A 1,153,433-nucleotide genomic window follows, 5' to 3' on the forward strand; every position below is an offset into this window, starting at 1 on the left:
TGCAGAGCTGTTAAGTTATCCATGGTGCCATGGTTCTTTCTAAAGCCCGTCTGCTCTAAGGGAAGTATATTGGTCTGGTCCACCCAATCATTGATTAATTTCAAAAGACATTTTGCAAAAACTTTGCCAATTGCGTCCAGTAGAGTAGTTTTGGGGAGACAACCGGTCACCCTTTTTAAAAAGGGGAACCAAAATACTCCCCTTCCAAGATGGAAGAACCTTTCCGCTCAAAAAGCAAATGTTAAACACCGGGCAAAGCAATTTGCTCCATTTTATACTATTTAGCTTTAAAACTGAAATTGGGAGTTCGTCCGGTCCCATTGCCCCGGAAGAGCGCATTTCCTTAATAGCCAATTCAATAGCCTTTTCCGAGAGTGGGACCAAAGGCTGACTTTCCTCACTAAAATTTATGCAGGGGACCACTGTTCCATTACTTGCATAAAGGGCTGTAACATAGTCCACCCATGTTTGCTCTTCAATGGGAATTGGAAGCGACTTTGTTCTGGCCCCACAACCCTCGCCTATGAGGGACCAAAATTGTTTAATTTGTCCATTAAAGGCGGCCTCTCTTAGTTTTATCCAGATAGTATCCTCCCCCTCTTTTCGTAATTTGGCCTGTAACCTTCTCCTCCTTCTTTTTAATAGGGCTATTCTGCACGCTCCTTCAGACGATTTACATAGATATTGATCCCTTACTAACTTATTTATTTCTATGTTAAGCAGTCGAAGGGGACTGAAGGGTATTGTGGTATATATTTTCTTATTTGGATTTTTTGCGACAGAAATCACCACCTTCATAAAGTCAGAAAAACACACAATTTCTGAACCATGCCAATTAGCAAGGTCATTTATTGCTACATCAAGGATGCTCTCTAAGCCTCTTAGAGCCTTTGTATTCCAATAGCATCTCCCGGATTTAGCACCAAAACTTACCAAATCACTGTTAAGTGACCACTGGTCTGATTTGGGGGGATTTATTTTCACAGAAATAGATAGTAATTTGTGGTCGCTAAAAAGGATTTCAATAACCCTAAGATCCTTCAGTAGGGCAAAGGTAGAAATCTCCACTATTACATAATCTAATATAGAGTCACCCTGATTAGATTTATGGGTGAAATTTGCAGGAGTATCAGAGGGGAGCCTTCCATTCGCAATGATCCCATCCATCTCAGAGAGATCTTCCAGAAGTATCTTCCCTCGCTTATTTGTTTTAATGTTCTCAGGGAAGAAAGCTTGGGGAATCTGCTGTGATTCTTCTTTGTATTTATCTCGAAACAGGCTCATGCTCAGATTAGAAATTTTACAATTCAAGTCCCCCACCAGAACTATATAAGGCGAGGGAGTTTTCTCCCTAATACTCTGTAAATAGGCAAAGACCTTTTTTAGAATTGGGTTAGAACTAGCATCAGGGGGAATATATGCGTTGATCAGAACTAAGGGTTTTAAGACTTCAACATTGTCAAAACTGAACAACGTTACAGCCTGAAAGAGATTACAGGGATCCAGATAATGAGAGAAATTCAATTTTATCCGGTTGGACAATAAACAGGCAATACCCCCGCTGGCGTGGCCTCTACTGGAGGGGGAAGCACAACCTTCCAGTACAAAATAATCCCTTCCTACCAACATTTTCTCCGAGCACCACGTCTCTTGGAGACAGATCACACTGGCTTCTAAGGACATGAGGAATTGAATTTACTCGGGGCTATTCTTCAACCCGGCGGCGTTCCATGATAATATCGATATGTTGCCGCTAAAGATGAGAATGGGGCAATTTCCTCGAGAGAACACCGGGTAGCCAGTTCCATCGGAGTCTCAAGTCCACAGCATTATCCTGGGGAGGGGGCATAGGAGGGTTAGTGTATGACACAAGGCGGAGATCTTTAGATATACAGATTTTCAGATCATCAAAACCTCCAGACCGCTCTGTATTGCCAGAGGCTGCCTGCAGAAGTGAGAAGGGAGAACCTAGAGATTTAAAGGTTTTAAAAGGTCGACCACAGAGGATATTTCCCCAAAAGGGCATAACATCGATCCCTCTGCTCTGAAAATCTTCTGACCGTTGCAGGATTAGGTTTACTACTAATTTAGAGTAAAACTTTACCCTTGTTTGAGTTCCAACCTCTGTTTTCAGAATCAGTACTTTATCTATGTCTGCAGATTGTATTAATTTCAAACTTACGGATTCCTGAAAACATTTAAGGAGTAATGATCTATTTAAGGTGCAGTCAGCGTCAAATAGAGGGAAGAAATCGAGGATAAGGGTATCAATACTTTCCTCTTTAGGCATTTCAGGGGGTTTCTTAAAGACCACTACTCCCTCCCCCTTATCAGAATAAGGTCTGGCTAGAGGATTGAGAACTGTTAAAGCAGGGCCAGTAAATTTAATCTCATTCCCCTGAGGTACTGGGCTAGATGGACCCCCTTTTTCAGTATTGTGCTCACCAGAAGAGCAAAAAGGGTTGAGAAGGGAAATGGCGGGAATAGGTAGTGAGGGGACCGGCCTTTGTACTAAGGGGATTGAAGTGTCTACAACTCTTTGTACATCCCCACTTTCATCTTTTAGTACCAATAGGGAAACCTGGTGTGACTCTTTTTTAATGGACAAATCCAGATGATCTCCAAAAAGGATTTTTCTCCGCCTATTTCTTTCTATTCTTCTAATTAATTTCCTCTTTTTCCTCCCGTTCTTTTTAACTTTCCCTAATTTACCCTTTTTTCTATTGTTTTCTAGTTCTGATGCTTCTTTATCTTCCTCACCCCTCTGCATAATAAAAATCGTGAAAAGTTCTTTGTCTTCCTTTGTAGCGGTTTCATACAGGACCTCTACTACTGGGTCAAGATCAACTATACAGTTGGAGGTCAGAGCTCTCAGTGGGGGGACTAGATTTTCCCTGTCACAAGGTAGTTGAGATGTATTAAGAGCCCCATTCTCTATCTTAGGATCTTTCTGCACTACAGGGTCATTCTGCACTACAGGATCTTGCCGACTTGCTTCCTTCTCCTGTCGGTTGCTCAATAAAACCTTTAATATTTGAGTTACTGTTTCCAGTACACAATCAGAGCCCCCGACAATTTTTTCTAATAATAATAAAATGGAAGAAAGTAATTGTTCAAGAGAGGAAAGGGAGTCAGAAACAGGTTTATCTAACCTAATCGGATGAATAGCGTCAATACCTGTTATATTGAGATTGGGGCTCATCGAAGTGTTTGACTGGGAGATATTCGAGGGGGTACTGCTATAAAGATGGAGGCCAGGGGGAGCAGATACTACTGGGGTCTTTATAAGGCAAAGAGCCTTACCAGTATCATCCTCAATATATCTCCGGCAAAGCTCCATATCTAGATCAGAAGAGACTAAATCATTATTTCGCACTCCTCTTGGAAGGGAAGAGCTAAATGAATGTTTTAGGGGAGACTCGCTGGGGTTAGGAAAAGGAACATGTACTATAGCCCCCACTGCTTTAGAGATAGCTTCTGGCTGGGTTTGAAGAGGAGGAAGGGATTGTATATTTTTATCCCCTAAAGTTAACAGAGAGGGAGACACACAATTGTCTGAAGAGGGGAGACTTTCTGCTACTTGAACTAATGTGGTAGCTCCCTTTGTTTTGTTGTTCTGTTCTACCAAACCCTTAGTACTTAACCCCAACAAGGTAGTGTGGTCTTTTACCAAAAGGTCTTTTTCAACCATGTCGTCGGGCGTGGCCCCCACAGATGTGGCTCTATTCTTACCCCTTTCCCAAAGGTTAAATAACTGGCAAGTACCCTTTAGTTGTGTAACATGGCTATCCTTATTTCGGAGTGGATTCGATTTAGTTTTGGAACACGATCTTCCCACTAGTATTTTCCCAGACCTTAACTTTTTGGCCGTCATTTCAAAGGCCAAAGGGGAACACAGGGGAGCACTGAAAACTATAACGGAATACTATAATACACACAATTACAACCACAAACAAACTAAGAATAAAACACAAACATAAAAAGATAAATCTTTGAAAGGGGATGGGCACAGCACAGCCTACTTCAGCCTCTGAGGGCCTCAGAGGGCCCGCCCTTTGCCCGGGCTTCGCCCCGTGCTCCGTCCTACGCGCGTCCCACGTGCGCGTGGCTTGGAACAACTAAGAAGGGGAAGTGGGAGGGGCGGGAAGAGGACCAGCTGCGGCAGGTTGAGCAACGCACTGCCCGCTGGTCCTCGCAGTCCCGCAGGTGTCCAGTAACAGGTCTCAATCGCCTCCTTATCTGTCCGGTCCAAAGGCACCCACACACGAGCGGAACCCGCAAAGCGGGTGCCGCGAGATGCAGGCGAATACCCGGCAGCAGGAACAACAACAGAATAAGCTCGCTAGGCAATGGCACAAACACCCCTCAGCATGACGGCAAATCCAGGGAGGTAGAGTCCCACAGCAGTTTTGAAGAGTCAGGGGTGGGGCGGGAAGAGGACCAGCTGCGGCAGGTTGAGCAACGCACTGCCCGCTGGTCCTCGCAGTCGCGCAGGTGTCCAGTAACAGGTCTCAATCGCCTCCTTATCTGTCCGGTCCAAAGGCACCCACACACGAGCGGCTCCCACGAAGCGGGGGCCGCGAGATGCAGGCGAATACCCGGCAGCAGGAACAACAACAGAATAAGCTCGCTAGGCAATGGCACAAACACCCCTCAGCAAGACGGCAAATCAGGAATGAATATTGTTCTACCTATGATAGAATATGTTTGTGTGCGTATGTGTTTTAGGAACGTGTGACTACTTGTGTGTGTTAACAATGTGTTCTTGTCTGTGACCATGTTAGATATGAGTGCCTAACATAGTCACAGTTATTCACATTTTCTTAATGCATACAACCTGGCACACATTCCTAATGCACATCCACCCACACAAATATATTATAACATAGGTACAACCAACACATTAATCAAGCATTTCAGCAAAGCACATGTTAAAAAACACATAGTTACACGCTCACAGTTTAACAGCTATACCAGCTGCCAAGATTTCAGTATGAATATGTGTGACATTTCTGCTTGCAGTATACCTCTGTGTGACATTTGCATACTATGTGTGTGACACCTTGAGTGACACTATATCACAGGCTATTGAACACAAAACTATGCAGGTTCATAATTTTTAATGGTGGTATATGTAGTTCGGTTTTCACAATGAAATTAGCAAAACTTAAAGTACCAGAATACAATACAAAAAATGCGACCAGGTGAACTAGTCACGCCTGTTGTTGTCCAAGTTGACTGGCTTGCTGGGGTAGCCTAAGTTGTTCTTTGTGAAGAAAAATAACAGACATTTTTTAGCCATTCCTGTCTTGAACTCAGAATGGATGTCTTTCATGATGCCTGGTGTCTGAAGAAAGGGTCAGTCAAGGTCAAACCTATTGTATTTGTAAGTGCTAGTTGTGGAGATGCTGTCACACTTTAACTTTTTGTGGTGGCGACCATGCAGGGAGAGCTTTCCAGTTTTTTACGTCTCGCCTACGGAGCGCACATGCGCTGCATAGGAGGGCCTTTTGCTGTCACTCTGCTCATTTTCAAGCACCCACTCGTGTTTGTGGCAGCATCCACCTTACGGGAGTTGCAGGGGCGCGAACCCAAGCACGAGGGCAGTGCTTGAAAATGAGCAGACTGAGCGCGCATGCACGCACCACTCCCGAGCTTGTTTAGGTTGAGCCTCGTTTACCCCCCTGCTCCCTGTATACCCGCTCCGCCCTCATTCCCCCCACCCTCCCTCCTCCCAGTGCTCGTTAAGTATGCAGAATCTGCACTGCAACTTTTTAATTTACTTTCCTTCCTGCCAGCAGCATGTAATATGACTTCACATGTATCATGACTAGCAATACCAGATTTCCCTTTCGCAACAAGGTAGTCCTAGAATCGGCTGGAATTTTATTTTAGAGGAAGGAGTTCTTCGTCTACCTTCGCTGACGGGTGCCACCCCATGCTGGAATGTTTCCCTGCTTTTCCTGCAGATATATCCTTGTTTAGTGTGGTAATGCTTCATGGTCCCTAATGCAAGCAAAGCTTCATTTGTATCTTGAGCACGCATAGGAAAAACAGACAGGGATGCAGTAATGTTTTCACTTTCCTTATCTTTTGAAACCAAATTGTGTGGTATAACAATGTGAAAAAGTCACTAATCTTCACATTTCAAAAATACATCATTGCACTAACATTAGTTACAAGATTCCTCTTCTCATTGGGGAGAGGTTAGTACGTATCTAGAATCTCTGATCATCAGTGTGTTTTAAATATTTATATGTATATACAGTCACAAAACATGCCTTGTTTCTCCACTATCTTCATGACCTAGTTGCACACTCTGACCTTCAGCATGCACACCCCTGCAGACATGCTCCTAGCTTCTCCATATTTTGAGCATGTTGTATAATAAAATACACAACAGCAGCGCCATAAACCGGGGTCAAACAATAAGGAAGTTTTAATTGGCACCCGAGCATGGGCCATTGATTGGGAAGCTACGGCCTGCTGCTCATCCCATGTGAAACCTGGAAGACACAAGCAGACCTGACTGGGGCTCCCTCGACCTGACTTTAAAAATGAAAATTGATTTATTTGGGGACTGGGACGCGGACGCCCTAACCCATTAAGCTACACCCCTGCATTCAGGCACTGACTTCAGTGTCCCCCCTGCAAAACCTTGGGCTCTGGCTGGCAGAAAGATATAGTAGTTCCCCAGGGAAGATTAATATAGACCTCCTTGTATAGAATCCCAGACTATCTTGTAACTGGGGTTCTCTTCTCCCTGACGTAAATGGGCGAGGCGCTGAGCTTGGCCATGAGCGGAAAAGACCATTCTAATTTTGGAGCCCATTAGCCATTGCACGCTATGAATGGCTTCCTTCCTATCCATGGGGCTCTGCCTTCCTTAGAAGCACATCGGTGTGCTGCAGAACCAGCACTACTTCCAGCACCACTACGATGTCCTTCTCTGTCCAGTGACCACAATACTTCCACTGTGCCTTCCAAGCTAAGACCCACACACAGGTCGGTTCAAACCCAGTTTGACTAGAGAAAAATAAGGATGTGGCATACCGGCTAGAGTTGCCGATTTTGGATTTGGGGAACAAGTTCGAGTTTCAGCGTCGGTTCAACAGCCTCTGATTCTGGGCAAATCACTTAAGCTCCCCAATCCTACCGAAAATGAATGTGTCCTTGTGTAACGTAACTGGTGGTCATGTAAAGTGCTTCAATATCTTCGGTCGAGCTTGCGCTATATAAAACTGCAAAAAAAAGCAGAGGCAATTCACTGCGCGACCTGGAGATAACAACCTTGTCAGCCTGAAGACCCAGGATATGCATTCTGAAATGGCGGTCATTCAGGAGTATGGTACAGAGACTCGCTCTAAGGAGACAGGGCTAAGCTTTCAAACCTCCACTTTTTTGCTAAAGGATTTGAGAGAGGCCCTGTTGTATGCGTGTGGTATGATGGGATATGACCGGGCACTTCTTGTTGAATCTAAAGAAACACTGTCTGACCTTTGGTGACCAATCATCTATTGTACATCTGTCTTTCTGTGCATCTGTTCCTGAAGGACCATATATAACTTGCCACAACTCACTGCTCTGGAGCCCACATCTTTGGTATTGTAGGATGACTTCTACAACTCTCTATGAAGCAGCCCACACCATATGAATTCACACATGACATGCTTCAGTATGCTCCATCACTTTGCTCTGTTTATGTACTCTGCATAAGGCTTGTTGGCCTTGATTGGCATAGAGTTTATGCACTGTGCAACATATCTTCTCCTGAGTGGGGACCCCTTGGATAGTTTTTGTGGCAAGACTGACTCCTGGCTGTATGTACTGCCTTTTGGGAGCTGCTGTCGATCCATCGACTGAATCAGTCTTGGCAACCACCTTCCACCCTTTTACTTTGGGAAAAAGTCTGGACCCACACACCAGTTCGGCCCGGTGAAAGGCCAGCATCATAACTTAGTTCACATTTTCTGTTTTTCCAGTGCTGCGAAATCATACGAATGACAATAGCGCTATGCTATGCTACGCCAAGCATTGGCATAGCCAATAGGTCTTGCCTTTGGGATCTTATAAGTATTTAGTTATGCAGCACAATATCGTTGGTGCAACAACATTAACTGTTGCATGGGTAAACACTTATAAGGTCCCAAAGACAAGACCTATTGGCTATGCCAATGCTTGTTTTTTTACGTGGGTAGCCTAACAAAGGTTTTAGTATTATAGAAATAAAAAACTAGCCAATTTTTCATGGTTAAAAAGTTACTGTATTATTATTATTATCTTAATGTTGAAACTTTATAATTGACAAGACTTTAAAACAGCATCATTTGCATCAGTTGCAAATAATTTGATGTGGCATCATTTAGTCTGAAAATAGAAGAAAAACCCCTACGCAACTAAAGGTCTATGGCGTTTAACAGACCATATTAACACACTGATACAGTACACTTGGTGTAGACATAGCTAGTAGTTAAAAATTCATATCTTTAATTCAATATAGTTCTGTTAAAAATCATAGACCTTTAGTTGCCTAGGGGTTTTTCTTCTAGTTGCATATTTGCCCTGCCCTAGGAATTTCAAGCTTTTGCAGGGGGTCCTTGTTAATTACAGTGATCGTTTAGTCTGAAACCATAAAAATTGAAGTTTGTTGAAGCAAAGACCTACATTTCCACTGCAGTAGAGCTTTTAGGACTGAGATTTAGCAAATACACTGAAAATTCTAGCACCTCGGATTCTCAAAACTCAACTTTTCGGAGTGTCACAAAGAAAAGGAGCTTCCAAACCTCCGAACGAACAAACTGTTATGAGCAACTTGTCAAACTGTTTTATAATTTCATAACATAAACCATATGCTTGAGTCAATTAGATCCAACTAGGAAATCATGCTGCATTATTTCCTTTCACGTTTCCTTGCAAGATGTTGACATGAGTGTTTCCCTTGCAGCAGCAGTTGCTAACTATCTGCTTGCCCTCTAATAAGCACATAAAGTGGCCCATAATATTTGACAGATTGTTATCACTGCACGACAGAGTTAATCTGTGCGTCGCGGGGGCTCACGTGCCATGTCAATGCTGAGCAGCGCTGGTGCCATGTCGGGTACAGCTGCTGGCTGCTCTGGGTACCCAGGTCTGCTGTTCAAGTATGCTGTGTGTCACTTTAAATTAATTATTTTAATTCAGTACTGAATACACCATCGGGGAAGGTAGGGGTGTTTCCTCTTACTTCTTGAGAACATGGGGGCATATTATCAAGTGGCAGCGATAATTATCGCTTGCCGCGCTTAGCTTGAGATTTTTCATCGCCGGCTATCGCTGGAAATTATCACCATGCTAGCGCAGTATTAACAATGCATAGCGCAATGGCAATAATTATTCCAGCGATAGCGATGTTTTCCATGGAACATCGCTGGTTTTCCAGCGATGTTCCATGGTAAACGGCGATAACCTTGCTGATAAGACCCTGTGGTCGTATCAGCATAATCCACCCCCCAATGTAAAGTATAGGTAAGTCAGCATTTTAGTAGATGTTAGTTTTTGCCAAAAACTAACATCTGCTAAAATGCGTTGGCCTCCTTGTAAATATTGCGATGTGCACATCAGCGATAATTTACAAGCAGTACTGTCCAGAGACGCCCACTTTGCATCTCATTAGAGATGCAAAGCGAGGCGTCGGGAAAACGGGTACTAACATGCACTAATTTTTTTTTTTTTTTTTTTAAATATATTTTTATTGCAGGAATTAGAAGATCAATACAATTACGACCAGCATTGTATCATAAGCAATATTAACAGAATAAAGCCCTCCGGCCCCCCCCCCGTACAGTCCATACACAGCCATCCGGCCCACAACCCTGGGGTCGGGCGGCGAAATGTGATGGGGGGTCAGTAGGATGCTGGAGCTGGTCCGGATAATGCACTGTCCGTCATCTGCTTTTCCAAACAAACCTAAAACCTCCAAAGGAACCCCCCCCTCCCCTTACACGTCTACTAACTAAGAGAAACCCCCCCCCCTCCCCACCACCAGCGCCAGGGAGCTATCAGCATAGGATCTGCTATTGGACCCACGGGGAAAGCAATAGGACTATCAGTACTAACGTTCACCGGGACTCGGGGCGAGTCGCTGTTTCATTTTCAGAGTCGCTGGGGGCACAATAATCCCTGAGGGCCTGCACCAACATCTCCCACTCCAACGCGGCCTCCTGCGCCTTCTCATTACCCTGCCTCCAAGCCAGTTGATAACGCAGCGCGCTCTCTCCCGCCGCCCACTTCAATAGCTCACTGTGCCATCTGCTACCCGCCGGACCAGCTCGTGCCTTCCAGTTCCTGGTCACCTCTCGTTTAGCAAGTAGGAGCCCTAGGTCGATAAATTTACTAGAAATTTTATTCCTGGGGGTATGGGGGAACCAGTGAAGGAGCCCCACCGCCGCATCTAATGATAGGAGTCTCCCTGTCACCTCCTCCAAGGTCGTCGCTACCTCCTGCCAGTAGGACGTCAGCCCTGGACAGGCCCACAACATGTGTAGGAGGTCCGCCTCCTGAGCCGGACATCTAGGGCATTCCGCCGAAGCCGTGGCAAAATATCGCCTAATTTTCACCGGGGTCAGGTACGCTCGATGAAGAACATAATAGTGGACCAGCTGGAAACGGGCGTTACGTGTGCCCTTCCAGGCTCGTCTCACCAACTGGGACCAGGTCGTCTCCGGGATCTCCCTACCAATGTCCTCCTCCCAGCGTATCCTCAAAGTGGTGAGAGGAGCCAATCCCTCGCTGACCAACCTGCCGTAGAGGCAAGTGACCGCCTTCACCGTACCCGCCGACATCATTACGTACTGGCACACCTGAGATAAGTGGGGTTCCTCCTGCCCGCTCTTCCAGTGTGCCTGGGTCGCCCGCACAATGGCCGAGTGCAGCAGAAAGTCACCCCGGGGGATCCCGAAGCGGTCAATGAGATCCTGAAAGGACAAGAGCGCCCCGTCTTCGTACAGATCACCAACGAGCTGTAAACCGGAATCCTCCCAGGCCGCCAAACGTGACCAATCCCCTCCGTGGGGGAGGGCCGTCAACATCCCCAACGGTATTTCAGGTGCATATGGTGTTCTCAGTTGGCCTCGGGCGTGAGCCCGATTCCAACACAGGCGGACAGTTCGCTCCTCCATCGACAGGTCCCGCAGGACTAAACGTTGTCGCAGCGCTATAAAGGAGAGAACATGCCTAGCCATACCCGTCCCCCTTCTTTCTTCCGGGCCCCGGAATTCCCTGGCGATCTCCTGGGTGAAGGTCTGGAGCTGCGCCGCCAGATAATACTTTTCAAAGTCCGGCACAGCGAGCCCCCCCTCGTCTTTCGGCCTCATCAAGGTGTTGAGGGCTACCCGCCGTCGGCCCGATCCCCAGAGGAATCCGACCACCATAGAGCGCAACTGACGAAACGTGGCCGGCGGGACCCAGATCGGTAGAGTCCGGAAGTAGTATAATAACCGGGGAAGCGCCACCATTTTGAGCAGGGCGATACGTCCCGCCACCGAAAGCGGCAGCGTGGCCCAAAAGTCCATGCAACCTCGAAGTGCTCGAATGCAGCGGGCAATGTTCCCATCTAGGAGGTCGGGTTGGTCGTGGTAAACAAATACCCCAAGGTACTTAAAGCAGTCGGGCTCCCATCTAATCTCCCTACTTAATGTAGGGGCGGGGGTACCCCTGCGTACCGGAAAAAGACAGGTCTTGGACCAATTCACTCGGAGGCCCGAAACCTCTCCGAACTCCGTGAGCGCCAACTCCGCTCCGCGTAAAGCGTCGATCGGGTCCTCTAGGAAGAGCAACAGGTCGTCCGCATATAGCGAGACGTAATGCGGGCCCGTGGACGACCACAAGCCCGTATAGTGGGCTCCCGATCGAAGGTGCAGTGCCAGCGGCTCGACCGCCAGCGCAAAAAGAAGGGGGGACAATGAGCACCCTTGCCGCGTGCCTCGTTCTACCTGATACCGCGATGAAATCAATGGGCCCGCTCGGACCCTGGCCGAAGCAGAGGCATAAAGAACCGCGGTCCATCTAACAAATCCCTCCCCGAGGCCGAATCTCCGTAACACCGTGCAGAGGTAGTCCCACTCCAGGCTATCAAATGCCTTCTCTAGGTCCACCGACAAGACAACCGGGGACGGGGCATCCACAAATGGTTCCCCTAGCAATCGGAACAACCTACGAATATTCATAGTCGTGTTCCGCCGTGGGATGAAACCGGCCTGATCCTCATGCACCAGGGAACTCATGTGTCCCAACAACCTCGATGCCAAGATGCTGCTCAGAATTTTGTAGTCCACTGTCAACATCAACAGGGGACGGTAGGATCCCGGGTCTGATGAGTCCCGGCCCGGCTTGAGGAGAGGAACCACCAACGCCTCACACATCGAGCTCGGGAGTCGCCCCAGCCTCTTCGCCTCCTTGTAGACCACCAATAATCGAGGGGCCAGGAGGTCAGCGTAAGCTGCATAGAACTCCACTGGTAAGCCATCCAGGCCCGGGGTCTTGTTTCTCGCCATCCGTTTAATGGCCCCGCGGATCTCCCCTAATTCAATGTTGGATCCCAGGGTTTTCGCCACGTCCTGCTCTACTGTGCGGAGCTCTAGTGGGCGAAGATAATCATCAAGTCGGACAGGGTCGCGCGCGGAGCGGCTGCGGTATAAACATTCATAGTAATGCCGGAAGCAACTAAGAATCTCCGGTTGGGTGCATACCTCGGTTCCGTCCGTCCCACGCATACTTGTCGTCGTTTGGGACTGGCGCGTAGGGTTGGCCAGCCACGCCAACAACGCACTCGACCTGTCACCCTCCGCGATGGACCGAACCGTATAGGCCTTGTAATCAAAACAGCGGAGCCGTTCGACCTCTGCCGCTACTTTTTCCCTCGCCTCCGCCGTTTGTGCTTGCAATTCCGGGTGTCCGGGGCGGCGAATTTCAAGCTCGCGGAGTTCCCGGTCCGCTGTGTCTAATTCAGCCAGGATGACACGCCTCATGCCCACCTTCTTAGAGATACAGTACCCCCTCACCACTACCTTAAAAGCATCCCATTCTAATGCCCTAGTACTCGCGGAGCCGCCGTTGGATGCAAAATAATCCGATATTCTCTCCCCCAGATCCGCTTTGAAGACACTGTCTTCGAGGATCTCGGGTCGCAATTTCCAGGTGGGCACCGCCGGTGTCCCGGGAAACCAGCGAAGGTCCAGCAGGAGGGGGTTATGGTCCGAGATGGTCCTAGCTAAGTACTCCGATCGGACCGCTGCCGAAACCAGTTCGGGCGATCCAAGAAAGCCATCCAGTCTGACATGTAACTCATGGAGTCTCGAGAAATATGAATAATCCCTGGACGCTGGGTGATGCGCCCTCCAAATGTCCGTCAAACCCCAACGGGTTTGCCAATCCTGACGACCCTTAGCCGTGCGACGGACCGGGGAATCGGGAAGCGGGGGATGCGAGCGGTCTATGTCCACATCCACTACGGAGTTAAAGTCCCCCCCAAGCAGGAGGGGCCCTGAGAAGAAGTGGGCCAACGAGCCCGATAACCTGGAAAGGAAGGCAGTCTGGTCCATATTAGGAGCGTATACACAGCAAACGTTCAGGTCCCTCCCCCCTAGAGTGCCCGAGATGGCCACGAAACGCCCCTCTGGATCTAACACTGTCCTCGTGACTTGGAAGGGGACCCCTGCCCTGATCCATATTAGCGCCCCCCTGGCGTAAGCGGAGTACGACGTGGAAAAGACCTGCCCCCGCCATCTACGCTGAAGCGCCGCCCCTTCCGCCTTGTTCAGATGAGTTTCCTGCAGCAGCGCCATTTGCACCCCCCTACGCACTAAATAAGCGTGGACCTTGTGGCGCCTGGACATAGTGTGGAGCCCCCTTACGTTCCAAGTAACACATTTCAAGTTTGCAACATCAGCCATTGTCCCAAATTGTTCTTGCACAGTCCCCCCATCCAGGTCCCCACAAAGAAAAGACATCAACCCTCCCAGCGCTGATGGCGGCCATTTTCCCCAACCAAAACCAACCGACCCAAAAACAAGCCAAACCCCCACCCACCCACCCCAGGACAGGACCCAAACTGCACCACCTAGTTCCCATCCAAACCTCGTCTTCCATCAACCCCAAGAACCCCCACTAATCCCACGGTCGCCACCGTAGGAAGGCCTTATGGGCCAGGTGCGGGCTGGGCGGAGGCAGTGGGCCCTCGTCGCTCAGGCCACCAGGACTATAACAAGCCCCAAACAGTGCCAAAAACTTCTCGGGGCATGAGCAGAGGCCCCCCAACCCCATTTCCTTTTTTTTTGTCAGCCTTAAAGGACGGCAACCGCCTCCCCCTTGCCGGGCCCCCACCCAAAACAAGTCAGCATACCCCGTTACCCTTGTCCATCCAAAAGGTCCTCCACCGATTTCGGAGTGATCACCGGTGTATGGGTGCTATCGGCCACTGAGTCCTCCGAGTCCGATGGTGCTCCCTCTGCACCTGGGTTTTCATCCTCCTCGATGGCTTCATCCCGTGCCCCCGACAACTCCGACAGTACTTCCAGCACTCCCCTCCGCTCCGATGACGTCTCCGCCGTCGAGAGCCCTCCTGTGCGGCCGCGGCGATTTCTGACCCTCTTGGATCGCCGCCTTTGTTCCGGCTCGTCTGCTTGTTGGTACGAGGAGCCAAAGCCATCTTTCCCCGTCCTGTAGAGCTCGAGCCAGACACAGACATCCTCCGGGGTGTCGAAGAACTGGGTTTTGTCATCTACAATGATGCGGAGCCTTGCAGGGTAGAGGAGTGAATACTGAATGCCCTCGCTCCTGAGCTCGCGCTTAACCGCTAGGAAGGAGAACCGCTTGCGTTGAGTCTCGTAGGTGTAATCTGGGAAGATGTTCACCTGACTGTTCGCTACCTTGAACGGGCCATTGTGTCTGGCTGCATTGAGGATTAAGTCCCTGTCTCGAAAATGCAGCAGCCGCGCTACCACCGGTCTCGGGGTGCGTCCCTGTTGTAGGGGCCGTGCTGGGACTCTGTGGGCACGCTCCAAAGTGTAGAAGGAGGACAGTCCTTCCGGGACCACCGTGTCCCGGAGCCAGGTCTCCAAGTATGTGACCATGTCGCCATCCTCGATCTTTTCCGGCAGACCCACCACTCGGATGTTATTCCTTCTGTTGCGGCCTTCTGCATCCTCCGCCCTTTGTTCCAGGGTCGCAATTCGGGATAGGGCGTCCTTCATCGTCGCAGCCAAGGTTCGCTGCGCCGGCTCCAAAGTTTTCACCGTGCTCTCCACCTCCTTGACCCGGTCTGAAAGTTTTCCATGGTCAGCTCTGAGGAGGCCCAGGCTCGTCGCCACCTGAGCAATGTCCTGCTGGAGGGCCGATCTCGTGGTCTCTATCGCCTCTAGGACACGGTCGAACTGGTGTTGCATCGGCGCGCCACCAGAACTTTTGGGGTCTCCATGCTCCTCTTTGTCCTGGGCTTCAGAGTCCGAGGCGGTCTGGGTGGATCCCTTGGCTCCTCTAGGTTTCCCCATGCCTCCAGGGGCACTCTGCGAGGGTCCCGGAGTAGGCGTCTCCACGTGCAGGTGACGACCACGACCTTCCCGGGTACTTGTCCTCAATTCGGGTGCGGGCGACCTCCTTCTCCAGGGCCTGAGGAGACTCCGCCGCTTCGGCTCACGCCAACGCCATGGGGCGTCCGGGGGAACCGATGAGGGGGCGGAGACAACCGTCGTCGGGTCGGGCAGGCCCGCTCACCCACTATGGCCCCGGGGTGAGGGCCACCAACTCCCTCGGATGATCTGTGGCGCCAGAGTGTCGTGCCTCCCATGGAAGTGCACTGGCCAGGAAGGCGAAGCTAGTTGCGGAGTCGCGAGGCGGGCCACCGCTTGAATCACAGGGCGTCCGCTCCCGGTGCCCTCTATAGCGTGGGCATCCGCCCGGCCATCCAACCGAGTGCAAATCCGTTGCAAAAAGTCCAATCCAGTAATTGTCCAGTGCTCGGGACAGCCGGGGATGGCGAAGACGGGCGCTAGTCACTGCCCGCGCCACCTCTCCAAGTCAATGGGTTCGACCCGGGGGACAAAGGGGTCCGGGCGCCATGTTGGGTCTCACTCCGCAACTCCGCAAACTTCGGTTTTACTCCGGGGCAATCCTCGTCCAAGCTCCACTAGGGGTCCCGGCAGGTCATCGTCAGCACGCTCAGCAGAATGCGGGGTCTGGGGCGCCCCGCAGCCTCCGATTTTCAGGATAATCCCGGGCTTAGTCCCGGAGCCGAGCTCTCAGGCGACCATCGCCATCGGCGCCCAAGCCACGCCCCCGTACTAACATGCACTAATGCATGTTAGCGGATCTATGATGTTACAACGCGTTATTTTACAACGCATGCTGTAACATCGCAACTTTTACAACGCAGATTCCATTACAACGGATGTCATTACAACGCAGGATATTACATAGCAGATGGTATTACAACGCATACCATTACATCGTAAGTATAGGTAAGTATAATTTATTTTAAAAAATTAAATTAAGTTAATTTTATTAATTTTATTTTACTAATATAATTAAAATAATTTAAAAAATGTAATTAATATAATTTATTTAAATAAGTTTAATTTAATTTTAAATAGGAATTAATGTAATTTAATTAAATTAATATAATTTTATTAATTTAATTTAATAAATGTAATAATAGTAATTAATTAAATATAATTAATTAAATTAAATTAATATAATTGTATTAATCTTATCTTTATTTAAATAAGTTTAATTTAATTTTAAATAGGAATTAATGTAATTTAATTAAAATAATATAATTTTATTAATTTAATTTAATAAATTTAATAATAGTAATTATTTAAATTTAATTAATTTAATTTAATAAATATAATTGTATTAATCTTAAAATTGTAATTAATTTCATTTAATAAATTTAATTAATTTTAATTTAATTAATTATTTTAATTTAATTAAAGTCGTACTTTAAAAAAAATAAACCCTAAAAATACCCCTGAACCCCAAAACCCAAACCCAGCCCTAAAACCTAAAAATACCCCTGTACCCCAAAACCCAAACCCAGCCCTAAAACCTTAAAACACCCCTGTACCCCAAAACCCAAACCCTGCCCTAAAACCTAAAAACACCCCTGTACCCCAAAACCCAAACCCTGCCCTGAAACCTAAAAAAAACCCCTGTACCCCAAAACCCAAACCCTGCCCTGAAACCTAAAAACATCCCTGTACCCCAAAACCCAAACCCTGCCCTGAAACCTAAAAACACCCCTGTACCCCAAAACCCAAACCCTGCCCTGAAACCTAAAAACACCCCTGTACCCCAAAACCCAAACCCTGCCCTGAAACCTAAAAACACCCCTGTACCCCAAAACCCAAACCCTGCCCTAAAACCTAAAAATACCCCTGTACCCCAAAACCCAAACCCTGCCCTAAAACCTAAAAACACCCCTGTACCCCCAAACCCTGCCCTAAAACCTAAAAACACCCCTGTACCCCAAAACCCAAACCCTGCCCTGAAACCTAAAAATACCCCTGTACCCCAAAACCCAAACCCTGCCCTGAAACCTAAAAATACCCCTGTACCCCAAAACCCAAACCCTGCCCTGAAACCTAAAAACACCCCTGTACCCCAAAACCCAACCCCTGCCCTGAAACCTAAAAACACCCCTGTACCCCAAAACCCAAACCCTGCCCTAAAACCTAAAAATACCCAAACACCCCAAAACATATACCTCAGTACCCCAAAACATATACTCCTATACTCATACTTATTTTAAAAATTACTTAAATTAATATAATTAATTTATATTAAAAAACATAAATAAATATATTTATTAATAATTAATATTAATTAAATTAATTAAATAAAATTAAATAAAATAAAAAAAGAAAATTAAATACTTACCAATACTTACGATGTAATGGTATGCGTTGTAATACCATCTGCTATGTAATATCCTGCGTTGTAATGTTATCCGTTGTAATGGAACCTGCGTTGTAAAAGCTGCGTTGTAACAGCATTACGACGTAAAAGTTGCGTTGTAACAGTAACGCACCATGTTAGCACCCACTTGTAAATAGAGCGATAGTTTTATCTCCGCTTTTTTGGCTTTTAAAGCCAAAAAAGCGGAGATAAGGCCCTTGTTGAGATGCCCCATAGTGAATACCCTGTGGGTTCACCTGGTTCATGTGAGTGCCAGTTTCATAAAGCAAACTCAGGACACAGGGATTTAATTGGTGATTTCATTGCTGCAGTCTGACAGGGACATTCGGATTCAGCTCTACTCCTGTTCAGTCTGGGCAGCATTTCCCCTCACTAGAGCAGTGTCAGAGTCTAAGGATTAATTTGGGCGAGCTGTGTAGTTTACATCTACATTAAACCAATCAGAGGGAGGCCCGGAGGTCCAGACCAACCGGCCTCTAGGTGCAGACAAAAACACAAGTTTTGCAATGACGGTGTCTCGCCAGTAATCAGGACACAACCTGTAATGTCGATGAAAGCTCCGGGAGCGCTCCTGTGTGTCACTGCATGGTGAGATAATGGCACAGCCTGCACTGAAGCGCACTGAACGTGCACTTCCATGCAATCAGTTTAATTACATGATAATATGGGAAGCTTGCGGTAATGCGCAGAAACCGTGCCAATGCATTACGTTAACTCTTAATGCTTGGCAGGGCTGCATCCTGAGTGAGACATCCAAACAAGGTCTCTCTCTTGCTAGGAGTTGCAAGCAGCCTGCCAGGGCCGCAAGCTGCAGTTGCGACCCCTGGTGGCCCCTAAATGACGTCCATTCATGCTGCACAGCAGAGCAGATGCTTTGCAGTGCAAATACAAATTTAAAAAATCACTATGATGCAGCCAGGACTAATGCACTTATTCTTAAAGTGCATTAGAGTTGGATGTATCATAGTCCTTTTTAGGTCGAGCCTGTGCAGTGCATGCACTGCTCTGCGAGGCAGGCCGTATTTGAGTAAAGATGTGAAGCTCCACCCACTCTCTGTCCATATTTTTCATTTGTTTGTGTCATTGTCCTTTTTAAATACTGTCTTCTGATTAGTTGATAGGCTTGTTAGTCCCTCCTTAGTACCGCCTTGTCTTCATTTGTAACCTCCCATGAGGACTGTCCCTTTTACTTTGATTGTTACAGAGTATGCCTTACTTAGACTGTAAGCACTATTTCCTTTATTGAGTTTCTTCTACTGCAGGCACAGCATGCTTTCCAGCAACATTCGCTTTCCAAGCAGCCCGGGAAAATGGCTGCTGCTTCTTTGAAATTAAATAGGTCTCGCATTTATAAGAGTTTGAGCTATCGGCATTGTAAATGACAATGCCTTTTATCTATGTGTTAATTATCAAAACAGATAAATAAAAGGCATTGTCATTTTCAATTCCAATAGCTTAAATTCTCGCAAATGCGAGACCTATTGCATTGAAAATGCTTGTTTAGGTCGAGCATGGGCAGCGCATGCGCGGTTTTGCGAGGCATGCTGCATTGAGGTAGGAACTTGAAGCTCTGCCCACTCTCCGCCCACATTTATTTTTCATTGGCTAGTGTAATTGTCCACTGTAAACTGTGGTTGTTCATTGCTCAAAAGGCTTAGTGGTCCCTCCTTAGAACCGCATTGTCTCAGTTTGTAACCTTCCATGGCGACACACGCTGTTACATGTGTTGTTACGCAGTAGATTTTAATTACAGCCTCCAAGCACTATTTTCTCAAATAGCTTTGTCCTGCCTGCTATTGCAGGCAGGGCACGCTCACTCCTAACGCTTTAAAAAAAATTATTGTAGAAAGCATTAGCAATGCAATAGGTCTTGCATTTGCGAGTGTTTAAGCTATTGGCATTGTAAATGACAATGCCCTTTATTTATCTTTTTTTTAAATGACACATAAATAAAAGGCATTGTCATTTAAAATGCCAATAGCTCAAACTCTCATAAATGCGCAACCTATTTCATTGCAAATAGTTAGCAGTATTGACTCCCTGCTAGAGCCCCTGAGCAAGTACGTTGATTGTTTCCTAAGCCCACTAGTCAGTGGGTTGAAATCCTATGTCAGGATTTGAACTTGGGGAGATATTGTTTTGTCCTGATGAAGGTGGCGGTCGAATTATAGTACCCACCAAAACGCGTCAATGCTTTGATGATAAAGGCCACTCTAGATCCTTAAGAACAATATCTACACTGAACAAAGGATAAAAGGAACAGTTATTTTTATCTGTAATAAGTTATCTATGTCTGATTGGTGTGGTGCTTTCAAGACTAGAAATAATGATCTTGCTTGTTCTCCCACAATATATTATTAGGTCTTTCCTCAATATATGTTTTTAAGAATTGTTTTTATATGAATTGTAGCTGCTCATCTAGGGTTTGCTTGATTTTTTTGCCCTGTCTTTTAGAAATTGTCGAATTATTTCTGATGTATAACATTTATATGTTTTTTAATGTATGGATAATAAATTTGTAATGTTCAACTGTCCCATTGTTGATTTGTTTTGAGAATTGCGGGCTACATACTGTCTATGTTTTGGTGATAAAATATTCCTCTTTGTTTATTAATGTAGTGTTGTTTTTATGACCTTGGTCTATTTAGTGCCCTACTCCTTTGGTGTAATAGGGCCCCTCTCTCTTTCTTGAACTACTTCAAAAGAGAACATGTTCTTTCATTCTTACATAACAGTTCTTCTACAAGGTTGGATGTCCCTATGAATTCACAGGTTATGAAACTGTTTTCAGTTTAAAGTAATTCCTTAAGAAATCGCAGTGCTCAAAAGGACATCCATCCAAAGGTTGTGTTTCTTGCAAACATGTTAAATATGTGAAATTGAGAAAAAGCTATTTTTGTGGTTTTGATGTTGCTCATTCAAGCTGTTTTCCGTGTAGAGGTTTAGACGTGGTGAGACTGGTTAGTTAAGATATTCCATTAAAGATAGATATAGGCAAAAGAGCAAAGTTTAAAGAAGGCAAGCAATTTCCACTTTATGTAACTCAATGATATTATAGAAAATATAAAGTCTGTTTACAAATATTTACTAATGACTGCACATTCCATTCACATAGTCTCCCCTCCACCTTCTCTCTGAAGAACCAGGCTTCTAAGGTAATTGAACTTGCAATTGTGTTAAGAAAAGAAGGGCATGTATAAAAGAGATGGGTTTAAAAGTAAGCTCTGAGGAATCTTAACCTTTCCATGAGGCAGGAGTCATCATCATAATCTCTGGTCAGAAGGTCATTGTCTCCATTCTGCAGAATGATAAGAAGCCAGACTGGTAGTTGTGCAGGAGATGGTTAGCACTGATGTGGTCTTTGAGTTCAACATAGACTGTTTTTTCAATGATCTTGCCAATGAAGAGTAACTGAGTGATGTGCTAGGTTTCTATTTAATTAGAAAAATCAATTGGGGAAGTGTAGAGGAGATGATAGAATCACCCTCCTGAGCTAGACTTGTAAACTATGGGATTCTATCATTGTGAGTGGTGACTAATTTTATAAGTTTTTATATATTTCTCTAAACTCGTGAATACACTGCAATGTGAAAGTTAGGCCTCTCTGCGGGTGGCAGAATGAGGGCACTGTGAGTTTTTAAAATACCCCTCACACACTATGAATCCCATAGTGTCATTCTCCCATCATTAGGGTCTTCCCGTCCCTCTACGGGGCGGGGCGTGCTTCGACCTATGAGTGACGCAGGAGTGCTCCCGCGTCACTCGTAAGACAAAGCAAGGCCTCTCTGACTTGCTCTAATTCCAGGTTGGTTTGGTTAGTATTTATCCAACCTAAAGTTGTAATACTGTGCCTGGAATGGTAAAAGGCATTTGTAATTCTTCATTTCAGCTTGGATGGCGCTCGCTAGTCCTGGGCTCCAAAACTTTGCTGCAAACATGGCTAAAGGCTTTGTTACTTTCAAGTTCTGTGTGGATGGAACTGTGGTAATACTATGCGTAAAACCTCTGCTAGAAAAATGGATGTTTGAGGTAAGCAGACATAGAGTGGAAATGAAATCCAAAACTGTAACTTGCATGTCTCCACCAATTTGAATGGATTGGGAGGTATACACTTTTGAGTAATTTACATTTTGAGGATATTTACTACTTTTTAGCTATTCACAAAACTGGAGTGTAAATATATATCCAAAAGGGTAACTTACACTGGGATATTGTGACTTGCCAAAAGCAGTAAACTTACCCAAAAATGTAACTTATTCAAAAGTGTTAAATTACCTTATTGAACCAGGCCGACAACGTGACAGCCCGGAGGAGAATACACTATCGTTCCAGGGTGAAGCACACATTTTTAGGTCGAGGCTAGGCAGCTCGCATGAGCTTAGGGTGACCAACCGTCCGTAAATTTCACGGACCATCCGTAAATTGGACCTCACGTCCATTGTCTATGAGGATCCTTTTTGCGGACGCCTTTTGTCCGTAAAAAGCGCTGTTCCCTGTGAGAGGCCTCTGCTCCCTGATGGGGCGCCTCGCACTCCACCTCGGAGCACAAGAGCAGCCCCACCCCCCCATTGTCATTCTGTATGAGTCTGTTGCCACATACAGAATGACAATAGGCCCGTCTGAAGTGTTACTGCATGGTGGGCCTCCTCCTGCCTTAGTCTAGGGCAGCGTATTTTGTTAGATGATAGGAATGTGCAAACACGCAAATGTGGTCACAGAATCCAGTTCATTCAAAGCAGCTGGTGAAACAAGTTGAAAAGAAGAAGCTCGGGATAGAGGGCTTTCAGTCTCATCATTTTAGAAAAGTACAGTTTAAATATTATTTTCAACAAAGCCATGGTTGCAGCATTTTTATTTTATGCATCTAACAGCCATTGACAAAGCCAATAGTTCTGGCTTGTTGTAGGTGTAACATTACTTGTTTTTTATCTGGATACAATGACAGAAGAGACAAAATACCAGTCTGGCGGCACACTATGCTAAACACAGATTTTTAGCTTAGATGTTTTAAGCCCCGCTCTTAATTACATCGAATACCCCCTTTTGAGAGACCCTCCCCCTTTTTTCATCCCGCTTAAAGCCTTGGAAACAACACCATGTCACAGTCACCTCACGTCCTAGCACTGTGCATCATGCATGACTCATGCATTCCACTTTTCAGATTGCCTGTGTGCAGGGGCATAGTGAACACTCCCCCACCCTACCCCTTGCTTTAGGAACTACAGGGAGGGTGACATTCTTGATGAGCCTCTTCTGTCTGGAACTCTGCAGACAAAGGCTCAGCTCATAATTAATATGAAAACGTGGGCGAGTAAGTAAGTGAAAGGATGGCTGGATGGATTGCTGAATGGATGATTGAAAGAGTGAATAGATGGATAATTAGCGAAAGGATGGATAGATGAGTGAAAGGGTGGATGATCGGTGAGTGAATGGGTGGATGGATGAGTAAAAGGATGGATGAGTGATAGGGTCAATGGATGGATTCATAAGTGGATGAATATAAGGATGGGTGGATGGATGGAAGGATGGATGACTAAGTGAAAGGGTCAATGGAGAGAGAAAGGGAGGATGGGTGGATAGCTGAAAAGGTGAATGGGTGGAAGGATGAGTGCCTGGATGAGTAAATGAAAGGATAGCTGGATGGGTGAAAGGATAAATGGCTGGATGGAAGAGTGGATGGATTAGTGTACGGATGGATAGGGTGAAAAGGTGGGTGAATGGATGAGTGAAATGATGTCTGGAAGGATACACAATGGATCGGTTTGCAAATGTATGAATATGTTAGGATATAAATGGGATTACTTATATACTATGCGCAACCTCCTTTGATGTGTCTGTAAAACCTACCTTTTGTCCCGAAATTTTGTCCTGAATTTTGACCCCCTGTCCTGAATTTTTGTCCTGAATTTTGACCCTTTGTCCTGAATTTTTACACTCACTGTCCTGAATTTGCACCCATGACAGTTGGTCATCCTACATGAGCTGTCTGAAAGCCCTGTAGTAATTAGTAGACCAAGTGTATTCCCGCCTGCTACCTGGCATTGGGTCACTCGGGTATCACTCTGCTGTCCTGGCTTGTTACTGGGTGGCGCTCGGAAACATCACTTCAGTTTTAAGGCAAGGAGCACCGACCAACTACAGCTTAGTTGCTCTGTAGGTCTGTGTCTGCTTAGTGTAGGGACTACTTTGTTTTATTTAATTGCTGGGGCGCACACTTCTCAGGTCGCCATGCCCATAAGTTTACTATGCACGGGCACCGTGTTTTATATTGTAGCTCGCTTTCATTAGCACTTTCTTATTACCATGTTGCCCTCTTCCTGGGCCACCATGCGTCTAACTTAGGTGCAGGGGCGCCATGCTGTCTTTCAGCAAGGCCCGCTTTCAGTTTTTTCCAAGAAGCCAACCGTTCAAGGACAAAGGGCTGTTTAACATGGAATGTAAGAGCGCCGTGGCTAGCTTATAGAAGGAATACCTCCAATCTTGAAAACCTACCTCTGGCAACGCCAGTAAATCACACAGAAAGGGCAAACACGTAGAAGAACTTAGTGAGCAGCATCAACTGAACCTGAATTTCTAACAGCTGTCTATGCTGTCTTGTTTTTTTGTCACTGCATCTTCAAGAATCCTCATGCCTTAAAGACATGCACCTTTAATTTCCTTTTGCAGTAGTCAGAAATTACCATCTGTTGTAATCCGGTCGCAGCTGCTGCAAAGGGGTGCTCTGCTGCTTTTTAAGTACAGGTGCACTCTGTAGTCAATTGCACATGCCGTCATGGTAGGTTAATGTTGCTAAATACTATCCTTTTCATGCTAATTTGTGCGTCCCCCTTTGCTTTCCCACAACTCCACCCTTGTTAGTCATTCCAAACAAAAAAGGTTATTTTTAACTGCACTAATTTTTGTTTTTTTGGGCACTTAATTGTTAGATTTATGCTCAACTTCTTTTCTGCATAGAGCGACACGTACTTGCAATTACACAGTAAATAAGTCAAGCTGAGTCCGTTTTCTGAAGTCAAGGATTTTTCTGACCCTGCGAGGCTGCTCTCCTGGTCTGTTTTGTTTCGTCAGCTACCTGCTACACCATCGGACTTGCAGTTCTGTTGTACTTTGTGGCTGGTGTAGTTCATATCTACCAATATTAGGTGTTGACACAGCACTTTTCCACTCTTTCCTTGGGAGATAAAAAATATCGATACCTTGCTTAATTGGTCACAAGAAAGTTCCTCAATTATTTGCTTTAAAGGCAATTTTATGGTAGTGCATTCAAGAACAGATCCAAGTAGCCAGTGATTTAAGTTTTTTCACGTCAACATTATATCTATCAGCCCTTAAAGGATAGGGGGGCATATTACCAAGGGCCTTATCACCGCTTTAGCTGGAATTCTTCCAGCTAAAGCGGCGATAATTTTATCGCCCTGTTACCTAGCTGTCGCTAACACCAGTTAGCGACAGCTAGTAGGAGATAGCGATCATCTTGGGGCCCGCTTTGCATGTTAGCGATATTTATCGCTAATGACATGCAAAGTGGGCGTGCCAAGATGTTAGCGACTGTAAACAGTCGCTAACATCGCTATCTCCTATTACCTACAATGCCGTACTTTTGGAAATATTCGCACTAAGCGCGAATATCTCCAAAAGCTAACGCCTGCCCAGAGCAGTTCTTAGCCATGTTATCCAATGGTAGGTGGATGACATGGCTAAGAGCATTAGCTCGGTAATGCATGAATATCCCTGACTTTTCAGCGATATTCATGCATTTTGGCCGATTTTTATTGCTTTTGAGATAAACCTTGAAATAGCAAGGTTTATCTGCGATAAAAATCGGCGGAGCTCAGCGATAATAATATTGCCGCTAACCGTGTTAAGCGATAATTATCGCTTAATCTTGGTAATATGCCCAACAGTTCTTCTGAGTCTCTGTGCCTCATAATTCCAGTCTTAGTATGAAATGTCGGTTTTCTTTGTTTATCACCCCATAAATATCTAAAATATAGTAAAATCTATTAACTAACTGCATTATTATAATCGTAACATAGCAGTCTCAATGAGTAATTAAAACCACGTGGCAATTTTGTTCCTTTCCTGCTGTCTTTAATCAGCATGTAATAAAGTTCAGACGTGGTGTTTATTTACATTCTTGGTGACTTAAATGGCTCTGCAACATAGTACTTTTAATACTAATGTCAACTGTTTATCAATTGTAGATATTGTAGATAGGATGTAGCCTTACGGCTAGAGGGTCGACTTCGAAGCTGGGGAACCGTGTTTGAGTCTCAGCAACGACGCTCAACATCCTGTGATTCTGGGCAAATCACTTAATCTCCCCGTGCCTACCAAAATGAATGTGTCCTTATGTAACAAAACTAGTGCTCATGTAAAGCGCTCTGATACCCGATGTCTCCGGTCTAGTTCGCGCTATACAAAACTCTAAAAATATAATTAAAAAAAAAGGTATTTTTACATCAAAAACATTGTCATTATTTCAGCTTAGGAGTTAGATTGCAGCCTGATTTTGTGTTGTTACTTATATATTTCCTATTTTTTATACAGTCATTGAGGCAACACACCGATTTTTTTTATTTTGCTAATGCTTTGTTTATTTTATAGATGCAGCATAAGTGTATTTTTTGTATTTCCCTATAATGCACTAATTATGACCTTTAATAGCAAAGTGATCTGCGTGTCATTCGGTCCCATAAGTGTGTCAACCATTTGTGCTGCATTATATGCAGAATCCTTATGGTGACTAACTTTTAGATAACCACTTGTGTTAAGCTTGGAAGTTTTTCTTTGTGTTGGCCTCGGTTAAGCTGAACTACAGCAAACCTTCGCCAGGACAAACCTCCTTCCTAAGGGTCACTCAAGTTTCATGTCTATGAGTGCAGAAGCTCACATCGCTGAAAGGCCGCTTCCGCTGTGTCTCACATGGTCATGTGTTGGCCTGGTGTTTTGAGTGCAAGAGCTCTCAGTTGGCTGACTATTGCATATCAAGCCTCTTTTGCTGCACCCTGTCTAGCTAGCTGCTTGTAACATAATGCTCTCAATTTTAGCGTGCATATAATATTCAGGTAGTTCTTTTATATGTGCTCTTCCGATTGTCTCCTGCAGTGCTGTAATTGCATATCTCAAATTATCCCTCCACTGCAAACAATAAATATAATTAAAAAACAGTGTCATTTACAATACCAAAAGTTCCAAATTTTAATAATGTGAGACCTATTTATTTATGTATTTATTATCTATGTGATGTGATTTTATAAAGCGTGAACATTACCCAAAGGTGTCAGAGCGATTTACAAAAGAACCAGTTCCGTTACATAAGGACTTTGGATTACATGAGTTGCAAAAGAGATACAAACAGAAAAAAAAATGGAAATGTACAAGTTGTAAAGTCACTCAAGGAAGAGATACAAACAGACAATTTTTTTCAAATGTACAAGTTGTAAAGTCACTCAACGAAGAGATACAAACGGATAAACTCACATAGGAACGGTCTACTACGTGTACAAGTGGTTAGAGTATTATATATATACAAATAGTAAATTCACTCAGGATTACATTTTAACAGTGATTAGGCTTGGACAATTATATATTACATATTTACATGACAGGAAATTCTTGCTATGTTCAGCCAGGTGTTCAGGTGGTGTTGCACACAAGGGTGGTGGTCTTGGGTCTGGGGGGATCCCCGAGTTGGAGATGTCCATAGGGGTAGAAGGCCGGAAGGTGGTGTGGGAAGCAGCATTGCATTGCAAATGCTTGTTTTTTAATGTTGCGCTCGAAGCAGGTGATAAAACTTGACAACTAAAAAGGGAAATGAAAACAAACGCATCAAACAAGGCCCACGCGGGCCCAAACAAACCTGTCTGAACAAGAACCGGCATGGCTGGCTGTGCAGGGAAGGGAAGTCACTGAGCAAGCGGTGTTCATTGTGAACGGAACAAATGTTTGCAGGGCAGTGGCCCGGGCAGTTCATATCCCCTTGGCACTTGCGCCATGCAGGGGCAGCATTCATCTGCAAGAACAGCTGGCCATTCCTGTAAGCCACGAAACAGACGAGCTTCGAGTGTTAGGAGAGGGATAGGGAAAGAGAGCTCCGGCTGAGCTTTACAGCAACCTTCATTAACGGAGATTGAAAAGAACTGTTTACGTCGAATACGAGAGTCTCCCGTCGGGATTGGAGCAAAGGGGCGATGTGCGAGCGCGAGCACAGCCAGGCACCAAAGCGAGGCCTGGCGAGGAGCTGGGCAGCTCGAAATGGAACGAGGCCACATTCAAATGTGAACTTGATTGTAGAGAATAATTGTCAATATGGATGCATATTATTGAACTGTAAAGAAATATTTTGATGGAAAGACAGTAAATCGTTGAAACGCAAATGACTCCTTAAACAATACCCACAAATAAATATTGCTTGGTACATTTGTCCATAATAATACAAGGAGTTTTGGATACGTTGTCAGAGAAAAAAACACATGTAGAAATGCTATGGTTGAATAAAATACTTAACCCAAATTCCACCATTTATGTTCCTCAGCACCGATATTCCTTTTTGAATCGGCCACAAACATCTAAAAGTGGAAAAATAGGAAGGAGCGAGCCGGAGTGAACAGAAGGGCCATAGATGTAAAGTATTCCTCAAGCAGTTCAATGCAAGCAGCGGAAGGATTCACCCAACCAACCAATAGCCTTAGTTAAGAGATTAGTAGTCCACTGGGCTGAGCGAAGACATGATTGACACAGTTTCAAGCTAATAAATCAACGAGGTGATCCAAAGTATGCTCTATAAATGTATTGTTGTATATAGGTCGGCTTGAAAACTGTGCCGTCAAAACATAGAGCCAATGACCTATCCTGAAGCATTCTTGATTTTAAGAACCCAACATCATGGGGCTTTCATGGTTCACAAATGAAAGACGAAAACACATATAAATATTTGTTATTATGGTACTATAGCATTTAGTGTGTGATGTACAAGTTGTATGAGTGCATTAATGAGTGAATGTAGTCGAGTCAGCAGCATGTACATGTGTGAAGATTTGTTTAATAGTTGCCACGTGGATTAGTAACAGTTGGGCGCCTGTGTGTGGATGATAAGGAGGTTGGAAATGTGATTTTGCTGGTTATTTTGTAGTAACGTAGCCTTCAAATGAAACTATTCTCAGATTTTACTTGTCTGGAATCCACATCTTCACATGTGACGAGGATACAGGAACTAGTGTCCCACTGTCACCAGCCTCAATTGTGAGTTCAGTTATGGGCCATGTTTAGACGGCGGGATCAATAGCTACATTAACTGCTTTAGTTTGGTATTCAGTGGTGGAATTGTGTCTGCTCTGGGGCTTTCTCCTGCTTAAAGGCCATATAGTGTAAACCTCATTTTGCTTTGGTGCACACCATTTATTTCACTGTGTCTTCTGCTATGCATTGTGTCAACAGACTAACCACGAAGGACTTTCCATGTGTGCAAACCTGTTAGCCTTTTGTGGGTGACTTCCCACTGTGCCTTTATGGGCATGCCGCCGCCTTTGCTTACTTCAATATGTCAATGTTTTTGTTGTTGTCCAGAATCGAGATGATGCACCTTCAGGTAACAAAGAGTGTGTCTCTGCATTACCATTCTTCACATGCAGTTTGCATATGTGTGTGTTAGAATATGTGCTATTTTGTCAACTTTCATTTAGACTTTTGGAGGCCTTATTATGAATTGCATGGAATGCCACAGCCATTATAAGTTGGTTTAGCTAGGATTAGCTAAATTAGGTATCTAGGATTTATCCAGCGATCAGGAAAGGTTTCTGTTGAAGAACCTCCATGGAAGGGAAAAAAACACATTTGGTCCCTAGGTGGGTATCACACATTCAATGTAATATCCACTGAATCCAATAATCTTCTGACAATCTATGTCATCAGAATCATTTAATGAAGGTGAATATTGAAATGGGCCTGCACAGAAATTGTATATGACACTGGGTAGCAAGGTGTTTTTATTCAGTGATGGTTTCTCAAATTGTTTTATTTTGCTTGGGCCCTTGGCCGTGGCATTCAGTTTTTGCTACGTCTAATCAGCCTGTCAAAGAACCTTTACTGTGACGTTCAGTAACACCTGCTACATTTAATTCTTGAAAGAACTGAAATGAGCAGCATTCCCCCTTCTTGAAGGAAAGTCTATGAACAATATTTCCGAGTGTTACTGGTCTTTTGGTCTCTTTATTTTAATTCACAATATGTGATCTGTGTCTCTTTCGCCACGTTTTCCACCTTCCCCTCAGACCTGGCTTTTTCAGCGGGTTTATCCCCAGACCTTTTGCTTTTGGACCTCCTGTTTTTTAGGCCATTTTTGTTGGTTTTATGGCTCTGGGCACTTTACCACTGCTGATCAGTGCTACAGTGCATATGCTCTCTGTGTAAATTGTTATTATGGTTTGGTGTTTTCATGGTTGGATTATTTGACTTACTACTAAGTCCCTAGTATAGTGCCCTGTATGTGCCCAGAGCCTGTGAGTCAAATGCTGGTAGTGGGCCTGCAGCACTGATTTTGCCACCCACACAAGCGTGATTGCAATTGGTTCTCAGACCTGTCCCTGCAGTGTCTGTGCGCAGTTTTGTACTGCCATGTCGACCTGGCAAGTGCACCCGCTTGCCAGGCCCTAACCTGCCCCTTTTATTACATATGAGCCACCCCTAAGGTAGGCCTAAGGTACCCCTGTGGGCGGGGTGCAGTGTAAGTGTATTGTTGGGTTTATAAGGGAGTAGGGCTGGAAGTATTTTATTATATATTTTATAATTGTTTATAAATATTTTATTTGATAAATTACAATTGGTTAATTAGATTAGTATTTATGTAAAATATTCGGTTGTTTATATTACTTGTTATATAATTTAAAAATAGTAAATATTTTAATATGTTTATTGAAATACAATTTTGGAGGGATAAGGAATAGTAAATCTGAACCCTCAAAGTGAGGGTAGAGTCGGACTAGTAAACCTGACCTCTTTAAAAATCCCTACTGTTGCTTATAATGGAGGGAAAGTAGTAAATCTTACCCCTCCAACAGCCAGCACTTTCCCTACTGTTGCTTATATTGGAGTGGTCCGATATACTATTCCCACTCCAATATCCCATACTTTCTTCACTGTTGCCTAGATTGGGGTGGAATAATAAATATGCCCACTGCAAAGTCCAACACTTTCCATACTGTTGCTTAGGTAAAATATCCTCCTTGTAAAGGCATAGGAAGACCTTATGAAGGGTTGTTTGACTTTTTTCACAATCACCATGCAGTCAGGAAGAAAAATCAGATGCCATAGTTGATGCATTTAGGAGCCAAGTGGTTAAGGTTGGTGGTGTGAGGTCATGAAAAAAGATCATGGCTTTGGACCTGACCAACAGGAACTGTCAGCACTGCAGCTTCAAGTGTGGTTCCAGTGTCAGGTGATAAAGATTTATGAATTACCGCTGCCTTGCCCACAAATGGGCTATTAGAATCATGCTAGCTCCTTCTTCTTCCTCAATGAGGGGTATCATAGAAAAAGCATAAAGTGTCTGCTGTGGCAAAGATGCCTATGCTTGGCCAACTACAACATCTAAATATGCATACAAGCATATCATCATTGAGAACTCTTTTTCTATCTTTGGACATGCACCCACCTAGTGCATCCCCGAGGGGGACAAGGAGAAGCAGGTATGAGTTGTCTGCCAAACATGGCAGTAGCGGTGTGATAAGTGAGGTTCTGACGGAAGAGCGGCTAGGGGCCACAAAGAGACCATCGCAATTGCACTGGCGGTGGGCCCAGTGCAAATCCAGCCTAGAGGACGTAACCTCCTTGAGAACAGTGTAGACTGGGCACCTCCGCTGCTGACAAGGGGGAATCCCCGCCCCAGAGCCCTGAGTGGGGCCCACCACTAGTATAGGCACTCTTTGCTGCACTGTTGCACCCCAGCTTAAGTAAAGCCCTTGGGGATAGGAAGGGACACACCGCACTGCTGAGGGTGATTAAAAAAGTATATCCTCCAGCAAGACAACCATCAGGGTGCGCCGAACGGGATGCTCGGATGGGCTTCTATCTAAAGAATCACGGTCATACATTTTGGAGGCAGCGTGGACAAGTGCAATGGTGCACTCAGGGCCTTCAATTCTACTATAGACTTAAATTCCCAGGGGCAGATTTACAATTCCTGGCGCATTCTTGAAAATCAGCAGGGATGTGCCAGGAAACTTGCGACACGCATCACAATCCTTGCACCACCACGGTTGCGCCGCATTTACAATGCGGCGCATCATGGTGCAAGGAAATGCAGATGTGTGTCACATCTGGCGGCATAAGGTTGGCGCAGTACTGGAGTCGTGTCGCGGGTGCAACACAACTCCAGCACTGTTCCAACCCAGCCAATCTGCAACATGGTGCGTCAAGCTTTACGCCTGCTTCAAGCAGGCGTAAGGTTTTGACGTATCTTGTAGATTTCACTCAGGCACTTTTCTGAGGCGTTCCTGCGCCGGAACGGCCACATGAAACCTGATGCAGGTTTCATGTGGCGCAGGGCTTTACAACGTGACGCATCTCCCTAGATGCGTCACGTTGTAAATCCGTCACAGCATGGCCCTAGCTTTACGCCGCTGCATCATCACAGAAGTGACGCTCGGGGCTTGTAAATCTGCCCCTCAGTATTCCTAGTGCAGCATCTATCTTGGGCGGCACTAAAGCTAAATATATGCCATGCCTGGCTGCACGCACTTTTTGTTTCAGAGCAGTTCAGCGGAGGGGACCTATGCCTTGGGGTCACCCTGATTCATCAGTGAGGCCTGGTCGCAGGCTGTAGTTTTCTCTGAGGACGTCAGCACCCAAGCACCCAGGAAAGCTGGCGGGTCCTTGATTTCCCCTCAGATCAAACAGAGTAGGAGCGTGGACTGAGCATTTAGTTAACTTTCCAGATTCTCTTTGAAAAAAATGTGGAGTGAATAGAACTTGATGCGCTTAGTAAATTCAGAAAAGCAAGGTCTGAGTTGAAAGAACTCTACACTCCAGGGCTATAAAAGGCGTGACGAAAATCACTGCTGCAGAAGAAACCAATCTTTTGAAGAAGAGGGCGTTAAAAAGGTAGCAGATGAGGCAGAGAATTACTTTCATATAGCGTTAAGCAATGCTTGTGGTTTCTGCTGGGTGCTGTTAAGAGCAGGGCCAAAACCCATCCTGCTCTTCATCCAGCAGTGACAAGAAGTTAGGAAAGTAGAACAATACGATAATTGCTAAATAATGTATTTGTTACAGTCAAAGTGTGAAATCCCGGTATTGTATAGAATGCCTAGGTAATGTATAGAATGCCTGATGGTTTAGAGGCAAACTAGGAAATATAAGTTTTTTGTGAAAATGTTACATACTTTTCCTAGGCATTCTATACAATTCCTAGGCATTATACAGAATGACCAGTACCATTTACGCAAAGTGTTAAAAGGGCACAAGATGAGAAGCCATTATATATTAATACGCATTTGAAACTGAAAGAACAAAACTACGAAATAAAGCACAGGGTATTCTTACCGGAAAACAATGAAAGCAGAACTGAGACTGAAGTACTTGTTACACTAAGAAAGGCCGGAGTAACACGAGGAATTGTACTCACTTTTATTCTTCACACAAAAACACCTTATATTGTGGCACTTTGATCTTGTACATACATTTCATGACTTAAAGAAGAATGCGAACAGAATATTGTTACCGGTGAAACACAAAGCAGAACTGGCATGACCTACTTGTTGCAGCAGGGAAGGCTAGAGTGACATTTTGAATTGCACTTAATTTTCTTTTTCACACAAAGGCACCTCATATTCTGGCATTTCGTCTTGCACATACACCTGACAAATCCTTGGCCGCTTCCTGTGGACTGAGAAGTAGCTGCAGATTGGAGAGGTATTTCGTGGTCAGGAACGTCTTCAATTCTCATTAAGTTCTTTGGACATACGGTGAATTGTAATCTGGCGTAAAGTTGCTTCAAGATTCCTTATGCAGTTCCAAGTCGGTAAAAGCCATCTTCCGTCACGTTCATAACAACTGCCAAGAGATTGCGTGAGTCACCCCGCCCTTTGTCGACGTTGGGAATCGGAAGTCGCACAGTGGCACCCAAAGGCACAGGAGGATTTTTTTTTGTCAGAATCCCTTTTCATTTTTTTAGCCTGAATCTCAAGGTTCGATTTCGATTCCATTTTACTGTGGATAGCTTTCTCAATATTGAAGCAAACATTGCACAAAATGCTAACACCATAACCTTCTACTTTGTCGCCGTCATCGTCTTTAGGAGAATGTCCACAGATGGCATGAACGTTTCGGCCACACTTTCGACATGTATGAGCACCGCTGGTTTCTTTTAAGCAGACCCAACAGATAGCGGAAGAAGAAGGATTTTCGGTAACCACGGAAATGGAAGACTCTTCGATAACCATGGCTTCATCACTGTTTTGGTTTCCTCCATCATGGATTGCATTCTCAGCTATGTCTTCTGCAGGGAGCTGTGCCCCTTTGCATTGATTCATCTCGTCTTTCTTCCTGATGTTGTGTTGTTTGTACGCTCTCTATTATTTTTTTGTGCTCTTCCTCAGTCTCTACATCTTGTAAAACGTCATCAGGCAGGGACGACCTCGAGAAACCTACTCTAGCTTTGCAGTCAAACAGAGCTTCGTATGGTGACCTCTTAATCCCAGAATGAAAAGCTCTGTTCTTCATAAGTTGGACGAATCGAAATCCCTCACTCCAGCAGCTAGTTTTTTCATCTTGTATCCAAGCACACAGCATATTTTCAATGTCCTGATTAGCTCTTTCGACGCTCCCCTGACTTTGTGAGTGGCGCGGCTTACCATGGACGATCTTCATGGTGGGTCAATACTCCTTTAGGCTGCTTACCACATTGTTTGCAAATTCCCTGCCGTTATCGGACTGTAGAAACGTTGGAGCACCAAGCAACGTAAATATGTTGACGAGCTTGTAGGCTACTTCTTCCGCTCTCTTTGATTTCAGAGCCCTGAGAACTACAAACTTAGTGAGATGGTCTTGGTACACCATTATAAACTTGTACTCTCTGTCAGGATGGGACTGAAAATCGGTGAGATCGACCTGACAACGGGAGTTGAATTGAGAAAAAAACATTGGCTTGACCACAACACCTTTTTTAACACCTTTTTGCTTCTTCTGGCAAGGCTCACAAAGGTGAATTTACAGCTCAATATCATGACGGGTAATGTTCTTATACTTGGGTGAAAGTTCTTTCAACATCCTGTCCCATCGTCCATGACCGATAGCCAAATGGGCCTTACGGAGTACGTCAAATAACTCGGAGTCCGCGACGTAAAACTGAATAGCACTCGTACCTTCTTTAACAGGATAGATCAACTTAGTCGTATTCTCGACCATCATCACTTCATAGTGTTTCAATAGCCAATAGTCCTGTGGTTCCTTCTTAATGGTCGTCTTAGCCTTTTTCACATCGTCCAATAACTTTTGGTAACTGGTTTCGGTTAGGAAAATACAGTTTTTAGCAGCATTGGCTCTTACTTGAGATAATTCATCGCAGAACCGTCGTTGCATGTCAGCATGGCGTGATTCCTGTCTTGGCACTACACTCCCTTCCGACATGGTGATACAAGAACCACAGGAAAGGATGATGGCAGAGCGTCTGTGGAACCTCAGCCGGATGCTATACACGACCTCTGACCCTGCTTGCGGGCAGGTCACTCCCCACACCACCGCACGGCTGCCACCTGCTCTTTGCCTGGTTACTTGTGCTGTCTCTGCCCCTCGCTTGCTGGCAACTTGTGCTGTCTCTGCCCCTCGCTTGCTGATAACCTGTGCTGTCTCTTCCCCGCTCTTGCTGATAACTTGTGCTGTCTCTGGGATTAGGTCTATTATATACTTTGCCGGCAGACAATCCGGCAAAGTATACAATGCCTAGGCAATGTATAAAATATCAATCATTTCATACTTGGACGTTCGATTTTCAGGCATTCTATACATTACCTAGCCATTCTATAGAATGCTGGATTTCACACATTGCCGGGCGGGAATAAAATGGCAGGATTAGGCGTATTATATACTTTGTCGGCAGACAATCCGGCAAAGTATACAATGCCTAGGCAATGTATAAAATATCAATCATTTCATACTTTGACATTCGATTTTCAGGCATTTTCAGTCATTCTAAACATTACCTAGGCATTCTATAGAATGCGGGATTTCACACTTTGACTGTAACATATTAAATAAATAACAATTGTGAGACATTGGTTAGTAATCACTCACGCTTTTTGTGTCCTTGTGCAGATTTCGTTCCCTGCCCCTTCTTTTCCTAAAAAGTTTCCCTTTGTTCCAGCCACATCGAAACTGTTTCTTCTGGGAAATGTCAGTGACAGGCCCCAACAGCACTGTGTGACCTCAGATAAGGGAAGCGGATGTGATGGTGCAGTTGGGTATCTGGTAATGGGAATGTACTGGTATCTTTTATTTGCATGCCTGTAGCAGGTAAGATAAAAATTCCATTTCTTTTCTAATTTTATTGTGGTCGATGTGGCATCCAAAGAGAGGTGGGCCAGAACAAGGAAGAATGATTATTTTCTAATGAGTATCTGGTTTCAGAACAGATAGCCTAGTCCAAGATGCATGCTTCATCACGTCCATGGAAGCAACCATGAGCGGTGAGATCAGTCAGCACTGGTAACTTGGCTTAACAGCAGTGCTCCTTCATTCACTAGTTACAGGAACTCATGTCTGTCTTTCATCGGAAGGCCATCTGTCCACTGTATCCCACTGTCAAGATTCCACTGAAGACATAGACCCACTGAGAGTCCCAGCTGTCACTGAGCTTCCCTGGGGGGAGGGGGGGGGGAGGATTGGGTGACTCAAATAATTTCAAGAGAAAGAAGAGGAAAACAGAGAATGGAGAGAGAGGCTATCATAAGGCAGTATCGAAAAACCCAGGATGGAATGGCGTCTGCTTGTAGTCTGGTACGTTAACTCATTCCCAGGTGGAATCTGGTGTGAAAGAATGAGAAGCAGGTCAGTGGATAGGAACACCATAATATATCAGGTACAGTGAGGCGTTGCACACAATGGGTTCATAATGCGTAGGGGGCGAGGGTGGCGGATACGAGGATACCAGCACTGGTCCCCAGAGCACACAGAAGAAGGAGACTCATGAACAGCAGCAAACATATAGTAACAACAGGGAACAAGGACAAACCAGAGGTGGACTAGGTATGAGCTAACCCAAAGGATACAGGGAATGGGAAAGCAAGTACATGAACTATCCACCAGCAGAGAACCAATACAACTGAGAATCATTGCCTGACAAAGAGACTTGAGTGTAATGGTTTTAAATGTGCTCTACCACTAATGTGGAAGAGGGTTCCTGATCTAGGACGTTCCCACAGATGCCGTAGTGAGCAGTTAAGGTATCCCCACTTGCACAGCCTACCAGAGTTTCCAACCCCTTCCTTCCCTGTCTGAACTAGGTAATTCTAAGGTTGATGCAGTGGTTTCAACAGTGATGAGGGGATTGTTTATGAGAGGGTCTCGACTGGTCCCAACTTGAGTATATGCCCCATGACCCTTTCCCACTTCATTCTACACATCTCTAGACAGGAGTGGTGACAAACTTGCTGCATTACATTTCTTAGCTGATATCCCATAAAAAATATTTTCCCACTACATCCATTTCCCTCTCTCTTTGTCTGGATGAACAGGGGCAGCAGACATGTAAATAAATCTTTCCTTAACTATCCTCACTATAACTGAATCTGAAGGTTTGTGCAACTTCAGAATATTGGGAGCCTGATGTGGGGCCTTGCACCAAGTGGCTTTTTATAGTAGTTTTTGACATCTTCTGAAAGATTTCCATGACAGATTCTAAAAGAACATGACAAGTAATTCGTGGCTTTGATTGAAGAGTATTGAAAATCAGCATGAAGCTAATGTGTGGAACTTCCTACAGGATATTGAGCCAAAACCTCATGGAACATCATCGACTGGAGTGACTCTCCGGAGAACCAGGAGAAAAAGATGGATTGCAATACTGCTTCGAATGTAAAGAAGATGAGTCCGTGTCGGACCAAAGTGGATGAGATCTTCCTCAAATTCTAGATGCATGGTTCCTTTGTCTGTACAGAGTATGAGAGCTGTGCAGCTTTGGGACGGAGAATGGACTCAATGGGGAGGAAGAAATAGTTTTATGCTTGATTGGAGAAGGAGTTTTTCTAGGAAACCACTATCATTTATTTCAAAATAACTGGGCGATGTCACTGCAAAAGCAACGGTAAACTAGGAAAAAACTGTAGGATGAATAAATGGACCTAGCAAAAAGAAAGCAGATTTTAATTTTCATTGCGTAAATACCAGTTGCATGCTTAGAAGGACGTTGTTAAAAGTTGTTCGATTTCTGAAATAAGGAAGGGAATGTCTAACAGTACCACGTTAGTGAAAATGATGATCATTATAATAAAAATAACAACAACAACCATAATATTAATATTATTTATGTAATTCATGGCACAATTGAAATGGTTTATAGGTGCTTACATAATAGATATTAATATTACCCACCTCAACAGTAATTCGTTTATAAATCTTGTAAAGGTAGATGGATGTTTCGGCCTTGCCATTATTCAAAGCTGTGTAACCCAGCAGAACACAGAGTAATCTTAAAGTTAATTACCAGAGATCTATTTGGGGCACACCAGTAGGTGAGGGGGGGGAAGCACTGACACAGACAACCGAAAGTGTGTGAAAAAGGCCGCTTTATTGGAATCAGGTGCACCTACAACAAATTCCCACCTGGCCTGTGCCGAACAAAACTACTGCTCACTTAATAACAACTGCCTGAGAGCCCCCCCACCCCCACCCCTAAATTTAACCCCAAACATTGCAACTGTAATACAACCACATCCGCTCAGCAACCTGCCCCTCTACTGAATGCCCCAATGACCTCCATGACCTCACCCCCGCTACCATACAGTCCCAGGCCTCCAGCAAAACCACCCTATCTCCTTAGGACAGCACCACTCGAAAGTCGCTTACGACTTTCGACCCCCCCCTAGGACTCCTGCCTCCTGGGATACCTGAGGACCCCCAACGCCCCATCCAAAGCCTCCTTCAGCTGGACTATATACAGCTCCATGCCATACCTGGACAGGTGAACCCCATCCTCCCGGAAAAAATAGATCGCACCATAGCGCAATTCCGGGTGCTCCATCCTCCCCACCCCCTCCCTGGCACAAAATTCACGCATCTCCCGATTGATCTTCCTCCGTGCCCTGTCTATGGCTCCTGGGCGCTCAGCCCCCCTCCACACCTGCCTGGGAATAAACTCCGACCAGATAATATGGCAACCCGCCCATTGCTTCTTGATTTCCCTCAGGTCCCGCTTCATTTGTTTGAGTAGCGCCAACCCCTTGCACTGCACCAAATCGTTCTCGCCCAGGTGGATCACTACCACATCCGGGCACACCCCCCTCTCACCACTGTGTTCAACAAGGGCAATAACTCATGCCAACGCCTACCCCCTTTACCCCTCCAATGACACCTGTACAACCCTGCATCCAATCCCAAGTTGAGTGTCCGATGCCTGTCCCACTCCGCCTGTTCTGCCCTCTTGATGAATGAATGTCCCACAATATATACATTCAGAACAGCCACCTCCGGCCCCGCCACAGCACCTGCAAAGACACACATATCAAAATCGGGAATCACTGTGACGACAACCCTTCCGCCTCCCTCAACCGCACATACGACCTGTAACAATCGACCCAGCCTCTGTATCTCTTCCTTACCCCAACCCCTCCGTGCCGCCTCCGTTGCCGCCCCGATCCGAAAGGAATGCGTCCCGAAAGCCAGGGGATCCTCACCCATGTACCGCAGGGCGTGCCGCAGAACCCCCAAAGCCTGAGACGCCGTCACTCCGTCCCCCCCACCCCGACCAAAAACCTCCCCCTCCTTCTCGCCACCGTCTGCCATCAACTTCCTGCCCCACGCCGCCGGGCACACCCCCTCCCGGCCGCCCGGTCCCAGTACCACCCAAGTTCCAACCCCCCGCTGGTCCGTTTTCGAGCGTCGCAAACGCACCGCCACCTCCTGATCTCGCACCTCCACATCCCCCCACAACACCCCCCGCCTCCCCTTCGCACCCAGCAACTCCGACACTCGGAACGCCCCAAAGAAAAGCCATGACATCAAGGTGGAGAAACGCACCGCCTCGCCGCCATCCCTGCACACCTCCGGGAGCGCGCCAATCACTCCTTCCAGCAAGTCCACCGTGATGGGACGGCACAGCCGCACCTTCGCGCCCCTCTCCCTTGCCCACCCCTCCATCAGCCGGGTCCCCAGCTCCCCCGCCGACGGAGGGTAACCCCACCACAACTTCCCCATGAACGCCACCGCCGACAACTTGCCCGCAATCGACACCCGCGACAAACCTCTATCCATGAGCGCCAGCATGAATCTTACCACCTGTTCCTCGCGCCGCCACCGGTCCCCGTCCCGCACCGCACCTGACTGCAGGAATTCCTCCCATGCTAGCTCGTACGCCTTCCACGTGGACGCTGCCACCAACGTCTTCACCAACTGAAAGACCCGGCCTCGCCCACGGACCACAGATCCTCTGGCACTGGTGTCCTGACTTCCTCCGCCGCCGTGGCTAGCCCATGGAACCTCTCCCACTGTGAACGAGGCAAGGCATCAGCAATGTCATTGTCCACTCCCGGAACGTGGCGCACCTGAAACAGTATGTCATTCTCCAAGCAGCGCAAGACAAATACCCTCATCAATTTCAGCACCTGCGGATCCCGAGCCGACTGCCTGTTCACCACTTGCACGACGGCCATGTTGTCCACACGAAACAGCACCCGCTTGTGCGCCAACGCCCCTGCCCACACCGTGACCGCCACCACCAAAGGGAACAACTCCAAGAACGCAATGCTCCTCCCGCCCGCCTGCCAATGTTCGGGCCACTGTTCCGCACGCCATTTCCCCTCGCAGTACAGCCCGAATCCTCCGCCGCCCGCCGCATCCGAGTACATGGTGAGGTCCCACTCCCAGTCCTCCGCCGGCGCCATGGGTACACCATTGAACCGCTCTAAGAACGCCCGCCACATGCGCAGATCCTCCTTCATACCCGCCGACAGGCGCACATGGTGATGAGGCAACGGCAAACCCGACAACACCAAACCCAAACGCCGGCAAAACGTTCGGCCCGCCCGCACCACGCAGCACGCAAAATTCAAATGCCCCAACAACACCTGCACCTCCCGCACTGTCACCTTCCTCCTTGCCAACATGCCATCCACCAAAGCCAACATTGCCAACCTCTTGTCTTCCGGTAGGCGTGCTTCCATGGCGACCGAGTCGAGCTCGATACCGAGAAAGGACAACACCGTGCTGGGACCGCACGTCTTCTCTGGCGCCAGGGGAACCCCAAAGTCCCCCATCAACCCAGCCAAACCATCCAGCAGCCGCTGACAGTCCTCCGCACCGGGCCGCCCCACCAGGAAAAAGTCATCCAGATAGTGCGTCACTGACTCCGAGCCTGTGCGCCTGGAAAAAACCCACCGTATGAATGAGCTGAAACGCTTAAACAGTGCGCATGAAATGGAACACCCCATAGGCAGCGCCTTATCCACAAAGATGAGACCTTGGAACTGGATCCTCAGCAACTGGTGATCCGCCGGGTGCACCGGAAGGAGTCGGAAGGCCGACTTGACGTCGCATTTCGCCATCTGCGCGACCCGTCCCGCCGTCGCAACAAGCCGCCGCGCCACGTCCACGATGAGTAAGTCACCGACGCCAACTCCGCCGAAATGTAGGCATTGACCGACTCCCCCTCCGGCCAGGACAAGTGCTGTATCAGTCGGAACTGCCCCTCCTCCTTCTTGGGCACCACCCCGATGTGAGAAATGATCAAGCCCGGCATCGGCACACCGTGAAGGGGCCCGCCATCCGACCCTCTCTGACCTCTTTGAACAGTTTCTCCCTCACCATGCCCTTGTGTGCGTTTACCGATTTCAGATTGTCCGCCCAGCGAGCAATCCGAGGGCCCTCGTACCCCAGCCGAAAACCCTCCCGGAAACCTCGACTCAGCACTGCAGCATCCTCCGCCCTCGGATACGCCGCCAACCAGGGCTCCATCCGCTCTATCCTAACCGGCGTACAAGCCTTTGCCCAGAGCCCCGGCTCCCCCCCCTTCTACCCCCTCCCCCCACCCTGGCCCCATCTGGCAGGAGCACCTCCCTGCGTGGGCAGCTGCCCCGGTGAGCCCCCGGGCCCCCAACAACGCAGCACTGGATGGTTGTGTCCGCACGACGAGCAATCGTGCCGGAACCGGCAAGCCGCCCGCCCGCAGGCCCCCCTATTAAAGTCCCAGCAGGCCCCGACTGCGGCTTGGCTGCCGGAGGCTCCCTGCCCCACCCCCCCGCGGGTGGGGCGGGCCACAAAGGGGGGGAGACGCCAGCGGCAAACCGCTTGCCGTGTAGATGGTGCGGCCAAACTTGGCCCCTCCCATCGTCTGCTGGTACAGGTCCGAATCCAGCTCCCCCCATTGCGCTTCCGGGTCCCCCGCCATGCGCGCCTGGAATTCCTCGTCGTAGGGAGACCACGCATACCCGCCGAAGGTTACCTGCACCCTCTGCACAACATCCATGTATTTAAACAGCGCGACGCACCGGTCCGGGAACTTCTCGCAATACACGCTCGCGTATATGAGGAACGCTGCTGACCAGTTGTCCAGCGTCAGGGGCACCTTTGGGCGCCTCGCTAACTCCTGCTCTTCCTCCTTTGACCCTTCCTTAGACGTCAACTCCCTGTGCAGCAGCTTCAAGATATCAATGTATTCCCCCTTCCAAATCTTTTCCTTCGTCTCCGCCGAAAGGTGGGCACCCAGCGGCTTGGTCAGCCCCATGTACGGCAACTTCCGCACCGGAACCACACAACTCTCTTTTCCACCCCCCGCCGCCTCCTTTTCTCCCGCCGCCGCTGCCCCGCTGCCCGCGCCGGATGCCTCCCCGCCCGGCGCCGCGCCGTCCGTGCCAACCCCCGCGTCCTGCACATACCGTCCCCGCACCAGCCGCCACCATCGCCCCCCGACCCCACTGAAACCTGCACACAACGCCTCTTGGCACTCCCGGCACCATCACCTGTCTTACCTGGCGTCAAGGTCGGCGTCCTTGCTGGATCCCGCCGCCTAACCAGTTGAGCTGAGGGGGCCGTCACTCTGGGCGCTTCCTGCCTTGCTGGCACCTGCAATACACTTCCAACAACGTTACCAGCCCCCCCGACCTCCCGAATCTCTCCTTCCTCCTCCGACTCACCATCAGCCGGCTCCACACCACCCCGGCCCCCCACTTGGGGTTTCAGTCGGCTCAGACCCGCTCTCTCACGACACACCCGCATCAGATCCATCGAATCCACACTCGCCCTCCCATCCACCGCACTCGCATGCAACTCAGAGATATTTGTATCCATCCTCACTCCCCTACCCCCGGCGGCCGTAAAGACCCTTCGGGGAGGGGCCTGTGGAGACGCATCCCGCCTCCACTCGCCGATTTCCTGATTCAGGTCCCTTTCTGAAGCTTGGCCGCCCGCACCAAACAGAGCCGGCCCATCCACTCGGTGGGTGGGAGCCGCATGCTGCTCCCCCGAGCGCCTTGCCCACAGCTCCTGCCAAGGAAAAAAGGTGGAGTCCAGCATGCCAGGGTAAAAACAGCCCCCTTCGCCCCCCCACGCGCTGCCCCCTCCCCCACTCCCCCACCCCAGAGCCACTCCCCTCCCCCAACCCGCCGAATGACCTCCGCGACGGGATCCCCCCGCCTCCCAGGTCCCAACCCCCTCCCTCCGCCCATCCCCCAGGACCGCCCCACCCCCCGAAACCCCAACTCGGCCCCACCCACCCCCCTCGCCCCACACCTCCGGCCCCCCCCAGGCCGCGCCTCCGCTCCCTTCCCACTCCCCGAAACTCACCCCATACCCGCCAGACCCCCTCCTACTCCCTGACTCGCCCCCACTACCTCCACCGACCCACCCGACCATCCCCGACACACCCCTCCCTCCCGCCGCACCGCCACCTCCGCGCTCGCCCCCCAGCGCCTCCGGACCGTCGCGCTCCCCCACCCGGCCCCTCCCTTCACCCCTCCCCCGCTGCCCCAGCGACGCCAACCCCCACCACCCCCCTTCCTCCGCCGATGACGAACTCCAGTCCAGCTCCGTGTCCTCCCCCCCGTGCACCCCCCGCCTCCTCCTCCCCCTCCAAATCGGTCTCCTCAATGAGCAGTGGCGAAGCCGCCCCCCCCGGCCCCCCGGCCACTCCCCCCACCAGCCCCCTCTGCTCCTCGCCTCCACTACCTCCTTCCACCACCACTGGCCCCTCCCCGCCAACTGCCCCCGGCTCCCCTCCTCCCCTGCCCCCACCCTCCCCAGGCAACACCACCAGGGCCCCCCCTCCTCCACCACACCCCCCTGTACCCCCATCTCCACCCCTCCTCCTCAACGACAGCCTCGCGGGCCCCCCCCCGTCCCCCCTCAACTACAGCCTCGCGGGCCTACCCCTCCTCCACAAACACCAAGGGCCGCTTCCTCCCTCTCTGCCCGGCCTTCTTAGCGCCTCCTCTTTCTTCTGGCCTCCACCCCTCCCTTCCCCGCCGCCCCCTCCCACCCCGCTGAATCGATCGTGACTACGGCGGGTCGCACGCCGCCACAGCTGCTGCGGCGCCGTTGGCAGCGCGCCGCGGCGGCCTTACCTTGAGGTCGGGCCGCACGATGTCCATGCGGCCCGCCTCGCCCAAGAGCCTCAACGCCTCCATCACCCGCGGTCCGTGTGCGCCGTCATCCCGTCGTGCGAAGTCACCGCCTCTCACCGCGCACTATCAAGCTCGTAGCCCGCCCACTCCACACACCAAGCAACGATATGCGACAGCGCACCACCCGAAACCGCTGCAACAAGCACCGTTAGAACCGGTATAACCCAATAAAGGCACACAAAATTCCTGTGACCTGGCTGCTGTGTCACCGCACCACAAACAGTGTGCAGTGACACAAAATGGCCGGTTAAGTAGCCACCCGGTCCAAAAGGAGCCCAAACCGCCCAACCAGCCCAAAAACGCCCGCTACGGCGAGCCCCTGGTGACAGACTTCCCCCCCCCCCCCCCCCTCCCCTGGTGCCCCAAACTTCCCCGGGGGGGCGAGCCTCCCGCTGGTCGGCCGCCCCCCCAAATCCCCATTCAGAAAACCAGAAAGAATAAAGTAAAGTGCATGTTATAGTGCCTGAGGCCCCACTGAAAACAGTAAGGGGGTACTTTGTAAGAGAAACTATTTCAAAACCCACTAAACAGCAATAGAAGAGTTTGAGTTGAAATTAACAAAACAAAAGATTTAGAACATGATTGAAACTTGGATTCTCTGACAATTGGTTGAAATCTAAAACGTCCTTTGAATACCTTTTTCTGTCATTCCATAAAGCCCTGAACAAGTCTCTTCGTGAGGCGAAAAGCGTCGGCTATGGTCTTCTGATTTTTAAATGATGAACTCAATAAAGAAAAATCCTTTTAAGAAATCAACATCTGGGATCTGGACATCTTCTTGTGTGCACACTGCTTCTTTAATACTGATATTGGTTGTTACAATTGTTGAATAGTGCCGAACCCTTTTGTGTGTACTGATTGAAAATTAACTGAGTTGGAAACTACAGGGAAGAGAGTTCAGAATGTAATGGCTAAAAAACTTAAATAAGACCCATACAATTTCTATGAGATTCGAACAACATTAAGGTTGTGACAACCAGACCAGCTAAACTGTAGATGTATTATTGTTTTATTTGAAAGAAATCCAGTTTGGGAACGGATCAGTTTGTTCAAACAATGGTGGCTCCAAAGATGAACTTTGCTCCCTGTGAGTTGGTGCCAACCCCCAAGGTCAGCATTCAGATGGGCATAACACAATAAGTGTGTGCATTGGGGATGTGGGGTAAACTTCAATCCAGTCTAAAAGAAATTCCTTTTAACCCCTTGTATGCTGATGACGAACCCCAGCCGTCATGCACTACGGTACTCGTGTGCTGATGACGGCTGGGGTTCGTCATGGCCCGCCCCTGTTCATTTGTTTACCGCACAGCGGCGGAAACGGGCCAGCAGCGAAGGGGTTAAACTGGCCAAATAGCAGGGGAGAATAAACTGTCAATATTTTGCTATTTCTCATCTACCATCCTAACGACAAAGGAAAAGAGTGCAGTACGCAGCAACCAGAGGGTCATGGGAACATTGGCGAGATATGGGGGGGATTATGAGAAATGTACACAATCAGGCTCTCATCGTGGATTACCACCGCTCCACGGGTTGAATTCTTCCGCAACCTGTATACACAAAAAAGTTTATGAACAAAGAAAACCCAGGGGATACCAATCACTGGGAGCAAATAGTAGAAAATGCAAAAACATAACCAGTGCTCATCGCCTATTGCACTGTATGTCTAGATCTGTGAGCCGAGCTCGCCGTTCTTTCCTAATAGTCCTATTTACTGAAAAAGTCTTAACACGCTCACTGATGCTGTGAACCACTCCAGTATCTACATTAACATTGGGGATGCTTAACAAAACTGGTACACCCTCCCTGGAGAACTGTGGCCAACTCTCTCGCTCTCTAATAGCCGGGTCCCCCTGCACCCAGTAGACTCTCAGCGCAGTTGACAATCCTCCCATGCACCCGGACCCCAAGCTTTCCACTTGACCTTCTGGCCTCTGACAGCACCACATTGTAAATGTGTGGATAATGAATGTTGGCATCTTTGTCTCATTTGCCCCCTCATGCTTCAGCATCACTTCGAAGCGTACCCACACAAACGCCATGTACCAGATTTTCTGCCGTGCGCGGTGTTTCTCAAATAATGTCAAAGACATGTAAAAATAATAAACATAACCTCTAAAAAATAATGCCCCTGGTATTTATTGAACTGATAACGTTATGCACTGAATGTCAACTATGTTTTCAACTGCATCATTTTGGATTAAAAAAAACACAGATATATGCATTCAGGTTTATATCTGCGGTGCTTACTATGTTCTCCAGGGGCATGTGTGTCTAGCAGGAGAAACAGCAAGGGGACTATTGTCTAGGGATTATATTGTAATGCCCAAAAGCCTTTTAATTCCACCGGGATGTTGAAATGACAAGTCAAGTTAGTTCTGCATGACCTACTTTGGACCACGTGACAGCCTTACATTGTGAAACATTTTTCCTTGGCATGGAGTATCTCGCTGAGAGTTCACTTGTTCAGCTTATGTTGAGTGAATAAGAAGCAAGCTGTTGAAAACATGACCAATGAGAGGCTGCAGCCTGGTGCACAAGTTCAGCTTGGAAACTATCAACTGAGAAGGCAACCAGCCACACAGCTAAAGACACTCAAACAAGCAAGTAAAAGAAGCGATGTGTCCTGCAGGGTCAACATCTGCATGGAGGACAGCAAGCACAAGCACAAGCTGCAACAATGGAGCCAGCCATGCAGGAGACAGGATCACACGACCTCTGGCTCGCTGGATTTCAGTCACATCATAACAGCACCCGCCGTCGAGCCACAGGGACAGCGGCGCAGATAAAGGAGAGATGTTGTCATACCACTGCCAGGAGACAAAATAGACTTTATCTCATGATGGAAATATTCGCAAAAAACATAATTCTCTGTCGGCCAGTTATCGGCGGCCAGCCTCCCACAACCGACCTCTGCCCTGTTTGGAAGATACAAGCTGTTTGAGCGGTCCTTGGGCTCACTGGTCTCAACACGTTTCAACTCCCTCCATTTGCATCTCAGCCTTTCCGATGGGTGAACTTCGGAAAAGGCCTGGAAAGCCTGAAGACTTAACTCTTCCGCGAAGAATATGGCCAAGATTTGGCAGGATCGAGCCATTTTGTAATTATACAGTTTTAGTCCACATGCTTTCATTGTTGTCCACAACTCCTGCTCTTCCCAACAAAGCAAACGCTATTCAAAAAGACTAACCATAATGAAAAAAACTAAAGTAGTTTGCATTTTCCGTGCCAGTTAAGTGCAACCCCGTGCATCGTTTATCCAAACACCTTTGCTATTTACAAAAAACTGACTGAAGTAAAGAAATCAAAAATACTGTCTAAAAAATGCATCATGGTTCGTGTGGTTGATGGGTAACATTTTGAGGTTACGCCTCAAATGTGCAAACATTCTTTGCTCGTGCTGGATGGATTTCATTTTTACTCTATTTAATTTAGTCATTGGCGTTCAGACACAGCGATGTCCTTATATTTGTGCACTTGTAATTTACAACATGGAACCATTGTGACTTCAGTGGATACTGTTTAATCTTTAACAACTTGCTCCAGAGTCCTGGTTACCCAGGGCTTTAATGCTTGTAAGACGCTGCTCCATTGCACTTCACTCTTGCTGCAGCTAGCGAATTTCCCTTTTTGCCTTTCAGTCACAGTTCTGCTAGGGCCCTCAGGTACACCTATGAAATGCTCCCATGGCTCGAAGGTCGGCTTGTGGCTAGTCCCCGGTCCATGTGACCAATATACAGCCAAGGGCGCGTAGGAGACACTATATTTCTGGGTGGTGGACTCGTGCAGCCTTGGGGAGGGGAGAGCTGAGCCAGGATTCTGACATGGCTCTAAGAGCTAAAGAACGACCAGAGCCAATAAACAACTTAAATCTACCAAAACAGTTCATGAAAAAAATGATACAGTCTTTAAAATGTAAAAAACATATTTGTAAACATTTCCCAGTGTCTAAAAAGATTAATCTAAATAATGGAGTGGCATTTATTGAAAGTAATATTGCTTTTTACATGAAATATTCAAGAATTGCCCATGTCCTAACAACTTTGCTATGAGTTACCCACGTGCGTCAAGTTGATGTGTTCTCTATTTATATAGCCTACATTATTATGAAATGTTGCACAAAAGTGGTTTATCGTGTCGTTTAGTTGATAGATGCCGCCATGTAATAAAGTCACAATCTCTATCAGCTTCATTTAGTTTGGAAGTACCAAAACAGTAAGTAGGTAAGAGATACAACAAACTAAAAATCAGAAGCTGATTTATAAAATAGAGTGTATTCTTATCTTAATTAATACACTAAATCGACAAAATTCTTTTGAGAGGAAGCAGAGATTTGATTTTTCAAAGGCATGTAAAATACTTGAACTTTATCTACTGGATGCACTCAATTGTTGCAAGTAGTAAGTAGCCAATGGGCTAAAATGCCTGTCAGAATCTTCTTGGACTAGCATGACAGGGTTGGGGCCAGTTACAAGGATCGCTCAGGTACAAGTGGACAGGTTACCTTTATTACCAATTTCAGCAGTCCTAGGGTCCTCAGTGCGCATTTCTCCCTTAAAGTGATACAGACAAGAAGTGGTCCTGATGCTGGGGATGAAGGATGCTGAGGATGCTGTAATGTTGAAGATGCTGAAGGGGAAAAGTGAGTTCTCCTGTGGCCACCCTGGGGTTCACAAACTTCAGGGGATGTCTCCAACCTCAGGCTCGATGTCCATGTTGCAGCAGAGGAGTCCAGTGCATGTCTGTTGCCACTGGTCAACTTATATCCCAGTTATAACAGGTTCAAGGGTTGCTTACAAGTAAGCAAATCATTTACTTTGGAGAACCAGAATCAACTTCAACTTCAGCTATGGGTTCCACAGGCTTGAGGTTACCTTGGGAAGATCTGGAATCCGTCACCCAGCAAGCACTATGTCATCCGGCGGCAGGTAGGTTTTCCTGGCAGTTTTGCATTCTGCAGTTGCAGGTTTCTTTATTTTTTGTTGGCCGTGAAGTGTGACAGAAGGCTAGCTTCCTCGCCCTTGGAGTAACTTCTTCCATCCTTTTCCATGAGTGTGCACAGGAGGGGCAGTTCTCTTTGTGGGCCCCTTGGGTGCAGCCTCTCTTTGCCTGCCTCCACAAATGTTCGGGCAGGCGAGGGTGTGATCGCCATTCGCTTCACTCAAGCAGTAGCCTCTTTGAAGCTGGGCCATCTGTGGTCTCTGTGACCGTTGTCACCCGGTAGTCATCTTACTGGAGAAGGTCAGACTACCTCCCTTCAGAAATTAGCTCTTTTCCCTGTTCCTGGGAGTGTTTCACACTTACTATCATGTGAGAAGCATGTTGTCTTGTGTGACTAGTCCTGCAGGTAGTCAGGAAAGTCTACCGAAGCACTGGGCAGCAGAGAGTTGACTTTTCTAAAGTCACCTTTCTATTAAAAGTTATCTTAAATCTGATCTCAGCAATGAACCAGGGTTAATGTAACATTTAATTTGATACCTTGGAGTAATATCTTGGGTGGTCCGATATGGATGTTAGCACTTAGCACGGTGGTTAGTGAAACTCCATGTTAGCTGATGGGAACACCAGTCTTGCTACAAAGGAAACAGCGGGGCCCAGTGCATTACAGGGTCGAAAAGCAGCAGCATCAGTCCAAAATCATGTGGGAGTGATCATAGAAAAAAATTGTCCTTTCCTACAGATGTAAAGCAAAACTATTTGATATTGCCCATTTATCTGATGTTATTGTAGAGCACAATTCTGTACTGAATTACTTTGATGTGCTCTCAAACTAGATAGTTAAGGAAACTGATACATAGTGAAGTAAAGCAATGGACCATGAGATGAAACAATTTAGGGCATCATTACGATGTCAAGCGGACTTACGTTCCCCTGACACCGTAGCAAACTGGAACTACTAGACCATAGGTGGGCAGTTTCAACCGCACAATTTGGAAGCGACCGCAGCTTGTGCGGCGGGCGAAAAGGGTCAGCACAAGCTGCCTTTGTAAAATGAATAGGCCGGCATGGAAAGGCTGCTGCAAAGTGCCATCATAATCCAGACTGCAGAGCCAAGGCTGGCCCATTATGGGAATATGATGGCTTCCGAAGCTCCAACAGGCTCCATGAGTCCGTCAAAGGCACAGCGGAATCCCCCCACTGGTTTCCCTCTGACTGCGGCATTGTAATTCGACGGTCGAAGGGAAACCATCGATGTCGTGCGGAGAGCCTCCAACAAGCTGTCGGATGGCCAGGGCCGGACTGGCATTTGCGGGCACCGGGCATTTCCCCGGTGGGCTGGAGGGGTGGGGGCCGGTTTTGTGGCCGCAGGGGGCCGCTTTTCTTACAGAGTGCCGATTTTGTAAAATCGGCCCTCTGTAAGAAAAGCGGTAGAAGTGCTTTGCGGTTAACAACCCTCTCCCCTCCCGTTACCAGGGCCGGTGCAGATGCAACCTGCCAGGGCTGGTTGCTGGTCTCAGTCCGGGCCTTCGGATGGCTTTCCGCTTGATATCGAATTCAGGCCCCATGTTGTGTGGGGAAGGGGGATTTGAATTCATGAATGCCTATTGTGCAGTTCATAGACTGCAGGGCAACAACCTTCTCCCTTCCGTTTAACACCAAAGGTTGGTGCTTTGTGTTCAGTTACTGTATATGTAGTTCAATAAATAAACTTATCACACCTTAAATCAAAGAGGCACGGTAAACAAAAATATTCATGTGCCTAGCCGTGCGATTTAAAGGCGTGCTTTTCTGTTTGGAATGTTTCCACAAATACTGAAGATCAAACATCATGACAGAACATGGCTGTCTGAAAACAATCTGCACTTCACAAGCATCTCCTTTTAAGAGCTGTAACCTAAGGAGCAAACTCCTCGGGGGCCGTGAGACCTCTTTGTTTTGCTAATTATTTAATTGCAGTCATTGAAGTGTTGATTCTCTACCAGAATCGTTTTTTTTCAAGCCAGGTGAGTCAGCAGTAACATTAGCATTAACTAGTATCTCCTGCCTTCCTTTACTCTGCTCCTGGCTTGCAAAAAAGAATGATTTTTTGGAGCGGTTTAACACCTCAGTGACCACAATAATGAACAAATCAGAGGTAAAACAACCCCCACAGAGTTTGTTCCTCAGGTTACAGCACGTCAAGGAGACAGGCGATGTGCAGCATGGTCCTATTTATTTATGTATTTATTTATTTGCAGAGTTTTATATAGCGCTGGCTAGACCCGGAGGTATCAGAGCGCTTTACATGACGATCAGTGAATTACAAATTACAAAACAATGACATCAGTTACAGGAGCCATGTATAACATAGGAGAAAAACTGTGGAAAACAATACCATGAGTTAGGGATACTGCTTCTGTCTTCAACTGTTTATTCTTCAGTTGCTACTTCAAAATATGTGGGGATATTTTCCCCTACGTCCCCGGCTCCAAAATCTGCGGAGGATAAATGCAGCTTGTCCCCCATGGTTCCTATGCCCATGTTAAGACAGTTCATACAAGGTGTATCAGGCTGGATGTGGACAGCATGGCAACAGAACGATTCTGGGGATGACTTTAGCAAACAAGTACAGGGAAATGATTTATTTTCGAGCATCACCAAGGGAAAGAGTGCCATACTTTAGTCTCAAAATCCTATCCCACTCTGGTTTCCACACAGAACTCCGCAATCTCTGATCCTTGCATAGTGTTGACTAACTGAGCCCACAGCATCTGGGGATCACGGTTCGATCCCCAGGGCCGGCGGCAGATTAGCCCAGCACCATGTGACTCTGGGCAATAGCTTGCTTAATCTTCCCGACGGCCCCCAGCGCCTAGAGACCCTTACAGGTGATTGTGCGCTTTACAAATGTGGATTATTATTATTATTATTATTTTCTCCTCATCGGCATCACCCTTGTCCCCAGGCCAACCACTATCACGCATCAAGCTCTCACCATTTCTGGAAGGTCCTTTCTGTATGCAGGGGTAAGCAACTGTGGCGCTAGCAAAATACATATCTCGTCATCCACCACAGTACATTACAATTGTAGTCAAACTCCTACCCCCAACACCCCTCCTAAACATCTGAGAGAGAGACCCACAGTGCTGCACGAAGACCTGAACCGAGGGCCTTGATTGCTGACTCTGTACATGCATGTGTTGTACGTGTGTGGCTGCAATCTTGCTTCAAGTGGTGCCTCTGATTAGATCTTGTATGTGTGCCATTCATGCTGCCTGCCTAAGCCATGCAGCTTCACACCCATTTGTTTACACTCATCATTGACAAGAGGCAAGCACTGATGGCAGAGTTAAATGGTTAGAACACTGGTGATATTTAATTGTTGGCAGCCTGATGTGAGCTGGCTCAGGGTGGTGTACACTGGCGTCCTGACAACCATGTCATGTGAACCTCTCACATTTTTTCACTATCTGTAATAGCTGCCATGCTTCCTTGATCCTTCATAACATTTCTTTTTGACCACCTCCGGTCAAGTCTTCTCGAGCTTGCCCAGAAATGGTTTGCCAAGATTGTAGCGTGTACATGAAAGTAGTTAGACATGTTTCACTGTCTACATTCAAAAGGCATTCCAATGTTATAAGGTGATCTTATGGAAAGTGATGTGTGGAGCTAATATCCGTTTTATCAGCGTGTTTCTGCCTCTGGCCCTTTAGTGGTAGGCATAGAGAAAGGCCTCATGTGCAGAAACCACATTTGGAATAATTTGGCTATGGTGCCTCTACGGATGGATTGGTAGTCCGTGACTGTCCACAGCTACAGCCACCCATCGGTAGCATCCTTACCAATGGCAGGTTTCGTCGGGGTGGTAACTCACAGAGTTCACCACTTCATGAGGGTTGAAAGACATGTGGACTGGCTTCAATGCCTAGGACGGGAAACATCAGTTTCCTGGGCTTTGCCTTGCACCAATGTTGGATACCTGTGCCAGCCTTGTAAGACAGATCAGTTGTGCTTCAAACTCCATGAAGATGTTGTATAGGATGCACGGCGTGGTAGATCACTACATGGTCCAATGACTACAATGTCTCATAAATAATGTATATGATCTACCATAAATAATGTATGGTATACAGTTCAGACCTAAAAAAGAAGAGTGCACGCTGCTCCACAAGAAAATTGATTGTCTCCACGTGTGAAAGAATGCATTGGTTATGGACTGGAGTAGTTAAGTGCTATCACCAAAAGTGAGCAGACAAATCTAGAGTTTGAGCAAACGGTGTCGACCTGAAGAATGAGATATTTGTCTAGATCCATGCTCCCAATTGTTGCATATTGTTTTGAGAGAAAATGTTGAAGAACTACTGGCACTCAAGATTCGGTGTAATGTGGGAAATGAACCAAATGAACCATAGGAAGAAGCCGCTGGGAAGAAATGAAGTTGATTAACACGAACAATCAATGCTGACAACCTACAATGGCTGGATTGGAGCAAACTACCACATTTGCTCCAATCCGAAAGGGCCCAGGCTCATTTGCATGTGCATCTGGAACATCAATGGCCTGGCCAGCAAAGCAACAGACCCACAGCTCCTAAATTAATTTCAGTCTTTTGATTTTATACTTCTCCAAGAATCCTGGGAGGAACAAGCTATAGAGTTACAGGGGTTCATGTCCCAACAGGTCCCCGTGCAGAATGGGGCAGATACGGCGACTGATTGGGTGTGTTGATAATATACGGGAATCATCAAAACACTAAAGATAGACATAACGGCACCTAGCGAAATACAAGCAATGAGTACAACAATCAGGTTTAACGAAGAAGAATGGCCAATCATAATCATAAAGGTTTATCGACACCTGAGGCACAAAATCAAGGGCGTCAAGCAACTGATCAGAGAACTATTGAGTATCTCAGAAGAAGGTCATACAGACAACATTATATTAGCAGGGGATCTTAATCTTCACCTTTTGTGCACCACAAGCGATGATGACCTGCTATGCGACCTAACTGAGGATTGGAAAGCTCCAACCAAGGGCCCAAGTCAACTAAACAAACAAACCAGGCTATCCACACACCTTCAATGGGAACTTGAACATCTCAACTTGCGGGAACTGAACGGACGCTTCCAAGAGGACAACCCCCCCAGCACCTACATTTTACTCATCAACAACTACATCACACCTTGATTATACATTCGTACATTTGTCCCACTCCCCTTGTTCCACAAATCTCTTCCTAACACCTGGGTGAAATCGAACAGAGTGATCATCTACCACAAGAAGTCATATTCAAAGCCAAGGCCATAGCCGTGATCCCAGCTATAAAAACAGCCGGTACAGAATACATCACCAAGTACAAACAGATTAAGTGCACCCTTTCGTGGAGCATTTCTCCATACGGTATACACCGCTTTAGATGTTGTGGATGACCCCTATTAGAGTGGAGTATACTATTACATGCAGTGGGCTTCCAATGTATCTTAGTGCACATTCTCTGGTATTTAATGAACACTTCCACATCTAGGAATATGGCATGATATATATCTATATATATGTGTGTATATATATCTATATATATGTGTGTATATATCTATATATATATATATATATATATATATATATATATATATATATATATATATATATATATATATATATATATATATTGAAACGCAATATATATAGGCTCTCCGGTTTAGGGTTTAAACCTATGATAACTGATAAAACCCCACTGAAAGGGAAATAGCCCCCACCAGTGTAAACATATAAACACTGAAAAATCACCTTTACAACCACAAACTGAATGCCATTCAAAGAAAGGAAAAGACAAGTGAAAGAGTAATTTTGTTTACTTCCTGAAGGGGCCAATACAATGTTTTTGAAGCTATCTGCAAGAAAGACTGGGCTAACATTATTCTGCTTGAGTTTTGTTGTTTAGGGATGCCACTAAAATATTGTTTCTTCCTTTTGTTTTTTTTCTTCAGTTTTGTGGTCTTTGGTCTAAAGATGCAGGGTTTAGAAGCATGCTTTAGGTCTTGTTTAATTATTTTATAAACTGCAGAGAATCAGGAAATATTAAAATCACATTTGATATTTTGGCTGCATTTGATTCTTTCACTGATAGGTGAAATGGCTGGCTTCATAAGAATCTTTCCCAATATTTGCCATCATATTTACACACAGACAATATGTAAAAACCCTTGATACATCAGTCCCCAGTTTCTAGTGAGTCAGTATTGATAGCAGGTGAATTGCCAACACCTCAGGCTGTAAAAAGAAGAGGGAATGTGTCAAAAGGCACAATTTTTCAGAATTCTTCTGGTGCCCCCCCAAACAATGAGGATTCGACAGCTGAATTATGCTGCATGTGTATCAGCTCTATTTCGGCATATGCCTTTTTCATTCCAATAAGTTCAACAACTTCAAGATTTCGTGCACTCACCATCCAGGGCTCTGAATTGAGAAAATCACCTTTTTACGTCCCAATAACTTTCCTGGTCATGCCCCAAGGTTTAGCATTGACAGCATTTATTGTGCATTTGGAAATCTTTTGATCACAGCCAACAGTGTTGGGAAGTGGGTGAAGTCAGCATTATCCATTTGATCTTTGAATGGCACAAGCTTACTTTCAAATAAGTAAATAACATTCATCATGGAGCACAGAAGCTATTGTTTGCCTTGCAGCATCAAATTGAGAGCACTGAAGTATGTGAATAGATCTGAGAGAAAATGGAGCATTATAAGCCATTTCACATCCTTTATTCTGGGAATGATAGACCTCTACTGTTTACAAAGTGATAACTTTCAGGAAGCAAAGCAATAAACCACTCCAGAACTCTCCCTTTGTTTAGCCATCACACGTCAGTGTGCATCAAGGGGTCTGTATATTCAGCTTCGAATCCTGCAGCATTGCATTAAAAAGTCGATTGTTAAGGGATTTGGCATGAATTACAATTTTTACTGTAAGTTGTAGGACATTATTCAGTTCTCACTGCTTTAATTTTACTCACAAAACTTCTTGGTGAATAATACAGTGGTAGTCTATCACAGTCTGTCCGGGCAGCTTCTTTTTAAGCAGAGATACATACCCTCTATCATGGTCTACCATGGCAGGAGCCCCATCTGTTGTGATACTGACAAAAGTGTTTAATGTACGATATGTGTTTCAAAGTAGTTGTAGCTGCTGTCCAGTATATATTTTCCTCTTGTGTCCCCTTGCAGTGGTAGAATACACAGTAGCTCTTCTTTGGGATGAAGCGATTGGTTCAAATACTTCACCCAACTAATAACTGGGCCTATATTTGTGGAATCATCCAGGGCAATGATGAAGAATGACGACACTCTGACTGCTCTGATCACCTTCTTTCGGACATTTTTACCCACTGCCTCTATTCTGAGTGCACAAGTGGAGTCCGATAGCTGTAATGTGCCAATTTCCCCATAACATGCTGGCATTATTACTATAGTTTTCAAATAACATTTCTGCTTCTTATAGTAAACATTTCTTTACCAGCTCTGTCTGAGTTCATTGTTTCTTATGATGGGCAAGCAAGTCGCATATTTCGAACAATGCTTCTGTAACAGCCTCAAATTCCTTCATCTGGCAAAGGAAGAGCTTCTGCTGGGAAAGAAGTATTACTTCAATGATACCACTGTTGCAGAACTCAGTTTTGAGTGAAAAGGGTAGTTCTCTGTATATCCTGAGAGTCGAAATCTGTAGTACCATTTTAGGTTATGTTTCTTAAGAACATTTACAAAGAGGTGGCTTTCTTTTTTGGACATTCAACCAACAAGTAGACTTCTTACCATGCTGCTTGGAATGCCCTGTGTTCGCTCTGTATGGATTTGGTTGCTTGCAAGGCTTGCTAACTTGACTGTAGGCCTTTGCAGAGCTCTGCCGCTATTTTGTTACTGTGCAATAAGTAACAAGGACCAGGAATGAGATTTTCTGTCTCATGACCTATGGACCGATACCGCCTCAAAACTGATGGACCAACACCGTCTCACGAGCGATGGACCAACACAGCCTCACGACCGAAGGTCCGATAATGTCTCATAACAAAAGAACTGGCACCTCAGCTCACAACAAAAGGACCGACAACACATTTTGCTACAGACTTCTGTGAGCAACGCCAAACCAATGTTATTTGTTTACACATACAAAGTGATGTGTAAAAAGTGAGGTATGCCCATTGCAGTTAAACATTTAATTGCTAACACATTCCCAGAGAAGCATGGTATAGAAACAAATTTTCGCAATTATGATTGCAACTTGCCAGGTATCATAGTTTGATTGCTAAAAGGTACCCCGCTTGGCCACATCTAGTTTTGACTGCCCATTACAGAAGTGAAAGCAGCAAACACAGCATAGAATTGTAATGCAGCAAAAAATAGTGATAAAGATGCCAACCGATGGTAATTAATTGGTGGGTTGAAGGTCCCTTTTTGAATATTTTCTTTTTCTTTAGTGCACTAGGTCACCAAGCAACAGTAATCAACTGTGCAAGAAAATAATACCAGAAAACCAAACAAATGCAGCAGCATTTTCTAGTGGTGATAAATAAGGATACAAGACAAGCATTTCTGCTTTTTTTGTTTTTTTAAATGCAACGGTTAAACATTTACATACATACATACACATATATACATATATCTCTTATCGTAGCAATATTTCAGCAGATGTATTTCTGATCCACACACTTTCACAGAGAAGCACACTTATTTGACATACCTGATCATTGCTCTCTATGTGCGCTGCAGAGACAGTCTAAGGATTGGATGAACCTGTTTTCTGTACCCATTTATGACACACTGATAAATAGCATAAAAAGTTTGCTTTGTCTTAGGCCTGAAAGGCACAGTTCTCAACTGCGCCTTGGTATAAACACCTGTGCATGACCTGTACAAACACAGATACGGAGGCATCTCTTCTTGCAGTACAGCACACTAGAGTAATATATTGCATGAAAATAACTACAAAAACACAATATCTTATATAAACAGATATACCACTCTTTCCTTGGCCCTTTCCCTTGTTATGTTATGTTATGTTAAATTGCTTTTATAAGGCGCACAGCTATCCAAAAAGGGTTTCCCAGCGCCAGCCACAGAATGAGACAGAGCCTGGAATTATTGGTTAAATAGCCATGTTTTTAAATTCTTGCGCAAAAAACGTACGTAATTTGTTTCCAAGCTGTTGGAACTGGGGTCACCAGCTCCCCGAGGGTAGCATGGCACAAGCGGGTAGGCATCCGAAAGCTTATGTGTAAAGCGACCATACAGGACACGCATCCCCTGAGACAGTAAAATGGGCACGCAATGAGTGACACCACTCCAGTTAGTTTGTATAAAAATTAGATAACTTTTATATAGAGCAGAGTCAGGGTAATCAAAAATTACAGTATCAATTACTTATTAGTTTTCCTTCAGAATACATATGTTTCAACACTTTGTAATAAATACTCAGAGGAATAAATATTAAATATCAGATAAATATTGAATATTACATAATATTAAGTATAGATAACCACAGGCCTGACCTTAGCCTTGCTTCTTGTCAGCACCTGTAAGGAATACATCACAAAGGCAACCAAATGACATTGCATCTTATTAGTTCTGTAGGCAAATTACCCATTTCTCACCAAACAAGGGTGAGCGTTCCACAGCAATAAACATGTAAATAAATAACTGTAGGCTTCCAGTAAATACGGCACTAAATGGGAGAAAATATTTCATTAAGAATAAACATCCCCTTGTGCAAGATTAGCCATTTTAAGAATCACTCCCAGCAAGAATGAGCATTAAGCAGTTCCATAGTAGAAGTAGAACTTTTCATTAGTTATTCACCAACATTTCATCCAGGAGGTAACCACTTCTCTGAGCAGAAGTAAACATTTAATAACAGGTAAACCCGGCATAAGGTCTAGGCTGAGCGGGACCCTAGGTGAAATATGGAAAATCCCCGAGTTTGGGCCTAGCCATCGCTAATACTCTCCATCCTGGTACTGTAGGCATTCTATTACATCCTCTAATCAGGGGTTAACCTTTTATGAATTGAGGCCTATAAACTGTGGGCCTTGGGACCTCTAAAACAGTCCAATACCAGGGTAAACACCCCCTTAATCTAGTAGGGACCTTTCATTAGGAATTATCCTGTTCGCAGGTGAGAACAACATTTCATGTAGAGCCATTCATATTCTTAATAGCAATACCTTATTTCAATAAAGGTTAAAACATTCAATTAGCAGAAGTAACCATTTCCTTAATCAGGAATAAACAGGTCATTAGAACCCAGGCCCCATTAGCAATTTTGCGCAGCAAGTTCCTCGAATCGGCAGGGCCTGTAATAAGGTTTTCCTAGCTCCTGCAGCTTAAAAATAACAGCCCCTTATGCAGGACTAAACATTTCATTTATCCAGAATAACATTCTCCTCAAGCAGGGATCAACCTTCCATTAAATATATGTAAACCCTGTGCCTAAGAATCAGTAAGACAATGGCACATGAGCAGGAATTCTCAGGTTGGAACAAAACCTTTCATTAGACAGGCACAATTAACCAATTCCTTGCTCAGCAGTTCTTGACGCAGGAGTAAAACATTTCAGTATCCAAGAGTATCCCTGTTGGTAGGTAGAAGTTAGAACACTGGGGCAGGAGTAGAAAACATACCATTAGAGATTAGGTATCATCTCATCAGGCGAAGCCAACATTTCATTAGGCCAGACTAACCATTTCCTGAGGCAAAAATGAACTTTTCACTGTGTAGGGGTAAACATTTCATTGAGAGTCAGGAGGAAACAGATACAAGCCCTCCCTTCTCCTCACTTAGCACTTGCCTACAGCAGTGTCATCCTTGGGACCTGCTTAGGGGCAGGTTTGAACTCAGACCCCACAACACGGGGTTAACTCCAATAAGTTCAGGCCCCGAATGCAGCTCTGGCCCAGTTCAGGATGGCTTAACTAGATGAATAGGGCCAACGGGGCCCTAGCAACAGTCACCCCAGGGTGGGGCGGCCTCAGCCCCTCCGTCCGCCCACCCGGGGTATTACCTCTTACTTCGGCCCACCCGGGCCCTTGTGTAGGCTTCTGGAGGGGTAGAGGGCCGGTCAAGGGAGGCCCGCACTCTTCTTGGGGGCCTCTCGGTAGCCCCTCGGAGTCTCCCATGGGCCGGGTGCCAATAGCAGCGCTGCAAGGGCGGGGGCGCGGTCGATGACGCTGCGCCCCGGTCACGTGATGTGGGAGGCAAGCCTCAGGCCCAGCGCGGCCTAGCCGATGATCCCTGCGGCCTCCCCAAGGCTCCGGGGGCCGCTGGGGGAACTGAACACAGTCGGGCCGGTCTGAGGAGGCTTCTCGGGCCTAGCACGGCCCACTGCACACAGTGGCGGTGATATCGGCGGCGGCCCTCTCCTGGTGCCGGGGGCCGCCGGGCAGGTGATGACGGGGCAGGAAGGCTCTGCGGTCTCCCACCCAGTTGCGGTGAGTCGGGCAGCCGCTTCCAAGGCAGAGCGGCGTGGGACAAGGGTTATCGCCTCGGGGCCCACACGTGGGGAGAAGCGGCGCTTCGCACTTATAGCACCTCGGGGGTCACAGCGCTCACCGGAGCAAAAAGGCTTCAGGCAGCCCAGTGCTAGCAGGGCTTCGTGGAGCTTCAAGGGCGGTTACAGCAGTCCTGGCAACATCGCTGGTAGCACAGCGCTTCCCCAGGCAGTAACCTCCTCCAAAACCTCAGCGCTCCTCACGGGGACAGCAGGAGAGCGCTGGGTAGGCAGGATGGCACTTGATACGTATAGCGCTTCGGGGGCAATCAACAGGTTAACAGGCTACAGCGCTTGGGCAGCTTCTTTCATAGCACCTCAGGTCCTCCACGCCAGGGCACAAAGCAGAGCAGCACTCGGTCATTCCGGCGCTGGGGTAGTTACAGCAGTAGGGCTTCACAGGTAGTTTATTTCAGTGGGAGGCAGTTCACAGTTCAACCAGGACAGGCCACATGACAGTGGGAGATCAGCAAAGGGGTCCCAGGTGACGTCAGAGAGCGCGGGGGGGGTGTCTCAGCGCAGATACCTGGTTGATCCCTTGATAGTCCTGTGAGAAGAAAAGTTTCTTCTTGGCGCTTCAGGTTTCTTGCGCCCTTGTAAATACCAGTTTCTTGGTTCCTTAAAGGGGGGGTTGAATGGATGGCTGGTATCAAATCTCCTCAGCCGGTCACCTCAGATGGACTCTGGGTTCCCCTCCCGTCGGGCTAGATCAGGGGGTAAGTTCAGGATTCCTCAACACTTGGAAGGCAACACCTAAGCCCTGTCACTCCCAGTATCATAGGTCCCTGACTAGGCCCCACTGCCTAAAACTCCTGCGTAGGTTCTCCCCCAGGTCTGTGCTCCCTCAATATGACAGGAAAGTTTCCTTCCCTTTCCTTATATAGTGCCAGTTGACAGTTGGGAGTGGCAGTTGGTGTCACCTCACCTGTTCCAGAAGGTTCCAGGATGTTCTAGGAGGTTCCACCATTCTGGCTAAGGGCAGGCTGGCAGGCTAGTATTGATACATTGTTTGAGGGTTCCAGCCAGCTCCTAGCTACTAGAATGCGCCCACAAAGACCGCGCTGCAGTAGCAGGGGTCAGTGGCAGCCATGTGAGGGGAAGAAAGCACCTGCACCTTAACATTAGTTTGACATTACACAGGGCTTTCTCCACTACACAAGGCCTATACACTTTTGTTACTATAGGGGGCACCCTAAATTAAAGGACTAAAAAGCAAAACATTTCTGGGAAAAGGGCCAAGTCCTACACAAGCGAAGAGATACCGGCAAATTATTCCACAAGGTGGGACCGAGAAAGGCAAAGGAGCGACCTCCCATCCGCGAGAGCCTAATCCTGGGAACAAAAAATTTTCCCTGACCGGCGGAACTCAGTTGCCGTGAAGGATAATAAAGTTGGGCCAGGGTCTGCAGGTACAAGGGAGCTGTGCCGGCTTTGATCTTAAATAAAAGGCTCAATATTTTAAACGTAACACGATTTTCCACTTTCAGCCAGTGGAGCTTGTGTAAGTAGCTGGTGGTGGAGGTGAATTTGAGAATTCATCATAATAATGTTGCTGCCGCGTTTTGTACTGCCTGTAGCTTCCGTACTATATATTTGTTGGCCCCTAGATAGAGAACGTTGCCATAGTCCTTTCTCGAGGTCACAAGTGCCTGGACCACCGTTTTCTGGGTGGAGCAAGGAAGCATCCAGACAACTTTTCTCAGCCACTTCAACATAGTGAAGTGAGTTTACAATGGGGTATACCCTAAGAACTCCCTGACCTGGGTCAGTAAAGGTAAGTATGTATAAAGTGGTCAGGGTCTATTAATTACAACCAAGAATTCATCTTAGGAACCTATACATAAATGAATTGTTTCAGGATTCCTTCAGAGTAGTACATAAAAAGTATTTATTTACTCAAACATTATAGTAGTCAAGGTGTTTGAAAAGAAACCAAAATAAGTACCACAAGTAATACAGAACGCAAGACACCAATTACTTCATTGGAACAAGCAAAACCAATACGGGCATAAATCTCCATAAACTTGGTCTCAACATTTCCTTGTGGGTTCAATTGACATATATTATCAGTACGATAAACATTTTATATGCGCTCAAAAAGTGATAGGAAAGGGAGACAGTTTAGGTAGGATGGGTGTGGTTGGGTAGTGGTGAGGACTGGGTAAAGGATGTTGTGACTATACTCAATCACAGTGATATACAGTGCAACCTTTACAGACTAATTTTGTTCGTTAGTTCCATATAACTCTTTAGCATAGGATCTGTATGTATCCACGGGTTGCTTCTTGTGCTAAGAGGGTAAGTATAATCCGGTCTACGTTTCGACCCCTGGATTAAGGGTTGATTGCAGCCTCATTCTGGGGTCTTCTTCAGGACTTTAAAAATACAGGAGCGCTTGATGTTGGGCCGTCAAGTGGCCTATTAAAGTTGGACCATCATCGGTTCCTCTGGAGTTAAAAATGACTGGGACATCCGGGGCTTTCCAGTCTGTCCATGTCCAATTTCATATCCATTTGTATTGCTCCTTCAGATGTGTTATTTCTTCCGTGCTTTGTAAAAGCAAGTCTATTCAGCAACGCTGCCCGGCCGCGAGTGAGCCAGGCCGGGCAGCGTTGCTGAATAGACTTGCTTTTACAAAGCACGCAAGAAATAACACATCTGAAGGAGCAATACAAATGGATATGAAATTGGACATGGACAGACTGGAAAGCCCCGGATGTCCCAGTCATTTTTAACTCCAGAGGAACCGATGATGGTCCAACTTTAATAGGCCACTTGACGGCCCAACATCAAGCGCTCCTGTATTTTTAAAGTCCTGAAGAAGACCCCAGAATGAGGCTGCAATCAACCCTTAATCCAGGGGTCGAAACGTAGACCGGATTATACTTACCCTCTTAGCACAGGAAGCAACCCGTGGATACATACAGATCGTATGCTAAAGAGTTATATGGAACTAATGAACAAAATTAGTCTGTAAAGGTTGCACTGTATATCACTGTGATTGAGTATAGTCACAACATCCTTTACCCAGTCCTCACCACTACCCAACCACACCCATCCTACCTAAACTGTCTCCCTTTCTGTTGGAATTAGGTAGCCTGGCCTAGGGCAAGACTAGCATATCAGAGGCACAGTGTAAAGGTTGCAGACCACCCAAAAGTAATTCCACGCAATAGCACTCAAAAAGAAAAACACTACACCAAAATTGTGTGAAAATACGTACTGCTTTATATAAAAATAATATACTCTCTGTTCTCAAATATAAATAGCTCAGAACATTTCCAGACACTTTAGTATCAGCAATTATATTACTAAGCTGCTAAGCAATTAATCACTCAAATTGTCAGTACTCTTTTTAAACTGCAAAGCAATTTACCACCTATTTGTCACATCACAGTACATCTGCTATTAAATCAGTAATAACCACCAGCATTTATAGAATAGATAGATCATTTAACCAAAAAATTGGCAGGTAGCTCTTATTCTTCCTTTTACTCAGTTAAGCATTTACTGTGCTCCGCTTACTTTATATCAATTCTAAACACAGCATTACATTAACATTTGGCCAGACAGCACCTGAATCACCTAAATCAGTAATAGCACTTTCAGAGGTATTAAATTAATCATCAACATTGACAGTGCAGTGAATCAGACTCCAGAAGTCACTGGATATGGTTAATATGCAGTACCAGTAACTTCCTCTTTCTAGCCCACAGTCAAAGAGGGTTTCCTCAGGTTCCCCACCACTTTATGAATTACAGTAGAGGAGAAAAACAACAACCATTAATGGATCATCAATTGATTACAGGCTCTAGCGCCACCTTCCCCCTTCAGATGACCTCCTTACTGTAGCGTGGAGACGATGTTGTCCCAGTCTCCACGCGTCGCTGTCACTTTAAGGCTCCTTCGAGGTCCCACCGGCCTCACTCCACTCCCTCACGCCGAGCCAGCTGCTTGTTTGATGCTGGGGCGGGGGAATGGTGAAGCGCACACGTCAGAAGCTCCTTTCCACCACTCGATTCCTTGATGCTGGGGCAGAGGAATAATAAAGAGCGCACTTTCAAGGCCCCCTTTCCGCTCGCGCCAGCTCCTTCCTGAGGCGCTTGAGCGAAGGGGGAAAACGAAGCCTCACACTCCCTGGCCGGGGACGCGCTACTCACGGGGACATGCGCAATGCGCTCCTCGCTCCTCAGCGGCTGCTCCCGCCTTCACTGATCTGGCTCCGCCTCACGGAGCCCGGCGGCGCCACGAAGCATGCGCGAGGGATCAGTGTCTCACCGCTTGAGACCGCGCTGTGTTTCCGACGCTGCTCTCTCCTCCCAGCACACTTTAAAAGCTGCCAAAGACTTCCCCGGCTCCGCTCCTCACCTCAGGGCACACGATTTCAGCACCAAAACGGCGCCGCTCGCCCTGCACCAGATTGGGGGGTTGGAAGGCAGGACAGCCCGTTTCCTCCTGGCTTCTGCTACTCTCCTCAGTGGCGCTCCACCACAGCAGGTGAGAGATAACGCTCCAGGGGTTTACGAATTAGGGGACAGTCTAGGACAATTTACCAGTCTCTGGACTCTTTATGCTGGGCAGAGGACTGCACACCGCAGCGCTGCAGTCTCCTTCTCCTGAAGCTGTCCCTGTATAATTTTAGACAAGGGGCCAGCTAGGCGCCCAGGGTCTCCAGTAACTTCCCACAGCGGGGCCAGGACAAGTAACCAACAGGGGAGTAGTGGGTTGGACCAATAAGGCAGTTTCCCAGTCCAGGAAGTCAACCCTAAGTCTAACCTCTTCCCACCCTCAGCTACCACCTGTCCTCCAGCTGACTTCCACAGGTAGACAAAATGGCTGCCCCGCATTCCGCCTTATATAGGCTGCCCTTCAGTGGTCCAGAATGGACCAGAAGGTTCTGGAATGCCCTATGTTAGGCTATGGCCAAGTTCTGTTGGTGACAGTTGGGGCAGTTGGTGGCCACCATTTTAGGTGGTGCCAACTTTCCTGTCAGAACAGGCCTCTGGGCCTGAGGTAAAAGATTATGAGGGGGAGAGAGAACACCTATCCCCCTGGCCAACACCTACAAAAAGTCAGTAGACACAAAAATTAATAAGGGTATGAGGGGCAAAAAGGGGACAAAATAAATAACAATTAGGGACTTCGCCAAAAAGCCAGACAGGTCTAACACGCGTCCCCCCCAGCTGAAAGTGGGGAGAACTACCCAACCCCTTGGGATTCCTCATCACTAAGGCGGAAATACCTGGAGAGACCGTCTGCATTGGCGTGGTCCACTCCAGGCCGATGTTCCACCCGGAAGTCCATTCCCTGTAGGGAGATGGACCACCTCAACAACTTGGGATTTTCCCCCTTCATTTGCATCAGCCAACGAAGGGGTCGGTGGTCCGTCTGAACCAGGAAGTGCGAGCCAAAGAGGTATGGCCGCAGCTTCTTCAGAGCCCACACCACCGCAAAAGCTTCCCTCTCAATGGCACTCCACTTCTGTTCCCGGGGAAGCAATCTCCTGGATAAGAAGACTACGGGTTGATCCAGGCCCTCTTCATTCAGTTGCGATAACACTGCCCCAATGCCATGTTCTGATGCATCTGTTTGGACAATGAACTCCTTGGAGAAGTCTGGGGCCCTCAGGACCGGTGCCGCACACATTGCCTGTTTCAACTTTTCAAAGGCTTGCTGACAAGCCTTTGTCCAAACTACCCGTCGAGGTTGTTTCTTGGAGGTGAGCTCTGTGAGGGGCGCTACAATAGTGCCATACCCCTTCACAAAGCGACGGTAGTATCCTGTGAGGCCCAGGAAAGCTCGGACCTCAGTCTGTGTCTTGGGGGGTTCCCAGGCCATGATTGCCTCAATCTTCGCCTGCAGGGGCTGCACAGTCCCCCTACCCACCAAGTGTCCAAGATACACAACCGACCCCTGCCCAATCTGGCATTTGCTGGCTTTGATGGTCAATCCAGCTTGTCTCAGGGCCTGGAGAACGGCCTGCAAATGCTGCAGATGGTCCTCCCAACTGCTACTGAAGACAGCAATGTCATCCAAGTAAGCAGCAGAGAAACTCTCCATTCCAGAGAGGACCTGGTTCACCAGCCGCTGAAATGTGGCAGGGGCGTTCTTGAGCCCAAAGGGCATCACACAGAACTGGTAGTGTCCCTCAGGCGTGGAGAAGGCTGACCTTTCCCTTGCTCCATCTGTCAAGGAGATCTGCCAGTACCCTGAAGTAAGGTCAAAGGTACTTAGATATTGGGCAGCTCCTAGCCGGTCAATCAATTCATCCGCCCTAGGGATCGGATGAGCATCAGTCCTTGTCACTGAATTCAGTCCTCGGTAATCCACACAGAACCTCAGTTCAGGTGCGGTGCCTGGGGGTGCGGCTTTTGGCACGAGCACCACCGGACTGGACCAAGGGCTGTTGGAAGGTTCAATTACTCCCAGCTCTAGCATCTTGGCAACTTCTCCATGGATGCTAGCCTTCACCTTGTCAGACAGCCGGTAGGTCTTGGACTTCACTGGTGGGCTGTCTCCTGTGTCCACATCATGGGTACACAGGTGGGTCCTTCCCGGGACAAGGGAGAACAACGAAGAGTACTGCTCCAGGATCTGGCGGCAGTCCTCCCGTTGCTCAGGAGTTAGAGTAGGAGAGAGAATCACTCCCTCCACTGACCCATCCTTCTCTTGGGACGAAAAGAGATCTGGGAGAGGTTCGCTTTCCGCTTCCTCTTCCCCGTCAGTCACCATCATCAGCATGACCTCGGGCCTCTCATGGTGGGGCTTGAGTCGGTTGGCATGCAGCACCCGTAGGGGCTGTCGAGGGGTCTTAAGGTCCACCAGGTATGTGGCCTTACCCTTCTTCTCCAACACCTCAAAGGGGCCTGTCCAGCGATCCTGGAGGGCGCTAAGCTCTCCAGGCTCCATCACCCACACTTTCTGTCCAGGCTCCAATTCCACCTGGTGAGCATTGTGGTCATACCACTCCTTCATGACTGCCTGGCTGGCCTCCAAGTTGTCAGAAGCTTGCTTCCACAACTTCGCCATTTGGCTCCTGAAGGCCAGCATGTAGCTCACCACATCCTGGGGGGGTTTCCTGGGAGATTTCTCCCAACCATCCTTCACCAGGCTGAGAGGACCGCGTACAGGGTGCCCATACAGAAGCTCAAAGGGGCTGAAGCCCACTCCCTTCTGGGGCACTTCCCTGTAGGAAAAGAGTAAACAGGGTAGGAGGACATCCCATTTCCTCCGCAGGCTCTCGGGCAGACTTCTGATCATGCCCTTCAAGGTCTTATTAAACCTCTCAACCAGTCCATTCGACTGGGGGTGATAAGGAGTGGTGAACCGGTAGGTCACTCCACACTCCTTCCACATTGCCCGCATGTAAGCTGACAGGAAGTTGGTCCCCCTGTCGGACACAACTTCCTTGGGAAATCCCACTCGGGTAAAGATTCCCATTAGGGCTCTTGCCACTACAGGTGCAGTGACTGTCCTCAGAGGTATTGCCTCTGGGTACCGTGTGGCATGATCCACCAGTACCAGGATAAACCTGTGACCAGCTGCTGTTGGTGGATCCAAAGGCCCTACAATGTCGATGCCCACCCTCTCAAAGGGGGTGCTAACGACTGGAAGTGGTTCCAGGGGAGCTTTTAGCTTCACCCCTGTTTTCCCACTGGCCTGGCAGGTTACACATGTTCTACAGTATGTGTTGGACGCCACTTTCATCTGAGGCCAGTAAAAGTGGAGGACAAGCCGTGCAAAGGTCTTATCCTGGCCTAAGTGTCCTGCCAGGGGTATGGCATGAGCCAATTCCAAAAGAAAGGCTCGGTACTGTTGCGGGACTACCAAGGCCCTCGATGAACCCGGCGAGGGTACCTTGGGTTCACTGTAGAGGAGTCCATCCTCCCAGTAAATATGGTAATGTCCCGTAACATCACCTGCTGCTTGGGCTTCAGCCTGTCGCCTCAGTCCCTCAAGGGTGGGGCACTCCCTCTGCCCCTTACAGAATTCCTCTCTGGTAGGACCTCCCTCCACATGCCACTCCGCAGGGATGGGTAAATCCTCCAGAGAGTCTACTTCCCCCTCCACGGACTCCTGGTCCACCACCGCAGGTGGCCGATCTGTCTCATGGGGTGTGGAAGCCGGAGCAAGCTTTCTCTGTCTCCGGGTCTGTCCCTTCTTAGCAGCGGGTTGGGCCATTGTTCCAGGCTCCAACCCAGGCGAACTCCCTCTCCGGGCAGTCGCAGACCGTGTGCTGACACAGGCCCAGTCAGGTGTACCCAGCATCGCAGAATGCGTCCGGTATTCCACCTCTCTCCAAGTGTTGTGTTCCATGTCATTCCCCAACAGACAATCGACTGGCACGGCAGGGCTTACGGCAACTCGAAGTGAACCTGCAACCCCCTCCCACTCAAAGGGAACCTCAGCCACTGGATAGTGGCCCATTCTGCCGTCAGCCATCGCGGCGGGGTGGAGTACATTAGGAACAACCTGCTCTGGGGACACCAGCTGACTTCTCACCATAGTCATACTGGCTCCTGTATCCCTCAGAGCCTCCCCTCTCTGGCCATTGATGGTAACCCATTGCCCATACTTTGTAGTATTTGGGGGCACCTGGATCTTTGGCACCATCTCCCGCTCTCCCGGGGACACTAAGGTGACACCCGCCCACTCACCCCCCTTATCTAAGGGCAACTCCTCCCCGAGCGCTACACTAGCTACTCCCGGTGACTTTCCTCCGGTGGGAGGGGGTGGTCTCTTTGGGCATCTGACATCTCCCTTATAATGTCCAACGCCACCGCATTCAAAACAGTGGAGAACCCTGGGCTGCTGGCTTTGGCCAGGATGAGGGTTCCGGGGCGGGTTTGCCCTAGGGGTGAAACCTGCTCCCTTCCCTTGGAAGTTATTTTGGGGACCTTTAGAGAACTCTTTCTTTTTCTCCCCCCCCTCCTTCTTCTGGGGGGCGCCCTGTCCGGCTTTTTGAGATTCCCCTCCAGTCCCCTTGGAGGACACCCGGGTACTTGTCCAGATGTCCGCCTCCTCTGCAAGCTTCCAGGGATTGGTCAGCTTGCTGTCTACCAGGTGTTGGCGCAGCTCGGGAAAACATTTCTCGAGGAGGTGTTCTCTCAAAAACAGATCGTACAGCCCCTCATAATCTTTTACCTCACTGCCCTTGACCCAACCCTCTAAGGCCTTTCTGGCGTAATCAAGGAAGTCCACCCAGTTCTGAGTGCTCATCTTGTGGCTCCCCCTGAACTTCTGTCGGTACCTTTCTGGGGTGAGCCCGAACTTCCTCAACAACGCCAGCTTCATGGTGGGGTAGTTTGTCTGTTCCTCTGGATGCAGGGCCAGCAAGGTGTCCCGACCAGCAGGAGGCATGTACTTGTACAAACTACCCCCCCAGTGCTTCTCCTGCACTCCATGAACCTTCAGAGAAACCTCATAAGCGGCCAGCCACTTAGCTACATCGTCCCCCTGACTGAAGCTCGCTATCAGGTCCTTTGGTATATAGGGTTTGGTCTCCCTGGCTGACTCCTTTGGTTCGCTGCCACCATTCCTATCAGGAGAGGACCCCCGTCGCAGACTTTGGAGCTCCAGTTCCTTCAGTCTAAACTCGTGGACCATCCTCCTCTCCTCTTTCTCCTGCTCCAACTTAGCCAACTCCCACCTTAACTGTCTTTTCTCCCTCCTATCGGTGAGCTCGGCTTCCGTTAGGCTCCTCCCAGAGATGCTACTGCCCTTTCTGGAGTAGGACACTGGTCCGGTGAGTAAGTTTTCCCCCTCATGGCGGAATAACTCTTCTACCTCCCCCACCGTGTCCTGGTCGACCTCTTCATCCTCCTCCTTCGTCCCTTGGTGTGCCTCCACCCAGGCCCTAAGGCTAGTCTGGAGCTCCCCCTTCCTGGCACCATGTTTGAAAAAGACCCCCATTTGTTGGCAGAACATTTTCAATTGGGACACGGAATAGACTTCCAGGTTTTCCACAGCGAACTCCATTGTGAGTCAGGCAAACCTGGATACACACCAGAAATTTCAGAGGGGCAAGGGCAACCTAAAGCCAACTCCACCCACCACCAGGAATAAATTTAGAAAAAACAAAAAGACTAATTGGGAGGGCCGCAAGGAGAAAACTCCTGGTGTAGGTTGGGTGTATTACGTCAAATTACTAGTAAGTAGCTGCAACCAAGTCCGCAATCCCACCGCTAGGCACCAATATGTTGGAATTAGGTAGCCTGGCCTAGGGCAAGACTAGCATATCAGAGGCACAGTGTAAAGGTTGCAGACCACCCAAAAGTAATTCCACGCAATAGCACTCAAAAAGAAAAACACTACACCAAAATTGTGTGAAAATACGTACTGCTTTATATAAAAATAATATACTCTCTGTTCTCAAATATAAATAGCTCAGAACATTTCCAGACACTTTAGTATCAGCAATTATATTACTAAGCTGCTAAGCAATTAATCACTCAAATTGTCAGTACTCTTTTTAAACTGCAAAGCAATTTACCACCTATTTGTCACATCACAGTACATCTGCTATTAAATCAGTAATAACCACCAGCATTTATAGAATAGATAGATCATTTAACCAAAAAATTGGCAGGTAGCTCTTATTCTTCCTTTTACTCAGTTAAGCATTTACTGTGCTCCGCTTACTTTATATCAATTCTAAACACAGCATTACATTAACATTTGGCCAGACAGCACCTGAATCACCTAAATCAGTAATAGCACTTTCAGAGGTATTAAATTAATCATCAACATTGACAGTGCAGTGAATCAGACTCCAGAAGTCACTGGATATGGTTAATATGCAGTACCAGTAACTTCCTCTTTCTAGCCCACAGTCAAAGAGGGTTTCCTCAGGTTCCCCACCACTTTATCAATTACAGTAGAGGAGAAAAACAACAACCATTAATGGATCATCAATTGATTACAGGCTCTAGCGCCACCTTCCCCCTTCAGATGACCTCTTTACTGTAGCGTGGAGACGATGTTGTCCCAGTCTCCACGCGTCGCTGTCACTTTAAGGCTCCTTCGAGGTCCCACCGGCCTCACTCCACTCCCTCCCGCCGAGCCAGCTGCTTGTTTGATGCTGGGGCGGGGGAATGGTGAAGCGCACACGTCAGAAGCTCCTTTCCACCACTCGATTCCTTGATGCTGGGGCAGAGGAATAATAAAGAGCGCACTTTCAAGGCCCCCTTTCCGCTCGCGCCAGCTCCTTCCTGAGGCGCTTGAGCGAAGGGGGAAAACGAAGCCTCACACTCCCTGGCCGGGGACGCGCTACTCACGGGGACATGCGCAATGCGCTCCTCGCTCCTCAGCGGCTGCTCCCGCCTTCACTGATCTGGCTCCGCCTCACGGAGCCCGGCGGCGCCACGAAGCATGCGCGAGGGATCAGTGTCTCACCGCTTGAGACCGCGCTGTGTTTCCAACGCTGCTCTCTCCTCCCAGCACACTTTAAAAGCTGCCAAAGACTTCCCCGGCTCCGCTCCTCACCTCAGGGCACACGATTTCAGCACCAAAACGGCGCCGCTCGCCCTGCACCAGATTGGGGGGTTGGAAGGCAGGACAGCCCGTTTCCTCCTGGCTTCTGCTACTCTCCTCAGTGGCGCTCCACCACAGCAGGTGAGAGATAACGCTCCAGGGGTTTACGAATTAGGGGACAGTCTAGGACAATTTACCAGTCTCTGGACTCTTTATGCTGGGCAGAGGACTGCACACCGCAGCGCTGCAGTCTCCTTCTCCTGAAGCTGTCCCTGTATAATTTTAGACAAGGGGCCAGCTAGGCGCCCAGGGTCTCCAGTAACTTCCCACAGCGGGGCCAGGACAAGTAACCAACAGGGGAGTAGTGGGTTGGACCAATAAGGCAGTTTCCCAGTCCAGGAAGTCAACCCTAAGTCTAACCTCTTCCCACCCTCAGCTACCACCTGTCCTCCAGCTGACTTCCACAGGTAGACAAAATGGCTGCCCCGCATTCCGCCTTATATAGGCTGCCCTTCAGTGGTCCAGAATGGACCAGAAGGTTCTGGAATGCCCTATGTTAGGCTATGGCCAAGTTCTGTTGGTGACAGTTGGGGCAGTTGGTGGCCACCATTTTAGGTGGTGCCAACTTTCCTGTCAGAACAGGCCTCTGGGCCTGAGGTAAAAGATTATGAGGGGGAGAGAGAACACCTATCCCCCTGGCCAACACCTACAAAAAGTCAGTAGACACAAAAATTAATAAGGGTATGAGGGGCAAAAAGGGGACAAAATAAATAACAATTAGGAGGGACTTCGCCAAAAAGCCAGACAGGTCTAACACTTTCCTATCACTTTTTGAGCGCATATAAAATGTTTATCGTACTGATAATATATGTCAATTGAACCCACAAGGAAATGTTGAGACCAAGTTTATGGAGATTTATGCCCGTATTGGTTTTGCTTGTTCCAATGAAGTAATTGGTGTCTTGCGTTCTGTATTACTTGTGGTACTTATTTTGGTTTCTTTTCAAACACCTTGACTACTATAATGTTTGAGTAAATAAATACTTTTTATGTACTACTCTGAAGGAATCCTGAAACAATTCATTTATGTATAGGTTCCTAAGATGAATTCTTGGTTGTAATTAATAGACCCTGACCACTTTATACATACTTAACTTCAACATAGTGAAGCAGGTAGCTGCCACTTTTACTACTTGCTGTTTCATGGACAGCCGATCATCAACAATGAAGCCCAAGTTACAGACTTGTTGAGAGGGCTGAGGTACAATACCCAATTCAGTGGACCAGTGACGGGGGCCCAATAGTTCTTTGTTATTTCCAAAGACAAGGACCTCGGTCTTGTCGCCATTAAGTTTAAGCATGTTTGTTTGCATCCATGTTGCCACTTTCCTTAAGCCGTCTTGATGAGCTGATGAACCGGCCATCCTCTGAGAAGAAAGAAATGAAATGAATTTGTACTTGTAAAGCACACTTATACCCCAACCGGGGTTTCCTGGCGCTGTACGCATACCACTGTGGAACCCTTCCTGGCTTTTCCCTGTGAAATGTCAAATTCTGGAGATTAAGCAAGCTATTGCCTAGAGTTGCAGAGTGGGACCCATGATTAGAATAGGCACAGAGGCGAGAATTATCAGGTATGAGGAAATTGAGCCCAAGACCCGCCGAGGCGGGAATTGAACCCTGGTCCTAGGCCAGACCTCTGCATCAGGTTCTGCCGCTCTAACCATTGAGCCACACTTCTCCACTTCTCCAAAGAGAAGAGATAATATGGGTATCATCTGCGTAAGAGAAGAGAGTTAGCCCAGCCTCTTCTACAATAGTAATCAATGGTTTAACATAAATATTAAAAAGTAGTGGGCTAAGAATAGATCCCTGAGGGACTCCACAGTCAGATGAGTAAAGTTCTGATGTGGCATCAGCAGAACATTTTTTAAACGTGCGGTTGGTCAAAAAAGATATCAGCCATTTCAGCGCTCCCTTCTTGAAGAGACGCCCATTGGCTCAACATGAGAACATTATAAGGGAGAAATAATCTCAGATTGGGCCAAAACTGCAGTGTTGACTGGGCTCTTGCATGCCAGAACCTCGTACCCACTTGCTCTTGGCTCCGGGATGGAGCCTCTGTGTTCTGAAGTTTAATGCCACATTGTGGCCTGCAGAACCAGAGAAAAGTCAGCTGCTCCGGTAAACAGAAGGTAAGAATGGTGGATGACTAAAACTTAATTAGTGGGGGGGAGGGGTGACTAGGGTAATGTTGTATTAAACTTCAAGCATGTTTCACTTAATATGACCCCAGTATCAAGATCACTCATGTTTTGCTGAAATCTAGATCACACAGCTATGTACAAAGAATCTAGATGCTTTGGTACGTGGAATCACTTGCATGTTGAGGAGCACAGTTTATTTACCAATGTCCTTGCAAGAGATGACTCATTTACTACTGGCCTGTGCATGAATTAATACTAAAAAAGAATTTGATAGATAAGATATTGAAGTTACATTATTTATTCTTATTTCTCTCAAACTTTCACAGAATAGCTAGATCGTGTGCATATGGCTGAGGACTTCCCTACCCTTTCCCGCAGTATGGATAGGTAATTATATACAGTGGGACAGGACAGTGACAATTACAGAAAACTCTTTCTGTGCATTATTTAAAGGTAGACCTCCTGCATCAAGTAAATCGTCTGAAACAGCTGGAAAAAAATTATTGTATAACTATCAAATTAAAGTATCACACTCACCAGTTTTAGTACTACGGTGTATTTGGAGCTAAGCAAAAATGATGCAAGCACTGAGTTTCCCCGGGCAAAGACCACTTACTTTGAGCTTGTGGTAACTTCCCAATCAAAACGGAAAGGGGCAAGACATACAATAGAGATATCTCACTTGTGTTTTATCTATTTTATCTATTTCAATTCTCCTTGTACCTTGTACCTATGTATGTTAAAGCATTTTGCTACTGCCTGTACTATATGCCCGGAAGGCTTGCGTTTCAGAGGCATGTTCTAAATCTGTGGAATTATGTTCTGCTCTTGCATATGCTATACATGTAAGGGGAGTCTGCTCTGCTACAGAGGCAGTATTGGCTCTTTTTGAACAACAATGAATGCTGACACCTGTGCTGCATTTGAGTTTGAGTTTAAAATATTTATAGAGCGCACGTTCACCTGGCGGTTTCATGGCGCATGTTGGGTACACAGTCAAAATATCAAGTTGTTAAAGTCGACTAGCACTAATATCGAGTATAAAAAATCGAAGGTAAGAAATGTCGATGTTTGTAATATCGTAGTACTAAATATCGTTTTTTGTGTTTATAAATAATATCGAGTTCAGTAATGTCGAGAGAACAAATATCAAAAAGTTAAAATATCGACATGTCAAAAAGTGTTTTTAAAATGTTTGTAAAATACTAAGTGTTAATTTTTGCAAATGTCTCCATAGACATTGGTTAAAATGGAAGTAACATCCTTGTATGGATGTGTGTGGATATGTTTTAAGAATGGAATTGATCATTGCTTGTTCGAAGTCTATTATAATTTTTAGTGGAAAGAAGTCTGATGTTTCTTCTTTTATTTTGTTCAATATTTCTGTGTAAGTAGATATTTGTTTGTTTGGTAACAAACAATAGATGAATGGGATACAGGTATTATGGTATTGCCCATGTATGGTGTATAATTGATAGAATGGTTTAGGGCATATGGTAAAAGTGCCATCCATCATCCATGTTTGACTTTAATTTTTTAAGGTTGTTGTCTGTAGCAAACATTATTATCCTTTTATCTTTGCTGTTATTATCGTAGAAGATAAAAGGTTTTAGCTTGATGCTTTTATAGTTTTTACTGGTCTGTTGAAAGAAAGTAAACAATATTTTAGGCAATGTATATATGTGTATTTTGGTTACACATTTGGTAGGGTATTACCTTTCATAATGAAAAAGTTAAGCTTATTTATTTTAAAATAAATAACAGTTTCAGAAACCAAATTTATACATTTTAATAAAGTCAAGTACTAACATTGTCGATTTTTGAAAGCTAAATATTAGTATATGTGTTTGCATTGTATACTTACCAAGTGGTAATTCTTAGTTGTTGAATGTAGATTGTTGGATGATAAATTGCAGATTTTCGTTTTTCAGTTATCTGTTGGAAAATAAAAATGTATGAGTAATAATTAGTTCAGTATTTATAATAGAAGTTACATTTTAAAAAAAAAGAATTTCACTTGTTTTGTCTTTTAAACCTGTGTTTACTAATTTATAAATATTAGACAGTGAAGTCTGATTTATTACATGTTTTTATCATTTTACCTATTTATTAAGGTTTTTTCAGTGTAAAAAAACGATTTTTCATATACTTACGTTATAATCAGGTTGTAGTACTTTTGATGAAAATGTTCATCTGTTTTTTATAGTAGAATCTGTTGTGGGAAACAGTAGAGATAGAAGGAAATAATTAGTTATAAACTTTTGACTATGAGTAGTAGGTTACATTAGATAAAACATTTCATTCTGAGCTATAAGATTACTTACTTTTTGTAGTTTGTAGTCTTTTCCTTCACAGAAGAATCTTTAAGGTAGTCGAAAATTTGGCAGTATATCTTGAAGCTGAATATTTTCTGCTGGTTTTAGGGTATTATTTTAACGTCTTTATATAGGGTATGTTTAATTAGTGTTTGTTTGTGATTGGTCACATACCTTGAGATGTGTTTGTATTGGTTAGTTTGAATTTTTTTAAGGTAATGAATTAAGTTAGTTGTTTGTTAAATGTTTATACAGAGGAGTAGTGTATTAGTAAGTATATTACTAATACTTTATATAATTTGTATAGGTTGTAAAATAAGATTAATATTTGTTAAAAAAAAGTCTATATATTAAATGTGTGTGTATACATTTTATTTATTGATGTTGTAATTATTAATAATTGTTTTTGAGAGATATATTTATATAAATGTATTTTGTATGTTAAAATATATTTCAATGGGTGTATTTTTAATAGTGTTTAATGTGTAGTGTTTAGAAAAAATGTATTTATTCATTTAGTGCTGTCGATATTTAGAGATAGTCGAAATATGTGCTGTCGATATTAGTGTAATCGATATAATTGTTATGTCCTATATTTAATTATAAATGTCGATATTTTGTATTTCGATAAATGTGCTATTGAAATTTGTGTAGTCAATGTTTTTGTATATAGAATTTGTGTGATCGATGTTTTAGTGGTTTTTTAAATAAGTATAGGGTGTCGATGTAATTGTAATCGATGTTTGAGACTCGATATTTGTGTAGGTCGATTTTAGTGAAATCGATAATTTGTCAGTGATTCGTTCTTTGATTACAAGGAAGGCATATAATGCCTTGTACCACTGCTGCTAGAATGTGTCTTTTCTGTAGGAGACTGAGACTTGCACTGTGGTTGCACATCTCTGAGTACAGTACCCTTTGCTACAGCAGTATTATGCCTGGTCCATGCTTGTGTGTGAAGACCTGGGGAAGACCTCTCTCAACTACCTTGTAAAGTGCTCTTTATATCTATTTCTAGCCAACATTACTGGTCTATTGTATCTCACAGGGAAGTAGTGTTCCTAAAAATGCTTCATGGGTATTCAAACACCAAAATCCTCATGATCTGCTGTGAGAGTTGTCAACGCTGCACAAACATCATCTCATTTGTGTCTTAAAAAGTTAACAGGTATCCCTGTCTGTTCCTCTGATGGGAGCTAGATTTGTGAGAGGAGAGCTTCCAATTACTGTGTTGAACATGACCTGTGTATAAGGAATGATGGAATGATAGCACCAATACTGAGTGTGCTGTACCTCTTCTATGTATAAGAAAGTTAACATTGCTGTTTTCTGTGCTGTGTTGTACTAGTTTTGTGTGTAAGATTTCTTGAAGGCAATCCGCCAATCTTAAGGCAAATTAGATTTCATCCCACATCTACTATGTTTAAAGTTGCTGGCTGCACGTGTTTCGAATTTAGTGATTTGCCAGAAAGAGCTTCACATGCTGCCCTTCTAAAGCCATCTTTAAGTCATGTCACTTCTAGCTAATGTATTGGTCAGTGACGCTGTACAAACCAACCAACGTATTTCTTTTTACCGTGAGCAAGGGAGCAGGGGCTTGAAGTGACAGGCCTTTGATCCCATCACCACCACGCCAACAGTGGATATGCAAGGCTTATAGTACTGCACTGCATGAGCAGACCCTCCCCCAAAAACAAGTATAAAAGGCTTCTGAGGCCATCACCAATTTCCTAGGGAGGTTGGGGGTATAAAACCCTGATGGGTGTGGGCACTTTTCTGCACACTGTATATCGGCTGTGCTCCTAGATACCTTATGAAGAGAGTGTATATTATGTGACACACAGTAGCACAATGAAAGTTGGCATGTCTGGCTTTAGATTACTACACTGTTATGGGATTTGTAACGCACATGGCTACTCAGAAGAGTGTCCCAGCGCAAACCTGGTGGGAGGAAGGCAGAGAGAAAATGCTAGATAAAGAGTAGTTACAGAAATGTGGGGAAGACCTCTCTCAACTACCTTGTAAAGTGCTCTTTATATCTATTTCTGGCCAACATTACTGGTCTATTATATCTCACAGGGAAGTAGTGTTCCTAAAAATGCTTCATGGGTATTCAAACACCAAAATCCTCATGATCTGCTTTGAGAGTTGTCAACGCTGCACAAACATCATCTCATTTGTGTCTTGAAAAGTTAACAGGTATCCCTGTCTGTTAACTTAGATGCCCATCTCACTGATGGGAACTAGATTTCTCCGACAATTATGAAATTATCCAACAACCAAAGGTGCGTTCCTCTTATGGGAACTAGCCATGATAACGTAGCACATAGCCCTGCCAAATGCCACGCATCTGGAGTTAGGATAATGCATTTTATTGCTGGTAACCACATCACTGCACTCAAATGCACAGTCTCACATTTGCAGCTCTTCTCTGCACCCGATGGAAATGCTGAAAATGCTCTCTGCATAGGAGTGCAATTCTCATTGAGCGCTATCATACTGCTATTATGTGCTCTGGCAGAGAGGCCCCTGGGCCAAGGAGAGGTTACACTGCCATGGATATGCATACAATTTGGACTTGTCTTCTAATCACTCAAATCTTACTCTTGAATTCTTCCTCTACCCGCATACAAAATCTCTTTCCTGTTCCTTGCAAATGGGTAAAGAGACATAGCTTGCTCTCACTTCACTACTAACCTGCATTTATTCCTTTCAGCTGAAGCTTCAGAGGAAACGCTTATTCAGGTGAACACATTTGCCTATATGTGCAGCAGACTAAAGCAGCCTGCGGTGTGCAGTTAGTCCTGAGCAGCGACATGACAGCAGGGGTTATTTTCTCCTATATTGGGCATGTGAGCACAGCAGCAGTCATGTAAAAAAGAGCCAGGAGGTCAAAACAGACAAGCAGCACAGAGCTCAGAGCGACTCTTGATGAGTGCATTTCCATTTTTAGCTAGCAAAATATGTATTTGTGTGCAATTACAGATGTTCAATATTGTATTCTACAACTTACTGTGTGTCTGTTGTATCATTTTTCAAAGAGCAACATGCTTGGTGCTTTTTGTCATTAAACCACTTCCATGTTTTCAGGTTTGAAAGTGTGACACCAACTAGTATTGCTGACTTTTAATCCAAAAACAATTTGCATGCTGGGACAGCGTACAACATACCATTACTAAGATAAGCAAAACTATCTGTTCCATAAGGGTAAGCGTTGTTGGTAAAAAAGTTAGGACTGGTAAGTATTACACTTGACGTGGGGGCTCAAATCACGTAAAACAGATTATTTTTCATTACTTTAAAAACAGGGAGCAGTGATGGTGCTCGAGTGAGGTCACCTGGCCACCAGTGCATGCTGGGAGAAACCCTTGGCGATGCTCGGCGCTCGGCAGACCCTGTGCAACGAGGAGAGAGCAAGCTGCAGGCAGCGGAACGAGCTGTGTGATCTGCCCAATATCAGCGCTTCAAGCCGCGAGATAGCAATACAGCGGCGGATTAAGAGATTATTGTAAGGATCAATACACAGGTAGTTGGTTAAAACGGGTTTATTAGCCCAACAGGGAGGCAAGTCGTCCACGTCCAAGAACAGCAAAACCAACTGAACTACATCATGAATTCCAGAGTAACATGGCTGCATTCTCTCTTGAGAATGCACATATTTAAAGACATAGATACAACACATCTCCCTTATAATAATAATGACAATGAAAAGGAAAAGAACAAAGAGCAAAAAGAAAACTTGAAAAGAAAGAAATTATACGGTACAGTAATCTTGGAGATACAAAGGTGGTCTCCTGATTCTAGGGTTCATCCCACGAGATGAAACACACGCATCTTGAGAAGATGATGGGCAACCAACTCCATCACGAGGAGTAGAATAATCTTGAGAAAATGATGGGCAACCAACACCATCACGAGGAGTAGAATGTTCCCTAACAGCATTATCCCCCTCCACACACCTCGACAAACGTGACATGCTCCACACATCACCCCCCTCAAGCATGACTACATTCTTCATGACTTTTGCAATGCGCCTTGGCCCAAAGAACTTGGACACACCCTTAGGGGACCAAAGGCCTTTTTTGACAAAAACCAAATCGCCCACTTTCCAAAAAGGATCTTTCACACCCTTCAAAGCATCATATCTGCGCTTGTAACCATCCTGATAATCACTTAATCTGGGATTGTTGAGTACTACACCTCTGTCTTTAATAGACAACCACAAAGGATTGAGCTTTGAACCAGCCACACGTCCCCTAAGTTTCTCAAAAGGTGAAATACCTGTCACACTGTTTGGGGTGTTCCTGTGCGCCCACAGTTTCTCCCTGAGAATGGGTTTCAGGGGAAGTCCTCTCTCTAAAGCAGTCTGAGCACATGCTCTAATCAGTCTATTCATACTTTCCACTAAACCATTCGCCTGTGGAGCATAGAGGGCAGTCCTATGATGGGAGATGGAGAGGTCTTTAAGGAAAACAGACATCTCTTGGGAGGTGAATTGGACACCATTATCGGAAACCAAAGTCTCCGGAATCCCTTCACAGGTAAAGGCATCCTTAAGAAATTCAATGATATTCCTACTCAAAACAGTTCCCATATAGGCAGCAGACAACCACTTAGAAGTGTAATCTACAAGGACAACGACCAATCTTTCAGCGAGTCCCAGATTCACGAAAGGTCCAACTATATCAATGGCAACCTTGGACCAAGGTCGTTCAGGAATGGCAATGGGAGAAAGCGGAGCGGTGCACACCTTCCTTGATTTATCGTTACTGGCACAAATGTGGCAGTCTTTAATGACAGCTTCAACCTCACGGTCCAACTCAGGCCACCAGTAGGATTCTCTCACCCTTGCTTTGGTGAGACTGCGACCTAAATGTCCCTCATGGGCTAGGTTGATTATCTTTTCTCTCATACCAGAAGGAGGAATTAATCTGTCACCTCTAAATAATTCACCCTGAACAATGTTCAACTCGTCCCTAATGTTCCAAAAACCTTTGGCAGAATCAGGAACTTCCCTCAAGACAGGCCAACCATTGACCGTAGCTTCCAAGATAAAATCTCTAGCAGGACCATCAGAAAAACACCCTTTCCATTCTACTTCATTTAAAGCAGACTCTCTCACCCAGGAAACAATGGGAACATCCAGGTCATACGTGACCAACTTATCGACAGGCAACCTAGAAAGAAAATCAGCGGGAACGTTCTTGGGACCAGGTAAGTATTCAACACAAAAATTGTATTCCATGAGACCCTCAACCCATCTCTTAATTCTGGGGGTAGTACATTCGACATTCCTACACGAGAACAACTGCACTAGGGGTTTGTGATCAGATCTCACTACAAACGGTAGGCCCCACAGATAGAATCTGAAGTGTTTGATGGCCCAAAAGCAAGCCAAAGCCTCGCGCTCAATGACAGAATAGCGCTCCTCCGCACCCTTCAAGGAACGTGACGCGAAACCGATAACTTTCTCTGAACCATCTACGAGCTGGGCCAAAACAGCCCCCAAACCACGTAAGCTGGCATCGGTGGATAAAATGGTCTTTTTGCGCACATCAAAATGCCCCAAGGTAGGCATCTTAGCAATCACTGACTTGACTGTGTCAAAAGCAATTGAACAATCTTGGTTCCAATCAAAAACGGCACCCTTCTTAAGGAGAAGTCTAATGGGTTGCATAACGCTGGCAAAGTTGGGAATAAACTTGGAGTAATACTCCGATAATCCATTAAAAGACTTGACTTGATCCTTATTAGAAGGAGGTTGAGCTTTGAGAATGGCCTCAGCAAGATCAAACTTAGGACTGATGCCTTCCCCAGATATGTTGTGCCCCAAATAAGATACAGACCTAACCCTGAATTTGCATTTCTCTTGTTTAAGAGTCAGACCGGCATCCTTGAGCCTGGACAAAACAGCAAAAAGGGTAACATCATGTCTGTTTGCATCAACACCGTGGACTAAAATGTCATCCTGGAAAAAGAGGACACAATCAATACCAGAAAGAACATTTTTCATGATTCTCTGAAAACAAGCGGCAGCGCTGCCTAACCCAAAAGGCATCCTAATGAATCTATATGCACCGATGGGAGTGACAAAAGAAGTGAGATGCCTCGACTCTTCATGTAAAAGAACCTGGTGGTAGGCAGCCGACAAATCCATAACGCTAAACAAAGTGGCACCACCTAACTTGGTCAAAATCTCATTAGGTAAAGGCTGCCTGTCTACCCAGATAGAACTGTTTAAACTCCTGAGGTCCACACACATCCTAATTTTGGTACCCTTGTCCTTAGGTGCCAAAACAATCGGCGCAAGCCATTCCGAGGATTCTATCTCCTCAACAACACCAAGCTTCAATAACCTGTCTATCTCAACTTGCAAAGGTTGCAACATAAGGTTAGGCACCTTCCTAACTTTGTGCACCACAGGCTTGGCACTACTTTTCTAAATTATCCTGTGTTTGAAACCTTTGAGTAACCCCAGATCTTCAGTAAAAACTTCAGGGAATTTCACAAGAACATCTGAAAAATCACCCCCTTCAGAAACCAACATAACTTGTTCGGGTGCATTGGGATTCAAAGTGATCCCCAGATTTCTTTGGTGACGCCAACCAAGGAGGTTATCTCCCCTCTTAGCAATATAAACCTTACCAACAGTTTCCCTGCCTTTGAAAGTAATGGTTTGGATGGAATATCCCAATACTTCAATCTTTTGTTTAGCATACGCTGGGTTCATTATCACCTGCTGGGCTCATCGTCGCCAGTATTGTAAGGATCAATACACAGGTAGTTGGTTAAAACGGGTTTATTAGCCCAACAGGGAGGCAAGTCATCCACGTCCAAGAACAGCAAAACCAACTGAACTACATCATGAATTCCAGAGTGACATGGCTGCATTCTCTCTTGAGATTGCACATATTTAAAGACATAGATACAACAGAGATCGCGCGGAACTGAGCTGGAGCCAAGCTGCAGGGGGAAGAACTGAGTTACCAACTCCCCGGCACGGACGCTTTACCCCTACCGATCGAGGTGCCTCGCAGAGAAGCTCTTTTGCAACCTGTTAAACCACTATCCATTCTGCCAGCATAAGCTGATCAGCGCCGCTTTTTCAGCGCTAGCGACCGTCGGAGGCAATTCTCCCGAGCTGAGGCAGAGGTCTGGCCGGATAACCCGCCGATATTGGGACCTTCTAACTGCTGGCAAAATGACCACGAGGGGGCAAAAATCCAAGACCAAAGCAACAGCGCCACAAACGGAGGGGGAGAAGGAGAGCGAAAAGTCTACCCAGCAGCAGAGAGAGACTTGGGGGCTATCGGAAAGACTGCCAAGACTAATTCTGCTATGGGTGCAGGCAGCTCCCCCTCCATTAGCCTTCATTTTCCTGTGGTCAAGCCGGCTAATTCAATCAACTTGGAGGGGGGGGTTGTTGGAACCGATAAGATCACACCCACTTCTAACCCCCATGTACCCTCTCCTGATCCTGAAATATTCACCCCAAGTGGGGCGCAGGCAACACCCTTAGTTATTAGGGAGAGTGATAACTGGCCTATGGAAACCGGCCCTAACGAAACCTCAAGCTTGAACCCTGGTCAGGTGTCCGGCGAGGGAGAAGATATCAGCGCGGTGCTTATACAGCCTCCAGGCTCTGAACCCAACACCGAAAATATTTACTCGGTCACTGACGGATCACTCTCGGAATCAGGCTCTTGCAGAGAGGAGACATCATCTGCAGAAGGGCAGTCAGAAGATAACGAGTCTGAGAAAGAAAGCCTTCCTAATAAAGCTCCCGAACCCTATACCGTATTAAGGATAAGACACTCCAGGCGAAAACTAAACCAGCTGAAGGGAGCTCATCACATTTCACCGAGTTTACTTGTTCCTAGTGATGACCACCGAACCTCCAGCGCATCTAATGCATCCAATACCACACCACTCCAGAAGGATGACGCTGAAAGTGCTGGGGATGGCAAAAATCCTACCTTGGTATCCATACTAAATTCAATCAAGGCATTCCAGGAAGAGGTACGGGCTGACAATCTGACAGCTAAGACTGCTTCCAAAAAACTCCAAAGCGGGGTGAGAAAACTCAATAAGGCTTGCACAGACATTGGCGATAGGCTAACTATGGTTGAAACCAGGACTGAGATTCTAGAAGGGGAGGTCACGGAGGCAAAGGAACAAAGGATCTCACACGAGGCATGCCCGGTAGACCTAATGACTAAGCTGGAGGACCAAGAAAATCGGCAGCGCCGCAAAACCTGCGACTTCTAGGAATTCCAGAGGGAGTTGAGGGGGAGGACCCTAGAGGCTACATAGTAAAGCTCTTGCAAGCTGCGTTTCCCTCAGAAACTGCCTGGAACTGGGACCTAGAAATCCAGCGAGCGCACAGGTTCCCCTTCAACTTGAAGCATAAAAGGGGCGATGGCAACCTCAACGATAAACCTAGGGTCTTCCTCGTATTCTTCGGAAACTTTCTTTTGAGACAATTGGTCTATGATAAAGTGAGACCCAATGCACAGAAAGACGCTAATGGGGTCAAATTTTTCGCTAAACCGGATTTCTGCCATGCAACGGTGGAGCGCAGATGGAGACTAAGGCAACTGATAACCCCGTTCCAACAATTAAGCGCCCAGGTCTATTTAATGAACCCTGCCAGATTAAAAGTAATTATTGAAGGAAAAACGAGGGTCTTTCTATCTGAAATCAAAGCCGAAGGGCCAGGGGTCCTAGATTGGGTATCAGGGGAGCTAGCCTACTGGCAAACGCCCATAATATTGTGCAGTGATCTGAATTTAAATCTACCTGTGGGCTGGAGCTTGAAAAGGACTGGAGATATCTGGGGAGGAAGCCAAGGGTGTTTCAATCTCTACTGAATTTAATAGAGACTCATGGCTTGCGGGATGTCTGGTCTGAGCTAAGATCTAAACAGGAGGGGTTCACTTTTTTCTCAGCTCCTCATGTAAAACTCACAAGAATAGATTACTTCTTTATCTCTTCGATCACTGGTTAGCTCTTCTAGTATAGACATAATACCCAGATTTATGTCAGACCACAATCCACTAATATTGCATCTGGATGGCCTAAAATTTGAAAACAAGAGTACAACCTGGTCCTTTGAGAAAGCACTGTGGATAGAGGAGTTCTTGGAGATAAACTTAGACTCCGCTCCCTTGATCGTGGTTCGGGACGCTTTCAAGTCCGGGGTCAGGGGGGAGACTCTATGCTTTTCTGTCAGGAGAAACAAAGCTGAGAGGATACAGATTCAGGAATTACAGGAGAAACTAGGGGTAGAAGAAACAAGGCTAGTGCAGGCAATAAAAGCAGGAGGGATTGTGGATGAAATCCAACATGCAGTCACTGTTATAAAAGCCGAAATTGCCTCAATTTTTGCTGAAAGAACTGCGTCCAAATGGGCAGCAACCAAAGGGAAACTGTATGAATGTGGGGAACATATTGGACATCAATTGGCACTAACGATTAGACAACAAACGACTTTAAATACAATAGCGGAAATTAAGACAATCACGGGGGGGCTGACTAAGGATCCCACTGAAATACTTAAGGCTTTCAAAGAGTACTATAGTAAACTGTACACAGAGGAGGATGTCAGGCCCGTAGGTGATCAGAGCTTGAATGCTGCAGGCTATTTAGACTCTATAGATACACCTAAATTAAATTCAATTGAACAAGAGCAGCTAGAATTCCCTCCCACCTGGGAGGAGATACATAACGCAATCAAAAGTCTTCCAGACGGAAAGGCGGCCGGCCTTGACTCTATCCGTGCTGAGTTCTATAAAATCTTTGAAAGTCAGATTAAGGAGATATTCTCTTTAGTAGTAGGGTCAATATTCGGAGGCACGTCACCACCTGCTTCTTGGTCACTTGCGAAAATTATCATCATTGCTAAAAAGGAAAAATCACCTCTAGAAATGGCATCCTATAGCCCAATCACTCTAATTAATACTGACTCAAAAATATTCTCCAAAATATTAGCCAACAGGATCTCACAAAACATCCAAAAATTGGTCTCTAACTGGCAGCATGGGTACCACAGAACATGTCAGGAGGGCAATTATGTTAATGGATGCAGCAAAGGTAACAGGGGACCCGATTGCTTTAATACTATTAGATGCTGAGAAAGCATTCGATCTGGTCTCCTGGTTATTTTTGTGGGAGATAATAAAAAGGTCAGGCTTTGGCCCGATTATGATACAGGCAATTCAGGTATTATACCAAACACCCAGGGCCTAAATCATGATCAATGGAAATTTGACCAATTCAATTACCATCACTCGGGGTACCCAGCAGGGCTGCCCATGTTCCCCTCTGCTGTTTGCACTCTACATAAACCCAGTTATTACAAAAATTTTAGCAAACCCAGAGATTAGGCCGGATGTCAGGCAAGGGATAGAAACTAAAATCATGGCATACGCTGACGACCTGGCAATAATTACACCCGATCCCGAGAAGTCCATCAGGGCCCTGGAATATGAGACACAGAAATTTGGAGAGATATCAGGCTACTCACTAAACAGAACAAAAACCCAGATAATTATAAATGAAAACATAAGCTGGTCCAGGCCCCTAGTAGTTGCAAAAGCCAAGTATTTGGGGGTAAGCATCACTGCAAATCTAGACGCAATAGTGGGTAACAACCTGAACCCACTTGTCAAGGATACTAAAAAAGTATTAAAAAGAATTGATAATTTACACCTAACAATAGTCGGCCGGAGGAACGTAATAAAGATGACTTACTCTCCAAAATTACTATACTATACTTTCTTAGAACTATCCCTCTGGAATTCAGTGATGCTGTCCTTCACCTATTTGAGCAAATTTTCAGCCAGTTCATATGGTCTTACTCTAATATAAGAAGGTCTTACAAATGGCTATCTTTACCAAAAGAAAGAGGGGTTTGGGCGCTACCGAATCTTAAACTCTACTATTGGGCTGTCGCTTTGTAGTATAGCCCTTCGTTACTGCTCGATTACGACATACAGTCCACCTCAGATCTTCCGTCTCCTTAAATAGCTTTAATTGGAGTGAATGCTCGAGGAATACTATGGAGACAACTCAAATTCGGCTACTTTAACCGGGTGCGGTTCAAGTCTTTAATAAATATTTACCGAGTTTTTTACAAACTGGTAGGACTAGGTAGACTAAATTACTACACTCCAATTAAAGATAATGCAATACTTTCTGTAATTTTTAAAGGATCATATCTTTATAAATGGTACAACGCTGGGGTTATCAAATTGGGCGATCTGATTAATCAGGAAGGGGTTCGGACCTTTCAGGACATTAAAATACGGTTTCAGATAGAAGAGAGCCTATTATTTCAATACTATGCGATTAAAAGTTTCTTGGAACACAAGACCGGTGGACCAGCTGGATTCAAGAAAAATGACATCATGGATAGACTGCGCTCAAATAATCCGCCTAGGATAGGAACTATCTACTCCAGTTTTAATGATAAAATGCCCGATGATTTAGAAAGGATTGGGCTGAAGTGGCAAACAAAACTGAATATCGAGTCAAATATTTTCACCAGGGGGAGGAGCCAAGCTCGCGACCGTGATGGCCGCAATGTAGCTCGGCTCCGTTAGCCTTCCTGCCCAACACATATATCCTGACATGCATCCTGCTCCGAGACGACATACTCGGAAAGACGAAGGAAAGCTTGTACTCACCAGCTGTCCCGGGGGCTCCTGCGAGCGGCGGATCCGAAGTTACGCCCCTGCTTGATCTGAGGCCTTCGCGGTGCAGAGACCGGGGACTTGCCTGTGGAGGTCAGCCGGCGAGATGGTGTCGACGGCGGCCCCTGGTGGAGAGGAGAGGTTGGCCGGGAGAGGCTGTGGTGCGGTTATGCCGATGGCAACGGATCGGGCCCGGTCCAGCGGCCGGAGGGACCCGTGGTGAGGTGCGGCACGCCGTGGATGGGGGAAGACCGTGTAGTAGGCTCCCACCTTTGTTGCCTTGTCCGGCCATCTTGAAGCTTTGCGCCCGGAGTCGGCGTGCGGCGCCCGCGGGGCGGTGGCGCTGGCGGTCCCCCTTTCTGTGGCTCTCCTTTCTGCACCCAGATTGCCACTCCTGGGGCTCGAGGGGGCTCCCGCGGTGGCCTTGCTTGAGAGCCCACTCCAGAAGTTGAGGCACACGAGGACGCGACTGGATCTGCAAGATACAGTATCAGGGAAGAGGGTTAACCCAAATAAGTCACTGGGACCTGGGTGTACAGCATTAAGAGGAAAGGGGTCCCAGTTACGGAGGGGTTCGAGTAATCACAATCAATTTATTAAATCAAATGAAACAAAATGCATCTATAATGTTTTATTCACATTATAGGAAAAACAACAAATATAATGTCAAGCAATGCGGTTGCATTAGTGCCCCTGGGGGTAAGGAGGACGTGAAGTCGTGAAGGAGGTGTAGGTAGGGAATAGTGACAATAAAAACACGTATATATCAGACGTTGGTACAGATTCAATGAAAGATATATAACAAAACGGTCACAGTTCAAACCAATATTTCATAGTACACATGCCCCATTGTCCATAATATACAGGAATAGTGGGTAAGGAGAGGCTGTGTCATAAACCGGGGAGTGTGTCGACGTTTCGACCCCAAGTAAGGCAGGAATCAATGAAGTCCTTGCATGAGGGTCTTCATCAGGACGAAGGAAGGGAGGGGCTAACAACCTATTTAAAGGAGTAATTAAATCATATTATTATAATGGTCATTAGAAAAATGTCTTAATCAAAAGAAGAATTAAGGGGTGGACACACCGAGTGTTGAAGCATACCTGAATAAATCAGTGCTTCCTGGTCATTGGTCAGGATAGGTCCGATGAGAAGAACTCAATCCTAAGGAAGATGCCAACAATGTGTAAAAACTATATTGTGACACATCATCGTAACGGAAATGATTAAATCAAACTTACTTATTATATTAAATCCGGTATCCCGACTTGATAGGGAAGATGGATCCGGACACTGGGCAAAGGAGACCACTCTACGTATCTACATAAAAGGGAAAGCATATTCAGCCTTGGCCAGGATGTACTCACTACGGGAAAGAGGTCAGTCAGTGGGGCAGCTTACCATTTAGCGTAGAGAAATTTCAGAGTGTCCCCGTTTCAATGGATTACGTCCGCATAAATCAGGAGTCGTAATCTAAGTAAAGGATAAAGAGGGAAGTTGAGAATACTGTGGTGCTCAGAGTCATCAGTATTGAAACTACTTGTTAAAGACCGATGATCGGCGGGCTTACCGATGGATGATTAATCCAGCGTCTCTAGCGGGAGCCTCGAGGTGAATGCCGAGCTTCCTGAAACGCTCGTGGTCATGGTAACAAGATTGTCAAGTGAGCAATGAATAGGGAAGAAAGACTATATTGGTCTAGAATTTCCAGAGTGTAGGCCATCTGGATTACTGATCAATGATTAAAAATTTGAACTGTTGGTATAGTATAGGTAAAGGGTCGGTCATAATTATACTGTTCCGTACTTGGGAAAAGCCAGTTTGAGTATCGAGTATACCACGCACTATTTGTGGTTAGTCGGAATCATAAGGTAAACAGACTCGAGGTCTGTGGTCATTAGGATATACCTATAGTAGTTCCGAAGCAATTATGAGAGGGCCAATTCAGATTCACAGGGCGTACCTATCACATGATGGTAAAGGCCATGTTGTTGCAAGAGGAATTGTTAAACCATTGAAAAGCATAGTAACAACCAGTTATTATCCATTCCCGAAATTACAATATCCAACACACATGTACTGCGTACCTATCACAAGATGGTAAAGGCAGTGTCAGTCGGTCAGAGATATAATGAATGATAGAGGTTGACATATTACATTACCCACTGCAGGTAGATTCACAGGTGTACCTGTCGCAAGACGGTAAAGACCTGAAATTGGTGAATATCAGTGTATGAATCAACAAAGTAGAGTAGATTATTATGGCAGAGTTGTCAATTGAGAGAAGGAACTGTCATGTTAATTTAAGCCTGATTGTATGGAGTCAAAGACAAACATCCATTTTAGTTCACGGATATTAAGGATAGTGGTGATATTCCCACCCCGGGGTCCTAGAGTGGCTTTCTCAATTATAACCCATTTCAGACTCTCTGGTGGGTGTGACGCTGATCTAAAGTGGTCTACAAGGGGTGCCCCTGCCACTTCACATCTGATTCTGCTCATGTGTTGCAAAATGCGTTGTTTAATCTTTTGCTGGGTCTGGCCAATATACACGAGATTGCATGGGCAGACGATGGCATAGATCACGGCTGAGGTATTGCAGTTGGTTAATGTTTTCAGCTGGATTCTGCGTTGGTTATGCTGAAATTCTTTAGTCTGTACAGTGGTGTCGCAAGCTTTGCAATGGCCGCATTTGAAGTGGCCTATGACTGGTTGAAGATTCCAGAGTGATCTGATGGTGGGTTCCTCCTTGGCGGGGAGAAGAGAGCGCACAACATAGTCCTTGACACTTTTTGATTTTTTGAAGGCATGGAGAGGGTTGTCGGGATGTTTTATGTCATCCGAGATCAGTTGCCAGTGACGGTTGACGATTTTCTTGATTTGGTTGCTCTTAGTAGAGAATGTAGTCAAGCACACAATGCGTTCCGCTTGATTTGTGGTGGAGTCTTTTTCTTTCAAGAGTTCCTCCCGAGGGTAGAACCAGGCTCTTTTTCGGGCTTTGGTGACCAATCTTCTAGGATATCCACGTGCTTTCAAACGATCAGATAGATCTTCCGATTGTTGTAGATAATGTTCTTTATTGGAACAGTTCCTACGTATGCATAGGAACTGACCAAACGGGAGATTGTCCCTTAGTGCCCGGGGATGGTGACTGTTATACTGAAGTAGGGAGTTCCTTTCCGTTGATTTTCTGTAGAGTGTTGTTAAGAGTTGACCTTGATGGTGGTATATGGTGATGTCTAAAAAGTCTATACTTTGATTGTCAGATTTAGTGGTGAACTGTAGATGGGGTAATTGTTGGTTCAGCCAAGTGTGAAAGTTTGTTAACGTTGTTGAATCACCATCCCAGATTAGAAGGGTGTCGTCGATATAACGAACCCATAGGTGTAAATGGTCTCAGAAAGGATTCTGATTGTTCAGTATTGTACTGTCTTCAAAAGCCGCCATATATAGAATGGCTACATCTGGGGCAAAGGGAGCCCCCATCGCCACTCCTTGGGTCTGCAAGAAAAATTTATTTTTGAATGTAAAGAAGTTTTTTGTCATGGCAATCCGTAGTAGAGCTATAATGTCAAGGACTATGTTGTGCGCTCTCTTCTCCCCGCCAAGGAGGAACCCACCATCAGATCACTCTGGAATCTTCAACCAGTCATAGGCCACTTCAAATGCAGCCATTGCAAAGCTTGCGACACCACTGTACAGACTAAAGAATTTCAGCATAACCAACGCAGAATCCAGCTGAAAACATTAACCAACTGCAATACCTCAGCCGTGATCTATGCCATCGTCTGCCCATGCAATCCCGTGTATATTGGCCAGACCCAGCAAAAGATTAAACAACGCATTTTGCAACACATGAGCAGAATCAGATGTGAAGTGGCAGGGGCACCCCTTGTAGACCACTTTAGATCAGCGTCACACCCACCAGAGAGTCTGAAATGGGTTATAATTGAGAAAGCCACTCTAGAACCCCGGGGTGGGAATATCACCGCTATCCTTAATATCCGTGAACTAAAATAGATGTTTTTCTTTGACTCCATACAATCAGGCTTAAATGAACATGACAGTTCCTTCTCTCAATTGACAACTCTGCCATAATAATCTACTCTACTTTGTTGATTCATACACTGATATTCACCAATTTCAGGTCTTTACCGTCTTGCGACAGGTACACCTGTGAATCTACCTGCAGTGGGTAATGCAATATGTCAACCTCTATCATTAATTGCATCTCTGACCGACTGACACTGCCTTTACCATCTTGTGATAGGTACGCAGTACATGTGTGTTGGATATTGTAATTTCGGGAATGGATAATAACTGGTTGTTACTATGCTTTTCAATGGTTTAACAATTCCTCTTGCAACAACATGGCTTTACCATCATGTGATAGGTACGCCCTGTGAATCTGAATTGGCCCTCTCATAATTGCTTCGGAACTACTATAGGTATATCCTAATGACCACAGACCTCGAATCTGTTTACCTTATGATTCCGACTAACCACAAATAGTGCGTGGTATACTCGATACTCAAACTGGCTTTTCCCAAGTACGGAACAGTATAATTATGACCGACCCTTTACCTATACTATACCAACAGTTCAAACTTTTAATCATTGATCAGTAATCCAGATGGCCTACACTCTGGTAATTCTAGACCAATATAGTCTTTCTTCCCTATTCATTGCTCACGTGACAATCTTGTTACCATGACCACGAGCGTTTCAGGAAGCTCGGCATTCACCTCGAGGCTCCCGCTAGAGACGCTGGATTAATCATCCATCGGTAAGCCCGCCGATCATCGGTCTTTAACAAGTAGTTTCAATACTGATGACTCTGAGCACCACAGTATTCTCAACTTCCCTCTTTATCCTTTACTTAGATTACGACTCCTGATTTATGCGGACGTAATCCATTGAAACGGGGACACTCTGAAATTTCTCTACGCTAAATAATAAGCTGCCCCACTGACTGACCTCTTTCCCGTAGTGAGTACATCCTGGCCAAGGCTTAATATGCTTTCCCTTTTATGTAGATACGTAGAGTGGTCTCCTTTGCCCAGTGTCCGGATCCATCTTCCCTATCAAGTCGGGATACCGGATTTAATATAATAAGTAAGTTTGGTTTAATCATTTCCGTTACGATGATGTGTCACAATATAGTTTTTACACATTGTTGGCATCTTCCTTAGGATTGAGTTCTTCTCATCGGACCTATCCTGACCAATGACCAGGAAGCACTGATTTATTCAGGTATGCTTCAACACTCGGTGTGTCCACCTCTTAATTCTTCTTTTGATTAAGACATTTTTCTAATGACCATTATAATAATATGATTTAATTACTCCTTTAAATAGGTTGTTAGCCCCTCCCTTCCTTCGTCCTGATGAAGACCCTCATGCAAGGACTTCATTGATTCCTGCCTTACTTGGGGTCGAAACGTCGACACACTCCCCGGTTTATGACACAGCCTCTCCTTACCCACTATTCCTGTATATTATGGACAATGGGGCATGTGTACTATGAAATATTGGTTTGAACTGTGACCGTTTTGTTATATATCTTTCATTGAATCTGTACCAACGTCTGATATATACGTGTTTTTATTGTCACTATTCCCTACCTACACCTCCTTCACGACTTCGCGTCCTCCTTACCCCCAGGGGCACTAATGCAACCGCATTGCTTGACATTATATTTGTTGTTTTTTCCTATAATGTGAATAAAACATTATAGATGCATTTTGTTTCATTTGATTTAATAAATTGATTGTTGTGAGAAGGTGGCCTGATATGCAGTGCTCACTATTCTAGTGAACACTATGTATCAGTCCAGCAACCCTTATTGATGATTGGTTGTAAGTCAACCTTATAGACCAGCTATCCTAGTAGCGTGGATACGAGCAGTCTAAGGCTAAAGACTCGAGAGGGCGTGTTAAGCCAGCTGTTTACCACACATATACCCCTTGAACACCAAGTGAAAGGACACCACACAAGTGTTATGAAAATAAACAGTTATTTATTAAGAATCACAACAGCGCTGTACTCTTTATGAGGACAGGGTACTAAGCACAAACCAAAACTCTTACAAAAATACTTAAGTTAGCACAGTATATACAAATGCCCGAGGGGCACGGAAAACCATATACTCTGAAAGTGGAATGTGAAATTACTAGCAGGTAAGTACAGTACTAATAGCTTTTGGAATCGCTAGGACTTGACTAGGGAATCGTTAGATTACTTCTAGGAGACCCAGGGGACTCGGGTGCAGTGTGTACACTCTCACGCGAGATGCGGACAAAAGTCTATGGTAGCTAGAAATTGCAAAGTTAGTGTTCTCGGGCGAACCCGACCTGGTAGGGAGAAAACGACAGTGGATCCTGACCCTTGGATAGTGAGGCTATGCTGGGGCACCGAAATGCCGAAGTTACCTAGCCCAGGGGCTGCAGCTGCATAGGTCTGAAAAGACGTCGGGAATCCTCGTAGACGGACCAGGAGCCGGAAGAAAAGATGCTGGCCGGTGACCAGTGAAGAGAGTTCAGTTGGATCCAAGCCTGGATCTTGAAGATAGATGACACCTGAAAGCAGAGGGGACCAAGTTCGAGACTACTAGCCAGTAGTCAGTGGGCACCAGGAGGGCACCGGATGGTAGCCACCTCGACAAGGTGGGTGGGTGACGCTGTGCTCGGAGATCTCACGGACCAGGAGGCGTTGTCGGCGACCAGGATGGAGGATCGAGCTGTCCTACGAAGATAGAAGCTGTCGGCGTCGCTGGACCCAGGATTGGGCAACAAAGCCTTGGCAAAATCAAGCCCACGCGGTGGACCTAAAATGGCGTCTGGAGTGGACCAGGAGGGTCCGGGGTGCCTCTCTTGAAGAAGGAAGCAAGGGCCAGTCTGGAGCAACCAGACCAGCAGCAGTGATGTCGTCGGGCGTCGTTCAGAAGGCCACAAGCCAGCCGGCTAGTAGCCAAACAACGCGGTGCACAGCAAACAGCAGAAGGGCCCCACGCAGATCGTGGAGATGCAGGGAGGCTGATCTTGGATGCTGGAGCTGCGCAGGGTTGGGGCTTCTCGGACCCCAAAGCACTCACCAGTGGAGGACACGGTGGGATTGCAGTAAAGATGTTGTGCAGTCTTGGCGATCGTCGGTCCCTCGAGGTCTCGTCGCACTCACGGTTCTCAGCTTTGCTGTAGAGGTGAGTAGAGGTCAGAGGTGCCAGGGAAGCCGGGTCTCGTCGAGCTGGGTCGTCGGATTCGTGATGAAGGACTTGCAGCAGACCGCAGTGTTTCTTTAGGATGGTGCCTGCGGATGCAGGGTGACTACTCCTTAGCCACAAGGGAGAATCTTGATGAAGAAATCTTGATGTCCTTTCGAAGAAAGTCGTGTCTTGATTCCAAAGATGATCTAATTTGAACAGGGGGCCCGCTCCCATCTTTATACTAAAAAAGGGGGCTGACCCGGTGACTAGGTCCTGCCTATGGGTGGGACCAGGAGGGGGGTGGTTACACCCCTCTGCCATGCCGGACTTTCCCCAGGCCAGGGGCTGGTGTGCCCCTGGAACTGGTTCTGACCGGCCTATGCGTAGTGAGCACCGGGGTGCCACTCAGCAGTCACCTTCCTGAAAAGCCCTGCCTACCCAGGATACACAAAACCATGTCTGGGACGGTGCTAGCACCGCCCCTGACAGGAAACCCTTTGTCCAGGCTCCCCTCGCTGGAAGGACTCCCAGCTGCAGGGGGTCAGACTCGTGTCTGTGGTGGCAGCATCCATTTTGTGGAGCTGAGGCTTGAGTTAACTTTAACCGGGGTTCACAGTTACATACATGTCGTGTCCCTCTAGAAGGGTGGAATGCTAACCCCGTCGCCAGAATTGGCGAGGGGTTAGTATTCCAATTCGTATGACACCTTACTCGACATGTTTTGATAAAGCAATACCAAAGTTAGCATTTAACCGCGAGGATTATAATGCACTTAAGAGTATATGGTATGCGATATCATGGAACAGCTATTAGGACTTGGTTCCGCAAGCTGCAGACAGGCTCGGCTCATGCCAGAGCACCATCTCACACGATTCCAAGCACTCTGCCTTCAGGATTGTCAAGGCCTGCCATAGGAGTGACTGATAGGAATCTGTGTGTCCATTTTAGGGTTAGGTATAGGTATACTACACCTACAGCAAAGGGTGATTACACGACTTTGCCCCAGCTGTCATGCAGCCAGTTGTGTCAAATTTAGGAGGCCAGCCAGGGGTGGCATAATACATGCTGCAGCCCCTGGCAGCCCTGGGTACACCTATGCCCTGAGTTACAGGGTCTGATAAGGTGGCCCAGTACCAATTGGTAAATGCACCTACGGTACATGTTGTAATTTAGAAAGAGAACAGCCAGGCTGTGGGTCTGATTGGCAGGCCCACAGCCAGAGAAAGTCGTAAACCAGTGAAACAAAAGCAAAAAATCTGGGTGATCATAGGATTGCAGACCCTACTCTCCTACATGACCCCCCCCCCCCCAAACTTTGGGACAATAAGCTAACCTTGACCAGGTGAGTCTTCTTGTTCTAAGTGGAAATATCTGGAGAGCCCATCGGCATTGCCATGATCAGTACCAGGTCTATGTTCCACTGTAAAGTCCATCCCCTGTAGGGAAATGGACCACCTAAGCAGTTTGGGGTTTTCACCCTTCATCTGATTTAGCCACAAGAGGGGCTTATGGTCGGTCTGAATTTTGAAGTGAGTGCCAAACAAGTATGGCCTCAGCTTCTTCAGGGCCCAAACCACAGCAAAGGCCTCCCTCTCAATAGCTGACCAATTCTTCTCTCTGGGGGTCAGCCTTCTGCTTATAAAAGCAATGGGCTGGTCTTGACCATCAAAATTCAGTTGAGAAAGAACAGCTCCCACACCCAACTCAGAAGCATCTGTTTGGACAATGAATGGTTTGGAGTAGTCTGGACTCTTAAGGATAGGTGCTGTGCACATGGCCTGCTTTAGGTCATCGAATGCTTTTTGACAGCCTGCTGTCCACTGAACCTTTTTGGCATTTTCTTACTTGTCAGTTCATTTAATGGTGTCACAATGGAACCATAGTTCCTGACAAACTTTCTGTAGTATCCAGTCAGGCCCAAGAAAGCTCGAACCTGAGTCTGGGTGGTTGGAGGAGCCCAGTCCCTGATTGACTGTATTTTGCTCTCCAGTGGCTGAACCTGGCCTCCACCTACAAGGTGGCCCAGGTATACAACCTGTGTCTGCCCTATCTGGCACTTGGTGGCCTTGATAGTGAGGCCTGCTGCTTGCAGAGCCTCTAACACTTTCCTCAGGTGGACCAGGTGATCCTCCCAGGTGGAGCTAAAGACAGCAATATCATCTAGATATGCTGCACAGAAGTCATCCATCCCAGTAAGGACTTGATTCACCAACCTTTGGAAGGTGGCAGGTGCATTTTTCAGACCAAAGGGCATTACCACAAATTGATAATGCCCACCAGGGGTTGAAAATGCTGTCTTGGGCTTGGCATCCTCAGCTAACCTGATTTGCCAATACCCAGCTGTTAAGTCAAATGTACTTAAGTAGTTGGCAGAAGCCAATCTATCTATAAGTTCATCTGCCCTGGGTATTGGGTGGGCATCAGTCTTAGTGACTGCATTGAGACCCCTGTAGTCTACGCAAAACCTCATCTCTCTCTTACCATCTTGGGTGTGAGGCTTTGGCACTAGAACTACTGGACTAGCCCAAGGGCTATCTGAGGGTTCAATGACTCCCAACTCCAACATTTTCTGCACTTCAGTTTTTATGCAGTCTCTAACATGATCAGGCTGCCTGTAGATTTTACTCTTGACTGGCAGGCTGTCACCAGTGTCAACCTCATGGGTGCACCAATTGGTCTGACTGGGAACATATGTCTGAAAGACTGAAGAACCTGTTTGCAGTCTTTCTGCTGATGTTCAGAGAGGCTGCCACAAAAGACAACACCATCTACTGACCCATCATCAGGATTCTGAGTGAGCAGGTCTGGGAGAGGGTCACTCTCTTCCTCCTGTCCCTCATCTATGGCCATGAGCAAGCTCATGTCCTTCCTGTCGACATATGCTTTGAGCCTGTTGACATGGAGTACCCTGTGGGGACTCCTGGGAGTTCCAAGGTCCACCAGGTAGGTGACCTCTCCCTTTTGCTCAAGAATTGTGTGGGGCCCAGACCATTTGTCTTTGAGTGCTGCTGGGGCCACTGGCTCCAGCACCCACACCTTCTGTCCAGGCTGGTAAACAGTCAGGACAGCCTTTTGGTCATGCCAAGCTTTTTGAAGTTCTTGACTGGCCTTAAGGTTTTCAGATGCCTTCTCCATATACTCAGCCATCCTGGAGCGGAGACCAAGTACATAGTCCACTATGTTGGTTGCAGGCTTTTTGAGAGGTCTCTCCCATCCTTCCTTCACCAAACACAGGGGGCCTCTCACAGGATGCCCATACAAAAGTTCAAAAGGGCTGTAGCCAACCCCCTTTTGTGGGACCTCTCTGTAAGCAAACAGAAGGCAGGGAATCAGGACATCCCATCTACGCCTGAGCTTTTCAGGTAGTCCATGAATCATCCCTTTTAGGGTCCTGTTGAACCTTTCAACAAGCCCATTGCATTGTGGATGATAGGGTGTAGTGAATTTGTAATTGACACCACATTCCTTCCACATAGCAGTTAAGTAGCTTGACATGAAGTTTGCACCTCTGTCAGAGACAACCTCCTTAGGGAAGCCCACTCTGGAGAACACTCCAACTAGGGCCCTTGCCACCACAGGTGCTGTGGTGGTCCTAAGTGGAATAGCTTCAGGATACCTGGTGGCATGATCCACTACCACCAGTATAAACTTGTGCCCTGATGCTGTCTGGGGTTCCATTGGACCAACAATGTCAATCCCCACTCTTTCAAAGGGCACCCCCACCACAGGCATTGGTATAAGGGGGGCCTTTGTTGTGCCACCTGACTTACCACTGGCTTGGCAAGTGACACAGGAGCGACAAAACTCCTTGGTCTCCTCATTCATGTGAGGCCAGTGAAAGTGTGAGACAAGCCTGTCCCAAGTCTTTGTCTGGCCTAAGTGACCTGCTAAGGGAATCTCATGGGCCAAGGTAAGTAGGAAACCTCTCTGAGACAAGGGTACAACCAGCCTCCTGGTCATGCCAGGCTTGGGGTCTCTTGACTCAGTGTACAGGAGTCCATCTTCCCAGTATACCTTGTGGGTACCTGTGGCGTTCCCAGCAGCCTCAGCAGCAGCCTGCTGTCTGAGGGGTTCAGGAGAAGGGCAGTCTAACTGGTCCTTCCCCAGGTCTTCCCTTGAGGGTCCCCCTGAACCCAAGAATTCAACTTGATCAAGTTCAAACTCTCTAGGCTCAGTTTCCCTCAATTCCTGTAGGTCAGCCTCCTCTGAGACTTGATCCACAACCTGGGGCAAGGGGGAAGGCACAGCCTTAACCCTACTGCTCTTTTTCTTGGAAGGTGTCTGGTCCATTGTTCCAGGATCCAGCACCTGTTCAGTGGGGCATTTCCTGACCTGTGACCTGGTCACAGCAAACACATGTGCTGGCAAGCCTAACATTTCCATGTGAGTCCTCTGCTCCACCTCTGTCCATTGTGATGACTCCAAATCATTGCCCAACAAACAATCCACTGGGAGGTCTGAACTAACTACAACCTTCTTCTGGCCAGTTACCCCTACCCAGGAGAAAGCTACAATTGCCATACTGTGAGTGGTAGTGACATTGCTTGCATTGGTCACCAGGAATTCTGTACCTGGCATGATCTGTCCAGGGTCCACAAAGTTAGGTGTCACCATTGTGACACTGGCACAAGTGTCCCTATAGGCCTGAGCCATTTTTCCATTAATGAAAGGTGTCTGTCTGTATTTGCCTAAAGTATTGGGACTTATGTCAGGGGACATATCCATATCCCCTGTACTGACAAGGACAGCCTGAGTGAGTGTACCAACTAAGTTGTCACACCCCTCAGATCCCAGGGTTAACCCTACTAAACCCTTGGGAGGTGCACTACCACTGCTGACTGTACTAGGGGGCACAGGTGCCTTAGGGGCTGCAGTGGCAGGAGTCTGCCCTCCTCCTTTCTTGGTGCACTCACTAAACCAGTGAGTTTTACTTTTGCAGTATTGGCACCACCTTTTAGATTGGCCTTCTTTCTTCTTTTGGGGAGCCTGACCCCCACCCTCTTTGGGTTATTGGGGACCTGTCGAAGACTTCTGGTCATTTTGTTCCCCCTTAGAATCTTTACCCTTCTGGTCTGCTTTCTTCTGACCACCTTGATTCTGGCCCTGGTTCTGTTTAACTCTTGTTCTAACCCATCTGTCTGCCTTCTTTCCCAATTCTTGGGGAGAGGTCAGATCTGAGTCAACAAGATGCTGATGCAACAACTGGTTCTGACAATTGTTTAAAATTTGTTCTCTCATCATCAAATTGTACAATCATTTATAATCAGTAACCTTACTGCCCAGCAACCAGCCCTCAAAAGCCTTAGTGGCACAATCTACAAAGTCAGCCCAATCTTGAGACTGAGTTTTCTGGGTATCCCTGAACAGCACTCTGTACTGCTCAGTGGTTAGGCCAAACCCATCAACCAGTGTATTTTTCAAGACTTGGTAATCATTAGCATCCTCTACCCTTGTGGTGAGGAGCTTGTCTCTACCTTTACCTTCAAAGGAGAGCCACAAGATAGCTGCCCACTGACTCTGGGGAACACCTTGCACAGTGCAGGCCCTCTCCAAAGCAGTAATCCATTTGTGGATGTCATCCCCTTGTTTAAAGGGGGGCACTATCTTACCTAGGTGTTTTGTATCAAAACTCCTTTCCCTATTGCTAGGTACAATGCTGCCACCAGTGGGGACTGCCCCACTTAACTGTTGCTCTCTAGCAAAGGCAAGCCTCTCTTTGGCCAGGGCAAGTTCTTCCCTTTCAATCCTCAGATTGGCTGCCTTTTCTTTAGCTGCATACACTCTCCTCTGGGGAGATGTCATCCCCCTCTGAGAGGAGTGTTGAGAGCCATTGGTGTGAAGGGATCTGCCAGAGCCTCTGGATAGAGACCTAGCTCGTCCATTCCCAATGTTAAGCTGACCTGAGAGTGTCCCCAGGGCTCCCCTAGTACCAAGCTCATGTCTGCTTAAGTTGGACCTGGTTAGTCTGCTGACTTCTACCTGTCCCTTATCTGCCTCATCCCCTGACACCAAATCCTCATCCTCATCATCAGCATCATCTGCCTCCTGAAGGGGAGGGTCATGGCTATCATAGGGACCCTGTAAGGAGGGCATATTGCCATCTGGATTAGAAGGGTCTGGGTTACCAGCCCTCCTTGCATCATAAGTCTCTAAGAGACCAATCAGAAAGGCAGTTGTGGGGTTAGCCCCCTGCTTAATCTTCCTAGAGGTACATACTTGTCGTAACTCATGGAAGCTAAGCACAGTATATCTTGAAGGGATGACCTGTGGAGGGTCAACTGACACAAGGGGAGACTCAGTGTTTCCTCCTTTGTCCGACATACTGTTTCTAGTGTGGTGTAAGTGATGCACCTACCTACACTATGTGTTACCTACTGATCCCTTGCTAAGAGTTGCAGCCAAGGTGTGCTAGGCCTTGAGGAGCTACAACAGCTGGTTCAGTAGAACTCAGAGTATTCTAAGCTTTAGTTATATGTACCTAACAGTACTTATGTGATCTTTCAACAAGATATTCTTAGGATACGTGTGGTAAAACAACAGCAAGCTCAAATCCCAACCGCTGCTCACCAATGTGAGAAGGTGGCCTGATATGCAGTGCTCACTATTCTAGTGAACACTATGTATCAGTCCAGCAACCCTTATTGATGATTGGTTGTAAGTCAACCTTATAGACCAGCTATCCTAGTAGCGTGGATACGAGCAGTCTAAGGCTAAAGACTCGAGAGGGCGTGTTAAGCCAGCTGTTTACCACACATATACCCCTTGAACACCAAGTGAAAGGACACCACACAAGTGTTATGAAAATAAACAGTTATTTATTAAGAATCACAACAGCCCTGTACTCTTTATGAGGACAGGGTACTAAGCACAAACCAAAACTCTTACAAAAATACTTAAGTTAGCACAGTATATACAAATGCCCGAGGGGCACGGAAAACCATATACTCTGAAAGTGGAATGTGAAATTACTAGCAGGTAAGTACAGTACTAATAGCTTTTGGAATCGCTAGGACTTGACTAGGGAATCGTTAGATTACTTCTAGGAGACCCAGGGGACTCGGGTGCAGTGTGTGCACTCTCACGCGAGATGCGGACAAAAGTCTATGGTAGCTAGAAATTGCAAAGTTAGTGTTCTCGGGCGAACCCGACCTGGTAGGGAGAAAACGACAGTGGATCCTGACCCTTGGATAGTGAGGCTATGCTGGGGCACCGAAATGCCGAAGTTACCTAGCCCAGGGGCTGCAGCTGCATAGGTCTGAAAAGACGTCGGGAATCCTCGTAGACGGACCAGGAGCCGGAAGAAAAGATGCTGGCCGGTGACCAGTGAAGAGAGTTCAGTTGGATCCAAGCCTGGATCTTGAAGATAGATGACACCTGAAAGCAGAGGGGACCAAGTTCGAGACTACTAGCCAGTAGTCAGTGGGCACCAGGAGGGCACCGGATGGTAGCCACCTCGACAAGGTGGGTGGGTGACGCTGTGCTCGGAGATCTCACGGACCAGGAGGCGTTGTCGGCGACCAGGATGGAGGATCGAGCTGTCCCACGAAGATAGAAGCTGTCGGCGTCGCTGGACCCAGGATTGGGCAACAAAGCCTTGGCAAAATCAAGCCCACGCGGTGGACCTAAAATGGCGTCTGGAGTGGACCAGGAGGGTCCGGGGTGCCTCTCTTGAAGAAGGAAGCAAGGGCCAGTCTGGAGCAACCAGACCAGCAGCAGTGATGTCGTCGGGCGTCGTTCAGAAGGCCACAAGCCAGCCGGCTAGTAGCCAAACAACGCGGTGCACAGCAAACAGCAGAAGGGCCCCACGCAGATCGTGGAGATGCAGGGAGGCTGATCTTGGATGCTGGAGCTGCGCAGGGTTGGGGCTTCTCGGACCCCAAAGCACTCACCAGTGGAGGACACGGTGGGCTTGCAGTAAAGATGTCGTGCAGTCTTGGCGATCGTCGGTCCCTCGAGGTCTCGTCGCACTCACGGTTCTCAGCTTTGCTGTAGAGGTGAGTAGAGGTCAGAGGTGCCAGGGAAGCCGGGTCTCGTCGAGCTGGGTCGTCGGATTCGTGATGAAGGACTTGCAGCAGACCGCAGTGTTTCTTTAGGATGGTGCCTGCGGATGCAGGGTGACTACTCCTTAGCCACAAGGGAGAATCTTGATGAAGAAATCTTGATGTCCTTTCGAAGAAAGTCGTGTCTTGATTCCAAAGATGATCTAATTTGAACAGGGGGCCCGCTCCCATCTTTATACTAAAAAAGGGGGCTGACCCGGTGACTAGGTCCTGCCTATGGGTGGGACCAGGAGGGGGGTGGTTACACCCCTCTGCCATGCCGGACTTTCCCCAGGCCAGGGGCTGGTGTGCCCCTGGAACTGGTTCTGACCGGCCTATGCGTAGTGAGCACCGGGGTGCCACTCAGCAGTCACCTTCCTGAAAAGCCCTGCCTACCCAGGATACACAAAACCATGTCTGGGACGGTGCTAGCACCGCCCCTGACAGGAAACCCTTTGTCCAGGCTCCCCTCGCTGGAAGGACTCCCAGCTGCAGGGGGTCAGACTCGTGTCTGTGGTGGCAGCATCCATTTTGTGGAGCTGAGGCTTGAGTTAACTTTAACCGGGGTTCACAGTTACATACATGTCGTGTCCCTCTAGAAGGGTGGAATGCTAACCCCGTCGCCAGAATTGGCGAGGGGTTAGTATTCCAATTCGTATGACACCTTACTCGACATGTTTTGATAAAGCAATACCAAAGTTAGCATTTAACCGCGAGGATTATAATGCACTTAAGAGTATATGGTATGCGATATCATGGAGCAGCTATTAGGACTTGGTTCCGCAAGCTGCAGACAGGCTCAGCTCATGCCAGAGCACCATCTCACACGATTCCAAGCACTCTGCCTTCAGGATTGTCAAGGCCTGCCATAGGAGTGACTGATAGGAATCTGTGTGTCCATTTTAGGGTTAGGTATAGGTATACTACACCTACAGCAAAGGGTGATTACACGACTTTGCCCCAGCTGTCATGCAGCCAGTTGTGTCAAATTTAGGAGGCCAGCCAGGGGTGGCATAATACATGCTGCAGCCCCTGGCAGCCCTGGGTACACCTATGCCCTGAGTTACAGGGTCTGATAAGGTGGCCCAGTACCAATTGGTAAATGCACCTAGGGTACATGTTGTAATTTAGAAAGAGAACAGCCAGGCTGTGGGTCTGATTGGCAGGCCCACAGCCAGAGAAAGTCGTAAACCAGTGAAACAAAAGCAAAAAATCTGGGTGATCATAGGATTGCAGACCCTACTCTCCTACAATTGTGATTACTCGAACCCCTCCGTAACTGGGACCTGAAGTAATCTGACACAATAGTTGCAGAGGAAGTAGTTTATTCAGATCCACAGGACACAGCTTGTACAACCACTTGTAGGTAAGGTTCAACAGCAAATGATCAACCACCACACAGAGAATGTAGAATGCACATGACAAGTATAACTATTCTAAGAAGGCAGTGACATACTGTTAAAGGGATACTACACACCTCCCCCCCTTTAAAAAAACAAAAAGAAACATAACCAAAACAAGAGAAATAAAAGGAATCCACAAGGAGAAATTAGTGTACAAAATCACGTAATTTAACAGGAGTAGACCTGATGCGAGTACTTCTTCTTAGGGGAACATCAGGAGATTGAACAGCATGGGGAGAAGCAGAACTGCCAGGAGAAAACTGTTCAGAGTGAACAGCAACATTGGGAGAAAGAGGAACAATGTTGGGAAATAGGACATCATTGTTACTCGAGGAAGGTTGAACATCACTGCAAAAGGTATCTAACAAGGCAGGATGGCAGTCATCGGAAGAGTGATCAGGAATGAGAAGCTTTGAAGAGGGTAGAGAGTTCATTAGCACATTAGGTTTTCTACACAGAGAAACCCTGCGAAAGTTCCACACCTTGCCACCATCCACTCTGACAGCCTTACTAAAGACTTCGGTGACTTTACACGGGTCGGACCATTTGTTCCACCTAGAACCACAAGATCTACCAAACTTAACACGCACCAAATCACCAATTTTGATACCAGGTTTAGAAAGGCGAGTGGAGTTACATCTCATCTTCTCTTGATGTTTCAACACCTTGTCTCTAACCAAAGAAGGATCAGCACTAGGCGAGGAAGGAATCTTTACTTTCATCCACCAAGGTAGAAGTTTGGAACCAGGTTTGCGACCTTTCAACAGCTCAAAGGGAGAAAACCCCGTGACTGAATTGGGGGAAGTGCGATAAGAAAGAAGAGAAGCACGAAGAGACTTCCTCCAATCCAATTTACTTTTAATAGCAAGTTGTAATGACTCTTTAATGACCCTGTTAAAGCGCTCAGTAAGACCATTGGCTTGAGGGTTATAGTTAGACACCCTTTTGTGAACAACTCCGCACCTGTCCAAGAAGGACGAAAATTCACTACTAATGAATTGCGGGCCGTTGTCAGAGACCAACTCAGCTGGGATTCCTTCCCTGCAGAAGATTTCATCAAGAAATTCAACCACCTGAGAGGAACCGGTCTTGTCCACAACCTTGATCTCTGGCCACTTGGAGAAGTAATCAATCAAGACTAAAATAAAGACAACCTTATTATCAGACAAATCCAAAGGGCCAACAATGTCAATTCCAAGTTTTTTCCAAGGACACATGGAATACTCAATAGGTGAAACATCAGATTTGGCAGCAAGAGGTTTAGCGGATTTATCGCTACTGGAGCAAGGGGAACAGGAACTGACCCATTTATCTACCATCCTGTCAATGCCAGGCCACCAATAGAATTCACGTATGCGTCTTTTGGTGTTAGACATGCCCATGTGGCCTTCATGAGCCATAGAAATTATTTTTTCACGTAAACTAGAAGGAGGAACTATTTTATCACACCTAGTTACAAAACCCTGGTCAAACATGAGTTCTTCCTTTATTTTGCTGAAAGAAAGAATATCGCCAGAAAGTTTCCTCTCTTCAGGCCACCCGTGCTTCAGGAAATCCACCACATTGGATAAAGGAACATCCTTAGACATGGCGTCACGCCAATTCGACTCAGAGATAATGCTAGACGTAGAATTGCATCTGGAATCATTCACATCATCAACAGTTAAGGCAACATCCACATCACAAGTGGAGTTCGTGGCAACTAAGGAAATACACGGCAGCCTGGACATACAGTCAGCATGGACGTTTAAACGACCAGGGACATATTCTACCACACATTGAAACTCTTGTAACTTAGCAGCCAGGCGTGCCAAACGTGCAGTTAAAGTGCGACCACCGCCGGCAGTCAACATGCTTATCAGTGGTTTGTGGTCTGTACGCAAACGAAATCTTGTTCCCCAAATAAATTGCCTGAAGTGTTCAACAGCCCATGTGCACGCCAACAGTTCCTTCTCTATAGTGGAATAGTTGAATTCCGCTCCACGAAGGGTGCGGGAAGCATAGGAAACAACATATTCTTCACCTTGGCACTTTTGCATTAACACCGAACCAAGCCCCACATTGCTTGCGTCCACACACACAATGCACTCTCTACCCAAATCAAAAGGTCTCAAGAAAGGGGCGTTAATAATCTCCTTTTTAAGTAACTCAAAGGCAGTTTGGTGTACATCTTTCCAAACGAATTTTGCATCTTTTTTTAATAGCAATCTCAAAACATGAACTTTGGAGGAATAATCTGAAACAAATTTGCTATAAAACTCGGTAAGACCGAGAAAGGACACCAATTGTTCTTTGTTGTTGGGCGAAGGCGCCTTGGTTATACTCAAAACGTGATTGAGTTTAGGTTTGATACCCTGAGCGGAGATTTCGTGACCCAAATACTCCACAGTGCTCTGTCTAAATTTGCACTTAGAGAGCTTCAAAGTGAGGCCCTTAGCTTTAACAGACAGTAGTACTTTATCTAAATTCTTATCATGGTCCTCATGGTCTTTTCCATATATCAAGATATCGTCTTGGAAGGCAATGGCATTGTTACACCCTTCCAAAACTTCTTTCATGAGGCGTTGAAAAACCGACGCTGCGCTGGCTAAGCCAAATGGCATGCGACGGAACTGGAACATGCCCTCAGGGGTTATGAAAGTAGTGAGGAATTTAGAATCTTCATGAAGGAGAACCTGGTGATAAGCACTGGCTAAATCTAGGGTTGAGAAAACGCAAGCACCAGAGAGAGTGGAAATTAGCTCATGAATGTTGGGTAAGGGATGTCTATCTACCCAAATTTCAGTGTTCAGGCTACGGAGGTCTACACAGAGACGAAGCTCCCCATTGCTTTTAATTGACAAAACTACTGGGGAAACCCAGGGGGAAGACTCGGTGGGTTCAATGATACCCCGAGTCACCAGGTCGGAAAGAATGGTTTTTAGTTTATCACGATATGCCAATGGGACATTCCTGACCCTGTGTCGAACTGGTGTTGCGTTTTCTTTCAAGATGATTTTGTGTTTGAAATTTACAAATTCACCTAAGACGTCAGAAAAAATCTCAGGAAATTTGTTCTTGACTGACACAATGAATTCATCCTCAGCAGGGGATACAATATATACAGGTGGGGAAGCATTGGGATCTAATTTGATTTTCAACTCATGTTGGTGTGGCCAACTTAGAAGAGAGGCACCCTTGGAAGAAACATACACTTTCCCTTTGATACTATTGCCTTTAAATCCTATATCAGCCCACATGTATCCTAACAGATCAATTTTTCGACCAGTGTATCCGCCTGGAGAAATATCAGACGGTAGTAAGCATGAGGAATTCCAATGCCTATTGAAAATGTCGCTACCAATTATGCTGTACCAAGCACATGAATCTATGAGCATAGTGATTTCTATACCATTAATAAAAACTTTATCCTTGGGAAAACCTGGACAAGCAGAATCACCAACACATAGTAGAGTGTTGATTTCTTGAACTTCCTCAGAGACTTCGTAGTCAAGATCAGTTAACAAATTCACTTTCTGTGGAGATCTACACATTTTACTAAAGTGTCCCGTTTTTTTGCATTTAACACAGACTTTATTCCACGCTGGACAACCTTTATAATTGCCAACGTGGTCATTGGCACCGCACCTATAACAGATAATAGGATTTTTCTTACCAGGGGCTCTGTTGTCTCTAGGAAAATACCTAGTCTGAGGAAAGGGAAATTTTTTCTGGTTATGGAACTCCTTCACTAAAGCTACTTCTGGGATTATTACTTTACTCTTAACATCGTGACTTCTGATCTCAGTTACAAAGAGTTCTGATTGTTCAATCCCTTTGGCTATATTAATAACAGCATTTAAAGAAGACTCGGTGCCCATCCACAACCGTTCTTGTATTTTTTTGCTCTTGGTTTTCATCATCAACTGGTCTCTCAATACTTGCTCGAAATTAATAGTTTCAAATGCACATGAAGCAGCTAAAGTTCTTAACACAGCTACATAATTTTCGATTGACTCATCGTCTTTCTGAGCACGGGAATAAAATTTGAATCTTTCCATAACTACGTTAATTCTCCTACCAAATCTGGTGGCTAGCTGTTTTACAACGATCTCAAAAATGTTAAAATCACCTGCCCCATCGATGGGAGGCAAGTTCTCTAACTCCTTAAGGCCTGCGCCACCTAAACAATTCTTTAATAAGGCTAGTTTTCTCTTAGGTGAGCAACCATCCTCCTCTACTACATCCACGTATGCCAGGAATGTGGGATACCACAGGTCCCATTCTACCTTAGGATCCCCAGCAGTGGGTAAAAAATGAGAGGGGGCAGCAATGTTATTAGACATTTCTAGAGAAAATGAGGGAAACCTGCAGAGAAGAAAACAATTAACACTGGAAATACAAGTACACACTGAAAATAATAAATTAATAAAATAAACGTAGTCACCGTGGTCAACTTCGTTTCTTGAGAATAGCGACAGAGGTAGTAACCATAGTCAATAGTGTTCCTTCAGGCGTTAAAATAAGAAAAGGATAATAAAAAAAAATAATCCAGCAGTTCATAAAATGTAATCCAGCAGTTCACACAATGTAGATGTAGGCTGAATGGTTTCAAAAGGAGAAAAAAAAACTGTCGATTTTCTCATGTGCGAAGGCTGAAAGCACACGATGAAATGTTAGTGCGAAGTAATTGACAAAAATGGTCGCTGTGCGACCTCTGACCTTTGCGTGGTTGAAGCGTGAGGCTGCTGCGTTCAGCGCGTCGTGTCGAATGTTGACACACAGCAGACGCGGAAGAGAAGTCAGCGCGAAGATGGAGCTCCACGCGAAGCTGGCAGAAGAGCACACGCAGCAGAATGTTGACACGCGTTTGAAGGAAAACAGGTCAGCGCTTTAACTCCTTCGTTTCTCGACAACCCCCAAACGCCAAAAAAAAAAATAAGTAAAAGTTAATGTAGGTTAACGCGGCTTGAATAAATTGTCAAGACTGGAAGTAGCAATAAATAATACACAATGACTGATGACAGGAAACACGTAGTTGCACACTGCCGCGGGTGCGATCAAAGCACTTGATAAATTACTGCCGCTGGTGCCATCATATTGCACATAAACAGGAAATAACAGAGGTAAAAGAGAAATACCTTTAAAACGTGTGAACGCTGGTCCTTGGATTTTTCTTCTTTTTTTTCAATGTAAGGGTAAAAAAAAAAAATGGTACTTCTTGCATTAGTCAGAGGGTGAGTCCTTCTTCATCCCAGTCGTCGCCAGTTTGTGAAGTAATCTGACACAATAGTTGCAGAGGAAGTAGTTTATTCAGATCCACAGGACACAGCTTGTACAACCACTTGTAGGTAAGGTTCAACAGCAAATGATCAACCACCACACAGAGAATGTAGAATGCACATGACAAGTATAACTATTCTAAGAAGGCAGTGACATACTGTTAAAGGGATACTACAGGACCCCTTTCCTCTTAATGGATCTGCAAGATGGCGGCCTGCGCCCTGAGTCACGGGCTGAACCAGGGTGGCGAATTTGTACCGCTGAAGTGTACGGGGGTCTGGTCGTGTGAGCGAGAGCCCACGCTTGGTGATGTTCTTGACGCCTTAAAGACTTTACATGCGACCTTGGCCCCCGACGCCCGGGTGCTGGAGAGAGGGACGGCCGCCATTGCTGTCCGGCCATCCCTCATGGATGCGGCTCGACTCCGAGTGTGTGCTGTTTTGTCCCCATCTGTTGCCGTGAGGAGTGCTGTCACTGTGCATCGGCAAGAGTATACGCCAGTGGCCCCGGATCCCGGGGTCACCCTGACTGTGGCGGGTGCGGGCGTGGGCACCACGTCGGGCCCGTTCCTGCTCGACTAATCGGGGAACAACGTAGATTGCCGATTCGAACTGCCTCAGCGAGACCTCCGTGTTATCCTGCGGGGACGACTCCACTTTCCTGGGAGGTGAGACTGTACCTACACTGTTTGTTGTTCCCGTTGTCGTTGCTGAAACGTCTAGACTGCCGCAAAAAGTTCTTGCTTGGCCGCTGGTTGCTGGAGTCCTCTGGTTTGCTCCCATGGTCTGCACTGCTTCGACCATACGGCCTCTCCACTTTGCTTTGTTTGCTGCCCACTACTCTACCATGCGCTGTAGCGATGGCTAGGAAAGGACAGGGGTGAGCCGGTTCTGGACCCGGAGGACTAATGGTTGGTGGATGGAGATGAGGAGTGCCCTCAACCATGATACTATGGACGATTCCTTCGAAGATTTATGATAACCCGAGACTACGTTGATTTCGTTCTGGTGCTGCATTAATGTGTGTGATGGCGGGGGGTAGGGGCCGAATTGTTCGATCAATGGCTTTCCTCTCCCCTGGTTCTTTCTCCTTTTTGTCTCTTTTATTTCCTTTTCTCTCTCTCTAACTTTTCCTATATTTCGGGTCTCTTATTTAGGGCGATAGGCACGCTGCTGGGGGGGTAGGCCGTAGCCTTCTGCAGGGGTGCAGGGTGGGGTGGGTGGGTTGGGTTCTTTTTCTGACCGTTCTTTTGTTTCTACGGCTCTTTTGTGTCCGTTTCTTAGGACGCCGTGGCTGTGCTTGTTTCCCACGGTGCGATTGCTTGTGGGGAGAGGGTGAGGTATTCTTACTTTATATGGTATTGATTGTACAGTTATCCTGACTTGAACGCCCCACCCCCAATAACGTGGTCCCCAGTTACTTTGCTCGCCCTTATCGCTGTGGGGAGGCGTACAGCAGCACGGCGTTCCTTCTTCTCTCCCTTTTTTTAGCGTTCCCCCTTTTTCTTATCTTCTGGGTCAGTATAGAGAATGACTTTAACTCCTTTTGCCGTTCTGATTATTCAGTCATGTATAAGAACAATAATTTGGTGGTCTATGTGCACGTGGTGGGCTATGATGGTATTGATTGGAAATATGGGCATCTATATCCTGATTGCTGTAGACTATTACTGATAACCGTTTTTACTGAAGCCTTAATGTTTTGCTGCTTGATTGGTGGCCCGCTATGAGCACTCGGATGATTAAACTGCAACTGATCCTGCTATAATTTCTACTATAAAATTAACCTTCTTTGATCCTACATTTGACGGTCACACTCAGCTCCTTTACGATTGAACTACTTGTTTGCAATATACTGGGTGACTGCCGTGAAACCTCTTTAATGATCTACGTGCTTTTCAGTTTGTTTCGTGGCCGGCCTAATTGGTTGTAGGCCCGTATTTGTATGCTACTATTTGCACAATAAAGGTTTTCAAAAATTAAAAAAAATATATATATATATTTTCACCAATGCTCATGATCTGTCCCAAAACTTTTTACTTTCCACTAAACTGCAGGCACAGTTTTATAAAACGGCTTTTTTCTTATACATTACACCGGGCAGGATTGCTAAATGGGGGAATAGGGCGGGGACTGTATGCCCTCGATGTCAAGAATATGCAGCAGATCAGACGCATATGTTTGCCACCTGTACAAAACTTAATCCACTCATTCAGCAAATTCAATTCTTTTGTAGGGGCGGTTTTATAGCAAAGGATACAATTCACCCCTGCTGAATTACTGCTAGGGTATGACGGCAACACTAGACCAGGGAGACCATTTATCTTTGTAGCTATGACTATTTACAGAATCTGTATCGCAACACACTCAAAAGACCCTAACCCGCCCTCATTCACACAGTGGCAGGCCAGACTACTGGCGACTTATAAAGGTAATTTATGCAAAAAGAGGGAAAAAGGCTAGGAAGAAGGGCCTCGTGCTCTGGGAACAGCTAGAGAAATGGGCAGATGGTACACAAAGCTGAATTAAGCCGTATGCTGGCAAAAATTTTCTTTTCTTCTACCTGCTTTGGAGCATTATGTAGTAGCTTGGCATTAGGAAATGTTTGCTTTTCTCCTTGTCTGTTCTTTCTTTTCTTACTCACTACCTTTAAACTTACTCCCGCTCATTGTTTGTAAACATAAGAGGGAACAATTGTAAGCAAATGTTGCGAGTTGGTGCCGGGGGGGGGGGTGTCTTGTCAGAAGTGGAGCAAAAGTATAATCTGTATTTTGTATATCAAAAAAAAAATCCATACAGGATTGGTATGGGATTTACATTGCAGTTCATTCCTGCATTTGTTCATTCTTCCCAATAAATGAAAGTATGTTTAAAAAATATTTGTAATGCTCTCCATTTGAGTGATGTTTGCTGGTCGTATACTTGTTGACTGGCAGGTTGAATGGTGTGCCATCATAGTACCTATTTATGATGCAGTAGCACGGTTGTTTGATCCCTTCCTGTAGAGAGTAGCTTATAAACTGGAGGTGTCAGTTTCAAAATCTAGTAGGACCTACTCTGCCTATTATCAATAGTAAGAGCTTGTGCATGTTGTGTTTCAAATAAAAATGTGCACTAGTAATAGTGTGCAGAGCAATTAAACTACACTTGAATTCACATGTTCCTACTGACATTCTGTCACCATTCTGTCTGTCCGCCCATCCGTCTGCCAATCCATATCCAAACCTGTTCATCCATCTTCAAACCTATCCATTAAACCTATCCATCCAGCCACCATTTTATTGTCATCCATACTTATCCATCCCCACTTTCATCCATCCATTCATCCTTTCAATCATCATCCATCCCCCTTTCACTCTTTTAAAGAGTGCAGACACACAAACACAAATTTGTGTGAAGGTTTATTAAGTATACAGGAACAACCCCTGAACGCCTCCTCATCTAGCAGCAATCGACCCAGCATCTGTCGCCAAACTTCCAGAAAATTAGAAAGCTCGCAACCATCACAGAACACATTAGCCTGCATGGTTGCTAAGATACAACACATCTCCCTGTTCTAATAACAAAAGAATATGGAAACAGTAAAAAAGTGCACAAGATAAAAATAAATACAAAACAAAAAAAACAATAAACAGTATTCAATAAGAAGATAATAGAACAGACATGTTATAAAAAGAAATGAGGCTTCATAAGAAACCAACTAAACAAAAGTTAATAACACACATAGTCATTATGCCACATGGGCCTCCTCCTGACCCGAGATTCCAACTCTTTCACAGCGCACTTTTCATTACCACCAACCTCTTTCACAATAGACTTTTCATTACCACCAACCACCCCTTCCCTTAAACTAGCCCTCGATTCCTTTATCCACAAGTCACGTTCAAGTGCCTTATATAAAGTAACCCTGCATATATTCCACCTTTTTCCATCAGACAGCCACACATTGTTGCCTAGCTACCTTAGTTACACACTTAGGCACCGACCATTTTGACACCTTCTGAGTACGCAAACTATTGATCCTTACCCAATCACCCCCACAAATACTCTCCTTCCCTTTTTAGGTTTCGACCTGGCCGGAGCACTGTGAAGCAGTGCTCCGCCCAGGCGAAAGCTTTTGTTTACAGTATGGGGGACTTGAATCCGCCCCTTCTTCCATTGGCTAGCTCCATAAATGGAGGCTAGCCATTGGAAGAGAGTGGCTGTCAATCATTCTTTCCCCCTCGGAACGCGATTCGGGGGCGTTTCCGTGTCTTTTTTTAAGTCCCGCCCTCTCCTCTTCCCATTGGCTGGAATTTTACCTTCCAGCCAATGGGAAGGGGAGACCACGAAAAACACGCCCCCGAATCCCTACACGCACTCCCATCCCGCCCCCATCCATTCATTCCCCTGTCCTCGCCCTCCCTCTCTCCCTTGGCCTTGTTTCTTTTATTTCATTCAGCGATCCATTTGTTTATCCCCCGCCCTCCTTCCCGTTGTCCGTGCCTCCTCCCTCCCACTCCACTCGCAGAGGAAGCACTTTTTAGGCCTACAGGAAGCACGAGGGATCGCAGTTCTCAGGTAATTTAAAACGGTAACTGGTGGCGTTTGTAAAACACCATACCGGCGTGATTTATGGCCAAGGAAACAAAAGATAACCCTTAAGGGCGTCCCCGTGTTGCTGGGGAATCCAACATGCTGTGCTGAGAATTAAGGGAGGCCAGCTCCGTTGCGCCTGCCCCAGAGCCGAGGAAGACAGGCAGAATTAACAAGATAGCCATTCTTAGAGCCAGGCAGAAGCATACCCGACCAAGAAAGTACCGCCTATCGGGGCGCAGCCATTACCGTGTGCCCACACGGAACCAGAGATGCGCCTCGTCCCCTCCGCTGCAATTGCGGTGAGACTGCGAGTCCAGTGAGGGCTCGAGACAAGGGAACGCTCCACGGCCCCACGTGCCAGGTGCCCCGAGATTGTTGGCATCAGTGGCGAAGGCTCGCTGTAGGGGTCAGTTCACAGTGGAGACCAGACCAGTGAAGGTCGCGGGGCGAACAGAGGGAGGGGCGGGCGAGGCGAACAGGGGGCAGGGGGTAAGGGACCTTGATGGAGGAAACGGCTCAGGAGAGAGAAGAATACAGGGGCTTGGGGAGTAAGAAGAGGTGAAGAGAAGAGAGCAGAGGGATAAGGGTCGTCAGTTGGGAGAAAGAGAAGAAGGGGTCGAAGATGAGTGAGGGGCAGGAACGCACGAGGCACGGAGGGGCGGGGCTAAAGAGGCACGGAGATGGGAGAGGGAAAGGCGGGTGGCACTGAGACCTGTGTAGCTCCCAATAGTGCAGCAGGTGCAGTGACACCAGGCCCCATGTATGCCAGTTACGGCAGCACTGGGGCCCGCTGTCTCCCCGCTCAAGTCAATGGACAGGAAGTCGAAGGACACCACAGGGCCACCAGAATGGGGAATAACTATATTTGGAATTTGTGGCTTTTCAGTGACGTGCACAGAGTCTCGGCTCCTAAACTCCTGGCTCTGAAGGCAGACACCATGTGATCTTGTGCCTGGGGCAGAAGAGCCTTGCGAAAGAGTCCCTGCGGTTTCACAAGAAATAACACCGCTTGCACCCCACCCCTCGAGTGCCTGCTTCTGTAGCAGGGAGTCCAGTACCCCGGGCCCCTGCACGGATCAGACCCCTGGAAGGGCCCCCCAGCAGCATTGCTTCTGTAGCAGGGAGTTCAGCACCCCGGGCCCCTGCACGGACCAGACCCCTGGAAGAGCCCCCCAGCAGCCTTGCTTCTGTAGCAGGGAGTCCAGCACCCCGGGTCCCTGCACTGACCAGACCCCTGGGAGGGCCCCCCAGCAGCCGGCCTCTCCCCAGCCGCAGACACCGCTCTGAAGGGACCCCGGCTGCCTCAGCAGGGAGACTTCCTACTCTGCAAGACTTGTGGTCACAGAAAGAACAGAAAACAACAGAAAAACAGAAGAGGGCGTGAGCTGTGAGAGGAGGCGGATCCCCGCATCCACAGCTCATGGGGGTCAGGGGCGACCCCCCAGCATCCGCAGCTCATCTGGGGCGCTGTCCCCTGGGGGGGGGAGGGCAGGCGTAGCCTGCAGAAGGGGTAGGCACTTGTTTCTGTAGAATTAAATCCCGGCTGCGTGCATGCAGGCTGTGACCCTCGGCACTTCCGACTCTCACTCTTGCCCACTTCTTCAAGTGTTCTCTCATCTCTTGCAGTGTTGGAAATGAGCAGCAGTTCTCCCAGCTGCCCAGGAGGCTTCCGGGCTGTGCGACGACAACTACCGGCCTCTGCCCATGACAGCACAGTAAGTTATTGTGTGTGCCGAATATAGCCATGTATTTGTGTGTTGTGCATGGTAGGTCTTCGTGTGGAGAGCCTGAACGCCCCCCGCCCCCGCCTTTGTTGTTCTGTGTAGGGGACACTGCGAGGTAGAGCCTCGAAGGAGGCCCACGCCTTGAAACTTGCAGCACTTCAGGATAACTACCATAATGGGCGTAGGGGCCCATGAGCCCTACGATAGGTTTGCAATACAGTGATATCTGGTGATTAGTGGACACCTGGCGGGCGCGGACACCTGCCTCTCTTATCGTGCAGTGCGCTATGTGTGTGCGTGCGTGCTTGCCAGCCTTGTAGGTAAAGACGCCAGCATTGTCCTGACAGTCCCTGCTGTATGTTTGTCTCTCTTCTGCCCTATTCACCCGGCCTCGGCCCTTCACCTTCTTCTTTGTGCTCTCTTGTCAGGTAAATAGTGCCCTCGTGGTTTGGAAACTATTGCTTTCTTTTCCGAAGACAAAGGGAACTCGCAGCGGCTAGAGTGGTGTTATGTTGTGGGCTTGTTTTTAATTATTATTATTTCTTTACAAAACGCTGAACATTTATTAATTTAGTAGGTCTGGGTTGGTAGAACCGCTATCTGTTTGGCCTGTAGTAACCACGTTTTCAGTGCAGCAACCTTTGTAAATCGCGTTTCTCTCTGTCGCACTTTTGATCTCCCCTCACCGTAATTCCGTATCTTCTGCCTCCCGTCCTCATGTTTCTCCACCCTCCCGCTCCCCGATGTGCCCCGTTTAGCTTGTGTCTCCCATCCGTGCCCCAGTGTTGTTTGTGCCCCATGTTCTTTTCCCCAACCGCTTTAAAATCCCCGCCATGGTCCCCCGTTTTGCTTCCGGCCCTCTTTCTCCCTGTTACTTCAGTGCCCTAAGTTGCTTCGGTCCCTTCCAGCTCCCCCCTGTTGCTTCCGCCCCTCATCTTGTGCCCCAGTATGGCTCCCCTTCAGTTTTTTCCCTTCCACCCGTTTTAAAAAATATAAAGTATTTTCCGTTTCAGTTACTGATCCAGCTCGGAACGGAAACTAAAAATAATAGAAAATAAGCCACTGACCAAAAACTTAAAAAAAAATTATATAGCCACAAGGCGCAGCATCTGTGATGCTATGCCTCACGGCGCACACACATTTGCGCAAAGTTGATAGGCCTCAAAGGTGCGACCTATTGGCTTTGCCAATGCGTGTTTATTGTTTTAGACAAAGCCTGGAACTGATTGTTGGTGTTCATGACTTATTTGGAGCCGCGGGGCTATGGCCTTCGGCTGCTGACTTCTCACACCTGTAGCTGAAAGTGTTCAGTTTCGGGTTTGTACTTTAGTTGTCCGTCACCTCTGCAAGAAAGGTAAAGGTGGCCCAATTTTCCCCACCTGTTTAACAAGACCACTCAATTTCCGATTTTGTACTTACTGAGGAACTGCTGATTGCTCACGTTATTAAGGCCTTTTGGTCTGATCGGATAATATTATTCACAGTCCGTTAGGAGACCACTTTATTCCATCATGTAGAAAGCTTATTCTTATCCTGGGCTTTTCACTGTGGTTTGGAAATTTGCCAATAGTATCACTGAAAACAATTTGCTCATCCTCGGGTCAATTGTCTTTGTTTTATTTATTAGGTCTTCACTTGATTTTCCTCTCTGGGGGTTGGCGTTTATTGTTCCTTAGAAGACTTCCTTTTCAACAGGCATATTACTGTGTACATTTTGATAGCTCTGATTCGGTTACAGTGTCTGCATTTTTTTAATGTCCCAATGTTCCTGATCCCGTTTTTTTCACCAATCTCTTCTTGTTTGGGATAGCGCAGTCGCTCTGTGGCTCTGTGTGTGTGTGGCTCTGCGTGTGGCTCTGCAGGTATGTATGTGTGTGGGACTCTGTGGGTCTGTGTGTTTGTATGTGGCATTTGCGAGAGATTAAGCTATTGGCATTGTAAATGACATTGCCATTTATTTATCTGTTTTGAAAACCAACACATAAATAAAAATGTTGTCATTTACAATGCCAATAGCTCTAACTTTTTCAAAGGCGAAACCGTTGCATTGTAAATGCTTGTTTAATTTGTCATTGTGCCTCCTTACATATTTGATTCAGAAAAGGGGGTGGTGATGAACAGAGTGTCTGAATTAAGCAGACCACTCTTACCGAGTCCAAAGATCAGGGCTTGATCCATCACCGTTTTTTTAGCTCACTGCACCATCCCAGCTCAGAACTTGGCTATATGCAAATTAGTCTGACCCTGGCCCAGTGCATCATGGGAACACATTCAGACCAAACTACCAAGCCAATTCTTATACTGGGAAGAAAACAAGCTACCGGGGACCGGTTTCTGGCATTTCAGCCGTCTTCGACCCGGCTTGCTTGAATCCTGATGGTGCAATGAGCAAGGGACTCACATCTGAGTATACCCTTCCACGCTTATGGTGGACAAAAATGATTCAGAAAAGGGGGTGGTGATGAACAGAGTGTCTGAATTAAGCAGACCACTCTTACCCAGTCCAAAGATCAGGGCTTGATCCATCACCGTTTTTTAGCTCACTGCACCATCCCAGCTCAGAACTTGGCTATATGCAAATTAGTCTGACCCTGGCCCAGTGCATCATGGGAACAGGGCAGACCAAACTACAAGCCAATTCTTAAACTGGGAAGGAAACAAGCTACCGGGGACCGGTTTCTGGCATTTCAGCCGTCTTCGGCCCGGCTTGCTTGAATCCTGATGGTGCAATGAGCAAGGGACTCACATCTGAGTATACCCTTCCAGGCTTATGGTGGACAAAAATGATTCAGAAAAGGGGGTGGTGATGAACAGAGTGTCTGAATTAAGCAGACCACTCTTACCCAGTCCAAAGATCAGGGCTTGATCCATCACCAATTTTTAGCTCACTGCACCATCCCAGCTCAGAACTTGGCTATATGCAAATTAGTCTGACCCTGGCCCAGTGCATCATGGGAACAGGGCAGACCAAACTACCAAGCCAATTCTTATACTGGGAAGGAAACAAGCTACTGGGGACCGGTCTCTGGCTTTTCAGCCGTCTTCGGCCCGGCTTGCTTGAATCCTGATGGTGCAATGAGCAAGGGACTCACATCTGAGTATAACCTTCCACGCTTATGTTGGACAAAAATGATTCAGAAAAGGGGGTGGTGATGAACAGAGTGTCTGAATTAAGCAGACCACTCTTACCCAGTCCAAAGATCAGGGCTTGATCCATCACCGTTTTTTAGCTCACTGCACCATCCCAGCTCAGAACTTGGCTATATGCAAATTAGTCTGACCCTGGCCCAGTGCATCATGGGAACAGGGCAGACCAAACTACCAAGCCAATTCTTATACTGGGAAGGAAACAAGCTACCGGGGACCGGTTTCTGGCATTTTAGCCGTCTTCGGCCCGGCTTGCTTGAATCCTGATGGTGCAATGAGCAAGGGACTCACATCTGAGTATACCCTTCCACGCTTATGGTGGACAAAAATGATTCAGAAAAGGGGGTGGTGATGAACAGAGTGTCTGAATTAAGCAGACCACTCTTACCCAGTCCAAAGATCAGGGCTTGATCCATCACCGTTTTTTTAGCTCACTGCACCATCCCAGCTCAGAACTTGGCTATATGCAAATTAGTCTGACCCTGGCCCAGTGCATCATGGGAACAGGGCAGACCAAACTACCAAGCCAATTCTTATACTGGGAAGGAAACAAGCTACCGGGGACCGGTTTATGGCATTTCAGCCGTCTTCGGCCCGGCTTGCTTGAATCCTGATGGTGCAATGGGCAAGGGACTCACATCTGAGTATACCCTTCCACGCTTATGGTGGACAAAAATGATTCAGAAAAGGGGGTGGTGATGAACAGAGTGTCTGAATTAAGCAGACCACTCTTACCCAGTCCAAAGATCAGGGCTTGATCCATCACCGTTTTTTAGCTCACTGCACCATCCCAGCTCAGAACTTGGCTATATGCAAATTAGTCTGACCCTGGCCCAGTGCATCATGGGAACAGGGCAGACCAAACTACCAAGCCAATTCTTATACTGGGAAGGAAACAAGTTACCGGGGACCGGTTTCTGGCATTTCAGCCGTCTTCGGCCCGGCTTGCTTGAATCCTGATGGTGCAATGAGCAAGGGACTCACATCTGAGTATACCCTTCCACGCTTATGGTGGACAAAAATGATTCAGAAAAGGGGGTGGTGATGAACAGAGTGTCTGAATTAAGCAGACCACTCTTACCCAGTCCAAAGATCAGGGCTTGATCCATCACCGTTTTTTAGCTCACTGCACCATCCCAGCTCAGAACTTGGCTATATGCAAATTAGTCTGACCCTGGCCCAGTGCATCATGGGAACAGGGCAGACCAAACTACCAAGCCAATTCTTATACTGGGAAGGAAACAAGCTACCGGGGACCGGTTTCTGGCATTTCAGCCGTCATCGGCCCGGCTTGCTTGAATCCTGATGGTGCAATGAGCAAGGGACTCACATCTGAGTATACCCTTCCACGCTTATGGTGGACAAAAATGATTCAGAAAAGGGGGTGGTGATGAACAGAGTGTCTGAATTAAGCAGACCACTCTTACCCAGTCCAAAGATCAGGGCTTGATCCATCACCGTTTTTTAGCTCACTGCACCATCCCAGCTCAGAACTTGGCTATATGCAAATTAGTCTGACCCTGGCCCAGTGCATCATGGGAACAGGGCAGACCAAACTACCAAGCCAATTCTTATACTGGGAAGGAAACAAGTTACCGGGGACCGGTTTCTGGCATTTCAGCCGTCTTCGGCCCGGCTTGCTTGAATCCTGATGGTGCAATGAGCAAGGGACTCACATCTGAGTATACCCTTCCACGCTTATGGTGGACAAAAATGATTCAGAAAAGGGGGTGGTGATGAACAGAGTGTCTGAATTAAGCAGACCACTCTTACCCAGTCCAAAGATCAGGGCTTGATCCATCACCGTTTTTTAGCTCACTGCACCATCCCAGCTCAGAACTTGGCTATATGCAAATTAGTCTGACCCTGGCCCAGTGCATCATGGGAACAGGGCAGACCAAACTACCAAGCCAATTCTTATACTGGGAAGGAAACAAGCTACCGGGGACCGGTTTCTGGCATTTTAGCCGTCTTCGGCCCGGCTTGCTTGAATCCTGATGGTGCAATGAGCAAGGGACTCACATCTGAGTATACCCTTCCACGCTTATGGTGGACAAAAATGATTCAGAAAAGGGGGTGGTGATGAACAGAGTGTCTGAATTAAGCAGACCACTCTTACCCAGTCCAAAGATCAGGGCTTGATCCATCACCGTTTTTTTAGCTCACTGCACCATCCCAGCTCAGAACTTGGCTATATGCAAATTAGTCTGACCCTGGCCCAGTGCATCATGGGAACAGGGCAGACCAAACTACCAAGCCAATTCTTATACTGGGAAGGAAACAAGCTACCGGGGACCGGTTTATGGCATTTCAGCCGTCTTCGGCCCGGCTTGCTTGAATCCTGATGGTGCAATGGGCAAGGGACTCACATCTGAGTATACCCTTCCACGCTTATGGTGGACAAAAATGATTCAGAAAAGGGGGTGGTGATGAACAGAGTGTCTGAATTAAGCAGACCACTCTTACCCAGTCCAAAGATCAGGGCTTGATCCATCACCGTTTTTTAGCTCACTGCACCATCCCAGCTCAGAACTTGGCTATATGCAAATTAGTCTGACCCTGGCCCAGTGCATCATGGGAACAGGGCAGACCAAACTACCAAGCCAATTCTTATACTGGGAAGGAAACAAGTTACCGGGGACCGGTTTCTGGCATTTCAGCCGTCTTCGGCCCGGCTTGCTTGAATCCTGATGGTGCAATGAGCAAGGGACTCACATCTGAGTATACCCTTCCACGCTTATGGTGGACAAAAATGATTCAGAAAAGGGGGTGGTGATGAACAGAGTGTCTGAATTAAGCAGACCACTCTTACCCAGTCCAAAGATCAGGGCTTGATCCATCACCGTTTTTTAGCTCACTGCACCATCCCAGCTCAGAACTTGGCTATATGCAAATTAGTCTGACCCTGGCCCAGTGCATCATGGGAACAGGGCAGACCAAACTACCAAGCCAATTCTTATACTGGGAAGGAAACAAGCTACCGGGGACCGGTTTCTGGCATTTCAGCCGTCATCGGCCCGGCTTGCTTGAATCCTGATGGTGCAATGAGCAAGGGACTCACATCTGAGTATACCCTTCCACGCTTATGGTGGACAAAAATGATTCAGAAAAGGGGGTGGTGATGAACAGAGTGTCTGAATTAAGCAGACCACTCTTACCCAGTCCAAAGATCAGGGCTTGATCCATCACCGTTTTTTAGCTCACTGCACCATCCCAGCTCAGAACTTGGCTATATGCAAATTAGTCTGACCCTGGCCCAGTGCATCATGGGAACAGGGCAGACCAAACTACCAAGCCAATTCTTATACTGGGAAGGAAACAAGTTACCGGGGACCGGTTTCTGGCATTTCAGCCGTCTTCGGCCCGGCTTGCTTGAATCCTGATGGTGCAATGAGCAAGGGACTCACATCTGAGTATACCCTTCCACGCTTATGGTGGACAAAAATGATTCAGAAAAGGGGGTGGTGATGAACAGAGTGTCTGAATTAAGCAGACCACTCTTACCCAGTCCAAAGATCAGGGCTTGATCCATCACCGTTTTTTAGCTCACTGCACCATCCCAGCTCAGAACTTGGCTATATGCAAATTAGTCTGACCCTGGCCCAGTGCATCATGGGAACAGGGCAGACCAAACTACCAAGCCAATTCTTATACTGGGAAGGAAACAAGCTACCGGGGACCGGTTTCTGGCATTTCAGCCGTCATCGGCCCGGCTTGCTTGAATCCTGATGGTGCAATGAGCAAGGGACTCACATCTGAGTATACCCTTCCACGCTTATGGTGGACAAAAATGATTCAGAAAAGGGGGTGGTGATGAACAGAGTGTCTGAATTAAGCAGACCACTCTTACCCAGTCCAAAGATCAGGGCTTGATCCATCACCGTTTTTTAGCCCACTGCACCATCCCAGCTCAGAACTTGGCTATATGCAAATTAGTCTGACCCTGGCCCAGTGCATCATGGGAACAGGGCAGACCAAACTACCAAGCCAATTCTTATACTGGGAAGGAAACAAGCTACCGGGGACCGGTTTCTGGCATTTCAGCCGTCTTCGGCCCGGCTTGCTTGAATCCTGATGGTGCAATGAGCAAGGGACTCACATCTAAGTATACCCTTCCACGCTTATGGTGGACAAAAATGATTCAGAAAAGGGGGTGGTGATGAACAGTCTGAATTAAGCAGACCACTCTTACCCAGTCCAAAGATCAGGGCTTGATCCATCACCGTTTTTTAGCTCACTGCACCATCCCAGCTCAGAACTTGGCTATATGCAAATTAGTCTGACCCTGGCCCAGTGCATCATGGGAACAGGACAGACCAAACTACCACGCCAATTCTTATACTGGGAAGGAAACAAGCTACCGGGGACCGGTTTCTGGCATTTCAGCCGTCTTCGGCCCGGCTTGCTTGAATCCTGATGGTGCAATGAGCAAGGGACTCACATCTGAGTATACCCTTCCACGCTTATGGTGGACAAAAATGATTCAGAAAAGGGGGTGGTCATGAACCGAGTGTCTGAATTAAGCAGACCACTCTTACCCAGTCCAAAGATCAGGGCTTGATCCATCACCGTTTTTTAGCTCACTGCACCATCCCAGCTCAGAACTTGGCTATATGCAAATTAGTCTGACCCTGGCCCAGTGCATCATGGGAACAGGGCAGACCAAACTATCAAGCCAATTCTTATACTGGGAAGGAAACAAGCTACCGGGGACCGGTTTCTGGCATTTCAGCCGTCTTCGGCCCGGCTTGCTTGAATCCTGATGGTGCAATGAGCAAGGGACTCACATCTGAGTATACCCTTCCACGCTTATGGTGGACAAAAATGATTCAGAAAAGGGGGTGGCGATGAACAGAGTGTCTGAATTAAGCAGACCACTCTTACCCAGTCCAAAGATCAGGGCTTGATCCATCACCGTTTTTTAGCTCACTGCACCATCCCAGCTCAGAACTTGGCTATATGCAAATTAGCCTGACCCTGGCCGAGTGCATCATGGGAACAGGGCAGACCAAACTACCAAGCCAATTCTTATACTGGGAAGGAAACAAGCTACCGGGGACCGGTTTCTGGCATTTCAGCCGTCTTCGGCCCGGCTTGCTTGAATCCTGACATATTTGGCTTGATGTTTTAGAACCCTGTCCACCAAATTATCCTTGACCACTTGATGTATGTGTCCCTTGAGCATCCATACTGGAGAAACTCTTGTTCCTGGCTGCCTATCCTTCAAAAGTATGAACGGAGTTTCCATGGTGACAGAGTGCGGTGTCATGAGGTAACTCCACAACATTTCTTTTACAGCCTCCTTGCAATCACCGCCACTACTCTCACTCAATTGAACGCACTCCTTCAACACCTGGTTGAACCTCTCAACCAGGCCATTCTCCATGGGGTTATAACCTGCTGTTTTATGGTGCATCATGCCCATCTTGGATGAATAGGTTTTAAAATCCTCCGCCATAAATTGGGACCCATTGTCAGTTACTAATGTATCAGGACACCCTTCCCTACGAAAAAATTTGATCACAAAACTCAATGACATTGGTTGCCTTTACTTCACCAGAAAACGCCACTTCAGGCCACTTAGAATAACAATCAATCACCACAATGGAAAACTTATTGGATATTCCTTTAGCAGAAAAAGGTCCGCAAATATCCATGGCTACTCTTTCCCATTCTTTTACTGGGAAACTCAGTAGGAGCAATGGTAGATTTAACTCGATGGGACTTTTCGCTACACATAAAATCTATGCAACCACGTACACACTCCTCTACTTCTTTGTCCATACTAGCCTACCAAAGTTCACCTTCGCTCTTCTCTTCATCCCTGACATCCCATTATGCCCTTCATGTAATAACTTGAGCAACCTGGACCGTGAGTTTTCAGGGACCTCTAATCTGTCACCCCTCCGCACCACCCCATCCTCAACAGAAAGCTCCGTCCACACAGTCAAGAATTCGCCAAATTTCCTTTTTTAAATTATATTGGGTTGAGATGGATAGTATAATTTGTTTAATAACTCCTTCATGGTGGTATCTCCCCTTACCGCTGACTTCCGCTCATCCACTGAGATGGCTCCCTCCCACGACCCAGATACACTGGCCACTACACACTCATTGTTGGTTTCGTCCTCATCATCTACACACTGTAATGGCAACCACAACAAGCAGTCAGCATTAATATTGCGGATACCTGGCACATAATTCAAAGTAAAGTCATATCCTTGTACCCTGTACAACCACTTGGGAATCCTGGGTGTAGCTTTCCCGACGCTGTTGGTGGTGAATAAATCTATATGGGGTCTATAATCTGATCTGACCTCAAAATTAGTACCCCAGACATACGTGGTAAAATGGTCAATGCCCCACCAGCACGCTAGGGCCTCCTTCTCAATAGCAAAATATATAGATTCAGCACCTTTCAATGTGCGAGATGCAAACGCTACCACACGTTCTTGACCCTAATTTTTTTGCATTAAAACAGCCCCTAACCCGTATGCACTTGCATCCACTGCCACTATAGATTGGTCAAATGGGTTGAAGGGTCTCAGTGCAACTGCTTTCACAATTTGCTCTTTGATAGCCTCAAAAGCTATCTGGCACTCATCTGACCAAACAAATTTACTTCCTTTCTTCATTAAAACTCTTAAACTGTGCACCTTGTCAGCAAAATGTTGAACAAATTTAGAATAAAATTCTGCTAGCCCCGGAAACAATCACAATTGATCCTTGTCTTAAGGTGATGGTGCATCAGCAATAGCGTCCAACAATGTATTTTTAGGTTTAACACCTGCCTTTGACAATGTGTGTCCTAGATAGTCTATTTGTTCCACACCAAATTTACATTTGTGCACCCCCACTGTTAGACCTGCATGTTGCAATTTACTTAATGTTTCATCTGATAACATGTCATGTTCATCCTGGTTTGAACCCCACAACAGCACATAGTCCTGAAACACAAAAACTTTAGACAGGTTCTTCAATATCTTACACATCACCCTCTTGAAAACATTCGGAAGACATTTGTACAAATCGGAATGCACCTTCTGGTGTTATGAAAGGGGTAAGGTGTAAGTGGATTTGGTGGTATGCACTTGAAAGATCAATCAATGAAAAATATGCTGCGTTGGTGACGGATGACACCATTTCATTGATAAGTGGCAGGGGGTAAGGATCAACTAAAATATCACAATTAAGATCTTTTAAATCAATGTACATGCGCAAATTTCCATCAGATTTGCGCACCAAAACGATGGGGCTACTCCATTCCAATGACTCAATTGGATCAATAACTTGCGCTTCTCATAACCTCTGCGCCTCCTTCCTTAATTGCTCTCTAAGTGCAAATGGAACATTCCTTGCTTTGTGTACACATGGAACATTATTGGCTTTCAAGACAATGAGATTTTCAAATTTGGTCAACCAGCCAAGTTCCTTTCTGAACAATTAAGGATATTTGACACTCCATTTGGCTTTCTCAGCATCCTCAGTTACTAGCACTTGTTGGGGATGATTAGGGTCTAACACAATGCCTAACATTTTCTGTTCACTCCACCCTAACAAAGATGTGCCCTTCTCCACTACATACACCTTGCACATTCTTTGTCCTTAAACGATAATTTGCAATTAAAGAATCCTAACAAGGGCAATTTGACTCCACAATAAACCACAGGTTGAATGTCGGGTTGATCTAATTTGCATTTGCCAACTTTCACCCACACATCTTTATCAATGATGGTATAAGGAGAGCATGAATAAGCCCAGACCAAGATCTTAATACCATTAATACCTAGTGTACACCTTGGTGGGTTGTAACCTTCCTTAACTTCATTAATGGTATCCACACCCAGACTAATATTTCAACTTCATCAGATGAGCCCTCTTCACTGTGGTCCGTTATTGCATGTACTGATGATTTTTCATTGTTTGACAACCCTGCTTTGCACATGTGTGCAAAATGACCCACCTTTTTGCATTTATAACATTTCTCCTTGGACGCTACACATTTGTCAAAATCAGCAGTATGTCTTGTGCTACCACAACTAAAACAAAACTATTGTGCTTGAATAATTCTTAACGCTCTTGTCACTTTTCTTAATAGAGTTTTTTTCCACCACACTAACCTTGGCAGACTCACCCTTACCACCTTTTTCCATAACATGGTCTGATTTTAATTCTTTAACATATCTAGATGTGTTTTCTATGCGCCAAACTATTTCTATTGTTTTTTGAAAAGATGGATCTTTCAATTCAAACAACCTTTCTTGAATTTTAATGCTGCTTGTTCTATTGATAAACTGTTCCCTAAATAATTCTTCCCATAAGTCTTTGAACCTACATGTTGATGCAAATGTTCTAAGAACCAAAATATATTGTTGAACAAATTTGCAAGGCTGTTGTGCTCTAGAGAAAAATGTGTGTCTCTCAACCACTATACTAACCTTCTTACCAAAGTTTTCCTCCAAAGCTTTTACCACCTCTACATATTCATCTGAACTGTCCTCATATGTGTCCTCAACTGTATCACCTTTTCCACCCTCATGATTGATAGGAACTCTGAAATATATTGGTAATGTTTTCAGCACTTTTCTGCCCTCAATGCCTAGATTGTGTTTCAGCAAAGCTACCTTACGGGAATCTAATAAATCTTCTCCACCAATTGCCTAAAGATTGCAAATGATTCCAACCAATCTTCCCAAGGCATTATAGGTTCACTTGGATTTTGTAGGAATTTAGGTGGAGCTCCAATGGTTGCTAAATCCATCGCTAGATAAGAAAATACAAACACACACTCACAAGTACTACTACTGCCTTTGAGTGATGCTCCTGACTAGTGCCCAACACCCTCAACACTTATTGTTGTTTTTCAGGCACATAATTACATTACACAATGTATAATTATGTCCAAATGACAAGTTAAAATTAATTAAATTGTCACCGTAATCATAAGTTGCAGACACTGTCCAGGCTTGAGTACTCTTGTTAAGTCAGAGGTGCACGCGATCACCGATACCGTGCATATATGCGCCTCCGTTCCCCTTTCCGTCTTGAGCGGTGTGACTCACACTGTACTGCGCGTTACTAGCAATATGTTGCTTGCGATGCCTTCCTCTGCCGTTGCCGTGCCTCAACTCTTCCACATTTCTGTGCTCAGCGTACACACGTCATCAAGTGTGCGACATTGCCATGACGCTGATTCCTGATGCCTCACAAAGACGTCGCAATACTGATACTGCGCTCCCCTACAACAATGGGTGGTCGCGGTCCAGGGTCCCAGCACACACAGTTGCCACGCGAAACACCGGACAAAAAGACGGCAACAGATACGTTTAAAAGATAACAATGCCGCAGTTACTCACAGCCACCGCTGCTTCCCACTACACTGAATCTAGCGGACCCTTTCAGCTTCAATATGCTTACTGTACCCCAGCCGCGGCCGGCAGTAGGAGTACCTGCAGGGCGGTGACGTGGGGAGGGGGAGGGGCATGGTGGGGGGTAGTAATGTATGGATTACGGAGTTTTACAGGTAAGTAAACATTTAAATAAAATAGACGAATTTCGTTGAGTGCACTGCATCACCAAATGCGATGCAGTGCGCGCAATGAAATTCATTTCATTTATTTAAATGTTTACTTACCTGTAAAACTCTGTATTCCATACATTACTACCCCCCACCCTGAACCTCCCCCTCCCCACGTCACCGCCATGCAGGTACTCCCACTGCTGGCCACGACTGCTGTCCCCCCTCTTCAAGGATACATAATTTGTGCCAGCACGATCGTAGCACTTCTGCTCCGTTGCTGGTACACGCGTGACACTTTGTTAGTCTTCTGAAGGAAACACTCCAGCACTTCTTGCTCTCTGGCACTTCTTGCACCTCAGCCCTTGGCGAATTCCACGAAGTATATCACACGTTCTGACAGGACATCCTCCAGCTAGACTGATACGGCTTCCACACAGGATTTCGCAATTCCATTCACAATTAGAAATTCAGGGGTTGTTAGTTCCAGCGTTGGTTCCAGCAATCAATCAATCAGGAAATTTGTAAAGCGCACTACTTTCCCGTGAGGGTCTCAAGGTGCTGGGGGCAGGGGGGAAGTGCTGCTACTGCTCGAAGAGCCAGGTCTTGAGGAGTCTTCTGAATGTAAGCAGGTCCTGGGTCTGCCTTAGGGGGCTGGGTAGGGTGTTCCAGGTCTTGGCGGCGAGGTGGGAGAACGATCTGCCGCCGGATGTTGCTCTTCGGATGCGGGGGATTCTGGCGAGGGTGAGGTCGACGGAGCAGAGCTGGCGGTTGGGGGTGTAGAAGCTGAGTCATCTGTTAAGGTATGCTGGTCCGTGTTGTGGAGCGCCTTGTGTGCGTGGATGAGGAGCTGGAAGGTGATCCTCTTGTTGACGGGGAGCCAGTGCAGGTCTCTCAGGTGGGGTGTGATGTGGCTGTGGCAAGGGATGTTGAGGATCAGGCGTGCAGAGGCATTCTGAATGAGTTGGAGATGTTTCAGGAGTTTGGCCGGGGCTCCTGCTTAAAGGGAGTTTCCGTAGTCCAATCTGCTGCTGACGAGGGCCTGGGTGACTGTTCTTCTTGTCTCTGTGGGGATCCACCTGAAGATCTTACGGAACATGCGGAGGGTGTTGAAGCAGGAGGAAGAGACGGCCTTGACCTGCTTTGTCATGGAGAGGGTCGAATCGAGGAAGAACCCTAGGTTGCATGCGTGGTCGGTGGGTGTTAGAGCTGTTCCCAGTGCGGTCAGTCACCAGGAGTCATCCCAGACCCAGGGGGTGGATCCGAGAATGAGGACTTCCGTCTTGTCCTAGTTCAGCTTCAGTCAGCTGGTCTTCATCCACTCGGCGACAGCTTTCATTCCTTCGTGGAGGTTGGTTTTGGCGGTGTGGGGTCCTTGGTGAGGGAGAAGATCAGCTGGGTGTCGTCAGCGTAGGAGATGATGTTTAGGTCGTGTAGTCGGGCGACGTGGGCGAACGGTGCCATGTAGATGTTGAACAGTGTTGGGCTGAGGGATGAGCCCTGGGGTATGCCGCAGATGATCTCTGTGGCTTCGGAGTGGAAAGGGTGGAGGCGGACGCTGCCGGAGAGGAAGGAGGTGGTCCAGTCCCCTTCTCTTGGATCCCAGCATCGTGAAGGCGTGTGCGTAGGGTGCAGTGGCAGACCATATTGAAGGCGGCTGACAGGTCGAGGAGAATGAGGGCTGCGGTTTCTCAGTTGTCTAGCAGGATTCTGATGTCATCAGTGGCGGTGATGAGTTTGGTTTCGGTGCTGTGGTTACTGCGGAACCCGGACTGGGATGGGTTCAGGATACTGTTTTTCTTGAGGTAGCAGGTTAGATGTCTGTTGACGGTCTTCTTGATAACCTTGGCCGGGAACGGAAGCAGGGAGATGGGCCGGTAGTTCTTGAGGTCCTTGGGGTCAGCCTTGGGTTTCTTGAGTAAGGTGTTGATCTCGGCGTGCTTCAGCTCTCCGGGAAGGTTGCTGTCTCGAGGGAGATGTTGATGGCTTTCTGGAGATGGGATGCGACGCTGGTGCTGGCTTTGTTAAAGATGGGGTGTGGGCAAGGTCTGACGGAGATCCGGAGTGGATGGTGATCATGATTTTGATGGTGTCGTCGTCGTTTATGTTGTACCAGGAGAGCAGGGGGTCATTGCGGCTGGTGGCCGTGGGGGTGGAGGTCTTGGTGGTTTTCCGGGCAGTCGTGGCGTTGAAGCTGTCGTGGATCTCTGCGATCTTGCGATGGAAGAAGATGGCAAGGGAGTCGCAGAGGTCTTACGAGGGTGTAATGTCGTTGGTGTTGGAGCTGGGGTTTGAGAGTTCCTTCACGATGTTGAAAAGCTCTTTGCTGTTGTGTGCATTGTTATCTAGGTGGTCTTTGAAGGAGGCTCTTTTGACGGATCTGATGAGGTGATGGTGTCTACGGGAAGGGTTCTTGTGGGCTGCATAGCTGTCCGGTGTCCGTTCACGGTCCAGGGCTTGGGGATCACTAACTTAGTACAAATCCCCCCCGTCCTGTCTTATATACCTCAGCCTCTAACCCAACTCACCTTAGACTCTCCGGGACAGATCTGAAGTGAGCAGAAGCACTCCGTGTTCCTCCCTCACCAGATATTCCCGGGAATTCTTAAAGTTCCTGGGAAGTCTTGAGGCCCTCCTTCGATGCTTATTGTAACGGAGCCCCGAGCCGAACCATGGCTAGCCCGCCACTCTTCACAGGAGCCGTGCCGGAGGTCCGTACCAGAGCAGCAGTGAAGGGAAAACACCCCACAAATCACGCCGCATTCAATCAGCTCAGTCGGGCGTCCCATGTATACGCCGATGCGACTGACTGACCCTAAGATGGCCACCCCCAAGGGACTACAGCCTATCCTGTAATCGTTATTCAGCCCCTGTTGCGCACCAGAGCACGGGACGGTAAGTGCGATTTTCCTCCACTAGGCAATAGAGCAAAGGAGGTTCAACGATATGATGAAAGAAGCGTCTAGTCAACCGGCTGGGAGAGCAAACCCGAACCGATAATGCCTGTCCCCATGATGGCCGCCTGGAAGTGACTGCAGCCTTCGTTCCACTGCCTACAGCCCCTGATGTTCTTCGAATCACGCCTTTGGGGAGTGTGAGCTGCCTCCGCTTATTAATTGGGCAGAGGAGGCTTATTTTTGGTAAATAAGGTGCGACCTTTAAATTGGGTGGAGGAGCAGTTCTCTATCGTTTTTGCCTGCCCCTAAGATGGCCGCCCTTGAGTGACTGCAACCCCTCCCCCACTGCCTGCAGCCCCTGATGCCCACTGAAGTACTCCCTCTGCCTCAGGATAAATCTGCTAAGGAGGCTCTCAGCTATTTCTGGAAAATTAGGAACGACCTTTGAATCGACTTAAAGAACAGTTCTCTATGGATACTGCCTTCCCCAAAGATGGCCGCTATAGAGTGATTCCAACCCCAGATTGCACTGCCTACAACCCCGATGCTCACTCAATCACTTCCTCTGCCTCAAGGTTAATGTGCAAAGGAAGCTCAGATCTTCAAAATAGTCGCTCAATCATAAAAAAGGCGCACTCGAGTGAACTCAACCTCCCCTCTCACTGCCTGCAGCCCCCGATGCTCACTGGAACACTTGCTCTTCCTCTTCCCATCTCCCTCTTAACACCTGCCACGTCGCGTCCATGGGGTGAGCACCCCCGCAGCCCAGTCTTACACACTAACGTCCCCTCTCCGCAGAACAAGACATCACAAATCCACTGTCACCTACCCACTCCGTCACGCGCCGCGGCCTCTACCTTAATCCAGCCCCTCTGACCCTATCCCAGCAAGACTCCCCGTGTGCTACTCCACCTCCCAGAGCACCCACCCTCCTACAGAGTGTACAGCCCCCCCGGGTGACTCTTCCTGATCAAGGGAAATCCCACTCCATAGCAGAAGTACGGCCCTTTACTCTAGGAAAAGCAATAATGTCTCCGAGCACTCAAATTTACACCAACCCCTCTATTTCATCCCTCATGAAACCGCAAGGCACAAACTCCTTCGCTATTATCTTCCCCCGAACCTCTCCCCAAATGCGAAAAGAAACTTTAAACATAGACTAATCAAACAACACCCAGATACTTTATTCACAGACACTTACCACTGCCCCTCCATAGGGCTGATAAAGATGGGTCTCATCTTTCACTCAGATAACCCGGATAACTGGATCAACACACTTAGAACGCAACTCCGCATCACCAAAATGACAACCACCTCAAACAGCTGCAAACTGTCAACCTCTCTCATGAATCACTCATCTAGGAAGGGGAACACTTCAGTGCCCATTTACTCAAATGGCACAATCCTGATACAGGCTAACAATGAGAACATAGAGGCCTTTGACTCCCTCTTCCCTACACTCCGAACCGCCCATTTCCACAAACCTCGTCCTGTCTCGGTCCAACTCCCTTCCCCGGACAACCTGTCCCTCCAGATAGAGCAAACATTTATTCCCAATCCCCTGGTACTCCCCTCCCGAACCTCTACGTGCGCCAGCGCCCCTGCAAAGCACATTCCTCTACCCAGAGACGACCATCCAACCCAACCACCCACCCAGTCGCACCAGCAGGAACACGCAAACCTTACACCATGGGCTCTGGCCTCAGACCGTCATAGTACCCCTGTAGAACTCACGTCCCCCGCTCACTATGCCTCCCCTGCAGAAACCACGAGGCCGATCTCCCAACACGACCCTTGGCACCCCCCAACAAGGGCCGAAAAGAGAGGCACCATTACAATACAAACAGCAAATGACACGAACAGCAAAAACAACTTTACTCAGGCCAGCCCCCTACACCTCACAAAGGTCCTAACCCAGCCCCCATCTCCCCAGCTCCGGAAAACATGGCACACCGTCTGACCTTCTTAGAAAGTCAGCTAGGAATAATTTTTCTGGGCCTAAACGAAATTCTAGCCAACCTCAATTAATCCCGAAAACCCCAGCAACATCAACCTTGGTCTCCTTCTCTGTCCAACTCTAACCTTCCAAAACACCAGATAGGACCTTCAACCACCCGCGAGACACAGTTACAGCGTCCCACTAAGTCTGACGTAAAGACCTTGTTACCAAGTCACACAAAATCCATAGCGCCGGCTCCACAGAAACAAAATCTCCCAAGTAAGGAGGTTGAGACCCAGACACGCAGACTGTCTAGCATCATAGCTGCAACATCTGTAGAGACCCAGACACGTAGACTCACCAGACCGATAGCAGCAATGTCTGAAGAAGAAGCAGCAGCTCTAGCCGCCACTTGCAACCCACCTCCCACAACCTCCCAAAACTCTAAAATTCAAGTAATCACAGGTGTCAGAAGAAACTTCCCCCCAACAAAACCCCCCAGACCCCCACCCCTCCTCACCTCCATTCCTAGGGACCCTCTGGGTAACAGTCTCAGCAAATCAGGGTTCTCCATCAACTGTATGCTCGTCAATTGCAGATCAGCCACTAAAAACGCAACAGAATTAGCCGAAGCCATCCTCTCTCAAGACATTGACATTGCATTTATCACGGAGACTTGGCTAAATGAGATCTCCCCCCCATGCCTAGATAGGCTTGTGCCTCCTGGTTTCACTCTCATAAACAAAGATAGGAAAGATCAACGTGGTGGAGGTATAGCTATCATTCACAAGGATCACATCGACATCATGGAAATGGACGTATGTAACAACAACTTCTTTGAATGCCTTACTGTTAACATCAAAACTAAGGCCAACAATCCAATAATCTGTCAACTTCTCTACCACCCTCCAGGTAAGAATTCCACATTTGGGGAGCACTTCTCCGACCTGATTTCACATTGCGCACTCGGAGACGCCAACAACCTACTCCTGGGTGATCTGAACCTACATTGGAACGAATCGAACAACACGCTAATTCAATCCCTAAGCAATCTTCTATGTGACAACAATCTATTCCAACACTGTACAGAAGAAATTCACAACAAAGGAGCCACCTTGGATGCCATCATCGCTCACCGAGATGCCATCACAATCGACTACACTCTTCCTGTGGACTGGTCGGACCACCACATGATCCTATTCCATATCACCCAAAAAGTGCTATTCCGGCCTCCCACACAAGGCCCACCCAAATGGTCTAGAAATCTTATCAAGTTTCCTCTGGACGTCATGGAAGAAAGGCTAAGTACGCTACTCCCCAGCGGCACCGAGCTTCTCTCTACAACAGATCTCACCTCGCTCTACAACTCGAACATGGGGGACCTGCTAGATCAACTAGGTTCCTTGAAGAAAAAAAAAGCAGTTTCATCCCTTCCAGATCATGGTTTGACTCAGACATAAACAAAGAAGGGAGACTATTAAGAGCCTCTGAAAGATGCTGGAGGAATAATCCTTCCAATTTCCATCGCGATCAACTCAGATCAGTCCGGAAGAAGTACAACATCCACATCAAGGAGAGAAAATCCGCGTTCTTCCGCTCCGCACTGTACAATACAAAGAACAGACCCAAGAAGCTCTTTAATATCATCAGAAAACAAACATCCAAACCAGCCAAGTCCACTGTTCATGTATCCAAAGATTTTTGCGAAAACTTCGCCAACTTCTTCAATGATAAGATCTCCAAGATAGAGCTCTCTCTGGTCCATAACAGCTCCCTTCTCAATAGCTGCACGACTGGATCCCTTGACACCACTCTCTCATCCCACACCATACCCTGGCTACTCTTCCACCCCATTCCTGAAGCCGAGATAATCAACTTGAGCTCCAACTTAAAGCCCTCCGCGCACGTCTTGGACCCTTTACCTACGCAACTGACCAAAAAACTAAAATGCGCCCTAGCGCCACTTTGGTGCAAGATCATAAACAGTTCCCTCAATAGCGGAAGCGTCCCCGACTGCCTCAAAGTGAGTCAAGTCACCCCTCTGCTGAAAAAACCTGGCCTAGACACGTCAGATCTGAACAACTTCAGGCCTATCTCCAACCTCCCTCTTCTTTCCAAAATGTTTAAAAAATGTGTACTACAACAACTAACGCAACACTTGGAGAGTATCAACTTTCTTGACTCCCATCAATCTGACTTCAGGAAAGGCTGCAGCACAGAAACCGCGATCCTCAACATCATCGACGACATGCACAAATCTCTGGACTCAGATCAATGCTGCCTCCTCATTCTCTTCAACCTATCGGCTGCATTTGATACGGTTGACCACAAACTTCTCATCAAAGCTCTGCAAGAAAGGGCAGGGCTTGAAGAGATAGTCCTCAAATGGTTCTCCTCTTTCCTACACAACCCCTCCCAGAGAATGAAAATCAACAACTTTTAATCGGACCTGCACCCAATCAACAGGGGAGTTCCTCAAGGGTCAGTGCTCTCCTCTCAACTATTCAACATCTACATGCAACCCCTCACCACCCTACTAAACAAGCATTTACAATGCAATGGTCTCGGCATTATTAAAGGTAGAGCTATTGGCATTGCTCATGACATTTTTTTTTAAACATAAATAAATGGTATTGTCATTTACAATGGCAATAGGTGAGCATTAGAGAGTAGTTGAGAGTATTCGCGGACACAGAGCCACACACAGAAAGCCACACACACACACAAACAGCGAGCCACACACACACACACACAGAGCCCCACACACACACACACAAACAAACGCACAGAGCCCCCCCACACACACAGAGCCCCCCACACACACAGAGTCCCACACACAGAGCCCCACACACAGAGCCCCACACATACACAAACAGAGCCCCACACACACAGAGCCCCCCCACACACACACACAGAGCCCCCCATCCCACACACAGAGCCCCCACACACACACATAGAGCCCCACACACACACACATAGAGCCCCACACACATACAGAGCCTCACACATACACACAGAGCCCCACACACACAGAGCCCCACACACAGAGCCCCACACACACAGAGCGAGCCCCCCACACACACACAGAGCCCCACCCACACACACAGAGCCCCCCCACACACACACACACACACACACAGCCCCCCACACACAGAGAGCCACACACACACAGAGAGCCACACACACACACAGAGGGCCACACACACACAGAGAGCCACACACACACAGAGCCACACACACACAGAGCTACACACACACACACAGAGCCCCACAAAGAGAGCACCACACACACACACACACACACACAGAGCCCCACACACTTTTCTTCAGCCATAAATGCTTTCTAGGAGCTGCTTGTCGAGAAAAAAAAGTATATTTTGGTGAGATCAAAAGCCTGTATTGCCACCATCCCTTTACATGACTTTCTGTAATGTTTTAGTCCGAGGTGTATCTTTAGAATCCAAGCCATTCTCACATTAATCAATGATAAACATCGATCAGACAGTGGTCATGCCGGAGTGCTCTTGCGTGAGAGGGAAGCAAGTGTAGAGAAATCATGTCATCCAAGAGTTTTGTGTGGTGCTTTCTTTAGCCACAGTTCCAGAACTCATCTTAAAAAAAAAAAACAAGTCTGATCAAACCCCCATTTTGTTTGGGATATCATTCCAACAAGAAACATTACGTAGTAGTTGTCAAAAGTGAACACGTGTAGATGTATACATAAATAGAAGAGGTAGGATGGGGATGGCGAGGGGGAGCAACATACGTTTGCCCTGGGTAACATTGTAGTGGGGTGAAGACGTGCATCATTAGAATAGTTATGGGCATGCCTCGTTAATAATGATGACAGTCTACTATAACAACCTACTATAGACTCCTGCAGAAACTGTACACTTCACTCTCTCTACGTCATGCTACATAAGTCACTTCTGCCATTAATATTGATTTACACGGTAACCTCATACCTTCGGTATGAGGTGCACCGTTGCACTACAACCACTAGGTGGCAGCATTGGCTCATCTGGGCCTGCTTTCCCTATCCTCGGTAGTTCTGCTACACTGCAGGCTTTGGGTACTTTCGCTTTCGGCGGCCTGTGTACCGGGCTCGCCCAGGCCCGTCCCCGGACTCCCGACCGCCTCACATGCAGTTTTCCCGAGCGGGCACATCCCCAAACGGCCGCGCTGCCATGGAGCTGCCTCTCTCCCAGCGGTGAGTCCTTTCGTTATCTCAGGACGTGCAGGGGGTCTAACGCCGCTCCTATCAGCTGCGGACGGGTGATTTCTGCCCTCGTGGTGTGCGTCTCTAGTCCTGGCCTCACTTCCCTCCACCCGGCTCACTGTTCACTTACCGTGTGGGTGGGGGGGGTAAATCGCGGCTCTCTGAGGCTGCTTCCTTTCATTTGGGGGCACTGTTGTCGATCGGGGGTGGGCTCCGCTGTAGTTCTCAGCGCCCGGCAGCTCTCCACACGCTGCCGATCGCTCACCGCTTCCCTATTCCAGGCTGGGCAGCGTCTCTTTCTGCAGCGGGTGGGCTCCGCGTATTGCTCAGTCATCAGGGGACGCTTCAGGCAGGCCGCGGGTGGGCTCCGCTGGCCCTGCTTCATGTCAAGTTCATTTTCGGTCGCATCACGCCCATAGGGACAGGGTGCGGGAATGGAGACACGGACAGCGGGAGGGGTACGGGAACGGAGACACGGACAGCGGAAGGGGGGATGGTAACAAAGACACGGACAGCGGGAGGGGGGCAGGATACAACCACGCGGGACTGGGACGCGGGGGTCTTCAGAGAGGACCGGGAGCGGCAACACTACGTCCATCCCGGCAACAGAGACGTCAGCAATGACGAAAAACATCCCTGTAAAAAAAAAAAAGTAAACGCCCACCTCCTAATGACGAACAAAAAGGGGTGGGGCTTAAAAAAAGCAAGAAACGCCCACGAATCTGCTCCAGCCCTGAGTGACACACATCTCTTCCAATGGCTAGCCTTCATTTATGAAGCTAGCCAATGGAAGAGAAGGCGGGTTCAAGCCCCAGTACTGGGGAAACATAAGATCTCTGCGCTGCGCGACACTGCTGCGCAGTGTACGCTAGGCCGAGCCCTAAAAAAGCCAACATTCCCTTCCATCTGTATTCAGACGATACGCAGATCTACTTGGAAATCTCATCTGCGAAGGACATTCAAAGACTCAACGGCATACTAAAGGAAGTTCAATTCTGGTTGACAAGCAATCGCCTAAAACTGAACCCTAACAAAACTGAACTACTCCTCATTCTAACAAAGCAGAGAACCCCCAAATGGTAGATTGGATAAAAACCATTGATACGCTCAATGGAAACCTCACCCTGACAGACTTGGTTAAATCACTAGGCATCACGCTAGACCCAAAACTGGACATGACCAAACATATAAAAAACTCAGCCAAGAGCGCCTTCCACAGCCTAAGGTTATTGAACAGAATTAAACCTTTCATCCCTCCCTAAGGTCTCAAACAAGCCACCCAATCATTGGTGCTGTGAAGACTAGACTATGGTAATGCAGCCCTCAAAGGATTTCCAAAAGCATATCTTGCCCCCCTCAAAACGACCCTCAATGCGGCTACCAGAATGGTCACTGGACTCAAGAAATTTGAGCACATCTCACCGGCACTAAGGGAACTCAATTGGCTCCCAGTCGAAATGCGGGCTAATTTCAGAACAGCTTGTCTTACCCACAAAGCCCTACACACCGGCAAACCCGAATACCTGGTGGCCAAACTCAAAAAAGCAGGACAAAACAGGAACCCCAGAAGCTCAAACACCCTTCTAATCATTCCACTGAAAGCTCGTAAGCAAAAAACAGTGCCAGATCATTTGCAGGAAACGCACCCAAAATATGGAACTCTATTCCTCCCCACATCAGAACTAACCCCTCCTTTACGAACTTCAAAAGCCAGCTCAAACTCTTGTTCCTCGACCGATCCTTAGTGAACCGATAGGTCTTGTTGGAGCGCTAACTATTGACTCAACACTCTGCCTTGCTTATACGTCAGCTAGCCCATATCCTTTTCTCTGGCATTGTATCTTCTCAGTTTCTGTATTTCGGGATTGTACGCATCATTGTATTTGTGCTTAACATGTCCGGTAATTGTTGTAAAGCACTCCGATACCCACCAGTCAGACCAGCCCTATATAAAACTCTGAAAATAAAAAAAAATTTAAAAATCCTTATTGACCGCAAGTAGTCACCTTCACTTCACATCACATGCTCCATCCATTTACCCTTTCACTCATCCATCCATCCTTTCACTCTCATCCATCCCACCCTTTCTCTCAACATCCACCCACCCTTTTACTCATCCATCCTTTCATTCATTCTTCCATGGATCTATCCATCCATTCACTGCCTCACTTCCCCACCCTTTATCATTATGTGTAATTGGCAGCCGAACTGCGGACAGAAGAGGCCCATCAAGAACACTATCCCTGCTGTAGCTGCTAAAACAGGGTCTAGCATCCTGCTACAAAGAACCACAGACACAGGTTCTTACATCTCAGAGCTTTATTTCTATGCAACTTGTCTCAACCCTGTCCCTACTCTAACTGCCCTCATCCTGTCCTGTCCTGACTCCTCCTCTTCCCCTCAGCCCACCTAGCTCCGCCCACCCCAGCTACTGGACTGTCAACTATATTACACAGGGGGTTGACTATTCCCCTGGCTAAGGGCATAGGACTGAGCAATGGTTTAACTCATAAAAGTTGTGATTTGTTGGAGCAATGATCATACCATGCTGACTTTAAAGAGTTTGCACTTTATGGTGCGAGAAAACTGTATATAAACCCTCGCCAGAGGCGTTTTCCAGAGTCCTAGGGATGCTGTCAGATTTTACACTGATTTTGCTGGGTATTTGATACTTAGTCTGGTTCCGATTTTGCCTTTTATTCTATATTGTTCTCCTTCCTGAGATCCTTTATAGCAGTGACTTTAAGCATTTAATTAGGATTATTGCTGAATTTGCATTTTACTATTTCTGTATTCTACTTTTCAATTTGTAATAAATGTTCATGGTTTTCTAAATGTCGCTCTACAGCGTACTGTGGGAGTCGGTCCTTTCCTTATTGACTGCATTTTGAGATGCTGTTTTGAAACTTGTCTCTGGGACACATTGCCTCATGATTTGAGGTTAACACAGTCGCCAATCCACCCAAAATCTGGAGGTGCTATTGAAATTTTTAGGGTTCAGCGCACCCACACCATTATAGGTCATGAGGTCAATAAAACAAGCATCATTTATAACATTGTAATTCCTTCTATGAGACAGAAAGAGGTGTGCGTGTTGGGGGATAAAAGGGGAGGCAAGATAGGTGATAAGTCCCGAAGCATTCTTGTGTTCTTTGTACATCTCTTTCAGTTCATCTTGGCTTTTCAGTATTGTGTACTTCACATAGTGAGTCTTTTAAAAGCTGTTTGTAAACCAACACTACACAAAAGGGGATAATAGCAATTTCTAGACCATTATATTGCATATATGGGTAATTTCTGTAAACTTTGTTATCACAGGTAAATAAATGTTTTGTTCTACTTCTGAATAAGTGTCACTCACAAGGCATTGCAATTTCTCACATAAGCACCCTGAAAATACGAAACTGTCACACAAATGGAAACTAAGAACCTGGCAGCTATGAGCACATAAAGCTCACATACTACGCACAAAGCTAAGCGTACGTCAACAAAATGCTAAGGCGGCGCAGGCGCACGCAATGAACTATGCGCATGCTTGAAACAAACTGAAGAAATGCCACCGCCGTGTCACATACGTGCGCACGTCACTGTCGCAGCGGCGGCCGCGCTCACGCAGTCGCCTCAGAGGGAGGGCCCTGGGAGTCGAGCCGCACACCGACCCTAGGCCCCTCCTCACCACCCTCGCTGCCCCCTTCCCGATTGGACTACTCTCACCCGCCCACACATCCTCTCACCCAATCCCCGGGTGGCTCGGCAGCGTTACAGGGTGGAAGCTGGACAAAATAAATACGGCCTTCAAAACAAAAACAAACCAAGCGGAAGGGAGGAGAGACGCAGGCTGAGAGTGGAGCCTGGGCGAGAGCGGTACGTGCTGAGGGTTGGGGGTGCTGTGAGAGGAGTGGACGGGAGGCGGATTCTAAGCGAATATTCTAGAATCCTGCGGTTGGGGTGGGAACTGGGGGTAAGTCGTGAGGGAGCAGCAGTTGCGCACTCAGGAAATGGCTGCAGCGCCTCAGCGTGGACGAGAGCGTGCAGCCTGCGCAGTGTTTTGCTATGCCTAATGAGAATTTGAACTGTCAAAGCATCTGCGAGCTCCTTGTCTCCCTCCATGTCTGTGGCACGTGGACATATCCTGTGCACCCGATTACTGAATCTCTGAATGAGTGCTTGGAGGCAGGAGATTTTGGTATTAACTGTGACCACGTAGCCTGTAGTTTGGATGTATCTGATCTGGACTCTCTGAGCCTTAGTTCAAGGAGTTTGTCGTTATTGAGAGGACTCGCGGTCTTCAGATCTCTCTGAAAACAGACACTAAGCACGGGTAGATGTCAGTGGTCTGGTTTGGTGTTAGAAGTGCATTAAAACAAAGTATGGGAACTGTAATCCTGAGTGCAGTTGGAACAAGGTCAGTGAGCGTGGGTCCGGATCACAGTAGCAACTAAAAAAACAAACAAAATAATCTATTTTGTTGGTCGTTCACCTTCAGGTAACTGCATATAAAATATTGCATACTTTAAAAGAAGTGCAAGTTAAACTACTCGGGGTGAGATGTACTCATTTACCTAACAAACCCTCTATTGGGTAATGTGATCAGCTCACATGTGTAACAGAGAGTCACAGAATTAAATTCTGGTTGGTGCAGTCGCAAATATTGGCTGGAGTCAATTTAGTGTTATGAGGTCCCAGCCTGTGACAGAAAGCTCTGTGAACTTGCAAGTTATTACGCACAGTATAAGATGAGCTGCACAAAAGGGGCAACGTTATCTAAGTTTAAGATTTTTAAAAAGTGCTCCCTAAATCTAGTTCTTGGAAATATCCAGACTGTACCTAGTGTAAACTATTTTTTTATAACTGTCCATTAAAAGCATGCACTCCACATCTCAGCTGGTCAAATTACTATTCGCTTTCAAAAAGAATACATCTTTGCCATCACAAAGCTTCATTTGCAGATTAACCAATTGTGCACATCTACTTTTCTTTCGGGCACCAGGCACCCTGGCAAGTAGACTTGTTTCCTGTTTAGGTGCCTTTCCCTCCCTCTGCTTCATAGCACAGGAGATTTCCTCCCTTCCACTCCAGCTGGGGCATCTCAACGGTCGATATGGTCTTGAAAAAGATCAGAAAGTACCAGGCCCCAGTGGCCTCCCAGGGTCATTATTTAGAGAAGACACAGTTCTGGGCCACACTGCTTGCCTGTTGTATGGCAAATACAGACTACACGGAGATGTCCTGGACTCTTGGAAGGTTTCCCTCTTGCAGCTCGTCTTAAAGTAGGACAACAACACCGACCCCAAAAACAACATGCTTATAGCGCTCCTGGACATAGAGAAGAAAGCCTACGCTAATATACTCCTGCAGGAGCAAACTGGGCCTCTGCTGAGGGCATGTAGCCTTTTTAGGTCTTGCCTGAGCCAATGCGCTTGCGCATTGCTCCGGCGAGATTATAGTAAGCGGAAAAGGAAAGTCTACCAAAACTACTGCGGATCGTTTTACAGTTCATGTGATCTATGCACGTGTACACTATCGCCAGCCACATAACACACCACCATTGTCTGTGCCTACACCACCATTGTCTGTGCCTCGGCATCAGACTTCAAAGGCTGCAGCTCCCCCGCCCCCACCACCCACAGCAATGCCGAGAGCTTGTTTCTGGACGAAAGTGAAAGCCTACCGTGCTTGTTTACAGTAGCCTTGCTCTTCAAATGCTGTTGCTGTGTTGCCATCTCTCTAGGGACACTCAGCTTGAAAACTCTTGACGTGCTAGCTGCAATGCTACATCCGCTATGCTTTTCCTCTAGACACATTGATCCCTCGCAGACTGTGCTGACTCTGCCCCTCCTGATTCTGAAACTGACCAATGCAGTCACCACCAGTCTCTTCTCTCTGTCTTATGATGTCTGCCCTGTCGCCATTTACTTCGGACCCTCACACCCCATCCGCCCCATCACCCCCATCACCCTCTCACCCTCACTCACCCTCACCCCTCATACCCCCACACACCCTCACACACCACATCACTCAGGGACACCACCACATCACTCAGGGACACCACCACATCACTCGGAGACACCACCACATCACTCGGAGACACCACCACATCACTCGGAGACACCACCACATCACTCGGGGACACCACCACATCACTCGGGGACACCACCACATCACTCGGGGACACCACCACATCACTCGGTGACACCACCACATCACCCAGGGGCACCATCACATCACTCAAGGGCACCTCTCGGGGGCACCACCACATCACTCAGGGACACTACCACATCACTCAGGGACACTACCACATCACTCAGGGGCACCTCCACATCACTCAGGGGCACCTCCACATCACTCAGGGGCACCTCCGCATCACTCAGGGGCACCACTGCATCACTCAGGGGCACCACTGCATCACACAGGGGCACCACTGCATCACACGGGGGCACCACTGCATCACACGGGGGCACCACTGCATCACTCGGGGACACCACTGCATCACTCGGGGACACCACTGCATCACTCGGGGACACCACTGCATCACTCGGGGACACCACTGCATCACTCGGGGACACCACCACATCTCTCTAATACACCACCACATCACTCAGCCCAACCACATCATCACTCAGCACCACAACAGCACTGTCCTTGCTTGCTACCAACACGAATGCTATTCATTTATATATTCATTTATATATTTTCATTTCAAAGCCAACACATATTAAAAAAATGTGTCATTTACAATACCAATAGCTCACACTTTCCTAATGCGAGACCTTTTACATTGCAAATGCTTGTTACCAAAAGATTCAGTTAAGGATGATCAGCAGCAGACACCATTGTCACCTTTTCTTATCTAGCCCATTTGGCTGTCACTCATAATCTGTGATTTATGGGCACTACCCGAAAGAAAGGGTTAAGAAATGGAGGCCGGGTTCACAGAGGCTCGACTGTGTACTAAACTACAACTATCCTGGGATATTATTGAGTGAAGCTGGCAAACCGACCATGCATCTACAAAATATGAAGAACAAAGGAAAGATGGTCACACATGCCCTCTGTGAACTAAATAACACCCTTGACTGTCTAATGATCATGGTCATCAGTAGCGTGCTCACGGCTAAACTTCGGCCATCTGTAAACTACGTACAACAAGCCTTATTCGGTATGCTGGCTGCTGAACATGATGAGCTACAATGCACGGGGTACAAGAAAGTGTTTCAACTCCCTCCTACACAAGAAACATTTTGATTAGACTCTAATTTGAATGGCCGCCTTGGCTAAACACTTTTAACAGACAACTGCTTCACTCGAGAATACGATGAAGGCAGTAATAAGTCAAACTTTGAAAGCAAGAACAATCCCTGGTCCATTGATCTTAAAGCCGCAGTGGAAACCCTGCACCTCTCAGAGGAGAACTGGGCCCCAGATACAACCTCCTTCACAGCTATCATATCGGCGATAAAAAAGCAGCTGCAACTCTGTGCACATGAAATGGGCCTTAAAACGCTATAAGTTAGGAACCTACACACTTCCCTAATGGCTCCCCAAATAAATCAGCCATGCAAACCATACCTTTACCTGGCATTAGGAAAATGTGGTTAAAAACACATACTATGGGCCAGACTGGTGACATTTCCAATCAAGGAACTGAACCCGGCCTAGAAATCTCTCTAACATATTACACGTTGCAGACTGTGTGATTACAGAAGGGAATTGCTGGGTAATATAATATTTTGTTGCCCGGCACTGCACTTTGCCCGCCGCACATTTGCGAGGTTTCTTCAGATTGGCACCTGCGTTGTTAACGAGGCTCAACACTTCTTATCCTCCCTGAAAGAAGGGCGGAGAGGGGCAAACTCGGGAAATTTATATACCAAGCCCGTCTATTGTTAAAGGGCAAGCAGTCGGAGGCCCCGCCCAACGACTGGCTATTACACTGCCCGGTAGCAAGGAGCAGTCAGTCAAGTGTGCAATTGACTGTGCTCCAGCCATTTAAGTATTGGGTCTCTGGCTGCACATTGGAACACTTTGATCCTCGCACTTGGAAATGTTTGTGCTTTGAAATACCCTGTGTTGCTGCATGGAAAGTTTTTATTCCTTTTACCACTTTATGAACTAACTGATTTAAAAAAAGAAAATATTAAGAAAACTGTATGCAGCACTTAACTGTTATCTTCTTAATAGTTTTTGGTAGGAATTAACTTATTTCGAGCATGTTTTTATAACAACCATCTACTTATCCTATGCTGTTTGCACACTTTTAATGGTTTTAAGAAATCCTACAGCAAAGTACTTATTTACATTGCATCTCAACTTTTGAAACTAACTTTCCCGCATAGGCTGTCTTTGAACATAAATTTGGGAACAGTTTTGGTCAAAAAAAAATGCATGTACCTGTTGAGCTCCTCAGAACCAACCCACTTCCACCTCTGGGCTTAGTTGGCTAATGCATGCATCCACTCACAACTTGTTTGACTAAGAGAGGTCACACACTCAAATTCTTGCAAGATCACAGAACGTTTCGTCCTTCCGAGATAGATCAGACTCAAATTCCTGCATGATCAAAGAGCCTTTCGTCCTTCCGAGAGTGATAAAATTAGTACTGGAGTTGGGTAACAAGAAACATCTGTTATTCAGTGGCAAGTTACCCGAAGGGGTAAATGTGGACTATACAAATACATGTGCTATGCAGTGGTTGAAATAAAAAAAAGAAAGTGCAGGTACTCGGCATCAAAAAGTTGCACCTGATTGCTACTAAAAGTGCTACGCTCTCATTTAAAGCATTGCACCCGTTCTGAGAGGTACTGGTACTCTCCCTTTCTAATCAAAGAAGTGCAGATACATGGTACCTGCAAATTTTTTACATTGGTCCTCTGTACTCTGATGTCACTGAACATAGTGGTGGAGCCACACGCGTCCCAAAAATGGAATCTTCCTGATTAAAAATTTGGTGTAGGAAACGCTGGATTTCAGAGGCACGATTAGCCTGTGCAATGTCCAGGTTATTGTTTCTTACATGGGGCCATATGTATCAAGCCTTTTTCGAATCGCAAAGGCCGAAATTCGCAGAATTTCGGCCTTTGCGAATCGCAAACGGCCTTTTTGCATGTTTTGGGATGTATGAAACATTCGCAAAATGAGGAATAGCAAAGATTTGCGATTTCCTTATTTTGCCATAGCATTTAAGGAATCGCAATTTTGCGATTCCATAAATACTATGTATGTAGCATTTTTAGGCTGCCAATTATGGTTAAGAATTCGCAAATTACCACCAACTTGTAGTTGATGGTAATTTGCGAATTCTTCAAAAAATGCACAATTTGGCATTTTTTAAGGTGGCATGTGATGCACACACATGCCCATAGGGCATGTATGTGCGCCATATGCACACTCATGTGCATTTCAGGGGTGCAGCAGGGTGTCTTTGAGACACCCCTGCACCCTTGAAATAATTCTCAAATTGCGATTAGCAAATTGCGATTTCGCAATTTGAGAATTATTTCGCAATCATTCCTATGGGCCTCCTGGCCCATAGGAATGCATTGAAATTTTTTCCTTAATTGCGAATTCGCAAAATAAGAATTCGCAAATAAGGAAGATTAAGGAATCGCTAAAAAAAAAGCACATTTCTTCATACATACCATTTTGCGATTCCTAAATAGCGATTCCTTAAAAATCGCTATTTAGGAATCGCAAAAGGGTTTGTTGAAACATATGGCCCTAGGCCTCTTGTAAGTTCGTATGAGGGAAGGTGATGCACGTGATGCATCCGAGGTAATTAAATGGATTCATATAGCTAGGAGGCTTTTGTTATGTGAATTTTAAATTTGTCCGTATGTGTTACCCTATGTTTATGCCCAGACTGGACTCCCTTTTGGCATCATCTGAGTATTCGGTCTGTCGATGTGCAGTCCGATCCTGTAAGCCCGTGGCAAGTTTCTTAAACACATTTAGGTGCCAGAAATGAATAACAAATCCTTTTTTTTAACCGCTAATAACACTGTTTATAACTAGGGCCGTATTTTAGTGTCTGAGATTTATTGGGGCTGGGAGATCCCCCGGTGAGGCAGCGTGCTGGGCAGTGGTGTTGTGGGAGTGGGTTTGGTGGGTAGGGGGGGACGAATCCGCCCGAGCAGCACAAGTTTTGGAGGTGGCGGTCTGGCACCAGGTTGGGTAGTGGGCGATAGAAGTTGACTCGCGATTTCCCAACACGCATGCAGTGTATCCCTCTAAGGATGGTATGTGTGTGCAGGGCTCTAAGTGGGCCGGGTCTCACCCATGCTGAGCACCAGCAGTTTTCTAAAGGGGGGCCTCGAAACAGGTCTCTATCGAGCTCTATTTTGTGCCTGGCACATGCGGCCCGTTTTTTACATGGAAAGCAGTGACATAAGGCACATCGATGTGTGCGTGCTCACTTCTCACTAGTGGAGAAGTTACGTCACGCCAGGTGAGTGTTGTAGGGGAAGGGAAATCCCTAAAGAGTCATTTTCTCTAGATTTCCCTTCTCTTTTTGAAACTCAGGTGCAGCAACATTATCCTGGTGTCACCAGGGCTTTAAATCGAAGCGTCTTCAATATTAAATACAAGACATAGTTGCTGCTTATTTATCTTATGCAACTAACAACCACTGACAAAGGCAATAGTTCTGACTTGTGGTAGGTATGAAGTTACTTGTTGTATCCTACATCTGGATGAAATGAGAGAAACAGCAAAACACCAGTCGGGCAGCAGACTGTGCTAAACACAGATTTTTAGCTTATGTGTTTTTAAGCCATGCCCTTAAGTATATTGGCCACGCCCCTTTGAGAGACCCCCCCCCCCTTGTTTATCCCACTTAACGCCCTGTGTGTGTGTGTGTTTGGGGGGGGTGGAGTTGGAGTGAGCGGGGGCTCGGAGTTTTAGGGGAGTGGGTAGACTGGCGGATGGTATTCTGCAAAATAATGACTATTATAAGGGCTTTAAGTGGGATGAAAAAACTGGTTGGTCTCTCAAAGGGTGTGGCAAATGTTATTAAGGGAATGGCTTAAAAACACGTAAGCTAAAAATCTGTGCTTATCATAGTGTTACCGGTCTGGTATTTTACTGTTTGTCATTGCATCCAGATATATAATACAACAAGTAACATACCTACAAGTCTTGTATATAATATTGAAAAAGCTTCCACTTAAAGCCCTGGTGACACCACGACAATGTTGCTGCTCCTGAGTTTCAAAAAGAGAAGGGCGATCTGGAGAGAAAATTACTCTCTTTAAAGGATTTACCTTCCCCTACAATGTTCATCTGGCATGACGTCATGCCATAACTTCTCCACTAGTGAGAAGTGAGCAGTGTGAGCATGCACACATGATGTGCCTGCTGTCGCTGCAGGTCAGGGCACAAAACAGACTATCCTTTTTACTTTACAAACGAAAAAATTATACATTACATTTGTGAGAGATGCTGTTTATTCACATCCTCATCAAAGCACATATATGCAAAATTTCTTCAATCGATATAAACATTGTGCCCGGAGATAAAAGGGAGGGGGAAATAGTGGGGAAGGTGAAGAAGGGGGGAAGGTAAGTGATTTTGTGTGGATTAAAGTTGTGTAGACAGTTTAAAGGGTTCAATGTGGTCAAAAAATAAATAGTTGACGTCACAGAAGCATATCATTTTGCCACATAAAAACAGTTGTTTGACCAATGCCCATATAATAAAACACAGTATCAATAATCTTTTGTTCTTGGGTAGGCAAAAGTACAAAAGTCGAAGGTTTGCAAAATAGCAAAAGATGATCAGGATTTGCACAAAACTTTGGGGGCATTCATTTCTACCTGGCCGAGAAGAACTCCGCATTGCTGGTCCCCTCGCCGCCGCATTCAACAATCTTTAGCGGCCGCCGAGGAGGGGACAGCAGGACTTCATCTACCAGGCTCCTTTGCGGTCCCTGATCGGCGGAACGCCGCCACGTCAGCCTTGCGCCCGGAGGCGCTTTAAATCACGGACCTTCCCGGCAGAGCGGGTGTTTGCACAAAACTTTGGGGGCATTCATTTCTACCTGGCCGAGAAGAACTCCGCATTTCCCGCATTGCTGGTCTTGCCGCCGCATTCCACAATCTTTAGCAGCCGCCGAGGAGGGGACAGCAGGACTTCATCTACCAGGCTCCTTTGCGGTCCCTGATCGGCGGAACGCCGCCACATCAGCCTTGCGCCTGGAGGCGCTTTAAATCGCGGACCTTCCCGGCAGAGCGGGAGCCGCGCCGGGCTAAGCCCGGGCAAAGGGCGGGCCCTCTGAGGCCCTCAGAGGCCGAAGTAGGCTGGGCCCACTTATTTTTATATTCGTTTGTTCTATTATATTGTTTGTTTCCTCTTTTTGGCATAGACCTTGACTCTTTTTTTGGACAATTTCAGCTCCATATAGTTTTTTATGCTTAAACTTTTATAGTGTTATTTTATTTATTTACTAGCCAGTATTTTGTATTGTACTTGGCTTCTCCCTGTTTTAAAATAAACATGACCGCTAAAAAGCTTCGTTCAGGGAGACTCTTGGTAGGAAGGTCTTGTGCAAAGACTAAATCTAACCCACTTCTAAACAAGGATGTCCAAAACCTGCAACTAAAGGGCCAGTGTCAGTTATTCCATTTATGGGAACAGTCTAAAGATAAGAATACGACAACGGGGGCTGGCTCGGAGCAACTTACTGCAAATAAGGATATTGGTGTTGTCTCTTCCCCTGAGGGGACGCCTAGGCTGACACTGGAGGGTCCGAATAAGGAAAATAATGTATCTGAGAACTCACAGGTTTGTGAGGGAATTAATCCAACACAATTTACTGCTTCCCATAACGCTAAGTCGCCCGCTCTCAGAGCTGAGCGTGTGCAGCAGCATAATAGTTCTTCAAAGTCTGGGATCAACTTGATACATGAACTAGCAGGTGGTTCCCACCCAAGGGAAGTAGGTAACTGCTAGATATTGATTTAGAGCTTTGTGGGCGGTACTTAGTAGATGGATCTTTGAAACTATTTGAGGCCACTAAGACCCCGTTTGTCTCTACTCCGTCAGGCCTTCAACTCTATGTTAGTAGTACCCCTTCTGTTAAATCCCAAGACATTTCCTTGCAGTCCAACATCTCAAAGAGTCCCGAGCTGATTATATCACATATTCATCCAACTTCCTCCCCCTGTCCAGATAGACCTGACAATCCCATTTCCGAGTCCCTGATCACTTTAGAACATCTGCTGTCCTTTATATTATTGTTGTTGGGTACATTTGTGGGTAGTTCTGACTATGTCCTGGAAACAGTTACCCAGATACTGAAGGTCCTATTAAATAAATCTTTGGAAAAGGTACCCTGTTTAGATCCTCATGTCGGTTTGCTAGGACCCAAATCCAGTACTGATATCTTTCCAGGAACTAAGCCCTTGGACTCCTTTCATAATTCAGCCCAGAATTCCCCGGCTGTTTCCGTTAGAAATGAGCTACTATCAGCCCCTAAATCTTCTGCTTATAATTGTATTGTGGACTCTGATCTTGAAGTTGTAGAGGAAACTGGTGAAGCAGCTGATTTAAAACCTGATAAAGAGCTCTTCCCTATTTTTGTCCAAGAGACTAAGGAGAAGGGGGAAAAAGTAAAAATGGAAAAGTCTAAAAGGATTAGAGGAAAAAAAAGGAAACCTATCCGCAGATATAGAAAAAAGAGGCATAGACAAATAATTTTTGGGGATTTGCAAGACTCTCATATTAAGAGTGATGAAAATAACTCTCTGCCCATTACTGCTGTGATTGAAGATGGAAATCTGAGGCAGGGTTCAAATACGCAAATAGACGACGTTCCAGTTCCCCCCTTAGAGTACAATGACATCATCTCCAGTTGCACGAATCCCAATTTAGGAAGTCCTAATATAGGTTTGGGGAGGTCAATGAATCTTATTCCGATAGTGAAGATGATAAAACCTGCTCCTAGCGTAGCATCTGCCCTTAATCCAACGGCTTCCTCTTTTTATGCCTCGGTAGAAGGTGCAGTATGCTCTAAAAAATCCTCGGTAAATCTCACAGAGGAAAGTGTAGACACGCTGACGTTAGACTTCCTCCCTCTCTTTGATCCTGACTTAATACTGAATAGAAATTTGCTTCTTAAATGCTTCAAAGAGATGGAGAGTTTGAAGTTAATCCAATCTAATGACATTGATTTGGTCTCTATTTTGAGAGTTGAGGCTGGGTCGTGCATCAGGGTAAGGTTCTATTCCAAACTTATTGTGAACCTTATTCTGAAGCAGGCTGAGAGCTTTCAGAGTAGTGGGATTGACGTATTGCCTCTTTTCTCCAACTATAGAGACGGCTCCTCAGATAGATCTCTGGGCTCGAGACAAGCCGGTCCTCCTATCATTTTTGAGGACTTAAAGATCTGCATTTCTAAATCTAAACGGCTAGTGGCACATGTAACTCCTCCTTCTTTATCCACAAACAGTAATAAAGCAGAGGACAGTCAGCAATGGAATTGGTTGCCTGGTGCTCTATCAAGTAAATCAACTGACAGCCCGAAACTATTTTCTAATCTTTAGCAGCAGCTTAAAAATTCTCTCTTGGAACGCTGCTGGAATCAATAACAGTCCCGAAAAGTTGCAGTATCTCTATTCCCTGAAGGCTAGTGTGATCTGCGTTCAAGAGACGTGGTGTGTGGACAAAATGATTGTGGGGAGGGATTATTTTGTCCTGGAAGGAGGGGCTTCCCCCTCTAAGAGAGGGCACGCTAAAGGGGGAATTGCGTGCCTTCTCTCTAATCGGATAACGTGGAATTATTCCCACCACTTAGATCCTAGCAACCTTTTCCAGGCAGTGACACTGTTTAGTCTTGACAATGTGGAAAAGAAGAACCCCCTGGTAATAATAAATGCTTATATCCCCCCCGATGATTGTTTTAATATAGTATTAAAACAAGTCTTTGCTTTTATTAAACAAATCAAGGATACAGTTCCCACCCCCCATGTAATTTTATTGGGAGATCTTAACTGCAAAGTCTCAAACTCAAGCTTGGATCTATTTAGAAACAAGTTCAAAGAGGAATCCTTCCAGATTCCACAAGCTCTTTTCCCAGTTAAAATCAGAACAAATAAGAGAGGGAAACTGCTTATGGAAGAACTGTCCGAAACAGAGGGTATTATAGCAAATGGAAGGCTTCCTTCCGATACACCGGCAAACTTTACTCACAAATCCAATCAAAGTGAGTCGATCTTGGATTACGTAATCATTGAACATTGCTTCTTTTACCTCCTGAAAGATCTGACGGTCTCTCAGACTTTATTCAGTGACCATAAGGTGATCACTATAACCCTCTCCATACACCCTCCCAATGCTGACCCTTGGTCCCTTAATGGTGACTCGGTCAACTTTAGTAATAAAACAGGAAGATGTTTTTGGAATTCAAAAGCCATGAAGGGCCTGGAGCACATCCTGGAAAAAACAGTAAAAGATCTTTATAACTGGCAAGGGGCTGCATTACTTCATTTTGAGGACTTTATGAAGGAGGTTACTTTAGCCGCTAGAAAATCCAATCTAACTACAAAAAAGACCATACTCCCCAGATCAAACATCCTCCTAAATAAGGAAATAAATAAGCTGTTGAGGGAACAATATTTGTCCAGATCCCCCGAAAGATAGCGCAAAATAGTCCTCTTAAAAAGGAGGCGTAGGGCCAAGATTAAAATAAAAAAAAGAAAAAGAGGATTCTTTATGGATCAATTTGCGAGAGGCCGTAGTCCACGGTCACGCAAGGTTATTCTGGTCTCTAATTGGGGAGGGTTGTGGGATCCTGTAATGATAGTTTTTTCAGAAGGGAAATCTATTGGAAAATTACTATCGAACTGGCCATAAAGGAACTGCGCCCTTCTGGTGCAATGGGGCCTGATGAGCTCCCGGTATCCGTCTTGAAACAGGACTCAGTCGCCTGGAGCAAAATTATTTTTCTCATATTTAGGTTTTGCTTCATGAGTAAAACTATTCCCTTGTCCTGGAAAGGGAGCATATTGGTGCCTTTGTTTAAGAAGGGCGACAGGAATGTACCCAAGAATTATCGCCAAATCGCCCTGCTCGACGCAATTGGTAAAGTCTTCTCTAAATGTCTCCTATACTCGATAGGAGTCACATATTACCCTTTGAACAGACAGGCTTTCGTAAGGGACATGGCACCCTGGACAACCTTTCCACACTTCAGAGAATCTCTGATAAATATGTAAGGGTTCGTGGGGGAAGAGTCTTTGCGGCGTTTATAGATTTCTCCACAGCGTTTGATAAAGTGGATCGGCCCTTGCTGTGGAGAAAGTTATCTGCCCTAGGCATGCCCCCTCTCCTGTTAGATTTGGTTCAGGCTCTCCACTCAGACACATGGTGCCAAGTCCTTCAAGGAGGGGAAAGGGGGTTGTCTCAAGTCATTCCTACTATCAACGGACTAAAGCAGGGCTGTCTTTTGGCTCCTCTGCTTTTTTCCCTGTACATTTCAGATCTCCCTATGTCTTTATCTGCTTGTGATGGTATTGCCCCAATATTGGGGGGAACTCCAATCTCCTGTTTGCTATATGCGGACGATATCCTTATATTGGACTTAACGCCCAAAGGGTTAAATAATCGCCTGCACGCTCTGCACCTTTTTGCAGACTCCCACTACTTGAAGATAAACGCAGCTAAAAGTAAAATTATGTGTATCTCAGGGAGGAAAAATTCAAAATATGAGAACTTTGGTTGGTCAGTAGGAGGTCATAAGCTAGAGGTGGTAAAGTCTTATGTCTTTCTGGGGAAAATAATATCTGATAACCTAAGTGACAAGGCCCACATTGATAATAATACCCGGAAGGCCCTGTCTCAGGGTAAAAGCTTGAGCGCATTATACTCTGCCACTGGGAGAAGACATTTCTCTTACTCGCTAGAGGTTTTTCGGGCGAAAATCCCGTCATCCCTCTTGTACGGAATTGAAATAATTGATCTAGGGCAATGGGGTTTTTTACACATCGCAGAAGGAAAAATTCTGCGGTTTTTAGCCTCTACTAACACCGCCTGCACAGTGGCAGCCCTGAGACTTGAATTTGGCATCCGTAGTAGTTGGGTGCAGGGCTTGGCAGGGTTAATGCGTTGGGTAGCCAGTCTGGCTAGAGGGGAAGTGGGGACTCTGAGACACCTGATGAAGAATGAATTGCTGGGCACCCAGAGGGAGTTTTCCTTAATTGTAAAGAATTTTAGAAGGGCTGTTGCCTTCCTACAATTGGAGGAGAGTACGCTTTTTACTCTGTCTGCCGGCCAGTTAAAATCACTTTTGAAACAAGCCTCGTGGGATCTCAGTTTTAGGTTCGACAGGGAGTCCATTCTTGCAAAGAAGGGAGTCTCTCCTCTTACTGATACTTACGTATTAAAACATATGCAACCCAATGTCGCCTGGAACCTATCCCACGGCATACAGCGGTTTTGGCTTCTCCTGAGGCAGGATCTGCTACCCTTAAATAATCTTATGGCTAAGTGGTATGGTTGTTCGGCAATTTGTAATTTTTGTAATTTGTTTACCCAGGACTGTATACACGTTCTCTTTATATGTCCTGTACTTCGATCATTTCCGCGTAAGTGGCTGAGACAAATATGCTTGAAATTAAACATTCTTACTGCCAACGCCTTCTTACACGCTTTATATAATCCCCCCCAATGAAATGTTCTGTTTTAGTATTTTTAACTTTTTAAAAAGTTTTTTAGATATTTATTAGATGGTCTTATTAACTATATTGTGCTGATTATCTTGTATTTTGGTAAAATTTGTAAATGTCTTTTGCATTTGAACGAGTACTTTGTATTGTGTATCTTTTTATGTGGACCTCTTTGGAGTTCCAAAACATAATAAAATAAACTTGAAACTTGATCAGTATTTGAAGCAAATGCAACAGTGTTTCTGTAGTCTTGTGTCTTTGTCTTGCCATTTAAGTGATAGTGTAGTGGCTTAAGGTTTACATACTCCTTCATAATTACTAGTTGAGACCAATCGTGTGACCCACTGTGGGCCACATGATGTTCCTCTTTGCAGGAAGCTAGAAGTGAGCTTTGTGCGGAAGTTGATTACTTGTATATGAGATGCTTGTTTGCTACACCTGAGTTAAGCAGCCTTTAAACTAACCTTAAAACGTTTAACTTTATTATAATTTTTTTATATACTTTTTGTGCTGCCACTTGACGGTGGCCATGTTGTAGCATGATATGACTTTTTTATTTAGAAAATTGTATTTGCAATTTCAGTTCTCACCATGATGTAACAGAAACTCTCTATGGTATTGGCACACTTATAGTATGTGGGAGAGGTCCATACTGACCGCATGAATGCAGCCTTGGTCTAATGTCGTTTTCCACTCGCATTATTGTATGTTTTTGAGCCATGCTCTAGTGTGTACATTTGTGGTTTGTTGGCTAGACACTATAGGCATACCATCTGTGCACTCCAGGAAGTGGGGTTTCGTCTCCTGCATCAAAGAGGCTGTGACTAGAGCATGGTTGTGTTCATTGGGCCCTGTGATGGAGTCTCTCTTGGGTAACATAGAACATGCTACTTAGGACTTGTTCTCAAGCATGTATTGGAACTACCAAGCGTGGTGAGCTTCATTTTTGAGTCTCGCCAACTAGACAGCTTTTAACTATCTAATAAGCAAAAGCTGTTTGTGGCCCGTACCAAAAACCTATAGTGGGCTAAGACCCCACCCACTGCTTACCGTTGGTTGTCTTTATTGTCACTTATTTGCTTGCTTTGAGTTGCTTTGCCTTCCTTGTTTTTTATTTGCCCTTCCCCTAGACAATAGTCTCTTTACCATCCTTTTAATTGGCCACTTGTATCCTTCCACTGCTCACATTTTGGGTATTATATTTGTTCTATATGCATGCCATGAGAGTGCATGTTATTTCAGCATCTCTCCCTCATGCAGCTTCCTCGCCACCAAATACCCACACCCCATCTCTGAGTTGCTCCCTCCACTTGCTTGCTCCTTCATTTTTTTTATTTTATTTAATTGGTTCACGGCATAAATACATCGTCCTAAATCAAAATACATATGGAGAATGGCTTACTTCATCCAAAACAAAAACTATAAGATCATTTATATACAAAACATCCATAATGATAATTATAACCTCATTAAGATTAGATGGCATTCTCAGTCTTCATAGTAATCTGAAAAAGCCCCCCAGATTTTCAGTCCGATTTGTTTTTGTTTTTTTTTTCCTTTTCCTAGACCCAGAAACAGAAAAAAGACCCCACTCTAATTTATATAAATTATACATTCGTGCTCGCCATTGCTGAAATAGCGGTGGATTTTCCTGAAGCCACTCTGTAGCAATACATATTTGTGCAACAGTCATTGTAAAAAAAATAAAATGACGAAAACAATATAGTCTATCAGCAGGGTTATCATTAGGAATTTTCCCCAGCACCAGCATAGAGGGAGTGATCGTCAGGCGAACATTAAGCACTAAAGACATGAATTTTTCAATATCTTCTATAAACCCCGCCAATCTGGGACGAGAAAAAAAAATGTGTAAACTATCTGCATGATCGGCTTTACACCGAAAGCATTTTCCATCAAAACCCTCTCCCCATTTTGACATTCGTTGTGGTGTATAATATAAATCAAATAGAGTTTTGAAAAACTGTGCCTTTAGATTAGCCGACATTAAAACTTCTTTGGAGAGCAAGATGAGATCTTCCACATCCAGCTCAGTAACCCCTAAGGCAGAGTTCTTCAAACTGTGGGGCGCGCCCCCTTGGGGGGGCGCAACACCATCCCAGGGGGGGCGCGCCACTCCTCTCTAATCCCTTTCTTCCCTGCGTCCATTGCAACTCTTCGTGGAGTACTCCGGTATGGTTAGAGGAAAGAGGGAGGGGAAATCGACGGGGCACTACCTGCCCGTTCTTTTGTCTGGGTAATTCTCCCAGGAGGGGGTTAATTCACGGAGTTAACAGCTTCAGCTGCAGTGGGAGGCAAGGAGTCATCTCTGCTAAAACCGAAAGCAAACAAACAGACACGCTTTCGGTTTTAGCAGAGGAGACCCTGCAGCTGAAGCATTTCAGCTCTAAATTAACCCCCTCTAGGGAGAGTTAGATAACAGAGGCACAGCAAGTGCTCCATGGACCCATGTGACTCTTAGAGTATATCCATTTGAATCTCTTCCTTGAGTGACTTTACTACTTGTACATTTGCAATTTTTCTTTCTGTTTGTTTCTCTTCCTTGTGTGACTTTACATCTTGTACATTGGCAATTTTTTCTGTTTGTATCTTTTACGTAACGCATGTAATCCTAAATCCTTATGTTTTGCAACTGGTTCTTATGTAAAGTGCTCTGACACCTTTGGGTAACGTTTGCGCTATATAGAATCTCATTAAATAAATAAAAAATAAATAAATTAGCTGGGTAGCTAACAAAAGGTAGAATTGAGGTGCAGTAACTCTTCCTTGTGTGACTTTACATCTTGTACATTGGCAATTTTTTCTGTTTGTATCTTTTACGTAACGCATGTAATCCTAAATCCTTATGTTTTGCAACTGGTTCTTATGTAAAGCGCTCTGACACCTTTGGGTAAAGTTCGCGCTATATAGAATCACACTAAATAAATAAAAAATAGATTAGCTGGGTAGCTAACAAAAGGTAGAATTGAGGTGCAGTAACCAGCAGATTTAACACAGGTTCAGAGACCAATGCTACCAATGCAGCTGCTACACCACTGGGAGCTACACTCATGTAAGATAAATTTAAAAAAAGCCGTACATATCCCCGAAAGTCAAGATGTACATTCGAAAAGGAATGTGAACACCTGTATTAGATGGAAGAGAAAGTCAAATATTTGCAAATTGGTAGTTTCGGTTAACAGTGCATTCCTGGATATCAAAATCCAAAAATAACTGCCAGAACTAGGAAATAAGAGGCAGAACAATCATTTCTTAAATTGTGACAACAAACAAACAAATAAATACATACATCCATGCTGTTGCCCACATTTGTTTAGGTGGCTACTGCTGTATGTTGTAAATGGCGTGTTTCTATCATTCACTTTTAATGTGCAAGATTCTATTACAGACATTTTGCAGACAAAATGTGTATGTATCATGCAACATCCATGTAAAAAGTTTATTTTAGATCAATACATGACCTCACATATGAGAAATGGAAGAGTGTGACAGATTATTTGTAGTAATATTATTGAACTGCTTTTGTGTTACTGTAACGCCCTGAACGTCTCAGGATCGTTTAACAGACACGATAATGAGGACGCAACCAATTGTGAAGGGTTAGTTATTTTAATGAAGGCAAAAATAATACAAAGAGTAAACAAAAGTTATAGTCACTGGAATCCTCCAGGCTAAGTACGTTACCAGCCCACAGCACGGATGGTCCTAACCGTCCTCTGCATATACGCCGATCCCGGCGTATGCCAACAGAGGGCAGAAATGAAATGGCCGACAATGCCAATCGGTAGGCTGTGAGGGGCACGAAGAGTGTTGGGGAGAATCGAGGAGTCAGGGAAACACCCAGCCGGGGTCTCTACCTGAAGGGAGCAGCCGCTCAACCTCTTCCTCAGACTGCACCGGGACGCGGAGTCACCTCCTGGTGATGCGTCACCGATACCCCAATCAAAAGCAAGAAGACTGAACCGAGAGCAGCCGCTCGATCGATCCTGTGGACGTCCGAGTCTGTAACGCGGCAAACACCTCCTGGTGTGCGTTACAGCTGGCAGTCCCTGTATCTCTGGTCGGGCTGGGAGTTACGACTCCAACCAGCAAAAGCGCCACTGCGCTTTGACTCAGCCGAGTCAAAAAGCGAAGCTCAATGGTTGACCGGTAGAGCTTCCGGGTCCTTCACAGGTGACGATGGGGCAAGACACGGCCCAGGGAGTAACGACTCGACCTACCTCCGTTCTTGCCTTACTGGAGCACCACTCTGGAACACTGCTCTTCACGAAGCAGGTACGTCGGTGTAAACACAATATCCGACAGCGTTGTACCTCCCGGTTCCTCCCTTTATAGGGCGTGTTTTCCTTGAGTTATGTAACAGCTCTCCTGTTTACATAAGGGCGTGTTTTCCTTGAGTTATGTAACAGCTCTCCTGTTTACATAAGGGCGGGTTTTCCTTGAGTTATGTAACAGCTCTCCTGTTTACATTACCTCTCAACCGCTAAGCATCCTGGGAGATGTAGTCCGTTTTCGCTGGTTACCGTTTTCCTCCCCTCACATGACCGGAATTCTTGACAGTACATCCTCCCTCTCAGCGGCTCCCCACGGGGCCAGCGCTGGCAGGAAAACGCCGATGGAACAAGGAGACCAAGCGCGGAGCATGAACCCCTTCAGCCGGTTCCCATGATTGCTCCTCCGGGCCATAGCCTTTCCACGCAACCAGGTACCACAGCTTCCCCCTGCGCCATTTGGACGCCCGTATGCCCGACACTTCATACTCCACCTCCGACTCCACGCATACCGGCCTAGGTGTCCCAGACGGCTTGGAGGGTGCTGGTTTGAGCAATGATACATGAAAGACAGGGTGTATCCGCAATGACTGGGGCAAGCACACCTTCACGTTCACGGGACCCATACACTTGGTAATTCGATAGGGGCCCATGTACTTGGGATGGAACACACTGTTCTTTCGAAACCTCATGTTTCTTGTGGATATCCAGACGTAGTCTCCAGTGCGGTACAGTGGCCCGGGCCTTCTCTTCCTGTCTGCTGCAGCCTTGTATCTTCTCTTGGCCTCTATTAGGACAGCCCTTGAGCGCATCAACATGTCTTTTATGTGTGCCACCCTGTCCGCTGTGGCGGGAATCCTGTCCTCTCTGAACGGATGTAGAAATGGCAAGAACCTGGGATGTTGGCCATAGTTGCTATAGAACGGAGATGACTGTGTGGAGCTGTGAGTGGCGTTGTTGTAGGCTATCTCTGCAACCCATAGCAAGTCGACCCATTCTTCCCTGCCCTGGTCCACAAAACATCGCAGATACTGTTTGAGCGTTTGGTTCAGGCGCTCGGTTTGGCCGTCCGTTTGAGGGTGGTAGCTGGTGGACAGGGCGGTCTTAACATGCAGCGCAGTGCACCAAGTCTTCCAGAATTGCGCAGTAAACTGCGACCCCCGGTCCGACACAATCACCCCAGGTAATCCATGCAGTCGTACCACATTCTTTAGGAGTAGTGACGCCAATTCCCCGGCCGTAGGGACTCTCTTGCAGGGGATGAAGTGCCCCATTTTCGTCAAGTAATCCACCACCACCAGTATTGCCGTCATCCCCTGGTCTACCGGTAGGCCCACCACGAAGTCCAGTGATATGCTATCCCATGGTCTATCCGGGGTTGGAAGTGGATGTAAGAGCCCTTGGGTTCGGCCATGGTCGGCCTTCATGGTAGCACACGTAGGACACTCCTGTCCCCACCTCCTGACATCCACTCTCATGGTTGGCCACCAGAAATGCCGTCCCATGCTAGCCACCGTTTTTTCAAAGCCCAAATGACCTGCGCATGGAGAGTCATGGCACCAGATGAATGCTTGTTTCCTTAGCCTAGGCGTGGGTATCAATAGGCACCTGCCCTTCAGGGGTATCCCGTCCTTCAGCTGCCATTCTCTGTGACTGAGGAGCCACCTCCGCCATGCGAATGACCTGATCCCTCTCTTTATTCCCCTCAGGAAAGTATCCGGTTGGATAACCCCCAATACCATCCTCGGGGAAATGATGGAATGCTCGGTCGCAGGCAATGGTTCCTTAACTGCAGATTGACGGGACAGGGCGTCCGCCTTCCGGTTTTCCGTCCCCGGCGATATGTGATGCGGAAGTTGAACCCCGCAAAGAAGATCATCCACCGCAGCTGCCTGGGAGAAAGGTGTCTTGTGGCCGTCATGAACTGTAGGTTCCGATGGTCCGTGTACACCAATACCACATGTCTTGCCCCCATCAACCAATGCCTGCATTCGGTGAAGGCATCCTTGATTGCGAGAAGCTCCTTCTCCGCAATATGGTAGTTGCGTTCGGCGTCGTTGAGTTTGCGGGACATGTACGCAACGGGATGAAGCACCCCTGTGTCATGGTTGCGTTGGGACAAGATAGCCCCCAGCGCCACATCCGATGCGTCCGCTTCCACCACGTAGGGGAGATCCGGATCGGGGTGAGCCAACACCGGCGCCTTACCAAAGGCGCTTTTCAGGGCCTCAAAGGCTGTGTTCGCTTCAGGGGACCAGACAAACTCCTGGGACTTCCTCAGTAGCTGTGTGATTGGGGCCACCAATCCTGAAAATCCATCTATAAACCGCCTGTAAAAGTTGGCGAAGCCAATGAAACTTTGGACGTCCTTCACGCTTTGGGGCACCGGCCATTCTTTCACCGCCTTGATCTTTCGTTCTGCCATCTCCTATCCCTCTGGACTCAGCATCACTCCGAGGAATTCCACGGATGTGACGTGGAAGTCACACTTGCTGAGTTTACAAAACAGCATGTTTTCCCTCAGCTTTTGGAGCACAGCTTTGACGTGGTGTACGTGCTCCTCCACACTGGATGAATAGATGAGGATGTCGTCGATATATACGACCACGTAGATATCCAACTCCTCTCTGAATACCTCATTCAGAAAGTACTGAAAGGCTGCCGGGGCGTTGCACAGACCGAACGGCATGACGAGGTACTCAAAAAGGCCGAACCTGGTCTTAAAGGCGGTCTTCCACTCGTCTCCGTCCCTCGTGCGTACCAGATGGTATGCCCCTTTCAAATCCAACTTGGTGTAGATACGAGCTTTCTTGACCTGTTCCAGAAGTACACTGATGAGAGGCAAGGGGTACCGTTTTTTTTTTTTTTTTATGGTTATCGCATTCAATGCCCTAAAGTCCACACAGGCTCTCAGCTCCCCGTTAGCCTTCGGGATGAAGAAGAGTGGCGAGGCGGCCGGAGACTTGGACGGGCGGATGAATCCTAGCTTGAGGAGTTTATCCAGGTACCCCCGGAGATGCACGTTTTCAGGCTCCGTCAGGGCATACAGCCTGCCGCTGGGAACGCTGGCCCCTGGCACCAGTCCGATCTGGCAGTCAAACTGTCTATGTGGTGGTAGCACTTCCGCCTTCACCTCATCAAATACATCCTCAAAACTGTGATAAGCCTGGGGGAGAGCCACATCTTTTTCTGCCGCTGTAGCCACCGCCTGACTCCCGCTCTCATCTGCGTCAAGGGATTCCGTTTGTATTCCACAATGCAGGGTGCAATACGGTGATGTCATTTCGATGCGATGTGTTGGCCAATCCACAGAGGGGTTGTGTTTCTGTAGCCACGGCAATCCCAATATGACGCCATATTGGGGCGCTCGGATGATGTTAAAATCGATTTGTTCCAAATGGTTCCTCCCATATCTCATCGGAAGGACCCCCGTGTGCTGCCCGATGGGCCCCGTCACCAATCGCCTTCCGTCTACAGCATAGACGTCTTCGGGTACAGCTTTGGGAAGAAGCACTAGCCCTAGCCTGCATGCCTCGTTGTGGTCCATAAACATGCCAGTGGCCCCTGAATCCACCATGGCCACAACGGGTATCCACTGGTCATGCACTCCCACGTGCACCGTGAGAAACAGGTGTCGTTGTCCCTTAGTGACCGAGTTGGAAAGTGAAGGGATGGATGAGTGACTCCGAGATGCCCCTTCTTTGCTCTGGGAGTCCTCTAGTTTTCCGCCGGTATGTCCACCACGGCTGTTACCGACCGGTTGGCCCGATAACGTGACGTCTTCGGTTTGGCAGGGCATTCACGTACGTAGTGGCCTTTTTTGCCACAATATAGGCACAATCCTTGTTTACGGCGTGACTCTTTCTCCGTGGCTGTGAGGCTCGCTCGTATTGCGCCGATGTCCATGGGTTCTCCCTTGGATGCGGTGGAAGTTTCAGGACTTCCCACCGTCACATAGGATGGAAGGGATTTTCCTTTTCTCCCATGATCCCCCTTTCTTTCACTTAGCCTATGTTCCAGCCGTAATACCAGGTTGATAAGGCCCTCACATGTCTTGGGTTGAGGGTCAATATGAGCCACAGCGTCCTTGAGCTCATCGCACAGCCCTTGATGGAAGAGCGCCGTCTGTTTAGCAACAGGCCACTTGGTTTCCGCAACCAGCCTTCGGAACGCGTTGAGATACTGCACCAGGTCGTTGGATCCCTGTCTCAACTCAAGCATTTCACGGTCCGCCGTGTACGAGTCAGCCCTTCTGTCGAATACCTTCAGGAATTCCTCGCGAAAAGCACCCCAATCACATAAGATGGGGTCGTCCCTGCTCACCAGAGGTACGGCCCATTGTGCCGCGTTTCCAGCCAAATAGGAAATAAGGACAGCCACACGAGCCTGACTCGTGGGGAACGCCTTTGGTTTGCACGATAAATGTAGCGCCACTTGTGTGAGGAATACCTGCACTGTGTTAGGATCCCCACTGCACCTCTCTGGTGTTGCCAAGGGGATGGCTACCGGCATTTCCACTACTACCGCAGGGGTCTGGTTCGTGAGGGAGGTGCTGGGCGTGAGCGGGTCCAATTGGATAGCATCCAGTCTGGCTTTTACATCGGCTGTTTCTTGCCTAGAGGCAGCCAATTCAACTTGCACGGTCGCTAAAGCAGCCAGCACATCATCAAGTGTTGCCATGTCTGTTATCGACCGGGAGACAGTTAGTGTTATTAAGGTCGGATATTTTGTAACGCCCTGAACGTCTCAGGATCGTTTAACAGACACGATAATGAGGACGCAACCAATTGTGAAGGGTTAGTTATTTTAATGAAGGCAAAAATAATACAAAGAGTAAACAAAAGTTATAGTCACTGGAATCCTCCAGGCTAAGTACGTTACCAGCCCACAGCACGGATGGTCCTAACCGTCCTCTGCATATACGCCGATCCCGGCGTATGCCAACAGAGGGCAGAAATGAAATGGCCGACAATGCCAATCGGTAGGCTGTGAGGGGCACGAAGAGTGTTGGGGAGAATCGAGGAGTCAGGGAAACACCCAGCCGGGGTCTCTACCTGAAGGGAGCAGCCGCTCAACCTCTTCCTCAGACTGCACCGGGACGCGGAGTCACCTCCTGGTGATGCGTCACCGATACCCCAATCAAAAGCAAGAAGACTGAACCGAGAGCAGCCGCTCGATCGATCCTGTGGACGTCCGAGTCTGTAACGCGGCAAACACCTCCTGGTGTGCGTTACAGCTGGCAGTCCCTGTATCTCTGGTCGGGCTGGGAGTTACGACTCCAACCAGCAAAAGCGCCACTGCACTTTGACTCCGCCGAGTCAAAAAGCGAAGCTCAATGGTTGACCGGTAGAGCTTCCGGGTCCTTCACAGGTGACGATGGGGCAAGACACGGCCCAGGGAGTAACGACTTGACCTACCTCCATTCTTGCCTTACTGGACCACCACTCCGGAACACTGCTCTTCACGAAGCAGGTACGTCGGTGTAAACACAATATCCGACAGCGTTGTACCTCCCGGTTCCTCCCTTTATAGGGCGTGTTTTCCTTGAGTTATGTAACAGCTCTCCTGTTTACATAAGGGCGTGTTTTCCTTGAGTTATGTAACAGCTCTCCTGTTTACATAAGGGCGTGTTTTCCTTGAGTTATGTAACAGCTCTCCTGTTTACATAACCTCTCAACCGCTAAGCATCCTGGGAGATGTAGTCCGTTTTCGCTGGTTACCGTTTTCCTCCCCTCGCATGACAGGAATTCTTGACAGTTACATACTGAAAACACACATCACTAACCCTGAATATCCAATGTACACACATTTAGTATGTGACCAAAGAAGGCATGAAAGAGATGAGTCTGGATCATAAAATCAAAGCTGGTCTGAACAGGGACCCCGAAAATACATTTGACCCACAGGCCCCAAAATCCTTAAAACGTCCCTGAAAGTTTATTTTAAAATTGCACAGGCTGGCGTGCAAAATGCAAGCCAGCCGTGTGTTGTTTAAACAGCCTGCAAATTGCTAAATATGGTTATGAATAACAAGTATGTATTCATTTGTAATGTGACTTTTCTGTCTTTGTTCCCTTTTATTATCAGTCATGGATCATTCATGCAGCTCTAGAAAACAATGAAAAATTATTTCTATTTATATTTGCTGTTCAAAGTCTGCACAGACAAGTCCTGAAAATTCAGCTTTAGGTGACTGCTTGTTTTTCTACCATCTGTGACAATAAAATAATGAGTTGGCAACCCTAATTATAACACTGGAAGTTTGTTGAGGGATCAGCACGTTATTTATTTCCTCCACCCTGATCCCTGGTTACTGCCATATTAGCAATGGTTTAACACATTTGAAACCTATGCTGCCGTCAATAACATGCTGAGTTACTTCAAGTGTCTGGGAATGCACCCTGCATTCAGACCACTCACTCCTCCTTCTCACCCTTCACTTTCACCCTCACCCAGCACTCACACTGATCCCGATGCACTCACACCATTCACCCACTTACCCTCCACTCACAGTGATCACTCTGCACTCACAGCGATCACAGTGCGCTCACACTGATCACCATGCACTCACACCATTCACCCGCTCACCCCACCCTCACACTGATCACCATGCACTCACATCATTCACCCACTTACCCTCCACTCACAGTGATCACTCTGCACTCACAATGCACTTGCGCTATTCACCCTGTACCTCACCCGGCAGTCACAAGAGCACACTACTCAACCTGCACTTCTGACACTTCACTCACCTGTCCACCTCACTGCTCCATCTGCAATCTCACTCCAATAAGCCCACCACTAACCATACATTCATTTGACCCACTCTGTACTAACATGTACACCCAAATTCATATGGTCACCTCACTCACCCCTGTACGGAATGTGCGCATGGCGGTCAATTCCAGAAGTTTCTGTCAGGTGGTGGGGGGGCCCAACATCTGAAAAAATTAAGCTGGGGGCTCAACCTACAAAAGTTTGAAGACCTCTGCCCTAAGGTATTGGCCCATTTTACCCTTATTTTCTCAAGATCATCTGGTTTTTCCTCCACAAGCATTCTATACAGAGTACCAATTTTCACCTGGCGACCTATTCCCTCAACAACTTGGTGCTTTTGTAAACTTAGTGTTTGTCTAATGAGAAAATCCCTAATTTGTAAAAATTTAAAAAAATAGCTTCTGGGTACCCCAAACTGATCACTTAATTCCACAAATGATTTACACTTGCCATCCGCCAGATAAAATTCCCCAACCATATCACCCCCTTTTTTTGCCATTTTAGGGCCATTCCATCCAAAAATATAGTAGGCAATAACCTTGATGCGGTAAAGGGAGTGTAATACGCCAACTTCTCAATTCCAATTGTACGAGTCGGCCATCTCCAAGTCTTATAAGCTCCTATTAATACCTTGAATCGGGTTCGCTTGTAATAACTACCATCAATTTCAATAAAAAAACTTTGTCTTGCATGTGGCCCCAACAAAATCTCAAATATTGATGGGTGATTGTACGTGAGTTCCGTTGATTCCCCTATAGTTAACACTCTCATTCTTAATAAGAAACTATATAGTAAAGAAAAAAATCTGGTACCCCTAACCCTCCCCTTTCAAATGGTAGCATCAAAAATTTCATGGCCCGTCTTGGTTTCCCGGGGCTCCAAATAAATTTTCCACATAGAGATTGTAAAGCCTGTAACTTGGATTTTGGATATTCCAAGGGTATTGACCTAAACAAATATAACACTTTGGGTAAAACCTTCATTTTTATAACGTTAGTCCGTCCAATGATAGTCAAATATAGACGTTCCCATCTCTCAAGAGAAATCTTAATTTTATCATATACATTATTCCAATTCACGTCAATCAATTCGGTCATATTGGTCTTGATCAATATCCCAAGGTAAGTAACCTCCCCCACCACTCTCTCATCCTCCCAAGTTAAGGCTTCCGAACATAAAATCTGAGTATTCGATGCATTAAGTTTATAGCCAGTTATGGTTCCAAATTCTTTCGCAAGCCTCTCAATCTCTAATATAGCAGTGTCTGGCCTATCTGTAACCACCGCGATATCGTCCGCATAAGCGAACACAGAAAAACAAAAATCAGATACTATGAAGGGAGGGATTAAGGGATTTTGACTTAATTGTTCTACAAACGGGTTAATGTACAAAGCAAATAATAACGGAGAGCATGGACAGCCTTGGCGAGTCCCTCTAGTGATGTTTAAAGAGTCAGAGAGCGCTCCTAAGGCCGACATTTTAGCAGTTGGCTTAACATATAAAGATTTAATTCCCTTAATATATTTCTGGCCAAAACTCATTTTAGCCATTAATTTCCACAAATAGTCCCAACACACCCGGTCAAACGCTTTTTCTGCGTCTAACAGAAAAAGCGCTAACTTCTGTTTATTTACTGCCGCAATATCGAACAACGTAATTACTTGGTTGTTGTGGTCCACAGTTCCTCCTTTAGGGATAAAACCATGTTGGTGTCGAGAAACTAAAGATGATACGACTTTGGATAATCGGTTGGCCAGAATCTTTGAATAGATCTTATTATCCACATTCAATAAAGATATTGAACGGTAAGATTCAACATTATCCGCAGGTTTACCTTTTTTACAGAAGACGCAATAGTTGCATCAGACCATGTACTTGGGGGATTTCCCTGCTGTGCTTCCAGTATTACATGAAGCATTTCATCCTTTAGAATATTGAAGAAAATTTTATATACTTCAGCAGGTATTCTATCTGGACCAGCGGCCTTACCAACTGCCAGACTCTTCACTCCTATTTCTAGCTCTACCATAGTTATCGGTAGATCCAATTCATCTGCCATTAGGGGATCTAAAACTTTCAACCCTGCCTCCAATCTGGCGCACCACTGCGTATTTGTATCTAAACTTTCATCCTTTGAATAAAGTTCAGCGTAAAAACTTTGGAATATTTTAAGAATAAATTCCGGCTCTGAGTGCTATTTACCCTGAGCGTCTTTCATTGAATTGATATACCGAGCTGTCTGCTTCATTCGTAGTCTTACCGCCAGTCTTTTACCTATTTTTTTCCCCAAATTCATAACTTTGCATTTTGGATGTTAAAAATCTCCTTGCGATTTCTGTGTCCCAAAAGCCAAGAATATTAGCTCTAGCCTTTGCCACCTCATTTTCAACCTCCCAAAGCTCTTTTCTACCCTGGACGACTTCCCTAGTTAACCGAATCTCTGCATTAGCCAACAACTCATATAGTTTATCAAGTTCTTTTTTAAATCAATTACGTTGCCAAGATGAGAAACTAATGCACTCTCCCCGGAACCCCGCTTTAAAAGTATCCCGCACTATACCAGTATTGGCCGTACCATGATTATTAATAAAAAAAGATTGGATCCATCTTTTCATATGTATATTAAATTCTTCATTCAACCCCAATTTCCGATCATAAAAAAAAGTAGGTGGTTCTAACCTCTTCATTTGCCTCTGTATTTCAATCATTATGGGAGAATGATCGGAGGTAATTCTGGGATAAATTCTAATTTTAGTCCCTTCCAACAAGTTTTCTGGGGCAAAAAAATAATCTAGTCTAACTAATTTTTTATGGGGATGTGAATAAAAAGTAAATCCATTATCCCCCTCGCGAAGCTTTCCCCATACATCAATTAAGCCTTGATCTTGTAGTAAATTAACAAGAGCTTTATACACTCGGTTTCCGGCCTTTATAATTTCCATACCTATCCTGTAATGCATTATTCAACAAATTTATATTCATATCCCCACAAATCACTATAGGCTGTGGAAAATTAACTAACTCCAAATTAATTTCAATCAACGGGGCAGGGTCATACAAGTTAGCCCCATAAACAGTAGCCAAAGTTACCTGCCTGCCCCCAATTTTACACTCTACAATAGCCCAACGCCCATTTTTATCCACAGCCTTCCGACCAACAATTGTAGTATTATCTTTAATTAGTATAGCTACCCCCCTTATCATACTAGTCTGTCTAGAAGCAGCAACTAATGTAAAGCCCAAATCTTTTAGCACCTCCCTTTTTGACCACGGAATGTGAGTTTCCTGTACACATACAACATCCGGTTGTATATATTTCAATTCTGCAGCTATTTTCTGTCTTTTCATCGGATTATTCAGTCCAGATACATTCGTTGAACAAATTCTTAACCCTTTTCCCGCCATTTTAGTTTTAAATGTCCAACCATAACTATCCCATTCTGTCTACCACCCTTTCTCCCAAAAAAAACAGAAATAAGTAATGCAGAACCCTTCTTTTCAAGTAACCTTTTAACCACATTTTTTCCATGTATTTTGCCGTGAACTCTTCCCCCCCCCCCCTTTTTTACACCCCCCCTGTGAAGCCTTTCCCCACCCAACCTCCCTCTTCCGACTCACCCACCCTTCCCCACCCTGCCCTTCTCCCTTAATAGAGGCTTTAGGACTTATGGTCCTGTGATGCGAGTTTGCCCCAGTAACCCCCTACCGTCCCCCCTACAGAGTTTTACCATTGTTCTTAACAAACATAATCCCCCTATTCTGATAAACTCCTGAGCAAACTTATATATCAAAATTAAGCATACAACAATTCTGTTCAATATCTCTCTGCAATTACAATTACAATATCATCAAAAATTCTTTGGCAGCGATTTCAGTCATAAAGAATCTAGTGCGATCCTTATGGATGACTTTAAGCTTAGCAGGAAACATTAAATATGCCTGCGCACCTTTTCCTTGAAATTGAGATATGAGCTGTCTTAACTGCCATCGTGTCTCAACAGATTGTTTGCAGAGATCAGGTCTTACAAAAAATTCACAACCAAGAGCCTTGCATTTTTTGTCAGGACGCGCTTTCATAAATAATTCCTCCCGAGCCTGAAAGCTATTGAAAGCCACTATTATAGCTTTCGGTTTCTGATCCCGTGAATTAACTCTGAAAGGGAATCTGTGGGCCCTTTCCACCTCCCGATACCAATCCCATTTCTCAACCTCTAGCAATGCTTCTTTCAAAAGTGACACTATAAAACCTCGAGTGTCAGACCCTTCTTTCCCCTCCACAATCTGCAAAAATCTAAAGTTATTTCTGCGGGATCTATTCTCAATGTCTACAAGCTTCCAGTTTACAGAAAATTCACAGAAACCTGTGGTATGGGGAGCACTGTTCACACATTCACAATTACGTGTTAAAAATTTTTTCTGTTTCCTATCTATATATCTTTCATCAATTTAAAGCATTGTACTCAAAAGCAATTAATATACATGTAGTATTCACAAGCTGTATTGACAGTCATACAGATCGGACTGAGAACATGAAAAAACAACAACAAAACGAATCCTTTTCAAACAATGCTTTGTGTTACATTTCTTCAAAATGGTTTTATTCTTCTTTTTCATCAATGAAAATTAGGATTTCTCAAATATCTTATGAAGCCATGTCCCAATGCATTTCGGTATGCACCTTCTTCAGGGGAATGTGCTACAAATAACATAAAGATCTATCACATATATATCTAAAGAAAACTGTTTACAATATAATATGACACTTAGTTTACATGAACAGAAACCATAGGATCTTAATAAAATGTGCCTACGTTCCTTGTGCAAAATGACCATGCTCAACAAAGTTCACATGCCACCTGTTAATCAAAAACACGGTGTGCAACCAATACTGTCATCACCTCCTATTCACTACATGCAAATGTGAACCAACGTGCGTGATAAATAAAACCAGGTGTGCTCCCTTGTACTCCACAAATTCAAGAAGTGCCTCATGCACTCTTACCTTCACTAACAGCTGCACGAAATGAAATACCAAACTCTCCTTGTTCTAAAAAGTAACAACACCACAGAGAACCTCATTATACTGTCCCCAATCCAAAGCGTGAAATTAGCCTAATTCAAAACGACCAATACTCACACGGTCCTATTTAGACCCCACGTTCTAATGCTTGCCAATATATTCCAATAAACTCGCGTTTTTCCTCTGAAAGGTAAAAACAGGAAAACTCCTTAGTGTTACATTCTATTTTGCAAGGGTGTTGCTGCAGTAAACCTGCCAGATATATCTCACCTCTTGCATGAAGTTTTCTTCGTGGTTCTGGGGCTCTTCCGTGTCACTCTCCCTGCTCGGTCAAGCTGTGTTGAAAACGCCGATCCATGGCGTCTAGCGTCATAACGTGTTAAACATAAAAAACGGACTGCGCACTATCTCATCCCCATCCAAAATGGCGGTTGCGTTTTTATTCCTCGGCATAACTAAAACAGGAGCCTCTCTACCTTAATATACCAACTGGTGCATAATCTGCCTAAAAAACGTAACAAACATAAAAGGTGCCTCTTGTGCCCTTAATCCAGTATTATTGGTGAGATTTATTGAGCATAGGTAACTCCATGATTTTTATGAACAGGTACGTAAAAAAATACATAAAAGATTGCAAAATTACAAATAACAGCACTCACATCGCAATACTCAATTTACAAAAAGTGAACCATTTCAATCTTATCATTTAGCCCAAAGGGGGTCAGCGTCCTAAGGGACTTGATCCAATATGTCTCTCTTTGCGCCAGCAACTTCAAAGTGTCAACATGTGTGTGTGTACCACCAACCTCTCTAGTACAGTGTATTTCAATTGCGGTATCGTATGTCCCCTCTCATGCCAATGCGCTGCCAGACATGATTTCATGTTTTTTGTGCGTATCATACTCTTGTGCTCGGTCATCCGAACCTTCACCTTCCTTGCAGTGCGTCCAACATAAACAAGTCCACATGGACACTTAATTGCATATATTAGACCACTTGAATTGCAATCTGATGTGTGTCTCAAGGTTATCTTTTTACCTGTATGCGGGTGCGCAAAAGTGTTTCCTACCAATACATTGCCACAATGACCACAGTTTTGGCACTTCATCATGCCTTTTTGACCTAGACCCGTTTGTTTCACCTTGCCTTTTTTCAAAATTTCTTTGATATTCCTTGATCTGAAATGAGCGAACAGGGGTTTATCTGGAAATATCTGTCTGAAATCAGGTTCTTGCTCAATAATTTCCCATCTCCTCATGATGCATTTCTTTATCGCCTCTGAGGCTGTGGAGAATTTTAACACATAAACTTCTCTCCTGTTTTTGCTTCTTGCTCTCTTCTCTAGCATAGTGGATCTTGGCATGGATTTAACTTTGTTTTCAGCTTGGTCAAGGACTATGTCCGGGTACCCCCTTGCTGCATACTCTGTGCGCATTCTCTTAATTGTTTCTATCCCTTGATCCTCATCTGAGCAAATTCTTCTTGCCCAAATGAATTGCGACAATGGAAGGTGTCTCTTTAGAGATTGTGAGTGAAAACTCTCAAAATGTAGAGCATTATTCCTGTCTGTCGTCTTCTTGAATACACTTGTTCGCTCATTCCAGATGTTTGAGAAATCCTAATTTTCATTGATGAAAAAGAAGAATAAAACCATTTTGAAGAAATGTAACACAAAGCATTGTTTGAAAAGGATTCGTTTTGTTGTTGTTTTTTCATGTTCTCAGTCCGATCTGTATGACTGTCAATACAGCTTGTGAATACTACATGTATATTAATTGCTTTTGAGTACAATGCTTTAAATTGATGAAAGATATATAGATAGGAAACAGAAACATTTTTTAACACGTAATTGTGAATGTGTGAACAGTGCTCCCCATACCACAGGTTTCTGTGAATTTTCTGTAATTTGGATCAACTTGGCTAGGGGCTAGTCAAGATATGGGTTAGCACCATATATTACATTTTGATAAAATTCTGATTAAGGTGATTAGATTGGAGTGCTTGTCGCATAACATTGTTTGAATACAAGCTTCCAGTTGACATCTTCCTTAGTGGCCATATGCGTTTCTATAGTCTTTCGTTGTTGAGCCACCTCATCTTCTAATGAAGAAATGCGTGATTCGGCCTCTGTAGCCCCGGTCAAAAATTCTGAATGTGATTTTACCAGCCTCCTCACGGAATTCTGCAACTTTTTACAAGAATTCTGCACCCTCAAACTGTCCTCACGCGTTTCCTCTCTATGCTGCATCATGGTTTGATAAATCAATCCCAGGGAAATGTCCTCCAATTCTAAATCCAAATCAGTGGGCACAGCCTCAGCATTTAAAGTCTCTTCAGGTTTCTCTTGGCCTCTTGTATCCAAGCGCAGCCTGCGAACAGTACCAAGCTCTGTCCCATCTTTCTCCATTACTTCATTCAAACTACTGTGCGCACTTCCTTCCTCTAAGCATCCATCCTCCATGCTCATATGTGTAGCATATAGTTCCGCTAAATCCTCAGAGGAGGACATAGAGTGTTCCGAGAGGGAAAAAAAATCAGCCGAATCAGTCTCTCCCCCAGTAGGTATTACTGAATCAACGTTGCTTAATGAATCCAACCTAGTCTCTATTGGGGTTTCCACTTCATCCCCCCCTTTCTGCATAGAAGAAGTAGTGAGAGCACTATCATCAGACTGAGGGCAGCTATTAGGCACAATTAAAGATGAAGGTAAAGCCAATGATGTTTCCTCTGAGATGGTAACGCTGTTTAAGCTCTCAGCTGTACTCGTCTCTTTTCTGTTCACAATTTGTCCTAAGCCAGGGGCGGAGACAGGGGTTAAAGCTGGAATTACTGGAGCTGACACCGTCTTTTGTACACCCTCTGCTCCTGACCCCTCGACCACTTTTTGTATCTTTAACTTCCCTGCATCCTTAGCTTTGGTTACTGAAAACATCTCCGGTATTTTCTTGTGCGTACCGACAGCCTCCCCCTCCCTGTCCGATAGCACTTCAAACTCTGCATTATTACTCACAGTGGGAGGCGGTATAGCGGTTGTGGCTGAAACCGATGCTGTTCTTGATGTTGAAGTAATTAATAATGTAGTTAATGGCAGCACCGTCTCTGCTCCATTTAAATTCTCAGTGGCAGCCCCCCTGGCCCCGGGCTCTCCTACCCTTTGGCCCCATCTCTGCAACCGACACTGCAAACAACGCCGACCGGTGACTGCCCGGCTCGCCACCGCTCTCTGAACTGCCTTGCTTCACTCGCAGGCGGCGCGCGTAACAGGTGTGCTGAATCCAAAGCCGGGTCAGGTGCTGCCAGAAAGACGCCCAGCGGCCGGCGTGCGTCGAGTCCGGGTCAGTAACTCCGCCACAGCTTGTATCAGTCATGGAAAGGTGAAAGATACATTTTAATCACTTCCGACTGCTAGAGAACTTAACGGCTCTGTATGGCTGTTCGCTTTTGCTTCGCTCAGGTCCGTTTTCACCGTAAATCCATCGACCCTGGGAGGTCCGGCAGGAGCAGCAAACTCAAGCGTCCAACGCGGACACCATCTTGCCTCCCCGCTTGCTTGCTCCTTCATGTGTTGCTTTTTACCACCTGCCCCCATCACATAATACTTCATGTTGCTCCCTACTCTCCCCAGCCCTTCTTTGCTTCGTCCTACTTGGCTTTCTTCATATGTTTTCTAAACCTCCTCCTCCCCCCCCCACCCCCGTCTATTGTGCCAGTGGTCCCCTGTGCCTGCTCTTTGTTGTGCCCCTCCCACCCTCTCCTTTGCTTTTCAGAAGCGAATAAAAACAAAAAGGCATCAGTGTCTAAACCACATCTAGAGAAAGGGAAGGCCACTGCATTGGGTCTCAATACTTCTGAAATTGTCATAAGTTAACTCTGCAAAATTCCTCTCACTTTCAGAATGTAGGGCGTAAGGCAGATGCCCATGCTGGTGCACTGCAGAGACTATACTCTTCCACTGGGAATAGACATTTCCAACCCTTATTAGAGGTTTTTCACACGAAAAGTCCTCCTATTTTATCCTACGCCCTCGAATATATATGCATTAAAACTTGGCATTCAGTAGAAGTAAGAGAACGGAATCTTTTGTGTAAATTGCTAAAAAGTAATCCAGCAGTCCCAGTTCAAGCACTTCGGCTCGAGTTATCTTTAATAAACATAGATACTTTGATGGCGGACTACTGTTTGTGCACCTAACGCTACTTTCAATTACAGCAGGGGTCCTTAAGTAATGCCTCTGTAGATCAGATCCTAAGGAGGGGAGAGGTTGGGCGTGCGCCAAGTATTGAAGTTCATAAAGTCAACATTACTTTTTAAAGTAAGCTTGCTTTAAAACTTACTATTGACTTTCAGGACTTCATTACTTGGTGCACGCCCAACCCCTCCCCTCGAGTTATCTTTAGTTAGTTCTTACGCTAGAGCTATATCTAATATAAGATGGCCATATAATCTTGTTCATGACAACTCTAGATCTTTAAGGAACATTTTAAAATTGGAGGTTTTTAGAGGTCGGTCGTCGCAGTACACTTTTAACAAGAATCTTAGTATAGCTCTTAAATTGTCTCACCTCACAGTACCACTCTTAGAATCTTGAACTCCAGCACATTTGAAGCTTTTCTTAAAGAATTTGACTCCAAGAATAAGCTTCAATCTGGCTGTGGAACACTGCTCCAAACTAATATATTACGTACAATTTGTCCAAAGGATAGAATACAAAACTCCAGAGGGATACATACATCTTTCATTAGAACATAGGGTCCGGCACTGTATTCTTTTATTGCAGTTAGGAATCCTCCCATTAAAAGTACATACATCCAAATGGAATAACCCAGAAAATTCAACCGGAATCTGTGATTTGTGCAAAGAAGTGCAGGATCTACTTCACATATTGTAAGTTTGTCCAAATCCGATCCTCGTAGAGGCCCGGCGCCGGTACATAAAGCCAATTTGCTTTAGATATAATGTCTCCTCTGCACAATGTTTAAGTATTATATGCAAATCGCCACCTGATGAATTTGTTTGTTACAACTGGTCAGAATCTTAAAGAGTTTTCTAAAGTGTATTATAGTTGTTTTAAATTAATGTGTTCTGTATTTGTTGACCTCAGTTGAGGTCTAAATCAAATTAAAATCTTGAATCACCCCCCGCCTCCCCAGTCCATTGTGCCATTGGCCCCCTGTGCCTGCTCTTTGTTGTGCTCCTCTCACCCGCTCCTTTGCTTCTCAGAAGAGCATCAAAACAAAAAGGCGCCCGTGTCTAAACCACATCATGAGAAAAGGAAGGCCACTGCATTGGGTCTCAAAACTTCTGAAATTGTCATAAGTTAACAAGATTGATTTAGAAACACATAAATACAAAGTCCAACAAAAAAAACATTGCAATGGTTTGTCCTAGGAAACCTAAATGAAACCAATGTACTTAGCAGAAGTTTTTACTATTTGTATCTCAGACCATCTTGTGAGTTTACTTCCATATTGATTTATATAAGTTTGAGTTTCGAAAAAATGCTAAAACCTATTTGTTTAGCATGAAAGATACTTTCTTGAAATAGTTGGAGCAGGCTGCCTTGAGTTTTACTCTCTTATAAACAAGAAAGTAATGACCCCATCAGAGGTTACTTCTCTTTTGTCTAATTTGGAGATAATTGGGTATTTGAGTGAAACCGTGGCGTAAAACGGAAGTCTAGATTAATTTCCCTCTTGCATTGGGTAACAATAAAGATTATTATTGATGAAAATGACGAAGGATGTTACTTGTTTAGAAATAAGCTTTCTGCGAAATGCTTAAATTAACAGAAGTGCAAGAAACCCATAGTCTCAAAAATAACAAATTATATAGTGATAAGCAGAATGATTGAGAAAATGAAATTGTTTGGCAACTATCATATACATTGTGCTTTGATAAATTTAATCGCATCCCAAACAGTTGTTACCAAGACCAACAATAGCCTACCTTTCTTGCGAAAGCCGGTAAGTGCTTCATCTCTGACGTAGGAGTCAGATACTTACAGAACGTTCTTCCTAGATACTTTCGTACTTATATTCTCTTATGGTCCACATAGAGAACCCTGTTCCATTAGAGAGGTCAGTACTTTGAGGGATTTATTTATTTATGAAGTTTACAAGGGAACATTTATATGAATATTTAGGTGGATTGCTTCAACTGCTGGTACGTGATTTACCCTCTTTCGTAAGACACAAGGAAGATCAAGTCAAGTGATTTTATATTTGAACCAGAATCAACATTTGTTACATTATACATTTGCAGCATATATATATATATATATATATATATATATATATATATATATATATATATATATATATATATATATATAATCAAAACAGGATCAAGATTAGAACATATAGCAAACAATTCACTTTTACGTGCTACTAATCCTCTGTTTTTAATTCCTTCCCATATCAAGAAATGACTTTGAACAAGGCTTGCAGTAGAATTAGTGATGTAAAAAGTTATTAGATGATCAAAACACTTTTGTCTGTAACTACAACATATCTGCAGAAATGTTATTTATTAAAATATTTAGTCACCTTTGCACTTAAAGAAGAAACTAGGCTTAACATGTATGTTACTTTGAAAACCATGTTTCTCTTAACCCCACGGGTGCGGGTTTCAGCCAGTGGCCGACACCTGCACTATCTCCACATCTGAGGTGCCATTATTATTGGGAGACCTGATGAAATACTGGGGGGAAGAAAGATTGAGGCTCCCAGCAGATTCCAGAACTTTCCATCACAGAAATGTGAGGTAAATGAGTGTGTGTGTGTGTGTGTTTTCTTGTGTTTTTATTTGGGTCAAAGTATGAGGTTTGCAAGGATTTGGGGTAATCAAAAATCTTGTGAGATCCTCTCAAGTTTCCCCACCCTGGATTCCCCCATGTGTCTAGTTTTACAAAAATGTGCAAGTTTGATGGGTTTCAAAATCCATAGCTACCCATTTTACAGAAAAGGGGTCCGTTTTGAGTGGTAAAATGCAGGAGCACTATGCCTACCCACACAAGTGAGGTACCGTTTTTATCGGAAGACATGTGGGAGCATAACATAGTGGAACATTTGTTATTACCATTTGGCTTTCGCTCCATTTGTGCCTCCTAAATTCAAGCCAGTAAGAAAAAAGACATTTTGGAAAATATCCTCTAAATCATATGATAATAATTTTACTAATAAGTTTTCCTTGATACCCATTTTTAACTTGACATATTTCACTATATGAATTTGTATATGCTCAGTACACCGTGAAAAAACATTATTAGTTCTGGGCACCTTGGGCTCTTGGAGAATCTACAAATACTATACAACCCTAAAACCAGAAGAGTCTAGCAGACGTAATGGTATATTGCTTTTGTGAATGAGCTATCTGGACAAAAATTTACAGATGAAAACATTGTAACAAATGGCCGTTTTTCCTACTCATTTTTGTAACTCACATTTTTTGTCTCTCTATTTGCAGGCTTTATTTGCTTTAGGCTCTCCAGGTTCAGTTCATCCCTCCTGTTGCCTAAAGCATGTTTACTGTATTCTTCCGTAAACGCCCTTTCAGCAAACAGGCATTTAAATCTTGTTCTTAACTTGTACATTTGCTATGCATTCAAAGACCGAGGTCAAATATCAAGCACATTCTTCAGAGGGCACCTATTTACTTTTATTTCTCTGACTTCATAGTGAAAAGATTTATGTGACAATCTTGGTGGATGCTGGGTATTGGAAAGAGGTTTTTTCTAGCACACAATAACTGTTAAATAAACTAAGTATTTCTGAATATATTCGAATTAGGAGCACAAATGAAGCACATTTTGTATTACTTCTGAAATGTATTTGAAATAAATACTTTAATATGATCAAAACAAATCATTACACCAGGTGACGCAATTTCCACAGATTTACGTTTGAGCACTGTATAGTTTTACTAGTAAAACTGTATGCCTGCGCAAATGTAGTAATCATTTCAATCTAAAATGTGTTGTCTATAATGGCAGTGCGCTACCATACCATGCACACTCTGCTCTACGCCACTCCACCCTACTCTGCACCAATCCACACCACTGCACTTTACTCTGCATCAGTCCACTTTAGACCACTCCACGCCACTGCACAACTCGCGCCATTCCACTCTACGCCACTGCACTCTATGCCGCTTCACACTATGCCTCTCTACTCTGTACCACTTTACTCTATGCCTGTGCACTTTTTGACACTCTATTCTACACCAGTGGACTCTTCGACACTGCACTCTACACCACTCCACTGTAGTCCACACCAATCTACTCTGCACTGCTCCACTCTACGCCACTGTACTCTATGCCACTCCGCAAGACTGCACTCTACGCCAATGCACTCTACGCCAATGCACTTTACTCTGTAACACTCAACACTGTGCTCCTGCACTCAACTCCAATCCACTGTACGCTACTCTAATCTACTTTGCACCACTGCACTCTATGCCACTGCACTTTACACCACTTTTCTGTATGCCCTTACACTCTATGCCACTCTACGGTTTTGCAATCAATCCTGCACCACTCCTCTCTATGCCACTTCACTCTAAAACAACCTATATACTGTATGCTACTGCACTCTGCCACTCTACTCTTAACCACTGCACTCTACGCCAATGCGCTCTACACAACTGCACTGTATGCCCCTGCACTCTACTCTGAATCACTGTACTCTACGCCACTGCTCTCTCCGCTGCACTACTCTTCCCCACTGCACTCTTTGGCACTATACTCTACTCAATGCCACTGCACTCTAAGCCACTCGACTCTACTCTGTGCCACTGCCCTCTGCATCACTCTTCGCTTGTCCACTGTGTGCCACTGAACTCTACTTTTTCTTTATTTTTTTGGAAACGCCTTGAGGGATATACACTTATGAGCCCTGGCTGAATTCGTAATTTTGTCTACTTTCCAGAAATCTATAGCTTTCCTGGATCACCCTGAATTTCACACTAGGTTCCACCTCAAACTTGAGGGAGGTTGAGGCCACAAAAAAAGAGGCAAAATGCGAAAATTGTGGTCAAAAAGCCGTTTTTTTAAAACTGTTCATTGGTGCCATTTGTTTAGGTAAAAAAAACAGACACTTTTATCCGCAACGCATTTTTGCTATTTTTCCCCCAAAGCTCATAATTTAGCTGTATTTTGCCTATTTCCTCAGTCCCTTCCTGAGGATGTTGGAAAAAAGGACCCAAATTTGGCGTGGGTACCTTGTGTAGAAAAAAAAGTGAAGGAGTCCTAAGCACCAGTTACCCCAAATAAACAACCAGCATTTGTAATGCAATAGGTCTTGCATTTACGCAAGTTTAAGCTATTGCCATTGTAAAGGACAATGCCTTTTATGTATGTTTTTAAAAACCAAAACTTAAAAAAGGCATTGTCATTTACAATGCCAATAGCTCAAACTCGCGTAAATGCGAGACCTATTGCATTGCAAATGCTTGTTTTGGTACGCACGGGGAGATTAAGTGATTTTCATAGAATAACAGGATGTGTAGTTGACCCGAGGCTCCAACCTTGGTTTCCCAGCTCCAAAGTCTGCATTCTAGCTGTGAGACCACATTTAGGATGCCAAGAGAACTCGAAGTCTTAACAAATGCTCAATTATAAAAACAAATCATCTATTAGGGGGCGGTGGGAATCTTGTCATCAATCAACTCAAGTATGCATCTTGTCAATTCACTCACCACCTCCTTGGCTCGAACATTGAAGGGCGGCTCTTCCTGAAGAGTTCATCTTTACTGCTGTTGTCCAGGGCCTTGTTTCTTGTCTTCACTGTTTTGACACTAGCTTTGAAGAGCAGGGTGATATCCACGGCCATATCTGCCTCTTTAAGAACCATAGAGCATAAAGTTTCCACGAATACGAGAGTCTCGTATCCCCTGCTACTCACTAGTTCCACTTTCAGTAGTCAATGGTCACGTTGGATTGAGTCTTGAACGTCACCATTCCACGACGGCGCCGAGGCGTTTGCAAACTGTCAAACATTACACTGAGTGACGGTGGTTCTACCTGGCGTCCCAAGCAAGTGGCCATCTTAAAAATATAACCGCGACGTAGCTGTGAGCAGAAATTCAGTTTAAATATGTAAATGTTACTAAAACAGTCTTAGGATCTTTAAGGGTATCCGGTTTTCATAAAATGTTATTTGAAATGAGTAAGAAAAATGATTGGCCAACTGCAGACCTAATGTATTTATCACGCCGTCACTTATTATCAATCTTGGTGCTGTACCTTTTTCGCCTACCCCAATAACAAATGAGTTGATAAACTGTAGCGCTCAGCATTACTCCGCTTGTAGTGTGTTGTACATGTGAACTGTGATCTTATGCATAGTTTAGCCAGATTTGCTTATAGCATTTAAGAAAGGTGTGCATTGCTCTCACTTTATTCAATCTGTTACTGTGCCCGTGTCCCAGCGCCAGCTCGCACTTCCCGGTCCTGTTGTTTATCTCCCCTTCCATTTTGTTGTGCCTGCAGCCCGTCCCTCCCCCTTCGCTCCCGCCTCCCACCTCCCCCTCCCACCCACGAGATACCAGGGACGTCTCAGCTGTTGAACCTTTGTGACTTGCCTGACTCCGTGTGAGGCGGCCGCTCCACCCTCCCTCCTGGATTCATAGCGCTGCTTGTGGTATCGTAGCGCTGCTCCCAAACCTCTGGCATCATTGTTATTTAACTAATTGGATCTGCACTAGCTCTATATCGTAGCGCTCAGCATTACTCCGCTTGTAGTGTGTTGTACATGTGAACTGTGATCTTACGCATAGTTTAGCCAGATTTGCTTATAGCATTTAAGAAAGGTGTGCATTGCTCTCACTTTATTCAATCTGTTACTGTGCCCGTGTCCCAGCGCCAGCTCGCACTTCCCGGTCCTGTTGTTTATCTCCCCTTCCATTTTGTTGTGCCTGCAGCCCGTCCCTCCCCCTTCGCTCCCGCCTCCCACCTCCCCCTCCCACGCTCCGCCCCCTCCACCATCCATATATGACTAATGCATCAGCGCGCAGCGTTCACGCGCAGCGACCGCGCCCAATCCGCGCCGAAGGTGCGCCAAAGGTAAGCCCGTCTACGCCCGTCCGCGCCTGGTCCGCGCCCAGCGCCAGACCCCCTGCCCCTCGCGCTGCCCAGCCCTCCCGCATTACCTACGATGCCGCCACCCTCCTAGCCCTTAACCCCGGTCGCGCCCCCACCTGCGTCCAAGCCGCTCCTGGACACACCCATGGACCATTCTCTTGCTACTCCTGCATATTCAGCGGCACCGACAACATCTCCGCTACGACCACACCACAGATTCCCGACCCCAACCACCTACAATGCATCCTTCTCAACACCCGCTCGGTGCACAGGCACACCATTGACCTATGGAACCTACTAGACACCATCTCTCCAGACGTCGCCTTCCTAACGGAAACATGGATGAACGCTTCCTCCGCCCCAGACATCACCATCGCCATCCCGGAAGACTATAAGATCACACGCAAAGACCGTACCAGCCACACAGGAGGAGGCATCGCTATCGTCCATAAGAAATCAATCCGCATCTCAACCAGCTCTGACACCAACCTCGCCAACTCCGAACACCTCCACTTCCAAATACACATCGACCCCAAGACCACACTCAGAGGCACCCTCCTTTACAGACCACCAGGACCCCGCGCTAAATTCAGTGAAGACATCACGGACTTCATCACTCCACACGCGCTCCCCTCCAAAGAATACATCCTTCTGGGAGACCTCAACTTTCACCTCGAAAAGATCAACGACCGCAACACCACCACCCTCTTGGACAACCTCGCCAACCTCGGACTTAAACAACTAGTCACTTCCCCCACCCACATCGCAGGTCACACACTCGACCCCATCTTCACCTCCAGCAATCATGTCTCCTTCAGCCACACTACGGATCTCCTCTGGACTGACCACAGCTGCGTTCACTTCACCTACAACAAGCCAAAACCCACTAACCACCTCCAACCAACTCTGCAAAGAAACTGGAACAAGATCACCACCGACCAGATCTCCGCATCGCTCCTTCGAAACACCCCAGCCCACTCTTCTAACCCAGACCAAGCCGCCGCCAACTTCACCCTATGGTTATCCAACACCGCCGACACCTTAGCACCACTGAAAAAACGTCAAAGCAAACCTGACAACAAGAAGGCCTCATGGTTCAACGATCTTAAGAAGTCCAAGAAACTCTGCCGCTCCCTTGAAAAGGCCTGGAAAAAAGACCCAACCACTAGCACCAAGGACGCCTTCAAAAACGCCACCCGCACTCACCACCAACTAATCCGAAAGGCCAAGAAAACAGCATTCAAGGATCGACTTGACAACAACGCCCACAACAGCAAGGAACTCTTCAACATCGTCAAGGAATTCTCCAACCCCTCAGCCAACTCCAACGACATCACCCCCTCTCAAGCCCTCTGCGACTCCCTAGCCTCATTCTTCCACAACAAAATTGCAAACATCCACAACAGCTTCGACAACCAACCCGGAGACCAACCCACCCAACCATTTGCTGAACACTCTCCCCCCATGAACACCCTCAACGACTGGAACCCAATCTCTACTGAGGACACAATCCGCCTGATGAATTCCATCCACTCAGGCTCCCCCACAGACCCATGTCCTCATCACATCTTCAACAAAGCAGACTCCGTCATAGCACCGCACCTACGAGACGTCATCAACTGCTCCTTCAACTCCGCCACCTTCCCGGAAAGCTGGAAACACGCTGAACTCACCGCCCTTCTGAAAAAACCCACAGCGGACCCCACCGAACTCAAAAATTACCGCCCCATTTCGCTCCTTCCATTCCCGGCCAAAGTCAACGAGAAAGCCGTCAACAACCAGCTCGCCGCTTTCCTCGAAGCCAACAAATCCCTCGACCCCTCACAATCTGGCTTCCGAGCAAAACACAGCACTGAGACCGCCCTCATCGCAGCAACAGACGACATTCGTAGGCTATTGGACAATGGAGACACAGTCGCCCTCATCCTCCTCGACCTCTCGGCAGCATTCGACACAGTTTGTCACAGCACCCTGTTACAACGCCTCAATAACATCGGAATACAAGGAAAAGCACTTGAATGGATCACCTCGTTCCTCACCGGAAGAACCCAGAGAGTCCGCCTCCCACCATTCAAGTCCGAGGCCACTGAAGTCATCTGTGGCGTACCTCAAGGATCCTCACTCAGCCCCACCCTCTTCAACGTCTACATGAGCCCCCTCGCGGCCATCGCCCGCCAACACAACCTCAACATCATCTCTTACGCGGATGACACTCAACTAATCCTTTCTCTCACCAATGACCCCAGCACTGCCAAAACTAACCTACACGAAGGAATGAAAGAAGTTGCCGAATGGATGAAACAAAGCCGTCTGAAACTGAACTCAGACAAAACAGAAGTCCTCATCTTAGGTACATCCCCCTCTGCATGGGACGACTCTAGGTGGCCGGAAGCCCTTGGAAAAGCACCCATCCCGACAGACCACGCACGGAACCTAGGCGTCATCCTGGATTCTTCACTCTCAATGAACAAACAAGTCAGCGCCGTTACCTCATCCTGCTTCAACATTCTTCGCATGCTCAGAAAAACATTTCGCTGGATCCCCACCGAAACAAGGAAAACAGTCACCCATGCTCTAGTCACGAGCCGTCTGGACTACGGAAACACCCTCTACGCAGGTACGTCCGCTAAACTCCAGAAGAAACTCCAACGAATCCAAAACGCCTCAGCCAGGATCATATTAGACATCCCGCGCAACGAACACATCTCTGGTCACCTGAAAGACCTCCACTGGCTACCCGTCAATAAGAGAATCACCTTCCGACTGCTAACCCACGCACACAAATCACTCTACGACATCGGACCAGAATGCCTCAACTCACGACTATCCTTCTACACCCCCTCCCGCCAACTTCGCTCTTCCAGCCAAGCCCTCGCCACTGTACCTCGCATCAACAAGACCACCATGGGAGGCAGATCATTCTCTTACCTGGCTGCTAAAACATGGAACTCACTCCCCGCTTACCTTCGCCTCACCCAGAACCACCTAGCATTCAGAAAGCAACTTAAAACGTGGATATTTGACAAGTAATCCTCCTCCCATTTCTAAGCGCCTTGAGACCCTCTGGGTAGGTAGTGCGCTATATAAATTCTCTGACTTGACTTGACTTGAAAAAAATAAATTCTGATAAGTGTAAGTTTATGTTGTTGTATGAGGAAGAAGCTTTCTAGTGTCCTCTTTCAAGTAAGGTTTTTGCGTGTAGAGACCACGCCCCTACGCTAACGCCAGATAATGACCCCCCCCTCCCCCCCTGCGATGCAGCCACATTGAAGAGTTTTGCCCACAACTGACATGGCTATTACCTTCAGAAACGCCCCCAGGCCCGATAGGCTAAAGTTGCTCTCCTGCAGGGCTCCAGTGTTTTCTGTTGACAGTGGTAGCAACACCGTGTACTGCAGCGAGCTCTTCGGGGCGATGGGCACGGAGAGTAGTGCTCTTCGAGGCTGCACCTTGCAGGAGCCCTCCTGGACCTTGCCCTCCGGCCTCTTCATCCACCCGGCACTGCTGCGGGACGGGCAGTTATGCACAGTTTTACATCTACCAGCCCAACAATCTGAACAAGGTTCACAAGGCAGCACAGGTACCGAGGGGGGTCAGACTGATCTTTAAACACGAGATTTGAAATCACAGCCTATCCCAGAGAGATTTAAGATTATGGTTACCCTGGATTCCTACATAGGGTGACTTGGAGTGAATGATAATACAGAAGAATATTTTCTCGTAGCTAATAGATGGGAGAACACCCTAGAAGGGCCTGTTAGAGTAGACCAGAGAAATCAAATCCCGAGCGTAAGTAAATTACAGGAGTCAGATGGGATATGGTGTAGTAGATCCAGTTGTGCCAAATAGAATTTGTACATTAGATCATATACAGGTAGCTGAAAATAAGGTGAATTCTGCTGCTTAAATGAATGTACCATCCAATTTCCAGGGTGGAGCTTGAATGAACTGAAATGGTCTCAATAGCACTTGATTACCTGTCCCGAATTCCATATGCAGGGAACTATGTCAGTTGGAAACCATTTGTGATTGGTGAACACGAAATATTCACAAAATTTTCCCAGACTATCAACTAGGGTACATGTTTTCATGTGGAGGTAATATGGTGTCGTTTGTATGTGTGTAGACGATGCAAAAATCTGAAATGTGAAAAGAATACGCTTGGGGGAAAAAAAGATCTTGATATGCTTAAGCTCTGAAATGTATCCCATGCTCCACTAGTGTTCAAGTTCGTTTTAGCATTGAATTTAGGAATGCAGAGCATAGGAAAAAAGCGTACAACACGGGCTAGTTTTATACTGGTCTGCCTTTTTGTAGAATTAATAGGAACACTTGTGCCTGTTACTCACATCGAGGAGAGAAGGCTCCAGTTAAATATGGCAGCTGATCAACACAAAAATAAGGGAGCTCTTGTGTCCCAGAAGCGGGCGCAACGCTTATCGACATGAGCTCCAATTAAACTTACGGCGTTGGTAACTTTGCCCTCTGCAAGTCGCAGAGACGCCTTGCGTGTGCACATCTCCTGTCCGGCATGTGTCTGCCTTGTGTGAAGCCATAGAGACGCCCTGCGTGTGCACATCTCCTTGGCATGTGTCTGCCTTACGCCGTGCGTGTGCACATCTTTTGTCCGGCATGTGTCTGCCTTGTGTGCAGTCAACAGTAGGTCTTGCCAAGGTGGGCACCGCATGCGTTGCGTCGCTAGGCGAGACCTAAAAAGGGTCTCCACATTGAGGGGGGTGGAGGCTGTAGTTAGGGGGTTACAATTAAAAAAGCTATATTGGGGATATTGTCGATCCCTGCATTCTGCCTTCTGGAATGCTCAAAATTTGCTGGCTCGTACTTGCCTCTATCATGTTCCAAAAATGGTAGTTGGAACCCGTCAGTTTATGTGGATAAATGCAAGGAATTTGGTTGTAGTGCTGACAAAGATGTGAAATTATGCATTTAATTATAACCATATGTTTGTACATTTATTTATACACTGCTGTCAAGAATCTATGTGTGCAGTACCACTAAGGACCGTACGTTCTGGATGCAAGAACACTTTGGAGCAATAAAAACATGGGGATATCAAATATTCCATGTCTCCCCTCTGCAACGGATTACATTTCACAGAATAAAATATGTGAGAGGTGGAGGTAGATCATGCTACCCATGCATTAAAAATGCTGAATGGATATTTGTTTAAGATCAGTAAACCTGAGACATAACCAGGACCACCAGTTTCATTGCTTTTTTTCCCTTTCTTTGGTCTGACTGGACACCAAAGCTGTTGTCTAACAATATGGTATCAGCAGAGAATCAAGAATGACTATTGGGAGAATGGTTAGGCCCTGCCTACATATTGATTCCACCAAGTACAGCATTTCATTGGGCATAGTTGTGCTCTTTTGCTAAAATAGTGCTTGCGTTGCACTCCTATTAGCTCCTCAAGGGTTTCTTCTCCTATAACATGTCCACCACATTAACATTGAAGGTGTCCCTCAGTAATGCAGCAGTTCATTAGCTTTGAGGAGTTTCCCTTTAGCTAAGATTACTGCTTCTTTGTAACTGGTTCATTAATTTATTGTATCCTTTTTCAGTAGCTTGCCTCTGTATACTAGAGGGCCTGGATATCATGGCTGGTGTGGGCTGTGACAGAATCCGCTCAGTTGCTCTCATGGTCTATGTGGGCTAATGCACACAGCCTATAGCTGCCTAGCTGGTAAGTGCCTGGGCAGCCTATGCCACTCCAGCTGCTGCACATAGAGAGCCAGGGCCTTTTCAGTACAAGCTGGGTGTCCTTTGCTTCCCCTCCCTCACACAGAGAAAATTAGGTGGCTGATTAAGATCAGTAAACTTGAGACATAACCAGGACCACCAGTTTCATTGCTTTTTTTCCCTTTCTTTGGTCTGACTGGACATCAAAGCTGTTGTCTAACAATATGGTATCAGCAGAGAATCAAGAATGACTATTGGGAGAATGGTTAGGCACTGCCTACATATTGATTCCCACAGGAGGTGGCTGCGGAGCTTAAAGAAAGCCCCTTGGCTGCACAAAGCCACGCACACCCTTACCCCTGATAGTGAGGTGCTTTTTACTTGGGTGTCCAGTGACCCTCCTATTGTTTTTGGAGTGTGTTTATTGGTGGAAACGCCTCTTCTCTTCTACTCCTGGTAGGCGCTCTTGTCAGTAGCAGAAAGACCGCTGCGTCATATGAATGCATGATTTCATTTCCCACAAATGTATGATTTCAGTTCCCACAAATGTAAACAATGTAAAAAAATTAGAAGGATTGTTTGGTAGAGAGGCTGATTGGGTGGAGCAGCAGCACCAGGAGCCAAAGAATGCACCACAACTTGAGCTGCAGCTCTGTTGCCTAAGTAGACATCTCTCCTTTCAGACATTTACTGCTTGCAAACCTGGGACCTACTGAGTTGGGCTGGCCGGCTATGGGCCACAGCTGTACCTGTAGAGGATGTCTCCTGATTCATTCAAGCTGCCAGATCCCTCAAGTCCCTCTCCATTTCATTTTCATTTCAGTTTATATTTTTGAAAAGCAAGCAATTGCCAGAGGCGTCAACGCGCTAAGCATTCCTGCTGGATAAAATGAAGGGATCAGCTAATAATGAACTGAAAAAAGCCAAGTCTTTAACATTTTTCTGAAGTAGATATAGTGAATTGAGACCTTAATGCAATTGTTTGAGTTCACAAAGTGGAGGCTAAAAACGAAAAGCGTCTACTGCCCTGGGAAACAAGTGGTGGAATGTCAACCTACGGTCCATCGCGTCAGTACTGTACCTCTAGAATACAAACCCCTTTTCTCCAGTGTGCCATGGAAAATCCTCTTACCTCCTACCACCGTCAACTACTGCTATCTCCAGTACTAGTCTCGCCCATCCCAAAGTACCAGTCACTACCACTGAAACATGTCTTCTGCAGTAGCTGTGTAGTGGTGGCGAGATGTGCCTGTATGAGTGCAGGTTAGGGCACATTAAAGGTTTTTACTGGTAAGAACTGGTAGGAATGTAAGAAATCTTGTGAAGTGTTTTTTTAAATACATTGAAGAATTGAAGAATTTGGATTCTCTATCATTTTGGTATATTCTTTGTAAGCCAGTCATCCAAAAATAAGGGTCATGTTTTATTAAAAGAAGATTGCTACCCGTTTCTCCTGAAATAAAATGTGTGGTATAATGTAAAATGCAGCATAGGATGTTAAAAAGATGCTTTGCACGCTTCCAGTAAAGCTCGTAAAAACATTCACTTGTGACAGGATTTGAGTGAAGCCTGTTGTAATCTTGGGAGGTATATTTGTAATTCAGGGTGTGAATAACAGGGGAAAAAATGGCGGAAACTCTTTGTGGCTTGTAAAAGTTTGAGGTGCCTACCATTCTGGTCTAGAATTTCAAAAACAGATGGATGATCTGGACTCCCCACAGACCTAAGCATAAATGAACAGTCGTAGATGGACTACATTGTTTAATTTTATGGGCTAAGTATGTAATTTATCCATCAAAACACAATGAGGCAAAATGCTCTATGGAGAGGAAATGAAAAAGCGAAGGCACGTAACTAACGCGCCTAAACTTATGCACTGCTTTAAGTTGGGAACCTTTCCGTTTTCCAATGTATCATTTTCATCCATATTTAATCGAAACTTTAACAGTGTAATCACAAATTTCATCCGACTTCTCTAAGTAGAAACCACAGAGACAACGAAATTCCATTTTGATGTTTATTAAACATTTTCAAATGCTGCTGCTTTCCAATCCAGGCTTTTAAACCGCAGCACGTGTAATTAAATAAACTTCAATGTAGACCCAGTTCATACAACCCAATGCATTTCGAGCCGTTGGCACTTCATCAGGGGTTTCTGTAAAATACAATGAGATCAGATGTACAATTTGCGCAAAAACCAAAGTGCCAATTAAACAACATCAAAGTGCTCTAAACAATGCCTTTCTCCCACCCCAAAGTGATATGCAAACTTTTTGCCCACATATTTTCACACACTATCATATTGCCACCCACTACTGAAGCCTCCCAACGTATACACCCCAAAAATATCCTAAACTTCACCCTAAAAAAACTCTCTTATTTGTGCCCACTGTTTGTCTGAAAAAAAACCTGTTTGTCTGTAATTTATCCATCAAAACACAATGAGGCCAAAATGCTCTATGGAGAGGAAAGCCATTAATTCGGGAACATGGAACAGATACGGACAAGATAGCAGTGGAGCTGTGAGAAACGGGCAGACCCAATGCCCATCAAAGTCTGTATTGGGTCAAGAGACGGTATTCCTACTTTGTTGCGTTGAGCAGTGGCCTGAGTTAGCACTTTCCACAATGGAAAAGTTTTGACCAGGCCCTGGGTTAGTGCTGTAGCTGGCACTGGGGTGGAAGCACCTGACCTTGGGCTCCGTTCTCTGGTTCACCATGTCACTGAGAGCCCAAGACCCAATCTTGCAGGCCTGAGAGTGTGTCTAATTTGCTAAGCTCTGACCAGGCTCTTGAGAACTCCAGCCCCACTGGGGTGGTAGCCCCCGGCATTGGGGTCTTTTCTCTGACCTTCCATCTCTTAAAGTGTTCAGAAAAAGGACCATCAGATTTGGGGAGGTCTACCCTGCCTGACTGGGTTACGAAGCTCTGCCGGGGACAAAGATGAGAGCTCCAGCTGGTGTGGGGATCTGCTCTCCGGTTCAATACTTCTCAGAGTGCTCAGGACGGGTTCCTGCGGGCCCGGGAATGTCACCACTGTCTGTAGGCAGGACCTGAAAAATGGGGAAGGAAATTCCTGTGCAATCTCATGATGGAAGGCAAGTTGTAACTGCAAACCGATTACAATATTGAATGTAACCTGTTAATTGACCACAGGCTAGTTTCTTTGGTGATTTCTCACCGGAAGATCCTTTCGTGTTTCCACTCCCCCCGTTTCTATCCCAGGAACGACCTATTGAGCAGGGGGTACCTCGGGGTTCGGCGCTCAACCCCACTTTGTTCAATCTTTATGTTCAGCCACTGGCTGCGGTCGCCAAGCAATGGGAACTCTCAATGGTCTCATATGCGGACGACACGCAGCTTGTCGTTGCCTTGGCGGATGGTTCTACTCTGAGCGCCTCCAGGTTTAAGAATGGTCTGACGGCCGTGGCGAACTGGATGACTGCTAATTACTTGCAGTTAAATGCGAGTAAGACAGAAGTAATACAGAAGTTCTGCTAGGGGGCAAGAACGCCAATCTTTGGGGTGAACAGCGGTGGTTGAACGCATTAGGCAAAATCCCGGACCCCAAGACGGAATTAAAAAATCTAGGGGTGTTGATAGATTCCTCTATTAGCTTTTGCACCCATACTAAAAAAACGACAGGGACGTGTTTTGGGCTCTTAGACCCATTTTAAAATTCTTTGACCCTCCTACCCGCCAGCTGATAGTACAATCGACTATCCTCTCCCGCCTGGATTATGCTAGCTCCTTGCTTCTGGGGGCTAATTAAGCAGAGATTAGGAGGATGCAGCATATACAAAATGCGGCAGCTAGAACTCTGGTAGGACTTCCACGTTTCCATCCTATTGCCAATACCATTCGCAAACTTCACTGGCTCCCTGTGGCAGAGCGGATCCCATTTAAAGTTCTTTGTCTCTCTTTTGAGATCCTAAAGCTCGCCACTCCACAGATGCTCTGTACGCTATTGACCCCGTATGCACCTCTGCGAGCACTGCGCTCCTTAGGTCAGCACTTGGTAGCGGTCCCGCGGGTGAAACGTTCCCGGATGGGTGGCCGCTAGTTCTGCTATCTTGCAGCTAAACTGTGGAACTCTTTGCAGATCCAAATACGTGGCTTAGAGGATCTGCTGACTTTTAGAAAGGCCATTAAGACCTATCTTTTCCCTTCAAAGTAAGCTCAGGCGACTTTTATGTTTAGTTTTGTTGTGCTTCCTGTTGGGGCAGCCTGCCCTTCTTGCAAGTGACAGCGCTGGGACGCCCCTTGGCTGGGGCAGCTGAGCGCTATATAAAACCATATAACATAACATAACATAACATTTGGATAGAGTAAATTGTAATGTAAAGGCAACAACATTACTGGCATCAAAAAACACTAACTATGAAAGGTTTGTGTTTATGTAATTATATAGACTGCGGTAGGATTCCCTACCAATAATTTAATTAGATAGCATCTAAACTGTAAAAATGTTCCTTACTAACAATGGACACTTCCTAGGCTAACTATTAATTTTGTACATGTCTTTACTATGAAATAAGAGAAAGTGCAGTGTTTTGCTTTCATTGGGGTAAAAGGGAGTAACCTGGTCAGTATGTTGGTGTATGCTGACAATCTTGTCTTATTTAATGCAACCTAGTTAGCCTACAGAGGTTGTTGAATGAAGTAGCCATTTTTTAAAATACATTTTTAAGAATTTGTATTTATATAAAAAGACCAACCTTCCATAACAATCTTACCATGAAGCTACAGGTTTTCCAATAGTCCGCCTGTTCAATTGAAACCTGCCCCTTTCCCTAACAGACATCTCCTCCTGCATACTTGACACCTTGTCCTGTGTTTTCATAGTAAACCCTACTTGCAGCTAACATTCGAATCCTGTTTCTCTCGTACCGCATTCACAAGACCCTTCTTCCATCGTACATTCATTTCCCCAGATGGATGACAATTTTAGCAAAACAAATTCGAGGCCTGCAATCTTGACGGGCTATGCTAGGAAGACCTATTGAGTAGAGGTCTAATAAAGGTCTCCAAATCCCATTAGTAGTTGGGTATTTTCCCTTCATGGCAGTGATCGGATTTTGCATAGCCATTATTTTCACAGTCTCGATATCAGAAGGTTCAACCTTCCTCCAGTTAAAGGTGATATCCATCTTTTCTGCTCTCACGCAATGTTTGAAAATGACTTGTGCTGTCTGGGTCCACTCACAGAGTGATGGTTCTAGGATAATTCAGTATGGAGTAATCCACAACTTTCTTTATGGTGTTGAAAACCTTTTTTTTTCAGAAAAAGCGGACATGGGAATCTCCATCAAACATGGAACATATCTCCATCCCTTCCTTTTTAGCCATATCCTCTCCTGCAATTTGGATTATTTAGCCCATGTTGTGTAATCACGAGTGGGTTTAGTGCTAGTCCCAAATCTCATAATGTACTTATCCGTTATGAATACACTTTAACATTTCTTTTTTAACAATACTTCATACCCATTTTCAGTCTTTGTTTCCCAGTATCTTAACCATCGCTCTTTCCCACTTTTTCATATATTCAACAGGTACGCAGCTACTGTAACTTTAAGAAGTTTATATACATCCTGGAAATAATCTCCTTTGTACCATCCGTGACAAATGGACATTTTTCAAAATAGTTTTGATCCTTTGATGCCAACTTTTTCAGTGTTGGTTGTAAAACCCTGTGAAAGTTGTACATAGCTTAGCCACTTTCTCCCTTGGTGTCCCACTTAAATTTTATCTTGTATCTAACAGAGTTCTTTTTCTCTGTTACCTGGTACATGTTGAAAATCATCCAGGACATCTCCCCTCCTGCATTTGTCATTTGGTCCTGTGGCATGAATTAGTCTGCATTTAAGTGAATCTGATGTTATTAACACTTTTGTTTATTGGCATTTCAAAGATTACAGCAATACAGCACAATAGTAACACTGCATCAGTATCTTAGTTCACATGTATCAGACCACAGTATGGGGCTCACAGTTCAAACTGGAGCAAATGATCTCCCACAATGGACGGGGTTATGGTTGTGCACTTTGGGGCAGTCCAGATACCACAAGATAATAATAATAAACATTTTTGATAGAAACTATAACCTTGACCTTGCATGCCTAAGTCTTGATATAAAGTATAGGAGCAATATCAGTTGCAGGAAAGCGAAGAGGGTCAAATCCAATGGGGTGGGTGGGACTGGAGAAGCCATGCAGGAAGTAAGAAAAAATGTAGGCACTTTGGGTCCAGGCCAGCCTGCCTAGAACATCCCCCCCGTCCAATGGCACATTCGACCTTCGTCGCCAGGGTCTGTGCACCCTCAAGCTCCGGCTCACATTCATGGCCAGGACTTGACCCCACAGCCTTGTCCTCATTTCGATCCTCCGCCAAGTCAACTGCTGCCCTAGGGGATTCCCATTCATCAACCACTTCCCTCCAGAGCCGTGCAATAGGTTTGCGAGAGGCACCCTTTGCTTCCTACCTCCATAGCACCCTTTCGTTAGCCCGTGCCCAGGATGTGAATCCGTCATCCAAGTTTCCTACTTTGGGAGTTCCGAGCTGTGGTCTGTTTGTCAGCACTGTATTTGTTTATTTGTTTATATAACTGCTGTAATAATCACAAACCTACTATCATACAAGCCTTTTTTCACACAACACTTAATATAGCTTGGTTTAGCCCCTTAAAAAAGCTTAATTGGAAGTGCCTGCAAACACAATATGCAGAGAAGTGTATCCGTTTTAGGTCTCTCCTGAGAAATGCGCTGTTGCTCACAAGACATTTTTAACTTCAAAGTGCTTGGAGCCAGCCCTTAGCTTACCATTCATTCGCTTAATTATCACTTTTTTATTTGCTGACTCCAGATTGGCCAGCACCTGCTGGATTCACTGTCTCATCCTTCTATTCTCCCTTCCATGAATCATTGACCAGATACTGATTGCTTCTTTCAGATTAGTATCCTTGTGCTGTTACTCCTAGAATGTAGTTTTTAGTTGTTGTTGCTGTCCCCACTCTTTCATTAGTATGTGTACCACGACCAACACCACCATCCTGCCCTAACCAACACCTACCATAACGCCCACCGTTCTCTACCACCACCCTTTCATCACCTCCTTACAACTACTATAACCCCCACCCTAACCACCAACACCGCTCTAAGGAGCCTACATCACGCTTCCAAAACCCTTCCCTACCCTAAACACCGCCTTCACCACCAGCCTTACCCATCATCCCATCATCCCATCATCACCACTATTCACCACCCTCACCAGCACTACCGTCACTTCCCTACCCTAACCACTGCCATCCTTTCGCTCAGAATGACTGTCAATTCCTGTAGCAGCTCTTCATTTTTTTAAAAAACTTTTTTTATTAAGCAGTTTGTTAAGAGCCAAAGATCAATCCTAAGCAATGACATATATGCTGAAGGGCCACTCGCAGGAAGCCTACACAACAACAGAACACACTGTGTGACCCGGCCCTATTCCCTGGAGCGATCACTGACATATTGGGGTGGGTTACGGTCCCGCCGTCCGAGCCTTTTGTGTAGTAATACCCCCCTACCGTGCTTGATCGTTGGTGCCCCTGCGTTGTTTCCATGGACCCCACCCAGATTTTTAAAAATTTGAGTGAGTAGCCCTGGGAGCAGTATGTTGCATGTTCTGCTAGTTGGCACCAATCCACGTCCTCCCTCCAGTCTCTAGCCATTGGGGGCAAGTTTTCACCCCAAAGTCTGGCTAAATTGTGCTTTGCCACCCCTGCAGCCATGTTGAGCCAGGTATGCACGTGTCATGGCCACTTCTCCTTCCCTGATACACCCCGTAGCAGCCATCTGCCTCGAGCGGGACAGGTGAGGCTGTCACTTCCCAAATTTTATATTTTTATTTTTATTTTTATTTTACAGAGTTTTATATAGCGGGAACTTGACCCAAATCGGGCATCAGAGCGCTTTACATACCACCAGTTGCATTACATAAGGACACATTAATTTTTTTGTCAGGCACGGGAAGATGAAGTGATTTGCTCAGAATCACAGGATATTCAGCGTCATTGCCGAGACTTGAACCCAGTTCCTCAGATTCGAGGTCGACCACCCTAGCCGTTAGGCCAATTCCTCTCCTCTTACCTCTGTTATTTATGCCCAGAAGCTTTGGATCAGTGGACAGGTCCAGAGTGTGTGGTAGAACGTGCCCATGCTGCCACAACCCCTAGGGCACTCAGCTGAGTCACTGCGGCCCATCTTATATACTCTGGACCTAGAAAGGTAGGACCTATGTGGTATCCGAAGCTGAACCAAGCAGAACCGTGCTCATATGGCAATCTCTCTGGGGCTCTGCAGTGCCTCATTCCTCTCCTTATCGTCTCGGAGACCCACATCAGCCTTCCAAGCCTCTCTAAGTGAGGCAAGACAGTCCGGCATGTTGGTTATTATCTTTCTGTATTTTAGGGAGACTGTGTTGGTGGGCATAGGGTCTAGAATCAGCCAGCCTTTCATGGGGGAGTAATCTGGGATGAGCTCCCCCATTTGTAAATGGCATTTCAGGACATGCTGTAGCTGTCAGCATCGGAAAATCTCTCCCTGCGCCAGCTCGTATTCTGATTGCAGCACATCGAATGCTACCAGTGTGCCTTCTCTACAGACATCCCCAGTTTGCCTCGTGTGTGGGTGCACAACTTTTTAACCTCCCCAGGCTATCGCTCTCCTAGATTGGGATCTCCGCTTTCATTTTATTACTCCATTCCACACACTTATTGGATGCTTTCCACGCCCGCAGTCCCGCCTGGGTGTGGGGTGGGAGCGAACCCCTCCCGGCTCTGCCATATAGGAGAGCCGGGTTATCCCTGATTCCCGTGGCTAACCACCGTAAATGCCGGTTCAGTCCATTCCCCGAATACCCAGTTGTTCACCACCACCACCAGCTGGGAGGCCTATTAGTAGGCTTGAAGATCTGGGACTGCCAGACCGCAGTCCTAGATGTCACGCTGCAGTTTCACCAAAGAGATTCAGGCCGCCTTGGTCTTCTGGAAGGGTCCCAGCAGGGGTGTGGAATGTATTAAAATATCTACTAGTCCATGCTGTAGGTTGCTTCAGAAATCTACTTGTCCTGTAACAAAATCCACTTGTCCCTTTGGTGTCATGTAGTGCGGCAACATATTATGGCAGCAATCTCATTATATAAGAGCTCTTATATAGTCTCTCTGACTATGCCAGAGCTCATACCATAGTAGTGTTTGAATACTAGCAGATCTACATACTGGGACTGAAGGTAGTGGTAAGCAATAGTTCCAGGTTGGAATGCCCTTTTGAGTCTGTGCAAATCTACTAACTTGCATGTTTTAAGGGTTTTGCTGGAAGAACCTCTCAGTGCCTTATAGCAGTTGTTCCGCAAAATGTCTGTCTGTTAAATGCCATTCTGCCAGCCGGTGTGGCAGGACATTTCCTACTATCTGCCCCTTGAACCAAGTGGCCACCGGAGAGTGGTCGGATATACCCTTGCCAGGTGGTGAGTGTCTTGGAAGCGCCCCACATCTCTTCTGAAAGTAAGTAGATAGTCGAGTCTGAACAGGCTGACATGGCGTGCCGATAGGTGTGTGTCTGGGCTCTCCATAGGTCAACCCACCTTTGCGCCTCCACAAAGTTACTTAGGGGAGTTCCTCTCTTCATATCTACCTTCCACAGTCATCTATTCTCGAGAAGTGGAGATGACATAATTCATATCACCTCCAAGTATCAGTAATCCCATTGGCAGCTCGAGGAGCAACGCCTCATTGTAATCCTGGTGGGTGTATACTGAACTCAGTCAGTGTTTTCCCATCCCATTTCCCCGCCTGGAATATGAATCTTCCTAGCAGGTCCCTCCATGTTTTACTTGGAGTATATGCCGCAGCTAATCTGAGGAGGATCCCTACTACCCGAGACCCTGAGGAGTATCCTGTGTGTGCCACTAAGGTAAAACCCCATCTGTCTAGGGCCTTATGGTAGTGTCCCTGCATGTGGGTTTCCTGCAGAAGGACTAGGTCAGGCTTGTGTCTTTTAATAAACAACATGCGCTTTATCTTGGACCCCAAGCCATTGACATTCCAGGTTATGATTTTAAGCGCGTGTTGTTTATATGCTCCCATCTACCAATTTCGCATGTGTTGCATCTGATTCGGCTCAGATTGGCTGATGGCTGTACAGGAATTTTCCACCCTCCCCCCTTGAAGCACTGAGTCTCGTACAACTGCTGCTAACAAATCAAAATTTTCCCTCAACTTCCTTGTATGTAGGTATGTATGTAACTGAGCTTGTAAAGCGCCAGGTTACACTAGCCAGTGTGTCCCCGCGCTGTACCGCTGAGGAACCCATCCTGGTCTGTTCCTGTGAGGCGCCCACTCCTGGGCACCCCAAGGTGAAGCCAGGCATCCTTAGCGATTAGGGCCGGTGTGGAGATTAAGCAAGCTATTGCCCAGAGTTGCAGAGTGGGACCCATGATTAGAGTAGGCACCGTGGTGACAATTATCCGGTCCGCGGACATTGAGCCCAAGACCCTGCTGCGATTGGAATTAAACCCTGGTCCTGGGTCAGATATCTGCATCAGGGGCTGCTGCTCTAACCAGTGAGCCACACTTCTCCAACCCTTCTTCACCCTACAACCCTGCACTGAGGGACTAGAACTTCCCAACACCCCAATTTGCTGAGGGACTGCCACCCTTAACTGTAAACTAACCATATTAGGGGGTTGGCTGCCCTAACATTTCGTCTCAGCAGAGGATGTGATTCTTCTGACCTTTTGGGTGTCTGGGTTCCTGCATGCGCCACCCGTCCAGCCAGTCCCAGGCCTTTGCTGGGTAGTGGAAGAACCAGGATTTCCCTTCCGCCAGGACTTTTAGTTTGGCAGGGAATAGCATTATGTATTTTAGGTCCTTTCCTCTGAGTGATCTCTTGACTTCCTCAAAGCTCCTCCTCTGTTTCTGATTCTAGTAGGTAAGGTTAGGGAAGTAATAAATTGTGAAATTTCATATTCAAGGTCTTCTTGCGCCCGGGTTGCCTTCAGGATGACGTTGCGGAAGTTGAAAATCTTGGCTTTGATGGTGCGCGTGGGCCCCTGGTCTCGGCTGCGGGATCAACACCCTCTGTGCCCTTTCGACTGAGAAGAACTTCGATAGGCGTTTCGGTCTTCCACGCATAGGTCAACGCTTTGGGCTTCCACTCTTTCAGGCACCCCTTTTATGGGTACGTTATTATGCCTGGACCTCCCTTCCTGGTCCTCGACTCCTGCTTCCAGTGCCTCTTACTGCTTAGTTAGTTTGCACACTTGTTCCTCTAGGGACCCTAAGAGGTTTGAAGCTCTCAGATGTTGGTTTCCGCCGTTTGTACCTTGTCGGACATCTTCTGGATACCTGCTCTAAGGAGCCCCACTCCGAAGGTGACCGAGTCTATTTTGGATTACAGGGACGATTAAAGGCTTTGTATCGCTGTCATGATTGCCCTTGGGAGGATTTCCCCGAGGCTGCTGGATCTGCGGGCAGGGTCTCTGCCTCTTGGTAAGGTCTGGGGACCGTGTACTTATCCATCTTGTTTGCTTGCTGTGGTAAGTGTCCCTTAGGTTTCACCATGTCCTTCAGTCTTCTGCTTCTGTTTGGATTGTGATCGAGTCCCACCATCATCAGACGTCAGACGTCGCTACTCCCTATGTCCTCTCAGACTCTCAGACTGGTAAATCGGTGCAGCAATGAGTGCCCCTGGGTAGTTGAGGGCCACAAGGGAGGTCACCACAGCGGCAATAGCAGGCTGGTGACCCTGTGGCAGGGGGTCCACGCCTGTAGCTGAGGAAGCAGCAGTACTCATTTCACTGGAAGAGACATTGATTTCAAGATTTTTAACCAGCGCTCCGCCGTACAAAGCGCAGAGGCGCGCTTTTAACGCCCAAACATTTCCTGTTCTAATTTCATCTCCGGATTCCAGGACGCTTACCTGCTCACTCCTCCTGAGTGCACCGGCGGCCGGCTGAGCGCTGATCGCTTCGGCGGGCTCTCAGCGGCCGGGGGCGCCATCTTGGGCTGGGTTGCTCGAGTGAGGCGAGGCCAGTGACATCATCGCCACACTCCCCGAGTTCCGCCCCTACTTAGGAGTGCCGATTCCATCCAACTCTCTGCAATAGCAGGCTGGTGACCCTGTGGCAGGGGGCCCACGCCTGTAGCTGAGGAAGCAGCAGTACTCATTTCACTGGAAGAGACATTGATTTCAAGATTTTTAACCAGCGCTCCGCCGTACAAAGCGCAGAGGCGCGCTTTTAACCCCTGAACATTTCCTGTTCTAATTTCATCTCCGGATTCCAGGACGCTTACCTGCTCACTCCTCCTGAGTGCACCGGCGGCCGGCTGAGCGCTGATCGCTTCGGCGGGCTCTCCGTGGCCGGGGGCGCCATCTTGGGCTGGGTTGCTCGGGTGAGGCGAGGCCAGTGACATCATCGCCACACCCCCGAGTTCCGCCCCTACTTAAACGGTCCATCATGCGTCAGCGCAGCGGACGAGCGCAGCGGGCGCGACGAAGTCGCGCCGGAGTTGCGCCTGAGTTAAGCCCGTCTGCGCCCGTCCGCGGGTGACCGGGACCCGGGCCCACCCCCCTGGCCAATTTCTCAGGTACTCGTCTTTTGAACTTCAAGGCCTGCGCTCTCACATACCCCATGGATCTTGCCTGTACTCACTACCCTTACATACATTGAAACGCATTCAACAGCTAGGACTCTCCTCCTTCCCCTTTCCAGTGGACGACGCTCAGCCTCTTTTACCATCTATTCCTGAGCTTCGACCTGCATCTACTGTAACTCACAATCTGTGTTGTTACTATCTCAACACCCAGTCCTTGATTAAAAACCAAGTCGACATCTTTCTATTCCTGAAGGAGGCAAAACCTGACATCCTTTTACTTACCGAAACTTGGTTAACCCCTCACTCCCTTCCCGATATTCTTGTAGCACTTCCCTCAGAATATTATATTCTGACAGCCAATCGCACATCCGGGAAGGCGGGAGGCGGTGTAGCAGCTATTATCCTTAAATCCCTCCACTTCAGGGAATTACCCTCTGTGACCCTTCCGGACACAGAGAATCTGGTGATCAAGCTCGATACTGAAAGTGGGGCCCTTATCCTGGTCTTGATATACCACCCTCCCCAATACATGGCCAACTATCCATCTCTTTTGGCAGAGCAGTTGGCTTCACACGTAGTCAGCTACTCTAAAACCATCTTAATTGGGGACCTAAACTACTGGTTCGACAGCATAGACACAGATACCCAAGCTGCTGAACTAAAAGACCTGCTCACAGACCTTAATCTAACCCAGCACATTCACTCACCTACCCACCATAAAGGTCATAGTCTCGACCAAATCTGGACGCACAACCTACCACTACCTAACCCTGTTATCAGTCCATGTATTTGGTCGGATCACTTCGTCATTCAGTTCACGTTGGAAATACGAGGGAATGTCAAGACCAGATCATGCATGGGCAAAGAATTCCGTAAATGGAAATCTATGGATCTTCCTGGATTCATTGACGTTTTAAGTAAATGTCTACCTCTGCCGCATGATGACCTGGACTCTGGCGAGAGATCTCTGTCAAACTGGCTACGCCACGCAGCTGACCTTTCAGCCCCCCTTGTACTGGTCTCCAGTATTAGAGGGAACGACGCCCATAAATGGTTTACCCAAGAATTGAAAAATCTTAAATTAGGGGTACGACAAAAGGAACGGAAGTGGAGAGCAAACTACTCTCCACAAGATACAGAAGTGTATTGCGCTGCTAGGAAGGAGTTCCAAAAAATTCTGCACCAACACAAAACCAATTACTTCTCCCAAAAATTTTTACCCTCTTCCAACAAAACTAAAGATATATTTAACATAGTTAATGAGCTCTGCGACGATGATAGGACAGCCCCCTCAATAGTTCCTACTCAGAAGTTGTGTGACTCTCTGAATGAATACTTCAGAGAGAAAATTGTAATAATAAAACGCAACATTGCAAGCTCTCCTACATCATCTCCCTTAGATGATATTTTTAATAATCCCGCCACGTTAGATGCCTTCCCTGCCATAGACTCTAAAACCTTTTCCGCTCTCCTAGCACGTGTCAAGTCTGGTTCACCCGACGACATCTGCCCACCCCACATTTTTACAGAAATAGGGCAATCTATCCCTCAGGGGATCCTTCCTCTGCTAAATGATTCACTTGATCCATCAAACTATCGTCCGATATCCTTGCTACCATTCCTCTCAAAACTTCTGGAGGCACATGCTGCTAGCTGTCTCTCTAGCTTTGTTGAATCCACTGGATATCTGGAACCTAATCAAGCTGGGTTTCGACCGGGGCACTCCACCGAGATGGTGACACTGGCGGTCCAGAATGTACTCAGATGCAATGCGGACAAGGATATTCATCAAGCACTAGTACTTCTTGACCTGTCGGCCGCGTTTGACACGGTCGACCACACCATCTTGGTCGACCGTGTCGAGCAGGCGGGCCCCAGAGGCTCGGCCTTGAGATGGCTGAAGTCATTTATCTCGGGTCGTACCCAGGCAGTGAGACTAGGAACCTTTACAGCCCCTAAAATTAAAAATGAATGCGAAGTCCCTCAGGGATCGTCCTTGTCCCCACTTTTATTTAATTTGTATTTACGACCCCTGTTGTTTTCACTAAGAAAGTTTAAAGCTTTAATTTTTAACTATGCTGACGACTTGCAATTGATCTTCCGTCTGGACTCCCCTGGCGCTGCCACCCAATTTCGGGAGGCCATGGTCCACATCCAGAGATGGGTGAGTCTAAATCACCTGAAACTCAACCCAGGCAAAACTGAATTGATTTTGCCTGGGAAGAGTGAACTGTACTGGGGGCCACATTTATGGCCTCCAGAAATGGGAAATCCTCCAGCCAAGTCCCAAACAGTAAAAAGCCTAGGGATTACTTTTAATGAAGACCTCTCTCTTAAAAGTCAGGTGGGGACGGTGGTATCCAAGTTTTTTTCAACTCCGTAAGATCAGGAAGATTGCCCACCTGTTAACCTACTCTGCTCTGATCCAAGTCATCATCGCTCTCGTGCTGTCCCGCCTGCACTACTCCAACAGTTTGTATTTGGGTCTTCCAGCCGGGCAGCTCAAGAGACTACAACTGGTTCAAAACCAAGCGGCCAGGTTGATTTGCAAGATACCCAAGTGGCAGTCCATCAGGCCGGGTCTGGCCGGTCTCCACTGGTTGCCAGTAGCACAGAGAGCAACCTTAGGGCTCTACAAGGCAAGGGCCCTGGATTTATTAGCAGCCTGCTTGTCAGGTACACCCCCTCACGCGCTCTTCGCTCGGGTCACAAGAACTTGTTAGTTGTGCCTCAAATTAGGAAACAACGCCAGGGAGGCGGTTCTTTTCACTTTCTAGCCTCCTCCCTATGGAATTCTCTGCCACTGACACTGAGACTCCATGAAGACCTTTTGGTTTTCAGACAAGCTTTCAAAACTTGGCTTTTTAGGCAAGCCTACCCATAGTTAACTTCTGCCTCTTTTTGTTGTTGTGTTATGTCTCTGCAAATCTTCCAATAGCGCCATGAAGCCTACGGGTGTACGTGTGCTCAATAAATTCTATTTAACATAACATAACATAACCCAGTAGCTCCTGGTTGTCCGGCGCAGGCCTCAGCCCCAGGTACCTGCCGAGTAAGCCCCGTCACCTCAGTCCTCTGTTGCAATTCCTGGTGTCTTCGTGCCCTCTTACAGCCTGGGGGACGAATGTTGCGGCTATACTGTAGTCGCTTGTTCTGGCTCAGGCGCCCCCCCCCTCTCCTCAGGCACCGGAGCGGTCAAGCCGCGCGGTGGAGGGCTTAACCTCCATGCTTTGCCACTAGGAGACAGGTCGTTAGGGATTTGGCCCTCTAGCGTGCTCACACCATAGGGTGTCTACGCCGCAGTTTCACTTCCGCCTCCTTATGTATGATCCTGCTCCCGTATGACGATCAGGATGCCCAGGGACTATTCCTTGCTGCTGCTGAGATTTGCCCCATGTGGGAGTGGGTGTCCGGGCCTCAAGCCCAGTGGCTGCTTGCCCTACTGCAGCCAAGGGGGATGAGTGTTGATGTGCCACCGGGGTCGTCCGTGCCAACTCAGGATCCCCCTAATCAACCGGTACCAGAGAATGTAAGCGATGCAGCGGGCACACTCACCCACCCGGCGCTGCCGACTTTTCAAGACCCAATGGGTGCTCATCCACAAGCAGGCCTGTCTCGAAGATGGCCGATACTGCAGGCCTGCTCCTGCCCTGCAGAGTCTGATCGGGCACTCGCATGGCTGCGGAGAGGCCCGAAATCGGATAGGTTTTGGCAGTGGTCGTTCCCCTGTGTGTTGTCTCCCCCTCGTCCACCAGCACCGGAGATTGCAATTGGTGCAGCGGGCGCACTTACCTTCTCTGCGCCGTCAACTTTTCAGGGCCCTCCGGGATCTCCTTCATGAGCGGGCCTGCCTCAGAGCAGGCCGCAGCCGCAGGCTTGCTCTCGCCTCGCCAAGTCCGTTCGGGCCCCTGTGCGACATCCGAAAGACCCTGGCCGGATCAATCTTGGCCGTGGTGGGTCCTCTGTATGTGGGGTCACCTCTGAGTTCTTATGGAGCAGAATGTGGAAACGGATGGTGTGTGCCGCTGGCTCACCGGAGCTCCGCTGCTGTGCAGCCATTGTTGGCGTCCGGCCGAAGTACTCCCAGCTCTTCTTTTTTAACCACTATTTCAACTCATTACCTGATTGTTGTGGCGTATGTTTACTTTTTGTTTACTCTCAAATAACTTGCTTGAAACTATGCATCTAGTTATCAAGTAAAGCTAAGTCATAGCAAAGATTAAGAAACTTTTACATGCTGTCTATAGAGGTCTATTGACCTTATCTATAGGAATCAATTTGTGAGATTTGATAAGGAACTGTATGGTAGGATGTTGCTGTGAACCCTAGGGCAAGTGCTCACTTGGTGAATTCAAATTTGCATAAACTTATTTTATAGTATTGTGCATGTAATTGCTGTGCAGTGGGAATAAGGAAGCGTAGTGTTAGGTGCATTATGTGGAATGCTTGTCCCTCCCATGGAGCAGGGCCATTACCTGTGTCCCTCTGCCTACTTTTCAGACAAGCATTCACTTTGGCTGCTGCCGCCAGGAGGATCATGAGGAGGGTCGCCGGCGGAGCCTTCCAAGGCAGAGTTAGTGGCGCCGGCGAGGGTGCCGCATGGCTCTAGGCAGCAAGCCTGTGGAATTCTGATCTCGGAATGTCTCAGCACCTCGTTCCCCCGCAGCAAGCCACATGGTAAGGTCTACCGCATTCGGCATGCAGTTAACTGGGGCGCCAGTGTACAGCGGAAGTGGCTAAACTAGAGCTTGGTTCGGCTTGCGGCCCTGGTGTTCTACCTTTACCCGCTGCTGGCTGTCCTTTGCCCCTCATTCTCCCTCCGTAGAGAGTTTAACCAATGTTCAGAGGCGACACCGACGCTGAGACAACAGAGAAGGAGCAGCCGCGGCTGCATCCCAAGGCCGTGCTTTCAGGGGGGCCTGAGGTAATTCTGCAAGGTTGCTGCTACCGAGCACAACCGTTGCCGTCTGCACACTGGGTTCCGGACTAGTGGGCTGTGGCCCATGGCAGGGGTCGGGCTAGTCCGTGGACAGCTAAAGTTCACAGGCAGCCCATAGACAGTTGAACCTGAAGCACTGCCCCGCACCCAGTCAATTTAACTTGCCTCGTTTGCCTGCTTGTCTGCCCTGCAGGAGCTAGAAGTGTGGCTCTGGAGCAGGGCTGGGAGTTCGGTAGCCTGGAGCAGTGAGTGCACCACAAACAAACCCATGTAGTGCAGCAGGAGCAGCAGAAGGGGCTACAATGAATAATAGGACAAGTAACGCAGGAATTCTGGGGCTGCAGAGTCTGTGTGGGAGAGCTGTAGGGGTGTGTCCCCTCCGCTTTCATCTCTCTGCCTTCTCCATTTGAGGCTCAGCACCAAGTACTTAGCATCAAATATTTAATTTCTTACAGCAGCAGTAGACACAGTGCGGATCTGTGGGGCTGTGAAAGGTAACTTTGCGAAAAGGAACACAGTGGAGACTCAAGATTTGCACATAGTCAGTCCTGGAATATAGGGCACACAGACTAGTGATAAACCTAGCTGTAATAAGCTCATCCAGGGTTATGTTTGTTTATCACGGCCTGATGAGGTTACATTACACCCTAAAGATGAGATAAGGAAGGTTAAGGAGCTGTGCACCAGCTGACCCTAAAAACAAAACCGTGAGGCTGTGCATGGGTAGGTGGTATATTTGAGAAGAAACGTAAATCGTAAAATGGTAAACAAATACTGTCGACCATCAAAAGCCTCCAACACCCAAAGGTAGCAAAGGGGCCTTGTGTTGCTGGACAGGAACAATTTTGGCCCCAAGGGTTAGACAGCTCCTTTAAATCCTCAACAATATCAGAATTCTTTACAACATTATCTGGGGACAATGTAAAACACCCTGATTATAATATTGGCAAGGATAAAGGCAGTCCCACGGGGCAACCCAAAGCAGAGAGGACCATGAGGAGACTGCAACAAAACCCATGCTAGGATTTCAGCCAATCCCGTTGTCTCTAGCAGTACTGTTTTTAAAAAGACCGATAATCCCATCTCCCATCCAGGATCAAGTGGACCCGGAAGGGCAGGTCAAGGATGTACATGCGTGGGATTTTGTTTATCAGCAAACAAACCTTTTGTTAATTCCTCTGTAACAGCAGTCCCAGAAGCTTTCAATTAGGGATGCACCCGCCAGCTGTTTAACACCCCCTGCACAAGCTTGCAGTAACGGATGGGCAAATTCAACAACAAGGAAATCCCAAGACTCGTTCCAGAATCCTGGGAGGGCAGTGCATTCCAGATCCCAGACTCTGAATCCAGGATGTGGATTCAATTTAAGGACGAAACAAATTTCACGATGTGCTCGTGTAAAGAAGGGATTGACAAACGGATGCCGTTCCCACCTGTCCTAGAAGAAATTCTGGCAGAAATAAAAGTATCTTCAGTCAAACAACCTTAATGACTTGGACAATATATCTGCGCCGGGAAGTCCAGAGGAGTCCAATCTAACAAGTGTTGAGGGCCTGAGCTCTCCCCACGAGTAGATGAGTGGAACTGTTTGTTGTGTCAGCATCAGGAGATTAACGCCGTAAGTTGACCATTGACCCGAATCCTGGCCTGTGGCCCTACATATGGGGCCATGATCCTCGTGATCATCTTCGGACCCAGCCCAAACTTTTGCAGGACCGCCCGAAGGAAGGTTCAGTCCACCCGGTCAAAGGCCTTCTCCACATCCAGCGACAGAAGGCAGGCCGGGATTTTCCAGTGATGTACTTTCCCTGCAAGGTTCGCAAGCTTACGCACGTTGTCTGCTCCCTGCCGGTTGCGGATGAAGCCGGCCTTGTCCGGGTCCACGAGCCCCGGCATATAAGGATCTAGGCGTTTTGCGAGAAGCTTAGTATAGATTTTGAGATCAGTGTTCAGTAAAGCTATGGGGCGGTAGAATGCATACAGCGTGAGGTCCTTCCCAGGCGTCGGTATCAACGCAATCTCCGCCATACCCATGTCGGAAGACGGCCTTTTGATATCCGTGAAAGAGTTGAACAACCTCAGAAGGTAAGGTCGAAGCTGTGACTGGAATGTGCGATAAAAGGACCGGGGTAGGCCATCCGGCCCCGGAGTTTTCCCCAAAGGAAGGTTCCTCACGGCTGCCGTTATCTCCTCCTCGATGATGGTGTCCTCCAGAGTCTTCGCACACAATGGATGCATTGGCATCCCCTCATAGCTAGTTAGGACGGCCGCAACCGCGTCTGTAGAGGGAGATTCCCTCTGATACAGGCCGGCATAATAGCACCGAAATGCCTCGCGCTTGTATCTCTCTGAAATAGCCCTATTCCCATCCGGGAGCTGGACATTGGCTATGTGGTCCCTGGCCGCACGCGCTCCTAGTCACCCCGCCAGCAGGCGGCCCACCTTATCTCCTCCCTCAAAATATCGCTGATTCAGCGCCAGCCTTGTTGGTGCGTAAAAACCTGAGCTGCCCTCTCAGGTTGGCGAGCCGCCTCCTGGACTCTAGTGAAGAATGCTCCCGATCTTTTAGCTCAGCACGCTTTTTCATTCGCCAAGCTGTCCTCCAGTTTACAAGCCTCGTGCCTCCGCGCGATTGATAGAGAGGGGATGTGCGAGAGTACGAGCGGTGTGCGTGAGAGTAAAATGAGTAGTCCCTCAACCCCCGGCCAGTGGTAGCGCAACGCGTCTATCAGCCGCAGCTCTGTTATCTGTGGTCCTTCATCAACTGGAGAGTTTTGTTGAAACTTCCAATGCTCTTCGTCCAGCCCAATCTGGTTTCAGGGCGACCTATAGCACTGAGACTGCGCTGGTGGAGATGACGGAGTCTATCCGGGAATGTTTGGACGGAGGCGGCAGAGCGGTCCTGATTCTATTGGACCTCTCTGCCGCGTTCGATACCGTTCCCTACGAGCTCCTCCTCGCCAGGCTGTCTGCTATTGGTTTTGGTGGGGGTGTTCTGGCCTGGTTGTCCTCATTTCTATTGGATAGGACACAGCAGGTCTGGATGCCGCCCCACGCCTCGGTGCCTAAACCACTCCTCACGGGGGTCCCTCAGGGATCTACTCTTAGTCCCCTACTGTTCAACATTTACATCACCCCCTTGGTTTATCTAGCGGAACAGTATGGGGCTAAGATTATAGGATACTCAGCTGCTGTTTACCTGACCAGACGACAATCTGGATACTACAGCAGTTCATCTGTGTTTGTCCTCAGTTTTTCGCTGGTTAACCATGGCTCAGCTGAAATGCAATGAGGACAAATCCGAGGTGCTCTTTTATGGTTCCCCCCCCCACCACCACCCCCCCCCCTCCTGTTCAGGAATACGTAGTGGCCCCCGAACATTCCCAGCCCCAAAGAGATGGGGGGCCCGCGAAAAATCTTTGCATCTGGTTTGGGGGTGACCTAAGATTCGAGGACCATATAAAGAAGCTCTCGGGAACCTGCTTTGCCACGTTGAGAATGCTTCGCAAATTCTTCCCATTGCTCCCTAGGGATGCCAAGGAGACTGTTGCTCGGGCTCTCATACTGGCAAGGCTGGACTATGCGAATGCCCTGTTTAGTGGCATTCCGGCATACCTGGTTAAACGCCTGCAAATCATCCAGAATGCTGCTGTTCGTCTCCTATTTAACGTCCCAAGATGGAAGAGTGTGCGCTCTGATTTGCGTACTCTTCATTGGCTGCCTGTATCACAGCGCATCCTGTTTAAATCCTTGGTGCTCGCGTTTCGAGCAATCCACGATCAAGGCCCGGTATATTTGAGAAAGAGATTTGCCTTCTATGCCCCCGCCCGAACCCTCAGATCATCTACTCTGTTTAAAATGTCTTTTCCCCGCTTTAAGCGAGCCAGACTAGGCGGTCAGTCGATTGCTGTGGTCGCGGCTCGGGCCTCGGCCCTCTTCATCTGCGCTCCATGCAATCTGTTGCTCAATTCAAGAAAAACCTGAAAACCCATTTGTTCAGGATTGTAACTTAAGATGTTTTCTTGTTTTTCCTTTCTCTGCCTTCTCCCATTCGCGCCAGGATACTCCCAAGTAATGGAGCGCGTTACAAAATGGTTTATACATACATACATACATACATACATACAATATAGCAGGCTAGCTCACAAAAGTAGCGCCTATGAGAGAGAAAAGGATCTGCCGTTTGATGTGAGCTCCAATCTAACTGGAAAGGTCATAGTAAGGGATTAACAGGAACCATGGCTAATGTCATTACGCTTGGATGGCTGGTCGCAGCATGTGTTGAGTCTATTATCTGAAAGAAACCCGTTAGTTTTAGATTCCTTACCTTAGAATGACTCTCAGGCGTCAGACTGGATCCGTAAAGTATTTTCGTCAGCAGTAACTCTGCGTGTCGGAAGGCGGTGTCGATCGGCTCCGCATCCGTCGTCGTGGTCGCAGCAGCTACTTAGACGCCACCCTCGCACGCTGACGTCAGTTTTTCCTTTTTCCGCGCCAGCCAGCGCAGATCCAGGAAGAGTTGTACCTCAGTAATTGTTTGACTACGTTTTTCTCGACTTTTGTTGAATTCTTCTTTCGATCCTTCGACTCCGAGCAGGTGCATGAGGGATTCTCGGGTTTAGGGCATGCAGTTCCTATAACCGGCTGATGTTGGTTATGGATCTGCACCGCGTGTGCCTCTTTTGCCTGGAGCGCAACCACGACCCCAAGTCGTGCTACGACTGTCAGATGTTGACGCCGAAGGCTTTGCGGGAGCGGTCCCGAAAGCTGCTTGAACGCCGACAGTCTGCTCCGTGCCGTTCGAGGTCCCGATCAGGTGGGAGGTCGCAGAGCCATCGCCATTCCGACAAGTCATCGAATTCTTCGCACTCAGGGTCGGGTAAGTCAAATCATAAGAGGAAGTCGGAGAAGCATGTTAACTCTTCGACTTCTCCTTGTCGGTTGGCCGATACGACGAGGCCTGCGGGTGGTGCGGCTCCGCTCGCAGAGCCCGACGGGTCGACTTCGAGTTTCACTCCCTTTCTGGGACCCGGAGAGACCCCCGCCCAGCTTCGTATGTTCTACGAGGCGATGCATGCCATCTTTAGGCGGACCGACCCCGCCGGCGTGCCTCGGGCCCCACGAACTCTGTTGGAGGGACTAGGTCTTTGCCACCGGCAGCTCCGGCCTCGGCGCCTCAGGCCTGGATCCGGATCGGTGGCGCAGGTTGACCCCATTACACATCCACCGGCGGCGCTTCCACTGGCACCACTACCACGTTCGGCGCCGGTCTGCTCCCCGGCTGACGTCGGCGCCGGCCTCCATCCCGACATGGACACTGAGCCGGACCGGTGTTGGCTGACGCCGGATCCGGCGCTGATGGGTACCTTTGTCCCTGTGTTCCACCCTGGCCCTTTTCAGCCTGATTGGCAGCCAGAGGAGGGTGAGGAGGACTGGAAGGGATCAGGTGACCCTTTAACATACCAGCTAGATACTGAGCAGGACTGGAGAGAGGACCTCGTGTATGCCAGTGGTCTTGACACTTCCCCGACCTTGGCATGTTGTCTCCTCCTACCGGGGCTACGGAGGAGGGAGCGTCATACACTGTGGTGTTGCATAGGGCGGGCGAGGCTCTCAACCTCGAGCTTCCTACGGTGGCGGTCAGGACTAACCTCCTGACTGAGGTGCTTTCCTCTCCCAACACCCCACCCCTGAGAGCTTGGTGGTCCAAGCCTTCACCTCCAAAAGCGCCTTCCGTACCGCTCCACCGGAAAGGGAATCGAAGAAGCTGGACCATCTTGGCAAGAAATGTTTCTCTTCCGCCAGCTTAGGACTGCGGTCCATAAACACCACCTGTCTCTTGGGCCAATATCCGGCCTCCGTGACCGGAGGAGGCTCGAATAGTGCTCTCCCAGGCTGTTGCTGTTGGGAGAGATGCAGCAAAGTTTACAATACGTTGTGGGCTGGACACCGTGACTCTCTGGGCAGGACCATTTCAACGTCAGTAGCGCTTTGCCGCTACGCCTGGATGAGGTTCACTGGCTTTTCGTGGGAAGTCCAGAACACCTTGATGGACATGCTCTTTGATGGCCGTCGCCTTTTTGGCGACAAAGCAGACAACGCCCTAGAGCGCTTCAGGGACTCACAGGCAACGGCCAAGTCCTTGGGCCTCTACACCCGCCCGGCGCAGTCTGCTTTTCGCCCCTTTTGTGGCAACGGAAGGGGTGCCCCGCCACGTCCCACCCATGGCCACAGACCGCAGCAAGTTACCCAGCCTTTGCGCTGCCGGGGATGTGGAAACAGCCGGTGAGGTTCTGGGGGCCACCGGGCGGGCCAGTCCACCAGACCCCCATCCCCCCCCGGTTTTGCAGCAGCCTCCAAACCTAGTCTGACCTTTCAGGCCCATCAAACGCCAGTTGACGGCAGGATTCACCATCACCTCTCCCACTGGCGCACCATCATTCGGACAGGTGGGTTTTGCAAATAGTCCGGAGGGGCTACTCCCTCCCCTTCGAGATTACCCCTCCACCCATGCCACCGCGATACCACCGCATGTCTGAGGATCATCTGGCCCCTCTCCAGCAGGAAGTTACGGCTCTCTTGGCCAAGGGAGCCATCAAGCGCGTTCCTGTCCCAGAAGTAGGTTGTGGTTGTTATTCCCACTACTTTCTCGTTCCGAAGAAGGACAAGGGCCTGCTTCCTATCTTGGATCTCAGGGATGTCAATCGCTTCCTCCAGAAGGAGACGTTCAAAATGTTAACGCTTGCTCAGTTCTTGTCCGCCCTTGACTCGCAAGACTGGATGGTAGCGTTGGACTTCAGGACGCTTATTTTCACATCTCCGTCATGCCGGCCCACTGGCGTTACCTGCGGTTCACGGTGGGCCCGAGCATTTTCAGTTTACCGTGCTCCCCTTTGGCCTTACCAGCGCCCCTTGGGTGTTCTCGAAAGTGAAGGCGGTGGTAGCAGCTCATCTGCGCAGATCAGGGGTGTCAGTCTTCCCCTATCTCGAGGAGTAGCTGTTGAAGGTGGGTTCGCCCCAAGCAGTCCTCTCCCACCTCCAGACTACAGCCGACCTCCTGCATATGCTGGGGTTCTCCATCAATGTGCCGAAGTCTCACCTGATTCCCTCTCAGAAGGTCCTCTTCATCGGAGCGGTTCTAGACATGGCGCGGTTTCGGGTCTATCCTCCCGAACAGTGAGTCCAAGATATTCGGGCTATGATTCCGATCTTTCAGCCTCTATTCCGGGTTTCGGTCATAATGGCTCTGAGGCTGCTGGGCCTCATGGCCTCCTGTATTCTACTGATAGATCATGCCAGATGGCATATGCGGGCTCTGTACTAGGACCTGAAGTTCCAGTGGGTGCAGCATCAGGGGAATCTGTCCGACTGTGTCCTGATCTCAGAGGGCACTGCTCGACAACTGCAGTGGTGGCTTACGAACCAGGATTGGGTCAATGGCAGATCTCTCTCCCTTCCCCAACCAGACCACACTGTGGTGTCGGATGCCTCCCTTCTGGGATGGGGCGGCCACATGGAAGAGGCGGAGATCAGAGGCCTCTGGTCTCTGACAGAGTCTGGGCTTCACATCAACCTTCTGGAGCTCTGGGCGATTCGCCTTGCACTGAAGGCATTCCTTCCGTCTGTCAGGGGAAGAGTAGTACAGGTGTTCATGGACAACACCACTGCCATGTGGTATTGCAACAAACAGGGCGGGTTAGGGTCGGGGACCCTATGCCAGGAAGCCCTCCGCCTCTGGACATGGCTGGAACATCAAGGCATTTCCTTGGTGGTTCAACACTTGGGAGGTTCTCTGAACGCCAGGGTGGACAAATTCAGCCTCAGGTGCATGATGGATCACTAATGGCGTCTTCACTCGGTGCACAGTCTCTTTCAACAGTGAGGAGAGCATTTCTTTCAACAGTGAGGAGAGCCTTGGTTAAATCTATTCACCACCGAAGAAAACGCGCAATGTCAGCAATTCTGCGCGTTGGAATTTCCAAGGCAGCACTCACATGGTGACGCTTTTTGACGAGAGTGGGGTTGCGGTCTGTTGTACGCCTTTCTGTCTACAACACTTCTGCCCAGAGTGCTGAAGAAGATCAAGGGCGACTGAGCCCAAGTCATTCTTGTGGGCCCGGATTGGGCACGAAGAGTCTGCTATCCTGAGCTGCTCAACATGGCCATCGATCCTCCGATCAGACTGCCTCTTCAGGAGGATCTTCTGTCACAGCAGCAGGGGACGATCCTCTACCCGAACCTGTCCAGTCTACACCTCCTTGCGACCTGCCTACTGAAGTCTGTGACGTAATCTTGGCAGACATACGTCCCTCCACAAAGACGGTATAGGCCTGCAGGTGGAATACATTTGTGGCATGGTGCACAGCAAAGGCTGTGGATCCCTTTTCTGCCCCTCTCTCTGAAGTATTTTTGTTCCTTCTCTCTTTAGCCCAGCAGGGTGCTGCCCTGGGCACTACCAAAGGCTACAACCAAATCTGCCTTACTTCAGCTGCCAGATCAGCTTTCTCGTTTCAAGTCCCTGGTAGTCCCGGGTAGTCCCTGGTGGTCCCTGGTAGTCAACCGTTTCTTAAAAGGCTAAACACATCTTTTTCCTCTAATCCCTTTCGTTATGCCTCAGTGGGACTTGAATCTTGTGCTCACTTATTTGATGTGTGCTCCCTTTGAGCCGCTTCACAGCTGTCCTTTACGTCTCTTAACTCTTAAGACTGCTTTTCTGGTAGCCATCACCTTTGCTAGAAGGGTGAGTGAGCTCCAGGACCTTTCTTCGAATCCTCCTTTCTTGTTGGTTCTCAGGACCTGTCCATTCCTTTCTTCCTCAGGTAGTCCCTGCCTTTCACATCGGGCAGATCCTTACTTACTTTCCGCCTCCGCATCCTTCAAAGGAAGAAGAGAGGCTCCACCGTCTGGACCCAAAACGTGCACTCTCCTATCTGGACCGCACAAAGCAGTTCCGGGTGGATGAACTACTTTTTGTTGGTTACTTGGGTGCAAAAAAGGGTCGGGCCGTACACAAACGCACCATTTCTAGGTGGGTTGTCATGTGTATTAAGGCTTGTTACTCTCTAGCTGAACAAGCATTTGCACTGCAATAGGTCGCGCATTAGGAAAGTTTGAGGTATTGGTGTTGTAAATGACAATGTTTTTATTTATGTTCTGGTTTTGAAAATGGCGAAATTAATAGCTTTGTCATTTACAATGCCAATAGTTTTAACTTTCACAAACGTGACACCTATAACATTTGTAATGCAATATGTGTTGTATTTACATGACCTAGATGTATTAATATTACAAATAACAATGGCTTTTATTTTTTTTAATAATTAATACTTGCATAAAAGTTATTGTAATTTATAATGGCAATAGCTTCAACTTTTGTAAATAACTTTTGGGAAGATTATGTTCAGTGTATTTTATTGTGATGACAATCCAAGAACAGAAGTGAAATATTAACATCTTTTTGAGACATTTGTAATAAAGCTTGAAACATTGAGAGAACATATTTGAACCAGTTTTTGTTAAATGGTTGCACAGATTGATGCTGTGGTGGCGTTCAGCGATGCTGTGGTGGCGCATAGTGATGTTGTGGTGCCCCTGAGTGATGCTCTGGTAGTGCTGAGTGATGCTGTGGTGATGCAATAGATAGAGTGAGTGCGATAGATAGATAAAGGGAGGGCGATAGATAAAGGGAGGGTGATAGATAAAGGGAGGGCGATAGATAGAGGGAGGGCGATAGATAGATAGAGGGAGGGCGATAGATAGAGGGAGGGCGATAGATAGAGGGAGGGCGATAGATAGAGGGAGGGCGATAGATAGAGGGAGGGCGATAGATAGAGGGAGGGTGATAGATAGATAAAGTGAGGGCGATAGATAGATAGAGGGCGATAGATAGACATAGAGTGAGGGCGATAGATAGACATAGAGTGAGGGAGATAGATAAGAGTTTGATAGATAGGCAGATAGAGTAAGGGAGATAGAGTGAGGGCGATAGATAGACAGAGGTGTAGAGAGAGGGGTGTAGAGTGAGAGGTGTAGAGCGAGAGAGGGGTGTAGAGCGAGAGAGGGGTGTAGAGCGAGAGAGGGGTGTAGAGAGAGAGGGGTGTAGAGAGAGAGGGGTGTAGAGAGAGAGGGGTGTAGAGAGAGAGGGGTGTAGAGCGAGAGAGGGGTGTAGAGCGAGAGAGAGAGAGGGGTGTAGAGAGAGAGGGGTGTAGAGAGAGAGGGGTGTAGAGAGAGAGGGGTGTAGAGAGAGAGGGGTGTAGAGAGAGAGAGAGAGAGGGGTGTAGAGAGAGAGGGGTGTAGAGAGAGAGGGGTGTAGAGAGAGGGGGGTGTAGAGAGAGGGGGGTGTAGAGAGGGGGTGTAGAGAGAGGGGTGTATAGAGATGGGGGTGTAGAGAGAGAGGGTTGTAGCGAGAGAGGGTTGTAGCGAGAGAGGGTTGTAGCGAGAGAGGGTTGTAGCGAGAGAGGGTTGTAGCGAGAGAGAGGTGTAGAGAGAGAGGGGTGTAGAGAGAGAGAGAGGGGTGTAGAGAGAGAGAGAGGGGTGTAGAGAGAGAGAGAGGGGTGTAGAGAGAGAGAGAGGGGTGTAGAGAGAGAGAGAGGGGTGGAGAGAGAGGGGTGTAGAGAGAGAGAGAGGGGTGTAGAGAGAGAGAGGGGTGTAGAGAGAGAGAGGGGTGTAGTGAGAGAGAGGGGTGTAGTGAGAGAGAGGGGTGTAGAGAGAGAGAGAGGGGTGTGTAGAGAGAGGGGTGTAGAGAGAGAGAGAGGGGTGTAGAGAGAGAGAGAGGGGTGTAGAGAGAGAGAGCGAGAGGGGTGTAGAGAGAGAGAGGGGTGTTGAGAGAGAGAGGGGTGTAGAGAGAGAGAGAGAGGGGTGGAGAGAGAGGGGTGGAGAGAGAGGGGTGTAGAGAGAGAGAGAGGGGTGTAGAGAGAGAGAGAGGGGTGTAGAGAGAGAGAGAGGGGTGTAGAGAGAGAGAGCGAGAGGGGTGTAGAGAGAGAGAGGGGTGTAGAGAGAGAGAGGGGTGTAGAGAGAGAGAGGGGTGTAGTGAGAGAGAGGGGTGTAGAGAGAGAGAGGGGTGTAGAGAGAGAGAGGGGTGTGTAGAGAGAGAGGGGTTTGGAGAGAGAGGGGTTTGTAGAGAGAGGGGTTTGTAGAGAGAGGGGTTTGTAGAGAGAGCGGTTTGTAGAGAGCGGTTTGTAGAGAGAGCAGTTTGTAGAGAGAGCGGTTTGTAGACCGAGCGGGGGTGTAGAGCGAGAGAGGTGTGGAGAGAGGGGGTGTAGATAGGTGGGTGTAGAGAGGTGGGTGTAGAGAGGTGGGTGTAGAGAGAGAGGTGGGTGTAGAGAGGTGGGTGTAGAGAGGTGGGGGTGTAGAGAGGTGGGGGTGTAGAGAGGTGGGGGTGTAGAGAGGGGGGGTGTAGAGAGGGGGGTGTAGAGAGGGGGGGTGTAGAGAGGGGGGGTGTAGAGAGGGGGGGTGTAGAGAGAGAGGGGTGTAGAGAGAGAGGGGTGTAGAGAGAGAGGGGTGTAGAGAGAGGGGGGTGTAGAGAGAGAGGGGTGTAGAGAGAGAGAGGGGTGTAGAGAGAGAGGGGTGTAGAGAGTGGTATAGAGAGAGAGTGGTGTGGAGAGAGGTGGGTGTAGAGAGGTGGGTGTAGAGAGGTGGGTGTAGAGAGGTGGGTGTAGAGAGAGGGGCGTGTAGAGAGAGAGAGGGGTGTAGAGAGAGGGGTGTAATGAGAGAGAGGGGTGTGTAGAGCAAGAGAGGTGTGGAGAGAGGGGGTGTATAGAGGAGGGTGTAGAGAGAGGGGTGTAGAGAGAGAGGGGTGTAGAGAGAGAGGGGTGTAGAGAGAGAGGGGTGTGGAGAGAGAGGGGTGTGGAGAGAGAGGGGTGTGGAGAGAGAGGGGTGTGGCGAGAAAGGGGTGTAGAGAGGGGTGTAAAGAGCGAGGGGTGTGTAGAGAGAGAGAGGTGTAGAGAGAGAGGGGTGTAGAGAGTGGTGTAGAGAGAGAGAGGGGTGTGTAGAGAGAGAGAGGTGTGGAGAGAGAGGGGTGGAGAGAGAGAGGGTATAGAAAGAGAGGTGTGTGGAGAGAGGGGACATAGAGAGGAGAGTGTAGAGAGAGGGGTGTAGAGAGAGGTGTAGAGAGAGGTGTAGAGTGAGAGGTGTAGAGTGAGAGGTGTAGAGAGAGGTGTAGAAGGGGGTGTAGAGAGAGGGGGTGTAGAGAGAGGGGTGTAGAGAGAGGGGGGTGTAGAGAGAGGGGGGTGTAGAGAGAGAGGGGTATAGAGAGGGGGGTGTAGAGAGGGTGGTGTAGAGAGGGGGGGTGTAGAGCAGGAGGGCTGTAGAGCGAGAGGGGTGTAGAGCGAGAGGGGTGTAGAGCGAGAGGGGTGTAGAGCGAGAGGGGGGTGTAGAGCAAGAGGGGGGTGTAGAGAGGGGGGTGTAGAGAGAGGGGGGTGTAGAGCGAGAGGGGTGTAGAGCGAGAGGGGTGTAGAGCGAGAGGGGTGTAGAGCGAGAGGGGTGTAGAGAGAGAGAGGGGTGTGTAGAGAGAGGGGGGTGTAGAGAGTGGGGGGTGTAGCGAGAAGGGTATAGAGAGGGGGGTGTAGAGAGAGAGAGGGGTGTAGAGAGAGATGGGTGTAGAGAGAGGGGTGTAGAGTGGTGTAGCGAGAGAGAGGGGTGTGTGTAGAGAGAGAGAGAGGTCTGGAGAGAGAGGGGTGGAGAGAGAGAGAGGGGTATAGAAAGAGAGGGGTGTGGAGAGAGGGGACATAGAGAGGAGGGTGTAGAGAGGAGGGTGTAGAGAGGGGTGTAGAGAGAGAGGTGTAGAGAGAGAGGTGTAGAGAGAGAGGTGTAGAGAGGGGTGTGTAGAGAGAGGGGGGTGTAGAGAGTGGGGGGTGTAGCGAGAAGGGTATAGAGAGGGGGGTGTAGAGAGAGAGAGGGGTGTAGAGAGAGATGGGTGTAGAGAGAGGGGTGTAGAGAGAGAGGGGTGTAGAGTGGTGTAGCGAGAGAGAGGGGTGTGTGTAGAGAGAGAGAGAGGTCTGGAGAGAGAGGGGTGGAGAGAGAGAGAGGGGTATAGAAAGAGAGGGGTGTGGAGAGAGGGGACATAGAGAGGAGGGTGTAGAGAGGAGGGTGTAGAGAGGGGTGTAGAGAGAGAGAGGTGTAGAGAGAGAGGTGTAGAGAGAGAGGTGTAGAGAGGGGGTGTAGAGAGAGAGGGGTGTAGAGAGAGGGGCGTAGAGAGAGAGAGAGGGGCGTAGAGAGAGAGAGGGGCATAGAGAGAGAGAGGGGCATAGAGAGAGAGAGGGGCATAGAGAGAGAGAGGTGTAGAGAGAGAGAGAGGGGTGTAGAGAGAGAGAGGGGTGTAGAGAGAGAGAGGGGTGTAGAGAGAGAGAGGGGTGTAGAGAGAGAGGGGGGTGTAGAGAGAGAGGGGGGTGTAGAGAGAGAGGGGGTGTAGAGAGGGGGTGTAGAGAGAGAGAGAGGGGTGTAGAGAGAGAGAGAGAGGGGTGTAGAGAGAGAGAGGGGTGTAGAGAGAGAGAGGGGTGTAGATAGGAGGGGTGTAGAGAGAGAGAGGGGTGTAGAGCGAGTTTGTTCATCCTACTCTCAAGTCCTGTTCCTTCTGTTATTGAAATACAACAATCCATTACTCAGTGAAATGATTTATTTATCAGACTGACCGTTTGCATGAAGTGTTTTAATGACTCTAAATGTCCGGTGTATGATATACGATTTCACACAATTGTTCTGCGTTACGCAATTCTACATTGTGCTAATAAGTACTCAATTCGTAAAACAATATAGTCACATCTCGAATCTGCTACCATTAGATTAATAAAAGCAAAAAAAATTATATTTTTGTTGAACGATTACAATATTGTTTTGCTTAGACAACTCAGCGTTGTCTAGTCTAAGAAATGCGGTCACGGCGAAGTTGGGAGCAGGGAGTATGAACAAAACAAAAGGTCCTGGGGCACTTAAAGACAGTGCATCATGGCCTAGATTTGCTCCGGAGGCGGAAATAGAAACCCAAGGTCTACTCAGCACAAAGTGGAGCCGGTGAGACAGAACTCACGGGCAGGAAAAATCAAAGGGCATTCAACACGGAGGAACAGTACAGAGGGGTTGGGGCCTGAGAGTCGTGTTTGCCTCCATGTGCATCACAGGGGCAAGAAGGAGTATTGTATTTTATACAGAAATCACTACTGCAGTTTCGTCTTGCAGCATGCTTATTATTAATGAACTTCGGAAAGATGAAAGGCTGAGTTGGCCCCACAGAGGAGCAAACTTGTAGCACGACGAGGTGTTTCCATGAATCTCTCTAATTTACACGTCAGCTGACGACTAGGTAGAGAACTTGAAAGGCTGGCGAACATTCAGAGCAAACATGCATGAGTGTCTCTGGCCCAGCCCTTCCAACCACAACAAGATAGGAAGACATCCAGCAGAAAGGTGGGTGCCTTGAAGATACATGCGTATGTAAATCCCACATCGTGACTGTATAAGTGTATCCGGTATATCTGACCTTGAAGGTGATCAAAAGTGATGGGTGCAGAGAGCCAAGAAAAAAATAAAGAAAAACGTGCTTAAAGAAAAAAATGACGTAGTGGTGCCATAAAGGGGAATCCTGCAAATGGAAATCAAGAGCCTTAACAGAGATGACAGGAATTGAAAACAAACGTGGATAGAATGAAACGAGGGATTCCATCAGTCATGTAAAATATGCCCTCAGAGAGAAAGTGGCTTCATGCCGTAAAAAATAAATTAGCTGACTTGCGTGCATATCAAGATAGTGAATATCAAGTGAGCGTGATCTAGTCATTGAGCATACGTTGGAGGGTGAAAATAGTGTCCACAATTGCAGTATACTCACTTGCAGAAAACACGTAGCTTATTTCCGAGTTCACCAGATGCCTTCATTTAGATGAAGTGTCATTGTCAATGAAAGAGGGCAGGGTCAGAGACCGCGAGCGGTATTTTGAGCTGATGTGTGTAAACGGGGCAATCATGTGAGAACAGTGTGATATATATCCAGGCATACCTCAGCAGAATCAGGCTTGTTGTAAAGATCCTAATCTTTCCGTTTGCAGCATCTGTGAGATGCAGAGCTTTAAGTTGAGGAAAACAAGACGTCAGCGCTTCACGTGAAATGGATCCAAAAAAAACAAGAAGTGGGCAAAAAATAAAGACTAGGCAGGGCCTGCAGCCGTGAATAAGTGACGGCGGGGCAGCTGAAGCCTTTGATGTGGCAAATGCTGCTGGCCGGGGGAAGCCTGTGGGGAAATGCGAGGCGCGGCCGTGAATAAGTGACGACGGGGGGCGGGACAGCTGAAGCCTTTGATGTGGCAAATGCTGCTGGCAGGGGAAAGCCTGTGGGGAAATGCAAGCTCGTGCACGAAGGAGCTTGTGGTCACGTGATTTCACGTGAACTGTTGAGAATCCTCCTCAAAAAAAGTCAGCTTTGTGGATGGACAGCTATAGGTCTCTCTGCGAGACCTAAAAAGGAGCCTCCAGTCGGGCTACATGCTCATTCCACCAGGGCGACAGCAGCCATTACTGCCTTGGGAAGGGGAGTGCCTCTAAATGACATCTGCCAGGCAGCCACGTGGGCATCGCTGCACACGTTCACCAAGTACTACTGCATGGTAAGCCAAGTCTGGAGAGACGGCTTCTTTGGACGTTCTGTTCTCAAGGATTTTCTGGTGTGATCTTGGTTCGCAGACCCACCACTGGGGTTGGTATTGCTGGAGTACCTGTTCTAAGGTAAGGAATCTATAATTAACGTGTTTCTTTCAGATGCACAAGTTACTTACCTTCGGTAACGATATATCTGTAGGAAACATTAGTTAGTTATAGATTCCTTACCGCCCCACCCATCCTCCCCATCTGCGAACTGATTTCTAGGGTTATGGACATACCCATCAGGGCCCTAGTTTTGTGCACCATTGGTCAGTGTTTGCCTGGCTCTGTTTCTGGCGCGGAAAATTGTTTGCAAAACTGTCGTCAGCACGCGAGGGTGGCATCTAAGTAGCTGCCGGACGTCATCCTGGCGACCACGACGACTGATGCGGAGCCGAACGACACCACCTTCCGACGTGCAGAGGTACTGCAAACGAAAACTTTCCGTATCCAGTTTGACGCCTGGGGGTAATTCTAAGGTAAAGAATCTATAACTGACTAATGTTTCTTACAGATATATCGCTGCCGAAGGTAAGTAACTTGTGCGATACTAGTAAACATCTATGTCAATTCGAGAGACTAATCTATGGTAGTGGACAAATTGACCGACCACCTCCTAGGTGCTAAAAAGGGCTTGCATGGCAGCTAACCTTTTAATTGCCGGAGACTCCAATTCAAATCTATTTCAGCTCCCAGTTGAGGATCTTGATGACAGTCGAGTATATGTTTATGGCCCCTTACGAGATTTACCTGATCAAAGTGTTTCACTTTATGACAAGTAAAATTGGGGGAAAACATTGCTGAGAGCTTGTGATCTGGCAGGCCTAATAACACTGAATGGCAGACTCCTGGGCGATATTCCTCAATTTGAACAGGTCGTCGGAAAACTGTTTCCTACTTAGTTTATATCATGGTAAATTACAGTCTATGTAGCCAAATCATGAGACTTTAACCAATGTATTGAGAGTGACCATCAGCATCCAATAAAAAATTATGACACAAAACATCTGGATCAGAGCCAATCTGAGTGCACTTGGCCCAGCTAGAACTCTGCTAGTAGAAGCAATTACAGAAAATCTAAAACGTCTCAAGTGGAATGCAGACAGCATCCAAAAATTGGTGGCTGCTGCTGTGGAGGCCTTTGTAGCCGCCTCAGTTTGCAAGCCAAACCCAATAAAGAGGCCTGGCAAATTTTACAGTTAACCCTATATAAAAGTGCAGGGACCAACTTAAAACTAGACCTCTATACACCGGGGGCGATTCACCTTATTAGACCTCGGATTTATAGAACACTACGGCATCTGCAACACTGTTCGCACAACCCACCTTTACAAAAAAAATATGAGATGGACAGAGAAGGTTTAAAAGAGAGATATGTTCCATTAAGAAAAGAAAGCATGAATCCTTATAGGTCAAGTTCCTAAAAGCAAAATGACCCAAAAAGGTTCTGGAAGCTAATAAACGAGATCGAAATAGGCCAGAGGGCAGCAAACCATGTGAACATAAGTGAGGATGCTTTGGGGAAGTACCTCAAGAGACACTTTCAGAGACCCTTTCAGAGAGCACAGATAGCTCAATTCCTACTGAGTCAACTTTAGGTGAACCTCTCATTGAAAATGACATCCTTGCTGAAACAGATCCATTGTAATATTCTACAGCGATCGTAATTAAAGTTCTTGAACTTCCATTCCAATTGTACACCTAGCCCAAACGGTATTCCCCAAGCATTTTTTAAAAAAAACTATCAACCTGGGTGAAACCTAAGGTGATGATCAATACAATCTTGGCCTCCACCAGGAGTATACCAAAAAGCTGGCGAGGCTTGATTATACATCCTGTTTTTAAGGTGGCGGGTCAGCATCATCACCAAGCAGCTACCAGTTGATAGAGTTGCTTGAATTAGATCTCAAAATACTTTTCAACCCTGTTGCTACATGATATATCCAAGTGGCCATTAGATGCTGGAAGACTGCCCTGATTCAGACTGGATTCACAAAGAATCAAGGGACTCTATTCAGTCTAACGGTAGTGGGACTGATGGTGAATTAGCAAGTGACGCCCTCATGCAATTGTTTGTGTTTTGTGGACTTTAAGGTAAGGTGGCCTTTGACCTTGTGCCACCTGGAAATCCGTGTGGAAAACTACAGTACTGGGTTATTCTGCAAAACATGTTGAAGGCAATAAAGGCTGCTATACACAGAGACGTGTTAGGAGCAGGGATGGGGATGGGAGTCACCTGTCTAGGGAAGTGTGAACTTCAGTAGGTCTGAATTGGGTGCGTTGCAGAGGGGTGTGAGGGGTGCGTGTATCACTCCTGTTTAATCTGTACATTTCAGATCGATCACCTGCTCTTGATGAGGTGGTGTCCCATACCCTAAGCCTTGGTGGATTGCCTATGTTTAACATCTTTCTGCATATGATCTGCTTTTATAAGTAACCTGCAAGTAGGATTACAAAGATTGATTAATCGGCTTGCTGAGTATATGGATGATCACCTGCTCGAGGTCATTCTTAAGAAGACCAAAGTAATCTCCCTAAACCGGTGCATCATTGAGGTGGGAAACTGGCTGCCAAAAGGGTCTCTGATAGAAGAAACAGCCACATATACAAATGTGGGCATCAAGTTGGATTCGAGGGCGTTCTATGCCCCACAAAAGGAGGCCATAAAAGTGAAAGCAAATGCTCTAAACTCTGCCTTCCTAGCCATAGCCAAAACCCTAGGGGGGGGCATAATCTTAAACCACTTATTATGATGATCAAATAAAAACTGAACTCAACCCTATCACATGGAAGCAATATAATGTTAGGCCATGATGCAACCTTCCGGGATAAATTTATAGTACAGACTTCTAAACAAATCCTTTGCCTCCCAAAGTCCGCAACGCCTGGTCAAGTTAGACTTGAATTTTCCTTTGCAAAGCAATCCTTAATTAGACATGGTGCCTTCTTAAAATGTTGCCTCAAAATGAGGAATGCCATTAAAGACACTATGGCTCATGTATGGTCTGAAATAAATCTGCAAAGAGTGAAAGGATATTACAAAAAGTATTTGCAGGATGGTATCAAAAGTTGGGCCTCGGTGATCTATGGTGATTGGATACAAGTGAAGAAAACGGCAAATAAATGTATTCAGCTGAAAAGTCACTGGAGGAAAAAATGGCCTTAGCCAGGTGAGCATGGTGCAAAACTCCTATGACGTCCAACATGAGCAGCTTTATTTTGAAGCAGCGTACTCTGTTAACATCAAGAGAAAGTTAATGGTGATGAGATTAGGGCTGCTTCCCACCCTGGATTATATACCTAAATAGCAGGTTGAAGTCCTTTACCCGCATTTACTTGCCCTGCTACGTACAGAAATGTATCTCTTTAGGAATAAGAACCTGTAGAACTGCAGTCATAGAGTCCCTAAAGTAGGCTGTGTGTGATAGCCCGTGCGATATTTGCACTGACACCTTTTTCTTGCTTTTAACATTGCTGATTTTAGCCTTTTTCTGCGCCGTGTTCTCTTTTAAAATTGAAATAGTATTTTGTTGTTGTGTGTTATATTTTTTGCTCATTTGCACTTAGTATAGCTTTTCTTACTCCGCTTACACGCACTTTAAAAATGTTGCCATTTCACTCGCTATTTGAGCGAGACTCTTATCCTCCCCGGGTTCCACCGCATCGCCATCTTGGGTGTGGGTGACCTCGGGCTTTCTAGAGGGCGTTTTACTGGATGGTGGGCTAGTGTTCGATTGGGGGTTTACCGCACCTGCTTGCCTAATCTGCCTATTTAAACTCTGCAAAGCAAGCGCGCGGGTGAAATAGTAGGCTGTGTGTGAGAGCTCATGCGATATTTGCACTGACACCTTTTTCTTGCTTTTAACATTGCTGATTTAAGCTTTTTTCTGTGCCGTGTTCTCTCTTTTTTAAAATTGAAATTGTATTTTGTTGTGTTAAATTTTTTGCTCATTTGCACTTAGTATAGCTTTTCTTACTCCGCTTACCCGCACTTTAAAAATGTTGCCATTTCACTTGCTATTTGTGCGAGACTCTTATCCTCCCCGGGTTCCACCGCATCGCCATCTTGGGTGTGGGTGACCTCGGGCTTTCTAGAGGGCGTTTTACTGGAAGGTGGGCTAGTGTTCGATTGGGGGTTTACCGTACCTGCTTGCCTATTTAAACTTGGCAATGCAAGCACGCAGCGGGCGCGCCGTTGGCGCGCCAGAGGCAAGCCCGTCTGCGCCCGTCAGCGTCCCGGAGGCTGCCAGCGCCGGCATCGCTGCCGGTTCTAACGCTAGGGGCCCCATTCCTCAGGTGATTAGCTACGATACAGGCCTTCTTAGATCTTCGGAAAGAGGAGACTGTTGTCGCTGCCCTCTCATCCCTGACGTTTACAATGATGCGACCAGCATTGTTGCCTGCACACGCTGTGGCTGGAAACCTCTGGTAACACTCTCTAGCTCCGGCTCCAGGATCCCTTCCATTTTAGAGCCGCCTACTACTTGGAAGCTAGGTACAGCCAAGCGCTTAGATTTCCCCTGTTTGCTACTTAACGCACGCTCGGTGAGCAAACATGCTCTTGATATTTGTTATTTGATCACAGAGCTAAAACCCTTGTGTATGTTCTTGACTGAGACATGGCTCGGTGATGTATCCGTCGCCATTCCCCAAAATTATCTTACTTTCAGGAAGGGCCGTGGGCAGGGGAGGAGGATTAGCAATTGTGGTAGACGCGCGCTACTCCTGTTCCATCATTCCTACAGATGAGGTATCGGGAGCGGAAACACTTGGTTTCCCTCTTTCTTTTTCCCCTCACCATTCCTGTGCTGGTCTTTTGGTCTACAGACCGTCGGGCTCTAGCGGCCCTTTCTTCGAAGATCTTCATAGTCATTTCTCCTTTGTCTATAAAATACAAACATTGTCTGCTCCTTGGTGACTTCAACATTCATATGGATGTAGAGAGGATGCAGACTCAGTAAAATTGTGTGACGTCACGAATCCTCTTGCCCTCACGCCTTTTCTTTTTTCTGCTACGCATAACAGAGGACACACTATAGACCAAATCTTTTCCACTAAACACGTTACTATCTCATCCCCTCTCCCTTTGATCTGGACTCACCACTTTTTGATTAAATTCAATATCCTGAATTCAGGCAACACTCCCCCTCCTGCTCCTTGCTCTCAACCTAAGGCCACTCGTTCATATCATCGTGTCACACCGGAAATGCTAGCGGACTCACTCATCGCTCATCCCTGCGGCTAACAGGCAGTCTAGAGGAGGACATTGTCCTCTTCCAGGCTTGGCTCACGCAACACTTGGACGAACTTGCACCTCTCTCCTCTCGCTCCCCCATGAGTTCTTGCGCTTCTGCGCCATGGTTTACTTCTGCACTGCACGAAAGCGGAAGACAATGCAAGATAGCAGAAAGAGAATGGCGTAAATACTATAGCCCATTATCTAAAAGCTCCTGAAAGTCTACCACAGTGATATCATGAGCGCAAAAAAAACATATTTCGCCACGAGAATAGAGTCGGCCACAAATTCCAGTAGGGAAAAATTTACGATAGTTAGGGAATTTACATCGCCAAAGACCTTAACATCCAAACTTCCCGCCTCAGAAACTTGGACTAACCAGTTGGCCACTTTTTTCGTGGACAAAATGAAAACTATACAGGCATCATTTCGGAGGCAGGACGCATCTAGGGATTCTGTGTCCACTCCTTCTGTTTCTCTCGTGCCCCTGGTAAGCTACTTTCTTTCGGAGTTTCCGACTCTGTCCCCTCCCGCTTCCCTGGAATTATTGCTGAAGGTAAAATGGGGCTCGCCCTCTGATCCCTGTCCTGCAAATTTATTAGCTAAGATCGCCCATATTATTAATCCCATCATTAACCCAGTTTTGAATTCTTCTTTGGAGTCAGAGGTGGTTCCTAGCATGTGGAAAACAGTTCATATTCTTCCACTATTAAAGAAGCCTAGCCTGGACCCGAGCATCCATTGTAATTTCAGACCTATCTCTCTTCTGCCTGCCTTAGCGAAGATAGTGCAAAAGCATGTACATGGAACATTATCGCCTTTCTAGAGGAGAGGAATATCTTTCATAATAGTCAATCAAGGTTTCTTTCCAATCTGAGTACTGAGACAGCCCTGTTGGAGGTTACTGAATCCATTAAAGAGGTACTCGATATCGGAGGGAAGGCCATGCTGTTCTTACTCGACCTCTCGGCAGCATTTGATACCGTCCCTCACAACCGTCTTCTTGCTAGTCTACAGGAGATTGGTCTTAGAGGGACGGTATTTGACTGGTTTAAATCGTTTCTATCAGGTTGCCAGCAATCGATCTGGGCCCCTCCTTTCTCAGCCGCCATTCCTCCTTTGGAGGTTGGAGTCCCACAGGGATCCATTCTCAGTCCGACTCTTTTCAATATTTATATGTCCCCTTTGGCTACACTAGTTGAGGCGCACGGCGCCCAAATTGTATCCCATGCTGACGATACGCAGCTTCTTTTTACCTGCGACAAAAATTCAAACTTTCCGGGCGATCAAATCAAAGGCTGCCTATCTGCAGTTTTTGCCTGGTTCCAACTGAATCAGCTTAGGTGCAATTCAGACAAATCGGAGGTTATTTTCTTTGGAAGTCCACCAGACGATAATTGGAAAACCTGATGGCCCGCCGACATGTTCCCCCCTTCGTCTGCCACTGAGTCGGCCAAAAACTCAGGGGTAAAAATTGATTGCAGCCTCGATTTTAAATCGCACATCCTTACAGTTGCTGGTCAGTGCTATGGCTTTTTATAATGTCTCAAAAAATTCCTTCCACTTTTTTCCTTCTCACAAAAGGATTATTGTGCAAGCTCTCATAGGATCTCGGCTGGACTATGCAAACATACTTTTCCTCGGTCTGCCGGAGTATCTAATCACTCGCCTCTAGCTGGTCCAAAATTCGGCTGCCAGGGCAATTTATGGCCTGAGTTGCAGTTCAAAGACCTCTGGTCTGCTGAGATCTTTGCACTGGCTCCCGGTGCGAAAACGTAACTGGTTTAAGACACTGACCACTGCCTTCAAATCCTTACATGGAATTGGAGCAACTTCCTTGAGGAAAAGGGTGCACTTTTACTAACCTGTCCGGTCCTTGCGATCTGCGTCTCTGGCCTTTGCCTCTGTTCCTAAAGTCAAGCGAGCACGTATTGGCGGGCGCTCTTACAGACTTTTGGCCCCCCAACTGTGGAACAAGCTGCCAGTACATCGCAGACAGCTAAACAACCTGCTCTCCTTTAGGAGGGAGCTTAAGACCTGGTTATTTTCACAGTAATCTAGGGCTCTTCTCTCAGTCTGACTAGGTTTCTGAGCGCCGGGACACTCTGTTTGAGTAGCTGAGCGCTATACAAAACTCCCATAACATAACATAAACCCGCAAGCAATACCGTTTGACATTTTCAAAAACCTGATAAAGGCAAAGGAACTTCCTGAACATGGTTATTGAACTGTTCAAGACAGGAATTGTTGCAAACGGGATAGTGCTGGTCTGCGTGAATGGCCTCTGCCAGCCAGGCTGCTAGAGGGCGTACTATGTGCGAGAGTGGTTGAAGTTTTACTCATTGTATCCCGGCTGGCAATGTCAAAAGAGTTCCAAGGAAGCTCTAGAACAATGACTTTCAGATCATATAGGTTGATGGATCATGATATTTGATACTGGTATTTTATCGCTTATGTCCTGATTGTGAAGTCTAAAAGGGTATGGGTCTGCTGGGGTCCAGGTTGGGGAACTGGCAGCACTTTGTACATTTTGTGGATGTTAACATTGTTCCGCCGCATCATGCACTTTATTGCACAACCCACAAGTGGCCACACTTTGGGTGATGTTGCCACGTCGTGGTGTTGAGGCACTGTCTGTACTATTTTTTGTTGTATTGGGGAAGAGGTAGCATCACTGTGCTACACATCTCCCCATTCTGGCGAGATGTGTAGCACAGTTTACATGCCTTTTGCTTATTACCAGCTGCTATGGTCTGATTGATGCACTTTAGTCTACGCTCTAGCCTGATTATTCTAATTTATTTGTTTTACGTCTTGATAATGAAATTTAAAAGGACATGGGTTTGTTGTTCATGCTGAAGAACTGGTAGCACTTAAAATGTCTGTGGGTATTAGTGCACTTTATTGCTCAACCCAATTGTGGCAATATCTCAGATGATATTGCCTTATTTGTGGTGATGTGGCACCCTACTCAAAATCTGCTCTAATATTAGCGGAACAGTACTATTCTTTTAAGCGCTGGGGTTCTCCCTTTTGAGAGGTTACAATGGGATTGCATTTTACTCGCTGCTATGGCCTGATTGATGCACTGAGTTTGTGCCCTTAATGGGCTTTTATACTTTTTAATGTACTACTTTGGTAATTTATTATACTGAATGTTTCCATGGTTATGGTTTTTATTAATTAATAAACTAAACTGAAAAAGTAATGATAGTAATAATGTTTTGCTATTGTCAGAAACCTGTCTAATTGACACTTTAGTTGTGGATGTTTAGATGACTCCACAAGATTTTCAGCTTTATTATCAAAACGGATTAGACAACACAATGGGAGGTGGGGTAGGTAACCTACTGTCAAAAAGTATCATTTTTACTGTTCAACCTTTGAGTGCCATCGGAGGTGCGGAACTATTTTTGGTGGAGGGAGGTAATGTAGTCTTTATAGATTATGTTTTGTTTTCTAATGTGTCATTAAGCAATTCTATTTCTCATTGTTCTTGGTCTGGCCACCAGCTTATTAGATTGTGGTTATTACTTGAGAAAAAATGGACTTCCAACAGAAGTAGGATCCCTTGTTGTGAAGGGAATAAAGTCAACATTTCTGAAGTGGCTGATTTTTCTCAAGGAGATTAGTTGTAAACCGAATTCAGTTGAGTCTCAATGTTGGCTTTTTCTAAATTAGTTATTGATAGAAGAAGACCAGTATGCCCCAGAGATCTATAAATGTATGCTAACTTTTTAAAAACTTCTTCCATTGTATTTCCATGAGCTAGCACAGGCCGAAATAAAAGTCTGCTAGTTGGAACATGATTGGAGGACCTCATGTAATGATCATGGGTATTAGGAATTTTTTGGATCCCAGCAGATTTCAGAACATTCCCATGCTGAAATCTGAGGAAACTACACAGTTACCCAGAATGTCCTGCAAGCATCAAACTTTGACTAAGAAAAATAGTGTGATCCATGTAATTCAGACTATGCCTGGTTTAGCTGGTTTGCCTGGGTGGGAACTGAGATCTGGCTCAAATACCGCAGCTACCCACATCTCCAAAATCAGTCTATTTTCATCATCAAAACTTGATGTCTCCACATTGCGTTTTGGTGCTTTTCATGGGCAATGGGACCAGTCACACGAGGGAACTTTGTCTTTATCAGTAGAAGCTTCGGGGCAAATAATATTACAAGATATGTTATTTTCAATTGAACGTCTCTCCCTTTTTGGCTCGTAAATGTAAGCCTTTGTGCAAGAAAACATTATTTCGCAAAATGCCCTCTGAATCGCCTGAAGATATGGGTAACCACATTTGGCACTATACAAAACAACGCTCTTCCTAAGTGCAGTAATTTTTGGCACCTGTCAGAAATGTAATGGTTTCCTTTATATTCATATTTCATTCATTACATTTGGAATTGAATTATTAATTGCTACATGAACAGTACACAGTGAAATATCATAAGCTGCAGCTCAGTTGTTGGTTCTGGTTATCACACATTTTTTGACAACCAAAAATACTATATATCCCTGTGACCAAAAGAGTCTGATGGAAGTAAGTGTCACTTTTGTAAATCGGCCATCGAGGTGAAAAAGTTGCCTATGCAAGCGTTTTCACTTATTCACACATTTTTTTTGGAGTAATTTATTTTCTTAAAACCATGAACGATCTACACAAGTTAATTTTTGCTGTATTTCAAAATCTTTTCTTTTTTTCCCCCCACAGCTCTGCTTGTTCCTGAAAGCTGGCAACAGGCTGTCTTGGCACACCAAACTTTTTGTTGATGGCATTTTTAGCAAAAAAAAAGAAAATGCATACTTACACAACTCGTCGTCTTCTTTTTTTTTTGTGTGTGTGTGTGTGTGTACTTTTATATATTTTTGCTATTTTCTCATTTCGCTCTAGGGAAACTCCCCAAACCTGGGTACCGCCCTTTTAAAATCTTTGACAAGACACAAGGTTGGCCTTTGTACCTTTTTGTGGAAAGCGAAGCAGTTGCAAAAGTGCTTAAATCACAAAAAAGATTCCTCACTGGGGAGTAGCAGAGTGGCTAAATGGTTATATTTTTTTCTTTTTTTAACTCTGGGGGGGAACAAATATATATTTTTGTAGTGTATGCCTTTCAACAACCAGAATCTATGAACTGATCTTACTCTGTTTTCATTAATATCTATATATTGTGATCCAAAAATTGTACTATGAGATACATACTGTATCGTTGACCTTTCTTGAGAGTGTACGCATAAGTTGACCTTCACAAACCTCACATGCCAACAGTATATGGTGACTAGGGGCTTGAGTTTGAAACTCTGGCAGCACAGCCTCAGTGGATAGCTAGTTAGTTAGGTGTTACAGAATCTCTACATGTTCAGTATGTGTGAGACTGTAGAATGTGACTAATCATTAACACAGTCATTTGCAAAGCAACCCAGTGGTTTATATGTTCTTCAATTGCTGGACACAGCTATGATTCTCCTCGGGGCAAGTTCCGTGCAGTGCAAGAACAAACTTGGCATATGCACTTGAATTACTACGAATGAGCTTGCCTGGATTTGAAAAGATAGCGAAGTTGGTGGACAAAACAAAATGGTTGAAGGTGGAAATGTTGAAGTTGGGGAACTATCTGATGGAGTTGCAGTGCATGATACCCGCATCTGCAAAAGGCCCTACCCCCTACTACCAGGGAAGTTCCAAACTTTCGATTCTTTGTTGTGACAGTAAGCAACGTGATGCTAGTCAACCACATGTGAGTAATGTATTTTTTGATTTGTATGAGGGAAAGCGAGCAGTGTCCCAACTGTATCACTCTTTTTAGAACATTATTACATTTACCCTGGAACCAAGGAGAGAGGCTTCCATAAAGAGTCTGGATGGGGACATAATGGACGCAGATTGGGAACCATTGGTGGGTTATTCACAGGTAGTGGCTAGAAATGCTAGATATAATGTGTTCCAATATAACATTTCACACTGCACGTATTTGACACTCGACCGCTTTCACAAATGTTTCCAAAGGTCTCATACACATGTCTAAGATGTCAGACAGAAAGAGCAACACTTCATACACATGCTGTTGTCCTGTCCCCCTTTAACAGGGTTTTGTACCGAAGTAACAGAATTTACCGGGCACCTACCATGTATTTGGTAACGCGAATACAGACCCTGGGGCCTATTAACAAAGATAAACATATGTGTGAGCAAATCTGCACGTGCATGTTTACTTTTACACAAGTCACTTTGCACTTGCGAACGGTGAGTAGCCAAATGTAGTAAAATGACTCAGAATTGTAGACTTGCCAATCCCTGAAACTGGGGGTGCAGCCAGAGTTACAAGTATAAAGTGACTTCAGCCAAAAAGGAGCAGTTTTCTAAGTTTAGCACCACACTTGGCCTGTACTTACACATTTCCTTGTGCATTACCATAGGGAGATCTCCAACCAGTGGTGGTGCATATCTCTCTGTGGAGAAGTGAAGGGAAATGCAAACATGTTTATTAAACTTGAAGAAAAATTGGTAAAAATAGTTTTATATTAATGTAAATTAATTTTATAGATTCATTTTACATGCAGAATTTAATAAAGGAAACGTTAAAGCATTAGTAATTTAAATTTAATTATTTTGAATATATATACTAGGTTTACCACCAAAATATATTTTATTATGCATTGCTTATTATGAAGTGAGAATTATTGAAAAGTAATTGGAATCTATTTTAATAAAATATGAATATTTAATATAACCAGAATGTGAAACATTTTTAGTACTCCCATTTTTTTTTTAAACCAGTTTATTTATATTTTTAACTATTGTAAAAAAAGTTTTTAACAATTTTACGCCGTTTTATATAGCTCGAACTTGACCCGAAGGTATCGGGTATCAGAGCCCTTTACAAAGCACCAGTTGCGTTACATGAGGACACATTTATTTTTTTGTTAGGCACGGGGAGATGAACTGATTTGCCCAGAATCACAGTTTGTTCAGCGTCGTTGCCGAGACTCTAACCCAGTCCCCCTGAATCGAGGTTGACCGCCCTAGCCGTTAGGCCAATTCTTGTAAATCATTTCATGAAATTCATTTCCTATGGGGTTTTATTTCTACCTATATTGTAGGACATTGGTGTTCCAGTGGTTATCCATGTGTGGTGCTGGACTTACTCCAGCTATTTCAACGAAACATTAGTCCCTTACGTGTGAAGGAACACAAACATTGATCCATAGAGATAAAATAGGGTCTATGTTAGATGTTCAAAGGGACAATCAAATACATTTATTGAGTTAAAATAACACATCAGTAGAGTAGGAAAAAAAAAAGGATACGTTTAGAAACTTGTAGGCTCGGACATTTCTCCATGTGACTACAATAAAAATATACTGGCCATGTCACATATACTGTTAAATAATTGTGCTCACATGAACAATTAAATAACAATTTGAGTTATGGTGCTATGGTGGGTGATGTTTTGATTCCTTAAGTAGATGTAGAGATCATCATCATCCGGATGTAAGCAATTGGGTCTGGGACAAAAATGCCTGCGAAAAAACCATCAGAGGTGGTCTTGTAGGTTAGAAAAGGTTGGTGCCATTGAAACAGTTGTAGACTTACTCCAGCTGGAAACTGATGTATATTTACGAATGTTTTGGGCCCTTTGTGTCATTGGCAACTTTAGAAGTACAGTTTGTGAATTCCATGAGTGCACTTTTTCTGGATAGGTGCATGCCCCTCCCAAACCCCTACTTATCCCTTCCCCTTTAGTAGTAATTTTACCAATTTCCAGCCACGCCTCCCTGTCCCTCCCACATTTACTACTAAAACTTGTACTTGCATGTGTGGAGACTCCGCAGCCAGGTCGGAGATCTACAAACAGAAACAAATAGCAGAGGCTGGGAAAGAACTTCCGCATGTGTTTCTGTGAATTGCATTTTGTAATAGAACAATTGTAATACAACTAAACATAATATAAAATGCAGTTTGTGAATAGGCCCCTTTGTTTGCTAGGTGTAATAAATAATAACACTCAAAAAGAAGACATTTGAATATAGATTTGATGATCCAGCCTTAGCATTGGTAAAAAGACTTTAATTGGGCTGCAGAAACGAGTAAGTAAATGGGCAGAACCGGAAGCTGTCGCTATTAATGCGAAAAATTAACCCAGGGGTGGGTCAAATATGAAACCACGATACATGATTCTTGTGAAGTTAGCTAGAAAAGATAACTGACGTCCTGTACAGTAGACCCACATAAAATATGGTATGTGAAGGCCTAGCATACGTTTCTGCAGTCTAACCCATGATATACGTGTTCTATAAATATTAGTTTGCCACTGATGCTACCTGTTGGTAAGCCATGCCGTGTGTAACTTATTTGCATGTCTGTGATCACTTCTTTCTCTTATATTGATTACTTCTGGGGGTTTTGAGTGGATAAATGTCTCTCAGCATTTTAAATCTTTTCAAATGGCATTGGTTATTGTTCTAATTCTCTGCACTCCGGAAACCCTGAACAGAATTTTCGAAGATTAACTAAATGTCAGAATATAAAGGGAAATGCTGGCCAAGGCAAAATGTACTTTTTCACCGGATTCAGCCATTATTTTTTTTTTCCATAGTTTCGGACGCTCATGTCATGCTAAGTAGATCTTCAGCTTCATGCTCCAGCTGATTGAGTGCAGCAGATGACCCTTCCCCCAGCACCATAAAAGACTGTGTGTCAAGGCTTGTGCGTTATGTGCAAGGTTTGAGATAAAATAAGAACAGCCCTTAAAGTGTGCTCTTAGTCAAACCCCAGCAAAAATATCATTGCTTTCTGCTTTGCTTTTACAGACCTGCTTGGAGAGGTGAGAACCAACACAGCAGGGGTAGGGGGTATAGCTGGGCATATGCATTTTCCATGCACCAACATGGCCGTCCTCCCCTTCTGAGGCTCACCTGGAACAAACTTGTGTTTCCAAAACTGAGCTATGGTGGCTTCTAGAGGAATGGAACTGAAATTTAAGCACATTCAGTTTGTGTGTGTGTTTGTTTGTTTGTTTGTTTTTCTCCAATGGGGTGAATGTGCCTCAACAGATACATTCTACACCTTTTTCAAGAGTGTTAAGGTTAATTACTGCTATTGTGAAGTACTGTGGGGCTGCTAACTGGATGATGGGGGATCATGGAAACGAATGCGAATTTATGAAAGAGGACCGGCATTTGATTACTGTAGCTACAGGTAAGTAAGTATTTATTTTCTTTTTTCTGGGTACACTTTAAACATTTAAACAATTTTTTTTCAATCTATAACGATTCTAAAATGTGGCCCGCCACATCTCAGACAGGGGGAGGGGAATTGGGGCTTTCTGTTGCAACCAAACTGACACTACACACAACTGTGCTACTGCCACAACTATAAATATTAAATATTTAAATGGATGGCTGGATTGCCCATGCTTGAGAGTATCACCAACCCCTGTTAACATTACATCCATTGTTATATGAATGTTGCCCCCTTGTGATTTGATACAAAAACCCCTCAATATGGCCCATCCATTGAGTTAGATAAGTACAATCATATAAAATATGCGTGAAATCAGCCTTCTCCATTCCACACCTAAAGCACTTCCCATGTTTTGACCCCCCCCCCCATTTTATCATCCTCACAGGTGTATGATACAAATTAAATAAGGTCTTGAAATGTTGGGCTTTCAAGTTGGCTGACTCAAACATTTTCCGGCACTACCCTAAATCATGTTTTTTTAAAGTAGCTTGGCTCCAAAAATGTAAATAAACTATTTCTACAGGGGTGTGGAATTTATTAAAATATCTACTTGTCCATGGGGCAGGTTGCTTCATAAATCTACTTGTCCTGTAACAAAATCCGCTAGTCTCTTTGGTGCCATGCAGTGTGACGACAAAGTATGGCAGCAATCTTATTATATAAGAGCTCTTGTATAGCCTCTCTGATTATGCTAGGGCTCATATCACGAAAGCCAAATAGCTGCACTTAATGCAAGGACATATAACAAGGGTTCACTTTTGAGACTTTCTTTAAAAATTTGGCCCCAAATTTGGTCTGGCGTTAACCATGTCCTTTGTGTATATTAAAATTCTCTAATCTCTTCTCTCAGTTTTGTTTAGTGTCAGTAACTAATGCCATAACAAGTCACGCATTGCCAAAACTAAAAAGCTGACTGCCCATTTCAGACCTACTGGCTTTGCCAATGCTTGTTTATTTGTATGTTTCCCATAATCTTATTGAAACTGGTTAAACTGATTTCTCAATAGGAATATTTTTGGGAAATACTAGCATGCATCAACACATTTTACTAAATGACGCTGCAAAGAAACAGTACCTGAAATTTTACAGTAGTTTAGCAAAAACAAATTTCTACTTTCATTTTTTTAGGAACACTTTATATTGAAAGCAAAGAATCATTAGTCTTGCTTTCAAACTTCTGCAAATATTTGCATCTAATTAGAAAGCATTCTGAGGGCATTATGAAATTTGAAACCATATGTACACATTTTTATACTGGAACCACTGTCACTAGTGCAGTCAGAACTTACATTTACTTACAGCGCTCACCTTAATAATAAAGGCTTTCAATTAATGAACCATAAACACAAGTTTGAACAGCATTAACATATGCACACAAATATTAACTTAACTGCAGACAGTGCCCTTCCCTGATCCTTAATGTGATACTGCAAACTGGCAGCCAAAGGGTTTGTGCTGCAGGGGGTTGGGCCTACTTGTCCCAAGGACAAAATACACAATAAAACTTGTTGCCCTTGACCCCAAACAATATGTCCTGGGCGTCGGGCTATAGGAATTCCACATCCCACAGATGCTGTTAGGGTCAGCTACTAGAATCTAGTAGCTGACCCTAACAGCATCTGATATATTGATGGTGTTTCCACCAGTGTGCCCACTTCCTCCCCTGTTAGCTATATCCTCATATTTGGAAGGAGACACACATAATAGTACAATGTGAGATTAGGTACGGCCCAACCCCCTGGTCACGTGGTAACATCATAAAGTTCAATGCCCGCCAAGCTTTCCTTTGCCCCCACAAAAACTTATCACCTATAGATTGTAATTTCTTTAGTTGTGATTGAGTCAACTCTATGGTACTGCCCTAAAATAATACATGCAAACAAAACAGGTGATGGACCGAATGTGGATCAATGTCACACATTCACCCCAGTCCGAAGATCTGGGCCCAAATCCATCGTTTTTTTGCACTCCACACCACCCTGGGTTAGACAATGGCGATATGCAAATCAGCTCTGACCCTGTGCCCCATGGGAACAGTCCAGTCCGAACTACAAAAGCCATGTCCTTCCCAGAACGGAATCAAGCATCCGAGGACCGGACCGGTTTCGAGGTAACACCTCTCATCAGCCCGGCTAGCTTGACTCCAGTGGTGTGGAGTGCCTGGGACCCACGTCTGAGCATCCCCAGCGCACTTAGGGCGGAATTTGCAAACAAAACAGGTGATGGACCGAATGTGGATCAATGTCACACATTCACCCCAGTCCGAAGATCTGGGCCCAAATCCATCGTTTTTTTGCACTCCACACCACCCTGGGTTAGACAATGGCGATATGCAAATCAGCTCTGACCCTGACCCCAAACAATATGTCCTGGGCGTCGGGCTATAGGAATTCCACATCCCACAGATGCTGTTAGGGTCAGCTACTAGAATCTAGTAGCTGACCCTAACAGCATCTGATATATTGATGGTGTTTCCACCAGTGTGCCCACTTCCTCCCCTGTTAGCAATATCCTCATATTTGGAAGGAGACACACATAATAGTACAATGTGAGATTAGGTACGGCCCAACCCCCTGGTCACGTGGTAACATCATAAAGTTCAATGCCCGCCAAGCTTTCCTTTGCCCCCACAAAAACTTATCACCTATAGATTGTAATTTCTTTAGTTGTGATTGAGTCAACTCTATGGTACTGCCCTAAAATAATACATAACTTTGGGGAGGATACTCCTCTTGAGTGCATTGTACCTCCCCACCAGTGAGAGATGCAAGCACTCCAACCGATCCAGTTGTTGTTGAATCCCGGCAACTATACCTCCCCGATTAACCTATATTAATTCCTGCAAAGACATCCTAACTTTAATACCCAAATACATAGCTTCCTCAGTTACCCAAGCATCTCAGGGGCATGCCTCTTTCGTGCAGACAATCTGAGTTTTCGTTGGGTTTAATTTATACCCTCATACCTCCCCAAATAAATAAGCCAAGCACTCTATCTCTAAAACCACTTGCTCTGGGTCTGAAGTTGCAACTGCAATAGTCTGGGTCCGGTTTGAGGGTGGTGTCGCAGGTTTCCAGAGGGTGCCTGGCGTTGAGGGCGGTGTGCCAATTACGCTACCACCCCCTCCCGTGACCCATGGTACAGATCGATTTAACCTTACAAGTGCAGTAACCTAAAGTCTGGAAGCCTCCTAAACCAGGAGTAAACAGAAAGGAGCAAGCTCCTCCTGATGCACATTTTTTCACCTTTATATTTTAACTTTCGCGTCCCTGGGTCAGGGTGAGCCTTAGGGTGCTCATACCGCCAGGGTTTATTTCACTATTTTGGTCCTGACGAATGCCTGGTAAAATCACACCGTTTGTAGGCAGAAACATGTTGACTGATATTTAAATCATTTGGAAATAACCAATCAATTAATTTTGGACCAGTTTCCAACACTCAATTTTTATTCATGTCCTAGTGATCAAGTAATAAAATTAAACAATTTTTTGGTACACTTAAGACATTTTTACTATAATTCCTTCACCACCACTAAAATAGTTTCACTGCACGCCTGAACTCGCAAATAACCTGCTCCGCAGTAGACCTGGCGTCGTAGCACACTGGAGAGGCACTCGGCCTCTTCAGTGGGGCCCGATGATGAAGCATGTCACCAACCAGGTTGGTGAGTGAGGGCTTTCCTAACTGACCTAAGTGAGGCCAGTTTCTATCTTCCATTTTTGCTCCTATTGTGGTTCTTTGTGTACTAAGGGGCACTCTTCTTTTGTTTGAAAAAAAAAGTTGCAACTACAATCTCATCTGCATAGGCTAAAAACCGCCCCTGGTATTGCCCACAGGTCATAGAGCTGATCTTATTACTCTTTTCCAACATTACTGGAAACTGGTTAATATACAGGGCAAATAACAACGGGCAGCAGGGACACCCCTGTGTTATCCCCCTACTTATATACACAGCTGCGATTCCTTGCCCATTAGACGGATCCTATCTGTCAGTGATTTGTACATAGTTTGAATAGCCCTGATATAATCTGGGCGAAACTCCATCTGAACGCATGCAGCCCATAAAAAAGGCCAGCAGTACTGGTCAAACGCTTTTTGGTCTAGTTGCTACGATTTTTGCATATACTTTTCCATTTGCATTTAACAAATAAATTGTTATATAGGACCCTGACAAGTTCGAAGGGTTATCTTTCTTTCTAAAAACGAATATGTTGGCCGCGTCCCATGATGGTGGCGGGTTCCCAGACTGAGCCTCTTGGAGTGTAACCAGCTAATCAAGTATCTCCTGCTCCTCTTGCCTTAAGCCTACAAGCTCTAGTTGATAGCATGCTCATTACTTTCATTCTGCGTATACACCACTTTATAAAAAGCGTGACATACTCCCAAAATGCCCTCCATAGTTTCTTTTCTATTCCCAGCAGGATCAACCAATGCAGTTATTTTCTGTAGAGATTGTTTGGCTCGTAACCTTTGTGCTAGACAGCGCCCTGTAGCTTCACCGTATTCATACCTTTCCTCCTAATAAACCTTATATTGGTTTGCGCTTTCCTTACTCCACACCCTATTAATTTTAACTTCTACTCCCCTCCTTATTCCCTGCATAAGTTCCTGCTCCGCTTCCCTTAGATCATCCAAAAGCCCCTGTATCAAAATCTGTTGTTGCTTCTGCATAACCAATCCATAACCGAGCGTCTCACCTCTCAATCCGGCCTTCAGAGCATCCCATACCAGGGCACTAGAGGTAGACCCTCTATTAATATTAAAAAATTGCTTAACCCAGGTTTTCATGTGATGACAAACAGGCTATCCAATAGGAGTTTCCTATTGAAAGTAAAGGCTCTGCCCAACTTCTTTAGACTGATAGTAAAAACATCCAATAACCGTGGATCGTGATCCGCCGTAATCCTGGGCTACACCTGCATTTTTGCCCCCGCAATGAGTAGCTTAGACGTAAAGACAAAATCAAGCCTAACTAATTTGCGGTGAGAATATGAATAGAAAGTATACCCAGGGTCCGGATAATTTAAAAGGTTGACCACACATCTACCAATCTGTGATCACCTATAAACTGTTGTAATGCTTTAAACACCCTGGGTTTCCGACCCTCATATTTATTAATATTTGACTCATACTCCTGACCTTTCACATGGATGTTAAAATCCCCACATAGAACCAACGGGGTAGCCCACAAGGCCAATTCAACACTTAACCCTTCCAATAGTGCTGCTTCATCGAAATTTGATCCATATACTGTGCATATTACCACCTTGGTGCCCACTACTAAACATTCTGCGATAGCCCACCTACCAAAATTGTCTACCAATTTCCTCCCAGTCCCGTCGATTCCTTGTCGGGCCAAAGTAGCCACACCCCTATTTGTAGTAGTCTGTCGGGATGACGCAATTAATGTAAATCCAAGCTCTTTTAACACCATACGTTTGCCCGAGGGTATATGTGTCTCCTATAGACACAAGATATCCGGTTTCATTATTCGTAAGTCAGCCTTTACCCGTTGCTATTTTTTAATATTATTCAGACCACACACATTGAACGAACAGATACGTAGCCCACAAGTTATCTTTTTACCTGTCATACCTTGCGAAACTACCTAACCACCTACATGTCATTTCTTCAAAATAATCTATAATGGTCATAATGACCATATTGCCCTCGTTCTGGATTGAATTTTTAAAAAAAATTTTAACACCTCCTCCACACACCACCACCTGCCCCTCCCACATGGACCCCACACACCCCAAACCTTGTGCCACCCCCTGACCCCCCCACCCAACCACTTCCCTTCCCCCAATACTCTGGCGATAGGGCCAATGGCCCTTGCGATGGGGAGTTGGCTTTCTACCCGGTGTGACCCCCCCTTAAGCAAACAATCTTATCTTCATCATACAGAAGATCAACACAGTCAGAGAAATTAAATACATTATTGAAAACATATCAAATTCTGCTATCCCTGGTCACTCCCTCAACTAAATACTCTCTTTATATCTCCCTCAGAAGAAGAAGAAATAAGGATAAATATCCTCATAGTGCCCCTAAAACACCATAATTTCACTGACCCATCATTCGTCATTGCGATCACAAAACCAATATAAGGAAATCAAGCTGGCATAACCTATAGAGCCCCTACTAACATTTAAACTTGAATAGACAAGAGGAATTCTTTAGCTTGTCCCTCTGATGTGGAGAAACATGTTTGCTCCTTTCACATTATTTTCAATGTGGCCGGATTCAACAGAAAGGCTTGCACCCCCTGCCTTGAAATGGAGGAATTAATTGGCGTAATTGCCACCTTCTTTCTACCGTGTAGTGGAAAACATCAGGCCTGACAAAAAATTGTGTGCCCTTCCCTGCCCTCTTCCTATCAGGCCGTGCAAGATCATAAACCGTCTGACGTGCTAGGAAGTTATTCAAACAAATCAAAATCGCCCTTGGCCGAAGGGTGGTCTGTCCCACTTTGGGTGTCTCTTGTTTAAATGGAAGCCTGTGTGCCCTTTGTACTTCACTGTCCCAGTTCCACATCGAAAGTTAAGGGAAGGCCTCTGAAAAGAGTTCCACCACAAATTTACGGACATCCTGGCCCTCAATTCCCTCTGGGATCCCTAATATTCTCAAATTGTTCCGCTGTAATCTGTTCTTTAAATCAATAAGCTTTAGTTGCATATCTTCCTTATGTGAACAGATAGCTTCTGTAGTCGCTTTATGGGCCACCATTTCATCCTGAAGTGTCTAAATCCACACCTCTGCTTCATTAATTTTATCTGTAAACTCACTGCAGGCTTTAGCAATCCTCCATCCAGTATTCTGTAGTTTCAGTCGGGCAGTGTGTGTCTTTTTAAATTCTCTGTTCGAGTCTCAACCCTATGGTCTAAAATACTTTAATAGATGGATCCCAGCGAGATTTCTTCAACCTGCTTTTCTAGTACCTTTCCTATGGTATGACTGGTAACTCTTTCTCCTTCAGGTGACCGCTCTAACGAAGAAGAAAAGTCCCACAATGCCCTATTCCCTTCGACTAATTGCTGCCCTTTTTCCTTAATCACACTTTTTTTGCGCACCATCAGTAGTTCAGTTTTTCATAGTCCATATTTACACTATTCTGGTCACTACCAGTACTCAATATTGATCCATCATAAGATCGCAACTTCGAGCCTAACCTGCCTTCTTCATCTGAACTGTCTGAGGCATCCTACATAGAAAAACATTCTCTCCTGAGTCAATCTCTTTACCAGACCCCCCTATAGACTCCTCCAGGGTTAACCATATCCATTACTCCAAATGCCATAGCGCCCATAAAGTCAGCACTTTCCGCAACTTTTTCTTCCGCCCTTTCATTTATACCTATTAGTGTTTGATTACATTCTGCTGCTGCCCCCAACTCTTTAGCATCCACCCCGCTTTCTACCATGTCCTGTGCAGCTTCTTAATTGCTTTTGACATAGTCCTCCAACATCTGCTACCCCTGGGATGTAATATCTGCTACAGCTCTGCCCAGATTAGCTAATGTTCCTTCCAGCATTTTCCCATCACCCTCTTTAGATGTGGAGCAATAACCTTCTTTGTACTCCAAAATATCTGGTGAACTTTTTTATTGTGTATTCCCTGCTCCTCCTTGGGGTAAGTTTTCCATACTGCCCGGTACTCCATCTGATGTCCTACGCTGAAAAATGTGCCCAGTAGCAGCACCTCTGCTCACAGAAGCTGCATCCACCATTACGCGGGTCTTCTCTCGTCTTGCCGATTTGGTAGGCATTCGGCTTCACCTGAGCCTGGACAGCCCCACCTCTCGCAAGAGCCGGGCTCACCGCCTCTAATACGTTCCTCTTAGTGCAACGCCGTTAATTATTTTCTCTGAAGCCGCCGCCGAAAACACAGCCTTACTCCAAACGCTGCATCAACTTCAAAAAACCTTCCTCAGACGCCACCAGTGAGTTTATTACTTCCCTAAGTTATTGAGCTCCTTTTCCACCATCTTTCCGAATATTTGTTCTGGTGCTAACCAGGAGGGGGGGGGGGAGAGCCAGTAGTTAGCTGCTCACTCGTCCGACCCAGCGGATGCCATATTGGCTGCTGGGTATACTCTTTGCATTGAATATCAAGTCATTCATTGAAGGATATAATTCTACCTCCTGTCAAGAGCAAATGACTAGCTCTGTTTAGATATCCTTCACAATAAAGTTAACACCTAAGAAGATTGCATGTGTCCTAAAGAGATGCCACAAATTTATGAAGCGCCATCCATCAGTATGAACTCAAGTTACACCATGTAGGCCTTTGATAAACTGAAGCAAAGGGTTCCCACCACAGAGCATATTATACAGACTCCGGCATTTCATAAGCAAGGGTAGTCTTTTTTTTTTTTTTGGTACCACTTTAGGGACCCACTTCGCCCTTAAATCCCTTAAAATACTTACGGAGTGAATTCAGTGATGATTTTAGGCTTTCGATAGGCACTTGTTGTGAATACATACTCTTGCTTAAGGCTTCCACTTTGATACATTTGTGGTACATAATTGTGGCTGTAAATTGTGTATTTAATTTTAATGTATATTTTTTGTAGACTTCAAAGGCGTGGACCAAATCCTGAGCATACTTGAATTTCTCAAACAATGGAAATAGAAAGTCAGACTACAACTAATTCTGTAGGTATGTATACTCGTGAACACTTTGTAAACTGCCTATATTGATCTTTTGTCTTTCTCGAGGTTCCACCTCTGCTTAGGAAATATTTTAATTATTTTTTATGCATTGCTGAATGTATTCTAATTCTGCTATTTAACTCTTGCTTTTTGTCTATGCATATATTTAATTTTTCTAAATTCAAAAACTGAACTAGAGGCAGTTTATTTAAAAAAAGATTCCTATGTATTGTTTGAATACCATGGGTCAGGAGCAGTACTTAATTTGTTTTAAATGAGCCCAGAATCTCCACGAGTATACCACAGCCGAGATTAGTTGCCAGTGCCTCCGGAATGGACAAAATATTCTAGATGAGGCTTGTTGCCAGACTCTCCTCTCTGACCTCAATCAAACAAATCCTTGCACAGCCACATCTCACACTTGCTCTCTCCCCCTAACCTTACTATCTCCCTAGATCTGCCTTAAAGGCCATACTTCTCGTTCTCTCTGTCTCACTCTTACAATTTTCCTAGACTGCACCCCATGTGCACATACTCCCTCCACTCCGCTCTTTTCTTAGTCTTCCCATTCCTCTCTCCCCCCTCCACTCCTATCTACATCTTTCTCGCCATCTGACCAGCGCTGCACCCCATCTGCACACATCAACACACTTTGAACTTCTAGAAGACCAGTTTCAGTATCTCTGCAGCTTATCACCCATCCAACACTGTCCTCTGTTGCCCCAATTTTAACATCTCCACAAACAGCTCCATGTCTCAACGTGTTCTATATGTTCTCCTCAACATTTATATTTGCTGCCTCCTTCTTTTCCTTCTGCTTATTTGCACATCTTTACTTACTATATACCATCTTCTGCTGTATATGTGGCTATCTGCTGACTACCCTTCAATACACATTTCCTATTCTCTCCTGCAATGGTTCCCAAACCTTTGACTCCTGAGGACCCCGATTGAGTCACCACTGGAATCAAGGGACCCCTAAGCAATTTGCATGATTTAAATTTAATTAAAACAGTAATTTCAAATTAATAAACACACGTGTGCACACTAAACAAATACTCGAATTACTGAGGATTTTAGTATTTTATATTGAAACAATTGCAAAAGTCGAAGATTGGTGCTGCATCTCTCTGACTGACTTTTAAATGGTTGGTTTTATTTCGCAGCAGGAGGCTCCTGCTTCTGCCAGGGGTGGACTGGAACCCAAAGAAACCCTGGCAGATGTTTTCAGACCAGTACCCATAGGGTGCAAAGCAAGTGCAGTGAGTGAGCCTGACCACTACAAAGGGGGCTTTATGAGTCTCTCCCTCCAAGATAATTTAGGAAACAAGGGTCCATTCTACAACACATTTATCATTATATATTGAATTGTATTAGCTTTTAAAAAATAGTAAATGATGACCTTACTATGCACCAGGATACGACAATCTTTATTGGGTTTCTTCAATGATTCCCTCACTATCACCCTCCAACAGTGCCTCTCATCTCTCCATAGCCCCACTGTCACATGTATTTCATTTTCACACACATATAGAGACAATTAATCATATGTGTAAGTCCGTGTATAGAACATTTTAAATAAGGCAAAGAAGGCTACAGGGTGTAGGATTCACATTCATCCATCCATCATCCATTGTGCTTGTTCTGGAGAACCGCAAACTCAGGATTCAGAACATAAAGTGGTTAGTATTGACTTTAATAAAAAAAATGTATTTCTACTCAAATAAACCTTTTTAGCAGCATCAGGATAATGAAAGAGTGGGAAAAACATAACTTACTAACTTGTACCATCCAGTTGGCAAGCAGCTCTTTGATGACAGTTTATAGGTCACTGTGCTAGATTACAATTGTAACTTATGAACTGCGCAGTAACAAAAGAATCTCGGTGAGAAAGGCAGTAACCCAATGAGCTATGCACATAAAAAACAGGTTTTTTTTAGATGCATGCTACACTTTTTTTGCAGTAGGCAAATTAACCCTCTGTGCTACCTTAGATCACTCAAATCTGCCACTGGACAAAACTCTAATCTCTCTCCAGCAGGTACGTTAATCACTGGTGTTATCTGTACACTTTATTTGTTGCCCGGAAAACTGCTAATTATACAAGAAATTTTGCAGAACGGACCCCCTGGGAATGTGTCACGGACCCCTGGGGGTCCGTGGAGCACAGTTTGGGAAACACTGCTCTACCCCCATCTTATCTCCACAGATTGCCTTCGAATTCCACACCATGCCTTTTTATCCTAGTATCACCAACTAGCCCAGATTGCCTCCTGACCAAAACGTTTCCTCTCTTCACCTCCAGATTACCACATCCCACAATTGGCCCCTCTTTTCTTGGGTAGCTTGGATAGTTTTTTCTCATGTTTCTTGCCACCCACCTGCCCATACTTAGCCTCCTCCCATGCTTCAGATAAGGTGTGCAAAATGCCTATTTGGCTGCCTTCTTGAGGCATTAAGATGAGAGAATTGCTACTAGATTGCTCATTAGTATATCACAGTGCAAGTATGTCTTGGACAGAGAGAGGGTTACCATGACTAAATGTAACACGAGCCATGGTTAATGTGATAATTAAAATAGAATTTTGAGTATTGCATGGAAAACATGAAGTAGATGCCTGTGTTCTGCTTGATACGTAAGTAAAGTTTCCATTTTGGCATTGCAGTTTGTAACTTTTTTTCACCATTAAATCTTAACTGTGAATCACTGACAAACAGGCAAGTTGACCCCAATACTGAATATCCGGGTGTGCTGATGTATAGAATTGTTGAAGAATATGTAATTTTCTTTCTTGAATAACTGAATGAATTACAAGTCCTTTGTGTGGTATCATAACCGTATTAAGCTGGATTTGCTAGCTTTGATAATATATTGAAATGGACTTGTAGAGGTCAATATCATTGGTGGCACACGATGACGACAACCTCCTTAAGCCTATTTTAGGTCTTACTACTTTGCAAATTAAATGTAGAGAATATGTTCATACTTGTAAAGTTAACGTTCAACTCCATATTTTCATTTCTCATTACTAAGATTGTAATGACATACTTCATTTCTGAGTATGTAGTGTGTTCTCTACTTGATGAACCTCATCATTCCACTTTTTCTAAACAGCCTATCATGAGTATTTAAATTTAAACAAACTGTAGTATGTGTTTCATGTATGTTTTGTTGGGGTGGAGCATGGTGACAAGTTATTAGACTGCTTAATTACTCAGTATGATGTAATTTAAAAATCCCACGGTGTGCAGAATCTGAGGTCAGTAGCACAATGTTGTGGTCGTAGAATGGTCATATTTCAGTAAGTTTAGAATAATTGGTAGTAAGAAATACCGCCTAGTGCATCAAGGTGCTAACTAATACTACTGTTTATACGTTACACAACATACAGTAGTAGAGGCATTGCTGTATTTCCATAACAAATCCGTAGACAAATTATTTTTAGTAATTATCTCAAAGATCTGTTAGAGACTTCTATCTTTAGATTCCATACCTTAGAATTATCCCCAAGCGTCAGTCTGAATTCTTGAGCAGTACCCCTTTGTATCGGTAGGTGACAACATTTGGCTCTGTGTTGGCGGCGTTCACGCTGAAAGTGATTTGGGGGGGGGGGGGGGGCTATATAGGTACATCAGTTTTATTTTTGTACCAGTCAGCACAGATCTGGAAGAGCTAACCCAGTCACTTTTTTGTTTTTGTTTTTTACTTTTTATTATCCTTTCATTGTCAGGAATTCACACACACCAATTAACATCAATCGTCTCCATTGGTAATAAATCAGTACATTACACGGTTCACTGCATACATGACAGGTTATCGTGGTACATTTCTAGTTGCTTAGCAGATGACATCTATCACCATCCTCCCCCCCCCCCCACCCCCACCACCACATTTGAGTTGTATTATAAACTTAACTTAAGTTCTCCTCCAAGTTCAAAGGCTGTCTTCAGGGGTTGATGAGGCATGCGGAGGTTCACAAATATTTTCCTGGGATTCATTTCACTTCCCCCATATTCTGGACCATTTTTTGGGACATCCCCTGTGAGTATAAACCGCTCTTTCAGCTACCATAGCGGTATCCATGTCATTTTCCCAGTGCATCTGTGTGGGCAGTACCCCGGATCCCCAGTTCTTGGCTATATTTCGCTTAGCAATTGCCAACCCAGTCACTTTTTGACTGTGCTTTATTCAAAAGTTTTGTCAAAGACTTTTTAAGAAATCCTTTCTCCTGGTGTGCAGAAGTATGTCACCCAAAAAACAATGTTTTTAAACCCTATGGTGCCTTTCACTGGCAGATGTCTTTGACAGACTCACACATGCTTTGTTTATGGTGCTTGGAGCAGGACACAACTTGAAGGCCTCCTGGGACTGCTTCTCCTTGGTTGAAGGCCCTGAGATAAACTTCCGTAAAGGCCCTCGCCACCTTACAACTCCGTAAATCTCTCAGGCGGAAGGTTTCAGGACCGCTTGTGGAGCCACTCCAGATGATCGTCGTTCCAGTCAATCATCTGGTAAGTCCCAAAAGCACTGGTGCAAGGATTCTGCTCCTAGAACAGAACTATACTTGGAACCATAGAACATCAGTATGTAGGGACTGGGTCACCATACCACCTCAGAACATATGGGTCCGAATCCGACTAGCTATATGCACCCCAGAACACAACACTCCGACCCTCTGAGAAATCGAGGTAACAGGACACACCCTTTTGCTCTCTAATTTGTACTTGTCCTCCATAAGATAACCAAAAGACATGAAGGAAGTTTAGAATAATTATTTAAACTATAAATACTGCTATATAATCCATATAACTTGAAAAGCACTGTCATTTTATAGGACAGAGTAACCTATACCCCCCTCCCTTGCTAATGAGGCTAAATGATTATAGATTTAAGATATCTGAGATTACTGGTGGACCCCGTATCTAGCATACACAGGTGAATGCTCTACATCTGAGCAGACGCATTGCTCTTCTCTCCGAACTCTCGTTCCATGGGTATTCTCTCTGATCATGTGCTCATCTATATGATAGGACCGGTTTGCTCATAAACAATATCTGCATTCTTGTGTTATGTCTATGTGCAAGTGTCTGGCCAGAAAGAATAACAAGGGACATTGTTGTTTGACCTTGTCTATGATCTTCAGACTAATTCCCAGGAAAAGAACAAAACGCGAAAACATATGCAGGTTCCGTATGAATGTACAATGCGTCACAGAAGCAAAATGTGTTTATATAGTATTGTGTGCAAAGGAAAATGAGGCCTCCAATGATCAGAGTTAGGCTAACCTAGTGAAAACTAAAATGGGCCATGCAGGAAACTCACAACCGCTCGAGAAGTCAAAGCATTCTTTGACTTCTCTGCACCAGCCTAAGCCCATGGACGAGGAGCTGCAACAGCACTGCTGTAGACCTCACTCTTCAGCAAAGCCTGTGCTTGAGTCCTCTTAATGTCGGCCCCCCATCTCAAGGAGTGTTATGAAGTCATGCATCTCATAATTGGGCAGTCTGACCTCTTGAGCACCTTCGGGCCCGCTGGTGTGGAAGGGGACCCTTCTGGATTCCCCTGGCAGGTTCCCCATTGGCACCAGTCGGGCCCCATGGATCCGGTGTTGGATCCGGAGTGATTCCGCCTGTGAAACTGCAACGTTTCACAATGCCTGCTCCAGTGTTGTTATTTCCTTCCCGGCAATGCTGATGCCATCCTCATTCCTGATTCCGTTATGGAGCTGGATTGGTGTCGCCCAACGTCATCTCTGCCGGTGGCCAGTACCATGCCTTCAGAGGCGGAGCCAATGCCTTTTTATTTTGAATGGCCTAGCGAGGGAAACAAATACATAGAGGTTGAGGGCCCTAAATCATTCCACTCCCCTCTAGATGAACCAGAGGACAACGGGTGTAAGGAATTAGCGAATGCTAGTGAGTCAGGCACCTCACCTTTCACTGGCTTGGTCTCACCTCCTACTGTGACTATCGGGTAGGGAGCCTCCTTTGCAATGATGTTGCAGAGGACAGCTGAGGTGCTGGACGTTCAGTTGCCCTCTGTAGCAGTCAAGACAAACGTCTTAACGGAGATGCTTCAGAAGGGAGTTGCCCCTCCAAACCTCTACTCTCTTTAAATGAAGCCCTTACGGATGTCTCACTCTGGGTTTGATCCAAACCCTGCACAGGGGCTTCTGTGCACAGGACAAAAGCCTGCTGCCATCTCCCCGTTCCTGGGATCTCAGTTGCTTCAACCAGCATCCCACCCCAGAAAGCTTGGTGGTCCAATCCTCGACCTCCTGAAATCAGCCCAGGCACTTTCCCTACTCCTCCACTGGTTAGTGAATCTAAAATGCTGGGCACCTTTTGATAAGAGGATCTGCTCTTCCACCAGGCTAGCACTGTGGGCGGTTAACACGTGCTCTTTTTCGGAAGATACACCCACACTGTGTTGGACTCGGTTGCACAAGTGCTGCCCCTGGTCTCTGAGGGGGCTCGATCGAGCCATGCTCTCTAAAGCTGTTGCAGATGGGCAAGTTGCCTATCTTTGAACTCCAATAAAAAATTATGACACACAAAATTCACCATTGAATGAGGGCTGAGTTACAAGGCAGAGCGATGGCGTCATCTGTGGCACTCTGACGCCACCTCTGGTTGAAAATCATTGGCTTTTCAGTGGATGTCCAATCGTCCCTTATGGACATGCCCTTTGGTTTCTGCCTTTTTATCTAAAGGCAGGCTCAGCGCTTGAGTGATTTGTAGACAGCAGGGCTTCGGCCAGTCCTTTTGGGCAAGTCCTTTCCCACCCTCCCACCCAGCCACCACGGCCACCAGGCTTCCCAGCCTTTTCATGGCCGCAGGTGCTGTTCCTACAAACCACGTGGGACCACCAGCCAGAGGTGACCTAGTCTACTTCCTAACGTCTGTCTCTCCCAAACCTCTTTAGTTTGCCCTAATACCAGCATGGCCACCAAGTGGGAGGCAGGATTCCACATCACCTACCCCACTGGCAGTTCATAGCCACAGACAAGTGGGTTCTTCAAATCATCCAGAGGGGTTACTCCATCCCCTTTCTGGAGACCCCCACACCCATGCCTCCTCCTCATGGCTGGTCGAGGGAGGACCATCTCTTCTTGCTCTGCCAGGAAGTACTAGTTGTTTTGACCAAAGGCGCCATTGAGAGGGTACCAGCATCGGAAGTTGGTTGTGGTTGCTATTCCTGCTACTTTTTGGTGCCGAAAAAGGACACAGGCTTCCATCCTATTTTAGACCTGCACCATCTTAACTTCTTCCTGGAGGAGAAGTTCAAGATGCCCACACTAGTTCAGGTCCTGTGTGCCCTCAACCCTGGAGACTGGATGGCAGTGCTGGACTTGCAAGACACCTATTTTTACATCCTTGTCTTGCCTGCCCACAGACATTACTTGCAGTTCTTGGTGGGCCACGAGCACTTTGTTTGCTGTGCTCCCCCTTGGCCTTGCCAGCACCCCTTAGTATTCACCAAGGTGATGTCCATGGTTTCAGCACATCTGTGGAAGTCTAGGGTTTCAGTCTATCCTTCCCACAACGATTGGCTGAAGGCATGCTGGCCCCAGTAAGTTGTCTTCCATCTCCAGGCTACTGTGTACCTCCTGCATTCTCTTGGGTTCACTATCAATGAGCCAAAGTCACACCTGACTCCTTCTCGGATGCACCTTTTTTAGGTTTTGCCTAGCGGAAGCTGCGCTCTGCGCAGCTTTTCCGCGCAGGCGAAATCCTGTTGAGAACTGTAGTGTGGCTTTTGTTCGGCCCTCGTCCTTGATTGGCTGGCTCCGTAAACGGAGCCTTGCCATTGGACGAGGGGCCTGTCCGTCAATGCCGGACCAGACACGGGGGCGTTCCCGACATTCTTTGGCTTTTGCCGACGTCACGGGACGCCGGGAACGCCCCCGTGTCTGGTCCGGCATTGCCGGCACTACTGCATCCTACCACTTTGCCCTCTTGCGCACTAATGAGGATTTATGGCGAGTCCACTAGTCCTTAGTATTGGGAAACCCTTTCCCCATTCGTTCAATAGCAGAAACCGCCGCCGTGGCTTCGACAGCGCGACCAGAGCCAGTGGGCTCGTCAGGAGGGCCGCGCTGCCATTGGGTGGCCCAGGGAGAGTTGCCGCGCAGCCATTGGCTGTTCCCCGGAAGCAGAGGTCCGGCCCGCCGCCTGGTTGTGGGCGGGGCCGGGAGGACGTGTTGTTCCGCTTCCCCCTGCCTGGGGGAAGCCTTTGCGGGAGTTGCCGGTCTCCCGTGCCCAGAGGGAGACCGGGGAAGAGGAGAGGTCGCGTCGCCGCTGCTGGGGGCTCCCGGCGCCCCGGAGGAGAAGTGGATCGGGAGCCTGGCGGCTCCACTCGGGAGGACGACGGCGGAAGGAGAAGGCGGTGCTTCATTATGAGGAGGAGACCCGCCGCCGAGCCGCCGCCCAGCAGAGAGGCCGCCGCCCGGAGGAGCCCGCCCAAGAGAGCCCGGTGAGTCTGAAGGGCTGGGGAGGGCTCCGTGCGGCTGCTGTTGGTGCCGGAGAGCGGCACATGGGCGGGAGTGGAGGTAGGGCGGCCCGTGGGTGAGCATTAACAGTTGGCTCCTTCTTGTGGCTTTAATATGAGCTAGACATCTTAGGTGAAAGCTGCACCCGCCCGGAGGCGAAAGATCGGCAGCATCAGCCAACAGTGCACCACTCTTGCACCGGTCGGTGCTTGCTGCGTTTGGGTGTCACTTAACTCCGTCCAGGCTGCCAGGCACAGGAGAGAGGCCGCACGGCAAGTGTCACTCGATTCTCAGCATACGTGAAAGCTGCACCCGCCCGGAGGCGAAAGATCGGCAGCATCAGTCAAGTGCACCACTCTTGCACCGGTCGGTGCTTGCTGCGTTTTGGGGTTTCCTAATCTCTTCCTTCTGTGACACACCAAAGACTCACCTTTAAAGTCGGTGCAGATGAACCAGTCCAAGAGTTTTACAATGCATTCTGGAACTTGTTGGCATCGTTGTCGAGGTTTTCATCAGAGCACAGGTACCCGAATGCAAAGAAAACCCCCAAAGACAAGATCAGCAACTTCCTTATGGGCTCGGAAACTCGAACATTCTCTACCGCAGGTGCTTCCCCTCAAGCCACGAATTTCCATCCAACCCCCTCCTCTTATGTCAATGTTTGCTCCCCCCCACCCCCTTTAGCAGGTCTTATGTCTTTCCTCCCACTGATCTTTCCCTGATTCCCTCCCCTTTTACCACTGCCCCTTACCCTTAATCGCACTGTGCATTCCCCCGCTACTCACAGCACACCAGCCCCTCCCGTGTACCCCACTCCCCTGGTTCTTTATCTTTCTTCACCATCCCTCCCTCATTTTCATTCACCTCCCAACTCCCTCCCCAATAGCGCCTCTCACCTTCCCCTGGCCACGCCTCACTCTCTGGGGCGCAGTGTGTGCTCCCCGGGACACCAACTCTAGTCCATCAGGTGCAATCCGCTCTCCGCCCTACAAATTCCAATATATGCCCTCTCCCAGCCTTTGGTACTGTATGTGTCCCGCCCCCCGCGTACAGAACGCTCAAGAATCCCGGTTCCGCGCGCGTGTAGCTTATCCAGACCAGAAGGTTGCTTTGCATCCTGGGACTTGCAGTCCCATTTATTCCAGAATGCACAGGTGCAAAAACACTAACGGGTCACATCCTCGGCACCCATAGAACGGGTAAATCTGAGCACTCGCTAAGGATGTGCTGGCTCGTGCCCTCAGGTAGCCTCTGTGCACCTCTTACTCGGAGGTGCAGGGTGTACTCTCCTCTTACCTAGACTGACTTAGTTACTCTTCTCTCAGTCCCCACGGGTAAGGCTGAGCCTCCCTCTGGTAAGACAGCCCCTATACCCCCCATGTACGAACTGTGCCCCCAAGTAGCCTCTGTTAAACCCAGTGCTCGAAATGGAAAAATAGATGTGTTCTGTGTGTCTGTTCCCGCTCCCCCCCCCCCCCCCCGCTGTCAGTGTGTGGCCGTTCCCGCCCCCTCCCGCTGCATTACAGCATTTACGCCTGCGGTTTCAGTAATTATCAGTTGTAATGCCTGTTGATAATTGAAGTGCCTACGAAGCCATCAGTATGATATTGAACTCTGCAGCCGCACTAAAAATGTACTTTTTAACTCCCCGCGCGAGTCCACCCCCCCCCCCCCCGCAAGTCCCGTCGTCCCCCACCCCCAAGTCCCGCCCCCCCCCCCGCGCGAGCCCCCCCTCGACCAGGTGTGTGTGGGTAAATACCCCCCCCCCCCCCGCGGACGGGATTCTGTGCTTTAGTTGATGGGGTGAACCAGCCGTGCGTGTCTTTCCTGGTTAGTTGAAGCAATCTGGTTAATTTGAGTAGGCGAAACTTCTTGGGTGTCTGTGCTGGGTGGGCGACACTTCTTGGGTGTCTGTGCTTGGTGGGCGACACTTCTTGGGTGTCTGTCTGTGCTTGGTGGGCGACATTTCTTGGGTGTCTGTGCTGAGTGACTGCAACCCTGTAGAAGCTTGGACTGAGGGATGGGCGAGCACTTCCCTCTGGGTCACTGCAGACACTGTTTCCAGCCCTACACTCTTGTGTGGTAGCATCGTGCAATCTCAGAGTTGGCGTCTTCTTTTGATTTCACTGGTCTAATTGGGCTAAACCAAGGATTTGTAGGCGAAGCGGTCAGGGCCGGGAGTAGCGTCATAATGGTCTGGACTAGGGCTGGGTGGTTGGATACTGTTAGCATTTTGGGGGGCAAGGCTGGTGAGTGTCTGTGCTGGGAGGGTCACTGACTGTGCACTGTGTGCAGGCTTGCCTCTTTGTGTGCCGGGCTGTGTGGGTAAATCCCGTGTGAGTGGCGGTGCTAAGAACCTCTTACATGGGCTCCAGGCAGCCGCCCGCAGATCACCATAGTTTAAAACACAGCTATTCTGTTGCACTGTCATAGTCAATGCTTTATTGTTTACGTTAATAAAAACCATAACAGTATCATCATGACAGAGAAACGGTCAAACAATTTGCAGGCATTTAAAATATTTAAAAAGACGTAACTATTTTTCCTTTAAGAAAAAAAACACAGTTCATATCATGTTGCACTATTGATGCGGCCCCGTCACCCCTCAAAGCAGGTGGACACGGCCCCACACCCGGGCCTGGAGGAGACCCGCAGGGGGCGCACCCGTCTCTGGATGTGACTAGGGTCGATTTCGGTGGGACGTGTACATTGTCCACCCCTGAGAGTCTTGGAAGGGCAGTGACCACCGCTCTGTGCAGGTGTTATACGTGAGAGGCTGTCTCTGACACGGCCCTGCTGGTCTGGAGGGCCCCTCTCTGATGCTCGCGAGGGAGTCTCCCTCGTGGGGATTTGTCCTCCGGGTGTAACAATCATTTCTCCAAGTGTCTCTCTGTCGCTCTTGCTGGTTTGAAGTGTCCCTCTCCGGGTGGGGGGGGGGGGGACGCCTTTCAGTGGCTCTCACTTGTGTGGCAGTCTCCCTTTGTTGGGCTGTCACTGGAGTGAGCATTCTTTTGGTACTGTGGGAGTACCTCTCTCGGGGTCTCTTTGGGTACCTTGGGAAGTCCCATCTGGGGCTGTCACTGGAGCGGGGAGTCCCTCGTTGTGGCTCTCACCGGTGTGGGAGTTTCCCTGGAGTGCTGCCGTGGAGAGGGGGTGTCTCTGGATTCTGTGGGAGGGCCCCTTCTGGTGTCCCGCTGGGTGGGGAGTGGCCTGTGTGAATGGCTCGGCTCATGGGCGGAGAATGTGGCCGCTCTGTTTTGTGGTTACAGGCTTAGACCTCGGACAGTCCCGAGAGTGTAACCCCCAGGGCTTTTTCTTCGAGGCCTGCAGCTGAGGGACAGAGGGTCTGGAGAGAGGGTTCGACCATCACCGAGGGACTCCACCCCCCCCCCCCCGAGTCGTAAGGATCGGAATGACTGAGCCCAACTCGATGATTCAATCTCGAGAGATGTAGCCAAAAGCAAAGTCACCCCGGCTGCTATGACTGAAAATGCTGCAAGTTACATGTGAGGAATGAAGCTGGAAAACTTTTGGATAAAGTGAGTTTGTCCGCATATTTCTAGGTCTTTTGATATGCGGTTCATTGTAGGTAACTGGGGTCAAGGCGTTGTATGAGGGCGAGCTGGCCGATGCCCGACGTGTGCTCGATGAGACTGCTTCTTAATATTCGTGTATACTTTACGTGGATTTTTCGTGTGGAAATGGACGGGTGTCACTGGGTGGGTACTTGGGCTCAACTGTGCAGATGCAGAGCGTAATATTTCAAATCGATCCAGTATCTTTGCATTTACATAATGTCTTTTCTAGGTATGGTGACTTGAAACTAAAATAAACGTGATCCGAATTAAGGGTCTGTATACATTTTGTGGCTCAAGATAATTGGGCTGTCAGCTTGTGGGTGTCTTTTGCACGTGTGTGCCCCTGTTGTCTGCTTGTGCCTCTGTGTGCCCCTGTTGTCTGCTTGTGCCTCTGTGTGCCTCTGTTGCCTGCTTGTGCCTCTGTGTGCCCCTGTTGCCTGCATGTGCCTCTGTGTGCCCCTGCTTGTGCCTCTGTGTGCCCCTGTTGTCTGCTTGTGCCTCTGTGTGCCCCTGTTGTCTGCTTGTGCCTCTGTGTGCCCCTGTTGCCTGCTTGTGCCTCTGTGTGCCCCTGTTGCCTGCTTGTGCCTCTGTGTGCCCCTGCTTGTGCCTCTGTGTGCCCCTGTTGCCTGCTTGTGCCTCTGTGTGCCCCTGTTGCCTGCTTGTGCCTCTGTGTGCCCCTGTTGCCTGCTTGTGCCTCTGTGTGCCCCTGTTGCCTGCTTGTGCCTCTGTGTGCCCCTGTTGCCTGCTTGTGCCTCTGTGTGCCCCTGTTGCCTGCTTGTGCCTCTGTGTGCCCCTGTTGCCTGCTTGTGCCTCTGTGTGCCCCTGTTGCCTGCTTGTGCCTCCGTCTGCCCCTGTTGCCTGCTTGTGCCTCCGTCTGCCCCTGTTGCCTGCTTGTGCTGTTGGTGTGTGTGGAGGGCTCTGTGTGGCTGTGTGTGTGGAGGGCTCTGTGTGGCTGTGTGTGTGGGGGGCTCTGTGTGGCTGTGTGTGCGGGGCTCTGTGTGGGGGTGTGTGTGGGGCGGCTCTGTGTGTGAGAGAGAGAGATTTGTTTAAATACCAGGATAATTGCCGGCAGCAGCACCCTTGCCGTGTAATGCCTTGTACTACATCTGTGTTAGCAGTCGCCTCAGGCTGTTGTTTTTTTTTATGCAGGGGACGGGATTTGATCATGCCCATTACGCCGTATTGCTTTTCAAAGGCAACTGTTGCAGAGCCAAGTGGGCTGTTGAAAATTGTGTTTTCTCCACCTGCCCCTGTTGCCTGCTTGTGCCTCCGTTTTCGTGCCCCTGTTGCCTGCTTGTGCCCCTGTTGCCCGCTTGTGCCTCCTTGTGCCCCTGTTGCCTGCTTGTGCCTCTGTGTGCCCCTGTTGTCTGCTTGTGCCTCTGCGTGCCCCTGTTGCCTGCTTGTGCCTCTGTGGGCCCCTGTTGCCTGCTTGTGCCTCTGTGGGCCCCTGTTGCCTGCTTGTGCCTCTGTGTGCCCCTGTTGCCTGCTTGTGCCTCCGTCTGCCCCTGTTGCCTGCTTGTGCCTCCGTCTGCCCCTGTTGCCTGCTTGTGCTGTGTTGGTGTGTGTGGAGGGCTCTGTGTGGCTGTGTGTGTAGGAAGCTTTGTGTGGCTGTGTGTGTGGAGGGCTCTGTGTGGCTGTGTGTGTGGGGGGCTCTGTGTGGCTGTGTGTGTGGGGGGCTGTGTGTGCGGGGCTCTGTGTGGGGGTGTGTGTGGGGCGGCTCTGTGTGTGTTTGTGTGTGTCATTTGCGATAGATAAAGCTAGTGGCATTGTAAATGACAATGCCATTTATTTATGTTAAAAAAACATAAATAAAAATAATGTCAAGAGCAATGCCAATAGCTCTAACTTTAACAAAGGCAAAACCATTGCATTGTAAATGCTTGTTTAATCAGATCTGTTGTGGACATAGTGCTGTTACGCGCCTATCCTCCCAAATGGCGAGACCAGGATATTCAGGCTTTGATTCCATTGTGTCAGCATCTCTCTTGGATTTCGTTGAGAGTGATCCTGAGGCAGTTGGGACACATGGCCTCCTGTATCCTGCTGATAACACATGCCTATTGGCATATGCAGGCTCTGCTATGGGACCGAAGTCCCATTGGCCACAGCATCGGGGAAATATCTCGGACATGGTCCAGATGCTGAAGGGATGTGCAAAAAACCTTCAGTGGTGGCTGATGAACCGCGATTGGGTCAGCAGCAGACCCCTGTCCCTTCCCCACCCAGAGATGACTGTAGTTATAGATGTGCCACTCATGGGTTTTGCAGACATCTGGGAGAGGTGGAGATCAGAAGACTGATCTCCGGCATAGTCCCAGGTCCACATCAACCTGCTGGAGCTGCGGGCGGTCCAACTGGCTTTAAAAGCCTTTTTTACTTTGATAGAGGGAAGGCTAGTTCAGGTGTTCACGGACAACACCGCTGCCATGTGGTACTGCAACAAACAGGGCGCTACGGGGTCGCGGACTCTGTGTCAAGAGGCCCTGCATCTCTCAACATGGCTTGAATGCCAGGGCAATTTCCTGGTAGTTCATCACCTGGCAGACTTTCCAAACTCTAGAGCAGAGAAACTCCGCTATCAATGCCTAACCAATCACGAATGGTGGCTATATCTGAAGGTGGTACAAGGCCTCCTCTGAGATTAGGGAGAACCTTGGTTAGATCTGATCACCCCTGCAGAGAACAGTCAAGGCTAGCTGCTCTACATGCTGGAGTTTTCAAGGTGTCTCTCGCTCAGATGCTTTCTGTCTCAAGTAGAGCTCAGGCCTCCTGTACGCATTTCTGCTGATACTACTCCTGCCCAGTTTTCTCAAGAAGATCGGGTACGACTGGGCCCAAGTAATTCTTGTAGTAGTGGATTGGGCACAGAGAGTTTGGCATCTCGAACTCCTGAGCTTATGCATCGGTCCTCCAACCAGATGGCCTTCGAACCTGTACACCACAGCTTCCCAAACTTTTCATGTTGGTGACATTCATCATTTTGCGTCACGGTAATGTGAGCGAGCGTAGCGAGCGACCCCCGAACCACCTAATTTGAGAAAGCAGGAAGGTTAATAAAGCAATTGTGAATCTGTTCTACCAAAGACAGTGACTGGCAAAAAAGGTTAGATTTGTGCCTGAAACAAGAATATAATCATGCACACATTGACACATGCCCTAGTGATTTCCGGCACAAAAAGGGCAGGTGCACACACTGCCAACCCTTTAAACAAGTTGGATGAGAAATGTACAAACCAGATCTAGAACAAAAAGAAACCTTTGGAAAAAATCTACCTGGCCAACATTGTGGCATGTGACGATGATCACAGACAAGCCACTTCACACTAAAAGGGGTAAAGCCCATTTTGGAAAACTGAGACCAATTTATAGGATAGTTTGCTCTCATATCTCAAAAATGACATATGAGAGCAAATTAGTGAAAGGAAATGTTGAAAAAAGAGAAAAGTGTCAGAAAAAGAAAGGGAGATCGGAGTGAGCAAAGGAGATCGTGAAGAACCAGAATAAGGATGGCAGGGAAAGAACAAAGAAGTGGACGATGGAGAGAAACCTGAAGACTAGTGATAGATATGAGAGGAGGGATATAGAATGAACAGAAAGAGCAACAAAGAAGAGAGTTTAGGTTTAGGACGAACGAGGATTGAAAAATGAGAGGGAGGGAGGCGATGAGAATGAGTGAAAGGCACGAGGGGAAGAGACATGAAGCGATAGGAAGGAGACCAGGTGAAAGAAGGTCAGATGAGTGAGGCTGGAGATAGGGAGAAGAGCAGTGCTTAATTTAAACCAGTGGTTCCCACCCCTTTCCTCCCTTATCCCCCCCACCCCGCCCTACTGCTGCTACCAGGTAGCAGCCTCAACTGCTTCTTTGTTTACAGAGCCCTAAAATGCGATAAAAAGCAGAAATATAAAGTTACGATTTCTCATATCCCAGATACAAAACAGCTATCTTCTTTTCATCAAGGCAAATTGTGCAGGCCACATTCCATATTTGGCAACCCCATTCTTAAAAAAAAAAACACCGACCATCCCTTGCCTGTCTGCTTTTCTAAGAATGAGCAAACAAAACAGACAATTGTGCATCAGGCAGATTATTAACATTTAACACTAGAACGCTGAGCTTCCACCTGTGGCTTTTTTAAAATGTAAACATGATTACAGACTACTTCCCAGAAAGCTTTCTGAAGGTCGGACCCTTTAAAACCCTTTAAAACTCCTAAATACCCCTTACCCTCACCCACCCATGACCCCTAAACGCCCCTCATAACCCCTACCACACTGAAACCTTACTCGTCCCACCACCTGAACCCTTAAACCGCCCCCCTTTTAATGGCATAAAGTTTCCTGCCCAACTATACTGCGCAATGTGTTATCAGGGAATATGTGATGTATACATTCACTCCACCCCTCTATTTAGCACACATTGGAAGTTTCCATAATCCCCAAGTGAGCATATTCTCTGTGGATCCTTAATGCTCCTTAACACTAGGTGTTTTGGTAAGCAAGGTGTTAAAACAAAGCTGTATTCTGTTAGAATGTAGTTTTGGTGATGTGAAGTGTATGTGACTGGTATTTGCCTTTTGCATTTGTTGAAACTGGAATGGGTATGAGTAAAGGGGATGGGGACTGTGCGTTTCTGGTTTTAGTGCTCTAAAATCAATGATTGACGTGAGCTGTTGTGAGGTGAGCATGAGAATCGTGGATGAACGGGTTTGTGTAGTGTTGAGTTGTGCAGAGTAATTATAATTGTGAGAGGTGAGGGTAGGAAGGTCTGATCTTTTCTGGTGGTAAGGCTGGTTATGGTGTTAGATGAAGATTGTTGGTGAGTGGTAATATGTGTGGAATTTCTTGGCGAGTGGGAAATTGTGTGTTGTGGATAAGGGAATAGGAAGGGTTCAGGTAGTATTCTGTATCAGATCACACTTTTCACCTGTTCAACTCTGCAGGTAAGTCCTAATTTAAACAACCTGAAATTTTATCACACACTTTAGAATTCATCTGTAAACACGCCAAAAACGAATGCTAAGCTGGCTCAAATATAATTGAACACAAACAAAACAAATGAAGCAGCCTCAAAACTTAAACTAGGCTTGCGTTTAACTCTTTGGTCCTTTTGTCACTTTACTACAGTGGTGAAAGCAAGCCTGAATCATGCAGGCACATACAGCAAATTCATAGAATAGAATTGCACAGCAAAAAAGCTACCTGCTTTTACCAACTTTGCTCTGGTCTTACTCTCTGTGCTGCTCAGTGCCCAGAGACATTATAGGGGAACCAAAGGAAAACGGCTATCTTAGTTTCTCTTTCTGAAACTTAAGGGGCAGTGCATGCTGGGAGGGAAAGAGGTGTCAAGTGAGGTTATGATAAGCCATACATCTGTTTCAAGAAGGCGGCCGCTAAAATAACACTTTTCCACTATCTATGATGCTTTAATACATTTCTGATTCTCAACTTTGCTCCCACGGTTTTCAAATTAGTATTCCAATATCCGTCTTAATGTTTTTATACTTCGCTACAATCAATCGGGCACATCGGAAGCTTTTGGGGGACCCAGGTTACATAGGTTCTGCAGGGTCCCTCTCTGTTTTTACGGCAGCATACACACCTCGTTCAAAGTAAAAAATGTAATTGGGCACATTTTGAGGCAGCCTCAGCAGACGATTAAACCTTACCATCTACTCGCCGCCGTGCCTCCTTGTCACCGGGCTACCACTCGTGTGAAAAACGTACCGAGCGCCGGAAATGGACTGTGCATTTGACGCGCGCAGCAAAGGGAAGAAGCTGCGCACACACACCTAATGGTCCCTCGCCTTCCTCCGTGTACTGCGTCACTGATGGCCGCAGTACCGTCCTGCTCAATCATAGAACAGAGCGGTACAAAAGGGGGTGGTGATGGACGGATCATCTGAACCAATCAAACACTCACACCCAGTCAAGAGATCTGGGTTTAAGCCATCACCGTTCTTTAGCCCACTCTGCCACTACAGTTCAGACATGGCCATATGCAAATCAGTCTGACCCTGTGCCTCATGTGAACAGTCCAGCCCGAACTGCCAAGCCATGCCTTCCCTGGACCGGAATCAAGCTTCCGAGGACCGGTTTCTGGCATTCCAGCCGTCTTCAGCCCGGCCTGCTTGAATCCAGTGGCAAAGTGAGCAAGGGACTCCCGTCTGAGCATACCCTGCCAACTTATGGCGAACAAAGCGGTACAAAAGGGGGTGGTGATGGACGGAGCATCTGAACCAATCAAACACTCACACCCAGTCAAGAGATCTGGGTTTAATCCATCACCGTTCTTTAGCCTACTCTGCCACCCCAGTTCAGACATGGCCATATGCAAATCAGTTTGTCCCTGTGCCTCATGGGAACAGTCCAGCCCGAACTGCCAAGCCATGCCTTCCCTGGACCTGAATCAAGCTTCCGAGGACCGGTTTCTGGCATTCCAGCCGTCTTCAGCCCGGCTTGCTTGAATCCAGTGGCAAAGTGTGAGTGTTTGATTGGTTCAGATGCTCTGTCCATCACCACCCCCTTTTGTACCACTTTGTTCGCCATAAGTTGGCAGGGTATGCTCAGACGTGAGTCCCTTGCTCACTTTGCCTCTGGATTCAAGCAAGCATGGCTGAAGAGAGCTGTAATGCCAGAAACCGGTCCTAGGAAGCTTGAATCCGGTCCAGGGAAGGCATGGCTTGGCAGTTCGGGCTGGACTGTTCCCATGAGGCACAGGGTCAAACTGATTTGCATATGGCCATGTCTGAACTGGGGTGGCAGAGTTGGCTAAAGAACGGTGATGGATTAAACCCAGATCTCTTGACTGGGTGTGAGTGTTTGATTGGTTCAGGTGCTCCTTCCATCACCACCCCCTTTTCTACCACAATCATAGAACAGAGCGCGTGTCCTCATCGTTGCGCGACGCACAAAAGCATGGCAGGCGACACAGTAGTGTGTCGCGCCGCAGAGTTTGGAAAGCTCGGCTGTACACACTTTTCCTTCATGCGTGGAGATTGAGCAGCGGCAGTTGACAGCCTTCTACCATTCTCCCGAAGTCTGTGACTTTATTCTGGAAGCCAGATGTCCCTCTACTAAGATTCTATAAGCCTGCCATTTGGGATATTTTTGTAACCTGCTGTGCATCCATGAACATTGACACTCTTTCGGCACCCTTTAGTGCTTTCTCTGACCCAGCTGTGCACGGTTAAAATGTACTTGACATCCATCTCTGCTTTCCTGCTGTTGCTGGACCATCCTGCTTTGTTCAAGCCAGCTGTTATGACTTGATTTCTTAAGGGATTACCAAAATGTGTTTTCCCCCAAGACCATTCATCATACTTTAATGGGACTTTAATCTGTTCTTAACCTTCGTCATGTATGCTCCCTTCACGCCACTGCACGATTGCCCACTTTGATTACTAAGCATCAAACCTGCTTATCTGGTGGCCTTCGTATCGATGAGCAGCGTCGGCAAACTGTTGGCCCTCTGTGTACTTTCTTTATATCACATTCTATCCAGATAAACTGATTCTGAGAACCCAGGCCTACTTCCTTTTGAAGGTGGTAATCCCCTTTCATATTGGCCATAATTTCACCTTTCCTAATTCTTTACTCTGCCTTATCCTTCTAAAGAAGAGTAGGGACTCCATTGTCTGGACCCAAAAAGAATTGTTATTAAGCATTGATTGAACCAGAAGTTCTGGGTGGATGATCAAGTGTTCATTGGGTATGTTGGGGAAAAGAAAGGCAAGGCTATGCAGAAACAGACCATCTCACGATGGACTGTGCTCTGCATAAAAATCTGCAGTGCATTGGCCAGGAACCAACCCCCCTGAGGGCTTGTGCACTCAGTACACCAGAGCCAAGGCTACGACCACTGTTTTATCTTGTGAATTCCTTGTCCTGGATATCTCCCAGGCAGCAAAGTGGGCATTGTTACATACGATCACTAAGCACTACTGCCTCGATGGTCAGGTCCGTCAAGCTGGACAGTTTGATAATTTGGTCCTACAGGACTTTTTTGGTCTAATCAGTTCGCAGACCCACCCCCCGGCTCCCCTAATATTGCTTGGGTATCTATTCTAAGGTAAGGAATCTGTGGCTAGAAGCTGGTATAAGCTGAACAGATAATGCCTTATCTGGTATTATCTGGTAGAGACTCTAGCTGCAGACTCCTCACCGACCCTCCTATCCTCCTCACTCTGTGAATAGATTTCTGCCCAGGGCTTCCCTCTTGAGGTCCGTAGTGATGCACACCAGTCCATCTACATTCTTTGTGTCCCTGCACTTCTGGCGTGGAAAGGTAGTGAAAAGAAACGGATGTCAGTGTGGTGGTGTTGAGCCTACATAGGCACTGCGTATGTCACTTCTGGCACGGCTGACTCTGAGTTGAACGACAACGCCAACCGGCTTGTAGGGGTACTGCTCAAGAATTTCCATGTACAGTCTGATGTTTGGGGATAATTCTAAGGGAAGGAATCTGTGGCTAGATAGTCTCTTCACCAGATAAGGCGTTACTGAAGGTAAGTATCTAGTTATTTAATGCTTATCAGGTCTTCTCATTCATATATTGCTTTTATAATAGTGTTTCAACACCCAGAGGTGACATGTGTTTTGATGTTGGATTGCTTTTTCAAGGTGTAAACTTGATGTTCCAGGTTGTAATCTAGTCTACTACGTATTTCTTTGGATGATTGAAAATAGTTATATGTTGTCTAAAAATAAAGTGCCTAGACTTTCATCTTAAAACATTGTGCCAGAGCACTGTAATGCTCCAACTCTGTTGGTGTTACCAACAGTTTCTCACCAATTCTTATATCTTTAAGACAAATTGTAGGTCTCCTCTTACAGTCGGCTTTAGCTGCTGTTGGCAGCATCTAATTTCTACAATACAATATGCAGAGCGGGCTTTAAGTAACCTCTTGCTCATATGCGGATGGCTTTATCTATCACCGCTTCTTGGGCCACATGTACAACCATTTCATTTTCCGACTTGCCAATTGTGATGTTGCAAAATGAAATGTACAACAGTGTCTCAGACACGGCGATACCCAAATAGGTCACAAGGGTCCTGCCTCATTAATATTCATGAGGCAGGTTACAATTTGCGACCCATTGGGAATGGACAGCACTCGTAGGGATAATGTCCTGCTGGAGTCTGAAGACCGTCAAGTCTGTGACTGCTTTTTAAATAAAGCAGTTTGAAGAAAAAAATGCATCATGTTTTTCCTAAAGGAAAACAGGATGCATTTATAAAAGGAAAATGAAACATTTCTGTTTCATTTTTAGGTCTCGCTGAGCCAGTGCATGCTTTGCTCTGAGAGACAATTAGTATTGGGGTTTTCAAAGTTCTACCCCAGAGGCTTTGCTGGCCTCAAGCTTGCAGTCACGCTCGCTTGCACGCGCGCAGCTGCCATCTGCCTCCCTTCCAGCGCGAACACATTCACTTTTTCCTGCCACCACTCTCGTCCTTTTTAAAAATGTTATTTTAGCGCCCGCTCACACAACTCCCTCCACCTCTCTCCCTGCCACTACTCGCTTGCTTTTGTTTATTTTATTTAATCGCGCACACAACTCCCTCCGCGTCTCTCCCGCTGTGCAATAATTTTAAAACCTGGCAATGCGGGGGATTTAACCCGGGGCCTCAGACCTCTGAATCATGCGCTCTATCACTGAGCTACCCCCACTAACCGTTTGTGAGTTAGCACACAGAGCAAGTCTCTCTGCACTCATGAGAGTTCGCATTGGACCTGCTTTCGCCGTTTAAGTGCGACTATTCCCACACCATGCCAGCCTTTGCGGAATTACACAGAGGCTGTACTGTACCCCTACCCCTTGTTTTAACTGTATTAGAGGAAGTTCCGGAAAGACTTGTTTTCTATTGTTGCACATGACTCTGTCACATAGTCCACCCGTGGAAAATCTATTCTCGTAACACCTTACTTAAAAATGTTATTAATAAAAATGGTTAATTGCATCGGCAACAGATCTTTGCGGACATTCGGTCCCAGACCATGCTTCAAAATAACAATCCATATAGAAAAAACATGAAGCATCTTCTAATGTAATGCAAAAAATCATTGTTATACATCATCAGTGGGACTACCACCAGTCACAAGTATAGTTCTGTGTCATCTACAACTTCAGTTTCAAATTAAAGCCCTGCCAGTGCACAACGAAACCCCACACCGTCTTTGATGGTTAATTCCTCGACTCATTGGGATATATATGACATCACTTAACGAGTTGTAGTCAAATATGTCGCAAGATTCCCTTGAGTGTCCCAAAGCTGATGCGATTGTTTGTTTGTTTGTTTTTTTTGTTTTTTTTGCACTTAGTATCCCCTTTTACAATTCAAATACCTGATTGTCTTTTCACAGGGAACGATTGGAAAAGCATTTATTGCCTGAAAATTAATTGATAATTGGGCAATTGCTGCCCAGATATTTTTTCATCACTATAGAAATGGGCAAACTTCTCCACAGAGGCGTTCAACAAGGCCCTAGGCCTGGGCTGGCCCCCAGGGGATCTGGGGATTGAGTCAGCTTGTGAGGCTCTGGACAGGTGCATTACTGAGGCACTGGACAGCACTGCGCCATGGTCAAGCAATGCGCCAAGGAGACAGACTAAATCTGCCCCATGGTTCGGTGCCGAACTCCGGGGTAAGAAAGCGGAATGCTAACACCTGGAGAGACAATGGAGGAGAGGCTTTTCTGAGAAAGATAGGAATGAATACAAAATTTGTCTTAAGGAATACTATGCCTTAATTAGAAGAACCCGGAAGTCCTATTACAGCAGTAGGATAGCGAGAGCAGACAATTCGGTGAAAGAACATTTCTCCGTTTATACAGAAATCTCCTACCTCTCTAGCACTGCTGCAGCCATGACGGTGTCGGAGGAATCCTGCAATCGGGTGGCAGAGTCTTTGCGCACAAGGTAGAGAGGATCTACTATTCGTTCCCGGACGTGGCCAGAGAAGGCTGCAAGGGATGGGAAACTTCTACCAATATAAAAGGCATGGAATGCCTCAAAACCTTTTAGTGTCCCATCTCGGGAGGCCCTATGCACAATAGCTGACAACATCATATCAGGCTCCCAATAAAGATTCTGCATCCCTCAGAGGCAGTGTGGAGACTCTAGAGCCCTATATTATACACTTACTAGAGCTCTCCTTTGACTCGGGGAAGGTACTAAAAACTTGGAAGGAGGCGGTGGTGCCCCCCTGAAAAAAAGCCTAATATTAGCATGGAACAATTAGAGAACCTGCGCCCCATCTCACTCCTGACGTACTTCGCCAAGATCGCGTAGAAGGCTGTCAATAATCAGCTGACAGTCCATGTTGAGGCTAATAGGTTGCTCCACCCCACCCAATCTGGCTTCCGTGCACTCCATTCGACCGAGTCAGTGCTTCTGTTATGGACGGAGACCTTCTGGAAGTATGCGGACGAAGGCCAGACGGCGGCACCGATCCCGTTATGTTATGTTATGTTATGTTATATTTATTTTTATATAGCGCACGGCTACTCAAAAAGAGTGTCCCGGCGCTTTTAATAATGAGACCAGCAGCGGGATAACACAACACAGTAATAAAAACAAAGTGGAAAGCAGAAAACAGAAAAAAAACAGAAAAAAACCTAGCGGGCAAACAGCCAGGTTTTTAGGCCTTTTGTAAACGCGAGTAGACTAGTAGCTCCCCGGAGTGCCACCGGCAAGGTGTTCCACAGCTGTGGCGCCAGCAGTCCAAAGGAGCGGCCTCCAATGCGAGCTCTCTTTACACGCGGCACAACCGCCAGAAACAGAGATTCTGATCTGAGGGAGCGAGCCGGTTGGTAGAAGGTGAGTCTCCTCTGGAGATACTGAGCTCCCACAGCATGAAGAGCTTTGTAAGCCAAAGTTAATGCCTTGAAAGCAATCCGTTTACGGATCGGCAGCCAATGTAAGGTCTGCAAAAGGCCAGCAGCACTGGCTCGCCTGTTTAGGCCAAAAATGGCCCTCACGGCCGCGTTCTGCACAACTTGAAGCCGCTTCAGCAGATACTCTGGCAGGCCCAGATAGAGGACGTTGGAGTAGTCCAATCTAGAGCCTATCAGAGCCTGCACAGTCAGCTTCCTGTGTTCCTCAGACAGAAGAGGCAGAAACCTCCGCAGCATCTTAAGGAGGCCGAAGCATGTGCCTGTCACACCAAGGATCTGGGATCTCAACGTCAAACCCTTGTCCATCTTGATCCCCAGGTTTTTAGCTACTTGGGATGAACAAGACAGAGGGAACATGTTACTAGGCCACCAAGCATGCCAGTCTGGCTCCGCAGCACACCCGAAAAAGAGTACCTCGGACTTATCGGAATTGCACTTGAAGCTGTTCAGCTGGAACCATTGGATCCCGTTGGATCTTAGTGCGGCATTCGACACTGTGGCCCATCACAGGCTACTATGGTGTCTAAAAAGGGGAGTGGTGGGTAAAGCATGGGACTGGCTAGAGTCCTTTCTATCAGATCGCAGTTCTCAAGTGGCACAGGGACCCTTCCGGTCCAAAGACATCAGCCTGAAACGGGGTACCACAAGGGTCCAGTCTCAGCCCAACCCTTTTTAATTTGTGTTGCACCAGTAGCAGAGATCACGGAAAAATTTGGGGTGGAAGTCGTGTCCTACGCAGACGACACACAACTGGTTGTGGCTTTGACACAGCCAAAGGAGCAGGTCGCCATTAATTTTAGTTTGGGTCTGCAGGAACTAGCGGCTTGAATGGCAAATAACTGCCTTAAATTGAATGGAAATATGACGGAGGTACTGATTGTGGGGAAGGCTCCATCAGTGTGGACCTCGGCATGGTGGCCTCCAGCACTGGACCCTCTACCCATTCCCAGCGATCAAGTGAGGAATCTGTGGGTATGGCTTGATAATAAAATCTCGTTCGAGCACCACACCAAACGGGTGGCAGGCACCTGCTTTGGCATTCTGAGGATCCTCAGCAAGACACTGGACTTACTGCCACTGACAGCCAGAAAGACCTTGGTCCATGCCTTAATAACATTTAGGCTGGACTATGGGAATGTCCTCTATTTAGGAGCCAGTGCCAAGTGCACTCAGAGGTTGCAGCGCATACGAAATGCGGCTGCCCGCCTGGTCTTGATGTTGCCCAAGAGAGCTCCTTCTAAGAGAGCACTGAAAACACTACATTGGCTTCCGATCAGGGAACGGGTGACATTCAAAGCACTCTGTGTTGGCCACCGAATCTTACAGGGGAAAGGACCCACATACCTCCATAACCTACTAACCCCGTACCACCCTACCCGACAGCTGAGATCTAGTGGGACGGGCAGGTTCAGGTTCCGAAATTTGGCAGAGTGAGAATGGGAGGACAGTCCTTCCATGTTCTGGCAGCTCAGCAGTGGAATAGACTTGCTCTGAGGCTCCAGCTGGAGACGTCAGAGCTGGTATTCCGTAGGGAGCTGAAAACTCACTTGTTTGCCAAAGATTAGGGCTAGGCTAGTCTCTGGCCGGGTGGGAAGAAATAGCAGTTGAGTGGCTCTGGTTTGGCCGTTCTATAGCACAGGGACACACTAGTACAGTGTAGCCAGGCGCTTTACAAATGTTATTATTATTATTATTATTAGTAGCAGGTGCACTGCATTTTTTAGATCTATGCTACCGCTCAGCATAGGCTCTGAGATTACATTACCTTGAGATAAGTCTTGATTCCGGTCTGCACTACCAAAAGATGAGCCAAGATTAAATCAAGGAGGTGATTGGGATAGAAGTGGCTCTACAACAGTGATGTATTGTTGATGGATTTCAGCTAAAGAATTTAAAGCACATACCCATTCTCACAGTTCTTGTTGCAAAACGTTATTTCCCCAAAATTCTTATTTTATTTATATATGACACAACTCTGAAATGATAAGCTCCATCTTTTTTTTATTTTGATTTTAGTATAGCAATCTTTCATTGACTTGATTGTCTTCTTTTTGCACAGCCTTTTCTATGGAAATAACGCTCAATATAGCTCAAGCTATGGCTTTGTCTAAATGCTTCTTCAGTCTTCACCAGCAGAGAGCAAGAGAGACGTGGAACCTTATAAGTGTTTAGTTATCCAGCACAATATCCTTGGTTAAACATCAAGTGTTACATAGCTAAACACTTATAAGTCCCAAAGGCGAGACCTATTGGTGATGCCAGTGCTTGTTTAAGAGTAGGCAGAGGTCCGTAGGATCACTGCCTGCTCTTATAAAACGTTTTCGCTGCCAGCCAGAAAGGACTCCGCTGACGTCACCGACGCCCATAATAGGCCCACGCCGGCGTGATGACATCAGTTCCTTTTTTTCCGCGTCGTTGACGCTAACGGTTTCGGGAATCTCAGTAGCCAACTGGTGACTTTGTTTCCTTTATATTTGCTTTTTGCTTCATTGTTTCTTGACTCTTCGCGATGTCGACAAAGAAGACCGGCTTCAAGCCCTGCAGGGAGTGCGGGAAGATGATGTCCATAACGGATCCGCATGATGACTGCATCTGGTGCTTGAGCTCTGATCACGATGTGGATGGATGGATGTTCATCTTGTCGGAGGATGAACCCGAAGGCCCTTAGAGAAAGAGAGACCAAACTCCTGGTAGCGAAGCTGAAGGCTGGCAAGGGAAAATCTTCGAGGTCTCGTTCTCGTAGGGTGAGGTCGAGGTCGAGATCGAAGTCTAGATCCAGATCTCGAGAGGAGTCGACTTCAAAGTCACCTTCAGACCATGCATCGAAGTCGAGGAGGAGACATAAGAAGAAGAGGCAAGAGTCCGAACGTCATTCTGGTAAGGAGTCGGGCTCGAGGTCGCCGAAGAAGATACGTTCGAAGGTGGTCACGCTTGAAGTCTCTGATCATGAAGGTGAAGCCTCACCTGCAGAGTCGCGGGTTCAGTCGGCGGCTCGGAGTTCGAATCAGTCTCCGGCGCCGTCCCCGGCCCGGGAAGAGGAAGAAGTTCAAGTGGATGCGGATTCTGCGCCTGTCGAAGAGCCGACTCCGAACCTTCCACAAGATCAGCCTGAGCGTTTTCAGCCACCCTTCCGAACCCCAGGCCAGGACCCATCAGCGTTTTTAAACGCAATGTATGGCGTCTTTACAAGGGCGTGGTACCCCTCTGGTGCACCTTCGGGTCCCACGGGCCTTCAATTTAGGAGTTCCTCACTCCTATCCTCCTGCTCCATTCATGCCCTATATGCCGGCTCTGACACCGCATTGGCAATTCCCGGCTCCGCCGAGGTAGTCGACGCCGGTTCCGGCATCTCCCGCTCCAGATCGACCTCGAGAGCATCCCACTGGGCCTTCGAATTCGATACCGGCGTCGGTCCCGACTCCGTTGGGGTCGTTGGAGGATTCGACTGCGAAGGAGAGGTCCAGAAGGGAGGCACAACACCTTTTGGAGGAGCAAAGGTATATAGAATCACATCTTGGTATGGAGGAAGGTGAGCTGGAGGAGGACTGTTTTTTTTTTTCTTTCTTTTTTTTGAAAACCTTTATTGTGCAAGTTAAAGCGTACAAATACGGGCCTACAACCAATCAGGCCGGCCACAACACAATATAGGCGCACGAAATCAGAGTTGAGATTCTCCAGCAGTTTCTCAGCAGTGTATGAACAATCATCCAACAGTAAGGGACCCAATACAACCGCTAGGAGCAGGATAAGAGAAGGTTAATTTTATGATATAATGGGAAGCATAGCAGGATCAATTGCAACTGTTGACATCTGGAGTGCTATGGGGGGCAGTTGGGAAAACGGCAGTACAAAGGAGCAGTGAGAATCGGAAGTAAAAGCAGCAATTGGCAAAGGCAACACGTAGTTTCCCCGTTTCGAATCGGTACCCACCGCTGCCCACCGTCTACCCGTCACCACTCGAATATGTGCTGGTGCAAATCAAGGAAGTCAGAGCAGCAATACAAAGCTATCCACTATACTAACCCAAAGAAAGGGGAAAAAAGAGAAAAAGGGTAAACAAAGGGATGAGGAAAACAATAAAGAAAGAACGCATCGCCACAGTACGCACCCCACGGTGAGTAGAGCACACAATACTAGAGACCCACAGTCAGACGAGGCAAGTAAGACGTGTAAAAGTGCTATCATTAACATTAACGCGAAGAAGTCATGTCCTACAATGCCAGCCAACACCCCATGGGGTACGCGCGCGGACACAGCGTCTCGATAAAGTGATACAAAAGAGCCATAGAACTAAGAAAAAACGAACAATATAAAGACCCCACCCCACCCACACGACCCTGCACCCCTGCAGAAGGCTACGGCCTACCCCCCCGGCAGCGTGCCTGTCGCCCTAAGTAGAACCCGAAATACAGAAGAATCAGAAAGTAAGAAAAGAGCACTACAGACAAAAAGAGGAAATAAAGAGGGAAGAAAAAACCAGTGGGAGAGGCGATGTGCAGTCAAACATTCGGCTCCCACCCCCCGCCTTAGCACAATTCGAAATCACATTGAAACAGAATCGACACAGACTCAAACATCAGGAACATGAAAAGGAATTGGTCATACTGTTTCGGCTGCGAGCAGTCCTCGTCTCCATACATTAATTAGCAGACAGCCGAGTCAAGCCTATCTCACCCCTGTCCTGTCCTGATCACTACTGTAGTACAAAATAAAGGAGAATACAGCAAGCAGTTAGACATGGAGTGTACATAGGATCGAAACAAGGCAGGCCAAGGATGCAAATCAGGGGATCCCAGTCTCGAGCAGCAATGCAAACTATGGCGGCAGCGGCCCAAACTGGCGAAGAGCCACGGCAGGAGCAGCAAACCGCGTAGGTGCAGTCCAGCCGACCAAAGAGGGGAGGTGTCCCCCACGGAACAACCGTGGGACCCCACCAAAGCAGTTCGAGTCAGACAGCCGCTGAGTACTCCGGCCAGACTGCCCTGGACGAACCCCGGCGTGGGGCCCTCACCCACGTCCGCCACAGTCCACACCTCCTGGAGACTGGAGGCAACAGACGTATGAACTCTCAGATGAACGGCAGTCGCATTCCCTGAAACAGCCGTGGGAGACAAGTCAGCACACTCCCTCAGTCGGGCCGCATACATGGGGGGTGGCCCAACAAGCCCGGCGGCCGAACCTTTATCTTGCAGAGCTGCGTCAAAGGCCATGGTCACGCGCCAGGAACACAGGGCTGCGAAGACATCGCCAATCGTGGGTTCTCTCCCACAATCTTCAGCCATCGTGCTGGTCGACAGGCCACATTCGCCGCCCCCAACCGGTCCGAGACCCGGGGCGCCGGCCGCCATTTTGTCGATGCTGCAAGGAAGCTCCATTCCTCAACCCCGGACCTGGCCGTCAAACAAGGCCCAGGGGAGTCTCGCCGGGTCCCGCCAATGGCAATCTTGGTGCAGAAAGATGGGCCACCAAGACACCAGGGGCAGCCGGCGCCACCGTCCCAAGGACGCCGCCCGCCGAGTCGGGGCGAGGGGCTTCAAGATGGCCGGACAGGACAACAAAGGGGGGACAAGCCTCCTGTACTGTCAACCCCCGTCCGAGGCAGGCCGCGCCCCGCAGCTGAGCCCCCGGTCAGTCGCCACCGGTTCAACCGCACAATGGCCTCTTCAGCCGACTCCCCTCCTACACCGGGGGTCGGCGTCGATACCCCGCTCCAGCCGACCGTCGTGGGCGAGTCCCTGGCCTGCACGCCACGGAGGCTCCAGAGTAAACAAGGGCACAGCTCGAGATCCGCGGCACCCAGGAGCTCCCGGGACAAACGGTGAGTGCAAGCAGCCTTTCACCTTTCCATATTTCGTTGAGTGCGTCTCCTCGGGGCAGGATAAAGAACAGGATTTACGATTCAGGCAGGAAGGTTGACGGAGCCGAGCTACAGTGCGGCCATAACGGTCGCGAGCTAGGCTCCTCCCCGAGGAGGACTGTTTTAAGGATCTGGCTGACGCTGGTAGCTTGGATTTCTCACCAGAGTGGGAATTGCTTTCAGGCTCAGATGCACCCTCAAAGGACATCCAGCCCTATCATGTGGTGATGAGGAAGGCGGCAGAACTTCTGCAATTGACTTTACCAACGGTAGAGTTTAAGTCCAATCTTCTAACAGAAGTTTTACATTCACCTAGCTCTGTGGTGGAACCATTACTACCGTTTAATGATGCCTTAACGGAACCTATTATGGAGGTGTGGAAAAAACCACTGTCCGCTCCTGCAGTATCTAAGAGTGTGGCTAGAAGATACAGGGTTGCACTTGAAGACCCTGCTTTTCTGACGTCTCATCCATCGTCTGAGAGTCTAGTCATTCAAGCTGCATGTTCCAAAAAGAACGTGAGTGCCTTTCCACAAGTGCCCGGTGATAAAGAGGCAAAGAAACAGGATCAGATGGCTAAAAAGACCTTCTCCTCTGCAAGTATGGCGTTGAAGTCAACTAATGCCACTTGCCTTATGGGGAGGTATGTGCATGCCCTTAAGGATACTATGCGTACATTAGCTCCTAAGATCCCTGATGCCAACAGAAAGGATTTTGAGGAGGTTTTATCAGATGCACAAGCTGCGGCACGCCAAGTGATACAGAGTGGTCTGGACACTGCAGACTCGGTGGCACGTATCATGGGCACAGCGGTTGCCACTAGGAGATCGGCTTGGCTGAAATCTTCAGACTTTTCGGCAGATGTTCAGGCGGCCTTGCTGGATCTGCCGTTTAATGAATCTGGTCTCTTTGGCAAGAAAGCTGATTCGGCCTTGGAGAGATTTAAAGAAAGTAGAGCTACTGCTAAATCTTTAGATCTCCAGATCAGAGGTTCTTCGGCCAGGAGGTTCAGAGGTTTTGGACACTCTTCCTTTCGGAATTACCAACAAGGTGAGCAGCAGCAGCAGCAACAGCAGCAACAGCAGCAGCAGAATACCTTGTACAGATCTTACAGGGGAAAGCAAAGAGCTCGTCCTCGTGGACGTCAGGCCTCTTCCTCCTCCACCTCCTCCATTCCCCCAGCCTCCGAAAAGCAGCCCTAGATCCGCCATTCGGGATCATGCGGGTCCGGTGGGGGTCGGCTTACCCACTTTCTACGGGATTGGGAATCGGTTACATCAGATCTTTGGGTTCTCAATCTCGTAGAAAATGGGTATGCCCTACCCTTTCGGGACTTCCCTCCCAATTACCCTCCTTGCCAAGGTTTTTGCACAGAGGAACATCTGTTGCTTCTACAGGAGGAAGTGCAGACTCTATTAAGAAAGGGTGCGATAGAGGTGGTCCCAGAGCAGGAAAGGGGTCAGGGATGCTACTCCCGGTATTTCCTGATTCCCAAGAAGGATGGCAGACTTCGTCCAATCCTGGATCTCAGGATCTTGAATCTCTTTCTGAAACAAGAGACATTCAAGATGCTCACCCTTTCTCAGGTTCTTCAAGCGCTGCTGGAAGAAGACTGGATGGTGTCGCTAGACTTACAGGATGCGTATTTTCACATCCCAATCCTGAAGTTGCACAGGAAGTATCTCCGTTTTACGGTGGGGTCGCAACACTAACAGTTTGCGGTCCTTCCTTTTGGAATTACTACTGCGCCTCGAGTCTTCACCAAGGTGATGGCGGTGGTGGCAGCACATCTCAGAAGGTCGGGGATTCCAGTATTCCCCTATTTGTACGACTGGCTAATCAAAGCAGAGTCGTCGGAGAGAGTTCTCCAGCATCTGCAGGAGACAACCCAGTTCATAGGTGCTGTACTGGACACAACTGTATGTCCTGCATTCCCTCCTCCTCAAAGGATTCAAGACATTCAGGAAATTATTCCTTTATTTTTCAATGGAGCAGTCGTTCCAGTCCTGAAGGTCCTTCGTCTGCTCGGTCTGATGGCTTCATGCATTCTGTTGGTCAACCATGCACGCTGGTACATGAGGGCACTCCAGTGGTGCCTCCGCAGGCAGTGGTATCAGCACAATGGAGATCTCAGGGAGTCAGTGAGGATCTCCAGAGAAGCTGCAGCGGATCTGTCTTGGTGGGGCATGGAAGTCAACCTGTCTCAAGGGAAGCCTTTTCATCTGCCTCCTCCGGGGGCCACAGTAATAACGGATGCATCCACTCTAGGGTGGGGTGCTCACCTGGTGGACCTAGAGGACAAGGGTCTCTGGTCTCCAGAGGAAAGGTTACTTTATATCAACCTTCGTTTGGCGCTCAAGGCCTTCCTCCCTTCCCTTCGTGGCCATCAGTCCAAGTCCTGACGGACAACACGACCCCGATGTGGTATATCAACAAGCAGGGAGGAGTGGGGTCGCAGTGACTCAGCAGGGAGGCTCTGCGGCTCTGGTCCTGGATTCAGGACCATCAGATTTGTCTGGTGGCAAATCATCTGGCCGGAGTTCTGAACGTTCGTGCAGACACTCTGTCGGCAATTCTCGGCCGACCACGAGTGAAGGCCCCATCCAGAGGTAGTTCAAGACATCTTTCAGATGTGGGGAACTCCTCGGGTGGACCTGTTCGCCACTCACGAGAATGCTCACTGCCCAGCTTTTTGCAGTCTCCAGTATCCGATGCAAGGAGCCTTGGGGGACGCTTTTCAGTTGAGTTGGGGAAGACCACTCCTTTTTGCGTTTCCCCCCATACCTTTGATTCCTCGGGTTCTGAGGAAGATTCGCCAAGACCGGGCCCAAGTCATATTGGTCGCCCCGGATTGGCCAAGAAGGGTGTGGAACACAGATCTTCTCTACCTCTCCGCTCACCCGCCGCTCCGTCTCCCTCTCAGGGCAGACCTTCTCTCTCAGATGGAGGGGCAGGTTCTACACCCCCACCTCCAGACATTACACCTTCATGCCTGTAGATTGAACGGGGCAACCTGAATTCCTTTTCTCTTCCATACGATGTGGTGGATGTCATTTTATCGGCTAGGCGTGACTCCACTAAATCCATTTATTCCTACAGATGGTCTAAATTTGTGACCTGGTGTGGAGAGAAGTCTGTAGACCCTTTGAAAGCCCATTTATCCGATATTCTCAAATTTGCTCTCTCTCTGGCGCAGCAAGGGCTGGCTGTTGCCACGGTCGAGGGTTATCTCTCGGCCTTGTCGGCATTTCTATGTTTGCCGGACCAGCCGTCCCTTTTCAAATCTCCTATAGTCTTAAGATTTTTGAAGGGTCTAACAAATAAATTCCCTCCTACTCCCTTTATTGTACCTCAGTGGGACTTAAATCTTGTTTTAACATACTTGATGGGTGCTCCCTTTGAGCCCTTACACAAGTGTCCTATGAGGCTTTTGACTTTTAAGACAGTCTTCCTCGTTGCTATTACCTCGGCAAGGAGGGTAAGTGAGCTTCAAGCTCTTAGTTCCAAGCCCCCATTCTTGACCAATCATGCTAAACGAATTGTTCTTAGGACCAGGGCTGCTTTTCTCCCTAAGGTGGTGACTCCCTTCCACCTAGGGCAATCCATTACCCTCCCTACCTTTTATCCTCCACCACACCCTTCCAAGGAGGAGGAGAGGTTACACCGTCTGGACCCTAGGAGGGCGGTGAGCTTTTACCTGGACAGAACTAAAGACTGTCGTGTGGATGACCAGCTCTTAATTGGGTTCGCTGGCTGCAAAAAAGGAAGAGCTATTCATAAAAGAACTCTTTCAAGATGGATCATCCTCTGTATAAAGATCTGCTACTCTTTGGCCGGTAAGGAGCCTCCAGAGGGTATAAGGGCTCATTCTACAAGAGCTAAGTCGTCAACCTCTTCCTTGTCTAGAGGTGTTCCTGTAGAGGATATTTGTAGGGTCGCAACTTGGTCCTCCCTCCACACTTTCGCGAAGCATTACTGCTTGGATACCGAAGTGAGGAGGGACGGCCACTTTGCGCGCTCTGTCCTCCAGGACTTTCTGGTTTAGGAGAGTGGACACCCCCCTCCGGGAGTGGGGACTGCTGTGGGACTCTATTCACAAGGTGAGGAATCCACAAGGCAGCTGTATCTATCAGAAGAACAAGTTACTTACCTTCTGTAACGCTTTTTCTGGTAGATACAGTATCTGCCAGTGGATTCCTCACTGACCCACCCGCCTCCCCGGTGTCCACTCTTCTATACCAGAGAAACTGTATTGTTTTTGTTTTATGGTTAAAAGAAAATTTGTCATTTCAAATGTTTTCTTACATTTGCTTCACACTGCTTGTGTGCTACCTTGACTTTCGCGTACTGTGTATACTATGTATGTCTCTACTGTCATGGGTCCGTCTGTGTGCCTCGAAGGCACGGGAAAAAGGGCGGAACTGATGTCATCACTCCGGCGTAGGCCTGTTATGGGCGTCGGTGACGTCAGCGGAGTCGCGTGCGGTGCCGTGTGTCTATGAGGTCCAAGTCGGCGCGAGGCTACGAAAAGAATTTCCGAATGTTGCTGACGCAAGGGGATATTCACAAGGTGAGGAATCCACAGGCAGATACTTTTATCTACCAGAAAAAGCGTTACAGAAGGTACGTAACTTGTTCTTCACGTAGCTCCGTCGGTTGAGTGCCTACTGCTGCAGGGGGTGGAGGGGCAGGGGTGTATTTGTGATGTTGAGGCAGTCTTGAAAGTTGCAAAATGATGCAAGTCATCATACGGGCGGTGGCGATGCGCCCGTTATAGTAATCACCCCCTTAATATACATAACTTCCTCCTATTTTATTTTTCTTCAAAAGACTCCTTTTCTAGGAAATCTCAATTAGGATTTTATTCACAATTATGTATTTCTGTTAACATGCTGTTTGCAAAATTAAATGTATTTCTGTTGTAGTTTTCATACTTTTTTGAGACTGTGCTTTGTAACGGACTCTATTTGTCATCTATAACATGCAGAATTTAAAGTTATCTGTTATATTTTTTATTTTTTTTCCACTATCTTGATTTTGTGCGAGATGTGTAATAAATCTGCTGTGAATTGATTTTTTCAGGGTACTGGGTGTCAGTACATTGTGGCTAAAATTTACTTTTGACAGTGTGCAATATGTTTTTCAACTGTATGCAGTTGAAGGCACTTGAACTTTGATCCCTAGGTTCAAAGTCCGCACCTTTCTCCCTTTATTTTTCCGGGTTTTTTTTCATCTTAGTTCTATCGTATACTGTTTCTTTGCTAAAATAAAACTTATTTCTACTCTAGTTTATATATATATATATATATATATATATATATATATATATATATATATATATATATATATATATATTTATACATTTATATATCAGGCAATGATTTATGGACAGTTTTTTCATCCTCTATGCTGTGACTTGCACGGAAATAAACTAAGATGAAACCTTCATGATGTGTGGCTCTTCCAATTGGGGAGACTCGTTTGTTGGATGTGTACGGCCCTTTCCTGGCCGCGGAAGAGCCCTGCCACGAAAGTGAGTGTGGACCAGCTACAGGCATTTAAACTGCAGCGCAAAGGACATGAATGGTGTTTGGTGCAAGTAAATATTGGCAGCATAAAGCTAATGGAACACTTGACAACCCACTGTGGATATACTGTAACTTTGATTCAGGCACAGCAACGAAGCAGCTCACATGAGCAATGTTTTGGCACTACAAAGACCATCAGGCTCGAGGGGAGCCAACGCCCACTGAGGCAGGTGGTCTGAGTTATTTGTAGCGCAGATGCCGAGCGCAGTGTTGAACTCTAAGCCTCTGATGAAGTGCTCGAAGGAGCGTGAAACGCGTCAGGCAATGATTTATGGACAGTTTTTTCATCCTCTATGCTGTGACTTGCACGTAAATAAACTAAGATGAAACCTTCATGATGTGTGGCTCTTCCAATTGGGGAAACTCGTTTGTTGGATATATATATATATATATATATATATATATATATATATATATATATATATATATATATATATATATATATATATATATATATATATTATACATTTATATATATATTCTTCTGCGCAATGTTAGTTTGTGCGTGCTGTATAAGGTGAGTGTTCTGTAATGTGCTGTTTGTTTTTTAGAACATCCAGTACTAAAAGTCTTCTGTGTTATAGTTACGATTTAGGTTACACTATATTTCTTTCCTTCGTGGAGTCATAACTATGCTGTTACATAATGTTTACACTTTAATACCTAAAACAAATTTGTGGTGCATGTAGTTTTTGCTACCCACGCTGTATATCTGCTGTAAGTTTTTTCTTTTTTTTTTTTTAACTACGTACTGGGTGTAAATGTGCGCTCACCTATTTATAGAAACAAATTTAGACTTTAAACTACTGCTTAATTTCAGCTGGGGTTTTCCTGTACACACCACAGCACTTAATAAGTAACACATGCTCTTATAATGCAAAAATCATCCAAAAGTATTGATTGAAGTGCTTTTAAATATCACCACTTAAATCCATAATAAATGTACATACCCACAAAGTAAATAAAGTATTTTCCCAGGATCACAGGATATTGGGGCCATGGCAAAACTTAAATTTTAATCCCCAACCTCAAATTCGTCACCTTTCTCCCTCACGCCACATGCACTCCACAATGACCTTTCACTCACACATTCTGTTCCTGCCCTCGCGCATCAAAGCACCTCTTTCAGTCTGGGCATGCACCACAGCTCTTCACCCGGTCTGTTCCTCTGGTCTGGCTGCCCAGCTCCTTCACCGGTCTGCCCGCGTGCCACAGCTCCCCTTCCAACCTCAGAGCCCCTTCTCTGCCCCGACATGTAAGTGTCCACGTGCCCCACTTCCTCACCCAGCCTGTCCGTGTGCCCCACTTCCTCACCCAGCCTGCCCGTGTGCTCACCTCCTCACCCACCCTGTCCTTGTGCCCATCCTCCTCACCCAGCCTGTCTGTGTGCCCTCTCTTCTAATCCAGCCTGTCCATGTGCTATAGCTCCTCATCCAACCTCGGTGCCCCTTCTTTTCCCTGACATCTTAGCTAAGTGCCCACGTGCCCTAGGTCTTCATCCAACCTGTCCACATGCTGTCGCTTCTAATCCAGCCTGTCCATGTACCCCAGCTCCTCATCCAGCCAGTCCATGTACCCCAGCTCCACCCCCAGCATGTCCGTGTACTCCAGCTCCTCACATAGCCTGTCTGTGTACCCCTGCTCTACCTCCAGCCTGTCTGTATGCCCCAGCTCCTCATTAAGCCTGTCCATGTGCCCCACCTTCTCACAAAGCCTGTCTGTGTACCCCAGCACCTCACCCAGCCTGTCCATGTTCCCCAGCTCCTCACCCAGCCTGTCCGTGTACCAGCTCCTCACTGAGCCTGTCTGTGTACCCCAGCTCCTCATCCAGACTGACCATGTACTAGGCCCGGCTCTAGCATGTTTTCTTTGGGAGGGCCGTAAAGAAGCTTCCTCATCCACTTTGCCATGTGCCACAACGTTGCATAGTGCCGTGTGCTGTTGAGTGCTGTGTGCTGTTGAGGGCAGAGTGCTGTTGAGGGCAGAGTGCTGTTGAGGGCAGAGTGCTATTCAATCAATCAATCAATTATGACATTTGTATAGCGCGCTACTCACCCGGAGGGGTCTCAAGGCGCTGGGGGAGAGGGGTACGATACTGCTCGAAAAGCCAGGTCTTGAGTTGCTTCCTGAAGGAGAGGTGGTCCTGGGTTAGCCGAAGGTGGATTGGGAGGTAGTTCCATGTCTTGGCTGCCAGGTAGGAGAAGGATCTTCCTCCGGCGGTGGCTCTGCGGATGCGTGGGACGGCGGAGAGGGCGAGGCTGGTCGACCACAGCTGGTGGGTGGGCGTGTAGATGGTCAGGCGGTTGTTGAGATACTTGGGGCCCAAGTCGTGGAGAGCCTTGTGTGCGTGGGTGAGGAGTCTGAACGTGATCCTCTTGATGACGGGGAGCAAGTGCAGGTCTCTCAGGTGTCCGGAGATGTGACTGTGGCGGGAGATGTCCAGGACGAGCCGTGCGGAGGCGTTCCGGATGCGTTGGAGTCTTTTCTGAAGTTTGGCTGTGGTTCCGGCGTAGAGGGTGTTTCCGTAGTCCAGTCGGCTGGTGACGAGTGCCTGGATGACCGTCTTCCTGGTTTCGGTGGGGATCCATCGGAAGATCTTTCGAAGCATGCGCAGGGTGTTGAAGCACGATGATGAGACGGTGTTAACTTGTCTGGTCATCGAGAGGGAGGAGTCCAGGATGAAGCCCAGGTTATGTGCGTGGTCCGTTGGCTCGGGAGTGGTGCCCAGGGCAGGGGCCACCAGGAGTCGTCCCAGGCGGAGGGCGATGATCCCAGGATGAGGACTTCCGTCTTGTCTGAGTTCAGTTTCAGGTGGCTGTTCTTCATCCACTCGGCGACGTCTTTCATCCCTTCGTGTAGGTTGGTTGTGGCGGTGGCTGGGTCGTTGGTGAGGGAGAGGATCAGTTGGGTGTTGTCGGCGTAGGAGATGATGTTGGGGTTGTGTTGGCATGTGATGGCTGCGAGGGGGCTCTTGTAGACGTTGAAGAGGGTGGGGCTGAGCGAAGATCCCTGTGGTATGCCGCAGATGACTTCGGTGGCCTCGGATCTGAACGGGGGGAGGCGAACTCTCTGGGTTCTTCCGGCGAGGAATGAGATGATCCACTCCAGTTCCTTCTCTTGGGATTCCGATGTTGCTGAGGCGCTGCACTAGGGTGCGGTGGCAGACACTCAATTCAATTCAATTCAATTCAAAGCTTTATTCGGCAATTTGCCATCAAGCCAGCAAGTAAAAATACATTATACATTAAACAAAATTACATCAATTAGAAGAATAAAGTGCAAGTTGTTGTACAATCCTCATGCAAAGTCCTAGTTATTTACATTCACATTAGTTTGTTTACAATTCATAAGAGGGACATATACATTTTACATACAAGGGAGTTTACAGACCTCTAGTTAAAAACACTTATATAAAAAAGTTTTAAATAATTTAAAAGCCAGAGTTAAAAAACTTAGTATCTATGTTTTAAAACCATACTTTTTCCTTATCAAGCAGATACTAAAAAGAAATCGACTGACTCCAAAAGTTATCAGTCTAGTGGACAAGGATCTGAGTAATCTTTCTGCCTCTTTATATGAGCGTATACCCAAATTTTTACAAAGGGGTTTGATCCATTTTGTACGTTGAGCTTTGTACAATGGACAAAAAAAGAGGATGTGTGCCTCATCTTCCCTTTGCTTCAGGTCGCACAGTTTACAAAGTGTATCATCTCTGTTAGGGTTAGGATTCCCCCACCGGGACGTGTTGGCATTTATTTGGAGAACCCCGTACCTATATTGGAGATACATGGTTTTAGCCAGGGGTGGTTCCACCTCGTCCATAAATTGCTCAAATATGGGGATGTCCTTGAATTGCAGAAACTCAATTGATAATGAACCTGTAACACGATTATGTATATTGGAATTCATATAGTACCAAAAGGCGGATTTTACCTGATCTTTACAATTAGGTTGCATGGATGTTGGGTTTTTCCAAAAGTGTGAAAGGCCCAATTTAGTGAGCCATGCAGATATATGTCTCAGCCACTGAATTGAATTGTAAGTATCCAATTCCATGATTTCCAGCAGACCCGCTCTATAGTCTGCGAGTTCCGGGGTTGTCCAGATTCTTACCCAGTAAATCAGTGGCCTCAACCAGCATAGATAGTCTGTACGTTTAAAGTTCATGTCTAGAAAAACAGGTGCTAAAGGTGTTCGTGTTGGTAGCCTTAACAACCTCCTGCAGAACGTATTCTCCACAGTATGGAATGTTTGTTTAACATACGGCCCCCAAATCTCGGCCCCATATAGGGCCGCGGATTGTCCTTTAGCTTTGAACACTTCAATCGCGGGTGATATAGCTTTTGAAGTACTCCTTCCATGGATTTTCAGAATGGGAAAGGAGTTCTGTTTTAATATCAATCTACTTTTTTCTAGCTGATTTGACCAAGACATTTTACTATCAAACCTAATGCCCAGGTAATCAAATGATTCCACATATTCAAGTTTTATATTATTTAAGGCCAGATTTTTCTTAAAGGATTTTGGAGGGTTAATGGCCATGTATTTGGTTTTACTTGAATTGATTTCTAACCCCTTCTTTTCACAATAACTATAAAATTGATTTACTAAATTTTGTAAACCTTTGGGAGTTTGAGATATTAAAATCGTGTCGTCTGCAAAGAGCAGCGCTGTGACAGCCTCATTACATAATTTAGGGGAGTCGTGGTTACACTGTGCCAAAAAAGGGGGGATATCATTTACAAATAAAGAAAAGAGAGTCGGGGCCAGCACGCACCCTTGTCGCACCCCCCCTCTGACTGGGATAGCTTGAGTAAGTTCGCCATTTCTTCCCCATCTTATTTTTGCAAAATTGTCTGTGTGGAGTTTTATGAGGTTAGACAATAATTCGTCAGGGACACCCATTTGCCCTAAGGTATTCCATAACAGTGAGCGGGGGACCAGATCAAACGCTGAGCGTAGATCCATGAACGCAACGTATATGCTGCATTTTTTAATCTGGACATACTTCCAACAAATGCACATGAACCTATGTACCTGATCTACAGTACTTGTCCTAATTCTAAAACCTGCTTGGTATTTTGAGAGGATTTTAGTTTCCTCAATCCAATCTAAAAGGCGATTTAAAATGTGTCTGGCAAAGATTTTTTGTAAAATATCTATTAAACTTATAGGTCTGTAGTTGCCAGGGTTGTAGCGATCTCCCTTTTTGTATATGGTTACTATTTCCGCCCCCTTCCATGACTCGGGGATCGGAGTGCCTAGCAAAATAGAATTGCACAAAAAGTTTATGTAGGGGCACCATACTTCTATATTATGAATAAATAGGTCGCCCGGTAGTTTATCCGGACCCGGCGCCTTACCTGCCTTAACTGCCTTAATAGCACACAATGTTTCCTCTGTGGTAAATTTTTCCGGCTTAAAGTGAAAAGGACTGAATCCAAAGCAAGGATCTTCAGAGGGCACCTCAGTTGCATCATATAATTTTGCAAAGTGGTCGTACCAAATTTTTCCATCTAAGAAAAAGTCTCTATTGGAGCTCCCTGTTTTATTGTTTTTGGATATTAGGCTCCAAAAGGTGCATTGATCATGCGACCTGGCAGCATTTAAGAGGTCATCCCAAATTGAATCGTCCCACTCTTTTTTCGCTCTCGAGAGAAGGTTCTTATATTCAGTTCTACACTCTTTAACCTTCTTTTGATCTTTAGATTTTACGGCCTTAATAAGATTACCTTTGGCCAGGCGACACTGGTTGTTATACCATGGTGTCTCCAGTTCCAATTGCCGTTTAATTTTACTGTCCCTGTTGTTGCAGGGTTTGCTCAAGAGGGGGATTAACTCTTCTATTAATTGATAGTGCATTGTGAGCACTTCGTGGGATCCCATAGCCAACTTATTATATGAGGAGATAGTGTTTGAAAAAATATTGTAGATACCTATGAGTGTGTCCTCTTTTGCCAAGATATGCGGCCACTTTATTGCTCTCCTATTGTTAGAAACTTCAACCTCACCCACGTCATTATTCGGTTCCGTACCACTATCTAATGGTTGGAATAGTGCCGGAAGTAGCCCTAACTCAAGGGGGAAGTGGTCGCTTTCTGGTCTATTCACAACAGAAAAAGTCAGCAACAAATACCATAGGTTAATAGTAATCAATACATAGTCAATAAGTGACTTTGCATTCCCTTTGTTGTAAGTGAAGTTAGATGGCCTATCCGGATCCAATCTACCATTACATGCTCTTAAGTTGTGAGATATCGTCAGCTCGTATATCTGCATAACTGCCACCGAGCTTTTGACTGCTTTTACACTATCTAGCCGGGGAATATTGTTGGCCCTATCCTCGTTTTCAAGGATATTTTCTAACCCCAGGACGGGCTCAAACTGACAGTTGAAGTCCCCGCCTATAATTATATTAGGGTCCTGCTCCAGGGTATTCAAAAACATATTTAACTGTTCCACAACCAGTGATTCCTTTTTTCGAGGATTGGGTCTATTATAAATGTTTAACAAATAAATGTCCCCAATATCCTTCGTGGTGATCTTTACCCCAAGCAAATCTTTAGAACCAATATTACAGGGTGATATAATAACATCCAAACATACTTTTATCCAAATTATCAGGCCCCCTGATGGTCTGCCTCTCACAGAAGCAATGGCCCCACAATGGTACGCTTTGTATCCAAGTCTATGCACCATGTTAATTGCCCATGTTTCTTGTAGGAGAATAATGTCATACTCTTCCAGAAATGAACTCCAATTCCTATCGCATAAGTTCCTGGATACCCCTGCTATGTTCCATGACAAGATTTTTAAATCACGGTTAGATTTACATGACACTGGGATGCTGGGGCAATTATTACCTGTACCCAGGATAGAGGATATTGCCCCTACGTTGGAATCATCAGAGGTCTCATGGGAAAGTGTCAAGCCCTGCGAGTCGTTAGGTGCCACTATCGACCTAACTGTATCTGGTGCATGGCCACTGTTCATTATAGCCTCTCCTTGGTGGTCTTTGGAGGGGCTAGTGGACAGAGCTATGACCGGTCTGGTTTCCACGTTATCCGATGAGGGGAGCATTATTCCAGTATTTACAATTGGTTTTAAACAGGGGTTCTCTTTGGTACCATACAGGGAGGGCGAAATTTCATGTGTGCCACTTTTTCCTTCTTGTCAGTAGCCCCACCATGACCAATTTTTATCCCCTTCCATGGTACCTGGAAACATTCTTCCTACTGGAGTTGGAGGATCAAAAAATGAATATTTATTATTCATCGGGCCTAACCGAGATTGATCTCTATTATCTTGGGGCCGCTGCATGGGGTAAAAGTAGCTGAGGTCGTAAGTGCCAATTCCTAGATAACCACCTCGTTGGTTCTGGCTATACACAAGTTGAGCCACCGAGGGGTCCTTAAAATTGACTAGAATACAATCACCTGCTATGTCTTTCTGCCTTGTTCCCAACCAGCTAATTCTTCGGACTTGGATAACCTGACAATTGACAGAGTATGGCAAGGGTCTATTTTCTTTGAGCCAGAACAGCGTCTTATTTTTCAGCTCATCGTATGACTCCCTTTTGTTGGGTTTCAGGGGAGGGACCCCGGTAAGCACAACTACGTACGGTTGGCATCCCGGAGGAAGGTGTGCATTAGGGGTCTTTTTCATTGCTGGTTTGTCTCCGTCGTTATCAGTTACTTTAGCATTATTGTCCGAGCCACAGTTAGTAGAACAGGTAGTAGTTTTAGTCCCGACATCCAACTTAGGTGGAGCCGGGGCTTGAGGTGTGGTGGTTGTGTTAGCCAAGTTTACTTTCCGAGGTGCAGGTTTCGGCGGGACAACCAACTGGGTACCTCCTTTGTTTGAGTGTGCTTTGGCAGGTTCCGATTGTCCTTTCCTTGGATCATTAATGAGTCTATTCGGCTGGGTCCCACGGTCACTCCTAGGTTGTCGGGGATGTTGTGTTTGTTTAGAAGCTGTCGGGCTAGGTTCCACCCTTGTAGTCTCACCGCCAATCTTAGAATGTAATTTCACCAAAGATTTTAGGGCGAAAAAGTTATCTAAGGATGTTTGTTCAAATTTATCCAGACGTTCTGTTAGCCCTTTTAATTTTTCGAGGACTGGCGAAAGCAGGGTTGTCATGAGTTCTTGCATCTGGTCAAACAACGGGTTTTTGGCAGGTGAATTCTTTGGACAGTCCAAAGTCTGCTTTTGACCAGGTGTGGCGTTATGGTCCACCCCCGCTTGTGAAATATTTACTTCTGGCCTCATGGTTATATTTTCTTGCTCTACAAGTTTGCAGGAGGTGCCTCCATTTGTGTAGTTCCTGCGAATTCTTTTAAGTGTTTTAAGTCTATAGGCTTTTCTCGGGGAAACCACTCTCTTCCTTTTGACAGCTGGTCGACTATTTTTTGGCGACGGTGTTATGGGAACTGACACTGGAGGTGAATCGTGCACCAAAATTACAGGTAATGAAGGTGGATCAAGTGTTTTGTTGATCAAACAATTGTTTGTGCCAGTACCTACTTGGGTGCTGCCTGTAGGTGCAGGGTCCGAGATAATGTCAAAAGCGCCGTTATCATGACTTGAGTCAACAACACAAGGTTGTAAAAAACCTGTTGGAGCAGATAATAATGGTTCAGCTGGAGTGGTATTAACCGGAGATGTAGCATTGACTAGTGGTCCTAGTGAGGAACGTTTATGAGCCAAGTATTCCCTTGATAGTCTGCGTTCTGCCAGGATAATTTCCTTTTCTACTACAGACACAGCACGGGTGATGAAATTATCCATTGTACATAGGGTCGAGTTTCCCCCTCGTCTGGAGCTTCTACCTGAACGGGTGGTCATTGGCGAAAATGAAGACATGCGTGATTACAGTAAACTTTTATAACGTCCGCCGCCAACAATTAACAAGTTTACCTTAGTTGTTGGGGAGGTGGCCCGACCCGGCCCCTGCTGGCCCCGGACGGCCACAGACGGCCCGCCCTTTGCCCGGGCTTCGCCCGGCGTCCCGCTTGCGTCCCGCAAGACGGTCTCTCCTCTGATCTTGTAGAGTGGCGGTGGGGCGGGGCACGCAGGGGGGTGCTGACCGATGACTCGTGGTCGTGCAGGGACTCCTGGGAAAGCGAGTCCCTGCGGCGCTTACCCCTGAAGCCTCCTCTGTTGCAGCTCTCCCTCGGCAGCCAGGCAGGTTGGGTTCTACGTTGGTGGGTCCTCCCACAAGCGAAGCGGCTCCCGCGCAGCGGGAGCGGCGAGCAGTCCACAGGGGTCACAGGCAGTCTGGCAAGATCCCGCGTCTCAGGAAGCGCCGGATAATAGGGTCACAAACACGCTGGTTCCTGCTTCTCTTTTGGCTGTTTGCCGGTGGGGCGGGGCACGCAGGGGGGCGCTGACCGATGACTCGTGGTCGTGCAGGGACTCCTGGGAAAGCGAGTCCCTGCGGCGCTTACCCCTGAAGCCTCCTCTGTTGCAGCTCTCCCTCGGCAGCCAGGCAGGTTGGGTTCTACGTTGGTGGGTCCTCCCACAAGCGAAGCGGCTCCCGCGCAGCGGGAGCGGCGAGCAGTCCACAGGGGTCACAGGCAGTCTGGCGAGATCCCGCGTCTCAGGAAGCGCCGGATAATAGGGTCACAAACACGCTGGTTCCTGCTTCTCTTTTGGCTGTTTGCCGGTGGGGCGGGGCACGCAGGGGGGCGCTGACCGATGACTCGTGGTCGTGCAGGGACTCCTGGGAAAGCGAGTCCCTGCGGCGCTTACCCCTGAAGCCTCCTCTGTTGCAGCTCTCCCTCGGCAGCCAGGCAGGTTGGGTTCTACGTTGGTGGGTCCTCCCACAAGCGAAGCGGCTCCCGCGCAGCGGGAGCGGCGAGCAGTCCACAGGGGTCACAGGCAGTCTGGCGAGATCCCGCGTCTCAGGAAGCGCCGGATAATAGGGTCACGACACTGTCGAACGCTGCGGAGAGGTCCAGGAGGATGAGGGACGCTGTTTCCCCGTTATCGAGCAGGGATCGGATGTCGTCAGTGGCTGCGATGAGGGCGGTCTCGGTGCATTGGTTGGCTCGGAAGCCGGACTGCGAGTGGTCGAGGGATCCGTTCGTCTTGAGGAAGGCTGCAAGCTGTCTGTTGACTGTCTTCTCGATGACTTTGGCAGGAAAAGGGATGAGCGAGATGGGGCGGAAGTTCTTGAGGTCGGAGGGGTCCGCTGTTGGTTTCTTCAGGAGGGTGCTGATCTCAGCGTGCTTCCAGCTTTCCGGGAAGGTGGCGGTGTTGAAGGAGGCGTTGATGATGTCCCGGAGTTGGGGTGCGATGATGGAGTCGGCCTTGTTGAAGACGTGGTGGGGGCAGGGGTCGGTTGGGGATCCGGAGTGGATGGTGTTCATCGTGTGGGTGGTGTCTTCGGTGCTGACCGGGGTCCAGGCGTGGAGGGTGGTGGTGGGGGGCGTTGGTTCGGTGATTGGGTGCGAGGTTGGTTCGCCGAAGCTGTTGTGTATTTCGGTGATCTTGCGGTGGAAGAACGAGGAGAGTGAGTCGCAGAGTCGCAGAGGTCTTGCGAGGGAGTGATGTCGTTGTTACTGGCGCTGGGGTTGGAGAGCTCTTTGACAATGTTGAAGAGTTCCTTGCTGTTGTGGGCGTTGTTGTCCAGACGTTCTTTGAATGCTGTCTTCTTGGTGGTGCAGATCAGCTGGTGGTGTTTGCGGGTGGCGTGCTTGAGGGCAGTCATGTTGTCTGGTCTGGTCGTTGCGCCATGTTTTCTCGAGGGTGTGGCAGTTCTTCTTGTAGTTCTTGAGTTCATCGGTGAACCAAGAGGCTTTCTTGCTGCCGTGTCTGCTGGGAGGGGTCTTCAATGGTGCGAGGTCATCTGCGCTGTTGGTGATCCACTGTGTGAGGTTGCTGGCTGCTTTGTTGGGGTTCGTTGTGCTGGTGGGAGGGTTCCGGCTGAGGGAGGTGGTGATCTGGTCGGCGGTGATCTTGTTCCAGTTCCTGCGAGGGACCTGTTGCGGGTGGTGATGGGTCGCGGTTCTTCTGAAGCTGAAGTGGATGCAGCTGTGGTCAGTCCAATGTAGTACGGTGGAGTGGCTGAAGGAGAAGTGCTTGCTGGAGGAGAAGACCGGGTCGAGCGTGTTGCCGGCGTAGTGGATGGGGGTGTTTACCAGTTGCTTGAGACCGAGGTTGGTGAGGTTGTCCAGCAGGGTGGTGGTGTTGCTGTCTTTGTTGTTCTCCAGGTGGAAGTTGAGGTCCCCTAGGAGGATGTAGTCAGGGGAGGGGAGGGCGTGCGGGCTGATGAAGTCTGCAATGTCTTCGCTGAATTGTGTGCGTGGTCCCGGGGGTCTGTAGATGAGGGTGCCTCTGAGTGTGGTCTTGGGGTTGGTGTGTATCTGGAAGTGGAGGTGTTCGGCGGTGGTGAAGGTGTCGTCGGAACTGGTCGTGATGCGGATGGTGTTCTTGTGTATGATGGCGATGCCTCCTCCAGTCTGGTTGACGCGGTCCCTCCGGATGATCTTGTATCCATCCGCGATGGCGATGTTGGGCGCTGAGGAGGCGTTCATCCAGGTTTCCGTCAGTAAGGCGACGTCTGGTGATGTTGTGTCGAGCAGGTTCCAGAGTTCTACGGCGTGTCTGTGGACGGAGCGGGTGTTGAGCAGGATGCGCTTGAGGTGGTTGCTGCTGGTGCTCGGCTTGGCGGGTGCGGTGCAGGTCCGGAGGCAGGTGAACTTGCAGGTTTTGCAGGTGAAGGGTCCGTGTGTGCCTTTTGGGGTGGCTTGGTAGCAGGCGGAGGTTTGGTCGGCGTTGAGTGCGTTGAGGGTGGCGGCGTCGTAGGTCCGTCGTGTGGTCTGGCGTCGGCGGGGGCCAGGGGTCCTTGCGCTGGGCGGGCGCAGACAGGCTTGCCTTTGGCGCGCCTTCGGAGCGCAATCGGCGCGCCTGCTGCGCGTCCGCGCGGTCTCCATTAAGGCGAAGTGGGAGGGAGGAACAGCTGGGAGGCGGGAGCGGGGAGGATACAGAAAGAAAAGGAGGCGGGCCGCGATGTCACGGCGGCGGGAAGCGGGGAGCGGGGGGTCACACCAGGGGAGCTTACGAACCAAAAGAAAACAGAGGAACAGTTTACCAAAGACATGTACTAGGCCCGGCTCTAGCATGTTTTCTTTGGGAGGGCCGTAAAGAAGCTTCCTCATCCACTATGCCATGTGCCACAACGTTGCAGAGTGCTGTGTGCTGTTGAGGGCAGAGTGCTGTTGAGGGCAGAGTGCTGTTGAGGGCAGAGTGCTGTTGAGGGCAGAGTGCTGTTGAGGGCAGAGTGCTGTTGAGGGCAGAGTGCTGTTGAGGGCAGAGTGCTGTTGAGGGCTGTGTGCTGTTGAGGGCAGAGTGTTGTGCGCTGTTGAGGGCAGAGTGCTGTGTGCTGTTGAGGGCAGAGTGCTGTGTGCTGTTGAGGGCAGAGTGCTGTGTGCTGTTGAGGGCAGAGTGCTGTGTGCTGTTGAGGGCAGAGTGCTGTGTGCTGCTGAGTGCTGTGTGCTGCTGAGTGCTGTTGAGGGCAGAGTGCTGTGTGCTGTTGAGGGCAGAGTGCTGTTGAGGGCAGAGTGCTGTTGAGGGCAGAGTGCTGTTGAGGGCAGAGTGCTGTTGAGGGCAGAGTGCTGTTGAGGTCAGAGTGCTGTTGAGGGCAGAGTGCTGTTGAGGGCAGAGTGCTGTTGAGTGTTAAGGACAGAGGGCAGAGTGCTGTTGAGGGCAGAGGGCAGAGTGCTGTTGAGGGCAGTGGGCAGAGTGCTGTTGAGGACAGAGGGCAGAGTGCTGTTGAGGACAGAGGGCAGAGTGCTGTTGAGGGCAGAGGGCAGAGTGCTGTAGAGGGCAGAGTGCTGTTGAGGGCAGTGGGCAGAGTGCTGTTGAGGGCAGTGGGCAAAGTGCTGTTGAGGGCAGAGTGCTGTTGAGGGCAGAGTGCTGTTGAGGGCAGAGTGCTGTTGAGGGCAGAGTGCTGTTGAGGGCAGAGTGCTGTGTGCTGTTGAGGGCAGAGTGCTGTGTGCTGTTGAGGGCAGGGTGCTGTGTGCTGTTGAGGGCAGAGGGCAGAGTGCTGTTGAGGGCAGAGTGCTGTTGAGGGCAGAGTGCTGTTGAGGGCAGAGTGCTGTTGAGGGCAGAGTGCTGTGTGCTGTTGAGGGCAGAGTGCTGTGTGCTGTTGAGGGCAGAGTGCTGTGTGCTGTTGAGGGCAGAGTGCTGTGTGCTGTTGAGGGCAGGGTGCTGTGTGCTGTTGAGGGCAGAGTGCTGTGTGCTGTTGAGGGCAGAGTGCTGTGTGCTGTTGAGGGCAGAGTTCTGTGTGCTGTTGAGGGCAGAGTGCTTTTGAGGGCAGAGTGCAGAGTGACTGTTCCAGAGAGAGCAGGGTATGCTTGTGAGCTTACACTGTGCACTGACACACAGGAGCTAACACAAATAACAGCTGAACACATGTCTTGTTACACAAGGTTCCAAAACACAAAGGTAGGTTACACTATGCTTAATTCTACAAAACTCACGCTATATACGGCAGAAAAATAGCACAAGGCGAGGATAATGAAATTCAACAGTACTGTGAAAGCATGGCTTACATTACAAAGTCTTGTAGTTGCCCAATGTAAATGACAATGCCATTTATTTAACGATTAAGCTATTGGCAATGTAAATGACAATGCCATTTATTTATGATTTAAAGAAAATGCCAGTAGCTCTACCTTTAATGATGCCGAGACCATTGCATTGTAAATGCTTGTTTCCTTTTAAACATTTTCGCCTTCTCTCTTCCACATTTATCCTAATTTCTCCCCACTCTAGCCCATGCTTACTCCTATTTAGTCTGCCTATTAGCCACTTTCTCCACACTTTCTCTCCTTCTCCCATTCTCCTCCTTTTCCCTTATCTGTTTTACGCCCTACCTCTCTTAGACTTCTCTCCCTAGGACACATTTCACAGTGAAATTAACTGTATTTAAATTAGTCCTCACTTTTAGCCACTTTATACCGAAAAAATCACGCAAAATTATTGAAAGTAATTTTAAATAACACCTCTTAATACTATAATACATTTTCTCACACACAAAATACATACATATTCTGTCTGTTTGGTTAAATAATGTTTTCTTTCATATTTAATGTACAACTTGGATGGCCTTTTAAGTCAACAGTGCACACATGGCATTCTTTTTTGTTTTCAAAACCCGAGCCATTAAGCATCCTGTTTCCCACTTGCATCTGAAGGCCTTTTGATAAATATCAGCATCACCATCTTTTCTATAAGGATAGTAAAAAGAAAATGTACTTAACCACGTGCTGTTTCATTTCACAGTTTTTGTTGTGAACTTTCAGCCGATGGGCCAAATTATTTACTTGCTGGATACATTAACATCCTGCTTTCAAAACACAATTGCACTTTACTATAGGTTTCTGCAAAATGTTTGTACTATCCATACTGCAAATATGTTTATTTAACCCAAAAATGTACACTCTTTTTAAACATCACTTAACCCGTTGCATGCGCCCGTGGGCCATTGGCCGACGGGAGCACTACCTCCCTAGTGCTGCCGTCAGCCAACGGCCGACGGAGCCCCGCCCACCTAATAGAACGCCCGCACCATGGCGCTAAGGACATAATACTTTTTCATACATACAAATAAATTACAGGATTTTCCCAAACACACATGCTGTTAGGCCACGCCACGTTTGTTGTTGTAGGCTGCACAACATGTGTTTTGCTTGTGCAACCCGTGACGCTGCAGAGTAGATATTTTTTTAATATTTAGAGCTGTGTAACATGCAGTTTGTTTTAAACAATTTTAGCCTTTAAATTAGTGCTCCATTTGAGCCGGGGTTTTGTGGTGCATACCACAGCAATTAATTATTAACACCTGCTTTTATAGCTAAAAAATCACCCAAACATAGTAGAGTGGATTCAAATAGCAGCAGTTATGGCCATAACATATGTTTTTACATATAAGGAAACTCATTTATTTGCCCAGGATCATATGATGTTGGGGCCACGGCAATACTCAAACTAATCCCCAGCTTTAAAGTTGGCACCTTTCTCCCTTTATTTTTGCCACAGTTATTTTCGTCCTAGTTCTGTAATATACTGTTCATTTGCTAAAATAAAACGTATTTCTACTGTGTGTGTGGTGTGTGTGTGTGTGTGTGTGTGTGTATGTGTGTGTGTGTGTGTATGTATATATATATATTGACACAATTTTTGGGCGTGCTGTATAATGTGCGTGTTCTGTAATATGCGGTTTGTCTTTTATAACACGCAGTACTAAAAGTCCTCTGTTTAATACTAACCATTTAGGGGACACTATATATTGCTTTTCTTTGCAGTGTTTCATAAATATGCAGTTACATTATTTTTACACTTTAATTCCTATAACATATTTATGTTGCAAATCCTTATGAATCTTTTAGCCACATATGGTACTGCAGCACAGCTTGAAAAAGAAGCATTTGCAATGCAATAGGTCTCGCATTTGTTAAAGTTAGAGCTATTGGGGTTAAGCACTATGCAAATATAATTACTCCACTGCAAATAAAAAATTAAAAATTAAAAAACATTGGCATTTTCAACACCAACAGCTGTAACTTTAACAAATGCAAGACCTATTGCATTGCAAATGCTTGTTCGTCAGTGAAAAGGACTAATAAGGTAGTGTGTGCTTTTTGAAACGAAAAATATTTTTGGAGCAGAAGTAGCTGTAGATAAACATGCTCTGTATCCTCTTGCCTTCTAGAGCGCTGACTGTTTTAGCTTGTTTTTCTACGAAGAAGTATTTTGAGTCACAATGTCCCGGTGGCACCTCTCTGGTCATGAATATACTCGGACACAGACTCCATTGGTAAAATGTTTTTCTTCACCATCAGATGTGGATGTTTATTAATGCTGCTTCTAGTCTTGACACGTTTGAGGCTGACTGTTGCGGCAATGAGGTTGCTGCCTTTCCTTCTCGATGCCAAGAAGACGTTTACCGTTCCTTTGACTTTCTCTGCTCCAACAGCCAAGGACATAGTCATCAAGCAGCATCCTGGGCCTGAATGCACCCCCACCTTTCACGGCAACAAAAATGATGACGTGCAGAAGGTAATGGGACAGCTGGCTTTTCAAAAGATGCCCTCATTGCCCCTCCAAGTACAGCAAAATGTACAGCTCATCCTCTAAGATGCCCATCATCTTTGGTGAGGCGGACCCGCTCTGTGTCGAAGAAGAAGAATTTGGCACCTGACATTTTGGCCCTCCTACCCTTTCCAGAGATTGTTGTATCAGACTCTTTGGCCTCCTTGGAGTCTAAGGAAGAAGTTCAAGAGGAGAAAGACTTCCGACAATGTTCCATCTACCTCCGTCTACTCCGGGCCTCATCTGAGGACCATGTTGAGACCTGCGAGTACGGTCAACACCCAAACCTCTTCTGTGACACATAAGCAGCTGCATGTTGAAGCAGAGCACTGCCCCTCCAGGGTTCGGACGTCGAGCCCCATGCTCTGGTGCACCACAGCCCTTGGGCTCCGGTTGGCACTAAAGCCAGGCATCTGAGCTGAGAGGGATCCATCTACAAGCGTCAAACACCTAGCGAATCAGGAGTCCTAGACCATGTGTCGGCGTTGAAGTCTCAAAGCTGACACCGTTGAGGCCAATACCACCGTCTGCACCAAAAATGCCGTTGACTCCAAGGCCTTCTGCAGCCAACTTCAAGGAGAGGCATGTCCTCAAAGCTCCTGCAGGAGCTGGATGAAAGGCAGCGGCTCATCCATACACAGGCAAGATCTCTGCTTCAGAAAATACTTTGCCTAAAAAGCCCAGACTCGCCTCTGGGAATGCTCCTCTACCACCACTGCCCACCAAAAGACATAAGGACAAGGCTGTTGACGCCCCTCCTACTGACAAGGAGAGTATGCGAACATAGCAATGCTGCTGGCATGAGTGTAGCAATTGGTGCCGCCATACACTGGTGCTATGCCAATTTAGTAGCCCTCCTGTCTCATGGAACAGTGGGAAGAGAAGGAGCCCTACTCTAAGCTCTCACCGACCAATACCATAAGAGGGTGGGAGGAAATGGTAGATGAAGGAAAAGCCATTTCCAACACCATCATCAGGTGTACCTTGGATTCAGGGAAGCGAATACCTCTGTGATTCTCTGCCAACACTCCTGGCTCTATGTGTCTGGCTGCAAGCTGGAGGTCCAACAAACTCTAGTCAAGGTGCTCTTTAACAGGGAATGCCTGTTTGGCCCTCAAGTTGATAAGATGTTGGAAAAAATAAAGTGCACCAACACAGCTAAGGCCATGGGTGCGCTTCATGCTCCTTCCTCCAGGAGCTCCTTCAAAGGCAGCAAACGAGGGAGGGTCCAACACCACTCCCTCAGAACCAACCCAATTCTATCAATGACAACAACAAGGTTACCATCAACAGGACGGTAGCGGTTACACATGAGCCGCCTTGAGAGGTAACCGCGCCAAAGGTCAGGCAGAGGCACTACAACTAAGAGAAGCCTCTAACCCAAGAACTGACTGTTCGAGGCATATGAGCTGCAGATCGTACACTATGCATTAGATCGACACCTGGTGTTAGGCTCGGATGATTGCAGGTTGTTGTCTTCTTGGAGAAGTCATTGTAGTCACGATATATGTGACTCCTCCCTTGGACAATACTGCGCACAGGCATCGGCTCCATCCTTAGATTGTTTTTTTTTTCCGCCACTGGGTTCGGATGAAAGTTTCTCCGCTCCGGCTAGAAAAAATTTTCCAGCAACTTCGAAGCGCAAAACTTCCACAAACTACCTTCGACATTGAAGACAAGGCTTTTCGACGACATAACTTCCATTCCGGTCATCGAAGTGGGCCGTTAGGCCTATCGACGCCGTGCGGCCTACACCACATGGAAAGAACTCCATTCAAGAAAGGCCCGAAATGCCAGGCAAAATTCCCGCATAGCGATCATCACGAGGTTTGCAAACAACGCCTTCAGGTGCTTCGGCACCGAGCAAACCACACGTGCCGATTCCACCGCCTCCAACGGCACCGAGGCCAAAAGACTCTTCGGCACCGAAACCAAAAGACTCATCGGCTCTGAAAGATACTTCGACGCCAAAAGTGAAAGACCCTTCGGTACCGAAATCAAAAGATCCTTCGGCACCGCAGACTAAAGTAGTACCGAAAGAAGCTCCGGCTCCGAAGCCGTCGACTTCCAAAGATAAAGACGGAAAGTCAGCTTCCACTCTGAAGACTACCGCTCCCGTGACAACACCCGCAAGGCCGGATTCCGAGGTTCCGAAGCCCTCGGACACGCCTGTCAAGCCGAAATCAACACCTTCGACACCAAGAACTTTGCGACAGGACACTGTAACACCTCTGTCTGAACCGAAAAAATCGACGCCGAAGATGGTTGTATAGGAAGAAGAGGAAGAATTGTTCAGACCAGATCCTAAACAAAAGAGGATCTACATAAACCCAAAGACTGGACATGTGGGTGCTATTCCTCATTAGAAGAGACCAACAGAAACCCCACCTACACCTGTGGTTCCTGCCAAAAAGAAGGACTGTGCAACTTCCCCTATGCACCCTCCCTCTCCTGCATCTCCTTCGTCTCCTATCCCTCCTTACATTTCACCTCAAATCTCTCCTGTATCCTCACATTCACCACAAACTGATGAGGAGGATGACTTAGGTGGTGGGGAGGATCCGAATGCGACCCAAATACATATCCTTTATGTTGGACCTAGATTACCCAAGTCTACATAAGGTAGCTTGGCACAGTAGTGGCTACAGCTAACTCAAGGCGTTGGTTAAGTACTTACAAGTCTCACTCACAGTAACTCAGTGAGGAACCACTAAAATAAAGACACAACACCACTGTTTGGAAAAATACCGTTACCTTTTATAAAAATAATATGCTTTTGTTGTTATACTTTTTAGTCAGGGATAAAAGACAATCAAGTTACACCTTGTACATGAAATTCAGATCACACTTCAATATGTTTCCTGGTCAGAATTTGAGAATCAAAGGTACATTTAAGGTCTGTAGTTATTCAGGTCACAATACACTTCACTAATAAATTTACAGAAAGGAAAATGCAGTCTGACAGTGCAATACGTTTTTAAAAACTCATTAGCAGGTACATTACCCCACAGCTCTTAAGCACTGCTCAACTCAACAGAATGACCTGGTTGTAGATCTTCACAGCATTACCCACCAGTAATGTGACTAAAAGGGAAGACACAATAATATTAGCAAGGTACCCCTCACTCTAATTTAAAGGCACACCTATCTAGTAGAGGATCTACTTCTTCAATTATCAATAAACTGCAAGGGTTTTTACCCAGGAACCCTGTGGTTCCCTACACAACTTCCTTCTCTTTCCTCCGTGCCACTTATGGGATGTTTTAATCAGAATTAGGCAGTACACTAGCCCGCTTTCTCCAGTCAGGCTTCCCTGGACAGTTCAGTTTATGGTCTTAGTCGCAGCCCCACTGTCCTGTCTCCTTCACCCGGTGCTGCTGCCTCCCGTCCCCACACTACCCGGCTTACTTGAAGGGTTGTGGGCGTGTCGCGGGTGTTTCCTCTACTCGCGCTGGAGCCTGGCAGCAGACGGCTGTTGGGGAAGGTCGAGGGAGGCTTTCCTGGCCCCAAGGCTCCTTAACGCAACGTCCGCTGTGGCGCTTCTGCCTCCTCAGAAGGGGGGACGAATACCTGAAGCTCCGACGCGGTCGGCTTCCTTGTTGACGCGACCGGCTCTCCTCAGGCGGCACTACTCCGCCGGGCATGCGCGGAAGCGCTCGCTCTTCTCCCGCCTCCGCACTCACTCCAAGGAAGGACGCTGCTCTTCCTGTGACGCTGCTCTCCCGGGCCTGCCCGATCCTAGGCCCCTCCTGCCTCCACAGAAGCGTTCGCGCTCAAGGCATGCGCGGCAGCGCTTCCTTCTCGGATTGACGCGGCTGGTGCCCCCGGGGTCCCACAGCCGATCGCAGCAGCGCCGCTGCTCCTGGTCAGTCACTTCTCACTCCGGCCTCTCAGGAAGGATGTGCACACACGGCGCCCTCACTCCTCAGGTCGCTAGGGTGCCACAGACACCCGCCTTCACTACAGCTGCTCTACAGCACCGGTAAGCGCAGCGCTGGGTGTGGGAAGTCAGGGATACCCTCAGTTAAGGGTGTCCTGAGAGGATTCACTGGGGCTCCAATATAGAAGGGTCTTCTTCCTCAAGTAGCTTAATGTTCTTATCAGCAATTGTTGTTTTGAGAGAGGGATCGGTCAAAGGTTGAAGGGGGAACAATCCTCTGAAGAAACTGTCAGCCTCAGAGACAAACTAGCTGCTCTCAGTGTGTCCACCTCCTCTCACCACTGCCTCACTCCTCTACTCTGGGGTCAGCACAAAATGGCTGCTGGTCACTGGCCTTATATAGGGTGGCCTGAGACCTGCAGAAGTCTCTAGTTAATTCCAGAAAGTTCCCTAATGTTATCCTATGGACCTGTCCTCCAGTAGTGTCCGTTATGGCAGTTGGTGGACACCATTTTAGGTCTCTGGAGATCCCTAAAGTTTCAAGGGGGCTGACTAGGCCTCACAAGTTATGAGGGAAAAATGGCGTCATCGCCAAGGAACACCTAGCCCCCTGACAGCATTAAAAATTCCTGATGGACATGTGTAAAAATAAAAATAGAAACTCTGGGAGGCTAAGGGGGACAAAAATAAATAATAATGGTTAGAGTATCCCCAGAAGCAGACAGGTCTAACACTTTAGATGAGGATGTCTATACTTTTCCACCACATAATGTGCCTGATATCACGGATCCACAGATATACCCATCAAAGCCCTCTCCTCCAGAGGACAGCATTGGCTTTAATCACCTCTTACACAGAGCTGCTATCTACCACAATGTTACAATGCACTCTGATGACATTGAGGAGGATTTTCTGTTAGATACTTTTGAGCCATCACACAGATCCACTCACTTTCTTCCCATGATCAAAGGAGTCATTAAGCGTGCCCCAGAAATATTCAAAGATCCTGTACGTGCGAGGGTTCTGAATCCAAGGATAGAAAATAAATATAGGCCTGCACCCTCTGACCCAACCTATATTAAGGGACATCCTTGGTGGTGTCCAATGCAAGAAAAAGAGCGAATTCACAGACTTCTAGTGAAACGCCCCCACCTGACAAGGAATCCAAAGTTCTTGATGCATCAGGTAAAAGGATTGCTGCACAAGCTACAAATATATGGTGCATTGCGAATACACAAGCCCTTCTCTCACGTTATGACAGGGCTCATTACGACCAATTAGAGACCCTAATACAGCACCTTTCAGATCAATATAAAGATCAGGCAACTGAGCTCATTCAAGAAGGCAAATTAATTTCAAATGCCTCAATAAAATGTGCACTAGATATCGCAGACACAGCTGCTAGAGCTGTAAACACTAGCGGGATAAAAACTTAGTTTATTCACATAACCCGGTCCTGATGATGACCTGAAATTGTACAGGTCAAAATGCCGTCGACCCTTCAGCGCAATTGTCGGTGTTACTGTGGTCTCCTTAAACAGTTGAATCCCTTTCTGTAAAATTATCTGCTAACTGTTTTCGTGACCTCCAACTTAATTGTAGTATGCTGTTTACGCTGTTTCTTCACCTCGCCTTGTGTCACTGTGTCCAAGACTATGGAAGGGAAGTGCCTTCCCAGTGTGTTCTTGCGGTTGGAGAGTTTGCCATTTATTGCAGTATTATCCTTGTACCTGTGTTTGGTATTCTTTTGTAACATACACACGCCACTTTTCTCTTGTTACACACTGTTTGCTACCTCTCACATTTTGTTTGCTTTTGATACTTGCACAAGTGCCACCATTGCCTACGTAACGTTTGTTCTTGTGCTTGAGTGTCTGCCTTAGATTGCAGTATTTTACCTCTAGTTGTACTTTGTTTTCTCTTGTAACCTGCACACATGTCACTTTTTCCTCCTGTAATGTACCGTTTGCTACCTCATGTATTTTGTCTGCTCACATTTGTCACTTTTGCCTCATGTAACTTAACGTTTGCTTTTGTAATTTTTTCACTAGTATTTTCTCTTCATGTATCATTACTGTTCCTTTTGTGAAGCGCTCTGACGCCTTCGGGTAAAGTCTGCGCTATATAAAAACGCATAAATAAATATGACACCTACAGTTGGGTTATCAATGCATATATTGTAAGTGCTAATATAATATTGATTTGTTCCTCTTATTTACATCTGCCTTACTAAATGATCACTGACTGAGACTTTGTTTCTTGTTTATATACAAGAAACAAAGAAGTGGGTTAACGGGCCTTCTCCCTTTCTTTGTTTTCGGCATGGTAAGAGGTCCGCACTACCAATTCAAAGTGTTACCCTTCTGAGTCATCACGGTCCTAAGAATTTTAACCAAATATCTAGCAGTGGTAGCTGCCCATCTCAGAAGGGGAGGAACTAGTGTCTTCCCCTACCCAGACAACTGGCTGATGTTGTGTTATGTATAAAGCGCACGATCCCCTGCTAGGGTATCCTGGCGCTGATCAGGAGTGGGTGCCTAGATCACCCTATGATAGATTGGGTAATTGAAAAGTCAGGTGTTCAGCTTCTTGTGGAACTCCAGAAGGGAGCAGGAGGCTCTGATGAGGAGTGGGAAGCCTTTCCATGCTTTAAGAGTAATGTGAGAGAATGCTCGATCTCTTGATCTGGTTCTGTATATGAGTGGGATGTGTGCAAGTATGAGTCATGTGGACAAGCAGTGTCTGGGTGGTTGGTGGTAGGAGATGTGACTGTTCAGGAAGTGGAGCCTGAGATTTTTTTCTGATGGATACATCTGCCTATGAATTCCTCACCTTATGAATTTCCCCTGCGCCAGCATTCTGCAGAAATTTTTCCTAGCTCTCCGCGCCGACGAGGTCATCACAATGCCATGGCTCCACACGCGACTCCGCATGATGTCACCGGAGCCATAAGAAGACCATGTCGACCTGATGACGTGCGTTCCCTTTTTTCCTCGCTGTCGACGCTAACAGATTTTCTAGGACTCTCCATACTTTCTGCTTGAAACTTTGTTTCTTGTGTGTTACTGATTGTGATTTTGCCATGTCTGTTCAGAGGAAGTCTGGTTTCAAGCCCTGTAAGGAATGCGGAGGTCATATGTTAATCACTGACCCGCATGATGACTGTCTTTGGTGTTTATCATCAGATCTCGACGTCGAGGGCTGTTCTTCTTGCAGGAAAATGAACCTGAAGGCATTGAAGGAAAAAGAAGCCAAGCTTTACATGTCTAAAGTAAGAAAGGAGAAGAGGGGTCGAAAGCGATTGAAGTTGAGGTCGTCGACTTCGCATGGCTCAAAGAGAAGACACAACAAGATGGGGAGACATGGGCGTCGACGCCGTTGGTCGGAGCCTCGAGCTTCGAAGTCACCTTCTCTGGCTCCTTGGCATTGTGTTAAGGACTTTGTCTCACCTTAACCATCAGAGTCACCGCAGGCGATTCCGGACCGTTCACCTTATATGGGTACTCTGGCGCCAGCTCCCTCGTCTGGAGGCTCTCCGGCTCCGGATGGTTCATCGAATCCGGTCGATGATGAGACGCCTGCTGCTCCTGTGGCTCTGCCTGTGACCCCAGTGTTTCCGACTCCGGATGTTCCTCGATCGGAAGTCGAACCGACGCAGTATCCTTCGTTCCCGGCTCCGGGTTCTCATTCCCCTCTGGTGCACCTTTGGGTCCCATGGGTCCATTGGTGTTTAATTTGGGTGTGCCTCAACATTACCCTCAGGCCCCCTTTGTGCCATATATGCTGATGGCGCCGTCATGGCAAATGACGGCGCCGAGGATGTCGACGCCATATGGGCAGTCCCCGGCTCCTTCTGGCGTGCCTTCTTCACAGATTCATTTGACGCAGGTTGCTGTTACGGATACGTCTTTGACGCCGCTCCCGGAGCTGTGGACGCCACAATTTTTTTTAATACCTTCAAGGTGTGTGCTAGGAATATGAAATGAGTGCAGGAGCCAATGAAGTTCCCTGATGGGTAGTGTGATGTGAGTTTTGCGTGGGCGGTTGAGGATGAGTCTGGCTGCTGAGTTCTGGGTGGTTTGTTGTCTTCTAGTGAGTTGCTTGGTGATCCTGGCGTAAAGGGTCTTCCTGTAGTCAAACTTGCTGGTGACGAGGGTGCGAGTGATAGTTTCTTTTAGTGTTACATGGGAACCATTTGAAGATCTTCCTCAGCATCCTCTGGATGTGGAAGCAGGATTCAGTTACCATGTTGACTTCTGCGGTCATGTCCTGTCTGTTGATGATTATTCTGAGGTTTCTGGCGTGGGTGTGGTTAAGGGTCAGAGTTCGGCTGGTCACCAGTTTGAGTCCCAGGGTGAGTCTTTTTTTTGTGTTTTTTTTTTTGTCGAAGAGCACTACTGCTGTCTTGGTGTTGAGCTTGAGACAGTTGTTTTTCATCCAGTTAGTGACTCCAATCATACATGTGCTGAACTTGTTTCTGTGTTGGGGGTCATGTCCGAGCAGGAGATTATGGGTTTGGTGTCATTGGCATAGGAGAGGATGTTGATATCCTGTGCGTAGATGACGTTGGCCAAAGGGTTCATGTATGTGTTGCAGACAGTGGGTTTGAGTGATGAACCTTGAGGCACTCCGCAGATTAATTTGCAGATTTCTGAGGAGTAAGGGGCCAGGCTGACAGCTTGTGTTCTAAGAAGGAGCGGATCTAGTGGAGAACAGTTCCTTGGATGCCAATCTTGGGCAGGTGTCTGATTAGGATGGGTTCAAGACAGTGTCAAATGCTGCTGAGAGGTCCAGGAGAATGAGGGCTGCCATGTTTACTCTGTCAGGGATCATGCAGATGGTGTCTGTGGCGGCGAGTAGTGATGTGTTTTTTTTCTTTTTAATAATGTGGTTGGGCCAGAGCCTGGACTGAGTATCGCAGAGGAGCTGGTGGTTGCTGAGGTAGTTATGAGGCATTGGTTGATTAGTATCTTTATGACCCTTGCTGGGATAGGTAGGACGAAGATTAGAGATGGGTCTGGAGTTAGAAAGTGTGACTGGGTCTATGAATGGTTTCTTGAGCAGGTGCAGGACTGTGCCATATTTTCAGGTGTTCCGGAATGTGGCTGAATCGATGGAGTTGTGGAGGGTGAGAGTTAGTGCTTCGTTGGTAGCAGTGATTTTGACTGTGTTGATGGTGGGCCATGAGGTCAGGGTTCATTTTCCGGCCACAATGGGAAGTTGAGATGTAACAGTGATGGGGTCCGGTTGCTGTGAATGGAGGTGATTTTGTTAGGTAAATTCCGAGCTTGATGCAATAGTCTTGTGAAGGGGTGATTTTACTGAAGGCATCAGGAGGCACAGTGAAATCTTGGATGATGGCAAAGATTTTCTTGCTGCTGTTAGTGCTGGCATCGATTAAATCTGCAAGATCAGTGTGGTCTTGGGTTTCCATATCCTTTGGTGGTAGCATCTTTGGGATGATTTGAAGATGTCTTAATCTCTGCTGTCTTGACTTGTTCTCCATTTGTCCCGAGTTGCTTGCAGTGGTTTTTTGTTTTGTTGGCTGTGACATTTCGTCAGCCTGAGTTCCACTGTCTAGCAAGTGGCCTGTGATCAGGATATTGGGGTTGAGATGCGCTTATGGGTAGTCCGTGTGTCAGCGCATGCGGTGATCCAGCTGTTCTTGATGGTATTCGACAAGTAGCTGGTGTGCTTGGGCCGGTGCACAGAGGATAAGGAAGTTCAATCCTCTTTTTGATGATTTCCAGGAGCAGCGGACGGTTTTGGTGGTAGGTCTCTGGTGGTGCGGGATTGGGTATGCTGACGATGACTATGGCGTTGTCTGTCCACGTCATAGTTTCTGGCTTGTCGACTGTGATGTTGATTGAGGAGAAAATTGGGTCCAATTGGTATCTGGCAGCAGTGGTGGTGGGTTTGGTAATTTTGCTGTGTGAGGCCAAGGAAGTTGAGCTTTTCTAGAAAGGCCATAGAGTTTGGATCCGTGAGGCTTTCTAGGTGAATGTTAAGGTCTCTGAGGCGGATGAATGTGCTGGCATTGATCAAGAGTGCAAGCATGCAAGACTGCCTATCCCACACCCAATATGCACTCTCTACTACACACGTTGGTGTTTACAGTCAACGCCACAAAGCCCCACCTCAAGCCACTTCAGGTCCAAACCTTCCTGGGCTCAGTTGTAAACGCAGTCTTGGGCAAAGTTTACCTGAGCAACAAAAATGTGGCAGCATTTGAGCAACAACTATTACTTTTTCAGTGACTACGTCCTCTCAGAGTTTGAAATGTAATTTGCCTCCTGGATATGATGGCCTCATGCATAGCCATGGTTCTTCAGACAAGGATTCATATGCAAAGCTACAGCAGCAGAGGTACATCGGCTTCACGCTGACTTCTACAGCGCGGGGACACACCAGTAGGTGTAACCAGGCGCTTTACAAACTCAATTTACTTACTTACTTACCTGGGACAAGAGTGTCTTTCAGGTCAATGGTCACAAACAGAGGGCCACTGGTAGATCTAGTGTTGATAAGGACCAGCACCCATCTCTCTCTGCAGTCGTGAGTTGCGGGGAAGGCACTTCACAAACCCAGGTCCAGAGGGGGCCATCACAATGGATGCGTCACTTGCTGAGTTGGGGGACCCTTCAATAACAGAACATTGGCCACCTCATCAATGTAGTCTCCACATCAACCATCTAGAACCTTTAGCCATTCATTGGACCCTCAAAGCTTCTCTCCTGGATATTCAGGCAAGGTGGTTCTAGTTCCGACCGACAGCTTGACTACCATGTTATACCTACAAAAGCAAGGTGGATTATTCTCCCTTCATTTGTCAGCACTAGCTCAACACATTTGGCATTGGGGAGTCCACCACCAAGTACTCCCCCTGTTAGATTATTTTCCAGGATGGACAATGACTTTGCAGATATTCTGAGAAGGATGCAGTAAGAATTCCACGAATGGTAAAGCTACCCTCAAGTCCTTCTCCCTTAATTTTGTTGGTCGGGCACCCCTGACTTAGACCTTTTTGCCACATGTTAAATTGCAAAATGCCCAAGCTTGCCACCAGGTTTCCATTCCTCCAGTGTATGGGTAATGCTCTGTGGATGAACTGGTCCAGAATCTTGTCCGCAGAGGAAGAAAAGTGATGCAAACATCCCTCTCCTTCATCTTGGTTGCTCCCACTTGGGCCTGGCAACCGTGGTACTCTACACTTTTAGAGATATCCATTGTGCCACACCAGAAGCTCTCCAACAGACTGGACCTTTTAACACAAAGCCAATGCAGGGTCAGACACCGGGACGCCCAGCAGCTCAGCCTAGCTATCTGGCTCCTGAGGACCTAGAGTTTGGTTGCCTTAACTTACTTCAAGAGTGCATGAATATACTCAAGGAAACCCATATCTATCACACACACCTTCTATGCAGCTAAGTGGAAAAGGTTTTCCCACTACTGTACCCCGAGACACAAACCCTCCTAAGCCTACAGTACAAGACATCATTTGTTATTATCTACATTTGTAAAAGCCGGGTTTACAACACCATTCAACTGCACCTAGCTGCTATTGCTACATACATGCAGAACAGAGAACAGTCCTCACTCTTAAACATCTCTTTATGGAAGACCTTAAACCTGTTGTCCCACCTAGGGTACCATCTGCCTCAGTCTAGAATATCAGTATGGCGCTCGCCAGACTCATGTAACCCCCCTTAGAACCACAGCATTCTTGTTCTTTACATTTTCTTTCCTGAAAGGCCGCCTTTCTGGTAGCCATAACATCACTTAGGCGTATTAGTGAGCAACAGGCCTTCAAACTACAAGAACCTTTCTTCCAGGTTCATAATAATAGGGTGGTTCTTCGGACCAGCCCCGGGTTCCTGCCTAAGGTGGTCTCCCTATTTCACCTTATACAAACAATTGAGCTACCGGTCTTTCCACAGTCTGACTCAGTAGCTAAGAGAGCACTTCACACACTTGATGTCACGCGTGGTCTCTTGTATCATATAAACAGGACCAAACCTTTCCTTAAAGCACAGCTAATTTCTGTTGTCTTTTCTCATCCTCATAAAGGACACCCCATTTCTAAAGCAGGTGTGGCCAGGTGGGTTGTTAAATGTATGTAGATCTGTTACTTCAAAGTCAAAAGGTACCTAGGTTTCCACAACGGCCCACACTCCACTGCCAGCAGGGCGTCAATGTGGTCTTTCTTGGCAGCATACCCCTAGCTGAGACCTGTACAACTGCCACATGGTCCACACCACATAGCTTCAGAAAGTATTATTGTGTGGATATCCTTGCGAAGCAACACGTTAGACACCCCATAGGGGAGTACTACTGCTTTACATCGAGGTAGAACATGTGTATCTACAGCCGCACATCCTATGAACTGATTGTTACTGACCCTGTATGTTTGTTGCATGTAGTGCTGTAGATTCACTTGATGCCACACTCTTACGTTGCAGACAGTGTTTGCTACAGATATCTTCAACCTTCAGAATTGTTTATACTACATGCATGGCCACAGATCTACCCTACTCGCTACTCCATACCTAGGCACCTGCTGTGCGAAAAACAATCTAACTATTTATTCAGTGCCCCTGCACATTCACAATCCGAGGAGGAGCCGTCACCAAGACCTCGTAACTCAAAATATTAAAACAAGTTGCAACTGTGCAAGCCCAACGCTAGACCTAAGGAGTATGCAGAACATGTGAATGTACAGCATTGAATGCAACAAACAGATACTTACTGGCTAAGTCACCTAATCCTTTTGCTTTTAGCCTTTTTTTTTAAATATTAGAATTACGAGGGCCCAACAGCTTCCCCTGCTATAAGGTTTTGCAAAAAACATGCCAAAACCAGTATTAGAAAGCCAAAAAGTTTTTCTTAACAATGCAGCAGACATTGCATATGCACAAAAAACTTGGTGTCCTAAGGATAACACTCTGCTAGGTGTAATATTGCAAGTTACAATGAGGAATGGTAAAAAAAAAAATACGATCTTTACATGTAGGTGTGGGGGCGCACATCAATTCCGCACACAACCATTACCGCGTCCGATCTCAGCTCCTTCCATTCAACTCTCACTCAGCTCAGTATCATTCAGATCACTCAATGAATTATCAGAATTGAGGGAAGAGTTAGAGTTCCCACCATTCAGTTAGGTCAGCCTGAAGCTTATCGTCTTTACGATGTAATGTTATGGCCACTATGTATTTAGCCAGGACCATTATCAGCTGCAGCAGTCTGTGGGCTATTTTCAGTTTCTTGGGTTTTCGTATATAGCCCAACAGGCAATGTATTGGCTCCTCTCTTAAGGGGAGGCCTGTGCTTGCGCTCACATTTGCCACAGCTCGGGGTCAGAACTGCCACAGCTCAGGACATGCCCAAGCCAGGTGCAGAAAATCTGCCCACTCTGTTCCACATCTAAGGGACGTGTCAGCGTGGTTTTGCGAGATACTCCGTATTTTCACCAGTGTAAGGTAGGTGGGGTGTATACAATTATAGTGTTTTAGGTGGAGTGTAAAAAATTATAGTGTATTAGCTTGAACTTTGCGTAACAAGAGACTGCGTGTGTAAGCATGCATATGACTGTCAAAGCCTTGTCATCAATCCGTTCATTTAGGTCCCCCTCCCATGCCACTCTTGACCGCAGGATCGGGGTAGTTGAATCTAGCCTCATGGCTTTGTATAGGAGAGATCATCCTGTGCCCGGATCCACATGTAAGCAACAAGTCCTGTATGTGTGTCGGTTGTGGGATATCCGGGTACTCGGGCAAACATCCCTCTCCTTCATGGCAATCTCCAAAATCCCATATAGTGAAGGTAATGACCCTTACCTAGATCGAAGTTGTCACAGGCTTGTTCATGTGTTATAAACGTTTTGCTCGGGTAGAGGTCCACCAGAACGTCACATTCCCTGTCCTTCCAAGTCTGGGAAGACTTGTGTGCGCTCATATCTCTAATGGGGGCTAATTTCCATATGGGGTGTTCCCTGTAAAAGGGCGCATGTCTCAGTATTTTTTCCACGTACTCTTACCGTATATTCAGTTTAGCGTTCTATATATGGCTGGTCCTCACTGACCTCCTTACCCTGCATCAGCCCTACTGGGAGTTTATCTGAGTGCACTCGGTCAGCAAGGAGTCATTTTTAGGGCTCGCAAGCGAAGCGAGTGAAAAGCACTTTTACTAGGGTTTCAAAAATGGACCTTGAAATTCCACACAGCTCGTGCATGTGCATTTCTAAGTCCATTTTGATTGGGCTTTGCATGTGTGCTGTTTTATAACAGAACACGCAATAGGCCATAGGCGGTCGCGTCGCTCAGCCTATGGCCTATTGATGCCAGAAACCGGTCCCCGGGAGCTTGTTTCCTTCCCAGTGTAAGAATTGGCTTTTGTAGTTTGGTTTGTCCAGTTCCCATCATGCACTGGGACAGGAACAGACTAATTTGCATACAGCCAGGTTCTGAAACTGGGATGGTGCAGTGAGCTAAAAAACGGTGTTGGATCTAGCCCTGATCTCTTGACTGGGTGAGAGCTTTCTGCTTAATTCAGAGACTCTGTCCCTCACCACCCCTTGTTGTAAATATTTTTGTCCACCCTAAGCGTGGAAGGGTATTCTCAGATGTGAGACCCTTGCTCATTGCACCATCAGGATTCAAGCAAACCGGGCCGAAGACGGCTGTAATGCCAGAAACCGGTCCCCGGGAGCTTGTTTCCTTCCCAGTGTAAGAATTGGCTTTTGTAGTTTGGTTTGTCCTGTTCCCATCATGCACTGGGACAGGAACAGACTAATTTGCATACAGCCAGGTTCTGAAACTGGGATGGTGCAGTGAGCTAAAAAACGGTGTTGGATCTAGCCCTGATCTCTTGAATGGGTGAGAGCTTTCTGCTTAATTCAGAGACTCTGTCCCTCACCACCCCTTGTTGTAAATATGGCCTATTGGTGTCTGTTACGCGCACCAAAGCCCATATGTCTTCAATTATGGTGGCCAGACTCAGCCGCCATAATTGAAGACCCATGCTCGCAGTGGCGCGTGCGCGGCACCACTCATGGGCTTTTTTTTTTTTTTTTTTTTTTTTTTATCCATTTCACGGCCGAAGCAACTAAAGGCTGTTCTTTCTTGTTCTGTAAGAGCTGCTCAGTTAAGTACTGAGCCCTGTTAGTTGCTGTAGCGCCCATTTTACAGAGGGAGCGGCCTGTGAAGCGTTTAGTTGCCGTTTTTATGACGCCTAAGAACTAGGCGCTAGGCAGAGCTGTAACGTCCCGGCTGCCCGCCCCCTGACAGCGATGAGACTGCCATTGCCCGCGATCCAAACAGCGGTTTATCCCCTCATCCTCCAGGTGTTCCACATTCATCATCCATGGCATGCGCCATTGTTTCAAATATTACCTTGGTGAAACTTTTTCACCAGGATACAATAAATACTTTTAGAAACCGTTCCCGCTGTCCCTGCCCTGGGAGGAGAGAATGTGTACAGCCAAATGTCCCCTTGTAGTGCCCAAAGCGCTTAATGCTCTCTTGCTGCGCTTAAAACGCCTAACGTCACAATAGGTTCATAGGGTCTCCGGGAGGGGGCGTTGTGTGTGTGAGGGTGCGTGTGTGCTTTGTATGTGTGCGTGTTTTATGTGTGTGAGCATGCATGCGTTTGTGTGTGGTTTGTATGAGTGTGTGAGCGTGTTTGTCTCTGTGTGCCTGTGTGTGTGTTCTGTGTTTGTGCGCGCGCGCAGCACGTGATCCACATATGGAAATTAGTTTTTTTTAGGTCTCGCCTGTCTAATAATTAATAACCATTAGGACAATAATGAGGGTGCCGGCCACCGCTGGACCGATCTGCAGACTCGTCTTTTCCACTTTCATAAAAACAATGGTTTGACTTTGAAGAAAATTACTTTTTTTTCAAAAGTGAAATCCAGCTGCAGCCCCCCATCCAGTACCCCCCTCTTTTTTCTCTTTCTTTTAATACTCTGCGTTCTATCATGCACGCCTTGGTACAGGACAATTAAGCAGTGGGCTTAGCCAGCGATGGAAATTTATTGCTATCAAATCCATATTTCTATTTCCCTGCTGAATAGTAACCTATTTGAATATAATTAAAGGTTTTCATTAGAGACGAGACGGGCCCTGGCGCGCAGTTCCTGGGGAGATTCACAAATACGCGCTTGTTTTCTTCTCCATGTGTGACTGATTTATGACTCTCAGCACTCTTTGCAGTCCATTAGGGCAAATGTGTGTCCGACACCCTGAGACTGTGACATACTGCGATCACTCTCTACGTATATCACACTTATAAGTTGTCTATAATTGCGTACCACATGCCTGCCCCTTCCTTCAAAAACTGTTTTCTGCTACAAAAAAAGCGTGTTTATTCCACTTGTTGCCACTGTAAATGTCCACCCGGATTGTACAGCACACTGAAACCCGGTGGAGTGAGGCTCACTCCCCAAATAGTGGGGCAATTATACTAAGAAAATTTGATAAATGTATTTCTGGACCCTGAGGAGATCTAGGGTAGCATAGTATCAAAGTGTTTTTTGGCAAATCTGTAAATCGCTAAGTAGTCTGGTATATGTTTATCGCACTATACAATGACACAATTCGGCTGTTCTTTTTGCACCAGCAACATAATTAATTGCTTTGCATATAAAATGAAGGTTAACATTTTGCTGCAACGAAAATATTGCAGAGTTAGAACTATTTGGAAAGATTGTTCTTTGTACGCAAGTTGCAAACTTAATCGAGGGGTACATTAAATGCAGACTACTAGTGTGTATTCCTACAGGGCCAACTCAACGTTTCATGCTTGATAAAATCAGTGCCCTTGATGTGGGTAATTGGAATAACAGGTTGTATATGCAGTGCCTCATACTATAGTTCTGCAGAATCTAAGGAAAGTAAATGACAGGTTTTAATATTATACATATAAATATTCATTTACCGACCGGATGGAAGCCCATGACTTGCTATATTGGTGTTTGTGACTTTTAGATCACTGCAGATATCATGCAGACTCGTCTTTTCCACTTTCATAAAAACAATGGTTTGACTTTGAAGAAAATTACTTTTTTTTCAAAAGTGAAATCCAGCTGCAGCCCCCCATCCAGTACCCCCCTCTTTTTTCTCTTTCTTTTAATACTCTGCGTTCTATCATGCACGCCTTGGTACAGGACAATTAAGCAGTGGGCTTAGCCAGCGATGGAAATTTATTGCTATCAAATCCATATTTCTATTTCCCTGCTGAATAGTAACCTATTTGAATATAATTAAAGGTTTTCATTAGAGACGAGACGGGCCCTGGCGCGCAGTTCCTGGGGAGATTCACAAATACGCGCTTGTTTTCTTCTCCATGTGTGACTGATTTATGACTCTCAGCACTCTTTGCAGTCCATTAGGGCAAATGTGTGTCCGACACCCTGAGACTGTGACATACTGCGATCACTCTCTACGTATATCACACTTATAAGTTGTCTATAATTGCGTACCACATGCCTGCCCCTTCCTTCAAAAACTGTTTTCTGCTACAAAAAAAGCGTGTTTATTCCACTTGTTGCCACTGTAAATGTCCACCCGGATTGTACAGCACACTGAAACCCGGTGGAGTGAGGCTCACTCCCCAAATAGTGGGGCAATTATACTAAGAAAATTTGATAAATGTATTTCTGGACCCTGAGGAGATCTAGGGTAGCATAGTATCAAAGTGTTTTTTGGCAAATCTGTAAATCGCTAAGTAGTCTGGTATATGTTTATCGCACTATACAATGACACAATTCGGCTGTTCTTTTTGCACCAGCAACATAATTAATTGCTTTGCATATACAATGAAGGTTAACATTTTGCTGCAACGAAAATATTGCAGAGTTAGAACTATTTGGAAAGATTGTTCTTTGTACGCAAGTTGCAAACTTAATCGAGGGGTACATTAAATGCAGACTACTAGTGTGTATTCCTACAGGGCCAACTCAACGTTTCATGCTTGATAAAATCAGTGCCCTTGATGTGGGTAATTGGAATAACAGGTTGTATATGCAGTGCTTCATACTATAGTTCTGCAGAATCTAAGGAAAGTAAATGACAGGTTTTAATATTATACATATAAATATTCATTTACCGACCGGATGGAAGCCCATGACTTGCTATATTGGTGTTTGTGACTTTTAGATCACTGCAGATATCATAAGGGACCATTTAAATCACTAAGCTACCCTGTAAGCATAATACTACAAGCATTGGCAATGCAAATAGGTCCGGCTTTAAAGGAGTTTTATGTGATGGTAATGTGAAGCGTTACAAATAAATAGCATAGAAGTTGACCCTTGCTGGTAGGTCGCTCCCCCACCACACAGCTCCGCCTGTGTGTCCTGACCCTGCCCCAGCTGCCGCTGCTGTAGAAGCTGAGGCCCTCCTCCACCCACAGGCTACCACCTGCGCCTCATCCCTGGTGGCCAGTGGTAGGCCTTAGGTTTGTATCACTGTCGCTGTCTGTCTTTCTTCCCTGTACTGCCCATACTGTCTTCTGGTGTCTGTGACCGCCATTGCCTGTCTCCCCCCTGTGCCTGCATTCTTATCTGTGCCCGTTTTCTTGCCTCTGTTCCCTGATTTTGCTCGTTTTCTTGCCTTCTGTTCCCTTATTGTGCTCGTTTCTTGCCTTCTGCTGCCCCTCGCTGCCCCTGATTTGTGCCCGTTTTCTTGCCTTCTGCTCCCCTAATTGTGCTAGTTTTCTTGCCTTCTGCTCCCCTAATTGTGCTCGTTTTTTTTCTTGCCTCCTGGTCCCTGATTGTGCTTGTTTCTTGCCATCTGCTCCCCCTCGCTGCCCCTGATTTGTGCCCGTTTTCTTGCCTTCTGCTCCCCTGATTGTGCTTGTTTTCTTGCCTTCTGCTCCCCTAATTGTGCTAATTTTTCCTATCTCTGCCCCTTGATTGTGCTTGTTTTTTAGGTGTCGCTGGCGTCGCAGCGCCAAGCGCTGTCGCCAGCGATACTTATTGTCGCTGTGTCTGCAGCGAAGTAGGACAGGAGAGGTGCACGAGCTTACCAAAGCCATTGCAGACAATGGCAGTGACCGCGTGCTTTAGTAGACACGCGCTGTGAACGTGCACGATTTAGGAGACACGCCCTGTGAATGCACGCGTCTCTTCTCGCGCTCTCTCACACTTTCACTTTCACAGCGCGTGTCTCCTAAAGCGCGCGATCACAGCCATTGTCTGCAATTGGCAATGCGTGCCCGGACTCAGATAACACCCCCTAACCTGCCTCCACTACTCGGCAGTAGAACTTGTTTTCAGTGAGCCGCGAGGGGCTTGGTGTACAAGTGTCACTAAAGTACAGAGCGAACATGTTCTAGTAGATCGATTGAAGAGCTTGTTTTAAAAGGGGTGGCCAGCCTCCTCACGTTGTACCTGATGAACGCAATCTTTAGCCTCAGTCTGAGCTCTATTTCCAATACTATTCAGCAACACCCTGGGCAGGGGAGTGGGAGAGACCCTCGTCCTCCGTCCGCAGCCGCAAGTAAGCTTGTAGCAGCTTGTAGCAGCTCCCAAGTGTCACGAGGTCAGGTCTGGATAGTTATGAGGTCCCAGCTGGCCGACAGCTACCATGGCAGAACGCAGCGTCTTTAAGCCAGTCCTCTCTGTGTGGAACTTGGCATCGGCCCCAGCACAACGCTATGCATTGTTTAGCTAACAGAAGAAGCATGGCAGTTAGTTTTATGCTTCCTGCAGGCACATTCTTCACGTACCCTAGCAGCGCAGGTATAGGAGCGCATTCTATACACAATTCTAACATCTCCTCTATTGCATCAAAAATGATTACCCAGTATTGATTAATGTTCCGGCATTCCCAGGCTCGGTGTAGAAAGGTCGTGCCGGGGGATCAGCATCGCAGACAACATGGTTAGTCTATCAGACCTATTCTGTGGAGCCATTCAGGTGACCTGTACAGTTCGTGTTGAAATTTAAAATGGACAAGGCAAAGATGATAGTTAAGGGACTGAGCTCTTTCCTGCACGCAGCAGTAGGTCCTGCATGATCGATGTGCCAAGCAGAGCTTCCCATTCGTGCCGCTCTTTCAGGAAGCATATTGGCACTGTGCGCTGCATGTCCGAGGATAACCTTGTGATCAGCCTGCGGGGGGGGAAGGGTTCTTTAGAAAGCTCTCTAGTGCCTGGAACGTGGGTTGCGCAGCTGGGAAGGAGATGAAGCACCTGCGCAGTACGGCCGGTAGCTGGTAGTAAGTAATTCTCTCTAATTTATTCAGCCCAAAGACCTGTTGCTGGTTGCTGAAAAGTTATTTAAGGGCTCTGAGAGTTTGTCAGTGAGCTCACACACAACCCCTCTTACACACCCCCACACCCTCCACACACCCCCACCCCCACACACAACCCCACACACACACACACCCCACACACACAACCCCCCACACACACAACCCCCCACACACACAACCCCCCACACACACAACCCCCCCACACACACAACCCCCCCACACACACAACCCCCCCACACACACAACCCCCCACACACACAACCCCCCCACACCCAACCCCCCCACACCCCCAACCCCCCCACACACCCAACCCCCCCACACACCCAACCCCCCACACACAACCCCCCCACACACAACCCCCCAAACACAACCCCCCGACACACAACCCCCCCCACACACACAACCTCCCACACACAACCACACACACACACCCACCCACCCAAACACACCCGCACACACACACCCGCCCGCACACAAGCACACACACAACCCCACTCAACCACACACACACACAACCCCAAACACAAACGCACCCACAAACGCACCCACAAACGCACACACAACCCCACACACACAACCCCACACACACAACCCCACACACACAACCCCACACACACACACACAACCCCACACACACACACACAACCACACACACACACACACGACCACACACAACCACACACACAACCACACACACAACCACACACACACAACCACACACACACAACCACACACACACAACCACACACAACAACCACACACACACAACCACACACAACAACCACACACAACAACCACACACACAACCACCACACTCACAACCATCTATCTATCCCACTCACACTATCTACCTATTGCCCTCACTCTATCGTCCTCACTCTATCTATCCTCCTTACTCTATCGCCCTCACTCTATCTATCTATCGCCCTCACTCTATCTATCGCCCTCACTCTATCTATCGCCCTCACTCTATCTATCGCCCTCACTCTATCTATCGCCCTCACTCTTATCTATCGCCCTCACTCTTATCTATCGCCCTCACTCTTATCTATCGCCCTCACTCTTATCTATCGCCCTCACTCTTATCTATCGCCCTCACTCTTATCTATCGCCCTCACTCTTATCTATCGCCCTAACTCTTATCTATCGCCCTAACTCTTATTTATCGCCCTCACTCACTCTATCTATCGCTCTCACTCTATCTATCGCTCTCACTCTATCTATCGCCCTCACTCTATCGCCCTCACTCTTATCTATCGCCCTCACTCTTATCTATCGCCCTCACTCTTATCTATCGCCCTCACTCTTATCTATCGCCCTCACTCTTATCTATCGCCCTCACTCTTATCTATCGCCCTCACTCTTATCTATCGCCCTCACTCTTATCTATCGCCCTCACTCTTATCTATCGCCCTCACTCTTATCTATCGCCCTCACTCTTATCTATCGCCCTAACTCTTATCTATCGCCCTAACTCTTATTTATCGCCCTCACTCACTCTATCTATCGCTCTCACTCTATCTATCGCTCTCACTCTATCTATCGCTCTCACTCTATCTATCGCTCTCACTCTATCTACCGCTCTCACTCTATCGCCCTCACTCTATCTATCTATCGGCCTCACTCTATCTATCTATCGGCCTCACTCTATCTATCGCCCTCACTATCTATTGCCCTCACTCTTTCTATCTATCGCCCTCACTCTTTCTATCTATCGTCCTCACTCTTTCTATCTATCGCCCTCACTCTTTCTATCTATCGCCCTCACTCTTTCTATCTATTGCCCTCACTCTATCTATTGCCCTCACTCTACCTATCGCCCTCACTCTACCTATCGCCCTCACTCTACCTATCGCCCTCACTCTACCTATCGCCCTCACTCTACCTATCGCCCTCACTCTACCTATCGCCCTCACTCTATCTATCGCCCTTACTCTTTATCTATCTATTGCACTCACTCTATCGCATCAGCACAGCATCACTCCGCACCACCACAGCATCACTCAGGGGCACTACAACATCACTATGCGCTACCAGAGCATCACTGAACGCCACAGCATCACTCGTCGCAACCACAACATCACTCAGCGCCACCACAGCATCCATCTGTGCAACCATTCAACAACAGGTTCAAATATGTTCTCTCAATGTTTCAAGCTTTATTACAAATGTCACAAAAATGTTAATATTTCACTTCTGTTTTTGGATTTTCGTCACAATAAAATACACTGAACATAATCTTCACAAAAGTTATTTACAAAAGTTTAAGCTATTGCCATTATAAATTAAAATAACTTTATTTAAGTATTAATAATTAAAAAAATAAAAGCAATTGTTATTTGTAATATCAATACATCTAAGTCACGTAAATACAACACATATTGCATTACAATTGCTATAGGTGTCACATTTGCGAAAGTTAGAACTATTGGCATTGTAAATGACAACTTTATTAAATTCGCTATTTTCAAAACCAACACATAAATAAAAAATTTGTCATTTACAATACCAATAGTTAAAACTTTCCTAATGCGAGACCTATTGCATTGCAAATGCTTGTTCCCAATTGTCTCTTTCTTACATCCATCGGGAACCATATTGAAGCTGGGTAGAAAAGTCGTATAGGTCAATGCATGGGGCTTCAAACCCCCCCCCCCCCCCCTCAAAATATCTGCGTATCAGCTTGTTCAGCGCTACCCTACTGCATCTTTGCACCCATAGTAAAGAGACGAGGACAGTGTTCATTTGTTTGAAGATTCGAGTTGGGTTCGGACAAAGTGAATTCTGGAGCGCATGAGACATCAAGAAAGCATCACCATTTTTGATACTGCGAGTCTGCCCATTAATGAAAACGGTACAGCATTCCGGAAGGTCACAGAGCGTCTCAGGGCGTCTATGACCCTGTCCACATTCAGCGCTATTAACTGGGCATTGTCTAGTGTTATCTGGATGCCAAGGTACCGGAAATGTGCTCGCTCTCAGCTCATTTCCAGGTTTGGGAAACCTTCTAAGGGCAATGTGGCCATGCTCGCCAGGAGAAAAATCAGGGATTTATGTTGGTTAAGTTGCAGTCCAGAGACCTCACTGAATTGTTCCATATGCTGCAGGAGCCTAGGTAGGGCATCCTGTGGGGACGCTTCATAAAAAAGGGCATCATCCGTGTAGATGGAGATCACATGAGTCATGTCTCCCACCCAGATACCCCACTGCCCCATTTCCGCCAGGTGTTCAACGACCAGGGCAAAGAGGAGGGGTGAGAGCGGGCATCACGGATGCGTGCCTCGGCCCAAGACACATTCTTCCGCTCTCAAGCCTTTCCCACACATACTTGTGGTTCTGTGTACAGTATTTTCACCCAGCGGCGTAAATGGAGCCCAAACCCTATTGCTTTAAGGATCTCCAGCAGGTAACCCCAGTCATCTGCATCAAAGGCTTTGCCAGGTCTATTGACTTGAGTGCAAGTTCTTCGTCTCAGTGTTTCACTTCTTGCATAATGTGGGTTAGTCGACGGAGGTTCATGCCAGTGTGGCAGCCAGGAATAAAGCCATATTGGTCTTTGTGTATAAGGTGTGGCATATGCGGTCCAAGGCGAGAATCAAGGAGTTTGCACTATATTTTCTTGTCCGTGTTGATCATGATAATTTGGTGGTAGGAGGAAGGATTGCAGCTGTCCCCGCCTGGTTTCAGCACCATACACATTTCGCCTCTCCTCATGGTGGGAGGGAGGATTCCTTCATCAAAGGCCTCCTCTTAAACCTGCATCAGTGCATGAGTCAGCGTCCGAGAATTTCTGGTAGAACTCAGGCAGGAACTCATCGCCCCCTAGGGCCTTGGCCCATGGCAACAGTAATAATGCTGCTCATATTTCCTCCATTGTCAATTGAGCTTCAAGCTCCTCTGAGGCCTGTGCATGGAGGTGCGTCAAGTTTGTGGCTCGCATTTATGAGATGTATCTGTCTTCCTTCACTGCCGGGTCCGCAGTGTACACTGTCTGGAGATGCCGCTGCATCTCTTGCAGGATTTCAGCCTTGGTGTGTTCTACCTCGCCTGTAGGCATATGAAGAGCAATAATCTGGACAGAGGAGGATCCACACCAGGAGTCATCCACATTTGTCACCCTCTTTATATAAGTGCTATCGATACTGACCAATTGTATACTTGTCTTGCCTGTCCCAAATGTCGCTTATGTGCGCTCGTATTCCCCATTCTCGGCTTGTTTCGGTCAGATCAGCCCAGTCCTGGGCCTGAGCCCCAGCTAGTGCCGCTTCCTCTACCTCAAGGTCCCGTTGTAGTTGCCTACGGACCCCGCATGTCAGACCCACACAGGTCCCTCGTGTCACAGCTTTCAGTGCCTCCTATTTTGTGGCTCTAGAAATGCTCGACTCTTCCTAGATAATTATCATAGGGCCATTTAAGAGTCGCAATATGTTCTCCCTTCCAACCGGGTCTTCTAGGATGTCTGACTCCATCCGCCACGTTCTAGGCCATGCAACTAACCATAGAGTGGTCGTAGAGGAATCGGTCTGATGGTTTACCTCAACGCTTAGGTTCGTCTCCGCTGCCAAAACCACAACCCTGTCCAGCCTACTGTGTGTGTTATGTGTGGAGGAATAGCAAGTGTACAACTTCTTAGTCTGGTGTCTGTCCTTCCCTATGGCTTGTACTCCCAGGTTCCCCATTATCTACTGGAGTCTCAGTCATTCATGGCTTAGTGCCTGGTCGAGGAGGGTGCCTGTCTAGGTTAGGGTCTAATATACAATTGAAGTCTCCCGTTCAGAGACTCGGGCATCTAGGTCCAAGGTTCATACTTCTGGTACGGACTATTAAAATTCTGGGTCATCCACATTTTAAGCATATATGTTCAGGATAACTATGTCTTGACCATCTAGTTTAGCCCTAAGCAACCATTGATGTCTGCTTCCATGTATTGCAATGCAAACTAGAAAACCCGGGGCTACCCGTATCAGCATGCCCCTTGCCTAAGTAAAGTAGGAGAAATGAGATATCTGGCCCCTCCATTTTCTCTCTTATGTATGCGCCCCCAAGTTGTCAAGATGGGTTTCTTGTATAGGCCACATATACGTGGTGACTCCAGAGGACCAACAGTACCCTGTCACGTTTGATGCATGTGCCCAACCCCCTTACATTCCAGCTGATGAACTTCGTCCCCATTGTTGTAGAAATCTCTGCCAATTTACTTTCAGACCCTTTTTCGTGCACACCAATCATACCCATCAGATGCTGCGTAAAACAACTGACTACATATAATGAAAATAGCCCCCTGAACCCTCTCCCACGGGCATTGACGTGCAACAGTGCATAGGGCTATGCCCTCCCCACACTTGTGCCTGGATGTGCACAGCATCCCCTGAAGCCCAACCGGGGCAATTGAACTTCCGAGTGAGTCAGGCCACCCGGCCTAGCCCAGCCATTGCAACAATGTAAGATATCCAGCCAGAGCCCCAATGTTTGAGCCCTAGGCTCCTCAGAATTTCGAAGAACTCAGTTTCAATTCTTAGTTCAGCGATTTCCCCATTCCACTGATCGGTTAACACGGGCTCCTGACACCGCCCAAAGATGCTCCTCCCCCTGCCCCTATCCTCCTGCCACACCCAAACTCATCGCTGATCACTCAGTGTTTCAAAATTGAGTGGACAGTGGTGAGTTTGTTCAAGACTGCCCCCAATAGGTAGACATTGTCCACCCAAGGTTCTTGTTTTCATCCAGCATCCTCTGTGAGCAGGGCTGAATCCAGGATGGTTTCGGGAACCACTTCACTCATCAGAGTGAGTGTTTCAGAGACATTCTATGGGTCAGTCCTAGGTTCTGCCATATGGGGGTAGGGGACACCCAGGTCTATGGATTCCACTTGCATGGTACAATCTTTCCCCAGCATGATCCTCTGTTGATTTGGTGGGTCTCCTTCAGTGAGCTTGTCCCTGTGTCTGTTGCTTCGAGGACCTTGATCCGGTTGGGTTCCCCAACCCCTCGACCAACATGTCGCTCCCGGTGGGGGGAAGGGCGTCTCCTCGAATCTCCAGCCACTCCCAGGCCTCCTTGGCGGTTTCAAAGAAGTGGACCTTACCATGTGCGATTACCTTAAGCTTGGCAGGGTAAAGCAACATGTCATGGAGCTTCTGCTTCCCTCCTAAGAAGGTTTGTTGCTGCTCCTGAACCGGTCTGGTCTAATCAGGGCATATAGCAACTTTATTATTCTCATAGCACAAGTTTGGTGCCTCTTTTGCTGCTTGCCGGATACAGTCCCGGTCTTGATCATTTAGAATTTTAGCGATTATTTCCCGGGGTGGGGGGGAGCCCCCGGGGGCAGAGGGGGAACAAGGATCTATGCACTCTCTCCACTACAAATATGTCCGAGAGGCCATTTGGGCAGGGCTTGGTGCTTATTCAACATTGCAGGAAGATTTCAGTCCTGCCCTCCTCGACGCTCTCAGGGATCTCAAGGACTCTGATATTGCTACGTCACGTGCAGCCCCCTGCCTGCTTGTTCCTGCTCATAGGTTCCCTGGCCTATAAATTCGGGTTAGACTATTCTATTGCAGCAGGACCAAGATTAATTTCCATATAGTTGATTCCTGTCTGAGGTGGCATGGTGGACGAAAAAAAATAAAGGAATGAATTGCTATCCTGAGTAAATATCAGTGGCTGAAGTTAAGTCAAGGAATCTATCCATCATTTTTCCCTCCCTTTATAAATAACACAATCATCATAAGGCTTATTGCAAATTATGCGAAATGCAAAACCAGCAGTTTGGTGCTATATTTCTTAGCGAAATGCATCCTCTCCTCCATTTTGGACGCAAGAATGCATTCCAAAAGTAAATGCAGAAAAAACTCCAGTGCTACAAACAGTAGCCACTCCGGTGCGGGTCATTTGTATTGTTCTTGCGCACTCGTTCTACATTTTTGCTTCAAATGGCATAGAATTATGTGGTGTAATACTGTGATTTCTGGAATGTTGCGTAACTTGAAAATATGAAAGATTACACTGACGTAACTGAAATTTTGACGTGGCCAAGTTTTAAACATCTTGAAAGCAAGCCCCTGTAGGCAAATGAAAACACTGCTCCATATTCTAAAACTTAGGCCTTGCATGCGCTGTTGCTTGCAAAACATGTTGTTTTCTTACAGGGGACTTACCATTGGTTGGCTACATTATTACTGTAACTTCCTTCCGTCTCTTTAGTCAATATGTGCTGGCTTCACTTCTTTGTGTGTTTGTCGCTCACCTGGAGCACGGCGCAAGTACTTATTCATTGCTTAGGGTCCTTCCACTGCTCACGCTTTTGGAACTGCTTTTTAGGTTTCGCCTGTTGAAAGCTGGGCAAGCAGCGTTTCGCGCAGGCGAAATCTTTTGAGTTACAGTATGGCTGTTTGTCCCGCCCCTGTTTCCCATTGGCTAGCTCCATAAATGGAGGCTAGCCATTGGAAAACAGAGGCGTCCGTCATTCTGCGAGGTGACTCGTGGGCGTTCCTGAGATTTTTTCTCATCCGGCCCCTTTTATCACGTCAGTGCAGCGGTGGCCGGGGTTTATTTTTTGGGTCGTCAAGGTTTGTTTTCGTCGTTTCTCTTAAGATGGCGGCCAGGCAGTAGCTTGTTTGTACAGGTCAGGACATTATTATGTTCGTGCCGTTAACCCGCCCCCCTCCCGCTGTCCGTTTGCCCGTTCCCGACATTATTATTCTTGTGCCGGTAACCTGCCCCCCTCCCGCTGTCCGTTTGCCCGTTCCCGACATTATTATGTTCGTGCCGTTAACCCGCCCCCCTCCCGCTGTCCGTTTGCCCGTTCCCGACATTATTATGTTCGTGACGTTAACCTGCCCCCCTCCCGCTGTCCGTTTGCCCGTTCCCGCCCCCCACTCCCTCCCGCTGTCCGTGTTTAATGCTTGTTTGTTGTTGTTGCCATTCTGGTCACTCTCTGATGGGACGGGGGTGGCCTCAGGCCCGATTGCGTGAAATGTCGGGTTTTTTTAGCCGGCGAGGTCTTTCAGACCCGAGATGTCACTTCTTGAAAGGACTCTTGGGCGCAGGCTTCGAGGTGCGGACCCAGGCCCCCTGCTTGCACGCTTTACGCCGCTTGCTGTCAGCATCGCCGAGCCACAGATGTAAAAGCAGAGTGTCCAGGGTGGATTAGGTGCGCACAGGACACAGATTGTAGCTTTGGAGTCTCCGGCATTATGGGACCGACCTTTATGGCTTTTATCGATATCTAGCACTTCATTTATTTGCTCCTTACATGGGAATGTTGTACGTCGTTTGGTAAATTAAAACAATCATTTCTGAGCACGGAATTCTCTTTCTGGAAATAACCACGGCTCGGCTCTATAAGTGAAAGCCGAGCGTGCCCTCTGGAGCTGGGGGCCTGCTCCCCATTACCAGTGGCTGCTGGTGAGTGTTGGCTCGTGCTGTAATTGTTGTGCTGGGACAGGCAGCCGCAGGGCAGAGCGGGCAGCGTGTGTTTGAAGTGGGAGGCGGCGTGCTACGACATGTCGAGCCAAGGACTTCCAGCCTCTAGACAGGAACCCAAACTATCAGGGCCCCAAATCAATACGAGCTCCGCCCCTTTCCTCTTGCGAGGCACACACTGGATTGTAAGTTACGCTATATACACACACACACACACACACACACACACACACACACACACACACACACACACACACTCACTCACTCGTTCCTCAGTTAATTTATTTTACATCTTTAAAATATTTTCTCACACTTCTGTCCAACAGTCAGTTTGTCTTAAGCTCTTTCCGCTAACCTTTCTAAACATACCTCAGGTAAGGGGCATGTATTGTGTACATACTTGTTTATTACGCTGTTGCTTAGCTGGGCGAGAAAGTGTTTGAGCTCAGGCAGCTGCCAAAAGACAGCCGAACCTCTGTTACGAGACGGCCGTCCAGGGTATTGACTTTGTGTCATTTCGTAATTCTATTCGTCGTAATTGAAGTGCCAGTGCCCTGTTAGCCAGTTGGACACTCAGAAGTGACGTACAGCGGGTTTACGTGGGAGGTAAGGGTAACGACACCACTGCTACGCTTATGTTAAGAATATTAGCAAGAAAAGACATACTAGTAGCCTGTTTTCCAAGACTCAGTGTCGGCACCCTTTGGCCTGGACGCGATGACTCTCTGTGGTTTGCAGTAAGACGTGCTCCTCATTGCGGGGATTACTGAAGGCTGCCCGCCTGCTCTGCACAGCCCAGTGCAGGGGTGGAGTTCGCCGTCTTTCATGCAATACATTTATGAAAAAATGAGACCGGGAGCATCAATGTCTATTTAAAGATGAACCAAGCACCAGGTCTCATAGCGCTTACACCCTGCCCACATGCTTGGGATAACTTTCTAGAAGTGGCTGGGCTGATGGGACAGAGCGAGGGTGCCTTGTTGCCACCTTAAAGTGACCGAAATGCTAATTGCTCAGCTAAATTCTCGATTTTCATAGCACACAAAATATGTGAAGGTTAAAAAAAGTCAGACAAGATATAGGCAGCAAGATACAGGCAGACCCCATTGCGTTCTGCAGGCGTAATAGCTCGTACACTATGGCAGTCTCTGGGTGTGTGTGGCTCTGGGTGTGTGTGGCTCTGGGTGTGTGTGTGTGTGGCTCTTGGTGTGTGTGTGTGTGTGTGTGTGTGTGTGTGTGTGTGTGTGTGTGGCTCTGGGTGGGTGTGTGTGGCTGGCTCTGGGTGTGTGTGGCTGGCTCTGGGTGTGTGTGTGGCTCTGGGTGTGTGTGTGTGGTACTAATTGCTGTCTGCTGAGCTCGTCCGTAGGGTACAATAGGTCTCACATTTGCGAGTGATTAAGCTAATGGCAATGTAAATGACAATTCCATTGATTTATCTGTTTTCAAAACCAACACATAAATACACATTTTGTCATTTACAATGCCAATAGCTCTAACTTTTCCAAAGGAGAAACCATTGCATTGTAAATGCTTGTTTATCAGAGTTGCAGAACTCCTTTAGAGTGGTTGTTTCCAGTCTGCCTCTCTCCTTGCCTCGCCCGCCATCCTGCTCCACTGCCTGCCCCATCCCACTCCGCATTCTTTCTTGCCTGAGTCGTTGTTTTGCCTAGTCAACCTCCCAGTGTGCTTTGATTTGCCCCCACCCTCCCTGCCTGCTGTCTTTGTTGCTTTGCCAGCACGTCCCTTTCAGCTGTCTGTGTTGCTTTGCCCTTACTCGTTCGCATTGCCCCTAGGACCTGCCCAAAAAACGCTATGACGAGTACACTGCTAGCCGCTTCATAGCGCGTTTTCACCTCTTCCATTTGCCCTCTATTTTGACTGTCTCCCGTCCTCCATTTTGCCTGCTGCTCTGTCCTTACACCACTAATAAAAAAGAAAAAGCATTGGCAAAGCCAATTGGTCTCTCCTATGCAAGAATTATTGCCTTTGTTGAAACCTATAGGCTTTCTTTTTTTTTAAGCGTGTTAATAGTTCCACCAAAATGAATTCCTTTTTTACTTACATTTTTTACTTTTGTTCATGTAGAACCCGATAATCTGAGTGACTCGCTTTTTTCTGGGGATGAAGAACATGCTGGAGCAGAGGAAATAAAGAATGAAATCAATGGCAATTGGCCAGTATCTTCATTAACAGAAGCTCGACTTCATGCCAAAGCAAAGAGACGTTTAAGAAAGAATTCCTCCCGGGATTCTGGGAGAGGTGACTCAGTCAGTGACCCTGGAGATGGCATCCGACTCGGAGCAGGAACACCGACCAGTCCAAAGCAGAAGCTCTTAGATAGAAAGTCCCGCTCTGGAAAAGGACGAGGACTGCCAAAGAAGGGTAAGCTGCCCCATGTATCAGTCCTACATTTTATTTACATTTTTAATAAGATTATGAAGCGTCTTCGCATAATTCATTTGTATCGCGCAGTCCATACCCAAGCATGATTGCTCATCACTACCCATAAAATAAATGATTGTCCCCTAAATGGGTACCATTAAAATGCACTGTGCTATTGTGAGAATAATTCCATAGTTCATATGGAGCGTGGTTTTGTATGTTGTCATGCCCTGAATGGGAGTGAAGCATCTACGCGTAATGCATTGTATATACTATTGTACAGTGCATCCACAAGCAAGATTGCTCGCCATTGCTGATTAAATAAATGATTGGGCCCTGAATGGGCTATATACTGTGCACTGTGCTGAAGTAAATAAGTCATGGCAGTGTAGCTTCATATAGTATCACGCACTGAATGGGCTATAGTTACCACGGGGTATCAATTCAATTGTAATAATCATAATTGAAACAAAAAATGTCTGTAAAAATGAATACAAATACAGGTTAAGGAGACATCAAATGTCAAGTTCTGGCAAGAAAATACGTCGATATATATTAACCCCCCATGTGAACCAATAGTTCCTCACTACTATTCACGCCTTGTGGGAATTTTGTCAATTTAAGTCCATTATATAACTGGATTCCATCCTTCGCAATTTTAGAGTTCAGTCCCCACCTCTACAGTTATTGGGTTAGAAAAATCTTAATAGATCTCTATTTGTTTTATGGTTCTCACTGAAATTCCTGGCCACTGGATAGAATTCATCTTCTTTGGCAATAGCTCTCATGTGCTCCAAGATGCGTATATGAAGCTAGGCTGCACATGACCTATTTACATCAGCACGGTACATGGACCATTCAGGACGCAATTATTTATTTTATGGGTAGTGGTGAGCAATTATGCTTGGGGATGAACTGCGCAATACAAATGAATTATGTGAAGACGCTTCATTATCTGTATTTCACAGACTCTTTCAAAATACATTTCCAAGAACTCACCCCTGCGAGTGTCTTTCCTTGTTTTGAAGAGTATATATATATATATATATATATATATATATATATATATATATATATATATATATATATATATATATATATGTGTATGTGTATGTGTATATGTATGTGTATATATATATATGTGTATATATATATATATATATATATATATATATATATAAATATATATATATTTGAACTCCTAATGTCGATTTTCTTTCTAATGATGGCATAATTAGAAGACATTACTTAATTTAAAGTAAACATCTAGAAACTAACTACTAGCGAATGCGTGGTTACTGTATGACGTTTTAACCACATTTCGAAATGGTAATTTTCCATGCTAGTTAGATGAACTAGTGTCAACTGTTGCATTTGTAATCTATTATGCTTCATAAGGATATGTAGCTTCAGAACTGCGCAATCACAAGTGTTGCATGTATTTAAAGTGCATTGCAGTGTCTGTATGATTTTTCCTCTGCACGTGTAGATTCACAAATGTGTGCTCTGTGGGAATGCGCGTATGAAAGTGATGCAAAGCCTTTTCGTCACTGTTAGACCTGTCTGGCCTTTGGCGTAGCCCCTCCTAATAATTATTTATTTTGTCCCCTTTTTGCCCCTGACACCCTTTTTATCTTTTTGTGTCCACTAGATTTTTATGGTGTTGTCCTGGGGGATAGATGCTCTTTTGCCCTCATAGTCTGTTACCTCAGGCCCAGGTGCCTTTTCTGACTGGAATTCACCCAGATCTACAAAATGGTGGATACTAACTGCCATAACTGCCATCCTCTGAGAAATCCCCATAGGAGAACATAGAGCCCTTCCAGAACCTTCTGGACCCTACTGGACCCTGTGTGGCCAGTCTATAAAAGGCAGAATGTCAGGCGACCATTTTGTGCAGTGATCAGGAGGTACTGTGGAACCTGGACATAGGAGGAGTGAGGAAAAGTTAGTAGAGGAGAGACGCACTGAGCTAAGGGAGATCGTTCTAAAGTTCGACTGCCTGCTTCAATGACGTTCTCCCATTACTACTGGAGCCAGCCCTTCTAACCAGGAGAACTTTCAGTTAGTCTACAGGTGCCCAAAGTGCTTAGAGGCCTCTCGAAATAAGTAAGAGGAGCGAGGCGCAAGGTACCTTGGTAACGTGAACCCACTTCCAGTCAGAGGAAGTGAAGGCGTTGGATCCAGGTGCCTGCCAGACCCACCATCTGCGCTGCGGTGTGTCATTGCGTGGAGCGCTACTTTTGTGGTGACTGACGTCGTGTTGACGAAAGCAAGAACCCCACTAAGGCTGTCGAGCGGGCGGAGAAGCCGGCTCTGGCGGACTGACCAGCTGTGTTGCCGGTAACCAAGAAACGCCACAAGCAGCGTGGAGACGCGTCAGAGGGTGGAGCGGAGGTGCGGCTAAGAAAGGCGGACTTAGCCGCGATCCAGGAAGAGGCCGGGCGCCGTGGAGGAAGAGGCGGAGTGAAGGAGGAGCCTTTGTCGGAAGGAGCCGGTGAAAGAAGAGATCCGGCAGCTTCGACGAGAGCGGTGAGGAGTATCAAACCTCCAAACTTGAACCCCCAACCCCCCTCCTCCCCTGGCTCGCTGAACTGTAGCGGGGGTAGAGGTCGAGACTACAGCCCAGCGGGGACAAAGCCGACGGGGACAGTGGGCAACGGCCAGTTCGCGGAGGCACCAAGTAAGCATGGAAAGTGGGAGTAAACGGGCCCCTTACTTAGTTGTTCTCACGCACGAAGTTCCTCTGGAGCGTGAGGAGACCTGGGGTGCTAGCCAAGTAATCCCTTGAGTAAGAGCTACGCTTGACTGGGGCTTTTCCCCGTTTAAAGGAACAGAGCTGAATTGGGGACTCCAGTTACCTGTGATGCAGGGAGTAGTGGAAGGCCTGTAGGAATCCCCATTGCTCTCTCTCTTCCTAAAAGTGAATCACTGGGCTAAATGTTTTAAAAGTGAATAACAGGTTCCCTGTTCTAACTGAATTCCGTGAAAATTCACCTGAGGTGATTGTGAAATGTACAAAATATATAACCAATGAAAGGAGATGAGATCTTAACCTGATTCATGTTATTGGGGGTTTTAGGAACTGTTTAGTTATCGCTATAAGTACCTACTGACAGAAAAAAGCTTAAAACTTTCATTCTAGTTACATGTGTACAGGTTATATTCGGAGTGAGCCACTGTTTATCCTTCAATAGGTGCATAGTACTGTTATAAAGGAGGGGTGAAACTTGTACTGAACTCTTATGAAAATGTACTAAGGGGAATAGTATGAACTTGTAAAGTGTTACCTAATACGCAAAGTGAGAAGGAATATAAGGAGAAATATTGGTGTAAAAAGGAAGAAAATACATAGTGAAACAAATCTATTTTTATAAATTAATCCATATTTTTCCAAAACCATGGTGTAGTGTCGTTTTTGAGTGGAATTGCCTTGAGTTACTGCTGGGTGGTGTGCAAACTTCACACTTGTGTTTCTGGAATCTGACTGTCTTACCCTAGGCCAGGCTACCCTAAGTGGCTTCGCAACCCTGAGTCCAACATATTGGTGTCTAGCGGTGGGATGAGAACTGTGGTTGCGACTACTCTGCAGTAACTAAGTGTAATCCACTAACCTACACCTGGAGTTTTCTCCTGGCGGACTTCCTAATTTTTACTTTTGCTTTTTCCAAATTCATTCCTGGTGGTGGGGTGGAGGTAGCTTCAGATTGCCCCCTTGTTAAACTACTCTTTTTGTGTGCTTGTCCCTAAATTGCCTTTAGCAAAATGGAATTTGCATAGGAAGAACTGGATACTTATTCTGTGGCCCAGCTTAAGGACTTTTGCCAACAAATGGTAGTGTTCTTTAAGCGTGGTGCCAAGAAGGGGGAACTCCAGACCAGTTTGAGGGCTTGGGTGGAAGCACATAGAGAAGGGAAGGAGGAGGATGAGGGGACAGACCGGGACACGGTCATAGAGGTAGAGGGATTGTTCCATCCTGAGGTGGGAAACCTACTCCCAGGACCAATGACCTACTCTAGGAGGGGCAGTAGTGTCTCCGGAGTAAGCTTGACCGAAGCGTAACTCACTGACAGGAGGGGAAAAAAGGCAACTGAAATGGGAGTTGGCCAGGCTAGAACAGGAGAGGGAAGAATGGAGGATGGCTCATGAAGTTAAACTAAAGGAGCTAGAACTCCAGGCCCTGCAACTAGGACCCTCTCCTACTCCAAATGGTGGCAGCGAAACCAAAGAACCAACCAGGGAGTCCAGACCCTACCTGCCTAAGGACATAGTTGCCAGCTATAGTCAGGGGGACAATATAGCCAAATGGCTGGCTGCCTATGAGGTCTCCCTAAGGGCCCATGAGATCCAGGAGAAGCACTGGGGGGGGGGGGGGGGGGGGGGGGTTGTACAAATATATTCCACCTACTGGTCGGGACACCTTGTTAGCCTTAGAACCAGAGGAGCAGACCAACTACCCCACCATGAAGTTAGCATTGATCAGGAAGTTTGGGCTAACCCTGGAAAAGTATCGCCAAAAGTTCAGGGGGAGCCACAAGTTAAGCACCCAGAACTGGGTGGATTTCCTGGACTATGCGAGGAAGGCGTTGGAGGGCTGGGTACAGGGCAGTGAGGTGAAGGACTATGAGGGGTTGTATGACCTTTTTCTTAAAGAGCATCTACTCGAGAAATGCTTTCCCAAGCTGCGCCAACACCTGGTGGACAGCAAGCTGACCAACCCCCGGAAGCTTGCGGAGGAGGCGGACATCTGGGCAAGTACCCGGGTGTCCTCAAAGGGGACTGGAGGGGATTCCCAAAGGGCCGGACAGGGCGCCTCTCAGAAGAAGGAGGGGGAGATGAAAAGCGGGAAGTTCTCTAAAGGTCCCCAAAACAGTTTCCAGGGAAAGGGAACAGGTTTCACCCCTAAGGCTAACCCGCCCAGAAATCCTCATCCTGGCCAGAGGCAGCAGCCAAGGGTTGTCCACTGCTTCGAGTGTGGTGGTGTGGGACATTATAAAGGAGATGTCAAATGCCCAAAGAGACCACCCCCTCCCACCGGAGGAAAAGCCCCGGGAGTAGCTGGTGTAGTGCTCGGGTAGGAGTTGCCCTTAGATAAGGGGGGTGAGTGGGCGGGTGTCACCTTAGTGTCCCTGGGAGAACGGGAGATGGTTCCTAAGATCCAGGTGCCCCCAAATACTACCAAGTATGGGCAATGGATCACCATCAGTGGCCAGAGAGGGGAGGCTCTGAGAGATACAGGATCCAGTATGACTATGGTGAGAAGTCAACTGGTGTCTCCAGAGCAGGTGATTCCCAATGTACTCCACCCCGCCGCGATGGATGACGGCAGAATGAGCCACTACCCTGTGGCCGAGGTTCCCTTTGAGTGAGAAGGGGTTGCAGGTTCACTTCGAGTTGCCGTAAGCCCTGCCGTTCAAAAACTACCTCTGAGCACAGATGGAATACGGAAAGGGTCGCCCTCCACTCTCATTCTATACTACAACTAAAGACCCAAACCAATGGCGTGAAGAAATATCAGTGACTCAGAAGAAGGGGGTCAAAATATCCTGCTCCCAACTAATCTCTTACATACATTATAAGGAGGTAATGCACTGTTCTCCGCCCACTTTAAAAGACCTGTTCTCTCGGACAGCACCACAGAACACCACAAATAGTGACCACTACCAGACGCTGGTCACAAAAGTCCACACCCAATGTTGGACAACGCTCAGAAATAGAGGAAAAAATGTGAGAGAAACAAGTGACCCCTCACGGAAACACCACCAGCGGGGTAACTGGTATGTAATTTCCAGACAGACCCATGTCTCATCATCGGTAGTCACTTGCTTCTCAAAAGAAAATAAGGAGAAAGAAAAGAGGTGTCCAAAACAAACAACTTAAATTGTGACTGACAGTGGAGAGCAGAACAATCTGCTGGTGACAAACACACACAAATATAACTGAGTGCCTAAAAACACACATCACACAACAGTCCCTTAACCAACTTTATTCATAGGGATGTGATAGTGTGCTGAATAAATTAAAAAGGCTGGTAGCTATTCATGCATACCATTACCTAGTGCCAGTGCCGACATGTTTCACTGCTTATAGTGCGTTTTAAGCAGTTTCATCAGGGCTGCACTCAAATGCTGCCACTCCACCTTTGGACACTAGTTCTGTAAAGCACTGTCAGGAGAGAACAGGTGGGGAAACACAATTAAAACCATATAGACCCTAGGTTAGCAAACACATATGGAAAATGAAAGTATGATGATGTGTGGGGAGTATTACCAGGAGACAGCCAAGTTAGTCATACCCGCCGCTCCGATTTCAACAAGGTAACTGGGTACTCCAAACGTAAGTAGATCCCTTATCCCTTAGTCTTAAGTTTTCTGTGTGAAAAAAGAGAGTATACAACAGCATGTATCATGTAGTTTACACACAGCCTAAGGATATGCCATGTAACACAGCGTGAATACTCCCTAGAGCTCCTTTCTTGGGTAAAAACAACACACCCACTTCTCAGTCCGTTTTGGCATAGGTACTATTCAAGCCCACCAGCACTGCATCATCAGTGGGTAAATACAACCTATACACTTAGTTGCCGAGCGTTGCATATAGCTCTAGCTACCTATGTGCAGTTCCACAGACCACACCTCATTTGTATGTTTATTGGGAGGCTATTCGTTGCCCCACGACAGAGCTGCCACCATTTGCCCGATCATACTCAAGCCCCGCAATCACTACTGCTGGTATGGAGGCACGAGTGTAATCTAGTAACATCCGAAATCACCCACACTCTGTTGTCACGCGGGACCGGAGTAACACCCAGGGCCCCCCAAAAAGTACTTCCCTGAAAACCGCCTCCCGTGTCGCCAGCTCTCCTCACCCTGACAGTCAAAGGAGGACGCCTTTCCTCAGCTGTGCCGGTAGCCGGTGCGGCTCGCCAGGAAATGCGGAAATGTGGCGAGGCCCCGCCCCTAGTGTAGCGGCACGTGACCCCAGTGTCGGGAACGGCGGCCATCTTAGTCTAGTCAAAGGACATGACTAGAAGCCTAAGTGTGGAACTAGAAGGGATGTGTAATGAAATATCGGCTACGCCCCCCCCCCTGAGTATGTCACTATCATCATTGGTGCAATGGTATTTATATATAAAACAGGAATATATAAAGCATGTGTAGTGGAAAGAAACATTTAAATTTAATGGGACAACCCACTCAAGTTACAGCAAGGGTTAGAAGAGTTGAAAGAGAGGTAAACACTGGGCAAAACACAGATCTGCTGGGTCTACCAAGAACCCCTTGTAGTGTGTCATTGAACTGTTGAAAAAACGTTGAAAAAACAAAGGCATAGGCATACCCCCAGTGATAATCTCCACCATGTTATATGGATAGGGTACAATCCCTACAGCTAAACTGTGTCTAACAGCCGCCCTGCCTGACATCTGAATATAGAAACAACTAAACACACGGACACAGGGCACTGATTAAGACCCATCACAATCTCGATATCTTTCAGTGAGCTTCACCTGGTACAGAATTTAGAAAACGCCCACTAGGGATATTACAGTGTAAAGCTCTCCCCACCCAATCCTGGGAGGGGCATGATGTGCCTGCTACGGGAAACTTGGGTCAAGAGACCCAAATGGCTAAGAGTACCAGTCATAGTTTGACCTTATTCCATTCTATAATCTCGTTAAGCCCAATCCGGTCAGTTTTTTCATTGTGAATCCAGCTGGCTTCTTTTGCCAGCAGGATCCCGTCGATGTTATGATTTTTTCAAGCACTGTCCACTGGAAGGTGTGTTTCTCAGTGAAACAGTGTTGGACTAGCTTAGTTGTCAATTTGCCAGCTCTTATGGTGCTCAGATGTTCTTGCACTCGCACTTTGATTTTTCGAGATGTGAGACCTATGTAGTGTAAACCACACTGGCAGGTCAACCTGTACACAACTTGTGTCGAATTGCAGTTACTGAACTGATTGTGGAACCATTCCTTTCCCGATGTCAGTGTCACACTTGTGCTCTTCTTAGTCAGTGGACATACTGAGCATGTCCCACATGGGAAATGACCCTTGGGTACTGTGGAAGTGGTATTCGTTTGTGTAGTGGGGGCCCTTGAGTGTACAAGTTTGTCTTTCAAGTTGGTGGCCCTCTTGAAGGCAAATCTCGGTGGTGGCATGTGAAAATCGCTGTTGGACAGAATTGACCAATGCTTCCGGATGGACTGTCGGATTTTGGTGGCCATAGGGTCATACGTCATAACGACAGGAACACATTCATCTCTCTGTTTGACTGCCTTCTCCAAAAGGGCGCTCCTAGGTGTGTTTAGCGCTCTCTTTTTTGCTTGTTTTACAATTTTAGTGGGGTAGTTCCTGTTGGCCAACTTAGACGCCAGTTCTTCGGATTGTGCAAGGAAGGTGTTGGTCGAGGAGCAGTTGCGTCTATATCTCAGAAATTGCCCCACGGGCAAATTATCCCTCAGCGCCCTAGGGTGAAAGGAGTTGTAAGAAAGTAAAGAATTCCTATCTGTAGGCTTCTGATGTACACAGGTATTGATTGTGCTGTTGCTGTATTCAATGTCCAAATCAAGGTACACTGCCTTGTGCCTGTCATAGGTCCAAGTGAACTTAAGATTCACATCTTGTACATTCAGCCAATTAAGGAATTCAAGGAGATGTTCCTCTGTACCTGACCAGATGCAGAGCACGTCATCTATATATCTCTTCCAGAGTCGGAGGTGGCTCTGGAAGGGGTTGTTATTATGATAGATGACGTGCTCCTCGAACTGCCCAACATAGATGCAGGCTATGCTGGGGGCCATAGTGGCCCCCATAGAAGTCCCGGATATCTGGAGATAAAGCTGGTCTTTATAGCCAAAGTAATTCCTTGTGAGGGCTAACTCAATGCATTGTAATACAAATGTCTGAGTGGTGTCATAGAACCATTCCTGGCTCCCCAGGGCGCGGGCTGCCCGCCCCGTCCTGGGGTATGCAGGTGTACAAAGATTCGATGTCGATTGCGACAAAGAATTCACTCACTGGGTCATATTGAATGTCCTCAAGGGTGTTCAGGATGTCAGTCGTATCCTTGACAAATGATCTTTGGTTGACCACAGATTCTCTAAGGAAAAAGTCTGCATATTGGGATGGCGGTTCTAATACTGATTGTATACCCGCCACAATCGGGCGTCCAGGGGGTGGACGCGCAGGTTTGTGGATTTTTGGGAGTATGTAAAAAGACGGAGTCCTGGGGTTGGTATTCACCAGAAACTCCGCCTCTTTAACGGAAATCCATTTCTTTTCCTTAGCTGCTCCCACCATGTCGCGGATGATTTTAGACAGTTCTTCTACAGGATCCTTGTTGAGAGGTAGATAATTGGTTCTGACACTAAGAAGGCATAGTACTTCAGCCTCATAGTCGATCGTATTGAGAAGGACGATTGCCCGCCCTTGTCAGCCGGCTTTATGGTCAGCATCTGATTGTTTTGGAGGCTTTTGACTGCTTGCCAGTCTTCCTTTGTCATATTCTTGTGGTGGAACTGTTTCTGCGTCTGTTCTATTCTCTCTATGTCCTGTAGGACAAGAGATTCAAAAACCACTACTTCTGGGCCAACCGCTGAGGATGGTGGACAAAAAGAAGAAGGTTTCCTCAAGTTGGAATCGTAGGTGGTATTCTCTGGCAGTTTGTTGTCCTTAAAAAAAATTTTCAACTTGATTTTCCTCATTGTTTCATGGAACTCAATCCTACATTTGAAGGCATCGTGGGTTGGGGTAGGAATGAACCCCAAACCTTTATTGAGTACTCTTTTTTTCGTTCTCTGTAAGGGCATAATCAGAAAGATTAACTACAATATTTCCCCTCATTTCTGAGTCCTGCCTCTGCTGCGAGTCAGCCTGGGTGAGAACGTTTGCCATTGTTGGCGCTGCTGGTTTGGCTGGTTGGAGTGGTTTCCTCTGCCTCTTCCACCGCCTTGACCTCCCCCGCGCCGTCTTTGTCTTCCTCCAAAGGACTGTGGTTCCTGTGGCGTCGTGTAATACTCGTCCTTCACATAGCGAAATGCCCATTCATGCGAAAATCTCTCTAGGTTGCGAGTGAGGCCCTTCAGTTTCTGGGTGACCATATAATTTCTGTATTCAGAAAGATCGTCCTGGATGCTTTGTAGTTGTTCCTTAGTATCAAGTAGGGTGGTATCTCTCTGTGTGGCTTCTTCCAGCTCAAGAATCTCCTTCAAAAGCTCCTCACTCAGTCGCTTGGCCGTGCTGATAATTAAAATCAACCAGTCCCTGGTACACTTATTAGCAATAAAACTCCAGTCACGCCTGAACCTACTGTCGTAAAGGAAAATGCGGGGTTCTATTCTCACCAGAAGACTGGCTGGGGCTGCTCCTGCAGTATAATATTCAGTCATAAGCGCCCCGTGAAGTGCAATCCTAACCTGTCTCTTTTTAAGAGTACTCAGCTTCTCCCATTCTTCCCTAGCTGTGGTAGTACCCAGCAGAGGGTTAACTGGTAACAGTGAGGGTCCTGCTAAGATAGACGCTATCTGTTCCTCTGTGAAGGCTAAACAGTTCTTATCCATTGAAATGGGGAAGCAGAAAATCAAAGCGCCTTAATGCTTGAGTGGCAAATGATCACAAATCACCACACATACACCAAAAATTATCAAACAAGTGTAGCAGTTTGCCAACATACGGGGTCCACATGTAAAATCAAATTAAAACCGATCCACCAGGTCGGGGGATACTATGCTCTCACGGCTGAGCCGCCGTACATAACATTCAAAAACTACCTCGGAGCACAGAGGGAATACGGAAAGGGTCGCCCTCCACTCTCAATCTATACTACAACTAAAGACCCAAACCAATGGCGTGAAGAAATATCAGTGACTCAGAAGAAGGGGGGTCAAAATATCCTGCTCCCAACTAATCTCTTACATACATTATAAGGAGGTAATGCACTGTTCTCCGCCCACGTTAAAAGACCTGTTCTCCCGGACAGCACCACAGAACACCACAAATAGTGACCACTACCAGACGCTGGTCACAAAAGTCCACACCCAATGTTGGACTACGCTCATAAATAGAGGAAAAAATGTGGGAGAAACAAGTGACCCCTCACGGAAACACCACCAACGGGGTAACTGGTATGTAATTTCCAGACAGGCCCCTGTCTCATCATCGGTAGTCACTTGCTTCTCAAAAGAAAATAAGGAGTAAGAAAAGAGGTGTCCAAAACAAACAACATAAATTGTGACTGACAGTGGAGAGCAGAACAATCTGCTGGTGACAAACACACACAAATATAACTGAGTGCCTAAAAACACACATCACACCAGTCCCTTAACCAACTTTATTCATAGGGAGGTGATAGTGTGGTGAATAAATTAAAAAGGCTGGTAGCTATTCATGCATACCATTACCTAGTGCCAGTGCCGACATGTTTCACTGCTTATAGAACGTTTTAAGCAGTTTCATCAGGGCTGCACTCAAATGCTGCCACTCCACCTTTGGACACTAGTTCTGTAAAGCACTGTCAGAAGAGAACAGGTGGGGAAACACAATTAAAACCATATAGACCCTAGGTTAGCAAACACATATGGAAAATGAAAGTATGATGATGTGTGGGGAGTATTACCAGGAGACAGTCAAGTTAGTCATACCCGCCGCTCCGATTTCAACAAGGTAACAGGGTACTCCAAACGTAAGTAGATCCCTTATCCCTTAGTCTTAAGTTTTCTGTGTGAAAAAAGAGAGTATACATCAGCATGTATCATGTAGTTTACACACAGCCTAAGGATATGCCATGTAACACAGCGTGAATACTCCCTAGATCACCTTTCTTGGGTAAAAACAACACACCCACTTCTCAGTCCGTTTTGGCATAGGTATTATTCAAGCTCACCAGCACTGCATCATCAGTGGGTAAATACAACCTATACACTTAGTTGCCGTGCCAGTTGATTGTCTGCTGGGGAATGACATGGAGCACAATGCTTGGAGAGAGGTGGAATACCGGACGCATTCAGAGATGCTGGGTACATCTGACTGGGCCTGTGTAAGCACAAGGTCTGCGACTGCCCGGAGAGGGAGTTCACCCAGGTTGGAGCCTGGAACAATGGCCCAACGCGCTGCCAAAAAGGGACAGACCCGAAGACGGGAGAACCCTGCTTCGGCTTCCACACCCCATGTGACAGATCGGCCACCTGCGGTGGTGGACCAGGAGTCCTGGGAGGGGGAAGTAGTCTCCCTGGAGGACCTACCCATCCCTGCTGAGTGGCATGTGGAGGGAGGGCCTACCAAGGAGGAGTTCTGTAAGGGCCAGAAGGAGTGCCCTACCCTTGAGGGACTGAGGCGACAGGCCGAAGCCCAGGCAGCAGGGAACGTTGCGGGACACTACCACATTTACTGGGAGGACGGGTTCCTCTACAATGAACCCAAGGTACCCTTACCTGGTTCATCAAGGGCCTTGGTAGTCCCGCAACGGTACCAAGCCTTTCTGCTGGAATTGGCTCACGAAATACCCTTGTCAGGACACTTAGGTCAGGACAAGACCTTTGCTCGGCTTGTCCCCCACTTTTACTGGCCTCAGATGAAAGTGGCGTCTGACACCTACTGTCCGACATGTGTCTCCTGCCAAGCCAGTGGGAAAACAGGGGTGAAGCTGAACGCTCCCCTGGAACCACTACCTGTTGTTAGCACCCCCTTTGAAAGGGTGGGCATCGACATTGTGGGGCCATTGGATCCACCAACAACGGCTGGTCACAGGTTTATCCTGGTTCTGGTGGATCATGCCACACGGTACCCAGAGGCAATTCCTCTGAGGACTGTCACTGCACCTGTGGTGGCTAGGGCCTTGATGGGGATCTTTACCCGAGTGGGTTTCCCCAAAGAAGTTGTGTCCGACAGGGGGACCAACTTTGTCAGCATACATGCGGGCAATGTGGAAGGAGTGTGGAGTGACCTATCGGTTCACCACTCCTTATCACCCCCAGTCAAATGGACTGGTAGAAAGGTTCAACAAGACCTTGAAGGGCATGATCAGAAGTCTACCTGAAAGCCTGCGGAGGAAGTGGGACGTCCTCCTACCCTGTTTGCTATTTTCCTACAGGGAAGTGCCACAGAAGGGAGTGGGCTTCAGCCCCTTTGAGCTTCTGTATGGGCACGCTGTATGCGGTCCTCTCAGCTTGGTGAAGGATGGATGGGAAAAGTCTCCCAGGAAGCCTCCCCAGGATGTGGTGAGCTACATGCTGGCCTTCAGGAGCCAAATGGCAAAGTTGTGGAAGCAAGCTTCTGACAACTTGGAGGCCAGACAGGCAGTAATGAAGGAGTGGTATGACCACAACGCTCACCCAGTGGAGTTGGAGCCTGGCCAGAAAGTGTGGGTGATGGAGCCTGGAGAGCTAAGTGCCCTCCAGGATCGCTGGACAGGCCCCTTTGAGGTGTTAGAAAAGAAGGGGAAGGCCACATACCTGGAGGACCTTAAGACCACTCGACAGCCCCTACGGGTGCTACATGCTAACCGCCGCAAACCCCACCATGAGAGGCCCGAGGTCATCTTGATGATGGTGACTGATGGGGGAGAGGAAGCGGAAAGCGAACCTCTCCCAGACTTGTTCTCGTCTCAGGAAAAGGATGGGTCGGTGGAGGGAGTGATTCTCTCCCCATCCCTAACTCCTGAACAGCGAGAGGACTGCCGCCAGATACTGCAGCAGTACTCTACGTAGTTCTCCCTTGTCCCGGGAAGGACTCGCATGTGTACCCATAATGTGGACACAGGGGACAGCCCACCAGTGAAGTCAAAGACCTACCGGCTGTCAGACAAGGTGAAGGCTAGCATCCATGGTGAGGTTACCAAGGTGCTGGAGCTAGGAGTTATAGAACCTTCCAGTAGCCCCTGGTCCAGTCCGGTGGTTCTAGTGCCAAAAGCAGCTCCACCAGGCACCACTCCAGAACTGAGGTTCTGTGTGGATTACCGGGGACTGAACTCAGTTACCAAAACTGATGCTCATCCGATCCCTAGGGCGGATGAATTAATTGACCGGCTAGGAGCTGCCCAATATCTAAGTACCTTTGACCTCACTTCAGGATACTGGCAGATCTCCCTGACAGATGGAGCAAAGGAAAGGTCAGTCTTCTCCATGCCTGAGGGACACTTCCAATTTTGTGTGATGCCCTTTGGGCTCAAGAATGCCCCTGCCACTTTCCAGCAGCTGGTGAATCAGGTCCTCTCCGGAATGGAGGATTTCTCCGTGGCTTACCTGGATGACATTGCTGTCTTCAGCAGCAGTTGGGAGGACCATTTGCAGCATTTGCAAGCCGTTCTCCAGGCCCTGAAACCAGCTGGCTTGACAATCAATGCCAGCAAATGTCAGATTGGGCAGGGGTCGGTTGTGTACCTTGGACACTTGATGGGTAGGGGAATAGTGCAGCCCCTCCAGGCGAAGATTGAGGTAATCATGGCCTGGGAACCCCCCAAGACCCAGACTGAGGTCCGAGCTTTCCTGGGCCTCACAGGTTACTACCGTCGCTTTGTGAAGGGGTATGGCACTATTGTAGCGCCCCTCACAGAGCTTACCTCTAAGAAACAACCTCGACGGGTAGTTTGGACAGAGGCTTGTTGCGTCCATACCTGTTTGGCTCGCTCTTCATAGTTCAGACTGACCACCGTCCCCTTGGTTGGCTGATGCAAATGAAGGGGGGAAATCCCAAGTTGTTGAGATGGTCCATCTCCCTACAGGGAATGGACTTCCGGGTAGAACATCGGCCTGGAGTGGACCACGCCAATGCAGACGGTCTCTCTAGGTATTTCCGCCTTAGTGATGAGGACTCCCAAGGGGTTGGGTAGCTCTCCCCACTTTCAGCTGGGGGGGACGCGTGTTAGACCTGTCTGGCCTTTGGCGTAGCCCCTCCTAATAATTATTTATTTTGTCCCCTTTTTGCCCCTCATACCCTTTTTATCTTTTTGTGTCCACTAGATTTTTATGGTGTTGTCCTGGGGGATAGATGCTCTTTTGCCCTCATAGTCTTTTACCTCAGGCCCAGGTGCCTTTTCTGACTGGAATTCACCCAGATCTACAAAATGGTGGATTCTAACTGCCATAACTGCCATCCTCTGAGAAATCCCCATAGGATAACATAGAGCCCTTCCAGAACCTTCTAGACCCTACGGGACCCTGTGTGGCCAGTCTATAAAAGGCAGAATGTCAGGCAACCATTTTGTGCAGTGATCAGGAGGTACTGTGGAAGCTGGACATAGGAGGAGTGAGGAAAAGTTAGTAGAGGAGAGACGCACTGAGCTAAGGGAGATCGTTCTAAAGTTCGACTGCCTGCTTCAATGACGTTCTCCCATTACTACTGGAGCCAGCCCTTCTAACCAGGAGAACTTTCAGTTAGTCTACAGGTGCCCAAAGCGCTTAGAGGCCTCTCGAAATAAGTAAGAGGAGCGAGGCGCAAGGTACCTTGGTAACGTGAACCCACTTCCAGTCAGAGGATGTGAAGGCGTTGGATCCAGGTGCCGGCCAGACCCACCATCTGCGCTGCGGTGTGTCATTGCGTGGAGTGCTACTTTTGTGGTGACTGACGTCGTGTTGACGGAAGCAAGAACCCCACCAAGGCTGTCGAGCGAGCGGAGAAGCCGGCTCTGGCGGACTGACCAGCTGTGTTGCCGGTAACCAAGAGACGCCACAAGCAGCGTATAGACGCTTCAGAGGGCGGAGCGGAGGTGCGGCTAAGAAAGACGGACTCGGCCGCGATCCAGGAAGAGGCCGGGCGCCGTGGAGGAAGAGGCGGAGTGAAGGAGGAGCCTTTGTCGGAAGGAGCCGGTGAAAGAAGAGATCCGGCAGCTTCGACGAGAGCGGTGAGGAGTATCGAACCTCCAAACTCGAACCCCCCCTGCCCCCCCCCCCACCCCGGCTCACTGAACTGTAGCGGGGGTAGAGATCGAGACTACAGCCCAGCGGGGACGGAGCCAACGGGGACAGTGGGTAACGGCCAGTTCGCGGAGCCACCAAGTAAGCAGGGAAAGTGGGAGTAAACGGGCCCCTTGCTTAGTTGTTCTCACGCACGAAGTTCCTCTGGAGCGTGAGGAGACCTGGGGCGCTAGCCAAGTAATCCCTTGAGTAAGAGCTACGCTTGACTGGGGCTTTTCCCCGTTTAAAGGAACAGAGCTGAATTGGGGACTCCAGTTACCTGTGATGCAGGGAGTAGTGGAAGGCCTGTAGGAATCCCCATTGCTCTCTCTCTACCTAAAAGTGAATCACTGGGCTTAATGTTTTAAAAGTGAATAACAGGTTCCCTGTTCTAACTGAATTCCGTGAAAATTCACCTGAGGTGATAGTGAAATGTACAAAATATATAACCAATGAAAGGAGATGAGATCTTAACCTGATTCATGTTATTGGCGGTTTTAGGAACTGTTTAGTTCTCGCTAAAAGTACCTACTGACAGAGAAAAGCTTAAAACCTTCATTCTAGTTAAATGTGTACAGGTTATATTCGGAGTGAGCCACTGTTTATCCTTCAATAGGTGCATAGTACTGTTATAAAGGAGGGGTGAAACTTGTACTGAACTCTTATGAAAATGTACTAAGGGGAATAGTATGAACTTGTAAAGTGTTACCTAATACGCAAAGTGAGAAGGAATATAAGGAGAAATATTGGTGTAAAAAGGAAGAAAATACATAGTGAAACAAATCTATTTTTATAAATTAATCCATATTTTTCCAAAACATTGGTGTAGTGTCGTTTTTGAGTGGAATTGCCTTGAGTTACTGCTGGGTGGTGTGCAAACTTCACACTTGTGTTTCTGGAATCTGACTGTCTTACCCTAGGCCAGGCTACCCTAAGTGGCTTAGCAACCCTGAGTCCAACAGTCACATTCTTCATTACTAGAGCAATATGGCTTTTATGATTTAACTCTTTCTGTTACATTTGCGATACACATAGTATCACCTAGAACTATCATAGCAAGTTTCAGAGCAGACCGATGTCACAGGACTGAAAGAATAACAAAAAAACACGCTTACCCCTAGAACTCCCTCACACCCCTGCAATCCCCCCTCCCCTCCCCCCCCCCCCCCCCTCCTCCCAGCAATAGAGCCTGGGCTAGTAATAGGACTTTGGCAATGTCGTTTTATGTAAAGTGACAGAGGTCTTCTGGAATAAGATGGTGAACAGGTATCAAGGACAAGTTAATTCTCTGTATCCCCGGGAGACAATCCTAATTAGTGGAGCTCAATCTGTCTCAAATGCCTCAGGTCTGTGCTCTCGGGCAGTGTGGTTTTCTCCTTGGTGGGTTTTTCCCTCCGTTAATGCAGGCAGTCTCTAAGCGCCTGGACTGTGTGCCTCCCTCAGTGTAGTAGAATCGCATGTAAAGCAGTTATGATGGGGACTGTCCGTTTACCTCTCAAGGATTTGTGCGATCTACAACCTGCTAATTGCAGGCCAAGGAGAATTATCCCCAGATGCCTCTGGATCTGTTCATACAAAGCCAAGTCTATCTTTTTCATACCTCCTTCCAATACCAATGTAACGTGGGACAGTTCCAAAGTATATGGTTAGGGTGTCAGTAGCTCAACTACTCCCCCAACATATCTGATTTTTATTTATCCTGTTATTGCGATTTTTTTTTTTTCTGAAGTATGTTACTAACACATGAGGATTCTGCTGTGGGTTTCTCTTAAGTTTTACGCTATAGACAAAGATGCGGAGTTTGTCATTGAAGCGTTCCTAAATTCTAGGGAATATATCCCCGCAAAGTTCCCTGTCTCCTCCTCACCCCCCACACACTCTCCTTGTCTCTGTCCAGGTGGTTTCTCTATGGAGACTGGGGCTAATAGTTGTTTATATAGGGCAGATGTTACTTTGCATTCATGAGCCCTGTCCTTCAATAATGTTTTCGAAAGATGTAAGTGGGTGGGCAGCTATATTTTTCATTGTGTTTTTTTTTTTTTTTTTTTTAACTTTTATTCAAAAAAGGAGATACATGCGCAGGCCCACAACCATCATGGCCGGCCGCAAAGACAATCAATGAAAACAGGAGAAACTGAAGCCAATCAGTAAACAGGATATATCAAGATATACCAGATGCGGTTGTGGGGCTCGCAAACAGGATATGAGGTTTTCATTTTTAAATTTTAGAAAAACAGTAGGGGCTGCAACAACAAGGACATCACACCTCACAGGATAGGAGCACAAAGGAGACGATTGGGACTTACCCCAATTACAGTCGGATATAGGCTATAACTAAAGCGACTATGCAATCCGGACAGCCACGGCGATAGTACTGGACAGTACACCACAATACAATAATCCACATTTCTAAAAATCACCCCAGAGAGCCTACCCCCCAAGAACAGAAAAACAGAGGCTTGTCGAGAAGCCGAAAAAAGAAAAAAAAGGTGCAAGACCAAGAGACAGCCAACCCTACGAAAGAGGAAAGAACCCTCCCAAAGCCGGAAAAGAGCGATAGGGACCATAGAACAAAACAAACTAAAATAACAAAACCCCCCCCACACCCGCCACCCTGCACCCCTGTAACGGCTACGGCCTAACCCACTACCAGCGTGCCTGTCGCCCCGGAACTGCTCCACAGAAGGGAAAATATAAGAAGAAGTGGAGGAGGAGAAAATCAAACAAGCCCCCGTACACCTGATACCCCCCGCCGGCGGTGACCCCCCCCATAGCACAATCATCAATAAAGCAAAAACAGTCAGCAGTATCACGGGGGGGACAGTCACCAGGAAACCCCCCCCCCTCCTCCTACCCCCGGCCCGGTAAGGTATTCGGTGCAGTCCCGGCAAAAGTAAACGGAGCAACCGCAGGGAAATAGAGGTCAACCCTGCAAGCCTCACGAGGAGATCTATCGCCAAAGTCATAACAGTTGCAAACCAAGGGAGCGTCACAGATGGTCCAAAGCAGTGGCGAGGAGCAAGAAAACCTCAAAGTCAAAGTCAGCCCTGACCAGTGCGAATCCGTTCCGGAGCACATCCCGACCAAGCCACATCCGACCAGAGGCAGTCAAAGCGTCCATGGCGGACCAAGGCAGTGAAGGTGGAGCAAAGTCCGGTCTCAAAATGGCGGCATCTGTTATGCAGACGGGCCGGAACAAAGGAAAATGGCGATCCCCTTCGACGGGGCCCTGAGACTCGGCAATGAAGAACAGGACATCCAGCGACGACACACCATCGGATAGGAGACGTAGAGGGAAGACCATGTGCTGTAGCAGATGAAGGAAAGGTGAGGCCGACTCTCAAAGGAGCAAAGTCGGGCTGCCGCTCGGGCCCCTTCAGATGGAGGGTCAAATCGCTCGTCTGGATCGCAGATTTCTGTACAGGTGCTGCAGCATCCGTGGCCGGTCGCGAGCAGACACCATCCTGTTTCGCCGCCAGGGAGACACATGCGCCGGTGAATTGCGAGCGGAGCGCCCCAATCGCCGCCATTACGGATCTCAATGAATGTGCGCCATCCATCCCCTCCATCCCGAGGTCCAGAGGACGGAGGGGGACACAATCTCCAGCCCACATCGCCGGGCTCAGGGCACACATTTGGCGATCGCAACAACAAGGCGCCCCGAACTGGCACACTCAGGACAGACACCGGCCGTGGGTGCAGCTCGTCAGCACCCGGACCAGGAAACGAGGGTCAGGCACACAACCCACGGCCGCGATGCAGGAGGATCGCAGCACGTCACAGTGTCTCTTCTCCGGCACCATCCATCAACGAGGACAAGAGTCCAGAGCGGAAATAATTATTCAGACCTGGAAGACCGGCCACAATCGCGGTCCCACAGCCGATGTTGATCAGGTCCCTCTCGGGTGTTTCAAAAATCGAGGTCCCGGTGGCAGCCCGGGAGTAGGCCAGAAATGGGACACGAGATAACTTCGTCGCTGAATAAGATAGAAAATCCGGGAAAGCACCGTTGGCATCAGTCAACCTTCATACATCCAGGCACAGGGCGTGGGTAGAGGATAAACGACAGGATAGACGGGTCGCCGGCAGAGGTCGGCAGAGCCGGGAGCTTATGCGGCCATCTTAGTTTGCGGCGTAGCTCCTCCTCCATATATTTTTCATTGTTGGGAGGGGACTTCAGTGCTTTACCTACAAGCATAAAAACCTCAAATGATTTTATGTGGCTATTTTGAAGCCAAGCCCACTATAACACAGCTTTTCTCCCTCCGAATTTAGGTAATTTTGCATCACCATATCTTGGGAGAAGTTGGAGTTAAAGAATATGGGAATAAACTGAAATGTGTGGAATGTTAGGTTCAGGCTCTTGCGTAACTTGTTCAGGCTCTTGCGTAATATGTCCCACACTGCCAACGTCACCCTGGAAAAATATAATCCCCAGCTTTTTTAAGGAAGACTTAATTAAGACTCAACTTAGGGACTGGCCACAGAAGAGTAGCTCCTGTAAAGAAATGCATGAAGCAGGGCTCCTTAGTTGTCTTGATTTTCTCCCATTCCACAAATATTGAAGATGGGTAGCTTGTTAATATCCCAGCATATGTGAAACTGTAAGCCCTTCCTATATTATCGGCTGGTATAAAATCATCTTTGCTGGCCTGAGTCTTCCCCTGCCATTTGAAATTGTATATTAAGGATTGAAGGATTTGCAGTAGTATTCCCGTAACAGCTAAGGATATCGTTTGAAATAAATATAAAATATTTGGTAAGATTGTAATTTTTTTATAGACACTTTGCCTATCAATGAAAAGTATTTCATCTGCCATTACCTTATATGTTGTTTTATTTTATTCAGAAGCCGAGCATAATTAAGTGTTAAGATCTGTAATATAGTGTGCTTAACTATATTCCAGGATAAATAATTGCCTCAGCACCCCACGCCAAGTTAATCATCCTCTTTGGATGGTCAATTTTCTGATCAAGTGGATTAAGGAGAAGGGCCTCAGAATTAGCAATATTAATCTTAAAGCCAGCAATAACCCTGTACTTTACTTGCTCTACAACAAGGATGGCAGAGATGCCAGTGGGTCCACCATGTAACCCATCATGCCTTCTAGAAAATTTGTGAGTTGAACAGTTTCTTTGCCCTGAAGGAAGTGACCTGTTTAGGGCAACCAAGTTACTAATGACCACCTCTGAACCTTTCATACCAAATGAAGAATCAGTCAAACAGTTGAGAATACAATCCAATAACTGTTTATTCACATACACTGAGTGGAGCCCCAGCTGTACAGTCCCTAGGAGTGCTACAGAGGGTACTGAAATCAGCAACCATAGAGATACATTATGTACGTTTCATACACGTGCAAAAACACGCCCACAGTGGAATTTTACAGACAGATGCAACTAAACAGTGGAATACCAAAAAAGGTTTCAGCTCTCGTTATCTTACACAAACTAGCACAGTCCAAGATTGTTTCACCCTGGGCTTGCCACCAGACAAGTTGACTCATTACTGAAACAGAACTGAACATTTCAGAAACGCAACTTAGAAGGGGGCATGTCTCAGAAATGGATGAGATCAGTTTCAAACAGCCTAAAATGGCGCCTGACAAGAAAATGGTGCTGCAAATGCTAACTTACATAGGGCACTGCATGAGCATAAACGGGTCTATTCTAAGAGACCCTCCTTTTGGCATGAGCTGAAACATTTTCAACAATAGCAGAGAAAAAAAACATTGAAAGTGATAATAAAATAGCACAATAGGGTAAAGTTATGAGCACTCAATACCACCAGCATCAGAAAGTGAAAAAGCAAGGAGGGAGGAATTCTCAAAGATACCCTCATCAATATTTATCAGATCATCAACATCTTTCTGAAGCATTATAGCCGCATTTGTGTCATGAAATGATATCTTCTTTTTGGGTGTGAAAACAGTGGTACAATAGGAACAGCAAAAGGGAAGACCCTGAACGTGAACACAGCAAAGCATCAATACCACAATAAGATAAATCACTTTTTCAAGAACCCTGCCCCAACTGCCAAAAAGGGACCAACTCCAATTCCCACTTTCCATTCCCTTTCAAGAATGGCTGAAATGTGTTTGGTAATATTATTTTCCATATTCTTGATCCCAACCACACACTGATGAGCATAAACCACCAATCTTAGCTAGAATAAAGTCCACTGCATATCTAGTCTGTTTCGAATATATCCGCATACTCTCCACCGGAGTGATGATGTCGTGCAAAGCTGCCACTGTAGCATTAGGTAGAATTTGCCACTTATATCCAAAGTATTCTCTAGCTTTCTAACCCCTTGTAATGGAAGTACCACCTAATGTGAAAATAGAGTAAAGGATCTGTCCAGAGATGATACCATGTAATTATTGACCTCTATATCGGTACTTTCTCACTTTTAACCCATCTTATTTGAGGCTTGGCATATTTACAGGGCACACCCAAGGGCTACATCGTCTGTACCATTTTAGACATTGGAAAAAATCCCATTAGACAGGAATCAAAACCCTGGGTGTGCGTAAATCGGCCCCTTGTAATCCACTGATCATACCTGGAGTTCATTCCAAAAGTACTTGGATCCTTTATTCACTAATGGGACGGTATGTATGTACAACACCATTCCTGAGCAATTTATATACAATTAAGTATCCATACTGTTCACTATAGGGCAACAAGCAGGGTAATAACCAGCCTCTCTAGGGACTGTCAATTCCTTGTAATGCCAACCCACCAATGTTACGTTCTGTTCTTCCATATAAGAATGATCACAATATATATTGTTATCACAACCTGGAAAACACACTCCCAGTAGCTTTCTATGGTATAGACATTGCCCCGGATAACTAAAACCAAATACTCCTTTCACTTCTGTAAACTGAAGTGGCCGAGTATATGTATAAATTATGAAAGACAATGGATATGCAGTCCATAGACTGGTGACAAATTGGTGTGGTAACAAGCAGGACCCTCATCGAAGAACCTCGTGTGCATTTCTAAGAATACATTTCTCAGGGCAATTCCTTTATTTTGTCTCTGGGAAATTACCTTACCCTTACTGCATAAAGACATGCTTTGGGCGTCTTCCACAACCCATACAATATTATTATCATCAGAATCAAAAGAACAACACATTTTATTTTACTTTTCCTTGACCACATCATGTTACGTTGTACAGTAACCATTGGCTGCTCCTCCTCAGCAACCTATCTACCAAAAAGATGCATAGTGAATTCAAAAGAAGGGAAATGCAAGAAAATATAAAAGTTCCCAGTGTCTGCTATAGCCTCACTGGCACAGGCTCCTATTGTCCATCAATAAGTTGGCACTCTTGAGCACCGGCGGTGGCGCTCGCTATGTCCTAAGCTCTTCTCCTAATCTATCCCACGTCGATAAAAGTGGTATACTTTGACAATATACCTTTTCTCTAACTAATGTTCAAACAACAAAGGCAAAGTAAATGTAGAATTTTTCATTTATTTCAATTATTCATTGGTACTGTTCTTCAGTACTACCTATCTTATACAGTCCGTCCCCAATCTTTTTTCTTCTTAGAGTCAGCAGCCCTCAGCTGAGGACGCAAATTGTACCTGGCAGCCCCAGGCACTGTATGATCAATGAACAAAGGCTCCTGGATAGCTCGTATTTTTGGTGGAACAGTCTTGTTCAAAACACCGCCGTTCTCCTTGTCTGTTTGTGTCCAGGTCAGTTGAGCATCACTAAAGGAGACAAACCTGGGCACTTGCTCACATTCAGCGCCCATACCCTCCTCGACCACTGGTCATATGGCAATGGCAAAGGAATCCTCTGGCAATGGGTGGCATGCACCCAGTTTTTCTGACGAGCAACCTTTTCAGCCGTCCGTGTCACCAACAGACCCTACTCTGGACCCTTCCAGTGGGGCTCCAGACTTTTCTTCCTCTGGAAGTTCCACAGCAACACAAAATCACCAGGGTGAATGTCATGGCCGGGCCCCTCACGTATAGGAGGTCGGGATTCCTTTACCTGTTGGTGTATAGAACGTAAACTTTCTGTTAAGTGGCCAAGATAATCAAGCAACACAGGATATTCAATATCAGAATATTTACATGGACATGGGACGCCCCATACATTTGCTGGGTGTCCAAACAGGACCATATAAGGTGACAATCCTGTTCTAGAATGAGCTGTAGTTCTTGTTGACTGAAGAGCTAATGGTAGAAGAGCATCTGGCCATTTCAACCCAGTCTTCTCTTGAATTTTTGCCAATTTCAGTTTGAGAGTACCCATGTACTTCTCAACTAAACCCGCTGACTGCAGATGATTGGCAGCATGACATTTCTGTTTAATATGTAAACCTTCATAAATGAATGTAATCACTTTCCCATTAAAATGAGAGCCGTTGTCACTCCGGATAATTCGGGACAAGCCGAATCGACGAAAGTACTCTTTAAGGAGTACCTTCGCAGTTGTAATGGCCGTATTGTCTTTAGTGGGGTTAGCCTCAACCCATTTGCTGAACGCACATATGACCACTAAAACATACTTAAGATTATTGCATCGTTCTAACTCAATATAATCCATTTGGATGACTTCAAACTGAAAAGTAGGAGATGCAAAATTACCAGGTGGTGTAGGTGTACCTTTCCCTGGATTATGAATCACAGTGTTTCACCAAATGTGCAGCTGTCTTAGACATGTTATCGTTATGCCATACAGGGGCTAACAATTTACAAATGCCTTTCGCACTGATATGTGCTGGACCATGGGCCATAGTAACCACAGGAAGTACATATGTATTGGGCAACATCCATTTCTTTTTTCCAGATTTATCAATCCAACATCCTTTCTCATTTAACTGTGCTGTACTTTCCTGCCATTTCGCTGATTCCTCTATTGTGGCTTCGCTTTGTATCTCCTTTACACTCTCAACTGTATTTTTAAACATAGCAGGAACCCACCTAACTGTACCTGCATCAAACCTTCTTTTCATTTTAGTTCGGGCCGTTTCCTTGGCTACCTGATCCACAAATGCATTTCCTCTACCCACGTCATCCATAACATTTCTATGGGTGCTGAATTTTAATATTGCCAATTTCTTGGGGAGTGTTAAAGGAGACAAAAGCCGCAATATAAGGTGCCCATGTTGGATTTTAGTACCATGAGAGGTAATAAACCTATGCCTGACCCCGAATGCGTACTGGCTGTCTGTAAAGACGTTGACAACCAGTTCTTCACTCAATTCACAACTTCGAATAAAGGCAGCAAGCTCGGCAGTTTGAGCAGAGTGATAAGGGACTCAGTCAGTCAGTCAAAATAGCTTTATTAGAGATAAAACTCATAAAAGCAAGACAAGTTATCCATAGTTCAGACAAGATTACATAAATCTGAATTAAAAAAAATGACATAATTAAAATAGTGAATAGAACGTATCAAAAACAAGGAGCAAATGGAAGAAGTAAAAATCCAATTTCATACAATATTCTAAATAGGATCATTTGATATATAGTTAAAAAGTAGTAAAATCAATTGGGAAATAGTCGATACATGGTCAAAGACCTCAATTATATACATTATTCAGAAACAATCAATTGACTTCGAATTTAATTCTGCCGTAGCACCCATACCCATCTCAAGTATTTGGCTACTGCTTTTAAAATAAATGGCATGTTGCTGGTATATATCAGCCTTTCCGCTACAGAACTTCTGTTAGTACCCAGTAACTTGCACATTGGTGTAAGCCAAACACGCCTCGGGTTGCATAGACTGGGCAGATAAAAAGATGTACAAGAGTTTCCGTATGGTTCCCACAGGCCGGGCAGATGTTGGTACTTGCATCAGACCATCTAAAGGTCAATGCTTTCAGGGGCAGAGAACCAGCTCTAAGCTGAAAATAGAGCTTCCTATCCGCAGGCTTAGTAATAGTATCCCAATAAGATTCAAATTTGGGCGCAAGTTTTGCCCCTAAAAAGACCCCCGCCATAGTGTATGAGTCAGTGTCGCTCCATGCCTGGAACGCAATTTGTTCCCAATATGTTTCCTTCAAGATTTTCTCGGACGGGAATGAGACTTCCGCAGGGCTATCCCAGAGCATATGCATTCTCTGAGCTACCAGACTATTTCTTAGGTGACCAAGCCAGTGAATCTTATGGAAAGAGTCAGATTTTATAACACCTATAAACCCCGCAGCATATGTGGAGTGCTCAGGTGTCGACCATAGCCTACACCAATATAAAATAGGGCATTGCCTGGCGATATCAACAATAGCTTTCCTGCCCAAATCATATCTTAGTGGCAATAGGGGTGTGCTCTGGGGGAGTCTAGTAATATTACGAAAAAGCTTATTTTCAGAGAGTGCCAATGGTGCCATGTGAGGGTGGGCGTTCGGCGGGCCGGAAAAGCAGGCGAGGAGGCCGTATATAGTGGGCTATACTGTAGGTTTATTTAACAGGAAGGCAGATGGAATGTCACAGAACAAGAAAAACAAGGGGGTGTCTGGATTCGCTCTTCACTCCGGGTCTTGGGTGTAGTCCTGGGTCTCGGATACTTCACCGACAGCTCCGATGCAGGGGAGGTCCACGGAGGGCGGTAAGAGAGGAGAAACAAAAGGACCGTTAGTCTTATCCTTGGTTTCCGAGGCTATATACCGAACACCGTCACCCGGGAAGTGATAAAAGGGGGGAGAAGAGATATCGTGGGGAAAGGAAGACACAGGAAGGCAGGAACGGAGGGGGGTTGATAGAAAGGGTGTCGGGGAGGGGGTGCGAGGAAGAAGTAAACGGTCGTCACTCAAACAGTGCGTGTGCTATATATTGATATTTACAGTGCAGGGGTCATGACTGCTAAAGAGAAGGGTTATTTACAGGGCTTTACAGGAACTCCTAGTGAGTGGGGTTTAGCGAAGGCTTAAGACACTCACAAGTGAGTTACGGCCGCTCTTCAGCCACCTCCTGTGGGCTCCACCACTCTTCCGTCCACTCCTCGTCGTCACCCGTCAGTTCTCCTTCTCCAGCGCCAGTCTGAGCCTCCTGCCACGATACTCCGACCCTGTTCTCTTCTCGTGTCCTGGTTTTATCCTGTGCTGACTCTGCCCCGAGGGCGGGACTTCCGGGGTCGGAGGGATATACTTCCTCCGGGCACGTTGTTCTGGTTGGTCCCTAGGGAAGAGAGAAGGGCGGGGATGCGTTGGTTATGGCTGGCCTGCCGATTCCTGTATGTCTCATGGTGTCTGGCTTGTACGTTCGTAATCCCGGTGGAAAGGACGGAGGTAGGTGCGGGGGAGGGCGGCCTCCGTTGAGGGGCGGCGGGGCCGCCTCACATACCCTTCCCCTAGCTGTCCTTCTTGTACAGGATGGAGTATGAGGGTAGCGTGAAAGGAAATCGGCGTTGCCCTGGTCACTCCCCTTTCGATGTAGTGTTTTGAAATGGAATGGCTGAAGGGAAAGAAACCAGCGGAGGACCCGGTCGTTCTGGCCTTTGTTCCGAGCCATCCACTCCAAGGGAGCATGGTCAGTGTAAAGGATAAAGTCTCTGCCCTCCAAGTAATATCGCAGGTTGTCGATGGCCCACTTCATGGCCAGGGCTTCCTTTTCCACCACCGCATAATGTTTTTCTCGAGGAAACAGTTTGCGACTCACGTAGAGGATGGGTCGTTCGTTCCCTAAGGCATCCTTCTGGGACAGTACGGCCCCAAACCATGCTCGGAGGCATCTGTTTGCAGAATAAAAGGCAAGGAGTAGTCCGGGGGTACCAATACAGGGCTGGAGGTCAAGGCATCTTTCAGGTCCGTGAATGCATTCCAGGCTTCGGGAGAGGGGTTCCGTAACATCTCATCTGAGCGGTTCGTTTTCTTCAGGAGATCCGTCAAAGCGGCGGCTCTCTGAGAGAAATTAGGCACGAACCGCCGATAATACCCTAGAAGTCCTAAGAATGCTCGGAGGTCTCTTTTTGTTTGGGGAAAGGACAGGGACTGGATAGCTACGGTTTTACTTTCCTGGGGTCTTATCAAACCCTCCCCCAGTAGATATCCCAGGTATTTGACCGTTTTGGCCGCCAGAGTGGTTTTGGCAGGGTTGATGGCGAAACCAAAGGAGCCTAGGGAAGAGACAACATCACAGAGCTGCTTCACATGTTGGGGCCAGCTATCGCTAAATATGACGATATCGTCCAGATAGGCGCCTGCGTAGAGTGCATGGGGCCTCAGGGCATGATTCATAGCCCTCTGAAATGTGGCGGGTGCGCCATGAAGACCAAAGGGCATGACAAGGAATTGGTATAACCCCTCCGGGGTGGAGAAGGCTGTCTTTTTTTTGTCTTGTTCCCGGAGAGGTATCTGCCAATACCCTTTGCAAAGATCTAGGGTTGAAATATACTTTGCTTTCCCTATCCTTTCAATCATTTCATCCACCCGGGGCAAGGGATAGGTGTCAAAAGTGGACACTTTATTAACCTCCCGAAAATCTATGCAGAAGCGGACCGACCCATCGGGTTTTGGGACAAGGACGATAGGGGAGTTCCAGTCACTGACTGAAGGCTCTATTATACCCATCTTTAGCATGTCGTCTATCTCCTGCTTTATCACTGCCCGACGGGCCTCGGGGACTCTATAGGGTCTTAATCGGACTATTTTTCCTGGTTCGGTTTCGATGGTATGCTCCGTGACACTGGTTCGACCAGGAGAAGAAGAGAAGACCCCATTAAGAGGCCCTAGGGCTTTGCGTAGTTCTTGGGCTTGTATAGGATGCAGGTCAGGGTCAACACACGGGTCAAAAGGAAAGACCAAGGGGTTGTTGGTTCCTGAGAACACCGGACGAGGGCCCTCCCACTTTTTAAGCAGATTCACGTGGAATATCTGGGAGGTACCGCGTGTGGCGTCTAATTCCACCTCATAGGTAACTGGCGTCACCTGCCGGAGAATGGTGTACGGACCTTGCCACCTCCCCAAGAGCTTCTGGTCGGACGAGGGCAACATGAGTAGGACTAGATCGTTGTCAGCAAATGCCCGGGGACGAGTGCCCTTGTCATATATCTTCTTCTGGCTGGTTTGGGCACTCTCAAGATTCTGCCGGACTATGTTCCGGATCATGGCTAGGTGAGTTTTTAGGTTTTCCATATATTCCGGGAGTGGCCGTGTTCGATCCGGCTCTGCTTCCCAGGCCTCTTGGGCCATGTCTAGAAGGGTACGAGGAGGACGGCCATACAGGAGCTCATAAGGGGAGTAGCCCGTGCTGCTCTGCTTCTTACAGCGTATGGCGAACAGAGCTAAGGGCAGAATGTCCTCCCATCTTTTGGCTTCTAAGCCCAAGAGTTTTTTTAGTGTCTGTTTTATGGTGGCATTGTAACGCTCTACCAAACCATCCGTTTGCGGATGGTATGCGGAGGTACGGATTTGCTTTATTCCCAGCTCAGCACAGACCCGTTTCATAAGAGCTGAAACAAAGGGGGTACCCTGATCAGTCAGGATTTCCCGGGGAAACCCAACCCGAGAGAACAGGGCGATCAGGGCTTTCGCTATAGTCTGGGTAGTAGGTTGACGTAGGGGAATGGCTTCTGGGAAGCGGGTGGCATAGTCAACTATCACCAAAGCATAGCGACACCCACTGCGGGAGGGCAGGAGGGGCCCTATGATATCCATACCTATCCTGCTGAAGGGGACATCAATGAGAGGAAGGGGTTGCAATGGTACTCTCGGGGGTCTATGACGACTGTTTTTCTGACAGACCACACATTCGCGACAGTAGGTTTTGATCATCTGATATACTCCCGGCCAATAAAACTTCTCTAAGACTGCTTGACTGGTCTTCTCATCTCCAAAATGGCCTCCTAAAAGATGGCTATGAGCAAGGAAGAGGACTTTGTCTTGGAAGGGACCGGGAATGAGCAACTGTGCGGTCTGTTGGGTCCCCCTCCCCGGTACAGCAACCCATTTCTCTTGAAAAAATAAGGACCTACTTGTAAGGGGTCTTCGTGGTCAAGGGCCCTTCCCCAAGCTTCCTGTAGGAGCGGGTCCTCCTGTTGTGCCGCCCTGAACTCTCTATCGGTCTGCCATGGGTGTTCCTCTGTTAACGCGGGGTATGCACTGACGTACTCCGTCTTCTCCTTTCTCTTCTGGCTCTTGGGTTTAGGTGGTTTGGGCGGTCTATCCGGAGGAGTTTGTCCCGGATATGGAGCGTCCTTCCACCACTGGGTCAGGGACTCAGACGTGTCATGAAGGAGCGTAGGTAATCCCGGATAATCACTACCTAGAATAGCCTGCTCAGGTAGTGCGGGGACAAGACCTACGGTTAGGTTCGTTCCGGGGTCCCTCTTATGTTGGACTTGCACTTGAGTAGTAGGGTACCACTTGGTGTCTCCATGTACACATTGGATGGCTACTACTCCCGTAGGGTTACGGACAGGTTGGGCCAGATCTTGTGGTCTTATTACGCTCTGGCGACACCCGGAGTCAGCAAGGGCCATGAGTCTCTGTCCGTTCACAGTCACCGGACAGTGGAACGGCGGGGGAGTAGACCCGGGAGGGTTGCACAGGTTGTTCCTTACAAAGCCAATGTCCATGGGTTCCTCTTTCTGGGGACACATCCGGGCGATGTGGCCGAACCCACCACAGGAGTAACACTGGGGTCCAGGGGGGCCGGAACAGGACCGGAGGGCCCAAAAGGGGAGATGGTTCCGGTCTTCGCACCAGTTGGGGCCGAGGAGGACGTGTGGTCATAGGGTTCGTATTCCTGGTTGAATGTTCCTCTTTTCCCCGCTTGAGCTCGTGAGCCCTGCTGTAGGCGGAGGCTATCTCTATAGCAGTTTCGAGAGTGAGCCTGGAGTGTTGCCTCACCCAGCGCTGGGTGGCCGGGTGCAAGGAGTTCAGAAATTGCTCCAGATAAATTTTCTCTAGGATATTGTCTTTGGTAGCCGTCTCGGGTCGGAGCCATCTGTTGGCGAGATCCCTGATTCGAAAGGAGAGGGCCCTTGGGTTTTCCTGGGGCCTCTCCTTGGCTTGTCGCAATTTCACTCTATAGGTGTCGTCATCAATGCCAAGGCGTTCTAGGATACACCGTTTGATGTCCGCATAAGGGGTGGTGCCTTGTATGTTGGCCTGCTGGTAGGCCGCCTGCAAATCGCCGGTCAAAAGGGGACCCAAGTATTGACCCCAACGATCCACAGGCCAATTGGCGGCTTGGGCTAGCCTTTCAAAATTGGTGAAAAAGTAGTCCGGGTCCTCTCCCGGGACGTACTTCTGCAGGACAACTGACGGGAATGATGTGACTGGCCTTGGTTGTCCCAGGGCAGTTGTCAGCTTTTCCATTGTTTGTTCATGGGTCGCCCCCTGGCCCTTTAGGACGTCGTGGAGCTGTCCCCTGTCGTTTTCAGCGGTCTTTAGGAATTGCTCCATAAGCTTGCCAAACTGCTCCTGGGATTCCGCCATCTGTTTAACCACGGCCTCCATGCTTCCAGCTGATCCCACTTCTGACACCAGATGTGAGGGTGGGCGTTCGGCGGGCCGGAAAAGCAGGCGAGGAGGCCGTATATAGTGGGCTATACTGTAGGTTTATTTAACAGGAAGGCAGATGGAATGTCACAGAACAAGAAAAACAAGGGGGTGTCTGGATTCGCTCTTCACTCCGGGTCTTGGGTGTAGTCCTGGGTCTCGGATACTTCACCGACAGCTCCGATGCAGGGGAGGTCCACGGAGGGCGGTAAGAGAGGAGAAACAAAAGGACCGTTAGTCTTATCCTTGGTTTCCGAGGCTATATACCGAACACCGTCACCCGGGAAGTGATAAAAGGGGGGAGAAGAGATATTGTGGGGAAAGGAAGACACGGGAAGGCAGGAACGGAGGGGGGTTGATAGAAAGGGTGTCGGGGAGGGGGTGCGAGGAAGAAGTAAACGGTCGTCACTCAAACAGTGCGTGTGCTATATATTGATATTTACAGTGCAGGGGTCGTGACTGCTAAAGAGAAGGGTTATTTACAGGACTTTACAGGATTTCCTAGTGAGTGGGGTTTAGCGAAGGCTTAAGACACTCACCCGGTCCGCCGTAACTCTCCAAGTGAGTTACGGCCGCTCTTCAGCCACCTCCTGTGGGCTCCACCACTCTTCCGTCCACTCCTCGTCGTCACCCGTCAGTTCTCCTTCTCCAGCGCCAGTCTGAGCCTCCTGCCACGATACTCCGACCCTGTTCTCTTCTCGTGTCCTGGTTTTATCCTGTGCTGACTCTGCCCCGAGGGCGGGACTTCTGGGGTCGGAGGGATATACTTCCTCCGGGCACGTTGTTCTGGTTGGTCCCTGGGGAAGAGAGAAGGGCGGGGATGCGTTGGTTATGGCTGGCCTGCCGATTCCTGTATGTCTCATAGTGTCTGGCTTGCACGTTCGTAATCCCGGTGGAAAGGACGGAGGTAGGTGCGGGGGAGGGCGGCCTCCGTTGAGGGGCGGCGGGGCCGCCTCACATGCCAACTTCTCAAAGCCCCGTAATTATGCGCCACAGAGCACAGAGCTAACCGCTTTGGATTCATAGACTTGCAAAACAGGCTGGATTGGTTTAGTCAACAACTTTCTATGCTCCAAGTTGAGAGCTCCCGCAATTTGACGATGCTTGAGAGCAGGTATGTCTATATGATGTTCCCATTTAAGATCCTTCCCTAAATGAACACCCAGGTAAGTAAAAGCCTTGACCAGTTCGAGCGGTTTCCCATTCATGAAAACTTTCCCCTTAAAAGTAAGATGCGGATTAAAAGTCATCATTTTAGTTTTGGCCACGTTAACTTCTAGGCCGCGCGCGGAACAAAACTCTTCAAAAATTACTAAGGCGCGCTGGAGGCCACTTGGGGTTTTGGAAATAAGTAGCATGTCATCCGCAAACATTAAAATCTGAACCATAACACCAGCTAACGAAGGGGCATCTGTGCTCACTGGTGACAAACAATCAACTATACGATTAATGTACAAAGAGAACAGAGTTGGGGGCCAGGGCGCAGCCGTGCCTCACACCACGCTGAACCGGAAATTGGGCGGTGACCCTGCTATGACCTCCCCATTAAGTTTTTGCATGATTGGCCTCGTGCAGCCGCATCACCATAGTTAAAATCTCCGCAGAGAGACCTAATTGCTTTAATGTCACACATAACTGTGAATGGGGAACAAGGTCAAAGGCTGCACGCAGGTCGACAAAGGAAGGGACTTGTGATGTTTCCACCACTGTGCGCAAAGTAGTAATAGCGTAGGCTGCAGTAGGTGTGCCGTCTGGCAATTTAAAACAGGAGCCATCGACCTATAGTTCCCCTTGAGGGTCAGATAGGAGAACATCATTCAGGTCTTCCCGTCCTTTCGTCTGTTCTTCTGTCTGGAAAATACAGTCATGTTTGTAAACTGCTTCATTCTCAGAAGGTAGGGGTAGTAACATGGCTGGATTCAGAGTGGCACATCTTTTGATTGTAATATGTTTAGCAAACAATGTCAATTCATAGCCAGTAAGACGTGCACTGGTAAGGTGCTGTGTCTTTATCCTATTCAAAAGCGTATTCACAGCACGGGGTACCATAACTGTGGGGTCTGTATCAAGTACGAGTCCAGCCGATTGTCTAATTGAAGTGATCACTGCCGTGACCGCTCTGACAGCTCGGGAGGGCTTTTGCGAGGGGGTCAATCACAGCAGAAAAATTAGCACAAGGCTTCGGTTTATCCCCAAATTTCTGTGTTAAGACAGAAAGTGCGCAACCAGCCATCTCATGAACGTAAAGCATAAACTGTTTCATTTAGGGGGGTGTGCCAAGCACTGGAGCCGGGCAAAGCTCAAAAGATTGTTGACATTCCGGCGTCCAAGGCAAAGGCTCATGCACTGCTTTAGTTGTTAATGTAAGCAAAGGTTTGATTAATAAAGAATAATAAGGGATCCTCTGGCGACAGTAGGAAGTAATGACTATAAAAGCGCGTACATCTTTTTGAGTCTGTGGAATGGGCATTTTAGCAATAATACTGATGTTCTCAGGGGTCAACCTCCTACCCTCCTTCAACAGCAGGTGACCTAAGTAAGTAACCTCCTGTTGACAATACTGAAATTTCAAAAGAGAAACCTAATGTCGATGATGTACCAAATGCAAGAATTATTTCACTGTACTGTCTTTGCAACCGTGTTCCGTATCAGAGGCAATCAACAGATCATCCGCATACTGCACCAATACATTCCCTGGGGAAAACAATAGTGAATCCAACTGACTCTTTTATACCCGACTATAGATACTAGGACTCTCTATATAGCCTTGAAGAGCGCGACAGAACCGAAAGCTTCTGCCGGCCAGTGTGAATCCAAACAAATACCTGCTATCTGGGTGTATGGGAATACTAAAAAATGCATTTTTCAAATCAGTAACAGAAAAGAAAGTAGCAGTAAATGGAACCATTGTTAAAAGTGTTGTAAAATCATGAACCACCGGAAATTGCAGGACTACTATCTTATTAACCTCACGCAAATCAATCACAAAGCGATAAACATCTTCAATAACATCAGAGGAAGCCAAGGGTGTCCTCTTAAGGACTTGAAGAATGGGACTATTACAAATGTTGGCAGACTTTTCTTCAACCACTTCCTTGCGTATAAAATCCTGAATAATCTGGAGAAGAGTCAGTTATCCTGCCTGCAGTATTTTATACTGAGCAATGCGGGGCGAATTAGCATTATCTTTAACTTGTATAGAAACTGGTGGTATATGCAACACACCCACTTCTGTATCACCTGTGGCCCATAATGTGGGTGGTACTTGAGCAAATTCAGTTTGAAGGGGTGCATCCTGAGACACACTGTCTAGTACTCCCATCTGGACCCATGGTAATATAAACACCAGCAGGAGAGCAGTATATAGTAGCATGCAAATTTGTCAACAAGTCCAAACGCATCAAAGTTTCACCACAATTAGATGTTAACAGAAATGGAGATTCCACAGTTAAAGAACCAACAGTAAGTGCAAGGGGTCGTGAAATGGGGCTGGCAACCGGTTCACCTGAACACCTACCGAAACACTATTTTGCCAGAAAGGCTGGCCCAAGGACCGTATGTCGAGAAACAGAACTCTTTGTCGCACCTGTGTCCACCAAAAATTCCTTAGTCGAGCCTTGCAAATCCCCTGTGATATAAGGACCATGCTGTTTTACAGGTATCTGAACTAGTCCCTCACCCTGTCCCTAGCAGTAAGACATATCTGTCACTTCATCAATATCATAGTCATCATGATAATACTGCCCATCTCTGGGGTCATCAAAATAAGTGTCGGAGCGTCCCACAGGAGCCGCAGCATTCTGATTTCTGTCTTTCCCACGGCCTCTACCACTAGAACCCCGTCCTCTAGGGGACATACCCTTCTGTAAAAGCACTGGCTACGCCAATGTCCTTCCTCCTTACAATATGCACACTGATTCTGATAGATACATCTGCCAGTGGATTCCTCACCTTGTGAATATCCCCTTGCATCAGCAACTTTCGGAAATTCTTTCGTAGATTCGCGCCGACGTGGGCGACGTCATAGAGGCACGGCATCGCGTGTGACTCCGCTGACGTCACCGACACCATATTAGGCCCACGCCGGTGTGATTACATCAGTTCCTTTTTTCCGCGTCGTCGACGCTAACGGTTTTCAAGGGATCGTCCGTAGCTATTGCTGTAACCTTGTTACTTTGTTATAATTGTGCTTCATTGTCTTCTCTCTCGACATGTCTTCGAAGAAGACCGGGTTTAAAGCTTTTGGGGAATGTGGAAAAACCATGTCCATTACGGATCCACATGAATGCTGCGTATGGTGTCTAAGCTCCGACCATGACGTCGAAGACTGCCAGTCTTGTAAGAAGATAACACCTAAGACCCTCCAGGAGAGAGAAACCAAGATTCTCGTGGTGAAACTTAAAGGCAGAAAAGTTTGAGGCCGCAAACTCGGCGTTCGAGGTCAAGGTCTCGTTCGAGGTCGCGCTCTGACTCGTCCTCGGCCCATGCTTCGAGATCTTCAAAAAAGAAACACAAGAAGAGAACCCATGAGTCCCGGCATCACTCGAGGAAGGACTCTGGTTCAAAGCCGAAGTCACAGGTGAAGTTGGTTGAGAAGGTTGTGGTGTCTTCGGCTTCGGAAGAGCAGGACGCCGAGGGTGAAGTGTCTCATGCGAATTCGCCAGGTTCACTGAGGCAGATAACGAATCCATCTCCGTCCCATCCTTCAGGTCGGGAGGATGAAGGTGAGGAGGAGGTGGTTGGTGAGGGAGAGGCTCCGCTGCCCGAGTGTCCGTCGACTCCGGTGCACCAGCCCGAAGAGTAGGTCGACGTCTTATCGACTCCGCGCCCTCAAGAGCAGCCCAGGGGTTCGTACCCAGCCTTCCCGGCTCCAGGTCAGGATCCGATGCAGTTCCTGAATGCAATGTTCGGGATATACTTCAGGGCTATGTACCCCACTGGGGTTCCTGCTTCTCCCACGGGTCCGATGGTGTTTAGTCTGGGTGTTCCCCAGTCCTATGCTCCTGCTCCCTTTATGCCGGCTCCAGCGCCGCATTGGCATTTTCCGACGCCGGCGAGGCCTTCGGCTCAGAAGCCATCGACGCCAAAGCCGTCAACGCAGAATCCATCAACTCCGGTGCCAAACCCTGATCGACCTCGTCTGAAACTACCTCGTCCGACGTCGGTATCGGCGCCGACACCGGCTCCGACGGAGTCGAGAGTGGATCCGTCGGCATCGTATGTGAAGCACAGGTCGAGGCGTGCAGCCCAGAGGCTTATGGAGGAAGAGAGATTTTGTGAGGAAAATTTGGAGGAGGGTGAGCTGCAGGAGTCTGAGAACCCATTTGATGACCTGACGGTGACTAGTGGCCTTGAACTGTCCCCTGAGTGGGATTTAGCCTCCGTGTCGGATGCACCCTCTAAAGATGTGGCTCCTTACCATGTCGTGATAAGGAAGGCGGCAAACTTATTGAACGTTACCCTGCCTACTGCTGAGTTTAAGTCAAACCTTCTCACAGAGGTCCTTCACTCACCATCTTCAGTGATTGAACCAATACTGCCATTTAATGATGCCCTGGCAGAGCCAATTTTAGAAGTTTGGAAGAAACCTTTGTCAGCTTCTGCAGTATCTAGGGCTGTTGCCAGGAGATATAGAGTTGCTCCTGATGACCCGGAATTTTTGTCCACTCACCCTCTGCCTGAGAGCTTTGTGGTGCAGGCAGCCTGTTCGAAGAGATCAACGGGAGCTTTTCCACAGGTTCCTGCAGAAAAGGAGTGGAGGAAACAGGATCAGGCTGCTAAAAAGGTTTTCTCATCCGCCAGCATGGCGTTGAAGTCCACAAACGCGACCTGCCTGATGGGGCGTTATATCCACGCCCTGATGGATACTGTAAAACAGTTGGTGCCAAAGATACCGGAGGATGATAGAAATGACTTCCAGGAGGTAATCTCGGACACTCAGGCTGCAGCAAGGCAGGTGATGTAGAGTGGTTTGGACACAGCAGATTCTGTGGCGAGGGTCATGGGCTCTTCGGTGGCTACGAGGAGAGCTGCATGGCTAAAATAGTCTGAGTTTTCAACAGATGTCCTGTCTGCATTAATGGATCTACCATTCGACGGATCTGGTTTGTTTGGCAAAAAGGCAGATGCTGCTTTAGAACGTTTTTAAAGACAGCAGGGCGATGGCTAAGTCGTTGGGCCTTCAGACCAGGGGCACCTTTGGGAAATGATTTAGAGGGTTTGGCAGATCTTCTTTTCGTTCCTACAAGTCAACTCAGTAACAGCCCCAGCAGCAGCAAAACACACTGTACAAGAGGGAGGAGCTTCGCTGCCAACCAAGATGGCCGCGTGAGCTCGGAGCTCCGAAGACCTCCCGATCTCCCGCAATAATCCTGCTGTCTATCCTGTCCCACGATGGTGGGTATCGGTTGCTGAGCCGGGCCCGATGCGGCACCCGCAATCGGATTGAAAATCGGACACTCCTGACTCGAGTTGTGTCGATGTTCCCGGAGGCGCCTCAGCGTAGTTGATGCCAGGGTGTCTCGCAGCGGTGTCCCCACGGAGCTCCTCCCGGCCAGCGGCCCTCACGCCCGAGGGACGTTCCTGAGTGCCGATCGCCTTGCTGGCGGCTTTCGACCCTGAACACTGCACTTTGCCTTGTGTGCATCGGGAGAACTCAGCTGGACTCCTTCGCCCCTGGTGTCCCATCCCCCCCTGTCCCGTGGCTGCCAACATGGCGGGCAAGGGTGGCTCGGATGTGGGCAAGACGCAACGGCTCAATCGGAGGCCGACCCAATCCCAGTCTACTATTCCCGAGCGCTTTTCCCAGTCTAAGGGATCGCCGGTGCAGGCGGTACATTCAAAAGACCCGAGACGGGATGAATCACCGGACGACTCCGACATAACGCTCAGGGACGTCATGGGAGCGATATCGGGGGTGAAGATGGAGATGCACTCGCTTCGTGAGGAGCTGTCCAGCAAGGTCGATTCCCTGAAAATCGACCTGAACCTTATCAGGACGGACCTTGGGAAGACGAACGACCGGGTAAAATCTTTGGACCTCAAAACTTCCAGCCTGGTCACGGATGTCTCGGACATACAGACGGAGGTGCGCGCCTTGAAACAGGCTAATGGCGTACTGGCGCGACGGCTGGACGAGTTCGAAGGCCGCGCGCGTCGCCAGAATGTCCGTATCACCGGAGTGCCGGAGAAAGCCGAGGAGGACTCTGCTGAACTTTTTGTGGAAGATTTGGTGGTCAAGAACTTGCAACCGGGAGGCCTGAGTAAGTTCTTCTCGGTGGAGAGGGCCCACAGGATTCCCGGTGGGCCGCCCAAGTCGGGTGTGACCCCGCGCCCCATCATTGCGCGGCTGTTTAACTATAGAGACAGGGATGCTATCCTACAGGCATCGAGGACGATGGGCCCGCTCCACTTCCAGAACTCAGAAGTGAACTTTTTCCCGGACTTCACTCAGGCTGTTCAGAAACAGCGGCAGAGCTTCGCAGGAGTGAAACGGAGACTCAGGGATATGGGCCTGCGGTACTCTATGCTATACCCTGCTAAGCTTCGCGTTGAGCGCGACCACCGGACTTTCTTTTTTGAATTCCCTGAGGATGCGGGACACTGGCTCGACACCCTGCCCCAGGAACGACCTGAAGCTACCGACCAGACGGAGGACGCCACCGGAGGTGCTGCTGCACAGGAGTGACTTTCTGCTCATTTGTCTCCCGAGACACGGGACGCCGTGAGGTGCTTCGACTTTCGACAACTGTTGTACATATTGACTCATTCTGCTATTGATATGGGGGGTGACGGGAGGGGATGGGATGCCTCCTTTCTCCTTCGTGGGCTTTCTGTAGGTTAGTTTTGGGGGCGACAGGCACACTGCTAGTTGGGGTGGATCTTAATTTGATGCAGGGGTGCAGGGTGGGGGGTAGTTGGGATGTGTGGTCTTTCTCCATTTTCCTTTCTTGGCTGAGGTGTTCCTACTGTGTAGTATTGTTGCACTGGGTACTGAAACGGGGGGTTGGGGGAGGGTCGCGAATGGTCCTTGACGATGGGGGGTAAACTGCTTCATTTGCTTAGCTGGAATGTTAACGGGTTGGGGGATCGTATCAAGAGAGGTGTAGTGTTGCAAATGCTTAAACGGTGTTCTCCTGATGTAGTACTATTGCAAGAGACCCACTTGGTGGGTCACGCATGTAAGGCCCTGGACAGACGGGGTTACAAAATGGTGGCTCACGCAGGTTTCTCCTCGGGCTCCAGGGGGGTGGGCATCATGGTGCGTGCGTCCCTCCCGTTGGAGGTGGAGTCTGTGCTGACTGATGATAGAGGCAGATATGTGGCTTTGGTGGGTAGGTGGGAGGGCCGCACGCTGGTTTTGGTTTCGGTTTACGTCCCCCCGGGGTTGCAGGAGACTACGTTCAGGGATTTGGGAGGCGCCATCTTAGGACTCCCCGAAGGCCTGGTGCTGGTGGGTGGGGACTTCAATTGTGTTGTCTCAGGGGAACTGGACCGCTTTCCTCCCAGGGATCTTCGCCCTTCCCAATCCTGGATGTCTGATTTTGTGTGTTCCATGGGGATGGTTGACTGTTGGCGTCTGCTCCACCCTACACAGCGACAGTACTCCTTTCTCTCGGGCGCACATGGTAGCTTCTCCAGGTTGGACTACGTCCTGGCGCCGGCGGCCCAGGCGCAGTCCGTTTCCTCCGCACGCCTCCTGGCCCGAGGTATTTCAGATCACTCTCCGGTCTGGATCTCCTTCGACTTCCAGATTCCGGCATCCTCGCGGGTCGCCCCTATTAACCCGTGGTACTTTCGCGATCCGAAAACCCGTTCTCTCCTGGTCAAGGCTATGGATCGATATTTCGTGGAGAACACTGGATCTGTGACTTCGGCCGTCTCCTTGTGGGAGGCCTTTAAAACCGTGCTTCGTGGTGAGGCTTTCTCACTGATTGCTGAAGCGCGCCGCCGCCGCGATGAAAACGTGGTAAGGTTGGAATCTGAGCTCGCGGACCTTAGTGCCCAGCTGGAGCTTGGCTCGTCGCCTGAATTGGTCCATGCCCTCTCTCTCAAGCAGTCTGAACTTCGGGCCACCGCTACTGATGCAGCGAAGGCCTTGAGCAGGGAACAGCAGGGACGGATTTATGATGCCGGCGATAAGGCTGGTAAGCTCTTGGCCTGGCTCGATAAGCGGGCATTGGCGTCCCGGGTAGTCCCGGAATTAGTGGGTGCGGACGGCATAACCTTGACGGACCCGGCGGCTATAGCTGAGTCCTTCGCTGACTATTTTGAGCAGGTGTATACCTCCGCAACCTCTCTCCCGATGTCCGCGTCAGTCGCCTACTTGGACGATATTGACCTTCCTTGCTTATCTGACCCTGAACGGGAGGATATGGACCGAGACCTGTCGGACGATGAGATCGCCCTGGCGATTCGCTCGCTGCGATCGGGTAAAGCACCGGGCCCGAATGGAATCCCGGTGGAACTGTATAAGCTCAGGGCTGACGCGCTGGCTGCACCGTTGCGTAAGATGTTTCTTGAGGCCCGTGTGCAGGGAGAACTTCCACCCGACCAGAGGCTAGCCACCATAGTGGTAATCCACAAGGAAGGAAAGCCGCGGGACCTGCCCCGATCGTACAGACCCATTTCATTGTTAAACGCTGAACCCAAGATCTTGGCTAAAGTGTTGGCCAACCGGCTGGTGGGCGTGATCTCGGACTTAGTGCACCCGGACCAGTCCGGGTTCATCCCGCACCGGAACACGGCGCTTAACCTGAGGAGGCTCCACGCAGCTTTGGCACGTGCCCACTTGCTTCGCGATCCGGCGGTGGTGGCTTCCCTTGACGCTACTATGGCCTTTGACTCCCTCGAATGGGATTACTTGTGGGCAGTCCTAGCTAAGCTGGGCTTCGGGCCTTCGTACATTGGATGGGTCCGATTGCTGTACTCTGCTCCGCTGGCCAACGTGGCCGTCAACGGCAGGCTTTCGGCATCTTTTGCGCTACACAGAGGTACCAGACAAGGCTGCCCGCTCTCTCCACTTCTGTTTGCGCTGGCACTGGAACCCCTGGCGGCCAAGATTAGAATGCACCCAAATGTTTCCGGGATTGCGTGGTCGCCTGGCTTTGAGGATCGAGTGTCGCTGTACGCGGACGACATCCTCCTTTATCTTACCTCTCCTTGTCGATCGCTCATTGTGGTTTTTGACCTGCTGGGAGTCTTCGGGTCGTTTTCGGGGTTGGTCATCAACTGGTCCAAATCCTACCTATACACGATATGTGGGGACACCCCGCGCCTCCCCCGTGGGTGCTCAATCCAGGTGGCCGAGCAGGGCTTCCGGTACTTGGGCATCTACGTGTCGCTTGACCCCCGGGCCCGATACGCGCGCAACCTCCTGCCACCGCTGGAGCGCCTACGGAGAGATGTTGCATTGTGGAAGAAACTGCCCATCTCTTTGATGGGCAGGGCGGCCCTGTTTAAGATGATGGCGCTACCCCGCTTCCTGTACGCCCTGCAGAATTCACAGGACCCGATCCCTACTAAGTACTTCGGCGAGATTGAATCCTTGCAACGGGCACTGCTGTGGGACGGTCGGCCGAGAATATCGTTGTCCAAATTGACCATCCCTAGCTACGACGGTGGCATTGCGCTGCCGGATATGCGGAGGTACTATTGGGCGTCCCAGCTCGCGGCGGTCAACCACGGCTTATATGGTCCAGCGGTTAGTCCGGGCTATGCTATGGACCGATGGTTAGTGGGCGATGGCAACTACTATAGGGCTCTTTACTCCAAGACACTGGATCGTCGGTTGACGGGCCCCGCCAAGAACATGGTGCACGTGTGGCGTACGGTGACAGACACTCTCGGTTGGAAGGATAGGGTCACACTAGCCACTCCCCTGTACGATTCCGACGTGCTGGGGAAGCTGTGGAAGACCAAAGGCTTTGATCGGTGGGACACCATCGGTATATCTAAAGTTGGTGACATGGTAGTGCGGGGCGGCATTAAAACATTTGCTTCGCTGCAACAGGAGTACCAGCTGGCGCCGACGGAATTTTTCCGGCACGCCCAGCTAAGCCATGCCCTCTCCCCTCACGTCGCAAACGGCGAAGCCATCCCCGAGTCTTCGCCCCTGGAGGATCGGGTGCTGGACGGCCACATGCCAGACGGCGCCATTTCCCTGACTTATAAGAAGTTGATCAACGTGAGGGTGGATTTGCTTGAGCGATTGCGGACGCACTGGGTGAATGATGGTATAGAGATGGATGACGAGGAATGGCAGTCGGCGGCTTCGTCCCCCAGGGAGGTGGCAATATCGGCGCGGTTCCGCTTGGTCCAGCTGAAAATTCTCCACAGGGTGTATGTTACCGGCCCCAGGCTCATCCACATGGGGCTTTCTACGGATGGCCTGTGTCGGCGGGGTTGCGGTTCACTCGCCACCTTCCTACACATTATCTGGGAGTGTCCCGGTGTGGCCCGGTACTGGATGCGTGTGCATGAGGTGATGGAGGAGGTGACGGGCGTGGCCCTGCCAGCTGAGGCGCGACGTTGCCTCCTCAACGTGTGGTGCCCGAATGACTACAGTGTGGCCCAAACCCGGTGGGTGACTTTGGGGAATATGGTGGCCAAGAGGGACATTGCCCAGAAGTGGGGCGCGCCTGCTCCCCCGTCCCTCAGTCGTTGGATGGAAAGTATGGACTGGTGTATGGTGAGAGAGAAGACGGTGTATGTTGCCAGGGGCAAGCCGAAAATGTGGAGGGCCGTGTGGGGTGCCTGGAACTCTTATCGGGGTGACTTGTGTGAACCCCCGCTTGAGCCTGAGGTGGACGCCTCACCCTCCCCTTAGAGAACTACCCTTCCCGTACTTCTGGTTGTGACATCCTGTACCGTTTTACCCCCCCCCAGCTCATCGTGTTACATCTTGTGCTGATCTGGATGTGTGGCCCCTGACCCCCCCCCCCCCCCAAAAGTGCCCTTACGTTAGGTCTGCGCTGTCCTCGGCCACTTCTCTCTTTCTTTCTCTGTTCCTTACCTATTGGTGCTTCGGCACCTAGTTCTTCAGTGGCCTCTTGGGGCCCTACTCCTCTAATTTTATTTAGTAGTTCTCTATTGTAAAATTAAACCTGATTAATCCTATGTGCTGTTTTGTACATGACTTATATGCCACTTCAATGCTGCCTGGCCTCCGGGATGTATGGCTGAATAGCGGTGTACTATTTTGGTCAATAAAGGTTTTTCAAAAAAAAAAAAAAAAAAAAAAAAAAAACACACTGTACAAGGCGTACAGGGGCAGACAGAGAGCTCGTCCCAGAGGTCGTCAAGTCGCCTCCTCTTCTTCTTCCTCTTCCCCTTCCCAGCCCCCTGCCAACGCAGCAAAGCAGCCCTAGATCCGCCATTCTGGGTCATGCAGGCCCAGTGGGGGGCCGGCTTACCCATTTCCTACGAGATTGGGAATTGATTACATTGGATCTTTGGGTTCTCAATCTCGTGGAAAATGGGTATGCTCTTCCCTTTCGGGAGTTTCCCCCAAATTACCCTCCTTGCCAGGGTTATTGTTCGGAGGACCACCTGCTTCTCCTGCAGGAAGAAGTCCTGGCGCTGTTCAGAAAAGGTGCGATAGAGGTGGTTCCGGAGCAGGAAAGGGGTCAGGGATGCTACTCCCGGTATTTTCTGATCCCCAAGAAGGATGGCAGGCTTCGGCCAATCCTGGATCTCAGGATCTTGAACTTGTATCTGAAGCAGGAGAAGTTCAAGATGCTCACCCTTGCTCAGGTTCTTCAGGCGCTGATGGAAGAAGACTGGATGGTGTCAATCGATTTGTAGGATGCGTATTTTCATATTCCCATCTTGAAGTCGCACAGAAAGTATCTCCGTTTCTTGGTTGGGTCGCAACACTACCAGTTTGCGGTCCTTTCATTTGGTCTTACTACTGCGCCTCGAGTCTTCACCAAGGTGATGGCAGTGGTGGCAGCGCATCTCAGGAGGTCGGGGTACCTGTATTCCCGTATCTGGACGACTGGCTGATCAAAGCAGAGTCGCCGGAGAAGGTGCTCCATCACCTGCAGGAGACAACTCAGTTGTTGCAATGGTTGGGTTTTTCGATAAATGTACCCAAATCTCACCTTGTGCCCTCCCAGCGCAACCTGTTCATAAGTGCGGTACTGGACGCTACTGTATGCTGTGCATTCCCTCCTCCTCAAAGGATTCGCGACATACAAGAAATTATTCCTTTGTTTTTCAATGGAGCGGTCGTTCCAGTCCTGAAGGTCCTTCGCTTGCTCGGTCTGATGGCTTCTTGCATTCTGCTGGTCAACCATGCACGCTGGCACATGAGGGCACTCCAGTGGTGCCTCCGCAGGCAGTGGTATCAACACAACGGAGATCTCAGGGAGTCAGTGAGGATCTCCAGAGAAACTGCAGCGGATCTGACTTGGTGAAGTGTGGAAGGCAATCTGTCACAATGAAAGCCTTTTCATCTACCTCCATCTGTGGCCACAGTGATAACGGATGCATCCACTCTAGGGTGGGGTGCTCATCTGGGGGATCTGAAGATAAAAGGTCTTTGGTCTCCAGAGGAAAGGTTGCTTCACATCAACCTTCTAGAGTTTCGGGCGATACGTTTGGCACTCAAGGCCTTCCTCCGTTCCCTTCGCGGTCAGTCAGTTCAAGTTCTGACTGACAACACGACTGCGATGTGGTATGTCAACAAGCAGGGAGGAGTGGGGTCGCAGTGTCTCTGCAGAGAGGCGCTGTTTCTCTGGTCCTGGGTTCAGGACCATCAGATTTGTCTGATGGCAAATCTGGCCGGAGTTCTGAATGTTCGTGCAGACACTCTGTCGGCAGTTCTCCGCCAACCACGAGTGGAGGCTCCATCCAGAGGTAGTTCGTCAGGTCTTTCGGACTTGGGGAACTCCTCTGGTGGATCTGTTCGCCACTCACGAGAATGCTCACTGTCCGTCATTCTGCAGCCTCCAGTTTCCGATGCAGGGAGCCTTGGGGGACGCTTTTCAGTTGAGTTGGGACTCGCAACTTCTTTACGCGTTTCCTCCCATACCCTTGATTCCTCGGGTTCTAAGGAAGGTTCGCCAAGACCGGGCCCAAGTTATATTGATCGCCCCGGATTGGCCAAGAAGAGTGTGGTACACAGATCTTCTCCACCTCTCCTCGTGTTCGCCGCTCCGTCTCCCTCACAGGGCAGATCTCTTCTCACAGATGGAGGGGCAGGTTCTACACCCCCACCTCCAGACCTTACACCTTCATGCCTGGAGATTGAACGGGGCAACCTGAGTTCCTTTTCTCTCCCACACGATGTGGTGGATGTCATTTTGTCAGCCAGGTGTGACTCCACTAAGTCCATTTATTCCTATAGATGGTCTAGGTTTGTTGCTTGGTGTGGGCAGAAGTCCTTTGACCCTTTAAAGGCTCGTTTGTCCAATATTCTTCAATTTGCTCTTTCCTTGGCCCAGCAGGGTTTTACGGTGCAACTATTAAGGGTTATTTGTCGGCCTTATCGGCTTTCCTTTGTTTGCCAGACCAGCCCTCTTTGTTTATGTCACCTATCGTTTTACGGTTCATCAAGGGCCTTACCAATAAATTTCCTCCAACTCCTTTTATTGTGCCTCAGTGGGACTTGAACCTTGTACTCACTTTCCTGATGGGTTCGCCTTTAGAGCCATTACGCAAGTGTCCCTTGAGGCTTTTGTCTTTCAAGACTGTTTTTCTGATAGCAATTACCTCGGCAAGGAGGGTAAGTGAGCTTCAATCTCTTAGTTCAAAGCCCCTGTTTTTATCCATTCATGCTGATCGAATGGTTCTCAGGACCAGGGCTGCTTTTCTGCCGAAGGTGGTAACTCCTTTCCACGTGGGGCAGTTCGTTACCCTCCCTACCTTTTTATCCTCCCCCTCACCCTTCCAAGGAGGAGGAGAGACTTCACCGCCTAGACCCTAAGAGGGCGGTGAGCTTTTACCTGGACAGGACGAGAGAGTTCAGGTCGGATGACCAACTGTTTGTTGGATTTGTGGCTGCATGAAGGGGAAGGCTGTGCACAAGCACACACTATCAAGATGGATAATTTTATGCATCAAGATCTGCTACTCCCTGGCAGGTAAGGAACCTCCAGAGCAGTGTTCTTCAATCTGTGGGGTGCGCCCCCCTGGGGGGCGCAACACCATCCCAGGGGGGGCGCGCACTCCACTCCAATCTGACCTTTGTTCTGTGCCTCCGTGCAAGTCTTCTTGGAGAACTCCAGTATGTGGAAGGGGTGGGGAGGGGAGATCGATGGGGCACGAGGTGCCCGTTCCTTTGTATTGCTAACACTCCCAGGAGGGGGTTAATTCACAGAGCTGACCGCTTCAGCTGCAGTGGGAGGCAAGGAGTCTCCTCTGCTAAAACCGAAAGCAAACAGACACACTTTCAGTTTTAACAGAGGAGACCCCTTGCCTCCCATTGCAGCTGAAGCTGTCCTCTCTGTGAATTAACCCCCTCCTGGGAGAGTTAGCTCTTCCCAGAACGGAGACAAAGTTTCTGTTGTGCTGGCTCCGGCTGCTGTTGGGGGAGAGGCTGCCTGGATTAGCTTTGATGAATTGACTGTCTTGTGTGGGGGGTGGCTGTCAATCCTGAATGTGTTGCTTTGGTGTTTGATTCTTTGGCTCACTGTGCAATGTGGTGGCTTATAATATCTGCTGAATCTCCATTATATATTGATATTGAGGGGGTGATTGGCTCTCCTTTCTCCCAAGTCACATTGTTGCTGGACCATTACATTGCTATCCCCGAATTTCTGTGCCCTACTGCCACAACTCCTCAAGTGTGGTACAATATTGCTCCCTACTTGGACACCTGAACAACCTTCTCACTCTAACATTCAATATGCAGATACAGTTATGTTGAAAGGCTCTGGGGCCCTCCCATATCAGTCTCTTCTGGCTGGTGGAGAATTCACTACCAATCCCATTGTAATTAGATGGGTCACTTAAGTCGTATAGCAGTTTAACAGGAATAGGGCTATGCTAACAAATATCCATAGGACATCTGGCTTGGCACTGCCCCTTTCTGCATTCTTTCTTGGGATCACTTCCCTTGTTTAAGTAGTAGCTGTACAAGTTAATGCTTAACCTCTCAACTTAGGTGTTTTGAGCTGTGTAATAAGCCTCTGTCATTTCACCACACCCACTCACAAACCTGCAGTTTACTAAACACTCTTATTGTATTGAATGTTATTCACTAAATATCCCCGGAAAGTGCGTGTGGCGCTCGAGTCCAGAAATTTCTGTCAGGTGGTGGGGGGGGGGGGGGCCACATCTAAAAAAATTCAGCTGGGGGGGCTCAACCTTCAAAAGTTTGAAGACCTCTGCTCCAGAGGGTATAGGGGCTCATTCCACTAGAGCTAAGTCTGCAACATCTGCTTTGGCTAGAGGTGTGCCTGTAGAGGACATTTGCAGAGCCGCGACTTGGGCCTCCCTCCACACTTTCGCGAAGCATTACTGCTTGGATTCCGAAGTGAGGGGGGGCGGCCGCTTTGCGCGCTCTGTCCTCCAGGATTCCTTGGTATAGCGGAGTGGACACCCTCCTCCGGGAGTGGGGACTGCTGTGGGAATCTATTCACAAGGTGAGGAATCCACTGGCAGATGTATCTATCAGAAGAACAAGTTACTTACCTTCGGTAACGCTTTTTCTGGTAGATACAGTATCTGCCTGTGGATTCCTCACTGACCCACCCGGCTCCCCGTTGTCCACTCTTCTATACCAGAGTAATTAAATATATATATATATATATATATATATATATATATATATATATATATATATATATCCGCTCACCCTGCAACACGCAGCAATAAGCCTCCCCATAAACTCAGTTCCCAGAACCTAGAGGTCAGATCATGCTAATTTGGCCAACTTTAAGCCTGATCACAATCTGCAGCCGCTGCACGTCTGCGTAGCCGAGTGCATTAAATAGGCACCCGGGAACAGTCCACAAAAGCTGGACTACTCACATTCCAAGATAGCGCCAGAAAATGTCCCAGCCGAACAGAGTAAAGATGGCGCTCCGCTCGGTGCAATAATGTGCAAATGTGCAAATGCGCAATTACCAGCAAATAGCAGCAAAGTTAAAACCGCAATAACAGCAAAGTTAAAACTTTAAAATAGTTAAGACACTATTGGAAGAGATTTATCTCTCCCCCCCCCTCTCTCCCCCCCCCCCCCCTCCCTTTTACAATGGAGCATCCGTTCACTCTGCAACAAGCAGCAGTGAGCCTCCCGGTAAACTCAGTTCTCATAACCTAGAGGTCAGATCACGCTAATCTAGCCAACTGTAAGCCTGACCAGTCTGCAGCTGCTTGATCGGCTCACACCCTTCACTCACTCATCCTTCTCACTGAGTTCCTCCTACCACTTCACAGTCAAATGGAACAGTGTGTTCTCATAGACTACTCTCTGACTTCTCTCTTTCTCTGGCACAGCATTCATAAACAAATGTTTGAGGCATGTGTGCTGTAGATACATGTGCTTTGCATAAGTCTGTCATCTAATGTTTTGCTCAGATGATTACAAGTTGTTTGTTCTAAGAAGCTTCTTCGATTCATGAGATTGTGTGACTCCACCTGTTGGTAATATTGCGCATGGGCATTGACTCCAATGTTAGATAGTTTTTTTCTGGCAATTGTTTCGGATGTAATCTCTTGCGCTCCGGTTCAAAATCCTTTTCAGGGTCTCTTCGGTTCGTCAAAATATCCATCTTGTCTCAATCGCATAGTTACACTGGGTTCCAAGCAATTTGTTAGTTTTCTTATTTTTTTTGGCTCGCCTCCAGGGCCTACGCCTGGCTGGGCCTCTTTGATGGATTTTATTGGACAATGCGCTGCTAAGGGAACGCACTCTGTTCCGTTTCTGTCTGAAGTGCCATTCCAAGTGCCCGCACACTGACCAACAGTCAGTTTGCAACCTATGCCTCTTGCCAGATCATCTAGAGGGCACCTTTGAGGCCTGCAAATCATTCCACTCCAAAAAGACACTTTGGGATCAACGTCACCTTTGACGTTTTCGGTCAACTGCACCATGGCCGCACCATCTGATTTATACATTAGTGGACAATTAACCCCGTACTCCCTAGTAGTGGCTAATGCAAGGAAAAGGGTAAACTCCTAAAGAACTGGTGACACATCTCACCCAGATAAGTAGTCAAAATGTATTGACGCCTCCGGAAAAAGGATAGCAGCACAGTCTGCTAATCATTGGCATATTGCCAACAGCAAAGCTCTTTTAGCTTGTTACACAGTGCTCAGTGGGGTGAAATGGAGGGGCTCAGCTAACATCTCTCAGAAGAACACAGGAAAAGAGTTTGCAAAATAGTAAATGAGGGGAAGTTAATCACCGATAACTCCATTAAATGGGTACTAGACTCCGGACACTGCAGCTAGAGGCATAAACACCAGGCTTCTTTTACGTTGACATTCTTGGCTCTGTGTCTCTGGATTTCAACCTGAGTAACAGCAGTCAATTCTTAATCTCCCTTTCGACCAAGAGCAACTCTTTGGCACTCAGGTAGGCACAGCCCTTGAAAAAATAAAAAAGCACATTGATGTTGCAAAATCAATGGGAGCCCTACCTACTCTCACCTACTCTAACCTACTGTGGGTCCTTTTGTCAGCCCAGTTTCAAACAGGGTGCTAGGTCTGCCTCCACAGACACCACAGGGTCCTATTGCAATTCAAGGACAATCATCCACTGCTAAAAACGTTTACAGGGGCGTATACAGAGGAAACCACTTTAAAGGATGCATTCGAGGAAATACCTGGACTTCAAATACAAACGCCAAACAGTGACTTCCTCACCATTCCCCCCCAACATTTAACACGTGTCTGGGACTTCTTAAAATATTTCTACCAACATGTAAACCTATCACTATAGACCAATGGGTGTTAGACATTATCCAACATGTTTATTGTCTGGAGCTCATCACAATTCCTCCAAATAGTCCACCTCGTACACACAAACTATCCATACTACATCAATCTCTCCTCAAAGAGGAGATATCCGCTCTCTTGCTCAAAGGAGCTATAGAACCAGTCCCGCAACATGAAACTAAATAAAGAAACTACACCAGATTCCCCTAGTCCAGTGGTGCATAAGGGCTTTTAGTGTCCGGTAGTGAACTGCTTCTCCTTAAAATCCTTGAGCGTGAGCCTCACCATCCCACAGGGTACCTCCACCTTGGTGCACGCTGCAGCATCTGACCCCCGGGTACTTGCCTTGGGCCACGGCTTGGAGTTTGAGTCATGGTAGTCAGGCCCTTAGCCACGCTCTCCTGTGCCCCTGGGGCCTACTTTCCTGCTCCTGAGTCCCATGCTCATTGCGTCTCTGTTCCTCCTGCTTCTGCGCAATTCTCGCTGGTTGTGTCGACCGTGCTCCCTCCGTCAACCCGATCATTCTCGCTCTTTGGATTCCTCCTGCAGTCGCATCTTGCTTCATGCGGTCTCCTCCTTCCACCCCTCGAACACTGTTCTAGAATGCCTCTTAAATTCCGGCTCTTGCTTACAAGTGGGTGTGGCCAGCCTGGCCACTAAAACACTACCTGCAGTGGCCGTAAGGTAAAGTAGCGGCCATGACTGGGTTCTCACCGGTCAACACAGTCCCAGAACTACACAGTCTTACCAACATCTAATCTTGCCTGCCCTCAGGGAAACTGGAGTGCCAGTGGGCCATCAGGTTTTGAAGGTCATGAATGTGGTTTGCCTGGAGAATAAGGCCCTGTCCAGACAGAAGTGACAAATGTTAATTGCAGTATCCACGAGTACTTTGGAATGAGTTCCTGTCATCATTGTGTTGGAGAACAACACTACAGCCTACCTCTAGAGCAGGCGTCTCCAGCGAGTAGCTTATGAGCTACTGGTAGCTCTCCCGCTACCTGTGAGTAGCTCTACTATGTGCAGTCCAGCCTAGTACTATAGAAGCTTTCAGTTGGTTGAAATATTATATGCATATCAAAAATAAAAGACCTGTACTTGAGACACAAATCTGTATGTTTTCAGAGCTTGGTTTACTCGTATTATCACCTTGTTGCCAGAGGGATTGGGGGAAACCTTGCCTAATGCCCTGATGTGTTCACTACTATCAGTCTTGAATAAGGGTGGTCACTGTTTCATCACTAATATTAGAAGCTAGGGATGAGTCTCATTGAACAGAAGTAGCTCTCATTACCGAAAAGGTTGGACATTCCTGCACTAGAGGTTCCAAGTCATTGTTGTGAAGGGATTTCCCCTGGGAGGTCCACTTGTCCCCTAACCAAATTCCTCCTCACACTGCCATTAAGACTTGAATGTGGAAAAATCGCCAGAGAATCTATTCATGTTGGTATTGAGAGAAATTTCTGTATTCGAAAACCTTGCAGGTGATAATGCAAGATTTCAGTGAAATTAGGTTGCATCTAAAACAAGGTGGAGGGGAGGAATGCAAGTGCACTGAGGTCTGCTGATCTGACCTCTGTGCTAGTGCCCTAACCCTAAAGTATAGGTAGAATCCGCTGTAATCCATTGGAGATGGCTAACCTACCTGTCGGCCACTAGTAAATGATACCCTGACACTAAGGGCATGAACCAGTGCCACTCAAGGGTGGCACTGGTTGTGCCACCCTGGAGGGTCCCCCCAGTAAAACGCGCCCCCCCCACCCCCCCAGTCTCCCGCTGCAGACTGGCAGAGCAGTCGTGCACTGCTAGTCTGACTTTGCCATTGAAAGCAATAGCAAACCAACTACTTTACCTGGGCATCTGTGTAAGTCACCCCTCTGGCAGAGCTACCGAGTCCTAAGGCAGGGTTCAACGTATGGCGCGAGGACATGTCGCTTATCCAGTATTAGGGTATCTTTTATAGATTCACATGCCTGAATCATCCCCCGTCGTCGAGATGGGAGTCCCACTTTCAAATATTCAAGCAGTGCTAAATAAGCTTCATAGGCTATAATGGCCTTAGGCCATGTAAATAGTAGCCTCTCTATGTCCTTTTTAAAAAAGGACCTTATGTTGTAACCCAGCCAATCAGCTGCTGGCACCCTCTAGAACACTCTCAGCAGAAGCAGGCTCTCTTCCGATTTTCACCGCACGTCGTGTGAAAGGGAGTCTCGCTAAGTGCTACTTAGTTTTCTAAAACCTTCACAAATCTTGGCATGTCAGACAAAAAAGGCCTTTTCCGCCCATGTAAAACCTGTGGTAAGAAAAGAGTCCATGTGGATCATCCACATAAGTAGTGTATTTACTGCCTTTATCCAGGGCATGAGGTGAGAAAATGCAAGATCTGCCGCACCTTTTCACTTAAAACCCTCAAAGACAGAGATGGAAGGTTGTCATTGTGGCTTCAGACCACTAAACACCAGTCGCCTTCTTCAGATGAGGAAGGTGAGAGACCCTCTACATCACATAAGAGCCCCAGATCTAAGGACAGGTCCTCAGTCGAAGGTAGGAAACATCATAAGCCTTCCCAGGACTCCAAGGCTTCTAAAAAAGAGAAGAGCGCTAAATACTCTCAGCGTTATCTGTACCTTCTACGCCTTCCAGGAATGAAAGAGATCATCCTAGAGTCTCCTCTTCAGATCCTGTGGGGCGGACATCTCTCAAAAAATTGTTGCAGACGCTCCCTCACTCATCGACGACAGTGAGTGCTACATCGACGCCCTCATCAACTTTTACAGTGACGACAATGGCAATCCAGGCTCCAATACTGTCTACTAGAATCTCCGCAGCGACGACAAGGACCCCTTCATAGTCTAAGACCGTCGACGCTCCCTCGTCGACTAAGATACTATCGTTAGCGAAGAACGACTGACTGCTCTTCCATTGACGACGACACTGTTGATGATGTTACCGCCTATGCCACAATCATCGTCAACGACAACATCGATAATTACATTTTCTTTTCCTGTTGTGTCTGCACCCTCGACGAGGATTACTCGGGTTACCAGAGTGACCAAGACGTTCCACCGCCAGCCATACAAGAACCTAGTAAAGTTTTCCCCTTACTCCGTCACTTCTGCTGGAGGTCTATGTAGAAGACTATTAAGACGATGATGACGATTATGGTCTTTATGGTGTCGCTCGCAGCCTATCTGAGCTTCACGTGAAGTGTCAGGATGAGGAAGATGAAGACTACCATGACGAGTCGCAGTACTACCAACAGGGGCATATGGCTCCATGTTACTGTTACCACAGTTGCCATTCATATGGCTTTTAGACCGAGCCGCACCCCAGGGACATGGCCCATCTGCCACCATCACTGATACAGGATCTACAGGCTATGTTGGCGGTTTGCCGGCAGCGGTTCACGCCACAACAGGATCAGTCAGACAGACCAGTACCTCAAATAGATCCTCCAGGTACGTTCATGAAGAACGACTGACTGCTCTTCCATTGACGACAACACTGTTGATGTTACCGTTGATGCCACCATCATCGTCGACGACACCTTCGACAAGTACATTTTCTTTTCCTGCTGTGTCTGCACCCTCAACGCCACCGTCGCCGAGGATTACTCAGGTTAGCAGAGTGACCAAGAATTTCCACTGCCAGCCATGCAAGAACCTGGTAAAGTTTCCCCCTTACTCCCGTCACATCTGCTGGAGGTCTATGTAGAAGATTACAAAGAGGATGATAACGATTATGGTCTTTATGGTGTCGCTCACAGCCTATCTGAGCTTCACGTGAAGTGTCAGGATGAGGAAGATGAAGACTACCATGACGAGTCACAGTACTACCAACAGGGGAATATGGCTCCACGTTACTGTTACCACAGATACCATTCATATGGTTTTCAGACAGAGCCACGCTCCAAGGTCATGGCCCATCTGCCACTATCACTGATACAGGATCTACAGGCTATGTTGGCGGATTACCGGCAGCGGTTCTCGCAGCAACACGATCAGTCAGACAGACCGGTACCTCAAATAGATCCTCCAGGTACGTCAGCCGCTCAACGGCCACTCACACCTGTGAGTGTTCCTGGTCCAGGACCAACCAACCCTGGTACTCTAGATGCTCCCTCTTTGGACGGGATAGAGAGAAAGGTGGGCTGCAGATTCCAATCTTTGCTCCTGATTCTTGGGACGGTTATGTTATTCCAGTTCCCTCACCTCCTCTGCATCTCCCATCAGATTCTCCTCTGTAGGATATTGGAGGGTATCATACTCTAATGCAGAGGGCAGCCAACAGGTTTCTTCTGCCTATTACAGTCAAACAGACAGTTTTTTTTTATATAACTTTAAGGAAGACACAAGAAAATTGGTACGCTCCATACCAATTATCGATTGGCAGTAAGACAGCAAGATAATGAAGACACCATCATTCATACCTCTGGTGCTACCAAGTATTGAGAAGCAGTATAGGGCGCAAGAAGATTCTCCATCTTGCCTCATTGGACACCCCAAGCTGGACTCAGTGATTTCTCAAGCGGCACAAAGACGTTCCAAAAATCCTGCTACTCCGATTACCACTCCTCCTAATAAGGATGGACATTTTAGGGAAATGTTTCTCTTCTATGGCGATAGTTACAATTAGGGCAGCGAAGGCGTTAGCCATTATCGGCCGATACTACCGCCAAATGTGGCTAGACATGGCAGGTTTAATAGACCTTCTATCTGAAGACAAGAGGCACAAAAAATACTAGTTGAAGGGAAGCGTGCAGCCTCAGAAACCATTGACTGTGCACTTGATGTGGCCAATACTGGATATAGACAACTGGCGGGAGCTACTGTGCTCAGGTGGCTGGGATGGCAGAAAGCAACCACCTTTAGGCATTAGTTGCAGACAAAAGTTTTGGAGATGGCTTTCGACTGTGAGTCCCTGTTCGTAAAGTACATTAATGAGGCACTGATGGCAATTAAGAATGACACGGACACCGCAAAATCGTTGGGCACATTGCAATATAGAAAAGTGTAACTGCAACACATGTTGGATGGAATGCTGAATAATTCAAACATTCTCCCCCAGTCAAGAGATCTGGGTTAAATCTATTGTTCTTTTGCCCACTGAACCACCCCAGTTTGACCCAGCCATATGCAAATCAGTCTTGACCCTGTGCCTCATGGGAGCAGCCCAGACCAAACTGCCAGGCCAGGTCCTCATCCTGGTACCGGATTCGGGGTATGTCACTCTTCATCAGCCAAGCTAGCTTGAATCCAGTGGCACAGTGAGCAAGGGACCCACGTCTGAGCATACCCATCCCACTTAGGGTGAAAAGTGTAACTGCAACAAATGATGGATGGAATGCTGAATGATTCAAACATTCTCCCCCCAGTCAAGAGATCTGGGATAAAACCATCGTTCTTTTGCCCACTGTGCCACCCGTTTTGGCCCAGCCATATGAAAACTGAACTGGAGTGAATGTATGACATTGTTCAGCATTCTGTCCATCAATTGTTCTTTTTGCAATATAGAAAGGTGCCCTTCAGAGGTGCTAGGGGAAGATAATTTGCCCCTTACAAGGGAGTTTACCAGAGGGCCATCAGCCATACCAGTCACAATACTGACCATCCAACAATCCTCCATCTTACCGTCTGTCATCTACAGCTGGTTTCTCTTGCCAGGGAGGCGGTAAACAAATCCCTCAACAAGGTTGTGACTCAAGCAGGCAGCAAAGATCACGCCAGGGTACCAGCTTCCCTCCCCTCCCAAACTGTGGGTAAGAAGATTTCCAGCTATGTCTACCAGTGGCATGAAATAAAAACGATCTCTGGGGGCTGTACCACCACCAATGGTCACGTTCTGGAATACATTCAGCGCCCACCGACTACTCCACCCAAGGGTCCCCCCCTCGATTTCACTTATCACGCAAAGAGGCTTCGGTCATACTCGCCAAAGGAGCGATAGAGGAAGTCCGATGTCGCAAAAGGGAAACATACGTTCAGAATGGTAACTCTTTCCGATATCCTAGGCCGCCTCAACGAAGGAGACCTCATGACCTTGCTCGACATTGAAGATTCATATTTTCATATCCCGATTCCTCCAAAACAGCAGAAATTCTTAAGGTTCTCGGTGGCTGGTACCCACTACCAATACAAAGTACTTCCGTTTGGTCTCAAATCGGCGCCAAGGATCTTCACCAAGTGCCTGCCGCCCGTAGCAACAGCCCTGAGATCTCAGGGGCTCCAAGTATTCCCTATCTCAATGACTGGCTGCTCAAAGCATCAACAGCCAGTTAAGTTACAAGCACCTGCCTTCACATGTTCAAGACTTTGGGACTTACTGTAAACAAAGAGAAATCTTTGTTTATCCAAATCCAGTCCTATCTTTCCTGGGAGCGTCCATAGATACCATTCAATGCAAAGCCTTCCTGTCGAAGGAAAGACAGATCCGTTTGCAAAGACTTGCGAAGAGCATATCGAGAGAAAGGTCAGTCTCGGTGCAAATGTACAAGTCACTCCTGGGGATGTGTTTTTCAGCAATAGATCTGATGCCACTAGCCAGACTGAGAATGAGGCCTCTTCAAGAGGAGCTACAAAAACAATATCAACAGGCTTTGGGATCCTTCGAGGATGTAATACAGTTTACAACATGAATGGTAGATGCACAGCGATGGTGATTTCATGCACCGAATTTTGTAAAGGCCTTACTTTCCTCCAAATTATCCCAGACTTCATACTTACAATGGACGCCTCCATGGACGGCTGGGCAGGTCACCTGCCAGAGTTACAGATTCAGGGCAAATGGTCCTATGTACAGAAACATCAGCACCTGAATAGGCTAGAGCTCAAAGCCATCTTCTATCTCTTCAGGCTTTCTTACTGAGGATAGCAGGCTCCTCTGTGCTGGTCCATATGGGCAATACGGCCAGCATGTATTACGTCAACAAACAAGGTGGAACCAAGTCAATTACGCTATCTCAAGAAGCGCAGGAGCTATGGGAATGGACGACACAACATGGGATCTCACTAAAGGCTGAGCATGTCAGAGGTCTGCACAATACTCTGGTAAACATGTTGAGCAGAATGCAGACCAGCTGTCATGATAAGGTGTTTCAAAGGTGGGGAAAACCAGTGTCTGACCTCTTCCTAATGACGGAGAATGCCAAATGCCAATATTATGCCAGCCGATTCCCTCTACCAGGGTCGAGGGGGAATGCCCTTTTTAATGCAATGGTCGGGGATATATGCTTACGCTTTTTCCTCCCATCCCGTTAATTCCCAGGGTATTGACCAAGATGAAGACAGAATGCTGTCATCTGGTCCTGATAGTGCCACGATGGCCCAGGCAGTACTGGTTCCCGGAACTACTCTTACTGTCCAAGTCCATACACCTTGAGCCAGTCCCATCTCTGCTGGCGAGAGAGAAGGGCCAAGTGAATCATCCAGACCAGCAATCTCTTCATTTGCACGCATGGCTCCTGGGTTCCTAGAATTCAGGGACTTGGATATCTCGCAGGAGTGCAGGGAAGTTATTGCTAAATCCCAAGTGGATAGCACTAACGAGACATACCTCCTAAAATAGAAGCAATTCTGTTTCTGGTGCCAATGAAACAATCTTCACCTGCTTCAAGTGCCTCCTGAATAGATTTTGCCATATCTCCTCTATTTGGCGAAGTCAGGACTCAGTTTCTCTTCAGTGAAGGTTCACCTGGCTGCGATTTCCCGTTATAGGAAGTCTCCTCAAGTTCCTTCTCTCTGTGCCTCTTTTCTTATAAAACAATTCATGAGAGGCCTCTTCCATGCATTTTCCCCAGTGCGTGTGCCTCCTCCTGGATGGAAGCTTAACTTAGTCCTTGCATAATTAATGAGGCAGCTGTTTGAACCAATTCACAAAGCAGAGCTCAAGTTTCTCACCTGGAAGGTGGCTCTCCTACTGGCTTTCACTTCTGCAAGGAGGGTTAACGAGATTCAAGCTTTTACAATCAAGCAACCTTTGCTGCATTTCACTGATAACTATGTAGCTATGGGGAAGAACCCGACTTTTATCCCAAAAGCCTCGACACAGTTCCACCTCAACGAACCAGTGCAACTTCAATCCTTTTTTCCAAACGCATCTAGTCCAGCAGAATGGACTTTGCACATGTTGGATTTCAAGAGGTGTTTAAAATTTTCTTTTTGCCAGCTGTCCAGAGTTTGAAATAGTATCTACATGGTTACAAATGTCACTTTTCTATTTCGGTATCTTAAAGGGTTATGATTTACATGTCTCCCTCCATCCAACGACAGTACACATTTGGGTACTGCTTGCTATTCTGATTCAGGCATGTGAATCTATGAAAGGTACCCCAATACTGGATAAGAAAATAAGTTATTTACCTGTATCTGCGGTTATGCAGTATTGGTATCTTGCATAGATTCATATGCAACCCACCCTCATCCCCGTAGAGGTAGTTCTCTTTAAGTTTTGGGATTCTTACTTCCCACTTGTGCTTAGAAAATCTGAAGAGAACCTGCCTCTGCTGAGAGTGTCTTAGAGGGTGCTGGCAGCTGAATGGCTGGGTTCCAACATTAGGTCCTTTTTAGGTCTCGCTGATACTGCATCCGAAGGATGCGTCCAGCTGGAGACGTATAGCCGCCCGTCTGGGGGAATTAGGGACAAGAGGGTGTTACGAGCTTTTCTGCCGGATTTGGGTGTGCGAACGCGCACGTTTCGTCCCGCGCCGCGCCGTGCACATCCCTCCGATGTCTTGAAGTTGGCACACATGCGCGTGCATATACACACACAGACAGACACTCGCTCACACCCCCCCCCCCCCCCCCAGTCATCGGCCTCTTTTAAGCACACACACACGCATACACACACGCATACACACAGACTCCGAGACACATACACACACGCACGCTCACACACATACACAGCCCCCGCCACCGCACACACACATGCCCCCGCCCCCTCGCAGCTCAGCAACAAGGCGAAGCCCCACTCACCGGCTTCCTTGGTGCGGCGGCTCTCCTCTCATCGGCAGCTGCAGGGCTCCTCTATGCCGGTTACCACGGGCTCTCCCTCACTCCTGGGAGCCTCGTGGAAGGCGCCGGTGCAGGACTCTTCCTCCCTCCTTCTCAGGGCGAGTGCACCGGGCGCAGGGTAGGCTCCTGCCTGCTCCGGTGCTCAAAACAGCCGCAGCTCTTCCGTGGGAGGCGGGGTAGGCTCCCGCCCTCCTACTTCCGGTTTGCTCCGGGGGTGTGTCGCATGACATCCTGATCCTGCTGGCTCCGAAAGCGGGAGTTTATTCTTCAGGAACTTAAGGCGCCAAGGTGGCCGCAAATTATGGGGCAGTGGCGCTTTTGCTCGCACGTGATGGCCCGGCCACACACTGCTCAGTGCTGTAGGACATTATAATCAGGCCGCCGCAGCATTCATTCTTCAGTTAGAATTTCCGAGCTGGCAGAGGGAATAAGTGCAGTGGACGGGTTAATGGAGAGCCATGACTGACCGGCGTCCCTGTCGGTTTACAGCGCCGGCTGCCAGGACTCCGTGAGGACAGCAGCAGCAGCCTGGACAGAAGTCTGCCCTAGGGGTAGGTCACTCGTGGCATGAGCACCCAGCAGCCCAATTGCAGTGCGAGTCACCAACGTGCCAATCACGCTTCTGGGTGAAAACCATCACTGTAAGTAGACAGTAGTTTCAGCCACTTACCACCCTGTTTGTCGGTGTTAACCACCAGTGTCACACACTTCGCAGATTGGCCTCAGATAGACAGAATGACGCCGGGCGGCATGTTTGTTTTTCATTGCAGCGCCGCCATCCGCAGTCTTTGTGCCATCTGACCCGACCCTTACAGTGTTGTGGGGAGGGTCATGATGGAGGGTATTGGTTTGCAGCCTGCTGGGCCCATGCCTTCCTAAGCCCCCACAGATTTACCTCAGATTGTTGTAAAAAAACGCTTCACAACTCTTGCCCTCCGATCACATATTGTTTCAGGAACGGGGGCACAGCGTTTGTTTATTCTCCCGATCCCGGGCCTTTTTCGGTTAGCAGACAGTACAAGCGTTTTAGTGTGACCTTGACCAGCCCAAGCTGTCAACAGCCCCAGTCGAGGCTTGTGACATATGTACTGTAGAACCTGGGAGACAATACAACCCAGCGTGAGGATGTGGCCAGCCAGCAGCAACAATTTGGTTTGGAGCAGTGATAAATGTGCAGCGTGCTCACTGGCAGATGGCAGCTAGGTTTTTCAGAGATCGCAAAACTGCTGTCATTAATTTAGGTAATGGGTATCAATTGTGAAACTGAATTGAACTACCAAACTAGTGTAACATTTTTTTACAACAAAATGTATTTCTAACTTTTGCAGCGTGAATCTTTCTGGATTCACTATGCTGTGCATTATTCCGCGATCTGGTGGTTGGGTCCGGATTCGTAGTCTTTTTTTCTCTTTTTTTGTAGCCCAGGTGGGCGTCGACGTCCCACCATTTAGTGCACCTTCGTGACGTCGGCACGCTTCCTGCGGAAGCTCCCACCCCTGGGCGCCATCTTCAGATTCTTTTTTCCGCCGTTGGGTCTGGATCGTCGCATGAAGCTCCGGAGAAGTTTCAGGAGAAAAGAAGGAAATACACCAAGTTTTTGAGGAAAAAGGACCGAGGGAAGTCGGAGAAGAAGACCTCCTAGAGCCAGAACGAAGAAAGAGGAGAAAACCTTGTGATACTCGACGGCCAAGGAGAAAGCGCGTGCAGGGGGCCCCCTGAGCGAGCACATGGACAACACCCCATTCAAGTTCTGCCGTAATTGCCACCACAAGTACGCGCAGAAGGACCAGCATCCGGTCTGCAACCTCTGCCTGCCGATCGACCACTCCAGCGAGGATTGCAACGCCTGTTCAATCTTCACGCCGAAGACTCTGAGAGTTCGAGAGAGACAGAGGGTGGCCCACCACACGATGCAAGGGAAAGGGACCACGCCGAGCCTCTACCAGCTGGGTGCCTCCTCCGACGAAGAGGAGAACATCGCCGAGGGACCAGATGACTTCACGGTCGTAGAGACCGATGTGAGACCTTCAAAAAAGGTAGGAGAGTCTACGACCCCGAAAACCCAGACAGGGCCGAGAAAGCCTGAGGGACGAAAGTTTCGACGTCCGAAGCCGCATCCTCCGAAAGGCCCAGCGGATCCTTCGAAAAGGACTCCCAGATGGCAAAGACCAGCGAAAAGCAAAGGTTGTCGAAGCAGGCCCTCGAGAAGGGACCCTCGAGCGAGAAGACGCTCAAAACGGCCTCGACGTCGAAGGTACCGTCGAAGAGACCTGCCGAAAAGCTCAACACCGAGCAAGCGGCAGAGATGGAGAAAAAGAGAAGAAGGCTCGAGGCCGAAATGGAGAGTATGCTCCAGAGGAAGAGAGCCTTCGAGGAAACAATGAAGAACTATACGATTCCCTCGAAGACCTACTCGACTCCCTCGAAGACCGCTGCGACCGCCGAAGAGGTAGAGGTGCAGGACGACTTCGAAGCCGAGGAGCCGCCGAAAACTCCAAACCCCACAGATGAGGGAGAAGAGGAGGACTTCTACCGCTCGGAAGGAGATTACTTCCGCGAGAGCTACTACTCAGAATCCTCGGCGTCGCTAGAGGAAGAATGGCAGGATCTCGAGGCCGATAACCCAGAGGAACCTGTGGAGACATACCCTTTGAGGCCTTCGCCGCCAGACGACATCGGGGCTTACTATGAGGTCGTTAAGAAGGCTGCATCAGTCTACAATGTGAAGTTGGAGGAGGAACAGACAAAGGCTGACTTCCTGCTAGAGACTTTGCTCCCCTCACAGACGAAAAGCAGCTTCCTGCCCATGCTGAAGAGCGTCACGGCCCAAGGGACTGAAGCCTTCAAGGAACCGGCCACATGCAGGTCAGTGACCCCGAGGACGGAGAAGAAATACAAGTTCTCCTCCGAGGACCCCCCTTATATCCAGGGCACGGTGGCAGCTGACTCCATAATCGCGGCAACGGCCAGAAGAAGGGCCAACGTGCCAACCACATCTGGGCCACCACCTGATAAGGAAAGCAGGAGGATGGACCTCACTGGAAGGAAAATTTAAAGAAATGCTGCTATGCATTGGAGAATGGCAAACTCCAATGCACTCCTGAATAGACACCAATATCAGCACTGGGATGAGATGAGCCAGTTGCTGAAACACATGCCTGAGGAGTACAGGCAGAGGGCAGCCCACCTCGTGGAGGGGGGAAAGGACATAGCAAACGCATGCCTGAAGACAGCCTTTGATGGGGCAGAAACATCTAGCAGGCTGATGGCCATAGGCGTCACTGAGAGAAGGCAAGCCTGGCTCAGAATATCAGGTTTCAAGGCAGAAGTGCAAAATAACATCCTGAACACCCCCTTCAACGGGGAGACGCTGTTCGGGGCATCAGTAGATGACAAACTGGCTCAGCTGAAGAAGGACAATGAGACAGCCAAATCGATGGGAGCCCTACAATTCAGGGGGATGTGGAGAGGCACCCCCACAAGGAGACCAAATGGTAGAGGGGGAAACCAGCAATCACATTCGCAACAGTCGCACCACCATGGTCAACAGAGTGACAACCAATGGCACCAGGGTCAACAGAGGCAGAATTGGAACTCCCAGAATAGGGGCCAGTCCTTTCGAGGGAGAGGAAACGGACGGGGCCAGAGACGGAGAGGTCGTGATCAACCCCCCCAAAAGTGACTCCGTGAAAAAGGAGGCGCTCACCCACCCAAAGCCTCAGGGGGGAGAGCACCAACAGCTAAGGGGAGGCTCACACGGACACGGCTCAAGAGAACACACAACACCAGTAGGGGGAAGGTTGAGATTGTTTCTACACGAATGGTGAAAAATAACCACAGACAAGTGGATACTAAACATTATACAGCACGGATACTGCATAGAGTTGGAAAAATATCCACCAAGCAGAAAGCCAAAGACAAGGGGTCACAAGGGCAAAGAACTGCAGTTGCTCCAAGAGGAAGCTCAAGCACTGCTCCTCAAAGAGGCCATAGAACAAGTCCCGCACAGAGAACGGAACAAGGGGGTGTACTCTAACTACTTCCTAGTACCAAAGGCGGACGAAAGCCTAAGACCCATCTTGGACCTACGGTTCCTGAACACCTACGTAAAAACTCAAAAGTTCAAGATGACTTCCCTGCAAGAGGTCATCCCACAAATAAGGCCCGGGGACTACTTGTCCACTATAGACCTAAAAGACGCATACCTCCACATCCCCATGAACAGGAAACACAAACACATGTTAAGATTCAAGGTGAACAAAGACCACTACCAGTTCACAACCCTGGCTTTCGGGCTCAAGTCAGCGCCAAGGGTCTTTACCAAATGCCTCGCGGCGGTGGCCGCACACCTACGAAGGGAGGGTATACACGTGTACCCCTACCTGGATGACTGGCTCATGAAAGCAAGCTCTTACACGAGATGCAAAGCTCACGCAGAACAGGTCACAAGAACGCTCACGAACCTGGGCTTCTCCATCCACTGGAGAAAGTGCTCCATGGACCCAGAACAAGTGAAAATTTTCCTGGGAGCCCTGATCAACACGGTCGAATGCAGAGTGGCACCCAGCGAGAAGAGAACACTCAGCCTGCTGAGGGAGAAACGTCACTACCAGAAGGGGCAAGTTCTGACAGTGAGGACGGTGAGCAAGATCTTGGGGATGATGGCGTCATGCATCCACCTGGTCCCCAATGTTCGGCTAAAGATGAGACCACTACAGGAGTGGCTGCAACAGCAATGGTCACAAGCAGAAGGAAGTTGGGAAGATCTAGTGGTTGTTACGCACAATGTGCAGGAGGAGATGAAATGGTGGATGAAGGAGAATATAACGATGGGGAAGCCTCTAACGCCACCGGACCCAACTGTGACCATCACCACAGACGCATCCCAGAAAGGATGGGGCGCACACATGAACAGGCTCAGAGTGAGGGGTCTGTGGAACCCAGGAGATGCAGTCAAGCACATCAACTACCTGGAACTGAAAACCGTGTTGCTGGCCCTCAAGGCCTTCCAAAAGCACCTTTACAACAAAAGGGTGATGATACAGACAGACAACACCACAACGATGTTTTACATCAACAAGCAAGGGGGGACTCAGTCATTCCCTCTGTCGAGCTTGGCTCAAGAAATATGGAGATGGGCGATCCCACTCAGGATAGACCTGCTTGCCATACACCTGCCAGGGAAGGACAATGTGGAAGCGGATTGGCTCAGCAGGCAAGCATCGGTGTCCCACGAATGGGAACTGAACAACCAAGAGACAGAGAACCTGTTCAGGAGGTGGGGCACACCAACAATAGACCTGTTTGCAACACGCCAGAATGCAAAATGCCAACACTTTGCATCGAGGGAACAGGAACCAATGTCCCATGGGAATGCCCTATGGATAAGCTGGTCAAAGAAATTTGCCTACGCTTTTCCACCAACGGCACTGATCCCCAGAGTCCTGAACAAGTGCAGGTCGAGCAACATGACTCTCATCCTGGTGGCTCCCCAATGGGCGAGGCAGACTTGGTACTCTCAGATTATGGAGATGTCGCAGGGCAGAGCACACAAGTTCCCAAAAAGAAGAGACCTTCTCTCCATGGAAGGGGGACAAGTTCTACACCCAGAACCAGAAAGCCTCTGCCTGTCAGCGTGGCTCCTGAGGACTTAGAGTTTGCACATCTAAAACTACCAGAGAGCACACTTCGGGTGCTGAGAGAAGCAAGGAGGCCCAGCACGCGGAAGTGCTATGGGGAGAAATGGAAGAGGTTCACGCAGTGGTGCCACAGGAAAAACCTGGAGAGAAAACTGACTAGAGAGCCTACAGTACTCAGATACCTCACGCACCTGATCAAGGCTAAACTAAGCTCGTCCTCGCTGAGGGTTCACCTGGCAGCGATTGTGGCATACACAAGAGGAGAAACAGGACGAAGTTTCTTCACTTCCAGGGTAGTGAAAAGGTTCTTGGAAGGAGCGAAGAGAATAGCGCCACCCAGGAGGATGCCGCCGCCGGCATGGAACTTGAACGTCGTACTGACGGAACTCATGGAGCCACCGGTTGAACCCATCCATAAAGCGTCACTACAAATGCTGACAATGAAGACAGCCTTTCTAGTAGCAATAACATCGCTACGCAGAGTGAGCGAGCTACAAGCTTTGACGCTGCAAGAACCGTACATACAAATACACAGTGACAGGGTCGTGATGAGGACAGACCGGCATTTCATGCCCAAGGTAGTATCTAAATTCCACATGAACCAAAGTAGACAGATACCTAGCTTCTTCCAGAAGCCCACGTCAAACGCAGAGAAGGCGCTCCACACTCTGGACGCAAGGCGGGCTGTAATGCACTATATAGAAAGGACGAAAGAACACAGGAAGACGAAACAATTCTTTGTGCCTTCGCAAGGAGTCTCCTGGGTAGACCAGTGACTAAGAACACCATAGCAAGATGGATTGCCAAAACAATACAGCTCTGCCACATGCAAGCTGGTGTAGAGCTCACGGAGGGGCCACAAGCCCACTCAACCAGAAAGAAAGGGGCTACGATCGCCTTCCTGGCAAACACGCCCATCCAAGACATATGCCTGGCGGCAACATGGGCTTCAGTGCACACTTTCACTAAACACTATTGCGTAGATGTGCAGATGAACAAGGAAGCACAAGTGGGCCAAAGAGTGCTTCAACATATCTTTAACAACCAACGCTCATCTTCCACCCAGCCGCCACATGAGTGACAAAACCGCTACGAAATCTATGCACAGCATAGTGAATCCAGAAAGATTCCCGCTGCAAAACGAATAGTTTCTTACCTGTCGGTGTAGTTTTGAAGCTTGAAGATCTTTCTGGATTCACTAGCGAACCCACCCACCTCCGCCAGAAAGATGAGGCTGGAGAAGGTGGAAGGACATGGAATAAGATAAGAGCGTTTAACAAAGACAAGTATACGTGAAGAAGTTTACGTTGAAGGAAAGTTTGATACACATAGCCATGGATTCACCACAAAAGAGAAAAGAAAAAAGAATCCGAAGATGGCGCCTAGGGGTGGGAGCTTCCGCAGGAAGCGTGCCGACGTCACGAAGGTGCACCAAATGGTGGGACGTCGACGCCTACCTGGGCTACAAAAAAAAAAAAAAAGAGAGAGAAAAAAGACTACGAATCCGGACCCAACCACCAGATCGCGGAATAATGCACAGCATAGTGAATCCAGAAAGATCTTCAAGCTGCAAAACTACACCGACAGGTAAGAAACTATTCGTTACAGATCAAAAGGGTATATACAGGCAGACACTGAGATAAGACAGCTGTTATTTGGTATAGATTACCAGCTGAATTTTATTAGATGCTACTAAAAGATTTTACAGGAAGGTATGGTATGGTATGGTTGGAAAGGGTCAGGGCAACTTCACAAATCACGTCAGGTGTGAGTGGTGTATTTAATCATTCACATTGAGATGAACGTTGAGTGTTAAGTGGAACGCGGTTTCTTGACAGTGCCATTAGGACTCCTTTACTCTGCTGGATTCCTGGTCGCTGGAGCGAAGCCTGCATCTCCTAATCTTGGAGCAACGTGCCTACATTGATTTCCTGCAAAGCGCTAGCTGACAGCGCTGGTGAAAAACTGCTCGCGTTTCCCGCTGCGCGGGAAACACTCGTGTGAGGAGTGAAGGCGACGGGCGGCGGCTGGTCAGTGTGAAACTACAAAGCCCACAAACCCATCGGGGCCAAGAACAACTCCCCGCCACGCCCCCCTCACCTGGCTACAATTGTGCAGAGGGTCTGCTGTGGAGCGGAGAACTCCTTTACTCTGCTGGATTCCTGGTCGCTGGAGCGAAGCCTGCATCTCCTAATCTTGGAGCAACGTGCCTACATTGATTTCCTGCAAAGCGCTAGCTGACAGCGCTGGTGAAAAACTGTTCGCGTTTCCCGCTGCGCGGGAAACACTCGTGTGAGGAGTGAAGGCGACGGGCGGCGGCTGGTCAGTGGTAAACTACAAAGCCCACAAACCCATCGGGGCCAAGAACAACTCCCCGCCACGCCCCCCTCACCTGGCTACAATTGTGCAGAGGGTCCGCGCATCGCGGGACGCGCGCGGGCGACGCCGGGCTAAGCCCGGGCAAAGGGCGGGCCCTCAGTGACCGAGGTAGGCCGGGCCGGGCCCGCTCTCTTATATTTTATATTTTACATTGCTATCATCTATCCGCTTCTGTGTCCATCTGAGTGGGAGGATATTCCGATGCGAGAACTGTGATAGCTACACTGCACCCTGGTCTTACCTGCTTTGCCTGGGTCGGTCCTAATTCCAGACTTTTATACGTTTATCTATTTTTATATTATTGTGGAAAATGTCTAAAACTTTACGATCAGGAAAGGTAGTGGGAGAAAAACCTGCCCGGAAAGTAACTACCATTCGGACAAGAAACAAGTCAGTAAACTACCCACCTTTGAAAGGTCAATGTCCGTTATCTGAACTCTGGGATTTGTCTGGTATAAAAAAACCTCAAGGTACAACTTTACATAATCCAGATATTAAAGCTCCGGAAGTACGCTTACCAGCTACCCCTGAGGTTCGATCTCCCCTGGTTCAGCAGGGGGCTCCCCAAACAATGGTAGGAGGGTCTTCCACCCGGGATCCTACAGATGGGAAGCCGAGGATTATAAGTGAGCCAGTGCACACACCATCGATCCATGAGGTATTCCTGAATGACAGGCCGGAGGTTGACTTGTCTGCATCATTCACTGATTTGGAACTATGGGGTCGCTACGTAAGCCCCGCAAAAATGGAATCCCTGGAGAAATGTAAAGCTCAGGGGGGCGCCACCCCATCAGGGTTAATGCTGTACAGTAGCACCCCGTCGCTAAACAGACATGAATTATCTGACTTACTAAACTCCTCCAAGAGCCCTGACCTCAATCTCCTAGATAATATCTGCACTGCGGAAGCACGAGAAAAGCCGATCTCGGAGTCCATGATCGCGCTGGAACAACTTCTTGCTTCTATCTTGCAGCTTTTGGGGAAATTTGTTGGCAGCTCTGACTGTATCCTTGAATCAGTTACTCAAATCCTAAAGTTACTGCTGCAGAAAATGCCGGATTTGAGTATGCCCTCCCCCCGCGAGCTTGGACTATCTGTACCCGAGGGGAACGGTATTGCTATTAGAAGTGAACTAGTCAAGAAAAATGAAGAGCCTGATATGGTGCCTCTTAAGGAGAAGCCTCATACCGCAGCATCAAACTGTATCAAGAATATAGTCCTGGAGATAGAGGAGGAGGATAAGGTTCTGCCTGGCCTCAAAACGGCTCAGGAGTTATTTCCTATCTTTGTCCCGGATGGCGAAAAAGATCTCCCGGCCAATAAACTTGAGGTCAATGAAGAAAAAAGAAAACATGGTAAACAAAAAAGTACCAAAGCCACTAAGAGGAAGCCAATTCGAAAATATAGGAAAAAGAAGCAACGGAGGATCATCTTCCAAAAATGCACAGAGGCAAGGGTGAATGAAACAAGGAATGGGGAATCCTTATCTACTTCCTTAAAAGTGGACATGGATGTGAACTTAACCACTTCAACCTCAGTGGAGGAGGAAAATGAACAAGACAGCCTGCCCTCTCAGGAAGATCTTCCACAAATTGGGGGCTCTCCCCCAGGCTCACCTTTTCGGAGTGCACAGGGAGGCTTAATTCCCCATCCATCCGGGAATTTAAACCCTTTTGCCCCCCCCTTTGTGGTAACAATTGACTCTGAAAATTCTTGCCCTCTGGCTCTTCCCGTAAGTAGGCCAAAGGCCCCCGTGGATGTGCGTGTACTAGATTTTGTTCCATTATTTGATACTGACCTCTTGTTAAATAGAGCCTGGCTTCTTAAGCGTTTCAGTGAAGTCGAATGTCTCTATCACATTCAGTCTAGAGACATAGACCTGGTGACTCTGCTGGGTGGAAGTCGGGTTTCGAGTATTCGGGTGAAATTTTATTCCCCCATTATATCAAATCTGATATTAGAGCAGGCTGAAAATTTTCAACGCTTGGGTATTGATATTCTCCCTATTTCTACCCTTGGCAAACCAAACGCTTCTGATAAACAGGGGTTGAGGGGCGGTGAGCAAAATGGGGTTTCCTCTCCTCTGAGAGACCTGAAAATTTGGGTATCCAGAGGAAAACGTTCTGTATCGCACGTGAAGCCTCTTCCACTAGTTGAGAATTCCACACTCAATGATGACAATAACCGGTGGAATTGGCTTCATAGTGCATTATCAACAAAAAATAAGGATAACCCCAAATTGTTCCAACATCTTTAACCCAGCCTTAAACATAATTTCCTGGAACGCGGCCGGTTTCCATAGCAGCCCGGAGAAAATGACCCTATTATCCACTCTGGAGGCTGATATATTGTGTATCCAGGAAACATGGTGCATAGACAGGTTAATGCCATTAAAAGATTATTATGTTTTGGAAATACCGGCTGCGCCCTCTAAGAAAGGGCATGCTAGGGGGGGCCTCGCCTGTTTACTGTCAAATAAGTTTCAATGGAGATTTTCCCATTACATTGATTCCAGTAGACTTTTCCACACAATAACTTTAGAAAATATATTTTTTGATAATGCACAATACCCTTTGGTAATTTTTAATGTGTATATTCTGCCTGAGGAATGCTTTAATGACAACTTGCAGCGGGTTCTCCAGTATATGGATAAGATAAAAAATTCACCTCCTTTTCCCACAATTTTACTTATTGGTGATTTGAATTGTAAAGTATCAAATGCTAGTCTAAAACTCTTCAGGGATAAAGCACTTTTCCCGGAAGATTTAAAGACAAATAAAAGGGGGAAGATCCTGTTAAAAGAACTAGCGATCGGGGATGGTATCATCTTAAACGGAAGATTTCCATCTGACGTCCCCGCAAATTATACCCATAAATCCCCCTTTGGGTCATCAATTTTGGACTACGCCATCGCCAGTTATGGTCTGTTTCCCCAGATTCTTGACTTACAGATCATCCCCACGACCCTGAGCGACCATAGTATATTATTAATATCAATCTCACTAAACTCTTTGAATACGGCACCCTGGTCGCTAAATGGCAAGGAGGTCACCTTCCACCCAACAACCGGAAGATGCTTCTGGAATTATGCTGCCATTAATGGAGTACAGGAACTACTGACCGATACCCTTAAGGAAATAGAAGAGTGGAACGGAAATGAAATAGTTTGTTTTGAGGAATTCATGTTAAAGATTCTTTTGAATGCTAAAAAAACTGTCCCCCCTAGGAAAAAAGGAGAGGTAGTCCCTCTGACTCTCCGTAATTTAAATAGGGATTTAAACAAACTGATCCGTGCACAGTACGTTGAAAGGGTACCAGAACGAGGGAAAAATATTGCTAGGTTAAGAAGAAAGAGAAGCAGACTCAAGCTAAAAATCAAACGGGACAGGGAGGATGAAGTATGGATCAAACTAAGGGAATCTGCTGCATATGGCAACATTAAAGACTTTTGGGCAATAATCGGGAAAGGATGTGGTACACGCCACGCCCCTATTCCCATAGCTATACCTGAGGATATATGGTCCTCTCATATCCGGGAATTATATGCAGGGAATGGGACCACAAGTACGGATAACATCATGTATGCCACCCCTGATGACTCGGTCTTCTTTCCCTCTGAGAAGGAAATCGAGTTGGCTATAAAAAATATGCGTTCCTCTGGGGCCATGGGACCGGATGACAAATATGTCCAGGTGAGAGGGGGTGTCGTATACGCCGCCTTCATTGATTTCTCCACAGCGTTCGATAAAGTAGATCGGGGAACGCTGTGGAGAAAATTGGCGTTACTGGGCGTCCCTACTCCCCTGTTGGAATTGGTGCGGGCTCTGCACACTGAGACCTGGTGCAGGGTCTTAATGGGGGGTGAGAGGGGACTTTCGGCCAAAATACCATCCCAGAATGGCCTTAAACAGGGCTGCTTATTGGCGCCCCTGTTGTTCTCCCTATATACTACTGACCTCCCTGCTGTTGTGTCCCACAGTGAGGGGATCGCACCGTTGATAGGAGGGGTGCCAATCGCCTGCCTGATGTATGCCGACGATGTGTTATTGCTTGACTTAACTCCCGTAGGTCTGGCAAATCGGCTTCAGGCTCTTCAGGATTTTGCTGGGGAGCATCATATGAAGATTAATACCAATAAAAGTAAGGTGATGTGTATAGCTGGCAGGAAGAAATGCCGCTCGACAAATTTTGGTTGGGCCATTGGAGCTCATAGACTGGAGGTCGTAACTTACACATTTTTAGGGAAAATAGTCTCGGCCAACATGAGCGAGAATCCCCATATAGAGCATTGCTCTCGCAAAGCTCTTGCCCATGGCAATGGATTAAAGTCCCTATACCTGGCAACGGGGAAAAGACATTTCTCTAGCCTTCTTGAAGTATTTAGAGCTAAAATCCCCGCAACCATCTTGTACGGTATAGAAATAATAGAGATAAAACTTTGGGACTTTTGCCACAAGATCGAGGGAAAACTCCTAAGATCCCTCTCGACTTTAAACAATGCCTGTCCTCTGGCCGCCTGCAGGTTGGATTTTGGACTCAGAAGTGCCTGGGTTCAGGGGCTGTGTGCCTTAATAAGGTGGGTAGCCAGTTTGGCCAGAGCAAGAGAGGGAACCCTGCGAGCTTTACTCAAAAATGAACTATTGGGCAATTTTAAGGAATTCTCTAAACTTGTTAGTAATTTTAGAAGGGCTGTCAAAATCCTTAGACTGGATGAAAGTGCGCTCTTCTCCTACTCTCCCATGCTGTTAAAGCAGGTCCTTAAGGAGGCTTCGTGGGAGTATTGTTTTTTATCTGATAAAAAAACAATCGGAGATAAAAGGAATGTGGAGCCACTCATCTCTTCCTATAGATTGAAACAGCCTCAACCGTATGCCCTGTGGAATTTACCACACGGGATTCGTAGGTTTTGGTTTTTGTTACGGTACGACTTAATCCCCCTTAATGTGCTGCTATCCAAATGGCATGGTACTTCACCGTTGTGCAATTTATGTAAATTGAATAACCAGGACTGTATGCATGTACTACTGATTTGTCCTATGTTACGTAGCTTGCGCAATCGATGGCTTAAAGTAATTTGTCTACGCCTCAGCATTGTCACTTTACAAGATTTCCTGAATGCACTTTATTGCCCACCGAATGAAATGTTTTGTGCTCATGTTTTTAACTTTTTTAAAGGATTTTTAGCTATTTATTAATGTTTCTGGAAGATTGTGCCGACCCGGCCTCGTGGGACTGAGGGTCTGCAGTGTTGATGTTACGGTTCGAATATCATGTTTTTATTACTCTTGCACTTGTGATGATTTCTGTTGCTTTGTTTGTACATGTTTTATGTGGCCCTCTTTGAGAGCCAAAACATAATAAATAAAATTTGATTTGATTTGATTTAGTGTATTTAATCCAGGTACCACACTGCACTTATTAAAAAAATGTTTTTTCGTTTTGTACCATACATTTTCTTAAACCACTGCTCTTTATAAGGTATCACTAAAGGTGTTGCACAGGATATGTGAAAATCACTTATACCTGTCTTGAAAACATAGAAATGTTACTCGTGTGTACTAAAAACTTGGCAGCTATGTTTGGGCCGCGCTGGTGATAGTCGGGTGACACTAGTCAGTGGGGACGGAGATAGTGTCACTCACAGTCATTGAAATATCCCTCATAATTCCACTGAAATTATGAATATGTCACACATAGCAATCTGAAACCTTGGCAGCTATGGCGCTAGGCAGGTGAATACAGCGCTCCCAAGCGCTATAAAAGTTGCCGCTTCAGAGCCCCCACATCGTAAAAATCTCACCACACACTGGAAGGGAGCAGGCTCTGGGGTCATCGGTCTAAAGCACTTTTCTGGTAAAAAGATTATTCTTATATTTTAGCAAATGCTTGTTTAAAAAGGACATAGATAGGCTACTATTTACATGGCCTAAGGCCATTATAGCCTATGAAGCTTTTATAGCTATTTACTGTGGGACTCCCATCTCGACGACAGGGAATGATTCAGGCATGTGAATTTATGAAAGATAACTATACTGGATAACCACAGTTACTTGTATGTAACTTATTTACTCACTTGTCCTGACAATAAACGCACAGTTTTACTGTGTAAAAGTACTTAGTAGCCCAATAGGCAGGTACAGGATTACACACTGATTCCTCAGCTGTGCTAACTCCAGAGCAGTGCGACCAAAATCGGCACTCCAAGGTATCCAACAATACTTTGCATTAAGGTTGACTTGTATCTCAAGTCTAAATTAATGTAATGTGTTGCGGTGTGCAGATTTTAAAAAGCTACCACTCTGTTGCCTTTAAAACTCCTGTGCCTTCCTGGACACACATGGAGCCTGTTCCACCAGACAGCTTTCCACCCTCCTGAAGAGACGTGCCAACGACTCTCAGGAAGGAGAACAAAGAAGGATTGCAGACCAGGGAGAGAGGTGTTACCTCTCTCCTGTGGGAAGCCACTTAGGTGCTAGCCCCAAAAGGCAGGCTTCAAAGGAATAGCCGCCTTTGAAGGTCAGATGTGTCACACTAGGGAGAAGGGCTGGCCATTGGTTAGGCAGACAGGCTGGCATGGGAAGCAGAGAGGGGAAACCAGTTACCTAACTGGTTTCCCCAGCGGTTTGTAGCCCTGATGTAGCCACGCCCCGTGGGTGGGCTAGTGAGGTCTGAACACAGAGAGAGCGGTTTCTCCATCTTGGAAGTGGGCAGAATGATGCATCCTAGGATAGCCAGATGCTGTGCTCCTCAGTAAGTAGTCACATGGTGAGAGGGAACCTGGTAGGCCACTGCCTACCAACCGCATCCTGCCCTAAGGGCGCTCTCCAAGCATAATGGTGGCACTCAGACCATGACTGACGTGGAAGAAGGACCAAAGAAGGACTGCCCTACTGCACCGAGGGACCAGCAAGAGAGGCTGCATTGTCGAAGTCTGCTTTGGTTGGCTAGCACACAGAGGATCTGTGCCTGCTGTGTCCTGCTGAAGGAAGAGCTGTCTTGAGAGGCAAGCCAAGTCAAGAGACTCCAAAGGCCTGCCGACTGGCCTCCAGGTCGCAGCACATGGACAAGCCAGATGAAGAAACCTGAAGTTGAAAGGCCAAAATCTTTGAGTCGCTATCCCCGCTGACATGCAGCACCAAGGCTAATGCAGAGTTACACTCTAGTTCGCGGAACCCAGGAGTTATGTCAGAGAGTTGCTTCGACCCTCAGAAGGCGAATTATTGACCCGGGAAGGTTTGGCTTGTGATCGCGACAAGGGGCAACAGGTAGGCCAGAGGCGACTGGTCTTCTGCTAGACTAAAGGGGATTTTTTTGGTCATCGCTCTGCAACCAGGACCCCCTCACCATTTTCATGGACCAAGAAATCCCTGCAGGAAGACCACCCGTCGACCGCTTCGCATCCACAGCTTCCTTAGAGCATCCACAGCCTCATTAGAGCATCTACTTAAAAAAAACATATATATATATATTGATTTTTAACGATTTAAATTTACAGTCAAAGAAATCATGAATACACAGTTTGGATCGATTACTGGGCAATAGCATGTGATGCAAGGCTAAAAATATAGCAACAGTTCCTCTGAAATAGAGCATGAGGCTTGAATCCATTGTTATATGCATGTATATACGAAGGTTCACTTCTGACTAAACAACACCCATCAACAATGGGCCAGGCACCATAATCATCAAGGCCCTGTCTCCGATCTTCTCAGGAGTAAATCCACTCCCTCCTCCTCCTCACCCAATTCCAAGCCATCATATTTTATCTGCGGCTCCCATATCTTTCGGAATTTCTGGGGGCAACCCATTGCCTTATAGGTCACCTCCTCCGCAACCATGTAGAGATCCATACATGTTCTCCATCCCTTGAGTGTAGGGAGTCGGTGGGCACCCCAGCATTTGGCTATGTCTCTCTTAGCCACCACCAGCCCGAGGTTGGCCAGCAGGAGTTTGACGCGGCAGGTCTATATCCGTAGGGATCCCCAATATGAGGAATTTGACATCTAACCCAAGTTGGGCTGCAAGTGCATTGTTTAGTTCCTTCACCATCCTACTCAAGTAAATTTGAACGCTACGGCACTCCCAGAGGGTGTGTATGTATGTACCTCGTTCTGTGTGGCATTTGAGGCAATCCAGATTATCTGCTCTCCCCATAGAGTGTTGTCATGCTCTATCAAAGTCGGTTCTGTGTAGAGTTTTATACTGTATGAGCTGTTGTCTCAGTTTATTCTCTACTTCGTGTGGGTGCATAAGGACAGCCTCCCAGTTAATGTCTTCCAGTGGACCGGTGGTGAGTTCCCATTTGGCTCGAAGCGGGACGAGTTTGTCAGGCATGTTATTAATTAGTGTTTTATATGTCGGTGAGATGGCTTGGGTCAGAATCTCCTCCTGTAAAAGTCTGCCTTCTAGCGGTGCATACTCAGGCAGTGTCTCTGTGTCTAGTCCCTCCGCTTGCCAGGTGTTTCAGTCTCAGATAGGCACAGGCTTGGGTGTCGCAAAGCTGTTATGTGGCCTGAAGGGAGGCAAATGAAGCCAAGGAACCCGCCTCCAGAATATCTCCTACTTTGGATATACCTATTTGATCCTGTTTAAAGCCTCTTAATTTTCTAATCTCAGCCAGTCTAGTACCCTCCCATCTAGGGGGTTCCTGTGTTGGCTTCATGTCCCATTTAATTTGCTTCTCAGCACTTTGCCCCGCCTCCAGCACTCTCTCCGTAGAGCATGTTTGGCGTCCTTCATCCCTTCCATCAGGACCACTCCCTAGGAGTCCATTGCAACGCGGATAAAGTGCCTGGAACTGCTGGAGAAATGCTTCTTCTGTGGAGGTAACAGTTTCTAAAAACCTTGCTGGGCCCCTTGACTAGATCCTCGCCTAGAGTTTGTCGCGCAAGTAATTCTAAAAAACTGCATCGACACCTACTACGTTTTCCTTGAAAAGCTTCCAGGTATCCAATTAGTTGAATTTGCCAAGGCATGTTCACATTTAAGGAAACATGCTTTAAATTATGATTGCTTGTGCTGTTAGAATGTTTTACACTTGTTCCTGTCCATCAGCCTTTCTCAGTGCCACAGCTACCTAGGGTTGAGCTGAGGGTTTGACAGACAAAGCCTATTGGTCCTTAAGAGGTTGGGAAGTGCATGACATGGTGAGGTTAAACAACCACACCATATAATACACCCCATTTCCTCACAATGAGGCAATTCCCTAAGAGAGTGAGATATGAGGGCTACTAAAAGGATGTTATTGATTTTTTTGGCGTGTGGTTACCTGCAAGCTTCTCTGGCAGAACACAATATCGATAAAGCATTATGAGAACTGTAACTCCTGGGAAGGAGCAATGGCCGACTTTGTGAAGGCAGCAACAAAACCCAACCATTGAATGAAGGAGATATGGTTGGTATGTGAAGGATTTTCCCAAACAAAATCCCTCCTTGAGAATATTGTTGAGAGATGGAGAGTTGCGCTCCAAGCATGAAAACTAGCCAAGAGGCTGAGAAAAGGCTGAATGGAATGTAGATAAAGTGCTAAAGTCTAATCTTCAGGATGAACTGCTGTAGAGGTTGGTGAACAAGGGATAAGGTTGGCATCCTAGAGGTTGGGCCTGGCAAGCCAGCTTCTCTCCCAATAACATTACTTCATGGTCTACAAATGCTCTCTTCTTTGAATAGGGAATAGACAACCAGTCTGTTGCGGTCCTACTGGTGGATGCAGGTGTCTTCTCTCGAGTCTTCGAGAGAGACTGTTTTCTGGCTTACTCAGTATAAAGCGAGTCATGATTAAGGTATTAGATAGCAACAGCGATTCTGACTGTGGTCCAACTCGGCACCAGACCATTGAATTTGTTTGGAAGGTATATGGCATGAACCTAGTGATTTAATGGTATTTTGTACTGTAGGATGGTATTGTAGAGATAGATTTTGATTTTAACTTGTTTGTTGTTTATTACAAAGGCATATCTTCCTGCTGAAGGGATGTAACATTAATCTTGATACACACATAGGTCTAACTGTGTGCCAAAAGCAAGAAAACCAACTTGTCTGTATTTTACAACAATATGTTTAAAAAGCTATTGCAATAAACATCATATGAATTGTTTTCCTGTTTACTTTCTGGTTTTAGGGAAACAGCTTGACACCCGTATAAGTAAAATGACACCCTTGGGTCGCTGGTCTTGGACCTCCTGCTGTTACAGGAGTTCTTGTTCAGGAGGGAAGAATATTTGAGGATAGGGTAAAAGAGTTGTGGGGAGGGGTACTCGAGAAAGTTTACTCTGTAGGCTGTAATATATTGGAGAGCCTAAGGCTCAGAGACTCTGCAGGCCCATCTTAGTTCTAAAGGAACAGCCTGTCTCTTACCTTCAGAGTAGAAGCAAGGTCTGTAGGAGATTACATATGCAGCACAGCTGTGAGTATTGAAGGTGCCACATGATTATTGATCAACTTTTTTTGTGCAAAGAATGCAAGACTATGGGGTGCTCGCAAACAACATTTTGACCTCCATGGAAACTGCCCATAGGAGCCCCCAGACCTTAGATAAAAATCGGTTAGGAAAAACCGGATGCATGTTATGTTGACCTGCTGAAAAGACTTAATGGGCTATGAGATTTAGAAAACCACTTGAGAAATAGGTTTCCAAAAAGCACGCATTCCAGTACGGAGCCCTTCTCAGTGGATGTTAGATCCTCATTTTTATAATGTTGCTCATTCTGGATTAGAAATGGCAGTATTAGGATTAAGAGGCAGAGAGCATTCTGCTTCAACCAGGGCAGGGCATTGAGATCCAATGGCATCTGGTAAGGGGAGGATGATTCTACAAAGTTTAGGACTTAGACAACATCCAGTAATTTGTAATGGGATGTCTTAACTCTCTTGTCCATGGCCTGGTCGGACTCGAATAAAAAAACAATATAATTTTAGTATCCAGTTCTGTGGACCTGAGGACCATTGAGAACCAACTGTGAATTATCCAGAAGTAAACCTTAGATTTTACATAGATAAATTAAGTAAACCACAATTAAACCAATTATGGCAAAACAATGCAAGGACACAGATCTTTCTATTAGTTGAGCTACAAGAAAGAAGCCAAAGTCTTGTCTGCACTGCCTTGTAGAAACTTGCTTTGTTTGATGTCATCAACACTAGGTCTTTTATCGGTTCATTTTAATGTTGCTGTTGGCTGAGTTGGCAGAAGTACTGTGTAATGTTGGCCTCTGCCATTTGTGCATCAAAACCACCATTCATTTAAAGCATTTCACCTGTTTCATTATTTTTTCTTAGAACCTGGCAAAGATTAGTAAACTTTAAAGTTACTCTTTTATATTGTTGGGCTTATGAGGGGTAAGAGAGGCCGTGTATAACATTGTCAAAGAAATATGTTTTGAGGTTGGCAGATTTTTATGAAAGAAACAATAGATAAGTGCAGTGATGTAGGTAGTTCCAAAGTTGGATTGTTTAAATGTTTGTGTACACTGATGTTATGTTTCCTGTGAAACCTTTGACCAGGTGGTGCTGGAGGAAAAGGTGTGTGGGGTACACCTGGACAAGTTTATGATGTGGAGGAAGTTGATATCAAAGATCCTAATTATGATGAAGACCAGGTAAGAACCCTAAATAAAAATCTGTTCTCATTGGCTAGGGTAAAAAGCCAACTAGTCGGCTTCTTTTCAGTGTTACATTTTTTTGAGGGGTACTCCGAACTGTAGATTTCTTACCTTTTACAATATCCCCAGGTGCCAGACTTGATCTGGAAGATTTAACAGAAGAGCTTCTGTAAGCCTGTAAATGGAAGGACGATTCTCTGAATAACATACGGAGAGAATCTTGATTTATTTAAAGACAACAGAGGCTAACATTATGAAATAACCTTTTTTTGCTGCCCCACATGCAGCCCTTTAAAGAACGTGTTATATATATATATATATATATATATATATATATATATATATATATATGAATGTATGTCTGTCTGTTTGTGCTTTATGCATTACTACAACATTCATCCGATCGGCATGAAACTTTGGGAAGTTGTTGAGTACACTCCCGCAAAGGTTTCTGGCAAAATAAAACAGAAAAATTGTTAAATATCGGCCCCCCGGTACCCCGAGGCCCTCATAAGCTTTCCAATACTGAACGTTTTCAGTTTCTGGCGCGACTCGCTTTTGCAATGACCATCAACAAAGCACAAGGACAATCGCTGCAAGTGTGTGGACTAGATTTGGAGAATCCGTGCTTCTCACATGGACAACTGTATGTGACCAGCTCAAGCGTCGGAAAACCTTCTGATTTATTCGTGTACGCACCAGACGGAAAAACCAAAATTACCATGTATCCACAAGCACTCGAATAAATAAACGGAATTAAAACAACACTTTAAAATGTTTTCCATATTAAAATGAATAAGTTTCAATAAAAATGACACAAAGTAAATTGAATGTTATCATAACAAGTTTCCTTAAATTTCCTTTCTTCTGAGATCGCAGCAACGCACGACGGGTAAGCTAGTCATGAATAAAACATTCCATTCAGAACTTTAAAACCACAATAACATAATTGTAACTAGGCATCATCCTCTTAGACCTGCAAAGAAAACCGTGAAATCCGCTTATTTGACCTCTTCAACCTTAATTGCACTTGACAAGGAGAAGAGTTTCAAAGTGACAAATTCTCTGCAAAAAATGCAAATAATCAGGTGATACCAACTGGTAAAGAGTTAGTGACGTCATCATAGCTTTGCTAACAAGAACTATATAGTAAATAATGACAAACATTTTATAAAATATATTAACCCACCAGGGTGTGGTGGGTGGGATAATGTTAGCCTTCTTTTTCTTAAAATCAAGATCTTCTCTGTATGTTAATTGGAGAATCGCCATTTCAGTACAAGACGGAATGCTACAATTATGCATGTTTAACGCTTTTCAACGCCACACTGCTCACATGCTCCATAGACCTAAGGTAAAAGCTTGCAAAGGTGGAGGCATTTGACCAGTCTGCTGCCTTCAATATATCAGAAAGTTAACCTCCAGACCAATACACATTGCTGGCCATCACACCGCGGAATGAGTGCGCTCCAAATTTGGACAAATCTACTCCCTCGTCCAACATAAATGTTCTTACACATCTTGACACCGCCTTATTGGGTTTCACAAAAGATATTATATTATTAATTGATCCTCACCATCTGTTCTAACATCAATCGTGCTATGTTCATACGCTTTTATGAAATTTACAACACTCCAGTTTCTTACAGTCAGGAAAATAAGTGCACTCCATCCGGAGAAGAGTATCTATTACAGATCTCGAACACCTTAACATCGGATACTCTTCAAAAAGATATTAGGCATTGTAAAGTTGCTAATTTGATAGATAGCAGTTTTCTGAAAAGATGAGGATTATCAGGCCATAGAACAAAAGGTCGAAAATAAGGTCGAAAATAAGGTTAACATTCCATAAAAACTCATATCTAGCTCTGGGAGAGCGTCTTAGTCTTATTCCCTTCATTACCCTGCGGAATAAAAGGTCACTACCAATTGAATATTAATTTTTTTGTGAGTGGCCTGCTGAGATGCCTGATCTGTAAAGGTTAACTGTTCTATAACATAAACCTGATCTAAATAAACTGCGAGGTAGTTCGCTATATCTACTACAGGACCTTCCATGGGATCCAAATCCATGGGATCCAAATCCCTTTCCAGGCACCAACTTCACCCCTTCCTCCACATGCCTGTGTATCTCTTCCTTGTTCCAGGTTCCCACAACTCATCCAGGAGGCTTTTACCCTCTCCGGAAAGAGGATGTTTTCCCCTTCTTGTCCTAGGAGAAGACCTAAGCTCCCCGGGATCAAACGTGGAAAGTCAACTTCTAGTTCCATACCTCCTGCAAACCACACTTGGGTATTCCAAAATGTAGTAATTAATACTTCATCGCTCAGTTTGTACCTTCAATAATACCATGTGAATTAATACAAACGGAAGGAACGCATAACAATTCTTTTTTGTTCCAGATTTGGAGCAGAGCATCCACTGCCAAGGCGTTGGGGGTCTGGTCTCCGACTGTAATAACCACTGTACCTGAAAAGTCAGTCTGCTGGCAAACAGATACACCTGAAATGGACCCCACAGGTTCTGAACCTTCTCAAAGAACATTGGGTTCAGCTTCCAGTCACTTGAATCCATTTAAAAACATTGAATTCCAGTCTTCTCTTATGTCCTGATGCCCAGGAATAAACTCTGCCTTCAACAGGATTTTTTTATTCCAACAGAAATACCAAATCTTCTAGGCCAGGTCTGCAAGTATCTTGCATCCCCAAGCAATTTATATGAGAGACCGCGGTAAAATTGTCTTATCTGATGAGAGCAACATTTATTTAGAGGGGGTTTGAACCTCATGAAAGCATTCAAAGGCGCCATAATTTCTAAATAGTTTGTGAAGCGGGAGTTCTTCCTGAGACCACTTCCCCAATTTCTTCTATTTGTCCTAGTTTCGCACCCCAGTCCAGATTGCTTGCATCTGACTCCACTGCATGATCCGGGGTAATCCCAAATATTGCCTTGCTGCTCCAGCTGTCTAAGTTGTTCCACCACCATAGGAGGTCTTCTCGAGTCTCCTGTGACAAGGGGATTCTGTCTGAGTACCACAGAACTTTCCACAACCCCAAAGATGTCAGTCTCTCTAAATCCCTCTAATGCAGTGGGCCTAGGGAAACTACTTGAATGGAAGAGGACAGAAAAACAACCACTTTTGCTAGGTGGACGAAAAGTCACCACGTTTTTTGATTAAAAAAAAATAAGCTACCTCCCTCTTTATTTTGGACTGTTTCTTTAGTGATAACTGTAGTTAAGCTGTGATGGTATCTACCTGAAACCCTAGGAATTCTAGATTTTGTGTAGGGGTCATTACAGACTTTTCGGCATTGCTAATCAATCCTAACCCTTCCAGGAGATCCACTGACCATTTCATGTGGTTTAGCAATTCTTCCTGATTTTGTGACATCAGTAGCATATTGTCTAGATAAAACACTAATCGTACACCCCTTCATTCAAAAAGGTGAGCACTGGTATTAGAACATTGGTGAAGCACCAATGGGCTGAAGAGAGGCGAAAGGGGAGACCGCGAAACTGGTAGACTATCCCTTTCCAAGTGAACCTTAGATATTTTTCTGAATGCTGGTCCATAGGCATAGTGAAGTAAGGGGCACATGCATCAATTTAGGCTTTTGCGATTCCTTAATTGCGATTATTAAGGAATTGCAAAAGCCAATGCATGTGGGAATCCCTATAAAATTTGCGATTCTCAAACATTCCTTAATTGCGAGTCGCAAATTGCGAGTCACAATTAAGGAATGAATGGGGAATTGCATGCTCAATTTGCGAGTACCCAATAGGTACTCGCAAATCGCGCATGCAATTTCAAGAGTATCAAACTGACACCCTGTTGCACCTCCTGAAATCGATCTGTGCACACATGTTGTGCACACACATACCCCAAGGGCATGTGTGTGTGTGTGTAACCTACAACTTTAAAGAATGCACTTTAGTGCATTTTTCAAGGTTTTTGCAAATCACCATCAAGTTCAAATTGATGGTAATTTGCGACCCCTTTTAGCGAAATCGCTATTTGCGATTTCATCATGCATCGCATTTTGCGATTCCTTAAATGCAATCGCAATAAATTGCGATTTCTTAAATTGCGAGAGCCTTACAGTTTGATGCATCGCAGAAGCCCTTTTTGCGGGCGCAAACGAACGATTTTAGCCAATCGCACCGTTTGTGCTCGCAAAAAAGGTTGGTGCTTGTCCCTGTATGCATCTTTGAGATCTAGTTTCACAGACCAGTCCTTCCTTTTTAGAATGTCCCTTAAAAGGTGGATACCCTCTATTTTAAATGCCTGTAGACTAGAAACCTATTAAGTTCTTTCAAATATTACAAGACTCCAGCCTTTGTCTTTTTTCTTCACCAAGATCATGCTCACAAAACTTGTCTTGGGTTTGACATTGCATATAGCTTCCTTGAGCACCATCTGACTCACCTCTGAATGTACTAGAGCTGTCTGTTCGTGATCTAAGATTAACTCTGTGGTTGACACACCTGATAAGGTGCTTCCTTAAATTCTATCTTAAACCCTTTTATAGTATCCATAACCCAACAATCATTTGTTATTAATGGCCAATTTTTGCTGAAAATCGCAGTCTTAACCTAACTTTTGAACAGGAAAAACCAACTGGAAATAAGACTCTTACCTTTATGTCCAGGTCCCTGGAATCTCTGCTACCACCTCATGTGCGAGTGTTTCGAGTGGGAGAAGGAATTATTGTTTCCACCGAAGTATCTTCCTGTAACGGGAAGTCAGTAATGGGCTGGGCACGAGGTTTAGGCAAAGCGGGTTTTATTTTCATTTACAGTTTCTTTTGTCTGAGTGACAGTCTTTCCTTGGCGAATTCGGCTCGATCCGTGGTGCCTATTGGGACAGGTGCTGTACAGAAGTCCGTCTCGCCCGGGGATGGGGCTTCTCGCGTGGGGCGGCTCTCGTGATGTCCGGAAAGGAAACAAACAAAAGAAATGGACTGATTACTTTTCCGTCCTCGTAACTTTTTACCCAAGGGTAACCGGGGAAGTGAGGGACACCTCTAGTGTGACGCTTTACCGCTGCTGTGAGTCGTGGTGAGGGGGGTTATTATAGGGTCCAGGAAGATGCGGGAACACTAGGGAGCAAGGTGTTTTATTAACGCGGGAATACACCCCGACGTCCCACCCAACTTGCAAACTTGTCCCGTACCTGTCTGAGCCACACTCCTCCCTCGGGAGTGTGGCACGGCGCAGCGCGGTCCCGTTGGCCTCCTGGCTCGTCTGCTTCGCCTTGTAGCGCGTCTACTGCTCCTTGGGGCACGTCTGCTTCTCTTCCTAGCTCGGCGTCCTCGGGTCCACACACTCGCAGTTTCACCTTCGCTTCCTCTTCCGTCCTCCGTTCTCCTCCTCCTGTGATGTCACACACTGCTTCAGTGATATCCTGGTTCTTATCCAATGCCGCGAAGCATACGTCATGGTGGGAGGGGCCTTCGTCCGGGTCATACGACCAGTTAAAGGGGCCGTTCTGATTTCCTCCCGTGAATGAGCGCCAGGAACTCTGTTCGTCCTGTGGGGAAGGAGTAAGGGAATCCTCGTCAATATGAGTCGATCAGTCCGTTTCATTGTTGTTCCCTTGTGTACTGGGCACCTTGTTACACTTCCTTAACTACTTTGACCTTCTTGGTAATATATGGACCTATGCTGTCTGCGGCTGACAGCCAGTCCTATCCTGTCAGCCCTTCCCAAACCTCTTCTGCCAAACATGCATCTCATTTTCGTCTGAGCTTTACTAAAACCCGAAAAGGTCGAGACATACTTCCCTAGTATCTTAATAAAGTTTTCTCAAGAGTAGGCCATTCGGGTCACCCTGAATATCCTTGTTAGCAAGGTCTCCCAGTTTTGGATTCATTCTCATTAATATTGCTCTCCTGAGTTCTGCGGTTAGCCCTGCATTGGCTTTACAAAGGAGGCATAGGCTCATTGACTCCACCCTCGCTCGGAAGAGTCCACGGGGGAGCCCTTAGGAGAGGCTTTTTCTGCCAAGTCTAACATTCTAGCAAGTGGTCCTAAAGTATCCAGTACTCTGTTTTGGCAGTGCTTAATGCAGCGCTCAAGTCCTTTTCTTGGGTTCCTTTCTGTTTTAAATAGAAATGTTCAGGGTCTAAATTAGGTATTCTCCCTGATTTGTTATCTAGGAAGGGTTCTGGGGCATTCAGCTCTCATTAGGTGTCTTTTTCAAGGGTTTGCGGATCTAGAACTTTATGAAGTTTTCCACGCCGTCCCATGGACCACCAATCTGACCCTCTTGGGTGTGTAATACTGGTATAGATAAACATCTCTATGCCTGCCGGGTCTTTAATAGGCTTAGGATTACAGGGCTGGTTCAAGTCATCATCAAGGAGGTCTTTAGCTAGGGTTTCTCAGGGGTAAAACACATTTGTCTGCATCATCGTCAAAATTCAATGAAAAAGGATACTCTTCATTATCAGTTTGAAAACTGAGGTTTTATGCGCCATGAAGGCCACTCGATCTTCTTGTGCCGCAAGGGACACCTGAGCTATTTGCTAATATGGCTACTCTTGCCAGTTTTGCCGCTGTGGACACCCAGGTCATCCGTAGCTCACAGGCTGCCCAGGGATTGATCCTGTTCTTTTGAAGCGCACAGGCTACCGTGAGGCTCATCACTCTAGTGTTTTGTCTTTTTTAAGACCTTACCTCCTTCTTGGTAAAGGGTTTTCCTTCTCTGAATGGATAACTGAGTCCTTTTCAGTAGGATAATTCCTTTTTCTTTTATTAAAAACTGCTTCCACTGCCTCTTTTAAGAAGGACTTGAATTATTTTGCAAAAAAACTAATTAGCACATTTTTATTAACATGGTGGAAGGTAATTTTTCAGGGGTATTATATTGGTTTTTAAATCCTCCCCCTTTTTTTGAGGAGCTTAATATATTATCTCTTTTGTTTCCAGCGTCAAGTAATGAATCTCTGCCGTTATTCTCTTGCGCTGTGCGTAGTCATGGTAACCCACATGTAAGGTATTTTTTTGGCTTAGTCCTTTTTCTGTGGTAAAGTGTGTTCGAGGCATGAGGGCTGCTGAATTCATATCTGTGCATAGATCGCCGCCTAGTGTTGGGTCCGGATGATTGCACATTGTTGTCCTGGAAGAGTCTTCGAAGTATCACGAGATAGGTGGCTCCTCCCCTGGACTATAGTGCGCATGGGCATCCTCTCCATCCCCAGATTGTTTTTTTCCGCCATTGGGTTCGGATGTCTAATCTCTTACTCCAGTTACTTAACTTGTACTCTTCTGTTCCTAAGGCCAAAAGGCCTTCTTAGCGTCGGTATTGTATCGTTCGGTGCCTGGCCCTTTCGGTTCTTCGATCGGCGTCGAAAAAAGATTCTCTCGACCACTCAGGCCCAGACTACATCGACGATGGAACGTACCCTGTTTAAGCGGTGTCCTGTGTGTAATTCCAAATATTCAAACTTAGATGTGCACCCAGTGTGCAACCCTGAGGCAGTCGGCCCAACAGTCGGCTCCAGGACCTGCGAACATCTTCGATGCCGGGGACGAGGAACTCTTCCAAGATGAGGATGACGCAGAAGATGACGTTCCCGAAGAAATGTCGGAACCGGCGTCGGAACATGACTCCAATTTCGAAGTGGACGAGCCAGACGAGGAGTTCGGCCACGACCAAGATGTCGTCGAGGTAGGGGACGACGATCAGGCCCTTGCGGCCGTTGATGACAACTCCGGTGGTGAACCGAGTCCGCCCGCAGCTCCAGGGCCTATCATTAACATTCAGCCCGCTCCGGCTCCGGTCGAGGCATCGCCGAAAGGCCTTAGCCAAGATCCGTCCTTTCGGTCTACAGCCCCGCGTCATAGCCAGGCTAAGACCCTTTCGAAGGAGCCATCGGTCGATTCTGTGAAATCGAAACCGAAACAGACAAAGGAGAAATCGAAACCGAAACTGCTCAAGATGGTGGTCGGTTCGACGCCCGCCTCAAAGGTTGTCGTCAATCCTTCGACGCCGAAGATACCCGTCGGCGCCGACACTGGGACTCCGAAGCAGGGCCCTGCCACCAAGACCGTCGCCTCGAAGGCCTCGGCGCCGGTGCCTGCGTCCACTACCAAACATAGCGAGAAGGGCAAGGGACTTCCTGTCGGGAATGGTCTACAGCCACCCCTCTCGGGACTCAAGCCTGGGCTGGCGAAGAGGGTCGAAGCCACGGCCAAGGACGCCCCGAAATTATCGTCAACGCCGAAAGTCGGAGGCGCACCCCGCACGGAGGTCGATTCGACGCGCTCGAACGAGCGGCCTACTCAAGCGTCGAAGAAACACGAAGCCGGCACTTCTGCTTCGAAGCAGGCTGAATCGATGCCACTTAAGTTTGGCCTTCCGCCCACTGCACGTCCAAAGACTCAAGAGGCTTCCAAGGTGACGAAGGTGTCCTCACATGCACAGGTCGTCTATCATGAACCTTCTTACGACAACCAGACAAAACTGTTTATTGACTCGGAGTCGGGCAGGCTTACCGTCCACAAGCGGAAGATCGCGCCTGAACATCCTTTGGAGGGTTACAAAATTCCCCTCAAAAAGAAGATGGTCTCCACCACCTCTCCGGTTCTTGTTGAACCTCTTCAGGACTACTCGCACCATACTGTTCATTCTCCTACACAAAGTGAGGAAGACTTAACTGTAGACTACAGCCAAATGGGCTTCACTTACAATACTAACACTGATCAGGATGTCTCCAATCAATGGTCAGGGGCAGCGGATCAAGGCGATGACCCTGATGACCCCCATACCGCCCCGGACTCTCAGTCCTACAATGTCAAACAATCTCCAACTGAGGACACCGCAGTGTTCAATGCATTGATAGAGCGCGCAGCACTCAATCAGGACGTCGAAATGCATGCTGAGCCAATGGATGAGGACTTCTTATTCGACACCTTCTCCACGTCTGAACGCTCCACCAAAACACTGCCCATGCTTAAGGGGGCCCTCAAACATGCCACCGCCATTTTCAAGGAGCCAACAAAAGCCAGGGTTATCAATCCACGGATCGACAAGAAATACAGGCCTGCTCCAGTGGACCCCACCTACATCAAAGGTCAGCTCCCCTTGGACTCCCTTGTGGTTGCTAACGCGCGCAAAAGGGCTAACTCTCAATCAACGGGAGACTCTCCCCCTCCGGACAAAGAGTCCAAAATCTTTGAGGCATCGGGGAAGCGGGTGGCGGTGCAGGCCGCTAACACTTGGAGAATAGCCAATACACAGGCCCTGTTGGCTAGGTACGACAGGGCGCACTACGACACCCTGGAACAATTAATGCAGCACATGCCTGATATGTACAGAGAGGCTGCGGAAATGGTTATACAAGAGGGTAAACTGATCTCCAATGCGTCCATCAAGTGCGCACTGGACGCAGCGGACACAGCAAGAGCAATCAATACTAGCGTGATGCTGCGACGCCACGCATGGCTGCGCATCTCTGGGTTTAAACCTGAGATCCAAACTACTCTTCCTAATCAGCCGGTTAATCCGGACTTCCTGTTTGGACCCGATGTTGACACAACACTCGAAAAAAGACACTGAGACTGCAAAGTCCATGGGGGCTCTCCAGTCACAGCAGTTTCGGAGCGGTTCCTTTCGTCGCTCCGGTAACAGGGGAGCAACGAGAGGACAAGCTCTACAGCACTCCCAGTATGCCAAAGGCAACACGCAATCTGCATACACTAAAAACACCAGAGGTGGATACCGTGGGAACAGCGCCAAAGGGAGATGCCGTGGCAATAACAACGCCAGGTCCTCCACTCCTAACAAACAGTGACTTCTTGTCACTGCCCCCCGACCATCTAACACCTGTCGGGGGGAGACTTCAGCAGTTCCTGCCACTCTGGGAAAACACCACAACAGACAGGTGGGTGAGACAACTTATCCGTTACGGCTATTGTCTAGAACTGACCTCCACCCCCCCCCCCCCCAACATACCCCCAAGAAACCGTCCTATGTCCCCAGAGCACTCGCACTTATTGCAGCAGAAGTTCTCTCCATGCTGCAAAAAGTAGCCATAGAACTGGTGCCTGCCGAAGAAAAGGGAGCAGGGGTGTACTCCCTGTACTTCTTGATTCCAAAAAAGGACGGGTCCCCAAGGCCCATTCTAGACCTCAGACCCCTCAACCAATACATCCTCTCAGAGCACTTTCAAATGCTAACTTTACAACAAGTCCTGCCGCTGCTCCGTCAGGGCGACTTCCTAGCCACCCTGGACCTCAAGGATGCGTATTTCCACATTCCCATTCACCCAAGCCACAAAACGTATCTCAGGTTCACAGTCAACAGTCAGCATTACCAATTCAAAGTCCTGCCATTCGGGGTCACTACCGCTCCCAGGGTTTTCACCAAGTGCTTGGCAACTGTGGCAGCGCACTTGCGCAGGGAAGGTATTCACGTGTATCCCTACCTGGACGACTGGCTCGTCCAGGCAAGGTCTGCCGTACAGTGCGGCCACGACATGTTGCGGACCATTCACCTCCTTCACAGTCTAGGGTTCTCTCTCAACTACGCAAAGTCTCACCTGCAGCCAGCCCAGGTCCAGCAGTACCTGGGGGCGTCAATAAACACCCAGTGGGCCACGGCGCAGCCGGCTGCAGCCAGGGTCAACAGCATGCAAGCGCTCATCCGGAGGTTTCAACCTCAGCACTCCCTCCCAGCACAGGTTTTCATGCAACTGATCGGCATGATGGCATCCTGCATATTCATAGTCCCGCACGCGAGGCTGCACATGCGACCCCTCCAAGAATGCTTAGCCCGTCAGTGGAACCAGGCTCATGGACATCTAAAAGACATAGTGTTGGTGACCGGTCGTGCTTACAACTCTCTGCATTGGTGGAAACCACAAAACCTTTGCAGGGGACGACCGTTCCAGGAGCCTGTCCCACAAATAGTGCTGACGACGGACGCATCTCTCCAGGGTTGGGGGCGCATGTCCTCCACTACACGGTGCAGGGGCTATGGACTGCACAACAGCAGAGGATGCATATCAATGTGTTGGAACTCATGGCGATCTTCATGGCACTGAGAGCATTCAAGTTGCACCTGTGCAACAAGGTCGTGTTAGTCCGGACGGACAACATGACCGCCATGTATTACATCCAGAAGCAGGGGGCACGCACTCCCCGCAGCTGTCTCACCTAGCCCAGAGCATATGGAAGTGGGCCATTCAGAGGAACATCTTCCTCATGGCGGAGCATCTCCCAGGTGTCAACAACCAGATGGCGGACCTGCTCAGCAGGCACAGTCATCAGATGCACGAGTGGGAGATCCACCCGTCGGTTCTCCATCCGTACTTCCAGCAGTGGGGTCATCCAGACATCGACCTGTTCGCCACAAGCGAGAACGCAAAATGCCCAAACTTCGCCGCCAGGTTCCCACACCCGCAGTCTCAGGGCAATGCGATATGGATGAACTGGTCAGGCAGATTTGCGTACGCTTTTCCGCCAGCCCCCCTCATACCTCTGGTGGCGCGCAAACTGCGACAGCACTCCATGACACTCATCCTGGTTGCTCCAACGTGGGCACGGCAAGCTTGGTACACCACGTTCCTGGAACTTTCAGTGGTGCCTCACCAGCGGCTGCACCTCACTCCCAGCCTCCTCACGCAGAGCCATGGCGACATTCAGCACCCAGATCCACAACAGCTGAACCTTGCGATTTGGCTCCTGAGGTCATAGAGTTTGGATACCTGAACTTGCCTCCTGAGTGTATGGACATCATCAAAGAGGCGAGGCGACCAACTACCAGGGCCTGCTATGGGGCCAAATGGAAGCGGTTTGTTATTTACTGCTCCAACAATAACATTAACCCGTTGGACGCATCTACGCAAAACATCATATGTTACTTGTTGCATCTGTACCGATGCAACCTGGCATACAGTTCTATCAGGATCCATCTCGCAGCCATAGCCGCTTACCTTCAAAACAGGCAACACCTTTCCGTTTTTAGGGTACCTGCCATTAAAGCCTTCTTGGAAGGCCTTAAAAGAGTGATCCCCCCCAGACACCCCCCTTCACCAGTCTGGAACTTAAATATCGTTCTCATCAGACTCATGGGGCCACCCTTTGAGCCACTCCATTCCTGTGACATCCAGTTCTTCACCTGGAAGGTGGCCTTCCTAATAGCTATTACATCCCTGCGGAGGGTCAGTGAGCTGCAAGCCCTCACAATTCAGGAACCCTACCTGCAAATCCATGCGAATAGAGTGGTGCTTCGCACCAACCCTAAATTCATGCCAAAAGTGGTTTCGCAGTTCCCCATCAATCAAAATATAGAACTGCCCGTTTTCTTTCCTAACCCATATTCGGTGGCAGACAGAGCACTGCACACCTTAGATGTCAAAAGAGCTCTCCTGTATTACATCGACAGGACAAAACACTTTCGAAAGACTAAACAGCTATTCGTTGCATTCTCTCCACAACATAAAGGCAACCCTATCTCCAAATCAGGTATAGCCAGGTGGATTGTTAAATGTATCCAGATATGTTATCAGAAAGCTAAACGCACACTAACAGTTCCCCCTAGAGCGCATTCCACACACAAATTGGGGGCCTCCATGGCTTTCCTGGGTAATATTCTTCTAGAAGACATATGTAGAGCAGCCACATGGACCACTATACATACATTCACCAAACACTACTGCGTAGATGTACACTCCAAACAGCAAGCTGCTATAGGTCAGGCTGTTCTCAGGACTCTTTCAGACTGCTGCAGCTGGCACGGGCACCCCCAAGTAAGGAGGAAACTGCTATTTATTCTATGCACAGATATGAATTCAGCAACCCTCATGCCTCGAACGGAATATGCTACTTACCAGTATGCATCTGTTCTTGGCATGAAGGTCTGCTGACATTCATATCGCCCGCCCTCCTCCCCGGTGCCTGTCGCAGCTGCAGCTCTCAGAAGCATTTTCAGGCATGGTCATCATTTTCAGTATTGCACTCCATCTCTGCCACAATGGCGAAAAACAATCTGGGGATGGAGAGGATGCCCATGCGCACTGTAGTCCAGGGGAGGATCCACCTATCTCGTGATACTTCGAAGACTCTTCCAGGACAACAATGTGCAATCATCCGGACCCAACACTAGGAGGCGATCTATGCACAGATATGAATGTCAGCAGCCCTTCATGCCAAGAACAGATGCATACTGGTAAGTAGCATATTCCTTTCCCTTTCTGTGCGTCATCGCATGCAAGAAGGGTCGGCCTGGTCCTCCTCAGATCCGAGCAATCTTTGTTTGAGATTGGGGTGGGAGTCGTGCAATGCCTCTTGTGACATCCATCCCCCTTTAGCTGTCCTCGATTCCCACGGCTAGTTAGTAATCAAGCTGGGCATAGTACAGGCTGCGTAGAGAACGTTTTTGTCTCTGCGGCCTGCCTCGGACGCCATTCGAGGGTAGCCCGGTATCTCTGCTGCCTGGCACAGCGTGACCTGTGTTCTGCAGCCCTGGATGGGCCGGATCACTGTAAGTACAGCATGCTTGCAAAGCAGGCCATTGCTTTACATTTTTTCTTTACAATACTTTAAATACTCTGCTAATTGGCAATTGAACAAGAAACCCAACCAGAAATTGGAAGGGTGGACACACCATAAACAGCACCACTTACCTGTTACCGTAAGTGAAAGGCTGCCAAGTTAAAGGTCAAGCCAAGTGAAATTATACAATGTAAATCATAAAGCTCAGAGTCAAAGAAAACTATACTTCACTGTAGAGGAGCAGCAAATAAGAGGACGATGCCTAATTAGCATGACGTTATATGTTGTTTTAAAGTTCCTAATGGAATGTTTTTTTAATGATGTAACATATGTTCTTTCTGGTGAAGAATTGGCTTGGTAGTTTGGTCTGCCCTGTTCCCATCATGCACTGGGACAGGAACAGACTAATTTGCATATAGCCAGGTTCTGAGCTGGGATGGTGCAGTGAGCTAAAAAAACGGTGATGGATCAAGCCCTGATCTCTTGACTGGGTAGGAGTATTATGCATCATTCAGAAACTCTGTCCATCACCTTTTCCAAAATTGTAACATATGTTCTTTAAAGGGCTGCATGTGGGGTAGCAATAAACGTTTGTTGCATAATGGTAGCCTCTGGCGTTGTTATGAAATCATGTGGCTCTGTGCTGACTTTGTGCTCCGGAAATGACAAACTGAAATGAGTGCACATGATGTCCTGTCTGACACCAAGATCCATGCTGGTCCCTGCAATACCAGTACAGTCCTATCTGACTCTGGACGGAATCCATCTCTGCCTTGGTGGAGGTCACATCTCAATTTAGTACTGGCGGCTGCGCACCCTGTCCAGGTCTATTCAGATTAAGATAGAATCGTACCTTTATCCCAGAACCGCACCAAGTTCTCCAACAACTTGCCTTTGGGTATGGAAGGGTGATGTGGGTGAAGAATTCTTTCCCCAATATTATGAGGGTGACCATTTTTTTTCTGGACAAGATGCCAGTGAATTGGACACTTCCCCAGACACTGAGTTGAGTTCTCTCACTGGACCACCAATGGAGAGTGTGCCTTCGCTGTGGTGATGAGACGCTTAGGGGAGGATCTAAACATTCAGCTGCCTAGTATGGTGGATTAAAACCAATGTTTTCACAAAGTACAGCCTGGACAAACCTCATTGGAGCTTTTTAAGGAGGTCCTGAACCTGTCTCTGTACTCTAGTGAACAAGCAGGTTGGCAGATGCCACAGGCCGGCGCCAGGCATCCCTAATTTTCTCATACAGCACTCTACACCAGAGTTTGGTGGTTCTAACTTTCACCAGTAGGGTGAATCCATACTCGTTCCCCAAGACTCCTGACTGAGTGGTAACAACTTGGGACTTTTTTTGAGGTTGATGATTTCCTCAGCCAGCTTAAAGCTCTGTTTGATTCATGGCAGCTGCTTGCTGTGGAGGTACACCCATTCCTTTTGGGACGTTGTTGGTGGTATCTTGCCTGCAGTCCTTGAAATTTCGAGGCAGTTTGGCGCAAACCATTCAAGATGGTCAAGATGTGGCTACATATATTATCTTCTCTGGTCAGAAAACCCCTGACTGCTTGGGCAGAGCAGTCTCACTAGCTTGATGCTTCCATGGCATGCTTTGATGCGATCCACAGGCATGTCTCTAGATGTGCAAGCCTCTTTAATGGACATGCCAGTTGATAGTTGTTTCTGTTTGGCAAGAAGGCTGATTCGGGATTGGAATACTTTTGAATAAAGCTGGGCCATAGCACATCCCCTGGCCTTTCTACCCTTACAAAACAGTTGTCTTATCAGTTTTGCCTCTTTTAAGGCACTCATGCGATCAAAAAGTTCCTTGAAGGGTATCAAAATAGAACATTCAAAAGTTTTGTCCTCCAGAATGTCACATGAGGATACACTTTGCCATTCCTTTCTAGCCCACTGCACCTCCCTCATAAACGTCTTTCAGAGGTGCACTTGTCCATCCTGTGCATCCAGAAGGGCAGGCTTCATTGATGAAAAGAGCCTTCGAGAGGGGTACGTCCCAGGAAGTTTGGACTGCCTGTAAATACCCTCTTGCTGAAGAAGGACTGAGCCCTTTGTGCCATTTTAGATTTCTTCCCTTTGAATTGCTTCATTTGGAAGGTCAATCTCCAGATGATCATGCTAGCCTAGGTTCGTTCTCCCCTGGATCTAGGTGGCTGGATGGTGGCTTTAGACCTGCAGGACGCTTACTTTTCATATACCCGTCCTACAGTGCAACAGACCATTTTCTGTGCTACCCTTTGGCGTCACTGCGCCACTCTGGTATTCAAGAAAGTGATGGCAGTAATCTCAACACATCTCCTGAGGTCGGGGTGCTACTAGTGTTCCCCTACCTTGATGGCTGTCTCTTTAAGGTGAACTTATCACAGGCAGTAATAGACAATCCCCAGATGGTAAACCTCCTGACATCATTGGGATTCATGATCGATGTGCCAAAGTTGCCCGACTCGTTTGCAGAGGGTCTCCTTGATTGGAGTCATCCCGGGTAGGGTGCAGTTACTGACCTTTCGTCCTCCGCAATGATTCCAGGACATTCAGACTATGATCTCAATATTTCACCCTCTGTCTTGAGTCTTGGTGAGAGTGGCTGTAAGGCCACTGGGCCTCTTGGCATCCTGCTAGTTGATTATGCAGGGTGTCATATAGGGGGCTCTGCAGTGTAACCTGAAATTTCAGTGGGTCCAGCACCAGGACAACCTATCTGATTCCACCCAGGTATGGAGAAGACTGCAAAAGACATGCAGTGTTGGCTCAGCTGCAATTGAAACGGTAGCAGGCCCCATTTCACTTCCCCCCCCAGGGAGGTCATCTGGGAAAGGTGGAGATCAGAGGACTCTGATATGGAGAAGAGCCTCCACTAGAGACCAGTCTATTGGTGTTGCAGGTGATTTTTCTAGCACTGAAAGCCTTCCTACTGTCCAATTAACAGAGGCTGGTTCAGGTTCTAAAGCACAATTCCACTGTCATGTGGTACTGAAACAAGGAAGGCAGGGTGGGGTCCTGGTTCTTGTGCCAGGAACTACTTTGCCTCTTGTGCTGGCTGGAAGTAGAGGGTATTTCCATGGTCGGGACCCACATGGTTGGATCTTTGAACCGCATGGCAGACAAGCCAACCGGCAGCGCCAGACGTATCATGAATGTCAGTTATACTCTAAGTTGGCACTGGGTATCTTGCAGCATTGTGGAACACTGGTTAGATCTTTATTGGCACCGAAGAGATCAAGCAATGTCGAAATCTTGTGCGTTGCAATTTCCAAGAAAGCTGTCTGTCAGAGGTGCACTCCAAATAGAGTAGACCGCAAGACTCCTCAACACCTTTCCATCACTACCTCTCTTGCCTAAAGTTCTAAAGATCATCAGGAGCAACCAGGGCCAAGTGGTCCTAATTGCTTCGGATTGGGCAAGGAGAGTGTGGTTCATGGAATATCTGGGCATGAGCATCTGTTCTCTGATCAGGACTTCCTGTCACAGAAACAGGGCAATGTCCTGAACGTACACAACCTGCGCCTTTATGCTTGGAGATTGAGTAGCAGCAGTTGACTGCATTCCATCTTCCGCCTGAAGTTGTGCATGTCATGCTGGCTGCTAGACGTCTTACTAACTCTGTATACGCTGGATGCACGTTTGTAGCCTGGTGTGGCACCGGCAATACAGATCTATAGCAGGTCAAACTTTCAGAGGCTAGAATGTCCAAATTAATTTGCTTTTTTATTTAAAATAGAAGTGCAAATTATAAAATTATTTAATTGTTTAATACAAAATCTTTCACACACCAAAAAACGCTTACAATCTTATTCCACCCTGCTTTTATTGACCCTGTGCTGCTGCCCTGGGTCAATAAAAGGAGGACGGGCAGGAGAGAGAGGTTTTTAATCTCTCTCTTGCCTTTCAATGCAAATATGAGCTTCCTGACTTCAAGAACCACGAGGGAAAGCAAGCCAGATCAGGCCCGTAGTAAAAAGAGAAAATAAGACTTCTGGAGGCTGAGACACATCAGGTATGAGTGTCCTGACCTCATTTTCGCAGTCTTTCACTTGGTCCCCATCCTCAACCTACTTCTCTTCCAGGGGATCCTCATGAATAGTCATGAGCACTGAATATTCCCGCCCACGTGCGGGACCCCGGAAACAATATAAAAATATATATGTAAAAACACATATATCTAGCTCCACATATATCTACATACGTATATTATTTTTCTCATACCAATGCAGCCCCAAAAAAAGGCTAATACAATGTAAAACCTTGTACATGTACTGCAATTATAAAGGAAACAAAGAACACATTAAATCAAATATCCTTTGAATTTTGTGTTTTAATGAGTAAAACCACTCATAACTCCTAAAAATTGCTCATAGAAAGACAATGTTAGCCTCAGGCTGCATTGAAAAGCAATAACATAGAAAATGAAAGAATTTTCAACAAAAAACTGACACTGTGCCTTTAAGGCAGCCCTTACCCCAGGCTTCCCATCATGCCTCAGGGGTGACAGTGAGGTCAGTTGTTCTTTCCGGCTCCTTCCGTCAGGACCCTGGTTAACCGCTCCCACCTTTTTCTGACTTTCTGTCAGAATTACTTGGTGTTTTCTTCAATTTTTTTATCTTACTCGACAGGTTTTTACCCTAGAGAGATAGTTCTACCTTTTTTGGGCTCAAAAAAGGTTATTTTTTTGTCAAAATGCCTAAGGCTTTTTTTGACACCTGCCCTGCCTGTGAGCATAAGAAGGCTTGGTCAGATACACATCCAGTGTGTATTCGCTGTCTACCTGACTCTCATGAGGTAGCATCTTGTGTCCACTGCCAGTCCTTGTCATCCAGAACTATCAAGGACAGAGAAAGAAGCAGAATTTATGGACTTTCTGAGAGAGGTAGGTCTCCAAAGAGACTTAAGAAGCAGTCGACGTCGAAAAAAGTCCCGACCTGCTCTCCTTCGGCGTCTGGATCGGCGTCGAGGTCTCCAACGACGAAGAAAGTGAAGTCTTCAGCATCGAAAGTCAAGAAATCTCCGCTGCCGTCAACCGGGCAACGTGCAGCGTCGAGAGAGAGGTCACCGTTGAAGCAGGGCGGCTCAACGTCGAGACCTCCGTCGTCGAAGGCTCAGGAAGAGTCTTTGACGTCGAAGCCGTCGCCTAGTCATCTGCGCTCGGCGTCGAGACAGCCTCCGTCGACGTCTGGCTATCGACGCTTGACGTCAAGGCATCCTCCGTCGTCGCCAGGTCATCGCCGATCGACGTCGAAGCAACCTCTGTCGTCGCCAGGTCATCGGCGATCGACGTCGAAGCATCCTCCGTCGTCGCCAGGTCATCGGCGATCGACGTTGAGGAATTCTCCGTCCACGACCCATCGGCACTCGACGTCGAGGCATTCATCGTCGTCGAAGGACCATGGTAGTTCGACGTCGAAGCTTCCTCCGTCGGCGTCACACCATCGACGCTCGACGTAGAGGCATTCACAAGCGTCAGCCGGACACTCGCCGTCGAGAGGTGAACAAAGTTCAACGTTGGAAAAGCCTTTATGGACTTCACCTCCTCGGAAGTCGACGTCGAGGCATGGGACTCCAGTGGTTCAGCCTCAACCAGTAGCACAGCAGTCTCTGAGGTCTTCTGGATCCGCTTCAGCTGCGGAGGATGACCAGGGCTCGCAAGTGAGTGACAGTCACGCTGCCAAGAGGAAGAGGTCTCCAGAGCAGAGGGACTCTCGCAGTCGCTCCAGGTCTGCGGCTGGCTCAGGTTCAGACTCTGGCCCGGATTTAATTATTTATAAGTCGGGCAGCGAGGAATCCAGTCATTCGCAAAGGGATGCAACGCCTCCATCACACTCTCCAGTGAAAGATTCAGCTCCAAAGTCGCCTACTATCAGGCTTTCACCAAGATGGTACAGGCCACTTCATCACTGGGCTAAGGACAAGGAAACAGCGTATCGGATGCAGCAACCGCTCTCTAAGCCTAGAGAACGGTCACGATTTCCGGTGAGACAAAGAGAAAGATCACGCTTTCCAGTTCGCCAGAGGGAAAGATCACGCTCCCCAGTTCGCCAGAGGGAAAGATCACGCTCCCCTGTTCGCCAGAGAGAAAGATCACGCTCCAGGGTGCGAACCAGCAGGCGTAGATCACGATCAAGGAGCACAAGGAGAGAGCGAAGAACTCCTTCTACTTCTTCTTCCTCAACCCGCTCTCACAGAAACTACTCTCCTACCCTAACAGACTCTCCTTCAATGAGGGTATCTCCGATTGATGATATCTTCTCTTTTCAGGACATACTTGGTAGGGGAGCTCTTAAGCTGGGAGTTACCTTAAAAGCTCCGCAGATCAAGACCTCAGTAATTTTCGAAACACTACAGCATAGGTTTGCACCCAAACCTCTTCTGCCTTTGGTGCCGGGGATTATAGATCCAGTTATGGACGTCTTTTTAACCCCAGCGACGGTCAATGCGGCTCCGGCAAGGATCCTTAAAAAGTACAAATCTCCAGAGGACGACCCGCTATTCCTCAGAGCTGATCCTCCCCTGGACTCAGTGATTATCGCGGCGGCGAAGAAGTCCAATGCAGTCGCCTCATCCTCCACTGTGCCTCCAGATAAGGACAGTAAGATGCAAGATGGCGTCTTGCATCTTCCTGGTTCCGAATGCCAGACTTCAAATGCGTCCTCTTCAGCAGGATCTGGAGGACAAGTGGGATCAACAATCGGCTCGCTGGGACGATCACATCACCATCTCAGACGCAGCTCGAGCTTCTATTCCGTGGTGGACAAAAGCTCAGAATATGCAGGTGGGAGTCCTGTTCCACCAACCTCCCCCTGTTCAGACGCTGATCACGGACGCTTCCTTTCTGGGCTTGGGAGCACACATGGGCCCACTGCAGGTGCATGGTCAGTGTTCACACAAGGAAAGAACTTACCATATCAACATGCTCGAGCTGAGAGCAGTCCATCTAGCTCTCAAAGCGTTCCTCCCCTCAATCCAAGAGGCATCCGTGCTAGTACAGACGGACAACACCACCACAATGTACTATTTGAACAAGCAGGGGGGAACGCGCTCCCGGACGTTGTCGTTGGAAGCGCAGAGGATCTGGCATTGGCTTCTAGCTCGCAGGCTGTCTGTCACGGCGGTTCACCTTCCAGGAGAGCAAAACGTGAGGGCAGACGCTCTAAGCCGTCATTTCGACGACAAGGAAGACTGGGTTCTTCACGACGAAGTGGTAGAGGAACTTTTTCAATCCTGGGGTCGTCCCGCCATAAACCTGTTCGCGGACGACCAAAACGCCAAATGCCGAAGCTTCGCCTCCAGGTTCCACCGGCCAGGCTCGAAAGGGAATGCTCTTTTTATCGACTGGTCAAACAAATTTGTGTACGCCTTTCCACCTTTCCCGTCGATTCCGAAGGTGGTGAGCAAGCTAACACACTCGTGCACAACAATGATTCTGATTGCTCCCGATTGGCCGAGGCAGTGGTGGTACCGGACCTGCCTCGCCTGTCAGTGACTCCTCACAAGAGGCTACCATGCAGGCCGGACCTGTTGTCCAAGATGGACGGGAGGATCTACCATCCCAACCTTCCGTCACTGAGCTTGGCAGCATGGCTCCTGAAGTCATTCAATACGGCCATCTAGGTTTGCCAGAGGACTGCATGTGCATTCTGAAAGAGGCAAGGCGTCCTTCCACCAGACATTCGTATGCATGCAAGTGGAAGAGATTCTATATGTGGTGTATACATAATAGTCATGATCCGATCAAATGTCAAGAAGAAGCAGTTCTTCCTTATTTGTTGTATCTGGCTAAAGCAGGTTTAAAATTTAATTCCATCAAGGTGCACCTAGCGGCCATAACGGCTTATAGGCGGTCACCTTCTCAAACCTCTTTTTTCCAGCTAACATCTGTCAAGGACTTCCTGCAAGGGTTGAAAAAAGTATACCCTCAGTGCGTCCTCCTTCTCCACCCTGGGATTTGAACCTGGTGCTATCAAAGTTAATGGGTCCTCCTTTTGAACCCATTCACAAAGCTACTTTACAACTGTAGGAAGGTGGATATCTGACTATGGTTACCCCCAACTTTTTGCCTGGTGTTTTGCGGTTTTTCAAGTTAGTTGACCTGGGACCCTGCTATTCAGGGCCCCAGGCCTACTGCTCTCTCTGTAAAATGGATTCCATGTACCTTAGGTACATATCTAATTGGATACTGAGTCACCTTATCAGTCCCTGTACAGTGTACCTTAGGTACCCAGGGCATAGGTGTTCCCAGGGCCTACCAGGGGCTGCAGCATGTATTATGCCACCCCTGGCTGGCCATCTAAACCTGACACAACTGGCTGCACGACAGCTGGGGCAAGGTGGTGTAATCACCCTTTGCTTTAGATATAGTATTCCTATATCTAATCCTAAAAATGTACACATATATTCCTATCAGTCACTCCTATGGCAGGCCTTAACAATCCTGAAGGCAGAGTGCTTGGAATTATGTGAGATGGTGCTCTGGCATGAGCTGAGCCCGTTTGCAGCTTGCGGAACCAAGTCCTAATAGCTGTTCCATGATAACGCGTACCATATACTCTTAAGTGCATTATAATCCTCGCGGTTATTTGCCAACTTTGGTATCGCTTTATCAAAACATGTCGAGTAAGGTGTAATACGAATTGGAATACTAACCCCTCGCCAATTCTGGCGACGGGGTTAGCATTCCACCCTTCTAGAGGGACACGACATGTATGTAACTGTGAACCCCTGTTAAAGTTAACTCGAGCCTCAGCATCACAAAATGGATGCTGCCACCACAGACACAAGTCTGACCTCCTGCTGCTGGGAGTCCTTCCAGCGAGGAGAGCTTGGACAAAGGGTTTCCTGTCAGGGGCGGTGCTAGCACCATCCCCGACAGGGTTTTGTGTATCCCAGGTAGGCAGGGCTGAGAGGAAGGTGACTGCAAGTGGCACCCCGGTGCTCACTATGCATCTGCCGGTTTGAACCAGTTCCGGGGGCACACCAGCCCCTAAGCTGGGGAAAGTCCGGACAAGGGAGAGGGGTGTAACCACCCCCCTCCTGGGCCCACCCATGGACAGGACCTAGTCGCGTGCCAGCCCCTTTCTTTAGTATAAAGGTAGGAGCGGGCCCCCTTCCCAAATTGGATAATTCTGAATCTTGACTACTTTCCACGAAAGAACTCCTGAACATTTCTGAAGACTCTCCCTTGTAGCTAAGGGGTAGCCACCCGGCACCAGCGAGCACCATCTAAGTGCATGCGGTTTGCTGCACGTCCATCCTCCGGATCAAGACTGCCCAGCTCGATAAGACCCGGATTCCCTGGCATCTCTGACCTCTACCTGCATCATCAGCCCAGCTGAGATTCGTGGGTGTGACGAGACCTGAAGGGACCGGCCATCTTCTAAACTGCACGACGCTTATCCAGCACGACCGCCGAGGGATCCTCGAGTGAGTGCTTTGGGGTTTGAGAAGCCCTAACCCTGAGCAGCTCCAGCACCGAAGTCCAGCCCCCCAGCATCCACGAGATCTGCGTGGGGGCCCTTCTGCTCTTTGCTGCTCACCGCATTGTCCGGTCACTTGCCTGCTGGCTAGTGGCCCTCCTGACGACGAACCACGACGATTACACCGCTGGTCTGGTTGCTCCAGACTGGCCCTTGCTCCCTTCCAAGAGAGGAGCACCCCGGACCCTCCTGGTCCACTCCAGACGCCATCTTGACTCCACCGCGTGGGCTTGCCTTTGCCAAGGTTTGTTGCCCCAATCCTGGGTCCAGCATCGCCGACAGCAGACACCTTCGTGGGACAGCTCGCACCTCCATCCTGGTCGCCGACAACGCCTCCTGGTCCGAGAGACAGCAGAGTCCAGCGTCGCCCACTCACCTGGTCGAGGTGACTTCATCCGGTGCCATCCTGGTGCCCACCTAATCACTGGCTAGTGATTAAGAACTGAGTCCCCTCTGCTTTCAGGTCGTCTCCATCACCGATCCAGGCTTGGATCACATCGAACATCATCACTGGTCGCCTGCCAGCAACTTCTTCTTTCAGGCTCCATAGACTGTAACGAGGATTCCCGACGTCTTTTGAACCCTATGCCGCCGCAGCCCCTGGGCTAGGTAACTTGAGCATTTCGGTGCTCCAACGTAGGTTCACTATCTAAGTGTCCAGATCCTTTTTTGTTTTCAGCCTATCTAGTTGGATTCGTCCGATAACACTAACTTTGTGAATACTAGTATCCATAGACTTTGTCCCACATCCCGCGTGAGAGTGCACACTCTGCACCCGATCCCCCTAGGCCTCCTGCTCCTAACCTGAAGGTTCAGTAGTGTAGTCCTAGCGATCCTAAAGCCTCTGGATCTTGTTACTTACCTGCTAGTATTTCGCATTCCACTTTTAGAGTATATGGTTTTTCGTGCCCCTCGGGCATGTGTGTAAATTGTGCGACTTAAAGTATTTTCTTAAGAGTTTTGTTGTGTGCTTAGCTCCCTGACTCATAAAGAATTCAGGGTAGACTTGTTATAAATAAATATCCTTTTATTTTCATAACAACTTGTGTGGTGTCCTTTCACTTGGTGTTCAAGGGGTATATGTGATGGTATAACAGCTGGCTTAACACACCCTCTAGAGTTTAGCCTAAAGACTGCTCTTGTCCATGCTACTAGGATAGCTGGTCTATAAGGTTGACTTACAACCAATCATCAATAAGGGTTGTTTGGAATGATACACAGTGATCACTAGAATAGTGAGCACTACATATTAGGCCAAATTCTCACAACAACATCTTTCATGGAAAGCGGCTTTTTTGGTGGCTATCCTGTCCGCTCGCAGAGTGAGCGAGATTCAAGCCCTCTGTGCATCAGAACCATTTGAATAGGGTGGTGCTGCGGACGCATCCATTTTTTCTGCCTAAAGTGGTGTCAGATTTTCATGCAGATCGGACCATTTCTCTGCCCACTTTTTTTCCCAACCCCTCTACTCCAGCTGGGAGGGCTCTGCATTCTTTAGACCTGAAAAGGGTTTTAAAATTCTATCTTGACAGGTCTAAAGTGAGTCGTCATTCTGATCATCTTTTCGTTAACTATGGATCGATCAGGACAGGCCATGCTGCCTCAAAACGTTCCATTTCCAGATGGATCGTTTCATGTATTAAACTTGCTTACCAGCTAGCGCAAAAGCCCCTGGGGTTTTCTCCCAAGGTGCATTCCACCAGGGGAAGAGCTGCGACTGCGGCTTTTCTCAATAATGTGCCCATGTCTGAGATCTGTAAGGCGGCGACTTGGCGGTCCGTCCATACATTTACCAGACTGTGATGGGGCTACTGGAGTGAGAGGAATGGAGTCCGAGACTTTGATAAACGATCTCAAAGAGGGCTTTATTTTCATATATGCTCTCCTCCTCCTGCTTGTAAGTCTCTCTCTTGTGAACTCTGCTGGGTCCGTCTTCTGACTGCCAATGGACTCCAGAGTGAGGAAGGTGGTAGGTCCGCTCCGTTAGAATGGAAGAGAAGAACACAGAAAAAAATAGAGGGGATTTAGTTCCTTGTCTGGGGCTTGTATTATAGGACCGGGGGTGAGGGAAACCACGTGCTCTTGTGTATTTACAGTAACACTGGAGTGCTCTAGTGCTCGTGCTGGGTAGAGGTCAGGGGACTGTACAGATATCTACAAATACTATCTCTAGTCTTTAGGTGGTACACGCCGACGCACCCAACCCGCTAGCTTGCCCCATACCTCTGATAGCCACACTCCTCCCGCTGGGCAATGCGTGGGACCGGTAGCCTCCTGGCTTGTTGCTTTCGCCTGGGCTCGTCTCCTCGTCTTCTCCTTCTCCGTCCGGCTTCCGCTGTAAACACCTTCTCTCTTCGCCTGCACCTCCGTCCTCCAGGGAAACGCTGTCCGCTCTGTTCCGGGTTCCTCCTTCTTTTGGCCCGGCTGCTTCGCTGACATAGAGGGGAGGAGTCTCGTCGCCTTGGGAGAACGATTTAAAGGAGCCGCGTCCGTCGTGACTACAATCCCAATGGTGTTTGTCTGCTTCGTAGTTCCACTCTTCCTGTAGGTACGGGGAGTTGTGCTGCTGAGAGGAGAGACAAACTGGTGACAAAGGGGGCAGCATACCACCAGTCCCGGACATTGTCCACACCGGCCCCGTCACATCGACATTACTGTCTTGATTCTGACACAAGGGCAGATAGCCAAGTAGGCCAAGCCTCCTTGCGGAATCTGTTTAACAGCCAGTCTGGGCTGCGATGTTGGGTCTTTTAAGGTAGAAGATGTACTTCTCATTTACCTGCAGGTGGTTGTTGGGCTTGCTATTCTATTCAGTGCTTATGACTATTAATGAGGATCCCCTGGAAGAGAAGGATAAGTTACTTACCTGTAATCCTAGTTCTCTTCCAGGGGTATCCTCATCAAAGTCATAAACAACCCACCCGCCTCCCCAGGTAAATGAGAGCTGTACGTTTTTTACAATTGTATTTAGCCCTGACATCAGGGTTATGCAAAGAACAACTGACCTAACTGTCACCCCTGAGGCATGATGGGAAGCCTGGGGTCAGGGCTGCCTTAAAGGCACAGTGCCAGTTTTTTGTTGAAAATGCTTTCATTTTCTATGTTATTGCTTTTCAATGCAGCCTGAGGCTAACCATGTCTTTCTATGAGCATTTTTCAGGAGTTATGAGTGGCTTTACTCATTAAAACACAAAATTGAAAGGATATTTGATTTAATGTGTTCTTTGTTTCCTTTATAATTGCAGTACATGTACAAGGTTTTACATTGTGTTAGCCTTTTTTTGGGGCTGCATTGGTATGAGAAAAATAATATATGTATGTACATATATGTGGAGCTAGATATATGTGTTTTTACATATATATTTTTATAATGTTTCCGGGGTCCAGCACGTGGGCGGGAATATTCAGTGCTTATGACTTTGATGAGGATACCCCTGGAAGAGAACTAGGATTACAGGTGAGTAATTTATCCTTTTGGAACATTAGCAACTCTCTCTCTCTCTCTCTCTCACTCTCACACCTTTCACAAGCCTAGAAGCTATATGTAGACTTTCAGTATGAGGGCTTTGAATGTAACCTACACCTGTCAGTTCACCTGTCTATCCTCCCTTCTACGTGGGGGTGTGACCCTCCACCACTTTTCTCCAACCTGCTGTGGGTGATAGAGGTTGTGTGTGTGTTTGTGTAGCATGTCTTGGTGCACATGGGTGACTTTGTTCAAAGGTATATTCAAGTTTTCTTCTGTGTATTCATTGATGTCTATGCTTCTTGTCTTCATATCTCTGATCTATGTTAGTGTGTGAATGAATGTTTGTGCATGTGCAGTACAACAGCCAGACAGATTGGCATAGTCTGTTCTTGTTTTTCTTCTTACCAAAGGGGCAGAAATGTTTTTCCTCAACTATATTTAACTGTCCCCAGGCAAAAGTGTAAATAACGCTTGTCCTACTGTTCATGAGTAGTTGCTTACTTTTTGTTTTGTGTACAGTATTCTCAGAACACTATTGTATAGACTGACCTTTTACATCTTTCTTTCAAGTAGCAAGTGGTTTGCAACATCCTGTGCTTTAGTGGAGTTTATTGTTTGCAAGCTGTTAAACTGTGCAGTTCAGCAGTCTGGTAGGACTTAAACTGTGATATACCTGTATTAGTACTTACTTTGTCTTTAATTTTACAGGAAAGCTGTGTCTATGAGACCACTGTCTTGCCTTTGGATGAAAAAGCATTTGAAAAAACCGTAACTCCAATTGTGCAGGAATACTTTGAGCATGGAGACTCTAATGAAGTTGCAGTACGTGTACAATTATGTTAAAAATATTGACAATTGTGTTGACATAGTGTTTTTTGCGTCCAACATGAATTTGTAAGATCTTTAATTTGTTGCTTTATAAAAATTGGCTCCTCAAACATTTTAATGTTCGTAATAGATGACCGATTTATTCCTTCTTGTGACTTCGGAATATCTTCAAACATTATACCTGGAAACACTGCATTGTGTGTGTTAACCAACAGTAAGCTGAGACAGATCCTCAAGCATTGAAAAAGAGAAGTAAATGAAAGTCAGACTTCAAGGTTAAAAGAAGTCTTTTTACTTCAGCCACCGGTCTGACTAGATGAAGCACCACATTATTTGCTTGAGACTGTTTCCTCATCTTGTGATTCAGATACAGTTTCACAAACATTTTCCCATTTTCTTTTGCGCATCCAGCTCCTCCTGTCTGTTTCCAGTCAGGATTAACACTGGTGATTGTGGCAGAGGAATGCTTTTTTTCTCTCCCTGAGATTGCATTTAAATCGACCATTCAGGCGAGTGGCCTACGGAGATGTAATAAGTTCCTTCTCTTGCTTCAATTCATTCTGACCACTCACAGTACGTTTTTTTACAGCAGACCATGATGGATCATCAACTTAACCTGTGGAGTAATTTTGTTTGATGTGGGTATTTTTCGCATTTTTATGGGAAATTCTAGGGCTATAGCACAAACCTCCTATCCTCCTACCCTCAATCGTAGGGTTATAAAAGATGATAAACAGTGCAAATAGGCCGTAGCATGTAAGATAAGCTCCCTCTTTAGATTATGGAAGACCATTCTAAACAGACCGTATACTTTTACAAATTGTGGATACTTTGAGATTCACCATCATGGGTTAGGGTTTGCTGTCCTTTACGAAGTCCTGCTAATGTTATTCCGAGGAAAATCTTATCCAGGTATTTATTATGCCTCCTGTCCCCGTTGCCTTCTGTATTCAGGTTCTCCCCCAACCCCAAAAAAGCCTTTGAGTAAGACCTCTTAAACTGTAGTTAAGGAGGTAAGGACCCTTAAATTGGTTCCTCAATATATCTATCAGTAGACATCATCTTTGTTGACTTGAAACCAGAGTACATAAACTAACATAGGTTGAGCAGTAAATGGGATACCTGTCATTGGGGAAAATAGTAGACTTAAAGCATGAGTTCACATTTCAGGTTTATATCGCAGATTTAGAGTTTGAGGCATAGGGAAATAGAAGAATCAGAGAATTTCAGTTAATGGTCTAATGCTAACACTGGGATTAAAGCTGACTACCTATGTTTCCAAAGTAAGCAAATTAGCTATTTAGCTAAATTCTTTGCAAGGCCTGCATAACACTGGTGACATATTCTTCGAGTGGATTTTGTTCTTTAAAACAAGGCCGAGATTGAATCTTGGTTACTCAGTCCAAGACGTGGAATTCAGCAAATGTTCCTATATGTTTCAATGTTTAAGTTTTCCCTCCATATTCGTTGCTGCGCGCAGACTTCCATTAGTCGGAATTGGAGTTACAGGCCAGTAACTTGTCTCATAATTAAAAATATAGAATGTCTTTTTGTTGTGGGTATTTTTCTATAGATATGCTGGTATTGTCACCTTTGGACATTAGGAAACTGCTAAATCGCTCCAGTTGCATATTCTCAGACCCCTTACATTTTGTGAGACTGATTAATAGTGATTGTCATAACCTGAATGTTCAATAAATTCACATTAATAAACTATAAGGAAATGCACCCATGGCATAAACATAGCATCATGTGGGCTGTAGCGTAGCTTTTACATGGCCAATATCGATCAGTAACGTTAAGGTAGTGGCTACAGGTGTCACATTTTAACCCTGAATGGCTGTAGACAGCAAATTAAAGTCTGCACATGTCAAAGTCTACAGTTTGACATGTGGAAAGGCCAACTTTCAACATAGGTTAAGTTGTGCCTTGAAGCCCACAGACCTGGGTTTTTAATCATGTGAAAGTGGAACATGTTAAATATAGACCATGACCTGTTCTTGCAGTCATACGATTAAAGATGCTATTTCCCTGCATGGACTCGGTAGCTTGTCCCTATTTGTAAATGCCTAGTTTTTCCTTTTTTGCCCTAGGACAGCTTATGGAGCAGTTACAGAGATCATCTATGCGCTGTTGGAATATTTATTTAAAAAAAAAAAATTAACATTGAACATAGATTTCTTTTTTTTGTATCCATGCTCTTAAGAGGACTTTTCATAAATATTCTTCCTGAAGGATTGCCAATCGTTAAATCATTTACACTTGGCTCTCTCGCTTCTAGTGACTTATAGATCTCTGACAGCAAGTCAAGTGGAGCTTACCTACTGGGTTGTTGTTTTGGGATGCGGGGTGAGTGACCTTGGGTCAGCATAAAGGATTGGCCCGGACAACTATCAGAAGTACATGGTTATACAGACCAGGTCTCTGGTGTGAGGCTTGCCTTTGATAATGAGCTGCGCCCAGGCAAGTTATTTCTTGTCCCTGTGGATCTGTTCTCTAAGAATAGTTCTACTTTAAGCAGAGTATCATGTGCCAAAAATAAAGGTAAATATTTTGGGAACTGGAGAAAAAATAATTTCGCTTTCGGGAAGAAAAATAGTTCCAATGTTTTTTAGAAGTTCTGTTTATCAAAACTGAAGGCCGAATTCAAAGTTCAGGGAACGCTGTGTGCTCGCTATTTAAAAAATGATTCTTGTTGTTAGGAGAGAACATTAACTCAGATAGGCTGGTAAAAAATGTGTCTACAACAGTAGGTGAAAGTTGGGCCAAATCCGAAAAAGTGGAAATAGTGCATATGTGCGATGCATTGTCATCATCAGTGTTTAGATCAGCAATGGTCACGGAAGGTTGTACCTCTGTGCCGCTTTCATCTCGTACCTCACCGCCACCTAATCGTAATGGTGAGGTCTCAATGAATGCCGCCATCAGAATTGGTAGCCGCTGGGGACAACACGTTACTGAACCAAGCAAAGTATCGACATCCATAGGTACTGATGATGGAAGTGTGAGACAGACGCCTAACACGCATTCTTCTCCGCATAGCAGGCATCGTAGAACAGGTAAGATACAATCTTGCCAGATTGGTCTGAATGAAAGAAACCAGATAGTATTCAGATCTCTTAGCCGAGCCAAGCCGAGGACTTTAGTGATCCGTTCTCGGTATTGCATTGCTAGGATCGGGTCTTCCATTGTAGCCTGAGTTTTGTCTGTGACTTGACTTGTCATATCGGAGCAGAAGGAACAAAAATAAGATTCCTGCTACGAGTCCCAAGTTGAACACAGAATGCACAAAAATTCGGGAAGATGCCAAGAACTGCTTCGAAGGGTGCTAACAGTCCCGAAAAAATTGTCTTAAATACATGTGCGATGCCACTGGTATCTGACATGTTTAAGATTTGACTTAACATTTCTACGAAATGTACGGGGCAATTTGTTGATAATAATGCATGTATCTCTGCTGCTGTCCTTGCAACTTGCAGATCATATGTTTCTCTAGACGAGGTTAAAGGCACAGTTGTTTGTAAAAGAATAGACTTCATTCTGCTTAAAGTATCAATTCGAATAGAAGAGATATTCAAAGAAGGCCATATTGCCGCCTCCATGTCTGGTTTGCTGTTTGGATTCAATACTTGCATACAACAAGTAACCATGGAAGTAACGCTCATGAGATGGGCTTTTCCTGGCACCATGCCACAACAGCTGTGGTCACTTATTAGAATGTAGCTGCCATTGGAAAGCTGTCTGAAAAAAGGCTCTATCTGTGTAGCAGGGGTGCCGTGCAGGTGACATGAAAGGTTATTTGAAGAACCTTCGCAGGCTCCATGCAAGTTAATTCCTTGACACAGAAGTGTACCGCTTCGTGATTTTTTTACAGTTGTTACCACTAAGAAATACTTCTTTCTTGCCCCACTCCAACATCTATGTGTATAAGGCAAATTCCAGGTTGACTTAATGTATCCTTTACCCAACCTTTCATACAGGCCTGCTGGTATATACTTTTGGTAGTATTGAAACTGAAAAGTTGTTATCGGGATTGTAATCGTCCCATGGATTATCCACTCAATGACCGGTCGTTCTGACATTGTCAATGGTAATTTTTCTAGTTTTTCAATGCTCAGTACCGTATAGTCTGCCCCTCTTTGTTCCAAAGAGATTTGTTTATCAGTAAGGTTAAAGATAGAAAATAATGACATTGTGTTGATTAGACGCCATGGCACGTTGCCTGAACGCAGATTTTGTAACGTCCAGCCTAACTGTACAATAGATCGTAATTGCGACTGGCCATGTTGTAACATTAGCATATCCTGTTCTATTATATCAATAGCAGATGATACAATGCTGTCTAATGAATACATTCTGGAGGACAGAGTCGTTAACCCATTGTCCACTACAGAAAGTGATTTTTCCAAATTAATACGACCAATTTCTCGTATTTTTTCAGCAGTTTCAATTTGTGTTACTTTCCAAGCTTCGTTGTAAGCTGGGTATATACCGGCATATAAGAATCATTTTTTACGCTGTTTGCGAGGTCCCAGTAAGAAATCTCGCAAGTCAGCACCTTCTTTAAGTAAAGTTAAGTGTTGCTTAATTTCGGGTAGTGTGGATTTCTGTAGCCACTCGAGGCATAGTTTTCCTACAGTGTATGTTGCAATTATCCCTGAATGTTGTCTCTGGGAATATCTTGATCTGGCCTATTCTGTTTGAACCCCTGTATTTTGTTCAGGAATCTATCTTGACAGTTATTAGTGTCTTTGGGCCAGATCAACCATTTTCTCCGATCGGGATTTGTTCTGTTTTTGTTTTAACCACTTGGACGCTAAGGGAATCAGGTCCATTTAATGAGAATTCCATTGAAATGAATGGGCAGTGCATGACGAGTTACCCTTGTCATTAGCATAATATAGGACACATCTAACCCCTCATCTGTAGTGTTGTTTCCATCAGGCATAGGCTTTGGTATAGACTGGTTGTTTAAATCTTTTATCTTGGCTAGACCAAGACAGGTTGTTTGTTGAATGGTGTCATTCAGGAGCATTATTTGTTCTGGAATCATGCAGGCTCTGAATGATGATTCTAAACTTTGTACCTGCCAATCTTTGGTACCCCAGACAGTTTTTGTCTAAATGTTGTTTTTCCAAAATTCTAAACCAAATGTAGACATTTTTTCATAAAATGTTTCAGAATAAATCAGTTTAGTGTTTGTCAACATGTTTTTCATTCCTGTTTTATTCACAATTTTAAAATAAAACGTTTCTGGATCAGTGATATTAAACCCTGAGAACTATGGGAATTTCTCATAAAATGTTTTCGAACTGCCTTTTGGTGGAGTTGGGCAATGTTCCCACTGATTATAACTGAACACATTTCTAGGATTAGCTGATTTATGCAAATAATGATGCCCAAAATGATTGAAGCAATACATTTATTCATAATTCGATGAACCCTGTAAATAATCATGTTCTGTAAATGTTGCTGACATTTCTAAATCTGACATCATATTATTATTTTCAAAGTCCCGATCATCAGAGAAAGTACTGGGTGATACAAAGTCACTTAAAGAAATCTTGAACTGGTGTGGATATTTCAAGAGTTCAACCGGGCCATAGATTTCGTAATCAGTATTGTCCCATGCTACACCACCAGGTATAGGAATGGCTGTGATGTTCACTGATGATAGTTCTCTTTTTTCAACGTGAGAGGATCTAGAACCAAGTTGATGTTCTGACTTGCTGTGTCCATTGTACTGTATTTTCCATCAATCATTCTTCCCAAGCTTAAAACTAAGATGAGCCAGAGCTGGAGAAAAAGTACACCTAACACAATCCACAGTTCAATCCACGGTGAAATCAGATATGTTTCTCCAAGTTGATGAAGAGTTCTGTAATCTTGTCTTTGAAAGTTTTGTTTGCTGGCTTGTCTTCATGTTCACTTGGATCATCAGAAAAGTAATCGAAATTGATGAAGTAGCCAGATGAAGTTCTGTCAATTGTTTGGATGGCATCAGGATTGTTATTAATCTTTGTAGTTGCTTCTTCCTTTTTCATTTTTTTTTTAAAGTAATTTTTATTGTAGACACTCATTCCGCAGGCCAATATTCATACATATACAGTATCAATCAGGGTGCTGTAGTCCGGTATACCATCTTCCAATTTACACAGCCTGCAGGCCCACATCCCGAGGGCCGGGCGGCGACAAAATCTCAGCTCCCACATGCCCGGTGTCACTTCCATAAGAGTATCGTCTCGCAGTAAGGTGTGTGCGTCTACTTTTAGGTCCTAAGCTAAGTAATCATAAAACACCCCCCAACTCCCCCCTTCTTCCTTTTTCATATTAGCATAGTCTGAGGCTACATCATTGTAGACATGCGTTTCTTGACGAACTGTTGCAATTTGGGTTTCAAGAGGCACAAGTTCCATGGCTTTGTTGTATAGTCCTTTTTTATTCACTGCAGGTTTATCAAATGTGATTAGTCTTTCAGTTTGAACCTCTTGGATTGTAGCAAGGTTTGGTCTTCTGCTACTTCTTGGGAGTCCACTTGACCTACTACTTATTATTGGCCACATGGTTGTGGTTTTACCAGGTCGATTGATACAACTCGGTTCTCTTTTTTACCAGTAAAGGGCAGTAGTACGACTGATCTTGTTCCGCTGATAGCTAAGACAGGTACTGCTTTTCTGTAAGAAGGCCCAAATTCCTTCTTCACCGCGATCTTTTCTCTGACCAGATCACAAATCTTTGGAATCCAGACAGGTCTTGCTGGGACAGGTGGTTTCTCTTCAGTGGCCGTTGGCTTTAGCTTTGTGTTACTTAGACTTCTTCTTGTTTCATTCAAGTCCTGTGAAACAGCCAAACGATCGTTGATATCAAAACCTTTTTGTTTCACCACTGAAGTCTGACAATTGAGGTCTTCGATAATCATTCTTGTACCAAACAAAAGTTCATACGGAGTGATTCCACCCAGAGAATTTCTTGGCAGATTGTTAAGACTACGTTGGACACTTATTAGATGTTTTACCCACCCATCACCCGAACCTAATACCCTCGCTGTTATAGATTGCTTTATGTCACGTTTTTTTCTCTCCACTACCGCATTTCCCTCAGGTTGGAATGGACTAGAGTACCGCAATGCAATGCCCATGCTGGATCAGTATCTTCTGTGTGCCACAAACCCTGAAGGAGGAGGGCAGGCTTTACCAGTCGGAACCTGTGAGGAAATGGGGTATATTATGTGGTGTGGTTATGTGACCTCACGTGTAATACAGTATTAACCCTCTTTAAGACTAATCAGATTTTGTTTGGTAAACCGTAGCTCACCCCTAGTTAGTTGTGATTCTGAGAAGTCGGGCTTACACAAAGGAACAAGTGTAAAACATTTAAATAGCACCAAAACTGTTGCAGAGGAAAGAAACGGGACACTGAAGAAATGTAACACCAATTTATTTAAATAACATTTGTGAACTTTTAGACACCAAAGATCCACCACAGGATTCAGGAAATATAGATTTACCAAGGTATAGTAAATCACAACTTGTCACTTCACGGTGAACAAACATTGGCAAATTCACCAAATCTAACACCTACATTTTTCTTGAAAAAGTTTCTAAGTGGTAATGCGGTTGCTTGGAGTTACTTTGGGTGACCAACTCTGGCAGGTAGTCAGTCAAGATAACTAATAAGGTCAACAAGAAAAGCAGCCTCCAGTTCAGTTCAAGTGTCAGTGATCCCTTGCCATGGACCTCTCTTGGAGTGTTGTTGATGCAAGGGATACAAGATGCTCAAGGATGCTGAAAATGCTCTGCGGTCGGCTGGAGTCATCCCGGGACTACTCCTCGGTCCACTAACCTGGTGAGGCATCTTGGCCACAGGGGTCAAAATCCCATGAAGTCCTTTCGAGCTTGGCAGAAGTCTAGTCTATACTGGGCTACCAGTCGGTCGATACAGCCATTTCAGGGTTTTTCTTCTTTTGTGTTGTATTGTATTGTTTTGTAATTGCATTTATAAAGCGCTTACTACCCCTGACAAGGCGTTGAAGCGCTTTTTCGGCGAGTAGCACGCTACTCCGGAACCCATAGAGGATTAGTGTTGAATTAGTATAGTGAAACACGCAAGTACATTTTAAGTGGTGGATAGGTGAGTCAGTTATTTGGATTTGGAATGATAGCCAAAGGATAGAGGAGGACAAAGGTTTGTATTTACATAGCGCTTGTTGACGCATGCTATTCAGGAAGCCTACAAAGGATTAGTGGTGAATTAATATGGTGAAATATGAAGTAATTTCAGTGTTGGATATTAGTCAGTTACTTGGAGTGAGAAGGATAGCAGAGGGATAAAAGGGGAAGAAAGATTTGCATTCATATAACACTTGTTACCCCTGATGTGTGTTGAAGCGCTTTTCTGGCGAGTAGCACGCCACTCCAGAACCCTTAAAGGATTACTGTTGAAAATTAGTGTTAGACCTGGCACCTTGGCGTGAGTCTCCCGTCCACTTTTTGCTGATGTGCCTCAGATGTTTTGCTGGTGTTAGCTGCTCAGGGCACTGCGCCACGGCCAATCCGTGCCGCAGTGCAAGTGCTCCCAATGCAAAGTATACCTGTAATTGATTTCCATGATTGGTTCATTGGATTTACGGTCAGTCCCTGTAAAGTGCACCATGAGTGCCAGGGCTTGTAAATACCAATACTGCCAGTGGGCCTGCAGCGCTGGTTGCGCCACCCACAGAAGCAGCCCTTTAAAATGTGTCTAAGATCTGCCATTGCAGAACTTGCGTGCAGTCTGGTCCTGTCATGCTAACTGCACATGTACACCTACTTGCCAGTCCCTAAACCTTCCCTTAACTTCATGTTAGTCACCCCTATGGTAGGCCCAAGGGCAGTGTGCATTGTAAGCATAAGGTAGGACAAGCCCTGATGTGTGTGGCATGTCCTAATAGTGAATTACAGCCATTTTCGTTTTTTCACGATTGTAAGGCAACCTACTCTCCATAGGCCAGAATGGGCTGCTGGAATTATTACACTCTATAATCCCAGCAGACTCGGAGAGCATGGTAGAAAGTCAAGTTTAGTATGCCTGAACTCAGAATAATAAAAAACTTGCTTTTAGTAAAGTTTATTTTAATATCCTGTGTTTGCAAATGCTACTTTTAGAAAGTTAGCATTTGCTGGCCTAACCATTTCATCCCGCCTCTGTCAGGATGTGTATCTGCTGTCGTGGTTTTGTGAGTGACAGGGCTGGGTATGATAGGTGGTGAATGGAGGAATTACACCAGGATGGGTGGGGGGAGTGCCCCTTGACTCTGAATAGGGCTGTGCTCTGCCACCACAATGCTGGCTCCACCTCCTGGGGAGCGACTGATGACTCTGCCCTGCACCACGCCTAGGAAGAGGGAGGACTGTAAACAGAGTGCTCCTGAGTGAACTTGTCATCACAATGCCGGCTCCACCTCCTGCGGAGCATCTGCTGTCCTTGCCCCACACACTGAAAGAAGAAGCCAGGGGCTGCACAACAAAGTGCTCCAGAGCTGAATTGGACTATGCAAAGGCCCCCCTGGCCTGAGAAGACAAAAGAAACTGGGTATAAGAAGAGGAGCCCTGCTCCTAACAAACTCGATCCCGCTTGTGAACCAAGACGACCCCTCTGCCTGAGGAGAAGGAACCAAGGAAGCTGACGGAAGAAGACTGTCCCTATCCTGGGGGACTGGCCAACAGTGGGAACCTTGCTGCCAAAGGAGAGGAAGAAACTCTGCCTAAAGACTTTGCTTTTATTTTTACTTGCTACAAAAAACTTGTGCTTCCAAGCTAATCTCCAAGGGCCTGGAAGTGAGCTGGCCCCCTGACCTGAGCCCCAGGACCATTGGGCTCTTCCCCCACCTTCACTGAAGAGTTGCTGAATTGCCTGTGTCCCCGTCGCTGGAGTCGTCGCTGAATGCGCCTCGAGGACCTGCCCTTTAACCATCCCGTGCTGTGCCGCCTGACTCCGTGTGGCCCCGCTCCTCCTCGAGCTGCAGTCCTCACCGTAGCATGATTGGGCCGCCTCGCACTGTGCTATCCTTTTTCCCCCCTCAAGCCGCATTGCCACTGCCTTCACGCCGCCCCGGGCCAGCCAGCTCGTACCCTGCAAAGTACGGCTTGCACTCTCCAGCCCCCGAAGCCGCCCCGCACCTAAGGATTACAAGTACGGCTCGTACTTGACACGAACGTGCCGTCCGCCGCTTCGGTACACAAAGGTATGCCAGATACGCCTAAAGCGGATCAGATTACACTGTGTCTTCCGTACGCCGCATACGCTAGAAGCGTACACAATCGCACCAGCCTGCAAGCGTCCCTCGAAGTACGTCTCGTACGCTAGAAGCGTACAAAACTGCACTAGCCTTTGCTCCTCAACCTTACGAGATGTACCGCCTGGTTCCTTCGGCAGTACGCCTTGCACCAGTCTGCAACATCCCCTGAGAAGGTACGGCGTGCCCGCCAGCCTCCCTTTGCCCCCCAGTACGGGGCGTACCTGTGCCGCATTGAGAGCCGCCCTGTGCATTTGAAACCGCACAAGCCGCTCCGTGCAGCCTTTCTGCTTTGGGAGCACCTGAGTGCCACGAAGGATCGCCTGCGCCCCGGACCCTCCGCTGCGCCTCCTCGAGGTCCCGCCTAGACGCACCGCACCGCAGCGCCTCCCTACTGCCGGATCTCCAAGGAAGGCCCCGCCGAGGGACGTCTTCTCTCTCCCTGCATCTTTTCTCCAAGAAACAAGGTACATTTGTGCATCACACCCCCGGGGGCCCGCAGTGGACCAGAGGGTCCGTTTTTATTTCTAACAAGCCTCCTGCCTGTCTATAAGTAGAGAGCCCCCGTGAGACAGGACTGCGCAAAAAGCTATTTACAAGAGCAGTCCAATCTAAAAGAAAGTACTGTGGCCATTTTAAACAAAACAGGATTTTCATTTTTTCACTATTGTAAGGCTACCTACTCTCCACAGGCCAGAATGGGCTGCTGGAATTATTACACTCTATAATCCCAGCAGACTCACAGAGCATGCTAGAAAGTTAAGTTTAGTATGCCTGAACTCAGAATAATAAAATACTTCTTTTAGTAAAGTTTATTTTAATATCCTGTGTTTGTAAATGCTACTTTTAGAAAGTTAGCATTTGCTGACCTAACCATTTCAGCCCACCTCTGCCAGGATGTGCATCTGCTGTCTGGGTTTTGTGAGTGACAGGGCTGGGGATGACAGGTGGTGAATGGAGGAATTACACCTGGATGGGTGGGGGGAGTGCCCCTTGACTCTGAATAGGAGTGTGCTCTGCCACCACAATGCTGGCTCCACCTCCTGGGGAGCGACTGATGACTCTGCCCTGCATCTAGCCCAGGAAGAGGGAGGCCTGTCAACAGAGTGCTCCTGACTGAACTTGTCATCACAATGCTGGCTCCACCTCCTGCGGAGCGTCTGCTATCCTTGCCCCACACACTGAAAGAAGAAGCCAGGGGCTGCACAACAAAGTGCTCCAGAGCTGAATAGGACTATGCAAAGGCCCCCCCAGGCCTGAGAAGACAAAGAAACTGGGTATAAGAAGAGGAGCACTGCTCCTAACAAACTTGATCCTGCTTGTGAACCAAGATGACCCCTCTGCCTGAGGAGAAGGAACCAAGGAAGCTGAAGGAAGAAGGCTGTCCCTATCCTGGGGGACTGGCCAACAGTGGAAACCTTGCTGCCAAAAGAGAGGAAGAAACTCTGCTGAAAGACTTTGCTTTTATTTTTACTTGTTACAAAAACTTGTGCTTCCAAGGTAATCTTTAAGGGCCTGGAAGCGAGCTGGCCCCCTGACCTGAGCCCCAGGACAATTGGCCTCTTCCCCCGCCTTCACTGGATAGTTGCTGAATTGCCTGTGTCCCCGCCACTGGAGCAGTCGCTGAATGCGCCTCGAAGACCTGCCCTTTAACAAGCCCGTGCTGTGCCGCCTGACTCCGTGTGGCCCCGCTCCTCCTCGAGCCGTAGTCCTCACCGCAGCCTTATTGGGCCGCCTCGCACTGTGCTATCCTTTTTCCCCCCTTGAGCTGCATTGCCACTGCCTTCACGCCGCCCCGGGCAAGCCAGCTCGTACCCTGCAAAGTACGGCCCGCGCTCTCCAGCCACCGAAGCCGTTCCGCACCTAAGGATTACAAGTACGGCTCGTACTGGACACGAACGTGCCGTCCGCCGCTTCGGGACACGAAGGTATGCCAAATACGCCTGAAGCGTATCAGATTGCACTGTGCCTGCCGTGCGCCGCATACGCTCGAAGCGTACACATTCGCACCAGCCTGCAAGCGTCCCTCGAAGTACGTCTCGTACGCTAGAAGCGTACAGAACTGCACCAGTCTTTGCTCCTCAACCTTACAAGACGTTCCGCCTGGTTCCTTCAGCAGTACGCCTCGCCCCAGTCTGCAGTGTCCCCTGAGAAGAAACAGCGCGCGCGCCCCCTGAGTGCCCGCCAGCCTCCCTTTGCCCCCCAGTACAGGGGCGTACCTGTGCCGTATTGAGAGCCGCCCTGTGCATTTGAAACCGCACAAGCCGCTCCATGCTGCCTTTCTACTTTGGGAGCACCTGAGCGCCACAAAGGATCGCCTGCGCCCCGGACCCTCCACTGTGCCCCCTCGAGGTCCCGCCTAGAAGCCCCACACCGCGGCGCCTCCCTACTGCCGGATCTCCAAGGAAGGCCCCGCCGAGGGACGTCTTCTCTCGCCCTGCATCTTTTCTCCAAGAAACAAGGTACATTTGTGCATCACAACCCCGGGGGCCCGCAGTGGACCAGAGGGTCCGTTTTTATTTCTAACAAATCTAAAAGAAAGTATTGTGGGCATTTTAAACAAAACGTGATTCATGATCCAAAGACACTTTTGACAGAAAACACCTGTTCCAATTTAAAGAAAAGTATTGAGTGCATCCTAAACCCAATGTTATTTATGGTCTTGTGATAATCCTGCAAATCTACTATTTTTACATAAAGTACCAGTATTTTTATACAATCTACAGCCTGGTGTCCTTTTGTAGGGGGTCTGTATTTTTGCTGTGTATGATCATAAATGCTTAACTAACTTAGCGCTCTGGAGATTAGCCTTGACTGCTCGCGCCACGCAACCTAGAGGGTGAGCAGGAGTAAATCCTTTTTTTTTGTTGTTTTTTTTTAAATTTTTGTAAACCTTTATTGTGCATCAAGAAAGAACAAATACGGGCCCACAACCATCAGGCCGGCCACAAATACGCATGAAGCAACAGTGCATGCAGGTCGGCGACACAGCAATACATCATTATCATCGGCAAGTATTTAAGAGTTACACTGTAAAGCACCGTATCACCATGTCCCAGGATCAATGAAGGTTAATTTTAAATTTTTTCTTGCAACTATTAAATTCAATACGTACTGTTTCTGAATCATAAAAGAAATAATAAGTCAAGAAGGCAGAGTCCGTGCAGGTGGAACATGACTGTGATTACAATTCACCACACGATCTAATAACCCAACAATCAAGTCCCCACCCAGGTGGCATGGCAGCTAGCAGTGACTACAGCAAGGGTATCAGTCCTAACATCCCACCCAACGACCGCCGCCACCCATCCCCTAGTATGCCTAGACACGGACCAAGACTGAAGAAAGGAGAAACAAAAGTGAAGAAGGAAAAAATAAGGCACCATAGAACCGAAACTAAAACTAAAATACTAACCCCCCACCCTACACGCATGCAGAGGCTACGGCCTACCCAGAGCAGTGTGTCTGTCGCCCAATAAACCCGAAATATAGCGAGAAGAAGAAAGAAGTAAGAAAGGAAAAAAAAAAACTATAATATCCGAGATACAGAGAGTGAGAAAAGAGCGTTCTAATCTTCAACTCTCAGAAAAGTCGGGAGGAGGTCACTTTCACATACTCCCGGTCACCATTAGCCGCCTAAGCATCCCCGCCCCAATTATCGTCAGCACAACTGAAATAGCAAGCAGAACTGCAGATGGGGAGAGGCATTTCTAATTGTGCAAGCAAAGCAGACAAAGAGCAGTCCCAACCTAGTCCCCGCCCGCCAATGCGTCCATTCCATTAAATGAGACCTAGCCCTGGCCCGATCTGGGACGTCCCCCCGTGCCCGCCCCTCTTGAGAAGCCAACAACTTCGAAGAGAAGGAGAAAGCCCGCCCCAGCAAGAACAAAGAAACAAAATGTCCACACTCGGTAATGAAGAAGTGTCCGAGGACAAAATAGATGTCGCCAGTCCCAGACAGAGTCAACACATAAGTGGAGCTGCGTGTTAAAAGCAATAACACTAAACAGTGCGGGAGATATCGACGTCTCCAATAAGTAGGCACATTCGAACATGATAGTCCGATGTTGCAGCAGCGGCCCCTTGAACTCCGTGGGCAAGGTTGTGCTCCGCGTCAGGGAGAGAGACATTGTATCAGTACCAGGGCGGGTAGAATGTACCTCTCTCTCTATGTCGTCGCGAAGCTGCTGGTCAATTACACACTTCCCCGGCAACAATGTTTCCCAGACAGGGATCAGCGGAGGCTGTTCAATAGAGCAAGGAGAGAGGACGGGCAAATTATAGTCCGATCCAGATACACAGCCATCCAGCTTCTCCCCCAGTAGTCGCGAGCTCGCACACCACTCATCCCTCAGTCGAGTAAGAGCCAGGAGAACAGAGGCGAGGGTAAATGGCGATTGATCCTCCATTGCCTCCGTGTTACGAGACGCTTCAGCCAGGTCCGCTCCCCAACCGGGTGTAAGATGGGTACGTCGGGCAGGAGCCAGGGCGCCGTCCGCCATTACTGTAGATGAGCCAGCCGTCGTGATCCCGCCGTCGGGGCAACCAGTGATTACAGGCAAAGTCGGCGTTATGAGGAGACGGACAGCTCCTTCGGGGCAGGACAGGTCCACAGTCGTAGGCTGCATACAGTGGGGGGCTCTTCTCCGATCGGCACAGGCAGAGGCGAGGCAATGAAGGAGCCTCGGCTGCCGGGGCGCTTCCGATGCTGGAAAAAGCAAGGAGCGGCTAACCTTCAGCGTTCCACAGAAGGAAGCGGCAATTCAGACTCCCAGTCGGCCAGCAGTGCCATTCACATAGGCGCCCGGTGTAAAGGCCATAGATCCATTCGGCCAGCACAGGATGGCAGCACCGCTCCAAAGTAATCGGCCCCCGCAGCCGCGGCAGTCACAGGCGGCGCTTTGTATCGCAGGTCCCGGGTCCAGGGCTAGGGAAGGCGTCTGCGTGCTTCTCGACGATATCTCAGGTCGTCGGGCAGGTAGGACCACCGGAGGGACACCAATGGAGTCAGGAAGCTTTCCCAAACATCCCGCTGGTACACAAGAGCAGGATAGTGAACAGGATAGCTATGCGGGAAACAAAGGCTCGGGGAGCCGGGAGGTTACACGTCCGTCTCCGCGGCCATCTTGGCTCCTCCCAGCAGGAGTTATTCTTAAGGGGTGATTCCCTTGCCCTGACTAGAGGAGAGGGTCCCTGTTTGTCACAAGTGCATACCTGTGCCAACCAGAGACCCCCAATTCTAACAATTAGTATAATAAAAAATATGAAGTAATTGGAGTAGTGGATCTGTTATTCAGTTATTTGGGTAGTGTATTAGTATAGTTTAATATGGAATTTGAGAAGTGAACATGTTTGTCTGTTAATTTCGATTGAAAAGGATAGTGGAGGGATAAGAGTGAAGGATTTTTTTTATTTTTTAGGTCTTTTCAGTAGGTGGAGGCTTTTGGATGAGTAGAAAGGAGTTTTGGAGGGGAGGACTCAGAGGGAAGAGTTTAGAAAGGTTTATTTTAGGGGATCGGTATGGTAAGAGGTGTCAGATGATGCAAGGAGGGGTAGAGCAGGAGAGAGTCTAGAATGGGTTATTTTGGCAATCATAGTAGTGGTATGGGGTTTGGGATAAATGAGAGAGTGGGTGTAGAGGATATATTGATAGATGTATAGGATGACAGATAGGGTAGTGCATTGGAAGGAGTAGTAGTAGAAGAAGTTTGAGATTAATCAGAAGGTTGGGCTAGAAGATGTATTGCATTGGAAATTATAAATTAGAAGAAAGTGTTACATATATAGATCCATAATTACATTGAAAGTATATAGATACATAAAGGAGGTAAGTATATATAGATTAAAGATATTGATAGTCACAGGATGAGAAATAGGGTAGTGCATTGGATATGCTTTTTCAGGAGAAAAGTAACAGACTCACAGATCCAAGTACATGGATGCACAATGGAAGTATGTACATGTAGACCAAAGATGATTTTTATTTATTTATTATTATTTTTTTCTCTCAACAACAATTATTTTACATGTTTATACAAAGTAATACACAAAGATAGGTACATATCTATAGTGAAAACAAATGCTTGTATACAGTGGGATATGCTGTAAATTTCTGTTTGCATGTGGTGCTTATGTGGGGAAGAGCCAAATCTTGAGTAGTTTTTTGAAGATAAGGTGGATCTTATGCTGGGGGGTAAAGAGTTCCATAGTTTGGCTGCTTGAACAGAGAAGGATGTGCCACCCATGGTTTTTTTCTTGTATGGTGTGATTTTGAGGAGAGATGCTCCTTTAGAAAGGAGGTTTCTTTGTTGAATGTGTTTGGTGATTTTATTCCTGATGAAGAGTGGTCCCATTCCATGTATTGCTTTGTGAGCGATGCAAAGCAGCTTGAACGTGGATCTTCTGGCAACCGGTAACCAATGAAGGGCTTTCAAGGAAGGGGAGTTGTGGTCTCGCGGTTTGATATGCAAGAGTAGTCTGGCAGCCGAGTTCTGAATCCGTTGTAGTCTTTTCATGGTTGTTAAAGGTGATCCGTGGTAGAGGCTATTGGCGTTATCCAGTTTGGACAGAGCAAGGGAGATGGTAGCTTGGACCTTGTGTGGAAATCCCATATGAGGGAAACTCGTGGCAGCGTTTTTATAGTAGCAAAGCTTGATTTTGCTAGTTTATCCACTTGGGCATTCATCGACAGCTTGGAGTTCATGGTCATTCCGAGGTTTCTTACTTCCTGATACTTTAGGCAGTGATCCCAGTTCATCAGGCCATGCGGCAAGCGGGTTGTAATGTTTCCAATCGCCACACGTGAGTATTTCAGTTTTTGAAGCATTCAATTTGAGATGGCTCTAGGTCATCCATTGATCCACGGCTCTGAGACAGCTGAAAATTGGTGATTTTCCAATGTCTTTGGGGCATTCCAGTTGAAGGAGTATTTGCGTGTCATCTGCATAGTTATAGCACATGAGGTGAAATTTATTGATCAGTACTGGTAATGACTTCATGTAGATGTTGAAAAGCATGGGGAAGATGATAGAACCTTGAGGGACCCCTGCTTTTGTGGAGTACGGTTTGGACGAGAAAGGTTGGGTATGGATGACATTAGTTCTGTTTCGAAGGTAGGAACAGTTCTCTCTATGCCAGCTTCATAGAGTTTTTGTTTCACAGTGTCATGGTCAACCGTGTCAAAGGCAGCTGAGAGGTCCAAGAGGAGTAGGTGACCCAGCTGGGTCCAGCAGATTCTGGCACAACTTTGGAGCTTCGAGACTTGGTTCTTTAGGCTGCACGGTGGGGGTGTAGCAACAAGCCGTAGACCTCTACTACCAACTCACCAGACATGCTGCTTCAGGTTTTGCGGTACTGTGCTGCGAACAGGAGATCAACCAACTGACCCTTGGAGTCTCTTGTTTCTGGCTGGGCTCAGAAGTTGATGTCTCCACAAACAGGACAGAGCAGACACAGTGCTTTCCTTTAGCCCGAAGGTGAAGTAGGTGCAGTCCAACTTCGGCGCAGCCTTCTCTTCGCTGGTCCTTGGTGCAGTTGGGGAGTTCTTCTTCAGTCTTCTTTTCCAGTCAATGAAATCAGAGTGCCAGGGATGCCATTCTTATGCTTAATGAACATGCTTAGGAGAGGTTGCAGTCACTAGCCAATAAGCTGCTAGTTCCTCTCCCTCCTGATGACTTCTGCCTGTGAAGTGTATCATCTAGCTATCCCAGAAGACTCTATCCTGCCCACTTTCAACATGGCAGAACCCCTGAGCCCAACCTAGCAGTGTGGCTCCCAATGGGGCTACATACACCCTTAGAAACCAATTTGACAGCAGTTGTGCCGGCCTGTCTGCCTAAACAATAAAACAGCCCCCACTCCCAAGTATATGCTATTTGTCCTTCAAAGGCGGCTTCCCCATCGCTGTTTGGGCAACAAAGTGTGGCTTCCTGTCAGGGAGAGAACGCCTCTTACCCTGCAGGCTACTATTGTGGCCTTTCCAAGAAGTCGTTTACACATCTCAGAAAACTGTCTGAGGACAAGCCCCATGTTAAACTGAAGTCTGACGCAGGAAACTATAAACAATATACCATAAACCTGTGCATTTGTAAAGCGAACAGCTACCTCCGGAGAGGTATCCCGGCGCTGGGGGCCCTCGGGAAGATTAAGCGAGCTATTGCCCAGAGTCACATGGTGCTGGGCTAACCTGCCGCCAGCATCGGGGTTCGAACCATGAAACTGTGGTCCGGAGTCAGGCACCCTGGCCGCTGCGCCACACCACTTCCACAGATTTGCAACTTTATAAAAATTGCACATAACAGATTACATTAATTTCGACTTGGGCATCAAGCTGGGCTTAATGTAACATGTTTTTTGATACCTTAGAGTACCAACTTTGGTCACTGCATCATTCAGGACCAGCTTTTTCTAGAAAAGCAATCATTCTGCCTGTTGGACATGGGGTTACCAGTCTACATAGGGTAGCTTGGCACGAAGCAGGAAGGTCTAACCCAAAGGCAAAAGTGTTAGGCTTGTGTCACACCTTTACAGGAACTCAGCGTCCATCCATTCAAAAATAACACTACACCAGTCTAGGAAAATACGGTCACTTTTATAAAAGTTTTCTTTATACTCTCTTATTTCTTCTAACTGTTTTGTCACTACTCACATTAAGTATTTCTTCCCCAATCAATTCAACAGTACATTGTTTCTTAACTCAATGGGGTCACCACGGGCAATATGAATTCTATAATAAAGGTATTTCCTTAGGTAAATTGTCTTAGCACTTTAAGAAGCAGAGTCTGTCACCTACGAAGGAACAAGGGGTTATTCACCTGGTCCAGATGGAGAATTAACTACTACAACCCACTTAATTAGATTGATTCAGGTGTTTAACAAAGGGATGCCAGAGTCTTCTTCCTCTCTTTCCCCCCCTAAAGGAGAAAGTCTAAGCAACAAACACAGACAATATCAACATTGTAAGGGTTTATTTGTCTCCCTTTCTTCCCCCCCTAAAGGAGAAAAGTTAAGCAATAATCACAGACAATATCAACGTTGTAAGGGTTCATTGTCTCATTCCGCTTTGTCACCCTTCTCTACTTTAATTGTTCCCTTTAGCACGAGTTCCAGTGGCCAGTTCAGTGCCTCCAGTAATCAAATGAGGGGGAGGGTCTCCCTTCCAGGACCTTCCAATGTTAATCCCCGGACCCTCACAGCCCTCAGTTCCCTCCTTACTTGAGGTAAATAGATTTCATCTCCACCGCCTCTGTCAGCTGAGGGTGGACAGAGGTTTTAAACAGCCTCTATCTGCTCCCAGCAGCGCCTCTCCCGCAGGTCAAGCCGATCGATCACAAGGCTGACACTGTGGGGCGGACGCGTGTGAAGAATGGAGGCGGTGGTAGCGTCTCTCACCGCCCTTCGTTAAGCCGTCTCCGTCGTATTCTGGATGAGCGGCTCCAATGAGCAGGCGCGGGTGATCAGTGGCTCTTCTCCGGTCCTGCTCGTACGCGGCAGGTCTCCTGTCGCTACACCGGGCCTGCGCAGAACCGCGCCGGCACAATTCTCCCGGCCACTCACGCCGCCCTACTTTTCCTCAGAGCGGCCAACGGCTTCCTAGTGACTCCTTCCCCTCCTTCACATCCAGAGAATGCCGCCGCCCCGGAGTACGGAACCAATCTCAGGGCTGAGAGACAGGCAGAATACTCCACAGGGGTCCTGCTACCCTCCACCAGGTCTCTCACGTGGGAAAACGATCACACGTTAGCGCTCTTAAGCACAGGTGAGGGGGGAACAGTTGGGAAAGACCGTGGATTAACTATGGATGAAAAAGAAAGGAGGGGGGAATCAAATCCGCACTTTCTGTCCTCTCTCTTATCGTGGCAGGGCTTTCAAAAGTTCGAGTAGATGTTCACTCACTGGACAACGGGACAGAACTACCTCTCAGTTCAGTCTCCTAAAGTCACTCCAATTCCCCTCAGGCCAGAGGACAGTCTTTCTTGACTCAGGAGTGTCAGGCACCAACGCTATTCTACTCTGGGCTGTGCTGAAAGTCCTATACCCTCACCCACGCAACAACCCTGCGGCCTGAATTGGTTATCACAGACCAGACAGAATAGTCCCGTGAGCGCGGGAAAGGAAGGGGACAGCGGGGAAGGAGATCTGAAACGAAAAACACAGAGTATTTAGAATAACACCCCCTCCCTAACAACCACTGGACTCCTATCTATAATAGATGCTATACAAAAGACTTCTCTAGGTTACTCTCCTACCTGTGAGGGAAAACAGAAGGTCTTTATATATAAATACAGGAGAGAGTGGCAAGGGTACTATCCGGGGCGGCAACCAACTGAAACAAACAATACATAGAATGAGATGAAGCTAGTTACAGGGTGTTTACACAACAGTTCTAGACCTCACCTACCACTTCAGTTCAGTGTTCTGTCTTGTGTTGCTCTAATTCCCTTGATTAGAAACCCCCCTGTGGTTTCTCTCCTGCACTTAAGAAACGAGAACAAAGCAAAACGTGATCGGCAAACAAATAATATAAATGACACAATGGTTTCTTCACCCTTGTTTCATGTTTTCACACGCATTGAGGTTTTAACTTTCATGACACTTGCAGAGTCTTTGTAGACCTTCGTGAGTCCAGAATGCACCCTAAGTAATTGTTTTGAGCCCAAAACTACTTCAATCAGGAGAGCGCGTTTCTTACACCACCAGTACTTTGCAAATGCTAGCTCTAATCCTGAGCAATACACACATAAGAAACTGTTCATACACGAGACTCTTTTCCCCGCTTGAGAATGTGAAGGACTGGGTTCTGCTAAGACCCAGCGGTGCCAGGGATAACACCTAAAACCTTCGTGGGTAACCTGTTCCGTCGTACAAATGACAGAGACACAGGACACTTCCTTCGGCGTCAAAGATTTGAGGTTTATTACTGCAGGGATCACAGAAGTCACAAGAAGTACAACGTGTGTAGGTTCGAGGAGACTGCTTCGAATTGCTACTGTGGGTCGCTCCTTTTATACAGTTTTTCCTCATAGGTTAACATGGTACACAAAGGTTTACAACTCGGTTCCCAACATAAAGACCATAAGGGGTTACTTTCATGTATTCAAGGCCCGGAACATAAGTACGGAAACGTTTGGTGGTTCCCAACTGTAAAAACCCATCTTCCCACCATTAGTACATTCCAATCAGCAGTAAACCGAGCGAGGAAGGGACAGAAACAGGTGCAGAGGAAGACAGAAACACTGGGGAGATCGGAAAGGGTGTAAAAGGGGTGGTATCGGGAAACACGAGCTGCAGGCATCAAAGGGACGTGCCTAATGAGATGCACAACTAAGACAATAGACCGGCACGGAAAGATGAGCCTCGAGCGGGGCCATCTGCCTTACAGTGTCATCCCCCTCATCATAAAGACACTTTCAAAGGAAACATGTCTTCCGCAAGAGTTTGGGAATCCCAGGGTCGCGAAGCGGACAGCGTACGTTCGCTGGCTACTTGAGGGCAAGAGACAAAATGGATGCCGCATCTAAGATGGAACCCGTGGGCTCGGATGTAGAAACCCACGAAACAAACGAACGGTTTAGGCTAGCACAGCGAAAACGCGTACACCCACTAAACTCGTCATTTGCGGTTCATAGATACCAGACTCTACCATATTCGTGCGAGTCGAAAACACCACTTACGATCGTCACGGAACCTCAGACGCTCCTTTTGCCCTCATGTAGGCAAGCACTAGTCGGAATCATACTCGATATTCATCAGACCATCCAGATGCTGCTGCAACATAATTCTATCCATCAGAGTTCCTTTGGTAACAGGCGGCTGTCTTATACACGTCGTAGCACAGAGGCCACATAAGGCAGGACCACACTGCACACAAAGGCAACACGTGAACAGGAATGCTACAACAGCCCCGATGATCATCAGAATTTTCCAACCCCAAGTCGACATAAGGCCCCAAAACCACCCAAGTAGCGTCCAATCCCCTACATCCACGTGTATGGACTCAGATCTTATGCAACTTCGAAATGGCTTGATAGACAGTTGGAGCGTTATCTGGAATGAAAATACAGCAGCTCGAATCGATCACCTTACATACTCCACCTCGATCTGCTAAAACAACGTCTAAAACCATACGGTTTTGTAACGTCATAAGCCTATCCGCCTGAAGTTCTGCTGTAATGTTGCCAAGGGCACTGGCAGTGATATTAGCTGTCGATTCCACCACTCGGGTCAACTGTCTCAGGTTCCTACTATTGACCATAGGTCCCCAAAACGGAAAGAAACCCTTGAAAAAGTCTCCTGCCTCTTGACCGGCAGTGTCCTCTTCGCTAATCACGCCCCTCACAATTCGAGTCTTGTGGTAATCGGAGGCGACTGTAAAAGTCGGTGGCAACAAATTTGCAATGTAACATGTGCCCGCAAAGTCAGAGGGCAACCATGTGTACGCACGATCATGACAAACAAAGTACGTACCATTGGCAGTCAGAAACACAGGGGAAGAGAGCATCGGTAAGACATACGTCTCGGAGCAAGCACTCTCTCCAAGATGTGCTCTCGGTCTTCGGCCACGACCTTTTAGACAGAAATTACCAAGGTGGGGTACGATCCATATTGGAGACGAGCTTTTAAGCTGTCTTTCACCCACGAGCGCACTATACTCAGCCTCACTCAGATCCCTATAGGCTCGCACCTCTTCCTCTGGGATGAGCGACGGCTCATAGATATCCCTATCTAAATCAGCGATCGCTATAGCCAAAGGCTTGTGGTACGGACCGGGACCAAAGTGCGGAGGACGTGGCTCTCGATTGGGGTAGGAATCTAGTGCACTTCGAAACATTGTTTGGAATGCTCGAGCTGAACCCTGGGAACTATAAGGAAGGACCAAGTACGGAATCCCCTTATCGGTGGTATGTGGCATCAACCCACACACCCAGCAATTGGTAGTGTTAACCACCAACTGATGTTGATGAAGGAGCTGAATGAAGGAATTGTTCATGAATTCCGCACGTCTGGCCTGCTCGTGTTGGGGTAAGATGTGGAAGGAATGAGGAGAAACAGTGGAGGTAGTTTTAGGTTCAGGAGAAGGGGTAGGTGAGGCAGAAGGCGAGAACGTCAATATCAGGTAATACACCCCACCCACCAATAGCGAAGAAACAGTTAGGAACAGAAGGAACACTTGAAACATGAAGCATTTGGTACGAGTGATTTGCTGCAACTTGAATCTTTGGGCCTGAGCTTTTTCCAAATCCATCAGCTTAGAGAACGACATCCTCTAAAACCGTCCACAACGTCTCTTGACGCACTTCGTTCTGTGTAGCAGTAGTCAATCCCCAGGAGTTCCCAGGAACCGGCGGCCTTCGACCTAGTGTCAAGACCTACTAACCAGAAGGAAGTACACGCGCGGCCCTACGGTTCACCCGGATGCAAGGTATTCTATTTACAAATATATACAAAATCTCCTAGCTGTGGAAGCAAAACACATGTGTGGAAACAAACTCACAATATTTACAAAAAACAAAATCATACGAGTGTGTTCAGACTGAATGGTGTCAATGGGGTAATGTGGATGTCAAAAGGGGGAAGCAAAGGCTTATTTTTATTAGTCCTTGGGATTGGATCGCAGAAAGTATCGTCTTCTCCCGGGACGTGTCTGTTCATCAAACAACTGATCCGATGGTGGGACAGAGTTCTGCTGATCAGTCAATTGTTCAGATCTTGAGTTTCTCGATGGTAAGGGCTCAACAATGTCGTTCTGCTGCACTGAGGGTTCTCCAACAGGCTGAGCGTCGCTAAAGGGGACGAAGGTCTGTGCAGTTTCTGTTTCCGATGAAGCAATGCCTTTCCTCACCCACGAGTCTGCCGATAAAGGTATAGGTACCTTTTTGGTGTGGGTGGCGTGCACCCAATGTTTACGTCCTTCCAAACGAACAGCAGTCCTCGTGGCGAGTAACACCTGGTAGGGTCCAGTAAAGCGGGGTTCAAGATTTCGTTTCCTTCCGAAATTGCGGGTTACCACCCAGTCTCCGGGCTGGAGCTGGTGGCCTGGACCCTCCGTCTGCGTCGGCAGTGCTTCAAAGACCTGTTAGTGAATTAACCTCAGTTTAGCAGTCAGATCATACAGATAATCGATCAACATTGGGTACTCAAGATCAGAAAACACACTCGGTCTAGGGACCCCCCCAAACATTCGCAGGACGGCCGAACACTATTTCGTAGGGACTGAGCCCTACTCGGAAGTGTACAGTCGCCCTAGTTGACAGAAGAGCTAGTGGCAAAGCGTCAGGCCACGAAAGACCAGTCGTAGCTTGAATCTTCGCCAACTTCAATTTGAGCGTGCCATTGTACCCTTCAACCAAACCCGCTGACTGAGGATGATTGGCACTATGGAATTTTTGAGTAATTCCAAGGCCCTTACACACACTCTACATCACACTCCCCACAAACTCACTTCCGTTATCAGACCATACAATCCGTGGCATTCCATACTGAGGAAAGTATTCCTTCAGTAGGATTTTCGCAGTGGACAAAGCAGTGTTATCTTTGAGAGAGTAGGCTTCAATCCATCGGGAGAATGCGCAAACCACAACTAAAACGTACTTCAGATTATTGCATCGCTCCATATGGATGAAGTCTAGCTGAATTACTTCAAAGGGACATGAAGGGGGAGCAAAATGGCCAGGAGGTGTAGGGGTTCCTTTTCCAGGGTTGTACATCATACATATCATACAATTCTTAACCAATCTCTCAGCACATTTAGTGATACCGTCATTCTTCCATACAGGGGACAACAACTTGCAGATACCTTTCGCACTAATATGTGCTAACCCGTGTGCCATCGTCACAACAGCTAGTACATATGCATCTGGCAACATCCATCTCTTATGCTCCGACAAATCAATCCAACAACCATTCGCATCCAACTTTCCCGTACTCTCTTTCCACTTCGTCTTTTCAGTCTCGGTGGCCTCGTTCTGAATCGCTTTCACACTCTCAATAGTGTCCTCACACATACTAGTTTCTGTAGGCCACCTTACCGATCTCGTCACATACATTCTCGTGCTAAGGTTCCGGGCAGTCTCCTTAGCAGTCTCATCCGCAAACGCATTCCCACGGCCAACATCATCCGTCACCTTACGATGTGCACTACATTTAACAATCGCCACCTGCTCAGGCAAAGTCAGTGCATCCAAAAGATCATTCACAAGCTGTCCATGCTGAATCTTAGTACCATGCGACGTCATAAAACCTCTCTCTCGCCACAATCGTCCAAAACTATGTGCGACGCCAAAAGCATATTGGCTGTCGGTAAACACATTCACACGTTTCCCTTTCGTCAACACACACGCTCTAGTCAGGGCAATCAGCTCTGCCACCTGGGCAGAATTCTGATTCAATCTCGCAGCTTCCACAACCGTACTCAATGTCACTACAGCATACGCAGTCGTTACATCACCATTCGGCAACTTAAAACACGACCCATCCACATACAAAGTCCCGTCGGGATTTTCCAAAGGAGTGTTTTTCAGGTCCACACAACCCTTTGTTTCCTCCTCAGTTCGTAAGTAACAATCGTGAAGTGCTACTTCATCTGATTCCGTTCTAATTGGCAACAAAGTCGCCGGGTTCAGGACATTACAGCGTTTTATTTGAATATGACTTGCCAAAAGCGTCAACTCATAACCAGACAACCTTGCACTCGTCAAGTGCTGAGTTTTTGTATGATTCAAGAGAGTGTCAACTGCATGCGGAACCATCACCGTAAGCATATTATCCATGACCAATCCTGCAGATTGTCGGATGGACACCGCAGCTGCCGCTGTTGCCCTCAGACAACTCGGCAATGCTCTTGCTACTGGGTCCAAGGTCGAGGAAAAATATGCACATGGACGCTGCTTACCGCCGAATTGTTGCGTCAAAACACTCAACGCACAACCTTCCCTCTCGTGAACGTATAGTGTAAACGGCTTACTGTAGTCAGGGGTACCTAACACAGGAGCCGAACACAACGCGTCACGCAGTTCAGAAAAACTTTTCTGACATTCTTCCGTCCATGGCAAAGGAGTTGGAACATCCTTACACGTAAGAGCCACCAATGGTTTCGCTAGCAATAAAAAATTTGGAATCCATTGCCTGCAGTATGACGTGATACCTAAAAAGGCACGCACATCTCTCTGAGTTGTTGGCACAGTCATTCGGGCAATCGCTGCAATTCTCTCTGGGGTCAACCTTCTTCCCTCCTTTGACAATAAGTGACCTAGATAGGTTACTTCTTGACAACAATATTGTAATTTAGAAGGTGACACCTTGTGATGTAAGTCACAGAGATGTTGCAACAACGATACCGTAGCAATTCTGCAAATGTCCTGAGTGTCTGCAGCCACCAAAAAGTCATCGACATATTGGATTAAGGCCGCACCGGCCGGCAACACAAACGCATCAAGTTGACTCTTCAAGGCTTGACTGTATATCGATGGGCTTTCACAGTAGCCCTGAGGTGCACGTTTAAACCTGAAGCTGCGGCCACCAAGAGAGAAACCGAAAAGGTCTCTACTCTCCTCAGCAATCGGAATGCTGAAAAACGCATTTTTCAGATCGATCACCGAGAACCAAGATGCAGAGGCTGGAATCAGAGTTAGTAGAGCCGTGATGTCAGGCACCACCGGGAACTGAGGAATCACAATTTTATTCACCTCCCGTAAATCGATAACAAAACGATAAACAGGTGGTTTTGATGGATCAGTGCGCTTCAAAATGGGCAGTACAGGGCTATTGCACACGTTTCCCCGAGTCTCCTCAATAACGTCTTTCTCGATCAAATCGTAGATGATAGCTAACAGTGCCCGTTCACCATCAAGGGAGATACGATACTGGGGAATACGTGGCAAGCGCACATTAGATTTCAAGTGAACAACATAAGGGGAGATGTCAAGCAGGCCCACGTCATTGGGACCTGTCGCCCACAAAGATGCAGGAAGAGAACTCAATTCCGGTGGAAGCTTATCGATGGATAAGTACATAGGAGAGACAACTCTCTCACCCAACGTAAGCTTTACTCCCGCAGGAGAACAATACAAAGTCGCATACAGACGTTTTAGCAAATCCAGACCCAAAAGATTTTCATCACAACCAGTGGTCAAAATCAGCGGAGCTTTCAGCTCACGAGGCCCAATTGTAAGGGGCAAAGGGCACGAAACCGGATTGCTAACAGGGGCGCCAGAGAATCCAACGGAAACATTTGTTAAGCCAGACAAAGGTGCGCCAGGGAGTTTCGAATGCATGATGGAACTTTTCGCTGCACCAGTGTCCAACAGAAAAGGCTCAACGACGCCCGAGGTGGCAACTGCGACGTAAGGCCCTCTCTGATCGACCGGAACTGATACTACTCCCTCTCTTTGTCTATGGCTGTCCTAGTAATTACCATCGTCGATATTGTGATCAACGTAATAATCGTCTACATTGTACTGAGCAGATCTACTTTGTGATGATTCACGCTGATCAAAACAGTTGTTAGAATCGGAAGAATTATTGGAACGATCAGTCTGAACACCACGACCTCTACCACGTGATGCTTGTTGGGGGCCGCTACGACCTCCTCTAGATGAATTACCACTATTTCGATCACGCAAGACCGGACAATCGAATTTCAGATGACCCTCGTTCCTGCAATAGGCACACTGATTGTACCCCAATGAAGATCTGTCAAAAGAGGAGTAATTTCGAGATTGCGATCTATTCGACTGAGGCTGCGATCGATTCCGCTGTTGCGAATCGTTCTGATTCGAACGTGGAGGATACGCTTGCTGTAACAACACTTTCGTTTTGAGCTCTTTCGTCTTTTTATCAGCACGGTCATTCTCTTCTTACTCTCTGTTCTCATAATATTGTGCCGTAGCCAATATTTGAGCAGAAGTAGAAACAGCCCACGCCCTTTCTGAATTACGCAATTTGTTGCTTAAGTCAGGCAGCAAATTCGAGACAAACTTATCCACAAACAATCGCTGACCTCCTTCAGTACCCATATCCTGACTACTATGATCGATGAATGCCTCCTCAAATCTCGTAAAGAAATCAGAGACACTCTCGTCCTTCTTCTGTTTACAGGCGGACAGTTTGTCCCAATTCACCTTCATAGCTGGCATAAGCGTTTTCATAAAAGTAATAATTCTCTGGGGTAAAGCTGTAATTAACTGTTCAGGTTTAGCCCCACCAACTTGCAAGGCATCCGCCGCTATAAGAGCAGCCCAATCACCACCCAGCTCATTTGCATGATTTTCTTGACGAATCTTTGCCCAAACAGGTTGCGGAACTACGTTACCAAACAACATATCAATGTCGGCAAGGTTCATAACCGTAGCATCCACAAGCTGTGACAATTCTTTATAGTACCCTGCAGGATTTTTGCGAGGGTCAGGCAAAGATTGCTTTACCTGCAAAACTTCTGATCGTTTCCACGGAAGGTGTATCCATACTCTCTGGAAGTATGGGGGAATAATGGGATTAGCATTAGGATCGCCAGGCATCCACACCGGTGGAACCTCACGCATGGGGTACTGACCTGGCGCTCCTAACGGTCCCTCAATGTCTTCTACGAACAATGCTTGAGGCATCATAGAGGGACGAAAAGACAGCAATTGCTCGACAGCACGTCGAACATTGCTACCCACTACCATTCCGCTCGAGAACTGAAGCTGGAGGTCAGTTAGAGCAGACATTGTTTCTGCAGATGCATCAACTGCTATTTGGCCTCGCAAAACCTTACACATTTCCTCAAACACGAATCTCTGTGTCGGTATATTGAACTGAGAGAACGTGTCGAGCACTACACGTGGCGGATTCCTAAAGGGATATTTCATCCAAGCCATCGCCATATCATATAGACAGTCACGTTCCCTACTACCGGGAAGTTGACTTCGCCTTTGAGGACCATCGGTACCAGCGGTCTCAAGAATCGGTCCAAGAGAATTGAAGAAGTTAGCAGCAACAGAAGGGACACGTCGTCCAGTAGACTGGGTAGTAGAGTAACTCAATGGGGTAACGAGAGAAGTACCAGAAACCGAGGGAACAGCAGGAGAAACCAGAACAGTAGAGGCAGCGGGAGCAGGAGTATGAGGAAGTACAAGCGGAGGAGCAGTAGGGACGGGAGCAGGTAGAGGAGCGGGAACAGCTGGAAGTACAGGAACAGGAATAGGTTGGGGAACAGGGACAGGGGGAACCACAGGAGCAGTGGTACCCTGTACATACGGATGTGGTGACTTCAAGAGATAAGACATTAAAGGGTCCTCTGTACCTTCCTCCTTTTTATCTGTATCCGCCGGTAAAGCAGGATAGCACTTATCTACAGACATACGCTGCAATCTATCGAAAACTTCCTTTTCCTTTTCCTCCTTATCTCGCAGGAACTGCTCTGCGTTTCTTACCGTAGTCACAATTCCTTCTCTCTTATTACGTTTAATTTCTTTGATTTCTTTCTGTTTGGCTTCTTTGCGCCGAAAGGAATCAAACATGGCCGGCCTTGATTTTTTTTGAAACAATTTGGCTTCGAGATTATCTAGAATCGGGGTCTCAAAACTACCATGAGGGGGCCAACTAAGGGCACCATCCTTTTTAGTATAGCGAACCCAAAACTCATTGAATGTAATTGGACCTAACCCATGCTTACTGTCAATTCATAATTTGGAGTTCCAATCGGAGGTATCGGACGCGAGTCCTCCAATCGGGAATCCGAACCACAACGTCTAAAACAACTGAACAAAGTACTGCGGCCAGGCATCTTGCACACTAACCGAGTTTCACAAACTTCAAGGGTTATAGGATTAACAATGTCCCTGCAAAGAGCAAAAACCCTCGGTTTTTGGTGACTGCAGACGTCAAATATCACAACAAAGAACCAAGTACTAAGAACCACAAATGTAATGGAACCATGCAACAACTAAGCACCCACGACTAAGGACTCTGGGAGCGACCCACAAATACTTAACTCAAAGATCGATGGCGTCACCAGGAAGGCCCGTCTATCGTCTCGCTGTACCAAGGTCTACGCCAGGCGCCAAAACAGGTCTACAGTCAGGGCAGCAGTCCGTCGCAGCCGTCAGGAGGCGGGGAACTTCGCGGAAAAAGTCGTCGGGCCACTTGTTTCGACAACAGGATCGATGAAGCGGGGTGCACCCTCCCTCGGAGATTTCACACGAAGTTCCTCACGATCGTCGGGCTTGGACCGGTACCACTGATGCAGCCCCACGTTGGGCGCCAACTGAAGGACTGGGTTCTGCTAAGACCCAGCGGTGCCAGGGATAACACCTAAAACCTTCGTGGGTAACCTGTTCCGGCGTACAAATGACAGAGACACGGGACACTTCCTTCGGCGTCAAAGATTCGAGGTTTATTACTGCAGGGAACACAGAAGTCACAAGAAGTACAACGTGTGTAGGTTCGAGGAGACTGCTTCGAATTGCTACTGTGGGTCGCTCCTTTTATACAGTTTTTCCTCATAGGTTAACATGGTACACAAAGGTTTACAACTCGGTTCCCATCATAAAGACCATAAGGGGTTACTTTCATGTATTCAAGGCCCGGAACAGAAGTACGGAAACGTTTGGTGGTTCCCAACTGTAAAAACCCATCTTCCCACCATTAGTACATTCCAATCAGCAGTAAACAGAGCGAGGAAGGGACAGAAACAGGTGCAGAGAAAGACAGAAACAGTGGGGAGATCGGAAAGGGTGTAAAAGGGGTGGTATCGGGAAACACGAGCTGCAGGCATCAAAGGGACGTGCCTAATGAGATGCACAACTAAGACAATAGACCGGCACGGAAAGATGAGCCTCGAGCGGGGCCATCAGCGTCCGTTCGCTGGCTACTTGAGGGCAAGAGACAAAATGGATGCCGCATCTAAGATGGAACCCGTGGGCTCGGATGTAGAAACCCACGAAACAAACGAACGGTTTAGGCTAGCACAGCGAAAACGCATACACCCACTAAACTCGTCATTTGCGGTTCATAGATACCAGACTCGACCATATTCGTGCGAGTCGAAAACACCACTTACGATCGTCACGGAACCTCAAATGCAGCTGCTCTTCTCTATCGTTGGGGAAAAAGATAAACGTAGACACGCAGTCACCCGTCCGGGTAACTTCAACACCAGTTTGCTCCAAGGGAGCAGTTACTCACGATTTGCGCCGTCCAAAAGTTCGTCAACAAACCTCCTTACTCCTTCGGAACAAATTATCGGCACAGACTGCAGCCGCCGTGATGTTTTATTTCCGGGTAGGGCGTGTCTTCCGGTGAAGCGTCCCGTAACCGCTATCCCTTCTAGGTAGTGTAGTTCTGCATCAAAAAAAGGAAGCAATATACCACGCATTATGCGGACAGCGGCCCGCTGCATCCTACTCATGACAGGGAGGACCTTCTGTCCAGGGACAACAGGAACGCAATTTAGCAGGGTCATGTCTGCAGAAAAGTGGGGTGGTGATAGCAGTAAGGAGGCAACCCTTAAAAAGTAGTCAACCCTCTGAATGTCCTACCCCACCTAGCGCCACAGCCCGCACTTCAGCTGACGCTCTGTATGACAAAATGGGCGCCCTACAGCTGGCCTTTTATACCCCTAGCCTCAAGTGTCCAGAACAGGCCAGACGGTTCTAGATTCCCCATATGAGTCTATGGCCCAGACCCTGAGGTAATCAGTTGTGGCAGTTACCGGCCACCATTTTGTAGGACTAAATTTTCATGTTAACAGTTGGGCTTCTAGGCCTAAGAAAAATTATAGGCTCAAGGAGTACCTAACCCCTAGGACAACACCTAAAAATTCCAGTGGACATGAAAAACAAAGGTTAGGAGGCAGAAAGGGGACAAAAATAAATAAATAAGTAGGAGGCACCACCCAAAGGTCTGACAGGTCTAACACGCGTCCCTGCCCACCAAATGCCTAGGAACACCACCAACCCCTGCCCGATCTGACATTTACTGGCCTTGATTGTCAAGCCAGCCTGTTTCAGGGCCTGGAGAACAGCTTGTAAGTGACACAAATGCTCCTTCCAACTGCTGCTGAAGACGGCAATGTCATCCAGATAAGCAGCGGAGAAGGCCTCCATCCCTGAGAGGACCTGGTTCACCAGCCGCTGAAAGGTGGCAGGGGCGTTCTTGAGCCCAAAGGGCACTACGCAGAACTGGTAGTGGCCCTCAGGCGTGGAGAAGGCTGACCTTTCCTTTGCTCCATCTGTAAGGGAGATCTGCCAGTACCCTAAAGTGAGGTCAAAGGTACTCAAGTATTGGGCAGCTCCCAGCCGGTCAATAAGTTAATCCGCCCTAGGGATCGGATGTGCATCAGTGTTGGTCACTGAATTTAGTCCCCGGTAATCCACACAGAACCTTAGTTCTGGTGTGGTGCCCTGTGGGGCAGCTTTTGGTACCAGAACCACCGGTCTGACCAGGGGCTACTAGAAGGTTCAATTACTCCTAGCTCCAGCATCTTAGTGACTTCACTGTGGATGCTAGCCTTCACCTTGTCGGACAGCCGGTAGGTCTTAGACTTCACAGGTGGGCTGTCTCCTGTGTCCACATCATGGGTACATAGGTGGGTCCTTCCCGGGACAAGGGAGAACAGCGAGGAGTACTGCTCCAAGACCTGGTGGCAGTCCTCTCGCTGCTCAGGAGTTAGGGATGGGGAGAGGATCACCCCCTCCACCGACCCATCCTTTTCTTGAGACGAGAAAAGATCCGGGAGAGGCTCGCTTTCCGCTTCCTCAACTCCATCAATCACCATCATTAAGATGACCTCGGGCCTCTCATGGTGGTGTTTGAGACGATTGGCATGAAGCACCCGTAGGGGCTGTCTAGGTAGGTGGCCTTACCCTTTTTCTCCATCACCTCAAAGGGGCCTGTCCAGCGATCCTGTAGGGCACTTAGCTCTCCAGGTTCCATCACCCACACCTTCTGGCCAGGCTCCAATTCCACCAGGTGAGCATTGTGGTCATACCACTCCTTCATTACTGCTTGGCTGGCTTCCAAGTTGTCAGAAGCTTGCTTCCACAACTTAGCCATTTGGCTCCGGAAGGCCAGCATATAGCTCACCACATCCTGGGGAAGCTTCCTGGGAGTCTTTTCCCATCCGTCTTTCACCAGGCTGAGAGGTCCGTGCACAGGATGCCCATTCAAAAGCTCGAATGGGCTGAAGCACACTCCCTTCTGTTTCACTTCCCTGAAGGAAAACAACAGACAGGGCAGGGGGACGTCCCATTTCCTCCGCAGGCTCTCAGGCAGACTTCTTATCATGCCTTTCAAGGTCTTGTTGAATCTTTCCACCAGACCATTAGTCAGTGGTAAACCGGTAGGTAACTCCACACTCCTTCCACAAAGCCCGCATGTAAGCTGACATGAAGTTGGTCCCCCTGTCGGACACAACTTCTTTGGGGAAACCCACTCGGGTAAAGATCCCCATCAGGGCCCTAGCCACTGCAGGTGCAGTAATGGTCCTCCGAGGAATTGCCTCTGGGTACCGTGTGGCGTGATCCACCAGAACCAGGATAAATCTGTGACCAGCTGTAGTTGGTGGATCCAATGGCCCCACAATGTCGAAGCCCACCCTTTCAAAGGAGGTGCTAATGACAGGAAGTGGTTCCAGGGGAGCTTTCATCTTCACCCCTGTTTTTCTATTGGCTTGGCAAGACACTCATGTCCGGCAGTAAGTGTCGGACGCCACCTTCATCTGAGGCCAGTAAAAGTGGGGAACAAGCCGGGCAAAGGTCTTGTCCTGTCCTAAGTGTCCTGCCAAGGGTATCTCATGAGCCAACTCTAGAAGAAAGGCTCCGTAACGTTGAGGGACAACCAAGGCCCGTACTGAACGTGCACGTGTGCCTTAGGTTCACTGTAGAGGTGTCCATCCTCCCAGTAAATATGGTAACTCCCAGTAACGCTCCCTGCTGCCTGGGCTTCAGCCTGTCGCCTCAGTCCCTCAAGGGTAGCGCACTCCTTCTGGCCCTTACAAAACTCTTCCCTGGTAGGCCTTCCTTCCACATGCCACTCGGCAGGGATAGGTAGGTTCTCCAGGGAGTCAACATCCCCCTCCGCGGACTCCGGGTCCACCACCGCAGGTGGCCTGTCTGTCTCATGGGGCGTGGATGCCGAGGCAGGCTTCTCCTATCCTCTGTTCTTTCCCTTTTTGGCAGCTGGCTGTGCCTTTATTCCAGGCTCCAGCCCAAGCGAACTCCCCCTCTGGGTAGTCGCGGACCTTGTACTAGCACAGGCCCAGTCAGGTGTACCCAGCATCTCAGAATGAGTCCGGTATTCCACCTCCTTCCAAGCATTGTGCTCCATATCATTCCCCAACAGACAATCAACTGGCACGGCAGGGCTTACGGCAACTCGAAGTGAACCTGCAACCTCTTCCCACTCAAATGGAACCTCGGCCACGGGGTAGTGGCCCAATCTGCCGTCAGCCATCGCGGCGGGGTGGAGTACATGTGGAATCACCTGCTCTGGAGACACCAGTTAACTCCTTACCATAGTCGTACTGGCTCCTGTGTCTCTCAGAGCCTCCCCTCTTTGGCCATTGATGGTGACCCACTGCCCATACTTTGTAGTATTTGAGGGCACCTGGATCTTAGGAACCATCTCCCGATCTCCCAGGGACACTAAGGTGACACCCGCCCACTCACCTCCCTTATCTAAGGGCAACTCCTCCCCGAGCACTACACTAGCTACTCCCGGGGCTTTTCCTCCAGTGGGAGGGGGTGGTCTCTTGGGCACTTGACATCTCCCTTATAGTGTCCAACACCACCACACTCAAAGCAGTGGACAACCCTTGGCTGCTGACTTTGGCCATGATGAGGGTTTCTGGGCGGGTTAGCCTTAGGGGTGAATCCTGTTCCCTTTCCCTGGAAACTGTTTTGGGGGCCTTTTGAGAACTCCCTCTTTTTATCTCCCCCCTCTTTCCTCTGGGGGGGCGCCCTGTCCGATCCTTTGGGAATCCCTCCAGTCCCCTTTGACGACACCCGGGTACTAGCCCAGATGTCCGCCTCCTCAGCAAGCTTCCGGGGGCTGGTCAGCTTGCTGTCCACCAGGTGTTGTCGCAGCTCGGGAAAACGTTTCTCGAGTAGGTGCTCCTTGAGGATAAGGTCATACAACCCCTCGTAGTCCCCCACCTCGCTGCCCTGTAACCAACCTTCTAATGCCTTCTTTGCGTAGTCCAAGAAATCCACCCAATTCTGTGTGCTTAGTTTATGGCTGCTCCTAAATTTCTGCCGATATTTTTCTGGAGACAGCCCAAACTTTTTGATCAGCGCCACTTTCATGGTGGGGTAGTGGGTCTTCTCTCCCTGCTCTAGGGCCAAAAGTGTATCCCTACCTGCAGGAGGCATGTATTTATACAAGCCACCCCCCCAGTGTTTTTCCAGTATCCCATGGGCTCTTAAGGAGACCTCATAGGCAGCCAGCCACTTGGCAATGTCATCCCCTGCGCTGTAGCTGGCGACTACGTCCCTTGGTAAATAGGGCCTGGGTTCCCTGGTTGGATCTTTGGTCTCGCTGCCACCATCAGGAGTAACGGGAGTCCCTACTTGCAGGGCCTTAAAGTCTAACTCTCTGAGACTCAACTCATGAGCCAGCCTCCTCTCCTCCCTCTCCTTCTCTAATTTTGCCAACTCCCATTTTAACTGCCTCTCCTCCCTCCTGTCCGCTAGCTCGGCTTCAGTTAGGCTCCTCACAGACACACTGCTGCCCTCCCTTGAGAGTGTTCTGGGACCTGTCAGTAGGTTCTCCCCCTCAGGTCGGTACAATACATCTACCGCGATGACAGTGTCCCGGTCGGCCTCTTCCTCCTCCTTCCCATCGGGGTGAGCTGCCTCCCACGCTCTCAAGCTGGTCTGGAGTTCCCCCTTTTTAGCACCACGCATGAAAAACACTCCCTTACTCTGACAAAATTCCCTAAGTTGGGCCGTAGTGTAGGTCTCCAACTCCTCTAAAGCAAATTCCATCTTGTCAGTAGGGACTCAAACAACCACTTGGAAGTTAAAAGGAAGGCCGTTAAGTAAGGGCTACCTCGACCCACCACCAGGAGTAAATTTGGAAATTCAAAAGTTTAATTAGGGAGTCCGCTTGGAGAAAACTCCAGGTGTAGGTCTGTGGAGTACACTAGGCTACTGCTAAGTGGACGCAAGCACAAGCTCTATCCCACCGCTGAACACCAATTATGTTGGACCTGGGGTTACCAGTCTACATAGGGTAGCTTGGCACGAAGCAGGAAGGTCTAACCCAAAGGCAAAAGTGTTAGGCTTGCATCACACATTTATAGGAACTCAGCGTCCGTCCATTCAAAAATAACACTACACCAGTCTAGGAAAATACGGTTCACTTTTATAAAAGTTTTCTTTATACTCTCTCTTATTTCTTCTAACTGTTTTGTCACTATTTCCTTAGGTAAATTGTCTTAGCACTTTAAGAAGCAGAGTCTGTCACCTACGAAGGAACAAGGGGTTATTCACCTGGGTCCAGATTTAACTACTACAACCCACTTAATTAGATTGATTCGGGTGTTTAACAAAGGGATGCTTCTTCCTCTCTTTCCCCCCTAAAGGAGAAAAGTTAAACAACAAACACAGACAATATCAACATTGTAAGGGTTCATTTGTCTCCCTCTCTTCCCCTACTAAAGGAGAAAAGTTAAGCAATAATCACAGACCATATCAACGTTGTAAGGAAACTGGTCTGCAATAAAGGCAAGCGAGACTCAGCATCCGCATGCCTCAGGAAACTCCACTGGCTACCAATGCGCCAGAGGGCTACTTTCAAAATACTCTGCCACGCGCACAGAGCTCTTAATAAAACTGGCCCCACTATCCTCCAAGGGAAAATTGAATTCTACACCCCCAACAGGAATTTAAGATCGAACCAACTGGCTCTGGCTAAACCCAAGCGCATTTACAAGGCAAGGACCGGCGGACGTGCCTTCTCTTATCTGGCCGCCAAAAGGTGGAATGAGTTACCTGTAGAACTCAGACACACCACAAACTACCCTCAATTCCGAAAAAAAACTAAAAACTCACCTTTTCCCTAAAAACGAACTCCCGCACAGTCCTCAGCAGTCTCCTCTGTTTACAGCGCCGTGATATCCCCCGGGATGAGTGTCGCGCTTTACAAATACCATAAATAAATAAATAAGGGTTCATTTGTCTCATTCCGCTTTGTCACCCTTCTCTACTTTAATTCAATCAATCAATCAATCAAAGCATTTATATAGCGCGCTACTCACCCAGGGGGTCTCAAGGCACTTGGGGGGGAGGTCCGCTACTGCTCGAACAGCCAGGTCTTGAGCTGCTTCCTGAAAGCGAGGTGGTCTTGAGTCCAGCGGAGGTGGGTCGGGAGGGACTTCCACGTCTTGGCGGCCAGGTAGGAGAAGGACCTTCCTCCTGTGGTGGCTCTTCGGATGCGGGGGACGGCGGCGAGGGCGTGGTTGGTCGAACGGAGCTGGCGTGTGGGAGTGTAGAAGCTGAGGCGGTTGTTGAGGTATCTTTGGCCTTGGTTGTGTAGGGCTTTGTGTGCGTGGGTGAGGAGTCGGAACGTGATTCTCTTGTTGACCCTTTAGCACGAGTTCCAGTGGCCAGTTCAGTGCCTCCAGTAATCAAATGAGGGTGAGGGTCTCCCTTCCAGGACCTTCCAATGTTAATCCCCGGACCCTCACAGCCCCCAGTTCCCTCCTTACTTGAGGTAAATAGATTTCATCTCCGCCGCCTCTGTCAGCTGAGGGTGGACAGAGGTTTTAAACAGCCCCTATCTGCTCCCAGCAGCGCCTCTCCCGCAGGTCAAGCCGATCGATCACAAGGCTGACACCGTGGTGCGGACGTGTGGGAAGAATGGAGGCGGTGGTAGCGTCTCTCTCACCGCCCTTCGTTAAGCCGTCTCCGTCGTCTTCTGGATGAGCGGCTCCAATGAGCAGGTGCGGGAGATCAGTGGCTCTTCTCCGGTCCTGCTCGTACGCGGCAGGTCTCCTGTTGCCACTCCGCCCCCTCCCAGGGATCAGCGGTCGCTACACAGGGCCTGCGCAGAACCGCGCCAGCACAATTCTCCAGGCCACTAACTCCGCCCTACTTTTCCTCAGAGCGCCCAACGGCTTCCTAGTGTCTCTGCCACTAACTCCTTCCCCTCCTTCACATCCAGAGAATGCCGCAGCCCTGGAGTACGGAACCAATCTCAGGGCTGAGAGACAGGCAGAATACTCAACGGGGGTTCCGCTACCCTCCACCAGGTCTCTCACGTGGGAAAACGATCACACGTTCTCGCTCTTAAGCACAGGTGAGGGGGGAACAGTTGGGAAAGACCGTGGATTAACTATGGATGAAAAAGAAAGGAGGGGGGAATCAAATCTGCACTTTCTGTCCTCTCTCTTATCGTGGCAAGGCTTTCAAAAGTTCGAGTAGATGTTCACTCACTGGACAACGGGACAGAACTACCTCAGTTCAGTCTCCTAAAGTCACTCCAATTCCCCTCAGGCCAGAGGACAGTCTTTCTTGACTCCGGAGGACCTTCTGTCCAGGGACAACAGGAACGCAATTTAGCAGGGTCAGGTCTGCAGAGAAGGGGGTGGTGATAGCAGTAAGGAGGCAACCCTTAAAAAGTAGTCAACCCTCTGAATGTCCTACCCCACCTAGCGCCACAGCCCGCACTCCAGCTGACTCTCTGAATTACAAAATGGCCGCCCTACTGCTGGCCTTTTATACCCCTAGCCTCAAGTGTCCAGAACAGGCCAGAAGGTTCTAGATTCCCCATATGAGTCTATGACCCAGTCCCTGAGGTAATCAGTAGTGGCAGTTACCGGCCACCATTTTGTAGGACTAAATTTTCATGTTAACAGTTGGGCTTCTAGGCCTAAGAAAAATTATAGGGTCAAGGAGTACCTAACCCCTAGGACAACACCAAAAAATTCCAGTGGACATGAAAAACAAAGGTTAGGAGGCAGAAAGGGGACAAAAATAAATAAGTAGGAGGGACCACCCAAAGGGCTGACCGGTCTAACACTGCCTATCTTTTTTGCTTCGCCTCATCTCTCTAAAAAGGAAGAAACATTCCATTGTCTGATCCCAAGAGAGCGCTCAGCTTTTACATTGATTTTACCAAGGAACTTTAGGTGGACATTCAACTATTTGCGGGGTTCTATGGGGGAAAAGAATGGCAGGTAGGTGCAGAAACTGACCTTGTTTCAATTGATAGCTCTGCATTAGGATCTGCTATTTAATGGCAAAGAGGCAGCACCCAAAGGGCTACAGCCTTATTTGACTAGAGTTAAAGCTGCTTTGGCATGCAATTTGCCTGTCCTACATATTTGTCAGGCGACTGTATGGGTATCCCTGTACTCAAAGCACTGCTGCCTCAACAGTCCGGTCCATTGTGATGGGCATTTTGCCTGTTGGTCCTGCAGAACTTGTTAGTTTGAGCCATACAACAGAAACACCACCTTAGAATCTGCTTTCGTATCCAGTCATAAGTTGAGGAATCGTGATTAGAAGTATCCATCAAAACAAGTTACTTACCTTCGGTAACACTTTCTGGTGAATACTCTCTCTAATTGCAGATTCCTCACTACTGTCCCCTCTGGGCTGTCTGTGGTATGGGCTGTCTGTAGTATGGGCTCACCTGTCAAAAAAAAGTCTCAATCTAGGCATCTGCCCACTGGTTCTTTTCATTCGCTGATAGCTACAGCGTGTGAGGGTGCGGATTATTTCATGAAAGAAACTAATGTCTTTGGCGGTACTTAAATGTGGCTCCGTTCATTACTTTCGGGTTGAAGAATGGTGTTAATGCTGAGGCGCATGGTGCCACCTGCTTGCCCCCAGTAGCCCTGCTTTGAAATTTCTAGGTGCACTCTGACAGCTGGGGATATATTTACAAGTTGAGGTATCAGCGATCAGATAGAGTATCCGCCAGAAAGAGCATTACCAAAGGTAAGTAACTTGTTCGACCGGTACACCAGACTTCTCACTTCAAATAGACTTTGTTATCTCAAAGGTCCCTCTTTGGTCTTACATTAGTGCTTCATACAATACAGAGATGTAGGATCTCCCATTTAGGAATGGTGTATTCGAAAGGGTCAGCTGAACGTGTTGCATACGTTGCAGGCGTACATGATGTAGTGGCAGGAGAAGTGAACAGAGAAAATTACTTTCTATACATACCTTTGAGGTATTGAACTGATTTATGTTGGTGTCCGATCATTCAGACATATAAGGAACCAATGGGCAGATATACTATTTACTACTTATAAAGTACTGGTCACAATTTGCAACCAGTATTTTTGAGTCCAGTAATTATTTTCCCAAACCATTATATGTGGTATTAGGTTAGTTCGTAATAAACAGAATTGCATTGTGTCGCAGTCTGACCTACCTAATTAATATTCATTTAGTAGATCACAAATTGCGATGCAATCTGATTGGCCACAATCAGAGAGATGGTGGCCTTCAAAGAAAGGTAGGCCACCATGTCTGTAACTCATTTTCAATAATCTAAACAGTTGTTTCAAATGCAGCCAGCTATAAAAAATAAATTACTTATGTGAATGGTTTACCTCCTCTTTTGAGATGTCAGTACATTTTCAATGTTGCGAAGCCAGAAATTGGTTGCAGAAACTTGATACATAAGATGCCGATTTGGTATTTAGAAGGGACACTCGCAACACGCTGCAGAACCAGTATCTATTCAGAAGTTTTTACTGCTCATGTCTCCCTTCAAAAAGAAGAGGAATTTTATCCAGTGGTAGGCCTTGAGATAAAAACCAAAATTTGGAATTATGACCAGAGGGTACCAAAACCCCTCCAACTGAGTAACAACGCACATATTTCTATAGCAGCCTTGCATTGGACTTTCCCTAAAGTTCACCCATGGTTTACTACAATCATACAGGTATGTGCTGAGTGAATACAAATGGTATTGGCCAACTACAACGTGAGTAAACAACATCTCTGAGAATGGGCAAGTGGAGCCAGACAAAATAAATAAATGAAGTAGACATCCTACGTATATTAGACCCAAGTAGGTGGAGTGCTTCTTTTGTTGCTTGGCTTATGTTAGGTCTTGAAATTGAGGGGCTATATGGCAGGGTGGTGTTGGCAGGTAGGGGAGGTTAAATGTGGACAGTAGTTGAATATTCTTGTTTACCAGTAAGGAGCTTCATGGTAGAACACATTTTAGAGTGTGGATCAGTTACACTAATTGAAATACAGCAAGGTGGACTGGGGAATAAATGATAGGTAAATGTATACCTGTATCCATGTTGAGCTAATACAGTAAAAGGAACAAAGCAGAGAAGGTGCTCAAGAGGGCTGTCCTGAAATTCAGAGACATGAATAGGTGAAAAAAAGCTTATCTAAATAGTTGAGCAACTCAGACATATTACAGTCTTGTGAAAGGAAATCTTGGCTGTTTTGGAATTTCATGCTTCTGTCTGGAAACCGCAACATCTCACTAGAACAGTAAATGCATTGTGCCTTACTCTAGTCAGGTGGTCAAGCTCAGTGATGATGATGATGGAGGACTTTATCTGTATTTAAAGGACGATCCAGTCTGCATGGAAGAAACCTGTGTGCTTGGATAAGCAGATGGTGTTAGGGTCAAACCCACCACTTCAGTCAGTTCGATGCAATGGGAATGAGACATTATACTTTTTGATGGTATCGCAGGAACATTTGGCAGCAAGCGAAACTGAGGAAAATGCATAAATTAATATCTAACACTAGTCTGTCAAAAATATACTCCACTTGGAGCAATTTTCAGGGAAGCTGGTTGAGGCATTTTTTATATTTGCGTTGGTGCTACACAACTAGGTGACTGGGACAGCCCTGTAAAGGGATGATCTTGGATTTTCTATTTGATCAAAGGCATTGATGACGCTTGACCTAGCCAGGAAGGTCTCTTTAAAGGAAAAGACATAGAACAATCTTGTGCTGATTTCATAGTTTTGTGGATGGACTGATTGAAAGTAATTTTCCCCTCCATATGATCAATAAAAATGTGATCGAGGCATGTGAGCTGTATATCACATGCTTTGCATACTCCCACCATCTAGTGTTGGATCCGTAGGTTTGCAAATTGTTTTTCTTCAAAGAAGTCTTTCCAATCACAAGGTAAGATAACTCATCATTTCAGTGATAGTGTGCATGGGAATCGACTTCATTGTTAGATTGTTTTTTTCCGCCATCAGGTTCGGACATGAACTGCTGCGCTCCGGTTCGAAACCATTCTACAGGTTCCCCTCAGTGCGCAATCCACTATACCCGAGTCGGTATTGTTTTGTATGCGTATCCCACTTCTGCGCATACCGTATTGGTCGAGGAAAATTTCAGTTTCGATCACAATACTCGTGGAAGGCCGTCGGCCTAACCGCGTCGGTCCACCTCGCAGTCGATGGAACGGACTCCATTCAAATTCTGCCCTTGGTGACATGTAAAATAACCGGGCACCGGCGCGCGCAGTTTGCAACTTGTGCTTATCTCCAAAGCACAATTAACAAGACTGCTACACGCGCAGATAATATTGATCCAAGAAAACTCTCCTCGATCGTCTGGCTCGACATCGTGAAATGCAATGCCAAAACATCGAATACACGCCGGACATCTTCGGTGAAGGATCCGAGCAAGAAAAATCGATGCACAAGGGGCCGAATGGAAACAGAAGAGCAGCCCTTAATGATTCCTGAATCAGACTCCGAGATGAAAGAGGCATACCGCACGGCCAAGGTCCTGTGAGTACCAAACACTCCTTACCCTGAAATCCAACTCAAACTAAGCAAAAGGCTTCGGGCCTGCCTCCGGGCCACGGTCGGCACAGAGAAGATGTTTCTAACTCCACGCCTCCTCGCTCTGCACCTAAACTCGTTGTGAAGCCTTCCAGCTCGGGATCGAGCCGAAACCTTCAAGCTCAAAGCTGAAGACTGCTTCAGAGACGAAACCCTCGAAGCTGAAATTCTAAACGGCTTCAGAGCCCAAACCTTCCGCGCGGAAAAGTAATTCCATCTCGCACTGAAGTCGTCGGCGCCAAACCCGAAAAATGCTCCTTCCAAGCCGCAGGATTCGATTCTCGACTTACCACCCCCCAAATCGGATCCTAAACAAAAGGAACTTTACATTAACCCTGAAACAGGACATCTTCTTACCAAACTGCCTCACAAACGCAAACCTGAGTCAGAGGACATACAATATAAGATTCCTTTAATAATCGGTCTAACCCTTCTCATCTTCCTCTTCCACCACGTTTCCCTACACCTTCACCGCCTTCTCCAGTATTGGAACATTTACTTTTCACACCACACAATTATCCACCCTCACAGCATGATGATGATGATGATGATGATGAAGATATTTATTTACCTGTAGATTCCTGGAAAGACTACACTATTGATCCACCTACAGATAATGACCCAGACCTTTACCCTGCAAAGCCTTCCCAGCCTGACGACAATGTAGGTTATTTGAAGTTGCTTGCTAGAGCTGCATAATATCACGGGGTACAACTACACAAAGAATCCCTAGAAGAAGATTTCTTGTTCGAAACTTGGAGTAGTATGCACAGATCTAGTCAGACAACCCTATGCTCAAAGGCATGATGAGACATGCCGATAATATCTTCAAAGACCCTGTTCATGTACGCATTCTGACTCCAGAATAGATAAAGTATAAGCCTGCGCCCTCTGATCCAGTCTTCATTAAGGGACAGTTACCTCTAGACTCACTTGTTGTCTCCAATGCCCGTAAATGAGCTAATTCACAAACCTCTGGGGATGCCCCCCACCCCTGCGGACAAAGAGTCAAACTTAATAATTGCCTCTGGAAAACGAATAGCTGCCCTGACGGCGAATCATTTGCGTCTCGCCAACCCCCAGGCCCTCTTAGCCAGGTATGATAGAGCGCACTGGGACGAAATGGAGCAATTGCTCCAATATCTCCCTGATGAGCACAAAGCTAAAGCACAGGATTTAACAGAAGAAAGAAAGCTTATCTTCAATTCCTCTATAAGATGTGCATTAGATGCTGCCGACACTGCAGCTCGAGAAATTAACACTAGTGTGTTACCTGTGAGACACGCCTGGTTAAGGATTTCCTGTTTCAAACCTGAAGTCCAGCAATTCATCTTGAACACTTCATTTGAGAAAGAGCATTTTTCGGGCCAGAAGTTTATCAGGCTTTATGGAAAATGAAAAAAGACACTAAGGTAGCAAAGTCAATGGGAGCTCTACAGTCCCCTTCAAATCGGGGGCTCCTTTCGTCGCTCCTTTTATGGTGGGGGGGTCTAAGACCACATCTTCAGACACCAATGTTTCCTCCTATACAGGAAACAATCAACCTTCCTCCACAAGAGGTTTCTTTAGAGGAGGATATAGAGAAAACAACGGCAAGGGTAGAGGAAAGGGGTTCATACCCAGTAACTCCCCCTCCTCTAACAAGCAGTGACGTACCTACCCTTCCCCCGATCATTTAACACCTGTCTGGAGACGTCTTCTACAATTCCTCCCCATTTGTCAATCTATAACAGACAAATGGGTGTTAGGAATTATCCAACATGGTTATTGCCTGGAGCTTATCACCAATCCTCCAAACATTCCACCTCGTTCTCACAAACTGTCACCAGAACATTTGCACCTCCTCAAACATGATGCCCAGTCTCTCTTGCTAAAAAGGAGCCATAGAGCCGGTACCATTACAATATCAAGGGTCCAGCATTTACTCCCTATATTTTCTAATTCCCAAAAAGGACAGCTCGTTGAGACCTATTCTAGACCTCAGAGAACTAAACCACTACCATAATGTCAGAACATTTCAACATGGTGACACTTCAATAAGTGACCCCACTTTTACAACAGGACGACTACTCTAGACTTAAAGGACGCATATTTCCACATTCCAATTCACCCTGCTCATCGCAAATATCTCAGATTTGTGATAGCGAGTCAAAATTACCAATTCAAAGTACTACCCTTTGGAGTCACCACTGCTCCCGGAGTATTTACTAAATGCTTGGCAGTAGTCACAGCTCGTCTGGGGAAACAGTGTGTTCGAGGCATATGAGCTGTAGATCATATGCTGTACATAGATTGCCATCTAGTGTTTGGTCCGGATGTTTGCACTTTGTTTTTCTCAGAAGAAGTCTTTCCAGTCACAAGGTAGGTGACTCCTCCTTTCGGTGATCCTGCCCATGGGCATCAACTCCATTGTTAGATTGTTTTTTTACTCCATCGGTTTCGGACTTCTATCGTTGCACTCCAGATCGGCACCGTTCCTTCGGTTCCCCTCGGCGTGCAAGATACTCACCCTCGACTATTGTTTTCGTTTGCGTCTCCCTTTCTACTGCGCGTCATAATTACTTAAAATATTCTTTTGAATGGACAGTTTGTGGAAGGCTGTGTCAGGACGACCTGCAGTCGATGGAACAAACTCCCTTCAAATTCTGCCCGCTGTGTCACGCGAAATACCCGTGCACCGACTCACACGAAGTGTGTAATCTGCGTTTGTCCCCCGAACTCAGAGAACAAGACTGCGTCGCATGCCAGGCTTTACACTCCATGAAGACACTGCGACCATCCGGCTCGACTTCGCAACATGCTGAGCCAGCACACAAGTTCCATTCCAGACATCTTCGGTCACCAATCCGACAAAAAGGCCGGCGAGGCCTTGGGAACCGAGGAGGAGCAGGAGTCGGTCTCCATCTCCGAAATCGTCTCCGAACAAGAGGAGGACATCCCACATGGTCAACATACCGGGAGTACAGCACACCCCTCGTCCAAAGAGACAATTCCAATTTAAAAAAGTCTCCGTTCCAACCTGCGCCCTCAGGCCCCACTCTGCACCGAGATCATGCTTCTGACGCCCGCCCTCTAGCTCGGCACCAAAGCCTACCAAAAAGCATTCCGGCTCCGAAAGGACGCTCTCCAAACCGAGTTCTGAGCCCAGACCCGTCTGGATCGAAACACAAATTCGGCGCGACCCGCACCATTCGGCCCATCGAAAAAACCATCAGAACCAAAGACATCATCAGTTTCAACTCCGGCACCGAAAATTTTGGCGCCAAAGCAGACAGCAATGCAGAGACAACTACAGAGTCCAGTTTCGATGTCCCAATTGAAAAAAACGGATCAGAAACAAAAGATTTTGCATATCCATCCGCAGACTGGCCATATCAACACTAAAGTGACTCTCAAAAGAAGGGCTGAAGCAGAAGAAGAAGATCACATCCCTCTAAAGAAGGGATTTGTTAGAACTAACCCATCCTCTTCCACCTATTCTTCCTTCCTTACCACCTTCCCCTCCGCTTCAACCAATTTCACCTGAACATTCACCACCACATACACCTGACAACCAGGATGATGATCAGGATAGGGATGATGATCAGCCATTAGAAGACCCATGGGACAATTATAACACCAATTCGCCCATGGACAATGATCTCCGACCTGTACCTTACCAAACACTCTCCAGGTGGTAGTTTAGGCTACATTGAGTTACTGGGTAGAGCCGCCAACTACCATGGAGTGCAGCTACTTAAGAAGTCATTAGAAGAGGATATCCTCTTTGAAGCCGTCACTACCACACAGAAGTCATCACATACACTACCCATGCTTAAAGATATCGTCCGGCATGTAGATGACATTTTTAATGACCCAGTTAGAGCTTATTCACATTTCATTTTACACAGTGCGGCAGTTGGTGATTGTACAGTTTAAATTGTTCAGTCCTCGCTTCTGTTTAGCCAGAAGCGAGGACTGGACTACCCTGCTTTAGTCTGCAACCCACAGCGAACTTTACACCCCATACTGAACTTTACACCTCTGAGGTGGCACTATGATAAATGACCAGGATCTAATCTCCATTCGGACAATTTAAACTGTACAATCACCAAATGCTGCACTGTTTAAAATGAAATGTGAATAATTGCTCCTAAATTGTATATACCTCAAAAGTTTTTTAATTAATATCACTAGGGCACGTTGGTCACCTGCGCCGTCTTTTTAAACTACACTGGTGTTCACTCACTGTTCAATTTCCCGGTCCGTTCTCACCATTCCAAGATGGCTGCCATACCCGTGCGCGCACTTAGTTATGCCTCACGCACCCTTTCAAGGCACGTGATCCGAGCTCTCGATCACCTGATTCGAGGACCAAGGCTTAAACAGTTCGGCTGCGCTTTGACCACCAGGCTAATCTGGCAGCAAGAGAACAACAGCGTATCTACGCTCCCTAAAGCCCGTAATTCCTGACATCGTTCAGATTCCCGGTAAGTGCCCTCGTCGCCACGACCGTGGCTTCCCGCTATCAATCCACTCAGACCATCCCTTTTGGTAACTACCCCCAATTTTCTCTCTCTTCATGCAGCGGATCTCCTATTAACTCAAGACCGCATGCAACACCGAGTAATCTCATACCGAGCTACCACACGACCCCAAAACGCTGGTGACCGCCTATCGTCCTGGTGGGTCCTCCGTTACCACTACAATCGGCGATTATCGCATGAAGTGTCCTCACTGGACCAACAAACCCCTCTCTTGCCCCAACAGCATTATCCTCCGCACAACGAACTGAGCCTCGTAAACCGAGCCCTCCTATTGATTATACCTCTGATCCGAGGTAAGCTATACAGCCCCCAAGGCACTATTAACGCCGAATACCATCACCATTGTCCGCCTATAAATTCACGCCTATGTCTCCCTGGTAATTTCACAGCTCTGCGGGCATAATGTCCCTACATAGTTGCCTGTTGCCCCCGCCGAGCTCTCGCCACTGCATGCATACAGCCTCCTCCGCTAGCCGCACAATCCACCGGCTCATCACGGACCATTTTTGACGGATTATTAAGAACCGCACCCTCTTGCAAGGCTAGCTGCCTATCTGTCATTATTAAGTTCCGTTACTCGTCTACACGCCGTCCACGGTGTAAAACACTGATTGCTACTCATCTAACAGTATGCTGTGCCTTGCGATTCCGATCCATGTAAATTGCACGTTCTGATTCACCCGTGCACACGCCTTCTACCAGGTCAAACACCAATAGGTTCACTGCGGTTCCGATTCATGTAAATGTGTATAAACCATTTGAAATGCTGACTTCTCAAATCCTGTTTTTTTTTTTTTAAAAACCTTACTGTTCTTTTTTTCTTCCCTGTTTTCTCCCCAAACAGGCGTATTATTTATACCAGGCAATATAATTTTGTTTAGTCCCGATGAGGATCCTTTCTAATCAGAGCAATGGATCGAAACGTCGACTCTTTTAAGTAGACTTACATTCATCTGCTATGTATTATTGTGTATGTACTACTCTGAAGAACACTCCCAACACTGATTTAAAAAGTGTCCAGATTGCTCACTTTCTTTGCCTGTGAAAACTCTCTCACTGTATTACTTCCTTTCCTTCCACTGTTTCCCCTTACTAGTACGTCACAGGACTGTGCCCCACTTTAAGAATTGCTGCCTTTGTATTCAATCTTACGGTTTGATTTCATTTAAAAATAAATTCCTGTTCCGGCTGGACATGGAAAAATATATAGTAACTTATTGTGTTCTATATTTCATTTGTTTATATCTCTAAATGTGCTTAGGACCTTTGTTTCCTTCAATTGACTTATACCCTTGGTCCTTAGCTACCTTTGGGTCCCCCTTGTTTCTTTAAAAAGCTACTGGGAATTATGTCATCCTGCATCATGATCATTCCCAATGCCAGGCTGCATATGCGTCCACTTCAAGAATGCTTAGGCAGTCAGTGGAACAAGTCGCAAGGTCTATCGACCGATCTAGTGTTGGTAAGCGGCCGTACTCCTCACTCTCTGCAGTGGTGGAACACACCAAATGTATCAAAGGGACGGCCGTTCATAGACCCGGTTCCACAGATAGTACTGACAGTAGACACATCCCTCACTGGCTATGGAGCTCATCTAGAACAGCACAAAGTGCAAGGCTTGTGGAGTCAACAACAGAAGTTGTCCACATCAATCACCTAGCGCTGCTTGCAACATTCCTAGCACTCAAAGCAATTCAAACTCACCTAGAGGGCAAAGCTGTCCTAATTCATACTGACAACATGCCAGACATGTATTACATACAAAAACAGGGGGCAGCACACTCTCCAACTGTCCCACTTAGCCCAAGACACCTGGAGGTGGGCTGTTCACCACAAAATGTATCTCCTAGCGGAACACCTCCCAGGAGTCGGCAAACAGATTGCCGATCTCCTCAGCAGGCGGAGATCGCATATATACGAATTGGAACTCCACTCTCAGGTCCTCCTTCTATACTTTCAACGTTGGGGAGTCCCTCACATAGACCTGTTCGTCACATACCAAAACGCAAAATGCCCAAACTTTGCATCTGCGTATCCACACCCATTGTCCAAAGGCAATGCACTATGGATTAATCGGTCATGGATATTTGCTTATGCTTTTCCGCCTCTCCCTCTCATTCCATGAGAGGTTTGGAAACTCAACCAAGCGTTCCTGACACTAATCCTAGTTTCTCCCATGTGGACATGACACGTCAGCCTTGGTTCACAACCCTGTTGGAACTCCCTGTAGCTCTTGACCAGAAACTACTTCTGACACCCAATCGTCTCACACAGAGCCATGGAGACATAAGACATCCCCGGTCAAATCAAACCTGGCGATCCGGCTCCTGAAGTCTTAGAGTTTGGCTATCCTAATCTACCGCCAGACTGCATGAATATTATCAAAGAGGCTGGACGCCCTACCACAAGATGTGGATGTGGTTTGTCCTATACTGTAATAACAACCACATGAACCCACTTGAAGCTTCTGTACAAAACATTATATGTTATCTGTTACATCTACAACGTTCCAATTTAGCGTACACATCCATACAATTACATTTGGCTGCAATGGCTGCATACCCCCAGAATAGACAACATCTATCTCTTTTTAGAGTGCCTGTTATCAAATTCTTTATAGAGGGACTTGAGTCATTCCCCCGAGACGTTCACATGCACCAGTGTGGAATCTCAACATTGTTCTCACCAGACTAATGGGTCCACCCTTTGAGCTATTGCACAAATGTGAACTGCAATTTCTCACATGGAAAGTTGCTTTCCTTGTTGCTATCACATCACTCAGAAGAGTGGGTGAGCTTCAGGCATTCACTATAGAAGGTGCACCAAAATAAATTGGTTCTTCGGACTAATCCTAAATTCCTACCTAAAGTAATTTCTGCTTTTGGTATCAATCAATCTGTTGAGTTACCGGTGTTCTTCCCTCAACCAGATTCAGTGGCAGAACGTGCCCTACACACATTGGATGTGAGGAGAGCATTGCTCATTGCTTTATTACATAGAAGGGAGAAAACCTTTCCGTGACACAAATCAACTTTTTGTCGCTTTTGCTCCGCCACACAAAGGCAATCCCATATCAGAATCAGGTATTGCAAGGTGGATAGTCAAGTGCACTAATGTTAACAGTTCCCCCTAGAGCACACTCTACACGCAAACTGGGAGCTTCTATGGCATGCTTAGGGAATATACCCATAGATTACATATGCAAAGCTGCAACATGGTGTACACCTTACACATTCACAAAACACTATTGTGTAGATGTGTTGGCAAAACAACAAGCTGTAATGGGTTAGGCAGTTGTATGTACACTATTTCAGACCACTGCACAGATCCAGGTTAGCCACTGCTTTGGGAGATAACTGCTATATAGTCTATGCACAGCATATGATTTAAAGCTCATATGCCTCAAACAGAAAATGCTACTTACCCAGTATGTATCTGTTCTTGGCATATAGAGATATAGAGTCATATGCACCCACCTTCCTCCCCGGGTACCTATACCTGTTGCAGTAATATCTTATTTAGATAGATGCATTCATGGACATCTCCTTTTACTACTTTTTCTAACTCCATTATCACCCTTTGCTGGAAAACCATCTAACAATGGAGTCGATGCCCATGCGCACTATGACCGAAAGGAGGAGTCCCCTACCTTGTGATTGGAAATACTTCTTCGAAGAAAAACAAAGTGCAAACATCTGGACCCAACACTTGTTGGCGATCTATGCACAGCATATAACTCTACAGCTCTATATGCCGAGAACAGATAGATACTGGGCAAGTAGCATTTTCCTTACATCGCATGCGCTACTACGCATGCAATTACAAAGCGGTTGTTACATCGCCAAAGGCTCTATCCTCTCCCAATGCAGCCATAATTAACAGTAATCAGTCTCTTCTCACTCAGTATAAGCGCAACCACTCATTACCAGCCAGAGTCTTCATGCAACTGCTGGGAATTATAGCGTCTTGCATCATAATCGTACCACATGCAAGACTTCATGTGCGTCCCCTTCAAGAATGCTTAGCAAGTCAGTGTAACCAGTCGCAGGGTCAATTAACTGATCTACTGTTGGTAGATGGCAGCACCCATCGCTCTCTGCAGTGGTGGAACCCACAAAATGTATCCAAAGGGCGGCCCTTCATGGACCCTCTTACACAGACAGTGCTAACAGCAGACGCATCGCTCAGTGGTTGGGGTGCTCACTTAGAGGATCACACAATCCAAGGGTTATGGAGTGTAAAGCACAAATGTCTTCATATAAATCACCTAGAGCTACTAGCAGTGTTTCTAGCGCTCAAGGCCTTTCAAACTCACCTCATAGGCAAACCTGTCTTAGTCCGCAAGGAAAACATGACAGCTATGTACTATATACAAAAACGGGGGGACACACTCTCTCCAACTGTCACACCTAGCACAAGCCATTTGGAAATGGGCAGTACACCTCAAGATTTACCTCCTGGCAGAACACCTTTCATAAGTAAACAATCAGATTGCAGACCTTCTCAGCAGACAGAAGCAGCAAATCCACGAGTTGCAACTTCATCCTCAGGTTCTCCTCTTTCAGGAATGGGGATTTCCTCAGCTAGACCAGTTCGCCACAGCAGAAAACGCATCTACTGCTGCATACTTACAAAACAGACAACACTACTCTCAATTCAGAGTACCAGTGATTAAAGCCTTTATGGAAGGGTAAAAAAGAGTCATACCACCAAGAGTCCCGCCTGCACCAGTGTGGAACCTAAACATATTCCTTACAAGCCTAATGGGTCCACCATTCGAACCAATGCATCGGTGCCAATTACAATTCCTCTTATGGAAGGTTACTTTCCTCATCGCAATAACTTCACTGAGGAGGGTTGGTGAACTCCAGGCATTAACTATACGAGTGCCTTTCTTTCAGCTTCGTAGAGACAAAGTGGTTCTTCACACCAATCCTAAATTTCTCCCTAAATGAGTTTCTGCCTTTTTCATATCAATCAATCGGTTGAGTTACCTGTGTTCTTTCCTCAACCTGATTCTGTAGCAGAATGAGCTCTACACACCCTTGATGTTAGAGGAGTTCTACTATATTACATTGAAAGCACAAAAGAATTTCGCAAAACAAAGCAACTTTTTGTTGCTTTTTCTCCACCATTCAAAGGCAATCCCATATCTAAATCTGGCATTGCAAGATGGATTGTAAACTGTATCCAGACATGTTATCAGAATGCAAAAAGAACTTTGCTAATACCCCCTAGAGAGCATTCCATACGCAAAATAGGGGCTTCTATGGCCTTCTTAGAGAATATTCCCCTAGCTGACATCTGTAAGGCAGAAACATGGTCTACAGACAACTACAAAAACTACAGGTTAGCCACCACTTTGGGAGTGTACTGCTGTATAGTCTATGCAAATCATGTGATCCACAGCTCACATGCCTTGAACGGATAATGTTACTTACCCAGTAAGCATCTGTTCTTGGCTTGTAGAGCTGTAGATTCACATGCGCCTCCCCGGTGTCCTGTAGTTGTTGCAGTTTCTCAGTTTATATACATACGCATGGACATCTCTATTCTACACTTACTAACTCCATTTTCACCCTCAGCAGGAAAACAACCTAACAATGGAGTGAATGCCCATACACACTATTAGCTCGTGACTGGAAATACGTCTTTGAAGAAAAATAACTTGCAAACATCTGGACCCCACACTAGATGGCAGGAGTATGTAAAGCATGTGAATCTACAGCTCTACATGCCAAGAACAGATGCTTACTGGGTAAGTAATATTATCCTTTCCTGTTCTCTCTACGTTATTAAACATCTAGAATCCCTGAGTGCTCTGTAATATCCACAGAGAGTAAAGGGCACTAGTTGCTTTTATATAAATGTACAGCCTCTGGCTTATCTCATACCCCTCCCCCTCCCCCAAACAGAATGAGTCTTCTTAATGTTTATTGGGGTGGGGGGGGATTAAAGATTTGAGGCGCTCTGTGGCTTTTTTTTTTTAAAGGCAGAGATCGCTAGTCGGGTTGCGTCTCTGAAAGAAGGAATTGAGATTCCAGTAGCCTGTACTTCAGTTAGACCTTCCTCTCCACTGTATTTAGGAAGTGAGAGTTGGTCAAAAAGATGTGAATAGTGGAATAAGATAGGCCTTCATTCACAGAACCAACTGTTCTGAAGAAAGCACCTGGCAAGCAACACTCCAAGAAAGCCAGTTATTCACTGCCGCCCTACACGAGTACAGACGCAACTGTAGATGACTCGAGTGGAGATGGGGAAACAAAAACCCCAGAAGCCCGTGCAGCCTTCAAGGCCGCCATTCCTGCACACCACATCCTCCTCAAACCACAAAGAAAATGGCCACCCAAGAAAGAATCAACGCCAAAGCACATAACAGCAAAGAACTCTATGCCATTATTAAGGAGTTCACCAAACCCAACAGCGAAACCACAGAGGTCCCACCATCCTAAGACCTCTGCAACAAACTTCTCCCACCCCAAGATCAAACAGATCTATGACCGCTTCGACACCCAAGAGCTGCCAATCATTCCCTCCACCACTGCACGCGACGCCGGCGCCCCCCAACAGATCCTGCTGAACTGGACCCCCTCACCATGGAAAACACACTCCAGACCATGAAGAGCTTTCACTCCGGAGCCCCCTCTTTCCCTTGCCCGCACCACATCTTCCAAAGAGCTGCCATCGCCCCTGAACTACGCTACTCTATCAGCTGCTCCATCGAGACTGCCACTTTCCCTGATGACTGGAAACACACTGAGCTAAACCCCATGTGTGATGACGTCCTGGCATCAGGACTAAACTATGGGTTATAAGTAGCACTAAGGTGAAACAACACGATAGGGCATGCCAACTTTGTTACAATATATTAACTTGTATTACGCTTGGTCGCAAGAGATTCTGACACACTAATCAGTAGGAATGTGGACCATCACTGAGTGTGTTTTGGGACAGAATCATATACTCATGTTCTGCTTACTTTTGTGAGTACTGAGGTCCTAATAGAGAAATTAATACAGTTACGGGCACAATATCCAACTAACAAAAACATACTAAAGGTCTCGTTAGCAAATTGGTCACACAGTGATCAATATGGTATGGACACAGAGATCATTATAAGAGCATTTGGGTTCTATAGATGTTGAGGTCACTTCTCCATGTATATAATGATGAGCGGATGGTTTATATTGATCTTGTAGCCCTGATTAAGTCAGAGGTTTATGCACCTAATGACGAAAAACGTGTTGGCTACTGAAGTTACCAGAGTGACTACGAAGTGTATTAAGAACATCAAATGAAATGTGAAGAAGAAAGAAAATAAAAAACGAAGAACAAAGAAACTTTTGTACGCATATATTCCAGTTTTGAACATTTGGCTGCTCAGGGGTTACAATAATCCAAAGTTATTGAGGTTTTCCTTATCAAGTTGAGTGTTGTTGGTGCCTCTTTTCCCCTTGGAGAACCGTGCTTTTTTTTTTTAGATTAAGTTGGGAATACTCTAGGTTTGCGCTAGTTTTTAACCTTGCCACAGTAGGTTACGATCTGTTTGTTACATTGCTTACCCAAATGGAAGGCAATTCAGTCTGCTGGGGAGAATCCATGTCCCATTGCCAAGCCAAAATGGCTAAAATCACATTACCTGAGTGCACTACATTTTCAGGTCCACTAATGAGGCCTGAACCTTGTCTACAAATTAGCACTTGATACTAGAGTATGACCCCTCGACTTATAGTCTCAACAGCGAACACCTGCAGTACATTAAGTACCTAGATTTGTGTTTAGATGACACCTGGCTAGCTCTGCGCTGAGGAAGAATGAGATGAGGGAAGCCGGAGTCCTCTTTTGGGAATGCAGGTTAAGGTGTTGTTACGAAACATGGAGGTCTTGCTCTTTTGCCTGGATTGAGTGTACCCAGAAGCTACATAGCCAGCATCTATGTGTCACCTTCAGGCAGAAACTCTCCTTGAACGTTCCGAAGAGCTTTTTTATTTTGTCCATATGCTTTGCAGGCTTGTGCCATAAACATCATGTTCATCCTTCCAAAAACTTTTTTTACCCTGAAGTAAGACATCTGATGGAGAGAATCGACATGGTGTGAGAAGCAGGTTTGGAGAGCAAATACATTGACTGATAATGCAGGGAGTGATGGTTTAGTGGGGGAGAAAGCAATTGTCTTTCATACAAAAAAGGTGTCTTAACCAAGCAAACTTCAGAGATATCAGAGAAAAAGTAAAAGACACACACAAGAGTTTGTAGTCCTGTATCTTGAAGGCTTCTGTTTTCGGGGATCTTCCTCCGTGGCCACAGAAACAAAAACTGTATGACCCTGCATTGCTTAATAATGCTAGCAACTTCTGCAGTTCTTAAACGTAATAGTTAGTGTCAGATTTCACTTTGCAGCCTTTAACCGTTCCCTTTTATTCCTCCCTCTTTAAAAAAAAGTGAATACAGATGTGTTTTCTGGCAAATTAAAGCCAAGAGATAGAAACGTTGGCTAGACAGAGTGATTGTTCTGGAGAACAAAGACTACAGAGAAGTATATTTTCCATTTTGCAAATTAACCAACAAATTATGCATACTTCTTTTTCATTCCACTTTGTGACTATCCTTTGTTTTATCTGTTAAAGGAGATGCTGAGAGATTTAAATATTGGAGAAATGAAGTGTGGCTTACCGATGTTGGCAGTTTCTTTGGCACTAGAAGGGAAGGCGAGCCACAGGGAGATGACCTCCAAGCTTCTCTCAGACCTTTGTGGGACAGTACTGAGCCCCCAGGATGTAGAAACCTCTTTTGACAAGCTACTTCAGGAGCTTCCAGAATTGGTCTTGGATACGCCCACAGCACCCAAGGTTTGTTACTTTGGCCAAGTTGTGGTTTATTAACAAATAGAGAAAAGGGATAGAGAAGACTTGATGGTCAATGAGAAATTTGCAAGTCTTGTTTGAAGGCACTCACTAAAAAAGCTGACAGAACATCACTAGCTGTAGTAGATGATTAAATGATAGATGTTTATCTGTAAATGTTGCTTTTGAGTTACTAAAGATTTCTTGTCAAATATCTGTATTGTGTGTGAGAGATTACTTTCTAATTGGATGGTCTACATTAAGCCAGCTTCATGCCAATCTCTAGCTTCATCCTTTACCTTTAAAACATTTTCTTAATAGTTAAAATGGCTAATGGGTTAATTTCATGTGTTACTTTTACACTCACCATTTGGTTACATCCAGTAGATTTCTTTGTCATTAAAATAAACTATATCGAAGTATTGTTTTTTTTGTCTTTCTTTCTCAACAGTTTGTGGGCCAGTTCATTGCTAGGGCTGTTGGAGATGAAATTTTGAGCAGGGATTATATTGATCGTTACAAAGGAACTGTGGATTGTGTACATGCACGGTAAGTTGTAATTGCCTGTAGGGATTAGCATTGATTCCTCCACTTGGGCGTCATGAGCAGTTTTGTACTAAAAGAGGATTGGGGATTGGGGACTAGAGGGAGGAAGGGGTGGGACAAAGATATTAAGATTTTGCTTTCCAGCCCTAAAACTAATGTTTTTGGCACTTTTGTATGTTACGAAAAGCATGAGTGCAGGAATTGCTATCAAAGAGGTAAACAAAAAAGTGATCAGTGGAATGCATCAATCCATCTCAGTCACCGGTAATTACTCAAGCTGCATTCCAGTCCATTGTTATTTTGCACACCATGCCACTTCAGTTTGGACCCAGCCATATCTAAATCAGTCTTGACTCTGCTCTAACGGGAACAGTCCATCCCAAACTGCCAAGTCAGGTATTCCCCAAACCGGAATGTGAGCAACCAAAGAAATACTACCAAAGCCTTCATTTTTGCCTATAACTGGGAGCAGAGCTATGCCTTAGTACAAAGCACCTGCAAGAGTTCAGCCAGCGAATAGTCAACTACTTGGATAGGACAATGCAGAGCACACAGTCGCAATTGCTATCAGCCCCTGTCTTTACTTCCAACTCTTGTATATCTCACTGTACTCATTCTTCCACAGACTCCTGAATGTTATCTGCCTGTCAAGGCTTGGTGTTCCAGCCTCTTAGCTGAGAAAGCAAAGCTACAGCCCGCAGTAGTATGTGGTACCACACTATGATGCCTGTTGGGTTCTAAATGCACAGCCCTGTCGTCTAGCCCATGGGAACCTAGAATCCTATTTACATCTGGAACAAATAACATTTAAAGCAATGTGCTGGCGACCTAGATAGATGTTTTTGGGGCCGCTGTTCTGGGACTGTCTAAGTGTTTTTAGACGTATGTTGTATGTGAGGTGCTTCTGATTTGCTGGAGGAGGTGTGAAGAGCTCTGAAGCCTTCTTGTTGGGCTTTGCTGGTTTTGTTGCAAGCTGAGCAGTGGTATTCTTCACTTGTGTTTTGAGTAATAGAAGCATGAGTATTTTCAGTGTAGCGACTTTAAGGGTATGGATTGAACCGCCTGCCCTCCAGCCCTTCCCCCCAGCAGCGCCTGTGTTTTTTTTTATAATTTCCCAATCTACTATGATACTTGTTTCATTGACATCTAAAATATAAAAGGCAGGCTGTGTTGGATAAGCTATTTTCTGAATCTGTGCCTCATTCTCATTGAAGTCCGGAGTATGCTTTAGTTAGGATTTACATTGTGTACGGCTTTGCGTGGCACACAGTCTGCCATTACTTTGGTTTTGTATTGCTGTCTGTTGTCTCTTTAATGTCACTTCTTTTGACGTCTTGGCATTTTCAATGTGTTAATTAGAACCCTACTTTTTGAACTGGTGTCTTGTTGTCACAAATGCAGTTGTTCATGTCAAAATATATTTGCTCTTTCAGTCCGTTCCACCATCAGGTCTGATGTTAGTCAACCTAGGCCTTTGATGATGTTGAAGGGCGACTTTTATTGGGGTGTGGCTAAGGACGTTGGGAGACTGGTTTAGGAAGGAGACAAAGTGGGATGCTTGATGAATATGAGTGATAGAAAATTGCAGATGTAGTATCTAGCCTTAACTCCTCTGAAAGATCTGCATACAGCATATGCTGTGTCTGAACATTCTGGGTACAAGGAGGGAAGAGAAATCAGTGAATGGCTTCACTCTGTTTTTAGAGATGGAACACCGTCCTGCTTATCATAAGGGAGGCTGCTGATGGAGTCTGATTTATCCTGAGTACAACAGTGTCTCCTTTTGCCTAACTGTCCCAGCTCTTGTACATGAATACTTGAAAACGATACACTGGTATCTGCTCGAGGTGACCGCAGTACACTAATTCCAATCTCAAGTGTGTTCTGATAACATGCAAATCCATCTCTAGCTGAAGATAAGCACATCATGGACACATCTTCAGACACAGTGTCGGACGTATATTCGGCTTTCCATTTATTTTTATTTTTATAAAAAGCTTTATAGGGCAATGATGGCGGTACACAGAGCAATGCAGATAGAAAAGTGTGGATTCATTATGCCGTTTGTATTGATATCATAGAGGCAGGCAAGCAAACAATTAATATTATCTGTGTGTAATAGATCAGTCAGAAATTAGCTATATACATCTATATTTACATATTTAGAATGGGGAATATATCGAAATCACTTGTAACTATTTGCAATAGACAGCATGTCTTCGCTTTCAATACAATTGTCAGTAGCTTGTACATGGCCAATTTTTGAAAAGCTACAACCAGTTTTGTGGCAATATCAAGACATGAGTGTATGCCTGGATAGGTTGTATACAGTTATGGTGTCAAAGCTTAAAACCTTGAAGGGTTAGGCAAAGGAATCTTTCCAAAAGAACATTCTGCTGAGTAGTAGTAAGTTAATGAGTGTCTTGGCAGTGTTGAAATGGATGATGGTATGCGCGGTAGTTGGTAACATGCTGCAGTTACTGTCTTGATGGTGAAAGATTCCATAAGCATGGATAGATCGAAGAGTAGTCTGTGGTTTCTCGAACAGGATATATACTTGAGGGAGTCATAGGGGCAGATTGAATTTAAGAGAGCAATGGGTACCAATGAAGAGCATATAGTGCCTCAGTTGTAGAGGATTTTGCAGTTCCAGATGGCAGTGAGATGGTTAGATGCATTGGACTCAGAGCTAGTGAAAAAGTAGGAAATAAGAAAAAGGCTTTGATCTGATCAGTGTAAAGTTCAAGGTGATAATGTGGTAGTGTAGAATGTGCATAGGAGAGCGTGTCGAATAGATCCCTAAGGAATGCCCACAGGAAGTGTAGTGAGTGCTAATGTCTTAGTCGCACTCAGGCCAGAATGGTATAAAGCGACCCATTTCTGTTGCAGGCCTTCAATTCCAAGTGCATTGAGGGAGGATTGTAGAGAGATATGGTCTGTAGTTTTAAATGTGTCAGAAAGATGTAGGGGTATGAAGATAGAAGAAAGGCAATTGTGAGCAGTGAGTGAGGTGTACAGAGACCAAACTGGAGGGGGGTAAATAGCTTGCTAGAGGATAGAGTGAGTATGTGATAGTTGAAGACTTGTTTGAATGTTCTGAAGATAAAGGGGAGTTCAGATTCTGACCAACAGTTGGGGGAGAACGGACTAGTCTGTGGGCCTGGTTCACAAAAGTAAAATTAGACCTGAAGTATAAGTTTAGACCTGAACTCTAAAGTTAGACTTCAGGCCTAACATTCACTTTTGTGACTTGGGGCCCATATTGTTATTTGTTTTTTAATTTTAAAAGGCAGAACCTTAGTTGATTTGAAACGTGTAAATGTTGAATGTGGGTGAATAGTGGGTAATAAAGAAGTCAAGCAGAGGATCTGAATGTAAGCACAATTAGTTTGTCTTGGAGATGAAATAATTAAAATGTGTGCTAGATGGCATCTTGTTTGCTAACCTGATTTTGTCAAATTACCTTAAGGACTGGGAGAGGTTATTGGCAAAGAAGAAATCTAGGTATCTGATAGAGTGTAACTTCTCCTTCCACTCGCAGATAAATGCCACAAACATAACCCTCCATCTGATAATTCTTGGTTAAAGGCTTTCTCTTTCTCAAAGCAGCCTCTTTGTACACCTCATTAGAGTACTGGGTAATTTTTTGTTTTACTGTAATAATATCTGTTTGGGAGTTTTAAGAATAGAAACTGAAAAATTAAAAGTGATTCAAAACTAAAATGGCAGGCTTTGGTTTAGTCTGATGCAAACTAACCATTTTATTCCCAATTTGAAGTCTCCAAACTTGCTCAAAATGTGTTAGCTGCAAGTTCTACAGACGAGGACGGTAAGTGGCAATGGATGGGAAGCTGTTTCTGTGGAAGTTGACGTTTGCTGTAACTACATAAGTTACATTCCATTCTTCCTGCCCTAACACAGTAGCACAATCTCACTTTAACCCGCCAATCTAGTAGTTATATATTTCTAACCACTAGGCCAAAGTGAAGCAAAGCAAATACAGAGAATCACACCTGGTGCGAGGCTTCTACTTAGAAAAATCGTGACACCTGGTGGAAGACTTCTGCTTTAAAAAATCTTGACTACTGGTCTGAGACCATTGCACAGCCTAACAGTATTCTTGAGTGAAGCCTAAAAATCGGAAATGTAAGGGAGCCTTTCCCTCCTTAACCAAATCTTCTGGTCTATCACCCTTCTCGTGTGTGATAAAAATCCTTTAGTAATCATCCTCCCAAAGAAAGTGATTGGTGGAATAGAATGTCTGTGGCCAATCGTCTAGGCTGTAGGTCTTACTAGGCCTATCCCTTCGAGGAAGAAAGTCTGAAAATTTCATGTCTCTTCACTGCTGCTGATATATGTAGTTCTCCTATTTAAGCAGTCATGGGTGGCAGTCTTAGTGTACCCATTTCTCTAGTTCCCTAATTTAATCTGCTCCAGGCACTGCCTATATCTACCACGGTTCCTAGTACGATTGCAAGATCAATTTGTTTTTTCCCATGTTAGTTCTTTGATCCACTCCAAATTGTCATTGAATTGCATTGCATTAGAGTACTCATACAGGTATTTTTTCTTATTCCTTTAATTTCATAGGTTAGTATTTTCTCTCAATCCTGTGCTACACTGCTACAAAATACAACGTGTGCCAATTGTGGGGGCCACAAATAGAACTTAATGCTGGATCATAACTGAGGAATTACACATTGGTGCGTATGTGAGCTGTGTTGTTGGAGATTACTCAAGGGGCAATTGTCAAGTGTCTGTGGGCCGCAGGCTGTTCTGTGTAAGTCATTGATGTCCTGTGCTATGTACTGTGGTTGATGTTCTCTGCCTGAGAAGCTTTTTCCTATAACATCTTCTTTCATGTTGCCTGACCTTAAAATGGCTGCCACCTAAGATTCATATCTCTAACACTAGTCTTGCCTGACCCTAAGATGGCCGCATGGAGGAAAGGTTTATCTAACCAGGGCCGAGATCTATCCGGAAGATACTCTCCCTTTCAGCCAATACTTTCAACCATTAAAATCTAAGGAGTAGCAAGCTCAACTACCAGGTGCCAACGTCACATTGTTCCTCTCTAAAGCGTATTGCTTGCAACACAATCCGACTCACGCAGTTTGTACATCATGGGTGAAAAGGAGGCAAAAAACCTCAAGAGACAAAGCAGACCCACCAAATCCTGATTCACCCACAAAAGGTAAAAAAAGACATTAATGCTACAATGGACACACTACTCAATAAATTAGCAGAAGTACAAGACTTGGCTAAGTCTACAAAAGAAGAAATTTCAGCGATCAGACAGGACCTCAGAGACACCAACTCCAGGCTAACCGAAACGGAGGCCAGGATAAGCCACCTAGAAGATACTGTGACAAAAGTTTGCAAATCCCTTAAAAATCTATCAACCGCAAGAGATTCCCTAACTAGGAGGTTGTCTGAGCTTGAAGCAGAAATCTGAGAGGAAACCTACGCATTTTTGGAATACCGGAGGGCTCGGAAGATACCTCTAGTTCTTGCATCTCCTTCCTTGAATCCTGGTTCTCACAAGCAACTAACCTAACCTTCCACCAGCCACTTGAATTTGACAGAGCTCACAGGGTTCCCTCCAGAATCACTCCAAACCAAAAAGGTCCTAGACCAATCGTATGCAAGCCCCTACGTTTGCAACATTTCGAACAGATCTTGGCCTTTATGCGTAAAAACAACCATATCCTATGGAAATGGAGGGATGTGGGTCCGACTTCAATTTGGTTATTTTTATGTATTGTTATCACATTTTGCTTACTTTTGTCTATATGTCATTATTTTCTTTGCTCAAGTGCCAATTTCCATTACATAACTATGGCTCCATTTGTCAAACCGAAAATGTACTCCAGCTCTCATTCGTCTACCAATAGGGACCAATGTGTAGCACAACACATCTGTTTGGGCCAAATGCGCTGGCCTCCCGGGTACTTGTGGTACATATGGCGCACGTGGTTCAATGGTTACGTAAGACTCTCTATTAGTGCTCATGCCAAATGTGTAGTTGATATTCCACGATCTTATATCCCTACATACGTCCTATACTCGCTGACAGCTCACATAGGACGAAAGCTTAGTGACCTCAAAAGCAGCAGTGACACTAACCTACCTTGGATCACATTTATGAAACACCCATGATGTCACACACCTCGATCAAAACCCCCTTAGGGACCTCTATGCTGGATAACTTGAAAATACTCTCGCTTAACGTTAAAGGTCTTAACCATCTGGTTAAACGGAGAAAGATCTTGGATTATCTCCAGAGACAGAAAGGGGATGTTGTTATTTTACAAGAAAAAAAGATCGATGACAAACAATTCAATACACTTAGAAATAGATTTTACAATGAAGTTGTAGGTCTGAAGCAGTAGGTAAGAAAAACAGTGTTCTGACCCTTATAGCAATGAATCAAACATTGAGATAGGGCATACACGGCTGACACTTATGGAAGATGGGTCACAGCCAAATTGATTAAGGACAACACGGAGTTCTTTATTTCCAATGTCTACGCCTCCAACACTAATGATCTGGACTTCTGGAACAACCTAACTAAGCAGCCTGAAACTATCCCAGATTTGGCTATGCATATCCTAGCGGGAGACTTTAATCTACCTTTTGACCCGGCTTTAGACAGAGATTCACGGTGCACTTATCGCAGCAACAAATCCCAAAAAACCTTTACTAACCTCTGCTTAAGTTTTAATTTGCTGGACTCTTGGAGATTACAAAACCCCACAGGTAGGGAGTACACTTTGTATTCACCACCTCACAATTCCTACACACGTATTGACTATCTTTTTATCTCAAGTAATGCCACCTCTAGAATCGTGGAGACGTCAATAGAACCCAGGGTGGTATCAGATCACTCCTGTATCACTCTCCATATCCAACGTAAAACCGTCCATTCCTCAGTCTATCTGGAGACTGAATGATGAAGTGTTGGAACAGGAACAACATAGGAAACTCATAGTAAATGCAATCCAATCTTACCTTCTGCGCAATAAAAGGAACAACACATCTGACCTAAATCGCTGGGAGGCTCTAAAATGTGCTATCAGGTGTGAAATTATTAAAATCAGATCAGCAGTAATAAGGAATACAACAAGGCCCTTGACGTATTAGAGAAGGAGATCTCAGCCCTAGAAAGTAAGCACATTGCATCTAGAGACAAATTAATAATGAATGATTTGGTGAACAAAAAATATGAATATAATAAAACATTAAGCAATAGAGCTGGGGTTTGGATAAATAGGCAAAAGAAATTCAGGCTATGTGAATCAAATAAAGCGGGTAAAATTGTGGATATCTTTAAACGCTTTTATAACACCTTATATTCTAAAAACAAAGATGTAGATAATGCTATAATTCAGGATTATCTAGACGAGTGTGACCTGCCAGCTCTCTCAGAATCTGAGCAATCAGAACTTAATAGCCCAATAACCGCCCTGGAAATTGAAAAATCAATTAAATCACTTAAATGTGGGAAGGCACCTGGTCCCGATGGGTTCAGCGTGAAATTCTAAAAGTGTTTTCCCTCGCTTTTAACTCTGCCACTCTTACACTTATTCCATGAATTCAGTGAGGCAGGTAAAGTCACAGGAACACTGGCTGAAGCCATCATTGCAGTTCTACCTAAGGAAGGGAAAGACCCAACCCTTCCCAAAAATTACAGGCCGATCTCCCTCATCAACATAGATTGTAAGCTTTTTGCAATTATTCTAGCGAACTGTCTACAGAAATTCCTGCCCAAATTATTCACCCCTCACAGGTTGGTTTTTTAAAGAATAGACTTCGCAGCGATTATAGCAGGATCTTAGCCCATGTACTGGAGAAGGCAAAACTTACTAAATCACCTACAGTAGCCATAACGCTCGATGCCGAAAAGGCTTTTGATAAGGTTGATAGGACATACTTAGAAGCGGTACTGAATAAGTTTGGGCTTGGAGAAAACTTCACGCTATGGTAATGTCGTCGTATTTCAGCCCCTCGGCTAGGGTCTGGGCAGGAGGCTCGATCTCACCATCCTTCCAGTTGCAACAAGGAACCAGACAGGGTTGCCCCCTTTCTCCCTCACTATTTTTACTTGCGATCAAACCATTCTTATACCAAAGTAGGAGCAATGATCATATCTCAGGGGTCCACTTTAATGACTGTACGGTCAAGATCACCGCTTACGCCGATGACGTTTTAGTAGTTTCGGAAGAGGCTGATAAAGCCATTACTGCTCGCATATCCTCAATTGAAAGTTTCTCTAGTGTATCCGGCTATAAACTAAACAAAGATAAAACTGAAGTAAAACCCCTAAATAACCGCAGTAACAAAGAGATTATTGGGGATTCCGGCCTGACATGGCAACCAAAATGTTTTAAGTATCTGGGCCTTGACTTTGAGAAGGACGTGATCTCTACCCCTCACACTAACGAAAACTTAGTCTTCAAACAGATCTCCACATTACTGGAAGGGTGGTCCCCTAAATATCTTTCATGGTGGGGCAGAGCCGAAACGCTGAAAATGATGGTGACGCCTCTGGTGAATTATCTAGCTAGCATGCTACCGATGACTTTCTCCTGATTTTTTAAACAAGGTTGATAAGCTCTTCAATACATTCCACTGGCATGGGAAGAAACCCAGAATATCACTGACTAAGCTACAGCTATCTAAAGAAAAAGGCGGTCTGGGTCTCCCTAACTTCAGGAATTATCAAACCGTATTTCTATGAAAGCAAGAAGCCAATTGGTTGAGCGCACACCCATACTATACACCAGTTTGGCTAGATATAGAGAAGTCACTCATTGATAAAATGCCTTTATCTCCCATCTTCATCACTCTCGATATGTTCTCCTCAACACCAGACGAACCCTACTGAGATTAGACCTCCTACATAAATTAAGAGTGAATAAGTCTAAGATAGCTTCTTTATGGCGGAATCCCTCTCTAAGGATTGAAGGCAACATGCTCTACTGGGAGCTCTAGTCTCAGAAAGGTATAAACTTAGTGAAAGATCTTTATAAGGGCCCCCACCCATTACCCTTCTCAATTCTCCAGAGCCAACACAATCTAACCCCAGTGGATTTTTACGACTTTCTAAAATTGAAAGCTCTCCTCTCAGCACGCTACATCAAACCCTGTGACCCTCGCTCACTTCTCATCTCTCACAAATCTTGAAAGCGGGCCACACTGTATCCAGAATATACAAACTCCTTCTACCTAACCCTAGGAAGTCGCAAATATGTAATGAAGCCAAATGGGAGTCAGAACCCAACTCCACCAATACTTTGTTTGAATATGATAAAATATATAACACGGCCTTCCTGAATAAAATATCCCCTATTCTGCCTCAAACTAAGTATATGTTACTCAATAGGTCATACTGGACTCCTGAGAAACATTTTAAACTGCGCCTACGGGATACTCCGACATGCTCGAACTGTAACTCTGCTATTGGAGACCTCGCTCATATGCGCTTCACCTGCCCCACCCTGCAGCTGTACTGGGATAACATTTCTAAATGTATAGATCACATAATCAACATCAAACCCCCCCCCCCCCCCCGCCCCCCAGAAACCCCCCAGGGAATTTTCATATATCTTATTAGGCGCCCTAGACACAGCATTAGTCAATGATAATGACCGACATCTGATGGACTTCTTGCTCACCTTAGCCTGCAAAGTCATATTATGCAAATGAAAGAATGCTAAGAATCCTTTAGAATTTGGCAAGAGTAGCTGTCCTTAAGAGGTGCAGACAACCCGGCTCTCCATACCTCCCCATGGCGTAAGAATAACCGGAAGCTCTGGAAGTCCCTACGCGCCTCATCATTCTCATTTGACCCCTCATGAACCCGTCCTATTGTGATGGTATCTGTAACTTCATTGTAACTTCACTGTATTGTATGTAACCACGCTACTTATTTATATGGTCACTTGTAACCGATCTAGTCGTCCACTGCTGTTTTCTCATCATGTGGCCTTCATACAGACACTGGGCATAATCAACAGGCACCTTAGTACGCCAACATGCATGCAATAATGAACTTGTACGTATTATTTGAGTCGGACCCATTTCATTTTCTTTCTTTCGTCTCAATTCCTTTATTTCCGTTATTTCATGTATGTATTTTATTTGTATTTGTATTTCTCAATACAAATGACTTGAATTAAAAATAAATCCAGATTCATATATTGCCGACAGAACAGCACTTTGCTTTGCCAAAGAAATAGAGCAAAATGGCTTGCCGCTTGCGTTTTACTTACTTATTATAGGGCACGTGAGTTTCATGGTGCTGTCCAATTGCTGGCTGTTAATATTATGCTATGATACAAACCATACAGACATACAACAAACAATATTATCACCAGGTAGTTTTGCAACTGGCTCAGTGTGTTATTTATCTTTTTAAGAAGATTTTAGTTAAAGGAGACTGACAATGGCAGTTAATGAGGCTGAGATCTGACCATTGTACAAGCTACTGCAACTCTCAACTCTATATAATAAATCATGCAATTAAATCTCGGGTTACAATTTTGGCTTATGTCATGTTCTTTAACATGCTACTTATGCTAACAATATGCACACTTGTTACTGAAAAGATTTACCACAAAAGAAACCAAAAGCTATTCCACATTATGCTTAATCTAGTGTTAAAACTGAAGTGCATGCAGGTCTGAGTTGAGCTAATTGTCTTCCCGAGTTGCTATAGTTTGTTTCTTCGAAATGAAGCCTATTGGGAACTTAGGACACAAACTATCCTAAGTTATTAATTCTCCCTTTGTAAAAGCCTAGTTCATTATAAAAGCAAAGCTAGCTTCAATGATTGGTCAAAGTTGACCCTCTTCATTGGAAGAGGGTCAACTTTGACCAATTATTAAAGCTGGCTTTTTCAGCTTCCTAATTGTGCAATGTGTTGATTGTCCAAATTTGAGAAGATCAGAATTGCAGTATGTAATCTTAGTTATGGGCATTGTTAGGTCTGGCCTACTAGTTGCTAGACTTATTGTTGCCTTTCAGTGGGCTTAGAGCCAGCCCATTGCTTACCATTGTTTAGCTTCATTGTCACACATTTACTTGCTTCTTATTCGTTAGCATGTGTGGGATTTCCTTCCTCTTCTTGTTTTTGTCCCTCCCTTAGAGTATGGATGCATTATTTGTGTCCTTGCGCTGCTCCCTTTTCAGCTGCTACCTCTTTGGTTTTGTTTAAGCACTTTACAAAAGTGCATGTGTTTTCCAATTGGCTCCCTCATGTACTTCTTCCCCTCTGAAGCCCTTTCATGTTGCTCTTTCTGCCCTTGTGCTTCACATCTACTGTCTACTGTGATACCCTTGAGTTCTTATCCCGTATTGCTTTTTTGCTCAGTGATTCTGCCCCAGCTCCAAGTTGTGCTCGCTTTCATTTGCAACCCCAGCAATCCTCCTATTTGCTACTGCCCACCTACTCCCTTTGTGTTACTCCGCCCCACCCTCCTGTTGCTTTCCCAGTCCTTTGTAATTCTGCCTACCACACCCTAGGTGTGCTTCCCCCTTCTCCTTCACCCCCCTCCCCCAAGTGTGTGCTTCTTTTTTTCTTTTTAATTATGGACCCAACACGGATTGGCAAACACAAAGCAACAAAAGGTTACATCATTTTGTAGCTCGATCAACAACGAAAGAGTGATTGCCCAAGTATTGGAACCTTCATAGATTCCCATGCTCTGTATCATTCCCCCGTCGACGGAATGGGAGCCTCAGTAAACAAAACATACCATAGCAGTAGGTACAAAAGAGAAAGAAAGGCCTAGGCCTCATCTCATTTTGTAGCATATCCACCTCTTTTTGTAAAAGAGACTAAAAAACTGCAACAACCAATTAGAGTAGCCTCGCCCCATAGAACCCTCCTGAGAGAGCCTCAGATTTTCTACCACGCGTTGTGCTAAGGGAGTGTCCTCTGAGCTCTGCTCAGTTTTCTTTCTACAACTTGAATTTCAACTTATTTCTTCAAAATGTCGGATAAAGAAAAGGTCTTGTTCAAGGCTTGTGCTACCTGCTCAAAGAAGAGGCTTTATGTGGAAGACAAGCATAAGGATTGTATTTACTGCTTGTACCCAGACCACAAAGCCACTGATTGCAAGATCTGCAGGACCTTCTCCACTAAAACATTGAGGGATAGAGAAGGAAGACTTCTGACTTGGCTGAGGAAGATGAAGTCTAGGAAGGAGGTGGTTTCCAGCGACAGCGAGGATTCTTCTTCAGCTTCCTCTTCATGAAGATCTAAAAAGAGGGGTAGGTCTTCCCCTTCAACATCAGCTGAACCACCTTCTAAGGCCTCCCAAAAGACCTCTGATAGGTCTAGTATGTCTAGTCTCCGAACATCTCCTCACCGAGGTGCAAAGGAGAAAGAGGGATCGGCATCTGAGGTGGTTTCTACTCAGAAAGGATCGCAAGGCCTTCTGTTCTCTCTCTGCCACCTGGGAAAGTAAAAGGTTTCACAAAGCCTGTTTCCCTACCTCAGGAATCGAAATCTGAGAAGAAGACCCGCTCGTCGGCGGTGACATCCTCGGGTACATCGACGACGGCTAAAATCCATCATATGGCTATTTCTACCTCGTCGACGGGACCGTGGACGACGGCAGCCTCGACGATGGCTTTGACAACGGCTGGAGTTTCAATCTCTTCGTCGTTGACGAGATTGGTATCCTCAACGTCGACTATGATGACGCCGACCGTGGTGTCGACGACTACGAGAACTACGTCAACGATGGCGATGACGATGTCTTCTTTGATATTGGTGACGAACTCGTCGACGATGCCGTCGGCGATTTCTCCGACGACGATGACTCTATCTCCGACGACCGTGCTCTAGTCGACAACGACTCCATCACCAGCGACGACGATCCCGTTGACGGTATAAAAAGTTGAAATTTCAATAAAAAGACGCCAGATTACACCAGACATGACATTGCCACAAAAGCTAACGCCTTTTCCTCCAGCCTTACTAGTAGAGGAGGACTATTCAGAGGATGATGATGATGATGATGGTCCATATGGGGATGCTTACAGCCCAACTCAACTCCAGGTCAAATACCAGGACTCGGATTCGGATGACTATTACGAACAACAGCGGCAGCCTCCTCCTAGGGAGCGAATGCAGGACTAATCTCAGCAGGGGATGGTCTCTATACCCTACTCATTGATAAATGACCTGCAAATTATGTTAATGGATTATAGGAGAAGATTTCCTTCCCAATCCTCCGAAGTGACACAGCCGCCTCCTCAACCACTGCCACCTTCTTCATCAGCTACTGCAGTTCAACCAAGGGAACAAGAACCTGCAGAAGAGAGACAGACTATCACCACAGGTCAGGCGTATGGTGATAATGATGACGATTCCTCTGATGATGGACAGGATATGACAGAGATGCTGGATCCAAATAGAGAGTGGGATAAATACGTTATTCCAGATCCACCCTCTCCTTCACCGGATTCTGTAGATTCCCCTCCAGCAGACATTGGAGGTTTCCATGACCTCATAGAAAGAGCTTCTAAAAGGTTTGGCCTTCCGGTACCAATGGTTCAATCGGACTGCTTCTTCTATGATTTCAAAGAACCATTCAGGAAATCCATCCGCTCTATTCCCATCATAGAGCATGTGTGGCCTCAGGGTGTGAAAGTCATGCAATCTCCAGCTACTGTGATTCCGGTTCTACCGCCACTGGAGAAGAAGTACAAGGCCCCTGATGGTAGTCCCGCTTGCCTGGTTGGCCAACCGAGGCTGGACTCTGTGATCTCCCAGGCGGCGCAAAGGAAATCGAAGAACCCATCAGCTCCTCTGGCTTTTCCACCGGATAAGGAGGGTAGACGCCTTCACAATGTGGGTAAAAGATTCTCTTCAATGTCAAGTGTCCTGGTTCGTGCCTCCAATGCACTTGCAATTTTGGGACGAAATGATCACCAAATGTGGTGCGATGTGTCTCCGTTTGTGGATCAGCTACCGTAGAGTGCTAAGGCGGATGCAAGGAAGATTTTAGAGGAAGGGGAGCGATCTTCCTCAGAGATAATTGACTGCGCCATGGACATCGCCACAACTGCTTTTCATGCCTTGGCAGGTTCGGCTGTCCTAAGAAGACCAGGTTAGCTAAGGGCTACCTGGTTTCGCCCTGAGTTACAGAATAAAATTCTAGATTTGCCCTTTGATGGGGATATGCTTTTTGGGAAGCATATAGATGACTCCTTACAAGATATCAAAAAGGACACTGAGACAGCCAAGTCCTTCGGCACTCTGGAATATCGTAAGGTACCTTTCCGAGGGGCAAAAGGCAAGAATTTCTCCAGCTACAGAGGAGGATACCAGCAGCGCTACTCCTCATATTCTCAATCTTCACAAACCTACAAGCCCGAATACTATGAGACAGGGCCAATCAGCATCTTTCTCTCGCCAGCCGGTAAGAGGTCGACAGGGTCGCCAGGAGAGAGATTCATCCAAACGGCAATAGCTGCCTCTTGGCTCTGTCTACTGTTCCTTCCCCTCCGGAAACATCAGAGGGGGGCAGGATTTCTCATTGTCTACGCAGCTGGATGGTCATAACATCAGATCGGTGGGTCCTAAATATAATTTGGTTTGGTCACACATCGGAATTTCAACAACTCCCACCTTCAAATGCTCCTCAATCAGCTAGGTCTACGACTCAACAGGGACAAATCTGTTCTTCAACCAGCCAGGTCAGCCAGGTTCCTAGGCTCCATTCTTTATACAAGTTGCTGCAAGGCTTTCCCTCGGAAGAAAGACAGAAAAGACTTATTCTTTCGGCTCGTCTCCTACAAAAGAAACGGTCTCTATTGGTCCGTCTGTACAAGTCACTCCTAGGATCGATTTCATCTTGCATACCCTTAATTCCGCACTGCAGATTTCGGATGCGTCTGCTGCAGGAGCAGCTAGACAAACAATGATGCCAGGCAGAAGGCACATTCGATGACAGAATATCAGTGACCCCATTAATGAGGAAAGCAGCCGACTGGTGGACGGTGAAAGACAATATCTCAAAGGCTCTCACCTTCCAAATTGCTCCATCTCCCATGGTTATAACCACGGACGCCTCGCTTGAGGGCTGGGGGGCAGTATTGCAGGATCTTCAAGTGAGCGGTCATTGGATGCCCGAGCAGCGCACTTCCCACATCAATCTTCTGGAACTCAAGGCCATTCAGTTAGTTTTGCAAGCCTTCCTTCCAAGAATTCGGAATTCCACGGTGCTGGTACGTACAGACAACACAACGGCCATGCACTATATAAACAAGCAAGGCGGGACAAGATCTCAGCTTCTTTCAAGGGAAGCCCAAAGAATATGGAACTGGGCAATTCTCCACCGGGTTTCTCTTTCGGTAGAACACCTCCCAGGGATGCTCAACATGACAGCGGAAGCCTTGAGCCATCTAAGATCAATGTGTCACTAGTGGGAGTTGGATCAAAACACTCTTGACGAGGTCTTTGACTGTTGGGGCACTCCGACCATAGACCTGTTTGCGAGTCCAGAAAACAGAAAATGCCAATCCTACGCAAGCAGGGATCACCATCACAATTCTCTGGGGAATGCTCTGTCGATAGCCTTGAAAAGCGCATTTGTTTATTCCTTTCCTCCAATACCCCTGATTCCGAGGCTAATCAGGAAACTCAAAGCGGAACTCTGCAGAATGATTTTAATCGCACCAGCGTGGCCTCGCCAGTTCTGGTTCACCGAGCTTCTCCTTCTCTCTCAAGATCAGCCAATTCACCTGCAGCCCATCCAGTCTCTATTGACAATGTCTCAGGGTCAAGTGCTGCATCTAGACCCGAGCTCACTCCAATTGACAGCGTGGCTCCTGAGTACCAAGAAATCCAGGATTTGAATATCACTCAGGAGTGTAAGGACATACTGTCTCAATCCCGGGCTCCAAGTACAAATATGACTTATCGTGCCAAATGGGAAACTTTTCTGCATATGGTGTCAGCGGGAGAATCTCCATCCGTACACTTCTGCTCCTCACCAGGTTTTACCTTACATTCTTTCAGAATTCAGACGAACAGCTTCAGGTCCTTTTCTGTGGTCTGCAAGGATTATCAAACAATTCCTAAAGGGTCTCTTCAGAGTTTTTCCTCCAGTCCGGCCTCCACCTCCTGTTTGGCAACTCAATTTGGTTCTCATGAGACCTCCATTTGAGCCTATTAACAGAGTGGATCTTAAATCCCTTTCATGGAAGGTGTGTCAGGTCCTTGATCCTCAGAATCGTACGATGCTTAAATGGGTTCCACCTCCCGACAGCCCCACGGTCTGAATAAAACAGACACTATGGAGTGATCAGACGAGGGAAGGGAAGGATGGGGACAGCAGGGAGGGAGACCTGTAACGAGAACAAGGCACTATGAGACAAACACTTACAGCACAGTTATAGATAAGTTTTGCGCTACACTGTTCATAAGATATCGAGCATTGTATTGGTAAGTGCAATACCTGTAAAGGAAAATAACGTAACAATGCCTGGCAGCCAGGAGTCCAGAGGAATGCAGCCAATTGTAACCTGTGAGAATAACAGGATATCAGTACCAATTCCTAAAGTTCCATAAATACTGAATTCATGAAATATCTCCAAACATACCCAGTGGGCTGATAAAGGTCTCTTCAACAGGGGGGAAGGTGTATGGAGCTGGACAGGCAAAAGCTCAACCAACCTCTGCTGCGTGATACAAAATAAATAAGGATAGTTATAATTCCAGCATTGCTCCAGTATTATAACCCAAATCTCCCTGGTTATTAGCACCATAGAAGTATCCAATCATAGAGGAACATAAGGTGTGCTCCAAATCAGGTGTTTAGCGATTATACCAGCATACATAACCAACAACTTGCTGGTTAGTTCGTTTACCAACGATAGAATCCTTATCATTTAGGAAAAGTAAATGTTGTGTACATCAGTGGCTCATAAACAAGAACTCTCCCGTAAGCACTAAGATCAAGTGTCTCTCCCGGGAAAATGAACCATTGAATAAGCAGATAACCTTCTTAAGACACAGAATGTTGCTTATCAACCTTTAACCACAAAGCTGACCTAAGTTAGTAAGTTATACTAACTTCCAGCAGTCCCGCAAGAACCTGTGAATCGGTTCCGCCAACAGGACTGGGACTTAAACTAGAAATGCTGCAATCGACAACCAGCCCGATATCGGAGGAAGCCAGTCGCATGCGATAACAACAGCAGTCCCGCAAGAACCTAAGGAATGTTCGGCCCATGGGACTGCTACAGCGGTAAAACAGGAACGAATGCAAGAATCCACAGAACAATGGTGTACTGAAGGAAGAGTCTATAATTAGAACAAGGAAAGAGAAATGGTGGTGCGAAGCACCCCTACCAATCCTCACTCGGCGGCGGTCTAAGAATCAACGGCCCCGCTCTGTGTTCCGGCAACAGACTTGAGCAGAGGCGCGCTGACGTCAGACACGCCTCTGCCCATTGCCTCATGGGAAGTGTAGTTTCTTCCTTCGCCTTCCCCGTTCCCGCGATTCATGGCTTAGGGCAGTGTTCTTGGTCGGCCCCCGCCATGGGTTGCTACAAGGTGGCTCTTCTCTTGGCTCTAACTTCAGCTAGATGGATAGGTGAGCTCCAAGCGCTTACTATTATGGAACCATTTTTACAGTTCAAGAAGGACACTCTAATCCTGAAAACAAATCCGAAATTAATTCTGAAGGTCCCTTCGGATTTCCATTTGAACGAACCAGTGGTTCTGAAATCTTTTTTCCCTCGACCATCGTCTCCAGCAGGAAAGTCTCTACATTCTTTAGATGTCCAAAGATGTTTAACATTTTATCTAGAGCAAACAAGAAGTTTCAGGATGTCCTCATAGCTCATCGTTGCTTACAGTGCACCGCGGAAAGGGTTTCCGCTTTCAAAACGGAGCATTTCAAGGTGGAATTCCAGTGCAATTCACTTTTGTCACCAGGAAGCGGGCAAGCCGTTAGACAGAGATCAGTCTCATCCTCTTCAGCTCTCTTCACTGGGGTCCCTATCGGGGACATTTGTAGAGCGGCTACGTGGAGTAGTGCCCACACATTCACAAAGCATTACTACTTGGACTCTGCCACAAGAAGCGAAGCTGCAGTTGGACAAGCAGTCCTGAGAAATCTTTTCCAATGAGAGTTGAGCTTTCCCTACTATCCCTCCTTCCTATGATTGCACATTTTGTAAAAGATAATGTTTCCTATTTGTTATAACAAGGTATAGTTGCTTCCTACGAAAGGCAGTTTTCTAAGATGTGTTGATACTCTTGTAACAAAATGTGCTCTTATTGCTCACTACTAGATACTCTGATACAAAGCATGGGAAGTTCCAATACTGGGGCAAGAAAACACGTTACTTACCTGTAACTTTGGTTCCCCGGTATTGGTAACTTTAATAGATTCCCATGTGCCCACCCTCCTCCCCTGGGAAAGCTCAGCCTCTTGCAAATGTGGTTCGGTTACACAACGGCTACGACAATCTGAGGCTCTGAGGCTCTCTCAGAAGGGTTCTATGGGGTGAGGCTCCTCTGATTGGTTGTTGCAGTTTTTTGGTCTCTTTTACAAAAAGAGGTGGTTATGCTACAAAATGACTACTGCTATGGTATTTTTTGTTTACCGAGGCTCCTATTCCGACAATGGGGGAATTATACAAAGCATTGGAATCTATGAAAGTTACCAATACTGGGGAACCAAAGTTACAGGTAAGTAACTTGCTTTCTTCCGAATGATTGTTATGAGCAGAGCAAAAAGAGTCATATGTGTTTTTAAAAAGAACCCTCTTTCACCCGAGGCTCATGCAGGCTTGGTGTTTGTCTACAAAATGATGCAGCTAATCACCTCATAGGCTTTTGATTTCTTTTTAGGTCTCCGCTGGCGTGGGCTGCGCACATGCGCAGTCTCGCTGGTGAGATTTTATGATTTAGAGGGGATTTCAGTAACGGGCTGCAAGCCCCGCCCCTCTTTCCCATTGGACGGCGTCACCATTTATGCTGAACAGTGGCCAGCCATTGGGAAAGAGCATTCTGTGACATAGACTTTTCTCTTTTTCTGCCGTCCCACTTGGACGGCCAGGCCTGCTTTCCTTCGGAAGTAAAAGTTTTCTTATCTTTTTGGGGCCAAACACATGGCCCCATAAAGATAATAAATGTTTTACTTCAGGAGGAAAGTAGGTGAGGAGGTCTAAGTGGGACGGCAGAAAAAGAGAAAAGTATAAGTCATGGCTAGCGCTTGTTTATCCAGCACTCGCCCCCTCCTCTCGCCCATCCTCCTGCTGCCTCCTTTTAGCGTGTTCCTTGCGCTTGTTCTTTCTAAAAGCGTGCCTGTCTCTGTATAATTATTAGTTGACAGGCTTGAGTAACGTATGCCTATCGCTGAAGCGTACGTAATATTCTATTTAATTTAAACACTTTGAGGAGCGTGCCCGTCGCTGTATAAATCATAGCAGACAGGCGTGACTAAAGCGTGCCTATCGCTGACAAACTATATTGACTTCCCGCAATATAGCCACCGTAGAAGGTGCGTAGACGTGATGAGGAAACAACCACCTCCGCACAATCCTCAAGAATCCATTCACTCACAAGCGCTTCCAGCGTCATTGAACATGCGCCCTGCCTCGAGCGTTGCCACCTTCGCCTCGAGCACTGCTGGACTTGCGCACAGTTTGAATAGCTCATGCATAGGCCAGAACTGCTGCCACAACAATTTAAAAGGTAAGTACAAACATGGTTTGACAGTGCCTCTTGTACGGCGAGTACTTGGCAGTATGTAGTCCTCTTTGCTCCTAAATTCATGACGATTTCCGCTTACTCTGCGGTTTTCGTCCTCCACAGTGCCGCAGTTAGTCGGCTCATCTTCTGTGTATAACTGATTCATACCTGTGGGTACACAGTACCAGTGTGTCTCCCGCTTGTCGCCATTTCTGTAAAGATGGGGCTCACCAGGAAAGTATTGAAAGTACTTTATTCCATTTAACGGCACGGTACAACGAAACAGGTGCTGAGCCTCCGACAAGCCCCCTAGTAACTGTCTAACATCCCACGTCATGCATCCCCACATTCAACCTGCATTCCAAACACTCCAGTATTGCACTAAGCCATATCCTCTAAATATGCAATGGATGTTTTAGCATGACTTAGCAAGAAGTCTCGCCATTCCAAAGGATTTTTCTTGGGTTATTCATCTTGGTTACAGGCACTATACCATCAGTAAGGCACCTTAGCTTCTTTGCATTTCATCTTGCCACTGAAGGACCATCCGATGCTCGTGTGATGCGCGCAACTGCCTCTAGGTTGAGTGCGCTCTATATTAAACTGCAAAGAAAAATCCAAAGGAAGAGTAACAGAGCATATATACTTGCAAAAACAACAGTTGATAGACAGAATGCAGAACAATGTCATACATTCACCCCAGTACAGAGATCTGGGCCTAAATCCATCGTTATTTTGCTCACCATGCCATTCCCGTTTGAACCCAGCCATATGCAAATCATTCTTGACCCTGTGCCTCATGGGAACAGTCCAGACTGAACTGCCAAGCCAGGTCCTCCCTGGACCGGAAACAAGCATCCTAGGACCGCTTTCGGGGTTTCACCCCTCTTTAGCCAGGATAGCTTGATTCCAATTGGCATGGAGAGCACAGGACCCACGTCTAGGCATACCCATCCCAATTGGGGTGACAAATGCAAAACAAGCATTGGCATAGCCAATAGGTCTCGCCTTTGGGACCTTATAAATGTTTAGTTATCCAGCACAATATCCTTGGTGCAACAACATCAAGTGTTGCATGGCTAAACACTTATAAGGTCCCAAAGCCGAGACCTATTGGCTGTGCCAATGCTTGTTTTAAAAGCCATGCTGCACAGCATTGGGAATGCTGTATTGCTTGACCAATTGACAAAGCAAATAGTTTCAAAGGTGAGACTTATTTGCTTTGCCAGTGCTTGTTTGATTTTGTTCTGTTGATCTAAATGTGCTTTAGTTTTAAGTTGCTGAGCTTTAGTTTTATGTTGCTGTACAGAGAACACCAGAACTTGTGCCAAAAAATGTTTCCATTAGTAATTCCCCCTTTTATCAGTCTATTCCTAAGGAAAATGTGTTTACATGTTGTGTGGACATTTCTGAAACTCCTTTTCAAAAACCTTTTTTCACTAGAGCTGCTTTAGACCGGGCAACTGTGTTGCTGAGTTTGACCATTGGTGGAAAGAAACGCATAGACCATGTATGGGGATCAGGAGGCGGCCAACAACCAGTCAAAAATCTTGTAAAAGAGGTAAATTATTTAGAACAACTATGCTCAAATGTATGCTTGAATTAATAGTATCATGATAATTATTAGCACTGGAAGAGTTTACCTGGTTTTGTAGTGTGCACCTAATATATTTACTCTTCTAAGATGCAGTTGATTCTTAGAGTTGTAAGGACATGCCGTTTTCCTAATGTCAGTAACCCAGTTGGACTAAGCCCATAAACCTGAACTACTTTAAATCTGATTCCCTTAGGAGTCCCCTTTTAGCTTCATCCATGTATTGACCGTACATTTCAAAATTAGACTTTTTTTCTGTGAAATCTAGTTCTTTAAGTTTGTGTTTTACCACAGACTCTTGCAGATGATTTACATGCAAATGTTGATATGAATACGTTTTTGGAAGGGCATCATTTGGTAGGCAAATTACATTACTTCGTTAAGCATGCAGGTGCGCATTCAATACTCTTGTTGCGTTTTACCTGTAAATCATAGTATTTGTAATTTAGAATTACAATTTCTTTCTTTCAACCACATCTTAAACACAATTGTTTATGTATTTTGTCACAGCAGAAAACAAATGCATTGCTAATCTGTGTTGGTCTTTCTTTCCATCTAGGATCTTTACTACTCTTTCACACATTAAACATAGTTTGTCTTCTGCTTCCACTACTTCTGCATTACTACCACATAATTCCTTTTTAAATGTGCCTGCCGCAGAGTTGGTGTGGGATTTGAGGATATCAGCTAGTTGATTAGTTGGGTCAGCCACCCATCGATTTGAAGTCAATAAAATTTAACAGAACCATGCTTTCCTTTAATACTTTTAAGTGTTGATAGTTGAATACTGCATAAATATCAGTTGATGTTTTATTTTTTATTATTAATATGACTTGCTAAATTTAATTTACACCAAGAGGGGTTATGAACTTGTATTTTATCTATATTGGATTGGATAGCAGCCTACCTTGAATCAGCATGTTGAATGATAATGTTCTGCATCATAGCATCTCGGTTGCTAGTCTAAAACATTAGAGTACGTCCTCACTGCATGTAGGGACTCTGAAACTTTTTTCATCAAACATATATATATATATATATATATAATCAATAAAGAGGATGAAGAGACGAACGATCAAATGTTGCAGATATGCTTCTACAAAGGTAAGATTTTTGAGTTTTAGTAATACCAAAAGAAAAATCTATCTGAGAACTACGTTGTTGTACCTACTTCTCAAATTACTCTGTAACAGGTTTCATGTTTAAGTAGTGAGGAAAGGTGTAGCATGACAGACTTACATTCTAAAACTTAGTGTTCTGTTTAAGAATTCCACAGGCTTCCACTATCTTCGATGCCTGGTATTCGCAGTTGCCTTAGTCTTTTTAAAAAGTTTTTATTAAATTGTGGGGAATCTGGAACGTTCTCTTTTCACACTTGTATTTTTCTCATGAATTTCTCTTCACTTTACCTTGACATCTTTGATATCCAGCAATCGTAGTAGTGGTTTTCTTATTCTCAAGGGGTTTTTTCCCGTCCAAATGCCTTCCCTGTTTGTGAAGTGTTGTGGCAGGAAGAAGGCTGCCATATACCCACTCAAAATATGTATGGAGTGCTTACCATCTTTCCAAAAGGTCTAAAAAGACCCTTAAGGATAGGGAGGGAATAACACTTTTTGGTAAACAAGAATATTTGAGGGCAAAGGAGTTGAAAAAAGGCAGAGAAGCACTCTAGGTAACCTTTGGTTTCCACTATGATGGAACCCCAGACTACTTTCACAGGGAGAGGGCTAGGAAAAAAGGATAGGAAAGAGGGGAAACAAGAAGACTCTGTATTGTAATTTCCATCTGCATCATTCACGGTCGAAGACTTTGACGTCTCCTAACGCCTCGTCTATGACCTATTCCCCTTGGAGAACAGGTTTAACGTGACAATACCACTAATCCACACAAGTTGGGGTGGTTAAGCAGGTATGCTGCAAGTGGTTTCCAAATATCTGATGGTTTCGACACAGTTGGCAGTTCCTCAGCATATAATAAAAAATTGTCTCTGCAGTATACAGCGTCTTGTATCCAATTCGTCAGGGTTTAGGTTTGCTTACTGTCCCAATGCATAACCACCTTGGTTTTTGCCAAAAGCAACAGTATGGCAGTTCATTTCTTTTTCATCGATTTCACAGGTATATGCAATCCTAATAAACATAATTGTGGTGTGCATGCAAACGTACACAAGATCAATATACCCAAATGATGAGTCACTATTTCCCAATTTTTTTTATCTTATCACAATTCCACGCTAGGTGTCCAAAGACTGCCTGATCAGCTCCGCAGCTCTTACATCGCGCATTGTCCCGTAGTTCATATTTATGTAATTTGGTTGGAGTGTGGTAGGCTTGATGAATGTACTTGTAATGAATAATACGGAGGGTACCATTAGGTGTGAGCAGTGTAATAAGTGCACAACATGATGCCCAGTCATCATCTGTCAGGGGGGTGTCTAAAAGTTTGTTCCAGTTGTCCCAGGCCTTATGTGTTTGTGTCCCATTTCCGCTTGAACTAGCTTCTTTAGTCTCAAGGTTATGTTAGTGTGAGTAGGTGTGGCTATCAACGTCTGCAATGGCTGTATCGTTGGAGGCTCCGCTGGGAATGTGGGGTACAGTTCCTTAATGGCTGCCCTTATTCTGTGATAAATAAATCTGAATAGCAGTGTCTGGTTGCTAATGTAGGACAGGTCGTCTAGTGTGATGAAGGTACCATCGGGGTATAAATTACTCATCTGTTTGATGCATATTTGTTCTAGGATTTTCATGCAGTTTTTTTCTTGTGTGACTGACAGCGCAGGGTAATGAGCCAGTGGTAGATTTGGGACATAAATCGGGGCTTTGCCCGCTTTTTGACTAATGTTATGCCAAACATCCGATGTCGTCCGCACCGTGTTTATTTCTCGCGCCGATAGGTGTTGTCGAGTAAGTGTGAGTATACTTTGCAGTGGTAATTGGATCTGCATCACCATCCTCCACTGCTAAATGTGGCAGATATCTCACCGGGTGGTACCAATAGTACGCGTATTGTGCCTGTGCGCATAAATAATATAAGTGGATATCCGGGACTGTGAAACCTCCTGAGTCATACGGAAGTGTCATGGTTTGGAGGCTTATGCGGGCTTGCTTCCCGGTCCATTTCAGCCTGCTGAAATCCGAGCATATCCGTTTAAAAATAGGAGCTGGTGGTTTTATTCGTATATTAATAAAAAGATATAGCAGTTTGGGTAACAGCACCATCTTTATTAGTGATATTCTATCAGCGAGTGATAAAGGCAGTGTGATCCATCTGGTTATTTGCGTTTCTATGTGGTCTATTGAGGTTTCATAATTATATCTTCGTACTAATTCCGCATCTCGGTGCACCCAGATACCTAAGTACTTGATTGGATCTTCATGCCAAAAAAGTGGAAATTCCATTTGTGGTGCTTTAGTGTGTGCTGTTAGTGGTATAACAGCCGATTTACTCCAGTTGATGTGTAGTCCCGAGATGTGGCCATACTTTATATACTCACGTAGTATAGGAGAGAGGGTCTCTTCTGGATTACGTAGGTATAGCACCATATCATCTGCATATAATGATAGGATAATAGGTCTCAGACTGACCCGCAGTGCTGCATGTGCGTGTTTCTGACAGATTTTACAGGCTAACGGTTCCAAAGCAATGGAGAAAAGTATTGAAGACAGCGAGCAGCCCTGTCTGGTACAGCGCTGTGTTACTAATGTGTCCGATATATGCCTATTTACCTTGATGCGGGCAGTGGGTTTGTTATATATTAGGGCAATCCAGTTGATGAGCATAGGTGGTAAGCCTATTGCTTGTAGTATCGCAAACAGATAAGGCCGTTCAACAGATTCGAAGGCCTTAGCTGCATCTAGAAGCACCGCCACGGCCTGCAACTCCGGAATCAGCTGATGTAGAAGAGCAAATATGGTGCGTAAGTTATGTGCTGTGGCATGAGTGGCTGCAGTATTGTGGCTAGTATCTTAGCGTCATTGTTTATCAACGATAGGGGTCTATAAGATTCCGCCTTGTCTGGTCTCTTGTCTGACTTTAAGAGAGCCACTATAAGCGCTTCACGTAGCGTTAGGGGCTTAATTTTGTTATAAGCTTCATCATACATCTCTAGCAAAGGTGGGATGAGTAGATCTGGATATGCTTTATAGAATTCAGCAGTATATCCGTCTAGCCGGGCGATTTACATTAGGTAGCGATTTGATTGTTGTCAGTACCTCTTCCTCCAATATAGGTTGAGCGAGGTATTCAAGGTGTGTGTCAGATAGCCATACCAAGGCAATATCTTCGATGTATTTTAAAATGTTGGCCTCATGTGCTGTGTGTTGCGACTTATAAAAATCACTGCATGTTTCTACAAATGTGTTAAGTATGCCCTGGGTATCGTAGTGTAGTTGTCCGCCGTCATTCTCTACCTGAGTAACTGTATGCTGTTTGTGTTCTGAGCGTAACTTTTGAGCTAGTACTCCCAGTTTGCGCACTACCTGGTGTCGGGAGATGTATTTTATTTCATCATCTGCTAGCGCATTATATCTATTCAGTTCTTCCCGTAGTTCACTATGGGTGAGTGCACTGTGGGACTTGTTATACTCTTCTTCTAGGCGTGGTATGCGATCATCACACATATTCAGTTGTTTTCTGATATCCTTCAGGATACCAGCATTCGTACTTATACAGACACCCCTCAGCGTGGATTTAAAAGCTTCTTATAAGGTACCTGCACTTTCAACTGATTTTCCATTGTTAACAAAATAATCTTCTATCGCCATTTGTATTGTGTCTTTAATTGTTAAATGTTAATTGATATTTGTATAGCGCTAAATCACCGTCGGGTCTCTTAGCGCTAGGGAGGAAGTAGGTTAGGCAGCTAGACGACACTAGGGTCCAACGTGAGATTAAGCTGTATTTAGTGATTCCCTGAACAGGATAGTTTTAAGCTATTTCCTGAACTGAAGCAGGGAGGGTTCCTTTCGGAGGTGCTCGGGTAGCGGGTTTTAGAGCTGGGGGGCTAAGATAGAGAAGGCTCGACCTCCCTTCGATGCAATCTTATACCGAGGGCAGGATAGCCGACAGGCCTGGGATGACCGTAGTGTGCGGCCCGGCACATAGGTCTCAAGGCGTTCCTTTATGTAAGATGGGGCCTGCGGGGGAGCCTGTTTTAATCCGATTCATAAGTCGGGAAAGGGAGACAGGGTCCAATTTGGGGAAACTGGTAAGCATTTGAACTGGGGCGGCTTCCTGAGGTAGGGGAGCGGAGCTATAATTAATCGAGATATTGTCAATGTCAGAAAGAATATCAATCACTTTCTGCAAAAAAAAGGCTTGGAAAGTGTTGCAATCAATGCAGTCATCTTCTGATTTCTGCTCTGATTTTTGGCTGAGTTCCTTTAGGATTCTGAAGGTCTCTTTCTGTCTGTTTGCAGCTGTAGTGATTCTGATCTCATAATATTCAGCTTTAGTGGTAGAGATGTGTTTTTTGTATAGGTTGAGTTGTCTTACAGATTTCTTGCTCAGCTGGGTCATAAGTTTTACGCTATCGTCTCTCTGTGTGGCGGAGCTTTATCTTTATATTGCTTAGCGATTGATTGTACCAGGGAGCCCCTTTTCCCTTATCTTTGATCCTTTCCCTTCTCTCTGGTGCTACGTGATCAATGGCTGCACATAGGCTGTTCGTAAGGGTTTCACATTCCTGATCCAAGTTTCCCTTTCTAGTCTTGGGGAGGGGAGAGGGGGGGACCTGAGGAGCGTATCCACTAGAACTGTAGGTTCAATTGATTTCCATTTCTGTGTCATTTTCCATTTGTGAGGAGGTTTTTGGAAGGTGGGTGTCTGTCGGTATCCAGCAGCAGATAAGATAGTGATCACACCACACACAGGGACTGATATCTATAAGACTAGACCGCGGTTGGGAAGTCCAGACGAGGTGGGTAACGGCGGAGAATGCAGAGCAAACAAAAGGCTAGAGAGGTATTTAAAAGTGATTTCTTAGTTTTAAAAAGGAGCGCTGTCAACAAACATAATCACGTCATTTTTTAAAAGAAACAGTCACAAATGCGAGCGCATGTGAGGTCAGGCAGCCGCCTACTCACCGAAATCCCTTTATAGATGGGAACTAGGAGCGCAGTGGCATTGAATCGCCACACAAATGGTGGGCGTATGTAAGTCAGAATTGTTAATGCCAGTAGGACAGGTTTGTGGTCAGGGTGGTGTGTTATGTCTTTAGCCCATGTGGATGCTTGGCTTGTGAGAAGCCAGTAATCCAGTCTCGACCAACTGGTTTTTGCAGTTGAGAAATGGGTGCTATCCTGAGTTGGGGGTTGCGCATGCGCATGCGCCATACGTCAAGCATGCGGAATTCCGTCATGCCATTGAGAATAATTGAGGCTGCACACGTGTGATGTTCTGTAGTATTATGGGATCTGTCCATCATGTCATCCAGCGCTACATTCATGTCTCCTCCCCATATCAGTTCCATATCTGGTAGAGCGCGTATCTGCGTTCAGAGGTGCATAAAGAAGTCAGGATCGTCATTGTTCGGACCATACACATTAATGATGCCTATTTTTGTTCCCCTTAGGACACCTGTGACAATGACATATCTACAGTGAGGATCAATAAGCGTCTGGTGTAAAGGAAACTTGTACCCTTACGTATAATTGTAGTGACCCCCTCGAGCATATGAGGAATATGTAGCAGATACTGCCATCTCTGCCCATCTGTTGCCTATTTTATCTGTCTTGTGCTTGAGTAGATGTGTTTCCTGAAGCAGCGAGATTTCAGTATGATGCTTGTCAAGATAGGCAAAGACTTGCCTAATCTTTTTGGGATTGTTAAGGCCCCTTACATTCCACGTTATGGTTTGCAAGGGTGTGGCTTTAGCCTTCGAATATGGGCTTGACATTACCAATTGTTTCTTTTGGTACTTAAGTTGCGTGCTTTGACCATAATCAGTGTATGCTCATGTGTACTACCCTGGAACGCGTGACTCAATTGTGCGCATGAACATGGCGTCCTGGCAAGCATACACTGTCAGTGTAATAACATCCCACTCAGTACCTCCCCCCACCAACTCCGCCATCCCAAATATGGCAAAGGCAAGTCCCCATAACTGCTAACAGTTCTGCTCCCTCAGTTCCTTCCCCAGGTCATCCACTAAATCCAAAAACAAAGGTTGTGGTATACACGGGGGCGGCGGCCACCAGCTGACTACCACATCCGAGAATCGGCTGGGGGACCACGCCACAAGCATATAATAATATAAACATCTTGAGATATCATGTAACAACCACGATCTAAAAGTCAAGCATTCGTGTCAGACGTAGTAGGAATATGGCAGTAAAACAGTAGAGTACATGATGAGTAATCATATAACCACACTTTCATATCCTGTGGCATACCGAAGTTCGCAGGATAACTTACAGAAAGTCTAGGAGTTCTGTGAGTTCGCTATATCCACCTCTTGATAGTAAACACCATGTCCATTTGGTTTCTCTTTTATTCTACATCAGAAGTGGGATCCTGTTCAGCGTTCATTCCCCTTGGAGATTTACGACGCAGGGTCTGTGGGTGCTTCAGCTGCAAATATTTTAGAACTTCCTTAGGGTCGTTGCAAATCGTATTTTTGCCGTCTTCCGTGATTTTCAGACAAGCGGGATATAACATAGCATAGGAGATGTTCATACCTCACAATATTTTTCTTCACTTCAAGAAATTTATTTTGTGCTTCTTGTACTTGTGATGTGAAGTCCGGATAGAGGGAAATATTCATTCCTTCTTGGTTTAGTGTTCCAAGCTCCTGAGTTTACGAAGGGCCGCATCCCTGTCGCTGTAATTTAGTATCTTGGGGATTATGGGACGAGTGGAGCAAGAGATTTGTGAGCTGGCTCTACAATGAACACATCAGAGAATGTTTCTCTGCCAAGGAGATTGATTAAGAGTGTTTGTGTACCGTTCCATGTTCCCTGTTCCCTGTTCGTGTCGATTCTGCCACTCCCATTATGCGCAGGTTGCAGCGGAGCGACCCAGTTTCCAAGTCTTCTGTTTTCGCCAAAAGAAACTGTATTGTTTTATCAGCTTTTGTTTGTTTCAGTTTGATTTGATATTGCAAATCTTCTCATTCTGATATTCGGTGTTCTGCCATGTCTATGCGTTCTGTATGTTTGTCCAGCCTTTTTGACATGCGGTCAACTCGATAGGTCAAGGAGTCTATTTTCCCATCAATGTTAGATAGAGTTGACTGTATTGTGGCGAACATTGACTGGAAATCCACTGTTGATTCAGATCCTGACGCAGTTGTGTTTCAGTGATTCTGTGATGGTGCCTCATTTCCCGTGTCTCCCGTCTTCCGGTGTTGTTTGAAATGTAACTTAGGCTGGTTTTTAGCCGGTTTCCCCATTGCTGTAGCTCGCTCGGAGTAGTTTTATTGATTAGTCGGTTCAATTGCAGCAGTACAGGCTTCAATACAGCTACGAGCACACGAGGGCACGACGCAGCGTGAAGGCCAAAGGCTATGTTACGGTGTGTGTTCAAGGGCCGTCTGCCTCTAGCTTGGTACCTCAGCACACTCCCTGCATCAGTAGTACAGGCAAGGGGCAGTTCCGTAGTTTTTTCCGTTGGTTTCGCAAAGTGTGCAGCTGTTGTGGTGTAGGCGTGACACCATCTGGGAAGTTGCTCATATGCCCATCAGCAATGGCTTCTTCTCCATATCCCAAAGCGATCTCGCAGAGAAATCAACGACCAGGGTATGGACTGTTGCAAACTGGAGAAGAAGCGCAGGGCCACGTGCAAGGTGCCTTGTAGTTGCTCGTTGGATAGAGCGCTCGCAGTATGGGCGTTTAATGGGTCCACTGTAATTTAATGGGCATGCTGCTTCGGTTTTATGCTTTCCAATATGTCTCTGCGCTCCATGCGGGGTGTGCTATGCACAGCTGGTTATTCCAACTGGGACTGCTCTTTCACCGCACCACGTCCCCACCATCCAGTGTACCATCCAATCTGTTTCAAACGGTCACCTGCACGCCCTACGTTGATGGCGCTGCTCCCCCTGTGGTCGCTGTCCGGGCCTCTCACCTCAAAAGCGACAGTGCTGGCGTGCAGGCTCAAAGCAGTCGTGTTTCTTGGTCCTGCCGCCCCAGGCGTGTGCCAGCTTTATTTAATATTGCCACCACTATTTCGCGCTAGTCGACACAAGCAGTGCGCTTCGGGGTGATGGGGGGTGCACTTGTATGCCATCCCAGCAGGCGCCTCTTACCGGGTGTTCCAGCGCCGTATCTCTCCAGGGCCTTCACTCTTCTGATCACGCGTCGGGCCGCACCTCGCCTCCAACGCGGCACCAGTACCCACCAGGGCGTCACAAGGCCAGCACAGTTAGGCGAGGCAGCAGTCGGCCGTCAGCGACCACCAGTGTCCGCAGCCCATCGCCGCCCACATTCTGCAGGTTGGTCACAGCAGCGGCCACGTTCTCAGGCCGGCTCCGCACAGCCGCGCCCCGGGCTTGGGTGCCGAGAGCGTCGCGACGTAAGCAGCTTCAGGCTCCCAGGTGCCGCCCAGCAGGGATCTCCGTCTCGTCCTGAAATGACCCAGAGCTCTGCAAATCAAATCGGCGCGTGCAGACCCCTTGCCAGTGGTTTCAGTAACACTGTCCCTCCGTTTTGTGGCCAAAACCTCAGGTTAATACCCAGGATATAATTGCAGGATTGTGGCGTGGTTGGGAGAGCTCGCCTTTGGCGCGGCCATTTCCAAGCACGGCTAGCTCCGCCCCCCAATAGCCATTGCACCTTTAATGTAGTTGGAAACCCTAGTGCATATATCCTAAGTAGCCAAAGAATATAGATAATAAAAACCTTCAATATAAGGACAGGGCCTAATTTTTTTTTTAATCGGGGCTAAAAATCTTCCTCTTGGTTCCTTATAAAGGGGGCAGAATAGCATAAAGTGCACAGTGCTCTGAGCTGCCAAATTATCACAGGGACATGGCTCCAATTTATCTTCCCACCCTGATTGTGACAGCAATGTCTATGCTATCCTCTACGGATTGGGGTCATCAATAGTCTTTTAATGAATTTGTTTTCCATAACTTGTAGCTGACGGCTGGTATGGTATCCCCACACTCCTGCACTATATGTTACAACAGGCACATATTTGGTTTTATACAGTGTAACCAGTTCAGTCACTGGATTAAAGCCCAGCAAAGCGGAAAAGCCCCTTAACTACCCTGCCCGCTTGTTGCACCCTTGCAGTAACGAGCAGATCCCAACTCAACCTATTATTAAAAGCATTCCCTAAATAATTAAAATTGTTCAGTTTATCAATTCTTTTGTCTCCCACCACGTATTTCCTTGTTTTTGTCATTTTAGGGCCAAACCATGATATACGATTTTATAAAATTCACTTATAGATCAAGATTCAACATAAAATCTGGGAATGCATTAAGAAGTTTTTGGAGGCGGGACCTGTGTGCCACGAATGCACGGACAATCAATTTCTTTATCTATTAAAAAGGGCTCTAACCTATTGCTGTAAATTAAAAAAAGAAAGGGGGCCAAGATACATTCCTGCCGGACACCTTCCGTGGAAGACATGGGCCTAGTTTTTTCCCCTTAGGGGCCATATCTTATAACAACAGAGGTCGATGCATGGAGCCTAGGAAGAAGAGAAATGAAAGCCTCATCCACTCCCATATTCCCAATAAGGGCCCACACATTCTCCCGATTTACAGTGTAAAAAGCACTGTACAAGTCCATGAAGGCCAGGTGGATAGAACCCTTTATGACCTTTGTGTACTTGCTCATAATCAGTGACAAGTTCCTTCTCCTGAAACCATACTGTGTTCTTGCCATCCCTCCAGTGCCTGTTGCCCAGGTTTCAAGTCGGTGAAGGATGACCTTCCCCAGCAGCTTTGCTGTGGTGTCAATAAGGGAGATTGGCCTGTAACAGGCAGGGTCACTTTGATTACCTTTCTTAAATACAGGGACAACAGTCTCTCTCCAGGATACTGGGATAGGGCCAGTCACCACTGCTTTAAAAATATTAGTCAACAATGGAGCCCATAGCTGGGGATTACTTTTAAAAAGATCTAAAAGGTCCCCATCGGATCTGGCGCTTTCATGCATACTCCGTTAGCTGAGGCTTCCTCAACTTCTGCCACTGAGATAGATACGCTTAGCCTGGAAGCCAAGGTCAAATTTAAGGGCAAATCTCCACTTAAAGCCTCGGAATGGCGGCCATAAGGATTAAATATAGCCGAGAAATGAGTGTTCGAGGCATATGAGCTGCAGATTACACACTGTGCATAGATCGCCACCTAGTGTTGGGCCCGGATCTTTGCAGTAGTTTTGGTCCTGAAAAGTCTTTAGAAGTCACGGGATGGGTGACTCCTCCTTTGGACAATAGTGCGCATGGGCATCGGCTCCATCCGCAGATTGTTTTGTTCCGCCACCGGGCTCGGATGTGTTTCCTGCGCTCCGCGTTGGAACCGATTTTCCTTCGGTGCGCAATCCTCACCAGCTTTGACCGTATTGTTTCGAACGCGTATCCAATCGACGCTACTCTTCAAATCGAAGTCTTTGATTCCGGTCATCGACGAAGGCCTTCGGACCTACCTAGGCCTCACTTCCAGCTCATGGAAAAGACGCCATTTAAAAAGTGGCCTCAATGTGGGTCGAAGTTTCCCCACACCGATCTCCATGAGATGTGCAACCTTTGCCTCTCACCGGAGCACGAGGCCAGAGACTGTTCCGCTTGTGCCTCTTTCCGCTCCAAGAAGACTCTCCGGGACCGACGAGCTCGAAGAACAATGGCTCGTCAGCTTTGATCCCAGACGACATCTTCGAAGAGGGCGTCGACGTCCCAGAGCAACAGCAAGAACATGGCGTTGACAGTAACTCAGAGGCCGAAGATTCAGACGTCGAGGACATCACTCCGGCACAGAGGGTCGTAAGTAATAATGTCGACCGACCCTTTCTCGAGACCTTCTAAAAAGGCTACGGTCACACTCTCGCCCTCGGGCCTGTGTGCACACCGAGACACTGCTTCCCATGCCCCGACTTCGAGCTTGGCAAAGAAGCCTAATAAGCCTTTAGGGGACTTGGGCTCGAGTCAACCTACCCATACTGCTGGCGCACACCTACCGGCACCGAAAAAGAAAGCTTTGTCTTCCTCCATGCCAGCTGCTTCCACATCTAAGCACTCGGCGCCGAAGACTAGCACTGGCTCCTCTGCACCAAAACCACACTCTGAGCCGAGTAAAAAATTACCATCTGACTCCGAAGCTTCGCAGCCGAAAAAACCATTGCAGCCGAAAAAACCATTGGAGCCGAAAAAACCATTGGAATTGGAGCCGAAAAAACCATTGGAGCCGAAAAAACCATTGGAGCCGAAAAAACCATCGGCGCCGAAAAAACCATCGGCGCCGAAAAAACCATCGGCGCCGAAAAAACGATCGGCGCCGAAAAAACCATCGGAGCCGAAAAAACCATCGGATCCGAAAAAAAACATCGGACCCGAAAAAAACATGGGAACCGAGAAAACCATTGGAGCCCAAAAAGACAAATGTTCCCCAAGCTAAAGACACTGATAGAGAACATGTTTCAAAGCCGAAAGATCCACACAGCTCGGCGCCGAAAAAGCCCTCTGCACCAAAGGATCTACCTCCCACAGAAGACTTATTCCATCCAGACACTACACAGAAGACTCTGGTTAAAGAAGCAAAAACTGGTCGACTAACTCTTAGTTGTAAAAAACGACCATTCGACACGCCTGCACCTGCTCCTTATCCAAAGAAAAAGGACATTGCAACCTCTACTTTAAGGATACCTTCTCCTCCTCCTCCACCTCATATCCCTTCACCACCTCCTCCCCTACCACATCACCCCCCTACACCTTCTCCTACTTCGTTAGCAGACGATGATGACAGGGATGACACCTCTGATGACACAGGGGGTGGTGCAGATAGTGAGCCACCAGATCCTTCTAGCCCTCCTGGCTCACCGGACCCTTGGGATGATTATAGCAACCCCAATTTCCATAACGTCCCAAAAGACATATATCCCTCCAGGCCTTCCCCACAAGAGGACACTATGGGATTTAACCAACTAGTACATAGGGCTGGCCAATATCATGGGGTTGACCTACATACTGACCCAGTAGAAGACTACTTCCTTCTGGATACCTTTGACAACTCACAAAGGTCCACTTCCATTTTACTCATGCTTAAAGGTGTTATTAAGCACTCCAGTCAAGTCAGAATTTATATAGCGCGCTACATACCCAGAGGGTCTCAAGGCGCTTGAGGAAGGGGGGGAAGGTTTACTTATCGAATATCCAGGTTTTAAGCTGTTTTCTGAAGGCTAGGTGGTTTTGAGTAAGGCGGAGGTGGATGGGAAGGGAATTCCAGGTTTTGGCCGCTAAGTAGGAGAAGGATCTTCCCCCCATGGTGGCTTTGTGGATGCGCGGAACAGCGGCGAGGGCTTGGTTGGACGAACGCAGCTGGCGGGTGAGGGTGTAAAAGGAGAGGCGCGTGTTGAAACAATCAGGTCCAAGTTCGTATAGGGCTTTGTGTGCGTGGGTGAGGAGACGGAACGTTATCCTCTTGTTGACGGGGAGCCAGTGAAGGTCTTTCAGGTGAACGGAAATGTGGTCTGTGCGGGGGATGTCTAGTATGAGTCTGGCTGAAGCATTTTGGATGCGTTGGAGTTTTTTCTGCAGTTTTGCGGTGGTACCGGCGTAAAGGGTGTTTCCGTAGTCCAGACGACTTGTAACCAGTGCGTGGGTGACCGTTTTTTCTTGTTTCGGTGGGGATCCAGCGAAATGTTTTTTTGAGCATGCGTAGGATGTTGAAGCATGATGATGAGACGGCGTTGACTTGTCTGGTCATCGAGAGTGAGGAGTCCAGGATGATGCCCAGGTTCCGTGCATTGTCCGTCGGTATGGGGGCTTTTCCTAGGGCCGTTGGCCACCAAGAGTCGTCCCAGGCGGAAGGGGATGCACCTAAGATGAGGACTTCCGTTTTGTCCGAGTTCAGTTTCAGACGGCTGTGCTTCATCCACTCGGCTACTTCTTTCATCCCTTCATGTAGGTTGGTTTTGGCGGTGATTGGGTCTTTGGTGAGTGAGAGGATCAGCTGAGTGTCATCAGCGTAGGAGATGATGTTGAGGTTGTGTTGACGTGCGATGGTTGCGAGGGGGCTCATGTAGACGTTGAAGAGGGTGGGGCTGAGTGATGATCCTTGCGGGACGCCGCAGAAGACTTCGGTGGCCTCTGACTTAAAAGGGGGGAGGCGGACTCTCTGAGTTCTTCCAGCGAGGAACGAGATGATCCAGTCCAATGCTTTTCCTTGAATTCCGATGTTTCTGAGGCGTTGTATCAGGGTGCTATGGCAGACTGTGTCGAAGGCTGCAGAGAGGTCAAGGAGGATGAGGGCGACTGTGTCTCCGTTGTCCAGTGGTGTTCGAATGTCGTCTGTTGCTGCGATGAGGGCGGTCTCGGTGCTGTGTTTGGCTCGGAAGCCAGACTGTGAGGAGTCAAGGGATTTTTTTTTGTTTTGGAGGAAGGCGGCGAGCTGATTGTTGATGGCTTTCTCAATGACTTTGGCAGGGAATGGGAGGAGCGAGATGGGGCGGTAGTTTTTGAGTTCGGTGGGGTCAGCTGTGGGTTTCTTCAGAAGGGCGCTGAGTTCGGCGTGTTTCCAGCTTTCTGGGAATGTGGCGGAGTTGAGGGAGCAGTTGATGACGTCTCGGAGATGGGGTGCGATAATGGAGTCTGCTTTGTTGAAGATGTGATGGGGGCATAGGTCTGTAGGGGATCCTGAGTGGATGGAGTTCATCAGGCGAATGGTGTCTTCTGTGGTGATTGGGTTCCAGTCGAAAAGGTTATTCGGAGGAGGTACAGGTTCGGAGGTGAGTGGGGTGGACTGGTTTACGGGTTGGTTGTCAAAGCTGTTATGAATGTCGGCGATTTTGTCATGGAAGAATGAGGCGAGGGAGTCGCAGAGGACTTGAGAGGGGATGATGTCGTTTGAGCTGGCGGTGGGGTTGGTGAATTCTTTGATGATGTTGAAAAGTTCCTTGCTGTTGTGGGGGTTGTTGTCTAGTCGGTCTTTGAGTGCTGATTTCTTGGCTGTCCGGATTAGTTGGTGGTGTTTGCGGGTGGCGTTTTTGAAGGCGGCTTGGGTGATAGTGTTTGGGTCTTTTTTCCAAGTTTTCTCAAAGGAACGAATGAGCTTCTTGGATTTCTTACGGTCATCGTTGAACCAGGGGGCGTTCAAGCAAGGAAGCAAGATTTGATGTTTTTTCAAGGGTGCTAGTTTGTCGGCGGTTTGGGTTAACCATTGTGTGAGGTTGATGGCGGCTTAGTTAGGGTTCGTTGAATAGGTAGGGGGTTTTTGAAGAAGCGATGTGGAGATCTGGTTGATGGTGATTTTGTTCCAATTTCTTCGCAGAGTTGGTTTAGGTTGGTTGTGGATCGTGGTCTTATTGTAAATGAAGTGGATGCAACTGTGGTCCGTCCAGTGGAGGGGTGTGGTGTGCGTGAAGGAGATATGCTTGCTGGAAGTGAAGATAGGGTCGAGTGTGTGTCCTGCATAGTGTGTGGGGGTGTTAACAAGTTGTTTGAGTCCGAGATTGGCGAGATTGTCCAGAAGAGTGGTAGTGTTACTGTCGTTGCTCTTTTCCAGATGGAAATTGAGGTCTCCCAGTAGAATGTATTCTTCCGAGGGGAGGGCGTGTGGGGGTCATGAAGTCAGTGATGTCTTCGCTGAATTTTGTACGGGGTCCTGGTGGCCTGTAGAGGAGGGTGCCTCTGAGTGTGGTCTTGGGGTCGGTGTGGATCTGGAAGTGAAGGTGTTCGGCGATAGCTGGTTGAGACGCGGATGGTGTTCTTGTGGACGATGGCGATGCCTCCTCCTGTTTAGATGGTGCGGTCCTTACGGATGATCTTGTAGCCGTCCGGGATGGCTATGGTGATGTCTGGAGCTGAAGAGGCATTCATCCAGGTTTCTGTTAGGAAGGCGATGTCCGGAGAAATGGTGTCGAGTAGATTCTAAAGGTCGATGGCGTGTTTGTGAATCGAGCAGGTGTTGAGAAGGATGCATTTAAGGTGGTTGGTGTTGGATCTCTGTTTGGTGTTTGTGGGTTTGGTGTGGGTCTTGATGCAGGTGAATTTGCAGGAGTGGCAGGTGAAGGGTCCATGGGTGTGTCCTGTGCTGCTTGGGCGCAGTTAGGGAGTCGGCCGGGGTTAAGTTCTAAGAGGGTGGAGGCGTCGTATGTAATGCGGGAGGGGTGGGTGATGCGGGGACCAGGGGTTCTGGCACTGGGCGCGGTCCAGGCGCGGACGGGCGTAGACGGGCTTACCTTTGGCGCGCCTTCGGCGCGCATGGGGCGCGACCGCTGTGCGTGGACGCTGCACTTAGATGCATCTGTCATAAATGGAGGGGGGGGGCGGAGCGTGGGAGGGGCAGCAGGGAGGCGGTAGCGTGGGGGGAGGGACGGGCTGGAGGCACAACAAAATGGCAGCAACAAAAACAACAACAACAAACACGACGATATTGGGGGTAAATAGTGTCAAATACTGCCGTGGGCACAGTAAGGTAGCCTCAGGGGGCAATGCAGGCAATACGAGCGGTAGAGCGCCAGGAGCACACACAGGCACAGACAATTAATACAGTAATGCGAGGCGCAGGTAAGCACAAATTAACTTAAGGTAAGCACTCGCCAGAGGTCTTTAAAGATCCAGTTAGGGCTCGAATCATCAACCCCCGAATTGAGAAAAAAATATAAGGCTGCCCCTTCAGATCCAGCCTACATTAAAGGGCCTGCCCCATTAGACTCCATTGTAATCTCTAATACATGCAAAAGAGCAAATTCACAAACATCAGGCGAGGCTCCCACACCAGATAAAGAGTCTAAGCTCCTAGACGCATCAGGTTAAAGAACAGCGTCACAGGCAGGAAACATTTGGCGTTTTGCCAATACTCAAGCATTACTGGCAAGATACGACAGAGCACATTATGATGAGGTAGAATCAATAATGCAGCACCTTCCAGATAAATACAAAGACAGGGCACATGAGCTTATACAACAGGGTAAAAACATCACGAATACCTCTAATCGTTGTGCACTAGATGCAGCAGATACTGCTTCAAGGGCAATTAACACCAGTTTCCTATTGCGTAGACATGTTTAGTTAATTTCAGGTTTCACATCTGAAGTACAAAGTGCCATACCCAACCAACCCTTTGATAAGCAACACTTATATGGGCCTAATGTGGACTTATCTCTTGAAAAAATTAAAAAAGATACCAACACCGCTAAATCTATAGGAGTCTTGCAATCGCAAGCTTCCAGGCGCTCCTTTTGCCGCTCATCTTACAGAAGCACCACCAGGGGATACTCCACAGACAGTCTCTCTACTTCGTACAAAGCCCCTACACAATTCACCTATAGTAGGGGCTACCAAAGAGGTGGTTACAGAGGTAACGACAATAAGGGCAAAGGCAAAACCAACAACTCCCGCTCTGCCTCCACCCCTGCTCAATGACTTCCCTCCCCTTCCCCCAACACATTTAAATCCAGTTGGGGAAGACTACAACAATTCCTGCCAGTCTGGACCAACATCACATCAGACAGGTGGGTGCAACAAATAATTCAGTCCGGTTACTGTCTCGAACTAACATCTACCCCCAAACATACCACCCAAACAGCGTCCAAAGTCACAAGAACATCTGACACTACCCAGGCTAGAGGTAACATCCCTCCTACAAAAAAAACGCAATAGAACCAGTTCCATTGCATCAGCAAAACAGAGGAGTTTACTCCCTGTACTTTCTAATTCCAAATATGGACGGATCTCTAAGGCCCGTTCTCCACCTCAGACCACTGAACCTGTACATACAATCAGACCACTTCCATATGGTCACACTCCAGCAGGTTCTTTCTCTCCTTTTACAAAACGACTTCCTTGCCACTATAGATCTCAAGGATGCATATTTCCACATTCCCATTCACACAGCTCACAGAAAGTACCTCAGATTTGTGCTAGACAGTCAGCACTATCAATTCAAAGTACTCCCATTCGGGGACACAACAGCACCAAGAGTGTTTACCAAGTGCCTTGCAGTATTGGCAGCTCACTTAAGAAGACTGCACAATCACGTCTTCCCATATCTCGACGACTGGCTCGTACAGTCAGTGTGTGCAACACACTCACACCACCATCCAATTACTCCACACAGTAAACCACACCAAGTCCCAACTGCAACCGTCCCACGCACAACAATATCTGGGTGCCACAGTAAACACCTCCACAGCGCTAGCTTATCCCTCTCCTGCCGGGATAACAAATATGCAAGCTCTTCTAACCAAATTCCAACCGCAACACTCTCTTCCAGCTCGAGTGTTCATGCAACTCATAGGAATAATGGCCTCTTGCATATTCATAGTGCTATATGCAAGACAACAGATGCATCCTCTTCAAGAGTGCCTAGCACGACAAAGGAACCAGGCTCAGAGTCAATTAACATACCTAGTGTTGGTAGACGGTCGAACGCACTGCTCTCTGCAATGGTGGAACACCAAAAACCTTTCCAAAGGGCGAACTTCCTAGAACCAGTTCCTCAAATAGTCATGACAGCGGACTCATCGCTCTCCGGCTGGGGAGCCCATCTCCTGCAGCACACCATGCAAGGAAGGTGGACACAGCAACAAAAGTTACTCCACTTCAGCCACCTGGAGTTACTCGCTATTTTTCTAGCCCTAAAAGCATTCCAAAAGCACATATCGGGCAAAGCGGTCTTAATGTGCACAGACAATATGACAGCCATGTACTACATAAACAAACAAGGAGGGACACACACTCTGCAACTTTCTCAGTTAGCGCAGCAGATATGGAGATGGGCAATACCTCAGAACATCTTCCTCTTAGCCCAACATGTTCCAGGGGTACAAAACACCATGGCCGATCTGTTAAGCCGACAAACACAACAGATCCACGAGTGGGAACTTCATCCACAAGTTCTTCAACCGTCCTATCAAATGTGGGGACATCAGATAGACCTCTTTGCCACCCACGAAAACGCCAAAACTTTGCCGCCACCCGCTGTCCAAAGGCAATGCGATATGGATGAACTGGTCCGGCAAATTTGCGTACGCTTTTTCACCTCTCCCACTGCTTCCACTAGTGGTGCGCAAACTTCAGGAACATTCCCTCACTCTCATTCTAGTTGCTCCAACTTGGGCCAGACAATCGTGGTACACCACACTGCTCCAACTTTCTGTGGTACCGTGCCAAAAGCTATACCTGTCTCCACGTTTCCTAACCCAGTACCATGGAGAGATCAGACACCTGGATTCAGCTCAGCTCAACCTAGCGATCTGGCTCCTGAAGTCCTAGAGTTCGGTTATCTTAACCTATCTCCTGACTGTATGAACCTCATTCAAGAAGCTAGACGTCCCACCACTAGGGCATGTTAGGAAGCATTTTGTAATATACTGCCATACCAACGACATCAATCCTCTAGATGTGTCTATTCAACACATCATAGAATACTTATTACACCTCCAAAGATGTATCCAACCATGACTGAACTGGGGTGGCAGAGTGGGCTAAAGAACGGTGATGGATTAAACCCAGATCTGTTGACTGGGTGTGAGTGTTTGATTGGTTCAGATGCTCTGTCCATCACCACCCCCATTTGTACCGCTTTGTTCGCCATCAGTTGGCAGGGTATGCTCAGACGTGAGTCCCTTGCTCACTTTGCCACTGGATTCAAGCAAGCCTGGCTGAAGACAGCTGTAATGCCAGAAACCGGTCCTAGGAAGCTTGAATCCGGTCCAGGGAAGGCATGGCTTGGCATTTAGGGCTGGACTGTTCCCATGAGGCACAGGGTCAGACTGATTTGCATATGGCCATGTCTGAACGGGGGTGGCAGAGTGGGCTAAAGAACGGTGATGGATTAAACCCAGATCTGTTGACTGGGTGTGAGTGTTTGATTGGTTCAGATGCTCCGTCCATCTCCAACCCCTTTTGTACCGCTCTAATATAATTTAGCCATACCTCATCAATCAGTTTGGAACAAATTCCTGCTATGTTCCATGAAATACATTTTAGTGGAGCCTTTATGTGACCCTGGTTTACCAATACCACAGGTTCGTTGTCCGTAGGTTGTTAAACTCAGGTAGGAGACATGTGCGGCTCCTGACTAGTAGTAGTGACATTTGGAGCCTTTATGTGACCCTGTTTTACCAATCCCACAGGTTCGCCGTCCGTATATTGCTCAACTACAGTAGGAGACTGGTGCAGCTCCTGGCTAGTAGTAGTGACAATCGAAGTCAGGTTATTGTGTGGTGAATAGACTACGGGTTTATCTCCGCTCTCCCTACTAGTAATTAATCTAGAGGAGGGGATTTGAGTGATTCCACCGAGCCCCTGTTACTGTGTTCATCTATATAAGTTCCTCTCCCTTGAGCATTACAGTGCAAACCCAATCCAATCATTGCAACCGATTGACTAGAACACCCATGTAGTCAGTCAATTTCAGACAACCCGAAAAGGACATCAAACCGGTTAGAGTGAATGAATGAGGGTTAAGAAACAAAACCCGCGCACACAGATTAGGTACAAACAAGTAGAGTGTTACTATACCCGGCAGGGTAACCTATTAGTAGGAGGATAACGGCGTAGTAGTTCCGTTAAAACAGTTCAAATCACACTGTAAAGAGGAGACTCCAACTTTCAGCATATCTATGCCATCAACAAATCCATGGTCCAAATTGTGGAGTAAAAGAAATTCTTCACAGCACACCACATGGGTACGTGTGGTGTCCAAGTTCTGGGTAGAATCACCCTCGATTTAACTTGCCTGAATTCCCATTGGTGTGACGATCTAATAAAAGGAAATATACATCAAAGAACCTACGTTGGACATTTGTTACTGTGAATCATATATAGTAGCACTCTACTTGTTTGTACCTAATCTGTGTGCGCGGGATTTTGTTTCTTAATTCTTAGATGTGAATTCTCACATTTAAATTGAGGGGTTCTTGGGGTCTCCCCTCCCTGCCAGCACCAGTGATTGTTGTACATTTCACTTGATATACACGCTAATACTGTTTGAGCGCCATTATTTCCCGTATACTTAATACCCTTTTTCTGTTGTGAATGAATGAGGGTGGCTGTATAAAGGGATGTGAATTTGAGTCCATCCATACGGACTGTTTTCTTGCAGTAAATTCATGATATGGAGGATTAAAGAAAGCCCAAAGGGTGGATCCCTGTGGAATCACCTGGAAAATCTCTAAAATGTGAAGGGCAAAGCAAACGCACCATGCATTACTAAAATTATGCACAACACAATCCCCTTCCCCATGTTTGATTGTATGACCTAGCCAGCTCACTCGCCTAGCCATTATAATTTTTTCAGACCAATTTAACTTTGGCGAAAATTTCTTATAGGACCAGTGAGCCGATTTATTAATATGGCTTTGGCAAGTGTCTTGCTGGCCAGGGGCCAGACAGAGGACTCTCTTTAAAATCACAGTATATGGTGTGCATTCCGGGGGTAAGTTTAGAACTTCCTTTGCAACCCTCCCGCTTTTTAGATCGTGCACTAGGCCAATTGCATTTGACATTCCATGTAAAGGTCTACCCCTATCTATCTTGGCCGATCTTGAATGATTTGTAACCCCCTGACCAGGGTTTTCAATGTTCCTGCGGGGGTTCCCAGCAAAAGTGGAGTCCTGTGCTGTAGAGGCCAAAAGGTTATTACAAACACTATGAGGAAAGGACTCTGTACTAGGGGCATGGCCATTTACTGTTGATGATATGCTTAAAGGGGTTAGGTGGTTCGTTGAGACTCTAGGGATTGCCTCATGTTGTTTAAAATGTAAGTTTCTTGAACAAGAAACGTTATCCAGCTGTTTATCAGTTCCCGTCGTATTTCCTAGTCCCGACAACACTTGAGCAAGATGGTCTTCGATACAGACTAGTCTAGAAAGAATGGCTGCCAGGGCCTCATATACAATCCTACTAAATCCTACAGTGCATTTGTTGCACTGCTTCTCCCTCCACCTTAACCGAGTCCTAGATGTGTTTCTGACTAGGTGAGTTTGTTTGGTACTCTTGACCCTCAGTGAATGTCCTATTATTTTACTATCACCCCACCAGATCTGTTCATTTCCGTTTCCCTCAGGGAGCAGATAGCGGCACAGTAGCTTTCGTCGCTGGACAAATTGTAGAATCGGCTCCTTCATTGTGGTGGTATGTTACATCCTGACTCGAAATAATTACAGTAGGGGATAAAGAAGGTAGTGGTCTCTGTGTAGAAACAGATTCTGGTGTAGTTACTTGAGGATCAATTGGGACAGGTGTGATTGGGCAAGGAGCTAATGAGAGTCTTCACTCCGTGATTTCTATTTTCTTTGTTATCGCCCCTACTGCCTTTTGAAGATAGCTGTCCAAAGTTGTGTCCATTGTCTTTGAAGTGGGGGTGGGTTTTCGTTTTCCCATGGTACAAATTGACTTAACAGTATTTTTAAAAATTGTGGGAGCGGGGTCTGAAGCAATATTTAAATGTTTGGACCCAGATGCTTCCCCTCAGTGCATCATTGCTGATTTTGAGGAATTGGGTACCATCATAAAAAGCTCCCTTACTATCACCAAAGGTATATCGAAGAAGGCAGCCACGGGTTGGTTTGATAGTGCTTGCACTAAATCCCTTCAAGAACTTAGGCGGGCTCTTTCTAAACAACCCAGAGACAGGGAGGCCATTACACACCTCAGGTCAACATACAAAAAGCATCTTACCTGTAGAAAACAAGATCTAAGGGAGCTTGCCTGGGATAACTTGACTAAAGCAGCAGTACTGCGTGACAGTAAGCTCTTTTGGAACACGGTCAATAGCCCCTTTCTCGTAAAGGAAGATTTCCCTATACTATCAGCCCAGGTCAGTGAGGAAAACTGGGTACAATATTTAACAGAACTTTTTGACCCGGCCGGCGAGGATTGTGCTAGCTCTTCTACCACCCCTTTTGAACCTAAGCTACTCCTGGGGATTACCCTCCAAGAAGTTGAAATTGCCATTAGTAAGAGCAAAGGGGGGAAGGCACCGGGACCAGATGGGGTCCCGGTTGACCTGTATAAATCCAACCAGGCACTTTGGAGCCCGCTCCTGACTCAGGTGTTTAACGCATCAGTCAGGGATAGTACACCATCTACTTGCAGCGAATCCATAATCCTACCGATCTATAAGAAGGGAGATAGGGCGGTAGTTCTTAGCCTCTCCTCTATCTCCCTTCTGGATTCCTCACTTAAGATCATGAGCAGGGTCCTACTAGTGCGCTTGGAGGATTGGGCAGAGGACAATAAAATCCGGGAAGCGCCGCTTACAACGGATATATCGCATCGCGCTGACATTGCATCGCGGCGATTACATCGTGGATGACATCGCATGTCAACACGACGCATGCAAGTGCATCGCATTGCCATAGACATCGTTAACGATTACATCGTGAATATACAAGGGAAGCAGCATTACATCACATCGTTAACGATTACATCGTGAATATACAAGGGAAGCAGCATTACATCGTGCATCGGGAGGAGCATTTGTTTATTTAAGACATATTTATTTAAAAACATATTAGATACCGGGAATTACGAGGGAAGCAGCATTTGTTTATTTAAGAGTGGCACATCGTGAATATACGAGTGGCAAAAATATATCATATACCGGGAAGCAGCATTTGTGCATTTGTAGACAATTACATCGTGTGTTTATTTAAAAGACTTGTGTTGCAAACAAGGGAAGCAGCATTTGTTTATTTAAGAGACGAAGGCTCGAGCCTCCATTATTTAAGAGACGAAGGTTCGAGCCTCCAATCATCCACTCGCATATGCGACCAGAATCTGATTTTGAACGCAACTTCTTTATTAAAGTACATTGAAGCTCAATACAAATATTAGTCAGGAGATCATATTTTATACACATCTGATGGGTGGATGGATGGGTGGGTGGCTGGGTGGATGGATGGATTGGGCGGCTGGGTGGGATTGGTGGATGGATGGGTGGGTGCGATGCGTGTGGGTGGATGGATGGGCAGGCGGGTGGGATTGGTGGATGGGTGTGTGGGGTGGATGGATGGGTGGATGGATGGGCGGGGGGCTGGGATTGGTGGATGGGTGGGTGGGGTGGATGGATGGATGGGATGGGATGGGTGGGTGGATGGGGCGGGTGGGTGGGATGGGATGGGTGGATGGGGCGGGTGGGTGGGATGGGTGGATGGGTGGGTGGGGTGGATGGATGGATGGGTGGGTGGGTGGATGGATGTTGTGGGGTGTATGGATGGGCGGGTGGGTTGGGATTGCTGGATGGATGGGGTGGATGGATGGATGGATGGATGGATGGATGGATGGGCGGGTGTGAGGGGTGGGTGGATGGATGGATGGATGGGCGGGTGGGAGGGGTGGGTGGATGCATGGATGGATGGATGGATGGGTGGGTGGGTGGATGGATGGATGGGCGGGTGGGTGGGATTGGTGGATGGGTGGGTGGGGTGGATGGATGGATGGGCGTGTGGGTTTGTATCTTTTATGTAACCTGTCTAATGCAACGCAAAGTTCTTCTGTTTTGATGCTGGTTCTTATGTAAAGCGCTCTGACACCTTGGGGTAAAGTTCACGCTATTTAAAATCGCATAACACTTTAACAAAAAAAACAGGCAGGAGGCCTCACAAAAACGAGGGAAACAGAGGGCTGGGGTGCACGAAAAACGAAGGAAACATTAGGTAGGAGGGCACACAAAAACAATGGAAACAGAGGGCTGGGGTGCACGAAAAACGAAGGAAACTTTAGGCAGAAGGGCACACAAAAACGAAGGAAACAATAATGTTTTTAAAACGTACATTCAAATTTGCTTAGGCTCCTGCTTCTAAATGTTACACAATGAATTTATTTTTACTGTAGTACAGATACAACAATGGCAATTTGTGGTTAACAAGAAAAATTATTAATGCAGCCCAACAGATGACCTCCAGCGCCGTACCACCTGTGGGGAAATTATTCGTACTTCCTCCCCCATGGGCACCTGAACCCCAGTGTCTGGGAGGAGTGGTGGTGAAGCCTAGCTCCCCTGGATGATGGAAGCCCCCCCCCTATACGGAGAGAACAGCCAGCCCCCGGGTGAAAACCAAAATGGTTGGTGTAACGCCGGGCCGGTGGTGACCAGCTCGGCCCGGCAGCCGGAGAGAATAGCCCATAGTGAGCATTGTTGAGCAGTGTAGGAAGTGTGTCCCCCCACCCCCCTTTGTAAAGTGGACGGCGGGGAGGGGCGAGGCTGGTACCGAGGTCCTCCTAACTTGGCAGCAACACTGAAGTACCAGCAGTGGTCACACAGCCCCGCACGGGGGGTGCAGAACAGCAATCTCGGCAATCGGGCACTAGCTTAATATGTGTAAAGCTAAAGCGTGAGCAAATAAAAAATAAATGTGGGCCGCACGCTCTCAGTATGCCAAGCCTCTCAAACCATGCAGGAAGTGGCCTTCCCTCCAACCAGTAAACAATACTGTGCAGGGCTCCGTGCAACACATGGCGGAGTGCATGTTGCGGTACATTATTTCATGGTTTTTCTGAAATGTTGATAATCCGGCGCAAACGCCAGGCTGGAACTGAAAAAATCTTGCCCCTTGCAGCTTTTCTAGTGTGATCACTATATTTAATGCACCGCTATATTTTGCTGCAAAATAAGGCCTGGTGACAGTGAGCAGGGATATCAATCTGAGTAATGGAAGATACAGTTCACGGCGGGCAACACAATATATACCCCCAACAACCCATTGGCTACAGCGCATTGGAACGTGCGGGCTAAACCATCGCGTTGTCATGTCGCGCGATGTAAGGTCGCCGATGTGACGCGCGATCCTATTGCATGGCCGCATTTGCGTTGAAACGTCGTGCGATGCAAAAATGCCCGATGTGAGTGCAATTGCGATGTAGTGACGGCGATGTAAATTACCGCGATGCGATTAAGTGCGATGGATTGTCATACAATCCTAGCAGAATCTCAATATGGCTTCCGCAAGGGTCGTGGGACAATAGAGCAGTGTATCAATCTCGACCTCATTATAGGGAAATACACCAAAGCGAAACAGGGCTCATTATTTCTCTGTTTCTCTGACCTCTCAAGTGCCTTTGATCTGGTGGATCATTCCTTGTTATGGTCCACTCTATTGGAAATGGGAGCCCAGCCAGCAATAATATACTTCCTGGCCAGACTTTATAATAAACTTTCAGCCCAGATCCGCCTTGGCCAGGCAGGGGAATCTACCAAGAAAATCAGGGTTAAACCAGGCATAAGGCAAGGCTGTGTGTTGGCCCCGTTACTTTTTTCCCTTTTTATAAATTCTATGGAGTCCGAATTGAAGAGGGTAAAAGCAGATTCTCCACAGATTGATGGCCACCCCGTCCCGGTTCTGCTATATGCAGATGAAACTGTCCTTCTCTCGAGAACTCCGAATGGACTCCAAAATCTCATGTATTATTTTTATGATTTCATTCAGGAGAGAAAACTAAAAATTAATAACTCTAAGACTTTCATTATGGCTTGTGGGAAACAGATGAAACTTTCTAAACCATTCCATTTTAATGACCATAGAATTGAGGTAGTGGACAAATTTTGTTATCTTGGCATAACTTTTAATAGTAGAGGGACATGGGCAACTGAGATTTTAAACTTGAAGGCCAAGATGGGCAAGAGCTCCTCAGGAGTATTCCGCTTCGCATCTAAATTAGGTAGTCGTCGCATCCTTGATATGTTAAACATCTACAGGCATAGATGTGCATCTATTGCCCTATACGGCTCGGGTGTATGGGGCTACTGCAACCATGGAGATCTGCAAGTTACAGAGAACAAGTTCCTTAAAAGACTCCTGTGCCTCCCCTCCTCGGCATCCACCGAACTGAGTCATAGAGAGGTGGGTCTGGACTATCTCACAGATTTAATGGGCTTGAGACCCCTTATGGTTTGGAGGTCAATTTGGGCAAAGGACAAGACAGGATTTACCAGGCAAATTATCTTAGACTGTCTCCGGTTGGACAATGCCCGTAAGATCCCCTGGTTAAAATATGTTCTAACATCTTACAATGAAATTTTTAATCTGGGCATTTTTGATGACCCTTTGAGCGCTGTCATTGTACCTAAACAGGAGGTTAAAAAAAAATTTCTGGGGACCAAATCTAATTTGCGTAGTGTCCAATGTAGCCACTTTTCAACCCATGTTTTCTACCATTCTAACATGATGGTTGTTCCGGGCATGCCTATGTATTTAAAAGCCATCACTAAACAATCACATCAGTTTGTTCTCACTAGGTTGCGATTAGGCATTGCCCATAACCTGGTGGCTTTACCACAGATGAAAATTTATAGCCCAACTCCATGCCCCTGTGATGGCACAACCAAGCAAAGCACACTGCACTTTATGCTTATCTGTCCTCTATACCTGCACATTTGTTTACTTTATCTTAAACCTGTTTTTAAGAAATATTCTGTCTCCACTACTGCTCAAGCCATGAAACTACTATTTGCACTTGATACTTTGGATATCTGTTTTTTTACCGCTACCTTTATTTTAAAAGCTGTGTCCCATAGGAAAAGTCTGGTGTTCTAAGTCTGATTTATTTGTTAATTGTTGACTGTGTGGCCGACATATTTGTCTCCAATTGAGCTGCTTCATTTATTGTAATTTATGACACTTGTTGTGTATTTTATCCTGTATTTTTAACACTGTATGCTTTTATGATTGTTATAAATAATCGAATAAAGCTTTGAAAAAAAAAAGATTTAACAGTAAACAACAATAACAAGCATTTCCAATGCAATAGGTCTCGCATTAGGAAAGTTAGCTATTGGTCTTGTAAATGACAAATTTTTTATTTATGTGTTGGTTTTGAAAATAGCTAAATTAATAGCTTTGTCATTTACAATGCCAATAGTTGTAACTTTCGCAAATGTGACACCTATAGCATTTGTAATGCAACATGTTTTGTATTTACGTGACTTAGATTTATTGATATTACAAATAACAATGGCTTTTATTTTTTTTAAATAATTAATACTGACATAAAAGTGATTGTAATTTATAATGGCAATAGCTTAAACTTTTGTAAATAACTTTTGTGAAGATTATGTTCAGTGTATTTTATTGTGACGAAAATCCAAGAACAGAAGTGAAATATTAACATCTTTTTGTGACATTTGTAATAAAGCTTGAAACATTGAGAGAACATATTTGAACCAGTTGTTGTTGAATGATTGGACAGATTGATGCTGTGATGGCATGAAGTGATGTTGTGGTGGCACTGAGTGATTCTGTGGTGGTGCTGAGTGGTGCTGTGGTGGTGCTGAGTGGTGCTGACTGGTGCTGTGGTGGTGCTGAGTGATGCTGTGGTAGTGCTGAGTGGTGCTGTGGTGGTGCTGAGTGGTGCTGTGGTGGTGCTGTGGTGATGCTGTGGTAGTGCTGAGTGATGCTGTGGTGGTGCTGAGTGGTGGTGTGGTGGTGCTGTGGTGGTGCTGTGGTGATGCTGAGTGGTGCTGTTGTGATGCTGAGTGGTGCTGTGGTGGTGCTGAGTGGTGCTGTGGTGGTGCTGAGTGGTGCTGTGGTGGTGCTGAGTGGTGCTGTGGTGGTGCTGTGGTGGTGCTGACTGATGCTGTGGTGGTGCTGAGTGATGCTGTGGTAGTGCTGAGTGATGCTGTGGTGGCGTTGAGTGCATAATTTTGCCTTTTCTTGCTGCAAAATTTTGTCATCCCTGATGCATAATTTTGGTTGTTCCGTGTTGCATTATTCCAATTGGCCCTCATCACAAGTTCCCTTCAGAAATTGGCATGTAAACATGCAGCTTTTCGGCTAGATCTTTGAAAGTTGTATTGTAGATTTCGTTGTGCAGCAATATTTAACGTTATCTCACCCAGGAACATTACTTATGAAGTAACAATGCGAAAGAAATTGGATGAATCCAACCCTTCCAACACGACAGTGACGATTCGGGGGAAGGTCCATCTCTCTATCAGAGTACCGGGAGGAGGGCAGTGACATGCCAACGCTAATTGTGATGTGCTTATTTATGTTGCTCTTAACATTGCAGTGGGGTTCGTAATTGTCAACTGCCCATTCGGAGTAGAGAAGAAAATAGAGGTGGATGGTAGAATAATCAAGATATGGTGTAGGAGGTGAATTAAAGATGGAAAGGGGTTTCACAACTTCACACAATTTACTCAAAGAGAAATGAATGAAATCGTAGCTTCCTCTGGGCCTTCACCGTCCCCCACTCCGAACAAAGGGGTAATTAACACGTCATTGTCCTCCGGTAAAACAAGTTCTGGCTGAGTGAGACCCCTCACAGGAAAGAGGTAATTAGGAGAAACGGGTGACTCTAGGGAAAAGCGATGTCCGCAAAGAACAGAGGTGTCAATAATACGGAGGCGACTCGAGGTAAGAGTCAATGTAGAGCGAAACCTGTAGGACTCGGCAAAAAATGTGCTCTAGCACCCAGAAATAGGAAAAACATACTGGCAGAACCCTAGCCCCTTCCCGGAACGGCGAGTCGGAATCAAGTGAGTGTAATCAAAAGAAACCCCAAGCAAGGAATGAATGGAGTACACCTACACCCTCCGCCCCCACCCCTCCCAGGCCAGGAAGTAAAATCAATGCTGTGCGCCCCTTTCACAGAACAAAGCGGGATCAAATGCATGCCCCCACCACCACAATGTGCTTGAAAATCTATAGCCTTTAAACAAAATGTTATTAATATTGTCTTTTAAAGTGAATACTCAGCAAGTTTTTTGTATATATTGTTAGGACTATATGCGGATCACTATTGTTGAAATAAGCTAATACTATCTGATCTGCATCAGGACAGGGTGAGCAAAATGTAGCCGTCTCTCACTCTGCCCCATTTACGAGGTCTACGAACGGACTGCACACCCCGTACCATGTGACATCATATAAGTAAACACAGAAGTCGCACACGTGTTTACTGGTCAAGAGGCATACTGCTCAAATCTGTGGGCTGCAGCCTGTATCCTATGCCAGACTGTGGGGGCGGTTCCACGCCACGACCAGCGTAATGTTTTGAGTTTGCTGTTGCCCTGCCTGACATCAGTTGGAGAGGATACTCTCGGGCTGGGATAACCCTCCCTCCTATGTTTTCAGTTGAAACGTATGCGGCTATGATTTTTTTTGGATAAAATAAGTAATGAAAAAAAAATTGTGAGACCTATTGCATTGCAATGCCTGCATGGGGCTAGAGAAGGCATTTGTACGCCATTGCTTAACGCCGCAAAACAAACCATCTGGTCACCAATGGGGCAAATCCTGCTATAGCAAACGCAAACAACGCAGCTATTTGCAGGGTCCTAGCCACAAAACAATCAAAGGGAGGACGGATGATACGTATGCAGAGGCCGCGTGAAACGGCATGCTCTCCATGTGTGAAAGCATTTTTTAGGTGTCCCGTGTGCGCCGTCTGATCTTTGAAACACTCTGATGCGCTTCTATTGAACACACTGGGACCGCGCAACACGTACGGAAGACAACGGGCGCAGTCCTAAGCCTGCAGAGTCCGGAGTGGGGTGGGGCGAGGCAGATTCAGACGCGCGCCTTGGGATTGGGTCACGCGCGTGAGCTGTTAAGCAGTGGGCGGGGGAGCGGAGCCCTTTGAAGTGAAGCTCTCCGAGGGAAAAGAGTGTGCTTGTGTTCACGTGAACTGTCGAAAATCCGCCCGATGGTTTGAGAACTTATTATGCCCACTAAAATTCTCCCCTATCCATTCCTTGCGGAATGGGATAGGCGAGCCCTAAAAAGGTAAAAGCAAAACTAAAAGTGGTTTATCTTCATGCAGTTTTGTAGGATTGGATCCTGATGAAATAGATCAATAAACCAAGAGAGTTGGCCCAGCCCAGCCTTGTCCTGCGTCGGACAGGCGCAGACGGTCCCACCCTTGGCCCGGGCGCACCCGCGACGTCCCACGCTGGTGTGCGTGCCCGAGGCCGCCTTTACGCGCCCCTGGCGCAAAGGAAATGACGGTGGCGCCTCCTGGCGCTTTGGTGTGTGGGGAATGGAGTCACCGGATAGCAGGAGTAGGCGAGTGGCAGGCAATGGCAGAATCAGCAATTGCAGGCTATACCTTTTTATCTTCCGGTTTCTTTGATGTCAACAGTCCTCTTAAAGAACTGAAATTGTCAAGCGACAATTATCCTGTTTGCTTCAGATTGGCCAACACAGTCATGGTACCTTGACCAGCTGCACTTGTCATAGTAGCAACACAGTAGGTTGTAAAGCAAACCGGATTTCCTCAACTGATTAAAAGGGTGAGATGGGCAGCACAGAGTTTCTCTGCAGAGACTCCATACCATCCCAATGATGGAGTGGAGCCTCATATAAGCGCCACCCCTGTCTGCTGATGTCAGTTCCTTTCTTCACAAATCCAGAGTTCTGCTTCCAACTTTGCTGGTCTTCCGACCGCTTCCAAATTTTTCTACAGTGTGCTAGGGAAGATATCTCCCCCGAAGATGACCGGATTATTATTGTGCCAAAATTGCAGGAAACTGATGTCTGTTTTGGTCTGCACATTGCGTCTGTTACTTCGATTCCAGTCACGTTTCAGTTGGTATGATAAATATGCGTTCGTGCACTCACAGGCGATCAGGATTCGAAACTGCATCACCGAACACAAGGTCATGGACGAAATAAAGACCCCACTTCAAGTTGCAGTGATCTCCCGTTCCTGCTCTAAGTTTTCTGGTAAGTTGGAAACGCACCATGAGCTTAAGAGAGGTAAGAGGGAACTTCAGCCCATCGCACCAATCTAAATCTGGAGAGAAGGTGCAAGGGCATCAGTTGGAAGATTATACCGCTAAGTATCTTCTGACTTCGATTCAGGCTAACAGGTCCTGCTGTGTCCGAAGTTCCTGGGTTGTCGTCGACCCACAGCTAATAGCAGGCTTTTAAAAGCCCATTCTGAAATGTTTTACATGCTCTGGTGGTTCCTTCTGGTGTGCGGTCAGATCCCTCAGAATTTCAGGAGTCCCCAGTCGGCCTTCAGCCAACATGCTCTCCCTGTCATCAGGGGCTCTCTCTTGACCTGCTGTAATTTGAGACTGGGGGCCTGGTGTTGCTCTGGCATTCTCGCATTGGTCCCCTGCCTCGACAGGCCTGCCTGGCCCGAAGCATTGTCATCCCCTGCTGGGCCATGGTCTTTAGGTTATGAGGAGGGAGGGTGTGAATATGCAGGGGCCTCCATTGGGGGGAGGGGGTGTGAGGGAGGACGTGGTATTATGGCCGAAGTGCCATTCTCACCTCAGACTATGGTGGCCTGGGAGGGGGTAGGAGAAGCGGCCAGGTGTTGTCACCACATCCGCTGTGTCTTTTAGGTCTTGTTGGGATTTGGCATTAAGGTCAGTCCTGCAGCGCTGCACAAAACGTGTGCCTACAAAAGTACAGAAAGCACTGAGTGGACCAATGTCAGTGCTGTAAATGAGAATTTACAAGAAGACTTAAAATAAATGAACAGTTCAATACATGAAGATGTCAGCGAGGCCTAAAGTAAGTGCACTAATTTGGCAAAACTATATGGGCCCCCGATTGGGGGTAACTGAATAAAGCTGAATTAAGTAGAGTATTATATCATGAACTGAACATCACCTGAAAACCGTTAGCAAAAAGGCAAGCTTCGTAGATCTGATGATCAGAGGCTCCTTTGCTGTCAGACAGGACAGATGTTATGAAGCAATAGAAAGGGATTCCTGAACCAGTGTTACTCTAGAATTTTTACAATATTTAATTTTGCAAACATTTCTCAAAAAAAGTAGTCTAATGAGACTAACCAGATGGTGATCAATGAAAGGGACGATCCGGGAATGTGGGCCACTTTTTTGGTAAGTGCCCGGGCCAAATTGTGATGCCAATCCTACCCTGTACATACTGCTTTGCTATCGTAGCGGAACTCCCAATTCGACTGGGAATGATTCAAGAATGTGAATCTATGATAGCTGCCAATACTGGAGAACTACAGTTACAGGTACATAACTTATTTTCTTCTGCATCATAAAAATCTTTATTGAAGCGCTAAATGACCCTCCCACGCCCCCACCCCCAACTTTCTATCCTGGTCCTACAGTATAAACAAACATTATAATATTCCTCTTACCTGCTATTTATAAATTTAAAAAGAACAAGTCTTGAGGTAACTGCCAGTACAAGGAGTTATGGATAGTGGAAAACCTCGGAGTTTGAAAGGGACAGGGCGCTTTTCCAACTCTGTGAACGTATTAGGCTGCACTTTTCCTCTTTGCTTAGAAATGTTATGTAGCAGTTTACATTGTAGGTGCTGCAATGTAGTTTGAGATGGGTTTTTTCTTTTGGTATCGCAAACAATCGAAGACTGAGAAAATCTTACCAGTCATTAACTATAGAAAATGTGCAGTAACATTTTGACAAGTTGGACTTTTCATGCTCTTTATGTATATCAATAGATATGATTTTGAGAAGTGTTCTAGGATCACCACACACAGCAGAGAATGTTTCTAAAGTTTTTAACCTCAATGATGATTCCTATGATGCAGGCCAAAGACTACAAATAACCGGTTCTTCCCAGTGTAATTCTGGCTGTGGCACTTGGTTTTAAGCCTCTGTTTTGAGCCGACTGCCTGCACATTTTGTGCCTTAATTGATACAGACCATTTGCTATGACCAAATACGACATGCTGGAATGTGAAGCCACAATGCCTGTGAGAGGGAATACTGGCTAAGTTGGCTTCTTTATACTTCTGCTATTAAAGAGGCCTTTTTTCCTTCTCTCCTGAGCAGATTGACATGCTATTAAAAGAGTACCTGCTCTCTGGAGATGTGACGGAAGCCGAAAGGTGCCTGCAGGAGTTGGAAGTGCCTCATTTTCACCATGAACTCGTATATGAAGTAAGACCATGCATATGTTATGTTGTCTGTTGCTTCTCCCATAATGTCTTGAACTAAGTGAGTACTCTCGCAATTTAAGTCTAAATAATACCTTCACAATTTCATATGAATTGCATATCGGCATTTGAGAATGTCTCCAACCGCGACTCATTCTTATCTGTGCTAGACTGTGCCTGGACACCAAATGCATCTGTGGTTTAAAAAAAATAATCATATCAGCCGTGCACTGCACTGAGAACATTTCGATAAATCGTAGCTGCATGGTCCATTTTATAGCAGTTTTGTAATAGAAGAAGCAGTACTATCTATCTATTTGCCACGAAGCCTTTTGAGATATTAATGTATTATTCCCTACCAGCGAGAGCCTTGTTTTCACCTTGGAGATAAGGATACCCAACAACCCTCAAGAGTTTAGGAAGTTCAAGTATGTGCTCTTCTTCCGTGTTGTCTGACAGCAGTCTGCTTAGCATTTTGGGCTTCCATAATGGGCATGCAGGTGTATGTACACACATTAGGTGTTGTGTGTGTGTGTGTGTGTGTGTGTATGCACATTCTTAAGTTTTTTTTCTGTATGTATTTGAATAACAATTTCCTATGTTATGCTTAATGTTACTTTTTGCACCTTAAACCTTGCTCCGCTTTAGAAACAATTAAGGTCATCTGGAAGTTTAATTTCTATACTTTCTTGGCTCCAGTTCAGTCTTGAGTAACTGAATCAGCTCTACTGCATTTGTTATCTTTAATTTATCTTTTATCTTTTCTTTTTTCTTCTTGAAAATCTTTTTCTTATTGTACAGCGTGGGAGATTCATTAAGTTTAATAAGGATCCCATGATACCGAAATAAAATATATTTGCACTTTAACGATAACAACGAGGACAGTTTAGCTTGACAAAAAAATCCACAATCTCACGTTCTTCTCCCCGGTAAAGACATGAAACTGAACTGATTCTACCTGTCATAGGTCAGACCCGGGACCAGGGTTCAATTCCCGACGCGGCAGGGTCTTGAGCCCAATTGTCCACGGACTCGATAATTCTCGGTTCGGTGCCCACTCTAATCACGGGTTCACACTATGCAACTCTGGGCATTAAGCTTGCTTAATCTCCACAACGGCCCCCGCGGCGGGATGCCTGGCTTTCACCTTGGGGATGCCCATTGCGGGTTATCTCACAGGGAAAAGCCAGGACGGGTTCCCAATGCAAGCGCCGAGATGCCCTAGGGTAAGTTGAGCGCTATATAAGAACACACATACATACATACATACATACATACATACATACATACATACATTGCATTAGTTTGAGTCCTGATGAAACAGCACACTGACTTGATATGAGTGTATCATGCCCCTTGTTTTTATGAGCGGTCTTCTCATCTGACTTCTAGTATTACAGTTTTGAAACAGTTTTTGAGATTTTTCTACTTTTCTTAATGACTCCCCAATTTATGGATTGCAAAAAAGCAGGTATTAAAATTAAGACAATGGGTGTTTCAGATGCTCATTATAGGTTTCCTTTAACCACAAAGTAAATGGAGTCAGGCAGTGTGGATCCACACTTTAAAGTAAGGGTCCCTAAACTTACTCTTTCATGGCTCTTCCATTGCGATTGCAGGCACGATGAAGGCAGCTGACACATTCAACCTGTCTAAGAAGTGAAGGATGCCTTAACCTCCCGTAGGCATTTTTAATTCCCTTTCAGATATGCAGCCTAGACTTTGAGATGGTTTCGATTTGATCATATTCATTGACCACCTCTTGTTCAGCCCATGTTGTTTTGTCTCTGAAATGCTAGTCTTCAATATGATGTCAAACATCAAGAATGCTTTTGTTGTTGTCATCATTCATACTAGAGGACTCCATTCATCTTGAATCCGCTTTTTAGGTCGAGCCTAGACGCAAGCAATGCGAAGCATTGCTTAGTCTGCTCGACAACTATTGTCACCCTTTTCTGGGAATGTGGACACGAGATGGGCACGAGCGCAGATTTCACCTCGTGGGCGCGCACGGCGCCGTGCCCATCTCCTGCCTCAGATTCCCATGCACAAACACACACACAGCCACACTCACACATGCGCACATACACAGACACACACAGACACAGGCACACACACACTGTATACACACACGCACCCCCCCTTAAACAGACACACGCGCACCCAGACAGACACACGCACAGACACACTCGAACACACGCGCGTTCCCCCCCCACCCCCTCCCCCTCCACTCACCGTTCTCTTTCCGCATGTCCCTCGGCAGCCAGCATTCAGCGTGCAGGGTTCCAGGGCGTTCTCACTGCAGTTCCTTCCTGTTTCTTTGCAGGCCCCGCCCACGTCCCAACAAAGGCTGCCTGACTTCCGCTAGCACTCTGTGGCATCATTGAAACCTTTCAGATACGGAGCGGGGCTTCTAGGGCACAGCTGCTTACCTTTTACAAAGTGCTCGGCCTAACACGGCATGCGTCCTCCAACTTAAATAGGAGCTCCCTATTGATTGGCTGGGACTGTCCTTGGTCACTATTGGTTAGTAAACAGCCAATCGCTTAAGCGTTTCCATAGTAACTAAAACGCAAAACTCTCGTTCTGTCTTGCTTTTAAGAGTATGTCCGTGTCGAGAAACTTTATTGATATGCAAACATGCTAATTAGAATTATATAGCCATGTTTCATATGTCTCGCAATTTAAATATAATTAATGCACCTATTTTATCTTGTGCGAAACGCTCACGCTACTTTGAGCAGGAAGCGATCCCTCCAGTGATGTACTGGATAACGCACCCTTACATCTAGATGTGGCATATAAGCATGCGGTAGTGGTTGCTTAATATCAAGTTTACCAGTTTCACTCTTGGACCCCTCTTGCTCGCGTTTTAGTTACGGGGCCTTACTTAACATCCTGCTAATTGGTCATATTAAGATGCTGATCGCGCTACTCTGAACAGGAAGTGATATCTCGAATATTAAGCTGGGCAAGACACCCTTTCCTATAGAAGCGGCATATGATAGTAATAACTTGATATCAAGGTTGCCGGTTAATACTTAGAAGCACTCACAGCGCTTTGGAACTGCGCAACTAGTAGAAAGCTAGTTTTTTTACAACAGTAAGTAGGATATGAATTTGGATACAAGATGTCTCATACACTGAGTTCAAAACCTCTGTCAAAATGCACACTCTATAATACAAACAGCGCTAGCTATCACAGTTTTACCTTTCTTAGTGCTTGAAAACACTGGCAATATTACCTCATTTAACTATATTGATTTTATCAAGCTCTGAAATAAAAATGGCTCAGATGGTCTTCTGAGCTGTAGGTCTCTTAAGCACATCTGTGCCCTGGAGACAACTACAGCCGGTAGGAGTATTCTGCATCATTCAGAAACTCTGTCCATCACCTTTTCCAAAATTGATTTTATCCACACTAAGTGTGGGAGGGTATACTCAGACGTGAGTCCCTAGCTCATTGCACCATCAGGATTCAAGCAAGCCGGGCCGACGACGGCTGAAATGCCAGAAACCGGTCCCCGGAAGCTTGTCTCCTTCCCAGTATAAGAATTGGCTTGGTAGTTTGGTTTGCCCTGTTCCCATCATGCACTGGGACAGGAACAGACTAATTTGCATATAGCCAGATTCTGAGCTGGGATGGTGCAGTGAGCTAAAAAACGGTGATGGATCAAGCCCTGATCTCTTGACTGGGTAGGAGTATTCTGCATCATTCAGAAACTCTGTCCATCACCTTTTCCAAAATTGACATCTACAGCCAGGCCTGGGAGACATCTGAAGGGACAGTTCCTGATATCTGCCAGGTCGCAGAGAAGCACTCACAGCGCTTTGAAACTGCGCAACTAGTAGAAAGCACGTTTTTTACAACAGTAAGTAGGATATGAATTTGGATACAAGATGTCTCATACACGGAGTTCAAAACCTCTGTCAAAATGCACACGCTATAATACAAACAGCGCTAGCTATCACAGTTTTACCTTTCTTAGCGCTCAAACACTGGCAATATTACCTAATTTAACTGTATGGATTTTATCGAGCTCTGAAATATAAATGACTCATATGGTCTTCTGAGCTGTATGTCTCTTGAGCACATCTGTGCCCTGGAGACATCTGAAGGGACAGTTCCTGATATCTGGTAGGTCTCAGATTTAGTGGGCAGCAGTGTGCGGGCGGTGTGCTTTCTGAACAGCAGAATAAAATTTAAGTTTCCAGGTCACAGCACCAAAAACATGTGGAGTATCGGCCAGGAATGATGCTCCTCTGAACCAGAGCATACACATGCTACATAATTACACTGCGCTCAATACAACATACACTCCAAATACCACTCAGTGCCACATAGTTACACGCCACATAATTACACTGCACTCAATGCAACATACACTCCAAATACGACTCAGTGCCACATAATTACACGCCACATAATTACACTGCACTCAATGCAATATACACTCCAAATACCACTCAATGCCACATAATTATATGCTACATAATTACACTTCACTCAACGCAACATACAATCCAAATACCACTCAGTACCACATAATTACACACCACATAAGAACACTCTACTGAATGCAACACACACTCCACACAATACCACTCAGTGCCACATAAGTATATGCTACCTAATTACAATGCAACATACACTCCAAAAATACCACTCAGTGCCACTTAATTACATGCCACACAATTACACTCTACAGAATACAAGATACACTCCTCATAATACCACTCAGTGCCACTTAATTACATGCCACACAATTACACTCTACAGAATACAAGATACACTCCAAAAATACCACTCAGTGCCACTTAATTACATGCCACACAATTACACTCTACAGAATACAAGATACACTCCTCATAATACCACTCAGTGCCACATAATTATATGCTACATAATTACACTGTGCTCAACGCAACATACACGCCAAATACCACTCAGTGCCACATAATTACACGCCACATAATTTATCTATCTATCTATCGCCCTCACTCTATCTATCTATCTATCTATCGCTCTCACTCTATCTATCTATCTATCATCGCCCTCACTCTATCTATCTATCATCGCCCTCACTCTATCTACCTATCTATCTATCGCCCTCACTCTATCACCCTCACTCTTATCTCTCTATCTGTCTGTATGTCTGTCTGTCTGTCTATCTATCTGCATATCTATCTATCTGTATATCTATCTATCTGTATATCTATCTATCTATCTATCTATCTATTGCCCTCACTCTATCGCCCTCCCTCTATCTATCGCCCTCACTCTATCTATCTATCACACTCACTCTATCTATCGCATCACCACAGCATCACTCAGCACCACCACAGCATCACCACAGCATCACTCAGGGGCACCACAACATCACAATGCGCTACCACAGCATCACTGAACGGTACAGCGTCACTCAGCACCACCACAGCATCAATCTATGCAACCATTCAACAACAACTGGTTCAAATATGTTCTCTCAATGTTTCGAGCTGTATTACAAATGTCACAAAAAGATGTTAATATTTCACTTCTGTTCTTGTATTTTCGTCACAATAAAATACAATGAATATAATCTTCACAAAAATGATTTACAAAAGTTTAAGCTATTGCCATTATGAATTACAATAACTTTTATTTAAGTATTAATTATTAAAAAAATTAAAAGCCATTGTTATTTGTAATATCAATACATTGAAGTCACGTAAATACAACAAATATTACATTACAAATGCTATAGGTGTCACATTTGCAATAGTTATAACTATTGGCATTGTAAATGACAAAGCTATTAATTTCGCTATTTTCAAAACCAACACATAAATAAAAAATGTGTCATTTACAATACCAATAGCTCAAACTTTCCTAATGCGAGGCCTATTGCATTGCAAATTCTTGTTCTGGTTTGGGGTTTACCTGCAGCACAGGCAAGAGCAGAAAACAGTGAAGATAAACTTAGAAGTTTTTCAGAATGGGCTTTGCGAGACCACCTCTGCTTCTCTCTACTTCTTGCAATGAATTATGTTGGTTACCAACTGCTTTCTGCTACCATTCTGCTTCCTTGACAAGTCATCAATCAAGCGAGCAGGTTTGTTGTATTACAATTGGAATAAATTCTCTTTAAGTGTGTGCCTGCCCATCTTTAGGGCAATCGTTTCATATAATTATCCATACTAATATAATAAAGAGAGAGCCCAAACCTTTGAGGCGGATAATCTCAGGAACCACAGCACCAATCACAACACCAAATACAGCGTTGGAAAGGGCAGTTGCAGCAGAATAACATAGGCTATGCAGACGCCCACCATATACATTTAAAAGGTAAAAGAACCGTGCCAGCAAAGTAGTCCCTTGTGGGCGTGTGCGCGATGTGCTGTGGGCGTGTGCGCGATGTGCTGTGGGCGTGTGCTGGGGGCCTGACAAACGCTGGGGGCGTGTGGTAGGTTTCGCCCTTCATGCCATGTCTCATATCGTGTGTTGTGGGCGTGTGCTGGGGGCGTGGGCGTGTGCGGGGCGTGGAATTACGGGGAAAAAAAGCGAGCGTTGTGCCCAATATTTCATTGTTTTTTCTTCCCAGGTTCTACACATTCCCGCTCCGGGTTTGCTTGCCCCGCGCTCCCTAAAAACTAATTCCGCCCTGCTCCCTTTAAATACCCCTGCACCCCATAATCATAACCCACCCTTACTCCTTAAAATAACCCAACACCCTTAAACACTAACCCATCTTAACCCTATAAATATACCCTGTACCCCAAAACCCAAACCTATCCCTAAACCCTAAAAATACCCCTGTACCCCAAACATAGCCCTGAACCCTATAAATACCCCTGTACCTCAAAACCCAAACCTACCCCTGAACCCTAAAAATACCCCTGTACCCCAAAACCCAAACCTAGCCCTGAACCCTAAAAATACCCCTGTACCCCAAAACCTAAACCTAGCCCTGAACCCTAAAAATAACCCTGTACCCCAAAACCAAAACCTACCCCTGAACCCTAAAATACCCCTGTACCCTAAAAACCCAAACCTAGCCCTGAACCCTAAAAATACCCCTGTACCCCAAAACCCAAACATAGCCCTGAACCCTTAAAATACCCCTGTACCCCAAAACCCAAACCTACCCCTGAACCCTAAAAATACCCCTATACCCCAAATCCCAAACCTAGCCCTGAACCCTAAAAATACCCCTGTACCCCAAAACCCAAATCTAGCCCTGAACTCTAAAAATACCCCTGTACCCCAAAACCCATACCTATCCCTAAACCCTAAAACTACCCCTGTACCCCATAACCCAAAACGATATCGGAACCCTTAAAATACCCAAACACCCCAAAACATATACCTCAGTACCCCAAAACATATACCCCTATACCCATACTTACCTTAACCAAACATTAAAAAAAAACATGCTTTTACCATTCATGCGTTTACAACGAAATTCGTTGTAAATGTATGCGTGGTAAAAGCATATAAAATATAATGCCATGCGTTATAATGGCATTGCGGAGTCATGGTACTTTCGTAATTAAAGTATGCGGAGTGATGGTATGCGGAAAGAACGTCGCGGAATAATGGGTGTTTACCCTCCCCCGGTAAGTACATTGGTGGCACGGCGGCCCACATCTCCAGCAGCATACTCCTATTTTTTCACCACCCATTTGAAAAATGCACAGGTCTCTCTCATTGATGGCCAGCACAGACATACACTTTTACACACACCTCCCGCCACAAGTTCTAGAATTGCAAACTTTAGAGCTGGGGAGCTACGTTCGAATCTCGGCATCAGCTCAACATCCTGTGATTCCAGGCAAATCGCTTTGTCTCCCCATGCCTACCACAAATGAATGTGTTCTTCTGTAATGTAATTTGTGCTCATGCCATGTTGTCGAGTTTGCGCTATATAACATTGCAAGGAAAAATAAAGTAGGGAAACTCGAGTTCACACACTACTGAACGCACACTCTTAAGTGCATCAGCAGTGCACTGTGAATCGGAGCGATTCACAGGCCTGTCACAGATAAGAAATGCTATCAAAACGAAATCCTACAAAACAATATACTACAGGCCGGCAGCAATTCATACCCGGACAACGTTGGGACGGGCTGCTAGTATATATATATATATATATATATATCATGTGACTCCTCCTCAAGAGAAAGGAACTTCATTTGTACCCACCACCTCCACAGACCACCTGGAATTAGAAGTGAGTTTTTTTAAATTAATGCGAAAACTCAAACTACGACATTTTTTTGACAACGTTGTACCAGAACGTCCACAGCATGACAAAGATCAACTACTGGGACTACGTCCACAGAGTTCATTTCAAGCCCCAACTAGTCATAAAACACTTGACCTCTTTGAAAATCTAGTCAAGCAGGATCTCATGAAAATCAAACATACTAAACCCAAAACCAAAAACATAACACAAAAAGATTGGGATACATTGAACAGAATGGCAAAGAACAACAGAATCACCTTCACCAAAGCTGATAAAGGGGGAGCTATCGTTATCATGAACACATCAATGTACAACGACAAAATCACTGAACATGTGATGGACATGGCAACCTACAAGAAATTGGAATTCAACCCTACCACGGAATATTCCAACACCCTAAGAAACATCATCGACCAGGCACACAAACAAGGGAGCATTACAGACAGGACAAAAAACTTCCTCACTACCACCAACCCGAGGAGTCCAATACTCAAAATGGTACCTAAGATTCATAAAAACCTTACAAACCCCCCTATGAGACCCATAGTCTCCACTCGAGGCAGTCTACACCAACCGATCGGTCAATTGATCGACAGATATCTACAACCTTCAGTTCAAACCATGGATACATACATCAAAGACACAACACAGTTTCTACTTAAACTACAACAAATTAAACTCTACCCCACGGAAAAAGTAATCTTATGTACAGCGGATGTTTGTAGCCTATACACGAGCATACCCCACGATAGGGGGATAGAAGCCTTGGAATCAGCTCTTCTAAACACTGATCTAGACCAGGATTTTCAACTGTTCCTAATGGAACTTATGCATTTCACCCTATACCACAGCTACTTCAAAACTCAAGATCACTGGTACCAACAACTCACCGGGATGGCCATGGGCAATTCGGCCGCACCCGTGTATGCGAATCTGTTCATGCATTGGTATGAAACACAGCACATTCTCAAGAACACAAATTGGACTAACCATCTAAAGATGCTAATCCGATACATTGACGATTACTTCATTATATGGTCTGACACAGAAGACTCACTGAGAACGGAACTCACCAAATTCAACAACATTGACCAGAGGATTCAACTTACCTGGGACATCTCAACAACGTCGGTTAACTTCCTGGATGTGAAGGTTGCAGTAACACCGAATGGATTTATCACAGACCTTTACGTAAAACCCACCAACAGGAACAATCTACTTCTACACTCTAGCTTCCATGAACCCAATCTGATACGCAACTTACCATATTCACAAATGGCGAGAGTTAAAAGGATCACCTCGGACACAACAACACTCAAACAAAGACTTACAGAGATGTCACAAAAATTCACGAACAGAGGTTACCCCAAGACCCTAATCGAGGAAACCAAATTGAGAATCGACAAACAGGATAGACCTAAACTTTTAACACCAACTATGAAAACAGAGCAAACACGGATAGTAGTGGTCTCAAAATACTCCACGAGCAGTAGAAAATACAAACAGACCATCATGAGACATTGGGCTATACTCAATATGGAACCAGATTTCAGAAATGCATTTATTCAACCACCGATATTTGCATATACCAGGGCTAAAAACTTGGGAGAAATTCTTCAGCAAAAACCAGAAGAAAATATCACCTACACAGGAACCAAACCTTGTCTAAATTGCGGCAACTGCAACAATATAATCAAAGGGAATACCATCAACCATCCAAGTCAAGGTTACGCCATTAAACTCAAAGTGAACGCAACCTGCGACACTGCCAACTTAATCTATGGGATCAAGTGCCCATGTGGGAAAATGTATATCGGGAAAACCGAACGACGTATTAAAGTCCGTCTCACTGAACACAAATCCAACATCCGATTGAGAAACTCAAAGTCAGCATTATCAGCTCATTTTGTTGAGAAATCCCACAACGTTTCTCAAATCAAGTTCATCGTTCTTGAGACTGTAACTAAACAAGAAGGAAGAGACAATAACAAATTCCTACTAAGAAGGGAAAATTATTGGATTCAGAAACTATCAACCCAGAATCCCACAGGATTGAACGAAAGAATAGAATTTGCATGTTATCTGTAAAGTATTTGCTCTGAACATCGAATTGATTGTTAATGTGTATGTTCCCTATACTATTGACACATAACACTCCCCCCCCCACATTACATTTAGATTCCAAGTTCTGATCGTATTGAACTCCACATACCACTCCTTAACCCTTTTGCACCAGAACTAGGAACACAGATCTTACAATGTCGGTTAATCCATTTTTTTCACCCCCGTTTTTACAGTTTTTCTATGGCTCGCCATACAATCTAAATTCCGATTCGAGCCTTTTTTCACACAGAACCCCCCGTTTATTGTTTATCTTTCCCACGAACCAGGACTTCCTCAGTCTGTTTACTCTCCTGATCACACGTGACCAACCATGTGATCACCGTTTTTCGAATGAAACTGACGCGGGAAGCCTCTGCTTCCACCGGCGTTTTACAGGAGACGATCACCGGCCGAACAAACCCGTTTCAGACTCCTTCCAGGTTAGTGGTTACAACCCCACTTCCACCAGACGCGAGCATTACGGAGCACCGCACGCCCAGAGGCGCTGACGGTTCTTTGTTTATCTTTCCCTCCGCAGATCACGCGATTCCCCCTGATCAACAGGCATGTAAGTGCAAGTTAAATCCAACGGTTCATTTAACCACGCAAACTGGTAATCTCGGCATTCTACATATATTTTTTTAACACCATGTATAAATGCCATCCAATATGACTTTTTCACGTAATTACCTTGGATACCAATGTTGCCATACCCAGCCTTATTTGTACCGATTTTTAAAATATGCACTCCTCACCACACATAAACGTTACTCACCATGACTTGTTCTTGTAACCATCATGTTATGCTGATACATTTTGCATTTTGTTTTGCATCGTTTTCGTATACATTCACCTCTAGGTCTCAGATTAATCTATGTTATTATTGTTATTTTTAGTGTCAATTCCCTGACGAAGGGCTTGTCATCAATGCCCGAAATGCATTGGACCCACATAAATGACAGTGCCTGAGTTCTGCAAATGACTACCACGATCTGTAATGAACTTCGAAACGATTTATTGAACTGAATCTCCAAACATGGAATTTTGAATTAAGAAACATAATAAAAGATTAACATCAAAACATTGAATGAAAGTCGTTTTCTTACTATAAGGAAAGACAAACAATGATGAGTGCCAAACATGGGATGCAACTAGAGTACCTCTAGTCTCACGTTCTTAACTCCTCCTCAAATTTCTCAGCGTCTCAGGCACAGCACAGCCTCGCACACCAGCAAACAAAGGGAGACGGACCACAACGAATCAGCATCAGTGAATTTATTGATGCACAGAGAGCAGCTACGCGTTTCTGGCAAGTTATGCCCTTGATCACGCTGAAACATGCACAACAGACAAAATGCTTTTTTTATGCAGTGTTAAAGGGAACACCCCCTCACAATGACGTGATGCATCATGTGATGAATAAACAGTGAAAACATACTGCCACTTGTAGCTAATGCAATAGAATCAGCACATACAAATATTTCCGGATAAATCCAGGATTCATGCGTGTATACTGCAATGGTGTAAATAGTCTAATTATACACATACGTCAATAAGTTTTATATATATATATAAATATAACTGCTCATTCATACCAACCACAAACACCATTTGTTACAATTTTCCAAACCTTTTGGAAGAAGTGGATTCGTTGAGCAAGGCTGCCTTTGAATAGACTGTCTTCGGAGGTAAAGATGTGTGCTAAGTAATGTGCTTCCTCTTTGAGAAACATGAGGGGACTAAACTCCTCAGATGTTTTTGGATGCTCCATTCTAGGGAAGATTTTACAGCAATGCTCATTCTCCAGGAAGCATCCTCCACATCGGCAGTTCCTAAATGTAGTCAGACATTATGAAATCATTGTTTTTAGTTTTAAGGGTGTTAACTAAATGTACTGGTGGTGCGAGCAGAATTAGTGTGTACGTTATTTCTATCTATTCCTGGATGACAGTTGACTGGTTTAGAAGAGAGCATTCTTTTCCATTCCAGGATCAGGCCAAGCAGTCCAGGAATCATTATCATTTTGCACAGAGTCCATCTCCACCCACCAAGCACTTTGACTTTTCTAGGTGCAACCCTAACTTTCAAATCAGCAAAACCTTATTCCACTTATGAGCGGGCAGATGCATTTATGAAAATGATTCCCCTTAAAATATGTCAGTCTGACAGTGAGGATTGATGACAGCACAATGAGGAGGGGTAAGCCGGAATACGCAGGCCTTTGAAACAATCTCTGATGCACATTCAAATTTATCACAATACGTAAAGGGGCTAAACGCACAACAAAAGGAAGAGAAAATAGAAGTATATCATGTCTCAAGAACCAGACATATTTTCGTGCTTGAAATGCACTATTTAACAGAAGACCAACATTGCATGAAATACATAAAAAAATGTATCCCAGTACAGTTCTGGGTGAGGGACATCATGCAAATTACAGGAGGGGTACTCTTACGTAAATTGGGTTTAAAAATGGGGTTCAAGAAGGCAAATCAGTAAAGGGCCACCCCCGAATACAGGTATGAAATACAGTGTGGATGCCAAAATGCAAATTGATCAATGAATGCACCCCTAATTGAAGGTAAGTCCATTTCCTTGGTACAGTCTTGGATGATGTGTTAGATACCGTCACGTAGAAGGTGATTGGGGGGGGGGGGGTGACATAAACAAGGTGTGGGCCCTGCAGTTAGAGGCTGTAGGAGAAGGAGCAACCATAACAATGTCTAAAGGACTAAAAGGGAAATTTAGATAACTCAGACTAGAGATACTGGGCCTACACTTCGCACAGAGGAGAGATGATTCGTTTTCATGCACCATGCACCCCCATAGATTATCTGTTTGACTGTCGATCATGAGGCTTAAAGGGGTGAAAGTATGAGTTTTCCATATCAGGCCTTGACAAAAAGAAATAAAGAAATCACGTAAAAAGGGTTGGCGATGGACATAAATACACAACACAGGAATCTTGGAAGTTCAGCATGGGACTTTTTATCAGTCCAGCACTCGGAGCTGAAATGGAGGGGCCCCAGATAGCCTTGATAACAAGCATTTGCAATGCAATAGGTCTTGCATTTACAAGAGTTTAAGCTATTGTCATTTACAATGGCAATAGCTTGAACACTTGTAAAGGCGAGATCTATTTCACTTCAAAGTCACGGCGGCCACTGTCTAGAGCTGCTTGAAAGTGTAAGCGCGCATGGCGCTCTGAATGTAAGAAAAGCACATTGTGCCTGCAGTAGGAGAAATGCAATAAACAAAATTGTGCTTACAGACTAAATAAGACTACCGTATGGCAACAGAAGTAAAAGGGCCACTCGCCACGGGAGGTTACAAATGAAGACAAGGCTGTACTTAGGAGAGACTAACCAGCCCAATAATGAATCAGAAGTCAACATTTACGAAGGACTTAGACACAAGCCAATTAAAGATATAGGCATACAGTGGGCGGGACTTGAAGTACATACTCCAGTACAGCATGCCTCGCAGGGCTGCGCATGCTCTGCCCAGGCTCAACCTAAAAAACTGCTCTGCTTCAACTGAAGCTCATTGATACTTATTAGATGAGACAAGCCCCCTCCCTCATCTACATGTTGGTTTTTACGAGGCTTTGAAATAATTATTTCACGTGACCTACCCTTTTCCGCTTTATAAAGAATTCCTGCTGAACATCTGGGGGTAGGTAGCAGTCATCAAGACCTGCATGAGCTCTTTATATCCAAGGCGCGCTGACCATGGGAGTTAAATTACTGGGCTCATTACTTCACCAACATAGTGTCATCCTGAGTAAATTACTTTTCCTGTACGTATTCAGTGCCTGAATTCCTTAGAAACAGACTGAATATTGTAGGTGCTACAATACAGATGCACAATGGTTAGTATTTTACTAGACTAATACCCTTGTTTGCACATCAGTTTTCCTGTGACAACTGATCTGTGAATACATGGTGGTTGTAGAAAGCTTGGAGGGTGTTTTATTAAGATTTGTTTTCTTCTGTAAAACACACCAAACAAAAAGACCCAACATGTGCAGGCACAGAGTGCGAGTCATTCTCTAGAGTAAAAGGAATGTACTTGTTCATGTACATATGTAGTGCTGGAGCTTAGTGTGGGTAAATTGGAGAAAGCAACCATTGCATGTGGGTACCGTGCCATTGTTCAAATAGTGAAACCGTGTACATTGCATGAATTGTATATAAATGTAGCATCACTATGAGATTAGCATTTGCAATTCAAATTGATGCAGCTTTTATGTCCTAGTGCACAAAGGCACATACAAAAGTGCATACCTCTGTATCAGCACATAAAAGACAGACTTTGTATCGCCATGCTTGTTGTATATTTTTGATACATTTTAGTATAACGTAAATCCTCTCTTTCAGGCAGTTGTCATGGTTTTAGAAGCAAGTGGAGATACTACATATAAAATGATGCTCAAATTATTGGAATCACTTTGGAAATCTGCGGTCATCACTTTAGACCAAATGAAAAGAGTAAGTCTGCCATCTTCTGGTATAACAGTAATATGCTGATCTGAAATTACTCACAAGACAGTAGATATTTCAATGAAATGCCCTTTTTTTTAATTACACACGATCAGTATGAATACAGAATTGGAACTTAGCAAGCACACTGATTTATTTGTATTGGTTTTTGTTGAAAAAAAGTGAATAGGTTAATCTCCAAAACTGGTTGTTTAAAGCAATTGCAGTATCTCAATTTAGCCTGCATCTGTAAGAATAAGAAATACACAGAAATTGAAAAATATGACTCACTCGTCCCACATTTCTCTTTATCCCACTGAACACACCTGTGCAGTGTCAGCCTAGGATCATGTAACTATCTGAAATCTTGCCCGGGCCCTGAGCATTGTCAAGATTACACTTTGTTTACATACAATACACCATGTGTAGGGGGCAAGAGGGCAAAGAGCTATTTATGTAAATAGGTCGAACCCTCTCAGGCGGGGGTGTCGAAGTTAGTGCTAAATAGCCCACTGCCCCAAGTGATTTCAATATATTATTAAATTTGAGATGTCCTCTGTAGGAAAGTGTCCACATTCTTTCCATATTTTGGTGACTAGTCTTTCTATAACTAAAATGTTCCAGAAATTTGCATGCCACACTGAAAGAGGAAGACCTCTTTTTCTTCCACCATGTTGCAGTGGAAAGCTCTGCCACACTAAGATGCTGCCAGATTAGAGTGTGATTTGTCAAGGCAGAACTCTTGTGGCCTCAACCCAACAACAACAACACTCCAGGACTTACAGACCAGGAAGCAGAAGCAGGCCGAATATGCTGTCTGCACATTGCCAACTGCACATTCAGCAAACGCAGGCCCATGCAACACATGTGAGGTACGCTGGTTCTATCTTGTCATTCCACTGCACAGTAGTCCACCTTTCTAAGTGCCTCTAGCATATCTTTCCAAAAGGGGATAATGGCCAGGCACAGCCATCATATGTGTAGAGTCCTCTCATCGCTCACATCCCCTCCAACAGTTATGGCTAGTCCCAGTGATCATTCGTTGGAGCCTATATGGGGTATAATACCAGGGGTACATTATTTTGTAGTGGACCTCTCTATTCAGCACTCACAGCATGTTTTTATAAGTATGTTCCTATAGTGTTTCACACTCCATATCATTAATTACTCCATTAAGACTTTCCTCCAGCTCTGTTTGTATATGCCCAAGCAAGAGGAGTTTGTTTCCTAAAGGATTTATGATTTTTATATAAACTCCCTTAGGTGTCTTTCTCAAATGCCATGTCATGCAGCTACTACATGCAAAGACTGGTGCATCACACAATGACTAATATCATGTAGTGCAGGAGCTTTGATTTGTCAATGCCAAAATCTGTTTTATAGTGAGGGCGATAGGTAGTGCACAAGTGAAATGGCCCCACAACCGTGAGGCTCTCGTGGCACTGTCTCATAATCCGAGTAATTATCCTTTCCCGGAGGCTCTTTGCCCGATCTACTGTACCGGAGTATTGCACTGGATCCGGTGACCCTGCGGAGCAAGTTTGGAGGCTCCTGACCAGGGAAGCTGGCTGCTGTGAATCCTCCGCAGTGCCTGCGGTGGAGGGGCTGTGTACGTCTGGTCCTCACTGCGGGCTGAGAGAATTACGCTAGAACCGCGACACCCATGTGGCGTCCGGGCCAAGCGGCTGTGAGGACTGCGAGCTGCACGATCCTGAAGCGGCGGCGGTGAGTGAGCGCAAGAACGTCAACCTGACTGCTCGTTGCTCCTCCGTACCCTTGCAGGGTGGAGGCTGACGGCCTAAAATAGACTCTTTATACTGCTCCAATCAGGACTTACAGACCAGGAAGCAGAAGCAGGCCGAATATACTGTCTGCACATTGCCAACTGCACATTCAGCAAACGCAGGCCCATGCAACACATGTGAGGTACGCTGGTTCTATCTTGTCAATGTACAAATAAGTGCTGCTTTGCAGGATCCCACACCTTGGCTCCTATTCCCAAGCCTGCTCCCATTGGCACTGCTGTACATGGCGCGTGCACGTTGAGTGACACATCTGATGAGGCATCCATCTTATCAGCAAGTCTGGTTGAAAGGAATCTGTCCACTGTCGTGCACGGATTAAAGCTAGGCTGCTCACCTGTGGGCGCAAAGGGGTGGCATGTACTCCTAAGAACTGCTAGTGGCATAACACAGATGACTCAACTGCTGAACACTTAACCGAGCACTGCACGCTGCTGCGGCCCCCCCTTCGACATTGTCCTTTCATTAGGAGGGTGAAATAGAGCAGCCACATAGACACTCAGGCCTGCCCGCGATCTGCTTTAAAGCGGAAAGCTCAAGGGTGCAGGATCAATGCGGAGAGGCTGACATCACATCCCCTCTCTCACTGGAGCCCTTGGTGCTTTATGGTGGGTGCTCGTGATACTCCCGGACATTCCTTGCCTCAGCACAGGCAGGACTTCCCGTAAGGCACTGCACATGAATTGATAAAAAGTGATTACTGCCTACCCGCATTGCTGGCCCCTTCTGATATCCAATTGCATCACAGCTGGAGGTAAAAAGACATTGGTATTTGCTCTTACTGTGCCTTTTCTGCAGGCCCTATTGTATGCTCCTCTTTCCACTCTTCTCCCTGCACCTCAACGCTTGGGTTCATACGTTGCTTGCCACAAGACGCCGACTTGTAAAGTCAACTACATTCTGCAAGATGGGCAAGAAAGACGCGAAACAGACAAGATTAACATTCCTGGCAAAAAAAGGCACCCGTACTTAGCAGGAAGATCCAGATCATGCCCAGGAAGAACCACCACTGGAGACAGGGCAGCCACAGGATCCGGGCATGAAGGAATTACTCATTGCCATGCGGCAGAGCCTCACATCCATAGAAGGCAAAATGGATGTGATGAACGCCCGAATGGACGCAATAGTCAACAAACTAGACGAACATGAGAAGCGCATAAAAGAGACTGAGCGCTGCATTTCTGATGCAGAAGACAGTACAGCACAACTGCAAAAACAAGCGGCACAGATGGATAAACTTTCATTGCTGCCAAAAATGAAGACCTTGAAGCGCGCAGCCGCCGCTACAACATCCGCGTGATTGGCATCCCGGAGAGCACCAATACAGGTCGGATGGAGGAGTACATTGCGCTGCGGCTTCGAGAAACGATTGGCGTTGATGTCTTGTCTTCCCAGTTCATAGTAGAAAGGGTACATCGGTCCTTGGGCCCTAGACCGCCACCTGGGGGCACACTGCGCCCTATATTCGCACAGTTACTCAACTACCGCGACCGTAAGCAATATAACGCTGCAAGTCTGTGGAGGATTTCGACAGGTTATATTTTAAAAGTTTCATTTTGCACCTCGTATTCAGGGGTGAATATGCTGTCATTTTAACTGAATGCATATTTGTTATTTCTTTTTGCTGCAGCTGCTGCAGCTGGAACGCGAACGCGGTGCCCGGCCATTTGAGCGGACCCGCTTGAAGAGTAGTGCTCTAGTTGCTGACCTCACTTCGCTCCCTCCCTCACTCTCCATAAATACCGGGATGCAACGACCGCGCAGCAAAGTCCGTCTGCGCCCGTCCGCGCCCAAAAATATGCCCAGCGCCAGAACCCCTGCCCTTTTTACACAATACTTTTATTCGCCAGACCAACTCTTACAGTTTTAACTCTGGTACTGTGCACCTCATAAAGCACCTTTGGGTTCTACCTCTCTCGCAACCTTCTGCTGCAATCTATGTGGTTGGGTGGCGGAGGCGACGACCATTATTCATGACGCACAAACATTTAACAACTCTACTATCAACAACATCTGGCATGAGAATAATGTTGGTCAAGCGGTACAAACTTCGTTAACCACAACTAATAACTCGAAGTCTATCAGGTGTATCCTACTCAATACTAAATCTATGGTGAAACATACATTTTATTTAGAATGTCTTATTCAAGTAGAGGACCCAGATGTTGTTTTTCTTACTGAAACGTGGGCAACTGAAAACAGTGACCCTAATTGGCATTTAGCCGTACCCAAAGGATATGTAGTTGCCAGTATTGATAGAACAGGGGAAAAGGGTGGAGGAATTGTGCTAATTTATCGCTCCTTCTATACAGTCATGATCTCCTCTGAGTCCTTAACTGGCGCTGAAGCAATGTCTTTTCTGTTAAAATCCAACAACATAGAAACCTTTTCCGGTCTATTAATTTATAGACCCCCGGCCCAAGACCCCCGTTCTCAGTTTCCCTTCAGACATATTTTGAGTCCTGTTAAGACTCTGACTATTTCCCCATTTTAGGAGATTTTAATCTTCATTTGGAAGATAATATTTCGAATACTACCCGCTTTCTAGATATACTTGCTATTTTTGATTTAAAACAAATTGTCTGTGAGCCTACGCATATAGCAGGACATACACTTGATGGCATCTGTACCAATAACTCTACGATAGCGATTTTAAAAAGTTGCCCCTCTCCCCTGGTCTGACCACTCTGCGGTGCATTTCACTGTTGCCCTTAAAACTGTATCCAACGAACGGAGAATCAGACCTCTGACTAGAAAATACCGTGCGTGGAAGGCAGTAAAAAAACATGACTTTGTGTCTGCACTGAACGTCAGGCATGTGATTTCTGCCGATGCAAACCAAGCTGCTATAGAACTTCATAATTGGCTAAACAGAGCCGCTAATAAGGTAGCACCAGAAAGACCTTTAAAATTACGACTGAAAAAGGCTTTGTTGTATTCTGCAGATCTTAAACTAGCCTAAATTAAATGCAAACAAAAAGAGCATGCTTGGAGGTCACAATATGACGCTGCACAAAAGAAAGTTTATTGTGCGGCGCTTGAAGAATATAAGAACAAAATTATTCAGGCTAAAACTGCCTATTTCACTACTAAATTCCACGAGGCTGTGAACTCTTCAAAAGAACTGTTTCAAACAGTCGCTGCATTTCTGAAGTGCCCACAGGATGTAACTTTTACTCCAGATCAAAAGTTTACAGACAAGTTAGCCAGTTTTTTTCAAAGTAAGGTTCAGTCTTTGTATAACGACCTTTCAAGAGCAGCAAAGGATACAGAGGGAAATGCTTCTGCGCAGTCTGTTCTCAGAGACATGGACTACGGCCTATCGCAATTTCCATCGTTGGCAGAGGAGAAAGTGGCAAATTTACTGCTACAAAAGAAATCAGGCTCTCCCATGGATCCTTGCCCGCCGCATGTATTACATCTGGCCCCAGAAGAGATAAGCTCCTCACTATCTCCTGTGTTAAATCAAGTTCTGACATCAGGAGTCTATCCAACACTGTGGAAAAAGGCCTGTATTCGTCCCCTTTAAAAAAAAAACAAGCTGGACCCATTAGACGAAAAAATACTATCGCCCCATTTCTTGTTTACCTCTGCCTGCTAAAGTGCTGGAGAAGGCCATGAATGCCGAATTAACATCCTATCTAGAGATCAACAACATTCTCGACAACACACAACATGGCTTCCGTGCAAAACATTCCACGGAGACAGCACTGATTATGGCAGCAGAGGAAATACGCAAGGTTATGGATGAGGGCGGAAGGGCTATACTAGTCCTGCTTGATTTAACAGCAGGTTTGGATACAGTGAGCCATGCGGTATTAATACAAAGGTTACAGGACATAAGTATCTCCAGTACAGCTCTTGCCCTCCTCACCTCTTTCCTATCGTCTAGGGGACAAGTTATTTTCTGGGATGGTTACCAGTCGGAGGAATTTCTACTGGGGGAGTCCCCCAAGGCTCTGCCTTGTCCCCCACACTTTTTAACATTTATGTTGCCCCTTTGGCAAAATTAATAAAAAACCATGACTTTACCCTGGTGTCATATGCTGATGACACTCAGCTGATAGTGTCTGAAACCCAATCGGTGGATGTCATGGCAGTTGAATTCTCCAAGTGCACTTCTGCCCTGATGACTTGGATGAATTCCAATTTTTTAAAACTGAATACTGACAAAACTCAAGTTTTAGAGTTTGGTCAAAAAGCTTCGATCTGGAATCAGCTCTGGTGGCCAACTACAGCCAGTGTCTGTCCCGTGCCAGTGAATAAAGCTAGGAATCTTGGCTTTATGTTCGATAAAGTTCTGGCCTGGGCTGCTCATATTAACCAAGTGTCAGCTGCTTGTTTTTTTAAACTTGTCAGCTTTGTGTTCAATTACTTTCCTCAACACCAAGATGCCTCGGCAGTAGTGCGCTCTACAAATACCTTCAGTCAATCAGTCGGGATGCGGCGGTCAAACTGTCACATGAAAAACTGATTCTCACTTTCCAGGGCAATGCATTCAATCTCTACCCTGACTTCACAGTCACTGTACAAGAAGAGAGACTGAAGTTCACTCCTGCCAAGCAGAAACTTCAACAGGCACAAATTGACTACGCGCTCCTGTATCCAGCTAGACTGAGGATGACCTACCAAGGCAAGCAACATTTCTTTTCAAATACACAACAGGTAGACTACTTCCTGAAACGCATTAAGCGGTCTAACAAGCTGCAAGCTTCACAAGAGCATGCAAAAGAATCGTCCTCTCCGGATAGAGCATAGCATGCTCGACACGCATTCTGTTCCTAACTTTGTTGGGATGACATACTTATACGCTCACTTTCCTTGTTCTGGATGCGGACACAACCCTCATTCAGCTGCTGAGACAACAGAAATTGGACACCTCCTTCTGATGGAAAGCAATGACAGATGCTCTAAGTCCAGATACGTTTCCTCCAGGGGATGAATGACATTACCGAGTACCCCTATCCCTACGAAGTTTGTTTCTCCATCGCCCTGTAACTTGGAGGGGAGGGTGTCACTGTGCTTGGACCTAGGAGTTCCTCCCCTTACTGCAGATAACGATGCAGGATACTTTTTGTTTTGTTATTCGGGTTATGTGGGTGGGGGCGGGACTAGTTATTCTGTCATGATTGGGATGATACAGTGGATGGGTGTGGGACGGGGTATGTTTATGGGACATTATGCATTATTGAAAGAGACAGAGACGACATTCTTCTTGCATGTATTGCATCGAGCTTGCAGCTGTAGATCGTACATCGCTATCTCTTTGAGATTCCAACACTCTATATGGCCGACATAACCACTAAGCAGAATCTGCACCTCCTGACGTGGAATGTTAGAGGGCTTGGTGATCCGAGGACATGCAGGCAAGTTTTGGCCTATTTGGACCGTCATCGCGTCCAAATCGCTTTACTCCAGGAAACACACTTTAACTCCAATCAGGTATCATATTTTGCGGGAAATAGACTGACCACAGGACATTCTCCTCATACTCCAGGGGTACTGCCATACTTATTAAAAAAAGGCACTCCATTTATTCCAGCTGGGTCATCGCAGGATACACAAGGTTGCCACTGCATGGTTTGGGGACTATTAGGCACGGAATTTGTCACAATCAATTGCTGTAATGGCCCCAGTGTTGACGACCCTGATTTCTTCGCCATGCTTTGGGGACGATTCTTGACATAGGCTCCACTCACCTATTATGGGTCTTCAACTCTACCCTTAACCCAGAGATGAATAGGTCAAACCCGGCACCACAGCACTATACCAGATCGCATAGGCTACCGCGCGACCTCGTGGCTGACAATGGGTTATTGGACACATGCGACATTTGCACCCATGCACAGCTGAAGGCACACATTATACAGTCCTGCATGAATCTTGGGCTAGATTTGTTGACTGCCTGATTTCGCGCGGGCTTGGCCCATCAATAATATCAGTTACTCACTTGGGGAGAACATACTCTGACCATTCTCCTGTCTTCTTGACACTACATCCTCCAGGGTACGACTCCCCTACTAGAAGTTGAAGACTATTGCCTCTCACTCTACTGGACACTGCATTTCACAGCGAACTAGGGCAAGAAATTACAGATTTCTTCCAACGAAACGTACTGTCCGTTGATAGAGTAGCGGTGTTTCGGTAGGCCTTCAAAGTCACCATCCGTGGTTTCTGCATTTCCAAGAGTTCAGGAGTACTACGTGACATCCAAGGTACTCTGAGGAAAGTGGAAGGTGAACTCAAAACACAAAAGGGCTCAATATCCGGTAGTGCAGATTGGACGGCACAGCAGACCTTCCGAGAGAAACTTTCAGAATACATGGAGACAGCGGAATGAGAGACTCTATTCAGAGGCAAATACTGAATGGACCGCGGATATGGGGAGGGGGAGCGCCTGGGCAGAGCCCTAGCAGAAGTAACCCGCAAACCCCGTTTCTCTAGTTATATTCTTGAGCTTGCAGGGCCCGACGGTGCCCACTACAGAGACACTGCAGATATCCTAAACACATTCACTACACTCTATTCTAGGCTGTACTCTACTGGCAGGTGGGGCGATCTAGACCAGGCTCCATATGTAGATGATGTTGCCTTGGGGTGGTTGATAGACACGCAGAGGGAATTTTTGATTGCCCCATTCGAACTGGATGAAATACGAGAGGCTATTATGCAGATGAAGTCCTGGTAAAGCCCCTGGGCTCAACAGGCTCCCTATAGACTTTTACAAAGCATATATAGATCAACTAGCCCCCAGCCTGCAGACGGTTTATGAAGAAGCGCAAGCAGATGGCATCCTTCAGCCCTCGATGAGAGAGGCGCTCATCACTTCCTTACTAAAGCCTGAAAAGCCTGCAGATCACTGCGACTCATACAGGACACTGTCCTCATCCATAATGATGCCTAAATACTAGCTACGGTATTGGCTAATCGACTTAATGTGCTGATGGACAAATTGATCTTGCCGGATTAATCCTGTTTATTCCAGGCTGAGTAACCACACATAACCTGTGTTTCCTCTTTTCCATATTACAGAACGTAGCTCCTGAACTAGACATTGCAGCAGTTATTTTAGACGCCACAACGGCGTTTGATTCTGTCGAATGGGACTAGTTGCTCGGCATCTTACAGCACATGGGTAGGCCAATGGGATTCCTCTCTTGGATTAGTTTGCTTTACCACTTCCCAACTGTAAAGGACTTAATAAACGGGCATCTGTCGCCTGCCTTTTTAATTACTAGAGGTACCAGGCAGGGGTGCCCCCTCTCTCCCCTGCTGTTCGCGCTGGCGATTGAGCCACTTGCGGCTCGATTGCGGCAACATCACCAAGACAAAGCTCTATAGTGCCCTGTTCGCCAGGTCCTCATCTCATTATATGCAGATTACATTACCTTATATGTTAGGGATCCAGAGCAGAATCTCAATCCTCTACTGAGAGAATTCATAAAATTTGGGAGGCTCTCGGGAATGCATATAAATTGGGGTAAATCGCAAATATTTCCCCTCAATCCTGCAGTTGTCCCGTTCCGCCTTGGATTAACCACTTGAGTGGTGCAACACACAGGTAAAATACCTAGCTAGTGTCTCCAGAGATAGGGAGGAGCTAATGCACCCCAATTATGGCAGGACAGGGTGTCAAATAAGTAGCCGAGTCGCACGTTGGATCTCTTTGCCACTATCTATGGCAGGGCGTATCTCCCTAATTAAAATGGTGGTCTCCCCACAAGTACTCCAACTTCGCCATTAGATGTGTTCCTTTATGTCGGACTCAGGCAGGGCATACGCAACGTTACCCCTGAGTATTCACGGGAGCCCCCGGTATTAACCGCTCTGCACACGATGCTTCAGGCCAAGACTCTGGCCCATGCCGCCTTGACACTTTATCACACAATACATACACAACAGGTGACAGAACGATGTCTTGCTCGCAAACAGTGGGACAGGGAACTCGGTTACGAGCTATTAGACAAACAGTGGACGTACTGCTGCTGCCAACAGACAGAGCAAGTGTCAGCAGCTAGCAGACTGTGGAACACGCACTATAAATTTCTGCACCAACTATACTATACACCAGCCAAAATTAATAAATAGAAGCTCAGAGATACACACAGATGTGACCGATGCGAAGTGGAGGGGGCCGAGTTTTAACATTTAGTGTGGAACTCTGTGGGTGTACACAAATATTGGCATCAAGTCTTTGTGGCTCTCGAGCAGAAGACTTTGCTGCCCTTAGCGATGTCTCCCCTGCTAGCGCTGCTAGGATATACCGAATTCGTAGACAAACCCATCCGCAGATATGCTGCCTTGGCCTTATGGATGGCCAAACGCTGCGTGGCATGTAGGTGGGGGCAGGGGAGGGCTCCAAAGTTCAAATATTGGATCACAGACTTAATTTACTGCCAAGATCAACTGTCCAACTATGACAAAATGCTCCACATGGCCTCTCGGCCTAAAGATATATGGGGTCCACTTCAGACCTATCTACTCTCCCATTCAGCAGATGCAGTGGCCACGAATGGGTGATTGTTGCTATGATGACATCGCTGGGTATTGGCAGGTTGACTATCGCATGTAATAGTAATAGTGAAATGGCTGTATTGTTACCTGGAAATGGGTAAGCGTACTATGTTCTGATTGTATCCTTCCCTGCAGTTATGCTGCTCAACTTTGTTCCTTGTCGTCTATTAGAACATACCACATAGATCCTAGTCGGCGGTGTAAGCACAATGCTTTTCTCTTTCAGGCTCAAGACTATATGTAATAATGTACTGATCTGCAATGCATTATGAATATCACCTTTGTTATAGATACATCTGCTCCTAGAGGACACATGCATTCGTCTGTACTGTCTGCAAAGTACATGTTTGATACTGGTTTTATTTGTTTGTGTTTGCATAAAACGCCAATGAAGACATTAAATAAAAAAATAAAAATATTCAGTTTTATATTGTGAAAACGAATGTTAGTTAAAATGTGACCTGGGTGGTAAATTCCGTTCCGCTCGTGGAATTTGGGTAATTTCACGTTCCACGGAGAACGTGAAATTGCCAAATTCGGCGGCTTCGCAGAATTTTTTGCTTGTTCACGCTTTCAAAATGCTTGAAACAAGCAATTTCGCATGTTCGCTGAACTTTTGCATGCTCATGGAGATTTCTTACCATTTCGCAGAGCTTAGCGTAGCGGGACTATGCAAATTCCGCCCACCCCTACTTAAAATACAGCCCAGATCCTAAGGAATGCTTCAGCCTAGATCCATACCCGGTAAACACTTGCCCCTAGATGACACCACAGCATATCATTCTGTGATTCACAGCGTGGCTGCGCAGTATACGATCCACAGCTCCAGAACGTCACAGATCACTGAGGAAACTGGGATGGTACCGAAGAGCTTAGAGGAAAACAACACAAATAGAAAATCATCCAGAGTTGCAGTGGATGTTGACAAAAAATGCAGAGAAAGACTGAAATCGCTGTTTTTTTATTTGTTATTTGGTCTTTGACCACTTGAGTCAAAGTACAGCTGGTGAATGAAAGTGTTTAGGCAGAATCTAAAGGGGACATTTTCCAGCTCTCACATAGTTCCACCAACAACGTGCCCAAAAGGACAAACCAATGGATTGTAACCTTTGTCTAACCAAGGAACACAAGTCCCAAGCATGTATGGTGTGCAAAGAGGTTCTCCCAAGGACTCCTAAAGTGAGGGTGAAACAGAGGTGGGAGCATTATTATTATTATTATTATTTAGAGGTTTGTAAAGCGCGCAGCTACCTCCGACGGAGGTGTCCCGGCGCTGAAGACAATATCTCGTGAGGTTTAGGGTAGTTCAGGAGGAAAAGAGTGGGCTAGATCAGAGAGAAGAGCCAGCTCTTAAGTTTCTTCCGAAACAGAGGTTCAGAAGTCAGGAATCTCAGTTCAGTAGGAAGGAGATTCCACAGTCTGGCGGTGGCTACTGCAAAGGCCCTACCTCCCGTTCGCGCTAGACGAAAACGGGGGCAGATCATAAGGCGGAGATGGTTAGATCTGAGATTTCGGGATGCTTGTGAGAACTTCAGTCTGTGTCTCAGGTAGGTGGGGCCTCGACCATTAAGAGCTCTAAAAGCAAGAGTCTGGGATTTAAACTGAATGCGAAGTCTCACTGGGAGCCAATGGAGTTTGATCAGATGGGGAGAAATGGAATGGCGATAGGGGATATTACAGATCAACCTGGCTGCTGAATTCTGTACTGTCTGTAATCGCTTTATGAGATACGCCGGAGCTCCAACAAACAGACTGTTTGGACCAGGAGGGGGGTGGTTACACCCCTCTCCCTTGTCCGGACTTTCCCCCCAGCTCAGGGGCTGGTGTGCCCCTGGAACTGGTTCAAGCCGGCATATGCACAGTGAGCACCGGGGTGCCACTTGCAGTCACCTTCCTCTCAGCCCTGCCTACCTGGGATACACAAAACCCTGTCTGGTATGGTGCTAGCACCGCCCCTGACAGGAAACCCTTTGTCCAAGCTCTCCTCGCTGGAAGGACTCCCAGCAGCAGGAGGTCAGACTTGTGTCTGTGGTGGCAGCATCCATTTTGAAATGCTGAGGCTCGAATGCTAACCCCGTCGCCAGAATTGGCGAGGTGTTAGTATTCCAATTCGTATGACACCTTACTCGACATGTTTTGATAAAGCGATACCAGAGTTGGCAAATAACCGCGAGGATTATAATGCACTTAAGAGTATATGGTACGCGTTATCATGGAACAGCTATTAGGACTTGGTTCCGCAAGCTGCAAACGGGCTCAGCTCATGCCAGAGCACCGTCTCACATAATTCCAAGCACTCTGCCTTCAGGATTGATAAGGCCTGCCATAGGAGTGACTGATAGGAATACATGTGTCCATTTTAGGGTTAGATATAGGAATACTATATCTAAAGCAAAGGGTGATTACACTTCCTTGCCCCAGCTGTCGTGCAGCCAGTTGTGTCAGATTTGGATGGCCAGCCAGGGGTGGCATAATACATGCTGCAGCCCCTGGTAGGCTCTGGGTACACCTATGCCCTGGATACCTAAGGTATACTGTACAGGGACTGATAAGGTGGCCCAGTACCAATTGGTAAATGCACCTAAGGTACATGTGTGTCAATTTAGAGAGAGAACAGCTAGGCTGTGGGTCTGATTAGCAGGCCCACAGCCAGGGAAAGTCGTAAACCAGTGAAGCAAAAAGCAAAAATCTGGGGTGATCATAGGATTGCAGACCCTACTCTCCTACATCGTGGAACAGCAAATTTGACTCCAGATAGTTGGACAGCTGTTCTTGTACCGCTTTCTCTAGCACTTTGGCTGGTTTGGGTAGGAGTGAAATCGGTCGGTAGTTTCTCAGACATATAGGGTCGACACCTGCTTTTTTTTAATGGGGATTAGCAACGCGTGTTTCCATACGGAGGGGACGACACCTGAATATAGGGAGGAGTTCCAGATTTCAAGCAGGGGGTTAATAACCAGCGGGGCAATCTCATTCAGGATCAAAGCCGGGGCTGGATCCAGTGGTGAGCCTGATTTGCATTTTAAAAATAGATTCAGAGCATACTCCTTGGTGAGTGGTGTAAAAGTTGTAAATGCTTTAGTGCAGGTGGTGTCAGGATCTAAGGTGATTTCTGTACGATTCTGAAGGATTGTTGCCGTAATGTTGGCAATTTTTTCCGCAAAAAAGTCAGATAGGCCTTCGCTAGGTGCTTGGGATGGGGTGACGGGAGCGGACAGAGCAGTGGGATTAGTAAACTCTTTAACGATGTTGAAGAGGGCCTTAGTGGAGTTCTTTGCGTTAACAATAGTTTCTGCAAAGTATATGCTCATGGCATTACGTTTGAGTTTATGAAACTCTTTAAGGGCCTGTCTGTAGAGAGATTTAGCTGCAGGGTCATTTGGTCCGTACTCAATACTGGTACCTTAAACATTGACCAACCAAGGTTTGCCTTCAAAAGGTCTAAAAACATAAAAGACATCTTGATCCATACTAGACCTAAGACCAGAAATTAACCTAACAGACAAAATACTCTCTGGAATCTACCACCAGTAACCGGCCACTATCCTTGCGGAAGCTGCGCGGCATGCCCATTCACCAAAAAGTACAAAAGCATCACCTTATCTGAATCCTTTAAATGGGAAATGAGAGGTCATACAAATTGTAATAGTACTAACTGCATTTACTTGATCATATGCCCATGTAACTTGTACTATATTGGTATGACGACACGCAATATTAAGACCAGAATTTCTGAGCATCGCAGTAACTTCAGATGCAAAAAGAACAACACTAAAATGTGCAAGCATTTCTTAGAAAGAAATCACACTCCAGACTCACTCCAATTGCTCATCCTAGAAGCTTGCCCATATGTCTCCAAAGAAGGGCTGTTCTACAAAGAACAGTGGTGGATTCATAGATTATCTAGTGATAGTAATGGTCTGAATGAAGACATACCTTGGACCACTCTCTAATTGATAAACCTTACCCATCCCTGAATATCATGAGAGACCACAACCCAGTAAAAGAAAGCGCGAAGATACACTTAAGATCATTAAATTAAAACACGGTGATAGCCACCACCATCTGTATTTTGTAGGTGGACAACCTTCCTTACACTAACTTCACCATTCTAAGATGGCCGACACGTTTCTACCAATCCATCTAGGCTTTTAGATGCAAGAACACTGCCCGTAATAATCATGGATTATACAATTGTACCGATTTGGCAATAACGACATGAATATAATTAAAGTCCTAATGTTACCCACTACTCCTTTTTAACAATAAAAACGCAAGCTTGTGTTTTATTATTAAACTTTTTTGTCGCTATTACGACAAAGAAATACAAGGGTTTATTAAATGGTTTTATCTCTTATTTGTCTGTATCTGGACCGCCCATTATCTTATGATTATAAACTCAAAAAGTCTTTAAATGTACATACTACGTACTTTTTGCCGTTTTGGACATTCTAAGATGGCCACCATCACAGAGAAACAATGAGAGGTATTCTGTTCAAACCATCTAAACCGGAGGTCCTAGCACATACTCCATCCACCCGGTTCCAGCGGCGATGGGTAGGTGCTATAGACTCAGCTCAGGATATTACCAAGTAAGTGAACCTACATGAGCTCCTTTCAGAGCCGGATAACGAAGTAATCTTCCTCCCGCTAGCATAGTCTAGTGTAATTAATTGGAACACGTGAATATAGGACCGAGTTTATGGCATTGTTTAGCGCATGATAATTCACAGGAGCCTTATAGACCCTTTACTCAAACGGCCCCGATAAAGCATATGCCGGTATTGCAAACGGACCGGTATGCCGCTCAGGACCCCACAAAGCATAGGAGCCATTTGTACTCCAGGCCCGCGATAGACTCTTAGTTTCAACGGGCGCGCGATAGTCTTCTGACGGCCCCGTAAAACATACGCCAGTGATACTAACAGACTGGCGTATACCTAGAAACCTCTTGGCAACGCCTCATTCCATGATACACTCTCCAGTGGCCCAAGGGGAGGCCTCTACCTCAACCCAAGTGATAAGAGCCGACCAGTATCGGTACATGAACCCCCCCCCCCCTTTATACACAATCCCTCTGTATACGCAGGACGTGTACACCAACATTAATGAGTCTAATTCTCTCACACAGATATCCATGATGAGACCAGAGAGAGGGCACACACAGCTTATGAAGCCTTTCTTCACAGTTAATTTGTAGCTTCATGTTCCCAATACCATGGCACTAGTAAGATTGGGTAAACATACACAGATGAGCAGTACTAAGGACGCACTAAACCTAGACCTTTGAGTCCTTTTACTAGTAACAAAGTCCAAAATATTTACAATCTTAGCTATGTTCAACTACTAAGCACAAACGTTTAATTTTGTTACTTGATTCATGAATGTATCTTGATAATTGTAATTATCAGTAATAAAGTTGAAAAAACCAGCAGCTTTTAAGATGTTCGTCCTACACATATAGCCTTATGGTGGAAGATCTCCCTGAAGCTTTACCCACTGGACACTGTCGTTGTCTGATTGTTTTTAACGCTAGGTGAGTTTTGAATGGTTGTAGAATACCACATCGGTATTGTCTTACCTTTTAGATTGTTTATATTCACAAGTCACTCTCACTGAACTACCACTTTTGAGAGTGCCTGCTACACTTGTGCAATGGTGTTGTGACAAGCCTGACCCCCACTGGCATGCAAAACGCACAAGTATGACAGTCAATGATGTACTTTTCTATCAAAACCTTGTTGTGATATGCTTGTGCCTTTCCCCTAACAGGTATTGACAATCGCAACTTGAAGAAGGGTAATATAATAGTGTTATCCCTCTAAATACACAATTGTGGTAGCCATAGGAGCATACATACACCACATCCTATATAAATGAGTGTAGACAGTTTTTCACATTTAGATACCTGCTAAACTAGTCAATCTTGGTCCTGAAGAATCGCTAGCTATACTCTCTGTAGCGAGAAACATGTTGACCTGACTATAATAACCCTTGAATCAGAGTTGGAAACATTACTTTCCACCCCTCTCCTCCAGGTTAATCGTTTTTAACCAAAGCAGTGGCCCTTCTGAATAAAGTACTCTTGGTACCACTAGCTTTATTTTAACACACTATATCCACGTCTACCACCTGTATCTGGCCCCATACCCACACTTCATCTATACGGCAGTTGGAAAAAGATCTCCGCCAAAGAGCCCCTCTTTGAGGTGTTGCCCGTTGGGTATTGCACCGCCGACCCAACGAGGAGCAGGCCCAAATGATGAAGCATGACACCTGAAAGGGTGTGTGAGGGCATTAAATCCAACAAAATGGATTCCCAGGGTGAACTTCTGACCACCCTCCCATAATCCACCTACATCGCCGACTATACCAATCTTTTCTTTCGGTAGGAACAGCACGACAACTCTTTGTATAGTCATAGGTCCGACGCCATAGGCGCTCCAGTTTTTTACATTTGCTTCTATTTTCCCTTAATTCCAGGGTAAACCAGGGAGCTGACGGTTTTGATCTGCGGGATGTAAGGGTCTGTAAGGGTGCGACTTTCTCAATGGCGGTCAGGAGATCTTTGTTAAATGTAAGAACCGCTCCATTGAGATCGTCCGGGAGTGAGTCTAAGCTATTGTTGTAAGCTTGTTCTAGGGCCGTACATGAGATCTTGTGCCATTTTCTGCTTTGTGCTCTGATGGCAGATTCCTTCTTAAAAGATTGGGATAAAGACACCTCGAACTGAATCAGGAAATGGTCCGACCATGTCATAGGTGTGGAAGGAAGAGTTTTAAGCTTCGTGCAATTAGAAAAGATTAGATCAAGGGTGTGTCTCGCAACATGGGTGGGGCCCCTAACCCCTTGTGTAAGATTCATAGTTTGCATGGAGTCAAGGAGATGGGTGGCGCAACTGCAGCCACTTACATCTGCCTGGTGGTTGAAGTCTCCCAATACCGTGAAGTGAGGGTGTTTTAAGAGACAGATCTGCGGTAATTGCTAATAGTTTAGAAATGGCAGACTGTGGAGTATTAGGGGGACTGTAAACCAGGATCCCTGAAAAGATGGCAGTAATAGTGTCCGAGATGGAAAAATAAAGTGCCTCTAAGGGCCCTATATTCGTGATTTTTCTTGACGTGATCGTCAGATGAGACTGTAAGATTACCGCGATTCCACCTCCCGGCTTGGTGCCTTCGCGGCTTATACCTGTAAGGCGGTAGCCCGGGGGCAAGGCAAGGGAAATGTCTGGGTTGGAGGAGTCTTTGATCCATGTCTGAGTCAGGAACAGTAGGTCCCAGGACATGGAGGACAGCAGCAGCCAAATGTCACTAGCGTGGCGTGGTAGAGAGCGACAGCTCAGCAATCCCATAGAGTAAGTTTTTATGGGTGTGGGATGACTGACTAATGAGTCATGGGGGCATTTTGTCTGGGGGGAGAAGAAAAAAGGGCAGCTGTGACATTTAAACAGGGGAGGGCTGGTCAGAGAGAGGTTGCACGGTGTAGAGGGAGTGCAAGTTGTCTTTCCTAGATCGATAAGCTGTGATCTAGTCCAGACCTGCCTCTGTGCGGGGAGGGAACCGGCAGCATGGCTGGCCCTTGGCCCGGAGCTAGCTCGGACGTGGGCAGATGGGCTTGCCTTAGGCGCGCCCGCTGCGCTTGTCCGGTGCGTGTCCGGAAGATGCACATAATTTATACGAGGTGGAAGACGGCACGGGGGGCGTGGTCTCACGAAAGGGGCGTGGCCTGAGGGTTCGCCGGTAATGGCGGCAGTGGTGTTTGTTGCTGATCCCGCGGCAGCGCTAAGATCCGGTGTGCGGGCTTGTCATGAGCGTGTTTGAGCCCTGGATCAATGTAAGCAATGGAGATCAGGTAAGATTAAAAACACAACACAAACAGTGACACTCAAAGTTTAAAATTAATTAGCGGTCGTGCTCCCGGCTTCCGCCTCAGGAGATTACGGTCTTCTAAGTGGCGCTTGCGAACAGCGTCCTTAAATAGTATCGCGGGGCGTGGCCTCACGAAAGGGGCGTGGCCTGAGGGTTCGCCGGTAATGGCGGCAGTGGTGTTTGTTGCTGATCCCGCGGCAGCGCTAAGATCCGCTGCGCGCGCTTGTCAGGAGCGCGCACCTTGATGCTGTCACAGGCCAAATCCACCCTCTGAGATTTGGGACTGTCGAGCGATGAAGAAACACTTGAAGAGACTGAAATGGCACAGGGAGAATGGTTGATCGTCGAAGACAATGATGATGTAGAAAATGAAGAGATGCCAAAAAAGGATCATAAACCCGATGAACGCAAACGCTTGCAGTGTCTCAGGAATGTGGTGGGAAATAACACAACATTTCTGATACTAAGGGCCTAATTTATATGTTGACTGAGAGGGAATTCCATTGCGACGGTGTTCCCTCCCCGCTAATATAGTGGTCTGTCTACGCAATGTTAAATGCGAGCGAACAATAGTTAGCCTACGGTGTTGAGTACTCCTTAATGTAGGAAGCTGGCTCTGTATATACTATACCTAAGTAAGGAATCGTGCGCAGAGTCCAGTGGATCCCCAAAGGTAGGCAGAGGTAAAAGTAGATAATACCTTACTCTATATTTGTAGTAGTGTGGGTGAGCATTAAGGCTTTATCTGAGGGTAGTGGTCGGAAGCTGGGTTTCTGTTGCAGTAACCCACCCCACTTTTTGCCAGACTACTGATGCAATTGACTTGATGCGCCCAGGGTCCCTGCCAATCATGTTTCCAGGGCATGTGTTCTTTCCCAAAAACTGTACCATGTTTTCCCAATTGGCACCTCTCTGCCCACATGTCAGTCTTTTGTAACAGGTACCTTGGGTACCAAGGGCACTATGGCATGGGAAGGTCTCTCTAAGGGCTGCAGCATTTATTGTGCTACCCTTCTTGTGTGTGTGTGTGTGTGTGTTTAAAGGTACAGGGTCTTTGCCATTGCAAGCTGCGTGTTTTTGTGCAGAACAAAGTGAAGAGTAGACATGGCACACATCCCTGTATGCCATGCCTACAACCTACTTCCCTGGCATAGGTCAGCCACCCCTCTAGCTGGGTGCACTATGCTAGTGATGAGGGTACAGGTGCATGAGCCCTGTACTCCTACAGTGTCTAGACTAATTCCTAGACTTTGTAAGTGCAGTAATGTCATTAAGAGTATATGGTGGTAGGAGTTTGTAAATGTAAATGCCATTTGTAAAGTGCACAGCTACCTCCAACGGAGGTGTCCCGGCGCTGTCCGTATACCGCTTAGGAACCCTTCCTGGTTTTTCCCTTTGGAATGTCCACTCCTGGGCACCCCCAAGGTGAAGCCAGGCATCCCAGTGCTGTTGGGGCCGTTGTGGAGATTAAGCAAGCACCATAATGGCTTTACTGAAAACTGGGAAGCTTGGTATCAAACTTTTCAGCACATTAACCAAACACTGATGCCAGTGTAGGATTTAATGAAAAATGCATTCAGAGGGCTCTTGGAGATGCCCCCTGAAAAACGACCAGCCGCTGGTGGGTTCCCTGCCACCACAAGACATGTTTCTGGATCACTTGGGTGGGAGCCTTCGCTCCCTGAGCCCAGAAACAAAGCCTTTCCTGGGAGGAGGTGGTCACACCTCCCCCGGGGCAGGAAGAGCCATCTGTGGCAAAGGAGCTTCAAAGGCCGTGCAACCTTTGTAATGTGCCCCCCAGCCTCTCCTGCTATCAGGAGCAGGCCCCCTTCCTGTCTCCCCTCCATTTCGGCGGGAAGACAGGCAGGAACAATTAGCCAGCCCAGAAGGTGTGCCCACCTCTGCCAACCCCACCCCTCAGGTGGGAAAGGCGAGGTGAAGCCCACTCTTATCCAGTATTATGGGTGTCTTTCATAGATTCACATGCCTGAATCATTCCCCGTCGTCGGGATGGGAGTCCCCGGTACATAAATAAGTAATGTCCTATAGACATATAGAGAATAGTAGGCGTAAAAGTCTCACATTAGTAGCATATCCCTGTCCTTTTGTAAAATGGACCAAACTCTAGAGAAGAGCCAATCAGCTGTCACCTCCCTCTAGAACCCCCCTGGCAGGAGCCTCAGTCCCTCAGATTTTCTACCGCGCGTTGTGCTAAGGGAGTCTTCCCCTGAGTTCTGCTCAGGTTTGTTTCTTCAAAGCTTTTTTCTTCAGCATTTGGATATATTCCTCAAGTGAAAGCTGTTCACTATGGCTGACACTCCTAAGAAACGTCTCTTCAGAGCATGTGGCTCTTGTGGAAAGAAAAGACTCTACATAGATGACCAACATAAGGACTGCCTGTACTACCTGTACCCTGATCATTCAGCTAAGGACTGCAAGGTATGTCGACATTTTTCTACAAAAACTCTCAAAGTCAGAGAAGGACGCCTTTTGATCTGGCTCCAAAGGCTCAAAGATAGAGATAATTTGGATTCCTCTGAGGAAAGTGAGGGCTCTTCGGTCTCCTCAAAAATATCTCTTAAAAGGCCATGGGTAGCTTCCCCTAGCCCTCTGGACGCTCCTCCAAAGAAGACACCAAAAAAGTCTTCAGAGGCTCTATCAAAATCAGCTTCTGAAAAGGAGGTTCACACCTTCAAGAAGCCTACGCCGTCGACGACTAAGATTTCGTCGACAACATCAGCGTTCAAGGAAGCAGTGTCTCCTGTCTATGTTTATATGTCGATGACGACCGTCTCGACGACAGCATCGTCGTAATTTTCTTCATCGACGACGACGACAACCCCATCGTCGATGGCGGGTAAGGCTTTATCATCGACGATTGTTATTAAGAGATCATCGTCGACGCCCAAGATCCCGTCGACTATTACCTCGCCGACGAGAGCGTCGACGACGAGATCATCACTGTCGACACCGACACCGTCGTCGAAGGCCCCATCGTCAAAGGCACCGCCGACGAAGGCACCGTCGACGAGGACACCGTCAACGAGGGCATCAATACCGTCGACAACGGCACTGTCGTCGGTACCATATATACCATCGACGACGGTCGACACTACTCTGTCGACGAGCACTCCGTCAACGGGCCCTTTGATGTCGAGTGATTCTGGATTTCAAACCGCTTCCGTACGTCTGAAAATCACCAGAAAAACACTGACGCCGGAGTTAACTTCTCCTAGTCATGTACAGCGTTTACCACCAGCATGTCTCCTTCAAGATGAGGACTCTGATGAGGAGGATATGTTTCAAGCAAATAGCCCTTCAGAGCTGCATGTTAAATGCCAGAGCTCAGATGAGGAGGATGTTCAGCAGGATGTAGTTCAACCACAAACGATGGTCTGTCTCCCAGCATCCTTGGTTACAGATCTGCGATACCTCATCCAAGATTACAAACAGAGATTTCCAAAATCTCCAGCTCCTCCAGCTACCACGGCAGCACCCTCACCAAGACCACGACCGCCGCCCTTGGTTATCCAGCAGGAAAGGGTGAATTTGCCAAATCCTCAATCTTCGGACGAAGAAAAAGAGGAGGAACAACAAGAGGAAGGTGAAGTGCAGGATGATCAATCTGTCCATGAGGACTGGGACGATTAAGTTATACATTCACCAGCATCTCCAGTGCCCGCCACCTCAAATTCACCGCCAGTGGACATCAGTGGTTTCCATAATGTGGTGGAAAGGACCGCTAAGCGCTTCCAAATTACAATGGATTCCCAGGAGCAGGACTGCTTCCTGTACGATTTCAAAGAACCTATTAAGAAATAGACGAGGTCGATTCCGATTATTGACTATCTTTGGACACAGGGGGTTCAGGTTATGCAGAATCCTTCCTCGGTTTCACCTGTGGTCCCTCGTTCGGACAAGAAATACAAAGCTCCAAATACGGCGCCGGCCTGCCTGACCGGTCATCCTAAACCTGATTCGGTGGTGACGCAGGCGGCACAGAAGAATTCCAGAAATCCCTCATCTCACATATCGGCGCCGCCAGATAAGGAGTTAAGGAAATTGGACAACATCAGAAAACGTTTTTCCACGATCTTGGCAATGACTGTGAAAGCGGCAAATGCCCTAGCGCTTCTGGGGCACTATAATAGACAACATTGGGCTGATATAGCCCCATACCTGTCTGAATTGCCGGATGCCTCTAAGGTGGAAGTGAAAGCAATACTTCTGGAAGGTCAAACATCAGCCTCAGAGGTTATAGACTGTGCAATGGACGTGGCAATGACAGGATTCCGCCAACTAGCTGGAGCAGCGGTTTTAAGGAGGCAGGGATGGTTGAAAGTGACCTCATTCCAACCTGAGGTGCAATCAAAGGTTCTGGATATGCCATATGACGGGCAACTACTGTTTGGCTCCAAGATTGATGAGGTTCTACAAAATATTAAAAAAGACACTGACACTGCGAGAGCACTGGACACGCTCCAGTTTAAAAATCAGTCCTTTCGAGGAAACAGAGGAAGAGGTCAATCTTCCCACAGGGGAGGTTACCAAAACAGGTCATCTTACTCTTCCAATCAGAGTAGACCACAGTACCAGCAGCGCCAACAACAACAGGGCCATCAGTCCTCGTATGGAAAGTCATTCTTTCGGGGCAGGGGACAAAAAAGAAATAACGGAAAAAGACAATGACTTGTTTCTCCAGCCAGTCCAGAACTTGTCTCACTTATTAAAAATTGGAGGAAAACTTACCCACTTTCTAAACAATTGGAGGACAATTACTACGGACCGTTGGGTCCTTCAATTAATACAATTTGGCCATTCCATGGAATTTATGGACACTCCTCCGCAAACTCCACCTCGCCCGATGCGTCACAAGAACTTACGGCTGCTTCTGCGAGAAATCTGTCATGCTACAGAAAGGAGCAATAGAGAAGGTACCACCATCACAGAGGGGAAAGGGATTGTATTCCCGATTCTTTCTGATCCAGAAGAAAGAAAAGAAATGGAGACCAATCCTAGACCTCAGGGCATTGAAAAAATTCTTGAAGAAGCAGTCGTTTCGCATGGTCATGATACAAGAAGTCTTGCATCTTCTGGAGGAGGCGGATTTCATGGCGTCACTGGATTTACAGGATGCGTATTTTCATATACCAATTCACAAAAATCACAAAAAGTACCCGAGATTTGCAGTAGCGGGCAGACATTTCCAGTTCCTTGTCCTGCCCTTTGGACTCAAGTTGGCGCCCCGCATCTTCACAAAATGTCTTTCCCCAGTGGCGGCGTACCTCAGGCAGTTCCATTCACCAAGTCTTCCCATATCTGGACGACTGACTAATCGAGGCACCATCCTTCAAAGGCGCTTCCAGATCTTCCAACGCCAGTCTGAATCTTTTCAATCATCTGGGTCTTAAGATCAACGAAGAGAAGTCGATCCTGCAGCCTTGTCAAACCATCACCTTTCTGGGTGCAACCCTGGATACATGTTCTACAAGAGCGTTCCCATCGCAGGAGAGAAAACGCAAACTCCTATCACTAGCCTCTGGAGTGGCCTCAAAGAAAGTGTTGACGGTCCGCCTCTTCAAGTCCCTTTTGGGGATGATGTCATCATGCAGCCTATTGATACCTCATTGCCGTCTAAGGATGCGACCTCTGCAAGAGGCACTTTCCATGCAGTGGATAGAATGCATGGGGTCATTCGACGACCGCATAAAAGTGACATTTTGAATGGTCAAGGCCTTACGCTGGTGTATGTCATCAAAGAACCTGTCTCAAGGATTGACATTCCTGCTTCCCGCAGCTCCTCATGTCATCACGACAGACGCCCCCTTGGAAGGTTGGGGGGCCTTTCTGCAGGAACTGCAGATAAGCGGAAAATGGTCAGTTGCAAGAAAAAACTCCATATCAATTTGCTTGAACTGAGAGCGGTTTTCCTGGCCCTGCAGTCCTTCCTGCCAAAGATCAAAAACTCCTTAGTGCTCATCAGGACACACAACACTACGACAATGCACTTATCTCAACAAACAGGGAGGGACGCGCTCGCTGACACTCTCTCGCGAGTCGCAAAAAATCTGGAACTGGCTGATAGTGAACAACGTAGCCCTACGGGCGGAATATGTCCCAAGCGCAGACAATATACTCGCCGACTCGTTGAGCAGGCAGAAAACATCACTGCACGAGTGGGAGCTAGATCAGAAGATTATCAATCAGATCTTCTCCAGATGGGGCACGCCACAGATCGATCTATTTGCGACAAGGATGAACGCCAAATGCCCACACTTCGCAAGTTGGCATCCCCAGTCAGGATCTCTAGGGAATGCATTTTCCATTGCATGGCGCAACGTCTTTGCGTACGCCTTCCCGCCATTCCCGATGCTTCCCAGAGTCCTAAGGAAAATGAAGGTGGAGCCTTGTACTGGGATTCTAATAGCCCCAACTTGGCCGAGGCAGCATTGGTTCACAGAACTCCACCGTCTATCCCTGGAGGCACCGATCCGTCTGAAGCAGTGTCCATCTCTGCTCACAATGAACGACAGACAAGTTCAACATCTGGATCTGAAATCTCTCAGGTTAGCCGCCTGGCTCCTGAGTTCCGAGAGTTCCAGAATTTGAACATTCCACAAGACTGTAGAGACATTCTTGCCAGAGCACGGGCGGATAGCACTACCAAAAGTTATTCCCTGAAATGGAAGCAATTTTGTGTTTGGTGTGCAGATCAAGGGATTCGCCCTTTCTCCTCAACACCAGAGCAAGATGGTTCTTAATCAGCTCATGAAACATCCATTTGAGCCAGTACACAGAGCTGCCCTAAAGTATAGCTCTTGGAAAACAGCGCTCCTCCTTGCGCTCACCTCTGCAAGGAGGTTGAGTGAGCTGCAGGCGTTTTCAATCCAGCATCCTTTTCTGCAGTTTAAGAACAACGGAGTAATCCTGAGAACCAATCCGAGGTTTATTCCGAAGGTTCCGTCAGATTTCCACCTGAATGACCCGGTGGTTCTACGTTCCTTCTTTCCAAATCCAAGCACAGCAGCTGAGAGATTGTTACATTCTTTGGATCTCAAACGATGCTTGAAATTTTACATTGACAAGACAAAAGCATTCAGAAAGTCTAACCAGCTGTTCGTAGCTTACAGCAGACCTAGGAGGGGTCTACCACTTACCAAGCAGAGCATCTCCAGATGGATTTCTGCAGCCATTGCTTTCTGTCATGACCAAGCTGGACAGCCACTACGTTCTAAAGTGAGAGCTCACTCCATGAGAGCTATGTCTACTTCTATGGCACTCTTTGCAGGGGTGCCAGTCATTGACATTTACAGAGCGGCAACATGGAAGTCGCCGCATACCTTCACTAGACATTACTGTCTGGATACAGAGCTGATGAAAGATACAGCAGTGGGACAAGCAGTGTTACGCCATCTATTTCACTAAGGTGAGCCTTCCTCCGTCCCTCCATCCTTCTCTGGTTTGCACATTTCTTTACTGATGCTTCTTATTGATGTCTATTGCCTGTTACTAGTCGCATGATATGTATTATCTAATGACTTGTATATACTGTACCATCAGAAATGTGCACTCTGCATTGCTTGCTACTCTGATTCAGGCATGTGAATGTATGAAAGACACCCATAATACTGGATAAGAAATGTGTTACTTACCTGTAACTGCAGTTATCCAGTATTGGTGTCTTTCATAGATTCACATGCAACCCTCCCGCCGTCCCTGGAAGGACTCACCTAATTCTCTCAGTAACACGCCTACTTAGCTTAGTGTGTACGAAAATCTGAGGGACTGAGGCTCCTGCCAGGGGGGTTCTAGAGGGAGGTGACAGCTGATTGGCTCTTCTCTAGAGTTTGGTCCTTTTTACAAAAGGACAGGGATTTGTTACTAATGTGAGGCCTTTAGGCCTACTATTCTCTGTATGTCTATAGGACTTTACTTATTAATGTACTGGGGACTCCCATGCCGACGACTGGGAATGATTCAGGCATGTGAATCTATGAAAGACACGAATACTGGATAACTGCAGTTACAGGTAAGTAACGCATTTCTTCAGTGCCCGCCATCTTGCAGATGGCAAGCACTCCCCAGTCAGGATTAGTGATTGTGCTGACGCCCCCATGTGGGGTGAACACACCAAATGTGTAGTCACCCTAAGGTCAGTAGCCCATTGGCTATGGACCTCGAGACCCTTAAAACGCCCCCTAAATACAGTATTTAGGAGGCAGCCCTGTACCAAGAAGACAGATTCCCGCAATCTACGAAGAAGAAGGACGATAGAAGTCGCCCAGCAGAGGAGACTGGAGAGCAGGAGTGACTTGGCCCCAGCGCTACCGGCCCCTCTGCAGTTTCCAGAGACCCTGCGCCAAAAGTCGCCTTGTCCTGCAGCTAGCAACCTCCAGAACCCTGGGAGGACTGACTGACTGCCTTCAACAAAGACCTGGTCACCTGTGAACAGCAGCTCTGTTCAAATGAAACTCCCAAGACAGACTCTGAGCTTGCTGAGAACTAAGAAACCCAGCTCCTGGAACCTCCACTACACCCGTTGCCTAGGGCCCGAGCCAGAGTGTCCCACCATTCCCAGCGAGGTCCCCCAGCGAACCAGGGTCAGAGTCCACCGTGGGTAGACCCCTCCTTGACTCCGCGACGTGGCCTGCAACCTCTGCATGGAGACCCTCCCCTAACTGCTAGTGGCCTGGTAAGGTGAAATCCGACCTCAAAAGAAACCCCTGCAACCAGCCGCCCTGCGCACTGGAGAAGAGATGCACCTAGATTCCTGAGCCCTCAAACATACATGCCCAGCTGTTGGTTCCTCCCGGAAGTTGTACTGGACCGAGCCTGCAGCTAAAAAACAAAAATGAAAATCCCCATTGAAAACAGGGCACCCAATGCCAAAACAGCACCCAGACGCCGCTGCGGGTGCACTTTGTGTGCTAAGCCAGATCCCCCTTTGCCCTGAGCCTAACACCAGGAGTTTTGCTCCCACAACCTTGTGGCCTGTTCATGCGCAGCCACCAACTGGAGGTCCCCTTTTTCCCCATTGGATAACATTGGACATCAGCACTCTGCACCCGGCTGCCCTAGTGCTGCTGAGGGTGCTTGGATAGTGCATCCTTGACCCTGGGTGAACTCTTGTTCTAACCCAAGATTTCAACCCCAAAGTCCGAGTACTTACCGGTTACCAAGAACTTAATTCCTCTCCATAGGAATACATTTCCCTTGAAAATGATTCTGTGTGGTGTTGATTTGTATGAAAACCTGAAATTACAACTGTGCAAAACTGATTTTACCTACCTTTTCTCTAGGAAATGTCCCTTTGTGATATCTAGGCATATAACACTGAGTAGAAAAAGTAATCTGAAAAGTAACTGAAAAATAATCTGAACAGTCATTTTAACGTATTGACTTACCTGTATTTCAAACAATTGTATTTGAACATGCATTCAATTGTAAAACATTGCATACGATTTTGCAAAGCATTTATTTCACTTACCTGTGCCGGGCTTGGCTTGGTTCTAGAAATAAAACAACTTAATATTTTTATACAAACAAAATTGGTTTGAGTTCAGTCTTTGAGTGTGTGAAATTATTTGCTGATTGAGTGTGTACAACAAATGCTTGCATGTCAGGATCGCCGGGGAGACCTTCTTCTGGTGTAGGGCAAATCGAATTCAGGTTGTGGGCGTCTGGTCAGAGTGGTGCAGACTCTCAGATTTGGGCGGAGCCAGAGTTTGTTGGTGAGCAAATCCGGTGCTCACAGAGACAACGTCTGGTTGGGAAAGGCAGGGCAAGTCCTCTGGTTTCTGGGGGGCTGCTGACTGCAGGACACACCAGGATTTTGCTGGAGCAGGTAGAGGTTGGGACAGGCCGGTAGGACTGGGGCCATGTCCTTCTTATTTCAGCACGGCTTATTCGGAACTTCTTCTTCTTCTTGATTCTTGTCTGAGGTGGCAAGGTTGCCCCTATATACTAAATGTGGGGGCGTTTCAGGTAAAGATAGGTTGGGACCAATGGGTCCCTTCCTTGGGGTGAGTATACCCCTTATCATGCCACCCTCCAGTTGGAGGGGGGCATAAGCCTCACTCTGGTTGGCTGGGTCCCCCCATCTTCAAGATGGCAGGGACTGAAAGTTGCGTTTCGCCTCCTCCACCTGAGAGTTGGGGTTGGCAAAGGTGGGCACATCTCCTCCTAACTTGGTTTCCCCGCTGATTCTCCTGCCCGAAGTTGGAGCTTTGGCACCTCGACCCAGTATGTGCTTTGTTTCAGGACCCCGAGAGGGGCAGGCTCTTGACTTAGGGGTCAAGAAACATGTCTGGTGTTGGCAGCTCGCGAGCAGCTACTCAGGTCGTTTTTCAGGGGACATCTCTAAGATGCCCTCTGAGTGCATTTTACATTAAATCCCACACTGGCATCAAACTTTTCAGTTTCCAATAAAGCTTTTATGGTGCTGTGGAGTTTGTAATGACAAACTCCCATACCATATACTCTTTTTGGCAAAACTGCACTCACAATATCTAAAAATGGACTTGGACACTGTAGGGGCACGGTGCTTTGCACATGTACCCTCACTAGTAGCGTAGTGCTTCCAGCTAGAGGGATGGGTGAACTATGCTGTAGGCAGTGGGTTGTATGCATGGCAAATGTGCCATGTCGACTCTTCCTTTTTGTTCTCCACCAAAACAGTCAGCCTGCAATGGCTGTGTGTGTGTAAAGGTACAGGCCCTCTAAGAGTGGCACAATAAGTGCTGCAGCCCTTTGAGACATTCCCTGGTCACAGTGCTTTTGGTACCTATGGTACCTTTTACAAGGGACTTACATGTGGCCAGAGAGTTGCCAATTTGGGTGTGCAACAGTACAGATTTAGGGAAAGAACATAGGCCCGTGGTACCTTGTTACTTAGTTAAAGAGCATCAACATCAGGCAAACAGTGGAGGCAACTATGCAAAAAGGGCACTTCCTACACTTCACCACTGTGGCCAAACATTCCAAACGTCCCTACATAGTAAGGACTGTCTGAGAAGTAACTATGTCTATCTACTCAATTAGGATGGGCAGAAATAGAGCCGCTTTTTTTACTGTCCGTCACAGCCAGGCAAACCCTGGCGGTAAGGGACGGTAAACAAAATACCAAATGCCCCCCTTTCCATGGTAGATGACTTCCATGGTGAGGGGCACATTAACTTATTTATTTTCAAAAAGAAAATCTCACTTCGGGATTTTCTATTTAAAAAATATAGTTAAAAACAGTTTGATGCACGGTTCCGTCATGTTGACTGAGCTCCGCACAAAACTACAGAAAGTACTGGCAGGAACCGCCATGATGGCGGTGCCTGGCAATGCTATTAGAAATAACCACTTGCTTGGCGTTCTTTTTCTAACTCAGGCAAGTGCCATCTTTGTCAGGTTGACAGAGTACTTTACTCTGTCACCCTGGCAGAAAAACTGGCTGTTGGCCAGAATATAAATCTGGCCCTAAGTCCTCAAAAAACATCCTCTATGCCAAAACACTCAGTAGTTGGAGAGAAAACTAAACAAGTGCCCAACGGATCAAAATACACAGCCTGATTTCTAGATTGGTGGTAAGCATACACCGTCGCAATGATGACATATTATCCTTACCGCCAATATAATGGTCCGCATGACGAACTTAGCTGAAGGCAGACCATAGTTTGAGAGCTTCGGAGACTACTCTGTCTCCGTCATTACCAAACTTCTTTGATGGCCCTACGGTGTAAAGCCGTCATAGAATTGGCTAAGTATCTGCCCGCCCAATTCAGACAGGTGGATATATAGCCGTTCTTTAATGCCCATCCCTGCCAGGAAAACCCTGGCAATAAGATGAATGAAAGAACGAAAAATGCCCCGTCCACCCCTCATTCTTTAAAAAAAAAAAATTTTTTTAAAAATAAATACAAAGTTTTGGAACTTTACCGTACAACTTCATCATGTTTGGCAGAGCCCCACAGCAAAGTTTCAATACATTGGCAGGAAACGCCTTAATGGCTGATAGAGATTTCAAAATTTGGCAGACGGGCACTCATTTAGGGCAATGGACTAGTTTACTCTATCATCTTAATGGAGGTCGATCCTAAAATTAGCCCCAAAGACAGTTCTGGGTGCAAACCTTCAGATTCTGGCTCGGCTCCTACAGGGGCTTGGTTCCTGAGGAAGGAAAAGTACTCAAAGGGGAAGGAGATATCAACACATAAAGTAGACATCCGACGCAAACAGGCACACGAAGTTGAGAAAAAGCGTTTAAGCTAAAATGTCAGCCATTAGCTTAAACATAAAGGAATTTGACGATGCTCTCAAGGGCTTTTGAATTACATCAAGAACAGGCAATTCCTGAACCTCCGGAGCAAGAAAGGGAATTTGGTCATGAATAATAATGCAAGCAGGGTATGTTTCAGACTTCAGGGTTAACAGAAGAGGGCTGGCAGGATCTCTGCAGACTCACCAGAAGAAGGCATAGACTCGTATCCCTCAAGACGAGAGCCTTTAAACATGAACTGAGAGAAATTCCTGCCCCCTCTGTGATGACTATGCTAGTAGTGAACTAAAAGGCAAGTCAGGGGTCATGTGTACCACATATGTGGGCTAGTTTCTTATTATGTATAGAGCAAAAGTTCAGTCTGCTGGATAAAACAAAGGTTTCTTTTTGTATAGCAAACATGCTGACCTCCCATTTTTGAAGGTGCTCTCTTATGTGTTAATGAAGAAAATGGAGTCTCTGTGAAATTAAATATTTGCCTAGGATCACACAATTTGAGACCAGTATAGGGGTCAAGAGCATTACAATCTGAAAGAAACAGGTTAGTATTAGATTCCTTACCTTAGAATATCCCCAGGCGTCAGACTGGATCCTGAAAATTTTGCATAGCAGTACCCCTGCGCGTCGTTGGCACCGGGATGACGTCGGAGTACTTAGACACCGCCCTCGCGCTGACGTCAGTTCTTCTTTTTTCCGCGCCAGGAAGCGCAGGTCCGGAGGAAGTGGTACCCTTTAGTCAATTTTTGACTAAACTTTTTGTATCTTTGTGATCTGCTTTTCGAGTCGACCGACTCCGGCGGTGCCGGTAGGGATACCCGGGTTCAAACCCTGCGTCGACTGCAGCCGACTAACCGACCCCCATCGCCGGTGCCTTCATTGCCTGGGGCCGACCACGACGACAAGTCGTGCCCCGACTACCGGGCCTTGACGTTGAAGGCTAGGCGGGAGCGGTCCCGCAAGCGCCTCGAGCTCTGGCAGTCGGCCCGCGTCGTTCGAGGTCCCGGTCCAGAAGGAGGTCGAGGGCCAGAGTCGTCATAGCTCCGGGAGTCGACATCATTCCTCAGGCTCCAAGTCCTCAGGTAAGAGGCACAAGAAGGCGAAGAGGCGACATCGCTTTTCTGACTCCCCCCGACGCTCGCGCGATGTGGCCGGGGGTTCGGGTGACGCCACCCATGCTGCTCCACCGGAGCCGCAGGCGTCGCGGCCTGCTCCATACCCGGCAGTCCCTGGGCAGAACACGACGCCGGAAGAGATCAAGGCCTTCCTCTTGGCCATGAGGTCGCTTGCTCCTCCATCTGGTTCCGCTGCACCTTCGGGCCCAGCGGCCCGACTGGGTCCCCAAGCGGGTCGGGTGCTTTGGCCCTGGCGCCGTTGGGTGCTTTGGCCCCGGCGCCGTCGGCGACTTAGGTCCCGGCGCCGCAGGGCCCCACAGGATCCGGGTCGTCGCCGGTCGACCTTACGACCTCGCCGGCGCCGGCCCCAGGGTGTCGCCCCCGGCGCCGTCCCAGGACGACGCAGTCCCCGGTCCTACCCTCGATTCGGGTCCGGCGCCGTATTCAACACCACTAGGAGATTTTTACTTCTATGACCCGGCCCCATCCTTTGACCCTGAGTATCAGGAGATGGGTGGCGAGGAGGATTGGGAGGACTGGGCAGGTGAGCTTGGGGATGCCAGTGGTCTGGACACTTCACCAGACACTGGTTTTGTCTCTTCCCCCCCCCCTCCCTCCCCCCCACACCCTGGCTACGGAGGAGGGGGCTGCCTATAGTGTGGTGTTGATGTGGGCAACCAAGGCCTTATCCCTTGAACTCCCCGTTGCGGCCGTGAGGACTAACCTCCTCACTGAGGTCCTTAAACCGCAGGCAAGCTCTTCGGAGCCTCTGCTGCCGTTTCATGAGGCCTTATCTGACGTTCTTCTGGGCACCTGGTCCAGGCCCGCTACAGGTCCGCCTGTAGATAGGAACGTGACCAGACGCCGCCGCCCGGCTCCTGGCGACCCTTGCTTCCTGTCCACCCACCCCACCCCGAGAGCCTGGTCATCCAGGCCTTTAACTCCCAGACCACATTCCCGAAGGCTCCCCCCGATCTGGAATCCAAGAGGTACGAACAGTATGGAAAGAAATCGTTCTCCTCACTGAGTTTGGGGTTGCGGTCTGTTAACACTGCGTGCCTCTTGGGCCAGTATACCCACTCTCTGCGGGACACGGTCGCGGCCGTGCTGCCACAATGTGCGGAGGAGGCCCGGACTAAACTCGCCCAAGCCCTTGTGGAGGGTCGAGATGCGGCACGGTATTCTATCCGGTGTGGACTGGATACAACGGACTCGCTAGGTAGAGCGATGGCCACGACAGTGGCGATTCGTCGCCACGCCTGGCTGAGGTCCGCCAACTTTTTGGCTGATGTCCAAAACACCTTTATGGACATGCCGTTTGATGGCCGTCGCCTCTTTGGCGACAAGGCAGACAGTGCGCTTGAGCGCTTTGAGGACTCCAGGACTACGGCCAAGTCCATGGGCCTGTCGGCCCCGCGCCAGCAACCTGCTGCCTCTCGCTCCTCACGAGGCCAAGGAAGCGGCGCCCCCACACGTCCTGCCAGCCACGGGCCGCAGACTAACATCCAGTGTGGTGGCGGACATGGTAACCGCTGTGGCGGTGCCCGGGGACAACGGCGAGGCCAGTCCACATCCAGCCCCGCAGCATCCGCCTCAAAGCCTTCCTAGTCCGAGCTTTCAGGCCCACATGACGCCAGTGGGGTGCAGGGTTCGCCATCACCTCCTTCACTGGCGCAACATCACTTCGGAAGGTGGGCGCTGCAAATCGTCCGAAGGGGCTACTCCCTCCCCTTCGAGGGGACCCCTCCAGCCATGCCACCGCAGTACCACCGCGTGTCGGGGATCACTTGAATCTTCTGCGAGAGGAAGTTACGGCCCTCTTGGCCAAGGGGTGCATTGAGCGTGTTCCTGGGCCAGAAGTAGGGTGTGGTTGTTACTCCCCCTACTTTCTGGTTCCCAAGAAGGGCAAAGGGGGCCTGCGCCCTATCTTGGACCTGCAGAATGTCAACGGCTTCCTCCGGAAGGAGAAGTTCAAGATGCTGACTTTGGCTCAGGTCTTATCTGCTGGACCCGAGAGACTGGATGGTAGCGTTGGACTTGCAGGACGCTTATTTTCACAACCCTTCTCCTGCCGGCCCACCGGCGTTACCTGCGGTTTATGGTAGGCCACGAGCACTTTCAGTTTACCGTGCTCCCCTTCGCCCTTACCAGCGCCCCACGAGCGGTTAGGGGTTTTAGTCTTCCACTACCTCGATGACTGGTTGTTGAAGGCGGGCTCGCCCCAGACAGTCGTCAGCCACCTCCAGACTAATGCCGACCTCCTGCACCTGATGGGGTTCTCCAGCAATGTGCCGAAGTCGCACCTGTGTCCCTCTCGGAAGCTCCTCTTCATCGGAGCTGTTCTAGACTCGGCGCAGTTTCGGGTGTATCCTCCTGAACAGCGGGTTCAGGATATTCAGGCTCTGATTCCGATCTTTCAGCCGTTATCCCGAGTCTCAGTCAGGTTTACGCTGCGGCTCCTGTGGCTGATGGCCTCCTGCATCCTTCTGGTGCATCACGCCAGGTGGCGGATGCGGGCTCTGCAGTGGGACCTGAAGTTTCAGTGGGCCCAGCATCCGGGCAACTTGTCCGACCATGTCTTGATCTCGGAGGGCACTGCAAGACAGTTGCAGTGGTGGCTCAGTGACCGTGATTGGGTCAGCGGCAGATCCCTCTCCCTACCCCAGCCGGAGCACGTAGTTGTGACGGACGCGTCCCTCCAGGGCTGGAGGGCCACATGGGAGAGGCGGAGATCAGAGGCCTCTGGTCTCCGGCGGAGTCCCGGCTCCACATCAACCTTCTGGAGCTGCGGGCGATCCGGCTTGCACTGAAGGCATTTCTCCCCTCTGTCCAGGGGAGTGTAGTGCAGGTGTTCACGGACAACACCACCGCCATGTGGTACTGCCACAAACAGGGCGGGGTGGGGTCGTGGACCCTATGCCAGGAGGCTTGCGCTTCTGTCAGTGGTTGGAACATCAGGGCGTGACCCTAGTGGTTCAACACCTGGCAGGTTCCCTGAACGCCAGGGCGGACGATCTCCGCCATCGGTGCATGATGGATCACGAATGGCTGCTGAACTCGGACGTGGCGCAAGGCCTCTTTCAGCAGTGGGGAGAGCCTTGGTTAGATCTATACACCACAGAAGAGAACGCACAATGTCATCAGTTCTGCGCGTTGGAATTTCCAAGGCTGCACTCGCTCGGAGACGCTTTTCGTCACGAGTGGAGCTGCGTTCTGTTGTACTCCTTTCCGCCTATACCACTTCTGCCCAGAGTGCTGAAGAATATCAGACGTGACCGGGCCCAAGTTATCCTTGTGGCTCCAGACTGGGCACGAAGATACTGGTATCCCGAGCTACTCAGCATGTCTGTTGATCGCCCGATTCGTCTGCCTCTTCAGGAGGACCTTCTGTCACAGCAGCAGGGGACAGTTCTCCACCTGAACCTGTCCAGTCTCCACTTACATGCATGAAGATTGAGCGGCGGCAGTTGAGGCCATTTGAGTTGCCTCCTGAAGTCTGTAATGTGATTCTGACAGCCAGGCGACCCTCCACAAAATCGGTATACGCCTGCAGGTGGAACAATTTGTGGCATGGTGCACAGCAAAGGCTGTGGATCCCCTTTCTGCCCCTCTTCCAGAGGTTCTCCTCTTTCTTCTTTCTCTTTCCCAGCAGGGCTCTGCTCTGGGCACTATCAAGGGCTACCTCTCTGCCATTTCCGCCTTCTTAAGGCTCCCTGATCAGCCCTCTTTGTTCAAGTCCCCAGTTGTAAACAGGTTTTTGAAGGGCATCACTTATATGTTTCTTCCTGTTCCTTTTGTGATGCCTCTTTGGCACTTGAACCTTGTTCCGACTTACCTGATGTGCGCTCCTTTCGAGCCACTTCATAACTGTCCTCTTCGTCTCCTTACTCTCAAGACTACATTCCTGGTTGCCATCACCTCTGCCAGGAGGGTGAGTGAGCTCCAGGCTCTTTCCTCTAAGCCTCCTTTCCTTTCTGTCCATCCGGACAAAGTTGTGTTGCGGACGCGACCCTCTTTTCTGCCCAAGGTAATCACAGCCTTCCACATCGGGCAGTCCACCACCTTGCCCACCTTCTTTCCGCCTCCGCATCCCTCGAAAGAGGAAGAGGGGCTCCACCGTCCGCACCCAAAACGTGCGCTCTCATTATATTTGGATCGCACGCGCCAGTTCCGGGTGGATGACCAACTCTTTGTTGGTTACGTGGGCGCTAAGAAAGGTCGGGCGGTGCACAAGCGGACCATCTGTCGGTGGATCGTGTTGTGCATGAAGGTATGCTACTCTTTGGCTAAAAATGAGCCTCCTGTTGGGCTGAGGGCCCATTCCACTCGGGCCATGGTGGCTACTACTGCCCTGTGTCGGGGAGTCCCCTTGCAGGACATCTGTCAGGCAGCTACGTGGGCCTCGCTGCACACGTTTGCCTGGACAGTCAAGTCCGGAAAGATGGCTTTTTCGGCCGTTATCTAGGACTTTCTGGTGTGATCATTGGTTCGCAGACCCACCACCAGGGTTGGTATTGCTGGGGTATCTATTCTAAGGTAAGGAATCTAATACTAACCTGTTTCTTTCAGATGCACAAGTTACTTACCTTCGGTAACGATATACCTGTAAGAAACAGTAGTTAGTATTAGATTCCTTACCGCCCCACCCATCCTCCCCGTTCTGCGAACTGATATCTAGGGTTAAGGTCGTCCCCTTTCAGGGCCCTAGTTTCATGGCACCAGTGTTGGTTTTTATTATAGCTCTGCGTTTCTGGCGCGGAAAAGCTATGTATAAGAACTGACGTCAGCGTGCGAGCGCGGCGTCTAAGTACTCCGACGACGTCATCCCAGCGCCAACGACGACGGACGCGGAGCCGCAGACGACGCCTACCGACTCGTAGGGGTACTGCTACGCAAAATTATCCGGATCCAGTCTGACGCCTGGGGATATTCTAAGGTAAGGAATCTAATGCTAACTACTGTTTCTTACAGATATATCGTTACCGAAGGTAAGTAACTTGTGCGTTAGGTCGAGTTGCTGATTCAAGTCAGTAGACCTGCAGGTCTCGTAAACTTTTTATAGTTTTTCGAGGCCTGGAATGGAATATTTCCAAAAAGTAATTGAACTGCCTTTTTGCTTTTGGCTGATCAAACCCCACTATTCAGATTGCTGGCTGTAATGCCTTTTTAGGTCTCGCAGAGACCTATAGTCAGCGACACAGCTTTCCAGAGCTTCCCAGGAGACAGCACGTGGCCGCGCGCTTTTCCTCTCCGAGAAGGCGATCGGAGCGGGCCATGCACTCGCGAACGCGCTCGCTGTGGCCAGCTGCTGTCGCCTGGGAAGATCCAACACCACACACGCATGCGCATACACAAAGACACACACATGAGCGCCCATGCACGCACGCACGCACGCCCCCCCCCCCCCATGCACGCACGAACGCACAACAATAAAGAAAGAAGGCAATGCCGAAAGAGAATCTGCGAATGCCATACAGGGATTTGATGTTGGCCATAGTCACGGTGGCAGTGTGTAAGCATGGGATTTTAATCCTCTGTTTAGACGTTTGCAAGTACAACCAGGCGAGACGGGCGTACGGGGCACGTGGCAGTGGTGTGGTGAGTGAGTGGCATCTCTGTGCTGGCAGACATCTGAGGTTTTCGGGGCTAAGTGGTGGCGGTGGGCAGAGGAAATTCATTATAATCAGAGTGCACCGGTGCATTGTGGAGTAAGACGCCAGCGTTTATTTGTGGTTGCGAGGCTGGTACTGCCAAACTAATCACTCTAATCCGACCGGGCCCGGCTGGGGTGAGTGGTCTGGCTCCGGAAGGATGGGAGAAAGGAAGAGGAGAGCATCGCTGAGGGGCCCCAGCAGATGGGACCGATGTCAGAGAGGGGGGCTGAGGGAGACGTGATGTTATGACGCAGGATCGGCCGCCGGCGGAGGAGGTGCCTCGTCTTTAGTTTATTTGATTTTATTACTGTATTTATTTCATTACCCCCGACCTCCTACCCCACCCCCCCCCCACCGCGCACGTTCCCCCGAGTCATGCAGGCCGCGAGAGGGACCTGTAAATTTGATGCCACCTCATGCACTTACATGAATGGTGCGGTGGACTTTTTAAACTACTTTACTTTCTTTGGGCCTTACAATCAAGTGCTTGTCATGCTCTGTTAGAGAGTGGCTGCTGGGCCTCTGACAGAAGTTTAGTTCCATTTACTTCTAAGGATCGTATTTCGTATTTCTGAATTATGATATCCCTGGTTATTTAAATGTTTGCATTTCTTTCATGTTATTTGTTTACTTTCCGTACTGCACTTGTACCGTACTTTGTGTTAATGTAAAGGAACCTAATTCGCCTCAATATAGTGTTTTGCATACCGAATGTCTTTTTAATGCCATCCAAGAAAATGTATCCCGCAAACTCTTTTCCTTCTGTTCCCCCCCCCCCCTTACCCCCATGCGTTCTTGTCTCTTCTTCAGTATTATTTGTATGCCCGTTCTCACTCCGCAACACCCCCTTGTACCATGCAAAAACAAGTGTTGCCACCCTACTCCCAAAAAACTGTGAAAATGCATGATTATTTCCAAAGTAAGTTTCCTAGAATTTAAAAACTTTACACGTGGGCCTTTTAACATGATAGGTAGAGCGCACGTGTTTTCATTTATTCTCTCTCTTAACAAATCTATTTATTTTGTGGGAGGGTGGTGTTGTTAATACCTGTTGTGTGACAGTGCTTCACTTTTATGATAAAATGAAAGCACTCTACACAGTTCTAGCTTTAGGAGTCTGCTTTATTGCCATTTAAATACTTTATATTTTTCGTTTGGCTTCGAGACCACTTTAGCTTTTCATCGCCAGTCTCGCGTAATTAAATGCAAATACAAACAGTGATTTATGTAGAACAGCTTTGGGTCAACCCTTTTCATCCACTGGTCTATCAGCTGGCATTTAAATTGTGTTTCTGCCCACCACAGCATGGGGTAGTTGTGCCCCCATTTCACCCAATGTCTCTCTTGCATTGTGAGCAATGGCATTTTCTCCTCTTCACAAGTGTGCATCTGCATAAAAATAAGTGTGCTTCAATGCGAAGACGGTGGGCCAGGTCTTTACTTTGCCCATGCTTTTTTCTTTCTTATCTCTAGCCTTGATTATTTTTTTTCTTCAGGTTCCAGTAATTCCATGACAGTAACACCTTTTTTTCTTTTTGCCAATAAGAATCGTTTTCTTGTGGTATGCAGTAAAACTTAGAACAGGTGCAACGAGCATTTGCAATGCAATAGGTCTTGCATTTACCAGAGTTTAAGCTATTGACATTGTAAATGGCAAAGCCTTTTTTATGTTTTAAAAACTAAACCAAAAATAAAAGGCATTGCCATTTGCAATGACAATAGCTCAAACTTGCGTAAGTGCGAGACCTATTGCATTGCAAATGCTTGTTTATAGAAGGAATGACTCGCATATTTCCCCTGAAGCCTTTCATAATTCCACAATGGGATTTAAATCTAGCCATAGCATTTCTCATGTGCAGTCCTTTTGAGCCGATGCTTTGCTGCTCAGTGCGACTCTTGATGCTCAAAGCTGTCTTCCTCATTGTTGTCACTTAAGCATTTGAGTGAACTGCAGGTGATTCTTGTGTAACTGCACTACACCACCTTTTTCCTAGATAAATTGTTATGGAAGGCCCGGGCAGACTTTTTACCCAAACATGTGACTCCTTTTCACGTTGTGCAATCCACTTCTCTTCATCGGCTAAACCCTGTAAAGGCACAGAGCACAAAAGACCATTGTGTGAACAGCCAATACTTTGTAGTATTTTTAGGAGCGAAGAAAGGAATGGATGTCCACCAGAGATCCCGGTCATGGTAGATGGCCATCTTCGTGACAACCTGCTTTGCACTGATTTCCTTGTAAAACTCCCAGATGTCCTGCAGGCTCCTTCCATCAGAGCCAAAGACCCTACAACAGCTTTGGTGCAAGGGGTAGTGTTTTAGACATCTACCAGACTGCAGCAAGTGTGTCTCTCTGTGCAAACATTTATGAAAACTAATACCTTAAAAGTCTGGTCTGAAGGAAAGGCCACCTTGTCCACTACATCCTGCAGGACTTCCACGTCCAAGTACACTCCCTAAACCCTTTACGTTAGGGAGGTACTGCGATGGTATCTATTCTACAGGTGTGGAATCTGAGTGGTATCCATCAGGAGACAAGTTAATTACCTTCTGTAACTTCCTTTTTGTGGTCATGGCTAAAGCTTCACAGGTAGGGGATGGGAGTTTTTATATCCTGGGCAGTATATTAATTTTAAATGCATTGATCGAACTTATCCAGGTAAGAGGGGGTAGCCTCTTTGTTTTGCGTCATTAGGTAGGTGCACTCTTCTATTTTACGTATAAATGTCTAGAGACCTCTGGTAGTATTGTGACCACATCTTTTGATTTTACACATGGCATAATTTTGATTGCCATGGGTTCCTACTGTTCCTCCCACAATACTGGCTAGCTGTGACCCATGCCTCGTTTTTACTAGGGCTTTGGTGGAAGCCTGTACCTTCCATTTGGATTCGAGCTTTCTGCACTGTATGATCGGCATTGAAGTCATAATTGTTAGAATATCTCCTCACTTCATGCAGGGATTCCTCCATGCACTGGTGAATGATTCCAATGTTTATGTCCTCCGTGAATATCACTATGATGCAGAACCAGGAAAACAAATAAGTAACCTTTTCTTCTCCCCTTTTTAATCCTCCCTTTGCATGAGTCCGAACCCTGACATGTGAAGAATCGCACATTAAAGAGGAAGGGATTATCTTAACATGATAGCATGAGAAATGCCCAGCAGTCTTGTTTTTTATAGAGGATAAGTGGAGCAGTTGAGCCAAGTGGAATTTCAACCATGAGTGACCAAAAGAACCTCAGTTTCACCTAAGGGTCTTTCACATGCTGGGTCCATTGTAGGAAAATGCCTGGTGGCGAAGCTGCCCTGCCCCTAATACCCCTGATTGTATGGGAGCTTGTATCACCACCATTTCCATCTCACAGGATTTTTCCCTCTTTCCCAGTTGTGCAAGTCTAATTTTTGCACCACGTACCAGAGAGCTCAGCATGGTGTCCTCTTTTAGAGCTTTGTTAGTGATGATAGAATACAGTTCATAGTTTCTTCAGTATGAGAAAAAACGTTCTTTATTCCAGGCATTGCAGCAGAGAAAACATTGGTCTAGTAAGTAATAGTTTAAAGCATGTGTGCTGTAGATACACATGCTTTGCATACTCTTACCAACTAGTATTGGGTCTGAATGTTTGTAAGTTGTTTTTCTTTGAAGAAGTCTTTCGAGTCATGAGGTAAGGTAACTCCTCCTCTTGGTGATAATGCGCATGCGCATGGGCATCGACTCCATTGTTGGATTGTTTTCTTTCCGACGTCTGGTGTGGACGTGCATTGCAGCACTCCAGTTCGAGACCGTTTTGTGTGAACACTTCGGTGCACAACTTTCCTTAGTCGTGTTGGAACACTCCAACGGTGAGCTTCAGCTTGGCCCATTCGAGTTATCTTTCACTCGACAACAACTCCATTGAGTAATACGCTAATGGAACGGACTCCGTTCCAATTCTTCGCCCTGTGCCGCTCTAAATACCCGCCCACCAACCTTTCCAAAGTCTGCAATCTGTGCCTCTTCCCAGAGCACAGAGAAGAGGATCGAAACGCCCGTTAGTCATATCAATCCAAGAAGAACTTGCGGGGACCATCGGGCTCGATGAAGAGAGATGCAGAGTATTGGAAACACTCCTGATATCTTTGTATAACAAGGTATCGAACCAGAAGACAAGGAGGCCTCGGCAGCTGAAGAGGAAGAGAATTTATCTGTTCAAGACTCCGATTCCAAACTCTAAATCGAACTGCAGTCCCATGATGTTCCAGCTGGTCAAAGTGCAGTGAGTACCCCGACCCCTTTGCACACACAGGTCCGCTTCCACTAAACCAAAGACTTTTAGGCCACTACTGCCATTCGGCCATGGTAGGCATTGAGATTCTTCTTCTAATGCCCCGTCCTCTGGCTCCGCACTGAAAGCACAAGCAAAGTCTTCCGGCTCAAGCCGAAATACCACTCCATCGGCCCCTAAACCTTTGGTTCCGAAGGACAAGAAGAAAAGCTTGGTTTGGCTCTAAGATTTTCAGCACCAAAACATAAATCTACTCCTCCAACACTTCCGGAGCCGATTCTTGAAACGATGCAAGAAAGACTGTATCCAAAACAGAAAAAATGCATATTCATCCAGAGACTAGGCGCATCATAACAATCCGGGACGGTGCGGGAGGACGAAGCAGTGTGGCAGTGAAGTGAGCGGCAGCCGAAAGGGACGCTGCCCCCCATCCGTCGCCTGCTTAGTATTTACTGTGTTGGCCGCCCAGCTACCTCTCAATTACCAGACCGCTGGAGACCGAGATAGCACCAGCGAGATAGCGGCAACAGTCCTCAGCCTGAGAAGCACCAAGCACCCCACAAACACTGACTGCTGCTTAGCCTGCTGAACCACATTGAAGATCTTTGTAAGGGGAACCTGCAACTTGCCTCATTCTGCCACCAGCTGCCGCTCGCTGCTAGAGGGGACTCCAGCCCCCAGTAAACAGCATGCCAGGAGGCGCCTACGTCAGGGACTGAGCGCCTGAGTCGCTTTAAAACAACACGGGACTCCCGCTGTGTGGGAGCCCACAACTTGCCTCATTCTGCCGCCCGCTGCTAGAGGGGACTCCAGTGCCCAGTAAACAACACGGCACTCCCGCTGCACTGCGCTGGCATGCCAGTCTGCACATGTCAAAGCCAGAAAGCTGCTGGGCTGGGCCCATTCTCTTAACTCCGTGATTCCTGACCCTTATATCTGGGTCTGTGGTGGAGAATATTGGTTTAGAAGCTAAAAGACACCATAAGGTAAGCTTTATTGTACTTGACCTAAGGAAACGCAAGGGTTCTTGCACCATGGGGAAGTGGAAGCTCACACCTGCTCCAAAAACCACAAATACCACTCTTGATGGTTTCCTGCAAAAGGCGGTGGGGGCCATCAGCAATAAATGGAACCAATCCCTGAACCCCTCCCTGTTTTACTATCTCCATCCTATAATAATGACTCTCAAGTAGACATACCAGAATCTGTTATTGTTGACAGGCCCCAACCCCCTATTTCTCCCACCGTGATAGTCCTGACCCAGGGTGAACCCCATGGCACACTGGATGATGAAGTGAGCCCTACTCATACGACATCTACGAAAGCTGACGCATTGATTGTAACAATAGGAAAGAGGAAACTAACTGAGAGAGCAGGGACTTTACATAAGATTAATAGTCAGTCACCGTAGATAGAAAATATCTAAGCAAACCCACATATCAGGAAAAGTTGGTAAATCATGTACAATCGGGGTAACTAATGTCGGGCAGGATGGGTTTGATATTCCAACTGGAAAACTCAGTAAGTTAGTCCAGGAGGCCCTAGCTCCCATTTTGCTAAGACTAACCAACACAGAGCAGCAACTAACCCTTGTCCATCAAGTCTTGGTGCCAGTAGAAAAGACCCCAATGCACAAACCGATGGAGAGGGATTTACCACCAAGTTATATAGCCGAAGGGCGGGGTGTAATTTTTTCAGATGCTTTATCTGATGGGGTGGCCCCTGTGAGTTACATCTAATCTCAATGCTTTTCCCTGCCCTTGCGATGGTACTCGGAATACTATTAATATTAGCACACTGGCTATGTTAGCAAAGGACCCGGTTTCTCAGGGAAAACCCCCCACACAGTCAAAACCCGGGACAGGGTGTTTTTTATCCTAAAACATCTAAACCAGCGGGCGGGGGTAGATCCCTTTTGGGGGACACGATGTCCCACAATCGCCTAGATGGCCCATTAGGTGGGAGGGGGATAATTGTCTCACTAAACTTGCCCCCTGAAAGTACACCCTATATTCTGATTTTAACAGAGTACCGATGTTAGTTCCCGGCCAACAAGAAAGCTGCCAGAGCCTCATAACTAATTCTCGAAATTGGTGTTCCAGGAAAATTCCACCCTTTTTTAACTGGTTTGAATATATCATCATGGCAAGGCGGGTAAGTTGGGTAGGTTGCACAAAGAAAAGTATTCAGGGGGATTGTGTTGTGCTTAATTTCAGTTGTGTGTGCACCTTGCCCTAAAACAGCTTAGAGACTCACCTAGCGAGCAGATAAAGGCACAAACTTTTTTTTTTTTTTACCCTCCTAACCAGCTTTTCTCCTTTGGCATGCGGCCTGTCTAGCCTAGACAAATCATAGATGTCCCTACCCGCGCCTCCTCTTTCCATCCCAATCACTATGAGGCACTTGAGGACTTAACTGAGATCGATGGACTAAGTGGACAATCTGAACGTCAACCAGATAACAGAAGTAGGGGTTGCCTATATCTTGATCCAGGGGGAGTCGTGAGTAAGGAGGTATCTGGCAACATAAAACCCCCTGAAACCCCTGACTTAAACTTTGTTGGTTCCAATGCTAAGGAGAACGTTAGTGATTCTAGAACCTCTCCCATGTTACAAATGTAGCCACTGAGAACAATTGTGAGGATGAGGGGCCGGCCCAGACACCTGTGGTTAGCCCATTTGCTTCAATTGTTATAGCACCGGATACTGGTCAGTGTCATCCTACACCCCCAGTTAAACTAATCGCCTGGAACATTGCAGGCATCCACTCTAAATTATTGGATGAAGTTTGGCTGGAGTATATCAGGGGATTTGAAGTTATTTGTTTGCAGGAAACATGGGCTAAAGAGAGCATAGTGATGGATGGCTATTATGCTTTTAACATGCCTGGCACACCATCTTCAGCTGGGAGGGCAAAAAGAAGGCTTGTAACCTTAATCACAGTTAAATTTGGTTCTTTAAAAGCTCATTGTGTAGGATCGTCACAGTGGTTATGTATGAAGGTAAAACTGCCATGCAAAATAAGGAATCGTAATATTTGCGATTCCCTATTTTGCGATTGCATTTAAGGAATCGCAAATTTTGCGATTCTTTAAATGCAATGTAAGAGGCACAGAAAAAGTGCAATTTGGGTTTTAGGAATCGCAAATTACCACCAACTTCAAGTTGGTGGTAATTTGCGATTTCTCTGAAAAATGCCCTGTTTTCATTTTTTAAAGTGGCATGTGACGCACATGCATGCCCTGAGGGCATGTATGTGCGCCACATGTGCACACATGCATATTTCAGGGATGCAACAGGGTGCTCTTTTGTCACCCTGGCACCCTTGAAATTGCATTCTCAATTTGCGATTCTCTAATTGAGAATCGCAAATTGAAAATGTCTTCCCATTCATTTCTATGGGCCTCTAGGCCCATAGGAATGAATGGGGAGGTATTCCTTAATTGCGAATCGCAATTTGCAATTCTCAATTAAGGAATATGTAGGATTCGCAAAATTATTTGCAAATCCTACATACATAGCATTTTGCGATTCTCAAATAGCGATGCCCAAAAAATCGCTGTTTGAGAATCGCCAAACCAAACTTTCATACATGGCCCTAAGCCCATTGTCTCCACTGATGGAGTTCGGCAGGGGTGCATTTTAGCTCCTTTTCTTTTCTTGATTTATACTAACGGTTAGGAAGAGTTTTTATTTGGTTAGAAAATTGATTTCCCCCGCTTCAGAGGCAACCCAGTCCCGCTACTTTTGTGTGCGGATAATACGGTGCTTATGGCCCTGACGGCCAACAGCTTACAAAAGTCACTGGATGCCTTCCTTTACAGACTTTGTCGGCCCTTGACCTGAAGGTCAATTTTTAAAAATCTTATATAATGGCATGTAGCCCAAAAAAGACTAAACCCCTTAGTTTTACTGTAAGGGGCAATATTATTGAAAAGGTGGAAGCCTTTACATATTTGGAGAACATGTTCAATACGGAGATGAAGTGGGATCCCGTGGTCATAGCAAAAGCTCAGCAAACAAGTAGAGTTGTGGAGGGGCTGTTTAGGTTTACCTGCAAATTAGGCTATGAGCCAGTGCCTGAGCTTGTTACTTTATACAAAGCAAAATTTTTATCGGTTGCGTCGTACGGGGCTAGTCTCTGGGGCTACCAAAAAATGTGCCTGTTAAAAGTGGTGGAAAGTAAGTTCATAAAACGCTTATTGATGATTCCAAATAGCTCTGCCACTTCTTTCTCCCACCAAGAACTGGAGATGGATTATGTAGAAGACTGCATTGGCACCACCCCCCTGCTTTTGTAAACCAAAATATGGATGTCTGAAGAGTTACTGTTTTCCAGGGAGGTTATTGTAGATTGTATTAACTTGGATAAGTCTCTGAAGATCCCCTGGCTTCGTTTTGTGAGAGATATGTTATTTGAGATTGGTTTGGGCGAGTACTTTGACGCCTCGATGAGTATTCCTACAAACGCTAAGGTTATTATAAAAGAGGCGCACCACACCTGGGCAACCTTGCGTCATACTCAATTGGAGGCGTCGGGTCCTAGCTGCTTTTCTACGCCTAAACAACAATTTTACCTATCCTTCGCTACGAACATTCAGACATGTTTCTTTATACCAAGATTCCGCTTAGGCACTTTACGTTTTCTAGTGGCATTTCCCAGACAATCCGGGTGGATGGACAATCTCATTCCCTGTCCTTGTGATAATATGGCGACCCAGAGCACCCTGCACTTTATCCTTTTTTGTGCACTTTACAAGGAACCGAGGAGAAGATTTTTGGCACCCCTATTAAAGAATATTCGTCCATGTACATATGTTGAGGGGTTCAGATATCTGCAATCGCTGACTAATTCTGTTATTTGTAGCATGGTGTCAAACTTTATCAAAACTGCAATGGCTATTAGGAAATGATATGAACTATAGGAAATGGATGGAGAGAAGAAGTATTCTGTACTGTTTAATTTGAACCAATATGACATTTTATGATCAATTATGCATTTAGTTTTAATTATGATTTTATCTTATTAATAAGGATTTTTTAAACATTTTAAGATGTATTGTCTGCTTGTGAAACTTTTGTGGTCTTGGTGCTGAATAAAGTTATTTTGAACTGAATAACAAAAGCCTTTTCTCGTTGGACAATCCATTACCCCTTCAATGTTCTATGCTCCACGCAACCCACTGAAAGAGAAGGTGAGACTCCACTGACTGGATCCCAAAAGAGCCTTAAGCTTTTACATTGATGACAAAAAATAATATCGGGTGGGTGATGAGCTGTTTGTGGAAGTCTCTGGAGCAAAGAAATGTAGGACAGTGCTTAGAAGGACTTTGTCAAGGTGAATGTTCATCTGCATTAAGATCTACTACACATTGGCCAATAAGCAGCCTCCCAAAGGACTGATGGCTTATTCCAGTTGCCCTGACAATCAGGAAGGGCATTTGTCCTGTTCAGTCCTGCAAGACTGTTTGATCTGAGCTCACTCCACAGACCCTCGACCCTGGGAGGATCGTTTTTAGTATCTGTTCTAAAGGTGAGAAATCGGTGTTCGGAAGTATACATCAAAAAAACAAGTTACTTACCTGTGGTAGCACTCTTTCTGGTGCCTATGCTAGCTTAACAGCAGATTACTCACTTCCCTTCCACCTCCCCATTCTGTGGAGTAGTCTCTTTTTACCATCTATAGATTTTCCAAATTCAAGATCGCTCACTGGTTGCAAAAATAGTTTGAAGTCTACATCCAAGGTTGTTTAAAGAGTAAATCAAGAAACTGATGTCAGCACACAGCTGTGGTACCCATCTGTTGCTCTGGCACATCGCTTCCATGGTAGAAAGAGGTTGGTTGATACAGAGCTGTATAGCCGCAGTGCTGGAAAAACATGTATATCTAGTCTGGTGCCTTGAATATTCTAAAGGTGCAAAATCTGTGGTTAGAGTAGCCACCAGAAAAACCCTTACCAAAAGTAATAAACGTGTTCTTTTGCTGTGGTTTAGCGAATACCATTTCTTGAATTATATAGCTTCTCTTAAAAACATTGTGAATTTCAGTTTGTTTTTTGTTGCTGTATGAAGGCACATTTCCATGTGAAAGAAATAACACATTACATGCATCGTCCTTGGTTAACTGAGTCATAGTGTAGCTAGTATTCCTTGCCTGCACTACACAGCTACTACAGCATCAATGCATCAATCTACAAGGAGATTACTTGGCTAGCTAGTTTTAAGCATTAATATCTACTGGCCTCATTCCCAACAGAAGGCTGGGGAGGCAGCAGTAATCACTTGTGCTGCCTAGTGATTTCTATCTGCTTCAGAGCCTCCAGAAGAAGCATGCTAAGGACTTGATACACCTGCAAGGAAGAGTTGGAAATTTTGATGTTTCCTCTTTTGCTTATATGGTTGTGTAGCTGCTGCGCACCATCCATGATATACCCTTTGTTTCTAGATTTTTTTCACAGTGTTAAGTTTTGTGATTCTGTACGGAATTAAATGCTTGCCATCGTGCAGTACAATCTGTAATGTGCAGTGTAATCAGTAATGAGGATCTTAGCCTTATTGTGATTTTGTTGTAGTAATCTGTCACTCTTTTGTTCTTCCGCTAAGTTTCAACATAGTTAGCCAGTTTATTAACACATTCCAACTGTTGAGAGTCTGCAGGAAAAAAGTCTCAATCTTTTAACCGATTATGTTTGTAATTCCCAGGGTTATGACCGAATTTACAGTGAAATTCCAGACATTAATCTGGATGTGCCCCATGCCTATTCTGTTCTTGAACGATTTGTTGATGACTGTTTCCAGGCTGGGATTGTTAACAAACAAATTAGAGACTTCTGCCCTTCCAGGTATGTTTTGTTTTCAACTGCATCTTTATATATTTTATTACCTAATTAGTATGCTACAAAGTGCATGCTTCTTCACTGAAAAAAAGTATTTTCGAAGATGAATCCAGTGGACATAGGCTGCCCCCAGCCCCATTACTGGTCATTCAGGCTATCAATTTTCTCCTGTGCCAGGATGTTGAGGTTCCTTACTTTTGAAGGTGTAGGGCTAACATTGCCACTGGTGTACCCTTTTGTTTTTAATCTACAAATATTTGTGTAACAAGACAATGCCCCTTTTCAAGTACTGCACAAACAGTTGATGGACAGAATGCAGAACAATGTCATACATTCACCCCAGTACAGAGATCTGGGCCTAAATCCATCGTTTTTTTGCTCACCACACCACCCCAGTTCAGAGATGGCCATATGCAAATCAGCCTTGACCCTGTGCCTCATAGGAACAGTCCAGCCCGGACTGCTAAGCCGTGTCTTCCCTGGGCCGGAATCAATCATCCTAGGACCGGTTTCTGGCTATCAGCCGTCTTCAGCCAGGATAGCTTTTCCAGTGGTGTGGAGAGCATGGGACTCACGTCTGAGCATACCCATCCCACTCAGAGTGATAAATGCAAAAACAACAGTTGATGGACAGAATGCAGAACAATGTCATACATTCACCCCAGTACAGAGATCTGGGCCTAAATCCATCGTTTTTTTGCTCACCAGACCACCCCAATTCAGACATGGCCATATGCAAATCGGCCTTGACCCTGTGCCCCTTGGGAACAGTCCAGCCCAAACTGCCAAGCCATGCCTTCACTGCACTGGATTCAATCTTCCCATCACCACCCCTTTTGTACCGCTTTGTTCGCCATAAGCTGGCAGGGTATGCTCACTTTGCCACTGGATTCAAGCAAGCCTGGCTGAAGACGGCTGTAATGCCAGAAACCGGTCCTAGGAAGCTTGAATCCGGTCCAGGGAAGGCATGGCTTGGCAGTTCGGGCTGGACTGTTACCATGATGCACAGGGTCAGACTGATTTGCATATGGCCATGTCTGAAGTGGGGTGGCAGAGTGGGCTAAAGAACGGTGATGGATTAAACCCAGATCTGTTGACTTGGTGTGAGTGTTTGATTGGTTCCGATGCTCCGTCCATCACCACCCCTTTTGTACCTTTTCAAGTACTGACACAGGCCATAAACGAATATTAAAAAGGTTGATACAGCCTATTTTCAGATCTCGCCTGCAGACAGCTGTTAGTTCCAGTGCTCTCTTGAATAGATATGGCCATCAACAGTGGGAGAAAATAGAGAATTTGATGCTACAACTCGCAGACGAATAAAAGTTCCAAAGGGATTATCTAAGAGGGCAAGAAGATATGCAACATATGCCTCAAAACAGCCTGGACGCAGCTGATACTGCATGTTTGCAAATGTTCTCCGGTACCACACTAACACTTTGCTTGGGGTCTCAGGCTTCAAGCAAGAAGTACAAGCCCCCATAATGAACATGTCTTAATGTGGGGAGCTTGAACAACTCAACAGTGGATGATTCTCAACAAATGAAAAAAAGAGTACAACACAATCAATGAGGTTCTTCCAATTCAGGGAAGGCTTCAAGAGGAATAACTCCTACAAAGAAACTTACAGACAGGGGATATTTTCACCCTACTACGCTGTAGACAGACTACATTACCCCACTCGTGGTTCGAGTATCGGCAACAACTCTTAACATCCTGTGATTCCGGGCAAATCACTTAATCTCCCCATGCCTAACAAAAAAAGAATGAATGTGTCCATCTGTAACAAAATTGGTGCTCGGGTAAAGCGCTCTGATTCCCAATACCTTCAGGTTGAGTTCATGTTATATAAAACTCGATAACAAACAATGGTACAGGGCTCTCACACTTCATGGTCGTACCAAAGGCAGCCCTTTTAGGGATGGTCAAGAGGTAAAGGCTAGACCACCCTAGGATTGTCAGTTGACTGTACAAAGAAAGATCTCGGCCATCTAACACCAGTCAGGGGCTGTAGGAAAGTGACCCTTTTTGACATGGTCACCCCCACATTTTGCCTGGTATTTGATGCAATTTTGACTTAAGTACACTGGGTTGCTGTTAACCAGATCCTCAGTGCCAGTGCTCTTTCTCTAAAACAAGGTATCTGTTTAATGGTTTCCCAGTTAGCAAAAACCTTCAGCACCTCTGTAAGTCCCTAGTATTGTGCCTTTGATACCTAGGGCATGGGTACTAAAGAGGGTCCTTAAGGGCTGCATCATGTATTGTTCCACCCTAAGGGACCTACCACCAAACGCATGCAGACTGCCATTGTAGGCTGTGTGAAATAGTGCAGACAAATGTGAAAATACAACATGGCAGACATCCTGTGTGTCATGCCCACAGCCACTGCATGCAATATAAGGAAGTCAGTCCTACAGCAGGCCTTGTAGCCCTAAGGCAGGGTGCATTATATTACAAGTGAGGACATATTTGCATGAGCGGATATGCCCCTGTGCTGTCTTATTCAATTACTAGATAATACCAGTGAGCAGGGAAGCCATCTTATGTATATTTACTTGGCGCTAGTCATCACGAGTTCCCCAGCTACATGATGACTTTACTGACACCTGTGGTGTTTAGTGTCAAACACTTTGTCTTAATAACTACACACTGATGTTAGCAGTGGGTTAATTAGAGAATGCACTGAGGGGGCGCCTTAGAGGTGCCCCCTGAAAACATACGAGCCCATTAGTGTGCTGGCTGACTGGTATCTTCAAGCCTGCCACCACAGGCAAGTGTTGGACCCCCGGGAGGTGAGAGCCCGTGCTCTGTGGTCAGAAACTATGCCTGCTCTGGCAGGAGGTGCTTACAACTGCTCCATCAGGATGGCTAGTGAATCTCTAGACCAAGGCTAGAGGCTTAAAAGCCTCTGCTGCCTTTGATATGTGACACCTGCTTCCCCTAGACCTGGGAGATGTCCGCCCAGTATTTAGGTGTGCCCCTGACACCAGGAACACAGATTAGCCTAGCTAAAGAAGAAGGACCAAGAAGAACCAAAGAAGTGAACTGTGGACCAACTGTGGACTTTTTATGCCATACCCTGCCTGCGCCTGTCCTGACAAGTGAAACAACCTGTCTCCTCCTGTAACTGTGCATCCTCCAAAAGCCTAGGTCAGTGCTTCGCTAACCAGCCAGCATCTCTGTTGAAGTGGAGGAGCCACTTATCTGCAATCTGCAACGTCCGGTTCACCTTTCTGCTGACCATCGAGTCCATCAGCACAGCTGCCATCCCGGAGGAGGTTCCCATGCTCCAAAGTGTTAGTCCGTCTTGACACCAGGAACCACCTGCCCCAATACCCAGGGTATCGAACCGCTTGCAGCAGACAAGGCTTGTTTTAAGTTCAATCAGACTCCGACACTGCAAAAAACAGCCAACCTTCGGGGGACATCTGCATCGCAGAGGCCAGCACCAAGATTGGCCCAACTGTCCGGTTTTGTTCCCCTCTGCCGGTCTGACCAAGAGCCGTGAGTGCCTGTGACACAAGAGAATAGCCGACTAAAACCCTCTGCACCCGAGCTCCCCGACCCGGGTCCAGGAATGCCAGCTGTGACCCCTCCTGCTCCCAAGACCCTCCCAAACTGAGCCCCTTGTTAGGAGCTCCTAGAATTGTCCTCAAGTCCCCCTCTGCAGCCTGTTTCTAGGTGCCCCACTACCCCCTTTGTCAGCGGGTAGCGCTTAAGGCTACCAACCCGTGCAGCACCTCTTTACCCAGACACTCCAGGGCAGGTAAACCTGAACTGCTGGTGGATCTTGTGACCTTGACCCCCCTAGCACATTAACTCTTAAAGGGAACCCTGAACTACCATTACAGACACTTGAATGCAGTATATTTCTTTCTCCATAAGAAAGTATTACAGTGTAAAAATGCATTGGTGTTTAATTTTTGCTTAACTGTAAAAATTGATAACTCGAAAAGTACTTACCTGATTACGAAGTTCTTGGTGTTAAAAATACTATAAAAAGACATTTTATTTTGTGCTATATTTATCTCTAGTTTCTACTTGAGTGCATGTCTCATTTTTTGACTCTGCGTGTACAACCAATGCTTACCACTACCCTCTGATAAGCCTTAACTGCTCGTCCACACTATCACAAAGGAGAGCATTAAGGATTAATACTTTAAGCCAGTAAGGGTTGTCTGGATTTTCTACATTGTGTACCTCATTTTAGTACACAGCATAGAAACGCAGCTTCCTATATTCGTGGATCAGCGGTAGGGTACAAGACTTTGCATTTGCTGATACTATTTGGTCAATTGGCGCTTCTACGAAGAAACCCCACAATTGACTTTGGTTAAGAATATTTTTAGAAAAGTTCGGTTTGTTCCAACTTTTGCTAATCAACAGTTAGGGCCTTGTGCTAAGTCCCCCAGTCCATTGAATTCAAATATTAAAAAGGTATACTAGTAGTTATGCCTTGAAAGTGTGTTTCTAATTTTATATACTTTCTAAAACGGTCCCAACTACATTAAACATGTCAACCTTAGAAGATAGAGTCCAAGTACTCTACCTGACCCCTTACCTTCAAATTCTGTCTGAAGCAGCTAAAGGACCTCTGGAAGGCTTGCAGAATTGCAACTGGGTCTAGACCAACCAAAGCACAACTCCAGGAGTTGCTTACTGAGTTTGATAGAGCCCAGTCAATAGAAGAACACATGGACAACATTGATGATGACCATGTCAGTGAAGATGAGACTGCTAACAGTACTCATGAGGATGAATCCCCTTCCAGTACCCCAGAAGAAGAGGATAACAGTAGAGACCTCTTACCTTAAACTCTACCTGGAGTTAGGCCAGGCCACTTCAGGCCCCAAGAAAAACTAGAGGATCCAGAGCAGGAACTGGAGAGACTAACCAGAAAATTAGACCTGGAGGTCAAAATCCTGGCCATAGAAAACAAAGGGCTGAGATGGGTCTGGCATCCTTGAATGGTGGCAGCAACAAGTTAAATAGGGATAAGGAGTAAACATTTGATCTTAAAATCCCCTACGGGGATTGTTCCCAAATATGTTGAGGGTGATGATATCACAAAATGGTTTCATTCTTTGAGAGGCCTTGTAAAATGACAAAGCTCAACTAGAAGTATTGGGCCTCTCTATTCTGGGAGCTTTTCTCAGACATGTGCAGGGATATGTGGGAAAAGACCTCTCAGCCCATGAGGAAGTGAGCCCGAGGAACTTGGGCCTTATCAAGCAAAGCTCCTAAGCTCAGAGTGACCCTCTAGGGAAGACCTGTGCCAGGAACAGAAACCTTGTCCCACTCTTGAGAGCCTGAGACAACAAGCTCTTGCACATGAAAAGGAATATTTCAATGGCTCCCACAGGACCTATTGGGAGGAGGGGCTCCTGTATACTGAGGCCAGAGATCCCAAAGCTGGTGCCACTAGGAGAGTGGTAGTGCCTCAGCAATACAGAGAGTTCTTACTATCATCGACCCATGACATCCTCCTTGCTGGGCAACTTAGCCAGGCAAAGACTTGGAGTAGGCTAGTTGTCCACTTCTACTGGCCAAATATGTCCCCAAAGGTAAATGTGTATTGTTACTCCTCTGTTACTGTTAAGCCAGTGGAAAGACAGGTAACCACCCAAAATGCTCCCTTAATTCCACTTTCAGTGGTTGGGATTCCCTTTGAAAGGTTAGGTATTGACATAGTCGGTCCCCTTGACACTCCAACAGCATCAGGAAACAGATTTATACTGGTGGCAGTGGATCATGCTACCAGGTATCCTGAAGCAATTCCATTTCATTCATTTGATAACTTTATTTCGGTCAGTTGACCATAAAAGTGCAGATAAAATACATATATGAGAGCACGGAGCAGTAAAACAATAAATAGAAATCCAGTCAGATATTAGACTTAAAAGGTGATTAAACTAGGTAGTTATCAAACACGGAAATATAAAATTGATACTTAAACAGAGGTGTTATACAAAACTTTTCCTTCTACGTCACACACCAAATAGGAACCGTGACACAGCAAAAACAATTGGGGGGTGGGTATCATACCTTAAGACCGTACAAGCTTGGCTACCATGTCTAAAACCTAAGTTCCGGCACAATGGAATTAACCAGCATTTCCTTATTGCATGGTAGGCAGGGCAAAAAAACTGAAAGTGGTGTACATCTTCTTGCTTATGATTGCATGCAGGACAGACTGTATTTTCTAATGTAGCCCATTTACTGGTAAGTACCCTGAGTGGTAGACTGCCATGTCTGAACTGGATATAGAGTTTCCTCGCAAGAGGTGGGTAAATTACATCTAAGAATTCCTCCATTCTTGTTTCAATTTTTACTTGGAGGAACTCTACAGTCAGGCTTCCCGGAGTTGGTAATCTCTGTAGGGCTAGAAGATTCTGATGCCTCAGCTGACTCAGAAGTTCTGATTTAGTTATCCCTCGGCAGCTTACCTCAGGAGTCTCCCAAAGCTCGGATAAACCAATCCGAGTGCTTAGAGCCCTGATATGAAGTAGCCACGGGATATTCTTGCTTTTTAGAAGAGCCCAGACCTCTTGAAATTCCTCTCTATAGGAAGCCAGTTCTGGCACTGACCAGAGTCTCTTCCAATAGAGCATAGGTTGTGCTGCTGCTAGCTCCTCTAACGATTCCAGCCCCAAATCCAATCGCAGGGGGATGAGCGATGTACTTGCTGGTAGGCCCAGGAGGTTCCTCATAAAGGCGTGCTCCACCCTCAGGAGGTTAGATGTGCTTCGGTGACCCCATAGTTCGGCTCCATACATTGAGGCCGTTCTAGCCTGTAGTCTGTATATTTCAGTGACCGGGGCTGCATGTTTGAAATCCGAAATTCTGTGGACTTTGCTAATACCCCCCGCTACTTGGGATAACCTAAGAGCTGCTTTAGCGATTTGAAAACCACAGTCAAAGTTCTCCGTCAGGGTGATACCGAGGTAATCAAATGTCTTGACTCTTTCTAGGGGGATACCGTTCAGAAAAGGGTTAGGGCGGGTCTGCTTCAGGGGATTAAAAATCATAAACTTGGTCTTATCCAAGTTTATCTCCAATCCACGCGAAGCACAGAAAGCTGCAAAGCTATCCAGGGTACGCTGGATGCCCGTAGTTGTTTTAGACAACAACAAAGTGTTGTCTGCAAACATCAGAGCGGGCACCCGCCCGGTGGCCAGCCTCGGGCGTCATTGTCTTTTACACCAAGTAGGTGGTCTACTAGGCCATTGATGTAGAGACAAAATAAAGTTGGAGCCAAGACGCATGACTGTCAGTGCTCCTGCAGTTGCCAGAGCCCTCATCAGTATATTTACTAGAGTGGGCTTTCCTAAGGAGGTGGTGTCAGATAGAGATTGTAACGTCATATCTGGCTACCTAAATGCCATGTAGGCTGAGTGTGGGGTGATGTACAAGTTTACTACTCCATATGACCCCCAAATCAATTGTGTAGTTGAGTGATTCAGCAAGACCATGAAAGGTATGATTATGGGAATCCCTGAAAAACTCGGAGGCCTATGGGATGTCCTTTTGCCATGCCTGTTTTTTTGCTGGCAGAGAAGTGCCATAGAAAGAAGTGGGCATTAGTCCCTTTGAGCTTCTGTTTGGTCATCCTGTGAGGGGCCACTATGTTTAGAGAGGAAGGCTGGGAGAGACCTCTCAAAGAGCCCAAGCTAAATATTGTGGACTGTGTGCTTGGCCTTCGTTCAAGGATGACATGGATAAAGCAACCAAAAACCTTGAGGGAAGCCAAGAGCTCCAGAAGCACTAGTATGATCAAAAGGATTCACTGGTGGAGTTTCAGCCAGGGCAGCCGGTATGGGTGTTAGACCCTGTGGCTCCTAGGGCCCTCCAGGACAAATGAAGTGTGTAGTAACCTCTGTTGTATGTATCTGGTTACTTACTCCCTAGCTGCTTAGCCAGTGTAAATGTGATGCATGGAATGTTGGTGTGAGAGTCTTGAATGGAATGTTTGGGTGCCTGGATGCTTGAGTGTGTCAGTTGGAGTATGGGCTGAGCAGTAGGGAGACTGCTCCTGGTGGGGCTGTATCTCTATTACTTATCTACGTGTAACTGGTCTCAATAAATCCACTTGAAACTACATCCTGGCTACGGACTTCGTTACTACAAAGTGGTCCCTACCCTATGCTTGAGAGGAAAGGTGAGGTCACCTACTTGGATGACATAGGTACTTGCAGGAGCCCTCACAGCGTCGTCCATGACAGAACTGATGTGGCAATGCTGATGGTCACTGATGGGGATCAGGAAGAGGGTGAACCTTTCCCTGACTTCCTCTCCACCAGTCCTAAAGATGGGTCAGTTGAATGAGTTTTTTTCTCAGACACCCTCTCTGCCCAACAGAAAACTGACTCCTGACAAGTTCTGAGGCAATATAATGGGCTGTTTTCCCTAACCACTGTTCAGACATCATGGTGTACCCATGATATGGACACTGGAGACAGCACACCTGTTGAAAACAAAATATAGATAGACAGTCTCACCATCTTAAGGAAAGCATCAGAGCTAAAGTCAGCAAGATGCTGAAGTTGGGGGTGAATAAATCCTCTAAAAATCCACGAGCTAGCCCAGTGTTCTTTGTCTCCAAGCCTCATTCCAAGGGTGGTAAACCAGAGCTGAAGTTTTGTGTGGACTATACAGGTCTCAATGCTGTCACCAAGATGGATGCACACTGTATCCCAAGACCAGATGAGTTTTTATTTTTTATTTTTACATTTTACATATCAGTAAACAATGCAGCATTATTAGGAATACAGTCATAGCACAACGCGATTGAACAGCAGGTATACAATGACAATATACTATAATATATCATGAATATGAATAAAAAAAGGTGCGGAAGATGAGCGATCAGTTGAACACTTGAGTACAAATAGGAGCTTGACCCCGAACGTTGATATTAACCAGTAACAATACAAAGTTCTGTTTAAAGATTCCACGCATGCCCACCCCATACCGGGCAAATGCATTATTATCCAATACAAGGATCTGGCACATGCTGTCATTAGCAGGGCTACAGCAAACCAACAACATATTTTATGACTCATCTACTTGATTCTCACCTTATTCAACTGTCGCACTCCTACTTAACAGATACGCTTGATATGGTCCCCATATATTGCGGGTAATTACGGGGAGGCATAAGTGCATAGTAATTATTGGATTGTATATTACAATATGTCATATCTGTTTGCCAGTCTAGAAAAGTTAGTAGCAGGCCTTTCATCCATCAAATTGCGATCCTTCTTCCAGCCAGCAGAAGGCCCAGCGCCACTAGTCATCGAAAAGGCTTTAACACATCATAGTCATAACCTAACATTGGTGCACAAACCAGTATATCTTCCACGACATTGCTTATAGTGTTGAATGCTGCAAGCCAGAAGCTGAGCACTCCAGGGCAATACAACGCCAAAGGTGCAAATCATGAATTTTCAACTCCGCATCATGCACATCTTGAGTTACTTCTCAAACCATATTTAAGCATGTGGGCTGCAGTATAATACACTCGATTAAGATATTTGAAATGCACCAAACAGTGATGTCCAAAATACAGTGCGGATCAACCATCAGCAGTAGGCCCATTGCTTCGCAGTAATTTCTATGCCATGCTCATCCTGCCATTCCTTACAAGCCTTCTGAGGTAGTGGGCTCCTGCTCTACTGTTCATAAGCATATAATATCGAAATTGCCCGTTGTGGGTATTGCGATTGTATCAAATAGGTGAGAGGAGCCAGCTCAGTGGGCTCAGCTAACTCGTCATCCCACAGAGACCGCAGAGCGTGTCGCACCCTAAAATAGTGAAACTGCATTAGCAATGTCGGATTATCCGCTTGTAATTTGATCTGATCCCAGTCATGGAGCACCTTATAAGCAAAAATATTTCCCATTCAGTGTATTCTAAGGTCCTATAGTGCCCCCAACACATCTCCCTCCCACCCTAATGCAAACCAACTGCACCACTCTAAGGGTAACTGCAGAGAATAAAGTAAGGGTGCACGCTGTATATCCACCAATTTCCTCAGAAGGGATTTTGTGACACCCACAGGTTCGATGATTTGGAAACAGCGCTGCAGCTTATCAAGGAGGTGCAAAGGCAATGCCATTGGTGATGCCCTGTTCCTCTCCAGATACAAGTATGGCAAATCCATAGGGCTGTGCATCCAGAAATGAGCAAACATAGTCTGTGCTGCTCTGTAATACGCCTCACACTCATTTTGACCACCTGCTGAGTATGGAAGAGTAAGCATGACCCACTGTACACAAGGCTGTTTGCCAGCCCATGCTAGCCGCAAAATTAGGAGACATAAAGTTCTGAAGATAGCCCTTGGCAAAAATGTCAGAATATGTACAAATAAAAACTAAAAGCGCAGGAGCAGAAGCATCTTCATAATACCTATTCGACCAGTAAGTGAGAGTCGAAGACGCATCCAGTGATCGACTGACTCCAAAAGACGTGCCATAACTTTCTCATAGTTTTCACAAATCCCTACCTCTGGGTAAGTGTGGACTTCGATGCCTAAATATCGTATTGGTTCCATGGTCCACTGAAGTGGAAATTCTTTTGGGAAGGGTACCATGTCATTGGTAAGTGGAAAGTTGAGTGATTTATTCCAATTAATGTGTAGTCCGGTGTGGTCTACCTCTTGCAGAATAGGTGAAAGGATCCATTCAGGTTCACACTTAAATTAAAAGATTGTAATGAGGAAATTGAATGCCGCTGGTTGCATGATACCAACGCAATGCACATTCTAAGGGTTGCGCCACAAAAGCATATAAAAGTGGCGAAATGGAGCACCCCAGGCTTGTCCCCCCTGGTAATATTATTCGGGCGGATATCAAACCATTTACTATTACTCTCCCAGTTAGATTTTTGTAGAGTACCTGAACGAGCTTCAAAAGACATCCCCCTACCACCACTCATTGCAGCACTGCAAGCATATAATCACATTCAACTGAATCAAATGCTTTCTCTGCGCCTTAAAAAATTGCATCTGCACACACACAAGGGTCTATACGGGAAATTACTCCAAATAGGGTGCGAAGGATATAAATATTTGATCAGCCCAGAACAAACCTGGATTGTTCAGGCCCCCAATATTTGGGGGCCGGGGCACCAGTCTATTAGCCAGGACTTTGGCAAATAGTTTTGTACCCTTGTTAAGATTCGACAATGGTAGATATGATGAGCAATGCTCAGCTCACTTAACCAGTTTAAGCAAAGTAATGAATATTGCCTCCCACATAGCTGCATAGAACCATCATGTACCATTTCCTCAAAGAGTTAGACCAGAGTTGTCTTAGTAAGCCTTATAAAAAGCCACAGTGAGACCATCTGTGCCGAGCGCCTTGCCACCAGGCATGTGCCTAAATACTTCAATAATTTTGGTGGGACATAGAGGTGACATAAGCTCACTCCCTATGCATGTCAGGCAGCCACTTCATGGCAATATGTGAGATAATCGGCGGTAGCCTGCTCTTCATGTGGAAAACGTGATGTATATAATTCAGAATAATAAGTCTGAAATCTTCCAGCAACCTGAGCAGGCACATGTAAAGGCTCCCCCGCTCATCTAGCATGTAAAGCACTTTATAGTCCTTGCCGTTCTGTCTCACCAAAGCTGCCAAAGTAGCACTTGGTCATTCCCCTTCCACATGTACCCTGGCCGTGGCATATCTCTGAAGGTAAGTTACCTCGTTTTAAGCCAACTCATTGTACTCATCGAGCTTAGCCCTGATAAGCGTCAAACGTGCAGGGTAAGACTTCTCTTGATAGTCATGTTCAAGATCAGCTAATTTAGTGTTCGAGGCATATGAGCTGCAGATTGTACACCTTCGCATTAGGCCCCCACCTAGTGTTGGGCTTGGATGATTACAGGTTGTTGTTGTCTTGGAAGAAGTCTTTGTAGTCATGATATAGGTGACTCCTCCCTTGGACAACAGTGCACATGGGCATCGACTCCATCCTTAGATTGTTTTTTTCCGCCACTGGGTTTGGATGAAAGTTTCTCCGCTTCAGCCAGAAAAACATTTTTCAGCAACTTCAAAGCGCAGAACTTCCACAAACTTCAGCAAACTACCTTTGACATCGAAGATAAGGCTTTTCGATGACATGACTTCCATTCCGGTCATCGAAGTGGGCCGTTAGGCCTATCGACGCCGTGCGGCCTACATCACATGGAAAGAACTCCGTTCAAGAAATGCCCGAAATGCCAGGCAAAATTCCCACATAGCGATCACCACAAGGTCTGTAACCTCTGCCTATCGCCGGAACACGGCGAGTCGACCTGCACGGCTTGTGCGTCCTTCCGATCAAAGAAAACTATCTGGGATCGGAGGGCCCGTCGACACGTGATCAGCCCCAGCACCGGAGGATATCTTCGACGAAGAGGTTCCCCTCGTTCCCGAATAAGACTCTCCGGAGCTCCAGATCGTATCAGAGGCAGACGACTCCGATGACTCCATTCCATCGGGTCAGCGCGTGAGTACTACTGCCCCTGCACCACATACTCTGCCCAAACCGAAGACAAAGGTCAGCACTCGCCCAAGGGGCCCAGTCGAGACCGAAAATCCACTTCGACAGTCCCGCCATCGAGCCCGGCTTCGAAGAAACCAACAAAGCCTTCTTGTGCCTCGACACCGAGAAAACATCCCCTGTCGGCACCGAAACATAAAGACACCTCGGCACCGAAGACAAAAGTCCCTTCAGTACCGAAGCCAAAAATCGTACCGGCACCGAAACATAAAGACATGTCGAAACCGAAAGCAGCACCTGCTCTGAAGCCGTCCACTTCCACATCTTCGGTGCCGAAGACAAAAAAGCCTGATTCTGAGGTGACCAAACCCTCGAACATGCCTACGAAGCCGAAAACAATACCTTCGGCACCAAAAACTTTGCCACAGGATGTTACAGCACCTCCCAATGCTAAAGAAAAAACACAACCTCCACCGGAGCCGAAAAAATCGAAGCTCAGGAAGGTTGTAGAAGAGGAGGAACTTTTTACACCAGATCCTCAACAAAAGAAGATCTGTATAGACCAAAGACAGGTCATGTTAGCACTACACTTCACAAGAAGAGACTAGCAGATGCACCACCTACTCTTGTGGTGCCTGCCAAGAAGGACTGCGCAACATCTCCTATGCACCCTTCCTCTCCTATACCTCTTCTTCCTCCTTCTCCTATATATCCTCACATATCACCTCATATATCTCCTGCACATTCTCCAGTATCATCACATTCCTCACAGCAAAATGATGATGAATATACCTTAAAAGGAAGGGGAGGATGAGGAAGAGCCTAGCTCATACCACATAGATGAGGTTATATGGGATTATTCAAACCCAATAGAGGTACCCATATATGATTTTCCAAATCCACAGAATATGCCTGACATTCCAGAACCGCATTCATACCCATGAAAGCCTTCCCCTGCAGAAGACCCAATTAGTTTTAGTCATTTGTTAAACAGAGCTGCTGTTTACCATGGAGTGTCTATGCATTCTGACGATATTGAAGAGGATTTTCTCTTAAGACACCTTTGAGCACTCTCAGAGGACTGCTCAAATTCTTCCAATGATTAAGGGAGTAGTCAAGCATGCTCCAGAAGTATTTAAAGATCCTGTACGCACGAGAATCTTAAACCCTAGAATTGAAAAGAAATATAGACCAGCACCTACAGACCCAGTCTATATTAAAGGACACCTTCCACTAGATTCATTAGTGGTGTCCAATGCTAGAAAAAGGGCTAATTCTCAAACATCAGGAGAAGCGCCCCCACCTGATAAAGAATCAAAGGTAATTGATGAATCAGCTAAAAGAGTAGCTGCACAAGCAGCAAACATGTGGCGTATAACAAATACACAAGCCCTCCTCTCTTGTTCTGATAGGGCACATTATGATCCACTAGAAAAACTACTTCAACATCTACCAGATCAGTACAAGGATCAAGCAACTGACCATGTACAAGAAGGCAAGCTAATATCTAATGCCTCAATAAAATGTGCACTAGATGCCGCTGACACAGCATCTAGAGCCATAAACACCAGTGTCATACTTAGGAGACATGCGTGGCTACGCATTTCAGGGTTAAACAAGAGGTGCAAACTACCATTTTAAACCAGCCTTTCAATCAAAACCAATTATTTGGTCCTGAAGTAAACAACATACTAGAAAAGATGAAAAAAGACACTGATACGGCAAAGTCTATGGGAGCTTTACAGTCTAAACCAAATAGAGGTTCCTTTCGTCGCTCCTCCTACAGAGGAGGCTCCAAGCAGACTGGAACAGACACTACATCATCTTTTAAGTCACAAACCTCCTCCAATAAAGGATACTTTAGAGGAGGATATAGAGGAAACAATAACAAAGGAAGAGGTTGCGGCAACAATAACAATCTAATCTCTTCCACCGCCAAACAATTACTTCCCTCTGCTCCCCCCACAGCATACCACTCCTGTAGGGGGCAGATTAACACAGTTCTTGCCTGTCTGGAACTCCATTACAACAGACAAGTGGGTAAGACAGATTATCCAACATGGTTACTGCCTAGAACTTACAGCAACACCTCCAAACATACCTCCGAGACAGCGTCCAATGTCTACAGACCATCTAACTCTGCTTCGACAAGAAGTGTTATCTGAAAGAGACACGTTAGTGATAGATTCCTTACCTTAGAATATCCCCAGGCGTCAGACTGGATCCGGAAATTTTTGCGTAGCAATACCCCTGCGCGCTGGTAGGCGTCGTCTGCGGCTCCGCGTCCGTCGTCGGCGTCGTGAGCGCCGGGATGACGTCATCGGAGTATATAGACGGCGCCCATGCGCGCTGACGTCAGTTCTTCTTTTTTCCGCGCCAGCTAGCGCAGATCCGGAAGAAGCTCTACCCCCAGTCACTTTTTGACTGAAAACTCTTTTTGATCTTTTTGATCCTCTATTTAGTCGCTTCTCGACTATCGGTGCCAGGGATGCCCGGGTTCAAGCCTTGCTCGAAGTGCGGCCGACTCATGTCGGTCACGGACCCCCATCGCCGGTGCCTGAAGTGCTTAGGCCTCGACCACGACGATCGAACCTGTGACGACTGCCGGGCCCTGACGTCGAAGGCTAGGCGGGAGCGGTCCCGCAAGCGTCTCGAGCTGAGGCAGTCGGCCCCGCGCCGCTCCAGGTCCCGGTCCCGGTCCCACGGGAGGTCGAGGGACAGGTCGCGAGGTCGGAGTCATCGACGCTCCGGGAGTGGTCACCGATCGTCCGGTTCCAAGTCCTCAGGTAAGAGGCATGAGAGGTCGATCCTCCGACCCGCCCCGTCGCTCGCACGATGCGACCGGGGACTCGGGCGACACCGCCCACGCGGCTCCGCGGGAGTCGCAAGCGTCGCCGCCTGCCCCACACCTCCGGGTCCCTGGGCACGGCGCGTCGCAGGAGGAGGTCGAGAGGTACCTCATGGCCATGAGGGCCCTCCCTCCTCAGTCGGTTCCCGTGGCGCCTTCGGGCCGATCGGCTCCGTCTGGAGGTCCTTCCGGGTCGGGCGCTTCGGCCCCGACGACGTCGGGTGCTTCGGCCCCGGCGCCGCTGGCGACTTCGGTCCCGGCGCCGCGCGACCTCGCTGGATCCGGCTCCGGATCCGGGACCTCGCCGGTCGACCTTACGACCTCACCGGCGCCGTCCCTTCAGGTGTTGTCCCCGGCAGCCGATGTGGTTGCCGACCCCAATGCTTCCTACGGTCCTGCTCAGGTATCGGAGGGGCGCCGCTGGGCGCCGATTCCGTCGGCCTTCGGAGAATTCTATCTCCACGAGGAGGCCCTGGCTGTTAATCCTGGTCTCCAGGAGCCAGGTGACGAGGAGCAATGGGAGGGGTCCGAGGACCCTCTGGCACGTGATTGCCAGTCGCATCAGGACTGGACTTATGAGCTTGGGGAGGCCAGTGGTATTGACACCTCGCCAGACACTGGATTTACGTCGCCCCCGACTGTGGCTTCGGAGGCGGGTTCTGCTTACAGCGTAGTGTTGACGAAAGCAGCTAAGGCCTTAAACCTTCAGCTCCCCGTCGCGGCCGTGAGGACTAACCTCCTCACTGAGGTCCTCAAACAGCAGTCCGGTTCCACGGAGCCCCTTCTGCCGTTCAATGAGGCCTTGTGTGACGTTCTGCTGGGCACTTGGTCCAAGCCCGCCACAGGCCCCCCTGTGGACAGGAACGTGGCCAGACGCTACCGCCCGGCACCGGGCGACCCATGCTTTTTGTCCACCCATCCCACCCCCGAGAGCCTGGTCATCCAGGCCTCTAACTCCCAATCCGCATTCCCGTCGGCCCCGCCCGACAGGGAATCCAAGAGATATGAGCAGTTCGGGAAGAAGGTCTTCTCGTCTGTGAGCCTGGGGCTACGGTCAGTGAACACCAACTGTCTCTTGGGCCGCTACACCCACACTCTGTGGGACACGGTTGCGGAGGTGCTGCCACAATGCCCTGAGGAGGTCAGGGCTAAACTCAGCCAAACCCTTGCGGACGGCCGAGATGCGGCACGCTTTTCTATCCGGTGTGGGCTGGATACCACGGACTCACTGGGCAGGGCGATGGCAACGACGGTGGCGGTTCGACGCCACGCCTGGTTGAGGTCCGCCAACTTCTCGGCCGATGTCCAGGCCACCCTCCTGGACATGCCGTTTGATGGCCGTCGCCTCTTCGGCGACAAGGCAGACCATGCGCTGGAACGTTTCAAGGACTCCAGGGCCACGGCCAAGTCCTTGGGCCTTACGGCCCCACGCCAGCAATCGGGTGCCTTTCGCTCCTTTCGTGGCCACGGAAGGGGCGCCCCACCACGGACCGCCAGCCACACGCCGCAAAATGTCCAGCAGCGCGGTGGCGGACGTGGGAACCGCCGTGGCGGTGGTCGGGGTCAGCGGCGAGGCCAGTCCACACCTCCCTCAGCAGCCCCCGCCTCAAAACCTTCCTAGTCCGAGTTTTCAGGCCCATGTGACGCCTGTGGGAGGCAGGGTTCGCCATCACCTCTCCCACTGGCATACAGTCACTTCGGACAGGTGGGTGCTGCAAATTGTCCGAAGGGGTTTCTCCCTCCCCTTCGAGTCTTCCCCTCCATCCATGCCACCTCAATACCACCGTGTGTCGGGGGATCACTTGCAACTTCTGCAAGAGGAAGTTTCGGCCCTCTTGGCCAAGAGGGCCGTCGAGCGCGTTCCTGGGCCAGAAGTAGGACGTGGTTGTTACTCCCACTACTTTCTGGTGCCCAAGAAGGGCAAAGGGGGCCTACGCCCTATCTTGGATCTGCGGAACGTCAACGGCTTCCTCCGGACGGAGAAGTTCAAGATGCTCACGTTGGCTCAGGTCCTGGCTGCCCTGGACCCAGGAGACTGGATGGTAGCGTTGGACTTGCAGGACGCCTATTTCCACATCCCCGTCCTGCCGGCCCACCGGCGTTACCTGCGGTTCACGGTAGGCCTAGAGCACTTTCAGTTTACCGTGCTCCCCTTCGGCCTTACCAGCGCCCCACGGGTGTTCACGAAGGTGATGGCGGTGGTCGCAGCCCATCTGCGCAGGCAGGGGGTATCAGTCTTCCCCTACCTCGACGACTGGTTGTTGAAGGCGGGCTCGCCCCAGACAGTCGTTAGCCACCTCCAGACTACGGCCGACCTCCTGCACTTGCTGGGGTTCTCCATCAATGTGCCGAAGTCGCACCTGTGTCCCTCTCAGAAGCTCCTTTTCATCGGAGCGGTTCTCGACTCGGCGCAGTTTCGGGTTTACCCACCCGAGCAGCGGGTTCGGGATATTCAGGCTCTGATTCTTGTCTTCAGACCGTTATCCCGAGTCTCGGTCAGGTTGACGCTGCGGCTTCTGGGACTGATGGCCTCCTGCATCCTTCTGGTGCGTCTCGCCAGGTGGCGGATGCGGGCTCTGCAGTGGGACCTGAAGTTTCAGTGGGCCCAGCATCAGGGCAACCTGTCCGATCATGTCCTGATCTCGGAGGGCACTGCGAAACAACTGCAGTGGTGGCTCACGGACCGCGAATGGGTCAGTGGCAGACCCCTCTCCCTACCCCAGCCGGAGCACGTAGTTGTGACGGACGCGTCCCTCCAGGGCTGGGGAGGCCACATGGGAGAGGCGGAGATCAGAGGCCTCTGGTCTCCGGCGGAGTCCCGGCTCCACATCAACCTTCTGGAGCTGCGGGCGATTCGTCTTGCACTGAAGGCATTCCTCCCCTCTGTCAGGGGGAGCGTGGTGCAAGTGTTCACCGACAACACCACCGCCATGTGGTACTGCAACAAACAGGGCGGTGTGGGGTCGTGGACCCTTTGCCAGGAGGCTCTGCGCCTCTGGCAGTGGCTGGAACATCAGGGCGTGACTCTGGTGGTTCAACACCTGGCAGGTTCTCTGAATGCCAGGGCGGACGAACTCAGCCGCCGGTGCATGATGGATCACGAATGGCGTCTGAACTCGGACGTGGCGCAAGGTCTCTTTCGACAGTGGGGAGAGCCTTGGTTAGATCTATTCGCCACAGAAGAGAACGTGCAATGTCAGCAGTTCTGCGCGTTGGAGTTTCCAAGGCGGCACTCGCTCGGAGACGCTTTTCGTCGCGAGTGGAGCTGCGGCCTGTTGTACGCCTTTCCGCCTATACCACTTCTGCCCAGAGTGCTGAAGAAGATCAGGCGCGACCGGGCCCAGGTCGTCCTTGTGGCTCCGGACTGGGCACGAAGATACTGGTATCCCGAGCTACTCAGCATGTCAGTCGATCCCCCGATTCGTCTGCCTCTTCGGGAGGACCTTCTGTCGCAGCAGCAGGGGACAGTCCTGCACCCGAACCTGTCCAGTCTCCACCTACAAGCTTGGAGATTGAGCGGCGGCAGTTGAGGCCATTTGACTTGCCTCCCGAAGTCTGTGACATCATTCTGGCAGCCAGGCGTCCCTCCACTAAGTCGGTATACGCCTGCCGGTGGAATAGATTTGTGGCATGGTGCGCAGCAAAGGCTGTGGATCCCCTCTCTGCACCCCTTTCGGAAGTGCTGCTCTTTCTTCTTTCCCTTGCCCAGCAGGGCTCTGCTCTGGGCACTCTTAAAGGGTACCTTTCTGCTCTTTCAGCCTTCTTGAGGCTACCAGATCAGCCTTCCTTGTTCAAGTCCCCTATAGTGAGTAGATTTCTGAAGGGCATCACGCACATGTTCCCTCCTGTTCCCTTCGTGATGCCCCAGTGGGACTTGAATCTTGTTCTCACCTATCTGATGTGTGCTCCCTTTGAGCCACTTCATAACTGTCCTCTTCGTCTCCTTACTCTGAAGACGGCCTTCCTGGTTGCCATCACCTCTGCCAGGAGGGTGAGTGAGCTCCAGGCTCTTTCTTCTTCTCCACCTTTCCTGTCTGTTCATCCTGATAAGGTGGTGTTGCGTACACGGCCTTCCTTTCTGCCCAAGGTCGTCACGGCCTTCCACATCGGGCAGTCCATCACCTTGCCCACCTTCTTTCCGCCTCCGCATCCCTCGAAAGAGGAGGAGAGGCTCCACCGTCTGGATCCAAAACGTGCGCTCTCCTACTACCTAGACCGCACTCGCCAATTCCGGGTGGATGACCAACTCTTCGTTGGTTACGTGGGCGCGAAGAAGGGGAAGGCTGTACACAAGAGGACCATCTCCAGGTGGATCATCTTGTGCATCCAAGCATGCTACTCCATGGCGAGGAAGGAGCCCCCGGCTGGATTGCGGGCTCACTCCACTCGGGCCACGGCAACGACAACTGCCCTGGGCCGCGGTGTCCCCCTGCAGGACATCTGTCAGGCAGCCACGTGGGCCTCGCTGCACACGTTCGCGAGACACTACTGCCTGGACAGTCAAGTCCGGAGGGATGGCTTCTTTGGCCGTTCCGTCCTCCAGGACTTTCTGGTGTGATATTGGTTCGCAGACCCACCACCGGGGTTGGTATTGCTGGGGTATCTATTCTAAGGTAAGGAATCTATCACTAACGTGTCTCTTTCAGATGCACAAGTTACTACTTGTGTAACGATATATCTGTAAGAGACATTAGTTAGTGATAGATTCCTTACCGCCCTCCCATCCTCCCCGTTCTGCGAACCGATATTTAGGGTTAAGGTCATCCCCTTTCAGGGCCCTAGTTTCATGGCACCAGTGTTAGTTCTATCATGGCTCTGCGTATCTGGCGCGGAAAAGCTGTGTTATCAGAACTGACGTCAGCGCGCATGGGCGCCGTCTATATACTCCGATGACGTCATCCCGGCGCTCACGACGCCGACGACGGACGCGGAGCCGCAGACGACGCCTACCAGCGCGCAGGGGTATTGCTACGCAAAAATTTCCGGATCCAGTCTGACGCCTGGGGATATTCTAAGGTAAGGAATCTATCACTAACTAATGTCTCTTACAGATATATCGTTACACAAGTAGTAACTTGTGCATCACTTCTACAGAAGGGTGCTATTCAAATAGTTCTGTTAGAAGAACAGGGAATGGGGGTTTACTCGCTGTATTTTCTAATTCCCAACAAAGACGGGACACTGAGACTAATACTCGACCTCGGGCCCCTCAATCGCTACATACAATCAGATCATTTCCATATGATCACTTAACAACAGGTGCTTCCACTACTACAGCAGGGCGACTTCCTAAGAACACTATATCTAAAGGACGCCTACTTCCATATCCCTATACATCCTGCTCACAGAAAGTATCTAAGGTTTGTACTAGAAGGACAACATTATCAATTCAAAGTCCTTCCATTTGGGGTAACCACGGCACCAAGAGTATTCACAAAGTGCCTAGCAGTAGTAGCAGCACATCTCAGAAGACAACAGATACATGTCTACCCTTACCTAGACCACTGGCTAATAAAAGCAAAATCGTTCAATCAGTGTGTCCAGCACACACAGCAAACAATTCAAACATTGCACGACTTGAGATTCACAATAAACTACACCAAGTTGCACTTACAGCCTTCGCATGTACATCAGTATCTAGGAGCTACACTAAATACGTCCACAGCTCTAGCGTATCCCAGCACAGCCAAGATACAGAGCATTCAAGCCTTAGTCACCAAGTTTCAACACCAGCAGTCTCTACAAGCCATGGTGTTCATGAGACTAATAGGCATGATGGCATCTTGCATCTTCATAGTACCACACGCAAGACTGCAGATGCGTCCCCTACAAGAGTGATTAGCACAACAGTGGAACCAAGCTCAAGGTCAACTAAAGGACCTGGTGTTGGTGGACAGCTGCACATATCGCTCTCTGCAATGGTGGAACACCAAAAACCTGACAAAGGGGCGGCCGTTCCTAGAGCCTGTTCCACAAGTAGTGCTTACAACAGACGCATCCCTCACAGGGTGGGGAGCCCATCTCTTACATCACACAACTCAAGGACAATGGACCATTCAACAGAAAAGGTTCCATATCAACCACCTAGAGCTGCTAGCAATATTCCTAGCACTCAAGACTTTTCAACTTCAAGTACAAAACAAAGCTGTCTTAATCCGGACGGACAATATGGCAGCCATGTACTATATACAAAAACAGGGGGGGACACACTCTCTGCAACTGTCCCAACTTGCGCAGAACATTTGGAGATGGGCGATTCCTCAAAACATACATCTGCTAGCGGAGCACCTTCCAGGAGTCCACAATCCGATAGCAGATCTGTTAAGTCGGCAGGCACAACAGATTCACGAATGGGAACTACATCCAAAAGTTCTTCAGCCATTCTTCCAGAGGTAGGGGCATCCACACATAGATCTGTTTGCCACCCACGAAAACGCAAAATGCCCAGCCTTCGCCGTTAGGTTCCCACACTCACTGTCCGAAGGCAATGCGATATGGATGAACTGGTCAGGCAGATTTGCATACGCTTTTCCGCCTCTCCCACTCATTCCATTAGTAGTGCGCAAGTTCAGACAACAGTCTCTCACAATGATACTTGTAGCTCCCACATGGGCACGCCAACCGAAGTTCACCACACTACTAGAACTGTCTCTAGCTCTGCATCAAAAGCTACGCCTCACACCATCCCTGCTAACACAGAACCATGGAGAAATCAGACACCCAGATCCCAGCCAACTGAATTTGGCGATCTGGCTCCTGAAGTCTTAGAATTTGGTTATCTAAACCTACCACCAGACTGTATGAATATCATTAAAGAGGCTAGAAAACCCACTACTAGAGCGTGTTACGCAGCTAAATGGAGAAGATTCGCAATTTATTGCAGAAATAATCACATTGATCCACTGGATGCTTCCATCCAAAATATCATCTATTGCCTTTTACATTTACAAAGGTCTAACTTGGCATATTCTTCCATACACCTGCATCGTGCAGCAGTTGCAGCATATCTACAAAACAGACAACACCTGTCTCTCTTTAGAGTTCCAGCAATAAAAGCATTCATGGAGGGATTAAAAAGAATAATCCCACCAAGGTTACCACCTTCCCCTATGTGGAACCTAAATGTAGTACTCACAAGGCTCATGGGACCCCCGTTCGAGCCTTTACATAAATGTGAACTGCAATTTCTAACATGGAAAACAGCTTTCCTTGTTGCCATTACCTCTCCTAGAAGATTAAGTGAAATACAAGCTTTCACAATACAAGAACCATTTTTTCAAATACATCCTAACAAAGTGGTTCTTAGATCTAATCCAAAATGTCTTCCAACGGTCATCACAAACCCAGACTCTGTGGCAGAAAGAGCATTACACACATTAGATGTTAAAAGAGCTCTTTTATACTACATAGATAGAACAAAATCCTTTAGGAAGACAAAACAACTGTTTGTAGCTTTCTCTCCTCCTCATAAAGGCAACCCCATCTCCAAAGGTGGGATTGCGAGGTGGATTGTAAAATGTATACAAATATGCTATGCATAAGCTAAACGTACACTAACAGTCCCTCCTAGAGCGCATTCTACTCGCAAACTAGGAGCCTCTATGGATTTCTTAGGAAACATACCATTAGAGGATATATGCAAGACAGCTACATGGTCTACACCACATACCTTCACTAAACACTATTGTGTTGATGTGCAAGCCAAGCAGCAAGCTACAGTAGGCCAAGCTGTCCTTAAAACTTTATTTCAAACAACTGCAACGGATACATGTGACCACCGCTAAGGGGAGACACTGCCGCACAATCGATGCTAACGTGTACAATCTGCAGCTCATATGCCTCGAACGGAAAATGCCACTTACCAGTATGCATCTGTTCTTGGCATGTAGAGCTGCAGAGTTGTACATGCCCTCCCGCCTCCCCGAGACTTGTATCCGTTCCAGTTTTCATCTTATTTAGATGCACACGCATGGACATCCTTTTTCTTACTATATTTCTACTAACTCCATCATTTCCATCATGGCGAAAAACAATCTAAGGATGGAGTCGATGCCCATGCGCACTGTTGTCCAAGGGAGGAGTCACCTAGATCATGACTACAAAGACTTCTTCCAAGACAACAACAACCTGCAATCATCCGAGCCCAACACCAGGTGGCGGTCTAAAGCTAAGGTGTACAACTCTGCAGCTCTACATGCCAAGAACAGATGCATACTGGTAAGTAGCATTTTCCTTCCAGTTTTCATAATCGATCCTGAAAGGAGCCGAGTACTCCCGCATGTTTGGAAATAGTTATCCCACAGATATAGGCCTTTAAAGGCTTCCCAGACAGTGGCCATCAGTTTTACTTTGCCGAAGTTTGTACAAAAGTATTAGTTGATCGATTGTGCTAATTCTTCGCGGAACACTGCACCAAGTAGGGAATACTGTGGGAAGTGCAATGATAATGCTTGTGAACACAAATGCTCGATATCTAAATCCAAGCGCACAGGGGAGTGGCTCGAGTATGTGCGTGGGCATGTTTACTACAGCTCACACTGGATGATAAACTATGGGCAACAAGCCAATAATCAATACATATGTGGATATTGTGCACAGAGGAGTAATGAGTATACTCTGACCTGTTGAAAGCGATTTATCACACATCCAGAAGGCCGCCGGCCGCAGATACCACAGCTATAGCACGAGCCCTCACCGAGGGTCTCTGTGGGGGACCCCTGGATCGATCCAGTTCAGGGGACAGAACACAGTTCAAAATCACCACCCCATATTTGAGGTATGTTGCCATAAGTAGCTAATTTAGTGTGCAGTGAATAATAGAACTGTGACTCGTCATAATTAGGCCCATATATCCCAACCAACGATACATTGAACAGCCGCTGCAGGTAAGAGCGGTGGGGCCGGCTTGGTGGGGGGGGGGGGGGATTTCGAGAAACGACCACGAGGGCAAATTTCATTAAATTCTTAGATGAGCCATCGACATCCGTTGTAGCATCAACTATCATCTCACTGGCAGAATGTAATGTGCAAACAGGTATATTCTGCCAAAATGACTAATTTACTCTTGTGCTAACACAATACAAAGAACCATATGCTGCTAAACCCACCCACTTGCCAAGCTAGGTCCCCCAAAGTATGACCTTCCGGAGCCTGCTCAAAATCCCCAACAACATATGCTATAGAAAACAGTGTGGAAAACACATGGAGTCAGACAACGTCTGCCAAGCACTCCTGTAACCAAAATTCACAGGAGAGCCGTCTTGGGGATGGCGAATCCTATCAACTTCTAGTCTACAAAATAAAAATATATCAGTGTGTAGGTACTGGAAGCAAGGAGGCAGTTTCAGCGGCTAAAACGCAAACTAGGGGATCTTAACATAGACTATGCAATGCTTTATCCGGCACGCCTGAAAAGAAACATGGAAGTAAAATTCAAAATCTTTAATGACCATAACGTTGTGCAGCAATTCCTTAAGATACATGAATCCTTTAGAACTGCCTGAGTCTTTGAGGCAGATGGATGATGACCAGATGTTGGCCCATAAACTAGATGAACAAGGATGAACCTTATTATCATGGACTTCGTCCACATTGCTACGTGCCATACTTTACAGTTTGTATGATGCAATGTTGATATGTTCTTGCTATCTACACTGATCCCATTCCTACTATGATAATTTTGTATAATTAATATGCCGTTGCCTTATGCACAAAGCCTGCGGTAGGTGGGTTTCCTTTTGTGCTTTCCGTTTCGGTTACTACTCTTGACTCCGGCATTCAGATAAGGGTTGCACAAGATTGGAGAAGTTAATATGTGCAGAAGTGCTTGTCCAGGTGTCCGTTTCATATGGTTAAGGGTAACCATATGTCTGTCTTCCTCATTGACATTGTTAGCTTGTCAGATGAATAAACTTCATGCACTCTCAGTGCAGCTGCCCAACTCAACCTTTTTCCTGGACTTGGTCATATAGACGACTCTGTTGGCTTTCTTATGAGAGGTCTTGAATCCCTTCCATGTTGCAACAATAACCAGGTAGATGGAATGCTTGAATTAATCTCAACCACTGGCAGTCCCTCGGGCTGCATAACAGTCCATCGTTTTTTGTTCACATGCCACATAGACACAGGCTCATCTTATGTAAATAATGAATGGCCCTGCTATTCATGGGAACAGTCCCTCCTGAACTGCAGGCGAGGCTTCCTCCAGAAGGGACGACAAGCAACCCCAGACTGGTTTCGCCCTACTTGGGGCTCGTCAGTAGGATGTAGCTTGACTCCTATGGTACAGTGAGCATTGGCCCACATCTGGGCATATCTGTTTAATTTATAGCATAAACAGTAACAACAACAAGGTGATGAATGGTTTGCTTGAACTATTCTCAGCCTCTGTCAATCGCTTGGGGCCGCATACCAGTTCATAATTTTTCACCCACCATACCACTGTATGCACAGGCCCACCTTCTGAAAATCGATACTGACCCGTCTCTTTAAGGGAAAAGTCCATCCTAAGTTGAGAGTTCATCCCAATCATAGCAAACCTTATTCTGGGTTGCTTGTGTTCAAGTTCTGTGAGGATCTAGCCTGCCAGTTCCGGTTGTTCCCATTGGAGCAGGGGCAAGACTGATTAGTATTTGACTGGGTCCACACTGAGGGTGCATGGTGTGCAAAATAACAATGGACTTGAAAAAGGCCGGAGTATTAGCCAGTGGCTGAGATTAATTCAAGCATTCCATCCATATTTCAGTGTGAAGCCATAAGTGCGACTTATATGCCCATACTTCGATCCTATGCTCACTGTGCTACTGGAGCTAATCTACCCCCGCCTGAAGAGCCCGAATCACAAGGAAACCGGTCTTGGGTTGCTTGTGTTTCGCTTTACAGGGGACCTTCCTTATATGGGTAGGACTGTTTTATTGGAGCAGGGTCAAGAATGATTTGCCAAGGGTCAGTACCTAACTGAGGTGGCTTAGTATAGAAAATAACGATGGACTGGAATGCAGCTAGAATTATTACCAGCAGCTGAGGTTAATTCAAGCATTCTATCTATCACTTTTTGTATGTTTCCTTTCCTTAATGGGCATTCCGTCACTTTACCAGCATTCTTTGCTCCTCCTCACGCCTTGAAAGAAGGAGCCCCCAAAAGGACTTTCAGCTTTTACATAGATTGTGCTAAGTGGCATAGAGTGGATGGTCAAGTCAAACATTTATTCGATTCTCAAAGAAAATCATACAAGTACAGAGTAAAATGTATTCTGCGTAAACAAGCAAGGTTGTATTATTAATCAGATGCATCAGCCCATAAAATAACATAAAAATCAGTCACATTACATAAAAATTACATTAACATTTTAACAGAGCATTCATAACACAGACAAATAAATATCTAGTGCATAATGCTTAAAGCCACAGATAAAAAAACAGGAAAGAAAAAAAAAAGGTTTCGGTGATGCTAAAAGCTATAGGAATAGATAGGCGAGTCTAAACGGGTTAAATCACATGCATATAATATAGACCTTAAGTATTTATGCTGGAGAACAGCGAATTATGGGCATAAAAGTACTATGTGCATCGAAGTACAGATGGAAATGATGTCACAGGTACATGGAGGCAGGGTGGATTGAGAGAACCAGACCCCCGTTGCAAATAACAATTGAGGAAGGACACTCGCCAAGACGCCCACAAGCATTCGCGCGCTCTATAAATCACAAAATCAAATCAAATTAAACTCCGTCTCAGAAATGTTGAGAGGCCGGTGAGAATTAGACATATCCAATAGGGTATAAGGCTCTATGCCCTGGACTGATTTACTCATGAAGAAACCACGAAGCAACTGTTTCATGAGTACAGAATTCTCTGCGATTACCCTCTGAATGAAGGCCTGCTTAACCCAGATAGTCGTTTTTAGAAATGGCCATGGGATCATGGAAGAGGTCTGGGTGGCCCAATGTAGTAAAAGTTTTCTTTATAAACGAGATCCATAGAATATGGTCAGCTTTATGTAGCAGCAGACAGTCCTGTAGTATTTGTCCAATTAAATATAAATCCTCCTTTGACCAGATGGAACATCTCAGAAGAAATGGGCATACATATTGAAGTCGGAAATTAAGGCCATTCCCAGTTCCTCGTGGGTGATCGCTACTGGGTTGTCTTGACCTACAGCCAAAAGATTCCTCAAAAAGGTATTTTCAACTACTTGAATTTGATACATTTTTGGCATACACCCCAATTACACCACCTAAAGTGCCCATTAGAATACATTTATCTTATATATTTCTAACACTAGGGTGGATGATTTATGACCAATACGGCTAGCAAACTCATGCATTCCAGAAATGGCTCTTTGCAAAGTTCTCCCACTTTTCTTTACTAAAGGTGTCCACCTAAGGCCCGAGTTCAGAAGAAGCCCCGGTATGAGACGGCTTCCGTCCTAGATAAGTCCTTGCCCTGTGCAACAAGATTGCGGCTTTTGGTAATTTTTTTTCCCTACTACTATAAATAACAGATTTGTTTTAAATTTGGTAGAAAGGTCCAATTTATTCATAAAAATAACAAAATAATCTAAAAGCCTTTGCAAACTCCTAGCAGTCGGGGCAATTAACACAGCATCATCAGCGTGTAGGAGAACCAGAATTGGTTTTCTGCCAACTCTAGGAGCATCTGCCCCTGTATTCGTTAAAACACTCTCCAACTTATTAATTGTAAGGGTTGCTGTTGCTAGGGTAGTGAGCAAAGAGGCAAAGTCACAAAAGAAGGGTGAAGTGGTAGTGGGGGTTTATTGAATATACAAAGGAATCAAAGACTGTAGGCCGACGTATAGGTCCTTCTTCTGTTCTACCAGGACTTCCCAGGTGGACGTCAGGCGGAAGGTCTTCTCACTCATAAGGGGCGTTGTGCGGAAATGAAAAGAGAGAAAGAATACTCCACATTACTGGACTGCACTATTTATCTGACACGAGCGAGGGGCGGGGAAAGGACGTGAGGGGGATTACCAGGGACCGTCACCGGTTGCTGTGTTTCCTTAATGGGGCTGGCACTCTAAGCGCTCCCGTCCCTTGTCCACCCAGCCGCCCTCTACCCGTTCCCTCCCTCTGACTGAAAGAGCCCCCGTATACGAGCCCGTACCTTGCGGTGCCACACTTCTCCAGGTGAAGTGTGGCTGAGCGGAGCGTGGTCCCGTTGGCCTCCTGGCTGTAGTGCTGGCGGTCTCTCCTCAGCTCCTGCTTCGGTCTCCCTCAGCGATCCGGCTCCGGGTTCCTTCCGTCCAGCGGCGAAGACGTCCGATGCTTCCTGCTCTGCTCCGGCGTTCGCGCCCCTCTGTTCGAATTCTCGCGTTATCAGCGCCGTCGAAAGCGATGATTGGACATCAGGGGATGACGTCACTGACGAAGGTCCCGCCTCCGGGTAAGCCCAGGCGGCCGTGGAAGGTGTGCGGACATCCTGTGTATGCCGAGGCGGAAACGAAGAGGGACAAACAGCAGCAGAGTCGTGGCAGGTAGGGACCCCCTGACACATCCCCCCCCCAGGATTTCCCCAATCGGGGGAAAGAGGGAACCGGGATAGGAAGTCAGCGTTGCCCTGGTCAAGACCCTTACGATGCCGGACCTCTATTTGGAAGGGCTGGAGAGCGAGAAACCACCTAAGGATGCGGTCGTTGTGGCCACGGTTACGTTGCAGCCACGTCAAAGGGGCATGGTCCGTATACAGGACAAAAGGACGACCCTCCAGATAATACCGGAGCTTGTCCACACTCCAGCGGACAGCCAAACACTCTTTCTCAATTGTGGAGTAAGCCTGTTCTCTGGGGAAGAGTTTGCGGCTGATATAAAGAACCGGTCTTTCCAATCCATCGGAGTCCTCCTGGGAAAGAACCGCCCCAATACCCACCCCAGAGACATCTGTCTGGAGAATGAAAGGTTTCTTATAGTTCGGTGAGACTAAAACAGGCGAAGTGGTAAGAACAGTCTGCAACGCCTGAAAAGCTTTGGTTTCTTTAGGACCAGGGGCTGATAACCTAGGGGATGACTGAGATTTCTTCAACAATTCTGTGAGAGGACTGGCTATTTCTGCAAACTGTGGAATAAACCTTCTGTAGTACCCCACTAGTCCTAAGAAAGCCCTCAACTCCCTTTTGGTTTTGGGATAGGGAAGTTCTAGGATAGCCTTCACTTTCTCCGTCTGTGGTTCGATAAGACCATTTCCCAAAACGTACCCTAAGTACTTAACCTTTTTGAAGGCTACTCTGGTTTTCTTGGCATTAATGTGGAAGCCTGTGGCTCGTAGGCTACAGAGGATTTTCTCGAGATGCACTTTGTGGTCTTCCCACGTCTTACTAAAGACGACAATGTCGTCCAAGTAAGCGGAAGAATACTGTTGGTGGGAGGACAGGACTGTATCCATCGCTCTCTGGAATGTGGCCGGGGCCCCATGCAGGCCAAAAGAAAGAACAGTGAATTTATAATGGCCTGAGGGGGTAGAGAAGGCTGTTTTCTCTTGGTCTGCTGGGTGTAGGGGAATCTGCCAATACCCCTTGGTGAGGTCAATAGTCGTAATATATTGAGCCTCACCAAGACGCTCCAGCAGTTCATCCACGCAAGGTAGTGGATAAGCATCCTGTTTTGAGACCCTATTGACAGCTCTAAAGTCAATGCAAAACCGGATACTACCATCTGGTTTGGGAACAAGTACAACCGGAGAACACCAGTTACTTTTAGAGGGTACAATCACTCCGGAATGTAACATCTGGTTGATTTCTTCCTGAAAGGCTTGTCTTCTGGCCTCAGGGATCCTATAAGGTTTTTGTTTCACTACAGTTCCGTGTGGAGTGGGAATGGTGTGAACCACTATGTTGGTTTTTCCGGGTTGGTCAGAGAAAACATCCTTATAACGGAGAAGTAGAGTTAGGATCTCTTCTCGTTGAGCCTCCGTTATTTCTGGGTTGATAGGAGTGTTGTGTACAGTATGAGGTACGGATTCAACTGTTTGCACCGATTGGGGAGGTTTTCCCAGCCACTTCTTTAGCAGGTTAATGTGGTACATTTGAGTCTTGTTTCCTTTCACACGTAGGACATAAGTGGTCTTTCCTATTTTTCGGAGAACCTCAAAAGGTCCTTGCCACTCTTTCCTGAGTTTGTGTGTAGAGGATGGTAATAACACTAAAGCCCAGTCACCCACATTCAATTCTCTCCATTTTTTCCCTTTATCATAAAATGTCTTTTGTTTCTTCTGGCCTACAGCGAGATGCTCATGGGCCAGTGTCCTTAGTTTATGGAGCCTAGTGTGAAGTTGTCGTGTATAGTCCAAGAGAGCCTCCGCCTCTTGGGCCCCCTCCTTTTCCCAACTGTCCTTTGTGATCTCCAGAAGTGTCCTTGGAGCACGACCAAACAGTAGTTCGAAAGGAGAGGTACCTAGACTAGCTTGTTTTTGGCTTCGGAGGACAAAAAGGGCCAAAGGTAACAACTGGTCCCAATTCTTGCCATCCCCGGACAAAAGTTTCTTCAGGGTGAGTTTTAGGCTACCATTATACCTTTCAACTAGGCCATCTGTCTGGGGATGGTATACAGAGGTTTTAATGTGCTTGATTCTTAGTTGTTTACAGACTTGGGCCATTAAACGTGAAACGAATGGGGTTCCTTGATCTGTGATAATTTCACGAGGAAAGCCCATTCGAGAAAAGACTTCCACTAACTTCTGAGCGATGGCTGTAGAAGTAGCTGCTCGGAGAGGGAATGCTTCGGGGTAACGAGTGGCATAGTCCACTAAGACCAGGGCATACAAATGTCCTCTTGTTGATTTTGGCAATGGACCAATAAGGTCCATTCCTACCCTGTCAAACGGTTTCCCCGATGATGGGTAGTGGGTTCAGAGGAACCGGTGGGGGAACATAAGGATTCCTACGCTGGCAAATTTGACACTCCTGACAATAACGTTGTATCTGTGCATATACTCCAGGCCAAAAGAAATGTTTTAAGATGGCCTGCCCTGTCTTTTCTGCCCCTGAATGACCTGCCAATAAATGGGCGTGTGCAAAAAAGAGTATCTGGTCTCTAAAGTCGACAGGAACTAAGAGTTGTGGCGTGTCATTGGGCTTAGCTAACCTGTACAATAACCCGTTTTTCTCAAGAAAGGTGGGAAATGTCCTCTGCGAAAGATCCTGACCGGAACGGGCAATTTGCCAAGCGTTGGCAAGGGTGGCGTCATTCAACTGTGCTGTTCTAAAGTGTGTGTCTCTAGCCCAAGGCTCAGGAATAAGCAGTGCGTTACGTGGATCAGTTTGCAAGGCATCCTTTAATAGAGCAGAAAACCCCGGGTTATCGGTGCCTATGATCACGGGCTCTGGTAGAGTAGGCATGACTCCTACCAAGACTTCCGTTATGGTTCCTGCAGCGGTACACAGACTAACGGTAGCCAGGGGGTACTCCCTAACGTCCCCATGAACACAGCGTATATGCACAGTTTTCCCACCCATTAGACATGAGGGGGGCACCAGTTCTTGTCGCACAACCGAATGTCTGCACCCAGAGTCTAGTAACGCCCTTACTACTTTCCCGTGTATGGTCACACTCACATAAAACACCGGTCCTGTTTCTTCTGCAAACAGAAGGGAATATGGAGCGTAACTGACGTCCATGGGTTCTTCATCCCTCTCTTTCGTTTTTTTTCTGCAAAACCTCTCTATATGTCCCCACTCACCACAGTCATAACATTGAGGACCAGGATTAGGGTTGTACCTCCGGTTTGGGAAAACGTGGGCGCGGAGGTTCAAACAGAGGCTTTGCATACTTTTTCTCGACCCTCCCTGGTAAGGGTTTCAGAGGTTTTTCCGGTTCCTTCACAGGGGGACGTCCCTGGGCGCGGGCGTAAGAAGTGGCCATTTCAATGGCATGTTCCAGAGTCAGCCCTGCGTGTTGTTTCAACCAACGTTGCGTGCCATAGGGGAGTGCCTCTAGAAACTGTTCAAGGTATATTTTATTCATCACATCGTCTATGTTCCCTTCCTGTGGTTTTAACCAAAGGTCTGCGGCTGCTTTTAGTTTGTAAAACAGAGTCTTAGGAAGATCCCCAGGGGTTCCGCGTTCCTGCCGGAATTCGAGTCTGTGGGTCTCTTCATCAACACCCAACCGGTCCAAGATATATTTCTTTACAACAGCATAAACTGCGGTGCCATCCCTGTTGATCATTTGATAAGCGGATTGGGCTTCGCCTGTTAGCAGGGGTGCAAGATAGAATGGCCATCTATCCCCAGGCCAAGCACTGGCCCTGGCAGCCCTCTCAAAATTAAGGAAGAAAGCCAAAGGGTCATCACCCGGGGTGAATTTTTGAAGAGGGACAACGGTACCGGGGGCATTCGTTCTACCTTGACCCAACACAGTCATGAGTTGGTTCTGACCCTCAGCCAATTTCACAAGGTTATCCACTTGAGCCTGTATGGCGTTGGAAAATGTTGTGAGGTCAGTGTCGGCCTGCATAGCTGTTTGGCCTATTGCCCACTCGAGTTTGTCCTGGGCCTCTTTCATTTGCTGTATCAGGGCTTCCATCTTGTATCAGAGGACGGTTCAGAGGGGATCCGAGTCACGGCACCACTTGTAAGGGTTGCTGTTGCTAGGGTAGTGAGCAAAGAGGCAAAGTCACAAAAGAAGGGTGAAGTGGTAGTGGGGGTTTATTGAATATACAAAGGAATCAAAGACTGTAGGCCGACGTATAGGTCCTTCTGTTCTACCAGGACTTCCCAGGTGGACGTCAGGCGGAAGGTCTTCTCACTCATAAGGGGCGTTGTGCGGAAATGAAAAGAGAGAAAGAATACTCCACATTACTAGACTGCACTATTTATCTGACACGAGCGAGGGGCGGGGAAAGGACGTGAGGGGGATCACCAGGGACCGTCACCGGTTGCTGTGTTTCCTTAATGGGGGTGGCACTCAAGCGCTCCCGTCCCTTGTCCACCCAGCCGCCCTCTACCCATTCCCTCCCTCTGACTGAAAGAGCCCCCGTATACAAGCCCGTACCTAGCGGTGCCACACTTCTCCAGGTGAAGTGTGGCTGGGCGGAGCGTGGTCCCGTTGGCCTCCTGGCTGTAGTGCTGGCGGTCTCTCCTCAGCTCCTGCTTCGGTCTCCCTCAGCGATCCGGCTCCGGGTTCCTTCCGTCCAGCGGCGAAGACGTCCGATGCTTCCTGCTCTGGCGTTCGCGCCCCTCTGTTCAAATTCTCGCGTTATCAGCGCCGTCGAAAGCGATGATTGGACATCCTGTGTATGACGAGGCGGAAACGAAGAGGGACAAACATCAGCAGCAGAGTCGTGGCAGGTAGGGACCCCCTGACATTAATGTACATAACAAACAAAAAAGGGACAAGGATGCATTCCTGCCGCACACTTCTTTTGAGTTCAAATGGACTGGTGCATTCACCATCAAAGCCATATCTAACCAAAGCGGTAAGTCTCTCCAAAATTATCCTCCCAATAATCTTGACCTCCGCATCAATTAGGAAAATCGGCCCATAATAGTATGGGTCGGCCGTGTCACTCTTCTTAAATATGAGGACTATAACAGAACGCTTTCAGGCCTCAGGCAGGGGAACTCTGTGGCAGGTGATAACCAGAGCCCACACTTCCATAAAATTCTCAGACGGTCACCCTAGACCCCATTGGCCCCGGGGCCCTCACCTAGAGGGAGTGAGACAGTGGCATTTCTCACCACCTTCCACTCGACCATGAGCATTTCAGTCAGGGTGATGGAGGTAGGTGTGGGCTCAGATAACTCCAGGTCCTAGATAACTAAAAAATGGTTCAGGAACTTTGGGCATCTGATCCGGCAGAAGGTCATTCTTAAAATAAGGATGGTTCAGAATGCTCCGAAATTTAGTGCTGTCATTCAGTTGGGTCGCCATAACCAAATGATTCCTCAACTGTAGCTTCCTATTTTTAAAAGTAACTTTATAGGCTGCTTTAGAGCTTTTAACCATGCCCCTGTCCCGCGGAGTTCTAAGTGTCAATATTACCTTTCCTAGCCCTGACACAGTGCTTGTCGAACCAACCGTCACAGTTTAGGGGAAGCCCCCACACCTTGCTTGCTCAAGGTATGATTGTGTGCACATGTATGCTCAAAGGCCATACAAATGTGGGCGTCAGTGGTATCGTCCTCAAAACAGATGGTAAAATCATCCCAATATGTTTGAGGGGACAATCTGCTTTTTGTGGGCTCTCTCGGGGCATGAAAGGGAAGGCTGTGCAGAAGAGGACCTTGTTAAAGTGGATAGTCCTCTGCATTTTGATCTGATATCCACTGGCTTAGACACAGACCTAGGAATTTCAGAGAGCCCATTCCATCTGGACTATGGCAGCTACTACTGCATAGGTGCAAGGGGTGCCTGTCCTTGAAATCTGGGAGGCTGCGATATGGGCGTTGGTGCATACGCTCATAAAGCACCATGGCTCCGAATCTAGGTCCTGTAGGAAGGACATTTCACCTCCTCGGTCAAAGACTTTTTGATCTGAGTCCAGCCCACAGATCCTCCGCCTTAGGGAGCGAACACTTTGGTTTCTACTCTAAGGTCACAAACGTGTGGTTAGACGTATCCATCAGAAGAACAAGTTACTTCCCTTCAGTAGCACTCTTTCTGGTAAATACTATATCTAACTGCAGATTTCTTACTTTCCTCCCACTTCCTTGCTCTGTGGAGTGACCTCTTTTTAACATCTATAAAGGTCCCCAGTTAGTACTCACCACACCGCATCCAACAATTGTTTACACTCCATATCTGTAGGTGCCGAAAAGGAAAATATAAGAAACTAGCGTCAACCCACAGGGGTGGTGCTTTTTTACAGTTCAGCTAAGTTCCTTATGGGGTGGTATGGAGCCATTGCGGAGCTGCACAGCTTCACCTAATGGCAATCAGGAGCACTACTATGAAAAATCTTCAGATCAAGTCTGGCACCTGGAGATATTCTAAGGTGTAAAATCTGCAGTTTAGATGGTCCACCAGACAGAGCTACTGAAGATAAGTAACTTGTTCGTTCCCTTGTCAGCTATTAGGAGGTTCATGATCCTTGAAGTAGATCTGACACAACTATGAAAGCCCCTTTTGAGCCAAGTATCCAGTAAAATTCTTAATTCAACATTTTTCGTCCATGGCCATTACATCGCTAACCAGAGTTAGTGAACTGTAGGCACTCATAATAAAGGATCCTAACCCTCAAGTGTACAAGCATAGTGTAGTCATGAGTATAAAGCCACGATTTTTGCCTAAATAATATCTCACTATCATCATGTCGTACAGACTAGTACCAGCTTTCTTTCATCATCCAAAGACACATGCAGAGAGAGCACAACATATACTGGATGTTAGAAAGTAGTTATATGCTTAGAGACGAAAGAGTAGAGGAAAGGAAATAAATTATTTGTTTCATTCACACCTACATAGGTATGTTAGTCACAACGGGACCCATTAAAAGGTGGATAGGACAGACCATCTAAACGTGCTACAAGTTAGCTGGGTGCCATTAGAGAAAATACTAAGCCAAACTGCACTAGGAAAAAAGGGACTACACTAGCATCCATAAGAGATATGTGCATGGTGCCAATGTGGTCGTCCATTCACAGAGCACTACTTCAAAAACATTCTGGTCAGCAAGGAAGCACAAGTAGCACATAATGTCTTAAAGCACCATTTTGCAAACATTCAATTTCTTCAATCCATCCTTCCATGTGGGAGGCAGTGGCTCCTGTTATGTAATCACCGAGCTTGCATGTGACCCAGAAACAATTCAAGCTACAAAACAACATTGTTACTTACCTGTAGGAATAGTTTTGTTACTTGAAGACTTTTTTGGGATTCACTTCCAGCCCTCCTGTCTCCTAAAAGGGGAGTACATTTCAAACAGTGTGGCGAAATCAAACGGAACAAAAAAGATGTAAGAATCTCTGTTTATCCAGTATTAGGGAATCTTTCATAGATTCACATGCCTGAATCATTCCTTGTCGTCTGGATGGAAGTCCCCAACCCGACGACGGGTAATGATTTAGGCATGTGAATCTATGACAGATACCAATACTGGATAACTGCAGTATCTGAAAGAGACACGTTAGTGATAGATTCCTTACCTTAGAATATCCCCAGGCGTCAGACTGGATTCGGAAATTTTTGCGTAGCAGTACCCTGCGTGTCGGTAGGCGTCTTCTGCGGCTCCGCATCTGTCGTCGGCGCCGTGATGACGTCGTCGGAGTATTTAGACGCCGCCTCCGCGTGCTGACGTTAGTTCTTCTTTTTTCCGCGCCAGCAAGAGCAGATCTGGAAAAAGCAGTACTTTAGTCACTTTTTGACTAGTCTTTTTGATCTCTTTTGATCATCTTTTCTTGAGTCTTTTGACTCCGGATGGTGCCTAGGGATGCCTGGTTTCAAGCCCTGTGAGGATTGCGACCGACTGATGTCGGTCACAGACCCTCACTGTCTGTGACTCCACTGTCTCGGCGTCGACCACGCCGACAAGGCCTACCTCGACTGCCGGGCCCTTACTTCGAAAGCTAGGTGGGAGCGGTCCCGCAAGCGACTAGAACTCCGGCAGTAGGCCCCGCGCAGGTCCCGGTCCCACAGGAGGTCGAGGGACAGGTCCCGGGGTCGGAGCCATCACAGCTCCGAGAGTCTGCATCACTCCTCCGGGTCGAAGTCGTCGTCAGGAAGCACAAGAAGTCGAAGAGACGTCATCGCTCTTCTGACTCCCCCGACACTCGCGCGACGCGGCCGGGGGTTCGGGTGACACCGCCCACGCGGCTCCGTCGGAGTCGCGGGCGTCGCGGCCTGCTCCACACCCTCCGGTCCCTGGGAAAGACGCGACGCCGGGGGAAATCGAGCGCTTTCTCATGGCCATGAGGAAACTCTCTTCCCCGACTGGTTCCGCGGCACCTTCGGGCCCAGCGGACCCGTCCGGGGCCCCTAGCGGGTCGGGGGCTTTGGCCCCGACGCCGTCGGGTGCTTCGGCCCGACACCGCTGGCGCCTTTGGGCCCGGCGCCGCAGGGCCCCACTGGATCCGCTTCGGGATCCGGATCGTCGCTGGTTGACCTAACGACCTCACCGGTGCCGGTCCCTCGAGTGTCACCTCCGGCGCCGTCCTCGGGCGGCGCCGTCCCCGATGCCTCCCTCGCTCCGGTTCCGGCGTCGGAACGGCGCCGCTGGGCGCCGCTTTCGATGCCGCTTGGGAAGTTTAGCTTCTATGAACCGGCCTCATCGTTTGCCAACCCTGACTATCAGGGGATGGGTGAAGAGGAGTATTGGGAGCGGTCTGAGGACCCTCTGACCCGAGAGTGTCAGTCTCAAGAGGACTGGACAGGTGGACTTGGGGTTGCCAGTGGTCTGGACACATCACCAGACACTGGCTTTGTCTCACCTCCTACCGTGGCTACGGAGAAGGGGGCAACTTACAGTGTGGTGTTGATGAGGGCAGCCAAGGCCTTGGGCCTTGAGCTCCCCGTCGCGGCCGTGAGGACTAACCTCCTCACTGAGGTCCTTAAACCGCAGTCAAGCTCAGCCGAGCCTCTGCTGCCGTTTAATGAGGCCTTGACTGACGTTCTTTTGGGCACTTGGTCCAGGCCCGCTACGGGTTCGCCCGTAGATAGGAACGTGGCCAGACGCCACCGCCCGGCCCCGGGCGACCCATGTTTCCTGTCCACCCACCCTACCCCCGAGAGCCTGGTCATCCAGGCTTCAAATTCCCAGATCGCATTCCCGTCGGCTTCGCCGGACAGGGAATCCAAGAGGTATGAGCAGTAGGGCAAAAAGGTATTCTCCTCCCTTAGTCTGGGACTGCGGTCTTCCAACACTGCATTCCTCTTGGGCCGCTACACCCACTCTCTGTGGGATACGGTCGCGGAATTGCTGCCATAGTGTCCGTTGGAGGTACGGGCCTAACTCGGCCAAGCCCTTCTGGCGGAATGCAGCAAAATATTCTACCCGGTGTGGGCTGGATACCACTGACTCACTAGGTAGAGCGATGGCAACGACAGTGGCGATTCTTCGCCACGCCTTGTTGAGGTCCGCCAACTTTTCGGCCGATGTCCAGAATACACTGATGGACATGCTGTTTGATGGCCGGCCCCTTTTTGGCGACAAGGCAGACCATGCGCTTGAGCGCTTTAAGGACTACAGGGCTACGGCCAAGTCCTTGGGCCTCTCGGCCTGCGCCAGCAAATGGGTGCCTTTCGCTCCTTTCGGGGCCAAGGAAGGGGCACCCCCACACGTGCTGCCAGCCACGCACGGCAGACTAACATCCAGCGCGGTGGCGGCTGTGGAAATCACCGTGGAGGCGGTCGGGGACAGCGGCGAGGCCAGTCCACTCCCTCCCCCGCAGCATCCGCCTCAAAACCCTCCTAGTCCGTGCTTTTCGGCCCATGTGACGCCAGTGGGAGGCAGGGTTCGCCATCACCACTCTCACTGGCGCACTGTCACGTCGGACAGGTGGGTGCTGCAAATCGTCCGAAGGGGCTACTCCCTCCCCTTCGAGACGACCCCATAAGCCATGCCGCCGCAACACCACCACGTATCGGGGGATCATTTGCGGCTTCTGCAGGAGGAAGTTACGGCCCTCTTGGCCAAGGGGGCCATTGAGCTCGTTCCTGGGCCAGAAGTAGGATGTGGTTGCTACTCCCACTACTTTCTGGTACCCAAGAAGGGCAAAGGGGGCCTACGCCCTATCTTGGACCTACGGAACGTCAGCGGCTTCCTCCGGAAGGAGAGGTTCAAAATGCTGACTCTGGCTCAGGTCTTAGCTGCCCTGGACCCAGGAGACTGGAGGGTAGCGTTGGACTTGCAGGACGCTTATTTCCACATCCCCGTCCTGCCGGCCCACCGGCGCTACCTGCGGTTCACGGTAGGCCACGAGCACTTTCAGTTTACTGTGCTCCCCTTCGCCCTTACCAGCACCCCACGGGTGTTCACGAAAGTGATGGCGGTGGTCGCAGCTCATCTGCGCAGGTTAGGGGTTTCAGTCTTCCCCTACCTCAACGACTGGTTGTTGAAGGCGGGCTCGCCCCAGACAGTCGTCAGCCACCTCCAGACGACGGCAGACCTCTTGCACCAGCTGGGGTTCTCCATCAATGTGCCGAAGTCACACCTGTGTCCCTCTCAGAAGCTTCTTTTCATCGGAGCGGTTCTCGACTCGGCGCAGTTTCGGGTTTACCCACCGGAACAGCGGGTTCGGGATATACAGGCTCTGATTCCAATCTTTTATCCTTTATCCCGAGTCTGTCAGGTTGAAGCTGCTGCTTCTGGGGCTGATGGCTTCCTGCATCCTTCTGGTGCATCACGCCCGTTGGCGGATGCAGGCTCTGCAGTGGGACCTGAAGTTTCAGTGGGCCCAGCATCAGGGCAACCTGTCCGATCATGTCCTGATCTCGGAGGGCACTGCGAGACAGCTGTAGTTGTGGCTTACGGACCGCGATTGGGTCAGCGGCAGATCCCTCTCCCTTCCTCAACCGGAGCACGTAGTTGTGACGGACACGTCCCTCCAGGGCTGGGGAGGCCACATGGGAGAGGTGGAGATCAGAGGCCTCTGGTCTCCGGCGGAGTCCCGGCTCCATATCAACCTTTTGGAGCTGTGGATGATTCGTCTAGCACTGAAGGCATTCCTCCCCTCTGTCCGGGGGAGTGTAGTGCAGGTGTTCACGGACAACACTACCGCCATGTGGTACTGAAACAAACAGGGCGGGGTGGCAGTGGCTGGAACATCAGGGTGTGACCCTGGTGGTTCAACACCTGGCAGGTTCTCTGAACGCCAGGGCGGACAAACTCAGCCGCCGGTGCATGATGGATCACGAATGGCGTCTGAACTCGGACGTGGCGCAAGGCCTCTTTCAGTAGTAGGGAGAGCCTTGGTTAGATCTGTTCGCCACCGAAGAGAACGCGCAATGTCATCAGTTCTTCGCGTTGGACTTTCCAAGGCGGCACTCGCTCGGAGACGCTTTTCGTCGCGAGTGGAGTTGCGGACTGTTGTACGCCTTTCCGCCTATACCACTTCTGCCCAGAGTGCTGAAGAAGATCAAGCGCGACCGGGCACAAGTCATCCTTGTGGCTCCGGACTGGGCACGAAGGTACTGGTATCCCGAGCTACTCAGTATGTCAGTCGATCCCCCGGTTCGTCTGCCTCTTCAGGAGGACCTTCTGTCCCAGGAGCAGGGGACGGTTCTCCACCTGAACCTGTCCAGTCTCCACCTGCATGCTTGGAGATTGAGCGGCGACAGTTGAGGCCATTTGTCTTGCCTCCTGAAGTCTGTAACATCATTCTGGCAGCCAGGCGTCCCTCCACAAAGTCGGTATACGCCTGCAGGTGGAACAGATTTGTGGCATGGTGCACAGCAAAGGCTGTGGATCCTCTCTCTGTCTCTCTTTCTGAGGTTCTTCTCTTCCTTCTTTCTCTTGCCCAGCAGGGCTGTGCTCAGGGCACTATCAAGGGCTACCTTTCTGCCCTTTCAGCCTTTCTAAGGCTGCCTGATCAACCTTCTTTGTTCAAGTCCCCTGTTGTTAATCGATTCCTGAAAGGCATCAAACACACGTTTCCACCTGTTCCCTTTGTGATGCCTCAGTGGGACTTGAACCTGGTTCTTACTTTTCGGATGTGCGCTCCCTTTGAGCCACTTCACAACTGTCCTATCCGCCTTCTTACATTGAAGACTGCCTTCCTGGTTGCCATCACATCTGCCAGGAGAGTGAGTGAGCTCCAGGCTCTATCTTCTAAACCTCCTTTCCTTTTGGTCCATCCGGACAAGGTTGTGTTGAGCACGAGGCCCTCTTTCCTGCCCAAGGTAGTCACAGCCTTCCACATCAGACAGTCCATCACCTTGCCCACCTTCTTTCTGCCTCCGCATCCCTCGAAAGAGGAAGAGAGGCTCCACCGTCTGGACCCAAAACGTGTGCTCTCTTACTATCTGGATCGCACACGCCATTTACGGGTGGATGACCAACTCTTTGTTGGTTACATGGGCGCTAAGAAGGGAAAGGTGGTACCCAAGCGGACCATCTCGCGGTGGATCATCTTGTGTATCCAGGCGTGTTACTCCTTGGCTAAGAAAGAACCCCCTGTTGGACTGAGGGCTCATTCCACTCTGGCCACGGCGACTACCACTGCCCTGGGCTGGGGATTGCTCTTGCAGGACATTTGCCAGGCAGCTACGTAGGCCTCGCTGCACACGTTTGCAAGACACTATTGCCTGGACAGCCAAGTCCGGAGGGATGGCTTCTTTGGCCGTTCCGTCCTCCAGGACTTTCTGGTGTGATTATTGGTTCGCAGACCCACCACCGGGGTTGGTATTGCTGGGGTATCTATTCTAAGGTAAGGAATCTATCACTAACGTGTCTCTTTCAGATGCACAAGTTACTACTTGTGTAAAGATATATCTGTAAGAGACATTAGTTAGTGATAGATTCCTTACCGACCCACCCATCCTCCCCGTTCTGCGAACCGATATCTAGGGTTAAGGTCATCCCCTTTCAGGGCCCTAGTTTCAATGGCACCAATGTTGGTTTTTAGCATAGCTCTGCGTTTCTGGCGGGGAAAAGCTGTGTCTAAGAACTGACGTCAGCACGCGGAGGCGGCGTCTAAGTACTCCGACGACGTCATTACGACTACGTCATTACGACGCCGACGACGGAGCCGCAGACGACGCCTACCGGCACGCAAGGGTACTGCTACGCAAAAATTTCCGGATCCAGTCTGATGCCTGGGGATATTCTAAGGTAAGGAATCTATCACTAACTAATGTCTCTTACAGATATATCGTTACACAAGTAGTAACTTGTGCTACAGGTAAGTAACGCATTTCTTATCCAGTATTAGGGTATCTTTCATAGATTCACATGCCTGAATCATTCCCCGTCATCCCGACGACGGGGAATGATTCAGGCAGGTGAATCTATGAAAGATGCCAATACTGGATAACTGCAGTTACAGGTAAGTAATTCATATTAATATTATTCATTCATAAAATTACCATCCACAATAAAATATGATTAGCAATTACATTGTAATATTTTTAAAGAAAAAAAATAGTCCATCACAAATATTTACGGTTTTGGGTAAAATAATGCAAAGAAGCTTCCAAATAGGTGCCTACATTACATTTGACAAAAATAAATCTTAAAAATAATTCTTGAGGGGTTAATAATTCCTTGCAAAAAATAGCACATGATTTCAATCTTAGATATCGGCTCCGCGAATCTCACAACACAGGTTTCTTTTTCCATCTCCTTCACCCACCCAAATATTCTCACCAATAGGGAGATTTCTAAACATGAAATTCATATAAAATCTTGTAACCTAAAAACTAAGATTTGATTTTTAAGTAAAGTTGCAATTTTCCCAGTCTTGGAAAAGTGCAAATTAAATGTAATATTTATACAATGTGCTAAATTGTTAATGCTTAACAATTTCTTTTAAATCATAATTTCATTGATTTTAGATTACTGTGATTGAAAACATCTTGGCTGGTTATATTGAGAGACTTCAGACAAAGGACACTAACTTAGCACGTGAAAATGTTCCCTCAATATCATTTGATGATTCAGTACAAATTAACCTTCTTAATGTTTATTCCAAGCTTTTTTCAAAATGATTAGCATAACAAGCAACTTGAGTGATGAGCTTGGTAGGTTATTGCAATAAGGCTGATTTCTAATCGTAAAACATCCTCTGGAGTCCATGATGAAATTCCAAAATATGCCTTCCACAGTTGAAATGCTATTGTATGAAATTTTATTATTTATTTATTTATTTTTGACATTTGTACAGCGCTCTGTTACCCATAGGTGTCCTGGCGCTAAGTGTCACTCCTGAGGAAGGGGCGGGTCGGGAATTAGTTGGTAAACAGCTAGGTCTTCAATGCTCTTCTAAAGGCCATAAGGTCAGTCATTTTTTCTGAGGGCAAGGGGCAAGGCGTTCCAGTCTTTGGTTGCGCCCAACACAAAGCTTCTGCCTCCCCAGCGCGCTCTTCTAGTACGAGGCATTACAATCCACCCCAAATCTGCTGATCTAAGATTTCTAGTCGGACAATACCAATGAAAGTACTGCCGAAAGAATGATAGCCCCATGCCTTGTAAGGTCTTAAAGACTAGGCATACAGCCAAATTCATCATCGGCATGTTTTGCGAGTCTGTAATAGCGATTTATAAGGAATCGCTATTACAGACTCGCAAAACGGGATTTATGTAGGAATCGCAATATTTATTGCGATTCCTACAGCTTCCTTATTTGCGATTAGCTAATTGCTAATCGCAAATAAGGAATAACTCCCCAATCATTCCTATGGGCCTAAAGGCCCAAAGGAATGAATGGGAAGACATATCAATGTGCGAATCGCTATTAGCGATTCGCATTTTGATATTGCGATTTCAAGAGTGCAGGGGTCTCCAATGGACACCCTGTTGCACCCCTGAAATGTACATGTAGCCTGATGTTTCGCACACACATGTCCAAAGGACATGTGTGTGTGTGTAACATACCACTTAGAAAAATGCACTAAAGAGCATTTTTCTAAGTTTTCGCTATTTACCACAAAGTTACACTTCGCTGTAAATAGCGGCCAGGAATAGCGAATTCGCAATTACATATTGGTTAATGAATTGCATTTAAGGAATCTCAAATAGAGATTCCTTAAATGCAATTCCTCGCAAATATGCGATTTCGCAATTACTGATTTTTGCATTTGGGATGATGAATCCCAAATGCAAAAATTGCGCTCCCAAAGGGCCAGATTCGCAGAATCTGGCCCTTTGTGAGCCGATTTTCCTTTCATGAATCTACCTGATAATGCTTTGAATAGAATCCTCTTTCGCACTGGGAGCCAATGGAGTTTAGCCAGCTCTTGGGACACAGGGGCAAATTTTGGAATCCCCAGAATGAGCCTGGCTGCCGCATTTTACACTACCTGCAGTTTGTTAAGTACCCCCTGTTGGGCACTATGAAATAGACTATTGCAGTAGTCCAGCCGCGCCATGACCAGCGTTGTGACCACTGTTTTTCTGTCACTACCTGGAATAAATGGTAGGATCTTACGGATGGATTTGAGCAAAAAAGCAATAGAGTAAGACAACGCATTGACTTGGGGACGAAAGGTAAGTTGATCATCGATCAGTACCCACAGGTTTTTCACCTTGGCCCATCCGTTCTGGCCACCAATTTGGACTCCAAAAGTTAGTATTTGAACCAAACACTATGACTTCAGTTTTAGCTGAATTTAGTTTGAGGCAGTTTACTGCCATCCAGTTTCCAGCCGCCAGCATACAGTCCTGAAAATTTCTTGCTACTCCATCTTCCATCGCTGGCAGTAAAGACACCACGATCTGGGTGTCGTCAGCGTATGATGTAAGATCAAAGCCGAAGGCCCGAATTACTGGTGCCAATGAGCTGACATAAATATTGAATAAAGTGGGGCTTAGGGACGAGCCCTGAGGAACTCCACAGGGCAAGATGAAAGGTTTTGATTCATAGTCTCCTAACGCCACGCTTTGGACTCTACTGGACAGGAAGGCTTTAAGTATGTGTGAGGCGGAGGACCCGGTCCTTAGGAGTAATACTGGGGACACTCCTTCCATGTGGACACCTTACCAGTATGAGGACGAAAACCATCGGGGAACCGTTTCACTAACTCGCCATTCTGCCCTCCTCCCACAGCCTTCCCGGTATGACCCGGAAGAACAACAAACTTGGACGGGAGGAGTTCCCATCCCGATGAACCAATCAGGTCCCTCCAACCTTCCGTCCGTCCCACTAGAAATACAGGACGGAAACCCCTTGGCCCTGTCGACGACGAAGAAACCGGAAGTAGACGCCGACCAGACCTGGAAGGAGTGTGCCGAGAACGCCGACATCGAAGAAGACGCCGATCCCGGTACCGAGGACGAAACCTGGACAGACGAGTGGTGGATCCCGGAGGACGAACGAGCCGCCACGACTCAGGAGAGTTGTGGCTCCTAGTGGTACGTGACGGGACAAGGGTTTAGGGAAGGGGTGGGGGTTGTAACCAACGGGAGGGCGGGTACGAGGTAGAGCGAAACTTCCCTGCGTTCTTTCTTACACTTCCCAACCTGACTTCCCTGATAACGCCTGTAAAGCACCATCGTAGCAGGAGTGCGAACCCCACCTGAAACCCCTCTATTCCGTAAACGCCTTTTGTTAAGTATTTGATAAACCCTCACAAACCTGTTCCTTCTTCACTACCTTGGTTATGGTGACGGACATTTCGTAGGAAGTACAGCACCTCTAAAGCCACTCTCCTTTTTTTTTTTGAGGTAACTCCGGAACCGGGTGACGCCCTGAAACCCGTAATAGGTTTCCAACGAAAGACCAAGCCTCCACAAGCTTAAGAAGGAATCCTGACGTTTCGATTACCGGATGTTCTAAGGACTTTGTTATTTTGACCACGATTCCACTCCTTGTTTTGCCTTACTTAATTTCAAATAAATCTTCAATATTAACCCTATCCGGCCTCCCCGCTTCTGCTTCCGACCATCCCTCCGACAGTATGTCAAACGCCTTTCCTTGTACTCTGCAAGCCTTCAGACGGTCAAGTAAGATCCCATGGTGGACCGTGTCGAAGGCCGCGGAGAGGTCCAACAACACCAGGGCAGCCCTCCCTCCCGCATCGCTCACCGCTCTAATCTTCTCAGTTGTTTTGATTAGGGCGGATTCCGTCCTATGGTTGGCTCTAAAGCCATGTTGGGAGGGATCAAGTGTTTGAGTGGCAGAGAGGAAGGAGCTTAATTCAGTATTCAAGACCTTTTCTATTAATTTGGCTGGTAGAGGGAGCCTCGCTATTGGGCGGTAGTTATTTGGGTCCCTGATATCCAAATTTGTTTTTTTGAGTAGAGGCATGTTTCCAATAAGATGGAAAGCCTCCTGTCGTAAGCATAATATTAAAGACAGTCACCAGCGATGTAACTATCAGACCTGGGGCCCGTTTAATCACAGCCACAGGGCAAGGATCTGACGGAGCGCCTGATCTTGCCTCTAGCAATACATGCGTGATTTCTTCACCATTTACTGGTGAAAAGCAATCCAATTTTTGCCCTTGTGTAAGCTCCATTTCATTTTCTGGTGCATTCGCCTGGCAGTTCGACCTCTCCAGGCTAGAGAAGGCTTTAAAGATAGTCTCCACTTTCCCTAAAAATAATTTGGCAAGTACTTCACGTAATTCAGGACTCGCGGGGATGGCCGCAGGTGTCTGGGCAGCCAAAGCGGACACCGTTATGAACAGTTCCTTCGCAGAGTTCTTAGCGAGGTTTATGCGATTAGTATAGTAGTCCTGTTTTGCCCTCCCCACCATTTTTTTGTATGATAGAAGGCTTTGTTTGAGAAGCGTTCTATCACTTTCCCTGTATTCCTTACGTCACACCCTTTCCAGTTTTTTACATCCCAACTTTTGATTTCCTAATTCCTCAGAAAACCACGGTGCTGAGGGCTGGGCTCTAGCCAGGAGATGCAGTTTAGGTGGAGCAAGGATGGCACAGGCTTTTTCAATCCAGCTTGTATGAGCGAGGGCCGCCGCCTCAACCTCTGATGGGAGAGGCTCCTTAGAGGAGAGCAGAAGGTCTTCCAGTGCTCTACCCTCAACTTTGTTCCAGGCCCTACATGTCCTGGCTACTTTGGGCGGACACCCCCCCCCCCCTTTGGGGTTTTGGCACTGAGATGGCAAATAACAATGCCCTGTGATCGGTCCAGGTAACCGGGATAGATTTAATAAAATCCAAAGTAGGGTGGTTCGAAAAAAGCTCATCCAGGGTATGGCAAGCATTGTGCGTAGGTCCCCTAACCAGTTGTTTAAGCTCCGCACCATCCATCAGTTCAGTAAGTGTGTTGGTGTCCGTATCCAAGTAGGTTTTCCAAATGGAAATTAAAATCCCCGAAGACCGTAAAGGCCTTTGAGCATAGCCCCTCCTCCAGTATACTTCCCACCGAGCTCAGGAAGATATTTTTAGGCCCTGGGGGTCTGTAGACTAAGAAACCATTGAATGAATGATGATTAACCAAGGTAAAGTTGAACGCTACTGCTTCACACCCATCCACAGTTAAGGGGTGAAAGAAGGCGTTGAGGGAATTATGATATATTACTGCCAATCCCCCCCCTTTTCTCAGTAGGCGATCTCTCGTGTAACTAAGGTAACCAGGGGGAGTGGTTTCACTAAGTCCGGGCCTTATTGAAGTAGGTGACTGTATTTAGATAGCTTAAAACGCAATTGTAGGGATTTTTGCAGTGTAAACTTTCATTACCGAGGAACCCTCTATTTCTTTGGACTCTAAAGAATTGAAGAAATTAAAAACAAGTAGATCTGGCTTTAGACAGCTGGTTTTTACAGTGACTGTACCATGAAAAGTTATTTGCCACATTTACTCCTAAGTAGACATAGCTCTTAACAATCTCGAGACTCCTTTAATTAAAATACCATAGTCGTGGAGCAATCAGTCTGAGCTTCCATAATTCTTCTTTTCAGTTTGTTTCCGTTAATCATTAAGCAATGTGAATTTGCAAAAGCTGCTAATGCACTAGTTGTCTTTGTAATCCATGTGATGAAAATTCCATCAAGACCAAATCGTCCATTTACATCAATGCTGAAATTTCTTGGTTCCTAAGGTTGGAGAAAATGAATGAGACAACTTTATATGCCTTTGCAAATTTGATAAGTAGTAACAATAATAAGGGGAGCTAATACACATCCTTGTTTTAATCCATTCAAAATAGGAATTCTAGATGAAAATACATTCGATCTCAACAATACTCCCCCAATTAGTATGTAGATTCATTATAGGATACAGCAGATCATCAGGAATGTGCATAGCTATACATTTATGGCATAACTTAGGGTGATCAACATGATCAAATGCACTGCTAAAATCAGCAAATGGCAAACTATGTTGTCTATTCTAGAAAAGGAGGATTGAAAATTCACTTGAGATAGAGACATCTTGCAACAGATTCCTTATCTTAGAATTCTCTCCAGCCGAAAACTGGAAAACTTTGTACAGCAGTACCTCTGCGCGCCGGCAGGTGACATCGAGCGACTCTGTATCGACTAAGTCCTCCGGATTTGACGTCGACAGAGTCCATATAAGCCCTTCCCTGAAGCGCTGAGTCGGTTTCTTCTGTTACGCGCTTAAAACGCAGATCCGATCAGGAGTTCCGTAAGACTGTTTTTTGACCTACCTCTACGATTTCATAGAACAGAACAGTGTGCCTATCAAGCCTTGTGAGTCCTGTGGACGACAAATGTTGGCCACAGACCCTCACTCTTATTTGTATTTGGTGCCTAGGTGAGCACGATGACTCCCAGGAATGCAGCTCATGTCAATGGCTTTGACCAAAGGCGTTGAAGGAATGATGGTTGTAGCTACTAGCAGAGCAGTTGGCTGTCTTCCAAGACGTCTCATCTGCCTCAGTCCCCTTCATACTCCAAATATCACTGCAGATCTGATCCAGGAGCCGTTCCTATGGGCATCACTCTCCATCGACGTCCAAAGGTAAGATAAGCAGGCGTTCGAGGTTGCGGCATCTACTGACTTTGCTCCAGAAGGCCTGCTCCTGATCTTCAAATGAAGACTCGGTGCATGAGTCTACCCCGCACCTTCCAGCCTACCCAGGAGCGGGGGACTCTGACCCAAATGATAGAATATTGCAACTCTCTCTATAGTTTCTTTGCGTCTTTACCTCTCCCTGGAGCGCCTTTATGCCACAAGGAGGTGCAGAAGACCATGACTGTGCCGATTCCAGTGGGTTCTCCCTCGGCGTCAGTCTGTTTGCCAGATTCTAAATCCGTTTTGATGCTGGTGCACCTTTGGCATCAGGGTCTGGTCCTCCAACTCCGGCGTCTATGTCCGGTCGACTGACTTCAGTGACGGTGGCACTCAACGCTCTACCTTCTTTCCACTCCGATAGCGAGACGTTGCCTTGTTGGCGAGAGACAGCTTTGGATGCTGCATCAGTGTAGCCGCTAGTTTCTGAAGTCCTTCCTCCTGTTTTTCCTGCTGAGGAACATGATGATGGGGTAATGGAGGGGGTTCGGAGTTTTTCCATCCCATTTCTGGCACGATTCAACCTCCTATGGAGTTTAGTTGGTTGGTTGATTGACTTAGGGGAAGTTAGTGGTTTGGTCATCTCCTGGTTTGGCTACAGAGGTGGGCTCTTCTCTGGCCGATATGATCGGACCATTTTCTGCCGTTCTGGAGGTAACACTTCCCTCTGTGGAATATGCGACAGATCCGTTACTTGGAATCCTTTATCAGGGCAATCGGGGGTAGAAATGGTGCTTCTTTTAGTGAGGCTCTTTTTGATATTCTGTTGGGGGCTTGGGCTAAGCCAGAAATGGGGACTAATGTGGATCACTCTGTTTCTCACTGACACATGCCGGCCCCTGGAGATCCAACATGTCTCCTTAGGCATTCAACTAATTTTAGTTTTGTGGTTCAGGCTGCCTTGGCCACCCAAAATATTGATACCTGCTGTCCCCCCAGAAAGAGAGGCCAAGAGATTAGATACCTGTGGCAGACATATTTTTGCCTCCTCTAGTTCTGCAGTCCGGTCTATCAATACTTCTTGTGTCCCTGGACGCTTCTCCCATGCATTATGGCTTCCGTTGGTGTGCCTGCTGCCCTCCCTTCCAGAAGAGAGACCGAGCGTTCTTGTCCCATTAGTACGGGATGGGAAACAGGCGGCTAAACTTATTATTCGCTGTGGTATGTATACCGCTGAATCTGTAGGTCATGCTGGTTTTCAGAGGTGGTTCAGGCCACTTGGTTTGAAATGCCTTTATGTGGCACCTATCTATTCAGCAAACATGCCGACTCTGCTTTGCGGAGATTTAGAGATAGTCAAGGTTGAGCAGAGTCTTAACTCTGCTGACTGCTTTGTTAGTTATCTAGTAATTGTGTGGGTACCTCCAGTTTGCTTATGAGTTATTCACAGGGCAATGCCCATTTGCTTTTCCTTCATAACTTCCATTTCCTGGGTGATACACAGTGAGGTAGTCCTGCTAGCTGCAGGTGCTTTTGTTATTTTTATTCTGTCAGTGACAAGTTAAGTTTACAGTGTTCTGAGATTTGTTGTTTTGTAACTTTATGTACATCCATACTTACAAGTTTCTTGCTGGAGTTTGTGTTTCTACCCAAGTGCTTATTCTATTGTGGGTATTTTATTTGAGTTGTGCGTATGCACTGTGGCCTTGTTCCCATTTCTACAGCGACTATCATCAGTATGCTTTGTGGGCATTTTAAGTTTTTCCTCTGTATGTTTAATATCCGTTATAGTTCTGTATTTGAACACAAAGTGTTTGTGTCTTCTGCAGCACACTGAGATGTTAACTTCTCCCCCCCCTGTGGCCATCATGTAGCTTTCTTTCCATAAAGGAAATATTAGAAAGGGGGCAGGATTATAGCCTGAACCCAAGACTTTTTATGGTGCATAGCACTTCTTGCTGTTCATATTTTACTCTGCATTGGCAGCAACGTTTCCTTCCATGGCTCTCTTGAGTTCCTTAGGTTATGACTCTGCGAAGGTCCATCTAATGCAATGTTTCGGGTATTACCTCTACCTCGAGGTGTCCTTGGTGGAGTACATCTGTCTTTGTCACCTCTTCTATACTTCATCCCTGAGAGGATGTGATGTCTTGTCGTATCTGGAATCTTTTATTTTCCTTGCTTCCTATAGGCATTATTCATTTACCAGTTCTTTTTACAACCAAAGCATTTTCCTTACTGTCTAGTTCAGATATCGCAATCTCACTCATTTTTGTTGGTGTTGTGGCTACTTTTCATCTAAGAGGTTCCGTCAGGAATGCGTGTCCCTTTGACGTTCTAGTTCCATTCTTTTAAGGATTAGCTTTTAAGGAGGCTGAGGTCTTCTTTACCATCCTTATCCTGAAGGTTCATATTCCTCCTCATATGATGGGGTAGGGACTCTATTGCTCAACGGTCTGCTATTCCATTTTCGTCTTATTTGTGAATTTCATCAGATAGGAGGCATTTTTTCCTTTTCCTCCTTTTCTTCCTTTGTTTGGAGGTTGGGTCTGTATTCCCCTTTATAGTCTTGAATACATTGTCTCAGGGTGGGACATTTCTTTCTGACCTCAATCGTTGTTGTGATTTTATGCACTGTTATCCGTTGTTTTCGTTGTTTCCATTTTAATGGGATGGATCCATTCACAGCTGTGATGCTTCATCTCTTATTGAGAAACGTCAGTCAGGTTTTGCTCCCTGATATATACATATCTATTTGTCTGTTGGAAGGGATTTGTTATCTGTTGGGGGCTTATGTGTGTTGGCCCTTATTTCGATTAAAGCTCTGGATGGTGGTCTTCATTCTCTTCATAACAGACGTTTTCACGCCTGCTGTCTTTTTATTTCTGGTTAGCCGCTTCTTGGTAGCCTTGTCAGGCAGTAAGGTTGGCTCATGGATGATTGCCTTCATTTTTCTGGAGTGAGTGGTGTTCCTACCGCTCCCTCGCTCCTCTTATACAGTATTATAGTTTCTAGTTTTCTAGCTTGGTGATATCTGTATATCTATAATTTTCACTCTGTAGCTGTCACATCCATGGTCTATTACCAATACATGTTGGAATTTATCGCTATCTTTTCAATGGGTACCGCTACTTTATGGGAGTATCTTGTTCCTACACTGGTCTGTCCCCCTGCTTTCTGAGACTGACTGAGGGTGGGTGTTGCTTTTTGCTTCCCGTGTATTCGGATAGTCTTGTGTGTGGGAGTGTGTAATATATGTTTAAGTATGTGCAAGTATTAATGGAATTATGTCTGTATATGTGTATACGTATGTGTAGGTATTGATGTCCAAGTATGTCCATGGGGAGTACGTATCTGATTGGGTGGCTGTGCTCCTCGTGAGACTCTAATTCGACCTTAAATTGGCCCTTGCTGGTGCTTTTTCTTTCTCCTGTGGGCTTCTCTCCCTCTCTCCTTCTCCCCTCTCCTCCTCTCCCATTCTCTCTATCCCTTCTCTCCCTCGTCCGGTCATGGGTTGATTACTATCAGCAGGAATAGTTTTATGGTGTCTATGAAGTACTTCAACACTTTTTTATCCCTCTGATGGGGGTAAGGTTGTCCACATGATTTCTCATTGGGGTTTCCCACACCCTTGTGATGGAGTGCTTCATTTGCTCCACCTGTAGTTCTTTCAACAGCCGGGTACTATAACTGGCTAGTCTTATTCAGGGATCTTCTATTGGCAGTTCAGTTTGCAGACCCACCTCCAAGGATGGTTTTGCTTGGGTATCTAATTCTAAGAAAAGGAACCTGCGGCTAGCTGTCTCTATCAGATGAATAAGTTACTTACTTGCGGTTAGCCCTTCTCTGGATCTAGCCGCTGTTGCCATAACGACCCACCCATCCTCCACGCTCTGCAAACTGCTAGTCATGTTACCTGGAAGATTCTTTTCTTGGTATTCTGATGCGCTTCTGTTGGATTTTGTAATTGTTTGACACCAAGATATCTCTTTTGGCACACTGGGACTTATTTACAAGAAATTTGAACCAGCGGCAAACATGCTTCAGTTTCTCTGCTCCTACTTGCGAAACCCTTGCGCCACCATGGATGTGCCGTATTTACAATGCGGTGCACCATGGTGCAAGGATCGAGAAATGCGTCAAATATTCTGGCACCTCTGACGGCGCAAAAGTCACTCATTGCTGGAGTTGTGTCGCAAGCATGACGCAACTCCAGGAATTCTTGGGGGACACCTATACTTAATACACTGCTCCAAGCAGGTGTAAGGTTTGGACGCAGCAGCGTCCTAGAAGTGGTGCAGTGAAATCTTGTAGATTTTATTACATCACTTCTACAAGGCTTTCTTGAGTGGGAACGCCCATGGTTTCTGTAAGCAATTTCTATAAGGGACTCTGTGTTGTTTGCGCGAAAAATAGTCACAGACGAAACTGACGTCAGCGCGTCATGGGAGTGCTTATATGGACTCCGACGTCACATCCGGAGGACACTACACAGTCATTAGATACCCTCTACCAATGCGCAGAGGTACTGCTGTACAAAAAAAATTGTAGATCCAGTCTGGCGCCTAGGGCGAATTCTAAGATAAGGAATCTGCAATTAGATCCTGTCTCTACCAGATTCGGCATTACTAAAGAAAAGTAACTTATTCTTCAACTGGTAAAAGCCTATTATCTTTTAGCCAGGTTCCTAACTGGGATAAAATTACCTTAGCAAAAACCTTCCCAGTAAGGGGATTAGACTATGATGTGAATGTGCAAATCTGTCATCTTCTTTTATACAAGAGGATAATGTGACTGCTCTTCTAAGAATCAAGAATACAATTTGAATGATTACAACATGCAAATAAAAGTTAGTAATGGAGCCATTCATAAGGTGTCATTTCCATTTTTCAATATTCAAACGTCTTTTCTAAGGATCATATTAATCAAGAACTGTCACACCATTCTAGATTATTTTTTGAGATTATTTATATTTTACCTCCTCAGTAAAAAACAGATATAATCGTTCAATGAGCATCAATTATTGCTATTACAGATGAATTTGCCATTTTGAGTATGTTCAAAGAGGCCATTAATTAGCACTGAATTTAATTTGAAGGCCCAGGTTGGCAGATTTAGTGCCAACTTTGGCAGATTTAGTGCCAACTTGCCACTCCTCCTATTGAGAAGAGAAGGATAAAGTAGATACAAAATGGATCTAAATCTGGAAGCCCTCTTTTACTATATACTGCAATAGTCATTAGAGCATCAAATCTCCGGGTACCTAACCTTCACATAACCTCGACAAATATTCCAGTAGTATCTCCATTTCTATATCAGTCACTGGTGGGCGAAAAGTTGATATTACACCTTGGAAGAATTCATGACCAAAATATTTGTAGTCCCGATATGAAAAATAAACTACGATAGCAAATTTGTGTATCAAAACAGATTTTGGCTCTAATCAATTTTTATTGTCGCGCAGTAGTGTGCAGATTTACTGACCCAGTTTCTTGAAGACCTATGACTAACCAATTAGAAAAGATAAAATTAAAATTGTACATACTCAAAAGGAAGTCCAGTCCTACTGTATAGTTGTTACTTTATATTGGGGACCATTTATAGTTATATATAATTTCAGAACCATTGATAACCATGACCAGTCCATTGTTTCAAAAGGTACATTTTCCCTGCACCTGGCTTGATCTTTTTATTTTTCCCAAACCATTTCTGTCTTATAGAGATATCTAGACGCAGATTCCTTATCGTAGAATCCTCCCCATGCACCAGACAGGATCCAGAATTTTTTCCAGCAGTACTTCTAAATTTGATGTCTGAGTCTACATAAGACCTCTCCCGGCACACTGACGTCCGTTCCTTCTTTTCTACGCTAGCAACGTGGTTCCGAACTGCAGTTCCTCTGCCAGTTTTTTGGCTGACTTGACGTTGTTTCGTAGACTGGGCAGTGTGCCTTTTTCTATCCTTTTCAATGTCTTCAAGGTAAAGCCTTGTGAATCCTGTGGATGACAAATGTCAGCCACGGACTCTCACTCGGTTTGCATGTGGTGTCTGGGTGAGCACCATGACTCTGGCAAGTGGGACTCTTATTGTCTGCTTCAACTGAAGGATCGAACAGAACTTCACATGAAGCTCACTGCGGCACAAATGTCACAGTCCTCGAAGTCTTCTAGTCAACCTCTGTCTCCTACACGCTCCACAGATTGACCGCACATCCGCTCTAGGAGCCGTTCCCGCAGGCACCACCTGCCTTCGTCGCCTTCCACTTGGCCCCGCTCTTCTGTTGAAAATTCGGGGCATGAGTCCACTCCGCGACCCCACACCTATCCTGGGGCCGGGGCGACTTTGGCCCAGATGAGAAAATATTATCACTCTTCATTCCATTTTTGGGTTGTCGCCTTCATCTGGCGCGCCCCTGGGCCCCAATGAAGTGCACATGGTGGTGCCTGTGTACCCACTGGTATCCCTCAGCTTTAGTTTGGCTTCTGGTTTAAGAATGCAAAAAGAACAATTGATGGACAGAATGCAGAACAATGTCATACATTCACCCCAGTACAGAAATCTGGGCCTAAATCCATCGTTTTTTCGCTCATCATCCCATTCCAGTTTGGACCCAGCCATATGCAAATCAGTCTTGACCCTGCGCCCAATGGGAGCAGCCCAGCCCGAACTTCCAGGCATGCTTCACTTAAAAAAAATATCTGTGATAATGACTAAACTATGCGTAATATGTGCAGGGTTTATCTCGTAACTCAGACCATGAGAAATTAGAGTGTCCTTTATACAGAGACACATGGTGGCAAGTAAATGATATATAATGAATTGCTGTGCCGCAATCATCAGCGCATTAGTCGAGACTAGATTGTTACTTGTGCAGATATTTTTTAAATGTGAAGCATGTTTCACATATAATTTGTACTCACTATGACTTTGCTGAGCTACGCCTGCACCACGATACTAACATGAAGTGGTTTGTTATAACTGTTCAACACCGCGATATTGACCTTAACCACTGAAATAACCTCACTAATACACACAATTATTCACCAGGGGTAGTGGTTACCGTCCACACCCCAAACTGTCATTTAATTTTCGTCTTTTCTGATTCTTTTTTAGGAACATAAACCCTGACAAAGGGCAGGGACATGCTCGAAATGCATTGGGGTTATCAGTTGCCTAGTTTGGTGTCTACCAATGATGTTCATGGATTATTTTTCACAAGTGATGTGAACATATTGAATGTTTGAGAGAAAACTTACATTGAATAGAATAAAGTTTATTGAAGCAACACGTTGAATTATGATTAAATGATCAAGTTTTGATTTCCATTTGGACTAAAGGGACGCTTCCATGAGTGGATAGCGCAGCAGTATTCATGTTATAATTTAGTTTAACAATCTGCACTACTAAAGACGTCAAATGAATGACTAGATCTGTAGCCATTGGACAAACCCCAGGTATTGGATCTTTAGGCTCGAAATTAAGGAGTAGTTGAGGCTTATTCAACTTATATCCTGAAAATTCTCCAAATCTGACAGCTTCATAGATCACGTGATTGAGAGCCATCAAGGGGTCAGGAGGAGAAATCGCCACCTCGTTTGCGTAAACTGTACGTTTAAGTTAAAGATCCCCAGAGACAACAGGCTGGATCTGTTTATTAAGTTGCAGGGAGCACAGGAAAGGATCCATATATGCAGCAAATAGCAATGGAGAAAGCAGGTACCCCTGCCTGGTACCCCGATGGATCTGAAACTGGGTAGAAGAGGTTCCAGAGTATTGTAATTGGCCTGTAGGATTCTGGTATGAAGACTGCACCCGCTTTTTAAAATAGTCCCTGATACCAAAGGCGGATAGAGTTACTCAAAGACCTGACGAGTTTACCCAGTTAAACGCTTTCTCTGCATCTAACATGATAGACCAACATTCATGCCTGATTTTGTACCATATAAAATGTGGCCACTGCAGTGTTAACATGGGAGGTAGTGTCACGGCCAGCTTTACAGCCATGTTGCTGTGATGACAACAACGCTGCCAAGTAAGGTGCAAGACGAGGAGCTAAAACCTTAGCGAATTTCTTTGCGTCTGCATTTATAAGGGAAATGGGGCGGTAGGAACCACGTTCTTCTGGAAGCTTAAATGTTTTCAAAAAAGATAACAATATTGGTCCAGTTCCAGGAGTCAGGGATGCTGCCAAAGATGTCAATATCTTGAATAACGCGACAAGCAGGGGGAGAATAGTATTTTTAAAAATCTTCTAGAACTCCAGGAGAATGGTATCTGCACCGTCAGCTTTACCTGAGAGAAGAGTAGTCAATGCGATCATTGTTTTGCCCAAAGTAGTTTTGGCCTCGAGCAGAGGAATGGTCTTTGTCTGACAAAGGTAGAGCAGTGGTCTGAATGCAGCGACCAAATTCTGCGGCATCCATGGGCCCGATGTAGGTAAAATTGATTTACCGATTTTAAATTACCGAATTTTACCGATTCGGTAATTTAAAATCGGTAAATCAATGGGTCCGACATGTAGGTATTCCAGATGTGCTGGAATACCGAATCGGATGAATTCGGTATTTACCGATTCGGTAAATACCGAATCGGTAATGCCCATTCATTCCTATGGGCTTTGAAGCCCATAGGAATGAATGGGCATTACCGATTCGGTATTTACCGAATCGGTAAATACCGAATTCACAAGGGTGCAGGGGGTGTCACATTGACACCCCCTGGCACCCCCAAAAAAGGCTTCACATCTGGAGTAGTATACATCCCACCATCCTTCTGTTTAATGAATGCCCTGTATAGAGTTTTTTTATCTCTTCTCTGAAATTTGGTAAGCTAAAACCTTCTCTACCTGTTCCCTATCCTCGTACTGTAAAGCCTGGTTCTTATTATACCTCGCAGGTACCTTATCCTTTAACAACTGCCCCAGGATTGAACATTTTTCAATTTAAGACAGTTAGCCTGTTGATCGGATCCCCCTGCTACTATATTAGAGGCATGTAATAATTCAAGTGTCAAGATTGAATGACACAGCTGTTGTAAGTTATTTGAGCCAATCTTATTTTGAGAAAGAATAAACTGAAGGGTGGTCCCCGGAATAAAGGCCTTTATAATGTCCCAGACTTTAAGAGAAGAAACTGTACCATCATTAGGCTGAATAAATTCCAAGAGAGCATTTGACTTGAAGTTTAGATATTCTGGATTAGAAAGCAGGTGGCTTGGGAAAGAGAACTAGCACAGTTGATTGCCTGTAGCTTGCAGACTGAACTGAGCCAGTATTGGATTGTGATCTGAGGTTACTTTGGGACACACTTCCATAGATGCATCTAGCAGAAGGTTACAACCAGAAAAGATCATATTAATCCTCGAGTAGTGGCGGTGGGGTGAAGTGTAGTAGGTGTAGCCTGGCTTCATTGTATATAGCGCCCTCCATACGTCTGTCAACTGATGTAGCCAGGTCAGTTCTCAGATAGCAGCCCCAGTTCTAACCATCCATGGTATAGCCCCATGATTGGTAGTGTCAATACTATAATCAAGGGCGCAATAAAGTCCCCCAAGATAAGTAATTCTCCCGGCCAGTCCTGCAAATCTAGAGCTAAATCATTATTAAAGCTGGGTTCGTCAGTATTGGGGCATGTAAATCTTACATAACACTATTTTGAAACCATAGACGTATAATTGAGCTATAACCCACCTGCCTCTAGGGTCTGCCGCTGTTTTTAATATTTTATGCTCAAGCTTACTATTTGCCAAAATGGCAACTCCACGGATAGAGACTGCTTGGGAAGTACTCGCAATAGTGTTATATCCAAATTGTTATAGCAAAGCTTGATCCTTGTAGGCAAGATGAGTTTCTGTTAATGAAACAATCTGAGGCTTATGCATTCTATTTTCTTCACGGACTAGCTGTCGCTTGCTAGAAGAATTAAGACCAGAAACATTCCAAAATAAACAGGTGAATCGACCTATTTGTGCGAGGTAAAATCATAACATTGATTGAGACATTTTGTTGAAGCGGTTGCCCCAGACCTGAAAATATAACAAAAAGCCAAATTTGAAAGCATACTATATTTTTGGACCATTTTGACTTGATGTACTCCCAAAGACAAGAAAAGTAAAAAAAAAAAGAAAAAAGCAATGACCGACTCTTCCATTCCTCCCTCTCCCAACCATTCCCTCCCAACCAATGCTGAGCCCACTCCCACCCCTCTAACTGTGGCTTGGCTTGGAGAATCATCCCTAGCCCAAAGCTGCCGCTGGATTGGCAGCCCAGAGAGCAACACCCCCCCAGGCCCCCCAGAACCCCATCACCCCACCCGACGCCGCGTGTCCTGACCCACCTCCCTCCCTTTTGTTTTCCCCATTACCCCGCTTCCCCATCACCACACTCCAATAGCGAAAAAGAGGGGGGGATAAAAAGCCATACAACAAAACTGGAGACCAACTAATGATCCCCTTTTTTTTAAATGTATTTGTATTGTTTTCTTCACTTGTTTCGTATATGTAACAACCACATTTCACAGGTCATATCCAGTCATTACATTTGCCATAGACATATACATTTATAACCTCAGTACCTCCCTGTCACTTACAGTTTTCAGGATTCTTGTGTCTCTACAAATGTCCTTGAGCCCACCGAGGTCTTGTAGCTGTCGCAGTTCCTGTCTATACTGGTTAGAATGGTTTGAATAAACCCAACCTCAACTCCCCCTCTGATATGCACCGTAAGCACCATTAACGGTGTTTTTCTAATCATTTCAGACCCATGCAAAGTACCATATTACATTGAGATACCACCACTTTCCCTGCTCCATAGGCCAAGTAGGGTTTCTTAACTTTCATTCCGATATCTAACTCAAACGGGTTCCTGGGCAATTTGAGTTGACTTCAAGGCCTCAAGCATCACGTCCCATTCCAGTGCTTTTGGTGTCTTGTGCAAGCCCCTAAGTTCCTCTCTGTGCAGTGCAGCACTTTCAGCTGCGCCCCAATGCAGCAGCACCGCATGCCTAATCAATATGGTTGGGGGCTTTCGCGATTTCCATCGCATAGTGAGGGCCCGAACAGCTAAGATACACGCCAGGTCTATAAAGCAATAATGTACCTTGTTTAGCCACTTGCTTGTGCAGGCCCAGAACACATTCCTCTGCAGTATTCAGTGTTGCCTTGTGTGCAGCTGCCCCTATTATGTCCCTTACTGTGTCCCAGTACCCTCGCACTTTCGGACAAGTCCACAACATGTGAATTAGGTCTGCCCCTTCTAACAGATTTCTCGGGCAACAGTGTTGCGTCTGAGGGAACTTTCTATCTAGCTTATGTGTAGTTAGGTAAGCTCGATGCAACACCATTGTCTGTACAAATTTAAACTTTGCGTTCCTCTGTTTTCCTTGAGTGCTCCAGCACATTCGCCCATTTCTTATCCGTTAAGTCCCTGCCTATGTCCTCTACCCACACAGTCCGTAAAACGTCCAGTGTAATTCGTGTGTGCGAGCTTAGCGCATTGTAGAGGCATCTAATAAGGTGCCTGCTTGTGCCCATATAGTAAATCATCTTGACATGGTTGTGGGTGGGGGGTTCCTGCCTCTGCGGAGCCCAATGTGTTTTTAGGTCGAGCAATTTATTGCTCGAAACCTATTACATGTGACCAAACTCTCTTGAACAAGCCGGATTTCCTACAATGCATGTTGTGTACTGGAGCGTAAAAGCTTCCCCAGGCACGCTCTTGGCCTCACTCACACCCCATATGCCTGATCCCCCTCCCCCGCCCCCCAACGCCTCGCACCAGACTCCCCCGCCGCTCGCCATATGCTCGTTCCCTCCCACTGGCAGCCTGCGGCCACTGATCACAGTAAAGGCTTTGATCTATCTCACACCCCTCTTCCACTCCCTCCTCCCACTTGCTCCTACTGACCATGTAAAGGGGACGACACTGGAACAATGGCTGCCTCGCCAGGAATGGCCTTCTGTCGACCCCTTCTTACATCCTCCAGACATGGCTGAGGCAGCTTCTTCCTGCAGTTTGTTCTTAGGTCCATGCACACCACAACTTCGCCTTGCTTTGTTGTATTTTTGCATTGTTAATGTTCACATTTGTTCGCAATTCACCATGTGCCTTTCGTTTCTGTCTCACTCTCTCCTACCCCTTCACTGTCTTGGCCTCTCCGCTCTTCCTCTATTTCTGTCTCACTCTCTCCTGCCCCTTCACTGTCTTTGCCTCTCCACTCTTCCTCTATTTCTGTCTCACTCTCTCCTGCCCCTTCACTGTCTTGACCTCTCCACTCTTCCTCAGTTTCCATCTCACTCTCTCCTGTCCCTTCATTGTCTTGGCCTCTCCACTCTTCTTCTATTCCTGCCCATTCACTGTCTTGCTTCTGTTTATTGTATTTACACAAAACTAATATCTTGGTCTATTCCTTTTCAATAATCAGGCATTTTTGTTTATTAGGTGTTTATGTTTTTGATGGGTTTATTTATAGGCGCCCTCACTCTATCGCCCTCACTCTTATCTATCTATCGCACTCACTCTATCTATCGCACTCACTCTACCTATCGGACTCACTCAGCACCACCACTCAAGGGCACCACAGCATCAATCTGTGCAACCATTCAACAACAAATGGTTCAAATATGTTCTCTCAATTTCTCAAAGTTTATTACAAATGTCACAAAAAGATGTTAATATTTCACCTCTGTTCTTGGATTTTCATCACAATAAAATACACTTAACACAATCTTCACAAAAGTTATTTACAAAAGTTTAAGCTATTGCTATTATAAATTACAATAACCTTTATTTTTATATATTGGGGCAGCGCCTTGTGCAATAAGTATAAGTGTACCGGGGCCCCAGTTTCATTAACGAAGGTGTCATGGTCGAGCAGCGTCCGGTCCCCAAGCAGGTCTGCTACTGTGCTGATCCCGGCATCCAGCCAGGGTGTTAATTTGCGCTTAGTGAGCTTGCCGCCCGTCAGTGGGATCCCTAGTAGTGGAATATTCCCGAATATGCACGGGGCGCCCGGGCATACTGCAGTGCCGCCCTCCAGCATCGGAGCGCCGTGTATAACAGTGGGGGGAGATCGCTCGGGAGTCTGCTACGAGGGAGCAACAGGACATGTAAGGCCCCATTGTCAATATCCGCATCCGTGTATCCTATTTCTTGCAAATTGCGTCCCGCCGTTCCATACAACAACCATTGCAACTGGCATGCATAATGATATGCATGCAAGTACTGGACACCCAGGCCTCCCTTGCGTGTATCCACTTGCAATTTTTTAAGGCTTATCCGTCGTCTACCAGGTCCCCATTTAAGGTCAATAAGCAAAGTGTCCAACATTTTAAACGTAGCATGTGGCACTATTATCGGCAAGTTAGTAAAATAATACAATAATCTCGGCAGGACCACCATTTTTGTCAGGGCCGCCCTACCCATAACAGACAACCGCAGCGCAGTCCAGAAAGTGACGCTTGAGCGCAAGGATCGCATCACTTTGCGTAAATTACAGTCTAACATATCAGCCTGTGTCCTGTAGACCTGTATACCTAGGTACTTAAATGTGTGTGGGGTCACCTGGAGTCTATTATCTCCAAAGTCTACTTCTGTGATGTCTGCGTGCTCTGCAAAGAAAAAAGCTTGCGATTTAGCAACATTAATGGCCAGTCCTAATATGTTTTCAAATTGATAAAAAGTCTCGTATATTGGGGCCAGTGACATTCCGAGGTCATAAAAATACAGAATAATGTCGTCCGCGTACGCAGAGAAAAAGTGCTGTGTTTTTCCCCGCATTATACCTCAGTCAGCGAATTCTTTGCGCTTTTTGATAGCCAATAGTTCTAGGCTCAATATAAATATAAGGGGCGATATTGGACAACCTTGTCTAGTCCCTTTATGTATGGCGTATTCTTCTGAGATATGACCAACTGTACGAGCGCGCGCCGTGGGGGGCCCATACAGCAAGCGCAGCCATGTAATATATCCCTTCGAGATCCCAAACTTCTCCAGTACCCTAATGAACCCCTTTTTAATCATTTCAAGATCAGTAAAGAATCCTGGTTAGTAAAGCCAAAATCGTGTTTGACCAATTTTAATGATCTTGAGCCTGGCTGGTTCCTGAAGCAAAACCTGGGCCTGCAGCTTTTATGGGATCAATTAATTTTCAGAGTTTCCCCTGCCTTTCCAAGGTAGATTTGAAAAAATCAGAGAGGACAGAGATTGACATTGAATCAATTGGAACAGGAGCAGAAGGACGTGCTTTGAGAGATGCCTGCCTTAGCAGAAAATTACCAATGTAGATTATAATAGGTCTAGGATTTTTTGATCTATTACTAGAGCCAGGGGGCAGGTTTCTGTTAAATCTGCTAAGAGGGAGACGGTGCTTACTCTGAATATGAGAGTACATGTCTCAATCCGGAAATGCATTAGAGAAAAGTTTGACAATAAATTGTCGGGGATCATCCCTTTCTTTCCCCTCTGGGATGCCAAAAACATCAAGTTTGTTCCGCCGTTGGCAGTTTTCCAAGTCCTCAATCTTAAATTAGGTTTTGTCCAGGTGCTCATCGTGTCTTTCCAAGATCCGACTTGTATATAATCTGGTATTCTCTATATCGGACACATGTTCTTGTATTTCAGCAATCTCCGTGGAGAGGACAGAGACCCTACTGAAAACTTTGGCTAAAGATTGCTGAATAGCTGTACCTTCTTCTCGGGCTTGGACATAATACTGTTGCGATTCGAACCGCTGTGTTTGAAGAAGCTGTAGTATACTAAGTAGAGCGGCTTTGTGCTCTAGGTTCACAGAGAGAGAGTCTGAGGAGTCTTCTGAGGCAGAGCGATTAGGCGGGATATCCTTTGAAACATCACTTAGAGCAGGGGTCTCCAAACCGGTCCTGGAGGGCCGGATCCATGCCAGATTTTTAAAATTACTACATGTATCTCAATAGGGATATCCAAAAAATCTGGCATGGATCCGGCCCTCCAGGACCGGTTTGGAGACCCCCGACTTAGAGACCTGAGGCCCCTTGAGGGTTCCAAGACACTACAGTGAGGTGAGGCTCTGCAAGAAAGTAATTCAGGGAATTGATGCCCAGCTTTGCTAATGTATCCCCTCTTGTGTGCTCTTGCAAAGCCTCCTGAGCATACGTTGATGATAGTACTGTGATCAGAGCCTTTACCTCACCCTTTGATTTCTCCCAATTACGCAGAGGGCTGCTTTTAGTTCCTCTATAGGGCTTTCCCTTCCTCCTGTAGAGAGAGAGTCTTTCCCTCAGAGATTTTTTAAAGCCACCCTTTGAGCTCTCTCGTTGCTGCTGCCTTCCCCGTTACTGCTTTAAGGCCGGACTTGGTGCAGAGTGGATCGTGAGGGCAGAGGGTAGAGAGGGCAATTGCCAGTACTGAAGCAGCAGGCAACGGAGTAGGATTAGCTGCTCATACGAGAGATATATATATATATATATATATATATATATATATATATCTCTTTCCCTCTGATTTGATTTTTCTATTAATTTATCAAATTGTTTAATAATTTTAGAAATTAGATTTATCTATATTCTAGGAACAAGTCGTTAAGCCCTATACCGTTATTTGATCGGCAGAAAAATCAATGTATAAATTGAACATGTTGTCTATACCAGCACTTTATATTTATTTACGCACTTTTTGCACAATTTTCACTCACTCGTGTATGCACTGAAAAAAGATTGATAAAAAAAAATCGTTATAAAAAAGATATACATCGTTATGCACAAATGACTCATAGGCCATACTGGTTGGGATGGTAATAAGCGGATTTATCCGGTAATAATTCACTATGGCGATATCAGTAATATTGGCAGTCTTGGATTTATCCAATGAGTATTTTAAACATGAATGTGTATTTATTTTTTTATGAATACTATGACATTCAAGCACTTTACATGTTTTTAGAATATTTTAAACATGTGTATATATATTGAGTGTGTCATATTATGTTAACCTGCCTATGTAGTATGAAACTACAAAACGATCTCTGTAGTAACTATAGTCTGTTGTTTATGTTCACCATCATGTGACCTAAGATGTCAGACAATGGGAGTGGTGATATTCACTTTAAATGGTAGATGGCTTTCTTTCCACTTTTTACACGTGAACAAGGGCTTACGGGCTTGAAACGCGTTGTGTGTTGGGGTCTCTCTAAATAAATAAGATTTCTGCCCAGAAGAAACTACGGAGGACTGTGTCTCTTTCCTCGCCTAAACCGCCGAGTGTGGAATTGGGAAGTGGCCGAGTTTCCAGGATATATATATATATATATATATATATATATATATATATATATATATATATATATATATATACATATATATATCACGTAATCCTGTCAGGATAGCTGCCACGTCTTGAATCACACGCTGCCGCCAGCAAACAGGACACAGACCCGGTATCAGTGCTTCAGTTGTTTATTTCCCCAAAAGTCAAAGACGCGTTTCGCAGCTTAAACGCCGCTTGTTCACTCGACTCAATATATATATATTGTGGTTGCCCTCACACAATTGGTGAACATTTCATGCTGACAAAGCTTTGTTTGAATTCTATTGGACAGTATTCCAACCTATGGGATTGAGTGAAGCCCTACCACAGCGAGGGCTTCAAGGTGAATCCATGCAATGGGCATTGATCAAGACATTTCTGTCAAAACACGTTTGCCTTTTTTAACAGAATAAAATGAATTATTGAGGACCCGCTGAGAGCTTCCAGTTGATGGTCATTTTGAATTTCGCGCAGCCACTTACACACGTGTGGAAGGCACCCGTTCGTTTGTGTTCAGCAGTTTGAATGTGGTGTTGGTGGAAAAAAATTATATATATATATATCAATCAAAAAAGCCCCAGAGCTTCAGAGACGCACACCACAAGGAAATGGTTCACCAGAACCCTTTGTTAGCAGCAAACAGCTATCGCACCTGATAGATAATTGTCCCTGACGCGTTTCGATGCCGGAGGCATCTTAATCATAGGGTAGGCAAGTTCAAAAACAGAAGATGGACTGCAGCATCATTTTATCCTGCATGCACCCTCCAGTGTAGAGCATGCTGGTTGCCGTAGTCCCGATTCTTTCCCTCCAGTGGGATCTGTTTATAAACAATGGTTTTACTACCGATATTAAAGTTAATTTGCATTTAGCCCTCCAGTGGGCCTCAGGTTTTGTTAGCTGCTTCCCAATTCTTCGTTTCCTTGTGCTGTTAAAGCAGCTGCAACACAATTCTGCAGCCTCTCAGACCTTCGCTGAACGATGGCGGCGGTGCAGTCTCCCACGGCCGGAGTTGCCGTGTGAAATGTCAATCAAAAAAGCCCCCGAGCTTCAGAGACGCACTCCACAAGGAAATGATTCACCAGAACCCTTTATAAGCAGCAAACAGCTATCGCAGCTGATAGATAATAGTCCCTGACGCGTTTCGATGCCTCCGGCATCTTCATCATAGGGTAGGCAAGTTCAAAAACAGAAGATGGACTGCAGCTTCATTTTATCCTACATGCACCCTCCAGTGTAGAGCATGCTGGTTGCCGAAGTCCCGATTCTTTCCCTCCAGTGGGATCCGTTTATAAACTATGGTTTTACTGCCGATATTAAAGTTAATTTGCATTTAGCCCTCCAGTGGGCCTCAGATTTTGTTAGCTGCTTCCCAATTCTTCGTTTCCTTGTGCTGGAAAAGCGGCTGCAACACAATTCTGCAGCCTCTCAGACCTTCGCTGAACGATGGCGGCGGTGCAGTCTCCCACGGCCGGAGTTGCAGTGTGAAATGTCAATCAAAAAAGCCCCCGAGCTTCAGAGACGCACACTACAAGGAAATGGTTCACCAGAACCCTTTATTAGCCGCAAACAGCTATCGCACCTGATAGATAATTGTCCCTGACGTGTTTCGATGCCTCTGAAGCTCGGGGGCTTTTTTGATTGACATTTCACACTGCAACTCCGGCCGTTGCCCAGCCCAAGCAAGTATGGGCTCGCCATTGGCCCGGGCGCAACCGGCACAGTGGCAATGTCACAAGTTCTTTGTAGCACAAAGGAGGTGATGGCTCCTCCTTCCCTGGCAATGAGCATAGGTGCCTCCTGGCACTAATCAATTATGGGCCCTGGAGTCCCCCTGGCTGCAGGTATAGCGACCCGCACAGCGGGAATGTCACATGCACTTTATATCGCCAACAGGTAATGGCCCCTCTTCCCCTGGCAACTGGCATCATTGCCTTCTGCCACTAATGAATTATGAGGCCTGCAGTCCCCTTGGCTGCAAGTATAGCATCCCATTGTTTGTTAATTTGTTTTGTGCCTCGTCAGCCTTTTCATTCTGTTTAGCAGAGTCACGCATCCCTCCCTCACTGCTCCCACCTTGCTTGCTACTTCGTTGCTTATTCTTTATCTGTGTGCCGTGCTTGTTATTTTGTTTCTTTTGCCCAATTAGCCTTTTCATTCTGTTTAGTCTAGTCCACTATTTGTACATATTTTGTTTAATTTCTGTGCCCAGTCACCCATTTTCGTTCCTGTTAGATTAGCTATTAGCCTGAACTCACTATTAACTGTATAATATCTGCTGTAACCCTACTTGTGCCTCGCCACGCGCTTCCTGCCTTTTTGCCATTTTCAATGCTACTCCCGCCCAGTGCCCCTCCTTAGCCCAGACCTACTTAAAGGAGACCGCAATGCAGGCGCACCAAAGGCAAGCCTGTCTGCTGGACCGCACCCTGTGCCAGGAACCTTGGCCCTCTGGCCACCCACTGATACTCCACCACCGAACTTCTGGCCCTGGACCCCAGATGCTGCATCACTTCTCCCGATCATCAAAAGGAATGTTCGCCTGCAGCTTCACATGCAAAACAGGACCTCCCGTCCGCACTGGAACCCTCGCCACACCCACTCCGCCAACCACAGGCATCCCAAACCTGCTCCAGTGTATAATGCTCAATGCCTGGTCCCTCTACAAACAAGCCACCAAAATCTTTGACACAATCATCTCCCTGCCCTCAACATAAGCTTCATCACCAAGACCTGGCTCAACACCCAACATCACCACTGTAACGCCCGCCGGCTACAAGACCATACACCGGGTCCATACCAATAAACACGAAGGAAGCATTGCCATCATCCTCAAGGAAACTCTTCAGTGCACCACCCCGAAGATGACATCACATGGATCGTGTAGCATTTCAACTTTCAACTTTCAACTTCAAACCAATGCCAAGACAACCATCCGTGACACCCTTGCCTACAGACCCCCCACGACCTTGCCCTGGTTTCTACGACGCTATGCTCTAATTTATCGCTCTTTTAATAACTCAAAGCACCACACCTTCCTCGGGGACCTCAACTTCCACCTTGACGAACCTGAAGATGCCAACTCCACCTACTTCCTGGAAAGCATTAACAAAATCAGCCTCAACCAGCTGGTCACCTGCCCCACACACAGTGCAGGATGCACGTTGGACCCGATCTTCACAGCCAGCGACAGAATCAAGCACTGCCATGTCATTGAACTCACTTAGACGAAACACACCATCATCCACTTCACCATCACAGGTACCCTGAGTTAAGTGACAGAGACCCAATGGACGGACACTCTCAACACCACCCATCTTGACATCGCAACCGACTTGGAACAGGCTGTCCAGAACTTCTCCACCTGGATCACTGTGCTGACAGTCACCCCCATGAAGCCAGCCAAAACCAGTAGATCCACAAAGAAAGCCAGTTGGTATACACCAGAACTCCGTACCATCAAACACTTGCAAACGACTAGAAAGACGAGGGCACTTCACAAGGACCTCACAGACCGAGCCACCTTCAAGTCAGCTCTCAACAAATACCACCAAAGCCTCAAGGACACTAAGAGATGCCATGACAGACCACATCGCAGCAAGCGTCAACCACACCAAAGAACTCTTCTGTGTCATCAGAGAATTTTGTTGCCAGTCATCCACTGTGAACATGGTCCACACTTACCAAGATCTCAACGACACACTGGCAAACTAGTTCCACAACAAGATATCTGCCATCTACAGCAAATTCAATCCTCCACCCACCAACATTGAAAATCTCCTAACACCAATGAACACAACCCACAGCCTCCCGCTCACCACCTGTAATCTGCTAACCGCACAGACCCACAACAGCCATCATTACCTCCATCTCCTCCAGAGCACCCACAGACTCCTGCCCCACCACTTATTTACCTTGGCACAAAATGAAATCCACAGTGAACTTGCCTCCATTCTCAGCGCATCCTTCACCACAGCCACCTTTCCGTTGTCAGACCCTTCCTGAAGAAAGCCTCTGTCGACCCCAGCAAACTCAAAAACTACCATCCCATCTTGCTGCTCCTATTCCCCGCCAAAGTCCTCGAGAAGGCCATCAACAACCAGCTCCCCAAACACCCAGAAAGAAATAACTTCCTCAACACCTTGAAGTCCGGCATCCACGCCAACCACAGCACCGAGACAGCCCTGATCGCCGCCTCAAATGACACCAGAACCCTCCTTGACCGGGGTTGGGGTGAAACAGTGGTCCTTATCCTCTTTGACCTCTCTGCGATGTTCAACAGCGTATCCCGACACAACCTCTTCAGAAAACACCACGTCGGCATTCAGGTAGACACCCTTAAATGGATCGCATTTTTCCTCACAGTACGCACCCAGAGAAACGGCCTACCACCCTTCACCTATGAGCCCAAGAGAATCATCTGATGCGTTTCCCAAGGCTCACCCCTTAGCCCCACCCTGCTCAACAGCTACATGACACCACTGGCCGACATAGTCAGAACCCATGGACTCTACATCATATCCTAAGTAGACAACACTCATCTTCTCTCTCACGGAAGGCCGTGCTACCACAAATCTACATCCAAAAAGACATTCTAACTTTTGAGGAAATTCAGTGCGCACTAAACCAGTCTTGAAGCTGAAACTGTAATGCTGAGCCACTATTCCTCTGCGAGACTCTTGTAGTCCATGTTATCGAGATGTAGATGGGAAACTTGGATGCACTGGTAAGGATGCAGTGCTCAGAAACGTGCAGAACCTTTCCTTTAAGTCATTTTATTTAATAACTTGGTAGTTTGATCAAAACGTATCATTATACCCCCTATGGTCAAGCTATTGTTACTGGCAAGTAACATTTAATGTATTTTGTCAGAGAAGATATTTGAAGCCTTCTATATGTTGCAGTGTATCAGCAAACATTTTACAATTAACCTGTTGCTTTCTTATAAGTTTAGTTCTAATTAAAGTGGTGGAATGTTTGGTGCTAAAAATGATACATTAATTGGAAAATATGTCTTTTGAGCGAAACAGTGTGCAATAGCGATATAAAAATGTCTAGGCTTTACTGATTATCCTAGTAAACTGACATTCTGGTTGATTAAAGTAGCATTTTAAACTGTGGGTTTTAAAATGCAATAGGTCATTCACCGCTCTCTGATTCATAACGGAATAGACCATTAAAACTGGCACTGAACTCTTTTGTGGAAAATTCATTTTCCTCCACCCTGGCCTAGATATCCTTTTCTGGATATCTAGTGCATTCATTGCTTCTTGGAAAGCGAGAAATGTGCAATGTCGTTGGTGGGGATAACCCACCTTATGGTGCCTTATGTTCGCCTTGAAGAATCCAGCCTTTCCATCTGTCGTCCTCACTGCATCTTTAGAGTATGCTGCAAGGGTAGGATTAAGAAGGAATCTATGTTTTAGATGGAGGGGGCACAGCCTAAAGCTGAATTTGTGGTGTCAGCAGTGGACTTTATGGTGTCCCCATTCTGGACATCTCAAAACTCCACTTGTATGAGACGTCTGTGGATCAGTTGATGTAAAACATATACATTTTGGATGTAAGTTTTCTCTAATGTATTTTTTAAGAATGTGTTCCAATACCCGTGGTTTCAGATTTAAGTAAATGTCATCTGAATTAAGTATTTGCCTTCGTACTTTCCTTCTTAATTGAAGCTCAAATTCGTTTTTTTTCTCTTTCTGTGCAGCGAGTCATTTTCCTGCAGCACTGCATTTGTATACAGTTTTTAGTATCCTGTGTAGAAGTACGGTAAAGATTTTTTTTCAACACAATGTAGAAATATTTTTTAAATAAGCTATAGTAGATCAGAAACAGTATTGTTGCACACATCTAGCTACACTCAGCTGGCGATGTTAAGCGCACTATCAGCACAGTCTATGGTGATTTTTCTAATGAACTATATTGCCTGCTGGATGCATGAGGTATCTGGTCATTTTTAAAGGTGAATGTAGTTGCGCTGTGACAGCACTGTAAGTAGAGCATGACTGAACACTTCTTTATTACTTACGTCAGTCACTTTAAGTTGTGAAATTAAAACGAATGTAATATTTTTTTCACGGGTGGTGGCAGCACAGTGCACTTCTAAACAACCACAGTTTTCACGAATATTGTGGCTATTGCCCTTTAAGGGAACTTTCTCCTTCATGTTTGTTTGGGCGAGATTATTGCAGTATAATTAATTTACTCTTCATGTACCAAGTAATATGAAAATTGCAGTTGCTTCACATCGCCATACATTTGTTGGTTAACTTATGTGTGTTATCTTGACATTTTAAACTTCTGTTTTAAAATTTACGTACCTACACTTATGCACTTGCAAAGACAGAAATTGTATCCTGGTGGAGGTGGGGGAGTAATAACCCCATCATATTTTACTTTGTTGTCACTAATATTAGTGGACAAACATTTTATGGTACAGGAATTCGTTTGTAGGGAATAGTTCCAGTTACCTTACCGGTCCTCTAGCTAACACTCATGTTGATGTGAGTGCTACCAGCGCTTCCTGCACCAGTCTTTCATATCTGTCTCAAATCTGGTTCCAATCTCTCCTTTTGAACCTTGCAATCTGAAAGCCACGTCAGTCAGTCCTTTTGCTAGGCTACATTTAAGTCAAAAGCTCATGTATGGAGACTATAAATGTCATATGAACCACAGAACTTTCATCTTTCTAAACCTCTTTCCGGAGAATACAAATGAAATAAAAAAAACAATGGTTTCTTATGATTCATTAATTTTGCAACATTAATGTTCTCTTCACAGTCATAAGACTTGTATTGCTAAATGTGTACCTCGCCTTGTGATAAGAGCACTAATACAAGAGTAAATGCAATTATAAAAAGAGTAACTGTTACCAGACTGTTATTCTGAAAGCATCAGTCCATTACATTTACTTATTCTTCATTGGAATATGAAACATATTCCCTTCCAAACTTCCATAGTTCTAATAGCGGAGAGGTTTGCTGAATGTAAAATACTAAAATGAAAATCATACAAATTATTAGTGGTAATGTCTGAGATGAATCATAAATTACATAGCAAAAAGAGTTCTCTGAAGCCATTAGCTAATCAGAATTAGTCGGTCGCATCCGAAAAACGAAATACCTTCTGGCTACATGTCCAGGTTTCTTCAAACATTGAGTATGCTGAAGACCGCTGTAATGTCGAAGTCGCAAACAGATGGTGAACTATTGTTTATCTATTGTGAGACATCTAAACAGAGTGTCCGTAAACCATAAGCAGCATGAATATTCAGACATGTAGGTTTCATGAACCAGCTAGACTAATCACTTAGGTCATATAGCCATACAGCTTTCGATCTTCCTAATGAGACCATTAGTAAATGCTTGATGGGTCGTACATTGATATCTGACACGGAGACACCATCTGAAATGTATTGCTTAAGAGCTCCAGAAGACAAAGCTGAAACTTTTCATTTCATTCTTGATACAGCTCAAACACTTTATCAATCTGGGATTTCGTTTGTTTTTTATTCACATTTCACATGCTTTGCATTATCCCCAATATAAGCAGGAATATAAGCCCACAATTCCCCTCCCGCAGCCTACGTTTTCAAATTCTTTTGTTTTTCCATTGTTGGGATCAGAAGCTAAGAAGATTGTGGAGCGAAGCTGTTTGAGAATTAGACGTAAAGATGTACCGGAAGCAGCTATTTGCAATGACAAACTATGCATTGAACGGGTTGGAGAATGTACCTATCAGCATGTCTGTTCCAATCTGGGCCTTCTCAGTACTTTTTAAGTAGGGTCATGGAAAATAACTCCATTTAACTTCTGCCCAAAGTGCAGCTGAAAATTGGCATGCACATATAGTTACAAGGTATGCTATCTGTCTCTGGAAGGGCCATAAATCCAAGACCAGTGAGGCCTATGTCGATTTTAAACTAAAGACTCTAAAGATCAGAGAGAAACAAAGGAGGTTTGGCTAAGATGCAGGTTAGTCCTCGCAGGTGTTTATATTGTAAATTAGGTTTCGAGGATCCTGAAACCATTTGTAAAAATGAAAGCCAGACCCCCAAAATGGTTACGATTTCTCAGTTCGAACCAACAGCAGAAATGTACAGATTACCTAACTAGCATAGATAGCATTATACACTACAAAATGCATCTATAAGATCGCAAATTAGCTTACACTTTGCGAAAGGTCCATTTGTCAGCAATAATAGCATTAAAACATGGCCAAGATTAAATTCAATTATTCAATATGTCACCTGTTAAAACATTTCTAAAAGGGGTAAAGACATACCCACCAAGGTGTATCCCATCACGAATGTGAAACACAGTTACAATACAATTGCGAAGAGCACTCTTTGAACCTCTGTACACTGAAAACAACCTCTTTTGTGGCACTCACATCACTGAGAAGGATTAAGTATGCTACAAGTACTTGACACGAGTGGTTTAGTAAACGGTGGACTTACGGCGCCACACCTAGCTGAGAACATTTGGCTTCTCGGGTGATGTCCAAGCTAACCTCATTGACATGCCCTTTGGCGGGACTCGTCTTTTTGGTCAGAGAGCAGACGCGGCCTTGGAGCGCTTCAAGGAATCTTGTGCTACATCCAGATCCTTGGGCCTCTCTGTTACACCAGGTGGGCATTCTAGTTTTTGTCCCTTTTGTGACTAGGGAAGGGGTTTTCAACCAAGTCCGCCATATCCCAACTACCGTCCTGCACAGACTCCCCAAGTTGTACGAGGAAGTGGACGCATTTTTTTATGACCTCAGAATGTAGCCAGAAGTCGTTTGCCACCCAGCCCTCGGCAGCTGAAGCCTCAAAGCATTCCTAGTTTGGTTCTGCTAGGCCATGTTACTGCAGTCGAAGGGAGAATTCAACACCATCTTCTCAGTTGGAAGTCCATAACATCGGACAAATGGGTCTTGCAGATCATTCAGGAAGGCTATTGATTCCCTTTCTTTTCCTTCCCACTGACCGCCAACTCAAAAACGGCTGTCAGAGGATCATGTAGTGTTACTCTGAGAGGAAATCACAGCTCTCCTGGTCAAGGGAGCTATAGAAAAGTTCTGATTTCAGAAGTAGGCAGTAGTTGTTACTCCCGCTACTTTCTGATTCCAAAAAAGAACAAAGGGTGACAGCCCATTTTGGACCCTCGGAACATCAATCTCTTCCTCAAAAAGGATAAGTTTGATATGCTTACGTTGGCTCAGGTCTTGTCTACCCTAGACCAAAGAGACTGGCTGGTAGCATTGGACTTGCAGGATGCATGTTGTCACATCACCACCCTGCCCGCCCACAGGCATTACCTGCGGTTCAAGGTATACTTGCGGTTCAAAGTAGGCCATGAGGACTTTCAATTCATTGTGCTTCCAATTGCCCTTACCAGTGCCCCTCGGGTGTTCACCAAGATGATGGTGGTGGTTGCAGCTCATCTGCCCAGGTCAGGGGTGTCAGTCTTCCCCTTTCTCAACGACTGGCTGTTGAAGGCACCTTTTCCCCAGGCTGTTGTCCCCCACGTCTAGACTATGGCAAGACTCCTGCATTTGTTTGGGTTCTCTATAAACATGCCAAAGCTCCCTTTCTTCAGAGCTGTTCTGGACACAGTACAGTTTCGGGCTTATTCTCCCGAGCAGCGAGTTTAGGATATTCAGGTTATGATACCAATGTTTCAGCCTCGATCCTGGATTTCAGTGAGATTGACTCTGAGGCCTTTTGGTAAATCACGCCAGATGGCATATGCAGGCTCTGCAGTGGGACCTGAAGTTCCAGTGGGTGCAGCATCAGGGGACTCTCTCTGATGTGGTCAAGATCACGGAGGGGACTGCAAAAATACCTACAGTGGTGGTTGGAGAACTGTGATTGGATCCGAGGCAGACTCCTCTCCCTTCCCCATCCAGACCTCACAGTAGTGACAGCAGCATCACTCCTGGGATAGGGTGGCCATCTGGAAGAGGAAGAGATCAAGGGATACTAGTCTACGCCGGAGTCTGGGATTTGTTGGAGCTTTGGGTGATCCAGTTAGCATTGAAAGCATTTCTTCCCTCTGTGAAGGGGAAGTTATTTCAGGTGTTAGCGGCAACACTACCGCCATGTGGTACTGCAAGAAGTAGGGCGGGGTGGGGTCGCAAACCTTTTATTAAGAGGCCCTGCTTCTATGTATATGGTTGGAACAGCAGGGCATAACCCCTGTGGTTAGACAACTGGCAGGTTCTATGAATGCCAGGGTGAACGAACACAGCTGTAGATGCCTAGCAGATCACAAAGGGCATCCCCAGTTGGAGGTGGCGCACGTTCTCTTTCAGCAGTGGGGAAAGCCATGGTCGGATATTTGTTTGCTCAATGTCAGCGGTTTGGCAAGGTGGCTATCGCTCAGCAACGCTCTTCATTGCGAGTGGAGCTCAGGCCTACTGTACTCCTTTCCCCCTTACCACTTCTGCCCAGAGTTCTGAACAAGATCAAGAAAAACCGGGCCCAAGTCATTCTTGTGTCTCTGAGCCGGGCACAGAGAGTTTGGTATCCACAGCTTCTTCGAATGAGCAGTGAGCCTCCAATCAGGCTGCCCCTTTGGGAGAATCTTCTGTCACAGCAGCAAGGGAGGGTCCTCTACCCAAGCATGTCAACTTTCTGCCTCCTGGCATGGAGATTGAGCAGCAACAGTTAATAGCTTTCGACCTTCCTCTCGAAGTATGTAATGTTATTTTGGCAGCCAGGTGGCCATCCACTAAGCTGTAAGCGAATATTCTTCTATTTATTCATGCCCAGATGGTCTATGCTTTGGGTACTCTTAAGGTTTATCTTTCTGCTCTGTCTGTGGCATTCAAGTCCCCTAATGTAAATAGATTTCTAAAAAGGGCTTGATTTGATTTATTGTCTTGTATAGCGCTTGAATCACCCCCTGGGGGGTATCTCCGCACTTCCAGTGATCAGGGCAATGCCTTAAGGCAAGAGGGAGTTGGTTCCATATGAGAGGGGCTTGGTGAGAGAAGGACTTGCTTCCAGTCCTTGACTTTTTAATTCTGGGCGTTATGAGAAGGGCTTTGTAACTTGAGCCTAGAGCCCGAAGTGGGGTATTTGGGTGGAGCCTCTCCGCCAGATAGGAGGGTCCATTCCCCCATGTTGCTTTATGGGTAAGACAGCATATCTTAAATTTCACTTGTTGTCGTATGGGCAGCCAGTGTAGTTGGTGAAGGAGAGGTAGAGAAGCTGATCTATGGGGGCATTTAATATCAGGCAGGCAGCAGCTTGTGCATATGTTTCCTTCTACGCCCTTTGTCATGTCGCACAGGGACCTTAATTTGGTCCTCTCATTTCTCGTGTGCTCACTTTGAGCTGTTATATAATTGTTCCCTACGGCTGCTACAATCAAGACAGCCTTTCTGGTGGCAACATCTGCACCGAGGGTGAGTGAATTGCACACCTTATCATGCAAACCTCCCTTCTTGATGACTTTTGTGGATAAGGTGGTGTTTCAGACCCGTGCTTCATTCGTTCAAAAAGTGATGACCCTATTCCATCTGGGTAAATCAATCACACTGCCCACCTTTTTTGCTCCCCTGCATCCCTCTAAGGAAGATGAATGTCTCCACCATTGGCCCCCAAAAAGAGTGTTGTTGTTCTACCATGACCGCACAGAAGAGTTCCAGGTGGACATCCAACTGTTTGCGGTTTACATGGAAGCTAAAAAAAGGGCAGGCAGTGCAGAAATAGACCATTTCACGCTGGTTTGTTATCTGCATTAACCCCTTCGCTGCTGATGACGAGCTCAGCTCGTCATCAGCCACGGTGGTCGTGTGCGGATGACGAGCTGAGCTCGTCAGGTAAAGCTGCTTTTTAAAATTTGTCGCACACAGCGGGAAAAGCTGCTGCAGCGATGCGGTTAAGGACTGCAACGCCAAGGCTAGCAAGCAGCCTTTTGAGGGCTTCCGGGTCCATTCTTCCTGGGTAAAGGCTGCGACCACTGCGTTGACTTCGGGTATCCCAGTCCTGGACATCTGCCAGGCAGCAACGTGGGCATCTCTGCACACGTTTATCAAGCGCTACTGCCTGGCCAGTCAGGTCTGCAGGCACAGGACTTTTTAGTGTAGAAAATATGTCAACAACCCACCGCCAGGATGGGATGGCTTGGGTATCCATTCAAATGAAAGGAATCTGCAGCTAGAAGTCTCTATCAGATGAACAAGTTAATTACCTTCGGTAATACATTATCTGTATTTGTCCCTAATTTGTGTATGTTCACATTGTTTGCACTAACCTTTGACACATCCTAGGTGACGCACAGTCCATAGGGGTTGTACATGAGCAGTGGGTTCGGTTCTGAAGAGAGCACCAGACCCATTTGTGTGCTGAGAAAGGCCTACTTCATAGCATGGACAAAGTATTCCCCTGCAAATATGTTTAGTCTTACCAACTAGTGACAAACATGCTGTATGTTCCACAATACATTTGTATATCAGTAGGAAGGGTGCTAAAATCACTACCATAAACAAGTGGCCTTATCTACCTCCAGAGCATCAAGGTATAAGAGCTCTCTCATTAGTGATTGAGATATCCCTTGTTAGAAGGATGGGGCCCTATGTGAAGCATGCTGCTAACTGATAGGTGAGGGCTCTTCATTCTTTTCAGTAACACTCTTTGCCCCTGATCCTATGTGTTGGACAGGCCTCGTGGAAGGCCCGCTCCCTCCCCGCATGGCGGGGTCCGGACCCCTGCTCTCCCTGTATCCGAGACAAGAACAATCCTGGCAACCCACTGGGGCAACCCACGACCCGTCCCCAACGGAACTCCAGCTCCCGAACACCCCCGTATCGGCTGACCCGGGGCCCCGTCAGCACCACGGCCCGGCCCAGCCGCCATCTTTGGACACTACCTAGCAAGGCCGCGTGGCCTCGGCTCGACCCCAACCCTGGGCCTGGCCAGGCCCCGACATCGAGGCACCACCATCCACCCAGGAGGTGGAGGGACCACTTGGCAGGTCAATGAGAGTAGGAGTGTCAATGGCTCCCCTCCGCCAGGTGTCGATCGCCCCCGGCCTCCCCGGGCGCTGGCTCCACCCCCCTGCTGGGTGTCTGGACTCCCTCATCCCGGACCTCCCGACCTCCAAGTGCGAGGGTCCGGACATCAAAGGAGACCAGACCTATAACTGGGGCAGCTCCAGAGCAGGAAGGCAGTTGTATCCTGGAGTCGAGAGACACCGAGACAAACTCATCCTTGGAGGCCTGCTGGCGCTGCCGCGGCCCTTTCTTGTGAACCATCTCCGAAGCCTGCTGGCGCTGCCGCGGCCCTCTTCAACGTGAATCATCGTCTAGGCCTGCTGGCGCTGCCGCGGCCCCTTCTTGTGAACCATCTCCGAAGCCTGCTGACGCTGCCGCGGCCCTCTTCAACGTAAACCATCGTCTTGGCCTGCTGGCGCTGCCGCGGCCTTCCTCGTCGTGCACCATCGTCGTAGCCTGCTGGCGCTGCCGCGGCCCTCCTCGTTGTGAACTATCGTCCTAGCCTGCTGGCGCTGCCGCGGCCCTCATCACCTCGAACCATCTTCGTAGCCTGCTGGCGCTGCTGCGGCCCATCTTTGCGGACCCCCAAGCTCGAGGACTGTGAGCTTCCCTCTTGCTGCTCCTGTACCGGACCGGTACTAAGACTGCCCCGCTACCCATTTTCCCTACAGAGACTAGAATTGGCAGGATCCTCGTATCCTGGTCCTGCTGTATCGCTTATCACCTTGCCCTCAAGATTCTTATATAAAGTGTGTTGAACTCATCCTTGTGTGGTGTCCATCTGTGGGGGGGAAGTTACTTGTCTGTACGATCGCCGGAGACGGCCCTCACCGGAGGCCTCTCCCCCTGTACTCGCCCGACCCTCCGGGTCCCCGTCTAACATTGGTGGCCAGCGGCGCGATCCGAGCCAACGCATAATCGTACAGAGAGTAACTCACCCCACGACACACAGCCACCATGACGACAAAAGAGAACGGAACAACGGAAAAATTCCTGATGGAAAAACTAGAAGAATACAGCCACAAAGAACTAAAACAATTCTGCATCGAACTGGGCATTGCTACCACAGGACTAAGCACGAAAGATGACTTCAAACACGCCTTGGAATCTTGGGCGGAGACGGGTACGGCCGTACCTCAAGACCAAAGCCTCGAGACCACCGAAACAAGCACCGCTCCTACAGAAGAAAGAAGACCGGGCCTCTCATCGGAGGAAGCCCGAGAACGGGAGAAGAGCCGGCTCCACGAATTGGAACTGGCTCGACTTCGCTTAGATGGAGAACTCAAATTGGCGGAACAAAAAATAACTTTAGAACACTTACGGCTCCGAGAGGAGCGGGAAGAGAAACAAAGGCAGAGAGAGCTGGAAGAGAAAAAATTAGCCTACGAGCATGAGCGCAACTTGAAGGAACTAGAGATTTGGAGGCAGAACAAAGATCTCGGGGTCCCCAGGCACCCGAGCCCCCCTGTCACTACGGACCCCAAGGTCCACATCCCCAAGGATGTCGTCAGAGAATATTACCGGAACGATGATATCCAGCAATGGTTCAAAGCCTACGAAGTAGCCATGACCTCCCACCGGATCCCCCGGAGCGACTGGGGAGCCGGGTTATGGGGGAGGTTTGACAACGAAGGGCGAGACGCCCTGCTGCAACTCCCGGACCATCAGATGACGTCCTACGACCACATGAAAGCCGCCCTCCTCACTCGATACGGACTCACACCCGAGATGTACCGCCAGAGGTTCCGCGACTGCAAACGGATCCCGGGTACGACTTGGGTGGAGTACGTGAACTTCTTTAGCCGAGCCTTCGAGGGGTGGATCAAGGGCAGCAAGGTGACCACGTACGAGCAGCTCTTTGACCTTATTGTATGGGAGCACCTCTCTAACAACTGCTTCGTCGAGCTCAGGCAGCACCTCCTTGACAGTAAACTGACTGAACCTCGGCAACTCGCCATCGAGGCAGACCGATGGGAGAGCACCCGAGTTCCCCGAAACTGGCCCAGCGAACAGAACCGAGCCTCCCAGGGGCCCCATCGCCCCCGAGGGGGAGGAGGAGGCCAGGGTCGGGGCAGAGACACCGTCCCGGTGGCTCCCACCAGCAACACCCCGCCCCCGGCCGGAAGAGGGAGCCCCCCGACGCGGCCAGGTTTCCGCGCCAACGTTACCTGCCATCGATGCCAGAGACCCGGCCACTACGCCAATGATCCCAACTGCCCGAAAAACCAGAGCCCTATGCCCCGCCAGGTCGCTGCCGCCGCCCTGGGAGAAGAGCAAACCCAAGAAGACCCTGAAGAGTACGAGCCAGACCAGCCCGAGTGGGAGCCAGCCGCCATGTCCCTGGTCTGCCTAAAGGAAAGAGACCTGATCCCGCGGGCACCCCTTCCCGCCAACACGCAGAAGTACAGCCAGTGGGTCAACATTAATGGGCACCCAACTGAAGCCCTCCGCGACACCGGGGCCAGTGTGACCGCAGTCCGCTGCCATCTGGTGACCCCGGACCAGATCTTACCAAATATCCTTTGCCCAGTACTGTCGGCCGACAACTCCGAAAGCCTGTGTCGGATGGCCTGCGTCCCCTTCGAGTGGGGAGGAGTATCCAGAATGCTGAAAGTGACTGTCCGCGACGATGCCCCCGTGGACTGCCTCCTGGGGAACGATCTCGAAAGTTCTCCCTGGTCAGCCGTCGAGAGAAGAGAGCACCTGGGGATGCTGGGCCTCCCTGAATGGGCCTGCGTAACGACCCGGTCCATGGCCGTCCGCGCCATCCCCAGTCCCGAAGAACCCGAATGGCCAGAGCCCCCTCCCCCGATCGTCCAAGAAGGAACCACCCTGGAAACCAGTTCTCCGGAGCACAGCGAAGAAGGACTCGATCGGCTCCGGGACCTTCCCGAACTGGCCCAGTGGCGTCAAGAGGGTGGCCCCACTCAGGAACAATTCCGACAGGAACAGAGAACATGTCCCTCCCTCGAGGGACTCCGGCAGCAAGCCCTCGCCCAGGGTACAGGAGACACCTCGGGGGCCCACTGGATTTATTGGGACAATGACCTGCTCTACAGTGAGCAAAAGATTGCTGAGCTAGGGGCCAGCCGGGTGCTGGTGGTCCCCCTCCGCTTCAGAGACTTCCTCTTGAACCTGGCACACGATGTGCCTCTTGCCGGACACCTGGGGCAAGACAAAACGTACAGCCGCCTGGTGACCCACTTCTACTGGCCCAAGATGCGGAATGATGTAACAAACCACTGCCGGGCCTGCCCAACCTGCCAGGCCAGCGGGAAGAGCGGCCGAAAACTCAAAGCACCCTTGCAGCCTTTCCCCATCGTCACCACCCCGTTTGAACGGGTGGGAATAGACATTGTGGGGCCCCTGGAGCCCAGAACAGCACAAGGACACCGGTTCATCCTGGTCCTGGTGGACCAATCCACCCGCTATCCCGAGGCCATTCCTCTTCGGACCGTGACGGCGCCCGTGGTAGGCCGAGCCCTGATGGGGATCTTCTCACAGGTGGGCTTCCCCCGGGAAGTCGTCAGCGACAGGGGCACGAACTTTATCTCTAAATACATGAAGTCCCTCTGGCAACAGTGCGGGATCACCTACAAATTCACAACCCCCTATCACCCGCAAGGAAATGGACTGGTCGAGCGGTTTAACCGCACCCTCAAGGGGATGATCATGGGCCTGGAAGGACCCCTACGTCGCCAATGGGATGTGTTGCTCCCGTGCCTCCTGTTCGCATACCGGGAAGTCCCCCAGAAATCCCTGGGCTTCAGCCCATTCGAACTCCTGTATGGGCACCCCGTCCGGGGTCCCCTCAGCTTGGTCAAAGAAGGGTGGGAGGTGCCCCCCCCAAAAGACTCCTCCGGATGTATACAAGTATCTCCTGACCCTCCGCAACCAGACCCGGCGATTCAGAGAACTCGCCAAGGCCAACCTCGAAGCCAGTCAGGAGGACATGAAGAGATGGTATGATCAGCATGCCTCCTCCATCGAGTTCGAGCCGGGACAACAGGTCTGGGTGATGTCCCCGGTAGAACCCTGCGCCCTACAGGACAAATGGACGGGGCCCTTCAAGGTGGTAGAGGGCATGGGTCCCGTCACCTACCTGATCGACATGGAGTCCCCCCGGAACCCCCTACGGGTCCTCCACGCCAACAGACTCAAACCCCACTTTGTACGTTCAGAACTCAGCCTCCTGATGGCTACCGATAGTGGGACGGAAGAAGACTCCGAGCCCCTTCCTGACCTGCTGAGAACGCTCGAGAAGGACGGCTCCGTGGAAGGGGTCAGACTCTCCGATGCCTTATCCCCTGAGCAACGCCAAGACTGTCGAGACCTTCTGCTCCAATTCGCCGACCTGTTTTCCCTCATCCCCGGGGTCACCCCCTGGTGCCTTCACGACGTGGACACCGGGGATAGTCCCCCTATTCGACACAGGGCGTACCGAGTGCCGGATCAGGTGCGCGCCTGCATCCAGAACGAAGTCTCCAAAATGCTGGCTCTGGGAGTGATCGAGCCATCTGCCAGCCCCTGGGCCAGCCCAGTCGTGCTGGTCCCCAAGGCTGCCGCCCCGGGCGTTGCCCACGAGCTCCGGTTCTGTGTGGACTATAGGGGCCTGAACGCCGTTACCAGAACCAACGCTCACCCCATTCCCCGGGCGGATGAGCTGATTGACCGCATGGGGGCCGCCCGCTACCTGAGCATCTTCGATCTAACAGCGGGCTACTGGCAGATCGGCCTCACCCCCGGGGCCCAAGAGCGATCCGCCTTCTCTACCCCGGATGGCCACTACCACTTCAAGGTGATGCCATTCGGCATGAAAAACGCTCCAGCTACCTTCCAGAGACTTGTGAACCAGGTACTGGCGACCTCGAAGAATTCAGCGCCGCCTATCTGGACGACATTGCTGTATACAGTCGCCACTGGGTAGACCACCTCCACCACCTCCGGGAGGTCCTGCACGCCCTCCGGCAGGCCGGGCTCACCATTAAAGCCAGCAAATGCCAGATCGGCCAAGGGTCCGTGACCTACCTGGGACACCAAGTGGGGAGCGGTCTAGTGGCCCCCCTCCAGCTCAAGATCGCTGCCATCCAGGCCTGGCAGCCCCCTGTCACCCAAACGGAGGTCCGAGCCTTCCTGGGGCTCACCGGGTACTACCGGCGGTTTGTAAAGGACTATGGCAGCATTGTGGGGCCCCTCACAGAACTTACATCCAAGAAAAACCCCAAAACAGTCAACTGGACTCCGGACTGTCAAGCGGCCTTTGAGAAATTGAAGGCCGCCATGTGCACCGCCCCCGTGCTCCAGGCCCCCGACTACAGCCGGGAATTCATAGTGCAGACGGACGCCTCAGATCATGGCATTGGGGCTGTCCTCTCTCAACTCAACACCGAGGGAGTCGATCAGCCGGTGGCCTTCATCAGCCGACGCCTGCTGGCCCTAGAACAGCGCTGGAGCACCATCAAGCGGGAGGCCTTCGCCGTGGTATGGGCCCTCAAGAAGCTCCGGCCCTATCTCTTCGGTACCCACTTCCGGGTGCAAACAGACCACCGACCCCTGCAATGGCTGATGCAGATGCGGGGAGAGAACCCAAAACTTTTGCGATGGTCCATCTCCCTGCAGGGGATGGACTTCACTGTGGAGCATCGTCCAGGCCAGGACCACGCCAACGCAGACGGCCTGTCACGCTTCTTCCGCCTCGGCGAGGAGAGTACCCAAGAGGATGGTTGACTCTCCCTGCCTTCAGCTGGGGGGACGCATGTTGGACAGGCCTCGTGGAAGGCCCGCTCCCTCCCCGCATGGCGGGGCCCGGACCCCTGCTCTCCCTGTTTCCGAGACCAGAACAATCCTGGCAACCCACCTGGGCAACCCACGACCCGTCCCCAACGGAACTCCAGCTCCCGAACACCCGCGTATCGGCTGACCCAGGGCCCCGTCAGCACCACGGCCCCGGCCCAGCCGCCATCTTTGGACACTACCTAGCAAGGCCGCGTGGCCTCGGCTCGACCCCAGCCCTGGGCCTGGCCAGGCCCCGACATCGAGGCACCACCATCCACCCAGGAGGTGGAGAGACCACTTGGCAGGTCAATGGGAGTAGGAGTGTCAATGGCTCCCGTCCGCCAGGTGTCGATCGCCCCCGGCCTCCCCGGGCGCTGGCTCCACCCCCCTGCTGGGTGTCTGGACTCCCTCATCCCGGACCTCCCGACCTCCAAGTGCGAGGGTCCGGACATCAAAGGAGACCAGACCTATAACTGGGGCAGCTCCAGAGCAGGAAGGCAGTTGTATCCTGGAGTCGAGAGACACCGAGACAAACTCATCCTTGGAGGCCTGCTGGCGCTGCCGCGGCCCTTTCTTGTGAACCATCTCCGAAGCCTGCTGGCGCTGCCGCGGCTCTCTTCAACGTGAATCATCGTCTAGGCCTGCTGGCGCTGCCGCTGCCGCTGCCCCTTCTTGTGAACCATCTCCGAAGCCTGCTGGCGCTGCCGCGTCCCTCTTCAACGTGAACCATCGTCTTGGCCTGCTGGCGCTGCCGCGGCCTTCCTCGTCGTGCACCATCGTCGTAGCTTGCTGGCGCTGCCGCGGCCCTCCTCGTTGTGAACTATCGTCCTAGCCTGCTGGCGCTGCCGCGGCCCTCATCACCTCGAACCATCTTCGTAGCCTGCTGGCGCTGCCGCGGCCCATCTTTGCGGACCCCCAAGCTCGAGGACTGTGAGCTTCCCTCTTGCTGCTCCTGTACCGGACCGGTACTAAGACTGTCCCGCTACCCATTTTCCCTACAGAGACTAGAATTGGCAGGATCCTCGTATCCTGGTCCTGCTGTATCGCTTATCACCTTGCCCTCAAGATTCTTATATAAAGTGTGTTGAACTCATCCTTGTGTGGTGTCCATCTGTGGGGGGGAAGTTACTTGTCTGTACGATCGCCGGAGATGGCCCTCACCGGAGGCCTCTCCCCCTGTACTCGACCGACCCTCCGGGTCCCCGTCTAACACTATGGGTTTCTGTTAACACCTTGCATGCTCATGACGAGCTGAGCTCCTCATGAGGCACAGTGCTCCGGTGCTCTTGACGAGCTCAGCTCGTCATGGGCCTTGGAACGCTCAGATGAATTCCCCTGCTGTGCTGAGCGTTCCACGGCAGCCAATGCACCTGTGACGAGCTGAGCTCGTCATGAGCACAGGAGCACTGTAGCTCATGACGAGCTCAGCTCGTCATGAGCATGCGGGCGCTGTACGCGCCCCCCCCAATCGCCCCCCCCTCCCAGCACAGCGGGGGAATTACCCCCTTAGCGAAGGGGTTAAGTCTCATATTCATTATAGTTAATAACACCCTTGCCCACGATTTCCATAGTGCTCTTTATACTGTGATTATGTTAACTGAGGGGGTTTATTTTAGGCATTTATATTTCTTCTCCCACGTATGGTAATGTTTGGATTCTTACATCCATGTCTCATGCACCAAGCCTCCTCTTCAACAGGACACCAAAGCCCTGAGAAGGGATGTTTGCCCTTTCTTCCCTCAAATGCTCAGTGTTATGGATCTAAGGGCACCCAGGATTCTGAGCTTTGTTTCTTTTACTCCCAAAGAAATTCTTGCCCTTGCATTGCAGTAAGTGTGAAGTAGAATCAATACCCTATCTTGCTGTGACCGTGACAGCAAATATTAGTTGTGTAACTGCAGAGCCACCCTTTCAGCTGTGGTGAAGGAGGGAAGGTTGCAAAACAACAATTGATGGACAGAATGCAGAACAATGTCATACATTCACCCCAGTACAGAGATCTGGGCCTAAATCCATCATTTTTTTGCACTCCACACCACCCCAGTTCAGACCTGGCCATATGCAAATCAGCCTTGAACCTGTGCCTCATGGGAACAGTCCAGCCCGAACTGCCAAGCCATGTCTTTCCTGGACCGGAATCAAGCATTTTAGACCGATTTCTGGCTATCAGCCGTCTTCAGCCAAGATAGCTTGACTCCAGTGGTGTGGAGAGCATGGGACTCACGTCTGAGCATACCCTTCCCACTCGGGGTGACAAATGCAAAACAACAGGAGGGAAGGTTGCCTGCCATAAATGTAGAGTTCTGCCTCAGACTGTGTGTAGAAGGCCAGAGGCGGCGACCTAATGTCCTAATAGTAAAAACTTGCTGTAAGGACCTGCTCAAAGAACATGATCTAACCTAGGATCACAAGTTGGTCAAGAAATCTTAATTAGTACAGTCCTGCGAAGGAGCCCCCTTGAGTAAAGCCAGTTTTGCGTACCAGCTCATCTGTTCTGCCGCTGCTTTGTTCGGTCTTTCACTCTAGCATTTGGGAAGCTATGTGACCAAGCATAGTTTGGAAGTCTCACTTAAAACTTCATTGGTCACCTGCCACCCCAGGGGCATGCTACTACCTCAATGCAGTACAATAAGTATCTAACTATTTCAGGAGAGATAGCTGCTCACTCTTTTCTGCCTCTGCAGAGCAGGCCCGAGTCCCATTATACCAGTGGCTGTTCTTAACTCCCTGTCATGGTTCCGGCAAGTGGCATTCTCTTCTGGAGTGTCATGGGGCAAAAAGCTATTGCTAGGAAAAATCTAGGAAGAGACCTACATCCTATAGACTGAGCCAAGTTTTTTACACTCATCTCTTTTTAATCTGTTATGAAGGAACTTGACTTGGTTATTCCTTTTGATTTTACCAAGCAAAAATCACATATCCTTAAGACTATGGTTTACGGCTCTCAGAGCTCCATGCTGCTAATATGGAGCTATCAGTAACATATAATCCTAATGTTCTTCCATAAATGGTATAATATACTTTTTTCAGATGATAAATTGAAGGATGAGAAAATGGGACTCTTGAAGTTAAAAATCTCTTCACCTGTTTGCTCCCTTCACAATATCTATTTCATGAAGGTTTTTTAAACTGCAGAGTGGGAACTTCTATTCATTTAATGCTGGAAACTATGACTGGAAAATGGCTTTCCAGATATGACAAATTACAAAATTGAGATCTTGCACTTGCCCCGTTTGGTCTACCTTTGGTGATGACCCTGGTACCCCCTACCTGCTTGATCTTTAAGTGTAGGGTACTCCAAACTTTACAGTAAATCACTGATTTGGTTAAAGAAAAATATGGGATACTCACTTGTACAGCTACCAAACCTTTTTTTTTTAATTGACTTGAACATCAGGGCAAAAAATTACATTCATCAGGGATTCATATTTGGCTATTATCACAATAAGACATCAGGACAATGCTACACCTTCCCCATCCATCATGGAAAGGATCATTACAGACGGCCCCCCTCCCCAACCCCCCCCCCCCCCCCCCCGGTAGTATCGTCCAGCTACAGAGATTCATCATCTATCTCTAATTCTGGTGGGTCACAGATATATCCTCTGTACTTATTCCAGTCTCCCCATACCTTTTCCCATTTTTGGGGACATCCACAATGGCTAAAAACCGACTTTTCAGCCACCATTACTTCATCCACATCCTTGCACAACTGTTGGAGTGTAGGCGTTACATCCGACCCCCATAACCTAGCAATGTTGCGTTTAGCGAAAATCATATCTAACATTGCCCAGTCTTGTTCCTGGTGAGTGAGGCCGTTAGCTTCCCACACATTCAATAGACAGTAGTCTGGGTTCTGGCAGCAGCGAAATGTCGACTGACTGGGAGATAGTGCGCATTACCTCGGCCCAGTATGCTGCAATTTGTGGACATTCCCAGATAGTGTTAAAAAATGTACCCTCCTCCCCACATTTCCGTAAGCAATATTGATGTTGGGCTTTCTTGATTGCATAGAGTGTCGTTCTGGTGTGGTACGTGCGGTGTAACACTTTGAGTTGGACCAGTCTGTGTCTGGACGGTATGGCTGTTTCACTCGGCAATGACAGTGCCTCTAGCCATTCCGACTCATCAAAGTCTCCTACCTCCCAGGACCAGGTGTGTCTCAATCTAGACGTCGGGTCAGGCAGATTGTTGACTAGTTTGCGGTATGTAAAGGACGTTGCCTTGCCAGTCATGTGCTCTGTTAGAAGTCTATCCTCCAGTGGGGTGGCCTCTGGTAAGGAAGTACCAGTCACTATGATCACCTGAAGCGCATGCCTGATTTGGAGATATCTAAACTTCCTCACTGTTTGCGCCATGCCGTACTGAGCTTCCAAATGGGTGAATTCGACCACTGCACCCTTTTCCAGAGGTCACCTACCAAGGAAATAACAATATTGTCCCAATTTTGAAACCCTTTACTGTTCCGGAGTCGTCCCAGCCTTTGTGAATCCCACAGTGGCGTCATTTGTGTGATTGTTCCTACACATTTTAATCGGGCCTGTGCTTGGTACCATATATGAATTGTATGTGCCGTTGGGCCGATCAACCCGGGGGGCCTATGTTTGCTATACAGGGCCAAAATTGGTTTCGTCACGCTTGCACTCTTAGATCCCCTTTATTTACTGCTGTTGCGTGCTCCAGGGTGTACTCTCCTTCAGAGTACAAGAACAACAAATCAAATGCGTGACCCTTAATTGAGTGACGTCCCCTGGTCACAGCATAATGCCCATGAATTGGGTTGTAAAGTTCCACAAAAGTTTTCAAAAAAAGCTTAAATTTCTTCAAACATCTTTATTTTCATTGTTTCCAAAGTCATTTTTTCAAAACGAATAATCCAGCCTTCTGGAAAATTATTAGGGTGTCCAATGCATTTCGGCTATGCAATAGCCTTCATCAGGGACTGGATTCTACAAATTAAATAATCACATGTAAGGATATAGCAGGGACTCAAATGTCAAATTCACAACTGTTAAATTGGTAAAGTCTCAAAAACGGTACAAATGTCACCCCGTGGATCAAAGAGAAAACTAATACAAAAAATACAATTGGGGTTAAGTTAAAAACTCAAAGCAAGTTGTGTTAAGACACCTCCACCAGATATTATAGCGAGAATAAGCCATGCACACATAGTAGAAAAAGGCGGTCCGAGCGTAGTTACAAGAGAAACCCTTTGCATAAATTTAGTTCTAAACCATAAAGAGAAAAGTATACACCCGCAGAAAAAAGTATACACCCGCTTACCGGTTAGACTGAAAGAAAACTCCTACACGCCATTTGCGGAAGTAGATTTCCGAAACAGGTGCGAGGCACCGGTTAAATCACCACGCTGATAGTGAATATAGAAAGTGGACTAAGTCCCTAGTCAAGCAGAGAAAGCGATCAACGTAGTATAGAAGGCGGACCGTAGTCCGTAGTAAATATAGAAAACGGACATTAGTCCCTAGTCATGCAATGAAATCAACCAATGTAGTAAAAAACGGACGAAAGTGTGTGAACAATTAGTTCAAGCGGCCATGATAGACAGGGGTGAGAACGTGTGAACAAAGGTGAAGTAAGAAGCAAAGGGTGTGTTCCTCATGTTTACAAAAACTCTAAATGACAATATTGCAAGTATTATCATATATAAATGAAAAAATGCAACTGTATCATATTCATAGACAGCGAACACTGGCTAAATGAACAAATTAAAAAACTAGAAAATCAAGTAAAATGGACTAAAAATAAACGGTTTCAAAATTAAACGAAATTAGTCACAAACATTGTGATTGAAAAAGGCAATTATCAGAAACCATGCACAGTCCATTGGGATTTAAACGTATCATGATATAGTTCATAGATAACAACTGAATTCAGTCCGATCATTCATTCCAGTTGGTTTAAGGGTTTCCAATTTGAAAATCCAAAAGTTTTCTCTTTGCAGCAGGTTCTTATGGTTGTCAATACCTTCACGTTTTTTTACAATTTCTTGAACAGTAAACCTGAGCTGACTGATGTTGTGTGAAGCTTCACAGAAATGTGTTGCAACTGTAGATTTGGTGTACTTGTTACGAATGTTCGACTTATGCTCGTTTAGTCTTACTTTCATCTTTCTCTCAGTCTTTCCCACATATCCTTGCCCACAGGGACATTTCAAAAGGTATATAACATTCATAGAATCGCAAGTTGCTGACACACGTAATTTGATCTTGAATCCTTTGCTCGGATGTGTGATAGTATTCCCTCTGATGATATTGTTGCAGTGACTGCAGTTGTGACAAGGCAACGTACCATGAAAAACTTCATTAGCATTCTCTGTTCTAGATTTAATCATGTTGCCTAAGTTTGTTCCCCCTTGGTATGCAAACAGAGGCATTTCTTTAAAGATGTTATTGAATTCTGTTTCTTGGGATAGTATCGCCCAGTGTTTTTTGATGATGTTCTTAAAAGCTTTACTCTAAGTTGAATATTTCGACACAACAACAATCCTTGTGTTTTCTTTTTTTGGAGCTTGAGTTATTAAATCCTTTCTCTCTCTTTGTGCACATCTCAACTTAGCATCATCTAGTACTTTTTGGGGGTATCCTCTACTTTATACACGATACCAGACAGGTTTTTGGGGAAAGTAGACAGCAAATTGAGGAAACTCCTTTCGGATTGGGGTGGCTCAAGGATAGCGTTGGCCGAACTCCAAAGAAGTGTTTACAAAGGAGGCCTTGCAATCCCAGCCATTAAAAAATACTACTGGACATCACAGATGGTAACAATCAACGACTGGCATAGATGAACCGGTGTAATAAGGTGGACCATCTGTGATGAGGCCGAGGAGTTATCCCTGTGCGTTATACCGGAAAAGCATCGGAAAAAACATGCCTACACACACACAGGCAGTAATCAGCGCATGCAACAGGGCCATCAAATTCCCAGGCTGGGCAAACAGACTGACGGCTGAACCCCACTCTGAGACAGTGACATGGTAAAAGAAGTGGATGATCTAGAGGGATTTAGAAAATGGAAACTATTAGATATAGCACACTTGGGTGATGTGTGGAGGGGATTGGCCTTAATTTAATTTGAAGACCTGCTGGAGGAACACCAGCTTGCAGACACAGAAAGATATAGATATATGCAACTATGACATGCCCTCCGGGGACATATTAAAGAAGGGGAGCAGCTGCCAGAATACAATCCCTTAGAGGACTGGTAACTAACGGAACCCATCTGCGACAAGAAAAGAATCAATAATTTACCCGACCCGCTGAGGGTCCTAAGGGAAGCCTGCGAGACACGACTGTTGGAGGATGACGATTGGATGGTAGCAATACAGAGCCCAAGGGAGGTAGCGGTTAGGGCAAGGTTTCGACTGGTCCAATTAAGGGTCAAACAGGTCCTACACTACAGGGACACTGATGTACAAGTTGGGGCGTAGCTCCTCATACCTGTGTGCAAGGGGTTGTGGAGACCCCAGGTTTGGGGATGCACAGCTATACAGAAATACTGGGAAAGGATGGTATGCATTATGTCCAAGGTGTTGGGACAGGAAATCCTTCTGGAAGCTAGATGGCATATTTTGTGTGTGACAGGAGAGCAGAGATGGCAAAGGTATGAGAAGCTGTGGCTAGTGGTGGCAGCAATGGTGGCAAAGAGAAATATTGCCAAGACCTGAGGGTGCTTGTATCGCTAGGGTAGAACAGTGGAAGACACACCTGGATTGGTGCAGCACAACAGAAAAGGTGGTCTGTGAAAGTAGAGGATGCCCCCAGGAATGAGGAAAAATATGGAACAGATGGGTGGAATATAGGGAAATCTTGAGAGTAAGGAGTGGGAAGGGACCATTAAGTAAACTAATTCCAATGTAACCAGATTGATGTTCAAATAGGACATGGTCCAGAGTAAATGTTGTATTACTAGCTACATTAAAAAATTTAAGATCTTTATGTATCGATAACGCTCATGTACATGTGACAGTGTATACTGCAATCAACGAAATTTTAATAAACAAATGTAAAAAAGAAATTTGGACAAGCAGCAGTAATGAAGTCTACACTTTTGCCAATGGCTAAGCGCCTTAGGAAATTGTCTGTTTGCATCTGTAACAATGTGATGTTCACCAAATTGTCCCCTTCCCTAGTGATGATGTCCTAATGAAGCCTTGGATGTTATGTTTGCAGAATGCGTATGGTGCCATTAGTATGGTCTCCCATTCGGCTGCCTGGATAACTGCTGGATAACTTCACACACAATTCTCAAGAATTTTGTCTCTGACCAGAATACATTATTAGTTTTATTCGTTTTGTAAGCAGCGCAGGTGCAGGTAGTATTCAGAGAGTATGTTTGGCGTAGTGTGGGTTGGTGTGTTATGCCGGAGGTCTTTACCAATTTCACATAGATGATAGATATGAGCATTTCCAGGCTCACTGTATGCGTTGAAGAAAACTGACAATGGTTTTGATTGCTGTTATGATTGGTTCTGATGTACGATCAGTGATAACCAACCATAGCAAATATCTGAGCTGTGTTGTATGTGTGAGCAGTGTTTTGTCCAGTGTGTTTGTCCTGTCTGTTAGCTACTGGAACTTGTGTGCACTGTGATGTGCAATAAGAGACGGCTCTGCACATCCCGGTGGATCTCTGGCAAGTGTGAACTATTTTGTATGTTGTTCATTTTCGTGTGCAGTATTGTAAGCTTGTTGATACCCATCTTTATGGTATATCTGAGCTGTGTTGGCTGAACTTGAAGTATGCTTTTCAATGTTTTGTGGTTTGTGGTTGTTGAGGCCAGACATGAGTTGAGGGTTCTTGTGATTGAAATAAAACGCAGAATTTGCTGCGATTCTATCTCAGACTGCATTTATGCTCTCTCAAACAGCCGATTCAGCCGACCTGGCAAGTGAAACCAGGCTTGACTGAGCTCTTGTCAAAATGTCCCGGACTAGTCAGTGGACCCAAACATACATTATTGTATTTTGTTCAGAGACTAGTACATTTAAAACATTTTGTATGGATTTTGTTAAGGTGACAGCTGATTATTGGTTCTTTTCTTACTTAATGTGTGAATTGTTAATGTTTATTGCAACTGTATTTCTCTCTCGGGGATCTCAATTGATAGTCATTAGCACTGAATAGTCCTGCCCACTTGCAGGGATCCTGGAGCACTTTTTCATAGAATGTCTTTAGGTGTAGATGTTCGCCTTTCTTCAGGAAGACCTTTAGAAACACTTAAGATAAGAACATTATGCAGCTTATTAGGAAGGCTTCAATGGCCACATTCTTCAGATTGTACTTAAAAGAAAGGGTAAAGAAACCCCTATATATGTATATTTAAAGCCAAATACTTTCTTAGAAAGCTTAAATCTCTTTCACAAACCATTTTTTGTAAAAGTAGAGAGATGAAGGATAGAAAGACAGCATAGTCCTACAGGCTGCCAATATTTGAGTATAAAAACAGCGTCTATGTCTTTAAGGGCCCAGAGTCCACCACAATCCCATTACGCCAGCATGTGGCAGTTGCTTCAGTTCTTTTTTTCCGGCTCCTGGTGACAGGATCTTTGAGCACTGAGCTTATCTTTATTTGGCTTTTTTCTCATAAAAAATCTCACATAGAATTTTTGTGACAGCTGTTTCACTTCACGGTTTTCAAATATCCCTTCATTTTCTGTCTTGTTCTGACAGGAATTAGTGTTTTTTAGTCAAATAAAATACCCTCTTTATTTGAAAAGTGTCCTGCCTGTTGGAGAAGAAGGCCAAGGCAGACCCACATGACGTCTGCATCATCTGCCTTCCTGAGAGCCATGTTCTGACAACTGCCAGCATTGCAGGAAAGTTTCTAGGTGTAACCTGAGGAAAAGGGAGAAAATTTGCCTCCATAGCACAGGAGAGCGACACATGGTAGCAGTCACTGTCTGAAGAGGGGACATCAGGAGAGCGAGGAGAGGGCCAGGGCTCTTCCAACTACCTCTGAGGACTCCAGGCGTCGGACATCCAAAAAGAAGTACAGCCCCAAAACGAAGTTGCTCCATGTCGACATCAAGACAAGGTACAGTTGCAACTTGTTCTCCATTGATGGTCGGGTCGACATTGAAGAGGAAACAAAGATTGACTTCAAGATGGCATAGGTCAACTTCGAAAGTGAGCACACTGTGAGGCACCCAAGTAGCTCAAAGTTGAGGAGTATGTCAGCGTAGAGACAAAGGAAAGTCGATGGGTGTGTCGGCGTGGAATGTCTTAGTCGAGATCATCTAGACATGCAGAAAGATCAAGGAAATCACTGCTCCCCCTCTATTCTCTGCCTACTCCTCCGCCGCCTCCTCCTCTTCTGGCTCCACTTCCACGGGCACCAATTCCTTCTCCACCTATGGGAGCCCTTCTTCCGAGGCATAGAGTTTTTAGGGGACTATCCCGTTCGAGAACTCTCCACTGTTCACTGAACTTCAGACATTGCCACAGGTCCCGGCAATCTTCTTCTCGACCATCCTACATATGCTTTCACCATTGTGCGTCTATGTATAGATCTAGGTCAGATACAAGAGCAATAAACCATTCCACCTACTATTCCACCTCCTATTCCAGAGGAGGAAGATGCTCTCTGCTGTTGAACTCTCCAGAACCACAGGTTTCTCCATTGGTTTATGTTACTATCTTCCAGGCACTACCTTCCAGGAGGTCCTGGTGAGAGGAACTGCAAAGGTAAACATCCCAATGTCAGTTCCAATGCCATCCACATCAGTCATATTAGATACGTTCACCGCCGTTCAGTGTCCAGGCCCCTCCTTCCTTTGGTTCTGGGCACACTGGAACCAGCAATGGACTTGTTCCTTACTCCAGCTAAATTTGCTCCATCGAGGCTACAAAACAAATATAGACCTCCAGAGCAGGGCCTATTCTTTCTCCAACCTGACCCACCTCTGGATTCTGTGGTCACCCTGGCGGCTGAAAAACCTAATTCTACTGTAATACTAGACAGGGAGAGTAAGAAGCTGGATTCAGTGGGCCGCAAAGTATGTGGTATATCTGCTACCATGAAGGCAGCAAGTGCATTTACTGTTCTGGGCAGGTACAACAGGGCCTTATGGGAGTCCTTACAGAAATTTGCAGATGGCCTCCCCAGAGACCAAAGAGAGGGTTTCCTTGACATTGCCAGAGGGGATGATGGCCTCCAACCAGATTATCAGTGCTTCAATGGATTTATCCTTGCTAGCAGCCCATGAGTACTGTCAAGGCGTGGCATTACGAAGATATTCATGGCTCCGTCTCACTGCCCTCAAGCAAGAATTTCAACAACAGATCCTTAATTTACCATTCCCTGGAACCACACTCTTCGGCAGTCACATGAACGAGATGGCCTGGATGAAGTCCGAAATGGAGACACTCAAGGCAGTAGGCCTCAAAAAACAAAAGACAAAAGGAACAACGAAGTCCCTACAAGCCCTACCAGCAGCATTTTTTCCCTCAGAGGCTTCAAACTCCCACTGATACCATGGTTGGCAACAAACCCAACAGTAGAGGCATTACCAGCAACAACAGTGGTAGCAGCCTAGAGGGAGAGCCGCTCAACAGCCTTCTCCCGAAGGAAAGCCTACAGCGGGCTCCAAGCCATGAATCTTTACTCCCTCCCCCTCCCCCCTCCATTACTCACTCTGGAAGTGGGAAGTATTTCCCATTTTCTGACCGAGTGGCAATCCATCACAAAAGACTCCTGGGTAATAAATATTGTTCGGAATGGGTATTGTCTCAGGTTCACCAATCCTGCACCGAATATTCCACCAAAACCATCTAACCACCATCTAAAGATTCTGTGTTCAGAAGTTGACATTCTTCTGCAGAAGCATGCAATGGAGACGGTTCCTCCCAAATAACGGGAAACAGGCATTTATTCCTAATATTTTCTGGTGAAAAAGAAAAATCCCAGAAACTAGTTCAGACCCATTTTTGATTTAAAACTGACTAACAGAGGGGAGGAGCTTCGCTGCCAACCAAGATGGCCGCGTGAGCTCGGAGCTCCGAAGACCTCCCGGTCTCCCGAATTAATCCTGCAGCCTATCCTGTCCCACGGTGGTGGGAATCGGTCGCCGAGCCGGGCCTGATGCGGCCCCCGTTCTCGGATTGAAAATCGGGCACTCCTAGCCACAGTTGTGTCGACGATCCCGGCGGCTCCTCCCTGCATCGCTTGTGCCAGGGTGGATCGTAGCGGTGTCCATACGGAGTTCCTCCCTGCCAGCGCTTCTCCTGCCCGAGAGGTTCACCTGGGCTCTGATCGCCTTGCTGGCTGATCCTGATTTTGTATCCCGGATTCCGAGCTGTGTGCACTGGTACTACCTCGCTGGACTTTCTTGCCCCGGTGTCCCCCCCCCCCCCCCCTCTGTCCTGTGGTCGACAACATGGCGGGCAAGGGCGGCTCGGATGCGGGCAAGACTCAACGGATCAATCGGAAGCCGTCCCAATCCCAGTCTACGATTCCCGAGCGCTTCTCCCAATCTAAGGGATCGCCTGGACAGGTGGTCCGATCAAACGACCCGAGGAGAGATGAGTCGCCGGATGACTCCGAATTAACGCTCAGGGACGTTATGGGAGCGATATCGGGGATGAGGGCAGAGATGCACACACTTCGCGAGGAGCTATCCAGCAAGGTCGACTCCCTGAAAATCGACCTGAATCTCATCAGGACGGACCTTGGGAAAACCAACGACCGGGTGAAGTCCTTGGACCTTAAAACATCCAGCCTGACCACTGATGTCTCAGACATCCAGACCGAAGTGCGCACTTTGAGGCAGGCTAATGGAGTACTGGCGCGCCGGCTGGATGAGTTCGAAGGCCGCGCGCGTCGCCAGAATGTCCGTATCACCGGAGTGCCGGAAAAAGCTGAGGAGGACTCTACTGAACTGTTTGTGGAGGACCTGGTGGTCAAGTGCTTGCAACCGGGGGGCCTGAGTAAGTTCTTCTCGGTAGAGAGGGCCCACAGGGTTCCTGGTGGACCGCCCAAGTCGGGAACAACCCCACGTCCTATCATTGCGAGGCTGTTCAATTATAGGGACAGGGACGCCATTCTACAGGCGTCGAGGGCCGCAGGCCCGCTCCATTTCCAGAACTCGGAAGTAAACTTTTTCCCAGACTTCACCCAGGCCGTCCAGAAACAGCGGCAGAGTTTTGCCGGGGTGAAGAGAAGACTCAGGGAAGTGGGCCTGCGGTACTCGATGCTGTATCCTGCTAAGCTTCGAATTGAACGCGACCACCGGACTTTCTTCTTCGAATTTCCTGAAGACGCGGGACACTGGCTTGACACCCTACCCCAGGAACGATCTGAATCTACCGATCGGACGGAGGATGCCACCGGAGGAGCGGCTGCACAGGAGTGATTTCGTGACTAGTTCTCTTCCGAGAAGCGGGGAGCCGTGAGGTGTCTCGACTTTAGACATTGGTTTTTATATTGACTCATTCTGCTACTGATATGGGGGGTGACGGGAGGGGATGGGATGCCTCCTTTCTCCTTCTTGGGCTTTTTGTAGGTTAGTTTTAGGGGCGACAGGCACACTGCTAGTTGGGGTGGATTTTAGTCTGATGCAGGGGTGCAGGGTGGGGGGTAGTTGGGATGTGTGGTGTTTTATTCTCTCTTTGTTTGATTCTTTCTCCTGGCTGAGGTGTATACGTCCTGTTGTACCGATGAACTGGGCACTGATGTGGGTGGTGGGGGGGGGGACGCGGAGAGTCCTTGACGATGGGGGGTAGACTGCTGCATTTGCTGAGCTGGAATGTTAACGGGTTGGGAGATCGTATTAAGAGGGGTGTAGTTTTGCAAATGATTAAACGGTGCTCTCCAGATGTTGTGTTTCTACAGGAGACTCACTTAGTGGGTCATGCTTGCCGGGCCTTGAATAGACGGGGATACAAAATGGTGGCTCATGCAGGCTTCTCCTCGGGCTCTAGGGGGGTGGGCATAATGGTGCGTGCGTCTCTTCCGTTGGAGGTGGAGTCTGTGCTGGCTGATGATAGGGGTAGATACGTGGCTTTGGTGGGCAGATGGGAGGGCCGCACGCTAGTTTTAGTTTCAGTTTACGTACCCCCGGGGTTACAGGACACCACATTCAGGGACTTGGGGGGCGCCATTTTAGGTCTCCCCGAGGGACTGCTGTTGGTGGGTGGGGACTTCAACTCAGTTGTCTCAGGGGAACTGGACCGTTTTCCTCCCAGGGATCTTCGCCCTTCCCAGTCTTGGATGTCTGATTTTGTATGTTCCATGGGGATGGTTGACTGCTGGCGTTTGCTCCACCCTACACAGCGACAGTATTCTTTTCTCTCGGGAGCTCATGGCAGCTTCTCCAGGCTGGACTACGTCCTGGCCCCGGCGGCCCAGGCGCAGTCCGTTTCCACCGCGCGCCTACTGGCCCGGGGTATCTCGGACCACTCCCCAGTTTGGATCTCATTTGACTTTCGGGTCCCGGCGTCTTCGCGGGTGGCCCCCATCAACCCGTGGTATTTTCGTGATCCGAAGACTCGAGCTCTCCTGGCCAAGGCTATGGACCGGTACTTTGCTGAGAATGCTGGCTCCGTGGCCTCAGCCGTTACATTGTGGGAGGCCTTTAAAGCTGTTCTCCGTGGCGAGGCCTTCTCCCTGATTGCGGAGGCGCGCCGCCGCCGCGATGTAGAAGTGGTACGACTGGAGTCTGAACTTGCAGACTTAAACGCACAGCTGGAGCTGGGCCCGTCGCCCGATTTGGTCCATGCCCTCTCGCTTAAGCAATCCGAACTCCGAGCCACGGCTACTGATGCAGCTAAGGCCTTGAGTAGGGAACAGCAGGGAAGGATCTACGATTCCGGTGATAAGGCTGGGAAGCTCCTGGCCTGGTTGGACAAGAGGGAGTTGGCGTCCCGGGTGGTCCCGGAGCTGGTGGGTGAGGACGGCCTGACTTTGACGGACCCGGCGGCCATAGCCGAGTCCTTCGCTGGATACTACGCGGGGGTCTACACCTCTGCTACCTCTCTCCCGGAGTCCGCTTCGGCCTCCTATTTGGAGGATATTGACCTCCCCTGTCTATCGGATCTTGACCGGGAGGACATGGACCGAGACCTGTCTGACGATGAGGTTGCCCTGGCGATTCGCTCGTTACGGTCCGGTAAGGCGCCGGGACCGAATGGTATCCCGGTGGAGCTGTATAAATTAAGGGCTGAAGCGCTGGCCACACCGCTGCGCAAAATGTTCCTCGAGGCCCGTGAACGGGGTGAACTCCCCCCAGATCAGAGATTAGCCACCGTAGTGGTGATCCACAAAGAAGGGAAGCCCCGGAACTTGCCCCGGTCTTACCGACCTATCTCATTGTTAAATGCGGAACCCAAAATCCTAGCGAAACTGCTGGCCAACCGGCTGGTGGGAGTGATCTCGGACCTGGTTCATCCGGACCAGTCTGGGTTCATCCCACACCGGAACACGGCGCTTAACCTGAGGAGACTCCACGCTGTACTGGCACGTGCTCACTTGCTCCGTGACCCGGCGGTTCTGGCTTCCCTTGACGCTACCATGGCTTTCGACTCCCTCGAGTGGAGTTACCTGTGGGCTGTTCTAGCTAAGCTGGGCTTCGGGCCTTCCTATATTGGATGGGTCCGGCTGCTATATTCTGCTCCGCTGGCTAATGTCGCAGTTAACGGTAGACTCTCGGCTTCTTTCACGCTGCACAGAGGTACCAGACAGGGCTGCCCGCTTTCGCCGCTCCTGTTTGCGCTAGCGCTGGAGCCCCTGGCAGCAAGGATTAGAACACACCCCGATGTTTCGGGCATTAAGTGGTCGCCTGGCTTCGAGGATCGAGTGTCGCTTTACGCGGACGACATCCTTCTTTACCTTACCTCTCCCTGTCGCTCGCTCATCGTGGTCTTCGACCTACTGGGAGTCTTTGGGTCGTACTCGGGGTTAGTGATCAATTGGTCCAAATCCTCCCTATACACGGTGCGTGGAGATACCCCGCGCCTCCCCCGTGGGTGCTCGATTCAGGTAGCCCAACAGGGCTTCCGGTACTTGGGCATCTACGTGTCGCTAGACCCGCGTGCCCGCTACACGCACAATCTTTTGCCACCGTTGGAGCGCCTGAAGAGGGATGTCGAGATCTGGAAAAAGCTGCCTATCTCCCTGATGGGTAGGGCGGCACTGTTTAAGATGATGGCGCTACCCCGCTTTCTCTATGCCCTGCAGAACTCGCAGGATCCGATTCCTGCCAAATATTTTGGTGCGATCGAGTCCCTGCAGAGGACGCTGCTGTGGGATGGACGGCCGAGGATATCGTTGCCTAAGCTGACTATTCCCTGCTATGACGGTGGGATAGCGCTACCGGACATGCGAAGATATTACTGGGCATCCCAGCTTGCGGCGATCAACCATGGCTTTTATGGCCCAGCGGTTAGTCCGGGCTATGCTATGGATCGCTGGCTGGTTGGGGACGGCAACTACTACAGAGCTCTCTACTCTAGGTCGTTGGACCGTCGATTGACGGGCCCAACCAGAACGATGGTACGTGTATGGCGCACGGTGACGGATACCCTTGGCTGGAAGGATAAGATCACTTTGGCTACTCCCCTGTATGATTCCGACGTGCTGGGGAAGTTGTGGAAGACCAAAGGGTTTGACCGGTGGGACACCATAGGCATTTCTAAGGTGGGTGACATGATTGTGCGGGGCGGCATTAAATCGTTTGCCTCGATGCAGCACGAATACCAGCTGGCGCCGACGGAATTTTTCCGACACGCCCAGCTTAGTCACGCCCTCTCCCCTCACGTCACTGACGGTGACGCCATCCCTGAATCTTCCCCCCTGGAGGATCGGGTACTGGACGGCCATATGCCGGACAGTGCCATTTCCTTGACCTACAAGAAGCTGATCAACGTGAGGGTGGACTTGCTTGAACGGTTACGAATGCACTGGGTGAATGACGGTATAGAACTGGATGATGAGGAATGGCAGTCGGCGGCGTCTTCTCCCAGGGAGGTGGCCATATCGGCGAGACTACGTCTGGTCCAGCTGAAAATCCTTCATAGGGTATATGTTACCGGCCCCAGGCTCATTCATATGGGGCTTTCCACGGATGGCCTGTGTCGGCGGGGTTGCGGTCTGCTGGCCACCTTCCTCCACGTTCTCTGGGAGTGTCCTGGTGTGGCCCGATATTGGAAGCGTGTGCATGATGTGATGGAGGAGGTGACGGGTGTGGCCCTGCCAGCCGAGGCTCGCCGTTGCCTCCTCAATGTGTGGTGTCCGAATGACTACAGTGTAGCCCAGACTCGGTGGGTAACCTTAGGTAATATGGTGGCCAAGAGGGACATTGCCCAGAAATGGGGTGCGCCCGCACCCCCGTCCCTTACCCTCTGGATGAATAACATGGACTGGTGCATGGTGCGGGAGAAAACGGTGTATGTGGCCAGGGGCAAGCCCAGAGCGTGGAGATCTGTGTGGGGCGCCTGGAACTCTTACCGGGGCGATTTATGTGAACCCCCGCCTGACCCGGAGGTGGACGTCCCACCCTCCCCATAGAATGCTACCCTTCCCGTGATTCCAGGCAGGTCATCCTGAAGTGAGAGCCCCCCATCGTACTCTCGTGCTGCACATATATACCTGAGTTGAGTTGGATGTGCGGCCCCCGGCCCCCTCCCACGGTGCCCCTTTACTATGCTTGCTCTGTCCTCGGCCACTTCTCTTCTTACTTTTTCTTCTTCCTAACTCCTCTGTGCTCCGGCACTTCCTTTTCGTGGCCTCTTGAGGCCCTTCCCTTTCTTTAGGTTCCTATATTGTTCCTCATTATAAAAATTAAACCTGATTGCTTCTGCGTGTTGTTGTGTACACGACTTTCTGTGCTATCTTAATGCTGCCTGGCCTCCGGGATGTACGGCTGAATAGCGGTGTACTTTTTCTATAAATAAAGGTTTTTCAAAAAAAAAAAAAAAAAAAAACTGACTAACAAGTGGATTAGATTAGAAAAGTTTTGAATGCTGGCACTGCATCAGATCTATTCACGGTTACACCAGGGACACTGGTTTTGCTTGATAGACCTCCAAGATGCGTACTTTCATATACCAATAGCCAAGAAGTATCACAGATTCTTGAGGGCCGCCGCGGGTCATGACCATTACCAGTACAAAGGGCTTCTGTTTGGCCTCAAATCAGCCCCCAGAACATTTCAAACTGTATGGCAGTGGTAGCTGCCCAGAAAACATCAAGTTTTCTTCTACCCCTACCTAGACGATTAGCTGATTAAGGTGTCGACTCCTCAGGAAGCTCATCTGCATTAGCAGTGGGCAAGCCGTTTCCTCCAAACATCAGGGCTTCATTCCAATCGCAAGAAGTCCACGTCTTCTACTGTTCAGACACTGCATTATTTGCGGTCTCTATCGACATCAGTCAAGCAAGAGTGTGTCACTCACTCATGAAAGCCTCTCACCCCACAGTGAGGACAGTGTCATCGCTCCTTGGTTCAATGGCTTCATATATCTTTCGAACTCCAAATGCCAGACTCCACATGTTTCCTCTTCAGGAATGTCTTGAGGATCAGTGGGACCAACTCACGGGCAGTTGCGAGGACAGGAACCCACACTCTCCCCTCCTTCCCCCCATGCAACCGTCTCTGAAATGGTGGTGCACTCTCATGAATCTGCTTCAAGGGATGCCATTTCATCAGAGCATAGTAACAGATGCCTTATTACTAGGATGAGGAGCACACGTGGATCAACTCCAGATCTAGGGAACATGGTCTCCTAGAGAGATGACCTACCACATCAGTCTTATCAAGATCCCCCACAGTTCACCTGGTATTGAAAGCTTTTCTCTCGTCATTCAAGACTTAATGCCTGCTTGTTCAGCCTGACAACATGACAGCCATATACTACCTCAACAAGCAGGGTAGAATGAGGTCCAGACCTTTATCCCACGAGGCCAGGTAATTTGGAAGTGGCTGATGGCCAGAAACCTGTGGATCCACATTTCAAGCTGCCATGCAGACCAGATCTAACAAAATACAGAGGCCAGATGGTTCCGCCCAATCTCTCCTTGAATTTGGCAGCATGGCTCTTAAGCTAGTTAAGTATGAACACCTGAACCTTCCGCAAGAATGCATGATCACTCTCGAGGAGGCTAAAGGACTGACAGCTCGTTCAGCCTGTTCATTCAAATAGAAGAGGTGTTGTACTTGGTGTTCTAATTAGAACGTGGACCCAACAACGTGTCAAGAAGAGATCATTCATCCATACTTACTTGATTTGGCAAAATTTGGATTACAATTCTCTTCCATAAAAGTTCATCTAGCAGCTCTTACTGCCTGCAGAAAATGTCCTTCACAAACCTCTTTTATCGTAAATTCCCTTTATCAAGGATTTTTTTTTTTAAGGGTTGAAAAGGGTTTTCCCTCCCATTAGGCATACTTCTCCTTCCTGGGAGCTCAATATAGTTCTCTCACACCTCATGCAGGACCGTTTTCAACCCATCACAAATCGTTCTTGCAACATCTCTCAAGGAAAACTGCTTTTCTCGTAGCTATCACATCAACACATAGGGTTAGTAAAATCCAGGTTTTGTGTTTTCACCGACCATACACCGTTTTTCACTCCAACAAGGTAGTGAAGAGGACTTACCCAAAATTCCTTACTTAAGTTATTTTGGAGTTTTAAGTCAACCAGATGATTTCCTTACCAAGTTTCTTTCAACATCCTGCCACACCTGCTGAAAGAACTCAAAATTCCCTAGACATTAGGTGAGACTTAAACTTTTATCTGGACAATTGCAAAATTGGACCAATTATTTGTATTCTATGGTCCAGTCCGTACAGATCTAGCCACATACAAACAGTCCATCTCCCAGTGGATGGTATGTAGCATCCTGTTATGCTACGAAAAAGCTAATAAGAATTTGTCTGCTAGACCTAAAGCTCATTCTACTAGGTAGATAGCAGCTGCTGCTGCTTTGATTACAGATGTCCATATAGCTCAAATTTGCAAAACCGCTACATGGATATCTATTTGCATGTTTACCAAACATTATTGTTTGGAATCGGACACTAGAACAGATGCTCAAGTAGGACAGGCCTCCATGAGGAATGTATTTGCTTGATCTGGTTGTTTGGTCATTCCTTTGTCTTTTCTTCTGTTGTTGGTTGGGATGGGCTTGCTACTCTTTTCAATTCTTATGACCATCAATGGAGATCCCCTGAGAGTGAAGGCATGGTTTCTTACCTGTAATCCCAGTTTCCTCTCAGGTGAATTTCCATTGAAGTCATAAGCAACCCTCCCGCCTCCCCGGTGGAAATGTCATAGGCGACTATTGGACCTATCTGTCGCTGCTATATCTCGTCAAAAAGAACGGAAGCAAATGCCACGTGCTGGGCATGATGGGATACTGGTGGGTTCTGGGCCATTAAAGGCACGGGCGCTGTTTTTATACGTACACAATGGCAGCCTATAGGGCTACACTGTCCATATATCCTTCATCTCTCTACTTTTACAGAAAAGGTTTGTGAAAGAGGTTTAAGCTTTCTATGAAAGTATTTGGCATTAAATATACATATATATGGGTTTCTTTACCCTTTTTTATGTACAATCTGAAAAAAATTGCTATTGTAGCCTTCCTTATTGGCTGCATAATGTTCGTAAGTGTTTCTACTGTCATTCCTGAAGAAAGGCGATCAACTACACTTAGATGACATACTATGGAAAAGTGCTCCGAGATCCCCGCAAAGTGGACGGGACTATTCAGTGCTTATGATTACAATGAAGATTCCCCTGAAAGTGAACTGGAATTACAGTTAAGAAACCAACGCTTACTACCCTGATGAAGCTTTGATGTATAGGAAAAGGAAATGGATTTGTCCAAGCCCTATCAGTTATCTTTTTTGGGGCTGGTGTTTAGCCTGTGAATGACAACAAACACGAATCCTTTTTGAAGCAATGTTCCATTCATTGACTAATTAACTTACCATTTTCTTAACGACAGTTTCTAAATATTTGACTTATAAACACTGAGGAGCATATATGTGGTGAAAGTGCTGTAAAACAAGGTCATTGCATTATTATAGCATGATCCAATATGTGCACATTATGGCAATGTCAAATAAGGGTTAAGGCATTTCTTTTGTCCGTGTGCTGAGAGTGCCATGGCATTTCTAACACTTTAGAATAAATGGTTTCTGCTATGATTACATTGCTTACATTGAATCTAGTATTGTTTATTTCAGATTAGAGGAATATTGTGCAACATTCATATGTTTTTTCTTTTAATTACAGAGGGCGCAAGCGCTTCGTAAGCGAAGGAGATGGAGGTCGTCTCAAACCAGAGAGCTACTGAAAACGGGAAATACGCTTTCATCTTTCGATGTTATCTAACTGAATTAGAGGCGTCACTTGGCACGGTTCATGTTTGTGAAGGCACTTGGTTTTGGGTACAAAGAATTTCCGAAAGAGTTTTATAAATTCGCAATTAACAAGGAAATGTGTTAGTATTTGGTGTGTGAATAGGAAAAGAGTAACCACGTGTCAGTGGTGTATTTAAATAATCTACCCCTCTGTAAGTGCCATATGTTTCTGACCTAATAATTTCATGTTCTTTACTGAAGTCTGAATGCCACTCCAAACTTTCAAGGACAGTGTTTTGTAGTAAAATCACTGGTTATTAAAAAGCTTTACCAAGGGGGTGAAGTTCAGTTGCTATAACCCAATTTTGACTGCTGCTGTTGCAATACTGTGCTTAGGGAGTAACTATATTTTATCTGTTTAAAATACAAGATGACTTTATCAAATATATTGATCTTTCCAGAGAACATATCGATTTATCTTAGAGATCTGATTGTTGATTATATGGTGGCTGGAACATCTATTTTTCTACAAAATAACTGGAAAATTAAATACGTTCTGGTAGAATGCGAACAGAAATAAACAGTTTACTTGCAAAAAGGAGTTGTTTGTGTCTTTTTTTGGCAGGAGTGGATTAATATAGAGAATCTAAATATAACATAAGTTATAGCTTTTCATGTGCTATCTCGATCCCTCGTCTACTTGTTATATCTGCAATAACCCCTTTATTCTAGAATCCACGTCTTCCTTTCTAGAATCAACATCAAACCTGGAGCCTACTCTTCCTGCAATTCAGAATATGTTCCTATTAGCCATAGTCGCTAAAAGTAGGAGTCAAATGTATAACAGTGCTCTGAAAGTGATGTGTAGAAATTCCTGTTGAGTATTCTAGAAAACAGTGATAAAGGACCATGAATAATAGTTTCTCATGGTACCAAAGTTATACGGTGTTTATTTTTTGGTGTTTATTTTTTTTATCAAATTGCATTGTTTACATTATCAGTCCTTAATTTTGTAAATAACTAAGCAATGAAAGCTAGTACTTTGTAGTATTTTTCTTCCTGTATTGCAAAGAACCATTGATTCAGCAATCACGAACAGTAAACCACATTCAGAAAATGTTGTTGATATTTTTTACTCCTTTCTTTTCATATAAATACAAGTATAATTCTTCCTCTAGGGAGCACATCTTGAAGGCAGTATTCTGTCAGACATCACCCACGGTAGACCAAACCTTCACATATGCCACCCTGTCTGACCCTTTGGCATTGAATTCTATGGCAATGTCCAAAGTGGCTCCAAAAGTGGCTTTCCATTTCTATGCGTCAATATTTCTAAAAATCCAACATGCTCATTCTTATCCTACAGGAACATATGATCAATGTAGGTTAACCTCTAGAGCAAGGTGACACATTATCCAGTGCTGAAGGGATCGGGAAGTAAGGTCTGAAATGATTTGGAGAGGAGATCAAGCAGGCATGCTGATCCTTTTAGGGTTCGAGACTGCCACGAGGGCAACTCTCACGTTAGGTTGCTTTAGTTCACATGCTGTCCATTATTCTGCAGTTTAGTAGCTGAATCCTGATTTAGATTTTTATTTTTCTGGACGGAAGTACTCTTTTGGAATTGCTGAGGGTATTGTGCCTGCCATCCCAGAAGATCTCTGCTTGCAAAATCTAGGTTGTCCAGCAGCCCTGCGGACAATGCTACACATTGGCAGGAACCACCATCACTGCGGTTCCATCAGTGTTGTACAGATTTGACATACAGGTCAGTGAAACAAGACAGTGGCCGTTCTAACTTTTGAACAGATTTTATTTTTTCTAAAACAAACTCAAAAAAGTGAGTTCATTTTTGAAAAATGAAAAACGAATGACTCCATGCTGCGAAGGTCCTTAAAAAAACAAATTTTAACTGCCCCTCAACACTAGTTGGTGGTGACGGACAGAAAATAAGCCATCTGATAGCCCACTCTAAATTAGGCAGGCGGTTGGATGGCTAACCTCTGATTGGCCATACTCCATCGGTTCATCTGAGTGCTATATCACCGGCTAGGCCAAAGTAGGCTCCGTCGATTACATACTTTCAGTCCTCACACATTCAAATCGGGCGGGTGGACCATGAGTGTGAGCATGACTCAGATGAAGAACGTAAGAACATATTGTATCTCAGAGGACTAGAGCAAAAGCCTTGTTTGTGACATGAACTCAGATGCCATAAAGCAGCTCTAGTGTCAGAAGTCTTTCCCCTCTGTTTTCGGCAGAAGGGAAAATTGTTCTCAGATTAGTAAGAGGGGGTGTTTCCTCCTTTTCTTAGGGGTGGATCTAGGAAAGAACTTGGAGCACCTGAGAGGGGACTCTGAAGTTTGTTCTTTTGAGTAAAGGCTTGTGGCAAGCTATGAAGATAAGACAGGAAGTGGTGAAAAATGGGGGGGTAATGTTGGGAATTCAACAGAGATTAACCCAGGGAATGTTGCAAATTAAAGGTAAGTGCACTGGATAAAAATACACTCCACCCCCTTCTCAGAACATTCCTGGACCTAAAAGAAATGTCAGAAGGAGGAATCGTGTTAGACTTACTTGTGATGAAGCTTGAGGTGTCACCGGCTGTTCACATGAACCCAATAAAGTAAAGTGCTCTCTGAAGGTCTGTGGGATGGTTCTCCTGTATTTCCTTAGGGACGCAAAAAGCTGAAGAAAAGCTCCCCTGTGTGGGAGAACCAGCTGCTTTGTTAGGAGTGGACTACACTAGATCCTGTGATAGCTTTCCTTGAAGAGGCATGGAGCCTATGAATCTTCACTGGTATCCTAGAAACGCTAAGATAGGTCATGAATGTCTTCAAAAAAGTGGTAGTTTACATATTTTGTAGGCCTCTGAATGATCGGAACAAGACACAAAAGCTCCCCCTGAAAACCTTCTTACTCACCATCTATTATATGGCCAGTTGAACCTGCTGTGACCTTTTTCACTGAAGTTAGAAAGTACTGCAAGGCCGGGGGGGCGGAGCTAGCCGGCGTCGATGGCGGACGCGTGAGCCTTCGGCTCCTCGCATAGCCCTGGAATAATCCTGTTAAATTATCCTTAATTGTGCCGTACTTGCCATAGCGGGCTCTCGAACATCCGCTGGCACCCCCAGCTGCCTTTGGAGAACTTTTGGACCGAGTGCGGGCGAGCCTTCCCACCCATCCGAAGGTGCTGTTCCCGGCGGCGCGGCAGTGGCGAAATAGGCCGGCAGCCGCGCACTATCCTGGAGAGGCGGCCGGCGACGTCATCGGACGTGCGGCCTCAGCGCTGACAGTGGTCGGGCCGAGCTCGGAACGTACCGCAGTTTGGACTTGTCATTGACCGAGGCGTCCTCCTCTTCCCAGTCGGCGACCGCCACAAGGATGAAGGGCCTGGAGGCTGTGCTATGAGGGTGTGAGATTTGCTGAAGCGAAAGGAAGGGCTTCGCCCGCCATTGCAGACGCCATCTTGGGCGCGTCGGACTCCCGGAGCCTGGTGGCAGTAATTCGAATACTCACGGAGACCCTGAGATTGCACGAGCGGCCTGCAGCTGTAGAGGGGCTCCCCAGCTCTGAATTACTGCACGTTAGAGACCGAGATGGGGAAGAACGACACGGCCCAAGGGAAGCTCTCCTTTGAACGGCGCCGGCCGAAAGGGTCGGAGGTGGCGGTGCCGGAAACATCGCCGAAAGGAGCCACGGCGGCAGCCCCGGCATCCACTGAGCTCCGAGAAATGTTAGCTGCAATGGAGAAGGGCATTCAGGATAGCATTGCGTCTGTGGGCACCAAGATAGACGCTCTGTCCTACCGCATGGATCGAATGGCGGAGCGTGTGGACAAACATGCGGAGCGCCTAGACATGGCGGAGCGCCGTCTCACCGAAGCGGAGGAGGCCCAAACGGAGTGGGACAAAGAAAGAAAGCAGTTCGATAGACTTCTACATGTGATCCGAGACAAGACGGAGGATTTGGAGGCGCGCTCCCGCAGATCCAACCTCCGTATCACGAGAGTGGCGGAAACTACACAAACGGGAAAGATGGAGTTATACGTAGAGAAACTGTTGAAACTACTACTGGGTGAGGAGGTGTTTTCCCCCATGTACATTGTGGAACGGGCGCACCGCACGTTGGGCCCACAACCTAAGCCTGGCGCGCCTCCTCGACCCATTATCGCGAAGCTACTTAACTATCGCGACAGAGACACGGCTTTACGAGTGGCGAGGGAGAAGGGCAAACTTCAACATGAGGGAATGGATATCTCCATCTACCCGGACTTCACAGCCAGGGTGCAGGAAGAAAGGCGACAGTTTGCGCCATATAAGAAACAACTCCGAACTCTGGGCCTGGACTATGCGATGTTGTATCCCGCCAAGCTCCGTATAAACACCGGTGGGAGGTCGTATTATTTCACGGACCCTAAGGAACTTCATAAGTCCCTGAAGACTTGGACGCGGGAGAGGAAGGAGGCCCGGCGGGGCGAAGAAGACGAAGCCGGCTCGACATCAAACTTGGAAGAACAGGACTAGAGGTTACTACGGCGTGGTATGGAACTCTTCACAGTAGGCAGACATCTGGCCCTGGCATCGCGAGGACTCCGGGCTTTCAGAGGCGCAAGAGGCCTACATTCGCTTCACTAGGGTTGTTATGTAGGGGGTGGAGACACTGATCGGACATAGACCTCGTGCACTGCTGGTAAGGAAGTGGTGGCAGCGGGGGAAAGTAACCTGGACAACTAAGGCAGTATTGGGGGGGCCAATAGGGGTGGGAGAGGGCTGCTACGCTTGCTATTCTAAGGGCACTATTATACAAGTGGGGCCGGACTGAGGCGCTGATCAGTCATTCCTTCGGAACAGTTGGTGGCTCTATATTTTGGCGCGCTCTGCCCTGGTGCCTTTGGCTGAGTTACTTTCTGAGGGGTTAGTGTTGAACTGTCGAACACTACACTTATTGGAGGTTGATGGGGGGGGTTCTTGGGGCCTGTCTGACCAGATTGGGGGAGGTCGGCTGTGGGTGGGCTGGTGCTCGCGGGGTGGGAACTAGGAAGGGGTTTGTTGGGGAAAGTTGTTGCCTGGGGTTGGTTGTGGGGTTTGATTGTGCAGAGTGTGAACTGCAGTGTGTTGCTGTACTGTAGAAAATAAGAAGTATTGATGTACATAAGCAACGTTCATTTCCCTTTTCCCACTCCCCTCCCTGCACGCACCATGGAATATTGTAAAGCATTGACTGCATCCCTCAGCCCGCAAAGGCCTGTACCCATATGTACATGACAGCCATTTTAGGCACCTTGGCCTCTTGCCCACTCATTAGAATCACTGGCTTCCCTCCTGCGCGCATTTGAGCACCCCCCCCCCTCTCTCACTCTCACATACATAGACCATGAAACCCAGCACTCTGCGCGACCCTGCTATGAAAGGCAACCCTCCTGCTTGACCCAGGAACCCCCCCCATTTCCCTCTTGAAGAGGCACCCTTCGCCTCAGCTGACATAGCCCCCCAGTTGTATCTGACTGCCCCTGTTCTCTCATATACAGGTCATAAGATCTCTCTCTCTCTCTCTCTCTCTCTCTCTCTCTCTCTCTCTCTCTCTCTGCGCGACTCTGGCCCTGCATGCACCCTGACCCCCCCCCTCCTTCTCCTCATATGAGCAAGTCATAAACCCTCTTCTTTGGCAAAGCCCTGTCCTTGAGAGTCACGGCCGCGCCTGACCAGCACCTCCTTCCCTTCCATGAATACCCCTCTATTGACGAGCCCTCCCTCCGCGCTCGATTGTCCACGCAGGCATGAATACCACTCCTTTGATGACCCCTTCCCCCGAGTTCGACTGACCACACATGTCCGAGGCCATCGCCTAAGCCAGGAGATACCATTTACTGCCCTTATTGTATGCCTAGCCACCCCACCCCCTGGGCCATGATCAGGCGCACACATCCTACGACACACTCAGTTGCACGATCGCCCTTCCCTCTTATCAGCAGGTCAAGGGTCCCCATTGTGAACGTATGTGGAGTAGGATCGTCACGAGGATTATAGGAATGTTTTCCTTTTGCGACACACTGACCTGATTGTATCATCAAATGTTCTGCAAATGTATAAAAGCCAGAGTCTCACGCTCACTTGTTAGAGCACCTCCCGAAAGACACTGTGTTTCGTGTCCGAAATGACTGGCTCTCCTCATGAGAAATAAACTCTGTTCTTGATTCCTGCTCCCAGCGCCCGTCTCTTTATTTGGTAAATTATTCGGAATGGAAACTAAGAGGCGGTTTGCGCCAGCAGCCTGGGCATTGGTAAAATTATGGGCTCACCTTCAACAATTGGCGCCCAACGTGGGGCCCATCAGTGACATAGGGTTCGGTAAGAGAGATCCAGACGAAGAAGTGAACGTCTAAAATGATCGGAGTATACCTGCCTTGAGAGGGCCCTAGCCCGGCTGCCGATCGACAGAACTTCACCAATTCTGAACGGACCTCTCTTGAGTGACCTATTGTCCTGACTGGAATCCCACAGGAATGCTACATGGAGTAAGAGAACGATCGGGCGCTGGAGGAGGGAGTCGAAGAACTGTCCGTATGGTCCGGTCCGGGTAAGATTAAGTAGGGTGTTTTTACGCCTGATTGGTAGGGTGGCTCTGTCCACCTGATTGATTGATTGTTTGTATTGAAAACCGGTATTTGTATACTGGCATTGTTGGTATTGGTTAATTTAGCTTTGAAGGCTACTTGACATATTGGTTCTCTTTTGAGAACGAGACATTCTCTGTTTGCAAACAGCGGCGAATAGGAACGTCGTCCCTCTTTGCAGATAGAGAAGGGTAGGTAATGCAGACTTTTGTCCCCGTTGTAATCCGTCATGCCTACTTTTCTCCCCACTGATTGTTTGAAGTCGATTAATAATCGATTGTTGCTCTTTGAGATCTTCCCTGTCTACAAACTGAGACGAGTAGAAATATTCTGTCTTCCTTTTTGGATAGCGAAGGGCAGGTAATGCAGACATTTGTCCCCGTTGTAATCCGTCATGCCTGTTTTTCTCCCCACTGATTGGTTGGTTGCCTGGACATTGTTGTTCCAGGAATTGTTTCGTTTGAGGTATTTTCTATTTGCAAACAACGTGAAATAGAAACACTCTGTCTAGTCTTTGCAAGTAGAAAAGGGTAGGTTATGCCCCTTTGTGAATTCGTCAGTCCTACCCACTCCCCACTGGTTGGTGATTGTGGGGTAGCTCGCATGGTCCGCCCAGGAGACTACTCTTATGGAGGACATATGCTCTCTACTCATGGGCCATTTAATAGAAATAGACCGACTGGTCCGTCCAGGAGGCTACCCTAGTAAGTGGAAGTACATCGCTCGGTCTGTCCAGGATGATACCCTAATGAAGGAATATATGTTCCCCTTTTGATCGATAATCTCGTTCCACCCCGGACCATTTATTGGAGGGGACTCGTCTGGTCCGTCCAGATGTACCCCCCCTAGTGAAAAGGACACATAAAAATATGAAGTGATCACCGTTCCCTACTAACAGAAAGCTTTAGCTCGAAACACGCTAAGGAAGAGAAAGAAAAATAAAAAGAAATCAGGCTAAGTCAGTAACCCCCTGATGAGCTTTTGACTTCACCAAAAATAAGAAACATTAGAAGTAGTTCGTAATAAGAAATGTAAAATGGCGAAAAGATTCGATATCAGAACATAGCCACGAGGTAGCTAGGCTTCACTGCCTGTTCCTGTTCCCAACATGTCTGCCTCATTGCCCGCCCCGCCCAAATAACGGTCACATGAAATAGAAACAACTCAATAGGTACCTACCCCCGTTCCGGAAGCTCCCGAAGTGCAACAGGTCCGCGGTTACGCCCATCCGGAAGGCGAGGCCAGGAGGCACGAGGGACTCGCCTGCCCACGGTCAGGAGGAGATGATGTTGGGCAGGCGGTCCAAAGGATGACAAGGACCTCTCCGTCTTCTCCCTTCTGCCGCCCTGCAGGCCGCGGGGAGAGAGGGGGCTGTCTTGCCTCGGCCACCGACCACCCCTCTCTCTCACCCGATCCGGCTTTTGCCAAAGGCCGACGCCAAGGCGAGAACGGCGGCGAATCAAGTAGTCCCGCCACATTTCACATTCGCCGCATGCCATCGCCTGCTGGTCCAGAGCCGAAGCCAAGGCAAGAACGGCGGCAAATCAAGTAGTCCCGCCAGATGCCAAATTCGCCGCCTGCCGCCGCCTTCATAGGTACAGGCGGTCCTGCCACATTTCGGGCTCCCTGGAGAATCAGATAGTCCCGCCACATGTCAAAAAGGGAGGGGGGGGGCTGTCTTGCCTCAGCCGCCGACCACCCCCCCCCCCCCATCATCAATGGCTGGCACGGCCAATGTCGAAAACGATGGAGCCGGGGAACGGCGCGGGGTCGCTGGAAGGGGGAGGTGCCGCGAACGACCCTCCCCCACCTCCCTCCAGGTGGAGGCTTCCAGCGACACCCCAACACTCTTCGCTTAAAGAGGGTCAACATCAAAAAGAGGTCTTCTGCCCAGGACGGGCACACGCTCCATATCGCCTCTCCTCGACCTTGAAGATTCTATAAGAGCCGGGGGGCCCCCGACCCTCTGCATGGGTGCCCCCGCCCCCTTCACTGGGAACTACGACATCGGTGCTACTCCTGCCGGCACCAGACTCGGATCGGAAATGGCTAAGATGCCGCCACGGCACAGGCTTGTTCAGTTCCGGAGAAACACCAGAATGACCCGGTAGGAAAATTGTTGCCGCCCTTCCCACTCTTTGACTCATGGTCCATATTGTTAGACTGTTAACCACATAGCACGAGACTTTTTGAACTACCAACGGAAAGTTCTGAGCCAACCATGTGAGACTAGAGACACTCTGACTGTGCTGGAACTTGCCTGACCCCACCCAAAATGGCGCCAACACAAAATGTGACGTTTTTAATGAACTTTGTTGCACCCTGATTGCGCAAGCTTTTTGCCCCGAGATATATATAACGTTTGGATAATGAAAGTAGATATGAAGGATATTGAGTATGTGCTTGGACAATGAATTGACTTAAGGGTGGGTACTGATAATGAGTTGGAAAATGAATTGGTGTAATTTAAGGTAATGAATGAACATTGGATGATGTATTTATGAATGTATTAAAGATGAATTACTGACATGCATCATGCTTGCTCTGTAGGGGAGTTTAATATGATTTTATTGCACTGCCGCACTTTATGCAATGAACTGCCACCAGCTTCGTTCTTCCCATGTACAGCTCCAATCTGCTCCGTGGCTAGCCCACCGAGTTGTAGGCCTGTATTTATGTGTCAACCCTCTTTATTAAAGGTATTTTGGAAACGAAAGCATCGTTGTAGCGGATTGCATTAATGAGTTTTGAATGTATTACTACTATGAGCAACGAGAAAGTATGATGAAGGCTAAAGGTTAAAAAGGACCCGATATTTAGCAACCACACTATGTGTGACAGGCAGCCGGAAAGGTGCTTTAGAAGCCCTAAAAACGACACCACAGGAATACCACCTGACCGCCACCCTTGTACCCGATCAAAAGGGGTTACGACCAAGTAGCTCATGTCGCACAGATCGTCAATGATTATCTGTCTGACCTTTCTGGTCCATCTGGGCTTAAACGCCGTGATGGTAGGGAAATGCACTACGTGAAAATAGGTCGAGTATGTGGTAGGTAAAGCATTTCCGGATTACTGCACGTTGATGAGGTTTTTGAATGTTGCCCCCACCCCTTCTTTTTCCTCCCTTCTGCAGGTCACGTCGGAACACTGGCTGATGTATGGATGGACGACGACCGAACCGCCGATGAGAGGGGGAAAAGGGGAATGTGAGCATGGTCCTTAGGACAAATAAAAGTTTTTAAAAAAAGACGTAGACTTAAACATGACTGTTCCTCCTTAGAACATAGCAACGGGAGGATGGACTGACATAGAGACTGGACAAGTACTGAATGACAAAAAAAAATTTGACTAGAAACGACGCGTTAAATAATGTAACTGGACGTTTTGACTAGGTAGGGAAAGGACAAAGAAAAATTGTACGGGTAAGGGTTGCCACGGCACCACCAGCCTAGGAAGTTAGAAATGTTGCCGATGTTCAAAATGCACTGCCCCCTTTCTCACACTCTTACAGATATAGCCAAGCTGTCCGACCGTTTTCCCGATCAATACTTGCCGTTGCCTCAGCCTGGAGAACTTCCCACCAAAGGAGGGAACAGAAAAATGGTTTAAGATCCAACCATGGGTAACTAGCACGACCAGGTTAATTTCCGATCAACCAACCGAGGTGTGAGTATTGGTAATTGGGAACGCTCGCAGGCGTGACAAACGAGAAGGAAAAGGGGGGAAGGGCAGAAAGAGCTAAGCACGTAGATAAATAGGATAGTAAAGATACGTAGGATATATATAAAAACAGATGTTGTAGACTAACAATTGTTTTCTGTCTTGTTGTGAATGTCTTGTATATGTGTAATACATGTGCCGTCTTCCTTGTCCGAGTTTGTGTGTGTGTAACGTACGAATATATGTCTCCCCTCTGTCTATATCTGCATGTTACCCGACCTTTGCAGTTCTGTGTTGTGAGCGCACTAAATGACCTATTTTCGTACACGTCTCTCTCTCTCTCTCTCAACCCTTTTTTCTCTCTCTCTCTACATGTCATACGTGTACCGAATGGCTCGTTTAGATTGCGGACGACTCTCACTCTCTATGAGAGTCTCCCTATTTTCTCTCCCTCTTTTTGGTAAAATTGTGCCCCACCGGCACCAGTCTGATTTGATACATATTGAACACGAAGGTGTTCAGCGAAATTGACCGAAACTAAAATGACTGTATCTCGCCATGTTACTGCCTCTCCTTTCTGCAAAATGAATGAACTTGAATTGGCTGAGAAGGAAAGGACAGGTAAGACGGCTAAGGTCCCCCAATTTGGCCTTTTATAGGGGAACTATATGTCAATGGCATCCTAATTTTTATTGTTAGAAACAAGCGCCAAGGTCCAGATTGACCCCCAATGCCCAGATTGCCCCACCCCTTTGCACCCAAGCACGAATGCCCGAAGCGTCCCCGCCCCACTTGATCGACCCCAGCTACTGTCCCCGATATATATATATGATGACCATGAGTAACTGCCGCCCCTCGAGAAAAACATGTTTGACTCTGTCTTTCAATGATTGCACCCCCGCTTTGTTTTAAAGAGTTAGCCAGCTCTAAAGGGAAATGTAAGACTGTTAAGGCTCGAATTAGAAGGACGAGTCTCTCCTGAATGTTGTCAATCTTGGGGTTTTTGTTGAAATGCGCAGGTGATAAGAGCCCGACCTCTGTCCATATATGTCATGAACGAACGCCGATTAGACTTGGTGCAAACGCAGTAGAAATACCCACCTACTTACTTCATGGTAATAGACTTCTGACTATGACCAATGAGCATAACGCCAGGTGCTAGGATTGCGAGTGGAATTCATATGTAAAAATCTCTTCTCCTGCCAGTTCTCTAAAACTTGTTTTTACCCATTTAAAGATACTCAATCTCCGGAGGAGAAGGGCCGGACGTGACGCACAGCGTGGCTGCAGATCATGAGACACATGCGACCTCAACCAAAGGTGGAGCCGCAGGACAACAAGAAACGGGACGAGGCAGCACTCTCAAAGGCGGTAAAAGAAAGAATGAAGGGCTGTCCTGAAGCTCTCTGTCCGCCAACCCACGTGTGCCTGGAGCCTCCGTCCCTCTTTTCAAGCCCGATTGATGGGCCTGCTTGCTTGTTACCCATTGCTCCCTTGGTCCCTTTGGTGTGTCCCGGGAAAATCTGCCCCCACTCCGCCCTCTCACTCCCATCGACTAACGAAACCGCACACCCTCTTTTCCATGCGACTCTCTGCTGAAAGGAAGAACAGCATCTAGATGGAAATGGGGTTACACCACGGAAATGTAGGTGCCAAGCTTAAGGCGCCACTCAAAGGATTGGTTAGGGAACAGGACTGTGGTCTAACAGCAGAGGACTGACCGCACCCTGCAACGCGTAAGGATAGAACCGAGCTGGACCTATAGCTCCACCGCGGGTGCTCAACAGCGCCAACGAAAGGACACGGACTAGAGCCTACCAGTGATGGCTCACTGATAAAAGACACTGTGACGAAGAGATCTTGCGTATTGAACTGAATTCCTCCCTTGACTACTTGGTCAAAATGTTCATTGGTCACATTTTTAAGTCAGAAACATTTATGCTATGTAGTGATTTGAAATGATAGGAACTCGACAAATGCCATCCCCTATGTGCTGCGTTCTGCCAAACACATCAACTGTCCATGATTATATGCCCTATGTTAGTATTGACAAATGCAAATTCTTCGATCGCACCTGTTTATATGTATCTTCATCGACTGAAAAAATGAACTTTGCTATGTAAAAAGGGGCGACTGTAGAAAATAAGAAGTATTGATGTACATAAGCAACGTTCATTTCCCTTTTCCCACTCCCCTCCCTGCACGCACCATGGAATATTGTAAAGCATTGACTGCATCCCTCAGCCCGCAAAGGCCTGTACCCATATGTACATGACAGCCATTTTAGGCACCTTGGCCTCTTGCCCACTCATTAGAATCACTGGCTTCCCTCCTGCGCGCATTTGAGCACCCCCCCCCCCTCTCTCACTCTCACATACATAGACCATGAAACCCAGCACTCTGCGCGACCCTGCTATGAAAGGCAACCCTCCTGCTTGACCCAGGAACCCCCCCCCATTTCCCTCTTGAAGAGGCACCCTTCGCCTCAGCTGACATAGCCCCCCAGTTGTATCTGACTGCCCCTGTTCTCTCATATACAGGTCATAAGATCTCTCTCTCTCTCTCTCTCTCTCTCTCTCTCTCTGCGCGACTCTGGCCCTGCATGCACCCTGACCCCCCCCCTCCTTCTCCTCATATGAGCAAGTCATAAACCCTCTTCTTTGGCAAAGCCCTGTCCTTGAGAGTCACGGCCGCGCCTGACCAGCACCTCCTTCCCTTCCATGAATACCCCTCTATTGACGAGCCCTCCCTCCGCGCTCGATTGTCCACGCAGGCATGAATACCACTCCTTTGATGACCCCTTCCCCCGAGTTCGACTGACCACACATGTCTGAGGCCATCGCCTAAGCCAGGAGATACCATTTACTGCCCTTATTGTATGCCTAGCCACCCCACCCCCTGGGCCATGATCAGGCGCACACATCCTACGACACACTCAGTTGCACGATCGCCCTTCCCTCTTATCAGCAGGTCAAGGGTCCCCATTGTGAACGTATGTGGAGTAGGATCGTCACGAGGATTATAGGAATGTTTTCCTTTTGCGACACACTGACCTGATTGTATCATCAAATGTTCTGCAAATGTATAAAAGCCAGAGTCTCACGCTCACTTGTTAGAGCACCTCCCGAAAGACACTGTGTTTCGTGTCCGAAATGACTGGCTCTCCTCATGAGAAATAAACTCTGTTCTTGATTCCTGCTCCCAGCGCCCGTCTCTTTATTTGGTAAATTATTCGGAATGGAAACTAAGAGGCGGTTTGCGCCAGCAGCCTGGGCATTGGTAGAATTATGGGCTCACCTTCAACAGTACCTGCTCGGAAACGCTGGCTGGCGATCTTGAGATTATGTAAACTGCTGTGTCCTGATTCGCCTATCCTTGATAATTATGCACAAATGAATCCTTGTAATGTCTAATGTTGCACCGAATTTGCTTACTAATGGCCTGGATAAGCTGAAACTGATGACTTGGAATGTGCGGGGCCTGAACGACTTTCGTAAATTAAGGAAAGTCCTCAGTTATCTTAGTAGGCATCACGTAGACCTTGCCCTGTTGCAGGAAACGCACTTACCACACTCCAGTAGAATGCTAACATCTAGGGGTCTGGCTGGGAACATAGTCGCCGCGGGCTTCACGACACATGCACGTGGGGTGTTAATCTGGGCCAATCCCTCATCACAGCTGAAGCTCATTCCTGTGCACTCTGACCCGGAAGGCAGGTATGTCCTTGCAAGATGTGTGGGTAAGGGCCTGGACTTATTGGTGGTGAACGTTTATGGCCCCAATTACGACCACCCGAATTCCACGCTACTCTGTCTGCTCTTGCCAGATCATATGCACAGTCTTGGACGTTATGGGGCGGGGACTTTAACTTTGTATTTGACCCGACTATGGACCGTTCTGCGGGCACTGCTCGGCGCCCTGTGGCCTTGGCCTCATATATGACAGCTGAAATGATTAAATCTGACTTAGTGGATGTTTGGAGGGAGAGGCACCCCACGAAGGGAGGTTTTACACATTACTCAGCATTCCATTATGTCCACACTAGGATAGATTACTGGTTGGCGTCCCCCCAGGTACTTGGGAATATTAGCGCATGCGAGGTCCTTCCACGAACTCTCTCGGACCACTCCCCTATTCTCCTACATCTCTTAACAGCCAGGAAGGGGATCCCAGCCTTCACTTGGAGGTTCCCCCCTTTGCGCTGTTGGATGACGCATTCAGGGGGGAGCTCGCAGAAGACATGGAGCAATACTTTGCGACAAACATAGGCACGGTAGACGACTTCTTTACGGTTTGGGAAGCTTTTAAGGTGTACATCAGGGGGGCGGCCATGTCGAAGCACTCGAGTGTGTTACGCACCATCAGACGAGACCTCACCACTCTGGAGAATAGGATAGCAGGGCTGGAGGCTAGGCGACTGAAGTCAGGCGGCGATACTGAGGGACCGGAGATCACCCAACTCCTGTCAGAGTTTCAGGCTCTGGCGGACAGGGAGATCCTTTATATGGGCAAATATGCCACGGCCAGAGTGTATGGGGAAGGGGAAAGGCCTGGCGCGTTGCTAGCGCGCATGGTCCGAAGCTCTAGACGCCCACTGGTCGTTGAGGAACTGAGGACTCTAGAGGGAGACACGGTCACAGATGAGGAGCAGATACTAGAGACCTTCAGGAGATACTACGCAGGGTTATATCAGTCCAAGACGCAGGGAGTAGAGGACGAAATGGAGGACTACTTAGATCATATTGCTATGCCGTTCCTCAAGAACTCGGATAGGGAATTCTTGATGGCCCCCTTCCACCCGGATGAAATACTGGAGGCACTAGCGAGTATGAGATCGGGCAGTGCCCCAGGCTCGGATGGCCTCACGGTCAGCTTCTATAAAGCCTTTAAGGACATACTGCTGCCACACTTGGTTGCCCTCTTTGATGCCATTTGTGAGAATGGTGAAATGCCGCCGACTATGCGAGAAGCGCTGCTTATCACTATACCCAAACCGGGGAAACCGCCTGAACTATGCGGCTCGTACAGACCACTCAGCCTGCTAAATGTCGATGCTAAGCTATACGCAAAGGTCATAGCCACTCGGCTGGCCTTGCTGGTCCCGGGACTGGTCGCTCCGGAGCAATCCGGATTCGTCCCTTGCAGAAATTTAACCTACAACATTCGCACGGTTCTGGGCACTATGCAGCATGTCAAGCAGGAGAACAGCGCGCTGGCAATCTTCCTTGACATGGAGAAGGCGTTTGACTCGGTTGAGTGGCCCTTCATGGTGCGGGTGTTGCGAAAATTGGGGCTGGGCGAGCCGTTCCTGCAGCGGATTGGGGCGCTGTACCACCGGCCCTCTGCCAGGCTACGTCTGGGCGATAGGGTGTCGGAGCCGATACACATTGGAAGGGGTACGCGACAGGGGTGCCCCCTGTCGCCGTTGCTCTATGCACTGGTGGCGGAACCCCTCGCATGTGCCATACGGGAGTACCACACCCTAGAGGGTATAAGCTTCCCCACCTATAAAATAGGGATATCGACTTATGCAGATGATACGTTATTGTATGTCAGAGATCCGGAGGCTAACTTGGCCGCGGTGCTTCATGAGGTGGTCCGCTTCGGCTCACTGTCGGGACTGAAGGTGAACTGGGATAAGTCGATTGCTTTCCCGCTTACCCCGGTGACACGACCGTTTGCTATGGAGTACCCGCTGCAGTGGTCTTCCGACTCGGTTCGTTACCTGGGCATTCGCCTTCATACAGACCCGGAGATCCTAATTCGGGACAATTACGGGGTGGCTTATAGCAAATTGGTCGACGATGTTGATAACTGGATCAGGCTTCCGCTCTCCCTTTCGGGTCGAATTGCTTTAATGAAAATGGTGGTGCTTCCTCGTTTCCTGTTTCTCTTCCTGAATCTGCCTGTGGTATTGTCGAAGGTCTTCTTTAGGCAACTCACCACAGTAATGGTGCGATTGGCTTGGGGGGGCAAGCAGCCAAGAGTCCAATGGGCGACCCTGACACTCCCTTGCGAGATAGGGGGGCTGGGAGCACCGGACCTAGAACGCTACTATAGGGTTGCTCAGGCCTCGCATTTACATTTGTGGATACACGGTGATGCTCGGTCGGACCCCGCATCTCATATTGGAGCGGTTGTTTGCGAACCCGCTCCCTCTGCCTGCTACTGTCTGCCTACCCACGGATCGGACGGTTGGCCAGATGGATTCGCTTAAGGCGACCAACCATGCCTGGAACCACTTGGTGAGTTCTCGGGGCTGCACGTTGCTATATTCCCCACTGCTGCCGGTTGAGTGGGCCCTTTGGCTCGACCCGTTGGGGGAGAAAGGAGTGATTAAAGCCCTGCGGACCCTTGGCATAGTAAGAATGGAAGACCTGTTCGCGGATGGCACACTTTAAACCTGGGACCAGTTGACCACTACGGGGTCTGGCCACACTCTGCTACAGAAATTCCAATATCACAGACTCCGCTCTGCGTTCCGTGAAATATTGGGTTCAGCCTTGGAGGAACCGATGGAGGTGCCGGAACTGACCTATGTTCTTAAATCCACCTCGTCGGCGAAGCTCATCTCGCAGGTCAACAAATTGGGTGTAGCGCATCAGCGCCTACAGCCTTCTAAAGCCAGGGAGGCCTGGCAAGTTGACTTTCAATCCCCCATAGATGATGCAATGTGGCGATACTGCTGCTCCAGCACACGTAAGATTTCTTTGAATGGCAGGCACCGGTTGGTGCATTTCAAATATCTACAGAGGGTGTACTATACACCGGAGCGTCTGCATCGCTATGGCCTCCGTCCCACAGCTGAATGCGAGCGCTGCCGGACAATGGTGGCGGATTTTTTTCACTTGGCGTGGCTATGTCCTGGGGTGCAGGCATTCTGGGGGGAGGTATTTGCTGAACTAGACCAGATTCTGGGGGAGACTCTTCCCCGCACTCCGGCGTTGGCGCTTATTGGCTATTCTAAGCCACTAGCCCCATCTCTGCGACGTCTGGTGGACATGGCGCTGCTGTTGGCGAGGAGGGTGGTGGCGGCTTGCTGGATGCGAGGGCCCCTGCCAACCAAAACAAGATGGATGAGAGACCTACAGTACTGCTGCACCCAGACAGAGTTGTACAGCGACCTGCTCCCGCCCAGGAGTAGACCCAAGAATTTCTGGGATCTTTATAAAGAGCACCTACAGAAAGGGGAGGAGGACAGCTCTGACACATCCGAGGCAATTGAGCTACAGGACAGGGTGGAGGAGTAGGGTTTCGACTGAGTTCATCACTATACAGAAGAGGAGAGGGCTGGGAGGGCTCCGAGTTAAGTGGGGGCTGCTGAGGGGATTCCGGGCTGAGGCGAGAGAGGGGGTTGCCGGGGGAGGATCGTACACTACGAGGGGATAGGCACTGGACACAAAGTAGGTACACATGGGACATGATAGTTGGGACTGGGCTGGTAGACACACAGACACACTCTAGAGGGTGGGGTGGGAGTTTAGTGGGGGTTGTTTTTCTTGACTTTGCCTTGGTACTAGATCAGTTGACCGCGATTGCAGAAGTGGATTGCCAGTTGACACACCGCACCAACGAACAGCTTGCGACATAACACTTTTAATGGCACAGCTATACAATTGATGCATCTCCACGCCGCCGGGCCTCCGGGATGCCGGCAAAAAGGCTGTGTACGAATTAGTATTTTGCTGCTCATGTGATTATCATAATGTGCGAGGAGGTACACTGTGCTCTTGTGTAACGCTTGGTGTTGTCAATGGCTTTGCAATTAATAAAGGTCTTTTTTAAAAAAAAAAAAAAGAAAGTACTGCAAGGCCATTGAAAAAATTCATTGGACCCTGTGGAGCCCTAATCTGCTACACCCTCCTGGCTTGTCCAGTTAGAAAAATTTGAGAACCGAAAAAGACCAAGACCTGAGTTGCCAAATTCATCCAGTGGCAAAGCAACTTCAAGGGGTACAAAGTACACCATCATCTCACTCATAGATGTTTGGTCTCAAAACTGAAGCAGAGGGGAATCGAGGATAGCATATCAGACTTTGAGAGACAATCAACAGATTTAGCATCTTGCCATCCCCCAGTGAGAGTTTGACTTTCAGAAAAACAATATGTCTAAGGGTAAAACCTTTTAGCAGTGAAAATACAACGAAGGAGCTGTGTACCTTTTGCCTTAAGATTTAAAAAAAATATATTGCCAGGTCCCTTAACATGTTTTGAACCATTTTGTACAGTTTTCCTTCTAAAATTCTGCCTGTTTCAAATTCGGAATTGCTGATGGATACATTTGCCTGTGGATTCCTCACGTTTTCAATATACCATGTTAGAACTGGGGGTCTCTAGTTGGCAGGGGTAGGTACCACTGTCCAAATAGAGACCCTTGCTTCTAATCTGGGTAAGAAGGATACACTCTTTAGATAACCCCTGCTCACCCCCTTGGGAGCTTGGCACGAGCAGACAGGCTTATCAAAGGCAATATGTAAAGTGTTTGTACCAACACTCAAAGTAACACAGTGAAAACACCACAAATGGACTCCACAACAAACTAGAACAAGCATTTACAATGCAATGGTTTCGCCTTTGGAAAAGTTAGTTATTGGCATTGTAAATGACAAAATTTGTATTTATGTGTTGTTTTTGAAAACAGATAAATAAATGGCATTGTCATTTACATTGCCATTAGCTTAATCTCTGCAGTCACTCTGCACTCTCTAGCACTCCCTAGCACTCCCTACTCACTCTGCACTCTCTAGCACTCCCTAGCACTCCCTACTCACTCTGCACTCTCTAGCACTCACTACTCACTCTGCATTCCCTATGCACTCTGCACTCCCTATGCACTCCCTATACACTCTGCACTCCCTATGCACTATGCACTCCCTATGCACTCTGCACTCCCTATGCACTCTGTACTCTGCACTCCCTATGCACTCTGCACTCTGCACTCCCTATGCACTCTGCACTCCCTATGCACTCTGCACTCCCTATGCACTCTCCACTCTGCAGTCCCTATGCACTCTGCACTCCCTATGCACTCTGCGCTCCCTATGCATTCTGCACTCCCTATGCACTCCCTATGCACTCTGCACTCCCTATGCACTCTGCACTCCATATGCACTCTCCACTCTGCAGTCCCTATGCACTCTGCACTCCCAATGCACTCTCCACTCCCTATGCACTCTGCACTCCCTATGCACTCTGCACTCCATATGCACTCTGCACGACCTATGCACTCTGCACTCCCTATGCACTCTGCACTCTGCACTCCCTATGCACTCTCCACTCTGCATTCCCTATGCACTCTCCACTCTGCAGTCCCTATGCACTCTCCACTCTGCAGTCCCTATGCACTCTCCACTCTGCACTCCCTATGCACTCTCCACTCCCTATGCACTCTGCACTCCCTATGCACTCTGCACTCCCTATGCACTCTGCACTCCCTATGCACTCTGTACTCCCTATGCACTCTGCACTCCCTATGCACTCTCCACTCCCTATGCACTCTCCACTCCCTATGCACTCTGCACTCCCTATGCACTCTCGACTCTCCACTCCATATGCACTCTCGACTCTCCACTCCCTATGCACTCTGCACTCTCCACTCTCCACTCCCTATGCACTCTGTACTCCCTATGCACTCCCTATGCACTCTCCACTCCCTATGCGCCCTGCACTCCCTATGCACCCTGCACTCCCTATGCACTCTGCACTCCCTATGCACTCTGCACTCCCTATGCACTCTCCACTCCCTATGCACTCTGCACTCCCTATGCACTTTGCACTCCCTATGCACTCTCGACTCTCCACTCCCTATGCACTCTCCACTCCCTATGCACTCTGCACTCCCTATGCACTCTGCACTCCCTATGCACTCTGCACTCCCTATGCACTCTCCACTCCCTATGCACTCTGCACTCCCTATGCACTCTGCACTCCCTATGCACTCTGCACTCCCTATGCACTTTGCACTCTGCACTCCCTATGCACTCTGCACTCCTGTTGGACAGGCCTCGTGAAGGGCCCGCTCCCTCCCCGCATGATAAGGCCCGGACACCGGCTCTCCCTGTATCCCCAGAAAGAACCATCCCGGCAACCCACCGAGGCAACCCGCAACCCGTCCCCAACGGGACGCCTGCTCCCGAACACCCCAGCATCGGCTGGCCCGGGCCCCCGTCAGCAGCATTGCCCCGGCCCAGCCGCCATCTTTGGACACTGCATCACGAGGTGGCGTGGCCCCGGCGTGACCCCAACCCTGGGCCTGGCCCTGACATTGAGGCACCACCATCCACCCAGGAGGTGAAGAGACCACTTGGCAGGTCAATGGGAGAAAGGAGTGTCGATGGCTCTCCCCCGCCAGGTGCCGATCGCCCCCGGGCGCTGTCTCCACCCCCCTGCTGGGTGTCTGGACTCCCTCATCCCGGACCTCCCGACCTCCAAGCGCGAGGGTCCGGACATCAAAGGAGACCAGACCTATAACTGGGGCAGCTCCAGAGCAGGAAGGCAGTTGTATCCTGGAGTCGAGAGACACCTTGAAGAACTCATCCTTGACGGACTGCTGGCGCTGCCGCAGCCCTGCCTTGTGAACCATCTCTGAAGCCTGCTGGCGCTGCCGCGGCCCTCTGCAACGTGCACCTTCGTCTTGGCCTGCTGGCGCTGCCGCGGCCCATCCTTGTGAACCATCGGAGACGGCCCTCACCGGAGGCCTCTCCCCCTGTACTCGGCCGACCCTCCAGGTCCCCGTCTAACTTTGGTGGCCAGCGGCGCGATCCGAACCAACGCGTAATCGTACAGAGAGTAACTCACCCCACGGCTCAACCACAATGACAACTAAAGAGAGCGGAACCACAGAAAAATTCCAGATGGAGAAACTAGAAGAGTACAACCACAGAGAACTAAAACAATTCTGCATAGAACTAGGCATTGCTACCACAAGACTGAGCACGAAAGAAGACTTCAAAAAAGCCCTAGAATCTTGGGCAGAGACGGGTACGGCCGTACCCCAAAACCAAAGCCTCGAGGCACCGGAAACGAGCACCACTCCGACGGAAGAAAGAAGATCGGGTTTCTCCCCGGAGGAGATCCGAGAACGGGAAAAAAGCAGGCTCCATGAATTAGAACTGGCTCGACTTCGGTTAGATGGAGAACTGAAATTGGCGGAACAAAAAATAACGTTGGAACACCTGCGGCTCCGAGAGGAGCGAGAAGAGAAACAAAGACAGAGAGAATTAGAAGAGAAAAAGCTAGCCTACTAACATGAGCGCAACCTGAAAGAAATAGAGCTTCGGAAACAGAACAAAGATCTCGGGGTTCCCGAGTGCCCGAACACTCCTGCCACTACAGACCCTAAAGTCCACATCCCCAAGGATGTCGTCAGAGAGTATTACCGGAACGATGATATCCAGCAATGGTTCAAAGCCTATGAAGTAGCCATGACCTCCCACCGGATTCCCCGGAGCGACTGGGGAGCCGGGCTATGGGGGAGGTTCGTCAACGAAGGGCGAGACACCCTGCTGCAACTCCCGGACCATCAGATGACATCCTACGACCACATGAAAGCCGCCCTCCTCACTCGATACAGACTCACGCCCGAAATGTACCGCCAGCTGTTCCGCGACTGCAAACGGATCCCGGGTACGACTTGGGTGGAGTACGTGAACTTCTTCAGCCGAGCCTTCGAGGGGTGGATCAAGGGCAGCAAGGTGACCACTTACGAGCAACTCTTTGACCTTATTGTGTGGGAGCACCTTTCTAACAATTGCTTCGTCGAGCTCAGGCAGCACCTCCTCGACAGTAAACTGACTGAACCTCGGCAACTCGCCGCCAAAGCTGACCGATGGGAAAGCACCCGAGTTGCCTGAAACGGACCCAGCGAACCGAACAGAACCACCCAAGGACCCCATCGCCCCCGAGGGGGAGGAGGAGGCCAGGGTCGGGGCAGAGACGCCGTCCCGGTGGCTCCCGCCAGCAACGCCCCGCCCCTGCCGGCAGGGGAAACCCCCCGATGCGTTCAGGTTTCCGGGCCGTTACTTGCCACCGATGCCAGCGACCCGGCCACTACGCCAATGATCCTAATTGCCCGAAGAACCATAACCCTATGCCCCGCCAGGTCGCTGCCGCCGCCCTGTGGGAAGAGCAAACCCCTGAAGACCCTGAGGAGTACGAGGCCGACCAGTTCGAGTGGGAACCAGCCGCCATGTCCCTGGTCTGCCTAGGGGAAAGTGACATGATCCCGCGGGCCCCCCTACCCGCCAACACGCAGAAATACAGCCAGTGGGTCAACATTAATGGGCGCCGGGCTGAAGCCCTACGCGACACCGGGGCCAGTGTGACCGCAGTCCGCTGTCATCTGGTGACCCCGGACCAGATCTTGCCAAACATCCTTTGCCCCGTCCGGTCAGCCGACAACTCAGAAAGCCTGTGTCGGATGGTCTGCATCCCCTTCGAGTGGGGAGGAGTGTCCGGAATGCTGAAAGTAACTGTCCGCGATGATGCACCCGTGGACTGCCTCCTGGGGAACGACCTCGAAAGTTCCCCCTGGGCAGCCGTCAAAAGAAGAGAGCACCTGGGGATGTTGGGCCTCCCTGAATGGGCCTGTGTAACGACCCGGTCCATGGCCGCCCGCGCCATCCCCAGTCCCGAAGAACCCGAATGGCCAGAGCCTCCTCCCCCGATCGTCCCAGAGGGAGCCACCCTAAGAGCCAGTCCTCCAGAACAAAACGAAGAAGGGCCCGATCGGCTCCAGGACCTCCCCGAACTGGCCCAGTGGCGTCAAGAGGGTGGTCCCACCCAGGAACAATTCCGCCAGGAGCAGAGAACTTGTCCCTCCCTCGAGGGACTCCGGCAGCAAGCCCTCGCCCAGAGCGCAGGAGACACCTCAGGGGCACACTGCATTTATTGGGACAATGACCTGCTCTACAGTGAGCAAAGAATTGCTGAGCTGGGGGCCAGTCGGGTGCTGGTGGTACCCCTCCGCTTCAGAGACTTCCTTTTGAACTTGGCACACGATGTCCCTCTCGCTGGACACCTGGGGCCAGACAAAACGTACAACCGCCTGGTAACCCACTTCTACTGGCCCAAAATGCGAAATGATGTCTCCAACCACTGCCAGGCCTGCCCCACCTGCCAGGCCAGCGGGAAGAGCGGCCGAAAGATCAAAGCACCCTTGCAACCCTTTCCGGTCGTCACCACCCCGTTCGAACGGGTGGGAATAGACATTGTGGGGCCCCTGGACCCCCGAACGGCACAGGGGCACCGGTTCATCCTGGTCCTGGTGGACCACGCCACCCGCTATCCCGAGGCCATTCCTCTTCGGACCTTGACAGCGCCCGTGGTAGGCCGAGCCCTGATGGGGATCTTCTCTCGAGTGGGCTTCCCCCGGGAGGTCGTCAGCGACAGGGGCACGAACTTTATCTCGAAGTACATCAGGTCTCTCTGGCAACAGTGCGGGGTCACCTACAAATTCACGACCCCTTATCACCCGCAAGGAAATGGACTGGTCGAGCGGTTTAACCGCACTCTCAAGGGAATGATCATGGGCTTAGAAGAACCCCTACGTCGCCAATGGGACGTGCTGCTCCCGTGCCTCCTATTCGCCTATCGAGAAGTCCCCCAGAAATCCCTAGGCTTCAGCCCCTTTGAGCTCCTGTACGGACACCCCGTCCGGGTTCCCCTCAGCCTGGTCAAGGAAATATGGGAGATGGCCCCCCAGAAGACTCCTCCAGATGTATATAAGTATCTCCTGACCCTCCGCAACCAGACCCGGCGATTCAGGGAGATAGCCAAAGCCAACCTTGAAGCCAGCCAGGAGGACATGAAGAAATGGTATGATCAGCATGCCTTCTCCATCGAGTTCGAACCGGGACAACAAGTCTGGGTAATGTCTCCGGTCGAACCCTGTGCCCTACAGGACAAATGGACAGGACCCTTCAAGGTGATAGAGCGCAAGGGCCCCGTCACCTACCTAATCGACATGGAGTCCTCCCGGAACCCCCTACGAGTCCTCCATGCCAACAGACTCAAACCCCACTTCGTACGCTCGGAACTCAGCCTACTGATGGCAACAGATAGAGGGACGGAGGAAGACTCCGAGCCCCTCCCTGACCTACTGAGGACCCGTGAACAGGATGGCTCAGTGGAAGGGGTCAGACTCTCCGATGCTTTGTCCCCGGAGCAACGCCAAGACTGTCGAGCTCTCCTGCTACAATTTGCAAACCTGTTCTCCCTCACCCCCGGGGTCACCCTCTGGTGCCTTCACAACGTGGACACCGGGGATAGTCCACCTATTCGACACAGGGCGTACCGGGTGCCAGATCGGGTGCGCAGCTGCATCCAGAATGAAGTCACCAAAATGCTGGCTCTGGGAGTGATCGAGCCATCTGACAGCCCCTGGGCCAGCCCAGTCGTACTGGTCCCCAAGGCTGCCGCCCCGGGCGTTGCCCCCGAGCTCCGGTTCTGTGTGGACTATCGGGGCCTGAACGCCGTTACCAGAACTGACGCTCACCCTATCCCCCGGGCAGATGAGCTAGTTGACCGCATGGGGGCCGCCCGCTACCTGAGCATCTTCGATCTAACAGCGGGCTACTGGCAAATCGGCCTCACCCCCAGGGCCCAAGAACGATCCGCCTTCTCTACCCCGGATGGCCACTACCACTTCAAAGTGATGCCATTCAGCATGAAAAACGCTCCCGCTACCTTCCAACGACTCGTGAACCAGGTACTGGCGGGCCTCGAAGAATTCAGCGCCGCCTACCTGGACGATATTGCTGTGTACAGTCGCCACTGGGCAGACCACCTCCACCACCTCCGAGAAGTCCTGCACGCCCTCCAGCAGGCCGGCCTCACCATCAAAGCCAGCAAATGCCAGATTGGCCGGGGGTCCGTGACCTACCTCGGACACCAAGTGGGGAGCGGTCTGGTGGCCCCCCTTCAGCTCAAGATCGCTGCCATCCAGTCCTGGCAACCACCTGTCACCCAAACCGAGGTCCGAGCCTTCCTGGGGCTCACCGGATACTACCGGCGGTTTGTAAAGGACTATGGCAGCATTGTGGGGCCTCTCACAGAACTCACTTCCAAGAAAAACCCCAAAACAGTCAAATGGACTCCGGACTGTCAAGCGGCCTTCGAGAAGTTGAAGACCGCCATGTGCACCGCCCCCGTGCTCCAGGCCCCCGACTACAGCCGGGAATTCATAGTCCAGACGGACGCCTCAGATCATGGCGTTGGGGCAGTCCTCTCTCAACTCAACGCAGAGGGAGTCGATCAGCCAGTGGCCTTCATCAGCCGACGCCTGCTGGCTCGAGAACAGCGCTGGAGCACCATCGAGCGGGAGGCCTTCGCAGTGGTATGGGCCCTCAAGAAACTCCGGCCCTACCTCTTCGGTACCCATTTCAGGGTACAGACAGACCACCGACCCCTGCAATGGCTGATGCAAATGCGGGGTGTAGGAAATGGGACCCCCGGCCGGCCAGGGCTTGCGCCACAGCCAGTCAGAGACCGCCACTCCTATGAAAAGTCGACCCCTGCTCGCCCTCTAGGTAACGCGGCGCGGGCAGCCAGGCCTATCTCGGAGGACATGTGAAGTATTTGCGCACGCACCCACCAACAACAACATCCCGGGCCTCCCACAAAAGGAACTCCACACCAAGAATATATGAAAATAGTCTTTGTATTAAGCATGACACATATAAACACACATTGTACAAGGTGCAAGGGGCACGGGCAGGGGCTACAGGGAAGAAGGTACAGCGCAGGGCCAAGGGACCACTGCCAGGAATCACATACAGGGGACATCTGGCATTTCAGGGGGGAAAGGACAAAAGTACATAAGCTTGCAGGGGTACCTGTAGGAAAGACACATAGAATAAATCTCAAGGAGCACAATTGACATTTAGCTAGTCCTCTCAACAGGCCACCCGACCTTCGGGGGCTGGGGCGCCCATAGTCTCAATGTCAGGGGTGAGGGGGACTGCAGATACCCATCGATAAACCTAAACGTGGCAGCGGCCCACGAAGTGCTGGGCAGCTGTAGATGCTGGGAGCATCACGTTGGAGCCTCGCAGGCTCGATAGGGCAAGGGACAATGGTGGAGCCTCTCGGGCTCGAGGAACGAAGGGGCCAGAGGTGGAGCCTCGCAGGCTCGAGGTACGAAGGGGCCAGAGGTGGAGCCTCGCCGGGCTCGAGGAACGAAGGGGCCAGAGGTGGAGCCTCGCAGGCTCGGGAGATGAGGGGGGCCCAAGGTAGAGCCTCGCCGGGCTCGGGAAAATGAAGGGCCAGAGGTGGAGCCTCGCCGGGCTCGAGGAACGAAGGGGCCAGAGGTGGAGCCTCGCAGGCTCGGGAGATGAGGGGGCCCAAGGTAGAGCCTCGCCGGGCTCGGGAAAATGAAGGGCCAGAGGTGGAGCCTCTCAGTCTCGAGAGATGAGGGGGCCCAAGGTAGAGCCTCTCCGGGGCTCAAGGAAGGAGGAGCCGAATGTGGAGCATCGTGGGAGTCCTTCCCGGACTCTGGGACCAAGGGGGGGGAAGCCTCGCAGACCCACAGCACTCCCCAGGGCAGAGGAGCGTCCCGTAGCCCGCCCGCACTCACCGGCTGTTAGAGGCAGCGGATCCACGGGGCCTCAGCTCCTCGGCGTGGCGATGGCGGCGCTCCCTCCTCCGGGAGAACCATAGACTGCCGGGTGCGCCTGGGGAAGCCCTCCAAGATCGGGCCAATCCCTGCGCGGCCCCGCAATGACGCGGTAGGAGTCCCGGCGGCCAGGACCAATGGCGGGGTGGCAATGCTTTCTCCGGGGCCGCCAATGGCAGCGCGGCCCTGGATAGGGAGGCGGGCACAGCGCCTCCACAGCCGACTCCGGGCTGCAGCGGTGAACTCGGGGAGGTAGCGAGGAGTAGGCTCCCTCGTAAATATGCCGTGCAAGGGGGTAGGCGAGGTAGGCACTCGCTGGGCGTCTGGCAACTCCGTGGGGCAGGGCAAATGCCGGGTGGCACCGGCTCGATGGATCAAGCGCTAGGGTATAGATGCCGCGCTCCCAGCGCTAGGGATCAGAAGAAAGCGCTCCCAAAGGCCAGATGAAGGTAGCAAAGTCCATAGGGAGTCTAGGACCTCAGGTGGAGCGTAGCCGCTCCTAGAAGGGGAAAAACCATCAGGAGTCCAGGAGTAGGGCAGGGTCCAGGGAGGCAAGCCAACCCTGAGCCCAAGCAGCAGCCGCTCCTGGTAGATTCAAGTTGAGAACAAGAACAAGTCCAGAGTGTCACAGCACCCTTTTTATACACACATTCTTGGTCTGAAGGGGCAGGCAGGGGGAGAACCAGCTGGAACTGGTTATGGGGGGATTCTTTACACTGGCCAGGCTGGGAACATCAGCCGCACCCCAGGGGGTGGAGCCAGCATTGTCTGGGGAAAACCCAGCCTCATTCATGACACGCAAACCAGACAGTCAATCCACAAGCAGACCCAGGCTCACTCCTCCCCTCACATCAGTATGCTAAACACTCCATTCACCACCGGGGCAGACCCTCCCAGATCCTGGGAGCCAGGCTCACCAGCCAGCCCCGGCCAATCATACGCCAGGCACATATTCCACAAATATGCCAACTTCCAAAAGGGGGACTTCTACACTAGACACACTCATACCTCATATACCGTTGCGCAGCATTCAATCTCACGAGTTCATACATACCAGACTTGACCCTGTACACCCTACGCACCGGGAACTACAGGGGACTCATCCATTCCCCATGTATTCCTATGGAAGGGTAGGTCGCTCTCTCCTCACACTCACTCAGAGGGGGGATCACCATCCCCAGGTTACATATACCATAAAAACTTCAGGGGCGGACCTGCCAGATGGGCCACGTCCAACACATGCCCCTCCCAGCCCAAACGCAGGGTAGACCAATCACTACCGTGATGGACTTCCCTGCTGCAGGGCGATAGAACATGGACGTGGCCCGCGCTACCGAGCCACCCTCCAGTTCGACGCCCACCTGGACCGATAGACACACACAGGCTAAAAATTAAGAAAAATAAAAAATAAAGAAAATAATAAAGACGTAGGTCCAACCAGGCTACCTCACTGGCACGCCTTAGTTGTCCGTGACTAGGACCAGGCCCTAGGCCACCCAGATACCACTGGTCCCTGCTAATCCGAAGTGGGGGGTGGTAACCCCGGGCCCACAATAGCCCTTCTCCACTCCCTTTCTCAGGGTAGCCACGACTACCACTGTTCCTTCCACCTAGGGTCCACACCCTCAGGCTTGCCAGAGGTCACGGGCAAGAATGCCCCACCCTACCTCTACTTCTGAGGTTCCGCGTTCTCCCAGGAGAAACACCCTCAGAACACACTTTCCTATCAGTCTTGGAACTTCCTCCCTCCACTGGTCTTCCACCTGGGAACTAAGCGTTCAGCTCTCCCCAAGGCAAGCCGCGGCCGCGCCAGCAGGTCTTCCTTGTCTGGGATACAACTAACATGACTTCAACAAAACGAGCCGCGGCAGCACTAGCCGGTCTCAAGGTTCAGCTCTCCCCAAGGCAAGCCGCGGCCGAGCCAGCAGGTCTTCCTTGTCCGGGATACAACTACCATAACTTTAACAAAACAGGCTGCAGCAGCGCCAGCAGGTCTCAAGGTTCAGCTCTCCCCAAGGCAAGCCGCGGCCGAGCCAGCAGGTCTTCCTTGTCCGGGATACAACTACCATAACTTTAATAAAACAAGCTGCAGCAGCGCCAGCAGGTCTCAAGGTTCAGCTCTCCCCAAGGCAAGCCGCGGCCGAGCCAGCAGGTCTTCCTTGTCCAGGATACAACTACCATAACTTTAACAAAACAAGCTGCAGCAGCGCCAGCAGGTTTCAAGGTTCAGCTCTCCCCAAGGCAAGCCGCGGCCGAGCCAGCAGGTCTTCCTTGTCCGGGATACAACTTAACATAAATTCAGCCAGGGCGACACCTGACGCCTAAACCACATTCAGCGGGGTACGGAACGCATGATGCATCAAACACAATTAGCAGGGCAAAAAGGGGGGGGGCACCTGACGCATCAAACACATTCAGCGGTGCACGGAACCCATGATGCCTCCAACACATTCATCAGGGTAAGGAAGGACAAGATTAACGTTGATTCAGCAAGCTCCCCATCCCAGAGAACTTTATACTCCATTACTCAGCATACCTCAACATTCATGCACATACCGTTCCCTAGACTGGTAGGACAGTTTTCCACCGCCCCTGATTCCTCAACCTGACCCTCGGGGCACAGGTACCATTACTCTAGGGTAGGGACAAGGACCATACATATTTGAACACAATTATGCTGCCACCACTGGATCCCACCCTTCCGGTGAGTCCAGAAAACACATTGTACTAGGGAGTTGATCTACCCTCCCTAGCTAGGGCCACCTAACCAGAACACATCTTTCACAGAACGGGCATTTACGTAAACTCTTAAAACAATAATCTCCTTTCTTTGCGACCATTTACAATACAGAGTTTTGTAGGGAGGCCAGTTATCATTGTGGTACTGCGCAAACACAAGTCCGGATCCCACCGCTAGCCACCAGTGTAGGAAATGGGACCCCCGGCCGGCCAGGGCTTGCGCCACAGCCAGTCAGAGACCGCCACTCCTATGAAAATTCGACCCCTGCTCGCCCTCTAGGTAACGCGGCGCGGGCAGCCAGGCCTATCTCGGAGGACATGTGAAGTATTTGCGCACGCACCCACCAACAACAACATCCCGGGCCTCCCACAAAAGGAACTCCACACCAAGAATATATGAAAATAGTCTTTGTATTAAGCATGACACATATAAACACACATTGTACAAGGGGCACGGGCAGGGGCTACAGGGAAGAAGGTACAGCGCAGGGCCAAGGGACCACTGCCAGGAATCACATACAGGGGACATCTGGCATTTCAGGGGGGAAAGGACAAAAGTACATAAGCTTGCAGGGGTACCTGTAGGAAAGACACATAGAATAAATCTCAAGGAGCACAATTGACATTTAGCTAGTCCTCTCAACAGGCCACCCGACCTTCGGGGGCTGGGGCGCCCATAGTCTCAATGTCAGGGGTGAGGGGGACTGCAGATACCCATCGATAAACCTAAACGTGGCAGCGGCCCACGAAGTGCTGGGCAGCTGTAGATGCTGGGAGCATCACGTTGGAGCCTCGCAGGCTCGATAGGGCAAGGGACAATGGTGGAGCCTCTCGGGCTCGAGGAACGAAGGGGCCAGAGGTGGAGCCTCGCAGGCTCGAGGTACGAAGGGGCCAGAGGTGGAGCCTCGCCGGGCTCGAGGAACGAAGGGGCCAGAGGTGGAGCCTCGCAGGCTCGGGAGATGAGGGGGGCCCAAGGTAGAGCCTCGCCGGGCTCGGGAAAATGAAGGGCCAGAGGTGGAGCCTCGCCGGGCTCGAGGAACGAAGGGGCCAGAGGTGGAGCCTCGCAGGCTCGGGAGATGAGGGGGCCCAAGGTAGAGCCTCGCCGGGCTCGGGAAAATGAAGGGCCAGAGGTGGAGCCTCGCAGGCTCGAGAGATGAGGGGGCCCAAGGTAGAGCCTCTCCGGGGCTCAAGGAAGGAGGAGCCGAATGTGGAGCATCGTGGGAGTCCTTCCCGGACTCTGGGACCAAGGGGGGGGAAGCCTCGCAGACCCACAGCACTCCCCAGGGCAGAGGAGCATCCCGTAGCCCGCCCGCACTCACCGGCTGTTAGAGGCAGCGGATCCACGGGGCCTCAGCTCCTCGGCGTGGCGATGGCGGCGCTCCCTCCTCCGGGAGAACCATAGACTGCCGGGTGCGCCTGGGGAAGCCCTCCAAGATCGGGCCAATCCCTGCGCGGCCCCGCAATGACGCGGTAGGAGTCCCGGCGGCCAGGACCAATGGCGGGGTGGCAATGCTTTCTCCGGGGCCGCCAATGGCAGCGCGGCCCTGGATAGGGAGGCGGGCACAGCGCCTCCACAGCCGACTCCGGGCTGCAGCGGTGAACTCGGGGAGGTAGCGAGGAGTAGGCTCCCTCGTAAATATGCCACGCAAGGGGGTAGGCGAGGTAGGCACTCGCTGGGCGTCTGGCAACTCCGTGGGGCAGGGCAAATGCCGGGTGGCACCGGCTCGATGGATCCAGCGCTCCCAAGCGCTAGGGTATAGATGCCGCGCTCCCAGCGCTAGGGATCAGAAGAAAGCGCTCCCAAAGGCCAGATGAAGGTAGCAAAGTCCATAGGGAGTCTAGGACCTCAGGTGGAGCGTAGCCGCTCCTAGAAGGGGAAAAACCATCAGGAGTCCAGGAGTAGGGCAGGGCCCAGGGAGGCAAGCCAACCCTGAGCCCAAGCAGCAGCCGCTCCTGGTAGATTCAAGTTGAGAACAAGAACAAGTCCAGAGTGTCACAGCACCCTTTTTATACACACATTCTTGGTCTGAAGGGGCAGGCAGGGGGAGAACCAGCTGGAACTGGTTATGGGGGGATTCTTTACACTGGCCAGGCTGGGAACATCAGCCGCACCCCAGGGGGTGGAGCCAGCATTGTCTGGGGAAAACCCAGCCTCATTCATGACACGCAAACCAGACAGTCAATCCACAAGCAGACCCAGGCTCACTCCTCCCCTCACATCAGTATGCTAAACACTCCATTCACCACCGGGGCAGACCCTCCCAGATCCTGGGAGCCAGGCTCACCAGCCAGCCCCGGCCAATCATACGCCAGGCACATATTCCACAAATATGCCAACTTCCAAAAGGGGGACTTCTACACTAGACACACTCATACCTCATATACCGTTGCGCAGCATTCAATCTCACGAGTTCATACATACCAGACTTGACCCTGTACACCCTACGCACCGGGAACTACCGGGGACTCATCCATTCCCCATGTATTCCTATGGAAGGGTAGGTCGCTCTCTCCTCACACTCACTCAGAGGGGGGATCACCATCCCCAGGTTACATATACTGTAGGAAATGGGACCCCCGGCCGGCCAGGGCTTGCGCCACAGCCAGTCAGAGACCACCACTCCTATGTAAAGTCGACCCCTGCTCGCCCTCTAGGTAACGCGGCGCGGGCAGTCAGGCCTATCTCGGAGGACATGTGTGAAGCATTTGCGCACGCACCCACCAACAACAACCTCCCGGGCCCCCCCACAAAAGGAACTCCACACCAAATATATATATGAAAATAGTCTTTGTATTACGAAGGACACATAGGAACATACACCTTACAAGGGGCTCGAGGTACGGCAGGGGTTACAAGGGGAAAGAACAGGGCAGGGCCAAGGGGCCCCTGCCAGGAGTAGGCACATGATCGATCTAGCATTAGAACACATGTTCACTGGGAGCTTCCTCGGACTAGGACTAGGACACAATCACCAGGAGCTTAGCATAGAATACGTCCCGCCCCGGGGTCTCATAGAACCAGCAATAGAACTCACTCTAACCAGCATAGACATACATGAGGCAAGGTTATACAGGAGGGAAGGAATGGCAAGGTACATAACACAACAGAGGCCCCCATCAGCAGGGCAACACATAATCAGTCTCAGCAACACATTGATAATAGTCAGTAGCGCCCCCTAGGCCAGATGGCCTTCCTGGGGCGAGGGCGCCTTAGAGTCTCGGAGTCCTGAGTGGGCTGCAAGGGGCCCAGGGCAAACCTAAACGTGGCAGCGGCCCACTAAGTGCTGGGCCGCTGGGGGACTTGGACATAGCAGGGTCCGGGACACGTGGTGGGGCCACTCGGGGCCCAGGCAGGGCCAGGGACACGTGGTGGGGCCACTCGGGGCCCAGGCAGGGCTAGGGACAAGAACTGCAGGCAGGCGGGGCCCCCCTCGGGGGACCCGGCATCACTGGGGGCCCCAGGGGCCGTGACGGAGCCTCACGGGGCTCAGGGCAAGAACTGGGCAGGCGGGGCCCCCCCTCGGGGGACCCGGCATCAATGGGGGCCGTGACGGAGCCTCGCGGGCTCGGGATCAGAACTGGGCAGGCGGGGCCCCCCCTCGGGGGACCCGGCATCACTGGGGGCCCTTCGGGCCTCGAGGCACACGCGTGCTCGCGCTGGAGGGGAGGGGCGAGCACCGACAATGTGCTCCGACGCCCCGCCTCCCCTCCGGCAGCACTCACCGTCGGCGGGCAGACGCGCCGGTCCTCCTCGCTCTCCGGGGCTCCCTCTCGCTCCTGGGGGCCCCCGGGGGGGAAGCGGCAGTGGTTCGGGTGGAACGCAGGGGCGCGGAGTAGGCTCCCGCCGACCCCTGCCTTCGTGGCTCTCTCCGGTCGTCCCCACAGCTCCCCGGGCCGCCGGCCAATCAGAGCGCGGCCCGGGGAAACGTCATCAGCTCAGCCCGGGCCGACAGCCAATCAGAGCGCGGCCCGGGGGCGGGCTTCACGCAGGGTCCCGGGCTGCGGCGGTGAAACACAGGGGAAATTGACGAGGGCCCGGCTCCCTCGATAAGGCAGCCAGGAAGGCAATAACGCGAGGTAGGCACTCGCTGGGGGCTCGGGCCCCCTCCCACGACAGGCATATGCCGGGTGGGCACCGGCTGGAGGAATAGAGCGCTCCTAGCGCTGGGGGCAGAACGGCAGCGCCTCGAGGCGCTAGGACAGCCGGATGGCACCGCCCCAAGGCGCTAAGACGACAGGAAAGCGCTCCCAAGCGCTAGAAGCGGGAATGAGCGCCACAAGGCACTAGGATAGCAGGAGAACGCTCTCAAGCGCTAGGGCCATAGAAAGCAGGGTCCATAGGAAGTCCAGGAGCTCAGGGGGAGCACATCAGCTTGTAGAAGGGAAAAAGGGACATCAGCAGTGCAGGAGCAGGGCAGGGCCCAGGGAGGCCAGCCAACCCTGAGCCCACGCAGCAGCACGACCCTGGGAGGGTTCCAGGCAGGACGAGCAGGAAGAGAGGAAGAGCGAGAGAAGAGGGCCCACCCCCCTTTTATACAGGAGCTCCCTTTGTCTCCAAAAGGGGCAGGCAGGGAGAGAACCAGCCAGAACTGGTTATAAGGAATTTCATGCTACTGGCCAGGCCAGGGGCACTGGACGCACCCTAGGGGGTGGGGCCAGCCTGGTGGGGAAGGCCCAGGCGGCTTCAGCCAATCATACACCAGCACACCTACTGCACACATGCACCCAAGTCTAGAAGTGGCACTTCCCTTCTAGTCACACACATGATGCATACATCATCTTGTAGCATTCAACCTCACGAGCGCACACATACCAAACACGACCCGGCACGCCCCCACGCATCAGGAACTACCAGGGCCACATCCATTCCCCATGCATTCCTATGGGAGGCAGGTCTCTCTCACCACACACACACTCAGAGGGGGAATCACCATTCCCCGGACACATATACTAAGCACCAAACTTCAGGGGCGGACCTGCCAGACGGGCCAAGTCCAACACATGCCCCTCCCAGCCCAAACGCAGGGCAGACCAATCACTACCGTGATGGACTTCCCTGCTGCAGGGCGATAGAATTTGGACGCGGCCCGCACCGCCGGACCGATAGACATACACAGACTAAAAATAATAAAAGTTAACAAAACAAAACAACAACAAAAAAAAAAGAAAAAAAAATGAAGACATAGGCCCAACCAGGCTACCCACCTGGTACTCCTGAGTTGTCCATGACTAGGACCAGGCCCTAAGCCATCCAGATACCACTGGTCCCTGCTAATCCGAAGTGGGGGGTGGTAACCCCGGGCCCACAATAGCCCTTCTCCACTCCCTTTCTCAGGGTAGCCACGACTACCACTGTTCCTTCCACCTAGGGTCCGCACCCCCAGGCTTGCCAGAGGTCACGGGCAAGAATGCCCCACCCTACCTCTACTTCTGAGGTTCCGCGTTCTCCCAGGAGAAACACCCTCAGAACACACTTTCCTACCAGTCTTGGAACTTCCTCCCTCCACTGGTCTTCCACCTGGGAACTAAGCGTTCAGCTCTCCCCAAGGCAAGCCGCGGCCGCGCCAGCAGGTCTTCCTTGTCCGGGATACAACTTAACATACATTCAGCCAGGGCGACACCTGACGCCTAAAACACAACAGGAATACCACTTAAGATAAATTCAGCCAGGGCGACACCTGACGCCTAAAACGCAACAAGAGGAGTCTCAGTGTTCAGCTCTCCCCAAGGCAAGCCGCGGCCGCGCCAGCAGGTCTTCCTTGTCCGGGATACAACTTAACATACATTCAGCCAGGGCGACACCTGACGCCTAGAACACAACAGGGATACCACTTAAGATAAATTCAGCCAGGGCGACACCTGACGCCTAAAACGCAACAAGAGGAGTCTCAGTGTTCAGCTCTCCCCAAGGCAAGCCGCGGCCGCGCCAGCAGGTCTTCCTTGTCCGGGATACAACTTAACATACATTCAGCCAGGGCGACACCTGACGCCTAGAACACAACAGGGATACCACTTAAGATAAATTCAGCCAGGGCGACACCTGACGCCTAAAACGCATCCAGCGGGATACGGAACACATGATGCGTCAACCACATTCAACGGGGTAAGGAAGGACAGGATTATCGGTGATTCAGCAAGCTCCCCATCCCAGAGAACTTACACTCCATTACTCCGTGCACCTCAACATTCATCCACACACCGTCCCCTAGACTGGTAAGACAGTTTTCCACCGCCCCTGATTCCTCAACCCGACCCTCGGGGCACAGGTACCATTACTCTAGGGACAAGGACCCTTCACATTTGAACACAATTACACAACCACCACTGGATCCCACCCTCCTGGTGAATCCAGAAAACCAAATTACACTAGGGAGATGATTTACCCTCCCAAGCTAGGGGCACCTAACTCACAGTGCATACGCACACATTTTTCCACAGAACGGACATTTAAGTAACCTTAAAAAAACTCTCCACAGAACGGGTATTTCTATTAATCATTAAACATTTCCACAGAACAGACATTTTCAGCAACCTGACCCGACCCATGTGGCACAGGTATCATTACTCCAGGGAAGGGACAGGGACCATGCACATTGAACACAATTACGCTGCCACCACTGGATCCCACCCTTCTGGTGAATCCAGAAAAACCCATTGCACTAGGGAGTTGATCTACCCTCCCGAGCTAGGGCCACCTAACCCATAGCGTACCAGAATACATTTTTCACAGAACAGACATTTAAGTAACCTCTTAAAAGCAATAATCTCCTTTCTTTGCGACCATTTACAATGCAGAGTTTTGTAGGGAGGCCAGTTATCGTTGTGGTACTGCGCAAACACAAGTCCGGATCCCACCGCTAGCCACCAGTGTAGGAAATGGGACCCCCGGCCGGCCAGGGCTTGCGCCACAGCCAGTCAGAGACCACCACTCCTATGTAAAGTCGACCCCTGCTCGCCCTCTAGGTAACGCGGCGCGGGCAGTCAGGCCTATCTCGGAGGACATGTGTGAAGCATTTGCGCACGCACCCACCAACAACAACCTCCCGGGCCCCCCCACAAAAGGAACTCCACACCAAATATATATATGAAAATAGTCTTTGTATTACGAAGGACACATAGGAACATACACCTTACAAGGGGCTCGAGGTACGGCAGGGGTTACAAGGGGAAAGAACAGGGCAGGGCCAAGGGGCCCCTGCCAGGAGTAGGCACATGATCGATCTAGCATTAGAACACATGTTCACTGGGAGCTTCCTCGGACTAGGACTAGGACACAATCACCAGGAGCTTAGCATAGAATACGTCCCGCCCCGGGGTCTCATAGAACCAGCAATAGAACTCACTCTAACCAGCATAGACATACATGAGGCAAGGTTATACAGGAGGGAAGGAATGGCAAGGTACATAACACAACAGAGGCCCCCATCAGCAGGGCAACACATAATCAGTCTCAGCAACACATTGATAATAGTCAGTAGCGCCCCCTAGGCCAGATGGCCTTCCTGGGGCGAGGGCGCCTTAGAGTCTCGGAGTCCTGAGTGGGCTGCAAGGGGCCCAGGGCAAACCTAAACGTGGCAGCGGCCCACTAAGTGCTGGGCCGCTGGGGGACTTGGACATAGCAGGGTCCGGGACACGTGGTGGGGCCACTCGGGGCCCAGGCAGGGCCAGGGACACGTGGTGGGGCCACTCGGGGCCCAGGCAGGGCTAGGGACAAGAACTGCAGGCAGGCGGGGCCCCCCTCGGGGGACCCGGCATCACTGGGGGCCCCAGGGGCCGTGACGGAGCCTCACGGGGCTCAGGGCAAGAACTGGGCAGGCGGGGCCCCCCCTCGGGGGACCCGGCATCAATGGGGGCCGTGACGGAGCCTCGCGGGCTCGGGATCAGAACTGGGCAGGCGGGGCCCCCCCTCGGGGGACCCGGCATCACTGGGGGCCCTTCGGGCCTCGAGGCACACGCGTGCTCGCGCTGGAGGGGAGGGGCGAGCACCGACAATGTGCTCCGACGCCCCGCCTCCCCTCCGGCAGCACTCACCGTCGGCGGGCAGACGCGCCGGTCCTCCTCGCTCTCCGGGGCTCCCTCTCGCTCCTGGGGGCCCCCGGGGGGGAAGCGGCAGTGGTTCGGGTGGAACGCAGGGGCGCGGAGTAGGCTCCCGCCGACCCCTGCCTTCGTGGCTCTCTCCGGTCGTCCCCACAGCTCCCCGGGCCGCCGGCCAATCAGAGCGCGGCCCGGGGAAACGTCATCAGCTCAGCCCGGGCCGACAGCCAATCAGAGCGCGGCCCGGGGGCGGGCTTCACGCAGGGTCCCGGGCTGCGGCGGTGAAACACAGGGGAAATTGACGAGGGCCCGGCTCCCTCGATAAGGCAGCCAGGAAGGCAATAACGCGAGGTAGGCACTCGCTGGGGGCTCGGGCCCCCTCCCACGACAGGCATATGCCGGGTGGGCACCGGCTGGAGGAATAGAGCGCTCCTAGCGCTGGGGGCAGAACGGCAGCGCCTCGAGGCGCTAGGACAGCCGGATGGCACCGCCCCAAGGCGCTAAGACGACAGGAAAGCGCTCCCAAGCGCTAGAAGCGGGAATGAGCGCCACAAGGCACTAGGATAGCAGGAGAACGCTCTCAAGCGCTAGGGCCATAGAAAGCAGGGTCCATAGGAAGTCCAGGAGCTCAGGGGGAGCACATCAGCTTGTAGAAGGGAAAAAGGGACATCAGCAGTGCAGGAGCAGGGCAGGGCCCAGGGAGGCCAGCCAACCCTGAGCCCACGCAGCAGCACGACCCTGGGAGGGTTCCAGGCAGGACGAGCAGGAAGAGAGGAAGAGCGAGAGAAGAGGGCCCACCCCCCTTTTATACAGGAGCTCCCTTTGTCTCCAAAAGGGGCAGGCAGGGAGAGAACCAGCCAGAACTGGTTATAAGGAATTTCATGCTACTGGCCAGGCCAGGGGCACTGGACGCACCCTAGGGGGTGGGGCCAGCCTGGTGGGGAAGGCCCAGGCGGCTTCAGCCAATCATACACCAGCACACCTACTGCACACATGCACCCAAGTCTAGAAGTGGCACTTCCCTTCTAGTCACACACATGATGCATACATCATCTTGTAGCATTCAACCTCACGAGCGCACACATACCAAACACGACCCGGCACGCCCCCACGCATCAGGAACTACCAGGGCCACATCCATTCCCCATGCATTCCTATGGGAGGCAGGTCTCTCTCACCACACACACACTCAGAGGGGGAATCACCATTCCCCGGACACATATACTAAGCACCAAACTTCAGGGGCGGACCTGCCAGACGGGCCAAGTCCAACATATACCATAAAAACTTCAGGGGCGGACCTGCCAGATGGGCCACGTCCAACACGGGGGGAGAACCCAAAACTGTTGCGATGGTCCATCTCCTTGCAGGGGATGGACTTCACTGTGGAGCATCGTCCTGGCCAGGACCACGCCAACGCGGACGGCCTGTCACGCTTTTTCCGCCTCGGCGAGGAGAGTACCCAAGAGGATGGGTGACTCTCCCTGCCTTCAGCTGGGGGGGACGCATGTTGGACAGGCCTCGTGAAGGGCCCGCTCCATCCCCGCATGATAAGGCCCGGACACTGGCTCTCCCTGTATCCCCAGAAAGAACCATCCCGGCAACCCACCGAGGCAACCCGTCCCCAACGGGACGCCTGCTATCGAACACCCCAGCATCGGCTGGCCCGGGCCCCCGTCAGCAGCATTGCCCCGGCCCAGCCGCCATCTTTGGACACTGCATCACGAGGCCGCGTGGCCCCGGCGCGACCCCAACCCTGGGCCTGGCCAGGCCCCGACATCGAGGCACCACCATCCACCCAGGAGGTGAAGAGACCACTTGGCAGGTCAATGGGAGAAAGGAGTGTCGATGGCTCTCCCCCGCCAGGTGCCGATCGCCCCCGGCCTCCCCGGGCGCTGGCTCCACCCCCCTGCTGGGTGTCTGGACTCCCTCATCCCGGGCCTCCCGACCTCCAAGCGCGAGGGTCCGGACATCAAAGGAGACCAGACCTATAACTGGGGCAGCTCCAGAGCAGGAAGGCAGTTGTATCCTGGAGTCGAGAGACACCTTGAAGAACTCATCCTTGACGGACTGCTGGCGCTGCCGCAGCCCTGCCTTGTGAATGATCGTCCTGCCTGCTGGCGCTGCCGCGGCTTTCTGCAGCCTACATCCTCGTCGGGACCTGCTGGCGCTGCCGCGGCCCTCTGCAACCTACATCTTCGTCGGGACCTGCTGGCGCTGCCGCGGCCCTCTGCAACCTACATCCTCGTCGGGACCTGCTGGCGCTGCCGCGGCCCTCTGTAACCTACATCCTCGTCGGGACCTGCTGGCGCTGCCGCGGCCCATCCTTGTGTGAACCATCGCCTTTGCCAGCTGGCGCTGCCGCGGCCCTTCTCAAGTGAGACTTATCATCCGAGCCCGCTGGCGCTGCCGCGGCCCGACCTTCCAGAACTCCGAGCTCAAGGATTGTGAGCTATTCATCGTACCACCTCAGTACCAGACCGGTACCAAGACTGTCCCGCTACCCCCTTTCCCTTCCAGAGACTAGAATTGAGAGGACCCTCGTGTCCCGATCTCACTGTATCGTGAATATCCTTGCTGCAAGAACCGTATATAAAGAGTGTTGACCTTATCCTTGTGTGGTGTCCATCCGTGGGGGGGAAGTTACTTGTCTGTACGATCGCTGGAGACAGCCCTCACCGGAGGCCTCTCCTCTTGTCCTCGGCCGACCCTCCAGGTCCCCGTCTAACAACTCCCTATGCACTCTGCACTCCCTATGCACTCTGCACTCCTTATGCACTCTGCACTCCTTATGCACTCTGCACTCCCTATGCACTGTGCACTCCCTATGCACTCTGCACTCCCTATGCACTCTGCACTCCCTATGCACTCTCCACTCTGCAGTCCCTATGTGTTGGACAGGCCACATGAAGGGCCGCTCTCCCCCGGCCCAACCAGGCCTGAGTACCGCCACGCAAGTACCACACACCACCATTGCACGTCTTCTGTCCCCTCAGGGCCCCTGCCCTCGAGCACGTTAACCTCGTGGGGCCGATCCACTGCCGGCCCACGCGCCCAGCCTGGGCCGCCATCTTGGACACTTCACCACGAGGCCGCCTGGCCCCCGATCGACCTCAACCCTGGGCCTGGCCCGGCCTCAGACATTCCGGCACCACCCTCCACCCAGGAGGTGAGCGGGCTACTTGGCAAGTCAATGGGAGAAAGAGGTGCCGATGGCTCTCCCCCGCCAAGTGCCGCTCGCCCATCGCCTCCCCGGGCGCTGGCTCCACCCCCCTGCTGGGTGTCTGGACTCCCTCATCCCGGACCTCCCGACCTCCAAGTGCGAGGGTCCGGACATCAAAGCACGCCAGCCCTATAACTGGGGCAGCTCCGGAGCAGGAAGGCAGTTGTATCTTGGAGTCGAGAGACGTAAAGAGGAACTCATCCTGGACGGACTACTGGCGCTGCCGTAGCTCTGTCCTGTGCACCATCGTCCTGCCTGTTGGCGCTGCCACAGCCGTCGTAACCTTCATCCTTCATCGTCGTCGGGATCTGCTGGCGTGGCCGCGGACCGTTGTAACCGTCATCTTTCACCGGGACCTGCAGGCTCCGCCGCGGACCATCATCCTTCCTTCGTCCATCTCGGGACCTGCTTGGCTCCTCCACGGCCCGATCATCTAGAACGCCGAGCTCGAGGATTGAGAGCTATTTTGTACTCATTTGTAACTAAAGACTGTCCCGCTACCCCTCTCCTCAACCAAAGACTAGAATCGAGGGGACCCCTGAGTCCAGACCTCCTTGTATTATACCAACGTAACCTAAGAATTGCATATAAAGTCTCGTTAACCTTCAGTCTTGTGTGGCGTCCGTCTGTGGGGGGGAAGTTACTTGTCTGTACAGTCGTTGGAGACGGCTCTCCCTGGAGACCTCTCCCCGTAATCTCGGCCGACCCTCCCGGTCCGTCTAACATTGGTGGCCAGCGGCGCGATCCGAATCACCGCATAACGTACAGAGAGTAGCTCACCCCACAACGAACCACAATGACAACTAAAGAAAGCGGATCAACTGAGAAGTTCCAAATGGAAAAACTAGAGGAGTACAGCCATCGTGAACTAAAGCAGTTCTGCATCGAACTAGGTATCGCTACCACCGGACTAAGCACCAAGGACGATTTTAAGCATGCCCTAGAATCTTGGGCAGAGACCGGGGATGCCGAAGCCCCTGAGCAAAGCACCACAAAAAAAACCAACACGGCCCCTGAAGAGCAAAGAACCGGTCTCTCGCAAGACGAGATCCAAGAAAGAGAAAAAACCCGACTACACGAACTAGAAATGGCCCGACTCAAAATGGGCATAGAACTCAAGTTAGCCGAACAAAAAATCAACTTAGAGCACCTACGTCTCCGAGAAGAGAGAGAGGAGAAACAGAGACAAAGGGAGCTCGAGGAAAAGAAACTGGCGTACGAGCACGAACAGAACCTAGCCGAGATCAACCTGCGCAAGCAAAATAAAGAGTTAGGGGTGCCCGAGAGACCACACACCCCAGGGACCACGGAGAAAAAAGTACACATCCCCAAGGATGTTGTCCGAGAATATTTCCGAGAGGACGACATCCAGCAATGGTTTAAGGCCTATGAAATCGCTATGACTGCGCACCGGATCGATAGGAACGATTGGGGAGCCGGCCTATGGGGCAGATTCCTCAATGAGGGCCGCGATACCCTGTTACAGCTCCCAGACCACCAGATGACCTCCTACGACCATATGAAAGCGGCCCTCCTCACCCGCTATGGCCTCACGCCCGAGATGTACCGGCAGAGGTTCCGAGACTGCACACGCATCCCGGGTACCACTTGGGTGGACTATGTAACGTACTTTAGCCGAGCTTTCGAAGGCTGGATCAGAGGAAACAACGTCACGACCTACGAGCAGCTGTTCAATCTGATGGTGTGGGAGCATCTGTCCAACAATTGCTTCATTGAACTACGCCAACACCTCCTCGACAGCAAGTTAACCGATCCCCGGCAGCTCGCAGCCGAAGCTGACCGGTGGGAGATCACCAGAGTGGGCCGGAATGGGTCCTACGAGCAGAACAGGAACAACCATGGTCACCACCGACCCAGAGGAGGAGGAGGGGGCCAAGGACGAGGAAGAGACAACACTCCGGCCGCCCCCGCTACCAGCACCACCCCCCCGGCCAACCGGGGCAGCACCCCGGCGCGACCAGGGTACAGAGCCAATGTCACGTGTCACCGATGCCAACGGGTCGGCCACTATGCCAACGACCCAAGCTGCCCGCAGTATCAGAGTCCAAAACCCCGCCAAGTGGCCGCCGTGGCCCTAGGGGAAGAACAGATCTCCGAGGAACAAGAAACAGACGAGCAAGAGTATCAAGAGTGGGAGCCAGCCGCCATGACTCTCGCGTGCTTAGGGGGAAGAGACATGGTCCCGCGGGTCCCCCTACCCGCTAACACCCAGAAGTACAGCCAATGGGTGAGCATCAATGGACAACGGGCCGAAGCCCTTCGGGACACCGGGGCCAGTGTGACAGCCGTCCGCTGTCACCTAGTGACCCCAGAACAATATCTACCGAACATTCTCTGCCCTGTGCGATCAGCCGACAACTCGGAAAGTCTGTGTCGGATGGCCTGCGTCCCCTTTGAGTGGGGAGGGGTCTCCGGCATGTTGAAGGTGACGGTCCGAGACGACGCCCCCGTGGACTGTCTCCTCGGAAATGACCTGGAGAGCTCCCCGTGGGCAGCCGTGGAGCGCAAAGAACACTTGGGGATGTTGGGCGTCCCGGACTGGGCGTGCGTCACCACCCGGTCCATGGCCGCCCGTGCCAACCATCCCCCGGAAGAACCAGAATGGCCGGCGCCACCGCCTCCGGTCGCCCCAGCCGAGACCACCGACCATGACACCCCCCTCGAACCTGCTCAACCTTCCGACCTCGCTAACCTTGACCAGTGGGCCCAAGAGGGGGGGCCCACACAAGAACAATTTCGCCAGGAACAGAAGACCTGTCCCTCCCTCGAGGGACTCCGCCAGCAAGCGCTCGCCCAAAGCGCAGGAGATACCTCCGGAACTCATTGGGTCTACTGGGACAATGATCTGTTGTACAGCGAGCAAAGAATCGCCGAGCTGGGGGCCAACCGAGTACTAGTAGTGCCCCTCCGCTTTAGAGCCTTCCTGCTGAACCTGGCCCACGATGTTCCCCTGGCAGGACACCTGGGACAAGATAAAACCTACAGTCGCCTAGTGACCCACTTCTTCTGGCCCAAAATGAGAAACGATGTGCACCAGCATTGCCGATCTTGCCCCACGTGCCAAGCCAGTGGGAAGAGCGGCCGCAAACTAAAGGCCCCCTTGCAACCTTTTCCAGTAGTCACGACCCCATTTGAGAGGGTCGGAATAGACATTGTGGGCCCCCTGGACCCGCGTACAAAACAAGGCCATCGCTTCATTCTGGTGCTAGTGGACCACGCCACCCGCTACCCTGAGGCTGTTCCTCTCCGGACCGTGACAGCCCCAGTGGTCGGCCGGGCCCTGATGGGGATCTTCTCCCGTGTGGGGTTCCCCCGAGAGGTCGTCAGCGACCGAGGCACGAACTTTATCTCTAAATACATGAAATCCCTCTGGCAACAGTGTGGGGTCACCTACAGATTCACGACCCCCTATCACCCCCAAGGGAACGGACTTGTTGAGCGGTTCAACCGCACGCTAAAAGGGATGATCGGGGGATTGGAAGAGCCCCTCCGTCGCCAGTGGGATGTGCTGCTGCCGTGCCTCCTCTTCGCTTACCGAGAGGTCCCACAGAAATCCCTAGGCTTCAGCCCATTTGAACTGCTATACGGGCACCCAGTGCGGGGGCCGCTCAGCCTGATCAAAGAAGGCTGGGAGATGCCTCCGGCCAAGAACCCTCCAGATGTCTTCCGGTACCTCCTCACCCTCCGAAACCAGTCCCGGCGGTTCAGAGACCTAGCAAAAGCCAACCTAGAGGCCAGTCAAGAGGACATGAAAAAATGGTATGACCAGAACGCCTCATCCATCGAATTCGAACCAGGGCAACAAGTATGGGTAATGTCCCCCACGGAGCCATGCGCTCTCCAAGACAAATGGACAGGGCCCTTCAAGGTAATCGAGCGCAAGGGACCTGCCACCTATCTGATCGATATGGAGTCCTCCCGGAACCCACTCCGAGTCCTCCACACCAACAGACTGAAACCCCACTTTGCACGAACAGAGCTCAGCCTACTGATGGCCACAGACAATGGGGTTGAAGACGACTCCGAGCCTCTCCCCGACCTCCTGCGGACCCAGGAGCAAGACGGCTCCGTGGATGGGGTCCGACTCTCGGAGACCCTCACCAGAGAACAACGCCAAGAGTGCCAAGCCCTCCTGTCACAGTTCGCCAGTCTGTTCTCCCTCACCCCAGGTGTCACTTCCTGGTGTGTGCACGATGTGGACACCGGAGACAGCCCTCCCATCCGCCACAGGGCCTACCGCGTACCTGATCGGGTACGGGCCTGCATCCAGGCGGAGGTGGCCAAGATGCTCACGCTCGGGGTCATCGAGCCCTCAGACAGTCCATGGGCCAGCCCGGTCGTACTGGTCCCCAAAGCAGCCGCCCCCGGAACCACACCAGAACTACGGTTCTGCGTCGACTACCGGGGCCTGAATGAAGTCACCAGAACAGACGCACATCCCATCCCCCGGGCGGATGAACTGGTCGACCGAATGGGAGCTGCCCGCTACCTCAGCATCTTCGACCTGACAGCAGGTTATTGGCAGATCAGCCTCACACCCCGAGCACAAGAACGTTCTGCCTTCTCCACCCCCGATGGCCACTACCATTTTACGGTCATGCCCTTCGGCATGAAGAATGCCCCAGCGACTTTCCAACGGCTCGTCAATCAGGTCCTGGCAGGGCTCGAAGGGTTCAGCGCCGCCTACCTAGACGACATCGCTGTGTACAGTCACCATTGGACCGAGCACCTCCACCACCTCCGAGCAGTGCTGCAAGCCCTTCAGCGAGCTGGCCTCACGATCAAGGCCAGCAAGTGTCAAATTGGACAAGGATCTGTGACCTACCTCGGACACCAGGTGGGAAGCGGCCTAGTGGCCCCTCTACAGTTGAAAATTGCCGCCATCCAGAACTGGCAGCCCCCTATCACCCAAACCGAGGTACGAGCCTTCCTGGGCCTCACGGGCTATTACCGAAGGTTCGTGAAAGACTATGGTACCATAGCGGGGCCTCTCACAGAACTCACGTCAAAGAATCAGCCCAAGAAAGTGAACTGGACCCCAGAGTGTCAAACGGCATTCGAACAGTTGAAGGCCGCCATGTGTTCCGCTCCTGTGCTCCAGGCTCCAGACTACAGCCGGGAGTTCGTCGTCCAGACGGACGCCTCCGACCAGGGCATTGGGGCGGTCCTGTCTCAAATGAACACCGAAGGCCTTGATCAACCGGTGGCCTTCATCAGCCGGAGGCTCCTACCACGGGAGCAACGCTGGAGCACCATAGAGAGGGAAGCCTTCGCTGTGGTATGGGCCCTCAAGAAGCTCCGGCCCTACCTTTTTGGCACCCACTTTCGGGTGCAGACCGACCACCGACCCCTGCAGTGGCTGATGCATATGCGGGGGGAAAACCCAAAGTTGCTACGCTGGTCCATCTCCTTGCAAGGTATGGACTTCACCGTCGAACACCGGCCTGGGCCAGATCACGCCAACGCGGATGGCCTGTCCCGGTTTTTCCGCCTCGACGAGGAGAGTCCCCAAGAGGATGGGTAACTCTCCCCGCCTTCAGCTGGGGGGGACGCATGTTGGACAGGCCACATGAAGGGCCGCTCTCCCCCGGCCCAACCAGGCCTGAGTACCGCCACGCAAGTACCACACACCACCATTGCACGTCTTCTGTCCCCTCAGGGCCCCTGCCCTCGAGCACGTTAACCTCGTGGGGCCGATCCACTGCCGGCCCACGCGCCCAGCCTGGGCCGCCATCTTGGACACTTCACCACGAGGCCGCCTGGCCCCCGATCGACCTCAACCCTGGGCCTGGCCCGGCCTCAGACATTCCGGCACCACCCTCCACCCAGGAGGTGAGCGGGCTACTTGGCAAGTCAATGGGAGAAAGAGGTGCCGATGGCTCTCCCCCGCCAAGTGCCGCTCGCCCATCGCCTCCCCGGGCGCTGGCTCCACCCCCCTGCTGGGTGTCTGGACTCCCTCATCCCGGACCTCCCGACCTCCAAGTGCGAGGGTCCGGACATCAAAGCACGCCAGCCCTATAACTGGGGCAGCTCCGGAGCAGGAAGGCAGTTGTATCTTGGAGTCGAGAGACGTAAAGAGGAACTCATCCTGGACGGACTACTGGCGCTGCCGTAGCTCTGTCCTGTGCACCATCGTCCTGCCTGTTGGCGCTGCCACAGCCGTCGTAACCTTCATCCTTCATCGTCGTCGGGATCTGCTGGCGTGGCCGCGGACCGTTGTAACCGTCATCTTTCACCGGGACCTGCAGGCTCCGCCGCGGACCATCATCCTTCCTTCGTCCATCTCGGGACCTGCTTGGCTCCTCCACGGCCCGATCATCTAGAACGCCGAGCTCGAGGATTGAGAGCTATTTTGTACTCATTTGTAACTAAAGACTGTCCCGCTACCCCTCTCCTCAACCAAAGACTAGAATCGAGGGGACCCCTGAGTCCAGACCTCCTTGTATTATACCAACGTAACCTAAGAATTGCATATAAAGTCTCGTTAACCTTCAGTCTTGTGTGGCGTCCGTCTGTGGGGGGGAAGTTACTTGTCTGTACAGTCGTTGGAGACGGCTCTCCCTGGAGACCTCTCCCCGTAATCTCGGCCGACCCTCCCGGTCCGTCTAACACTATGCACTCTGCACTCCCTATGCACTCTCCACTCTGCAGTCCCTATGCACTCTCCACTCCCTATGCACTCTCCACTCCCTATGCACTCTGCACTCCCTATGCACTCTGCACTCCCTATGCACTCTGCACTCCCTATGCACTCTGCACTCTGCACTCCCTATGAACTCTGCACTCCCTATGCACTCTGCACTCCCTATGCACTCTGCACTCCCTATGCACTCTCCACTCCCTATGCACTCTCCACTCCCTATGCACTCTCCACTCCCTATGCACTCTCCACGCTGCACTCCCTATGCACTCTGCACTCCCTATGCACTCTCCACTCTCCACTCCCTATGCACTCTGCACTCCCTATGCACTCTCCACTCCCTATGCACTCTGCACTCCCTATGCACTCTCCACTCCCTATGCACTCTTCACTCCCTATGCACTCTGCACTCCCTATGCACTCTGCACTCCCTATGCACTCTCCACTCCCTATGCACTCTGCACTCCCTATGCACTCTGCACTCCCTATGCACTCTGCACTCCCTATGCACTCTGCACTCCTTATGCACTCTGCACTCCCTATGCACTCTGCACTCCCTATGCACTCTGCACTCTCCACTCTGCAGTCCCTATGCACTCTGCACTCCCTATGCACTCTCCACTCTGCAGTCCCTATGCACTCTCCACTCTGCACTCCATATACACTCTGCACTCCCTATGCACTCTGCACTCCCTCTGCACTCCCAATGCACTCTGCACTCCCTATGCACTCTGCACTCCCTATGCACTCTGCACTTCCTATGCACTCCCTATGCACTCTGCACTCCCTATGCACTCTGCACTCCCTATGTACTCTGCACTCCCTATGCACTCTGCACTCCCTATGTACTCCCTATGCACTCTGCACTCCCTATGCACTCCCTATGCACTCTGCACTCCCTATGCACTCTCCGCTCCCTATGCACTCTCCACTCTGCAGTCCATATTCACTCTGCACTCCCTATGCACTCTCCACTCTGCACTCCCTATGCACTCTCCACTCCCTATGCACTCTGCACTCCCTATGCACTCCCTATGCACTCTGCACTCCCTATGCACTCCCTATGCACTCTCCACTCCCTATGCACTCTGCACTCCCTATGCACTCTCCACTCCCTATGCACTCTCCACTCCCTATGCACTCTCCACTCCCTATGCACTCTGCACTCCCTATGCACTCTGCACTCCCTTTGCACTCTGCACTCTCTTTGCACTCTGCACTCCCTTTGCACTCTGCACTCCCTTTGCACTCTGCACTCCCTATGCACTCTGCACTCCCTATGCACTCTGCAGTCCCTATGCACTCTCCACTCTGCACTCCCTATGCACTCTGCACTCCCTATGCACTCTCCACTCCCTATGCACTCTCCACTCCCTATGCACTCTCCACTCCCTATGCACTCTGCACTCCCTATGCACTCTGCACTCCCTTTGCACTCTGCACTCCCTTTGCACTCTGCACTCCCTATGCACTCTGCACTCCCTATGCACTCTGCAGTCCCTATGCACTCTGCACTCCCTATGCACTCTCCACTCTCCACTCCCTATGCACTCTGCACTCCCTATGCACTCTCCACTCCCTATGCACTCCCTATGCTATCTCCACTCCCTATGCGCTCTGCACTCCCTGTGCACTCTCCACTCTCCACTCCCTATGCACTCTGCACTCTGCACTCCCCATGCACTCTGCACTCTGCACTCCCTATGCACTCTCCACTCCCTAGGCACTCTGCACTCCCTATGCACTCTCGACTCTCCACTCCCTATGCACTCTGCACTCCCTATGCACTCCACTCTCTACTCCCTATGCACTCTGCACTCCCTATGCTCTCCCTATGCACTCTCCACTCCCTATGCACTCTGCACTCCCTATGCACTCTGCACTTTGCACTCCCTATGCACTCTGCACTCCCTATGAACTCTGCACCCCTATGCACTCTGCACTCCCTATGCACTCTGCACTCCCTATGCACTCTGCACTCCCTATGCACTCTGCACTCCCTATGCACTCTGCACTCCCTATGCACTCTGCACTCTCTATGCACTCTGCACTCTGCACTCCCTATGCACTCTGCACTCCCTATGCACTCGGCACTCCCTATGCACTCGGCACTCCCTATGCACTCTCCATTCTCCACTCCCTATGCACTCTCCACTCCCTATGCACTCTCCACTCCCTATGCACTCTCCACTCCCTATGCACTCTCCACTCCCTATGCACTCTGCACTCCCTATGCACTCTCCACTCTGCACTCCCTATGCACTCTCCACTCTCCACTCCCTATGCACTCTCCACTCCTTATGCACTCCCTACTCTCCACTCCCTATGCACTCCTCACTCCCTATGCACTCCTCACTCCCTATGCACTCTCCACTCCCTATGCACTCTCCACTCCCTATGCACTCTGCACTCCCTATGCACTCTCCACTCTCCACTCCCTATGCACTCTCCACTCCCTATGCACTCTCCACTCCCTATGCACTCTCCACTCCCTATGCACTCTCCACTCCCTATGCACTCTCCACTCCGTATGCACTCTGCACTCCCTGTGCACTCTCCACTCTCCACTCCCTATGCACTCTCCACTCTCCACTCCCTATGCACTCTCCACTCTCCACTCCCTATGCACTCTCCACTCTGCAATCCCTATGCACTCTCCACTCCCTATGCACTCTCCACTCTCCACTCCCTATGCACTCTCCACTCTCCACTCCCTATGCACTCTCCACTCTCCACTCCCTATGCACTCTGCACTCCCTATGCACTCCCTATGCACTATGCACTCCCTATGCACTCTCCACTCCCTATGCACTCTTCACTCCCTATGCACTCTCCACTCCCTATGCATTCTCCACTCTGCAATCCCTATGCACTCTCCACTCTGCACTCCCTATGCACTCTGCACTCCCTATGCACTCTGCACTCCCTATGCACTCTCCACTCCATATGCACTCTCCACTCCCTATGCACTCTGCACTCCCTATGCACTCTCCACTCTCTATGCACTCTCCACTCCCTATGCACTCTCCACTTCCTATGCACTCTCCACTTCCTATGCACTCTGCACTCCCTATGCACTCCCTATGCACTCTCCACTCCCTATGCACTCTCCACTCCCTATACACTTCCTATGCAATCTCCACTCCCTTTGCACTCTCCACTCCCTATGCACTCTCCACTCCCTATGCACTCTGCACTCCCTATGCACTCTGCACTCCCTATGCACTCCCTATGCACTCTCCACTCCCTATGCACTCTCCACTCTGCACTCCCTATGCTCTCTGCACTCCCTATGCACTCCCTATGCACTCTGCACTCCCTATGCACTCCCTATGCACTCTGCACTCCCTATGCACTCTCCACTCCCTATGCACTCTCCACTCCCTATGAACTCTCCACTCCCTATGCACTCCCTATGCACTCTCCACTCCCTATGCACTCTCCACTCCCTATTGTTGGACAGGCCACACGACAGGCTTGCTCCCTCCCCGCACGACCAGGCCCGAGCCTGGCTCTCCAGGTGTTACATGCAACAACCACCCGTTTCCCGTCTCATATGGGACCCCTGCCCCATGGCCTCTCCACATCATGGGCCCGAATCACTACCGGCCCCCGCGCCCGGCCTGGGCGCCATCTTGGACACAGCACCACGAGGCCGCGTGGCCTCCGATCGACCCTAACCCTGGGCCTGGCCAGGCCCCGACATCCCGGCACCACCATCCACCCAGGAGGTGAGCGGACTACTTGGCAGGTCAATGGGAGAAAGAGGTGTTGATGGCTCTCCCCCGCCAGGTGCCGATCGCCCCCAGCTCCCCCAAGCGCTGGCTCCACCCCCCTGCTGGGTGTCTGGACTCCCTCATCCCGGACCTCCCGACCTCCAAGTGCGAGGGCCCGGACATCAAAGGGCGCCAGACCTATAACTGGGGCAGCTCCAGAGCAGGAAGGCAGTTGTATCCTGGAGTCGAGAGACGCAGTGAAGAACTCATCCTTGACGGACTACTGGCGCTGCCATAGCCCTGCCTTGCGAACTATCGTCCTGCCTGCTGGCGCTGCCGCAAACCTTCTGAAACCTTCATCGTCGTCGGGACCTGCTGGCGTGGCCGCGGACCGTTTGTAACTACCACCTTCATCGGGACCTGCTGGCTCCGCCGCGGACCGTCGCTACCTTCAATCATCTCGGGACCTGCTGGCTCCGCCGCGGCCCGATCATCTAGAACGCCGAGCTCGAGGATTGTGAGCTATCAATCTATCACCATATCTACCCGAGTGGTAACAAGACTGTCCCGCTACCCCCTTTCCCAACCAAGAGACTAGAACCGAGGGGACCTCTGAGTCCAGACCTCCTTGTACCATTCCAACGTACTTAGAGAGTTGCTTATAAAGAACGTTAAACCTTATCCGTGTGTGGTGTACATCTGTGGGGGGGGGGGAAGTTACTTGTCTGTACGATCGCTGGAGACGGCTCTCCCCGGAGACCTCTCCCCTTATTCTCGGCCGACCCTCCCGGTCCGTCTAACACCTATGCACTCTGCACTCCCTATGCACTCTCCACTCTGCACTCCCTCTGCACTCTGCACTCTCTATGCACTCTCCACTCCCTATGCACTCTCCACTCCCTATGCACTCTCCACTCCCTATGCACTCTGCACTCCCTATGCACTCCCAATGCGCTCTCCACTCTGCACTCCCTATGTACTCTCTTCTCTCTATGCACTCTCCACTCCCTATGCACTATCCACTCTGCACTCCCTATGCACTCTGCACTCCCTATGCACTCTCCACTCTGCACTCCCTATGCACTCTCCACTCTCCACTCCCTATGCACTCTGCACTTCCTATGCACTCTCGACTCTCCACTCCCTATGCACTCTGCACTCCCTATGCACTCTCCACTCTCCACTCCCTATGCACTCTGCACTCCCTATCCACTCCCTTTGCACTCTCCACTCCCTATGCACTCTGCACTCTCAATGCACTTTCCACTCTCCACTCCCTATGCACTCTGCACTCCCTATGCACTCTCCATTCTGCACTCCCTATGCACTCTCCAATCCCTATGCACTCTCCACTCTCTATGCACTCTGCACTCCTTATGCACTCCCTATGCACTCTCCACTCTAAACTCCCTATGCACTCTCCACTCTCCACTCCCTATGCACTCCCTATGCACTCTCCACTCTGCACTCCCTATGCACTCTCCACTCTGCACTCCCTATGCACTCTCCACTCCCTATGCACTCTCCACTCTGCACTCCCTATGCACTCTCCACTCTTCACTCCCTATGCACTCTCCACTCTCCACTACCTATGCACTCTCCACTCTGCACTCCCTATGCACTCTCCACTCTGCACTCCCTATGCACTCTCCACTCTGCACTCCCTATGCACCCTCCACTCTGCACTGCCTATGCACTCTCCACTCTCCACTTCCTATGCACTCTGCACTCCCCACTCCCTATGCACTCTACACTCCCCACTCTGCACTCCCTATGCACTCTGCACTCCCCACTCTGCACTCCCTATACACTCTGCACTCCCTATGCACTCTCCACTCTGCACTCCCTATGCACTCTCTACTCCCTAAGCAGTCTCCACTCTGCACTCCCTATGCACTCTGCACTCCCTATGCACTCTGCACTCCCTATGCACTCTCCAATCTCCACTCCCTATGCACTCTCCACTCTCCACTCCCTATGCACTCTTGTTGGACCCGGCCTCGTGGCGTGGCCCTCGCAGACCCCCATAAACCCAGAACAACGGACAGAACTGAATTCCGTCCACCCAGGACTATACACGAGACTCCTACATCGGACCTGAAACGACCTCCAGACCGAGTGCCTGCACCCATGCACGTGACCATCTGACTCCATGTTTGGCCACACCGGCCAGCCGGTCCCGGCTGCAGGTGGGCGTGCGCGTCCGGCGTGCCCCGACCCGCCCAGGGGGTGAACAACTCACCAAGTACCCGAAACCAAGGCTTCCATCACGCCTCCGGCCCCCTCCAGAGGAACTGGTTGTCCTCAGCCTCCGAACCATCCCAGGGGGCTGGTTTTGATCGCACCTTTGGGCTCCCTAGCGAGTGTTAGACAGGGACCGGGAGGGTCGGCCGAGGACAAGGGGAGAGGCCTCCGGTGAGGGCCGTCTCCAGCGATCGTACAGACAAGTAACTTCCCCCCCACAGATGGACACCACACAAGGATAAGGTTCACGTTCTTTATAAGCAATTCTTGAAGTACGGTGATACGATACAATGGAAGCAGGACACGATGATCCTCTTGACAGGGAAAGGGGTAGCGGGACAGTCTTGGTTACCAATCTGGTACTGCGATGCGATGATGGTAGCTCACAATCCTCGAGCTCGGCGTTCGAGAGGGACGGGCCGCGGCAGCGCCAGCAGGCAGGACGATAGTTCACAAGGCAGGGCTGCGGCAGCGCCAGCAGTCCGTCAAGGATGAGTTCTTCACGGTGTCTCTCGACTCCAAGATACAACTGCCTTCCTGCTCTGGAGCTGCCTCAGTTATAGGTCTGGCCCCCTTTGATGTCCGGACCCTCGCACTTGGAGGTTGGGAGGTCCGGGATGAGGGAGTCCAGACACCCAGCAGGGGGGTGGAGCCAGCGCCCGGGGAGGCTGGGGGCGATCGGCACCTGGCGGGGGAGAGCCATCGACACTTCTTCTTCCCATTGACCTGCCAAGTGGTCCGTTCACCTCCTGGGTGGATGATGGTGCCGGGATGTCGGGGCCTGGCCAGGCCCAGGGTTGGGGTCGAGCTGAGGCCATGCGACCTCGTGGTGCAGTGTCTAAGATGGCGGCTGGGCCGGGCAATGGTGTTGACGGTGGCCCGGGCCAGTGATACAGAGATGTCCGGGAGCAGGAGTCTCGTAGGGGACGGTTTGCGGGTTGCTTCTGTGGGTAGCACCTGGAGAGCCGGTGTCCGGGCCCTGTCATGCGGGAAGGGAGCGTGCCCTTCATGTGGCCTGTCCAACATGCGTCCCCCCCCAGCTGAAGGCGGGGAGAGTCACCCATCCTCTTGGGGACTTTCCTCGTCGAGGCGGAAAAAGCGTGACAGGCCATCCGCGTTGGCGTGATCCTGGCCAGGGCGGTGCTCCACAGTGAAGTCCATCCCCTGCAGGGAGATGGACCATCGCAATAGCTTGGGATTTTCCCCCCGCATCTGCATTAGCCATTGCAGGGGGCGATGATCTGTTTGCACCCGAAAGTGGGTACCGAAGAGGTAGGGCCGGAGCTTCTTTAGGGCCCACACTACTGCGAAGGCCTCCCTCTCGATGGTGCTCCAGCGCTGTTCCCGGGCCAGCAGGCGTCTGCTGATGAAGGCCACTGGTTGGTCGACTCCCTCGGGGTTCAGTTGGGAGAGGACGGCCCCAATGCCATGGTCGGAGGCATCAGTCTGGACGATGAACTCCCGGCTGTAGTCCGGAGCCTGGAGTACAGGGGCGGTGCACATGGCAGCCTTCAGCTTCTCGAAGGCCGCTTGACAGTCGGGAGTCCAGTCGACTCTTTTTGGCTGGTTTTTGGATGTAAGTGCCGTGAGGGGCCCCACAAGGCTGCCATAGTCCTTCACAAACCGCCGGTAGTATCCGGTGAGCCCCAAGAAGGCTCGGACCTCGGTTTGGGTTACGGGGGGCTGCCAGGACTGGATGGCAGCGATCTTGAGCTGAAGCGGGGCCACCAGTCCGCTTCCCACTTGGTGTCCGAGGTAGGTCACGGACCCCTGGCCAATCTGGCATTTGCTGGCCTTGATTGTGAGGCCGGCTTGTTGGAGGGCCTGCAGGACCTCCCGGAGGTGGCGGAGGTGGTCTGACCAGTGGCAGCTATACACAGCAATATCGTCCAGGTAGGCGGCTCTGAACTCTTCGAGGCCCGCCAATACCTGGTTCACAAGTCGTTGAAAGGTTGCTGGAGCGTTTTTCATGCCGAATGGCATCACTTTGAAATGGTAGTGGCCATCCGGGGTGGAGAAAGCGGATCGTTCTTGGGCCCTGGGGGTGAGGCCGATCTGCCAGTAGCCCGCTGTCAGGTCGAAGATGCTGAGGTAGCGGGCAGCCCCCATGCGGTCGATCAGTCCATCTGCTCGGGGAATGGGGTGAGCGTCGGTTCGGGTGACAGCGTTCAGACCCCGATAGTCGACGCAGAATCGTAGCTCAGGGGTGGTGCCTGGGGCAGCAGCCTTGGGGACCAGCACGACTGGGCTGGCCCAGGGGCTGTCCGAGGGTTCGATGACTCCGAGTGTGAGCATTTTCGACACTTCTTCTTGGATGCAGGCACGTACCCGATCTGGTACGCGGTACACCCGATGTCTGATAGGGGGACTGTCCCCAGTGTCCACGTCGTGCAAGCACCAGGGGGTGACCCCTGGGGTGAGGGAAAATAGGGTTGCAAATTGCAGCAGGAGGGCCCGACAGTCTTGGCGCTGCTACGGGGTTAGGGCATCTGAGAGTTGGACCCCGTCTACTGAGCCATCTTTTTCACGGGTCCTCAGTAGGTCAGGGAGGGGCTCGGAGTCTTCTTCCGCTCCACTGTCTGTAGCCATCAGTAGGCTGAGCTCCGAGCGCACAAAGTGGGGTTTGAGTCTGTTGGCGTGGAGGACCCGGAGGGGGTTCCGGGGAGATTCCATGTCGATGAGATAGGTGACGGGGCTCTTGCGCTTGACCACTTTGAAGGGCCCCATCCACTTGTCCTGCAAGGCACAAGGTTCGGTGGGGGACATCACCCATACCTGCTGGCCAGGTTCGAACTCTATGGAGGAGGCGTTCTGATCGTACCATTTCTTCATGTCCTCCTGACTGGCCTCAAGATTGGCTTTGGCGATCTCTCTGAATCGTCTGGTCTGATTGCGTAGGGTCAGGAGGTACTTGTAGACGTCTGGAGGGGTTTTCAGGGGGGCCATCTCCCAACCTTCTTTGACTAGGCTGAGGGGCCCTCGAACAGGGTGTCCGTACAAGAGTTCGAAGGGGCTGAAGCCGAGGGACTTCTGAGGGGACTTCTCGGTAGGCGAAGAGGAGGCACGGGAGTAGCACATCCCACTGGCGGCGGAGGGGCTCTTCCAACCCCATAATCATTCCCTTGAGTGTGCGGTTGAACCACTCAACCAGTCCGTTTCCTTGCGGGTGGTAGGGGGTTGTGAATCGGTAGGTGACCCCGCACTGCAGCCAGAGGGATTTCATATATTTTGAAATAAAGTTTGTGCCTTTGTCGCTGACGACTTCCCGGGGGAAGCCCACCCGGGAGAAGATCCCCATTAAGGCTCGGCCGACCACCGGTGCTGTTACAGTTCGAAGGGGGACGGCCTCGGGATAGCGGGTGGCGTGGTCCACCACTACCAGGATGAATCTATGCCCTTGTGCTGTTCGGGGGTCCAGGGGCCCCACAATGTCTATTCCCACCTTTTCGAACGGGGTGGTAACAACCGGGAAGGGTTGCAGGGGTGCCTTGAGTTTGCGGCCGCTCTTCCCGCTGGCCTGACAAGTGGGGCAGGACCGGCAGTGGTTGAGGACGTCATTTCTCATTTTTGGCCAGTAAAAGTGGGTCACCAGGCGGTTGTAGGTTTTGTCCTGTCCCAAGTGTCCAGCCAGGGGGACATCGTGGGCCAAGTTCAACAGGAATTCTCTAAAGCGGAGGGGCACCACCAACACTCGACTGGCCCCCAACTCCGCGATTCTTTGTTCGCTGTACAATAGGTCATTGTCCCAATAGATCCAGTGGGCCCCGGCGGTATCTCCCGCGCTCTGGGCGAGGGCTTGCTGTCGTAGTCCCTCGAGGGAGGGACAGGTCTTTTGCTCTTGACGGAATTGTTCCTGGGTAGGTCCCCCTTCTTGACGCCACTGAGCCAGGTCTGGAAGGTCCTGAGGCTGAGCGAGCCCTTCTTGGGTTTGTCCCGGGGGGTCGGCGTGGTCGGCGTCCCCCACTGGAGCGATCGGAGGAGGAGGTGCTGGCCATTCGGGTTCTTCGGGTTGGGGGATGGCGCGGGCTGCCATGGACCGGGTGGTTACGCACGCCCAGTCCGGGAGGCCCAACATCCCCAGGTGCTCTCTTCTTTCCACGGCGGCCCACGGGGAACTCTCGAGATCGTTCCCCAGGAGACAGTCCACGGGGTCATCATCGCGGACCGTCACCTTCAGCATGCCGGATACTCCTCCCCTTTTGAATGGGACGCAGGCCATCCGACACGGGCTCTCTGAATTGTCGGCTGAACGGACGGGGCTGAGAACGTTCGGTAGGATTTGTTCCGGGGTCACCAGGTGACAGCGGACGGCCGTCACACTGGCCCCCGTGTCACGTAGGGCTTCAGCCTTGCGCCCATTTATGTTCACCCACTGACTGTATTTTCTGGTGTTGGCGGGTAGGGGAGCCTGCGGGATCATGTCTCTTCCCCCTAGGCACGCCAGGACCATGGCGGCCGGTTCCCACTCTTGTTGCTCCTGTTCGTATTCTTCATGCTCTTCGGAGACTTGCTCTTCTCCTAGGGCGGCGGCAGCTACCTGGCGGGGCCTCGGAGTCTGGTTCTTTGGGCAGTTCGGGTCATTGGCGTAGTGACTGACTCGCTGGCATCGGTGACAAGTGACATTGGCTCTGAATCCCGGGCGCATGGGGGGGTTGCCCCGGCCGGGCGGGGTGCTGGTAGCGGGAGCGGCCGGGACGGCGTCTTTCCCCCGGCCCTGGCCTCCTCCTCCTCCTCGGGGACGGTGATGACCTTGGTTGTTCCTGTTCTGCTCGTTCGGCCCACCCCGGCCCACTCGGGTGCTTTCCCATCGGTCAGCCTCGGCGGCGAGCTGTCGTGGATCAGTCAATTTACTGTCGAGGAGTTGCTGCCTGAGCTCGACGAAGCAGTTGTTGGAGAGGTGCTCCCACACGATGAGGTTAAAAAGCTGCTCGTAGATCGTTACTCGGCTCCCCTTTATCCATCCCTCGAAGGCTCGGCTGAAATAGTTTACATATTCCACCCAAGTTGTACCCGGGATTCGGGTGCAGTCGCGGAACCTCTGGCGGTACATTTCGGGTGTCAGCCCATATCGAGTGAGGAGGGCGGCCTTCATGTGGTCATAGGACGTCATTTGATGGTCCGGGAGCTGTAACAGGGCATCGCGGCCTTCATTGACGAACCTCCCCCATAGACCGGCTCCCCAGTCACTTCGATCTATCCGGTGGGAGGTCATGGCGATCTCGTAGGCCTTGAACCACTGTTGTATGTCGTCGTTTCGGTAATACTCACTGACGACATCTTTGGGAATGTGGACCTTTGGTTCTGTAGCTCCTGGGGTGCGCGGTGGCTCGGGCACCCCCAGGTCTTTGTTTTGCTTCTGTAGTTCTATCTCTGCCAGTTTGCGCTCGTGTTCGTATGCCAGTCTTTTTTCTTCGAGCTCTCTTTGTCTTTGCTTTTCTTCCCGCTCTTCTCGGAGCCGTAAGTGTTCTAGGTTCATTTTTTGTTCCGCTAGTTTTAGTTCTCCATCCAACTTGAGCCGTGCCAACTCTAATTCGTGCAGTCTGCTTTTTTCTCGCTCTTGGATCTCTTCCCAGGAGAGACCCGCTCTCCTTTCTTCGGAAGGAGCGGTGCTCGTCTCCGGTGCTTCGATGTGTTGGTCCCGGGGACCGGCGGTATTTGCTTCCGCCCACGATTCTAGGGCGTGTTTAAAGTCATCTTTTGTGTTCAGACCGGTGGTAGCAATGCCCAGTTCCATATAAAATTGTTTTAATTCTCGATGGCTGTACTCCTCCAGTTTTTCCATTTGGAATTTCTCTGTAGATCCGCTCTCTTGGGTCGACATTGTGGTTTAGTCGTGGGGTGAGTTGCTTTCTGTACGATTACGCGTTGGTTCGGATCGCGCCGCTGGCCACCAATGTTAGACGGGGACCGGGAGGGTCGGCCGAGGACAAGGAGAGAGGCCTCCGGTGAGGGCCGTCTCCAGCGATCGTACAGACAAGTAACTTCCCCCCCACAGATGGACACCACACAAGGATAAGGTTCACGTTCTTTATAAGCAATTCTTGAAGTACGGTGATACGATACAATGGAAGCAGGACACAATGATCCTCTTAATTCTAGTCTCTTGACAGGGAAAGGGGTAGCGGGACAGTCTTGGTTACCAATCTGGTACTGCGATGCGATGATGGTAGCTCACAATCCTCGAGCTCGGCGTTTGAGAGGGACGGGCCGCGGCAGCGCCAGCAGGCAGGACGATAGTTCACAAGGCAGGGCTGCGGCAGCGCCAGCAGTCCGTCAAGGATGAGTTCTTCACGGTGTCTCTCGACTCCAAGATACAACTGCCTTCCTGCTCTGGAGCTGCCTCAGTTATAGGTCTGGCCCCCTTTGATGTCCGGACCCTCGCACTTGGAGGTCGGGAGGTCCGGGATGAGGGAGTCCAGACACCCAGCAGGGGGGTGGAGCCAGCGCCCGGGGAGGCTGGGGGCGATCGGCACCTGGCGGGGGAGAGCCATTGACACTTCTTCCTCCCATTGACCTGCCAAGTGGTCCGTTCACCTCCTGGGTGGATGATGGTGCCGGGATGTCGGGGCCTGGCCAGGCCCAGGGTTGGGGTCGAGCTGAGGCCATGCGGCCTCGTGGTGCAGTGTCTAAGATGGTGGCTGGGCCGGGCAATGGTGCTGACGGTGGCCCGGGCCAGTGATACAGAGATGTCCGGCAGCAGGAGTCGGTTTGCGGGTTGCTTCTGTGGGTAGCACCTGGAGAGCCGGTGTCCGGGCCCTGTCATGCGGGGAGGGAGCGAGCCCTTCATGTGGCCTGTCCAACAGCGAGCTGGCGCCAGGCCTTGATGAGCGTCTGGGAGTCCCTGGACGCATGGTCCAAAAGCATCAAAGACACAGCAGCCCAGACAATCAGGCGCCTGGCCCTCGGACCTCCGGCCTCCGGCCTCTGAGGGTCCAGACATCAAAGCACTCCTGGACTATAAGACAGGCTGCCTTCCATCTAGTCGGCAGTTGTATCTTGGACAAGAAAGCACTGCTGATCTGATTGCGGCTGACCTTGAGGAGAACAGACTGACCCACCGAGCCCTGCTGACGTCGTCGCCGCTCATCCTCGAATCTACGGAATTGAACCATCGGAGCGCTGCTGACGCTGTCGCGGCTCCCTCTCTAAGAGTAAGACCTGAACCATCGGAGCCCTGCTGACGCTGTCGCGGCTCCCTCTCGAAGAGACAGACCTGAACCATCGGAGCCCTGCTGACCTAGTCGCGGCTCACTCTTGAGAACGAGAGACAGTTGCTATCATCCCGAGCCCTGCGGACACTGTCGCGGCTCCACCTGCCTTCGAGTACGTCGAAGTACTCCTGACCAAGCCCTGCTGACCTCGTCGCGGCTTGAAGAACTCTCTGGTCCGGCTGGACTATCGACGCTACCCTCACGACCATCTTGAACCAGAAGTGAGTAGGACAGCAAGTTCCATCGCCAGCCCCCGTACCCCCCAGTTCGAGGATTGTGAACTGTGCGCAGGGTCCGTGGCATGCCAGCTGGCCCTCTAAGACTGTCCCGCTTCCCCGTTCCCTTATTACGAGACTGTCGCGATCCCTCGATCGCTGTGTATTGCTCATTATTTTTATACTGATAAAAGTTCATACTTGATAAAGATTCACTGTGTGGTGTCCGGTCGTAAGTGTGGTGTGTCGACAGTGGGTACGATCAGTCCTCCCCGGCGGGGACTCCCCCTCGATAAGACTCTGCAGTAATTGTGGGAGACGAGGTCTCGGGTGGTTAGGAGAGTCATCTTGACCCCTGGGGTCGCCGCCTTCCAACATTGGTGGCAGCGACGCGATACGAACCTACGTCTGAAGATCGTACCACTGACACACTACCTGAACCCACATGCAGCAAACGCACAAGAAAGAAAGAGCAATAATGACGACCACAGAATCTGGTGTGAAAACCACATTCGACAAAGACCTTTTTGATGACTACACACATAGAGAGCTAAAGTAGTTCTGCAAAGAACTGAGTATCCCGAGCACCGGACTGAGTACTAAGGAAGATTTCCAGAAAGCGTTAACCGCTTGGGTAGAGTCCGGAGGAGCACCTCTCCCCCCGACCGAAGACGAGGGAGGGTGGCCATATACCGAACCCGGTACACCAGCCGGTGAAAGAATCCAGCAGCCGACCCGGAGCCCAGCAACCGGGAGAGATCGGTCATCAGAAGAGATGGCCGACCGAGAACGTGACCGAAGCCATGAACTCGAACTGGCGCACCTCAAATTGGAGGGCGAACTCAAGCTTGCAGAGAAGAAGTTGGCAGTTGAGCAGTTGCGGCTTCAGGGAGAGCTAGAGGAAAAGAAGCTCCAGAGGGAGCATGAATGCCGGAAACTTCAGCTCGAGCACGAGCGCAGCCTCAAAGAACTCGAATTGAAAGCCAGAGCAGAAGCAACCGGATCACCGGGACTTGGAGAGCAGGTGGTCCCCAAAGAAACGAAGGTGCACATCCCCAAAGACGTCGTGAAGGAGTTTTACAAAGGGGACGACATCCAGCAGTGGTTCAAGGCCTACGAGGTTGCCATGTCCGCCCACCGTGTCCCCGAGAAGGACTGGGGGGCCGGCCTGTGGAGCCGCTTCCTCAGCGAGGGGAGAGACACCCTGCTGGACCTACCGACCGCACACATGAACGCCTACCCCCACATGAAAGATGCTCTCTTATTCCACTACGGCCTAACGCCAGAAATGGATCGCCAGCGGTTTAGGGAGTGCAAGAAGATTCCTGGCACCACGTGGGTGGACTATGTGAACTACTACACCCGGGCCCTAGATGTGTGGATCAAGGGCAGCAATGTGACCACCTTCGAAGGCCTGGTCGACCTAGTCGCTTACGAGCATCTGTCCACCAATTGCTTTGTGGAACTAAGACAGCATCTCCTGGACAGCAAGCTCGCCAATCTACGGAAACTGGCTGTTGAAGCCGATCGCTGGGTGGCCATCCGAGTCCAAAAGGGGCCCGGAGGAGACCTCCAACAGAACGACCAAGGATCTTCACGCCAGCGGGGTGGGGGAGGTCGAGGCAAACAGCAAGGATCCCAGTCAGGGCCCCAGCGTAGTCTCCCCAGAAACCAGGCCCCACGCTCTCCTCCCGCGACGAGAGCCGCCCCGAGCGCAGGACCCCTCGGGGCTCCGCCCCAGCTCCACATGCTACAAGTGTCAGCAACCCGGGCACTATGCCGGTGATCCCCGTTGTCCCATGACCCAGAAATCCACTCCCACTGGCCTCTCCACCAGACAGATATCCTCAGTGGCCCTAGAAGAGGAAGAAATAGAAGAACAGGGGGAGTGGGAGCCCGCAGCCAGCGTCTTAGCCTCCCTGGGGAATAGCGAGATGATCCCAGGAGATTACCTGCCCGACAACACCGAAAAGTATCGCCAGACAGTTAAGGTTAACGGGTGCAGCATAGGAGCCCTTAGGGACACAGGAGCCAGCATCACGTCCGTTAGATACACGGTAGTCCCTGAGTCCATGATCATCCCCCACACCTCCTGTAGAGTGATAGCAGCTGACAATTCCGTCCGCACCTGCAGGATAGCACAGGTCCCGTTTGAGTGGGAGGGAGTTTCGGGCGATCTACGGGTAGCGGTCCGCACAGACATGCCTGTAGACTGCCTCCTGGGGAATGACCTAGAGAGTTCCAAACGGAAAGAGGTAGAAAGGAGGACCCATTTAGAGATGTTGGGTCTGCCCCAATAGGCCTGTGTGAGCACCCGAGCCATGACCGCCAGAATGTCCAACCCCGGGAACGAAGAGTCCGGGTTCCCCAGTGCAGCCCCTGATGTCCCGGAGGGAAGCGAGCACCCCACGGTCCTCGACCAGCCCTCCAACGAAGGAAGCGACTCCGACGAAGGTCCCCTCGGACCCGACGTCGAGCCAGTCCCCACCCTAGCAGATATCCCTGATTTGGCCCAGTGGCGCCAAGAAGGAGGACCGTCCCGAGAGGAGTTCTGTCAAGAGCAGACCTCCTACCCTGCCCTTGAGGGGCTCCGTGACAGGCCGCAGCCCAGGCCGCTGGAGACCAGTCCGGCTCCCATTACCTTTACTGGGAAAACAGCCTACTGTACAGTGAACAAAAGACCGCCGAACTAGGGTCAGCCCGCGTGCTGGTGGTACCCCTACGTTTCCGCGGCCTCCTCCTCAACCTGGCCCACGATGTGCCCCTGGCGGGACACCTGGGCCAAGATAAAACATTCCAGTGGTTAGTGACCCATTTCTACTGGCCCCACATGCGGGCCGATGTGGAACACCACTGCAAGTCCTACCCCACGTGTCAGGCTAGCGGCAAAAGCGGAGGCAAGCGCAAGGCTCCCCTCCAGCCCTTTCCAGTTGTCAGTACCCCCTTCGAGAGGGTGGGGATCGACATCGTCGGACCTCTGGACCCCCGGACCTCCTTAGGTCACCGGTTCATTTTGGTTCTGGTCGATCACGCCACCCGATACCCCGAAGCCATCCCCCTCCGGACCGTGAAGGCCCCGGTCGTGGGCCGGGCCCTCATGGGGATCTTCTCCCGGTGGGATTCCCGCGGGAAGTGGTGAGCGACCGAGGCACCAACTTTATTTCCTGGTACATGAAGTCCCTTTGGCAACAGTGTGGGGTGTCGTACAGGTTCACCACCCCATACCACCCTCAGGGTAACGGCCTGGTTGAGCGGTTCAACCGCACCCTGAAGAGGATGATCATGGGTCTCGAGGAGCCCTTGCAACGCAAATGGGACGTCCTCCTGCCCTGCCTCCTGTTCGCATATCGAGAGGTTCCCCAGAAATCCTTGGGGTTCAGCCCTTTTGAGCTGCTCTATGGGCACCCCGTCTGGGGTCCCCTCAGCCTGATCAAGGAAGGCTGGGAGACAGCCACCCGGAGCACACCCCGATGTGTTCTCCTACGTCCTGGCCCTCTGAAACCAGACGGGGAAGTTTCGCGAGCTGGCCGAGGCCAACCTGGAGGCCAGCCAAGAGGAGATGAAACGCTGGTACGACCAGAATGCCACTCTGGTCGAGTTTCAACCAGGCCAACAGGTTTGGGTCATGTCCCCAGTGGAACCTTGTGCCTTACAGGACAAGTGGACTGGACCCTTTAAGGTGATAGAGCGCAAGAGCCAGGTCACCTACCTCGTGGATACGAAATCAGCCAGGAAAGCCCTGAAAGTCTTACACATGAACCGGCTCAAACGCCACTTTGTGCGTTCTGAGTTGGGATTACTCCTTGCCACCGACGACGGAGAGGAAGAGGAAACGGACCCTCTGCCAGATCTCCTGTGTGCAAACTATCAAGATGGCTCTGTAGAGGGAGTGAGCCTCTACTCCTCCCTCACCCCCTTGCAGCGTGACGAATGTCGCCACTTGTGTGGACAATTCTCAGACCTCTTCTCCCTCACCCCCGGCGTCACCAGTTGGTGCGTCCACGACGTGGACACCGAGGACAGCCCTCCGGTACGGCACAGAGCCTACCGAGTCCCTGACCGAGTTTGAGCCTGCATCAAGGCCGAAGTCGACAAAATTTTGGGCCTAGGAGTGGTAGAGGCCTCCGACAGCCCATGGGCTAGCCCCGTGGTCCTGGTTCCGAAGGTTGCCGCCCCCGGCACCGTTCCTGAGCTGAGGTTCTGCGTAGACTACCGCGGACTCAACGCAGTCACCCGAACCGACGCACACCCCATCCCCCGAGCCGACGAACTCATTGACCGCTTAGGGTCGGCTCAGTACCTTCGATCTCACCAGTGGCTACTGGCAGATCGGCCTCACGGAGAGGGCCCAAGAAAGGTCTGCTTTCTCCACTCCAGATGGCCACTTGCACTTCCGAGTGATGCCCTTTGGCATGAAAAACGCCCCCGCCACCTTCCAGCGACTGGTCAATCAGGTCCTGGCCGGGCTGGAAAGTTTCAGCGCAGCGTATCTCGACGACATTGCGGTGTTCAGTGCCCACTGGCCCGAGCACTTTCACCACCTCTGGGAGGTGTTGGACGCCCTGCGCCGCGCCGGGCTCACCATTAAAGCTAGCAAGTGCGAAATAGGACAAAGCTCCGTAGTGTACCTCAGGCACCAGGTCGGGAGCGGCCTCGTAGCCCCCCTCCAGCCCAAGATAGACGCTATCAATGCCTGGGAGACCCCCACGACCCAGACCGAGGTGCGGGCCTTCCTAGGACTCACAGGGTACTACCGTAGATTCATCAAGGGTTACGGGAGTATTGTAGGCCCCCTCACAGAGTTGACAGCCAAGGCCAACCCCAAGAAGGTTAGTTGGACCCCCGCCTGCCGGAAGGCATTAGAGGAATTGAAACAGGCCATGTGCACCGCTCCAGTACTACAGGCCCCGGACCACTCCAGGGAGTTTGTGGTCTAGAACGACGCCTCCGAACATGGCATCGGAGCCGTGCTCTTCCAGGTGGACGACCAAGGAATTGATCATCCAGTAGCCTTTATCAGCCGGAGGCTACTACCCAGGGAGCAGAGATGGAGCACCATCGAGCGAGAGGCCTTCGCAGTAGTCTGGGCCTTGAAGAAGCTGAGGCCCTACCTATTCGGTACCCACTTCCTGGTCCAGACCGATCACCATCCTCTCCGGTGGCTCATGCAGATGAGAGGAGAGAATCCTAAACTGCTACGCTGGTCCATCTCCCTCCAAGGGATGGATTTTACTGTGGAACACAGGCCTGGTGCCGACCACGCCAACGCCGACGGCTTGTCCAACTTCTTCCGCCTCAGTGAAGAGAACCCCCAAGAGGATGGGTAGTTCTCCTCGTCTTTCAGCTGGAGGGGACGCATGTTGGACCCGGCCTCGTGGTGTGGCCCTCGCAGACCCCCATAAACCCGGAACGACGGACAGAACTGAATTCCGTCCACCCAGGACTATACACGAGACTCCTACATCGGACCTGAAACGACCTCCAGACCGCATGCCTGCACCCATGCACGTGACCATCTGACTCCATGTGTGGCCACACCGGCCAGCCGGCCGCCTTCTTCCCCTTTGGCAGCCTCTGGCCGCTCCCGGCTGCAGCTGGGCGTGTGTGTCCGGCGTGCCCCGACCCGCCCAGGGGGTGAACGACTCACCAAGTACCCGAAACCAAGGCTTCCATCACGCCTCCGGCCCCCTCCAGAGGAACTGGTTGTCCTCACACCTCCGAACCATCCCTGGGGGCTGGTTTCGATCGCACCTTTGGGCTCCCTAGCGAGCTGGCGCCAGGCCTTGATGAGCGTCTGGGAGTCCCTGGACGCATGGTCCAAAAGCATCAAAGACACAGCCGCCCAGACAATCAGGCGCCTGGCCCTCGGACCTCCGGCCTCCTGCCTCTGAGGGTTCGGACATCAAAGAGCTCCTGGACTATAAGACAGGCTGCCTTCCATCTAGTCGGCAGTTGTATCTTGGACAAGAAAGCCCTGCTGATCTGATCGCGGCTGACCTTGAGGAGAACAGACTCTGACCCACGAGCCCTGCTGACGTCGTCGCGGCTCATCCTCGAATCTACGGTATTGAACCATCGGAGCCCTGCTGACGCTGTTGCGGCTCCCTCTCTAAGAGTAAGACCTGAACCATCGGAGCCCTGCTGACGCTGTCGCGGCTCCCTCTCCAAGAGACAGACCTGAACCATCGGAGCCCTGCTGACCTCGTCGCGGCTCACTCTTGAGAACGAGAGACAGTTGCTATCATCCCGAGCCCTGTGGACACTGTCGCGGCTCCACCTGCCTTCGAGTACGACGAAGTACACCTGACCAAGCCCTGCTGACCTCGTTGCGGCTTGAAGAACTCTCTGGTCCGGCTGGACCATCGACGCTACCCTCACGACCATCTTGAACCAGAAGTGAGTAGGACAGCAAGTTCCATCGCCAGCCCCCGTACCCCCCAGTTCGAGGATTGTGAACTGTGCGCAGGGTACGTGGCATGCCAACTGGCCCTCCAAGAGTGTCCCGCTTCCCCGTTCCCTTATTACGAGACTGTCGCGATCCCTCGATCTCTCTGTATTGCTCATTATTTTTATACTGATAAAAGTTCATACTTGATAAAGATTCACGGTGTGGTGTCCGGTCATAAGTGTGGTGTGTCGACAGTGGGTACGATCAGTCCTCCCCGGCGGGGACTCCCCCTCGATAAGACTCAGCAGTAATTGTGGGAGAGGAGGTCTCGGGTGGTTAGGAGAGTCATCTTGACCCCTGGGGTCACCACCTTCCAACAACTCTCCACTCTGCACTCTCCACTCCCTATGCACTCTCCACTCTCCACTCCCTATGCACTCTCCACTCTGCACTCCCTATGCAGTCCCGACTCTGCACTCCCTATGCACTCTGCACTCCCCACTCTGCACTCTCCACTCTGCACTCCCTATGCACTCTCCACTCTGCACTCCCTATGCACTCTCCACTCTGCACTTCCTATGCACTCTGCACTTCCTATGCACTCTGCACTCCCTATGCACTCTGCACTCCCTATGCACTCTCCACTCCCTATGCACTCTCCACTCCCTATGCACTCTCCACTCTGCACTCCCTATACACTCTCCACTCCCTATGCACTCTCCACTCCCTATGCACTCTCCACTCTGCACTCCCTATGAACTCTGCACTCCCTATGCACTCTCCACTCTTCAGCCCCTATGCACTCTGCACTCCCTATGCACTCCCTATGTACTCTCCACTCCCTATGCACTCTCCAGTCTCCACTCCCTATGCACTCTGCACTCCCTATGCACTCTCCACTCCCTATGCACTCTCCACTCTGCACTCCCTATGCACTCTGCACTCCCTATGCACTCTCCACTCTGCACTCCCTATGCACTCTCCACTCCCTGTGCACTCTGCACTCCCTATGCACTCTGCACTCCCTATGCACTCTCCACTCCCTATGCACTCTCCACTCCCTATGCACTCTCCACTACCTATGCACTCTGCACTCCCTATGCACTCTGCACTCCCTATGCACTCTGCACTCCCTATGCACTCTGCACTCTCTATGCACTCTGCACTCCCTATGCACTCTCCACTCCCTATGCACTCTCCACTCTCCACTCCCTATGCACTCTGCACTCCCTATGCACTCTCCACTCTCCACTCCCTATGCACTCTCCACTCTCCACTCCCTATGCATTCTCCACTCTGCACTCCCTATGTACTCTCCACTCCCTATGCACTCTCCACTCTGCACTCCCTATGCACTTTCCACTCCCTATGCACTCTCCACTCTGCACTCCCTATGCACTCTGCACTCCCTATGCACTCTCCACTATGCACTCCCTATGCACTCTCCACTCTGCACTCCCTATGAACTCTGCACTCCCTATGCACTCTCCACTCTTCAGCCCCTATGCACTCTGCACTCCCTATGCACTCCCTATGTACTCTCCACTCCCTATGCACTCTCCAGTCTCCACTCCCTATGCACTCTGCACTCCCTATGCACTCTCCACTCCCTATGCACTCTCCACTCTGCACTCCCTATGCACTCTGCACTCCCTATGCACTCTCCACTCTGCACTCCCTATGCACTCTCCACTCCCTGTGCACTCTGCACTCCCTATGCACTCTCCACTCCCTATGCACTCTCCACTACCTATGCACTCTGCACTCCCTATGCACTCTGCACTCCCTATGCACTCTGCACTCCCTATGCACTCTGCACTCTCTATGCACTCTGCACTCCCTATGCACTCTCCACTCCCTATGCACTCTCCACTCTCCACTCCCTATGCACTCTGCACTCCCTATGCACTCTCCACTCTCCACTCCCTATGCACTCTCCACTCTCCACTCCCTATGCATTCTCCACTCTGCACTCCCTATGTACTCTCCACTCCCTATGCACTCTCCACTCTGCACTCCCTATGCACTTTCCACTCCCTATGCACTCTCCACTCTGCACTCCCTATGCACTCTGCACTCCCTATGCACTCTCCACTATGCACTCCCTATGCACTCTCCACTCTGCACTCCCTATGCACTCTCCACTCCCTATGCACTCTGCACTCCCCACTCCCTATGCACTCTGCACTCCCTATGCACTCTCCACTCTGCACTCCCTATGCACTCTGCACTCCCTATGCACTCTCCACACTGCACTCCCTATGCACTCTGCACTCCCTATGCACTCTCCACACTGCACTCCCTATGCACTCTGCACTCCCTATGCACTCTGCACTCCCTATGCACTCTCCACTCTGCACTCCCTATGTACTCTCCACTCCCTATGCACTCTCCACTCTCCACTCCCTATGCACTCTCCACTCTGCACTCCCTATGCACTTTCCACTCCCTATGCACTCTCCACTCTGCACTCCCTATGCACTCTGCACTCCCTATGCACTCTCCACTATGCACTCCCTATGCACTCTCCACTCTGCACTCCCTATGCACTCTCCACTCCCTATGCACTCTGCACTCCCCACTCCCTATGCACTCTGCACTCCCTATGCACTCTCCACTCTGCACTCCCTATGCACTCTGCACTCCCTATGCACTCTCCACACTGCACTCCCTATGCACTCTGCACTCCCTATGCACTCTCCACACTGCACTCCCTATGCACTCTGCACTCCCTATGCACTCTGCCCTCCCTATGCACTCTCCACTCTGCACTCCCTATGTACTCTCCACTCCCTATGCACTCTCCACTCTGCACTCCCTATGCACTCTCCACTCTGCACTCCATATGCACTCTCCACTCCCTATGCACTCTCCACTCTCCACTCCCTATGCACTCTCCACTCTCCACTCCCTTTGCACTCTCCACTCTCCACTCTCCTCTCCTCTCCACTCTCCTCTTCACTCTCCACTCTCTATGCACTCTCCACTCTCCACTCCCTATGCACTCTCCACTCTCCACTCTCCACTCTCCACTCTCCACACTCCACTCTCCACTCTGCACTCTGCACTCTGCACTCTCCACTCTCCACTCCTTGTTTCACTCAAAAGAGGACTAGGTACACGAGCCTACAACGAGTTAATAATTAAAGGGGATCAAACAGGTTACGTCTGTTAACAGTATTCACCCGAAACACAAATTAACTCCATGTAGAATTACAGATGAATGGTGGGCACAATTTTTTTAATAAAATGCAAATGAAACACGGGGAAAACATATACGAATCAATTCAAATGTAAACTCAAATAATCTTAACCGAGCCGACCCAATTGCATGCAGTGCATTACGTTACGGGAATGGAGGCTGAAAGCAACTCACCTGGACTTCGGTCGGCCGTGGAATGGCCAAAACAAACCTCGACGAGCAAAAAAAAATAAACCCCGCCCACGGCCGCGAAGACGACATCGCAGAGGCGGAGAGGGAAAAAATCTCGTGAATGCCCACGAATCTGGTCCGGCCATGACGGACAGATCTCTGTTCCAATGGCTAGCCTCCATTTGTGGAGCTAGCCAATGGAACAGAGGGCGGGACTAAGCCCTGCACTGTAGGGACATAAGATTTCTCCTGGGCGGAGCTAGGAGCTCCAACGCCAGGCGAAACCTAAATATAGAAGTATTTAATCTGAACTAAACAAGACCAAAACGTCAAAAATCTAACATATACAGTTCAAGATATGGTTTTTAAAGAGTTCTTAGTGGTTGCATCAAAATAATCCACAGTTTCGTTAGAATAGTTCACAATTGCATCATGTTTAGCCAACAGTACCTTTAGGTGAGACAAAGTTCCAAAACCGAAGCTGGTGCGGTGGGAAACAAGCAATGCATCACTCCTGAGACCCTGGGGAGGCGATGCGACAGCCCCGCTGGATACAGCTGACGTGTTGTGACGAATCCAGTCTTTATGGAGAGAGAGGCAATATCTTGTATGGATTCCGGTGCGTAGGGAGCGTCTCGCAAAGGCACGATGCGACGATCTTCGGGATGGCGACCATCTCAGGTGCGGCGGAGATGCGCTGCGCCGCGTCGATCTTCTCCTCTCGCGGCCCCTCGATGCGATGGCTCTGCGACGATACTCACAGCGTCGTGATGCGGTCCGCAAGCAAGCGGTGCGGCGATCTCATCCAGCGATGACAGGCTCTGAGACGATACTCGCAGCGATGGTACTTTGTCCGCACCGGAGCGATGTGTTCCGCAAGCGAAGTGTTAGACGGGGACCTGGAGGGTCGGCCGAGGACAAGAGGAGAGGCCTCCTGTGAGGGCCGTCTCCAGCGATCGTACAGACAAGTAACTTCCCCCCCACAGATGGACACCACACAAGGATAAGGTCAACACTCTTTATATACGGTTCTTGAAGCAAGGATATCAAGGATACAGTGAGATCAGGACACGAGGGTCCTCTCAATTCTAGTCTCTGGAAGGGAAAGGGGGTAGCGGGACAGTCTTGGTACCGGTCTGGTACTGAGGTGGTACGATGAATAGCTCACAATCCTCGAGCTCGGAGTTCTGGAAGGTCGGGCCGCGGCAGCGCCAGCAGGCTCGGATGATAAGTTTCACTTGAGAAGGGCCGCGGCAGCGCCAGCCGGCAAGGTCGATGGTTCCCACAAGGATGGGCCGCGGCAGCGCCAGCAGGTCCCGACGAGGATGTAGGTTGCAGAGGGCCGCGGCAGCGCCAGCAGGTCCCGACGAGGATGTAGGTTGCAGAGGGCCGCGGCAGCGCCAGCAGGTCCCGACGAGGATGTAGGTTGCAGAGGGCCTTGGCAGCGCCAGCAGGCAGGACGATGATTCACAAGGCAGGGCTGCGGCAGCGCCAGCAGTCCGTCAAGGATGAGTTCTTCTAGGCGTCTCTCGACTCCAGGATACAACTGCCTTCCTGCTCTGGAGCTGCCCCAGTTATAGGTCTGGCCTCCTTTGATGTCCGGACCCTCACTCTTGGAGGTCGGGAGGTCCGGGATGAGGGAGTCCAGACACCCAGCAGGGGGGTGGAGCCAGCGCCCGGGGAGGCTGGGGGCGATCGGCACCTGGCGGGGAGAGCCATCGACACTCCTCTCTCCCATTGACCTGCCAAGTGGTCTCTTCACCTCCTGGGTGGATGGTGGTGCCTCGATGTCGGGGCATGGCCAGGCCCAGGGTTGGGGTCGAGCTGAGGCCACGCGGCCTCGTGGTGCAGTGTCCAAGATGGCGGCTGGGCCGGGGCAATGGTGCTGACGGAGGCCCGGGTCAGCCGATGCTGGGATGTTCGGGAGCAGGCGTCCCGTGGGGGACGGGTTGCGGGTTGCTTCTGTGGGTTGCCGGGTTAGTTCTTCTGGTGACACCGGGAGAGCCGGTGTCCGGGCCCTATCATGCGGGGAGGGAGCGGTCCTTCCACGAGGCCTGTCCAACATGCGTCCCCCCCAGCTGAAGGCGGGGAGAGTCACCCATCTTCTTGGGTACTCTCCTCGTTGAGGCGGAAAAAGCGTGACAGGCCGTCCGCGTTGGCGTGATCTTGGCCAGGACGATGCTCCACAGTGAAGTCCATCCCTTGCAGGGAGATGGACCATCGCAACAGTTTTGGGTTCTCCCCCCGCATCTGCATCAGCCATTGCAGGGGTCGGTGGTCTGTTTGTACCCTGAAATGGGTACCGAAGAGATAGGGCCGGAGTTTCTTGAGGGCCCATACTACTGCGAAGGCTTCCCGCTCGATAGTGCTCCAGCGCTGTTCTCGAGCTAGCAGGCGTCGGCTGATGAAGGCCACTGGCTGGTCGACTCCCTCGACGTTGAGTTGGGAGAGGACTGCCCCAATGCCATGATCTGAGGCGTCCGTCTGGACGATGAATTCCCGGCTGTAGTCGGGGGCCTGGAGCACAGGGGCGGTGCACATGGCGGCCTTCAGCTTCTCGAAGGCCGCTTGACAGTCCGGGGTCCAGTTGACTGTTTTGGGGTTTTTCTTGGATGTGAGTTCTGTGAGGGGCCCCACAATGCTGCCATAGTCTTTCACAAACCGCCGGTAGTATCCGGTGAGCCCCAAGAAGGCTCAGACCTCGGTTTGGGTGACGGGTGACTGCCAGGACTGGATGGCAGCGATCTTGAGCTGGAGGGGGGCCACCAGACCGCTCCCCACTTGGTGTCCGAGGTAGGTCACGGACCCCTGGCCAATCTGGCATTTGCTGGCCTTGATGGTAAGGCCGGCCTGTTGGAGAGCGTGCAGGACTTCTCGGAGGTGGTGAAGGTGGTCTGCCCAGTGACGACTGTATACGGCGATATCGTCCAGGTAGGCGGCGCTGAATTCTTCGAGGCCCGCCAATACCTGGTTCACAAGTCGTTGGAAAGTAGCTGGAGCGTTTTTCATGCCGAATGGCATCACTTTGAAATGGTAGTGGCCATCCGGGGTAGAGAAGGCGGATCGTTCTTGGGCTCTGGGGGTGAGGCCGATCTGCCAGTAGCCCGCTGTCAGATCGAAGATGCTCAGGTAGCGGGCAGCCCCCATACGGTCAACCAGTTCATCTGCCCGGGGAATGGGGTGAGCATCGGTTCGGGTGACAGCGTTCAGGCCCCGATAGTCTAAACAGAATCGGAGCTCGGGGTTGGTGCCCGGGGCGGCAGCTTTGGGGACCAGTACGACTGGGCTGGCCCAGGGGCTGTCGGATGGCTCGATGACTCAGAGTGCGAGCATTTTAGAGACTTCGTACTGGATGCAGGCGCGCACCCGATCCGGCACTCGGTACGCCCTGTGTCGGATAGGTGGACTATCCCCAGTGTCCACGTCGTGGAGGCACCAGGGGGTGACCCCCGGGGTGAGTGAGAACAGGTTCGCAAATTGCAGCAGGAGAGCCCGACAGTCTTGGCGTTGTTCCGGGGTCAAGGCATCGGAGAGTCGGACCCCTTCTACCGAGCCATCTTTCTCACGGGTCCTCAGTAGGTCAGAGAGGGGCTCGGAGTCTTCTTCCGCCCCACTATCGGTTGCCATCAGTAGGCTGAGCTCCGAGCGTACGAAGTGTGGTTTGAGTCTGTTGGCGTGGAGGACCCGGAGGGGGTTCCGGGGGGACTCCATGTCTATTAGGTAGGTGACAGGGCCCTTGCGCTCAATCACCTTGAAGGGCCCTGTCCATTTGTCCTGCAAGGCACAAGGTTCGACTGGAGACATCACCCATACTTGCTGACCGGGCTCGACCTCAATGGAGGAGGCATGTTGAGCATACCATTTCTTCATGTCCTCCTAACTGGCCTCAAGATTGGCTTTGGCGAGTTCCCTGAATCGCCGGGTCTGGTTGCGGAGGGTCAGGAGGTACTTATACACGTCCGGAGGGGTCTTCTGGGGGGTCAGCTCCCATTCTTCTTTAACCAGGCTAAGGGGCCCCCGGACAGGGTGTCCGTACAGGAGCTCGAAGGGGCTAAAACCGAGGGATTTCTGGGGAACCTCTCGGTAGGCGAAGAGGAGGCACGGGAGCAGCACGTCCCATTGGCGACGTAGGGGTTCCTCCAGGCCCATGATCATCCCCTTGAGAGTGCGGTTAAACCATTCGACCAGTCCGTTTCCTTGCGGGTGATAGGGGGTCGTGAACCAGTAGGTAACCCCGCACTGCTGCCAGAGAGATTTCATGTATTTGGAGATAAAGTTCGTGCCCCTGTCGCTGACGACTTCCCGGGGGAAGCCCACTCGAGAGAAGATCCCCATTAAGGCTCGGCCTACCACTGGTGCTGTTACGGTCCGAAGAGGAATGGCCTCGGGATAGCGGGTGGACCAGGATGAACCGGTGCCCCTGTGTTGTTCGGGGGTCTAGGGGCCCCACAATGTCTATTCCCACCCGTTCGAACGGGGTGGTGACGACGGGGAATGGTTGCAAGGGTGCTTTGATTTTTCGGCCGCTCTTCCCGCTGGCCTGGCAGGTGGGGCAGGCCCGGCAGTGGTTGGAGACATCATTTCGCATTTTGGGCCAGTAAAAGTGTGTTACCAGGCGGTTGTAAGTTTTGTCTTGTCCCAAGTGCCCAGCAAGGGGGACATTGTGCGCTAAGTTCAAAAGGAAGTCTCTGAAGCGGAGGGGCACCACCAGCACCCGGCTGGCCCCCAACTCAGCAATTCTTTGCTCGCTGTACAGTAGGTCATTGTCCCAATAGATCCAGTGTGCCCCTGCGGTGTCTCCTGCGCTCTGGGCGAGTGCTTGCTGTCGGAGTCCCTCGAGGGAGGGACAGGTCTTCTGTTCTTGCCGGAATTGTTCCTGGGTGGGTCCACCCTCTTGACGCCACTGGGCCAGTTCTGGGTGATCCTGGAGCTGAGCGGGCCCTTCTTGGTTTTGCTCTGGGTGATCAGTACTGAGGGCGTCTCCCTCTGGGACGATCGGGAGAGGAGGTGCTGGCCATTCGGGTTCTTCGGGACTGGGGATGGTGCGGGCGGCCATGGACCGGGTCGTTACGCAGGCCCAGACCAGGAGGCCCAACATCCCCAGGTGCTCTCTTCTCTCAACGGCTGCCCAGGGGGTACTTTCGAGGTCGTTTCCCAGGAGGCAGTCCACTGGGGCATCATCGCGGACAGTCACCTTCAGCATACCGGACACTCCTCCCCATTCGAAGGGGACGCGGGCCATCCGACACAGGCTCTCTGAATTGTCAGCTGATCGGACGGGGCAAAGAACGTTTGGCAAGATTTGTTCCGGGGTTACCAGATGACAGCGGACTGCCGTCACACTGGCCCCGGTGTCACGCAGGGCTTCGGCCTTGCGCCCATTGATGTTCACCCACTGGCTGTATTTTCTCGTGTTGGCGGGTAGGGGAGCCCGCTGAATCATGTCTCTTTCCCCTAGGCAAGCCAGGATCATGGCGGTGGGTTCCCATTCGGGCTGTTCTTGTTCGTACTCTTCATAATCTTCGGGAGCTTGCTCCTCTCCCAGGGCGGCGGCAGCGACCTGGCGGGGTATGAGACTCTGGTTCTTCGGGCAGTTAGGGTCGTTGGCATAGTGGCCGGTCCGCTGGCACCGGTGGAAAGTAACGTTGGCTTGGAACCCCGGACGCATCGGGGGGTTTCCCCTACCGGCCGGGGGCGGGGTGTTGCTGGCGGGAGCTGCCGGGACGGCGTCTCTGCCCCGGCCCTGGCCTCCTCCTCCTCGGGGGCGATGGGGACCTTGGTTGGTTCTGTTTGGTTCACTTGGCCCACTTCGGGCAACTCGAGTGCTTTCCCATCGGTCAGCTTCGGCGGCGAGCTGCCGAGGTTCAGTCAGTTTACTGTCGAGGAGGTGCTGCCTGAGCTCGACGAAGCAATTGTTGGAGAGGTGCTCCCACACAATGAGGTTAAAGAGTTGCTCGTAGGTGGTTACGTGGCTGCCCTTGATCCACCCCTCGAAGGCTCGGCTGAAATAGTTCACATACTCCACCCAAGTTGTACCCGGGATCCGCTTGCAGTCGCGGAACCTCTGGCGGTACATCTCGGGCGTGAGTCCGTATCGAGTGAGGAGGGCGGCCTTCATGTGGTCATGGGATGTCATCTGATGGTCCGGGAGCTGCAGCAGGGCGTCGCGCCCTTCATTGACGAACCTCCCCCATAGTCCGGCTCCCCAGTCACTTCGATCAAACCGGTGGGAGGTCATGGCGATCTCGTAGGCCTTGAACCACTGCTGGATATCGTCGTTCCGATAATATTCTCTGACGACATCCTTGGGGATGTGGACTTTCGGTTCGGCAGTGCCCGGGTTGTGCGGGCGCTCGGGCACCCCGAGGTCTTTATTCTGTTTCCGCATCTCTATCTCTGCTAGCTTGCGCTCATGTTCGTATGCCAGTCTTTTCTCTTCGAGTTCTCTCTGCCTTTGTTTCTCTTCCCGCTCCTCTCGGAGCCGCAAGTGTTCTAATGTTATCTTTTGTTCCGCCAATTTCAGCTCTCCGTCCAACCGGAGCAGTGCCAACTCTAATTCATGGAGTCTGCTTTTTTCTCGTTCTTGGATCTCCTCCAGGGAGAGACCCGTTCTCCTTCCTTCCGTCGGAGTGATGTTTGTTTCTGGTGCCTCGAGGTTTTGGTTCTGGGGTACGGCCGTACCTGTTTCTGCCCAAGATTCTAGGGCGTGTTTGAAACCTCTTTCGTGCTCAGCCCGGTGGTAGCAATGCCTAGTTCCATGCAAAATTGCTTTAGCTCTCGATGGTTGTACTCTTCTAGTTTCTCCATCTGGAATTTCTCTGTGGATCCGCTCTCTTTTGTTGTCATTGTGGTTGAGTCGTGGGGTGAGTTACTCTGTACGATTATGCGTTGGTTCGGATTGCGCCGCTGGCCACCAATGTTAGACGGGGACCTGGAGGGTCGGCCGAGGACAAGAGGAGAGGCCTCCTGTGAGGGCCGTCTCCAGCGATCGTACAGCCAAGTAACTTCCCCCCCACAGATGGACACCACACAAGGATAAGGTCAACACTCTTTATATACGGTTCTTGAAGCAAGGATATCAACGATACAGTGAGATCGGGACACGAGGGTCCTCTCAATTCTAGTCTCTGGAAGGGAAAGGGGGTAGCGGGACAGTCTTGGTACCGGTCTGGTACTGAGGTGGTACGATGAATAGCTTACAATTCTCGAGCTCGGAGTTCTGGAAGGTCGGGCCGCGGCAGCGCCAGCAGGCTCGGATGATAAGTTTCACTTGAGAAGGGCCGCGGCAGCGCCAGCCGGCAAGGGCGATGGTTCCCACAAGGATGGGCCACGGCAGCGCCAGCAGGTCCCGACGAGGATGTAGGTTGCAGAGGGCCGCGGCAGCGCCAGCAGGTCCCGACGAGGATGTAGGTTGCAGAGGGCCGCGGCAGCGCCAGCAGGTCCCGACGAGGATGTAGGTTGCAGAGGGCCGCGGCAGCGCCAGCAGGTCCCGACGAGGATGTAGGTTGCAGAAGGCCGCGGCAGCGCCAGCAGGCAGGACGATGATTCACAAGGCAGGGCTGCGGCAGCGCCAGCAGTCCGTCAAGGATGAGTTCTTCTAGGCGTCTCTCGACTCCAGGATACAACTGCCTTCCTGCTCTGGAGCTGCCCCAGTTATAGGTCTGGCCTCCTTTGATGTCCGGACCCTCGCTCTTGGAGGTCGGGAGGTCCGGGATTAGGGAGTCCAGACACCCAGCAGGGGGGTGGAGCCAGTGCCCGGGGAGGCTGGGGGCGATCGGCACCTGGCGGGGGAGAGCCATCGACACTCCTCTCTCCCATTGACCTGCCAAGTGGTCTCTTCACCTCCTGGGTGGATGGTGGTGCCTCGATGTCGGGGCATGGCCAGGCCCAGGGTTGAGGTCGAGCTGAGGCCACGCGGCCTCGTGGTGCAGTGTCCAAGATGGCGGCTGGGCCGGGGCAATGGTGCTGACGGAGGCCCGGGTCAGCCGATGCTGGGATGTTCGGGAGCAGGCGTCCCGTGGGGGACGGGTTGCGGGTTGCTTCTGTGGGTTGCCGGGGTAGTTCTTCTGGTGACACCGGGAGAGCCGGTGTCCGGGCCCTATCATGCAGGGAGGGAGCGGTCCTTCCACGAGGCCTGTCCAACACGAAGGATGTGCCGGTTCTTGCAGCGGCAGCAGGCGCTGCAAGGATCTCGATCTTCGCGGCGGCGAGAATTTCCTCGCACTGACGTGGATGCGCTCCGCAAGCGAGCAATGCGTGAAAATTTGCTGATAGTCTTAGTTTCTTGTTCTCCAGCTTTCTAAACAGCAGAACACAACTTCCAGATGCCCCTCAGTTGGATTCCACAGTCAGGAAGGGCAGAACTCTCTCAGCAGAGGTCAGGGAAAGCTGGGTGGTGAAGTCCTTTTGTTCCTGGGACTTCTTAACAGGAGGCCAGCTCCTAACAGGCCCTTGGAGATCTCTTCAAGCAAGGGGACAAAGCAAAAACAAAGTCCTTCCCCTCTCCTTGGCAGGAAAGCAACTGCAGGTCAGTCCAGCAAAACAACAGCAGGACAGTCTTCCTTCTTCAGTCTTCAGCTTTCTCCTTGCCAGAGGTTCCTTCTTGATTCCAGGGTGATCTAATTTTCTGTAGTCTCGGGTCCTGAACTTGTACCCCTAAAAGTCTTTGTTCCCTTTGTGCAGGAGGGCTCTGAGCCTGGTCTGAACCAGTTCTGGATGTTCCTTGAGCACTTTGTTTTCCTGGCCTCTCCTTTCCATTCAGAGAGAGGGGCAGGGTCGTCAGCCGCCCAGCAGAAGGTGGAGCCAGCATTGTGGAGGGAAAGCACAGCCCTGGACCACTCACAAACCAGACAGTCAATTCACAAACAGCCAAAGCACACTGAAAAGTCAGACAAGGGAACAGCCACTTTCTAAAAAGTGCTGTTCTCAAACACAGGATTTAAAAACCACCTTTCCTAAAAGATGTTATTAAATTCTGAGTTCAGGGATACCAGACTGTTATGTGCTATCGTGTTCCTATGGGAAGAAATGGTATGCAACGTTTACAACGAAGTTTTTACAACGCACTACCATTACAACGCAGGCATTACCACGCATACCATTACAACGCATTGCGCTGGGGGGCGCTCTAGGATAGGGAATAAGTTTAATTTTCTATCCAACACCTTCCCTAGTGTCCACGGGGACTGGAGTTGGAATAGAAAATTATACTTACCACTAAGTATGGGCGGAAAATCCGTTACGCTCGCGGATTTTGCGGATTTTCAGTAAATTCGCAATCCGCGAGATTTGCGAATTTCCCGCAAAATCCGCCAAATTCGCACGCAGCTGATTTTTTTTTCTTGCTGATACAATTTTGCGGCGCGCGGCGTTGGTGATACAATTTTTGCGGCGCGCGGCGTTTATCATCGTTTGCCGAGTTGTTTTTCTCGATATTTTGCGAGTGCTGCGCCATTTTGGATCTTGCTGCGGGATCCCGCGGGAATTTGGCGAGCGCGATTACGTCATCGCGGCTTGCCAACTTGCACAGCGAGAGTTTGTCAACGCGAGTACGGCGAGATCACGTCTCGCGGTAGTTCGCAATTGCGAGATTTGAGATGCGGCGAGCAGCAACAATCTCGCACAAGCGAAAATATAAAATTTGCAATTCTGCACAAGAAATTCACCAGCAAGCAGCATAAACCTTCTTGAAATGATGATTTTTATCTGAATAACTCCTTAGGATTGACATTTGCCTGCACTTTTTTAGCGAGGAGTCCATTTTGGGGAGGGGGGGAGTGGGGTGGGAGGAAGGAAGTGCCCCACAGTCTTCAACTTCCTGTTCCTGTCCAGCAGGCTCCTCCCAGTGCTTTGTCCATATACTGGTCACTTTTCATTTGGATCTGGAGCTGGAAGGATTACTTTTTGTGGATGCTGCTGGATATTTGGATTTGAGGCCTTTTTGACTTTCTTTGGATCACTGTTGGATTACAAATTTTACAAGTAAGTTTGTTTGGGGCATTACAGTTGCTGCAACTACAATTTTGGAATTTTCGATTTTTGGGCTGTTTTGGGGCCTTTTGCCCAGGGGTACTCAGTGGTGGGTGGACTGAGTCTTTCTGTGGGGTGCCTTGAACTTAAACTTCATGGAGGGCATGGATGGATTGGGATTGTGCTGATTTTTCAATGATTTTCGTTTTTTGGGGCTGTACTTGTGGCCTTTTCACCAGGGGTATTTGAGTCTAGCATGGGCCTAGTCTTTCTGTGGGGTGTCTTGAACTTAAACATCATGGAGGGCATGGATGGAATGGGATTGTGCTGATTTTTCAGTTATTTTCGTTTTTTGGGGCTGTACTTGTGGCCTTTTCACCAGGGGTATTGAGTCTAGCATGGGCCTAGTCTTTTTGTGGGGTGTCTTGAACTTAAACATCATGGAGGGCATGGATGGAATGGGATTGTGCTGATTTTTCAGTGATTTTCGATTTTTGGGGGTGTTCATGGGGAGGGACAGGCCATGTGGCTGGGGGCCATTTTGAGTGCTGCTACAGGGCCTGGCCATGTGCAGGGAGGCAAGTGGCCATTTTGAATGTAGGCATTGTTGTTAGGCCTGCAACCTGTTGGACAGGCCACATGACGGGCTCGCTCCCTCCCCGCATGACAGAGCCGGGACGTCAGCTCTCCAGGTGCTACCCACCGAAGCAACTCACACTCCGTCCCCTATGGGACTCCTACTCCCGGACATCTCTGTATCACGGGCCCGGGCCACCGTCAGCACCATTGCCCGGCCCGGCCGCCATCTTGGACACTGCACCACGAGGCCGCGTGGCCTCAGCCCGACCCCAACCCTGGGCCTGGCCAGGCCCCGACATCCCGGCACCACCATCCACCCAGGAGGTGAACGGCCCACTTGGCAGGTCAATGGGAGGAAGAAGTGTCGATGGTTCTCCCCCGCCAGGTGCCGATCGCCCCCAGCCTCCCCAGGCGCTGGCTCCACCCCCCTGCTGGGTGTCTGGACTCCCTCATCCCGGACCTCCCGACCTCCAAGTGCGAGGGTCCGGACATCAAAGGCCGCCAGACCTATAACTGGGGCAGCTCCAGAGCAGGAAGGCAGTTGTATCCTGGAGTCGAGAGACACCGTGAAGAACTCATCCTTGACGGACTGCTGGCGCTGCCGCAGCCCTGCCTTGTGAACTGTCGTCCTGCCTGCTGGCGCTGCCGCAGCCTTCTGCAAACCTCATCCTCGTCGGGACCTGCTGGCGCTGCCGCGGACCGTTGTAACCACCACCTTCGTCGGGACCTGCTGGCGCTGCCGCGGACCGTTGCTACCTACGATCATCACGGGACCTGCTGGCGCTGCCGCGGCCCGTCCTCCTAGAACGCCGAGCTCGAGGATTGTGAGCTACCCATCATCTCATCGCAACTACCAGATTGGTAATAAGACTGTCCCGCTACCCCCCATTCCCATCCAAGAGACTAGAATCGAGGGGACCCCTGAGTCCAGACCTCCTTGTACCATTCTACCGCACCTCAAGATTGCTTATAAAGAACGTTAAAGCTTATCCTTGTGTGGTGTCTATCTGTGGGGGGGAAGTTACTTGTCTGTACGATCGCTGGAAACGGCTCTCCCCGGAGGCCTCTCCCCTCGTCCTCGGCCGACCCTCCAGGTCCCGTCTAACATTGGTGTCCAGCGGCGCGATCCGAACCAACGCGTAATCGTACAGAAAGCAACTCACCCCACGACTAAACCACAATGCCGGCCCAAGAGAGCGGGTCTACAGAGAAATTCCAAATGGACAAGCTGGAGGAGTACAACCATCGAGAATTAAAACAATTTTGTATAGAACTGGGCATTGCTACCACCGGTCTGAGCACAAAAGATGACTTTAAACACGCCCTAGAATCATGGGCAGAGGCAAACCCCGCTGGTCCCCGGGACCAACGCGTCGAAACACCGGAAACCAACCCCACTCCTTCCGAGGAAAGGAGACCGGGTCTCTCCCGGGAAGAGATCCAAGAGCGAGAGAAAAACAGACTGCATGAACTAGAGTTGGCACGGCTCAAAATGGATGGAGAACTAAAACTGGCGGAACAAAAATTGAACCTAGAACACTTACGGCTCCGAGTAGAGCGGGAGGAAAAACAAAGACAAAGAGAGCTTGAAGAAAAAAGACTGGCATATGAACACGAGCGCAAACTAGCAGAAATAGAACTACGTAAGCAAGGCAAGGACCTGGGGGTGCCCGGGCAACCACGCACCCCAGGAACTTCAGAACCAAAGGTCCACATGTCGTCCGAGAGTTCTACCGAAACGACGACATACAGCAGTGGTTCAAGGCCTATGAGATCGCCATGTCCTCTCACCGGATCGATCGAAGTGACTGGGGAGCCGGTCTATGGGGGAGGTTCGTCAATGAAGGCCGTGATGCCCTGTTACAGCTCCCGGATCACCAAATGACGTCCTATGATCACATGAAGGCCGCCCTCCTCACTCGATATGGGCTGACACCCGAAATGTACCGCCAGAGGTTCCGCGACTGCACCCGAATCCCGGGTACAACTTGGGTGGAATATGTGAACTATTTCAGCCGAGCCCTTGAGGGATGGATCAAGGGGAGCAACGTAACGACCTACGAGCAGCTTTTTAACCTTGTTGTGTGGGAGCACCTCTCCAACAACTGCTTTGTCGAGCTCAGGCAGCACCTCCTCGACAGTAAATTGACTGATCCACGGCAGCTCGCCGCCGAGGCTGACCGATGGGAAAGCACCCGAGTGGCCGGGGTGGCCCGAACGAACAGAACCGGAACAACCAAGGCCATCACCGTCCCCGAGGAGGAGGAGGCCAGGGCCGGGGGAAAGACACCGTCCAGGCCCCTCCCGCTACCAGCACCCCGCCCCCGGCCAGCAGGGGCAACCCCTGATGCGCCCGGAGTTCAGAGCCAATGTCACGTGTCATTGGTGCCAACGAGTCGGTCACTACGCCAATGACCCGAACTGCCCACAGAACCAGACTCCGAGGCCCCGCCAGGTAGCTGCCGCCGTCCTAGGAGAAGAGCAAGTCTCCGAGGAGCAGGAAGAATACGAACAAGCGCAAAAAGAGTGGGAACCAGCAGCCATGGTCCTGGCATGACTGGGGGGGAGAGACATGGTCCCGCGGGTTCCCCTACCCGCCAACACCAGAAAGTACAGTCAGTGGGTGAGCATAAATGGGCGCAAGGCCGAAGCCCTATGTGACACGGGGGCCAGTGTGACGGCCGTCCGCTGTCACCTGGTGACCCCCAAGCAGATAATACCGAACGTTCTCTGCCCCGTCCGTTCAGCCGACAATTCGGAGAGCATGTGTCGGATGGCCTGCGTCCCCTTCGAGTGGGGAGGAGTATCCGGCATGCTGAAGGTGACGGTCCGCGATGATGCCCCTGTGGACTGTATCCTGGGAAACGATCTCGAGAGTTCCCCGTGGGCCGCCGTGGAAAGAAGAGAGCACCTGGGGATGTTGGGCCTCCCGGACTGGGCGTGCGTAACCACCCGGTCCATGGCGGCCCGCGCCATCCCCCGACCAGAAGAACCCGAATGGCCAGCACCTCCTCCCCCGATCACTCCAGTGGGAGACACCGACACCGCCGACCTCCCGGAACAAGCCCAAGAAGAACCCGCTCAGCCCCAGGATCTCCCAGACCTGGCTCAGTGGCGTCAAGAAGGGGGACCCACCCAGGAACAATTCCGTCAAGAGCAAAAGACATGTCCCTCCCTCGAGGGACTACGACAACAAGCCCTCGCCCAGAGCGCGGGAGATACCGCCGGGGCCCACTGGATCTATTGGGACAATGATCTATTGTACAGTGAACAGAGAATCGCCGAGTTGGGGGCCAGTCGAGTGTTAGTGGTGCCCCTCCGTTTTAGAGACTTCCTGCTGAACTTGGCCCACGATGTCCCCCTGGCCGGACACTTGAGTCAGGACAAAACCTACAACCGCCTGGTGACCCACTTTTACTGGCCCAAGATGAGAAATGACGTACTCAACCACTGCCGGTCTTGTCCCACTTGTCAGGCCAGCGGGAAGAGCGGCTGCAAACTCAAGGCGCCCCTGCAGCCCTTTCCGGTGGTCACCACCCCGTTCGATAAAGTGGGAATAGACATTGTGGGGCCCCTGGACCCCCGAACAGCCCAAGGACATCGCTTCATTCTGGTACTGGTGGACCATGCCACCCGCTATCCTGAAGCCATCCCCCTTCGAACTGTAACCGCACCGGTGGTCGGCCGAGCCTTGATGGGGATCTTCTCCCGGGTGGGCTTCCCCCGGGAAGTCGTCAGCGACAGAGGCACGAACTTCATTTCGAAATACATGAAATCCCTCTGGCAGCAGTGCGGGGTCACCTACCGATTCACAACCCCCTATCACCCACAGGGGAACGGACTGGTTGAGCGGTTCAACCGTACACTCAAGGGAATGATTATGGGGTTAGAAGAGCCCCTCCACCGCCAGTGGGATGTGCTCCTCCCGTGCCTCCTCTTCGCCTACCGAGAAGTCCCTCAGAAGTCCCTCGGCTTCAGCCCCTTCGAGCTCTTGTACGGGCACCCTGTTCGAGGGCCCCTCAGCCTAGTCAAGGAAGGTTGGAAGATGGCCCCCCTAAAAACCCCTCCAGATGTCTACAAGTACCTCCTGACCCTCCGCAATCAGACCAGACGGTTCCGAGAAATCGCCAAAGCCAATCTTGAAGCCAGTCTGGAGGACATGAAGAAATGGTACGATCAGAACGCCTCCTCCATAGAGTTCGTACCTGGCCAGCAAGTATGGGTGATGTCCCCCACCGAACCTTGTGCCCTGCAAGATAAGTGGACGGGGCCCTTCAAGGTGGTCGAACGCAAGAGCCCCGTCACCTATCTCATCGACATGGAATCTTCCCGGAACCCCCTCCGGGTCCTCCACGCCAACAGACTCAAGCCTCACTTTGTGCGCTCGGAGCTCAGCCTATTGATGGCTACAGACAGTGGGACAGAAGAAGACTCCGAGCCCCTCCCTGACCTACTGAGGACCCGTGAAAAGGATGGTTCGGTAGACGGGGTCCGGCTGTCAGATGCCCTGACCTCAGAGCAGCGCCAAGACTGTCGGGCTCTCCTGCTGCAGTTCGCAGCTCTCTTTTCCCTCACCCCAGGGGTCACCCCCTGGTGCCTGCACGGCGTGGACACGGGGGACAGTCCCCCCATCAGACATCGGGCGTACCGCGTGCCAGATCGGGTACGTGCCTGCATCCAGGAAGAAGTCTCCAAGATGCTCACCCTCGGAGTCATCGAACCCTCGGACAGCCCCTGGGCCAGCCCAGTCGTGCTGGTCCCCAAAGCTGCTGCCCCCGGCACCACCCCTGAGCTCCGATTCTGCGTTGACTATCGGGGCCTGAACGCTGTCACCCGGACCGACGCTCACCCCATTCCCCGAGCCGATGAACTGATCGACCGCATGGGGGCTGCCCGCTACCTCAGCATCTTCGACCTGACAGCGGGCTACTGGCAGATCGGCCTCACCCCCAGGGCGCAAGAACGGTCCGCTTTCTCCACCCCGGATGGCCACTACCATTTCAAAGTGATGCCATTCGGCATGAAAAACGCCCCAGCAACTTTTCAACGCCTGGTGAACCAGGTATTGGCGGGCCTCGAAGAATTCAGCGCCGCCTACCTGGACGATATCGCGGTTTACAGCCGCCACTGGTCAGATCACCTCCGCCACCTCCGAGAGGTCCTGCGGGCCCTCCAACAGGCCGGCCTCACAATCCAGGCCAGCAAATGTCAGATTGGCCAGGGGTCCGTGACATACTTAGGACACCAAGTGGGGAGCGGTCTGGTGGCCCCTCTCCAACTCAAGATCGCTGCCATCCAGTCCTGGCAACCGCCCGTAATGCAAACCGAGGTCCGGGCCTTCCTGGGGCTCACCGGATACTACCGGCGGTTTGTGAAGGACTATGGCAGCATTGTGGGGCCCCTCACGGCCCTGACCTCCAAGAACCAGCCAAAAAGAGTCGACTGGACTCCCGATTGTCAAGTGGCCTTCGAAAAGCTGAAGGTCGCCATGTGCACCGCCCCGGTATTCCAGGCTCCCGACTACAGCCGGGAGTTCATCGTCCAGACTGATGCCTCTGACCATGGCATTGGGGCCGTCCTCTCCCAGCTGAACCCCGAGGGAGTCGACCAACCAGTGGCCTTCATCAGCAGACGTCTGTTGGCCCAAGAACAGTGCTGGAGCACCATCGAGAGGGAGGCCTTCGCTGTGGTATGGGCCCTCAAGAAGCTCCGGCCCTACCTCTTCGGTACTCACTTTCGGGTGCAAACAGATCACCGCCCCCTGCAATGGCTGATGCAGATGCGGGGGGAGAATCCAAAGCTCCTGCGATGGTCCATCTCCTTGCAAGGGATGGACTTCACGGTGGAACACCGCCCCGGCCAGGAGCACGCCAACGCGGATGGCCTGTCACGATTTTTCCGCCTCGACGAGGAGAGTCCCCAAGAAGATGGGTGACTCTCCCCGCCTTCAGCTGGGGGGGACGCATGTTGGACAGGCCACATGACGGGCTCGCTCCCTCCCCGCATGACAGAGCCGGGACGTCAGCTCTCCAGGTGCTACCCACCGAAGCAACTCACACTCCGTCCCCTACGGGACTCCTACTCCTGAACATCTCTGTATCACGGGCCCGGGCCACCGTCAGCACCATTGCCCGGCCCGGCCGCCATCTTGGACACTGCACCACGAGGCCGCGTGGCCTCAGCCCGACCCCAACCCTTGGCCTGGCCAGGCCCCGACATCCCGGCACCACCATCCACCCAGGAGGTGAACGGCCCACTTGGCAGGTCAATGGGAGGAAGAAGTGTCGATGGTTCTCCCCCGCCAGGTGCCGATCGCCCCCAGCCTCCCCGGGCGCTGGCTCCACCCCCCTGCTGGGTGTCTGGACTCCCTCATCCCGGACCTCCCGACCTCCAAGTGCGAGGGTCCGGACATCAAAGGCCGCCAGACCTATAACTGGGGCAGCTCCAGAGCAGGAAGGCAGTTGTATCCTGGAGTCGAGAGACACCGTGAAGAACTCATCCTTGACGGACTGCTGGCGCTGCCGCAGCCCTGCCTTGTGAACTGTCGTCCTGCCTGCTGGCGCTGCCGCAGCCTTCTGCAAACCTCATCCTCGTCGGGACCTGCTGGCGCTGCCACGGACCGTTGTAACCACCACCTTCGTCGGGACCTGCTGGCGCTGCCGCGGACCGTTGCTACCTACGATCATCACGGGACCTGCTGGCGCTGCCGCGGCCCGTCCTCCTAGAACGCCGAGCTCGAGGATTGTGAGCTACCCATCATCTCATCGCAACTACCAGATTGGTAATAAGACTGTCCCGCTACCCCCCATTCCCATCCAAGAGACTAGAATCGAGGGGACCCCTGAGTCCAGACCTCCTTGTACCATTCTACCGTACCTCAAGATTGCTTATAAAGAACGTTAAATCTTATCCTTGTGTGGTGTCTATCTGTGGGGGGGAAGTTACTTGTCTGTACGATCGCTGGAGACGGCTCTCCCCGGAGGCCTCTCCCCTCGTCCTCGGCCGACCCTCCAGGTCCCGTCTAACACAACCATTTTGCCTACTTTTCAACCTTTATGCCCAGGGGTAGTGAGTGTTGCATGGGCCTAGTCTTTCTGTGGGTTGTCTTGAATTTAAACATCATGGAGGGCATGGATGGAATGGGATTGTGCTGATTTTTCAGTGATTTTCGTTTTTTGGGGCTGTACTTGTGGCCTTTTCACCAGGGGTATTGAGTCTAGCATGGGCCTAGTCTTTTTGTGGGGTGTCTTGAACTTAAACATCATGGAGGGCATGGATGGAATGGGACTGTGCTGATTTTTCAGTGTTTTTCGATTTTTGGGGGTGTTCATGGGGAGGGACAGGCCATGTGGCTGGGGGCCATTTTGAGTGCTGCTACAGGCCCTGGCCATGTGCTGGGAGGCAAGTGGCCATTTTGAATGCAGGCATTGTTGTTAGGCCTGCAACCATTTTGCCTACTTTTCAACCTTTATGCCCAGGGGTAGTGAGTGTTGCATGGGCCTAGTCTTTCTGTGGGTTGTCTTGAATTTAAACATCATGGAGGGCATGGATGGAATGGGATTGTGCTGATTTTTCAGTGATTTTCGTTTTTTGGGGCTGTACTTGTGGCCTTTTCACCAGGGGTATTGAGTCTTGCATGGGCCTAGTCTTTCTGTGGGGTGTCTTGAACTTAAACATCATGGAGGGCATGGATGGAATGGGATTGTGCTGCTTTTTCAGTGTTTTTTCGATTTTTGGGGGTGTTCATGGGGAGGGACAGGCCATGTGGCTGGGGGCCATTTTGAGTGCTGCTACAGGCCCTGGCCATGTGCTGGGAGGCAAGTGGCCATTTTGAATGCAGGCATTGTTGTTAGGCCTGCAACCATTTTGCCTACTTTTCAACCTTTATGCCCAGGGGTAGTGAGTCTTGCATGGGCCTAGTCTTTCTGTGGGGTGTCTTGAATTTAAACATCATGGAGGGCATGGATGGAATGGGATTGTGCAGATTTTTCAGTGATTTTCGTTTTTTGGGGCTGTACTTGTGGCCTTTTCACCAGGGGCATTTGAGTCTAGCATGGGCCTAGTCTTTCTGTGGGGTGTCTTGAACTTAAACATCATGGAGGGCATGGATGGAATGGGACTGTGCTGATTTTTCTGGGGTTTTTTTCGATTTTTTTGGGGTGTATAACTGAACTGATGTTCCTCTGTCTTCCATTGTTTTTAGGTGCACAAGACTGAAGAGAACCACCAGTGCCAGGAAGAAGTCCTGCAGAGGTGTGTGTGTGCAGCATAACGTCACGCGACGTCACGTCTGGCCTCAGACAACTCTACAATTCGTGCAACTGCGGCCTGCTGTCTGACCTGCTCTGAAGAAGATGGCCCCAAAAAAAGGTCTCCGTAGCTCCTCTAGCAAGAAAGTTGCTAGTAAGGAGAAGAAGAAGCAAGTTACCAAGGAGGCTGGTGTGCCAACTGCCACGTTTTTTGGGAGCAAAAAAAAAAGTACGCCTGCAGCAGCAGGATCTGCTGGGGACCAAGCTGGGAGCAGCACCCCCGCTCCATTGGGTTCAGTGCCTCCACCACCACCCCAAATTAAGTCAAAGCCCTTGAGTGCTTCAGAGGCAGTCAGTATACTTCTCCAATCACCATCAACCAGTGATGTTGGCTCATCGCAAGAAAGTAGCAGCAATGTCCCTGAATCAACACAGGTTGTTGTAACTCATCTGACAAGTGTTGAACAACCACAGCCGCAACAACAACATGTGCAAGTAGTACAAGCCCAAGTACATGTGGAAGGAGAGGCAGCGCAAGGAGATGCGCAAGCAGAGGTGCATGGAGGGTCACAAGTGCCAACAATAGTTGTTCCTCCCGAAGTAGGGGCACATCAGGAAATTGACAATCAGACCGAGGTATCATTTGAGGAAGCCACTCCTCCTGATGATCATTCATTGTCTTCCACATCCCTAGCAAGGAAAAGATCAAGGGGGGTGTCTACATCTTCTTCAAGCTCACCTCCTACTGATGATCTGGATGACGAATGGGTACCACCACGGCAGCCTGAGAGTGAGGCACACCATGATCTGACAAAGATACCTAAGCATAAAAGGAAGGTAGTTGAAAAACTCATACCTATGGAGTGTGATGAGGCTCAACAAGAAGTGACGCATACTGCTGCTGATGAAGCCCTTCACGACGACGATCCAGTCATCATAATGGTCACTGCAGCCCCAGCGGGCATGCAGCAAAGAGACATTCTGACCCTATCCCGAGAAGCTGCTGAGCGTGATGATGATGTCGACGAGGAGTCAATGGAAACACAACAATCATTGGATTTGGAGTTAACTAGTACACCAACACCTACCGCTTCCATATTTCTTCCTCGCAAGAAGGGACCTCCATCCACCTCGACCTCGATTAGTGGTGGTGAAAGTGCAAAACGTACTGAAGTTCGGCAATCCACATCCTCCACTTCATCTGGCATTAGCAGCAGGACCACCACCACCAGTATATCCGGCCCCCAAAGACATTTCAAGTCTGCAGTTTGGGACTTCTTTAGTGTTTGCCCAAAAAATGAAAACATAGCCATTTGTAGCATTTGTAAGCTTCGAGTTAGTCGTGGTAAGTTTGGTACCAACTATGGTACCGGAGGCCAGAGAGGTCATCTTAAGAGACAGCACGCTGTCCAATGGTTTGTGCACCTACAGGCGATCAAGGAAGCCCGAATTGCACAAAATGAAAACTCTGATGTTTCATCTGATGATGACAAGGAGGAAGAAGACGTGTCAAACACTTCACTTACACCCAGTACCCCTGTCAGCAGCACACCCCATGTGAGGCACACTAAGAGTGTGGGAGAGAGTGAGACATCAATGCGGAAAAGTTCATCAGCGAGCGTAACTGGGTCGAAGATATCATCATCATCCCGTAAATCCTTGGTCCAGGGCAACATTAAAAAGATGTTGTTTACAGAAGCGCAATATGAACGCAACCACCCACTGACGCGTCTGTATAACACTAAGCTGGCTAAAATGCTAGCTCTGGACCTTCTCCCTTTTTCTTTTGTAGAAGGGGTTGGTTTTCTAGAATTAGTGGCAGCACTCTGCCCTAAATGGAAGGTTCCTAGCCGGTTCTATTTTGCCCGAGTTGCGGTTCCAGCACTACATGAAGATGTTCTGAAGGTGATTGGGGCAGCTTTGCAGAAGAGTGCTGTTCACACTATACACCTGACAACAGACATGTGGACCAGTGGCGCAGGCGCTGATTACATGTGCATCACTGCACACTGGGTCTCTTTTTCAGGGGCTAAAGCAAAGCTAAACACAGGTGTTGACCCGGACATTGTTTTAAAGCTGCTCGGAAACATGCAACACTAGCCATGTTTGGTTTGGAGAAACGTCACACAGCACAAAACATTTTGGATGCCTTTAACACAAAGGTCCTTAACTGGCTGTCCCCAAAAAAACGCCAGGTTGGTTATGTTTCCACGGACAATTGCGCCAATATAGTTAAGGCCATGAGGCTGGGTGACTATTTCAGAGTGCCGTGTTTGGCGCACTGTATAAACCTGGTTGTCAAAAAATTCTTGGGTAATAAAGGCAGTGCAGCGTACAGAGTATTGGACACCTGCCGAAAAATGTGCAACCATTTCAGCCATTCTTTTAAGGCCCGGAAGCAGCTGAGGAGCCTGCTATATCAACGTCAAATGCCAGTGAAAGCACTCATCCAGGAGGTGGTAACACGTTGGAACTCAACCTTCTACATGCTTGAGCGTCTGTATGAGCAGTATACGGTTCTCGATCAATATTTCTTAACAGAGGGTACAGCTCAGGAGGACCTGAGGATGGGTGCGGCGCAATGGAACATAGTTCAAAGCCTGACACGCAAGCTTCGTCCTTTTAAGTTCTTCACGCGTGCAGTCAGCAAGGAGGACTGTAATTTGGGAAAAGCTATCCCTTTGTTGTACATGCTGGAGGACCAACTGCAGGAGGTGTGTTCTGTGTTTGAAAAAGATGTAAAAAACAAAGACTCTTTTGTTCTGGCTGAGAAATTATTAGAGCTCCTACAAGGTGATGAACGTCTTAAAATGATCCACTCAGAAGAGCATTACATTTGTGCTACTATTCTGGATCCACGCTACAAAAAGGCGCTGGCAGGCCAAGCATTCTTTCCTTTTGATGATGAACATGTTCCAAAGTACAAACGTTGGCTAGCCTTGTCAGCCAAGAGGTTTGAAAGAGAACGGCAGAAAATTGAAGGAAATGGCAGTACATCAGCAGGCCATCCCCAGTCAAAACAATCCACTTCTGCACCTGTGGCTGTGGCACAAGTGACCTCTCAGCCGTTAAAGACACCGGCAACCGGATCATCTGCACCAGACACAACAGAAACATTGGAGGCTGAAGAGGATTGGCTAGCTCTGCGTGGGTTTGGTTCTCAAAAGGTCAGAGGCACAGCAACAGCTAAGCAAAGTGGAGGAACCTTGGATGAGGACCTTGAGTTGATGGTGAAGGACTATCTGAATGAGTCAACAGAGGTCTATGTTAATTCTGACCCATTGGCGTATTGGCATGGGAAAAAAGAATTGTGGCCACAGCTCACCAACCTGGCTTTAAACTACTTGTCTTGCCCACTCGCAAGCGTGTCTTCTGAACGTGTTTTCAGTGCTGCTGGTGGCATTGTAACTCCCAAACGGAGCCGCCTCTCGCCCAAAAAGGTGGAGAGGTTAACAATGATCAAGATGAATCAGCACCTCATACCATCAGATTTCAGAGTACGAGAAAGCGCGCCGGATGAAAACGAGGTGGCCAGCAACATAGATGAGGGAATTTCTACTCTGTCAGGTGACACTGAGCTCACCCTGCCTGAATTCGCAGAGTATGATGACGAAGCCTTATTCTCATTCCTGGGGCGTGATACCGAGCCCTGAAAATGAGACAACGAATCAATAACTTTCTTTTTCGTCCTTATTCACTTTTATTCCTGTGTGTCTGTCTTTCTTTGTTGTGCACAGTTAATATATTTCAAACTTTAATCAGATAATCACAAAAACAAGCCCATCAGCAGAACTGTCTTCACTGGTTTGCTAATTGATTTGAAGTTGCCGCAGTCTGCATTCCTCAGGTTCACAAGTTCAGAAGAACATGCTCCTCCATCCTCCTCCTCCAGACTCCTATTTCCATCAAACCAGATGGCTGGTTTACGCCCAATGAAGAAAGACTCAGCACTTGTGGGGGTGTTGTTCTACCTCTTTGCAGGTGAGTTGACGGCTCTGGGACCATTGTTGGGAAGCTCTAATACCGGATAAAAGTGGTTTGGACCAAATCCGAGGCGCACATTTTTTAGTGTTTTTGCTGACTTGCTTGCCTTTGAGGTGCTCTTAGGGGGGGTTCTGTCTGTTTGTGGGTGAGTTTCGGGGTCTGGGAGCACTGCTGGGACACTCTAATCTTGATTGCATTTGCTTTTCAGGAAATCCGTGGTGGCAACCCCGACTTATGGCCTAGCTACGCAGCGCGTTTGGACCGAAGGCCGAGAAATATTGCAAGTATGAGATTTTGCTTTTGGCCTGTTTGGGGGTGTTATGCTTCTTGGCGGGTGAGTTGGCGGGTCTTGGGGCATTCCTGGGAAGGTCTAATACCGGGTAGAAGTGGTTGGGACAAAATCCAGGCCGATTTTGTTTTTGCTATTTCTGACATTTTGCTCAATGTAGCGTTTTCGGGGGGCCTGTTTGTGGGGCTTCCTGGTGTTTGTGGGTGAGTTTCGGGGTCTGGGAGCACTGCTGGGACACTCTTATCTTGATTGCATTTGTTTCTCAGGAAATCCGTGGTGGCAACCCCGACTTATGGCCTAGCTACGCAGCGCGTTTGGACCGAAGGCCGAGAAATATTGCAAGTATGAGATTTTGCTTTTGGCCTGTTTGGGGGTGTTATGCTTCTTGGCAGGTGGGTTGGCGGGTCTTGGGGCATTCCTGGGAAGGTCTAATACTGGGTAGAAGTGGTTGGGACAAAATCCAGGCCGATTTTCTTTTTGCTATTTCTGACATTTTGCTCAATGTAGCATTTTCGGGGGCCTGTTTGTGGGGCTTCCTGGTGTTTGTGGGTGAGTTTCGGGGGTCTGGGAGCACTGCTGGGACACTCTAATGTTGATTGCATTTGCTTTTCAGGAAATCCGTGGTGGCAACCCCGACTTATGGCCTACCTACGCAGCGCGTTTGGACCGAAGGCCGAGAAATATTGCAAGTATGAGATTTTGCTTTTGGCTTGTTTGGGGGTGTTATGCTTCTTGGCGGGTGGGTTGGCGGGTCTTGGGGCATTCCTGGGAAGGTCTAATACCGGGTAGAAGTGGTTGGGACAAAATCCAGGCCGATTTTTTTTGTTGCTATTTCTGACATTTTGCTCAATGTAGCGTTTTCGGGGGCCTGTTTGGGGGGCTTCCTGGTGTTTGTGGGTGGGTTTCGGGGTCTGGGCGCACTGCTGGCTATATATACTTTACTTTGCAAGAGGTTTGAAGCAAATCCATGGTGGCAGAGGGGAGTTAGGGCCTAGCTGCAGAGCGCGCGCGGAGTGATTTGGAAAATTTGGAAAAAAATGAGTCCCCATTTTTGTACTTTTGCTCTTTGGCTGTTTGGGGGTCTTCTACTCGTTTTCTCCTGGGTTGACGGCTCTGGGGCCATTGCTGGGAAGCTCTAATACCGGATAAAAGTGGTTGGGACAAAATCCACGTCGATTTTTTTTTTGCTATTTCTGACATTTTGCTCAATGTAGCGTTTTCGGGGGCCTGTTTGTGGGGCTTCCTGGTGTTTGTGGGTGAGTTTCGGGGTCTGGGAGCACTGCTGGGACACTCTAATCTTGATTGCATTTGCTTTTCAGGAAATCCGTGGTGGCAACCCCGACTTATGGCCTAGCTACTCAGCGCGTTTGGACCGAAGGCCGAGAAATATTGCAAGTATGAGATTTTGCTTTTGGCCTGTTTGGGGGTGTTATGCTTCTTGGCGGGTGGGTTGGCGGGTCTTGGGGCATTCCTGGGAAGGTCTAATACCGGGTAGAAGTGGTTGGGACAAAATCCAGGCCGATTTTTTTTGTTGCTATTTCTGACATTTTGCTCAATGTAGCGTTTTCGGGGGCCTGTTTGTGGGGCTTCCTGGTGTTTGTGGGTGAGTTTCGGGGTCTGGGAGCACTGCTGGGACACTCTAATCTTGATTGCATTTGCGTTTCAGGAAATCCGTGGTGGCAACCCCGACTTATGGCCTAGCTACGCAGCGCGTTTGGACCGAAGGCCGAGAAATATTGCAAGTATGAGATTTTGCTTTTGGCCTGTTTGGGGGTGTTATGCTTCTTGGCGGGTGGGTTGGCGGGTCTTGGGGCATTCCTGGGAAGGTCTAAAACCGGGTAGAAGTGGTTGGGACAAAATCCAGGCCGATTTTGTTTTTGCTATTTCTGACATTTTGCTCAATGTAGCGTTTTAGGGGGCCTGTTTGTGGGGCTTCCTGGTGTTTGTGGGTGAGTTTCGGGGTCTGGGAGCACTGCTGGGACACTCTAATCTTGATTGCATTTGCTTTTCAGGAAATCCGTGGTGGCAACCCCGACTTATGGCCTAGCTACGCAGCGCGTTTGGACCGAAGGCCGAGAAATATTGCAAGTATGAGATTTTGCTTTTGGCCTGTTTGGGGGTGTTATGCTTCTTGACGGGTGGGTTGGCGGGTCTTGGGGCATTCCTGGGAAGGTCTAATACCGGGTAGAAGTGGTTGGGACAAAATCCAGGCCGATTTTTTTTTTGCTATTTCTGACATTTTGCTCAATGTAGCGTTTTCGGGGGCCTGTTTGTGGGGCTTCCTGATGTTTGTGGGTGAGTTTCGGGGTCTGGGAGCACTGCTGGGACACTCTAATCTTGATTGCATTTGCTTTTCAGGAAATCCGTGGTGGCAACCCCGACTTATGGCCTAGCTACGCAGCGCGTTTGGACCGAAGGCCGAGAAATATTGCAAGTATGAGATTTTGCTTTGGCCTGTTTGGGGGTGTTATGCTTCTTGGCGGGTGGGTTGGCGGGTCTTGGGGCATTCCTGGGAAGGTCTAATACCGGGTAGAAGTGGTTGGGACAAAATCCAGGCCGATTTTTTGTTGTTGCTATTTCTGACATTTTGCTCAATGTAGCGTTTTCGGGGGCCTGTTTGGGGGGCTTCCTGGTGTTTGTGGGTGGGTTTCGGGGTCTGGGCGCACTGCTGGCTATATATACTTTACTTTGCAAGAGGTTTGAAGCAAATCCATGGTGGCAGAGGGGAGTTAGGGCCTAGCTGCAGAGCGCGTGCGGAGTGATTTGGGAAATTTGGAAAAAAATGACAGTCCCCATTTTTGTACTTTTGCTCTTTGGCTGTTTGGGGGTCTTCTACTCGTTTTCTCCTGGGTTGACGGCTCTGTGGCCATTGCTGGGAAGCTCTAATACCGGATAAAAGTGGTTGGGACAAAATCCACGTCAATTTTATTTTTGCTATTTCTGACATTTTGCTCAATGTAGCGTTTTCGGGGGCCTGTTTGTGGGGCTTCCTGGTGTTTGTGGGTGAGTTTCGGGGTCTGGGAGCACTGCTGGGACACTCTAATCTTGATTGCATTTGCTTTTCAGGAAATCTGTGGTGGCAACCCCGACTTATGGCCTAGCTACGCAGCGCGTTTGGACCGAAGGCCGAGAAATATTGCAAGTATGAGATTTTGCTTTTGGCCTGTTTGGGGGTGTTATGCTTTTGGCGGGTGGGTTGGCGGGTCTTGGGGCATTCCTGGGAAGGTCTAATACCGGGTAGAAGTGGTTGGGACAAAATCCAGGCCGATTTTTTTTTGCTATTTCTGACATTTTGCTCAATGTAGCGTATTCGGGGGCCTGTTTGTGGGGCTTCCTGGTGTTTGTGGGTGCGTTTCGGGGTCTGGGAGCACTGCTGGGACACTCTAATCTTGATTGCATTTGCTTTTCAGGAAATCTGTGGTGGCAACCCCGACTTATGGCCTAGCTACGCAGCGCGTTTGGACCGAAGGCCGAGAAATATTGCAAGTATGAGATTTTGCTTTTGGCCTGTTTGGGGGTGTTATGCTTCTTGGCGGGTGGGTTGGCGGGTCTTGGAGCATTCCTGGGAAGGTCTACTACCGGGTAGAAGTGGTTGGGACAAAATCCAGGCCGATTTTTTTTTGTTGCTATTTCTGACATTTTGCTCAATGTAGCGTTTTCGGGGGCCTGTTTGGGGGGCTTCCTGGTGTTTGTGGGTGGGTTTCGGGGTCTGGGCGCACTGCTGGCTATATATACTTTACTTTGCAAGAGGTTTGAAGCAAATCCATGGTGGCAGAGGGGAGTTAGGGCCTTGCTGCAGAGCGCGTGCGGAGTGATTTGGGAAATTTGGAAAAAAATGACAGTCCCCATTTTTGCTCTTTGGCTGTTTGGGGGTCTTCTACTCGTTTTCTCCTGGGTTGACAGCTCTGTGGCCATTGCTGGGAAGCTCTAATACAGGATAAAAGTGGTTGGGACAAAATCCACGTCGATTTTTTGTTGTTGCTATTTCTGACATTTTGCTCAATGTAGCGTTTTCGGGGGCCTGTTTGTGGGGCTTCCTGGTGTTTGTGGGTGAGTTTCGGGGTCTGGGAGCACTGCTGGGACACTCTAATCTTGATTGCATTTGCTTTTCAGGAAATCTGTGGTGGCAACCCCGACTTATGGCCTAGCTACGCAGCGCGTTTGGACCGAAGGCCGAGAAATATTGCAAGTATGAGATTTTGCTTTTGGCCTGTTTGGGGGTGTTATGCTTCTTGGCGGGTGGGTTGGCGGGTCTTGGGGCATTCCTGGGAAGGTCTAATACCGGGTAGAAGTGGTTGGGACAAAATCCAGGCCGATTTTTTGTTGTTGCTATTTCTGACATTTTGCTCAATGTAGCGTATTCGGGGGCCTGTTTGTGGGGCTTCCTGGTGTTTGTGGGTGCGTTTCGGGGTCTGGGAGCACTGCTGGGACACTCTAATCTTGATTGCATTTGCTTTTCAGGAAATCCGTGGTGGCAACCCCGACTTATGGCCTAGCTACGCAGCGCGTTTGGACCGAAGGCCGAGAAATATTGCAAGTATGAGATTTTGCTTTTGGCCTGTTTGGGGGTGTTATGCTTCTTGGCGGGTGGGTTGGCGGGTCTTGGGGCATTCCTGGGAAGGTCTAATACCGGGTAGAAGTGGTTGGGACAAAATCCAGGCCGATTTTTTTGTGTGCTATTTCTGACATTTTGCTCAATGTAGCGTTTTCGGGGGCCTGTTTGGGGGGCTTCCTGGTGTTTGTGGGTGGGTTTCGGGGTCTGGGCGCACTGCTGGCTATATATACTTTACTTTGCAAGAGGTTTGAAGCAAATCCATGGTGGCAGAGGGGAGTTAGGGCCTAGCTGCAGAGCGCGCGCGGAGTGATTTGGAAAATTTGGAAAAAAATGACAGTCCCCATTTTTGTACTTTTGCTCTTTGGCTGTTTGGGGGTTCTCTACTCGTTTTCTCCTGGGTTGACGGCTCTGGGGCCATTGCTGGGAAGCTCTAATACCGGATAAAAGTGGTTGGGACAAAATCCACGTCGTTTTTTTTTTTGCTATTTCTGACATTTTGCTCAATGTAGCGTTTTCGGGGGCCTGTTTGTGGGGATTCCTGGTGTTTGTGGGTGAGTTTCGGGGTCTGGGAGCACTGCTGGGACACTCTAATCTTGATTGCATTTGCTTTTCAGGAAATCCGTGGTGGCAACCCCGACTTATGGCCTAGCTACGCAGCGCGTTTGGACCGAAGGCCGAGAAATATTGCAAGTATGAGATTTTGCTTTTGGCCTGTTTGGGGGTGTTATGCTTCTTGGCGGGTGGGTTGGCGGGTCTTGGGCCATTCCTGGGAAGGTCTAATACCGGGTAGAAGTGGTTGGGACAAAATCCAGGCCGATTTTTTTTGTTGCTATTTCTGACATTTTGCTCAATGTAGCGTTTTCGGGGGCCTGTTTGTGGGGCTTCCTGGTGTTTGAGGGTGAGTTTCGGGGTCTGGGAGCACTGCTGGGACACTCTAATCTTGATTGCATTTGCTTTTCAGGAAATCCGTGATGGCAACCCCGACTTATGGCCTAGCTACGCAGCGCGTTTGGACCGAAGGCCGAGAAATATTGCAAGTATGAGATTTTGCTTTTGGCCTGTTTGGGGGTGTTATGCTTCTTGGCGGGTGGGTTGGCGGGTCTTGGGGCATTCCTGGGAAGGTCTAATACCGGGTAGAAGTGGTTGGGACAAAATCCAGGCCGATTTTTTTTTTTTGCTATTTCTGACATTTTGCTCAATGTAGCGTTTTCGGGGGCCTGTTTGTGGGGCTTCCTGGTGTTTGTGGGTGAGTTTCGGGGTCTGGGAGCACTGCTGGGACACTCTAATCTTGATTGCATTTGCTTTTCCGGAAATCCGTGGTGGCAACCCCGACTTATGGCCTAGCTACGCAGCGCGTTTGGACCGAAGGCCGAGAAATATTGCAAGTATGAGATTTTGCTTTTGGCCTGTTTGGAGGTGTTATGCTTCTTGGTGGGTGGGTTGGCGGGTCTTGGGGCATTCCTGTGAAGGTCTAATACCGGGTAGAAGTGGTTGGGACAAAATCCTCGCGGAAAAGCCTTTTGGCACTTTTTGTAACTTAGGGTTCGTTAGGGTTAGCCCTAGCAGCAGGATTGCATGTGTTTCGGGGTGTTCTAGATTTTTGCAACTGAGTTCTGGGGTCTTAGAGCACTCGTGAGAATGTGTAATTTTGGTTGCAAGTCATTTGAAGAAAATCCATGGTGGGAAAGGGGGGATTTGGCATAGTTAAAGAAAGTCTTTGCCACTATTCTTAACTTAGGGTTCGTTAGGGTTAGCAGTATTTCTATTGCATGTGTTTGGGTGGGGGGGTTTTCGAGTCTTGGAGCGATGCTGGCTATGGATACTTTTGCTTGGTTGCTTGCAAGTGGTTTGAATGCAATCCACGGTGGGTAAGGGGGTACTTGGGCCTACTTTTACTTTCAAAGTACGTTTTGTCACCAGTTTTCTGCTAGGCCTAGTTTTTTGAGATTTGATTGGGGGTCTTCTACATTTTTGCGACTGGCTTTAGTAAGGGTCTGGGTGGGAGCACTGCTGGGAAGATCTAATTTTGTTCTAAAACACAGTTTACAGGACACCTAGCTTGAGGGGAAAGATCCGCTACATTAATTTGCCCATACTTATTTATCCTTCAAAAGGTGACTCTGACAGAGTACGCACTTTCAAAAATATTGTACTGTCTACTAGGAAAATCAAAGTGTGACTTTTTGCACTCCACAGCCTACATACCTTATATTTATTTATCAGTGGTATTGTAATATTATATCACTTCCTGTTTTTCGTTGAATAATTACAGGCCGGGTTTCAGTCTGTGCAATGGGGAAAAAAGGATGGAGTCTGGCTTCACATTAGCGAGCCACAATTCAGCATCAGGCAGGCAGTGGACAGGGTGTCTTCTGGTCACCAACATCGATGGACGAAGCGTCAGCTGCAATGGAGGAGTGCCGCTAATAAGAGGATTTTTTTTCTGCAGGCAACTTACTTACCAAATTCAACAGGACAACTACAACAACATACAGATACAGTATCCTTTGTCTTTTTCTCTGACTGTGACTGCATTTCTTGGATCTCTCTTTGCTTCTAAATTGATCCCTTAACACATCACTTAGTCCACTCCACTATCACATCTGCACCACACATAGTCATTTGTAAGTGCTCCTACGTAATTCGCAAGTCGCAGCACGCCCCAGCCCGTAGAGGACTGGGATGGCCCCAATGATGAAGCATGTCACCAAGGGGCAACCCTGGTGAGTGAGGGGACACCTAGAAAAAGAGCAATTTCTCCTTTTCTATCTACTATACCTTCCAGACCAACCCCATTGAGTGTTGTGAATGGATTTATAGTGACCAGCAAGGCTCTCAGGTATCTGGCAACAGAGACCTTATGTTGAATATAGTTATCAATAATTCCACACACGCCCTGTACTGTCGCATTCTTTCTTCCACAGTTGTCGAAAGTACTACTTAATTTTCACTGACATGCATGCAGTAGTGCATGCACTTTCAAAGATTGATGGATAGGTTTGTACCCAAAGATTTGTTTATGTTCAATTGTTTGTCCATGCTGTGCTTTTTTTACAGGGTGTCTTCTGGTGACCAACATCGATGGACGAAGCGTCGGCTGCAATGGAGGAGTGCCGCTAATAAGAGGATTTTTTTCCTGCAGGCAACTTACTTACCAAATTCAACAGGACAACTACAACAACATACAGATACAGTATCCTTTGTCTTTTTCTCTGACTGTGACTGCATTTCTTGGATCTCTCTCTGCTTCTAAATTGATCCCTTAACACATCACTTAGTCCACTCCACTATCACATCTGCACCACACATAGTCATTTGTAAGTGCTCCTACGTAATTCGCAAGTCGCAGCACGCCCCAGCCCGTAGAGGACTGGGATGGCCCCAATGATGAAGCATGTCACCAAGGGGCAACCCTGGTGAGTGAGGGGACACCTAGAAAAAGAGCAATTTCTCCTTTTCTATCTACTATACCTTTCAGACCAACCCCATTGAGTGTTGTGAATGGATTTATAGTGACCAGCAAGGCTCTCAGGTATCTGGCAACAGAGACCTTATGTTGAATATAGTTATCAATAATTCCACACACGCCCTGTACTGTCGCATTCTTTCTTCCACAGTTGTCGAAAGTACTACTTACTTTTCACTGACATGCATGCAGTAGTGCATGCACTTTCAAAGATTGATGGATAGGTTTGTACCTAAAGATTTGTTTATGTTCACAATTGTTTGTCCATGCTGTGCTATTTTTTCTTGTCTCCCAAAACCTTTCCCAAAAACCCCCGTACCCATCCATTTTTCGAACCCTAACCCTCTTCCCCCGGGCTGTGTGGTTTTCATTGATGTGTGACTAAATTACAGCAATAAATCCACACACTTGCTGGGGAGGATAAGGTGATAGCAACAGGCTGGTGAAGAAATCCGAGGATATATTCTTACTCTGCTTGACAAAGACCCATGGCTAATGTCAAAGAACTTAAACCGAATTAGTTATACTTTAACATTTGTTAGGCTACAATGTGGCACTGTTCTAGTGTACTTCTGTCACCTGCTATATTCTCTATTGTACCGTTGTATTGCTCAGGAGGACAAACCAGATTTCATTTTCTTTTTTTTCATAGGCATGCAACTGCCACTGTGTCACACCACTAGTACCACCGCTATGAGGAAATGTTATCCGCCCAGGATTGCCAACCTTATTCGCTGTTTCCCGTGGAGCCAGCCCTGGGCCTAGCCCTACTTGCAAACAGAAATTACAGGTAAGATAGGCGTTTGGTTGGAGGTAGTATAATGGAGTATTAGGAGAGACGAGAGATTGGATTGACGGTAGTACTACTAAAGTCCTAGGACTATTCAGGAAAACAAACTTACTGTTAAACCCCCACCCACCAGACTCAAAAGCAGTAAAAAACAGGTATGGTCAGATAAAGTTTCAAAAACTATATTTTTATAGCCCTAACAAAAGAATCTCCCGCAAGACCCTCCCTAACCCCAACGATTGTCCTTCAAAAGTCCCCAAAAATCCCAACTCCCAATTCCCACCCCCGAAAAGTCTCTAAAAAAGGGGCAAGGGACACTATGGCAGGGTGCTGTTGGAATTAGCAGCCAGGGCATCATGCTCCTTGCGGAGGGTGGCAAGTTCGAAGCGGAGGCCCTCCACCAAGTTCTTATAGTTATGGACCTCCTGCTCCAGGTAGGACAGTCTGAGGGATAAGCGGCGCCGGTGTGCCTTGCAAATCCTGTGAGGGGCAGCTGCTTTCTTTGCTGCTCGGCGGTGGCGTTTGGCTTTGGTAGCCCGGCTCCGTACCGCTGGAGCACTGCGCTGGCTGGCAGCCCGCACGGAGGAGGATGCAGCTGTCCCAGTGGACGTTGTTGTTGTACCAGACTGCGTCTTCTTCTCCTCCAGGGCCACCAGCCGCCGATATTCAGCGACAGTGGCATCCAGCCTCCGTTGCCGGGCCATTCGAGCCAGCTCCTTCCTCCTTGATGGTGTCTTGGATTTGGAAGGAGCAACTACATGAAAAAAGAAAGACATAGTCTGTAACCAATGCTCCTTAAGATTAACACAAAATGATTGAGCAGAAAGTTGTCACAGTACAAGTAGCAAATTGAAAGCACAGTACATAACTATTGAGGACAGTATCTATGTAACCTCCGACTTCTTCATCCTTGCTCTAACATTAGTGGGAGTTTCAGGAACAAATTCTACGAGCACTATGGACTTCCATTACAGTCGACTATGACAGTACACCACTCTTATTCTTCTTCTTCTCTCTTGTTTAGGAAAATTGGTACGTTATCTTATGCAAGCCGGCATAATGCCAGCGCAGTGAACTTGCACCCGAGAAAAACAGACGCACACCATGGTGAGTGAGACAGACTTGCGTTACTGTACCGGTCCAGTACATGCAGGTGGTGAAGCTCTTACTTTTCTATTACGGGTGGCACTGAGAATAGTCTTTTAAAAGGGCTACTGCTTAATTAATTTAGCTTTCACCCTACAGTGCAAATGAGTATTAGAAAAGGAAAATGAAGAAGCTAAATTATCTGATTATCTATCACTTCACATGGGATGTATTTGATGACAAATGGGATGACTTTAGGTGCTTTGCTTATTATTGAGTGAACAGTGATACCCCCACACATGAATGACGTACTACTACTAAACTAAAGTTATTAAGAGAAGTAGGGAGTTATGGTAGTATTTGGACAACGTTACAACTTCTTTTCCTTGCCTTTCCTACACTGGAACGGACGTGCGGGTGCGGTGTTACATGCTCTTCAAAGTAACACTTAGTTCATCCAGTGACCGTCTACTCTCTCTAGATACACATATGCTATCTAAGAGTCAGATAGTACCATGAATGATCCAGGCATCCATCCATTCAAAGTATATGCACACATACAGTTTCTGTCTCACCCACCCAGGCTGTTCTCCTTCCACCCATCCTTGCTTCATCATTCACCCAGCCATGCACCATACCATTTTCTTTCCTTCCCAGCCACCTCGGGGACCAAGCAAACACATATCATTCTTCTTTTCCAGTCATCATTACATTTCTCGTGCTTCCACACTTACTTACACCCTTCTTTCGCTTTTCGTTCATCCCATCCATCAAGTTCACCTCAGATCTGATTGGGATTTTTCTCGCCAAAAACTTCACAGCTAAGTCGAAGTACATTTAGAGGAGGCTACTACCTAATTTATTTATAACACACCCGTGCAGAAAGCACACTCTGCAGTCTTCAATCTCAATGACTAAGGAATGTATAGCTTACCTCTGCCCGCCACCACCGTGTGAACCCTCACAGGCATGTCCTTGTCCGGCACTTGCACCGCCTCCTCCCCAGAGTTGTCCTCCTCGTCCAATGCCACCACCACCTCCGCGCTGGCCCCGTCTCCAGATGTTCCACCTACAAAGTACATTTAATAATGTTAGAATACACCTCACTACTATATAATATTTGGTCTAGGAGGAAGAAAGAAATGTGAAAAAAACAGTATACAATTTAATAATTTATGACTGTGTACTCTAGAGTAAAAATGTCCCTTTTTCCAGGGAAGGCTGTTGTCTTGCTGCACTTTTTGGCACAACTGATGAATGTTTGCTTTTTACTTTTTAACATGCACCACTTTTTCTCCTAACAGACAGAAGCTTGACTTCTAAGAACACGAGCAGGATCAAGTTCAAACCAGGTGAGAGCTCGGCTCGACCACAAGAAATGTGTCCAATTAATCGTCAGCACTAAGCACTTTTCCATTTTCAGTTACACGTTCACTTTTATGACAAACTTGATTTTAATAAATGTGTTTACTTTTAATAAAGCTTTTAAACTTAAATAGACTCTGTGGTTTTTGGTCCTCCAGACTAGAGTGGATGAGCTAAAGGTTTTGGAATTTTTGCAAGCATGAGTCTGTGCCTCTGCCATCGGTGACTTTGGGAGCAAAATGACTCTGCCACACTATCTAGTCAGTAAGGAGATTGGGGGTTCAACTACAAAGTCTGTTATCACTGAGGTATGTGGAAAGTCTAACAGCACCTATTATAATTGATAAGCTAAGCAATGCATTATTTAGTGTCCATAGTTCTGTTTGTGCAGATTTGTCCCTGCAACAGTAGTAGAATGGATTGTCCTCCTATCCAAACCAAAAGTAAAGTAGTATCTTATTCTTTCTTGGTGGTCATTCACCTTTTTATTGTTGGCAATGGTCAAAGCATAAACATTTAGAATACTTGAAAATACATTATGGACAATCCCAGAGGACTGCACTCAGTGCATAGAGCTATTGCTGACTAGAATGGGAGTCCAATGGAAATGCCAAATGTGCAATCTTAGTTAGCTACACAGACAGACTAATAAGAATAATCTAGTAATACCACACGGAGTCATAGTCGAGGCAGGATAAGAATTTAGATCCTGTCTACAAGAAGATCAAAGACGATTTAGAAAAAATCGAATGAGGAACGCTAGGAAAAAATAAGTACTCTATATTAAAATTAAAACTTACTGGGGCCAGCAAAGGAGCCCTCGCCTGCCCGGTCCTGGCCTGCATCGTCAACGACACCCTCCTCCTCCTCCTCCTGTGTCCTCCTCTTGCCCCTGGGGGAAGCTGATGTACAACATGAAAGAAAGAAAAACAGAAAACATGGATGATATTTCTCAACCAAATCAAACATTTCAAAAGAACTAACAAAATATTTTTGCGAAATAGCAAATAGGGAACGACTCCACGGGATATATTATTGATCAATCTCATGTGGTCGACTACGTTATTACTTTAGTATTGCTTGATTTGCGGACCGTCGAATTGGAAACTACCCTATGTAACTCACTATTAAACAAACTACTAAAAAGGTTTGCCTAGGATTGGCAGGCAGCAGTCCGCAGCACGCAAAGTGACAGCCAAAGTCCATCGTGATTGAAGATCAGCGACAACACTAAAGTTTCCTACTACATTAACCAGTCATTAAAATACTCAAACTATTAATCCACCACCACTATTTCTTCTTATCGCCATGTGTACAAAGGAAGGACTGGACTTGAGTCTGTAGGGGCTCATTTAGAAGCCCCTTGCAGCTCTTTTGCTCCATTGCTGCGTGACTTTTGTGACGCAGCGACAGCACAAAAGAGGCGCAATGGTGCGGCGTATATTACCAACGTGACGCATATGGGAGATGCATCACGTTGTAAAGCCCTGCGCCAATAGGTGGCGTTCCGGCGCTAGGGAGGGCGTTCCTGCGCAGGAACGCATCCTAAAAGTGGCTGAGGGAAATCTACAAGATTTCAATCAGTCACTTTGAGGACAATGATGCGTGACTCAAACCCTGCGCCTGCTTGAAGCAGACGTACGGCTTGACGCAGCATTGGGGAGATAGGGCACCCCAGAGCATTGATGGAGCTGCACCATCGTTGCGACGCAACTCCAGGAATGCGCCGCCTTTACGGCACAGATGCGTAACGCTTTGGGGACGTTTTGGGCCCATGGTGCGCCGCATTGTAAATACGGCGCACCATGGGTGATGGTGGCGTGTCGCACAATTACTGGCGCATCCCTGCTACTTTGCAGGGATGCGCCGGTAATTAAAAATCATAACCTTAGTGTGTAGCATTACGCAGTTCTTTAAACTACACTCATACATAATTTCACAGGCCAATGAAATGAACACAAAATCTAAAACAAATAAGCATAGTAGCAACACTACTGAGAAGAAGGAGAGCAGTGTACCTGAAATGCACACAAGATTTTGAAATATAATTTACCTACAATGTAATGAGCAGCATTATTGCTCTTGGTAAAAAACAAAAATTTGCAATAGAATAACACAGCAGGAGAAAACATAGTAGTAAAGAAATAGCTACTACTACTCACCAAGCCCGGGGATCTCAAGGCCAAGGAGGTCGAGCAGATCTCGCTCACGGGTCAGGACATCCGTCCAGCGGTGGGTGGCCTGGTTGTAGGTGCGCCAGACCCGAGAGTGGTGGTAAATGGCCTGGCACACCTTCTCCCACCGCTTCCGGCGCTCCCGGACCCCGTACCCGGCACTGATCTTGCCGCCTCCCATGATGGTCCTGGGGAGGCGGCGCTGAACATAAAAAATGAGTTGGCCCACCTCCTCCGGGGTAAAGATCTCCCTGGGTACGACCTCCTCCCCCCTCAAACGCCCGCACGGGAGCCGGACACGGGGTACGGGACCCTTCCCCTTCTCGGGATGCTTCCCGGCTCCCTTCACCATGGTCTGGGCGGAAAGGAATAAAGAAAATAGAATAGGGAAGAGAAGAAAAGAAAAGAGTTTAAAAAAGTAGTTTAAAATTAACCAAAAGTAGCAGTAAACACAAAAATATAGGGCTAGAAAAATAGAGGGATAGATAATAAGTAAAATAGATCAAAAAAACTTCAAACAAGCAAAGGATGGCAGAGATTGACAGAGGATACAAAGACCATGCCCAGAACCATAGCAATGAATGAGAAACAAGATGGCCGCGCCCGTTCACGACCACGCGGGTAAGTTCGTGCGAGATTTTCCTTGCGAACACGCGCGAAACTGTACTGGCAAGCCGCAGACTTTGCGAGATTACACTTCGCGCCCGGAAACGGAAATACGTCAGGCAAACAAGATGGCCGCGCCCTTGAACGACCGCGAGGGTAACTTCGTGCCTTGCGCTACGAGCGGCTCGCAAAAACGCACAAAACCATGCCAACTAACACGCCGCAAAAAAACCAAATTGCATATTCGCATGAATTTGCGGCTTCCGAATCGGATCTCGCGCGTGTTCGCGCCCCGCGAACCCCGCGAAATTGCAGAAAAACGAGTTTTTCAAAACTGAAAGCACTCGGCAGGGGCAAGAGTTCAAACTCATCATTAGTAACAATTCCCTGTAGTGCTTCCTGAATCCTGACTGGGGCCCCTCCAGAATTCAGCTGCTAGTTGCAACAATTGTATGACCCTGCTCTGACCCTCACAGCAGGCTCATAGAATAGCTACAAGTAGGCCACTAAGGTCCTGGGGAAAAAAAATGCACTGCAACAGAAAGCAAAATTACAGATAAGGAAGCAGGTGCCAGACTGGAATTTTAAAACAGTGACACATTAATAAACTAACCCCAAATTAATTCATGTCAGTTGAAGCAGGGCTGGTGTGCTTGCTTTTCCCCCCCATAATCTACAGTAATGATGAACCAGAGGGTGGCATTGATGTAACAGAGGGTTGCAGTGGTGAAACAGAGGGTGCTGGGAACCTGTGATGATGAACCAGACGTAGAAACAACATAATCGCGACCGTTACGTGCCGAAATGTAAGTTCGCAATTGTGAACTTGTACGAAACCCTCGCGAACTGGCAGAAATCCTTGCGAACACAAAAAAAATCCGCAAATTCGCAAGAATTCACGGATTTTGCGGATTGCGAGTTCGGAAATCCGCAAAATTTGCGAACGCGAGATTCGCAAAATTCACCCATACTTACTTACCACTATCCAGCACCTCTAAGCGCTATGCGTTGTAACGGTATTCATTGTAAATACCGCGTTGTAAAGGTATGCGTGGTAAAAGTATGCGTTGTAACGTCATACATCCGAAGAAATACAGGTAACCACTGTAGCCAGCATTTCCCATGATAGCCTATGGGCAAGATAGCCTCTAAATGCTGATGGGGGTGCACGATTTCAAAAAAGTCCAGAGAGGCAAAGGTGATTGAAAATAACTCTTCTTTATTCTTTAAAGTTCTTTTGGATAGAAAAAAATCGCTTTTGTCAAACAGATCAGCCAACGCGTTTCTCTCCCTCACTGGGAGCTTCCTCAGGGCTGAAACCAAACATATAAAAATACATAAATACTACATTTAAAAAGAACAACATGTATAGTATGCAAACGTCAAGAACAGTACTACACTGGAAAAAACACAAAACAAACATCACATTCAAATATGCTTCATTAAAAAGGAAGGAATCAATCAATCAAGCATTTGTATAGCGCGCTACTCACCCGGAGGGTCTCAAGGCGCTTGTGGAGGGGGGGGGCCTGCTACTGCTCGAACAGCCAGGTCTTGAGTTGCTTCCTGAAGGCGAGATGGTCTTGGGTCAGGTGGAGGTGGGTGGGGAGGGAGTTCCACGTCTTGGTGGCCAGGTAGGAGAAGGATCTTCCTCCCATTGTGGCTCTTCGGATGCGGGGGACGGCGGCGAGGGCGTGGCTGGTTGATCGAAGCTGGCAGGAGGGAGTGTAGAAGTTGAGGCGGTCGTTGAGGTATCTTGGTCCTTGGTTGTGGAGAGCTTTGTGTGCGTGGGTGAGGAGTCGGAACGTGATTCTTTTGTTGACGGGAAGCCAGTGCAGGTTTCTTAGGTGTGCGGAGATGTGGCTGTGTCAGGGGATGTCCAGGATGAGTCGTGCTGAGGCGTTCTGAATCCGCTGAAGTCTTTTCTGGAGTTTGGCAGTGGATCCGGCATAGAGGGAGTTGCCCTAGTCCAGTCGGTTGGTGACGAGGGCCTGGGTGACCGTCTTCCTGATTTCGGTGGGGATCCACCGGAAGATCTTCCGTAGCATGCGTAGGATGTTGAAGCATGACGAGGAGACGGCGTTGACTTGTCTGGTCATGGAGAGGGAAGAGTCCAGGATGAAGCCCAGGTTGCGTGCATGGTCCGTTGGTTTAGGTGTGCTGCCCAGGGCAGGGGGCCACCAGGAGTCGTCCCAGGCGGATGGCGACGATCCCAGGATGAGGACTTCCGTCTTATCCAAATTCAGTTTCAGGCGGCTGTTCCTCATCCACTCTGCTACGTCTTTCATCCCTTCGTGAAGGTTGGTTCTGGCGGTGGCGGGGTCGTTGGTGAGGGAGAGGATCAACTGGGTGTCGTCGGCGTAGGAGATGATGTTGAGGTTGTGTTGGCGTGCGATGGCCGCAAGGGGGCTCATGTAGATGTTGAACAGCGTGGGGCTGAGTGAAGATGATGGTGATTCTTATCAACAAAGCTGCCATACATAAGACCTTTCTTTTTAGTCATGTGTAATATCAAACCACTGGCTCTAAGGACCCTACACCTCCCCAGACTGCCAGAAGAAAAGGGGGAAAGAAGGAAAGTTTGAAGTCCTGAGAGGATGAGCAGGTCCAGAAAGATAGATGGATAGCCAGGGCTTGTGCTCAGTCATAAATGTTCCTAGACAATGCACAGCGGGACCCAACAACTGACCGAAAGACTATGTACTTCCATAATTAGTAAAAAGATAAACGGGTCCTTCTAGGAAAAATTAAAAGTTCAAATGCATAATCCCATATGATAATTCTTCCATTATATCAAATTGCCCACAGGAGTACAATATCAAATGGCTTACCAATATCAGAGTAAGAATTCAATCGAAATGCGAAAATTGTTGTATCCAGTTGTATGATTGAGAAATGTGGTGGACAGATATTAACACCAAATTAATTCCAATGGTCCTGCAGAATTGCTAAACAAAAATCAGAAAGGAGACCAACACACAAACAGGAGGGTACATCCAAATTGGCTATTCACACAACCCTGGACCCATGCTCAACCTCATGGGAGAAAGGCACAGACGTACCCATTCATCATGTACCATCAAATCATATTCTTGAGGCCTGTATTCGCAGAGACAAGGATCCTGTAATCATTATATCCAAACCTATAAACAGGAAGGAAGAACTGAGAGTCTCTATAACGTGCATCCGAATAGATGAATGATAGCCCCCCCCTTTTATTTCTTTTCCCTTTATTTTGGTGTTTATAAAAAGTATCCAGTTCAAAGTAATAGTTTCCCACAGCTCATCATCTATATCTAATTGTGACACATAATGAGTGTGGAGTATACATAGGGACCCACCTCAGATTGTAACCGGAAACTGCACGGGCCGAAAAACCGCTTCAGGGTGGAGTGAACGAGCCCCAAGGTAGAATCGCCTTTGGAGAGCTCACATAAGGAATCCCACAGTCGTTCTATGTATATGAGCGGGGTAAAAAGAGAGCTTTAAAAAAACAAGCAGCTAGACCCATTCAAAAACTCAAAAGCCCAGCGTGCCCCATGTGAGTAAAATAGACATGCGCCCCATCCCTAGATAATTAAGAGAATAATTGTTGGTGTTAAAATGACCAGGCTGGCTAAGCAAAACAAATTTTTTCTGTGACTGAACACAAAAATCACCCCAATAGTCTCGGGTCTCAATTGTCATACCTAGTATACGATCCGAAAAGTATATGTGTGTACCGCTACTTGTAAGAGGCACAGGTAGCGAAAGTCCCGTTCTTAGTCCACGGAAAGGCGAATTTCTCATGGGCGTATTGTCTGACCCTGTCCCATAGTCCGGACCTAGTAAAAAGATGTATATATATATATAATAGTAGAAACTCCAATCAAGAAATAAAGCTACATGCTGTGTTGCAACGGACAGCAGCTACCAGCAGCAAAGTAGGACAACAATAAAAATCCACAAGGTATGTGCCCCAGGGTCTCATTCGATGTCCGAGGGGTGGTTCCTTATATCTAATAAAATTACATGTACAATCACAATGTTTATTCCACAAGAAAAAAGGGAATAACACACAAGAGTTAAATTCTATAATTCCTCCATCCGTCCAAGTCCATTTGAAAGAAAAGGCTGGATGTGAAGAATGTATACATATTAGCCAATGATGACTAGATATTATCAACAGTGCCCATTAACATGGCATTCGACTTCAAACACTACAATTCCCAGAGTCCTTCATCAATACAATTGCTTCTGCTTCAAGTAAACAAACCCTTTGTAGCACCTAGGAGTCTTACCCGGCCCCAATATGCACAACCCGAACCAATTGCAAACTTCCAAAGGGTTTCCTAAAGTTTCCATCACATCTATAGTAAGAAACTTCGATTAATCTAAAAAGACGGACCCAAATAAACACGCCCGCTTCAATCGCACCACAAAATTACCTCCGGTTGATAAAGATGGCAATATTACAACATAATACTCCCTGAGGAAAATACTCACAAAAAATCGTAGAACGTAGTGTGGTGTAGCGTGTAGGACCCATGCACCCAAATGCGCCATCTTCCGCCTTCCTGTAAAAGCCACCAGGTAAATCACCAATTCTTTAATCCGTCCAATCACCGACGGATGCAAGTACACGCCCACAGTTGTCATCGGTCGTCGAGTGAGAAATGAAGGTACCAGAATTACCTTCTTTGTGCCGCCATCTTAGAGTGTCACGTGAACAAATGACTATGGGCAAGATAGCCTTACAATAGTGAAAAACGAAAATGGCTGTCATTCACTACCAGAGCATGTCACCTGCACTAGTACATGCTCTAACTTTCACATACACTGCACCCTGCCCAAGGGGGTACCTTGGGCCTTTCATAGGGGTGACCAATGTGTACAGAAAGGGAAGGGTTAGGCCTGGTCAGTGGGGACACTGACCAGGTGGACATGACAGTTCACAGACTGCACACAGGCACTGCTGCGGCAGGCCTGAGACACCATTTTAGGGCTACTCATGTGGGTGGCACAATCAGTGCTGCAGACCCACTTGTAGCATTTGAATCACCAGCCCTGGCACACTCAGGGCACTTTACTAGGGATTTCTTGGTAATACAAATATGCCAATCATGGATAACCAATCACAATAACAATTTATACAGAGAGCATATGCACTTTAGCACTGATCAGCAGTGGTAAAGTGCCCAGAGTCCTATTGCCAACAACCACGGGTCAGGAAAAATAAGGGAGGAAGAAGGAAAAAGTTTGGGGATAACCAATGCCAAAAAGAATCATTTCCAACACAACCCCCTTCTAACCTAAGCCAGGGTAGACCAAACGATACCTCGATGCGATTCCCTGCTTAAGGCGATAGAACACTGAAACTGGCTTAAACAGCAGGAACCCTTCACACCTGTGGACACCCGCTGTACAGCACCTAAACTTAACTTGCTCACAGGTGTGTCCCAACAGACAGACAGCAAGCCACAGTGGCCACCAACAGTGGTCAGGGCTGAGACCCAGGCCTTATGCCTCTCAGGGCTCTCAAACCCCTGTGGCGTCAGAGGGTGGGGGGCAGTAGCCCCAGGTACTTGGCACCCTATGTCCACTCTCACTCCTATCAGGTCAGGTCTGACATCCTGGCACTGACCCACCAGTCCCGGACCTGTATCCGGCGGCTGGACAGGAGGCTGGGGTGGGCTTCCCCACACAAGGTCCTCCTCTTCCTTGGGGCTCTGTACACTCCCACCTGGAGCGGTACCCCCTTCTAGAATAGTCAGGGCACCTGTGTCAGGTGTCTGACACCATTCACCCACATGTTCAGGGGTTCTATCCTGCAACCGGTATCCCAGGTCAGGAGGGACACCCCGGACCTGGCCCTCAAACCTAGGCTCCAAAGCCTCCAGGGCAGACAATACCTGAACCTGGCTTCCCCACCCAGGGCCCAACCCCTGCGGTGGAACACTTGCCCAGCGCACCAGGACTTCACGCACAGATGTGCCTACACTGGTAGACCGTACCCACCTGGCCAACACAACGGTGTGGCCCAGTCCACCCCCAGGGTGAAACTCCTGCCCCCCTTCCAGGGGCAACCCTGTCCACCAGGGCAACCAGCCATAGGGGCCAATGTCAGCTGTTAGTGATGACAGCCAGGCTTCCTGCCAGTCAGGCCTCTCTAGCCTCTGTGGCGTCAGAGAGTGGGGGGCAATAGCCCCAGGTGCCTGGCACCTTCCTTCCACTCTCCCTCTTGCCAAGTCACGTAGGGGATCCTGACACAGGCCCGCCAGCCCAGGGTCTGTACCCTCAGGCTGACTAGGGGTCACGGGCGAGGCTCTCCTCTCCCTACCCCGCCTTCTGGGTTCCCACACTCTCCTCCCAAGAGAGGCGCCCTCAGAACACAATTCCCCTACCAGTTCAGGACCTCTCTCCAGCAACTGGTCTCCCAACCTAGGGTCTAAACCCTCAGGTTGCACCGGGGACAGAGGCGAGGACTCCCTCCCTCTGTACCCCCTTCCAGAGCGCTGCACCCTCCCTACTGGAGGGGTACCCCTAGAAGCCAAACAGGTCAAGACACTGGTTACAGAAGTCCTTCCTTCCAGGTCAGGCAGATCCTGAACCTGGTCTCCCAACCCAGGGACCAATACCTGTGGCTCTGCACTTGCCTGGCACACCAGGACTTCTGGGGACTCACATAGTACCCCCCTGAGGGTGACACCTGACTCATGTGTCCTCTGATAGTCTGCCTGGCGCAGATCTCCTGACCCCTGTCCACCTGACAGTGCATGAAGATCCCCCAGGACAGAAGTGGTGTAACCATGGTCACTCCTGGGAGACTCAGCCCTTCAGGCTGGCCCCTGACCCACTGGTTCTCCTACTGGGAACTCCTTCCCCCTCTCACCCCTCAGTCTGGACTTCTACACCCTCCCAACTGGAGTGGCACTGCCAGACACCAGAACTGGTTACAGGCACTCCCCGTTCACCAGACACTAGGAGATCCTCCTCAAATGGCCTACTAGCACCTTCTAGGCACCCAACCTGGTGTTGCCTTAAGGAACCCTCCAGGCCATGAGAGTGGGTTTCCGGCACAGTGAGACACGCCGTCCCACACTCACTCCTTCTCCACTGAGACCGGACATGAGCCCCTACACCCTCCCACTTCACTGGGACCTAACTGGGCTACACTGAACCTCTTCCACCTCACAGGTCTGGAAGATATCTGTGCCACTCCTTTTGGGATCTCTCCCCAGTGCCTCCTCAGACTCTCTGGAGTTCATCAAGAGGTCTTCCTGCAACACAACATCTCTGGGAACGGAGAACTCACACTCCACCGGTTGTTGGCATAGCTCTGGAAAACAGGGACTTAAAATATGCTCTCCAACAAATGAATCACACAGCCCCCCACAGTTGTTAACCAAGCTACCCTTTGCCTCACCCTACAGTGCCTCACACAAGTACCCCACACCACTCTCCTGAGATTGGCAAAGACAGTGTACTACTGTCTCTGTCACACAACCCACACTCTTCAGGCTGGTCTTCACACTCACACACCAAGGTTTCTACCATGGGGGAACCCCTCTCTCTGCATATAGAGTCAGTAGAGTGCCCCTCCCATCACTAGGAATATGATCCCCTGTGTCAGTCCCCCAATCTACTTCAGGGACACCGCACACCACTGGAACTACATCATAAACCTGACCCCCCTGGTGTATGTCAACCCCCTCCCTCAAGTCAGGCCCCACATCTCTGGGTGTTTGTACCTTTCTCTCAGCACTGGAAACTATAATCTTGCTGCCATCATCTGAGCTGGACTCCACCTCCAACTCAGAAAAGCTCACCTCTTGAGCTACCCATGTTTCTTCTTCAGCTGAGACACTCATGGCCTCAAGCCTCACGAGCTCCAAATCAAGCCCCCTCATTCTCAATTCATAGGCCAAGGTCAATTTCAATTCCTCCAGGGCACAGGCATTTTTGCTCTCCTCTGCCTCTTTCTCTATTTTCATTTTCATAAGCTTCAATCAAGGTTCCTCACTTTTTGATTCTCCTCTAACTCTTCTGGAGTGAAACCCCTATTGGAATGGTTGCTGCCAGGCCTTGAGCCTGGTCTGCTCACAGGCAGATCTTGGGATTGAAAACCATTCCTTCCACTTGCATCATTTCCTTCTTGTGCCTCCCAGTGAGCCTTCAAGATTCTCTGCAGCTCCTCCTCCCGGTAGCCGCTCTTGGTGGGGCAACCAAACTTTTTGCAGAATTGTCTGAGCTGCTCAACTTTGTAGGAATATAAATCCTCAATGCAAAACTCAAATTCTGCCTCCAGACTTGGTGCCTTCCCATTCAGAGACATGATGCTTTGAAGAGTTACTCAAAAATAGAATCAAAAACCAAAATGTATTATGCGGGGGCATAGTGGTCTGCACTCACTAGTGATTTACACCAATCTTTTTATTATTATTTCAATCTTTATTTCGACCATTTGGTCATAAAAGATACACATACAGTAAAATCACATAAATTCTGTCACAGTCATTAAAACATCAAAGCATGATATTAAAAACAAAACTAGACAATGCAAGTGATTATTAAAAAGTGAGCGATTCTGCAGTCTACCCAGCATTTTTTAAAAGACGACTACGCGTATGCCAAACATTCGTAAAGAATTTGGAAAGTGCAAAAACAATTGGGCCGGAAACATCACATTTTAAGATCCTGTACATCGGTGCATATTCCCTGCCACCCAAATTCTTAATCAAGGGCAGCAGCCAGTACTTTCTGGCTGCCTTGTATGCTGGGCAGAAAAAAATCACGTGCAAATCATTTTCCTCTTTGTCAACGCAAAGAGGACAGAACTTGGTAGAAGGAACTTGTGCCCAGGTACTAGTAAAGGACCGTAAAGGGAGTGTGCCGTATCTCCACTGGAGAAATAACTTTCTGGTAAATATGGGATAAACAGGATCAAGAGCTTTCTCAAATATATAGAAATCCTTGGTTTGCAGGAATATGGAGGAAAGGGACCCCTCTGTCTGGGTAGCTATAGCCCTTACCCTTTTGTGTTCGTGGTACAGATTCGTCAATGCTCTCTTAGAGATTCTTGGTGCTGTATTTGCTGGTTCTGTCCACAATTCAGGGAGCCCCAAATCTATGCAAACTGACTGGATATTTTGGACCCAGGGAATACTGAGCGCCTTAGGGTGCTTTAGTAGTTCGACCAGTTCCGCCCTGTAATCGGCGAGATCGTCGCCGCTCCATAGCCTGCGCCAGAAGGCGATGGGTCTTAGACTTATCTCGTCGGCGAGTGGCCGTAGCCCTAAATCAAGCCTCAGAGGGAGAAGCGGGGTGCTAGGGGGAAGTGCGGTAATTTGTCTTAAGAACCTATTTTCTGTGCAAGACAAGTTCCGACATGGGATGTGGCCCCACAATTCAGCCCCGTACAAAATCGCCCCCCTTGCCTGTGCTTTATATATCTGAATTAGGGCCCCCAATGGGCGATAGGTCGAACCGGTCATCATCCGGGAAATACCCCCGGTAATTTGTACTAATTTAAGGTTAGCCCTAGTTTGATGGCTCTCCCAGGTCATGTTTTCGTTGAGCGTCACCAATCACTGTGGATCTAGTACAAATACAAGTTCAAAATCCCACCGCTGACCAACAATGTTAGAACTGGGGGTCTCTAGTTGGCAGGGGTAGGTACCACTGTCCAAATAGGGACCCTTACTTCTAGTCAGGGTAAGAAGGATACACTCTTTAGATAACCCCTGCTCACCCCCTTGGTAGCTTGGCACGAGCAGACAGACTTATCAAAGGCAATGTGTAAAGTATTTGTACCAACACTCAAGTAACACAGTGAAAACACCACAAATGGACTCCACAACAGTTTAGAAAAATAGAATAGTATTTAATCTAAACTAAACAAGACCAAAACAACAAAAATTCAACATACTCAGTTCAAGATATGGTTTTTAAAGAGTTCTTAGTGGTTGCGTCAAAATAATTCACAGTTGCGTTAGAATAGTTCACAGTTGCGTCACGTTTAGCCAACAGTACCTTTAGATGCGACAAAGTTCCAAAACAGAAGCTGGTGCGGTGGAAAACAAGCGATGCGTCGCTCCTGAGACCCTGGGGAGGCGATGCGACAACCCTGCTGGATGCAGCGGGTGTGTTGCGACTAATCCGGTCTGTATGGGGAGGGAGGTAATACCTTGTGTGGATTCCGGTGCGTATGTTCCATAGGGAGCTTCTCGCAAAGGCACGATGTGAAGATCTTCGGGACGGCGACCATCTCGGGTGTGGCGGCGATGCGCAGCGTCTATCTTCTCTCGCCGCCCCTCAATGCGATGGCTCTGTGACGATACTCACAGCAACGTGATGCGGTCCGCAAGCAAGCGGTGCGGCGATCTCACCCAGCGATGACAAGCTGGTGAAGTGTGTGGTGAAGGTGACTGAACGAGTTTGAGACCTCAATCGACCTCTCTTCAGCTTCTTAGCTTTTGCCATGAGCAACTTTGCTTCCCTTTCCTTCAAGGCCTTCGGATTCATCTGGGGACACGACGAGCAGGCTTCAAAGACATGGCTTTACAATATACACCAGAGACCGTCTTCATGCCGATCAGTGATGGACATCTAACCACTGCATTCCCTACACGGTTTCAAGGGTGACTTCCTCGATGGAGACATTTTCAATGGCAACAAAGTTGGAGCAACAGAATTGAAGAAATGTTCCTAGAAAATGGAGAGCCTGGAAGAAAATGTTACACGTCAATGTCATGGTAAAAAGGGAACTGATGTCAGCACACAGACTAGGTCTGCTTATGGCTCTGATGAGGTTACGCGGAGTCATGTATGGAGCCGCAGCATTATGACGTCTTTGTCGACTTGGAGGAGTTATGGAGAAAAGTTTCTGTGGAATGCTGCTCATGGGGTAGATTCAAAAGGTGAGGAATCCACAGGCAGATACTATATCCACCAGAAAAAACGCTACCGAAGGTAAGTAGCTTGTTCTTTATTGCAGTATTCTTAACTTTAATGTTTTTCTTTACTGTTTGACCCATCACACATTTCTGGGTAAGGGCCTGCTACTTGTCCCATAGCTAACATGCGTTGAACAGAATTTTCTCAATGTATCATTTTGTAACCTACTTGGAAGGGTCACTCCATCTCAAATTAATTATAATGTTTAAATTTATGAAGAGATTTCCATCAGTATTAATACATTTAAAAGAGTCCTGTGGGATCGTGCAACATTTAAACAGAGAGCAACAACACTCTCCAAATAAGTCAAACAATGCATGTCTATCAAAAGGCAATTTGCTTCAGAATATTTTTCGAAATACAAGAAAAACATTAAAATCCCCAGTTCTAAGAAGAGACTGAAAAGCATCAAGCAGCCTTACGAAATGTTCTCAATGCTACCTAGCAGAGAGATCAACTGCTCTATCACTATACTGCTACACATTGGCATCTTCAATCTCAGCATGCAGCTCAGTGCATTTTTTTTGTTTAAGAATTCGAAGTAAAACCTTGTTTTCACAAGTTTTGACAAAAAAAAAATCTTTAATCTTTTGACAGGTAGGGTTTATTTCCACAGCTTTTTCCTTTACTTTTCTTTAAATATGCATTCTGGCAGAAATTTTGCAGGTGGAGAAGCACACAGATTTGTTTTTCCCTCATGCTAATTTTTACTTTGTAGAAATGTGCATTTATAGCATGTGTTCCTGTAGATACACATGCTCTATATACTTCTGCCATCTAGTACTGGGATTATACATTTGCATCTTGTTTTTCTTCAAAGAAATCTTTCTAGTCATTAGGTATAGTGACTCCTCCCTTCGATTGAAATGGCCATTAACTCCATTGTTAAATTGTTTTTTTTCCGCCATCGGGTACAGACATCTATTGAAGGGGCTCCGTGTTGGGTGCAAACAGTGCAGTTGTTCGCGCCGTTTCTTTGCACCTTTTCGACCCCTGTAACATCTGAAAACACTTTGACAACTGAACCAATTTTTCCACAAATCTCAGTACCAGATTTCTAAAACACTAAGTAGCTAACAGTTAGGGCTTGGAGCACTTTCCGGAGCTTTTGGCTCCTTCTTTCTTGATGAAAATCTATTTAGAGTGATGGAAAGGATGTTGTTTCAGTATTATCCGTGACCCAGTCCAAATACCCTTGGGTTCTTCAACATCATGTTTGCAATCTCTGACTCTCCCATGAACACGACAACACCGTTTTCGGCCTGCCTCACCTTTCAGTCCAAAAAGACCCTTCTGCACCAGTGAGAGTACAGGTGGCCCATAGGATGCTGCACCAGTAACTTGACAGGACATTGAGGAACAGCAGGAGAGCCAGGCTGGGCCACTGGAACTAGAAATTACTCAGCTGTCTACGAATGGCAAGGCAGGGTTCTCACCGGAGTCTTAGCAGAACAGCAGGAAGAGCTTGGAGTTGTCCACATGACATCAAAGATATTGACTTAGAGTACTGTGTCCATTAAGGGTCCTCTTGAGCCAGCTCAATTACCTCAAGCTGCGTGCCACCGCTTCCACCGTAAAGGGCAGGCCTCTAGACCTGGACCTCAGAGACACTTAGCCAGACCACCACTGCCTCGAGCCATGGTCAGCACTGGGCCAGCCATCCAGTCTGAAACTTCCTCACAAGTCTTTGAGGCCATAAGGCATTTCAGCATCAGCTCTGAAACAAAAGACTGTAGTGGCGCCGAAACCAATCCTGTCTTCAAAATAAACTTTGATGCTAGGTTCTACATAAAAACATGTCTCGACTGCGGGAGCCCAATCACCTTCGACGTCAAAAGAACATTCGACTCAGAGTACCAAAAGAGCTTGGTCTACCAGGGTTTTGAACAACCTATGAACTTGATACCAGGCGGAAATGTTTGTTTATTCAGCCAGAAACAAGAGTATAAATACCAAGGCTCTGGGGGGGGGGGAAGTTGACAGACATTCTACCTAGAAAAAGAAGAGGAGATTGCTTTGGATCCTTCACCACCCCGAAAGCAAAGAAAATGCAAGTATTTAGTTACCAGCCCCACAAGTTGACAGACATTCTACCTAGAAAAAGAAGAGGAGATTGCTTTGGATCCTTCACCACCCCGAAAGCATAGAAAATGCAAGTATTTAGTTACCAGCCCTACCTCATCCACACATTCTGTTCCTCCTCATGCACCTCTACCTCTTTGACCACCATTTACACCACCACCACTTTCTCCATCACCTATGCCCTCACTAGAGCGGTCACCTCTATCTTTACATAGTAGGGGGAGAGCCCAAGCTATCCTCTAGAGCCCTATGAGGCACCATATGAGTGTGGCTTAACAGAAGACCCTTGGCAAGATTGCACTATTGATCCACCAAGTGATCTAAACCCCAAAGTGTATCTAGTTAAGCCATCCCTGCCAGATGAAACAACCTCCAAAGGGCTGATACCTACCACAAGGTGAGCATGGATGTCCTTGAGGAAGATGAGTCCATCCTCGCTTAAACTAAAACACTGCACACTGTCCAGCTCTTCCCATGTTGAATGGAATGTTAAACATATCAGCATAGACCTAGAAAGAACCCATTAAGGATAGAATGGTCACCCAACAAATATAAAGCTTCACCCAATGATTCATCTTGCATCCAGGACACACACCACCAGATTCATTATCAGTCCATACCATGCACAAATGCACAGGGCATATGAGACGCTCCCCCTCCAGATGAGAGCAAAATGATAGATGCGGCAGGCAAGAGAATAGCAGTTCAAGCAGCAACGCATTGGAGAATTGCCAATTCTGTTGGCTTGCTCTCCAGATGCAACAGGGCACATTGGGATGAGGTACATAATCTCCCCAAACATCTCCTATAACAGTATAGGAAAAAGGGTAAGAAACTTGTAGCAGAAGGGAAGACAATTTCCAACACCACTATCATTTGTGCCCTCGACAACGCTGAGACTGCAACAAGGGGTATTCATATAAGTGTTCTGATAAGACGACATGCCTGGCCTCAGGTCTCTAGCTTAAAGTCAAGTTCACTCTGGCTTTAAGCCTGAAGTTCAACATTTGCAAAACTTGCTGTTCGATGCCGAACAGCTCTTTGGACCACAAAGTGAACAAATGTTGGAGAAGTTAAAAGAAAAAAAATAGATGAACAAAGCACAGGCTCATCAAAAAGCGGCTCACAAGGGTCTCCTTTCATAGACATCAGTATAGAGCAGGTTAAAGCCACCAGAGGAAGCAACAGAAAAACCATCAATAGTCACTACAACGATATTCTAGAGGGACGTATAGAAACACCAACCACAGTGGTAGAGGCACTGGAAAAGGAGCCTCCACTAACAGTGACTCCTGTCACCTGATCATCTAACAACGGTTGGGGGCAAACTTAGAGACTTACTAGCCTGCTGGCAGGACATCACAACAGACAATTGTGTACTAGACATAGTTCTGCATGGATATTGCTTTGAACTCATAGCAACTCCTCTCAAACACACTAAGCAGCAACTACAGCGTCTGCTACAGGAAGACTTTCAGGTGCTCCTTCAAAAGGGCACTATTGAATGGGGCAATGGACTTTACTCTCTACGTCCTCATACCCAAAAAGAATGCTTCACTCAGACTGATCCTGGATCTCAGACAACTCAACAGATCCATCCCGTCAGAGCATTTTCACATGGTAACAACAGGGTGTAATACCTCTACTCCAACAAGGTAACTGCTACATCTCAAGGATGCCTTCTTCCACATCCCCATCCACACTGTCCACAGACACTCACTGCGGTTCATGGCAAGTGGCAGTTCAAAATACTACCATTTGGGGTCACCAATTCCCCAATGGTCTTTACCAAGTTCCTGCTGGTAGTCTCAGCATACCTAAGGAGTAGAGCAATGTATGTATTTGCCTACCTTGACTGGCTAAGCAAGAGCCCAAGCCGCCAACAGCTTAAACCATAGCTAGGCGACCATGTCACGTCTCCACATCTGGGATTTATCATTAATGTGATCAGATCTTAGCTACAACCACTCCAGATACAACCCTTTCTTAGGCACTTCCAAACTCAGTCGCAAGCAGAGCTTACCCCAGTACATGAAGAGTTGCAGCCTTTGGAGAGCTTGTACTTCTTGTTCAGCCACAATATTACCTCACAGTGTTGTAGTGTAGTTCCTATATTCCCAATAGGCTCTGCGCATTGGAATAATATATCCTATAGATTTGCCGTAGGACTTATGTCTACTAGGTCTCTATCGAATATATTAAACTTAATTGCGAGTGCCAGCTAGCTGAGAGGTCACTAGAAATGTTCTCGAATACACAAGAAGGTATTAGTTTCTGACAACAGCATAAACATGACAACTTTGTTTCCCCAAGAATAAACGTATCTTCAGAGTCTTGGAAACAATAGATAGATATTTGACTCAGTCAATCGTGCATGCTTCGTTTCATCAGAGGTGCAGAGAAATAGAGATACGGTGTTTTCAATAAAAGGATTTATTGAATAGTCTTCTTTCTCATGCAAGTAAAGTGAACTGCTACAATCGTAATACAGGCTGCAAAGTATAATGTATACAGCGAGAAGAGTATTATAAAATACTACTGTAAAAGCATTGTATGGTTTCTAAACTATAGATAAATACATACATAAATAACAAAGGCTAAAAGTACTCAACTGGTGCTTCTAAAATACTCCTACCCCAATGTACCTAACCTAAGTCTTAGTACGAGGGAAGGAGTTATTGTGGTGTAGCATAAGTTTAGGTTCTTTGCCAAGAATCTATCCAATTTCTCCTAGTGTCTAATCAGCTCCATACCTAAGTTTTAGAATGGAGGAGGTCTGGTATCTCTGTCTCGGGACTCGATTTCCCCACACCCCACGAGGGGAGCTTGTAAACACTGGAGCTGGGTTATCGCCAAGAGAGATGCAGCCTCTCGATCAGTGCGTCAGCTAGAGGGTCGACTTCCTTCTGCACTTGCTGTAGCGAGCTGCGTCAGGCAAGTAGATAGTCGAGCTACTCCGAACCACTGTGTCTTGCTAGAGCAAGTGAAGGCATATTTATACCTTGAAGGTGCCTAGCTTGACGTAAAGTCGGGCATAATAACGTCAGAAAAGAACCCCAAGGGAATGCTAGTTCTTTGTCAACTCCATGAGTTCTTGGACAAATCAATATTCAAGCAAGGGGATGTCCCTGACTGCTTAAGCCGATTTTCCAAGAAATCGTTGTGACGTTTTGGTACAGGTGGAAGTAGCCAGGCCTGTATTTGAACTGCCTGGGCTATGTCTAAATATGGGTATGATTTCTATGCCTATATTAGGGCAATGTGAATTGTACCTATAGAAGGGCATGAATCGGGAAATTTCGCTTGGATCCTAAAACGCCATAAAACACCTACTCCTCTTTACTATGTTCAACAGTACTAAATTCTAAGCATTTAAAACATATGTAAAGCATGATGTGTAAAAAAACCACCCAAAATACATAAAATGCATTCAAAATGGTTGTACACGGAAATGAGCATTTGTGCTGTACGCATTTTAAAAGCAATGTTTTCATTCAAAGCATATAGTATGACATTGGAAATGCTATCCGAATGAATCCTGAAATTACATTTATAAAATGGCTCTTAAATACAGAAGAAAAAAGTTGAGGCCATTCCATGATAGAATATATCAATTGTTTTGGTTGTGGACATGGTCAAATATTGTCTCTTGGAAGTATTCAAAGAATTCTTGTTCTCTATGAATAGTTCTACTTTAAGCAGATTTCTTTGTGCCCAAAAAAATGTAATTTTGGAAAAAAGTCAAATCGTAGAAAAATAGAGTTCGTAAGTTAGAAGTTTTGTTTTGAAAAGTGAAGGTCGAATACAGAGTCCCATAGAACGCTGTGTGCTAATTTAAACCGTCAGTCTCATTGTTTGGTGGTAAAGAATTCGTCTACCACAGTAGGTTAAAGTTGGACCACTTTGTTAAGTAGATAGATTGCACAAAAATGTGAAGCATCGCCGTCAGCGTTAGCCGCATTAGCAATGTTCGAAGGAGATGGAGATGGTACCTGTGTTCCTGTTCATCCAAGTATCTCACCGTCAGCAGTTTGCGTCTGTGAGATCTCAATGAATGCCGTCATCAGGATTGGTAGCCGCTGGGGACAGAACAGTGCATGAGCCGTCACCGGTCCAAGCAATGTTTCAACATCCGTTGGCAGGACTGATGGGAGTGTCAGATAGATGTCTAGCACGCATTCTTCTCCACATAGCAGGCATCATAGAACAGGTAAGATGAAATCTTGCCAGATTGTTCGGAATGATAGATACCACGTGGTATTCAGATCTCAAACGAGCCAAGCCCAGAATCTGTGTCATGCGCTCACGACACTTCATTGCCCGGAGAGTGTTCTCTATGGTAATCTGGGTGTCGCTGGTGACCGGACATGTTGGAGCAGAAGGAACAAGAATAGTATTCCTGCTACGAGTCCGAAAATGAGAGGCAGGCCGCCAAACACAGAGTGCATGAAGTTTGGAAATATGCAGAGGACTGCTTCAAATGGTGCTAACAGTCCTGAAAAAGTGTCTTAAATACATGTATAATACAACTGGTATCAGACGTGTTTAAGATACGACGTAACATTTCTGCGAAATGTACAGGGCAGTTTGTCTCTGCAGAGGACCTTGCAACTTGTAGTTCATACGTCGCTTTGGACGAGATCAGTCGCACAGTTTTTTGTATAAGAATGGCTTTCATTCTGCTTAAAGTATCAATCCGTATAGAAGAGATGTTCAGTGAAGGCCATAACGGCGATTCCCCGCCTGTCTTAGTTTTAGGAAACAATACTTGCATACAACAAGTGACCCTGGCTGACACAGTGACGAGATAGGCTATTCCTGGCAACATACCACAGCAGCTGTGATCATTCAACATAATATAGCTTCCGTTAAATAGCTGTCTAAGAATTGGATCTATCGGAGGAGCTTCGCGGGCAACCAAGATGGCCGCGTGAGCTCAGAGCTCCGAAGACCCTCCGATCCTCCGAATTAATCCTGTTGTCTATCCTGCCCCACGGAAGTGGGAACATGTTGTTGAACTGCTGCTGATGCGGGACTCGTTTTCTGATTGAAGATCCGAGATCCCAAGGTGGAGTTACACCGTGTTGAAGATTGGGGACGACGACGCCATCAGTGCCCGAGCTTACATGGGCAACTGCGGCGCTGCTACAAGGTTGTGGTTCTAGGAGTGAATGACTGCCCTACCTCAAGGTGTCACCCGGGCTACTCTGTGGGCTGCAGTGCTGCTCGAGCGGTGGGTGCGGCTGCTAACGCTTACCGACTTTGGGCCCCGACGAGGACCAGGGTGTCTTCCCGATTGAGTGGCTTTTTGCCCAACATGGCTGGCAAAGGCGATCCAGACAAAGGGAAACCCCGGGTCAGCAGAAAACCGTCTCTTTCTCAGTCCACCATCTCCGATCGCTACGCCCACCCAAAGGGATCGCCCGGAGCCACCGTGCGGTCTAAAGACATGCAGCGGAATGTGTCGCCGGATGACTCGGATCCAACTCTCCGGGACGTAATGGGCGCCATTGCGGGCATCAAGGCAGAGATGCATAAGCAACATGAGGTGCTATCGCACAAGGTCGACACACTAGCCATCGAGATCAATTTGATCAGAGCAGATCTCGGCAAGACTAATGACCGGGTCAAGTCACTCGACATAAAATCGTCGAGCCTGACCTCGGACGTAACGGACCTGCAATCGGAGATCCGAGACCTAAAAGCTGGGAATTCGCTCTTTGCCCGCAGGCTTGATGATTTTGAAGGACGGGCCAGGCGCCAGAACGTCCGCATCGTTGGTGTCCCGGAGGGGGCCGAGGAGGATGCCACTGATCTCTTTGTTGAGGACTTGGTCCAGAACCATCTGACCCCCGGCGGCCTAAGCAAGTTCTTCTCGGTGGAGCGAGCCCATAGACTGCCCGGAGGCCGCCCGAAGCTCGGGGCCCCTCCGCGCCTCATCATCGCCAGGGTGTTCAACTTTAGGGATAGGGACGCTATCCTGCAGGCATCGAGGAGAGGTGGGCCGCTGAAGTTCCGAAATGCTGACATTAACTTTTTCCCGGACTTCACCCAAGCGGTGCAGAAGCGAAGGCAAAGTTTCACGGGCGTGAAACGTAGACTGCGAGAGCTGGGGATGAAGTACTCCATGCTGTTCCCGGCGAAATTACGCATTGAACATGAGGGCCGTGCATTGTTCTTTGACATGCCAGAAGCGGCTGGAGACTGGCTGGACACTTTGCCCCAGCGCCGGGGCGCACCCGAGGAACAGTCGGAGGGGGCAGCTGGTGGCCCCGATCTTCAGGAGTAAAAGGACCCTTTGGGCCATTTTCGGATGATGAGTCCGCTCAGGCAGTCAGTCGCAGAATACTGTACTTTTGCTGCTATCCTTCATCTATGAACGGGGGAAACGGGGGGGATAGGCTGTCTCCTTTCTCCTCTAGGGGCTTTTCGTAGAGTAGTTTTTGGGGCGACAGGCACACTGCTAGTTGGGGGGGCTAATTAGTCTAATGCAGGGGTGCAGGGTGGGGGGTGGTTGGGTTGATTGTTTTTTGTGTGTTTTCTTTCTCTTTTCTTTACTTATTTCATGGCAAGGTGACTATTCTGTTGTTGATTATGCTGTAGCGACTCCTCCCTGCGGGGGCGGCATGGGCCTCTACATTGACGATTGGGGGTAAGAAGTTACATGTACTGAGTTGGAATGTTAATGGGCTGGGAGATAGCATTAAGCGAGGGGTTGTGGTTGTGTTGCAAATGTTTAAAAGATGCATGCCTGATGTCATCCTGTTGCAAGAAACACATCTCATTGGGAATACGTGCCACGTACTCAACAGAAAGGGCTTCAAAATGGTGGCACACTCGTTGTTCTCCTCAGGGTCCCGGGGGGCGGGGATTATGGTGCGCATGTCTCTCCCGTTTGAGGTGGAATCTAGCGTGATCGATGAGAGGGGACGCTACGTTGCCGTCACGAGTAGGTGGGAGGGGCGTACCCTGGTCTTGGTTTCTGCTTATGTCCCCCCTGGTTTGCAAACGACTACTTTCCAAGATCTTGGGGGCGCCATTTTGGCCTTGCCCGAAGGTTTGCTTATAGTTGGTGGGGACTTTAATGCAGTTGGATCTGGGACTTTGGACCGTCATCCATCCAGAGATCTTCGAAATGCGCAGTCCTGGCTTCCTGCTTTCCTGGATACCATGGGGCTTATAGATTGCTGGAGACTACTCCACCCCGTTCAGCGACAGTACTCATTCCATTCGGGAGCGCACGATAGCCTCTCCAGAATTGACTATGTTCTGGCATTGGCCGCCCACGCGTCGGCCGTCTCAGAGGCCCGTTTGATGGCCAGAGGCATCTCAGACCATTCCCCGGTCTGGGTGTCTTTTGACTTTGACATAGTAGTGGCCTCGAGAGTAGCGCCAGTCAATCCGTGGTACTTCCGCAACCCTAAGACTCGTGACCTCCTGGCTAAGGCCATTGAGCTTTATTTTTCCGAAAATACGGGCTCAGTAGCATCGGCCATGTCCCTATGGGAGGCCTTTAAAACTGTCCTGAGAGGGGAAGCCTTCTCCTTAATAGCCGAGGCGTGCAGACGTAGAGATGAGGACATGGTGCGGCTGGAATCAGAGATTGGGGATCTTGATTCTCAACTGGAGACTGGTCCGACGCCTGCCCTGCTTCATGCTCTCTCACTTAAGCAGTCGGAGTATCGGGCCGCTGCTACTGACGCTGCTAAGGCAATGGGCAGAGAACAGCAAGGGAGGATCTACGATGTCGGGGACAAGGCAGGCAAGCTTATTGCGTGGCTTGACAAGAAGGAGATGGCCTCCCGGGTGGTTCCCGAGGTGCTGGGGGAGGATGGACTGGCTGTCACTGACCCCAGTGCTATAGTCACGGTCTTCGCCGATTATTTTGAGTCCGTGTACACCTCGGCTTCTGATATGACCGAGGCCGACTCTGCCGCCCTCCTTGAAGGGATTGAACTCCCGTGTTTGTCGGACACCGAACGCGACGACATGGACAGAGGTATAACGGCGGACGAGGTCGCGCTTGCGATACGCTCTCTAAGGTCTGGCAAGGCTCCCGGTCCCAATGGCCTCCCGGTGGAGCATTATAAAATTAAGGCTGACACCATTGCTTTGCCTTTGCGGAACATGTTCCTTGAGGCGCGAGAGATGGGTGAACTCCCCCCGGACCAACGATTGGCCACCATTGTGGTCATCCACAAGGACGGGAAACCCAGAGACCTCTGCCGGTCATATCGCCCAATCTCCTTGTTGAACGCCGAGCCTAAGATCCTGGCTAAATTATTGGCCAATCGGTTGGTGGGTGCGATTACCGATTTGGTCCATCCGGACCAATCGGGCTTTATTCCTCATCGCAACACTGCCCTCAACCTTAGGAGACTCCATGCGGTCATGGCAAGGGTCAGTACGCTCCGGGAGCCATCCATCTTGGCTTCTTTGGACGCGACGATGGCTTTCGACTCCCTTGAATGGAATTATCTGTGGGCGGTGTTGGCGAAGTTTGGGTTTGGCCCTGAATTTATCAGATGGGTCAGGCTTCTATACGCTAATCCATTGGCCAACGTCACGGTCAATGGCCGAGTGTCCGCATCTTTTGCCTTGCGAAGAGGTACCAGGCAGGGTTGCCCCCTGTCGCCTCTGCTATTTGCATTGGCGCTTGAGCCCCTTGCTGCTTGGTTACGGACCCACCCTGACATTACTAGGATGAAGTGGTCGTCTGGCATCGAGGCCCGCCTGTCTTCATACGCGGACGACATTTTGCTCTACCTCACCTCTCCTTGTAAATCCCCGATTGTGGCTTGCGACGTGCTGCATACTTTCGGCAGATACTCGGGCCTGGTTATTGACTGGTCCAAATCTCACCTTTACGTATTGAGTGGTGAGACTCCGCGTCTTCCCAGGGGCTGCGCCATACAGATCGCGAGGCAGGGGTTTTAATACCTGGGCATCGATATTTCCACCGATGCCCGGACACGGTATGTAAATAACTTGCTTCCCCCTCTTGCACGCCTTCGGCGCGACGTGGAGCGGTGGCGCAAGCTGCCGCTTTCCCTGCTCGGACATGCGGCATTGTTTAAGATGATGTCTCTGCCCAGATTCTTGTATGCGCTCCAGAATACTCAGGACCCAGTCCCCTCTGGGTATTTTAGAGAGGTTGAAGGTTTGCAGCGGACCCTCCTCTGGGAAGGTAGGCCACGCATTGCTATAACAAAATTGACGCTCCCGTGGTACGATGGCGGCATCGCCCTGCCGGATATCCGACGGTACTACTGGGCCTCCCAGTTGGCCGCCCTTAACCATGGTTTTTATGGACCGGCTGATAGTCCTGGGTACCCCATGGATCGGTGGCTCCTCAACAGTGGGAACTACTACAGAGCGCTATATTCGAGATCTCTGGATGGAGGAATGACGGGTCCCACTAGGACAGCCGTGCATATATGGAGGGCTATCACGAAGGCGCAGGGGTGGCAGGGAAGGCTTACATTGGCCACTCCGCTTTACGACTCAGACCTACTGGGCAAACTGTGGCACACTAAGGGGTTTGATCGGTGGGACCTCATTGGCATTTCTAGAGTGGAGGACATGATGGCTAGGGGCGAGATAAAGTCTTTCGCCGCTTTACAAATGGAGTTTCAGCTGGGAGCGACGGAATTCTTTAGATATGCCCAACTGCGACATGCCCTTACTGCGGTGTTGCCGGTGGGTGAGAAAGTCCCTGAATCGTCCCCGTTGGAGGACAGGGTCTTGGATGGTTATATGCCGGACAGTGCCATTTCATTGGTCTATAAAAAATTGATCAATGTCCGAACGGATCTTCTGTTGAGTGTGAGGGACCAGTGGGTGCGTGATGGAGTCGAATTGGACGATGAGGATTGGCAGTGTGCAGTGTCTTCTCCCAAGGAAGTGGCAATTCCAGCTAGATTACGCCTGGTCTAATTGAAAATTCTTCATAGAGTGTATGTAACCGGCCCCCGGTTGATTCATATGGGACTCTCAGGGGATGGTCTTTGTAGGCGCGGATGTGGAGAACTGGCCACATTCATGCACATTATTTGGGAATGCCATGCCATAGCCCCTTATTGGAGGCGGGTCCATGCGGTGATGCGTGAGGTGACTGGTGTGGATTTGCCGGCGGAGGCCCGGCGTTGTCTGCTGAATGTGTGGGGCCCCACAGACTATAACAACGCTCAAACCCAATGGGTCACCCTGGGGAATATGGTGGCGAAACGCAACATCGCTCAGAAGTGGGGAGCCCCGTCGCCCCCCTCTGTGGAATTGTGAAAGACCAACATGGATTGGTGTATGGTTCGCGAGAAAACGGTGTATGTGGCCAGGGGCAAGCCCAGGAAGTGGAGTACGGTCTGGGGGGCCTGGAATGAATATAGGGGTGATATCTGTGTACCTCCCGACACTGCCCCATTGGACATACGAATCTCCCCCTAGCCCTTATTTCCAACTTACTCGTCACTTCATTACCATCCTGGTTCTCTTTCCCCCCATTGTCGTTCAATATGTACTGCTTAATTACACCCTGTGGGCATACGGCCCTGCCTTCTCCTGCGTTGGGTAATGTCGCATTTAATGTACTTCTTCCTTGCCTATTCACACTGGTTTTGGTGTTTCTTTAGAATCGTTACCTTGTTGGTTTATCGTTATTACAACATAAAATTAAACCTGATACGATTTTGCAATATGTACTGTGTACACTACATATCCTTCTTCCAAGATTGCTGCCTAGCCCCCGGATGTAAGGCTAAATAGCTGTGTGCCTTGATTTTTCAAATAAAGGTTTTCCCCCCAAAAAAAAATAATAATTGGATCTATCACTGCAGCTGTAGAGCCTTGCAGGTGGCAGGATAAGTTGGTCGAAGAACCGTCACAGGCTCCATGTAAATTAATACCCTGACATAAAAGTGTACACTTTTACAGTTTGTACCACCAAGAAATACTTCTTTTCCCCCACTCCAACATCTCAGTATATATGGTAATTCCCAGGTTGACTTGATGTATTCTTTACCCAACCTTTTATATACGCCAGCAGGTATATGTTTCAAACAATATTGAAAATGGAAAATTGTGACAGGTAGAGTGATTGTCCCGTGTATTAGCCATTCTGTTGCAGGTTTTTCCGAAACAGTTAATTGTAATCTTTTCAGTTTCTCAATGCTCAGCACCGTATAGTCTGCTCCTCTTTGTGCCAGAGTGATTTGTTTATCTGTAAGGTTAAATGACGTGGTGTTGATTAGACGCCATGGCACATATCCAGAATGAAGAATTTGGAACGTCCAGCCTAAAAGCATCATAGAACGCAATTGTGACTGTCCATGCTGTAGCATGAGCAAGTCCTGTTCCATTATGTCAATGGCAGAGGATACTATGCTGTCCAAAGAATAAATTCTGGATGACAGAGTTGTTAACCCATTGTCAACTACAGAGAGAGATTTCTCTAAATTAATACAATCAATTTCTCGTATGCGTTCTGCAGTCTCTGCTAGTGTTGCTTTCCAAGCTTCATTATAATTGGCATATATACCAGCGTATATAAAACGTTTATGATGCTGTTTCGCAGGACCTTGAAAGAAGTCCCTTAAATCAACACCATCTTTAAGTAAAGATACTTCTCTGTTAGTGTCGATTTTTGTAGCCACTCAAGGCACAGTTTTCCTACACTGTATGTTGCTACTATCCCTGGATGTTGTCTCTGGACATATCTTGGATCTGTCCTAGTGAATGTGAAGCCTTGTGTCTTATTCAGGAATCAACCTTGACAGTTGTTTGTGTCTGTGGGCCAGATTAACCATTTTTTCCAATCAGGATCAGTTCTGTTTTTATGGTTTACGTGTTTTTATTGATTTCAAAAAGGTAAGGCATACAACCATGTCCATGTACATTGTAGCTGTCAACCATCAAGACCAAAACCGTGCAATCGGGCAGAGTCCACTAGAGGAATGGGTTCAGCTTTCACAGTAAAATTAGTCAAGTGCTCGTACATGGTGAGAAAATGTAAGAAAAGGAAAAGAAGAAGAAACTAACCCCCCTTTCCCAGGTACCCCCTCCCTCCTCCGGTCCAGTGCTTCCTGTCTCTCCCCTAACTCTTAAACCCCCGACCCCACCCCCCAACTGAGCTAAGCCCTCAACAATACGTCCTCCGTTGTTCCATGAGACGCAACAATCTAAGATATCAGGGACATGTGATTTCCCGGAATTCGGTGGTCAAGAGTGACATGAATGGTTGCCACAGGTCATCATATTTGTCTCCCTCTACCGCCATAGTAAGTGACAGTTTCTCCATTCCGAGCACATGCCATAACCGGTGCAGCCATCCTACAAAGGAGGGTGTGGTGGGAGTACGCCAATGTGCGAGTATATTTTGAACTGCGGAGCCTAGTGCGATAGCTATCTGTCTGCCCCGGCGTGATCGTAAATGGTAGGTCAGGGAGTTACGAAGACGTAGTAGTACATAAGCCGGGAAGCACAGGATTTCTGTCTCAAACACTTGAGCCCAGTAGGGCTGAATCTGTACACATTCCCACAACAAATGCACCAGGTTGCCAACCTGGCCACAGCCACGCCACAGGTCGCCTCTCAGTTGCTGTCCATCGCATGGAGCCTTTCTGGGGTATATTACCAATACCTCACCACTTTCCTGAATGTCTCCGTGAGCCCCATGTGGTATGCAAAGTGTCGGGCCCTGTAGTAGATCCCTTCCCATTCTTTATGGCTGAGAGTCCTGCCCAGTTCTCTCTCCCACCGCTCCCTGCCGGGTTGTGTGTGTGCGTCTGCAGGGCCTGTAACATCTTGTAAAGATCGGAGATGAGTTTGGCCTCTGACGTGCGGGTGATGAGCCATCTTTCCTATGAGGATAAGCGTCTATCTGCGCTTACGCGGACCTGCGGTTGCAATGCCTAGTGTCGCACCTGTAAGTAGCGTAGCCGGTCAGTCTCCGGTAGGCCGTACTCCTGCCTGAATTGGTTAAACGGAACAACCCCCTCAGCTCCATATATGTGGTACAAGAAGTGGCAACCAGCAGTCCTCCAATGTGCAAAAGCCGTCCCAACTGTGCCCGGGGTAAACTCAGGGTTGTCGACCAATGGGGCGAGTGGAGATGGGAAAGTTGTAAGGTCATGTGCGATGTTAATGGCTTCCCACACCTCAAGAGGTACCCATGTTATGTGCGAGGCATACAAGTTCGGGGGCCTGTGAGGCTTACGCAGGAAAGGAATTTCCTGCAATGGTCTTGCCGCCACCGCCTGGTCTTGAATCAACCAATGTTTCTCTGATTCCCATTTACTCCATTCGACTAGGTAGCCCAATTGTGACGTTTGATAATACAGGTTGAGATCAGGAACACCCAGGCCTCCCATCTCTGGGGTAAGTGTCACCAACAGTCTCCGCATTCGCGGCTTCTGGCCGTGCCAGATAAATTGGGCCAGGTCGGATTGTGTCTGCCGAATCCATCCAGCAGGTGGACGAAGAGGGAGGGCACAGAAAAGGTAGAGGAGACTGGACTCGACCACCTCCTTCCTCTCCGGCAGAACACAGAGCGTCCGCCTTCCCCCTTCCACTCCAAAGCCACCAAGATCATCTGCGGCTTACCCCAGGGCTCATCCCTCAGCCCAACTCTGTTTAACATCTACATGGCACCGCTCGCCCACGTCGCCCATCAGCATGACCTCAACATCCTCTCCTACGCCGATGACACCCAGCTGATACTCTCCCTCACCAAGGACCCCCACACCGCCAAAACCAGCATTCACAAAGGAATGAAGGCCGTTGCTGAATGGATGAGGAACAGCTGACTGAAGCTGAACTCGGACAAGACAGAGGTCCTCATCCTCGGATCCAACCCTTCGGCCTGGGACGGCTCCTGGTGGCCGACTGCATTGGGAACCGCTCCAACACCCACCGACCACGCACGCAACCTAGGGGTCATCATCGACTCCACCCTCTCCATGACTAAACAGGTCAAGGCTGTCTCCTCCTCCTGCTTCAACACCCTCCGCATGCTCCGTAGGATCTACAAGTGGAGCCCCACTAAAACGAGAAGAAGTCACCCAGGCCCTTGTCAGCAGTAGGTTGGACTATGGAAACGCCCTGTATGCAGGAGCCTCGGCCAAACTCATGAGACGGCTTCAACGCATCCAGAAGGCCTCTGCACGCCTGATCCTTGACATCCCTTGCCGCAGCCACATCACAGCCCACCTGAGAGACCTGCACTGGCTTCCGATCAACAAGAGGATAACTTTCAAGCTCCTCACCCACGCACACAAGGCACTCCACAACACCGGACCAACGTACCTCAACAGACGACTCAGCTTCTACACCCCCACCCGCCAGCTCCGCTCTGCCGACCTCGTCCTCGCTACAGTCCCCCGCTTCCGAAGAGCGACCTCAGGCGGCAGATCATTCTCCCACCTCGCCGCAAAGACCTGGAAACACTCCCCATCTACCTACGGCAGTCCCAAGACCTGCTGACCTTCAGAAAACTCCTCAAGACCTGGCTTTTCGAGCATTAGCAGCATTCCCAACCCCAGCGCCTTGAGACCCTCACGGGTGAGTAGTGCGCTTTACAAATTATATGATTTATTGATTGATTGATCTGGGACAAAATAGTCATTTTGACCGCCGCGAACCTGCCTAACCAGGAGAGAGGGTAGTGACGCCACCGGTTGACCTCGCTCCAGGTTTTCCCGCAAAGGGTGGCATAATTGGTGGTGACCATAGTAGGGAGTGAGGAGGCCAGTTGGATCCCCAGATATGGGATTGTATCCGTCGCCCATTGAATGGGGAACAAACTCTGCAGGTAAGCCCGGGTGGAAGGGGACAGCGAGAGATCCAAGGCTATCGACTTGCCTGTGTTCATTTTGAATCCGGCAACAAAGGCAAAGGCGTCTAAATCTGCCATGCACGCTGGCAAGGCTGTCTTTGAGGTAGCTAGTGAGATCAACACATCGTCTGCGTATAGGCTGATTTTGTGGATGTAACCACCAAACTTGATCCCTGCGATCTCCGGGTTCTGCCGCATTTTCTGCGCCAGAGGCTCCATGTATAGGGCAAAGAGAAGGGGCGACAGTGGGCCCCCATGCCTCGTGCCCCTCTCAATAGCAAAACTGGCAGAGGTGTATCCGTTCACTCTGACCACGGCTGTAGGGAACTTGTAGCAATTAAAAATAAAGGTGCAAAACTTCTCCCGTATCCCCACCCTCTCCAGGACTTGCTCTAGATAAGGTCAGTGAACACGATTGAATGCCTTTTCGGCATCTATGGCCAACATCATATATTCCATAGGCACTCAAGATGCTTTCTCTATAAGGTAGAGAATCCGCTTGGTGTTATCGGGCGTCTGGAGTTTGGGAATAAAACACGCCTGATCCGGATCGATATGAGGGGCTAGACGAGCGGCCAGGATCCCTGTGTACAATTTAATGTACACATTAAGTAGGGATATCGGGCGATATGCCCCGCATTTAGTCCCATCTTTCCCAGGTTTTGGGATAACTGCAATGGAGGCTCCTAAGAGATCATTCGGTATCGCTTCTTGTTCAGCAAACGCATTAAACAGTCGAGTGAGTATCGGGGCGAGCAACGCGCAAAACTTGTAAAAAATAGCGGAAAAGCCAATCCGGCCCTGGGGCTTTCCCCAGCTTAAGGCAGGAAATAGCAGCGATGACCTCCTCGGTTTGGATATTTCTCTCTAGGTGCTCAGCCTGAGCCTCTGTCAAAGTGGGCAAGGAAACCGAGTCCAAGAAGGAAGCGCCCGCGGAGCTATCCAACTGGTTCCCAGTGTAAAGAGTGGCATAAAAGTCGCGGAATGTCTCCGCTATCTCAGCGTCGTCTGATCAGTCCTGACAATCTCTTTGACCCCTTGTTGCAGACGGATCTCTCGTAACCAATTGGCCAACAGGCAGCCACACCTGTCACCCCCAGTATAGTAAGCGTGTGTCAGTCTCAGGGCTGCAAACTCTGCTCTGTCTTGGTCAAGTGCCGTCAATTGGTGGTGCATGGTCTTAAGCTATTGCCACACTCTCGGGGCTCACGTCCTCTGGTGCATCTGCTCTAATTCGCGGACGTGTTGCGTGAGCTCATCGCGCTTTCGCTGGCGTTCTATATTAGCAGCCCTTGAGAGAGCAATAAACTCCCCCCTAACCACCGCCTTCAGAGCAGTCCACTGGGTTGCAAGGGTCGTTACTGAGTTGGCATTATGAGAAAGGTAGTCGTTAATGGTGCCATGTATGTGCTGCACGACATCAGTCCTGTGCAATAGAGTGTCCCTAAGACACCATACCCTGGAAGGGCGCGATGCGGGAGGGAGAGTGAGAGTGGCGAGCACTGGGGCGTGGTCCGATAGTGAGGCTACCCCCATCTCGACTGCGGTCGTGAACGCGCGCACTGGGCTCGAGACCAGCAGACGATCAAGTCTAGCGTAGGTCTTGTGTGCATTAGAGTATTAAGAATATTCCCCATCTTGGGGATGGAAACTGCGCCAAAGGTCGTGTAAGTCTAAGTCATGTAATCGCTCGAGTCCCTCAGCAGAGAGTGCGCCTACCTGGTGAGTGCGCTGGTTGGATCTGTCCAAGAGATTGTCAAACACTAGGTTTAAGTCGCCCCTTAAGATAATATTACGGTCCGGCGTGGCTGTGTCCTCAGTAAGGGCAGACTGTAGGAACTTTTCCTGGCCTTCATTCGGGTTGTACAGGGAGCCAATTGTAAACATTAGACCGCCTAAGGCAAAACTATAAGTCAGAAGCCTCCCCTTAATTTCGGCACTTTTATGAAACACCTCCCCCTTAAAACGTTGTGCCACCAAAATCGCCACCCCGCCGTCTTGGTAGAACAGGAGGAGAAGAACTGAGTGGGAAACCTGCGGGACCGCAGCCTTTGGCGATCGCGCGCCAGCAAGTGGGTCTCTTGAAGTAAACATAGGTCAGCTTGTGCGCTTTCTAAGCAGGACAGTACCGCCCTTCACTTTACTGGGTTATTAAGACCCCTCACATTGAGGGTTAAAATCCTAAGGGTGGTAGCAGGCATAATCGATAACCAACTGAGTCAGGCTTTTGCCGGAGGATCTGTGTGTGGTGTCAACAGTGCAGGCAAACTCTGAGTATGGGAAGGCTGCCCGCTCATGTGGGGCTATACTAGCAGTGGATAGAAGTTGAACAATGGACACACTTCCTCCCCCCCCCCCCCCCAACAATTCCCAAACTGCAAAACCTGAAAAGGAAACCAAAAAGGACAAAACCACATAGTTCATCAAGCATAGTTGATTAGTGAAAGGATATCAGGGCGTGGTATCAACAGGAAAGCCCTCTCACTCCCGCTAACGGGCAGAGCCTTACGGAATCGAACAATCGGCCAGGTATAGTGTCTAGAGTCAGCCGTGCTGGGTGCCGGGAAGATCCACGGAAACCGCCTCCAAAGCCGACCTCCTGCCCTCCATTACTTCTGTAGCTTGGGGTTTCTTGAGTCAGCGCCTGCGGCCCTGCTGCCGCCACCGGGGTCTTGAATCGTCCATTTCCTCCTTGGGATCCTCATCGCCACCCTCAGACTCTGGCAACTCCACACCCAGCAACTTGCTAGCCTCCGTCAGAGAACGCAGTTGGTACAACTTATTGTCCATGCGGAACACCAGCCTGAACGGATTGCCCCAGCTGAAGGTGATGTTATGTTGTTGGAGGTGCATAGTGATAGGCTTGAAGGTTCTCCTCCTCTGTAAGATGAGAGCGGATAGGTCTTGATAAAGCAACCCCGAAACTTCAAGGGATGTAGCTGCCGCGCTTTTTGGAGGATCGTCTCCTTGGAGCGGAAGTCCTGGACACAGACTAGAATGTCCGAAGGCGGGGCCGACAAGGCTCTCGGGAGTCCTACTCTGTGTGCTCGGTCCAGTCTCAGCTCTGTCTCCAATGGCCTGCCCAGAATGTGATTGAAAAGTTCTCTGAAGTAGGAGAAGAGGTCCTTCGAGTCCTCATCCAACTGCACCGCCCCTCGGATGCATACATTGTGGCGCCGGGACCTGTTTTCCAAGTCCTCGATGAGTGCTTGGAGGTCCACCTGCTGATCATGGATCCGGAGGATCTCCTGCTGTAGAGCCGCTATCGCCGTGTCCTTCCCGTCGCTTTTGCCTTCCAAATCAGCAAACCTTTCGCCAATACCATCCATCTCTCGTCTGACCTCTCGAATCTCCGACTTGAACCCTTGCTTGAGGGTATGGATATCATCCCTTAGAGTAACAAACATAGATTCGAGGAGAGCCTTAGTGATCTTCCTTCCCTGGCTTCGGACCCGAGGATCCGGACACCGTAGTGGAGGCCATTGAATTTGCTTGCGTTTTGAGGAACAAGTCTTTAATCGTCTTGTCTTTACTGTTTCTGGAGGAGGGCATAGCACCCTCCGGATAAGCTCAGGTGAGGTGCATATGATCTCTCTCTGCTGCTGCCGTCAGCTCCCCCTCAATAGTTAGCGTCAGTTGAGGACTCCTCCAGTCCACAAGAGAGGCGATAGACCGGGTGGACTGTAAATATATGGGGGCTGGTGAGTCCGCCTATTTCCCCGGGCGCTTCAACCTAGAGCCGGTGTGGATCCTCCACCCCTGACGCCAATGACCGCTACACCCCCCGGAGGCAGCAGGCCCAGCTGGAACCTCCGCAAAGCAGCTCTTCACCTCATCCGGCAGCCTCCCGTCCCAGGCTGGGTCCCATGCAGTTTCACCACTTGCGGCCGAGGCCCACAGTCCGACAGGCGGGATACACCAGGCCCCCCGTTGTCCAGCACACACTGTGCTCCCCTCACTGTCCGGCAGGCCGCAAGGCAATCCCCTGACCCGGATGCGTGCTCCCCGTGGCCCAACACTCCTCGCCCCCTTCACCCCTGCAGTTCAACGGGGCAGTCCATATTCCATGGGCAATCCTCCGCTCCCCTGGCAATGTGTAATAGGGCCCCCCACTCACCGGCAAAATCCCTGAGTCCACGCCAGAGTCCTCGATCACCCGGGGCAGCGATCTTCTCGCAAGATGGTGGCTCCACCGCCCCCTCACCACGTCTCCACCGGCCCTCACCTCTCGTTGAGCGCCAAGATTGAATAGATCAGTCTGTCTCTGAGGGAGGGCTCCGATGCCAGACACCCAACTCCGCGTCCCCTGTGTGGCCACAAGTCACGACGCAGGCTGTTCCTAGCCCACGGACCTTGTCTGTCTTCCTGGCCCCACGGGTGTGATGATGCACCAAGGCCCAAATGTCCGTTGCTCTCCGGCAGGCCGTCTTGTGATTGCACCGCTCCTGTCTCCACTGGCGGCACCACCAGCAGTGTCCCTGCAGGCTACTACCCCGGAGACCTCCTGCCACTCAGGCTCCCCGCTGGGTTCCCCCTGAGTCTAAGTGAGGAGGAATAGGTACTTCGCTCCAGGCAAGATCACACCAGGATCCCACAGCTGTTTCCACGGCCTAGGTGTAGGTGCCTCCCCGACGCTTCCCATCCTGAAGCAATTTAGGCCCCGCGGCGGGCTTGAGACCGTCCCTCCGTCCGATGTGCGCCAATGGGCCCGGCCCGACACCTTGCTCCCCCCGGTGACCTCAACATCGGCCCCTCTGCTCCTCAGCACAGCCTGGGTGGGCAAACTTTCCTGTGCCCTCCTCTGCCGGAGCGCCGCACACCTCTCTACTCTGTCCAGCGGAGAAGCGTGCCACCCAAGCCTCTGCTGCCCCGCTCACCGGTGTAGTCAGTGGTCTCCCAGCTGGCCACAGCTCCAAAATGGCAGCCTCGCTCCTCCTGCCCTACGCCGTTGCCCGGCCCGCCACCAATGGGACTCCCAGGCTGCGCAGTCCATTCTGCGATAAGGGAGCCGGCCTCGATGTCTCTCCCGGCTCCCCGTGTATCTCCAGCAGCCGCTAGCTACTTCACAGGTCTCCCCCGCCAACAGACCAGACCGGCACAGCGGGGCTCCTCACAAGATGGCGGCCCGACCCAGCTTCGCCACCTCCAACTCTGCGGGGAAAGCACCATTATGTCCCCACAGGGGTCTCCGCCGTCTATTCCGCCGCTCTTTCCCCTGGTCTCTGGGCGCCTCATCCTGGCAGTGCGGGGCGGCGCGACTAGCTCCACTCCACCCTGTCCCGGCAGCAGGCCTCACAGAGCCTGTGCCGGCCGCAGCGATGACCAGCCTGTCATCCGAGTCCAATCCGCCCTGCAGAGGCCACTCGGTGCTCCTCGATCACTCGCACCGGGCACTGGACAAGCCCCGCGATCAAATAGAGGCCGATCGTAGCGATCGCGGCCAGGTAGCTGGTGCTAAATCGGGCCGTCGGCGGGAGCACGAGAGCAGTGCGTCCGCTCACTCCGCCATCTTGGCCATGCCCCTTCTCAGATCTGTTTTTAAGTAAAATTGTTTTTACGTTGACCACCCTCTCTGTAGTGTTCTTACTATCAGGTGTAGGTGTAGGTATGGATGGTTTTCTCAAATCTTTTATCTTAGCTAGGCCAAGACAGGATGTCTATAGGACAGTGTTGTACAAAAACGTTATTTGTTCAGGGATAATGCAGGCTTGAAATAAAGCTTCTATTCCCTGCACCTTTTCATAGAATGTTTTTGAGCTACCATTTGGTGGGGTTGGACAATGTTCCCATTGATTAAAAGTATAAACATTTCTAGGGTTTGCAGATTTGTCCAAATAAGGATGACCATAGTGATTAAAACCGTACATTTGTTCATAATCTGATTACCCTTCGAAGTATTTATGTTTTGTAAATTTTGCAGACATCTCTAAGTCTAACATCATAATATTAACAGTTTCAAAGTGCCAATCATCAGAAAATGTGCTGGGTGAAACAAAGTCACTCAAGGAAACCTTGAATTGGTGTGGACTCGTCAACAGCTCTGCAGGACAATAAATTTAATTATTAGTTCTGTCCCAAGCTATACCACCAGGTATAAGAACGGCTGTGATGTTCACTGATGTTAAGTCTCTTTGTTCACGATGAGATGATTTGTGTGGCTTGAGGAGAAAATTGATGTTCTTACTTGCCGTGTCCATTTTACTATATCTTCCCTATATAAGCATTCCCAAACTTAATACAAGAATTAGCCAAAGTAGGAGAAAAAGTACGCCTAGCACAATCCAAAGTTCAACCCATGGTGAAACCAGATACATTTTTTCAAGTTGCTGAAAAAGTTCTGTTACTTGTTCTTTAAAAGTTTTATTTGGTACCCTCATTTCAGGCTCACTGGGATCCTTGGAAAACGTATCAAAGTTAATGAAATAGCCAGAGGTCGGTCTGTCAATGGTAGGTATTGCATCAGGATTACTTAAAATCACTGGAGCTACTGGATCCTTTGTCATATTAGTATAGTCAGATGCTACATCATTGTAGACAGGAGTGTCTTGAACTGTTATTTGGTTTTCAGGAGGCACAAGTTCCATGGCTTTATTGCTTAGTCATTCTTTTCGCACTGGAGATTCCTCAAAGGTGATGAGTCTCTCAGTTTGAACCTCTTGGATAGTAGCCAGATGTGGTTGTCTGCTACATCTTTGGAGTCCACTTGGCCTACTACTTATGATTGGCCACATGATGTGGTTTTACCCGATCAATAGATGCAAACCTGTTCTCCTTTCTTCCAGCAAGGGGCAGCAGTAACACTGTTCTTGATCTGTGGATTGCTAGCACAGGTACTGGTTGTCAGTAAGAAGGCCGAAATTCCTTCTTATCTGCGATCTTTTCTCTGACTATACCCCCAATCTTTGCAATCCAGGCAGGTCTTGCTGGGACGGATGGTTCCCCTTCAGTGGTCGTTGGCTTCTGTAATGTGCTGCTTTGACTTCTCCTTGTTTCATTTAAGTCCTGCAAAACAGCCAAACGGTCTTTGATATCAAAAGGTTTTTGTTCTACCACTGAATTGTGACAATCAAGGTCCTGAACAATCATTCTAGTACCAAAAAGGATTTCATATGGAGTGATTCCACCCAGAGAACTTCTTGGCAGATTATTTAGACTACGTTGGACACTTATTAGATGTTTGACCCACCCATCACCCAAGCCTAACACCCTAGCTGTTATAGATTTCTTTATGTCACGGTCTTTTCTTTCTACTACAGAATTTCCCTCAGGATGGAATGGACTAGAATACTGCAATGCAACGCCCAGATTGGCCATAACCTCCTTGTAAGCTTTGGAGCTAAACGCAGGCCCCTAGTCAGAATGTAGCTTGCCGACTGCATATGTGCTGATAAAGCCTCTCAAATCTTTTATAACAGTTCGGGCATCAGCTGAGCGCTGAGGCCAGATCCAAATGAATCTTGAGCATGAATCCACTGCGACCATGATATATTTGTAGTTACCATCCCTCTGTAAGAGACCACAGTGGTCCAGGTAAACGCACGCTAATGGTTTATCTGAAATTAAAATGGGCGTCTGCGCCGGTCGTTTCACTGTGAAACCTTCATTTTTGGCAGATTTCACATTCCAAAACATAGTTTCTGGTTTGTTTCCTCATGCATGGCCACCAGTATCTTTGTTTTAATAACCACACTGTGGCAGAAACACCTACGTGTGCAGAGGCGAGCCCTTCATGTGCTGCTAAAATTAGTCCTAATCTATGTTCCATGTTTGTAATTACTCTGTCCCCACTCCAGGGATTTGAGCAAAAGGAACATTATTTGCCTCAGTTATAGATGAGTATTTGAGTGGAAAGCCTTTTGGTAACGTTTTTCCTGCTGTTTTTGGTGGAAGCGGCGACAGCCTGCATTATTTCGCTGTCTATTTTTGTTTTCAAATGAGTGATTGCAGCTACGGAAGCCGTTTGCACAGCTGCCTTCGTGGCTTCATCAGCCAATGAATTCCCTGCAGCGTGAACGCCATCACGTCGATGACTCAGTGTATGGATCACGTGAGTCTTTTGTAGTTCTTTCTGTAATTGAACTACTTGTTCCCAAAGCAACTTATGCTTGATTGTTCCACCTTTTGCATCTTTGAAACTGTTTTGAAACCAGTTCCGCCAGTATTCATTGTAAGATTGAACGCAGTAATACGAATTGCACATTATGAGTGTGAGGAATTCGCGATCAGTATTTCAAGCGCCATCTTGAATGTCTGTAGTTCAGCTCGTTGAGCTGTACAATATCCGAGCGATTGTGTTTCTGTGACCATAGGCCAGAATTTACCATCGCGCCAGCGACCTTTGACGATCGCGGACGCAGCACTATAAGCTTGTTTACCCCCAAATGCGGGCTGTGCTGATCCGTCCGTATAAATTATACACTCGTATTGTTCTAGAGGCAGATTCTCAGTGGGTAGAGGACATTCTTGTTCGTATTGTAGAAATTCTTGTGTTTTCAAGTAGGGGTCAAAAAAGTATTCGTCTGTTGCAGCAAGAGAGTTAACCCATTGTATCCATCTTGGATGTTAAGTCATTGTATTCGGAATGCTTGACACTCCAAAGCAGGTACAGGAGTAACAAACATTATGCGCTTTCCCTGTATGAGGGCTCTCTCTTTTGCTACTGCAGTTTGAACCGCTGTCAGAATTTTTTCTGTAGAAGTGAATTTCATTTCAGCTTGTGTATACAAGTGTGATTTATAGGCAATTGGTACTTTTTCACCTTCATTGAAGGTTAAGTACATGAATGCGCATCTTCCTGGGATGATTCGGATTACAAGGTTGCGTACGTTTACGAGTGTCTGTAAATGTGTTGCTAAAATGTCTGTTTGCACTGAACGCAACATTTCTGTGTGTTTTTGAGTCCAATTAGTTGTTTTGAAATCAGGTTTGATTAAGTTGTAGAGAGGTTTAACCCTTTCTGCGTAATTTAGAATGTATGTTCTTCCGAAATTTAGGAAACCTAGAATTGACTAAGGTTTTCACCATTTCTGGAGTTTGGAGCAGCGCACATTTTTCTAAAAAGTTGTCTGCCAGCCTTTTGCCTTCACTTGATAACTCATATCCCAGAAGAAGGACATTGAGGTGGGCAATTCTTGATTTCTTAAAGTTGAATATATACCCTTTATTTATTTATTTATTTATTTATTTCTGACATTTATTGAGCGCGAACGAATACCCGTAGGCGTCTCGGCGCTAAGGCGGATCCAAGTATAATGGTACTCACTCTGTTCAAGTGCTTGTCCAATTCATTGTCTGTTAGATAGATGTCATTGACATAAGATAATGCCTCATCATCATACATTTGTAGTAACTCTGTTACTTTAGCTGAAAATAACCCCGGACTATTCTTGAATCCCTGGGGGAGACGACCGAAGTGACGCTGTGTCCCCATAATTAAGAAAGCGGTCAATTACCTGCTTTCAGGTGCAATGTTTTGACAGAAGAAACCATTAGAAATGTCTAATGTGGTTTTATATTTTTTACGCACAATGTTATTCATTAGTGCTGCACTGTGTGCATTTTGTACTGCAAAGGTTTTGCAACAAGAGTTTAAGTGTCTGTTGTCCAAAACTAGACGATATGTATTGTCTGGTTTTGAGACAGGAAACAAAGGATTGTTCATTGACGAGGTGCATGTTTCAATCACCCCTTGGTATTCAAGTTGATCTAATATCTCCCTGATCTGTTTTTTAGCTTCTTGCTTAATTGGATACTGCCTCTGTGCAGTTGGTTGAGTTTTTAACTGGATTTTATGATGATGAGCATCCTCATCCCATCCTACATGATTTTTATATAATGCTGGTGCCTGGGCTACAGCCCATTTTCTGGCATAGGTGTATTTTAAGTGAATTGGAATATTATTCGAGAAGGCTGGCATAATGATGTCTTTGCTATGTGGGCACTCCTTGACAAATTTTGGTGGCCAGTCTTTTTCAGCTAGAAGAATGTCACAACCCTTACAGAGCTTCTCCCAAAAGAGTGCTCTTATTTTCCTAGTTATGTCCCCCTCCATTTGGAGCGTCACTTCATATAACTTATGGGATACACTAACCCTGGTATTGACAGTTTCAACTTGGATGTACTCATTCAAGTCCACTGTCTCCAGATGATCCTTCAAGATCTTGCGAGCTATGGTGACTTCTGCTGCGCTGTCCAGCATTGTCTGGGCCCACTCCCCGCTCTTGAGTTGTGTCCTCAGGATCCTCGGCATGTCTGATTTTTAGACCTGCTACCTTCTTTTTTGGTGAATTGAGCTTTCTTATTTTTTAGATCGTGTTGATCGTCTTTGGACTTCACGCGTTCTTCCTTGTGTTCTGACCGTCCTCTTCTTTCCGATTTCTGTGAGGAAGTCTGAAAAGGTACGAGAGGAATGTCTATCAGTATCTTGATGTCTATCAGGTTTTCTCAAATTATCCCTTTTATTGAGGTTATACCTCTTTTCAGAGGACTCCTTTTGAGGAGACCTTCCTCTGGACTGAGAACGCTTCTCTTTAGAAGTTTGTTTAGTATTCTCCCACTACTTTTTGGGAGTAGTGAGAGTGTTTTTAATAAAGACCTTTTCAGGAATTTCTGTTAGTTGGGGCTTGACTAGTTTCCCACCCAAACTATCTCTAATCTCGACCTAGTTCTTCATAGGATTTTTCAATTATTCTGGCCAGTTCGTATGGTTGCTCAGTTACATCAAATTCTCTTTATTTTTGGCAGATTGCCGCAGATGCTGCCTCACCTTTAATATTCGCTAATATTATAGCTGAGACCTGTTTGAAATCTCACAGTTGTTTCATACCCAGATTTAAAAAAGGCTCTGCCCCATATTCATTTTGAATCTGTTTCAGGACATCTGGTATTACCGCCATAGACGGAACACCATGTGTTTTTGTCTAGATCGCAGCAAAGACTGTACCTCAAGTGTAGCAGTCCTCCAGGTGTGGTGCGATCCCCATTGGTAAACAGATTGTTAAAATTCTATGTTTCTCATGAGGGGTAGTATCGGGAAATACTGCTTCAATTTGAGTAATTTTTGAAGCTATCCAGAATGGAATTTGTTCCCATTTTGCGGGCAGTTACCAATGACAGATTGTATAGTCTGTGGTGTGATTTTATTTGTGTTCCCCTGGTGAGGGGTTTGTTGTGGGATCCTTATAGGAGGTTGGACTGTTAGAGTCCGCATGACATATTGAACCAATTGTCTATGTATTTCGATTAGTTGTTTTAGTTGAACTAACAGTTCAGAGTCTGACATTTCTTCAATGTCAGGATGTGGTGTATAGCTGGCTAGTACCGGCCATGTTGCTCCTGGTCTACCTAGTGGACCAAGCCTGGTAATGTGTTTTAGATGTTGGAGGGTGCCTTTAAACCAGAGCACATGCTCTTGGTAAGTTAGTGGAATTTCAACATCCTCGAAAGGAGTGTATTCCGTTGGATGTTCCTCTACTTTGTCGAAGTGAAACACATATGATACTGGATTTGCTTCAGGGAAGAAAATCCATGAATAGAATACTTCTGTCTGACGATATTCATGTGCCTCTATGACAAAAATTACCCTACCACCTCTTGGTGATAGGTCATTTGTTATAAGCTTTTTAGTGATGATTTTCCTTAAGTTTCCCAGGATGATTATAGCATCCGGGTCGTCTTGTTGGAAACCTGTAACGTCTAAGCCTGGTTGAGTTGCAGTTGCTGCAGATCCACCGGTTGCGTTATTTCCGTTGTTATTCGACATTGTTTAATGAAAGTTTGCAGAGCAAGTTTCAAGGAAACAAAGATAAGGTGCACAATATTTTGGAAGACTGTATCCTTCAACGTTGAACAAACCAAAAACTAACACATAGGATTTTCATCCTACTCAGTTATGGTGGATATTTTATCCATTTACACACTCCAGACGTCTATTGGAGTATTTTAAGGGAAAAAGGGGTCTCTGTGAAAAGCAGGACTGAGTTACTCTAGTATCTAGCTTTAAATTAGTGCCTTACAAAATGTTGGGCGCCATGTAGTGTAGTTCCTATATTCCCAATAGGCTCTGCGCATTGGAATAATATATCCTATAGATTTGACGTAGGATTTATGTCTACTAGGTCTCTATCGAATATATTAAACTTAATTGTGAGTGCCAGCTAGCTCAGAGGTCACTAGAAACTTTCTCGAATACATAAGAAGGGATTCGTTTCTGACAACCTCATAAACATGACAAATTTATTTCCCCAAGAATAAACGTATCTTTAGAGTCGTGGAAACAATAGATAGATATTTTACTCAGTCAATCATGCATGCTTTGTTTCATCAGAGGTGCAGAGAAATAGAGAGACAGGCGTTTTCAATAAAAGGATTTATTGAACAGTCTTCTTTCTCATGCAAGTAAAGTGAACCGCTACAATTGTAATACAGGCTGCAAAGTATAATGCATACAGCGAGAAGAGTATTATAAAATAATACTGTAAAAGAATTGTATGGTTTCTAAACCATAGATAAATACATACATAAATAACAAAGGCTAAAAGTGCTCAACTGGTGCTTCTAAAATACGCCTACCCCAATGTACTTAACCTAAATCTTAGTCCGAGCGAAGGAGTAAGTGTTGTGTAGCATAGGTTTAGTTTCTTTGCCAAGAATCTATCCAAGATTTCTCTTAGGGTCTAATTAGCTCCATACCTTAGTTTTAGAATGAAGAAGGTCTAGTATCTCTGTCTCAGGACTCGATTTCCCAATACCCCGCGAGGGGAGCTTGGAAACACTGGAGCTGGATTCTCACAGAGAGAAATGCAGCCTCTCGATCAGTGCGTCAGCTGGAGGGTCGGCTTCCTTCGGCACTTGCTGTAGCGAGCTGCGTCGGGCAAGTAGATGGTCGAGCTGCTCCGAACCACCGTTTCTTGCTAGAGCAAGTGAAGGCATATTTATACCTTGCTTGACGTAAAGTCGGGCATAATAACGTCAGAAAAGAACCCCAAGGGAATGGTAGTTCTTTGTCAACTCTATGAGTTCTTGGAAAAATCAATATTCAAGCAAGGAGATGTCCCTGACTGCTTAAGCCGATTTTCCAAGAAATCGTGACGTTTTGGTACGGGTGGAAGTAGCCATGCCTGTATTTGGACTGCATGGGCTATGTCTGAATATGGGTATGATTTCTATGCCTATATTAGGGCAATGTGAATTGTACCTATATAAGGGCATGAATCGGGTAATTTTGCTAGGATCCTAAAACTCCATGCAACAGTGTGAGCCATAATGTGCCTGTAAGGCATGATGGCTTCATATCACAATTGTTCCCCACACCTGGCTGCCCATGCATCCCCTACAACAGTGCCTAGCAGCACAGTGGTCACAAGCGGTAAGTCACATGGACGATCTAGTGTTGGAAACGCCAGCGCTTATCGGTGTTCGCAGTGATGGAACAGCAAGATTGTGTTGCAAGGCAAGACTTTTCAGGACTCTATTTTGCTGATTATCAATACCACAGATGCCTCCCAAGCTGGGTGGAAGCTCATTGCAATCACAATTCAAGGGTTTATGGACTTCAGCCCAGCAAGCTCACAATATCAACTACTTGGAGCTTTTGACAGTACAACCTGCTCTAAAAGCCTCCCTGCCACTTATTTGCAACAAAGTAGTCCTCATCAAGACTGACAGCATGACTGCCATGTACTGCCTATATAAACAGGGGGTACCATTTGCTGCCTCTGTCTCCTAGGACACACAATTTTGCATTGGGCAATTCACCCCCCTTTTCACCTATTGGCAGAATACTTACCTAGGGTGGGCAATGACTTTGCGGACCTGTTAAACCTGACGCATCATCAAGTCCACGAATGGGAACTCAACTCACAGATCCTACCATGATATTTCTATCACTGGGGCACTCCTGACATGAATTTCTTTGCAACCCCAGAGAATGCAAAATGCCCAAACCTGGCCTCGTGGTACCCACATTCCTTGGGCACAGCTCTATTTATCAATTGGTCAGGAATAGTTGCCTACGCTCTTCTGCCTATCTCACTCCTTCCACAAGTGGTACTGAAGATGCAAGAAACTTCACAAACCTCATACTAGTGGCAACTATCTGGGTGAAGCAGCCCTGGTACTCAACCCTATCAGAAAGGTCCAGCAACACAAGAAGCTTCCCAACAGGATCTACCTCCTCACCAGTGCCCAAGGTCACATCAAACTTTCATATCACAAACAGCTGAATTTTGCGATCTGGCACCTGAGGTCTTAGAATTTGGGGACTTATGTTTACTCCAAGCTTGTATGGACATCCTGAGGTAATCTCGTAGACAACTACACGGACTTGCTACACTACAGAGTGAAAACGGTTTGCCCACTACAGTACTGTACACGACATAGATCCTCTTAATCCTGCTGATCAGGATATCATTACTTAATTACTTCATTTATAAAAGACCAGCTTAGTGTTTACCTCGTTACACTTTCATTTAGTGACTGTGAGCATGCACAATAGGCAGCATTCGTCCCTTTTCTGCATTCCAGTGGTTAACGCTTTCACGAAGGGCCTCAAAAGGGTTATAAACCCCCTTCCCCCATAGTTTCCCACCACCACCACCACTATGGAATTTTAATGTTGTAATCTTCAGACTACTGGGTCCCATTCTTTATGCTGGACTAGTGAGTAACAAGGTCTCATGTTACAGGAGCCTTTTATATAGGTCCATAAAGACAAAGGAATTCTCAGGGCAAACTCCACATTCCTTTCCAAGGTATTTTCCTCGTTCAACCTTAATCATACCGTAGAACTCCCATTTTTTTCCCCAAACCCAGACTCTGTAATGCTACATACTCTAGGCATGAAATGTGCTGTCATGTACTACATTGATAGAACAAAATCTGTTTGCAATACTGATCAATTATTGGTGGCCTTTGCAAAACCTCACCAAGAACAATCTATATCAAAGGCAGGAATTCCCTGGTGGATAGTTAACAGTATCCAAACTTGTTACAACAGGGCAAAAAGAGCTCTACTGTAACATCTCTAAACAGATCCCCAGGATATTGCGGCATGGATTGGCAAATTTAGTGGCACAAATATGGAAATTCAGCCTTCCAGGGGGCCCTGATAGAGCCACCTATGTACTGCAGTCTTGCCGTGATGACCTGAAATCAATCCGACACTGATGGTTTTAAGCACCGTATTCCTTTAATTTATTTTTAATGTGGGAATGTGTGAGAATCTATTTCAGACAAATGCAGTGACAGGTTTTGTTTGTTTCATTCAAGAGCCATAAAAACATGATTCTTTTAGATGCAAACAGGGCCTCGCATATGATATATGGAATGGGGGGGTCACAGAGATTCTTGTAAATCTGCTTTTTGCTTCATTCTTTATTTACAACCACTCTCTGCTTACGCTTTATGTTCACATTTATTTCCTAAACGTCTACCATAGTGCAAGTATCCAGTCCCAAAACTCAGAGTGGAAACATAGGGTCCCAGTGACAAAGCGCCATCTGTGTCCTCTAAGCGCATGCACCTGGAATCATCCTCCCCTGAATTAAATCATCTTGCTAACCTGGCCGCATGCCTCCCCCCTTCAAATCACGCCTCCTCACAGACCTTCTGCCTCCCACCTACTTAGACCAACTCACAATCGACCTAACTCCCGCCTCACCCTACGTACCTACAGACCGTTGTGAACCAACCCACGTGGCATGTATTTGGTGAGTGTTTGCTAAACTTTCCCCACACACACAGCGGCATGTGATGGTGAAGTGAGAACGCAACCCAAGCGTTGTCTTACTCAGTTTTTTTCCGCAGACTTCCTCTTTCCCAGATCTTTTAACCCAGGCCTGTACTCCTCACATTACCTTCCCACCTGCCACTTCACACTTGCACTACATCTCCCAGCAGCCCTTGCACTGGGCGTCTGCTGCAGCCCTTCTCTCTGTACATTGTGCACGGACACTGTTGTTTCCCATAATGTCTGCCTCTAAGTTAGAAAATATTTGTTTTCACAGTCCTTCATGAACATTTTTTTTTTCTTAAATCGAAATTTCGCGGGCAGTTTTGTAAAACTCGCAGCATTTTTACAAAATTGCAGATTTCGCGATTTTTTTGCAAATCGCAAAATCCTGGAGGGTCTGTCTAAAGGAAAGAAGACGGCACCTATTGCCTTCTTAGGTAACATCCTATTAGCAGACATATGTAAAGCATTAATTTAGTCAACTGCTCACACATTTACTAAACATTATTGTGGAGATGTAATTGTTAAAATAAGAAGCAAAGGTTGGCCAAACGGTCCTATACCAGACATCTACACCATCCACACGATAGCCACTGCTTATCAGGAAGTTCTGCTTTACAGTTTCTGCAGCGCATGTGTATGTGCAGCATATGCAATAAACTAAAAATGTTACCTACCTTGTAGTCATCTGTTTGTACAGTGTTGTGCTGTAGATTCACAAGCACCAACCCACCTCCTGTGACCCATCTGTATTTAATATATACATATATATATATATATATATATATATATATATATAGTGGAAAAAGGTAGGGCTATGACCTTTTTCAAGATTTGCCCGGCGCTAACCGCCCTTGTACCATTCAAATTACCAAGCAATGAGGCAGGCGCCGGAGACCAGAAGGCAGGAAACAGAAGTTTTATTCCGACGGAGCAGAACACATCAGATCAGACAACAAGGTATCGTCTCGAGGTGCTCTAACAGCCTCTCGGAGGCCTGGCCTCTTATACACTGGTTTATGGCATGTGACCTTTCTTTATTACAATCGGAACATTGTGAAGCAAGGAAAGACACATCCCCGTAATCCTCGTGTCAATCCCACCCCCATATACCTTCACAATAGAGGTCCTCAACCTGCTGATAAGAGGAGGGGGTCATCACGCAGCTGAGTGTTTCGCCAAGTCTTAGGATGTGTGCGCCTGATCATATCCCAGGGGGTGGGGAGGCCCTGATCGACAGTGTGTCCTTTGAAGAGGGGCGATTCCATACAATGAGGGGCAGTAAATGGTATCTCCCGGCTTAGGCAATGGCCTCGGACCTGTGTGGACAGTCGGACACGGGGTGAGGGGTCATCAAAGGAGTGGTATTCATGCTGCGTGGACAATCCAGTGCGGAGGGAAGGTTTATCGACAGAGGGGCATTCATGGGAGGAGAGGAGGTGCTGGTCAGGCGCTGGCGTGACTCCCAAGGACAGGGTCATGCAGAAGGGTCATGCTCATGAGGGGGAGGGAGGGGGAGCCAGGGTGCGCGGAGGATGCTTGCTGGGTCAGAGGGGCGCGCTGGCGATCGATCGTGGACAGGGAGACCATGATACCTAAAATGGCTGCCGTGCACGTAGTACGTAGGTGACAAGTTGGCGCAGATGATGTTTAGATCGCAAACTAAAATTCCACAGTCCTCCCTTTTAACATGTCTCGCCAACTTGTCAGTTTGGATTTATCCCCATAAGGCCACGTATCTCTACTTCATAGAGGGGACTCATGTGCTCATTTCGGAAGTCCAAAGTCTTTGGGCACATACAGTTAGAAACAAGGCCGCACAAAGATGGCAGACATTGGATACCTAAGCAACACCCACATAATATCACAACAGGTATCAGCACGAAGGAAAACAACTTCCAACCCCAGCCCTTCAAAGTGTCCCAAAACCAGCTTCCAAGCGACCATCCTTCTTGTTCTTGGTGAACCTCTGAGGAAAGTCTGTGGAAGTGCTCAATTGCCTTGTAGACTGAAGGCGAGTTGTCAGGCACGTAGGTGCAGCAGCTAGATCCGATGATGCGGCATGCTCCTCCTCGGTCGGCTAGGACCACGTCTAGGAAAAGGCGGTTTTGAAGTGTCACAAGGCGGACCGCTTGAAGCTCAGCCGTGTTGTTAGCGAGGATGCCAGCCGTGATGTTGATCGTTGTTTCTACTGCCTGGGTCAGGTGTCGGATAGCGCGGCTGTTTGCCATTGGGCCCCACAGAGGAACAAGTCCCTTTGCTGCATCTAGGAACTGTGCTCCAGTGGAGTCGGCTTGTCCAATGTCATCTGCACGCCTCTGCCGGTGATGGTTGGCAGGGGCTACATACGTGGGCGGAAGAACGAAGGCAATGTAACAGACACCCTTCCAACCTTTCGGGAGCCAGGTGTAAGCTTTGGTGCCACACACAAAGTACATGTTTGGAGAAGCAACAAAGGAAGGGGGGTCGGCTGAGTCCAATGTTCTAATGATTCGGCAGGAGCTGCGACCCACCGGCTGTGATCCCTGGCCTTCGAGACACACAAGACCTGTAGCATTGATAACAGACAGAGCCACAGTCAGAGTGGCGGCGGTTTGTTTTTGCAGATGAGAGAAGGTGGATCTAGCTGGATTGTGGAGCACCTGTACTTCAACACGTTCTTTGGCTGGAATGTCTTTAAGGAAGGTGGCGCCCGTGAGCGCAGGACACAGGGCAGCAGAAGTCTTTCCGGTTTTGTTCAGCCAGAAACCAGAGTAGAAGTGCGACACTGTCTGGCTGGAGGTGGCGTTGTCCTTGTGGCTCTCTTGCATGAGGATCAACCAGGCGAGGCAAGAGCCGTGAACTGAGAAAGGAGAAGGGATGAAGGGGATGGAGTGTCCAGTGGCATGCGGGAGCAACCCGCAGATCCAGCAGTTCGTAGCATTTGCAGCAAGGTTGTGTTGGTGCAACAGTTGCACGAAGGAATTGTTCCAAAATTCCCTGCGCCTTTCTCGGAGCTGAGGCGGCAGAGAGATTAGGTGATGTTCTTTCAGGGGTGTTGGTTGTGCAGTAGGTAGCAATGCCTCATGAGCCGGTGTGCTTTCCTCCAGAATCCAGAAGGAGGTCATGAGGAGGAGGCAGAAGAGGAAGACAATAAAGAGGGCGATTGTCTTTGATTTGTGCAAATTGTCAGTCTTTGGGTTTCTATAGTGGGTATTTCCTGTTGCTTCCATCATCTTCTTATCTGGCGCTTCCATCATCTTCTTATCTGGCGCTTCCATCATCTTCTTATCTGGCGCTTCCATCACCTTCAAGGGGCTCGGTAGCGGGCAGAACCACAGACTTCGTTTAGCTTCTCTCCCGGCAACCCTTGGTTGTGCTGAGGTCACCGTTCTGAGATTTAACTTAGTCCGTGGCCTACTTAGCCGAAGCTCCCTCCTTTCGACGCAGGAAATACCCTTCTCTGGATGGCACAGTGGGATCAGAGAATTTTGCAAGTTCGAGTGCCTCAGTATCGGGATAACAGTTCAATGTCGGTCGGTCTTTGTTCAGGAGCTCTTCTTGGGTGTTGACGTTTTCTGTCGCGGCCAGGTTTGCAGAGACCTTCCGGCAGTGATGCGCGTGCAGCCAGTGCCTCTTCCCCTCCACTCGAAGCGCCGTCCGTGTGGTAATCAGCACTTGCCAGGGGCCCGTCCACCGGGGTTCCAGACTCTTGGTCCGCTGGAAATTTCGTATTAGCACGAAATCTCCCGGCTGGATGTCGTGGCCGGGGCCCCTGGAAGCATCGGGGATGGCCTGCTGCACCTGTTGATGAATGACAGACAATGTTTTAGTTAACTTGCACAAATAATCAGATAGTAGGACGTCCGGGACGTCATGAATGGAGGTCGGTTTGGGAGCAGTCCAGAGATTCATCGGTCGCCCAAATACGACCTCGTAGGGGGTCAAATGATGCTTGGTGGGAGTGGAGCGCATCGATAACAATGCCAGTGGGAGGGCATCCGGCCATTTAAGTCCAGTGGTGGCCACTATTTTTGACAATTTCAGCTTCAGTGTGGGTGGCATTATGGCGTTCCACCAGGCCGGCGGACTGGGGGTGGAAGACCGCATGAAACCTTTGCTTCACCCCCAACCCCTTTAAGATAAATTGGATAACCTCAGCTATGAAGTGGGGGCCATTGTCGCTCCATAAAATTCTACAAAGGCCATAGCGAGGGAAGAATTCTTTCAGTAGTACTTTGGCAGTAGTCATGGCAGTGTTGTCACGGGTTGGATAGGCCTCTACCCATTTGCTGAAGGCACATACGATGACTAGTACATACTTCAAGCTTTGGCATCTCTCTAGTTGGATGTAGTCCATCTGTAGGACCTCAAAGGGGTGATTGGGAGTCCCAAACCCTCCCCGGGGTACCACAGTTCCTTTCCCGGGGTTGTGTTGCAGACAGATAAGGCACTGCTGAACTAGGCGTCTGGCCGAGTCGGGGATTTTGTCGTTGTGCCAGACTTTGGAAATGAGTTCGATCATGGGTGCAGATCCTATGTGTGCGGGGGAATGTGCCATCGTCAGTATGGGGATCAGGTATGAGTCAGGCAGCAACCATTTGTTTGCATCTTTTGTTCGCCAGCAGCCCTCATCGTCCTTCAAACCCTCCCTTGCCCACTTAGTCAGTTCGTGAGGGGTGCTGGCCGACTGGATGTCCCTGATCATTACCCTTGCGTCAGTCCATTTTTCTGCTTGTGACCTGGTCACATACATGCGGGTCACCGTCCTATTCTCAGCTGTGGTTCGTGCAGTGATATCTGCCAGTGCATTCCCTTGTCCGACTATGTCTGTCACCCTCTTGTGTGCCTGACATTTGATCACCGCTAATCGTTTGGGGAGGAGAACTGCTTCAATCAGGGCGGAGACTAGATCTCCGTGGAGGATAGGGGTGCCGTGGGACGTCAGGAATCCCCTCTCCCTCCACAGGAGCCCCTAAATGGTGAACCACCCCGAAGGCATACTGGCTGTCTGTATATACGTTCGCAGTGGTCCCCGTGGCTATGATGCATGCTCGTGTGAGGGCTATCAGTTCAGCTGCCTGGGCAGATCGTTGTGTGATGCAGGCTGTCTCAACTACTGTTCGGGCTGTCGTGACTGCATAGGCAGCTGAAGTGGTGCCATCTGGGAGTTTGATGCATGAGCCGTCTACCCATAGCTCTCCATCGGGGTCAGTGAAAGCAGTATCTCGGAGGTCAACTCTACTCCTAGTTTGTTCGTCCGTGAGGGTCACACAGTCGTGTATGGGAGGAACGTCGGGGTCGTTTTCAGGCAAGGGCAACAATGTGTCAGGATTCAAAGTCGTGCATCTCTTTAGTGTGATGTGGGGTGCAAGTAGCGTCAGTTCGTACCCTGTCAGTCGTGCGCTAGTCAGGTGTTGAGTCTTGGTTTGGTTCAGGAGGGTGTCGACAGCATGGGGTACTAGCACAGTGAGGGAGTTCGAAAGTACCATTCCCTCGCTCTGACGGATAGAGACAGCAGGGGCAGCTACTGCTCGAAGGCAGGCAGGTAAAGCTCTGGCTACAGGATCAAGAGTGGCGGAGAAGTAGGCGCAAGGGCGCTGCTTAGGACCAATTGATTGTGTCAGGACAGACAATGCACACCCCTCCCTTTCGTGGGTGAAGAGGGAGAAGGGTGGCGAGTAATCCGGGGTTCCCAGGACGGGTGCTGAACAGAGTGCATTTCGTAATTCACAAAAGGACGTTTGACACTCGGGGGTCCAAGGGAGCGGGGAGGGGACATCTTTGGCCAGCAGGGCAAGTAAGGGCTTTACAATGAGACTGAAATTAGGTAACCACTGCCTGCAAAAAGAGGTTAGGCCAACCAAAGAGCGGACTTGCTTTTGTGTTTTCGGGACGGGGGTGTCTAGGATGGTTTGGATCCGGTCGGGTGTGAGTTTCCTCCCTTCTTTGGACAGGAGATGGCCTAGGTAAGTCACTTGTGGCTGGCAGAATTGTAACTTCTTCTTGGAGACTTTATGGCCATTCTCTGCAAGAAAATGTAGGAGTTGGATAGTGGCTGTGATTGCCAGTGGGGTGGTGTCGGCTGCCAAAAGGATATCATCGACATATTGGATCAACACCACTCCATCTGGTAGCTGGAAGGCATCCAGCTGTCTTTTGAGGGCCTGGCTGTAAATGCTGGGGCTTTCAGTGTACCCCTGGGGAGCTCTACAAAATCGGTACGAGCAGGATTTTAGGGTGAAGCCGAAGAGATAACGGCTGTCTGGATGGATGGGGATAGAGAAAAACGCATTCTTAAGGTCGATAACAGTGAAGGTGGTGGCAGTGGACGGGATGAGGGTCAGAATGGTGGTGATGTCTGAGACCACGGGGTATTGGGGTACAACCACTTTGTTAATCTCTCGCAGGTCGATGATGAAGCGGTACGCTTTCTCATCTCCTTCACCTTGTTTCTTAACAATGGGTAGGATTGGGCTGTTACAGACATTGATAACCACCTCTTCAACCACTCCTGCATCCACCAGAGATTGAATGATCGCTACCAGTGCCTTCTCGCCCTCGGGTGATATCCGATATTGTGGGAGTTTCGGGAGCATAGCGTCCTGTCTTACAGTTATATGAATGGGGTCAATCATCATTCGTCCCACATCAGAGTCATTCTTGGCCCATAGGTACGGAGGCAGAGTATCAAGCAAGGACAGGTCAGCGTCAGTTATGGAGCACATGTGTCGTGTCGGGCAAGATCTGGGCATGCCTGGATTGTCGTACAGGATGACTCGGATTCCATCTGGGGAGCACCTAATGGTAGCTCGAAAATGTTTCAGTAAGTCAATGCCCATAATGGCGTCGGGGGAGTTGGAGGAGAGCAGAAATGTCGTGTCAGTGGTGTTGCTTTCTAGGTCAAAGGTGATAGGTACGGACAGGGGGTTAGTGGAGGGCGTCCCATCGAAACCTATCGATGTAATGTGTGAGCCAGACAAGGGTGCCCTTGGAATCAGTCGTTTTGATAACACACTACGTGTCGCCCCAGTGTCTATCAAAAATGGAGACTCTGTACCCAGGACCTTAGCGGTGACATAAGGACCTTGCTGGTCAACACAGAGCTCGACTGGATCCCTCCCTTGCCCCTGGCAGTCCTATGCAAAATCGGGGGCATTTTCACCATCAGATAGTTGGTATTGGTTCTGTCGGGGGCGGTCAAATGTGTTCAATCTCCCTGATCTGTCATTGTTGGTGTCGTTTGTGTGCCCTCGTCCTTGTCCTCTGTTTCTCTGACCACCTGCCACATCCCTGGGGTCCCTATTTCTATTCATCTCTAGCAGAACCGGACACTCGGATTTCCAGTGGCCGAATCCTTTGCAGAAGGCGCATTGGTCATTGCTAATGTCTCTACGTCCAGTGTGTGGTGTTGGGGAGTGATCTTTAGGAGGTAGATTTCTGGGGGTGGTCGATTGGTAGTTCCCCCTTTGGTGTTCCCGTCCTATCGCTATACCTTGTATCTGGGCTATCATTACCCTTTCTTTGAAATCTTTCTTCTTTTTCTCGGACGCCCTATCATTCTCATTCTTTTGGTGTTCGTAATACTGAGCCATCTGAAGGATAGCTGCGGGTTTGGAGGCCCCCCAACTACTCTCACTCGTCTGCAGTTTTTGGGAGACCTCTTGTGTTAGGCCCTTTACATAATTTTGTACAAACAGGTGCTGTCCGGTTGCGGTGGTCATGTCTTGGCCACTGTAGTCGGAGAACACTGTCTCGAATCGGGAGAAGTATTCTGACACATCTTCCTGGGGTTTCTGTCGACAGGCCGTGACTATCGACCAGTCTACCTTTCTTTCTGGGATCAGTGTCTTTAACTTCTGAACTAGTTTGTCTGGGAGTTCCAGTATGTCCTTTACTGGTTTCCTTCCTGGCTCTCGCTGTCTATCTAGTTTACCGAGTTGGTCCCAGGTATGTCCAAACAGCTCCGTGTGGTCAGCCTTCCGGATTTGCTTCCACACGTCAGCTGGCAGGCATAACCCGAAGAACAAGTCAATGTCCGCTAAAGTCATTATCGTTGAACCCAAGGCTGTGCCTAATTCGGTATAGAATGCTGTCGGGTTCTTTCTCAAATCGGGCAGAGTTTGTTTAAAGGTTAGGATATCTTGTCGGTCCCATGGTTGGTAAACCCAATTATACACAACTCTCCCTTTTGCGTCTGCGTGATTAATATCGTCGCTTGTTCCCAGGCCACGTGGCGGGATCCAATAAGGGGCCGCCTCTCTGATGGGCATCATAGTATTGGCTACTTCTACTGAGGTCGTTTCAGGGACTATAACCTTGGCTTCTGGTTTTTGTTCCGTGAGGTGGCGGAGGACCTCAAGCATCTGCATGAAGAGCTCCGTCGCCTCACATTCAGTCCCATCTCCAACATCAATCTTCCTATACAGCGTTGTTAGTTTAGCGGGGCCCTTACTTTGATACCTATCTTCATATGCGTTCAGGATGTGGTAGCTGAATCGCAAAATGAAATGCCGTCTGTGGCTGTCGGCATGTGAATTATATATGCTCATTGTGTATTCTTCGCTCTCCCTTCGTTCTACTAATGTCTTTGCTATTTTGTCGATCCCATCCCGCTCATCTTTGCTCAACCTATTTGGTCTGGCTGGTGGTTGTTTGCTAGCCTCAGGGTCGTCTGACGATGTTGTTAATGTGGCTGGTGCGGAGGCCGTGAGGGCCGGTGCACTAGCACTAAGATCACTTTCGCTCGCACTCGGGGCTTGCAAGTTTTGTTGGCAGGGGGCATATGGAGGGGGCATGTAGATGATTGGGGGACCTAGCAGTAACTCATCGTTCGCCCGTTGTTTGGAGGGCAATTCAGGGTAGAGTGCAGAGGGGGTCCTAACAGGACATTGACCTGTCGACCCTAATTCTTGGTTTTGTGCGGCTTCCTTTCTTTCTTTTATTTCTTTTATTTCTTCTTCTAGTTGCTTAGCGGCTAGGTGGGCTGCCTTTCGTAATTCTTTCCCTATTTTTGCTTCTTCTCTTTTCTTTCGTTGTTCCGTTTCTTTGCGCCACATGCCTATACTATCGAGCATAGTGGGCGTGGTCTTGTTTTTCTGGAGCGCTATTTCCAATGTTTTTATTTTGTTTTCATCAAAGGAACCTATCAGTGGCCACTGACTTTCAGGGTTCTTCTTTGTATATTTATGCCATAGCTTAGTATAAGCTATAGCGACTAGTCCATTCTTAGTGAACATGTCCTTATTAGGGGTGCCCTCCAGTGGAGCCGGATGGTTCATCTCTAATAAGCGGTCCGGGCTGTACAGGCTACCAATCAGTGGGGAGAAGATAGGCATGACGGGTTACAACGGGGACAAAGGTCTGCACTACCTATCTTATCACGGCGGGCAAAGACTAGACAGAATATTTCTATTCTCCGTTGTTTGCCGGCGGTGAATACCTCAAAAGAACCAATACCGAACAATCAGTGTTCGGTCAATCAAACAATCAGTGGGGAGAATAAGTGGGTACGAAAAGTTTGCGTTACCCACCCTTTCTCTACCTGCAAAGAGAGACCTTGTTCTTCCCTGTTTGCAGAAAAAGAATCTCCAGACAATAATCCACGAACGATAGTTTGGGACAACAGTGGGGGAGAAAGATAGGCACGACGGATTACAATGGGGACAAAAGTCTGCGTTACCTATCCTTCACTGCTTGCAAAGAGAGAGCCTGTTATTTTCTCCGTTTGCAGACGGTGAATTGTCGTGTCTACACGACCTTACCCGGACCGCATGGACGGTTTCCTGTCTTCTGAATCCAGCGCCCGATCGTCCTCTCTTCTTCGTGATGTTCGTGGCACTCCTGATGGTTCCCAGTCAGGACCGTAGATCACTCGAGAGAGGTCTGTTCAGAACTAGTGAAGGTCGGATGATCGGCTGTCAGACGAGGGTCTATCGGACACGAGCTCTTCCCGATCGTTGCAGTCGTTCACTCTGTCGTCGGGACCTCTCCCACTGGATCCACGTGTCGCTGATGGGCCCCACATTGGGCGCCAATTGTGGAAAAAGGTAGGGCTATGACCTTTTTCAAGATTTGCCCGGCGCTAACCGCCCTTGTACCATTCAAATTACCAAGCAATGAGGCAGGCGCCGGAGACCAGAAGGCAGGAAACAGAAGTTTTATTCCGACGGAGCAGAACACATCAGATCAGACAACAAGGTATCGTCTCGAGGTGCTCTAACAGCCTCTCGGAGGCCTGGCCTCTTATACACTGGTTTATGGCATGTGACCTTTCTTTATTACAATCGGAACATTGTGAAGCAAGGAAAGACACATCCCCGTAATCCTCGTGTCAATCCCACCCCCATATACCTTCACAATAGAGGTCCTCAACCTGCTGATAAGAGGAGGGGGTCATCACGCAGCTGAGTGTTTCGCCAAGTCTTAGGATGTGTGCGCCTGATCATATCCCAGGGGGTGGGGAGGCCCTGATCGACAGTGTGTCCTTTGAAGAGGGGCGATTCCATACAATGAGGGGCAGTAAATGGTATCTCCCGGCTTAGGCAATGGCCTCGGACCTGTGTGGACAGTCGGACACGGGGTGAGGGGTCATCAAAGGAGTGGTATTCATGCCGCGTGGACAATCCAGTGCGGAGGGAAGGTTTATCGACAGAGGGGCATTCATGGGAGGAGAGGAGGTGCTGGTCAGGCGCTGGCGTGACTCCCAAGGACAGGGTCATGCAGAAGGGTCATGCTCATGAGGGGGAGGGAGGGGGAGCCAGGGTGCGCGGAGGATGCTTGCTGGGTCAGAGGGGCGCGCTGGCGATCGATCGTGGACAGGGAGACCATGATACCTAAAATGGCTGCCGTGCACGTAGTACGTAGGTGACAAGTTGGCGCAGATGATGTTTAGATCGCAAACTAAAATTCCACATATATATATATATATATATATATATAATTTTTTTTCCACCAAGGATGCAGCACTCAGGGTTTGAGATTTTAACAAGGCAAGTTTATTAACTTCTCCAGCTCGGACCAACGCGTTTCAGCCTAGCACAGGCTTTGTTCACGGTATGTGAGCTTTTTTCTATGTCTACTATTTATCCCACTTCTCAATTAAGGTGCATTGTGGGACTAGTAGTGTTTACATCATATTCATATGCAAATTAAAATGACATGCAATATTCAAACGCATTTATATACATCATTTGTTATCATAATATCATGCTTTAGTGCGTACGGCTGCATTTTATGTGCTAAAGGTGTGTTTTGGATATAACAATTACTCGGTAAACCCCATATCACAGATTTGGTCCACCCAGAGCAGGCGGGCTTTATGCCTCGGCAGGCCACTCGTCATAATATTCGGCATGCTCATGTTGCGGTATCTGCCTGGAGGAGGCTGGGGGAGCAGGACGCCCTTTTTTTGGCGGACATGGACTGCGCGTTCGACTCCTTGAGTTGGACATACTTGTTCGCCTTGTCACGACGGCTTAACCTGGGCCCACAATTTTTGGCGTACGTACAGCTGCTCTACACTGAGCTCACAGCTTCGGTGCGGGTGGGGGGTGCAGTGTCCCGATCCTTCTCGGTGCGGCGGGGGATGCGTCAGGGCTGTCCCCTCTCCCCCTACTTGTTTGCACTAGCCATGGAGCCCCTAGCGGCGTGGGTGCGCATCGATGTTCAACTTAAAGGCTTTCGATGGACGGTGGATCTGACTTACAAAATAGCGTTGTATGCAGAAGATGTCCTTTTTTTTCTTACGGACTTGGAGCGCTCGGGCCGCAGCTGCTGCTCATACTGCAGATTTTTGGTGAAACATCTGGCCTCTATCTGAACCCGGGTAAGTCCACGCTTTGGATACTCGGGGGCCAGCAGCAAGTGGGAGGGTGGGCGTTGGGTCTTAGACTCGCGACGGATGGAGTGAAATATTTGGGGGTCTATTTATCGGAAGGTGCAACTGCCTCCCGGGAGCGCAATCTTGCCCCAGTGTGGGATCGCACGCGCGAGGACATGAAAGTGTGGACCCGTATGCCGCTGACCATCTATGGCAGGTCCGCAATCTTTAAGATGGTGGCGCTCTCTCGTCTGGTCTATCAACTCCAAAATCATCCGTATCGGATTCCGCCCCGCTGGTTTCAGCAGGTCAATTCGGCGTTGGGGGGTTTCTGTGGGCTGGGGGAGCGGTAAGCTTAGCGCTGCGAACGTGTTGTCTATCCTCCTATACTGGGGGGTTGGCTACATCTGACGTGCTTTCCTACTACCAAGCGGTGCACCTGATGGTCCTCAATGACTGGTGATATGGCGATAGGAATAACCCGGCCTATGTGGTTGAACGGTTTCTCATGGGCTCTGCGTCTGTGCATCCGCTGCTGTACTCGGCGCCACTGAGAGGGCGCCTTCCTGTGGCCACTCAGGTGGTGTTTCACGTTTGGAGGGCTGCGCTACTCAGGATGGGATGGTGGAATGTGCTCACTTAGGAGACCCCCCTTTGGCGCAATGGTCGCCTGCCCCACCTGGATGCCCTACTGGGCTTTGGAGGGTGGGATGCGATTGGTGATTCTACACTAGGGGAGGTGATGTCAGGCCTTTCCCTGAAGTCATTTCAGAATTTCCAGGACGAGTTTGGGATGCCCCGCTCACAGTTTTTTAAATACCTCCAGTTCCGACATGCTTTGATCTGGAGAGCCTTGCCGAATTTAGTCCCCTGGAGGCCAAGCTGTTCATGGGGGCAATGCTGGATAAGAAGCTATCCCGTATTTACCAGACACTAATACATCACTGCTCTTCTGACATACACAGACTTAAGTCCGCGTGGGAGGGTGATGTGGGGGACTTGGAGGAAGAGGATTGGGTGGAGGCCCTGGCAAGCCCGAGGGGGGCAGCAATCTCTACACGCCTGCGACTTATCCAGTTTAAGTACCTCCATTGCACTTACTTCACCCGACAGCGTTTGTGGAGGGCGGGAATGGTTGGTTCCCCTGACTGTCTCCGCTGTGGATCAGAAGTGGGTACGTTACTACACTCTGTATTGGAGTGCACTGTGCTATCTAGATTCTGGACTGGGGTGTTTAGCTGTCTATCTGAGGTGCTGACCTGGGAGCTTTCCCGTGACCCCAAATTGGCTTTGGTGCATGTTCTGGAGGGGATTGGGGGTAACACATACAAATGTCACCTATTACTTCTGGGTCTTACCTTGGTCAAGCGAGGCATTGCCAGGGCTTGGAAGATGCCCTGCGCCCCGTCGCTGGCTGCCTGGAGGAACGGAATGAACTTCTGCATGGGATTGGAGCAGCCTGTGTTTTTGGCCAGGGGGTGCCCTCACAAACACTTTAAAATTTGGAAGAGGCGGGCTGATTACCGATGACTGGACTTGGATCCTCCGCCTGAGAGGGTTGCCCTTCCGACGCTTTGACAACCTGAACGTTGGTCAATTTGAGAAGTGTCTTACTGAACTTGGCATGTTATTCATAGATTCTTTCCTGTATATGTACATTGGCAGCGGCGCACTTGGAAGGGGAGGGGTGTTTGTGTTCTTAGCAAAAGTCTGCTGATGTCATTATTGTTTTCCTATGGTTGCTGATGACTCCGGGACTCGGAGCTCTGCCTAATATGTGTGTACAGACAAATAAAATCTGTTTTAAAAAAAAAAAACTCTGAAGAGTGTACTTCTGAAAACTTAACAATGGTTAGCTCACAATCCCCTTATTCTTGATATTCTCAAGACGGAATACTCGGCACACATTCAAGTCTGGCTCAAACAACTTATGGCGCTTAACTGCGATCCGCCTGTAGTTGACTCCACAAGATCTTTAGGCATAACTCTGGACAAATAGCTGAATATGCAAGAACACATCAGTGCAACAACTAGGGGAGCCAACCACCATCTCAGCATACTTTGGAAAATCAAGCCGTTCCGGCCTCCTGAGGACTTGCAGCTAGCAGTCCAATCACTAGTTATCTCCCGCCTGAAATATGAAATTGTAAGCCTGGCTGGGCTACCCCACGCTGGACTGGCCCCCTTAAGGGCCACTCTGAACCCTGCTGCCAGACTCCTCACAGGTTCAAGAAAACATGATCACATCACACCTGATCTAATACAGCTCAATTGGTTTTCGCTCGAAGTTACGAATCGGTACAAGATTTCCTGCTTGACGCACAAGGTTCGCCATTATAACACCCCCTTTTACCTGGCAAAAAACCTCAAAGATTCTGGTCTGAATCGGGCCCTAGGAAGCTCTAACACTCTCCTGCTAAAACCTCACAAATTCAAAAAAGAAAAGAACCTAAAACCTCTCATTCTTTGGTTTTTCCCCGAGAATATGAAACGCTCTTCCTCACAAAATCAGATCTAACCCTTTGACCTCCTCATTCAAGAAACAAGTCAAGGGATTACTGCTGAATAACCAGTTGCAACAATTGACCTGAAAGCACCATAACTAACTTTTATTTCTAGGTGACAACATGGTCTCTCATTCAATGATGCAATTGTTGTTCCTTTACATGTACCACGTTTGGTTTGCTCTTTTTGTCCCTGTGCTTGTAAACTTATTTTAATGTTTAATATGTACGTTTCTACTTGGAAATCTTATCTGCCTCTTTGTACAGCACTCTGATACCTTCACAGGTCATGTTCATGCTATATAAAACGTTTCAAATGACATAAATAAAAGGATTATTTAAAAATATATTTATATATTCATACATATATATATATATCAAGTACCAGTCCAACTTTCACTCCAAAGCAGGTGCTGACTCCGTGAATTTTCTTCAAAGCAAGATTACTTTATTCCGATTTAAACAACCCAGATGCGTTTCGGCGGTATGCACCGCCTTGCTCACTACATCTGTGTATATCATATATATATATATATATATATATATATATATATATATATATATATATATGATATGGGGTTTGAGTCGATTGGCCAAAGCCTTAGCCAAGACCTTGGCCTCCGTATTAAGCAGCGAGATTGGGCGCTATGACGCGTGGGTCTCAGGAGGTCTACCCGGCTTCAGGAAGACCACCACCTCCACATGCCGCCAATCCGGAGGGAGCACTCCACTCTCACATGCCTCCTCTACTACCGGACGGAAGTGAGGACCCAGCTGCACGTGAAATCGCCGGAAGAATTCGCACAGGAAGCCTTTCGGGCCCGGTGCTTTTCCAGGGTTCAGCTCACCCAGGGCTGCACCCAATTCGTTGTCAGTCAGGGGCACATCCAGACTATCTCGCACCTCGTCCGAGAACATCCGAGGGGGGAAGATCGTCGATAAAGCGCTGGACTATATCCGCCGCCAGGCATTCCTGGGAGGCATAAAGCCCCTCATAATATACAGCAAAGCTCTCCGCAATCGCCGGGGGTTCGAGTATGGGTGCTCCCTCTGGATCCAAAATACGAGGCAGCGGCTGAGCGTGGAGAGCACCCTGACACAGGCGGTGTAGCATCTTACATGATTTGTCCCTCCACTGATACACTCGGCTGCGAGTAGCCAGCCAAGCCTGCTTAGCCTCCTCCATCAAAACTGCTGTATATTGCTGTTGGGCCAAGACCAGCTGTCTTCTAGCAGGGCCTCCACCCACCTCGAGGATTCTATGCTCGAGCTCCTCTAGGGCCGCCCCACGCTGCACTAATGCCTGACATCTCTCTCTGCGGGCTGCCAGGAGATGTCCTCCTACCTAGAGTGGGCTTCATAGCCTCCCAGAGGGTAGTCTGGGAATCCACCGAGCCCGTGTTGGAGGACAAGTAATGATCTATTTCTTTGGCCATATGGTCCCTGTAACCCTCCTGCAGCAGGTGCCACCCAGACAGCCGCCACCAAAATGACTGCCTAGCTGGGCCAACGCTAAATGTAAGAGCAACCGGGGAGTGGTCAGACAGAGCTCGCGGTAGGATATCAGCGGACATTACCCTATGGGCCAACTCCCGTGGAACAAAGACGTAGTCCAACCTGCGTACTGTCATGGACAGTGGAAAGATACGCGTATTCCCTACGTGAGCCATGTTTATATCGCCAGGCGTCAGTCCAGTCAAGACCCGTCACCAGGACATGCAGCTTAGTGGAGGGACCCCCCTCCCCCAATCCCCCTCTCACCCGCCACCCCACTCTGCCACCTGTCACCATCCAAATCCATTACGTCGTTCCAGTCCCCCCCCTACTATCGAGAGGGCATCAGGTATTGCACACCAGAGGGACAGGAGTTTCTCTACTAACGGCCACTGTAACGGCGGTGGGGCGTATACATATCCCAGGGTAATTCTGTCCTCCCCTACCCTGCCCTGCACGAAGACATACCTGCCCTGCGGATCAGCCCAAAGCCTGTCATGTACATAGGACACCCTCCGGTGTATAAGGATGGCAACCCCCCTAGATCCCCTCGTGAATCCAGAGTGGTACACTTGGGCAAACCCAAAAATTGGAGACATAATGCTTTGGTACCTAGTAAATGAGTCTCCTGAAGCAGTAAGGCATCAGCCCCCGCCCTCTTGGCGTACTGGAGAACCGCCCCCGCTTCACTTTGTCCAACACCCCCGCACATTCCAACTCAAGATACGCATGGCACCAGGGCCTACCCGCCCTCCCGTCTCAGCAGCAGACATATCACAACATTGCAATGCAGGCTACAAGTGTCCCCACGACGCGGCATGTAGAGACAGTAATAAATACACAGCAGCATAGGAAGCGCAAACAAACCCCCAAAACTCCAGCCCCAACCTACCCCTCCACCCTCCACCCCCCACCCCGTACCTCCCAAACATGAAAGCACCTGTCGCGGTCGGATCGCGGCCCAGCCCCCAACGTAGGAGCATGCACCACACCCTCCAATGGATCCCCCAGTGATTGCCCATGAGAACAGGGCTCTCACTCCCTCCCACCCACACCCGTGAGGTCAGGCTCCCAGCCCATATAAGCTGCGCACCTGAGCATCCATGAATACCATACATACAGTTTTGTGGAACAGTCCCAAACTTTATGATTCGTCCAACTGCTGTGAAGACGCCGGGTCCTCCCGGCGGGGCACCGAGCCAGGACGTGAACTGCGCCCAGACCTCGATCGCCTGCGTTGATGCTGCTGACTCCTGAGCCCCTCACTCGAAGAGGAGTCCGATTCTCTCTCCCCCTGAGCCTCATTGACTCGGATTTTCACCGTTTCGTCTGTCCAGTGAAACACCTCCTCTGGCGTATCGAAGAACAAAGTACGGGATTTGAAGATCACATAAAGCCGCAAGGCATACTTAAGTTTGAGACTGCAAAGGCGAGCCTTGGCAGCCAGGAAGGATTGGCGCTGCTGCTGCACCAGCCGCGTGTAATCCGGGAAAATGAGGATAGTGGTGTTGTTGCATGTGAGAGAAGCCTTCACTCGTGCCTGCCGCAGGATAGCGTCCCGATCAGAGTAAATCAGAAATTTGGCAATAATCGGTCGCGGGCGGGCACCTACTGGGAGTTTCTGCATAAGAGCCCGGTGGGCCCTTTCCACAATAAAGCAGCGTGACAGTGAGTCCGGGGGCAGCCAACCCTCCAACCATTGTGCCATAAAGCGCTCCAGATTGTCCCCTTCACAGCCTTCCAGAAATCCCACAAAGCGGAGGTTATTCCGTCAGGCACATCCTTCTGCGTCCTTGACCCTCAAGGCCAGGCCCTTTTGTATCTTCTCCATGGCCGCCACCTTCTTTTTCAAAACGGACACATCATCCTCCACCTCGGATATTCGACGGAGGAGTGTGACATCCGCCTGACAGCTCCAATCTTGGCATCCAACATATCCCGGGACTGCGTTATTGCTGCCAGCAAGGCAGCGTTGTCCGGTGCGGCCGCCTGCGAACTCCCGCGGCCGCCGCCAGCCCCCTGGCCCGCCTCTGTAAATTTGTCCAGCATGGCCCCGCGTCATCGTGCCAATATAGGTTGCTCCGGGCCGTGTGTATCCCTCTCAGATGCCCGCCATAATAGGCACGACCAAGTATGGCACCTCCAGCAGGTAAGTCCAACAATAGAGGGCAACAGGTGACTCAGCCCCCACGTCCGTAGCCGCGGACAACAGACCTCCCGCAGTTCCATAAAGTTCGGTATGCCAGGGGCCGCGTATTAGGGTGCCAGGTCCCCCCCTCCGAAGGGCCTGCTCAACCAGCCCAGGCCGCAGCTCAGATGAGCCACTGGCACACACCCACTGCACAGGATCCAGAGGTTTGCCTACCTCCCACCGGGGCCCGATCCAGCCCCCGAGCACAGCAATCACTGGGAAGGGCCACCGGCCAGGAGACCCGAAGCGGGAGGGAGAGGGAGGAAGAGGGGGGAAGAGGGGGCCCTTCCCCTGCACCCCGCTGCTCCCTGTCGCCCCCTCCACTCACCGCAGTACCGGGGACCCCATGGGGCTCACTAATCCGCCACCGCCGTCCCCGTCGAGAATCACCGGTCGCCAAGCTGCAGAGTCCCCGGTCTCCTCCTCACGCCAGGAGCACCGAGGGATGAGCTAGCGGCGCAAGATGGCGGCCGCTCCCGCGACGTCCCTTGAAGAGAGGCTGCACTGATGCCTACAGGTGCCTCCCGGCCATCGCCAGCTCCCCTGCCGCCAGGATGCCTCCTCTTCCACTCGTGCTACAGGCGCGCCCGGCCTCAGGCAGCAGGAGAATTCACGCCCGGTCTGGGTCCGCCGCGCCGCCTCGAGGGGTACACCAAAGTCGCGTCCAAGGCCGGGGTCGTGAAAATTGAGGTCCCGGCTTCGGGCCCCACTGGACAACACAGGCCGTCGTCGATCACCGGCACTTCCCCGCTGCACTCGGCCCGGCCGCACATAGCTGCCACCGCTGGACAAAGCACCTAGTTCCGGGGTACCACAGGAGTCTTTTGCGCCCACTTCCGATACCCTGGGCCAGGATTACAATGCAGGATAAAGGACGGCTGGTCTGAGCTCGCGCTCTACACGACCGCCATCGTTGCCAGTCAAGCCATGCCCCCCACTCTTCAGAGTTTTGGTGTCTTCCGGTTAGGCAATTTTCATATACAGTCGGTGTACATGTGGTATAGTATGTTTGAACAGTTCAGAATTTTGGTGAGGGGTTCCATGAACAAGTTAAAAAGCGTGGAACCTTGAGGTACTCTAATTTGAGGCTGGGGTACTGTTAGAGAAGGAATGGTTCACTTTTATTCTTTGCGTTCTATTATATAGGAACGAGGCAAGCTAATTTAAGGCAGAGCTCGATAACTCCATCCTTTTTTCAAGAAGATCGATCTGGTTTTTGTGTTTGACTGTATCAAACCCCGAGGACAGATAAAGAAGAATAAGTAGGCAAGGTTCATTCTGTTCAAGTAGTCTCAAAGCGTTGTCAACAATGTGAATAAGAGTTGTTTCAGTACTCACACACAAAGCCCTGCACACAGGCAAATCTGAATACTTAGCCGCCAAACTCAAAAGGGCCGGCCAGTCTAGAAGCCTCAGGAGCTCCAACACCATGCTACTCATCCCGCTGAAAACACAGAAGAAAAAAACCTCATCCAAAACATTCGCTAAAACGCCCAAAAAATCTGAACTCCATTCCCCCTCAATCAGGACAACCCCCTCTTTTCCAAAATTCAGGATCTTACTCAAAGCCCTCTTCCTCGAACGATCACAAAGGAATCAATGCAGAACAATGTCATACATTCACCCCAGTACAGAAATATGGGCCTAAAATCCATAATTTTTTTGCTCACCATGCCATTCCAATTTGGACCCAGCCATATGCAAATCAGTTGTTACCCGGCGCCCAATGGGAACACTGTTATATTTCATATTGGTACCCTAATATAGGTCCAGGGTACATCGTACTCTTTCCCTACATCATCTCCCCTTCATTTCATATTAATGAGCCTTATAAGGACAGCACGCCTTTTAGGGACAGAACGCCTTATAAGGATTGACGCCTTTTATGGACTAAACCGTTCACCTAGTTCCATGCAGAGGGAGGGTTTTTGCCAATCAATAATGCTAAGATGTCATCCTTAGCACATGTGAATAATTTATGAGGACACTACCGAGGGGGTATTCTTCACCTCTCCTATCTACGCACAAGGTTTAATCCCATACGTCATCCTCATACTAAACAATAGCTAACACACATACAAGGACTGTATGAATACAGCACCTCTTGCTATCATAGTTGAAGGCAACCGAGACTTCAAAGCTGGCGCACTGACCAGAGACGCTGAGGCTCCTGCATGCAGTCGCTCCAGGTGACCGTGGTTTAAACATCCCTTGCAGGGTGTCCAACTCGAGACCAAGACGAGGTCCCATATCTCTGTACTGGCGTGAATGTATGACATAGTCTCACAACTTAAAATACGCGCAGCAGCAATAAATTATTGTCCAGGCAAATACGCACTTTTGTGAAAAAAGAGAAGTATTTTATTTTCACCACTAATAACACAAAGGGATATATGAGATTCATAAACAACTACTCAGTCCTCCTGAGGTCGAGCTCTAGTGTTTCATAGAAAGGTCCCTGTGTACCACTCCCTCCTTGCTCTAGCAATGGTGGTTATTCCCAATTCACTATAGGCAACATCCATGGTAAGCCCCTATAGAAGTTGAAGTCTCAAGAGTCCACTCTGACTGTATTAAAGTGAAAAGTGTTCAGCACTTGAGCGCTATCTGGCCCAAAGTCAGTCTTACCCACACCACAGGGTCACAGCGACCAGAGTTCCTGACAACCCCCCTCCCTCCGTGGGCACTGGAGCAGCAACAGCTTGCCCAGGTGAGTTCACTACATAGGGCCCAGGCAGGCTGCGCTTGGCTGTCCTTCAGTTCCTCACAAACAACTGCACTAACCGGAGGTTCTTTGCAGCTCCTCCTGGCAAGGTTAGTCTTTGGTCCATCCCAGGGCGGGGGGAAACAGTTTGACGGTCCTGGTGCTGATCCTGCTCCCAGGTGTAGGTGTGTAGGGGGCAGCGGCCTCACTCCTCTGCCAATCCTGATCAGGGCACACCTCTTGCTGGTTCCGGTCACTCCCTCTGGGATATGGGGTCACCATATCTCTACTGCACCCAGGCTCGGACCCGAGCAGCACAGCAGATTCCTTCATGGCTGCCCCTCCTGTCATCGGCTCTGCACTGTGGAAGGGCTATAGGCCACTCCACATGGCAATCTATCCACAGCAGTTCCTTCTGGCGTGCGCGGTTTCTGAGCCCTCACTGGACACAGGCTCTGGCCCAATAAGCACAAGGGTAATCACAGTTGACTTTGCTGCAGCACTTCCTCGCATACAGGGTCCCTTACTCCTCACTGTACACGTGCGACGACCCATTCAGCACAACAATGTCCATGGCTCACTTCACAGTGGCTTTTTTCTGCAGACGGGCAACAGCCCAATCAGTGCAGCAGCTGTCTCCTCATACCTCGCAAAGGGAGTCCAATCAACATGATTCCCCACTTTACCTCACTCCTTCCAACGCTCTCCTCTTCCTCATAGGGCACATTGGTCTTGACAAAAAGGCAGGTGCTACTACTCCAGGGCAGGTGGTCTTGGATTCTGTGGGTGATGTCCCCTCAACCAGCTGGGAGAGTAGCCGGCCTGGGCCCCAGTTCTGGTCTCAGGAAGAAGTATTAAAGAGCTTCTCACACAGCACAACTGGCTGCTTGACAGTTGACTATTTTAGGGTCGCAAGCTCCCCTTCTTACAGTCTATTGCCAGTCACAAAATGTGATTTAGAGCCTGAGTCCTTGAAGTTTGTTGTGGCTCGGTTTCCTTTTGAAGTGCCCACTTCTCTGCCCTCTCTTCCTCCAGGAAGCAGTCTGTCACAGTTAGTGTCTCTAAAGCTCATAGCCTCAGAACACAGGCCGTAGTAGTGACTAGAGTTCACACCTGGATGTCAATCACAGTGATGTTTATCAAATGGTTAGCCAGGCTTCAGCCCTATGTTTTATGATTATTGTATCCACACTGTCTCCTTCCTGGAATGTGTCCAGGTTCCTTCCTTGTGAGCTCTCTCTGAATCAAAAAATCCCTTTGAAGTGCACCAGGGTGCCTGGTTTTCTCTTTTCCAGTGTGCCCCACCCAGCTCACACGACTGCAGCAATACACCAATCTGTCTTGGGGGATTCCTCTTCCTCCTTTTCTCATGCTTCACTACGCAGTCCCACGTCACCCAAAATGGATCCCAGAGTCAGCCATGTATTGTACCCTTTACAAGCATACATATGCATCCAATCTGCACATATTGTACCACTCACGCACACATACACCCAGCACATGCATATAACATACATACATGCACTGCACAGCACTGCCTTATCCATGTTTTCTACCCTTCCCAGGCAGACAGACACCCAGTGCAGGTACACCACTAATGTGCTGTGCAGCACTCCACACCAAACTGATGTAGGCCGGGGACAAGTTAAGCAAACACCAGGGGATCTTTAAATGAGTGAGCTTGTAAGGCTCACTCCAGTGACACAAGTAGAAAGGACCTGTTCACTCCTACTATTCACTATATTGTATGCTTCTGCCACCACCACACTCCTGCTGCTTAATTCCTGGTAAAGGCAGTAGCCTTTCAACACTATGAGAGTAGTGCTTTAGGCGCCTCTCCCAGTCCAACAAGACCTCAGTCTGTGAGACAGGCCTATGGCATGGCGCACACGTATGATCCGTCTTTGCCTTTGACAACAAAATTCTGCATTAGGGATCCAGACATCAGTACAGTTTGCAGTCAGGACAGGGGTGCACTTCCATTACCATGAGGAGGAATTTTCCGTCCCAACCTGAGGGTTCAACCTAGTCTTTCAGCCTCTCTGTGTGCCCTAGCATGTTTTTGTAGGTGTTTGACCTGTTCTATAGTTTCTACAAATACTGATGCTTGAGTCCTAGTTCCCGCAGAGTGAGTGGGTAGTAGTCATGCATGTATTGTTTTCCCAAGTCCTGAATGCCCCGTTCAAGTATATTTAACATGCTGCATAGTGTTTTATGTACCCAGTGTTGTTTGACCATGCCGATCCCACACGTGTATCATCTGGATCGAACCTTAAATTTCTTCTTCATCTTTCATGCTGTGTACATGTGCATCACACAATCTTTATCCTCCACTTCATACCACTCTCACCCACTGTATGGAAAATAATCTAACTTTGGAGTCAATGCCCATGTGCATTCCCTACTAAGGGAGTACTCACTTTAATTTGTGACTCAAAAAACGTCCTAGAATTAGAAAAAGTTGTAAATATCCGAACCCAACACAAGATGTCCGGAGTAAGCACAGCATGTGAAGATACAGCACTACGCGCTACAAACAGATGCTTACAGTGTAAGTAACATTTTTCCTTTTCTTCACTCTACTAATGTATACACGACAAATATCATTCAGCCATTGCTAGCTTGGAGATAGTCAATCTTTGTTAGTGTGTCTGGTCTCTGAACTGGCTTGGGGTCGGGGAGAGGGTTATCAGACCGGTGCCATTGGTGTGAAGTGGTGTAATCCCTACATTGTCTTTCTGATCACTCCTCTTCAAACCTCAATTGGTTTCACAAAATCCACTGCCATTTTATGATCTTCAATGTCTTGGTGTGCTTTTGATGCTGTGAGAGGCACGTGGCCAACAAACTGCCTCTGAGAGATCCTTTGGAGCCTGAGAGATGCCCTTGACACATAAGATTGTGCTCAACAGCTTGGTGTCCTATAGTGCTGAGCATAGAAATTCTTTATATTGTGAAGGGTGCTCAATGTAATGTCATACCCTGCCTTATAATATGATATTGAGGCACTTGCTATTAATTTCAAGGTACCTGGTAGAGTGACCTTGTATCCTTGAGAGGAGTGGAACGAAATCAAATATGGTTGTTTGTACCCATTTACTCAAAGTGGACAAGATAGGTTTCTTGGAAGCTGATCATCCTAATGTATCGTGCAGTGATGGAGGACGTGCTATCTGAACCTAGCTGGACAAGGTCACAATGGTCATGTACCTGGGAACTTATACATCAGACGAACAATGTGCTTACGGCTGTGAACAGACTAAGGAGGTATCTATTAATTGCAGGCACGAACTAGCTCACTATACGTTTTCACACCAAATGTACTATACACCGGTCTCACTGGTGAAATTTGGTGGGTATAAAAATGCACAATATTTAAGATATCACGCTTTTTGGATGGATTTTTTCAATTTAGCGTGGGGATGCCTACTGATCAGTGAATACTGGGAGGGAGGGGGATTTTTTAATCTTTAAATGGCATGGCGAGGCTCCCCTGTAAGCAGGCCCATTATTGGCACTGTTGGGTTATGTTAAAAAGGTAGCAACGAGTGAACGGAAATGTGTGGGTTTAGCATACATGTTGGGGAAACCATGCATTGAGTAGAGATAAGGACACTACGATGGCAAAATGGATGACAAATATGGTCGCTTGTCGTACTCCTGCAGAAACGTATAATGAACTATTACCGATAGATTCGTGATAGGATATTTGGGCGTCCCTGAAAACATATCTAGTTAGTAAGTCGGCAAACTAAAAGAAAGACAGGGCACCCCAGGTTGCTTTTTTGAACCAGACCGTTCTAAAATAGAAGTCTAGCTAATTGGATCCTCTATTCCCTTTTGTGATTTCTTTACCTCTCTATACAACTACTTACTTGTGTGCCTTGGTAAGTGCTCACTTTGCTCAAATGTGTAATGCTGTACAAGGTATTCATGCAATTATTCATGACACGATACAACGGTTGTTGTTCTTTATTGGCTGTAACATAAATAAGCATTTTATAATAAAAAACCCAAAATAGAAAAAGGTTTCTTGCTGCTGACAGAGTGCCCAAAAGACACAAAATATTGAGACATTTGAAAAGAGGTCATGTCATCCAGATAAACCGTATCCTATGGAAGTCCAACGTATTGGACTAGAAAAGATGTGTATGAAATAGGGTTTTTGAAATAACAGTAGGCATTGCAGCACACATTCAAAGTTGGATAAATAAGGTGAAATTAAAACATTTCTCCTCATTACTTCTACCTTGAAGATGCGCAAATCCTTTTCTACTAATGTTTGTAGCTAGGGCTTTGCATCAAAACCCATGGGTGATTGCTTGGGAGTGCCCGTGAACCAACCATGGAATGTCCACTTGACACACAGTAACGTAAAGTAAAGCACAGTTCAACTTTGTGTTAGTTTGGCATACTAGCCAATACAAATCCTAATTAGTAAATTCCACCCTAACACTTTGCGCAGGGTTTTGTGCCACAAAAGTAGCGCAAACCTAGTGAAAAGCATTAGTAAATCTGGGCCCTAGGAGCAACTCAATTAATAGTAAACAATATAAAAAAGTCATATGTTACATGAAGAAAAAACTACAGAAAAATAGCATGTAAAAAAAAAGGCAAATACTCATAGGGAATCCAGGATAAAATAAATTTTGTGAAACGGCAACAGGGATTGCGTTGCTGACATGGATACCTTAAGGGTTTTTATAGTTAATGTTGTGAAATAAAATAGCCTATTGACAAGAAAGTTAAGGGCATGAATACAGAGCCCAATATGGACCTGGTTCAAAGTCGTTTTAAGATTACGGGGTCTAGTCCTGCTTTCAATGCATCGTTCAAGCTTTATCAGGTCTGAATGATCCTTTCCTGCCTTTTTAGGTCGCAGCCTACTAAACAGCACAGCTATCTAGTTTGCAAAAGACATCTTGGGGACTTTCAAAAAGTTGACCTAGATATGCATCCCGCACATTGATCACCATCCATACTCCACGTTGTCCCACTCAACTCCACATCACTTCACTGTTCTCTACTCTTCACCACTCCACACAGCATCACTGCACTCTTCTCTGCACCACTCCACCTCTCTACTCTACACCACTCTATGCCAATGCACTCTTCCCCACACTACTCTACTATGCACACTGCACTTTACACGATTCCACCCCACTCGACTCCATGACAATCTACTCTGCAAAACTCTACATCAATGCACTCTAACCTGTACCACTCCACTGCACGCCAGTGCACACTATGAGAAAACCAACTATGCCACTCTACTCTGAAACAATCTACTCTGTCACTACACTCAGCGCCACTCTACTCTCCCAATGCATTCCACACCACTTTACTCAAAACCAATGCATTCTATGCCACTGTACTCTGTCACTGCACTCTATGCCACTCTAGTCCTCTATTTTATTCTGCGTCACTGCACTCTACACCACCCTGTTCTACTCTGCACCACCATACGCCGCTATCTTTATGCTAATGAACTCTGCTCCACTGCACTCTACGCCAAAGCCCACTGTCTTGCACTGCATGCATGATTAACTTTGGAAAAAAATGTTCTAACCACCATGCTTCGGGAAGCACCCACATCTGCTGCCTGCAACCAGTCATATAGAAATATGTGCAGTCAGGTCTTCAAGTGGGATGAAAAAAGTAGGGGCTCTCTATAAAGCAACATGTCAAATACATTTCTGTGATTCCCATAGTGTGCCAACCGACCGGTATTTTGGTTTACTGGGTTCTCTCTGAGATATAATTGTATCTACATAAATGACATAACTTATCTACGCCCAAAACCTTTCATTATGATTGCCTTTGTCTGTTTAAAATAAATGAGTAACAACAATGATTTGTTATAAATAATTAACACTGGAAATGCTTCCGTTCTGAAATAGTGAGTCTGTGAATTAAATTGCATTGAGGCCTGTGAAGGGAGTTTTATAAGTATACTCTTTTTCTCTGTATATCTTGTCCATCTGCACATCTTCAACCACATCTCTATCCTCTTCAAAATCCTCTTTTCACTGTTCCCTGAATGCACTTCCTTGTATCTCTGTCACTTCACTGCCCCCCAGCATACACTGTACTCCCTCAAATGTAAGCACTTTATTTTCTCTTACTTTTGCCTTGCAAATATTTTGACATCTGTGTACCCCTTTCTCACACACATCTACAGAATTTAAGTTGCAAATGATAGGCACTTTGTTTAGCTTCACCTCACCTCCTGCCCGCTCAATCAAAGACCCTCATAATCACCAGGCATGGCTCAAGCCTCAAAGTATGCACAGAAGAAAATACAGATAAACAACAACATTATAAAATAGCTAACTCTTGGGGAATGCAAGATTAAGTAAAGTAATAGAAATTAGAGAGGAACTAAATCACTGAAATGTATTGCCTCAACGTTTTATTAACGTTCATTGTTTCAATCAATCAATCAATCGGTCATTTGTTAAGCGCACTACATACCCGTGAGGGTCTCAAGGCGCTGGGGGAGGGGAGGGGAGGTGGAGGCCACTACTGATCAAACAGCCAGGTCTTTAGTGTCCTCCTGAAGGTCAGCAGGTCTTGGGTCTGTCGTAAGCTCAGTGGGAGGGTGTTCCATGTCTTGGCGGCGAGGTGGGAGAAGGATCTCCCGCCCGTGGTTGTTCTTCGGATGCGCGGGATGGTGGCGAGTGAGAGGTCGGCGGAGCGTAGCTGGCGGTTGGGGGTGTAGAAGGAGAGCCGTCTGTTGAGGTAGGCTGGGCCAGTCTTGTGAAGTGCCTTGTGTTCGTGGATGAGGAGCTTGAAGGATATCCTCTTGTTGACGGGGAGCCAGTGCAGGTTTCTCAGGTGAGCATGTCGTGGTACATCGAGGATCAGTCATGCCGAGGCGTTTTGGATGCGTTGTAGTCCATTGATGAGCTTGTTCAAGGCTCCCGCGTAGAGGGCATTTCCGTAGTCGAGTCTGCTGCTGATGAGGACCTGGGTGACTGTCTTTCTTGTATCTGTCGGGATCCATCTGTAGATCTTGCAGAGCATGCAGAGGGTGTTGAAGCAGGAGGAGGAGACGGCGTTGACTTGCTTGGTCATTGAGAGCGTTGAGTCGAGGATGATTCCCAGGTTGCATGCGTCATCTGTGGGGGTCAGGCTGCCCCTAGTGCTGTCGGCCACCAGGAGTCGTCCCAGGCTGACGGGTTGGAGCCGAGGATGAGGACCTCCGTCTTGTCCGAGTTCAGCTTTAGACTGATCTTCATCCAGTCAGGGACGGCCTACATTCCTTCATGGAGGTTGGCTTTGGCAGTGATGGGGTCCTTGGTGAGGGAGAGGATTAGTTGAGTGTCGCCGGAGTAGGTGATTATGTAGAGGTCGTGCTGTAGGGCGTCGTGTGCAAGCGGGGCCATGTAAATGTTGAACAGTTTTGGGCTGAGGGAGGATCCTTGGGTTACGCCACAGATGATCTCGTAGGCTTTGGAACGGAATGGGGGGAGGCGGGCGCTCTGGGTTCTGCCGGAGAGGAAGGAGGCGGTACATTCCAGAGCCTTGTCTCGGATCCCTGCAGCGTGGAGGCGTGCGCATAGTGTGTGGTGGCAGACGGTGTCGAAGGCAGCAGAGAGGTCTAGGAGGATGAGTGCTGCATTGTTTGAAAGTCCATCCATGTTTTTTGGCATCAGTGTTAACTTAGGGGCATGAAGACAGGGCCAGTTTTAACATCACACATCAGAGAACTGTTCACTGTAAGCACATATTAATAGCCATGCTTTACTCTGATATTTGGATCAACTTTGCAAGGGAACAAGAAATAACCCTGCTCGTTATTTGGATCTATTTCATGTTGGAACAAATGCTGCAGCTTCACCTCTAACAGGGCCAGCAACTAGAGGTCAGGGCCTGGGTTGTCATAGTGGGGGAGACAACTTTAGCTTGCAAACACTTACCATTACAGAGAACACAGAACTAGCTCAGATATGCTTGTATCCACTCTTGTGTATGGCGAAAGGGTGGAATGTACGACTTTGAATGAAGAATGTCTGAAGTCACAAAGGGATGAAGTCTCCGACGCCTGAAACCATGACGCTGTTTGCGTCACTGGCCTATAGAGTGCACACAACCCTAGACCACAATGGCAATGAAGGGATTTACAACAGAAAGCCCTGCGTCATGCATCAAAGTTCCAAAAGTTGATATACAGCCTGGCTTCCCTCTGCTGCTTCAGAGCAAGGAGGGCCAGGCAGCCTGAAACAGACAGCCCAGCCCAGACTTAAATACACTGATTTATTTAGAGATACAATAGAATGTGTAGGAATTTCAGAGGGGCGCAGGCCCACAGCCCTAATGGAGAAACCCCCCCTGCTCTAATCTACTGCACTCTATGCCTCTCTACATTACTGTGCACCACTTTACTCTATGCCAGTGCACTCTACCCCAGCCTACTATGCACCGCTGCACTATACACCACTCGATTCTAGTCCACTCTGCAACACTGCACTCAATGCCACTACTCTGTACCACTCCACTCACATCACTCTACTCTGCAATGAGCTACTCAACGCCACTCTATGTCACTGCACAATATGACACTCTACTCCACTTGGCAACAATCCATGCCACTGTAACCAACACTGCAGCACTCTACTCTATGTCACTGCGCTTTACTCTGCACCACTATACTCTGTGGCGCAATCGGAACCTGCGAGTATGCTTGTACGTGCCGTCTCGGGGTTTCTTCAATCTCCTGATAAACCCAGAGACGGCACGTACAAGCATACTCACAGGTGCTGATTGTGCCACAAATAATTGAGAAGGTGTGGCACACGGTCTACAGGGGCGAATCAACTAAAACCCCACGAATTTTCATTCCCTAAGACAGCGGTTCCCAAACTTTTTTGACCTGTGGCTCCCTTGACCTAGTCGGCAGTTGGCCGTGGCTCCCCGCCATTTGTTTACCAGTGGGTGGGGGGGATGTAAGCCCAACCTCGGGAGTACTTCCTGTTGTCTTCCTTAAAGTAATTGGGACTCAGTGATGGTTGGAATGCTTGAATTATTAATCTCATCCACTGGCAATCACTTTGGCTGCATCCCAATCCATCGTTTTTTTCCCCAACAGAGTGCCTGCTACAAAACCTTTATTTATGCCAACTGCTGCTTTCAGTAGCTTTTGGTAGTGAGACCCGCTCTGAGAAAATGGATTCTTGAGTTTGGTCTGTCGTAATCAGTATCACCAGCATTATTTTTACACTAAAAAGGAGGGCTCCTTATGAGTGGCTTCACCGACCCAGAGTGACGCATGCAGGTGCAGGACTATACGTCTCAGTACCTGCGCAAAGGCTTCGCGCAGGCCTATGCGGAGAAAGCTATGTGCCTGGCTTCAGAACTCATTCACCGCTAGCAAGAGGGGAGCTGGAATGAACCAGGGCAGGCAGCTACATGGAAGTGCAAAAATAATCTGTCAAACGTTGTGTGCATGAAGATGAGTGTGTGTTTGAAAGTGAGCGTGAGACAGGAGTGAGTGACTGCTATTGTGTCTTAGAACAAGTGAGACTTAGAATGAGGGCAAGTGAGCGAAAGTGATAGTGCATTGCACTGAATCAGAGTGAGTATGGAAGTGAGAAAGAGTGTGAGTGAATGAGTTTAAAAGGAGCATGAGGGGGGCGTGGCCAAGATGGCGGAGTGAGGAGACGCTTTCGCCCGGAGCTCCCGACCCGATCCGGGCCCTGAGCCTTCTAAATCGCTTGTTCTCCCCCCTTCGGCACAAAACCGTTTTGGGACGGTGTGGGAACTGGTCAGGTTCCCACACCGCTAAATCCGAAGTCCAGCTCTGAAGTGGCCGGGGACCCGTAGTCCGGACCGCAGCACGGAGCGGCGCAAAGGCCGGAAGCGGAGGCAGATAGCGGCCTAGCTGGGGTCGGGAAGGGCTCTGTCCCCGACGCCCGCAGAAGCCAGCGGTAGTACAGTGGAAGGAAGTGGAGGTACACCTGGGCGCCGCGACGGTGCTGGGAAGCCCTGAGAAGCGCCTGCTGCCCACTGGGAGGCCCCACCCCTGGTTGACGGTCCCGTCACAACCCGAGGCCGCGGCTGCGGCCTAGCTGATCGGAGGCTCTGCGGGCCGGAAGGGTGGTGCCGCTGGAAGCATGGGTGGAACCAGAGGCCGCAGCGACGAGGCCTGAAATAGGGAACCTCCAAGGACTGCACCGGAGGCGTTTGACCCAGGGCGACTAACGACTGACCCCGGGGTCGTACGAAGAGGCACCCGGAGACTGCGCCATCGCCGAGGGCGGTGAAACAACCTGCAGAGGCGCGAAGAGCCGCCATAGTCGCTCTGGGAGGAAGCTGGCGGACTACGGTGGTGCGCGGTGCCCTTGAGAGTTACTCCACAGACGGTCGGCTGGCCGTAGACAGCGGCAGCGGTCACCGAAGAGGGAGCCAGGCGCAAGGAATTGGACTGCACAGGTTGCGGAAGGGACCCAGCACTTGCTCGCTGCGCCGCCGAGGGCAGATAGTGGTGCCCGGGCTACAGAGGGCATTCCTAGAATCTGGGGACTCGGCAGGAGCACCCTGCGGAAGAGGGCCGAGTAGTCACAGCAAAAAGAGGCAAGAGGGGCCGGAGCCCGGGTGTCTGGCCAGGTGCGGTGACTGTCAACAGCAGAGCGGCCTAGCGGACAAGATGGCGAACCAGAAGGGCAGTAAAAGGAACGACCGCAAGCTCCCTGAGATGCTCGGCAGGTCCCAGGCCAGGGGAGACAGAAATCAACCTTCGCCGAGTACGGCGAGTGGCTCTCACACGGCAGGAGGCGGTGAACCCCCGGTCACCAGATCCTTCTTGGAGTCACTTTTTGGCACAATGAGAGACGATTTCCAAACGCTAAAACAGGAGGTGGCCAGGGAAGTCCGTGAAATCCGGAGAGAAGTGGACGGCCTAGGAGAGAGGGTAGCCACGGTAGAAAGCTCCACACAGAGACAGGATGAGGAAATCACGTAGCTACAACAAGAAGTGCTGCGCTTGAGGGACCAACAGATGGACCTCCAGGCACATAATGAGGACCTGGAAAACCGCTCTCGGCGGAATAATATCAGGATCCGGGAGTTCCATCGACGGAAGAGGGGACAGATGTGGCGGAATACCTAAGGGAGCTCTTCAGAGACATATTGGGTGAAGCAGCGGACTTTCCGATACGGATTGATAGAGCTCATCGAGTGGGCCCTCAGAGGCGCGCTACAGCCCCACCCCCGGACATATTGGCCTTTCTTCCTGATTTTCCACTGAAAGAGCGAATCATGGCGGAGGCCCGGAAAAAACCCTCGCTGGCATTTCAAGGACACCCCGTGGCCTTATATCAGGACCTGTCTGTGATCATCCTACAAAAGCGGAAAGCGTTCAAAATCGCAACAGACTACTTGAAACAGCATGAAACATCTTATTCATGGGGTCATCCTTTCCGCCTTATTTTCAAGTGGAATGGTGAGATGCATCAACTGAGGTCCCTACAGGACACGAGCGAAGTACTGGGGATCACCGCGGAGGAGGAGGTCTCAGCCACGCCACGCAGGAGACGCGCCACAGAGGACGGATGGCGCAGGGTCTCGAGGCGCAGAACGTCAGCGGCATCCCAGCGTCCGAGCTCGCCCACCATCCGGGCTGATATGGCGAGCGCCATCCAAGCAGCATCCAAAGACGCCGTGGTGCACGAAGGTGTCGCGCTAACAGCGTAAGACTGCTCCGGGGGGAGAACGGCATTGCATTACTGTTCTTGCAGGCCTGGGCCATGGAGGGTGGGGAGGGAGCGGAGGGGGGAAGGGTGTGGCTGGACGTCCACTACGATACGATACCATGGACTTGTCCGGACAGGACATGGCTGGGACAATTTCTCAGAAGATGTTTGGGGGTTGGGGGGGAAGGGGTGGGGGGGAGTTGGGGAACCGAGAGGGGTGTGGGAGGAGGGAGAGTTGGGGAGTTGGGGGACAGGGGGGTTGGGAGTTGGGTAGGGGAAGGGGTGGGAACAGTCCGTTCAGTGTTCTTGATGCTTCCACGATGCCCCGATGGGGAGCTCTGGGCAGTTGAGGCCCACAGACCCTCCCTCACTGTAATAGACCCACTGCATGTTTCATTCTGTTCTGATTCTCTATGGCAGCCCTTAAGGTAGTGACCCTTAATGTTAAGGGGCTTAATAACCCTGTCAAGAGGAGGGCAGTCCTGTCCTTGCTGGAGAACACACAGGCTGACATCTGTCTTCTACAGGAGACCCATTTGCTTGCGCTGGACTGCTATAGATTACGATCCCGCATATTCCCCAAGCAGTTCTTCTCTTCGAACACCACCAAGACAGCTGGGGTGGCGATATTGGTGTCTAAATCCTTTAGAGGAGAGGTACTACACAAGTTTGCAGAGCAGAAGGGGAGACTCTTAGCGCACAGATTCAAACTAGGGGCCCTGAAATTCACCATCGGGACGATATACTGTCCGAATGAACATCAGGATAGCTTCTTTTAATCAGCATTAGTGGACATAACAGCTTCCCCGGACAGACACATTATTTTGGGTGGAGACTTGAATATGATGTTTGACTCGGCTATGGACAGGTCGGCCCAGCGTTCCCACCAGACAGGGGAAATGTCACAGGTAACTAAATCCAACTGGTGGACCTGGATCTTCACGATCTTTGGCGCCACTTACACCCCACGGACCGAGATTACTCTTTCTATTCTCACGCACACAAAACATACGCCAGGCTGGATCACCTCATAGTTACCGGCCCGGTCCGTGATTTGGCTACGACGTCGGAGGTGGGGGTCATCTCTCTATCTGATCACGCGCCGGTCTCAGGGAGCTTCTCTCTGCCGGCTGATCGGGCCCCCCGTGGGGTCTGGCGCCTCAGAGACGCTCTCTTACATAGGAAAACAGTCGTGCAACGAGTTACGGAGGCGATTAGGGACTTCCAAACACATAATGACAACGCGGACAGCTCGGTGGTGACACAGTGGGCCGCAATTAAAGCGGTAGTCAGGGGGGAATTCATTGCGGTCTCCTCTGCGGAGAACAGGGAACGGGGACAGAAACGGGACGAGCTCACGCAAAAACTCAGGGAACTTGAAGAGGTGCACCGCCGCACAGGGGCCCCCAGGATTTGGAAGCAGCTGAAGGCAGCGAGGAAACTCCTGTCATCCCTGGATATGGACAGGGCGGAATATGCAGCATTACGATTGAAACATGCTTATTACACGGGGGAGACAGGTGTGGCCGCCTTCTGGCGAACAAACTTAGAGTGGCCCACGAACGCCATCGGGTGAAGGAGATTGCGGCGGGAAATGACGGGCTGGTCACGGAGGATGTTCAGATAGCCGAGGCCTTCCGCCGATTTTATGCGGAATTATATACTGGGGAGAGCCTGATGGCGCAGGAGTCGGAGGACTACCTGGACTCAGTCACCCTCTCGTCCCTAGCACCGTCTCAAACGGAATATCTCAAAAGGGAGATCCGGGTTGAGGAGGTAATTACTGCCATCTGCAGGCTTAAACATGGTAAGGCCCCTGGGCCAGACGGCTACACGGCGCTCTTCTACAGAATGTTCAGCGCCACGTTGGCTCCCATACTGACTAAATTGTTTAATTCATTCTCCGAACTGGGGGCGATCCCACCGGATCTCCTCCAGGCCACAGTATCGGTCATACCTAAACCAGGGAAGGACCGGACCCAATGCAGCTCGTACCGTCTGATTTCCCTTTTAAACGTTGATTTAAAACTTTACACAGGAATTCTGGCGGCGCGCCTAGCGCTCCATCTGCCGGGTCTGGTGAAGTCGGACCAGGCTGGCTTTGTACCCGGGAGACAGACGGTGGATAACACCAAGAGGGTAGTACATATTCTGGAGAAGGCCTCCCGGGGAAAGGATGCTACTATCGGTTGATGCTGAAAAAGCGTTCGACCGGGTGCACTGGCCCTATTTGGAACAGGTAATGGCGAAGATGGGCATAGGCGAAAAATTTCGCACCCTGGTTTTTAATTGCTACCGGTTCCCGTCGGCGGTGGTGCGGGTGAATGGCTGTAGCTCTCAAAGGTTTTGCATTGAACGAATCACTAGACAGGGCTGCCCATTATCCCCACTCCTTTTCGCTATGTACATGGAGCCATTTGCCCAGAGAATACGGCAGAACCCGGACGCGATTGGAGTGAGGATGGAAGGATATATTCACACGGTCAGCCTCTACGCGGACGATGTGATTCTGACCTTAGAAGATCCGAGGCGTGCTCTACCCGCGTGCATTGACGAATTAGAGGCTTTTTCAAGGGTGGCTGGATTCAAAATGAATATGGGGAAATCTACGGCCCTGGACATCTCCCTGACTCCTGCAACACGAAGGGAGTTACAAGGCCTCTTCCCCATGCATTGGTCGGCCCACCAGGTCCAGTACTTGGGTATCCTGTTGGTATCTACATTGCAGGCCATGGTGACAGCTAATTATGCAGCTCTGACTGGGAAGATTAAGGAGGAACTGGGGAGATGGAGTAAGGGCTTGATATCATGGCTCGGGAGAGTGGCGGCGGTTAAAATGACGGTCCTCCCACAGATCTTATATCTATTCTGGGCCCTGCCGTTGCAGCCGCCTAAAGGTTGGCTCCAGCAGACGCAGGCGGTTCTGTCTCGCTTTGTTTGGCAGGGCCGCAAACCTAGGATGAGGAGGGTTCTCTCCACGTTGGCTCCGGAGTCTGGGGGACTGGGGGTCCCAGATTTGCGCAAATATTTTCAAGCGGCGCAGCTGAGATACCTGGTCGAATGGAGCCGATGGGAGTCAGACAAGCACTGGTTGTTCCAGGATCAGGCGGTGGCGGGCCGTCCCTTACAGGAGGTGCCCTTCCTGCGTAGAACTCATCGCCCCCGAACCTCCACGCGTCTTTTGTTACGCGGGTTCCGCTGAGGGTGTGGGATGTTACTAACAATGCACACAAGCTTACCACGTTCCCCTCTCCGTTCACACCTATTGCAGACAACCCGGACTTCACGCCGGGGACTGGCCTGGGTGCTTTTGCACACTGGCGCGCTGCCGGTTGCAGGACCCTCTTCCATTTGTACGGGCCGGACGGAGTTCTCCCTTTTCAGACTCTCAAAGAGGAGTATCGTTTATCTGAGACAGATAGGATGCGCTACTGGCAGGTGTGACACTGGGCTTTGCAGCCACAGGTGCGTGAACTGGCAGACAGGAAGTTATTGCCGTACGAAAAATGGTTGGTGACGCGCGCCTCGGATGCTAAGCTTATCACGGATCTTTATAAAATGTTACAGCCCCCCCCCCACCCATTTTCATAACCCTGGTAGGGAACGCTGGAACAGGGAGCTGGGTAGAACACTGAGCCATAAAGAGTGGGACCAGATTTCATACCGCGCACGACACTCTGCATATCATATAGGACTAACTGAAACATTCACCAAAGTGTCTACATACTGGTATTACACTCCGGAGCGGTTGCATGAGATGAATAGGCATATTGATAATACCTGTTGGCGGGAGTGTGGGCAACCTGGTACACTGACACATGTCCTGTGGGAGTGCCCGCTGTTGCGCCTTTATTGGGAGGAGGTGCTAGATGAGATCGATACCCACTTTGAGACAGAGTTGCCCCGCTTCCCAGCATACGTCCTGCTGGGCTTACCTAACGGGCTGATGTATCCACTAAAATCGCGCAGGGGTAGACAAATTGCCATAGCACTGGGCTCCGCAGTTCAAAACATCCTAATACACTGGCGGACTACCACTGTTCCGTCCATCACGGGTTGGCTACATAGATTATGGCATGTCCTGGGCATGGAGAAATTATCACTGATGATGGCCGGGGAAGTAGATCAATTCGAGGAGTTGTGGCAGCCCTTTCATGCACTACTGGCCACTGAGTTCAGGGAACTAACATGTCCGAGGTACCTGAGGCTGTTGAGACTGACACCACCGCAAGACTTCACCGCTTAACAACCACAAGGCCGGGTAGGGCGAGGGGGTAAGGGTGTAGGCAGAGCTCAGAAAGTTTAGCTGGACAAGACACTGGACGGGGGTAACGAAGGGGGGTAGGGGGGACTGGGGTGGGGGGGAGTTGGGGGAACTGTTTCTTTAAAAGGGGAAGGGTACAGAGAATCCATTTCTACCTCAGGGTGTTGTTTAATGTGATGCGTATGGGAGCGGAGCTCACACAGCCTCTACTGCGTTTGCGGGACACGCAGCATTACCTTGAGATGGGCTCCCGGGGTTACAGCACAAATGTCATTGCTTGAATGTCCTTCTTATCTATGTACTCTTTCAATAAAATCCTTTAAACATAAAAGGAGCATGAGTGAGAGAGTGTTTGTAAGTGTGCTGTAGAGCTTTCGAGGCTGGTGCTGACACTGGCATTCGTGGTGTCAACTTTAGTTGTGTTTCAAGCCACTGCTACTTTAATGGTGATGTGCAGTGACAGGCCCCATGTAAAGGTTAATAGGTCCTGATCAGACCAATCCAAATTAAAGTCTTCTTCCTACACCCAGAATAACATGGTTCGGAAAAAATCACGTTCAGACCCTGAGGATAATTCCAAAAACATAGCGTACTCTGGAGTTATTCTACATCACCCAGACATGGAAATATCGCAAGCCATCCTGTGTGGGCAGTTCCTCTACCAATCACACTCAGACCTTGCTGCGCTAACTAGAATACTGAGCGTTAGGCTGCCTACTTACTACTTAAACTGTACCTTATTCAGCCGCTATGCCAATGCTTTTTGAAATTAGCTTTAGCCACTTTGCACAGTATTCCCACTGCTGTACAGCACGGCTACAAAACGTTGACAAAGCAAAGAACTCTCATAGAAAAGAGCTATTGGCTTTGTCAATGCTTGTTGCTGATGTCTGCTCCACTTGCAACAATAAATAATTGTTTTTCAAGTGTTACTTTCCTTTGGGGCCAGGGGTCGCAAGAACAGCTGCGACCCCTGGCAACCCGTAAATGACTTCTGAATCCTCTCTTGGCTCTCTGCTATTCCTTCCTCTGTCTAAGGGCCTGTCTCTCCCTTTATTGCACCCCACCCTCCCTCTGTGACCCTGTACCTCTCCCCTGTATAGCCCTATCCCTCGTCTCACTACCCCCTCTTCACGGCTACCTGCCCTCTGATATTTATGGCTCAATGGAGAGTGCAGGTGCCAGAATGAGTGAGCGGACCTGGAAAGAATCAAGAGAGGAAGCTGAACCAAGCCAAGAGCTTCCCTCCAGTTCCCAGGCACCCCCACCCCTTTCACACCAGCCTCTCTAGTGCCGACCCCATTTCAGAGACTTTATCTCACCTGTTTCCTTTCTACGAGTTCATAGGACAGGCTCCAGTCCAGTCCAGTCCAGTCCAGTCCAGTCCAGTCCTTCTTCTCGCCCCTTTCCTTGCCATTCACCTTTTTCCTTCTTTTTCCATATCTCCAAACTCTCCCTCCCTATCTTCTTCTATTTTCCTTTTATCTCCATATAATGTCCAAGCCGTGCCCGCCGAATGACGGACGGCTGAGGGCTGTTGGTAGCAATTTCCCACATTGTGCGCGCGGCGCCCCTGGCACCTCATTACAGCGCACCGGGGTGCCGCGGCGCACAGTTTGGGAACCACTGCCCTAAGAATTGAAAAAAGGAATTGAACACTACCCTTGCGCACCAAGAACGGTCGGAAGGGGGGGTTTATAAAACGTACACCACGAATATTGATTCCACAAGAATTGAAAAAAGGAATTGAACAATACCCTTGCACACAAAGAACGAACGGAAGGGGGGATTATAAAACGTACACCTAATAAGATGATCGAAAGGAATTGAGAAGATCAATGACATTCAGAGTGGGCAGTCAAACCCAGATTGAAGATTTGATGTTTTTAAATTGTTCTGTTCTGAGGAAGGTGGTTGTACATACAGAAAAGACACCGAAACACGTTGACAAAAGGACCAATTTTTAACACAGTTATTGTATTTGTTTAATATGTGAACACTACTTATTGTTTTATGTGAGAGAAAATATTCACAGTGTTCCATTCGTATGAAATGTTTGATACAACAATCTTTGCAATGTATGGAATATTGTGTATTTATGTGGTTTTAATTCTATTTAATAGATTGTATTGATTCTTTCTAAATTTGAAATAAGTTTGAAAATAAAATGAAAATAAGGACATGAACCTACGTGTTTGAGATATTTGAGGTATATGTGATTTCATTATTGTAATTTTCGATGGTCAAGTATATATTGGTGGGATTTATCACAGTTCAATTGAGTTACACAGAAAGATAACAGACAGATATGAAGCCAACTACTAGACCAAAGATTTGACTTTCTTGGAAAGGGAGGTGGACACGCCACATCTCTGTAGTTCACAATCTGGATTGAAATTCCAGTCTTGTGGACAGCAAATCATGATGAATGTAATGTTTTCCACTTGGCCCTGATAGATTAGACGACAATTCAGTGTTGGCGCTCTGAGAGGCAATTTTTTACTCATCTATGTCCTGCCAGGATCTTCGTGCAGATCTATATGTTATCCATTTATTGATGAGTGGCCAAAACTGCCCCTTCCATGAAGACTCTGAGCAGCTCCACATCTATACTGAACAGTAAGTACAGAGTCCTGGGGAACACCACATGTAACTGGGGGAGCGTTTCAAAGAGAAACTCTCTAGCCTGACCAACTGTTTACAGTTGATAAAGATGGACAAAAAACAACTTTGAACGTTACCACTTACGTCCATGCATGAATTCAGAATCTCAAGTAGCCTCTAATGGTTAACCGTGTCTAAATCCGCAAATGTATTTATTTATTTATTTATCACATTTGTAGAGCGCTCTGTTGCCCGGAGGTGTCCTGGCGCTAGAACCGGTGTAAACGGGTGAGGAGACAAGATGCACATCCGACATAAGGTGAATGTGTTCCAGGATCTTCAGAGTGGCTACGGAACCCGACTGCTATTGGGTTAGCAGATTATTAAGATCACTGTTAGCAATAAATTGATGTCTACAAATTTTCCTATAACCTTATCCAGCCATGGCACATTTGTGAGTGGCCGATATTACATCCACACCCAGAACCCTAGAGTTGCTAAGGGAGGAAACTAGAGGCTACTGGGTGTTCAGGGTGAGCTGGCCTCCAAACCTAATATGCACACACAAAAGAAGCCACCCTGAATAAATCTCTGATTCTATACACAAAGGCCAGCACTCTACACTTGATTAAGTGGGGTGCTGAGCATCTCAAAAAATGTGAAGGACTGTCCTCCCACACCACCGGGTGTCATGCTTCATAATTTCCAGTCCACGCTCCCTAGAAACTTCATTTGTTAGAGAGCGAGACTACAGCTGGAGACAGGGAAGCACTTCTAAAATCTAAGTGTGGGCCTGTGATAAAGTGAAAAAGTAAAAGGTTAAAAACCAAAGTAAACACCAAAATTCATGTATTTATTAGGCGCTTACTTCATAATATTAAAAATCAAGAGAGTGGATATGGGGAGCTAATACCCCATCACCACGAGTGTCATCAACATGTTTCTGCCATATTGGCCCGGAGGGTCCGTGGCATTCATCAGGACAAAATAGCTAGGGCTCCTATCTAAACTCTTCTGGTTAAGATACTACCACCTTGTAGGGTGACCTATGTCAACCTCTACATAAAGTTGGGATTTCTTGAAACCTGTAAAATAAAGGTTAACATTGTGTCAAAGGGGCTAATGCTCAAGCGTGTTTAAAGATTCAGAAATAACAAATACATCATGCGTATTAATAAAATTACGCATGTGGATGTGGAACACGTCTCTGCAAGCGTGGCGCACATACACCTTTGAAATACTTAAGTTCTGGGAGACCAGCTCACATTCTTACCACAAGTCAGGGATTAAGTTGCCCCATACGAAGGGAAACTGGGGGACCCCTGTAGTCACACTCTAAGGTTAGAGTAAAATAAAATAAAATATTGGAAGGTAAATGATTGCAAATGCACTATGTCCACTTACTCTGACCAGGAGCTCAGTCATGTGAAGCCTCTGGTTTCTCAAGCATACACCCATGCACACTCTTACTGCCTCAAGGTGCCTCCCTCGCCATTCTCCTAAAGGCGTCCTCTTCTCTTCCCCGCTGGTGGTGGAATGAGCAAGGGCCTGCTGTTTTTATAGGTACTGAGTAATTACTTAAATGGGTTAATGAGTGGCACCTGGTGCGTAATTAGGTTGTCAAAGATCCGGTGTCCGGGGGCGCTACCTGGATGTTGCGTATAATTGAAGCTGGAGTTTCGTTTGTTTGACCAGCTCGGGATCTGGCGGTAGCGGGATACATCACCGCCAGCTAAAAGTACCCCCGGTGTTAAGTAGCCGGTGTCCCAAACCAAGTTGCCTGGGGCCGCGTCATAGAGGCAACATGACGAGAAGACTCGGGTTCGGTCCATCAGTATCAGGCGTGTGCTGACAAGAAGACCGGGCGTGGATTCAGCCACGCATGTGTGTAGCCATGCGGCCGCATTACCTGGCGACAATGGATGAAGCAGCAGTGTGCTATTGCTGTTTTGTATTCTTGTCAGAAACAGTGGTTCCTATGGAATAATAGAATGAATATAGAAAATAAGGTGCACAATAACAATGGAAGGGTTAAAATGATCATTTGGCCAACAGCAGACATACTGACGCTGTTGTGCTGCCCGCGTGAAGGGTTAGTCTTCATTGAAAAATACTTGCATCTATAGGTGGGCTTCATACCATATGTAGGTACAGACCACCAAATTTAACATTCTTGATTCACTGGTCAGCGCGACAGCACCGCTTGTGATAAACACCAACTCCAGAGTTCCTCATCATCGTCTTCATACACGTCTCTGTGTATCAACAACACAGTAACAGTGCTCAGCTACCCATAGAGAGCCAGCCTTTACTCTCACTTGGGTACTCGGCTGGGTGTCCTTGTGAGTATCTCGCTTTCATTTTCCTCCTTCACCCACTGTTGGCACGTACACCTCACGCAGCTGCGCATTCTACCCATCAGATGTCCCTAAATCCATAGGTCCTGTTGAGACCCTAGATCACTTATAGGGTTGAAACGTAGTCGACAACAAAAGAAAGCAAACCATTAACAGCGCGTGTTATTGTATATAGCTGCTGTAATTTTGTATTGAGTTGCTAAATGGTCGACTTTTTTGAAAACCTTGCAAACATTGTAAAATACTGTCACAATTTTGTCACCAATATTTTAGGTTACTGTTTCTCACTGGGAACACTACGCTCCTTTTGCTTTTTCTTTGTATATAGAATCCTGTTTGTAAAATATAAAATATGATTGCATCAAACTAAAACCATAGGTGTATGTGGTTTCTTCGCCCTCTGACATCACTTTAACCCTTCCATTGCGATTGTGCACCTTTTATTGAGTCTATTATTCCACAGGAACCACTGTTTCTGACAATAATTTACCCACCCAGGTTCCTTAGTGAGTTGGGTTACCTTGTCCATTTTCTCAATTGCTGTCTTGTGTGTCATTTCAAATTTAAAAGAGGGGCCAAGGCATTTTATCATAAATTGTTATGTTCCTCTTGACTACATTGAGTATAAATCTGTGTGTTTTTTACTACTCCAATGATATTATTTCAACTTTTAAAAAGGTAAAAATCCAAGGTCTCATCACACATTTGTTTTGTTCATCATTATTTTACCGAATTTAGAATAAATCTCAGTATCGTTTTATTCTACAGCATCAAAGATGCGGGTCACTATTATTGTGGAAAGATGAAATGCAGCGTGGACAGAAAAATTTGTCAAAACTTGTTAATTCATCATAATTTCTATCTCAGCTATAGTGATTCTAAGTAACAGTTTCACCACCTCAATGACACAGAGTGGAGGTCTCTAAGAAGGGGCGGCAAGTGGGGGCATATTTTAGCAATGACATACGTTAATGGAGATGTATTTCACGAGTATTCATAGCTGCAAGGTATGCGTTATTGTGACTGTATCATCCAATCTGAATCCATGGTACATCGTCGTTGACACCGGATTCCTATGTTCTTAAACGGTACACCCAGCATTGTTTACGGGTGTGCAATCTTCTTTGTATATTTGGGCAATGTGAGCAAATGTTTTCAAGGACCGCCCATTTCTGGTCCCCATCCTATTGACCTTTCTCTAAGTAATGGTGCGTCAGTTTGGTGTTGTTTCATTTGCACTTAATAGTACTGCGGTGCTCATTGATTCTCATTTATATATTCCTGGTGGTCATACCTATTTACAAAACGTCGCACGGGCACGAGATGAGGTAAACAACGTTTTCACTATAAAAGTTCGTGAAGTCCTTCAAAACCCATGGTTTACCTGTTTTATGCCCACCTCTTTTGTGGGACGTGTATAGGCATGCCACACAATTCCCAAAGGGATAGTGGCGTACTGGCCGCTGGTGTTCCCATAGGTTTGCCTGGGTCTATATTGGTGGTAGTGGTGTTTTTGCATGGACCAGTTCATCGTGGATATTTCTATTTCTTTTAAAACGCGAACAGCAGTTGAGGCCACTGTTTCTCTGCTCCATTCAAAATGTGGCAATTTTTTCGCACTATAGTTTGGACCTTGTTGGAAATAGGGGTGTATGTAGTGACACACACCATTCTGTCGTCTTGTTTTTCATGGTTTTCAAGCAGGGCATCTGGGTTATTATTCCTTGCTCTTGTCACTAGTTTTTTAGGGTAGTGGCATGTGTTCAATTTGTCCTCCAGGATTTGTATTTGTGTATCCTAGAATAAAATCTTTTTAACTATTCTTCTTTCTCGGGCTACGTATCCCTAAAACCCATCAATTATTGCAGCCATACAACTTTAATTAGTATCGAAAGTCTGGTTGCCTCACACAAACACTTCAGTTAGTAGACCAATCACAAGTCTAGTACCCCGGCCAATGGGATTCCGGCATCACAAGCCCGTGTATGCAAATATTCTAGATCCAAATACACTCTTCTGATTGGCTCTTATTTGGACCAATGATGCGCCAGATACGGTATTTAAACACGGCGCCCCGCACTTTCTGGTAGACTCCACGCAACCAGAGAAGCAGGCAGTCCTTCGCGATCCTATAGGTAAGCGGACATGGAAACATGGGGAATGTAGAAGGCAAGCTTTAAAACTAAAACGCTTTACCTCTAACGGCCCTGTTTGCACTTTTGTCTCGATTTCTAGTGAAACAATTGTTTTCATCGCAAGGACATGACGTAAGCGCCCCTGGTTCCCTTTTAAATGGAAAGAAAAGCGCACTACGAGGCTCAACTATTTGAAACGACTACTGCCAACGTTTAGCGCCCTAGTAACAGGTATGCCAGTCCTCTAATAAAGCTAGATGAGGTAGTACGATACGCTGTAATTACAACTATCATGACCAGTGCCCTTTCCCTGTAAAGATATATTACTTGCCTCCTCCTAACTGCCCATTACTGTTTTGACTTATAGGACTTCCTACCTGTAACTCGATAAAGAGACGCAATTTTAAAATGGATATATGAAGCCAGTATTTCATTGCCTACACCATATTTTATTGTGAAAAATAATGGAAATCTGACAACATCACAAAGTTGATTTAAAGGTAACTATATAACAATAAAAAATTATCGCTATAGAAAATTCCAATTTGGTAATCAAAAACATGGGATGCAGGTCATAATCCCTGTTCTTTAAATCTGTCAAATATAAACAGCAACTTTAAACGCCAATTAATATCAAGCTAAATACAACTAGATGTTTTCTGTTAAATTTGTTAATAAGAGGAAGAATTAACAGGAGTGAAATGTAATAGTCCCCGTTTTTCTAGAGGTCTACAAAAGTGAGAAAAAAATATTCCTCCTCACAAGCCAATCGAGGCCTTTGAAAATGATAGGTAAAGGGAAATTAGCGGACTAGTCAGTTCCCAGAAACATAGAAGTGCATACATCTGAAACGAATGTTGTAGCATATTAGAAAATGTATTGTGATTGTTTGTAAAGGAACTTGGTATTCAGGCTATATCGGATTGTTTTTAGATTGCCACATGTAACAACAAACACAAATGTACGACCAACTGTAATGTATTAGGAAGGCTTTCACTTATGTAATTATTTTTGTATTGTTATCCTTTCAACTGTAGGAAATTAAAACAATTCTAACAATCTGGAATTATGATTTATCCACTCTAATCCATTGTGTATCCATTCTTTAGGGAGATTATATTGACCCCTGTACTACGACAGATATCAATTATAGTCTTGACAAAGGTGGATAGAATTGTGAGAAACCACCGAAACGCGTCGACGCACTCTTCAGTATAATTCTCGACTCGGATATCCTTGTTGATAAACTGTATTGTTGTGTACATAACATTGGTGTCAGAAATAGAGTTTGAATATACGCTTAGTATTGCACAAGTTTAATGTCTTACTGTTTTCTGTCTTCATGTATCAATTTTGCTGGTCAATATTGAATGTCAGGTTTTTTATGTTTTTTTTATTGTTTTCATTGTTTTAAAAATCTGTGTTAAGTGGTCTTTTAACCGTCCACTTTTTTAATTACTGTATGATCAATAAATTGTGGTCTTTTTTCATATACGTGAATCTTGTAATTGTTTTCGTCCATAAAGTTTTATAAATTTCATTTCTGTTCAAGGGAATCTCTCCTTTTATACTTGTGTATCCTAGACATCCAGGTAGGAGCAGTTTCTCCTGATGCGAAGGAACTGGCCTACGGGGAGATTCTGTCTGAGTGCCTTAGGGTGGAAGCTTTTGAACATGAGGAGGCTGTTTTTGTCCGTTGTCTTATTGTGGACGCTTGTTTTCATTCCATCATGATGCAGTGTTATAACTAGTTCCAAGGACACTGCTTTGTTTTTATTGATAGTATATGTGAATTTCAAATGTTCATCCTTTGAGTTCACCCACCCCGCAAATTCTATTGCTTGTTGTTCGTTGCCGCGCCATACTATCAGGACGAATGTCTGACAAAATATCGAATACAAAAATATCGAGGTACAAAAATATCGGAGCAAAAATATCGACAGCAAAAATATCGGAATCCTATCTTCATTAAGGTAAGTACAAAAATATCGAAAAAATAATATCAAAGTACAAAAATATCGGAATCAAAAATATCGTTTTTTTAAATTTATTAATAATAATGTAAAAATAATATTTAAATACATATAATTTTACAAGTATTAAATAAAAATATTAAAACAAAATTAAAACGAATACATATACATATAAAATACTTAAAAAATTAAAGGAAATTAAATTTTTTTCATCTAATTTATTTGATGTAAAGTAATATTTTTTTGTTTTTACCCTGTACGCCTGTGCCCCAAAAACCCAAAACTGACCCTAAACCCTAAAAATATTCCTGTACCCCAAAAACCCAAAACTGACCCTAAACCCTAAAAATACCCCTTTACCCAAAAACTTAAAACTGACCCTGAACCCTAAAAATACCCCTTTACCCATGAACTGAAAACTGACCCTGAACCCTAAAAATACCCCTTTACCCAAAAACTGAAAACTGACCCTGAACCCTAAAAATACCCCTGTACCCATGAACTGAAAACTGACCCTGAACCCTAAAAATACCCCTTTACCCAAAAACTGAAAACTGACCCTGAACCCTAAAAATACCCCTTTACCCATGAACTGAAAACTGACCCTGAACCCTAAAAATACCCCTTTACCCAAAAACTGAAAACTGACCCTGAACCCTAAAAATACCCCTTTACCCATGAACTGAAAACTGACCCTGAACCCTAAAAATACCCCTTTACCCAAAAACTGAAAACTGACCCTGAACCCTAAAAATACCCCTGTACCCATGAACTGAAAACTGACCCTGAACCCTAAAAATACCCCTGTACCCAAAATTAATTAATATAATAAAATTACCAATTAATTATTAATTAACAATAACAATAAAGTCAATATATTAGCACATTTGCTGTAATTAATTTAATTTAATAATTAATATTATTGTGCCCAATTAATTAATTGAGAATAACAATAAATTATATATTTAAAAAATTACTATAATTAATGTAATAACATAATTAATAATAATTAATTACCAACTAATTATTAATTAACAATATGTAAAAAAATTATAATAATTAATTAACTAATTATTAGAAAGTAATTACCAATTAATTATTAATTATAATATGTACAAACATATATCACTTAATTAATTATTATTAAATTACTTCCCACCCTATTCCCCTATAAACCCATAAGCCCGCTACAGAACATATTTATCAATTAATCAATTAATAAAAAATAATTAAAAATTAATTCTCAATTAATTAATTAATAATTCCTACTAATTAATAATTAATTTAACATAATTAAATTACTTCCCACCCTATTCCCCTATAAACCCACAACCCGCTACAGTAGTAAAAGACAATATTTAATTAAATTACATTAAAAATAAATAATAAAACATAATAAATACAATATAATATACACTAAATGTATTTAAAAATTGATATTAGTAACATCAAAGTTATTAATTTCGATATTGTTAACATCGATATTTACAACTTCGATATTACTGATAACATACCAATATCGATATTTAGACTGTCGATATTACTTACCTTCGATATTTTTGTATATCGATATTTAAAACTCGATATTTTGGTATATCGATATTTAAAACTCGATATTTTGTCTGTGTACCATCAGGACATCGTCGGTGTATCTGCGCCAAAGTCTCAATTGTTGTCTGTAGGGGTTTCCTGGGTTGTAGATGTGGTCAACCTCGAACTGGTGCACACAGAGGCACGCCATACTTGGAACAAAAGTGCTCTCCATAGACGTGCCCCTTATCTGATGGTTTATCGTGTCCTCATACTCAAAGAAGTTTTCTGTGAGTGCCATTTCGGCGCATTCCAGAATGAAATGCCGTGGGGTCAAGAATTGTTAACCCCACTCCTGTAGGATGTGTTCAACCACTATCAAGGTCCGTCTTTGTGGAATGCTCGTGTAAAGAGCCTTAATGTCCATTGTGATGATTCCATCTGTAGTGTAGTTCCTATATTCCCAATAGGCTCTGCGCATTGGAATAATACATCCTATAGATGTGACGTAGGACTTAGTCTCTATTGAATATACAGACTTAATTGTGAGTGCCAGCTAGCTCAGAGGTCACTAGAAACTTTCTCGAGTTCACAAGAAGGGATTTCGTTTCTGACAACCGCATAAACATGACAACTTTGTTTCCCCAAGATAAAACTGATCTTCAGAGTCGTGGAAACAATAGATAGATATTTTACTTAGTCATTCGTGCATGCTTCGTTTCAACAGAGTTGAGAGAAGTAGCGAGACTGGCGTTTTCTATAAAAGGTATTTATTGAACAGTCTTCTTTCTCAAGCATAAGAAGTGAACTACTACAATCGTAATACCGGTTGCAAAATATAATGCATACAGTAAAAAGAGTAGAATAAAATAATACTGTAAGAGCATTGAATGGTTCCTAGACCATAGATAAATACATACATAGTTAACAGAGGCTAAAAAGTGCTTGATTGGTGCGTCTAAAATACGCCTACCCCAATGTACCTAACCTAAGCTTAGTACAAGGGAAGGAGTAAGTGAGGTGTAGCATAAATGTAGTATTCTTTGCCAAGAATCAATCCAACTTGGTGTATCCGTACCTTGGAGTAGAATGAAGACGGTCAGTCTCAGGACTCGATTTCCCAACAACCCGCAAGGGTAGCTTGGAAACACTGGAGCTGGATTTCTTGACAGGAGAAAAGACAGCGTCTTTCTCAGTGCGTCTGCTGGAGGGTCGACTTCCTTTGGCACTTGCAGTAGCAAGGTGCGTCGGGCAAGTAGATAGTCGAACTGCTCCAAACCACTGTGTGTTTGCTATGGCAAGTTTGGGCATATTTATACCTTGAAGGTACCGAGATTGACGTAAAGGTGGACATAATAACGTCATCAAAGAGTGTCAGTTCTTTGAAAACTCAATGAGTTCTTGGACAAGTCAGTATTCGAGCAAGGGGAATTCCCTAGCTGCTGAAGCCGAGTTTTCCAAGAAATCGTTGTGGATTTTCGGAACTAGTGGAAGTAGCCCTGCCATATTTGAACTGCATAAACTATGTCTAAATATGGTTATGATTTCTATGCCTATATAAGGATATAGCGATTTATACCTATAAAAGGGCATAAATCAGGAAAATTACAATAGGGTCCTAGAATGTCATACAACACCCACTCCACGTTATCATGTTCAACTAAGTTTAAGCACTAAAACATATAATCTAAAGCATTTGTTTACAATCCCACCCCAAAATACATAAAAAATGCATTTGAAATGGTTGCACACGAAAAATGAGCATTTGTACTGAACGTATTTGAAAGCAATGATTTCATTGTAAGCACATAGTATCATATTGGGAATGCTAACCGAATGAATCACGAAATTGCATTTATGAAATTGCTCTTAGTTACAGAAGAAAAATTCAAGACCATCCCATAGCAGAATATACAAGTTGTTTTGTTTGCCGATTATCTCAATATTGTTTCTAGGAAGAAAGAATTCTTAAGAATAGTTCTACTTTAAGCAGATTGCTTTGTGCCAAAGTTCATTGTGCTTTTGGAAAAAAGTCAAATCAAAAATAGAGTTCTTTGTTTAAAAAAGTGAAGGTCGAATTTCAGAGTTGAAAGAACGCTGTGTGCTAACTTCAAAAGTTATTCTCGGTGTCAGGAGAAAACATTAATTTGTCTAGGCTGGCAAAGAAATCGTCTACCACAGTAGATGAAAGTTGTACTACTTCATTAAGTAGGTCAATTGTACACAAATGAGAAGCATCGCCGTCAGCAACAGTCTCATTAGCAATGTTCGCAGTTGATGGTACTTGTGTGCCATTTGGTCCGCCTATCACACCTACAGCTGGAATTTCCGGTGAGATCTCAATGAATGCCGTCATCAGGATTGGTAGCCTTTGGGGGCAACACAATACATGAGGCGTTACTGGACCCAGTGATGCGTCGACATCTGTTGGCATTGCCGATGGAAGTATTAGACAGATATCTAACACGCATTCCTCTCCACAAAGCAGGCATCGTAGAACAGGTAAGATGCAATCTTGCCAGATTGGTCTGAATGACAGGAACCATGTGGTATTCAAATCTCTCAAACAAGCCAAGCCAAGGATCTGTGTAATGCGTTCATGATACTGCATGCCAGAAGAGCATTCTCCATGGTAATTTGGGTATCACTGGTGACTGGACTTGTCATAACGAAGCAGAAGGAATAAAAATAGTATCCCTGCTACGAGTCCCAAGATGAGAGGCAGCCCGCCGAGCACAGAGTGCACGAAGTTAGGAAAAATGCCCATCAGTCCCGAAAAAATTGTCCTAAATACATGTACAATACAACTGGTATCAGACCTTTTTCAGATACGACCTAACATTTCTGCGAAATGTATGGGGCACTTTGATGATAATAATGCATGTATCTCCGCAGAGGACCTTGCAACTTGCAGATCATACGTCTCTCTGGACGAGGTCAGTGGTACAGTTTTTTGTAAAAGAATGGCTTTCATTCTGCTTAAAGTATCAATTTGTATAGAAGAGATGTTCAGTGAAAGCCATAGTGGCGACTCCCCATCTGTCTCAGTTTTGGAAACAATACTTGTATACAAGTGACCCTGGCGGACACACTAACGAGATAGGCTGTCCCTGGCATCATTCCACAACAGCTGTGATCATTCAGCATTATGTAGCTTTCATTGGAAAGCTGCCTAAAAATTGGATCCATCACTGCTGCCGGTGGCATGATAAGTTGTTTGAAGAACCCTCACAGGCTCCATGTAAATTAATGCCTTGACATAGAAGTGTACAGCTTAACGTGATTTTGCAATTTTTACCACTAAGAAATACCTCCTTTCCCCCACTCCAACATTTGTGTGTGTGTGGTAAATCCCAGGTCGACTTTATGTACTCCTTACCCAACCTTTCATACAGGCCTGCTAGTATGTGTTTAAAGCAATACTAAAACTTGAAAATCGTCACTGGTATCGTGATGGTGCCATGTATTATCCATTCAACGGATGGTTTCTTAGAAACGGTCAATGGTAACCTCTCCAGTTTTTCTATGCTCGGCACCGTATAGTCTGCTCCCCTCTGTGCCAAAGAGATTTGTTTATCTGCAAGGTTAAATACAGTAAACAATGATGTGGTGTTGATTAGACGCCAAGGCACATAGCCAGAACGAAGGTTTTGTAACTCCAGCCCAGCAGCATTATAGAACGTAATTGAGACTGGCAATGTTGTAACATTAGCAGGTCTTGTTCCATTATGTCTATGGCAGAAGATACAATGCTGTTCAAAGAATAGATTCTGGACGACAGGGTTGTTAATCCATTGTCAACTACAGAGAGTGCTTTTTCTAAATGAATACGATCAATTTCTCGTATTCGTTCTGCTGTTTCCATTTGCGTGACTTTCCATGCTTCATTGTAAGCAGCGTAAATACCGGCGTATATGAAATGTTTATGACGTGGTTTGCGAGGTCCAAGTAAGAATTCTCGTAAATCATTGTCATTTTTAAGTAAAGTTAAGTGTTGCTTTATTTCTGGGAGTGTGGATTCTTGTAGCCACTCAAGGCACAGTTTCTCTTCACTGTAAGTCATTATTATCCCTGGATGTTGTCTCTGGATATTTCTTGGATCTGGCCTAGTTACTGTAAATTCTTGTGTCTTGTTCAGGAATCTATCTTGACAGTTATTTGTGTCTGTGGGCCAGATTAACCATTGTTTCCATTCAGGATTAGTTCTGTTTTGTTGTAAAATATAATTTACGTCTACCTCCTCATCTATAGTTCAATTACTATCAGGTGTGGGCTTAGGTATAGACTGTTTGTTTAAATCTTTTATTCAAGCCAGGCTTGCTGTCAAGATGGCCGCAAGGAGGGAGTGACTGAGATGAGCTCCGGTCAAGGGATCACTTTCTGTGCAAATCCCGACCGGAGCGACCCCACCGAAGCCCCCTCTTAACGAAGGCCTGACGAGCAACATGGCCAGCGAATAAACCTGTAACCGGATGCCCCCCTGCGTCCTGGATCCATCCGCAGGGTCAACACTGCCCGAGTGAAGAGGTACGCGCCAGAGACCCCAGCCCTACCTGGTCCTGCTCCGGAGCTCTCCCCCGCTCCCCTTCCAGCAGCTTCCTCCCTCTGGTAGAAGTATTCTCCACTCACCGGTGTAGAGGTGACGGTGAGGAGCCCGGTTGCGGCGCGGACGGGCTCGCGACTCCGCGAGAGCGGCGAGAAGCTCCGTGGCGAGAAGAGTGCTAGGAGCTGCAGCGGAGTTTCACTGGTTCTCGCTGCAACGGCTCGAGGGAAGCCCGTAGCTGAGAGGCCGTTGTCCCCACGCCGGTCCCGTGCGACGCTACAAACTGCCGGGGCTGCCTGTTTACAAGATGGCCGCTCGCCTTTAAAGCTAAAGCCTAATGAGGAGAATCCGAGCTGTAATTACACCGATGGGGCCCCTGCTTCGCCAGCGTGACTCCGCGACCAGAGGATACAAGCACCCATCTACAGGGGAACCCTACCCTGCCCCCGCACAAGTTCCAGTTATTTCTTCCCCTGCTAAGGACTGCCTGGCCCCAGTATGGCCGCCACCTCGGACAGCTAATCAACATGAAAAGCGGACTTGTTTTGCCCAATATCAAGAGTCTCTTTGCTTCATACACAATATAGTAAATTCGCCTAACAAAAGGTGCGACTCCTTTCTGGACTAGGTTGCAGAGCTCCCTCCGATGGGTTACACTGGCCTCTAATGACCCTGTCTCATCTCACACTGTAAGGGAGGCCTGTCCCTAAAATGGCCACCACCTTGGACAGGTTCTGCCCGATTCCTCAGATCAAGGAGCTTTATCTCAGAGGCGGAATTTCCTCTCCCAATGAAGTTTCATTGGTGGCCTCAGGCAGAGCTCCTCTCTCCTGATTCTGCAGCAAAGTCTACCCTCTACTGACAACGCCGGACACTCAGGCTACCTAGCGGCCTCACTCCCCAAGGGTCACCTGTCCCTACAACTAATGCTCCGCCACGCCCGCCGTCCTTAAGCTAGGTAGACAGATGGGTCGCCCGACTGCTAGCGTCGACCTGTTTAGACTCCAAGTGTCCGTCCAAGGAGCTAAAAGCCCGTCGCGTTCCAGCCGACCTCTTGAACGACAGCCCCCGCTCCTTCAACTCGACCCCACCCCGCGTGACAAGGGAGATCAGGAGCAGGTCACTCAGCCCTAGCTCCCACCCTCTCATAGGGGCTTCCCGATCTCTGTGCTGACCATTTAAGCTTCCCATTTAGCCCGAGGGCTTCTTCCAGCTGGAGCTCCGGGCTCGCCCGTAGAGAGGCCCCTTGACTGATCCTCCTATTCCCCCTCCTCCGCCTAGACATTCGGCCGCCCTCCTAGACTCCCACCTTCAGACCTCCCCACCTGAGGTCCCACGTCCCCCCTAGTTTTACTAGGATGCCTCTGGCCGTGCAATTGGGCACGCTTCCCTGCCCGTCACTCAACCACTTGTCCCCACTTGGAACAGAACACCTACGCTATAACATTCCCACACAGTCTCTCCTTCAAAGCAAAAAAACACTTTAAAAAGAATTTAACTAGGCAACACCCCGAAACACTAATTGTGGACACCTACCACTGCTCATCTAGAGGGCAGAGAAAAATGGACTTCATTTTCCATACCATCAGGCCTGACTTATGGGTCACCATCTTTAACTCACTCCTCCCTGTCTTCAAAACCACCTTCACAGAACACAACCGGAAACTAACTATCTCCTCCCTGAACCAACAGTCTCTGTCCGGAGACATCTCCATCACCATTTTCGCGAATGGCACCATTCTTATTCAGGCGAAAGACGAGAACCTAGAGTTTTTGGACTCCCTCTTCTCCACACTAAAGACGGTGACTGGTCACTACCCTCACCAGCCAGTCACCTCCCCCCCAGTGGCTCCTTACAAACTCCAAATCCTCGGAGCATGCTTCCATCACCTCAACGTACCCATCCCCCGTGCTTAGTCACCACTCCAGTCATACGTCTCCCCCAGCCCCCACTCCCTTCCGATCCCCGGCTCCTTCCCTTTTCACCCAACCTTCCAGAACTCTGCCCCCCTCTCCTTCCCATCCGACTACCAACCCTTTACCCCACGTCTCCCAATGCACTCCCAGTTCTCAGTCTCCCGCCCGTAGAGATCCCAGACCACCTAGCAAATCCGAGTCACAGCCCCTTGCGCCAACCCCCACTTCACTAGCTCACACCGTCCCCCTTAGTGAAGATAACTATCACCTCCAAAGGGACCGAAACGCTCTTCCCTCTCTAGCCCTCGCACATCCGAACTTGAAACCCGAATTGGATCCTCCCACTCCTGTTATCCCCCTAACAGTAACTCGCCCCAAAGCCCCACTCCCTCTCTAGTCCTCTCACAATCGAACTCTAAACTGGAACTTGATCCTCCAACTCCAACTCTCCCCCCAATAGCGACTTGCCCCAATGCCCATCTCACTCAAGGTTCAGTTACACCCTCCCTCCCCCACTCCACAGCACTCAAGCTGACGCAAAGCTTTGACCGTCTTGAAGCGCAGATCACTACCATGATTTATGGCCTGAAGGAAACCTTATCCTCCCTAGAGAAACTCCAGCTGCCGTCCCTTCACGTCGCACCACCCCACCTCCATCCGCCTCCAATTAGGAATGACTCCCTGCCCCCCATCGGGTCCCTGCTACCCCAGGTTCCCGTCCTTCACTTACTAAACCCCGGACTGAGTCACAAGTTGACAATCCAAGAAGAACTTTTACCTCCCTTTCCCCCCAGGAAGTGAGCACCCTCGTCTCATCTTACGGACCCCCTCCTAACCAGCCAGCCCAAACACAACCCCTATACCCTTCTCCTCTATTCAAGTCATCACTGGGGTGGGGAGAGACCCGCCCCACCGAAAAGTCGCTAGACCCCCAGCCTATCTCTCCTCCTTACCCAGAGCTAATCCTGACAACCCGAACCCGAATGAAGACCCTCCCATTAACTGTATGCTTATCAATAGCCGATCCACCGTCAAACATGCAACGGAAATAGCCGAAACCATCCTCTCCCATGACCTAGATGTAGCCTTCATTACTGAAGCGTGGCAAACACTCTATCCCTCCCCATCATGGACACGCTAGTGCCGCCAGGTTTCTCAATTATCCACAAAGACAGACCCGTTCACAAAGGTGGCGGAATAGCAATCATCCACAAAAGCGACCTCTCCATCACTGAAGCCCCCTCCTACCTGTATAACACCTTTAAATTTCTTTCGGTCAACATCAACTCGCCCTACCACAGCCCACTTCAATGCCTTCTCCTTTACCATCCTCCAGGCAACTATATCGAATTTGGCGCTCAGCTGACGGATCTGATCACTCAAGCCGCTCTCAATAGCGGCTTCAGAATAATTCTGGGCGACCTCAACCTAAGATGGAATGAAACCAAAAACCCGCTCATCCAATCTCTCACCACCCTTCTGCAAGACTACGATATGATCCAGCACTGTTCCGAGGAAACTCACCATAGAGGAGCGATCCTGGATGCAATCATTGCGGACAAAAAGGCAATTTCGATTATCACACCATTCCGGTGGACTGGTCAGACCATCACACCATCCTCTTTCATATCAACCGTTAGGCTCTATCCCTCCCACCTACTCAAACCTCCCTCAAGTGGGTCAGAAACATATTGAGAGTCCCCCCTGACAAGCTAGAAGATGGACTTAGCTCACTCCTCCCGAACTCGACGGAGCTCCTCTCAACCTCGGAACTCATCTCGCTTTACCATTCCAACCTGGAGCTTGTCCTGGATCAGCTGGCACCTCTGAAACTAAAAAAACCCAGAAGCATCCCCTCCAGATCTTGGTTCTCTACGGACATTAACAAAGAAAGAAGACATCTAAGATCCATGGAAAGAACCTCGAGGAACAACCCCACCTCCCTCAACCGGGACCAACTCAAGGCAGCACGCAAAATCTACTATAATCATATCAAGAGCAAAAAGTCATCCTTCTTCTGTTCTGCTCTAGACAATGCTAAAAACCGCCCTAAAGAACTCTTCAACATCATCAGGAACCAAACCTCCATTCCAGTGATAACGAGCATGGCGGTGTCCAAATCCCACTGTGACTACTTTGCTAGCTTTTTCAACGAAAAAAATCACCAAAATTGGTCGATCATTCAGCGCTATGCCCTACTCCCACACAGAGTCCCACCCCCAACAACTATCCACATCAGGCCAGCAACCACAGCTATTCGCTGGTCGTCCTTCCGGCCTATCCAGGTGGAAGTGATAAGCAATCTCATAGCCACCGCTAAACCCTCGTCACACTCCCTTGATCAGCTACCCCCGAGACTGACCAAAGACCTGAAGCTCACTCAAGCCCTAATTTGGGCCAAGATCATCAACAGCTCTTTGAGCGAGGGCACCATTCCTGACTGCCTTAAACTAGGTCAAGTCACGCCACTCATAAAAAAAACCCGGCCTTGACCCCAAGGACATGAACAACTTCAAACCCATCGTGAACCTTCCACTCTTATCGAAAATTCTGGAAAGATGTGTGCTGTCACAGCTAACCCAACACCTAGAGAACACAAATATACTTGACCCACACCAATCAGGGTTCAGAAAGGGCTGCAGCACTGAAACCGCAATCCTAAATGTCCTGGATGATCTACACATGTCGCTCGACTCCAACCAATGTAGCCTTCTCATCCTCTTAGACCTCTCGGCTGCATTTGACACAGTTGATCATACCCTGCTACTCAATGTCCTCCAGGAGAGAGCGGGTTTGGAAAAGACGGTTCTAAAATGATTCTCTCTCCTTTCTCAACAACCGTACACAAAGAATACAGATTAAAAGCATCGAATCGGACCCCCTCCTCTTTAGTAGAGGAGTCCCACAGGGGTCCGTACTCTCACCACAACTTTTCAACATCTACATGGAGCCCCTCACATCAATTCTAAGGAACTCCAACACACAACTCTATCTGGAAACCACTTCGATCGCAGACATCCACATACTGAACGGCACACTCACAGATGTTCAACATTGGCTCTCATCCAACCACCTCAAACTCAATGAAGATAAAACAGAAGTGCTCCTCATCTCGAATAAAGATGAAAACCCCCAAATAGTAGAATGGCTCAAAGCCTTAAACGCCCTTAATGTTGCTCTCGTACCTACAAACTCCGTAAAATCCCTAGGGATCACTCTTGACCCCAAACTGGACATGAAAGAACACATCTCAAAAACAGCCAAAAGTGCTTTCCTTAACCTGAAACTTCTCTATAAACTGAAACCCTTCCTCCCCACGAAAGACCTGAAACAGGCCACTCAGGCACTGGTGCTCTCCAGAATTTACTACGGCCTTGCAACTCTGACTGGAACAGCCAAATCTCACCTGGGACCTCTGACCACTACCCTCAACGCCGCAGCAAAAATGGTCACGGGAATGAAGAAATACGAGCACATCTCCCCGGCTCTCACGGATCTGAAGTGGCTCCCTATTGACCAACGAGCCAGCTTCCGTACAGCTTGCCTCACACACAAAGCATACAGGCAAACCAGAATATCTGAACACCAAAGTCAAAAGGGCCGGTCAGTCTAGGAACCTCAGAAGCTCCAACATGCTCCTACTCATTCCTCTGAAATCACAGAAACACAAAACATCTAGTAAGTCCTTTGCGGGTAATGCTCCCAAGATATGGAACTCCACCCCCCCCCCCCATATCAGAATTTCCGCCTCCTTTCCGAAATTCAAAATGCTACTTAAAGCCCTCTTCCTGGAGCGCTCTGGATCGTAACGAGAACCCTTCGTTTGACTTTGAAAGACCATTATTTCTATGATCTCAGAGCCGGATGACTCGCTCTCGATCTCCGCCCGGTAGTTGCGCGCATGTGGTCACTATGCAGACTCTTACTTAATTGCGCTCATGTTGTTACTGTGCAGACTTTTACTTCCCTGCCTATGCTCCCTGCCCTTAGTTTCCTTCTACACTGTCTTTTTGATGCCTATTTGTATTTGCTGTGAAGCGCTCTGATGCCCTCGGGTCCAGCTAGCGCTATACAAAACTTCAATAAATAAATACATAAATGTCTGTTGAACAGTTTCATTTAAGAACAGTATTTGTTCTGGGATGATGCAGGCTCTGAACAATGCTTCTAAACCCTCGGACCTGCCAGTCTTTTGTGCCCCAAACAGTTTTTGTCTCAATGTGGTCTTTCCAAAAGTCAAAGCCTAATGTGGTTAATTGAGCATAAAAGGCAGCAGAATAAATCTGTTTAGTATTTGTTAACATACTTTTCATGCCTGTCTTATTAACATTTTTAAAGTAAAAGCTTTCTGGATTTGTGACATTAAAACCTGTAAAGTATGGAAATGTTCTATAGATTGTTTTGGAGCTACCTTTTTGAGGCGTTGGACAATGTTCCCATTGATTATAAGTTAAAACATTTCTAGGGTTTGCAGATTTGTGCAAATAATGATGACCAACATGATTAAAACAATACATTTCTTCATAATTTGATGAACCTTCTAAGTATTCATGTTCTGCAAATTTTGCTGTCATTTCTAAGTCTGCCATCATGTTATTAACCGCTTGTGTGCTCATGACGGAGCCGCTCCGTCATGAGCCTCGGTTGAGCTGTGCTCATGACGGAGCGGTTCCGTCATGGCCCGCTCGGCGCGCCTGCGCGAATTTCGCGCCTGCACGGTGCGTTCTATTCAGCGGGCGCGTTCGTGACGGAACCGCTCCGTCACGAGCACAGCTCAACCGCGGCTCGTGACGGAGCTGTCCATCTATCAGCTTTCCCAAACTTAAAACAAGAATGAGCCATAATAGGAGAAAAAGTATACCTAACCCAATTCAAAACTCAACCCATGGTGAAATCAGATATGTATATGTAAGCTGGTGACCAAGTTCCATTAATTGTACCTTGAAAGTTTTGTTTGCTGGTGTAGTTTCAGCTTCACTAGGATCCTCAGAAAAGGTATCGAAGTTGATGAAATAGCCAGATGCAGTTCCGTCAATTGTTGGTATAGCATCCGGATTATTTGAAATCTCTGGAGCGCTTGTTCCCTTGACATGTTAGTATAGTCAGATGCTACATCATTGTAGACGGGAGTTTCTTGACGAACTGTTATTTGGGTTTCAAGAGGCACAAGTTCCATGGCTTTGTTGCATAGTCCTTCTTTTCTTACTGCAGATTCTTCAAAGGTGATGAGTCTTTCAGTTTGAACCTCTTGTATAGTAGCAAGATTTGGTCTTCTGCTACATCTTTGGAGTCCACTGGGCCTACTACTTATTATCGGCCACATGATGTGGTTTTACCAAGTCAATTGACACAAACCGGCGTGGTTTCATTTAAGTCCTGTAAAACAGCCAAATGATCTTTGATATCAAAAGGTTTTTGTTCCACCACTGAAGTATGACGATCGAGGTCTTCAACCATCATTCTAGTACCAAAAAAGATTTAATATGGAGTGATTCCACCCAGAGAATTTCTTGGCAGGTTATTAAGACTACGTCGGACACTTTAGATGTTTGACCCACCCGTCACCTGAACCTAATACCCTAGCTGTTATAGATTGCTTTATGTCCTGTTTTTTTCTTTCCACAACTGAATTTCCCTCAGGATGGAATGGACTTTAGTACCGCAATGCAATGCGCAAGCTGGCCATGGCCTCCTTGTAAGCCCTAGAGCTAAAAGCAGGACCCTGATCAGAATGTAGCGTGCAGATTGCGTATGTGCCAATAAAGACTCGCAAATCTATTATAACAGTTCGGGCGTCACCCGAGCGCTGAGGCCACATCCAAATGAATCTTGAAAAAGAATCCACTGCGACCATGATGTATTTATAGTTACCATCCCTTTGAAGGGGACCACAGTGGTCCAGGTAGACACATGCTAATGGTTTATCTGAAATTAGAAGGGGCGTCTGCGGCGACGAGCGTTTCACTGTTGAAACTTTCATTTTCTGGCAGATTTCACATTCCAAAACATAGTTTCTGGTTTATTTCCTCATGCGTGGCCACCAGTATCTCTGCTTTAATAATAGTACTGTGGCGGAAACACCTGCGTGTGCAGAGGCGAGCCCTTCATGTGCTGCTAAGATTAGTCCTAACCTGTGTTCCATGTTTGGGATTACTCTATCCCCCACTCCAGGGATTCGAGCAAACAGAACATTATTTGCATCAGTTATATATGAGTACTTGAGTAGAAAGCCTTTTGGTAATGTTGTACCACTATCTTTTATTGAAGCATTGACAGCTTGCATTATTTCACTGTCTATTTTCGTTTTTGAATGAGTGATTGCAGCTAGGAAAGCAGTTTGCACAGCTGCCTTCGCGGCTTCCTCAGCCAATGAATTCCTTTCAACGTGAATGCCATCGCGCTGATGACTCAGTGTATGGATCACGCGAGTCTTTTGTAGTTCTTTCTGTAAAAGAACTACTTGTTCCCAAAGCATTTTATGCTTGATTGTGCCACCTTTTGTGTCTTTAAAACTATTTTGAACCCAGTTCTGCAGATATTCATTGTACGACTGGACGCAGCAATACGAATCGCACACTATCAGTGTGGGGAATCCGCGATCGGTATTTTCAAGCGCCATCTTGAAAGCCTGTAGTTCAGCTCGCTGAGCTGTACAGTCTCCGAGAGATTGATTTTTTTTTTTTACCCTAGGTCTGAATTTACCATCACGCCAGCGACCTTTAACAATCGTGCACGCAGCACTGTAAGCTTGTTTTCCTCCAAAGCGGGCTGTGCTGATCCGTCTGTATATATTATACAGCCGTAATGTTCTAGAGGCAGAATCTCAGTGGGCAGAGGACATTCTTATTTGTATTGGAGAAATTCTTGAGTCTTCAAGTAGGGGTCAAAAACGTATTCAACGTCTGTTGCAGCAAGAGAATTAGCCCATTGTATCCACCTTGGATGTAAAGCTTTTGTATTCTGAATGCTTGCCTTTGTCACTGCCTCCAAGCTCCAAAGCAGGTACAGGAGTAACAACTCTTATGCGTTTACCCTGCGCAAGGGCTCTTTCTCTTGCTACTGCAGTTTTAACCGCTGTCAGAATTTTTTCTGTTGAAGTTAACTTCATTTCAGCTTGTGTATACAAGTGTGATTTATAAACTATTCACCTTCATTAAAGGTTAGGTATGTGAATCCGCATTTCCCTGGGATGATTTGGATTACAAGGTTGCGATAGTTTATGTGTGTCTATAAATGTTTTGCTAACATATCTGTTTGCACTAAACGCAAAATTTGTGTGTGTTTTTGAGTCCCATTAGTAGGTTTGAAATCAGGTTTGATTAATTCGTAGAGCGGTTTAACCCTTTCTGCGTAATTTAGAATGAAAGTTCTTCCGAAATTCAGGAATCCTAGAACTGACTGCAAGTTTTTCAGCGTTTTTGGAGGTTGGAGCAGCGCACATTTTTCTAAAAAGTTTGCTGCCAGGCTTTTGCCTTCACTTGAAAGTTCGTATCCCAAAAATAGGACGTTGAGGTGGGCAACCCTTGATTTTTTAAAGTTGAATTCATACCCTTCAGAGGTGAATCCAAGTATTATGGTGTTCACCCTGTTCAAGTGCCTGTCCAAATCATCACCTGTAAGATAGATGTCATTGACATACGATAATGCCTCATCATCATTTATTTATTTATTTATTTGGCGATTTTTAGAGCGCGCAAATACCCATGGGTGTCTCGGCGCTGTAGTTGCAGAACTCTCAGGGGGGGAAGGGAGTTTTAGGCAGGGAACAACCATGTCTTTAGTTTTTTTCTGAAGTTGAGAAGGGTCGGAGCACACTTGATGTGTAGAGGAAGTGTGTTCCACAGTATGGCTGTTGCCACGGAGAAGCGTTTATCGCCCCAGTTGGCCCTTCTTGTACGGGGGACCATGAGTAAGTGCGCTGAGGATGACCGCAGGGCTCTTGTGTGTTCAAGCGGTCGGAAGGCTCTTCTTAGGAATAGGGGTCCGTGATCGTGGATAGCCTTATATGCTATGCATAATGCTTTAAATTTGATACGGCTCCTCACCGGTAGCCAGTGTAGCTGTCGGATGTAGGGGGAGACCGATGCAAATTTAGGGATGGATAGCAGTGTCCTGGCTGCTGCATTCTGCACTGTTTGCAGTTTATTGAGGACCTTTTGTTGTGCATTGAGAAGCAATGCGTTGCAGTAGTCAGTTTTAGAGAATACTAAAGTACTGACTAGGGTTTTGCCTGCATGTGGAGGAAGGTATGGAATTAATTTTTTTATCCTTTTTAGTATGTGGAAGGAAGAAGAAACCACTGCATTGGCGTGTTGCTGAAATGACAGCTTGTTATCGAAGATAACGCCCAGGTTGCGTACCTTCGTTACAGGTTCTGGGGGTTGTCCCATCTGGTGGGGCCACCATTGTGGGGACCAGGTAGGTTGTAGCCTCCCGAATGTCATCACTTCTGTCTTATCAGAATTGAGTTTAAGACAGTTGGATGACATCCAGGAGCTTATTGCCTTCATTCCCGTTTGGAAATTGGCTGCCACCGAGATTCCATCGTTGTATATCGACAGCACCAATTGGGTGTCGTCGGCATAGGTAGTGAGGGAGATTCCGCAGGATTTTATGACCCTCGCCAGGTCTGACACATAGATGTTGAATAGTGTCGGACTTAGCGAGGATCCCTGCGGTACTCCACATGGCAGGGAGAAGGTCTGGGATGTGAAATTGCCTAGTTTTACAGTTTGCGGACGGTTTGACAGAAATGAGGCCAGGAGGTTTTTAGCTTTGTCTGTAATTCCTATGGCCTCGACACGGTCGATCAAGGTGGCATGGTCGACCGTGTCGAAGGCCGCAGATAGATCGAGGAGTATCAGTACTGCGGCTCCTCCGTTATCCATCGTGGACCTAATCTCATCTGCTGCTTTTAGCAGTGCCGTCTCCGTTCCGTGGCCTTGTCGAAACCCGAATTGGGTGTCATCCAGTAGATTGTTGTGGTGAATGTAATTTGACAGCTGGGTATTCATGATCTTTTCAAAGATCTTTGCAGGGAATGGGAGGCAGGCAATGGGCCTGTAGCTAGCAGGCAGGAGAGGGTCTAGGCTGGGTTTTTTGAGTAGCGGTTTAATTATTGCTTTTTTCCATACCGAGGGGTAGACACCAGATGCAAACATTGCATTGCAGATGGTGGTTAGAGGTGGAGCAATAACTTCCGGGATGAGGTTGAGGATGCTTGGAGGGCAAGGATCTAGAGGTGAACCGGATTTGGTTCGAGCAATCAGGGGTAGGGTGAATTCGCAGGTGGTAGGTTTGAAAGCTGCGAATATGGGGCCAGTATCAGCGGTCGAGTGAGGGGGAGTGCGCACTACGTCGGGTGTGAATGTGTTGAAAATGGCTCTGACCTTGTCCTCGAAGAAATTTGCCAATGAATCAGAGAGGGCTTGAGATCCTTCTGACTGGGGAGCAGGTGGGTTAGACAGGTATGTTACTACTTGGAATAGTTTCCCTGAGGAATTTTTAGCCTGATTAATTTGGTTTGTGTAGTACGTGGTTTTCTCTGTTTTTATGAGTTTTTTATAGTTAGAGAGGGCGCTTTTGTAAATAATTTTGTCAGGCGTATTAAAGTTATGGCGCCACTGCCGTTCAAGGTTTCTGCAGTGCTGGCGCTGGAGTCTAAGCGGCTCAGAGAACCAAGGGGCTGAAGGAAGTTTTCTACTCCGATGGGAAGTTTTGGATGGTGCTAATTTATTGCAGGCTTCGATCAGATTCTCCATGTAAGTATCTGAGGCTGCTATGGGATCATGCTCGTTAGGTAATGGGCTGTCCTGTATCATCTGAGTGAGACGTTCGAGATTTAAGTTTTTCCAGTCTCTGAATTTGGTGGGAGGGGGAAGAGACAAGCGAGGGGAAGTGGGTTTTGTGGGAATGGAGAAGCATATTGCTGAATGATCTGTCCAGATTAAAGGAATGACCTCGGTGATGGAGATTTCAGGGTTGTTGGTGAATAATCCATCCAACGTATGTCCTGCTTTGTGCGTGGGTTTTTTAACAATTTGTGTGAGACCGGCTGTCTCTAAATCTCCAAGTAGCGTTATGGTATCTGGGTCTTCTAAAACTTCGAGATGAAAATTGAGATCACCTAAGATGGTGAAGTGTGGTGATCCAATTGATGTCTCGATTATGTGATCCAAGCGTGCTAGGAATTTGGCTCTGGATCCTGGGGGGGCGGTAGATCAGCATACCTTTGAATGTGGCTTTACTGGATAAGCCTATCGAAAAGAGAAGGGCCTCGCATTCAGGGTAGGTTGTGTCTACTGTGGTTATTTTGAGGTGGTTTTTGTAGATGATCGCGACTCCTCCACCCTTCCTTATCGGTCTGTCTAACTTACACACACAATAATTATTAGGTGTGGCGTCTCTGAAGTCCGGACCAGAGGCCTCGTCTCCCCACGTCTCGGTGATGAATAAAATATCTATCTGTTGCGATAAGTTTGTAGTAACTCTGTTAATCTGGCTGAAAATAACCCTGGACTATTCTTGAATCCCTGGGGGAGATGACAAAAGTGTTGTTGTGTCCCCATTATTGAGAAAGCGGTCAAGAACCTGCTTTCAGCTGCAATGTTTTGACGGAAGAAAATGTTTGAAATATCTAATGTTGTTTTATATTTTTTCCTCACAATGTTATTCATTAGTGCTGCACTGTGTGCATTTTGCACCGCAAAAGTTTTGCAACAGGAATTTAAATGTCTGTAGTCCAAAACTAGACGATATGTATTGTCTGGTTTGGAGACAGGAAACAAAGGATTGTTCATGGACGAGGTGCATGTTTCAATCAGCCCATGGGATTCAACTTGATCTAGGATCTCCCGGACCTGTATTTTAGATTCTTGTTTAACTGGATACTGCTTCTGAGCAGTTGGTTGATTTTTTAGCTGGATCTTATGGTGAGGAGAATCCTCATCCCATCCCACATGATTTTTAGGTTTCGGCTACCGTCCCACTGCGTAAGCAGTGGGTGGGCGGAGTCGAAATCTTTTGTTAGTAGTATGGGGGCCTGAACACGCCCCTCTTCTCCATTGGCTGGCCTCGTAAATGCTGGCCAGCCATTGGAGGAGAGGAGCGTCACTGAGTTCAGGGCCCGCCTTGACGCGATTCGGGGGCGTTTCCGTGTCTTTTTTTAAGTCACGCCCTCTCCTCTTCCCATTGGCTGGAATTTTACCTTCCAGCCAATGGGAAGGGGAGAGCACGAAAAACACGCCCCCGAATCCCTACACGCACTCCCATCCCACCCCCGTCCATTCATTCCCCTGTCCTCGCCCTCCCGTGCCTCCTCCCTCCCTTAATTTTGATGTCTTGAGGTGGTCTAATGCTAACAGTTGAAACTGACAGCTGATTTGTTATTAATGTACGAGGAGCTGATGTTGGATACATGCAGAATAAAGGCACTCTGACAATCGTACGTTGCATTCTTATCAACCTTTATATTACTTTAATTAACCACACAATACCTTGATCAGAGTTCGGACATGTGCTATAAGAACTGTATCTGCACATTACAGGATAGTAGGTTGACAGTAGTGCGCAAATACTAGGTGGATGCGCTCAGTCAGCGGTGCCGGCTCTGTTGCCATTGGACCACGTCTTCCGGTGCAGCAGAAAGGTCTTTTCCGGTGCTGCATGCAAGGGAGGTATGCTAGCGATGGTTGGGCCGTCTCTTTCGGGGCGGGCTCATCCGTGTACCCAATAGCAAGTATCACTGAGAAAGACAGCGGCTAAAATTCTTCTCAGACCGCCCCTTGCCTGTCAATCAGTTTTAAAGCCCGCTTTCTGAATTTACTCCCGGGGTCCTCAAATACATTGAATTCAGAAAAGGTCCTTGGTATAGTAGAGGCACTCGGATTTTCAGGATCTTCTGACGGAAGGTAAGACGTGAGTTCACGATCATTCCGGGCGCCGGTGGGTTGGCATATAGACCTGTTACGTTGGGAAAATTGGTCTAAATACAGTTGTAATCTCCCGCGAAACAGGAAAGGGCGCGAAAAGGCTGGTTTGGCGCGCATGCTGCGGCTGCAGTCTAATAGACGTATGTAGACAGCAGACCCTGCCTCTTCTCACGCCTGTCTCTTACAATATACACAACACACGATTGTTTACGTTCATTTAGGTTTTTCCATTTATTTTGTTATTCGAAATTTACATAGTTCATATTAAATACGCTCTTAGCTTTATGAAGTATAGTTCCGTACGCACACGTAGGTCTTTCAATTGATGTGGAGGCTGGAGAGGGTTGTTATGATGCACCATGGCAAAAACGTGTGGTTATAAACAGGATATAGATGTTCATTACCAGTGGAAATCCACTATATATATTGGCGTTTCTAGGTCCGGAACGGACGTGCTTTTCCCACCGGTGGATGGATTTCGACCTTTGTTCTGCGCATTTGTCATTTTTCAATGTGTCATTATTTATCTTCTCTTTATTCATTACTATCGTTTCATGTACACATTTCACAATCACATCTATATCGTTGTGTACTCTTCTGTGTCCCACTGTATTGCATTCTATGATTTTTTTACTTGTCCCTCCCTAATGTAATTTAACACAAACTTCCTTATTTCCGTTCTTTAATTTTTTTAGTTCCTTTTTCTAGCACCCTTGTTGATGGCAAAGTATATTGTTTGGTGAAGGCATTAGATGCTTGCCACCTGAAATTTGTGAGCACCTAAATTAAACAAACATTTACAATGCAACGGTTTTGCCTTTGGAAAAGTTTGAGCTATTGGCATTGTAAATGACAAAATTTGTTTTTATGTGTTGGTTTTGAAAACAGATGAATAAATGGCATTGTCATTTACATTGCCAATAGCTCTAACTTTTCCAAAGGCGAAACCGTTGCATTGTAAATGCTTGTTATATAATGATGTAGCTTGGGCTACAGCCCATTTTCTGGCATAGGTGTATTTTTTATGAATAGGAATATGATTTGAGAAGGCTGGCATGATGATCTCTTCACCACGTGGGCACTCCCTGACAAATTCAGGTGGCCAGTCTTTTTCAGCCAGAAGAATGTCATAACCCTTAGATAGTTTTTCCCAAAAGAGTGCTTTTATTTTCCTAGTTATGTCCCCCTCTATTCGGAGTGTTACTTCATATAACTTATGTTGTACACTAACCCTGGTATCTGCAGTTTCAACCTGAATGCATTCATTCAGGTCCACTGTCTCCAGATGATCCTTCAGGATCTTGCGAGCTATGGTAACCTCTGCTGCACTGTCCAGCATTGTCTGGGTCCACTCCCAGTGCTTGAGTTATGTCCTTAAGCTCTCAGCATGTCTGATTTCTAGACTTGCTACCATCTTTTTGGTGAATTGAGTTTTCTTATTTTTCGGAACGTGTTGATCGTCTTTGGACTTCACACGTTCTTCCTTGTGTTCTGATTGTCCTCTTCTTTCGGATTTCTGCTACGAAGTCTGAAAGGTACGAGAGGAACGTGTATCAGTATCTTGATATCTATCAGGTTTTCTCAAATTATCCCTGTTTCTGAGGTTATACCTCTTTTCAGAGGGCTCCTTTTGAGGAGACCTACCTCCGGATTGAGAACGCTTCTCTTTAGGAAGTGTCTGTCTAGTATTTTCCCACTTCTTCTTAGGAGTAGTGAGTGTATTTTTAATAAAAACTTTTTCCAGATTTTCTGTTAGTTCAGGCTTTACTGGTTTCCCTCCCAAACTATCGCTTCCTAGTTCTTCATAGGATTTTTCTATTCTGGCCAGTTCATATGGTTGCTCAGTTACATCGAGTTCTTTTAGTTTTTGGTGGATTGCCACTGATGCTGCTTCACCTTTAATATCAGCTAATATTATAGCTGAGACCTGCTTGAAATCTTTCAGCAATTTCATACCCAGATTTAAAGCAGGCTCTGCCCCGTATTCATTTTGAATTTGTTTCAGGATGTCTGGTATCACTGCCATCGACGGACCACCATGTGTTTTTGTGTAGATTGCAGCAAAGACTATACTCCAAGTGTCACAATCTTCAGGTGTGGTGCAATCCCCATTGGTATCGGGAAATACTGCCTCGATCTGAGTAATTTTTTGAGCTAACCAGAATGGAATTTGTTCCCTTTTTGTGGGTAATTTACTGATGACTGATTGTATAGTCTGTGGTGCAATTTTTGTTGTGTTCCCCTGATGAGGGGTGTGCTGTGGAATTCTTATAGCCGGTTGGACTGTTAGAGTCTGCATGACATATTATACCAATTGTCTGTGGATTTTAATTAATTGTTTTAGCTGAGCTAATAGTTCTGGACCGGTCATTTGTTCAATGGCAGGGTTTGGTGTATAGCTAGCTAGTACCGGCCATGTTGCTCCTGGTCTACCTAGTGGACCGAGCCTGGTAATGTGATTTTGATGTTGTAGGGCACCTTTTGTTCCTCTATCTTATAGAAGTGGAACACATGTGGTGTTGGATTTGCTTGTAAAAAGATAATCCATGAATACAATACCTCTGTCTGCCGATATTCATGTGCCTCTATGACAAAAATTACCCTACCACCTCTTGGAGATAGGCCATTTTCTATGAGCTTTATAGCTATGGTTTTCCGCACAGTTTCCGGGATGTTTTCTTCATCACTATTCAACATTTTATTGAATGTCTTGTAGAGCAAGTTTCAAGGAAATAAAGATAAGGTGCACAATATTTTGGAACACTGTATCCTTAAACAATAAACAAACCATAACCAATAAATAGGACTTTTCGTCCTACTCAGTAATGGCGGATATTTTATCCTTTAACCCACTCCAGACGTCTATTGGAGTATTTTACGGGATAAAGGGGTCTCTGTGAAAAGCACAACTGAGTTACTCTAGTATCTAGCGTTAAATTAGGGCCTTACCAAACGTTGGGCGCCATGTAGTGTAGTTCCTATATTCCCAATAGGCTCTGCGCATTGGAATAATATATCCTATAGATGTGATGTAGGACTTATGTCTACTAGGTCTCTATTGAATATACTAGACGTAATTGTGAGTGCCAGTTAGCTCAGAGGTCACTAGAAACGTTCTCGAGTTCACAAGAAGGAATTTAGTTACTGACAACCGCATAAACATGACAACTTTGTTTCCCCAAGATAAAACTGACCTTCAGTGTCGTGGAAACAATAGATTGATATTTTATTCAGTCATTCGTGCATGCTTTGTTTCAACAGAGTTGCAGAGAAGTAGCGAGACAGGCGTTTTTAATAAAAGGTATTTCAAGTCAAGTCAAATGATCTTTATTCGGAATTTGGTACATCCATAAAAGTACATACAGTTTGAAACGCATTAAGAAGCACATAAAAACATATGTTTTAAAAATGTTAGATAAAAACAAAACTTTACCAATAAGGTTTAAAGCAGCATATATAGCATAAAGTGCAAAGTACATGAAACAAAAAGGAACTTAATGTACTGATCACAGATTTCAGTTTATATTCTCCCTAAGACAGACATTTACATCCAGCCAAGCATACGGTAAGGTCTATGTGCAAAATATATCATAATAAAAAGTGCAATGTGCGTTCAGTAACAAAATACTGTGCCATCAGGCATGTTCCATGCTTGCCCTTGATCTCACACAGGCTTTTAGAAAGCAGCTTACAGTACATATCACCTCATCTGTTAACAGCATTTGTAGAATTCTCAATGCCAGGGTAAAATCCCTTTGGTCGTATTTGCGGAGGATCGGCATTAAATATTGGCGGGTATACAGTTTATAATAACCACAAAAGAAAAAATAATGTAACAAACTTTGTTTCCCACCTTCAGAACAGGGACAGTCCAGCTGTTCTAGATTTTTATTATAGCCGAGGGGGAAGCTTAATAGATTGACAATGCTTCCGTCCCGGAATCGGAACAAAAGACTCTGGTTCCATCTTCCTATCGAAATTGACAGATATCTACAGGGCTTGTTTAAGTTATCATTGCCGGAATCGGCATAGGGCAAATATTTAATAACAGCAGATTTAGCAAATTCAGATCTCATCCGTTCCTCCTTATATAAGTCAAGCAATGCCCGTTTGACAATGTTCTTGTGAGCATGAACAATGATGTTAGGGGAACTAAACAAAGAGCCCTGTCCCACGCTCAGGAGGCTATTCTCAACGGCATTTAACCAAGGTACATGATGTGATCTTTTGCATAGTAAGCAGTCAGATATTATGCTGCGTGTTAGGGATGCCGCTGGGTTTAACCATATTTTTATCCAAAAAAGAGCGGGCCTAGATCTAATAAAATCCTCAATGTATGGCAACTTAAGCTCATTGTGACAGATAAATGTAGGGGCACAAGGGACTCCCCCCAGCACCCTCCTACAAAATCTATTTTCCTCCAACTGAATAGGCGTGCTATTGCAGTAACCCCACACTTCTGCTCCATAAGTCCCCGTTGGTTGACATTGAGTACGATAAATGCTTAGCAGAGGGGTGGTTACATCAGCCTGCTTGGGTTGCCGGAGAGATAACATTGAATTAATTGACTTGCTAATTTTATTTCTCGCATAGGCAGCATGTGGCTGCCATGAGCCTGTGTTAGAGAATAACAGCCCTAAAGATGATTTAATTGAGGTAATGTTATATTTTTTAGGTCCACAGTTCATAATAAATGATTTTTTAAAATTAGTATTTAAACCCAAATCAGACATAAAAGCAACAAACCCAGTGATTAAAATACGTAAAGCATTAGGTGTAAGCCCCATTAATACTGCGTCATCTGCATAAAGCAGAGCAGTAATGGGGGAGCCATTTATGATTGGTACATCCTTGGTGATCTTGCTCAAGGTGCTGCTCAACCCGTTAATATATAGAATAAAAAGCAGTGGGGCGAGTACGCAGCCCTGTCTAACTCCTCTGCTAATAAGAATGTCATTGGATACTTCGCCCTCATTATTAATACGTACTCTGGCCTTTAAATCCCTATGTAAATAAGAAAGAAAATATACCAGAGAGTCATCCAAACCATAATTAAGCAAAAGTGACCACAAACTAGAACGGTTAACAAAATCAAATGCAGAACTCAAATCCATGAATCCCAGATAAAGCGGGGACTTTTTTTACAATAATATACTTGGCCATGATCAAATTCAAATTAAGACATTGTTCAATGGTGCCCACATGACTTCTAAATCCTAGTTGACTGCAATGTAAAACATTATTATCCTCAGCCCAGTTCCTTATCCTTTTAAAAATTACCCTTCCAAGGACCTTTAGCGTGTTATCGATCAGTGAAATCGGGCGGTAACAGGCAGGGTCCATCCTATCACCTTTTTAAAATATCGGTACGATAACACTATTCGACCAAGATTCAGGAATTGAACGGTCAGATAAATTATTAAATAAATTGCATAATAAAGGGGCCCAGAAATTAATTTCGGATTTGATCTGATCAATTGAGAGACCATCCGGGCCGGGAGCTTTATTACTAGCGCTCTCGACTATAGCATCTTCGACCTCGGATAATAGGATATTCAGTGATCCGGCAATATTGGGTAGGGGGACAGTGTCTAGAGAAGGGCCAGATGTAGCATAAATTTTGGAGAAATGCTCCACCCACGCCTCACCAGTTATATTACAATTGATTGGTTTGATGTTTGAACCAAAGGATCTGAGGGACTTAACCTCTCTCCAAAAACCTGTTGTGTCTTTTAATGCAGCAGTACGGGTAAGAGATTCCCAATGATCAGTCACTAGGGCCTCAGATCGAATGTGTAACGTGGTTTTATATTTTGATCTTAGGTCTCTCACAAGTAGGGCGTCCCTTGGATTGGTTTTTAGGGCCGCCCTCAGGCCCCTGTTAGCCTTAGAGCAGGAAGAATCAAACCAGCGGGGGCCATGATCTTTATTTGGCCTGGCTGGTTTAGAAGATTCTTTTTTAATAGCCCCGCAGAGATTACTGAAGGCAACAACCACATCATTGCCTGGACTGTTATGCGACAGACAAATCTCAACTAGCGTTGGGTGTTTATTAATGACTCTGGCTAAAATATCTTTGTTGTCCACCCCTTTCCATATCAATCTCAATCTATCAGTGGATAATGCCAGATTTTGTGACCCAATCTCTACTCTTGATACATCCTTCGTGAACTGCAGATTTTTTAAGTATATTCTAAGAGGATAGTGATCACTATATGCAGAACAGATGACTTCTGCTTTTAAAATTATATCGCTTAGTGTTGGAGAGATAAACATATAGTCTATTGTGGAAGCACAGCCCAGGCCAATATATGTAGGTGTCAATATATTGCTTGCAGTTGTTCCTGCAATTTCCATAGCATTCAATAGGTCATGGGAGGATAAATGGTCTTTCAACTCCTCTCCATTTCTACACGATGGGCTATTGCGGTACATATGGGCATTAAAATCTCCTCTAATGCAAATGCCATCAAAGGACCCATGCTTCTGCCCCTCCATAATTTCATCAATAAAATTAAATAATCTCGAAAAATTGTTATTAGGGCGGGTAACAAAATCATTATTATAAAAATTAATTATACAAAATTTCATCCTGTTAGTATACTTCATAGCCATAAAACATTTACCCTGTGTAGGGATCAATTTAGTTTGTACCCCGGTTTTTATTTTAGTCCAGATAGATAGGCCCCACTAGGGCGACCCATGAGTGAGGGGGATGCCATTACATTATAGCAGCTGAATCCCTCCATTGTAGGCATAGTTGTGCACCAAGTCTCTTGTAGCATCAGTATGTCACAGTTGACATTAACCCATTCTGACCATTCCTTAATTTTCAGTTTAGAATTAAGACCCGCTATGTTCCAGCTTACGAGGGATAGTTTGGAATCCTGGACAGTCATTCTTTTGTTTGGGGATTTTTGACTGACTACAGTCCGCGGTGGGAGTTGTAGAACTTCCTGAGGTTCAGAAATGGGTACCAAAGATAGTTCAACTGGGTTGATCACTGATGGTCAGTCTAGCATGTCCAAATCCGATAGAGGTGCAAATCTGTTAAACATCTTGAGTGGAAATGGAGCTGGCTGAAATTGCATAGGAGGTGGCTGAAAATGCATTGCAGGTGGCTGAAATTGCATTGGTGGTTGCCGAAATTGCATTGGGGGTGGTCTGTAAAAATGACTCAGAGGTAACATGGTTGCAACAGTGGAAATAGCAGAGCAGTTATTATTTCTGTTGAGTAGATATCTTATAGTACCAGGATTTTTAAAATTGAGAACTATGCAGTCACCTTCCATATCTTTGAATAGAGGCCCGACCCAAGACACCCTGCGGGCCGATAGAATCTCTCTCGAAATATCAGATCCGACACCTTTGTGCTTGGTTAGCCAGTCTATATATTTATTTCGCAATTGTACCCACGATTCCCCCTGTTCCTCCCTCAGCGGTGGTACACCTGCAAGGACCAGGACAAAAGGGCAAGCATCCGGTGGCAGATGTAAGGCAGGCCCTTGATGTTTAAATGGCATACCTTTCCCAGATTGCCCCGTGCCTTTGTTATTATCTGCGGTTGTCCTTGCTGCTGTTATCGGTTGGGTGGAACCGTTATTGTGGTTGATGGTATTTGCGTTAGTAGTAACGGAGGGGTCACCTTTACGGGGTGCGGGCGTGGGTGCAGATTTGGAAGGTAAGTTGGATTTCGCCAAGTTCTTTCCGCCATTGACAAGACGAGGTTGAATTGTAGGTGGTGCAATAGGCGGTAATAGTAATCCAGGGTTGCTGGGGCCCCCACCCAGTGAAATGGAAGCTACCTGCTTTTCCTGTGACAGAGTGTTGCTTACAGACTCAAGCTCTTTTAGCAGACGATCAGCTCTGATTTGATCCAGGATAACAGTCCCCTTTCTTTTTACTTCTTCGTTTTTAGGTTTAACGCATTTTTATTAAGACAAAAGAAGACGGGGAGGGAGCAGGTGGTTAGGGTTGCATACAGTACAATAAAAGAAAAAGAAAGGCACAGTATCAGGAGTGATTTCAGGGAACAGTTCGTTAGTCTAGAGGAGAAGCATCGGTAGATGAAAATATAAAATGCAACTTATATCTCCACTCTGCGCATATCCATCACCCCAAATCTAAGCAGGGAAAGCAAGGAGAGTAACCCAGAAAAGAACAACCCGACCCCTCCCGGAACCCCCCCCCCCAAGAAAAAAGGAACAACTCCCCAACTCCCCCCATCCCCCCCGTCCAATAGCCCATTACCAATACTACCCGCCCCAATGCAGCACCCCCCCCACCCCAGAACCCGCCTCCCACTCATCCTATTCTGCCGGGGTCACCGGCGGCGTCAGCCTCAAAAGCCTGAGGTACCTCGGGCAGGTGAGCTCCCTGAATTCGGTGGTCAGCAGCGCAAGGAAGGGTTGCCACAGCTCATCAAATTGGTCTATCTCCCCCGCCACCGTGAGTGACAGCTTCTCCATTCCCAACACGTGCCAGAGTCTATGCAACCAGCCCGTAATGGAGGGGACAGTGGTGGTGCGCCAATGGATAAGGATATTCTGGACCGCAGACCCCAGCGCGATTGCGATCTGCCTGCCCCTGCGGGACTTCAGTGGATACATTAAGCCATTAGGGAGGCCCAGTAAGACATACGCCGGAAAGCGCGGGAGCTCGATTTCAAAGTGCTTATCCACCTCATCCAGAACCTCCTTCCAATAGGCGGCCGGCAAGGGACAATCCCAAAGAATATGTGAGAGGGTCCCCACCTGTCCGCAACCTCTCCAGCACCCCCTATCAGTGTGCCTATGCATCTCATACAGTCTCTCTGGGGTGTAGTACCAGTACGTGGACACCTTGGTAAATGTCTCCGTAAGGCCGGTATGGTATGCAGAGTGTCGTGCCCGGTATGCGATCTGGTCCCATTCCTTGTGGCTGAGTGTCCTACCCAGTTTCCTGTGCCAGCGTTCCCTCCCCGGGTTATAATAGTGGAACGGCGGGGGTTGTAGATGCTTGTAAAGATCAGTGATCAATTTAGCGTCAGAGGTTCGGGTCACAAGCCACTGCTCATACGGTGTAATTTGACGATCAGCGGTGTCCCGCACCTGAGGCTGGAGGGCCCAATGCCGGACCTGCATGTAGCGTAGTCTATCCCACTCCGTCAGGCTGAAGTCTTGCCGAAGCTGCTGAAAGGGAACCACGCCTTTTGGCCCATAGACCTGGAAGAGCGCCCTGCAACCCGCCGTCCTCCAATGGGAAAAAGCGCCCGGCTCCATCCCCGGGGAGAAGTCAGGATTACCCACTATGGGTGTAAACGGTGAAGGGAAAGTGGTAAGGCCCCGAGCCTCGCAGACTGCATCCCACACCCTCAAGGGGACCCGCGTAACGAAAGAAGCGTAGAGGTTGGGGGGGCGATGGGCACGGCGCAAGAATGGAACCTCCTGTAGGGTGCGGCCTGCCACCGCCTGGTCTTGAAAAAGCCAGTGTTTGTCGGACTCCCACCTGCTCCACTCTACAAGGTATCTTAGCTGCGCCGCCTGAAAGTACTTACGGAGGTCCGGAATACCAAGGCCCCCCGCTTCCGGGGCAAGCGTGGAGAGCACCCTCTTCATCCGCGGCTTGCGGCCTTGCCAGACAAAGCGGGAGATGTCGGCCTGCATTTGCCGGATCCAGCCCACTGGAGGCTGGAGAGGAAGGGCACGAAAAAGATATAATATCTGGGGCAGTACCGTCATCTTAACCGCCGCGATCCTGCCCAGCCAGGACAGCAGGCCCTTACTCCAGTGGCCAAGCTCCTCCCTGATCTTTTTACTGAGAGAAGTGTAATTGGCCGCCACCATCGCTGGCAGCGTGGGTGCCAGTAGGATCCCTAGGTATGATACAAGGGACGAAGACCACTGCATAGCGAAGAGTCTCTGGAGGTCCCTCCTAGTGTCCGCAGCCAGAGACATCTAAAGCCACCGACTTGCTCATGTTCATTTTAAAGCCGGCTACCCGTGCAAAGGCATCCAACTCTTGGATGCAGGCGGGTAAGGACCTCCTAGGGTCGTCCAGGGTCAGCAGGACGTCGTCCGCACAGAGGCTGACCGTGTGGACATACTGGCCCATCCTGATCCCAATAGCGTCCGGATTGTGGCGGATCCTTTGGGCGAACGGCTCCATGTAGAGAGCAAACAGGAGTGGAGAGAGGGGGCAGCCCTGCCTCGTGCCGCGTTCGATTGCAAAACCACGGGAGCTGCACCCGTTAACACGCACAGACGCCGAGGGATACTTATAGCAGTTGAAGACCATAGTGCGGAATTTATCACCAATTCCCAGTTCCCTGAGAACTAGCTCGAGATATGGCCAATGCACTCTATCAAAGGCCTTCTCCGCATCAACTGCCAGCAACATCCGCTCTCCCGGGATCCGCGAGGCCTTCTCTAAAACGTGCGTCACCCGCTTGGTGTTGTCGACCGTCTGCCTGCCGGGCACAAAGCCAGCCTGGTCCGCCTGAACCAAACCGGGGAGGTGTAGGGCCAGCCTGGACGCCAGAATCCCCGTGTATAGCTTGAGGTCGACATTTAAGAGCGAGATGGGTCTATACGAGCCGCATAAAGCCCTGTCCTTCCCGGGTTTTGGGATCACCGAGACCGTCGCACTCAGGAGATACGGTGGGATGGCTCCCGGGTCGGAGAAGGAATTAAATAGCCGAGTCAAGACAGGGGCCACAACCGGGCAAAAAGTCTTATAGAACAGGGACGTGTATCCGTCCCGGCCCGGGGCCTTCCCGTGCTTCAGCCGAGCAATAGCGGAGATCACTTCCTCAACGTGAATATCCCGCTCCAGATATTCCGCCTGAGCGGGATCCAGCGCCGGAAGGGGCACCGACTCCAAGTATTCCTCGGCGTCCCGCGGAGAGGAGGGCTCCTCAGCGTACAGCGCCTCATAAAAACTGCAGAAGGCTTCCACCACTACCTCGTCTCCGGAAACGACCACCCCGTCTGTACTCACAAGTTCCTTCACCACGTTACGCTGTTGCGCGACCCGGAGCCGATGTGCCAGGAGCTTGCCGCACCTGTCCCCCCCAGTGTAGTAGGCATGTTTCAAGCGCAAGGCAGCGTACTCTGCTCTGTCCAGGCCCAGCGCCGACAGGAGCTTCCTTGCCGCTTTCAGCTGCCTCCAAACCCTCGGAGCACCCGTACGGCGGTGGACCTGCTCAAGCTCTCGAACCTGAACAGTCAGTTCATCCCTCTTCCGCTGCCGCTCCCTGTTTTCGGCCGAGGAGATGGAGATGAACTCCCCCCGAAGAACCGCCTTCAATGCAGCCCACTGTGTCGCTAGTGAAGTGTCGGTATTACTATTGTGAGTCTGATAATCCTGTATGACCTCTTCAATGCGTTTCACCACCGTCTTCTTGTGTAAAAGGGTGTCTCTGAGGCGCCACACCCCCCGAGAGGGGGAGGCCACCGGCCATGCAAACGCGCCAGTAACCGGGGCATGGTCAGACAGAGTCAGGACCCCAATGTCCGCCTCCGTAGCGGCGGCGCGCATCGGCCCACTAACCAGGAGATAATCCAACTGCGCGTAGGTTCGGTGCGCATGCGAAAAGTAGGAGTAGTCCCTATCTGTGGGGTGCATGGAGCGCCAAAGGTGGTGTAAGTCCATGTCCGCAATCCGGGCCTTCACAGCCTGGGAGAGTTCTCCAGTCTTCGGAGACCGCTGCGCTGACCTATCCAATACGGAATCAAAGACGATGTTAAGGTCCCCCCCTAGGATAACATGTCGATCGGGAGAGGCAGTAACATCCACCAGTACTGAGTCCAAGAAGCGTTCCTGGTGGTCATTTGGGCTATAGACAGAGCCAACTGTAAACGCTATGCCCCCCAGACGGAGGCGATATGCCAGAAGCCTCCCCTTCTGCTCCGCATATTTATATAGCACCTCCCCCCTAAAGGAGCTCGCTATGAGAATGGCCACCCCCGCGGTCTTGGTCGCTGCAGAGGAGAAAAACTGGGTGGGGAACTTAGCTGAGCGCAATCTATGGCAGTCACGGGATAACAAGTGGGTCTCCTGCAAAAGGCAAATATCAGCCTGCGTCCCCTCAAGCAGAGACAAAATCGCCCTGCGCTTAACAGGATTATTCAGTCCCTTAACATTAAGGGTCACCACCTTCAGGGACGACATGTCTCCCAGGGACCAGGAACGCTATGCTGCGGGGAAGGAACCAGAGGGTGGGGGGCGCGGGGCGGCAGCGCGGGACAGGCCAGAGCAGGCCAAGCGTGGGTATGGACAGCATCGGACGGGACTTCCCCAACTCTAGAACAACACCCAACCCCACCCCAAACACACCCATGGCAACCAGCCAAATCCCAACTCAAACAACCCATTGTCTCAGTCAAGCCCCAAAACGGGCAAGTCCGTAGAAAATAGAAAAGTGGACGTCCAGCCACTCACCTCCACCCGCTCCCCCCCATCCCCTCCCCCCCAGCCCCAAACCTGGCATCGAAGAAGCTATGTGCATCTCCCCCCGGAGTGAGTCTAGGCCGTCAAGGCCACGCTGTTGGAGCCAGCTAAGTCCCCGGCAGCCGCCCTCAAGGCACCGGCCATGTCCGCCCTGATAGTAGGGGAATCAGGACGCCCAGCGCTCGCCGTCGAACGTCTCCTCGCTGATCTCCGTCGGCCCCTTCTCTCCGAGCGCCTCCACGACGGCGTAGCTCCATCCTCCTCTGTAGCCGTGAGCCCCAGGACGCCGCAGATGTCTTGCAGGGAGCGTAGTTGATGCAGCACTCCGTTCCATCGAAAGATCAAGCGAAAGGGGTGCCCCCAGGAGTACGGCGTCCCCTGTTCGCGCAAGAAGTCGGTGGCAATCCTGAAGGACCTGCGCTTCTGCAGGGTGATGGCGGACAGGTCCTGATAGAGCGCAACAGGCCGCTCCCGGAAAGTCAGTGGCTGTTTCCTGCGGGCTTCAGACATGATGCGCTCCTTCAGCGGGAAGTCGGGCAGGAAGGCTAAGATGTCCGGTGGGGGCGCCGAAGACTGGCGCTGTCGACCGACTCTATGAGCTCTATCAATGCGGATAGGGAAATCCGCGGCCTCCCCCAGGATCTCCCGGAACAAGTCCTGCAGATAGCCCACTAGGTCAGTCCCTTCGTCCGCAGACGGCACACCACGCACTCGAATGTTATTCCTCCTTGACCTGTTCTCAAGGTCCTCGGAGTGGGCGTGGAGCTCAACGCACTGCTCCCGAAGACGGAGAACGTCTTGTTGTAAGTGGACAATCTCGCCGTCTCCACCGTCTCAACCCGTTCGCCGAGGCCCTCCACCTGCCTTCGGACCTCACTTCCCGTTTCAGCGTCTGGAAGTCCTCTTTGAGGGAATTGAACAGCTTCTCCATGAAGGATCTTGTGACAGGGGGTTCTCCTCCAGACGCGTCCGCCGAGGCCCGGGAAGACCCCGGCGACGGCTGTGTTCTGTCCCGTAGCTGCTTGGCCCTGCCAAGCATATCCGGCAGGGTACGGTCCCCCTTCCTCGAACCACCTCTTCCAGCCATTCCAAGCGCTTCAACTGAAAAGTGGGCACAGGCCCGACCGCTCCGGGGAATGTCCAACCACCAGCAGGTCCTCGATATGGGGAGCTCCCGGCAAAACCGGGGGGCTGCGTCACAGACGACAAAATGGCGGATCAGTCCGGGCGCCACCAGCCGTGGCCGCCCAGTCGGGACTGCAGCTAGAACCTATACTGGGGGGGCCCCGGCCAGTGCGCTCCACAGGGAATTAGCTGTGCAGAGGCGGAGGGCGCAGGAATCCGCCGTCAAGGGACTCCGGGGGAGGCCAACGACACCGACCTCTCGGGGACAAAATGGCGGCTGGGTGGGGCCAGGTAGATCGCCCGAGCCCGGCGACACCACCGGGGCACCCCAGAAACCAGGCAATCTGTAAAGTTCCTCAGCCGAGACTGCACTGTTACTTAGAAGAGTCGGGAGAGCTGTCCCCGGTGTCAAGCCGATCGCCCTCCAATCCCGGGACCGGGGCCCTCGCTATGCAGGGTGCCACCGCCTCAAGTCCGAGCGCCAAATCGCGCAACCAAAGTCCTCCGCGTAGCGGGCCCTCCAGTCTGTAGTTCTCCTCCGACCTCCGTTGAGCGCCGGGACGGCCTCCACCCAGATCGCCAACTTTCAGCACTAGGCCCGGCCGAGGCTCATGGACGCACTCCGATTCGCTTCGCCTCCTGTGCGCTCCGTCGTCCCTCGATCTTCGATCGGTTTTTTGAGGCGCTTCCACCGGAGCGATTAGGGTCAGAGCGACATCAATGCGTGCTCCAGGTACTCCGCCACACTCCTCTCGTCCGCTGAGTCTCAGCGGGGGGAGAAAAGCTGAAGAAAAGGGCTCGAGCCTAGTCGGGCTGGAGGAGCTGCGGGAGGAAGCGTCCGCTCACCCCGCCATCTTGGCCACGCCCCCCTACTTCTTCGTTTTTAACCAGGTTTTCTAATCTGTCAAGTCTTTTAAAAACATTATTAAACTGTTTGATTATTTGCTTCTCCAGGCGATTAAAAATAGTGTCAACTATAGTTTCTATAAGATTTCCATTTTGTCTAGAGAGACTGTGGTTATCTCCCATTAGTGTGGTTTGTGTCCATATCGTATTAGAGTTCCCACTTGGGTTACTAGCGGTTGCGGTGGGAATGTCATCCGCATCCACTAAGTCTTTATCGTCAACATGGATAGTTTGTGCCCCAGAAGATTTTTGTTTGCTCCACAAACTCTGAGGCGTGGGCTGGCTCTTATTAATTGATGGTTGTTTCCTTTTATTGGCACTTGGCTTGGCGGTACCTCTTTTGCGTTTTTCCCCTCCCTGTTCATTGTTGGCTTCCCTGGTTCCAGTAATATTAACATCTTCCTGGGAGTCAATTGTAATAGTGGAGGCAGCTTCTGTCAACAGGGGCACGGGGAGTGTGGGTGCCAATACCGGTTTTGTAATTACAACAGCTGGTGATAATGGGATTCTTGAGCTAGTTGACAATGGTATTGGCTGTGTAATATTGTTGGTACAACTCAAGGACATTCTTCTTTCAGTATCTGCTATTTCGTTAGAGACCAAGTTAAGTGCATTTTCAAGTAAGGACTCAAAAGTGGGAGGGGGGAATGGAAAATCATCCTGTGTAGCAACTCTATCAGCAGACTCCATGGTAAATGAATTGAACTCACCACAATCAAGATGGCAATGTTAGAGGGGTGGCCCGCCCGACCACAGTTGACCACTGACTGCCACAGACGGCCCGCCCTCTGCCCAGGCTCCGTCCGGCACCGTCCGCACGCGTCCGCGACGCGGAGGAAGCTCCGTGATTTTATGCACCTCCTGGTGCGCGGGACAGGAAGTGGTCGTCAGTAGCCGCAAGGGACGCTGGGAACCGTAGTTCCTCCCCTCGGCAGCCGGGATGGGATTTGGCACCGGCGGCGGGAGGAAACAGCGGCGTAGGCAGCCCAGCGCCCTGCAGCAGTTCTCCTGGTGGTAGGTTGTGTCCTGCCTTGCCCTCGGCAGAATTTCCCTGTGTCCCCGCTCCTTCGAGGGAGCTCCGTGATTTTATGCACCTCCTGGTGCGCGGGACAGGAAGTGGTCGTCAGTAGCCGCAAGGGACGCTGGGAACCGTAGTTCCTCCCCTCGGCAGCCGGGATGGGATTTGGCACCGGCGGCTGGAGGAAACAGCGGCGTCAGCAGCCCAGCGCCCTGCAGCAGTTCTCCTGGTGGTAGGTTGTGTCCTGCCCTGCCCTCGGCAGAATTTCGCCGTGTCCCCGCTCCTTTGAGGGAGCTCTGTGATTTTATGCACCTCTTGGTGCGCGGGACAGGAAGTGGTCGTCAGTAGCCGCAAGGGACGCTGGGAACCGTAGTTCCTCCCCTCGGCAGCCGGGATGGAATTTGGCACCGGCGGCGGGAGGAAACAGCGGCATCAGCGGCATCAGCAGCCCAGCGCCCTGCAGCAGTTCTCCTGGTGGTAGGTTGTGTCCTGCCTTGCCCTCGGCAGAATTTCGCTGTGTCCCCGCTCCTTCGAGGGAGCTCCGTGATTTTATGCACCTCCTGGTGCGCGGGACAGGAAGTGGTCGTCAGTAGCCGCAAGGGACGCTGGGAACCGTAGTTCCTCCCCTCGGCAGCCGGGATGGGATTTGGCACCGGCGGCGGGAGGAAACAGCGGCGTCAGCAGCCCAGCGCCCTGCAGCAGTTCTCCTGGTGGTAGGTTGTGTCCTGCCTTGCCCTCGGCAGAATTTCGCTCATGTAAAGAGCCTTAATGTCCATTGTGATGATTCAATCTGTAGTGTAGTTCCTATATTCCCAATAGGCTCTGCGCATTGGAATAATACATCCTATAGATGTGACGTAGGACTTAGTCTCTATTGAATATACAGACTTAATTGTGAGTGCCAGCTAGCTCAGAGGTCACTAGAAACTTTCTCGAGTTCACAAGAAGGGATTTAGTTTCTGACAACCGCATAAACATGACAACTTTGTTTCCCCAAGATAAAACTGATCTTCAGAGTCGTGGAAACAATAGATAGATATTTTACTTAGTCATTCGTGCATGCTTCGTTTCAACAGAGTTGCAGAGAAGTAGCGAGACTGGCATTTTCAATAAAAGGTATTTATTGAACAGTCTTCTTTCTCAAGCATAAGAAGTGAACTGCTACAATCGCAATACAGGTTGCAAAATATAATGCATACAGTAAAAAGTGTGGAATAAAATAATACTGTTAGAGCATTTTATGGTTCCTAGAACATAGATAATTACATACATAAATAACAGAAGCTAAAAAGTACTCGAATGGTGCGTCTAAAATACGCCTACCCCGAAGTACGTAATCTAAGCTTAGTACAAGGGAAGGAGCAAGTGAGGTGTAGCAGAAATGTAGTATTCTTTGCCAAGAATCTATCCAAGATTTCTCTAAGGGTTAATCAGCTCCGTACCTTGGTGTAGAATGAAGACGGTCAGTCTCAGGACTCGATTTCCCAACAACCCGCAAGGGTAGCTTGGAAACACTGGAGCTGGATTTCTCGGCTGGAGAAAAGACAGCATCATTCTCAGTGCGTCTGCTGGAGGGTCGGCTTCCTTCGGCACTTGCAGTAGCAGGGTGCGTCGGGCAAGTAGATAGTCGAACTGCTCCAAACCACTCTGTGTTTGCTATGGCATGTGTGGGCATATTTATACCTTGAAGGTACAGAGATTAACATAAAGGTGGACATAATAACGTCATCAAAGAGTCTCAGTTCTTTGAAAACTCCATGAGTTCTTGGACAAGTCAGTATTCAAGCAAGGGGAAGTCTCTAGCTGCTGAAGCAGAGTTTTCCCAGAAATCGATGTGGATTTTCGGAACTAGTGGAAGTAGCCCTGCCGTATTTGGACTGCATGAGCTATATCTAAATATGGTTATGATTTCTATGCCTATATAAGGATATGGTGATTTATACCTATATAAGGGCATTATACGGGCAAATTACAATAGGATCCTAAAATGTCATACAACAAATCCTCTATCGGTCCCTCTGAACTCCGTGTGCCCCCCTCATCCCTACTGTCACTGCTGCTCACCGGGCCAATATGGCAGAAACGTGTTGACGGCACTGGTGGTGTTGGGGTACTAACTGCCCACATCCCACTCTTGATTTTTAATATCAAGTAAGCACCTAATAAATGTATTTTGGTATTTACATTTGTTTTTAACTTTTTCACTTCATCACAGGCCCCCACTTAGCTTTTAGAAGTACCTCCCTATCTCCAGGTGTAGGCCCGCTCTCTACCAAACGCAGTTCTAGAGAGCAAGGACTGTCAGTGATGAAGCACGACACCGGTGGTGAGTGAGGACAGTCCTTCACATTTTTTGAGATGCCCAGCATCCCACTTAATCAAGTGTAGAGCACTTGCCTTTTTGTATAGAATCAGAGATTTATTTAGGGTGGCATCTTTTGTGTGTTCATAGTGGGCGAAATTAGCCATATTGTTGTGGTCATCTAGAGACTTCTGTAGTAGAGGAGTGATAGTTCCTGTTTTGAGGGTGTTGGGGAAGACACGTAGTTTTAGGAAAACATTTACCAGACTGCAACATATACTGGCCAACAGTTTGAAATTGCTTATAATGAAAGAAGCAGGCATAATGTCTTTCCAATAAAAAGGTGGCTTAAAATAACTTCTAATCTTTGAAAGAAAATCCTCAGTAATTGATATGGGCACATATTACTGACTTTCCTGATGGCATTTAAAGCAGTCCATTGAATTTTCAGACTGAAATCTATTTGATTTAAGCAGAGTATAGCATAGATGGCATACCATGAAATAATGTTTGTTAGACGGACCGGGAGGGTCGGCCGAGGATAAGGGGAGAGGTCTCCGGGGAGAGCCGTCTCCAGCGATCGTACAGACAAATAACTTCCCCCCCCACAGACGGACACCACACCAGGATAAGGTTTAACGAGACTTTATAAGCAAATCTTTAAGTACGGTAAAATGATACAAGGAGGTCTGGACTCAGGGGTCCCCTCGATTCTGGTCTCTGGAATGGGAAAAGGGTAGCGGGACAGTCTTGTTACCAATAGATGAAAATAGCTCTCAATCCTCGAGCTCGGCGTTCTAGATGATCGGGCCGCGGCGGAGCCAGCAGGTCCCGAGATGGATGAAGGAAGCGACGGTCCGCGGCGGAGCCAGCAGGTCCCGATGGAGATGGTAGTTACAAACGGTCCGCGGCCACGCCAGCAGGTCCCGACGACGATGAAGGTTACGAAGGTTGCGGCAGCGCCAGCAGGCAGGACGATGGTTCACAAGGCAGAGCTACGGCAGCGCCAGTAGCCCGTCAAGGATGAGTTCTTCTCTGCGTCTCTCGACTCCAGGATACAACTGCCTTCCTGCTCTGGAGCTGCCCCAGTTATAGGGTGCCCTTTGATGTCCGGACCCTCGCACTTGGAGGTCGGGGGGTCCGGGATGAAGGAGTCCAGACACCCAGCAGGGGGGTGGAGCCAGCGCCCGGGGAGGTTGTGGGCGAGCGGCACCTGGTGGGGGAGAGCCATCGACACCTCTTTTTCCCATTGACCTGCCAAGTAGCCCGCTCACCTCCTGGGTGGATGGTGGTGCCGGGATGTCTGAGGCCTGGCCAGGCCCAGGGTTGGGGTCGATCGGGGGCCACGCGGCCTCGTGGTGGAATGTCCAAGATGGCGCCCAGGCTGGGCGCGTGGGCCGGTAGTGGATCGGGCCCACGAGGTCGATATGTTCAGGGGCAAGGGTCCCGGAGGGGACGGAAAAACGTGCAGTGGTGGCGTGTGACACTTGAGGGACCGGGCTCGGGCCTGGTCGGGCAGAGGGGGAGCGGCCCTTCGTGTGGCCTGTCCAACATGCGTCCCCCCCAGCTGAAGGCGGGGAGAGTCACCCATCCTCTTGGGGACTCTCCTCGTCGAGGCGGAAAAAGCGGGACAGGCCATCCGCGTTGGCGTGATCTGGCCCAGGCCGGTGTTCAACAGTGAAGTCCATCCCTTGCAGGGAGATGGACCAACGTAGTAGTTTTGGGTTCTCCCCCCGCATCTGCATCAGCCACTGCAGGGGTCGATGGTCGGTCTGCACCCGGAAGTGTGTGCCAAAGAGGTAGGGCCGGAGCTTTTTGAGGGCCCATACCACGGCGAAGGCCTCCCTCTCAATGGTGCTCCAGCGTTGTTCTCGAGGTAGGAGTCGCCTGCTGATGAAGGCCACTGGCTGATCAAGGCCTTCGGTGTTCAATTGAGACAGGACCGCCCCAATGCCGTGGTCGGAGGCATCCGTCTGGACGACGAATTCCCGGCTGTAGTCGGGGGCCTGGAGCACAGGGGCGGAGCACATGGCGGCCTTCAGTTGTTCGAAGGCTGTTTGACAATCTGGGGTCCAGTTGACCTTCTTGGGTTGATTTTTGGACGTGAGTTCGGTGAGGGGCCCCACTATGGTACCATAGTCTTTCACGAACCGTCTGTAATAGCCCGTGAGTCCCAGGAAGGCGCGTACCTCGGTCTGGGTGATGGGGGGCTGCCAGGACTGGATGGCGGCAATCTTGAGCTGCAGAGGGGCCACTAAGCCGCTTCCCACCTGGTGTCCGAGGTAGGTTACGGACCCCTGACCAATTTGGCATTTGCTGGCTTTGATCGTGAGGCCAGCTCGCTGAAGGGCCTGTAGCACCGCTCGGAGGTGGTGGAGGTGGTCGGACCACTGGTGGCTGTACACAGCGATGTCGTCTAGGTAGGCGGCGCTGAATCCTTCGAGCCCGGCCAAGACCTGATTGACGAGCCGCTGAAATGTTGCGAGAGCATTCTTCATGCCGAAGGGCATGACCTTGAAATGATAATGGCCATCAGGAGTGGAAAATGCAGATCGTTCTTGGGCTCGGGGTGTGAGGCCGATCTGCCAGTAGCCCGCCGTCAGGTCGAAAATACTGAGGTAGCGGGCAGCTCCCATGCGGTCGATTAGCTCGTCTGCTCGGGGGATGGGGTGTGCATCTGTTCTGGTGACCGCATTCAAGCCCCGGTAGTCGACGCAGAACCGGAGTTCCGGTGTGGTGCCGGGAGTGGCTGCTTTGGGGACCAGTACTACTGGGCTGGCCCAGGGGCTGTCTGAGGGCTCAATGACCCCGAGCGTGAGCATTTTGGTTACTTCTTCCTGGATGCAGGCCCGTACCCGATCCGGTACGCGGTAGGCCCGGTGGCGGATAGGGGGGCTGTCCCCCGTGTCCACGTCGTGCACACACCAGGAAGTGACACCTGGGGTGAGGGAAAACAGGCCGGCGAACTGCAACAGAAGGTCTCGACATTCTTGGCGTTGTTCCAGGGTGAGGGCCTCCGAGAGTCGGACCCCATCCACGGAGCCATCTTTCTCCCGAGTCCGTAGGAGGTCAGGGAGGGGTTCGGAGTCTTCTTCGGCTCCATTGTCTGTGGCCATCAGGAGGCTGAGTTCTGAACGTACAAAGTGGGGTTTCAGTCTATTAGCGTGGAGGACTCGAAGGGGGTTCCGTGAAGATTCCATGTCGATTAGATAGGTGACAGGACCCTTGCGCTCGACTACTTTGAAGGGCCCCGTCCACTTGTCTTGCAGGGCGCAGGGTTCGGTGGGGGACATCACCCATACCTGTTGTCCGGGTTCAAATTCGATGGAGGAGGCATTTTGGTCATACCACTTTTTCATGTCCTCTTGACTGGCCTCCAAGTTGGCTTTTGCCAGCTCTCTGAACCGTCGGGTCTGGTTGCGGAGGGTTAGGAGATATTTGAAAACATCTGGAGGGTTCTTTAGCGGGGGCATTTCCCAGCCTTCCTTGACTAGACTGAGAGGCCCCCGTACGGGATGTCCATACAATAATTCAAACGGGCTGAAGCCGAGGGACTTCTGGGGGACCTCTCGATATGTGAAGAGGAGGCACGGCAGCAGCACATCCCACTGGCGATGGAGGGGCTCTTCCAACCCCCCAATCATCCCTTTGAGCGTGCGGTTGAACCGCTCAACGAGTCCGTTTCCTTGAGGGTGATAGGGGGTCGTGAATCGGTAGGTGACCCCACACTGTTGCCAGAGGGACTTCATATATTTGGAAATAAAGTTCGTGCCTCTGTCGCTGACGACTTCTCGGGGGAAGCCCACACGGGAGAAGATCCCCATCAGGGCCCGGCCGACTACCGGGGCTGTTACAGTTTGCAGGGGAACAGCCTCAGGGTAGCGGGTGGCGTGGTCCACCAGTACCAGGATGAACCGGTGTCCTTGTTTTGTACGGGGGTCCAGGGGCCCCACAATATCTATCCCGACCCTCTCGAACGGGGTGGTGACCACGGGAAATGGTTGCAGGGGGGCTTTTAGTTTGCGGCCACTCTTTCCACTGGCTTGGCACGTGGGGCAAGATCGGCAATGCTGGAGTACATCATTCCTCATTTTGGGCCAGAAGAAGTGGGTCACTAGGCGGCTGTAGGTTTTATCCTGACCCAGGTGTCCAGCCAGGGGGACATCGTGGGCCAGGTTTAGCAAGAAGTCTCTAAAACGGAGGGGCACCACTAGCACTCGGCTGGCCCCCAACTCCGCGATCCTTTGTTCACTGTATAGCAGATCATTGTCCCAGTAGATCCAATGTGTTCCGGAGGTATCCCCTGCGCTCTGGGCGAGGGCTTGTTGGCGGAGTCCCTCGAGGGAGGGACAGGTCTTCTGCTCTTGGCGAAACTGCTCCTGTGTGGGTCCCCCCTCTTGATGCCACTGGTCGAGGCCAGCGAAGTCCGGAGGTTGAGCTGGTTCTGGGGGGACGGCACGGTCGGTGTCGTCGACTGGGGCGACCGGGGGAGGAGGCGCCGGCCATTCGGGTTCCTCTGGTCGGGGATTGGCACGGGCGGCCATGGACGGGGTGGTGACGCACGCCCAGTCCGGGATGCCTAACATCCCCAGGTGTTCTCTTCGTTCTACGGCTGCCCACGGAGAGCTTTCAAGGTCATTTCCCAGGAGGCAGTCTACGGGGGCATCATCCCGGACCGTCACTTTCAACATGCCGGAGACCCCTCCCCATTCGAAAGGGACGCAGGCCATCCGACATAGACTTTCCGAGTTATCGGCTGAACGGACAGGGCAGAGAATGTTTGGTAGGAACTGTTCTGGGGTCACCAGGTGACAGCGGACGGCTGTTACACTGGCCCCGGTGTCACGGAGGGCTTCGGCCTGGCGTCCATTGATGCTCACCCATTGGCTGTACTTCCGGGTGTTAGCGGGTAGGGGGACCCGCGGGACCATGTCTTTCCCCCCTAAGCATGCTAGCGCCATGGCGGCTGGCTCCCATTCTTGATGCTCTTGCTCATATTCTTCCTGCTCCTCGGAGATCTGCTCTTCCCCCAGGGCAGCAGCGGCCACTTGGCGGGGTCTTGGGCTCTGGTACTGTGGGCAATTTGGGTCGTTTGCATAGTGGCCGACTCGTTGGCATCGGTGACACGTGACATTGGCTCTGTATCCCGGTCGTGCCGGGGTGCTGCCCCGGTTGGTCGGGGGGGTGGTGCTGGTAGCGGGGGCGACCGGAGCGTTGTCTCTTCCTCGTCCTTGGCCCCCTCCTCCTCCTCGGGGACGGTGCTGACCGTTGTTGTTCCGGTTCTGTTCATAGGATCCATTTCGGCCCACTCTGGTGATTTCCCACCGGTCAGCCTCGGCTGCGAGCTGCCGTGGATCAGTCAATTTGCTGTCGAGGAGGTGCTGCCGGAGCTCAATGAAGCAATTGTTTGATAGATGCTCCCACACCATGAGATTGAAGAGTTGTTCGTACGTTGTGACATTGCTTCCTTTGATCCAGCCCTCGAAGGCTCGGCTAAAATAGTTCACGTAGTCCACCCAAGTCGTACCCGGGATGCGGGTGCAGTCTCGGAACCTCTGACGGTACATCTCGGGTGTGAGCCCATAGCGGGTGAGGAGGGCAGCTTTCATGTGGTCATAGGAGGTCATCTGATGGTCCGGGAGCTGTAGCAGGGCATCGCGGCCCTCATTGAGGAATCTCCCCCATAGACCGGCTCCCCAGTCGCTTCGATCGATCCGGTGGGCGGTCATAGCGATTTCGTAGGCCTTGAACCATTGCTGGATGTCGTCCTCTCGGAAGTATTCTCGAACGACATCCTTGGGGATGTGTACCTTCTTATCTGTTGTCCCTTGGGTGCGGGGTTGCTCGGGCACCCCTAATTCTTTGTTCTGCTTGCGTAAGTCTATCTCAGCTAGTTTGCGCTCGTGTTCATATGCCAGTCTTTTTTCCTCGAGCTCCCTTTGTCTCTGTTTTTCCTCTCTTTCTTCTCGGAGACGCAGGTGCTCTAGGCTCAGTTTTTGTTCGGCCAACTTAAGTTCGACATCCATTTTGAGCCGGGCCATTTCTAATTCATGCAATCGTGTTTTTTCTCGTTCCTGGATCTCGTCTTGCGAGAGACCCGTTCTTCGCTCCTCGGGGGCCGTGGTGTTTTTTTCTACTGCTACGATGTTTTGGTCGGTGGTTCCGACGGCCCCGGTTTCTGCCCAGGACTCTAGGGCATGCTTGAAATCGTCTTTGGTACTTAGACCGGTGGTAGCGATACCTAGTTCAATGCAGAATTGTTTTAATTCACGATGGCTGTACTCGTCCAATTTCTCCATCTGAAATTTCTCGGTGGATCCGCTTTCTTTGGTTGTCATCGTGATTTCGTCGTGGGGTGAGCTACTTTCTGTACGATTATGCGGTGATTCGGATCGCGCCGCTGGCCACCAATGTTAGACGGACCGGGAGGGTCGGCCGAGGATAAGGGGAGAGGTCTCCGGGGAAAGCCGTCTCCAGCGATCGTACAGACAAATAACTTCCCCCCCCACAGACGGACACCACACCAGGATAAGGTTTAACGAGACTTTATAAGCAAATCTTTAAGTACGGTAAAATGATACAAGGAGGTCTGGACTCAGGGGTCCCCTCGATTCTGGTCTCTGGAATGGGAAAAGGGTAGCGGGACAGTCTTGTTACCAATAGATGAAAATAGCTCTCAATCCTCGAGCTCGGCGTTCTAGATGATCGGGCCGCGGCGGAGCCAGCAGGTCCCGAGATGGATGAAGGAAGCGACGGTCCGCGGCGGAGCCAGCAGGTCCCGATGGAGATGGTAGTTACAAACGGTCAGCGGCCACGCCAGCAGGTCCCGACGACGATGAAGGTTACGAAGGTTGCGGCAGCGCCAGCAGGCAGGACGATGGTTCACAAGGCAGAGCTACGGCAGCGCCAGTAGCCCGTCAAGGATGAGTTCTTCTCTGCGTCTCTCGACTCCAGGATACAACTGCCTTCCTGCTCTGGAGCTGCCCCAGTTATAGGGCTGGTGCCCTTTGATGTCCGGACCCTCGCACTTGGAGGTCGGGGGGTCCGGGATGAAGGAGTCCAGACACCCAGCAGGGGGGTGGAGCCAGCGCCCGGGGAGGTTGTGGGCGAGCGGCACCTGGTGGGGGAGAGCTATCGACACCTCTTTTTCCCATTGACCTGCCAAGTAGCCCGCTCACCTCCTGGGTGGATGGTGGTGCCGGGATGTCTGAGGCCTGGCCAGGCCCAGGGTTGGGGTCAATCGGGGGCCACGCGGCCTCGTGGTGGAGTGTCCAAGATGGCGCCCAGGCTGGGCGCGTGGGCCGGTAGTGGATCGGGCCCACGAGGTCGATATGTTCAGGGGCAAGGGTCCCGGAGGGGACGGAAAAACGTGCAGTGGTGGCGTGTGACACTTGAGGGACCGGGCTCGGGCCTGGTCGGGCAGAGGGGGAGCGGCCCTTCGTGTGGCCTGTCCAACAATGTTGCTTATGTGAAGTTGCAGCCCTTGAGGTGTATATTATTATGTCTTTCTCCTGCTTCCTCGTCCCTGTCCTAAGTAATGAGATGCCACCCCATTACATAGGACAGGGACAAGGAAAAGTGGGACTCAGCGTAATGAAGTTTGTTGGTAAGTATGCCGAGTATTAAACTCACATGCGTCTCAGAACTGATAGTCAACTTAGTCTTCTTTATTTCAACAGGTTTCTAGAGGCAGTAAGGCAGGGATTCTCACAGCAATAATCTTTTTATTTAATCTGGTGTGGCCAACATGCTTAAAAGGGTAAAGACAGACCCTTTGTCGCTGATCTTATTGTAGTAGAAATGTGTTCATACATGCTTGCCTCACAGACCAGGCCAGCTTCTATGCAAAAGAAAAGTCAGGTGGGTGCTAAATTTGAATTTAATATTGCACTAAAACTTTGGAAGAATGCAATTGGTGAAAGGGGCACAATCACCCAACTGTAAGCTCGCTGTAAACCAACATTCCAAAAAGGAGCAGTGACTGGTTTCCCTGGTGATTGTAAGAATCCCAATTCTGTCAGCTGGATCAGTATATCAGACCCTGATAACCTTGGAGGTTGTTGCAGAGTTGATCTCTTCTTGTCAGAGCCGAACATAGGATTGAGGAATGGGTAGAAACATCATCTCCTCGTGAAGGATTTTCACAATGTCCTTACCCTTGGTCCCAGATCTCTGTTCAGATGTTCCCTCTTGTTGGCTTCAGGTTCACATATTGAAACAGGCTTCATCCAGGGAAGATGTACAAGTGGAAAACTTCATGTCCCATTGAAGGGGATGTGAATCCAAAACCATGCAAGTCCTGGCTGGTATTAACTGATGGAGGAAGGAGTAAGAGTAGTGAGAATCTAGAGTCACTTGTAAAAAAAACCAAAGGAAATAACGCACCTCTGACTCACTATTCATATGTAACACTCATGTACATTCAGATATGCTTTCCCTCCTTCCCCACCAGTCCCTTGCAACCTTTTTCCTGGAATTGAGGATGCCCAGTCATGACGGACTACAAAGACTTTATCATTCAGAGCCAGTTACAAGTATTCCCCTTTTCGTGGTACAAGTATGATTGTTAATCAGGAGTCCACAACCATTAGTTGTGCAATGCTCCATAAAGCTGCAGGTACAGTTGCCTCCATGTTTAAAGGAGTACCACTTTATATGGACGTTTACAGTTCAACAGCCTAGAATTCTGTTGGAGAGCAACACAAAATCCCAGAGAACATTTGTTAGGGGAAACATGACAGGTCTCACCTGCTCAGAAAAACCTAGCGAGTCTGCGGAAACAAAAAACTAAAAGCAGGACGGCATAAGATGGATAATTTCAAAGTATAAATTTGTGTTCTAAAATAAAATCTATTACTGAAGGGTAGGGGGTAAAAGCAAACTGCAAAGCAGTCAATTTTCCTGATTTACAGTTACAAGCAGTCCTCCTCATGTTGGGGACAACACTCTGAATATACAAGAAACAAATCCCAAGAAGAACCACAACCTTGTAGATATTATCAACAGTACAATATAAGCACATACATTTGAAGCAGTCACACTAGCTTGCAAGACACCACCACCACTTCTACGAAGGTGATGTGCTTGGTTCAAATGTATGTTACTGTAGGCAGGTAAGGAATGGCGGGACCGTAGAGATCTTTTTTTTTTTTTTTAAGCAACATCAAGGACGAGTTTGTGAAAACTTTTGATTTTCTTTTTACTAACTGCTTAAGTTGCGTTGTATGATATTACAACGCATTCCGTTGCAACGCATGCCTTTACCACGCATGCGTTACAACGCGAATGCCTTTCCCACACATAACCTTTAACACGAATATTCCTTTACCACGCATATTTTTACGTTTTTTGTTGTAAATGTATGCATGGTAAGGGCATACTCTTGTTAAAGGTTATTCCCCTACACATAAACCCTTCTTACCAATATCCCTCCCCTGCCCTTTACCCTAAATTCGCATCCCTTCGTTTTTTTTTAACCCAAAAATTCCCCTTATCTCTCCACTTTGTCTTGTCTGACGTCTGTTCTTCATGTTCTTTTTTTTCACGTTGCACGTCGTTAAGAGGAAACGGAAGTGAGACTTCCGTGTCCTCTAACCACGTTGATTGCCTTTATCAGGTGCGTTTTTTGGGGGAGTGGAGACCCCCCCAACCCTCCTTTTGCTTTTCAGCCATTTACATTTTTTTCGGGGGCTGAGACCCCTTTGCCCCCTTTTTCACGGATAGCCTTTACCACACCTGCCTTTACTATGTATCTCGTAGTAAAGGTGTGCGTGGTAAAGGCTATTCGTGTTAACCACGCATGCGTTGTAATGCATGCGTGGTTAATGTTATGCGTGGAAACAGCCGAGTTGTAGTGGCCATTTCCCCTTAAGTCGCAGTGGCCTGCTTTCCTTGCTCAGCAGGCATGGGTTTGTCTTCACTTTTTTGTCTGAACCATGAGCCACTCTCCCATTGTACCCTACCCCTATATACTATCAGTATTATGCCTACTCTTACACCTTGTACCTTACAGTGTAACCTACTGTAAGCATTTGTTTTATGCATATTTGTACCACTATAGTGCATTAGTGCACTCTCCCACTGTACCCTACCCCTATATACTATCAGTATTATGCCTACTCTTTCACCTTGTACCTTACAATTTACCGTATGTATTTGCCCTACTGCTCACTCTTATATCCTGGTTACGCTGGTTGATTACTACTGCCACTTGGGTAATTTATAACTGATCACTGTGTAACCTACTGTATGCACCTGTTTTTCTGCACACTTGTTTTTCTGCACACTGGTACCACTATAGTACACTAGAGCATCCTCCCATACCCACCTAATCCTTCAACGCAACATGGACCCCATCGGCAAACACACATACAAAATCAACTACCCACCATCACTCACCAAAAAAGCCGCCAAACGCTTTAAACACAACTTCCTTAGGTCACACTCGGAAACGCCCTTTGCTGACACCTACTTCTCACCGGTCAATGGATCCCTGAACACCGATATCATCTTCCACACCACACGCAGAGCTCAATGGAGAAAAGCGTTCTTCACCCTACTCACCGTCTCCTCCACCAGAAAATCCGCTCACAGCCTAACTCTCTCCATCACACCATCCCAAGCCTTTCCAGGCAGTGCCACCATCACTATTTATAATAACGGGATTGTCCTATCACAATCCACAGACAGGAACCTGCAACTGCTAGACAACATGTTCCCCACCTTCAAAGAACACCTCTCCAATTCACGGGCAAACACTCATATCTCCCCCAGTCCCACCAACCTTGACCTCACAGCTACATAATCTTCAATCAGGGACACACCTACCACCCCTGACCTCCCATCCCCTACCCACAACCCCACTATCCCAATTCAGCACTCAATCACAGACACAGATCGCTCCCCCTCATACACCGCTCTTTCCCCCGCCCCTTCAACCATTTTGCAGACCTCCACACATACCTTCAACACTCCTATCACAACTACAGCGGGCAGTAACACCCCGCTCGCCGCTGACAGCACAGCTCCCACCCATAACACACCTAACTTAGCCCAGCACCAGAATAACACGCACTCCGACAATTCCCCCCCTTTTTCCCCCCCCATCCTCAGTCCTCATTACCCTCTAACCAACGTCGCAGAACATACCCCCTCTCTTAATTTAACTCCACCTCCCCTCAACAGGACCATCTCCAATCCCACTTCCCCTCCTACTCTCAGCCCCCATTACCCTCCCTACACCCCCACCACGGCTACCAGTCTCCCAGCCTACACCTTGACCCACCCGCCCACCACCAATGCCATCAACCATAACGCCAACTTCCTCCCTACCTCATCCACACCCCTCCCGCCCAAAACCTCTCGCCTCCCTAACCCGATCCCGCACACCAACACAACGCAGACCTGCTCGAACACCAGCCCTCCCTCCCACCTGCACACGAATTCCCTGGTCAACCATTCACCCCTGACTGCCACTCCCACCCCCACCACCTACCCTACGATGGAATACATCACGGCCACCCTCACTCAGATCAAAGAAGACATTCACGCCATCAAAGAACTACTCTCCACACACCCCATACACCCCCCACCCACCTCCACCCCCCCTCCCAACTTGTCCCCTACTCCGCCGGCGGACTCCCACCCTCATCACGCCCCACACCTGGCGTCAATCCCTGCTCATAGGCGCAACTGCCCTTGTCCCCCGCATCGCCCCTGCAAACCCTCACACACCTACACCCCCGCCAAACATGTCCCCCACCCCTCCGACCAACTCTCGCTCTCAGCTATCCCCCAATCTGACCTCAATCCCAGCTCTTAATCGCAACAACCGCCCTCGCCGCACCCACAACTCTTCTTCTGACCTCGACACACTCACCCTTCTCCGCTCCTATGACCCAGCCCCCCAAATTCACACAAGCACCCCACACCGCAACATTCCCACGATACACCCAAATCCCCTTAGACCACCCACACTAAACAGCAGATTCTCCATCCCCAATAACCTTAGAAAAGTCCCTCTCTCGCTAGAACCAGCTAACACCCTCTACACACCCCGTCTCAAATGCATTCTTCTCAACTGCAGATCGGCCACGAAACATTCCGCAGCCATTGCTGACCTCCTCCTACCGCGCGACCTTGACCTAATCATCCTGACTGAAGCGTGGCTAACTGAATCTTCGACACCCATAATGGACATTCTGGTTCCTCCCAACTACCACATTATCAGGCTCGACAGAACAGGCCAAATAGGTGGTGGAATCGCATGCATCTACAGGGACAACCTCTCTGTTCAGAAAGTCAATTCCACATCCCTACCATCCCCAACATCCTGGGAATACATCTGCCTTGACATTATTAGTGAGGGCAAACCGATATGCTCTCTTCACAGCATCTACCACCCACCCAGGGACAACCTCACCTTTTCCCAACAAATCATGGATATGATCTCAACCAATTCCGGACGGCAGCTTACCCAAATATACCTTGGTGACTTCAACCTCCACTGGAATGACCGCAACGACGCGGTGGTAAATAGTTTTAGAAATTTCCTCGATGCCCTTAACCTCACCCAAATTTGCAACAGCCCGACACACGAGAAAGGTTCTACCCTCGACCTGATCATCTCCAAAGAGGACTCTATCCAACTCGAATCCATCCAACCCTGTGACTGGTCAGATCATCATATTATCACATTCTTTATCAATGAAAAAGTCAAAGTCAACCCGGCTCAACTCTCCAAGCCCAAAGTCTGGAAAAGAGACTCGAAAAAGCTCAACCCAGGCTCTTTGCCCCGTAACAGTTGCAATCTCCTACTCCCACCTACAGGCGCCACGGACGTCCAAACTCTGACTGACCACTATCTCAACGCTATGACCTCTATAATTAATGAGGCTGCACCTATGCAGCTAAAAAGAGTCTCTACTAAAATCTCCAAACCATGGTACGACGGGAGTCTCAACGAGGATAGAAGAGACATGCGAATGGCAGAACGGACCTGGAGATCAGCTCCCTCCGCAATGCACCTAAAAGATCTGAAGAAAAAGAGAAACGCCTACTTCAGGAAAATAAAACGCTCAAAACTGGACTTCTTCAGCCTCCAACTCGACCAAGCAAAAAACCGCCTGAGAAAACTGTTTGAGCTAATCAAGTCACAATCCAAGGAGCAACCACAACCACTCAACACTGGGCGTGAGGCACCCTCCTGTGAAGACTTCGCTGCTTTCTTTACCCAAAAAACTGACAAAATAAAAAGCGATCTCCTCACTGACGCAAGCCTCTACTCCAAACCCCAATGCCTAGCACCCACTGAACCAAAAAACAATGCTACATGGTCAACCTTTGGCACATACTCGGAAGAAGAAATTGGCAAATTACTCAGCACCCTGAAACCATCCAATCACCTCACGGACCCCCTCCCTGCCTTCGCAGTAAAAGACTTTACCCCTTTGCTTCTCCCTCTCTGGACTAAAATCATCAACAGCTCTCTCCAACAAGGAAGCATACCTGACTCCCTCAAAATTGGTCAGGTCACACCTCTACTAAAGAAACCAACAGCCGACCCCTCTGATCTCAACAATTACCGTCCCATCACCAATATCCCCACTCTCGCCAAACTGCTGGAAAAATGCGCACAACTACAATTGACTAAACACATTGAGCAATTCGATCTCCTCAACCCTCACCAGTCAGGCTTCCGAGCAGGACACAGCACAGAAACTGCTGTGACTCACATAATTGATGACGCACTTCAAATGCTAGACCAAAACGACACCTGCCTCCTCATCCTTCTTGATCTCTCCTCAGCATTCGACACCGTTAAACATGAGAATCTACTAGAACTACTAAACACAAGAATGGGCCTATCTGGAACTGTCCTCAAGTGGTTCACTTCCTTTCTTCACAACAAGTCGCAGAAATTCAAGAGCAACAACCGGATGTCCTCGCCAATACCTGTAACGCTAGGCGCCCCCCAAGGATCCTCTCTATCCCCAACTTTGTTCAACCTAGTCATGGAACCTCTCACCACCTTGCTACAAGCATCCAATGTACACTTCCACATGTACGCCGATGACACCCAACTTTACCTCAAATTACAATCACCCAATGACACCCTGCTCCTGAACTCAACAATCAGATACACCCAATCCTGGCTTGCCGACAATCACCTCAAACTCAATGCTCTGAAAACAGAGTTCCTTCTGATCTCACCCCCAGCGAAGATATCCACCACTCAACATAGGCTTAAACTCCTAACCGCACTCAATGTCCAACCCACCATCGTGGACTCAGCAAAATCTTTAGGCATAACACTCGACACCAATCTCAGCATGCAGCAACATATCAGCAAGGCAACAAAGGGAGCGAACTTCCAGATCAATACTCTGAGGAAACTTAAACCCTACCTCCCAGCCAAAGACTTCCAAACTGCAGTACAAGCACTAGTCATCCCACGAATTGAACATGGCAGCACCGCCCTCTGCGGACTCCCCCTAACTACAACCGCACCACTAAAAGCGTCTCTAAATGCTGCAGCGAGACTCATCACTGGGTCAAAAAAGCACTCCCACATTACCCCTGACTTGAAATCCCTGAATTGGCTGCCTTTTGAAGCCAGAATACATCTGAAAATCGCCTGCATGACACACAAAGCGGTACACCTAAACTCACCCGGCTACCTTGCTCAGAAACTGACAATCTCTGGGGGAATTAGAAACACGAGAGGCACAAACAACCTTCTGCTGAAACCTCGAAGATTCCGGAAGGAAAAAACATACAAGCGCTCCTTCTCGGGAATGGCGCCTAGAATTTGGAACTCACTCCCTCCCGAAACCAGGCTTATCTCCTCCACTACACTCTTTAACAAAGAAGTAAAAGCTATCCTCATGGCTAAATACACTTGAACTACTTTCTCGAACCCTATTAACACCCTGCACCGAGCTGAACTACATGTTTGACCCCTTGACTTATTTGTTTGAGTTGTCTTATTATTCACATGATTGGCTTTGCATTAATTTATTTGTACTATTTGTACTGTGTGATATATTGATTCACTTGTCTGACTATGTTCCCTCATGTACCTTTCTATGTAAAGCGCTCTGATATCTGCAAAGATCTTGTTCGCGCTATATAAAACTTTTAAAATAAATAAATTGACATTTTGGATGGTCGAGCAGCTCCGCAAGTCCTGAAATGCAGATATTTGCAATGGTTTGCTTCTATTTTTTTTGTAAGTATGGCTCGACAACGGAGCTGTCTGGACATCAGTTGTTACAAATTCTTTCAAATATACGATGGCTGATCTTTGGCTCCACTAACAAGAGTTGTTTTCCCAGACCCCACGCTACGGGCTCTTAGGTGCATCATGCTACTCCTATGGAGCCGTCAGCATTGTAATACTTAAGGGAGTAATGTACATCTCAAATGTACACTAAATCATCACACTTTGATTCCTTATTTCATAACTCCATTTATACAGAAAGCAATTGTTTTTGTTTGTTTCATTGCAACAAGATTTTATTGAATTTTTTAGTCATGGCTCAAACGGCAAGCCAGACTTATTGGAATTGCCAATGCTTGTTTCTTTCTGCTAAAATGGTACACTCACACTCCACTCTGGGCTATTGTAGAACTAGCCTGTTTGTGCAAAGGTTTCACATTTTCATGGCAGGGTTTGTGAGGGCTATTCTATGTTGTATTAGCATACAGTCAAATTGCCAATCTAATACTCCACTATGTGCTATTGTAGAACTAGCCAGTTTGTGCCCTGGTTTGACTTTTTCATGGCAGTGGTGGGTGGATGGGCGTTTGGGGGTGGGTTTTCTATGTTGTATTAGCATACAGTCAAATTGCCCAATCCAATACTGCTCCTGTGTTCATCAATGAGTATTTTAACTTTGTGTCCAATCGATAATTCTCTTTCACAGGGGTAAATTAACATCTTATTGAAGTTTGTGTATTTTTCTCCATGGTGTGTTCAAATCTAGATAGAAACTCTTACAGCCAAGTAGGTTTACTCGCTTCACACATCCCACATGGTTAGTACAATATGCAGAAAAGCTGTGTGCTATCTACAGTGCCAGTTTATCTGCTTGTCATTTGATTATGGATTGCCTCTTGGTGATTTCTGGCTGCTCTTTTAATGAACTTATGATGGTAGGATGCGTTTCCTTGTATTAAATGAAGGGAACACATTTTTTCTAATTCACACAAAAAGCACAGGTGATTTAACAAGCAATCTCATTAAAGCCTTTCTTTTGTAAAGAGCTCAAGTTGTCTCTTTTCAAGCGAGAGTCTTGCTCTTTCTGTGCGCTCTGGTACGTTTGGTTTTGCTTTTCCCATTATAGATGAAGGACTACAAGAACCATAATGCACTGGAATAATGTAATATGGACTCATTACCACCTTGGCTGCTAGGAGGTTTTCCCCTCCTGTGCTGAAAATGCTTGAATACTATAGAATCATGACAAGGTCAACTCGTCATAAACACAGCGCAGGTAACGCCCATGACGAGCTGACCTTGTCATGAGCATGGAAGGGGTTTAAGAACGGTGTGTGTTGTGTAAAGGTGTAATGAAGGTTGTCTAGTCGACTTAGTGACGCATAATCCATAATTTGCAATATGTTAGTTAGGAATATTTGAGTTTTCTAAACGGTAGCCCCGCCAACATATGACTGTATAGTAGCATTGATTTCATTAGCTTTTCAAGTCTCCGGAATAGGGTTTTCCCATCAAGTAACACAAGTTGTCAGTGATACTCAAACATGCGGAGTCCTGTTGATAAGGGGAGAGTGCATGAGATTTTATTAGTAATGTGATCGTGTCTGGTGACCTTCCTGGAATTATTGTTGGTAGAGAAGTCCTAATGTGGTCACAGGTCACAATACAGCCAATTTTTTGCTGCTGGGGAATTCTTACTGCTAAAAGAATCACTCTGCTAAGGAACTACTTTTACGCCTCTGGGAGCATTTCTGCTATGGCTGGATGACATCTTTCTGCTTGGATCAATGACACAGAAGACTTGGAAATATCACACGTTGGTCCAATGTAAACAGGAACATTTTACACATAAACAGACTAGAAACTGGGCAGTCCTTGAAAATCACCCTAAGGAGCAGTACTAAAGTGTACTTACACTGACTGAGGGCACTGCTGGGGTAAGTAAGCTACTACACCTTTAAGCATTTCGTCTAGCGTACACAAAGCTTCAAATAAAACTTTTTTTTTTAAAGTAAAGCAAACACATACAAAACTATCAGTTAAAAATCTATCCGATTTATTTTTAACTTTACAAGCAAGACCACTCATGATCACGGACAAAAATTGATCTTTGCCCCACGAGGAGGGAAACACTTTATATGTGGAATGAAGGAAAAAAGGCTGATTGTTAAATTACATTTTAAATACATTTGAATGAGCCAATGCATTAAGAAAGGACAACTTTTTCAAAGCAGTCCGAGATACATGGGTAAACAAAACATCTGTGAAGGAAATTCTGGACATGAAAAACTTGCACTGTAGTATGTACATTTTAGTGACATGTGGAAATTGGAAGTGTAAGCTAAAGAGCTTGAAAAACAAATTGGCAAAACAGAAAAGTAAATTAAACAAACGTTTCAATAACGATCTTATTGAGCATTATTTAAATAATTACATCGAGATTATATCAATCCATGCGTGTCTGTTGGTGAGTAAACTCTCTTAATTGGGCTCCAATTTCAAAGTACGCTGTCAATTTGTACAACTAAAAATGAAAATCAAGAGGCCAGGGTCTGTCCAAATGCATGTTAAATAAAAGTTTTAATGAATTATAAAACACAGATTAAATAAGAGATAATACATCAACATTTTTAATTTAAACAACTAGGATAGTGAAACCATTTTAATTAAAACATTTGAATGAGGGGGGTAGCTTGTGAGCTACCAACAGCTCTCCAGCTACCTTTAAGTGGCTCTTCTATGTGCAGGCTGGTCAACTACATATGAAGCTTATGCTCGGGGGAAATAATATATGTATACCAACATTGAAAAGCATGTCTCCGGAGCTGATAAGCTGAAGTGTGGCGAAAAATGGTTGATTTTTCAAAATCGACTTAAAGCAGATATTAGAGTTTTAAAAAATGTAAACCGTGTTGAGAAGATTTATTACTAATATTATTAACTTTGTGCCAGGGGAAATGCATCTATGTCTGTTATGTATACAATACAAATGTCTGTTATGTATACAATAATGTATTACCCATGTAGAGGAATTCCACATTGAAAGAGCGTGTTTACAATACTACAAGCAACCTTGCCTGATACACTGAAGTGATCACTGCTGATAATCTTTGCCTACGGTGGCAACTAATGTCAATCTGTCTGACGTGGTGGCTGTTACATCTCTAATATTATTTGTAACTCGAGAGGATATTCACTGAACATAAGAATCTCTTATTACAGAAAAAGTTGGAAAGCAAGGCTAAAATATTAGTGGAATCTCAAAAGATAAGGATACATTTTAATCCTCTAACCAACCTTCTTTTTTCACTGACTAATTTATAGTTGAACGTGTTTAGCTTCATTTTAATTAGCTCAACAGCTCTGTATCCTCTACAAACATATGAAACTCTTTAATTGTGATATGCAGCATTTTTTGATCTTATGTGCAATATACATTTTCGCTGGGAATGTATATTTTTGAGCCTCATTGTACGTTGCCCGTTACATTGGAAGCGGTATATACTGGGTGCATTAGAAACTACCAATTGAGAGTTCTGCACCCACTAATACTCTATGTTTTTCCCCCACGAAGCTCTGAAGGAATGTTCACAACCTAGCACAAATTCGGTCAGGTTCTGATGAAAAATCCGCAGAGAAAATAATGCAGCACTAGAGCACCAGTAACCTCAAATTATGTGCATTACCGGCAAACGTATAATCAGTGGAGTCGCATTTCTGCTTGCAGATAAAAAGTGCTTGCACAACATTCAAGCGTCTAAAAACCTGATACCACACAGCTGTCCGATTTCATAACAGATGTTTAAAATTCAGAACCTATTGCTGAGTGAGCTGCAGCTGTTCTCTTTGAGCCAATTCTTGTTGACGAATGGTTTCCTGAGCTTCTCGTTGCATTTTCTCCAGTTTTTCTAGCGTGACCGATTTTAAGGGAAGTAGTTTGGGTTTACACAGCACCATGGCTGGCACGTCCTCCACACACAGCTGCCCTGGAGTTCGAAGAAAACACAATAAAACATTATTACCAGATGGAACGTATAAACTTTCCATGTACGTACCTCAACTTGAAATAGTTGACAAAAAGGTAAATGAGCTGTTTCATTGTGGGACTAGTAGTTAAATTCAAAGTAAAGATCTGAACATCTGAAACCTGGATGTTCTATTATCATTATCTTATGCAGCCTCAATCACAAAGCGAATGCTCCTCCAACACAACCCATTAAACAACACGGTTCCCAACCATTCATCACAGTTCCAAGATGCCAAGTATTTAACAATCACTAAACTCGCAACAGCACTCAGTATCCAACAATGGCTATTATTCCCGCTGTATCTATCCTTCGCCTTACAGAACATACCATGTACAGCACCACTGCCAAATAGAATAAGTGCCGACACCTCAGAACCACATTCATAAATTCACACCAATTTTCCTAGCCGTGCATTTAGGATAAATTAACTTAAACATACCACACTTAGACATGCACAAGGTTGCAACGAAGCCACAATAATCGACTGATGGCCTCTATTAGCAAAACAATCTCCTCAGGCTATGTAATGGATAACCTTTCAAAAATTAGCATAGCATAACAAAAGGTAAAGTCTTTCAGCATACACATAGTAAAATACAAAGATCCGTAAAGGGATGGGACAAATCTTACACATAATAAAATACAAGGCTCTGTAAAGGGATGGGACAAATCTTGATCACCCCTCTACCCAATAAGAATGTTACTAAACAGTAAATTAGGGGGGAGGCGTGGCCAAGCTGCCGACCAAGATTGCTGCGTAGCTCTGCAACTCTGCTGGCATCCCCACCCTCCTGGGCACATACTGACCCCTTTCTTGCCATCTTCGTGGTACAGCCACATAATCCGACTAAAACAACACCAGGGAGTGGATTGATATGATGAAAAAGGCGAGAGCACTGTAATACTTGCTAGAACGCACATCTGCACCATTGTGGCCTGCCAGAGGCCTGGTCCGTCTAACAAACGATCGAGTGAGGAGGCGCCAACAACGCTCTCTCCTGGAACTATGCCACATGGTCGGGCTGCCCTGGAGGAGGTGGCGGCTCAGGGACTGGAGGACCAAGACCCTTAGAGGAGCAGGCTTCGGGCGGACCGGGCCTGCTGCTGCTAGGGAGCCCGGAGGCCTGCAGTGTGAGAGGACAGCTAGGGAACACGACTGCAGAGTGAGGGGATGGAGTCCTCTGAAGGAGCTGCAAGTGTACGGGAGGAATTGTGCGGCTCGCCGAGGAAGCCGTAGAGCAGAGGTCTTCAATCTGTGGGGCGCGACCCCCAGGGGGGTCGTGGAGTCCTGGGAAGGGGGTCGCAGATTCTGCCAGAGTGCAGTTCCTGGCGTCGGGCTGATCGAGGGTGCTCAAGGCGGAGGCCGCCTAATTCACACCGAGGTGTGAAAAACATCAAAGCCTCGTTAACCACTAAAGGTCTTTTAAAGACCTGTGATAGTACTCTGGTGTGCTTTTGTGTGTGTCCAAGCTGTTTCAGCCAGGCTGACATACAGGAGCTGGGGGGGGACGGGGGGGGGGGGGGGGCAGGGGAGGAGGCTGTAGCCCTTTGAGTTCAATGGACTTAGCTGAGGGTTTATTTTTACCTTTAACGTTTTATATAGCGCTAGTTTAACCTGTAGGTATCAGAGCGCTTTACAAATACACAGTAAACAGCAGAAGGACATTACAATCATATAATTGGTTCAAGTCCCACGAGCCCTCATACCTGGCGCCTGTGCAGTAGAAATGTGGCTGAGAGTCTGTTCTTCATGGTGAGATGTTTTCACAGCCGGCGAACACCCCCCCCCCCCCCCCCCCCCCCCAAGCAGGGAGGCACAGAGATGCCCTCCCATGAGAGAGGAAGACGAAGCAGAGATACTGACCCCCCATGAGAGAGGCACAGACAAGGTGGGTGAATGAATGATGGGTGGATGGATGGATGGATGAAAGGACGGACGGATGAAGGATGGATGGATGAAAGGGTGGATGGCGGTATGGATGGACGGATGGTAAGATGAAAGGGTGGACAGATGTGTGAAAAGGTGGGTGGATGAATGATGAGTGGATGGATGTAAAGATGAAAGGGTGGATAGATGGATGAAGGATGGATGTTGGATGGATGAAAGGGTGGATGGAAGGATGAAAGGGTAGATGGATGAGGGATGGATGTATGGATGGATAAAAGGTTGCATGGATGAATGATGGATGGATTTGTGAAAAGGTGGGTGGATGAGTGATGGGAGAATGGACGGATGTAAGGGTGGATGGATGAAGGATGGATGGAAGGATGGAAGGATGAAAGTGTGGATGGATGGATGAAGGATGGATGTATGGATGGATAAAAGGTTGCATGGATGAATGATGGATGCATGGATGGATGTGTGAAAAGGTGGGGGATGAATGATGGATGGGTGGGTGGATGGATGGATGGATGAAAGGGTGGCTGGATGAAGGATGGATGTATAGATGAAAGGGTGGGTGGATATATGGATGGAATAATGAAAGGGTGGATGGATTAATGAAAGGCTGGATGGATGAAGGATGGATGTATGGATGGAAGGATGAAAGGGTAGATGGATGAAGGATGAATGTATGGATGGATGGATAAAAGGTTGCATGGATGAATGATGGATGGATGTGTGAAAAGGTGGGGGATGAATGATGGATGGGTGGGTGGATGGATGGATGAAAGGGTGGGTGGATGAAGGATGGATGTATGGATGAAAGGGTGGATGGATATATGGATGGAATAATGAAAGGGATGAAGAATGGATGTATGGATGGAAGGATGAAAGGGTGGATGGATGAAGGATGGATGTATGGGTAGATGGATAAAAGGTTGCATGGATGAATGATGGATGGATGTGTGAAAAGGTGGGTGGAAGAATGATGGATGGACGGGTGGATGGGTAAAGGATGGCTGTATGGATGGAAGGATGAAAGGGTGGATGGATGACGGATGTATAGATGGATAAAAGGTTGCATGGATGAATGATGGATGGATGGATGTGTGAAAAGGTGGGTGTGTGGATGGACGGGTGGATAGGTAAAGGATGGATGTATCGATGGAAGGATGAAAGGGTGGATGGATGAAGGATGGATGTGTGGAAGTGTTGGTGGATGAATGATGGATGGATGGATGGATGGATGTGATGAGGTCTAACAGGCGCATTTATGGTTGTCGATAGTTGTTTATGATGAGGAGTACCAGTTTCTAGAATCTTTTGTCGGAAGGGGGTCCTTACGCCTAAAAAGGTTTTACAAGGGGGTCTCGGCATCAAAAAGTTTGAAGACCTCTGCCGTAGAGGAACCGCACCACAGACAAAAAACATAGGCCGAGGTAAGACTGGCCTGTGCTCTTCCCGGAGGCCCCGCAGTGACAATGAGAGTGGGTGAGCCAGGTAACGGGCAGCGACGGGCCTGCTTGCTTTTGGCTATCTGCGCCTCGCCTTCCCCCCTCCCAATACATTAGCCCTGCATTGTGCCTGCGGCCTGAGCCGGCGAGTTCACAGCCGCGATCAAGTGGGATAGGCCCCGAAACTTGGACACCACAGACCATCAATGTTATTGCATGGGGCCGTCATTACTCCAGATGCCACAGCCTGGTCGCACTCCTCAGTCCCCCAGTGGTATCCTGGGTCCCGCCACTTAGTATCTCTGAAGACATGAGGTGGCCGGCGTACACCGCTCCCTGCATGCGCTTGTCGGCGGTGTCTGCTTTCTTTTGGGTGCTCTCCCCCGAGCCTGCGGCGCTGGTGCCCAGTCAGAAAGCCGGTGATCTCACTATTACCTGACTGGCACATACTCCCCAATGTTGGGCTGCGCCTGCCGGGCTGGAATGGTGGGGACTCTGGACCAGCTGCAAACAACATATGCTCTTCTGCGGAGACCACGGTCTCGCTTATCTTCACCGGCACGGCGTGTCGCAGAGGGCCCTATCCCCGTCAGTCCCACTGTTGCTCCACATGGTGACACCCCTTTTGAAGATGTTGCTGTAGATACACACACCACTCTTCATAAGCCTCTTCCTTTTTATCAGCCACTCATTCGTGGTTTTTAACACACTGCACCTTATGAGTATGTTTCAATTCCCATACTTATTGTTGTGTGCTATTTTAATGACCAAGCATTTGATACCTACATGTGTGGATACAGGACATTACGATACATTTGCTTTCTGTTGTCTTCCTTTAGGTCTCAACTTTTGGAGCAGGACCGGCTGGCCTGCCCTGTTACTTCCAAAGGAAGGTAGTATAGCCCCTTCCTATGTGTAGAACTTCATTTAGGTCCTGACGAATGGCATAGATTAGCATAAAACATGTCGACCACAACCACAGGCAGTAGATATGCCACTGGACCATAGTACCAGTGTGTATCTCCCCCTCACTATTTTTACAAAGGTGGGCAACCACACCATTCAAATTTAGCAGTGGTCTACCTAACCTTTTTTAAACTTTTTCACATTTCCCTACGTATACACTACTTTTAGTACCCTCATACCCGCATGCAACAAATGGCAGGAACAAAAGATCTCCGATAAAGAGCCCCTTCGCGGGTGCCCGTCAGACATTGCAGCGCCAGTCTGACGAGGAGCAGAACCCAGATGAGTAAGCATGACACCTAGCTCGCTGGGTGTGTGAGGGTTTTAGTTCCGAAAGGGGCATTCCCCCTTCTTGCCCTTTTCTCCTTCCCTTTGCTTAGTCCTTTTAATATTCCCTTTTTCCTTGGGGAACGGTGTACCCCTCTTTGTCTTGAGTCTGTAGATACACTCTCATCTTTCATTGCAACACTACCTACAGTTCTTCGGGTAGTCTGACCCGGACCTCCACTGAACCCTGTCCTAGGCCGAGCTTATGGTTTGCGGAGACCCTAAACAGCGCCAACTGACTTTTGACAAAACCACCGAACAACATCTCGGAGCCAACGATGGGAGGGGGTGTGCCTAATGCCTCTATGGCACAGATGCCAATTTGGCTGAATTATGATCGGGGTTCAGAGCCATGGATAGCCGCTTTGACACCTTAGACAAACGGAAGGACGCAATGGGCGAGCGTCTAGATCAACATGAAAGGAACCTCAACATTGTTGAAGGCAGGATCTCAGACCTGGAGGATGGAGAGGCACAGACGGCCAAAAAGCTGGACTGTCTGGAAAAAGTCATGAAAACAATTTCTTTGAAGAGTAGAGACTTGGAGGCCAGAAGCAGGCGAAAACAATATCTGTTTATTGGGAATACCCGAATGCACGAACACTGGTCGCCTAGATCGATTTGTTGAGAGACTATTGAAGGAACTGTTTGGTAAAGACTCCTTCAAGTCTTCCTTCATGGTCGAGATGGCCCAACGCTCTCTTGGACCGTGACCAAATCCGGGGTGCCCAGCAAGACCGCTTATTGCCCACATGTTGAATTTCAGAGACCGTGGTACAGCCTTACGGTTGGTAAGGGAGAATGGCCGGTTCAACTGGCAGGGGTACTCCGTATCTCAATTTCTTGACTCACAGGCATCAAGCCACGCTCTGTAATCTGGGATGATCTACCCTGCTCGACAGTGGGTGGAGGTTCATGGCAAGCTGCGCCTATTTGATAATCCAACAGATATACACGACTTATGTCAACAATACTCTGAGGAGCGATCCTCATCGTGGCACGGATAGCCCGGAGGCTCGCCGTCAGACATCCACTCAAGTTCTAGGGCAGATATCTTTTGTACTGTCTGACATACTAATTCATGGTGAAGACACTCCTGTGTATAGACTGCGACTGGTCATAGGAGTATACTGAACGTCCACTATTGGCTGGGTCTACAATACTTGCTATACTATAATGTTCTTTTCCTGCTATTGCTACAAGAAGTTGGGACCCAATGTTGCATTGACACCCCTTTTGTGTGGTACACGCATAAGCAGATATGATACCGCTTTCTGTTGTGAGGGATAATGTCTTTCTTATTTCTGCTGGGGTGGGGTTTTCCCCGGGGTAAAGAGAAAAGGGATGGGTGGGGGTAGGGGACAATGTTGTTTGTTGGGAATGTCTGTACGGATACCATTCACAGATAGTACCGTACCACCTACCACAACCACATATACAGTTACACTTATCACATAATGACGACATTCAATAAGGTACACCCCTCTGCTGACATCACTTTAGTAACATGGAACATTCTGGGGCTTAATAATCAGCACAAGGAAAAACAGGTAAACACCCTAAGGTACAATATCTGCAACAACACCAGGCAGACATCGCTTTCTTGCAGGAGAGGCACCCTCCCAAGTCATCGCCCACTTTCGCATCCACATTGGTCAACACAGCTTCTTCTCCAGTTAATGTTCATATGCCAGGGTAGAGTCTATACTGATACATAAACGATTGCCATTCCAGCGGTCTCAGCTCTACACTGACACAGAGGGAAGGTACCTATTGGTAACAGGACAGCAACTGGGGCCCCGCATGATATTAGTAAATGTTACGCTCCAAACGCTGACAGCCTGGACTTTTACCTACACCGCAGGCAAATACTGATATGGTCGAAGCAAACCATATATGTATGGGGGACTTCAACATATTACTCAGTCCTGCACTGGATAGCACCACACATGTTCCGTACACTAAGCCCCGCGCAAGGCGTACTCTACAGGAACTTTGTGATGCATATACACTAATGGACGCCTGGCGCCAGCAAAACCCTCTCCAACCTGCATACACATATCTCTATGCAACATAACACATGGACCCACCTTGACTACTAGCTGCTTACATCTACCCTCACCCCCTGGATGACCTCCATACTGCACCTTCTTCATACACTCTTCGACCACTCCCCTGTCATACTAAAGCTACACATCCCCATTGTGGGAGATGTCAAGAGACAGTGGAGATTCCCAGGGCAGGCATTTCAGGACAATTTACTCCATACGGAACTCTGTATTGCTATTGTAGAATATTTTGCAATCAACAAGGGAACCGTAAAATCTTGGGCCACCCTGTGGGAAGCCTTCAAGGCATATTTGAGGGATGGTTGCATTTCTAAAGACGCAGCACCCAGTCCCAAATTGAAGGGAAATTAGCTGCACTAGACCGGGCCCAGTCACTACAACAGTATCCATCTTATAGCCAACAATGTGCCTCCCTGCTGTCCGACATCAAGGAGTTGGCTGACAGGGCAGCCACTACTTGGGGAAATACGCAATGACCCGGTGATATGGGGAAGGGAAGAGACCGAGACGTACACGGACCAGGCTGTTGAGCCCCCCCCTGGCCAATCCTATATATCCGCCCTTTGACAGCATGCTTATCTCAGATGCTCTAGGCACACAGAATGAAATACGTGCATACTATACCGATCTCTATACTTCCTGGGTGTCAAAGGATACTGCTGATAGAACTCAAGACCTGGAGGAAGTGGCAATGGCATGGCTTACCACCACACATTAGCAGTTCTTTGCTGAGCCGTTCACGGTGGAAGAAATAAAACAGACAATAGACTCCATGAACGGCTCAAAAGCGCCGGACCTAGATGGATTCACTGGAATCTTTTACAAAATATACAAACACCGGCTTGCCCCTCACCTTTTGGAATTATACAGGGAGGCCTTATAACATGGTATACTCCCGCCCTACTCTTCGGGAAGCGGAGATTTTTCTACTCCTTAAACCTGGGACGGACCTGCAACACTGTGAATTTAATCAGTCACTTTCTTTGCTGAATCTCGAGAATAAAATATTAGCGAAAATGATAGTGACCAGTCTTTCACTCTTCCTGGGGCAAATCATATCACCTGCCCAGTCGTGATTTGTCCGGCATTGGTTGACAGCTTTGAACAAGCGCTCACTTTTAGCGGTATTACACAGAATGGATCATTTAGTAGCAGCCGTAGCTGCATTCTTAAGATGCTGAAAAAGCATTCGACTTGCTTGAATTGCCTTTTTTGTATGACTCATTATGAAAATTGGGGCTCCCCCATGGCTTTACCTCCCTTATTAAACTGCTATATAAGCAGACCACAGCTCGCATTCGCCAGAACAGAACGATAACTGCAGCGCATCCTTTATCGCGTGGAACCAGACAGGGGTGCCCTCTATCACCAGTTATTCATCATAGCTCTAGATCCTTTGATACGTCATTTACAAATGAACCGTCTTCATAGGGGCCTGCAATTTAAACCTGGACCACTTTTCGTCACGATGTATGAGGAAAATATCATTCTTGTACACAACATTCAAATGTCAATCTGACACTGAGCCTTCGGAGATAATTCAGTACGAAGCCCTGTCAGGCCTGCATAAAAATTGGGGCAAGTCCGACCTCTACCCCCCACATGGCGGCGGCGACGAATCCTGTAGGCAACAAATTTCCGCCTGCTGTAGTATGACATCTCTACAAAGTATTTGGGGATACATATACACTTAGATAAAGACCAAATCCTGTGTCTTAACTATGGACCCGTGGTAGACAGACTGACTGATCAGGTAGAGCACTGGATCCAGCTACCCCTCTCAATGGCAGGCAGTATAGCTGTTATGAAGATGGTGGTAGTGCCCCAGTTTTTTTTTATTTCTTTCACAACATCCCCATGCCACTGAAAAACCCATTTTTTGTTACGCTATGCACCACCCCCACGCGCCTAATATGGGGAGGAAGACAAACACGATTGGATGGACCACTTTGGTCCTTCCATATTAACGCAGAGGCTTTGATGTTACAAACCTCCATTTCTATTACCTGGGGGCACAGTGCTGCTTCGCTAGAAACTGGAACCACCCACACGCCTGAATACCATACGCCAAAGCTAAGAGACCTGGCTCTCCCTACACCGCTAGCCGCAATACTACAGGTTGGTTTGCCACGTGACCTGCACAACATTCAGACAGCGTCTACAACAAACTGGGCTTGAATGCGGCTGCTTCGGATGACAGGCGGCCATTTGTTGTCCTCCCTGTAAATTCCACTGGCCGCTAGTCCTTGGATGCCTATCACACAGGAGGCTTTGGTCCAGTGCACGCTATCTAGATACTCCTTGAATACATTTGGGGACTTTTCCTTCTCATGCACTGAAGGTGTACGTTTCCCATCTGCTCCTCAGATGGAACATTTTGTACTGAGGTGTCTGTCGGGGGCTTCTTAGAACCCATATGTGTTTCTACCCCTGACAATTATCCTAAAAGATAGACAAGGGGGGGGGGTCATCTCACCTCTACGCTATACCACGCCCGCTTGACCTTGCTTCCTAAGTTGTCAAAATACAGGCTGCATAGGAGCCAGATCTGGGATGTTCTTTATATGACCAGAAATGGTATGCTTGCTGTGCACAAACCAGATTGGTGACTCTCAATCACCGCCACAAACTATTGCACTTTAAATTTCTCTGGTGCGCATGTGCTACACCCGCTAAACTACATCGAATAGACCCAACTCGCATGCCTGAGCACCCCAGGTGTGGTTTCCCTCTAGCAGACTTTGCCCACATGACAGGAACCTGCAACAGAGTTGTGTCATACTGGCAGGACATTTTCACTGAACTTTCCCTTATGATACAGCTCAACACTGAACCTTCCCCATTGCTGACACTAGTAGGTAATGTTAAGAATATTGCAAAAACCTCATGCCGGTTTGTAGCAATTGCGCTGTTCATGGCCAAAAGAAAAATCGTCATACCCTGGAGCACCAAACACTCACCTACTAATTATGAAAATCAGTAGCTTAATCTACTGCGACATAAATAGCAAGCTCTATGCAGCTCTACAGCCACCCACGTCTAGACCCCGCAACCTTTGACAACCACTGCAGTCCTATCTCCTCACTCTAGACACTGCTGCTGATGTGCAATCACAGTAAACAACACCACTCCATGCACCAGCACTGACAGCGTGAATTAGGAGCTAGAAACTTCCCTGGGTACAGTAAATAAGCCAGCTAGGTCCATGAGAAGTGCATAGGGGGCGGGGGTGTCAATCTCTGAAAATGACACAGGACCCATACAAACATAAAAACACACCACACAAAGTTTTTCTGAGGAGACAGCATGCTACTTGGGCTCAAGCGCCTGGATACCCTCTCTGGTCTTAGTGCGCTATACAAATCAATGTAATATAACATACCAAGGCTCCAGGCGGAGCAGCTGGCTATTACCATCTAGATTTTTAGAGTACTTAAGGCAACTCCAGTGTGAAGAAATAGGTGTCTTTTGTGGGATTCATCAAGCTCTAGACTATAAGTCTGAAAGTAAATCTCTAACCTCTACAGGACCTATAGAGCAGACAAAGTTGAGGACACAAATACATCTAGTCCCTACATTGAGTTGAAATCAGTAGGACTTCCTACAGACGGGAAGCATTTTCCCTTACAAATTCGTAAGATTTGTCACAATGATTACTGCTGCTGCTTATATGTGAAAAATAGTTGTAAATAGCACATATATGTGATGTCAAATAGTGTTCATGTTGTTTGTTTTCCAAATCGATTTGAAGAGAGTCTCATGTTTATTCAAAACACAGAGCTGTATGTCTAAATGTGTTTTGCGAGAGAAACCTAGTGTCTAAAATAACTTTAAAAAAAGATATTGCAGCCCAGGGTTAATAAAAAGGACTACTGAGGCACAATAGTTTCATTTATGGTGTCGGAGGCACATGTTTGTTGTGATAATCTTATCTGCGAAGGGAGCACCAAGCAGCACCATGTACAGGTTGACAATGACAGGAGACAGGATGCAACCCCAGAGGACTACAAAAATAGGATGTTTTGTGACCTGGACATGCCGCACAAAGAGCATGTCTGATCAATAGAGGCCTACATCTGATACTACCATAAGAAGCCCATAAAAGTTCATGTTGCCCTTAATCTTTCTCTCGATCACGACATAAAAATAAAACATAAAATACATTTATATATTTGTTATTTTTAAGGCAAGCAATAAGAATTCAATCATCTCAACGTGCACAAGTGTCCACACAAAGAACTGTGGATGGCACAAGCATCATTCATTTCACAAACAAAACACACATAAAGTTGGCGTTTCATTACGTGCAGTACCGATACAAATACACCTAAAACAAGCATTTACAATGCAATGGTGTCGGCATTGTTAAAGTTAGAGCTATTGGCATTGCCCATGACATTATTTTTATTTATGTTTTTGTTTTTAAAACATATAAATAAATGGCATTGTCATTTACAATGCCAATAGCTTAATCTCTCGCAAATGCGAGACCTATTGCATTTGCACCCTCACACAGAGCCACACACACAAAGCCACCCAAACACACATACAGAGCCACCCACACAGAGCCACCCACACACAGAGCCACCCACACACAGTCATTCACACAGAGCCACCCACACAGAGTCATTCACACAGAGCCACCCACACAGAGTCATTCACACAGAGCCACCTACGCACACACAGAGCCACACGCACACACAGAGCCACCTACACACACAGAGCCACCTACACACACAGAGCCACCTACACACACAGAGCCACCCTCACACAGACCCACCTACACACACACACAGAGCCACCCTCACACAATACTACTATAACGCCTGGCAAGCGAACAACATACCAGCATAAACGTTTTATTTTTCGTGATCAAGCACAAAAGACGTGACCGCATCTGCAGTAAGTTTTTTTAGGTTTAAAGCCAAAAAAATCCTTACTCGTGAACGTTGAACTGTTTACTCACAATTAAAGTAATGGTTCTGTGCAAATACTCTTTAAAATAGTACATATGTAATTGTGACATTGACAAGCGTTCTTGTAATCACATCTGTAGCGTGTGTGTATGCTTTTTCATAACTACTGACACGCCTCCCACACACTGAGTGAGGGCGTCTTCCCTCACTAGAGCCTGTCAATAGCGACTCTTACTTTTCTCCAGCTCCTATTTGGGAAGAAGCTAATTCAGGAATTCCCCCCCGAGAACCTTTGCAGAAGGCAGGGAAGTGGCTTTCATTGCGCAGCAGGAGCAGTGGCGCCGGTGCCAAGAGGCCTCAGGGGCACACTGAGTCCTGATAATTACTATGGGCTCATTCCGATCCTTAAACTAGGGCTACGCTACTGACAGCAGACCCCACCCTTGCATCTGGAGTACAAAAGAGGAGTACGCAGTGAAACAAGCAAAATAAAAATAATTTTAACAAAGTTTGTTCTCTGTGTACCAAGCACAGGCATAAATGAACAAGTAGGGGTGGACAGGCCACCTTTCCTTTCTTGCGTCCAGGCCCCTTGCTGCTCTGTAGCGCCTCTGCCTTGGCCATATCGTGTATCTGTTTAGGTTCGGTACCCTGTGATGAAACTCACCATCCCATCAGGAGTGTCCCCAGCCTGCTGTGGGACCACAACTTCTCTCATTTTTTGGGACTTTTCACCAAAAGTTTTTGTAGTTAGAACCAAAACTAGGCCATGCGGATGTGGTTCCCAAAAAAGCAGGCTCTGGGACCCTTTGCACTAACTACAAAACATCTACAGTTATGTCTCTGCGATGTAGATAGCAATGTGCAAGGGGATGGTGTGTGGGATGCGCACTTCATGACTGCACGTTTAGGTGGATTAATATTTTCTGCTCGCTTTTATTGCATGTATGCTTATTGGGGCATGAGTTTATACAGTGACTTTCACATGAATAGACAGAACTTTCTTGTAGTTTCGCTGCAAATGCACCATGTAAGGATACGGGACTTTAGGCTCGAATCAGTTTTACAATCACTACCTCAAATATCGGAATCGAAATTGGCTGCGCGATATTTCCTTGCTAGGACTTTGGAACAGTATTAAATGCTAGAATCTCACTGTACAAGGGTACATCATTATGTATATGCTACTGTTGGCTGCGAGTGCAAAATTTAAGGAGCAGGACTTCATAAACAAAGTACCCCACTGCGTGTGCTCATAGTGTGAAGCAGACAAACAAATGTAATCCAAATTACGTGCACCACTCTGCAGTCTTTCATTAAGACATGGTAAATCTCCTCTCTGTGCATAAAAATGCGCAAAGCATTAAATGACCGCAAACGCCGAACAGCGTACATAACAAATAATCCAACAGCCCAGAGGAATACTAGCGCCCAACCCAGCCACACACACACATGCCCAAGTATTTACTCACCGCTCTTGGGTTTAGTTTCCCCCGCGGGCCCGGTCGAGCCGGCCCTGGGCTGGGCTTTGCTGATGGTGCTGCTGTCCATGTCGGCTGTGCCGGCTGGGCTAAGCGGCATGGACGGGGGCGCCGGAGGGGGAGCGGAACACGGGAGGTGCTGGAGGATACCAAGGCTCATGGTTTTCGGGCACTGCGGGCGGGACCACACCTCAGGCATCATGGAGACATCCTCGGGGGTTGCCGAAGCCAAACAAGAGACAAGCATGCTGCCTTCCATGAAGCCGGCCAGGAACAGAGCAGTCATCGGCGCGCGGCGGAGACGCTGGCGCCGTGAGCGTGGGCGCTACCAAATCTGCACGTGGCCAGCTCTTGTCGCTCCCTCTCCCATTCATAATGCTGGGCGCGTGCCCAGCACTTATCTCCGTTTGTCGCCAAAAACGATTGCTATAGTTCTCTGCCGAGAACCCGCTTTGCACGTCTCTAAGCCGAGACCTAAAAATGGGCAGTAATACCTTTAGTGACAAGTATTTGCAATGCAATAGGACTCGCATTTGCGAAAGCATTGTAAATAACCATACCTTTTATTTGTGTGTTGGTTTTTAAAACATAAATAAAAGTCATTTTCATATACAATGCCAACAGCTTAAACTCTTGCAAATGCGAGACCTATTGCATCGCTAATGCTTGTTATGTAAGGCATGCAGTTTGTGGTTATACATCTTAATAAGGGTGTACTGTCCCACGTGGTCTCCTGACACGACAAACAAAGCTCTTACTGAAAATAAAAGTGGCACCTTTGTTAAGTTTAAAAACAGAAACTAGTATTATATAATGGTCTAATGCAGTTTTCGGCTCTCTGGAGGCAGGCAACGGTTGACCAGCCAAATGTGGCATGTGAAGCTTTTTGGCTTTGATATGAAGACGTCCCGTGCCAGTGTTAATGACAAACAAATGAACTAAAATAGTGACCGACAACTGCTTCTCCGGCACTCCACACAGCGTACGACTGGAGTGTCAGTAATGTGATGAAGTCTAGACAGAGAAACAAAAGCAGTTACCCCGAGGTGCCAGCAGCTCGTGAGCCCCGCCCCCACTCCTACTTTGGGCCTAGGGTGCTCATGCCCAAATTTTCAGTCCCCTCTGCTAACTGTGGCCAGAGAGACCCCACTAGCGATAAGTCTGGTTGGATGTTACTGCCTGTGACCATCAGCTGTAATAGCAGTGGGTTTCCTGTCTGCTGTAAATATTGTGGAGGGGGTGTGGAGGCAGGGCCCTCTAGGGAGACTACTACTCTCATAGATCCTCCTTCTTGGTACACTAGGATTCTGGTTCACAGATGGTAATCAACTGGGCCCTGTGTAAAGAAGACTAATATCCAATGCAGCCTGTGACCACCTATTATCCACCAAACCCATCCCTAGAGCATAGCATGTCTGACTACAGCCCTGTAATAACAAATATCTGAGAAAGGAGTGAACCTGCATTTCTGTGAAGCTGAGCGAGAAATACTAGGAACAATAAGAGTCCTCCTTTGGATTTATGTTTCTTTTTTAAATTGAAAATATATTTAAACCTATCTCACCAAGTTCAGCAGGACAATAGCAAATTAATCAATCGTGAATTTGCTATTACTTAATAGTAAATTATTTGGTTGAGGACCAAAATAAACAACTGTGCCTACATTAATTTGCAGCAAGTGATTAATCAACACAATGGATAAACAGAAAGTAACAAGGTTGCTACGAATGGTTGGGCCCATGCGAGTAAAATGTGCGATCATCGTTGAAGGGATGTAGAAAACACAAGTGGGAAGAAAAAGTTCAGACTAGTTGTCAAATGAGTCAATCACCAGGCGACCTCCAAATTCATGTTTTGTCAAAACGTAGACAAGTCTATATTTTGACCTCAAACAATATTGGGAGAATTTTCATCAGAAAATTGGCTGGTAAACTTGAAGTAGCACCCCTATGATGGTGTTATTATCAAGGAGCTTGTAGGAAGCCATAAATCAGGAGTACCCAAACGTAATTGAAATATTGCACTCACAGAAACGCAGTGACAATTTGACCAGTTAGGGGGCTTTGTTATGAAAAACATCAGCTCCAGTCAAATGAATGCTCTCTTCTGATGGGCCAGCATCCTGTGCTGCTGAAAATGTACGTTTGATTCCCAAGCCCTTGTTGATACTGTTCGATACACTTTTAGGAGTTTTTTTAGACAGAACAGGAACTCAGGACTTTATTGGTGGAATGAAAGCTGTTGCTTAAATCAGATAGTAAATACCCATACTGGAGTGGAACTTAAAACCCCTGTGCCAGCCCCTAATGTGTGAGCATTATGCTTTAATTATCATTACCATGTATTAATCTAATAATCGCATTTGCCTTGAAAGGATAAGTTTACAGACAATATATGTACTAGTGACTGGGAATGACACGGAGACTGAAGCACTGAATACTAACCCAGTGGGCTTCATTCAAACATTCACTAAAGCTTCCAATATATAAACCCATCTTGTCCAGTTCGTTCGCTGAACAGAATGCTAGAAATGTGTACACAGACAAGTACATTGCCAGAAACTGAAAAAAGCAGACCTGCTCCGATTAGAGCTGAGGAGTGATAAAGGGCTGCGAAGATTATTGCTTTGACATCACTTCTGCGGAGTTCACTGTGCGTGCTAAATAGTCCTACACTTCATTATTTTAGGACTTCAACCTTGCTTGTCGCACTATATTTGTTTGGCACCTGAAAGGAAATTGCTACTAAGTATTACCTTTTCCTGCGAAACTAGAAACAGGATGAGATAAATGTTCTTACCCAGTAATGTAGCGTCATGGCACTGTGAGCTGTCCAGACCAGATATTGCCACGCAGCTGAGTACATTTTAAGAAGGTCTGGGACTCCTCCGTTTCAGGGATATTCGAGCGCTAAAAGGCATGTCAATTTACAGTGCGCCGATTTGGGAGACAGCACTGAGTTACGGGAGACCAGTGCAACCTACCAGAAAAAGGTCGTCAAGCACCTCTGAAAAAAGCCCAAACATCTGTCTGGATTTAGTGCACGCTTATACATTTGATGAATTGACAAGAAAAATTATTTCAATTTTCAACTCTAAGCATTGTGTAAAAATGTTTTTAACATATTTTTTTTTAAAAGAGAGAGGAGGGGCACACTGCAAGGAGATCCCTCCTTGTGGGCACGAGGGGCTGTGCTGCTTCTCGGAGAGGGCGGCAGAGCGAAAAGTTATTTTGCTTATTGGTCAACTCACCAGAGATCTTGATTGTCTTCTCTCAATTCCTTTGTGTTTCTGTTCAAAGAAAGCCGATTTTGCAAACGCCTGGGGTCAAAACAGCTGAAGTGAACCGTCCCTATTCTTGCACATGTCACAGTTTTAACCCCTTCGATTCTGATGACGAGCTCAGCTCGTCATTTAACGCGGCTTTTACAAAAAAGCCGCGTAGCGGAAAAATAACCGCCGCAGCGATGCGGTTAAGCATTTAACAGAGCCCCAAAAACTCAGGAATTAGCAACCATTCTAATAACAACAAAAGCGTTAGGAGAGAGAGTGTCCTGCCTGCTGTTGCAGACAAGACAAAGCTATCTGAGAAAATAGTGCTCGGAGGCTGTAACTAATGCCTACCGAGTAACAACACAAGTAACAGGGGATCTCCCCATGGGAGGTTACAAAATGAGACAAGGAGGGACTACTCAGCCTTTTCAACAATGAACAGCCAAGTTTACAGTGGACAGGGCTTTAAGTCACTAACTCAATACAGGATGCATCACAGAGCAGCGCTTGCGCTTTCCAGGCTCAACCTAAAAAAACATCAGGGCGGTACCCCCTTAAATTGAAAAAATTTCACCCTAGTGTAGACCTTGTAGTATTTTGCCTTCTGGGCCCACTTTGATTCTTCCTTCGTTATTCGGATTAGCAGCTTTAACCTACCTTTGCTTCGCACAGCCACACAGAATACATTTGTTTTTGTGACATGATATTATTTTAGAATCAAGCTGCACATATTTATTATTCAGTGACTCTTCTTGAGATTTAATCTGAACATTTCATACAAGGTCAAACAACATGGCGTACTATTTTCTTGTGCCAGTCATCAACATCTCCCAACTTTGGTAGATATAACACAGTAGCACAGCTGCAGTTTTCTAACACAATAGTTCTTATCATATAAACTGTGTCTCAGCCCCTTGGAGAGCAAAGGGGAGTATTCCAGGAGAGTGACAAGTCTTAGAATTGAGGTAACATCTTTGCGTAAACTGAGTTTACATCTATGATGTGGCCCACCAAACCACACATAACAGGAATGGGGTTTGGCGCTAATCCCAGAGATCACCAATATATCCCTGTGCTTACATTGTGAGGGTAGGCCTAGATAGATATATTAGTTGTCATGGTCGGGTTGCACATTGTTTACAGCCTGTTAGTAATATTTATTACTTTTCTCAGTTGTAATTGTTTATGAATTGCAGCAGACCTGTCTCAAAATCGACTACAATAGTTTCAATAAATGTATTGTAAACTTCCTTTGTGTCTTTCTTCTCTTCACTATAGCCATGCATGAGTGAGAACAAAAGGTGAGGATCTGTTTCCACAGTTCACTTGGGGACTAGAGGTTCTAGGTTTGCCTATATCACCTGCCACCCTGGAAAGGTTAGGAGTGCAAGTGAGGCACTATGAGCGGGTCAGATTTGGGCCTACAGGTACTGATGTGGTAGCGAGACTCAGTCCCTACATTCTGAAGTTGTGTTCTCCCAAGGCACAGGTCTGTTTCTAAAAAGGATCCCCGCAACAACCTCCCTGCCATGTCTAAGATAAAGTAGAAACCATCTGTAGGCTTGATATCGAAACATCTTGAAGACTGGCATTCTTTACACAAGGGCGACACGGTCGACACGGTCTGCCACCGCACCCTAGTACGGCGCCTCAGCAACGTCGGAATCCAGGACAAGGCGCTGGAGTGGATCACCTCCTTCCTCGACGGGAGAACACAGAGAGTCCGCCTACCACCGTACAAGTCAGAGGCCACCGAAGTCATCTGCGGCGTCCCCCAAGGATCATCTCTGAGCCCCACCCTCTTCAACGTCTACATGAGCCCCCTCGCGGCCATCGTACGCAAACACAACCTCAGCATAATCTCCTACGCCGACGACACCCAGCTGATCCTCTCCCTGACCAACGACCCCGCCGCCGCCAGAGCCAACCTGCACGAAGGGATGAAAGAGGTAGCCGAGTGGATGACGACCAGCCGCCTGAAACTGAACTCGGACAAGACGGAGGTCCTCATCCTGGGCTCCTCTCCCTCCGCCTGGGACGACTCCTGGTGGCCTCCCGCCCTGGGCACCGCACCCAAACCGACAGACCATGCACGCAACCTGGGCTTCATCCTGGACTCCTGCCTCTCCATGACCAGGCAAGTCAACAACGTCTCCTCGGCATGCTTCAACATCCTACGCATGCTACGGAAGATCTTCTGGTGGATCCCCACCGAGACCAGGAAGACCGTCACCCAGGCCCTCGTCACCAGCCGACTGGACTACGGCAACGCCCTCTACGCCGGGACCACCGCCAAGCTCCAGAAGAGACTCCAGCGGATCCAGAACGCCTCAGCCAGACTCATCCTCGACATCCCACGAACCAGCCACATCTCCGGACATCTGCGAGACCTTCACTGGCTCCCCGTCAACAAAAGAATCACCTTCCGCCTCCTCACCCACGCACACAAAGCCCTACACGACCAAGGCCCGAGCTACCTCAACAGCCGAGTCAACTTCTACGCTCCCAAACGCCACCTCCGATCAGCCAACCACGCCCTCGCCGCCGTCCCCCGCATCCGAAGAGCGACTACAGGAGGAAGGTCCTTCTCCCACCTGGCCGCCAAGACCTGGAACTCCCTCCCGACCGACCTGCGCCTGACCCAAGACCACCTCTCCTTCAGGAAGAAGCTGAAGACCTGGCTGTTCGAGCAGTAGCGGCTCCCCCCCCCCCCAGCGCCTTGAGACCCCACGGGTATGTAGCGCGCTTTATAAGTGTCACTGATTGATTGATTGATTGAAGGGCGAATCAGGGTTCCTTCCAGGAAAGAACACAAAATGTATAAGCGCCCATCTGGTCAGAATAATGGTTAATATGAAATTATTTTTTTTCTTGATCTCTCAGTTGCTTTTGACATAGTCAACCAGGACATCTTGTTTGTACCACAAGCAAGCTACTAGGATAGTTGGTCAAGCTTTAGGCTGGTTCGCCATTTTTTTTTTACAATTACAAGTCAATCTGCAATGCTCTGTCACAACTACTTCAGCAACAATTTACTGCCATGTGGGGCTCCTGAAGGCTTTGCACTGTCCCCAATGCTGTTCAATATTTAGAGCCACTGTGCAGCCTGAAATGCTAAGTTTACATCCCTACCTTATGTTAATTATATGCAGCTGTTACTAAAATGTGACCAACATTCCACTTACGCCACTGGAAGTTTTTTTTACTTGAGTGGTGATGAGACAGAGGTGCAAATCATGAGTGGCGACTCAAAAGACCTGGCCCGCTGGCGCTTGTCTTCTGAAACTCCCCTTTTACCTTCATTCCAATGGAGGTTCAAGAATTAGGGAGTCCTCGTTAATCTGAAATGGTTGTTCCTACCCGAAATACAGAAAATATGTGCCACGAGTAAAGCCCAGTCTAATATCTTAAAAGAAATCAATCACTTCAACCTGGGGCAAAGTTGGAGTAGGTAGTGAGGTCATGTGTTCGTTCCCACCCAAGATTATTGGGGTGTGATTTATATATACATTCCAGATCAAGCCATTTCGAAGGCATAAAGGATTCAGAACAGCTGAGACATTCATGAAACCTGTTAAGGAACCCAGAAAATGGGAAAATCTCTTTTAGACAATATGACTCAAAGCATTCTGCTTTATCCACAGCGCCTTTTGCAACACCGGCTTGGATTGTCTATCTTATTTAGTTACCAGAGAAGCCTTGCTCCTCTGTAGGTCCTATTACAAACTGGCGAGCTGTTGCAGAATTGCCTTCTTCTTTTTGGGCCCCTAGCTTTGGAATAGCCTGCCTCAAATTATACAATATATCTCCACCTTTGGAGCTTTAGGCAAGCTGTCAAAGCTTCCTGTTCTTGATTTTGGCTGCTATCCTGCTCTTGTCTGTCATGTTGTGTGTTTCATTTCGTAGCACCAAGATGGTTCAGTGAACATGAGCTCAAATAAATAATAGTGTAAAACTCATCAATCTAAGAAAACAGCATGGCACCAACTTTCACAGCAATACCAAATCAAGATAGATCTTCAAATCATGCAAACATGACCTTTTCTTCTTTTATTTTCCTATCACATGTGTTTTTCTGGCGATGCTACACTGCAAGTTAAAATTGCCACCGTCCTTCAAGTTGTAGTCTTCCCCCTTCTTTCCCTAGTTCAAGCCCTTCCTCCCCTCGCCGTCTGCCCCTGGCCTCTATCAAGGTGCACATAACCGTGACAGCGAATCCATTTGTTGTCTGGTGTACAGCCCTCAACCTGGCAAAACAAAAAAAGGGAAAACCTGCTTCACCAAAAGCAGCACACTGAACGTAGCATACCCAATGCCTTAAACAACTGTAATTTCCTATTAAAAGTGGACTATGGTACTTAGTTATTGCTGACACAAGTAACAAATAAATATTGGACACTACACTGGGAAATCCCTAGGGAAGGATTTAAAAATACACTTTAACTAAATAAAAGTGTTTCCGTATAGCGAAGTCAAATTATCACCAACATGTATATGCCTATAAAGTGATAAGTGGTCTTTTATAAATATGTACTTACCTTCCTGCTAAGAATAAAGACAAATTACAGGTATAATCAAGTGAGCGTAGGATGGGGAAACATATATTTCAGGCAAGTGAAGGGAGCTCTTCCCCTCAAGTGGGGGTATAGGTGAAGCTTAGATCTCTTGCTTGTGTATTGCTCTGTGATATTCCTCAAGGCCCCTCAGGGGGCCAGGCTAGTATTACAGCTGCTGTGCCTTGCAACAAGAGTTTCTCATAGGTCTTCCCTGGTGCTATGAATCTTGCTAGGAAACACATGACATAGCTTGGAACCCAAAAACCAAATTACTTACCTACAGTAATGCATTTTTTGGCTAGTGCATCTACAGTAGATTCCACACCTTTTGAATATCCCAAAGGTCAGTCTTGGTCCGGGAACTTTTTGACAGGTCTCCTACACCGAGAGGGGGTGCCTGCTCCACCTCAGCACTGCACGCTCCCTCTAGACATAGAGTATGTAATAACAGGACTTTTTGTATATACAGCCATGCAACAAGGAGGTGGGTGGGCCTCTAAGGATTCTGCAGTTAGATTCAGTATTTAAAAGAAAAAGCTTTAAGGAAGGGAAGTAACTTGTTCTCCTAATGGATACTTCTACCTGCAGGCCAGTCTGGGCAATCAGAATTACTTGGGCCCAGTTGAGGCAAATCTTCTTCAAGACACGAGGAATCAAGGGTATGGGAGGAAACACGTAAAACTGGGGAAAGTCCCACTTAAATATAAATGCTTCCCAAAAGCTCCCTGCATCGGACACTGAAGGGTATAGAATTTCAGACAGTAAGCATTTTCTTGAGTGGCAAACAAGTCAATGCGAGGAGTTCCCCTACAATTGAAAGATGTCCTGGACTACTTTCATATGAAGGAACCACTTTTGGTCGGCAAGATATCACCAACTGAAACAGTCTGCTCCTATGGTGAGAACTCCGGCCAGGTGATTTGCCACTATGCAAATGTGATGGTCCTGGGCTCAGGACCAGAGCTGTAGAGGTTCTCTGCAGAGAAGGTGTAAACCTACTCCCCCTTGTTTGTGCTATACCACATCGATGTTGTTTTGTCTTTCAAGATCTGGGCAAACTGACCATGAAGAGAAGTGAGAAAGGCTTTGAGAGCTAGACGTGTCACCCGTAATTGCAATAGTTTTATGTGTAATGCCTGTTCTTCTGGTGGCCAGAAGGTTCTGATCTGCAATTCTTATGGATGAGTTTTCTGCCTTAGAGGGGAGGAATCAGTGATCACTTTTGCCACCAGGTGAAGAGGTTGAAACAGTTCTCCTTGAGAAAGGTTGCTGCTCATACTCCACCAATGCAGATTCACTGGAGAGCTTGATATTGGCATGGAAATCCCTATTGTGTTAGAACCACTACCTGCAGAGACACCACTGGAGGGCCCTCTTGCCAGCGTGCATGGGTGACCAACAGTATGCAGGAGATTAGAAGACCTGGTAGGCGTAAAACCATTAGTACTGGGAAGATAGCTGCATTGAAAACCATCAGAATCATAGCTTGAATGTCTTGAATCCTGTGAGGAGGAGGAGGAGGGTACATTGAGAAAGCACTAAGTGAGATTTGGACTTGTTGATCAAAAAGTCCAGGTTGAACAACAATTGTGTTGTCACGTGCAACTGCAAAGACGTCATCTATGGAGCCCAGGTTTGATGAGCTAGTCATCGAGGTAAAGGAATACCAGAATTCTCATCCTTCTGAGATGAGAATCAACCACATCCATCACCTTCAAGAAGACGTGAAGTGCCCAAGTGAGGCCAAACAGAAGGACTGTAAATTGATAACATCATGATACAACCATGAAACCAAGAAACTTCAAAAGAGCCTGCAGGACAGGTATGTAGAATTATGCAGCCTGCAGATCGCCATCCAGCCTTCTGCTTCCAGCGTTAGCAGAACCGGAACCAGGGACAGTATTTTTAACTTTTCTTTTTGAGTAACCAGTTTTAAATCCAGCGGTATAGTATTTGACAAAACACTGTCTTTTTGGGGGGGATCACAAACATAACATCTGTGACTACTTTCTTGCTCCTGAGCCAACTCCACTGCACACTTTCAGAGCAAGGATTTTACATCCTGTTGAAGGATATGCAAATGGCCCATGCTGCAGTACTTCTTGTTGGGGGAGGGATGGAAGGGGATGATTGTTGAAAGGAAAAGGCTTACCCACTTTTACACAATTTGCAAGACCCAAATGTCTGAAGTAATGACCCTCCATGCTTGGAGAAAGTAGGAAACCACCGGGCTGAAAGTGTTGAGATAAGACTGACTAAGTGCTGCTTCTCTACTCTGGCTGGGAATCAGGAGGAAGACGGAGGAAGGAAATAGGGTAGTGCACACTGCCTTCCTTTGTCCCGCACTCTGTATCTCTTGTAGATGGGATCTGATTACCGCTGGCGAGTATACTGCTATTGTAATCGAAAGGCCTCTGCTAAATCCTCAAAACGTTTTAAATTGTCTGTTGTCGCTAGACTGTTTGCAAACTTAGAGACCTTCCAGTTGCTTCGCTATGTTTGAATCGTTCTAAAGCAGAATCAGCTTAAACCCCAATGAGCAGACAAAGGGCATGTCCATCAGTATAGCTTGGACGTCTTGTGAAAACCCTGAGCTTTTTAACCAGGCAGGTCTACCCAGGAAGACAGACGTGCCCATGGCTCATGTAACAGCGTCTGCAGTATTAAAGACCAATTAGGTTATTTACTTTGCTGCAGCCTGGCCAACACATATCAGCCCTGAAAAATGTGTTTGGAAGTCTGATGGTAAATAGGGTTCTGTATGTGCCGGCTCTAGCAGTGTATGGACGTATATGCACAATATGCATGTTGTATCTATGGATGTAACAGCCATACTCCCTGCTGAGAATCTCTTTTTTGCATATTGTTCCATCTTTTTTGATTCCCGGTCCGACTGAGTGGACAAGAAGGATTTTATAGTTCATTTGGAGGAAAGGATGCTTGTACAGCCAGACTCAAGACTAGGAAGACAAAAAGATATGGTCTCCATGAGCTGATTTACAGCAACGGTCGATGGATCTGGACACTGCAAAGCAAGCTGTTGGTTTCTCCCATATGGGTTCCGTTAAGGCCTCGACAAAGGGAAGCAATGGTTCCAACAAGTGGGAGGTACTGCGATACGAGGTGACCTCTGGAGGGGGAGCACCAGTTTGGGATATAGTAGCTCCCATTTCGGGACGTTTCAAGGCAACTGCCATACCTTAACCCTTCAAACTCTGGATCCTTTTATTTCCATTTGATGATATCCTCTGCATTAAGATCCTCCTGAGGGTCAAAATCCCCAAGGAATTATCTGCCTTCTCTGTGTCCCTCTTCGAGAGTGGTGTACTGTAGGGAAAGTGTCTGACTGGAAAGGCTTTAACCCCTTCGCTGCTGATGACGAGCTCAGCTCGTCTTCAGCCACGGGTGGCGTGTGCTGATGACGAGCTGAGCTCGTCATGTAACGCGGAAAATGGAAAACAGCAGCACAGCGCAAAAATCACTGCAGCAGCGATGCGGTTAATGAAGTGTCTTGCTGAGCTGACATATGCGGTGCTGAATGAGTTGTTTGTGTGAGGTAGTAGCAGGAACAGAGTGAAGAGAGCAGACTGATCAAACATTGGGAAGCCACTCAAGGAGTAGACCATCAGTCCCATGGTGTAACAGATAGGAGCAAAGCTCTATTAAATATCTGTTCTATCATGTTCAAAAAGTGAGACTGATCCAAGAGTCCGATCCGTCCCTGGTGTTGAGAATGTCAGATATGTATGACCTAACTGGAGCCTTGAAATCAGCGCAATAGCTGGTGATATGCTATGACTTGTGTCTCTTCTTTTTGTGCTTTCTCTTCAATGACTTGGAAGATGGCATTCATCGAGACCTGGATCTTGGATTCGATTTTCAGAATCCCCAATGTTCATCCCTCACTCTGGCCATTAATATTTTGGTTTCACGTTCTTTGAGCGACTTTGGATGCATTTGCAGCCAGGAACTGCAGGAGTTGATGTTGTGGTCAGATCCAAGGCACCAAAGGAAGATGGTGTGAGCATCCATCACAGACATTTGGCTATCACAGTCTTTGCACTGTTTGAATCCAGAAGGTTTATGTGGAAACATGATGAGGAAGAACTGCACCTATTATAAAATGGGAGAAAATGTTGAATAACAATGGTTCTGTGAGGAGATGTGAAGAGTTCTGGATCTAGTTGATGGCACAACGGAAACAAGGGAACTTATGTCTACAAACTGACAGTGGAGCTTAATGGTTCCAGTGAACTCATGAGGGGACATGTGCAGTGCTGAGGTGGAGCCGGCACCTCCAAAAGACGTGGGAATGTTTCCAGATCGATGCTTAGGATATTCAAAAGGTGAGGAATCTGCAGGCGGAAATATCCACCAGAAGTATTTGTGTTACTGAGCCTGCATGATCAGACATACTGCAACCATCCCGGCATGGGCTATTCTACTGCACATCTGTTATACCTGTCGGCCCTTTGGGTGGTCCCTCCTATTTATTTAGTTTGTCCCTTTTTGCCTCCTAATGCTTTTCCTTTTTACGTTCAATGGAATTTTTGGTGTTGTCCATGGGGGTTAGGTGCTACCTTGACCCTATATATTTTTCTTTTTGAGGCCTAGTCCTCCTCTTGAAATGGTGAAACCAGAGTCACAAAATGGTGGCTCTTAACTGCCACATTCTTTTTACCTCAGAGACTTACACCATAGGACTACACTGGGAAGGCTCTAGAACCTTCCAGCTGATTCTGAAACTCAGGGCCAGTCTATAATAGGGTCAGACCCAGGGCGGCCATTTTGTTGGCATGAGAAGTGACCAGAGAGAGGTTGGTGTGGAACTGGCGAGGAGAGAGGCGACTTAGTCAGGAGGATAACGCACTATAAAGGGATTAGATCGACCTGTGGGCCGGCTGCTTTCCTGTACTGACATGACCCCTCTTGAGTTGACCAATCCCCGCCTTTGCAGAATTACCTCTAATCCTCTAGAGACCCCCGTTTTACTTCAATCCTTCTGGGACCTTTAACCGTGTTACTACTGAAGAGCTGAAGAGAATTAGCTCTGAAGGGACATCTATTGCAGCAATAAGTCTAAATTGCCCCTTTGAATTGTTGTGGGGAATTGGTCAGCAGCGCTGTGAGCCCAAGCCATCGTCATCGCAACGCGTGAGGAAAAAAGGACTCACCGGGTGGGGAATTTCTGGAGCCAGCTGACGATCCTTCTGCGAGGAGGTGCCCACCCTGGCGTGAATTCCTTCCGCTGTGACAGAGGTAGCGGGGCCCGGCGGGGTCTTGTTGAACCCTGGAGAGAACTTGAGGTGACGTCGGAGAAGGCGGAGGCTTGGAGCAGGGAGCCAGCGGCAGCGACGGAGAAGGCGGACCAGAGCTGGAGGAGGCCGGCCGAAGGCGGAGCTTATCATGGGCGGAGCCAGCGAGGGAAGGTCCGCGGAAGTTCGTTCACACTCCGCTATCGGATCACAGAGAGAAGAACGCCTGAACCCCGCTTCGTGAGAGGAAGAAGGCAAGAGAAACCAACCCTCAGCGGAGCTTCTCCAGGTTCAAAAACACAGACCGGGGGCTGCCTAGAACTCGAGTACTGAAGTAAGCTTGGAGTTTACTCGGGGAGAGGGTGGAGGCAAGAATGATCAGACCTTGGCTTTAGTGGGTGACACCTGGGGACTTAAGCCGTGACATTCATGCCTGAAGTGCCGTAGAACAGTCCAACAGCAACGTGTTCAGCATTCCATAGGAATTCAACCTAATCATTCCTGGAACTGCCGTACTTGAAGAGCGGGAGAGTTTCAGTTAGGTTGTGCAATTACTGGATTACGGTACCAAAGGGCTAAAGCAGAGATCAGGGAATACCCTTATGTTGAATATACAGGGCACAGAAATGTTCGTATGGTAGACAGGTCAACCTCTGCAAGAGTAAAATATCTTGGGCCAGATGTAGGTAAATCCGATTTACCGACTTTTAAATACCGAGTCATACCGATTCGGTATTTAAAAGTCTGTAAATTGGAAGGAGGCAGATGTAGGTAAAAAATTACCGAATCTGTGAGAGTCGGTATTTACCGATCCTGTAAATACCGAATCTGTACTTCCCATTGATTCCTATGGGCCTTGAAGCCCATAGGAATCAATGTGAAACACAGATTCGGTATTTACAGAATCGGTAAATACCGAATCCTGCAAGGGTGCAGGGGGTGTCACTTTGACACCCTCTAGCACCCCAATTCTGGACGCATGCACAGATGTGCATGCACACCTGAATTCGGTATTTTACCACCCAATAGGATTGAGTGGTAAAATACCGATTTTTAAGGGCCTGTGGCACGCTTAGGAGTGCCACCTACATGTGGTTTTCCCCAATCGGTAAATATACTGATTCGGTATTTTACCGATTCTGTAAATTTACCGATTCGGTAACTTTACAGAATCGGTAAAATATAGGCCCCCTACATCTGGAAACCCTAATACCGGTCGGTAACGGCCGAATTCGGCTGGTACCGACCGGTATTATGGCTCCTACATCTGGCCCCTTGTGTGGAAAAAGGGAAATGTGTGAATAACCTGCCTGTTTTCTTTTAGATGTGCAGCTGAGTGAGCTAGTGACAAAAGAGGAAAAAAAAGGGAAAAGGTGCTAGGCAACTGTAATCTCTAGCCTTTGTTACCCTGTATACCCGAGGGTAATGCATGAATCAGTACCTCTTAGGAGAGCTCTATTCTGAATGTCCTCCGCAATTGTACTGTGGTATTAATTCTGAAGCAGGGAGGTATAGGGTGAATTCTAGAAACCCTTCCTCTTGAATAAGAAGAGATAACAAGAGATGCGATGTGAAACCTTGTAAATGTCAATACATGATTGAAGAATTATTTGTTGCACTGAATTGAAAAATCTGGTATAAAACAAAGAGAAACTGAAGAGAGTTTTATAAAAACAGACCGTATTTTTCTAAACTGGTGTAGAGTCTTTCTTTTTGGTGGATGGGCGCTAAGTTACTGCACGCAGTGTGATGCAAGCTTAACACAAATTGCCTCGGAGTTTAGTCTTACCCCCTCTGTGCCAGGCTATCCTGTGTAGACTAGTAACCCCAGGTCCAATAACATCAAACAAACAAAAGAGGATGGGATGAATACTTGCAATTTTTCTAACCACTAATCACTCGCAGTAGCATTCCAACCCATCTTTCTTTTGCCCACAATGTCATCTCACTTTGAGACCAGTTTGGGCTGGACTGTTCCTACTGGATCAGAGTCGTGACCGATTTGCATATAGCTGGGTCCAAACTGAGATGGCATGGTGGGCAAAAGAACGATGGGTTGGAATACTACCCGAGTAATTGCCAGTGGTTAGACATATTGCAATCAATCCTCCCTTCAGCTTTTGTGTATTCTATTGCACATCCACGTGTAATTTGCTCTGTGTGGCAAGACTGGACGAGGCCTCCACACATTGTATGACAAACATAGTAACAGTTACTAGCATTTCATATTGTCATGCCGTGTTTCCTTAAATGGATGCCTAGGTATGTCCTCACACTCCAAAATTAGAATACTGATATGCATGGATCCTGCTGAATGGAATCGGTGTCGCTGAACTAGTATGCAAAAGTAGCCTACTGTTCACATGCTGAAAGCTGTGTGTCTGAGAATACGCATCTACTTTCCCTAGTGTGTGTGGCCTGACTACTTTTTTTGAGTGGTTCTTATGTTCAGATTGAATAGGAGACTGGCCTACATTTTTGTAGATGAAGACGGCTCTAGATTTCGAGTAAAGTGTGTAAATCACTAGATTTAAATGTTACAAGGTATGAAACACATGTCTCTCTTACCATGTATACACTTGGCAAACTATGCAAATGCAACACATTACTCTGACAAACAAGTTGAAATTGGCTCCTAGACGCCCCATAAAGAACTGTCTCTTCTTTAAACAAGATATTACTCCACCAGATTGCCATAATACCAGTTATCATGAGAGGCGAATGTCCTGGCACAATACCTCTGTTGGGAGACTCCAATGACACAAAAAACAGATTGTTTGTCTGCTAAGGCTTGAAGACTCATCTCTTCTGAGTGACCTACAGTTATTACTGTCTTCATCTATACTTAAAACCTTGCTATACAGGTCTGATAGACAACTTCAGCTCATAGTCTTACACCTTGCCGTTAATGTGCCTAAAGTGGCTTGTCACCTAAAAGCTGTCCTGCCATATCAAAAGGCATTACTGATAACCTATTCAGGCACTTTAGAGACATCTAATCACCTGTAATTAGACTTGGTGTGATCCAATTTGTCCATCTGGTATAGTCAATATTAATTTTGTACCTATTACTCACTGTAAATTTCTGCCTAAATAAAAGGCTGGCAAAAGACCTACCCAATGAGGTAACTGTTGATACTTATAATGTGAGGAATCTTGAAAATACTGACCTCCAACACCATTGGAAGACATTAGTAAAATTGCTGGATTCTAAAAACTTGTGGAAGAGGTGTGGCGCAGTGGCCAGGGTGCCGAACTCTGGACCATGAGGTTCACAGTTCGGTTTCCGGTGCTGGCGGCAGGTTAGCCCAGCACCATGTGACTCTGGGCAATAGCTTGTTTAATCTTCCCGACGGCCCCCAGTGCCGGGACACCTCTCCAGAGGTAGCTGTGCGCTTTACCAATGCTGGTATTGTTGCTTTTACAAAATTTAGTGAAAAGCATGCTTGTGGTCGAGTGCACGTGCTGCCTTGAGCTTAAAATATGTTGCCAAATGATATGTTAAGTCCATCTAAAATAGAAATGTTTATACATGCACTTCCATGGTGCTTATTTAGTTAACAAAGAAAAATATGTTTCCACTGGTTGATGACAAGACTGTTTTGATTTTTCAGGAGTGGACTAGATCACCAAGAACCTGAACCAGCTTTGCATGTTAAGGTTTACTGGCCAAGGTCTTCTGGCAGTGGAAAACCTATGTGATTCCAAAGGCAGGGCTTGGCTGGTCTGTCCGAAGGATGAAGCAAGGTAGGAGAGCAGAAAGAGTTATGCACCACTTTTTGGGTTTTTACTACTTTTGCAGGGCCCACTTGGAGACCAGCATATACCCAACATTGTGCGTCACTATGAGAAAGTGTGCAATTTTAGGCTGTCCATTATCGAAAACTACTAATACAGTATTTGTGCATTCTATTAATTAAGCAATTATAAAGAAGGGTGCATGGTAAAGTGAATTGGGTTAAAAAACTAAAAGCAAAACACACCACTAACCCTGCTTGGGGAGCACCTCACGAAACATTGACTTCACTTCCGGCATCGTCAATCCTGTGCTGAGTTGATCTACCTTGAAATAAAGATACAAAATAATAATTAACTAAATACAAAGCAACAAGCCGTTTCATCATTGGTTTAATACTTAAAGTTGATCATGATTTCAAGAGATCACGGTATAAAATTAATCTGTCCTTCTTACCATCAGCATATTGCTGCTATTTTTATCAGCACTATTCATTTCAGTGAAAGCGATCCCACTGTGCCAATGGATAGCTCTTATAACACCTGAATCTGGTTTGGCACAGTTAAGGAAATTCAGTTGCTTGGAGACGGTCTTACCTACACACATTTTTTATTGTTCTTTATGATACACAATCGAAACCAATGAGCTACAACTTCTAAGCGCCCATTTTGTTTTCTCTCCCATCACGCGTCTGTCACTCCGATTTTTAAGATGATCGTCTCTGCCTTCCCCTATTCTCAGCCAAGTGTTTGGCAAGGACCATGAAGAGATGCGGAATGGTCTGACCACAGGACTGTCGTTGTATTCTGTGTTGCTAACAGGGCCTCCCCTTGCATGAACATCAACTAGGTTCACTCTTCATTTACAGTGATACTGCAGAACTGTGATTTTACCATAATGGCCAGGTTTTCCATTTTTATTGGCGGCCTTCATGATTTGTTCTTATCTTACAAAGACTAACTGCAAATTTACAAATATTGGTTTAAAAATGACAAGCACAGAAAAATAAAAATTTATGAAATATGTGAAAGGCAAACTCTAAAATCGCTCCTGCAATAATCGTATAACCTTTCCGAATTAACATGACCATACACCAATTTTCTATTTAAGAATCTGTAGTCTGATTTTCGTATAATGTAATTCAGATTAATAATATCAAGCAATTTGGGGGTTCCCAAAATGTGTATGTCAATGAAACTGATGTTTCATCACTAGCAAAGAAAAGGCCCGAAACTAAGCTTTTATTTAGAATTTTTCATGTCACTATTACTTTTCTTTCCAATTCAGTACAGTCACAGGATACAGTTCAATAATGTTTCTCAATTTTGTTCATTAGTATTATAGTAAAAAATTCATGCCACCGTCTGAAATTTTAAGGGGCCCCATGGACGTGAGAGTACCCTTTGTTGTTAGTTTGATCCTTGGATAGGCATAGTCTTACTTGTATTTCAGTTTGGCTGTACTGTTTAAATGGTGCTCAAAATCGGACCTCGGAGCACCGTAAAAACCTTGCCTAGCCGCGTTGATTTGTGTGCGCTATGGTGCTGTGTGTTCTGGTGAGCAAAGGAAGGGCCTGCACTAGTTGAAAAGACTTTCAAGCTATCGCAGTGCACACACCTTGGCAGATCTCGCTGCATGGGAGAGCTTCCTCAGTCCAAGACAAAAACTCAAAACCTAAAAAAGTGGAGTGGATTTCACTCCGGTAAGTAGTGCTGGACGTGCTGTGCTGCCATAGTGTTGCCTGTGGGTGGCACTGTTTTAATATCCTTGTAGAGTGCATTAGTACACTTGGAGTTGCCTGGTTCCACTTCGTGTTGGGCGCCATCTTAGGTTGGCCACCACCATCTTTTTAATGTGTTTATGGTTTCTTTCTCACACTGTTATTTTAAGTTACGTTTGCTTTCGCCAGTACTTCTATCTGGGAGGAAAGCCTTCAAGACGGGAGCGGAGCTGCTGTGATCCAGTAAGTGACTGTCTGCGCCCCCCCCCCCCCCCCCCCCCACAAATTTCGGCGCATGTCACACCACAGCCATGCCGCCTTCAGAGGCGGGCTATTTAGTCATACCAGTTGCATGGCAACACCGCTGGCGCGAAGGTGCGCCAAAGGCAAGCCCATCCGTGCCTGGATTTCACAGCCATCTTAGCAAATTAACTGCCTTTGTTCACTTTCTGATATAGTTATAGGTGACCTCAACTTTCATTAAGAGGGCGAAATGTGTTTGTCGGCTGCAGCGCTGGTCGTGGATTTAAAGCCCTTCAGTTTACTCAGTTGGTACGTATCCCTACACATAAATTGGGACACACGTTGGATCCCATTTTTTCTAATTGTTGGATGAATCTATTCCTCTTTTATGGTATGACCACTGCACAATACCTTTCCAGATTTCTCTGACTACACCAGTGCAAACTTCAAACATAGGCAAGCAGGTTAGGCTATAGAAATGGGCCAAGGTTACCCCTGCCGTCTTTATAGAGGTGCTCGCAGCAAACTGCCCTATTTTGAGTTACTGTATAGACACAGCCAATTCACAACTTGAGGGGTGAAAAACAGGGGCACTCGATCAAATTACACTCATTAAAGATTACACTGTCGGACGAACCAAACTGTCAGCGGATTGGTTCAATGAGGAGTTACTTGGAAAAATTTCTGCAAACGCCTAGAATGTGTATGGCAAAGAAACATCAGCTCCAATGACAAAAAATGTTATCGAGTGGCCTTGAAGGAATACCATAAACAGATCAGGGCTAAGCATCGCCCTTTTTATGCTCGAAAATTGAGCAAGTCGAAAACTCTCAGGAACTTTTCTCTATTGTGAAGTTGTGACCTACTTAAAAATTCTTTTGAGCTGGGTCAGGTTCCCTTGAATCGGAAACATGCTACCATAGTATCACTATTAATAAAGCCATTACTGGATCCTACAACGTCATAAAATTTCAGACTCATCTTCCTGCTCCCCTTCTTTAACCGCATCGCTGCGGCGGATTTTCCCGCTGTGTGCGGCATTTTTGAAAATACTGCGTTACATGACGAGCTAAGCTCGTCATCAGCATACGAGCGCCGTAGCTGATGACGAGCTGAGCTCGTCATCAGCATCGAAGTGGTTAAAGTGGCTGAGAAGCATATAAATAAACAGCTGGCGAGCTTCAGGCTAGAGAACTGCTCCATGGGACCGAGTTGGGTTTTTGCCCTCAGTTTAGCACTGAGTCTGCGCTATTACTAGCCTCTGAATCCATCAGGAAGGTCGCTAACAGGAGTGATAACGTGGCTTTGATAATGCTGGATCTTAGAGTGGTCTTCGATACAGTGTCCAATGGCCTTCTGCAGGGACAGCTGTGAAACTATCGAATCGGAGTCAAGGCCCTGCAGTGGCTAGATTCTTTCTTACAGAACCGCCCTTTACATGTGACTTTAAAACCTTTTTCATCTGAGGTTTTTCTGTTGCAGCAGAGTTATCCCAGGGCTCAGCGTTGAGCCCAACTCTAGTCAATCTCTAGATGCGCCCCCTAGCTGAGATTATCAAGCGTTAGGACTTCAACATTGTGTCGTACACCGAAGATAGGCAGCTGATTATCACTCAGTCTCCTTGTTAAAAAAAAATATGGCGTCGCTTACGATCCTGCTTGTCAGAGCTGGCTTAGTGGATGGACTATAGCTGCCTTAAATTAAATGTCAGAAAAAAAACAGGAGGTCCTTACTCTAGGGAAGCACTCAGCAATTTAGACCTCTGTCTGAGGGCCAGATTCACATGGGCCAAAGTCTGACCCACAGTCTAAAGTTAAGAATCTCGGAAACTGGTTTGATGCAAGTCTCTTGTTTGAAAGTCAAATCACCAGCCTAGCGAGAAAATGATTTGGGAGCCTGAAACCTTAAAAAGATCCTGGGACTTTTTCCAGAAGCCACTTAAAAGTCTGTAGGCCAGGCTCTTGTAATGAACAGACTGGTCTATTGCAATTTGTTGCACCTGGGGGTCTCACAATCCCGATTGTTGAGTCTTCAGAAAGTGCAGAATGCGAAAGCTCGACTGATGTTTAACCTCCCGAAGCGATCACCTACGGTTCCAGCCCTGTGCTACTACCACAGAAACTTTAATAGGAAAGGGCCCGCTGTCTACACTCTTTTGTCAAACCTTATCTGCCCGGCAGAAGTCTCAGATTTGCAGGGGCCTCCTTAGCCTGTATTCCTACAGTGAAAAGAGCACACATGGGAGGATGCTCTTTTAGTTTTTGTTGCTGCAAAAAAGTGGAATTCTCTGCCTTGGTCACTTAAGACAGGAAAGCACCGAATTTGCCTTTCGGAGAAAAAAAACCTCAATAAATTTGGATATTCAGACAGACCTACATGGTTAAATCTTAAGCCTGCATCCTTGGTTCTGCACCTGAGAGTGAAACTTTAGCACAGGGTCACTTCAGTAGAAGTAACCAGGCCCTTTATAAATCACTTTTTAGGTCTCGCCTGAGCCAGCTCATACGCTGCTCTGGCGAGACATTTAGTAACGGCTTTTCGAAGTGCTACCAAAGCGGCCAACAGCTTGCGCTCACGCGCGCGCTGCTGCGTGCACATCCCTCACGTGCTTTAGCTCGTTATCGCAATCACTTTTGTTTTCACAGCAATCGCAATTACTTTCTCTTTCACAGCTGCGTGGCTTTACTATTACTGCAGCGCTGCCAATGCTTGTTACAACTTTCTTCCTGGCTTGCTTCGTTATACCTCTCACCCCAGAGAGCACCTTCACCACCAACCGCCTCCCTCCCCAATATCCACCCATTTCCGGGGAAGAGTTAACACTGATGCAAGCCCAGTAAAATACCAGAAAAGAAAAAATTGAGGCCGGCCGTTAAATTAACATCAGCAAGGCACGCTAGCCCCACCCGCACCTCTGGGTCCCGGTGCCACTGAATTGGTTGAACTGCCGACATAACTACCGACAATTAAAACAGAATGAGCGCTTCAAGCACTTGAATTCAAGCCCAGATCACAGCACATGCCTGAAGTTCAGTGCACTATCAGACGCCCTGCTTTATCTAACCCTGTGTCACTCTTAAAACCTCGTAAAAACCCGCCCGGGTTATGGGTCGCTGCAGCTCCAACTTGCTAATGGCTCAAATAAATTTCCCCGGTGTTCGGAAGCGGCTACAAATTTCTGAAACTGCATAAATAAAAATTTTGCGGTAATGAAAGAAAAGCCCTAAAGTTCTTTTAGCCCTGACAAATTATGGTCAAGTTATACAATACCTGCTCTCTCTCACCACTGACTATCAGTTCAATAAAGTATTCAGTTCAAACGTCTCGATCTATAATGCATCGAGCTACCTAATACCAAGGCCCACTATGTATTCAAGTAAACAACCAGGAGGCGTGCTCTGCACTCTGCTTACGGGTTCCTTCTCAAATGTGCTTCATTTTATCGTAAAAGAATTGTGAGCAGAAATTACCCAGTTCAGAGAACTCAGCTCTAGAACCCCCAAGCCTCTGCACCTCAATAAAACAGATTAACTGAATATTTAACTGTGCTAGCATAAGACAATTAGAAGGGTGCAGCCAAAAAATAAAGAGAACTATGAAATCAAAATCATAGGATGAGAATTTGAACACAACAGCACCAGAAAAATTAAAAACAAGCATTAGCAATGACAGCAGGTCAGGCTTACAACTGAAAGTGCCTCTTCGGATAGCAGTGAGTTTAGGTACCCAAAGCCTCAACATACATGAATAGAATCCATCACTTATCTTTGTACTCGTGCATCAATTCTTCCACCTGGCACATTTTCACATCCATTCACTCACAAATCCACAATAAACACACCCATAAACCCAACAAGCCATGCAAGATAAAGTAAAAGAATAAACGTAGAAAAACACCTACAGCATTTAGTAGTAAGCAATCACTTGTAAATAAGGAAAATTTTAAAAATTAAACCGCAGTGAGGCAGCTATGTTGGAATGGTATAGAGTGCAGTGATTAACTGCCGTACCAATCCAGTATAGTTCCTCATGTGGTGGTCATCTTAGAAAGGTAAACAAGCATTGGCATAACCAATAGGTCTCGCCTTTGGGACCTTATGTGTTTAGCCATGCAGCAGTTGATGCAAGGATATTGTGCTGCATAAATAAATACTTATAAGTTCCCAAAAGCGAGACCTATTCGCTATGCCAATGCTTGTTTTATTATTATTACCCATCCATGGTGAGTACTTGGATCCTCATCAGTGAAGTTCTCCTCTAGCACTCTGCCTTATCTTTTGCCAGGATTGCATTCAGATTCCTGTGGTAATGTGACAGACTGTAGTATCACTGTTTTCTGGAATAATGCCTTAGTGTCTGACTTCAGTCTCTCATAATGAAATTACGGTCAGACATAATTTTCATTGAGCAATGCCACAGATCTCCGAAAGAAAACAATAAGCCAGTGGTTCCCAAACTTTTTCAACCCACAGCTCCCTTGACCTATTAGTCGTCGGCCGCGGCTCCCCACTATGTTATTTTTAGGTCTCGTAGAGAGACCCAATGCCATCCATCCACTTTTTACGATCCGGATTTTCAAAAGTTCACGTGAAATCACGTGACCACAAGCTCCTTCGTGCACGAGCTTGCATTTCCCCACAGGCTTCCCCCTGCCAGCAGCATTTGCATCAAAGGGTTCCGCTGCCCCGCCCCCTGCTTCACGGCCATCTGTTCCCCAGCACCTCCCCTCTCTCTCCCCTAATTATTCACTGCTGGCTGGCCGGCCGGCAAATCTAGTTTTCCACGGCTTTCGTTTTCCGCTTGTTTAATTTCATTTCGCAGCCGCGAATGCTTGTTATTTCTTGGTTGCCCGGCCAATGCTTGTTTTATATGGCGTGTGATTGTCTCCCAGCCATGTACATACCGGGCAAGCGCTTTTATTCCTCTGCATCAGACAGAATGGCTTTTCCCCGGCATGGGAATACGAGGCTTCAGAAAATCATGCATCTTTCAGCTTTAATTTCATCTCCAAATACTTTGCACTTGAAAACGTTTTAAGTCGCACTGCACAGGAACATGATCATTCTCTGGTTTTATTGTTTATTCAGTAATCCTGCTCCATATGCGCGTGTCTACAAGCTGATACCTTGTAACTAACAGTGGTAATAATAAATCATTGTTAAACACTGTATAATTGCGAGTGAAATAACAATCTCATATGGCGGGGGATCCGCCGTGAGCAGATTAACAAGTTTGGAGGGTTCCTGGGCTGACTATTTTAAATTATTATTTCTGCCTCTTGCTAGACTTTCTTTTGCGGCCGCTGCAGCCGCGCGGCCAATGCTTGTCTATGTCTTGTCTCCTTTCTCTTCCTTCCTACGTAATCATGGTCTTCTCAGGGATCTGTTTCCCCGCCCACTGCTTCACACTCGCATTTCTCCCTCCTTCATGCCCAGCCCCCTCCCAGCGCTGCCTGGCCGGCACATCAAAGGCTGCTGCTCCCCTAATTAAATTTCTGAAATGCAGTTTGCATTTGATTGTGCTTTTGTTTGTCAATGGCCCAGAACAGAATTGCCGCCCAGTGCTTTAGTCGTGGCTATTGGCAACAGGATAGCCGTTTTAAACAAAAATCCTACTTGATAAAATTCGATTATCAATATCAAATTGCATAATATCAATGAGAAACATTGTAACCCCAAAGTAATAGACGTTGTGTAGCAGGAGGGCATTGGCTGTAATGTAAGGACATAGTGATATTGTATGTGCACGTAGGGAAATACGTTCCTTAGTTTTTTTCTTCTTCAATGTAGACAGTTGTATAAAAATAAATATCTGAAATGTTCCAACATTATTGTAGAGTGGATGGAAGCAGCACAAAAGTGGCTGTATTTTGTTTTCCCGTTGATGCTGATGTCACAGTGAATGATGGGCTTTTTGTGGTTCATTTGCCACCAGTCTGGTTATTCCCAACAAGAGACCTCCTATAGCTAGACATTGTTTGAAGAGCGTAAAACCAGAAACACTTCTGAGTTCTAAGTCATTATTTATACACAGGTGCTTTGAGGAACTATCTAGCTCATTATTGAGTAACATCAATTAGACTCGATGTATGCAGCTTCTTTCAATATAATGGTTTTTTAGTGGAGGCTAAGTGCTAATGCAGAGTCAGAGTTCTAACGCACAGTTTAAAGGCTTTTTCTCTGTCGGTTACAAACTAGTGGATAGGAGGTTCATATGACTGAAGAACGCACATTTTTCTCACGTGGTGCATTGCTTGATTGTTCTACATTGTTGACGAGGACTTGAGCTCCTTTACACAACTTTAACAGAAAGCATTTGTCAGTGAAACATTGAAAACAATAAAAGATGCAAATACACACCCTCACTCACCTTCACCCTGCACTCACCCTCACTCACCTTCACCCTGCACTCACCCTCACTCACCTTCACCCCTTACACACCCTCACCCTACCTCACTCACTCTCACACCCTCACACACATCACTCACCCTCACACACCCTCTCACCCTCACCCACCGTCACATCCTCACACACCCTCACTCACCTTAACACCCTCACACCCTCATCCTCACAGACCCTCAAACCCTCTCACCCCCTCACACACCCTCACTCACCTTCACCCCTCACACACCCTCACTCACCTTCACCCCTCACACACCTTCACCCACCCTCACTCACTCACCCTCACACCCTCACTCACCCACCCTCACCATCACACACCCTCACTCAACCTCACAAAAAAGCATAGGATACACAACCTCACAACCCTCTGACCCTCACACCCCCTCTCACAACCTCACACCCCCTTACCCTCACCCTCACACCCCCTCACCCGCACACCCCCTCACCCGCACACACCCTCACCCTCACCCCCTCACCCGCACACACCCTCACACATCCTCACCCTCCCAACCCTCTCACCCTCACACACCATCACACCCTCACACACCATCACACCCTCGCCCTCACCCTCACACACCCTTACTCACTCACCCTCATACACCCTCATCAGCATAGCATAACAAAACATAGCATGGCATAACAAAAAAAGCATAGGATACACAACCTCACAACCCTCTCACCCTCACCCTCGCTCTAACACACTCACCCTCACTCACCCACCCCCACCCACCCTCACTCACTCACCCTCACTCACTCACCCACCCTCACCCACGCACCCACCCGCACCAGCATAGCATAGCATAGCATAACAAAACATAGCATCGCGTAACAAAACAAAGCATAGGATAGGAAAACAGAGCATAGCATATCAAAGCATAGCATAACAAAACACAACAAAACATACCATAGCATAACAAAACATAGCATAACAAAACAAAGCATAGCAAAACAAAGCATAGAATAGTATAACAAAGCATAGCATTGCAAAACAAAACATAGCAAAACACAACAAAGCATAGCATAACAAAGCATAGCATAACAAAGCATAGCACAACAAAGCATAGCATAACAAAACATAGTAAAACATAGCAAAACACAACAAACCATAGCATACATAACAAAACATAGCATAGCATAACAAAACACAACAAAGCATAGCATAACAAAACACAGCATAGCATAACAAAACAAAGCTTAGCATAACAAAACATAGCATAACAAAACATAGCATAACAAAACATAGCATAACAAAGCATAGCATAACAAAGCATAGCATAACAAAACATAGCATACCAAAACAAAGCATAGCATAACAAAGCATAACAAAACATCTCATAACAAAGCATAGCCTAGCAAAACACAAGAAAACATAGCATAACAAAACATAGCATGGCTTAACAAAACATATAATAGCATAGCAAAACACAGCATAGCATACCAAACACAGCAAAACATAGCATAGCATAACAAATCATAGCATAGCAAAACAAAGCATAGCATAATAAAACACAACAAAACATAGCATAGCATAACAAAGCATAGCAGAGCAAAACATAGCATAACAAAGCATAGCATAGCATAAGAAAACACAGCATAGCATAATATAGCATAGCAAAACATAGCATAGCATAACAAAACATAGCATAGCATAGCATAACAAAACAGCATAGCATAGCATAACAAAACAAAAAATAGGATAGCAAAACAAAACATAGCACAGCATACAGCATCACTCAGCACCACCACAGCATCACTCTGTGGCACCACAACATCACTGAGCTCCACCACAGCATCAATCTGTGCAACCATTCAACAACAACGGGTTCAAATATGTTATCTCAATGTTTCAAGCTTTATTACAAATGTAAGAAAAAGATGTTAATATTGGACATATGTTCTTGGATTTTCGTCACAATAAAATACACTGAACATAATCTTCACAAATGTTATTTACAAAAGTTTAAGCTATTGCCATTATAAATTACAATAACTTATATTTAAGTATTAATTATTTTAAAAAAATCATAAACCATTGTTATTTTTAATATCAATACATGTAAGTCACGTAAATACAACACACATTGCATTACAAATGCTATAGGTGTCACATTTGCGAAAGTTATAACTATTGGCATGGTAAATGACAAAGCTAATAATTTCGCTATTTTCAAAAACAAAACCTAAATAAAAAAAATTGTCATTTACAATACCAATAGCTCTAACTTTCCTAATACGAGACCTATTGCATTGCAAATGCTTGTTTTTTTATAGGGTGGGGGACGAAAACCCGGCCTCAGGAGTACTTTATTTGCGTCTTTTGTAGCAGGAGGTGCTCTGCTACAAGCAACTGAGTTCTCTTATCAGGCTACAGGAGCAACCCATAAACCTATGGAAACCTGGTTAAGATACAGTATTAAGGCAATAATGGTTCTCAATTGGTATCTTTTAGTAAGATCATTTTTCAATAGAAAGACTAAATAGCCTATATGCTTCATAGTATATAAAAAATAAAATCACACTAATCCATCTTAATTGAGATGAATAGCTATTTATATATTCATTTTTTAAACAAAGTCCATGAGAAGTCACATTGCAAATTGCAACACAATGCAGTGTGTTCCATTGCTGAAGCCAAACCGATACAACTATCAGAAAGTTAAACAAAGGTTAATGTATGAGTAACAAACAACTCCAAAAGTTCTCTAAACATTCCAATTTGAAGTTAGAAAAGTTATTTGTTTGTTACCAGGGGTGTCTGCAACATTTCGACCCGATACCAGGGTCTCCCCAGAACTAAGAAGTGACATCCTGTCAGTACGGATAGAAAGAATTGGTAAATGATGGTGGTTTAAGTGGTGTGCTAGTAGGATATTTAATAAAAAGGAGTTACCGGAAAGTCCCTGGATTACAGGGATTAGAATTCAAAGTCATACAGAGTGGCACACATGCACACCCTGATGTGAAATTTGAAAGGTAAGTAAGTACTTACTCACGGTGCAAGCCTGTAATGACAAAAACAAAGGGGAAGATTTATGTTAACTGGCGCACCCCCAGGGATGCGCCAGTTAACGTGCGCCACAGCTCCGCCACCCATGGTGCGCCGCATTTATAATGCGGCGCACCATGGTGCAAAAACGGCACAGATGCGTGACGCATCTGTGCCGGAAATGTGGCGCATTGCTGGAGTTGCGTCGCAAGCGCGACGCAGCTCCAGCAAGGCATGGGGTTACACCATCTGCACAATGCTGCGTCAAGACCTACGCCTGCTTCAAGCAGGCGCAGGGTTTTGACGCAGCATTGCCCTGAAAGTGACTGAGTGAAATCTCATAGATTTCACTCAGCCACTTTCAGGAGGCGTTCCTGCGCAGGAACGCCCCCCCTCCCCCCCTGCGCAGGAACGCCTCCTTATGGAGCAGTGCTTTACAACGTGACGCATCTCCTAGATGCGTCACGTTGTAAATAGGGCGCATTGTTTGCGCCGCAGTTGCGTCAAATAAAGTGACGCAATTGCGGCGCAAAGAGGCGCAGCGGCCTCATAAATCTGCCCCATAGTACGTAGAGATAGTGGTCGTGTTCCCAAAGTCCAAATTTTAAAGAATTACACATTACGGGCCCCGTACATTTGTACTACTCTTTTGACTCACCTCTGGAAGACAGCTCGTATGCACAAACAGAAGCACAATCGGCCGAAGGACTAAAGAGCGGCAAGTGTAGTAAAGGTTCCAATATAACTGAGGACAGCGTAGAGGAACCGAAGGGTCTGATGGAAGCCTGCACTTTAAGTGCGCTTGAAGAATTGAAAAGAAACCCAGTCGAATTGTCAACTAAACTCCATGAAAATAACAGGATCTTGGAGTATGGAGTGCTCCGATGGCACGGCAGGCAGTGTCGATGGGAACACACCACTCGCTCAGGATGCTCTATGAGGAAGGAATTAAAAGGGAGGCTTGAAAGCGGAATGCAATCCAGGCCTCATTGTTAACAGATAAAAAGGACGTTAGTTCACAATCGCGGGAACACAGTCGAACAATGTGCAGTTACAGGTATAAATATATGCAGAGCTACAACAATTTAATAATGATCATAACATGTTGTCAAAGGCCAAGACGCACATGTATTCAGGCATTAAACAGAAGCAACAGTGCAATGATAATTAGATTGAAAGTTCAGAGACCAAGGGGCAGATTTATGAGTTCTGGCGCATCTCTGCAAATCAGCAGGGATGCACCAGAACTGATGCGTCACGCAATTCCCTCCTTGCGGCACCACAGATGCGCTGCATTTACAATGCGGCGCACCATGGTGCAAGGAAGGGCAGATGCGTGATGCATCTTGTGGTGTACGGGCGGCGCATTGCTGGAGTAGCGTCGCAAGTGCGAGGCAACTCCTGCAATGTACAGAGGCCACCTATACATAACGTGGTGCGTCACTCCTTACGCCTGCTTCAAGAAGGATTTGACCCAGCAGTGTCGTAAAACTGACTCAGTGAAATCTTGTAGATTTCACTGCGTCAGTTTTACGGGGCTTTCCTACGAGGGAACGCCCACCCTGCGACAGAACGCCCACATGAAACCTGACGCAGGTTTCATGTGGCGCAGGGCTTTACAACGTGACGCATCTGCCTAGATGCGTCACGTTGTAAATAGGTCGCAGGGATGCGCCACGTTTCCGCGCCGTTGCGTGGCGTAAGCGTGGCGCAAGTCCGACATAAATCTGCCCCCAAGTGCTCCTATCAGCAGCCCATTCAAATAGGAGGTTCAGCCGCGCGCTGTTAGATCCATGCTTAAATGGGGTGTATTAATCATGAGGTCAGAAATAAAACCCCTCTATTCCCCAAGCAAGTTGATCCCTTTTGTAATGGAACTACAGTCACTACACACACGGATCCATCTTGGAATGACCATGAGCTTGTTCAGCACGAACACGGTCCTCGGAGGAGATGCGCTTCTATCGCCTCTCAGTGGTTCCTGATGCGCGGCGCCCCTGGCTGCTTTGGACGGCGCACAGATTGGGAACCACTGCGTCAATATGCATTCACGTTTGTTCGACTCACTTTTAACACAGTTGCTCTGTTACTTCCTTTTTGGTTGCGGGTCTTTTAAAATGCAACAACGTGCAAAAATGTGTCAAGTGGACCAGCTACCGGTACCTCCGCGACCCATTGACAGCATTCGCTGCACTGCACTAGTATCACCTTCATTTTTGTTTTGAAACGATGACAAGCAGTAAATTACAGCAAATTAGATATGGTTGAGTGAGAGTGGATGAAAGGCTGTGTGTAAGAGTATCGATGAAAGTGAGTTAGATAAGTTAAATATGAATCGAAAAATGCTAGGGGAGACTAGAGTATAGAAAAGGGATTTTTGGGTGAAGGACTGTTGTCATGATACAAGACAAATAATTAAAACGTGTCCAGATTACTTACAAAGACTCTCAGTGAATTCTGCCAAATGCCCGCTGTCCCTTGTTGATATTTTAACGGATAAAAACAATCCCAAATCTTAGCGACTTCCGGATCCAACCACAGCCAATCACACGGCAAAAGGAAATCGCCAGGCAGTGGGTGGGTCTCGTAATGTGTAAAGATTCCTGGGATTGGCGCGTCCTCTGCATTTCAGCCAATCGTAGCGCGCAGCAGAGCATTACGAGGTACTCATTGGCTGTAGGTACGTACATGCGTCAACGGTGCATAATCACTGATCGTTCAATAGTATTGGGGGCATATTTTAAGGGTTAATCCTTGATGTGTAGTAGTGGTTGATGGGAACTCGGGTGGTAGTTGGCGTATCAGTTTAAAACATTACTGACCTCAGGTGGAGAACATTAGTTATTGTCGGACCTTTTTGACGGGTCATTCATCCGAGGCGTCAGTGGGATTTCAAACGGAATTCACGTCAGAAGCAGGGTTGCAGCCCAATGGCGGCGAGGAAGGTTCTGCTGGATTTTGCTTGCAGCACGCCAACAGTTATGCATCAGGAGTTAGGCTAAGCTAAAGCATTTCACTTCACTGCAGCATCATTCATTGGTCATGCATATATATCTCCCTGACTTACTTTGGGGGTCATGAGGCGCTTCAAACTTACCTTGTGTGCAGCACTGAATATCTGCACTGCTGCTAAGCACATACATGCCAACATTTCAGAAGAGCAAAGTGGGAGATTTTTTTTAAAAATCAGGAGAATGGGGCCTTTAATCGAGTTACACTGTCATGTATGGGCTTTGGAAGTGTACTACTGCAGGGTCGGACATTTGAAGAAACACAAATGCACGTTTTAATGTTATCTTTCAGCAGCATGGAGCACAATGGCAGGCAGAGAGGTGGCAGGTTGCTCGTAGTGCATTCAAACCCCCCCACCCCCACCCTCCCCTAAAACAGCTTCCCGGGCACACACACACAGCGCCCCCAGTACTTCACTGGTCTTTAAAAGACCATGCGCTTGTTAATGGGGCTGTGTTGGCTTTCACCCCTTCTAGAGCCCCTGCATCGCCACTCTGACAATTGCTGGAAGAATTAGCTTGTTACACAATACCAAGCCCTGTCAGCTGAAACCCCAGAGGAATCGGGTTTTTGATTGCAGTTATCGGGAGGCGGGAGACTAGCCCTGAAATCGGTAGTCTCATGCCTGAATCGGGAGGGTTGGCATGTCTGGCTAAGCATAGGAAGGAATTTAGCCTGCAGGTGCCGGGCCTGGAGGACTCGTCATGGTGGCAGGGCACACTGGGATACATTAAGGGCTCCAGTGGAGGATTGGTGCAGTCTACCCACTATTTCCACGGGGTCGACACCCTCTACCCTGCTGCAAAGTTGGCCCCGGCTTGCAGCGAAGTGCCACATATGCAGAACTTGACCTGGTGTAATTTTCTGACACAGGACACTTTCTGTGGCACCTGCACACTTTCTGCTTTTGTTCCGGGCAGTAACATGCTGGCGTGGAAGGGGCTAATCGGAGTCCAGCCGGGCCCATGTCTAAAGCCAAAGTTAAGTGGCCATTACGCCTCTTTTTGTTGGAGTATCCTAGCTAGGAGCTATCAGGAGCCTCGCATGTAGATTAAATGGAGGGGAAACAAAGGCTCAGGTACTTAAGAGAGATGCTTTTGACTTTGTTCAGTCCCTATATATTTATTTATTTATTTATTTAATCCATTTTTATAAAGCGCCAACTTTACCCGAAGGTATCGGAGCACTGTACATTAACCAGTTACATTACAAGAGAGAACTGTTACAGGAATGGAACAAAACAAAAGTAGCAGGCCGTAGAATCAAAATAATGCAGGCAAACGGAACACAATATCAAACGCAGCAAGCACAGAATGTACAAACAAAATATAAATATATATGACAAATTTACAATGACTAAAGTACTTCCTAGTGGGGTCTGAGGAGGCGATTAGTTCTGAAAGTGTCTTTGGAATAGAAGAGATTTGAGGTCTGGTTTGAAGATCTGGATGGAGGTGATGGCACGGAGCGAAGGAGGAAGCGAGTTCCAGATTCTCATCGCATTACCTGAGAACGATTGTGTCATCAATTTTTCCCTTTTGAAGGAGGAGGGCTCAAGAAGGAACTTTTCCGTATTCCGAGAAGGTCTTGAGCCTCCAGACAATATCAGTTTATTCGCCAGATAGCGATAGGAGGAAGAGTGCAAATCTTTGTGGGTGATGCACGCCGTTTTGTAGATAGCTCTAGCCTCGATGGGAAGCCATCGGAGTGGATAGGAGTGATGTGGTCACTTCGTTTGGACCCTGAAATGAAGCAAGCTACTGAGTGGAGGAGAGGATGGATTTGAGGGGGGAGAGGTGAGAATTGGGAAGGCCAGTCAGAAGAGAATTACAATAATCCAGTCTAGAGAGAACTAGCGATTGGACCAAGGTTTTTAGGTCATTCTCCTGGAAGAACTGACAAATTCCCCATAGAAGGCGCAGCTGAAAACGTGCACTCTTGGCAATGGAATTGATGTGTGAGATCAGGTTGAGTCTTTTGTCAAGTATGACACCTAAGGATTTAGCGCAGTCCACAATGATGGGTTTACTGTTGAGTAATTTTAACTGATCCATCCAGGATTGAACAGGAGGCAGGGAGAGAGAGCTAGATAAGAGGAGGAAGTCTGTTTTGGAGGGATTGAGAATGAGTTGGTGAACTAACATCCAGTTGTGAATAGAGTTAAGAGTAGAGTTGAGTAGTGAGAGATCATGAGGGGAAGTCACCTTGAGGTAGATTTGGGTGTCATCCGCATAGAGATGATAGAGGATTCCAAATTTGCTTAGGAGGTTCCCTAATGATTCCAGATAGAGATTAAACCAAGTGGGAGCAAGGATAGAACCTTGAGGGACGCCTTGACCAACCACCAGTGGAGCTGGGAGAATGTTCGTAATCTTGATCATTTGGGATCTGTCCGAGAAGAAAGAGGCAAACCATTTAAGTACTGGGCCTTCCAAGCCCATTCTCTGTTGAAGAATGTTAAAGAGGGTGTTGTGATTGACAGTGTCAAAAGCTGCAGAGAGGTCAAGAACAATCAGAAGGCACGATTCCCCCGAAACGAGAATATGCAGCGCATCATCGATCACTTGCAGCAGGGCTGTTTCCGTGCTGCAATTTTGAATAAAGCCTGACTGGAACATGTTGAGGAGATTATTGTCCATAATGTGTTGGGAAAGTTGTTTTGCAACGCATTTTTCTGTGATCTTTGAAAGAAAAGGGAGATTGGTGATTGGGCAAAAGTTATAGAGGTCGTTTGCATCTGCAGAGGTTTTTTTTAGAAGTGGGGTAACCTGTCCTGTTTTGAGGACCACTGGGAGGGATCCTTGACTGAGGAAGAGATTGACTAGCCTGGTCCAGTAGGAGAGAGTGTTAGTATATAAATCAATGGCGATGCCACTGGGTATGGGGTCAGAAGAATGGTTGGAGGGTTTGGTTTCACGGATGCATTTGAGGAGATCATCCTCCGAGACAGCGGCAAAGTTCTGCCAAGTGACTAAGGATTTTCGTCCTCAATGGGGGTGGGGTGGGTGACCTGTTCCACCAGAGATTTTACCTTTTAATCGAAGAATAAAACTAACTCAGTTGCTTTCTTTGAGGCATCCTCAGGCTTGATGGTTTGGGGAGAGCAATTTGGGTTTTTGATGAGGTCAAAAAGTTTTTGGGGTCTGTTTTTAGCAGAATCGAGGAGGGATCTGAAATGTGATGTTTTATCCTGAAAGATGTATTTGTGGTATTTGGATCTTGCTGGACGTAAAAGTGAGAGGTTGGAGGTGGATGGAGAATGTCTCCAGTGCTTCTCCAAGATTCTAAGATTGTTCCTTTCGTCATAGAGAGCTTTATTGAACCAAGGAGCTGATGGGGTGGGTCTTTTCCTTTTGCTTTGGAGTGGAACAACCGTGTCGATTTCGACAGCAAGGACTAGGAGGCAATGGGGAGTGAGATTGTTGACATCCGTAATGTGGTCTAGACTAGGAAGTGAACGCATAGCAGAATCACATAGAGTCCCAAGATCAATGTTTTTTGTGTTGCGGAACCACGTAGAGGCTCTTTTAGGTTGTCCGAGAGTTAAAATGTCTGAGAGGTGAAAACCGAAGGGAATGAGGAAATGGTCAGACCAGTCAATACGGATGAGTGGAGCAGTGGTAATCTGGTCTGATTTGGATATAACAAGGTCCAGAATTTAGCCCTTGGCATGAGTTATTTCTGAGCAGTGTTGGGCAAGATCGTTAGCTGAGAGAAAAGTTGCAAGCTTGTTGGCAGCCGAGTCTTCCACGGAGCCCCAGTGGAGATTGAAATCACCTAGGAAGATCTGCTTGTCGCTTTGTGAATATTGGTCACTAAAGAAGTCGATGAATTCCTCCATGAAGGAAGAGCAATTACCAGGCGGGTGGTAGATGATATGGAACCTGAAGGGTGAGCCATGATGAACTTGGAATTCTAGGGAAAGGCATTCGAAGGTGCGAAAGAGGATGGTGGGAAAGGCTTTGATTTGGAGGGCGTTTCTGAAAATAATCTCAACACCTCCCCCGATCTTGCCTGTTCTGTCGTTTCTGAGGATAGAGTAGTCAGTAGGAATCAAAAAATCAAATGAAGTGTGAGAGGAGTCATTAAACCAGGTCTCAGTGAGAAAGAGCATGTCGAGATTGTGGTGAGTGATAGTGTCAGAGATTTCCAGTTTGTGTTTGGTTGCAGATCTGCAGTTATGGAGCATACAGTGTAGCTCTGATGCAACTGTTTTGGTGATGTGAGTGACTGGACTGATGAGGGATATGCATACACTGAAAGAATGTCAGATGTGTTGGTCACCCAAGTATTTACACGAATAACAATTTAAATACTTCTATTTTATTTATCTTGTAGCTCTTTAGCACTATAGTAGTGCTTATGCGCTATAAAAGAAAATAAACAAAATAGTGGTATTTGAATTATCTGTGTGTGTGATGTAAAGCGCTCTGACACCCTACATTGGAATGAGTAGTGTCATTATTATTCCCTGAGATTTAGCTTGCACACAAATATCTCAGCAGCAGGAGCATTAACCCCATAAAGAATGTTAAAATACAGACATTACAACAATTAAGCAGAATAGATTTACTGCCACGTTTCTCCTTGTTGGCAATTTCTTAGTGGCAGGGTTTAAAAATAAATAAATGTATAAGTTGAAGCCCAGATGTTGAGCTGGGATTGTGTTAATACTCTGGTGAAACCGCCATGCAAAATCTAAATCATTAAATATCGTAATGCAACCTTTGTACTCCTGATAGACCTGCTAAACATATGTGAGGTCTTAAGATCTGATGCTACTTCCTGTGATGCCACATGTGGTCATGCGCCCTGATGTCACTTACTGAAGAACAAAAAAGATGCCCACACCCTCTTGGCTTAGTATAAACCCAATCTAAAGGATACCAAGTGCAAATTTATGAAACTTGGTAAGGTACTTTTATTTATACCTGTTACTCATATTATTTTTTTAATTATTTTTATAAGAACTTTTTATGTTTTGGCAAAAAAAGATACACACATATTTAACACATTCATCTACAATTGATAAACTTTTCAAAGGGAAAATAAATTTAAAACAGTACCGCAATAACACAGAACATACACATTGTAAACAAACAGTTCATAAATTTTGTCAAAAATAAATTGATACTTGTAGACAAAACAAAGCAAAGTGCGACCAAGAGCAAACACAAAATATATAGGAATCAGTAAATCACTCAATAATACTAATGGCTCTTGTAAATGTGCCGACGCGTTTCAGGTTCGAACAGCAAGTTTTCGAACCCTCATCAGGGCTTTGTTAGTTTGTCTGTGTAAAACACAAAAATAATAAAGTTTTATTGAAAATCTGAGTGCCTCAGTTTGTACCATCTCATATTAATAAAAGCGATTTGAAAAATACCTGTTTCAATCAAGTAGTGCGTTTTAGTTACATGGATCAGGGGGACAATGCTTCGAGCTTCCGATCTAAAAAGAGCGAAGCATAGTTTGTATCAGGGCTTAAACTCGTTTTACTTCGCCAATATCATATGGGAAAGGGGTCCCATAAATCCACCTACCTCACTACGCATCATCCGACGCCTTGTGAAGGGAGGAGGTTGTGGTCTTTAAGTCAATCGACCTGATTGAATAGAAATGAAATTGTTACACAGCCGTGTAACATGGCGCAAAAGCGGGTATCAACCATAGCTAAATGAATCCCATACCTTCTTTTATATTTCAGAGAGGAGACGGTCTCCTGTAGGTGCTGGCACTACGCTTCGATGAAAAAGCCTATTTAGAAAAACATGAAGACATGACTACAAATCAGACCAACGGCCGGGAAATTCAGCACTTCTTGTCGGTCGATAGAACAAATCATATGGCACACTGTAACGCACCTGTAATCCGGTTTGGATTCAGGTGCGCGTTTTAACAGCCCACGAACTGTCCGTGGGCTGTTAAAACGCGCACCTGAATCCAAACCGGATTACAGGTACGTTACAGTGTGCCATATGATTTGTTCTATCGACCGACAAGAAGTGCTGAATTTCCCGGCCGTTGGTCTGATTTGTAGTCATGTCTTCATGTTTTTCTAAATAGGCTTTTTCATCGAAGCGTAGTGCCAGCACCTACAGGAGACCGTCTCCTCTCTGAAATATAAAAGAAGGTATGGGATTCATTTGGCTATGGTTGATACCCGCTTTTGCGCCATGTTACACGACTGTGTAACAATTTCATTTCTATTCAATCAGGTCGATTGACTTAAAGACCACAACCTCCTCCCTTCACAAGGCGTCGGATGATGCGTAGTGAGGTAGGTGGATTTATGGGACCCCTTTCCCATATGATATTGGCGAAGTAAAACGAGTTTAAGCCCTGATACAAACTATGCTTCGCTCTTTTTAGATCGGAAGCTCGAAGCATTGTCCCCCTGATCCATGTAACTAAAACGCACTACTTGATTGAAACAGGTATTTTTCAATCGCTTTTATTAATCTGAGATGGTACAAACTGAGGCACTCAGATTTTCAATAAAACTTTATTATTTTTGTGTTTTACACAGACAAACTAACAAAGCCCTGATGAGGGTTCGAAAACTTGCTGTTCGAACCTGAAACGCGTCGGCACATTTACAAGAGCCATTAGTATCATTGAGTGATTTACTGATTCCTATATATTTTGTGTTTGCTCTTGGTCGCACTTTGCTTTGTTTTGTCTACAAGTATCAATTTATTTTTGACAAAATTTATGAACTGTTTGTTTACAATGTGTATGTTCTGTGTTATTGCGGTACTGTTTTAAATTTATTTTCCCTTTGAAAAGTTTATCAATTGTAGATGAATGTGTTAAATATGTGTGTATCTTTTTTTGCCAAAACATAAAAAGTTCTTATAAAAATAATTAAAAAAATAATATGAGTAACAGGTATAAATAAAAGTACCTTACCAAGTTTCATAAATTTGCACTTGGTATCCTTTAGATTGGGTTTATACTAAGCCAAGAGGGTGTGGGCATCTTTTTTGTTCTTCAGTCATATATGGTCCAGCCCCTTCCCTCAGTCCCACCCAAGGACCTAACTCCTTTTCTTTCGCATGATGTCACTTACTGGCATGTCACTTGCAGTGATGTCATACCCATTCTACCTAACTAGGCGAGTCCCCCCACTTTTTGTAGGACTTTAGGTATATATTGTATCTTTCCTGGGCGCAAAAAAGATTGTGCACAATCTGCCAGTTCTAATGGCCTCTCTGAGACACACTGTTGGTGCTGGATCTTCCCACGTGGGTGGGGCTGCTATTTGGGGTGTTGGGCTACAAACTGCTGCACCCCTGCCAGCACTGATACCTCACGAACAGCTGGCTGGGACAGTTTACTACCAGCCTCCTCTGTCTCGTCCTTGACACGCACCGAACTGATCAGCCCGAGGTGAGAGCCTGGCATTTAAAAAGTGCTGGAGCCTACCAGCCTTCCCTCACCTGCCAGGATTCCTCAGAGGAAGAAGGCGGCCTTGACTGTACAGTCCAAGAGAGAGAAACCACAGCCTGCTAGCAATGCAACAATGCTTGAGAACCATAGGTTGATACTCCAAAAAAGCATTGGTAACACCAACAGCCCTGAATTGTATTTGGTATATGTACAAAGAGCGAAAGGGTGGATTTGCTTTCTTGATCTGCACATCACAATGTGTACAGAATTCATGTAGATTTCAATATGTTATTCTCCAACCCTTGGATATTGTGTGCTAAAACAGTGCCAAATACTCATCCACCTAGAGTATTAACTTTTGGACCAACAAAGTAGTCCAAAACCAAATTCACCTCATAAACACTGCAGCACACCTTCGCAAAGTCACTATAGAAATAGTCCGAACAATTCAATTGTTGTCCAAAAAATGTTCAGTGTTGTTGCGTCCATTCAACAAGTGTGCTAAATGACACACAAATTTCTAGAAAGAGATCCAAATTTACGTAGAGATTTCAATAGTAAAACTTTATTCCAAATTTGCACAGCAGCCGACATGCGTTTCACCCGTCAGGGCTTCCACAAGGCTGCAAAAATTACATATAAAACATTGAATAATACCTAATCAATCGAAATACATGTATTATAAAACCACCTATATCATATTTAAATATTAACATCTCCAATGACAAAAATTTTCGCATTAATTTGCCAACCTCTACATGGGCCATTTTTAATTGATACATCTCTGGAAAAAAGGTCCCAATCCCCTTATGGAGAATGTGTTATACCTAGGGCGTTACATAGATGACATCCTAATGTTCTTGGCTGGAACAGGAGATACATTAGAGGATTTTTTGTATACATCAATGACAATCCATTCTATTTAACCTTTACCAAGGAACAGGGCACCTCTCGGATCAATTTCCTATATATCACCATTGTGGTAGATAAGGATAAATTACAGGCAGTGCCAGATTGAAAAGCTACGGCATATAATGCAACATTACACGCTAATAGTGCACATCCTCCCTCACAAATAAGATCTATTCCATATGGGGAGATGATAAGAACAAATAGAAATTGTGATATCAATAGATTAAATGAGGAACTAAATGCTGTAGAGAAAATATTCATTGCTAGGAGTTACAACACAGTAGATATTAGAAGAGCAGGCTATAAGATCAATAAAGTAGATAGAGTACATCTACTGGCAGGACGCACCAGTAAGAAAAACAAGACACGTATAAACAGGAAAATTAGGTTCATTACACCATACTCTAATGTGAGCAAAGAGTTGTTCAAAATATTAAGCAAAGATTGGCAACTACTAACTGATGACCTAAGTGTATTGGGACCTAAACCTATCATTACATATGAAAGAGGCAGAACTTTAAGACAATCTTTATACCCTAGCTCCATCTTAGCTACTACAAACAATACGTGGTTACTTGCCAAACCCAAGGTTTTTTTTTAAATGTGATACTTGTAGTGTCTGCTGATTTGCAATGAACAGAACCATGACCTTAAAATATAATACGGAAAGAATCTACACAGTAAACCAGTTTATTAACTGTAACACCAAATTTGTGATCTACTGTATAAAATGTATCTGTGGGAAGATGTACATAGGAAGTAACATAATACCGCTAAAGGAGAGGATACAGGAACATATAAGGGCGATACATAACAACAATGCCCAATATCCCTTGGCGTTCCAATTCAATAAGATGCATAAAATGACACAAATGATAAATATAGGCTTCCATGGTTTAGAGTCAGTCCTCCCTGGATTAAGAGGGGGTAATCAAACTACCAAACTACGTCATATGGAAAGCAAATAGATTATTACTCTGAGGGTTTTGAAACATGGAATCAACATTGATAAAGAATTGTTTGGATTTCTGTAATACAATCTATCCACTGTGGTTGAATCTTCTTCCTTTTGTGAATGTGTGGTGATAGTAAAAATTCTGATATATTACTGTATACTAACATCCTTATAGTCTGGATTCCTTCCAACAACATGTGGTGATTTGGATCATTGAACTGGATCGAACTTGAATTACCCCATGATGGACTGGTTAAATTATGTGGCGGTGTCCTCATATATTTATATTTAAAATGGCAAGTTATATGCTAACTAATTTTCCGTATAGAGTGGGTGATTTCAGTGAGGGTGTCTCTATTCCAACTTGGATATTCTGACATAGCTGTTTTGGAACACTCTTTTACACATCATCTGAATTAATGACATATACATTTTAAGATATGACTGGTACATGCTGTGTTTTGAGTGGACCCTGCTTAATTACCCCGTGTCGAGTGTCCCTTATTCAATCCTAATATGGCCACCATTTTCGTGCCCAGGTCTGGACCTTTCTGTCATGAATGAGAAATTTCCTAGTTACCACAAAGGAAAGTTTCAATTCTATTAAGGAGGCGGAGGCGAGGATTTTGCTAGTCCTTTTTCCATTTTATTGGACAGCAAGTTAGTAGTAAGAAAAAACACAATACACCAAGGACTACCCAAACCAACATGGCAGCGGTAGTCCTGGTAACATAACAGCCAATCAGAGTCCAACAGTAAGCATATAGGGAGTCCCGGCTGTTAGTCCTTCCTCTTTCTTGGGAGCTGCCGCAGGAAAGAAGTCATCCAACCACTAGTCCGCTTTTTGATCGGAGCCTAGGGAAGAGAAACAATAATAATAATATCTCGTCCAGAACAATGTCGAAGAATTCAAGAACATTGCAATGGAGTAAACAGAACGAATTGCAAAGAGAAATTAATCAGCATTGCACAGCTTATCAATGAGAACATTAAAACACAGAAAAGAGATACTTCCCTTAGACGAAGTAAAATCATCATAGTCCAGTCTCGGGAGGGAAGGCTCGATAAAGCCTGGGTGGGAAAATCCTCGCCTCCGCCTCCTTAATAGAATTGAAACTTTCCTTTGTGGTAACTAGGAAATTTCTCATTCTATGTCAGGAAGCGGAGGCGAGGATTTTGCTTGTTCAAAGCCTACTCACCACCAACGAAGCAGCCTCATGGATTGGCTTAAAGTAGAACTTTTTGAAAGTCGAATCCGAGGACCAATCCGCTGCATTCATGATATCTTCCAGGCGTCCACCTACCTGAATAGCCTTGGAAGCCATTGCACCTCTAGTGGAATGAGCCCCAAAGTCAGTGACGCTAATTCCAGCTTCAGACATAACCCACCTGACCCATCTGGCAATGGTGGGAGAGGAAACTGCCTTGAAAGGTTTCTTAACCGCAATAAGTAATTGTCTCTCGCCCGGAGGGCGGAGCTCAAGAGTAACATCTTCATATGTCTTAAGGCAACGAACAACACAGAGCTTTGGCGAATCTGGGAAAGCCGGGTAAGTTACTGACCTGGTATTACATTTAGTTCTTCTTGAAACAGTAAACGTAACCCCTTCTGGGGTAAAAACCCTGGCTGATATATCCAGTGCACGAACATCTGAAGCACGTTTACATGAAATCAGGCAGAGGAGAATCGCTAATTTGGCCGAAAGCTCCTTGCGGGAAAGGTACTGATTATCCTGCCAGGACTTTAGAAAATTCAAGACCACATTAACATCCCACAATCCTGTATAACAGGGTTCTGGGGGGCGCAAAAGGCGAATACCTTTAAGGAGTTTACAAACCCAAGGGTGCTCACCAACCGGAGAGCCATCAACAAGGGCATGCCCAGCAGATATAGCCGACCTGAAAGAATTAATGGTGCTGTACGCCAATTTCTTTTTGAAAAGATCAGCGAGGAAGTTAATCACGTCGGTGACAGAGGAGCCCATGGGATCCAGGTGTTTTCCCACACACCAACGAACCCATCTGTTCCATGCTGATCTATAACGTTTAGTGGTGTTAGGGGCCCAGGCTCCTCGAATGAGTAGCTCAGCGTCTCTCGAAAGCGAGTCACAAGACCAACGTCCCCTGAAATCCTCCATGCCATGAGACGTAGATGGCCCTGGAGAACCAGCGGATGCGGGTGACCCAATGGATCCGTCAGAATGTGGTCGAACGACGGAAGTCGAAGAGGCTTGTCCCAGGACAGTTCCAAAAGAGAAGGGAACCAGCATTGAGCTCTCCAGATCGGCGTGATCAGAATCAGAGAAGCTCTCTGTCTGCGGACCTGAGCCGCCACCCTTTGAATGAAAAGGAAGGGGGGAAACGCATAAGCTGGAAACTGGGAGCAGTCCTGTAGGAAGGCATCCACTGCTTCCGCCCCCGGATCCGGTTTCCAGCTGTAGAAGCGGGGTAGAAGGGCGTTCCACCTGGACGCAAATAAGTCCATCACTGGAAGACCCCAAAGGTCCGAAATTCTCCGGAATACTGAAGGATCCAGTCTCCAGTCGCTGGCATCCCGGAAATTCCTGGATTGCCAATCCGCTACTGTGTTCAGATCGCCTGGGAGATATTCCGCTGTGACAGAGATCTGGCGAAGAAGGCAATAGTTCCAAAAGTCTTTCGCAAGATCCGCTAGGACCTTGGAATGCGTGCCTCCCAACCGATTGATGTACCTGACAACAGTCGTGTTGTCCATTCGAAGAAGAACACAACACGAAACCTTGGTCGAGGTGAAGGAGCGGATTGCGAACGAGCCCGCAAGGAGCTCCAAGCAGTTGATATGGAGGTGAAGTTCCTCCTCCGTCCACCTGCCGCCCACCGAGAGTGAGCCGCAACGGGCGCCCCAACCCTGGCGACTGGCATCTGACTCGATCACAAGATCCGGACGGGAACCGAAAATCGCCTTCCCGTTCCCGGCATCCATGTGATCCAACCACCAAAGAAGCTCCGATCGGGCTTCCAGATTTAAGGAAATCAGTTCCGAGTAAGTGAGACCCTTGCGGAGATGAAACGCCTTCAGTCTCTGAAGAGCCCTGTAATGAAGAGTAAATAACAAAAGAGGGTTGCCAGTACTGATAACACACAAGTAATATGAATTCAAACACAGTACTTGAGGAAACATTCAAGACTGGATGCTAGTCAATAGCTTTTATTTTTATAAATAAAAATAAAAGCTATTGACTAGCATCCAGTCTTGAATGTTTCCTCAAGTACTGTGTTTGAATTCATATTACTTGTGTGTTATCAGTACTGGCAACCCTCTTTTGTTATTTACTATGACGGCTCAGCCATACTGATTAGAGCCAACCCCTAGTTGCTTATTGGCTGTAATGAAGAGGGCCTGGGAAAATGGCCTGGATCGATGAAGACAGTAAGCCCACAATCCTGGCCAGTTGGCGGAGGGATACCCGATCCCGCCGGAGAACCTTGCGAATCTCCTTCTTGATCTTGGAGATCTTTTCGGAAGGAAGGTGAAGAGTCGCATCCGTAGTTATGATCAGAAAGCCAAGGAAAGTCATTTCCTGTCGAGGAAAGAGATCCGACTTCTGGGCATTGATGATGAAGCCCAGAGACTGAAGAAGGGTTATTGTAACCTGAAGATGGTGAAGAAGGAGGTCTTTGGACTGACACATTAAAAGAATGTCGTCCAGGTAAACAATCAGACGAATCCCCAGGGTACGGAGATGCTCTACCACCGGGCGCAGGAGTTTGGTAAAGCACCAAGGTGCTGAGGAAAGACCAAAGGGAAGCGTACGAAATTCGTAAACCTGACTCTTCCACAGAAACTGGAGGAATCGACAGTGAGGAGGAAAGATTGGAACCGAAAGATAAGCATCTTTCAGATCCAAGCGAACCAACCAGTCGTTCTGTAACAGAAGGTCTCTCAAAAGATGGATGCCCTCCATCTTGAAGTGTCTGTAAATTAGCCACTCGTTGAAGGAGCGGAGGTTGATTACTGGTCTGAACCCTTTGCCTTTCTTTTCCACCAGGAAGATGTTGCTGAGGAAACCGTTTGGGTGAAGCACCGAGGGGATAATGGCGCCCTTTTGTAACATCGCCCAAACCTCTAAATCTACAAGCTCTTGTTCTGTGACAGAAAAAACTAGAGGACGAGGACGAGAAGGCTGAACGGGGGAACCGTAAAATTCGATGTGAAACCCCTGAACCGTCTCTAGAACCCAAGGATCTGAAGTTATTGACGCCCAGGCTTGGGGAAACAATGCTAACCTTCCCCCCATTTGAACCAGAGTGATGATACGAAATCTTACCATTAAATCCTCTGGAGTTGGACTGGAATCCACCACGTCCTCTGCCTTGGCCTCTGCCTCCTCTGGAGGGGTAAAAGGTACCCTGTCGTCCATCGTTCCAGCCGTTATTTCTTTTGTATTGGCCTCTATTGGGGCCTTGCTGGACCTGACGGCCGGAAGAGCGACCCCTGCCTCTGCCGGCCCCGCCAAAAACCTTCTTGGGAAAAAATCTTTTCATAGAAGCCTGAGCCTTGTCCAAAGCAGAAAAAGTTGCCACAAACTTCCCCAACTCCTTCACAAAGGGGTCACCAAACAAAGCACCCTGAGCAATAGGGCCTGCCTCAGAAGACGACAACTCTCCTAGTTTCGGATCAATCTTAAGCAGCAAGGATCGTCGCCGTTCCGCCGAAAGCGCGCAATTGGCATTGCCAAGAAGGCACATTGCCCGTTGCGACCAACCAGCAACATCATCAACTGACATCGGTAAACCCGACTCTTTAGAACGTTGGGCCACTTCAATTATTTTAGTGAGAGGGCCCACAACATCTAAGAGTTTATCCTGACAGGCTTTCCATGACCTATCTATACCCTTTTTAGGGTCCTTGATATATTTGGCGAAGAAGGTACACAACTTGGGATCAATCTCAGGGGTGCATGCCACTCTAAAGGGAAGGGAAGGGCGTGGGCACTCAGAGCGCAGGCGGAGGCGAACATCCTGAGGTAAAGGCTGTCGAAGCTTAGCTGCAACATAATCAGCTGTAGACTGCTCAGGAAACCACTCCGAAGACCTAGGTCTTACAATAGTAGATGGGTCGAACATATTAGGAGGCGCAAGATCACCCTCCGTAAGACTAGGAGCGCTGGGCTTTGGGCGCCAAGACCTGCTCACATCAGAAAAATCCTCTGAGGAAGCGTCCTCATCCTCATCCACATAATCGTCCTCCTCATCATCTCCCTCAATGGGGAACCCTTCCTCCGGGTCAAGGTCCTGGGTGGCAAAACCACCAGTCTCTCCGGGTGAGTCGTCCCCCCGGTAGGGTGCGCTTCTAAGCGTGCGCGCACTCTTACGGAACACTTCAGATAATTTATTGAAGCCCTCCAGGTGCCCCGCGTCACGCTTTCTGGCCGTACGTGGTAGAGCACACGGAACACCACTAGGCCCTGCCCCACTGTCCCCAAAAACGCCTGTATCATTCTTAAATACATGGGCTGACAGTCTGTTTACACTGTCCTGCAGAGGTGCCAGAGCTTGAGCTATCGCAGAAGAGAGAAGCCTGTCAACCTCTGCAGGAGGGTGCAAAGGGGTCAGTTGTGGCTGATCATTAGGAGCCACCACCTCGACAGTAGAAGGACCTGACTGCATATTAGCAGAAAAACTGGTACCCATACACAAACACCCCAACTATATATAAGGGGAAAACCCTTCACACAGGTACCACACAGGCTAACACAAGTGAAAAACCTGAAACACCAAAGTTCTGACTGAGATCAAATTAAAATTTATTAAATTCCAGTCAGAAAATACTTCTTGCCGCCGAAAAACGGCGTCAGTGTGAGGGAAGAGGCCAAAAAACGAAAGAAGCGCAGTGCCTCAGCGCGTTCCTACTCAAGCGCGAGGAGCGCTGAGGAGAACAGCTGATCGGCGTCAGAAGCCGACACCAAGATCGCGCACGCGCGAAGAAGAAACGCTCGGGCTGAAAGCCTACCGCGTTATAAACACAGCCTACAACAAAGGCAAAGTCAATATCAAACAAGCGATATCAAGATAATGCTGTCTACAATCACAACAAAAACTGCCACGACAAAGATATGAAAAGCGTGACTTATCTTGCCGAGGCAGCAATGGAGAAAGAGGAAGGACTAACAGCCGGGACTCCCTATATGCTTACTGTTGGACTCTGATTGGCTGTTATGTTACCAGGACTACCGCTGCCATGTTGGTTTGGGTAGTCCTTGGTGTATTGTGTTTTTTCTTACTACTAACTTGCTGTCCAATAAAATGGAGAAAGGACTAGCAAAATCCTCGCCTCCGCTTCCTGACATAGAATTCTACTGCGCTGGGTTATCCTGGATAGTTATGCTTTCTGGGCATTATGACGCTTCGCGGAAAATGTAGTAGTCGGCTTCATAGGTGACTAAATTTTTAGGGGTGAAAAATAGGTTAACAAAAACAAACTACTATGTATACCCTACACTATAGTATGGTGAATTCTGTCTACCTGGCTCTCCAAATATGGCTGCTACGTTGGAGTAGAACGGAGGACTCTGTAATTCTTAGTCCTCTTTCCATCACGATTCTCCCTCGAGTGGCTTTTGAAATAAAATGGTGTGTCAGGGATACGCGAGCGCCAGGCATACACAGAGAAAAGCTGTTGGGAAGCAGGACAGCAGGTTAGGAACGTACTTTGCACTAACCGTCTCTTCCCTCATATTATTGCTCCAATACCAGACGGGGTCCATGTGGTTGGAGCATTTTACTGTTTACAAACTGCTTTGCGAAATGCACTTTAAAGTAATTTTGCTTTTTGATACAACGGAACGTTATGATTGTACTGGGGGTGAATGTGTATTAAACACATCGGTTATGCAATGCGTTGTTATTTACACTGGAGGCACGCAATGAATATGCGAGTGAAAACAATACTTGAGGGCAATATCACCCTCCATCAATAGAGCATGATGCGAGTGGGGACAATATGGTACATATGGGAAATTATACAAACAATGTTTAATGCAAAATAGACATGACTTGACTAAGAATAATTCTAACAGGATCAGGCCTTTCCAACTAAATAAGAAATATAGGATATAGGATATTTTCCATCCTTTGCCATGATAACATGGGGGCTATGTGATTAACTTGGGGAATACTTATACTCATTTTAAGCACTACCATGTGGTGGAAAAACTATAGATTGAGGGTGCTGGCCCACCCATATACTGATGTACTTATTTGATACATGATTAGAATACATAAATAGACTAGTGCTTTTTTTCTTATTTTAACAGTGAGGACGTAACATGGTCCTAAAAAAGAAGACCCTTTTCAACATAGAACAGTTCAGAACTACGTACAGTATATTTTACATTGTAAGATCTAGTACTCGCATATGATTTATGTAGTAATTCCAGGAGACAGTTGTCAGGTGAAGAGAAGGCTTTAATCCAGAGAAACAGCTTGAACATCCACAGTATGCAGGAGACAGGCAAACACTGTCTAACTCCCACATATAGAACATAGAACACAGATAGAACCATAACAATCTTAAGAACTACAGCAACTCTTAACACCTTAGCTGCGTGTAAACATTTCTCCCCAGTGCTGCGCTGTCCATTAGAACTAGTGCTGAATGGACGTTCAATGGTCGTGCGCAGCACTGGGGAGGTAGCGCTGCTGACGACCATTGGCCGTCAGCAGCACTTAAGGGGTTAAAGGGGCATACTACACATCCTCCCCCTTTGAAAAGAAAAAAAAAACAACAAAAAAAAACCCCAAGAATTAATGAATATAATCACGTAATTTGATGGGAGAAGACCTTACGCGAACACTTCTCCTGAGAGAATCATTGACAGGTACAACAATATGTTCAGGAACTCTAAGACTAGAGTTAGTATTGGAAAAATCATTAGAAGTGCAGGCAGAGTCAGAAGAAACAGAAACATTATCAAGAACACAGGCAGAGTTAGCAGGAGCAACACCATTCCCAACAGACAAGTCAACATTCTCAGTTTGAGGCTCACACCCAAAGGTATCTAGCATAGCAGAAAAAGTTAAATCATCATTGACATTGGAAGCTGAATGCAGAGGAGTCGAAATTGGTTGTGGAGATGTCTTAAGATCAAAAGTCTTACAAGGAGTAAACCCAGAATCCGCAGTTCTACACAGAGAAACCCTTCTGAAATTCCAAATCTTACCACCATCGACTCTTACTGCCTTGGTAAAAACCTCTGTGACTTTACACGGATCAGACCATTTGTTCCATTTGTTCCCAAAAGCTCTACCAAATTTCACACGCACAAAATCATCAACCTTAACCTTAGGACTGCGAGAAACTGAACCACGACAACTACCCTTCATCTTATCCTGATAAGCCAACACTTTATCCCTGACCTTCCCAAGGTCAAGAGAATGCACACAAGGTACTTTATCTTTCATCCACCACGGAAGTAGCTTGGAACTAGGTTTCCTTCCTCTTAGCATCTCAAATGGAGACAAACCCGTAACAGAATTGGGGGAAACGCGATAAGATAATAGAGAAGCACGGAGCGCTTCTCTCCAATTCAGGTTGCTTTTAACAGCGAGCTGAATGGAGCCCTTAATTACTCTGTTGAAGCGCTCCGTTTGGCCATTGGCCTGTGGGTTATAATTTGACACTCTTTTGTGAACTACACCACATCTTTCAAGAAAAGAAGAAAATTCACGGCTAACAAACTGTGGACCATTGTCTGAAACTATTTCAGCAGGAATGCCCTCTCTACAAAATATTTCGTCCAAAAATTCTACCACCTGAGACAAGCCAATCTTATCCACAATTTTCAACTCAGGCCACTTGGAAAAGTAGTCAATCAAAACTAAGATAAAAACATCCTTGCTAGAAGACAAGTCAAGAGGGCCAATGATATCCACACCAAGTTTTTTCCAAGGAGAAGAAACAAATTCAATAGGCGAAACAGCAGTGGCTAATGGTTTAACAGACTTGTCACTCAAGGAACATGGCGAGCAAGAAATAACCCATTTATCAACCATGTTGTGGACCCCAGGCCACCAGTAGAACTCACGAATACGTCTTTTAGTACAAGACATGCCCATGTGGCCTTCATGGGCCATTGAGATAATCATTTTCCTCAGACTCGAGGGAGGAACAATTTTATCACCACGGGTAACAAAGCCTTGATCAAACATAATCTCATCCTTAATCTTGTAAAAAGACAAAACCTCACCAGACAGTTTGCGTTCTTCGGGCCAGGCATGTTGCAAATAGGACACAACAGTAGACAAGTCAGAATCCTTGTACATAGCATTTCTCCACTCAGACTCGGAAATGGAGACAGATACACCAAAGTTACCTTCACCATTAATGTCTCCAATAGAGAACATAACATCGCAATCATTACAAACAAGAGAAACTTGTGAATCCAGAGGTAAGCGAGACATGCAGTCAGCATGTACATTCAGACGTCTGGGAACATATTCCACAACACATTGGAACTCTTGCAACTTCGCGGCAAGACGTGCTAAACGAGCAGTCAATGTCCTACCACCACCTGCAGTTAACATATTGATAAGGGGCTTGTGGTCAGTACATAGGCGAAATCTAGTTCCCCACAGAAACTGTCTGAAATGTTCAACAGCCCAAGTGCATGCCAATAACTCTTTTTCAATAGTGGAATAATTGTACTCAGCACCACGAAGGGTCCTTGAAGCATAGGAAACGACATATTCCTCACCCTTGTTCTTCTACATTAGTACTGAACCAAGGCCCACATTACTCGCATCCACACACACGATACATTCTTTACCCAACTCAAAAGGTCTTAGGAATGGAGCATTTAAAAATATTTTTTTTAAAAGATCAAAAGCACATTGTTGTTCAGAATTCCATACAAACTTTGTATCTTTTTTCAATAAAGATCTTAACAAATGTACTTTAGCAGAATAGTCTTGCACAAATTTGCTGTAAAATTCAGTAAGACCTAAAAAACAAACAAGTTGCTCTTTATTGGAGGGTGCGGGAGCCTTGAGTATACTTTGAATGTGATTGACTTTAGGTTTGATACCCTGGGAAGATATTTCATGGCCAAGATATTCCACCTTGGTCTGTCTGAACTTACACTTGGTGAATTTCAAAGTTAAACCTTTGTCTTGGATACGTTTTAATACACAATCTAAATTCCTATCGTGATCTTCAAAATCTTTACCAAAAATTAGAATATCGTCCTGAAAGGCCATTGCTCCAGAACAACCCTCAAGAACCTCTTTCATAAGCCTTTGAAAAATTGATGCGGCACTGGCTAAACCAAAGGGCATTCGACAGTATTGGAACATACCTTCAGGTGTTATAAAGGTGGTCAAAAACTTTGAGTCTTCATGTAAAAGGACCTGATGGTAAGCGCTTGCTAAATCTACCGTAGAAAAAATACAAGCACCAGCCAAAGTAGATATTAATTCATGAATATTAGGTAATGGGTGCCTATCAACCCAAATCTCCTGATTTAAGCTACGAAGGTCCACACATAGACGAAGTTCGCCATTACTCTTGATGGATAAAACTACTGGCGAAACCCAAGGAGAGGATTCAACAGGTTCTACAATTTTCCTAGAGACAAGGTCAGAAAGGATCACTTTTAGTTTGTCACGATACGCCAGTGGCACATTCCTAACTCTGTGTCGAACAGGAGTGGCTCCATTTTTGAGGATGATACGATGTTTGAAATTTTCAAATATGCCTAATTTATCAGTGAAAATAGAAGGAAACTTTTCTTTTAAAAGACTGGTAAACACATCAGGTTCATTGGAAATGATATACACAGGATGTGCGGCATTAGGATCGAGCTTAATGCCTAGCTCGTGTTGGTGGGGCCAACTGAGAATAGACGCGCAATTAGTGGCAACATAAACTTTGCCTTTAATATTTCTGTCTTTAAAAGAAATATCAGCCCAAAAAAAAACAATTAAATCAATTTTGTGACCAGTATAACCACCAGGTTGTACATCGGGTAATAACAATTTCAATGAACTCCAACATGTTTTGAAAATGTCCATGCCAATAATGCTGTACCATGCACAGGAATCAATAAGCATGGAAATTGCATTGCCATCAAGTAAAATTATGTCTTTTGGAAAACCCTTGCATTTAGTATCACCAACACATAACAGGCTGTTAATACCAAGAGAATCAATGAGATCAGATTCGTCTTCTGTTACTAAATTCACTTTTTGCGAGGACCTACACATTTTGCTGAAATGGCCAGAGCGTTTACATTTAATGCAAACTTTGTTCCAGGCGGGACAACCTCTGTAACTCCCTACATGGTCGATACCTCCACACCTGTAACAAATCACCTGATTTCTTCTTTCAAATGGTTTAAAATCTCTTTTAAAACTTTCTTTTTTATTAGTGATAAACTGCGGTTTAAAAGGAACAAAAGATTTTTTTACATTGGAGGGTTCTTTTACTATTGAAACGTCAGGAATTACTACTTTGTTTTTATTTTCCTGACCTCGGATTTCACTCACAAAAAGTTCAGACTGTTCAATGCCTTTTGCAATATTTAACACAGCCTTAAGAGTAGTTTCTGTACCCATCCATAAACGTTCTTGTATTTTCTTGCTTTTTGTTCTCATCATTATTTGGTCTCTGAGAACTTGATCAAAATTAATTGTCTCGAAAGCACAAGAGCCAGCTAAAGTTCGCAAAGCAGCTACATAGTTTTCAATTGATTCATCTTCTTTTTGTATACGTGAGTAAAACTTAAAACGTTCCATAACAGTATTTATTTTCCTCCCAAACCTAGCGCCTAGTTGCTTAACTACAACATCAAATACATTAATGTCACCAGCGTCTTCAATAGGAGGTAAATTTTCTAATTCTTTAAGGCCTGCACCACCTAAACAATTTTTTAATAAAGCGAATTTTCTTTTAGGGGAACATCCATCCTCTTCTACAACATCAACAAAAGCTAAGAATGTGGGAAACCATAGGTCCCATTCGACTTTAGGATCACCAGCAACAGGAAGGAAATGTGCAGGGGAGATAATATTGTTAGCCATGCTCAATAATGTGTAGAAGAAAAAAATAAATAAATAAATAGATTTAGATGTAGCTTCAAAAATGAGTAAAATACATTACTTTTCATAAATGATCGTGAAGAAACAGTAATATAATAAATTAAAATAAGAAAAGTAGTCACCGATGTCTAGTTGATGTAGAATAAGTGATATTCAGTGATGATCCAATAGTAAATATAGTCAGTAATGCTCTTCTCAAAGTCAGCCAGTAAGCGTTGCAATGTTAAGAATAAAAAAAATAGAAAAGAAATGCTTATCATGAAGATTTGCGCATCAACGTTAAAATAAAACAAACACAAAAGCTTTCCGTAGAGATTTGCGCATCAGCGTGAGAGAGAAATGTTGCCGTGCGCATCGGCGTTGAATATCGTTACCATAGATACCTGGCAACACAAAATGGAGTCACGCTATGATGTGTGATGACGATGATACGAAGCAGGCACTCTACGTAGGGTTCACGTGATGCGCGATGACAATCCACAGGAGAACTAGGAAGGCTGACGGCAGCAAAGTGAGCGTGCGAGCAGAAGAGCGAGCCCAGAACACGGAGTCAATTTCAAATGTAAACGCAGCTCGAGGATTGTAACTCACGACGGTAAACAGATTTCAATAACTAACTTCACGGTGTTAAAGTTATTAAAAATCGAAAGTCATTAAAAATAGAGTATGAACAGTTGGTTTCAATTCAATATGGGCTTGACACAAACGAAGGTAAAATTGAAGAAGTCTTGTAAATAGAAGAAAAGGAAAAAAAAATACAGGAAGCCAAGAAATTTCTGCCGCTGGTGCAATCAAAGCACATGTATTTAAAAGGAGTACAGGCGCGGGTGCAATCAATATACACAATGTAAAAATAAATACCTTGAAGTATGCGTGAACGCTGTTTCAAAGGATTTCTCTTCATCAAAACGACACTTTTTCTTTAAAAAAAAATTGTAGAAGTTCTATAGGATATCCCACAGCGTAGCCAAAATTATGTAGTAATTCCAGGAGACAGTTGTCAGGTGAAGAGAAGGCTTTAATCCAGAGAAACAGCTTGAACATCCACAGTATGCAGGAGACAGGCAAACACTGTCTAACTCCCACATATAGAACATAGAACACAGATAGAACCATAACAATCTTAAGAACTACAGCAACTCTTAAAGGGGCATACTACAATTTATTTGATGTCACGCTTGCCTCTCTAGACTTGTGATCTCGCTGCTGTGTTCTTTTGGGGCAAACTTTAGATGAATCTTGAATATTGCCTATATGTGGATTTCTTTGCAGAATCCTAAAGATATGATTGCAACAACGACAGATGCTCTATAAAAGACTGAATACTTATTTCTAAGAGAGAACTATTCATCTCAAAAGGTGAGATTGGTTTGTTTCACTTTACAAACAAATAAGGGAGTCATACTCAATATTATCACCACAGTGACTTTGTGGTAGGGAGTAACTATCTCCTGGGGTTATAATAGGCATACTCTATATTTGGACAACCTAATTTCACATTTTTGGGATCAATAGCCGTATATTAATATGGTCATTTGGTGGTGGTGTTACTAGTCTCTATCACGTTTTTGGTGTATTTTGGATAAAACCCCGATTGGTCCATCCAAAAAACGTTATCTTTTTCTGCTTGTGTTGTGTTCTTTGGTGATGGTTCCTTACACAGATGGTCTTAGAGTCACTGGAGATGTTAATATTTAAATATGATGTCGGTGATTTTATAATACATGTATTTAGATTGATTAGGTATTATTTAACGTTTTTATATGTCATTTTTGCAGCATTGAAGAAGCCCTACCGGGCGAAACGTGCGTCAGCTGCTTTGCACATTTGGAATAACGCTTTACTATTGAAATCTCAACGTAAATTTGGATCTCTTTATGGAAGTTTGTGTGTCATTTAGCACACTGGTTAAATGGAAGCAACAACATTGAACATTTTTTGGACAACGATTGAATTGTTCAGACTATTTCTATAGTGACTTTGCGCTGTTGTATTTGGTATATGTTCATTACTGCGTGATTTCTGTAGATGCAATAATACAACTAACAGAGAGGTATCCTGATGATCATTCATTTGATTTACCCATGTGAAAATGTTGCTTAAAGTGTTACACATTTGGCAGTGGAATGTCACTCATGCGCACACTGAAACAATAAAAATGTCACACATAGGCAATCTGAAAACTTGGCAGCTATGACAAGAAGGACATGAGATAATAGGAACTCCTACATATGATTAGTGGGTTGATCAAGTCTACATTTGAGGACTGTTGGAACTGGGATCACCAGCTCCCTTAGGGTAGCATGGCAAGAGCGGGTAGGCATCCGAAAGCTTATGTGTAAAGCGACCATACAGCACACGCAACCACTGAGACAGAAAAATGGGCACGCAATTAGTGACACCACTCCAGTGAGCTTGTGTAAAAAAACTCAAGTCAACTTTATTAAGATAGAGCAGGATCAGGATATTAGGAATTCATCATAAAATTTAGCTTCATAGCTCTCTTTTCAGATACCTGTGTGTCAACACCTGGCATAAAACTTCAGTTGAATAAATAGTAGATATTCCATAAATATTAAATATTGCATAAATACATATTTAGTAAACACAGGCCTGACCTATGCCTTGCCCCTGGTCAGCACCTGCATCAAATACATTAAGGAGACAACCAAAATGGTAGGTCATCTTATTAGCCCTATGGGCTTTTTACCCACCTCTCACCAAGCAAGGGTGAGCGTTTTACAACAGAAAGCATTTCAGTAAATAACAGTAGGTTTCTACTTATTACTCCCCAAGCAAAGCTGAGCGTTTCAGAACAGCACATGTAAATAAATCACTGTAGGCTTCTAATAAACATAGCACTACGTGGAAATAAACATTTCATTAGGAATAAACAACCTCGTGGGTAGGTTTAACCATTTTAACAGGCAAGCCTGCACTTAAAAGACTTGGATTAGACATATACAATCTTTCAGTAAATGCAACACATTCCCTTAGCCGTAGCCTAGATTGACATACCACCTTCTGTGAAGCAGGAGTAAAACATTTCATGAGGCTGGAGTAAACAGCTCAGTATCTGAAGTAAACCCTTCAGCCATCCCCTTGTGCAGGGTCAACCTCTCCTCAATCAAGAAGAATATTTCATCATACCCCTGTAGGCACTTAGCCAACATCCTCATATGCAAGTCTAAACATTTCCTTATGTAGAACAGTTAGTTAACCAAGGTAAACCTCTCCTTAATCAGGAGTAAACACTTTAGGAATCACTCCCAGTAGGAATAAGTATTTCCTAATTTAGGGCATTAACCAGTTTAACAACACATTTCCTTGGGGTAGAGTAAAGGGAGTAATTCACCAATGCAGCACATACGATAAAGGCATAGCCTTTTGTTACTTCCTAATAAACTTTTCATTGCATCAGAAAATGTGCATGTCACTAAACCATAGTAGGACATTTCATTAAACACTGGTAGGCAATGCATCAACATTTCTCTAGGGAAGAACAACCATAACAGTAGGCATGTACCAACATCCCACCACCCACAAATAAACGGGTCATTACAATCAGGCGGGAAGTACCACCTCCTAAGCATAGGTGAAACATCCCCTTAGTCAGGAATAAACATTTCAGGGAGTAGAAGTAACCCTTCCCTGGAACAAGAATGAGCTTTTATTAACCCGCAGTATGGTCCTCTTGCAAGGAATTCAGTGAGAAACATTCATTTAACACATTTCGAACCCAGCAACTAAGCAACCATCCCGTCAGGTAAGTACCCCCCTTCAAAAGGCAATCATTTCATTAGGCATGGACAAAACATTGAATCCACAGGGGAATTCTCCTTGTGAAACTCAGTCCCTGCCGAGAAGCAATCTGACTGAGGTAATTCCACCGCTAGGGACTACTTCCTCCTCAGTCCAGTCACGAAATGAGCAATTTTGGGGATTCTTATCCTCTCATTAAGGGCTACTGCCCATGTTAAAAGGGGGGCCTTCTACAAATATTTAGGACCCACGGGGCTCATTGACAGTGTTCCCGGTCACACAGACTCTCAGGGCCAGCAGGGCCCAACTTCAACTTTCCCCCGGGGAGGGGCGAACTCGGGGCCTTCTCCGGCCTTCCGCCCACCTCCCCAAGGTTTACCTGTCTCTTCGGCTCCTCGGGGAGCCCTTGCGTGGATTCCTGCCAGTCAGGATGAGGGAGGGGGCTCTTGGGCTCCTTCTAAGCCCTCCGGTTCTTTCAGGCTGTTCCCGGGCCTTCCAAAGCCTCCACGGCCCGGGAACCAATTGGGACGTGGCTGCAGAGGGGCTCGTCACTTGCAGCCAATGGCTGCGCGGCAATGGGTGGGGGTGTGGCCGATGACGCGGCGCACCCCGTCACGTGAGGTGGGAGGCGGCTTCACCGGGCCTAGCGTGGCCCTTACTGAAGTAGCGGCGGCCCCCTCCTGGTACTAGGGGTCGCCAAGGGGGGGCACAGAAGTCAGCGCTGGCCTTCGGGTAATCGGGGCGGCCTCCCCAAGGCTCCGGGGGCCGCTGCGAGGACGGCACACAATCGGGCCAGGCGCCGATCACCACGACACGTCGGCGGCCCTCTCCTGGGACCGGGGGCCGCCTGGGGCAATTACTGCGCTTCACACAACACCACAGGTGAGCGCTGGAGACGAAATTGCGGCGCTTGCTGACACAGCGCTTCACGAAGCTCCACAGTCTCGGGCGCCACAGCGCTTCAGGCGTGGGGGGGGGGCGCCAAACAGTACAGGACACAGCAGCTCGTGGTGCCTGGGGCAGTTATAGCGCTTGCAAGGCAACTTCTTTAATAGCGCCTCCGATCCTCCACGCCAGGGCACAAAGCAGAGCAGCACTCAGTGATTTTAGCGCTTTCCCACTTTACTTCGAAGTGCTTTCCCAGTACGGTTCACAGCAGGCATTCACCACAGCGCTGAGCAGACACAAAAGTCTCCAGGACCACAGCGCTTCGCAAGGTGGCTGATCACAGCAGTCCAGGCACAGGTCACAGTGCTTTATAGGCACAGGCAGTCTTTAGCGCTTTGTATGGGTTCTAGCTAGGAATGCAGCAGGACAGCAGTCCAAATAATAATTCAGTTCAGCGCCTGGCAGTACAGGTAGTTTAGTCAGGGAGAGCTAAACGCAGCTCAGGCAGAACATGTAGTTCGGTAGAACCAACAGGACAGACCACACGTCCGTGGCAAACCAGAAAGAGGGATCCCAGATGGCGTCAGGGGGCACAGGGAGCAACACAGCGCCAATACCTGGGTGGTTCTTCAAATGTCCTGTGGTGATTCAGTCTCTTCTTAGCGCTGCTGTTTCTTGCGCCTTTGTTTCTTCTTAGTGTGAGAAGTTGGCCTGATATGCAGTGCTCACTATTCTAGTGATCACTATGCATCAGTCCAAACGACCCTTATGGTGATTGGTTGTAAGTCAACCTTAGACCAGCTATCCTAGTAGCGTGGATACGAGCAGTCTTCGGGCTAAACTCTAGAGGGCGTGTTAAGCCAGCTGTAATACCATCACATACCCCTTGAATACCAAGTGAAAGGACACCACACAATTGTTATGAAAATAAACAGTGTATTTATTAGAATCACAACAGCCCTGTACTCTTTATGAGGACAGGGTACTAAGCACACAACAAAACTCTTATGAAAATACTTCAAGTGCATAATCTAAACAAGTGCCCGAGGACACGGGAAGTCTAGTGTTCTCGGGCGAACCCGATAAGGTAAGTCGGAAGCGATAGGGACTCGGGACCCTTAGATAATGAGGCTATGCGGGCACCGAAATGCCGAAGTTACCTAGCCCAGGGGCTGTGGCTGCACAAGTCTTTAGAGACGTCGGGAGTCCTCGCTGACGAACCAGGAGCCGGAAGGAAGGAGTTTCTGGCTGGCGACCAGTGAAGATAGTTCGTAGACATCCAAGCCTGGATCAGAGATGGTTGACACCTGAAAGCAGAGGGGACCAAGTTCGTAACTACTAGCCAGTAGTCAGAGGGTACCAGGAGGGCACCGGATGATCGTCACCTCGACTAGGTGAGTGGGCGACGCTAGGCTCTGTAGTCTCACGGACCAGGAGGCGTTGTCGGCGACCAGGATGGAGGTGCGAGCTGTCCCACGAAGGTTGATGCTGTCGGCGTCGCTGGGCCCAGGATTGGGGCAACAAGCCTTGGCAAATTCAGGGCCACGTGGTGGACCTAAAATGGCGTGGTGCTCCTCTCTCAAAAGGGAGCAAAAGGCCAGTCTGGAGCAACCAGACCAGCAACGTTGGTTGTCGGGCGTCGTCGAGAAGGCCACAAGCCAGCGGCTAGTAACCAGACAACGTGATGAGCAGCGGAGAGCAGAAGGGCCCCACGCAGATCGTGGAGATGCTGGGAGGCTGCACTTCGGTGCTGGAGCTACTCAGGGTCGGGGCTTCTCGGACCCCAGAGCACTCACCAGAGGATCCCCCGGTGGTCGTGCCGGTTAAGAAAGCGTGCAGGTTTTGAAGATGGCCGGTCCCTCGAGGTCTCGTCGAACCCACGGATCTCAGCTGAGCTGACGATGTGGGTAGAGGTCAGAGGTGCCAGGGAAGCCGGTTCTCGTCGAGCTGGGCAGTCGGATTCCTGAGGAAGGACGTGCAGAAAGCCGCAGAGTTCTTAGATGGTGCCTGCGGATGCAGGGTGACTACTCCTTAGCCACAAGGGAGAAGTCTTGAGAAGAGTCGAGAGTTCCTTTCGTAGAAAGTTTTCTTGATTCAAAGATGATCTAATTTGGAAGGGTCCCTGCTCCTGCCTTTATCCTAAAGAAAGGGGTGGGTACGTGACTAGGTCCTGCCCTAGGGGTGGGACCAGGAAGGGGGGTGGTTACACCCCTCTCCCATGCCGGACTTTCCCCAGGTCAGGGGCTGGGTGCCCCTGGAACTGGTTCTAGCCGGCAGATGCGTAGTGAGCACCGGGGTGCCACTCCGCAGTCACCTTCCTGTAAAGCCCTGCCTACCCAGGATACACAAAACCCTGTCTGGGATGGTGCGAGCACCGCCCCGGACAGGAAACCCTTTGTCCAAGCTCTCCTCGCTGGAAGGACTCCCAGCAGCAGGAGGTCAGACTCGTGTCTGTGGTGGCAGCATCCATTTTGTGGAGCTGAGGCTTCAGTTAACTTTAACCGGGGTTCACAGTTACGTACATGTCGTGTCCCTCTAGAAGGGCGGAATGCTAACCCCGTCGCCAGCATTGGTGAGGGGTCAGTATCCCGTTTCGTATGACACCTTACTCGACATGTCTTGATAACGCGATACCGAAGTTAGCGATTTGGTACGCGTTATCATGGAACAGCCATTGGGTCTTGGTTCCGCAAGCTGCAACCGGGCTCGGCTCATGCCAGAGCCCAATTCACACGATTCCACGCACTCTGCCTTCAGGATTGTCAAGGCCTGCCATAGGAGTGACTGATAGGAATGCGGGTGTCCATTTTAGGGTTAGATATAAGTATACTATATCTAAAGCAAAGGGCGAGTACGCCACGTTGCCCCAGCTGTCGTGCAGCCAGTTGTGTCAGATTTAGATGGCCATCCAGGGGTGGCATAATACATGCTGCAGCCCCTGGTAGGCCCTGGGTACACCGATGCCCTGAGTTACAGGGTCTGACAAGGTGGCCCAGTTCCAATTGGGTAATGCACCTAAGGTACACATATCAATTTAGTGAGAGAACGGCTAGGCTGTGGGTCTGATTGGCAGGCCCACAGCCCGAGAAAGTCGTAAACCTTGAAGGGGGGTTAAGTTGGTGGCTGGTGTTAGATCTCCTCAGCCAGTTCCCTTCAAGCAGACCGGGGGTTCCCCTTCCGCCGGGCCAGGTCAGAGGGGCAAATTCAGGATACCTCAACACTTGATAGGCAGCACCTAGGCCCTGTCTCTACCAGTGTCATAGGCCCCTGTCTAGGCCCCACCGCCTAAAGCTCCTGCGTAGGTTCTCTCCCAGGTCTGCGCTCCCTCAGTCTTTGACAGGAAAGTTTCCCTCCCTCTCCTTTTATAGTGCCAGTTGACAGTTGGTAGTGGCAGTTGGTGTCACCTCACCTCTTCCAGAAGGTTCCAGAGGCTTCCAGGAGGTTCCACCACTCTACCTATAGCAGGGCTGGCAGGCTAAGATAGATACATTACCTGAGGGTTCCAGCCAGCCCCTGGCTACTAGAATGCGCCAACGTAGACCACGCTGCAGCAGCAGAGGTCAGTGGTGGCCATGTTAGGGGTAGGAAGTACCTGTACTTTAACACTAGTTTTACACTACACAGGCCCTTCTCCACTACACAAGGCCTACACACTGTTGTTTCAATAGGGGCATTCTAAATTAAAAGGGGTAAAAAGCAAAAAATTTCTGGGGAAAGGGCCAAGTCCCACACATCTCCCCCCCCAGCCAAAAGCCTGGGTAGACCGATCATTCCCTTGATGGGCTTCCCTGCTTGGGGCGGAAAAAGGTGGACGCAGGCCCATTACCACCATGGCATTCGCCAGCTTTTCATCAATCAAACCACCCCACTGGTGTTCCCAAGTGGAGTGCGGCCAGGACGGAGCTCTAAACAATTCAGATGTCTCTGGCCCTTGCTCTCTCTCTCAGAGTGGGGGGCAGTAGCCCCCGGCCTGTGGTACCCTTTTCCACTCTCCTCCTCAACCTAGGGTCTAAACCCTTAAGTTGAATTGGTGACAGGGGCGAGTCCTCCCTCTCCCTGCACCCCCTCCCAGGGTTCTGCACCCTCCCACCTGGAGTAGTACCCCTGAGAGTCACAACAACTGGGGGGACTCTGAATACAGAGGTTCCTCCCGCAAGGTCAGGCAACCCCTGAACCTGGCCACCCAACCCAGGATCTGCGCCCTGTGACTGGACCGGTGCCAGAGGAGAGTCCTTCCTCCCTCCGCACCCCCTTCCAGGGTTCCGCACCCTCCTACCCGGAGTGGTACCCCTGGAAGTCACTCTGGTAGGGTCCTTAGTTACCGATACCCCACCCTCCAGGTCAGGCAATCCCCGCACCTGAAACCCCAGTCCAGGTTCTATACCCGTGACTGGTCCAAACCCCGAATCTTGGGTACGCAGCTACCATTGGAAGCACCTGGTACACATAATTCCAAGGCCTTCAGCTCTAACTCTTCTAGCTGAAGCCTGTGCACCAGCTTCCTTTCATCCAGTGCAAGGCTTTCACTCTCCCTCTCATGCTCTAACATCTTAGACGACGCACACCTCCTATCAGGGTTCTCTGGTGTGCCCGCCTCCCTGGGTGAAACCTGCCCCTCCTGTCCCCCATCCCCTTTCCCCTCTGGGTGGGCTCCTACTCGTGCCCCCAAAGTGGTACGGAGTTCCTTCTTCACGGTTCTCCGCCCAACAGGCTCCGCCATCCCCTGACACAACTCCATTCTGCCAGGTGGGGACTCAGATAAATCCTGGGAAAAGATTCTAGGATGTGGGTGACAGAATTAGGTCGAACAGGTCTTGATACACTCACAGGCTAGACAGTGGAAGGGTCAATTACTAAGGCTTGCACACACAATCAATGTGCACCCTGTCTCACTGGACGGTGCTGCATGGTCACATATCCTGTATCCCACCGCTCGACACCAATATGTTGGAACTGGGATCACCAGCTCCCTTAGGGTAGCATGGCAAGAGCGGGTAGGCATCCGAAAGCTTATGTGTAAAGCGACCATACAGCACACGCAACCACTGAGACAGAAAAATGGGCACGCAATTAGTGACACCACTCCAGTGAGCTTGTGTAAAAAAAACTCAAGTCAGCTTTATTAAGATAGAGCAGGATCAGGGTATTAGGAATTCATCATAAAATTTAGCTTCATAGCTCTCTTTTCAGATACCTGTGTGTCAACACCTGGCATAAAACTTCAGTTGAATAAATAGTAGATATTCCATAAATATTAAATATTGGATAAATACATTTTTAGTAAACCCAGGCCTGACCTATGCCTTGCCCCTGGTCAGCACCTGCATCAAATACATTAAGGAGACAACCAAAATAGTAGGTCATCTTATTAGCCCTATGGGCTTTTTACCCACTCTCACCAAGCAAGGGTGAGCGTTTTACAACAGAAAGCATTTCAGTAAATAACAGTAGGTTTCTCCTTATTACTCCCCAAGCAAAGCTGAGCGTTTCAGAACAGCACATGTAAATAAATCACTGTAGGCTTCTAATAAACATAGCACTATGTGGAAATAAACATTTCATTAGGAATAAACAACCTCATGGGTAGATTTAACCATTTTAACAGGCAAGCCTGCACTTAAAAGACTTGGATTAGACATATACAATCTTTCAGTAAATGTAACACATTCCCTTAGCCGTAGCCTAGATTGACATACCACCTTCTGTGAAGCAGGAGTAAAACATTTCATGAGGCTGGAGTAAACAGCTCAGTATCTGAAGTAAACCCTTCAGCCATCCCCTTGTGCAGGGTCAACCTCTCCTCAATCAAGAAGAATATTTCATAATACCCCTGTAGGCACTTAGCCAACATCCTCCTATGCAAGTCTAAACATTTCCTTATGTAGAACAGTTAGTTAACCAAGGTAAACCTCTCCTTAATCAGGAGTAAACACTTTAGGAATCACTCCCAGTAGGAATAAGTATTTCCTAATTTAGGGCATTAAGCAGTTCAACAACACATTTCCTTGGGGTAGAGTAAAGGAGTAATTCACCAATGCAGCACATACAATAAAGGCATAGCCTTTTGTTACTTCCTAATAAACTTTTCAGTGCATCAGAAAATGTGCATGTCACTAAACCATAGTAGGACATTTCATTAAACACTGGTAGGCAATGCATCAACATTTCTCTAGGGAAGAACAACCATAACAGTAGGCATGTATCAACATCCCACCACCCACGAATAAACGGGTCATTACAATCAGGCGGGAAGTACCACCTCCTAAGCATAGGTGAAACATCCCCTTAGTCAGGAATAAACATTTCAGGAAGTAGGAGTAACCCTTCCCTGGAACAAGAATGAGCTTTTATTAACCCGCAGTATGGTCCTCTTGCAAGGAATTCAGTGAGAAACATTCATTTAACAAATTTCGAACCCAGCAACTAAGCAACCATCCCGTCAGGTAAGTACCCCCCTTCAAAAGGCAATCATTTCATTAGGCATGGACAAAACATTGAATCCACAGGGGAATTCTCCTTGTGAAACTCAGTCCCTGCCAAGAAGCAATCTGACTGAGGTAATTCCACCGCTAGGGACTACTTCCTCCTCAGTCCAGTCACGAAATGAGCAATTTTGGGGATTCTTATCCTCTAATTAAGGGCTACTGCCCATGTTAAAAGGGGGGCCTTCTACAAATAATTAGGACCCACGGGGCTCATTGACAGTGTTCCCGGTCACACATGCTCTCAGGGCCAGCAGGGCCCAACTTCAACTTTCCCCCGGGGACAGGCGAACTCGGGGCCTTCTCCGGCCTTCCGCCCACCTCCCCAGGGTTTACCTGTCTCTTCGGCTCCTCGGGGAGCCCTTGCGTGGATTCCTGCCAGTCAGGATGAGGGAGGGGGCTCTTGGGCTCCTTCTAAGCCCTCCGGTCCTTTCAGGCTGTTCCCGGGCCTTCCAAAGCCTCCACGGCCCGGGAACCAATTGGGACGTGGCTGCAGAGGGGCTCGTCACTTGCAGCCAATGGCTGCGCGGCAATGGGTGGGGGTGTGGCCGATGACGAGGCGCACCCCGTCACGTGAGGTGGGAGGCGGCTTCACCGGGCCTAGCGCGGCCCTTACTGAAGTAGCGGCGGCCCCCTCCTGGTACTGGGGGTCGCCGAGAGGGGGCACAGAAGTCAGCGCTGGCCTTCGGGTAATCGCGGCGGCCTCCCCAAAGCTCCGGGGGCCGCTGCGAGGACGGCACACTATCGGGCCAGGTGCCGATCACCACGACACGGCGGCGGCCCTCTCCTGGCACCGGGGGCCGCCTGAGGCAATTACCGCGCTTCACACAACACCACAGGTGAGCGCTGGAGAGGAAATTGCGGCGCTTGCTGACACAGCGCTTCAAGAAGCTCCACAGTCTCAGGCGCCACGGCGCTTCAGGCGTGGGGGGGGGGCGCCAAACAGTACAGGACACAGCAGCTCGTGGCACCAGTGCCTGGGGCAGTTATAGCACTTGCAAGGCAACTTCTTTAATAGCGCCTCCGGTCCTCCACGCCAGGGCACAAAGCAGAGCAGCACTCAGTGATTTTAGCGCTTTCCCAGTTTACTTCGAAGCGCTTTCCCAGCACGGTTCACAGCAGGCATTCACCACAGCGCTGATCAGACACAAAAGTCTCCAGGACCACAGCGCTTCGCAAGGTGGCTGATCACAGCAGTGCAGGCACAGGTCACAGTGCTTTATAGGCACAGGCAGTCTTTAGTGCTTTGTATGGGTTCTAGCTAGGAATGCAGCAGGACAGCAGTCCAAATAATAATTCAGTGCAGCACCTGGCAGTACAGGTAGTTTAGTCAGGGAGAGCTAAACACAGCTCAGGCAGAACATGTAGTTCGGTAGAACCAACAGGACAGACCACACGTCCGTGGCAAACCAGAAAGAGGGATCCCAGATGGCGTCAGGGGGCACAGGGAGCAACACAGCGCCAATACCAGGGTGGTTCTTCAAATGTCCTGTGGTGATTCAGTCTCTTCTTGGCGCTGCTGTTTCTTGCGCCTTTGTTTCTTCTTAGCGCTTTATGTTTCTTGCGCCCTTGTAAGTTTCAGTCTCTTGGTTCCTTGAAGGGGGGTTAAGTTGGTGGCTGGTGTTAGATCTCCTCAGCCAGTTCCCTTCAAGCAGACCGGGGGTTCCCCTTCCGCCGGGCCAGGTCAGAGGGGCAAATTCAGGATACCTCAACACTTGATAGGCAGCACCTAGGCCCTGTTTCTACCAGTGTCATAGGCCCCTGTCTAAGCCCCACCGCCTAAAGCTCCTGCGTAGGTTCTCCCCCAGGTCTGTGCTCCCTCAGTCTCTGACAGGAAAGTTTCCCTCCCTCTCCTTTTATAGTGCCAGTTGACAGTTGGTAGTGGCAGTTGGTGTCACCTCACCTCTTCCAGAAGGTTCCAGAGGCTTCCAGGAGGTTCCACCACTCTACCTATGGCCAGGCTGGTAGGCTAAGATGGATACATTGCCTGAGGGTTCCAGCCAGCCCCTGGCTACTAGAATGCGCCAACGTAGACCACGCTGCAGCAGCAGAGGTCAGTGGCGGCCATGTTAGGGGTAGGAAGTACCTGTACTTTAACACTAGTTTTACACTACACAGGCCCTTCTCCACTACACAAGGCCTACACACTTTTGTTTCAATAGGGGCATTCTAAATTAAAAGGGGTAAAAATCAAAACATTTCTGGGGAAAGGGCCAAGTCCCACAAGGACAATATAAGACTTAAAAAATGAAAGCTGATCAGTACTTAGGCCTGTGACTTGAGTACCGTGTCTGAAGGAATTAACAGCCCAAATGCAGATGCAGTTTGGTGTTTGACTAACTACAGTAGACAAGGCTCTAAATTCTACACAGTAGGCATGCTAAACTGGCACCCAGAACAAAAGACAGATTATGCAAAATATTAGTAACTACTATTGTGAGTATCAAAACTATAAAATGTATTAACCTGCTGTTAGACCTGGCAGCCTTGGCGTGCTCCCCTCATAACTATTTGCCTTCAATCATTCTGTTTTGCTGGCTTTAGGACTCAGCTCACTTTACCGCTGCTAGCCAGTGATAAAGTGCTTGTGTTCACTCCTTAACACATGGTAGAATTGTCTTACACCCATTTGACACATTTAATTTACTTGTAAGTCCCTTATAAAGTGGTACTACATGTACCAAGAGCCTTTAAAAATAAATGCTACTTGTAGGCCTGCAGCACGGATTGTGCCACCCACTTAAGTTGCCCATCAAATATGTCTCAGGCCTGCCATTGCAAACTGCCATTCTGACCTGGCAAAATAAACCTTTTGTCAAGCCTAAACCTTCCTTTTTAATACACATAAGTCCCCCTTACTTTAGGCCCAGAACACCCTAGAGAGCAGGGTGTCAAAGACAAAGTCAAATTTATTCAAATGTTCGGTCATTTAAAACCATTACACTATATAATATCATTGCATTACTTAAAACATCCAATATAACATCCAATCTATAAAAAAATAGAATCTTCGTTTATTATTCTACACTTCGTAAAAGCAAACACCTAGCCAAAGAATACTGCACCATAACATCATCTTCATCTTAAAAACCATCATCATAAAACTGTATATTAATTGTTTGGTTTTCATCCACAATTCTTTCTAATTCCTTTAGATACACATTCATGAATTTAACCCCCCTGGAGACCAGTGGAATCGAAGACCCGCCCAACCAGGTGGTCATAGCTTCCCTGCATGTTCGTACGTTCATATTAATGAATATTTCTTTAAAAAATATCTTTCTTTCTTTTAATAACTTCGGGCATGCACAGAGAATATGTGATAGAGATTCATGTTTGTAGTTGAACAGTCTGCAGTCTTGATTTTGGTAATGGTGTTTCCAGGAGGGGATCAAATCCTTCGTTTCCCACATACCAAAATGTAAATTCATAAATTGGTTCTTTAACATTTTTGAGAAATGTGCTGATAAATAAACCTGCAGTTTCTTGGTGCCATATGGATACATCACCGTCCAGGCATGACGTCTTTGTATTAAGCTGTTTTCAACTGTTATATTAGACAGAATTTTTGTCAACCGATTGAATGCTTTGTTAAAGGCCTGTTTTTCCAAGCCTGAATTCCAAATTTCTTGAACACAAAGATCCTCAATAACTTGTGCTAAGTAACAGACCCAGGAACCTTGTATTTTCTTCTCTCTCTGGGCTTCTATTTCTTTCCAGCACAAATTCTCAATAGAGTCAGTTGTGGCTGCTCTAAGCCTTCCACATAATTTAATCAAAGCAATTTTGGTCCGCTGTATTTGATTGGGCAAGCCAAACTCTAAACGGACTTGAGCTGGTGATGCTGCTTGCTGTATGAGGAAAACATTTTTATAGACCTTTGTTTGGATATTATTTCAGATTGTGATTTCACGACCCCTCATAATTTCACTACCATATGTGACAGAAGGCATTAACTGTGCCGACATAACAGATAATAGGTGGCTGTAAGATGGACAGTTTAATTTCTTTTTTAGTAAATTAAAACCATAGATAAGACTTTGCGCTTTAGTCCTCATTGCTAGAGACTGATGTTTTTAACTCAGTTTTCTCTCGATTTTAAATCCCAAATATTTGTTTGAGGCAACAGCCTTGACTTTATTCCCATCCAAAAACCACACATGTTTTTTGAATTTGGCATCCACTAACTGCACTACCTTTGTTTTAGATAGATTTAATTCTAATCCATGACGATCCAGATAATTCGCTAGTGGGCTCTTACTGCACTGTAGTCCTAGCGAGGTTTGGCTGAAAAGCACTATATCGTCAGCATACTGTAAGTACCTAATTTCCTCATTGGCTAACGTTGGTGGATGACTGTTTACTCCAATCAGTGCTTCTTCAAGATCTGCTAAATACAGATTAAAAAGACTTGGGGCTAACACGCACCCCTGTTTTAATCCGTTGTGGGTGCTGATTTTCTTTGTTACACAACTACCATCGCCTATTTTCACCTGAGTCCAGGTGTCCTTATACAGCGTTAAATAGATTTTTTGGAATACCCCACATTGCCAATTTTTTTCATAGGTGATTTTGGGGCACACAATCAAAAACGGACTTTAAGTCCACAAAGCATGCAAACATCCGCCTGTTCTGATGTTTGGCTTTTTTGATTAATAGCGTTATGGCCGATAAATTGGTCAGTGTGCCAGCCCCTACCCTGAATCTGGTTTGCGACCGAGGTATCAATTTGTTATCGTCAGACCATTTTTTTAGATGTTCCAATAGACAGGTAGCATATAGCTTAGCTTAGCTTCAACATCTGTTAAAGCAATGAGTCTGTAGTTGCTGGGCAGTGACTGATTTCCACTTTTAAAGATTGGTTGAAGAATACGTCCCCTCCATGATTCTGGGATTTTATTTGTGAGGAACAGCTCCCTAAAAATTTGTGTAAGGTAAACTGCCCAGTAAGCAGGCTCTTCCTTGAAGAGTGCATTTGGTAAGCCATTTGGGCCTTCTGCACCATCTGTTTTTAATTTCTTTATGAACTTTGTTAATTTTTCTGTATCTGTAAGTTCAGGGATATTTTTGCTTTGATGTTTATTCATGATCATTTTTTCTTGGGTTTCTGTGATTATCGGTGCTACTGTTAACAGGCTCCTTCTCTCTTTGGTTATATTTTCACAACTTTCTATATTTCGTTTGTACTCCGGTTCTTTATAAAAAAATTTCACATGGGCCACCAACATATCTACGTTGATACCTACAGTATGATGTCTGTATTTTCCATGTCAGCGTGTTTATAACTTGCCAAATTTCTTTTCCATTCGGTTGTTTACTTGCCACTAGCAGTTTATTTCAAATAAGCTCATGATGTTTTATTTTTGCTTCACGACAATTCTTCTTATAATGAGCTCTTATTTTTTTTAGCTTACTGTTGTCCGGTATTACTCCATATCGTAACTGCTTTGCAACTATTTTAATTTCTCGCAGAATTTGAAGTTTTTGCCTTTCCAGATCCATACTGTACCATGGTTGATGTCTTTGTCAACACATTCTTCCTGTATAAGATTTGTCGCTCTTGCTTTCTTTTACTTGGGAATTTTTCCAATAAGATAGCTGATAAGGAGACCCAAGCCTCTACTCTTTCCTTATTTACTGATAGTCACTTTTCTTTCATCCAAATTCCCTTCTCAATTTCTTCTTTTGTTCCTAATTGAAGATATACTTCAGCCATTACTTTCTCTATCCCTTTTCCTCTCCATCTTAATCTATTTAGGCTATATAAAAAGTGTGAGGTAATTAACTTGTTTGGCGCCATCAGACGGGCAAAACTTTGTTCCAATTGTATTGATTGTGGAAAATGATCACTCTCTGTGCGATGAATAATCTGGAATTTGTGCAAACGGAGAGGGCAGGGTGAAATGTATTTAAAAAGAAGGGCAAGCACTTTTAGGTTTTACATGTCCTGTCAATGAAAAACACCCTACATCATTTTTCGCTACTGCAAGGCCTACCTATCCCATGGGAAAACATTGAAGTTACCTTAAAGAAGCTGTACTTCCAATTCGGAGAAGGTAGACAAGTTGAGTTTAGGGTCAAAAGAATGTTAATTAAAAAGCCCCCTTTAATGGTTAAGTTGGAATTTTAATCCCAGTTCTGTGCCTCTTTTAGAAAGATAGAATGTTCTTGTCCTAATCATTTGGTGCCTGCAGCCTGTTTCAGGGTCACATGACTAGTTGTAGCTGGCAGTTGGTCTTTATGTATTTTTAGTCAGAGAAAGGGAAGATAGGTGTTGGCAGGATGGGCCACTTTGAGTTAACGAGGGAGAGGTGCTACAAATGTACATCACAAAGGCTCTGCCTGAGCAGTCTAACAAAGGGTTTGTCACTGGTCTATTGTGACCCCAGACAAGCTGGGGTCAAGACAGGGAGGAAGACGTGTGACTCCTCAGGGAGGAGGAAACTTCGAGAATCTTCCTCCACTTCAAAGTGGGCACCAGGTATAAATGTTGGACCCTTCGACACACCTCTTCACTGCACTTCTGGACTTGTGGACTCTTCCAGGAAGAAAGACTGCGGTGCTGCTGAAGGGACTGCTACTCTGCTAGACTGCTGCTCTGAAGGACTGCTGCCATGCTATGCTGATCTGCTTCCTGCAGCCCTGTTGCCTGGATGAGAAGGATTGGACCTACAATATTTGAACTGTAGTGTAGTTCCTATATTCCCAATAGGCTCTGCGCATTGGAATAACATAAACAGCAGTGTAGACGTAGGACTGAGGTCATGTAGGTCTCTACTGACTATGTTAGACTTAATTAGTTTTGCCAGCTAGCTCAGAGGTCACTAGAAACTTTCTCGAATGAATAGGGAGGGGTTAACTTCCCTGATTTAGACAAGAAGGGATTAGCTTCTGACAACCATATAACATGACAACTTTGCTCCCTCAGAATAAGGAGTGTATCTCCAGAGTCGTGTGAAAACAATAGACAGCTATTTCACTCAGTCAATCGTGCATGCTTAATTTCACCAGGGTGCAGAGAAATAGAGAGACGGGCGTTTTCAATAAAAGGTGTTATTTTATTGAGCAGTCTTCTTTCTCGTGCAAGAGAAATGAATTGCCACAGTTGCAATACTTATCATGAAGTAAAGTGCGTACAGTAAAAGGAGTATTATAAAATAATACTGTAAAAGCATTGATATGGTGTCTTAGCCATATGATACTTTAAAACGGATAAAATATTTACGTACATAAAAACATTGACTAACTAACTCAACTGGTGCTTATAAGATACGCCTACCCCGGTGTACCTGACCTAAGCCTAATACGTGGGAAGGAGTAAGTAAGTTGCAGTTTTAAGTTAAGTTGGGTTTTTGTCAAGAATCTGAATCAAGAATTCTCTCTAAGGTTTGAATTAGCTCCATACCTTGGTTATAGAATGAATGAAGGAGGTCTTGTATCTCGTTTCTCAGGACTCGATCTCCCAGTAACCCGCAAGGATGACTGGAAACACCAGAGCTGGATTTCACAGCGTGAGAAAAGGCAGCTTCTCCAGTGTGTCAAAGGGGAGGGGTGGCTTCCTTCGGCTCTCGCATCAGCTAGGCTTCGGATAAGTAGATAGCCACTCTGCTCCACACCACCGTGTGTTGCTTAAGGCAAGTGTTGGTATATTTATACCTGGAAGATGCCGTGTTTGACGTAAGGTTGGACATAAGACGTCAATAAAAGATGTCACTAAGAACTAACTGTTCCTTTAGTGCTCGCAGGAGTTCAATGACAAATCAAAACAAAGACATGGGGAATCCCCAGGTTGCTGAAGGTTTGGTGTGTTGAAAGAACTCGTTGTGCTCTCTAGGAACCTAAGGAAGTAGCCTTGCCTTATTTGGGCTGCGTGGGCTATGACTGAATATGGGTAAGATTCTTATGCCTTCATAAGGACACGATTTATCATAACCGCATAAGGGCATGAATCAGGAATATTTAATTAGGGTCCTAGATGTATTCACAACAGAACCTAGGACCACAGATTGACAAAGGGCTAGTTGGCTGGCCTTTTGACTAGAGCCTCAGGGACAGAAGGCTCTAACAACGTTAAACCCACCACCTGGAGTCTGTCATCTGTTAAGTCCTACTCTGCCATGTTGTGCCACATCAGTCTTTGACCCTTGGAAGTGGGCCTGAAGGTGCTTTGCCATACCGTCTGTGGGTCCAGCGAAAGCGACACATCTCCTGTGCTGCATGGCGCAACCCAGATCAGAACCAAACCTTTGACTCTGCTGCCCGGTCTTTCTCACGCAAAGGACTTCGCATCATAGCCCCATTGAAACCGGCGCTGCGTAATGCATCCCTGATGCTGGCCCTTGCATTACAATCCTCTTGTCGACGGCAGTCTTGACAATGACGACGCTGGACTCCGCTTCGCAAGCCCTGCAGCTTCTTTGGAACCAGCTGGTGTGCATTGCACCCTCAATGCAGAGCTTTGCTTAGCAAGCCCTCTTGTGAACGGCCTCCTCGATGACAATGCAGGACCTTGCATCGCAGCTCTTCGGAACCAACACTGCACAACACATCCTTGACGCGGGACTCTGCTGCTCTTCCAAGCAAGCTTTAAGGTACTCTAGTTCAGTGGGCCTACCTGGGTCCCTGTAGCTGGCCTGCCTTCCATCGCGATAGGCCTGAACTTGTGGCTTGGTCCTGGTCTAGCGTGATCAGATGGTCCTTTGTGATTTTTGACTTTATATTCACAGAAATGTGTTTAATTAAACATATCTCCGGTCCTGCTGATTGGAGGTTTGTTGTTTTGGTCTTGTTTTACTTATAAAAATGTTCTCTTTTTCTAAACTGGTTTTGTATTTTGTCTTTATTCCATGTAGATGTGATTGCATGATGTGCCTGTGCTCTACAGAGGTTAACCCGCCATCCTGTGAGAAATAGGCTTGCCCAGCTATACCCACCACTTAATGTGTCTGTGGTGGGCACCTGTGCTCTTTTTATGAGATTTGGGCTTATTACCTACAGACCATGACCTGGAGAAAGAAAGAAAGAAAGAAAGGAGAAAGAGAGATAGGAAAACAAGATGAAGGAACAAAGTCGGTGAATAAAAAACTCCCAAAAATCAGATCGTCAAAGCAACTGTAGGGTACTGGAAGAAACATTTAAGGGCAACCCTTTCATTCTGCAATGGGACCCCAAAAATACAATTGGGGCTCTGCACTTATGTTTTTACAAATTACTCACTGCACCCGAAAAATTTGTCACCTCCACATTTAACAGCAGACATCTGTTCTGTGGTTATTGTTGGCATAAACATATGCATACCACCCTCTCGTTCACCAGTACAACTGGAGGACAGCTCACCCTGGATTCAGTACCACCAGAATATCCACAAACAGAATTGACCTTAAATTTCACAGCAAAGGGTATCCACTCCACACCAAAACATGTTTGAGCTACTCTGCTAAATAATGCAATTCCAGTTGTAACTTGCACTTTCAATAAAATATTGGCTTCAGAAGGAATTAGCAACATCTAGAACAGAAAATGACACGTTTGGAGATGTAGGAACAGCCCCACATCACAAACTATGTACAGTAATCAGAATCTACATTAAACTTTGCCAATAAGAACTTTACACATCCTAGACATTGTACACTTACAACATGGAGCACTGTAGAAGGCCTACATGTTTACAGCAACACAGACCTGTGCTGAAAGACCCAGTCCTATGCAATCATGCCTGATCTTTCATCCCATACATAGCACACCTCTCAATTAAGTCAGCCTGCCAGACCTAAGAGCATTGCAACAGCAACACTAACCTGTGTTATTGTGTTATGATACAATACATCTCAAATTACAGCATTGCTGCAGTAGGTAGGGATTAGAAGGGCAAAGGACAAACCAAGCGGATTTAAGGCAGAGTAACACCTTGACAACTTTAACATGCCCATAACCAATGCCCTTGAATTCCCAGAGCTCTAAAAAAGCAACTTTTCTTCCTTTCAAGGAAAACAGCATTTAACATTTAGTGGCTGGGACTGGTAAATAAAGCACATCATTTCGAATGTTTGCAAATAATTTGTGTGTGATAAATTTAGATACTTCTGTACAAAACCGAAATATTTGGGTATTGGAAGAGCAAGCAGGATTGTGTGAGACAGCCGTTATTCGAAGGAAAAGAAAATCACAGTTGCAGTATGGTTGAATGAAGAAACAAGCACACGATTTCTACAAGTTGGCAAATAAGTGTGCATCAATCTGTGGTACAGACCAAATGTGAAACAATCAGTTCAAGTTGACAAGTGTAACATACATGCATTGGTGTATGCACTTTCATAAGCATACAGCAATACGTGTAAGCTGTACTGGGTTGTAGCTGAGTGGTAGGCAGATAACTCTTTTGAGTGATTTAATCAACTATTATGTTGTTTCATGTTTAATAAGAATCTAGGCAATTTATAGGGTGCACCTGCCATTTGACTTGCATGTGGCTTCTACCTCATGCCCACTCTCCAACCACATACACCATGATTTAAAAACAAAGCATTAACCTTTGATGCAAAACGGGAACAATAAAGATCATTTCTGGTTTCCACATAGCCAAATTGTGTGATCCTAAACAAATCTCTTGCTTGTGTTTCACTTAGTGGATTATAATATTGCTCCATGTGTCATCAGAATTTATGCCATATATAAGGGAAACATGGCAAATGACTCGTATGTGGATGTGGATATTGCCTGTAAATCATGCTCTAACCTCAGGCACCATAAATTAAAGACAAAGCATTAACTTTTAAAGTAAAAGGGGAGAAATAAAGTGATGCCAATATAGTGGCAGAATTACATGAGGCGAACGCAGAACACCTTGTATCAACCCTGGCTTCACACCTGACCAAATTGTGTGATCCTACATAATCTTTGTCTTGTCTTTGGTTTAATAGTGTATAATGTTAATCGATGTACATAATAAGAATGTAGGGCACGTTCAGAGTGCTCATGACAATTTACTTAGTTCACTAATAGCATTATTGTCAGGGCAGAGGTGGGCATGAATGTTTTTTTTTTAATTTGTCAACTGCAGTGATAGAAAAAATTAATTACAAAGGAGACATTTAAACAAACTGTAGCAGCCCCCAAGCCCCCCCCCCCCGAAGCTGAGAGTGTGTGACAGGTGCAGAATCGTGAAAAAACCTTAATTAGTATCTGATATAAAAGTACAGATATCAACATCCAAAATATCAAAATACAATGTATCACAATACAACAAACCGCTAGAGGGAGAGAGATTAATTGATCAATTTACTAAAAAACAGGAGGTAAAGTGACCAGTGCAACAGTACATCTCTGCAAATGATAAAGCACCTCAACGGTTTAAATATTATAGGATATTACTAACAGGACATAGGCTAAAGTGGCTAGTGCATAAGAGAAAAAAGTGACTTGTGCATGTTTACAGAGAGGGATAGCCTTAAACACTATCCTCGCTTGTTTCAAAGGTTGACGAATTGAGCCAGTGAGAAAGATTTCCCCAGATGATTAGTCCTTTTTGTTGTTGCTCGGTATCCCTTTTTAGTGTATATTGCCTTTTCTAACGAATTAATTGAGTAAAAACGGGCTAACCAGTGTGTAAACAATGGGGGATTAGGGGCCAACCAGGCAGGCGCGATGCACAGCCTGAGGATAGCCATAGCAATGAATATTAGGGCTCCTCCGTTCTTTCTCTCTATCGAGTCTAGTGTGCCCAACAATATAGTGGAGGGTGTTAAAAGTACATTGTGAGATAACACCTGACCCAGAAAGTGTTGAATTTGATTTATTAATGGTGTTAATTTGGCACATATAGCAAACATATGGATGAAGTTGGCCTTAAATTCAGCACAGCGAGGACAGTGTGTACCTTTCCCAAACCCCCATTTCGCAGTCCTATAGGAAGTGAAATATAACAAAAAACAGGTTTTATAGAATTGTGCTTAAAGGCTGGCAAATAACAAATCACTTTTCGCGGACTTAAGTGCAAAACAGAAAGCATTATTTGAAATGTTCAGTTTCTGTTGCCACTAGAAAGATATTGTAGAAAGATCGTCAGGCATTCAACTATTAAAAAAGTTGTAATTAATTCCAATGCGTGGAGGTGTAGTTACGCAAAGTTTCTCGATCAGTTCACAGTTAGTAAAGCCTAAAGGACCCCCTGTCTTCCGCAAAAAAAGATTTGATGGCCAGATATTTAAAAGAGTCCCTGTTATCTAGATTATAGATGGATTGAAGATCTTTAAAGGGCAGAACCTCATCAGATGAGCAAATATCTGCATATATCTTTACTCTTTTATCTTTCCAAATTTGAAAGTAAGATGAACTAAAGATATCCGATAGATTACGATTGTTTTTAGTAGGAGTATAAAAGTTAAATCTGCTGATACCTAAGTTCTTGTGTACAGCTGTAAAAACTTTATAGACACCTCGAAAAGTCTTGAATTTGACTATTCTGTAGTATCCAAATTCCAGCTGTCGCCACAGACAACCCCAAGCGTCGGGCCGAGAAAGAGTTCAAAGGGTGAGAGCAGACCGAGAGCGGGCATTGGGGGGCAGTCTTGCAACAGTATAGGACATGATAGTAGAACAGTAGCCTAGTAATATAGTTTTAAGTTGGGTAAGACCCATCCTCCTCTTTCCCTGGGTAAAGTCAACAATTTGAATGCCCTTCTAGGTTGGGAAAATGGCAACACAAATTGGGAGAGTAGCCTTTCAAACCTTGAAAGTGTTGTCTTATTGAACTCTAAGGGTATAGCCTTGAACAGGTGTAGTATTCTTGGAAAGAAAATAATTTTCCACAAATTGCATCGTCCAAGGATAGAGAGGTGTAGGTTGTTTAAACGGTTCAAGGCTTTCCTTGTCTCTAGAATAAGAGGGTCCGTGTTCTGGCTAACAATGAGGTCGGTATCAGCTAAGATGTCAATACCCAAGTATTTAGCTTTGGCCACTACTCTTCCATCGTTCCAGGCGACTTTGTTGTTGATTATAATTTGGGTTTTTCGTTTATTTATTTTATTTCCAGATAAGGAACCGAATAAATGAGCCTCAGCCTCAATTTCTGGGATGGCTTTCTTTGGATCCGGCGTAACCAAGGCCAGATCATCGGCATAGGCCATGATTTTAGATTCTAGGCCAAATCTGCACACTGCCGGTATAGCCTGGTTTCCTTCGGGTTTTTTGATGGGTGGGTCGATATAGATAGCGAAAAGAAGTGGGGAACAGGGACATCCTTGACGGGTCCCCCAAGTGATTTTAATTTGTTTGATCATTCCCCTGTTGATTTGATACCCTGGCCATGGGGGTAATATATAATGCATTGATGGCCTGAATGGCTTTAGGTCCTACATTTATTCTCTGCATGACGCCCCAGAGAAAGGTCCAGGAGACCGGATCAAATGCTTTTTTGGCATTTAAGAATATTGCAGCAATCGGGTCTCCTGAAATCAGTGCGGCGTGAAGCAGAGTAATGACCCTGTGTTCTATGGTGCCCTTAGCGGGGATACGAGACCTTCAATTCTGGCCAAAAGCCGTGAGGGAAAGATTTTAGAATATACTTTCGAATCACCATTAATAAGGTGATTGGACGGTGCAAGCCCATTTCAGTTGGCTGTTTATCTTTCTTAGGAAACACTATAATGTTGGCAATATTGAGGAGGGGAAACACCCTGGAAGATTTGAGTCAGTACAGCATTAAAGATGTCTTTGATTTGGGGGAAAAAACCTTGTAAAATTCGATTGGGATACAGTCGGGCCTGGCAGCTTTCCCATCTGGTAGGCTGAACAAAGCTCTAACGGTTTCTTCCCATGATGGAGCAATTTCGAGTAGCTCCCGCTCTTCTCTGCTAAGTGTTGCCAACAATTGAATCAAGATAAATATCTAGATGATTGTTAAAGTCCCTTGTGTAGTACCCCCAATAACTTTATATCCTAAGTTATTTAAGAGATACAGTCGAGAGCCTTCTATATGTGTCTCTTGGAGGCAAACTGTGTTGGCCCCAGACAGCCGTAAGATCAGATCTAACTTTTGCCTTTTTCGAATGTCATTTAGCTCACAAATGTTCAACAATAGAATTTTAAGATTTGTTGTGTTCGTCAGTGCTTTGAAAAAGGATTCTCCTCATTAAAGAACACTGTGAATGACTGCGCATACAGTATATACATTGTGTGTGAAAAATGTCTATTGACCCAGTAGACCCATAAGCCAAAAAGCCTGTGTGGATAAAACACATCAAAAAACACAAAAACCCACCCGAGATGAGCCATTTGGATGCATATATCAAACTGTAGGACACTCTATATGTACTTTTAGTGTAGGGTTGAAAAAAACAGTTAGGAATTAGGCACATTGAAAAAGCGAAAACAGCTATTTTAAACTCAGCCTCCCCCCTTGAGCAGCCCCCCCCCACCCAACCCTTGCCCCCGACCGACCCGACAATGAGCAATCAGGAAAATCCTGAATGATGGACCCTGTTATAACACCCCTCAACCCTTCCCTTGCCGAGTAAAATACTTTCAAGTTTTGGTGTGCAGCTTGTATGGATCATCAAAAGGATAAAAAGGAAAAAGCTATCTTAATATTAAGCCAAAAGAAGTTTAGCTGTAATCATCCTAATACAGATTATTACTTTGGCGCTTTCTGAAACTTAACTTCAGTGAGAAACTCTTGTGCCTTGACTTCCGACGTAAAAATGTGTGAAGCACCGTTCAGGATGACCTTCAATTTGGCAGGATTCATGAGGAAGACCTGGGCTTCCAGCTCCTGGAGTGGTGCTATTAATTGTCGAAGTTGCCATCTTTGCTCCACGGTGATGTCGTCAGAAATCTGGTTTGGCGAAAAAGGATACACCTTCAAAAGATTTCTGGGAGTACTGTCTGGCTTGATCGAAAATTAGCTGCCTTAGTAGGAAGTTCCCAAAAAAAACAGGAAGGCTTGTGGCCTTGTAGATCCGTTGGTACTGCCTGACTGTTTTTTTTAGCAAAAAAGGAAAACAATGAGCTCGTTGGATTTCGTGTTCCCAACACCACTTGGTCTGTTCAGGAAAGGCCCCCTCAGGAGTGTTATTGTCAAGATCGCGACATCACCGAACTACGCCTCCCGGCATGCCCTGGGCCGAAACTACAATTCCCGAGATCCTTAGCGGCGCGTTGCGTTCTCACGATGAACACATTTAAGGAGAATGGTGGCCGGGGATTGGTGTCGGGTATTCCGGTCCGTGAGCCTGTTTTGGATTAAGGACTCGTCTAGTCTTGGTGCGGTAAGGGTGCTTGCACCACAGACCTTCTCAGCAGATCGCTGGTTTTGTTTTGGTTTTTGAGTTACTTTGGGGTTGGAGCGATAACGGTTGTTATCGTGATACTAGTTCAGAGACTTGGTTTTTATTGGAATTGACTCGGTTGGCATTTTCGGCCAACGGTGTATCTTCTGCTTCATGCTAACAGACTTTAGGGTAGCTCAGAGTACATTCAAGGTTGCTCGTTTTGTACATTGAGATTCCGCCTTCTACCCAGCTAAGAGGCATTAGTTGGGGTTTTGGAACCGCCAAGAACTCAAGGAATGATCTTTGATTGATGGCATTGGAACTGTGTTTTCATTTATAAGTGGCAACGTGCATTACATTTTCTTCAGGTGTTAACTGTATTTGTACCTCTTCTATTTAACAGGGGATCTGGAGGTGTAGGTTCACTCTTCCCCTGTGATGTTTAGTTGAGACAATACTTAGTTTCACCGTATCAACCCCTATGTTGCTTCTACACATCTACAAGGTTTAAATCTTCCTTTACAGATCTCCCTCCCTGCTGTCCACTTCTTTTCCTTCCCTGATCTGTTCTCTTATCCCCTCGCTTGATCCTGTCAATGCTCTGCGCCATTACGGCAATTCAGGTGTTGGCTCGATCTAGAGGTGGGCATACCAATCAACAAACCAATCCTGAGGACTACATTATAACAGATATGATGTAGCCCCGGGGGTCCTCCCCTTCAACTCCTTCGGGAATCCCAAGAAGGCGGAGATTGTTTTGGCGTTGCCTATTTTTCCTGTTATTCCAGCTTCCATACAACATCAGACATACGATCGCACTGGGAAGTACATTGGCTTTTGAGCAGCACAACGTCTGATTCAAGGCTTTCGGTGCGACCTTCTACCATTGTTACTCTTTCACAGATGTCAGAGAAAGTTTTGTGGAGTTTTCGAATACTCCCTTGAAGTTTTTTGACAGCAGATTTGGCATGCTGACTGTCTGCCCAGGCCTCCTCCTGAAATTGCTTGATTGAAGCCAAAATAGAGGCTAAAGAAGGCTCATCAGCCTGGGCTTGGGAGACACAGATTGTTTTGATGGGCCCATCATTATGGGAAAAAGAAATTTGAGACCCAGAATAGTCCCATTTAAGATGATCCTTTTTGTCAAATTTCTTCCCTCTGCGTTTTGCGCCCTGACATTTTATTTGCGGACCATATTTTTCCCTTTGGAGGCGTTGCTATGATTGGATTCCAAAAGGTCGCTGTCCCTGGAAGACGAAGAGCTTGCTTTAACTGGAGAGTTTGAACCATCTGACACTGAAAAAAAATTCTCCTCCATGGGGTCTGGGAAGCCTGGGTTTGGTAACCATTGTGTGGTGATATTTATAATGTCACTGACATCAGTGGATATAGGGCCCCAGATATCATGATCCTGGGGAGCACTTGTGGTTAGAATCAAATTAGAGCCAGTCTCTACAATAAGGGGTTAAGACTTCTATATTCAAGTTGGGGATAGTTTTATCGATTATCATAATCCTTTGAATTTGTGCTGGTTGGCCGGATTCAAGCTCGCGAGTATCAGTTGGCAGTAAAGGAGGGATCGGTTGTGATTCTAGTTGTGTATCAGGGAGCTCACTTGGACTAGCCATGGCTAATTTTGTCCAGTCACTTTCTTTGTTGGGAATGTTTGTTGGTCTTTTACCGCTACCAGGACCCATCCCCACAGTAGAAAACAATTTGGCGACTGAGGGTTGTGTAGAGTTTTCCTCCTTTAAGGTTCCCCTTTAAGTAGATTTGTTTGACGTGTTTTAGTGCCCAAAGTCTCTCTTTTGCTTTTGGGAGTGGGTTCTACTACGAGAGGGGAGGATTGAAGGACTGGGTTCTTTTGGACCCAGCGGTGCCAGGGCACAACACCTGAAACCTTCGTGGGTAACCTGTTCCGGCGTACAAGTCACAGAGACACGGGACACTTCCTTCGGCGTCAAAGAGTCAAGGTTTATTTACTGCAGGGAACACAGAAATCACGGCAAGTACAACGCGTGCTACTTGTGGAGACTGCTTCAAATTGGTTATGTGGATCGCTCCTTTTATACAGTTTTTACCCATAGGCTAACATTGAACACAAAGGTTTACAACTCAGTTCCCACATCTAGCTCCCAGAGGGGTCGCTTTGGTCGCTTTGAAACACATAAGGTCCGGAACATAAGTGCGGAAACATTTGGCGGTTCCCAACTGTAAAAACCCATCTTCCCACCATTAGCAAATTCCAATCAGCAATCAAGTAGATCGAAACAGGAACGAAAACAGGTGCAGAGGAAGACGGAGACAGTGGGGAGATCGGAAAGGGTGTAAAAGGGGAGGTGTCGGGAAGCACGAGATACAGGCATCAAAGGGACGTGCCTAATGAGATGCACGGCTGAGACAATAAGCCCGTGCGGCAAGATGAGCCTCGAGCGGCACCACCTGCCTTACAGTAGCAACCCCCTCGTCATAAAGACACTTTCAAAGAACATGTGTCTTCCGCAAATATCTTGGGAGTCCCAGGGTCGCGAAGCGGACAGCGTCCGTTCGCTGACTACTTGAGGGCAAGAGACAAAATGGATGCCGTATCTAAGATGGAACCCGTGGGTACAGATGAAAAGCCCACGTAACAAACGAACGGTTTAAGTTAGCACAGCGAAACTGCGCACACTTACTAAACTCGTCATTTGCGGTTCATAGATACCAGACTCGACCATATTCGTACGAGTCGAAAACACCACTTACAATTGTCACGGAACCTCAGACGCTCCTTTTGCCCTCATGTAGGCAAGCACTAGTCGGAATCATATTCGATATTCATCAGACCATCAAGATGTCGTTGTAGCATAGCCTTGTCCAACCGAGTCCCCTTGGTAACAGGTGGTTGTCTCATACACGTTGTAGCACAGAGGCCACATAAGGCAGGACCACACTGCACACAAAGGCAACACGTGAACAGGAACACTACCACAACTCCGATGATCATCAGAATCTTCCAACCCCAAGTCGACATCAGGCCCCAAAACCAACCGAGTAGCGTCCAATCCCCTACATCCACGTGTATGGATTCGGAGATCTTATGCAACTTCGAGATGGCTTGATAGACAGTAGGAGCATTATCAGGTATGAAAATGCAACAGCTCGAATGGATCACCTTACATACCCCACCACGATCTGCCAAGACGACATCTAAAACCATACGGTTTTGTAACGTCATAAGTCTCTCCGCCTGAAGTTCTGTGGTGATATTACCAAGGGCACTGGCAGTAACATTAGCTGTCGATTCCACCACTCGAGTCAAATGTCTCAGGTTCCTACTATTAACCATAGGTCCCCAAAACGGGAGGAAACCCTTGAAAAAGTCTCCTGCCTCTTGACCGGCAGTATCCTCTTCGCTAATTACGCCTCGTACAACTCTAGTCTTATGGTAATCGGCATCTACAGTAAACGTCGGAGGCAACAGATTTGCAACAAAACATGAGCCCATGAAGTCCGAGGGCAACCATGTATATGCACGATCATGACAGATGAAGTACGTACCCTTGGCAGCCAGAAACACAGGGATCGGGGACATTGACAGAACGTAACTTTCAGTGCAAGCACTTACTCCAAGTGAGGCTTGCGAACCACGACCCACAAGACAAAGATTACCAGTGTGGGGTACGACCCATATTGGAGGCGAGCTTTTAAGCTGCTTTTCATTAATGAACGTACTATATTCCCCTCTATCCGGTGCCCTATAGGCTTGTACCTCTGCCTTAGGGATGAGAAAAGCATCATAGATCTCATCTTCCAAATCCTGTATTATCATCGATACCACCCACTGCCACGAGGTAGGACCCGGTTTGGGGGAACGTTCTGGAGAGGGGTGGAAACCTAGCGCGCTTCGAAGCATTGTTTGGTATGCTCGAGCTGACCCTTGGGAACTATACGGTAACACCAGATATGGAATTCCCTTACCCGTAGTATGTGGCATCAACCCACACACCCAACAATTAGTAGTGTTAACCACTAACTGATGCTGATGGAGGAGCTGGATAAAGGAATTGTTGCGGAATTCTACACGTCTAGCCTGTTCGTGTTCCGGTAAAATGTGAAAAGAATGGGGAGAAGCAGTAGTAGCAGTAAGAGTAAGATTAGGGTAAGGAGTAGGAGTAGGGGTAGGAAGTAAAAAGTAAGACATAGCGTAATACACCCCACCCGCCAAGAATGCAGAAGCAGTTAAGAACAATACAAACAATTGGAATACAAAACATTTAGTACGACTAAGTTTCTGCAGTTTGACTCTATACGCCTGAGCTCCTTCCACATCGTTCAGCTTCGAAAATGCCATTTCCCTATGACCGTCCGCAACGTTTCTTGACGCACTTCGTTCTGTGCAGCAATGGTCAATCCCTAGGAGTTCCTAGGAACCGACGGCCTTTAACCTAGCGTCAAGACCTACTGTCCAGAAGGAAGTACGCGCGCGGCCCTACGGCCCTCAATACACAATATGTATTTATTTAACACAATAATTCAGCTGTGGAAGGAAAAAGATACAAGGAAGAAGCTTAATATATGTACAAAACAAGTTTCAACGATACGAAATGTTCAAAGTTGATCAGGGGAACGAGGATATTGCAGTTATCAATTTCAACAAAGCAAGAAATTTTATTAGTCCTTAATGCGAGAACGCAAAGAATATCGATGTTTCCCGGGACGTGTCTGCTCGTCGAACAAAGGATCCGTTGAAGAGACAGCGTCCTGCTGATCAGTTTGTTGATTTGATCTTGAGTCTTTTGCTGACAATGTTCCAACAGTGGCTTTCTGCTGCGCTGAGTGTTCACCAACAAGCTGTGCGTCGCTAAAAGGTACAAACGCCGGCAATGTCTCTGCTTCTGTTGACGCAATGCCTTTCCTCACCCACGGGTCTGCCGGTAAAGGAATAGGGACTCGTTTGCAATGGGTAGCATGTACCCAATTCTTCCGCCCCTCAAGACGAACGGCAGTCCTCGTGGCCAGGAGCACCTGGTGAGGTCCAACAAAACGGGGGTCCAGATTCTTCTTGCGTGAGAAGTTCCGGGTGACAACCCAATCACCGGGTTGGAGCTGGTGGCCTGGACCCTCCGTCTGCGTCGGCAAGGCGTCGTAAACCTGTTGATGAATTAACCTCAGTTTAGCAGTCAAGTCATGTAAGTAATCAATCAACATCGGATACTCAAGATCAACGAATATACCTGGCCTAGGAACCCCCCACACATTCGCAGGACGGCCGAACACTATTTCATAGGGACTAAGCCCTATTCGGGAGTGTACAGTCGCCCTAGTTGACAGTAATGCTAGAGGCAAAGCGTCAGGCCACGAAAGTCCAGTCGTAGCCTGAATCTTCGCTAGCTTTAGTTTAAGGGTGCCATTGTACCCTTCAACCAATCCAGCTGACTGGGGATGATTGGCGCTATGGAATTTCTGATTAATTCCAAGGCCCTTACACACATTCTTCATTACACTTCCAACAAACTCACTTCCGTTATCTGACCACACAACTCTAGGCATTCCATACCGAGGAAAGTATTCCTTCAGTAGGATTTTCGCAGTAGACAAAGCAGTATTGTCTTTGAGGGGATAGGCCTCGATCCATCGGGAGAATGCGCAAACCACAACCAAAACATATTTCAAGTTATTGCATCGCTCCATATGGATGAAGTCCAATTGAATCACCTCAAAGGGATACGAAGGAGGAGCAAAACTGCCAGGGGGAGTTGGGGTTCCTTTGCCAGGATTGTACATTATACACACCATACAATTCTTCACCAGACGTTCAGCACACTTTGTAATGCCATCATTCTTCCACACAGGCGACAACAACTTGCAAATGCCTTTCGCGCTGATATGTGCTAACCCATGTGCCATTGTCACAACGGCCAGCACATACGCATCAGGCAACATCCATCTTTTCTGATCCGACAAATCAATCCAACAACCATTCACATCCAACTTTCCCGTACTTTCTTTCCACTTCATCTTTTCCGTATCGGTGGCCTCATTCTGAATTGCTTTCACGCTCTCTATAGTATTTTCACACATACTCGATTCTGTAGGCCACCTAACCGAACTTGTCACATACATTCGAGTACTAAGGTTCCGGGCAGTCTCCTTAGCAATCTCATCTGCAAACGCGTTACCACGACCAACATCATCCGTTACTTTACGATGCGCACTACACTTAACAATCGCAACTTGAGCGGGCAAAGTCAATGCATCCAAAAGATCATTCACAAGCTGGCCATGCTGTATTTTCGTGCCGTGTGACGTCAAGAAACCACGTTCTCGCCACAATCGTCCAAAGCTATGCGCTACACCGAAAGCGTACTGGCTATCGGTGTACACATTCACACGTTTACCTTTCGCTAACACGCATGCTCTAGTAAGAGCAATCAGCTCTGCAGCTTGGGCAGAATTCTGATTCAATCTCGCAGTCTCAACAACAGTATTCAACGTTACAACAGCATAAGCAGTAGTCACATCACCATTCGGCAATTTAAAACATGACCCATCCACATACAAAGTGCCGTCAGGGTCTTCCAATGGGGTGTTTTTAAGGTCCACTCGACCTTTTGTTTCCTCTTCTGTACGCAAGTAGCAGTCATGTTCTGTTACTGCATCTGACTCTGCACTAATTGGTAACAAAGTTGCCGGATTCAGGACATTACAACGTTTTATCTGAATGTGGCTTGCCAAAAGCGTCAATTCGTACCCAGACAACCTCGCACTCGTCAAGTGCTGAGTTTTCGTTCGATTCAAGAGGGTATCGACTGCATGCGGAACCATCACCGTGAGCATATTATCCATGACCAATCCTGCTGATTGTCGGATGGAGACCGCAGCTGCCGCAGTTGCTCTCAAACAACTCGGCAATGCTCTAGCTACTGGGTCTAAGGTCGAGGAAAAATATGCACATGGACGTTGCTTACCACCAAAAGGTTGCGTTAAGACACTCAACGCACAGCCTTCTCTCTCGTGAACATATAACGTAAACGGTTTACTGTAGTCAGGGGTACCTAACACAGGAGCCGAACACAATGAATCACGTAATTCAGAAAAACTTTTCTGACATTCTTCCGTCCATGGTAAAGGAGTTGAAACATCCTTGCACGTAAGAGCCACCAATGGTTTCGCTAGCAATGAAAAATTTGGAATCCACTGCCTACAGTACGACGTGATACCTAGAAAGGCACGCACATCTCTTTGGGTTTTTGGCACAGCCATTCGCGCAATCGCTGCAATTCTCTCTGGGGTCAATCTCCTTCCCTCCTTTGACAATAAGTGACCTAGATAGGTTACTTCTTGACAACAATATTGGAGTTTAGAAGGTGACACCTTGTGATTCAACTCACAGAGATGCTGCAGCAATGACACCGTAGCAATTTTGCAAATGTCCTGAGTATCAGCAGCCACCAATAAGTCGTCGACATATTGAATTAAAGCCGCACCAACCGGCAACCTAAACGCATCCAGTTGACCCTTCAAGGCTTGACTGTAAATAGACGGACTTTCACAGTAGCCCTGAGGAGCGCGTTTGAACCGGAAGCTACGTCCACCAAGAGAGAAACCGAAAAGGTCCCTGCTCTCCTCGGCGATCGGGATGCTGAAAAACGCATTTTTCAAGTCAATCACCGAAAACCATGATGCAGTAGCTGGAATCAGAGTCAGTAGCGCCGTGATGTCAGGCACAACAGGGAATTGAGGAACCACAATTTTATTTACCTCCCGTAAATCGATAACAAAACGATAAACAGGCGGTTTGGTAGGATCAGTACGTTTAAGAATGGGCAGTACAGGGCTATTGCACACGTTTCCCCGAGTCTCCTCAATAACATCTTTCTCGATCAAATCATAGATGATCGCTAACAAAGCTCGTTCACCATCAAGGGAGATACGGTATTGGGGAATACGTGGCAAGCGCACATTCGATTTCAACTGAACAACATAAGGGGAGATATCAAGTAGGCCCACATCGTTTGGACCCGTCGCCCACAAAGACGCAGGAAGAGAATCCAATTCCGGTGGAAGCTTATCGAGGGACAAATACATGGGAGAGACTACTTTCTCCCCAAACGTAAGCTTTACACCCGCAGGAGAACAATACAAAGTTGCATACAAACGTTTAAGCAAATCCAGACCCAAAAGATTTTCGCCACAACCAGTGGTCAAAATCAACGGAGCTTCGAGCTCACGCGGCCCAATTTGAAGGGGCAAAGGGCGTGAAACTGGATTGCTAACGGGGGCGCCAGAGAATCCAACGGATACATTTGTTAAGCCAGACAAAGGTGCGCCAGGGAGTTTCGAATGCATAATGGAACTTTTCGCTGCACCAGTGTCCAACAGAAAAGGCTCAACGACGCCCGATGTAGCAACTGCGACGTAAGGCCCTCTCTGATCAACCGGAACTGATACCACTCCCTCTCCTTGTCTTCGGCTGTCCTAGTAATTACTGTCGTCAGTTCCCTGATCGACGTAATAATCGTCTACATTGTACTGCGCAGATCGTCCTTGCGATGATCCACGTTGGTCGAAACAGTTATTAGAATTTGATGAGTTGTCAGAGCGGTCATTCTGAGCACCACGACCTCTACCACGTGATGCATTCTGCGAACCACCACGGCCTCCTCTAGACGAATTACCACTATTACGATCATTTAAAGCAGGACAATCAAATTTAATGTGTCCCTCCTGTCTACAATAAGCACATTGATTGTACCCCAACGAAGATCTGTTGAAAGAGGAATCATTACGCGACTGCGATCGATTCGATTGCGACTGTGATCTATTCTGCTGAGACGCATTCTGATTAGAACGCGGCGGATATGCTTGTTGTAACAACACTTTAGTTTTCAGCTCTTTTGTCTTTTTATCAGCTCGGTCATTTTCTTCTTTCTCTCTATTTTCATAATATTGCGCCGTAGCCAGAATCTGAGCTGAGGTAGAAACGGCCCATGCACTTTCTGAATTCTTCAATTTATTGCACAAGTCGGGCAATAAGTTCGACACGAATTTATCCACAAACAGCCTTTGTCCACCCTCAGTACCCATATCCTGTCCACTATGATCAACGAATGTTTCCTCAAACCTCGTAAAGAAGTCTGAAACACTCTCATCTTTCTTTTGCTTACAGGCTGACAACTTGTCCCAATTTACCCTCATAGCTGGCATAAGCGTTTTCATTAAAGTAATGATTCGCTGGGGAAGAAGTTCGATCAACTGATCGGGTTTAGTAGCAGCCGCTTGTCCAGCGTCTGCCGCTGTAATAGCAGCCCAATCACCACCTAATTCATTCGTGTGATCTTGATGACGAATCTTAGCCCATACCGGCTGCGGTACGACGTTGCCAAACAACATGTCAATATCGGCAAGATTCATTACCGTAGCATCTACAAGCTGCGATAATTCTTTGTAATACCCCGCAGGATTTTTGCGAGGATCAGGCAAAGTTTGTTTCACCTGAAGCACCTCCGATCGTTTCCATGGGAGATGTATCCATACTCTCTGGAAATGTGCCGCTACTGGAGCGTTAGCATTAGTATTATCAGCGGGTACCCAAACCGGCGGAACTTCACGCATGGGATATTGGCCAGACTCAGCTTGCTGGCGTTCAAGATCCTCAACAAACAGTGCGTGAGGAATAGGAGCAAGGCGAAAAGACAGCAACTGCTCAATAGCACGTCGGACATTAGTATCGACTATCAGTCCAGTTGCGAACTGAAGCCGAAGATTAGACAGGGCGGTCAGCACCTCGTCAGGCGCAACAGCCGCTATCTGATCATGTAGGAGTTTACACATTTCGTCAAACACATATCTCCGAGTCGGTATGTTGAATTGACTAAATGTATCAAGAACGACTCGGGGTGGATTTCTTTGCGGATTGTCCATCCAACCCATCGCCATATTGTATAGCGCAGCGCGTTCCCTATTACCGGGAAGCTGACTACGTCTCTGAGGTGGACCATCAGAACCAGCGGACCCAAAGACAGGTCCGAGCGACTGGAAAAAATTTGTCGCAATGGGAGAACTACGATTACGAGTAGAGGGACAAGAGTAAGACACAGAACTAACAAGAGGAGGAGTAGAAGCGTTAGCAACAACAGGAGTTAACAACACAGGAGCAGTAGCGTGAGTAGGAGTATGTGGAAGCGGAGGAGCAGTAGGAATAGAAACAGGCACAGGAGCAGGAACAGTCGGAAGAGCGGGTGCAGGTTGAGGAACGGGTGGAGGAATAACAGGTGGAAGAACAGGTACGGCAGGGACCACAGGAGCTGCGGTACCCTGTACGTACGGGGGTGGCGACTTCATAAGATAGGACATTAAAGGATCCTCAACTGCCTCTTCCTTCTTATCCGACTCCGTAGGCAAAGCAGGATAACATTTATCTATGGTCATACGTTGTAGCCTCTCAAACACTTCCTTATCCTTATCCTCCTTATCACGCTGAAACTGCTCAGCTTTCTTCACAATGGTAGCAACATTATCTCGCTCACTACGTTTATTCTGTCTGATCTCTTTCTGTCGGGCTTCTTTGCGCCACAACCGAAAGGCATCAAACATGGCCGGCCTAGATTTACGTTCGAACAACTTAATTTCTAAATTATCTAAGATCGACGCTTCGAAGCTACCGTGAGGTGGCCAACGAAGATCGCCGTCTTTCTTTGTATATTTTATCCAATAATCGTTAAAAGCAATCGGGCCTAGCCCATGTTTGCTATATAGGTCATAAGTAGGAGTTCCAACCGGAGGTATCGGACACGAGTCCTCCAGCAGGGAATCCACACTACAAGGTCTACAACAACTGAACAAAGTACTGCGACCAGGCATCTTGCACACTAGCCGAGTTTCACAAACTTCAAGGGTTACGGGATTTACCAAGTCCCAGCAAGAACAAAACCCTCGGTCTTTGGCGGCTGCAGTCGTCAAACAAATACAACAACAAAGTACGCTAGCAAAGTGTCACCGACAAAAACACTCACACAGCGTGTACAACAAAGCCACTAGTGTTTACAACAAAGACACTCGCTAAAGTGTCTACAACAAAAACACTCGCTAAAGTGTTTACAACCAAGGATTCTGGGAGCGACCCACAAATACTTAACTCAAAGATCAATGGCGTCCTCAGGAAGGCCCGTCAATCGTCTCGCTATACCAAGGTCTACGCCAGGCGCCAAAACAGGTCTACAGTCAGGGCAGCAGTCCGTCGCAGCCGTCAGGAGGCGGGAATCTTCGCGGGAAAAGTCTTCGGGCCACTTATTTCGACAACAGGATCGATGAAGCGGGGTGCACCTTCCCTCGGAGATTTCACACGAAGTTCCTCACGATCGTCGGGCTTGGACCGGTACCACTGATGCAGCCCCACGTTGGGCGCCAACTGAAGGACTGGGTTCTTTTGGACCCAGCGGTGCCAGGGCACAACACCTGAAACCTTCGTGGGTAACCTGTTCCGGCGTACAAGTCACAGAGACACGGGACACTTCCTTCGGCGTCAAAGAGTCAAGGTTTATTTACTGCAGGGAACACAGAAATCACGGCAAGTACAACGCGTGCTACTTGTGGAGACTGCTTCAAATTGGTTATGTGGATCGCTCCTTTTATACAGTTTTTACCCATAGGCTAACATTGAACACAAAGGTTTACAACTCAGTTCCCACATCTAGCTCCCAGAGGGGTCGCTTTGGTCGCTTTGAAACACATAAGGTCCGGAACATAAGTGCGGAAACATTTGGCGGTTCCCAACTGTAAAAACCCATCTTCCCACCATTAGCAAATTCCAATCAGCAATCAAGTAGATCGAAACAGGAACGAAAACAGGTGCAGAGGAAGACGGAGACAGTGGGGAGATCGGAAAGGGTGTAAAAGGGGAGGTGTCGGGAAGCACGAGATACAGGCATCAAAGGGACGTGCCTAATGAGATGCACGGCTGAGACAATAAGCCCGTGCGGCAAGATGAGCCTCGAGCGGCACCACCTGCCTTACAGTAGCAACCCCCTCGTCATAAAGACACTTTCAAAGAACATGTGTCTTCCGCAAATATCTTGGGAGTCCCAGGGTCGCGAAGCGGACAGCGTCCGTTCGCTGACTACTTGAGGGCAAGAGACAAAATGGATGCCGTATCTAAGATGGAACCCGTGGGTACAGATGAAAAGCCCACGTAACAAACGAACGGTTTAAGTTAGCACAGCGAAACTGCGCACACTTACTAAACTCGTCATTTGCGGTTCATAGATACCAGACTCGACCATATTCGTACGAGTCGAAAACACCACTTACAATTGTCACGGAACCTCAGGATGCTGCATTAAGACTGGAGCTGGGATTGACTGATGGCTTGCCTTTTGCCCCTCTGTCCTCGTGAGAAGCCATGCCCCACTCACCGGCACAAGAGTCAAGGTCGAGGTCGGTGGCAGGCTCTCCCAGGTTCTGTGAATTTCGCAGGGGACCACCTTGTGCCACCAAGGAGAACAACCAGGCAAAAAGGAGACCACACAGGAAGCCAGGACCATTCCAGTCGCACCAGCTGCTCCGGTGCTCCTGGCGCACAAGCAGCACAATCCGGGCACTGAGATATTAGTTTCCCTGACTGCGTCTCAGAGTTGTCTGTTTTCTTTGCGTCCTCAGAAATCTCTGCGGCCACGGTGCTTGTGGAGATTCCAATAGCTGCGGGAAGAATCCGTAGAGGCACCGGGAGCGGCAACCAGATTCAGACACTGACCGTTTCTCGCACAGCACGTTCACGAGGTCAGGCCGCATAGCCGATGGCCGAATAATCCCCTGGTGCGGGCGGCGGTGAGGCGGAGTATCACACAGGAACCATCTTGCTCCTCATCCCTACAGCCGCAGGGCATAAATGTTTTTAAATATATACTAAATTCTAGCTATTTTAGTAAATGCCTGTTAATACAGTGATATAATCTAAAATACTATATTGAAACATTTTTGCATTTTGACGAAATATACTTTTTAGAATTGTGAAGCAACTTTGCATATTTTTATGAATGAATTACTTTTCGCGTCTCAGCGCTTGCACTGGATCGCCCTGTTAATTTGTTAACTCACCCACTTCTAAAAAATTGAGAGTTTGAAAGCAAGGCTGGAGGCAAAGGTAAAGCATAGTATTTCTTTTGCAGTGAGATGGGGTGAATTGTGGCTGGTGTAGTAGTGCTTACCAAGAGGTGGCAAATAAGGTCTGGATACAACAAAGTCCTCTCCACCAGCATTCTCTGTCTGGGTTCGTCCTTCCTTTTTCTGTTGCTGTAGCGTATGCTCCAGCTCTAATCAAAGGCAAGTCACTTGAGAGCTAAGGCAGGTGTAGGGGCTTAAGAATATAGAGACCAACATTCTAGCTGCTCACCTTTTAAATGGGTTCCTGGCATGCTGCATTCTAGGAAAATCATGATGAACATTTTTCTACATTCTTCCTGCTGATTTCTTCCAGGCTTCTGGCTGTGGGCATGCTGGGAAAAATCACTGGGCAGATGCAAGGAAGGCTTGAAACGTTTTCAAGTTTTGCTACTGCCCTCTGTGTGATCCTTACAGCAGCATTGGAATTGGATAAACTTTATTGAGAGAACCCATAAATTGAGAGTCAAGGTGTAGCAATGAAAAGGGGGTAGAGTAACGAGGGGCAGACTTATGGAAACTGTCTGGCATTCAGCTCAAAAAACTCTGCCAAAATTGCAACACTGCAAAACATGCCAGTCCGTCGGGTTTAGCTTAATTGGTATTAAAGGCTGCATTTTTATATATCTTATGGGGTTAAAGCACCTGCTGCAGAGAAGTTTGTGTGCTCAGTTAATGTCAGGCAATAACAAAAATGGTACGATATCTATGGCCGTTAATGCATTTGTAGGAGAGATATGTGTTTTGTCTAGTCACATTTGTAACTCAAAGTAGCATAGAGGGATAATGTGACTTCTGAAAAGCACATGGTGTAATATGCAGTTGAGAGATTTTTATTTTATGTAGATATGTAAGTGGGTTGCTGCATTTAACACAGAGATACTTTGGTCACTTGGAATTCTTATAAGCTAGCACAATGAGCTGTGAAGGATGATGTGCACCCTGCATTGTCTTATGTAAGACAGCATATACATTGATTTACACACTTGTATGAGTAATTGCCAATGTATAATGTGTGTGTGTTGAAAGCACTCTAACACCACACATTGGAAAAAGTATCGTTATAAAAGAATTACCTAAAAATATTGTGATAATTTGTATTTGTGTAAATACTCATACAGACAAATACCTCTGACGATCTTACAGTACTTGCATCTCCTTTAAATTGGGATTGGACAACGTCAAAAGATTGCTTCCAAATCATAGTTTCCCTTATACTTGTGAAATCCATGGCCTTTGTTTCATTTCACTGCATCAGAGTCTAGGTATGAGGATTCAGATAGTTCACAGCCAGGATGTTACTCAAACAAAAGGCTGACTGATGGCCCTTTAATTCAGACTTTTCTCTTGGCCCAGCTGGAGGTGAAAAATAAAAAAGCCCCTCCACCCACTGCACGTTGATGCTGGGGACAGAAATCAGACAATGTGCATGTCCTTCTGAATGTGTCCAGGTGTTGGAAAATTACACCGGGACATGTTCGGCATATTTCACCGGGCTCAACTTCATGGCAGTGGGGATGGCATCCACCCTGTGAAAATAGTCCTCCCATGCATACCCTTGGTGGGCTTTACACAGAGCTCTCAAGTTTAGAACATGTTTAGGAGTGAGACCTAGCGCCTGATGCACCTTGCCAGTACTTGGAAAGCATAAACAAACAGAGCATTATGATAGGGTTGGGGCTGACCACAACAGAATTGCAGAAAATAAGAAAGGACTTTATTACAGGCGTGGAGGAAAAGACATAAAACAGAAGACAGAAACATGAAATGGGGTCCCAGAGAGGAGAAAAATGCCAACACAAAAAGAAGAGAAAGAGAAATCTCAGACATCGGAGGATAGGAGAATAACACTGAGACAGGAGTCGAGAGAAAAGGGGAACCATCGGTGGTGGAGTGCCCGGAGACGGACTCAACATGCATTGTCCATAGTATATATCTTGTACTGGACAGATGCAAGAGGGATATGTAAACAAGTTAGCTAATTTCCCTCTTCAGTTGATGATGGATATGCACTCTCCCCTCAACTCCTCACACAATTCAGCTGTGCAAGCACTGTACCTCAGCATAGGTACAATAGGGCACACATATGTACTCGAGCCATCATAGAGCACACTTTTGGTCTCCTGCAGTTGTGATTCAGATGCCTTGACCATACTGGGGAGTGCTGCTGTACTCCCCTGAAGTTGTGTGCAATATCTTAGTAGCCTTTGTGTCTTGCAGAACATAGCTTTAAGTTATGGCTTACACATACCTCTGAATCTGGGCAACCGAGCCATTACCTAGAACAGAGGGCAGGGTATGAAGGTCCGTGACCAGCTGGTTGACACTTTTTTTCACCTGAGCAGCCTCTTGTGTTTCGGACTACATGTGGGTTACAGTCTATTGATAATGATGATAGTTAGACATTTAACACTGTCCAAAAATTCCATCCTGAGACTACTTTATAAGCAACAATCAATGTCTGTAAACAACAGCTGTTGAAAAGAGCCAAATGATTGGCCATGCCATATGTCATTTGCACATGTCAGCAAATAGTGTTGACTATGTCTCTAAGGACTCCATTGGCTCAGGGGATGAAATGTCTAAGCATGTGTGAGACCTCCGTAGACTGTTTGACAATGGGGGCCTGATTCACAAAGAAACTCTGCTCTCTGTGCGGATGTGCTGCAGTTGAAGGGGAATCTAGGTACTCAGGGTAAATTTTCTAGTATTTTTGTTCTCATTGCAGTGGTTCTGGCCCTAGTGTGGAAAGTCCACTACAGCTGGGATGCATCCCCCCACGAGGGCAGATGCCCCTTGTAAATCAGGCACATTGTATGTGTGTGTGCTGCAGCTCGTGTGGCAGTGTGGCCAGATGTCTGTCATATGTACAGCAAGTGGACCTGTGTGATGACATGGATTGTCCATGCTCATAGCTACCACGTTTGGCAGCTCCATGTGTGAAGTGCCACTCGGCCTGGTAGGAAACTGGGACTTGTGTTCCTGTCTCACTATAGAATGTAAAAGACTAGAACTCACGAAACTCATTGTGAACATCTTTTCTGGATCTGCAAGAAATTATGGGATCTGGATAACCTGGCAGGGCTTTGTGAATGGTAACTGTCTCCCTCATGATTCTGACCAACACCTACTGGCCCCATATAGAACTGACTAGGTCATTTGGATAGTGTGTAATGCTGAATGTACCACATACACAGGTGTATTGTACCCCTCTGAATATATTTTACACTCATGTCAAATCAACAGGTGCAATGTGCGATGTATGACATGAAGTACCTGCCTCTGTCAGAGCTGGTAATGTTGTACTAAAACACACACACACTGCGTTCATTGGACATTATAGGCCCATTGCAGGTAAAAAGACACACTACCCTGCAGCAAGGAGCCAATTGACCCCATAACAAGTTGAGGGCTGCAGGACTCATCAATTCATTCAGCCCTACATAATGCTTAGGGTACCTTTCATGCATCCACTCAGGTAGTATGTTAATATCAGTTTCACAGATTATGTGACTGCCTTGTCCTCTGGTCCGAGGGGGAGGTGGGTGCAAGGCTGTAGCTGGATGGGAGATATTCATGCTTGGAGGTGTGGACAGCACCGGTTTAAAATAGCATTGCTGACAGCACCTCCCTCTGATGAAAGATTTTCGGTAGTGCTGCTCCACAAGCGCTGGGAGGCCCTGAAATGTTGGCCCTGGCTGAAGGCCCAGGAAATATTGGGCTAGTCCTACCAGCCGCATGTGCACCGGCCCTGCCTCTTGCCACTGTACAAGTGGGTCCTGAGGACAGCCTGGCCAACCCTCTATACTCAGAAGGAGGAGCATGAGCAGCAGAGACCTGGTAAGCGCATTAACTGCAATATGTGTCTGATAGTATGATGTGAGGGATGACAGAGCTGTGCCATCAGGTGTCCCATGTCTTCTTTCACGTAAACTGTGCAAATGCTTCAGTCATTATGAAATTTAATAAAATGAGGAATTTATAAAGCGCTACAATCAATCAATCAATCAGGAGTTTGTTAAAGCGCAACTACTCACTCGTAAGGGTCTCAAGGCGCTAGGGGTAGGGGGGGGGGGGGGTGCAGGTTCCATTCCATCAAGGAGGGGGTCTGTCGAAGAGCCAGGTTTTGAGCTTTCTTGCGAAGATGGGGAGCGATGTTGTCTGTCTGAGGTGGAGCAGAAGGGCGTTCCATGATTTGGCAGCGAGGAAGGAGAATGAGCGGCCGCTCGATCTGGTCTTTCTGGTGCGGGGGACCTCGGCATAGGAGAGCTGGGCTGATCGTAGGGTCCTTTGGGGTGCGTGGAATTTGGCCCGCTGTTCAGGTATGCTTGTCCGGTGCCGTGGAGGGCCTTGTGTGCGTGGGTGAGCATCTTAAAGGTGATTCTCGCCTCGACGGGGAGCCAGTGGAGTGTGCGCAGGTGCTGGGAGATGTGGCAGTGTTTTGGCAGGTTGAGGACCAGTCTTGCGGCGGCGTTCTGGATGTTCTGTAGCTTGCGGATGAGGTTTTTGTTTATTCCGGCGTAGAGTGCGTTGCCGTAGTCGAGTCTGCTGGTGACCAGGGAGTGAGTGACTGTCTTTCGGTGTTCGAGGGAGATCCATTTGAAGGTCTTACGAAGAAGGCGGAGGGTGTGGAAGCAGGAAGATGAGACAGAGTTGATCTGGCGGTCCATTTTGAGCTCGGAGTCCAGGATGATTCCCAGGTTGCGTGCGTGGTCTGTGGGTGTTGGCGGGTTTCCGAGGGCGATGGGCCACCTGGTGTCGCTCCAAGCGTCGGGGTTTGGGCCCATGATGAGTACTTCTGTTTTGTTGGTGTTTAGTTGTAGGCAGCTGTTTTTCATCCATTTGGCGACGGCTTCCATGCCTTCTCGAAAGTTGCGTCTGGCGGTGTTTGGCTCGTTGGATAGGGAGAGGATGAGCTGGGTGTCGTCTGCGTATGACACAATGTTGAGTCCGTAGGTTCTGACGATGGGGGCAAGTGGAGCCATGGAGACGTTGAAGAGCGTCGGGCTGAGGGAGGAGCCCTGGGGGACTCCGCAGGTGGTAGGTGTGGGGTCTGAGAGGAAAGGGGGGAGTCTGACCCGTTGCGTCCTGCCGGAGAGGAAGGAGCAAATCCAGTCGAGGGCCTTGTCCTGGATTCCTACGTCGTAGAGTCTGCATATTAGGGTGCGGTGGGAGACTGTGTCGAACACTGCTGATAGGTCTAGGAGGATGAGGGCTACTGTTTCTCCTTTGTCCAGTAGGGTGCGGATGTCGTCTGTTGCGGCGAGGAGGGCGGTTTCCGTACTGTAGTTTTTTCTGAAGCCGGGTTGGGAGGAGTTGAGGATGTTGTGTTCTTCAATGAATGTGGCGAGTTGGCTGTTGATGGCTTTCTCGATGACTTTTGCTGGGAAAGGGAGCAGGGAGATGGGTCTGTAGTTTTTGAGGTCGGTGGGGTCCGCTGAGGGTTTCTTCAGGAGGGGGTTGACCTCGGCGTGTTTCCAGTCGTCAAGGAACGAGGTGGTCGCCAGGGAGCGGTTGATGGTGTGGCAGAGCATGGGTGCGATGGTGTCAGCGGCTCTTTTTAAGATGTGGTGGGGGCAGGGGTCTGTGGGGGCCCCTGAGTGGATTGACTTCATTGTGTCTTTGGTGGTGAGGGCTGTCCAGTCATCAATCGCTGTTTTCCGGGTGTCTGGGGCGGTTGGTGAGGGTTCAGTGTGTTGGTTGTCTTCATCGAAGTTGTCGTAGATGCTCTTGATTTTGTGGTGGAAAAAGGTGCTGAGTTTGTCGCAGAGGTCTTGTGAGGGAGTGATGTCGGTAGACTCGCTGGTGGGTTGGGCGAACTCCTTTATGATGCTGTAGAGTTCCTTGCTGTTGTGTGCGTTGGTGGAGATTCTGTCTTCAATCGCTTTTTTCCTCGTTTCTCTGATGAGTTGATGGTGAGCGTTGGTGGCGGCTCTGAAGTTGTTGTGGGCTTCTGTGGATTTGGTGTTTCTCCAGGCCTTTTCGAGGTGGCGGCATGTGCGCCTGGACTCTCGAAGTTCGGTGGTAAACCATCTGGCTTTCTTGGCACGGGTATTGTTGTTTTTCTTGAGGGGGTCTATGGTGTTGGTGCTGTCCGAGATCCATCTATACAGGGTTTCGGGCTGCGGTGTTGGGGTCGTCGTTTTCCATGATGGTTGGGGTGGAGTTGTTGAGTGAGGAGATGAGCTGGTGGTCGGCAATTTTGGTCCAGTTTCTTTGTGGAAGCAGGCGCTGGTGTCTGTGGATGGTGGGTGTTCTGAAGGTGAAGTGGACGCAACGATGGTCGGTCCATGGGAGTTCGGTGGTGTTGCTGAAGGTGATGGAGTTTCCTGTAGTGAAGAGGGGGTCGAGGGTGTGTCCTGCTGAGTGCGTGGGCTCGGTCACGATCTGGCAGAGTCCAATGTTGTGGAGGTTGTCCAGGAGGCATGTGGTGTTGGGGTCCAGTTGATTGTCGAGGTGGAAGTTGAGGTCTCCCAGCAGGGTGTAGTTGGTGGATGCGATGGCCTGCGGGGAGATAATGTCTGTGATGGAGTTGGCGAAGGGTCCGCGGGGTCCAGGGGGTCGGTAGATGAGGGTTCCTCGGAGGGCGGCGGTGGGGCTGGCCAGTATCTTGAAGTGAAGGTCAGTTCTGTGGACTCGTCAGGGAGTGTGCTCAGGCGGAGGCTGGATTTGTGGACAATGGCGATTCCTCCTCCTGGGTGGGTGGGGCGGTCCTTCTTGTAGATCTTGTATCCTTGGGGGATGGCGATGGCGATGTCCGGTCCTAAGGTGGCGTTGGTCCAGGTTTCGGTGAAGAATGCTACGTCCGGGGTGGTGCTGTCGAGGAGGTCCCAGATTTCTGTGGCGTGTTTGTAGAGGGATCGGACGTTGAGGAGGATGCATTGCAGGGTCTTCGGTTCGGTTGTGTTCTTGTGGGCGGGTTGTGCTGGATCCGTGTTCTTGGCGGTGCTGCAGGTGTGCCAGCAGCGGTGACAGCTGAAGGGTCCATGGGTGTCGGCTGGTGATGCTAGCTTGCAGTTGTTGTTGCAGCCTGGGTTGAGTGCATGGAGTGCTGTTGGGTCGTAGCGTTGACGGGGCGGCGGTCCAGGGTACCTGGTGCTGGTCGTGGACGTGTCGCGGACGGGCGCAGACGTGCTTGCCTTTGACGCGCCTTCGGTGCACCAGCGGCACGCCCGCGGCCACGCAGTGGCCGCCATTAGGTAGGGATCGGGGAGGGCTGGACAGCTGGGAGGCGGGAGCGGGGAGAGGAGCTGGATTGGGCCGGTCGCGCTGGGGGGGGAGGGGCCGCGGGGGCAGCAGTGGCGGGGAAAGGTAAAGGGAGGAAAGAAGGGATAAAGAAAAAAGGGGAAATAAGCAGAAATAAGGCACAAAAGAGCAGAGATGCAGAAAAGGGCAGAAAGGTGAAAGATGGAAAGGGAAGAAAAACGAGTGAAGGAGCAGAGGGAGAGAAAGGGAAAATGGGCTTAAATAAGGCAAAAAAGAGCAGAGGTGCAGAAAGGTGAAAGATAGAAAGGGTAGAAAAACGAGTGAAAACTAGTGAAGGAGCAGAGGGAGAGAAAGGGAAAATGGGCAGAAATAAGGCACAAAAGAGCAGAGATGCAGAAAGGTGCAGAAGGGTGAAAGATAGAAAGGGTGGAAAAATGAGTGAAGGAGCAGAGTGAGAGAAAGGAGACAGAGGTCCACCGGACCACCAGGGATGAGGCGCAGGGAAACCTGCGGATGGAGGAGGGCCTCGATCACTAACACTCAAGAGTGCAGGGGCAGGGGCACCTCACTTAATGGTGGAGCTGCGAGGGTGGGAGAGCAATTTCACTGACAATGAGTCCTAGCTTTAATCTGGACGGCTTCCAAAGCTTCTCTACCCCTGCGATTAGAGGGACTATGGGAAGATCTAAGGGTGGCTTACTTTTTCTTGTATCATATTGAGTCAAATAATTTTCTCATCTTGGAGTGGTCCTGGTCTAATACGAAATATATGTTGATAAACTTGTATAATGCTATGGATGGTCTTGAACATTTAGACATTTTAGAACAATTTTTGTCAGTATATAAAGCCAATCACTCTCATTCGATAGAAATTTTTCTCATGGGGGATTTTAACATACACCCTTGCAAATGGGATAGTTATGGGGATGATCTAGACGGGCAGCTTAACAGCAAGGTACCTCATTTTGAACATGGTAAGCAGGGAGAGGATCTGGAAGCTTTGCTCTCCAGTATGAATCTATCAGAACCAGGTAGGGAGAGTGGCAATGAGAATGCACCTACCTTCATAGGAAGGGGGGTCAACTCTGTTATTGACTACATTGTTGTGTCGCCCCCTTTGCTGACCATAATATTAGCCTATAGAGTAGTGATATCACCATTTAGTGATCACAACCCTCTTGCTTTAGAACTGGATATAAGCGCCAAGATTACTACCAGGGCACCGGGAAGGGAAGTACCACGAGCCATCTCTACAAAGGATCAAGGCAGACGGTTAAAATGGGACAAAATTGTACCTGAGGCCTTCTTTGAAGAATTGACGGCCACAACTGAATCCCATATGGGCATCTGCCTAGATGATAATGTTGTGGGAGAGGGAACAATAACCTCCTTCTCAGCCATTTGTAAACAAATAGCAGCTAACCTAAACAAGGGGAGGGGGTCACATCACAAGAAAGCCCATAGATGGTTCGACAGCGCCTGCTCTAAAGCTCACGAGGCCCTCCTTGAGGCGCTTAAAAGAAGCCCGAGAGATAGAATTTTGGTTTCCACTCTCCGTAAGGAGTACAAATTGGCAATCTCCCATCAGAAACTGAAAATCAAAGAGGAAGCATGGGATAGCCTACAGGAGGTTGATGTGCACAAAAACTGTTATATCGGCATTTTAGTGGTTTGTTTTCGCTCTAATTAACTTATTTCCCACTGAAATTGCCTTCTGTGTATCGCAAAATGTCGAACCTTTCGCATAGCTACAGACCCTAAAGTCGTTACTAAATGGGGCGGTGATGTATTCAGGACTGCTTGCAGCTATAGAGTACTTAGTTCCACACAGTCTGTTTAGTTCGTCTAGCCCTGTTAAGCTATTCCCATAGTCAAAGACAGATAAAGGGATAGCAGGAAGTTCTGGGCCATAATTAATCAGCCATTCTTTGCGGATATCGACAGCTCAGACACGGTTTGTGTAATCTCGGACGATGTTTGGCTTGGGCATTTTAAGAACATTTATGGTGACTTGGACATGCCTGATCTGACATGCGTACCCCCAACCATCAGCTGTCCCAGGTCCCCCATCAAATTCGAACCACAAGAAGTAGAAAGGGCTATCCGTGCTACTTCCAAAAATAAGGCACCAGGCCCGGATGGGGTGCCTGCAGATCTTTTTATTATGTATCCTAATTTCTGGGCTAAAATCCTTACAAATGTATTTAATGCTGCAGCACTGGTGGGTTTCCCCCCATCCTGGGGTTCTTCAATTATCGTGCCCATTTTCAAAAAGGGGAGCCGTGGGGACCCCGCCTGCTACAGGCCAATCTTCCTGTTGGATTCTTCTGTTAAAATCACGGGAAGAGTTATTCTACAGAAACTGGGAGATTGGCTGGACGGTGGGGGGTTTCTCTCAAATCTCCAGTACGGTTTTAGGGAGCACAGGGGCACCATGGACCAGTGTATTAATCTTTACCTTCTGATCAACAAGTACACAGTGGCAAAGGAAGGCTTCCTATTTCTAGGGTTCATGGATTTATCATCAGCCTTTGATATGGTGAACCGTTCAAAACTGTGGTGTATCTTGTTAGATATGGGTCTAGACTCTCCCCTTGTCTATTTTCTAGCCTCACTCCATCAGACCTAGCAGCGGCAGTCAGGGTCACACAGGACGGCAGGTGCACGGACGAATTTAGATCTAGACGGGGAGTCAGACAAGGCTGCATTCTGGCTCCTCTTCTTTTCACGATCTATATAAATGGCCTGGAAAAATCTTTAGTTAAGGTTGGTGCGGACATCCCTAGTACAGGTGGAACGGGTATCCCGGTCCTCCTGTACGCTGATGACGCCGTACTCATCGCCCGTACAGGTCTGGGTCTACAAAGGCTGTTGGACAGCTTTGGAAAATTTATGGAAGCCCTTGACCTCAAAATCAATAGTAAAAAATCCCATGTCATGATTGCAGGGGCCGGCAGGAATCCCAGGAATGTTAACACCTTTAGATGCCTGGGTGCGGAAGTTGCAAGGGTCCCAGTCTTTACGTACCTGGGGGTATTATTCGATGAGAAAGGTAATTGGGGTCCCCAGATGAAGCACAAAAGTAACATAGTGGCTAGATCCACCACAGGGCTTCTCAATTTTGCTAAAAGACTGGGAGCGAAACCCATCGAACCCATGCTCAAAATCTATAAGGCTAAGTGCTGCGCAATTGCGTCTTAAGGGGCATCGATTTGGGGATATGCCCATGTGGACAAAATTCATTTGGTAGAAAATAAGTTTTTCAGATCAATGCTGGCGGTACCACATTCATCGTCAACCATGGCAGTACACTGTGAACTAGCAATGGGATATATTACAGACCATATTAAGGCAGCGCCGTTGATTTGCTGGGCAAAGACATGGCTGAATGAGGACATTACCCTTAATCATCTCATCCTTAAAGACTGTCTGGCTCTTGATAAAGCACATAGCATCCCATGGCTGGCATACGTTAGAGCGGCGTGTGTCAGGCTGGGACGTCCGGACCTGTTTTCCACCCCAGAGGGTATCAAGAAAGAGGATTTGGGATGGATTAAGCAGAATTACCGAATCATGGCTGAGGCAGATAGGGAGGAGATAGAACTCAAAAAATCAGGAGTAAGAAGTATTTATGCTCTGCAGTCCTCGCCCCACATAGAACCCTACCTTAGGATTGTAACAAAGCCATACCATCGCTTCTTGCTTACAAGGTCCAGATTTAACCTTATTCATCTTGTGTTGGATGATCAACAACATTGGGGTAAGCCAGCTGATTCACCACCATGTTCTTGCAACAACTTCTCGACACAAGACACTCTTCACCTTATTATGTTTTGTGACAAATTTGCGGAGGCACGAAATAAATTCTTGTTGCCCATATTACGAGAAGCGAGTTTCTTGCAGGTGAGGCCTGCACTACTGTATTTGCAATTATTGAACAGTGTGCGAGTCATCTTTAGCGTAGCTAGTTTTCTGGTGGCTGCAGCAAGAGTTAAAAACAAAAGAACCCTACATATAAATTGATTAAACCACTTCCCCATAATCGTGGATCAGAAATTTTTATAAATTTTAAACTGTTTTAATAGTGGTTTTTAATTACACTAGGAGATATTTTGTACTAATTATTCCCCCATGAACGATGTAATATATAATTTGTATATAAATGAATGTATGTACATAGATGCTTGTTTTTAAATGTATACATATATTTTTATTCTGTATGTATGTATTGTTGCTTCTTTTATGATTTTAATTAATTGAATAAAGAGTTTTTGACTGACTGAGTCAGTGGTCTTGCTCGCCTGTCCCCGCAGTGGCCGCCATTAAGTAGGGGTCGGGGAGGGCTGGACAGCTGGGAGGCGGGAGCGGGGAGAGGAGCTGGATTGGGCCGGTCGCGCTGGGGGGGGGGGGGGCGTTGGGCAGCAGCGGCGGGGAAAGGTAAAGGGAGGAAAGAAGGGATAAAGAAAAAAGGGAAAATAAGCAGAAATAAGGCACAAAAGAGCAGAGATGCAGAAAAGGGCAGAAAGGTGAAAAATGGAAAGGGTAGAAAAACGAGTGAAAACGAGTGAAGGAGCAGAGGGAGAGAAAGGGAAAATGGGCAGAAATAAGGCACAAAAGAGCAGAGATGCAGAAAGGTGAAAGATAGAAAGGGTGGAAAAACGAGTGAAGGAGCAGAGTGAGAGAAAGGAGACAGAGGTCCACTGGACCACCAGGGATGAGACGCAGGGAAACCTGCGGGTGGAGGAGGGCCTCGATCACTAACACTCAAGAGTGCAGGGGCAGGGGCACCTCACTTAATGGTGGAGCTGCGAGGGTGGGAGAGCAATTTCACTGACAATGAGTCAGTGGTCTTGCTCTGTCCCTAGGGTATCTAGGTGCTAGTTAGGCAGGCGGACAGGACGGCAGAGAGGTCGAATTACCTGGTAGGTTGATAGAGCCAGTTTTTCAAGCACTTCCTAAAGTGCAACAAATTGGGTACATTTTTGAGAGGAGTAGGCAAGGAGTTCTAGAGTTTGGCGGTGGAGTGGGCAGAACTTTTACCTCCCCATTTTACTTTATGTACACTGTATATACCACAATTCTCTCTCAGCAAAAAAGTCTCCTTCGGTTAATTTCTCATCCTGTGAATATTTATGCCCCCCTCCTGGGCCTCTTCTGGCCCCGGAGACCCCATCCCCCAGGGCGTGGCCTGTTGTTTCTTATTTTTTTTTAAAAATGTCTTGCTTTGCAGAGGGAGCCGCGAGGCCCCCCTCCTCAGGCCAATTATGGCCCGGGGACCCCATCTCCCGCGGCCGGCCTTTACTTTATTTTTTTTGGCACAGGGGAGGGGGCTGGGTGGCCCCCCTCTCGGGCCTCTTTTGGGGCCCCAGGGACCCTATCCCCCGGGGCCTGGCTGCTACCTTGGGGACCGTAGGGGAGCCTCAATGCCCCTAAGTCCCTGCTGGCCTCCGTGTCCTGCGGGATCCGGCATTGCTTATCGTATTTGCTCCCCTTGTGGAAAAGCAATTCTGCTTTGGTTTCCCTGCTCTCGCTCCCAAAAGCCAAAGCATAGTTTGCTATGACAGGGCCGTGCCATAGCAAACAGCTATGTCCCGGGGGTGGGTACCCTGGGACATTACAGGAGTTGGCGGCCCTCAGGGCCATCGAGGGCTCCAGGAGGGGGGCCGCGCGGCCCCCCTCCCTTCATTTCCTATACTCCGGGGAGGTGGCGGTCCCTGAGGTTTGGGGGTCTGTACGGACCCCCCAATTGAAATATTTAGTGCCCCGGAGAAGTGGTGGTTCCCGGGGCATGTGGGGGGCTCGACCTCGACCCCCCACACAAATCTTTTCAAAAAGTTTGACAGAGCCCCGGGGAGGTGTTGGTCCCCAGAGCAGGGTGGGGGATTGGGACCCCCCGCATTTTGTTTTTCAAGCCCCGGGGAGGTGGCGGTCCCCAGGGCTGCTGCCCCGACATACATTAAAATTAGCCTCCGGAAGGTGGTGGCCCCTGGGGTTTGGGGGGTATTGAGACCCCCTATTGAAATATTTAGTGCCCCGGGACGGTGGTGGTCCCCGGGGCATGTGGGGGGGATTGGGACCCCCGCATTTAATTTTTCAAGCCCAGTGGATGTGGTGGTCCTCTGGGCTGCGGGGGCACCCGCAAATTTATTTGAGAGTGCCCCCGGGACGTGGCCCACCCGGGGTCTTATAGAAAAAGAAAGCGCGAAAGTCTGAGCTTCATTATTTAAAAAGAATTTCAGCTGGATTAGCGACCCCAACGCAAATTCCGCCGTTTAAAAAAAATGTTTTTTTTGCCCTTGGGGGTCCTTGTGGAACCCCCTGAGCAGGCCTAGGGGGTCAGAGTGTTTCTACCCTGACCCCGCTTCTTCTTTTCCAACCTTTTTTCAACTCTTTTCTTGTGACTCGGTTACCGAGTCACAAGATGGCTGCCAACACTTCCTGGTTTGGCAGCCAATCAAAGTGGAGCTCGTGCCCGAGAGGGATCGCAAATCCACTATGTCCGTAGATATTGAAACTTTTTTATTTTTGAATTCCTCAGGAACTACTGAACAAATTTACACCATTTAAAAAAAGGTCTCTTTCTGAACAAAGACCTACCTTTTTGCCAAATTTGGTGTAATTCCGATCTGCGGTTTGGGCTGTAGCTTTGTCTTAAGTTTCCTATGAAAAATTACATGCGGAAAATGTGTTTTGGGACCCCCCTTTTTTCTTTCCCCCGCTTGACCAATCTCCCCAAACCTTTAAGACAGGAGCTGACAGGAGGAGGAGCTACGCGTCGAGCAAGATGGCCGCATAGGACCTCAGCTCCGCGTAGCTAGCCCCCCTAGCTTGATGATCCTGCTGTCCCTTCTGTAAATAGAGTGTGCCTCCCGATTTACTAGACACTGCTGTTACCCCCGCTGTAACTCCGGACCCGCTGCGATGACGGAGACCAAAGTTGTGTGGAGTGGAAGGTGGGACCTGAGAAGCGGACGAGCCTGGGGACCCGAGTGACACTGGTGGCCGAGTTCTAATTCAACAACAGCGGCACCGGCGACCAGAAGTGCCTGGGCCGGCCCGCATGTTTCGGTAAAGATGGAATTTTTCCACATAGGAGCAGCCGCCCGCTGTAGGACACTGTGTCAGCTCAGGCTTGTGTCTCCGGTCCCGCTGTGAGGACTGGGACCGGAGTGGAACAACTGCAAGGGGGCGCCCGGGTGCGGGAGGGATGAGCCCCGGGCTGAAGCCGGAGTGCCAGTAGCGCGCTGTGGAGTGAGTGACCGCTGAAGGGGTTTCCTTGTGATCGGCGGGGTCAGGGGTGCTGAGATTGCACGTCCCCCCCCCTCCAGTCATACATAAAGACATCTGGAACAACGCAGAGACCGGCGGAGTGTGATGCGGCTCGGCCCTCATTGCACTGCCAGTTAAGAGCGGGTTTTGCTTGCAGAACTGATGAAAGATGGCAGTTGGCACGGCACCGGTGTGTGAACCGAATCTTGTCGCAGTCTTGATTATAAACGTGACCGGCCTCCTTTAATAACGTTGGACGAGGTCCTGGTGTTCACTGACGCCCCGGGCTCTAGCAATGACTTGAATTGCTGGGATTTAAGTTGCTGCTGTTGCGACGAGTCTCACCAAGGGGTGATTAACATGGCGGCCATGTTAGATCCAGATAAATCTCAGCCTAAGTCCTCGAGCGGTGCCAAGCCTGTCCAATCCAACAAATTGGACAGATATACCTTGCCCAAGGGTTCACCGGCGGAGATAAAAGGAGCCCAAAGACTGACTGGGGACTCTTCAGCAGCCCCGGTGGAACTAGCACTGTCGGATGTGATGGCGGCCATTGAGGGAGTACAGGCTTCGTTGGGACATAAGATGGGGTCTCTGGACACCAAATTGGATACAGTCACAATAGAGGTCAATCTAATACGTGCAGACCTTGCAAAAGCGAACGAAAAAGTCAAGTCCTTGGATATAAAGACCACTAGTCTGGTGGATGACATGTCGCAGCTTCAGCAGGAGGTACGTGATCTTAAGGCTTCCCGGGTTTTGATGGAGAGGAAGCTAGACGATTTTGAAGGGAGGGCCAGACGGAATAATATACGGATCCTTGGGGTCCCTGAGAAGGCGGAAGACCCGGCGCCGGACCTATTTGTCGAGGACGTTATCCTCAACCATCTTAAACCCAAGGGACTGGGGAATTTCTTTACTGTCGAGAGAGCCCATAGAGTGCCTGGGGGCAGACCCAGGCCTGGTGCCCCACCCCTCCCAATGATTGCGAGAGTCCTGAATTTTAGAGACCGTGATGCGATACTGCAGGCGGCTCGCGCAAAGGGACCCCTCAAATATGAAAATGCCTCGCTTTCCATCTTCCCGGACTTTACACAGCTCGTGCAGAAACAACGTTAAAGTTTCCTGCCGGTGAAGAAGAAATTGAGAGATAAGGGCTTGGGATACAGAATGATGTTCCTGGCGAGGTTGAGAATGGAGGCGCAGGGAAAGACCTTGTTCTTCGATAATCCTGAGGTGACGTCGGACTGGATTCATTGTTTGCACTCCACTGAGTCGGAGGGACTTGATCTGGGGGTAGGAGAAGACTAGTAGATAATTGTGTGATAACGGAGGGCGGAAATGAGACACTGAGATATGATAACTCAAAGACTGCCCCAACTGTGTTATAGCAATCTTGTAGCGGTTCTATGGAGGGCGGGAGGGTGACTCCGGAAAACTAGATTATTGTTTTGGCTCAGAGCTGGGGGGGTGGGACATATTACATTGATTCTCCTCCTCGTTACTTTTAGTGAGTGGTAGAGTAGTTTTTGGGCGACAAGCACACTGCTAGTTGGGGATGAGCGCAAGCTTTATGCAGGGGTGCAGGGTGAGGGGTTCAGTATTGGTGATTTGTTTGGTGTGTTTTCAGTTTTTGTTTGTTCAGGCATCGGGTGTGATTGTAGCAATTGGGATTTGCAACAGACAGAGGATCATGGCTTCTTTTACATGTTTGATGATGGGGGGTAGTGCGCTGAAGGTTCTGAGTTGGAATGTGAATGGGTTGGGGGATAAAATTAAATGCAGTATTGTTCTTCAGTATTTTAGACGTCATTCACCGGATGTGGTCTTGCTCCAGGAAACACATTTAGTGGGTAATTCCTGTAAGGTGATGCATAGAATGGGGTACAAGCTGGTGGCTCATGCTGGTTTCACTTCAGGGTCACTTGGGTGGGCATCCTGATTCGGATGGCGCTACTATTGGTGATTGACTCCACGTTAGAAGAAGACAGAGGCAGAATGTTGGGGTGTCGGGTCGCTGGGAGGGGCATGTTCTTACCCTCCTATCGGTCTATGTCCCCCCCGGGTATGCAGGCCACTACTTTTGTTGATCTGGGAAAGCTCATGTTGGACCTGCCAGTGGGGCTTTTGATCTTCGGGGAGGGACTTTAATGCAGTGGTTTCTGGAATTATGGATAGGCATCCCCAGCGAGTTATGGGGCGCGCCCAGAGATGGCTGCCTGACTTTCTCGATGCAATGGGTTGGGTGGACGGCTGGAGACTGCTCCACCCTGACCAGAAACAGTACACTTTTCACTCTGGGGCCCATGGCAGTCTCTCGCGCCTGGATTATTGTCTGGTGCCTGCAGCCCATGCATCTTATATAACTGAGGCTGTCCACCTGGCTAGGGGCGTCTCTGACCATTCCCCTCTTTGGTTCCGGTTTTGTATTGCTCTGAAGTTGGCAGGTAGGGTAGCCCCCATTAACCCCTGGTATATACGTAACCCCAGACTTCATAAGGATCTTATTAAGGCTTTAGACCATTACTTTTTAGAAAATGAAGGATCGGTGTCCTCCTCCTTGTCTCTCTGGGAAGCCTTCCAAATGGTCATTAAGGGTCAGGCCCTGTCACTGATTGCTGAAGCGAAAAAGGAAAGGAATAAAGATGTTGTTGAAGCGGAGGCTGAAATTGGTCGCTTGGAGGGAGAACTGGAGAAGGAGGTCACTCGGGCTAAATTGCACATCCTAACTCTTAAACAGTATGATTATAGATCTCTGGTCACTGATAGTGCCAGGGCGGTCGGCAGGGAGCAGCAGGGTCGACTTTACGACCTTGGAGATATAGCAGGGAAACTTATTGCTTGGTTGGACAGAAAGGATAGGGCGGAGCGAGTAGTCCCAGAAATTATTACTGCTGAAGGAGCGCTGCTCACCGATCCCCAGAGTATAGTCGATGGCTTTGTGACATATTTTTAAACAGTGTACACCTCGGTCTCTGATCGGCCGGAGGAGGACTGCCAATCTCTGCTGTTTAGACATACAGCTCCCATGCCTGTCCAAGGAGGACCGTGATTTTTTGGATAGCGGCCTCAAGTCTGACGAAATAGCTCTGGCTATCCGCTCCTTAAATTCAGGTAAGGCACTGGGACCCAATGGGCTTCCAATTGAACTGTATAAACTTGGGCCGGATAAGCTGGCCCCTCACCTTAAAGATATGTTTGTTGAGGCCCGGGAGGAGGGGATACTGCCCTATGACCAGAGAGTGGCGTAGGTGGACAGAAAGGATAGGGCGGAGCGAGTAGTCCCAGAAATTATTACTGCTGAAGGAGCGCTGCTCACCGATCCCCAGAGTATAGTCGATGGCTTTGTGACATATTTTTAAACAGTGTACACCTCGGTCTCTGATCGGCCGGAGGAGGACTGCCAATCTCTGCTGTTTAGACATACAGCTCCCATGCCTGTCCAAGGAGGACCGTGATTTTTTGGATAGCGGCCTCAAGTCTGACGAAATAGCTCTGGCTATCCGCTCCTTAAATTCAGGTAAGGCACTGGGACCCAATGGGCTTCCAATTGAACTGTATAAACTTGGGCCGGATAAGCTGGCCCCTCACCTTAAAGATATGTTTGTTGAGGCCCGGGAGGAGGGGATACTGCCCTATGACCAGAGAGTGGCGTAGGTGGTGGTTATCCATAAGGAGGGTAAACCGAAGTCTAACTGCGCCTCTTATAGGCCTATTTCTTTATTGAACGCGGAGCCCAAAATACTTGCCAAGCTTCTCTCTAATAGGCTGATTAAGGTGATTAGCGGCCTGATTCACCCGGATCAATCGGGCTTTATCCCACATAGGAAACGGCCCTAAACCTACGCAGGTTACATGGCTTGATAGCCAGGGCTCACACCCTGCGGGAACCGGCCATAATCGCCTCACTCGATGCAACAATGGCTTTCGATACCGTAGAATGGCCATATTTGTGGGCAGTCCTGGCTAAATTAGGGTTTGGCCCTGACTTTATCCGCTGGGTGCGTTTATTATATACTGAACCGCTCGCTCAGATAGTGGTTAATAACCGGGTCTCTGCGTCCTTTCTTCTCGGTCGAGGCACTTGGCAGGGCTGTCCTCTCTCCCCCTTCTTTTCTCGCTGGCCCTGGAACCCTTAGCGGCCTGGATTCACTGGGATCCATCTATTCGAGGCATCCGGTGTCCCCTGACTGGGAGGATCGGATCTCCTTGTATGCGGATGATATTCTGCTCTATTTGACTTCACCTAGGAAGTCCCTTATTGTTGTGCGTGATGTGTTGGCGTCCTTTGGTAAAAATTCTGGGTTATCAATCAACTGGGGGAAATCTCTTTTGTTTGTTCTTAAGGGGGAGACCCCGGTTCCTCCGCGCAATTGCCCAATTCAGGTTAATACGGGCGGTTTCAAATATCTGGGGATTTTCATCTTGCTGGACCCGGCGACCCGGTATGCGAGTAATCTCCTCCCCCTTTTACAGAGGTTGAGGAGCGACACAGCTAATTGGAAGCAACTTCCCCTCTCGCTGTTGGGGCGAGCAGCCCTCTTTAAAATGATGTTGCTGCCTCGTTTCCTCTACGCCCTTCAGAATACTTTGGATGTAGTGCTGGCCAGTTATTTTCGTGAGGTGGAAGGGCTGCAGCGTAGTTTATTATGGGAGGGCAGACCCCGTATTGCTTTAGCTAAATTGACGCTTCCATGGTACGATGGTGGGGTTGCCCTCCCGGACATTAAGCGGTATTATTGGGCTTCTCAGCTGGCTGCAATCAATCATGGAACGTACGGGCCCGTGGCCGACCCCGGATATGCGATGGATAGATGGCTCCTCCCTGGAGCTAGTTACAGTAGGGCACTGTATTCTAAGTCAGCAAAGTTGATGTTGACAGGACCCACTAAGCAAGCGGTGAGGATCTGGCACGATGCCACAAGTTCTTTGGGATGGAGGAATCGGTTGACACTAGCTACCCCGCTGTTTGATTCGGAATGTCTGGGTAAGCTCTGGAATACGAGAGGGTTTGATAAGTGGGATCTGATAGGGATTGTAACCATTAGAGATATTTGGGCAAGGGGAGGATTAAGACATTTGAAGAACTTCAGGTCGAATTTGAGCTAATGGGAACTGAGTACTTTCGCTATGCGCAAGTCCGACATGCATTGAAGGCGGCTCTGCCGGAAGAGGCGGATATCCCTGAAGCCTCGCCTCTCGAGGATAGAATTTTAGATGGCCATCTACCCGAGAAAACTATTTATTTGATTGATAAGAAATTGATTAATCATAGGGCGGATCTCCTTACGGAGTTGACGGATAAATGGACGCGAGATGGCATAGAATTAGATGATGAGGATTGGCAATTGGCTGTATTTTGAGTACTGGGACAAGATCCATAACACTATACGGGAGGTTTTGGGGGTCGCAGTGCTGCCGGAGGCAAGGAGATGCCTCCTTAATATATGGGAGCCCACTGATCTTAATTTGGCACAGACACAATGGACCACACTAGGTTACATGATTGCAAAACAAAATATTGCTCAGCAGTGGGGATCCGAGCGGCCTCCTACCCTCGAGGGCTGGAAAGATGACCTGGATTGGTGTATGTTTCGTGAAAAGACTGTTTATATACCGAGAGGCCAGCCTCGAAAGTGGGCGTTAGTTTGGGGGCTTTGGAACCAATATAGGGGAGATATTTGTGCGCCTCCTAGGGACTCTGTATTTGATGTGCCCTAAACCCTGTGGGTTCTTGACATGTATGTACTTTGATCCCCGTTCCCCCCGCTTTGAAGGAAGTAATGTTGTCGTATGATGTGATTCTTCTGTACTGTGCTTTTTCTTTTGATGCCTTGGTTTAATAAAAAGAAATATAAAAAAAAGACAGGAGCTGACCGGAGCGGGTCACAAGTTTAAAAAATTTTGCGAAGCTTCGTCAACCGGCGCCAAAGTAATTGGGAAAACCAAAAAAATACTTTTCCAATGGAAACAAGGCCCTAACTAGTAGGTAGTTATAGTTAGGACCTTGTTTCTATTCAAAAAGCGTTTTTTCTTTTCCCAATAACTTTGACGCTGGTTGACGAAGCTTCGCAAAATTTATAAAACTTATGGCCCCCTCCGATCTGCACCTATCTTGAATGTTTCGGGGTGATTCGGCAAGCGGGGGCTAAGAAAAAAGGGGGGGTCCCAAAATGTGTTTTCTCCATGTTAATTCCCATAGGAAACTTTAGATACAGCTGCAGCCCGAACTGCTGAACAGAATGACACCAAATTTGGCAAACTGGTAGCCCTTAGGTCAGAAAGAGACCATTTATTAATTGGTGTAAATCCGTTCCGTAGTTCCTGAGAAATTAAAAAAATAGAGGTCGGAAAATCAATTTTCCATAGGAAAATTTAGACAGTTACAGCCGAAACTGCTGAATGGAATTACACCAAATTTGGTAAAAAGATTGTCCTTGGTTCAGAAAGAGACCATTTTTTAAATGGTGTAAATCCATTCAGTAGTTGCTGAGAATATCAAAAAATAATAGTTTCTATATTTAGAGGCGCAGTGGGTCCACGCACTCTCCCGATCACAAGCTTTATCCTAATTGGCTGTCAACACTCCAAACATGGAAGTCTTGGCAGCCATCTTGTAACCGAGGCACAAGAAAACAGGGAAACAGAGGCAAAAAACAAGAAAAGGGGGCAGGGTAGAAACAACCTGACCCCCTAGGCCTGCTCAGGGCCCATAAAAGCATTTTTTTAAAAACAAATCGGCCAAATTCATGCTGGGTGCGCGAATCCGGCTGGAAAAAAAATACTAAGAGCAGGCTCCCAAGCTTCGTGGTATTGAAGCTCCCGGGTGGAGCCAGGTCCCGGGGCCAGTGAACAAAATGTGTGTGGGGGCCCCCCAACCCCCCCCCCCCCCACACTGCCCCGGGGACTGCCGGGGTTTGATTAAATAGTAGTGGGGACCCACAGCCTCCTCAAGCTCCGGGGACAGCCACCACCGGGGCTTTTTTAAAGTATTTGTGGGGGGGCATATGTCCCCCCTGCTGCCCCGGGGACCGCCAGCCCCCGGGGCTTTATAGATAAACAAATAAACCTGTTTGGGGAGCTCAAGCCCCCCCACACGCCCCAGGGACCCCCACCTCCCGTGGCACTAAAATGCTAATTTGGGGTTCAGTTACAGAGCCCGGGGACTGCCACCTCCTCGGGACTGTGCTTTGGACAGGAGGGGGCTACGCGGCCCCCCTCCTGGAGCCAGTGATGACCCTGGGTACCACCACCACCCAGGGCCGGCAGTGTCCCGGGGTGAACACCCTCGGAACGCTGCTGTTTGCTATGGCAAGGCGGGAGCCGTACAGCTCCCGCCCTGTGATAGCAAACTGTGGTTTGGATTTTCTCACTTCCAAAATTCAAACCAGATTCCTTTTCCACAAGGGGAGCTGCATGTTAGCAGCTCCCCATGTGGAAAAGCAGTGCCGGCTGCCGCAGGAGGCAGGGAGCCGGCAGGGACTGTGGGGTATTGAGGCTCCCCTCACAGTCCCTAACGAAGTGGCCAGGCCCCGGGGGATGGGGTCCCTGGGGCCAGAAGGGGCCCAAGAAGGGGACAACGCAGCCCCCTCCCCAATAAGATTTATTTTTTTAAGTCACGAAAGGCCGGCCCCGGGGGAGGGGGGCCACACATCCCCCCTCCATAATAATAAAAAACAATTGCCCATGCCCCGCGGGATGGGGTCCCCAGAGCCCGGAATTGGCCACGGGAGGGGGGCCCACGTGGCCCCTTCCCGTTAGTATATATTTATATTTTTTTAATGGGGGTTAGTCCCTGAGGGATAGGGTCCCCAGGGCCCAAAAAAATTAAAAGAAGGGGGGCCACACAGCCTCCCTTCCAAAAAAAATAATTTAAAAAACCTTGGGATTGTGCTGGAGGCCCGCCCCCTCCCAGCAACACTCTGCAAACGCGTCCTGTGGCGTGTTTAAGTTGGGGAATTAAGTCTCCTTTAATCCTGAGGGCCCCTGGGGGCCAACTAGCCCACCAGGTATCACCAGTAAGCGCCACAGGCCTGCGTTGCAGAGAGGTGGACCAGGCCACACCCCTTTTTACACCTCTCTGAAATACGGCTCTGTGGAGCTTACTGGAGGTACCTTGTGGGCCGGTTGGACCCCAGCGACCCTCAGGATTCAAGGGGATTTAATCTCCCAACTTTAAACACGCCACGGGGCGTGTTTGCACAGTGGTGAAGGGAGGGGGCGAGCCTGAGGTGACATGTGTGCAAACACGCCCTGTGGTGCGTTTTAAGTTAGGGAATTAAGTCCCCTTCAATCCTGAGGGCCCCTGGGGGCCAACCAGACCACGGGTACCTCCAGTAAGCGCCACAGGCCTGCGTTGCAGAGAGGTGGTTCAGGCCACACCCCATGTTACACCTCTCTGCAGCTCAGCTCTCCGGCGCTTACTGGAGGTACCTAATTGGCTAGTTGGACCCCAGGGACCCTCAGGATTCAAGGGGACCTAATCTCCCAACTTAAAATGTGCAACGGGATGCGTTTGCACAGTGGTGAAGGGAGGGGGCTACCTGAGCTGACATGTGTGCAAACATGCCCTATGGCACGTTTAAAGTTGAGGAGTTAATTCCCTTTCAAACCTGAGGGCCCCTGGGGGCCAACTAGCCCACCAGGTGCTTCCAGTAAGCGTCCCTGCACTGCGTTGCAGAGAGGTGGTCCAGGCCATGCCCCTTTTTACACCTTTCTGCAACGCAGCTCTGTGGTGCTTAACTGGAGGTACCTGGTGGGCTAGTTGGACCCCAGGGAGTTTGAAGTATTCTCCTTTATGTTGATACCGCTATCTCACAAAAGTTAGCTTCCCCTTATATATTTTTTACAAATGTTCTCGTTGTAGGCATCTACATTACTAAGATACACCGCTTTAAGAGGACTAGGTGACATCTAGAAGGCAACCATAAAAAACATTCTAAAGTAAGTAGGCCTTTTATATCTTAAGCAATGTATTTTTCCTTTTTGAAGGGATATGTATGCCATGTACCTTTAATTACTCCATTTTAGATGTGGCGTCCCCATCACACCTTTTTTGAAGAATAAGCCAAACTTAGAGATACCAATAAGATGTCTTCTGCTGCGTTCTGCTCTTTTGTACTCCCTTCAGGTAAAAGGTTTTTCTGTGGTAGGCTAGTAGTTTCTGCATGTACTAGTATGTGATCAGGGTTGAACAACAACTGTTGTTATTGTTATACGTTTCAGCATACAGCTGCCTTATCCAACACTAAAAGAGAAATATAAATCTGGCCTTGTGGACCTCTACAAATCTTCAGGTAACCATTAGTGACCATGTTCACCCCATAAATGTAAAATGTCGAGGTTCTCCTTACATTGGATTGGGCTAAAGGGTGCGTAATCCAGTAGGAGTATCCTCATAAGCTTGCACGTGTTCTAGAAAGGTACTCATTGAATGGGTCCCTCTAGCGTGCTATATGACGTCACCACCATTTGAAATATAGAAATGACCTTCTTTTCTTTTCTCTTCTGTTATTGAGTATCACACTGAGCCTTATGGGATATAAGGTTTCACATGTCGGTGTAAAGTAGGATGATTTTTGAGTGTTTGTGGTGGTCCATATTGTTGTCTCAAATGTAAACTAAAATAGACTATGTATTTTAGGGCATATCAGTAAATCATTTCTTTTTGTGCATATTGTTCTAGATCCACACCCCAGGTTCAGAGATCCTATACCGTATTGTCTCTGTTCGGTCCTGATGAAGGTGGTCCCCAATGCGACATTTCCACCGAACCGCGTCTCTAAAATCTAAATGACTTTAGTCATTAATTGGACTACAGTTTCAACGCTATAGGAAATCCTTTTCTTTTGTTATTTCTGTGATGGGATGGATGTTTAGGAGTATGTATGTGTTGTATGTGTGGCTCTTTACCTGGTGTGCACATTTAATTGATTTTGTGTTCTACATGAATTTGAAGAATTAAGGACATATATTCACAACTTTAATGTATTGCAAAATGTTTTTCTTGTAGCCTCTGTGCAGAATGTATATATTTTTATAATTGATGAATCTGAAAAATATGATAAAAGACTTTTTAACTGTAAAAATGAAATAAAATGAGAAAAAATTTACATTTTGTGTAGATATTGTTGGTGTATGCCCTATGTTTGAGAGGTAACTCCTATGGTATAAGTAATTATAGGTCAAGAGGGAGCCCTTTCTCTGTTGTTCTTGATTTTGCTCTCCCTTCTACTCCCTGACCTGAAAGTAACTTCCAGAGGGGGTCCCCCTTCTTTACTATTTGGACCCCAGGGACCCTCAGGATTCAAGGGAACTTAATCTTCCAACTTACAACATGCCAGGCGGTGCGATTGCAGAGTGGTAGATAAAGGGGGCATGGCCTTTGTCTACCTCTCACCAATCCCACTGCGTGGGGCTTACTGCTATTTGGCCCTTAAAGGACCCCTGGGGCTTACTGCTATTTGGCCCTTAAAGGACCCCCAGCAGTGAAGACTTCAATCCCATCCAAGAGCGTGCCAGGGAGTGCGTTTGTAGAGTAGTGGGCAAAGTGGGCATGGCCTGGTACGAGCACTTAACAACGCTGCTGTGTGGGACTGACTGGAGGTAATAGTTTGGGATGTTAGCCCCCAAGGATGTTCTTGGGGGCCAACTACCCCTCTTGTTACCTACAGTAAGTCCCACTGGGGGGTAAGGCTGTGGCTCCCTTTCTCTACCACTCTGCAAACGTGCCTCGTGGCAGACTACGGGATGGGGGATGAAGTCCAATTTAGTCCTGAGAGTTTGGGGGCCAAGAATCCCTCCTGGTACCTCCTGTAAGTCCTATGGAACGGAATTCCTGAGCGTTGGTTGGACACCCAGCACCTTTTCTCCACCACTCTGCAAACGCTACTACTAGTTAAAGTAGCATATTTCTGCTCCTCTGATTTAGAGGTAATTTTAATCCCCCTGCCCTATTATGTACTAGGGGCTTACAGAGGAAGCCATGCTAATCACTGGGGTACCTCAACGCATACTGTTCCCTAGTATATGTAGGTGTTTTCACTGTATTCTAAGTGTCTTTTAGAATAGCCCTAGCTCTAGGCCTGGTTAGTCAGTCAGTTACCACCGGTACCTGTCAATAAAAGTTGTGGGCACAGGATGATTTTGCAACAAGGCCTCTTTCTGCTCCTCTGTTGGTTCTTTCTGCACGTCTTGCTTCTTTCTGCACTTTTCTTCGTCTTTGTGGACTTCTATTGCTTCTTTCTGCATTTCTGAGCGTTTTTTCTTCTTTCTTCAAATGTCCTACCTCTGTAGAGCATAGTTAGAAACTAGCATTTAAATACCTTTGAAATTCACTTAAAAAACCATAGGTTTCAGGCACGTTATAGTTAGAAATTAGCATTTAAAAAACCTTTGAAATTCACTGAAATAGCCAAAGGTTTCAGGCACGTTATAGTTAGAAATTAGCATTTAAAAAACCTTAGAAATTCACTGAAAAAACAATAGGTTTCAGGGGCGTTATAGTTAGTTGGAGATTTCACTTGTACAAAACCATAGAAATTCCCCCGTTATAGTTAGTTCAGCTAACTATAATTTGTGCCCCTGCAATGCACTGCTGATGACGTCACATATTGCATCACTCATGACATGGTCAGTGACATCACTCATAATATCACTGATAACATCTCAAATGACGTCATTGATGACATCATCCTTGTGATAGAGTGGCAGATCTCCTCTCACCCTAATATAACCTTTGATATACACACACTCTAAAATACAAAATACCAGTTCCAAAACAATGGACACACCGATACCATATAGAACATACCCATTCACTAATTCCAAGATCTACGCACACACCCACTCATGCACCAAAAGTCCTAAATAGTCACTTATATATGCACTCACTCATCATATGTACTCATACACCTATACATATACTTACACAAGGCCAATCATCCATAGAGTTACTCAAACACTGAGTAACACATGCAAAGAAAGAATACAGTTATTCACACACCACCACACTTACTTCTACTGAAAGTAACACATACTTACTCTCTTAAACAATCACTTATAGAAACACATACTCATTTATAGAGCTACTCTTCCAATATCTCACTCTCACATATACTCACTTACATACACCAATAGTCACATATACTAGTTTAAAACAAATGTAGTTACTCATAAAGACACTAATGAGACAGTCATTCACTCACCAACACACACACTCATCCACTCATACAGTCCTGCACACATGCTGTCTTCAACACATACAGACAGTGACTTACTCATTCATGCATCTATGCACACAGTAATACCCCCAACGAACCACACAGACAGCTGTTGTTTGTACTGGGATTTCCTTGCTTCCCCCAGTCACATGCAAGAGGAGCGGGAGTAGATAGCACATACGACTGGAGTGTGGCAGTGGTCTAAAATCTCTCTGGTTGTGTCTGGGTCAGTGGATGGTGTCCCATGCCCCACTGAACGTTGGGCTGGCTCCCTGGGAGATGAGGGATGCCAGGGCCAATAATAATTTGAGGTAGGGGGCCCCCCACACACCCGCTTCCCTGCATCATTAAATAAAATATATGTGCTGACCCCAGGCAATGGCTCACCCCAGGGGTTATTTTAGGAAGCAGCTGTGAAGCCCAATGTGCTCCATTATTCGCAAAAGGACAGAGTTTACAAAATTTTACAGAGAATGTCTTGTGCCCCGTTGGGCCGATTTTGACGATCTTGGGCTCATTTTGCTCCTGGTGATGAGTCCTACCTACCTGGAGCACTTTCAGTAGGCCTCCTGTTGGAGTGCACTTTGCAGAGAACTGCCTTTACTAGCATGCTGTGTCAGACTTCTCCCTTGTTTGGCCCCTTATGCTCCACTTCTCCTGCTTGAGCACTGAAGTCCAGGTCTTGCCAAAATTGGCCCTCAGGCTTCATAAGGGCGTCAACACCACTGGCCTTGGAGAGACATACGAGTCCTAGGGTTTCACTGCAGACAGAATCCTTAGCCCATCAGGACATCAGGGGGGATTGTTCTTCCAGCTGCCCATGGTGTTGCCGCCATCGCAGTCCAAGTGCAGGCTATTGCTCTCCTTCACTGGTTCTTTTGTGGCAGTTGTCCCGTTTTCCCCGGCTTTTGGCTCCAACCTGGCTAATTAAACAAAGTCAAGGGCAGGGCTGTTGTCTTGTTTCTTTTTGTATGCTGGAGGCAGATTCTTTTGATGTGTGATGAGGGCAGAGCAAAACACCTCCCCAGCCATCCATTCTGCAAGACCTACTGTTAATCTATACCAAGGCCATTTAGTTCACTGTCTGTCTCCGATTCAAATTGATCACTGGAAGAGCCATCAACAGCCCAGGCAGCTAGCCACCCATAGAAAGGGCCCATAAACGTTTGGGAGGAAAATTCCAACTTTCTAAAAGTGGCATCTTAAAAATAATAATTTATAATTTGACCTTACAATTGAAGAGGATTTTAAATTAAAAAAAACATGAGTGAAATAAATATTTCTCTAGCTGCTGCAAATCCAAACTTAGGGGCCGATTAGGATGGCGGACGGATTGCCTCTGCCGGGCTGGCGGTAGCCACCGCCGGCCCGGCGGGGGCAATCCGTCCGCCATCCTCCCTGAAATGACCCTCGCCACAATAAGATGGCTGGGGGGTCTGCGGTTGACGGGAAGACCGTCCGCCGCTTTGCGCTGCGGTCGTCTTGCAACCGTGGCGGAAAAGGTCTAATATGGTGGCGTGTCTATCAGACACCTTCAGCCATATTAGGATGGGCTTTGGGGAATGCCTTTCCGTGGCGGCAATGCCGCCACGGAAAGGCATACAGTCTTTGCTTTGGGGGCCCGTTGCGGGCCCTCAGGGTGAAGGGGGGGTGAGGATGCACATGGGGGGTACCTATGGTACCTCCCTGCGTTTCAATGTACAACATGGCAGGCACTGCGCGGTGCCTGTCATATTGTGCTTTGACACGCACAACATGCATTTTTAGCAATGCGGCGGGTGGTGCTTTGAGCACCGCCCGCTGCAATGTTAAAAATGCAGGATGCACCCGCCACTGTGGCGGGTGCATCCTAATTCGGCGCACGGGACATCCGCCATTACGGCGGACAGTCCCTTGCCACGACAGGATGGCGGACGGACAAAGTCCGCCCGCCATCCTAATGACCCCCATAGCATGTAATTAATGTAGCAATGTAGCTTAATGATTCCCTTTGGCAGCAACCAGCCTTACTACAGTGAATTTGTTTTAGGGATATTTGAGTATAACGACAAATTCAATATGAATTTCTAAATGCAATAATTTTAAATATCTGCACCCAGCCTTTATCGGCATAAAGGTCTACATATGCATGACTTATTAATATTTAAAATGAAGGTTTAATCCTTTCAAAATGGGATACCTTGACAGGTCGAATTTGCAGTTGAAAACTGCCCCAGGCAGATTACCTGTGTACAGCTACTGGGTCGTGCATGACCGTAATCTCTCATGTGCAGCCTGCACCCTTAAGCAAATGTGCGTGCAGTTCTTTATTTTTTTACAGAGTTTTATATAGAGCTAACATGACCGAAAGCTATTGGGTATCAGAGCGCTTTACACAAACACCAGTTGCGTTACACGAGGACACATTCATTTTGTTAGGTACGGGGAGATTAAGTGATTTGCCTAGACTCACAGAATGTTGCGCGCCATTGCTGAGATTCGAACCTGGTTCCCCAGATTTGAGGTCAACCATCATAGCCATCAGGCTACATCCTTTCCCCATACTTGTTCACTAGTAACCAGCCCTGTGCCCCGAACCCTAGCTATGTCACAAAGGCCTTATCATAAAAGACAGACACCGGAGGTAATATGCGCAGTCCAATTTCCATGCAATTATTGGGGGTGAGACTCAGGTACTGAGACTCACCCAAAGTAAATGTCCTAAAACTGTGTGATGAAAAAGCAGAAAACCTTGGCTTACTAAAAGGGTGGAACTCATCTGCAACAGGTGGTTTTGAAGCGCAACAGGTGGTTTCGAAGTTGGACCCAACATTTGTCCTGAAGGCCAATTCCAGATATCAGCATGCTTATGAGATAGTTCTTCAAATTTTGTATTCTAATTCTAGCATTCCTTCGCATCTAGTTGTAAGAAAGTGTTTAATACCTTATAAATGGAGCGAACAAAACCTTTTGAAGTTTTACATTCTTTGCTCATCTCATTTAGAGCAGCCAACAAAGGATAGCATGGTTCAACTCCTAGCTTGAGTGGATGTGTTATGGAATATATTACACAGCTATACAGGTTAGCAAACATTGAATCCCGCAAGAAGTACAAATGCAATCAACTAAACCTTTGTAAGCTTTATGGGAAGCTTTATGGGAAGAGGCAGAGGGTTCCTCTTTGTTAGGAATATGCAGGGGAGCCACCTGCCCAGCACCACAAACCTTTGTTAATCATTAGCGAGTAGACTTGTCTAAGTCTTTGGAAGAGAATTTTAGGTCAGTTGTATAGAAAACAGCAACCAAGTAATTGTTGTACGTAAAATTAAAATTGTTGTTTCTTGTAAATATCACGAAGCATGTGAAAATGTTAATGCTTAGTATATCTTCAACCATGTCAAGAATGAGAAAAGCAGGATGGAGTGATCTATATTTTAAAACAAATTGCCTGAAAAACGTCCATGTAGTATCTCTGCTCTTGTGCTAGCTGCAGACACATCAGCATACAGGACTCGCGCTTTGCTACGGGCTCCACGCGGCTTCCAGGCCCAGCACACAACACACTGAGGCAATATTATAGTGCTGCTGAGTGTTGGACTTGACCCTTTTTACAGGGTCATCCCAGAACTTTTTGCCTTCCTCCTTTATTTTGTCTGACCTGTTTTTGTTGGTTTTATGACTCTTTGCACTTTACCACTGCTGATCCGTGCTAAAGTGCATTTTCTCTCCCTATTATAAATTGATGTATAGATTAGTGACTCCATGATTGGCTGGTTTGGTTTACTTGTCAGACCCTAGTGCACTGCGTATGCCCAGGGCTTGTAATCCAAATGCTGCTAGTGGGCTTGCAGCACTGGTTGTGCCAACCACAGAAGCAGCCTATAAAAGTGTGTCCAAGGTTTGCCATTGTAGATCCTGTGTGCAGTCTGGTACTGCCATGCTGACTGGGCAAGTGCACCCACTTGCCAGTCCCTAAATCCTTCCCTTTTCTTCATATCAGACACCCCTGCCCGGCAGGGTGCATTCTAAGTATATGGTAGGACATGCCTTGGTGTGTGTGGCATGTCCTAATAGTGAATTACAGCCATTTTCATTTTTCACTATTGCAAGGCTACCTGTTCTCCATAGGCCAGAATGGGCAGTTAGATTTTTTCATCCTATAATCCTAACTGACTCAGAGAACATGGTAGAATTTCAAGTTTAGTATGCGTGAACTCAGAATGATAAAATACATCTTTTAGTGAAGTTGGTTTTAACATTCTGTGTTTGAAAATACCACTTTTAGTAAGTAGGTATTTTCTTGCCTAATTATCCAAGCCTGCCTCTTCTAGGCTGTGTATTCCTTGTCTGGAGTTTGAGTGTCCGGGCTGGGGGATTCCAGTAGACAGGGTGAGTCCGCCCAGTGGTGAATAGAGAGATCTGCATCTAGATGGGTGGGAGAAGTTGCACCTGGGACCTGAATAGGGCTGTGTCTGCCCCCCACAGGGCTGGCTCCACCCCCGGTGGTGCGTCTGATGTCTCTGCCCTGCACTGTGAAAGGAGAGAAGGACTCATGTCAACAAAGTGCTCCACGGCTGTGCTTTCCACCCACATTGCTGGCTCCACCTCCTGTGGGGCGTCTGATGTTTCTGCCCTGCACCGTGAAAGGAAAGAAGGAGTCTTGTTAACAGACTGCTCCAGAACTGGTTTGGACTGGGCAAAGGCCCCCCTGCCCTCAGAGGACAAACAATTTTGGGGTATAAATATTGGGACCCTGATCCCAAGACATTAGATCACTTTTGGACTACAAGAAGAAACCTTTGCTGAGGAGTGGAACCTGAAGAAACTGAGGAGAGACTATCCCTAAGCTGAAGTGCTGCTTGGGGGATTGGCCTGCAGTGGTTGCCTGACTGCCAAAGAAAGGAGAAATAACTTTGTGTGCTTTATTTTCAACTTGTGAAGGATCTCCAAGGGCTTGGAAAAGAGCTTGCCTCCTGCTGAAGTCTCAGGGACAACAGACTTCACCCCCAGCTCCCCAGAGTTCTTTGGAAGTACCTGCTACTGTTTTGGGGCCTGCTGAGGGACTGCATGTCGCAAGGAGCTGGAAGCGCAACTCAACGAGGAAGAAGTGTGTCGCTGTTGCTGCTACTGCCGTCGCATCTTGAATGTCGGCGCTGTAACTGTGGTATTGCACCGCATCGAGAGAAGCGTTTTGCAATGAAGAGGAAGCGTGTCACCGTCGTTGCAGCTGCCGTTGCATCGTGAATGTCGGCACTGTAGCTGTTGTATTGCACCGCATCAGGAGAAGTGTCTCATAACTAAGGAGAAGCGTTTCGCCGTCGCTGTTGCTGCCATCGCATCTTGTATGTCACCGCTGTAGTTGTCGTATTGCACCGCATCAAGAAAAGTGACGCTGTAGTTGTCGCATAGTGCGGAAACCTCTTGCAAAGTTGGAGTAGAGTGCCCCAGCCGAAGCTGTTGCCGTCGCAACGCTGAACAAGGGTGTCGCCGCTGACGCATTGAACTGAGACTTCTCGCATCCTCGGAGAAGCATGCCGCAATTGGAAGATCTTGACGTCTTTATTTCTTTGCACCGGAACTTTGCAGCATTTCCATCGCTGCAACTCTTTTGTTGTGGAAGTGCAACGCATCGTAAGGTACCTTGACGCAAAGTGTCGCATCTTAACAACTGAACTAAGCTAAAACTACCATCCTAAGTATAGTATTGTGGATTTTTGTCATTTGTGGTCTTGTGTTAAGTCTTTATAAAGAATACTTATTTTTAATATACAACTGTGTGGTGTCCATCTGTAGTGTTGTCACTGGGTTACTTTATGTGGTCACAAATGCTTTACACACTGCCTCTGGGATATGCCTGTCTACTTGTGCCAAGCTACCAAGGGAATGAGCAGGGGTTAATTTAGGAGTGTACCCCCTTACCCTGACTAGAGGCAAGGGTCCCTATTTGCCACAAGTACCTACCTGTGCCAACTAGAGACCCCCAAATCTAACACTGAGCCAATAGAAACTCTTGTGGGTCGCACCTATTGCGTCATAGTGTAGACACCACAGTACGCATCAAATTCTAAACCGCAAATAATAATAACAAGCACTGCAGTGACACACAATGTTTTCAGGCTACTAGGTTCACTACCACCTTAGATTTTATGTTTTGCTGTTATACACAAATCCTGATTCAAATCTAATACACATCAGCTGATTCTGCCCGAGTTGCTGGGTTTTCTTCCTAACAAGGGAGTAGGCAAAAATCTAAAATAAGCCTACCTTTAAACCATACCTCTGCTCACACTGAGCATGCAAAGTCAGCTAGTTCAACCCTCTTAGAAGAGCCCCATTTACACTTTCTTCCTCTTTCTAACTATTCACCATAGCTCCCACTCTACCAATTATATTCATCTGTTTTCCCTTCACCTTTCCTCTCAATCGCCAATCCAAATATACTTTCTTCAATCCATCGATCTTTTCAAGTATACATTGATTCTTTGACCGACCAATGTAGCCAAATATTCATCTTTCCATCCATCAATACTTTGTCTCTTCCTTCCGACGTCTTTTCACCCATCTGTACATTCTTCCATCCACTTAGACTTTCATTTATCGACCCTTCACATTTTACTCCATCCAGTCACCTTTCCTTTTTTCTTCCATTCACTCCCATCAATCCCTTTAACCCTACATTGTGTCCATCCTTTCACTTTGCCATCCATTCATTTACCTTTCTTCCTTTCATCAAGACGGAAGTCCTCATCCTGGGATCCTCACCCGCCGTAGGGGACGACTCCTGGTGGCCCCCCGCCCTAGGCAGAGCACCCAAACCAACAGACCACGCACGCAACCTGGGCTTCATCCTGGGCTCCTCCCTCTCCATGACCAGACAAGTCAACGCCGTCTCCTCGTCGTGCTTCAACATCCTGCGCATGCTACGTAAGATCTTCCGGTGGATCCCCACCGAGACCAGGAAGACGGTCACCCAGGCCCTCGTCACCAGCCGTCTGGACTACGGCAACACCCTCTACGTTGGAACCACCGCCAAACTCCAGAAGAGACTCCAGCGGATCCAGAACGCCTCAGCACGACTCATCCTGGACATCCCCCGTCGCAGCCACATCTCCGGACACCTGAGAGACCTGCACTGGCTCCCGGTCAACAAGAGAATCACCTTCCGTCTCCTCACCCACGCACACAAAGCCCTACACAGCCAAGGCCCAGGATACCTCAACAGCCGCCTCAACTTCTACGCTCCCAAACGCCAGCTTCGATCGACCAGCCACGCCCTTGCCACCGTCCCCCGCATCCGTAGAGACACCACAGGGGGACGGTCCTTCTCCTACCTCGCCGCCAAGACATGGAACTCCCTCCCCACCCACCTCCGCCTGACCCAGGACCACCTCGCCTTCAGGAAGCAACTCAAGACCTGGTTGTTCGAGCAGTAGCAGATCCCCCTCCCCCAGCGCCTTGAGACCCTCTGGGTAAGTAGTGCGCTATATAAATGCGATGATTGATTGATTGATTGAACCCACCCTACTCTATTGTTTGCCATTTCTTCCTTCTTTCCTTTCATTTTTTCTTCCTTTCTTTCACCCTCCTCCCTTTATTTATTTTCCCTTTCCATCTACTCAACTTTTTTCAACCCATCCTTACTTTTACACTCTTTTTCAACTCTCTCATCCTTTCCATTTTCCTCTGTCTTTTTCATCACTTTCATCATTAGGTCGAGTTTACTCGAACCTTATGCTGTCCATCCAAAAGCTGACTTTTTATGATCCGGATTTTCAAAAGTTCACGTGAAATCACGTGAACACAAGCTCCTTTGTGCACAAGCTTCCCCCTGCCAGCAGCATTTGCCACATCAAAGGGTTCCGCTGCCCGCCCCCCGCCGTCACTTATTCACGGCCGCAGGCCGTGACTTCCAAGGGTTCCGCTGCCCCGCCCCCTGCTTCACGGCCATCTGTTCCCCAGCACCTCCCCTCTCTCTCCCCTAATTATTCACTGCTGGCCGCCTGGCCGGCCGGCACATCTAGTTTTCCACGGGTGCTCTGCGAGGGCCGGGGCTTTGAGCGCCTAGGCGTTTTTTTTCCTTCTATTATTTTTAAGTTGCTTACAGACTTGAAGCACCGTGTGCCGGTGGTAAGAGCCTCCCATCTAAATTCTCTGGATTTAAAATGTGCTTTCCTCGTCACCGCGCAACAACCCCCCCTGTGCTGCCACTCTTCCCTGCAATTTTTATGTTCTGGTCACACTTCGGGCACTATAACTCGTTGAGCACACCGTTTATACTCGTTTTTTAGACTCTTCCCTGTTTAGTGTTGCACTTATATCACGTGGGCATTTCACAACTGCACTCGCCCGCATGTTTTTACTATTTTTTCACCTTTCCAGGTTCCTTGCGCACATGTCGGCTACTAGGTTCGGTTATGAACCTGACAGTATTATACGCCCGCTATGGGTGAATACTTCTTGTAAGCGCTGTTTTTTCTGGTCTCATTCACAGATGTTTTCCCCTGACGAAGGTCACACCGTTGCCCGAAATGCATCGGGATTGATGTAAGAATACGTAAATGTTACAACAATGCTTCAAATACAAAACTGCATTCATATTCCTTAGCCCGCTTTAAATATAAGCACACATTAAATACGTTTGTTTAGGAGTGCTTCTCTTTGTCTGAGAGCACTCCACACAACTGCTGGGGTTACTGCCGCACTGTTGCTTGCAAAATCCGTCATTAACCCCCCCCTCCCCCTCAATAGTGCGCTCCCTGCTGTTTTGACACCAGGCGTTTGCAAAATAGGGTTTCTTTAAGCAGAAAAACAAGGGAAATCGAGAGAAGAGCAGCAGGCTCTCTGCCTAGCTGCCTGCTAAAAAATATTTGCTCCTCCACCCTCTCCGAGAGGTAGTACTGCCACTCATGAGACCCTCCTCTCACATTGACCCCTCCATTGCCTCAGCTCACCTCTCCTCCCCCTCTTTTCAAAATGCAACTCAACCATTTTGGTACATTTGCTTCCAGCAGCAGCACGATTTGGTGCGAGCGCTAATGAAAGCCTGACTTTCCTCATTATCCTGCAGCACTGCTTCTAATCACCTCTTTCATTGTTCAGTGCACACGTACTGTACAAAGGCCAGAAAGGTCCAACCACCGAGAGACACCACAGGACAACTCCACAAACAGCCTTTCTTTGCTTTAAAAAAACGCAGATTATGGGTTTTACCATTCCAGCTGCTTCCCCCAGTGAAAGTTGGGTAACCGTGAATGACCAGCCTCCAGCAACATGTTCTATTGCACAATGATTTCTTTGGTTTGACATGCAAGGGAAGGTTATTTGCTAAGAGTTTGCAGCAAGTTACATTCTTGCGGGGAAACACTCGGAGGCAAGAGGATGGGGTACCATATGTCGCACTCTTGCTAAAATGTAGGTGATTTGAATTATAATGAAAACGCACACACTGAATATTTGTGCTTAAATGGGGTACATCCTCCTAAACCTGCAGAGTTCACACGTATGCAATATGAATCGTATTACACACGGAACACAAAGATAAACATTAAAAGAATTCTGCTAAAGTACTATAGTCAAAAGTGAACATCTATGAGCTGAATTTTGTTGCTTAGATAGGGGCACTCTTTCCTAAAAATGCAGAGTAGGTACGCATGCAATGCAAACCGTATTACACCCACACGATATAAAGATACACGTTTAAAGGAATTCTAATAAAGTACTGCAGTCAAGATGTAGCTGAATACAGCTAGCTAGAAACATTGGGATCGCTGCTTTTTGGTTATCCGTAGTAGTCCTTTCAACCATAACAAGCATTGGCAAAACCAAAACGTCTCGCCTGTTTGAATTGCTACCTGATACAGCTGTGCGTGCTCTAATCAGAGGGAGATACGGTGGACTTGTCATGTCTGCCCCTTTCTAGCCTGTCCACGGATCTCTTGGTGCTACCAAGCTGTATGGTACTGTAGGCTTGCGCAGGCCGTTGCGCTGCACATTCTTCCCTGCTCTGACTGTGCAATGTTTAACACAGTAATCCTCAGAGTCCACGTCTGTAGACACACATGCTACTAATCTCCCTTCACTCGATTTATCACGTCATGGAAGCAATTGTTGTTTGCAACCTTATACCCCCTCACCCTCACATACCCTCACCCTCACACCCCTACACAACCCCCCTCACACCCCCTCACCCTTATCCTCACACCCCCTCACCCTTACACACACTCACTCACCCTCACACACCCTCTCACCCCCCTCACCCTCACACACCCTCTCACCCTCACTTACACCCTCTCACCATCACACACCCCCTCACACACACCCTCACCCTCACACCCCCTTACCCTCACATCCCCTCACCCTCACACCCCTCACCCTCACACCCCCACACCCTCACACCCCCACACACCCTCACACCATCGCACCCCTCACCCTCACAACCCTCACCCTCACACACCCCCTCAACCTCACACACCCTCACCCTCACCCTCTCACACACCCCCACACACCCTCACACTCTCACACACCCTCACCCTCTCACACACCCTCACACTCTACCACCCTCACTCTACCGCCCTCACTCTACCGCCCTCACTCTACCACTCTACTGCCCTCACTCTACTGCCCTCACTCTACCACTCTACCGCCCTCACTCTACCACTCTACTGCCCTCACTCTACCACTCTTCCGCCCTCACTCTACCACTCTTCCGCCCTCACTCTACCACTCTACCGCCCTCACTCACTCTACCACCCTCACTCACTCTACCGCCCTCACTCACTCTACCGCCCTCTATCTATCTATCGCCCTCACGCTATCTATATATCGCACTCACTCTATCTATCTATCACACTCACTCTATCTATCTATCACTCTCACGATATCTATCTATCGCCCTCACGCTATCTATCTATCGCCCTCACGCTATCTATCGCCCTCACTCTATCTATCGCTCACCCTCACTCTATCTATCGCTCGCCCTCACTCTATCTTTCGCCCTCACTCTATCTATCTTTCGCCCTCACTCTATCTATCTTTTGCCCTCCCTCTAGCTATCTATCGCCCTCTATCTATCTTACGCCCTCACTCTATCTATCTTTCGCCCTCACTCTAGCTATCTTTCGCCCTCCCTCTAGCTATCCATCGCCCTCCCTCTAGCTATCTATCGCCCTCCCTCTAGCTATCTATCGCCCTCACTCTATCTATCGCACCACCACAGCATCACTCAGGGGTACCACAGCATCACTCAGGGGCACCACAACATCACTATGCGCTACCACAGCACCAGTGAACGCCACAGCATCACTCAGCACCACTGAACGCAACAGCATCACTCTGTGCAACCATTCAACAACAACTGGTTCTAATATGTTCTCTCAATGTTTCAAGCTTTAGTACAAATGTCACAAAAATATGTTAATATTTCCCTTCTGTTCTTGAATTTTCATCACAATAAAATACACTGAACATATTCTTTCCAAAAGTTATTTACAAAGTTTAAGCTATTGCAATTATAAATTACAATAACTTTTATTTAAATGTTAATTATTAAAAAAAATTAAATGCCATTGTAATTTGTAAAATCAATACATCTAAGTCACGTAAATACAAAACATGTTGCATTACAAATGCTATAGGTGTCACATTTGCAAAAGTTATAACTATTGACATTGTAAATCACAAAGCTATTAATTTAGCTATTTTCAAAACCAACACATAAATAAAATAATTGTCATTTACAAGACCAATAGCTCAAACTTTCCTAATGCGAGACCTATTGCATTGCAAATGCTTGTTTTTATATGTTGTCTTCACTGTGCAGCCCAAGGAAACATCCTCTCTGCTAGTAATCCTTAAGAGTGTTATTTATGAGCCTTTATCTCCAAATTTGCAGACACACAAGGCCCTTTAATTAATTTACCCTATAAATGGAGTGAGTTCACCAGGCCCAGTGAAACTGCTTTTTAGGTCTCGCCTGAGCAGTATATGCACTGCTCGGCGAGACATTTAGTATACAGGTTTTAAAAGGGCTACCAGACCTCGCTGGCCTAACGCTTGCGTTCACGCGCGCAGCTGCCATCTGCCTCCTTTCCAGCATGATCACTGCTGCGCGCAGCACTCGCGTGCTTACCACAGAGCGTGCCCTTGCGATCACTTTCGCTTGGATCGCGATCGCTATCACTTTAGCTTTCATGGCCGCGTGGCCGTAACTATTACGGCCGCGTGGCCAATGCTTGTTTTCTCATATTACTGAACATGTTTTCTCATGTTTCACCCTTCACGGATTGTGTCAGTGTTTGTGATCAGGAGCTCCTGCCTGGCTTTGACTGTGCCCTTGGTTTAGCCGTACAAAAGGGAGTGGTGATGGACGGAGCATCTGGATCAATCAAACACTCACACCCAGTCAAAAGATCTGGGTTTAATCCATCACCGTTCTTTAGGCCATTCTGCCACCCCAGTCCCTTGCTCACTTTGCCACTGGATTCAAGCCAGCCGGGCTGAAGACGGCTAGAATGCCAGAAACCGGTCCTCGGAAGCTTGCTTCCAGTCCAGGGAAGACATGGCTTGGCAGTTCGGGCTGGACTGTTCCCATGAGGCACATGGTCAGACTGATTTGCATATAGCATGACTGAACTGGGGTGGCAGAGTGGGCTAAAGAATGGTGATGGATTAAACCCAGATCTTTTGACTGGGTGTGAGTGTTTGATTGATTCAGATGCTCCGTCCATCACCAACCCCTTTTGTACGGGTTTAGCCGTAGGCAGCGATAACCACAGATATTACATTTTATTTCCCAACTCCGGCGAGGTGCATCCTGTTCACTGTTTCCCGTTACTGCGTTCAGAGGACATATTCTTTCTTTAATTCGAACCACGTCCTTCTTTGCATCATCATGTCCCAGTTCAGCTGCAGTAAAGTGAAAGACGCAAATTAAAATACAATACTTTAATCTTACACCGTTTTCTGTGACATTTCATCTGTGTGCAGGGGAACGTGCAACACACGCCTAAGAATAAGTACCCATTGCAGAGGTGTTTATGTGCCTTTCCCACTTCCGCCGTAGTCTGATTTTGTACGCACTTTGCCGGTTTTTGTACACATCCTCTACTTGCTAGGTTGCTGCTTTCCCCGGACCAAACGAGACGAGAAAAGCATCCATTGCTCTTTGGTTTTCGAGAGTAATAATCTCTGATCAGTCGTGCATGAGCATTTCAACTATCAGGGCATCAGGTGTTGTGCAGAATTAGAGACTGCTAACCCAGCCAGCAAGGTAGCGCAAGCGCATGCGATCTGTGAAACACTGTGTGCTTGAGGGACTGGCACTAGGCCCATCTGGCTTGTTAAGCATTTCAAAGCAGCAGGACCCCTTTGGGTGCACAAATGTGTTGTTTGTAATATTATGTGCAGCCATTGGGGCCTGAAAGGAAGCATGTTCGAGTCTTTAAAGGGAGATGGTTGACCTTTCCTGAAAGGCAAACTTTTGTACTAACCTACTTAGCTTTGCAGGCGAGAGAAAGGGCCATTAGTTGGACATCATTATTGCATGTCTAGTTGTCTCTTCTACTTGCCTCTTCCTAACCCCTACCTCTTCTCATGTCAGCACAAAAGAGCAAGCTTACCATTCTCAAGAGCTCTCTCCGCTTTCAGTCTCTGCACACTTGAGCAGAAAACAAAGCACAGGAACGGGGAATAATGCCTAGGGGCTGTATTTTTTTCCCATGGCCTTCTGAAAGACTCCTGTGTCAGAACTGCTGGTTTCATGCCTTCAGCAGTTTCCAATTCAAAGTAGATCAGCAGCTGCACTGAAGGCCAGACCAGTCGTAGAAGTGCACATCACCCCCTACCCCTGTACCTCCTCGCTCTCAGGTGTAATTAAGCAGGGCTTTAAGTGGGATGAAAAAAATGGGTGGGTCTTTAAAAGGGGCACGGCCAATGTAATTAAGGGCGTGGCTTAACCCCTTCCCTGCCCATGACGAGCTCAGCTCGTCATGCAGTACACTGGTCGTGTGCTTATGACGAGCTGAGCTCGTCATGAACAATGGGAAAGAAGGATCTGCAGCACAGGAGGAAAAATATGTGCTTAGCGTAGTGTGCAGCCCCACTTGTATTTTGCTGTTTCTTTAACTGCCTCAAGATATATGATACAACAAGTTTCATACCTACAACAAGTCAGGACTGTTGGCTTTGTCAATGGTTGTTAGTTGCATATGATAAATAAGATGCAACTATGTCTAGTATATAATATAGAAAAAGCTTCAATTTAAACCCATGGTGACACTACGACAATGTTGCTGCTCCCGAGTTTCAAAAAGAAAATGGAAATCCTGAGAGAAAATGACTAAACGATTTCCCTTCCCATAAAAAGCTCACCTGGCATAACGTCATGCCGTGACTTCTCCATTAGTGAGAAGTAAGCAGTGCACATCGATGTGCCTGCTGTCACTGCAGGATCGCCTGTGCCAGGGCACAAAACAGAGCCTGATAGAGACCCGTTTGGAGGCCTCCTTTAAACAGGCATTGGCATAGCCAATAGGTCTCACCTTTGGGACCTTATAAGTGTTTAGCCATGCAACAGCTGATGTAGTTGCACCAAGGATATAGTGCTGCATAATAGATCCTATTGACCTCTGATGGTATTTATTTAGTATTTATCATGGACTATGAGCTTACTCAGAACACAGATCCGGCTCTTAAAGACCTGGTCCCAGACCTTACAAATCCTTATAGATCCTAAATAAAACAAGCATTGGCATAGCCAATAGGTCTCGCTTTTGGGACCTTATATGTATTTAGTTATGCAGCACAATATCCTTGGTGCAACAACATCAACTGTTGCATGGCTAAACACTTATAAGGTCCCAAAAGCAACATCTATTGGCTATACCAATGCTTGTTTATCATTGTCAACACATAAAACAACACCACGTTCAGTGAAACTCTATCTGAAGTTGCTAAAGCAGGTTTCCGCTAGGCCACAGCTTCCTACCATCTCTAGTGGCGATGACTTGCGCTGGTGCCATCTAACCCCCCAAGAAGCTCTTTCCTGTGACTGACCTCTCACAGAGAACAGGAATCAAACACCAACTCAGGCATCAGGGGATCTCGGAACAAGGTTAAACCATCGCACTAGTGCCTCTAACTGTGCACGGTTCCGCACTGTGCAGGATCCCCAAAGCTCTGGCACATTTGATATATTTATGAAAATCCTGGCCCGCTTGGACGCGCACACTTCATTAAAAACGTGGACTGCAGAGTTCCAGGAAACTGGTTCGTAAATGGCAAACCCACCCACCTTAGAATATGATTTTTTTTTTAAAGTGAATAAAACCAGGCAATTATTTGTCAATCATCTCTCCATGCACACAACTTCTCACAGTCTTGAAGCTCGAGTTTAAAGGGCAGCACGCGCTTCTATCCTGTAAACTCCATGGAAATCAGCCGGGGTGCAATTTTTTTCTCTCCCCCTTCTGTTTTTTCTATATTTTTACTAAGCAGCAGTATAGGTCTGTTGTGGTTTTTTTTCTCTGACCTAAGCAGTTCCATATGGAAAGTTTAGTGGGCCCGCGAGCTTTCTGTCATGATTAAACCCAAATCCTTAAATGAAGTGGAGGAGTTTTAATAGGTATCCTCAGAGCACCGCAGTCTGCCCACTAGCGTGCCCACGTCTGGCTGCTGCCTGATAAACGCTCTGGTTTTAAGATGCTTCTTATTAGCACGCCTGTATATTTTTATCAAACACAGTCACCCAAGGGTGATGTCTATCTCTTAATTGAATTCAGGGGTGTTGTAAACGAAGCACGGGAGCCCCGCGCTTTGTTTTTTTTTAAATAATTTGTTTCGGCGGGATTTGCGTCCCCATTGCGCTTTCCGCTGAAATTATTAAAAAAAAAGTTTGGGCCACTGCATGAACAGGCTGCATTGGTTGCAGATGCGGCGGGAGGCCTGGCTGCTAACGATTTGAATATTTGGAAGCAGCCAGGGTTTATCCGGGGTATTTAAACCTGACATGATGGAGGAGTGAACAATACAAGCATTTACAGGAACCGACACAACGATCCTTTTAATTAGGCGAGGAAGAACATTTCTTTACAAAATACGCTTTAAAGATGTTACCAAGGCATACATGGAATTTAATCCTTTTCAAGGCTGCATCGCGATTACATTTTGTGAGACAGAAAATACAAAAGTATTTAAAAATTGAAAGGACATGGCAATGTTTGAAGACCTACAATAATGCATTATGGACTGGGTAGTTCCAGAATTTGGTGATCAAATGAACCACTTGAACAATTACTATCAGAACATTTGGGACATACTGCTTAAGAGTAGGGAAGGATAAAACATGCAAAATTGACCTCCCAAGTATAAAATTCATGTAAAGCGTTGTAATAAACACAATATGAATTGTGAAGGGGCTTGTTAGTCCTTCCTCACTGTTTTGCTATTCAGTGGTATTTAATCTCTGGAAAATAACAAATCCTCATTTGGCATATGACTAAGACCATTACCAGGTCGAAACCCATAATGCTGATTTGCCGGTACCTGTGGAATAAACAACTTTGTTTGACTTCACTCTCGACTGGAGGTCTTGTTTTGCTTGCGCTGTGAAGGCAGTGGGGAATTACATTTGGAATATATATGTATATATATATATATATATATATATATATATATATATATATATATATTTATATATATATATCCTACTGGCGGTCGCCAGTAGGTAGTTATAGTTAGGATTTTTTTCAATGTTAAATCTCAAAATTCTATTTGGAATAACTTTGGCGCCGGTTGACGAATCTGCCTGAAAATGTCCTCAAAATGGCCTCGCGGTGTTCCAGTCCGTCCTTGAAAGTTTGGGGGGGATTCGTCAAGCGGGGGCCGAGATAAAAGGGGGGTCCCAAAACACGTTTTCCCCGCGTTAATTTCCATAGGGCGGTCGATTTCACTTTTAGCCCGAACGGCTGAATGGATTTCCACCAAACTTGGCAAAATTGTAGGGACTGGTAGCCCGATGTGCCTTTGCTATGTCTCAAGATATGTGCTCCAGTGGATTTTGAGTAATTTAGGTTCAAAAAAATATATATATCTATGGCAGCGCCCCGGTACGCGTACTGGGGAGCGCACCAGGCGCGCCACGTGATTTGCGCAAGGAAAGCTGATTGGCTCTCGGGTGTATGTAAACATTCCAAACGGTCCAAAGCGGCCGCCATCTTGTGTCTCGGTAGGATTGAGGCACAAGAGGTGGCCAAAACAAAGGGGGAAAAGACCATTAGGGGGCAGAGTAGACCCCCCTGACCCCCTAGGTTTCATGTAGGGCGGGGGGAGCGCCCGGTACGCGCACCGGGGAGCGCACCGGGGAGAAAAGAGAATGGCAGAGTTAAAAAAATTAAGTCATTTTATATAAATGGGAGGTAGTTCTGAAAAGAACTGTTTTTTTTTCTTTTTGTTGTTTTTTTTGTTTGTTTTTTGAACATTTTTTACTTTTCATGGCTTTTCTGAAGTTTTATTTTTTTTTGTATTTTCTTGGGGGAGCAACTAAAAACAGGGAATTGTAAATGGCTCAACTGGAGCAAAAAAATGTGTGCAAAAAATTAGGGTTTTTTCGGACACTTATGGTTCTCCCCAGCACAGATGATAAGTTTAACACTTTGCTCACCATAGCAAATTAACTTTCCACAATATTTGCACATGATTTTAAAATCGTTAAATTTGGGTTGTATGATAGGCATTGTCTCTGTTGCCTCTGAACCCGATGGAGTTGGTTCTTTCGATGTTGAGGGTCTTGATGTTGATGGGGGTAGCTTACTGCAGAGGTCCCTTACCTCTGCAGCAGAATAGTTGATTGGGTGCCAACGGATCATGTGCCGAATCATGGTATGATTCCCGAAGGAATATTTTTTGTTAGGGTTCCCCCTGGACAGTTCTGCATCACAAATCAAACAAGTCACCTTCGCAGCGTTGACTTTTTTGAAACCCCTTGGGATTTTGTAGAACTGCCATATGAAGTGCTCTTTTGGTTTGTAGGGCTGATGAAGTTCTTGCAGGAACTGCCTTGGGCGTTCCTCCTCTTCCTCCTCCTCCTCTTCTTCTTGACCACCAATGTGATCTTCTGGTGGTTTTTTTGATGGTGGTGGCGGTGGGGCAGATGCTCCAGCTGCTGCTGCTGCTGTAGCCATAATTAAGTAGAATATATTAGAGACAGATCTCCAAACAGGTCTTCCTCAGTCAAAGGACAAAGGCAGAATAAAGAAAAAAGGAGGGGGCTTTCATCATTTGGAAAAAAAAACTGTTCTGGACCAATGAGAAGTGTTATTTGCAAGTCACATGAGCAGGGCTTTCATCATATTGAAACCAAAAGTGTTGTGAACCAATGAAAAGTGTTATTTTCAGGTCACATGACCCGACGCGCTTACGCTACGCGTCCCGGGGCGCGCCCCGGGGCGCGTAGCGTAAGCGCGTCAGAACGTTTTGCGATCGTATACGCATGCATGCTTCCGGGTGCGCTTACGCTGTGCGAATTATGACGCATCACGCGGCTACGCGATACGTCACGATCATGTTTTCGTTCGCGATATTGGCGCTTACGGGACGCGCCACGGGGCGCTTCAAGCGAGTACGCTCTCCGGGGCGCTCACCGGGGCGCGCTCCGGGAGCGCTCCTAGGAAAAAATGGGAAAAATTGAAGGGACAGGTAACCCGATGTGCCTCTGCTATACTTTGCTATACTCAAGTGGTTTTTACGAAAAAAAAACTTTAAAAAATATATATATTGTGCTACATTGGGCTATATATATGTTACAGCCCAAATGTAGTCCAAGTGTAGCCCAAATGTAGCCCAAATGTAGCCCAAAGATGGCCACCAGAGACAAAAAAATACTAATGTAGCCCAAATATCAGCCATATGTAGCCCAACTATAGCCCAAAGATAGAATGTACCAGAGTGTTCTCAAGAACAACTAGAGCGTTAACAGTCTTACTTATAAAGTGAGACTTATAGTTAGGAATTAGCATTTAAAAAACCTATGAAATTCACTGAAAAAACCATAGGTTTCACACCAGTTATAGTTAGGAATTAGCATTTAAAAAACCTATTAAATTCACTGAAAAAACCATAGGTTTCACACCAGTTATAGTTAGGAATTAGCATTTAAAAAACCTATTAAATTCACTGAAAAAACCATAGGTTTCATACCAGTTATAGTTACCTGGAAATTTTACTGACATAAAACCATTGTAATTCCACGTTATAGTTAGTTGGACTCACTATAACTTGCGCGTGTAATGCACGTCATATATTACATCACTCATGACATGGTCAGTGACATCACTCATGACATCACTGATGACTCCATCCTTGTGACAGAGTGACAGACCTCTTTTCAGTGTAATGTAACCCTTGAAACACATATTCAAAAATAGAAACTAACATTTACAAAAAAGTGGATACCTATACTAGTTACAACAACCAATTCAGTAATTCCACCATTTATATAAACATCCACTTATTCACCAACAGTTCTATATAGTCACTCATACATACAGTCACTCATCATATGTAGTGATTCACCTATACATCCTGTTACACACCGACAGTCATCCACTTACACGTACTTACTCTCTTAAACAATCACTTATAGAAACACATACTTATTTAAACGGGAACTCTTTCAATCTCTCACTCTCTTATATACTCACTTATATACATCAATACTCACATATACTAGATTAAAACATATGTAGTTACTCATAAAGACACTAGTGAGACAATCATTCACTCACTAACACACACATATACACACTCTTCCACTCATACAGTCCTGCACATATGCTGTCTTTAAAACACATACATACAGTGAGTTAGTCATTGATGCATCTATGTGATAAGTAACACTACCACCAAACCATACAGACACTTATACGGATACTAAAAAAAACATCTAATAACACATATACACACACATGTAGCTACTCACCAACTCATGCAGCCACTTATACACAAAGAGAAACACTGATACAAACATTTAAATATTTAAACAATACTCGCTAATATATGTATTCACTAAGATACACTTAATAAGCCAGTTAACCAAACATTTTTTTTTTTAAAAACATCCATTAAAACACTTATTTAAACATTTATTCTTCCATCGACCTTTACATATACTTATATAAAACATATTTATTTTTAGAAAGACACACATTCACTGGATGGTGTCATCAGTGATGTCATGAGTGATGTCACTGACCATGTCATGAGTTATGTAATATATGACGTCATCGGCAGTGCATTACACGCGCAAGTTATAGTGAGTCCAATTAACTAAAACGTGGAATTTCAATGGTTTTATGTCAGTAAAATTTCCAGGTAACTATAACTGGTATGAAACCTATGTTTTTTTCAGTGAATTTAATAGGTTTTTTAAATGCTAATTCCTAACTATAACTGGTGTGAAACCTATGGTTTTTTCAGTGAATATATATATATATATATCAAATATGCGTGATGGCAGCGTGCAGCCCAAATGCCGGGTGTGCGTAGTGAACAAGGCGGGAGCAAGCCACCGAAACGCGTCTAAGCAGCAACTGATCATTTAAATAAATTGTTTGGATTCACGGAGTCAGCATATCAAATATGCGTGACGGCAGCGTGCAGCCCAAATGCCAGGTGTGCTGGTAAAGCATCAGCGCCCAGGCGTGTTCCTCCATGAATAACGACTGGAACAGCACTCCTCATAGCTTAGAATTCAAGTTTATTTACTTGGCAGATACACACTAAAAGCATGAGACACGTTTTGTTAAACTTAACCTTTCTCACGGCGCCTGTGCACAGTGAACATTCTGATGAGATCGTCATATGTCAAAACTTCATCCACATTCAATCCTGTTGGTTCCATGTTATTTAATTGTAAAATGTATCTACATTCAAAGTGCCTTAATATTTTTTCTCTGTCCCCTCCCCGAGTAGATTTCTCTACCTGATCAATCACAATGTACGTCAGAAGTTTAGAATTACAAACATGGTATTCCTTAAAATGTCTTGCTACAGGACACGTCTCATCCAAATTCTTTATGGGCCGTATGTGTTGTAAAATGTGCCTATGAACCTGTAATATGGTGCTGCCAATATATCTTTTGTTACATGGGCATGTTAACATGTATATCGCACAATAAGGTGAGCTGAGCCTTACAGAAACATTAGCATCTGATTTAACACAATCCGGTTGTTGGGACAGAAATCAATAAAAAAACATCAATCACATAATAGGGAAAGTAACTATCGATCAGGGATAATTTGTTCAAGAATCAGATCAATTTCCAAAGCAGGTGGCTGAAACCCAAGAATGGGTTCAGAAAATGCAGTAAGTGCAAAGCGTGTGCACTGGGAGTGAACATCACAGAAACATACACAGATCTGATAAAAAAAATTGTAATAAAAAATTTACTTAATTGCAAATCTGATTTTGCAATATACATGAATTACTGCCAGAACCGCAGTGGCTATAATGGAATACTATTCTACCAACTTGGATAGTTGTCAATTATTAAATTGATGGTATGCAGTCATACAGATGCTAACCTGTGGAAATGTATGCAAATCTAAAATCACGGCCACTGTGAGGGATAGAGAGATATTGCACTTTTGTTTGGAGGCATAATAGCTGTTATTCTACAAAGGACTATGTGGATTTCGACTGCATATATGGTAAATTTTGAACATTTCGGGGCAGATTTATGGTAACTGGCGCATCCCCAGGGATGCGCCAGTTAACATGCGCCACAGTACGCCACAGCTCCGCCAGCCATGGTGCGCCGCATTTATAATGCGGCGCACCATGGTGCAAAAACGGCACAGATGTGTGACGCATCTGTGCCGGAAATGTGGCGCATTGCTGGAGTTGCGTCGCAAGCGCGACGCAGCTCCAGCAAGGCTCGGGGGTGCCCCATTTTAACAATGCTGCGTCAAGACCTACGCCTGCTTCAAGCAGGCGCAGGCTTTTGACGCAGCATTGGCTTAAAAGTGACTGAGTGAAATCTCATAGATTTCACTCAGCCACTTTTGCGAGGCGCACCTGCCCCGGAACGCCCACCCTGCGCCGGAACGCCCACAAGCGGCGCAGGGCTTTACAACGTGACGCATCTGCCTAGATGCGTCACATTGTAAATCGTTCGTAGGGATGCGCCACGTTTAAGCCGCCTTGCGTGACGCAACAGCGGTGTAAACGTGGCGCAAGGGCCTCATAAATCTGCCCCTTCGTTTTTACTTTGTGCAAGATTTAATGCTGCATTGTCTATAAAAGACTGTACGGATTATACATGAGAGGCAAAAAGAAGAGTTTACCATCTGATACTAATAATAAATATACATGCTAACATGACATCCAGAAATACCAGCATTTGCACTAAGAACTTTGGAAGTCCTTTGTTTTTGGCCATTTCAAACGTTCCTCCAACAAAATCACTCTTGAAGGAATTTAAACGTGTTGCGTTTTGATGAAGTTTTCACAAGTACTGAAGAAGGCAGTGTGCAGAAATGAATTTGCTCCTAATAAATCATTAATATTATATATTGATGAAATATAATATATATATATATGTATATACTTATACATACAAATAACCACTGTTCCTAAACTCCATATCTGATGCTCATTTCAGAAATACATAGATTTTCTAGATACCCATGTTGTACTCTATATATTATTTTTTTTAGACCAAATGTATTTTATTGAGTTCCACAAGGCGACATCATACAAACTTTAGACAAAATGAGCAAAGTTGCTGCACCCGACCCCCGGACAGAGCTGTACTCCGCCTTATATCCGTTTAGCGCGGGGTGACCAGGTGTCCATGTATGCTCACATGGTGGGAGACAAACCCCGCTGGGTCCACAAGAACTCTTTTCCACCAACCCTCCCCGGGGGACACCCCCCCCCCCCCAACCTACCCCAACTGTATCCTACCCTCAACCACCACAACCCCCCCCCCCTCCCCGCTCGGTGTGTTCCTCGTGGCGCCCGGAGGTGACCATGTGGGGCGCTAGCTAAACCTTGTGTTCCACTCTGGCCGCCTCGTCACGGAATTCCTCCGCCAGTTTCAGAACCCTGAGGTATTTCGGGCATGTGAGCTCCGTGAATTCTTGAGAGAGCAGAGATATGAGTGGCTGCCACACTTCTCTAAACGTTTCCGCTGTCTGTGTGAGCCAGGCCTGTATCCTCTCCATCCCCATGACATACCACAACCTGTGTAGCCACCCCGCGTGTGTGGGCTTCCTCTCGGTTCCCCATAGCGACAGGATATGTTGGGATGCTGCCCCCATCGCCAGTCCCATCTGTCTCCCCCTTATTGACTTGAGAGGGAACATTAGACTGTTGGGGAGTCCCAGAATCGCATAAGCAGGGAAGCGTGGAATGTCTGTGTCAAAGTGGGTGTCTATGTCTTTAAGCACATCCTCCCAGTAATCCCGCACCGCGATGCATTCCCACAGAATGTGAAGCATGGTCCCTATGTGTCCGCATCCTCTCCAGCATTTGGGGTCTTTGCTCGGGTTCCCCTGGTGTAGGCGTTCTGGTGTCAAATGCCAGTAATAGGCGATCTTCACTGCCGCCTCTTTGCTAGCTGCAATTTCTTCAGCATCCCCGGGGGGGGGGACTGGGGGGTGACCGGGATAGTCTGAAACACGTATAGGATCTTGGGCAAAAGGGACATTTTGACGGCCGCCACTCGTCCCAGCCACGAGATCGGCTGTTGTTTCCACCTCGCTATGTCCCCCTGGACGCGTGACAGGAGTTTAGTGTAATTGAGGTCAACCGTCTGGGCTGTCGCTGGCGTCAGGTCAATCCCCAGGTACTGTATCGTGGTGCTGACCTCGAGTCCCCCTATGCGCAACGAGTCTCTGTTAGCTGGCCGGGTGTTGCTGCCCAGCGGAAGGACAACAGACTTTTGTATATTCATTTTGAAGCCCGACACCTCTCTGAACGCGTTCATTTCGGACAGGAAGGCTGGTAAGGAGACCCTCGGACTATCCACCGCCACAAGGATGTCGTCCGCGTATAGGCTCATGGTCTGCTCCACACCTCCGAACCGGATCCCAGTGATGGAGTTATTGTCCCGAACCCGCTGGGCAAACGGCTCAATATAGAGAGTAAACAGGAGCGGCGAGAGCGGGCAGCCCTGCCGCGTGCCTCTTTGGATGTCGAATGGCTTGGAGCTAACCCCATTCACTTTGATAGTTACCCTTGGGGACGTGTAGCAGCCCGCCACCCATGAACGGAAGCGTGGACCCACGCCGAATTTCGTCAGCGTGTGTTCCAAGAATCTCCAATCAACTCTGTTGAACGCCTTCTCGGCGTCCACAGAGAGTAGTGCTGCATCAGAGGCGTTGAAGTTAGCTTTATCTATGACATGCATTATGCGCTTGGTGTTGTCTGCGCACTGCCGGGTGGGGACAAAGCCCGCCTGGTCCGGTTCGATTATGCCTGGTAGGCAAGGGCCCAGACGGGAGGCCAAAATGCCAGTGAAGAGCTTAAGGTCAAGGTTGAGGAGCGATATCGGCCTGTATGCCGCACAGCGCGAAGGGTCCTTGCCCGGTTTCGGCAGGACAATGACCTCTGCCTCTAGCATCTCCTTCGGGATCGAGCCTGGGCCCCCGAACGAGTTAAATAGTTTTGTGAGGACCGGCGCCAGGAGAGGGCAAAAGGACTTGTAGAAGCCCGCGGAGAAGCCGCCTGGGCCCGGGGCTTTCAAAGGCTTGAGACGGGCAATGGCCGATATTACTTCTTCCAGTCGGAACGGGCGTCCAGCGCTTTGGAGTTTGTTTCAGTAAGAGTGGTGACGTCCATAGTCTCCAGGTAGGCCCTCCCCGCCTCATCCCCCCCGGCCTGGTCCGTAGCATATAGCTGTGCATAGAAGGCACGAAATGCCTCCGCTATGCGATCGTCCTCCCGTACCTCGCCGCCGTCGTCTCCGCGTATGACAGGGATCTGGGAACGGCCGGTTTTAGCCTTAAGCTTGCTGGCCAGCAGGCGGCCCGTCTTGTCTCCCCCTACGTAGTATGTGTGGCGGAGGCGGAGCGCTGCATATTCTGCCCTGTCTAGGTCTAGACCCACCAATTGTGCCCTGGCCGCTTTCACTTTGCGCCATATCCGTGGGGCGCCCGTCCGGCAGTGAACCGGCTCGAGCTCCAACACCTGCGCCTCTAGTTCCCGCCTCCGTTCCTTACGCTCCTTATTGTCCGTCGCCGCGATCGCTATGATTTCGCCCCTAATGACCGCCTTGAGCGCCCCCCACAGTGTTGCCTGGACCACCTCCCCAGTGTCATTATGATCCAGGTAATTAGTGATGCAGTGGGACAATTGTTGTATCACCCCTTTGCGGGAGAGTAGACTTTCCCTGAGTCGCCATCTGCCCCTGTGTGGAGGTGTGCGAGGGACTGTCAGCTGGAGGACCAACGCGTCGTGGTCTGAAAGCGCCGCCGGTGTTACGTCAATGTTCTGAATCAGTGGGATCGTGTCTGTGGAACCTAGGAAGTGGTCTATCCTGGCGTACGTGTGGTGCACGTGTGAATAAAAGGTGTATCCTGGGGTATTGTGATGCAAGTCCCGCCAGACGTAGACCAGCCCCCTGTCCCTTAGCCACTGCCTCCCTGTTGCCGACAGCGCCCCTGTGTCCCCAAACCGCTTCCCGGATCTGTCCTTCTCGTTGTCCATGACCAGGTTTATGTCCCCCCCTACCAGTACTAGCCTCCCATCTCCCGACAGTGCTTCCGACAGCGCCCCCCTCAAAAAAGCCTCCTGCCTAGTGTTAGGTGCTTAGATCGACCCTAGCGTGAAGGAAGAAGGGCCTATATGTATTGTGTGCGCCAGCAGTCTGCCCTTGATCTCCGCCACCCTGCTCCCCACCCGCCCTCTAAAATGCCTGGCTACCAGTATAGCTACTCCCGCTTTTTTCTCAGTGGTCGTGGAGTAAAATTGGTGAGGGAAGGCTCTAGCTTTCATGCGGTGCAAGTCTTTCGCTAACAGGTGCGTTTCCTGTAACAAACAAATCTCCGCCTCAGAGCGCTCGAGGAATGAAAGAACTGCTCTTCTTTTGATAGGGTTGTTAAGTCCCTTCACATTAAGGGAGAGGATACGAATGCTGTTAGCAGCCATGAGTGTGTGAGCGTCCTGCCTGCCCTGTATTTAGCTCCGGGCCACCTCTCCCCGGGGCGCTTGCCGCTAGTCTGGGTTGAACACACCGAGTTCCCTCCCCCTTGCCCGCCCCAACCCCAACTCCCCCCCCAACCTTCGCCCTCGACCCCCCCTCTCCCCCCCAAACAGGTGAACATAGTCCCAGGCCAATCATTAGACAGTCTAGGCCTGTGGTAAATGAGTCAATGTATGGGTGTGTGGCAGTGGCGGCTCTCGGCCCCCCGCCCTCCCCCCGATCAGGAGTCAAAACTTAGCTGATGACGACCTCCGCTGGAGACGACTCATGAGTCGGCGCCGGTGTCCTTAGAAATGACTTGGATCGCCGCAGCTCGTTCCTGGGCCACAGTGTCCGGGTTAGGCTTGAGTGTCTTCCCTCGCCGCCTGTCTCGGCGCACCTTCTGCCAACCGTCCCCCGTCGTCTTAGGGGAGCCAGATGCTGTCCCAGAGGAACGGCCGTCGTCCATGTCGTCCTGGTGCGGTTCCTCGTGGGGGGTTCCTAATACGGCACATGTGTCCTGTAAGGAGCGCAGCTGGTGCAGGGCGCCATTCCACTTAAAGACGAGACGGAAAGGGTGCCCCCAAGTGTAGGGGACCCCCTCCTTACGTAGGAAGGCGGTGGCAACCCTGAATGCCCTTCTTTTCTGTAAGGTAGTCGCCGCCAGATCTTGAAAAAGTTCCACATTGTGGTCTTGAAAACGGAGGGGCTGCTTGCGCAGCGCTGCGCTTCCCTCAGTATACGCTCCTTTAGGGGGTAATCCGGCAGGAAGGCCAGGATATCCGGCGGGGGGCCTTGGGCCCGGCGGGCTGGGCCCACCCGATGAGCTCTGTCAATGCGAATCACAAAGTCGTCCTCCTCCCCCAGCACCATCCGGAAGAGCGCTTGTAGGTACCCTGCCACGTCGCCTCCTTCTGCCTTGGGCGGCACGTTCCGGACTCGAATGTTATTCCGCCTGGAGCGGTTCTCCAGGTCCTCAGTATGGGTCTGGAGGTCCATCTGCTGGTCATGGAGGCGGACTATCTCCTGCCGGAGAAGTTCTATTTCTTCGTTTCTGGCTTGACCGGAGAGCTCGCTGGCAGCCACTCTTTACCCCAGATCATCGACATCTCTCCGGAGCTCTTTGTATTCCCCGGTCATTTCCTGCCGGAAGGTTTGGATGTCCTCCTTCAGGGAGGTGAAGAGGGCCTCCATGAACGCCTTAGTCGCCGGTATCTCGCCTTCTCTATGGTCCTTCCCCTTGGGGGGGGCCCGAGGTCAGCTTGTCCGGGCTTTTGTCGCTCTTGGGGGGTCCCTTGGTCAGCATCTCAGAGATGTTGCGGTTCCCTTTGCGGTTGCTGGCCGCCATGCCGATCTCAGCCCTGGCCGCAGGCCTCAGTGAAGTCTTCGTCCTGGAGGTGACTGCAGAGCCTCGGGGTGCTCGAGCTGTGTGAGGGAAGGGAACGACTGTGTTCGACCGGCGCCTCGGTTCCACGCCGTGTCAGACTCCGTGTCCCTGGTACCTCTGCCAATGGTCTTCGTGCTGCAGCCCCCTCCTGTGCGCTGTGCAGGTTGTGACACAGGTGGCCAGTTACCCGGCTCCCGCCTGCCTGCCTGCCCGGGCCCTCTCCACCAAGGGCCCGCCGCCCTCGCTGTCCAACGCCTCCACGTGCCCTCCCAGAGGCTCTGCTGTGGCCTGCCGTAGTGCCTTGGGCGTCCCTGACCTGGGCCTCTGCGGTGCTCTGCCCGGCCCCAGGTGTTCCTGCTTGCTGGGATGAGCCGATAGCTCCACTGCTGGCCGGGGCCCCAGTCCTGTGCGGTTTCACCGGCAGTCTGCTCTCCACCCCGGGGGGCTCCGCCTCTTCTCCACCCTGCGAGGCTGGTCTCTGGTGCGGGGGGGACGGCCGCTCTGTATGGGGCCCTAGGAGGCCGCCTGTCGTGGGGTGCGCCCCACTTGCCAGTGGTGAGGGGGGCTCTGGTCGTACCCCCAGCTACACCCCGGCCCTCCTCCGTTCGCCTCTCACTCCTCGCCCCGGTTGTCCAGGCCCACGTTCGCTACCGTCGTGTGGCGGGGTTGTCTTCCCAACCGACCCCCGGCCGTGATGCGCCCCAGTAGTCGCCGCTGCCAGTTGGGCCTTGCACTGTGCTGTGGCCCGGCTGCTCCGGCCGCCAAGACGTCCAAGCCGCGTCTCCCTCAGCCAGGCCCAAGCCGGGGACCCGGCACTACACAGTCCGCCTCCGGTCCGCCGGACTCACCTTCTGTCTCTGCTGGTCGTCGCTCTCCGGCCTCAGCGGGTGCCTCAGGAACCTCCGACTCCCCTTCTCCTGTGACCTCGATGCTGCGGGGAGGGCCGCCCCAGGCCGCCAGACACCGGCACCGGGGCTGTTGCGTTTCGCGCCTAACGGCGGCGGCAGGGTGTCTCCGCGGCGCCTCTCGCCTTCTCCGAGCCCCGGCACTGGCTCCTGCGCTACCGCTGCTGGAGAGGACCCTGTCCACTCACGGTGGTCGGCTTGGACTGGGCAGAGGTCCGCTAAAATCCCTGACGGGGGTTCGGGCACTGGGAGCCGCCGCGGAACACGTCCTACCAAGCCGCCATCCTAGCCACGCCCCCTACTCTATATATTTTAACATATGAATTGCTCTATACTCGGTACACAATGAAAAACAATTTGTACTGTGCAGTTCAGTTGTTCACTCTGGGTAACTCGGGTTCTTCGACAACCTAAAAACTCTGTATATACCTACATACAGAAGGGTTTAATGGACGCAATGGTATATTGCTTTTTGCCTACTCGTTTTCAATATATTAATTTTAAAGTTAGTTTCTTTAGGAAAACCTTGAGGGATCTACTCAAATTGACCCCTTGCTGAATTAAGAATTCAATATACTTTTCAAAAATCAATAGCTACCCAGGATCAGCCATGGGTTTCACACTAGGTTTCCACAAACTGAAGTAGGTTGAAAGCACAAAATGTTACAAAAATGGACAACCTCTTTGCAAAATGCCTAAACTGTGTTTAAATATTATTTTGCTATTATTCACCCAAATCTCAAAATGTTGCTATATTTTAGGCTATTCACTCAGTCTGTTTCAGCAGAAGCCACAAAACATGGGTGCCTTTCAAATTCCTTGGATGTTCGGGAAAAAGGACTCAAATTTGGCGTGGATAGGTTTTTCGGAAATATAGTTACTGAGGCCTAAGTGCATAGTACTCCAAATAGCCAAAAAGGGCTCAGCACTAGGGTGAAAAAACCTCAGCAGTTAAGGAATTAAACTAATTTATATGACTACCTAAACGTATAGAAGCGTTGTGATTACCAGTTGTTAATTAAAAAAAAACAACTTCCGAAAAATAGTAAAACCTCAAAACTAACTACATATCCCAGAATATTTGGAAACAAATGAATGGTGTAGATAATAAATAGAAATAGACAAAGGACACTGACCGGCAATGATCAAGAGCTGCGAGGCTAAGAACATGTTGGCTAGGCTGTTGGTTGCTTTTCAAATAAGAATTAAGAACGCTGCCCTCTCGTGTGCCACTGCTCCTTCGATGTGAATCTAGACTTTGATGAAAAACAAATATATAAGTGTATACATACATATACATTCCCTCTTCGGTGGTTTTTTGCACAACATACAGTGGTGTAAAACTCTTCATTTCACAAGGTGTCGGGAGATAGGGAAAATATTTCACTGTTCTCTGTAGAATATGGGCTTTATCATCATAATGAAAGTCCAGCGAGTTTTTCAGGTTGTCGGGGCTACTAGATCTAGGAGGAAGAAAGGACCAAATTATGTAGCAAGATTTTCTAAATCATACAGCAAATAAGGCTGTAGCGGTCTAGTTGTTCACCGCCTGCCACGCGGGTACCGCTACCCGGAAGTAGATGCATACTATGTAGCACCTTCTGGCCAGGCTTAAATAAACGGGCCGGGGTCGCACAGGACTTCCGGCCCACAAGAGTGCCTTACCTAACTAGTCTGTCTCCATTGCTGGCAGTGCGTAAGCTTTTGTCATGGCGCAACCTCCCACGCGATATTGTACAACCCCTTACACTGGCAACGAGGCGTGGGATACACGTGAAGCTACCACCTCGCTGCCGAAAGAAGGAAGCTGTCCAGTCCGGATCATCAGCTGGCCGACATGGTGACAAAGTTCGACTGACATCACTAGAGCCAGAGGACACGATCGCGTCAGTGCAGTGAGGCGGGATCGTGAAGAATCTGGAAGATCTTCGGCCGGTGATTTAAGGTACCGCCTGACCCAGCGCCCTCACTGCGAGACAGATAACCCAAGCGAAGCAGCAGTGCGCTAGTGATCTTGAAGTGGCCCCGACAGAGCCCACGCTGGGACGTGAAACACGCGTAAGCAGTCAGAGTTAACCACGCTCGTCAAAGAAGGCAAAAGCCCTGAAGTACGCGAGAAAGCACGCAAAAGTTACAAGCTGACAGGAGAACAGACAGACGGCTAACCAGCCCACCAAAGTCAAAGGCTGCAACAAACAAGCATTGGTGCTGGTAAAAAACGTCGACTGCCTGTACAAATACACATTGGCACTATTTTAACTGGTACAAGCATTTGACACAGTCTCTCACATCATCTGCCAGTACAAACAAGCCTTGGCAAAACCAATCACTCTTTGAACTGGTTTAGAGGAAAAAAAAGAAAAATAGAACCAACCAAGCATTGGCGTCGCTTCTCACATTCTTACAGACACAAACAAGCATTTTTAAAACCATCTACTTTATTGTACAAGTATACCAAAACTGAGGGTAGAAATCAAATGATACTGGCGCATCTCTTCACATCAATTACAAAGCTAACCAAGCCTTGGCAAATACAATGACATCGACTGACGGTCCAAACAAGCATTGGCAATAACATTTCTGCTCAATCAAAGATAGAGCCATCATGACTGAACTGATTACCTCCGCCACCACATCACAACCAGCACCTCCAGCGGCAACGTCAATGGATGCGCATTCACAAGTCAGTGCACTTCCACCGTTCAGTGAATTGGTTGATCCTGCCACTGTGTCACCGAGGTGGAACGTGTGGATTGGCCATCTAGAAAACTTTTTTATCTCAACAAGAGAGACAGATGGTGCAGTAAAAAGATAATTATTACTACATTTCGAAGGTGACGAAATTTACAAGCTATTTGCACATCTGCCAAACACTGGAGAAGCCAATGACTACTTTGCGGCGGTAGAGCACTCAATGCACATTTCGACCCACAACTGAATCCAGACTATGAACGTTTTAAGTTGCGGCAACCCTGTCAAAGGGAAGGTGAATCCATGGACAGATTCCATGACCGCCTTAGAGAATTGGCCAGCACATGCACTGAAGATGATCAAGACAAGGAAGTAAGAGCACAGGCCACCCAAAGATGCAGAAACAAAACCCTGCGGACCCTCATCCTCCAGCAACCGCACATCTCCCTGAAAGATATATTGATCCTGGCACGTACCCATGAGCTATCAGCAGTCAGAGCTACAGCTATGGAAGCAGCCCTTAACAAACCAAACGAACCTGCGGTGACCGTCAAAACAGAGTGAGTGGACGCAGCTCGTATCTCAGCCCAGGGAAGCAGGGGATGAAGGCCCACCAGAAGACCACGACAACCCCAATGCGGATACTATGGAAGAGAGTCACATCCACAACATGAATGCCCAGCCAAAGGCAGGATATGCTCAATGTGTGGAATCCCCAATCACTTTTCGAGTGTATGTCGGGGGGGCATGCGAATTAGAGGGACTCCCGGAAGAAGACCCCCGGCTAGGTCAGTGAGACACCTCTCACTAGATGAGTCCAACGAGTCAAAAATGCCAAAAACACAGATGCCACACCGGCCATACATTGAAGATTCATCCACAGATGAAGAGGAAGAGTGTTACCTCGTCTCTTTCACGAGTGACCTGAAGCGGAAACGGCATCCCCTGCCTACATGTGCATTAGAATTCGCAGGGTCACCTGTCATGGCCCTCATCGATACCGGGGCATCCGTGAATGTCATGGGGAGTCAGCACTACAAAAAACTCAACCCAAGGCCAACGCTTTCACCATCCAAAGTGAGGATACTCACATATAGCAGCCAAAAACCACTTCCTCTGAAAGGGAAGATGACCGTACAAGTGAAATCGGCATTCCATGTGGTTGATAGGGAAGCAGACATATTAGTAGGAAGCCATACCGCTGAAGACTTGAGCCTGATAGCATTTGCAAACGCTGTAAAGACTCTATAGACAGAGGACATGTTGGAACTATTCCCTCAACTATTCAAGGGTTAGGGTGCATAAAGCCACCACCAGTAAAACTACACATCAACTCATCGATAAAACCAGTTTCCCTGCAACACCAGCGCATCCCGTTCCACTTGCGCCCACTAGTAGAACAAGAGCTACAAAAACTGGAACAACAAGGAGTGATAGAAAAAGTAACTGGGCCAACTCAGTGGGTGTCACCTATGGTGATAGCCGAAAAACCAAAGCAGTCCGGCCAAATCAGACTATGCATAGACGTGAGAATGCCCAACCAGGCCATACGCAGGGAGAGACATTTGACAACAACGGTTGATGACATACTAGCTGACCTCAATGGGTCTCAGTGGTTCTATAATCTAGACCTCAACGCCGGATATCACCAGTTAAATCTAACTGAAGAAAGCAGATACATAACCACATTTTCAACACACCTAGGACTCGGGCGTTATAAGAGGCTGAACTTCGGGATATCTTGAGCCACAGAGATTTTTCAAAATGCTGTTAGAGAAGTCCTGTCAGGTCCACAAGGGGTGCTCAATGTCAGTGATGGCATTCCGATACATTCGGCAACACTTGAAGAACATCAACAACGACTCAGAGCCACTCTCCAGCGTCTGCAAGATCATGGGGTCACCCTCCACAAAGAAAAAATGTCAATTCTTCAAGAAAACCATAGAATTCTTTGGGTATGTGTTTAGCCAAGAAGGTGTAAAAATTGACCCAAGGAAGTCTCAAGCCATCCAACTCGCTACCGCACCCCCAACTGTGTCAGAGGTTCCGAGTTTTCTGTGCATGGCGACATGCTGTGGGAGGTTCATACCCAACCTCGCTACTATCGCTGAACCTCTATGAAGCTTGACAAAGAAAGAGGCTGGATGGAAATGTGGCCAGAAAGAAGAAGAGGCGTTTTGAAAAGTAAAGTCAGTGCTGCAAGAGAAGACGACAATGGCCTACTTCGACACAACACTGCAAACACAGGTAATAGTGGACGCCAGCCCAGTGGGGTTAGGAGCCCTACTGACCCTAGAAACTGAATCAGACACCTGGGTCCTGCTAGCATTCGCAAGCAAAGTATCGACAGCAACAGAGACCCAGTATCCACAGATCGAACGAGAAGCACTTGCTATTAAATGGGCATGCAATCACTTTCATCTATACATCTCTGGGCACACCTTCAGCGTGGTAACGGACCATCAACCCGCTGCTCCGGCTGTTCAAGGGTACTGCTCCTCACCCGCCACCCAGAATCGAAAGATGGGCGATCCAACTTCAATATTACCAATTAGATTTGGTTTACAGACCCGGTGCAAAAAACCCAGTGATTTTCTTGTCACGTCATCCGGCTGATCACACAGACAGAAACTCTGAACAGGAAACACAGACCGAAGACTTTATCAACATGATCACTCAATGGACATGCCCAAAGCCCTCACAATGTGTGTGAAAAGAAGGGGGTATCCCCGACTACAGTTCCTAATTCGGGATATCTATATTATTTGGAAAGACAGGAAATTAGGAACAAGGGTATCATATGGACATAAACTGACATCAGACATAAACGACTATATATTGACAATATGCATGGTACAAAAAATATATATATCTATTTTATTTGGTACCAGTCTTAAAAAAAAATGTTCTTCTTTTTTCATGTATATATGATATGTGGTCTATAAACACATAATATTGTACACATTTGTTATTTGGAATCAACTGCGAACCACACCTTTTCTCTCATTCTGAATTTCATTAATTTCATACCTTGGTGTCCTTCATGTGTGAGGGCAGTAGCTCATTCTTGGAGGCTTAGGGGTATTACGATGTGTGACCCCCTTAACACGATGCCACTAAGTGCAGCGCTTAGTTCTTCATGTACCCTCCAGATCTTCCCTAGGTGAGCCCGGTCCACTTCATTCCACCCATTGATGTTGCGGAGAGAATTTGTCCATGATCCTCTCTTCAAGGCGCTCATTACTTTCTCGAGTACTATGTCAGTTTTTGTGTGAGCTTCGATTTCTGGGATTGTGAGGGCTTTGTTTGGAAAGACAGGAAATTAGGAACGATGGTATCATATGGACATAAACTGACATCGGACATAAACGACTATATATTGACAATATGCATGGCACAAAAAATATATATATTTATTTTATTTGGTAACAGTCTTAAAATTATTTTTTTCTTCTTTTTTTCATGTATATATGATATGTGGTCTATAAATACATAATATTGTACACATTTGTTATTTGGAATCAACTGCGAATATTTTGATATACAATTTATAGTTTTTTTCTCTTTCTCCTTTTAGGTCACTGTGGCTCACTGGTTAGAGGCAGCAGACCCGAGAGCAGAGGACGGCCCGGGACCAGGGTTCGATTCCCGGCGCGGCAGGTTTCTAAACCAGGGTCAGCGGACTCGATAATTCTCTCGCCTCGGTGCCCACTCTGATCAGCGTTCACACTCGGCAACTCTGGGCATTAGCTTGCCTCATCTTCACTAACGGCCCCACCAGACCGCCGGGGATGCCTGGTCTCACCCTGGAGATACCCATTAAGGGACCATCTCACAGGGAAGCCAGGAAGGGTTTCGCAGCGGTCGAAGCGCCTTGGGACTCTCCGGGTAAGTAGTGCGCTATATAAATGCCTATACATTTACATTTACATTGTACAATAGAGAGTTAATCAAAGAAAGTGCAAAAAATATACTAAATCTTAATCTGAAAACATGGCTAGAAATTATTGGTAATGCTATGCGCGTTTCGGCTGTAAGCCTTCATCAGGGAGCCATAATGTATTTTCCAATGTACCTATGCAAACCAAAAAATATACATAAAAATTCCATGTCAGTGTCAGTATAGTGTCCAAATCATAAGAATTACAAGAACATATAGTCTTTCAATATTTACAAGATCGTGATTAAAAACAAGGCGAGAAACTAGAAATACACAAAGCATTCTCACTATATACATATGTACAAAAATTACATACACCAGCACCAGCTGTTGGCGCATACCGTCACATTGTGTATCATTATGGCAAAGTTCTACCTAAAGTGATACATAGTCCAATTTAAACAAATGAGTTGATAAATCTACATTGGTTAGGCATTTGTCACTAGTTCCATCCTGTATTGTATATCTGGCAAAATAGGGGACATGGGATACCCACTGATTGGGGTCACAGGGAAAACAGAGGGGGCGGTTTTGTTACTGTCAGAGAACACATGGTGAATATGATATTGAAACCATAGAGAAAAGTAAGGATGGTGTGTAGAAGAGATATAGGGAAGAGTGCAAAACAGGTGAGATGTATTCTTACCAAAAAACAGCGGTTGCCGTATCCACTAGTATACTACTAAAGTTAGCAATACGACTCTTCTATAGATGCATAGGGGGGAGTTCTTCACTCTGATAGGAACATAATACAGGCAAACGATTAATGTCTGTTATATATGGTCACAGAACAAGCCAAAGATGAAATAGTTTTGAAAAGAAGGTACCAGCGGTGAGTGCTAGGCTCAAGGCTACAGGCATGAACACTGTAAGTAACGGAACAAAGAAGCAGTGATGGAAAGCTAGAATAACCTTCACTGCAATCGAGCTCAAGAAAGAGGGTTAGAGGTACCTGAAGGACGTGGCCCAGGGAAGAACCTGATCCCAGGGAAATACCCTGGGATCAGGGATCAGGTTCTTAAGTACAATCATGGTTAACCTATTGATGTATTAACTGTATTGTACTTTCCCAGGTCCCACACTGACATATGGCCTTTAAACTTAAATATAACTTTGGTTAAGTATAAGGAAATATTAGTCTATACCTCAGTTCTAGCCTTGTACTGCAATACTTCCCTTCCACCCAAACCGGTAATATTAGGAGCACATGGCCATATATCTCATGAACAGAAATTGAAGCTCCTCTCCCTTACTCTAATCTCTAATATCTAATACCATCAACCTCACATTATAAAAACCTTTTTTTCTTTTTAGTCTGCAATACAAGCAGCCCACAGGTATATAATTGAAGAACAACCATCTAAGTTTTTACTCTCACTTTCAGCTCTCAGTCTCATTAATTCACAAACAATGAATTCTCAGACCTTTGAATTAAATTGCGTCTAAAATGACCCGATTTTGTCATTACGTATTTTAATCTTACATACCCACAGTTTATTTAAAATTACAATGGATCCTCCTCAAGAACTATACATTTATCGGATCGGCTCCGAACCAACCCCGATACACACACATTACCATATACAGGATCACCACCACTGTTTTTGGTACGTCTCTAACCTGTTCCAAGATGGCTGCCACATATGCCGAGATTCGCACATGAATCCCAATAATAGCCGCTACTCTTCCGGGTCAGACAATCAATGGTCCCGGCTGTAAGCTATTACCTTATTGCGCGCGCGCTTTGACTACATAAATACCACCAGTCTCTCGGCGTTTCCATCTCCACCTGATTGCCGACTGAGAAGCTGGACGAACAGTCCCCACCATTGGAGGACGCGCCAAATCCCCAACCCAGGTACAGACATGTTTCCGCTCCCTTCTGGCACTCACCCCATAACCGTGTCCCTCTGTTTCCCGATATATTTTCCCTAAACTTTCGCCCGTATGTCTATTTCTATCCCCAGATAACTATAGACACAATCATCAACAGGTTGCAGGGGCTCTCACCTTCATTTAACTAATCGATCGAAATGCCAGACGAATAGATCCGACTATCGGAAAACGCGATGGACCCCTGAGACAGGTACAGATCTTTTCCCGTCTCCTCTAGGCACCTAACCCAGAGTTATGGTATTATACCCCTCCAACATACTTTCCTTTTAAAAAAAAATTTCACACGCAATTCTAATCTTTATTCATAGACAACTTGAAGTACCAACATTGATGGCCCTTGATGCATTTAACAAACAACGAACATAATAAGGTACATGGCTCCTGTACAAGTGATGAATACCGCTTTTTTAGGAACTTAGATCAATCCTAAACCTCAGTTTGACTATTGTCCTCATCTTTACCTTATTGTTGTCTCTCATTGTAGTTCTCGCCGCACTGGGGCACAGCAATTGTTAACTCTTTTGGAACCTATCCTAATTGAACCCTGGGCCACGTCCTTCAGGTACCTCTAACCCTCTTTCTTGAGCCCGATTGCAGTGAAGGTTATTCTAGCTTTCCATCACTGCTTCTTTATTCCATTACTTACAGTGTTCATGCCTGTAGCCTTGAGCCTAGCACTCACCGCTGTGTTTTGCATTCTTTACAGCGCTTCTTATTGCTGGCAAATGTTTTTACAAGTTCGCTACTCATCCATAATTACCAAATTTTAAAGACAGGTACCTTTTTTTTAAAACTATTTCATCTTTTGCTTGTTCTGTGACCATATATAAAACACATTAATCGTTTGCCTGTATTATGTTCCTATCAGAGTGAAGAACTCCCCCCTATGCATCTATAGAAGAGTCGTTTTGCTAACTTTAGTAGTATACTAGTGATTACTGCAACCGCTGTTTTTTGGTAGGAATACATCTCACCTGTTTTGCACTCTTCCTTATATCTCTTCTACACACCATCCTTACTTTTCTCTATGGTTTCAATATCATATTCACCATGTGTTCTCTGATAGTAACAAAACCGCCCCCTCTGTTTTCCCTGTGACCCCAATCAGTGGGTATCCCATGTCCCCTATATTGCCAGATATACAATACAGGATGGAACTAGTGACAAATGCCTAACCAATGTAGATTTATCAACTCATATGTTTAAATTGGACTATGTATCAGTTTAGGTAGAACTTCGCCATAATGATACACAATGTGACGGTATGCGCCAACAGCTGGTGCTGGTGTAAGTAATTTTTGTACATATGGATATAGTGAGAATGCTTTGTGTATTTCCAGTTTCTCGCCTTGTTTTTAATCACGATCTTGTAAATATTGAAACACTATATGTTCTTGTAATTCTTATGATTAGGACACTATACTGACACTGACATGGATTTTTTATGTATATTTTTTTGTTTGCATAGGTACATTTGGAAAATACATCATGGCTCCCTGATGAAGGCTTACAGCCGAAACGCGCGTAGCATTACCAATAATTTCTAGCCATGTTTTTAGATTAAGATTTAATATATTCTTTGCACTTTTTTTGATTAACTCTTTATTGTACAATGAATGATAATATACTGTGACCTAAAAGGAGAAAGAGAAAAAAACTATAAATTGTATATCAAAATATTCGCAATTGATTCCAAATAACAAATGTGTACAATATTATGTATTTATAGATTATATTCATATATACATGAAAAAAAGAAAAACATTATTTTAAGACTGTTATCAAATAAAATAATTATATATATTTTTTGTACCATGCATATTGTCAATATATAGTCGTTTATGTCTGATGTCAGTTTATGTCCATATGATACCATTGTTCCTAATTTCTTGTCTTTCCAAACAAAGCCCTCACAATCACAGAAATCGAAGCTTACACACAAACTGACATAGTACTCGAGAAAGTAATGAGCGCCTTGAAGAGAGGATCATGGACAAATTCTCTCCGCAACATCAATGGGTGGAATGAAGTGGACCGGGTTCACCTAGGGAAGATCTGGAGGGTACACGAAGAACTAAGCGCTGCACTTAGTGGCATCGTGTTAAGGGGGTCACACATCGTAATACCCCTAAGCCTCCAAGAATGAGCTACTGCCCTCACACATGAAGGACACCAAGGTATGAAATGAATGAAATCCAGAATGAGAGAAAAGGTGTGGTTCACAGGTCTGGAAGAAGCTGTATATGATCTAGTACGCAGGTGTCAAGTATGCCAAATCACTGGAAACCCTGAGTTGCCAGCCCCAGTGATAACTGAAGACCCAGCGCCGTCACCCTGGTCATGGATAATTCTCGACTTTGGAAGTATCCCAGATGGTTGGACCACTGCGGTTCTGATCAATGGCTACACAAGGTACCAGATCGTGGAAGTACTACCATCCACTGCATTTAACCACCTACTACCGATGCTGGAAAAGATCTTCGCACTATTTGGGCTGCCACACATAATAAAAGCAGATTATGGGCCCCCTTTCCAAGGCAGCGAATTCAAAGATTTTCTAACGTGACTGGGGATGAAACATCACTGCATCACTCCACATTGGCCACAGGCCAACGGGGAGTCTGAATGGTTCATGTGGACCCTCAACAAAGTCCTACGCATAGCAGTAGCCGAACAGTCCGACCCGGAACTTGCCCTACAGAGTTTCCTGCGAGAATACCGGAGCACTCCTCGTTGCACAACTCAGAGATCACCATGGTCACTGATGCTATCCAGACACCGACGTGACACCATCCCAGTAGCTGAGAGCTGGGAGCCAGAGCCATATCGCCCTGAAGTCTCTCAAGCCCACAGGCTAGCAACCAATGAGAAAGCCAGTCAGCAAAGAGCACGACTGAGGCTGATAGTGCCTGAATGTACCGTCCTGGTGAGGAGCCGTCGAAGTGGGAGAAAATTCCACACATTCTATAAACCAGGGCTGTGGACTGTCAAGGCAGTTAAAGGAATGGCTGTCACGGCAAAGAAGAACAGAGAGGTACTCACTCAAAATGTTTCCATGTTCAAAGAGGTACCCACTCCGGAGTGCAGAAGAGTTCAGGCTGAGGTACCCTGCAGCAGGGAGCTAGAGTGGAAAACTGCCAAGCCGAACCCCGCTGAGGAACACAAGACAAGTCCAGCAACCCTTGAATTGCCGGCCGATACTAGGCCAAGAATTTCATCCAGCGAAGTAGGAGCAGCCACTCCACGGACAAGCCTAACTCTTCGTCAGCGTCATTATGATTTGAGTCCAAACCCAAGGCCGAACCAAAGACTTCCTGATTTTGCATGCTAGTTTTGTTTTTTTCGTTTATTTGGTTTTAAACTTTTTTGGGATGAGATGTAGTGGTTTAATTGTTCACCGCCAGCCACGAGGGGACCACCTCCCTGAAGCAGATGCATACTATGTAGCACCTTCTGGCCTGGCTTAACTCCTTTGGTGCTTGCGTTGGCCAATGGCCGACGCAAGCACTACCTCCCTGGTGCTGCGCACGTCCATTGGACGTCTGCAGTGAGGGCTGTAATTAAATGTCCAGTTTTTTTATTTTTATTTTTACTGGGGGAGACACAGAAAGCCTTCCGCGTCTCCCCCTGCCCCCCCCCCCCAATCTGTGACGTCAGCGCGCCTCGAGGCGCTCTTACGTCACTGATTTCCTCACCGGAGCCGAGGACAGCAGCAGGTAAGGCCGCGCTCGACTCAGAGGGGGAAATCTGGCCTCTCCAGCTCTCCCCTTTCAAATGAGGGCTTCCTGTAAGGGTTTCTTGGCCGTGGATCGCAGCAGCGCTGCGATCCACTGCCAGGAAACCCCACTAGACACCAGGGATGTCTTTTGGGGGGGGGGGCACATTTTTTAATTAATAATCTCGGCTTTCCCTGCGCGATCGCCCCCCAAAACGTTTTTTAAATTTACAAAATGGCAGCGATATTGGCAGGGGGTCGGTCTTTCTGATCAGTGCCCGACCCCCTGTGGGGAACATACTTATTTTATTTTTTTCATGTATGTATTTTAAGTGTTTTTATGTAGCGTGGACTTTACCAGAAGGTGTCAGAGCGCATCACAATAAGAACAGTAATGATACAAGAGGAGAGAATTACAAGTGAATAAATTACAGTAGCAAGCGTTAGGTTACAGGAGGCAAAAGTGACAATCGTGAGCAAACAAATACAAGAGGTAGCAAACGGTACATTACAGGAGGAAAAAGTGATATGTGTGCAGGTTACAAAAGCATACAAAGTACAAGTAGATGTATAATACTGCAATAAATGGCAGACACAAACACAAGAACAAACGTTACATGAGGCAATGGTGGCACTTGTGCAAGTATCTAAAGCAAACAAAATGTAAGAGGTAGCAAACATTTGTTACTAGATAAAAGTGGCGTGTGCATGTTACAAAAGAGTACCAAACACAAGTAGAAGGATAATACTGCAATAAATGGTAGACACTCGAACCACAAGAACACACTGGGAAGGCACTTCCATAGTTATGGAGAATCGAATTTTCTATAATGGAAGGTCTTCCTTCAGAGAAAAGAGAGGGTGTGAATTCAATTTTGAAGTGTCTTTGAAGGAGGAGAATTTTGAGGTCAGTTTTGAAGGCCTGGGAGGAGGTGGTGGTCTGGAGCTGAGGCCGAAGTGAGTTCCAGAATCTCTAAAATTTTTAAAAGTAAAAGAAAAAAGGTTCTGATATTGGCAGGGGGTCGGTCCTTCTGAGCAGTGGCCGACCCCCTGTGGGGGACATGCATTCAAGTATGGGGGCATACTTGATAATTTATGTACCTGGATTTTCCTGAGGGATGAGATCGCTCCCCAGGAATTAAATATTGGCTAAGGATTCTACCCTTTGCTGCCTGCACCAGGTATTGAGCGCGCTGACATTTGGAATTGTTCTATATATATCTAAATATTTTTTTACAGAGATATTTCTCAGTGCTGAAATTATGAGACTGTGAAAGGATTATAATGAGTCTCTTTGAAGTTACCTGAAAGGCAGTAAAGTGTGGTACTGCTGCAGAGTACAAAAAAAATTCTGCTAGATAGAGATATCAGACTTTTGTGTAGTGGCAGTTTTGTCGCCATAACAGGTATGTTGAAACGAACAGATCTGTATTATGTAGACAGCTAAGTGGATTAGTAAAGCCACGCAGTAGAAACACTTTGTAACAGATTAAATGTATGTGAGAGAGGGGCTACGGAGAGATGAGGTGCACGTTTGCAAGGATGGTTGTGGGCGCATCAAAGGAGGTCATAGTGTGCAATAGTAAAACACACGTTCACCCGTAGGAATCTTGGCGCTAAAATGATGGTCGCACTGGCTCCCACCAGCGCTAAAAGGCTGCGATGATGGGTATGTGGCAAGGTAAAGTAATACTGTTTCTTTTTTCTCTCTTTCTTAGTCTTTTTGGAGAGCGCACTGATTTTGCAAAGGTAAGGGGATTTCATCATTATTAATTTAAACACTTTACTCACGCACACTCCCACGTACACTTTAGGACCAACAATCAATCTGCCTTCTACGTAAGATAGTGTTTTAAAAGGCTAGTTTAGGCACTAAAATAGATGGCACATCGTTGGATGAATGCCTCCCAGGCCCTAAATCTGGTTCTTCAGTCCAGCTCTGAGGCAGGATCAGAGACTGGTACAGCAGATACTGAGACAGCATCGGAGGGAGAGGACATTGGAGCTGAATCTGGGAGTGAATTTTTAGTCGGCTAAGTTCCATCCGTTGACTCATCGTCCAGCTATTCTGAAGGAGACGATGTCAGTCGTGCTGTCCCTTTGCCAGCACAGTCTGTGCCGCAGGACACCCATAACCGGTTAGGTCAATTCAGAGTGCAGGCATGTGTGGCTGCAAGCACAGACGGAGTGCTGTCTTGGCAGCCTCCCAATTTAGTTCAACCTCAAGTTTCGCCTTTCACTTGGGACGCTGGATGTAAAGTAGATACGGTAAATTTTTGCCCAATTGACTACTTCCATCTCTTTTTTGGGGGTTGACTTCCTAAATGAAATTGTGCAGCAAACAAATTTGCATGCCAAACAATTTCTGAGGGAGTAAGGAGGCGCTCTTGGGCCTCATTCTAGGGTGCGCAAGTGGACTCCCACTTCTGTAGGGGAGTTGAAGATATTTTTAAGCCTCACGCTTAAAATGGGGGTAGTGCATAATCAACCATGCTATCCTACTGGTCTACTCGCACGGTTTGGTTAACCCCCATCTTCGCCCCATACATGAGCAGAGATCGTTTTTTGCTATTGCAGCGCATGCTGCATTTCAATGACAATTCTGCTGCCTTGCCCCAGGACCATCCAGACCGTGACAGGTTGTTCAAATTTCGGCCTGTCGTGGATCATTTGTCTGCCAGGTTTCCAGAGGTTTATACTCCTGGAAAGAATATAGCCATTGATGAGTCCCTGATCTTGTATAAAGGGTGGCTGCTGTTTAGGCAGTACATTCCGAGGAAACGCGTTCGCTATGGCATCAAGCTGTGCATGCTGTGTGAGAGCTCGACTGGCTATGTATACAGCCTGAGAGTGTATACAGGGAAGGACACAACTCTTAACCCTGTAGGTTGCCCTTACATGCTAGGGGTCACAGGAAAGATCGTATTGGAGCTTGTCCAGCCACTTCTTCACAAAGGGTATAACCTTTATGTGGACAATTTCTATACAGGAGTAGAGCTGTTCAGTGAGCTCTACAAAGCTGGCATCGTGGCTTGCGGTACAATTTGTTGTCGCCACAAAGGATTCCCACAGAAGCTTGTTTGCAAGAAGCTCCAGAAATCCCAGAGCACTGCGTTGAGTTCCAACAAACCGCTCGCAGTCAAGTTCTCAGATAGGCGTGACGTGTATGTGCTCACTACAATTCATGCTGAGAGCACTTCCCCTGTCACGGTTTGGGGTCAGATGGCCGAAGTCCACCAGACCACCTGTATACTTGATTACAACAAGTACATGGGCGGAGTGGACAAGAACGACCAGGTTCTTCAGCCATACAATGCGAGTCGTAAAACTCGCACTTGGTATAAGAAACTGTTTAAGCACCTGATCCAGATGGCAACATACAATGCGTATGTTGTTTATCATGAGATCACCACAGGAAGACTCATGTTTTTCCGTGACTTTCAGTTGTCTGTGATTGAAAGTCTTACTGCTACAGAAGCAGAAGCCTCCAATTCATGTGTTCTGGAGGATGTGGCAAGGCTGCAGGAGCGACACTTTGCAGATAAAATTCCTGCAACAGCCAAAAAGGAGCGACCATGTCGTTGTTATAAAGTGTGCTCGATGCAGGGAAAGAGGCAGGAGAGTCGTGTTTACTGTCCCCAGTGCCCAAGTAATCCTGCCATCTGTTTTCCTACTTTCTTTATGTTGTATCACACTAAAGCAAAATACTGGGAAATTGTCTGAGGTGGAGCTGCCAATAGGTTAACCGTTCAATTGGTGTGAATGGAAACCTACTGTCTGTGGGCCACACCTTTATCTGCTTTCAGAACGTGGTAGCGGTTCTGTTCGCCAATTGACAAGTGCATTATAGTCCCGATGCCACGTTGTCATGGAGTATCCGTGTTTCCCATTCAACCGTTCTTCGTAGTTTATGATGTTCTCTTTAGGAAGTTTTCAAAAATTCCAGCATGTGTGCCTTAGTTTCAAAGGTAGATATGCTTGCTCAGCTCGAGAAATGTCTTTGCGGCATACTCGAGCACCCCCCAACTTGCATCCACAAACTGGAAGGAGTTGGATTTAGCATAGTGAGTGCACTTAAGGTGCATGAAAGACATGTCTTCCTGAGCTTTTTGTGTGGCTGTCATGGAAGCCATTAGTATAGGTTCACTGGGCATGCATTCGGGAAAGTTTTTGAAGAAGGATGTGGAGACTTGTCAAGTGGTAAAAGTCCTAATGTCTTGTGGCATATGAATGTGATGGGCCCTTGCATGGCTGCAGTATGTTTGTGTGAGTGCAAGTGATATGGTTGTTTGGGCCCGTGGCTGCCGGTATGGAAAAACAAGGTTGTGTTAGCCAATTTTGAAGTCGCCTCAGTACGTTTTGGGCCCTAGCCTGTCGCGGGTACTTGGGCCTCCCAGACGAGCGAGGTACCATTTTTATCGGGCGACCTTGGGAAACACTGGGTGGTAGGAAATGCGTGTCTGCCTGGCGATGCCACAATTTTCCCACACTAAAATGTGCGGAAAAAGTGTTTTTTTCTGCTAAATATGAGGTTTGCAGGGGATTCTGGGTTAGAAAATGTTGGGGAATCCATGCAAGCCATACCTCCCTGGAACCCCCTGGGTGTCTACTTTCAGAAATGTGTGGGTTTCAAAGGTTTCCCTAGCTGGCCGCGGAGCACCGGTCCAAACACCAAGGTGACCCTCCCTTGCAAAACCAGGTTGTTTTGTGATAGCTAATTTTGATGTCGCCTCAATAAGTTTTGGGCCCTAGCCTGTCACGGGTACTTGAGCCTCCCACACGAGTGAGGTACCATTTTTATTGGGAGACCTTGGGGAACACTGGGTGTTAGGAAATGCGTGTCTGCCTGGTGATGCCACCTCTTTCCCACTTCAAAATGTGTGAAAAAAGTGTTTTTTTCAGCTAAATTTGAGGTTTTCTGGGGATTCTAGGTAAGAAAACGTTGGGAGATCCACGCAAGCCATACCTCCCTGGAAGCACCTGGGTGTCTACTTTTTAGAAATGTGTGGGTTTCATAGTTTTCCTGAGCTGGCCACTGAGCACCGGGCCAAAAACCGAGGTGACCCCCCTTGCAAAACCAGGTTGTTTTGTGATAGCCAATTATGAAGTCCCCTCATTGCGTTTTTGGCACTAGCCTTTCGTGGGTACTTGGGCCTCCCACACGAGTGAGGTACCGTTTTTTTGGGCAGACCTTGGGGAACACTGGGTGGTAGGAAATGCGTGTCTGCCTGGCAATGCCACCAGTTTCCCACACAAACATGTGTGGAAAAAGTGATATTTCCAGCTAAGTTTTAGGTTTGCAAGGGATTCTGAGTAAGAAAACGTTGGGGTATCCACCCAAGCCATACCTCCCTATAACCCCTGGGTGTATAGTTTTCAGAAATGTGTAGATTTCATAGCTTTCCCTAGCTGGCCGCCAAGCACCGGTCCAAAAACCGAGGTAACCCCCCTTGCAAAACCAGGTTGTTTTGTGATAGCCAATTTTGAAGTCGCCTCAATACGTTTTGGGCCCTAGCCTGTCGCGGGTACTTGGGCCTCCCACACAAGTGAGGTACCATTTTTATCGAAAGACTTTGGGGAATACGGGGTGGGTGGAATTTTGTGGATCCACGCAGATTCCAGAACTTTCCACCACAGAAATGTGAGGAAAATTGTTTTTTTTAAAACATTTTTTTAGGTTTGCAAGGGATTCTGGGTAACAAAACCTGGTGAGAGGCATTAAAGATACCCCATCATGGATTTCCCTGGATGTCTAGTTTTTACAAATGTATAGGTTTGATAGATTTCCCAAGGTGCAGGCAGAGCTAGGGTTAAAAATCTACAGCTAGGCACTTTGTTGAAAAAGGTTCTGTTTCCAGTGTGAAAATGTGGTGTGTACAGATTGGGTTTTGGGCCGTTTTCTGCCACGGCTACTTAGGCCTCCCACACAAGTGAGGTACCATTTTTATTGGAAGATTTTGGGGAACACGGGGTGGGTGGAATTTTGTGGATCCACGCCGATTCCAGAACTTTCCACCACAGAAAAGTGAGGAAAATGTTTTTTTTTTTAAACATTATTTTAGGTTTGCAAGGGATTCTGGGTAACAAAACCTGGTGAGAGGCAGACAAAACACCCCATCCTGGATTTCCCTGGGTGTCTAGTTCACAAAAATGTATAGGTTTGATAGGTTTCCCAAGGTGCAGGCAGAGCTAGGGTTCAAAATCTACAGCTAGGCATTTTGCAAAAAAAGATAATTTTTCATTGTGAAAATGTGGTGTGCTCACGTTGCATTTTCACCCGTTTCCTGTCGTGGACACTATGCCTACCCACACAAGTGAGGTACCATTTTTATTGGGAGACTTAGGGTAATTCAGATTTGTAAAGCAACTGTTTTTACCTATTGAATTTCGATGCATTTCTGCTTTCCAATTGAAAGACAATGTGTAAAAAAAAAAAAAATTTGAAAAATTACCAAAAATTCTCATGCTAGTATGAGTATTCCGTTTTGGAAATGTGCAAATATCTACTGTTTCTAAACTCTATATTTTGTTCCCATTTCAAAAATACTTAGGAGTCTTTCATACCGAATTTTCCATGAATAAATTTTCCCAGAATACTTGCTATATACCCGGTACATAATAAAAAAATATTGCAAGACGCTGCTCAGTTTTTGTCTCCGAGTTCGTCGGGCTCTTGGTGAACCTACAAGTCCTTTATATCCCCACAACCAGTAAGGTCCACTGGATTTAACGGTATATTGCTTTTAAAGAGCTGTGATATTGAAAAGAAGTTACAGGTGAAAACGTTGACACAAAAGGCTGTTTTTTTCAACTAACTTTATATTTTTCCAAAATTTAACTGTTACTTTCTATAAAGAAACCTTGATGGATTTACACAAATGACCCCTTGCTGAATTCAGCATTTTGTCTACTTTTCGAAAATGTATAGCAAAAATAGGCTATGTCCGAGAAAAATGCCAAAACTGTGTAAACATTTTTAAATTTCTGACAAAAGTCTATCATTCCCTAAATGCGAGGAAAATGGAGATTTCAGCCCCACAAACCCTTTTTTGATACCATTTGCAGGGAAAACCCCAGACGCATTCATATGCTGGACTTTTTCCCCATTTTTCCCTCAAAAAACAAAATTTAGCTGTATTTTGGCTAACATCTGGGACTCCCCATGCGGAATCCACAAACCCTGGGTACCTTTAGAATACCCATGATGTTGGAAGAAAAGGACGCAAATTTGGCATGGATACCTTATGTGGTCAAAAAGTTACAGAGGCCTAATCGTGAACTACTACAAATAGCCAAAAAAGGGCTCCGCACTGGGGGGGGGGGAGGGGGGGGGAATGGGGTTAAATAAACGGGCCGTGGTCGCTCGGGACATCCGGCCCACAAGAGTGCCTTACCTAACGTGTCTGTCTCCATTGCTTGCAGTGCGTAAGCTTTTGTCATGGCTCGGCATATTTTCTGGTTGAATTTTCACCCATTATAGAAAGAAAGAAAATGTTTGTGAAGTCTGTAATTTATGTGGCAAATATGATAAATTCAAAATTATCCGTTAAACCGGCAGCCACAGAATCACAAATCCACTTGCCCTCACAATTGCCCATTGCTTTTTCTACATTTAATTCCTGAAAAGGTAAACGCAACCTAAATATTACAGTTCCACTCAGTGCCCTTGAAGAAAACAGCGTTTGCAAGCCAACTAACCCAACGAAGGTCCTATATTGCCATCTGGCGGATCCGGCGATTTTTACAATCCGTTTAAGCAAGTAGCTGATGAAATTAGAAAGCTCACACGGCGCAGGTTTTGACAACAAATGGTTTTTAGAACAAAGGATTCTTTAAGACGTTTTGTTTATTTTCAACCTTGTAAAAAACTGCGGCAACAATCAGATTCATATTTCCTGCTTTCCCTGCCAATACGTGTTTCAAGACAGAAACTGCTTTCTTCACAGTCTTGCAGGATTGTAATAATCAAAAGCAGTCGAAACAAAGTTTATGTTTTTCGCACCCTTTAAATAGTCACATAAAACAAATGTTACGAGTTAATTAGTGATACCGTCCCAAATTGCAGTCATTTGAAATCAACCAATGCACGACCATCATAAAAAATAAACTATTTGAACCGTGCACTCCTCTTTTCTTTGGTTACCCTATATACAGTCTTACTTACACAATCATTGAGAAACATAAACAAAAACGTAGTTGCAGGTTGCACATGGAAACAAACGTTTTTTTTGTAGCAATCCATCAAATCAAGTGAATGGCACCATCTACTGATTAAAGTTTAGAATGATGAGTTTCTTATTGAAACATACGGATTGACAACATACACACATTTGAACAACTGTTGTACAAAATACAGCAGAGCACAAATAGAAGTCATGATCTTCATTTCATTTTGCGAAATATTGATAGTCCCAGCTCTTTGTTTATTATATTCTTGTATGTAAGGCTTCACCAAAAGATACATCTGGATTCTTTGCAACGGAATTCCTGCTCCCGATCCCTTTGGCTTATGTTAGGTAAAACTTAGTCGATGGCTTTAACATTTAACCCTTCATTACTAGTATCTATCTTCTGCTGTCTGAAAGAGTAAAGCTGTAGTGAAGGTCAAATCGGTTCTTCCTATGGCACGAGTTCGTTTTCAAATATGTGTCTTTAGACGACGTACTGTACTTCTGATATATTTCTTGCCACTGGGACGTTCAGTTAAGTACAATAAATGTAGTGAGGCAATTAAATAGACATCAGATATCACAATTCCTACGATTTATTTCTCCATTATTTAAAGTTCTAATTGAGCTGACACAGTTTCAGTGAATAAACTTTATTTCGGTTGTTAAAAAAAAACATAAAAGTTAGCCTAAATATACAATGGACAAATAACAACAGCCAGCTTATATACAATGGACAAATAACAACAGCCAGCTTATTGATAATACAGACATAGAATAAATACGTTTGACATCTGGAAGCGACACTAATTTGATAATAAATAAGTTATAAAAGCCCTTAAAACCAGTCCACAACAAATTCAATATAAAATAAAATAAGATAACATCGGGTTCAATTATAAAAAGGTACACGAAGTATGGATCACATGTAAAATTATTCAATGAATTAATGAGTTCACATGATATTATGAAATCAAACACATAAGAAATGACATTTGTTTCACAGGGTTGCATCTAAGCTCCCATGCCCATACTAAGAATTTAGCAGTTCCAACCACTATTGGGCCTTCAACAGAACATTTTAAAATTCTGAAGGCTTCTAGGCAAGATCTGGTACCCAAATTGGCACATATAGGTTTAAGCCATTTTTTCTGGGTGCAATATATGCTTGACAAACAAAAAAATGATTCAGAAAAGGGGGTGGTGATGAACAGAGTGTCTGAATTAAGCAGACCACTCTTACCCAGTCCAAAGATCAGGGCTTGATTCATCACCGTTTTTTAGCTGACTGCACCATCCCAGCTCAGAACCTGGCTACATGCAAATTAGTCTGTTCCTGTCCCAGTACATGATGGGAACAGGACAAACCAAACTACCAAGCCAATTCTTATACTGGGAAGGAAACAAGCTTCCGGGGACCGGTTTCTGGCATTTCAGCCGTTGTCGGCCCGGCTTGCTTGAATCCTGATGGTGCAATGAGCAAGGGACTCACATCTGAGTATACCCTACCACGCTTATGGTGGACAAAATGATTCAGAAAAGGGGGTGGTGATGAACAGAGTGTCTGAATTAAGCAGACCACTCTTACCCAGTCCAAAGAGCAGGGCTTGATCCATCACCGTTTTTTAGCTCACTGCACCATCCCAGCTCAGAACCTGGCTACATGCAAATTAGTCTGTTCCTGTCCCAGTGCATGATGGGAACAGGGCAAACCAAAGTACCAAGCCAATTCTTATACTGGGAAGGAAACAAGCTTCCGAGGACCGGTTTCTTGCATTTCAGCCGTCGTCGGCCCGGCTTGCTTGAATCCTGATGGTGCAATGAGCAAGGGACTCACATCTGAGTATACCCTACCACGCTTATGGTGGACAAAATGATTCAGAAAAGGGGGTGGTGATAAACAGAGTGTCTGAATTGAGCAGACCACTCTTACCCAGTCCAAAGATCAGGGCTTGATCCATCACCGTTTTTTAGCTCACTGCACCATCCCAGCTCAGAACCTGGCTACATGCAAATTAGTCTGTTCCTGTCCCAGTGCATGATGGGAACAGGGCAAACCTGGGTAAGAGTGGTCTGCTTAATTCAGACACTCTGTTCATCACCACCCCCTTTTCTGACAAACAAAAAAGACATGGGTCACTGTTTCTTTAGCGTCGGGACAGAAGGGACAATCACTAGACTTTGCCATAGACCATTTAGAGGTGAAAGAATGTAAAGGCAAAGTTCCAACCCTGAACTGATGAAATAGTTTTCTGTCACGAGTAGACGTGATAAGATCCCAGTAACCCTCCCATTTAGTTTTGTGTTTTTTGTCAGTAAAAGCTTTTGTCAAGGAACCATGTGAACAAAATAAAAACCGCTTCATGGTGATATGATTCCAATAAGCTGCCTTCAGCTCCATTTTACTAAGAAAAATACTTCCCATAGGGGTATCCCACAGGTGTTTCAGCTCTAGATCATATAACAGGTTCTTTATTGTAGCAAACCAAAGAAACGTATGTTTAGTGTCCATGTCCCTCACCTCTAGAACTGCCTGGGCATAATGCTCAAGTTCGGGAGTAACCCAGAGCCGCCTCCAGTAGGCTAACAACCTATATCTGGCCACATCTCTAATTGATTGACAGGCCAAATCCAAGAGGAGAGGATCTGTCGGTGTAGATTGGGGGAGACCAATGATGGACCTGAAGAATTTATTCCGGCCCAACATTAGTTTATTCAGATTGGAGTGACCCCACAACTCTACCCCATATAAAATAGATGCGCCAATTTTGTTGTTATATATCTGTAAAACTGGGGCTATTGGTTTGGTATATGACCGTTTATGCGCTCTGAGTAAAACACCAGAAAGTTGAGCGTGTTTTACAGTGAGACAATCTAATTGAGCTTTCCATTTAAGTTTTCTATCTATTAGAACCCCTAAGTATGTAACTGTCTCCAATTGTTCAAGAGACTCATCTTTACATCCCCGATGACATTCTTTGAATGGTGCAGCACCATTTATTTAGTTTTGTCGACGTTAACTATTAAATCATGGTCTACACAGAACTCTTCGAACCTTGCGCGGGCTCGCTGGAGACCCTGCCTAGTTTTTGCTAACATGAGAGTATCGTCGGCGAACATTAAGAGAGGGGTCTTATTACCAGCTAAACACGGAGCATCCACCGCGAACTTTTCCGTAGTTCGACCTGCTGAGTCATACCTGACCTGGGCATAGTTCTTGGTATGCAGTTGGACCACAAGGGCTAAAAGCTCAAGTGTCCCAGTTTCAAAAGTGTTGACCAGAGCTTAGGACGAGGAACAAGGTCGAACGCTGACTTCAAGTCAACAAAGGCAGCATAGATCACCCCTTTCCCCAGTGTAACTGTTCGCCAATATATTAAAATAAATTTAAAACCTGGTCCACAGTACTAAATGATTGGCGAAACCCTGCTTAGAGATTGGAGATGATATTTGAATCCTCCAACCATCCCTGAATTCTACCTAGGACCACCCTGGCAATAACTTTCTGAACACAATCAATCAAACTTATGGGCCTGTAATTGCCGGGGTGCGAACGATCGCCTCTTTTAAAAAACGGTAAGATAACCGCACCTGCCCAGGAACTTGGGAGAGAAGCACCTTGGGCAATAGCATTAAGTAGCAATTGGATATACAGTGCCCAGGAGTCGACAGCGTGTGAAAATACGTCAGCTGGGATACAGTCAGGCCCCGGAGCTCTACCTCTTGGAACCTGAAGAAGAGCGGTTTCTACTTCTTTTTTTGTAAAAACTGCTATAGGGACATAAGAGGGCATCACAAAAGGTGCTAAGTCTAGTTGATTGGCTGCAAACTGGCCCTTGTAATGGTCTATCCATAAATCAGGGGACACATT

General features: G+C 47.7%; 3 protein-coding genes across 6 annotated transcripts; 1 reads left to right on the forward strand and 2 right to left on the reverse strand.

The window, feature by feature from the left end:
• The first annotated feature begins 142,446 nt into the window (after window positions 1-142,446).
• PDCD4 (programmed cell death 4) lies at window positions 142,447-715,409 on the forward strand. Of its 2 annotated transcripts, none has more exons than XM_086922777.1 (12): window positions 142,447-142,696; window positions 245,604-245,689; window positions 327,835-328,131; window positions 406,906-407,000; window positions 434,166-434,279; window positions 490,482-490,703; window positions 491,149-491,246; window positions 512,410-512,527; window positions 546,400-546,507; window positions 561,214-561,324; window positions 609,504-609,643; window positions 714,744-715,409. In XM_086922777.1, exons 2-12 carry the CDS (start codon window positions 245,653-245,655, stop codon window positions 714,802-714,804), a joined length of 1,401 nt encoding a protein of 466 aa, XP_086778903.1. In that variant the 5' UTR covers window positions 142,447-142,696; window positions 245,604-245,652; the 3' UTR covers window positions 714,805-715,409. The 2 variants fall into 2 exon arrangements, with proteins under 2 accessions (XP_086778903.1, XP_086778904.1); XM_086922778.1 differs by lacking the exon at window positions 714,744-715,409 and adding an exon at window positions 680,437-680,498 and having other exon boundaries at window positions 142,559-142,696.
• A 251,454-nt stretch (window positions 715,410-966,863) lies between these two features.
• On the reverse strand, window positions 966,864-1,012,675 carry BBIP1 (BBSome interacting protein 1). 3 transcript variants are annotated; one of them, XM_086922781.1, is made up of 4 exons: window positions 1,012,561-1,012,664; window positions 1,010,780-1,011,055; window positions 999,026-999,098; window positions 966,864-968,816 (listed from the first exon to the last, which is right to left on the reverse strand). In XM_086922781.1, the coding sequence occupies exons 3-4, from the start codon at window positions 999,069-999,071 to the stop codon at window positions 968,647-968,649; spliced, it is 216 nt and encodes a 71-aa protein (XP_086778907.1). In that variant the 5' UTR covers window positions 999,072-999,098; window positions 1,010,780-1,011,055; window positions 1,012,561-1,012,664; the 3' UTR covers window positions 966,864-968,646. The 3 variants fall into 3 exon arrangements, with proteins under 3 accessions (XP_086778907.1, XP_086778906.1, XP_086778905.1); XM_086922780.1 differs by lacking the exon at window positions 1,010,780-1,011,055 and having other exon boundaries at window positions 999,026-999,094; window positions 1,012,557-1,012,675; XM_086922779.1 differs by lacking the exon at window positions 1,010,780-1,011,055 and having other exon boundaries at window positions 1,012,561-1,012,674.
• On the reverse strand, window positions 1,009,721-1,028,065 carry LOC147712058 (uncharacterized). Its single transcript, XM_086919585.1, has 3 exons — window positions 1,026,700-1,028,065; window positions 1,025,839-1,026,518; window positions 1,009,721-1,009,780 (listed from the first exon to the last, which is right to left on the reverse strand). Exons 1-3 carry the CDS (start codon window positions 1,028,063-1,028,065, stop codon window positions 1,009,721-1,009,723), a joined length of 2,106 nt encoding a protein of 701 aa, XP_086775711.1.
• Window positions 1,028,066-1,153,433: the final 125,368 nt, after the last annotated feature.

Source organism: Lissotriton vulgaris, chromosome 5 (assembly GCF_964263255.1).
Source record: "Lissotriton vulgaris chromosome 5, aLisVul1.2, whole genome shotgun sequence".
Lineage (NCBI taxonomy): Eukaryota > Metazoa > Chordata > Amphibia > Caudata > Salamandridae > Lissotriton > Lissotriton vulgaris.

Coding starts and splice junctions, on each gene's coding strand:
- PDCD4 (XM_086922777.1), top strand. CDS start 245,653: ATGGAAATAGAAAGTCAGACTACAACTAATTCTGTAG. Junction 328,132..406,905: donor ACGAGGACTGCCAAAGAAGG/GTAAGCTGCCCC, acceptor ACCTTTGACCAG/GTGGTGCTGGAGGAAAAGGT. Junction 491,247..512,409: donor GTGGATTGTGTACATGCACG/GTAAGTTGTAAT, acceptor TTTTTTCACTAG/AGCTGCTTTAGACCGGGCAA.
- BBIP1 (XM_086922780.1), bottom strand. CDS start 999,071: ATGCCGGAAGTGAAGTCAATGTTTCGTGAGGTGCTCCCCAAGCAGG. Junction 968,817..999,025: donor TGAGGTGCTCCCCAAGCAGG/GTTAGTGGTGTG, acceptor TTCGAACTCCAG/GGCAGCTGTGTGTGGAGGAC.
- LOC147712058 (XM_086919585.1), bottom strand. CDS start 1,028,065: ATGGGTACCAGTTTTTCTGCTAATATGCAGTCAGGTCCTTCTACTGTC. Junction 1,026,519..1,026,699: donor CAACTCCAGAGGATTTAATG/GTAAGATTTCGT, acceptor TTTCTGTCACAG/AACAAGAGCTTGTAGATTTA. Junction 1,009,781..1,025,838: donor AGGTTCTCCGGCGGGATCGG/GTATCCCTCCGC, acceptor ACTTTCTGATAG/TTGTATCGGTTTGGCTTCAG.